This window comes from Schistocerca cancellata, chromosome 2, assembly GCF_023864275.1.
Source record: "Schistocerca cancellata isolate TAMUIC-IGC-003103 chromosome 2, iqSchCanc2.1, whole genome shotgun sequence".
In the NCBI taxonomy this organism is placed as follows: Eukaryota; Metazoa; Arthropoda; class Insecta; order Orthoptera; family Acrididae; genus Schistocerca; species Schistocerca cancellata.
The window spans coordinates 762,302,887-763,456,319 of NC_064627.1; the positions used below are offsets into that span (position 1 = coordinate 762,302,887).

The window sequence follows — 1,153,433 nt, forward strand, 5'->3', positions numbered from 1 at the left end:
CAAATACGCCACAACCCAGAATCGAGACATCGAACTCCCGCATGCTTACCCAAAACGCTATCCACACCACCAACTGCACGTCACTGCTCAACATCCTGACGGAGGTACTTACCGCACATATGTCAAGAGAGTTTATCCATTACAGTGTTGTGATATTCTTCCAGTCTCTTGGGACACTCCTCTACAATGGTCTGCTGTGAAGTTTCACATCTTCAAGCTTGAGTAGTTGGATCTCACGAGCTTTCCAGAACGGTTTGCTTGTTGGAGACGCATACTCGGTGGACTGAGCACTATTTCCTGTACAGATAATATTTGGGAAAACAATTAGTTATTAACCGTTACCCATCCATATAACCCCTTAGGATCAGAACTTTCGAGGTATGACGAAATCATTTGCTGGACACCAAGCATTCTGCCGCGTGTAATGGTCGCCTGGTCGTAGATATTGCTAATTGCTATAATCGCACTATTTCACTCCCATTTACGGAGCTTGTTAGCACTTGATGTTAGGTTGGCGCCATTAAAATGCATTGTGGTGTGGTAATCGCTGCTACTTGCTGGATCGCTGCTGTCTCTCGATGCTGATGCTGGCTCTAAATCTGGTTGTCTAGGGTTAAAAACCTCAGGTCCCCTGTTTTTTATGTGCTTTTGACGATAAAGAACGAGCGAAACCAACAAATATGTAAACTTCAAATATTTATTACTCTGGTGGCCATCTTAATTCCACTGTCCACCAAAGACCATGACTCAACACAAAGTAGTACTAACGTTACATGTTCTTTGCATTGTTTATCCAGCTCAAACAATAACACACAAACACACTTTACCAAAGTGACATTCCGACTGCCTCTCGACCCTTCTTGCTGCTCATATTTATAACATTGTCAAAGAACTACTAAAAAGAGATATAGTTTATAAGTCACATGTACATCTGTTATCATAATTTGTGCAGAAAAGTTATTAATTTGCATCGAGTGACATAATTTAACATGTTATTAAAATGACAGACAGATTTGTTGACTTGACAGAATAATTCTTTGTTACAAAAAGGCCGTTTTTTAGAAGTTTGTCAACTGACTTCTCTAATTTGCATAAATAAGTAAATAACATGAATTATTAAGAATTACGTTGGTTTTCGTCTAAAATAGGATTGATTTCGTGAATACTGAGTGAAAACGCTCCTAGTGAACAAATAGGTTTCACCGGGTGATTTTTATTTAAGGAGATCCAAAATACCTAAGTTGGCCACTATTTTTCGTACTTCATATTAATTATTTAAGATGAACTTAGTGTTTTTACATGATGACATTTGCTGTATCAGTGATCAAGTGATATAAACTTTTGTGTGGGTCAGTTACTCAGTATAATTTAATGGGTTGACTGTTTATGCAGACATGTTATGCAATCATTGTTAACATACACAATAACTTTTCTATAATCATAAATACTCGTTAAACTGGTTGAATTTGGAGGGTATCGCATACTTCGGTAAAGTAAAGCCTTTAATATGTTCCGTTACACGCGTCACAGCTCTCTCATGCTGATAGTATGCCTTTTTGTCTGCACAAAATATATTGTCTCAGTCTCCATTTCGTTTCATTATTATTTCTGATTTTGCTTGGTGTACGGCCAATTTTTCCACTCACACAATAGAGGGCACTGATGGAGCTATGTATACATCATTTCCCTGGAACGGCAGCCACTCGTTGCTGATACACTCGTTTAGACATCATCAGATTTTGGATTCACTCGGCACAATTCTAATGCGTGTTGCGATTTTGAGAATGTGTATTTAACACTAAAATTTTCAGTACAGCTATTAAAGTGCTAAATATTTCCGTTGGTATAGTTCCAACAAATACAAACGTTTAAACCAGCACTGGTGACAGCACCTCAGTACCGATAGAGCGAGAACAGTGGTGTTACTCAGAGGACACCGTTTGTGGGTCGAAAGTCCTCCTTTCAACGCGCAGCACACAGTGGGGCTTTGGGGGGGCTGCAATGACACGAACCTGCTATTACGCGGCAAAAGCGCTGCCGATCCTCGAAAAGTAACCCATTTCTTTTCGTCTCGCGCAAAAAAGGAAGGAAACGCGGAAACGTGTATTCATCGCGACGCGCGAGTCGTGGGCGGGCAGTCCATTTTTCAATCCAGAAAAGCCGAAATGAGGATTTCAGCTTACAGCGGCGCGCCGACCGGCCTCTTTAACGAGGAGTGTTGTAAATCTCACCTCGCGCCTGCCTGTCTGCCTGTAAGCTGGCGGCCAGTCGATACCTGCCTTGGTAAGTAAAGTACGGTATGTGTCGCTGCGAAGCCGCTGCGGAATGTGGACCGGTATGCACACGAAGCGCACAGCGATACGGGGCCTAAACCTACACTGACGGAAAGTTGTGAGACATAAACGAAAGTAGGTAGGCGTGTTTCTACATGTGAAACATGATACCTATTCAAATTTCGCTTCAGTAGCATACGAGTGGCGCTAGTAACGCCACTGTGAGGATTCAAATCAGATTTGCTTTAAATACACTATTGACCATTGAAATTGCTATACCAAGAAGAAATGCAGATGATAAACCGGTATTTATTGGACAAATATATTATACTAGAACTGACATGTAATTACATTTTCACGCAATTTGGGTGTTATATCAGTACCCAGAACAACCACCTCTGGCCGTAATAACGGCCTTGATACGCCTGGGCATTGAGTCAAACAGAGGGTGGATGGCGTGTACAGGTACAGCTGCCCATGCAGCTTCAACACGATACCACAGTTCATCAAGAGTAGTGACTGGCGCTTTGTTTCGAGCCAGTTGCTCGGCCACCATTCACTAGACATTTTCAATTGGTGATAGATCTGGAAATTGTGCTGGCCATGGCAGCAGTCGAACATTTTCTGTACCCAGAAAGGCCCGTACAAGACCTGCTATATGCGGTCGTGCATTAACCTGCTGAAATGTACGGTTTCGCAGGGATCGAATGGAGGGTAGAGCCACGGGTCGTAACACATCTGAAATGTAACGTCCACTGTTCAAAGTGCCGTCAATGCGAACAAGAGGTGACCGAGACGTGTAACCAATGGTATCCCATACCATCACGCCGTGTGACACCCCAGTATGGCGATGACGAATACACGCTTCCAATGTGCGTTCATCGCGATGTCGCCTAACACGGATGCGACCATCATGATGCTGTGAACAGAACCTGGATTCATCCGAAAAAATGACGTTCTGCCATTCGTGCACCCAGGTTCGTCGTTGAGTACACCATCGCTGACGCTCCTGTCTGTGAAGCGGCGTGAAGGGTAACCGCAGCCATGGTGTCCGATCTGATAGTCCATGCTGCCGCAAACGTCGTCGAACTGTACGTGCAGATGGTTGTTGTCTTGCAAACGTCCCCATCTGTTGACTCAGGGATCGAGACGTGGCTGCACGTTCCGTTACAGCAATGGGGATAAGATGCCTCTCATCTCGACTGCTAGTGATACGAGGCCGTTGGGATCCAGCACGGCGTTCCGTATTACCCTCCTGAACCCACCGATTCGATATTCTGCTAACAGTCATTGGATCTCGACCAACGCGAGCAGCAATGTCGCGATACGATAAACTGCAATTGCGATAGGCTACAATCCGACCTTTATCAAAGTCGGAAACGTGATGGTACGCATTTCTCCTCCTTACACGAGGCATCACAACAACGTTTCACCAGGCAACGCCGGTCAGCTGCTGTTTGTGTATGAGAAATAGGTTTGAAACTTTCCTCATGTCAGCTCGTTGTAGGTGTCGCCACCTGCGCCAACCTTGTGTGAATGCTCTGAAAAGCTAATCATTTGCATATCACAGCATCCTCTTCCTGTCGGTTAAATTTCGCGTCTGTAGCGCATCATCTTCGTGGTGTAGCAATTTTAATGGCCAGTAGTGTACATGCTGTAACGGTAGTGAGCATTAGTTGCTTTGAGACTGGGAGTGGTGATTTGATGTTAGTAAAGAATGCTTTTCAGGCGACAACTTCACAATGAGTTTGAACGAGGTCGTGTAACAGGGCTCTGAGAAGCTTGTTCCTTCTGCGATATTGCAGAAAGACTTGGCAGGAGTGTATGGCTCTGGCGCGTCTTACTGCATCTGCAGCAGCAGTTTGAGCAGCAGTTGGCACCGCAGTGTCACTCTGAATTGTTACAAATCGGTTATTTCAAGTACAGCGGCGAACTAGATGCCGTGTAGCGTGCATCCCACTGTCCCCAAGCCATCGCCATTTGCGACTTTAGTGTTGTCAAGTGAGAGCTCACTGCTCACTGGAGGGCAGGATACGGGTCTGTTGTGTAGTCTGATGAAAGGCGTTAGCCTTTGCTTGAAGGGCCTCCGGCCGGCCGGTGTGGCCGTGCGGTTCTAGGCGCTTCAGTCTGGAACCGCGTGACTGCTACGGTCGCAGGTTCGAATTCTGCCTCGGGCATGGATGTGTGTGATGTCCTTAGGTTAGTTAGGTTTAATTAGTTGTAAGTTCTAGGCGACTGATGACCTCAGAAGTTAAGTCGCATAGTGCTCAGAGCCATTTTTAAGGGCCTCCTGGTCACCACTTTTTTAAGTCGAAAGAGATTAAAAATACGTTTGACGAGTCGCAGTTTGAGGTAAAAAGAGGTACTTGACTCATCTCGTGTACATCTTTAAACATTTTGCTCTAGTTAATGGAGGACGTTCAGAAAAACAGTCACTATTTAAACGTTGCACCAAATCCACAAATTTGAAGATATGGCAATGAAATTTTGTACCATTCTTTAAATGAGGTTATCACATTTTCTATTATGTTCCTTCGATTATATATATTTAACTTTTTGTGTAATTTAAAAATTTTTATTTACAAAAAAACTGCCTTTTTCTCAAAAAACACTGAAGAGATTTCCACAAAATTTTATCTGTGTAATTGCTTTGCATACAGTGAGCTTCTCTCATCAAATTTCTTAAATATATGGACACAAGAATTTTAATAACTTTTTATTTATAATTCTGGAAATACACTTCTGGAAATTGAAATAAGAACACCGTGAATTCATTGTCCCAGGAAGGGGAAACTTTATTGACACATTCCTGGGGTCAGATACATCACATGATCACACTGACAGAACCACAGGCACATAGACACAGGCAACAGAGCATGCACAATGTCGGCACTAGTACAGTGTATATCCACCTTTCGCAGCAATGCAGGCTGCTATTCTCCCATGGAGACGATCGTAGAGATGCTGGATGTAGTCCTGTGGAACGGCTTGCCATGCCATTTCCACCTGGCGCCTCAGTTGGACCAGCCTTCGTGCTGGACGTGCAGACCGCGTGAGACGACGCTTCATCCAAACATGCTCAATGGGGGACAGATCCGGAGATCTTGCTGCCCAGGGTAGTTGACTTACACCTTCTAGATCACGTTGGGTGGCACGGGATACATGCGGACGTGCATTGTCCTGTTCGAACAGCAAGTTCCCTTGCCGGTCTAGGAATGGTAGAACGATGGGTTCGATGACGGTTTGGATGTACCGTGCACTATTCAGTGTCCCCTCGACGATCACCAGTGGTGTACGGCCAGTGTAGGAGATCGCTCCCCACACCATGATGCCGGGTGTTGGCCCTGTGTGCCTCGGTCGTATGCAGTCCTGATTGTGGCGCTCACCTGCACGGCGCCAAACACGCATACGACCATCATTGGCACCAAGGCAGAAGCGACTCTCATCGCTGAAGACGACACGTCTCCATTCGTCCCTCCATTCACGCCTGTCGCGACACCATTGGAGGCGGGCTGCACGATGTTGGGGCGTGAGCGGAAGACGGCCTAACGGTGTGCGGGACCGTAGCCCAGCTTCATGGAGACGGTTGCGAATGGTCCTCGCCGATACCCCAGGAGCAACAGTGTCCCTAATTTGCTGGGAAGTGGCGGTGCTGTCCCCTACGGCACTGCGTAGGATCCTACGGTCTTGGCGTGCATCCGTGCGTCGATGCGGTCCGGTCCCAGGTCGACGGGCACGTGCACCTTCCGCCGACCACTGGCGACAACATCGATGTACTGTGGAGACCTCACGCCCCACGTGTTGAGCAATTCGGCGGTACGTCCACCCGGCCTCCCGCATGCCCACTATACGCCCTCGCTCAAAGTCCGTCAACTGCACATACGGTTCACGTCCACGCTGTCGCGGCATGCTACCAGTGTTAAAGACTGCGATGGAGCTCCGTATGCCACGGCAAACTGGCTGACACTGACGGCGGCGGTGCACAAATGCTGCGCAGCTAGCGCCATTCGACGGCCAACACCGCGGTTCCTGGTGTGTCCGCTGTACCGTGCGTGTGATCATTGCTTGTACAGCCCTCTGGCAGTGTCCGGAGCAAGTATGGTGGGTCTGACACACCGGTGTCAATGTGTTCTTTTTTCCATTTCCAGGAGTGTATAATATGGAATTTAGTTAAAATTTCAATTTGATTCACAAGTTTGAGAGACCAGGTAGCATTCGTAAAGACTGTTGACAATGTCGGTCGTCTAAAAATGTTGAAAGCACCTGAAAACATCGAGAAGACACACGCTGAGTTTTAAAACAGCCCCAGGAAATCGATCGGACGAGCTACACAACAGGTGGGAATCAATTGGGAGACCCTTGTTGTTGAAGACCTGCATCTCTTCCCATACAAAATTCAAACCCATCAACCGCTAAGCCCCAGGGCCTTGGAACAGCGGTTGTGTTTCGACAACACTATTGTCCACAGAATTGAGGAACAGGACTTTGATGTGAATATAGTTTGGTTTAGCAACGAAGCACTCTTTCATTTGGATGAGTTCGTCAGTAACCAAAATTGGCACATCTGGGGGACTGAGAATCCGCATTTCGCGATCGAGAAGTCTCTTCACCCTCAGTGGGTGACTGTGTGTTGTGCAATGTCCAGTCACGGAATAATCGGTGCGATATTCCTTAACGACACGGTGACTACCGACCGGTAGGTGAAAGTTTTGGAAGATGATTTGATTCCCATTATCCGAGCCGACCCTGATTTCGACAAGATGTGGTTCATGCAAGATGGAGCTAGACCCCATCGAAGCGGTAGAACGTTTGATGTCCTGCAGGAGCACTTTGTGGATCGCATTCTGGCTCTGGGGTACACAGAGGCACCAGGCATGGGCGTCGATTGGCCACCATATTCTCCGGATCTGAACACATGCGATCCTTTTTGTATGGCTATATTAAATACAAGGTGTACGGAAATAACCACAAGACCACTGCTGAGCTGAAAACAGCCATTCGAGAGGTCACGGATTGCATCGATGTTCCGAGACTTCAGCGGATCATGCAGAATTTCGCTATTCTTCTGCGCCACATCATTGCCGAGGATAGCAGGCATATCGAACATGTCATAACCTAGATCCGAATATCTGTAGTGACGTTCACATGTTGTATAAAGTGTGTGCACGCCGTCGTTTGCAACTAATTTACTTTTTTTTCATATAGTTCAATAACTGTCAGCCTGTGAATGGAAAACCCTTTGCATAAGGCATGATGTATCTCCCCATGGCCCACCACTCCTTATCAGGTAATATACCAGGTGCATACCACTATTTATTTATTCAAGGGGGCCATTTCACTTGTGAATGCTCCCTCTAATCTCCAAAATGTTGCCTATACGCTCAAAAATGGTTCGAATGGCTCTAAGCACTATGGGACCTAACATCTGAGGTCATCAGTCCCCTAGACTTAGAACTACTTAAACCTAACTAACCTAAAGACATCCCTCACATCCATGCCTGAGGCAGGATTCGAACCTTCGACCTTAGCAGCAGCGCGGTTCAGGACTGAAGCGCCTACAACCGCTCGGCCACAGCGGCCATCTTACATATATGTCATCAATCACAGATGCAATTACAGTCCGGCGACTACTGACAGTCTCCATCACTATGGCATCCAACAATGTCTACAATTCACATTAGATGAGTTCCATTCACTTTTCAAAAAGAATGGCATAACACATCTTACCACTACTAATTTTGACTGAGCTTCCAGCTCAGATTCTGAGTGGTTGCTCAAAACATTCATGGGCAAAATGATGCTGAAACTCGGCTCAGATGATGTTCTGGCGAGTTTTCTTGCTTTGTATAGACCACCTCTGTACACGACTATAGCCAGCTGAGATGCTGCAAACGCATCGTCACAGTATCCATTTCGATTCCCTTGCTTAACACAGTAGTTAGCAGCTTTGATAAATTTGTTTTAATTGAGTTTCTAACGGAATCTTCTGTGTTTCTCCTAAATTAAGCGACAATCAATTTATAGATCCAGAATTGCTTGAAACGTGTCACTGATACTGACAGGTCTTTCAGCGAAGAAGAAGGGTCGATAGATAATCTTGTTGGACGTGACACAGAACACGTTAACTTTCTTGGAGTCCCGGTCTTGTACGGCGGTTACATGTGGATTCTTTATGCCCATATCCATCTGTTGTGTCGGTTGACCATTCCTCAAAGATGAAAAGTGGATTTTGTCGCTGAAGATTAACTATCCTGAGAAGTTGTTGTTTTCAGGATTGTTGCACGTATTAGTACTGAACGGTAGACGGCGCAGTTTATCGTAACGACTTATGACTTTCTTGATCTACAATTTGTACGGCTTCACTCTTAATAGCTTACAAAGGATTTTCTTTGTTGTTGCCTGACGTATGTTTAATACTGAAATAGGTTGTTAGGTAAAATTTGTGGGACTTCACAACATCATTTCCCTCACACAGTCCACTGTCCGTTCTAAAACGCCTGGTCGGCCGAAAAGTTTTGCATGACATAGCCAACAATCCTCCTCAATTTCGTCTACCACTTGACTGTGCTGTTGTAAAACGGTGGAGCCTTGTGGAACTTCCCACGGAAAGCTCTTTGCTCACTCACTACGGCTCAGAAATGGAAAAATTCTAATATGCAACATGCTATCTCTGCCTGATTCACACCCATTTTCAGCAGCTATGGTCGGTGCAGGCACTGTGGGCAGTTTTGCAAATTAACTTGCCAGCACCACATTAAAAAAAAATAGAAATAAAATTTTTTATATGTTCATCTTTCATATGCCGTATTATTTGTAAAGTATGTTTACATATAGCGATTTAAAAAAGTGGTTTATGGACTTTATATCACCCTGTATGCTAGAAGACAAGAGAAAGTGTTCACAAGAAATTTCATGAAAATCATGTCTCCGATACATGACAGTTAAATTATGTATGAGACTGTAATTAGTCACAGAGGTTAATTATGTAGGTCGTGTCTGTCTGTGTTTTGTTTACGGCGCTCAACGGCGGATATTATCACTAACCTTAAAATATTAATGGGAACGCTTATGGGTAAAATGTCGTAATACTAGGAAGAGTAAGTGTTACACGCACTCTCTCCCAACCTCTCTCCCATCATTCGCACATTCGCAGAAGCTCACATTCTGTAAAATAGTTTGAAAGTGCCCAGATGTTCTGGATTGCCAGATAGAAGAAAAATAGGATAAAAGGATAGCTGAACCGATTTCACAGAGACTAGTGGTTGCCTACTCACTTACAAGAAACGTGGATGGGTCAACTACCTTAATTACACATTGAGAGCTTCTCCTCACATTTTAAGGAACAATTCGGACAGGAAATAAAATTATAGATATCATACCATACTTGTTCCATTGTCAGTTAAAATAGAGGACAAATCGGTTGGCATATGAACTACCACCCTCTCGTCTCGATATACAACACCATCTACGAGACTGTAGCGCAGCGTGATCTGTGCCCTAAGCACTACACACTGGACGGTCCTCTCGCTGGAGCAAGAGACCATGCTTCATAGGGCTGTGCCCTATGCGGAGACAACTGAGAAAGACCTCATCCCATTGCACTGCTGGAAGGAGCTACGCCACGGCCGAGCTGTTGACTTTACTAGATACTGCTCACTGTCCAACCCTTCCAGTCACACTTCTTCCCACCTACGCATGGAGGAATGAATGGATGCGGTATCATTTCATTCGAATTGATATTCCTCGATCTTGCTGTCAGTTTCATTATATTTCTTTTATCATTACGTCGTTGTTTTTGCAAAGCCCTTTTCGAAAGTTATATCACGTAAAGAAACTAGCAAAAATCAATAGTGGCTGAATACTGTTGTGCTATGAAACTTAATGCTGTGTTTGACAAAAGGGAAATTCCCACGTTTCCATCAAGGGTGATTTAACTGGAATTTGTACCAAATAAACAACACAGATAGTTGATTTCAAGGCAGTGGTGCATACCAGCGATTGCGTGATGTTGAGAAATCGCACTGAAATACTTTCAACAGTTTACATTGTGACGTTAGAGGTGTTAAGACAATCAAAGTGCATTCGAGGCACTAATAGTATCTTTGGTCACTAATTCGTTCGCGAATCCCCGCAAAGATCTCCATGACGTTGCAGTGTAATCCAGCCAACCACCGAATAACTACTGCACGTGTTAGGGTAATTCCTATTTATTTTTGACATACAGTTGCCTTCTTCTGACGAAGATGATGGAGAGCGTAATCTAAATCATGAGAGTGTACGGGGATTTTAAACTCAGGATTACCGAGAACTTTTGTGTACATTGATTTGGTAGAAATACGTTTTCTTTCTACTCGTCGTTAGGAGACAGTTACAGCGACAGAGGTTGATGCTCAAAGGAGTTCGTTACTAAATAAAACTTTTTAATAACAGACTATTCTCCCTGCTGTGTGCTGTCACTTTACGTTTATTTCTCGCACAATTAACTTTATTGCCGCCTTCTGCAACAGTAACGGTACGCTCAGAGTTCGTCCCTTAACACAGATGGCAGCCACTTTGTTTCTTTTTCTCAGCTCTCCATTGTGACCTTTATCGCTGAGAGTCACGAAAATATAAAGAGAAGAAAAAAAAACTAGCTCATGAAGAAACAAGAGAAGCGCTGACGAAGCGAAACTAATTGCCATGAAGTTGAACTCAATGAAGGATTATTGGGGAGTATCCTTTCGTGAGAGAAAACAGCAAACTGTTCATAAGTTCTTACAAATACGCAGCCCAACGCTCTCTCCATTGTTAACTTTCACCAAAACGTTAATTGAGTTCTAATGTTGATGAGGGAAGGAAAGGAAGGTTAATGTTTAACATTTCATATATTTTCGATGGGAGGATCACTGCAGGGCATGTCGAGCAGGTTACCGGTTTTGCTATTCAACATTCACGAAAAGATATGAACTCACTCAGACACACACACACACACACACACACACACACACACACACACAGTAGCCCAATAAATTTGACGTGTCTCTACAAAAGCTGAGTCCCAACTCTCAGACCCCTTCGAAGGACTTCAGATGGTTGTTGCCAGAGAAATTATGGAACGCAGCACATCCCAGATATCCCCGTTTGGGGGCCCCTAGTCCCACTCCTACTTTGTCAGATTTTTGCTAAAAAGAAGTAAAAGTTGCAAACGGCCCATCGTGCCCCATACCTTGGAAGTAAAATAAGACATTACGGAAGAAACAAAGTAGACATAAAAAGCACACTATCACAGGCAAAGAGGTCATTTGTGAGCAAAGAGAGTCTACTAGTATTAAAACGAGCTCCTAGCCAGTCCGCGAAGGCTCAAGGGATGTCTACCTGCCGCCGTGTCGTCCTCTGCCTTGCAGTGTCATGAGGATGAGGATATGGTATAGAGGGGCATGTGGTCAGCATACCGCTCTCCCGGCCGTTTTGCAGACTTTTCAGACCCGTGGAGCCGCTACTAGTCGGTCAAGTAGCTCCTCAACTACCGACACGAGGCTGTGTACACCACACACCAAGGAAAAATTCTTGGCAGTACCGCGAATCGATCCCAGGTTCTCCACTTGGTAACAATCTACGTTGCTCACTCAGATAAGGCGTTGAGCACTAGCATGAAACTAAACTAAACTCTGTCCGATCAGGCCTTGAAAGGCCCAAGGGCACCGACCGGCCGCCGTGTCATCCTCATATCACAGGCGTTACTGGATGCTGATATGGAGGGGCATGTGGTCAGCACACCTCTCTCCCAGCCGTATGTCGGTTTACAAGACCGGAGCCGCTACTTCTCAGTCAAGTAGCTCCTCAGTTTGCCTCACAAGGATGCTTACCAACAGCGCTTGACAGACCGGATGGTCACCCATCCAAGTGCTAGCCCAGCCCGACAGCGCTTAACTTCGTTTATCTGATGGGAACCGGTGTAACCACTGCGTCAAGGCCGTTGGCACTAGCATGAAACCGAGACCACAATTTGAGAACGAAATTAGTAGTACGTCTGACCAGTTCTAGATTTAAAGGCACGCTTATCTCTAGATAACGGGATTTAAAGGTACAGATAAGATGGTTTAAAGGGACACACTTTCGGTGGTAAATGCTACAAGATATCCAAAATAAAAGAGTGCCTATGTTTTTTAAGCAGATACAATTCACAAGTTTATTGTAAATACAGAATAGAGAGTAGTAAGTCATTATTATGTAAAACAACGTACTGAACAATTAGTATGTCAATAGCTCGTAAGAGGTACTGAAAATGTCTACCGCGAACTTCGATAGATGACTCAGCACGTCTCAACATGTTCCTGAAAAATTTTGCAAATTCATTTGGTGAGATTTCCACAATCACACTGTGAATGTTAGTTTACAACTCTTCAGTTATATCCGTGCTGTTACTGAAGGCGCTGCCTTTTAAGTTACCCCACAAATAAAAGCTACAAGTAGACAGATCGGGCGATCTGGGCGACCATAAACCTGCGGGAACTGTACGTTCTTCTCCGAAAGCTTCGTGGATGTATGACATGGAAAACCGTGAAGTATGCGCCGCAGCCAGTCTTGCTGCAAAAACGCATACTCTCGTTCTTCCTCCTTTAGCTGCGCTATGAATGGTTGCAACAGTTCCGTTACCTACACTTGAGAGTACACGGTGTTGTTAAATAAAATGGGGTCTACAATCCGTCGGGCTGAAACTGCGCACCAAACGCCTCCTTTCAAATTATGCAGAGGCACCGCAAAGTCCTCCCTTGGATTTTCTATTGAAGAATAGCGTGTAATTTGAGAATTCCCGTACCTGCTAACGTGAAACCAAGCTTCGTCTCAGTTGGAGTAAAGAATTGCATCCGGATAACCATCGCCGGTATATATGAGTAACTATTCGCAATAGTGTTGTTGTCGTACCTAATTCTTAGATTTTAATACTTGCATCACTCTTAGTTTGTGGGATCGCGTATGTACCAGCTTCAACATATTGTGGCACGACGTTCGTTTGACGTTTAGTTGGACGTCTAGTTGATTTCCGTGGACTTCTTACGACAGCCTCGTCAACACGTATAATACTTTTCGGCGGACAAAATTTCTTCACACAGTTAAGACTGGCGTTAGCCGCTGAACCTTTTGATCAATTTCTTCAGAACACTTTTCGCAGGAACAGTTGTCTGTAGATATTTTATCGTGAACTTCTCATTTAACGTTTTAAATCATTTGAATCCGAAAAAGTTTCAACAAAAAACACTCTTTGTTGGAAAAGGCATTCTGCCGAACTAAATTCACAACAAGCTTCAAACTGACTTCTGACAACGCAGCGCTGATCACTAAATCGCCGCTCGACACCACCTGACATCACGTAATCCCGCCCTAGCGTTAAGAAGTAGCAACACTCAGGTAGCCTCAAACCATCACGTTCAGTACAATGCGGGGCCACTTTTATCTTGGCTACCGCACACTCGCTCAGATAACGGTCTTATCTCAGGACCACTCATTCGGACTAGCTCCCAGCCTTTACAGTGGCTCAAAAGTGGGCAGACGTTCTAAAACAGCCGATTAAGTTCCATGCGGCTTTTCGCGAATGATGCTGTAGTATACAGAGAAGTTGCAGCATCAGAAAATTGTAGCGAAATGCAGGAAGATCTGCAGCGGATAGGCACTTGGTGCAGGGAGTGGCAACTGGCCCTTAACATAGACAAATGTAATGTATTGCGAATACATAGAAAGAAGGATCCTTTATTGTATGATTATATGATAGCGGAACAAACACTGGTAGCAGTTACTTCTGTAAAATATCTGGGAGTATGCGTGCGGAACGATTTGAAGTGGAATGATCATATAAAATTAATTGTTGGTAAGGCGGGTACCAGGTTGAGATTCATTGGGAGAGTCCTTAGAAAATGTAGTCCATCAACAAAGGAGGTGGCTTACAAAACACTCGTTCGACCTATACTTGAGTATTGCTCATCAGTGTGGGATCCGTACAAGATCGGGTTGACGGAGGAGATAGAGAAGATCCGAAGAAGAGCGGCGCGTTTCGTCACAGGGTTATTTGGTAACCGTGATAGCGTTACGCAGATGTTTAACAGACTCAAGTGGCAGACTCTGCAAGAGAGGCGCTCTGCATCGCGGTGTAGCTTGCTCGCCAGGTTTCTAGATGGTGCGTTTCTGGATGAGGTATCGAATATATTGCTTCCCCCTACTTATACCTCCCGAGGAGATCACGAATGTAAAATTAGAGAGAGTAGAGCGCGCACGGAGGCTTTCAGACAGTCGTTCTTCCCGCGAACCATACGCGACTGGAACAGGAAAGGGAGGTAATGACAGTGGCACGTAAAGTGCCCTCCGCCACACACCGTTGGGTGGCTTGCGGAGTAAAATGTAGATGTAGATTAAAACGGCAATGACATAAGAGAAAAACTAAAATAATCACGCAGGGAAATGTGACTGGCTGATCATTTACAAAAAACATGGATGAGCCTGAGACGTACGACTTAGGGATTGCAGAAAAAGGTGTGGGCGGGGCCTAGTCAGTTACCGTTGGTTGCACAGTTAACGCATACAATTTATTTAAGGAAATAATTTTCAAAAACAATCATTTAATAAAAATTGACTGTAACACCAGCTACACTGATGGCTAAAGGCCTTATTAAGAAGAATTCAAATTATTTGCAGGCTGACAGCCACAAGAAATAGGAATAATTTAAACAAAACATTTTTTTGAAACAATTGACACAATCAGACCAAATGAAAAGAAAGGAGTGATCCACAGACAATGCTTCAAGGATCGACCTGAGAAAAGTCCGTACAGCTGCGTAAGCAGTGAGAAAGGCAGCTGAGAGTTATGCTCACCTAGCAGGATGGCAACTCAAACTTGGGACAATTTAACCGCCGATCAATCCTCTTACCAAATCCACCTAACGTGTGATAACCAGAACATTGATGGAATAATTCGAGCAAGGGCGAAGTGACAGACAGCACTGCATCTTCAGAATCTGGTGTTCAAAACATCGAAAGGTAGAAGGAACCACTACAACGAAGGTAGACAAGACAAACCACAATCCACACCGCAATCAACGAGGCTGTCGAACTACACGTCATGTCGGACAGCATCGGCAAGACGAAGAAAAGTACACTGACGCAAAAATACGTTAACCTCCAGGGCAGGTAACTGGGGCGTTAGCGGCCACTAGGCAGTAAAATACCGCTGGTTGCACTTCACCAAATAATAGCACAAAATTTAAAAACTAATAACAGGCAGTAGAAGACGGCTAATAGATTCCGCCAACTGGACGCGCTGCACGTGCTGCTGTTCGCCTCACAGCGACCCTCGAGCAGCAACACACGAACTAATGGCGTGATCACAAAATGGAGGTTTCACTACTGGATTAATGTTCACTCAACTGAAACGTGCTGGGTCCGGTGGACAACAAGGTTGTAACCCTTGCAACTACAGCCCCTCGATCCCGCAATGCCTGCATGCCACCAGCGGTCCCGGCATGTCCTCGCGCTGCCGGACCTCTCTGCTGCTCCGTCCCAGCCGAACTCCCTACACACCCGACCCGGAAAACACTTCACGTCCTATCTAGTACAGGTACTAGATATTGATAAACGCTGCTGCTGCTGCCACTCGCGGACAGACAATGGTAGCAAACGTAGTGGCGCCAGTAAACAGAAGAAGAAAACGAGATGCCACTATCCCTATTACAAGATGATAATCTACCAACTGCACCAACGTGAGCTGCACACAGCTCAGAGCCAGCCACCCAAATAACATGCTAAGAAGTTCACCTAAAATTTTGGGGAAGAATTCAGACTCCAGAAAACTTTGAACACATACATTTGATAGTCAATTAAACTAGATGTCAAATTCGTTAGCAAGTGAACTGTTGCCTTCTTGTCTAAATATAAAACACATCGAAGTAAAATGTGGTGCACTGTGGCTGTATGCCACAAGTACCAACCACTAGAGAGTCCTCTCGCCAGATAAGAATCCATACATCGTAAGGTTGTGCCTTTGAAAAAACGAGTGAGAAGGATCTCAGCCCATTTGCGTGGATGGAAAGTGTAAGCCATGGCTGACTTTACTATGTGCAGCTTATTCTGTGTAACTTCCAGCCCGTTTTCTTCCCATCTAGATGTGACTCTGTACCTCAGTTGTGAGGTCATAGTACGCAGGAGGATAACACACTCAACTGAGTATCACGACACACTGCTTTGGATGCCAAATTCACCGTTTCTTTTCCCTTGAAACTGTGGTATCGCGTATCATTACCACCCCATGTGGTATCAAGCTTGGTATCGATACGGCAAGTTTCTCTATGATGCCAACAGTCGTTGCGCTGGATCTGGCAAATCCGGTGGTGCACGTCTATTAAGCAGCTCTGTACTATGAGCGCCCTCCGCAGCAATGTAGGATGGCTGGCGACAGCCGCTGAGCCCACTTGCACTTCGAGGCACTTCACTATGACTCTTGTCTGCAATCCCTTCGTTTGTGCCTTACTACAGTAAGCCTCATCCTAGTTGACATTGTTGTAGCTGGACTCTGTCTTTTGTTGCATTATTTTTAATTAGTTTTCGTACGTATAAAAAAATACAACTTAAGTAATTGTTCTATTTGCTGTGTTAACTTCTTTGCTTATCATTTCTCCTCCTGTCCAGCTTTCCTACGACGACAGTTGCCGCATCAATCTCTACAGTACATCTCCTTACCGTTGTGTAGCAAGTCGTACACAACAAAAGGGAAAAAAAGGTACAAATGGCTCTGAGCACTATGGGACTTAACATCTGAGGTCATCAGTCCCCCAGACCTAGAACTACTTAAACCTAACTAACCTAAGGACATCACACACATCCATGCCCGAGGCCAAAAAAGTCCACGTGCCCTGCTACCCAGGAGAAAGACATATTCTTTCCCAGCTGTTGAAGTTGGGGAAGCACGTCCTGCTTGGTCTGCTTTAGCTGCTGGCTAGAGCAGGCCAGAAACAGTGTCGCTACTTGCCAGTAGATACGATTGTAAGACTGTTTCTTCAAGTGTTGACCCGAACAGGGAATCTGTAGAATTTTTCAGTACAGCGAGACTCGAAGTTACTGCCACATTTCTTCGCCTAGTTCCTGTGGCTGGTGAAGCAAAACTGCAGGCACAGATCGTAAGAAGGGGTGAGTGGTGGAGGGGCGTGGATAGCGGATGGGGGTGGGCGAGTGGAAGGGGGGTGGGGGAGGTGCAGGAGCCGTGGGCCAGCGGCGGCCGCGCTAATTGGACGCCGAGGAATGCGGCCCAATTTGACTGCGTGGTGCGGGGCGGCGCGGCGCGGCGCGGCGCGCCCGCGGCCTGCTCTGGCCTGGCTGCGTCTCGCTTAGGCGGACTAATTGGGCAGGTGCAGGCGGGCCCCGCCTCCGCCCCTGCCTCTCGCGTCAGCACCACACCGCGGCCACAGCGCCGCGCCACACCTTGCAAGGAGCGCTGGCTGAATGGCCGCCAAAGAAACAGCCTTCCGCTCAAAGGGGCCGCTGCGGACAAGTCGAGCGTCAAATGGCGCACCAGCGGAATCATTCACACCGTGGCAGACCGCCGGGAAAGATGTGGAGTGGAACTAATGCACTGTTTCCGTTTGAGGTACGCAAACGTGGCTACATTGCGGTTCGTCGGTATGAACTGCACAAGAAATGGACAAAAACGGTCTGTGCTACATGGGTAAATGAAATGTCTATTTACGCTGATGGCCATAATTTCAGTACCAGGAAGGATGTGAAATAACAAAAATTTCGTTAATTTCTGTATCGTGGCAGCCATGCTTTGCTGTGGTTCAGTTTGCTTCAATGGAAACGAAAGAAAAGAGAAAGCACACGTTTCTATTTCGTATGGTAATTGGATATACATCCTAATGTCGCTCTCTCACCTGTCTCTGTCCTTCACCACCTCACCCTTTCTCTGCCCAGTTTCTCTTCCCCCCCCCCCTCTCTTTCTGTCTCCTCCTGCACCCGATCTCTGTCCAACTCCTCCTTTCCATTTACTGTGTGCATTTCCTCCCACTCCCCTGCCCATCTCCCCTTTCATGTCTCTCTGACCTTGAGCCTTGTTTATTGTTGTTGCAAATTCAGATTCTATAGTAGTATTCTAATCATAAACTAATAAGCCATAAAGGCAACTTCACTGTTTGCTAACAACGTTTCCCATCAAAAAAAGTTTTGCATCACCCCAGTTCCCAGAATTCCTGAAGATATACGCTGACTGTGGATATTGTATCACAGATGTAGTCCCTTTGACTGTTCAGAGATGTCACTAAATCCGGCCTGCCGGAGTGGCCGTGTGGTTCTAGGCACTACAGTCTGGAACCGAGCTACCGCTACGGTCGCAGGTTCGAATCCTGCCTCGGGCATGGATGTGCGTGATGTCCTTAGGTTAGTTAGGTTTAATTAGTTCTAAGTTCTAGGCGACTGATGACCTCAGGAGTTAAGTCGCATAGTGCTCAGAGCCATTTGAACCATTTGAACCACTAAATCCGCCCAGTGGTGTAAACAACCACGCATGAACAGTACCTATTAGATGGAGGGGGTCCGACAGCTGATCAGTTCCTGTCACTCCACCAGGAATGAGATACATGGCTTCTGTTGTCTGTATTTCAACCACGCCTAGACGGTCAATACGACAGTTCGATGACATTCGTATTGTTCTTTTGTGCCATGAAGGGCTCTCAACAAGGGAAGTGTCCAGGCGTCTCGGAGTGAACCAATGTGATGTTGTTCGACATAGAGGAGATATAGAGAGTCAGGAACTGTCGATGACATGGCTCACTCAGACCGCCCAAGGGTTACTACTGCAATGGATGACGCCTACCTACGGATTATAGCTCAGAGGAACCATGACAGCAATGCCACCATGTTGAATAATGCTTTTCATGCAGCCACAGGACATCGTGTTACGACTCAAACTGTGTGCAACAGGCTGCATGATGCGCAACTTCGCTCCCGACATCCATGGCGAGGTCCATCCTTCCAACTACTACACCGTGCAGTGCGGTAGAGATGGACCCAAAAACATGCTGAATGGACCACTCAGGATTGGCATCACGTTCTCTTCACCGATGAGTGTCACACATGGCATCAACCAGACAATCGTCGGAGACGTGTTTGGAGGCAACCCGGTCAGGCCGAACACCTTAGACACACTGTCCGGCGAGTGCAGCGGGTGGAGGTTCCCTGCGCCCGCATTTCGTGGTCGTGCGGTAGCGTTCTCGCTTCCCACGCCCGGGTTCCCGGGTTCGATTCCCAGCGGGGTCGGGGATTTTCTCTGCCTCGTGATGGCTGGGTGTTGTGTGCTGTCCTTAGGTTAGTTAGGTTTAAGTAGTTCTAAGTTCTAGGGGACTGATGACCATAGATGTTAAGTCCCATAGTGCTCAGAGCCATTTGAACCATTTTTTTGGAGGTTCCCTGCTGTTTTGGGGTGGCATTATGTGGAGCCGACGTAGGCCCCTGGTGGTCATGGAAGGCGCTGTAACGGCTGTAAGATACGTAAATGTCATCTTCCAGCCAATAGTGCAACGATATAGGCAGCATATTGGCGAGTCATTCGTCTTCATGGACGACAATTCGTACACCCATAGTGCACATCTTGTGAATGACTTCCTTCAAGATAACGACATCGTTCAACTAGTGTGACCAGCATGTTCTCCAAACATGAACCCTATTAAACATGTTTGGGATGATTGAAAATGGCTGTTTATGGACGACGTGACCCACCAACCACTCTGAGGGATCTATTCCAAATCGCAGTTGAGGAGTGGGACAATCTGGACCGACAGTGCCTTGATGAAGTTGTGGATAGTATGCCACGACGAATACAGTCATGCATTAGTGCAAGAGGACGTGCTACTGGGTATTAGAGGTACTGGTGTGTACAGCTGCCTGGACCACCACCTCTGATGGTCTCGCTGTATGGTGGTACAACATGCAATATGTGGTTTTCATGAGCAAAAAAAGGGCGGAAATGACGTTTATGTTGATCTCTACTTCAAATTTTCTGTAAAGGTTCCGGAACTATAGGAACCGAGGTGATGCAAAACTTTTTTTGACATATATATATATATATATATATATATATATATATATACTCCTGGAAATTGAAATAAGAACACCGTTCATTGTCCCAGGAAGGGGAAACTTTATTGACACATTCCTGGGGTCAGATACATCACATGATCACACTGACAGAACCACAGGCACATAGACACAGGCAACAGAGCATGCAAAATGTCGGCACTAGTACAGTGTATATCCACCTTTCGCAGCAATGGAGGCTGCTATTCTCCCATGGAGACGATCGTAGAGATGCTGGATGTAGTCCTGTGGAACGGCTTGCCATGCCATTTCCACCTGGCGCCTCAGATGGACCAGCGTTCGTGCTGGACGTGCAGACCGCGTGAGACGACGCTTCATCCAGTCCCAAACATGCTCAATGGGGGACAGATCCGGAGATCTTGCTGGCCAGGGTAGTTGACTTACACCTTCTAGAGCACGTTGGGTGGCACGGGATACATGCGGACGTGCATTGTCCTGTTGGAACAGCAAGTTCCCTTGCCGGTCTAGGAATGGTAGAACGATGGGTTCGATGACGGTTTGGATGTACCGTGCACTATTCAGTGTCCCCTCGACGATCACCAGTGGTGTACGGCCAGTGTAGGAGATCGCTCCCCACACCATGATGCCGCGTGTTGGCCCTGTGTGCCTCGGTCGTATGCAGTCCTGATTGTGGCGCTCACCTGCACGGCGCCAAACACGCATACGACCATCATTGGCACCAAGGCAGAAGCGACTCTCATCGCTGAAGACGACACGTCTCCATTCGTCCCTCCATTCACGCCTGGCGCGACACCACTGGAGGTGGGCTGCACGATGTTGGGGCGTGAGCGGAAGACGGCCTAACGGTGTGCGGGACCGTAGCCCAGCTTCATGGAGACGGTTGCGAATGGTCCTCGCCTATACCCCAGGAGCAACAGTGTCCCTAATTTGCTGGGAAGTGGCGGTGCGGTCCCCTACGGCACTGCGTAGGATCCTGCGGTCTTGGCGTGCATCCGTGCGTCGCTGCGGTCCGGTCCCAGGTCGACGGGCACGTGCACCTTCCGCCGACCACTGGCGACAACATCGATGTACTGTGGAGACCTCACGCCCCACGTGTTGAGCAATTCGGCGGTACGTCCACCCGGCCTCCCGCATGCCCACTATACGCCCTCGCTCAAAGTCCGTCAACTGCACATACGGTTCACGTCCACGCTGTCGCGGCATGCTACCAGTGTTAAAGACTGCGATGGAGCTCCGTATGCCACGGCAAACTGTCTGACACTGACGGCGGCGGTGCACAAATGCTGCGCAGCTAGCGCCATTCGACGGCCAACACCACGGTTCCTGGTGTGTCCGCTGTGCAGTGCGTGTGATCATTGCTTGTACAGCCCTCTCGCAGTGTCCGGAGCAAGTATGGTGGGTCTGACACACCGGTGTCAATGTGTTCTTTTTTCCATTTCCAGGAGTATATATATATATATATATATATATATATATATATATATATATGTGTGTGTGTGTGTGTGTGTGTGTGTGTGTGTGTTAAAATATGTATGTATTGAGGAATTAGGTACTTATACATGCCCATATTAGAATTCAATGTTGTGTCAAAATTTCAAACTAATCGTCAAGAACTTTCGGAGATTAACGTAAACCAGCATTTACGTTTTTCTGAAGTTTCCACTTTTATTACATATATATTACATTCATACCAATATATGTGCTTGTATTGTGTATTAGAATGCAACGTTGTGTCAAAAAGTTAAAGCAATCGGTCAAAAACTTTCAGAGATACTCGATTTTGGACAAAGTAACATTTACATTTTTATTAATATAGAGAGTAGACAGAACACATGAATGAATTTTGATATGTGCACTTCTGTTTGCTCGTCGGTCGAATTTCCTAGTGTGAGGAAATACCGTCAGATTTGAATCCCTAATAACTACGAGACTAATAATATGTAAACACCCCTTGAGCCTACAATGGATATATCATCTGTGTACGTATTTGTTGCGCTGTATTTGTTTTGCCTCCGAGTCATGGTACTAGTGGAGGCGCCAGAAAGTGATTGTTACGAATTAGATTTATGGAAAGCTATAAATTGGTGTAGTGTGGAAACGCGTTTAGCTACGAAATTGATTCGTTTATCATTGTCAAAGCCTTCCAGACCGCTACTAGTACGCAAAGTGAGGCCATGAAATGTTCTCCAAAATATAAGTGAAAACTGTTATTGAACTGAAAATTACAAAATAATGAAAGATGTCATCACTTAAGACTCAGAAATGTGGTCGGAATTACGGAAAACGCAAATCAGAGGAAGGCGCGTGTCGAGAGGAATCAAAGAAGTCCAATGCCGTGCGAATGCGAGAGTTGCGGTAGCTTTTCAAAGTAAATGAAAAACATTACAAAACGTTTACATAGCTTTCCAAACTGGCATAGAGCAGCCAGTGATAGTCCAAACTTTTCGTTTATCCTTTCTATAACTATTGCATTTAATAGGTTGATAATGAAACCACGTATGTTTTTACCCGAACTTTTTTATGATAAGTCTGCTGTGGGAACCCGAAATACGCACAGAAGAATTTTTTAGAAGATTTTGTGATTTACATGGTGCGAACGGTAGTTAGCAGAGTTGCCACCTTCAAGTTGTACATCGAGTTGAAGTGAACTTGGATGATAGAGTCGGTTACGTCATGATATTCTACTTTAAATCTATACTAGACTTCGTCAGTTGTAGTAACTGTTAATGGTGGTATGAAGGTCCTTCGTAAAACCATTAACAAATGTTTTGAACAGGTGAAAGATCTGGAGAAATTCGCTGGACAGGGCAACAATCACAGGCCCTCTTTATCGAATAAGTAGGACAGGACAGCACGGACGGTATGAGATATTGCTTTATGTTGTTCAAAGATAAGGTCACGGAGATATCTTAAGGCAGGCGCCTCTGGAGTGACTGCCAAATGACATGAAACGTGGCGTGGAACGAGGCACGCATCTGGCTTCCAACTGGAGAAGCAACACACACAACCAAATGGGGCAACGACTATACGACAGTTGATACTGAAGCGAGACGTATAATATGACACGTCACTACCAGACGAATGCAGCGTGCTCTTCTTATGCGACGTACCGCGTCTGTGCTAGGTGACAGTTTGTGAATGTTTCTCCTTTCGTTGTGCTATAGTCTCTGTACTCAGGAAACCGAGAGACGATATTGGGCTCAATAATGATTTTGTTCATGTTGTCGAGAAATGAAATATTAGATATAACAATTGAAATTTACTTATTTTATTTGTGGGAGGGAAAGATTATATGCAGCTAAACAGAAGCATGAAAGGTGGTTTCTCCTTACTGATTTACTAGATGTAATGTGACATCAGATCCCTTCTGTATGAAACATATTTTGTTCTGCCAAAAAATGCTCTACTTTAACAAATAAATAAATTACAGATCCTATTTCTCAACTCGATAGCACTGTTTGTACATCTCTGCTGGTTTCCTGGGAATTGATGTGAGTTCCCAATACTGTGGTCTACATTGTGCTGATAGATGACGTAGAATATATACTACCATGAATCTGCATACAATTATTGAACTGTAATCTCGATTTTACTCCTGTCACAATTTATTGAAGTGTCCTGTACCACGACCATTGCAAATAACATACGAAAAGGACATTCTGTGTACAGGTGGTCTTCAAACTTTTCTGTGCAGGAGCCAATGCTGCCACTGTGGTGCAGCGCCTCGGGTCGCGTACGTATTGATCTTATTGTTAAGTACTAGTAAAGTACATAAATTGGTACGTTATGGGCCCCCAATAGGCTAGCTATAGTAAGAACAAGATAAGTCGGCCGCCGACTACCAAGTACAGATTGTTAAAAGGCGGCATTATTCGGAACTCTTCGTAACGACCGTTCTCTGTTTCAGACTGCTGCAACTCTCAGAGGCCCTCCAGCTATGACACTATAGTTACTTGAAGAAGGGTTGCAGTGTTGTCTGTGGGAACGGATGATTAATTTGTTAATAACAGTAACCGTACTTACATTTAGATGCGTTATAAACATGATACAAGTTCACAGATGTTTACAAAATGTTTTCATGTCATTTTACTTCTACTCATTGTGATGTATTACAACAAAAATGGTGCAAATGGCTCTGAGCACTAGGGGACTTAACTTCTGAGGTCACCAGTTCCCTAGAACTTAGAACTACTTACACCTAACTAACCTAAGGACATCACACACATCCATGTCCGAGGCAGGATTCGAACCTGCGACCGTAGCGGTCACGCGATTACAGACTGTAGCGCCTACAACCGCTCGGCCACCCCGGGCGGCTGTATTACATCAAATTTAATTTCATATTTCTTGCTACAAAAATATACCGCATTTGAAGGCGACAGTCTCTGTAAAGCAATTTCACGAATCCGTGTTACTTCCGCATCAAAATTTATACCGCAGCAGCTGATTAACACGAGTCGCACACGGCCATGAGTTGTCAGTACTGGAAGACAAACTGTCAAACATTCCCTCTCTCACATTCTCAACTATCTACCAGCCCCTGTGGCAAGCTTTACTCATTTGCCAGCTTTGCTCAGTTCACGGCCGAATTGACCAACGTCAATTGTTGTTTGAAACAAAACTTAAAATAGTATTGTCTCTGTAGGTTTTCTTGTTTGTTACTGACAAAGGACAACTGCACCCATAAAATCTGAACGTTAGCTGCATCTTTTGGATTCGGCTGTTCGTTGCTAAATTGATGTTGTTACGAAATACGGCTGAGAACCGTGGTCCGCTTGAGAGCGTGAACAGGGCAGCATGCGGCCTGCGGGCTGCTGTTTGACGACCGCTGCTGCAGAGCATCAGTTACTAGACAACTTCTCAATGCAGATGTGGCCTCATTGTGTGTTTTGCGAGAGGGAAAGCTTTGTCCATAGCAAAATAATAAGCAAATTTGCTGTCTTCTTCCAGCAAATTTGTAGTGGGAACACTCTCGCAGACAGTGCTCTACCGAAGGAATTACTACTCTCGAATCACTCTCGCGGCCGTGCTCCCAGCTAATGAAAATAATCCATCTGCATCTGAAACAGATAACAAGACTATGGATTATAATTATAAAATGCTGATCCAACTTAAGCAGGAGCATTAATTCTGGTGTGACTTCCATCAAAGCTAGCAGTACATTTCGGTAGATTTTATAATTCCCAGCAACAATTAGCTGTTTTCTTACAGAATTATTGAACTGGTGTTGGAGAACATTCAGTCTGCAGATTTTCTTATTTGGCCTTTGAAGTATCAGCCAAAATTCTTCGAATGATAGTGAGTCCTCAGAAAAGTTACAGGAAACTAGAATACATATTAAACTGTTTAAACACCTTAGAGGTTCCATATTCATTCACACTGGTGTGTATCCAAAAACATTTTTGAATTTATTTGAAGAACATTAATGAAGTTCAGTAAAATCGCAAGAGCTTTATTGGCCCTATAAACATGGTGCCACATTGCTAATGCTGTACCACTTCTATGGGGGTCGAGTCACACGCACACCGTCTCTATCATGTATCTGATTCGTGACTTGCCACATTACATTCTACGCCCTGTCTTAGGTAGGAAAAATCCACAGGCCTTAAAACATCAGAAATGTAACAGCTGCTGTCCAAATTATCGGCTATGCGAACCTGACATTATCGCTTTGTGCAACAAATGGTACCTTAAACCATCACGTCAGGTGCTTATCCCTTACGATGCTGACGAATGCATCCGGGAAGAGCTTATTCTCCTCCGAGTCCCCACACGTGGATGGCTGAAGAAACGGCATGGTGTCACTTCTGCACCCAGTGCTACCGCGTTGGGTGCACTCCCATGCTGCCATATGGAGGGAAGCTACAATAATGACCTCCATGTTCACAGTCTGCGGTGCTCCAGATATCGTCACGCTGTTCGTGTGGATACTTGTCTTGTTACACGCCCATTTTTATACTGAAGGTACGTGGCACGGCTGCTCGAATCTGCACAGTCGAGTGAACAATACGTTCGTCCTCTCTGGCGCTAGTCGAATGGGGCAATTGAGATCTGCACGGTGTTTTTTACGGTCCTTCTGAATCCATTAACTACATATTAGCCTGAAAGACATCTGAACCTGACTAATACAAGCAGCAATATTGTGGAAAGGTAAACTGCAGTCTCAATAGGCCATGGTCCTACACCTGCCAGATTCCAACATGTACTGGTACATATAACTTCCTCTCACACGAACATACTATGACCTTCTCATAAATAACCAGTATTCGCATCTGATGTGTTATCTTCCCTTAAATACATCTAAGGTGACCTTTCTCCTATCATATAAGGACGCGCTAAAATGCCAATCATTTGGATATCCAACCATGTAATACGCTTCATGTGAATTTTACATCTGTTGCCTATCACCTTCATAATTTTGCAAATGTAATGGCCGCCAGTGTACTTGTTTGGAGGTGTTCTATCGTGTCAAGAGAAGAACAATATAGATGATTTGGAGTGGCTGGAGTTAGTGACGTCAGAACAACTGTTGTACAAAAATATCGAAGACCATTCACTTTGATTTCCGTACATTCTGATTCGCCATATGCTTTGCTTCTCACGGACACCCTTTGTATGTAACAGTATGCTTCCTCCCAAATACTCCTAAACAATTCCTTTTAAGTTCTTTTCCAGTAGTACTATCACACATGTGATACCTGTCGCTCAGTGGAAGCAGCGAACCAAATCCTACGATACGGGTTCGCCATGCAGCAGCTCCTCAAAATCTAAGTTCTAGGGAATAAATAGTATGCATCAAAATAACTACTCCAGGAAAACTGTACCTAGGTACATGATGATGTTTGCTGTTGCTTGCTTGCCAATCACCTGATAGAATAGTACAGCAGTAGCTTCCCGAAAACCTTCCAAACATAGGCATCTGACTTTGAGCAGTCAATTAATCTATCCTTGATTATAACACAACAACAACAGAAAAAGACGTATTCCAGCTTCAGAACCCTACGATATCGCAGCTGTCAAGACGACCGTAGTAATTCGTTCAAAGCTCGGTTTCCTATTATAGCTTCTGTATAGTTTTACATAATTACACAAGGTATGTCCAAAAGGATTTCATTCACATTGACTCCGACCGCAGAAATCTGTGCACTTATAATGTTAGTTATTGTTTGTTGTTTAGGTATTTAACTCAGTTAAGGCAAAGACTGCCAGACATGATACTGTCTCCTGAACTTTTGCCATCAGTACCTTTACCAGTCGGTATTCGGTACTTAAACAGTGGAGTTAGAATTTAGCTAGGTTTTTGGAATAGATAGCATGTTTTTGGGAGTTTTTAAGTGTGTTTATATGTAGCTCAGCTTCAAGATATTCGTAGTTTTACTAGCTTCTCACTATAATGGCGAGAAAGCATAATAAAAGCACTAGTTGACAGAATCTGACGACCATGAGAATGCAGGCAAGAAATGATGTGTGCATGGCATTTACCAAATGGTACTTATCTGTGGTGTATGCGTAGCGTAACTTGGAGCAGGTAATATGAAGACAACAAAGAAACCAGTATAAAGATAATTCGGAAACTTACATCATTCCATCGAGCCATATCTTAATATTGTACTTTATGCAGCAGTATTAGTTTCGGGCACTACTCATTTACAGGTGCATCTATAACAGATGTGTACATGTCGTCATCGTCACAATAATCGCAATCAATGCGCCACTGAGTATAGGAGATTCGTTAAAATATATGATCCTGTGATGCCTAGCTACAAACACACCTACATACAAATGTTCGTGGTACTGTTGCACGTGTAGGGTAATTATCATAATTAGACTGTGGTAAAAAGTTTTGTGTGTCTTGTTCTATGGTAGAGAGAACCACAAGACCTTAATCTGCTTGGACTAACAAAACGAATAAATTGATCGCAATTAGTTGTTACATATGCTTCGCAATTGTTGTGTAACAAGCAAGAGGTACGCAAGAAATACCACGAAAGACAGCCACCACCCATGTACAACCACTAGACTGGCGCCATTCAGTCCCATGCAGCAGCGTCCAGATGGCACTCACAAACCCGGATCTCTTTCTGCTTCCACGACACTTCCTTCAGCGCACTGTGTATGTGGTGCGCATTGTATATACGGTGTAGAAAGCCGCCACAAAGAGTACCGTCAGCCGTGGACTACAATGCTTCCGCCTTGTGTGGGCGGACACACATAATCTTCCACCTGTTGTTATTGTGGTCTTCAGTCCGAGGACTGGTCTGATACAGCTCTTCATACTACTATATCCTGTGAGAGCCTCTTCATCCCCGAATAACTACTGCAACCTACATCCTTCTGGATCTGCTTACTGTATTCATCCCTTGATCTCCCTCTACGATTTCAATCACCCCCACCCTCACCCACCCGCCCACCCACCCACACATTCACACACTCACACACTCACCCACTCACACACACACACACACGCCCACACACACACACACGCCCACACACACACACACACACACACACACACACACACACACAAACACACACACAAATAAACTCTTAGTTCCAGCTCTAAACTGGTGATCCCTTATTGTCTCAAAATGTGTCCTATCAACCGATCCCTTATTTCGGTGAAGCTGTGCCACGGCTTTATTGTCTCTCCAATTCCGTTCAGTATCTCCTAAGTTACCTGATCTACCCATCTAATCTTCAACGTTCTTCCGTATCACTACATTTTGAAAGCTTCTGTTCTCTTTCTGTGTAAAGTGTTTATCGTCCATGTTTCACTTCCATATGTGGCTGTACTCCAGACAAACGCCGTTAGAAAAGACTTCCTAGTACTTAAATGTATATTCGATGTTAACAAATTCCTCTTTTTCAGAAAATCTTTTCTTGCTATACCTAGTCTGCGTCTTATTTCCTCTCTACTTCGGTCATCATCAGTTAGTTTGCTGTCCAAATATCAAAACTCATCTGCTACTTCAAGTGTCTCGTTTCTTAATCTAATTCGCTTTGCATCACCTGATTTAGTTTGACTACATTCCATTATCCTCGTTTTGCTTTTGTTGATGCTCATCTATATCCTCCTTTCAAAACACTGTCATTCCGTACAACTGCTCTTCCAAGACCTCTTCTGTCTCTGACAGAATAATTGTGTTATCGGCAAACCTCACTTTTTTGTCTTTTCTCTATGAACTTCAATTCCTACTCCAATTTTTTTTTGTTTCCTTTACTGCTTTTTCATTGTACATATTGAATAACACCAGGATAGGCTACAACCCAGTCTCACTCCCTTCTACACAGCTGCTTCCCTTTCATCCCCCTTGATTATTGTTACTGCCGTCTGGTTTTTGTAAAAGTCGTCAATAACCTTTCACTCCCTGTATTTACCGCGTATTACCTTAAGAATTTCAAAAGAGTTCCAGTCAACATTGTCAAAAGCTTTCTCTAAGTCTACAAATGCTATAAACTTAGGTCTGCCTTTCCTTAACCTATCTTATAAGGTAGGTGGTAGGACCAGTATTTCCTCACGTGTCCCTACATTTCTCTGAAATCCAAACTGATCTTCCACGAGGTCTAATTCTACCAGTTTTTCATTCTTCTGTAAAGAATGCGTGTTAGTACTTTGCAACCATGATTTATTAACCTGATAGTTGGGTAATTTTCGCACCTGTCAGTGGCTGCTTTCTTTGGAAGTGGAATCATTACATTCTTCTTGAAGTCTGAGGGTATTTTGCCTGTGTCATAGATCTTGCGCATCAGATGAAAGAGTTTTGTCACGTGTGGCTTTCTCAAGGCTATCAGTAGCTCTGACCGGATACTGGCCGGGTCTTTGCTTCGACTTCCAGAGCTCTGTCAAGTTCTTCTCGCATTGTCATATCTCCCATCTCTTCATCTACGATCACTTCTCTTTCTATAATACTGCCTTCAAGTACATCTCCCTTGCATAGACCCTCTATATACTCCATCCACCTTTCAGCTTTTCCTTCTTTGCTTATGACTGATTTTCCATGTGAGCTCTTAATATTCATACAGCTACTTCCCTTTCCCTAAATAACTATTTAATTTTTCTGTAGGCGATATCTATCTTTCCCCTAGTGAAATATGCTACTAAATCCTCGAATTGCTCCTCTAGCCCTTCTGCTTAGCCATTTTGCACTTCCTGTCTATCTGATTTTTAAACTTTTGCATTCCCTTTCGCCTGATTTGTTTGCTACATTTTTTCATATTTTCTCCTTTCATAAGTTAAATTCAATATCTCTTGTTTTAGCCAAGGATTCCTACTATGCCTTGTCTTTCTATCTACTTGAACCTATGTTGTCTTCACTGTCTCATCTCTCAAAGTTACCCACTCGTCTTGTACCGTATTCCCATTCCCTTTTGTTTTTTAGTCAACCGTTGCCTAATGCTCCCTCCGAAACCCTCATAAACCTCTGGTTCTTTCAGCTTACCAGGTCTCATCTCCTTAATTTCGTACCTTTTTCCAATTTCTTTAGTTTTCATCTTGTGGTCAAAGTTCGAACCTATGCCTGGAAATGTCTTACGATTTACGGTCTGATTCATAAATCCTTGTCTTATATTATATAATCAGTCTTACAGCTTCGAGTGTGCCCTGCTCTCTTCCACGTATACAATCTTCTTTTATGATTCTTAAACTATGTGTTAGCGCTGATTAAATTATAATCTGTGCAAAATTTCTACCAGGCAGTCTCCTCTTCCATCCTTTCTCCGAGTCCATATTCACCTACTATTTTTCCTTCTTTTCCTTTAGCTGCTATGGAATTCTGGTTCCCCATCATAATTAAATTTTTGTCTCTCTTAACTATCTGAATAATTTTTTCTTGTATCAACATATATTTCCTCAATTCCTTCATCATCTGCGGAGCTGGTTGGCATATAAACTTGTACTACTGTAGTAGGCGTGGGCTTTGTTTCTATTTTGGCTACGATAATGCGTTCACTATGCTGTGCGTAGTGGCGTACCCGCATTTCAATTTTCTTATTCTTCCACCCATAGGCACCAAAACGCGGCGTGCCGTGGACGCTCACACATTTCCGATCCAGCAATCAGATTGTTCAGTTCAGTGCCTGCAACCAGCCTAGTACAGTACCCTGCAGGACTACCTTCCGATTTATCAGTCGGTATTTACGAAGTAAATGAACTATAAAAAGTGTTTGCAACGTTTCTGTCAGTTGTAATGACAATACTATAGACGGCCAAGAGATAGCAAAATTAATTAGATGTTATTGGACCAGGCATAGGACATAAATTGACGGTTATCGAACTGTGCAAAAGTTAAATACCGTTTTTAACATACTCTTACCGAATGTTATTGATTTGTTCTTATTTTCTTACTGCATTTCTGTTATAGCGTCCTCCTATCAACCAAGTGCTTAAGAGGCAAGAGTGCATTTTATTTTACTTTTCAACATACTTCTCTTGTAAACTCATCCCATCGTTCGAAAAGGCGTTAAAATCCTGTAACGTAGAACTCTTGTGATAGCGTTCGCATCTAACGAGTGACGTCGCGAGATGCAAGTTTATTTGGTTCCTTCATTTGCTGCAACCCACAAGACCGATGTGTCCTGAGGGTAGCGTAGTTCCCCTAGACCGTGCCTTCACTGGATGGCCAGATCGGCCAGGACGCTTCTTGATTGTGACGTTTTTTGCCCTTTGCTGAATTCCTGTATCCAGTGGAACACAACTTTCCATGAAATGAGGTTCACACCATATACGAGACAAATTTGGCTCTGCGGACTGCCCCTTGGTTCAAAGAAATCGCATTGTTCTAGTCGGTACACACTTACACAACACCTGCCACCTTTGTCTGACTGGAGAACATTAAGCGTTAGCCATGGAATACTGTGTTCGGCTACCTTCCACGTGACGTGTGCTGCCTTCTAGATATGTACAGGTGCGAAATTTAAAACGGTACGCGGTATTCTGTCGTTTGCGACTTGTTTGTTGACTCACCCGTGTACCAGTAGCATTCAGTTATTGCATTCACAAAGCACTGACTGTCATGTTCTCTGTTCGTTGCCTCATGAGTTTTTCTGGCAACCAATCCCTTCCTTCGAAAGATGTTTGTCGTTCTCTGAAGGATTCTTTGGCGGTAGTAGATGTGGTCCTGTCCGTGCACCCCGTTCGTCCCATTCTGGCTAATTCTCACTATTAGCATTGGTTGTGTGTGCCCTATAGTAACCATTCGTTCATTTTTCGACTGTACCTTCAATCACAATTGGCCTGACCATCTGCCTTTTGCTTGATGGCAGACGCATCCCGTGTCGTGAAGTTATTACCACATCTTTATGCGTGACGTCATAGCCGCAACAAGACGTTCGACTTGCCTTCTGAATTCCCATCATAATAAAGTCTCTTCGCGCTCTTTGAAGCAAACGCCACCCACAACGGGTCGCTAATTCTGACAATTCTCCCAGAGCAGCAATCAGTTCGTATACGTTCCTCTCTAGATGACATGTGTTTTCAAATGACAACCTTCGCAGGAGAGCTTCTGTAAAGTTTGGAAGGTAGGAGACGAGGTACTGGCAGAAGTAAAGCTGTGAGTACCGGGCGTGAGTCGTGCTTCGGTAGCTCAGATGGTAGAGCACTGGCCCGCGAAAGGCAAAGGTCCCGAGTTCGGGTCTCGGTCGGGCACACAGTTTTAATCTGCCAGGAAGTTTCAACCTCGGTTCTTCTGCTTCATTCAATGTAACGGGGAAAAGATAATGCAATTTTGCCGGTTTCATTGTAAATATCACATTAAGAAAATCTCCAGTAATTTTCATCTCTATGAAGTTACGACGAATCGCTTAGGCCTTTAGCCACGAACAAATTAGACACTTTCCCAAGTTTTACAGTTTCACCTGTGGAGGGTTCGAATTCTGACTACATGATGAACTCCATTTCGAACACTGCCGTTTAACGTGGATCAAGAACGAGCCAGGCCGCCTGTGGCACTTAGCAGGCCATGTCAAAATTATGTACCGGCCTCGGGCGTCGCTCTTTTATTGCGTCTGTTAATACAAGCTCTCAAAGTTGGTGAGTGGCTGGGCTGCTTCATGAATAAACTATGAGAAATGAAACAAAAGTTTCCTGAGAGCGGAGCACTTGTTCCAGCCCCGTGGAGCGAGTTATGGGGTCACCGATACGTGGGCCGCGCCATTTGCACCGCGTTTTTACGCGAATTTCTATGTAAGTAGTTTAGACTTTGAAGTGCACCTGGGACAACATGTTGGGACTCAGTTACAGTTTAGGAGTGTATTGTTATCTTATGTTGACGCTCTCCACATGAGTCAATGCAAAAAAAAGGCTACATTTACATTCTTCTATTTAATGGTTGTCAGTTACAGAGCGAATTAGCTCTCCTTCTCTAGGTACTAGCCTATCATCATTTGCATATAATATCTATGTATAGTAATCATAGATGTTGTTGTTGTTGTGGTCTTCAGTCCACAGACTGGTTTGATGTAGCTCTCCATGCTACTCTATCCTGTGCAAGCTTCTTCATCTCCCAACACCTACTGCAAACTACATCCTTCTGAATATGTTAAGTGTATTCATCTCTTGGTGTCCCTCTACGATTTTTACTCTCCACGGTGCCCTCCAATACTAAATTGGTGGTCCCTTGATGCGTCAGAATATGTCCTACCAAGCGAACCCTTCTACTAGTCAAGTTGTGCCACAAATTTCTCTTCTTCCCAATTCTATACAATACCTCCTCATTAGGTATGTGATCTATCCATCTAATCTTCAGCATTCTTCTGTAGCACCACATTTCGAAAGCTTTCATTCTATTCTTCTCTAAACTATTAATCGTCCACGTTTCACTTCCACTACACTCCATACAAACACTTTCAGTAACGACTTACTGACACTTAAATCTATACTCGATAATAGCAAATTTATCTTCTTCACAAACGCTTCCTTTGCCATTGCCAGTCTACATTTCATATCCTCTCTAATTCGACCATCACCAGTTATTTTGCTCCCCAAACAGAAAAACTCATTTACTACTTTAAGCGTCTAATTTCCTAAACTAATTCCCTCAGCATCGCCCGATTTAATTCGACTACATTGCATTATCCTCGTTTTGCTTTTGTTTAAGTTCATCTTATATCTTCCTTTCAAGACACTGTCCATTCCGTTCAGCTGCTCTTCCAGGTCCTTTGCTCTCTCTGACAGAATTACAATGTCATCGGCAAACCTCAAAGTTTTTATTTCTTCTCCATGGGTTTTAATTCCTACTCCGAATTTCTCTTGTGTTTCCTTTGCTGCTTTCTCAATATACAGATTGAATAACATCAGTGATGTGCCACAACCCTGTCTCACTCCACTCCCAACCACTGCTTCCCTTTCATGCCCCTCGACTCCTTCAACTGCCACCTGGTTTCTGAACAAATTGTAAATAACCTTTCGCTACTTGTATTTTACTACCTTCAGAATTTGAAAGAGAACATTCCAGTCAACATTGTCAAAAGCTTTCTGTAAGCCTACAAATGCCGAAAAACGTAGGTTTGCCTCACGTGTTCAAACATTTCTACGGAATCCAAACTGGTCTTCCCCGAGGTCGGCTTCTACCAGTTTTCCCATTCGTCTGTAAAGAATTCGTGTTAGTATTTTGCAGCTGTGGCTTATTAAACTGATAGTTCGGTAATTTTCACATCTGTCAACACCTGCTTTCTTTGGGATTAGAGTAATTATATTCTTCTTGAAGTCTTAGGGTATTTCGCCTGTCTCATACATCTTGCTCACCAGATGGGATTTTTGTCAGGGCTGGCTCTCCCAAGGCAATCAATAGTTCTAACGGAATGTTGCCTACACCCAGGGCCTTGTTTAGACTCAAGTCTTTCAGCGCTCTGTCAAACTCTTCACCCAGTATCATATCTCCCATTTCATGTTCATCTACATCCTCTTTCATTTCCATAATATCGTCTCCAAGAACATCGCCCTTGTATAGACCCTCTATATACCCCTTCCACCTTTCTGCTTTCCCTTCTTTGCTTAGAACTGGGTTTCCATCTGAGCCTTTGATATTCATGCAAGTGGTTCTCTTTTCTCCAAAGGTCTCTTTAATTTTCCTGTAGGCAGTATCAATCTTACCCATAGTGATATACGCCTCTACATCGATACACTTGTCCTCTAGCCATCCCTCATTAGCCATTTTGCACTTCCTGTCGATCTCATTTTTGGGACGATTGTATTCATTTTTGCCTGCTTCATTTAGTGCATTTATGTATTTTCTCCTTTTGTCAATTAAATTCAATATCTCTTCTGTTATCTAAGGATTTCTATTAGCTCTCGTCTTTTTACCTATCGATCCTCTACTTCCTTCACTATTTCATCTCTCAAAGCTACCCATTCTTCTTCTGCTGTATTTCTTTCCCCCATTCTTGTCAATCGTTCCCTAATGCTCTCTCTGAAACTCTCTGCAACCTCTGGTTCTGTCAATTTATCCAGGTCCCATCTCCTTAAATTCCCACCATTATGCAGTTTCTTCAGTTTTAATCTACAGTTCATAACCAATAGATTGTGGTCAGAGTCCACATCTGCCCCTGGAAATGTCTTACTATTTAAAAGCTGGTTCCTAAATCTCTCTTACCATTATATAATCTGTCTGAAACTTTCCAGTATCTCCAGGCTTCTTCCATGTATAAAACCTTCTTTCATGATACTTGAACCAAGTGTTAGCTATGATTAAGTTATGCTCTGAGCAAAATTCTACCAGGTGACTTGCTCTTTCTTTACTTACCCCCATTCTATATTCACCTACTACGTTTCCTTCTCTCCCTTTCCTACTATCGAATTTCAGTCACCCTTGACTATTAAATTTTCGTCTCCCTTCACTATCTGAATAATTTCCTTTAGCTCATCATACATTGCATCAGTATTTTCGTCATCTGCGGAGCTAGTTGACATATAAACTTGTGCTACTGTGGTAGGCGTGGGCTTCGTATCTGTCTTGGCCACAATAATGCGTTCACTATGCTGTTTATAGTAGCTTACCAGCGTTCCTATTTTTTTATTCATTATTAAATCTACTCCTGCATTACCCCTATTTGATTTTGTATTTATAACCCTTATTCATCTGACCAGAAGTCTTGTTTCTCCTGCCACCGAACTTCACTAGGCGCTTCAGTCTGGAACCGCGCGACCACTACGGTAGCAGGTTCGAATCCTTCGTCGGGCATGGATGTGTATGATGTCCGTAGGTTAGTTCGGTTTAAGTAGTACTAAGTTCTAGGGGACTGATGACCTCAGAAGTTAAGTCCCATAGTGCTCAGAGCCATCTGAACTTCACTAACTCCCACTATAACTAACCTTAACCCATCCGTTTCTCTTTTTAAATTTTCTAACCTACCTGCCCGATTAATGGATCCGACATTCCACGCTCCGATCCGCAGAACGCAAGTTTTCTTTCTCCTGATAACAACGTCCTCCTGAGTGGCCCCGCCCGGAGATCCGAATGGGGGACTATTTTACCTCCGGAATATTTTACCCAAGAGGACACCATTCAGTAAAGCTGCATGCCCTCGGGAATAATTACGGCTGTAGTTTCTTCTTGCTTTCAGCCGTTCGCAGTACCAGCACAGCAAGGCCGTTTTGGTTAGCGTTACAAGGCCAGAACAGTCAATCATCCAGACTGTTGCCCCTGAAACTACCGAAAAGGCTGCTGCCCCTCTTAAGGAACCACACGTTTATCTGGCCTCTCAACAGATACCCCTCCGATGTGGTTGCACCTACGGTACGGCTATCTGTATCGCTGAGGCACTCAAGCCTCCCCACTGACGGCATGGTCTCTATAATCCATTATAGTAATCATATATATCTATAGTCTATTCGATGTTATGCCTGATGATGTACTTGTTTTCTGCTGTGAGCCGCATCAGCGTTGAAGTTTCTAGAACACAGCTTCACCGAGGAGTCAAGCAGTATATTGCTCCCTCCTACATATATCTCGCGAACAGACCATGAGGATAAGATCAGAGAGATTACAGCCCACACAGAGGCATACCGACAATCCTTCTTTCCACGAACAATACGAGACTGGAATGGAAGGGAGAACCGATAGAGGTACTCAAGATACCCTCCGCCACACACCGTAAAGTGGCTTGCGGAGTATGGATGTAGATGTAGATGTAGATATTGTCCAGTTGGAACTAAGTTCTTGTCTCTAGTTTTGCTGTGTTACACATTTTAAAAATTTTATTATGTGAATAATTGGTTAATATAGTCTTCGAAATAATCACATACACATTGTTGCCTCAGTGTGGTGGCATCGCCTGACGACCAAGCTTTGTGTGTAATCGTTGTAATATCGTGCATATCACTTCATTAAAGTTATTCTATCCGTTGACTGTAGATGTGAGATTCTGAGGGCGACAGCTAGTTTCTGTCGAAATTCGTCATGGAATAAAATATTTCCCATCGTGCGATCTTGGCATCTAATGTTATATACTGCAACATTAGATCGTCCCAACAACATGATTACATTATATAGACAACTGATATGACTGTATGGGGCGACTGAAACTGGCACTGCATTTTCATTTTGCCCGAAACATTACTCAAAGTTTTCGGATTCAGGAATCAACTATCCTTACATTAAAATATTGCTCTCCTCGCTTAGGTAGAGTAGTTGGTAAGTCTAGTCACAGATGTTTTATTCAAGGTGGTACCTCAGCTTTTCAACTTTGGTGGAGCCTTAGTAACTAATTTGATTGTCTCTGATTGTTCACCTAGCCGCTGTATCCGCATTTACGTCTGCAGCAACGTGCTTAGTGCCATCGTAAGACTCGTATAACACCTTTCATTAAGAGGAAGGGCGGGTGGTATTCTTCTTGTTTAGTAGATCCGTTTCGGTGCAGACTGCCTTTCATGTCAACTTAAGTACGTTCTAGCAAATAGTTCAAAGAGCCGCCACCGTCATCTTGTATGTCTTCCTTATATTTTAATTAAGGCTTTCCTGATGCCCTCGGTGTCACGACAACGAGAATTTTTTTCTGGAATAATTTGAAGCAATTTATCTGTCTAATTATTCCGTTGTTTCTTATTTGATTCCCGAGTCCCTTGATCAGAGAAAATAGACAACGCGTTAAACATTGGTGGATAAATACCCTATACTAGATAAGTTTCGTGTGACAAGGAAGGCATGTGCCTTCCTGGTGTTTGTTGTTGTTGTTGTTGTTATGGTCTTCAGTCCTGAGACTGGTTTGATGCAGCTCTCCATGCTACTCTATCCTGTGCAAGCTTCTTCATCTCCCAGTACCTACTGCAACCTACATCTTTCTGAATCTGCTTAGTGTATTCATCTCTTGGTCTCCCCCTACGATTTTTACCCTCCACGCTGCCCTCCAATACTAAATTGGTGATCCCTTGATGCCTCAGAACATGTCCTACCAACCGATCCCTTCTTCTTGTCAAGTTGTGCCACAAACTTCTCTTCTCCCCAATCCTATTCAATACTTCCTCATTAGTTATGTGATCTACCCATCTAATCTTCAGCATTCTTCTGTAGCACCACATTTCGAAAGCTTCTATTCTCTTCTTGTCCAAACTATTTACCGTCCATGTTTCACTTCCATACATGGCTACATTCCATACAAATACTTTCAGAAATGACTTCCTGACACTTAAATCTATACTCGATGTTAACAAATTTCTCTTCTTCAGAAACACTTTCCTTGCCATTGCCAGTCTACATTTTATATCCTCTCTACTTCGACCATCATCAGTTATTTTGCTCCCCAAATAGCAAAACTCCTTTACTACTTTAAGTGTCTCATTTCCTAATCTAATACCCTCAACATCACCCGACTTAATTCGACTACATTCCATTATCCTCGTTTTGCTTTTGTTGATGTTCGTCTTATATCCTCCCTTCAAGACACCATCCATTCCATTCAACTGCTCTTCCAAGTCCTTTGCCGTCTCTGACAGAATCACAATGTCATCGGCGAACCTCAACGTTTTTATTTCTTCTCCATGGATTTTAATACCTACTCGGAATTTTTCTTTTGTTTCCTTTACTGCTTCCTCAATATACAGATTGAATAACATCGGGGAGAGGCTACAACCCTGTCTTACTCCCTTCTTAACCACTGCTTCCCTTTCATGTCCCTCGACTCTTATAACTGCCATCTGGTTTCTGTACAAATTGTAAATAGCCTTTCGCTCCCTGTATTTTACCCCTGCCACCTTTAGAATTTGAAAGAGAGTATTCCAGTCAACATTGTCAAAAGCTTTCTCTAAGTCTACAAATGCTAGAAACGTAGGTTTGCCTTTCCTTAATCTTTCTTCTAAGATAAGTCGTAAGGTCAGTATTGCCTCACGTGTTCCAACATTTCTACGGAATCCAAATTGATCTTCCCCGAGGTCGGCTTCTACCAGTTTTTCCATTCGTCTGTAAAGAATTCGTGTTAGTATTTTGCAGCTGTGGCTTATTAAACTGATTGTTCGGTAATTTTCACATCTGTCAACACCTGCTTTCTTTGGGATTGGAATTATTATATTCTTCTTGAAGTCTGAGGGTATTTCGCCTGTTTCATACATCTTGCTCACCAGATGGTAGAGTTTTGTCAGGACTGGCTCTCCCAAGGCCGTCAGTAGTTCCAATGGAATGTTGTCTACTCCAGGGGCCTTGTTTCGACTCAGGTCTTTTAGTGCTCTGTCAAACTCTTCACGCAGTATTGTATCTCCCATTTCGTCTGCATCTGGTGTTTGTTAAGAAACTAATTACCGGAAGACAACTATCCCGAATTTCGTGTGACAAGGAAGGCAAGTGTCTTCCTGACGTTTGTTAAGAAACTAATTACTAGAAGACAACTATCCCTTGTACAACTACACGTCCCGAATTTTTAAAGAGAACCAGGGGAACGTAGCAGAAGTGACAGGCCTTCAATAGCAACTTTCCATCACAGCTCTGGCCAGAATTTTCAGACTGATATTATTCGTGACTTTGCGAAATACCAGTGAGTTAGTATGGCTAACTGGCCAATATAGATAGGTTGGGGAAAAAAGAAGAAAAGGACAGACTGCACCAATTTGCGGGTAGCAGTGGACTGAAGCTACAGTAACAGAAAAACTACTGATTATCGTTAAAGCCAAAGAGCAGTTTTAACTTCATGTACTAATAGGTTTGTTTATAAATAATTCTTCTGCTACGAGTCACGATTTTCTTTATTTAATTTCCACACGGCGCATTTCGGGAAATGATTCCTATTTTCAAGTGCGTTTGTAGTGTGTATTATGCCGTTTCTATGTGATGTTGTCGATGTGTGAGAGTTTGCTTCGTTTCATTGACTTTAAGTTTCCTTATGCTCCATTTGTGTAGTCTCACACAAATTACACATCGCTTGCTGTTCACTTTAAACATCGAAAATGTCGTACATAAACAAAACTGTTACAAAGATGTTCGTAACAGATTTTTTGACTGTGTTCGAACAGGCCTCGGAAGGCCCACCGGTGCCGATCGACCGCCGTGTCATCCTCAGATCAAAGGCGTCATCCAATGCGTTACGGAGGATCTTGGGGTCGCCATACAGCTCTCTCTATCGTTGTAAATCTTCCTGACCCCGAGCTGCCACTTGTCATTCAAGTAGCTCCTCAATTGGTCTCGCAAGGGCTGAGTGCATCCCGCTTGCCAGCATCGCGCTGCAGACCCGAACGGTCACCAGTCCAAGTGATATCCAAGCCAAACAGTGCTTGACTTCGGTGATCTGTCGCGGTCCAGTGTATCCACGGCGGCAAGACTGTCGGCGTATCGTCACGAATTCGGGAAAATTTTTTATGCCTTGGTTAATCGATACAACTACAAACTCCACAGGATGCGCAGAGCAGAATCTGACATAATTATTCTGATTCAGGTATTCGCTAAGAACTTCTTCCTCTTCTATCGTGCATATCTTCTACGAAAACAAGTTGTCCATACGTAGCATAAAGCACACGGTGTAACCCAACACCTATGAAGTTAATTGTCAATAAACATTCGAAATCTTACGTGGTGGTAATTTAATTGCAGAAATTATTTTAAATGGTTGCTATAAATGGAGAAACTTTGCATAAATTTCACGCTGTTGAAGATAAAAACCTTCTGAGATTCTGAATATTTCATACCAAAAAATTATTTCACTCTTCCCAATGCATAACGAGAACATTTCTTATTTTATGATAGTCTCTGCAGTTTAATTTTCTCTTTTGCTACTGATAATGTGAATCCATCATGCTGTTGTATTGAGTGTATTATTTTATTTTTATCTTCATGTTCTAGTTACTCTTTATCTGCATCTCCACAATATTGTACTGCTTTTGTCATAATTGTACCTCGCTATGCCACCAGCTGACAACATGACGTTTTACAACACCTTCATTGAATTAAAATCTAATTGTGTAAGAGGCGCGATCAAGAAGTGCCCCTACGGGGGTTGCTGCAGCGTATATGCAGCGTAGCGCGACTCTTATGCTGGTACATAAGCAACATATAAGCAAGAGTTTCATGTGGCCTTTCTGTGTTTATGAAAACGAGAATTATGGCAGCGCACACAGGACCAGCGTGCAGATATTCTTTTCTTGGCTGCCGTAGGACAAACACCGGTAGACATCCATCAGAGAATGAAGAATGTGTATGGGGCAGCATGTCTGTCGAAAACCGATGGTGTGGAATTGTGCTCCAAGGGGTCCTGCTTCTTCATGAGGGGTCGGGGATTCTTGTCGAATGATGTTATGCAGTAGGCAGTTACGGACTTCTTCACCAGAAGGACGCGGGTACCTTCAATCTGGTGCGTCGTTGGGAGTGATTGCCTCAATGCTCATGGCGATTTTTCCTGATTGGAATACTGACTATGGACTGTTCGGCCTTTGAATGGGAACTTTTTGATCGCTGCTTATACTTCTGTAAGTCACTTATGAACATCTAAAATAGACACAATAATACATTACCATCTATAAAGCTCATTCACCTTGATGCATGCAGAGATGCATGGTCGTTCGGTCTCTTAGTGACACCTTAAGTGTTGGTGATCCATCTTCTTCCGTGACTACCCAGCCATCGCTCTCAGCTTACGGAAGATGACCACAGCGGCCAACAAGGTGAACATTTCTCGCTCGACCCAGATGCAACCAATAGGACTTAGGCCAAGTGACGGGAAAGCCTCACAAGCAGACAATGTCTATGGAGGATTCTCCAATCAATGCGACAACGTCAGGATCAGGGTGGGGTATTTTTTTGCTGGGACACTGTTGTAGAAAAAACATATGCGCATGATCTAACTTGCCTGAATGTTGCCCATATGGCAAGTAGCAGTAGTAGTAGTAGTAGTAGTAGTAGTAGTTTTATTTATCCGCAGATGCCTCTTCCAAGGATACTGTCTTGGTAATACAATTTAAGTACAACGAAAATGAAGTAATTCACAAATATAGGTATTTACTGACTAACAGATCTAGAATAACAAAGATAGGACAGATTGTTGGCAAAGGCGTTATGACAGCAACCATCCCGGCACTTACCTGAAATAATTTAGGGAAACCATGGGAAACTTAAATCAGGAAGGCTAGACGAAGACTGGGGCCTCCGCCCCCCCCCCCCCCCCCCAGCCCAAATACAATGCCACCCTGTTGAAAACATAGCTGCCTTATTCAGTGTATCCCTACTGTGCAACAGTGCTTTACAAATAAGTTATTTAATAATTACAGAGGCTAATTCTGCATCTTTATCCATTTGCCATCAATGCACACACTACACACGCCATATATCTGAAATGAAGGCAGGAAATGATTGGGTCATAACAAGCGCATTTCACATAGCAACCATGACAGTATCGCTTAGCGTACGGCGTTAGGCGTCGTTGAACAGCATCGCACGCCGCCAGGAGGGTAGGCACAGAACATGCCATCCGAGCCGTCATGGAAGCAGGTCTACAAATAAACGTTTTCACTATATAGTGGTGTGGCATCAAGGTAAATGAGGAGCCGGGGTGAAGTTTTATAGCCTTTACTAGAAAACAGTTCAAAACGTGCTGGAAATTACGCCTCCTGCTTGAATGCACGCCGTGCAACGACGCCGGAGTGACTGTCGCACTCTTTTGAACACAGCTGGCAAAATGTAGACTGCATCGGAGGCTGCCGCAATGCGCGCTATCAGCTCTTCATCAGTCTCAGTGGGTGTTTCACAGACAACAGATTTCGGGTGGCCCACAGAAGAAAAAATCAATGCGCGTCAAGTAGGGCGAACATGCAGCCACTTGCACATCGCGCCAGTTTTCGCCAAAGGTTTCATCCAAATGCATTCGCGCTGCAAGTGCGCAGTGCGAAGGTATACCATCCTGTTGATACCACATTCTCTGTCGCACGTTAAGTGGACAGTGACAGATTTTCTCGTAAGAAGATTAACTATCTGCGTTCAGTCGCCAGGGGAACATGTATGGATCAACTAGATTATCGTATACTAATCCGGCCCAAACGCTGACAGCGAAGCGATCTTGCTGGTCACGAACAAAGGCGGCGTGCGGATTTTCCCGCGTCCACACGTGTTGATAAGGGATGTTGAACATACCCTCTCGTCTAAAGGATGCCTCATCCGTAAAATGTACACGGTTCAAGATGTCTAGTTGAATGGCATACCTTTGCAAAACTCACTGACAGAATTCAATTCGACGTGGAAAATCGTATGGGTTAAGAGCGTGAACCTTCTAAAAGTGGCAGGGGTAAAAATCGTCTTCATGTCACACACACCAAATTGTGGGATGGCTTATACCCATTTTCCGTGCAACACACCACGACCTTGTTGAGGATGTGTTTTCCAGCAGTGCTGACACCTTATCTTCAAGCCCTGGTATACGCACTGTGTTTTGACGACCGCTTCCGTCAGTGCTTCGCACCTGTAACACAAAATCAATACATCGTGTTTCGAAGGAAGCCTTGAGTTCGTATGTGTCACTACGAGAACGTGCCAGCGGAAAACGTACCTCACGTGAATCTGTCTCCTGTAGGGACCGGTCCGTAGTAAATGTGCGTGAATCTGGCACTCGACGATTCGGGAATTGCCAAACGTACAAATATTGAACAGTTTGAGCATTTCCATCCATCACCCAGTAAGTACATTGCATGTCTGCCCTTTCCTCCCAAGAACAGCGCTTCATTTCGTGTTTGCTCCACACAGTAACAAACACAACAGTGTTTCCGTTTGACGCAGGGCGAACCAGACTCTGCAGTGTGCACAGGTACTGACCTCTATGCAACACCTATCAAACAGTCATTTGCACAGCCAAAAGCAACGCGTTTACGTCCCAATACAAGGAGGAAAACACGTAGTATAGTCCCACCTAAAATATCCCCAACCATGTCGACTATAGCATTTGCAAATAATGGTCATAAAATTTCAAACCGATGTCACTTTTACCTAGACGCCGTTCGACGACGCCTAGCGCCGTACGCTAAGGGATGCAGACATGGGTTTCTAAGTGAAATGTGCTTGTTATGACCCAGTCTATAAGCTGTCTTATTTGCTACATTCACTTCCGATACACTCTGTATATACATAATACTGCGCTCGTTATCAGCTAATGCCAGGACCATTTTGGGCACAGTAGTTTCCCATTTGTTAGTTTGAAAAACTGAGTCAGCAACTCTATGTAATGAGTGAGATGAGGAGCTCAGAAAGAGGATAAGGTGTTAGTACCAGGCGGTTATAATTAAACTGAAGGTGGTCAGAGTGCTGCACTGCATCGCAGGCGCTGAAACATCGTTGATATGCTCATTAACCCGTGCTGAGAAAAACAGTAGCTCCACTTACTACCACCAAGTGAAAATATTGCACCGTATGCAGTCAGAAAGCGATGTGGGTGCAGGAAAAATGGAGGAACTAGCAGGCACATGCGACAATTGGTTATAATAAGTTTATTAGGATGTGGTCACAACTTACAATGTGTGTTCAGTATTATCTACCGACTCTGCAAAGTGCTGCATCCGTAACACGGCATGATCAACAGCTGCTCGCAGCATATCCGGTGTAATTAGCTGATATGTCGTCGTCGTATGGATCAACTAGATTATCGTATACTAATATACTACTATAATAGACATGGTTTTTCAGATATTCCCACAACCAGAAGTCATACGGACTTAGGCCGGGAGATCTGGAAGGCTAAATACCTTAAAACTGCCTAGAAATGATAGTGTCGTTACCGGAAGTGCTCGAAGCAAATCTTCCAACTGGTGTCACTCCATATTGCACGAAAATAGTGGTGTGGACAAAGCTGCATTCCTGCAAAACTAAAATCACGTGTTGTACAAACAGGTCCTTATAACCTACACATACCACTGTATACCTAACAGGTCTGTGAGGTGTCATCTCCTCGAAGAAAAATCGACCGAGAATGAAAGAGACTGTGAAAAACACTCAGTTTTGTGCAGTCATGGCACCAGGCAGAGTAGAACGTGCCTCGTCAGTCCAAAGAATATTCCCTGGAAAAATGTCATCCATATCCACGCGTTCCAAAAAATGAAAGGGCAGAGTCACGGAGTTGTAGCTTATCTTGGGGGCTCATTTGGTGCACATTCTGAATCTTATATGGATACGAGTGTAAAATGTACCGCAAAATCTTTTTAAATGTTGACGAAGGGAGAGACAATTCCCGTGATTCAGATCGAGCACTGGCTGCAGAATTTGAGGCACGCGGTGCATAGTCGACAACTTCATCAACAACTCTCATGGGAATGAACCTCCTCCCTCTCCCTGCTGCACCATCTAATTCACATGTTTTTCACTGTTTCTGTGCAGTATTTTTAGCACGTTATTGACATGGGCATCTTCACAGCTGTTTCTATCGGATATATTCCCGCAATGCAGCCCTGATATTGCTGCCGTTCTGATAAAACAACGTTACCAGCACTGCATGGTCTTTCGTCTCGATAGCCGTTGCATTTCGAATGGAAAACTTTAGCACCAGCAGTCGCTTCACAAAGTAAACAAAAATTTGTTGCTGTTAAAGGCCAAATAGCACACTGACGTCAAAACAAGAAATATTCGTATTCTGACTGGTTACAGCACCGTGTTTTCATCTGAAGGTACAAAGTGGAAGTATTGGCTTGTTTCAGTTTCCTGCGATGTATACATCCCGCACTGCAGCATTCGGAACATTGTGTGTTTTTGTTATACCACAAGGTATTATATATTACATAGTTTTGGGAGTTAAGTTTTTCCAGAAAAGTGTTACATGGGATGTTAGATGTTTTATTATCGTTATCGTTGTTTGTGTCACTTTTTTCCTGACTCCTACTCTCTGTTGTCTAATTAATCCTTCATATATGTAATGTTTGGGTTAACAGGTAATTTTTTACTGCCTTTTCAAATATGTTTTTTTAGCAATTTCCTTAATCTCCTTTGATAATATGTTGTACAATTTTATTCCCTGGCAGAAAATGCTGTTTTGAGTTTCATATTTATTCCTTCTTGGCAAACATAAATTCAGTCAAGATCTTATTCCATTGTCATGGGCAGAGCTGCTTTTGCAGTCATTACCAATGTTATTTTCGATCTGCACAACTGTTTGTTAAAAGTATTCACACAGTGCATTTAAAATCTCCCGTGCCTCGAACAGTCATTTACAATGAGCTCGACTAGTATTTTTTCTTATTATTCATACGGTCCTTATCTGCATTTCGAAAACTGTGTTCACGTTTTGTACATTTCATCTCCAGAAAGAACTGAGTGTACATATGTATAGTAAGTAATTAAAAGAAAGTGGCTGTTACACACTTAAAACAGGTATCTATGGGCTTAACATGCTGAAGGCATTTGATTGGCAACTATCTTCGTGTGTTCACACCACTTCGGATGTATTTGTTGCAGAGTCTATAGAAGTGCCATCTACATCTAATTTAACAGCGTCATTTTTTCTCTTAAAAACTAAAATTAATGACATTTGTTTTCTTTCTGTTGAATATCAGAATTTCCCTGAGGTTTCATTGCAAGAGCGATGCTTAGCCTCAGGAGGAGATGAACCTAGCCAGCACACATCTTTGAGTACCCCGACTGGTGGACGAGTCTGTCAGTACAGAGACGTACAGCTGAGCAGCGAGGTGTTTGTCTGTGACCTGTCGATCACCTCGAATGAGAGTGTTCGTACTTCGCAACACTGCAGAAGTCAAAGCGTGTGCGGCCGGCCGGCACGCAAGACATCGGACAGAATTCTCGACATTGCAACGCGTTGTTGCGATGATGACAGACGTCTCGCCCCACGACTCACAGTGATTTTGTTCACTGCTAACTATCCGTAGACGTTCTGCAAGCGCTTATGAATATCTGCATTGCTCTGGTGTTCCGACAAAAGAAACTCTATGACAGCTCTCTGCTTGGAACGCAGTCCATTACATTCACCATTTTGAAGGCAACGTATGGCGCCGCCACCAATCGGAATTTCATGAACCTGTAGGGTCTAAAGCGGGAATATTCCGCGATGTTCCAACACAGATTCCATATATTTTTCAGCCTAAACTGGACGAGGAAAAAAGTGCGCTTGCACCTTATCGAATGCCTCTCGTATGTAACTTAGAACAGTGTCGCATTATCCAATCCCCGCAGTTTAGAGTCTGTGAGTTAATCCCAAATTAAATAGCAAGTGTTTAGCCCAAGGATAATTACGGCCGGCCTGGATGACCGAGCGGTTCTAGGTGCTACAGTCTGGAACCGCGCGGCTGCTACGGTCGCAGGTTCGAATCCTGCCTCGGGCAAGGATGTGTGTGATGTCCTTAGGTCAATTAGGTTTAATTAGTAGTAAGTTCTAGGGGACTGATGACCTTAGAAGTTAAGTCCCATAGTGCTCAGAACCATTTGAACCATTCTGATAATTACAATATGATAAGAGAGAATTGGACACGAACTGAGGCAGTGAGTGATTTTTTCCACATTCTTGTCGCGACTGGAGAGGGAAGGGTATGAGAAATTGAAGTGTCGGCAGAAGTGCCAACACTGTTTTTAGAGGAGGCCGAAATGCACGCTATAAGCTCACGCAGGCTGGCGTGAGGTCTGAAACAGGATACGTAATGAATGCTATAAAGAAAAGTACGTAGCTTCTGGAATACTTAACTTTAATCCACATTTGTAGAACATTGCTCTTGATGATACAGAAGTATTATAGCAATTGAATATGGCGCCTTGCTAGGTCGTAGCAAATGTATCTGAAGGCTATGCTAACTATCGTCTCGGCCAATGAGAGCGTAATTCTCAGTGAACCATGGCTAGCAACGTCGGCTGTACAACTGGGGCGAGTGCTAGTACGTCTCTCTAGACCTGCCGTGTGGTGGTGCTCGGTCTGCAATTACTGACAGTGGCGACACGCAGGTCCGTCGTATACTAGCGGACCGCGGCCGATTTAAAAGCTACCACCTAGCAAGTGTGGTGTCTGGCGGTGACACCACATTCCTCCCCCGCAAATCGGCGAACGGTTGTGTTATAAGGCTTCCGCCCGCCGTGGGGAGGACCCCATGTTGACGTATGCGACGAGGTGGGCAGCCTAACAACAGGCGAGGCTGTGCCACCCGCACCCGGCCATTCGGTCCGAGGGGAGCTAGGAAACGCCTGAAAACCTAGTCCAGGGTGCACGCCAACATGAGGTGTATGCGCCCGTAGATAGTCAGGAGGGGCCGAAGGGTCGACCTCCATCGAGTCGGAGCACCCGACTGGCGAAGACGACAGATGGTCCGGATCGGGCAAGAGTTCCATGGCGGAGGACAACTGGTCACGGGAAGCGATCGGCGGCGCGTGACCCAGGGAGGCGCCCGGCGGTTGCAGCGACGCGTCCACTGCGGGCGGCGCCGGCGAGAGAAGAGGCGGCGGCGGCGGCGGCGGTGGCGGCGCGTCGCCATGGGGCAAAATGGAAGGCAGCGTCGGTAACACCTGGGGAGGAGGCGAGCCAGTAGATGGGTCCCCAGGGCGCTGACCGGACGGCAACGTCGCTGAAAGCTGACGGGGAGCGGCAGAACCCGTGCGACGACAGAGGCGCAGCTGATTGAGATGCCGACGCACCTCACCAGAGGCCCCCAAAACCAGATACATAGCGCGGCCGAGGCACCGAAGAATGCGCCCTGCGAGCCAACGCCGTGATCCGCGATAGTTGCGATAATAGACAACGTCGCCTGGAGCAAAAGCAGGTGGCTGCCGCTGCACAGGAACCTGATGCGGCGGATGCAGCAAAGACATAAAGGTTCGATGAGGACGACCGTGCAACAACTCAGCCGGCGAGCGACCTTCGCGGGGCTGAGAGCGATACGAGGACAAAAAGAGCAATAACGCGTCCTCCCGAGAATGCGACTCTTTCAATTTCAACATCCGTGACTTGAAAGTCCGAACCAATCGCTCAGCGGCACCGTTTGAGTGAGGCGAAAACGGCGCGGATGTCAGATGTTGAATACCATTGGCCTTGCAGAATGACTGAAAGTCTGCGGACATGAATTGTGGGCCGTTGTCGGAAACAATTATCTGTGGAAGACGTGGCAGAAGACGTCGTGGAAGACATCCGGACAAGCGATCCCATCCTCGTCGCCAATATGAAGTGTCGGCAGAAGTGCCAACACTGTTTTCAGAGGATGCCGAAATGCACGCTACAAGCTCACGCAGGCTGGCGTGAGGTCTGAAACAGGATACGTAATGAATGCTATAAAGAAAAGTACGTAGCTTCTGGAATACTTAACTTTAATCCACATTTGTAGAACATTGCTCTTGATGATACAGAAGTATTATAGCAATTGAATACGGCGCCTTGCTAGGTCGTAGCAAATGTAGCTGAAGGCTATGCTAACTATCGTCTCGGCCAATGACAGCGTAATTCTCAGTGAACCATGGCTAGCAACGTCGGCTGTACAACTGGGGCGAGTGCTAGTACGTCTCTCTAGACCTGCCGTGTGGTGGCGCTCGGTCTGCAATTACTGACAGTGGCGACACGCGGGTCCGTCGTATACTAGCGGACCGCGGACGATTTAAAAGCTACCACCTAGCAAGTGTGGTGTCTGGTGGTGACACCACAGAAATACTGGTATGAAGCTCCCACCACGTTGTCTTGCCCAGTACTTGCAAGATATACGTGTACTAAAACACAAGTAAATTGTAGCATAACAAATAGACGACACGGTCTATGTCAGTAAGTGTTGCTGATTTGACTCGTACAGTTCCTTAGGAGTATTTAAATCGTGGTCGTTGAATATACGATGATTTATCTACGCTGCTTCCCAATCCATCACACAAAATGGACCAATTAAATTACACACTGTATGCAGATAGTGTGGTCTGTTCTACTCCAATTCTTAGCCTGCTTTCATCTGTTAATTCAATACCCGGTGCCACGTCATAGTTTAATCTCCTCTTCATCCGTAAGACATATAATTTGCCTCTCTTTTCTCTCTTGAAGAGCACAAAGGTAACTGCGCCCTGTTGCTCCCCGCAGGCCACGCAAGTGCGTAATGAACGTAGAAAATGACAGATGAGTAATAAATATTAAAAGTCGCACGTCCCTTAGAGAAAGCAGTACATAAGCGTCCCGCGTCAGAGTTTTATCTAATTATATCAGACTTTCGCCAAGTTCCAGGCTTTGAAATTTAACACTCCCTCGTTAACTGCACAGAGATGCGTCTAGTTTACAACCTACGAAAGAAATGCGCGCCTCAGTTCAAGGGTTTACGCGGACTTACAGTGCACTAACTGCCACCTAAAAGCGCTTTCACAAAACGTTATTTCCTCAAAAATCGCCCATGTTCCGTCGCAGCCTAGCGCAAAGTAATTGTAGTGCTCCTCGCCCTGTGGTCTCATATACCTCTACTGCGATATCACACACACACACACACACACACACACACACACACACACACGGAGACACCCCTGCAGCGCCAAATATTGCTCGGCTCGCCACCCACTCCCACCTCGGCTACATCATCCGCCGTTATTACTTTTTTCAGCATAACTCCTGCACAATATTACCGCGCCGAGCTGCCAACAGGAACCTGGGTGTCTTAGGGTCGGCCGTACGTAGTCGCCGGTACCCACTGCTAGGCTGCGGTACAAACAAGAATCGCGCGAGGTTCACGTGCCGACAGCCAATGTTCTCTTTCGACGTGCAGACATTGATCCTCCAGTTCCATGTTGTTGAAAATAAAAACCAAATCAAAAGACAAACGGCTTTGCAGTTTGTTTGTGTTCCCAAAGTATCTCTTCCCGAACTGTTCCTTTTGTCTTGTACCTCTCTTCGTTTACCAAAACGTCTATCCTAAAACAGTTTCTCTGCTTTCAGTTTATAATAGAAGACACCAGAATCATTTTATACTGCTTCCAGATCTGTTCGAGATTCTGGAAAGACGGTAATAAAATCGATGCCGAACGAATTTCAGTGAGAAAATTTAACTTTCGTTTTTCTGAAATTATGTCACTCAGCTAATGTCATTTTACACAGAGAGTTCTGTTAAGCGTTTTCTAGTTTCCTAACATGATTCTTCTGATGGTTCTAGAATATTCGTAGCGTGATACACAATGCTAGTAGGCTTGCTGTGTTTTAAAAGGAAGCTTGAGTAGGAGGGATCCGAATCACATAATTTCCTGACACAAAAGTAGAGAGAAGCTACGAAGGAAGATCCCCGAGGAGGTAACGAGTATATGAGGTCTAATGAACAGATGTCGGGAAATACATGGTTCTGTGCTGGAGACAATTTTACCCTTTCCTCGCAGTATCCGGTATAGTACATTCACGCATGTCTTTTTTGACAGGAGGTGGGATATATGTTAGAGCGCCATCAGGAAGCAGTCACTCAAGCCTTTGTACCGCCAAAGACACTTCCTTCATCACGCAAAGAAACGAAACCCACCAAACCTGCGTACATTATTGCCTTGGCAAAGGGCCAAACCGTCGTATTTGGACGCGTGTCTTTTCCTAAAAAGTTCTCACTCTCCCTCTGTATTCTTTTCGCTCGGTTTCTCTTCATTCCTACGTACACTGGTGTATAAACAGTACGGACGAAAGTAGCTTACGCGCAATGTATCACTGCCAAGTAACTCGATGAAACTAGGACCATACATAGAAAAATACGCTATGGCATAATTCAGAAGATGACTGGAGGAAATACGCTGTTATGCTGACGACGAGTTTTCGCAAATGTTGACTGGTGGCCAATGCTAAATAGAAACATATAAATCACAGCAGGTTTGTCAATAAAGCCGATAAGGTGCATGGTCTTGATCTGCAATGACCAAAATAATTAGAAATCGTTGGTAAAAAATAATATACACTCCTGGAAATGGAAAAAAGAACACATTGACACCGGTGTGTCAGACCCACCATACTTGCTCCGGACACTGCGAGAGGGCTGTACAAGCAATGATCACACGCACGGCACAGCGGGCACACCAGGAACCGCGGTGTTGGCCGTCGAATGGCGCTAGCTGCGCAGCATTTGTGCACCGCCGCCGTCAGTGTCAGCCAGTTTGCCGTGGCATACGGAGCTCCATCGCAGTCTTTAACACTGGTAGCATGCCGCGACAGCGTGGACGTGAACCGTATGTGCAGTTGACGGACTTTGAGCGAGGGCGTATAGTGGGCATGCGGGAGGCCGGGTGGACGTACCGCCGAATTGCTCAACACGTGGGGCGTGAGGTCTCCATAGTACATCGATGTTGTCGCCAGTGGTCGGCGGAAGGTGCACGTGCCCGTCGACCTGGGACCGGACCGCAGCGACGCACGGATGCACGCCAAGACCGTAGGATCCTACGCAGTGCCGTAGGGGACCGCACCGCCACTTCCCAGCAAATTAGGGACACGGTTGCTCCTGGGGTATCGGCGAGGACCATTCGCAACCGTCTCCATGAAGCTGGGCTACGGTCCCGCACACCGTTAGGCCGTCTTCCGCTCACGCCCCAACATCGTGCAGCCCGCCTCCAGTGGTGTCGCGACAGGCGTGAATGGAGGGACGAATGGAGACGTGTCGTCTTCAGCGATGAGAGTCACTTCTGCCTTGGTGCCAATGATGGTCGTATGCGTGTTTGGCGCCGTTCAGGTGAGCGCCACAATCAGGACTGCATACGACCGAGGCACACAGGGCCAACACCCGGCATCATGGTGTGGGGAGCGATCTCCTACACTGGCCGTACACGACTGGTGATCGTCGAGGGGACACTGAATAGTGCACGGTACATCTAAACCGTCATCGAACCCATCGTTCTACCATTCCTAGACCGGCAAGGGAACTTGCTGTTCCAACAGGACAATGCACGTCCGCATGTATCCCGTGCCACCCAACGTGCTCTAGAAGGTGTAAGTCAACTACCCTGGCCAGCAAGATCTCCGGATCTGTCCCCCATTGAGCATGTTTGGGACTGGATGAAGCGTCGTCTCACGCGGTCTGCACGTCCAGCACGAACGCTGGTCCAACTGAGGCGCCAGGTGGAAATGGCATGGCAAGCCGTTCCACAGGACTACATCCAGAATCTCTACGATCGTCTGCATGGGAGAATAGCAGCCTGCATTGCTGCGAAAGGTGGATATACACTGTACTAGTGCCGACATTGTGCATGCTCTGTTGCCTGTGTCTATGTGCCTGTGGTTCTGTCAGTGTGATCATGTGATGTATCTGACCCTAGGAATGTGTCAATAAAGTTTCCCCTTCCTGGGACAATGAATTCACGGTGTTCTTATTTCAATTTCCAGGAGTGTATATTGTATTTTACTGGTTGTACAGGATTCTTCTTGGCGGTATACATATAATTGAAACTTCCTGGCAGATTAAAACTGTGAGCCCGACCGAGATTCGAACTCGGGACCTTTGCCTTTCGCGGGCAAGTGCTCTACCATCTGAACTACCGAAGCACGACCCACGCCCGGTACTCACAGCTTTACTTCTGCCAGTACCTCGTCTCCTACCTTCCAAACTTTACAGAAGCTCTCCTGCGAAACTTGCAGAACTAGAACTCCTGAAAGAAAGGATATTGCGGAGACATGGCTTAGCCACAGCCTGAGGGATGTTTCCAGAATATAATTGTAAACAGATAACTATTGAGGCCTCATTTAGGCCACACGTTAATAAGCGCCTTGTTAGAGGTTGCTTCCTAGGCTATGCTACTTTACTACTTGACATCCCGAGCAAGAGTGGACGAGAGCTCGCTAGAAACTTGATGCAAGCCGCAATGAAACGAACGGAAATGACACCTTCATTCAAAGAAAATTATTCTACTCAAGTCACCGTGATTCACGACAGTCCTTGAGACATTACAAAAAGCGGAACATGCTTCTTAGTAGGGTGTATTATCAGCATGAAGTGCGGTGCATACTCTGCATGATGCTTCCATGCTGTCCGCTAGGCCGATAATGAGTTGTTGTGGTAGAGCGTTCCATTCCTCTATCAGCACTGCTGCCGAATTCATAATCTGATCATTTATTGCCAAATTATAAACCAGTTACCTGATGTTTAAAACAGGTCGTACATCTTACAATTTTCGTTTTTCATCTTTTTACAGTTTTCTTTTCTTTTGTTTTATGTAGAACATTTACAAAGAATGATATTTTTCAAAATAACAATAACTTAAGGTTGAAATATAAATAAAATTTTGTTGTTTTTTAAGAAGAATATAAAAAGAAGATAGACTACTGCCGAATGATGAATGATCGTTGGTGCATATGGACGTGCTGCCATTCGCTTGCACAAAGCATCCCACAGAAGCTCGATGGCATTAAAGCCGGGGCTACGGGCGAACCAGTCCATTTGACGAATATCTTATCGTTCCAGGAGCGTTTTCACCTGTGCTATTCGATGCGGTCGCACATTATCATCCACAAAAATGAAGTCAGAGGGGAATACTTCCGTAAAAAGACGCACACGGGGAGGAGTACAATGTCACAATAACGTCGAGAGGTTAGTCTACGGTGTTCAAAGAATTGGAGGCCATGCAACATTGTGCCTCCCCACACCACAACACCTGGTCCACAAAAACGACCATGTTCGGCCATATTCTCAGATGCATAATGTGTTCCCACCTCTCGCCGTATGAGGACACGTCCAGCATTATCGAACATGATACTTTCGGCGGTCCAGGTATGATGGTGTGGTGAGGCATAGTGTTGCATGTGGGTATTGACTTCCAAATCTTTGAACACGGTACACTCACTGCCCAACGTCACTTTAACGCTGTACTCCTTCCCCAAGTGCTCTTTTTCAGGATGTATTCGTCCCTGACTTTATTTTTATGGATGGCAACGCGCGACCGCATCAAACGGTGCAAGCGGAGGAGCTCTTGGAAAGTGAGGATGCTTAGTGCATGGATCGGCTTGCTTGTTCCGCCGACTTAAATCCCATCGAGGACTTTGGGACGCGTTGGGGAGACGTATTGCGGCACGTACACTTTTCCCGACGAACATCCAGCGCTTATCAACCACAAGAACTCCTTGTCAACTTTATGACCAGCGTGGAAGCATGTTGCATAGCACAGACTGCCGTCCGTGGTGATCATATACGCTATTAATCACTTACCCGCCTTTTGGAATGTCCAGGGGACTATCATGAACCGGGCTGACTTTAGTGTTATTGTTGTCTGTGGAAAAAGTAACACTTCTGGTAGCCTCATTGCATATTCCGTTGTCATGTTCTGTGCTATGCTGTAGAAATTCTTTGTGTGTATGGTCCACATTTTATCGAGTTACTTGATAGTGACACGTCATATATATACAAACACACATATATGTACACACTCATGCTCATAAATTAAGAATAATTCTGATACATGGTGAAACAACGCTTTGGTGGGCGGTTTGCGGATTTAAATCACCCCGGAGTATGACCATGCGGTGCATTTGACCTGCGTTCGTCGCACAGTGGCGCTGGCAGCAGTCCACATACGCAGAGGTGTGTTGGTGCATGTCAGAGTGCGGTACAGCGAGTAAGTGTGCAGACGTTTTTAGACGTGCTAATGGTGACAGTGTGTTGAAAATGGCTCAAAGAACACATATTGATGACGTTATGTGGGGTACAATACTAGGGCAACTGCAGGCTGGTCAAACACCTCAGGTCGTAGCATGGGTCCTCCGTGTGCCACAAACAGTGATCTCAAGATTATGGCAACGATTCCAGCAGACAGGAAACGTGTCCAAGCGCTACAGTACAGGACGTCCACAGTGTACAACACCACAAGAAGACCGATATCTCACCATCAGTGCCCGCAGACGGCCACGAAGTAGTGCAGGTAGCCTTGCTCGGGACCTTACCGCAGCCACTGGAACAGTTGTCTCCAGACACACAGTGTACAGACGACCGAAAAGACATGGTTTATATGCCCGGAGACCTGCAAAGTGCATTCCACTGACCCTAGGTCACAGGAGAGCCCGTAAAGCCTGATGTCAAGAACACAGTACATGGTCATTGGAACAGTGGTCCTAGGTTATGTTCACGGACGAGTCCAGGTATAGTATGAACAGTGATTCTCATCCGGTTTTCATCTGGCGTAAAACAGGAACCAGATACCAACCCCTTAATGTCCTTGAAAGGGACCTGTATGGAGGTCGTGGTTCGATGGTGTGGGGTGCGATTATTATTGGTGCACGTACACCCCTGTATGTCTTTGACAGAGGATCTGTAGCAGGTCAGGTGTATCGGGACGTCATTTTGGACCAGTATGTCCTTGTTTTCATGGGTGCAGTGGGTCCCATCTTCCTCCTGATGGATGATGACGCACAGACCCACCGAGCTACCATGGTGGAGGAGTTCCTTGAAACAGAAGATCTCAAGCTAATGGAGTGGCCTGCCTGTTCTCCAGACATAAAACCAATCGTCACGTCTGGGATGCTCTCGGTCGACGATCGCTGCACGTCTTCATACCCCTACGTCACTTCAATAGCTCCGACAGGCACTAGTGCAAAAATGGGAGGCTATACTCCAGCAGCTGCTCGGCCACCGGATCCAGAGAATGCCAACTCGTTGTGCGGCCTGTGTACGTTTGCATGGTGATCATATCCCATATTGATGTCGGGGCACATCCGCAGGAAAAAGCGGCGTTTTGTAGCCCGTGTTTCGTGACAGTTTTCTCAACTTATCACCAATACCGTGGACTTACAAGTCTGTGTCGTGTGTGTTACCTATGTGCCTATGCTATTAGCGCCAGTTTAGTGTAACGGCACGTTGTGTGACATCACATTCTGCAATTATCCTTAATTTATGAGCATATATATAATTAGATGTTATGTGCGACATATAGTCTGTCGTAGAAACTGGAATGTTGGTGTTGAATCTACAGTCTGTTTTCATGCAGATCCCCACACTGATCTATCCCGTGCAAGCGTCCTCACCTCTGCGTAGCTGCTGCACTAAATCCACATGAATCTGCTTACTACAGTCTAGTCTGGGCCTCCGTCTACAACTTTTACTCCCTCAAACTTCCCTCAGTTGCCGAACTTAAGAGTCCTTGATGCCTTAGGACGTATCCTGTCAAGTGATCCCTTCTTCAAATCAAGCTGTGCTATAAATTTCGGCTCTCCATGATTCGATTCAGTAACTGTTCGTTTGCTTTCCGATGTAGACTTTAAATCGTCAACATTCTTCTGTAACACAGAATTTTGAAAGCCTCTGTTCTCTTCTTGTCTGAACTTTTAATCATATGCATTTCACTTTCGTACAAGGCTCCATTCGGAGAAGACTTCCTAAGAGTATGGACTTCTTTAACGGATGTGACATATCAATGAACTTTCAGCATTGTACTTGATAATGGTATAAAATCCGAAATCCAGATAGTACAGAAGATAAATACAGTGATACACAGTCAAATGGTGGTTTATTCTTAAAAAAAAAGCAACTCGCACGAAAAAAGGTTGAAAGGTTGATACACCTAACCCGTTTGCTGTCTTGTAGAACAAGAATCCCGAATTGGATAGGAAATAAATCAAGTGTAAAGAATATTCACCTTCTGTCTTGAGGAAGAATAGCATGTCATCTACCAGACTGTATAGAATAATGTTCTGCAAGATGTAAAGAACATTGTCTGTGACGTGCAGAATACTTATTTTCAATATTTATTAAAACTTATTTGTTTCTCATCCCGTTGCGCACGGTCACCCACTGTTTGTCCTTAATGTTAAACAACATCTCGTAGACGGAGTATAAGATTAGACACACTTCCTTTCTTTTCGGGGGCACTAATGTGTTTTATCAGAGAAGTTAAATTAACTTTCGCAAACTGTTATTAGCTTTACCTGAAGAACTGAGTGATGCAGAGCGTGCTATTGTGGTTGGTGGCGATCCCCAGTGCCAAGATAACGGGGATTTGGGGGATCATGGAATCAGTACTCATGAACAAGTGACTGGGGACGAAGGCATGTGCGAATACGTGTATATCTTGACGATAGGTCAAGCGTCGTTGCACCATTTGTTTGGAAACGTGCTAGACTTGTATTTTTTTAAAGACATTGACCGTTCTCAGTAGCTCCAAAGGCCGAAATCATGATTATGTAAAATAAATTAGCAGTCAAATTATGGAAATTACTTTAAAAAAAATCTATGTGGCTGATATCCTTCACGAAGGAAAGATCTTACATGACTTCTAATTGGCTGAGTTGCTTTAAAATAGCGGAGACCTCCCCGGCCCTTCTTGTTCTGGATGGATTGGTGGTCTGTATACATAATTTGTTATCTTTTCAATTGGTGCTACTGGTAACCAGCGTCATTCGGAGGTTATTCATCCACGACGGGCTACACATATACACTCCTGGAAATTGAAATAAGAACACCGTGAATTCATTGTCCCAGGAAGGGGAAACTTTATTGACACATTCCTGGGGTCAGATACATCACATGATCACACTGACAGAACCACAGGCACATAGACACATGCAACAGAGCATGCACAATGTCGGCACTAGTACAGTGTATATCCACCTTTCGCAGCAATGCAGGCTGCTATTCGCCCATGGAGACGATCGTAAAGATGCTGGATGTAGTCCTGTGGAACGGCTTGCCATGCCATTTCCACCTGGCGCCTCAGTTGGACCAGCGTTCGTGCTGGACGTGGAGACCGCGTGAGACGACGCTTCATCCAGTCCCAAACATGCTCAATGGGGGACAGATCCGGAGATCTTGCTGGCCAGGGTAGTCGACTTACACCTTCTAGAGCACGTTGGGTGGCACGGGATACATGCGGACGTGCATTGTCCTGTTGGAAGAGCAAGTTCCCTTGCCGGTCTAGGAATGATAGAACGATGGGTTCGATGACGGTTTGGATGTACCGTGCACTATTCAGTGTCCCCTCGACGATCACCAGTGGTGTACGGCCAGTGTAGGAGATCGCTCCCCACACCATGATGCCGGGTGTTGGCCCTGTGTGCCTCGGTCGTATGCAGTCCTGATTGTGGCGCTCACCTGCACGGCGCCAAACACGCATACGACCATCATTGGCACCAAGGCAGAAGCGACTCTCATCGCTGAAGACGACACGTCTCCATTCGTCCCTCCATTCACGCCTGTCGCGACACCACTGGAGGCGGGCTGCACGATGTTGGGGCGTGACCGGAAGACGGCCTAACGGTGTGCGGGAGCGTAGCCCAGCTTCATGGAGACGGTTGCGAATGGTCCTCGCCGATACCCCAGGAGCAACAGTGTCCCTAATTTGCTGGGAAGTGGCGGTGCGGTCCCCTACGGCACTGCGTAGGATCCTACGGTCTTGGCGTGCATCCGTGCGTCGCTGCGGTCCGGTCCCAGGTCGACGGGCACGTGCACCTTCCGCCGACCACTGGCGACAACATCGATGTACTGTGGAGACCTCACGCCCCACGTGTTGAGCAATTCGGCGGTACGTCCACCCGGCCTCCCGCATGCCCACTATACGCCCTCGCTCAAAGTCCGTCAACTGCACATACGGTTCACGTCCACGCTGTCGCGGCATGCTACCAGTGTTAAAGACTGCGATGGAGCTCCGTATGCCACGGCAAACTGGCTGACACTGACGGCGGCGGTGCACAAATGCTGCGCAGCTAGCGCCATTCGACGGCCAACACCGCGGTTCCTGGTGTGTCCGCTGTGCCGTGCGTGTGATCATTGCTTGTACAGCCCTCTCGCAGTGTCCGGAGCAAGTATGGTGGGTCTGACACACCGGTGTCAATGTGTTCTTTTTTCCATTTCCAGGAGTGTATTATAACTATGGCAGTTGCCAATGAATTATCTGTAAGAAAAGATTTTCATTGCTACAACTTTGCACGCTGTCTTGGTAGAAGCAGGATTACGGAAACCGCCAAGCTTACTAGCAAATGGTCAGAACACAATTACATATTCATGAGACTACTAAAAATACTTGAATGGATGATTATGTCGAAGCAAAAATAAGGATGACTAGTGTTTCTAATTTTCGTGAAGGCAACACACGTTTTCAAAATTTCAGAATACCTTGTACGAGACTGTTCAAACGGTCATGTTTCAGCTACTGTAAAAGAAAATATAGCTATTGAGACACCTACGTGGGGCAGCGGAGAGTAAACTGGACTCATATTTGAGAGCAGTGGACTTTATACACATATGCCGCAATCTGGAGATAGACTTCGTTCCCTGCACGTCCAGGTGAATGTCAGGAACTCCTTTTCAACGGAACTACGGTTAATTTTCATCCCGATCTTCATTAAGATGCGCTACTCCCAACGCCTCTAACGGTCATGATATCAAAGGAACGCCAAACTATTTCTTCTGTCTTTCTTTTCGGACCAGAAGCATAACGAGCACCTTTGAAAATCAGCTAGAAAATTTCGCTACCGCAGCATTACTTAAAAATTGGTGCAGTTAAACGTTACACTCCAAGAAGCTCTTTGCAGCTTGTAGATTAATTTGCGGAACAGACGCAATGTTGCTTACACGCTTAGCAAAACTGAACGCAGTCAAATTATGTGAGATCCTTTCACGCAATACTGAAACAAAAATATTTACGGCACTTCCGTTTCTCTCTCCGATTTTTACTCTCACACAAACATGTAGTTGTAAAAATTTTCATTTCCCGTTTGAATTATATCACCGCCATTAAACAATTTTAGTGCTGTAATAAAACGAAATATAAATAGCAGTAATTAAAAAAGACGTTTTTTGCGTACTGCATATGAATTTTTTATTTAAGCTTTTCGGCTTTCTCGAAGGTATCTTCAGTGGGTATCAGTAAAATTGTTAACTGCTTATTTCAAAATCATACAGTTTTCTGTCATGTGGAAAACTTATTGAAAGGCTACACTTGTTCGTGTGCTCACTGTAATTTCTAAATTTAACATTTCAACTGATATTTTCGGTGTCCATGGGGAATATTTAATTATTTTCAAATAATAAAATACGTTTTACTGTCACGCACTGAAAATGCCCTATTAATAAGGCGATATTCGTCTAGGTGTATAAAGAAAAAGACATCATGTGCAGCAAGGAAAAAGCGTTTTCTTGTAAACTGTTGCAATCTTTATACAGCTGCTGTGAAAATGGCCACCACAAAAACTTATTGAGATAAAATAAAGAATCAGGATACTGTGGTTGACTGACAGCTTATCAAATGAATGGGTAAGCCAGACTCTCCCTTGAATAGAGTAAAAACTCTTCCTTGTGAATCCAGGAAGTAATTCACAAATTTTTAGAAGTTAATCAGCGATAACCACTACTTCTTTCCAGTCTTCAGGTAGCCTAACATATGCCGTGTAGTAACAAAACGAAGTAGCGACCCTTAGGAGGAACGTATTGAAATTTTGCGATTTAGTTCGCAGGACAAGAAATCATAGATTTAATATTATGTTCCAAAGATAATTAGTCATTATATGGTAAATTCTGAGTGGAGAAAATAAAATGTTACCTCAGTTCAGTGTACAAGAGACTCATAGTGGTCTGGATTTACTGAAGATTCTCGTTATCGATTCCGATTCGCACGTGAGTTATGATATTGCTGGAACTCGCTAGGCTTTGCTGCTTTTAATAAAAGCTGATTCACGTTGAATGTAAATAGGACATCACAGGAGATAATTTGTTGACAGACAATATCTGTTATGGGGTCGTCCATAAATTGGATTATAGTTAGTCTAGACGGGAGGGGGGGGGGGGAGGGAGGGCGGTGTAACCGCTAATATGTTCAGACGTAGTTGAAACGGAGGAGGGGCTTAGTTAATACGTCACATGAATGACATCTGCATAAAAAGTGATATTGTTTATATGCTTAACTCTTCAAATAGCAACTGCACCGTAACAATACCTGATAATTTCTTTAAAATCGCACGAGAAAGGCGACGTAGCAAAGAAAACGTGATTATCCTAAGTAACGTTTCTTTTTGTGCAAAAGTGAAACCTTATCTGTAAAAGTAATTTTAGAGACGGATGTAGCACTGTCAGTGATAAAGCAGTTGTAAAAATTATTATTATTTCTAAAGAGAAGAGCAGTACCCGGTTTCAGGACATATCCATGACTCGCTGGTACATGAGAAGTTAGCTTTCATTGCAGTCGCTAACGTAACGGGCTCACAGCCGCTTCCTATGACATTTCAACTTAGGGCTGTGCTTCATACTGGTCTGACGGTTGTCTGTGCAGTAATGGTGAGTCACAAACTTTTCTCAGGAGGTTAAATTATTTTCATCACATACCTGCAGTTGTGCAAACTATATTACCTATTTTTTGGGCGTTTCGGTGCTCAAAATCCCACTTGTCTGTCTTCATGTGGAACCAAGTGTGGCGCGCTCCTAAGCCTGAACCGTTGTTAAGTTTTATAATGGGGGAATCTGGAATCCGGGCAGTTAATTCTTTATATTTTTTTCATTTAACGATGGTTTCCACCCTTCTAATTGGGCGCTTTTATCCTTTTATGTAAAAATTCCTCGGCGAGAGGCTTTGTGGCAGACCTAGGATTGAAGAAGATAATCCCTTGCATGCCATGTACCAGGGATGCACTATTATAACATATTTTAACCTTAGTTATCGATCCTCTGTGGACTCACATTTCAATGTACATATAGGGTTTTTTTTTCTAAGAATTTCTGTTGCTTCTGTTTAGCTTCGCTTATCTTAACCATGTTGATAGGCATTACTACTCGTTTTAAATTTTGCAGATGCACCTGAAGATGGGAAATATGTTCTGAAACCGGTTTAGTTCAAATGGTTCAAATGGCTCTGAGCACTATGGGACTAAACATCTGTGGTCATCAGTCCCCTAGAACTTAGAACTACTTAAAACTAACCAACCTAAGGACATCACACACATCCATGCCCGAGGCAGGATTCGAACCTGCGACCGTAGCAGTCGCGCGGTTCCGGGCTGAGCGCCTAGAACCGCTAGACCACCGCGGAAACCGGTTTAGTGCTTTCCTTTTCAGAAATAAATAATTTTTAGAACTGTGGCGGATTTTCTTGCTGAAATTGAATAAGAATCATGACTGTCCCGTCAACGGAAACGGATATAACTTTGTTTCATTTACAGAAGACATGGAATCCTTCATTACGGACCGAGAGTTGTCGGAATTCGCACTGTTAGAGTGTAACAGACTGCGTGGTTGATGTGAAGCGTGCCCGTAGCAGCATAGGCTGCACTCATAACAGCTCCTTGTTCTCAGTTTCTTTCGGTTGCAGTGAAAAAAGTTTTCGATTCTGCGCTTCACCATCTCACATTGATACTGGACCCCGAAAGAAAGATTATAAGGTATCGTCCATATTAGCAAAACTCAGAATATAGTTCCAGCACAAACGGTCGCGTGTGTAAATTCCACACACTGGTGGTAGCTAAAAGAAAAGAAAAAATAGCGTAGGATTTTTAAAGCATGCTAGAGAAGATAGATAAATACAAACACAACAGTAATATTTAGAAGGAAGTACACATGAAACTATTGCTTTATTCTTGCGTATTATGTTGTTTCCGATAACCAAATAACATGGAACTGCGGGATTCACTGTCGAATAAAATGTATCTAAAACAAGTTGTAAAGTAGGTCTACTTTTTAGTCTCATTTAGTCTTTTTATTTGCCCATTCTTTGGACGAAAAACTATTTTTCGTTTTCGGATACTGTGTGTATCTTTCACAACGTCGTCTGCCTCCATTCGCCGTTCCACTGGGGGACAAATTGTCAACGAAGTTGTCCTAAGGTCTTTGACGCTGAATAGTATCTTATCTGTCTGAAAATTGTACACAAACAAAACCCAGATTAGCACCTATTTTTCTCTTAGTAAGATTAGGTGAACAAAGTGAGAGATCTATTTGCGAGAACAACCTTAAGACTAGAGTTGTAAAACTACCATAGGCTACCATAGACCATCACAAGAAACTGTAGATTACGGTAGTTTTTCTGGTAGCTATGGTCAGTTAAGATCGTAACTACGTTACCTGTTCGATAAGTGTGTTGCATCCCTGTCGAACGTTACCTCATTTCTATCACATTGTGTGCGTATTCGATCAGTGTTTTACCATATACCCATCTACAAAACTATATGGGGATAAATATAGGGCCAGGTAACCTACAGAATATTTCAGTTCTTCTTAGTTATCCTCCTGTCTGTTACTTAAAAATAAACAGTTTTTATAGCAAAATTGAAACTGTCAAGTAGAAAACACAATTTGGTTAAAAAAAGACAAATAAGAGAAAGGGGAAAAAGCAATTCACATATCACTTCAATACTTCCTCGAGGTTACATAAAACATGTTTCTGGTATTCATAAACTAGTTTCTCAACTATCAGAAACAGGAACCTATTGCCTTTGACCACATGAAGAGTGTTCTATTCGCTACAAATGACAACAAAAGTATTTGCTTGGTTATACAAACCCCCCCATGAACCATGGCCCTTGCCGTTGGTGAGGAGGTTTGCGTGCCTCAGCGATACAGATGGCCGTACCGTAGGTGCAACCAGAACAGAGGGGTATCTGTTGAGAGGCCAGACAAACGTGTGGTTCCTGAAGAGGGGCAGCAGCCTTTTCAGTAGTTGCACGGGCAACAGTCTGGATGATTGACTGATCTGGTCATGGAACACTAACCAAAACGGCCTTGCTGTGCTGGTAATGCGAACGGATGAAAGCAAGGGGAAACTACAGCCGTAATTTTTCCCGGGGCATGCAGATTTACTGTATGGATAAATGATGATGGCGTCCACTTGAGTAAAATATACCGGAGGCAAAATAGTCCCCCATTCGGATCTCTGGACGGGGACTACTCAAGAGGATGTCGTTATCAGGAGAAAGAAAACTGGCGTTCTATGGATCGGAGCGTGGAATGTCAGATCCCTTAATCGGGCAGGTAGGTTAGACAATTTAAAAAGGGAACTGGATAGGTTAAAGTTAGGTATAGTGGGAATTAGTCAAGTTCGGTGGCAGGAGGAACAATACATTTGGTCAGGTGAATACACGGTTATAAATACAAAATCAAATAGGGGTAATGCAGGAGTAGGTTTAATAATGAATAAAAAATAGGAGTGCGGGTAAGCTACTACAAACAGCATAGTGAACGCATTATTGTGGCCAAGATAGACACGAAACCCACGACTACTACAGTAGTACATGTTTATATGCCAACTAGCTCAGCAGATGATGAAGAAATTGATGAAATGTATGATGAGATAAAAGAAATTATTGAGGCAGTGAAGAGAGACGAAAATTTAATAGTCATGGGTGACTGGAATTCGGGAGTAGGAAAAGGGAGAGAAGGAAACATAGTAGGTAAATATGGATTGTGGGTAAGAAATGAAAGAGGAAGCCGTCTGGTATAATTTTGCACGGAGCATAACTTAATCATAGCTAACACTTGGTTCAAGTATCATAGAATAAGGTTGTATACATGGAACTAGCCTGGAGATCCTAGAAGGTATCAGATAGATTATATAATGGTAAGACAGAGATTTAGGAACCAGGTTTTAAATTGTAAGACATTTCCAGGGGCTGATGTGGACTCTGACCACAATCTATTGGTTATGAACTGTAGAATAAAACTGAAGAAGCTGCAAAAATGTGGGAATTAAAGAAGATGAGACCTTGATAAACTGACTAAACCAGAGGTTGTACAGCGTTTCAGGGAGAGCATAAGGGAACTATTGACAGGAATAGTGGACAGAAATAGAGTAGAAGAAGAATGGGTAGCTCTGAGGGATGAAGCAGTAAAGGCAGCAAAGTAGGTGAATAGACGAGAGCTAGTAGAAATCCTTGGGTTACAGAAGAAATATTGAATTAATTGAAGAAAGGAGAAAATATAAAAATGCAGTAAATGAAGCAGACAAAAAGGTATACAAACGTCTCAAAAATGAGATCGACAGGAAATGCAAAATGGCTAAGCAGGAATGGCTAGAGGTCAAATATAAGAATGTAGAGGCATATCTCACTAGGGGTAAGATAGATACTGCCTACAGGAAAATTAAAGAGACCTTTGGAAAAAAGGGAACCACTTGTGTGAATATCAAGAGCTCAGATGGAAACCTAGTTCTAAGCACAGAAGTGAAAGTAGAAATGTGGAAGGAGTATATAGAGGGTCTATACAAGGGCGAGGTACTTGAGGACAACATTATGGAAACGGAAGAGAATGTAGATGAAGATGAAATGGGAGATACGATACTGCGTGAAGAGTTTGACAGAGCACTGAAAGACCGAAGTCGAAACAAGGCCCCGGGAGTAGACAACATTCCATTAGAACTACTGACGGCCTTGGGAGAGCCAGTCCTGGCAAAATTCTACCATCTGGTGAGCAAGATGTATGAGAAGGGCGAAATACTCTCAGACTTCAAGAAGAATATAATCATTCCAATCCCAGTGAAAGCAGGTGTTAACAGATGTGAAAATTACTCAACTATCAGTGTAATAAGTCACAGCTGCAAAATACTAACACGAATTTTTTACAGATGAATGGAAAAACTGGTAGAAGCCGTCCTTGGGGAGGATCAGTTGGGATTCCGTAGAAATATTGGAACACGTGAGAGAATACTGACCTTACGACCTATCTTAGAAGAAAGGTTAAGGAAAGGCAAACCTACGTTTCTAGCATTTGTAGACTTAGATAAAGCTTTTGACAACGTTGACTGGAATACTCTCTTTCAAATTCTAATGGTGGCAGGGTAAAATACAGGGAGCGAAAGCCTATTTACAATTTGTACAGAAACCAGATGGCAGTTATAAGAGTCGAGGGGCATGAAAGGGAAGCAGTGGTTGGGAAGGGAGTGAGACAGGGTTGTAGCTTCTCCCCGATGTTATTCAATCTGTATATTGAGCAAGCAGTAAAGGCAACAAAAGAAAAATTCGGAGTAGTAATTAAAATCCACGGAGAAGAAATAAAAACTTTGAGGTTCGCCGATGACATTGTGATTCTGTCAGAGACAGCAAAGGACTAGGAAGAGCATTTGCACGGAATGGACAGTGTCTTGAAAGGAGTATATAATTGAACATCAACAAAAGCAAATCGAGTATAATGGAATGTAGTCGAATTAAGTCGGGTGATGCTGAGGGAATTAGATTAGGAAATGAGACACTTAAAGGAGTTTTGCTATTTGGGGGGAAAAATAACTGATGATGGTCGAAGTAGAGAGGTTATAAAATGTAGACTGTCAATGGAAAGGAAAGCGTTTCTGAAGAAGAGAAATTTGTTAACATTGAGTATAGATTTAAGTGTCAGGAAGTCGTTTCTGAAAGTATTTGTATGGAGTGTAGCCATGTATGGAAGTGAAACATGGACGATAAATAGTTTGGACAAGAAGAGAATAGAAGCTTTCGAAATGTGGTGCTATAGAAGAATGCTGAAAATTAGATGGGTAGATCACATAACTAATGAGGAGGTATTGAATAGAATTGGGGAGAAGAGGAGTTTTTGGCACAACTTGCACAGAAAAAGGGACCGGTCGGTATGACATGTTCTGAGGCATCAAGGGATCACAAATTTAGTATTGGAGGGCAGCGTGGAGGGTAAAAATCGTAGAGGGAGACTAGGAGATGAATACACTAAGCAGATTCAGAAGGATGTAGGTTGCAGTGAGTACTGGGAGATGAAGAAGCTTGCACAGGATAGGGTAGCATGGAGAGCTGCATCTAACCAGTCTCAGGACTGAAGACCACAACAACAACAACATACAAAAGCACAGAAGTTGCGCGATCAACTGACTGTTATTGCTTGTAAAATGAAATTTATATTTTTAAGGCTAAAAATACACTGAACATTGTGCGGCTCTAATTATGTGCAAAAGAAACAAATGTACAAACAATAAACAAAGAGTAGGTGTCGGCTCTGAGATTCTCCCTCATATATTCATTTATATTTTATTCCTACCAATACTAGCGGTAATCCTACCATTTAATACGCCATTCGTGTAGAGTACCAAAACTACCGTAGTTTTGGTAGACGCAGCTTTACTTAAGACAGAGCTGAAATGCTTCGCTTGATCCGTGTCTAGACGATGTCTTACGGTAAACGGGGCTCTCCGGCACGTTTATTTTGGCATCTTCATGATGAATTCGCCATTGGCTACGACTGAGTTGAAGCCTGTGAAGCATCTTTTTCCTTTGCCGACGCAGTGAATTTCGTAAGTATTCATATCCACCTCGGTCGTCTGCGTTTGTACTGTTGCAGTAGCTTTGTCAGTTAATTTTCCTAATTGTGATAAGAGATGGCAAACATGCTCTACGTTTCTTAGCTCTGTGTACGCCCTTGGCTTCCTGAATAAGGAATTTTCCTCACCGTCTTTAGCTATATTTTCTTGGCACGTGCAGGACGGGCCTTACGGAAATGAAACTTGTCAAATCTCATACTGAACAGTAGATGTACAACTCACTGGGTCTCGTACATGTTCTGCAGAGGCAGCGAGTGACATTTCTAAGGAGCAGTCGACGACAGCGAATCAAAGAGGGGGCGCACAGCCCCTGCATCTGCGGCTAAAGGCAGGATTAATGAGCTTCCGCTTGTTACGGTCCGCGGGCGGCGCGGTCTGTTCCCAGGTTGCTCGCTCTGAAGGACGGAAACACGGCACCGCCAGCTGAGGACGCGGTCACCCGAGTCGTCGTTTCCACAGCTACGCTACATTTTCTGTTGGGCGACCACATGAAAGAGTACGAGCGCCAACGCCATACAACAGTGAATACATAAATTGCATGAAAGTATCTAATTATAATCAGTTCCATTGTGCTGATAATGACTATCTGAAAGAAACTGGAAATCTGTCACTGATTTTTTCTTTTACGAATGTTTTCATCCATGCTTTTGACAAGAGATTTATTTCCGATGTATGTACGAGGGCACTGTGAAAAGTAATGCCTATGAAAAAATTGTTGTCTCGGGTTCTTCGGCCGACGTGTGTCTGATAATTTTTCTGACATCTTCTACTAACAGCTGGAAGGCGTCTCCATGGGTATTCCTCTTAGTCCAGCGGTGGCCATCTTCTTCATGGAATATTTCGGAGCACAGGCACTATACTTAGCACCTTGTGAACCTACGGTGTGGTACATACAGTATTCGTCGATGATACCTTCGTTGTATGGAGCCATGGAGAGGAGCAACTCGGTGATTTCCTAAAACACTTGAGCAGCCTCCATGCCAGCATAAAATTAACCATGGAAGTAGAAAAGGACAAACAACTACCATTTATGGATGTCCTGGTCATAAGGGATGGTGGATACCTGGGACACAGTGTGTATCGAAAATCTGCACACACGGACCGATACCTAGACGAACTGTCAAATCACAACCCGACCCAGAAAAGAGGTATGATTAATACGCTCTTAAAGCAAGCAAGAGTACGTGAGCCGCAGCATCTCCGAAGCGAAGTAGAACACTTGGAAAGTGTTCTGAGGAGCAGTGGATACTCCACAAAATAATAAGTATAACGCAGTCAAACACTCGGCGAAGGGAGACATCGGAAAAAGAAATATCGGCCCTTCTGCCATATATTTCCAGAGTGACGGACAGAATCGGCTGTATGTTGCGCAAACACGGCGTAAAGACTGTTTAGAAAGAGACAACGAAGATCAAAGAGTGTCTCAGATCGGCAAAGGAGAAAAGGTACCCACTTGCAATGTCGGGAAAAAATGGTTCAAATGGTTCAAATGGCTCTGAGCACTATGGGACTCAACTGCTGTGGTCATCAGTCCCCTAGAACTTAGAACTACTTAAACCTAACTAACCTAAGGACATCACATACACCCATGTCCGAGGCAGGATTCGAACCTGCGACCGTAGCAACAGCGCGGCTCCGGACTGGAGCGCCTAGAACCGCACGGCCACTGCGGCCGGCTCAATGTCGGGAATATACCGCATACCATACACATGGGGAAAGGTTTATGTTGGAACGAAATTCAAATGTGTGTGAAATCTTATGGGACTTAAATGCTAAGGTCATCAGTCCCTAAGCTTACACACTACTTAACCTAAATTATCCTAAGGACAAACACGCACACCTATGCCCGAGGGAGGACTCGAACCTCCGCCGGGACCAGCCGCTTATGTTGGAACGACTGGATGATCAATCAACACCAGGATCACAGAAAATAAGCGACATTGCAGATTGGGGCAGGTGGACATATCAGCGGTGGCAGAGCATGCGCTGTATGAGGCGACCACATAGTAAAATTCGCCGACACGAAAAGTTCTAGCTGAAGAGAAGAGCTATGGCACCCGCTTGTTCAGAGAAGCTTTAGAAATACACAGACACGAGAATAGCTTCAACAAGTAAGAAGAAACTGTCAAGGTAAACAGATCCTGGATTCCCATGCTGCAGCGAACGTCCGTTGCAGGTAGCAAGAAGAGATCACCACCGGAAATGACCGCGGAGAAGCACTTGGACGGTGGCGCGCTAGGTACATACAGTGTGCAGCCGCGAACTCGGCTTGAGTCCATCACCAGCTATGGAGGGTGAAGCTTTTTCAATGTCAGCCACTCGTGCTGGCGAAACGTCAGAAAAAAAAATCTGACAAATGTCGGTCGAAGAACCTAATGCCTACGATTTTTTTTTACGTGAAGGGCCTTAAAGCTTTTTAAATAAAACATACGCTATTAACATACTACATCTTTATTCTTCATGTCTACACATTTGCAGCTCTCTGGCGCTAGAAGGCTCCAAACTGTGATGGGAAAATGACGGTGTTTAGAGTAAATACGTCTGTGACCGAGAAACAACGTGCTGTAATCAAGTTTCGAATTTATCCAGACATAGAGCAGTCTCTTCTTCAACATGACAATGCGAACCACAGACGAGATCTGTGACACAATCCGACGCTTTGGGTTCACTGTCATCGATTATCTTCTATACAACCCCATCCGCTTTAAAAACTTAAGGAACACATTTAAGAACTTCCCTTTGATACTGATAAATCGATGCAAGCAGAAGTGAGGTTGTGGCTCCGTTAACAAATTCAAACATTCTATAGACACGTTATTAATAAACTGGTCTCTCGTTTGGGAAATGTGTTCATCGCCAGGTTGACTGTTGAGAAATAAATTTGTGTGTATGAGGAATAAAGATCTAGACTGTTAGCAAAGTTTGTTTTATTTAAAAAGCTTTACGGAGTTCCACATAAAATATTCGGAGGCATTATTGCCAGCAAGCCCTCGCGAGTCCAGGCAATCGAAGAACTGATTCATAGCAATTGCACATTTTCAGAAGATGAGAACGCTCAAAAAGCATTCCCCGAATGGCTCCGAGGGGGCCGATTTCTATTGTCGAGGAATTCAACGTTTGGAAGAAAGTACCGAGCTTTGCGTACCGGATGACTAAGCTGACAAATGGTATCACGTATCGGGGTCACTTTGAAATGTAGTTCAGCATTCAATAAAAGTTACTTGACCGGCCCCGATAACGTACAGTGTACATTTTGAAGTCCCCTCGTAACTGTCACAAATGGCTATGTTTCTCAAAGCTGCAAAATTACGATTCAGTCTTTACACGATTCTGTTTGCGTGAACTATGTTTAGTAATCTGTCTTTCGGAAGTACCTGACGGCCTAAGGACCCTATAGTAACATCAGAATATATATTTCTCTTGTTTTTAGATCGTCTGTCTTTCGGTTTGAAGCAATCCATTTTTTCAGTCTTGACACAGTTTTTTTCGTCGCCTTGTAATATACTACACCCTGCACCTGTTTTACGTATTCTAGTCTGCCTGTGCTCTACCTTTCCTCTCTACTATACTCCTCCTAATGCCCAGTTAATGCCGTAACGGACGTCCCACTAACATGTCCCTTCTTTCGGTAAGCGTTGTCCATGGAATATTTTCTTCTCCTACCATTTTCAGTACACCTACATTCTGTAGATAATACACTCCTGACCAAATAAGTGAAGTATACAGAAGATATGATTGGACGTTAATGTAGTTTGGGCATTCAAAAATGATTAGCGCTATAATTCTTTTGAGACTACAGGAACTATTAACTGAACAAACGAATACAGAGTCCATTACAGGTGATCCCCGCCACTGTCTATTCTTTTTTATCATGGTTCTGGCAGCTTCCGTGTTTGCGTAGCGAACCATTCTCTGATGCAGTCCCGGCGCCACTGGTGAACAACTGCATTAAGTCCGTCATTGATGGTGACCTTCTTACCCTCAGTTACCTCGTCCATTGTGCCGAATAGGACATAGTCGTTAGGTGCCAGATACGCTGCATGCGCAGGATGTGGCAACGCAGTAAAGCATAATCCACGCACGGTAGCGATGTCCTAGCTACTGTCATGTGGTCGCGCATTGTCTTGTTGTAGCAGAGCCCCATGGTCCCATCTTCCACGGCGGCGTTGTTGAATGCGTCGACGAAGCTGGTGCAGTGAACTCCAGTACCGATAGCTGTTGAGGAGTGTGTTGGTACGGAGCCAACCCACTTGCAGTACCCCTTCCTGACCCCAGAAGAGAGTCGCATTTGTTTATGCAAGAACAGTCCCGGTCATGACTTCTTGGGACGAGGACTCCCAGTATGCTTCCACTCCATAGACTAGCGTTCCTTTTCTGGAGTCTCGTCAAAAAACAATGACTCGTCGACGGGGACCCTGATTCCCAAAGAAATCCGTTGGATCTGCACTGTACTGTTGTACCAACTGATGGCATATCACCACTGTGCAATTGGTTGGGAATATCGCACCCATTGTACGCACAATCCTCATGAATGATGGTGTGGAGGGTTCCCCGCGATAGACTTGTTCGGTTCGTCAAACGAGATTCGCCTGAGCCCCATTCTTAGCACTGACGCCCTGGACATTGTTTGCTTTGCATACAGTTGCCGCATCCCAGTGCTTCTGGGTTTTTCAGCACAGTTCTTGCCGTCTCTGAACTCTAATACCCAATGAAACGCGGATCTACAGCCTGGTGCTGTTTCCCTGAACATGGCTAATAACCTTTTGTGCATGTCTGAAAATGTCACTTCTTCCTTCAAGAAGAACTACACTATCCGTCGTTTCCCATGCTTGTCTGCTTCCATGTTGTCTTACTGATGTCCACCAGAGTACTCACAAGTCGGAACACGTGCCGCTACTTTGCGCCACATATGGGAACCAGCACCACCTAGTAGCGGTAGACTGTACTATATATCTGCACGCACAAACCGACACATACTTCCAGCTGCTACTTTGTAAGAATTACAGGGGGAGCCACAGTCAGTATTGGACGAACTACGTAACTTCGAAAGGAACTATCGGCGGGTAAGAAAATCACTAGAGTTTCAATTGTCTGCGGCAGGTAGAATGACCACCAGAGTATATTCCCGCTATTATTCTTTAGTGTTGTTACCAGACCTCGTATGGTACATGAGGACCGTGAAATGCATCGATGTTCAGTGAGCGCTCTGAAGGACACGAATCTGAAGTGCTCCTTGTTATGGGTCTCTATTTGAACGGCTAGTAGAATCGTGTAGTATCCTGATTTTTAGCGCTTTCGGGTGTGGCAGTGTCCCGATGTTGAACCGCATCGGAACGCGAGAGTAATCATTTTCGTTACACAGGTTCCGGTCCCCCACGTCTACCCATAACAAGAAATGATCGCCGTATTGTGCGTTGTGCACATCGTGACCGCTTCACGCTGGCCACAGAAGTACCTCAACTTCGCACAAACAGTTCATGGAGATACGAGTCAAGTGTGGTCGAGCGTTGTCCTGTTGAGCAAAAGCTCCTCAAAACTGTCCCATGAGAGGTAACAGAAGAGGAAGCAGGATGTCCGTGGCATATTGTTTGTCCGTCAGAGTTTCCTGATCACAACCAGCCGTGATCAGAGCTGGGACTAGCTCGGTGATCAATCCCAATGACAGCATCCAGGATATTGAGAACGAGTTACTACAGCTGTGGTGTCACCGCCAGACACCACACTTTCTAGGTGGTAGCTTTTAAATCGGCCGCGGTTCGCTAGTATACGACGGACCCGCGTGTCGCCACCGTCAGTGATGGCAGACCGAGCGCCGCCACACGGCAGGTCTAGTGAGACTTCCTAGCTCTCGCCCCAGTTGTACAGCAGACTTTGCTAGCGATGCTACATTGACAAATACGCTGTCATTTGCCGAGACGATAGTTATCATAGCCTTCAGCTACGTCATTTCCTACGACCTAGCAAGGCGCCATAGCATTTGATAATTAATATTGTGAAGCCTCTACAGGAACGAGAGATGTTCTACAATTGTGGATTAAAGTTAAGTATTATATCAACTACGTACTTTATTTGCTACTATTAATTCCCTTAACTGTTCCAGACCTCACGCCAGTCAGCGTGTAATTAAACGCGTGCATTTCGGCCTCCTCTAGCAACACAGTGTTGGCTCTTCTGCCACCACTTCAACAGCTGTGGGCCAACTAGCTTCGGGACAGGAAACAATGGTGTTATGACACCTTTCCTAACCGAATTACTGGCAGCGCAAGCATCCAGGCCACAAGGGTAAAACGTCATACTTACAAATGGGCTCATACTGCCCAAGTTATTTGTAAATGTGACACGATCTTGTAATCAATGAAACTACATCTAGTATCCACTCAACCTGTAACGCTCCATTTCGTTTCCTCTTCCCCTTCAGTGTGCTTCAGATTTTTGTCGAGCAGCGTAGATCCAGTGGTTATGGAACATTATTGATAGCACTGCATTTCAAATGCTTCCATATTCCTCTTGTCAGCATTTCTACGTTCAACTCCCATGCAATACTGTGCTTCACGCATATACTTCGCGCAATTTCTCTATTTCCATACTGATCTTCACCTGCATCAGTCCACTTTTTTTAATCTACGAGGAAAGAAGTATGCCTGGAATATCTTCCAACATTAAGGTTTTACATGTACTCAAGACATTTTGACACATAGCATGGTATGTAAGAAGTTCACGGTTACGATAAGCTCACGACAGCAAAACTTTAAATTGGACAACCTGACGACGATAAATTATGCACTTGAGCCAGGCCAAGTATTGTTCTAAACGTGAACCTATTTAAATATGAGGTGCAGAGGACTTCACTGACTACACAATGTACCAAGTCATTCGAGAGGCAAGTTTCAGCAGACAGCTTTTGCCGACAGCGATTAAACCCCAATGAAACTAAGATTAACGCCGGGAAACTTTTCTCAGCAAGAAAGGAGACTGTGTCGCTACAGCCGAGATGCAGCATCTGGATCGGTTGTCGGTCTGCTTTCTTCAGCTTGTGGACTGCCAGGCTACAGGCCCGTCCTTCTATACCGAGAAGATGAACTATGAAGATGACATACACTGTCCCTTTCATACAGTGAGCTAAAGAACTGAAATTGTGTATTAAAGAACTTACGAAACTTGAAAAAAAAGTAGTCTGCTGGGGGAGTTCCTGGCAGAATTCCCTTGGAGATGTTCATATAAAACAGGAAGTAACATTAACGGTGATCATAGCAGAAATTCGGAAAGAGCAGCTTCTTTCCAACAGTTTAGTTCATGGATATGCAACGCCGTATGCGGCCGAAAGCAGGTGTCAGTACATCCCAAGAGATGAACATCTAGCACACGTTCGGTAAAAAAAAGAAAGAAAGTGTATATCCACAGAATTTCGTTTATCTAAAGTTATAGTAAATTGAATATTTTCAATTTGAAAGTTCCAACACATGTTGCTACTTTTAATCGTCCATCCCGTGCTATGCTTGAACCCCAGAGTATTATTTTAATAGCCGGCCAATATGTCAGACGCGTTGGTCTGTTATCTTACGAAAACTTAGAGACGTATAATGAAACTGATTTATGGAAATACCAGGACGTTATGTGTTATTTCCGTAAAATTGCGATAAAGAACCTTTTCCACCGTAAAATGTCAAATCAAAACAACTTCAGCAGTCAAAATTTCCAGTTCTGTTTTATTTTTACTACCAGTTTCAGAGTTACACTACGCTATCTTCAGGCCCCTTGACCGACGTGTAGAAAAAATCCCCCCTCTTGTACAGTGAAAATAGGGCCAACATACAGTCATTGGTATCCACAGACCTTTTATGAATGCGATCCTGTCGATCATCACCTGCAGATGGCGTAGAGTATCGCCGAAATTTGTTGCAAAATTAAAATGAAACTGGAAATTTAGGCGGCTGAAGATGTTTAAATTCGACATTCAATACTGAGTATCAGAGGTCCTGCAACCACCCAGTATGAAAATGGACTTACAGAGACCGTAGTTCTGATCCCTAGAAGCCGGCGGAAGTTAGAAATCTTCCTGTGGTTTGCAATTACTGCCAGTGTTTGCTATCTAGCAGTACCGTAATTCTGTAAGTACCAATCAAAAAGTGGCTCTGAGCACTATGGGACTTAATATCTGAGGTCATCAGTCCCCTAGAACTTAGAACTCCTTAAACCTAACTAACCTAAGGACATTACACACATCCATGCCCGAGGCAGGATTCGAACCTGTGACCGTAGCGGTCGCGCGGTTCCAGACTGAAGCGCCTTGAACCGCTCGGCCACCTCGGCCGGCGTAGGTACCAATCACTTATATATAAAGTTGTTAATGAAATCTCATATATAAACTGTGAAATTAATTCCATGTTGCTCGTCTAGAGCAAGGAATCATAAATTAATGTATTCTAAATTAATTAAATGTGTTAGCTATATATCTCTGACCCTCAGTCTTTTTCTTAGTGGTTATTGTTAGTTGCTAAGCATATTATGTGCCGTCCAATAATATTCGTCTTCTTGCAATGTGACCCAGGTAAGCTAAAAGGATGAAAACCACTAGTTTAGTTTAAGATACAATACTAGGTTATCATTGGGCACTTTGGTGTACACTAGCAGCAGGAGACAGCTAAAATGATGATCTGTCTGAATAAACTGGTGATTATTGACATTAAATCCATGCGTATGCATTAATTCAAAATTTTTATTAGTGTCCAAATTTTACCAAAAATTTTAGCTACACTCTCACGTAACGGCCAGCAATCCACAAACAACAAGTTTTAACAGAAACTTCCTGGCAGATTAAAACTGTGTGCTGGCCAGTGTTCGAAATGGGTACCCGTTAGTAGGAAAGTGCTCTAACGACTGAGCTATCCAGGCACAATACACGACCCGAATTCGCAGCCTTACTTCCGTTAGGATCTTCTCTCCAACTATGCACACTTCACAGAAGTTCTCCTGCATATCTTGTGGAACTAATATTTGTGGAAGAAAGGATACTGGCTTTGCCACAGCTTAGGGGATTATTTACACAATGATTTTTCACTCTGGAGTGAAGTACGCTTATGTAATTCAGTCGGCAGAGTACTTATCCAAAAAAAAAAAGTGGCAAATGTCCCAGGTTCGAGTCCTGGGAAGGCAGATAGTTTTAATCTGTCAGTAAGCTTCACGTAAGCGCATAGTCTGCTGCAGAGTGGAAATTCGTTCTGTAAACATTTATTAGCCAGTTATTTCAAGAAGATGAATCACTTCTGACTGAGATACCAGTACGTAGGCGTTTGTTATGTGCTCACAGCGCCAGTTAATGTGAGGCGTTACTACTGGCAATGCTTTGTTACGAGTAACACACAGTGTCATGCGGTGGTAGACTTTGTTAATCGCATCATCTTTTTCCACCTACAATGGTTGCAATAAGATGGATGACAAATTTGCGATAACGTACGGCAAGTGACTTCTGTAATAGGGTTGGTACAGCTTTGTACAGAAATCAATTTTCGCCTTAATGTAAAGAAAATACGGCAGTATGTGCCGTCAGTTTGAAGCTCTTGACTTGCACTCTTGCTTAATGTCGACGTTGAAGCTAAGAGTGGAACTTAGCAAGAGACTATTTTCATAAGAACATAATACCTTGTGCAACGAGAGACAGAATACATAATGCCTATACCGCATAGCATACATTTAAATTATTTCATCTATAAAGAAACTTTTCCATGGTATTATGACGCCCTTATAGTCTTAGATAACTTTTGAGACTCAGTTCGTGATATATCGAAAGCCGTACAGTCGAAAATGAATACTCCGGCGAGGCAAAATAGCCGTGAGCATTGAGGCAGTCATCTCACCGACGCACAGGGTTGAAGATACAGGTCTGGTGGAAAGCCACGCCCTGCTGCGTGAAGAAGTCCGTAACTACCGGCTGCACATTCTCGTCCGACAGCAATCGTCGACCGTTCAAGGCCTTTCTAAAGGATTGAAGGTGTGATAATCGTATGGGGAGAGATCAAGATCATAAGACGGGTGCTCAAGTGCCTTCCACTTGGGTTGGCGTAACTTCTGCGTTACGACATTTGCGATACGGGGACGTGCGTTATCGTACAGCAGTATGACCCCTCGACGCGGTTTACCCAGAAGTTTCGCTATAATTACACGCCATAATTTCTCCAGTGTTTCACAGTACAGTTCCCCAAAGATGGAGACACCAAGTTCCTTGAAACCAATAAGAAATGGGCTCCGGCAATCAAAGAACAGGGTGAGCAACGACGATGGATGACACCACTGCATACTAGACGCTGTCGACTCCGGTTCCCAGCGGTAGCATCAGCCTTCGTCGTCTGCAACAATGCGCTCAAAGACCATGTTGTCTTCGACATTGAAAAGTATCCGTTGCCTCAGGCAAACAGCCATCCTATTTGCTTTTTGTTAGGCATTCAACGCCGGGGGTATCCACTGGCTGCAGATCTTATCGTAGCCTATTTCCTTCCCGATAATTTGTTGCACACAATCGAAAATGATGTCGAGATCTTTTAGTAGCGCATGAATAGTTATGCGTCGGTCCACCCTACGTCCTCAGCGACCCATTAGTTGGTGTCTGGAACGGACGAGGCTGACATCCCAGGTCGACTGGATTCATGTGTCAAATCGTGATGGGCACCGAACTTGACGCACCATTTCACAACGGTCGTCTTCGACAGACGTACCTCGTTCTACAATGGAAGTCTACCAGTATTTGTCCTTCAACAGTCAAGAAAAGAATAACAGCACTTTGGTCCTGTCTGGATGCATTTGATAACAATGGCGCTACCCATCAAATTTACGCTTCTGTCACACGCATGTCGGAAGGACAAGACTACCACACTAATACCTTGCCTCCATATCGGTGTTTACACTACTGGCCATTAAAATTGCTACACCACGAAGATGACGTGCTACAGACGCGAAATTTAACCGACAGGAAGAAGATACTGTGATATGCAAATGCAAATTATTAGCTTTTCAGAGCAGTCACACAAGGTTGGCGCCGGTGACGACACCTACAACGTGCTGACATGAAGAAAGTTTCCAACCGATTTCTCATACACAAACAACAGTTGACCGGCGTTGCCTGGTGAAACGTTGTTGTGATACCTCGTGTAAGGAGGTGAAATGCGTACCATCACGTTTCCGACTTTGATAAAGGTCGGATTGTAGCCTATCGCGATTGCGGTTTATCGTATCGGGACATTGCTGCTTGCGTTGGTCAAGATCCAATGACTGTTAGCAGAATATGGAATCGGTGGGTTCAGGAGGGTAATACGGTACGCCATGATGGATTCCATCGGACTCGTATCCCTCGTATCAGTAGCAGTCGAGATGACAGGCATCTTATCCGCTTGGCTGTAACGGATGGTGCAGCCACGTCTAGATCCCTGAGTCAACAGATGGGGACATTTGCAAGACAACAACCATGTGCACGAACAGTTCAGCGACGTTTGCAGAAGCATGGAGTATCAGCTCGGAGACCATGGCTGCTGTTACCCTTGACGCTGCATCACAGAAAGGAGCGTCAGCGATGGTGTACTCAACGACGAACCTAGGTTCACGAATGGCAAAACGTCATTTTTTCGGATGAATCCAGATTCTGTTTACAGTATCATGGTGGTCGCATCCGTGTTTGGCGACATCGTGGTGAACGCACATTGGAAGCGTGTATTCGTCATCGCCATACTGGCGTATCACCCGCCGTGATGGTATGGGGTGCCATTTGTTACACGTCTCGGTCACCTCTTGTTCGCATTGATGGCACTTTGAAGAGCGGACTTTACATTTCAGATGTGTTACGACCCGTGGCTCTACCCTTCATTCGATTCCTGCTAAACCCTATATTTGAGCAGGGTAATGCACGACCGCATGTTGCAGTTCCTGTACGGGCCTTTCTGGAAACAGAAAATGTTCGACTGCTGCCCTGGCCAGCACATTCTCCAGATCTCTCACCAATTGAAAACGCCTAGTCATTGGTGGCCGAGCAACGGGCTCGTCACGATACGCCAGTCACTACTCTTGATGAACTGTGGTATCGTGTTGAAGCTGCATGGGCAGCTGTACCTGTACACGCCATCCAAGCTCTGTTTGACTCAATGCCCAGGCGTATCAAGGCCGTTATTACGGCCAGAGGTGGTTGTTCGGGGTACTGATTTCTCATGATCGATGCACCAAAATTGCGTGAAAATGTTATCACATGCAGTTCTAGTATAATATATTTGTCCAATGAATATTCGTTTATCATCTTCATTTCTTCTTTGTGTAGCAATTTTGATGGCCAGTAATGTATATACGGACGCTGCAGTATCGCCCTCCAACGGAAACTTTTTGGTTGTCCCTTATATATTAGCCCCTGTGTTCAATGGTTTTGTGTAGAGTATGGTTTCCAACATTTATCTGCTCGTTAAGCAGTAGTTTGTTGTGTTCTAGTACTTAGCGTATGTGATAGATCGCTGGAATATTGAGGAGATATTTGGTTTTGCTCATTTTTGTGATGAACATATCTTTTTCTGCGTGACTGGTCTATGGTATTCCTCTTTTAGGTGGGCTGTAAATGTTGATGGTTTGCACTGTATTTCCATGCCCTGGCACGTCCCTTATACCATATGTCAAAAGTCCTGCCAGTCATCTCGATGAATATTTTGTTAGTCTCTGAAATTCAACTGGTAGACATCACACTGTCTCTACCTGTATAGTTTTGCTTTTATTTTTGGCATGTACTCTGTTTTGAATTAATCATTTTATATGCAATGTTTACACTCGTTTTAAAAATATATTATTTATATGTGCAATTGTTATGATAGACCATTGTTTGCCATTTTCTTGTAACTCTGTTGTTTTCATTATTTGTACTCCAATTTACATTTGTATTGTTTGGCCTAATTTAATGCGATTTAAATTGCTTGTTTCATATTTTGTGTCTATTTTTGTGCTAAGTTAGTTTGCTAATCTATCTTTGTATCAACTTTTAATCCTATTAGTTGTACAATCACTAATTCTTTATTGTAGTCGTACGTCTTTACGGGGTCTTATAACTTGTATGTCATTGCAGCTTGTTTGTGATTCTGTGGGTGGTTTGAAGTTGCATTTCTTATTGTGCCTGTTGTTGTACTGTAATCCACACACCAATAGAACATTTAGAGATAAAGCGAAAACCATTACTAACAACTTATATGGCAACACTACATACACAAAACACCGGTACTACAAGAAGGCGTCAGCCACAAGAATAAGTGAAAGAAAATGAAGTGATGGTATGGCACTGATTGCCTGGACTCCCAACCAGGGGGTGTTCGACCGCCAAGTAGCAAGTTTTTTCAGTTGACACCACATTGTGCCCATGCGGTTCTAGGCGCTACAGTCCGGAACCGCGAGGCTGCTACGGTCGCAGGTTCGAATCCTGTCTCGGGCATGGATGTGTGTGATGTCCTTAGGTTAGTTAGGTTTAAGTAGTTCTACGTTCTAGGGTACTGATGACCTCAGATGTTAAGTCCCATAATGCTCAGAGCCATTTGAACCATTTGAACCACATTGTGCGACTTGCATGTCGATTATGACAGCACAACACCCAGTCTCCAGAGAAAATCTCAGACTCGGCTGGGAATCGAACACGGGTTCGCCGCATGACATTCAGACGTTCTGACCACTCAGCTAATTGTATGGACACAAGAATGAGTAGTTAATTGATACTGCAAACACGGTAGTTCTGTTCTCACTTATTGCGCACAGTTAAAAGAACTTTATCGTGGCTCGAGGACACATTATTAAGTTTAATACTGCAGAACGGACTAAATGATTCATTTCATAAATTCAGATGATGACGAATAAAGAACGTGAGTGGACTCAAAAGACTAGCATGAAGAAGGATAAAACTCAGGGTTCACTGTACCGTCGTCTGATAGATCATAAAAGATGTAGTACAAGCTGCGATTCGCAAAGGATGGGAGTACAATTCGGTCATGTATTTATGCCTTAAGCGATACAATGCCAGGTCTAAATGTGGATGACTTGCAATGACTTGAACCGCCGTTTTCGTGTCGGGTGATTCAACGCTCCTCTATTTCGCTCTGCCGACTATTATGGAAACACCGATGCACTATGATTTTGATGAGAAATACGAAACATATAACATCACTACCTGCTCACGCGGCTGTATACTCACATCACTAGGTTTGTTATGACAAGTGGTGCTAAGTAAGTGTGCTATCGTACGACGTATAGATACTTCAATAGCACAATTCATAGCTGTGCCTCCCACCACCCTACCCCCAACTAGCTGCACCAACACGAGATGATGCTCCACACGAGCCTCGCACGTAGGGATGTTTGCAGTCTAAAACCGGTCAAAAATCAAGATCGCCAAGTTAGTTCAAACTTCTTTCAAACGTGTTAATCTTCAAGGTTGAAACTCTGCCCATCTCTCGGTAGCCAGGACGTCCTTCTACGATCACGTCATCCAGGGCAAAGTCAGTTGCAAAGCATAAATAGTGGGAGATACCTGTGCTCGTCCGTGCGCTCTTGTTTGTGATATTTGTTTCCCTCGATTTTGTGGTTAAGTTTAGATAAAACACCCACTGAATATGTAAATGAAAGGTATGTCCTTTATCTTATGTCATACCTTTATTGTTGTTAATAAACAGTAGTACTAGAAATATTTTTGTTAAATTTTGAAATTTCAGTGTTTTTAGTAACCTGTCGGGTTTTATTGAGTTCTTTTACAGGCATGAAGTTTAACCGACGACAATTGTTTAACACAATAACATTGTCCGCCTCTATCCGCTCTTTTGATTTTTATTAATTCAAAGTGAACTCTTAAATTAGTTACACTATTGAAACATAGCAGTTTTTCGTTTATTCTGTTGTAGATTCCGTGGTAACTGTCAAGAAATTTACCAGAAGCACTTTCTACGATATTTTGAACCAATAAAGGGAAGGAAACGGATGAGAAGTTTTCGTTCATCGAAGAAAAACTTTCAGAAATGATAAAACGCCAGCTGATGAAACAGCTGTTTTAAGTCCTGCTCTGAAAAACTTCAAAAGTTACTCAAAGAAACATCGGACAGCTGCTAGTTACAAACACAAACTGAGTTTTGACTCCCTTCTTCGAATCGATGTTGCATTTAGCGTATTAATTGCCACTGAAAAGATTTCAAGAGCGTACTGCCGAAGACAAAGAAATTCTTACATAAACAAAACAAGCAACTGAAAAAGCTTTCAAAGAAGAAATGCTCGCAGAGCCAAGTATGGACATGGGAATACAAATTATGGCAAGACATCCACGAGATTTCTTTCCGACCCTGAATGCTCTTTTCGAATAACTGGCTTCAATGTGAATTTCATTAAAAGACTCCAAGTAATCCTCGAAGTGATTCCGAGTGGCAACAGCATTGATCTTCGCGTTTCCAATTTGTATATTTTTTTAAATTAGTATATAATTAAGGTAAAATAATATATTTTATTTGATTCCATTGCGAAAAAAGGATAAATAACTTTGACCGGTTTTTGAGTGCAAATGCGATCGGTGCGTGCGGCTAATAAGTCCTTGGCGTTTCCTAGTTAAAGTAGATAAGGTTAGTTCTCATGTCTTGGAGCCGAACCTTGTCCTTTACATTATATGTAATTGCGTAGCAGTAACTTCGGTTTTCATTGTTCTGCGCTTGTTTATGGCCCATGAAAATAGAGACTTGATAAACTAAGAGAATCGTACTGTGATTAAACATCTTTATTTAATGATGAAGTATCTTTCTTTAAAAGGAAATACGGTTAGACAAGTTTAGAACGATATATTTCGTACGATGGGTGATAACTTCCCATTCTACACCGCTGTCAAGATCTGGGTTGCTGCATTTAGAACTGGTCATTACAGCACTGAAGATGAAGAGCGTCCTGTAAGGCCAAATCAGGTCACAGCTCCGGAAACAGTGGATGCCGTTCATGCCATGATCCTAAATGATCAGAGAATAACTGCTAAAAAGATAGCAGAGACCATGGGCGTATCCCGAGAACGTGTAGGTCATGTTATTCAGGAGATTTTGGACATAAGAAAGCTCTCAGCAAATTGAGTCCTCAAATGTCTCAGCGGAGAACAAAAGCGTGAAACATTGGTTGCTACGCAGTCCACTTTGTTCCGATTTCGCCGAGGTCCTGTGACATTTTTGGATCGTATTGTCATAATGGATTAAACATGGATATACATTATGATCCAGAGGCCACAGGACACACTAGAGAATGAAGACACAGTAGTTTTTCAAGTCCAAGGAAATTCAAAACTCATAGATCACCAGAAAAGTTCGTCGCATCCGTCTTTTGGGATAAAGACAGAATCCTGCTTATTGATTACTTTGTTGTTATTGTTGAGGTCTTCAGTCCAAGGACTGGTTTGATACAGCTCCCCACGCTGCTCTATTCTGTGCAAGCCTCTTCATCTCCGAGTAACAACTGCAACCTACATGCTTCTGAATCTGCTTACTGAATTCATCTTTTGGCCTCCCTCTACGGTTTTCACCCCCCACGCTTCCCTCTAGTACTGAATTGGTGATCCCCTGATGCCTCAGAAAGTGTCTTACGAACCGATCTCTTCTTCTAGTGAGGTTGTGCCATACATATCTCTGCTCCTCAATTCTATTCAGTACCTCCTCATTAGTTACGTGACCTACACACTACTTACAATATGGTAAAACCATCACGGGAAAGTATCGTTTTGAGCTTTTCGACAAATGGAAGCAACAATTTGTCTCCAAACGACGAGAAAAGCTGAGAAAAGGAGCCTTGTCTCTGTAAGACAATACCCCCCACCCCCGGAATTAACCCAGGACGCAGCAGAAATTGGCAGAAAATCACTCTGAAATCTTCCGACATCCACCCTATTCACCTGACTTTCCCCGTCAGACCGGTACGGTTCCCTACTCTCAAGATCATCCTGAGACTGCGGAAGCCAGAAAGGCTGCGGATGTGTCGTTCGCAGCACAATCGAAGTCTTATTTTTAGACAGGTAAAAGACACCGGATCAAGGATGCCATAACTGTGTTGATCTCAAGGGAGAACATTTTGAGTAAGTAAATTGGGGAGCAAAATAAGTGATGATGGTCGAAGTAGAGAGGATATAAAATGTAAACTGAAATTTTTTAACATCGAGCATAGATTTAAGTGTCAGGAAGTCGTTTCTGAAAGTATTTGTATGGAGTGTAGCCATGTATGGAAGTGAAACGTGGACAATAAATAGTTTGGACAAGAAGAGAATAGGAAAAAAAAATGGTTCAAATGGCTCTGAGCACTATGGGACTTAACTTCTGAGGTCATCAGTCCCCTACAACGTAGAACTACTTAAACCTAACTAACCTAAGGACATCACACACATCCATGCCCGAGGCAGGATTCGAACCTGCGACCGTAGCGGTCGCGCAGCTCCAGACTGTAGCGCCTAGAACCGCTCGGCCACAACGGCCGGCGAAGAGAACAGAAGCTTTTGAAATGTGGTGCTATAGAAGAATGCTGAATATTAGATGGGTAGATCACACAACTAATAAGAAGGTATTGAATAGAATTGGAGAGAAGAGAAATTTGTGGCACAAGTTGACTAGAAGAAGGGATCGCTTGGTAGGACATATTCTGAGGCATGAAGGGAGCACCAGTTTAGCACTGAAGGGCAGCGTGGAGGGTAAAAATCGTAGAGGGAGACCGAGAGATGAATACACTAAACAGATTCAGAAGGATGTAGGTTGCAGTAGGTACTGGGAGATGAAGAAGCTTGCACAGGATAGAGTAGCATGGAGCGTTGCATCAAACCAGTCTGTGGACTGAAGACCACAACAACAACAAATTTTTTCAAACGCACAATAGCATTTTTTCTTTATAAATTTTAGAACTTACCAGCGCCTTTTCTTACGTTATACGACGGTACATTATGCAATGAATTCAGCAATTTTTTAACATGTTTATTTTTCTTATTTTAATTTTTTCTCTACAGTAGCCCGTGTTCTTCCTTAAGGTTAAGCTATATTTCTATCAGATTTTATCGAAATCGGTTCGGCAGTTTAGTCGTGAAAATGGAGCAGACTTAGTTACTTTCTCATTTATAATATTAGTATAGATAAAATCATACTCTGATCGTCATTCGCTTGTAATACATCTATAAATAAAAATTTTTAACTCGCTGCTGCTGTTCCTTATCTGTTAGGTGTGAATCAGATATGAATTCTTACGATACATAATTATAGGGGATCACTGACAACTGAAATGCCATAGAAGGAAAAGGCAGGGTATACGAGAAGGAATGACGAAAGAATAACTTAATTACAAATAGAAAGTACACGCGCGGCATACGGAACAAAATGAATAAAACCAACGCCGTACCCTCTAAGGGGCTCATACTGTACGCATCAGAAGAACGCAAAAGGGCCTTTGTGGTGAGCCGGGCAGAGATAGAAAGACCAGTATTTACCGCCTAAGCAACCTCATACGTTTTCACAGGCGACGACGATACCCCTAACGTGTCAGTTCTAAACCAGATTATACTTTAATATTGTCTGACTTTGGAAACTTCGGAGTTCCATGTAAACCTTGTGCCAAATAACCCGATTTTAATTTTCACTTGGCATGGTAACTACTGGTGCACAGAGATGATAATAGATGCCGTGTTGTTCGGAAGCAGTTCCAGAGTGTATGTTAGTCATTGACTAATGGTGCCGGCCGGGGTGGCCGAGCGGTTCTAGGCGCTACAGTCTGGAACCGCGCGACCGCTACGATGTGATGTCCTTAGGTTTTTAGATTTAAGTAGTTCTAAGTTGTAGGGGACTGATGACCTCAGCAGCTAAGTCCCATAGTGCTCAGAGCCATTTGGAACATTTTGGACTAATGGTAAGCAGGGGGCAAAACGAAAGAAGACTTTACCTACTACGAATTCTTTAAACCAAAAGATGTACTCATTTTAATAGAATCCAACGACGCTTGAGGAATAAAATGATGTAACATATTTTTCCAATTCAACATTTAAAATAAATCTCCAAGGAATGTATATCGTGCAACGGAAGCACAACTTTCTGTTCGTTACAAAAAGTTCACCTGAGAATCACAATGAAGATGTGTTGTAGCTAGAGAGTTTGATCTCATCTTTAATACATTTTGAGACCTATTGAACCGTTATAATAGTATAATCCTTTTTAAGCGCTATTGCATGGTGTTGAAAAACGTCTCGGATACTAAAATGTTAGTGAGAAGTAAAATAAAAAATAATCGCTCGCAATGTAATTACTATAATCACGATCGATATCGTTGATCGTGTCACAGGAGATAAATTAGTTGTGCAGATCTGCGCTTTCTTGACGTTACGGTATTGTCTGTACTCGAAGTTCTAATACATAACCTTCGGCCCTACATTGGTTTGCAGTGGCTTCACCTAACAGCAGGCGAAATGCTGTTTCAGGACATCTGTGCGTGGATACGCGCCATCGGATTTTGATTTATGTCTTCATTAATTCTCGTATATCATCGTACATGAAACCGCAGATATTTTCGTAACGACAGTGATAGGTGATTCATTGCCCCTTTCCAATCAAGCGGAACAAATTGCCGTATTGTAATGACCTCGATACATCCGAGAAGTAAACGCCTAAACTGCTTCCATCAATGCACGTTAAATGATACTTGGACCAAAATAGCCTCCGGAAATTTCGCGCAATGTCATAACTCGTCCTTGGGCAATAGTCTTTTAATGGAAATGGTAGAGTTCTTAAATCATTCTCTGTATCAATATACACGATATCCACTAAAAATTATTCTACATTAATTTATCTAACTCCTCATGTGAACAGTTTAATAGAACGTATGTCTTCCTGATTCATTTTTCGCTCAGGCTCATCGAATGTTGGCAGTATAGCCTTTATTATGATGTGATAATTTCATGAGAAAGTACAACAGTGCAAATGGAGTGGCTGGTTAATCCGTGGTTTTATCCTAGAACGTTTGTACTGATTCTCGTCCTGATTTCCACCTCCTGGAATGCTGTGTGTATATGTAACTTGTGGCCGGCCGAAGTGGCCGAGCGGTTCTAGGCGCTTCACTTTGGAACCTCGCGACCGCTACGGTCGCAGGTTCGAATCCTGCCTCGGGCATGGATGTGTGTGATGTCCTTAGGTTAGTTAGGTTTAAGTAGTTCTAAGTTCTAGGGAACTGATGACCTCAGAAGTTAGATCCCATAGTGCTCAGAGCCATTTGAACCATGGACCTTGTGACGCGATATCTTCCTTTGTATTCAACATCACTATGTCGTGCTGATGTTTGTTCCGACTCCATATTAACTTGTTAAGTTGTATCTTTGGTAAAACTGGACATTAGTTGTAGGTCCGATCGAACCTGTTCAGTCTCCGCCAGGGACACACCAGCTGAAATAAGGTCTTGTCTACTAATGCACAGTGATATGTGTGTTTATGGTTCTTTTTCCGTTGCTACGTCAAAATCTCACTGCGCAAATAAAGGTAAGGTACAAGAGGCGTCCAATAAATAATGCGACACATTTTTTTCTCGACCAATTTCAACTGAAAAAATGCGGAGATTCTCGTAGGACATGGTGGAATATTCCCGCTTAACCCCTTATAGTTTCTTGCAGTTCTGATAGGTGAAGGCACTTTACTTAGCCTTCAAAGTGGCGTCTGTAACAGGTGCGTTGTAAGCAAAATGGTTCAAATGGCTCTAAGCACTATGGGATTTAACATCTCAGGTTATCAGTCTCCTAGACTTAGAACTACTTAAACCTAGCTAACCTAAGGACATCACACACATCCATGCCCGAGGCAGGATTAGAACCTGAGACCGTAGCAACGGCGCGGTTCCGGACTAAAGTGCCTGGAACCGCTCGGCCACAGCGGCCGGCTCGTTCTAAGCAGAGAGCTGCCATTGAGTTTCTTTTGGCGGAAACCCAGAGCATCGCAGATATTTCATAGGCGTTTGCAGAATGTCTACGGAGACCTGTCAATGAACAGAATCACTGTGAGTCGTTCGGCGAGGCGCCTGTCATGATTGCAACAATGGCGCGCAAACGAGCGCCGGCCGACCGCACACACCTGTGACTCTTCCTATGTTGTAACGTGGGGACCCTATCATTCGAGGTGCCACAAAAGTGCAAACGAACTTCTCCTTTTACATGACAACACATGGCTTCAAACAAGTTAGCGCAGCCGAGAGAAGCTCACAAAACTTCATTGAACTGTTGCTCCTCATCCACTCATCCACACTACAGCCCGGACCTTGCACTTTCCAACTTCATCTGTTTGGCCCAATGAAGGGTGCACTTCGCCGGAAGAAGTACGTGGATGATGGCACGGCTATTGTTGCAGCAAGCCGTTGGCTCCGACGTCGACTAGTGGAGTGGTACCACGCGGACCTACAGGCCCTCCCACTAAGATGGAGTAAGGCTGTCGCATTGAACGGAGATTTTGTGGAAAAATAGAGGTTTTTAACCAAAGGAGTGGAGAGTATGTTGCATTGGAATTCTGAATAAAACCAACCCGCTTTTAGAAGAACAAAAAGTCTCGCATTACATACTGAATGCACCTCGTATACTGGGAATGGTGAGGGGGAAAAGGGTACATACCTGAGCCAGTATCGTCTTGTTTTATCTTCTTCTACTCTACACAGTGAAGATGAGTGCTTGACAACCATTGACTCGCTTCGGAATGTTTCTCTGTCACATTTCACGATCACACTAACCTCATCGACTTTGTAACCAATTTTTAGTAGAAAGAGTTTGCAATATGTAGCCTATTATGTGTCTCTTCAACATTTGCAGTATGAAAGCCCGCATCGCCTTCGTTGTGTATTCAAGTACGATCACTTTCAAATGCGTCTATAGCATGAACTTAAACGCCACAATTCGTGCCTCCAATTACGTATATTCATCTGTCATTATGTTACAAGTAGTGACACTCAAATAAGTCATCTAGTAATCTTCAGTGCTGCGACATTAATATAATTTACATATCCGTTTTTATACAGGGCTATTCAAAAAGAAGGAACGGATTTCAAACATTTATTGCTTACAAACTACAAAAGTTAGAAACACAATTCCAACGCTCCTAAAAAGAGAATATTACTAATTTTTATGCATTCAATGTGAACACCAAGTGTTTCATGACAAATATCAAAACGGTAGCTCATTTCCTGCCACAGACGAAGCAGCTGGTCTTTCGTTATCGAATTCACAGCTTCAACAATGCGATGTTGCACTTTTAAAGAGTGTCAGGCAGGCAGAGAGAGAGAGAGGGGGGGAGGCGTAAAAACGCGGTCTTTTACGTGACCAATCAGATGAAAGCCACGAAGTGTGTGGTCTGGAGACGTGGGAGGCCACCGGTGATGAAGTTCATCGTCTCCTCCCCTTCCAATCCAACGTCCTGGAGTGGTGTCATTCAGGAAACGTTGGGAGTGATTAGAACATTCACTCAACTGTAAATCTTCATTTAGTGCACATCTACGACAATATAATCATAACACCAACAGCATCGACGAATTTTTAAAAGTAATACACAGGGTCGAGATAGTCAGATTAATGGATGCTGTAGAAAAATTTGAAATTTATAGAGCCTTCAAAGAACGACCACAATTCGCACTCAGACCTCAGAAATAAAAATTTTCTCAACTGTTTTAGGCATTTATTCTCATGCATTGTAAGTTTACACCTTTAGTTGTGTGCCATATACAGTTCACTCAGAATTGCAGCATAAAATGGATTGTTGACTAGTATCGATGACTAGTTGTTCTTTGATGAGCAGTTGTGCATTTTATGGCGTTACCTCTGCGTGTATGTCAAAATCTCCTAAGAACGGCATATAAATGTCAAAATAAAACTACAAAAATGATTGTACGTACTGTTAATCCCACTGTAAAATGTTCTCATTACGTTTTGTAGATGCTTAAAAATTGCTTAGTACCGAAACAGCAATCACGAAATAAAATTCTAACAGCTGAAAGCAAGATGAAATTCTTTAGAAAATTTATAAAAGCTGTGGACCCATACTACAAGAAAGTTTTGTAATAAGTAACGTTACACTGACGAGCCAAAAATCATTCCCTATTAATTAAGAGCAAAGTGGTGATATTCGGCAACACTAATCATATCGGTATTTTAAGAGGTCTGGAGATTGTAGGAGCATTATAGCCCGAAAAATGGCTCCATAATGATATTTTCCTGATAACTACAGCCATCTCATAGTAAAGTCAATCCCGTGAGCATCAGGAGAACTTTAATTTCAGCATGGGTGTGGCCCTCTGCAGAGATTTTACTGAGGTCCTACACTCAGATTTCGACAAGATTAACAACTGATAGTAGTGTAACATGTGCTAAAAAAACGGTGAAGCCGTGTAGATTGTTTCGGGAAACGTTTTAAACGGCCAGAGACTAGAGAATAGAAGCTGTGGACCCCTGCTACAAGAAAATTTTGTAATTAATAACATCACACGAACGAGCCAAAATTTCTTTTTGTACAAGTGTACACTTACAATACATGAGAATAAATGTCTAAAGCAATTAAGGAATAGTAGACATCCCCAATTTTTTTTGCACATGGCTATAAAATTAGGTTTAAAATCCACCCTTACGTTCCTAGCACTTTAATAGTTGATTCATTCCGAACAATGTATTACCAATTACGTAACGCTGAGTTTCTACATCTGCGCATGATCTATGCTTGGTTGGGTACAGAGTGAGGATATTTGGCTCGTGGCGTAACTTTCCCTCGCTCGTTCCGGCGGCCTGGTGACCTCCACTTTGTCGTATATTGCTCGCAGCGTCCCGTTAGGATGAAACGTAATTAAGGCCGCAAGCCATCCTGTTGTATAACGACCAAAATGCTCCACCAATTTAATCTCTACTGAGAAACCCAATAAAAATAAAAAAAGAGGAGCTGAAGCAGCAATTCACATCTGAATAGCTTGCGCGCTCAGTCTGATGGCTTTGCGGCGGCGCATTTCTCCTCAGCCTGCAGCACCGCTCATAAAGGTTCACGTGATTTAAAAAACAAAGTGAGAGGGATGGATTGCTGATTTTTAACGAATACTATGACAGCTAGACGATAGGCTGCATTTTACAGTACTTGACAGGAAGAGCGGGACTATAATAAGGCATTTCAGCAGTAGCTGAACATTTCTTAAGTCTTTAGTACAGGGATATTCAAAAAGAAGGAAAGGAGTTGAAACTTTAATTGCTTCCATACTCCAAAAGATAGAAAAACAATGCCAACGTTCCTGGTAAGAGTAAAGTTCAAATTTTTATGCATTCAATGCGAGTACCATGTGTTGCACGATAAATATCAAAACGGTGGTTCAAAATGGTTCAAATGGCTCTGAGCACTATGCGACTTAACTTCTGAGGTCATCAGTCGCCTAGAACTGAGAACTAATTAAACCTAACTAACCTAAGGACATCACACACATCCATGCCCGAGGCAGGACTCGAACCTGCGACCGTAGCGGTCGCTCGGTTCCAGACTGTAGCGCCTAGAACCGCACGGCCACTCAGGCCGGCTCAAAACGGTGGCTCATTTCCTGCCACACACGAAGCGGCTGGTCTTTCGTTATCGAATTCACAGCTTCAACAATGCGATGTCGTAGACTTTCAAGTGTGTCAGGCATAGGGGGGATAAAAACACGAACTTTTATGTAACCTCACAGATAAAAGTCACGAAGTGTGAGATCTGGAGACTTGGAAGGCTACCGGCGATCAAGTTCACTTTCTGCCCCTCCTCCTGCAATCCAACGTTCTGGAATGGTGTCATTCAGATAACGTCGGATGTGCTTGTTTCTGAGACCTGTTCGTTCACTGAGTACGTATTGCAGCTGTTCTTTGAAGGTGATAAAAATTTAATTTTTTTTTCTAGAGCATCCATTAATCTGCGTATATCTACCCTGTGGCGTCCTTTAAAATTTACTCAATACTGTTGGTGTTATAATTACGCTGTCCTAGATGTTCACTAAAAGAAGATTTACAGTTCTCACACGAACGACAACGTAGGGACTGAACCGTGACGAAATGTCACGGTTGGTTCTCTGCGTTTCCAACCTTGTCTGCTTGTTATATTTGGTCGTTATTACAGTAGCCTACATTTAACATTACCTGATTTTTGTAATCTTTTTCGTTTCTTATCTACGAGAAGCATTCTGAAAGAAAGTCGTAAGCAGTTGTTCACTTGTGACATGCAAGAAGTTTGAAGACGTGACAAGAAGTACTAATCCGTCTCACACTTTTTGCATGTCACTAGTGTACAACTGCTTACGACTTTCATTCATCTGACGTAATACAGGTACGTTAAATCATTAGCGTTATGCACTTCCGATACAAAACAAAAGCTGTACACAACATTTTTTTATTTACGTTACTTTCATTGCAATATGTCTAGTAAACGAACTTTAAAGGAGATAATTGCAAGTTACGAATAATTTTTACAGCCACTGTATCAAATTTTCCTGTGCTGTACGTAGTAGGTTACTATGAGTATATTGTAGCTGTAAAGAAAGGCATTTAACGAATGATTTCGCCATATTGTCTTGTGCTTTCGATTCGGTGAGTGTGTACTCCACTACTCAACTACTGGCCATTCAAAAGTCCCGCCCGCAGTTTGGCAGAAAAATGGCCGCCGTATTGTCCCGTTGGCCACTCTCTCCCTATACAGACTCTCTAGCTGCGGCCGGCTGGCTGACGTGTTTGCGAGAGAGCGTCGGTCTGGAGGACGAGCTCCAATTGCGGACGTCTGAGAGCGTACAGGAGGCCACGTCGTTTGTCTGCAGCGAGTAGTGAGTGTAATGGGCGGGATCACTACGGATGTAGTGTGTGGACATTAAGTTGGGAATGTGGGTCTCACGGGGAGTGTGAAAGGGATAAATCCCTGCAGTCGCACTATCCTCGGTGCCCTCAGTGGCTCAGATGGATAGAGCGTCTGCCATGCAAGCAGGAGACCCTGGTTTCGAGTTCCGGTCAGGGCACAGATATTCAGCTGTCCCCGTTGATGTATATCAACGCCTGTCGACAGCACAGGGTCTTGATTTAATTATCATTTCACCCTAAGGGCAGGTTCAGCAGCCTAATTGGGAAGGTTTTCCCTATGCTTTGCGCCCGCAGGCACCTTTCCTTTGCGAAATATAAAGCCGCGTACGTACGTCTATGTGACAGTGATGTGATGTGATGTGTTTGTTTGTTTGTTTGTTTGTGTGTGTGTGTGTGTGTGTGTGTGTGTGTGTGTGTAGTGTGTAGTGTAGTGTCATGTTCGTGCTGGAGGTGATGAGAGAAGGAAGAGGGTGAAACCCGATGCCGATACGCCGGCCGGTGTGGCCGTGCGGTTCTAGGCGCTTCAGTCTGGAACCGCGTGACCGCTACGGTCGCAGGTTGGAATCCTGCCTCGGGCATCGATGAGTGTGATGTCCTTAGGTTAGTTAGGTTTAAGTAGTTCTAAGTTCTAGGGGACTGATGACCACAGATGGTAAGTCCCATAGTGCTCAGAGCCATTTGAACAATTCGATGCCGGCACAGAGCCTACTCCTTCGAAATAGCACCAAAGGGGCCGCCGAGCATGACGCATGACGCCCCCATCCAACGGACGGATCACGATCAACAGTGTCGCATCTTCTCACTTCATGAAACACTGCCGAGAGATTTGGAGCTGAACCCAGGACATTTGCCGCAAAGACTGGTGGTCAGAGAGTCCACACCACCACTCCTCCTATCACCTCTCTGGCAATGCAAAGGGGAAGATGTAAACAGCGCGCACCTACCTAGACTGTCACCCATCAAACATCCAAATACTGGCCACGCCAGACGGTGCATAACTTCGGTGATCAGAGGGGAACTGGATTACCCACACCACCACGGTCGTTGACGATGGTTGAATTCGTTTCTGATGTTGATTGATACTTGTTTATTTACATTAAGCACGAACACTAAGAATGACGTCGAAGTAAGAAAACAAAAATAACTAAATATAAGGTTACGAGATTTCTATTACACAGATCAGCAAATGGCAATCCGAGTTTATGGCTTCCACATACTGTCCTAAATCTTCACTCCGGCAGTTTTAAGTGAAACAGGTTGATGCTAGACCTGACTAATGACACCGTTGTTCATAAGAACTAAACATTATGATAGAGTCACGGCGCCTCAGTAAAATATTAGTCAGTATAACGCTACTTCAAGTTCAAGACTGTATTATTCAATATCTAGGAACAGCAAAAAGAATGACAGTTCTTTATGTGTGCTAATTACGTTGTAAGACAATGACAGAACTGTTTTTTTCCGAGGGGATTAGGGTGGTGGGAGAGGAGGAGGATCTTAGTGCAAATAACATTAACGAGCATACTGTACACGATGTTAGTGAAATTCAAATTAGTTGCAAATCTTGTTCTTGTTTCAAATGATAGCATTTGGTCTGAGGAATATGAATATGTAGTTTCATTTTGTTAACGTTCCTTTAATTAGGAGTAATTAATGCAGTTATGTGGATATTTCTGTTAACTTAATATGAACTGACATACAACCAATTGATTGCATCATACTACCTAAACGAATTTATTTTGAGAAATTGTTTCGACTGCAATAGACAATTATAAGTGATATTGAGTGACAGCGTAGCGTTAAAATACATTGGAAGCAGTTTTCAACATTTCAGATTTCATACAACTCCCTTATAAATCCTACTACATGTTTTAGTATTATAGAGTGGTTGTTCCTTCCGAAGAAGGTAGAATGGCAGCGTTAAACATAGTTCTGAAAATATAAACTGTAGTCATATATTTCTGCCAATGGAACCATATCACCAGTCCGTCCTACATTGTTTCTGTGTGGACGTGCCTGTTAGAAGATGTGAAGGAAATTGAGTTGTTTCCCGACATGTATAAACCAAACTCATTGCCTTTTCGCAAGGAAAATGTTCTCCAATGGAGCAAGTTTTCTTCTCAGGAATGATGCATTAATAAAACTAACGTTAATGGTCTGATAAAGTCAATACGACCATACGAGTCTGTCATCTGCAATTGCTCCCACAAATGGAGGATAAAGTGAAGAAATAACTGCTTCCATGAGAATGTTCATTTGCACACACGTAGTTACTATAATAATCTATTGATCTACTCTATCTGAATCCTGCCTCATCTTAAATCAAAACGCAAGTTATGAGCAGCACTTTGTTACTCCATTTGAAAACTTTAATGTGGTATGGTGTCCAGTGCTCAAGAGAGCCTTGAGAGATTACAAATGAACACCTGCCTTTCTTTCGAGTGGTCCTGTAAACTTCGAACGGTAATTACGCTGTGGAGATCGATGATGTGAGTCTCTTGAAACGTCATTCCAAACCAAGCAAGTAGTTTTGAATAATTCGTAAGTGTGGACTGGCGTTTCACTGTGTAAATGAGGCTGAGGTATATTCAGTACGGAAGGCGGAAAAGGGTGCTATTCTATCGGACACCCTTTGATGTGCAACAAAAAGGGGTAAAAAGTAATTAGTTAACAGAGCAGGTACTGTGGCTAAAACGGTTAAAATATCCCAGTGTAATGAAGCCTGACTCCGTAACACTGGAATACTATTCTTTCGCTATGAATTTATGAATGATGGACTAACTGTTACTGCTCTTAAGCGAAACTCGAACGATTATCTCTTCGCTGGTTACTGTTCTGCCAGCACAATTCAGAATTGAATAAATGTCTACTCTGGACTAATATGAGGAAAAATCTGTCATCTCCATTTGCTGGTAAAAGGTAGACGTAAGTTCTCTCTCTCTCTCTCTCTCTCTCTCTCTCTCTCACACACACACACACACACACACACACACACACACACATGAACAGATACAAATATAATATTACGGTAGTTTGGGAATTTGTGGTAAGTTTCTATGGGACCAAACTGCTGAGGTCATCAGTTCCTACGCCTACAGACTAATTAATGTAACTTCAACTTACTTACGCTAAGGACAACGCACACACCAAGACCCGAGGGATGATTCGAACGTCCGACGGGGGGAGCCACATGAACCCTGACAAGACGCCTTAGACGGCAAGGCTAGCTCGCGCCGTTTATTACGATAGTGATTATGCAAAGTGTTCCGAAACTATTCGTACAGATTAATACCGGAGGTAGAGAACATCAGAACCAATATATTTAGTTATAGTAAGAATGATTTCTGACGGCACTTTCTGATGCGAGGTATGATTTACACAGAAGTAGATGAGCATGCTACACTGAAGAGCCAAAGAAACTGTTACACCTACCTAACATCGTGTAGGTCCCCCACGAGCAAGCGGAAGTTCTGCAACGTGGAATCGACTAATGTCTGAAATAGCGCTGGAGGCAACTGACAGCATAAATCCTGCCAGGCTCGCAATAAATCCGAAAGAGTACATGGTTGTGAAGACCTCTTCTGAATAGCGCGTTGCAAGGCATCCCAGATATGCTCAGTAATGTTCATGACTGGGGAGTTCGGTGGCCAGTGGAAGTGTTTAAACTCAGAAGAGTTTTCCTGGAGTCACTCTGTAGCAATTCTGAACATGCGGGGTGTCGCATTGTCCTGCTGGAATTGCCCAAGTGCGTCGGAATGCACAATGGACATGAATGGATGAAGGATGATGATGTTGTTTGGTTTATGGGTCGCTCAACTGCGCGGTCATCAGCGCCCATACAAAGTCCCAATTTTTACACTGTCCAATTTTTACACAGTCCAATTTTTACACGATCCAATCTAGCCACTGTCACGACTGATGATGATGAAATGATTAATACAACACAAACACCCAGTCCCCAGGCAGAGAAAAACATCAACCCTGCCGGGAACCGAGCCCGGGACCGCGTGATCGAGAGCCAGCAACGCTAGCCACTAGACCACAAGCTGCAGACATGAATGCAGGTGATCAGACAGGATGCTTACTTACGTATTACCTGTCAGAGTCGTATCTAGAAGTATCAGGGGCCCCATAACACTCCAACTGCACGCGCCCCATAACATTACAGAACCTCCACCAACTTGAATAATCCTCTGCTGACATACAGGGTCCATTGATTCATGAAGTTGTCTCCATACCCGTTCATGTCCGTCCGCTCGATAAAATTTGAAACGAGACTCCTCCAAAAAATGGTTCAAATGGTTCTGAGCACTATGGGACTTAACATCTATGGTCATCAGTCCCCTAGAACTTAGAACTACTTAAACCTAGCTAACCGAAGGACAGCACGCAACACCCAGTCATCACGAGGCAGAGAAAATCCCTGACCCCCGCCGGGAATCGAACCCGGGAACCCGGGCGTGGGAAGCGAGAACGCTACCGCACGACCACGACCTGCGGACGAGACTCCGCCGATCAGGCAACATGTTTCCAGTCAACAGCAGTCCAATGTCAGTGTTGACGGGTTCAAGTGAGGAGTAAAGCTTTGTTTCGTGCAGTCATCAAGGGTACATGAGAGGGCCTTCGACTCCGTAAGCCCATATCGATGATGTTCCGTTGAATGGTTCGCACACTGACGCTTGTTGTTGGCACAGCATTGAAAGCTGGAGCAATTTGCGGAAAGGTTGCACTTCTGTCACGTTGAACGATTCTCTTCGGTCGTCGTTTGTCCCGTTCTTGCAGGATCTTTTTATGGCCGCAGTGATGTCGGAGATTCGATGTTTTACACGAAAATCCCCCCTTCATCGCTACATCGGAGATGCTGTGTCCCATCGCTCGTGCGCCGACTGTAACACCACGTTCAAACTCACTTAAATCTTGATAACCTGCCATTGTAGCAGCAGTAACCGATCTAGCAACTGCGGCAGACACCTGCTGTGTTATATAGGCGTTGTCGACCGCAGTACCGTATTCTGCCTGTTTACATATCTCTGCATTTGAGTATGCATTCCAATACCTGTTTTTGGGGGCTTAGTGTAATTACGGCATTTCGTTTTTCCGTTCTTGAATGCGTATTTGCTCTAGTAATACGACACATTTGGTCTCTTTTTTCTGCTATGTTTCGGATAAGCAGTAACACAAGAAATTGATGTTAAAAGCATGCTTTCGTAATTCATTTAATACCACTTTTACTGTATTTGTACCTATAGCCAATGAAGCTGTAACTCTGAAACCAATGTTTGTTTCCTTTTTGGTATCGGTACCGCTTCTTGTTCGTTACATTTTCAGCTTGAAACTCGCATGCACAACATTTTTAGCCTTGACGTATGAAAAAAACATACCTATGTCTTCTTTTGTTTGCCCATAAATATGTGAAATGAGAAAAGAAGCAAGACATGCTGTCGTATCTCTTGCATGTAAACAAAGTGACTGATTATTGAAATGTCAGAGAAACAGAACTGCATAGAGGTATAGCTCCGAGCAGAACAGGGTTCCTGTTTTATCGGATTGTCAGTGCATTTGTCTCACTGTAGTTTACCCATCTTCTCGCTTTGAAATTTAGCTATGATGCGTCATTCAGTGTGTGGCCAATAATAGCAATTCATAGGCTAAGAAAGATATAATTTTTTAAACATCTTGCAGCATTGTGGAATGCTATAAATGCGATTAAGGGTGTGGTCTCATACCCTTAAGACCCCTTAAAATGGATATTTTGTTTTAAGATGTGTGTAAGTAACTTTTTATTAATGGTAGCCTATCTTTACAGCAGTAGCCTATTTGCTTCTTTTCCCGGAACATAACATGACAGTAACTCTGACATGACAATATGACAATAACTCATGACAATAACTCTGTCAGTTGTTCAGATATAACCAAACATAGCACGATTGGACTGTACGTCTACTTTGATCATCAGGTTTTGAATTTAATTTTCAGGTTTTAAAAGTATGCTTTGCTATATACCAATAGTTAGTTAGTTTCATGTTCCACGTAAAATTTGCTCTATAAATCGTTATGATGAAGAACTAGTCATTGTATACTGATATCATTCTTTTTTTTTGTAAATATACTTGCATGCTGATCATTTGTTAGTCAATATTTCCTACCTGTCACCATTTACACATTACAGTAATACACAATCTTACACGGAATAGGAGTAGTTATCAAAGGGAAACGATTTCAATTTTGTTTCAAACTTTACTTTGCTGTGTGTCAGGCATTTTATATCAATGGACAAGTGATCAAAATTTTGGTTGCAGCATTGTGAATGCTTTTTGTGCAAGGGACACCCTTAATGTGGTGTTAGGAATATCTTTTTTGCTTCTGGTATTGTAATTATGTACATAATGTTTCTGTTGAAGTGCAGTGGATTATTTACAACAAAATTCATGAGGGAATAACTATACTGTGAAACGGATAGAATGCTACTCACACGTCGAGCACAAGGCAGGCATCATGAAAAGAGTGTTCACAAAAATTTTCAGCCAAATCCTTCTTCAGAAAGGAAGCACAGCACACGCACACACCCATACAATCATACACATGAAATCCACGCACACATGACCTCTGTCTCCGTCTGTTCTAGCCGAAATCTTTTTTAAAGGGGTAGAAGATGTGAACAATGAATAATGATTATTGCAGAGAGGAATTTAGGGCATCAGATGCTGCTCCAACAATCAGCGCGGTTACGTAGCCGTGTGTTGTGCGTGGCTGGGATGGAGGAGGACTTGCAATTTGAAAGGCAATGAAAAGCACAGGAAAGAAGAGAAAGAACGAACAGTGAGTAAAGTAAGACAAATCTAGACTCAAATGACACTACAATAAAAGAAAATAGTGCAACAATACTCCAAGTATACAAATCAAAATATTGCTTGAATTGTTCCACTTAAGAATGAAATATGATTCCTTTGAACTTAAGATTACGATCGGATCGATTAGTACACCCGTAAACAACGCAACATGGCATTTTTAATGAAACAACTACGTCCCCACACAATCGAAGCACCCAACCACTGTCGAAACTGGGCACGAACAGGTCAGAGTGACGTCACGGGGAAGTATCACTGCGGTGAACTATGGAGATATGAATGCTGTGAACCTAATGTTTTTGGCTTGTTAAGATAGCGGACATCGGTTTCTAGTTTGTGACTTAATGGCATATCCCTTCCATTTTTAACCTCCATGTGCAATTGCTGTGGCAGAAGACGATCGCTAAGTCTGTGGTGCGGCATGTGCTCCGTAGTACGAAAGGAAACAGGCAGCATAGCGCTGTGTCATTTCTTAAAATAAAGGACTTAGTGGCTAAATTACGACTTCTTACGTTGTCCAACTTCTAGTACTCTTTTAAACACTTCAGACAGCACCTTTAGATAGGATTGGTTGGGTTATTTTATAAGCGCACACGGTTTTTAAATGCAACAATGGACGCAGGTAATAACTGATTTGCCTGGGGTGTCACAGATTTATTTAGAATTTTCACCTTCAAGCTAAATATGGCACATGAACAAGAGGCGAACTGATGTTTAGACACGAAAGAGTGTGGATTTCTGTCTTCACGGAACGAGATTTTAAAGGTGGTGACTGATAGCTTGATTTCTGTGGCTAAGTGGCTGCGTAAAGCAGATATTGGGATTTAGGTTTCGGTTCACATCAGGCCTTATAATAATAGCGTGTGAGCCTAGAGGATTGTGTGCTGATACACACTGTAGACTTCACAGTCTGTTTGTTCATTCACGAAGTGCGAAGGACTTTTTGAGTCAGCTATTATGAATTTGGCTGCAGTGTAGTGTTTTTGGCAGAACAACTACTGCTCCAACAGAGTTGTCTTTTTAGCGAATAAGGTATTGAATTCAAAAGTAAATTTGTATGTCATCTAGTTGATTTGATAAAATCAACTCCATTTATTTTCATTTAGTTCCACTGCAGTTTCCAAGTAGGCAAAGAACTTCATAAACTTTTCATTATTTTAAGATAGGAACTGTTTTACAGCTGTGTGTGAGTTTTCATGTAAATCAGATCGTGCATTTCTTTTTCCCTCGTAAGAGGCATTTAATTAAAAGTCTGCACATGGTGTGATTTAGATAAAGTAACACAAGCGCACACTCGATCCCGTAAATCCGTTGCTGATACTTGTCAGAGGTACAAGCTGCGTTATACACTTAAGCGCCAAAGAAGCTGGTATAGGCAGGCGTTTTCAAGTACAGAGGTTTGTAAACAAACGGAATACGGCGCTGCGGTCGGTAACGCCTATGCAGGACAACAAGTGTCTGTCGCAGTTGTTAGATCAACTACTGCTTCTACAGTGGCTGGTTATCAAGATTTAAGTGAATTTGAATGTGGTGTTACTTTCGGTGCATGAGTGATGGGTCACAGAATCTCCGATGTAGCGATGAAGTGGGGATTTTCCCGTACGCCCATTCCACGAGTTTACCGTGAATATCAGGAAGCCGATAAAACATCAAATCATCGAAATCGCAACGACCGGAAAAAGATCTTGCAAGAACAGGACCAACGACGACTGAAGAGAATCGTTCATCGTGACAGAAGTGCAACCCTTCCGCAAATTGCTGCAGAATTCAATGCTGGGCCATCAACAATTAGCGGCGTGCGAACCATTCAACGAAACATAATCGATTAGGCTTTCGGAGCCGAAGGCCCACTCGTGTACTCTTGATGACTGCACGACACAAAGCCTTACGTCTCGCCGGAACCCCTCAACACCGACATTGGACTGTTGATGAGTGGAAACACGTGGCCTAGTCGGACGGGTCTAGTTTCAAATTGTATCCAATGGATGTACGTGTAAGGGCATGGAGACAACTTCGTGAATCCATGGACCCTGTATTTCAGCAAGGAACTGTTCTAGCTGGTAGAGGCTCTGTAATGGTATGGGGCGTGTGCAGTTGGAGTGATATGGGACAGCTGATACACCTAGATAGGGAAATTCCGGCAGGATAATGCGACACCCCACATTTCCAGAGTTGCTACAGAGTGGCTCCAGGAAACACTCTTCTGAGTTTAAACGCTTCCACTGGCCACCAAACTCCCCAGACATGAACATTATTGAGCATATCTGGAATGCCTTGCAACGTGCTGTTCAGAAGAGATCTCCACCGCCTCGTACTCTTACGGATTTATGAACAGTCCGGCAGAATTCATGGTGTCAGTTCTCTTCAGCACTACTTCAGACATTAGTCGAGTCCATGCCACGTCGTGTTGCGGCACTGCTGCGTGCTCGTGGGGGGCACTACACGATATTAGGTAGGTGCACCAGTTTCTTTGGCTCCTTAGTGTGTATTAGAAAGATGGTTCAGATGACTCTAAGCACTATTGGACAAAACATCTGAGGTCATCAGTCCCTTACACTTAGAAGTACTTAAGCCTAACTAACCTAAGGACATCACACACGTCCATACCCGAGGCAGGATTTGAACCTGCGATCGTAGCAGCCGCGTGGTTCCAGACTGAAGCGCCTAGAGCCTCTCGACCACAGCGGCCGGCATTGTGTATTAGAAATAATAATACACGAACTCAAGTATCGAAAGAATATACACTGATGGAGGAAACGCAATATCAAAAAATAATTAATGTAGAGGAATGAAATTTATCTGCATAATATATTTAATGATTAACATTGCAAGAACACAGGTTAATGTAAGCAGGAGATAAGCCACTGAACATGTGAAATGCTTGTACATTAGTAACCGGTGTAACCGTTAGAATATTCAATGCAGGTATGATAACTTCCATGCATTGTGTTGTACAGGTGACATATGCCAGTTTGTGGGGCTGAGTTTCATGCCTTTTGCACTTTGTCGGTCAATACAGGGGCGGTTAATGGCAGTTGTCGATGACGCTGGAGTTTTCGTCCGATGATGTCCCATATGTGCTCCACTAGAAACAGATGTGGTGATCAAGGAGGTCAAGGAAACATGTTGACAGGACGTAGAGCACGTTTGGTTACAACAGCGATATGTCAGCGAACTTCATCCTTTTCGAAAACACTCCCTGGAATGTTGTTCACGAATGGCAGCACAGTAGGTCGAATCATGAAAGTGATGTACAAAGTAGAAGTCAGTGTGTGTGTGGGATAACCGCGAGAGTGCTCGTGCTGTCACACCAAATCGCACCCCAGACCATAACAACAGGTGTACGGCCAGTGTGTCTAGCACGGAGACAGGTTGGCTGCGGCTCCTCAACTCGTCTCCTTCCAACCAAAACACTACTGTCACTGGCACCGAGACAAAACCAGCTTTCACCAGAAAACGCAACAGACCTTCACCCTGCTCTCTAATGAGCTCTCGCTTGACACCACTGAAGTCACAAATGGCGGTGGTTTGGAGTCAGTGGAATGCACGCTACAGGGTGTCTTGCTCGGAGTTGTCCTTAAAGTAGAGAGCAGAAAACCCAAAGAGATTCTGGTCATACATAAAGCACACCAGTGGCAAGACACGATCAATACCTTCACTGCGCGAGAACAACAGAACAACGGTGAAGTCACTGATGACAGTGTCACTAACGAAGAATTATTAAACACTGTTTTACGGAACTCCTTCACCAAAGAAGACGAAATAAATATTCCTGAATTCCAATCAAGAGCAACTGCCAAGATGAGAAACATGTTGTTATTGCTGTTGTGGTCTTCAGTCCTGAGACTGGTTTGATGCAGCTCTCCATGATACTCTATCCTGTGCACGCTTCTTCATCTCCCAGTACCTACTGCAGCCTACATCCTTCTGAATCTGCTTAGTGTATTCATCTCTTGGTCTCCCTCTACGATTTTTACCCTCCATGCTGCCCTCCAAAACTAAATTGGTGATTCCTTGATGCCTCAGAACATGTCCTACCAACCCATCCCTTCTTCTAGTCAAGTTGTGCCACAAACTATTCTTCTCCCCAATTCTATTCGATACCTCCTCATTAGTTATGTGATGTACCCATCTAATCTTCAGCATTCTTCTGTAGCACCACATTTCAAAAGCTTCTATTCTCTTCTTGTCCAAACTATTTATCGTCCATGTTTCACTTCCATACATGGCTACACTCCATACAAATACTTTCAGAAACGACTTCCTCGCACTAAAATCAATACTCGATGTTAACAAATTTCTCTTCTTCAGAAACGCTTTCCTTGCCATTGCCAGTCTACATTTTATATCCTCTCTACTTCGACCATCATCAGTTATTTTGCTCCCCAAATAGCAAAACTCCTCTACTACTTTAAGTGTCTCATTTCCTAATCTAATTCCTGCAGCATCACCCGACTTAATTCGACTACATTCCATTATCCTCGTTTTGCTTTTGTTGATGTTCATCTTATACCCTCCTTTCAAGACACTGTCCATTCCGTTCAACTGCTCTTTCAAGTCCTTTCCTGTCTCTGACATAATTACAATGTCATCGGCGAACCTTAAAGTTTTTATTTCTTCTCCATGGACTTTAATACCTACTCCGACTTTTTCTTTTGTTTCCTTCACTGCTTGCTCAATATACAGATTGAATAACATCGGGAAGAGGCTACAACCCTGTCTAACTCCCGTCCCAACCACTGCTTCCCTTTCATGCCCCTCGACTCTTATAACTGCCATCTGGTTTCTGTACAAATTGTAAATAGCCTTTCGCTCCCTGTATTTTACCCCTGCCACCTTTAGAATTTGAAAGAGAGTATTCCAGTCAACATTTTCAAAAGCTTTCTCTAAGGCCACAAATGCTATAAATGTAAGTTTGCCTTTCCTTAATCTTTCTTCTAAGATAAGTCGTAGGGTCAGTATTGCCTCATGTGTTGCAACATTTCTACGGAATCCAAACTGATCTTCCCTTAGGTCGGCTTCTACCAGTTTTTCCATTCGTCTGTAAATAATTCGCGTTAGTATTTTGCAGCTGTGACTTATTAAACTAATAGTTCGGTAATTTTCACATCTGTCAACATCTGCTTTCTTTGGAATTGGAATTATTATATTCTTCTTGAAGTCTGAGGGAATTTCGCCCTTCTCATACATCTTGCTCACCAGATGGTAGAGTTTTGTCAGGACTTGTTCTCCCAAGGCCGTCAGTAGTTCTAATGGAATGTTGTCTACTCCCGGTACCTTGTTTCGACTAACGCTTTTCAGCGCTCTGTCAAACTCTTCACGGAGTATCGTATCTCCCATTTCATCTTCATCTACATCCTCTTCCATTTCCATAATATTGTCCTCAAGTACAATGCCCTTGTATAGGCCCTCTATATACTCCCTCCACCTTTCTGCTTTCCCTTCTTTGCTTAAAACTGGGTTTCCATCTGAGCTCTTGATATTCATACAAGTGGTTCTCTTTTCTCCAAAGGTCTCTTTGATTTTCCTGCAGGCAGTATCTATCTTACCCCTCGTGAAATAAGCCTCTACATCCTTACATTTGTCCTCTAGCCATACCTGCTTAGCCATTTTGCACTTCCTGTCGATCTCATTTTTGAGACGTTTGTATTCCTTTTGGCCTGCTTCACTTGCTGCATTTTTGTATTTTCTCCTTTCATCAATTAAATTCGGTATCTCTTCTGTTACCCAAGGATTTCTACTAGTCCTCGTCTTTTACCTACTTGATCCTCTGCTGCCTTCACTATTTCATTCCTCAAAGCTATCCATTCTTCTTCTACTGTATTTCTTTCCCCCATTCCTGTCAATTGTTCCCTTATGCTCTCCCTGAAACTCTGTACAACCTCTGGTTCTTTCAGTTTATCCAGGTCCCATCTCCTTAAATTCCCACCTTTTTGCAGTTTCTTCAGTTTTAATCTACAGGTCATAACCAATAGATTGTGGTCAGAGTCCACATCTGCCACTGGAAATGTCTTACAATTTAAAATCTGGTTCCTAAATCTCTGTCTTACCATTATATAATCTATCTGAAACCTTTTAGCGTCTCCAGGGTTCTTCCAGGTACACAACCTTCTTTCATGATTCTTGAACCAAGTGTTAGCTATGATTAAGTTATGCTCTGTGCAAAATTCTACCAGGTGGCTTCCTCTTTCATTTCTTTGCCGCTATCCATATTCACCTACTACGTTTCCTTCTCTTCCTTTTCCTACTATCGAATTCCAGTCACCCATGACTATTAAATTTTCATCTCCCTTCACTACCTGAATAATTTCTTTTATCTCATCATATATTTCATCAATTCCTTCATCTTCTGCTGAGCTAGTTGGCATATAAAGTTGTACTACTGTAGTAGGCGTGGGCATCGTGTCTATCTTAACCACAATAATGCGTTGGCTATGCTGTTTGTAGTAGCTTACCCGCACCCCTATTTTTTTATTCATTATTAAACCTACTCCTGCATTACTCCTATTTGATTTTGTATTTATAACCCTGTATTCGCCTGACCAAAAGTCTTGTTCCCCCTGCCACCGAACTTCACTAATTCTCACTATATCTAACTTTAACCTATCCATTTCCCTTTTTAAATTTTCTAACCTACCTGCCCGGTTAAGGGATCTGACATTCCACGCTCCGATCCGTAGAACGCCAGTTTTCTTTCTCCTGATAACGACGTCCTCTTGAGTAGTCCCCGCCCGGAGATCCGAATGGGGGACTGTTTTACCTCCGGAATATTTTAGCGAAGAGGACACCATCATCATTTAATGTACAGTAAAGCTGCATGCCCTCGGGAAAAATAACGGCTGTAGTTTCCCCTTGCTTTCAGCCTTTCGCAGTACCAAAACAGCAAGGCCGTTTTGGTTAGTGTGACAGGGCCAGATCAGTCAATCATCCAGATTGTTGCCCCTGCAACTACTGAAAAGGCTGCTGCCCCTCTTCGGGAACCATATGTTTGTCTGGCTTCTCAACAGATAACCCTCCGTTGTGGTTGCACCTACGGTACGGCTATCTGTATCGTTGAGGCACTCAAGCCTCCCCACCAACGGCAAGGTCCATGGTTCATGGGGGGATGAGAAACATAGAAGTGGAGATCCTCGGAGTAACGAAGCAGCTTAAACCACTTAATAAAAGCCAGGCCTCCGGTGCAGATCGTATACTAGTCAGGTTCCTCTCAGAGTATGCTGATAAAATAGCTCCATATTTAGCAATTATGTACAACCACTCGCTCACAGAAAAGTCCGTACCTGAAGACAGGAAAATTGCTCATGTGACACGAATACCCAAAAATGGAAGTAGGTGTAATCCGCTGAATTACAGGCCTTTATCACTAACGTCGATTTGCAGTAGTATTTTAGAACATATACTGTATTCGAACATTATGAAGTACCTCGATGAAAACGATTTATTGACATACAGTCAGCACGGATTCAGAAAATATCGTTCTTGTGAAACACAACTAGCTCTTTTCACTTGTGCAGTAATAAGTGCTATCGACAGGGGATGTCAAATTAATTCCATATTTTCAGCTTTCCAGAAGGCTTTCGACACAGTTCCTCAGAAGCGTCTTCTAATCACACTGCGTGCCTTCGGAGTATCGCCGCAGTTGCGCGACTGGATTCATGATTTCTTGTCAGAAAGGTCACAGTTCGTAGTAATAGACGGAAAGTCATCGAGTAAAACAGAAGTAATATCCGGCGTTCTCCAAGGAAGTGTTATAGGCCCTCTATTGTTCCTGATCTATATTAACGACATAGGAGACAATCTGAGTAGCCGTCTTAGATTGTTTGCAGATCATGCTGTCATGTACCGTCTTGTAAAGTCATCAGATGATCAGAACGACCTGCAAAATGATTTAGATAAGATATCGGTATGGTGCGAAAAGTGGCAAGTGAACCAGAATAAGGAAAAGTGCGAAGTTCTGCACATGAGTACTAAAAGAAATCAGCTAAATTTCGATTACGCGATAAGTTACACAAATCTGAGGGCTGTAAATTCAACTAAATACTTAGGGATTACAATTACAAATAACCTAAATTGGAATGATCACATAGATAATATTGTGGGTAGAGCAAACCAAAGACTGCGATTCATTGGCAGAACACTTAGAAGGTGTAACAGGTCTACCAAAGAGACTGCTTACACTACGCTTGTCCGCCCCATTCTGGAGTACTGCTCTGCGGTGTGGGATCCGCATCAGGTGGGACTGATGGATGACATCGAAAAAGTACAAAGAAGGGCAGCTCGTTTTGTATTATCGCGAAATAGCGGAGAGAGTATCACAGACATGATACGTGAATTGGAGTGGCAATCATTAAAACAAAGGCGTTTTTCGTTGCGGCGGGATCTTCTCATGAAATTTCAATGACCAGTTTTCTCCTCCGATTGCGAAAAGAGCCCACCTACATAGGTAGAAATGATCATCACGATAAAATAAGAGAAATCAGGGCTCGCACAGAAAATTTTAAGTGCTCGTGTTTCCCGTGTGCCGTTCGAGACTGGAACGGTAGAGAGACTGCATGAAGGTGTTTCACTGAACCCTCTGCCACGCACTTTATTGTGAATAGAAGAGTAATCACGTAGATGTAGATGTAGATGTAAAGTAAACGATTTCTAACAATTAGTTGTGTCAGAGTGGTGCGTACTGTTGTTCAAACTGCTGCTGCGGATGCAGTACAATCCGTCAGAGCCATACATCGAACATGATGGTCTTCTCTCTCGGTAGTGCCACCCGGCCTTGGGAGCCTGGTTTTCTTGCGACAGTACGTTCTCGTGACCACCGCTGTCATCAACCATGTACTATGGCTACATTCTGCCAATTCTTCCTGCAAGATCGCAGACGGAATATCATCCAGCTTGTCGTAGCCCTATTACATGGTCTCGTTCAAACTCGGTGAGGTGCTGATAGTGGTGTCTTCGTCACGTTAAAGACATTCTTGCATAACTTCAACTCACCACGTCCAGTCTCAAAGGTAACTAACGCTCACGACTGTTACAGCGTGTATTCAGGGGGACCACACCGTGGTTCAGGTCGAAAAAAATCGATTTTCGGTTTTCATCATATTACGATAGATTAAGGTTTTATTTAAGTACTCTGAAAAGGATTTCGCTGAACATTTTTTTTTCGAGCATTTAAAGAGAGTTTTCCTACCACGTGTGTTTATGTGCACATCCACTTTTCTGTCACCCACTTTTCCGCATATATTTTAGATCTTTATATCCCCTACATCGCACGTTGAGGATTTTTTTTTTCACTCCCGAGTGTGTTGGCTATCCTTGGAATGCAACGCTTGGTATTCTTTTGTTTCTGCTGTTTGTAAACAACACGCTTTCAAACACGCGGTTAGTTTTGTTCAAGTGTGATTGCGAGTGGTTGTTACAGAAAACATGCAGGTATACTATGGGCAGACAATTTGGAGAAATAAAGAAAATATTGATAAGTCCTCTACTGATGATAAGGCATGCCATGGATTGTGTCCATCAGGAGAAAATTTGTGGTGCAAATACAAAAGGGCTCAGGCAACTGGAGAATCTTATTCTCACCAGCATTCTCTTCCTGCTGCTGTTATTACAGCAATTAAATCTATTTTCAGACACTTGGCTCATCCTGACTTCTAAGGAAATGTCAGCATGGGCAGACACAGAACCCAAATGAATGCTTCAACAGCATAATTTGGATCCGCCTTTCTAAGACTGTATTAGTAGCCATGCCTACAATGAAACTAGAAGTTCATGGTGCTGTTATTACATTTAATTGTGGTAATATTGGAAAGTGTTGGGTACTGAAAAAGCTAGGAATTAATCCTGGTGAAAATATGATGACTGGGCTGCAACATTGCGATAAAATGAGGATAGCCGATGCAGACAGGTCTGCATCTAATACGGCCAAGAAAGCAAGACAAACATCTAGGAAGGTGAAAAAGAAGCTGGAAGACCTGCTAGAGGCCAAAGAAGGGCCATCAAAAGCAGCAGGACAGTTTTAATTAACTGTAAGTAACAAATTTCAGAAGTTTTTTCTTTAAAGTCAATTTCTCGCAAACTAAAATTTTCAGTACATATGCCCCATTATATCAGAAACTATCATAGAGAAATGGATGAAATTTTCAGAGACTCTGCATAACATAAAAAGCCACCTCTAGTGCTACATCCATTAATATTACCCCATTAGTAAGTTATCAAAAAATATTTTCTGCAGAAAAAACTTCATATTTTTTCTTAATAAATTTAAAAAAATTATTTCTTAAAAACTGTAAAATAGATAAAGCAGATTTTAGTACATTTGACTCTATTAGCATCATGTAACATACAGCAAAAATATTAAGGTCCTGCATCAAATAGTTTTTTTCAGAAATGGGTCAAATACTTGCCTAAATTAACATGGGTTAGATAGGCAGGGTGTGGTCCCTTAAAAGCAAACTTGATTCGCATTCTCATAGTGGAGTATGTAGCACCAATCTTCTGCGACTGACGCGAAATTGGGTGGGGATCTCATCTTTTGGACATAAAAATATTCCTACCAATTTTCATTTATGTTGCACATCTCCTTCTTGGTGTTGCGATTTCTTCTGTCGGTGTATTTGAGTAAATAAGGCGGTGCGTAACTGTGTTACATTCTTTCCTCATTTTGTTTCACTAACTATCGAAAATATGGTACGAAGATGACACGGTTGTGGAAGTGTGAAAAAAAGTTTTCTCTCTGAAGAAGGGTTTCTTTACCTATTTCGCAGGAGCTCGGTAACCGTGTTGCGTGCACAGTCGATGTGCGTGGAGATGAACTGGGACGCGGAAAGGCACGCCCGGAGGCGGCCGCAACTGGACTCCTCGGCGCCGCGCCATTAAAGAGGGCCGGCCGTGTCGCGCCTGTGAAACGCGATCATTAAGGCGCCCATCAGCCTGGCCACCTGCTGTAGCGCGCTAATAACATTACCCGGCGCGTAACGAGGCGCCGACTAACCGTCTCCATTCATCCGCTGCGCCCCTCGTCTGCCCCGTCGCTCTGCCACAGCGAAAAATGAGAAGACGCGAACCAAAACAGTACAGAAGGCTTTACCGGAACAGACTGCCTTACAGGTGCGGGTAGCGGGCCTGCCGACCGACGACCGCTACGGAGGGGTGGAAGAGACAGTCTTTGGAGTTGCCAGGAGTGCGTAAGGCTCTCCCACCAGGGTGACAAGGGTCCGATCGGCTGGCGAGGGTTAAAGGGGTCTGTCTGAGGAGTAAGATGGTTGCAGCAAGACGGACGGCGTTCATGAAACTCTGTATTGCTTTAGACGGCGTTCATGAAACTGTGTATTGCTTTAACGGGCTGAAAACAGCTACAGGTGTGTGTGTGTGTGTGTGTGTGTGTGTGTGTGTGTGTGTGTCTTCGTGCGGTGGTTGAGCCTGGCGCCGAGCAGGCAGGGTCACGCAACGATCTCGTGGACCGCGACAGTGAGCACTGTCATGAAGACGTCGTTACCAACTACATTGCGTAGTCAACATCCCCCGCACGGCAGCCGAGCTACGTCAGCACTGATGGCGCAGGCTGGTACGGCTTGCCGAGTAGGAGAAAACTGGTTGTTAGTGACTGGCACTGGCAGGCGCCTTAGGGTTTCGATGGTTAGGAGGGTTTCACTTGGAGCCTTGATCCATCAAGCGGCGGCTGGATGCCCTACCAGGACGTCCTCTCAAGATGACGGCGGACGCTGACTTGATGACACCCTTAATTCGAACAGTGGTCAGCCTAGCCGGTCAGCCAGTATTCATACGCCCCGAAGACGGGTTAGTTGTGGCGTTGCTGCTGAAAATCTGACGTACGCCGCTGGCCGAAGTGTCCGTGGTTTCCGTAACTGGATGGACACTGACTGGTAGGCGGTTGGCAGAACTTCCAGCGGGTTTTGTGTCCCAATGCTGTGCTACAGAACTGCTGCAAGTGGCTCTCTTTCTCCAGCATCAATGTAGACTTCACTGAAAACGAAGAATTATTACCGATAATAATTATATCTGAAGTTGTTTTGAGAAATTAAATGATTCTGAACTGACTTTTAATTAACTATTATGAAAGATAATCCATTCGCTTGAGAAAAGATAAATTTCGGGAATTAGATTTGATTGTATGGTTGCATAGCAACGTATCAACAGTCTTGGGTTACATGTAGCTGGAACGGAGTTTTAAGTTGAAAATCCCATACACACACACAGGTGAACACTATAAAAATTGGCATTAATTATGACTGAGTTCCGAGTGAATGTAATTTTTTTTAGCCAAATCGGGACCTCAATAAACTACAGTTACATGAAAAGACAATTCATGTGTTGCGACTCATTTCAGTAGACGACAAACTGTAGAAACTACAATTTCACATCGATGTTATGACTTTTGTCAAAACAGTGACACTTTTTTTTCGTTTCCTGCCGTACTCGAACGAAGGCTATAAATTGGAAGTTCTTAATGTTTTGTTGTCCATCATCTTTTGAAAAGATAATAAGTTCCCCTTCCCCACTTCCTCGAACATACGACCCTGAGGATTTTCCGAGCGTGTAAAGAAGAAAGAAGAGAGGACCAAAGAAACCACAACCACTACCGACGGCGACGACGACGAAGGAGACAAGGGGAGGAGAGGATACTAGGTGCAACAACTCACAGACATCCATTGTGGGTGTAATTATCGTACGGCAGCGAAACCTCGTAGATATTATATTGCGTTTATGTGGAACCGATTTACGCTAGAAGATAATAGTTCCAGTATTGGCCATCTGGTGCAAATCTGGCGCGGTGAACGCAAGAAATAAGTACAGACATGTTTCCATATTTTACGGATTAGAACCGAAACGTGGACAGGAAAGATCAAAGAAGTGAGAAAAACAAAATGATCATTTTATTATTTACCGCTGCTTACACAATTTGAGAATTGGAGACGTTGATGAGATGCTGCACAACGCCACATTTGCACCTGGCGGCCAAAACTGTAACTAATTTTTTTCCATTATCCCATTATTATATCTACCAAGTTTCGGTACATACGTTAATTGCAGCCTACACTAGACCTGTGTGAATAGCTGCACTTTAATCATAACCATCCAATGTTTGAGAGGCCTATACCTGAAAATGCTGTTACAACGTGTACAGACCGGAGATTTGCTACCTGCACGCCGCACTGGATTGAGACGAAGGAAGAAAGATTAGGTTTAAACGTCTGGTCGAAGAAGACACACTGACCTAAGATGGGGAATGTATGTGGAAGGAAATAACCACCTCACTTTACAAAATAAATAAATAAACTCCTCGAACTCGTCCCAGTCGATTTGTAGAAACCATGGAAAACATAAAGCAGGGTGGTCAGACTGCGATGTTAACCATGCTGTTCCACAATACTGGTCCAATGTGTTGACATCTGTGCTGCTTTGAGCAGCCAGTTTTACATGAGGCCAATGGAGAACAGGTGAAATGTTATCACCTTCAGAAGTTGTCATGCAGACGTGAAGAGTCGAGAATCGATTCCTACTTTTCTCCTGTCAAAAGGGTTGCCTGTTTACGTCCGTTTCGCTACTGGCACACGTTACAGGGCGCTACCCACCCTTGCGATCCACAGAGTTTCGTGCCATGCCTGTTACGTAACCCAGCAATTTTCCACAAACGCCAATAATGCAGACACCCTTACATGGATATGACGGTGTCCTATTCCTCTAGATAATGAGACGACATTTACTTCGTCACTGACGCCAGAAAGGCAACAATCTACATCTGCTTCTACGCTTCGCAAGCAATATTATGATACGTGACAATACTTTGCTTAGCACTGTCATTTCCCCTCTTCCTATCCCACTCGCGAATGGCGCGTGAGAAGAACGGTTGCTGGTAAGCCTTTGTGCTAACTCGAATATCTCTGATCTTGTTTTCATAGTATTTCTGCGAAATATACTTAGGAGGAACGAATATATTGGTTAACTCTTCCAACGTACGCTCTCGGACTTTTTAACAGCAAATCACATCGTGATGCACAACGTCTCACTTGTAGCGTCTGCCACTGGAACTGTGTAAGGATGTAGGTGATGCCATCACACATGCCAAATGATCCTGTGACGAAAAGTGATGTTCTTTTTTGGATCTTTTGTGCGAAGGTGTGCTGAAAAGTAATGCCTCCCAAATTTCTATATGAAAACCCTTAAAGATTTTTAAAAGAAACAAACATTGTTAACGTTCTACATCTTTATTCTTCATATATACATATTTACACTCCTGGAAATTGAAATATTCCTGGGGTCAGATACATCACATGATCACACTGACAGAACCACAGGCACATAGACACAGGCAACAGAGCATGCACAATGTCGGCACTAGTACAGTGTATATCCACCTTTCGCAGCAATGCAGGCTGCTATTCTCCCATGGAGATGATCGTAGAGATGCTGGATGTAGTCCTGTGGAACGGCTTGCCATGCCATTTCCACCTGGCGCCTCAGTTGGACCAGCGTTCGTGCTGGACGTGCAGACCGCGTGAGACGACGCTTCATCCAGTCCCAAACATGCTCAATGGGGGACAGATCCGGAGATCTTGCTGGCCAGGGTAGTTGACTTACACCTTCTAGAGCACGTTGGGTGGCACGGGATACATGCGGACGTGCATTGTCCTGTTGGAACAGCAAGTTCCCTTGCCGGTCTAGGAATGGTAGAACGATGGGTTCGATGACGGTTTGGATGTACCGTGCACTATTCAGTGTCCCCTCGACGATCACCAGTGGTGTACGGCCAGTGTAGGAGATCGCTCCCCACACCATGATGCCGGGTGTTGGCCCTGTGTGCCTCGGTCGTATGCAGTCCTGATTGTGGCGCTCACCTGCACGGCGCCAAACACGCATACGACCATCATTGGCACCAAGGCAGAAGCGACTCTCATCGCTGAAGACGACACGTCTCCATTCGTCCCTCCATTCACGCCTGTCGCGACACCACTGGAGGCGGGCTGCACGATGTTGGGGCGTGAGCGGAAGACGGCCTAACGGTGTGCGGGACCGTAGCCCAGCTTCATGGAGACGGTTGCGAATGGTCCTCGCCGATACCCCAGGAGCAACAGTGTCCCTAATTTGCTGGGAAGTGGCGGTGCGGTCCCCTACGGCACTGCGTAGGATCCTACGGTCTTGGCGTGCATCCGTGCGTCGCTGCGGTCCGGTCCCAGGTCGACGGGCACGTGTACCTTCCGCCGACCACTGGCGACAACATCGATGTACTGTGGAGACCTCACGCCCCACGTGTTGAGCAATTCGGCGGTACGTCCACCCGGCCTCCCGCATGCCCACTATACGCCCTCGCTCAAAGTCCGTCAACTGCACATACGGTTCACGTCCACGCTGTCGCGGCATGCTACCAGTGTTAAAGACTGCGATGGAGCTCCGTATGCCACGGCAAACTGGCTGACACTGACGGCGGCGGTGCACAAATGCTGCGCAGCTAGCGCCATTCGACGGCCAACACCGCGGTTCCTGGTGTGTCCGCTGTGCCGTGCGTGTGATCATTGCTTGTACAGACCTCTCGCAGTGTCCGGAGCAAGTATGGTGGGTCTGACACACCGGTGACAATGTGTTCTTTTTTCCATTTCCAGGAGTGTATTTACCATCATAGTCATCCTGGAGACGAACACATTTCTTCCAACGAGAATCCAGTTTGTTCCTATCTTCACCGTAGAATGTCTGACTTTCTTGTCGGAGCCGTAATCTCACCTCTGCTTGCACTGCTTCATAGCTATCAAAGTGAAGTTCTCGAAGGAGTTCTTTAAGTTACGGAAACAGATGAAAATCTGATTGGGCCAAGTTGGGACTGTAAGGTAAGCGATCCATGAGAGTGAACTTGTGTTCTGGCATTGTCATCCTGAAGCAGAGCGTGCTCCATGTGTGGACGAACTCTTTGAATTAGAAACTCTATTACAGCACGCTGTTTCTCACGCACCAACATCGTTCCTTTACACACCACTGTGTTACACCCTGCAGTTCGGAACCCTCTGGCGACGGAGCACTGCAAGTATGTAGACATGAGGAATAAAAGATGTACAATGTCTATACCGCTTGTTTCATTTAAAAAGCTTTAAGAGTTTTAACATAAAAAATTCGGAAGTATTGCTTTTCAGCGCACCCGCGTATTTCACCTAACAGTTCTAATATGGTGCGAGTCACAAATTTTACTTAAGTATCGGCCGTGCGATGGTGGTTTTGTAAGGCACCTCCTTTGCGGGTGGACTTCACTTCCGGAGTATACTTTTAGTGAGTTTCAGTTTGCTGTATGTCTTTCTAACAATAATTTTATTGAATTCGGTGCAATTAGACTTGGACACTAAAAGTTAGATATTAAGAGTAGTCGATTAGTTTTGCTGTTAGAGCAGCAAAGTAACTGATAATGATACCGATGGGTAGCATATAAAATACAGATTGTCTGTAGCATGGAAATGATTTCTGAGTAAGGAAACTTTGTTGATATGTAATATAAATTTACTGTTAGGAATTCCTTCCTGGAGGTATTTGCCTCGAGTGTAACCTTCTACGGAAGTGAAATGTAGATGGTAATCAGTTCAGCCAAGAAAAAAACAGAAGCTTCTTGAAATGTAGTGCTACAGAATAACGTTAAGTTAGGTTGATTGAGTAACTAATAAAGGGGTACTGAATCAAACTGAGGACAAAAGATGTTTATGGTACAACTGGACTAAATGAAGCGATCGTTTGGTAAGACAAATCCCAAAGCATCAAGTAAGCCTGATTTTGGTAATGGATTTAGATGTCGTGAGAAGGTGGAGAAGAAAAGTTAAAAATTATTGAGAGGATCAAGGGGTGAATGCAGCAAGCTGGTTCAAATGGGTTTAGATTGTGGCAGTTATTCAGAGAAGTATAGAGCAAACTAGTGTGAAAAGTCTTCGGATTGAGGACAACAACACATTATTCTCCCCACGACATTGGCATTCTTAAATAAATAGCTGCAAATAAACTGACTTAATTATATATGTCACTCTCAGAGGCGATCGTGTACCTTTACTCTACCAAAAAGCTGAAGTACTGTCTGTTCCCGAAATTCCTCATTAAAACTGCATACTACATTAACTTTCAAGACAGCTCGTAAGACACAAATCGATCACAATTAAAAACTGATATTTAGTTATACAAGCATAAACCTGATAAGCTAGAAAGAAATACGAAATACAGTCCGTGTTGTGTATGGCAACAGCTACTGTAGCCATGTGTTTATTAAATTCTAACTAAAAGTCATTAAAGTAAGAGTGTAAAAAATTAAAATTAACAGTATTACACAACATGAGTGTCGTTTGTAACTAATGCTCCCGTAGGCACGTTTTCTCTTGTTCTGGCCAACGCAAGAAATTTATTCGAATGTTCACCTTGTAAAATGATTAGTCACGTAATGTCTTAATGTTCTATCAACTCATTCCACCGCCATTTCTCAGAAAGAATTATGTTACCACTACTGACTGAGTTCCAAAATAATTATTCGCAACTCAGTTACCATCCTCAACAGAGTCGCCTCATACAGCGTCCATCTCAAATTGCGAATATCCTAGCTATTGTCATAGCCTTATTAGTATGCTAGGCCATATTCTGTAATGTTGTGCAACGCTTAACTCGTTACAGTGACGTCCATTGACAAAAAGACACCGTAATCTACGATCAAATTTAGTCGCAGAATTTTTACCTACATTAATGTTATGTCTGATATTCTGTGTTTCTAATGATTTCAACAAGTATATCAGGAGACCATATATAGAAATGTAAAACTACTCCTCGCATCCACTCCATCTGGAAAGTACTCTTAAACCTGCAAAACGTCTTGAATCACGACTGGTGTACACATGTAAGTTCATCTCTCCGCGCCCAAGAGACCTTCCAAATTTCCCAGCGTCACTGCTGACACAGATACTCTCTGTGTCTCAGATTTCAAATTCGGAAAACACTTCACCGCAGTCCTAAATAGCTGTCATCTGAAAGAGCCATGTTATAAAATACTCTGTTGTTTGACAAATCGGAGAGTTGCCATATGACCAACGTTCACGGACATTTAAGTAAACCATATCAGCACATTGTACATCAAGTTTTTGTCATCACTGAAAGCAAATCCACATGATATACTAATGCCGCACCTCTCACATGTGCATACGCAAACGAACAGATGCCAAAGCAGGTGAGCAAATACATACATGTGAACACAGATGAAAGAAGAGAGATTGTGCATTTTCGCTTCAGTGACAACTGAAATTTGTTCAGTATACTTTGCACTGTTCCACCTCTGCCACATCGATTTGACACGTGAGTATTGAAGTTTAGTATGCACCCACCTAAACGAACGGGGCCGGTCACCACAGATCTCTTGAATCTTCCCAGTCAGACCCCGGCAAACTGAGATGGAGAAATGTTTCCCAGTTGGGAACATATGGGGATGAATTTATAGTTCTTTCAGTTGCAACTGACGGAAACTTAGATATTTATCGGCACCAGTATATTGAACCCATTTTTGCACATTCTGTTTCATACAGAAAATTATAAATTTATCGCCTCTTTTGAGCCGCATCGCAGAGATTTCCGAATATGTGAAAGGGAAAATTTCCCGTTTTGGCATCAAATCTTGGGAAAGTTGCTAAAAACTTGGTACAGAGTATTCGTCTGTTTTACTTTATTCCTGACAAATTACTATAACAGTCTTAAATTGTCTTCTAGACAGCAGTTCTGTGCAACTTAATTATTAAACTTGCTATAGTAAGACATAGAGAAGGTTCATACAGTCCTCTAACTCTGAATATCTCCTACACATACAGTTTACAAAAGCCCCGGTGTCCAACGTAGACACATTCTTCTACTACTTCTATTAGAATAGACAGTTTCTGATTCTCACTGAACTAAATGAAATAAGCAGCACGATTTCTAAAAAAAATGACTAATAAATGTGAGCAGTATTTATCATTCGTCTCAAAATTCATGTCTATTCAGAATGAAGAATATTCTCTTCACTAGCCTCAGTTATACCTGTACCTCAGAAATTCTGCGTTTTTTCATGGACAGCTTTGCTGTAAACAACAGACTTTTGCCGAAGAGATCTTGAACAGTAGCATAATACACGCTTTTTTCGTCTCATATAATCAAAACGCTTCATTGTTTACTTTTCTCCTTATTTTATCCTTGTAATTCACAGCCATAAAGACAAACACAAGCTATGCAACAACATCCAGAAAATACGCAGAAAAGTAAAAAAATGAAGTCAAATAAACAAACATTCTGTTACGTAACCCGAGAAAAGTTCGTATTTCATTTTATAAATGAGCTACTACGAAGCGTTGCACTCTGTTTAACTACTAATAAGTCTATGGCGCTTATCTCGTACAATTTATGAAGTGTGTCGTTGGCGTCGCTATTACGTGCTTCTTTTTCTCCTGCAGCAAGCTTTCATACCGTATTTATTTAGAAGCTCTTGTTACCGCTGCTCGCATTCCTGTGTCAGAGCTCCATTTACTTCCTTCTAATAACGTAGATATACTACATATTACGCTTCGAGCATCATCCTTGATTTATTATCCCATTTATAAGCAATTCTCTACTGCGCGAAATATTAAAGGCACGAATAACGTACACTCTCTCGCAAAGAGCTGTTCCATGACAGTTTTGATACAATTACACCGCAACTGCTCCAATATATACATTCACAAAATTATTTACGTATTTTTTTTCAATTTTAAATTATACGTACCAGTACAAAATGATCATGTAAAGCTTCATTACTAAATAGTGTGAAGCCGGTCTTACCATTAGTTCTAACGAGGCAGCAATAAAATTTTCTGCATGAATCCTTCAACATGGCAGCCATGAAATCTTTGTCTCCCAATGGAATCAACATTGCTCAATACGTGCCCTTACTGCCATTGTGGAACTAAGGACAGCCACAGAGTCTGCTATGTTCTCCATCCTCTTATTATTTTCTTGCATTTCAGGACTTCTTAAGATGCTGTTGGGTGTAGTTAAAGCGCAGCTCCTTGATTCGTTACCTTTATTCTTCCTACATAGTTACGTGAAATACAATGGGTTGGAGTTAATATTCACTTTACATGAATGTATATGGTGCTTTGGGTGCGCCTAAGGAAATTTTCTAGACGCCTCGGTGACGTCCAGTGAATTGCAGAGGAGGAACAAAGTTGTCAGTTAACTAGGAGGCGGTAAGACGCTTGAACGAGAAGTGACGGTTTCCATCACTGACAGAATAACATATTACTTCCGACCAATGGCACAAAAATTAGGGCCCCGGAAGGAAAGGTAAAGGGAGACGAAATATTTCAAATAGCGCCTCTTATACAAAAACGTTGTTATCATCCACCTGATATCGCTGACCGATAAACTCCATTTTTATCTGAGATTCCAGCATTTACCTTCCCACACTGACAGTTTTACTACTCAGAGACCGACTCCAGAGCGGTCAACAAATATCTCTATCTTTTCACTGTAGGTGACCCAGCTGCTCGACAAACGTTTGTAAGGTATTCACGCAACTGCATTGTGGCACTCACATGGAACTGTTAACATGCAACTGATCTACCACTCAGACCAAGTTTCCTGTTCGTTCGAAACACAAATTTATAATGCATTTGTTTGTTCTAATATATGTGGTTCGCTATTGGCCGCATTTGCTTCATGTAATCTGTTCCCAACCCTAATAGTGTTTTTGTTCTTAGTTTATCGTCAGTGTGACAGCGCCCAACACGCAGTACGTATTTTGCCAGTGATGAGCAACTGCCTTCTCGGACAAAATATTGTACATTGCCGGCCGGGGTGGCCGAGCGGCTCTAGGCGCTACAGTCTGGAACCGCGCGACCGCTACGGTCACAGGTTCCAATCCTGCATCGGGCATGGATGTGTGTGCTGTCCTTAGGTTAGTTAGGTTTAAGTAGTTCTAAGTTCTAGGGGACTGATGACCTCAGAAGTTAAGTCTCATAGTGCTCAGAGCCATTTTTTATTGTACATTGATTCTAAGTATAAGACAATATATTAATTACCGAAAAAACATGTTCGATGAAATTAACAATATTTCGGAAGGATTTTGCAGGCGATGTTGCGTTGGAGAAAAGTTTTTAATTACACGTAATAGACTGTAGCGCCTAGAACCGCTCGGCCACACCGGCAGGCCTGAAAAATGATTAGGATGCTATATTAGTATGGTTAGAAAAGTGGCAATTCATCCTAAGAAATTAAAAGTGTGAGGCCTTCCACACGAAAAGTCGAACTAATCCGTTAAATTTCGTTTACATGATGAATCACACAAATTTAAAGGTTATCGATTCAACTAAATACGTAGGTAATCCAATTTAAATTGGAACTATGAAATCGAAGATTCTATGGTTAAGGCGAACCAAAGACTGGGTTGTATTCACATAACATTCAGAACATGCAAGAAATGTGCTAAAGGGACAGCCCACACTACGTTTTACGTCCTCTTCTGGGGTGGTACTACGCTGTGTTGAATCATTACCAAATAGGACTGATGAACGACATCAAGAAAGTTCAAAGAAATGCAGCTCGTTTTGTATTATCGCGAAATAGGAGGGAGTGTGTCATGGATATGATACCCGAGTTCGGATGGCAATCATTAAAACAAATGTAATTTCCGTACGAGCCTTTTCGCTAAATTTCAGTCACTATATTTCTCCCCCGAACATGAAAATGTTTTATTGACTCACACCTAAATAGGGAGAAATGACCATCGCAGTAAAATATTTTTATATTCGGAGGACAAATATAGTGGCTGACATTTAGTCATTTCCTTACGTGCTCTTCGAGAGCGAAAATGTCTAGATATAATACCAAAGTGATTGTATAAACCCTAAGCCAACTACTTACAAGTGAACTGCAGAGATCACATTTAGTCGCAGAACAAGTAGAACAATCCTACGATTTTCTCGTGATCTAGTCCTTCTGGACGAAATCGTGTCGTGCCAAGTCGGATTAGGGAAAGACATCGAAGCAGTTCAGAGGTTTGGTGCTACGTTTGTTACCGATATATTCGAACCATATGCGACTATCAGGGGTATGCTTCCTGAACTCAAATAGGAATCTCTACGGGGAATACAACGTTCTTTTTGTGAAATATTATTGACAAAATTTAGAGAACCGACATTTAAAGCCGACTACAGAGCGATTCTAATGCCGCCAACGTACATTTAGCATAAGGATCACGAAGGTAAGAGAAATTAGGGCTCGTACTAAGACATAAAAAAGTCTTTTTCCCCTTGCTCTATTTGCGAGTGGAATAGGAAAGGGAATGACTAGTAATGGTACAAGGTACACTCAGCCATGCGCCATACGGTGGTTTGCGAACTAATTTCATAGATATGGATGTAGATATACTCCTCTTTCTACACTGTTGTCCTGATTCAATCTCGTCACCACTGCTTCTACAGCCATTGCACATTTCAGTGATCTGTCGGTTGGCTGCCAACGTCCGAAAGACTTTGATAAGCTGCTTGTGCCCCTGCTCTGGACATAGTGTGACGTGATTTCCATTTAGAATATTCCAGTAACGTAAGACATGCCGAAGAACCCGCCATTGTACTCACATCATTCTTCCCTATAGGAATGGCTTCTTTTGTAGTGAAAACAAGCTCCCGGAAGGATTAGATTGTAAACAACACATCCCATAAGTATAAAAATTGTAAATTTGTGGTAAGGTCTTACGGCACCAAACTGCTGAGGTCATCGGTCCCTAAGAGTACGTACTACTTAATCTAACTTAAACTAACTTAAATGGTAATTAAATCAAGACCTTAAGCTGTCGACAGGCGTTGGTATACATCAACGGGGACAGTTGAAAATGTGTGCCCCAACCGGGACTCGAACGTAGGATCTCCTGCTTACATAGCAAACGCTCTATCCATCTGAGCTACCGAGGGCACAGAGTGTAGTGCGACTGCAGGGATTTATCCCATGCACGCTACCCATGAGACCCACATTCCCAACTTAATGTCCACACACTACATTCGTAGTGCCCCTGCCCATTACACTCATTACTCGCGGCAGACAATCTTATCGAGTACCGTAAGAGTTCGGGCAATGCTGTGCATCCGCACAGGAGGAGGTCAATGGCCGGTTAGCCTTAACTATATGAAGATGGTATCTTTTCTTTTGGATATGTCCGAAAGAAGAGATACCATCTGCATATATTCATAAACTAACTCATACTAAAGACAACATACACACACCCATGCCCGAGGGAGGACTCGAACCTGCGAAGGGTGCAGCCGTGCGGACCGTGACAAGACGCCATAGACCGCGTGGCTACCCCGCGCGGCCCACAACCATGGAAATACTGGAATATCACTTTGGTAGCGTTCTCCCAAGGTGGGCAGTTACATCTGCTAATAAGTGGTTTATATTTTTGACGCTGAAATTCACTGTCAAAATTCATCATTATCTATTTCTTAAACTTGAAAATAATAGAATTATCTTTTTAAGTGAAACTTGCGTGAAGTTAAATTTTAAGGCGGTGCACAAGCAAAAAACTGTCTTAATGTAATAAGAAGGCTGTTATGCAAGCCAGTATTACAGCTGTTCGATGAGACGCATGGAAAATCTCGCAGAACTAGTAGCTTTGCGCCTCTAGTAGCTCTGCGCCTCGTTATAAAGGTCCAGCGAATCTGCCGAGCAGGAACTAAGTAATAAGGCGCTATCTTCCTTGCCCTGGGCAGCCCTAATTACTGCTGCATCTCTGCACTTTCCTGTGCCAGATCGCCCTGCGAGTTGTGGTAGCTTTCATTGCTTTTTACTGAAACTTCCTTCGTTTACTTACTTCCACAGTGAACTTCTCGCAGGTTCTCAGCGTGGGACGGGGAAGTCTTTTTCTTTTCTGCAGGTGAATTTCGTACTGAAGCCATACCAAGTGAATGGAACATCATTACGCCAGTGTGTGATGAGTGCGTTAGGAAACAACTGTGGTCTATCGAGTGCTGATGTGATACATGGATCACTAGGGAGATATGAGTTTCGTCTGTAATGTCTCTTATGTCCAAGCGTAAACACGAACATAAAATATATGCAACGAACAACAACTCATAATGAAGGGACTCTAAAGCAATATATATCGCGGAAACAAAGTTCTCTAATACATTAGTGCGACAATTTGTACCACGAATACTTGAAAGCCATAGACGTGACAAGTCAACTACTTTAAGCTCATCTTCCACTAATGGAAGTCATGTTTGTGGACTAGCATCAAGGTAGCGAAACTTTACGAAGACAAGTGGATTGGAGGCTACTTGTCAAACAGACAATAGTATGTTATCTGAAAGTTCTGACAGGAGTTCGATAATGGTCAGTCCTGGTTCCAGTGATGGTCTGTTTGCACGTCAATGACATCTCATCAATACTGCGACTGTACGGTAAATGAAATTATTCCTATTTTCTGAGAGTTTCTGGATGCATGTTTGCTTTAAAATTATTTGGCTTCGTTTACCGTCCAGGGGAGGACCATAGCATTTGTCGCAACACTCTATTAAACTTGGCGCTAAGTGTCTAATACTCGTATTTTACATTAAAATGCTGCCAGGATTTAACATGCTGCGATAAAAATTCAAATAATACTCTGAACTCACTTGGATTTCGATATAAATGAAGCTTATAAATTCCCTTTTGTGACTGAATTACCACTAGGGCTGAACTAGTGCTGCTTCAACTTATTCGCCGGAACAGCGCACCACGTTATTACGAATAAGTAGTTCCAGTGAACTGCAAAATTTATATTAAGTTAAGCTCTGTCCAACTCGTTAGAAATATTACAATTCCAAACACTCGCTAACTTGCTGAAATGTTCTTACGAGACCCTACGACCCTTCACCAAAAAAATTTCTATGTTTTTGCCACCGACGTCCGAGAAAATCACGTCTCCCACCCCGTACTTAGAAAAACTGCAAACACTGCAGGTAGAGACTTATTCGCCGCTCATAGGTACGTGCATCTGCTCTGTTCTAGGTGTTCAAGTCAACTGATCCAGGCTAACATGGCCGCCGACTATTTATGCCCTCGGACTGTCATTGAGAAAATTCTCATACAATATTTTCCATATATCCTAATAAACACACGTATTAAACATATATACAACATATCAGACTTGACCGAATTTTTATTAGGTTTCCGACAACGTCTCTTAATTTTCTTGCTGAATATTTTACTTTCTCCAATAATTACAGTTTTATCATTGCAATAGTTCATATATGATATTGTGCTGTTTAAAAAACATACGCATATAGAAGTAAACAGATTTACAAAAAAAAAAAAATACTTTAGCCTAATTTTTTATACTGCTCCTACTTTTATGAATTTATTATCTGTTTTCTGTAACGGCATTTTTATATCTCGGAATACATTTTGCCGCATACAAGTTATAAGTATACAATATTTATAACAATTCTATTGGTATGGTCTATGGTCTGACAAGGCTTCCCTAACTCTGTTCGTTGACACACAGCTTTCCAAAATGGCTGAAGTCGATGGAAAGATATTAATTTTTAATGTTCATTGTAGTTGCAGATCTTTGATAATTAATAACTGAAAACCTACTGAACTGTGTGACGGTGCCTTAAAATGCATGCACTCGTCTTACTTCTCCATTCCTGTAGGTGTGCTTTGTTATTTTATAGCTCCGTTTTATCGGGTTTACTGAACATTCTATTTACGTCGCAGCGTCTAGCCCATCATGTTCTTCGCCAGAACCGAGTGCCGATGGGTGCTTACAAGCTGCCTAGCCAGACCACCTGTTTACCTGATAAACTCCTGCAGCCGTAGTATTTCTCATACTATTGTTTCACCAATCACGGAGACTGAACTCTGTCATCTTCTCAGCTAATGACACCGGCATTGCCGCCACCTCCAGGCGAACGCTGCGGCCCTGCTGCGACACGCCTCTGAGTCCACCCCAGCACGGCCAAAACGTTCCCTCAGCTGACAACACACTGTCCAGTCACATTAATATGACCCCCTGTCAGAAGCCCGAATAACCACCTTTTGCAGCGTGGACAGCTGCGAGAGGTGCAGTAAGAGGGCCAATGAAGTTCTGGAAGGTTCCGACAGGTATGTGGAGCCATGCCGACTCCAGTGCCCTGGCCTGCTGCCCTAGGTTTGGCGTTTGAGGATCCGTAGCACTAACAGTCCGTTCAAGGTGGTACCACAGATTCTCGCTTGGGTTTAAATCCAGGGGAAAAATGGTTCAAATGGCTCTGAGCACTATGGGACTTAACTTCTGAGGTTATCAGTCCCCTAGAACTTAGAACTACTTAAACCTAACTAACCTAAGGACATTACAGACATCCATGCCAGAGGCAGGACTCGAACCTGCGACCGTAGCAGCAGCGCGGTTCCGGACTGGAGCTCCTAGAACCGCTCGGCCATCCCGACCGGCAATCCGGGGGAGTCAGGTAACCAGAGGAGTAGGGTAAACTCGTCCTGGTTCTCTTCGAACCCGGCAGGTACATCGCCAACTCTGTGACGCGTTGGGTTGTCCTGTTGGTAGATGCCTCATGGCGAGGAAAAACGAACAGCATGTAGGCGTTGACATGGTCCCCAAGGATAGTTGCATGCTTTCGTTGTTCCATTGCATCTTCCAGAATGACGAGATCACTCATGGAATGCCATTAAAACACTCCGCAAACCGTAGCACTCCCTCCTCCGGCCTGGACCCGTACGACGATTATTGCAGGGAGTTAGCTTTCAGATGTTTCACTCACGATTGAGCATAAAACATGATCCATGAGAGAGACCTACCTCTCACCATTCAGTGCACGTGCAGTTGCGGTAGTGGCGTGTAAATTCCAGATTTGTATTGTGTTGTATGTTAACCGGGGGCCTAGAAACGACGGAGAGGCTGTACACGTACGTGGAACTTGTTTGCACAGCAATCGCCGATATAGTGTAGCTGAGGCGGAATAGGGGGAAACAACCCGCATTCGCCGAGGCAGATGGAAAACCGCCTAAAAACCATCCACAGACTGGCAGGCTCACCGGACGACGACACAAGTCCGCCGGGCGGATTCGTGCCGGGGACCAGGCGCTCCTTCGCAGTCCGGAAAGCCGTGCGCTAGATCGCACGGCTAACCAGGCGGACTCAGTTCCAGGTTTAGTCGCCAATGAACAGCAGTCAACATCGGTGCAAGAACCTGTCGCTTGCAGTGAAGGCGCACATGCAGCAACGTTCGCCGAAAGGTCGTTGAGTGTACACTTTTGGTAGCCCCTTGGTTCATCTAGGCGATCAGTTACTGAATAGTTGCACGCCCGAACACATTTCGGCAACCGTCGTTCGCCCTTGTCATCAATGGCCCGTGCTGCACGACAATTGCCTCTCAGCCTGGTTTGTATAGCGCCATTTTTCCAAGCACGGAATACTTGAACCACGCCAACATTTTATAAATTTAGCCGTTTCAGAAATACTTCCATCCTTGGCCCGTAAGCCAATGATCATTCCCTTTTGGACGTCACATAACTCACTCCGTTTCCCATTACGATAAAGACTAAAATGTCTTGCTCTTCCCCGACATGATTCATATACCCTCCACTGGTAGTCCTGCCACCTGCCGTCCATAAGTGGTTTCTGCAAGCCGTCGTCGAACACAGTGGTGGTCTCCATCACAACAAGACGTGGGCACAAAGCAGCGTTTGTATTTTAAACTTCCGGCGTTCAACCATATCTGGTTTTCACCTCACAATATTGTGATCTTGCAGGTACCATTTATCTGCCTATTACCTCCAGCTTTTTTAGAGACATAAAGACAACAATGCACCTTCCTCTTTTTTTTTTCAAGTATCAGTCTCCTGACTGGTTTGATGCGGCCCTCCACGAGTTCCTCTCCTGTGCAAACCTCTTCATCTCAAAGTAGCACTTCCAACTTATGTCCTCCATTATTTGCTGATGTATTCAAGTCTCAGTCTTTTCTACAGTTTGGCCCTCTACAGCTCCCTCTAGTACGGCGGGAGTGAATCACTGATGTCGTAACAGATGTCCTGTCATCCCGTCCCTTCTCCTTGTCAGTGTTTTCCACACATTCCTTTCCTCTCCGATCCTGTGGAGAACCTCCACATTCCTCAGCCCAACTAATTTTCAACATTCATCTGTAGCACCACATCTCAAATGCTTCGGCTCTCTTCTGTTCGTTTTCCCACAGGCCATGCTTCACTACCATACAGTGATGTGGTCCAAACACACATTCTCAGAAATTTCTTCCTCAGATTAAGGCCTACGTTTGATACTAGTAGTACTCTCTGGGGCAGGCATACTCTTTTTGCCAGTGCTAATGTGCTTTTGATGTCCTCCTTGCTCCTTCCGTCACTGGTTATTCTGCTGCGTAGGTAGCAGAATTCCTTAGCTTCATTCACTTCGTGACCATCAACCCTGATGTTATGTTTCTCATTGCCCTCATTTCTTCTACATCTCGTTACTTTCCTCTTTCTTCGATTTACTCTCAATTCATATTGTGTTCTCATTAGACTGTACATTCCATTCAGCAGATTATGTAATTCTTATTCACGTTCACTTATGATAGCAATGTCATTAGCGAATCGTATCATTGGTATCCTTTCACCTTAAATTTTAACTCCACTCCTGAACCTTTCTTTTATTTCCATCACTGCTTCTTGAATGTACAGACTGGACAGTAGGGGCGAAAGACTACATCCCTGTTTTACACCCTTTTTAATCCGAGCATTTGGTTGTTAGTCATCCACTCTTATTATTCCCTCTTCACTCTGGTTGGTATTCTACATTAACCACCTCTCCCTATAGTATACCCCTATTTTTCTCAAAATTTCGAACATGTTACACCATTTTACATTGTCGAACGCATTTTCTAGGTCAACAAATCCTATGAAGGTGTCTTGATTTTTCTTTAGTCTTGCTTCCATTATCATCCGCAACGTCAGAATTGCCACTCTGGTGCCTTTATCTTTCCTAAAGTCAAACTGATGCTCATCTAACACACTCTAATTTTCTTTTCCATTCTTCTGTATATTATTCTTGTCAGTAACTTGGATGCATGAGCTGTTAAGCTGATTGTGTGATAATTCTTGGACTTGTCAGCTCTTGCAGTCTTCGGAAGTGTGTGGGTGATATTTTTCCGAAAGTCAGGTGATATATCGCTAGACTTATACATTCTACAAGCCAACGTGAATAGTCGTTTTGTTGCCACTTCCCCTAATGATTTTAGAAATTCTGATGGAATGTTTTCTATCCCTTCTGCCTTATTTGATCTTAAGCCCTTCAAAGCTCTCTTACATTCCGATTCTAACACTGGATCGCCTATCTCTTCCCTGTCGACTCCTGTTTGTTCCTCTGTCACATCAGACAAAACTTCCCCCTCATTGATACCTTCAGTGTACTCTTTCCACCTACCGCTCTCTCCTCTGCATTTAACAGTGGAATTCCAGTTGCGCTCTTAACGTTACCACCCTTACTTTTAATTTCTCCGAATGTTATTTTGACTTTCCTACATGCTAAGTCAGTCCTTCCGTTTGTCATTTCTTTTTCGATTTCTTCAAGTTTTTAAAGCAGCCATTTCGTCTTAGCTTCCCTACACTGCTCACTTATTTCATTTCTCACGGACTTGTATTTCTGTAGTCCTCAATTCCCCTGAACATTTTTGTACTTCCTTCTTCCGTCAATCAACTGAAGTATTTCTTCTGTTGTCCGTGGTTTCTTCGCATTTTTCGTCTTTGTACCTATGTTTTTTCTTTCCATGTTCTATGGCTGCTCTTTTTACAGATGTCCACTCCTCTTCAACTGTACTGCCTGCTGAGCCACAGGTATTCCTTATTGCTGTATCTATAGCCTTATGTAACTTCAAGCGTATCTCGTCATTCCTTAGTACTTCCCAATGCCACATCTTTGCGTATTGATTCCTACTGACTAATCTCTTAAACTTCAGCCTACTCTTCACGAATACTACATTATGATCTTAGTCTGTATCTGTTCCTAGGTACGCCTTATAACCCAGTATCTGATTCCGGAATCTCTGTCTCACCATGTTGTAATGTAACTGAAATCTTCCGGTATCACCCGGCCTTTTCCAAGTATACCTCCTATTCTTGTGATTCTTGAACAGAGTATTCGCTATTACTAGCTATAGTTACTGTCCAGATAAATAACAACTTTTATACATCGTTGACGTTCTTCATGGTACTACATTACCGTTTTAGAAACCGATGAATGATTTGGTGGAATTTAGAAAACCCACCTCCGTTTTGGTGGAAAACACCGTCACTAAATGCAGGAAAGCTTCCGTCTGCCCTCCACAAATATCTAACTAATACCTTACAGCGTACTAAACGAAGCTGTGTGCTGTCACTCTCTCTGCGAATCCCCTTTACTGCAATGCAATCGAACACGGGATTATTACTGAGAATGCGAGACGGTTAGAATTAACTATACATGCTTATCTACGCTACGTCTGAAACATACGCCGTTTCGAGCATGTAAGTGCTTCTTAAGTTCATTTCGAATGACTGCGATGCTTTTATAAGCTCTGTATACTTTATCCGCTTTTCTATTTGGCCGGCTGGCCGCGGTGGCCGAGCGGTTCTAGGCGCTACAGTCTGGAACCGCGCGACCGCTACGGTCACAGGTTCGAATCCTGCCTCGGGCATGGATGTGTGTGATGCCCTTAGGTTAGTTAGGTTGAAGTAGTTCTAAGTTCTAGGGGACTGATAACCTCAGAAGTTAAGTCCCATAGTGCTCAGAGCCATTTGACTCATTTTCTATTTGGCGGCCTCTCTGTTCTTCGCATCACACATCAAATACCTATAATCTCAACATAATCATAAGATCTCTCTTACCTAGAGTCGTAGCTGCAGCCATACATAAACTGAATACATCTACGTACACACTTTGCTAACCATCATAAGGAGCATGGCAAAGGGTATCCTGCATCGCTGCTACTCAGTCTCTTTCCTTTTCCATTCACAAACAAATCGAAGGAAAAACGACTTTCTGTATGGTTAAGTACGAGTCCTGATTTCATTCGTCTTCGCAGTCCTTACACCGGACATCCATTGGTGATAGAAGAATCGGTTAGCAGTCTGTCTCAAATGCCAGTCCTCTAAACTTCCTTAATAATGTTTCACGAAATGATCGTTTTCCCTCTAGTGATTGCCATTCTTATTCCCTTTAGGGATACCCCTTTTTAGTTCACGAAATATTTTCGTAATTGTCACGTGTTGATCGAATCTACCGGTGACTGTTATAACACCAAGCCTCTGAAATGCTTCAGTGTTTTTCTTTAATCCGACATGGTGGAGATCCCAAACACTCGAACATTACTAAAAATGAGTTCCAAAAGTGTTGTGTACGAGGTCTTTGTTGATGAGCTACTCATACATAGAATTATGCCAATAGACCGAATTCGACCATTCACCTTACTTACAACTAATCCTACATCGTCGTTCCAGTTTATATCGCTTTACAACGTTACGCCAACTTATTTAATCGAAAAAAAAAAAGATTCCAATGGCGCTAAGCGCTATGAGACTTAACATCTGAGTTCATCAGTCCCCTAGAACTTAGAACTACTTAAACGTAACTAACCTAAGGACATCACACACATTCATGCCCGAGGCAGGATTCGAACCTGCAGCCTGCAGGAGCAGCGCAGTTCCGGACTGAAGCGCCTAGAACCGCTCGCCACAGCGGCCGGCTTATTTAATCGACCTGAATATGTCAAGCAGTCCACCACTGATGTTGTATTCGAACATTGCAGGTTTGTTTTTACAATCATCTCCATTAACTCACTTTTTTTCAATTTATAGAGAAAGTTGCCATTTATCATACGAAATAGACATTCTCTCCATGTCATCCCCTATCCTCCTACGATGTTTCAACGACGGTTCTTCCCTAGACACTGCGTCGTTATCAGCCAATTGTCGCAGGTTGGTGGTCACCCACCCATAAAATCTTTTGTATATACAAAGAACTAGAGCGGTTGAGTCACACATCCCTTACCATTTCTAACGATACCTTTGTCTGCGATGAATATTCGCACTCCAAGACAACATACTGGGTTTTATTACTCACATTATTCGAATTATTCACATATCTGAGAGCCTGTTCCGTATGCTCTGACGTACGTTAACAGCCTGCAGAGTGGCACACTGTCAAACGCTCCGTGGAAACCTAGGAGCATGGAGTCCGCCTGTTGTCCGTCCATGGTTGGCAGGATGTTGTGCGAAAAAAGGGCAAACTGAGTTCGACAGGAGTGATGCTTTCTAAGTCCTTAGTGATTCGTCGATAGAAACTTTAATATCCAAAGCATTTTAGTACACTCTAACTTACAGTGAGGTGACAAAAGACATGGGATAGCGACATGCAAATATACAGTTCATGGTAGTATCGCGTATACCAGGGGCCACATTGACTCCTCCACGAAGTCATAAGGGCCAAGAACTACTTCGTGGGATTAAAGCACCATAGCACTCCATGATCACAGTAATGTAAGGCCAAACGAAAGATGAAATCGCAAAAATCTAAGGTTGTGGGAATAGCTAGCACTGAAATGAACTACGATTTTTATTTAATTACATAATTTTGATTGGTGGACGTACCTGACCGAAATTCTGGCGCGATAGGCCTCGAAACTCAATTGTTGGCAGTATAGGCACCACCTCAAATATTTGGCGGGCCGGATACGGGGGATGTCCGGCCAGCTAACGCGGCCGGTTTGCCGGCCCTCGCGAGCCAGTTTCGGCCCGCGGGCCGTAGTTTGGAGACCCTTGGCGTATACGAATTATAAATGAGCAATGCATTGGCGGAGCTGTCGTTTCTAGTTAGGTGATTCATGAGAAAAGATTTCCCACGTGATTATGGCCGCACGATTAGAATTAAAGACTTTGAACGCAAAATGGTAGTTGGAGCTAAATGCATGGGACATTCCATTTCGGAAATCGTTATGGAATTCGATATTCCGAGAAACACAGTGTCAAAAGTGTACCGAGAATACCAGATTACAAGCATTGTCCCTCACCGCGGGCAATGTCGTGACCGACGGCCTTCACTTAACGTCCGAGGACGGTAGCGTTTGCATAGAGTTGTCACTGCTAATAGACAAGCAGCAATACGTGAAAAAAAAAACGCAGAAATCAATGTGTGACTTATGACGAATGCATCCGTTAGGACAGTCAGGCGAAATATGACGTTAAGGGGCTATGGCAACGGATGACCGATGCGAGTGGCTTTGTTAACAGCACGCCTTCGCCTGCAGTGTCTCTGCTGGTCTCCTGACCATGTCGGTTGGCCCCTGGACTAATGTAAGCCATGGCCTGGTCAGACGAGTCCCAATTTCAGTTGGTAAGAGCTGATGGTAAGTTTCGAGAGTGGCACAGACCCCACGAAACCACAGACACAAGTTGTCAACAAAGCGATGTGAAAGCTGGCGGTGGTTAAAATGGCTCTAAGCACGATGGGACTTAGCATCTGAGGTCATCGGTCCCCTAGACTTAAAACTACTTAAACCTAACTAACCTAAGGACATCGCACACATCCATGCCCGAGACAGGAGCTGGCAGTGACTGCATAATAGTGTAGGCCGTGTTTCCCTTGAATGGACTGGATTCTCTGGTCAAACTGAACCAATCATTGAATGGAAATGGTTATCTTCAGATACTTGGTGACCATTTGCAGTCATTCAAAGATTGAATTTTTACAGATGGCAATGCGCCATGTCTCCGGACCACAATTGTTCACAATTCGTTTGAAGAACATTTTGAAGAATTCGAGTGAATCATTTGGACATCCAGATCACCCTACACGAAACACTTCGAACATTTGTGGGACGACTATAAGGGCAGTAAGGATAAATATTTCTATAGTGGACTTCCAACAACTTGTTGAGTTCGTGCCACGTCGACCTGTTGCACTACTCTGGGCAAAAGGAGGTCCGACACGTTACTAGGAGGTGTCCCACGATTTTTGCCACCTCAGCATGGAATATGTTCAGAAATTGATGCAGCAAACCGCCGTCAAGGATATTCGACTATAATTCTGTGGCTCCATTCTTTTGCCCTTGTTGTATACGGGAGTCACCTGCGCTTTTACCAGTTGCTTCGGATCTAGCGTTGGCCCAGAGATTCACAATAAATGCGAGCTAAGTATTAGACCAATGCCAAAGAGCACTCTCCATAAAACCAAACCGGAATTCCATACGGACCGTGCGACTTACTTATTTTCTATTCTTTGCGTTGGTTTTCAGCGATATGTATGCGTATTTCGATGTCCTCCACACGGCAGTTCGCGCAGCAATCAAACGATGGAAGAATGAGTGTACGATCATTTTGTGAGAATGATATTTTCAATACGAAATTTAGAACTTAAACTATCCTTTTCTGTCTCCTTTCACCACAACAGACTGGCCTTCAACGCTCTTACAGAGTTTACGTAGAATCGGAATTTTATACGTTTCTCGACAATATCTTTCTGACCGTACCACCTGCAATGTATCTATAGACTTTCCAGTCAATCCTCGGTAGGTAAAAGTCCGCTCCGACTGATACTGCATGATCGGGATGCTTCCCCGCTGTTGAGCGTGTATATTCTTTCAATGATTCTAAAATCGTTACAGTGGTAAAAAGTATCCGATTTTTACATTGAGTTCACCAATGCCGGTTACTCTCACCCGGGTAACTTCGCAGTCAGACACTATTTCGACCTCGACAAGAATCATACTTTTGCCGACTGCAACAACCGTTCACACTCATACGGCGTCCAACCTGTCTTTTCGCTATCGATAAACTTCCTACGTCTCGTTATACCCACTCTAGCAAAATAAATAAAAAAATGAAAAAAGCGACGATGACGAAGGAATTATCCGACTGGGACGGAAATCGGTAAATGTGAGGTACATAGACAGACAAACAAATGATTAAGATTTCAGAAAAACTGGATGATTTATTCAAGAGAAAGATCTTCACAAATTCAACAAGTCAATAACGCGGTGTACCAGCTCTGTCCTTTATGCAACCAGTTATTCGACTTGGCACTGATTGATAGAGCTGTTGCATGTATTTCGGAGATATATCGTGCCAAATTCTGTCCAATTTGCGCTTTAGACCGTCAAAATCCCGAAATGGTTGGAGGGCCCTGCCCACAATGTTCCAAAGTTCACAACTGGGAGATATCCGGCGACCTTGTTGGCCAAAGCAGGCAAGCAATGGAAACTCTCGCCGTGTCCGCGAGGACATCATCTTGCTGAAATGTAAGCCCAGGACGGCTTGCCATGAAGGTCAACAAAAGGAAGCTTAGAATAGTGTTGACGTACCACCGAGCTGTAAAGGGTGCCGCGGAAGACAATCAAACAGGTCCCGCTATGAGATGAAATACCATCTCATACCATCAATTTTGTCGGGCCGTATGGTGGCCAACAGTCATGTTGGTACCACACCGTTGTCGAGGCCCTCTCCAGACACTTCTTCGCCCGTCATCGGAGTTCAGTTCGAGGCCCTTCTCATCACTGAAGATATTTTTACTCCATTGAGTGAGATTCCAGACCGAAGACGAGTCTGGAGAAGCCTCCTCCACGTCTCGGATGAGTTCCTTGGCTAACATACCGAGGGCCCCATTGGACTTTTTTCCAGCCCTGGACGCTATACCCATAAGGAACTCCATAATGTGCTCAACATTGGAGCTCGCGATAGCTAACAAACTCCTCCAACATACGACTTCTTGGAACTTGCTGAAGATGCGGCCACTTGTCCATTCGTAGGGTGAATGGGCGACGACAGACAGCCAGCCCCCACAATCATCCTCCGCCTCGAACAAAGCGAGCGGATTACTACCTGTCACTCACCATGAAGTGAGGGAGGTGGCTTTGCGTAGGGTACGATGGAAGGTAACTCGGCAGCAGAGCTCATAGGCGGAACAAGCGATGCGCCGCCACCACACCCCGAGACAGAAGCCTGCATACGGCTGCCGTCCGCTGCGACCGAGCGGTTCTAGGCGCTTCAGTACGGAACCGCGCTGCTGCTACGGTCGCAGGTTCGAATCCTGCACGGGCATGGAGGTGTGTGATATTCTTAGGTTAGTTAGGTTTAAGTAGATCTAAGTCTAGGGGACTGTTAAGTCCCATAGTGCTTGGAGCCAATTTTTTGCATACGGCTCGTCGTACTCAGCAATGTCCTCAGTTCGGCTAATTCATCTTGCGTCTGCAGAGAGCCTCCATCCTAATACTAAATGTCGAATGAAAACAATACATAAACAAATACCTGCCCTATGGCTAGACACCAACTGGCGCTTTCAAACTTTTTAAAATGTCATATGCAAAATACTTTAAAACACTGAGACTGTCACTGACAGTACTTCACTATAACCTGGCCGACGAAGAAATGCGAATAGGGGTGCTTACGCTATTATATAGGGTGTCCGAAGAGGAACAGTCAGTATTCAGAGATACGACAGCAACGGTCTTTGGAAGGATAAAGCTCTAGTAAACTTGTACTCTAAAATGCGTACCTTAAGATCTGTGAGCGCTTCTTCATTTTCAGCACTCTGAAATAAATTTCTTCTACTGTAAATTCTCTGCTTTCCATGTTTTGGAAGGTGCTAGTATGGAATAAAACAAGAAAAACATTGATTAATGAACAGGGGCTCTTAAGATGCATATCCGAAGAGCTATGAGCACTCATTCACTAGAAGTGGTGTGTTTCACAGTGTCAGAGATGAAGGAGTGCTCATAGCTCTTAATGCATATATTTTAGAACCCAAATTTACTGTACTTTTTAGCTTCGAATGATAGTTTCTGTCATATCCCTGGATAATGACCACTCCTTCACGGACATCCTACATTCAAAGCTACGCGACTGTGGTATTGGGGGCGACGCTAAGATACACTACAAAACTACGAGTCACCGATAATTAAAACAATACACTAAAAACCAGCCCTGTTGTCTTTCAGACACAGAATTGCGCTACAAATTCCTAAAAACTGAAAACGAAAGCTGCTATACTAAGACGGACACAGACACAAATTACTTCACGTTGGAAAACAGGAAAATGCATTCGGAAAATCTTTCCCCATCGCAGCTGTCTGCGTTGGAAAGAAGCTATGATGAAATGTACGCAATATCCTACTGTATTTAAGAACAGATGAAACACATCTTTTCTCATTTTCAAAATTTCTCCCCAGAAAATTGCCTCATATGGCTACTTTTCTGGCCAAACGGTGAAGTTTTCCCCTTCCCCCTTACTTTTTGGTTCTGTACTATTATTTTTTTCTCCTCTGTTCATTTCTTGTGATCAATCACATAGCTATGTTTCTATTTTTCTCCCTTTCCCATTCAGAGATGTCAGACAAGTGCAGCTGGATCCGCACTAGTCTTGACACGCGAAGTGGCACGACTCCCGATACAAGTGAGTGTAGCTCGCGAGACGGTGGCACGTGGAGCCGTCTGTCAGGCCACCAGACGGAGCATCAACCAGTGGTATTGGCGGGATACGAGGGCCGCGAAGTAAGCCGGCTGTCATAACGGCAGCAGGCAGTCAGAAGGGTTACTGGGTTACTGTGGGGATTTTCCCTGGACGAGGGGCCGTGCCAGCACCGCGTGTGGCGTGAGGTGTCACCAAGGTGCGAACTCGTAAGCTGAAAATTATTTCATGGTCGCCACATTAGTAAAATCCGTATTAATAGGCAATGGCACCACATGAAAGAGAGAAACGAGGCAATGTGCAGCGTCTAAAGACCCAGTCTTGAAATATAAGCCGGCCGCGGTGGCCGAGCAGTTCTAGGCGCTTCAGTGCGGAACCGCACGACTGCTACGGTCGCAGGTTCGAATCCTGCCTCGGGCATGGATGTGTGTGATGTCCTTAGGTTAGTTAGCTTTAAGTAGTTCTAAGTTCTAGGAGACTGATGACCTCCCATGTTAAGTCCCATAGTGCTCAGAGCCATTTGAACCAGTTTTTTTGTTAATATAATACAGTACTTTAAATATTTATGATGGAAGTCATGAATGTGCGTATTACCTTTAAATAATAATAACTTCTAATCGCCTTAAACTGTCTTGACGAACAATGTGTCAGCTGATAGCGCTTGTATATGAGTATCAGAAAACAGCTTCATAATTCCTATTGATGCAGTACAAATAAGTAACTGGTCACAATGTTAATTCTGAGGGTTAAATACACGGTCTAGTGCAAAATAAAATAGCATAATGTTAAATATAGTAGCAGTATTAGAGTGTAAACTACAACACTACCTACAGACTTTCTATTGTCATTGGGCTTAGTAATTTTAATAGTAAAAAATGCTAATTTTTGGGCTTAGTAATAAATAATAATAAAAAATGCTAATGTTTGACCATTTCCATGAATAAGATACCTAAAGAAAGGACCATAGGCAAAAAATTAAGGTCACCATGCGTAAGTTAGTGAAATTGTAATCTTAATTCTTGTGTAATACTTGAGGTAACGATAAGTTAAATTTAGTTTTATTCCTTATTTTATCCTTTCTAACGTTTAGGTACAACTAACAAAAGTCGCTCCGCTAGATTTCATGATACTTTTAAGAAACAGTGCACAAGCGTGAGTTATACAGATCGTTTATATGTACAGTTTTTATAGAAATACTAGCTGACAAAGATGCGATTCACATGGTTTTTGTTTTCATTTGTTTTCTGTGCAAATTCCGTATCGCTCGAGAACATTAGGGAACATGGTAAAAGTGAACAGTCAAAAAATCGTAAAAATGTTAGATTGCCATACTAAAAAGTACTCACCCATGCTCAATATCACTCTCCAATACTCTTAAATCAACTGAAGTATTCAACAGTACCCTGATACGAAATAAAGTATTCTGGCAATCACTTCTATATAGAACACCGAGAACATTCCAAAACATTCGAGAACGTTAAAAAATTCACAAATTTCAAGAAAATTCTAATATCCAGAACATTCGACAGCATTTTAGAACATTCCAAAACATTCGTTAACACTCAAGAATATTCGTAAAACCTCCAGAACATAAATAGAGCTGCAATTTCTTCCATTAAAAAGTATATTGATGCGAAAGAGACGGAAGACGTTCCGGTGACTTCCACAATGTAATAGCGACCACTTCAAACACTCATATTTCCAGAAACACAACAGCTACCACTACATAAGCAGTACAGTACACAACAGGACCATGGTACACAACAGGGGAATCAAGGATAGCATATTTATATATACAGAAATCTTAAAGCTATACTAAGCCGTCATATTCTCATTTCAGTTGTATTTAATTTAGGGAAAGAAAACGATGCATTGTTTTCACGATATTTCATGCTTAATTAACTTCACCATCTTACGGTTAAAACTCTTTTTTATGCGCGTTTGCTTCCTAATATATAATAATGAAATTTGCCTTGAGCAAAAGCAATTTTACTTGTTTTAGTATCCAAACATGTTTCAGGAAAGTTTCTATAACTTCTGTTGGTTCTACAAGGTGACTGAGTGAATCTTCCAGCTTTCTAACACATCCTATTTCACTGTGTTCACAGACAGCGACGTCATCATGAATGTGTAATACTAAGACAGTAAAAGAAATCCCTGAAGGTAGAGAAACGTCTCCGAAATATGTTTGAGTACTAAAAAAAAGAAAATTGTGTTCGCTTAAGGCAGAAGCACATTTCCGTACTACATATCATATTGATTTACTCTATCACAATATTTGCTCATGAACTATATTTGGTATCTTGTTATTTTCTGTAGATACATAAATTCTTTGGGTTTTCCATCCCTAGAGCAAGCTAAATCTAACTGACGGTGATAAAAGAACGATTCTTTCAAAATAATACTACAACACCCAAACATTTGCCTTACAGTTATATTAAGTGCTAATCTTAGGCCAACGGCCTTGCCGCAATGGTAACACCGCTTACCGCCATGCCACCGCTTCTGGGCTTCGCTAGTACTTGGACGGGTGACCCTCCGGGTCTGCTGAGCGCTGTTGGCAAGCAGCGTGCACTGAGACTTGTGAGGTCAATTCAGGAGCTTCCGACAGTTGCTCCTTTCCTTGAAAGGTTACTAACGCTGTTGGTCAGTATATCTACCTTTTCAAAGTCTTTGAGCTCTGGGAGCGACTGTCCATCCCAGTTCAACACTAACAATAACATAGTAAACAACTGCAAGTATTTATTGCCGGGAAACTCGCTGACACTAACACAGTGGTATATTTGTTTGGTGTTAAGTGTTCACTGCTCGGCGGTGGTATTCTCCAAATCAATGAAAGGAAGACCACACTTCTACTCCCACCCGTCTGCTACAGCCGTCTTTCTCACACTATTAATGTATTACTATTAATAAAACTATGATATATATTATATATTACAATATGAGGATAAAAGCCGTAAATCAGGATTATAAAAATAAGTACCCACAACAGTAAGACTTTATTTAATAATAGAGATAATGAGAAAGTCGGTAGCACGATTCACACAGAAAAAGTCAAAAGTTCGTGATTGATCAGGGGCGACTTGTAATTGTCAGACTGAGTTGATATTTGGAAAGTATCGGTTTTTTTATTGTTTCGAACAAAATAAGGGGGTGAGACTTAAACTTTTCGAAAACTGCCAAATAGAGGCAATCCTATTCTTTACAGACAGGCACGATATCTTCAGTAGCTTGTTACTAACGTCTTAGCACGTACCCAGTATTGAGCTGTGGAGGGGGGAGGGGGCACCTCACATCAATTTCCCAATGAATGACGAAATAATTTTCAGATTAGTCGACAGATGGTTTAGGGTACACTTGCTACTAGTCGGGATCCATTACACGTTATACCTTCCTTCAAGCTGTCACTGAACTGATGAAGGCCAGGGGAAGCAGTTCCACCATTCCCCTTCAGAAAAAAATTATCATAACAAACTGAACACGAAGCTTTCCCCGCCCGAGAGACAGACGCATCAACTGAATGTCGCTTTGAGGAAAGCCGGAACTTACACACATCAAAAACGTTTTGCATCATCTCGGTTCCAAGAGTTCCGGAACCTGTACAGCAAATTGGAACAGAGATCAACATAAACATCATTTCCGACCTTTTTATTGCTCATGACAACCACACATTTCACGTTGTACCACCATACAGCCAGGACATCACCGAGATGGTGGTCTAGATACCTGTACACACCGGTAACTCTAATACCTAATAGCACGTCCTCTTGCATTGATGCATGCCTATATTCATCGTGGCATACTATCCAAAAATTCATCAAGGCACTGTTGGTCTAGATTATCCCAGTCCTCTACGTCGATTCGGCGTAGATCCCTAAGAGTAGTTGGTGGGCCACGTCGTCCATAAACCGCCCTTTTCAATGTGTCCCAGGCATGTTCGATAGGGTTCATGTCTGGATAACATACTGCAACTCTAGTCGAGCGATGTCATTCTCCTGAAGGAAGTCATTCACAAGATGTGCACGATGGGGGCGCGAATTGTCGTCCATGAAGACGAAAGCCTCGCCAATATGCTGCCGATATGGTTGCACTACCGGTCGGAGGAAGGCATTCACGTATCGCACATAATGCCACCCCAAAACAGCAGGGAACCTCCACCTCGTTGCACTCGTTGGACAGTGTGTCTAAGGCGTTCAGCCTGACCATTTTGCCTCCAGACACGTCACCGACGATTGTCTGGTTGAAGGCATACGCGACACTCATCGGTGAAGAGAACGTGATGCCAATCCTGAGCGGCCCATTCGGCATGTTGTTGGGCCCATCCGTACCGCGCTGCATGGTGTTGTGGTTACAAAGAGGACCTCGTCATGGAAGTCGGGAGTGAAGTTGCGCAGCATGCAGCCTATTGCGCACAGTTTGAGTCGTAACACGACGTCCTGTGGCTGCATGAAAAGCATTATTCAACATGGTGGCGTTGCTAGCGTTCCTCCGAGCCATAGTCCGTAGATAGCGGTCATCCTCTGCAGTAGTAGCTCTTGGGTGGCCTGTGCGAGGCATATCATCGGCAGTTCCTGCCTCACTGTATCTCCATATCCGAACAACATCGCTTTGGTTCACTCCGAGACTCCTGGACACTTCCCTTGTTGAGAGCCCTTCCTGGCACAAAGTAACGATTCGGATGCGATCGACCCGCGGTATTGACAGTCTAGGCATGGTTGAACTACAGACAACATGAGCCGTCTACCTCCTTCCTGGTGTGATGGCTGCAACTGATCGGCTGTCGGACCCCCTCCGTGTAACAGGCGCTGCTCATGCGTGGTTGTTTACATCTTTGGGCGGGTTATGTGACATCCCTGAATAGTCAAAGGGACTATGTCTGTGATACAATACAAATAGTCAATGTCTATCTTCAGTAGTTAGGGCAACCGGGGTGACGCAAAACCTTTTTTGATGTGTGTATAATCGATACTACTTGTAATTTGTATCTAGCGGTATCAGAAATATTTGTCGAAAACCTCAAAAGTGTTTCACCTTCAATCGGGAAATTGATGTGATGTTCCCTTCTCCTTAGCCTACAAGTTCCTGCCCCCCCCCCCCCCACCCCCGGCCCCCACTCCCTGCTGCAGGATATACCCGCAGGTTAGCGTCAGTGAGTTTATTTACGTTGAGAAGGAGAAAGGTGTGGCAGTGCCGATAGAGAAGACAACGGAAAGTGCTATTAAATGCAGAACTTGAGTAGCAGAAAGGTGTGTGAGTAACGGAAGGGGAGGAATTCAAGTAACAACACCCAAAGAAACAGAGGCAGAGCAAATGAAATAGATTTTTCATTGGCCATGTGAATGAATGTGTTATTACCCAACAATTTCTACAATATTATGAACAGTAGAAGGAAATACCAACTTTGCTGAACTTAACAGCATTTGTCGCAGTGAAGTGGAGTTCAAGGCTAGCAGAGAAACCCCTGTCTGTGAGATGTTGTTTTTCAAAACATACCACTATAAATGATTCATCATCTGCAAAGGAGACGTCATTAAATATTTACAGAGATGGTAGTATATGAATTAGCGTCCAGTGGACTACTTAGACAGAATATAGATTCGAGCCCATTACGCTTAAATAAATTCATTGCTCTGGAAAACCTTGCGACGAGATAGATAAAGTAATAGAAAATATTAATTGTTCGGTGGAAACGAATGAAAGGGGCGGAGTTTGGTTTTTGAATCTCTCTTGTTAATCTGTTTCATTAGATACAGTTCTTGCCTTTTCGTGAGTGTCTACAGTAGAGTTTCGTAGCGCGTGTGGGAAGCGGTTTGTTCGTTTGTTTTGAAAGCTAGTGATCGCTAGTTGACATTAGTCAGTCAGTCATTCAGCAGCCGCCGGCCAACACAGAACAGCAACACGGAAGCAACCGATTTTGCGACATTTTATGAGTGCCTAACCAGGAGCGAATTATTTAGTCTCACTTGTGTGCTTTGGTAGTTTAGCTTTTAGATCACCCGTGGTCGAATGGGAGGTCGCTTCGGGGTGTGGCAGGCCGCAAATGACTTCCAGAGGGCTGAACGTAAGCCCTCCCCCCCCCCCCCCCCCCACTGTTAAAGTCTGCCAAACATGCTACAGGAACTCTGTGGGTGACAATGTCCCTCAGCTGGATGGAGTCGCTTGTCTACATCTACATTTATACTCCGCAGGCCACCCAACGGTGTGTGGCGGAGGGCACTTTACGTGCCACTGTCATTACCTCCCTTTCCTGTTCCAGTCGCGTATGGTTCGCGGGAAAAACGACTGTCTGAAAGCCTCAGTGCGCGCTCTAATCTCTCTAATTTTACATTCGTTATCTCCTCGGGAGGTATAAGTAGGGGGAAGCAATATATTCGATACCTCATCCAGAAACGCACCCTCTCGAAACCTGGCGAGCAAGCTACACCGCGATGCAGAGCGCCTCTCTTGCAGAGTTTGTTAAACATCTCCGTAACGCTATCACGGTTACCAAATAACCCTGTGACGAAACGCGCGGCTCTTCTTTGGATCTTCTCTATCTCCTCCGTCAACCCGATCTGGTACGGATCCCACACTGATGCGCAATACTCAAGTATAGGTCGAACGAGTGTTTTGTTAGCGACCTCCTTTGTTGATGGACTACATTTTCTAAGGACTCTCCCAATGAATCTCAACCTGGTACCCGCCTTACCAACAATTAATTTTATATGATCATTCCACTTCAAATCGTTCCGCACGCATACTCCCAGATATTTTACAGAAGTAACTGCTACCAGTGTTTGTTACGCTATCATATAATCATACAATAAAGGATCCTTCTTTCTATGTATTCGCAATACATTACATTTGCCTATGTTAAGGGTCAGTTGCCACTCCCTGCACCAAGTGCCTATCCGCTGCAGATCTTCCTGCATTTCGCTACAATTTTCTAATGCTGCAACTTCTCTGTATATTACAGCATCATCCGCGAAAAGCCGCATGGAACTTCCGACACTATCTACTAGGTCATTTATATATATTGTGAAAAGCAATGGTCCCGTAACACTCCCCTGTGGCACGCCAGAGGTTACTTTAACGTCTGTGGACGTATCTCCATTGATAAAAACATGCTGTGTTCTGTTTGCTAAAAACTCTTCAATCCAGCCACACAGCTGGTCTGATATTCCGTAGGCTCTTACTTTGTTTATCAGGCGACAGTGCGGAACTGTATCGAACGCCTTCCGGAAGTCAAGAAAAATAGCATCTACCTGGGAGCCTGTATCTAATATTTTCTGGGTCTCATGAACAAATAAAGCGAGTTGGGTCTCACACGATCGCTGTTTCCGGAATCCATGTTGATTCCTACATAGTAGATTCTAGGTTTCCAAAAACGACATGATACTCGAGCAAAAAACATATTCTAAAATTCTACAACAGATCGACGTCAGGGATATAGGTCTATAGTTTTGCGCATCTGCTCGACGACCCTTCTTGAAGACTGGGACTATCTGTGCTCTTTTCCAATCATTTGGAACCTTCCGTTCCTCTAGAGACTTGCGGTACACGGCTGTTAAAAGGGGGGCAAGTTCTTTCGCGTACTCTGTGTAGAATCGAATTGGTATCCCTTCAGGTCCAGTGGACTTTCCTCTGTTGAGTGATTCCAGTTGCTTTTCTATTCCTTGGACACTTATTTCGATGTCAGCCATTTTTTTCGTTTGTGCGAGGATTTAGAGAAGGAACTGCAGTGCGGTCCTCCTCTGTGAAACAGCTTTGGAAAAAGGTGTTTAGTATTTCAGCTTTACGCGTGTCATCCTCTGTTTCAATGCCTTCATCATCCCGGAGTGTCTGGATATGCTGTTTCGAGCCACTTACTGAGTTAACGTAGGACCAGAACTTCCTAGAATTTTCTGTCAAGTCGGTACATAGAATTTTACTTTCGAATTCACTGAACGCTTCACGCATAGCCCTCCTTACGCTAACTTTGACATCGTTTAGCTTCTGTTTGTCTGAGAGGTTTTGGCTGCGTTTAAACTTGGAGTGAAGCTCTCTTTGCTTTCGCAGTAGTTTCCTAACTTTGTTGTTGTACCACTGTGGGTTTTTCCCGTCCCTCACAGTGTTACTCGGCACGTACCTGTCTAAAACGCATTTTACGATTGCCTTGAACTTTTTCCATAAACACTCAACATTGTCAGTGTCGGAACAGAAATTTTCGTTTTGATCTGTTAGGTAGTCTGAAATCTGCCTTCTATTACTCTTGCTAAACAGATAAACCTTCCTCCCTTTTTTTATATTCCTATTAACTTCCATATTCAGGGATGCTGCAACGGCCTTATGATCACTGATTCCCTGTTCCGCACATACAGAGTCGAAAAGTTCGGGTCTGTTTGTTATCAGTAGGTGCAAGATGTTATCTCCACGAGTCGGTTCTCTGTTTAATTGCTCGAGGTAATTTTCGGATAGTGCACTCAGTATAATGTCACTCGATGCTCTGTCCCTACCACCCGTCCTAAACATCTGAGTGTCCCATTCTATATCTGGTAAATTGAAATCTCCACCTAAGACTATAACATGCTGAGAAAATTTATGTGAAATGTATTCCAAATTTTCTCTCAGTTGTTCTGCCACTTATGCTGCTGAGTCGGGAGGTCGGTAAAAGGAGCCAATTATTAACCTAGCTCGGTTGTAGAGTGTAACCTCCACCCATAATAATTCACAGGAACTATCCACTTCTACTTCACTACAGGATAAACTACTACTAACAGCGACGAACACTCCACCACCGGTTGCATGCAATCTATCCTTTCTAAACACCGTCTGTGCCTTTGTAAAAATTTCAGCAGAATTTATCTCTGGCTTCAGCCAGCTTTCTGTACCTATAACGATTTCAGCTTCGGTGCTTTCTATCAGCGCTTGAAGTTCCGGTACTTTACCAACGCAGCTTCGACAGTTTACAATTACAATACCGATTGCTGCTTGGTCCCCGCAAGTCCTGACTTTGCCCCGCACCCGTTGAGGCTGTTGCCCTTTCTGTACTTGCCCAAGGCCATCTAACCTAAAAAAAAAAACCGCCCAGCCCACGCCACACAACCCCTGCTACCCGTGTAGCCGCTTGTTGCGTGTAGTGGACTCCTGACCTATCCAGCGGAACCCGAAACCCCACCACCCTATGGCGCAAGTCGAGGAATCTGCAGCCCACACGGTCGCAGAACCGTCTCAGCCTCTGATTCAGACCCTCCATTCGGCTCTGTACCAAAGGTCCGCAGTCAGTCCTGTCGACGATGCTGCAGATGGTGAGCTCTGCTTTCATCCCGCTAGCGAGACTGGCAGTCTTCACCAAATGAGATAGCCGCCGGAAGCCAGAGAGGATTTCCTCCGATCCATAGCGACACACATCATTGGTGCCGACATGAGCGACCATCTGCAGATGGGTGCACCCTGTACCCTTCATGGCATCCGGAAGGACCCTTTCCACATCTGGAATGACTCCCCCCGGTATGCACACGGAGTGCACATTGGTTTTCTTCCCTGTCCTGTTTCAGAGGAAACCTCTCAGTCAGCAAAATCGAGGTAATCACAGAGGATGCGATTATTGCAGCTGGGAGGTCCAATGCTTGGCGAGGTATGGGGCCCCTTAGGGATATGGCTGCCAAGGAGGGGAAGAAAGCCATTGTGCACACCAAGTACGTACCAGATGGAGTCATTCCAGACTTGGAACGGCTCTTCCGGATGCCATGAAGAACACAGGGTGCAGCCAACTGCAGGTGGTGGCCCATGTTGGTACCAATGATGTGTGTCGCTTCGCTTTGATCAGAAGAGATTTTCTGTTTTTTTTTTTTTTTTCGAGCGCTATCAGAAGTTGTTAAGGCTGCCAATTTTATTTGTGAGATGAAAGTAGACGTTATCATTTGCAGCATAGTCGACAGATCTATTGTGGACCTCTGGTGCAGAGTGGAGTGGAGAGTCTGAATCAGAGACTGAGATGGTCCTGCGACTGTGTAGGCTACAGATTCCTCGTCTCGCGCAGCAGGGTGGTTAGACTTTGGGTTCCGCTAAATAGGTCAGGAGTTCACCGCACGCAGTTGGCGGCTACACGGGTACCGGGAGCTGTGCAGCGTAGACTGGACGGTTTCTTCGGTTCAAGAAAAAACAAAAAGGGCCTCAGTCTCAAAGGGTGCAGGTCGAACACAGTAAGAACTTATATCTAAGAACTGTCGGTATAACAGTTGTAAATTGTCGTAGCTGTGTTGGAAAAAGTTACAGAGCTCCAAGCGCAAATAGAAACCACTGATACTCAATCATTGTAGACATTGATATATGCCGGACCTAAGCTGCCGAAATTGTTGCCAAAGACCTGACGGTTGGTGGTGGTGTGTTTGTTGCTGTTATAAGTAATTTATCTTGTAGTGAAAATGAATTAGATAGTTCATGTGAGTTAATATGAGTAGAGGTCAGTCTTATAAAATAACTGGATCCTTTTACCAACCTCCCAACTCCGATGATACAAAATGGCGAAATTCGTGTTTAAATCCGGAGGTACGCTTAAAACGTCATCTGAAATCGTGCTAAAGACATTCTCTGAAAATTATTTTGGGCAATTAGTTCACGAGCCCACTCGAATAGTAAACCGTGCGGAAACACACTTGACCTGATGGAACAAATAGAACTAAGGATGAGCATCAAATCGGATACAGGGATTAGTAAGAAAGAGGTTGTCGTAGCGAGACTGAATACCGTAACTCCGAAATCCACCAAAAAATAACCACAAATATATGTTTTCAAAAAAGCAGATGAAAATCGCTCGACGCCTTCCTGAGAGACAATCTCCACTCCTTCCAAATTGACAGTGTAAGTGTACACCAGATGTGGCTTGAACTCAATAAAAGTAGTATCGGCAGCAATTGAGAGATGTATACCAAATAAATTAACAAACGACGGAGCTGATCCCCCTTGGTACATAAACCACGTCAGAAAATTGTTGCAGAAGCAAAGAAAAAAGCACGCTAAATAAAAAATAAAAAAAGAAAAGAAATCTCTTTAAAAAGTCGAAATTTAGCGCGGTCTTCAATGCGACATGCGTACAATATTTTCCACAGCGAAACTTTGTCTCGAAAGCATGCTAGTGGCAAGACATAATCAATGTCTTCTCTGCGTGATAGCAACGGAAATACTATTGATAACAGTGCTGCGAAAGCGGAGTTACTAAACACAGCCTTCCTAAATTCCTTTACCAAAGAAGACGAAGTAAATATTCCAGAATACGAATCAAGAACAGCTGCTAACATGAGTAACTTAGAAGTAGATATCCTCGGAGTGGTGAAGCAACTTAAATAATTAAATAAGAGCAAAAGTCTTCCGGTCCATATTGTATATCATTTAGGTTCCTTTCAGAGTATGCTGATACAAAAACTCCATAATTAACAATCATAAACAATCGCTCGCTCGACGAAGATCCGTGCCCAAAGACTGGAAAAATGCACAGGTCACACCAATATTTAAGGAAGGTGTTAAGAACAGTCCACTAAAGTACAGACCCATATCATTATTGTCGATACACAACAGAATTTTGGAACATATACTGTGTTCGAACATTATGAAATATCTCGAAGAGAACGGATATTGACACTTAGTCATCACGGATTTAGAAAATATCGTTCTTATGAAACACAACTAGCTCTTTGCTCACACGAAGTGCTGAGTACTATCAACAAGGTATTTCAATTTGATTCCGTAATTCTATATTTCGAGAAGGCTTTGGACACCGTACCTCACGAGTGGCTTGTAAATCAAATTGTGTGCTTATGGAATACCGTCTCAGTTATGCGACTGGATTCGTGGTTTCCTGTCGGAGAAGTCGCACTTAGTAGTAATCGACGAAACTCATCGACTAAACCAGAATTGATTCCTGGTGTTCCCCGAGGTAGTGTTAAAGGCCCTCTGTTCCCTATCTACATAAACGATTTAGGAGACAATCTGAGTAGACATCTTATATTCTTTGCAGATGATGCTGTCTTTCATAGTCTAGTAAAGTCATAGGGAGATCAAAACCAAGTACAAAACGATTTAGATAAGATATCGGTATGATGCGAAAATTGGCAATTGACCTTAAATAATGAAAAGTGCGAGGTCATCCACATGAACGCTACAAGTGATCCGTTGAATTTCGTTTACACGATAAATCAATGAAATCCAAAGGCTATAAATTCAACGAAATACCTAGGAATTACAATTACAAAGAACTTTAATTGGAAAGAACACACAGTAAATGTTGTGGGAACCAAACATTCCGTTTTATTGGTAGAACACTTCGAAAATGCAGCATTTATACCAAAAAGACTGCCTAGACTACACTTTTCCGTCCTGTTTTGGAGTACTGGAGCGAAATCAGTACCAGATAGGATTAATGGAGTTCAAAGAAGGGCATCACATTTTATATTATCACGAAATATGGGAGAGACTGTCACGGACATGATACAGTATATGGAATGGACGTCACTAAAATAAAGGCGTTCCTCGTTGCGGAGGGATCTTCTCACGAAATTTCAGTCACCAACTTTCTCCTCCGAATGCGAAAATATTTTGCTGACGCCGACCTAGATAGGAAGAAACAATCATCGTAATGAAATGAGGGAAATGGAAACTCCCACGGGAAGATGTAAGCGTATGTTTTTTCTGCGTGCTGTTCGAAAGTTGAATAACAGAATTATTGTGAAGGTATTTCGATGCACCCTCAGTCAGGCACTTACGTGTGATTTGCAGAGTAGTCATGTAGATGTAGAGTATGTTGCCAGAGGTCTCCTAGTCGCGCACAGAAAGCTGGACGCCACACAGCGTGAGGTCAGCGTAGCTATAGTTCCGAATGGAGCTGGCCCCGCAACACGAGTCAGCTGAAGGAACGGGAAAAATGTGCGTCAGTCAGCGAGCAGTTACGTTGCACCGTGACGATGTTGTTCAACATGGCCCGCAGACACCATATCCACGATTCCACATGTGGAACAATCATTGGAAAAGTGGAAGAGATTCGAACTAAGATGGGTGTAGTCTAGGAGTTTGGTACTACTCAAATCATTGTTTCGCATGCATGGGGAGCTTTCTGAGAAACAGGCAGTGCTGCCCAAAGGGGAGGAAGAGGACTACCATTGTCAACTACGCAGTGGGTGAACGCTGCATTGTTCAACAGGCAAGAAGAGACCCGTGGCAAACAGCGGATGCAATTGCAGTCACATTTAATAGGACTGCAAGGCACGCGATCTAATCCTCCACAAAAAGAAAATGAAATGATCGTATAGCACTGTTGGCCTGGAGGTCCCATGCGGGGGAGTTCGGCCACCGTATTCCAAAAGTCCTCTTTAGTTGACGCCACATCGGCGAATTGCGAGTCAATGATGATGGACACACAACACCCAGATCCCTGTCGGGAATCGAACCCGGGCCCCCTGCGTGGTAGGCAGTAACGCTACCACTACGATACGGAGGAGCCACAGTAGCAAGGCAACTGCTTAGGAATGGTATGTTTACCCGACGACCAGTACTTTGTGTTCCATTGATAGCCGGATATTGGTGGCCTCGTCTGCGATGGTGCCAGGAGCATAGGGACTGCACCAACAAAAAGTGGTGTCGCGTGCTCTTCTCGGATGAGAGCAGATCGTCTGTGTAGTTGTTCTGGAAGTACTCTCATATGGCGACAGGTGGGAAAACGTGATGCATCCAGGAACACGATATTTTAGTAGTCCAGGTGTTACTGTGTGAATAGGTATAATACTGGGTGGGCGTACAACCTCCAAATCTTTGAACAAGGTATACTCACCGGTCAACGCTATTTTCACACTGCACTGCTTCCCCCAATTGCGTCTTTGCACAGATGTCTTCAGTCCTGATGTCATTTTTATGGCTGATTATGCGCGAGTGCATCGAACAGTACTGGTGATGACGTTCTTCGAACAAGAGGATATTTGGCGAATGGACTGGCCTGCTCGTTCCCCCGAGTTAAAACCTATCGACGACGTGTGGGATGCGTTGGGGGAGTAACTGCATGCACCAGCGACCATCACGCAGTTGTCAATAGCGCTGGTGAAGGAATGGAACGTCCTACCCGAAGAACTCCTTATAGGCCTCATGGACAGCATGAAGGCACGTAGCAAAACATACACTTCTGTCCTTGGTGATCACACGCCATATTAAAAAGCATGTACCGCCTTTTGTAATGTCCATGGGATCATGTTAAGAGAGTGGTTTGAAAAGTTCTCGGAACGGAATAGAAAAAGAGTACTTACATCAAAGAAACTTTTTTATTTATCAGTGTAGTCTTCTTACAGATTAATGCTCTTGATCCAACGGTATTCCAGTGCCTTGATCCCATCTCGAAAATGAATTTCCTCCAGGCCTGCAAAATAGTTGTCAACTCCGCCTATCAATTGTTCGTTTGAAGTGAATCTTCATCCACCAAAAAAAAATTTCAGTTTCGGGAAAAGATGGAATTCTGACGGAGCCATATCAGGTGATTGAGGCGGGTGTGGCAACAATTCATTTCTTAGTTCGTGTAATTTTGCCATGGCGATGGCACATGGGTGAGGGCGAGGGTCACGAGTCACGGCACCCATCTTGCAGATAATTTTTTCATTTCTAATTCTTCAGAGTGATATACCCTTACAAGTGACATCTGGCAAGCATGAGCAATTTCATGCAATTTCAATCGACGATCCTCCATGGTCATTTTGTGCACTTTCGCAATGATTTCTGGAGTAGTGACACATCTTGGCCGACCACTGCGCGGATCGCCTTTTACGCTTTCCCGACCAAATTTAAATTCATTTGTCCACTTGGCAACAGTTGAATACCAAGGAGCAGAGTTCCCCAGGGTACTCTGATTATCGGCATGAATGTCCTTTGCTTTTATATCTTTCTTTACGAAGTTCTTAATCACTGCTTCAATCTCGATTTTTTCCATCTTCGCAAATCACTACGAGGGAGCCGGCCGCAGTGCCTCGGGCATGGATGTGTGTGATGTCCTTAGGTTAGTTAGGTTTAAGTAGTTCTAAGTTCTAGGGGACTGATGACCTCAGATGTTAAGTCCCATAGTGCTTAGAGCCATTTGAACAATTTTTGCAGGTAGTCATACAGGGTGTTTCAAAAATGACCGGTATATCTGAAACGGCAATACATACTAAACGAGCAGCGATAGAAATACACCGTTTGTTGCAATATGCTTGGGACAACAGTACATTTTCAGGCAGACAAACTTTCGAAATTACAGTAGTTACAATTGTCAACAACAGATGGCGCTGCGGTCTGGGAAACTCTATAGTACGATATTTTCCACATATCCACCATGCGTAGCAATAATATGGCGTAGTCTCTGAATGAAATTACCCGAAACCTTTGACAATGTGTCTGGCGGAATGGCTTCACATGCAGATGAGATGTACTGCTTCAGCTGTTCAATTGTTTCTGGATTCTGGCGGTACACCTGGTCTTTCAAGTGTCCCCACAGAAAGAAGTCACAGGGGTTCATGTCTGGCGAATAGGGAGGCCAATCCACGCCGCCTCCTGTATGTTTCGGATAGCCCAAAGCAATCACACGATCATCGAAATATTCATTCAGGAAATTAAAGACGTCGGCCGTGCGATGTGGCCGGGCACCATCTTGCATAAACAACGAGGTGTTCGCAGTGTCGTCTAAGGCAGTTTGTACCGCCACAAATTCACGAAGAATGTCCAGATAGCGTGATGCAGTAATCGTTTCGGATCTGAAAAATGGGCCAATGATTCCTTTGGAAGAAATGGCGGCCCAGACCAGTACCTTTTGAGGATGCAGGGACGATGGGACTGCAACATGGTGCTTTTCGGTTCCCCATATGCGCCAGTTCTGTTTATTGACGAAGCCGTCCAGGTAAAAATAAGCTTCGTCAGTAAACCAAATGCTGCCCACATGCATTTCGCCGTCATCAATCCTGTGCACTATATCGTTAGCGAATGTCTCTCGTGCAGCAATGGTAGCGGCGCTGAGGGGTTGCCGCGTTTGAATTTTGTATGGATAGAGGTGTAAACTCTGGCGCATGAGACGATATGTGGACGTTGGCGTCATTTGGACCGCAGCTGCAACACGGCGAACGGAAACCCGAGGCCGCTGTTGGATCACCTGCTGCACTAGCTGCGCGTTGCCCTCTGTGGTTGCCGTACGCGGTCGCTCTACCTTTCCAGCACGTTCATCCGTCACGTTCCCAGTCCGTTGAAATTTTTCAAACAGATCCTTTATTGTATCGCTTTTCGGTCCTTTGGTTACATTAAACCTCCGTTGAAAACTTCGTCTTGTTGCAACAACACTGTGTTCTAGGCGGTGGAATTCCAACACCAGAAAAATCCTCTGTTCTAAGGAATAAACCATGTTGTCCACAGCACACTTGCACGTTGTGAACAGCACACGCTTACAGCAGAAAGACGACGTACAGAATGGCGCACCCACAGACTGCGTTGTCTTCTATATCTTTCACATCACTTGCAGCGCCATCTGTTGTTGAAAATTGTAACTACTGTAATTTCGAAAGTTTGTCCGCCTGAAAATGTACTGTTGTCCCAAGCATATTGCAACAAACGGTGTATTTCTATCGCTGCTCGTTTAGTTTTTATTGCCGTTTCAAATATACCGGTCATTTTTGAAACACCCTGTATGAGTCTCATCTTCATTATTAGACAACACTACGGAAAGTTATGACGTCACCGTTTAAGTTCGCTTTACACTATCAGCAACAAGCATAGCATAAGTAATCCGTACGCCTTGTTTTAGTTTAGCAACAGATTCAGTGACGCGTACAGATGGGTAGCGCGTGGCAGTGCCCCATTCCTAACAGCACTGCAACACATACGCCGTTCCTTAGTTGTAAACAGGTTGTTGCAGAAACTCTGACCAGGTTCCCAGTTCGTTTGGCCTCTGACATTGTCTGTAAGGAAAGGAATTTTGCACACACTCTCGAAAATAAGAAATGGAATGTTCTCCTAAATTTTCATCTTCCATTGAACAGATTTCGAGAGCATTGTACGAAAGATATTAAAACTCGAAAAAACCTGCGACACTATTGGGCATTGGACAGTACACCAGGAACATTATATTTCTGTATAAAAACCAGGCCGTAAGGGGAGTACATATGGTGGTGAAACTGGTCAAAAAGTGACATTTTCTCTTAATTATCTCTTAATAATACTTGATCTCTCATGAATAATTTGATATGTCATTTGTCGATTAATTCCAGTTGGAAGTTTACTTTTTATCATTTCAAAGTTAATATTGCAAATGTTAAAAAATCCGGTCTTTCTGCATTAACTTGCTATCTCTGGAACTATTCAGTCTACAAGGCTGTGATTTTCAGCTATTTATTCCATGAATTCATGTTAAGAGGTTGGATGCACTGTGTAAACAGAAATGGCGGTATTGCACATGCATCTTGTGTGATTACTTTTTTGGGTTTAGTGTTTTGTAGGTGTTGAACTGTAAACATAGTGGTTATGTGTTCTATTACACGTTCTTATACCTCCTTTCAACATGACGAAAAGAAAGAGTTCTTTTAAGAAGCGACGTTTCCACGGAAATTAGCATACGACTGGATCTGAATCCAGTGCTGATCCTGAAATAGCTGTTTCACAGACACATGAAAAGGACACGCCTACTAGTGCTTCGAGGAGGAAACTTGGAAACCATGAGAATTTATTTATTGACAAAGGAAATCATGTAAATAGTTTAGGTTATCTTTCATTAGATTGGGATGTCTTAGAACAAGTTTTACAAGATGCTGTATCATGATGTTTGTGGTGGGCAAATTAGCATCTTTGAGAACACATCTGCAAGGACTGGACTAGCTAACAAACTTGTTGTCCAGTCCAAAGTTTGCAGGCTCTCTGTGTCATTTTGGACTTCTCAAAAGTGCAAGACTGACACGTTTGAGAGCAGTATTAGATAGTTGTATGGAATGAGATGTATAGGTAAAGTATTGACTGCAGCTCAAGAATTATGTGCGACGCTGAACTTGTCAAACCCACCAACCAGATCAAGTAAGTACACAGAAGTAATTGGTGAATATGTCAAATATGTTGCTGTTGCTTCTATGAAAGCCATTGCTAAAGAAGCAGTAGAATTAAATAACACGAAAGTCTTATCTGTGGCAGTTGATGGTACATGGCAGAAGAGAGGCCACACATCTAAAAATGCAGTAGCAACTGTCAGTACTGTAGACACAAGTAAAATTTTAGACACTGAAGTGCTAAGTAAATACTGCCATCAGTGTAAATCAGTTAACAATGAAACAAATGAAAGTCATAAAACAAATTGTGCCAAGAATTATGAGGGAACTAGTGGGGGTAAGGAGGCTGCTGCAGTTGTTTCTATGTTCAGACGCTCACAGCAGGAAAGAGGTGTGTGCTACACTGAGCACTTGGAGGATAGTGATTCGAAGGCCATCAATCAGTCGTGGAAAGCCAACCTTATGATAAAAAGCACATTTTGGAGATTGAATGTGTGGACCACGTTCAAAAACGGATATTAACACGCCTTCCAAAATTGAAGCAGACAAAAGGAAAAGAGAAATTATCGGACGGAAAGACTGAATCGTATAGGAAGGCTTACAGACAAAAACATTGATGAACTCCAGCAATATTATGGAATGGCAATAAGGAACAACACACGTGACCTACAAGGAATGAAAAGAGCAGTGTGGGCTACATTCTTCCACAAATCATCCACTGATGGTACAACTATACATGGTGTTTGCCCACCTGGTGCTGATTCATGGTGCAAGTACCGCAAAGCTCAGGCAGCGGGTTCAGAGGAAAAATTCACGCACAAAAACAGCATATCATCTGCAGTGATGGAGGTAATTATGCCAACATAAAGAGAGTTAGTTCATCCTGATCTTCTTTCCAAATGTCTCCATAGTCGAACGCAAAACTCGAATGAGTCTTTAAATAATGTCATTTGTACCTGCATACCAAACAATGTCTTCGTAGACATGAAAACTCTATGCTTGGGTGTTTTTGATGCTGTGACAACGTTTAATGATGGCAATAAGGGAAAAATTAGGATACTAGAGCAACTTGGCATCGCTCCAGGGGCCAACACACTGCAAGCCTTCCAGCGAATGGAACGACTCAAGGTCATGAAAGGGCAGCGTGCAGGGGAAATGACTAACGAAGCAAGAGGCAGGGAAACAAGGAAGCTTCCAGGTTTGCAAGAGGATGAAGTACACGATCCAGATAATGCTGATTGTTGCCTGGCTGTTCCTGGGAGCTCGCATGGCTCCATATGTAAGTTAATATCAAATAAAATGTCTAAACTTGATTCCCGGAAATGATATTTATTTAAATATTTGATCCATTATGTCAGGAATTATTACAGATACATATGTCTTATTTTACACTACGTTACCTCTTAGTATACTTCACCTGCTGAACCACCAAAACATCTCTACATGTTTACTTAGAGAAGGAACGGGGGACTTTTCTTCAAAAAAATTTTGAACATAATTTTTGAAAAACCATAACCATATCTAGCGCACTTGCCCGCGAACGGCAAAGGTCCCAAGTTCGAGTCTCGGTCCGGAACACAGTTTTAATCTGCCGGGAAGTTTCATATCAGCGCACACTCCGCTGCAGAGTGAAAATCTCATTCTGGAAACATCCCCCAGGCTGTGGCTAAGCCATGTCTCCGCAGTATCCTTTCTTTCAGGACTGCTAGTTCTGCAAGGTTCGCAGGAGAGCTTCTGTAAAGTCTGAAAGGTAGGAGACGAGGTACTGGCAGAAATAAAGCTGTGAGGACGGGGCGTGAGTCGTGCTTGGGTAGCTCAGATGGTATAGCACTTGCCCGCGAAAGGCAAGGGTCCCGAGTTCGAGTCTCGGTCCGGAACACAGTTCTAATCTGCCAGGAAGTTTCAACTAATTACTTGTCTGCATATTCTGATCCTGGTTTAGTAGTCAGAAAATGAGTGAAACTATACTTCTTAAAAATTTCAGATCTCTATATCTCAAAGGTTCTGAGATAATGGGTCATCAATATTGCAAATTTAACACTGCAGGTGTAGGACTTACTTACTCCCCTAAAGGTGCTAAAATAGCCCCAAAAATACAAGAAATGTACAAGTGTCGACCAGAAAATAATGCCCCAATTTATTTTCGTCAGTCAACAGCAATTTTGGGCATGACAAACGCTAGACATGAATTCTTTGACGTTTCATGTGCGCTCATGTAAAATTTCCGTTTCCTCCTACAGACAGCGCAGCTGCAGGGATGTTTCAAAATGGCACTTGCAAGTGATGTACTTTACAAGTAGAATGTAGTCACTGAATTTCTCACAGCAGAGGAATATTAACAGAAGCTTGTTTGAAGTCAATGGAGTATCTGTAGTCGACAGGAATACTGTGAGTCGCAGGATACTGAGGATGAGCTTATCAGAAGGCGGTTCTGCGGAGCTCCATCATTTGCACTGAGCGGGAGACCGCCCACGGCTGTCATACCTGACGTGTTACAGCCGGCTGATGTCACTCGCAAGGATCGACGCATTATCATTTAGCAGCTGGCACTGCTGCTGTCATTCAGCAAAGGGAGTGTGGACGGAATTAGCTGCGCTCTTGGATATTAAATGTGAGTGCAAGAGGGGTTCTGTGCTGTCTGATGATGCAACACAAATCTCACAGAAAAAAAAAAAAAAACATTTGTCCTGAAGTGTTGCAGCATTTTGAAGCTGAGAGGAAATACTTCTTGTCCCGCAGTGTGACGGCTGATGAAACCTGGGTTGACTATTTTGAGCCCGAAATGGAAAGACAATCTGTGAAATGGTGTCATTCTCGCTATCTACAGAAGAATAAATTCAGACAAATTGGTTCTACCGGTAAGATGATAAAGACTGTGTTTTGGAACCATCATCCACGTGATAATAGAAGCAATCACTAATTCTGAGTCATACGTGAAAACTACACTGAACGAGCTTTTCCAACGACCTACATTCTGGGCGACCTTAGTACTCGTATTTGTATAAAGAAACAGAAATTTACTCATTAGTGTGACAAATCTAAAGACGGAAGTAACTTCCATATTATGTATCACTGCCAAGTAACACAACTTGATTAAATTTTGATCATACATGGAAATAACTGTTGCAATACAGTACAGTACAGAAGGTAATGGGAAGAAACACGCCATGAGACGAACAGAAATAATACCTTTATTTCGCTTACGCCACCTTGATTTATGAGGGCCCTCTAAACGTTACAAAAGACACGAAATGGTTGGTAACAGCAAGTGAGATCATCACGGAGTCAGTTTACGCTCTGCAATGTGTCCCGTGCAGGCCACATGGTTGGCAAGGAGTTTGCAACACAACAGCACAATGTCTCACATAAGAAATTTTCTCAGCGTTAATATTGTAATTTGGGTAATGGAGTAACTTTTCATGTGATATATTTTGTCACTATTTTTGAAATATTTTGTTATGAATGAATATGACTATGTAACTTAGCCCGCCCGGCTAGCCGTGCGGTCTGACGCACTGCTTCCCGAGCGGGAAGGCGTCCCGGTCCCCGGCACGATTCCGCCCGGCAGGTTAGTGTCGAGGTCCGGTGTGCCGGCCAGCCTGTGGATGGTTTGTAAGGCGGTTTTCCATCTGCCTCGGCGAATGCGGGCTGGTTCCCCTTATCCCGCCTCAGTTCCACTATGTTGGCGGTTTCTGCGCAAACAATGTCTCCACGTACGCGTGCACCATAATTGCCCTACCACGCAATAATTGTGGTTACTCTCGTCTGGAATGAGACGTTCCGGGACGAGGGGGAACGGGGGGGAAGGGGGGAAGGGGGCAAGGGTGGAAGGGGGAAGGGGGGGAAGGGGGCGGGAGGTCCAGTGGGGGCCGAACCCGAACCGCACCATAACCCTAGGTTCGGTGTGGGGCAGCGGTGGGGTGAGTGGGCTGTGGACTGCTGTAGCCTGCTGTAGAGTTGTGTACGATTGAGGGCTATGGTGGGGACGTAGGCTCTCCGTCATTTCTAGGTTCAAATGGCTCTGAGCACTATGGGACTTAACATCTATGGTCATCAGTCCCCTAGAACTTAGAACTGCTTAAACCTAACGAACCTAAGGACATCACACAACACCCAGGCATCACGAGGCAGAGAAAATCCCTGACTCCGCCGGGAATCGAACCCGGGAACCCGGGCGCGGAAAGCGAGAACGCTACCGCACGACCACGAACTGCGGCCATTTCTAGGTCCCTAGTTCAAACATACATACATACATGTAACTTTAAAAAAATCTAAAAGAGAATTATGTAATAACATGCAGAAAACAAGCTGATCTAGTCCGGAAGATTTGCCGTTGTGAACAGTCAAAGAGTATATTAGAAGTAGGAAACATTGTCGCTGGGCGCGGACGCGGATTGCAGTTGAGTCTGGCGCTAGTTCTTGTGCAGCAGAGCCTGACAGAAACGCTCAGGCGTAGTGGTTTGCTAGTGGCATGTAGTGTAGCCCACTGTAAAGTACCGAAGTAAAAGAATTGTATGTTATGGCCAGGCATAATTACAGTGCTAACTGGGCACAGTGCGAAAAGCATCAAGAGGAATTAATATGAAAGAAGATCATTCTGGGCCCAAAACCGTTTACTGCAAAGCGACACTTAGAAGAGCCTGTTGCCACGCATTGTCGGCGATTATTACCATACGCAGCACCAATGGCCACTCACTGAAGTAAGGTCAGACCAACTTTAATATTCAGAAGTGTATCAAGGCTAGCCAGCGTAGTAGTCCCATTTCATGAATAATTACCAACTTACCGCTAACGCTGTGTTAAAAGTCCACAAACCTGAATAATTACTAAGTTGGGTCCTATCCTGTCATTATAATCAAAACCGGGTGTCAGTGTTGATGATAAAAAGACTAAAACTGATGAGCTAATTTAAGTAAGTTTTCAAAGATTATTCTAGTTCAGAATATTTAATTAATTTGTGTGATCAATAATTTATGCTATCATTTCCAAAACACTTAGCAGTGTTATGTAGAAGTTAATCAGTTGTTATGTAATGAAAGTTAGACGCTAATAAGACATATTTTGTATAACAGCAAATATTTATTTAAGAACAATTACCACAGTAGAAATATTAACAAAAGTCATTATGGTAGGTTGAGAAAAGCTATTTATTACTCAGAGTGCCGAACAATTAGCAGTCAAGCGCATATGCGTAGCTCAATTTGTTCAAATGTTCAAATGTGTGTGAAGTCTTATGGGACTTAACTGCTATGGTCATCAGTCCCTAAGCTTACACAAAACTTAACCTAAATTATTCTAAGGACAAACACACACACACCCATGCCTGAGGGAGGACTCGAACCTCCGCCGGGACCAGCCGCACAGTCCATGACTGCAGCGCCCCAGACCGCTCGGCTAATCCCGCGCGGCAGCTCAATTTGCTTTACTGGTTTCTCTATTAGATTTATTTCACGTTCCTCACTGTGTTTTTGAATCTGAGCTCGAGTCAATGTTACTGATTCCATTCCCAACTGACTGTCTCGCATTAATTATTACGTAATTTATTTACCAAGTTTATTAGGAATTATACAATACTGTACTGTTCGCTTAAAACTTGAGCTGCCGACCGATTTCTATAATCATTGCAGCCTAAACTAAAAACTTCATTATATGAAATTCCACTAGCTACTTTGCATTTTTTATCATTTGTCAAAATTTTTTCAACAGTTCCTGCGTAGAAGCAGTCATGCAATAACAAATAGTTATAACTGATTCTACATTTCTTTGGATTTAATATGTTCTTTGGAACAGATGCGTTTTCCCAGACAACAGGGACATTAGGAACACATGTCATCAATTATTTAATTATCTGAAAGTGCAGGTCCGTTATAAGTTGTGGTACAGCATTAAATTCTTCCACAGTGCAGTTGACAGCTGCTAGATGATAGTTCGTGCATGTGAATGTGCTGCAGTACGTCTTCCCAGAGCATCCCACTCGTGCTCGAAAGGGTTTAAGTTGGTGGAACGGGCAGGCCACTCCATGTGACAAATATCCTGCCGTTCCAAGAGCTCCTCTATCTGCGCATTTCGATGCGATCACGCACTATCATAATGTGTCCATAAAAATGTGAAGAGATGCACATGGGGAGGGAGTAGACCGACTGACATTGACCAATGAATGCACCATGTCCAAAGCTTTGAAGGGTAATACCACCATGAAACATGTCTTCCCACACCATAACACCTGGCCCACCAAAACGATGATTCCGCAATGCTGGACGTACCCTCATATGGCAAGATGTGTGAACGGATAATGCACCCCGCAACGTTGTCGAACATGATCGTTTTGGTGTGGGGAGGGATATGTCTAATAGGCGTACTGACTTCTGAATCTCTGAACAAGGTACACTCATCGGTTTTCGTTATCGCAGCAGTACACTCCATGCCCATGTGCGCCTTTTGAGCGACGAATTTAGCCCTGAGTTCATTTTTATGGATAACAATGCGCGATCGCAGAACTGTGATGGCGGAGGAGCTCTTGGAGCAAGAGGATATTGGGCGAACTGTCTGGCCTACCAGACCCCACTCTTAAATCGCATCGAGCACGTGTGTGATGTGTTGGGGCACGCATTGTAGCATGTCCACATACGTGTACCGACGACGTTCCAGCAGTTGTGAGCCGCGCTGCTGGAGTAGTGAAACGCCCTACTGTAAGAACTTGCCAAATTTGTGGGCAGCACGGTGGCGCATACTATGGTGTCCGCGGTGATCACACACCCTACTGATTACCACGTCCCGTCTTTTATGGTGATCGCCGTAAATCGGGATGACTCCAATGGAATAATTCATCTTGAATAAAAGTGTCACTGCTGTTCGTTTCTTTGCGTTCTAGTGTTTCTTTCAGTTACATTCTGTACTATAGTGTAGCAGTTCTTTCTGTGTATGGTCCAGATTTCATCTCGCTATGTTTCTTGACAGTGACAGATATCCGAAAGTTACTTTCATCCGTAAGTATTGCACTCCAGTGTATAAATTTTTGCTAAGAGGTACTCCATATCTTGTAAGTACTTAATGAAACTGATTTGGGTCTTGGGTTATGGGTTTCTGAGACCTTGACTGTAGTGTCCCGCGGTCGGCAGAAAGGAACTAACAGCCAATTTGAACACACTTTATGATAATTAAAAAAAAAACTCCTTCTTGGCGTACACCAAGTGCTAAACGCAAGAACAAACAGAAAAAATCCCACAATTCTTGTGGAGGCAAACCAGATAAGGAAACGAGACAATGGAAGAAATACTGACCAAAATCTACTCTACAAAATACAACTTGCTACTACAATGCTACGGCGAGTGAATGCAATGCTAGGGCCGGCGTAAGTACTGGGCCGAGCTGTTCCTAGCGGTTGGTCAACACTGCCGGTCTCATGGTCCAGGCGTGCTTATAAAGCCAGGTCGGCGGAGTACTACATCAGTCATATGATTTCCAATTGGTGAAACACTGTCACATTTTGTCTGGTAAAGTAGTTCCGCGTTTATTTGGAAAGTCTGTTATTATTTCTGTCCGCTGGCGATGTTACTCTCAGCAATCCTGAAAGAGGTCGGCAACCCACCCTGTGTCTCGGTTCTGAGGGCCCTCTAACAATAAGTGACCGCTACGACATTCCTCCCCCTGGGAAAAAAATGCACAGCACCACAAACCTACGTAGGAGTAGGGGCGTTCTGGATGAAGTCCATGAGTTTGTGGCCGGCAGGGCCGACGCAGCACGCGCAGCTGGCGGCATAGACAGCGGCTGAGGCGGAGGCGGAAGCGGAGGTTCCGCCACAGGGCGGTCGGCGATAGGCATTGGCAGCTCCCCCGGGGCGTCGTTGTCCACCAGACGGGGTAGGAGCTGGTTGAGGGGATGGTGGATGGCAGAACCATCGGCCCACCGGAGAGACACCATCGCCCGGCAGCAGAGCTCAGTCATGACCGCAGGCTCCCAGCGCGTCCACGGATAAGAGAAGGTCAGCGCCCAGACCTCCTGCCCGACGCGACAGGAGTGCGCCAGCGTGCGGGCGGGGGGTGGGGAGGGGGGTGAGAAGCCTCAGGAACCAGGACAGGTAAAGGAGAGCGGGAAGGTCAACCGTGAAGTATCTCCACTGGACTTTTACCGGCGTGGGGGTCAGCCCGGTATGCAGCCAAAAAAAGAAGAACGGCCTCCTCCAGTGGGTGAAGGATCAGCACCTTATCGAGCTGGCTTTTGAACGTCCGCACAAAACGTTCTGCCCGGCCGTTTGATGCAGGGTGAAATGGTGCAGTATGGACAAGGGAAATTCCATTGGCGGTACAGAATTGCTTAAATTCGGTCGAAGTAAACTGTGGGCCGTTATCCGTAAAAATCGTTTTGGGGAGTCCCTCAACAGTATAGAGGCGCCGGAGAATTTTGATAGTCTCAGCAGAAGTGGTGTTCAAGATGCGGGAGACTTAAGAGTATCCTGACCCGGAGTCGATCAGTATAAGCCATTGGGAACCATGAAACAACTCTGCGAAATCAAAATGGAGACATTCCCGAGGAGCAGCTGCATCTGGCCGTGGAAAACACTGCTGTGAGGATGCTGCCTGATGTGTATGGCATGTCGAGCAGGCTCACACAAAGGAGGCAATGTCTTTATCTAAACCGCGCCAATATAGGTATCGGCAGGCCATTTGTTTGGTGAGGAAGGTGTCCCAATGGCCCGTGTGGAGGAGGTCGAGGACACAGTGGCGCAACCCATGTGGTATGACCATCCGGGAAACGTCGAAATCACTGTGCAAAAGGATGACGCCACTGCAGAAAAAGAGACTGTACCGATGATCCCAGAAATGCTGGATCTTTGCATTGCAGACGCTACGACGGCTGGTCGGCCAATCCACAGTGATTTGGCGGCGGAGAGCTTGCAGCGTCTGATGCTGAGAGGTGGCCCGCCGGACCGGAATGGCATCCAGCGGAAGCGCGTCCAAAGCTGCGTTCATGTCCGGTTCCAGATGGGAACAAACCAAGGGGGAGACATCAAACTCACGGTCTGCCCCAGCAGGCAGCCGGGACAGAAGATCGGCGTTTGCGTGCCGTTCACAGGTGCAGCAGACAATATCAACGTCATACGTCGCCAGGCAGAGCGCCTAATGCTGGAGGCGGCGCGCCGTCCGGGTGGGCACAGCAGCACCCGAGTGAAACAAAGAAACTAAAGGTCTGCACCATGAAATGACGACCATATACGATGTCGTAGAACTTCGTCAGGACGAAAACCAGCACCAAGGCTTCCTTTTAAATTTGACTATATTTGGTTTCAGTGGCAGTCAATTTTTTGGATGTGAAAACCGTCGGACTTTCTATGCCGTCGACTACTTGCGAAAGGACCGCACCCAGGCCATAGTCAGAGGCATCATCGGCGAAGATGAGGGGCAAAGGAGGATCGTAAGTGGCCAGACAAGGCGGACGGGAGGGAGCTGATTTGAGACACGTGAAAGTCCGCTCACACGCCGTGTCCCAAACCCAAGGCGCATCCTTACGCAACAACCCGGTCAATGCGTCGAAATCTCGGCGGCGCGGGGAATAAAACGCCGATAATAGTTGATTTGACCGAGGACGGCTTGCAGTTGCTTCACGCTGATTGGAGAATGCAGGTTTTGAATCACCTCGACATACTCCTTAGAGGCGTGTAGGCCGCGGGCATCAATCCTGAACCCGAGATAGTTGAACTCTCGATCAAAAAAAGGCACACTTTTCTTTACAGCAACGCAGGTTGACCTCGGAAAAAACCTGAAACAGCCGATCCAGCTTGTGCGCGAGGTCCGTAGCGGACGAGCCACCGACGATAACATCGTCCGAATAATTGACCGCCCTGGGGACCTGGCTTGTGAGACGTTCAAAATAACGATGGAAAATGGCGGGGGCGTTGGCAATGCCAAACTGGAGGCGGTTGCACCGGGAAAGGCCAGGATCTGCTGCGATTCCTCGTCCAACTGCAGCTTCAAATAAGCCTCATCCATATCAATTTTGGCGAAAATGGTCGAGCCGGCAAGACGTGTGAGTATGTCATCCACCGATGGGACAAGGTAGGCATCGATGACGGACTGAGAATTGACCATGAACTTAAAATCGCCACAATGTGAAAATCACTGTTTGGCTTCTCGACTATCACTATAGGCGTCGTCCAGCGACTGTGCACAACGGGAGAAAGGATGCCTTCATCTTGTAAGCTGCGAAGTTCTACCTGAAGCGTGTCCCTGCGAGCAAAGGGGACGGGGCGGGCCTTAAAAAAAAAAAAAAAAAAAAAAAAAAAGGAACAGCAGAGGGAAGAAGTTGAACATGCACAGTGAAACCCTTCACCTCTTGTGTAGAGGATGAGAACGTTTAGTATTTGCTGAACAACGGGGCGAAGAGGGTATCCGATGAGGGAATCGACACTGCCTGTACTGCATCCTGCACTGATAAACCCAGTCGACCATAAATGTCCACACCGAGAAGGTTAGTACCGCCGCATCTGACCTCCAAAAACTAAGCGGTGAAGGAACGACCGTTGTAACGCATTTGTGTGGAAAAGGCACCGTCGACTGATATAGAGTGATTACTGAAACTGTACAAAGCGCGAGTGTACGGGAACAAAGCCGGCGAACCCAAACGTTGGTATGTGACACCATCCACAATAGAAACGAATGATGCCGTGTCAGTTTGAAAGAGCACCGGAAAATGCGCGACCTCCAAGGTAAAGAGAAAACGGGCACCCGACTGGGGAATGATGGAGAATACTTGGCCGTCAATGGAATGCGAGTCTTCTAGGTCAGGAGGCGACGATTCGTGACGAGCCTGAGCGTCTGAAGGAAGTGTGGCATCTACGCGATGTTTCTGCGAAGCGTGACACACCACGGCGATATGGCCCACTGGGCAGCAAGCCGTACATCTTGCTCGTCGGTGGGGGCACTCCGACCGTCGGTGGGTCCGGGAACAGACAGGATGGAAGCCAGGTGAAAGACTTCCCGTCACGGAGTGGACCAACGGATCGACGAGGCTCCCGCTCGGCGCTAGGCAACTGGCGAGCCGCGAAAGCAGCTGGATCAAGACGCGGTGGTTGTAGCTGGTGAGATTGTTCAAACGCACGAATGATCGGCAGGCAGGTGTCGAGGGACGGGTCCTGTAACTTCAAAATATCATCCCGAAGACCATCCTCTGCTGCGTGAAGCACCACCATATCGCTAATCAACGAAGAGACATAAGACTGCCAGCAGGTAACGCTGGCGCACCGGAATTTACAATCGTGGGAGAGACCCTGGAGCGTCGTAATCCATTTCCGATAATCTGACCTGGGGACTTTCGACAAGAAAAGAAAGTATGACGGACAGAAGTGACGTGTATTTGTGCGTCAAAGTACTCAAATAGGCAGCCCCTTAACGTGAGTAAATGAGAGATCTCGAGGGGACTGCTCAGGGTTCAGTTCTTGAATTAAACGATACAACTGTGGACCGACTGTTGAAAAAAAAACCGACTTAGATTTTCGTCGTGGATCCCATGTGCCAATAAAAATTGTTCCAACCGTTTGAGATAATTTGACCATGGTTCGACGGACCTATCGAAAGCCGGAAACGTCGGTGGAGACACGTGCAAAGTGTTCAGTTCACCTGCGATGGAATCAACTCTATGAGCTACATCTTGCAACGCTGGCGAGTGAGAGCGAATTTCTGAATTCGTAAGCGTTGTCTGAATCTTCTGTAGAGTTTCCACCAAAGATTGAAGAAGCTCCTCGGAGGAGGCCATTCCATTCGAAAATGAAATTTTACCCTCGTCGCCAATAACTGTGGTGTCCTGCGGTCAGCAGGAAAGAACTAACAGTCTATTTGAACATACTTTATTATAATTAAAGAAAAATGCCTTCTTGGCATACAGTAAGTGTTAAACGCAAGAACAAACAGAAGAAAACCCCACAACTCCTGTGGCGGCAAACAATATAAGGAAACAAAACAATGAAAAAATATATTGACCATACTCTATTCTAAAAAAATACAAAATAAAATGTGCTACTACAATGCTGCGACGAGTGAATACAATTCTAAGACCGGCGTTAGTACTGGCCTGGCTTCTTCTTCTTCTTTTTTTTTACTGAATTTCGTTTCCCAGGGTGGCGAGGGGCGGGCTGGCAACAGCGTAATATGCCGCTCTGCAGCCTATGGAAGTGTTAAAAACATAATGAGGAGATACCAAAACAATAAAAACAGGCGATAAAACGGTGACTGTTTAAAACTGGAACATGGCGAAAAGTTGCAAAGTGAAAATATAAAGCCGGCCGGAGTGGCCGAGTGGTTCTAGGCGCTACAGTCTGGAACCGCGCGACTGCTACGGTCGCAGGTTCGAATCCTGCCTTGGGCATGGATGCGTGTGATGTCGTTAGGTTAATTAGGTTTAAGTAGTTCTAAGTTCTAGGGAACTGATGACCTCAGAAGTTACGTCCCATAGTGCTCAGGGCCATTTGAATCTTTTTTTTTTTTTTTTTTTTTTTTTTTTTTTTTTTTTTTTTTTTTTTTTTGAAAATATAAAATCAAAGGGGTCAGTGGCGCTGATGTAAACACATAGTAATTAGACAGGCACGATTAAACATCACGGCGACAGTCTGGTTTCTGTTCGCAAGAGTTAAAAAAACACACCTAGCGACAGTATGGTGTCTGTTCGTGACACTTAAAGAGGGGATGCACAACACGGAACACTCACATAAAAACACTGCGCTATAAAGTAGACACGAAGGCATAGGGGGGGGGGGGGGAGGACCTGGACAGATGAGGGGGATAACAAGGGGGAGGAGAGGAAAGCACAAAAAAGGGGGAAGAGGACACAGAAAAAAGGGTGGGAGCAAGGCGGACAGAAGAAGGAGTGGGGAAGGCAGTGGAGGGGAAAGCAAAAGGACTCGGGGGAGAGAATGGAGTCAGAGACAGGATAGGCGGAGATAAAACAGGAGGGAAGGGGGAGAGAGGGAGGCTGAGAAAAGGACAGAGGGAGGAAGGGGGAGGTGAGGATCAGAGTTCACATGTTGTCTAGCGAAGTAGTTTCGTGTTTAATTGGAAAGTCTGTTATTATTTCTGTCCGCTGGCGATGTTTCTCTCCGCGCTCACGAAAGGGGGTCGGCAAACCATCTTGAGTGTTGGCTCTGTGGGGTTTCTAGCAATAAGGGGCCGCTACGACATTGACATGGCACCATTCAGCAACCACTACGATTGATGAACTCTGGCGTAGAGTTGAAGTGGCTTGAAATGATGTATCAGCCATTTCGATCCGATGGACAGTTAGGTTAGAGTCGTAATTGCTGCCAGAGTTGACTCTTGTTCAATAAGTAATGCTATATATTTTTCCTGAAAGGTGTTTGGTTTTGTTCAGGATTCCAATACACCATATTATTCCCCACTCTTTTGGAAACAAAACCCTACTTCTCAACATAATCTCCATTCAATGCGATGACCGTAACCACCTTACTTAAATGGCCTGTATGCCCACATGATACCACTTTACTTGTCGAGGTGGGAGCCAACACCTCGCTTTATCAATACCTTCTCCATTATCCACGTACTTCTTCTTACAGAGTGCAGCCTTCATTGGGATAAAAAAATGAAAGTCGGAAAGTGCGAGATGCTGGCTGCAAGTGGATCAGGAAACACAGTCCAATGAAGATCTGTGAACTCCTCTGGTGTGTACAGACTTGTATGAGGCCTTGAGTAGTCATGGAAAAGAAGAAGTTGGTTTGCATTTTTGTGACGATGAACACGCTGAAGTCGTTCCTTTAATTTCCTGAGGGTAGCTTTGCAGGAGACGCAGCTGTGTGCGGCAAGCAGACAGGTTTGTTCGAGCATGTTACGATGATGATAGATTCCTCGCCCAACGACTCACTGTACTGTTTGTTCACTGCCAGGTGTCCAAAGACATTCTGCAAGCGCCTTTGACTATCTACGATGCTCTGGTGTTCCGCCAAAAGAGACTCAATGACAGCTTTCTGCTTGGAACACATTTCCGTTACAGATGCCAGAGGGCTAGAGGGCTACGTCTAACCCCGCCACCTATCAGAATTTCATCAAACTGTAGGGGTTGAAGCGGGAATGTTCCACGATGTTCCACAACAAATTCCGCATTTCTTAAACCGGAATTGGCCGAGAAAAAAATGTATTGCATTAGTTATCGAACGCCACTCGTATATTAAATTTCGCATCTTGCGTGCGCCAAAATTGTCTACGAATTTAATCATGTATCTTCGTCCTGTACTGCATACGCAGAATAAGTACGAGGTTCACTCCAAAAGAAATGCACACTATTTTTGTAAAAATACAGTTTTCATTCTGCATGTGTGAAAGTTTTACAGTGTGTAGATACATTCTTCCCGCTTGTTTTCAAACTTAGTTCAACCTGTCCCCGTGAGTGGCGCCGTCATAATATGTCCTCAAGATGGCTGCTACACTTGACGTTCGTCAGAAGCAACGTGCTGTCATAGAATTCCAGTGCTGTGAAAATGAGACAGTGGTTAACATCCACAAGAGGTCGAAAGAGGTGTATGGAGATGCTGCTGTCGATCGCAGTACTGTTAGTCGGTGGGCAAGCAGGTTACGTGATGAAAGCGGGCACGGCAATATTGAGGATTGTCCTCGTAGCGGTAGGCCTCGTACTGCACACACTCCGAACAATGTGCAGAGAGTTAACGAATTGGTGACTGCTGACAGACGCATCACAGTGAACGAATTCAAATGGTTCAATTGGCTCTGAGCACTATGGGACTTAACTTCTGAGGTCATCAGTCCTCTAGAACTTAGAACTACTTAAACCTAAGTAACCTAAGGACATCACACACATCCATGCCCGAGGCAGGTTTCGAACCTGCGAGTGTAGCGGTCGCGAGGCCCCAGACTGTAGCGCCTAGAACCGCTCGGCCACTCCGGCCGGCAGTGAACGAATTGTCACGCTACGTTGGGATAGGGGAAGGAAGTGTTTGCAGAATACTAAAAGTGTTGGCATTAAAAAAGTTTTGTGCCAGGTGGGTTCCCAGGATGGAACATGGAAGCGATCACAAAGCTCGGATGGACAACACTGAAACACCCGTCTTACACTCCTGATCTGGCTCCATGTGACTATCATCTCTTTGGGAAACTGAAAGACTCTCTTCGTGGAACAAGGTTTGAAGATGTTGACTCCCTTGTGCACGCTGCCAAACAGTGGCTCCAACAGGTTGGTTCAGAATTTTACCGTGTGGGTATACAGGCACTGGTTCCAAGATGGCGTAAGGCAGTTGAGAGGGGTGGAAATTATGTGGAGAAATGAAAATATTGTTCCTAAAGCATGTATCTACACTTTGCAAAAATAGACATAATGTCTTATGGGATAACAGCAATCAGTGATTTTATAATGTTACTTAAAATCCGTCTTGATTGCAAATTTTTTATTCATATGACCGGTTTCGGTTCATTCACATTCACATCACGTGACGTAGCATGTGAAAGTTGCTGGATTTGGTCGGGTTACTCCTGTAACGGAAATATCAGATCTGAAGATGGTTCTGAATGAACCGAAACCGGTCATATGAATAAAAAATTTGCAATCAAGACGGATTTTAAGCAACATGTATCTACACATAGTAAAACATTCAAACATGTAGAATAAAAGATAGATTTTTTTAAAAATATTGTGCATTTCTTTTGGAGTGGCCCTCATAATACAGCGTTATTTGCTATCCTTCCTTGTGAGACTGTTTTAATGATCAGCCCTGTAAATGCAGAACGACATTGCACTTCCATCCATTGCTCTAACTAGGCACAACCAGTGTCCCTTGAAAATTCGGTGCTTTTACGTCATACCGGATACACGTTCATTTTTAACTTTACACTGGCGTGCAGTACGTGACGTAACAGAGCTGGAGTCGGACGTAACAGAGGCTACTTTGCTGCTTACAGATTACCTTTGCGGCGACTGTGGCTCGATGTGTGGAGAGGGGAGGGGGCGGGAGAACGCGGCGCTGCCGCAAGCGGCGTTTGCCAGTTTGCAGACAGCCGGCCAGCCGGAGGGCGGCGGCAGTTGAGGGCAGCGAGGCGGGCCTCATTAAGTGAAACTGAGCGGGCAGCGCGCCAGGGGGCTGTGCGGCGGATGGCGGGTAGCGGGTAGCGGCTGGCGGACGCCCGTCGCCCTGACATGACGGGCCCGAGCCGCCGGCGGGCCGCTGCAACTCGCAATTAGCTAAGTGCGGTCACGGCTGCCGCCGCCACCGTCGCTGCGGTCGATGTCCCGCGGCGGCCGCCTTCCTTTATCTCTTACTCTCAGACATCCGAGTAAGCAAGTGGTCACCGGAGTAATTACGAATACTCCCCCAACTTTTTCGCTCGCATTTGCATACATCCATCTCCTAAGCAGACGTCCTGTAATTAATAGGACGGGAATTGATTTAATCATCGCTAAGGACAAGCAGATGATGTCCTACTAATACACAAGAGTAGGCTAGGTAATCGTTTTTTTTTTTTGTTTTTTGTGTGTGTGTGTGTTTTAGGGCGCTCAACTACTAGGGTCATTAGCGCCCATTCAGAAACGTCAGTGCACTAATAGCGTAGAAAAACGCAAGGGGGCAACACCAGAAAGTACTTACAAAGACGCAGATGAACAAAATAAAAGAATCAGATCTCTTTGGACAAGTCGGACAATGTAATAAATCTAAGGACACGAGCAGCTGCTCGAAAGTCATCGTCTAAAAGTTCCTGTAAGGTAGACGGCAGACACAGGACAACACGAGAGTGTATAAAACGGGGACAGGACAATAAAACATGGCGCACCGCAGATGGATGACCACAGGGGCACTGCGGAGCGGGGTCACCAGACAACAGGTAGCGGTGGCTAAATCGGCAATGCCCAATCCGCAACCTGGCCAAAATGACCTCCTCTCTCCTGGATGGGTGTCAGGTGGTCCAAGCCGTCGGGATCGGTTTGATGGCCCTAAGCTTATTTTCATGGGGAGAGAGGACCAAGCCTCATTCCACAACGATGAAACGCGCCGACAAAGAACCCCACTAACATCAGTCGATGGAACCCGAAAGGAAGCTGTCCCAGGCAGGATGACAGCAGCCTTGGCCGCGGCCGGACGCGGTGGCCGTGCGGTTCTAGGCACTTCAGTCCGTAACCGCGTGACTGCTACGGTCGCAGGTTCGAATCCTGCATCGGGCATGGATGTGTGTGATGTCCTTAGGTTAGTTAGATTTAAGTAGTTCTAAGTTCTAGGGGACTTATGACCTCAGATGTTGAGTCCCATAGTGCTCAGAGCCATTTGAACCATTTGAACCTTGGCCGCAGCATCAGCAGCTTTGTAAATCTGCTGAATTTCTAGGAAATAGTTGAAATAATTTCGAATATACAGTGTAGTATTTGACGGCCAGACTTAAATCCTTGGCATTACACTGAAGAGCCAAAGAAAGTTATACGCCTGCCTAATATCGTGTAGGGCCCCCGCGAGCACGCAAAAATGCCACAACGTGACGCAGCATGGACCCAACTAATGTCTGAAGTAGTGCTGGGGGGAATTAACAGCATACATCCTGCAGGGCTGTCCATAAATCCGTAAGAGAATGAAGGGGTGGAGATCTCTTCTGAACAGCACATTGCAAAGCATCCCAGATATGCTCTGTAATGTTCATGTCTGCGGAGTGTGTGGTGTCGCATTGTCCTTCTGCAATTGCCAACGTCGTTCGGAATTCACAATGGACATGAATGGATGCAGGTGATCAAACAGGATGCTTACGTACGTGTCACCTGTCAGAGTCGTATCTTGACGTATGAGGGGTCCCACATCACTTCAGCTGCACACAGCCCATACTATTACAGAGCCTCCAACAGCTTGAACAGTCCCCATGCAGGGTCCATGGATTCATGAGGTTTTCTCCATACTCATTGTGGTGTCACCGCCAGACACCACACTTGCTAGGTGGTAGCTTTAAATCGGCCGCGGTCCATTAGTACATGTCGGACCCGCGTGTCGCCACTGTCAGTAATTGCAGACCGAGCGCCACCACACGGCAGTTCTAGAGAGACGTACTAGCACTCGGCCCAGTTGTACGGACGACTTTACTAGCGACTACACTGACGAAGCCTTTCTCTCATTTGCCGAGAGATAGTTAGAATAGCCTTCAGCTAAGTCCATGGCTACGATCTAGCAAGGCGCCATTAACCATTTCTAGAGAGAGTCTCACTTGTATCGTCATACAAATGATGGATTAAAGTTAAATATTCCAGCAGCTACGTACTTTTCTTTATAGCATTCATTACGCATCCTGTTTCGGACCTAACGCCAGCCGGCGTGAGTTGACGCGTGCATTTCGGCCTCCTTCTCTAAAAACAGTGTCGGCACGTCTGCCGACATTTCACTCATACATAAAAAGCACTCCCTCTTCAGGCCACGAGTGGCCTACCGGGACCATCCGACCGCCGTGTCATCCTCGGTGAAGGACACGGATAGGAGGGGCGTGGGATCAGCACACCGCTCTCCCGGCCGTAAGGTGGTATTCTTGACCGAAGCCCCTACTGTTCGGTCGAGAAGCTCCTCAATTGGCATCATGACGATACAATTTGAAACGAGACTCGTCGGACCAGACAATATGTTTCCTGTCATCAACAGTCCAACGTCGGTGTTGACGGGCCCAGGCGAAGCGTAAAGCTTTGTGTCGTGCAGTCATCAAGAGTACATGAGTGAGCCTTCGGCTCCGAAAGCCCATATCGATGATGTTTCGTTGAATGGCTCGCACACGGACACTTGTTGGTGGCCCAGCATTGAAATCTGCAGCAATTTGCGGAATGGATGCACTTCTGTCATGTTGAACGATTCTCTTCAGTCGTCGTTGGTCCTGTTCTTGTAGGATCTTTTTCTGGCCGCAGCGATGTCGGAGATTGATGTTTTACCGGATTCCTAATACTCACGGTACTCTCGTGAAATGGTCATACGGGAAAATCCCACTTTCACGCTATCTCGGAGATGCTGTGTCCTATCGCTCGTGCGCCGACTATGACGCTACGTACAAACTCACTTAAATCTTGATAACCTCTCATTTTAGCAACAGTAACACTTGTCTTATATAGGCGTTGCCGACCGCAGCGCCGCATTCTCCCTGTTTACAATTATCTGTATTTGAGTACGTATGCCTATATCAGTTTCTTTGGCACTTCAACGTACGAATATATACAGTGTATTCTGAATCTGCTGCCTCTACCGCAACACCAGATATCACGCGCGAGATTTTCGTATTCTTCCGCTCGTGACGCGGAAACTGGAAATTATGAACAGGTCGTTTTTTGTAGGAAATATAATGTAGCTAAATTTTGTATTGGGGCTCGATTTATCTAGAGGCCGTAGTTTTCGAATTATTAAACAAAAACGTACAAAAGCGACCTTAAAATGCGTCTTTGTTAAATATCTTGTAAACCGTGCCCTTTGCTGAAAACGTATCCCAGTACAAAATTTAACTCTACTAAATTTCCTACAAAATATGCCTGTTCATTTTTGCTATAGAACAAATAGTTCGCGCGTAGCAAGTGAGAAAATATGATAATCTCATGTGTGATTTCTGAAGGCGTTGCGGGTTACATGAAAACTACTGGCAGTGTAGTTCAATCACCCTGTGCAAGCTTTACGTAGAGCCAGACTTACGACTAGGCCGGATAGGCCCGCTGTTGGACCCCTGCAGGAAACGGATGACCCAGAGATCAGCTTTTGTATTTGGTAACCTAGTTTAAAAAAAAAAGAGAGCTATATTTAATTTGGAAACATGGGAGGCAAGCCACAAGCGCTGTCTCTAGTGAACCGCTTGCTTCATTTCTGAGTTCAGATGGAGGATAATTGCTAATGTCACTTGTCGCAACTGCTGAATAATTCGCTACCTTTCTATTCCTCTCCAAGTTAAAATTACTTTCGTTATCAGTTGCCACTACTCCGCGCCCAACTACAAGGGACACTCCAAAAGAAATGCACTGTTTCTTTCAACACACAATCTACGAGGGCTAGTCGGAAAGTGAGAAACGAGCGGTCGCTAAATGGAAACCATAGTGAATATGCGATCAACCTTTGCACAAATGTTTTGAACAGTGTCTCTGTTGGGATACCAGTTCTGATACGTAGGTACGTAGAAAATTGTGTCTACCACCAAGATGGGTGCCTGCCAAGTGATTTCGCCTGATTTCATGTACCGTCTCGTAAAGTAAATGTCTGCATTTTCTTCTTCATGACAATTCTCGCACGCACACTGCAGGCACCAGGCGCAATGAGAACGATCTTGCAGCATTTTCGGTGGAGAAGTGTGAAACGTCCCCTTAGAACAATTATACATGACTGTACTTAAACTGACACACAATATTTTTTTAGTGCAACGCAATCTGACTTTCAATAATCCCTACAAGAGAATGGCCCTGACTAAATTAACCTATACGTTTCACAAATCACTTACCTCACAAAAATCTTCGTTACTCGAACTACTGCAATACAGCGAGCGCCACTACTGCCAGCCAAATAAAAGATTCAAACTACGAAAGGCACTAAATACTGATAGGCATTGTTAGCAAATGAAAGATTTTAATAGAGAACAAACAATGTATTTACCTTAATTGTCATAATATACACTCCTGGAAATTGAAATAAGAACACCGTGAATTCATTGTCCCAGGAAGGGGAAACTTTATTGACACATTCCTGGGGTCAGATACATCACATGACCACACTGACAGAACCACAGGCACATAGACACAGGCAACAGAGCATGCACAATGTCGGCACTAGTACAGTGTATATCCACCTTTCGCAGCAATGCAGGCTGCTATTCTCCCATGGAGACGATCGTAGCGATGCTGGATGTAGTCCTGTGGAACGGCTTGCCATGCCATTTCCACCTGGCGCCTCAGTTGGACCAGCGTTCGTGCTGGACGTGCAGACCGCGTGAGACGACGCTTCATCCAGTCCCAAACATGCTCAATGGGGGACAGATCCGGAGATCTTGCTGGCCAGGGTAGTTGACTTACACCTTCTAGAGCACGTTGGGTGGCACGGGATACATGCGGACGTGCATTGTCCTGTTGGAACAGCAAGTTCCCTTGCCGGTCTAGGAATGGTAGAACGATGGGTTCGATGACGGTTTGGATGTACCGTGCACTATTCAGTGTCCCCTCGACGATCACCAGTGGTGTACGGCCAGTGTAGGAGATCGCTCCCCACACCATGATGCCGGGTGTTGGCCCTGTGTGCCTCGGTCGTATGCAGTCCTGATTGTGGCGCTCACCTGCACGGCGCCAAACACGCATACGACCATCATTGGCACCAAGGCAGAAGCGACTCTCATCGCTGAAGACGACACGTCTCCATTCGTCCCTCCATTCACGCCTGTCGCGACACCACTGGAGGCGGGCTGCACGATGTTGGGGCGTGAGCAGAAGACGGCCTAACGGTGTGCGGGACCATAGCCCAGCTTCATGGAGACCGTTGCGAATGGTCCTCGCCGATACCCCAGGAGCAACAGTGTCCCTAATTTGCTGGGAAGTGGCGGTGCGGTCCCCTACGGCACTGCGTAGGATCCTACGGTCTTGGCGTGCATCCGTGCGTCGCTGCGGTCCGGTCCCAGGTCGACGGGCACGTGCACCTTCCGCCGACCACTGGCGACAACATCGATGTTCTGTGGAGACCTCACGCCCTACGTGTTGAGCAATTCGGCGGTACGTCCACCCCGTCTCCCGCATGCCCACTATACGCCCTCGCTCAAAGTCCGTCAACTGCACATACGGTTCACGTCCACGCTGTCGCGGCATGCTACCAGTGTTAAAGACTGCGATGGAGCTCCGTATGCCACGGCAAACTGGCTGACACTGACGGCGGCGGTGCACAAATGCTGCGCAGCTAGCGCCATTCGACGGCCAACACCGCGGTTCCTGGTGTGTCCGCTGTGCCGTGCTTGTACAGCCCTCTCGCAGTGTCCGGAGCAAGTATGGTGGGTCTGACACACCGGTGTCAATGTGTTCTTTTTTCCATTTCCAGGAGTGTATATAGCAGTTCATGGCGTCCATTCTTACAAATGTACTGTTTCTGATGGGCACACGTCCAGATCACCCGCTCTCAAAAAACCGCCATCTCACTTCCCCACATCCACCACTGCTGGCGGCTCACCTCAAACTGCGCAACGCTACGCGCTGTTCACATCCAGCTGCCCAACACTACAATGGCAGACAACAATGCAAACTAGCCACAGACTGCTCACAGCACAGCCACTGATTTTCATACGCTACGTGGCGTTACCAATAAAAAAACTTAAACAGCCTACTTACATAGCCCCCATGCTCCCCACAAAAAGTTTTACAAATTGTTTTGGGCACTGGCCAATATAGATTTGAAAAAAATTTTCATAATTATAATTACAATAACAAAGAAATCAAATGCACACACTTATTGATACAATGTTGGTCAAAAGCTAAAATTTTGTCACAGTCCATAAAGACAGTCCTGATCGTTCATCACAGTAAAATAGCAATGTTTTTCTCAATGTCTGAGCAGTAAAAGAAAATGCACACGGAAGTAGTGGATTTCCATGCGGTCTTGAAGAAGTAGTGTTGTCCTTCCAATGGAAAGACAGTGCTGACTCTTGACATGCAGACAGGTAATGGCCCACAACAGAGCAAACCCACAGCAGAGTCAGTCGAAGTTTTGAAGAATATTGGTAGGTAGGTCATCACAGAGTAGACCCACTGTAGTCCTGGTAGAGATTACGGTATTGGTGGGCCACCAGAAGTGCAGACCCACTGCAGTCCTTGTAGAAATAATGGTATTGGTGGGCCATCAAAGATGCAGACCCACTATAGCCCTTACAGAGACGGTCAGCAGCCATCTATTGCGACTGTGCAGGTGCACAATCACCATCAAAGAGTCTTGGGGAGAATATAGCAAGTCCATAAACCACCACTTGTGCATGCACAAAGTTTTTGGAATTGTTCTTAGAACCAGCACTGCTGTTAACCAATGCCTTGCTGAAGTATTAATACACGTGCAAACACTAACAGTCCCTACTTCTCACATATTGTCCATATACTATGACCAACAGAAATGTGTGCAGTGAAATGTAACTTACAAGTTACTTAATTTGATGAACTGGTGTCAATTACAATTTTATAACATAAGAATACAATAACAAAGGTACAAAATACATCATTAAAGAACATAACAGTACAGATAACATTTGTAGTAACAGAGACTTTACAAAAGACTAGAAATAAACATATACATCAGTGTTACAAGAATTATGACATAAGTACATACATAAAAGATCAGAATAACTTTTGAAACATCAACTTCACACACGAGCAACAAAACAGAACAGATAAATAATGTCTAAACATCTTTACAAAGTAAATAATATAGTATTAGAAAAATTCTACAACATAACTCTCATCAGCTAAACACATAAAGATAGGAAAAACACAAATAAACAAGGGTACACAAACATATAGCAGAATAACACAGGAGGAAAGGACATGGTTTGTTTTCAGTGTAACATTTGGTACTGCAGTCCAACCCAAAACTTCATTCCATAGATCGTCCCTCTTATTTCGACATTTGCTCCAGCCAAAAAAAAAAATCCTATCTAAGTATGCTTTCTGTATTCTGTTCACATCCTCTTTCAAAAATAGTTTTTCTCCACTGTACACTACTTTTTTGGCCAAACCATTTTCTTATACCTTCTCAATGCATTTCTTCCAATCCATCATAGTTAGTTTCTTATATAGTCTACCCCCTCTTAAGCTAACTTAAATCTACTGAGCTCAGATGCTAAACAAATGGACGATGGAATGCAGCAGCACAAAACAATTAACACAAACAGCGATGACAAAGAAATGCAAATTGGCAAAGCAAGCAGCAGTAAATGTAATAACTTATATCTAAACATGACAAAACCACAAGCAGGAAGATAGTACACTAAAGACAACAATACAGATAAGGGAAATGTATATTCACATCTTAATGTCTATATAATTAAAGTGGTGCACCACAAAAACTTATTCTATAAAAAATTACCAAGTAATTGAAAAGAAAATTATGTATGCAGTTACTGCCATTAATCTCTTCTTATTATTCTTTCCATTCCAAGTTCTCCTTTTTCGAAGAATGTGGATCATAAAATTATTATTTAATAGATCTGTTGACAGGAAGTTTTCACATTAGCAAATGCATTTAATTTTATTTCATAAAACCAATGCTGTAACACAGCTGGAAACCAGATATCAAATGAAATAAGCAACTATCTAAAGTGAAGCATAAAAATATAATTCAATAGTCATGTGGCATTTCATAAGTTAGTAGAAATTCTCTCAACTCTCATAGAAAGTCACTTGTCATAATCAGGTGTGCAGATGTAAGAATATTTCCCATCAGTTTATTAGCATTTCAGTAAGTAGCACAAAGCACGTGCTCCACAGTATAATCATATGTTTCCAAGTTTGAGTGTGTCGTATTTGTGATGCTTTCTAAAAAAGAAATGTCAATAGCAAGGATAATGGCCTCTTTTTTTTTCTCCACCTGTGCCTCTGAAAGGCACACACTAATGGCTTTTTTCCAGGCGACTGTCACGCAGCATGGTGGTCACGACGTATAACATGAAGATGGTCACTTAACTTTCTTACCAAAATATTTATGACACCAGTTTGCACTGCAGTGACAGTCTCATATAAAAATTTCACAGGTCGAGAATTTGCATTGCATATGTGTAGAAACAAAATCCTATGAATATAACAGTGTGGAAAAAAATTTTTGCCTGCATTGCGATACAATCACGCATTTACACACATTTCATAACTCTTAAAGTACGATTCTCAGCTTATTGATCATAAACATACCTCAACAGCATAATACACATTGTCATCATAATAATAACATCTTAAAAACTCAGCCAAATCTCAAAAACGTCGTAGCTTTCTGCAATAATTTCAAAACCTAAAAAAATTCTCTGTTCATTTCAGTAGTGTCATCTACCTCAATCGTACTTTAAAAATCGTCAACCTATACCAAATATATCATTCAAAGCACTCATAGCATCACAATGGTTCTGAAAAAATTGAGCAGTTCACAAAGTGCAGACAAAATACAATTACATAAGTGTGAAGTTATCCAACTGTGAAATTGCGTAAACATCTGCCACTGATGTAGTAATAAAATGTTTGTCTCTCAGTTAAATGATCAAATAGCTGTGTAATTTATGTGTTAGGGAAATATGGTACCGATGTGTAAAGTTGTATAAGCAAATACCATATTAGCTAGGGCTCCTTGTGCTTGCCAAACACATGGTACACAAAGTAAGTGTGTACCCACCTGAGGATTAATGTAATTATACCCTCAGGTGTTACAGATTACAGCAATGGAATGAAATGTATCACGGAAAACTTTCTTTTTAATTTAAAAATCTTTAAAAATAAATGTTTTAAGTACAAAATTAATCACTCAAATGCGTGTCTTTTAAAGCTAAATGTGCGTCTTGCTGTAAGATAATTCTGTGGAAGTGTCGTAGTTATCGTCCTCTGTAAGCAAAGTTCTGCTGAAGTCAATGTACTCACCTCATCATAAACAAAAGTGAAATGCTTTGCATATAGATATCGTAGTTATTACGTACAATTCCGTGATCAAGAAAGTACTGCACTGTAATGTATTGTTGTGCTACAAAAAAGGCTGTCTTATTGTAGCTATACCACAAAGTTACTACTAAAACATGCTTTACTTTCCAGAAGAATTCCGAAAAACTGTGCAGATATAAAACAGATACACTGCAAAAGCAACAATGTAAATTGTCTCTCATTAGTAGTGTCATGATATAATCGTGTAGCTGTTACATAAATTAACCACTGTGTCATCTGGTATCTCTCAGAAAGTACTTTAAAACCAGAATGTATTTTCAAGTGAACCAAAATGTTGCATTAAAATCTCATTAGCAGTACCTGTATATGTTCTAAGTACGTTAGCCTTATTTTCGTTACGTAATCGTGCAACTAACAAGGAAGAATGTACAAATAACAACACTGTGTCGTCTGTTCACTATAACAATGCATTCGTAATTAATTGTCTAAGTTCCGTAGGTTCTTGACTGGATAGTTAACTTTAAAACATTGTTGCATGTCAACAGATTCTCAGTGTGACAAATTGTACTAGTAGCGTGAAGTGAAAAATTTTATGGCAAAAACTAAGTTAAAAAACAGATTATCTCTCAATAAGCGGTTTTATATGTGAAATGTGGTGCAATCCCTTACTCTTCATAGTACTCAGAGTTTCAACTTGAACGCAATTATCATGCCGTATACGTCTGTAAGGAATACTGGAATTTTTCTCAAGGTTAGCTTATGTTACTTTTCTCTGAGCCAGCTGGCGCACGTGGCTGCCTGCAGTGCGACTCATTGTCTGTTTCTTTGTTGGTGCACGTCGTTATTGGGATTTGGAGATCTAACTTCTACAAATTCACCTTGTCAAGAGGGCCCTGCCCTGTTTGAATCTCGCCAGTTCTGATGAAATTCAGGTCTGTCATTACGATTATATCGTCTGTCGTCATGTCGGTAGATTCCATAATTTCTTTCTTGTCGATCACATGGTGCAGAATTTCTACCTGAATCGTAACCGCACGGCGGACCATTGCATCTGAAGTTCTTCTGTCTCCCTTGACAATAATTATTTTGGTTCCCAAATTGTCTGTTTCTATGGTTATCTCTGTCATATTCATTACTATGGAAATGCAATCTTTCTCTGTAATTATTATTACTCTGCCAACGGTTGTCGTATGGGTGGTGTCTGTTTTGGTCAAGATTTACGTTGTAAGAATAGCCTTGTCGTGTCCAGTTATTTCTTTCATCGCGGAATTGTGAGGTATGTGACCTGCAATTGTTGTGTTTCTTTTTTCGCGTCCCGTGATTGTCAGTGTCTATTTCCAATTCTTGTAAGAGTCCCTGAAAAGCTTCAATGTCGTCTTTGCTACGTTCTGCTAAAATAATATGTCGTAAATGTTCAGGCAATTTGATTAAGCAAATGCGGATGAGTTCTGAGGGGCTGTATGGGTTTGAAAGATGCTGATTCTTATGCAACATGTCTTCAAAATATTTCACAATACTGGAAGATGCAGATTGTTCGAAATGTTTCATCATTATGATGCTACGTTTTACTCGGTCTTGTGTAGCTTGAGACCAATATGCTGAGAGGAAGGCATTATAAAATTCTCCTTCACTGTGGCAATCGTGAATGACCGATCGCATTCTTATAGCTGGTTCATTCTCTAAATAGCCACACATAAATTCTTATCTGTGCTCTAATGACCAGTTGGTGGGGGGGGGGGGGGACAATGAGAGAATTGATGAAGCCACGCTTGTGATGAATGTCGTTGCTAGAATTCTTAAATGTTTTGAATTTGCGTGTAGTAATGAACAGCTTATAGTCAAAATCATCGTGTCGGCGATTCGCATGTCGGTCATTGTTACATCGTTTCTGAAATGCGCTGTGTTATTATTTAGTGGCTGTTCCGTATTTCTATGTCCCTCTTCCCGTATTGTAGCGCGAGTGTCCTCTAAAATATGTAATTCTTGTATTACCTGTGTCAACTGATCTTGTAGTTCCTGGATTTCTCTTTGTGTTGCGTATTAATTTGATTCTGATTTTGTTTAAACTTCTTAATTTGTTCGCACTCTTCTGTGTCATTAAAGACTACCGGTTTCGTGTCATTCAGATTATCATCTACCTTCGTAGATCAATTATTTAGCTGATCCGAAAGTTCAACTACTTTCTCTGATAATGAACTAATTTCCTCCATGTGTCTTTCTGAACCAATTTCCAGAGTATCTACTGTGTCCTTTAAGTTTTCCTGAGTTTTTGCAAGTTGCGTAACTGAATCGGTAGATGCAACTGAGTCAATTTTAGCTTGCAAGGTGTCGTGATTTTCATGAACAATAGTTTGCCGTTCCTTTATGGCTGCTTCGTGATTCTGTAATGCATTTTTATGCCGCGAAAAAATAGGTTGGAAATCCTCACAAATTTGTATTTTTACGTCATTACAGACTTTTTGACATTTCGCTTCTATTGTATGTAACTCAGTAGTTAAATATTCATGTGTTTGTTCAAGCGTGGTGTCTAACTTCCGAAGATTTTGTTCCATTGTGTCTAACTTTTGAAGCTTTTGCTGTGTTTGTCTCTGATTTTGTTCCACTGTGTCTAACTTTTGAAGATTTTGTTCCATTGTGTCTAACTGTTGCTGTGGTTGTCTCTGATTTTGTTTCATTTGCAGCATTAATTGCAGTAATAATGTATTAGTCTCTGGAATCTGTTCCTCTATGCTTTTCGGCAGTGCATTTGCACCGGCAACATTCACATTTAGACGAGCAGAAAATGTGTCTTGACTTATTTCAGAAAACGGTGTGGACCCAAAACCTGAGTCTACAGTATTTGCAATATTGTGTTCTGTCATTTCGGATTCCTGAGGCGAGCTGTTGCCGACCGATCGATCGATAATGCTTCCCTGTTCACTACTTGTTTCACCATCTACTCCATTATTTGCCGCCCGCTCCATTTTCCTATGCACAATTACCAAATTACTACTTTGAACATTAGTTAATCCATTACTCGGCGGCGCTAAGACACTGCTTTCGTCTTCACTGTCATTTCTCAGTTTACTTTGGAGCCTAGTATAATGTTTTTCACACGCCATTATTGTCACAATATTTCACACGACAACACAGAAAAGCACAATTTGAAGAGCAAAATAAGAAAACACATTAACATAGCATTGAAAATAATATCTCGTTAATTGCAAGCGCAGCTGCGAAATACTTGGTGCAAATCTACATGCATGCCACAACTGTTTTACTGTACAAGAATGAAAAACTACAACTACAAAGTAAATTCTCACTACAATTACGCGCTAGCAATAAACAAAAGCTACACTAATTACACAAACTACAAGAAAAAATCAGAAGATTCCAGTGAGGTATCCTCGGCAAAGGGTCGACATATGAAACGTCCCCTTAGAAAAATTGTACATGACTGTGCTTAAACTGACACACAATATTTTTTTACCGCAACGCAATCTGACTTTCAGTATTCCCTACAAGAGAATGGCACTGACTAAATTAACCTATACGTTTCACAAATCACTTACCTCACAAAAATCTTCGTTACTCGAACTACTGCAATACAGCGAGCGCCACTACTGCCAGCTAAATAAAAGATTCAAACTACGGAAGGCACTAACTACTGATAGGCATAGTTAGCAAATGAAAGATTTTAATAGAGAACAAACAATGTATTTACCTTAATAGTCGTAATACGAGGTGCATTCAAGTTCTAAGGCCTCCGATTTTTTTTCTCCGGACTGGAAAGAGATAGAAACAAGCGCATTGTTTTAAAATGAGGCCGCATTCATTGTCAATACGTCCCAGACATGGCAGCACCGTACGGCAGATGGAATTTTACCGACAGTGGCGAGAATGAGAAATGTTTTAAATACTTAAAATGGCGACGTTTTCCTTACTTGAACAGCATGCAATCGTTCGTTTTCTGAATTTGCGTGGTGTGAAACCAATTGAAATTTATCGACAGTTGAAGGAGACATGTGGTGATGGAGTTATGGATGTGTCGAAAGTGCGTTCGTGGGTGGGACAGTTTAATGAAGGCAGAACATCGTGTGACAACAAACCAAAACAACCTCGGGTTCGCACAAGCCGGTCTGACGACATGATCGAGAAAGTGGAGAGAATTGTTTTGGGGGATCGCCGAATGACTGTTGAACAGAACGCCTCCAGAGTTGGCATTTCTGTGGGTATGTGCACACAATCCTGTATGACGAAATGCGAAAAATGTCATCCAGGTGGGTGCCACGAATGCTGACGGACGACCACATGGCTGCCCGTGTGGCATGTTGCCAAGCAATGTTGACGCACAACGACAGCATGAATGGGACTTTCTTTTCGTCGGTTGTGACAATGGATGAGACGTGGATGCCATTTTTCAATTCAGAAACAAAGCGCCAGTCAGCTCAATGGAAGAACACAGATTCACCGCCACCAACAAAATTTCGGGTAATCGCCAGTGCTGAAAAAATGATGGTGTCCATGTTCTGGGACAGCGAGGGCGTAATCCTTACCCATTGCGTTCCAAAGGACACTACGGTAACAGGTGCATCCTACGAAAATGTTTTGAAGAACAAATTCCTTCCTACACTGCAACAAAAACGTCCGGGAAGGGCTGCGCGTGCGCTGTTTCACCAAGACAACGCACCCGCACATCGAGCTAACGTTACGCAACAGTTTCTTCGTGATAACAACTTTGAAGTGATTCCTCATGCTCCCTACTCACCTGACCTGGCTCCTAGTGACTTTTGGCTTTTTCCAACAATGAAAGACACTCTCCGTGGCCACACATTCACCAGCCGTGCTGCTATTGTCTCAGCGATTTTCCAGTGGTCAAAACATACTCCTAAAGAAGCCTTCGCCACTGCCATGGAATCATGACGTCAGCGTTGTGAAAAATGTGTACGTCTTCAGGGCGATTACGCCGAGAAGTAACGCCAGTTTCATCGATTTCGGGTGAGTAGTTAATTAGAAAAAAATCGTAGGCCTTAGAACTTGAATGCACCTCGTATATATAGCAGTTCATTACGTCCATTCTTACAAATGTACTGTTTCTGAGGGACACACGTCCAGATCACCCGCTCTCAAAAATCCATCTCGCTTCCCCACATCCACCACTGCTGGCGGCTCACCTCAAACTGCGCAACGCTACGCGCTGTTTCTGAGGGACACACGTCCAGATCACCCGCTCTCAAAAATCCATCTCGCTTCCCCACATCCACCACTGCTGGCGGCTCACCTCAAACTGCGCAACGCTACGCGCTGTTCACATCCAGCTGCCCAACACTACAATGGCAGACAACAATGCAAACTAGCCACAGACTGCACACAGCACAGCCACTGATTTTCATACAGAGCGCTACGTGGCATTACCAATAAAAAAAAACCTAAACAGCCTACTTACAAGTGTTTGATCACCCACCATACAGTCCGTACTTGGCTCCCTTTGATTATCATTTCTGCGCCAAATGAACTGCTTGCTATGAAGACAACGTTTTTCCACAGACAACGAGCTCCAGTCCAGCTTAGAAAATTGTGGGAAAGCACAGTAAGCTGTCTTCTATGACGAGGGTATTGGAAAGTTGTTACAACGCTACGATCATGCCGAAGACGGTAGAGCAGGGGCTGAAAGTGGCTGAAAAGTGTTGCTAATTGTTGCAAGTAAAATAGTTTTGATTTTTCACTGTGGTTTCCTTCTAGCGACCGGCCGTTCCTCACTTTCGAATAGCCCTCGTATTTTCCATGCCTTTGATATTTCTGCATTGACTTGAGAGTAAAAATGTGATTTTTCCTCATAATCTCCATTCTTCCAACAGCCTTACGCCACTGTGAGGGTAATACATTATAGCACTCAGAACCATCACTTTTGAGCTACTATTTAGCAGCCTTAGCAAAGGAGTCATCGTCTTCAAAACTCGTTTGGCTAAGGGATCTTATCGAAGAGGTGGTCATCACAAGGTGTTAGAGCGGAGCTGTAGAATTGGTATTTCAACGTTGCCCATCCGTAAACGTTCTCAGAACCCACCAGACGCAGCTTCATTTGTCTCACTATTCTACATACTCTCACTTCACTTCCCCCCCTTCGGGATAGACGATTCGTTCACTGTTACGCCTTTCTCAGCTAAAATTGTCAATACTCTGCACATTGTCACGAGTCAGTACAGTGCTCGGTCTGCCGCTGTGTGATAGGTCCCGAGAATCAGCGTGCCCTTGTTTCACCAGATAATCTGCTGAAATGATAATTAAATCAAGACCCTAAGCTGTCGACAGGCGTTGATATCAACGGGGGCACTTGAAAATGTGTGCCCCGACCGGGACTCGAACCCAAGATCTCCTGCTTATTTGGCAGACGTTCTATCAATCTGAGCCACCGAGGGCACAGAGGATAGTGCGACTGCAGGGATTTATCCCTTGCACGCTCCCTGTGTCCCAAAGAACAGATACCATCCTCATATATATAATCTGCTAGCCCAGCGACTAACTAAATGTACTGCGATCAACAGCGTCATCCTTATGCACATTCTTTGGTCCATTGAGTGTTTGTCACTGTGGCGCTCTCACAACACACGAACTCTATAACAGCACGTTTCTTTACGCCATTCGTCCCCATGCCTTCTGATGCCAAAACCCTGAGCAAGATCCTTCGTCGTACAATAACCTGAACGTTAGTGACACACGAAAACATTATACTGGAAATAATTAATATTCCTATTTTAAAAGTGACAAATTATTTATAATAGCTAATTTTCATCCAAATGAACTCACTTGTTTTCTATGTCCCTTAGTAAACCCATAAATAATGAGTCAGTGGGATGTCTGATTATGCTTATTTCTAATAATTCTCTTTTGTGTTTTGTTTGGTATCCATTATTGTACATGGCATGTCATACACCAAATTCATTTAGTTATTGACTTTTATTTTCATTGCTGCCGTAGTTGAAGCTCAATAATCACAACTGTAAGTTGTAGTAAATGGAATCGCCATTCTTAAAAGGTTCTTCAAATAATCACCAATCCTTCGCCAAAATAGTGCCAGTTCTGTTTTATGAATATCTGTTTCTTAATGTATTACCTTCTGAGGTCCAATAACTCGGAGTTTCACTCGAATTTTGTATCTGAAAATATTCCTTCATTTATAGAATGTGGTCTTGGAAGTCCGATATTTACTTGTCAGTTTTCCAAATAAATAAAATAGTAGCTATTGGAATTTATTGTAATGACGAATAATAAAATGGTTCAAATGGCTCTAAGCACTATGGGACTTAACTTCTGAGGTCATCAGTGCCCTAGAACCTCGAACTACTTAAACCTAACTAACCTAAGGACATCACACACATCCATGCCCGAGACAGGATTCTGACCTACTACCGTAGCGGTCGCGCGGGTCCAGACTGTAGCGCCTAGAACCGCTCGGCCAACCTGCCGGTGACGAGTAACAGCCACGACCTTTGAATGAACGGCATAAAGTCAATAAAAATGATATTAAGTGCTCTTGCAAAGGTAAATACATTTTCAGTATAAAGCTTCTATTACGTATCTACGAAAATGAAAGTTCATAAACAGTCGTATCACAAGTATTTACTCAGACAGTGAGACATTATCTTTTAACATGGGTCCATTCAAAATTTGAGGTTCTCTTAACAACCAGGGGAGAGACGAATGTTGCAAACTACTGGAAAAATAGGGCGTGCAAAGCAGGTGAGTTGGAGAGTATCCAGGAAGATGCATGACATATGGTACAGGAAGCTATTTTCTGGATCACATTGATGTGAACAAATGGTTCAAATGGCTCTGAGCACTATGGGACTTAACAGCTGTGGTAATCAGTCCCCTAGAACTAAGAACTACTTAAACCTAACTAACCTAAGGACATCACAAACATCCATGCCCAAGGCAGGATTCGAACCTGCGACCGTAGCAGGTTCCGGACTGGGCGCCTAGAGCCGCTGGGCCACCGCGACCGGCTAATGTGAACACCTGTCAAAATCGTGAGTAACCCACCTTTTGCAACGCGGACTGCTGCGAGACATGCAGGAAGAGAGTCAGTTAAGTTCTGGAAGGTGCCGACAGGGATGTGGAGTCATGTGATTCGCTGCGCTGAGTTTTTCGGTTGAAGACCCATGACGCGAACAGCTCGGTAGAGGTTGTCCCATTAGTTCTCGTTTGGGTTTGAATAAGGGTAGTCTGGTGGCCACGGGAGTATAGTAAACTCGTCCTGGTGCTCTTCGAACCACGCACGTTCTCTGCGAGCTGTGAGACACGTTGCCTTGTCCTGCTGTTACACGCCATCGCGCTGAGGAAAAACAAACTGCATGCAATGGTCGTCATGGTCCTCAAGGATAGAACCATATTTATGTTGATCCACTGTGCCTTCCTGAATGACGAGGTCAAGCAGGGAATGGCACGAAAACATTCCACAGACCATAACGACCCCTCCTCCGGTCTGAACCCTTTCGACCATTGTTGCAGGGTGTTTGCTTTCAGATGTTTCCTGCCGTACAGACAACGGCCACATCTCTGAAATCAAATGGTTCAAATGGCTCTAAGCACTATGGGACTTACCATCTGAGGTCATCAGTCCCCTAGACTTACAACTACTTAAACCTAACTAACCTAAGGACACTACACGCATCCATGCGCGAGGCAGGATTCGAACCTGCGACCGTAGCAGCAGCGCGGTTCCGGACTGAAGCTTCTAGAACCGCTCGGCCACAGCGGCCGGCCACATTTAAGATGGGGCATAAAACGCGATTCTTCTGAAAAGACCACATGGCTCTGCTCGGTGGACGTCTAGTTGCTGTACTGGCGAGCAAAAATTCCAGCCTTCGTCAACGTGAACAGCAGTTAGCATGGGTTCATGAACTACGTGCCTGTAGAGCACCATACGCAGCATCGTTCGCTGAACGGGCGTTGAGGGGACACTTCTGGTATCCGCTTGGTTGACTTGAGCGGGCACTTGCTCAGTAGTTGCACGTCTGTTCGCCCGTACACATCTCCGCAGCCGTCTTTCATCCCTGTCATCTATGGCCTGTGACGCACCACTATTTCCTCGGCGCTGATTTTGGATAGCGCTATTTTGCCATGACACTATACTTTAGCCCCGGCGGCACCAAACAGTTTGCAGACTGAGCCGTTTCGGAAACGCTTCCACCCTTGGCCAATGATCATGTCCTTTTGGACGTCGGATAAATCGTTCCATTTCCGTATTACGACGGCCGCCCTATTTTTCCGCGTCCCTCTGACACAGTTCATATACCCTCCACTGCTGGTGCTACCAATGGCCGTCTGTGAGTGGTTGTTGCACGTTGACGTCAAACATATTCGCTGGTCAAATTTAAGTGACTGGGCCGTGTACAGGACTGTGAAAACAGACTAATGGAAGGTGGGTAGACGACTTTAGAAAACGTATAGGAGCAGGGGGGATTTATCGCTGAAGATCGTAATGCATGGTTATCCAGCACTGAACATCAAATAACCGGTGATGATGATCTGTTCTATATTAGAGTCTACAATAATAGTCATAACAGTCGTTATATTAAAAACTATTTAGAATGGTCATGAAATAATAACTGAACGATTTTTTTTTAAATTAACCTCTGACGGGGAAAGTAACCCCAGGTTGGTAACCACTGCTTTAGACAAACATCAAGTGCAGCAGACGTCTTGACGGACTGCTACGTCAGAACCACCGGTGGAAACATGTTGAATTAAATTTTCATACCAGCGGGAACAATGTCTCTACGACCTCTGTGAATATCAAATATGCAGAGCAAAAGTTGTTTATTGAAAATCGGCTGTACACTTCTTATAGAGTGATCTTCGCGTTGTTGTTTTCTAACAAGTAGTCCGTCCAGTAGAGTGCTAAATGGTACGTAAACTAGTAATCGATACACTGAAGGAAAAAACACAAACCGCTGTTCAAGCTAAAAGATTTCTATAGTATTTTTCTAGGTGCGAAAATATAAATTTTAATCACCCGATTCGAAGTAACAATGTTAGCAGCCACCGTGGACTTTTAACACCATTCAATGAAAGCTCAGTTCGTGGCACACTAATTGTAGGCTCAAGAGTGGCAGCGACACTGGTGTTGGTGTTGATGCTGAAGAGAGTAGTTAAAGATGGGGCCTGGGATGGCAGCAAGGAGCTTCCAACATTTGCAAACGAGAGAACAGGCAACGATGGATCTGGCGACCAGAAAAGTCGCAAACAGCGCATGTAGGAGAAAGAACAAGAGATGCATAAGGCTGCAAATGCAAGTGTGGACGTAGAGCCAAATTGTGGGCTAATTATGCGAACAACGAAAAAGAAAACGATAGACTCAATTCTCTGACGAAATTGCTTACTAATTATGCTACCCAAGATTTTAGTGTTGTCCACGATGCTCGGAAATATTTCCTAGGACATTTCTATGACGTAAATCTATCTGGGAGTTGAGGGTATTTTCTGCGTCTCTTTTCAGAGATCGAAAAATCTCCAATTCTTATAAAATTCGTTCGAGTTCGAGTCTCGGTCCGGCACACAGTTTTAATCTGCCAGGAAGTTTCATATCAGCGCACACTCCACTGCAGAGTGAAAATCTCATTCTGGAAGTTTCTTCCAAAATATTTAGAACATTACCCTTTTTCTCCCGATGAAATATTTGAAAATTGGTGGTGCTAGTGCCACAACACTGTGAGAGAGCCATGGGAAAAAATGGCAAAAAACTTGGCGTAATTGGCATCACAATGCTCGCAGATGTAAGGGTCCTCATCGGATCACACTATCTGAGATTGCGACGTGAATGAAGGTGAGAGGTCCATATCGAACTCAAACGTTCCTTGAACAAATGGAACTATTGCTAAAAGACACTGAGGAAGCAGACTGAATCTTTTACTCTTTGGCAGATATTGTTTTGTTTTGTTAGGGGCTGACTACAGTGGTGAGTGATGAGTTTGACTGACTTGTAGATCGCTGGCAGTTCTGGGAAGGAGACAGCGCATACGTCATTCTTTTCAGGAGAGTCCACCATTTCAGAAGAAATGGAACAGTGGGCGATATAGCACTGCGTGTTAGCGTACGATACCTTTCCCCTAAACGCTGGGTCCGTCGTTGCAACATAGCGGATACCTCGTCGCCATTTTAATCGCACAATTTCTATCCAAACCGCGGTATGATCCTACGGTTGGTTACAACTTTCAGAGCAACAGGAAACACAATTAAGAAGAAGCCGCCAGGTGTGTAATGTGCTGTTGGTGTAATTTGGCACTTTTTAAGTTTCCGTCGCCCAGTCGGTAAAACCCTTACAGAATCAATTTGTTGTCCATCTGTCCGTCTGTCCGTCAGTTAGACTGTTAAGACCCATTTGGGGTGGGTAGATTTATCAAGTTGAAACTTACCGTGGGTCGAAAAGTAAGATTTCTGGTCCCTTCGCGGTGTAAAAAGTTCTAGCTTCTCAGTGAAAGCAACCAAACGATACGGCCATTTATGTCACATATTTTGATAAAAACTCACTCATCAAAACTTATAGAGTACTTCCAGTTGGCCTAGAAATGTGAAATTTGGCAAGAAGCACAATTTCACGGAACAAGTAAAGTAAAAATTCCAACAATTATTAATTACTAATTATATCACACGAAAAAAATTCTGTCATTATCGAAAACCTTTGAATTTTCGGGACAGATATCTTCACAGGATCGATATCGATAACAGGCAAAACTCGTAGAGATTATTATCGATTCCCAGGATGGAATATATATATATATATATACACACAGGGTGGTCCATTGATAGTGACCGGACCAAATATCATACGAAATAAGCGTCAAACGAAAAAACTACAAACAGCGGAACTTATCTAGCTTGAAGGGGGAAACCAGATGGCGCTATGGTTGGCCCGCTAGATGGCGCTGCCATAGGTCAAACGGATATCAACTGCCTTTTTTTAAGTAGGAACCCCCATTTTTAATTACATATTCGTAAAGAAATGTGAATGCTTTAGTTGGACCACTTTTTTCGCTTTGTAATAGATGGCGCTGTAATAGTTACAAACGTATAAGCACGTGGTATCACGTAACATTCCGCCAGTGCGGACGGTATTTGCTTCGTGATACATTACCCGTGTTAAAATGGACCGTTTACCAATTACGGAAAAGGTCGATATCTTGTTGATGTATGGCTATTGTGATTAAAACTGCCCAACGGGCGTGTGCTATGTATGCTGTTCGGTATCCTGGACGATATCATCCAAGTGCCCGGACCGTTCGCCTGATAGTTACGTTATTTAAGGAAACAGGAAGTGTTCAGTCAACATTGATTGCAGCTGTACCATATTTCTATGCATCAGGAATTGCATGGCGACGACTTTGAATGTCATGTACAGTTCTGCCACTGGGCACAAGAGAAATTACGGGACAATGACAGATTTTTTGTACGCGTTCTATTTAGCGACGAAACGTCATTCACCAAGAGCGGTAACGTAAACCGGCATAATATGTACTATTGGGCAACGGAAAATCCACGATGGCTGCGAAAAGTGGAACATCAGCGACCTTGGCGGGTTAATGTATGGTGCGGCATTATGGGAGGGAGGATAATTGGCCCCCATTTTAACGATGACAATCTAAATGGTGCAATGTATGCTGATTTCCTACGTAATGTTCTACCGCGATGTTACAACATGCTGTTTCACTACATGACAGAATGGCGATGTACATCCAACATGATTGATGTCCGGCACATAGCTAGCGTGCGGTTGAAGCGGTATTGAATAGCGTATTTCATGACAAGTGTATTGGTGGTCGAAGCACCATACCATGGCCAGCACGTTCACCGTATCTGACATCCCCGGATTTCTTTCTGTGGGGAAAGTAGAAGGATATTTGCTTTGCTATCATGATCCACTGACAACGCCTCACGACATACGTCAGCGCATTGTCAATGCATGTGCGAACTTTACGGAAGGCGAACTACTCGCTGTTGAGAGGAATGTCGTTACACGTACTGCCAAATACATTGAGGTTGTCGGACATCATTTTGAGCATTTATTGCATTAATGTGGTATTTACAGATAATCACGCTGTAACAGCATGCGTTCTCAGAAATGATAAGTTCACATAGGTACATGTGTCACATTGTAACAACAGAAATAAAATGTTCAAACGTACCTACGTTCTGTATTTTAATTTAAAAAACCTACCTGTTACCAACTGTTCGTCTAAAATTGTGAGCCATATGTTTGTGCCTATTACAGTGTCACCTATCATAAAGCAAAAAAAGTGGTCCAACTAAAACATTCATATTTCTTTACGTACTACACGAATATGTAATAAAAATGGGGTTTCCTATTAAAAAAAAAAAACACAGTTGATATCCGTTTGACCTATAGCAGCACCATCTAGCGGGCCAACCATAGCGCCATCTTGTTTCCCCCTTCAAGCTAGACAAGTTTGGTTCTTTGTAGTTTTTTCGTTTGACGCTTATTTTGTGAGATATTTGGCCCGGTCACGATCAATGGACTACGCTATATGCGGAATCATCGGTGCGTGAGTCCCACTCAATTCAAACGCTACGTTACCATACCCATACTGAAAACGTTCTTTTTTCCAGAAATGTGGTGACAACGAATAAACCAGAGGAGTGTTACTTTATATAGGATGGTGCAGCACCGCACACTGAATATGCGTCAGTGACGTCTGTCCGCTTGTTACTTCTTTATAGGGGCAGTATCTGTAAGGTGCTTCTCCATGTTAATACATGAAAAACTCTAATAAAGTTGAAAGTTGTCATTAATGACGAAGTGAATTTGATTGACCAACCCCTATTAGCCCGATTACCTTCTGCAGAGATTTGAAATGTGTATTCAGGAGGATGGCCGACAATTAAATGGCTTAATTTCTCGTAAGTGACCTCGTAAATCAAACAGAAGATATTAACCTTTGATTCTGTGTTTTTAGGCCTTAAAGTTTTCGGTAATGTATATCTTATGCATTTTAGACGGCTAACGACGACGTTAATTGGGACAGCTGTGGGCTTCATCAAGTGACTCATCCACTAATGTTGTACAGGTATGCCTGACAGTAATGATCTCGTGAGGCGCTACACGCGTCACTGCCCAGCACAGATGTCGCGGCAGATAACGTGCCGTCACGTCAGAACAATACATTGGAAGCAATGGATGGTGACGCGTGACGGCGGCGGAGCAGCTGTCAGCGCGGATCGCGCCGCGCGCACACTGCGCGCGTGGCAGCCTAATTCGCAGGAGGTAACAGAGTTTGGCGGCGCCGCCGAGCTTCACGAGCGAGATTACGTGCCGGACTCGGCCGTCGCCGGGCCTAATGACCGCCCGTGTCTCCACCGACAAGGACGTCGACGTGCGCCGCCCGGATTCCAGGCCCGCCAACTGCGCCCTCATCCATTGTATCGGCTCTCGTGCCAGCAGGGGAACTGGACCTCCCCCCCCCTCCCCCCCCCCCCTCCCACACGCCCACCCAGACCCTGCCAGCTCCTTCCGAACTGCGGTGCGATTCGACCGCCGAAGTGTAATTACTGGTGCCGGGTAGAGAGTACCTCCAGTCGTTAAGAACGTTTATTTCACTTGCCGCGGCACTTCCTTCCTCGTTGCCGTTCTCGTTAGATACTTTCGATACTGTCCCAGAGAGTATTCGCCCCCAGCGGCAGCAAATAAGCTGCGCTTTAATCGCCCAACCAAACTGAGCATCTCTGGAAAAAAACATTTCCCTTTCTTAGCAAATACTTGTTTTTATTTTTTGTCCGCCCACTTGCCTCACTTGCTTATACGAATACATCCATTGCGGTGCACTTCGAGCGAAGAGACGACAATAATAATTAAGACAGCTCTCTTTGTATTATAAATAATGAACAGATAATTAAACTGTAATTAGTGTATTTTTTGTGGTCTTCGGACGTGATACACACATCCAGCTTCCGATGCATGATCTACTACAAATTGAAGTAACTTTTACTTTCGCAAATAAAAGCCGTATTCAAAAAAAATGGTTCAAATGGCTCTGAGCGCTATGGGACTCAACTGCTGAGGTCATTAGTCCCCTAGAACTTAGAACTAGTTAAACCTAACTAATCTAAGGACATCACAAACATCCATGCCCGAGGCAGGATTCGAACCTGCGACCGTAGCGGTCTGGCGGTTCCAGGCTGCAGCGCCTTTAACCGCACGGCCACTTCGGCCGGCAAAGCCGTATTCAATCACACACACACATACCATTCGCATAGCAAGTGTATGACAGTATATTTACAATGGTTGTCAGTATATTAATTAAATCATAACATAGTCGGCTTTGAGGTGTTTCGTGGTATTATGGCGTGTTGTTGCGCACTTTAAGCACGATCTGTCAACCAGGATAAGTGTTTGTCAGTTTACGTCGTAAGTAACTTCGGTCGCCGTTCCCTAAATTAATTACTTACGCTGTCACTCTATGTGCAGTGCTACATGACCATTCTCTCGGACTTCTTCACTTTGCTGTGGTGTCTGGCTGCTGGAAGAGAGCTGTAACCTGTCCAAGCTATTAAATGCTTATCAGTAATTCTTCTGTATTTCACACCCATTTGGTTTGATATGCAGCTCCAGCTATAATGATGGGTGAAAAGATCTCGTAGGTTATGACAGTCGGTTACAACATGCACTACTGGCCATTAAAATTGCTACACCACGAATATGACGTGCTACAGGCGCGAAATTTAACCGACAGGAAGAAGATGCTGTGATATGCAAATGAATAGTTTTTCAGAGAATTCACACAAGGTTGGCGCCGGTGGTGACACCTACAAAGTGCTGAAGTGGGGAAAGTTTCCAAACGATTTCTCGCACACAGCAGTTGACCGGCGTTGCCTGGTGAAACGTTGTTGTGATGCCTCGTGTAAGGAGGAGAAATGCGTACCATCACGTTTCCGACTTTGATAAAGGTCAGATTGTAGCCTATCGCGATTGCGACAATGCTGCTCGCGTTGGTCGAGATCCAGTGACCGTTAGCAGAATATGGAATCGGTGGGTTCAGGAGGGTAATACGGAACGCCGTGCTGGATCCCAACGGCCTCGTATCACTAGCAGGCGAGATGACAGGCATCTTATCCGCATGGCTGTAACGGATCGTGCAGCCACGTCTCGATCCCTGAGTCAACAGATGGGGACAACAACCATCTGCACGAACAGTTCGACGACGTTTGCAGCAGCATGGACTATCAGCTCGGAGACCATGGCTGCGGTTACCCTTGACGCTGCATCACAGACAGGAGCGCCTGCGATGGTGTACTCAACGACGAACCTGAGTGCACTCGTCTCGGTCACCTCTTGTTCGCATTGACGGCACTTTGAACAATGGACGTTACATTTCAGATGTGTTACGGCCCGTGACTCTACCCTTGACTTGATCCCTGCGAAACCCTACATTTCAGCAGGATAATGCACGACCGCATGTTGCAGGTCCTATACGGGCCTTTCTGGATACAGAAAATGTTCGACTGCTGCCCTGGCCATCACATTCTCCAGATATCTCATCAATTGAAAACGTCTGGTCAATGGTGGCCGAGCAACTGGCTCGTCACAATACGCCAGTCACTACTCTTGTTGAACTGTGGTATCGTGTTCAAGGTGCATGTGCAATTGTAGCTGTACACGCCATCCAAGCTCTGTTTGACTCAGTGCCCAGGCGTATCAAGGCCGTTATTACGGCCAGAGGAGGTTATCCTGGGTACTGATTTCTCAGGATCTATTCACCCATCTTGCGTGAAAACGCAATCACATGTCAGTTCTAGTGTAATATGTCTGTCCAATGAATACCCGTTTATCATCTGCTTTTCTTCTTGGTGTAGCAATTTTAATGGCCAGTAGTGAATTAATTAAATCATAACATAGTCGGCTTTGAGGTGTTTCGTGGTATTACGTCGTTTTGTTGCGCACTTCAAGCGCGGTCTGTCAACCAGGATACGTGTTTGTCAGTTTACGCCGTAAGTAATTTTTGGCCGCCGTTCTCGAAGTTAATTAAGGTCACACTATGCAGTGTCACATGACCGTTCTCTCGAACTTCTTCACTTTGCTGCGGTGTCTGGCTGCTGGAAGAGCGCTGTAACCTGTCCAAGTTATCAAATGACGTACAAAGCTTATCGGTAATTTTTCTGTATTTTACGCCCAGTAGGTCTGATACACAGCTCCAGCCATAGTGATGGGTGAACAGATCTCGTAGGTTATGACAGTCAGTTACAACACATATACTCCTCGCTTGGAACTTAGAAATACAACGAATCTGAGTAAGTGAAGATTCTCAAAACCATATCTCATTTATGTCGGCTCGTTGACATTATTGGGTGTGTCTCTCTGTTCCTTTATTTCCAAGTCACCGCCAAAGAACGAGCGCTCCGCCACAGCAGGTGGAGAGGTTTATTAGCCACCACACCTTGCTGTTATTCGGAGCTGACGCGAATTACATTTCGTCTACACAGACATGAAACGAGTACCGAATGCGCGCACAGTGGGACGTCTTACTTAAACTGCGTTTTCAGCTTTCACTAACATCTTTAATCGGCCTAAGGGGATAAGAGTGGAACATGTTATTCCGAACAACCCACTGTAACACCACAGCTTCTAAGAACTGATATAATTTTTTTAGAGACACATCGTTCATTGTAAGGAGCGCCTGTATTCTGTTGGAAAGCTGTCGTCCAAGAAGCATTAAGCATTGCAATAAATTGGTTGTCACGTGGTATCCCAGTGACCAGCCGAAAATAATTTGGTCGGTGTCGTCCCTCTGTGTCACAATCACACAGGGGCGAGTCAATCAGTTTTAGCCTATACAGGTACAGTCTGCAATCTTACCCTCCCACACATCACCATTAATTTTTTTCTTAGTGTCGTCAGTAGTTTCAAAAGCTTCAAGAGGCATAAGATATACAGAAGAAAAAACCTTCTTACTTATCTGCACTGTCTCTTGTTGTTGGCCCCAGTTCTTGGGTCTAGGGGTACATTCTAGATGCTGAAATTTTGACTTGCTCGATTCCAGATGACTAAATAACTGACGAAGTATTATCTGTTGCTATGGTTTTCTTTTATTTTATCACATTCTTCTGTATCACACTGACTCAGAATCCCCATTTCCTTAAAACCATCAATTACATTGTTGTAGACAAAATAAAAAAAAAAACACGTGCGTTTCCGTCAGAGACATGCCCATTACTACTAACATCCTGCCGTTCTCACAATATTCCAAAGAGTTTACAAAACAAAACAACTTACAAGCTTTCTTGACAAAAGAAGGATCTTCAAGTTATATCATTATTTTATGAATGAGTCCAGAAATAAATTTAATAAATAGCATTAGACTGTGCAATTCATAATATTAATTTTAAGTATACCAGAAATTTCGTAATTTCAAATATTTTTAAAAGAATAATTTGAACAAATGAATTTCTTTTTATACATTTTAGCCTGACATACAATACATCTTATACAAAATGAAATGAAATTCTTTCAGTGAAACAGCCGAGGACGTTCACCTACAGAAGAATCGACATCATCCATGTGTAGGGAAGCAGCCTACTCTTGCCGTATAAAATTCACATCAGTTTTTCCATAGTGTGCCAGCCAGACCGCTGTAATTAGCTCTGACGTCATAAATGTTGCGCAATACTTTCAAAATAAAGTAAATAACCTGAAACGTTTCTAGCATGTCAGGAGTAATACTAAATCAATATGTGTTGAATGTCAGTCCAATAACTTTAACCATTTTCGAAATTTGGACGTTTTTCTGTAAAAATGATTGGCGCAACAGAATAGAGCTAGAAACTTAAAAATTTATATTTGGATTCCTTTTGCATAATAATTTAGTAGAAGCAGTATTCTGGATCTCACAAATTAAAATTTAAGTTGAAATTCATAATTTTCTGGTTTTTGTCTTAGAAATTAAGGAAGCAAGATAGATTAAGTAGGCTAATAAATAAGGCTAGGATGTTTAAATTTAAGTAGAAGGGAGATCCGCTATAATCATAAAGATGTGAGAAGTTTCAACACAACAACTATAAAACTATAGCTATAGCGTATCTCCAAAGAGCAAGTTCAGAGCTCGTCTACACACATGCACATTTAAATTGAGAACTTCATCGGCCATCAGCAAAGGAAGCAATGATTTATTCAATAACTTAAAGTGGTACGTTACTAGTCCAGCGGCTAGTCGGTAGAGCGGAATTGATCAGGCGTTCCCTTAGCCGTCCACGCTGCGGCTTTATATATAAGAACGCGGCGCGAGAGAAAAGGCCCCAGTTCTCTCCAGACGCTGAATAGCACACCACCTGTGCCGGGAGTCACGTATCATTGCTATAAACAGCCTCGGATGCCGTAATAAGTTACTCGGGATACGCGTAACCATGAAATCGTTTTCGAGTGAAGTGTTAATTCTGGCCGGCTGGAGTGGCCGAGCGGTTAAAGGCGCTACAGTCTGGAACCGCACGACCGCTACGGTTGCAGGTTCGAATCCTGCCTCGGGCATGGATGTGTGTGATGTCCTTAGGTTAGTTAGGTTTAAGTAGTACTAAGTTCCAGGGGACTTATGACCACAGCAGTTGAGTCCCTTAGTGCTCAGAGCCATTTGAACCATTTTGTTAATTCTGGGATGACTTTAATGATCTTTCTTCAGTTTTCGTATGTCGTATTTTCACGTGCCGCCGGGGGCCGACATTATACCATTATTTAGCGTGGCGTTTGATGAACATTATAATCAAATTATGGCGAGCATTCACTTAAACATTTGGTTTGAACAGTTATATTTGCATCATCGCATTAGACTCTGAACTGCTCTGGTAGTTGGATTGCGTGGATCCTTTTTGGTCTGTTGACTTTCAGAATATAGTGAACATTTTAGAGAGAATCGTTTTTTTTAAATTATGAATCCCAGACAATCTCCTAATTCCTCAGAGCTATAAGCTGTAGCTATAAATGTATTTCTCAGATGAAGTGGGCACTAGGAATTCTAATTACAGGCTTCACGTTTTGTTAATCACTTTTTGGTTGCCAATATTGTAGTTAGAGAGCCAGTGTTGAGAACGGCAAAAGACTGCATAAATAATAGGAACATTTAACAACAATTAATTCCACCCGCCGCCCCACATATGGTTAATCGGCCGGAAATGCATCTTTTCTGCATAACATTCTACATATATTAACAATAAATTCCACCCGCCGCCCCACATATGGTGCATCGGCCGGGAAATGCATCTTTTCTACATTACACTCTACATTTAAATAACAGGATAAAAACCAAATAAATTCCACCCGCCGCCCAACACATGGTATCGGTTATTTCTATAAAAAGGTAGTGTTAGAGAAGGGTGTCCCATCACAAGTTGCAACCTTCCTTGGTTAAAGCAGAAGTTGAATGTGATGACCAGAAACTTCTGTGTGGTACACACCCAGGAAGTACCACCCAGAGATGCTAGGCAATATAACTGCATAATATCTTGTCCCATGTTAAGAACGACAGACGAGATTCATTGTTCCAGAAGGTTCTGGTTATCCGCCGCACCTCTTGCAGAAGGTCTGTGAAAGGAACATGTTAGTACATCTTTACCCCAGCGAGGATGGCGCTGTTACCGATAGCGTCAACTATTTCATTGCTCCTCATTCCATCCTGGTGATCGTCTTCTTACAGCGCTGCAGTTCTACAGTACGGTCTCTTATTTAGGACACCAAGTAGTTGTTGGCACTATAGACAATAAGATTCCGTATCAGCAGCAGTGCTGGTAGCGAATCTGTCAGAAAAATGGTTGCATCTTATCTAATCCGTCAGCATATCTAACACCATCAAGTACAAGGTGCATTCAAGTTCTAAGGCCTCCGATTTTTTTTCTCCGGACTGTAAAGAGATAGAAACATGTGCATTGTTTTAAAATGAGGCCGCGTTCATTGTCAATATGTCCCAGACATGGCAGCACCATACGGCAGATGGAATTATACCGCCAGTGGCGAGAATGAGAAATGTTTTAAATACTTAAAATGGCGACGTTTTCCTTACTTGAACAGTGTGCAATCATTCGTTTTCTGAATTTGCGTGGTGTGAAACCAATTTAAATTCATCGACAGTTGAAGGAGACATGTGGTGATGGAGTTATGGATGTGTCGAAAGTGCGTTCGTGGGTGCGACAGTTTAATGAAGGCAGAACATCGTGTGACAACAAACCGAAAAAACCTCGGGCTCGCACAAGCCGGTCTGACGACATGATCGGGAAAGTGGAGAGAATTGTTTTGTGGGATCGCCGAATGACTGTTGAACGGATCGCCTCCAGAGTTGGCATTTCTGTGGGTTCTGTGCACACAATCCTGCATGACGACCTGAAAATGCGAAAAGTGTCATCCAGGTGGGTGCCACGAATGCTGACGGACGACCACATGGCTGCCCGTGTGGCATGTTGCCAAGCAATGTTGACGCGCAACGACAGCATGAATGGGACTTTCTTTTCGTCGGTTGGGACAATGGATGAGATGTGGATGCCATTTTTCAATTCAGAAACAAAGCGCCAGTCAGCTCAATGGAAGCACACAGATTCACCGCCACCAAAAAATTTCGGGTAACCGCCAGCGCTGAAAAAATGATGGTGTCCATGTTCTGGGACAGCGAGGGCGTAATCCTTACCCATTGTGTTCCAAAGGGCACTACGGTAACAGGTGCATCCTACGAAAATGTTTTGAACAAATTCCTTCCTGCACTGCAACAAAAACGTCCGGGAAGGGCTGCGCGTGTGCTGTTTCACCAAGACAACGCACCCGCACATCGAGCTAACGTTACGCAACAGTTTCTTCGTGATAACAACTTTGAAGTGATTCCTCATGCTCCCTACTCACCTGACCTGGCTCCTAGTGACTTTTGGCTTTTTCCAACAATGAAAGACACTCTCCGTGGCCGCACATTCACCAGCCGTGCTGCTATTGCCTCAGCGATTTTCCAGTGGTCAAAACAGACTCCTAAAGAAGCCTTCGCCGCTGCCATGGAATCATGGCGTCAGCGTTGTGAAAAATGTGTACGTCTTCAGGGCGATTACGTCGAGAAGTAACGCCAGTTTCATCGATTTCGGGTGAGTAGTTAATTAGAAAAAAAATCGAAGACCTTAGAACTTGAATGCACCTCGTATTGCTGTAAGCTCCACTGTAAGTACCAAGGTTAGCTCCCGATTCACATTATTGCTCGACGTTGCGTTTGACATCACTTTTGTTTGCGGGCTACTTCCATTTATCTCCAAGTACTGGGGCGTTAGGCACTCCCTTACGTCTCATCTACCACCCGTTTTGAAAATTTCTTTATAAGTAACTACCCAGTGAATGTAGAACCTGAAGTATAGTCAGTTGTGTAATTTTGCTATAGACAGAGAGTGACACAACTCGTAGCTTTCAAGGGGAGACCTCGGAAGCTCTGTCCGAAGCTCTCATGATTGGTATGGAAGATCAGGGTTTAAGAAAAAAGGACTGAGAAAAAGTAATTGTGAAAATGATGATTGATGACAATTGTCAACTTAGTCCCACATCGCTGAGCAAGTCGGACAGTTCTATTTGGATAAGCAATGCAATCAAATGTGGATCGTCTTTGGGTTTCTGCGTGTTATGTCTAAAGCAAGCAAACAAGCGGGCGAATATTGATGCTGTGGAGTTCCAAAGAGGTCGTCAAGCTTAATGTGACTGCTATCTCTAAAAATTTACTGCATTCGTAACATATGTTACATCGATGTTATTTGATCTAGCTCTCAGCACAAAACTGACGAAGCATAGATATGTCGCTTTACATGATCATCCATAATAAATACGAGGTTTGTCCAGAAAGCAATGCACCGCATTGTTTTTCTCAGCCGGAAACAATGCTACGATTGCGAAACTTTACGTATATATTATTTGAAGGCTCCTGAGTGAGCGCGCCTAGTTTCCGTCATTTCCGACAGATAGCGTAGCTGTAGAACAGTTTCAAAATGACGTGTGCAGGTGATGTACGATCCAAGCAACATGCCGTCATTGTATTTCTCACTGCAGAGAAAGAGGCTGTGGTGAATATTCACAAACGGTTTTGCAAAGACTATGGAGCATCTGCTGTCGACAGAAGTACAGTTAGTTGCTGGCCACGGAGGGTGAGATGAGCAGAAAGCGGTTCGGTGGAGCTCCACGATTTGCAGTGGTCCAAGAGACCACCCACGGCCTGACAGCCCTGACTTAGCTCCCTCGGAATCCAGCTTGTTTGGGCCATTAAGGGATACCATTCGTGGAAGACATTTTGAGGACGATGAGGAGGTGATTCACACAGTGAAACACTGGCTTCACCACCAGGACAAGGACTGGTACCGACAGGGCATACACGCTCTCGTTTCGTACTGGTGGAAGGCCATAGAACGGGATGGAGATTACGTGGAAAAATAGGGTGCGTAGATAAAACACCATTCTTTCGTGTGTGTAATTCTCATTCTGTTCAATAAAGAATTGTTGTAGAAAAAAAGGAAGTGCATTACTTTCTGGGCAACCCCCAAACAAAGCTGCGAACAGATTAGACCTGCTCGTTTCGTGGTACAAAGTGCAAAGTTGGAATTTCAAGTGAGAGTTAGGCGCACAGAAGACAATGTAATATGCCCATCTCTCTTGTCCTTGTCGTCAAAATTTAGAAACCAATATTTGTAGTAACTTTCTTCCTTCACGATATGAAACCGCTGTCTTCAGGTCCAGCCATCGCCATTTAAAGAAATTACCTGCGGGAACTATTCCTTTTGCGCAGGGAACAATGATAAAAGCACAGTTGTCTCTGAAGGCTATTTAATCTTTCGTTCTCTTTTTTCCTTATAAACGAAGTCATATACCCCAACGATGTAGAAAGGGGAGAGGGGAGAGAGAGAGAGATAGAGAGAGATAGATAGAGAGAGAGAGAGTGTGATTCTGGCCAAACGACGATCGAATTCTCGGACATGCTTAAGAACTGTCTTGTACATCGGGCAGTTCTGGGGTGGGCTTTCGGCAGTTTATCTTTAGGAAACTAGCAGAGTTTTTCCCCACTTCTTTCTGAGAAGTGCAAAAATCACATTTTTGGAAGAAGATAAAATAGATTTTATCCGATTCACAGACTGTTACACCACACTCACTCTCGCTCAGTTCTACTGCTACTTATGCTCCTCCAGTCTACTGGTGACAAGCAGACGTCGAGCTCCGCTGCATTGGTAGAACACTGGGAAACTGTAGGTTCAAAAATGGGAGAGACGGCAGTGATCGATTATTACATTTTAAGTAAATGCGTTTCCCGTCTAGATCGGATTTTTACATTTATTTGTGACCTGTTTAGGCTCTAAACAGTCATCTTCAGATGTGTATCACGCTGGATACTCATGTAAGGCGACAATTTCAGTACTTCGTCAGTTCTGTGCTTAAAGTTAGATCAAATAACATCGATGTTACATGTATTACCAATGTATTAAAGTACTGTAGATAGATGTCACAACTGCAACTGACAATGAAGCAACGTAAAATTGTTCTTGATGCACCACAAATTTAGTGCCCACGGAGAATAGTTCTTACAAAAGTCTCGTACTGTAACGGGGTAGCACTCATTGAAATTAGGTGGTATACAGTAAGTATACGAACCGGAACTGCCTAGAACAATACAAAAACAGTTGGAAAAAAACCACAAAACCGGAAATGTACAATAAAAAGGCTGAGTATGAGCTTCGGTGCACAGTGAATGTAGCGCCGCTTGTTCGGCACAATTAAATAATGACACACGTGCAAGACACTAGAGTTCAGAATGGCGAAGACTAAAAATCTAGTCCGGAGACGCACAAAATAACAAGGCCATTATCAAACAGGCTTTCATTGGCTTCGCTCAGGCATCAGGTCGCTATGCGGTATTGCTGAAGTCGGAGGGTAGACGTGTTCCCTGGATGACGTGCGGTACCAGGGAATATTCTGGAATACTGCTCAATTAACTCGATCTCTATTGGGTTGATCCAAAACAGGGCAACGAGTGTGCACAAAGAACGGTAAGGCTGATGGCCATACATGTCTTTGCCTCGCGATAGCTATCATATATCAGTTGAAACATTGTGGATGGAAAAATTTCAATAGTGAAAGTGTAGTTTAAAGTCAAAACATGTTTACAAAATTTGAAGAAACGGTTTTCAGGCAGGGAACTACGAGTATTCATTAACCATCTACGTACCGTCTCTAAATGAAGGTAATTGTAGACCAGCAAGAGCTCGTACAAAATCAAATAATTGGTAGTATTTTTTTCACACACTACCAATGAATGGAATAGGGCTGAGCACAAGTATATGGTGCAGGAAAAGAGAAAAGACATGCTATTCAGTGACTTCAAGAGTACAGTAGTAGAGGAAATTTAAGTAGTATATCGGCTCCTGGTAGTCTTCGGGCTGAGCTAATTCTTGGGCTGCTTTCACTCGAGGCCAACTATTACCGGCAACATGATGGCAGGCCGCAGAACTTCCACTAAGGCACAATGAACAGTTCAGACGGGGATTCTATTTGGCAACTTACGTTTATTTTAGTAGACGTCGTGAATCAACGAGGAAAAACAACATGATATTCAAAGAAAATTGGTATTAAATCAATCGATCCCTTCTTCTAGTCAATTTAAGCCGCAGATTTATTTTTTCCGCTATTCTGTTCAGTACCTGCTCATTGGTTTCACTATCTACCCGTATAATCTTCAGCATTCTTCTGCAGCATCATATTTCAAAAGCTCCTATTCTCTTCTTATCAGAACTGCTTTTTTGTCTTACGTTTCCCTTCCAGACAAGGCCCTTGGAAAAGACTTCATAACACTTAAGTTTGCATTCGATGTCGTGGTCGTGCGGTAGCGTTCTCGCTTCCCACGCGCGGGGGGCCGGGTTAGATTCCCGGCGGGGTCAGGGATTTTCTCTGCCTCGTGATGGCTGGGTGTTGTGTGCTGTCCTTAAGTTAGTTAGGTTTAAGTAGTTCTAAGTTCTAGGGGACTGATGACCATAGATGTTAAATCCCATAGTGCTCAGAGCCATTTGAACCATTTTTTTGCATTCGATGTCAACAAATTTCTCTTCTTCACGTGCGCTTTTCTTTTCATTGTCACTTTGTATTTTATATCCTCTCTACTTCGGCCATCATCACTTACATTACTGCCGAAATAACAAAACTCATCTACTACTTTTAGTATCTTATCGCCTAATCTAATTCCCTCAGCATTGGAAGACTTTATTTAACTGCACACTATTACCATTGTTTTGCTTTTATTGACGTTCATCTCATGTTCTCCTTTTTTAGACACTATCCATTCTTTGAACTGCTGTTCCAAGTCCTATGTCGTCTCTAGTAGAACTACAATATCATAGTCAAACATCATAGTTTTTATTTCTTCTTCCTGAACTTGATTGCCTTCTCACAATTTTTCTTTGGCTTCTTTTTCTTATAATATAGTAACAGAACAAATAATTCCATCTAACTGGGAGATCTGTAATGGTAAAAGAGAAAAGAAAATCAGCAGGGCAGAAAACAGTAAAATAACAGAAAGAATCGGGTGTGTACGTAGGTAGAAGCAACTGAGTGTCTCCCAGAGACCAACATGCGGTGGGGGCGTCCATCACGTAGTCCTAACACGCTCGATCCGCTACACCCGAAGTCATAAAGACAGGAATAGAACCCGTCCTCTCGGTGAAAGCATGAAAACCTGCTCAACTGTAGTTTTGTCGTGAGCTAGTAGAAGGATAAGGAATCCGTAAATAGATGCCTTCGTCGGAGTGCTACACATTGAGGTGACAAAACTCACGAGATACCACCTAACATCGCGTCCGACCTTCTGTTTCCCGGCTTAGTGCAGCGACTCGATGTGGCATGGACTCACCAAGTCCTTGGAAGTCCTCTGCAAAAATGCTCAGCCACGTCACCTCTACAGCCGACCACACTTGCGAAAATTCGTCGGTGCAGACCATTGTGCACGAAGTGACCTCTCGACTAAGTCCCATAAATGTTTGACGGATTTCATGGTGGGCGATCTAGGTGGACAGTCAGTCGTTCAAAATGTCCAGAATGTTCTTCAAACCAATCGCGAACAATTTGGGCTGGTGACTTGGCGCGTTGTCATCAACAAAATACCATTGTTGTCTGGGTATATGAAGTTAGTGAATGGTTGCAAATGGTCTCCAAGTAGCCTATCATAACGATATCCAGTCAATAATCGGTTCAGTCTAACAAGAGGACCAAGTATATTCCACGCAAACGCAGCCCACAACATTGTGGAGTCACCACTAGCTTGCACAGTGCCGTGTTGATAAATTGGGTCAATGGCTTCGTGTGCTCTGCACCACACTCGAACCCTACCATCACCTCTTACCAATTCAAATCAGGACTCATGTGACCAGGCCACGGATTTCCAGTCGTCTTTAGTCCCACCGTTATTGCCACGAGCCCGGGAGACCGTACTATAGATTACGTCGTGCTGTTAGCAAAGACACTCACGTCGGTCGTCTGCTGCCATAGCCCATTAACGCCAAAATTCGCCGCACTGTACTACCGGATACATTCGTCATACGTCCAACATCGATTTCTGCGGTTATTTCACACAATGCTTGGTTGTTCAAACTGACTACTCTACAACGCCGCTGCTGTCGGTTGTTAAGTGAAGGCCGTCGGCCACTGCGTTGTGCGTGGTGAGAGATAATGCCTGAAATTTGGTATTTTCGGCACATTCTTGACACTGTGGACATCGGAATATTGAATTCACTAATGATTTCCGAAATGAACTTTGTATCTCATAACTCTTGTCACCCCAATGCATCAGGGAGGAAACGATGAACAAGTTCAAACGCCGAGTCGCACAGTAATTACAGTATTAATAAGAAACCCCTACGGAATTGTGCTGGTTTCAGACTTACTGATTCACACAATAACTGGAGGGCTACTCATAATATTGAATGTAGGGATAATAGCTGTGTAAAATGAACAGATGGTTCAAAGTGTTGAGCTTAATTTCCCACTCGGTGCATGCAAATTCGAAGGCATACCATGGTCAGTAAAAACTGTAGGGCATCCGAAGGAATTCATGTAGTTTATAACATAAAAGCAACTTAACACTTCCATTTTCCTTTTATTAGTCATTTTAGTTTCAAATTCTTCCTCACTAACTGGAATTTTAATAAAGCAAATATTAAACTGTGTTGTTTATATTATTATCTTTTATGACTGCATCACTAGTGCTATGACTCAAAGAAATAACATTAGAGCTATGAATTATAGAAATAAACTATCGTCTGTAGAACATTCACTGCATAGAGTGGATCATACAGCCTGCTTTAAACACACAGAAGGGTACGGTATCAGAAACCAGTAACAGTAGCTGGGAGGTAACGAACTGATGACGTATGTTAAGCACAGTCAAGCAGCTTTGATGTCTTCAAATACCATGCTTGGCCTAGCGCTATTCTGCAACGTACCTATGTCTCAAGCATGACCGACTAGTGGAAAAGGCATATGTATGATCAAATATCGGGACGTATTGTAAGGCATACATGCAAGTGCAAAAAAAAAAATCAAATAAATAGAAATTGGTGGCGTTACAGCTCCGCTCATAGAGCTGTAAAGCTACCGGAGACTATCATAAGTAAGCGTAGAGTACGGTAGTTGTCTCAGTAGCCTTCGTCAGTTGCGAACGTTACCACGTTACCTGTACATTAGGTTGTGTTGCGTACTTGTCGGCCGTTACTACGGGTCGATCGCTTTGTTTCCAGATGCGAGCCGTGTCATACTACATTCCCATACAAACCGGAAATGGTGAACGATCTAGAAACTGAAGGGACGCATAACCTACGGATCATATATATTCCACGTAGTTATCCTCCTGTCTCTTACTTGAAAATAAGCAGTGTTTACAGCGAATTTGAAACCTTCACTGCTTTATTCAAGTTTCATTCAAAAATTGTTTATTTGTAACGTGAAACAGATGTAGTAAAAAAAGCGTTACAGATTTATCATACTACGCTAGAAAATGCAATTTCGTCAACAAAATTTAAAATTAAAAAAATTATCAAGTCAAAAATTTATCAAACATCTCTTCAATACTCTTCAGTACTTCGTCGTGCTTATATAAAACATGTTTCTGTTATTTATGAACAACTTTCGCAATTTATCAATAACACCGGGAAACTGTTGCCTTTGATCGTGATGAACATCCAATTGAGTATAATATAACAACAATAATTATATAGAGTTTTTATGTTTATGCAAGTTAACTGTACTTGGGTCAAAAGTAATTGCCCGGTTACATAAATACGCAGAAATTACTCGATCAACTAACATTTATTACGTACAAAATCCATTTTATATTCTGTAAGGGTATAAAATACTCAATGGACAAACACTGAACGATGTGCGCTTCTTATTACGTGAAAAAAAAGAAAAAAAACCGTCGGCTCCCCCTTTCTCTCTGAGATATTCATCTATTTTTCTTTCTCTACCATTGCTATCAATACTACCGGTAATCCTGCCATTTACCACGTAGTTTGCGCACTGTACCAAAACTACCGAACCGTAGTTATGGCAGAGCGCATTTCCATCCGCTCGTTATCTCCACCCCATCTAATGAACGATCTGAACAAATGCATACCGTCAACATCGGCGCCGTAACACCGTCAGACGGATACCAGTACCGCCTGACGGCGATCGACCGTTTCCCTCGTTGCCGTGAAACCAGTCCAATGAAAGATGCACCAGCAACCCTCTTCCGTGAGTGGATTGCCCGCTTCGGCCTATCTCTCCGCGTCACTACCGATCAGTGCAAAGGTTTCGAGTCATATCTCTTCAAAGCACTCTCAGCATTGCTTGCCACGAACATAATTCTAACCTGTGCCTGCCACCCTGCTGCTTAAGCTGTCGTGAAACAGCTTCATCGCCAATGGATGGCCTCCCCCAAAAGCAGTTCCGCAAGTTATTGGACTGACAGCATCCCTAGTCTCTTATAAGCCTTCTGAACAGCTTTCAAAGAGGATCTGAACGCGACAACAATTGTTTAGTGCAGGTGAAAACACTGCAAATACCTGGAAAAGCTTTCTCCGACGCCTCACACGTTGTAATTGACAATTTGAACAACATCTACACACACAGATCCTCAAGCTCCTCTCGAATGTGTCAAAACAGCATACTATGCTGCTACCGTTAGCATTTTATGACTCGCATTGTTGTCGGTGCCCAGTAAGGTCCTCACCAGAATTATTTTAAACAGAATTAAAGAATCCCTTGGAAAGCGACTGCGTAAAGAACAGACCGGTTTTAGGGCACAACGCAGTTGTGTTCATCTCATTAACACTCTTAGGATCATTTTAGAGCAAAGAAAAGAATTCCAAGCAGTCATGTACCTGGCATTCATTGATTTTCAAAAGGCCTTCGATTCCGTGAAACATAAAGTGCACTGTCAGGTGTTGCGGAAGTATGGCACACCACAGAAGATCTTAAACATCATAAAAGATCGATATTATGGCTATAAAGGCTGCGTACTCCACAAGGGAAATATGACAGAGCCCATAAAAGTAACAACTGGAGTCCGGCAGGGTTTCATTTTGTCACCAACACTTTTTCTACTCGCTCTAGACTCTGTTATGAGAAGAGTCACAGCAGGCAGGAGACGAGGAATCCAGTGGGGCATCCACGAACATCTGGAGGATTTGGACTTTGCAGACGACATAGTTTTATTAGTTCGAAGGCTGACTGATATGCAAGCTAAATTAAACTTGCTGAAAGAAGAAGCATAGACTGCTGACCTCAAGATAAATACAGGCAAAACAAAGGAAAATGAGAGTAAATTCAGGGAACATCGAGGTGCCATTGTTAATAGGTGAGCAGCGGGTGGAGACTGTCAACTCATTCCTGTATCTGGGTAGTATAGTGGCGGAAGATGGTGGAGCTGGAGATGACGTGAAAAACCGTATTAAAAACGCAAATGCTGCCTTCATACAATTGTATCCAATATGGAAAAATAGAAATATCACGTACAAAACAAAAATCCGTATTTTAATACAAATGTGAAGGCTGTCCTTCTGTACGCAAGTGAAAGCTGGAAAATGGATAAAAAGATAACATCCCAGTTACAAAGCTTCATAAATAGATGTCTTCGACGCAGCATGAATATCTGGTGGCCAGAAAAAATATGTAATGAGGAGCTCTGGCGAATAACAAACCAGATACCTATAGAAGACCAGATACGAGAGAGAAAGTGGGGCTGGTTGGGGCACACCTTCAGAAAACCAGATGGAGCCATCGGGAAAAAAGCATTGGAATGGAATCCCCAGGGAACAAGGAATAGGTGAAGACCAAGGGGTCACATGGAAGAGGACAGTGGAAGGGGAAGCAAAATGAGTTGGCAAGACCTGGGCAGAACTGAGGCAAATGGCCAAAGACAGAGACGGATGGCGAGTTCTCCTGGATGCCCTATGCCACCATAGGGGCCAAAGGAATTAAGTCAAGTAAGTCAAGTCATTCCTGCAAACAGGAAAACAATACTGAAAGAAAATCGTCGGCTGTATTTTATATGCTATTTATAATTTTTGATTAATCATTTTGTCTCTGGGCACGTTCTAATCAGTTTACTGTCAAGCGATGTAACTAACCATTGCATGCAGTGTTAAACAAATAGTCTTCCCGTAAAACAAGTTAGATAGAGTTTAAAAATAGAATTCAGTCAGGTTCTGTTATTTATTATCCAACATGCTTCGTTCCCCTCTGAACATAATCTTCAGACTGTTCTGCAGGATAAAATCAAGCCGGTAAAAAACTTTCGGTAATTTCCAAGAATGATTGCCTTTCGAAGTCGCGGCGTGGAAACGATACACATCGAACGTGCGATCGTAAATTGATCATGCGCCTCTGGTGGCGGTCGTTATGAGTATGTTTACGGTGGTCGCTACAGCAGCCGCGCGGGATTAGCCGAGCGGTTTAAGGCGCTGTAGTCATGGACTGTGCGGCTGGTCTCGGCGGAGGTTCGAGTCCTCCCTCGGGCATGGGTGTGTGTGTTTGTCCTTAGGATAATTTAGGTTAAGTAGTGTGTAAGCTTAGGGACTGATGACCTTCGCAGTTAAGTCCCATAATATTTCACACAAATTTGAACATTTGAACGCTACAGCAACGACAAAAGAAGAGCCTTACAAAAATACTTGTAATTGCAAAGGAGACGACTTACCTTAGTCGTCGTCGGTGTTGTCATCATGAGAAAGTCTCTTACGGTGGTCTGGATGGATAACTTGGAAGAGTCGAACCATGCATTCTTCTTGATGCTCGTTCGTCTTCCGCACTGTCCGCAATGAAATTGTAAACGGTATTTCAGCCTCGAAATTGTTCTTACGAAGTTTTAAACACTTCGCACCACCATAGTCTACATAGTCCCTTCTTTCCTCGTCTGATGGTACTCTATATTGAGACAAAAAGTCAAACAATTTTCTACTCTGGGTAAACATGGAATTATATTTTTCCATGTGAGAGAATCCGCCAAACAAACGTCTAGAACACGAGACATTCCACTCACTAACGACGTAAATCGTCTGGGATTCCCTAGCAACTCACAAATAATTCACGGAGGTAGGTAATTTAGAGCAACTAAGGGAACGACGGAAAACAGATAAAAATGCCGATCACAAATAATTGATCGCAACGCCCGCATGATCGATTTACCATCGCACGTTCGATATGTATCGTTTCCACGCCGTGACTTCGATAGACAATCATTCTTGGAAATTACCTAACTTTCAGTTAAACTTGGTTTACTTGTCGCGTCGAAGGCAGCTTACCTTTCAGGTCAGTTTATGTTCATTAATGAAAAACCACGGGGATATATAAGCTGTACGGATTGAAAATATGCCGCGCGGGGTAGCCGTGCAGTCTTGGGCGCCTTGTCAAGGTTTGCGTGGCTCTTCCCACCCCCACCCCCCTCCGTCAGAGGTTCGAGTCCTCCCTCGGGCATGGTTTTGTGTGTTGTGCTGAGCGTAAGTTAGTTTAATTAGTGTGTAAGTGTAGGGACCGATGACCTCAAGCAGTTTGGTCCCATAGAACCTTATCACAAAAAAAAATATTGAAAATGTTATGTTTACACTTCCAAACTGACAGTTTTAAAGACACCAAGCAAAAATCGGTAATTTCCAAGAACGAATACTTGTCGAACATATGGTACCCTAACGAAATATATTGGACGTAAGGCTCTGTGTCAACCACACGACCCTGGTGCCGTGAATTATGGATACTGTTTACAGTATTCACAAGAGCAACGCAAAAGGCGAACGTTCACTAGGTTACAAGTAATTACAAATGAAAGTAGTAACTTACTTCCTTACTGTATTCGTCAGTCACACCTTCTCTATGCACTATTCCTTGTGTTGTCGCCGGCAGCAATCCTCTTTTACCATAACCCAGGCACACTGTTACTATGTCAGTCAGCTTTTGCTGACTCCTCTGAAGTACGGATTAGCGAGAGGTGCGTTTCCGTGGAAACGATAACAATCAGTTCTGAATCTTCATTGTCGCTAATTGGCTTTGCGTATCACGATGTCCCATCTAGTTGCTGTCAAAACTAAACCTGATTTTTACGTAATGGAAGTTGTGACAGTGTGTAACTAAGTGTGTCCGCCTCTGTTTTCAGCGGTCGGTGTACTGACTGATAAGCGGAGAACCCGCGTTCGATTTCTAGTATTACCAGAGACTTTTCCTTGATGGGAGGACTGGTACAGTATGGACTCAGCCTCGTGATTCCAGTTAAGGAGATGCTGGATATGTAAGAATGCCTGCAAGATAGAGAAAGCCGACATCGGCCGGAGGTCACTGTTCTGACCCCATTCCCCGGTAATTTCCAAGCATGGTTGGCTATCAAATTTGGAGAGCTCCAAACGATACATATCGAAATTGCGATAGTAAATCGATTATGAAAGTCTCGTGGCGCGCGTTACGAGTATGTTTCATGCTGTCACTACAGCAACGACAAAAGAAAAGCGTTAGAGAAGCACTTATAAATACAAAGGAGGCGACTTACCTTACTCGTCGTCAGTGTTGTCGTCTTGTGACAGTCCGCGTGATGTATACGTTACAGGGGCAATTCCTTTTTTTCCCGTACCCAGGGTAAACTCTGCCAATATCGCGCAGGAATATCGGCAGTGTGTCGCATGCGTCGACTTTCCCCTGAAAACACAAGTTGTGAAAGGATAGGTACTGGAACAAGTAAAGTTCGTCCCTCTGTCCTGGACGCCCTTCTCTTTTTATGGTACACTTGACAGAGTATCACAGCCATTCTATATTCTGGGTATGGACAGTGGCGTCATCTGAAGAGACGAACTCCACAGAGTGGTTCACAAATTCGTGGTCAAACCCTTCAGCTTTGAGACTCTGGTACTACTGAAACCCGTCTGTGATGACTTTTGTTCCAGGCAGTGTTAAATGTTTTATGTGACCCACTAAAGTCACCTCGTCTCTGGACAATACCCTCACAACGGAACACTTTCGGGACTCCCTTTGTATCCCACCGAAAACCCAAATATGATCTACTTCACTTTTAGAAGGTCGTCCTCTCTGATTCTTTCGTCTAGCAATATGAGCTTCGTCTACTAATTGGCACACTGTCATTTGTCACTATCACGTAGCACACATCTCGGCAAAACCCGAAGTAGTCGCACACGGTATTTGCCGATAACTCAGTTTCTGACGCTGTGGCTTGCAACGTGTAATCTCGAACGCAGAACGACACAAGAACTACACTCGTCTGAATCGATAATTTGGTCTCTAACCACGTACTTTCCTGATTCTGGTTCGCTTTCCGCAAAGTCCGCAATGAAATTGCAACGGAATCTCAGTGTCCACACTCCTCTTACGAAGTTTCACAGACTTCGCATCACCACAGTCAACACAGTCCCTCCTTTCCTGGTCCTGCAGAGGTACATACTTGCGGTAAAAATTCAAACATTTGTCTACGCTGCATATCCATGGAATTAGAGTTTTCCATGTGAGGCAATCCGCAGAAGAAACGTGAGAAGAAGTAGACATTACACTCGCTATCAAGAGAAGCCGTGTCGATTTCCCAATGGAATCACAAACAATTACGGCGGGAATGTAATGTACACGAACTGAAGAAACATCGCAAATCTGATAGAAATGATCACAAATAATTGATCATAACGCGAGCCACGAGACATTTATAATCGATTTACTATCGCACGTTCGATATCTATCGTTTGGAGCACTCCAACTTCGATAGGCAATCATTCTTGGAAATTACCCCATTCCCCTCCACATCGCATCCGAATGACGCTATTGGCAGAGGATGACATGGCTGTCGGTCGGTCCCGATTGGCCAATTTAGGACAGAACGCGGAGCGTTGCTTTTGCTTTTATGTAACTGTATGTGAACCGTTTGTTCAGCGAGCGAGGTGGCACAGTGGTTATCATACTGGACTCCCATTCGGGAGGACGGCGGTTCACCCCGAGTCCAGCTGTTGTGATTTACGTTTTCCGTGATTTCCCACAATCGCTTCAGGCAAATGCCGGGATGGTTCCTTTGAAAGGGCACGGCCGATTTCCTTCTCCATCCTCTCCTAATTCGATGGGACCGATGACCTCACTGTTTGGTCCTCCCCCCAATCCAATCAACCAACCGTTTGTTCTTGTGACCGAAATGAAATTTCAGTCTGTCATTTACTTAACCTTTTCAGGCCCTCTGGCTACAATTGTGTATATTAACATTTGTTGTGTGTTAGGTGCAACACAAATATTTTTCCTCAATGAAAACCTCATGTTCACATTTGGGAATTTTCAGTCTTTTCACCACGCACAAGTGCTGCCACTTGTTGGATATAACTATGAAAATATGAATAAGTGAATGTAGCAGCCTGTGGCCGCCAGAATACACGGAACTGTTTACTTAGTTACGCTCCACTGTATAACTGAGCATTGTTATTGTTATTTTGCATAGTAATTTTTGAAAGATATGTTTATTGGACAAAGAGTATTTCAACAGCAATTATTTTAGTACGTAAAAAGAAGTCAAGTGAACGATGTATATTTTGAAAACGAATGTATATATGTCTATAAGCCTCGCATCTAAAATCGCTAAAAAAATCACCTAAGAGCGCTAGAGCATAAAGAAAACTTTTCCTTCCTCTATAAAAAATTCAAGTCTTGAAGGGTAGGATAACTATGGCAGGGCTTTTGTGTCACGTCCTATGTAAAGGAACTGTGATTAATGTATGTGTCTGCTCCGGAAGCAATACTGGACACAGCACAGCAGACGGACGCGAAATATTCTACCAAGAAAAAAATTGCGACTAAATTAGAATTCAAAAGACTCCTTGTAATACATAACTAACGCCACAATTCTCAGCTGTAATAAAGCTCTCTGGATACAGTGAGATATGAGTCAACATTTTGTCTCACAATGTTCCCATTTAGTTGCTATAAGAAATTCATTTTCTATTCTGCTTTGCAGTGTATTGTCAGAAAGTTTTCTTTGTTCATCACGAAGTATTACTTCGGTAAAAGTCTCCTATTCTATTGTTTCTCGCCTCGCAATCCCAGTATGCTGCATACATGTCCAAATAGCAAGGCAAGCTACTGAAAAAGTAAAAATAAAAATTTTCGTAAGCTGACTAGACCTAGTAAACAATCGGCGAAGTCCCGAAGCACTGATTGCCAAACCAAACCTGCCACTACCAATCTTTACACGATCCGGAAGCTACGACCGAAGGTGAAACATTGAAAAGATTTAATTCGCACGACGTTTCTCAGCATATCTGGTAACTATTCAGAACTGCTACTTGCCATTCAAAGTCTTCAGGCCGACTGATTACTTGTTTTCGATAGACTGAAGTGGCATCTCCGTTATAGGAAATCGAGAAACAAAGAATACTAACTGCTTACGTAATTAAACGCCTGTCTACGTTTTAGCTGTTCCGTGATTGATTCTTCCGGAGATTGCAGCATTGTTTCTTCTTGCGTGTCAGCAATGAACAGGTAAGTAGAGAAATGAATAGCTAGGTCAGTACAAGAGGCTTATATTTCTGATATCTGCTGCCTAGTGGAGCTACGTGCGAAATAGCTTATGTTTCAACTAAACAGTCTACAATGTTGTCTCCCATTCACAATATATGTGGTGTCTTAATATGTACACACACCAGTGCGCAGGTTTTTTTTTTTTTTTTTTTTTTTTTTATTCTGCGTCAGTCTTCCCGCAAACACGTCACATAATTTATTACCCGATGTTTTCTGCACCATTAACTGGACTACGCCTGTCGGTATAGACTAACCATTTGCGTCCACGCGTCCCCACCCCAACAGCGGACATGTTGCCCATGGGGAAATATACATTAATGGCTTGGTCTTGCTACATGTACTTGGAAGTACTACCCAACCTAAAAACATATGACTTATCGTAGCAATAATTATTAGTATGCTAATGACGCAAATACTGATGTAGTGTTAGTCGGTATAGCGTCCTCAGTCACCAACAGAAATATTTACAGTTTACACACTGTATGTCACAACTACTGAGTAGATTGTTCCTGTGGAATCTTATGCTATGTTCACTTGTCATTTATTTTTCTGCAATTTTTTGTCCTGCAAACTAAGCAGATTAAGGTCTGTGATAGATTTCACCAAGCATATTTCATCAACTTCTTTTTACAGCTTGTAGACTTAACATTAAATCAGTACCAGCAATTAATTCGGTAGCTATGGCAACAATAGTAACCGTAGTAATAAGATGATAATGACAGTTAAACTTCCTTGCTGATTAAAACTGTGTGCCGGACACAGGCCCAGGGCTCGAACCAGGAACCTGTACCTTTGATGGACAAATGCTCTACCGACCGTGCTGCCTCTTTTAAATATTTCTTCATTTTTCTGAAATACAGTGATCTATAGCATTAAACAAATCGTTATACAAAGCTAGGCAATCAACAACATACCCATCAAATTATTTATATTGGACAAAGAATTTAAAAAGAAAGTGACTTTACCAATCTACATCTTGTATCCACGAGAACGTTTGTTTAAACAGATAAATTGATTTTCACATTCTCTTACAGAGCCTTTTCTCTGTATTACGGTAATTTGTTGTTTAAACTGGTTTCAGATAAAGTTAGATAAATTAAACTGTAGAATGACAACAGCTACCACAAAATATATGTTGTCATAAAATAAGAACTTTACGTGTAGCTGGCCGCTGTGGCCGAGCGGTTCTAGGCGCTTCAGTCCGGAACCGCGCTGCTGCTACGGTCGCAGGTCCGAACCCTGCCTCGTCCATGGATGTGTGTGATGTCCTTAGGTTAGTTAGGTTTGAGTAGTTCTAAGTGTAGGGGACTGATGACCTCAGATGTTAAGGCCCATAGTGCTTAGAGCCATTTGAACCACTTTTTACGTGTACCATAAACTAGTGTATCACGTTAATAATTTGATATCCTCAAATTTGTTGTAGATCGTAGTGATGTGTCCAAATTTTTTAAACAGTCTTTATACACAATGAAATTAAAATATACTATACAAGAAACTTCATTTCCTTTGATTTCATAAAAGAGGAAAAGACAACGTAATGCTCTTGTCTCGCCAGGGATGACTCACAACCCAGCCTTGTAGGTTTACTTCCGTCAGTAACTCTTCTCCTACCATCCAAGCTTCACAGAAATTCTCCAGCATAGCTTGCCGGATTAGAAGTCCTGGAATAAGTGATATTGCGGAGAAATGGATTTCTCGCAACCTAGGGAATGCTTTCTAAAACTAATTATCCCTCTGCAGTTGAGTGTGTGCTGATTTGAAACTTCCTGACAAATTAAAGTTATGTGCCTGTTGATGACTCCAGAGGCAGCCCGTGTTGCCCTAACTGCGTCGGTTCAGTGACTACGTCAGCACGACCTGCTGCCTCTTTATATTTCTATCATCGGAGTAGTTTTTTCTCAGTTGTGCTTACTGGACTTTGTTGTTCTCCATAGTGTCAAATACTGTTGTGATATCAAGTAACTCAGCTTCATAGAATTTTCCACAAATTCATCCAGATGAAATCAGAATATTCTCACAGATATGGACTTCTCAAATACCGCGGTGAGATCTGTCTGAAGGAGCTATAACACATGTTTTAAGGCCTCTACAAGTAATTGCGAAAATACGAGTTGTGTGTTAAACTGAGAAAAGCATTTTAAACTGTGGAAACAACAACTGCAGTATGAAAGCAGAGACGAAAATAAACTGATGATGACAGGAGGAAGAAAATTAAGATTCAACTACAGTGAAGTCTAAGCAGGAGGCGTACCATATATAAGTTTAACATGCTCAGCCGGGACTTAGTTTAACACTGATACCTTTATAAATGCTTCGAGTATAAACAGTCACCAATCACTATTTATTATATTAAAATATTCATGCTCTGCAAACCATACTTTCGAATCACTGCAGCCTCATTGTCTGCCGGCTGGAGTGGCCGAGCGGTTCTAGGCGCTACAGTTTGGAACTGCGCGACCGCTACGGTCGCAGGTTCGAATCCTGCCTCGGGAATGGATGTGTGTGATGTCCTTAGGTTAGTTAGGTTTAAGTAGTTCTAAGTTCTAGGGGACTGATGACCTTAGAAGTTAAGTCCCATAGTGCTCAGAGCCATTTGAACGATTTGAACCTCACTGTCTCGTGTTCGTGAGAACACCTTTGAAATTATGGAACAGTTTTTTCTGATTATGTAAACGTCTCACCAGCAATGCCTTTTCATAGTTTTTCCTACAGTCATTTTTTTCTTCGCAGTTGAAAGCTGTCAAAAGCGCTGCCAGGTGTAAGGGATTTCTGTAAGTTCACTCGACCGCAGTAGTGTCTTAGTAGTAAAGAATAAATGTATAAAACTACATGCATGATGGGGCACTTTTCACGTATGTAAGTGTTTATGACATCATATTTCCTAAAGTATGTGCCGTACAATGATATATTTTGTAGCAAAGACCTGATAAATGTAAACGTCATACACGAGCGAGTCCCCTCTCGTGTCTCAATGTTCATAGCAACATATCTCCTGATCGGCGTGTCATACAATGATGTAATTTTGTAGGTACATTCTACAGCATATATGGATTCTGTCTGCAAAATGTGTTGCGAATAGAGTTACTAGCAAAGAACTAATAAGTTTTTATGCCAGGCACAATGCAGTAGTTTTTCACGCATCTCACTGTATATGACTACATGTCCACTGAACTATATGTGAACCATCATACAACTTTGTAGGTGCATTCAGCGGCATATACGGATACAGCCTGTGAAATTTATTGCGAATATAGTTGTGCAGAAGTACTAAATTTAAACTTCATGAGTGATGCGGCAGTTTTACACGCATCTCATTATTTATGACGTCATATCTCCTAAAGTATGAAACGTAGGTGGTCCTTTCCCCAAAGCGATTGTTGCCTGATAGCAAGGAATATTTGTACCAAGTTTGGTTGAAATCAGTCAAGTGGTCTTGGAGGAGATGTGGAATATACACACGTTCATTGTGCCTATAGTTACAATTTAAAAACTATGTGGAAAGAGAACCACTGCCCAGAAAGATGTCAAATTTGAACAGCATAGTATTGACGCGGGTGGAAACGTCATGGAACAAAAAAATTAACGAGAATTTGAAAAACAGAAGACGCAGTAAGCATCAGAATATGCACACCAACAGATACGCGGTGGTGACCGAACGGTTCTAGGCGCTTCAGTCTGGAACCGCGTGACCGATACGGTCGCAGGTTCGAACCCTGCCTCGGGCATGGATGTGTGTGATGTCCTTAGGTTAGTTAGGTTTAAGTAGGCTCTGAGCACTATGGGACTTAACACCAGAGGTCATCAGTCCCCTAGAACTTAGAACTAATTAAACCTAACTAACCTAAGGACATCACACACATCCATGCCCGAGGCAGGATTCGAACCTGCGACCGTAGCGTCGCGCGGTTCCAGACTGTAGCGCCTAGAACCGCTCGGCCACCCCGGCCGGCCAGGTTTAAATAGTTCTAAGTTCTAGGGGACTGATGACCTCAACTGTAAAGTCCCATAGTGCTCAGAGCCATTTGAACCATTTGTTACTCAGCTTGAGTGTCGTAGTAGCCAACATGACTGTCTTGATAAACGAACGCGCACTGGTGCTAAAGCTCTTTTACAAGAAAGGTGACCGTGCGTCAGTAGCCCTGCAGAAGTACCAGACAATCAAGGCTATGAAAAATGGAACTGGTCCTATGTCTGCTAAGGGTCTGCAGAAAACGATTACCAAAATCGGAAAGGCAGCATATTTTGAAGTGCAGTGTGGCAGAGGGAGGAAAGCGGTTGATCCAACGTCTGTCGAAGATGTAGCCACAGCATTGCGGGAGCGGTGGGGTGGTGTTGTGGAAACATGCGTTTGGGGAATTGCCTGAAAGTTGAACATGCCAGCGAGCGCGGTCCATAAAATCCTAAGAAACATCCTGCATTGCTATCCATACAGTCACCTGTACCAGGAGTTGCTTCCTGCTGACCTGCCAGAAAGACAAAAATTCGCTCTAGAATTTCTTGCTTGTGTGGGAATGAGCAATGAATGCCTCTGGAACATTCTGTTGATAAACGCAGCCCATTTCCATTTCCAAGGACATGTCAATACGCAGAATTGTAGAATATGGGCTACGAAAAATCCGCATTCAAATCAAACGGTACCACTTCGTTCTGCAAAGATGACTGTGTGATAAGAGTTGATGGCATTGTTTGTCGTAGGGCCGTACTTTTTCGGGAAGATGAGTGCTGCGGATCCCGTTACCTGTACTGTCACCAGAAGCGCCATGAGACTGTATTGCGCACCAATGTCATTCCATCCCTTCAACAGCGTGGACTTGTTGGAAGGAGCATTTTTACACAAGATGGCGCTCTCCCGCACATTGAGCAAGTGAAGCGGCTGCTGTAGAGGCATTTTGGGAATGCTAGGATTATCAGCCGTCATTTGCCTAAAGCCTAGCCGTCCAAACCACCTGATCTTAACCCGTGTGACTTCTGGCTGTGGGTTTATCTAAAATAAGTTGTGTCCACATACACGCATAGTGGCGTCTAGCAAGTTGGACTCGTGGCATTTTACTTTTAATCTTCAGTTTGTGCACATTTTATACAGATGACTGCTTTACACGGCATGCTGGATTACTCTTTTGTAAGCTAGGCTATGTAACAGCTAACAATTCTTGTAGTGCTGCACATGGTGTTCTCACTGTAAAACCTGCTGAACGATTGCAAATCAGGGGCAAGTGATGCAAGTTTTAGTAATGCAACCGGCAATTTTCCTTCTTTGTTACGGTCATCTTGCTAGATTAGGGTTCACAACGTGGCTCGCTGATGATGACGTTTTTAACTACAGACTATTCTACATCTACATCTGTATCCATCTACATCTCTATGGATACTCTGCAAATCACATTTAAGTGCCTGGCTGAGGGTTCATCGAACCACCTTCACAGTTCTCTATTATTCCAATCTCGTACAGCGCGCGGAAACGACGAACACTTATATATTTCCGTACGAGCTCTGATTTCCCTTATTTTATCGTGGTGACCATTTCTCCATATGTAGGTCGGTGTCAACAAAATATTTTCGCATTCTCTGGAGAAAGTTGGTGATTCGAATTTCGTGAGAAGATTCCGTCGCAACGAAAAACGTCTTTCTTTTAATGGTGTCCAGCGCACATTCTGTATCATTTCTGTGACACTCTCTTCCATATTTCGCGATAATACAAAACGTGCTGCCCTTCTTTGAACTTTTTCGATGTACTCCGTCAGTCCTATCTGGTAAGAATCCCACACCGCGCAGCAGTATTCTGAAAGGGGACGGACAAGCGTAGTGTAGGCAGTCTCATTAGTAGACCTGTTACATTTTCTAAGTGTCCTGCCTATAAAACGCAGTCTTTGGTTAGAAAAATGGTTCAAATGGCTCTGAGCACTATGGGCCTCAACTGCTGTGGTCATAAGTCCCTTAGAACTTAGAACTACTTAAACCTAACTAACCTAAGGACAGCACACAACACCCAGCCATCACGAGGCAGAGAAAATCCCTGACCCCGCCGGGAATCGAACCCGGGAACCCGGGCGTGGGAAGCGAGAACGCTACCGCACGACCACGAGATGCGGGCTTTGGTTAGCATTCCCCACAACATTTTCTATGTGTTCCTTCCAATTTAAGTTGTTCGTAATTGTAATACCTAGGCATTTAGTTGAATTTACGGCTTTTAGATCAGACTGATTTATCGTGTAATCAATGTTTAACAAATTTAGCACTCATTAGCATGACCTAACACTTTTCGTTATTTAGGGTCAACTGAAAATTTTCGCACCATTCGGATATCCTTTCTAAATCGTTTTGCAATTTGTTTTGATCTTCTGATGACTTCATTAGTCGATAAACGACAGCGTCCTCTGCAAACAACCTCAGACGGCTGCTCAGATTGTATCCCAAATCGTTTATATAGATAAGTAACAGCAAAGGGCCTTTAATACCATCTTGGGGAACGCCAGAAATCACTTCTGTTTTACTCGATGACTTTCCTTCAATTACTACGAACTGTGACCTCTCTGACAGGAAATCACAAATCCAATCACATAACTGAGACGATATTCCATAAGCCCGCAATTTCAATACAAGCCGCTTGTGTGGTACAGTCTCAAAAACCTTCCGGAAATCCAGAAATACGGAATAGATCTGAAATCCCTTGTCAATAGTACTCAACACTTCATATGAATGAAGAGCTACTTGTGTTTCACAGGAGCGATGTTTTCTAAACCCATGTTGACTGTGCGTCAATAGACAGTTTTCTTTGACGTAATTCATAATGTTCGAACATAACATATGTTCCAAAATCCTGCTGCATATCGACGTTAACGTTATGGGCCTGTAATTTAGTGGATTACTCTTACTACCTTTTTTGAATATTGGTGTGACCTTTCCAACTTTCCAGTCTTTGGGTATGGATCTTTCGCCGAGCGAACGGTTGTATATGATAGTTAAGTATGGAGCTAATACACCAGCATACTCTGAAAGGAACCTAATTGATATACATTCTGGATCAGAATATTTGCTTTTATTAAGTGACTTAAGTTGCTTCACTACTCCGACGATATTTACTTCTACGTTACTCATGGTGGCAGCTACTCTCGATTAGAATTCTGGAATATTTACTTCGTTTCCTTTTATGAAGGCATTTCGGAAGGCTAATCTTGTGGTCCACAATACATATGTATTTAACTGCATGACTACAGTTAACAATGATGTTTTTCAATGCGTATGTACCGCTTTTTTGCAATTTGGACTCCTGGAGATTGTTCTAAAAAACAACCGAAACTTGTCATCGTGCCATAATTGTATACTGAAAATTACGCTGTAGGCATAAAAATTTTTGTACATTAAATATTTCTTTTATTTTTTTTTAACAAATGCTTTATCTTGGAATAAACCGAGCTCGAATTCGTAATCTGTGCATCGAATACAATCTTTTGTTATACATATTAACAACATTCTGTTTCGTTGTTTTTTTTACTTTTTGTAGTGATTTTCATTTTTGTGTGCATTAGCCCTAACGTCTCCATGCCAAGAAGGTTCATTCAATATATTATAAACTTTCTTTAACGTCGAAACATAACCGTCAATCAGTAGTGATCCCTGAGATCCATTTCGATCCACTGAGTTTTTTTTGCTTCTGGTTTCATTTGGAGCTGGATTTCTGACAGAGCTTTTCAGTGAGTTATGGTAGTAGTGTGCGATAGCTTCAGATGACACTGCTCTTCCCCTATAACTGCTGTTGTGGCAACGCTGACTACAGCCATATTGATGTTTAGCAACATGTTTTTACTTTGGGCTGAATGATGGTAACCAAATGATACGCAGTACCTTTGTTTTCCAGTCCTCAACCATTAAACACAGTCGTGGCACAGCAAGCCTGGAAGAAGAAAATAAGATGGGTATAAACACACTGATGCGAGTTACAGATTTGAGAATATACTGACGGGAGCTCAACCTTTCGAAAATAATTAAACATTGGTAGTCGTTAACGGGAAGACACTAAATGAAAGACGTAGTTAATTACTCGTAAAATTCTGAGGGAAGGGATTCCACAATGGGCTAAGCAGATGTTTGTTTCTCTCACAAAGATTCGACAAATACACATGTACCAAATGTACAGATATGTAACAACAATCATGTCTCCTGTATACCATTCGCATTTACAAAGTGGACAAAATAAAACTCGCCTGGAAAATAATTCATGCACCTTAAGATAGGCAATCCAAGTTACATCATCTGCATCCAGAGCGGATGATATAAATTGGGTTGTCCACCTTAAGGTGCATGAAATATTTTCTAGGCGAGTTTTACTTTGTCCATCCTGTAGAGTGGAAGGGAGAATAAGTGATTTTACGAATTGTTCACTGTAAGAAGACTTCCAGCTGGGTGGCTGACAAAAACAGCCCTTTTGATAGAAGCCATGTGGGTTAGGTCTGTACCAACAGCTTTCTTGTCTCAGCCAGTCTTAGCTAGAAAAATGGTTCAAATGGCTCTGTGCACTATGGGACTTAACATCTGTGGTCATCAGTCCCCTAGAACTTAGAACTTCTTAAACCTAACTAAGGACATCACACACACCCATGCCCGAGGCAGGATTCGAACCTGCGACCGTAGCGGTCACGCGGTTCCGGACTGAAGCGCCTAGAACCGCACGGCCACAACGGCCGGCAGTCTTAGCTAGAAGATGACACTGTGTTCATGAACCAAATCAGGTATAACATGTTGAATTAAGTCTCATAGAAATGTTGTATTTAGTTAAGTACAATACGGTTTATATTTCTTTATCTGATACGTGCACTATGCACACGGTATTGCTAGCAGTTAGGTACAAATTAACATCAGTTCGACATCGTACATCTTCTTCCAACTTCTATCAAAACAACTGGCTCCATCAGCCACTGCACCAAATCTTCTTAGGGTGAATGACTAATAGTTCAGTAATCACTGCACTACATGCAATAGGTTGCAGAGTACAGGGGCAGACAAAGGTGTAACAGTAGCATACACTTGGTGTCTAATGACAACATGGTGTAACTATAAAACATGTAATCATGGTGACGTGACAAATTTGCTGGAACTGAATAAAAGCCATTTCATTTGGGCTGTTGCGTTTTCTGTGGGGAATTTCCACTTTCGATAGTGGTGTTCGTGTCGGCACTGGGATTTATTAGGAAGGATTTGGGTTGTTAACGCCACTCGTGGCAGCGACGCCATCACGTCCGGCTTCGGGTTGCTTGCCTTCCAGCACATGCGGCGGCGCTGCTATCGCCTCGGAGAGCTTACTGCCGCTAGGCATGCGAGCCTGGGGTGGCGCAGACGCAGTCGATAGCTCGCAGCAGTCGACTGCGAGTCGGATAGCCATCACAGTACCGCGCCGAAGCAGGCGCCCCCTAATTGCCTGGCTGTGTTGTTCCTCCCTTTCCTCTTTTGTTTATATTCTAGTGCGTGCAATAAAGCACAGCAAAGCGAGCCACGTTTGCGTTTTCACCAGCCATTATTTATCTTCTCCTTGAGCAACACTGCTGCAAGGTGTTCAGCCAATCCTAGCTTAGAGCCAGACGGATAATATTAAAATTTAGTTATTTGATGCTTTCTTACATTCTGTTATCTGTATGCTAAAACACGTCAGATGTTTCACAAGACGTTGTGTACATGATTACAAAATTATGCTGTATAACGAAACTTTAATAAGTGGAAGAAAGAGGAATCGATAGACAGGAAAAACACAAAGGATGGGAGATTAAATGTTAATACTCATCTGGAACGCAGAAGGAGTATGTTAGAGCACCACTGTTCTTCACCCCATTGCTACATCACATATATCGTAGTTTATAGTTCTATACTGCTGTACCCTATAGCCGGCCGAGGTGGCCGAGCGGTTAGCAGTCTGCTTTAGGCGGTGGTGCGGCACGGACCTGCTGTTCCGGCCGCTGGCGCGCGTGGACGAGGAAGTGTTTACACCGCCGGTACTCGCGCGTGTTGTTGTCTGACTCGATCGCCATGGCACACAATTTTCGAAAGACTACGCTCCAATTTACGTTCGACAACGAATTTTCCAGACCCAAAGCTTTCGAAATAGAGCGTTTTTTGAGATAAGAAGTTCGTTTACCTGCTGCAGACATAATTGGAATACACCTCTCCATTGTAAGCAGTGCAATGTACGTAAAGATGACCGATGAAGCTGCGTGTGACAGAACTCTCTCCGCATCTCAAAGAGGATTTAAATTTTGACACTCAGATGGCCATATCAGCGATGTAACAGTACCTCCTTCAGGATTGGGTGTGAGGGTCATTCGGATCTTTGAATTGCCGTTTGAGGTGCCAGAATCGATGGTTACTGAATCGCTGCGACCATATGGAACCGTACTTAGTCATACGCCTGAACGCTGGGCAAGTTTTAGTACCTATTCTGTGCTAAACGGCGTGCGACAGGTGCGGATCGTCCTTACTAAACATATCCCGTCTTATTTATACACTGGCGGATGTCGAGCTATTGTGATCTACGATGGCCAGCCACGCACCTGTTCTGGCTGTGGTGGAGAAGGACATATCCGCCCGGAGTGCATACAACGCCGCGTCGTGCAACTGCCACATGGAGAAGCGTCACAGCGAGAAGTTCCCACGCAACTGCCGATGACGTACGTGTCGGTGGCTCGCCGGGAGGTGTTGCCCAGTTCGGAGCGTGACAAGGACGTGTTTATGCAAGAGCAGACCGAGTTACGGGAGCATGGAGGTGACTCGGAGAATGTCCCTACACCCACGTCACGTCAGTTGAGGGAGGAACCTTCCGAAAACTCACATGAAGCACGCGGCGTGGAAGTAGAGGTCGAGACAGTGGCGCCGGCAACGGACCAACGAACGATCGACGAACACAGTGAGGCAGCAGAGGGCAGGGCACGCAAACAGCGATCGCCGAAGCGCCGCAAAAAGCATCGCCATAGTTCGGGTGACACGTCCCCCCCTAGCCTAGGGGACACGGAAGGTATCCTAGCCGAAGAACTGTCTGACATAGAACACGTGCCTTTAGAGGACGCTGACAGGATTCCGTCAGATGGTGACCGGATGTCCTGCCTTTCAGCTGGTCCCTCTTCATTGACACCGACTGACCCAGCGCTGCCGACGAAGAAGTCAGGGATACCAATGTCCCAGCAGCCATGTCGAAATACATCAGAGGACGTTTCTCGGATGGATGACCACTGCGACTGGGCGGAACCAGTCGAAGACATACAGGAATTGCCACCCCCTAATGATGACCACTCACCTACAGGATGCACACCACGAAACGACAACAAAGGAGGGCAGCCCGTTGGCGGGTACCCCTCTGAGCACGAATAGTGGACTAAAACCCTTGGAGTTCTCAATGACATAACACGAGCATGACAACGACAACGAACCAAGCATATAAGGTGGGCACAGTGAACATTAACACCGCACGTTCGCTTGCAAAGATATAACTTCTCCGGTACATGATTTACGCCACTGACGTTGATATTCTGCTGATGCAGGAAACCTGCAATGCTGCTTTTCCCGACGTGCATGGATACAACACTTACTTAGCGCTGACTCCAGATGGAGGACGTGGCACAGCGATACTAGTCCGGGAAGGGATTCCTATGTGTGACCTCGATTACCTTCCTTCGGCTCGGGGTTTGGCTATGACCGTGAACGGCATTCGTATCGTCAACATCTATGCACCCTCCGAATTTGACAATCGACAGGCGCGTGCACGACTCTACTCGGAGGAGATTGCCCTCCTATTCCATAGGAGGTATGACCACATCTTGGTAGGGGGGGGGGAGGGGGATTTTAACTTTGTACTCACACCGAAGGATCAAACTCCTAATCTCAGCTCCAGCCACGCATTGAACACGATCTGCCAGGACATGGCCCTTATGGACACGTGGGAAAATATCCATGGGCAGCGAGAGGGCTACACGTATTTTACTAGCCACTCGGCGAGCAGGCTGGATCGGATTTATGTTTCTGACGGATTAAGAGATCACGTGTTGGCTGCTGAACGTTGGCCCACAGCTTTTACGGATCACTTTGCATATTTATGCACGTTAACCCTCAAACGGCAGAGGGTCTGGCGGAGTCGTAGTTCCTGGAAACTTAATTCATCCTTATTGGTGGATCTCGAATGTCGCCAGCGGATCGAAGAAACATGGCAGACTTGCACTCGCCGTCTACCGCTGCACCGTACGGTTCTTTCGTGGTGGCTGCAGTGTGCAAAACCGACGATACGAAGAGCTCTCATCACGTATGGCAAGGAAAAAGCGAAATGGCTCCGAGATACACTTGATTATTACTACATGGTGCTCCGCGACCTGTCGTCCAGGGCCCCATCCCCCGAGCGTCAAGCGGAAGTCCATCGCATTCAGACCTGCATTTTATCGATCACGAGACGTCGACTGGAGGGACTTTCGATCCGTGCTCGGTGCTTGGACAACGTCGATGGAGAACGTATTGGCATGCATCATGTGTCCAAGGGACATGCGCGTAATCGCCGATCCCTAATCACCGTCCTCCATGATGACGATGGTCGGCCCTTAACGTCACAGCAGGACATTGCTGCTGAGTTTCTGGAGCATTACCGCCTCCTTTTCACTGGGACGCCGACGGACAATCGGACAGGAGAAGAAATTTTGCGACAGATGCAAACGGAGGTGGATGGTCCGAATGCAGAGGCGCTATTGTAACCCCTAACGGAAGATGACATCCGGGGCGCACTCGCGAAGGGTGCGGTGCATAAATCCCCTGGGCCGGATGGGTTGACACTCGAATTTTACCGCGCATTTGCGGATTTAATGATGTCCCAGTTGGTATTGATGTATAATGAGTTATTGAGCCCTGACACGGACGTTCCGTCGCAGTTCATGGCAGGACTACTTATACCAATACCGAAATCGACAGCGAGTGTCAGCGCCCATCAATTTAGACCGCTCACGATGCTCAATACTGATTATAAGATCTTTGCGCGACTGTTGGCACCAAGGCTCAAGACTGTAATATCCAAGACAATACCACCAGACCAGGCTTGTCTAGGGGTTCGGAGCAACATACATTCTATCCTCGGCGAATACCGTGACGTAATTTCCCTGACGGGAGCTTGTCGCATGCGAGCGGCGTTCGTATCGGTGGATTTTGATCGTGCCTTTGACAGGATCAACCATGATTTCCTTGACTCGACCATGCGACGCATGGCGATACCACAGGATAGGGAGGTAGGAACGATTCCTGTTTGCAGCTCAGTTAGGCAAGGATGTCCCTTATCGATGATACTGTTTACAATAGCGCTCGAACCATTGGTGCAGACTCTTAGACGGACTCTAACAGGCGTCCGACTCCGTGCGAGCTCCTTCACTTGTCGTGCATGTGCCGACGACTTGATGATACTCTTCCGGTCGGAGAACGAAGTAAGTAAGGTGGTTACCCTTCTTACTACGTACGGAGTAGCTGCAGGAAGCAGGGTCAACATGAATAAAACCAAGATCATGCACATCGGTCGAGGGCTGGACGCTCTGCACAGTCCGTTTTCGACGGTGGACATCTTGCGATGCTTAGGTGTATTGTTCACCCGATCGCTACGGCAATCAGCGGCGGCGAGCTATCGACGTCTCCTCCAGAACGTTCGACTGCACATACGCAACAATTCACTCCGAACGCACGACCTGCTCCAAATGGTGGACTACACTAATGTTCACCTGGCCTCGCGACTGCCGCACCTGGCACAGGTACTGCCAATGCCACATGGTATTGCTGACAGATTAATGGCGGCCTTTGGATACTATGTCAGCCAAGGAATGTTGTTTAAGATCAAATACAAGACTTTAACTCTCCCACACCGTTCTGGAGGACTTAACCGCATGGATGTGCGGAACAAGGCTCTAGCTCTATACCTGCGAGCGACGCTACGCACTTGGAACCAACGGCAACACGCCATCACGTCGTCCATCCTGGGTGTGCTTCTTCCCACGTCCTTTGAACCACCGGTGGCGGTAGGCACAATCTCGCCCTCTTTTTCTCACGTAGCGCAATTTTTTGTTGATTTTAGTTATGTTCAGTTACAGATACCTTCTACAAGAATCCCCACTACCCGTGAGATATATCGATACTTGCGGCGTCATCATGGCAGCAATGTTGTCGAACTTACATACCCAACACGAAACTGGCGACAGATTTGGCGAGCTGTCCATACACCTCTGGTCACCACAGCAGCGCGATCGTCTTGGTATATACAACGATTGTACGACATTCGCATGGTAGATTCCCCGCTCTGCCTTATATGTGGCATGCAGGACACCGACGACCATTCTCTACAGTGCGGTGAGGCAAAGGATGTTTGGCGGCTGACGCAACGCATCATGACCCTCCTCCGACGCACAGACGAAACAACGATCACGACGGACGCTTTATTTTTCCCTGACGCTGTATTTTTCCCTCCACAAAAAACTTCGGCCATCCGATGGATTGGAGGACACGCATCGCACTACGTTTTCTCGCGGACCTTGATATCGGGCATGGACGATTGGCATTATCTACTAGAACAACACGAAATCACCCGACGCCACTCTAAATATAAAACGCATTTTGCGAACTTTCTAGGCAGTATGTTTCATAATCCCCCGAAGCGGTGGAGAGTCCCAGGTTTACGATGTTTCGAGGGATAGGATGTACTCCCTGTGAAGTGACGAGGATGCCACTTCAGTCCTATGTTTCTTTCCCTTCTTTTTTATATATGATTTTTCTTTTGGGACATTAAAATTAAATGAATAAATAAAATATTATTGTTAGTAAAAAAAAAAAGATGGTAGAGCACTTTCCCGCGAAAGGCAAAGGTCCCGAGCTCGAGTCTCGGTCGGGCACAAAGTAAAAAAAAAAAAAAAGCGGTTCTAGGCACTATGGGACTTAACTTCTGAAGTCATCAGTCCCCTAGAACTTAGAACTACTTAAACCTAACTAACATAAGGACAACACACACATCCATGCCCGAGGCAGGATTCGAACCTGCGACCGTAGCGGTCGCGCGGGTTCAGACTGTAGCTCCTAGAACTGCTCGGCCACCCTGGCCGGCTATCATGAGGTCACACTTGATATGGTGAAAGAGAGTGAGTTATTTGAGTTATTGTGAGAGATACAAAAATACCATCGTCTTAGGCAGGTATTATACAGTATGTATATTTACGAAACATTCCATATCCCTTTTCGATTGAACAACTCCACCCAATAAACTCAACATTTCCTAGAAATCCCATAATACTACTTGTCACTACCAGGTACCTCTTTTAAGTGTTTAAAACACTGGTCTCGAATTCGGAAAGATGGCGCTTCGAATCCCCGTGCGGCCATTTAGATTTAGATTTTACGTAGTTTTTCTTTAAAAAGGACACTGCCGATTTCCTTCCTCCTCATTATTGAAGCCAAGAAAGTGCCCCGCATCTACGGATCTATTTCGTCGACGGCATGTTTGGGTGGGAATTCGTACTCCACTTCTCCCGAATGGGGGATTAATGCGTCAACTAGCCTGCCAAATAACTCGCTGGGAATGCAGGGTTTATTTTTAAAAAATAAAGGCCAATGTGATCTAAAAAACATCCCATGAATACTATATTTCGTGGAAACTTCGCTTGCGTGATCGAATCAGTTGGTTTTGAATATCAGAAAGCCCGTTTTGTCTCGTAGGGAAGCCAAGCGCTAGTTTTCTAGTTTCAGTGGTGCAGCCAGGAAAGTAATCTCGTGCGATTTATTAGTTTTTTGTATCAGTCTATCTGCGCCACTATTCTCTCCGCTGTAAGAATTTTTTATGACAGGTTATGAATACTAACAATGTTTGTTCTCGGAGGTGAGCAGAAGAAAAGAATGTGTGCCTGCAAGCGAAAGCTCTTTCGCTACAGGCACGTTATGCGTCACATTATTATCTGTAACAGGTAAACGAAAATGTGTGTCTAAAATCAGAAAGAAGTTATCACTGAGTTCCAGATTCGATAATAGATGAGCAAGAAAAGACGTTAATTGTTAATTCGTTATTTAAATACTGTATCTCACAAAAGAAATTAAATAAATTTTCTGACATTTTTAATATAACTTTTTCAGAAAAATAAGTTTCCGCACTGTATACGTTTAGGTTGATCGACAAATCGATGTCATTATTCTCAGTAATTTAGCGCAGCATCAAATGGGAAATGTTTGGATGTTGGCACCTTTCACAGAAGTCGAAGCCGATACAACATTTCAACACCTCTTCTCTGAATATTTTTTGGAAAGTGTACTTCTGTCTTATATTCCTTACTGTCTCGTCATTGTTTTGTCATAAAAATTACACTTACTTCTAATATATAAAACTTTCTGTTCGTATTTGGTAATTAAATTACTTCTAACCCATCTTCTCATGTGGTATGGCTGGTATTTCTACGATTCTTTTTATTTTGTCTTTGATTTCTTCGTAAGCACATGTTCACATGAAATTTGCTACTCTCATGACCGTGTCGGAAAGACATTTGATACATTTGTGTTCTGCTGATACTGCGATTCTCTGCCGTGGTATACTGAATTGTCAAACTGACGCCAATTTACTTGACTTCTTTCGGAGAGTGAGGGATGCGAAGAATAAATTAGTGGCTATAAATAATTTTCGTTTTGTTTAACATTTTATTAGTTGAACTTTTGGAGATGCTGTGTGTTGTACCAAAACAGTACCACCGTTTCCGTTCATAACAAAATTAGCTACGAGAAATTGTTATCTGAACAAAATATTATAATGATGTAGGGCCTGGCGACTAACTCTTAATACACAGAAATATGTAGCCGTCTACCTTCCAAAACCTTTCTCGTTTCGCGATGTGTTGCAAAGACATGTGTTGTCATTGAGCATGTCATTATGATCTACCTATCTTACTGTAAGGAAGTAAGAGTCTTTCAAAATATCACCGGAAAATTTAGTTCTTATCAACTGAATAGTTTTTGAGATAACTTTTTCTGTTTCTCTGTTCCTCTATGCACATCACAAGTCAGCATTCAACGCAAGATGTGGAGGCTGGCCCAAGTTAGGTAATCTTCCGCTTTATTTCCAACTAACTGATAGACCTGGCGTTGCCCGGGTATTTATTTATTCCTGCCTCCTGTTAGTCCACTTTCTTTTCCCCCTCCCTCTTTCCATCTCCTCCACCTCTCTCCGTCCATCTCCTTATCTCACCCTCAATCTGTCCCTCTCCTGATCCTCCATCTCTTCACACCTCCTTCCCGTCTCCTTCGATCTCCTCATATTTGCATCTTCTCTTAAATCTATGATGAAGCTGTCTTTGTTTAAGTAGCATTTTTCTAACACCACTATTAAACCATGGTGTGTCTTTGTCATCCCTTAAGATCTTGCCCGGTACATACTTGCCTAAGCCATATTGGACGATGCTTTTAAATTTTTTCCATTTGTGCTCGACATCTTCATCCTCTGCGCTGAATATTCGATGCTGACTACTTAGATGCTCTGCAGTTTGTAACCAGTTACCCTTGCAAAGCAAAATTATTTTCCTACCTTTCTTAACATTCTTTGAAATGCCCATAGTAATAGTTGCTAACATATTCTACTTTAACTGATTCGCTAAGATCAGATATGTTTGTTGCAAGGAGTTCCGAGACGTTGCGTTCTCGAGTTGGTTCTGTAATTATCTACTTGAAGTAATTTTCGGACAAGGCATTAAAAATGTCATACAATGTCATACGGAGCTTAAGTATGTCTCTGGAAGAGTCTATTCCTGGCAAGTTGAAGTCACCCCCTAATACAACGACGTGGTCAGGAAATGTTTGACGATCTTTATTGTTTCTCAGATAACAACAAACAACATAACATCAAACTGCCGTTGTCTCGTGGATGCTAAGCACTAGTCAAGTTCACAGCTGAATACCACTACAGTAGGCAAAGCAAAGTCTTAAGATTGTTATTGAAAATTTAACTTATGACCCAGTCCGTAGTTATTCGAGTCCACCACACACTGACGCAGTTGTGTCCTCGCCGTCAGTCGACAGTGAGACGCCGTGTCTGCTACGGCAGGTGGTGCAGGAAGGCCGGGACCAACGAGGTACAGTAGCCCTGCAACGAATTGGTGACGTCACACTAGTCGGCTAGCCCTCCACACTCGGCGAACGTTCGGCCCACTGGAAATCAATACTTAATTGAAAAGGTACCCACCAAAGGTCTTAATTTTGTGGTGTGCTATCGAGAACTTGCATGCATTCAATAACGCAGTCAGTAATTATTAAACTCGTCTGAAATGGTACCCGCTAGCACAAGTATTTAAGAAGAAATTAAAAGAATTTCTGAATGACAACTCCTTCTACTCCATAGAGGAATTTTTAGATATAAATTAAAAAAAAAACAAAAAAAAATATTTAAAAAAATAAAAATAAACAAAAAATAAAAAACACAAAAAATGAAAAAGTTGTTATATTAACTTAAGGATGTTGTTAAATTAACTTAATTATGTCATGCATTGGAAAATTTGACTCGTTCCACATCATTACGAAATATCGTATTCATGATCCATGGAACTAGTATTAATCTAATCTAATCTAATCTAATCTAATCTAATCTGAAGACCTGCAGTGTCACGTGCTGTGACGTGCACGCCACCGCCTGTCTTCCTCGTGGGCCTCGAGGAGGCTTTATGTCATCCGGGCCACAATTTTAAAGTCATGGCAATTACACTAACGAAAATGAAAAGCGTTTCACTATCAAGCATCCGTCTGATAGTTACCGCACATTTTAGAAATGTTCACCACATAACGGATAGTAAATAACCAAACTTTAATTGCAAGCGGAACTGATATACATCAAAAACACCATTATGAGCTGTGCTCCCCAAATGCGCGAACGCACTCTTAAAATTGTTCTGCTGTGAAAGCAAAAAGCCTCTGAATGTCATTTTCATGATGTTCACGACATTCGTAAAACTACTGGTTAGTGGCTGGTACGAAAGTACACGTCTCCGCATCACGTACCACACTTGCTCTCTAGGTGGAAAATCTGGCGACCAGAGGAGCCAGTCAGGGATCCGTACAGTCCTCAAGGCGTTTGTCGCGTGAACTGCAGTGTGAGGTCCTGCATTATCCTGCTGGAATATGCCAGTGGGGTGAGGGGTTGGACATAATGGATCACAATTCGTGCCACATACTAGCGAGCATTCAGCCATTACCAAATAAGCGGTGTTGTCTACCCAATACCTCCACAAACCATGACTCCACGACTTGAAGGAGTACGGGTCTCGAGAATCGCAGCTTTCAGTAACCTTCACCAGGTCGCCTACCGACAACTTGACTTGCATTCGAGCGCAATAAACAGAAGCGAGACTACTGCTTAAAAACAAAGAATGGCACTTTATTTATTTATCCGTATGGCTAGGGCCCCCCGTCTGGCAGACCGTTGCCGGGTGTCGGTCTGTCAATTTGACGCCACTTCAGCGACCTGCAGTCGATGAGGATGATGGGATGATGATGAGGAGGACAGCACAACACCCAGTCCCTGGGCGGAGAAAATTCCCCGACCCAGCCGGGAATCGAACCCGCGCCCAGAGGATTGACTATCCGTCACTCTGACGATTCAGCTACAGGGATCGGACAAGAATGGCACTAAATGTCCTTGTTGACTGTGGTTGTACACCATGCAACTCTCTACTGTCTGTGATGTGGCGTCGGCGGTAAGCCATACTTGGCAACTCGACATCTCAACCCAGTTTCCAGAGTCTGTTCTCTCCGGTTCGTGTTGATACTCTGCATGAATGATTTGACTGCCCGACTACTCATCGTAGCCAGCCGAACAGTCTTAAGATCTTCTCGTGGTGTAGCCCTTTTCTAAGGACCTGTGCCTATGCTCCTTACCGTACAGTTGTCCTGAGTCCGTCTAATTACCACTAGTCCTGTTCTCAGTGCACTACAGCGAATTGTCCATGCTGTCTGTTACTTTGACGCAAATAAGTCCCTCACGCCAATAATTTGACGTTTCTCAGAATTCTAAAGATGTCGATAAGCTGGCCATGCCAATCCTCTGGACACGCTGTTTTGCGATCTCCATCTGGAAAATTCAAGTAACACACCCAACAGCCATCATGTACTCACAGCATTCTTCATCGGTAGGAATGGCTTGCTTTTCGCTACACTGAAAATAATGTTAAAGAGCATAAAGACGATATTTTAATTGACATATCGCACAGCTACGATAATGTTCTCAGTTTAGCAGCGATCGATGAAAGTGATGACGGTGTGATAGTTCCTATTTCCGTTAGTGCGCTTCACACTAGTGGTACTTTATAAACCCGTGCGAATCTTTTGAGATCATCTTTTTTCACTCCAGTGACGATATTTATTCCTGATTTAGATTACGTAAGTACCACTATGGAAGTCTTAAGGGGAGCAAACGAAGAGAGATGATTGTTAAACGAAATGAAAAAGAGACACATAAAATTTATACGCCATATCGTCAGACCCAGCATCTTCATCACTAATATTCTTGAAGGGAAAGCACTGGAAAAAGAAGTAAGAGGCGCCATGTCACGGGTTGCGCGGCCACTTCGCCGGCGGTTCGAGTCCTCCCTCGGTCATGGGTTTGTGTGTTGTTGTTAGCATCATTTAGTTTAAGTTTGTTTAAATAATGTGTAAGTCTAGGGACCAATGACCTCAGCTGTTTGGTCCCTTAGGAATTCACACACATTTTGAAGTAAGAGGGCGGCCTAGAACGCTGTATTTAGGACCCCATCGAGAATACTATAGGATGTGAATCTAATACGGTCAAGGATCAAGCATACGTTAGGGAAATAGTTTACTTTCTGTGCATGCCCTTCGCAGGGCATATAACGGACGAGAATAGACTCAAACATTAAATGAACACTGTGAACGGCACGGAAGCCCCGCGTGTTAATGTGGGCAGCGTTATCAGCATCTGACAGCTTTGAAAGGGGCCTTATTGTGTGTCTCCATTTGGCGGACTAGTCGAGTCGTGCAATTTGGAGATGTGTAGTAGTTTCGGATGTTACAGTGGTCAGATATTGGGCAGCATGGCAACGTGAAGGCACGAATACTCCTCGTCAAGATTTCAGTCGGCCACGTCTGGCCACCACAAGAGAGGGTTGTTGGCGTACTGCGAACCAGGCGCGTCGTGACAATATATGCGCCTGTGATGTGAGAAAGGGTAACATGTTATGTTATGTTATGTCAACCGGGGACCTAGAAACGACGGAGCGGCTCCGTCCCCGCCGCAGCCGCAGTGGTCCGCAATCCGACGACAACTACCGCAGTCCACTTCACCCCTCCGCCGCCCCACACCGAACCCACCCCCGGTGGACCCCCCAGGGAACGTCTCCCACCAGACGATTGTAACCCCTATGTTTGCGTGGTAGAGTAATGGTGGTGTAGCCGTACGTGGAGAACTTGTTTGCGCAGCAGTCGCCGACATAATGTAGCTGAGGTGGAATAAGGGGAACCAGCCCGCATTTGCGGAGGCATTTGGAAAACCGCCTAAAAACCATCCACAGACTGGCCGGCTCACCGGACCTCGACACAAATCCACCAGATGGATTCGTGCCAGGAACCGGCGCTCCTTCCCAGCCGGGTAACGGGTAACATACTTCCTTCAACACTGTGTCATACCTCACCATTGGTGGAAGACTAGCAGCAGCCACGCTAGGAAATAGCCGTCTCACTCGTAGGGTGACGTTAACACGACAACAAAAAACGGCTACATCTGGGTTAATGTCGTGACCGGGAAGCATGATTCAGTGCTAAATCGCGGTTCTGCGCTACCTCGGATGACCATCGTTCGCTAGTATGGCTGCGACCTGGTGTTACTCCTGGCCCCATGGTGTAAGGAGCCATCGGGTATGACTTCGGGTCACGGCTGGTTGTGCCTGAGGGAACTGTAACGGCACAACGGTACGTCGCTGACACCCGGCGGCCTCTTGTCTTCCTTCTCACTTTTCAACAGGACAATGCTCGTCTGCGCGAGGCACACGTCTCTACAAACTATCTGCGCGATGTTGAGGTACTCCTGTTGGCAGCAAGTTCCATACATCCGTCCCCGATAGAACATGTCGGAGCAGCTCGGATGTCAACTCCGTACTGATTCGAGTATCCAGGATGCTACAGGCAAGTTACAACAGTTGTTGGTGAGCTTATATGAGAACAGGGTATAACGGTGTTGTGACACCCTTTCCAACCGAATCAGAATCCGACAAGTTCAATTTCGTTGCCTCCTCCCCTTCTGGTGCCTAACATTTCTTTGTCAGGGCGTGTAGTTCTGCCTGCGCAGACCCATCGGCCTGATGTGCGGACTGTGCGCAGCAGCCGCGGTGGCGGCGGTCAGAGCCCCTTTGCTGATAGCGCGGCAGGCCAGCGGGACAAAGCGTTGCGTGCGGGTGCCGCCGCGGTCGCGCCAACAGGTTCGATCATTCGGCGCGGCCGCCCACTCGTTCATTATCGTAATGGCTGTTTGACGTAATAAACAGCCGGCGCCCGGTCCCCGCGGATTAGCTAGTCGGCTGAGCTCTGAGGGAGCCACTCTGACGCATTCATCTAGCCCTCACACCTGATGTTTGCTCGTTCTGCAGACCGACAATCCATTCTGACAGTCTTTCGTCGAGACTGAAAGTCTTCTCCTGTGATTTGCCTGACGTGCAGTTGAATTCATACACAATCTCGTTCTTAACAACACATACAAATAAAACAACAAAGTAAAACTTTGGAAAGATATTATAGCTAAACATTTGTGATATCTTTAATTAATGTTCATTGCAGTTATTAATTATAAAATGACTGCATAAGAGTAGTGGAGGGGCGGGTAAAGTGACCATGGAGTGCAAAGTGGCCATTGGGGTCCTCGAGGCTATAAGGTGCTGGCATAGCGCAGAAAATGCTTTAACTTTTCCTGCCTCGAGAGCCCAACCACCCCATGCAGTCTGACTTGTTTACATTGCCGCTCCTCACAGCTGTAATATAGTTTTTGTGGATTTTAGTTAACCTGATGTAAGCTAAGTGGTCAGTTTGTGCATTTATTGTGGAGAGGAAATGTGACTTCCATCTTTTTAACGAAATTGTGCTGAAAGTGTCATGTCTTGACTCCATGATTCTATTTTAGTTATTGAAATTTCGGCCATGTCGAGGGTATATAACTTTTGCGTAGGGGAGTCATTGAGGGAAAAAGGCCATCTCAGCGGTGCCTTCTGGCCACTTTGGCCGCCAGGCACCGGTTGTGTAGGGGAGAAACGTTACTTACAGGCAGTCATAAAAAATGAGCTAAAGTGGCAAATAAACAAAGATAAGAAAAAGAAAATTAAAAGAAGAAAAATGGAAAGCAGACAAAGAGAAGAAAGGCAGTAAAAAGAAGAGCGCAAAGTTCAGGAAACCCAGCCCTAGGAGAGATTTTTTTTCTTTTTCTTTTCTTTTTCTTACGACAATGATGAAAACAGAGATTGCATGTACTGGGAAGAAAGTTTTTCAAATTCTAGGCCAGGAGGGCAGTGAATTTAATGCCGATTGTGTTCCCTTTAGGTCACTTTACCCGCCGCTCCACTACTCTTATGCAGTCATTTTATAATTAATAACTGCAATTCCTTTTAGGCCCACGAACTCTGTACAATAGTTGAGAAACCCAGTTTCACTTTCATTTGTGAAAAGTGTAAATAATTTAAATCATGTTTTACAATAAAATTTGTTTAGTTCTTTGCGAAAACTGGTTTTTACCTCCTATTTTTAATTTTAAAACTAAGTGGGCATTTTATGAAAATTGAATTGTTCAAAGTAAGTCATCTGATCATAAGGTGATGAACTTCGGTAGCTGCAGTTTACAATCACTGAGACCTGTGCGATTCTTTCTCTGGTTACTCACAAGAGAACCTCCCCATCACACCCCCCTCAGATTTGGTTATAAGTTGGCACAGTGGATAGGCCTTGAAAAACTGAACACAGATCAATCGAGAAAACCGGAAGAAGTTGTGTTCAACTACGAAAAAAATAAGCAAAATGTACAAACTGAGTAGTCCATGCACAAGATAGGTAACATCAAGGATACTCCGCCGTCAGGAGCGCCGTGGTCCCGTGGTTAGCGTGAGCAGCTGCGGAGCCAGAGGTCCTTGGTTCAAGTCTTTCCTCGAGTGAAAAGTTTACTTTCTTTATTTTCGCAAAGTTATGATCTGCCCGTTCGTTCATTGACGTCTCTGTTCACTGTAATAAGTTTAGTGTCTGTGTTTTGCGACCGCACCGCAAAACCATGCGATTAGTAGACGAAAGGACGTGCCTCTCCAATGGGAACCGAAAACATATTGTCCACGAAATACATCTCACGTATTTTATGCACTCTCGTCCAAAGTAGCGAACAGTCAACTGCCAGCCAGGGAGCCTCGTTAGCAGGAATACTCTCTCTTCCGTACGCTGTAGTGGACTGACGTCGTGTGTTTCGATGTTTGTTTAGGTGTAGCGTCCCCATACTACGGCGCAGTTATCTCGCATCGGACGGACGGACGGACAGGTAATAATTGTCTGAAAATAAAAAATTAATTTTTTTCACTCGAAGGAAGACTTGAACCAAGGACTTCTCGTTCCACAGCTGCCTACGCTAACCACGGGACCACGGCGCTCCTGGGCTCCCTTTGTCCATGTTGTTGCTTAACTTGCGCATAGACTACTCAGTTTGTATATTTTGCTTATTTTTTTCATAGTTCCACACAACTTCTTCCTGTTTTGATCAGTGTTCAGTTTCTCAAGGCCTGTCCAATGTGCCAACTTATAACTAAATCTGAGGGGGGTGCGATGGGGAGGTTCCCTTGTCAGCTGAAAATATGGGAATACCTTAGCCTGGCCACTTTGCCCACTCTTCCTTACAGGTTTGCATTAGTAACAAATGAAGGGATCAAGAGCGACAAATTCAGGAATGCATGTAAGTAGAGTGTTGTGCAATCGTTTTATTCCTATAAAATCTTCTATCTTCGACCATGGCTCGTTAATTTTAGTTCCCCTTCACAAAAGACAATCGCATAATAATTACTCTATGGCCGCAATTAAAATGATATAACAAGGATATGCTCATTACGAAGGATACTTGTGAAGTTTTAACTATCACCTTGAAAAAATGAAGCCATGTAATTGTTCTATTTGTGTGCAGATATGTTTGCCATGCAGGTACTCACGGAAATCACTGCGTTACAGACCGTATCACACCACTGGAGAGGCAAAACAATATAGCGCGGCCCACTGATGGAATATCGTGCTTTGGCTTCTTTTCTGTGTTTCAAAGGTAACAAGGCTGCATCAGTCCATGCTCGATTGTCAGAATTGTGCAGCAACAATGCACCATAATATGAGAGTGGCTAGGTGGAGCAGACACTGACAGTGTCATCGTACAAGTCTGAACGTCAAACAACGAAATGTCAGGTCATCTCCACGAGAAGACCAGGTAATCGCAAAAGAAGGGTAAGTCCTGGTGCTTGGAGACTGACGTGTCACAATTGAACCAATAGTGGAAAAAGTGAAGACCAGTCAGATCACTTTTAAAAAAATCATCTTGCCCGACATTTCGAATACTACGAAGCTGGCCACCCCCTAGTGTCAGCGATTTCCCACGTCAATTCAAACAGCCCACCGAACCGGAAATCTTGGACCTGTCTCAGGCCAGTCCAGATGACGTCTTCAGCCGCCCAGTCACAATGGACTAGTGCTAGGAAAATCGCCACGACCCCGAGACAAGGGAACAAAGTAGGCAGTGGAAACATGTGGATGCACTATCGTCAATCATCATGTGAGCTAGGTTGTGCTGCGCGTTTTTTGGGACTGTCATTGTGCGATACTAAGAGGTAATGCTCGTAAGGAGCAAACCATCACAGGAGCACAACACCGAAGCCTTCTGACCAGGTTACACGTAGTTGTCAAAACGAAGAGTCTCTGGAAACTGTCTAAGGGGGTGTTTTTGCGTCGTTAACCGAGTGGCAGGGTCGCCTTCTTAAAGCCGTCCTCCCTCACAGGGGACGTGAACACACACGTCAAAGAGGAACTCGTGGCATTACATCCAGGAATTCTACGTTCCTCTACTCTGCGGAGCGTGAAGTGAAGAGCCTGCAATGTCAGGTTTTTGTCTCATGGAGTGGAAGGTGGGCAGTGAAATGTGACATCGTTTCTATGACATGAGCAGTACTTAGAAGCCACCATATTGTATGAAGTTGAACAGTGTATTTCGTGGATTTCCTTTGCCATAGCGTACTTGGTGTGAATATAAGCTGTATCAAAGCATCAGGAAATTGAAGATCTCTCGAAAATGCGTTGTTTTAGCTACGATTTGTTGTACTGAAGTGACGGGAAACTACAGGTCAGTTGTTAATTCTTGTATTTTATATTTCTAGTGTTGTAGCTTGTGTATTATGAAAGTATACCGTTTCGCTACTACGGCACAATGATCTATCAAAACCTCGTCGTTTTGGTACTATTTGTCATAGTTAAATATCAAATAATGACATTTGTGGATTCAGCCTTTAGATAGTATATACCATCTACAAAGCAGCAGCTGTCATGTCGAGCGCAATTGATGGCGTCGTGAGGTGCGAAGCAAAAGGTGTCCTGTTCATTACAAAATTTGTTTTTAATCTTTTATTTCCTCAAAGATTTTGACTCTTTCTCTGTGATTTAATATACGTATTATCTGTAATAATCTATGTCATTTATTAAAAATAATGTATTTTGCAAATTCTTGTTGAGTAGGCCAACGGTTGGAATTCTTCCCCATCGGCCAGAAGTCTTAACGTGACTGCCAATCTATGTCAGATAGTAAACACAGTTTACGCACTGAAAGTTTTTTCTATCATGAAACTATATGTAAAATATATATCTGTTAGTTTTATGGACTGTTTCATGTTTCTATCTTGCAGGTATCTTTTTCAGCTATGGTGAGCAGCTTCGAAAAGAATCGGTCTTCCATTCAAATGAAATACGAAACAAATCCCGATGTTTAAATCCATGTTAACAAGTGTATTATCTCAGAGTAATGGTAGTCAATACAACAATGCCGACGCATTAGCTCCATACTTAACAGTCATAAACAACCGTTCGCTCGACGGAAGATCCGTACCCAAAGACTGGAAAGTTGCACAAAAAAATGGTTCAAATGGCTCTGAGCACTATGGGACTTAACATCTCAGGTCATCAATCCCCTAGAACTTATAACTACTTAAACCTAACTATCCAAAGGACATCACACACATCCATGAAAGAGGCAGGATTCGAACCTGCGACCGCAGCGGTCGCGCGGTTCCAGACTGAAGCGCCTAGAACCGCTCGGCCACTCCGGCCGGTGGAAAGTTGCACAGGTCACACCAATATTCAAGAAAGGTAGTAGGAGTAATCCACTACATTTCAGGCCTATATTGTTAACGTCGATATGCAGCAGGATTTTAGAACATATATTGTGTTCAAAGATTATGAATTACCTCGAAGGAAACGGTCTATTGAGACACAGTCAACATGGGTTTAGAAAACGTCTTTCTTACGAAACACAACTTGCTCTTTATTCACATGAAGTGCTGAGTGCTATTGACAAGGGATTTCAGATCGATTCCGTATTTCTGGATTTTCGGAAGGCTTTTGACACTGTACCACACAAGCGGCTCGTAGTGAAATAGCGTGCTTATGGAATATCGTCTCAGTTATGTGATTGTATCTGTGATTTCCTGTCAGAGAGGTCACAGTTCATAAGTAACTGACAGAAAGTCATCGAGTAAAACAGAAGTGATTTCTGGCGTTCCCCACGGTAGTATTAAAGGCCCTTTGCTGTTCCTTATCTATATAAACGATTTGGGAGACAATCTGAGCAGCCGTCTTCGGTTGTTTGCTGATGACGCTGTCGTTTATTGACTAATAAAATCTTCAGAAGACCAAAACAAACTGCAAAACTATTTAAAAAAGATATGTGAATGGTGCGAAAATTGGCAGTTGACCCTAAATAACGAAATGTGGAGGTATCCGCATGAGTGCTAAAAGGAACTCGTTAAACTTCGGTTACACGATAAATCAGTCTAATCTAAAAGCCGTAAATTCAACTAAATACCTAGGTATTACAATTACGATCAACTTAAATTGGAAGGAACACATAGAAAATGTTGTGGGGAATGCTAACCAAAGACTGCTTTTTATTGGCAGGACACTTAGAAAATGTAACAGGTCTACTAAGGAGACTGCCTACGCTACGCTTGTCCGTCCTCTTTTAGAATACAGCTGCGCGGTGTGGGACCCTTCCAGATAGGATTGACGGAGTACATCGAAAAAAGGTCAAAGAAAGGCAGCACATTTTGTATTATCGCGAAATATGGGAGAGAATGTCACAGAAATGATACAGGATTTGAACTGGACACCATTAAAAAAAGGTCTTTTTCGTTGCGACGGAATCTTCTCACGAAATTCCAATCACCAACTTTCTCCAGAGAATGCGAAAATATTTTGTTAACACCAACTTACATAGGGAGGAACGATCACAAAGATAAAATAGGGGAAATCAGAGTTTGTACCGAAAGGTATAGGTGTTCATTCTTTCCACGCTTTATGCGAGATTGGAATAATAGAGAATTGTGGAGGTGGTTCAATTAACCTTCTGCCAGGCACTGTAATGTGATTTACAGTGTATCCATGTAGATGTAGATGTAGAGCAAGCGTGAACTGACTTTAGACACTGCACCTTAGCTATATGCAAACTGAAACCGAAAATAAGATGCAGATTCAATAACTTCTACTAGTATATATCTGAGATCGCTCAGAGCTTTATGTAGCGTTCTTCTAGCAGCATTTCTCTCTTCAATCAGTCGACGAGTCAAGAATTTTCTTCGCATTTTCTCCGCTCTTCTCCGACAATCGATAATAAAGCTAACAGCAGTTATTTTAAGCGCGTCCATTTTCCAAAAGAAACTGTGTGATTTACATGCCGGATGCAGCGGGATGCAGCCGGACGCAGCGCTGGAGAGCGCTTACGTCGGAAATTACGATGAGGAGCACGTTCCGTCATACGTAGCAGGCCATTACAGAGCGTGCGGCAACGACGACGGACACCACGTCTGTCGTGCATCGCATTGAGGAACACGTCCCGTGTGAGCACACCTTGACGTTAAGATGGTATCACGTACTTTGCCCACCATTTTTTTATTTCTTTTTTTTCTTCTTGTCTTGCGTCGGTTGCGGAGAACCGGTGCCTGATCTTGAGCCTTGCCGATGGGACGTACCTAGATCTGCTGCTGTTCTGCTACCAAGATTCTATATGCGCAATGGAGCCAAGGTTAAGCACTTCCCACTAACAAGCAGATTTACCTCCTGCTGACAGTGAGGGAAGGAAGATTGGCGTTTAACATCCCGTCGAAAACGAGGCCTTCAATGGCTGTTTTATTCATCGGGAAGGAAATCGGCCGTATCCTTTCAAAGGAACCATACCGGTATTTGCAGGGAGCGATTTAGGGAAATCACAGGAAACCTAAATGTGGATAGCCGGATGTGGATCTGAACCGTCGTCCTCCCGAATACGAGTCCAGTGTGACAACCGGTGCGCCCCCCTAGCTCTGTGCTGCCCTGTCGTGCTCACGGCCACCAAAGAGATCATGCAGGGGCTCTTAGTGATAGGCGGGTCCAACGTTAGGAGCGTGATGGCCCATCTTAGGGAAATAGCGCCGCGGATAACAGACGCAAAGAGAATGAGAATCTGAAACTATTACTTGTTAAAAGCCATACTATTCGCAGCAAGGTACCAGACTTCGCGTCTCTCTTAGAAAGCAGTTAAACTCTCCACCCCTCCCACTTCTTATTAGAAATTGACAGTCGGTTGAAACCCGGAGTAGATACTACAGAAATTTTCGAAAACAGATGGAACGTACAGGTGTTGCACGAAAATATGGAAACATAGCTAGAAGTGGATGCTTGAACATAAGTGCATTTAGCCAATCCTTCCGGTTGCGCTGTTATACTTGACCACGAACGACACCTGTGCAGTCTCCTCTAAATTTTCGAAAACAGGTGGAACGTACAGGTGGTGCACGAAAATATGGAAACATAGCTAGAAGTGGATGCTTGAACATAAGTGCATTTAGCCAATCCTTCCGGTTGCTCTGTTATACTTGACCACGAACGGCACCCGTGCAGTCTCCTCAAAATTTTCGAAAACAGGTGGAACGTACAGGTGTTGCACGAAAATATGGAAACATAGCTAGAAGTGGATGCTTGAACATGAGTGCATTTAGCCAATCCTTCCGGTTGCGCTCTTATACTTGACCACGTACGGCACCTGTGCAGTCTCCTCAAAATTTTCGAAAACTGGTGGAACGTACAGGTGTTGCACGAAAATATGGAAACATAGCTAGAAGTGGATGCTTGAACATAAGTGCATTTAGCCAATCCTTCCGGTTGCGCTGTTATACTTGACCACGAACGGCACCTGTGCAGTCTCCTCAATATGCTGCAAGTATCAGTGGTGGTCAGAATAGTGTTCTGTGTAATCACGAGTTCATTGTGACGGGTGTAATGAGTTTGAATATGGGCACATTGGTGGTGCTCGTATGGTTTGTGATTCGTAAATCCAGGTAGTCGGACTGTTTCGTGTTTCAAGAGGCGGCGTGTCGAACATTAATATCTCGTATAGAGAAGGCAGAGCAACATCCTCTACTACGTCACAACGCGAACGAATGCATTGTCTTGAACGATCGTGACAGACTATCATTGAAGAGGTTAGCGGCGAAAAATAAGAGGGCGACGGCAGCAGAACTGAATGTCGGTGATGATTTGGGCAGCCATATAGTGGTATTCCATGGACCACTGCAAGGTGGTGTTACTGTCAATGATTATGTGGCCATTTTGGCTCATCAGATCCATCCTACCGTACAATGTTTGCTCCACAGTGGTGACGCTGTGTTCCAAGAAGACACGGCTCCTGTTCACACAGCTCGCGTCATCCAGGATTGATTTTGTTATCACGAGGATGAATTGACGCATCACAGTATCCAGATCTTAATATTACTGAGCCTTTGTGGTCTACTTTGAAGAAAAGGATGTGTGACCACTGTCCACCGTTACCCGAACTTGCTGCAACTTCGCAGGTCGAATGGTATAAGATTCCCTTGAAAACAATATAGGACATGTATTTATTACGAGGCGACTGGAAGCTGTTTTGAATAACAACAGTCCTCGTACACAGTATTAGGTGTGGTATTGTGTTGTGTTTTTTATGTATTGATATTGTTCTGCAGCCTCTGTACGTGGAGTAGATTAGTGTGTCCAGAAGGTGGGGTGTTTATAGCAATAAGCAGAAGTATTACACTCCTGGAAATTGAAATAAGAACACCGTGAATTCATTGTCCCAGGAAGGGGAAACTTTATTGACACATTCCTGGGGTCAGATACATCACATGATCACACTGACAGAACCACAGGCACATAGACACAGGCAACAGAGCATGCACAATGTCGGCACTAGTACAGTGTATATCCACCTTTCGCAGCAATGCAGGCTGCTATTCTCCCATGGAGACGATCGTAGAGATGCTGGATGTAGTCCTGTGGAACGGCTTGCCATGTCATTTCCACCTGGCGCCTCAGTTGGACCAGCGTTCGTGCTGGACGTGCAGACCGCGTGAGACGTGCTCAACGGGGGGCAGATCCGGAGATCTTGCTGGCCAGGGTAGTTGACTTACACCTTCTAGAGCACGTTGGGTGGCACGGGATACATGCGGACGTGCATTGTCCTGTTGGAACAGCAAGTTCCCTTGCCGGTCTAGGAATGGTAGAACGATGGGTTCGATGACGGTTTGGATGTACCGTGCACTATTCAGTGTCCCCTCGACGATCACCAGTGGTGTACGGCCAGTGTAGGAGATCGCTCCCCACACCATGATGCCGGGTGTTGGCCCTGTGTGCCTCGGTCGTATGCAGTCCTGATTGTGGCGCTCACCTGCACGGCGCCAAACACGCATACGACCATCATTGGCACCAAGGCAGAAGCGACTCTCATCGCTGAAGACGACACGTCTCCATTCGTCCCTCCATTCACGCCTGTCGCGACACCACTGGAGGCGGGCTGCACGATGTTGGGGCGTGAGCGGAAGACGGCCTAACGGTGTGCTGGACCGTAGCCCAGCTTCATGGAGACGGTTGCGAATGGTCCTCGCCGATACCCCAGGAGCAACAGTGTCCCTAATTTGCTGGGAAGTGGTGGTGCGGTCCCCTACGGCACTGCGTAGGATCCTACGGTCTTGGCGTGCATCCGTGCGTCGCTGCGGTCCGGTCCCAGGTCGACGGGCACGTGCACCTTCCGTCGACCACTGGCGACAACATCGATGTACTGTGGAGACCTCACGCCCCACGTGTTGAGCAATTCGGCGGTACGTCCACCCGGCCTCCCGCATGCCCACTATACGCCCTCGCTCAAAGTCCGTCAACTGCACATACGGTTCACGTCCACGCTGTCGCGGCATGCTACCAGTGTTAAAGACTGCGATGGAGCTCCGTATGCCACGGCAAACTGGCTGACACTGACGGCGGCGGTGCACAAATGCTGCGCAGCTAGCGCCATTCGACGGCCAACACCGCGGTTCCTGGTGTGTCCGCTGTGCCGTGCGTGTGATCATTGCTTGTACAGCCCTCTCGCAGTGTCCGGAGCAAGTATGGTGGGTCTGACACACCGGTGTCAATGTGTTCTTTTTTCCATTTCCAGGAGTGTAGATCTAGTAAGATCGTAAATTGCGAACTAATATGGACAAGAGTAAACGAGGTCTATGGACTTAAACTGATAATTGCAATTGTAACTACATTAGAAAACTCACAATCGTAACCCGAAAGTCTTGCTTAATAATTACACGAAAGCCACATGCCCGTCCCTCATAAAAAGTGAACAACGTTCCGCACTGCAGTCAGTGGCAGCTTTCCCAACCTAGTCAGTTATCGCTATAAATTATGGTACATCACATATGCATCTTTCCACGAAGGTGATACGTATATCAGTAGGTCATCAAACAAAATTTTATCGTAATTCCTGTAATACTAATAGTTTATCTAGAATAATGTATGCAGTATGTCGTTAAAATAAGAAATGTTTTATGACAGTGAAATTCTTGCTTTCTTTCCTCAGGAATTTTCTGATACATTATCAACATTGTAAACTTGCACAAAAGGAGGAGGCGATTCGTGCTTGACGTCCCGTCGACAACGAGGTAATTAGAGACGGAGCACAAGCTCAGAGGCAAATGGTCGTGCCCTTTCCAAGAACACATCCCGGAATTTACTTTAAGCGATTTAGGGAAGTCACGGAAAACCTTAATGCGGATGCCCGCATGTGGCAACAACTGCGCTAACCCACTCGGTAAACTTGCATAAGAGATAGCAACTCGTGTTTATGTCGGCTAAAGCTAGTCGTTTTATTTTTTGGAAGAAAACTGGGGAGTGAAGAGCTGTTGATTGAAATACTACACTTCTTGTTCTCCAGTTTTATTTGGTTGCTATTACGAAGGCCTGTTTTGGAAGATAATTCGGTAGAAAGCATCTCGGATGCTATTGGTATTACAATGTCCCCTGCCTTGCGAGCTAGGCAAAATGTCTTTTACAGCTAAACATACGTTCATGGACGCGGTGCAACAACCCCAGATGAAGTGGATTCCCTTTTCACTCTGCGTTCTTGTCCTACGATGAACACTTTGCAGCTATTTGTACGTCACCGAGGAAACTACGTTCTGCTCATGCCTCTAAATTGCATTACGGAGTAGAGGCGTCGAGCACATCAGATCTTTCGATAGCGAGCCATATATGCGCCATTTTTGGCCACAAATCGAGTTTCGAAAATACCGCAGACTCGCCCCGGCGCCGGTCGAGCAGCGCTCGGTAAACGAGAAAAGTTTCGAAGCTGCTGAACGAGAAATTGGTACGAAATACAAACAGCGAGGAGGGCGGCCGGCCGCCTAGGTGAGGCGGAAAAACTCCGCCGCAAGGCACAGATAATGTCTCATGAATAATAATAGAAAACCGGAGGAAATAAATTTACACCTGAAGTAGCGCTCCTTCTGGAGCTGTGTCTCTACATTACGTCTACAAGGTAGAAAAGTAATCCCTGCGTGAGGGTCCCGGGAGACCACTCCATCCCTTGTCACTTTCAGATTGGAGAAATGTAAATCGGCTTATGAATCCCATTTTCTAAGTGCGTTATTTCAAAAGGATTACATTCTAAATGTTGGCTCTTCAGAGCTACATCTGTACCTTATTTTGCTCGAATCCCTTATCTTCATACCCAGCGGGCTAACTGATGTTCTTGCAGTTACGAAGGTACATATTTCGCATTTTAATTTGTTAAAGAATAGTAAATATTGAGCCCGTCTCAGACTCAGAGATCGCTGACGCGCGCTAATGAGCTGATGTTCGACTTGGAGGCAGCCAGTTCGAAACTCGGCGATGGAAGACAGTTTCTTCACCAATATTGTTAAGTTCCTGATTAACAAATGAGGAGGCAATGTGTCGCGTTAAGAAATCGTGCAAATCTCTGCAGTGCCTCATGGTGGGGAAGAATGTCACAGTGCTAATTATTGCTATTCCGTCGACAAGTGACATTAAGCTTGGCGGCCATCTTCTTGCTATTCGGGAGGGGTTGATATGGTAGTGGCATCGCGTTAACCTCACTGCATTCTCGGTATGACCAACAACACAACACTCCATTCAGGATACTCACCAGCCGCTAGGACATATAAAGCCCATATTGCTAAGGAAGAGTGCTTAAAGTAATATTTTCCATAAGGTGGTTTAAGGCATCCTTCCAATAACAAAGCAGTAAATATTATTTGATATGGAGAGATTTGTTATAATCTGGGGCCTACAGAAACGGAAAAGAAGGAAAGTAGGCCTCTGAAGTAAACGTCACGCCCGAACCTAGCGTGTCTAATTAAAATCACCTTGAAGTGTGTAGCTGCTGTCGTAGCCAATATCCTAGACTAATTGTAAAGTTCGCCTCGCAAAACACGCAGAACACCTTCACGTATCCTGCATCATCCGTAAACTCGAGTCCCATCATTCTATTACATTACACCCTTGGGAGCTCTGCAAAGCTGCCGCCCCACTATCAGCACATCCCACTTTCCTCTCATCTCCAGACACTTCTTGCGCTTCCCCACGGTAACTTTAACTGACACAGTACCGTAGACCATGAGACTGTCCCTCAGATCCACCAGTTCCAACGTTTACAAGCACAACCTATTACATCTGTTCCATCTCCAATGAAAGCTACAGATGCAACAGGTCTAAAGAGACTGCCTACACTACGCTTCTCCGTCCTCTTCTGGAGTAGTTCAGTGTGGATATCAGTGAGAGATGCTTTTGATAGTACCCACAACAAAACAGTCGTGTCATCTGGCAGAAAAAATTACAAAAAAATTTTGGTCGTATGTAGAGTGCACCAGCGACAAGTCACAATCATTACCTTCACTGCGTGATATCAATGGTGATGTTACGGATGACACTGGCAAAAACGGAGTTGCTAAACACGGTTTTCCGAAATTCCTTCACAAAAAAAGAGAACAAAATATTCCAGAACCCGAGTCACGAACAATTGCCAATATGAGTAACTTAGAAGCAGACACTCTTGCTGTAGCGAAGTAACTTAAATCTACACTACTTACTTCACTTTCTCGTGTGCGGAGCTGTCAGTTTTTCGGACCAGTACTGGGCTAAGTCAGTGCTTCAGGCTTGCTTAGCCAGAGGTCATGCAGGACAATTTCGGCATGTTGCAAGATGTTCCATGTTCTCTATTTTTCCACAATCGCAATTATTGTCATCAGGTTATGGTTGGTTCTTTATACTGTGATAAGTTCATGAATACAAGAGTACACTCGAACTGATTATATTTCGTTTTCCCTTTTAGATCAAATAGGAACACTTTCACCTACTTCAGGTGGAAGACATCGTTTACCAGAGAACGAACAAACAGCGGTGAACGTCGCACCTGGATCGCTACTCTCAGATAGGTGAATAGATTAAAACTCAAAGAATAATGTAAGAGATTTAATCCATGCTTATGGGATAACAGCTTTGGACGACTCAGTTCAGTCATAAAGAATGGTTTTGTTCCAAAAGCTTGCTATCAGGCCAATACTTGGTATTAATTCACGAAACATACTACAATAAATTTGGGAACCGAAAGCAACATTTCAGTAAATTTACTCTCTATTCCATTTTTGCTATTGAATCATCTCGTCAACACAAAGTAGGTGTATGATGTTTGTGTGGGAAGTAGTCAACAACCGTCTCTACGACGTGGGAGCTACCCTAAAACAAACATTTCCAAGAGACTTTCACAAGAGCTGAAATTGATAATTGGCGAACCACATCCTTGTAGACCTACCTTAAAGATTTTCTCCAGCCAAATCTTTATAATTTCTGCATCAATAGTTTTAGGTAGTTACCTGGTGCAAACTTCTTGGTGTTTCGTAATTCACACATATCATTTCGGGAGGATGGTTCCTAATAGTAAGTCACAGGGATTACCGTCACCATATTAATAGTAATATTTAGAAATCATTACTATTGTAATTAATATTAGTTCATTTAGTGTATATATCCTATATTCATTTGTCTTAAAAATAATGGGAGCAGAATATTTAATTTACTGGTTCATACGTTGCCAATTTCATGTCGTAACATTTATGTGCATCGCGTAACATCTGTGGCAAATACGTTATGCATGTGTGCCTGCCTGTGTATGTGTGTGTGTGTGTGTGAGAGAGAGAGAGCGAGAGAGAGAGAGAGAGAGAGAGAGAGAAAGAGAGAGCGAGAGAGAGAGAGTCGTGATTTACAATAATTGTTTCTAAAAAGCGCTAGTTTGCTTTGTTCTACAAAAGCAATCTAGCGCTTTTCATTTATTATAGTGTTGTTCAACCAAGAACCGACGGACGTTTCAGTTAACGTAATTGTTTCTCAAAAGCTCGAAACGCATCTATTCCAGCTTATCGTTCGCTCAGTGGAAAGCCATCCATCTGTAGTTTCAACCCTGAAAACGTCTGAATGTTTGATTTCAGTAGCACAAAAGAATTAACGTGTCTACTTACAAATTTGTTAAATTATTGCAGCTCGTCGCTAACTGTGTTGTAAATGAAAACTCAATTAATGCTTTTTCTTAAGAACAGTTGTAGAGCACCTCCTCCTTAAGAACCTGAATCGGAAGCTGGAAACAAACGACGTCTTGTGGTCAGCACCATATGAACTTTATAAAATAAATGTGAACAACCGTCTGATTTCAGCCTATCGGTTCGGAACCAGTAAAAGCGCCATTTCTTAATAAACAGAACAATTGATAGTGATTGGTTGTACTCTACGTTCAGTAATGCTCTACTTGTGTGTACCGGTAACATCAAAACTATCCGAAATACTAGGTAGACTAGAATGGACAGCATTTCATATTAAGTGCATGATCTTAAAATAAGGGGGGGGGGGGGTTGATAAGTTATTAAAAGTCTGTCATTACCGTGTCAGAGAGTTCAACGTTTGCAAGAGCAGCCAACTTTCCCGTTTCATAGTGAAGTTACACATTCACGAAAAATTCCACAGCAAAAAAGTTATTTTTCCAAGTCTATAGTTAATAGCAGTATTGTCTCGTGAAACACTTGTACAGTTGTTGAACAACAGTATTCTAACAGAGGACGGACAAGCGTAGTGTAAGCAGTCTCTTCAGCAGACTTTTTTCAGCTTATAAGGGTACTGTCAATAAAACGAAGTCTTTGGTTTGCCTTCCCGACAACAGTATACGTGATCGTTCCAATTGAAGTTGTTCGTAATTGTTGTTCCAAGATATTTAGTTGAACTGACAGCCTTTAGGTTTATCTGTCTTGTGTAATATAAACTGAACTTATTCCTCTTAGTAGTCATATGGATGATCAAACACTTTTCATTATTTATGAGCAACTGACTTTTGCGCCACACATATATTTTGTCTATACCATTTTGTAATAGTTTTTGATCTTCTGACGAGTTTACTAGACGATAAATAACAGCATTATCTGAAAGAAATTTAAGAGGGCTACTCAGATTGCCTCCTAAATTGTTAATATTGGTTAGGATGAACAGAGGTTCTACAATACTTCCTGGGAAGGAACGCCAGATATCACTTCTGTTTTATTCGATGACTTCCCGTCAGTTACCATGAACTGTGACCTTTCTGACAAGAAATCACGGCTACTATACAGGCAAGAAACTTGATTAGCAGCCGGTTGCGAGTAACGGTGTGAAAAGCCTTCTGAAAATTTAGAAACATTGAATCAATTTGAGATCCCCAGACCGTAGCAGTCATTACTTCGCGAGAAGTTTAGTTTATCGAGAACGATATTTTCTGAATCCGTGATGAGTGTATGTCCACAAAATCTGTTTCCTTGCGGTAATTCATAATATTCAAACACAGTGTACGTTCCAAAATCTTACTGCAATTCGACGTCAGTGATATGGGTTTGTAATTCATCGAATAACTACTACTTCCTTTTTTGAGTATTGGTGTAATGTGTGTAACTTTAGAGCCTTTAGTTTATCGAGAACGATATTTTCTGAATCCGTGATGAGTGTATGTCCACAAAATCTGTTTCCTTGCGGTAATTCATAATATTCAAACACAGTGTACGTTCCAAAATCTTACTGCAATTCGACGTCAGTGATATGGGTTTGTAATTCATCGAATAACTACTACTTCCTTTTTTGAGTATTGGTGTAATGTGTGTAACTTTAGAGCCTTTAGGTACGGATCTTTCGTCAAGCGAGCTGTTGCATATGATTGCTAAACACGGAGCTATTATATCGGCATACTCTGGAAGGAATCTAATTGGTGTACGATCTGGACCAGAGGACTTGCCTTTGTTAACTTATTTAAATTGTTTTCCTACACCTAGAGTACCTACTTCTAAGTTATTCTTGTTGGCAGCAGTTATTGATTCAAACTCTGAAATATTTACTCTGTCTTCTTTGGTGGAGGAATTTCGGAAAACCATATTTGGTAACTCTATTTTATGAATGAATCTAATTAAAAGTATAAGTAATTAGAATAGTCCGTGGACAGATATTGTTCTAGAATCCACGTGAAAAGTGTACCCAACATTGCTAAGTAGTTACATAAATGAAGACATCATTGTAAATGTAATAATATGAATGTAATAAAAAAAAGCACTCCGTCGTCAGACCACGAGTGGCCTACCGGGACCATCCGGCCGCCGTGTCATCCTCAGTGCAAGATGTGGACAGGAAGGGCGTGGGGGTGAGCACACCGCTCTCCCGGCCGTTATGATGGTATTCTGGACCGAAGCCGCTACTATTCGGTCGAGTAGCTCCTCAATTGGCATCACGAGGCTGAGTGCACCCGGAAAAATGGCAACAGCACATCGCTGCCCCTAGTTGTGCATTGAGCGTAATTCTCAGGTGGATAATTGACAATGGAGTCCTGTTCCGCGGAGAGAATGTTTGAGATTGTCGCTTTCTTTCGGTGTGGCCCTGTCGGGACAGAACATTACCAGGTTATCCTGATGTCTACGTTAGGAGAATGAGCGCTGTTTGTTTGTGTATTTGAAAAGAAAACAACTTCAGTATTAACCTTCGGGCTTGTATTCTGTTAACCACCGTACATGAAATATAGATAATGACGAAACTTAGCCTTTTATAAGAAGTGTTGGTTTCTATTTTCATCATTACGCTGTAATCCCCAGCATATGCGACTAAGCAGTACTTCTCGTTTCCAGAAACTGATTTAATTAAAACTGTGTTTTCACTCTGAATCGTTATCTGTATATATTACAAAATGAAATTATAGTGTTATTCCATTAAACAAGTCATATGTAAATAGAGAACCAGTGTGCGGGAACATCACATTAATGCAGCAATCCGAAAGAGAAACAGACAGCAAGACAGCCCGTTTTTGAGGAACGGATATGAAAAGAAATGTAAATACTACGTGTTGCGGATACGAGAAACGGTAAGGCGCTTTTATTCATATGTTAAACATAGCAGCTGTAAAGCCTGAACGAGAAAAACATGTTTGCAGCTGTCAGTGAGTCTTCGTGCAGAGTGAAGCATGTACAGGAAACTGGGCATAACCATTTTCGGAGAAAGAAGGAAAGATATGGCAGAATGTACAGTGTGTAACAAAAAGTTGTGACTAAAGTTTAAGGAAGCTTTCTGCACATATAGAGGAATCAATTATGTTAGATGGGCATTGGTCCGGAAACGTTTTACTTACATGTTAGAGCTTACATTCCACTTCTCTTCATATTAACCATGGGAAAGGTATAGAAACAAAAAGTACCAGCATCACATGAAACGTTTTCTTACATGAAATATACGAAGTACTCTCTTTGTTACGTTTGGTTAGAATCTGAAGTAAGTTCTAATTCAAAATTTCACCGCCAGTTATGTAGTTCCAGCTGAACGAAGGTCATAATGACGTGTAATTGACTTCACTGCTTGTGTTTATGTGCGATTAACTTCATTGTTCAGTCACGTTGGTATCCCACCGCTGACCAATGCGTCTTCTGACATGTCTTCGGCCTTGAATCTCACTGACTGGAAAAGAATTGTCTTCAGTGAAGAGCCCCGCCTCGAACTGAGCTCCGATGACCACCGAAGACGTGTCTGGGTACCAAACTAACTGTCCTCCACCATATGGTCCGGCAACCAGGAGTTATGATCCTGGGTACCATTTCTTTTCATAGCATGACCCATTTGGTTGTACCCGCGGCACTTATACAACACCGCAGTTCGTCGACAATATTCTACGCCCCGTTTTGTTTCCCCTCATGGGAAGCCATGCAGGGCTTACACTGCAGGTATACAATGCCCGCCCGCACACAGTGAGTGTTTCTGCTGCTTGCCGTCGAGCTTACTCAACCCCATATCGGCCAGCGACGTCGACGGATCTCTCCGCAATTGAGAACATTTGGAGCATTATGTGCAGGGCCCTCCAACTTTCTCGGGATTTTGAAGGTCTAACGCGCCATTTGCTCAGACTACTACCTGATATCCATCAGGAAGACATCCACCAAATCCAGCAATCAATGACAAGCTGAATAACTGCTTTTCTAAGGGCCAGAAGTGGACCAACGCTTAACTGATTTGTCCAATTTGTGAAGCTCTTTTTCTTCAATAAATCACCCAATTTTTCTGACATTGAAATCATTGTGTTTGTCTGGACATGTACATCACATCTGCAGATTTCCGTTGCATTGGGGTAATTCCTTTGTGGTTCGTATTTTTCATTTTATTTCATGTACGAGGTGCATTCAAGTTCTAAGGCCTCCGATTTTTTTTCTAATTAACTACTCACCCGAAATCGATGAAACTGTCGTTACCTCTCGACGTAATCGCCCTGAAAACGTACACATTTTTCATAACGCTGACGCCATGATTCCATGGCAGCGGCGAAGGCTTCTTTAGGAGTCTGTTTTGACCACTGGAAAATCGCTGAGGCAATAGCAGCACGGCTGGTGAATGTGCGGCCACGGACAGTGTCTTTCATTGTTGGAAAAAGCCAAAAGTCACTAGGAGCCAGGTCAGGTGAGTAGGGAGCATGAGGAATCACTTCAAAGTTGTTATCACGAAGAAACTGTTGCGTAACGTTAGCTCGATGTGCGGGTGCGTTGTCTTGGTGAAACAGCACACGCGCAGCCCTTCCCGGACGTTTTTGTTGCAGTGCAGGAAGGAATTTGTTCTTCAAAACATTTTCGTAGGATGCACCTGTTACCCTAGTGGCCTTTGGAACGCAATGGGTAAGGATTACGCCCTCGCTGTCCCAGAACATGGACACCATCATTTTTTCAGCACTGGCGGTTACCCGAAATTTTATTGGTGGCGGTGAATCTGTGTGCTTCCATTGAGCTGACTGGTGCTTTGTTTCTGGATTGAAAAATGGCATCCACGTCTCATCCATTGTCACAACCGACGAAAAGAAAGTTCCATTCATGCTGTCGTTGCACGTCAACATTGTTTGGCAACATGCCACACGGGCAGCCCTGTGGTCGTCTGTCAGCATTCGTGCACCGACCTGGATGACACTTTTCGCATTTTCAGGTCGTCATGCAGGATTGTGTGCACAGAACCCACAGAAATGCCAACTCTGGAGGTGATCTGTTCAACAGTCATTCGGCGATCCCCCAAAACAATTCTCTCCACTTTCTCGATCATGTCGTCAGACCGGCTTGTGTGAGCCCGAGGTTGTTTCCGTTTGTTGTCGTACCCATGAACGCACTTTCGACACATCCATAACTCCATCACCACATGTCTCCTTCAACTGTCGATGAATTTCAATTGGTTTCACACCACGAAAATTCAGAAAACGAATGATTGTACGCTGTTCAAGTAAGGAAAACGTCGCCATTTTAAGTATTTAAAACAGTTCTCATTCTCGCCACTGGCGGTAAAATTCCATCTGCCGTACGGTGCTGCCATCTCTGGGACGTATTAACAATGAACGCGGCCTCATTTTAAAACAATGCGCATGTTTCTATCTCTTTCCAGTCCGGAGAAAAAAAAATCGGAGGCCTTAGAACTTGAATGCACCTCGTATTTTTTTCTTAGAGTGTAGTTAGTACTGTCGCTGAATACAATGATAAGTGTTTATTACTTTGAATAGTACTGAATGAAAGTCAAATATCACTGCACATCTAACTATTAACTTTGTTACCAATATTAACTTTATCATTAATGATACTAGGTCACTGCATGGATCTAAGCTGCGATACTGCGGCTGTCAGACTGGGCTATCAGAGAGTGAACTAGGCCGTACTGCGCTCTGATGTAAGTAGACTTCCAGCACAGGCGACGTATTGGTCTCTTGAGGGCGTATCTTCGTCAACGTCTCTCATTAGTTGTTGCGTCTGGCAGAGGTTGTCCTTAGCTTGTGGTTCCGTTATGAGATACCAGCATATCTGTGGAGCCTTACCCTTCCGACAACAGCACATTCCTCTTCCCCTAACGACCGCACCCTCGTGTACTGCTGGGTCACGTGAGAACAGCGGGTGTTGGTGGGGGGGGGGGGGGGGAGGGCTTCAATGCGGACGTAGATGAGGAGACAAGGATTGCACCGACGGGCGATGGCAGCTCTGCGTCCACACAGCACTCCAGTATCCCCTTTGCGAGTGACCAGGATCCACCTTGCGAATGACTGGGAACTCCGGCCGACAGACTGGCCACAGGGTGGACGCCAGCGTCCAGGAACGCTGACGTTGTCGTCAGGAGGACAGCAGACGTAACTCCTAGGACGTCCTGACAGCTGTGGCGAGGGCGGTGACATTCACGGCCATCGGCTGCGACTGCAGGGACGGTGACGATGTCGGCGGCGGCTCGACGACGATCTCCATCGTCACCGAGCTGTACAGCGCCTAACACGACGGGCGGAGAAATAGGAGATGACTGCCGTTGCGGGCTACAGCGGCGTGATGGGTCTGTGAGCAAAACTTTTGTAGCAGAATTACTGACATAAGAGAGCCGCAGCTGGTCCTGGCGATGCCCGTGCAACCCACAAGAACCTTGAACGACTTATGACTAACGACCTGAAATCTGTGAGATGACACTGTGTTCCCGACTCTGTTCATTTGCCAAAAACTTTGAAGAAAACTTTATCCTACAGCTGCAACTTCGTCTGACCCGGCGGAGCGAACTGTTTCTCCACCGGCCGCAGAAGCAACAGAGTACGGTGACAGCAATCTTGCAATAATTCACCCGTCACATGGGAAGGAGCGGAAAGGCTTGCTGCCATGTGTGTCTCCACATGACTTTTGAACGTTCGACGATCGAACGAACCATTCAACGTCACCGTTAGGCTGAGGATCTAAAGGAGCAGCAGTTCCATAGCGTATGCCAGACGTGGCCAACCCTTTCGGCAAGCGTGTCAAATTTTCGAGAGGGGATTTCACCGCGGGCCGAATTACCACTTTTTGTTTTGTGAACCAAAGTAACCGAAAAATATTAATTTCTTTTTAAAAGAAAATAAACAAATCTGAAGAAAGAACATTTATTATACAATTTAATGAAATGATAGTGGGACGTCTGGCTATGTTTGACTGAACTAAGTTTGTCAATGTCCATGTCAACTGCAGTTGCTACACGCAAAGAGTTTCCTAGATGAATATCAGTAATTCTTGTCTTCCTTTGTGATTTGACGTAATTCATACGACTATAAAGCTGTCCACATGTAAGTGTTTTCAAATAATGAAATCATTTTGAAAACATGTTTGTAAAGCTGTGGATATTTCTTCTTGTCCAAATATGTTTTTTGGAACTCTTCCACACTAGTCTGATAAAACTTCTCTTTTAACTGTGTGTCACATTGAATTTAGCAGAGTTCCAATTGTAAATATCCCGGTAGTGAACTCATGACTACGGAAAACGGCGTAGCAAACACAGAAGCTGACGATTTTTTTTTAATCTTGTAATCGGTTTTCGGATTCATATTTCATCTCAGATATCAAAGAATCGTATTTAATCGCTGCTGCCTGTGTCGCATCCGATTGCTTTGAGAGTGTAGGAAAATGTGTGAAGTTTTTTTGTTAATAACTGTTGTTCCCGAAGCCCAAGTTTTATTTGGACTGCAGAAATATGATCATGCATGAAATTAATCAGCTCATCATTTCCTTGGAATAGAGTATTCACATCGTTTACGTGGCTAGTTATATCGACCAAGAACGAAAAGTCTGAAAGCCATTCCTTATCTTCGAACTCCGGGAGTCTCTTTGACTTGCTTTCAAAGAATGATTGTATTTCCTGCTTCAAATAAAACACCATTTTTCAACATTTTCGCAGGGGTTAGCAGTCTTACTTCTGTGTGAGACGAAATTGTATCATTCTCTGAATCCAAAGACCTCAGAAATTCTTGCAGCTGAGAGTGATTCAATCCTTTTGACTTAATAATGTTCACTGTTTTGACAACTACCTTCATGGCATGGTCCATTTTGAGGGAGTTGGCATATAAATCTCTCGATGTATAATGCAATGGAATTTTAGCAGTAACGTATTGCCCACTTTGCGGGCCTCGTTTTCAACTAACTAAACTTAACCTTCGCTTTTCCCAGATACTGGTAGAGCACACTCTGTTGTTAGCCCCGACAGGTTGTTACGTTTTAGCGAAAAGCGACTTAACGTCGATACAATTGCATCCAACAAATCTCGTGACTTCGTGGTATCCTTAAGTGGATACAATTCCGCTAATTCTTCTGTTTTATGAAAACAGGTATCAACACCTCTGATACAAATCGCCGCTTGTGCGGTATCGACCATATCTGTGCTTTCATCGAAAGCTGGAAACTAAAATACAAACTCAGGTGCCCGATTTTTGAAATTATCTTCAGTTTGTATTCCAATGTCGTCCGCACGTCTTGTAACAGTTTGACGAGACGGGCTCATTTTTGAGAAATCGTTTTTCTATTCTAGACACACGATTTCAACGACGGTGTCTCAATGTTCCTTTACCCTTTCGCCGTCTGAATATGGCTTTGATTTTTTTTGCCAGTATCAGAGCTACTACATAACTCGCTTTCACAGACTATGTTGTAAATATCTGCTGCTCAGCAAAAAGCTTCCTTTTTAAGTCATTCACCTGGTGTTGTCGAGATTTTGCCTTGTACTTATCAAACACAACTGCATGTTTTGTCTCGTAACGCCGTTTAATGTTATATTCTTTTGGAACTGAGACAAATTCATTGCTTATCAAACATATAGGTTTTCTTTTATATCCCACAAAAAATAGTTTACAGTTCACTTGCTTGAAAAGTTCTCAACTCCCCTGTAACTGTCCTCTTTGTTTACTAACTGATGGGTTCAAATGGCTCTGAGCACTATGGGACTTAACATCTGAGGTCATCAGTCCCCTAGAACTTAGAACTACTTAAACCTAACTAACCTAAGTACATCACACACATCCATGCCCGAGGCAGGATTCGAACCTGCGACCGTAGCAGTCGCGCTTACTAACTGACACCGTACCAAGTTAACGTCTTGAAATGAAACAAACTTTTTTTTTTTTACCATAAGTCGGAAACTGACAACGAGACCACACGGTAATCAGAGTTTTGTAATTTTTTATATATACGGTACGTGAAGTTCAGAATCAAATATCAGTTTTTTCTTCAATCATTATGTATTCACGCTTCACGTACATGCTTGTAGAGCATGTGACTATTTTTAAAAGTACACATCAACTATGCACCTACGTTTAAAAATACACTCCACGTGGGAATCGAACGCCGGCAAGCCAGGTCGAAGGCTGCCATTGTACCACAAAATGGCTCTGAGCACTATGGGACTTAACATCTGAGGTCATCAGTCCCCTAGAACTTAGAACTAGTTAAACCTAACTAACCTAAGGACATCACCCACATCCATGGCCGAGGCAGGATTCGAACCTGCGACCGTAGTAGTCGCGCGGTTCCGGACTGCAGCGCCTAGAACCGCGTGGCCACCGCAGTCGGCATTGTACCACAGAGCTACACTGCTTTCATATGAGCATTATACACATTTGGGAAACTTCATAGTCTGTCTTCTCGAGAATTTTTGAGAGTAGTAGTCAACTGCTTTAGGAAATCGATATTTTAGTTCTGAAAGTCATGTATCATAAATATAAAAAATTTAATATGCTTCACTTACCCTAGTACCCTTACTTTAAAATTTCGACTATCATTTCGTTTTTATTTTATTATGATTGTTTCTTAACACTATTCTACATTATTTTCAAGTCGATAATATTATTAATTGCTGTAAATAAAAGAGAAAGAGAGGTGGATGAAGTTGCACTAGGAGTGTCCCTTATAACACCATGTTACAATTATTTATTTATTTTGCACTACCAAAATTAAAAGAAGGTACTGAGGCAGAAACCATTGCTAATGTCGACTGGTGTACCTACTCACTATAACTGAATACCTGAAATAGATGCAAGCCTACTAAAATTCAAGACAAGCATCATAGATTAATTGTAAAAATATAGAACATGGCTTTAATTACCTGCAATGTTGATCGGTTTATCAAGATAGAATGCGCACCACGTAGACACGTGAGGAGCCGTAACTTAATGGTCGATAGTTCTGCGCCCGCATCTCGTGGTCGTGCGGTAGCGTTCTCGCTTCCCACGCCCGGGTTCCCGGGTTCGATTCCCGGCGGGGTCAGGGATTTTCTCTGCCTCGTGATGGCTGGGTGTTGTGTGCTGTCCTTAGGTTAGGTAGGTTTAAGTAGTTCTAAGTTCTAGGGGACTTATGACCAAAGCAGTTGAGTCCCATAGTGCTCAGAGCCATTTGAATTTTTGATAGTTCTGTGAGATCGCAGTAAAATTAAATATGGAATGTATTGGCTATTTCCGGCGCTCGTCTCACTCGTGCAGGGCAACAAACGTATCCGGTTGCACAATCCATACTACTGGTGATTGTTGGTTACATATCGCCAAGGCGAAATGTTTTCTTCAAGACGGTGCGCGGGCTCTTCAAAGGAAATCAAACATAGTGATTTTTTTCAAACAGGAATATAGACGAAAATCTAATGGTAGCTGAATCAATGAACTGAGATATTACTATTGTAATTGGATATGATGCGAAAGACGCTTGATGAAATAAGAGTTAAATTTTTGTGTCATGTCTGGCCATACACCCTCGGTGTATGCCTCTGTCGGCACAGAACTGTTGGAAATCGGCTGACGTGAATTGTGGTCCACAGTTAAAGACAAGGGGCCAACGGCCTTGCCACAGTGGTAATACCGGTTCCCGCCAGATAACCGAAGTTAAGCGTTATCGGTCTGGGTTAGCACTTGGATGGGTGACCGTCCGGTCTGCCGAGCGCTGTTGGCAAGCGGGGTGCACTCAGACCATGTGAGGCAAACTGAGGAGCTACTTGATTGAGAAGTAGCGGCCCCAGTCTCGGAAACTGACATGAGGCCGGGAGAGCGGTATGCTGACCACGTGCCATCAAGTGACGCCAATGGTCTGAGGATGACACGGCGGCTAGTCGGTATCTTTGGGCTTTCATGGCCTGTGCGGGAGGAGTTTAGTTTAGTTCTAGTTTAGTTACAGACAAGGGCTTCAGAAATACCTTCGAGACACAAAGTGGAGGACAAGCCCGATACTGTACTAGTAACAGTGGTGGAGGCCGGGGGGACTACAAATTAAAATTTATTGTATGCGTCTACCACCAATTTCTCTGCCTCGTGATGACTGGGTGTTGTGTGATGTCCTTAAGTTAGTTAGGTTTAAGTAGTTCTAAGTTATAGGGGACTGATGACCATAGATCTTAAGTCCCATAGTGCTCAGAGCCATTTGAACCATCTACCACCAACAACCGAGGTGTGTTCCAGAAAGAACCTGCGAAATCGTAATGTATATGTTGACACAGTCCCGACGGTCGTGGCCACTGAAAGAAGCAGAGTGATGCCCCCCAGAAACTGTGCAATGAGAGGTCATTTGCTGAATCTGGGCGTCCGTGCCCGCCAAGTACAATGACGTTGGGCGAATTGTTTTGAGCTAACTATGTCCCACTTACCTTGGTGTAACAAAAGCAAAACTTCCCGCTGGAGGGAGTGAGGAATCACAACCAGTGCATTGTTATTCTCCGTATGCAGCAGCAGAGCACCTGACCAGCAAGATAGCACGTGACAACGCAAAAAGTATCGACGCGTGACTGGTTGGAGAACGTCTTTCAAGCTATGTGTGCGCACGTATTCCAAAACTATCCGAATACATGGGTCGGAAGCAGTTATTCCAGCAATATAACGAAAGTCGAGAAGAAAATTTTGAACAATTACAAAATCTAGAGTGTCAATTTGATAACGTGTTTCCTCAGATCAATCAAAAGCTGCGTCATTACAGTAACCGAGACAACAACTCAGTGTTCTAGTGTTATGCAGTGGGCCCTTATAACAATTCGTGTTCATAATTATACAATCACAGAACCCAACATCGCCATCTTGCGCTGTCTGCTTGGACAAGCTTGGAAGGATTGAACAAAGCCATTACAGGCCGATGATCTGTAATCAAATAAAATTTTCGACCATACAAATATTAGTGGAATTTGGAAACGCCATAGACGATGGCGAGCGCCTCTTTTTCACCTTGACTGTAATACTACAGCGCATTGTTGACACGTTTCGAGGCATATGCAATGAGCCTGTCAGATGAACCAGTCTTGTGGGATAGCATTGCTCCATTCCCATACGAAGATGTATCCACACCTAACATAATAGGCATATCTGAATCAAAATGAAATAGACAACGACGTCTTAACACAACATCCTTTAACTGCTGAAATCCATCCTGACATTCTTGGGACCACCTACAGGGATTGCAACTGTTGTACGCCGTTCATCAGCAGTTATGTCATATCTTACGTCACAGACGAAACAAGCTTTCATGAAAGCACATTGTATACAGATGTTCATGTTCAGACATTCCTTGCGTTATTTATTTCTCATAACACGAAACTCTGTCGTGCTGCTAGATCACTGAGGTTGCTGGTTGTCGTATTTAAAAGGTGATATGTACCGTTCATCACTTACCTTCGTTATACTTTAGACCTCTGAGGTCGCTGTCAGTCGTAAACAAAAAACAGTGGACAAGAATGTTTCCAATATGCACCTATCACAACTTAGGAACAAAGCTCAATATACCTTCAGTATACTGTACACACACACACACACACACACACACACACACACACACACACACATACATACATACACAGTATGTCGCCCCATGCCAGTGCTTCATTGCATTTTGTTGGTCACCCATTGTCACTTTAACTGGTGCCCTGGAAGCCCTCAGAAGTGCCGTAACACGACGTAGCATGGACTCGACTAATGTCTGAAGTAGTGCTGGAGGAAACTGACACCAGGCCTGTCCATAAATCCTTAATAGTACAAGGAGATGGAGATCTGTTCTGAACAGCACGTTGCAAGGCATCCCGGATATAATCAATAATGTTCATGTCTTAGGAATTTGGTGGCCAGCAAATGTGTTTAAGCTCAGAACAGTGTTCCTTGAGCCACTCCGCAGCAATTCTGGACGTGTGGGGTGTCGCATTGTCCTGCTGGAATTGCCCAAGTCCGTCGGAATTCACAATGGACATGAATGGATGCAAGTGACCAGACAGGACGCTAACGTACATGTCGCCTGTCAGAGCCGTATCTAGACGTATCAGGGGTCCCATTTCACTCCAACTGCACCCGCCCTACACTATTACAGAGCCTCTACCAGCTTGAACAGTCCCCTGATAACATGCAGAGTCCATGGATTCATGAGGTTGTCTCCATACCCGTAGACGTCCAGCCGCTCGATACAATTTGAAACGAGACTCATTCGACCAGGCAACATGTCTCCAGTCATCAACAGTGGAATGTTGGTGTTGACGGGCCCAGGCTAGGCGTAAAGTTTTGTGTCGTGCAGTCATCAAGGGTACACGAACGCGCCTTCGGCTCCGAAAGCCCATACTGATGATGTTTCGTTGAATGATTTGCACGCTGACACTTGTTGATGGCCCAACATTGAAATCTGCAGCAATCTGTGCAAGGGCTGCACTTCTGTCACGTGAACGATTCTCTTCAGTCGTCGTTGGTCTCGTTCCTCCAAGGTCTTTTTCCGGCCTCAGCGATGTCGGAGATTTGATGATTTACCGGACGGTACACTTGTGAAATGGTCGTTCGGGAAAATCCTCACCTCCTGGCTACTTCGGAGATGCTGTGTCCCATCGCTCGTGCGCCGACTATAACACCACGTTCAAACACACTTAAATCTTAATAACCTGCCATTGTAGCAGCAGTAACCGATCTAACAACTGTGCCTGACACTTTTTGTCTTATATATATGTTGCCGACCAGAGCGCCGTATTTTGCCTCTTTACATATCTCCGTTTTTGCATACGCATGCCTATACCAGTTTCTTTGGCGCTTCAGTGTAGTTACGTTGTTATTTAAATATACGAGCACTATTTAAAATCTCAGGTTCTGAGTTGTTCCGTTAAGTTCTTAAAAAAAAAAGAAATACCTCGCTCCATCGTTCCGGCCAAAACTGAGCCTTGTATGTAGTGTTCTGCGAGACAACGAGCGTTATGAGCCTTTCGCCATGATTATTTTTAGCGTTGCAATGAACCGTTGTGGTTAGTTTTCCACGTCTGTACTCGTGCATCCTTACTGTGGCAAGTGTTTAGAAACACTCCTCGAAAGGCTCTCTGGCTACTTCCACCACTGGCCGACTAGCTGTTCATCCCGACCGGCTCCCCTTATCGACTGCCCCTCCCCCCTTCCCTCCCACTACGCGCTCGCCTTTCCTGCGTTTCCGTGAATTTGTGGCATTGGTCACCAGGCGGCGGCTAGCGTGCGCGGCTCACATTCGCCGGTATCAGATTCCGACCCATTACGCGAGCTCGCGGATTGCTTTCCAGTCTCTTCTGCTTGCGGCTGCGCAACCGGAAATTGCTGTCGTTATCTTCCTCACGAGAATGTCATTTCGGTGGCTGTACACTAATACATCTTCAGTCGTGCCGCAATAATAATTCATTGCGGATACGGAATCACTTCGTACATAACATAAATTGTCGCTATCCTTCCCCCTTCGCAGAACAAATTACGAATCATATGAGCTGTTATGAATATCTCTGTGCAACCATTACTCTGTCAAGTAACATCATTATGAGCATGTCGTGGCTGCGACGACTTCAAAAAGAGGCCACTGTCGCGCACGGAGTTGAACTCGTTATAAACTTGTTACGAAATGCAGTAGCGCTTACAGGTGATCAGTTCGTGGTGCAAAGATTGCTAAATGACTTTAAACACAAATCTAATGCGTATAAATACACGAAAATATCCAGCATCGTCTGGCAGTGCGAACAGTGTTCAGTCACTGGAAACAGTCTCAACCGTTAAGTATGTAGGCTTTTCTTTCTGTGTAGCTACTTAGGTTGCAGAACGGGTGCGAGATACGAAGTGCGTTTGAAAAGTCAATGCAAAGTCCCAGAGATGGCACCACCGGCGCATATCGAAGTCATTTTCAGTTAGTAGCATCTTTGGAAAGAACGCACACCAAGTTTCAGCTATATTGGCCTATTTCTTTGTGTTTGGCATTCGTGTGAATCAAGGAAGTCGAGTAATTGTCAAAAAATGGACGAAAAAGAATTTCGTGTGGTGATTAAACATTACTCTATGAGAGAAAAAACGCTTCAGGAGACTAAAGAGAATCTTGATAAACATTACGGTGACTGAACACCTTTGATAAGAACAGTTTATAAGTGGTTCCAAAATCTTCAAAGTGGGCATATTGGCACAAGTTATGCTGAACATTCTGGACGCCCTGTGGAGGTTACGACTCCAGAAATCGTTGATAAAATCCATGATATGGTGATGGATGGCAGAAGAGGTAAAGTGCGTGAGATTGCTAGTGCTGAGGGCATCTCGAATGAACGGGTACATAATATTTTGCACAAACATTCGGACATGAGAATGCAATCCGCAAGATGGGTTCCGCGATTGCTCACACTTGACCAAAAACGGAATCGTGTGAAGTGTTGCAAGGATGGTTTTCAGCTGTTCACGAAGAATCCGCAGGACCTTAAGCGTCGTTTCGTCATTGTGGATGAAACATGGATACATTACTATACTTCTGAGACCAAAGAATAATCTAAACAATGGGTTACCAAGGGAGAATCTGCACCAAAATGTCGAAGACCATTCCTTCGGGCGGAGAGCTTATGGCGACTGTCTTTTGGGATTCGCAAGGGACAATCCTCATCGACTATCTGAAAAAGGGTAAAACTATTACAGGTACCTATTCTTCATCGTTACTGCACCGTTTGAAAACCGAGCTGCAAGAAAAACGCCGGCGACTGGACTGCAAAAAGTCCTTTTCCATCACGACAATGCACCAGCACTCACCTCAGCAGTTGTGGTCGCAAAATTAATGTAAATGGGTTTCTAACTCGTTTCACATCCCCCCTATTCTCCAGACTTGGCTCCCTTGGACTACTATTTGCTCCCCAATTTGATGAAATGGCTGGCGGGACAAAGATTTTATTCAAACAAGGAGGTGATTGCAGCAAGAGGTATTTTGCAGACTTAGACAATTCCTTTTATTCGGAAGGGATCAACAAATTACAGCTTGGACGAAGTGTTTAAGTCTAAAAGGAGACTATGTCGAAAAATAAAAAAGGTTTATCCCAAACCCGTAAGTAGTTTTTATTTTTTCACTGACTTTTCAAACGCCCCTCGTATTGCAATTGTCCTCTTCTCAGTAAAATACATACCGTAAATATACAAATTACTAGGGTTGTTTCACCGCGAAATAATGTACATATAAGGGGAAGTAAAATCAAAAGAAGACAGACGCAAAATAAGCTGGCCATGAACGAGTAGGACTAGCGAACTGAGGGTTCTGGACAAACTTAATTATGTACATATATATATGTCAACTATTCTGGGAATCAAGACATTACACGAATTTTGCCTGTTATCGACACTGGCAAGATATCGGTCCCGGGAATTCCAAGACTGAATCAGAAATTCTACAGTAGTTCCTGACACTGGACCAGACATACAAAAAGAAGCGAGCAGGGTCTTATGTTTACGTATGTAGAGAGAGAGGTTTTAATAAAATATTTTTGTTCTCTTACTTCAACATGACTAAAACTTACATTTTTAGTTTTTATGCAGTAATATTTTTCATGTGTGGGTGATGAATATAATGTAAATTGTAATGCCAAAAAGACTTTTATGTGATATAATTACAACTTAGCAATTTTCGGATTTTTACTTTACTTACACTGTCCAACCTTGCTTAATGCTAAATATTATGATTTTAGGTCAACTGTATATATCCTATGGATTCTAATGAATAAGTTTACGGGTATCAAAAGATATTACATAAATTGCCGTAACTTTAAATTGCATTGACTTAGAAGCTTAAATTTCTTACTCTGTAGAGGGTAGCCCTGAACATGTGTCATACATTTCAATTTCGTACGTCCACCCGTTCCTGAGAAAAAGGGATCTTAACAGCCCAACAGACAGGCAGTCGAATAAAATTGACAAAACTTTTTTTCGTCTTATATGATTACAATCTAACAACTATGAGATTTTTTTTCCTTTACTTGTACAGTGAAGCCTTGCTTCTTGCCAAATTTCATTATTCTAGGTCAACGGGAAGTACCCTATAGATGCTGAAGAATGAGTCTGCGACTATCAAAATATGCGGCGTAGGTGGCCGTATGTTTTAAGTGCATTTCTTTCGGTGTATACATCTTGTGCGAAAAATGTCACATTATGTTTCAACATGTCAGACTGGACCTTTACGTTGGGGGATTTGCTGTTCCACGGAAGCTCGTAGACGGTTAGATGAGCGTATGGTAGATCGACATAGGTCCCTCCTCCAGGCTAGCCATCTACAGAATAAGATATCTGCACCGTAAAATGAGCAATATACGTTACCGAACTGGATTCCTCGCCGTAACTCATAACATGGGGAAATTGAGGGCATACAATTTGTAGCAGCTTCATCTCTCTGCTGCATCCGTAATTTGGCGCTCGGCTGCCCAGCTTGGCTACAGGATGAGGTAACCAGCTCGTGGGTGCGCCTGTAATACTTGCAATATCAGTGGACTCCCCTTGTCAAAATTCCGCCCAAAGCTCATGGTTGGTCTGACGTCCTTTCCTCTGCTCCTTGCGCAGCCACGGAAGGTGTCGGAACTTTTACTTAGTTGCACCAAATGTAAGGTGCAGCCAAACAAAAACGAGACAAATGTTTTTATGTTGTTTTTTTTCTATTTTTTATTACAGTCTCTGATCACAATATAAATCCCTTCTTCAGATCTACAATATAAAAAATATACGCATAGTAGGCAGTCTATCTTTCAAAACAATACAGCATTTCATATCACAATATACTCCCATACAAACTGGGAAGTGTACAGATAAAATAAAGTAAAGCTTACCTGTCCTATACCATGTCCTAATGTGATGAAGCCGTAATGGCGTCGTCAAAACATATAAATACACTCAGCAAAGCGTCGTCACGTTGAATGGTGTAAAATAGACCACATCGTCCACACAGTAATTTTGCCACTGGCGTTACTGTACAGAATCTACTGCAGTGCAGTAGCTACCAGACATCTGTTTGCCTATATGCTTCATAGATGTCACTACTGTGGGCTTAGATGTATTCTTCGTTTACATAAGAACCATAATCTGATAAAAAATTTTTAGGTAAAATACATGTAGCAGACTTTTAAAATGTTATAGCTATTACAGAAACCAATAACGATAAAATAAAAGGCAAATACAGTTAACCATATAAAATTATTAAAAGCAAATGTTGTTGTTGTTGTAGACTTCAGTCCAGAGACTGGTTTCATGCAGCTCTCCAGGATACGCTACCCTCTGCAAGCTTCTTCATCTCCCAGTACCTACTGCAACCTAGATCCTTCTGAATCTGTTTAGTGTATTCATCTCTTGGTCTCCCTCTACGATTTTAACCCCCCACGCTGCTCTCCAATACTAAACAGATGATCCCTTGATGCCTCACAGTATGTCCTAACAACCGATCCCTTCTTGTAGTCAATTTGAGCCACAAATTTCTCTTCTCCCCAATTCTATTCAATATGTCTTCATTAGTTATGTGATCTGCCCATCTAACCTTCAGCATTCTTCTGTAGCACCACATTTCGAAAGCTTCTATTCTCTTCTTATCTAAGTTTCACTTCCATACATGGCTACTCTGCATACAAATACTTTCAGAAACGACTTCCTGACACTTAAATCTATACTCGATGTTAACAAATTTCTCTTCTTCAGACGTGCTTTCGATGCGATTGCCAGTCTACATTTTATATCCGCTCTACTTCGACCTTCATCAGTTATTTTGCTCCCTAAATAGCAAAACTCATTTACTGCTTTAAGCGTCTCATTTCCTAATCTAATTCCCTCAGCGTCACCCGATTTAATTCGACTACATTCCATTATCCTCGTTTTGCTTTTGTTGATATTCATCTTATATCCTCCTTCAAGACACTGTCCATTCCGTTCAGCTGCTCTTCCAAGTCCTTTGCTGTCTCTGACAGAATTACAATGTCATCGGCGAACCTCAAAGTTTTTATTTCTTCTCCATAGATTTTAATTCCTACTACGAATTTTTCTTTTGTTTCCTTCACTGCTTGCTCAATATACAGATCGAATAACATCTGGGATAGGCTACAGCCCTGTCTCACTCCCTTCCAAACCACTGCTTCCCTTTCATGCCCCGCGACTCTTATAACTGCCGTCTTTTTTCTGTAAAAATTTTAGCCTTTTGCTCCCTGTATTTTACCCCTGCCAGAATTTGAAAGAGACTGTTCCAATCATCAAAAACTTTCTTTAAGTGTACAAATGCTAGAAACGTAGGTTTGCCTTTCCTTAATCTGATAGTACGGTAATTTTCACATCTGTCAACACCTTCTTTTTTGGGATTGGAATTATTATATTCTTCTCTGAGGGTATTTCACCTGTCTAATACATCTTGATCACCAGATGGTAGAGTTTTGTCAGGGCTGGCTCTCCCAAGGCTATCAGTAGTCCTAATGGAATGTTGTCTACTCCCGGGGCCTTGTATCGACTAAGGTCTTTCAGAGCTCTGTGAAACTCTTCACACAGTATCATATCTCACATTTCATCTTGATCTACATCCTCTTCCATTTCCATAATATTGTCCTCAAGAACATCGCCCTTGTATCGACCTTCTATATACTCCTTACACTTTTCTGCTTTCCCTTCTTTGCTTAGAACTGGATTTCCATTTGAGATCTTGATATTCACGCAAGTGGTTCTCTTTTCCCCAAAGGTCTCTTTAATTTTCCTGTAGGCAGTATCTATCGTACCCTTAGTGATATGCGCCTCTGTATCCTTACTTTTGTCCTCTAGCCATCCCTGCTTAGCCATTTTACATTTCGTGTCGATCCCATTTTTGAGACGTTTGTATTCCTTTTTGTCTGCTTCATTTACTGAATTTTTGTATTTTCTCCTTACATCAGTTAAATTCCATATCTCTTCCGTTACTCAACTATTTCTATTAGCCCTCGTCTTTTTACCTACTTGATCCTCTGCTGCCTTCACTATTTCATCTCTCAAAGCTACCCATTCTTCCTCTACTGTATTTCTATCCCCCATTCCTGTCAATCGTTCCCTATTTCTATCCCCCATTCCTGTCAATCGTTCCCTAATGCTCTCCCTGAAACTCTCTTCAACCTCTGGTTCTGTCAGTTTATCCAGGTCCCATCTCCTTAAATTCTCAGCTTTTTGCAGTTTCTTCAGTTTTAATCTGCAGTTCATAACCAATAGATTGTGGTCAGAGTCTACATCTGCTCCTGGAAATGTCTTACAATTTAAAACCTTGTTCCTAAATCTCGGTCGTACCATTATATAATCTATATGAAACCTTTTAGCATCTCCAGGCTTCTTCCATGTAGACAACCTTCTTTCATGATTCTTGAACCAAGTGTTAGCTATGATTAAGTTATGCTCTGTGCAAAATTCTACCAGGCGGCTTCCTCTTTCATTCCTTACCCCCATTCCATATTCACCTACTGCATTTCCTTCTAACACATGACTTTTAAATTTTCGTCTCCCTTCACTGTCTGAATAATTTGTTTTATCTCATCATACATTTCATCAATCGCTTCGTCATCTGCAGAATTAGTTGGCATATAAACTTGTACTACTGTTCTAGGCGTGGGCTTCGTATTTATCTTGGTCACAATAATTCGTTCACTATGCTGTTTGTAGTAGCTTCCCCGCATTACAATTTTTTTATTCATTATTAAACCTACTCCTGCATTACCCCTATTTGATTTATAACCATGCATTCACCTGACCAGAAGTCTTATTCCTCCTGCCACCGAACTTCACTAATTCCCGCTATATGTAAATTTAACCTATCCGTTTCCCTTTTTACATTTTGTAACCTACCTGCCCGATTAAGGGATCTGACATTCCACGCTCCGATCGGTAGTATGCCAGTTTTGTTTCTCCCTATAATGGCGTCCTCCTGAGTAGTCCCCACCCGGAGATCCGAATGGGGGACTATTTTACCTCCGGAATATTTTACCCAACAGGACGTCATCATCATTTAACCATATAGTAAAGGCGCATGCCCTTCGGGAAAAGTTACGGTTGTAGTTTCCCCTTGCTTTCAGCCGTTCGCAGTACCAGCACACCAAGGCCTTTAGCGTTACAAGGCCAGCTCAGTCAATCATCCAAGACTGTTGCCCCTGCAACTACTGAAAAGGCTGCTGCCCCTCTTCGGGAACCACATGTTTGTGTGACCTCTCAACAGATACCCCTCCGTTGTGGTTGCTCGGCTATCTGTATCGCTGAGGCACGCAAGCCACCACACCAACGGCATGGTCCATGGTACATGGGGGGTAAAAAGAAATATATAAAGATAATATATAAAGGAAATATATGAAGACAATAAATATATGAAGATAAAAGAACATTGTATACATGGAAGAAGCCTGGAGATACTGACAGGTTTCAGATAGAGTACATAATGGTAAGACAGAGATTTAGGAACCAGGTTTTAAATTGTAAGACATTTCCAGGGGCAAATGTGGACTCCGATCACAATCTGTTGGTTATGAACTGTAGATTAAAACTGAAGAAACTGCAAAAAGGTGGTAATTTAAGGAGATGGGACCTGGATAAACTGAAAGAACCAGAGGTTGTACAGAGTTTCAGGGAGAGCATAAGAGAACAATTGACAGGAATGGGGGAAAGAAATACAGTAGAAGAAGAATGGGTAGCTTTGAGAGATGAAGTAGTGAAGGCAGCAGAGGACCTAGTAGGTCAAAAAACGAGGGCTAGTAGAAATCTTTGGGTAACAGAAGAAATACTGAATTTAATTGATGAAAGGAGAAAATATAAAAATTCAGTAAATGAAGCAGGCAAAAAGAAATACAAACGTGTCAAAAATGAGATCGACAGGAAGTGCAAAATGGGTAAGCAGGAATGGCTAGAGGACAAATGTAAGGATGTAGAGGGTTATCTCACTAGGGGTGAGATAGATACTGCCTACAGGAAATTTAAAGAGACCTTTGGAGAAAAGAGAACCATTTGTATGAATATCAAGAGCTCAGATGGAAACCCAGTTTTAAGCAAAGAAGGGAAAGCGTAAAGGTGGAGGGAGTATATAGAGGGCCTATACAAGGGCATTGTACTTGAGGACAATATTATGGAAATGGAAGAGGATGTAGATGAAGATGAAATGGGAGATACGATACTGCGTGAAGAGTTTGACAGAGCGCTGAAAAACGTGAGTCGAAACAAGGTACCGGGGGTAGACAACATTCCATTAGAACTACTGACGGCCTTGGGAGAGCCAGTCCTGGCAAAATTCTACCATCTGGTGAGCAAGATGTATTAGACATGTGAAATACCCTCAAGGAAGAATATAATAATTCCAATCCCAAAAAAAGAAGGTGTTTACAGATGTGAAAATTACCGAACTATCAGTCACGGCTGCAAAATACTAACACGAATTCTTTACAGACGAATGGAAAAACTAGTAGTAGCCGACCTCGGAGAAGACCAGTTTGGATTCCGTAGAAATGTTGGAAGACGTGAGGCAATACTGACCCAACGACTTATTGATTGAGGAAAGGCAAACCTACGTTTCTAGCATTTGTAGACTTAGAGAAAGCTTTTGACAATGTTGACTGGAATACTCTCTTTCAAATTTTGAAGGTGGCATGGGTAAAATACAGGGAGCGAAATGCTATTTACAATTTGTACAGAAAGCAGATGGCAGTTATAAGAGTTGAGGGGCATGAAAGGGAAGCAGTGATTGGGAAGGGAGTGAGACAGGGTTGTAGCCTCTCCCCAATGTTATTGAATCTGTATATTGAGCAAGCAGTGAAGGAAACAAAAGAAAAATTCGGAGTAGGTATTAAAATCCATGGAGAAGAAATAAAAACTTTGAGGTTTGCCGATGACATTGTAATTCTGTCAGAGACAGCAAAGGACTTGGAAGAGCAGTTGAACGGAATGGATAGTGTCTTGAAAGGAGGATATAAGATGAACATCAACAAAAGCAAAACGAGGATAATGGAATGTAGTCGAATTAAGTCGGGTGATGTTGAGGGAATTAGATTAGGAAATGAGACACTTAAAGTAGTAAAGGAGTTTTGCTTTTTGGGATCAAAATAACTCATGATGGTCGAAGTAGAGAGGATATAAAATGTAGACTGGCAATGGCAAGGAAAGCGTTTCTGAAGAAGAGAAATTTGTTAACATCGAGTAATGATTTAAGTGTCAGGAAGTCGTTTCTGAAAGTATTTGTATGGAGCGTAGCCATGTATGGAAGTGAAACAGGGACGATAACTAGTTTGGACAAGAAGAGAATAGAAGCTTTCAAAAAGTGGTGCTACAGAAGAATGCTGAAGATTAGATGGGTAGATCATATAACTAATGAGGAGGTACTGAATAGGATTGCGGAGAAGAGAAGTTTGTGGCACAACTTAACTAGAAGAAGGGATCGGTTGGTAGGACATGTTCTGAGGCATCAAGGGATCACCAATTTAGTATTGGAGGGCAGCGTGGAGGGTAAAAATCGTAGAGGGAGACCAAGAGATGAATACGCTAAACAGATTCAGAAGGATGTAGGTTGCAGTAGGTACTGGGAGATGAAGAAGCTTGCACAGGATAGAGTAGCATGGAGAGCTGCATCAAACCAGTCTCAGGGCTGAAGACCACAAGAACAGTAGGTCTAACACTTTTATGGTGAATTTACGGTCAAAGATAAAATATACGTAATACACTGCCTATAGCAACCTATAAATTACATGTGAAAGAAAAATGTCTATATGACAAGATAACTGAAGAAAAGATAGATCAATGATTAGCACCCTCTGTTGGCTCTGCCGCCAGGATGTCACGTAGGCGCGCAGCGATCGTAAGAAGTTAACCACTAGAGAGCTTTTCATACATCGTGATATGTCTCCCACAGAAAAGGTTCGTACAACATACTAACAGTCTAAGTAATAAACTAACTAATAAAGTTAACTCTAACTAAGTCTAAGTATAACTTGTCTGACTAATAAAATAATATGGTCTGTCCATACAGTCCTTGATTAAGTAGGATATAATCAGTTGCAGGATTAGAGCGACGAATGTATGGAAGTAAGGGAAATGCATACTGTTCTCGACATAAATCAGCAAGATATAAATAAGCGTGGCATTAAGTGGTTATCGTCTTTACAGCGTGTGTGTTTTTTTGTGTAAAATACTTTTTTAGATTTTTACCTCCGCTTTTTCTCTGCTTTCGTCTCTTATGTTGTTTTAAATGTCTTCCTGTCTACTTGTATTGTCTCTTGGCTGAAGAGCAGCACCTATGCTGCTGCCAGCTCGTCCCTGAAAGGGGATTGCAAATACAATAAAGAAAAAGTGGTTTTCGTAGTATGTTATCAAACAAAGCATAGTAGGCGTTGGGCACAAAATCGCTTTGTCCATTGAGTACCCTTGTGGGCTCATGCTTTTTGGCCTTGTACTCGTAAATTTCCAACTCCTCCAGCAAGTCGAGAACGCGACCCTTCTCTGCTTTGTGAAGAATACGCATACAACTCTCAATATTCCCTATAGTGTGACCAGCTTCTGCCAAATGCATTCCCAATACATTTTTGTTATGTGTCGGCAAATGCTCCCTGAATCTTATTTTAAAAGAACGACCGATTTGACTTATAAAAAATTTGTCGCAACTGCTACAAACGATCTTGTAAACCCTATAACCATCAAATGTATCAGACTTATTGCTCAAATTATGTTTTACACGGAGTTTCAGAGTGTTGTTAACTTGAAAATCTCATCTAACCTTAGATTTCCTGAAACACTTTTCTATTTCTTGGGAAATTTTTCCGCAAAATTTCATTTGAATGTTTTTCCGTTTTTGTTTATTACTCCTTTTACTGGGTGATTGTGGGTCTATCTTCTACTTACTTTCTGCTTTTTTACCCTATGTATGGGTGCATAACATCATTTGCAGAAAAGCCGTTGGCTAGTGCAATTTGCTTTAATATACTAAGTTCTTGGCGCATTTTACTGTCGGCCAATGGTAATCGAAAGAGTCGGTGGATCATAGCGATGAAAAAGGCCATTTAATATCGTGGCATATGGCATGAACTGGCACCGATAACAGTATCTGTACATGTAGGCTTTCTGAAAATCGAAAATTTATGTATGTTATCAACCTTTTTAATAGGAAGGTCTAAATAATCAATGGAACCCGCTCTTCTATTTCCGTAGTGAAGGCTATTTTTTTGGTGCATGTTGCTTATGGCTTGAAAAAATGCGGTAACCTCATTCTCGTCATCCTCTGACAGTAGCAAGATGTCATCGACATAGCGTTTATAATATATAGTCTTGACTTTTAGTTTTGGCAATTTGGCAAAGAACTTATATTCTACATCATTCATAAAAATGTCTGACGACTGGGGTGGCCGATCGGTTCTAGGCGCTTCAGTCTGGAACCGCGCGACCGCTACGGTCGCAGGTTCGAATCCGGCCTTGGGCATGGATGTGTGTGTTGTTCTTATGTTAGTTAGGTTTAAGTAATTCTGAGTTCTAGGGGACTGATGACCTCAGATGTTAAGTCCCATAGTACTCAGAGCCATAAAAATGTCTGCTAACGTACCAGCCAAAAAGTTACTCATCCCAAGACTATCTTTTTGTTGATATATTTTGCTATTGAAGGTAAAAAAGTTATAAGTTAACGCAAATTCTGAAAGTTCTATTAATTCTGTGTATTCTGCAGTACTAATCTTGTTTGAGTTAGCATATTACGTTTAATGATCTGAATCGTTTCCTTTATCGAGACACGACTGCAGAGGTCTTTTTACATCTATGGAAGCTAGTGCCTCTTTATTTGGAATATGTATATGCTTAATCGCATTATCAAGGTCAGAACTGTTTTCACCAAAAAATTGGTAGTGAACGTGTACAATGCTTTAAGTTTGTTGTTAGTTTACAACATGACGATGACAAATTTTTAACAGTTGTACGGACTGGGTTTCCCTTCTTATGTATCTTAACCTACGATCTCAGTTGGGGAAGCTTAGGATTCATTTTTAGCCACTTGCGGCCTGCCTTATGAACCCAGAAGTGCAGCTACTCTTCCGTCTTCGTGGGAGCGTGCAGTCTCAGCTGCCCGCCTCCTGCTCCTGCGGGAAAACTCCATCGCTGCTCGCTGCTCTTCTGTTTGGAGGTCGCAGTGTGACTCAATACGACTCCACACTCTCCAAACAGAGCTGCTGGATGCCGCTGGCAGCAAAGCTGACGTCCGGAGTCGTCTCGCCACATCAGCGGCCTCATGTCGTCACTACGGTGTCGACGTCGTGCGTACGCTGTCATCGGTACTCGGCACATTCCTTGTGGAGTGTACGCAGCTTCTCCCCTGCTGCTGAAGGCATCCTGGAAAGCCATCACAACATGTGTTGTTGACCAGTAAACGTTTGCTTCTTTAATACCCTTGAGCACTGGATAGGATTCCATTCACCAAGCCTGTCTTCACCCACGTCTGGTGGTCTTCAGTGTCATGACCTCGACCTGGCCTGCACCGCCATCCACTGTAATGTCTGACCCCCCCCCCCCCCCCAACATTACAGGACATTGCAAACAACAGGAATAATACGTTGACAATGTCGAATCCGCTCATGTGGAAGAGTTGATTAAAAATGGTTTATCTTTGGATTACCAAACCTTAATTGGTCAATTAAACCTAATGGTCACAGACTGCCTGAACAGCTTGTCACGTCACTAAACTGTCCCCGCTTTTACTTTCATTAAGTTCGACACCAAACGCGTATTTATTTAATTCAACAGTAATATTGCACAAAATGTTCACGACGGCTACTTCATAGATCTTGGTGCCGTAAAAAGGGCGCTAATTTTTGCTGGTACGCATAGGGATACCAGATTTCTCGACAACCCCGCTCCAAGGGCATCCACTACTTCCGGCACTGTGTCGACGCGTTTTGCCAGCTGTGTGGGATGCATCTCCTGTGCCAGTGCAATGCAACGGTCGGGGGTGGTTCATTCAAGCCAGCCCTGCTTCAGCTGATATCTTGTGCCTTGTGGTGACGGACAACTACGAACGGCGAAGCTGTAAAGCTACCCGCGTCTCGTCGTTAAGAGGTCAGTCAGGTCTCAGACTGGATCTGTCGACACAGCCGGGCCAATACGCGTGCAATTTTTTCCTTTAAGGTGAACTTATCATTGCTCTCCTTGCAGCATACTAGCGGGTGGTTATAATTAAACTGACAGTGTTCCGAGTTCTGCAGTGTGGTTCTATACATCGCAGAACGCTTAAACATCGTAGCTATGTTTATTAATCGGTATACTCACCGAATATGTCGAAAAAATGCACTAACGGGAAAAAATCCCAAAACCACAAAAGAATTAATTTGGAGCAATGAAATTTCGGGAAAACATTTGTCTTGGTAACATATCTCTTTAAGATTGCAAAACCACTACTTAATGGAAGCGCAGATAAACTGTTGAAAACGTGAAATGCTGGCACATTAATAACCGGTGTAACCGCCAGAATGTTGAATGCAAGCATGCAAACGTACATGCATTGTTTTGTAAAAGTGCCGCATGTCAGTTTGTGCGATGGAGTTCCATGCCGCTTAATGCTGTTTGTGTATGACGCTGCAGTTGTCGTTCGATGATATCCTTTATGTGCTCAACTGAAGACAGGTCTGGTGATCAGGCAGGTAAAGGCATGTCAACACTGTTGGGAGCATGTTGGGTTACAACAGCAGTATGTGGGCGAGCGTTACCCTGTTGGAAAACACCCCCTGGAATGATGGTCATCAATGGCAGCACAACAGGCCGAAGCACCAGATGGACGTACAAATTTGCAGTCAGGGTTCACGCGATAATCACGAGAGTGCTTCTGCTCTCACGCGAAATCACACTCCAGACCACAACTCCAGGTGTAGGTCCAGTGTGTCTAGCACGCACACAGGTTGGTTGCTGACCTTCAACTCTTCTCCTTCTAACCAACAAACGGCTATCACTATCGAAGAAGAACCAGATTTCATCGGAAAACACAACAGATCTCCACCCCATCCTTCAATAAGCTCTCGCTTGACACCACCGAAGTCGCAAATGGCTGTGCTTGGGGGTCAGTGCAATGCACGAAGAGGGTGCCTGTGTCGGAACTGTTGTGAAGTAACGGGTTTGTAACAGTTTATTGAGCCACTAAAGCGCCAGCTGCTGCTCAGATTGCTATAGCAGATGCTGTATGATGCACCAGATCCATACCTCGAACACGACGGTCTTCTCTCGGTAGCGCTACGTGGCCGTCCTTAGCCTGGTCTTCTTGCGACCGTTAAATTCTCGTGACCACCGCTCCCAGCAAACATGTACAGTGGCTACATTCCTGCCAAGTGTCTGTGCAGTATTGTAGAAGGGACGTCTAGTTTCTCGTTGCCTTATTACAAGACCTCGTTCGAGCTCAGTGAGCTGTTGATAATGCTGTTTTGTCGCCTTACAGACATTCTTGACTAACATCAACTCACCACGTCCAATCTCAAAAGTGACTAACGCTCACGACTGTTACAGCATATTTTTCAGAAAATCTGCTTTACGTCTTTATAATGGCGCTACTGACACCACTCTTACACAACTGGCGCGAAATTTGAATAGAGATCATAATTCAGATGCAGATACAGGCCTACGGACTTTCGTTTATGTTGCACAATTCCTTCCTGGTGTTGGGATTTTGTTCGTCAGAGCAATATTTGGTTGTTGCATATACACTCATGCTCATAAATTAAGGATAATTGCAGAATGTGGTGCCACACAACGTGGCACTACACAAAACTGGTGCTAATACCATAGGGACATAGCGAACACACACGACACAGATCTGTAAGTCTACGGTATTGGTGATAAGTTGAGAAAACCGTCCCGAAACACATGTGCTACAAAATGCCGCTCTTTCCTGCGCATATATCCCGACATCAATAAGAGACATTATCACCGTGCACACGTACACAAGCCGCACAACGGGTTGGCATACTCTGAATCAGGTGGTCGAGCAGCTGCTGGGGTATAGCCTCCCATTCTTGCACCAGTGCCCGTCAGAGCTCCTGAAGTGTCGCAGGGGTTTGAAGACGTGCAGCGATACGTCGACCGAGAGCATCCCAAACGTGCTCGATGGGGTTTTGGTCTGGAGAACAGGCAGGCCACCCCATTCGCCTGATCTGTTTCAAGGTACTCCTCCACGATGGCAGCTCGGTCGGACCGTGCGTTATCATCCATCAGGAGGAAGGTGAGACCCACTGCACCCCTGAAAAGGTGGACATACTGGTGCAAAATGACGTGCCGATACACCTGACCTGTTACAGTTCCTCTGTCAAAGACATGCAGCGGTGTACGTGCACCAATCATAATGCCACCCCACACCATCAAACCACGACCTCCATACAGGTCCCTTTCAAGGACATTAAGGGGTTGGTATCTGGTTTCTGGTTCACACCAGATGAAAACCCGACGACAATCACTGTTCTGACTATACCTGGACTCGTCCGTGAACATAACATGGGACCACTGTACTGTGTTCTTGACACCAGGCTTTACGGGCTCTACTGTGACCAGGGGTCAGCGGAATGCACCTTACAGGTCTCCGGGCGAATGAATCATGTCTGTCTAGTCGTCTTTAGACTGTGTGTCTATTGACAACAGTTTCAGTGGCTGCGGTAAGGTCCCGAGCTAGACTACCTGCAGTACTCCGTGGCCGTCTGCAGGCACTGATGGTGAGATATCGGTCTTCTTGTGGTGTTGTGCACTGTGGACGTCCCGTACTGTAGCGCCTGGACACGTTTCATGTCTGCTGGAATCGTTGCTATAATCTTGAGATCACACTTTGTGGCACACGGAGGGACCGTGCTGCGACCTGCTGTATTTGACCAGCCTCCAGTCGCCCTAGTATTCTACTCCTCATAACGTCATCAATATGTGTTCTTTGAGCCATTTACAACACACAGTCACCATTAGCACGTCAGGAATCGTCTGCAGTGTTACTCGCTGCACCGTACTCTGACACGCACCAACACACCTCTGCGTATGTGGATTGCTGCCAGTGCCACTGTGTGACGACCGCAGGTCAAATGCACCGCTTGGTCATACCCCGAGGTGATTTAAACTCGCAAACCGCCCACCAGTGCGTTGTTCCACCATGTATCAGCATTATTCTTAATTTATGAGCATGAGCGTATGTTCGTAGCGTTTTGCCGTAAGTTCAGTAAACACAACAGATATACGTAACAGGGATTTTAGTCAATAATAATATATTCTCCTTTAGTATGTGCAACAGTCTGACAATGCTGGGGTAACTTTTCGATTCGCGACTGTAGAAATCATGTGATTTTGAGGTGAAGAGCTCGTTGAGCCATGTTCGAAGGGCATTTTCATCCAGAAAGGAAGCTCCTAGAAGGCTGTTCTACAGAGAGAGGAAAAGGTGAAAATCTGAGGGTGCGACATCAGGTTAACATGGTGGATTCGGAATGACTTTCCAGTCCAACGCCTGTACAGTGTTTTTTGTGAGTCTAGCATAATGCGGACCGTCTTTATCGTGGAGTAGCATCACTTCACGCAGTCTTCCTGGTCTTTATTCTGGATTACGTGTGCAAGACGTCTCAGTTGTTGACAATTAATGTCAGGAGGGATGGTTACGCCTCCGAGAAGCAATTCCTAGTACACCACAGCGTCGCTGCTCCACCAGATGCGTAATACTATCTTTTGTGTATGCGGGCAGGTATTTGGACTTTTCTTGATTCAACCACTCTTTTCTTTTCGTTATGTTAGCTTAAAGACACCGTTTCTCGTCACCAGTTACGTTACAGAATGGGAATGGTGGGTGTTGTTCACCGGCCAATTGAGACGAGCAACCAGAGATGCACATATCGCTTCACTATGATTATTGTGATTTTCGCTTAGAGCATGTGATACACATACATTCGATGTTTCAACCCTCCCCATCGAGTGTAAATCACACGATATTCGAATGATCATAGTTCTTTACATTTGTCAGTTCTTCAGTACACTGACGTGGTTTATTGTGGATTAATGAGTTTAAACGATCTTCAGATCTTCATCAAATCCCGAACGGCTTCCTCATCGTGGAAGGAACTAATGTCAAGACGATCGGCCCTAAAACGAGAAAACCATTTTCTTGCCGTGCTCTGTCCAATGACGTTATCCCCGTACACAAATGTTACTTGCTCCCTCCGCTGCTGGAAAACAGCCCCACATTCTTCCCGATCTGAACAATAGCATACGACAACATATCACTCAAATTACACTGGATACGCTGCGAGCAGCTGTCGGCCATGCTGTGTTACGGTACAAAATGGTTCAAATGGCTCTGAGCACTATGGGACTTAACATCTGAGGTCATCAGTTCCCTAGAATTAGAGCTACTTAAACCTAACTAATCTAAGGACATCACACACATCCATGCCCGAGGCAGGATTCGAACCTGTGACCGTAGCAGCAGCGCGGTTGCGGTCTGAAGCGCCTAGAACCGCTCGGCCACAGCGGCCGGCCTGTGTTACGGGTGTAGCATTTTGCCGAGTCGGAGGACACATTCAACACATGTTGTAACTTGTAACCATAACCCAATAAACATTACCAGAACCAACGTTATCATGTGTCTGATAGTTCTTTCCTGCACCCAGTCCACGTTCTGACTGCTTACAAAGCCTTATTTTCACCTGGTGGCAGAAACTGAACCCATCATTTTTTCAGTGTACTCCGTGAGCCACAGTCCGCACTGCGGCACTTGCAACACCGTCAATTCAGTGATGACCATCCAATGCATCCTTTCAATCGTGGTTAGAACATTGTTAAATTACGGCTTAGAGGGACTAACTGTAGAAGAGCAATGCGTTCTTTTTACGTTTTCTGTAAAATGTGTTAATGTGTGTATTTGTTGTTCCATCTAACTTTAAGGCACCCTTTGCCCAAAACTAGGTGCTAACTTCATTATAATGAAATGGGTCTGGCACGCCAATTTTAACTATATTTTCACTACTAAAGGCGTCAATAAACTCCTTTTATTATTATTTTCTTACAAATATTACTTATTGTTGTTTTGATTAATTGCAGCAGGAGTTGCAAGTCACGATAGATGTGAAATTCACTATCCCCAAAATTACGCGACTCGAATCTCTCCTGCAAAGGATAAATTATATAATCTTTCTCGTTGAGTGTAAATTAATATCACGTGCACACCAACATCTCCCAGAAGAGTAGGCCATATCCCCCCTCCCCCCGCCCCACCACCAACCTTCATCCGCACACCTCCTCACCCCCCACGTATACTGCAACTGAAGCGAAGCTGAGCTGTGTCGCCATTGAGTTAGTAGACCGTTCGGTCTGTCGCCACTGGCTCAGGTGTAGTATCGACTATCCCTCTTGCGGTCCCATTGCCAGTATCCATGAAGTATCTGTGGATTGCGTCCTTGACCCGCCAGATAAGCCGAGAGCGCAAATGCAATGCTTCATGGACTCGGGTAGACGCGCCAGACCCGGATCGAATCCGCCCGGCGGCTTAACGACGGAGACCGGTGTGCCGGCCAGCCTGGATGTGGTTTTTAGGCGGTTCTCCACATCCCACTAGGTGAATACTGGGCTGGTCCCCACGCTCCGTCTTAGTTACACGGCTCACAGACATCTGAACACATTCGCGCTATTCCATGGATTACACTAGTTGCAGTCAGTTGGGGTACACTAATTCCGTCCTGGGGAGTACGGGGTGGCGGCAGGATGGGCATCCGGCCACCGGTTCACCTTGCCAATTCCGATTAACCATGCTGACCCTGCGCCATTGCGGAAAAAAGGCAAAAGCGAAAGAAAAAAAGAAAAGAATCTGTGGGTTGTGTCATTAGAAGGTCTTTGCTTGCCGATATATATACGGGGTTTGCTGGCCCGAGAGGGAGGCACGAAGTTTGGGAATGGCCGGTAGCATCGCGACAAGAGGTGGTCACGAAAACTGAGCGGCCGAAGCCACGAGCTGCGCAAGGAGGGTCTGCACAGAGCGAAGATACCGGAGTACTTCACTGGGGACAGCGTCGACTACACGCAGCAGGCCGACATCCCGTCGGTTGGTTGGCACCATTCGTGTCGGCCGACCGCTCGTGGCCTGGCTGCCCCCTTCTACCTGGCTTTCATCGGCACCACTCAGTAACCGCTGCGACGCATCGTAGATCCTTGGAACTGCTTGCTGATAAAGGGGAGTAACATTCTGTAATCCTCGTGGTGATTTATTTCATTGTCTACCTGCCCTCCTTATTATTTTCTGGTTTGTACCCGACTCCCAGAGTTTTACTCGGTCGGATCTTTGGTAGTATATATAGGCAGTAGTATTGTACTAAGAGAGTAGCTATCGCTTGAAAATTTGTCCCCCTATTATATTGCCTTTCCTTTCTGGTTTGTACCGGATCATTAATGTTCTAATTAATCAGCTCTTGGTCGTAAATATAGCGGGAACAATTGTACTAAGGCACCGGTTGCCGATAGACAAAATAGGGACCTAGTGGTTAGATTTAGCTGTTAACCGGTTCAATTCTTTGACTGTAATTGCATTTCTCAGTCACTAGTTGTAATCTGAACAACCTGTTGTACTAACCTGTTCGTGTCTGTGTTTGAAAGACCGGGTCATTATTGGTGTATTTTTGCTGGATCTTGTGGTTCCGCCGAGTGAGTTCTCTTGTAGTAAGTGTGCACAAGTATTGTTTTAAGACGTTACTCGGAGTGGTCTTAATAATTGACAATCAGTTTAACTTTGAAAATATTAACAGACAACTGTCACCAGAGTTTTAGTCAAACTAAAATTGACAGAAGGGACGGGTTGGAATCCAGTCGCACCTTGGTTACCGATTGAAATTAAGAGGTTGGTTGCTTTGAAGTAAACCTTATCATTGTCATATTGTTTGCTAATTTGTTTAACCTTTAAGCACATGTGCGCATCTTAACCCGAATCTTTCAACATACAGCTTTCAAATTAAAAGTTAAGTCATCTATTTTTAGTAAGTTCATCACTCTTGTCATCAATGGTGCTTATATAGTTTTCATGTGTTGCAAAAGGGCATTTAATAAGACAGACTGTGTCCAGCGCAGTAGTAGACACGGGTGTTTCACCGAAAACGGGCGGGCTGCAGGTCCGGCTGTCTTGTAATCATTGTCATATTGTTTGCTGTTTTGCAATACAACACTTCAAATTGCTTTGCAAAGATTAAAAGCTTATTCAACCTAAGGTTTGTTAAAAAATTTTTGCAAATTTGTTCATTTTATTAAAGAAAATTTTATGGTTAATGCTTCCATTATCTTTAAAACACAGATAAACAGGTTGTGTGGAAAGAAAGTTGTATTGATTGCTCCTCCCTTGCACATTTTCCTTAATTCCAGTAAGTACCACGTATCAGAAGCGATTTTAAGTTCGACAGTCTGGGCCCTTACCAAGTCGCATTGGTGAAAGAGAAAAGATTCAGAGACGAGGTGCATGACTCAAGTTCGCTTATTGAGCGTAACAATGTGAGGGTATTGCTCAGCAATGCCCATTGTCAGACAAAGCAAATCGCGAAGGAAGTCCTACTCACTAAATGCGGAGAGCGCGCTATTCGAAAGTGTCACCGAATATCTCACTTTTTCCAACATTTGTCTCGCTAGATTTAGAGATATTCTAGCTCATGCGGTATGGTGACATCAAAGCTACTTCTTGCATACAATTCGCGGAGAGAATATTGAGGAAGGGAAACGACAGTAGCACGTTGTGTACCCTACGTGAGACACTGTACGCAGGTCGCGTGGTGTAGTTGCACAAAAATGTTCAAATGTCTGTGAAATCTTATGGGACTTAACTGCTAAGGTCATCAGTCCCTAAGCTTACACACTACTTAACCTAAATTATCCTAAGGTCAAACACACACACCCATGCCCGAGGGAGGACTCGAACCTCCGCCGGGACCAGCCGTACAGTCCACGACTGCAGCGCCTGAGACCGCTCGGCTAATCCAGCGCGGCCAATCAGCGCATTAGGATGCCTTGATGTCGAGGCAAAACAAAGGATGTTTAGTGTTTGGACGTGTCCATGCCCACACCGTGAATGAAAACCTTGGTTCGTTTGTGAACCAAACCAAACTGGCCAGCCTGTCTACAAGGCGCCGGCTGATGTGGCCGAGCGGTTCTAGGCGCTTCAGTCTGGAATGGCGCGACCGCTACGGTCGCAGTTTCGAATCCTGCCTCGGGCATAGATGTGTGTTATGTTCTTAGGTTAGTTAGGTTTAAGTAGTTCTAATTTCTACGGGACTGATGACCTCAGATGTTAAGTCCCATAGTGCTCAGAGCCATTTGAATTTTTTTTTTTTTTTGTCTACAAGGCACAGTGTATTACTCGCAGTCATGTAACACGGAATAAGGAGAGTTGCGAAAAGATCTTGACCACCTGTGGAAGCAGAGACGTGTGCTGCGCCCTGTCAGTGACAATTCAGTTCTACACTTGACAGGATTTGCGCTGACAGTGAGGTCCATGTCAGCCAGTTTTCGGGAAAATATTACGAAGGGAACTCGATGCAATGAATATTTGCGGGCGGGCATCTGAGAAAGATTGCATTGGGTCAAGCAATGCAGTAGCTGACTGAAGGCGTGTAATGTGGTCCGACGAGTCGAGATTTCGTCTCTTTTTAAGTGGTGAAAGACGACGAGTACACAGACGCTTTGAAGAGGCGATTTACACGCAGTGTGTGTGTGTGTGTGTGTGTGTGTGTGTGTGTGGAGGGGACGCGTGTGGGGGGGGGAGGGAGGAAGTTAAATCCGGAGGTCATTTTGTTGTTTCGGCGGTATGCCTCATACCATGACTTGGGCCAGTTCATTCAGGTTAGAGTGACGTGACTTAGGATATTTATTTCAGCATACTCGGTGAACGAATGTTGCCCTTCCTTCTGCATCTTCACGATCAATATAACAACGGACGTCACGCGATGTTTATTTCAACATTCAAAAATGGTTCAAAATGGCTCTGGGTACTATGGGACTTAACTGCTATGGTCATCAGTCCCCTAGAAATTAGAACTACTTAAACCTAACCAACCTAAGGACGTCACACACATCCATGCCCAAGGCAGGATTCGAACCTGCGAGCGTAGTGATCGCGCGGTTCCAGACTGTAGCGCCTAGAACCGCTCGGCCACTCCGGCCGGCTATTTCAACATTCTCAGTGAACAAATGTTGCCCTTCTTTCTGGATCTTCATTATTGATATGCTGTGGACACAACTGTCTTTCAGGAGGACCACACAGGGAGTCACAGGGCTGCAAGTAAACGTTCCTGGTTTGCCAAACCTCAGGCGTCCTGTCTCATCTCGACTGCCTTGCTAAATCAGAGGGCACCTGCAGGCGTAGACACTTAGCAGCCCCTTTTACAAGGGAATACCCCATCTCACACCCCTCAAATTTAGTGGTAAGAGGGCCCAGTGGACACCCCGTCAAAAGCATGACAACAGGAAGAAGGTGTACTGAACTGTGAAACAGAAAGCAAAATAGAAACATTAAATGTTCCAAGAAGAAGAAGTGCAAAATAGTGCAGTCAGTATCCGCAACGGCGTCGTGTTTAAGTGGTCGCCACGCGGAAGAACCGTGTTCTGTCCTCCCTAGTCCCAACTTTTTTTTTTTTTTTTTTTTTTTTGCTGTATTCAAATTTGCGTCCGTGTCGTGGTGTAAGGTAGGGACCTATAATGACAGTTGACGCTGCACAATTACTCTATTAGCAGCCGAAAGGAGGTGGCATTCGAATGAGAAGCGCAAAAGTTTGATGACAAGGCGATAAGTCAGCTGAATCCTTCGCCGGAAAACACGTCTGGTGTGTCATACACGGCATTAGTGACAGTACGTGTGTCATGCGGTAGGAATCTCCTATCAACGCAGCTAATTTGTACTCCTGGTAAGTGAGTGAGACATGCCTCCTTGCCCGATTTAGGTGTTCGTATGAATGTGAATGTGAACGCTCCTAAGGAAATGAAGAAAACATAGTTTGTCACATAAGCTTCAACAAATGAACAGAACAATTTCACAATCACACAGTTCATTTGTGCTCTGTCAAAACGTATGTTTTTGAAGTTGGAAGTTTTGATTCTTGAATTCCTCTGTTAGTCCACACCCCCTTTTATTTGTTGTTTTCATTTCTGTGAGACGCCTATTTGGTATTTCGCCTGCTCTCGCTATTCATAACATTTACTTGTGACGGTAACGTATTGTTACCACATGACTCATTTTCTGTAACCAATGTATAATATGAAAACTGCCAAGACTACAGAAAGAGAATTAATATTTCAGTGACCGGACGGACAGTTAACAATGTTGTGGGGGAAAAAATGGCACGAGGGAGGTTCGAACACTGCTCGTCCCGTTTACGGCTCAACACCCTGACCACTTTTACCACGACGCCACGACTGTTCAACTCTTTTCGAGGTTACACTTGTTCAGGTTAGACTGTTCACTGTTTCTGTTTTGCTTTACTTTTCACAGTTCAGTACGCTGTCTTCCTGTTTTCAAGCTTGATCTGTGTTCAGTTTTCGACGGACTATTCACTGGGCCGTCTTACCACTAAATCAGGGGGGCAGCCCCGTTCCACCCGCGGTCAGAAAAATGGTACCAAATCCACCCAAGCCGGCAAGGGTCTGAAAAACGATGGGACCGAATCCTCCCGTTTGAGGCAGGTAGCAGTTCTAAACGTTATGAATACTCCAAGCAGGCAAAGGAAAGCATATGAAGTTACAATAGAAGATGTAAAACATTTTCGCATGTATTGTGAGTATGGTTAAAAGTTTTATCTTTTATCTTATTTAGATATTTATTTTTAGAAACTAGAATCATTTATAGCCTTGATTTCTTCATAATTAATTTATTAAAATAGCAAATTATGATTTTGCAATACATATTCTATCTCAGTGTTCATTTTATGAGTTACAGTCACATTTCCAGCAAACCTATACATACAACAAATTGATAAGTGTCCGATGTCTGCATATAGGAGACGGTTAAGAAAACTTCATTTGAATGGTCTATAGAAGCACAATAGACAGCAAAAAATATTTTTATAATTTCTTCTGCGTAGCTGTTCGTACTCGCATTATGCAAAAAGTAATGCACGAAGTTGGATGGTGTTTTGACAGTTATATTGTTGCGGGTCTAATGTAAAATCTGGTACATATTTCTTCTTTATAAGCAGCCTAGAAGCTGCCCACACGGATGGAGGAAAGAGTGCATTATCTTCTGTGTAAGTTTCTACTAAATAGTCACAAAAGGCTTGCAATTTTTCCGATGCAGCTATCTCTGCCATGAAATGGTCAACAAAACACTCGCCAACAATATCAGGAGCCAGTATGGGCAAACCAAATATGTACGACAGAAACTATCCAATTTCATTTTTTGCGTAGTAATCATGTGCAAGACCCAATGTTTGAATTTTTCGCCACCAGCTCTGTGTTAATTGAAATTTGCATCCTTGAATGAGAATGAATATTAGGCCAGACCTCACTTCCAGCTTTCATTATGCTCTCTTCAAAGTCAGAAAACATTGTTGTTGGCGAAAAGTTCAAACCTATATCACTACATTTATCAACAACGCTTTGAAATACATACTGATACGACGAAGTTTTCTTGTCGTCCAATAAAGAGAAAACCAATGGAACGTAATGGCCATTAACTAACCCAAGTATTGTAAACAGCTGACAAAAAAAACTTTGGACAGCACTTGAACGTACCATCAACATATATAGATTCACACTGCGTTAATGTTTTAAGGTTTGTAGAGTCACAAAATACGATCACCTTTTTCTCGATGTTATTTTCTAATAAACACTTTGTCTCGTCTGTGGTTTCCACATTTAGCGTGTTGATAACATCATGAACATCTGCAACATTTGTGGGCAGTTTTGGCAGAATTTTGCGCATAGCTTGGTAAATAGATTTACGAAAATTGTTGACATCTCTCGTAGTTATGTCTTGCGTATCTTCTCCTTTTAACTTCTGGTAAATTATTTTTGACAGTCTCTCACAAATATCTTGTATGGCTTTTCTCTTTAGGTCAGAAATGACTTCTTGCCTCTGAATTTTGTTATGAGGAATTTCTTCATGATTGTGCTCTTCTTGACACTCCACATCCAGCTCCTCAATAGAAATAGTTTTAACAAAACTTCTGCAGCCATTAATGTTGCACGTCCATCGCGCTAGACCACCTTTCATCAGTTTTTGAAAACTGAAGGTGTTACCTTTCAAAACTAACATTTTCCTTCCCTTCCTACTTACTGGAACTGTAAGCTCGTCTGAGGACATGTTCACTGTACAACGATCTGCCGCGAACTGCGAAGTGGTAGCAGGCAGCTGTGGTCATTAGCGCACTCAATGCTCTGTCGCATTGGAGTTCGGGAGGATTCGGTCATGTTAGCTGCTTACCTACCTGGTTTCGGGAGAATTCGGGGCTGCCCCCCCTCCCCCAAAAGAAACAACAAGTGGGATGAGCGGGGGGGGGGGGTGGTCGGGGGAGCGGGAGCTATGGTGATTTCCCTTCCGAGGAGCCCTGCCGATGGCGACCGCTCCAGCAATATGAGCGGCTTCAGACGCAGCCACAGCCTCTGAACGGTGGCGCTGCTCGCCGTGTCGGTCGTCTGCTTCGCCTCGGGAGGCTAACACAAAAGGTGGCTCCACTCGTGACTATGCAAGGAACGTTAATGGCAGCGTTCAGACTGCACCACAGCCACGCCATTGTTTGATACGCGCGAGGGCAGTGCTACTGCCGCACGAATAGCGGGCCGCTTTGCCCTTTGCGTAGTAGCTGCTGTGAAGCAGAGGAGTTGGCTGTGCACTGTCGTAGCCTGTGGATCTAGATACGGAAACACACGGACCAAACAGCACAGAAGATTTTGTGATTGTGATTGAGACTGAAAAATGGCCTGCCACGTGGAATCTCAAACACCATCATTACAGCAGCGAGATTGCAAATAAGAATGCTTGGCAGTCCATCATAGGGAAATTCGAAACACGCCTACAACAGAGAAAAATGTAGCCCGTAAAAAAAGTAATATTTATTTCCAAATATCGGTAACACAATAAATATTCCAGTAGCTTAAACACTTCACAAATTCAATATATATGCAAAGTTGTATTCCAAGCAAACATCTAAGCTGCATTTTAATCCCGATTTCAAGTTTAATGTACATTTAAATCCTTTCCATGACCCTTCATTCATGAAGTACACTGATGTTACAGAAGTCGTGGGACAGTGGTATGCACGTATACAGATGGCGGTAGTGTCGCGTACACCAGGTACAAAAGGACAGTGCACTGGCGAAGGTGCCATTTGTATTCATGTGAAAGGCTTTTCAACGTGATTATGGGCGCATGACGGGAATTAACAGACCTGAATGCGGGTTGGTAACTGGAGGTAGACGCCTGCGACATTCCATTTCGGAAACCGTTAGAGAATTCAATATTCCGAGATCCACAGTGTGAAGAGAGTGCCGAGAATACCAAATTTCATCTATTCCTCCCACCACGGACAACACAGTTGCCGATGACTTTGGCCGAGAGAAGCGACAATTGCCTATAATTCTTAGTGCTAACAAACCAGCAGCAATGCGTAAAATAACATCAGAAATTAGTGTGGGATATACGACGAAAGAATCCGTTGGGACAGTTATGAGAAATTTGCCGTTAGTGGTCTACGGCAGCAGATGACCGGAGCGACGTGCCCTTACTTACAGCGCGGCGTCACCTGGATCGCCTCTCTTGGGCTCGTGGCTGTATCGGCTGCACCCTAGACGACTTCAGAACCGTGAGGTGGTCAGAAAAGTCTCGATTTCCGATGGTAAGAACCAACGGTAGACGTTGAGTGTGGCGCAGACCTTACGAAGCCATTGACCAGTCGTAAAGGCGCTACGCATGCTGGTGGTGTCTCCATAATGGCCTGTGTTTTACATGGAATGGACTTGTTCCTCTGATCCAGCTGAACCGTTCGTTGACAGTAAATGGTTATGTTCGGCTACTTGGAAACCATTTGCAGACATTCATTGACTTCACATTCTAAACGATGCCACGTCACGGGGGCACAATTGTTCACATCGGTTTGAAGAAGATTCTGGAGAATTCGAGGCAATGATTTGGTTACACACATCGTCAGACATGAATCCCATCGTACATTTATGGGACATAATCGAAATATCAGTTCGTGCAAAACATCTTGCACCGGCGGCTTGTTGAGTCCATGCCACGTCGTGTTGCTGCACTAAAGACCCGGCCAGACAGAATGCGGCCTGCCGCTGCGACGGACGGCGCAGCAGTGGGCCGGGCCCGTCAGCGCCCAGGGACGCCACACAGGCAACGGCCGGCCGCAGCGACTCTTGATGCGTCAGCTGTTACTCTGTGGAAGGGGCCGAAACCCATTATTAAGCTTGCATGCGTAGCGCGATTGTCTTGCGTTGGACGATTTGGAATCTTCAAGCGTTATCTTTGAGAAAGTTCTTTTTTTTCTTTTTTTAATTGCAGAAATGAGTAGCTTGCACTAGCGATACGAAATGGCACCAAGAAGAGGAGACGCACCCTGATAGCAAGAGAAAAAGCTCAGGAGAATACCATCGTCTGTGTATTGACCTAGAGTCTGACAAAGATAGGTTCTTCAAATATTTTCGTATCTCACGAGAATGTTTCAAGGAAATGCATCGTCTGATAAAAAGGTAGCACCGAGAAGTGCACAACGAACTGAAGAAAGCCAACTGATACAAGGCACAGACTAGCCGTTTGTTTGAGTTAAGTTTTACCGTTTGTGGCCTCTTTGTGCTTGAAATAGAAGTTACACAAATTATTCCATTTCAGTTTTGCTGTATCATATGAAAGGTTCGGCGGAAGAAAGTGCTATCCCACAACGTAGTTACGAGTGGAGTGATAAATTTATCTGCAGTGTTTACGAATACAGCAAACGATAGTAACATCTAGTTCCGTATGTCCCGCTAGAGAGAACTTTCTACTTAATAGATTGTTTTGTTTCATTGTATTCATAACATTGTCATTGAATTTAAACAAACATATATTTGGTCGTTAACTTATCTATTCGGTCAATCGGCATAATTGATTTCAATCTTTTCCAGATACTTGACTACAGGCGACAGTCACCAGAGCATAGCTTTTTCTTTTCGGTCAGGGCGTTCAACAGTTTCAGATATTGTGAAACAAGTGTGCCAGGCAATATGGACTGTTCTACAGCCCAAGTATTTTACTACTCCTACAACAGAGATGTGGAAGAAATCTGAAGGAGGATTTATAGAACTGGGGGTTTCTGAACTGCCTTGGAAGCATAGACGGAAAGGCTATCAGTTTATAATGCCCGATGGATAGTGGATCCCAGTTCTTTTGTTACTAACAGTTCTTTTCGCTAGTTCTCCTGGCGATCGTTGATCCATACTACCGAGTTTACAATAGTTGATATTGGAAGTTATGGACGTCACAGTGACAACACTAGTTAGCTTTCTATCAAGAGTATATCAAGGACAAATGTATTCTACCTCCAAATCAGGATCGCGTGTATCATACAAAAAGTTGTATTGTCTCACCTACTCTGTAAGTCTTTCTGTGTCCATGATGCATGCACTTTGAGCTGCAAGAAAAAAACCGCCTCACGCCACTGCTTCCAGTGTGACCACAGAGCAGTTGAGTGCGCCAACAGAGGCAAGCAGCCGCTCCGGCTTGCGGCGAATCTGTAATCTGTGACAACCCGGCGGCGGCCGGTGCGGCAGGCCGTATGCCGGTGCGTCAGAGCAGCACCCTGTGTGACCGCCGCCAGACAGAATGCGGCCTGGCCGTCCGGCCTGTGGCCTTGAACCGCAGCCGGCAGGCCGCACTGTTGAATCGCTTGTTACAGTATGGCGGCGGTCACACACAGTGCGGCTCTGACGCACTGGCATACGGCCTGCCGCACCGGTCGCCGCCGGGTTGTCACAGATTACAGATTCGCCGCAAGCAGGAGCGGCTGCTTGCCTCTGTTGACGCACTCAACTGCTCTGTGGTCACACTGGAAGCAGTGGCGTGAGGCGGTTTTTGTCTTCCAGCTCGTAGTGCATGCACACAGAAAGACTTATAGAGGAGGTGAGAGAATACAACTTTTTGTATGATACACGCGATCCTGATTTGGAGGTAGAATACTTTTGCCTTCGATATACTTTTGATGTTGTTGTTGTGGTCTTCAGTCCTGAGACTGGTTTGATGCAGCTCTCCATGCTACTCTATCCTGTGCAAGCTTCTTCATCTCCCAGTACCTACTGCAACCTACATCCTTCTGAATCTGCTTGGTGTATTCATCTCTTGGTCTCCCTCTACGATTTCTACCCTCCACGCTGCCCTCCAATACTAAATTGGTGATCCCTTGATGCCTCAAAACATGTCCTACCAACCGATCCCTTCTTCTAGTCAAGTTGTGCCACAAACTTCTCCCCAATCCTATTCAACACCTCGATAGAAAGCTAAATTCTCAGAAATAGTGTTGTCACTGTGACGTCCATAACTTCCAATATCAACTACTGTAAACTCGGTAGTATGGATCAACGATCGTCAGGAAAACTAGCGAAAAGAACTGTTTGTAACAGAAGAACTGGGACCCACTATCCTTCGGGCATTTTAACCTGACAGGCTTTCCGTCTGTGCTTCCAAGGCAGTTCGGAAACCCCCAAAGTTCTAGAAATCCTTCTTCAGATTTCTTCCACATCTCTGTTGCAGAAGTAGGTAAATACTTGGGCTGTAGAACAGACCATATTGCCTGGCACACTTGTTTCACAATTCCTGAGACTGTTGAACGTCCTAACCGAAAAGAAAAAGCTATGGTCTGGTGACTGTAGCCTGTAGTCAAACATCTGGAAAAGATTAAAATCAATATAGATAAGTTAACGACCAAAGATTGTTTGCTTAAAGTCAATGACAATGTTATGAATACAATGAAACAAAACAATCTATTAAGTAGAAAGTTCTCTCTAGCGGGACATATGGAACTAGATGTTACTATAGTTTGCTGTATTCGTAAACACTGCAGATAAATTTGTCACTCCACTCGCAACTACACTTTCTTCCGCGCGAACCTTTCATATGATACAGCAAAACTGAAATGGAATAATTATATGACTTCTATTTGAAACACAAAGAGGCCACAAATGATAAAACTTGCGTCAAACAAATGGCTAGTCTGTGCCTTGTATCAATTGGCTTTCTCGAGTTCGTTGTGCACTTCTCGGTGCTACCTTTTTATCAGGCGATGCATTTCCTCGAAACATTCTCGCGACATACGAAAATATTTGAAGAACCTATCTTCGTCATACTCTAGATCAATACACAGACGATGGTATTCTCCTAAGCTTTGTCTCTTGCTATTAATGTCGTGCACCCAACATCCCTTCTTGGTACCATTTCGTACCATTTCGTATCGCTAGTGCGTGCTACTCATTTCTGACATAAAAAAAAAAACCTCGCATAAAGATAACGTGTCCCGCGTGAAGATTCCAAATCGTCTAACGCCAAGACAATGGCGCTACGCATGCAAGCTCAATAATGGGGTTCGGCCGCTTCCACAGTGTAACAGCTGACGCATCAAGAGTCGCTGCGGCCGGCCGTTGCCTGTGTAGCGTCCCTGGCCGCTGACGGGTCCGGCCTCCCGCTGAGCCGTCCGTCGTAGCGGCAGGCCGCATTCTGTCTGGCCAGGCCTTAAGCCGGGCAAAATGGGATCCGACTCGATATTAGGAGGTATCCAATGACCTTCGTCATCTCTGTGTAATTAGCAAATGCTGTTCGGATGCATTTACAGGGTGTTTAAAAAATGACCGGTATATTTGAAACGGCAATAAAAACTAAACAAGCAGCGATAGAAATACACCGTTTGTTGCAATATGCTTGGGACAACAGTACATTTTCAGGCGGACAAACTTTCGAAATTACAGTAGTTACAATTTTCAACAACAGATGGCGCTGCAAGTGATGTGAAAGATATAGAAGACAACGCAGTCTGTGGGTGCGCCATTCTGTACGTCGTCTTTCTGCTGTAAGCGTGTGCTGTTCACAACGTGCAAGTGTGCTGTAGACAACATGGTTTATTCCTTAGAACAGAGGATTTTTCTGGTGTTGGAATTCCACCGCCTAGAACACAGTGTTGTTGCAACAAGACGAAGTTTTCAACGGAGGTTTAATGTAACCAAAGGACCGAAAAGCGATACAATAAAGGATCTGTTTGAAAAATTTCAACGGACTGGGAACGTGACGGATGAACGTGCTGGAAAGGTAGGGCGACCGCGTACAGCAACCACAGAGGGCAACGCGCAGCTAGTGCAGCAGGTGATCCAACAGCGGCCTCGGGTTTCCGTTCGCCGTGTTGCAGCTGCGGTCCAAATGACGCCAACGTCCACGTATCGTCTCATGCGCCAGAGTTTACACCTCTATCCATACAAAATTCAAACGCGGCAACCCCTCAGCGCCGCTACCATTGCTGCACGAGAGACATTCGCTAACGATATAGTGCACAGGATTGATGACGGCGATATGCATGTGGGCAGCATTTGGTTTACTGACGAAGCTTATTTTTACCTGGACGGCTTCGTCAATAAACATAACTGGCGCATATGGGGAACCGAAAAGCCCCATGTTGCAGTCCCATCGTCCCTGCATCCTCAAAAAGTACTGGTCTGGGCCGCCATTTCTTCCAAAGGAATCATTGGCCCATTTTTCAGATCCGAAACGATTACTGCATCACGCTATCTGGACATTCTTCGTGAATTTGTGGCGTTACAAACTGCCTTAGACGACACTGCGAACACCTCGTGGTTTATGCAAGATGGTGCCCGGCCACATCGCACGGCCGACGTCTTTAATTTCCTGAATGAATATTTCGATGATCGTGTGATTGCTTTGGGCTATCCGAAACATACAGGAGGCGGCGTGGATTGGCCTCCCTATTCGCCAGACATGCACCCCTGTGACTTCTTTTTGTGGGAACACTTGAAAGACCAGGTGTACCGCCAGAATCCAGAAACAATTGAACAGCTGAAGCAGTACATCTCATCTGCATGTGAAGCCATTCTGCCAGACACGTTGTCAAAGGTTTCGGGTAATTTCATTCAGAGACTACGCCATATTATTGCTACGCATGGTGGATATGTGGAAAATATCGTACTATAGAGTTTCCCAGACCGCAGCGCCATCTGTTGTTGAAAATTGTAACTACTGTAATTTCGAAAGTTTGTCTGTCTGAAAATGTACTGTTGTCCCAAGCATATTGCAACAAACGGTGTATTTCTATCGCTGCTCGTTTAGTTTTTATTGCCGTTTCAAATATACTGGTCATTTTTGAAACACCCTGTAGTAGCGTTACCTGGTAAAGAGCTGTCTACTGGCAAATCGTCCTCTAACCTAGCAACACAAAGTGTCCTCTAAACTTAAACCCATGTGTCTGCATGACAACGTTATGCAGAAACCATTACGCATCTATTATAATTTCTGATAAATCTCGTCGAACGTTTAATGAATGTCTTCCAGTTACTGCTCTGTTTTGTTCAAAAAATGGTTCAAATGGCTCTGAGCACTATGGGACTCAACTGCTGTGGTCATAAGTCCCCTAGAACTTAGAAATACTTAAACCTAACTAACCTAAGGACATCACACACATCCAAGCCCGAGGCAGGATTCGAACCTGCGACCGTAGCGGTCGTGCGGTTCCAGACTGTAGCGCCTTTAACCGCTCGGCTACTCTGGCCGGCGCTCTGTATTGTATACGAGGTGAGCAGAGCTCGTAGCACCCACTAAAGGCGCTTCTGCAGCGTCACAAATTCGCTTTTGGAGCACCACTCACTTTCGGTAGCAACGTAACAAACGTCAGCGGAACAGCTGCTTTCGAACCAGTCAGCAGCGCTGCAAAGTGATCCCATGTGAAGCCGACCTTTGTCCAACAGAAAATGTCTAGTGATATTTGGAACAGTGAGTGAAACTGGGCAATCATTACCCTGTGCAACTTGTATCGTCTACACTCATATTACCAACGGTACTCTCATTGGACACTGAAACTAAAGTCGCTGACTGCCGACGATTAGCCTCCTAGTCTAAGTCATATTTTCTGCTTTGTGAGGTAGCGTCTAACGAGGAATGACGAATAACAAGGACTCCACCGCCATCAAAGGAACAAGGTGACCAGGTGAGCGATATATTCTGCACAACATTTCTATAGAACACTCCAGGTTCGCTAATTTATGTGGAATACTGTCACCCTCATAGATAACTGCTGTTAATACAAGACAATCCTAAGGAGGGTGAATTCTTTCAGCCGAATAGTATCCCTCGAAACAGTGCTGAGAGAATCCTAAAATATTTGAAGAGTGTGATCAGGCATTATAGCACTTCTGTGGCGGCTCAGTTTCCGATTATTGTGTTAACACAATGTGTGTTTCACCCCACACTTTTTAACAGTTCAGGGCATGACTTCAGGTACATTTCGATCTCATCAGCCTCTTTTTGACCCACTTCCAGCTAGTCTATCTACAGGTACTGTGCAAAGACGACACTTCCAAATGGAAGAGGACGGGCGTCCAACAAATACTTCAACACTTTTTTTTTCCTAAAGTAGGTTGGTTGTATTTAGGATTTAAATACGGTAAGGTGGGGAAAGTTCGACTTGGGGGCAAGTGCGTCTCCTACCCAACAAAGATTTTCATGTGGCAGTGTTAGCAGTTCTCGTGAATCTTCCACTCCCTTGAAGTTGAGGCAACACCGCAAACTGGTGCACGCGAGAACAATCAAATTCTGACTCGTGTGGTAACAATCGCCAGTTGACAGTGCGCTTCATACTGTGACTACGAGTGCATCACATTTTTCTTTCGTCGTTCATTACAGCTGTACTTTTGTGGATGCTTACTATGGACACATGTATTAGGTAAATGTAAAGCATTATTACATCATAAACATACCTAATTTTAAGATATCTATATATGATTTTTGTTTACTAATGGGGTCGATCTTGCCCTGCAAAATATACATTATGGGGCAAGAGCGTCTGCAAGCAGTGGGGCAAGAGCGTGAGAGTAACGCACTTGCCCCACGATTGCTCAGTGTTTAATACTTTTACTTAAGATTTTATTAAATAAAATATTTGTGCCCGAAAAACCTTATTATTTCAGGTACCTCAATATGGTCTGCAATTACTTCATAAAAAGCGATCGAACTAAATTTTACGATCAAGAAACATTACAAAAACTTGATGCCGAGATAAAAGCTGGAACTCTGGCAATAAAAACAACAAGTAGAATGCACAATATTCCTTTGACAACTCTCAAAGATCATTTGAAAGGGAGAAGAGGGCAGAAGAGCTCCACTTTTGGCCTAACACCGGACATATCTTCTGAAATTGAAACAAGTATTGCCAATTCTCGATTTAAACGCGGCCGACCGGCAAAAAACTGGTTCATAAATTTCAGAAAGCGCCAACGTCTTTCTATTATGAAGCCTCGAAGTGTAGAAGTGGCTCCAAAGAAAGTATTGGATCCTTTCATAATTCATGATTATTTCACACTTCTTGAATCTACTCTCACCAACTTAGAACTTCTTGATAAATCAGACCAGGTATTCAATTTAGATGACTGTAACTTCTGCTCAGACCCTTCAAAAACAAAAGTAGTAGGAAGAATCGACAAACCATCTACAACGACAGTAAGTGGACCAGAACAAGAAAATACAACCGCATTTGTAGCGCATAATGCCTTTAAACTGTAAAGTAATTTCCGAGGAACATTACGATCCATCTTCCTTGCAAACATGGAAAAAATATCAGAGGCTGACTCCACAGATCACACAAACGAGAGCAATGTAAATTTGGGTTCGGAGGGCTTGAAATCTTCTGAACAACTACTCATTGGCCCACATAAGGCACCTGTAGATGCAGAAGCTGAAATCTGCAATCCGAATCCGTCTACAAGTAAAGCACCAGAACAAATTTAATTTGAATACATTATTTTTAAAAATGTTAAGAAAATAATCAGCTGAACTTCAGACCATTAAAAGTTCGAAGAGAAGGATTTGTGATGGAGCAGAAATTATTATCAGCAAAGAGGTGATCCAGCTTATGAAAGAAAAGGATGAAAAGAAAGCAGTAAAACCGAAAAAATGTCAAGTTGAATTAGATTCAATATCTGATGACGATGATGTCAACTATGAAAATGAAGAAGACGTTGAATGCAATATTTTAGAGGAATTTGAAAATGAAGAAGATATTCTTCATCATCTTACTAAGCAAGTGAAAGATGTGGATGTGAATGACTGGATGCTGGTGAAATTTTACATGAAGAAAATAAAAATATTTGTAGGAAGTAAATATCCTCAGAGTAGCGAAGCAACTTAAATCATATAATAAAAGCAAGAGTTCTGGTCCATACTGTATACCAGTTAGGTTCCTTTCGGTTATGCCTATGCATTAGCTCCATACTCAACAATCATATACAACTGTTCGCTCGACGAAAGATCCGTACCCAAAGGCTGGAAAGTTGCACAGGTCACACCAATATTCAAGAAAGGCAGTAGGAGTAATCCACTAATTTACAGGCTCATGTCGTTAATGTCGATGTGTAGCAGGATTTTAGAACATATGTAGTGTTCGAACATTATGAATTACCTCGAAGAAAACTGTCTATTGACACACAGTCAACATGGGTTTAGAAAATGTCATTCTTATGAAACACAACTAGCTCTTTATTCGCATGAAGTGTTGAGTGCTATTGACAAGGGATTTCAGGTCGATTCCGTATTTCTGGATTTCAGGAAGGCTTTTTGACACTGTACCACACAAGCTGCTTATTGTGAAATTGTGTGCTTATGGAATATCGTCTCAGTGATGTGACTGGATTTGTGATTTCGTGTCAGAAACGTCACAGTTCGTAGTAATTGAAGGAAAGTCATCGAGTAAAACAGAAGTGATTTCTGGCGTTCCCCAAGGTAGTGTTATAGGCCCTTTGCTGTTCCTTATCTATATAACCGATTTGGGAGACAATCTGAGCAGCCGTCTTCGGTCGTTTGCAGATGACGCTGTCGTTTATCGACTAATTAAGTCATCAGAAGATCAAAACAAACTGCAAAACGATTTAGAAAAAAATATCTGAATGGTGCGAAAAGTGACAGTTGACCCTGAATAACGAAAAGTGTGAGGTCATCCACATGAGTACTAAAAGGAACTCATTAAACTTCGGTTACACGATAAATCAGTCTAATCTAAAAGCCATAAATTCAACTAAATACCTAGGTATTAGAGTTACGAACAACTTAAACTGAAAGGAACACATAGAAAATGTTGTGGGGAAGGCTAACCAAAGACTGTGTTTTATTGGCAGGACACTTAGAAAATGTAACAGACCTACTAAGAAGACTGCCTACACTACGCTTGTCCGTCCTCTTTTAGAATACTGCTGCGCAGTGTTGGATCCTTACCAGATAGGACTGACGGAGTACATCGAAAAAGTTCAAAGAAAGGCAGCACATTTTGTATTATCGCAAAATATGGGAGTGTCACTGAAATGATACAAGATTTGGGCTGTAAATCGTTAAAAGAAAGGCGTTTTTTGTTGCAACGGAATCTTTTCACGAAATTCCAATCACCAGCTGTCTCCTCCGAATGCAAAGATTTTTGTTGACACCGACCTACATAGGGAGGAACGATCACCACGATAAAATAAGGGAAATCAGAGCTCGTGCGGAAAGATATAGGTGTTCATTCTTTCCGCGCGCTATACGGGTTGGAATAATAGAGAATTTCACAGGTGGTTCGATGAACCCACTGCCAGGCACTTAAATGTGATTTGCAGAGTATCCATATAGATGTAGAAGTCTGGGGTATTTCTAATGACGAAATTTCCGTGAAGTTCACCAGAAAGAGCTCATCCCTGAAAAAGAAATCAGTATTTATATTCCCACCTGCTGAAAAGTTGTCTGTTTTTCCCAAAAGTGATATTGTATCTGTTTTACCCATCCCAAACATAGGTCGTAGAGGTGAAATAAGTTTAAATGTGTCTTTCAACAATTACAATATCCAATAAGAAATATATCCATGTATTTATTTTTATGTTTTTATTGACTTATCTTGGCAATTTGAAACACTGTTTGAGTTAAATAAAGAGTCTTATAAAACACGCAATGGTTGTTTGTTAACAAAAACTACACCCGACTTGCATTATCCATGATACTTATGTTAAATCAAAACGAAAGATCAAAGAAAGTTTGTAGTAAGACGCTCTTGCCCTTCCGTGTCTCACGTGGAATTGTATGCCAGCTACCACGAAAAGATGCACTTTCCCTTTTGTGGCAGGCAAGTGCATTTTGAGTGATGACCACCTTTAAAAATGCACAAAATTTTATCATCCAGTTATGTCGTCTCTAGCCATAAAACCTAATTCAACATGTTTCAAAGGGTGTGAAAAAGTATTACATTCTTCCAAATTGCTAAATTAAACAGTTATAAATGTTACACCACATTATTCCCCACTCCTTTGGCTACAAAAACCCTATTTTTCAACATAGTCTCCATTGAATGTGATTGTCTTACGCCACCCTGATGGGAGATCCTGTATGCCCGTATGGCATCAATAACCTCTCCATCACCCACGTGCTGCTTCCCACGTAGTGCATCCTTCATTGTGCCAAGCAGATGGAAGTCGGAAGGTGCGAGATTTTGGCTGTAGGGTGGATGAGGAAGAACTGTCCAATGAAGCTTTGGAGCTCCTCCGTGGTGAGCAGACTTGTGAGAGGCCTAGCGCTGTCTTGGAGAAGGAGCAGCTGCTTTGCATTTTTGTGGCGACGAACATGCTGATGTCGTTTCTTCAGTTTCCTGACGTGGCACAATACATTCCAGAGTTGATCGTTGCACCATGAGGGAAGACATCAAATAGAACAGTCCCTTCAGAGCCCCAGAAGATCGTCACTATGACTTTACCCGCTTAGGGTGAGGTTTTGAACTTTTTCTTCGGAGTTGAGGGTGGTATGATGCTACTCCATAGATTGCTGTTTTGCTTCAGGTTGTAAACGATGAACTATGTTTCATCATCACGTTCGACAAAAATTGTTACGATCAGCCACATAAAGTGCAAGCAATAACGCACAAATGCTCCTCTGTTGATGATTATGATCTTCTGTTGGGCGTTGAGGAACCCAGCGGGCACACGCCTTTGAGCACTCCAACTGGCGCATGAGTGTGTCAGCACTATCAACAGAGACGTCCATTGGTGCAGCGAGGCGTTCCATCGTGATCCTCGTATGAGAGTGTCCGCACGTTCCAACATTGCAGGAGTCACAGTTGTGAACGTCGGGCCAGCGTTCAGGACATGTGACATGTTTGTGCAGCCCTGATGCGATAATTAGACACCTCGCCCAACGACTCACCGTTCTTTTGTTCCCTGCCAGGTCTCATCTGCGATGCTCTGGTTGTCCGCCAAAAGAAATTCAACGACAGCTTTCTCCTTGGAACACACCTCCGTTGCAGACGCCATTTTGATGGCTATGTGTGGCCGCGCAACTCATCGGAACTTCATGAAACAACGAGCGCTGAAGTGGGAATGTTCCATGACGTCCCACAACAAATTCCGCATATTTTTCAATCAAAACTGGCTCAGAAAAGAATGTGCCCGATTACTTATTGAATTACCCTCGCAATAAACAATAATAATAACAATGTAATTCGACACAGTGTGTCTCTCACCTTAAGGCACTTTATAAACGAAAATATAATTTATAATAAACAACACATTTTGAAGACTGTGTCTTGAGCAATGTTCTGATGTGTTTCTATTTCATTTGCCCAGCGACAAACTTAGAGCTGATTTTTAATGCTGTTGTCATGTGCAGTACAGACAATAAAGGGAGTTTCAAAGAGATTAATTCGATTTTGTAACATAGAAATTTTGGGGTAAACTTTAACCAGCGTAGAACTACAAAGTTATTATTTTCGAAAGAACCATCAGAATTTACTAGGGTATATCTTTTGTATCCACACAGCTGCGTCTTTGGGTAGTTTTTACGACTATGTTTCACATAAATTGATGAGCCAAAACGTTCTGACCATTGTCGACAGAGAAACGCAATGACGCCTGGTGGCGTTGCAGGCCCAAATGGCTCTGAGCACTATGGGACTCAACTGCTGAGGTCATTAGTCCCCTAGAACTTAGAACTAGTTAAACCTAACTAACCTAAGGACATCACAAACATCCATGACCGAGGCAGGATTCGAACCTGCGACCGTAGCGGTCTTGCGGTTCCAGACCGCAGCGCCTTTAACCGCACGGCCACTTCGGCCAGCGTTGCAGGCCCGGGATGGGGTAAGGAAGTATGTAAGCGTAGCAGAGATGAATGGAGATACATGGCGGCCCGAGGGCCGCGAATGCGTAAATCTGTTTTCATAATTGGCTTTGATAAAGAACAGATTTTATGGCAAGGTGCCTGGGAGCTAACATCACGGATGTGGCGAAGCTAGTCGGCTTTCCGCGTGCTACTGTCATGTTCACCTATGGAAAGTGGCTGAAGGACGCTGAAACCACAAGTGGGCTTAGATACCTGGTACCCTGCCTCGGAAACCTGTCAAGCAGTGGTTGAATGAATGCCATGCAGAACCGCTACTGTATTGCGTTCCAAAGATGGTTAATGCGCTATTAAATGGTTCAAATGGCTCTGAGCACTATGGCACTTAACTTCTGAGGTCATCAGTCCCCTAGAACTTAGAACTACTTAAACCTAACTAACCGAAGTACATCACACACATCCATGCCCGAGGCAGGATTCGAACCTGCGACCGTAGCGGTCGTGCGGTTCCAGACTGTAGCGCCTAGAACCGCTCGGCCACTCCAACCGGCAATGCGCTATTAATCATGTGGTATTAATGTTTTGAGTCATCGATAAACGTCCAATGTGTCTTTCACCGGAAGCACAAAATCACAAAATACACGCAGGCACTGGTCAATTTCTTCTCATACTTTTGTGAGCATGACGATTTTTCACAACAGTTTCATCGGAAATCACCCAAGAGAAGGAACACAGACGGAATTTTTCACACTCCATCCCCCTCCCCACACGAAGAACACCAACCATCTTGGAGGCTAGGTACGGAGTAGCCATCCCTGGCTGAGGCAATTCATAAGGTATATATATGTACAAAGACAGAAACTTGCGGTGTATGTTTACCTGCTCGTCAAAACGAAAAGTTATCTTGATGTAAGTTGTAAATTGCCGATTCATGTGATTTGCACTAGGCGTCTCACTTATTCTTTATTAAATTACGAAAATATATTGTAAATTTCATCTTACATTATGACGGAGCACAACAGAACTGGCAGCCACATGTTACAGCTTTTCTTAACAATGAGTGGCTCGGTGATGGCTACAGCGTGAGGGGCGCATAGACTCCGTGTAAGATCCCTGGCCTCCAAGGTCTCGTCATTCTATGGTAGATGTTTTCCCTGTGGGGGGAGGCAGCTGGAGTGTGAAAAATTCCGTCTGTGTGCCTTCTCTTCCAACAACGTTGGGTGGTTTCCGATGAAACGTTGAAACTTCAATTAATGAAATAACTATCGACATTCTCGCAAAAGTATATATATATTTGTCTTCATTGATATACTCTTGTGAAATCGGATTAATCTCTATGCAATATCCTCCTATCTTCTGCTTGAACTATTCACCGTCCTAGTTCTGTTGTTATATCATGGTGGGTTTCATGTGATTCGTACCATACCTTGGTTAGCACTGTGAGCAACCAAAGGGTAGTAAAGTAAAACAATGAGAAACTCAATGATGATTATATAACAACACAGAATATGTATGGGTAAACGGACAAAAATAAGAACTCGTTTCTTGATGAACGTCAAATACTCAAAATAAATTTGTTATTTATTCAAACACGGAAGCAAATAGTGAGCTGTCTGAAGAAAAATTCCGTTCGTTATCTAATACGTCTATATTCACTGTATCAAACTGTGAAGTGTCCAGTAGTAAAAACCCATACGAAAGTATTTTTTTTAAATAAACTAATCTTAGTAATTTTGATATCGTCTTAGTTCATTTCTCAAAAGCTACTGTTGGTCAATTACATGAATAATAATAATAATAATTCGTTATATTTTAGTTCAGTTTTAAGGTGCGATTTGTGACAAAGAGCACAAATTCCTACCAGAAGCATGTTTCCTAGGTAACCAATTACGGAGGGAGCCGTGGGAGGTCATAAATTTTAATAAGGTAACAGCACAGGAAACCTGAAGTAACAAGCGCATAATGTACACCCTCAACCGTGAACACGAAGTAAGGCGGCAGCTGTTGACAGCAGAAAATAACAATACCTCGGGGTCTCGGAATGTTAAGTAATGAGGACGACGAGCGTATCGCTGCGCGTGAGAATTTGATACATTTCGAAGTATACGTTACACTGCTTGAAGTCTGAGATACCCGAATCGAATAAGAATAAAAAAATGACATATGAAACAAGTCTTGATGGTGAAGATCGCAGAGGTGTATCCTCTTCTTCAAACAAAGTTAGTCGTCGTGGCCCGCTTATAAACCTTAGTTCACGAATCGTTAACGACATGAGAAGAATAATGAGAAATAGATAAGCCCAAACAAAAAGTGCGTTGCAATAAAAATAAAATTATTACCTCGAAAATAATTTCGTCAATGAGCGCCCCTAACCGCTCGCACACACACACACACACACACACACACACGCACACACACACCTCAAAAAGTAAAGTAACAGCCGGTAAAACGGGAAATATTTCTGAGAGCATTGATTGAAATGGGGCTTTGTCTGCCTGTGAGATCTGGATTCTGCGAACACAGAGAAGGGAAACACTGAATTATTTTGAGATTTAGTATTACAGTCGCATCCTGAAAAATCAAAAACATTAATAAATTCCTTAAAAGGGCGAGAGAGCGGAGGGATATATGGAACTCTGTTGTCAGCGTGTCTGGCTTCCATCTGGAAGACCTCTGCTCGACTCCCGGCACTGCCAGAAATTTTCCCCTGATGGGAAGACTGGAACAGGGTGCTAGTTGGGGAGGTAGAGGATCGAAGGTCTAGTAAGCCAACAACGGCCGGGAGAGCTGTATGCCGACCCCACGCCCTTCCATACCGCATCTGAATGACGCCATTGGCTGAGGATGACACGGCGGTCGGTCGGTCCCAAGTGTCCCATCTGGGCCAGAGCGCAGAGCCAAAAATAACTGTAGGAAAGGTGAATATAGCCTATCGCCCATTTGTTAAGACAAGACGGGATCTTCAAAGAATAATAGAGGGACATTTCAATGAAAAAGAACTACAGTAAGAAAACAGATGAAGTACATAGTACTTTAAATTGTGAAAGATTGTTGTAATTCCTACACAGAAATGTAGAAGAAGACAGAAGGATGTGTGAAAGGTGGAGATATGTTACCATTCAGGCAACCAGTCCTCTGACTCGGCGCTAAAGGAATGAGGAAAGCGACATAACTTTGATTTAACTCATTGTCACAAGAAGTGATTACCACAACCAAAATCTGTGCACTTCAATACAGCCACAATTCGGGATCCAACGGGTGCAACATTCATGTTAACGGCCACATTATCATGATCAGGTGCGCTGTTGAAAATGCTGGTGTGCGACCACCGCCAGCCATCCCCCTCCCCCTATTACACACTTGCCTCCAGTTGTGGATCCGTAGCTGTTCCTATAAGGCCTATTTTACACGACGACACTAGGTTGCAGGCAACTGGGCTACCAGCCACTGAGCATGCGTGCCGCGCGTTTGCGCAACTCGTTGGTGAAACTAAACTTTTTCGGCGACACTAGTTGCACGAGATTTGAGGTTATGTGTACTCGTAGAGTGTAGACAAACTGAAATATGAAGTGGGGAACGGCTATCTATGCTTTGCATAGATGTTTGTGGGATTTCAGTGATGCTGATTACAAAAATAATAAACATATTGCTGCCTCTGAGACCGGCATGTGCGATCATAACATAGATGGTTTGACAACATCTGAGCTGCACGGCAAAATTAGAGTTAGGAGCACATATACAACTGAATTAAGAAAAATACAAGCACATGTAATTCTAGCTGTGGCAATGCTCTCGTCTACAAGACTAAAATCCCAGCGTTCGAGTTGTCCAACTCTTTGTTAAGGAATATTGTTGACAGGAGGGAAGGCTACACAACTTCAAGAAGCTCCATTCTTTATTCAATATTCATCTGTTTAAAACGTCGCTGCAGTGCTCCTCACTCAAATGTGTTAGAATTTTGAAATATTGCCACTGTAAAGATCTATTTTCAACAGAGTAATTTGCAAACCATTCTCTTCTTAATGCGTACTGCTTCGAGTAATTATTGTTACTAATGTTAATAATTACTACTGTTAATGTTAATAATCATTGGTGTTCATGAAATAGCGTCATCACCAACTAAAACCGCATCTTATAGCCTGCCGAGTGTTCTCGATTGTACGCAATATGATATGTAATTTCAGTTCTGGCAACAGGCCTTCATCCTTTATAGTACCTTTATTCCTTATCGCATAATTAACTCTATGTAGAAGAAACGGGAACAGTTCTGGTGACATTCTAAGATAATTAAAAGAACTTCTTGGATCTTCCGTTATAAATTATTTCAGCAAGGATGCTGAGTAACCGAGCTGACGTCTTTTCTTCATCCAGTCATGAATCGAAACACGTTTCTTATTTTTTTTTTATGCAGCGATTCCACGCAACAAGCTATAACTCCATCACAACTCATGCGACGTGCACCTGCCGAAACTTTGATTTCAGACACAAATCAGGGACCCACAAAACGACGAAACTGAAGTGTATACTGCTGTCGCCGTGTCTACAGCCATATATGAAACCACTTGCGTGCAACTCATTCCACGCAACAAGTGGTGCAACCCAATGTCGTCGTGTAAACTAGGATGAACGATATGTGCCTGCCCGCAATCCGAGGCAGCCGGATCATTGTTGGCGAAGGGTGGGGGAAGGGGGGTCGTCAGCGAACTCTTTGTTTGGCTGTTCCGAGTTGGCCTGCATCAAAAATGTATTCAGTATTATTGTTAGGTGCATTTTTTCTCTTTTTAAGTAACTGAAATTTTTGTTTCCAGTCTTAGCAAAGGAGCACAGCATCGAAAGTGCGCAATATGGGCCAGATCCTTTGTTCGGTTGTTGTTCATTCCTTGCAAGACTGTGAGAGAATACACTTCCTGAAAAAAAAAGTGTGACGCACCTGGAAGGGGAAACGAAATGAAATTTCACGGTTTGAGAGGGTATGTGATGTTATTTCAGGAGTTACAAAATCACTGACTGTATAAGGAATTTGGCAGTAAGAGCCCATTTATCAGTACAACGTTGTAACCCCGTTTGTCTTGGATGCATGCACTTATTCCTTTGGCAAAGGTGTCAGAGAACCATTTTATCCCCTTATGAGGAAAGCTGGCCCACGACTATTTTAAATGATTTCTCATTTACTGAATACTGACACCGCGATGCAGTTCACGTCCAAGCAGGTGCCACACATGTTACATCGGCGACAGGTCTCGGGATCTTCCTGGATACGTGAGTGCTTGAACATCACGCAGACAATTCATAGAGACAGTTGCCAGAAGCGGACGGGTACTGTCCTGTTGAAAACTGACGCTGATATACTACCGCATGAGAGGTTACAGAGGACGAGGTTGTCAGTGACGTACCGTTGTGCGGTTAGCGTTCCCTGAAGTCGCACCCGATGGCCACTCACGCCCTGACTCAAGCAGTTACACCGCTGTGACTCTCCTCTTCCAATGTCGCCTCATACGTGCCAACAATCATCATCCCAGATAGTGAAGAACCGCGATTTATCGCTGAACACATAGCGGCGCGATTCATCACCAGTCTATGCTTCCCATCACGGAACAACTCCAAAAGCAGTCGTTTGTATTGTGGTGTTAACGGCAGTTTACACAAGGCGCAGTAATTTCCTAGTCCTGCTGTTGCTAGTCTCCGACGTGCGTGTAGATGACAGAACGTTGCAGACAGCCCATTACTTCTTGGACGGCAGGTACAGATGTGAAAAGGTTATGATGTGCTTAGTGCACAATATAGCGATCCCCCCTTATGGCACCGAGCGAAATGGAGCAGTGGTTAACACACTGGTCTCGCATTCGGGAGGACAACGGTTCATAAAATGGTTCAAGTAGCTCTAAGCACTGTGGGACTTAACATCTGAGGTCATCAGTTCCCTAGACTTAGAACTACTGAAACCTAACTATACTAAGGACATCACACACATACATCCCTGAGGCAGAATGCGAACCTGCGACCGTAGCAGCAGCGCGGATCCGGACTGAAGCGCCTAGAACCGCTCGGCCACAATGACCGACGACGATGGTTCAAAGCCACTCTGGCCATCCTGATTTACGTTTCGCATTATTTCCCTATATCGTTTCAAACAAATGTCGGAATGGTCCCTTTGAAAGGGCACGGCCGACTTCCTTCCCCATCCTTCCCTGGAAAAAATGGAAATGATCGTATGGCACTGTTGGCCGGCAGGCCCCATTCGGGGGAGTTCGGCAACCGTATTGCAAGTCCTTTTTATGTGACACCACATCGGCAGCTTGCGAGACAATGATGATGAAAGACACACAACACACAGTCCCGTGTCGGGAATGGAACCCGGGCCCCTGCGTGGTAGGCGGTAACGCTACCGATTCTTCCCTAATCCGATGGGACCGATGACCTCGTTGTTTGGTCCCTTCCCCCGGATCAACCAACCAACTAACCACTTCCATTATGGTTGCCAGATGTGGTCGATTGAAACTTTGACGACGAATAAGCTTGCCTTCACGTTCCCACCCAGTCTGACATCTAGCCGCTTTCACATTCGCATGCCCAACAAATCAGGATATTGCACGATTCGATCAGCCAGCCTAATTGAGACCCGAAATGAAGCCCTCTCAAACTCCTCCAGGTTCTCTCTCACATGTGTACGCAGCCTCTCCGTGTTCTTCACAGAGACGAGTCAATAGATAAGGCTGTTCAAGTCCCTCACATACCCCACCAGGCCTAGTAACAACACTGAACACGAACAACGCTAATGCACTGTCGTTGTCGTTCCACCTGTCGCAGATATTATAACTCTAATCACTTACATACCTGCCTATGGTGTGTATATTGACATTCGACCATATCTTCTGTGTGCTTCACGTTTTATGTCAGGTACTGTGATCAACTACATGAGATTATCTTGGCTGTAGTAGCCGCTACTGGAATTCGAGGTAGCCGTCTTCAAAACTGGGCGTGCCGTTCCATATACGTCATGCTGCACTGATTTGAGCTATGGTATACATACTTGCAGTACTTCAGCAGATACAAAATATTTCAAAGTATATCTGTTATATTTTCTTTCCAAACCTTTTCTATTACCAGTTACAGTTGTGTGAGTAACACCGTCTATATGACAATGTATTTATTTTTAATAACTGGTTTCAGCCAATATAGGACATCTTCAGATCCAAAAACTCGTCACAGCAACTGCTGCGCTTTGTCAGTTGATTCAGACTATTTACAAAATCAACAAAATATGAAGAATATTGACAGATAAGAAGAGTAGAAATGTAAAACTTCCTACGTGCCATTTTCTTCAGAAAACTCTTTTTCAATGCTATTCTGTTTCCGGTACTTGTTACAAATACCAAATTTTGAAGTAAATGATTCATACATGCATTACCAGGCGGAGCATGCTCTTTCTGCCAAGCAGTGCATCTCTATAGTGTTTCAAGTCCCACGTGTCAAGTTCTCTATCTACTTTCGAATGCGGTGTCTGGTAAGCCTGGGATAATTTAAAGAGATAACGATTAAGTTTTTGGTGAGTGGGCACAGTTTTCTGAACTGCTACAGAGATTTTGAAGGTATACAGAAATGAACAAAAGTAAGTAAGGTCTTTGTTGTGCAAGATCGTTGGGTCAGATAAAGCAATGAACCTATTCCATGTCTTTCCAATGCTAATAACTGACTTATTTGATTTTAAAGATGATGCAGAAACAATGTCGTTAATGCAGGTGTGTAAGATCTCCAAATAAAGTATGATCAAAGTGTTTTATGGTCATCCATCTCAAATAACTACTACAAATTCTTGTTCTGAAAAAGAAGAAGGGAAAATGCTACTGTATTCAAAAGAGGGAAGACCATAGCTGATGTATATCATGCCGTACTTCATCTTAGAGACCAGCCACGTTTAACAGTTATAAAATAGAAAGATCTGTTGATGATGTTGCCATTTCTTTCCATAAGCACAAGGTGTTCTACAGTAAATTTTAACAGTGTCTGATATCAAGAATAGAGTTGCGTAAAAAACAGAATTCAATGCTGAGAGATTTTTTTCTTGGATCCCCGTGCAAGAAACTGAAAAGATACGAAAAAAGTTTTTTATTGACTACATTTCCACTAGTTAAAACATCACTGCTGCATTTCTGTACTTGTATTATCACAAATAAAACAGTGCCTCCGTATTGATGGCACTCGAAACAGAACTTCTCTTATTGCTGCTGAGAACCAGTCAGTACTCCGGAATGGCTACTAGGACGTACTTAATAATTATTTATTTTCTGAATTCTCATTATTTGTAGCAGAAATAAGGTGAGCTTCATAATTCTGTGGTATCAGAGGGACTTCTCAGTTTTTTTTATACAAATAAATTTTGTGCAAAGAGATATACACTGTTTTTTAATTCTCCTGGCAGATTTGAGATCTAGCATTGGAACTGTTGAAATTTCCCCTGTTTATATAATGCTGGTACGACCTGATTTTAGAATTGTTTGCTCCGTTGTTCTGTCATTCGACGTCACTGCTGCTCACAACAACACCATTTGTTCCCAGTAATAATACGGGGAATTGGCCTTTTAAAGCGTCAGATGTCACAAATACCGTGATGTTACCACAGCTACGCCACGTTCAACAGCACAAATAAGCCAGAAAAAATATGAGATACAATTGAATATTGTGGTTTCAAGAGCGAACATGAGAGTATTTGTACTGGAATGAAGAGCAGCCGGCGAGAATGTCGAATCAGTAACTCAATTAATAATGAAATGATAAAATAATGTAAAGACTAAATAGGTCAAACTGAGTTCATACACGCGTCAGAACTGACGATATTGCAAGATTGAAGGTTTGTACACTTTTTTCATTTTCAAAGAAAACTCTGTAGGGGCAATAGGTTTCCGCAGAGGGAAGTCGACAACAGGGGCATTATTTGTGATAAAACAAGACACTGATAAACACGCGGAATTTAATAGAGACACCTAATTAGTATTTCTTGATTTGAATAACACCTTCATTCAATAAAGTAGATAGAGATAAATTGTGGAGCATTTTGTAAAAAGCGTTACCTATTATATTCATAACACGATTTAAGAAGCCTATACAAAAAGCAACAATGACTTTAGATATAAATGGAGAGCTGACACCACCTTTAACCACTAACAGATCATGATTTGTATAATACGGCCAAACGGTTGCAACAAGATTTAGCTTGACCTAGTTTCGACACCGACTATGGGAGTCTTCATCAGAAACACCTAAAACAATTACATAGAGTGACAGATGAAAACAGGTTTGCGACCAAAACGCTCTCATCATATGAATCAACTTTTTAAAATCATATTAAAAACTTATAGATTTACAGGTATTGGAACTGATATAACAATGGGACTTGTGAGTAAAAAATTATAGCTACATGACGTAGCACACTATACATCGTTATGGGCTTTTTTTCCTCTTACTTCTGTGATTAGGTTCTCTTTGTTTACGTAGCAGTGTTCTATCGCGGTTATTAAACCACGCGGTGCGCCTTACCCAGCTCTTAAGACCGTGCTCGAAGCACAGTTGTCTAAAGCATATAGAGCGATGCTTTTCAATTTTTTCCTATGTGCTCCACATCTTCGTCCTCAGTATTGAATATTTGATACTAACTTCTCAGATATCTGCAATTTGTATCCCGTCATTACTGCTAAGCAAAAATTTTTCCTTAATTTCTTATTATTTCGTGAAAAACCGGTAGTCATAGCTACTATCACAGCCTTACGACCACTGATACCTTCCCCTACGCTAAGTGACTCCATAAGTTTACGTCTGTTTGTTGATAGGAGGTCTTCATGGGTTGGTTCTCTAATTGTCAGCTCTAAATAATTTTCGGACAAGAATTCCGAATAAAGTCAATTATCCCTGTCTCCGGCACCAGGTTTTATCGCTTACCTGGCAAGTATTACAACGGCATCATCGGGAAAATTACTACCGGAATTCTGCAAGTTCTCTCTGAAGCGCCCTACCACTACAGCCTCTGATCCAGGAGGTTTACAAAAGATCAGATTACAATTTTTGACCGACTTTTGAGACTCAATTCGGAATTCATAATAACCTCGCTAGATATTATCGAACTCTTTACTGCAATCAATACGCCGCCGCCGTTGGCGACTAACCTATCCGTATGGTAAATACTCTAATCTGGACTTAGGATTTCGTTGCTATTCACTTCCGGGGTCAGCCAACTTCCTGTCCCTAATACTGTCTGGGCATTGTAACCTTCAATAAACGATAGTAATTCTGGTATCTTTCCTTGGATGCTCCTGCAGTTTACTAATATCATATTCTACATCTACATCTACATCCATACTCCACAAGCCACCTGACGGTGTGTGGCGGAGGGTACCCTGAGTACCTCTATCGGTTCTTCCTTCTATTCTCGTATTGTTCGTGGAAAGAAGGATTGTCGGTATGCTTCTGTGTGGGCTCTAATCTCTCTGATTTTATCCTCATGGTCGCTTCGCGAGATATACGTAGAAGGGAGCAATATACTGCTTGACTCTTCAGAAAAGGTATGTTCTCGAAACTTTAACAAAAGCCCGTACCGAGTTACTGAGCGTCTCTCTTGCAGAGTCTTCCACTGGAGTTTATCTATCATCTCCGTAACGCTTTCGCGATTATTAAATGATCCTGTAACGAAGCGCGCTGCTCTCCGTTGGATCTTCTCTATCTGTTCTATCAATCCTATCTGGTACGGATCCCACACTGTTGAGCAGTATTCAAGCAGTGGGCGAACAAGCGTACTGTAACCTACTTCCTTTGTTTTCGGATTGCATTTCGTTAGGATTCTTCCAATGAATCTGAGTCTGGCATCTGCTTTACCGACGATTAACTTTATATGATCATTCCATTTTAAATCACTCCTAATGCGTACTCCCAGATAATTTATGGAATTAACTGCTTCCAGTTACTGACCTGCTATTTTGTAGCCAAATGATAAGGGAACTATCTTTCTATGTATTCGCAGCACATTACACTTGTCTACATTGAGATTCAATTGCCATTCCCTGCACCATGCGTCTATTCGCTGCAGACCCTCCTGCATTTCAGTACAATTTTCCATTGTTACAACCTCTCGACACACCACAGCATCATCTGCAAAAAGCCTCAGTGAAGTTCCGATGTCATCCACAAGGTCATTTATGTATACTGTGAACAGCAACGGTCCTATGACACTCCCCTGCGGCACACCTGAAATCACTCTTACTTCGGAAGACTTCTCTCCATTGAGAATGATATGCTGAGTTCTGTTATCTAGGAACTCTTCAATCCAATCACACAATTGGTCTGATAGTCCATATGCTCTTACTTTGTTCATTAAATGACTGTGGGGAACCGTATCTAACGCCTTGCGGAAGTCAAGAAACATGGCATCTACCTGTGAACCCGTGTCTATGGCTCTCTGAGTCTTTTGGACGAATAGCGCGAGCTGGGTTTCACACGACCGTCTTTTTCGAAACCCATGCTGATTCCTACAGAGTAGATTTCTAGTCTCCAGAAAAGTCATTATACTCGAACATAATACGTGTTCCAAAATTCTACAACTGATCGACGTTAGAGATATAGGTCTATAGTTCTGCACATCTGTTCGACGTCCCTTCTTCAAAACGGGGATGACCTGTGCCCTTTTCCAATCTTTTGGAAAGCTACGCTACGGTACGCCGCTGCAAGAAGAGGGGCAAGTTCCTTCGCGTACTCTGTGTAAAATCGAACTGGTATCCCATCAGGTCCAGCGGCCTTTCCTCTTTTGAGCGATTTTAATTGTTTCTCTATCCCTCTGTCGTCTATTTCGATATCTACCATATTGTCATCTGTGCGACAATCTAGAGAAGGAACTACAGTGCAGTCTTCCTCTGTGAAACAGCTTTGGAGAAAGACATTTAGTATTTCGGCCTTTAGCCTGTCATCCTCTGTTTCAGTACCATTTTGGTTACAGAGTGTGACCGTTATGCAAGGACGAGCATTCGCTGAGAACGTTATGGCTGGCGTAACTTAGGTTGGCAGGCAGTTCGTCTCAAGGAGAGGGTGGCGGGTTCTCTAACCTAAAAAAACCTCCATATGCACGTCACAAATACTCCGCTACCCTTGTAGTCGCTTCCTGCATGTAGTCCACGTCTGACCTATTAAGGGGAACCCTACAATGCTTCCCCTGATAGCGGAGGTCGAGAAATTCTCATCCGATACCGTCGCAGAGTCGTCTGAGTTTCTGATATAGACCTTCACGGTGCTCTAAACCAGAGGACTGCTATCGATCCTGCCTACGATGCACCCCGTGTGCAATGTTACTTATCTTCGCCATATCAGCGATCTGTCGATAGTAAGTGAGGATGGCCTCGGAACCCAAGTGGCAGGTGTCATTCGTGCCGACATGTGCCACAATTTACGGCCGATTGAGCCCAGTGCGCTCGACAGCCGTCAGCAAGACCTCCTCCACATCACAGACGAGGCTCCCAGCAAACACACAGAGGGCAAAGCGGGATTCTTAACTGCCCTGCAAGCCACTTCCCTGAGGGACTTCAGTGACTCATCTAATGTTGGAACTCCCAGTGACTAGCGAACACACCCTCTGTACTAGTCTGGTCTGGGCACGAAAATCGACCGCTGGCTCAAGAAGAAAGCCATCCTGCGTTGGTTCAGAAGTATTAGCAGCATTGCTAAGGCGTAAGGACTCAGTCGTGAGGTACATTCCCTCTTTCGACTTCCGCCCTCTGACACGCGAACCCACCATTGTCCACCACTCACTCTCATGCGAAGAGGAACTGGTCAGACGTTGCGTATCAGAAGACGCAGCGATACCTGGACACCAGGGGATTCGAACGACACCAAGGCCGTCGAAGGTCTCGCCCCTACTTCGAGTAGTAGCCAGAAGACTGTCGACCGTTGCCAACACGGCCTGCAGCTGTTTACAGACAGCAGTCAATTCTCCTTGTGTGCGCTCACAACAAGCACAGTCCCTACCCGTATCGCATCGAGTAAAGAGAAACTTAATAGGATCTCAAAAATGCAAACAAAGCAGCGAGCAGTAACATAGGAAGTACAAACAGACCCTCTACAAAAGGAAAAAAACTACCCGACAGTGGCGGAACTGAGATTGGGAAACAGAAAAAAGAGAATATACAAACACTTGAATCTGCTGTGCAGAATTCTTATTACAGCCCAATATCGAAATATCTGCTAGCTGTTAAAACAGAAATAAAATTCTCTAGTGAAAATGGGTGTATCAACAGTTGTTTTTTCTAGGAACTCTGCTTTCACGAAAGCTACTGCAGGAAATAAGTACGCTAAGTCTAAAGTGCTGATCTAACTACACGCTATGTACTGATTCGAAATTTAAATGGAATCAGGTGAAAGGGCTCTTCAGATGGAGTATCACCTCACACAGATATGTACTCAAATTTACGTAAAAAAATTAAGAATAAGTTATTACCCAGTAAAATACACAAATGCAATTCACTTTCGCGAGGAAACATGTGATAGACAGAAACTACACAAATTACTGTGTACCGGACAAGTGGTATGGCTACAGGCGTCCTTTGTGTTCCACGGTAGCGTATTCGGATTTGCGATTAATTCAGTTTCTTAACTGAAAAAACAACTCGTAATTTAAAAAACTTGAAAGTCGTTGCAATTGAAAACACTTTTCGAATATCTTGTATCCGTGTGTTAACCTCCTCACTAACACATATGCAATTTTTCGTTGTTTAGGAATCCAGTGTCCCATTTTTAAACTTATGGTAAGTTACTGAATTACGGTCAGGAGGCCACTTAAAATATATAAAATAATTTGTATATTGATGCATTGTATGAAGAAATATACAAAGAGGCATATCCATTACGGCCTCATGGTGAAAGGTCGCCGCAGTAGTTGGTAGATGACTTGTACGGCGTCCATTTTAACATTGAATACCCCACTACCTCTCTAGTATTTTTGCTACTCAGACGAATAGCAAGTAGTTGGTTAGATCAGTTTGAGTAGAATCCTACCAATGCATACCAGAGTGTCTAAACTTCCATTGCCATACATGAAAAAGTCTTTGGACATAGCAATACACATTTTGGATGAAGACCACGTCCTGTCTCGTTTCAGATACACTAAGTCGAAAAGGTACTACGAACGTATTCGTTAACAGACATGGAAACAAGCTCCGCGACCTAGCTTCAGGAGCAGCAATTCTATAGTAGCGAAGCGCTACAACCAGCAATGATGATGATAATGATGATTATGATGTTTGGTTAGTGGGGCAATCAACTGCGTGGTTATCAGCGCCCGTGCAAATTCCCAAAATGGCTCTGAGCACTATGGGACTTAACATCTGAGGTCATCAGTCCCCTAGGACTTAGAACTACTTAAACCTAACTAACCTAAGGACATCATACACATCCATACCCGAGGCATGATTCGAACCTGCGACCGTAGCGGTCGTGCGGTTCCAGACTGAAGCGCCTAGAACCGCTCGGCCACAGTGGCCGGCACACAAATTCCCAATCTTTGCTCAGTCCAATCTCGACACTTTCATGAAACATGATGAAATGATGAGGATAATACAAACACCCAACCATCGCGAGGCAGGTGAAAAAAACCAGCAATGTAGACCACATCCTCAGAAGCATAACAGCACTGTTCCAGTTTGCATCTAAAATCCGAGTAATGTTATGTCCCAGTAAAGACGTCCAGGCGCTTAGGGTATCAAGTACATTCACTATTCCCTACAGGGAAGCTAAACGTACTGTTGATGAGCGATGCGCAAAGCAGGAGTGACATACAAAACATGTTCTCAGTGTACCTAAAGAGTTTATTGAGATCTGCATCTAAATCTAAACTAGTTACGATCGATTATAAATTGAAATGTTAGAAAGTATTTTCTGAAGGTAATTGCGGGGAATGTAGCCTTATTTGGAAGTAAAACGTGGATCACAAACACTAAAGACAGAAAGAAAATAGAAGCTTTTCAATGTGGTGCTATAGAAGAGTGCTCGAGATTGGACGGGTATATGGTAACTACTGAAGAGATTTTGAATCTAATTAGGGAAAAAGAAATCTATGAACTTTCACTAAATGAATCGTCAATTTGATGGAGGGAAACGTGGGAGAGTGAAAATTATAGACGGAGACATTGGCATGAATACAGTAAGCAGGCCCAATGATAGAAGGTTGTAGTTGTTATACAGAAATGAAGAGGCATGAGCACGATAGACTAGCATGAAGACAGCATCAAAACACTCTTTGGTTAAAGACGACAACAACATCATCTACATCTACGACCACACTCCGCAAACCATTGTCGAGTGCATGGCAGACATTACTTACCATTGTACCACTTATTAAGAGGTATTCCATTCCTGTATTGGGTGCGGGAAGAATGGCTGCTTACCTCTGCCCACGATGTAGTTAGTCTAATCTCGTCATCTCTACAGGAGCAAAACGCAGGATGTTGTACGACATTCCTAAGTTCCTAACTGGTTGTAAGAAATCTCTCACTGTATATTGGACATTTGTCCTCAGACAATGCATCAACATACATATTATTTTATATATTCTAAGTGGACTTCTGATTTAATTCAGTAACTAACCATACGTTTAAAAATCGGACATGCTACTTTCAGTATTTGTGTGACGGTCTCCCTTGAGTCCATCAAACCTGAGGGGATTCCTGATGCCCTGCTTTAGTTACGTCCAACATCACCACTACTTCTGTTTGGTATGGATCCCACATACGTGAGCAATTTTCTACGATCGATCGCAAGAGTGTTTCTTAAGCACTCTCCTTGGTAAATTTGCAAAGTGTCTCCATTTTTCCTGTAAAATACTAAAAAAACTGTCACCTGCTTTACCTACGACTGAATCCATGCGATATTTACATTTCACATCTTCAGAAATTATTACGCCCAAGTACAGGGTGACAATCGTTGAACTATATGAAATAAAATCGTCGTATCTTGTGAACGGTTAGCGTTAAATCGTTCAAACTGCACGGTTGGCCGCGGGGCATAACCATGCTTATGCATGGTTCGGTTTAGCGACGAAACCCATTTTCATTTGGATGGGTTCGTCAATAAGCAAAATTGGCACATTTGGGGGACTGAGAATCCGCAGTTTGTGATGGAGAAGTCTAAAAAGATGGCGCTGAGCACTATGGGACTGAGGTCATCAGTCCCCTAGAATTTAGAACTACTTAAACCTAACTAACCTAAGGACATCACACACATCCATGCCCGAGGTAGGATTCGAACCTGCGACCGTAGCCGTCGCGTGGTTCCAGACTGAAGTGCCTAGAACCGCTCGGCCTCAATGGCCAGCTGGAGAAGACACTTCACTCTCAACTGATGTGCAATGTCCAGTCACGGAATGATCGGTGCGATATTTCTTGATACACGGTGACTACCGGATGGTATGTGAAGGTTTTGGAAGATAATTCCATCCTCGTTATCCAAAGTGACCCTGAGTTCGACAAGATGTGGTTCATGCAAGACGGAGCACTTCCCCTTCAAGCAGGAGAATGTTTATGTCCTGGAGGAGCACTTTGGGGACCACATTCTGGCTCTGGGGTACCCAGAGACCACTGGCAGGGTCCTCGGTTGGTCGCCATATGTTCCGGATCTGAACACATGCGACTCCTTTTTGTGAGGCTGTATTAAAGACAAGGTGTACAGCAATAACCTCAAAACCATTGATAAGCTGAAAACAGCCATTTAGGAGACCATCGTCAGCATCGATGTTCCGACACTTCAATGGGTCATGCAGAATTTCGCTATCCCTCTGCGCCACATCATCGCCAAAGATAGCCTGCATATTGCACTTGTCATAGCCTAAATCCGAATATCTGTAGTGACGTTTACATGTTGAATAAAGTGTGTGCTCGCCGTAGTTTGTAACTCATTTACGTTTTTTGCGTATAGATCAAAAGTTGTTACCATGTATTTGTATGAGTTGACATGTTCCAAATGTGACCCATTGACATTTTAGTCAAAGGATACTAATTTTTGTGTTATGTAAGAGAATCTTTAAAGCAAGCTGCCAATGATTTCTCGTCTTCGATACCATATTAAGATCTGAGCGAATGATCTGAGGTTACTTTTAATTTTGAGGAATAACGGCTTCAAGGTCTTGAAAGCTGACCCGCTTGCTCCTTCATACTGCATCTTAATGACGCTATGTACTAGTCGTCGACACGGTGGGCCTCTGGGCCGGATCGCCGAGTTCTTGTTAATGCTCAGGTCATTAATATTCAACGTGAACAGCAAGGGTGGCAATAAACTGCCCCGCCTCAAACAGTTTCTACGTCTGTCGATGATTCTCCTTTCCACTATAACATGCTGCTTCCTCACTTCCCAATCGGTCGCAAACATCATTTGACACTCCATACAGTGGTACATTCGTTAATATGCGTTGGGGTGATTCTGAGTCAAGAAAAACTGCATCCACCTGAAAGCCTTAGACCGTGACTTTCAGGACGTCATGTGAGCAAAATGGGAATAAGATTTTGCATGACCGATATTTGCGGAATCCTTATTAGCTAGTGCACAGAAGATCTACCTGTTGGAGATGCTTGTATACATTTGAAATTAGGAGACGTTGTAAGATTCTACAATATATGTTTGTCAACGGGACTAAACGGTAGTTGTCAACATCAACAGCATTCTCAGATACTTCTCTGATGTTTCTCTGTCTACACGAAAGTATCATAGCTTAATTATTGTAAGAAGATACAGAAGTATATAGATTTTTTTAAAAAATTAACGTATTGTATAGCAGCTCTCTTCAAGTGTAGATGAGTGCAAGATAATATCAATACACAAGGCAAAAAAAAAAAAATAAAAAAACAGACAGAATTGGATTACAAGATTAGAAGTTAACATCTAGCCCTTTCACATTTATTAAATCACATCTGAGTAATACAACTATGCAATATGAAATCGAAGGATCTCCTTAATCTGCAGAAGGCACGTGGAAGAGAGGTGAATTTCTTTACGAAAAACCCATGCAGATAAATTTAAGAGAACAAGCGTTTAAGGTAGACCGTGTAAAAATTGAAGCCATAACTTCCAGCGCACCATATTTCCACTAACGTTCCTGCTCACAACATCAGATCCCTTTTGTATATATTTCAAATTGTTTAGTTTATCACACAAATATTTTGTGTGCAGCTAACTAATATATGTATATATGCTGAATAGCCAGAGAAATTGATATACCTGCTTAATATCGTGTAGAGCCCCCGTGAGCAAGTACAAGTGCCGCAACAGGAGGTGGCATGGACTCGACTAAGTAGTGCTGGAGAGAACTGACTCCATGAATCTTGCAGGGATGTTCATAAATCCGTAAGAGTACGAGGGGTGGAGATCTCTTCTGGACAGCACGTTACAAGGCATCCCAGATATGCTCAATAATGTTCATGTCTGGGGAGTTTGGTGGCCAGCGGAAGTGTTTACACTCAGAAGTGTGTTCCTGGAAACAATCTGTAGCAATTCTGGAAGTATGGAATGTCACATTGTCCTGCTGGAATTGCCCAAGTCCGTCGAAATGTACAATGGACGTGAATGGATGCAGGTGATCAGGCAGGATGCTTACGTACGTGTCACCTGGCAGAGTCGTAGCTAGAAGTATCAGGTGTCCCATATCACTCCAGCTGCACACGTCCCACACCATTACTGAGCCTCCACCAACTTGAACAGTCCCCTGCCAACATGCAGGGTCCATGGATTCATGAGGTTGTCTCCATACTCGTACACGCCCCATACAATTTGAAACGAGACTCGTCCGACCAAGCAACATGTCTCCAGTCGTCAACAGTCCAACGTCGGTGTTGACGGGCCCAGGAGAGGCGTAAAGCGTTGTGTTGTGCTGTCATTAAGGGTACACTGAAATTTTGGAAATTTGTGGTTAAGGTCTTATGGGACCAAACAGCTGAGGTCATCGGTCCCTAAGCCTACACACTACTTAATGTAACTTTAACTTACGCTATGGACAACACACACACCCATGCCCGAGGGAGGACTTGAACCTCCGACGGGGGAAGCCGCACGGACCTAACAAGGCGCGTCGGCCTTCGGCTCCGAAAGGCCGTATCGATGATGCTCTGTTGAAAGGATCGCACGCTGACACTTATTGATGGCCCAGCATTGAAATCTGCAGCCATTTGCGAAAGGGTTGCACATCTGTCACGTTCAACGATTCTCTTCAGTCGTCGTTGGTCCCGTTGTTCCATGAAGTTTTTCCGGCCGCAGCGACATCGGAGATTTGATGTTTTAGCGGATTCCTGATATTCACGGTTCACTCGTGAAATGGTAGTACGTGAAAATCCCCACTTCATCGCTACCTCGGAGATGCTGCGTCCCATCGCTCGTGCGCCGACTATACCACGGTCCAATTCACTAAAACCTTTATAAGCTGCCATTGTAACAGCAGTAACCGATCTAACAACCGCGCCATACACTTGATGTCTTATATTATCCAAAATTTTTGAGAAAGTAATGTATTCAAGAGTAGCTTCACATATCTGTAACAATGAAGTACTAACAAAATGTCAGTTTGGTTTCCAGAAAGGTTTTTCAACAGAAAATGCCATATATGCTTTCACCAATCAAATTTTGAATGATCTGAATAACCGAACACACCCATTGGGATTTTTTGTGATCTCTCAAAGGCTTTTGATTGTGTAAATCATGAAATTCTGCTAGACAAGCTCAAGTATTGTGGCATGAGGGGGACAGTGCACAAATGGTTTAATTCGTACCTAACTGGAAGAGTGCAGACAGTTGAAATAAGTAGTTCTCATACTATGCAAAGATCAGCACATTCCTCAAACTGGGGAACTATCAAGAATGGGGTTCCACAAGGGTCAGTCTTGGGTCCTTTGTTGTTCTTAATATACACTCTTGGAAATTGAAATAAGAACACCGTGAATTCATTGTCCCAGGAAGGGGAAACTTTATTGACACATTCCTGGGGTCAGATACATCACATGATCACACTGACAGAACCACAGGCACATAGACACAGGCAACAGAGCATGCACAATGCCGGCACTAGTACAGTGTATATCCACCTTTCCCAGCAATGCAGGCTGCTATTCTCCCGTGGAGACGATCGTAGAGATGCTGGATGTAGTCCTGTGGAACGGCTTGCCATGCCATTTCCACCTGGCGCCTCAGTTGGACCAGCGTTCGTGCTGGACGTGCAGACCGCGTGAGACGACGCTTCATCCAGTCCCAAACATGCTCAATGGGGGACAGATTCGGAGATCTTGCTGGCCAGGGTAGTTGACTTACACCTTCTAGAGCACGTTGGGTGGCACGGGATACATGCGGACGTGCACTGTCCTGTTGGAACAGCAAGTTCCCTTGCCGGTCTAGGAATGGTAGAACGATGGGTTCGGTGACGGTTTGGATGTACCGTGCACTATTCAGTGTCCCCTCGACGATCACCAGTGGTGTACGGCCAGTGTAGGAGATCGCTCCCCACACCATGATGCCGGGTGTTGGCCCTGTGTGCCTCGGTCGTACGCAGTCCTGATTGTGGCGCTCACCTGCACGGCGCCAAACACGCATACGACCATCATTGGCACCAAGGCAGAAGCGACTCTCATCGCTGAAGACGACACGTCCCCATTCGTCCCTCCATTCACGCCTGTCGCGACACCACTGGAGGCGGGCTGCACGATGTTGGGGCGTGAGCGGAAGACGGCCTAACGGTGTGCGGGACCGTAGCCCAGCTTCATGGAGAAGGTTGCGAATGGTCCTCGCCGATACCCCAGGAGCAACAGTGTCCCTAATTTGCTGGGAAGTGGCGGTGCGGTCCCCTACGGCACTGCGTAGGATCCTACGGTCTTGGCGTGCATCCGTGCGTCGCTGCGGTCCGGTCCCAGGTCGACGGGCACGTGCACCTTCCGCCGACCACTGGCGACAACATCGATGTACTGTGGAGACCTCACGCCCCACGTGTTGAGCAATTCGGCGGTACGTCCACCCGGCCTCCCGCATGCCCACTATACGCCCTCGCTCAAAGTCCGTCAACTGCACATACGGTTCACGTCCACGCTGTCGCGGCATGCTACCAGTGTTAAAGACTGCGATGGAGCTCCGTATGCCACGGCAAACTGGCTGACACTGACGGCGGCAGTGCACAAATGCTGCGCAGCTAGCGCCATTCGACGGCCAACACCGCGGTTCCTGGTGTGTCCGCTGTGCCGTGCGTGTGATCATTGCTTGTACAGCCCTCTCGCAGTGTCCGGAGCAAGTATGGTGGGTCTGACACACCGGTGTCAATGTGTTCTTGTTTCTATTTCCAGGAGTGTATATTAATGACTTGCCATTCTATATTCATGAAGAGGCAAAGTTAGTTCTCTTTGCTGATGATACAAGTATAGTAATCACACCTGACAAACAAGAATTAACTGATGAAATTGTCAATACTGTCTTTCAGAAAATTACTAAGTGGTTCCTTGTAAACGGACTCTCACTGAATTTTGATAAGACACAGTACATACAGTTCCGTACAGTGAATGGTATGACGCCATTAATAAATATAGACCTTAATCAGAAGCATATAACTAAGGTAGAATATTCCAAATTTTTAGGTGTGTCCATTGATGAGAGATTAAATTGGAAGAAACACATTGATGATCTGCTGAAACGTTTGAGTTCAGCTACTTATGCAATAAGGGTCATTGCAAATTTTGGTGATAAACATCTTAGTAAATTAGCTTACTACGCCTATTTTCACTCGTTGATTTCATATGGCATCATATTTTGGGGTAATTCATCACTGAGGAATAAAGTATTTATTGCACAAAAGCGAGTAATCAGAATAATAGCTGGAGTCCACCCAAGATCATCCTGCAGACATTTATTTAAGGATCTAGGGATATTCACAGTAGCTTCTCAGTATATATACTCTCTTATGAAATTTGTTATTAACAACCAAACCCAATTCAAAAGTAATAGCAGTGTGCATAACTACAATACTAGGAGAAAGGATGATCTTCACTATTCAAGATTAAATCTAACTTTGGCACAGAAAGGGGTGAATTATACTGGCACTAAAGTCTTTGGTCACTTACCAAATAGTATCAAAAGTCTGACAGATAACCAACAAGTATTTAAGAAGAAATTAAAAGAATTTCTGAATGACAACTCCTTCTACTCCATAGAGGAATTTTTAGATATAAATTTAAAAAAAAATTTAAAAAAATAAAAAAATAAAAATAAAAAAACACAAAAATGAAAAAGTTGTTATATTAACTTAAGTATGTTGTTAAATTAACTTAATTATGTCATGTATTGGAAAATTTGACTCGTTCCACATCATTACGAAATATCGTATTCATGATCCATGGAACTAGTATTAATCTAATCTAATCTAATCTAATCTAATCTATAGGCGTTGCCGACCGCAGCACCGTATTCTGCCTTTTTTCATCTCTCTGTATTTGAATACGCATGCCTATACCAGTTTCTTCGGCGCTTCAGCGTATAATCTTATTGCACACTATTAAATTCAATGAATGGTCTAAGTGTGAAAATATCTACATCTACACCTGTAGTCTGTAAGTCACTTTACGCTGCGTGGAGGAGGGTACGTTGTATGCAATTGCCACTTACCCCCTTTTCCTGATAAGCGACTTTATCAGGAAAAGGGGGTAAGTGGCAATTGGTTCGCGGGACCAAACAGCTGAGGTCATCGCTCCCTAAGCCTACACACTACTTAATGTAACTTTAACTTACGCGGGAAGAACGGTTGCTGGTAGGCTGCCGTGTGGGCTCTAATCTGTCTAACTTTATCCTCATTGTTTTTTCGCTGGATACACGTAGCAGAAAGTAATATACTGGTCGACTCTTTTAGGAACTTAGGCTCTCGGAACTTTAAGAGTAGACCATACCATCATGGAGCGTCTACCACTGGAGAAGGGTGAGCATCCCCATGTCGCTTTCACACTTACTAAATGAAACCTGTAACTCAACGTGCTCAACTTCTTCGGGTATTCTCTGTTTCTTCTTTCAGTCCTATATGGTACGTATCTGACGAGCAATATTCAAGTATTGAACGAACGAGTGTTTTGTAAGCAGCCTCTTTTGTGAGTGGACTACACTTTCTGAGCATTCTTATCAATGAGTCTCTCAGTCAGGCATCTGCCTTTTCCATGTTTGATTTTATGCGGTCGTTAGACTTCAAATCGCTGCGTAAGTATACCCCTAGATATGCTTCCAGAGGTCGTTCTGCAATCCAGTAATCGCACAATACAGGGTCTTTCTGTCTATGTATTGGGAATTCTTTGTATTTGTGCATTCTAGAAACAGTGTTCTTGTGATGCTTTGGAAGTCAATGTATCCAGGTTGTACAACTTCACAATAATAGGGCTGAAATTGAGTTGGCACGACGGAGAAAGTAATTATTTTAACTGAAGTGTGTTTACGACAGTGTGAATAACACATTCACATGTTTAATCTGTTACCGGATTCCACATTTTGAATCAGCATGTTTCTGTTTTTGCATTCCTTATTTCTTCATCAGTCCTACAAAGTATCTTTTATGATCAGGATCAGTGGATGCTACATACTTTCCAAGATCATTTGCTTTTATTGGTATTTCACGTTCATAAGCAAATTTAAACAATCGATGATTAAAATCCGTTTCTTTAGGAATTGAAATGTATCAGCGAGCCAATCACTTGCGGTGTTATTCACACTGAAGCAGTTCTTACGGTACTCAATCATTTTATATGTCGTCACTTTCCACTTCCTTTTATTACTTCTCAAAGGAACATTTTCTTTAAAACTGGAGAAGGAAGTTTTGTAATGTCCAATCATGGATTGCTGAACATTAACAATGCTGATACTGTGTTACTCGCACTTTCCTGGAATATTTTAACATAGTGATTTGGTGTGTAGACAGTTCTTCAGGCCTACACGAGCAAAATCGCAGTCACAAGGTACGTATCACTGGCACTAATTCGTGGACCTGTGCTGTTTTTTAATCTCATTACCTCTGTAAAACGTCATTAAGTTGAGAATTTTGTACTGTTCTGAATTTCTGTGATTTTCCTAGAGCGGGGTGAATACGCCGATATCAGTAACTCATACTGTGTCAAAACCTGGATTCGTGCCTTTTAGGAATTAATGGCTTCAGTTTTTCTGCTTCCGTGATACATCTCACTAAAGTATTCTGTAAAAACGTTGAAAGGAATTAGTGAGCGTATTGCGTTCACAAGCAGTCATATTTCCCTCGCTAATTCCTTGAAGGTAAGGGGACATTACTTCAGGAATGCTGGTACTTTCTACCCTCCGCTATGCACTCAGTGGAAATTAAAGATTCAGATGGAGTAACAGGTCATGAAAGAGCATCTACTGGTGGGGAGATACAAGCTGGTGTTCGAGACGAGCGCAATCTTGGTCGGTACGTAGACGGTAATTTCTTTAAACTGGGGCGGCTTTAATAGCAGAGGTGAAGAAAGGAAGGAGCCATGAAAGGTTAGAGTTCAACATCTCGTCGATGTGATGTCGTTAGATACGAAGCTTTAGCTCAGTTTGTGAAGGACCGGGAAAAGAATTGGCCACTGCCTCTCTGACAAAACGTCCACTCATTGGTCAGAGAAGATTCAGGGTAATGACAGAGAAAGTGAAAATTTTTGGATAAGGATTCTGTCTCTCTCTCTCTCTCTCTCTCTACCTCTCTATCTCTCTCTCTCTCTCTTTGTGTATGTGAATGTGTATGTTTGTGTGTGTGTGTGTGTGTGTGTGTGTGTGTGTGTGTATGTGTCTGTGTGTCAATGTATTTATCTGTACGTACAGAAAAATTTAGAACGCTGTTGTAAACAAGTATACTACCATTTTGTTTGCACTGGGCAAAGTTCGTGCGTTTTCTGTCTGAAATATGGATTGTAGCTTCGAATTTTCTCCAGACATCAGTCTTCCTCTTAGGGAGAAAATGTGTAATTTTATACACTCCAATACTTAATTTCCGTCTTACACCTTCCACAGTCTCACAAAACACCATTTCGTTCTGATACCGAGAGTCTGGCATTTTCGGCAAGATTAAGCACTCAGATTCCATGATTCACATCTACGCGCTTTAGCAAGAGGAAAGCAAGTAGACGCTTAGGAAGCGACTGCTGTGACACCGTTCTCAGGCTCGTCATACTCCGGGAACTACAGCGGTTAGGAAACCTAGATTTCTAACGTACGCAGCAACTTTGGTCACGCACTCGCTCCATTTCTAACCTCTGCCAGAGAGGTGGAACCCATGCACAGTGACCAGTTTTCGTTGAAAGCGCTGGGCAATTTCAGTCGTTTGTTCTGAAAGAGGGGGGGAGGGGGTCGACAGTGTCTGCCACCATGACAGAATCGAGGCACACGCCCTGCAGTCTTTTTGAAACGATTTTACAGAAAATGTTCTCTAAAAAAAGTCAATTTTAGCTTTACTCGTAGCTTTATATTCCCTTAGTGGTAATAGATATTGTGATATTTACGTGGAAGTAAGACATTGCGCGAAAATTCGAAAAAGTCTTCAATTATTTTGCGTTGGTGCATATTACGTAATGTGCTGCTGCGTATAAAATTTAGCTAAGATATTGAACTTTTCTTTAGATTGAGTGGAGGTCTCTACACTTCACCGATCTCGAGAAAATTGATCTGACATAGCGCACTCAGTTGCGATCGCAACCTACCAGAGATAAAGCAAGAGTGAAATATCCAAAATATTCATCATATTTCATAAAAAGTTTCAGATATCGAAATCATATTTTAGCAAATGATAGAACACATAAAGGAGAGTATTTTTCCATACGATTCTTATACAAAACCTCATTATCTAAAATATTATTCCACTAACTGTAGACTTTTTCGATGAAAGAATGTAATATTCAAAGGTCATCGTTAGGTGGTGAAACGAAATATGTTATGGGTTTTGTAACAACATTTATTTTGTACTGAGGATGTGTTTAAGATTTTTCCCTCAGTACTTCAATAAACATAATAAACCACTGATTCAGAATTATTTCGCAGTTGCATCTGCAAAACGTATTAGTGACATGAGTCTGTTTGAAAAAAGAAGCAAATTTTAATACGGCAACAAGAAAAATGCGTAGGTTTTACTCAAAGTTCGGCACTCATGAAAGTTACAAATGGTTAACAAGTCAGGTGAAAACAAATCGCTGCATTTTCGGCGGAATTCTTTTTAGATACTAACCAAAGCAGAGGTGACAATAGATCTTTTTGAATGGTCTCCACACAAGCGTGGGTGTGGAGGGGCCCTACTTATTATTTACAAAATATGCGAGTGTAGGTTTCACTATAGAACGGCACGTCCCCTCCAGCACTCAGCATTTCCCCTACTGCGCCATCCCAAACCCCCACCACTACAACTCTCCCCACATCTGCCCTGGCATCTGTGCACCTGCTGGCCATGGTATTCTGCATAGACTCTAGCGACTCCAGGGATGCCACTCCCACCCTCCTCTGGCATCACTAGTCCTTGTTTCAGAATGGCATTTTCCTTCATTGCTGGATTCTCCTTTCAGCGCACACCTGTCTTTACACACAAATGGAAAGTTCTAGAAACTACTGTGCTTCACCTGTGATGGCATACCACCAGGCTAATACAAAAATTCAGTAAATTTACTTTTTATGATGTTACGATAGGGTCTGTTGAAGGCTCAAATTTACTTGACACAACAAGAAAACTGGAAATATTTAATGTGCAATGATTGTAAATAATTTGTTAGATTTGGGGACATGGATTACCATTCGTCTTTGAGTATTCATAAATGAGTTTCAAATTTGAAGCATGGAAAAGGCGGACAAGTGGATACTAATGAACAAAACTACTTATTTGGAAAAGTATCAGGTGTAGAACGAGACCAAGGCTTCCATATAGTAAGTGGGTTCAAATGGATACATGCTGCAGCAGCTATGCAGAGATGAAGAGGCTTGTACAGGATAGACTAGTATGGAGAAGTGCATCAAAGCAATCTTCGTACTGAAGACCACAGTACCAACAACATCAAGTGGGCTTCAAACGTAAATTTCCCTGTTCGCTGACCAGATGATGATAGCTGTTGTTCCCTAAAGCCACGTTAAAATAAATGGAATTTAAACAGTGACAGTGAACTCACTCCTTTAGTAAACTACTTAATTCTCACGCCTTTCATAAGATTGCTGGTCAGACTCTGGGAATGAATAGTTTTTTGTATTGTTTGGAAACGAACACAGTCCATATGAGTAAGGCGCTACCGTTACTGCGAATCACCGGCGTGTCCACAACCAAGAATTTTATTTATCGTGATTAAACATCCCATCCAAGCGAAACGGATAAGAACACTACATCAGATTTGAAGAGTCTCATTAGAGATGGAACTCTCCGTAACAGAGGAAATCGGCTGTGTTCTTTTAATAGGAACCATGCCAGCGTTCTTCTGAAACGGTTTAGGGAAATCACGGAAAGCCCAAATCTGAATACCCGGATGGAGATTCGAGGCACCTTCCTCGTGAATCGTATCTCACTATTGGGGTATTCTTCTCGCTTTAAGGTAGAAGTCGGTTTTATTGTTACTGTAGGAACTGTGAGCGAGTGAATGAATCAAAATTAGTTCTGTCGAAAACGGGGTTAATCCTGACTGGATCAGGATGAATCAGAATTTCGGCAGTCAGCTATATAATACAATCATACCAATAATCGCCTTACGGCGTCCTGGAAAAGCACAAATAACATAAATTTGTATGGTCGAACTGTTATACGAAGCCTTCTCTTACAGAAAGCTCTGGAATCTCCTAACGGATGCGCCATCTCGGACTGTCAATTTCTTAAGGGCTTTTAGCGGGAGGGGGGGGGGGGATATAATGGAAATGTAGTGCTTAATGTCTTCTTTAGAAGCTGAATTACGCTTTGTCCGACAACAGATCCCTAAATTTTCTTCGCTGTATTGTCTCAGCAACAATTTTTGATAGAATATTGTGTGCACCCGAAACACTACGACCATAACTACAGTGAACCCTCCGGTTTTAATTAGCGGTCTAGGCCCACTAGTTATTCCAACTCTCACTTCTTGCAAGGTGTGTGTGTACTACAAAACTAAATTACTCACGAGCAGTGAATAGAAAAGCCCTGAAATCTTAAGCTATGCGTCAGTATGAACCTTTGAGCCCCAGAATACAACTTGAAACGCAGTCGGACCCGCAAGATGAAGAGAATAGTAATACAGGCCCGCATGTACATAATCCACGTCCACCTGAAATAGCGTTTTTCATAGATGCCATTTGAACACTGAGCAGTAAGTAATGCTTTGTCAAAAAACTGACCGAGAACTAACTTAGTGTTTGGTTTCTGCTTGTAGCGTCCATAAAAGCACTGAGGATGTCCCCTCATACATATAATCATGGACCCTAAGATGAAAGAATAATTGATCCATCAAAATCAACACATGAATTATTAATATGATTTCATCTAAGATCTCTCAGTAAGCTGATAGATTACTCCGTAGCTTATGCAGTAATCATCTATCGCAGTAACTGCAGCCGCCGACCTGCCTTTCAGCATCTGAGACCTAAATTCCTACTAGTGAGAAAAATAATTACTTCTAGTGTTGTACATTTGCAACTTTTATTCAGTGCGTGACTTCTAATGAATGAGAATGTCGTGATTGACATTAGTAGCCAGCGATTTACAGTCTAACACAACTCTTTATTTAGATGTTACAGAACATAGTAAACATAACAGAAGAGTTTACAATAAGTCATATCTGAGGAAATCACAGATAAAAATTTCTTTGACTGTATCTTTTTTCCAGCATGCTCCCCATCCTTGCCAGCCTCCAGGGAGAGAGGCGGGGATGATCAAGGAGAGGGTGGGGGTGGGGCGGGGAAGGGGGGGGCTGACCAGCTGAACCCGACGTTGTATCTGTTGTCCTTCCCCCACCATTATCCCTGCCAAGACGCCCGCGGTGCAACGACATTTAAATGATTCCGTTTTTAGCGAGGAAGTGATGGGTCTCTGAGATGGTCAGTGAGTAGTCTCTTGAAGTAATGTGAAAATTCATCGCGTATTGGATGTCGTTGTTCACTAGTGAGGTCCGCAAATAGTAGTCTGCCTTTTTGATGAAAAAGTACATATTCAGTGAATGGACGGAAGCTTCTAAATTTAGAGTCTTACGGGATCGGTTTACCGTTCTGGAGTGCATGGACTTCCCGTGTGAGACATGGGCATAGCATTGTTTTGATCGAGTACGTGCTTGCGTTTGGGAGCTCGCCTACTGTCAGTTATCCAGCAAGTTTATCTCTGTGACGACTGTTATGTGTGAAGCGAGATATCCAGCTGGCTGTATGAATTGGTCTCCAGTAGGAACTGAATTTGAAAATGAAATGAAATTAAAACACCTGCAGCTGTCACTTTTGCATTTGAGCCATTTTGTGTTTCATTACTTCATCTTCAGTCCCCTTGACCAAAGTAAAATTGGATGAATCCAGTATCATGTGCAGTCGTAACAGGAGTCAATATTATATACCTAGTGACCGTCGATCTCTGGTTTACACAACACTATCTATTCGTTCATCAACCCGACGACATAGGCTCCTGTTATGATTGGACACAAGATTGGTTTCCTTTCAATTAACGTTGGTCAAGGGGCCTGAAGATGGTGTAATGGAACACCGAAACTTGTTGCATACACAATTAAGCTCAAAAGTGACAGCTGCAAATATTTTAATTTTCATTTCATATTGAACAGCCAAAGTCCTGGTACTCATCCATTATAAGTATGGTCATACAAAGATTTGAATTTGGAACATGTAGTTGGTGCCGTCATATGATTTACATTCCTTCTCTTTTCCGGGAGATGCACATTTGAAGTACCAGATGGCCAACGTTGTTCTGGGATTGCAAGCCGTGATACTCCATTCCACCGTTTGATTTGATTGCCAAGAAGTCCGCGTGTCAGGTGATCCACTGGGATATCAGGACAATGTCTCCTCTGATTAGGCGACGTATATGTATAAATTTCAGTCTCCCTGTTAAAGATGAAAGTCTTGCATCGATTAACACCGCTGCGTGTCCAGTTTGAGGTTACTATAGCTTCGGTTCACAACACTGCATGAGTAATGTCGTACCCTGCAACTGTGCAGAATTCTCTTAGTAACCGTGCTTCCACAAGGGCATGGCGGAATTCTAAACGTGACAGTGTTATCGTTTTGACAGATGAGAGCCTAGTCTCGTCACGGACCAAGAGAATTACTGTATAGTGGTGTGAAACATTGCGGATGTACAGAGCTGCCCCATACGGTCGTTCAGAAGAATCATGTAACATTGTTAACAGAAACGTAAAGTCAACTGGAACAACATGCAACATTAAATGAAATGTAATAAAGTAATCAACAGTTTAGGAGGGTCAAAGGACCTAGTACACAATAATCTTCTCATCTGAGCATCACGATGTTTAGCAGTCCCGGCTGGTCCCGGCGGAGGTTCGAGTGTGTGTGTTTGTCCTTAGGATAATTTAAGTTAAGTACTGTGTAAGCTTAGGGACTGATGACCTTAGCAGTTAAGTCCCATAAGATTTCACACACATTTGAACATTTAGCAGTCAATATTCATCGCGCTATACGAATCCAAGGCAATGAAGGTAAAGTGGACACCCCAGTATTCCATCGTGTTGCCAGATGGAGGGGAAGCAAGTAATTCCGGCGAATTCCCCTATGCCACCATTCTTGGAATAATAGTTTTGATAATAATTGACACAGGAGAGAATAGTTCGAGTGGGTGGTAAAATTTAGCAACAGTCTGTAACAGTTTTCTGTGACATCATCCCTGTTAATGTAGAAGCTGTCCATTGCTGTGCTCCAATATACACCTGAGACTTGAGTATATGAAGTAATCTTTCCCCCTTCGGTTCTCCATAGCCCTTGTAACTGATTTGAAGTACTGGCTCACTTCCGCTAAGTGAAAGTTACTTCATAGTTCATAGCGATTGCTTCGTTGTCGTTATCTGCGCCAAATGCGAAGTCATTCATAAAAATATCGTTGGCTAGTATCCGTGCGGCGATGGGAAATGTCTAGAAACTTTTTCTTTTTTATGGGGTCGCAATACTACCACCTCGTGCCTGGACTTCCTAGGTGTAAAGGGGGAAACTGTAATTTTCTCTTTATTTCCCCATTAGTAGATTATTGGGCACTAGGTTCTTTGACCCTCATGAAGTGTTGACTACTTCATTACATTTCATTTAATGTTGCATGTTGTTCCAGTTGACTTTACATTTCTGTTAACAACGTTACATTTCACTTGTTATGTCATTGGGGTATCTCGATGATGGCGCAGGGAACTCCGATGCGATGCCACCTCTCAGCGGCGACGGATCCCACATAATCAAGATGTCTCATAGTGGGCTTAATGCTTCAATGGCAGTGAGTTGTTTTTGTGTGTATGATACGATTAGTTTCTTGATGGACTCGGTGCAGCCCCTGATGCAGATCCTTAATCGTTTCCCGTCTAGGTTCTCCAAGGATTAACCCCAGGCATCGGTTTTGTAGAGTTTTCAGTGGTTTTAGGTTGATGTTACAAGTGATCCCACCAGGAGAAGATCCATATAAGACTGACGGCAGTATTATTGCTCGAAAGGAGTGTAGTTTTGTACTCACGTTCACACGTTGACTCGACAGCAGTGGGTATAATTAGTGAAACGGGTGCACAGTACAGTTGCGTTTCCCCTAACCATTGTCACTGAAGAGGAGTTTCCGGTCCATTATCACTCTCAGGTATTTTGCCTGATTTGTCCAAGGGAATGCGATATTGTGCATGTGATACAGTCTCTGAGTTCGGGCCGACGGCGAGTAAACACAATGGCCTGCATCTTCTCTGCATTCAGGGTAATGCGGTACGCTGTTGTCCATAATGGAATAAGTACGAGGTTGGAGGACCGTATTGCTTCATCGACTCTATGGTTACTGTAGGTATCGCTGTATCTTCCGCAAATTGCGCAAGGACGATTTGTGAAAGTAACGGCGGGTCATTCACCTAGAAGATGAATAGAATTGGGGATGGAACAGAGCCTTGAGGGATGTCTTCCAGCAGTTATGGAATGCTGGAGCACTGGCCATCCATTCGGACAAAGCAGCGCCTATATTGAAGACAGCTGTCAGTAATCTTCGTACAGCAGTCTGGGATGGTGGGCGAACCGTGAAAATTTACTTTCGACATCTTTTCTTAAAGAATTTACTTTATTTACTAGCGATTCATCAAGAACATTAACACACTATGTGAGCGTGGAAGCAGTTGCCAAGGAATAACTGATGGAAACAAATTAAATTTCAACCAATAGAAATTTTAATCATAAAAGCCTTTTCAAAAACAGATTTAAAATTTATAAGCGGAAAAGCACCCTCGAAATATCAAGTTACAATTATTCAGAGGCAGAATAATTTTTTTTTTAATTTTTTTTTTACCGTAGGAGTCTTCGGGCTGAGAAGCTTCTGCTCGACTGATGACCTCTGCAGTTAAGTCCCATAGTACTCAGAGCCATTTTGAAGCTTCCGCTCCCTTTCAACACGGCCATAGTCACGACCGCTCACAACGACCTCTGAAAAACTACACTGGTGCAAATCTGCAACACACCAGATTACTTTACACTAAAAATTTTAACAACTCACACAAACACATTAACTATGCACCCCGTAAGAGGGATGGATATGGTACAAACACTCACACTAAGAACTTATTTTCCATCAAAGTGCAATTCGTTTTTAAAAGGGCTCTTACGGAGCAAGGGAGGCAACTTTATAAAAATGACCGCGACGGTCGCAGGTTGGAATCCTGCCTCGGCCATGGATGTGTGTGATGTCCTTAGGTCAGTTAGGTTTAAGTAGTTCGATGTTCTAGGGGACTGATGACTTCAGAAGTTAAGTCCCATAGTGCTCAGAGCCATTTGAACCATTTTTTAAAATGTACAAACATGTTCAACATTACACACATACCACCTCTCAAGATGATAGGCAAGATAAAAACATATTTCAGGAATTCGGCCTTTACAAGAAATTCGTTAATACCGAATCCGACAAACATGACAGAGGCAGCTATTAACGTACAGCAGACCGACAGACAGACACTAACTGCCTAACAAATGCGGACGAGAGGCTGACCAGGAAAACAAGTAGAATTTAACAAATAAATGAAACAACATATCACGAATCACTTAACTTCTACTAAACTGCGATGTCTGGCGAAGACCTAGCGCAGCATCCCCAACGCTCTCCCGAACCGTCCGCTGCCAGCCGCTTCAACGGACGCAGGAAGGCGCGCCGATCTGCCGTCTCACGGCGTCGCAGCTCGCACCGGCCAGACCGATGTCGTAGGTTGGACTCCTGTTGCTCTCGTCTCGGCCGCGAAGCCACTAAGCCTCGCTAATACTGCGCGGCCACTGGACTCACGTGGCGACCTCGCATGCGCCGACGCTCCAGGCGGACGAGTTATCTTGTGTCTCAGTGCACGACCGACCAACCGATCGATCCAACTACCAATGACCATTGCACAGAAAAACTCGAGCAGACTGGCGGCCTAACACATACTAGCACTCCGGATAACAGACAGACACTGACTGCCCCACACTGATGGCTGACCAACTGACCAGACTCGCCGAGACTGACAGACTCCCTCGGCTGACCGACTGACCGACTCTCCTCTACAGAGCTCATAGCGCCCCTTACATGCACGTGAACAGGCAACCTTTCCGCTTCCCCACCAGAGGGAGACACCAAAGCTGCGATTACCACAGCGGTGCCACCGCCAGAAACGGAAGGCGACTGCTTTACACTACGCGCTGCGGCGCGCTCTTCAAACAGCAAATTTTACTACGGCTCAGTGGGGACCTCATGCAATCTGGTGAGCAGCTTATTTTTCCATACTCGATCATACGCCTTTTCAAGATCGAGAAAACGGCCGCTGTATAATACCCCTGTCTCATATGATTTGATGTATATCCTGTAATCCGGAGGACATGGTGTTCGGCCGAAAGACGTGGCTGGAAGGCGAACTAGATTGGGCGTATCACGTCCCCTTCGGTGATTATGGGGAGAAGTTCCAGTACTTTGTAGAGTGTTGGCAGGAGGATGATGGGGCTATAGTGTCGGAAGTTCCATGCGGCTTTTCGCGGATGATGCTGTAGTATACAGAGAAGTTGCAGCATTAGAAAATTGTAGCGAAATGCAGGAAGATCTGCAGCGGATAGGCACTTGGTACAGGGAGTGGCAACTGACCCTTAACATAGATAAATGTAATGTATTGCGAATACATAGAAAGAAGGATCCTTTATTGTATGATTATATGATAGCGGAACAAACATTGGTAGCAGTTACTTCTGTAAAATATCTGGGAGTATGCTTGCGGAACGATTTGAAGTGGAATGATCACATAAAATTAATCGTTGGTAAGGCGGGTACCAGGTTGAGATTCATTGGGAGAGTCCTTAGAAAATGTAGTCCATCAAACAAAGGAGGTGGCTTACAAAACACTCGTTCGACCTATGCTTGAGTATTGCTCATCAGTGTGGGATCCGTACCAGATCGGGTTGACGCAGGAGATAGAGAAGATCCAAAGAAGAGCGGCGCGTTTCGTCACAGGGTTATTTGGTAACCGTGATAGCGTTACGGAGATGTTTAGCAAACTCAAGTGGCAGACTTTGCAAGAGAGGCGCTCTGCATCGCGGTGTAGCTTGCTCGCCAGGTTTCGAGAGGGTGCGTTTCAGGATGAGGTATCGAATATATTGCTTCCCCCTACTTATACCTCCCGAGGAGATCACGAATGTAAAATTAGAGAGATTCGAGCGCTCACGGAGGCTTTCAGACAGTCGTTCTTCCCGCGAACCATACGCGACTGGAACAAAAAAAGGGAGGTAATGACAGTGACACATAAAGTGCCCTCCGCCACACACCGTTGGGTGGCTTATGGAGTATAAATGTAGATATAGATGTAGATGTTTTCCGTTTGGCGATGGTCCTTCCAAGCTTTGGTAGCGATAGTATGCGAGCAGTCTTCCAGTCGGGCAGGAAGTATCCTAGCAGGAGGCAACTGTTAAAAATACGGGTTATCAACACCAGTGATTTGTGCAGACACTTCTTAAACAGTTCGTTCGTTATACTGTCTGGTCCGGGGGTTGAGCGGTTGCCGGTCGTCGTAGAATAGAGTGCACCTGCGCTGGTGTCGTTAGGAGGGCTTCCATTTGTCGTGCGATCCGTCGGATGTCTTCTGCCTGGCGTCGTGTTCTTATCCCCTCTTTTTCGGTGGTGTCGTCATGTGCTAAGACATTTTGTGCCACATACGTCGTGGCAAAATGTTCTGCCTTGCTCAATGGATCAAACAATAGGCTCAAACAGTGGGCTTACTTGTCCCAGAAGCGCCACTTTCGCACGTCTTGTGTTTCAGAGGGCCTGGACCATGCCCATTCGTCCCTGGTGTGTGAGAGCAGCCATATTACCTTCCCAGTTTTCTCGGGAGAGTTCAAAGGCCCGGTAATGGAACTGCCGAAAGAGATTCTTAGCTTTCCGGTGGTCCTCGTGTTTATGGTACCACTGCCAGCGTTTTAGCGCCCTGTTTTTAAGGTTCTTCAAGTTTTGGAGCTGTGTAGAATGTGCGCCGCTCAGTTGTGACTGTAGCCTAATGATAGCCTGGAAAAAGGACCTTTCCGGTGAATGCAGAGACGGTCTCCTCTATGAAGACTGCTGTCGGTACGTCTGTTGTGGGGCGAAAGCTGTTGCTAACGAATGCCTGGTACTGGTCCCAATTCGTGGCCTGTTGTACTGGAGGGCGCTGATGTTCCAGCGCACCTGTGATGATACCAACCACCGGATGGTCGTCAGACGTCAGATCGTTAATGGTCTGAAGGCATAGATCGAGTCTTATGTTGCTCCTTACAGCCATGTCCAACACGTCGAGTCTGCGGGCTGAATTGTTTGAGACGTGAGTCGGATCGTGCAGCCTGAATGTGATGGCTTCCAGTCGCTTCTGCAAGCCGTACACAGGTAGGTGCGGTGCGAATTCCACGCGAAGTGTTTAGCGTTGTGGTACCTTCAGAGCAGAATTCTCTCATGTGAAGTAAATAGCAGATGAAGGTCGTTCTCGACGAACTACCTCTGAGGGCTAAGATACTCCGCAACCAATGTAATGATGGCAAAACGAGTTAACTGCAGTTGCTTCCAGTGACGCAAAATGCGAAAATGCGACAGTGCGAGAGGGACATGTGCGATCAATGTCTTAATATGTGGTTGTGCCACCCTGTCGGCCATTTGCTCTGTCTGTCTAGTAGCCCACCCAGTTGCGTAAGCTGGAAGGTTGGGTGGGGCGCAGATACTTTTCCGTCAGGAATAGAATGCAGATCTTAAAACGCGCGAGGAAATCCTAGAGTTCCACCTTCTTATTGTAAACGCCGTTCACGTTGAATGTACAGGGTTAAAAGTTATCCAGCCCTATTGGTCTACAGGTCATTACTAAGAGCGAATATCTTCATGGCCCCATCTGCTATGGTGAGTAGTTTTGACCGAATGTTAGGTGCTTTATTAAATTTTCGTAAGGTCTCTTGAATGACGGTAAAGACGTTGTTCTGATGGACATTAGCTAAAACTTCTGTAATGCTCGTGATCATCTTCATGACTTGAACTGTGAAAGTTCGTCCGTTGTAGTCACGCTAGGTTGTTGACCTCTGTTGCCAGCGGAAGTGTGCCAGGCGGTTGTGAGTTGTATCATTCTCCGATATAAAGACGTAAATTCCTTTTCGTTGGCAAGGTTCAGTTGAGTGAGGGCAGCAACCGGTTGTTGTTTGGTCTGTGCTGCTTGTCCCTGTGCAGTGTAAATCCGCAGTGCCTCCTGGAATTTGGGGCATCCTCTCCATATAGCGGAATGTTCGCCTCCACAACTTATACTTTTTGCCTTCTGGTTTGCAGGGTTTTGGAAAGCCTTGGATGGATGATGATCCATGCACTTCACGCACCAAGGTGCCAGGTGGCAATAACTGACCATATGGAAGAAAATTTGACATTTTCTGCATTGTGGACGCCACTCTTTTGATCAATATGTTTCAGTTACCACTTTGGTATCGAGAAAATGATTGAGGCATATACAGACTTGCTATTTGGGCCTGTCGGTAGGGCCACACAATAGACTGGCTGTGGTACTAGCAAGCTGGTTTTCTCGTCTCTCGATTTAAATTGATGGACTGAAGCTTGTTGGAAACGACTGTTGCACAGAGCTTGTGCTATCTTCTCTTCTGTGACTTTCGCGGGAAGATACTTCACGACAATTTTGGGAGACTTCTCTGTTGGCGATTGGTGTGTAAACAACGCAATTTTTGAATCCCTGAAAAACTGCAGACCATTCCTCTAGCCAGCCATTGAAGAAAAGTGATACTTTATTGTATCGCCCTTATAAATCACCCTTATGGGTCCTTCTACATGTTTCTGCAGTTCACTGTTCAGAATAGGTATTGCCCTATTGGATGGTAACGGCTGGTATACTCGTTGATGGTATTGGAGAATTTTGCATCATGCAGAGTTTCAGTCGTTGCTCGCTGCAGATGCGCTCTGTTCAGCTGACATCTCCATCTGACCATCGTCAGGCTGAAGCGCTGCGTATTTCTTTGAGGTGGGCACACAGCGCTACCGTTCCGCGATGCCCTCAGCTTCATGCGAGGTTTCCGTTTTCTTCCGGATAGTTGCTGGACAAGAAGTTGAAACTCTCGGTCATCGTCCTGGTTTGGTGTTTGGTATCTTCGTTATCCGATATGCTCTGTGACTCAGAATCTGACGAACTTGGCAACTTTGTTGATTCCACTGCATTAGGTGTGATGCCCTCTCCGTTGTCAATGACATGTAGCATTATTTCACGTCTGGCAGCGAGTCCTTTAGCATGTTAGTCTCGGACTCTTCTGTGATGCGGTGGTCAGATGCCGTCAACAGCTGTTGAATTGCCTGGGGAGCAGGAGTGTGTGTGCGATTCTAGTGTAACGATTCTGCTTGATTCCGCCAACCCGGTTCCAGACCGCGACCGGTGTCAGAGAGCGAGGCCTGACATCCCTAGAAATGGGCTCTGACGCTGCGTTATCCTCTGCGCGAGCTGATCCTTCGTGTACTGTGTCCGTAGCCTAGTTCATCATAATACCTTGTCCGTCCGCCGTTACCAGCGTGGTCGCAATTGGAGCGGCCGCCGCTCAAGCACCTCTATCCGTCCTGCGTGGCATCACACGCTCGACATGTGTTCATTCAGCGTTGCCGAAAGCATGAGTAGATGCACGTCAGACTGAGTGGAAATTTAATGCAACAGTAAGTTATTACTTCGTTCGTGGTATAGTACTTACCGTGACTGTATTGAAAAACGTTGTGCCGTAGAAATCTGGTAAATTCTAAATTCGGAAAGCGTATGGGTTTAATAGATTCAAAATATTCCAGGTGAACTTGTATAATTATATTTTTATCACCATAGCTTGCTGTGAGGATTCACTTTGTTTCTTCATACATGTCAGAGATCACAGCGATACCATCAACCAAATACTTTGGTTACCCTTCTAAGTAGCCACACAGAAATATATGATTATGAATTGTGGATATCATGGGGTCCTGATCAATCAATTGCTGGTACTGTTTCCAAAAACGAGTCCAAGTCTCAACAAGTCCACAAAACGTCTCTAGTTTGTAACAGGCAGTCTAATAATAGATGATGGAACAACTGAAGTGACAGTCGTAGCAGGTAGTTCATCATTTATGGTTCAAATGTGTGTGAATTCCTAAGGGACCAAACCGCTGAGGTCATCGGGCCCTAGACTTACACACTACTTAAACTATCTTATGCTAAGAACAACACACACACCCATGCCCGAGGAGGGCTCGAATCTCCGACGGAAAGGGCCGCGCAATCCGTGACATGGCGCCTCAAACAACGCGGCCACTCCACGCGGCATCATTTACGGTAGTGTGAGCCAAGGAATTCGTGTTAGCCTGCTGTTCCCCATGACATGCGTAAAATAGCGCCCTTGGATGCGTCTATATATCGTCGCATTGGAACGCGTTGTTAAGACGTCCAGAGAATTTTTCAACATCAATATAACGGGTCTCTCTCACTTTGCACACTGCCCAAATCACATATTTTACGACCTGTCGGGGTGACACACATATAATGAAACGCAAGTTTAAACGGCAAGATCCAAATGTATTCTGATATACCCACTCTTCCAATTTTTGGACTGCACTGTTCACAATTAGTTTATCAGTGATCATTTATTGGCATTTCAGTCACGCTGTCACTTGAAGTATCTTGGACTCCATTTTCAACACGTTAATCACTCACTTCAATTTCCTCAAGCACAAACACATGAAATCCGCTGTTAAACAAGCTGATACAAGTTTAGACGAGTGACACAGCTATGCAACTGGCACCGGTAGTTCTACTAGCGTAAGAGATTATCTTTACAAGCTTGAGCGTGACCGATCGCGAAGAGGTTGTGGTATGATTTAGCGGACGATATCCGGACGAAAAGTATCTACGTTACAGATTTAGTCAGTCCAGTTACATGCCTCTCTCTCACACTTCTAATGTTCACACGGATAGTTGTTCAGTACACTTTACTTGTCCCTTGACCGTCCCGACGGGGCTGATGATTGTTCTCGCGACACGACACACGATTTCGGAATTATCATTCTCAAATAAATCACCGACATTGGACCGTCAACAATGCCAAGGAATACATAACTTCCGTGTAAATGATTATAATTACTTCGTCTATTCTACTGTAAATTGCATTCTGCAGCCGCGGGATCGACATACACACACACACACACACACACACACACACACACATCATTGGAAGCTAAGCCACGACTCTGTACAATCATGTTCTGGGCTCAGCAGACAGGCGACTATTGATATCCGCATGCGGAGTACGCAGAAGTATACAATATGCTTACAGCGTTGGCTTTGCAAATAGCGTCTTTGAGAAGATTGTGTATTTGTTATGAAGGTCTTTTAGTATGCACAGTAGTTCCTGTAATGAATCTTTCTGATAACTGCCATCAAAGCTTTCCGTGTTAGACTACGTGAGGTGCCAAAGTCGTACGCAGTTTGATAAGCAGCTAACAGGTGGCAGCACCAGTCATAAACAATTCACTGGCGTAGTTTAAGCGCCAACCGAGTAGATCCAATAGCAGCATAGAGAATAACAATGGAGTCCACTGCGGTTAAAATGGCACTACAAAATGTATGACGTGGTAATTCAGTTAAATTTAGTTGTGTATGGAAACGGTCGTTGTCGGAAGAGTTTGCTGGTTTACGTGGTAAATCACTACGGTGAAGTCGTATGGTATTGCCGCGTGAGGTGCGTTCAAAAGTCGCGGTGTTGCAACAGCAGTGGCGGATTTTAGCACCAATTTTTATGTTGTGAATGACAGTAACAGGAAGCGGTGTGCCGTCTAACACAACACTCTATTTACAAGTTACACAAAAAAATTGGAAAAAGAGTTTACAAAACGTCATGTCTAAGGAATCAACGTTACCAAATCAGAAATATAAATTTCTTCGACTGTTATATCCCATCTAGAGTATTGACGGACCGTAACTAGAATAAATAAGTCAGAAGCATCAGAGCGGCGTTGTAGAATGAGACGTTAGCACGTACAAACGTCACAGAAAGACTGGGTTAGGCCGAAATAATTCTGGAAGAGGTTCATTAACATACAGATTTATTGTTCCGAAGCTATTGTATTAATTTACAATCCCGACATGGTTCCTCAAGCCAATACAAGTAAGTGTAAATTTCGCACTGAGAAAGCAGATACTGAGTTCTTAGTAAACAACAGACAGCAACTCTTTCATAATTCAGTGAGGGTGATAACTTGTAATCTACAACACGATGGATTGAAAAGATAATATTTGTCAGTATAATTATCTTCCTTTTAGTCAAAATTGAGGAATCTGTGAGGTTCCCTTTTCCCATGAGAAAGAACACTGCCGCAGGCCTGACTAATCGTGAGTAAACTGTGCAGTAATTAAGCACGCTGTTCCGAAATACCTAAAAAGTCAGCTAAGTTTCACCACGGCAAGTAATTGAATTAATCTCGTCTGCAGATCAGGTCAAGCAGAAAGGACCAGAATGACGGAGCGCCCGTTCAATCAAGAAAGACCCTTGCCTTCCAAACTGCGAAAGCTTCCCATTGGCTGACATACAAACCGACCTCCCAAAGAAGCAAAAGAGTCTTAGTGGACACGCAAAGCAGTTGCTCAAAGAGTTTATTCCACTCAGTCGAAACTGAGTATAATAGAGATACGCAAACTGTTGCAAAGTTTACTGTCACGATCTACTAAAAGCAAAACATAGCGGGTAAAACTGAAATTACCGAATGAAAAGACAACTCCCATGTGTTTAATAACCAGTGTTCGAGTCGATAAGCGATACAGCGTTGGAAATTTATCTGCATGTACTACTATACTGCACACATTTCATAGATCCAAAGAGCAATATGTATATCAAAATATATTAATGTTATTAATTATTTCGAACAGAGAATGTGCTTATCTGCATTGTATGAGGTTGCTGAATTGCTTTACAGCTATTTCTCAGTAAAATTAGGATTAACTCTAATTTTTGTTTTAAAAAATATAAAAGATGATTCCGTGCAATTTATTGTGAGACGATATCGAGAAAGATAGACATTTCGATAAATAACTACTTTATAAATGTCGTAAGTAATAATTAATATTTAACTGGTTTCATGGTTTTCTTGAAAAAAAATATTTGATAGAAGTTTTGCATTTATTCTCATTGGGTTTTATAGCTGTAATACATAGGTATAACATGCATAAAGATCCTTGTGGAAATTGTTTTATAACTAACTGAGTTCCTTAACTACTTTTCGTAGAATATTGATGTTCATTAAAAATTCATAAGTTAAAAAATTTTCCATCTCCAGCAGAAATTCTGATTCAAGTTGTGGACAATTATTATGAGTCATGCATTAGACAAAAGCTACCAGAGACGCATTCGAAGTTCGAAAAATGCTTTGCTGTACCTTTGGAACTAAAACTTCCCGAGTGAATAGTATACCACCAGCTCTTCTTATTTCCTCCCTTCTATATGAACTTTCAGCGTGTTTTTTTTTTTTTTTTTTTTTTTTTTTTTTTTTTTTTTTTTTGTTGCTTTCCATGCCTCCGTGATGGAAAGCTATCCCGTTCCTTTGAAAGAATTTGTTCTTCAAATGCCTTTATCCTTCACATATTTTACCGTATTTCGCCCCACAAGTACGTTTAATCTCTCAACAGCATTTAATCGGCAATCCATTCCATCATTAAAAATAATCCTAACCTCACAAGTAACTACGTACACTACCGTTCTTCCAACAAAAAAGAAAAAAAGCACTGCTTTGAATGTAACTTCCAATTTCGGGAATGGGATTACTCATTAGCGTCTTCGAGGATCCCACTCACATACTCTTTTACAATTTTGGGGCTCGAAGATAGAGAAAAATTAATATGATTGCTTCCATAGACTGCAAGATTGTTATCCAATGTTTGCTCATGTAGTGCTTTTTGGTTTGGGTACCAACCATAACCTCCTTTAGGATGGCATGTGCTTGTCAACTGAAGGACCTTAGTAAAACCACACAGTCCAGGCAGCCGGTATAAGATGAATTATTAGCTCTGGTTCGAGTGTCATAATAAGTGGTTAGTGTTGCCACGATACTACAGTCAAGCGACCTTTGCCCGCTATCCCTTTTTCATCTGATAATTTTTTAGCTTTCGTGTCTGTCTTCAGCTTCCATAATTTTGTCGTCGCTCGCTTTTGAATGTCGCCAACACATTCACATTTTACTACAGCATTATCTGAGACATATGACTGCAAACCAGCAATAAATATTTTAGTATCACCGTCCCCAATGAATTCTGAGACCGCATAAAAACGGATTTTATTCCTTCTGCTTCCATGCCGCCAGATATTCCTTCATGACTAATATTGCATTTACCTTCGACTCGGCATATTCTATGGCCTTCTGGCAAGGTTTTACAAGTCAAGGGCAGTACCTTTGCGTCACGAAATTTTCCAGAGTTTTCCTTTAATGACTGCTGACGAACCATGTTGTGATGAGTGGTGAAAAACCCCGGTTAAATTATGGTATTATTAGCGGTAGAATAATGTAGCAGACTACTCCTTTCATCCTAAATAACCGTGATCTAATGAATAGACGCTAATCTGTTCTAACCGCTAAGGGATTTATTTCAATTGTACTTTGGCTGCTTAATAATGCTGTACTTCAATAGGTTTGTGCACTAATCAAGTCGCTAAAAGTTAGCACAAAGTAAAGTTATGTATTCTCTTTGAACACAAATGGAGACAGTCACTACCGTAACTAAATATGCAACTGTTCACGTTTAATTTGAATACAGGTCAAATATGCCGTTGTAACAATCTGCACACATTGTCCTCACTGCATTCCTTTGGCCGGCGCGGTAGACGCGAACGTGTAATTTCGGTATTCCCTAATTATAATCACGTTTTTGGTAAAAAACTTGACACAGTGCAATATAGTTCGATCTGCTGGGAGTCAGCCCATGACGATGGGGACACATTCTTAGCCGATACGGTATTGCCTCCTCCCACAGTGCCAATACAACCACGACACACTGTCACTTACTGGTCAACTGCAATTCAATAATAACACATTCTGGGTGCCCTTGGAACTTGACTACCAATTCGTGACCATTCTTCGACTTATAAGAGTAAAATTTGCTTACTCTTTACTAAGGAACCGTGGATCCTCTACAAAACGAGTAATGGCGCAACGTTCCGACCAGTTTCCGACTAGTCACCTTCAGGCGAAGATATGAGTAGGAAGCTCGTCGAAACGTTGCGACAAGACGACTCCATGACTCGGACACTAACCCGAGGAGCTTTCATCGATGAAATTCGTCGATAAAGCCAGAATTTCCGTGAGGCCTCTTGTTAGCTAGGAGCCATTACAACTAACAGTAGTTGCTTCACTCTTCTGCGGAGCTATTTCTTCAGCAGGAGTTTGTAAGATTGATTCTTCTGGTAGAGAAACTGTACAGTCAAGAAACCTGACAATAATCAAACTGTATGTCGTTCCTCTCCATGAAGCAGGAAAACCTATGGATCTATAAAATAACCGGAAACTTGGTAATCTTATCCTACGAACCTCATAGTTGTCCCGCACACTCTTTTCTTTTCTCCACTCACTGCACCGTTTGGGAAAGCTCCATTTTTCAATACTATTCGATGTCATTGTCACTTTACAGCTGGAGTCTAAAAAAACAGAGTGCATTTACCACTTGTCCGCCACACACAAAAGAAAAGGCACCTTTTTGTTAAACATTGAATCTGTATTACAAATTACTACTGTTCCGTACGACTGAAACTGCTTTTCACTTTCTTCATCGAAGAACTTTGTATGTGGATCACGATTTTCATAACTCTCAAAGCCTGCTTCCACGAAAGCGTGACTATCGTTTTATAAGACGGTGGGCACTTTCCCACTTCTTAACAAAAAAGAATCGCCGCATAAGTCGCACTAAAACAGCTCTATACTCAGTAACACAATTCAAGCGACAATCAGCTCTAAGGCGAACTACTAAAGAATTGAATGTCACCTAGCAAGTGTAATAAATTTCCAGTGCTGCTCTGCAACACAGAAGTAAGAGCAAATACATGGCAAGTAAATCTGACAGTCAAAAAATTAACAGTTAGGAACTAATGGATGAAGTGGGTTTGGAATATTCAAATGTCATACGCATACCAATATGCAGGTTGTAACAGAATAATGGTTTAAAAATTTGAGAGATTATAGAAGATTAAATTTTGAGCGTTTTGATGTCATGAGACTAATAGCTGGAAATGTGAAATAAAGTGTCTACAGCCACAACTGAGCTGCTGAAAATCCACGCAATACGAGTACGAAAAGGTTCTCAGCGAACATTTGGGCTGGAATTCTTGGAGATCGCCTTATTGGATCACATATCTTACCTTGTTGGATCACACATTTTACCACGTAGATTGAATGTTCTTGAGAATTGGATTTGGATGGGTCCGCCTTTAGCAAAACACATTCTTGAGAATGCCTTGCCTGAATTTCTGGAGGACGTTCCCTTGTTGCCCCAGCGCACTTCGATCGTCGGGCCATGGTGTACATCACAGACAGTTCAGTCAGAGAGTAACTCGAAATAAATGCCCACTCGCTTGGCCTGCGTGCTCCCCTGACCTAACCCCTGTTGACTTTTCCCTCTGGGGCTATTAAAGTCCCTTGTGTGCTCAAGACCAGTACGAACAGTACTTGAGTTTACAGAGCGCAGCTTTACAACGCAGGGGAGCGTCGAATCTTACAGAAAAGCAGTCGGAACTTGGTTGGTCGTTGCAGACTATGTAGCTAAGAGCTATGAGCACTTGTTCGTCTTCGCTGATCTCTTCCACTGAACAAGTGGTCATAGCTCTTAACTTGGGTATTTTAGAGTCCATGTTTAGGGGGGACTTTTTTTCTTGTTTTGGTCCATGCTACCTCCTCCAAAAATATGGAAAGAAAAGAGCGTGCAGTACAAGTTACGTGTTTCACAGTATCGTAGAAGAACAAGTGCTCAAAACGTAAGCATTTTAGAGACCGTGTTTACTAGACTTTTTTTCTTGATTTGCTCCACACTACCACTTACGAAATTTTATCGGCGAATTGCTGCTTCAACCTGTGTATTCCTCCGTAACTCTACAATCATTGAAGATCATCAGCGAGCGAAGAACCGTTTGGGAAAAATTTTGAAAAATGCATTTTTTGAGCGCAAATAATTGTATTTGTATCTACGTATCCTGCATTATGCAGGACGCCTTTTCAAAGCCACGTCCGACCATTCTGATAAAAATTCATCAGATTATTAGAGGGAAACAGCGCGATGTTGCTTTCAGTCCATTCTTTACGCTATCCTTGTCCACCTTTCTAATGCTTTCAGTTGTCGGTAGAGTACCTTTCACCAGACACCGAGATTCCGCAGTTAATGTTTTGGACTTGATTACAGTAGGTACGAGGTTCACATTCCAGTAAAGCCACAGAGAGATTTGCGTATTCTAATGTATCCCCACATCACTTGGTATATTCTACAGATTATTTCTAATAATAAAGTAAGAGCAGCAACAAGGCGTTGTTCATAACGCTACTTCGTATATCCGAACAGCTCCGTTACCGCTCTAGAACTGATAAGTCCATCATCAGACGGCTGTCCACGTTTAAAATACATACAGCTTATCATGTAGATAAGATTTTTGCTGATTTTCGTTGTGATGAAAGTTTCTTGGGATAGAAGAGTCACTGAAAATATTTAACATTTACGCTAAGACGCGGATAGTTTTAAAACCCGCAGATATCTTTTTCCATCCGTGACTATCATTTCTTCTTGAACGGCTGCCTCCATTCTTCTTTCCCTCATGTCTCTTCGTTGGTGAAACACTCCATCCTCATTTTCTATAATGCTCTCAGCTGCGTCGGGGGTATGTTCTAGGAACATTGCCTGTTAACCCCACTTTACTTTTTGGCCGCTGCAAATATTCCAAATGTAATAAATTTTGTCCCTGCCGAGATAAGTTTCGTTCGCAGTTCATAAGTAAAACCGTATTCACGAACTTGAACCTGTGGAGTTGTATGTCGCTGTTGTTGTTGTAATCTTCAGTCCAGAGACTGGTTTGATGCAGCTCTCCATGCTACTCTATCCTGTGCAAGGTTCTTCATCTCCCAGTACCTACTGCAACCTACATCCTTCTGAATCTGTTTAGTGTATTCATCTCTTGGTCTCTCTCTACGATTTTTACCCTCTGCGCTGCCTTCCAGTACTAAATTGGTGACCCCTTGATGCCTCAGAATATACCCCGCCAACCGATCCCACCTTCTAGTCAAGTTGTGCCACACATTTCCTCTTCTCTCCCATAATATTCAATACCTCCTCATTAGTTACGTGATCCACCCATCTAATCTTCAGCATTCTTCTGTAGAACCACATTTCGAAAGCTTCTACTCTCTTCTTGTCCAAACTATTTATGGTCCATGTTTCACTTCCATACATGGCTACATTCCATACAAATACATTCAGAAACGACATCCTACACTTAAATCTATACTCTATGTTAACAAATTTCTCTTCTTCACATACGCTTTCCTTGCCATTGACAGTCTACATTTTATATCCTCTCTACTTCGACCATCATCAGTTATTTTGATCCGCAAATAGCAGAACTCATTTACTACTTTAAGCGTCTCATTTCCTAATCTAATTCCCGCAGCATCACCCGACTTAATTTGACTACATTCCATTATCCTAGTTTTGCTTTTGTTGATGTTCATCTTATATCCTCCTTTCAAGACACTGTCCATTCCGTCCAACTGCTCTTCCAAGTCCTTTGCTGTCTCTGACAGAATTACAATGTCATCGGCGAACCTCAAAGTTTTTATTCCTTCTCCATGGATTTTAATACCTACTCCGAATTTTTCTTTTGTTTCCTTTACTGCTCGTTCAATACACAGATTGAATAACATCGAGGATAGGCTACAACCCTGTCTCACTCCCTTCCAAACCACTGCTTCTCTTTCATGCCCCTCGATTCTTATAACTGCCATCTGGTTCCTGTACAAATTGTAAATAGCCTTTCGCTCCCTGTATTTTACCCCTGCCACCTTTAGAATTTGAAAGAGAGTATTCCAGTCAACATTGTCAAAAGCTTTCTCTAAGTCTACAAATGCTAGAAACGTAGGTTTGCCTTTCCTTAATCTTTCTTCTAAGATAAGTCGTAAGGTCAGTATTGCCTAACGTGTTCCAGTATTTCTACGGAATCCAAACTGATCTTCCCCGAGGTCGGCTTCTACTAGTTTTTCCATTCGTCTGTAAAGAATTCCTGTTAGTATTTTGCAGCTGTGGCTTATTAAACTGATAGTTCGGTAATTTTCACATCTGTCAACACCTGCTTTCTTTGGGATTGGAATTATTACATTCTTCCTGAAGTCTGAGGGTATTTCGCCTGTTTCATACATCTTGCTCATCAGATGGTAGAGTTTTTTCCGGACTGGCTCTCCCAAGGCCGTCAGTAGTTCTAATGGAATGTTCTCTACTCCTGAGGCCTTGTTTCGACTCAGGTCTTTCAGTGCTCTGTCAAACTCTTCACGCAGTATCATATCTCCCATTTCATCTTCATCTACATTCTCTTCCGTTTCTATAATATTCTCCTCAAGAACATCGCCCTTGTATTGACCCTCTATATACTCCTTCCACCTTTCTGCCTTCCCTTCTTTGTTTAGAACCGGTTTTCCATCTGAGCTCTTGATATTCATGCAAGTGGTTCTCTTTTCACCAAAGGTCTTTTTAATTTACCTGTGGGCAGTATCTATCTTACCCCTAGTGAGATACATTTGTCCTCTAGCCATCCCTGCTTATCCATTTTGCACTTCCTGTCGATCTCATTTTTAACGCGTTTGTATTCATTTTTGCCTGCTTCTTTTACTGCATTTTTACATTTTCTCCTTTCATCAATTAAATTCAATATCTCTTCTGTTACCCAAGGATTTGTATTAGCTCTCGTCTTTTTACCTACTTGATGCTCTGCTACTGTTGTATGAAATTACTTTTGTATGAAATTTCATAACTGTTTATTGTTCCTGGCCAAGTCTCCCCTCAGAAGTGCTTTATCTCTCCAGAGCGCATGTCGAAATTTGAAGGTTTAAGATCGTTGCGCAGGCAAGCGGAAGAAAAATGACAGCGTGTTCTGCATTCGTACGACTAGAGAGCGATTCTGGGGTGCATGTTTTCCCGCATTTTTATTCTGGCAATAGCAGTTCTGCACCTGGATGTTGGCTGTCGTTTTTTTCTCGTCGGACAGAACAATAACAGTCTTGAAGCAGCCGATATTTGTGACGCTGGGTCTTCCCGCAGGGCGACCTCACTGTTTCCGTGTCGCACTGGAATGCCTGAGTCCAGGCACAGCCGTCGACGGCAGGGTGATGGTTGCTGGGGCTGAAAAACGAGGGCGCTGCCAAAAAACACAGCGCGTGCCCGTGGCAGGAAATACGAGCTGCACGCCGAAATGCAGTATTTATGAAATGTTGAGCTTTTTCGTCCTCGGAGCAGCTATTGCTGATATTTCAAAAGTACGACATAAAACCGTGCAGCGAAGAGCGCGTCGATGAATTAAACGGAAAAAAATAAAAAAAAGGGAGAGAGAGAGAGAGAGAGAGTGACTTCCAAAGCAACCAGATATTTACGGACTATCAAATGTTTTGCAGCCAGCAGCGCGAGTGGTCATTGATACTGCTGATCTGATGCCATCAATATTCTACAGACTGACTCGCCTATTAAAGTTGACATAATTAAACGGAGAGCTGTTTTTGCTCGCGCGTCGCAAATGCGTTCTAGTAATTGGGTTCGCCGCCCCTCGCCTCCCTCCCTCCCTTTTCCGGTTGTGATGAAGCGCTGTTACAGTAGCTTTCAGTGAATATTTAGCAGTAATTAAAATAGACAAGGAGCGCAGAATGTTCAATGGATCGTTCGCCAAGGACGCAATAAGCGCTTCTCCATTACCGTTTACGGCTTTCATTATAGCTCCGCGCCCGAACAGAATGAATGAGTGAATGATGTATCACAAGAGCGGCGCGTCATACTAGAATTAATGGCTCGAAAGAATTCGCTTCAATTATTAATCACATCTGTCTTTGTACGGCCGGCGCTAAATGCGTTTTGATGGCCTTTAGCGCGGGCCGCGGATCCAATCCTACTGCAGCTGTGTCCCGTTCGAAGGCTTCCGGCATCGACTTCCTGTCACACAGGCCCAACCTAAATTACGTGAGCCAACACAGTATAACTGCAAAATGTTTCAGGTAAGACACCATAACAAGAAGGTCACGCCATAATTCACGGCGTAAAATGCTAATAGTGTTTTTTTCGTTTACAGTAACATTAAAGTACATATTTTCACTAGTAAAATTCGTCACAAATAATCCACCACAGCCGGCCGATGTTTCCGAGCGGTTCTAGGCGCTTCAGTCCGGAACCGCGCTGCTGCTACGGTCGCAGGTTCGAATCCTGCCTCGGATATGGATGTGTGTGATGTCCTTAGGTTAGTCAGGTTTAAGTAGTTCTATGTCCAGGGGACTGATGACCTCAGATGTTCAGTCCCATAGTGCTCAGAGCCATTTGAACCATTTGAATCCACCACAATTTGAGAAGATCTTTGATGAATATACCTACCATGCTACTGGCAAAAATGACCTTTATTACCCATTGTTACAGCTGTCATTGGCTGGGAGAGGAGTTCAATATGCAGCAGTAACAAGTTTTGATCATTTTCCCAAAAACGTGTGTTACAAGTAGTGAAGCACGTTTTAAATGTAATTTAATATCATTTCTTCTGGACAACTCCTTCACTTGCATTGACTAATTTCTAATCAAAAACTGAAATGCATTAAAAACCCTTTTCTTAAGAGTAGTCGCGTGAGAAGATATAAAATGATAATGTGTTCATTAATTCATTAAAATTAACAGTAATAGAGTATACATATCCTGTAAAATGACTCGTTCCGGGTCATTTCGATAAAAAAAAAATCGTCCAAATGATCTATGGAACATGTAACTAACTGTAGAGATAAATTTTCAAATGCATCAAGTTTGTCGGAGAAACCATAACCAGTAGCAGTTACAAACTGTTTGTTAATTTTTCGGCTAAAGTCCAAATAACAGCAAAATCAAGAAATGAGAACATGTTATCGATCAGGTTATGGGTTGTTGTTGTTTTGACCTTCAGTCCAAGCCCTGGAATGTGTCGTACCAACCGATCCCTTCTTCTAGTCAGGCTGTACCACATGTTTCTCTTCTTCCCAATCATATTCAATACCTCCATATTAGTTACGTAATCTATACATGTAATCCCCGACCTTCTTCTGTGGCACCACATTTCAAATGCTTCTATTATCTTATTATATAAACTGTTTATTGTCCATGTTTCACTTCCATACATGGCTAAATTCCCATACAAATACTTTCAGAAAGGTATTCCTGATACTTGAATCTATTCTCTTCCTTTCTCTTCTTCCGAAACGCCTTTCTTGCCATTGCCAGTCTACATTTTATATCCTCCCTACTTCGACCATAATCAGTTGTTTGCTTTCGAAATAGCAAAACTCATCTACTACTTTAAGTGTCTCATTTCTTAATCTAGTTCCCCTAGCATCACCTGATTTAATTAAACTACATTCCATTATCCTCGTTTTGCATTTGCTGATATTCATCATATATGCTGTTATCAAGATACTGTCCATTCCGCTGAACTGCTCTTCCAATTCCTTTGCTGTCTCTGAGAGAATTACAATATCATCGACGGACCTCAGTATTTTTATTTATTCTCCCTGGACTTTGATTTCTAATCCAATTTTTTTCTTTTGCTTCTTTAACTGCTTCCTCAATATACAGATTGAATAACATCGGGGATAGGCTGCAACCCTGTCTCACTCCCTTCCCAACCACTGCTTCTCTTTCGTGTCCCTCTACTCTTATAGCTGCCATCTGGTTTCTGGACAGATTGTAAATACCCTTCCGCTCCCTGTATTTTACGTCTGCCATCTTTGGAATCAGAAAGAGAGTATTCCAGTCAAAACTGTCAAAGCCTTTCTCCAAGTCTAGAAATGCTACAAACGTAGGTTTGCCTTTCCTTAAGCTATGTTCTATAAGAAGTCGTAGTTTCGGTATTGCTCCGCGTGTTCCTACATTTCTCCGGAATCCAAACTGATCTTCCCCAAAGTCGGCTTCTACCAGTTTTTCCATTCTTCTGTAACGGATTCGTGTTAGTATTTTGCAGCCTTGAGTTATTAAACTGATAGTTCAGTAATTTTCACACCTGTCGGCACCTGCTTTCTTTGGAATTGGAATTATTACATTCTTCTTGAAGTCTGGGGCTATTTCACCTGTTTCATACGTCTTGCTCACATGATGGAGGAGTCTTGTCTTGGCTGGCTCTCCCGAGAGCTCTAACGGAATGTTGTCTACTCCCGGGGCCTTCTTTTCACTTAAGTCTTTCAGTGTTTTGTCATATTCCTCACGTAGTATTATACTCCCTTTTCATCTTCATCTACATCCATTTCCATAATACTGCCCTGAAGTACATTTCCCTTGCATAGACACTTGATTCACACCTTCCACCTTCCTGCTTTCCCTTCTTTACTTAGGACTTCCATCAAAGCTTTTGATATTCATACAGGTGATTCTCTTTTCTCCAAAGGTCGCTTTAATTATCCTGTAGGCAGCATCTATCTTACCACTAGCGATATACGCTTCTACACTCCTGGAAATTGAAATAAGAACACCGTGAATTCATTGTCCCAGGAAGGGGAAACTTTATTGACACATTCCTGGCGTCAGATACATCACATGATCACACTGACAGAACCACAGGCACATAGACACAGGCAACAGAGCATGCACAATGTCGGCACTAGTACAGTGTATATCCACCTTTCGCAGCAATGCAGGCTGCTATTCTCCCATGGAGACGATCGTAGAGATGCTGGATGTAGTCCTGTGGAACGGCTTGCCATGCCATTTCCACCTGGCGCCTCAGTTGGACCAGCGTTCGTGCTGGACGTGCAGACCGCGTCAGACGACGCTTCATCCAGTCCCAAACATGCTCAATGGGGGACAGATCCGGAGATCTTGCTGGCCAGGGTAGTTGACTTACACCTTCTAGAGCACGTTGGGTGGCAAGGGATACATGCGGACGTGCATTGTCCTGTTGGAACAGCAAGTTCCCTTGCCGGTCTAGGAATGGTAGAACGATGGGTTCGGTGACGGTTTGGATGTACCGTGCACTATTCAGTGTCCCCTCGACGATCACCAGTGGTGTACGGCCAGTGTAGGAGATCGCTCCCCACACCATGATGCCGGGTGTTGGCCCTGTGTGCCTCGGTCGTATGCAGTCCTGATTGTGGCGCTCACCTGCACGGCGCCAAACACGCATACGACCATCATTGGCACCAAGGCAGAAGCGACTCTCATCGCTGAAGACGACATGTCTCCATTCGTCCCTCCATTCACGCCTGTCGCGACACCACTGGAGGCGGGCTGCACGATGTTGGGGCGTGAGCGGAAGACGGCCTAACGGTGTGCGGGACCGTAGCCCAGCTTCATGGAGACGGTTGCAAATGGTCCTCGCCGATACCCCAGGAGCAACAGTGTCCCTAATTTGCTGGGAAGTGGCGGTGCGGTCCCCTACGGCACTGCGTAGGATCCTACGGTCTTGGCGTGCATCCGTGCGTCGCTGCGGTCCGGTCCCAGGTCGACGGGCACGTGCACCTTCCGCCGACCACTGGCGACAACATCGATGTACTGTGGAGACCTCACGCCCCACGTGTTGAGCAATTCGGCGGTACGTCCACCCGGCCTCCCGCATGCCCACTATACGCCCTCGCTCAAAGTCCGTCAACTGCACATACGGTTCACGTCCACGCTGTCGCGGCATGCTACCAGTGTTAAAGACTGCGATGGAGCTCCGTATGCCACGGCAAACTGGCTGACACTGACGGCGGCGGTGCACAAATGCTGCGCAGCTAGCGCCATTCGACGGCCAACACCGCGGTTCCTGGTGTGTCCGCTGTGCCGTGCGTGTGATCATTGCTTGTACAGCCCTCTCGCAGTGTCCGGAGCAAGTATGGTGGGTCTGACACACCGGTGTCAATGTGTTCTTTTTTCCATTTCCAGGAGTGTATGTCCTTGCATTTGTCCTCAAGCCATTCGTGTTTAGCCTTTTTGCGCTGTGTGTCAATCTCATTTTTTAGACGTTTGTATTCCCTTTTGCCTGCATCATTTATTGCATTTTTAAATTTACTTCTTTCATCAATTAAATTCAATATCTCTTCTGTTAGCCAAGGATTTCTACTAGCCCTCGTCTTTTTACCTACTTGATCCTCTGCTGCATACACTATTTCATCTCTCAAAGCTACACATTCTTTTTCTATTGTATTTCTTTCCCCTGTTCTTGTCAATCGTTCCCTAATGGTCGCTTTGAAACTCATTGTAATTTCTGGTTCTTTCAAAAAAATGGTTCAAATGGTTCTGAGCACTATGGGACTTAACATCTGTGGTCATCAGTCCCCTAGAACTTAGAACTACTTAAACCTAACTAACCTAAGGACATCACACACATCCATGCCAGAGGCAGGATTCGAACCTGCGACCGTAGCAGTCGCGCGGTTCCGGACTGAGCGCTTGAACCGCTAGACCACCGCGGCCGGCAGTTCTTTCAGTTTACCTGGGTCGCACCTCCTTAAATTGCAGTTTCTTCAGTTTTAATCTATATTTCATGACCAATAAATTGTGGTCAGAGTCCATATCTGCACATGGAAATGTCTTACAATTTAAAACCTGGTTCCTAAATCTCTGTCTTACCATCACATAATCTGTCTGAAACCTTGCTGTGTCTCTAGGCTTCCTCCACGTATGCAGCCTTCTTTTATGATTCTTAAACCAAGTGTTAGCTATGATTAATTTATGCTGTGTGCAAAATTCTACCTGGTGGCTTCCTCTTTCATTCCTCACCCCATTCCATATTCACCTACTACTTTTCCTCCTCTTCCTTTTCCTACCATCGAATTCCATTCCCCCATGACTATTAAAATTTCGTCTCCCTTAACTGTCTAAAAAATTTCTTTCTTATCATACACTTCCTCTATCTCCTCTTCATCTGCGGAGTTAATTGGCAAATAAACTTATACTACTGTGGTGGGTGTGGGCTTCGTGTCTACCTTGGCTACAATAATGCGTTCCCTATGGTGTTCATAGTGGCTTATCCCCGTTATTATTTTTTCTTATCTTCATTATTAAACCTAATCCTGCATTACCCCTGTCTGATTTTGTATCTATAACCATGTATCCATCTGACCAGAAGTCTGTTCCTCCTGCCACCCAACTGCACTAATTCCCACTGTGGCCAACTTTGATCTATCCATTTCCCTTTTTTAAATTTCCTAGCCTACATTTCCTGATAAAGCGATCTGACATTCCACGCTTCGATCCTAAGAATGCCACTTTTGTTTCTCTTGATCTCTTCCTGAGTAGTCCCCGCCCGGAGATAGGAACGGGAGACTATTTTTACCTCAGGAATATTTTACCCAAGAGGATGTCATCATCATTTAACCATACAATAGAGATTCATGCCCTCGGGAAAAATTACGGCTGTAGTTTCCCCTTGCTTTCAGCTGTTCGCAGTACCAGCACAGCAAGGCCGTTTTGATTGATGTTACAAGGCCAGATCCGTCAATCATCCTGAGTCTTACCCTTGCAACTACTGAATAGGCTGCTGCCCCTCTTCAGGAACCACACGTTTCTGGCCTCTCAACAGATACCCTTCTATTGTGGTTGCACCTATGGTACGGCTGTCTGTATAGCTGAGGTATGCAAGCCTCCCCACCAACGGCAAGATTCATGGTTCATGCGGGGCAGGTTATCGGTAATATTTAAAAAATAGATCTGAGTAAATTTGAAATTCGAATTTTTTACAGGTTATCGGAAATACTAAAAAAATTCATATTTATTCACGAGACATTCGACATTTATGACACATGTACAAATATTTCAAAACATATTGGGGAAGTGATAACTGATAACTGGACTAGTGAAAAAGAAACAATATCAAGAAATGCAATGACCCAATAGGGTATTCGCAAAAATAAACCTTATTATGCAGCAAAATGGGGTGGGAGATAGGGAACGACTGGCTAAATGCTTTTTTTAGAGTGTTTTCTGTGCGGAGGTGGACACTGAAGAAAAGAGAAAGAGAGCCAAATGAAACTCTCGAGATGTGAGTTACGGAGAAAATGGAGGAAATATAATGGTTTGATGAAGCGAAGAACAGTGGAGTAGTGGAAAGAGTAAAGGAACAAAGAACTTGGGAATAACGACATTTGCGGGCCGAAGTGGCCGAACGGTTCTAGGCGCTACAGTCTGGAACCGCGCGACTGCTACGGTCGCAGGTTCGAATCCTGCCTCGGCCATGGATGTGTGTGATATCCTTAGGTTAGTTAGGTTTCAGTAGTCCTAAGTCCTAGGGGACTGATGACCTCCGATGTTAAGTTCCATAGTGCTCAGAGCCAATAACGACATTTTGTCAATTGAGTGAGTGACTGATTATTCTGTAACATTCTTATGACACAGTCATAACCGGCTTCGGACATACAATGACCATCTCCAGATTCTAAAGGCGGCATAAATAAACACAGGTTCATGCGTACCTAGTTTGACAACGCATGAACCTGTGTTCAGTGTATGCCGCCTTTAGAATCTGAAGATGGTCAGTGTATGTCCGAAACCGGTTAAGACTATGTCATAAGAATGTGATTGCGTCTATAAATAAACAAAAAAATTTTACGGAACAGAGAACGCCCCAAAAGTAGGCTCAGAAGAGATAAACAATCCGAGTGAGACAAGTACTGCGAGGAAAAGGAATTTTAACAACAGCTATCGAAAGCACGGTGAAGACAGAAGTAAATATGAAGCAGAAGAATAAAAATGCTGGATGAAGGGAAAGGATGAAGGCACCACACTATGAAACACTTGGACCAGACCAGGATCAGATTGGAACAGGAATTCTATTAGGATGACACATAGGCAACATCACTCTCCACCGCCAACAGTAGAGCAGGATGTCTTACACCCAGCCTATTGAAATAATTCTTTTGAGACGATTTCCAGCACGCTGGTAGGAGAGCAGAGCGATTCCCAGCTGGGAATATCTGGAAAAGGATTACATGCTCTGCCGTTTGCCTTACAAAAATGGTTCAAATGGCACTGAGCACTGTGGGGCTTAACTGCTGTGGTCATCAGACCCCTAGAACTTAGAACTACTTAAACCTAACTAACCTAAGGACATCACACACATCCATGCCCGAGGCAGGATTCGAACCTGCGACCGTAGCGGTCGCGCGGTTTGCCTTACAGCCAAAGAAAACTTCATGAATTGGTATTCAGGGAAATGGGGCTATTTTCAACTTCTTTTTAGGAAAAAATGTCACTGAAGTGTGTTTATATGTAACGGTACTTATATGAGTAACGTCAAATAACGATGCTGCTTCCAGTAGACTTCTTGTCACTGCGCTCCCCTTTGTCATTATAATAATCCAATATAGCTCTTACTGTTTGTCCAAACCATGCTGGAAATGATCTTTGACCGAAACCTGTTGCTTATAAAAGAATACTTTTAACAGGAGCTTATCGTATTGCGTGACGTCATATTTAAACTCTGTGTCTTATTCGATATGTGCATGTTACCTACCGCCCTTGACATGTAACAGTCTTTGAAAAATTAGAATATAAATTTCACTATCAAATTTCATGTGTCACCGGCTCGCTGTATATGTGATGCACTTAAGGTCAAAAACAAACAAGAAAAGCATACGATTAAAAAAGTTCATCTGCTAGAATTTCATCCACCGTTGAAGAAAGATGTGAACGAACATTATCATTCGTAAAATGTAGATCAGCCACACCTTTGAGAAGTCACACTTGTGGTTTCGCAAGTTTACTTCTGAAAGATGGGACTGAGCCCAAGCTCCTCAGCCTCGAAACGCAAAAGCCCAAACTGACCATTCAGTCTCAGAAGAAGCTAGGAGTACTGTCGAGTGTAATCGAGAGGTCACACACACACACACACACACACACAAACACACACACACACACACACACATACACACACACACACACCACACCACACATTACATTATTGAGCAAGTCATTGACTTTAATCTGTTGCTCACACTAACAGTTGCGCATACTAGAAGTCATAGTTTTATCTGAAGAATATTGCTAGAAAAACAGAAGTAACTGAAATGCCACTGTTCTGATCAAGTTATCTGAGAGATTTATCTTGGTTGTCAGGTAAATGCTGGAACTGACTCCCAAGTACTGATGACTGTGAATCACCCCGCCCCTCTGTCAGCTCTTTGGGATTTGGTTGAAAAGATACGATCTCGATAATCGTTTGTATCCCGCAGAGTCCGCCTTAATCTGGAATAGGTGATAAGTATGAAAAAAAGTAAACAAGAACAAGAATCTGAGGGAACATAAATGGAGCACGGAGGCAGCATGAAGCCATTCTACTGCACAACAATACCACCAACGCCGGAGAACCATGGCCTCGCTTGTCGCCTGTCGTAGTCTTCTATCACTCGTCACCTGTCTCTCGTCTGTTAGCTCTTTTCCGAGCCACCCACGCTCAAGCTCCTTGTTAAGCCTGTACATAAATTTACAGTTAACTTGTTGATTATCTGCGCTTTTCCAGTATCACATTTATGATAGCTCGCTGCGATGTCTGAAAATATAGCTGCGTGGTAGCTGCTCATATGTTTTAATCTATATCTTAAGTAAAATATCATAAATGTAATCCAGACACAAACGAGTCTCATGTAGTCAAAAATTCATCTGTGGAGTATGATCAGACGACAAGCTCAAATGATTCAATTTGTTTTTAAAAATTTTATTATCTGCTAACACCTATAATTCACAAACGTAGTAATTTAGCGACAGAGCATTGCAAAAATACATTGAGATTGAGTTTATTAACATGGAAGAGCTCTTTATAAAATATGGGTTTAAGGTGAATGTTTTTATGATAAAAATGTAAATGTTATGCATTGGCGTGCTCATAAATGTCTGATGTACCTGCCTTAACATTTACAAATGTTTCCGAAGGTCGATATTTCGTCAGACAACGAAGATCAACTCCCTCATTGTACCTAAACATGTAGAATGGCGTGTTATTCTCTGATAAATGTTTACCTATCTGCGTATCGAAGATGGAAATTTCCGTAAACCTTGTTTATTCCAGCAAGGTAGTACATTATTTTCACTTTACGCGATGAAACTCCAAGAAATATACTCGGTGTCTGCTCACATCTGGTCAGACAGGTGACACAAATACGGTTTAAAAGTCGAATATTCAGTAAGCTCAACTACATCCCAATGTTTAAGTCAGTTTTATACGACATCCGTAGCCGGAAATTTCAAGCAAATGTCTTTATAAGTTGGCCTGAACAATGAAATCTGCACCAATTACAAACTCCATCGTAAAGAATCTCCGCACTGAGCTAGGTTACACTAGGGAAAAAAATTAAGAATGAACGCAGTACAGCTTACTGTAATGAAGTTATACTAATGTACTAATTAATTAACCTGCGTTGTCCGATCAGAAATATACCACAGTATTCTACTAGAGAGGAAGTGAAACCAAATGTACTTATAGTATCTAAAGGTAACTTTGGTTACATGTTATATGTTAAGTGAACGAGTTATGAAGCACAATATTTTACGAGTACTCTATAGCATTAATTTAACACAAATCATACTTATGAACAACATTTTTAGTTCCCCTCCAGAATTAAAAATTAACTCTTGCGTCAACACATTCAAGAGCAAGCAACATAGAGCTCTCAAATCCATTCCACATTATGTCAGACACTGCCTCTGATCTTGTTTATCGTGGTCTATAACGTAAATTTCTTAAAAAAGGATATCAGTCATAAACAGTGCTATATTCTGGATTGACACGGCAAGGAAAACCATTTCAATTACATTGCCTGTTGTAGTGCCAGCTCGAAGTTCGTCAGTACATATTCGACAGCTTGTTCCATGTAAAAGACTATATGATATCAATTCGGCTTGAACAAATGAGAAATCTGGAGAGATCTAAACTCTTCAGACTTTTTAAACGTTTTAATAAGATTTGGCGCGCAAGAAATGTCCTTAGTAAGTTCATCATCATCTAACGTCCTTTTCCTAAGCTGTTGTCGCATGTGCAGGTCAAAAATGGTTCAAATGGCTCTGATCACTATGGTACTTAACATCTGAGGTCGTCAGTCCCCTAGAACTTAGAACTACTTAAACCTAACTAACCTAAGGACATCACACACATCCATGCCCGAGGCAGGATTCGAACCTGCGACCGTAGCAGTCCATGTGCAGGTCATGCAGGTCAGGTGCAGTTTGTTTTGTTATCAATAAAAGTAGCTGTAGGTGGTAAGCCACTGAGTACAATGTTAGTCTCCCCCTTAAAAGAGCACACCGGTCACTTCGGAGTGCTGCAGTCGGTGTAGAAACGGTAAAAGGTGGTCATATAACGCTCCACCGCTGCCGTAAGTCGTGGTAGTGAACTTGTGTGTGTAACAGTCGGCTCTGTAGAATCAGTGGAGTGCTATGGGGTAGTTTGGAGACATGACAAAATGACAAAAGGGAGCTATCGTGTGTGAAAATGCAAATACCACATCGTGAAAGAATTGGCCCGCTTTTTTGGTGTATCGAAGCAGACTGTCCAACGTGCCTACTGTGAATGGAGGAGGAGGAAGAAGAGATTAGTGTATAACGTCACGTCGACAACGAGGTCATTAGAGACGGAGCACAAGCTCGGATGACGGAAGGACAGGGAAGGAAATCGTCCGTGCCTTTTAGAAGGAGCCATCCCGGCATTTGCCTGAAGCGATTTAGGGAAGTCACGGAAAACCTAAATCACGATGGCGGGACGTGGGTTTGAACCGTCGTCGCCCCGTTTTCGAGTCCGGTGAGCTAACCACTGCGCCACCTCCCTCGGTACGATAAATGGTATACCACATGAAGCCACGTAAGAACATTGTCCTAAAATATTGTTAACAGACAGCGGACGGTGCCTAGTGTCACGTCTTGCCAACGACAATTTCAAACCTGACAGAAATATCTTATGGTGAGTGAATACAGGTCGCAGGTGCGAATTCTGCCTCGGGCGTAGACGTGTGTGATCTCCTTAGACTAGTTAGCTTTAATTAGTTCTAAGCCTAGGGGACTATGACCTCAGATGTTAAGTCCCATTGTGCTTAGAGTCATTTGAACATTTGAATAGCCGGCTGGTGTTGCCGAGCGGTTCTAGGCGCTACAGTCTGGAACCGCGCGACCGCTACGGTCACAGGCTCAAATCGTGCCTCGGGCATGGATGTGTGTGATGTCCTTAGGTTAGTTAGGTTTAAGTAGTTCTAAGTTCTAGGGGACTGACGACCTCAGATGTTAAGTACCATAGTGATCAGAGCCATTTGAACCATTTGAACATTTGAATACAGGTCCATCTGAACCAGTTAGTCAGCGAACATTCAGAAGGGAACTGCATGCAAGGGACATACGGAATCGGATGCCTTGCATAACAACATTTCCCTTAGCGGGACAGAAAGCTACGTTTTCTTCAACGGGCAAACACAGGAACTGGGCAGCTGTGGATACTGCAGTCTTCCAAGATTACACCAACTCTGTTCACACGGAAGTTCACAGCTTGACGAACACTAAAGCTCAATGACTGGCCCGATAAATCTCCTGATCTTGACCACTTAGAAACTGTATGGATTTCAGCAGTGAATGAAAAATAAGGATTCAACATTCCCACAATTTCGTTCCTCTGTGGGATGTAATCATCAACTAATGGCTTCAGCTGGATATAGCACACGTATAGGGGCCTCAGGGGTTCTCCCCGTCCTCTCGTCTCCGCACTGAGACCTTCTCAGGGTTCAAAAATGGTTCAAATGGCTCTGAGCGCTATGGGACTTAACATCTATGGTCATCAGTCCCCTAGAACTTAGAACTACTTAAACCTAACTAACCTAAGGACATCACACAACACCCAGTCATCACGAGGCAGAGAAAATCTCTGAGCCCGCCGGGAATCGAACCCGGGAACCCGGGCGTGGGAAGCGAGAACGCTACCACACGACCACGAGCTGCGGACCCTTCTCAGGGTATGAGCTGCTGTTACACCGTATCATCGTGATGTCTACTGCCGGTTTATCACACATCTCGTCCGATCTGCTTAGTTTAGTGGCTCGTCTGGCAGCAGACACAACAGTTCGTTTTATGGTAAATATTTCCACGCCAGGAAATATAAAAGAAAAATACCGGTTATTCAGCAACTGATGCGGCACTAAACGGCGTTATTTGGAAACTTTAGTTACATTTTCTTGTGTTAGAAAATGCTGTGACATGGTCCCTGATGCACAAGTCAGACCTTCTTGTGGCCATGGTGCCAGGTGACAGTATTTCACTTTACCATTTTTGCAGAACATGCCTGCAGATTCTGGTATAAACTTATTGTATTGACTATAAGTAAAAAAACATTTACATTCCTCCAATCGTTACCACCCTCAAGCTGCGAATAGTCTTCACTTGTATGGCGGTAGATTTGTTGCAGTGTTATCCCATTAAGCTGTGAATCTCTGATGGTCTGGTTCTCAGTCTGCCACATTTCTTGAACTCTGGTCTCATACTGTTGTTCTATCTCTGAAGCTCTAACTGAGTCATTATTTCTCTCTCATTCTGCAGTCGTCGTCATATTGTTCTACTATGTCTTCTAAAGCTCTAAAGGTAGCAGCTATACCTTATTCTGTGGGTGTTACAGATTTATTTTTATTTTTCTGTTATCAGGGCTCACGTTATGGTACTGTCTCTAAAGCTTTCCATGTAGTTGCTCTATCTCCCTAGTGCTCTACTCAGCCCTTACACATTTCTGCTATGTCTCTACAAGTATAGATGTGGCACTGACGTCTTTCTTACACCATAGCCGACCGTCATGCTGTTGTACTACACTCCCGACGTTGTAGAGCCAGCAGCTGTATAGGGCTAGTAATGTAGTAGGTCCTTACGTACTGTTCCTCTACAACTCTACTTAACCATTGAATTACCAATTTAATTTCCAAAACATCAACGTATTGTTATTTTAAGAAATGTCTTAGTCAGAAGTAACAAAATGAAAAGGAAATTTCCAGCTGTTTTGTTTGCAAAGGGGGTTGGGGGAGGGGGGGGGGGGGAGGAAGACATAAAAGATGATTTATAAGTACCTCCAGAGTTTCTGAAGAAGAATACGCAAAATATACAAGACATTCAGAAAACAGACATACATGAGTCGTCAGAGCATTTCTACAAGTTTGTAACTCACACTACAGTTGCTGAATATGGGCTTCGTTTCTGATGTGGCAAGCGTCAATTCGTGGGTGCAAGTCATTGACGCAACGTGTCCCGAAGGCTGAGAAGGCAGCTCGCTTTGCGAATCTGGTAATTTGATTGCCTGTCTGCAAGTGCGAACTAATACGATGTGACAACACCGTGAAGAGAGTTCAATGTGAAACTTGAGGACAGCATAACCTGCATGTGCAATCTGTAATTATAAGAATTCTGATAACCATTAGTAGGTTTCACTTTACCAGTGGGACACTGGATACATAGCAATAACATGCAACAAATTCCAACTGGTTCTCTGATAACCTATGGTGGAACACATACACTGAGATGACAAAAGTCATGGGATACCTCCTAATATTGTGTCGGACCTCCTTTTGCCCGGTGAAGTGCAGCAATTCGACGTGGTATGGACTGAACAAGTCCCTTACAAAAATATTGAGCCATTTTGCCTCTATAGCTGTCCATAACTGCGAAAGTGTTCCCTGTGCAGGATTGTGCACACGAGCTGACCTCCCTATTATGTCCCATAAATATTCGATAGGGTTCACGTCAATATGGGTGGCCAAATTGTTCAAATGGTTCTGAGCACTATGGGACTCAACTTCTGAGGTCATTAATCCCATAGAACTTAGAACTAGTTAAACCTACCTAACCTAAGGACATCACACACATCCATGCCAGAGGCAGGATTCGAACCTGCGACCGTAGCGGTCTCGCGGTTCCAGACTGCAGCGCCTAGAACCGCACGGCCACTTCGGCCAGCCAGGGTGGCCAAATAATCTGCTCAAATTGTCCAGAATGTTCTTCAAACCATTGGTGAATAATTGGGGCCGGTGACATGGCGCACTGTCATCCATAAAAATTCTATCATTGTTGGGAACATGAAGTTCGTAAATGGCTGCAAATAGTCTCCAAGTAGACAAGCAGAAGCATTTCCATTCAATTACCGGTTTAGTTAGACCAGAGGATCCACTCCATTCCATGGAAACACAGCCCACATCGTTGTGGAGCCACCACCAGCTGGCACAGTGCCTTGTTGACAGCTTGGGTCCATGGCTTCGTGGGATCTGTGCCGCATTCGAACCTCACCGTCAGCTCTTACCAACTAAAGTCGGGGCTCATCCTACCAGGTCACCGTTTTCCAGTCATCTAGGGTCCAACCGATATGGTCACCAGCCCACGAGAAGCGCTGCGGACGATGTCGTGCTGTTAGGAAAGGCACTCGCGTCTGTCGTCTGTTGCCATAGCCCATTAACGCCAAATTTCGTCGCACTGTTATTACGGTGAGTTCGTCGTACGTCCCACATTGATTTCTGTCGTTACTTCATCCAATGCTGCTTGTCTGTTAGCACTGACAACTGTAGGCAAATGCCGCTGCTCTCGGTCGTTAGGTGAAGTCCGTCGGCCGTTGCGTTGTCCATGGTGAGAGGTAATACCTGAAATCTGGTATTCTCGGTGTACTTTTAACACTGTGGACCTCGGAATATTGAATTGCCTAAAGATATCCAAAATGGACTTTCCCACACGTGTAGCTTCAACTACCGTTCCACGTTCAAAGTCTGTTAGTTTTCGTCTTGCGGCCGTTAGCACATCGGAGAAATGACATCTCCGACAATTCACTGCCCTTTTATACCTTGTTCACGCGATATTGCCTCCTTCTGTATACGTGAATATCTCTTTCGTCATCTCAATGTACGTGTTACCGGCAGTCAAAGTGTTGAGGGGGTAGCACTCCATGAATACATGAAAAATGGATGATTTTCGTGGTTTTCACAGGGAAAATAAAAAGTAGCTCTAAATCCGATGATATAGATTTATTCCCTACACTCTTATCTTAAAAAAATATATCTGTGTCTTCATCGGACGCTTCCTGTAACCACTGCATTAGGTGGAAGGACTTGTTGCAGTCGGAATACTGCCCATCGGTGGGAATTTCCGTAATCCTCGGAAAGGACCTATTAAAAAATAGTTTGAATTAGTCATGTTAAATATATTTTCATTCCGCATAAATAGGATAATAGAAAAATATTAAGTTCTATCAAAATGGTGACGTGTTGAAACAAATGTCATCTTTTTCGCCTAAAAACATCGAGACAAAAGCGTGCACTGAAACTAGACCTTTGAAGATATCTCAAAAATACCTCCTAAGCTGACAGAGAATTCACTTTAGAACGCTGGCATCAAATTCCAATCAAAATCATACAGAAATGGAAATGAAGTCCCATGCTTCTTGACAGCGTAGGGGAACGATGCGGAAGACCCGCAACGCCGTACTAGGCAAGGTCCTAGTGGAGGTGGTTTGCCGTTGCCTTCCTCCCACCGTGCCGGGGATGAATGATTATGATGAAGACGACACAACAACACCTAGTCATCTCGGGGCAGGTGAAAATCCTTGTCCCCGCCGGGAATCGAACCCGGGACACCGATCTCGGGAAGCGAGAACTCTGCCGCGAGACCTCAAGCGGCGGACAAAATCGTATGTGCAGTCTTCGAATTATGTTTCCCCACCAATATGAAAAATACGGTTTCGAGAGAAACCCGTTTAAAGTTTTGTGTTTTACTTTTTGTAATTAAGTTAAACATACCTGCAGTCAACGATCCATGGCCCATACAGCAATCCTTCCAGATTCACTTCCTTCGTGGTCATGGCGATCCTGCAGGCCTCTTTGGCAGCTTCTGTCATCCGCTGCTCTGCTCGCTTTTCGTCCGCTTTTATGCAGAAATTGTAACAGGTTGGTCCTATTTCAAGTTCTACCACATTCATAATTTCTATTACTCCTGTAAATCCTTCTTTGAAATTACATGCTGCCAAACTGGCGGCTATGTCGACCATTTTTTCCACGCTGTGAATTACCCTGATACTCGATATTGGAGTTTCTGGAGAACATAGGATGGACACAGCAATAAAGCAGATTTCACAGAGCACTTTTCAAGCCCAAAAAATCGATTTTCTGAATTATTAAAAAGGGGATTATCCCGTAAGTATCTTATTCTGTGGTCGTGCCCCTTGGTATTCAACTATGTACTAAGGTTCTAGTCCTAGCAGCTTTATCTCACTTCTTCTACAGTCAAGTCTCACGCTGTTTTAATGCCTATGTAGTACTCGTGAGAGCTTTATCTCTCTTATTCGATAATCTGCCTCACGTTGTTGTATTACATGTCTGAACCTATGGCTGTGGCTGCTTTAACCTCTTGGTACTACAGTCGGTTAAGGGATAACGCAGCCGCCGCCAGTTACCGCAGTCGACCGAGGGCTTCAGGATCGAACACGCTTGCATCGTACACAAGAACATTAACTAATAAGAATAGACATCGCCCACTCGAGCACTCGGCGGTAAGAATAGACTACTAGTTATTTCATAAGTTAAAGCAGATTTGTACCTGTTTCCTCCTCTTAGCAATGCCGGGGTGTATTGTATGTATTGTATGTTAACCGGGGACCTAGAAACGACGGAGAGGCTCCGTCCCCGCCGCAGCCGCAGTGGTCCACAACCCCACGACGACTACCGCAGTCCACTTCACCCCTCCACCGTCCGCCGCCCCACACCGAACCCAGGCTTATTGTGCGGTTCGGCCCCCAGTGGACCCCCCCCCCCCCCCGCCCCCTCCCCGGGGAACGTCCCACATCAGACGAGTGTAACCCCTATGTTTGCGTGGTAGAGTAACGATGGTGCACACGTACGTGGAGAACTTGTTTGCGCAGCAATCGCCGACACAGTGTAACTGAGGCGGGATAAGGGGAACCAGCCCGCATTCGCCGAGGCAGATGGAAAACCGCCTAAAAACCATCCACAGACTGGCCGGTGCACCGGACCTCGAAACAAATCCGCCGGGCCCGGAAAGCCGTGCGTTAGACCGCACGGCCAATCGGGCGGGCATGCCGGGGTGTAAGTCGATGTGTGTCTTTTCGCAGTAACGCTAGGATGCAAGACAGAAAATTTAGTGTCCATTGTAGCGTACATAATGCCTAACTCTTAGTTATTCTAATAATAACTAAGTCGGTTTGATCGTTTGTATCGCTGCATTATTCCACAATTGGCCTCATGAGTGTGACTGGCGAATGTTTAACTTGTTTCCAACACAGAAGGGCCTAGGGCGATTTTTTTCCTACTCATAACTGAATCTGGAGACTCAGTCTCAATCAATCGCAATGCTAAACGCATTTATATCTGCTTTGTATGTCAACTTCTCCGTGTCTCATGACAGCGTAGAAACACAACACCGTTAGTGTTACACATCTTTCGGCGTATATTACATCATACTGCACTCTGGTCTCGTACTGTAAAGTGAATATGTAAAGAGGAAACGACTTCAGCCAAGAGAGGACGTGACCTAGAACAAACTTTAACCTTCAGCGCTAGCTGCATACTAGACGAATGAACCATCAGGGAAAACGATCATTTAACTTTCAATACTTAACGGACTTATAAGAAAGGTTTCATTAATATTGTTAATATTTGTAGCCATTTTTACTCAGTTGATACTTCAATTGTGCTCTTTCATACAGATACGGCAAAAAATGCATCTGTTGCAACGGTATGATTTACTTTTTTTACGCCTCTTTATGCTAGCCGTCGTCAGTGGTCTATGATACAAAGAAAATTTTGTTAATTATACGTATTTTGATAGGATATCTGTTGTGATTATTGGCAGTTTATTTGAATTATGTAACTATTTGCAAACATATGGTTGTGTTTGTTTTCATTCGCTTTCATTTTTATGCCTTTTTTCTGTATGTGTGTGTGTTTCTGTATGTACCAGAGGTACAAAGTACAAGTCTCCAACTGAGTGAACACATTTAAATATTGCACTGCACATAATTTATCATGTACCACACTGCACGTGGTCTTGCTCACATGCTATAGGGCTGAATGAGGGATCATGGGAGCACGTTGCCCGAACACCCACCCTCCGTCGATCCCCAACCCAACATCCCACTCTATCTTACTCTCTAGAACAGTCAGCCGCACAGCATAGGAGCAAGACCAAGTGCAGTGTGCTAGAGGATAGGTTGTGGGCAGTGAAATGTTTGAATGTGTCATATTAGTTGGAAAATTGTAGTATGTGCATCTAGCACATATAGAAGAACGCATGAATGCTTGGAAAGTACATTAAAATGGATGTAAGTGCAAACAAACACAACTCTATGTTTCTAAAAAGACAGATAACTTAAATGAACTGCCAAAATTGACGAACATATATTTATACAAAGTCACACAATTTAAATGACCTGTGAAGACTCAATACAGGTCCCCTATCAAAATATATACATAATTAATTAAGTTTTTCATATTATAGACCACTGATGATGGAAAATAAGCTAACCATGGTTGGAAGACAAAAAACATACAGTTTTTGAGGTATTTCTTCTCATCTATGTGATACAGCAAAAAATGTTTTATTGTTTTTAAGGCTTACTCACCAACGTACAATATTTTTCTGCTTCTGATAACTTGTATGTTAGGTGTCCCAACCCAAATAAGAACATTCCAAAACTACGGAAATTACGTCCATACAAGTAAACAGGAATAGTCAGCCATTTCATATTTTTTCATAACGTATAACTGACATTACTATGCTGTGAGTTTGTAGTGCTGAAAATTGCTAAGTTCATACCTCAGAACGGAGAGACTTTCTGCGTTATTGATATTATACTATGCATAACCTACCGCCAACTGGTATATTTTATATTGCTAGATTTCCACGCACGCTTTGAAACTGTAGTCAAATCACAGCCTCGCCATAATGTCGAACTGCGCTTCACAGTAATAACATTTGGATTAAAAGATGATCCCTGTCGAAAATCGGAACTGTTAATCCTAAAACAAAAAATCCAGACGTTGTTCGTCTTTATCACTGAACAGGAACGTCCGTCGTTGAGTGGCTGCAGGCGGTTTCAGGAAGACTTGGAAGAAATTTCTGTCTGGTTCTTTAAATATGGGTAAATCATTTAATGTGGTTATATAGGAGAAACATTCCTGTAGCATCCGAATACAGTAATAATGGTAAAATGCTTGATTCAGACTTTTCGATTAAATATCTACGAGTAACTTTACATGAATTGGAACGATTGCGTAACGTCAATCTTAATAGTAAGTAAATCTTTATTCGAAGAGTTCCGCCATAGAGCGTGTCTATAAAGCTGACAGCTTATAAAACTCTTGTACGACTCATTATTTAGGGCCACTCGATTTTTTTTATTCCCTACCAGATCTAATTAATATAAGACATAGAAGGAATTGAGAGGTATGCTTCTAGTTTCTAACCGGTCGTTTCGATGAGAGTATCATGGAATTGCTCGTTCAGCTTAGATGGGAATCCTTACAGGAAAGAAGACGATATTTTCGTGAAATGCTACTGAGCAAATTTGAAGGTCTGCATTTTCTACAGGCTGGAGCTCGATTCTAATACCTCTAGTTCCCGTCTCGCCTAAGGACAAAAAAGGAAAAAGTGAAGGAGACTAGGACTTGGCTAGCAATGGAGTAAAGTATCCTTCAAGATGCATTGTTAAGTAGTTTCTGGAAGTCTATATAGATGTAGATCATAATGTACTGCCTAAAAGCCCCAAGAACAAAAACTTACTGGAAGTAAATAGTGCAAAGTATTTGTCAGAGAGATGTCTTTGAAATAGTAACCGATAGAAAAACATTAATTACACATTGATGGAAAACTGTTAAAAATACAATATAACAAAAAGTCCATAGCCGTCGATAGACAAGAAGAGCAGCCAAATCGAAAATGAGTGAGGGAAGGTATATGCTACGGTCTCATGGAAAGAAATTGCAAAGTTTCAAGAATAAATTATAAACAGAAATGAAAAATTGTTGACGTAGTCAGCTGTACATAGGACACTACTACAAAGTAAAAAAAATCGTGGTTGAAAAGGTATTAAGAAACTACATTATTCATTGATATGTATTAATAATGACGAGGCTTAATAAAAAAAGGAAAAACAGTATCCGCAAATATAACAGTAGATTATTTAAATAGTCAAGCACTTTAACTCAAAGTATTACACACAACTTACATCACAAAGCAAAATTAATACAATTTAGATATCGCACTCAAGGAGAATATACAAGTAATGCATCGCTCAGTCAATTATTACGTTTTAAATCTGACAGGGCGCTACAACAATGAAATTTACGGAGATGTTCATTTTCTCAGTCGATTTACAGGAAGTGAACACACTAATTTGTAAAATTACTGGATAATGAAAGATTATGATCTATCACTGTTGCGTTCTGGATTAAAACTTCCTCTCATTAGCAGAGATAACCTGTCAGGAAGATAAATCAATCAATCACTGCTGCGGATCCATTACCTAATGGCAACCCGTTTCGTAATCAAAGCTTCGCCTTCAGGAAGAGATGCGTCAGGATTTATAATACGCCCCAACGCATCTATGTCAAGTAGTGCAGCTATATTTTGTAAAGTCAGTAATTTTAAATATAATTTACTCTTAACCATGCGGCTTATACTAGTTTTAGTGCTTTATTGTTCCGAAAAAAATAATAATTCGCCTTCCAGTACTCAGCGTACACAAAATACTGTCACGTACACAAAAATACTCTCACGTTTCTAACAGACTGGCAGTTTTAATATCATAACTGGTTAGGCATCCACAGCCAGCGTCGATTTCAGCGAATCTCTTCTGAATGGCACGATGTGTCAAACCAAAAATTATTTAAAACACTAAAGCAATCGATGTCTTGGCCGTGGCGACGCCTTCTACCATCTGAGGAAGCTCTCTGCATAATGGCCGAAATGTCAGTTATTTTAATGTTTCAAGTGTTTTACATTACGACAGAGCAGTACACCCTGGACTATTTCAAAAATGTTTTAATACTGGCGGTATTCAAGAGATGCATAACCGAGAACTAAAGCAAATAGGCGACTACTTTAATACGGGACAGTTGCCCAAACCGACGTTTTATTTTTTATAGCAGAAACAGTAACTTGCAAAATTATTTAAACGAAGCCATCTTCACCTGCAATATGTTTGTTCTTGGTAGCTGATTTAAAGAATGGAAATTTTGAGAAAAATAAATACGCCTCACTAAATTTTCTAAACGTCTGTGAAGAGTACAAATTAGGAATCTGGTTTCCTAATTTGTACCAGTGGGCGATAAATTGTAGCACCTTTATAAAGTTCACCAAGTTTGAGTAAATGGCCCTCAGTTTAGTTGTTACATCACTATTTGCAGGCATAGCATATAACCTTTTCACTCCTTTCCGCACCTCTGCAGACTTTGCAGTAACCCACGTTTTGTATTTCATGCATGAGATCTTTTTTTTTTTTTTCATTCGATATTCCTTGCACAATTTGCTATTCCATTCCTCTCTTTCACGAATGTGTTTCTGTGGTGGTTTCCTAACAGAGTGTGCATGGAGCTTCGTTTTCATAGCTGTTGTACTAAATTTCTTCTCTGTTGCTTCTCTTCTCTCTCTTTTTTTTATTTTGGCAATATTTCTCGGAGGGCCACCCACAGCCCACTTTTTGCCTGCCATGGCTTGTTCTGTATTGAAATCATGAGGCAGTCCGTCATCTCTTCAAATGTAAAAGTAGCTGTTCCAATTCGCTTACAACTGTTTTGGAAAAAACTTTTACTGCGACTAAAAACTTGTATTCCCGTTTTCATTTTTGTTTTTGTTTCCATTATGCCCATTAATTCTTCGCTTAGGGCCTTTTTATACGTTTGCTCATTTATTTCATCCATGGTCCTCATGTAGATATAGTTTTACAGCTAAACTTAGTTCATATGTGTTCCACTTTCCATAACGCCTTTCTGTTGCCATAGTGAAGCAGAAAATAATTATTTAAGTAATAACTTAAGGGTAGAGAACGAAGAACGCGGTAGAAATTTCACCACAACATTCATTGACATTTTTTGCATTAATAATACTAAGTGAATGTTTTAAAAATCATTATAGCAATAAGTTTCTTACTTTGTACCTATAAAATACCGGAAACTTAGCGGTACATTATTTACAATGTCGTCATTTTCTCTTTGTCAGTTTCCTACAAATGAATCACAACCAGTACAGATTGCCGACTTATCTGAAAACTAAGGTTATTTCCTGTACATTCATCCATAAAGGAAGCATTATGTTGCCATTAACTTACAACAGTAATTCTCTCCGCCACGTACAAAAACAGTAGATGAAAACTGCAGCAAAACCAGCGTAGTCCATAGACAATCTGTTCCCCGACACACAGAACTATAGCTGACATTATGGCAACAAAGCATACGTAGTTCACGCTGACCAAACTAAATCTCGGATATTACAAGAGGTAGGAATTGTATAGCAGTGACCCGAACAATATAGGCAACCCTACTGGCGTGTGCCGCCTTTAATGTAGCTATCAAACACAATTTTAATCAAGAGTGAATTTTCGCTCTGCAGCGGAGAGTGTCCTGATTTGTAACTTCCTCCCAAAGTAAAACCGTGTACCGAACCAATACTCGAGCTCGAAACCTAAGCAAGGTACGCAGGAGAGCTTCTGTGAATTCTAAAAAGCAGGAGAGAGCTACTGGTCGACGTAAAGCTGTGAGAATGAGTCGTGCGTCGTGCCTGGCTAACTCAGTCAGTAGGTCATTTCCTTCCGAAAGGCAACGTTCTAGGGTTCGTCAGTCGATCCGGCATACAGTTTTAAACTACCACGAAGTTTCAAGCAGTTTGAAATGACTGACTAGCAAAAGCTGTAGGTAGAATGCGTACTATGCGAAAAATAAGTGGACTAAGACTCAGAGACGTCTCATTCTGTGATGGTAAATACACTACTGGCCATTAAAAATGCTATACCAAGAAGAAATGCAGATGATAAATGGGTATTCATTGGACAAATATACTATACTAGAACTGACATGTGATTACATTTTCACGCAATTTGGGTGCATAGATCCTGGGAAATCAGTATCCAGAACAACCACCTCTGGCCGTAATAACGGCGTTGATACGCCTGGTATTGAGTCAAACAGATGTTGGATGGCGTGCACAGGTACAGCTGCCCATGCAGCTTCAACACGATACCACAATTCATCAAGAGTAGTGACTGGCGTATTGTGACGAGCCAGTTGATCGGCCACCATTGACCAGACGTTTTCAATTGGTGAGAGATGTGGAGAATGTGCTGGCCAGGGCAGCAGTCGAACATTTTCTGTATCCAGAAAGGCCCGTACAGGACCTGCAACATGCTCTCGTGCATTATCCTGCTGAAATGTAGGGTTTCGCAGGGTTCGAATGAAGGGTAGAGCCACGGGTCGTAACACATCTGAAATGTAACGCCCACTGTTCAAAGTGCCGTCAATACGAACAAGAGGTGACCGAGACGTGTAACCAATGGCACCCCATACCATCACGCTGGGTGATACGTCAGTATGGCAATGGCGAATACGCGCTTCCAGTGTGCGCTCACTCGGATGCAACCATCATGATGCTGTAAACAGAATCTGGATTCATCAGAAAATATGACGTTTTGCCATTCGTGCATCCAGGTTTGTCGTTGAGTACATCGCAGGCGCTCCTGTCTGTGATGCAGCGTCAAGAGTAACCGCAGCCATGGTCTCCGAGCTGATAGTCCATGCTGCTGCAAACGCCGGCGAACTGTTCGTGCAGATAGTTGTTGTTTTGCAAACGTCCCCATCTGTTGACTCAGGGATCGAGACGTGGCTGCACGATCCGTTACAGCCATGCGGATAAAATGCCTGTCAACTCGACTGCTAATGATACGAGGCCGTTGGGATCCAGCACGGCGATCCGTATTACCCTTCTGAACCCACCGATTCCATATTCTGCTAACAGTCATTGGATCTCGACCAACGCGAGCAGCAATGTCGCGATACGGTAAACTGCAATCGCGATAGGCTACAATCCGGCGTTTATCAAATTCGGAAACGTGATGGTACGCATTTCTCTTCCTTACACGAGGCATCACAACGACGTTTAGCCAGGCAACGCCGGTCAACTGCTGTTTGTGTATGAGAAATCGGTCGGAAACTTTCCTCATGTCAGCACGTTGTAGGTGTCGCCACCGGCGCCAACCTTGTGCAAATGCTCTGAAAAGCTAATAATTTGCATATCACAGCATCTTCTTCCTGTCGGTTAAATTTCGCGTCTGTAGCACGTCATCTTCGTGGTGTAGCAATTTAATGACCAGTAGTGTATTTATGACAACGGAATAAAGATCTTTGCCAGATAAGAATAAAAGCCAAGGAAACAAGTTCCCAACGCCGAAAAATTTAGTAAATACGTAGTCTGCTTTTGAAGCAGTAACTGACATCACTTGCAAATACAATGGTGATATGCGTCGAATTCTCCTTAAAGAGGAGAGGAACTTCATTGTGGAATCAATCGTTCGGCTGTCAATACATCTTTTGTCTCAAGAATACTCGACCTGTTTGATACGAAGGAGCGTCTGTGAAACTCAGTTGTGCAGTCAAAGGAAAGCAGTTTGAAGCTTTGAGTCGAACTGAAGTAAGGAGTCGTTATGACATCTGACTTTCTTTAGCACCTTTCGCTAAAAGGAGAGTTCCGCCTCACTTTTAAGCTATCATTCTCCCACACTAACGATTTCTGATAGTAAAATCTAAAGTTTTTGAATGTAGATATATACAAATACCTTGAGTAGCTGTTGTAAGATCCGTGATTTTTTTACCATTTCCTGTTCTGATGAGTTATCCCAAATATTAGCAAACAATCCTCCCATTTCATGTGGGTATAGATCGCAATCTACTCTGAGACCATATTTTCACGAAAGAACTTCTTAACCTAAGACAGGTTAAGAAAAAAAAAGTTGAGTATTTTTTGCACTGTTTACATGAATGAGAAATGAAACTGTGAAAGTATTTTTTTGAGCTTCTTAAACAACTCAGTTCAGTAAATTTTGCACTTTGTCATGTGCAAATGATACGTATCTGTACTTGGAGACAAGAGGCGAGCAACATCCAAAGATACTTGGTGAATTTAATGAATAGATGTATTTCAACCCCGCACTCTCACCTCGTGCCCCGTAACTGAGATGGTTTGGTAACCTCATGGAACAACACTCATGTGTTTATGAAAATTAAGAACATGAGTAATACGCTGGTGTTCACTTTTACAACTCCTTGTCACTACTACTCTGTTGATGGCATAATCAAATCTCCCTCTCTGCTACAGCATGATCGTTACAAATTAAGAGCTGTGTTACCACCATGCTAGTGATGGCAGCCTCTTAACAAGTATAGGCAGTGCCAGAATCTTTCTTCAGAACCCTTGCATATGGCATCATTGACGTTTAAATGAGGTATAACTTACACCTGGCTCCATTCACTACATGCGAAGCTTCCTGCACAATTTCGGATGAGCCTCTGAAACGTCCCCTTAGAACAATTTTACAAGACTATGCTTAAACTGACACAATATTATTTAGCGCAACGCAATCTGACTATCAAAGATCCCTGCAAAAGGATGGCCCTGACTAACATCAAACTATACCATTCACAAATAACTTACCTCACAAAAATCTTCGTTACTCGAACTACTGCAATACAGCGAGCGCCACTACTGCCAGCTAAATAAAAGATTCAAACTACTGAAGGCACTAACTACTGATAGGGATAGTTAGCAAATGAAAGATATTAATAGAGAACAAACAATGTATTTACCTTAATAGTCATAATTGACATCCAGTATCACAAATTATCAAAACTCCGCCATCTCTCTCCCCACATCCACCACTGCTGGCGGCTCACCTCCAACTGCGCAACGCTACGCGCTGTTAACATCCAGCTGCCCCTCTACAATGGCAGACAACAATGCAAACTAGCCACAGACTGCACACAGCACAGCCAGTGATTTCATTTTCATACAGAGAGCGCTACGTGGCATTACCAATATAAAAATCTAAACAGCCTACTTACATAAAGAAAACATAAACAGCCTACTTACATAGTTCCCATGCTCCCCACAAAAATTTTTTACAAATGGTGTTGGGCACTGGCCAATACAGATTTGACAAAAATTTTTCACAATTACAGTAACAAAGATATAAAATGCACACACTTATTGATACAATGTTGGTCAAAAGCTAAAATTTTCTCACAGTCCATAAAGATAGTCCTGATCATTCATCATAATAGTAATTACAGTTTCTCATTAGTAAAAGAAATTGCACACAGAAGTAGTGGATTTTCATGCAGTCTTGAAGAAGTAGTGTTGTCCTTCCAACGGAAAGACAGTGCTGACTCTTGACATGCTGACAGATAATGGGCCACAACAGAGCAAACCCACAGCAGAGTCATTCGACGTTCTGAAGAAAATTGGTAGGTAGGTCATCACAGAGTAGACCCACTGTAGTCCTGGTAGAGATTACGGTATTGGTGAGTCATCAAAGGTGTAGACCCACTGCAGTCCTTGTAGAAATTGTGGACAGGCCCACTGTAGTCCTGGTAGAGATTGTGGTATTGGTGGGCCACCAGAGGTGCAGACCCACTCTAGTCCTTGTAGAGATGGCCAGCAGCCATCTGTTGTGACTGTGCGGGTGCACAATCACCATTGAAGAGTCTTGCGGATAATAGAGCAAGTCCATAACCACCACTTGTGCACTCACAAAATTTTTGGAATTGTCCTTAGAACCAGCAATGCTGTTATCCAGTCCCTTGCTGAATTATCAACACACGTGCAAACACTAACAGTCCCTACTTCTCACATATTGTCCATATACTATGACCAACAGAAAAGTGTGCAGTGAAATGAATGCTTACAAGTTACTTAAATTGATGAACTGGTGTCAATTACAATATTATAACATTAGAATACAATTACAAAGGTACAAAATACATCATTAAAACATAACAATACAGATAACATTTGTAGTACAGGCTTTACAACAGAATAGAAATAAACATATACATCAGTGTTACAGGAATTATGACATGAGTACATACATAAAAAATCAAAATAACTTGCGAAACATCAACTTCACACATGAGCATTAAAACAAAACAGAATAAATAATGTCTAAGCATCTTTACAAAGTAAATAACAGAGTATTAGAAAAATTCTACAACATAGCTCTCCTCAGCTAAACACATAAAGACAGGAAAAACACAAATACACAAGGGTACACAAACATATAGCGGAATAACACAAAAGGAAAGGACAGGGTTTGTTTTACTGCAGTATTTTGCATGGAGATCTCCCTTCGTTCATCATTATTCCCAAAAGTCCTATTTAAGCTTGCTTTCTGTATTCTGTTCACATCCTCTGTCAAAAATAGTTTTTCTCCACTGTACAGTATCTTTTTTTTTGCCCAAACCATTTTCATATAGCTTCTCAATACATTTCTTCCAAGTCATCATAGTTAGTTTCTTATATAGTCTACCCCTCTTAAGCTAACTTAAATCTACTGAGCTCAGATATATATACCAAGGGACGAGGCAATGCAGCATCACATAAAAAAATTAATATAAACAGCAATGAAAAAAACGCAGATTTGCGAAGCAAGCAGCATTAAGAAATCACGACTAATATAAGGCAATGAGCAGTAAACAATAAAAATAAATAATTAGTAAAACTGGCTCAACAGAATAATACAAAGTGAAATTCAGTAACACTATGCCTGGCAAACAGCAGCAACTTATACCTAAACATGACATAGCTCAAGCAGAAAAAATATTACACTAAAGACAACAATGCAGATAAGGGAAATGTATATTCACATCTTAATGTCTATGTAATTAAAGTGGTGCACCACAACAACTTATTGTAAAAGGAAATATTACCATGTACTTGAAAAGAAAATTATGTGTTACTGTTACTAGTTCCTTCTTATTGTTCTTTCCTTTCCAAGTGCTCCTTTTTTAAAGAATGTGGATCATAAAATAATTATTTAATAGATCTGTTGACAGAAAGTGTTCACATTAGCAAATGCATTTCATTTTATAAAAGCAATGCTGCAACACAGCTGGAAACCAGATACAAATGAAATAAGCAATTACGCAAACCAAAGCATAAAAATATCATTCAATAGTCATGTGGCATTTCGTAAGTCAGTAGCTCTCAACTCTCGTAGAAAGACACTTGTCATAATCAGGTGTGCAGATGTACGAATATTTCCCATCAATTCATAAGCATTTCAGTAATTAGCACAAAGTACAAGTAATCATATGTTTTCAGGTAATGAGCGTGTAATATTTGCGATGCTTTCTACAAAGGAATGTCAATAGCAAGGTTAATGGAAGTAATGAGGGTGTCGCATTTGCAATATTTTCTCTAAAGGAATGTCAATGGCGAGGATAAAGGCCTGCCTTTTTTCTTTTTTTTTTTTTTTACCTGTGCTTCCGGAAAGGCACACCCTAATGGCTTGTTCTCCAGGTGTTTGACACAGCTGTGTGCCCACGACGCATTACGTGCAGGTGGTCACTTAACTTTCTTACGGAAATATTTACGACACCAGTTTCCGCTACAGCGACAGTCTCATATGAAAATTTCACAGGTCGAAAATTTACGTCACAAGTGTGCAGAAACAAAATCCTATGAATATAACAGTGTCCAAAAAAATTCTTCGCCGGCATTGTGATACGTTCACGCATTTACACACACATTTCATAACTCTTAAAGTACGATTCTCGGTTTCCAACATCCTTTTTCACAAGTCAAGAGTCCCTAACTTCTATTCATTATTCAAATACATATAAACACGTAATCACATTCCTCATATATGGTAGCATCATCTTATTGACATAAACATACCTCAACAGCATAATACACATCGTCGTCGTAAAAATAACATCATAACACCTCAGTCAAATCTCAAAATCATCGTAGCTTCCTCCAATAATTTCAAAACCTAAAGAAATTCTCTGCTCATGTCAAAAGCGTCATCTGCCTCAAACGTACTTTAAAAATCATGATCTCATACCAAATACATCATTCAAAGCTCTCATAGTATCACAATGGGTCCGAAAAAAATATGAAGAGTTCACACAGTACAGACGAATACAATTTCATAAGTGTGAAGTTACCCAACGGTGTAATTACGTAAACATGTGTCACTGACGTAGTAAAAAACATGTTTATCTCTCAGTTAAATGATCAGATAGCTGTGTAATTTATGTGTTAGAGAAATATGGTATCGATGTGTTAAATTGTATAAGCAAATACCATATTAGCTAGGGCTCCTTGTGCTTGCCAAACACATGATACACGAAGTAGGTGTGTACCCCCCTGAGGTTTAATCTCAGGTGTTACAGATTACAAGAATGGAATGAAATGTATTACGGAAAACCTTTGTATCATTGTACCTAAAATATCTTTAAAAATAAATGATTTAAGTACAAAATTAATCACTCAAATACGTGTACTGTAGCGCTACACTGTGCATCTTGTTGTAAGATAATCTCTGTGGAGGTGTCGTAGTTATCGTCCTCCAAAAGCTAAGTTCTGCAGAAGTCAATGTACTTACCTCATGATACACAAAAGTGAAATGCTTTGCATATAGGTAACTTAGTTATTACGCTTATTGCCGTGATGAGGAAAGTACTGTGCTGTAACGTATTGTTGTCCTACGGAAAAGGCTGTCTCCTTGTAGCCATACCACAAAAGTCACCACTAAAACATGTCTCACTTTATAGAAGAATTCAGAAAAAACTGTGAAGATATAAAACAGATACACCGCAAAAGCAACATTGTAAATTGTCGCTCATTAGTAGCGTCGTGATAAAATCGTGTAGCTGTCACATAAACTAACCACTGTCTCATCTGGTATCTTACTGAAAGTACCTTAAATCCAGAATCCACTCTCAAGCAAACCAAAATGTTGCATGAAAACCTCATTAGCAGTGCTGGTATATGTTCTATGTATGTAAGCCGTATATTCGTTACGCAATCGTGCAACTAACAAGGAGGAATATATAAATAACAACACTGTGTCGTCTGTTCGCAATAACAATGCATTCGCAATTACTTGTCTAAGTTACCTATGTTCTTGACTGGATAGTTAGTTAGCTTTAAAACATAGTTGCATGTTAACAGTTTGTAAGTGTGACAAAGAGTACTAGTAACGTGAAGTGAAAAATTTTATGGCAAAGACAAAGTTAAAAAGCAGATTATCTTTCAATAAATGGTTTTACATGTGAAATGTGATGTAGCCCATTGCTCTTCCTAGTACGCAGAGTTTCAACTTTAACGCAATTATCATGTGGTATACGACGGTAAGGAATACTGGAATTTTTCTCAAGGTTAGCGTCTATGTTATTTTTCTCAGAGCCAGCCGGCGCACGCGGGTGCCTGCGGTGCGAGTCATTGTCTGCTACCTCTTTGTTGGCGCGCGCCGTTATTGGTATTAGGAGGCCTAACTTCCACAAATTCGCCTTGCCGAGAGGGCCCAGCTCTGTTTAAAGCTCGCCCGTTCTGATGGAATTCAGGTCTGTCGTTTTGTTGGTAGTTTACACAGTTTCTTTCGTGTCAGTCATGTGGTGGAGAATTTCTCCCTGAATCGTAACTGCGGGCTGAACTGTTGCGTCTGAAATTATTCTGTCTCCCTTGATAATAATTGTTTTGTTTCCCATATTGTCTGTTTCTCTGATTGTCTCTGTGATAGTCATTACCGCAGAAAGGTGATCTTTCCCTGTAACTATTACTCTGCCAGTGGTTGTCATATGGGTGGTGTCTGTTTTGGTCACGACTTATGTTGTGAGAATAGCCTTGTCGTGTCCAGTTATTATTTCTGTCATCACGGAATTGTGACGTATGTGACCTGTAGTGATTGTTTTCCTGTTTTCGCATCCGGCGACTGTCTGTGTCAATTTCTAATTCTTGTAACAGTCCCTGAAAAGCTTCAATGTCGTCTTTGCAACGTCCTCCTAAAATAATATGTCGTAAATCTTCAGGCAGTTTGATTAAGCAAATGCGGATGAGTTCTGAGGGGCTGTATGGGTTTGACAGGTATTGATTCTTGTGCAACATGTCTTCAAAATATTTCACAAGACTGGAAAATTCAGATTGTTCGAAACGTTTCATCATTATGATGCTATGTTTTACTCGGTCTTGTGTAGCTTGAGACCAATACGCTGAGAGTAAGGCATGATAAAATTCTCCTTCACTGTGACAATCGTGAATGACCGATCGCATTCTTACACCTGGTACATTCTCTAAGTAGCCACACATAAATTCTAACCTGTGTTCCAATGACCAGTTGGGAGGGAAACAATGAGAGAATTGATGGAGCCACGCTTGTGGATGAATGTCGTTGGCAGAATTCTTAAACGTTTTGAATTTACGTGTAGTAATGAACAGCTTATAGTCAAAATCATCGTGTCAGCGAGTAGCATATCGGTCATTGTTACGTCGTGTCGGCGGTTCCATCTCAAAATTCGGTGTACCTTGCCAATTTCTTTCATAATTACCGAAATGCCCTGTGTTATTATTTTGTGGCTTTTCCGTATTTCTAAGTTCCTCTTCCCGTGTTGGAGCGCGAGTGTCCTCTGAAATATGTAATTCTTGTATTACCTGTGTCAGCTGATCTTGTACTTCCCGGATTTCTCTTTGGTGTTGCGTATTAATTTGATTCAGATTTTGTTTCAGTTTCCTAATTTGTTCGCACTCTTCTGTGTCATTAAAGACTACCGGTTTTGTGTCATTCAGATTATCATCTACCTTCGCAGATAAATTATTTAGCTGATCCGAAAGTTCAACTACTTTCTCTGATAATGAACTAATTTCCTCCATGTGTCTTTCTGAACCAATTTTCAGAGTATCTACTGTGTCCTTTAAGTTTTCCTGAGTTTTTGCAAGTTGCGTAACCGAATCGGTAGATGCAACTGAGTCCATTTTAGCTTGCAAGGTCTCATGATTTTCATGAACAATAGTTTGCAGTTCTTTTATGGCTGCTTCGTGATTCTGTAATGCATTTTCATGCCGCGAAAAAATAGGCTGAAAATGCTCACAAATTTGTGTTTTTACGTCGTTACAGACTTTTTGACATTTAAATTCAATGTTATGTAACTCAGTAGTTAAATCTTCACGTGTTTGTTCAAGTGTGGTGTCTAACTTCCGAAGATTTTGTTCCATTGTGTCTAACTTTTGCAGCTTTTGCTGTGTTTGTCTCTGATTTTGTCCCATTGTGTCTAACTTCTGAAGATTTTGTTCCATTGTGTCTAACTTTTGAACATTTTGTCCCATTTGTTTCTGATTTTGTTCAAGCGTTGTGTCTAACTTTTGTAGCCTTTGTCCCATTTGTTGCATTAACTGTAATAACAATGCACTGGTGTCTGAAACATGTTCCTCAGTGCTTTTCGGCAGTGAATTTGCACCGGCAACATTCACATTTTGACAAGCGGAAAATGTGTCTTGACTCATTTGAGAAAACGGTGAGGACGCAAAACCTGAATCTACAGTATTTGCAAAATTGTGTCCTATCATTTCGGATTCCTGAGGCGAGCTGTTGCCGACCGATCGATCGATAATGCTTCCCTGTTCACTACCTGTTTCACTGCCTACACCATTGTTTGACGCCCGCTCCATTTCCCTATGCACAGTTACCAAATTACTACTTTGAATATTAGTTAATTCATTACATGGTGGGGCCAACACACTGCTTTCGTCTTCACTGTCATTTCTCAGTTTACTTTGGAGCCGAGTGTTACGTTTTTCACACGCCATTATTGTCACAATATTTCACACGATAACACAGAAAAGCACAATTTGAATAGCAAAAATAAGAGAACACATTAACATAGCACTGAAAATAATATGTAGTTAATTACAAGCGCAGCTGCGAAATACTTGGTGCAAATCTACATGCATGCCACAACTGTTTTACAGTACAACAATGAAAGACTGCAACTACAAAGGAGATTCTCTCTACAATTACGCGCTAGCAATAAACAAAAGCTACACTAAATACACAAACTACAAGAAAAAATCAGAAGATACCAGTGAGCTATCCTAGGCTAAGGGTCGACATATGAAACGTCCCCTTTGAACAATTTATACAGGAGACTGTGCTTAAACTGACACACAATATTATTTAGCGCAACGCAATCTGACTATCAAAGATCCCTGCAAAAGAATGGCCCTGACTAACGTCAAACTATACCTTTCACAAATAACTTACCTCACAAAAATCTTCGTTACTCGAACTACTGCATACAGCGAGCGCCACTACTGCCAGCTAAATAAAAGATTCAAACTACTGAAGGCACTAACTACTGATAGGGATAGTTAGCAAATGAAAGATATTAATAGAGAACAAACAATGTATTTACCTTAATAGTCATAATTGACATCCAGTATTACAAATTATCAAAACTCCGCCATCTCTCTCCCCACATCCACCACTGCTGGCGGCTCACCTCCAACTGCGCAACGCTACGCGCTGTTAACATCCAGCTGCCCCTCTACAATGGCAGACAACAATGCAAACTAGCCACAGACTGCACACAGCACAGCCAGTGATTTCATTTTCATACAGAGAGCGCTACGTGGCATTACCAATATAAAAATCTAAACAGCCTACTTACATAAAGAAAACATAAACAGCCTACTTACACCTCCACCAGCCATAATGTGTGTACACTAAACATTTTTGTTAATCTTAATACCACTGTACTAACGTGTCCGAACATCAAATCTTCGAATAACAAGAAACCTATTTTCTCTACAAGTCAGGAAGATCGGCTGCAGTTCCAGGAGATGAGTACTTTAGAATGAGTAAAGCATACTGTTGATAATAGACAATGCTTCGTATTTGCTGCTTTATGGGCAACCTTGTGTATAGTATCAGCATCCGCCCTTGGTCGGGAGATCAGTCAAGCTGCCACTGTTCGCCATTCATAATCGAGTGAGAACGAAAGTGCCAGATCAAGCGTTTCGAAAAGCATAGCAACCGTCAGGCACCCAGAGTGATCGCAGAGGCATCTGAGGCTCGAGAGACCTGGCCTCAGAATCCTTTACTCACACGTACTACTCTAAAATCCACTTTTCGCAGCAGACCTACGATATAATAACACATTATCTATAGGAAATGAATACGTACATGCGAGTAACAAAAATAAACAGAACTGCTGAGCATAACTAGTTGCTTTCTTTTACATGACATGACACGTCCAGCACGTGTCCTATCACCAGATTGGCTAAAGGTGTGGCCTGCCACCGCAATTGGGACGTTGACGGCCATGTTTTTAACGTGAAGTGAGGTCCACTACGAAAGTTTTAAAAGCGTCAGAAGGAGAGCGTTTCCTAGAGAGTTTGGCACAGTTGATCCTGGAATGAAGAGGAGTGATCGTAATTCGTAGCAAGTGAATATGGGTTCCATCACTTAAGGATTCTATTCAGAAACAATTTATTTTCTCAACGTTATTCGAAGAGGTGTCTTAGAGCGACTGTATATCCTTTCCAATCAACGACTACGCCACAGCACTCTGTATTGCAGTATTTCAAGCAGCTCCTGGTTCCTGTCTCCTATCTTTCGCTATCAGACACGAGAGATCTGCCTGCAACTCGTTCCCACAACACTCTCGGATGCCTTAATCACAACTGGAGACAAGCACTTGTTCCTCCCTACATTCTGACTGACAGAAAATATCAACTACTACTCGTCGCGACTACAGACTAACACTGTAGAGCCCCTTGTTCCCCAACAGGCACAAAACCCAAGGTAGTTACTGTTGCTGAATATTTATCCGAAACTCAGTTTCCCTTCCTCGACTATGAATAGCTTTCTCGGGGCATTGCTGCAGCAGCATCAATATGTCAATCGATAGTGACGTCGGAGCTCGACTGTGGTACTGCTCCGGACGCTACGGCGACGAACTGCGTACTTTGGTGCTGCAGCGACTGGGTGACTGACTTATTTTTCTGCACTTGCCTCTTATATACAGATTTTATGGAAGCTGTTGGGCGAGTTTTTCCCACAGCGTTGCTTTGCCCTGAATCGTCCAAAGAACTAAATATTTTTTAGAATGATGTTAGCTGATTCGAATATAAGACTGGCTTTGAGCACTATGGAACTTAACTTCTGAGGTCATCAGTCTCCTAGAACTTAGGACTACTTAAACCTAACTAATCTAAGGACATGACACACATCCATGCCCGAGGCAGGATTGGAACCTGCGACCGTAGCGGTCGCGCGGTTCCATACTGTAGCGCCTGGAACGGCTCGGCCACCCCAGCCGGCCGAATATAAGAATACACGTATTTGCTGTTGTCGGTCACAGTCAGCACGCGGCGTCTGAAAGCCATCTCGGCGTTGTTACTCGATTATGCGCCATTAGTAACAACTATATCTCTTACCTGAAACAGATCTCTAACCTGGAAACGAGCTTGCTCGTACCCTCTTAATACGGCACCTGTGAGTTGTCTAACATTACTGCTTAGCAAAATTTCTTTCTTTTCCTAGCAGCCATGACATAATAAAATAAGTAAACTACACTCTTTGTATAAAGTACCTAAATATATCACAGTAATATGAGTGACAATGCTATGTGTTCCATACTGCCTACTACGATAGTTATTGCACTAATCCGTGGGTCTTCCAAATTCCAGGCGACAATGTTGCTTAAGGCGGATAAATACAAATTTTAGTGCACGCGAATCCAGATCTCGAAAATTCACAAACATACAAAGAGGCACAAGTCAGCAGGCAGAAATTTGTTATTGGCGCAGTTTCACATGCATCTTCGTGTAAATATGCGTCACAATACTCAAACAGATTTCTTGGCTCTCACATCTAGAAAAGAACCGTTTTCTTGGGACAATCTTTACGACAGAAAGTTAGAAGCGCCATATAGTTCTTCGGTATCTATTTATATCCGCTTAACACTGGAAGTGTATGACCACGAAGAGATGTTCTCCTCCTCATGTTATTTAGTAACTATGCATGGAAATCAGTCGACTGCCATACGAGCATACGAGGTGTGTGAGAAAAGTAATGACACAGATTTTTTGTCTATCAAAGATTTTACTTCATTTATTATGAAACAACAATATTGTCCCCTTCAAAGTAGTTCCCTACGGCAGTTGTACACTAGCGGACTCCTGGTAGTAGCACTAAAAGACTTCAGACGGTAGACTTTTAACAACTGGGTCACATTCTTTTGAATCTTCTCTAGAGTCCCAAAATGGTATCCTTTTAAGATACTTTTCAGTTTCTGGAAAAGAAAAAGTCACAAGGACTCAGATGAATGTGTGGATGAGGGGAGGGAACATCAGGAATGACTTCGAATGTCAAAAGTTTAGTGATGGAAGTGGCCGTGTGACATCGGACATTCTCATGATGCATTATCTTGTCTGCAATGTCAGGTCTCACTCGATTCACCCTTTTCATGAGCCTTTTAATGACATCTTTGTAAAATTCTTGGTTGACAGTTTGTCTTGGACGAACAAATTCTTTATGCATGATACCCTTACTGTAAGAAAAGCAAATCAGCATTGTTTTGATCTTTTATTTGCTCATTCGAGTTATTTTAGGTCGAGGAGATGTCAGTGACCTACTTCTCAGTTCGAAGCTTTGTCTCAGGACCACAGTAAAAAAATTTAGGTTTCTTCACCTGTGATCACACGAATGAACCATTTGTGGTCATTGGCAATGCTCTCAAGAAGATCAGAGCACGCGTTTCCTTGATTGTCCAGTTGTGAGGTTCTTCGGCACCTATTGGCACAAACCTTTTGTATGTCCAAATCGTCGGTGAAAATTTGACGCCGCGTGAAGTGGCCGCGCGGTTAGAGGCCCCATGACACTGATGACACTGACTGCGCGGCCCCTCCCGCCGGAGGTTCGAGTCCTCCCTCGGGCATGGATGTGTGTGTGTTGTTCTTAGCACAGATTGGTTTAAGTAGTGTGTAAGTCCAGGAAACAGTTACCTCTGCAGTTTGGTCCCTTAACAACTCACATACATTTTTTTGAAAATTTTGATGTACAAAAACGTCGGTCTGTTCTCATAAGAGAACGCACACGTTCGAAGTTTTCGTCGGTTTTTGAAGCTCAAGGTCTCTCTGAAAGAGGTTAATCTTCAACCTGCTCTCGGTCTCCCAAAAATGATTTGTGTCAGTGAACAACTTCTGCTCTCGAAAAGGAATGTTCCCCATAGGCCTGGATGTCACAGGAGCAGATTCCCCAAGTTTAACAAAAAACTTCATTCCATAACTTTTCTCTACATTCCGCTGTTCCATTTTCGTAACACACAACAACATACTTAACTTCACTAATGGCTCTTTCAAAAATCACATGACGGCTTTACAGAGCTGAAACTCGGACTGAGAATCTGGAATGATGAACACGCCAATCTGTGCAAGTGGAACAATACAGCGTTGCCAGATCGCTCGCAGTGTTGCCAGTCTCGTTAAGTTTCTCACACACCTCGTACTTACAGTTCCACCTTCGTTCTAAATAACAGAGCTAAAACAGCTGTGGACTTATCTCGCCAGACTAGGGTACCGAACGGTCATCATGCAGCAGGCAAGGTGGTGACCAGGTATAAAGGATGCTGAGTTAGTAAGTAAAGTTCTGAGTCTGTGGTCCTAATAGAAATCCTATCCTATTTCCAGTAAGGAAAACTGATATCCCGTGTACTCTCCAAAAGTATCATTATAGCTTCTCAGTCTCAGAATCAAATGGCTATTTCCGATACACCTTTTCAAGTCTGCGTATCTTCCATGCTGACACGGTCCCCTCGAACGCACTGTGCGCCTGCGGCATGCCCAGAAGTCTCCACGGCGTTACCATCGGGCCCCAACCGCTCCACCAGGGTACTTGTCTTCCGTTCTTGCAGGAGCCATCAATTTTGTGTGATCCGGCTTCATTCAATTGCCACCTGCGAAATGCACACTACAGTCTGGAATCGCGTGACCGCTACGGTCGCAGGTTCGAATCCTGCCTCGGGCATAGATGTGTGTGATGTCCTTAGGTTAGTTAGGTTTAAGTAGTTCTAAGTTCTAGGGGACTGATGACCTCAGGAGTTAAGTCCCATAGTGCTCAGAGCCATTTGAATCATTTGAAATGCACACTATCGTGAACGAATCTCTCACTTTGCAGTGGAGTGTGTGCTGTTTCAGAACCTCTTGGTAGATTTGAATTATGACTCGGATTCGAAGTTGAAACCTTCCTTTCACGGACAAAGCTCGTACACAGAGAGCTGACTGCCAACTTTGCTAGTGACATCAGCAACTTAACGTGCTGTGCCAAACATATTTGAAGTATTCTTTCTTCCAAGACTGGAAAGGTAGCTGTTAAGTTTGGAAAGTAGGACAGAGATACTGGAAGAAGTGGAGCTGTGTATGCAGGAAGTCAGTCGTGCCTGTATTCCTGGACGGCTCAGTCGGTAAAATTATTGCTAACGAAAGGTAAAGTTTCGGTTCAAATTATGGACAGATACAGTTTTAATTTTCCGAGAAGTTTCATTTCCATAAATGGAAATCGCAATATTGTGTATGTTATACATCTTTTCGTTTATAATTATGAAGCTGTTCTACCAAGAAGCGATGGAAGAATCAGTTAACATGAAATTTCATTTTCTTTTTCCCTTAATATGTGGCAGAGACAGACAGGTACTTTCACGAGACGAGATGACCTTTGCTTCATACCTCTCTAAGCTCATCTTCGTATGATAAGATGACTCTCTGACGCCATGAAATGGTTAAATCTTTTACCAAGCAACGCTGTGGCAGTTTAAATATTCGATGACATGAGATGACACTAAAGTATAACCAATTGCAGTTGGAGCAAATGTGACTATCACAGTTGTACATACGTTCCCATAATTTCAAAACGTCGTTAAAAAGTGCATCCCCCTCGGTAAGATACGAGAAAAATTGCTTTTCATTACGTCGGTAGCCATAAACGTTACTCGTATTATTACAGCAGTAACTTTCTCGCCTGTGTTATATTGTTTGTCTTAAATCTTCTTCTTGTTTATTAAAGATTTATGGAAGTAAGAGAAGAATGTTCGGGCCATTAGAGACGGAGCATTAACGCCGATTGGGGAAAGATGGGGAAATGTTTCTGACTTGTCCTTTTCGAAGGAAGAGTCTTGGAATTCGCCTTAAGTGATTTAAGGATGTCACAAAAACCTGAACTGGGTGAAAGAGGACTTTAACCGACCTCCTCCCGAACGAGAGTCTTACCACAGTGCCGCCACACCCGGTGGAAGTATTTAGGAAGAAAGGCCAATATCTACCCCACGACCACATAATTTTCAACAAGAACTGACGTGACGTACTAAGGTATCAGTAATGTATCCGTAGCACAACAGCGGGGGATAGTGCAGTACCAGACAAATTAAGCAACAGGAAGTCCTGGTACACACTGACCGCCACTTGCGCTAGTCTCTAACGTATGCCAGTACCATTTGGCTCTTCGTCCAACTTCTTCCGCGCATGTTGCCAGCTAATGCGAGTACTTCGGTAAAACGCTACAGTTTTATCCTACATTTTCAAGACTGCGATTAAATCAGCTTTATTCGACTGTAACTTCACTGGCGAGTCGTAACGGCATGACTGCGCCTGTTACCAATGCGGGCGTCTGCTTTAATGTCGCTCGCCGCTTGTGCCTTTACTGCTTATGCCGTAACTGCAGCGGAGATGCAGGCAACCACTCAGCCGAATCTGCTCTCACTCAAAAGCCGGAAGCTCTTTAAAGTGCATTATTCACTTTTCTGAGTGTCTGAATATGTGGATTCTTTCCAGAAACCTGGGACAGTCGCGGCACAAGGAGGTAATAAACACTAATTCAATCTCCTTCACACATGTAACTAAACTTCCTTTTATTTTTATGTGTTCCAGGTTCCGGAGATAGGTTTATCCAGCACTGGCCACGAAGTCAGCGGAGCGGAAGGAAGCAGTAGCAGGCGCTCTAAGAAAATGATGATAAAGTACATGGCTATTCTTCACGTAGCTCTTCCTGGAGCAAATAGCCACTAGCATCGAAGAGTGGAGTAGTTTTAATTGTGCCGACGAAGATGGACTGGGAGAAGTCCTCTGTGTACACCTATTCTCTAGCTGAGTGCTATAATCGGAAGCAGGACATTCATTACAGAAGTGTTGTATGCGAAACCAACTTCAAGCACTGTTCGTGTCAAGAACAGCGAGTCGAGTGAAATCATAAAACTGTGTTAGACTGTGACTGATGTTTCAGCATTGTCTCTTCGTAACAAAATTATTTTGTTTTGCCAGACTAATGGAAATGAGCTGCCGTAACATGTATATCAAGAATTCAAATTTTCTTACGTTTTTCACAATGGACAACCAACAAAAAAGTGATTTTGTGCAGTGATTGGGTCAACGTTCCAGTTAATTATTAAGAAACTGGTAGCCAAGGGTATCGTAGATAATGGAAGATGTATCAGTTTAGATTTTCGAAGTGTTCAGTGCCGGCAGTTTGAAAAAAGAGCTTCCAAGAAAATATTTTTTTTAATTTTTTTCTCTTTAATATTTGAGTGAAAATGATTTCAATAAATTATCTCAAAGTTCGACGAGAAAATATGTAAAGAAATCATCAGTTAAGGAAACGATTTTCAATTTTCATTTCAATTGAACGAAGTACTGTATTTGATGAAAGTGAGCATTTCATGAGTAAATTACACTTAGTTATACTCGGCTATAGGGGATCCGTTATTAGTAAAGAAATAAAGGCTTTATATCTGAGATGTTAAGAAGTCACAAATTAAAAGGCACAGCCTTCGAGAAGTTCTATATTTGAAATTAATTCTTCTAGTTACTCCGCAGCAATTACAGAATACAGTATTATTTTGAGTAGGATTCTCATGGGAATTCCAGGTTAGGAAATGGGTAAATTTGTCCTAAATTATGCACTGTAATGTAGATGAATGTTTTATCTTGATATTCCTCCAAGCAATCTCAGTCATGTGCTGTTTCAGTCACGTCTGTAGTGGTACGTGCATAGTAATGGACCCTTTGCCTCCAGTACTTGTCAGTGACGCGTAGCCAAACAATAGTGCCTAATAGCATATATTACAAAGCATGTGGTGTGAGAAACAGGAGGGAAGACTAACTGAATCGATGTGACACGGTAGGGAGTTTTACGAGAGATACGACGGCATTTCACGAAGGACATCTCGCGTGTGACGCAAACCGATTGGCTATACGGACGTGCTATAACATTTCAGGAGACCTGCAGAAGGTTGGACCTTCTGTGATGAGACAAATGTGATCGCGCAGTTTAGTAATATGACGCACAGTAAATACGAGTGGCAGATTTCAAGCGAAAGGGTGGTTACCTTGCGGATATACATTCACGGTGTGACGCCGGCAAGTGACAGCCTGTCTGGACTCGTCTCGATGAACACGGTGGAGAGTGGGACCTGGCAGGCGGTGACAAATAGGGAGTCGGCGCCCGGAGGCGGCTGGTGGTGATCGCCGTGGCGACCACGGTGTCGGATGCGCGCGGCCGCGGCCGGCTGCCCGGCTGGTACTCGCAGCACGGCGCGGGCTACGGGGGCGGCGGCGGCGGCCAGGATGACGACGACGACGACGGCTTCCTGGCGGCGGCGGCGGTGGCAGGCCGGCCGCGCGCCGCGGTCGTCGTCGTCAGCATGGACGGGGACGCGCCCGCCTCCGCCGTGCTCAAGAAGAGCCACAGCGTGCCCGACGCGGAGGCAGCAGCCAGGGGCGGAGGCGGCGCCGGAAGCAAGGACGACGGCGGCGGCGGCGGCGGCTGCTGCTCGTGTTGCTGCTGTTGCTGCTGCTGCAAACCACGAGCAGGTAAGCGCGCACCACACTGTCCTGCTTCCTGTGCTGTGTTAGTAATCTGAAAAACCTATGTCAAAAAAATTTGTTAATTAAGCACTCAGTCTGCAGGCCACAAGTGGCCCATCGGGACCATCCGACAGCCGTGTCGTCCTCAGTTGAGGATGCGGATAAGAGGGGCGTGTGGTCAGCACACCGCTCTCCCGGTTGTTAATGATGGTTTTCTTTGACCGGAGTCCCTGCTGGTCGGTCGAGTAGCTCCTCAGTTGGCATCACGAGGCTGAGTGCACCCCGAAAAATGGCAACAGTGCATGGCGGCTGGATGGTCAGCCATCCAAGTGCCGGTCACGTTCGGTAGCGCTTAACTCCGGTGATCCCATGGGAACCGGTGTATCCACTGCGGCAAGGCCGTTGCCACAATTTGTTAATACCCAATAGTAAATAGCAAAAAGCGAGACACTAGTCCTCCTCCACGTGGCAGGGATGAGCAACATCGATGGCGGCCGGAAGTTAACTATCTTGCGGCCACTCACGATGGCCAAAAGACCAGCAAACCTTGATAGGTATATCTTAAAAGTATTTTCTGTGATAAAAAAAAGGACCAGCCATCTAACCATTGGCGGCTGGTCGCCCAGCTGGTTTAATGGGAAAAAAAGTCCTGCTCGCAGCCATCAACAAGGCGTAGCATGTAAATCTTGTCTTTTCTGTTGACCTTCCTCTTCCCGAAAAATTACATAGCCAGCTGGGAATAAGTGATTCCATATTTTTAAATTTCCTGAAGGCTTTCGACACCGTTCCTCAGAAGCGTCTTGTTCTTGTGAAACGCAACTGGCTCTTTATAGTCATGAAGTAATAAGTGCTATCGACAGGGAATGTGAAATTGATTCCAAATTTTTAGATTTCCAGAAGGCTTTCGACACCGTTCCTCACAAGCGTCTTCTACTCAAACAGCGTGCCTACGGAGTATCGCCACAGTTGTGCACTGGATTCGTGATTTCCTGTCGGAAAGGTCGCAGTTCGTAGTAATAGACGGAAAGTCATCGAGTAAAACAGAAGTAATATCCGGCGACACCCAAGGAAGTGTTATAGGCCCTCTTTTGTTCCTGATCTATATTCACGACATAGGAGACAATCTGAGTAGCCCTCTTAGATAGTTTTCGGGTGATGCTGTCATTTACCGTCTTGTACAGTCATCAGATGATCAAAAAGACTTGCAAAATGATTTGGATAAGATATCTGTATGGTGCGAAAAATGGCAATTGACCCTGAATAAAGAAAAGTGCGAAGTTATTCACATGAGTACTAAAAGAAATCGACTAAATTTCGATTACACGATAATTCACACAAATCTGAGGGCTGTAAATTCGACTAAATACTTAGTGATTACAATTACAAATAACCTAAATTGGAACGATCACATAGATAATATTGTGGGTAGAGCAAACCAAAGACTGCGATTCATTGGCAGAACACTTAGAAGGTCCAACAGGTCTACCAAGAGACTGCTTACACCACGCTTGTCCGCCCTATTCTGGAGTACTGCTGTCCGGTGTGGGATTCGCATCAGGTGGGACTGACGGATGACATCGAAAAAGTACAAAAAAGGGCAGGTCGTTTTGTATTATCGCGAAATAGGGGAGATAGTGTCACAGACATGATACGTGATTTGTAGTGGCAATCATTAAAACAAAGGCGTTTTTCGTTGCGACGGGATCTTCTGATGAAATTTCAATCACCATTTTTCTCCTCCGATTGCGAAAACTTTCTGTTGGCACCCACATACATAGAGAGAAAGTATCATCACGATAAAATAAGAGAAACCAGGGCTCGCACGGAAAAATTTAAGTGCTCGTTTTTAACCGCGTGCCGTTCGAGAGTGGAACGGTAGAGAGACACCATGAGGGTGGTTCATTGAACCCTCTGCCCGGCACTTTATTGTGAATAGCAGAGTACTCACGTAAATGTACGAGGGCAGTTCAATAAGTAATGCAACACATTTTTTTTCTGAAACAGGGGTTGCTTTATTCAGCATTGAAATACACCAGGCTATTCCCCAATCTTTTAGCTACACAACACTATTTTTCAACGTAATCTCCATTCAATGCTACGGCCTTACGCCACCTTGAAATGAGGGCCTGTATGCCTGCACGGTACCATTCCACTGGTCGATGTCGGAGCCAACGTCGTACTGCATCAATAACTTCTTCATCATTCGCGTAGTGCCTCCCACGGATTGCGTCCTTCATTGGGCCAAACATATGGAAATCCGACGGTGCGAGATCGGGGCTGTAGGGTGCATGAGGAAGAACAGTCCACTGAAGTTTTGTGAGCTCCTCTCGGGTGCGAAGACTTGTGTGAGGTCTTGCGTTGTCATGAAGTAGGAGAAGTTCGTTCTGATTTTTGTGCCTACGAACACGCTGAAGTCGTTTCTTCAATTTCTGAAGAGTAGCACAATACACTTCAGAGTTGATCGTTTGACCATGGGGAAGGACATCGAACAGAATAACCCCTTCAGCGTCCCAGAAGACTGTAACCATGACTTTACCGGCTGAGGGTATGGCTTTAAACTTTTTCTTGGTAGGGGAGTGGGTGTGGCGCCACTCCATTGATTGCCGTTTTGTTTCAGGTTCGAAGTGATGAACCCATGTTTCATCGCCTGTAACAATCTTTGACAAGAAATTGTCACCCTCAGCCACATGACGAGCACGCAATTCCGCACAGATGGTTCTCCTTTGCTCTTTATGGTGTTCGGTTAGACAACGAGGGACCCAGCGGGAACAAGCCTTTGAATATCCCAACTGGTGAACAATTGTGACAGCACTACCAACAGAGATGTCAAGTTGAGCACTGAGTTGTTTGATGATGATCCGTCGATCATCTCGAACGAGTGTGTTCGCACGCTCCGCCATTGCAGGAGTCACAGCTGTGCACGGCCGGCCCGCACGCGGGAGATCAGACAGTCTTGCTTGACCTTGCGGCGATGATGACACACGCTTTGCCCAACGACTCACCGTGCTTTTGTCCACTGCCAGATCACCGTAGACGTTCTGCAAGAGCCTATGAATATCTGAGATGCCCTGGTTTTCCGCCAAAAGAAACTCGATCACTGCCCGTTGTTTGCAACGCACATCCGTTACAGACGCCATTTTAACAGCTCCGTACAGCGCAGCTACCTGTCGGAAGTCAATGAAATTATACGAGACGAAGCGGGAATGTTTGAAAATATTCCACAAGAAATTTCCGGTTTTTTCAACCAAAATTGGCCGAGAAAAAAAATGTGTTGCATTACTTATTGAACTGCCCTCGTAGATGTAGAATACACTCCTGGAAATGGAAAAAAGAACACATTGACACCGGTGTGTCAGACCCACCATACTTGCTCCGGACACTGCGAGAGGGCTGTACAAGCTATGATCACACGCACGGCACAGCGGACACACCAGGAACCGCGGTGTTGGCCGTCGAATGGCGCTACCTGCGCAGCATTTGTGCACCGCCGCTGTCAGTGTCAGCCAGTTTGCCGTGGCATACGGAGCTCCATCGCAGTCTTTAACACTGGTAGCATGCCGCGACAGCGTGGACGTGAACCGTGTGTGCAGTTGACGGACTTTGAGCGAGGGCGTATAGTGGGCATGCGGGAGGCCGGGTGGACGTACCGCCGAATTGCTCAACACGTGGGGCGTGAGGTCTCCACAGTACATCGATGTTGTCGCCAGTGGTCGGCGGAAGGTGCACGTGCCCGTCGACCTGGGACCGGACCGCAGCGACGCACGGATGCACGCCAAGACCGTAGGATCCTACGCAGTGCCGTAGGGGACCGCACCGCCACTTCCCAGCAAATTAGGGACACTGTTGCTCCTGGCGTATCGGCGAGGACCATTCGCAACCGTCTCCATGAAGCTGGGCTACGGTCCCGCACACCGTTAGGCCGTCTTCCGCTCACGCCCCAACATCGTGCAGCCCGCCTCCAGTGGTGTCGCGACAGGCGTGAATGGAGGGACGAATGGAGACGTGTCGTCTTCAGCGATGAGAGTCGCTTCTGCCTTGGTGCCAATGATGGTCGTATGCGTGTTTGGCGCCGTGCAGGTGAGCGCCACAATCAGGACTGCATACGACCGAGGCACACAGGGCCAACACCCGGCATCATGGTGTGGGGAGCGATCTCCTACACTGGCCGTACACCACTGGTGATCGTCGAGGGGACACTGAATAGTGCACGGTACATTCAAACCGTCATCGAACCCATCGTTCTACCATTCCTAGACCGGCAAGGGAACTTGCTGTTCCAACAGGACAATGCACGTCCGCATGTATCCCGTGCCACCCAACGTGCTCTAGAAGGTGTAAGTCAACTACCCTGGCCAGCAAGATCTCCGGATCTGTCCCCCATTGAGCATGTTTGGGACTGGATGAAGCGTCGTCTCACGCGGTCTGCACGTCCAGCACGAACGCTGGTCCAACTGAGGCGCCAGGTGGAAATGGCATGGCAAGCCGTTCCACAGGACTACATCCAGCATCTCTACGATCGTCTCCATGGGAGAATAGCAGCCTGCATTGCTGCGAAAGGTGGATATACACTGTACTAGTGCCGACATTGTGCATGCTCTGTTGCCTGTGTCTATGTGCCTGTGGTTCTGTCAGTGTGATCATGTGATGTATCTGACCCCAGGAATGTGTCAATAAAGTTTCCCCTTCCTGGGACAATGAATTCACGGTGTTCTTATTTCAATTTCCAGGAGTGTATATTCTATTCTTGAGCTGCGACAACAATCAAGAAATCATTACAGTGGGGCATTTACCGGTTAGAACAACCTACGGTTATCAAAAGTCTGTCAGTTAGTAGGCCCGCACGCACGGGGGGGGGGGGGGGGGGGGGGGGGGACGGGGGATGTGGCTCAAGGAGCCGGTGCCACTCCCCGCCTCCGACATGTCTGGGCTTATGCTAGATACTAGTACCAAAATGTTTTCTTCGCGTTGTTCATTCTTGATAATGATTGAAAGTCAAGTGAAAGCAGTTTCAGGAGCAAAGAAGTTGGTGAATAAGAGCAGAGGAAGATTCACGAAACTATATGTGGCTTCAGCGCTTGTAAAGCAAAGTAGATGGTGAACAGTTACATAACATTACTAAATCTTTGTTTGCGTAAAGATTTCTGTGTAGCTCAAAACAGGTGTTCCAAGAATGGGGTTGAGTTAATTAGGTTGCTTTGCCTCCAGTATCAGTGCCATACTTAGCACTACAAGGAAAAATTTAGGTGCAATATGGCTACCTCTGGGCTACTTCGGAACCGAAGAGAATACACTCAAGGTCTTTGTTCGAAAACTTGTGTCAAGTAAATAAATGCCTTTCACTTAGAAAACATTCGAACACAACACTGTTTCAAATATTTAGTGCCCTTCCTGAATCAACCTGTAGTTGTGAGTAAAGTTTTAACTGCGTGAATCGATTGAAAAATTACTTGCACTCGACAGGCTGAGTAGATTGGCACAGCTGTCCATTACCCAACATGTTAATGTGAACCCAAACGTTAGAATTAACATTTTTGCTTAATTCCTTCGACGATTTGACCTTACTTTGGAATCTTCTGATAGCTTCTTCGAATTTTTCAGAGCATTTGATTTTCTACTGAACGCTGTGTGAGACTGGCGTTGCAGTGACACTGTTGTAAATTAAAGAAATATTTATCCAGTAGTTTTGCGAAAATTTGAGCTGTCAACACTTTTGTGGATCATTTAAGGTGAATGAAAACAGCGGTTCAGTTCTTGTCCGTCTGTCTGATTTATTAAAAGATTGTTCGAATTTGTATTTACATTGTAATACGTAAAAAAAGGCACCACTAGGTAAAACTAGTTTACCGATTTGCGTGCGCTCCACCCCCCCCCCCCCCCACCTCCCTCTTCCCCATGGGAAGTGATCCAGTGTACGGGTCTAGCGGTACGAAAGATTCCTGTTGCGTTGACAACATAAGTGATTTTTATTATAAACGAATAAAGCATAACGTAACCAATCACTAAATATCTACGTTTTTTATTTTTTACGTTCATTTCGTAGCTTCGCTGCCATCGTTGGTTTCTCAGGAGCAATGCATCGGTACTAAATACCTGATATGCCATCTGTTCGTGGAGTGAAGTTCCGAAACGCAGTTTAATAATAAAAAGCTAAAAAATTAACAAAAATCTTAAAGTTTAGTGACTAATTCCGTTGTGATTTTCATATACATTTTAAATAGGTAGACACAGAAGCAGCCTCCCAAACATGTGTAGCTTTTAACGCATCACATTAACAACATCCTTACAGCAGACGTTCGTCATTATCCTGGAGGAAATGTCATTGAAGGGCATGTTCACTTCACTGAAATATAACTTGTTATTGACCTGATTGTCTTGAAGCTGGCCTCGTCGCCTTCTTTTCATAGCATGTCTTAGGTCTCCAGGTTTGTCTGTACAAAGAAATATAATATTTGAACTGCATGTTATCGAGTTGAAGATTTGTTAAACATCAAATAAAACAGTTTCTTCTTGAGGCTTCTGCGTCCATAAAATCGTAGACAACTGGTTCGCAAGATATGTTTCACACAAGTTTCCACGTGATTCATCTTTCCGCAACTAAACATTACTATCTTATACAACCATCTGTCCAACCCTCCATCATGCAACCACTCTTCCCGCGAAGTGCCAACAAGACCAAACACAAAGATAACATTTGAGACAAACAGGTTTAAATGATTTAAATAGTTGGCAAAAATATTGCTCCGATTAATTGAGAAAAAATTTGGCATAACTTGGTACAATAGATTTTGAGATTTTCATATTATAACTTCAAAATAATAAACAATAACTAAAAAAAATCCTCATAAAACATAAACAGTTATACACAAAATAATACATTTTAGTTAATATAGTTTTGTTCCAACGTTTCCACTTATCAAGTGGTATCAGTGTCTTCAGAATGGGTATCAGGCTTGATTACATCACAACGTACAGTGCGTTTGACTACTATAGGCACAAATGAAAGGTGTTAGTAGAGGACAGTGAAACAAGCAAATAATCTTCATAAACATAGGTCCGGAAACAGTTGGTTTCCTCGATACGAAGTATTATGACTGAGTACATGAACACATTAAAACAGACTATTTGGACGATGTTCTTATGGTGAAAGGGTGTGTAAACATGAAGTAACTTAAATTGAAAACTTACGCTCTCGCCGATGAAGAACAACAATTTAGTTTGTATTTCGTCAATATCGGATTGTAATATGGAAATTGCGACTGTTTATGATAAACAAGACAAATCAAAGCAATTATCTGCGTCAGTCAGTTTCATTTTATTCCACAACGTGTTTAGTGGGGCGATATCCCTATCTTAATATGAATCAAAGGTTTAAATCAGTATTTCTTTTCCTGGATGTGGTTACTGTGAGTCACTTGTTATCATACATTATTAAGAACTACGAAATTATCTACACAAAGTCCCAGCAAAAGCACAGTGCACGTCGTTATACGTAAAAATTTGTATCGCTGAATGCCACACGTAAACACAAAACAGAAACACATCAAGAAACGTACTGGTATAGAAGAGAAAACCTTGTATGCTTGTAAGACCTCTGATTTGTTTTTGTTTTGTGTTTATGCGATATTCGCTAATATAAATGATATACAGCGCGCTGTTTGCTGGGTCATACAGCATTATGATTAAAATTGACATAATAATAAGTAATAATAAAAACTGAAGTCAAGCGTAAAGCATACAGCTGACTATATCCTAGGAAAAGAAATGCTGATGTAACCCATTGATCCTCCTGACGACGAGTGTGTAGGTCTTAGAAGCGCTTCGTGAAAGAAACTAAAAAAACTGACACAGTTAGTTGTTTTAATTTTTCTTTTAAAATACTGGTTTCTAAGAGGAAAACAGGAATAATTACCAATGTTACCAGCAATAGTAAGTAAGTCGCTGTTGGAACATTGATTGTTTTTCCCGTTTTAATTGTGGTCCGACAAAATTTACTTCAACTGAATTTTGCAACATACTAATTGAATTGTAGTAGTTCAAAAGTGAAAAGCCTTTGCATGCTACAAATTAAGTTTACTTCATTTTGCACCCAGACGCGTTTCGCCTTATTTACAAGCTGTCTTCAGTGGATGTCATGAAATATTACACTATTTTTTTCTTTTGCACATGTGGGTTTTATTTGCACCTTTGATTGTGGCACCATACACAATCACTAACCCGGCTCCAGGTAGGTAGGATGCCCTTCCCTATTCCTCCACTGGGGTAATTCCTGTCTGGCGCGTCCACGTCGCGGGGGTGGGCATCCTACACTTCAGTAGGCCGGAGTGATAGGGACCCAATCCCGTGGGGTATAACACGGAACCCATGCCCAGGGTTACGGGTGAAGACCTTAATGGCAGCGACGGCGGAGAAGGGAGACTTCGGGACGGCGTTGCTGGCACATGAGGCAACCCTCCTTTCTGGGGATTAAATAAGGAAGGGAACCACTGCCTTGTAGTGGAGGAGAAACTCCAAAGGCTAAGGGAGACAACCCCAACAGAAAATCGTTTCTTGCGTTAGGCCTAGCAAGCCAGTAGGAAAGTTTTCATATATGGATTTCAAAACACAGACGAGCCTCGGAACGAACCACTCAGGATTTGACCCCACTGCTTCTTCAAGCACTGGTGCGAATGACAGGAGACCTGATAATATTCATCAGTACAAGAAGATGAAACCAACTGGACTAAAAAATAACCTAAATATTGGCACCCTTAATATATTAACCCTCAATGGAAAAATGGAAGAAATGACAGATGTACTAACAGAGAGAAAGTTAGATAATTGGGATTAAGCGAAACAAAGTGGAAGGGAAAAGGTAATAAGAATTTGAGAGGAGGGAGAATACTGTACTGGAGTGGGAATAACAGGTTTGGAAGAAATGGTGTGGCAGTGATGGTGAATAAGAATGTACAAAGCTGTATTGAAAGTGTGAGATATGTATCAGCCAGGATCATAATCTTAAACTTGAGATTCCAAAAACAAACACTAAAAGTAATCTAGATTTATGCACTTCAAGTGGTATGTAGCGAAGAAGAGAAGATTGACTTTGAAAATGAGTTACAAAACCTTATAGAGAGTGCCAATATAGTGATGGGAGATTTTAATGCACAGGTAGGCAAAGACAGAAAGGTATTCAGCAAGTGTTGGGATGTTTTGGATATGGAGGCAGAAATGAAGAAGGGGAAAGGCTCCTGGATTTGTGCCAGAGGAATGGAATGAAAAAAAAACAGCTGTTTTATGAAGAGAGAAAGTCATGTCACCACCAGATACAGTTAGGATAGAAGAACCAAGAGTGTAATTGATTGTATTCTAGTAGATAGGGAATGAGGAGAGAAAGTAACAAATGTGAGTGCTGATGGAGATCATAGATTCTTGGTGGGACAATGGAAAATGAATCAGTATGTGAAAAAATCAGTATGTGAAAAATAAAAAACAGAAGAAAGTGGTGAGGATATGGGATTGGAAACTGAAGGAGAGAGAACGTGCTGAGAAGCACAGAGAATTAATCACACAAAAATTTCTAAAACAAGTTTTCTGCGATGTAGAAAAAGAATGGAGTTTATTCAAAGACACTTTAGTAGAAGCAGCACAAAAAGTATGTGGTAGAACATCTAGAAAGGAAAAAGTAAGACAGACAAGTTGGTGGGATGATACCACAATCCAAGCAGTTAGAAGGAAAAATGGAGTTTGGAGAAAGTGGTGGAAAACTAAAAATGACGAAGACATATAGCGGAAAAGAAGAGGTGCAAAGAAATAGTGGAAACAGCAAAGAAAAAGGCATGGGAAGAGTTTACAAAAAAACTTGAAGAAGATGTGAAGAGCAATAAGAAAAGTTCTATAAAATGATGAAAAATAAAAGGAAGGCTTCTGAAGTACCAGTAAATATGGAAACAGAGGACGGTACCGTGATTGAAGATCCAGGAATTATGAAAGATCTCTGGAAAGAACATTTTAAGAAACTGTTAAACGCTAAGAAGCAGGTACACGAGGAAACAACAAATAAAGGAGAAATTGAGAGAAGTTGGGAAGCAGAATTAGGACATATTACACTGGAAGAAATGGAAATAGCTTTGAAGAAGATGAATGGGGGAAATCCCCAGGACCTGTTGAAGTATCAGTGGACATAATAAGAGCAGCAGGTCCAGTGGGAATGCAGTGGCTGTATAGAGTGCTATCAAGTGTGTGGAGAAATAGTACAATACCTGACGATTGGAGAAGAGGAGACATTGTTCCCATCTTCAAGAAAGGCTATAAAAGACTTTGTAAAAACTGCAGAGGAATAACCCTTATGAGTCATACAGCCAAGATTTTTGAAAGAATTGTACTAAATCGAGTAAGTGAAAAGATAGAAAAGGAGCTGAGTGAAGAACAGCATGGGTTTAGGAAAGGAAGAAGCACGATCGACCTGTTATTTTCTAGTCGTCAACTGATGGAAAAAAGTTGGGAGTATAACAAAAGTGTGATAATGGTTTTTATAGGCATAGAAAAGGCATATGACTCAGTTACCAGGAAAAGACTCTGGGAAGAAATGAACGGGATAGATATAGAAATTGGATAAATTAATGTAATAAAGACAATGTACAGAGGATACAATTGTAGAATTAGAACACCACTGGGGAACACTGAATACTTCGAAATAAGACAAGGACTTAAGCAAGGAGGTATTCTATCTCCTGCTCTTTTTAATGTGCAGGAATGAATAGGGCAGTTAAAGATATAGTAAAAGAAAACGACAAAAAGATGATTTTAGCAGATGATATGGTAATATGGGGTAATAAAGAGGTAGATGTACAGTTACAACTTGATGGGTGGAAGGAAATAATGAAAAGGTATGCATCAAAAATAAAGATAAGAGTGAAATAATGGTATTTGGAAGAGAGAAAGGGATCAACGGAAATATTACCTTGAATGGAGAACCCCTCAAAGTGGTAGAACGTTTCACTTATTTAGGGAGCGAAATGTCTAGGGATGGAAGAATAACTAACGAAATTAATAAGAGGTTACAGAAGGGAGGCAATTTCTATCAAACAATAAAACACCTGATTTGGAATAAGGAAGTTTCAGAAAAAGCAAAATTCCTTATGTATAAGAAATATTTCTTACCTATTGTTACCTATGGTGGAGAAACATGGACAAAGACAGTAAGGGACTGGAGCAGACTGCAAGCATGGGAAATGAAATTTCTCAGAGCAGTTAAGGAAAAAACAAGAATGGACAGAGTAAAGAATGTAGAGATTAGAAAGGACCTTAAACAAGAAAGTATGAGAGAAGAAATTGAAAAAAAAAAAGAGATTAAGATGGTATGAGCATGTTAAGAGGATGCATGGGCAGAGACTCCCCAAAATTATGGAAGCACTAAATATGGATGGGAAAAGACCTAGAGGGCGCCCAAGAAGACGGTGGAAAATGGGAGTGAGAATATCTGTGGAAAGGAGAGGTGTGACCTGGCAGCAAGTGGAGGAAGAAAGGTGGTGGGATGACCGAGCCAAATGGAGAGGACTCGTCAGCACCCAGACCTGGCAGCTGCTGGAGCGGGATCCGGATATGGGTAGATACGTTTTATTTGCACATCTAAGTTGTAGACATAATACAGTTTATTGAGGCTTTTATGATGAAATAGGAAAGTACTTACAGAGCAACGTCTAAATCAATATTTGAAAGCCAGAAAGTTTTCTTTTATGTGGCACTTGGCGGTTCTCACTAATCGGACGTTTAAAATACAAATTACGATTTCATGTATAACTGTTATTAACATAATTTGAGGCACAACAGCAATGGTTTTCATCAAAAATAAAGATATTCTTTTAAAATAAATCAAGTTTATACAAAAATTGGGAATTTTAATGCAATATGTGGACAAAACCTTAAAACGGTTCTTCAGTGGGAAATAAGAAATTTGCTTTGTGATAATTAAGCTAACAACAAGAAGTTATACAACGTTAAAAACGAATCAACGAAATTAGGTGCGGAAGAAGAAGAAAGTAGCAGTCGATTAACATAGGTACTAAAGTAGACAGCAAAGTGTATGGCAAGTATGACGAAGTCAAATCTGAAGAACAAAAGTTCAGATTGAATAAGGAAGCTACGAAAGAGAACACGAGAGTAAACAGTAATAGGAACATAATAGTATGTCAATAAATAAAATATACAACCAACCGGTTTGCACAAGTTTATGTATAATCCATGACCAGGTTTCAGTACCGCTAAGCGTATCCGCAAGAATTTTGTGAACTCTTCAGACATTTAAAGGTTCATCTGAAGTTTTTGAATTATGGGTTAAATTTTTTTGTAGATTGTTATTCGTGGAAAAAACAACCTTACACCCGTATTTCTTGACGCTGAATCCTATGTGATACATTACTTAAGTGAAGTATCGAAACACATTTTCCTCTATATCCAATCCAATTCAGACAGTTAACTAGAGTAGTAATTTTTATTAGTTTTCGCTTCGAAAATTTTTTTCACTAATGAGGGTTCATAACTTTTATTAAAGGCAAACCGGTAGGGCATTTAACATAAGATATAAGGAACACATGCTTCTATTTTCGCGGAGCATTTATTAACATCTGGATACAATCCAAAACGAGTAGACGAAATGACGATTCTACATAGAGAGAAGATGTCTTGGAAGAACTTGAGATCTTTAGACATACCGCCAGTTACGACTGCCTCATCTTAAATGAACAACTACAGTTAACAAACAAAAGCTTCTTTAACGACTTTAAGCCATTTCTCGCAATTATATGATGTTTTGGTTCACGTTTCCGTTCACTTACATACCGAAAACGTTGTTTCTCTCTTTCCTTTACGAACTCTGTACCTCGTTATTAATAGCACGGAAGACGGTGCTATTCTGTTTTGCAGAATCCTGTACGCTACATTACCTAAGTAAGAATTTGATTTTATTTTCCTTTATCATTATTCCCATTCATAATCGGTTTATTCATTTTATGCTACATTCTGTGGGAGCCATTTTTATAAAAAATATGTTGTATTCATTCTGTATCTTTTATACATCTTTCTTTTATATTATACGTAGTTTTCTCTATTTATAACATCTAAACATATATCATACTGATGTATTATTGTAATAGTCGCGTATTCTCTACGGCTGAGCATTTATCACACTACTTGCGTCCAGTAAGTGGCGTGCTCTACATCACGTTTACCTGGCGTCAAAACTGGTTGCTACACTTGTCATCCTCTACAGATCCCTCAACTACCACGGACGTTATTCCTTGATATCTTAATGCGGCCTATAATCCTGTCGCTCCCTCTTGTCAAAGTTTTCCACGCTTTCCCGTACTAGCCAATTCTGCAGAGGACCTCATTTTTTCTTATCAGTCCATCTTATTTTCATAATCCTTCTACAACACCACGTCCCAAACACTTTTCGATTCTCTCCTTTTATAGTTTCCACACTGTCCACGATTCACGTTCGTATAGCGCTTCAAATGTACATTGTCAGAAATTTCTCTCTCAAACAAAGTCCGACCTTAGATACTAGTAGACTTCTTTTGGCAAAGAATGCTCTCTTTGTGCTATTCTGCTTTTTATATCCTTCTTGCTTTGTCCGTCATGTGCTATTTTGTTTCTAAGGTGAGAGAATTCCTTCACTTCTAGTATTCGTAATTAGAATTATATAGTAATACCTTCAGCTGCTGATGGACGTTGGTAAATATCAACGGGAAAAGGTGAAAATGTGTGCCCTGACCGAAACTCGAACCCGGGATCTCCTGCTTACATGGCAGACGCTCTATCCATCTGAGCCACCGAGGGCACAGAAGACATGTCCGAAAGAACAGACACCATATCCATATAAGCATCTAGTATTCGTGGTCACAACAACTGTAATGCCAGCCATGTTTATCGCTAGTCTCATTCCTGCTACACTTCATTACTGTCGTTTTTCTTCACTTTTCGTTAAATGCATAGCGTGTGTCATTATAATATTCGATATGAAATGAGGCCCCAATGCCTGTGTCGTTAAGAACAGGGCATTGTTCTTCTTAACAACACAAGCACTGCAATATCGTATTTATCCGACAGTATCAGACAGCGAGTTAAATAAAAATGTGCTCACCCGTACGGGAATTACATAATGTCTCGCCTGTATGGGAATTACATAATGTCTGTATAAGTACGGGTTGTGAAGCTGGAACGACGGCATGTGGCAGTCTGTGTCTGACCGTGAGTAGAGCAGCGATAGACAAAGAGGTTAAAGCGACCGTTCTCGTCAGTGGCAATTTCGTATTCGAGTTCCGGTCCAGCACAAATTTTTATTGTCATATTTTATAACGTTCCTTCCATTCATCTGGTTCTGTAGCATTTCTTAACTTTCACTGAGGATAACGAAGTCATGAGCGAAACTCATCAGTGATACGTTTTCACTCTGAAATTTAATCCGACAGGTGAACCTTTCCTTTAACTTCGTCTCTGCTTCTTCGATGCATAGATTGAACAATGGAGGAGAAAGACTGCATCCCTGTCTTACAGCCTTAGTGATTCGATTACTTCGTTCTTCCATTCTTTGCGTTTTTCGTTTCTTTTTAATGTTATGTAGTACCATTCTTGCTTTTAGCATACACCCATTTTCCTGAAATTTCCGGACATCGTGGACTACTTTACATTGACGAATGGTTTTTCTGTGAACGTATCTTGATGTTTTAGTCTTTTTTCGATTACCAAGCGCAACGTGATAACTTCCTCTCTTATGCTTTCACCTTTCCAAAAGCCGAACTGATCATCATCTAACAAATCCACGTTTTCTTTCCCACTCTTCTGTGTATTAATTTTAATAGCAAATTAGATGAATGAGCCCATAATCTGGCTGTACAATAGTTCTCGCACTTACATGCATTCGGCAAGTCTAATGGTAGGTCTCCAGACGCACAGAATCTACAAAATAACTTGAATAGTCATTTGGTTGCCGCTTCCTCCAATAATTTCAGAAACTGCGAAGCAATGTTAGGTATGCCTTCCACTATATTTCATCGGCAGTCTTTGAAAACTCTGTTATACCCTCCCTAATATTGCGTCCCCTATCTCTTCCGTATCGACTCCCCTTTCTTAGTTTATCTCGTCGTCTGACACATACTGCCTCTCATAGACGCCTTCCAAATACTCTTTCCACATATCCGGTCTGTTCTCTACGTTTAGCAGTGCAAATGCTCCTTTGCTTTTTTCTTGACGCCTTTGCTGTTAATTTCACCGAACGCTAATTTGACTTATGCTGAAACTGTCCTTCAGGCGACTATGTCTTTGTCGATTTCTTCACGTTTTGCCTGCAGAATTTTCCCTTTAGCTTTCCTGCATTTACTGCTTATTTCATTCGTAATTCAATTATACTACTGTGAACTTCTCTTTTGCTGAGCATTTTTGTACTTCCTTCTTTGTCGATCATCTGAAGTATATCTTCTGTTATCCAAGGATTCTTCCTTGTGCCTATCCTTATCTGTCCAACTTCTGCGATTTGAGAGATGTCCCACTCCCATTCAACTGAAGTGCCTTTTGCAGTCATTCTAGCAATATCATCATTCCACTATAGTTCAGTGTCATTCTTCTTTACCATCTCATTCTTCTGGGCGATTCTCTTAAAATTTACTCTACTTTTCATCAGTATGACTGAGTATTTACTTCCCCTGTGTACGGCTTATAATCAATGTCTGATTACAGAATCTCTGTCTGACCGTGGTGTGATCCAGCTGGAGCCTTCCCGTGTCTCTAGGCCTTTTCCAACAATACCTTCTTGATAATTTATAACGTCAACGCTATATACGTATTGTAGCAGTGACCACATTCAAGATATCATGTTTATTACATAATACATTTAAATACTTACAACGTAGTGTACGAATTTGTTTTATGTGATGTAATGGTTGTGCATCTGTTAATAAGAATAGATTTTTTTTGCCAAGAAGACAGAGGCTAGATGGTGAACCAGTTTTATAGGGTACCATACTTTTCATATAATAATTATATGATGTACTGTAATAAGTATATGCAGAGAATTTGGGTCTGGTGGGAGGTATTCTAAGGTTGTCTGTGCGGTTGTGGTCATTACTGTGTTTGGATGGTGTAGCAGTCAGCACATCTGCCTTGTAAGCAGGAGACCTGAGTTTGAATCCCAGCCTACCACAAATTTTCAACTTACTCCATTGATATAAACCAATGCTCACTGGCAGTTAATGTCTTTAATTCCTTTTTGTGTTGATTCATAGTGGCTGCATCATCAAAATGATGTCTGCACTTCCATATATGTCCTAAACAACAGACACCACATATGTACTATAATACCTAATTTTTGTTGTGATACTTTCATCAGAATTGTATGTGCTATTGACAATGGATTACTCCAGTGTTGAATGCAAGGAGTTCAATGCTATTCTTTCCATACATTACAACTTTGTGCCTACCATACAAATAGACTGAGTATGCTCCTCTGATTCAGTTGTGTTCTGTAGTAGGTAATCTCAAGCCATAGTTCAGGTAGTTTGTGACTGGATAAGAACTATTGTTGTCACTGATATTTATCGCCATTGTTCCAATATGTATGCTTGTGTTAACAGGCCCACTTACCGTTACAGCACTGAATAGATGTATGGGCTAATGGTATACACAATTTTGAAATTTTAAAATTAGTATTAATGATACAACGTTATAGTAGTGTCACATATGTCTCTTCCGTATGCTTTTATTAGGTACAGGGTGAGCACAAAGTCTTGCCCTGATTATAACAATTTATTACAGAATAACTGTTTGACAGAATAATTTACATTTGATGCCGTTACATAGGTTAGTGTTACTAGTGTTTTTTATGACCACTTACGTTAGTAAACCTCAACGTGTGCTTCCTCGGTAGCTCGGAGAATGTCGAGGCAGTATTTCAGTTCCCGTCAGGTGTTTCGTAACATGTGTTCTGTCACAATACCCACAGCAGCTTGTATCAGCCTTGAGTTCGTCGACGTCAGCAACTGGTGTGACGAAGGCTCTGTCCTTGGTATAGCCCCAGAAAAAATAAAGTCAAGGGGCGTAATGTCTGGAGAGGGGAGTAATGTCCGAACCGGTGGATTGGAAGGAACGGTCCAACACCCTGGTCATCCCGCTCTCCACACATTACGCCTCTTGACTTTCTCTTCTGAGGCGATATCAAGGACAGAGTCTTCGTCACACCAGTTGCTGACGTCGACGAACTGAAGCCTAGGAGACAAGCTGCCGTGGGTACTATCACAGAACACATGTTACGAAACACCTGGCGGAAACTGGAATACCGCTTCGACATTCTCTGAGCTACCAAGGGAGCACGCATTGAGGTTTACAAACGTAAGTGGTCTTAAAAAACTAGCAACACTAACCTATGTAACGGCATCAAATGTAACTTATTATGTCAAGCGGTTATTCTGTTATAAGTTTTTATAATCAGGGCAAGGCTTTGTGCTCACCATGTAGGACTCCTCAATGAAGACATACTGTTTGAACTAGATGCAGGACAGTAAATTCACCAACTTTGTGGTGCTTGTACAATAAAATGTGTAGACTTGCGTAGCTGACAAAGTGTGCAGCGTGGTGTGGTGTTGTCGCAGGCGCCGAGGCGAGCAGCGACGGCAGCGCGGGCTGGTGGCGGCCCACCATGCTGCTGCTCCTGCTGGTGCTGCTGCTCGTCGTCTTCGTCCTCATTTCGGGCATCCTGCTCTACTACAACTGTACGTACTCGCCCACCTACTGCAACTGTGTGCACTCGCAGCTCTGCTAAACTGTACCTACGGCTCTGCACAACACCAGCTCTTTACAAGCAACTGCACAAGTCCAGTTTCTCTACCACAACTTTAAAATACCCAGTTTCCCAACTTTACAATATCCAGTTTCACTACTATCACTTTACATCATCACAGCTCTATTACTAATGAAAACAGAGGTGACAAAAGCCGTGGGACACTTCCTAATATCGTTCCGAACCTCCTTTTGCCCGGTGGAGTGCAGCAATTCGACGTGACATGGACTCAACAAGTCGTTGGAAGTCACCTGCAGAAGTACTGAGCCATGCTGCCTCTATATAATTCCGAAACTGTTGCCGGTAAAAGATTTTCTGCACCAACTGACCTCTCCCAACTATGCCGTATAAATGTTCGACGGGGCTCACAATGTGCGATCTGTATGGCCAAACCTTTCTCTCGAATTGTCCAGATGTTCTCCAAACCAATCACACCAGTTACACGTCACTGTTATCCACAAAAATTCCATCGTTGTTTGAGAACATGAAGTCCATGAATGGCTGCAAATGGTCTCTCCAAGTAGCCGAACATAACAATTCTCAGTCAATGACCCATGTAAAGATAGCCAACTCCATTATGGAGCTATCACCAGCTTGCACAGTGCCTTGTTGACGACCTGGGTGCATGGCTTCGTAGGGTCAGTATCACACTCGAACCTTATCGGCAGGTATCACCAACTGAAATTGGGTCTCATCTGACCAGGGCACGATGTTCCAGTTGTCTAGGGTCCAACCGACACGGTCATGAGCCGAACAAAGGTGCTGCAGGCGATATCGTGCTGTTAGTAGAGGCACTCCGTCGGTCATCTGGTGCTATATAGCCCATTAACATCAAATTTAGCACTCTCTTAACGGACACTTTCGTCGTACATCTCACATTGATTCCTGAGATTATTTCACGCAATTTTGCTTGTCTGTCTACAAACACGCCGCTGCTCTCGGCCGTTAAATCACGGCCGTCGTCCACTGCGTTGTCCGTGATGAGTGGTAATATCTGAAATTTGATATTCCCTGCACGCTCTTCATACTATACATCTCGCAATATTGATTCACTCAAAATTTCAGAAGTGGAATGTCCCATGCGTCTAGCTCCAACTACCATCCCGCTTTGAATGTCTTTAAATTCACTTCGTGCGGCCATTATCGTATCGGAAACCTTTTCACATGAATCACCTGAGTACAAATGACAGCTCCGCCAATGCACTACTCTTTTATACCTTGTGTACGTGATACTACCGCCTTCTGTATATCCGCATATTGCTATCCCATGACTTTTTTTTTCACCTCAGTCCACACACAGCTCAACTAAAATATTGTGTGCCCGTAGTTTTACTACAATAGTACATACCCGTTTTTCCATTATAGCGGTATATACTCATAGCTCTATCAAAACTACACAGGATGATTTTGTTAAATGGGGACAAACTACAGCAAACTACCACTGAGACGATAAGGAGCAGAAATGGCCATGCGCACATTTGGCCGGAAATGCGTTCCTAGGGAGGTAGACAGTCTAGTTTCCAATTACTGAAAGCACATTTGAGAATACACCAGAAAATAGGAATGTTCTATCTATACCAATGTTTTAACTGCACTCTCAAGAGGGCTTTGAAGTGGAGCACTGTAATGCAGTAGCGACATTGTCCTTTGAACCACCAAGGAGAGAAGGATGGTCAGAGTGAACCTGCAGGAAATGCAAATATGGTTCACCTTTGTGACGTCGTAGAAGGATAACTGGTCCCACGAGACGGTCGGCAGTTACCCTAGCAATACCAACGAATTTTTCATGACGCGTACCTCCATGGCAGGTGATTGGGCAGAGGGTTTATTTTATGCCCACCACAAAAAATTTAAAAAAATTCTTTATTTGCTGCTGATTTTTATTAACAATATACCTTTTAAACAGCTACTGATGAACAAGTGCTGTCCAGAAGCTGACAATATCCTCTATCACAATCTTAACAATACCAATGCATTTTCCATAATGTGTTCAGCATGGGGAGAGGTCCTTTATGACCACCACAAAAAAATTAAGAAAAATACAAATTTCGTTAACTGTCGTTGGCCTTTATTCACAAAATACTTTTAAATATGTATAGATGTGCAAGAACGGTCCTGATCCTGAAAATATTAATGTGACATTTGTTGCAAAAAGTCATATTCACTAGTAAGACCAATTTTTGGGTTTAGTTTTACCAAAAAATTGAAACAATTACAAAACATATTACATCATCGATAACAACATATACTTCTCCAAAATTTTAAAATATAAAGCACATTGCTAGATTACAATATTTTCAAAAGGAGGGCATAAAGTAACCTCTCCCCTCCCCCTCTTGGTATTCCGAGCGTTGAGGCTAAATCGATGCTCATTGTCCACGGTCACTCCATCATTGGTATCCTCCATAGCCCACAGGTTCTGAAATTCTGTAAAGGTAGCCTCGTCTCTGTATTCAATGAATGACAGAAATATGAGCACCAGGGTGGTCTGCGTGACAAACCAGCGACAAAAACGTTACTTCAGAGGCAAAAAGCGTGCACACATTAGAAGTGACACTGGTAGTGACAGCCATCGACGAAAATGTTGCACAAAACTGCCTGGCTCACCCCCTGTTAGCGTGTCGCCTGCCTATTGTTGATAACGAGGTCACTGCCGAAGATCTTCGATCTCCGCTGTCAACTGGAAGTACCACCCTCGGAAAGTATTTCCGACAATACGTCCATATGACATTTCTTGCTGCTTGTGATTCCAGGGATCATTTGCAGAAGTTTGTTGCCATTTAGCAAAACCACCAAGTGAACAGTCACTACTACAACTAAACGTACCCACTGTTCTATTTAGTGACAATTAAAAGTTGTACCAGGTCGATATTAATGGTAATTAGCAAGTTTAACATATAATAAGAGACACAGCGATAACTAGTTTGGAATGGGTGTAATTTGTTCCCAGTTTGTGGGGTGTTCGCATGTAGGTGATACAAAATTTCAAGGAAGATGAAGAAGAGGAAATGTATAAATCTGAAATAAGGAACTCTGGATCACAAATGCTCGAATAGAAAATTATGAAGAGGGAACGTGTGGTAAATCCTTTTCAGTACCATATGAGAACCTAAAAATCGTCGTTTGCACGATATAATATATTTATTATGAACGTACTTTTGAACACTGTAAAGCAGAGGACGAAAGTAAACTCCGCTTTTGCCGATGGTCTGATACGAGCGCTGACATGGTAAGCCATGATGTAAAGATTGCAGTCTATATAACAGCAGCGGAAGTCCGTTTCGGTATAATTCTTCTGGGTGTTTGATCGTGTCATACGTGATAAAGTTATGAGAACCCTCTGTTGCTGGCAGACTTCATCAGTATGAGAACTTCTGGCTTGTGGTTGCTGCTTTTATTTTGTTATTTAGCAATGTCTGGGCATTTTGAGATACTATTTTTTGAACTGTTCTTCTCAGTAGATCCGCAAGTAGCTGCCACTGTGACCTAGCCAAACTGAAGACTTCGCAGTTCTGTAATCATAACCATCGACAAAAACTTTCAGAAGCATCTACTCTTTGCACCAGTACCTGTGAAAGTAGACTTTCAGCTACGCGTAACGGCGCGAGCTTAACACAGGAGGGCTGGTTGACACAGGCAGCCACTTGCCGTAATATGCTGCGGCGGCATTGCGCAACGGCACCCGTTTACACGCTGCATCCTGCCTGTTGGGCGGTGACGAGCCGGTTGCCGAAATCAGTGACGCTTCGGCACACGGCCCGCATGACGTTTGCGTCAGCCACACCACCAAAAATCAATTTTGGCTATTATAAACACAGGCCGTCCCACCAGGCTGGTCGTTGAATCGACAGGTTTTCGAGTTGGCGTCCTCTATAGTGAAGTTTTCCACCACGCATCCGCCTTCGCTCCTGACAGTCCCGCATGCTAGAGGGTGTACCAGCAGCACTGATCGGCGCTCCTAGCAACCGAGCCAATGTTTGTCCGCCAGAGCCGGACGTTGCCAGCCAGACATAGGTCCAGGGCTCGTACTCACATTCCTCGCACTGGGCCATCCACCAAACAGACAACCGAGCAAGCCAAAGATACCTCGCACCGCCACTGATCCACAGCCGGCAGCCCGAGTTTGCTGATATTGCGAAACCCTGTACCGCTATGAAGAGCTAGACATAGTCACAGCCGGCTGCATCACCACTAGGCTCCATGCACCAACGTCCGGGAACACCACACCTTACGCCCCCCTGACGTGGGCACAAGCCTCCAACAAACACCGAAATACACTGACGGAAAAAAATCATCGCAGTACCAAGAAGGAACTGTGACACATAAACGAAAGTTTTCTAATCTGGGGGATGATGTCTATTCCAATTTCGCGAAAGTCGCTCTAGTATACCACTATTAGAATGTAAATCAGGTTTGCTTTAACTCACGTTATAACGGTCGTGAGCGAGAAGCTAGATGTTTCTTCTTCGATACCGCAGAAAGACTTGGTAGGAATGTAGCCACTATACAAGATTGCTAGGAGCGGTAGTCACGAGAATGTTCAACACAGATAGCCCTTTATTCTCATGAAGTAATGGGTGCTGTCGACAAAGGATCTCAGATCGATTCCATATTCCTAGATTTCCAGAAGTCTTTTGATACTGTTCCTCACAAGCGACTATTAATCAAATGCATATGGAGTATTGTCTCAGTTGTGTGACTGGATTCGTGGTTTCCTCTCAGAGAGGTCACAGTTCGTAGTGATAGACGGTAAATCATCGAGTAAAACAGAAGTGATATCTGGTGTTCCGCAAGGTAGTGTCATAGGCCCTCTGCTGTTCCTGATTTACATATTCGATCTACATGATAATCTGAGCAGCCTCCCTAGATTGTTTGCAGATGACGCTGTAATTTACCGTCTAGTAAAATCGTCAGACGATCAAATCCAATTACAAAATTATCTCGAGAGAATTTCTCTATGGTGCGATAAGTGGAAATTGGCACTAAACAAAGAAAAGTGCGAGGTCATCTACATGGGTACTAAAAGAAATCCGATACATTTTGGGTATACGATAAATCGCACAAATCTAGGGGCTGTCAAATCGATTAAATACTTAGGAATTACAATTACGAGCAACTTAGATTGGAAGGACCACATAGTCGCATAAGATTGGCCTTATTAGCGCCACTATCAGGATGCAAGTCAGGTTTGCTGTAGCTACACGTTGTGAGCGTTGGTTACCGTTGAGATAGGACGCAGTGAGTTGATGTTAGTCAAGAAAGTCTCTAAGGTGACAAAAAGTCGTTATCAGTACCTCACTGAGTTTGAACACTGCGCTTTGTTGGCAAAACACTTAGAAGATACGACAAACCCATTAAAGACACAGCCTACATTGCACTTGTCCGTCCTCTGCTTGAATATTGCTGCGGGGTGTGGCATCCTTACCAGGTAGGATTGACGGATGACATCGAAAAAAGTGCAAAGAAGGGCAGCTCGTTTCGTGTTATCGCGCAATAGGGGTGAGAGTGTCACTGACATGATACGCGAGTTGGGGTGTCAGTCACTGAAAAAGGACGGTTTTCTTTGCGGCGAGATCTATTTACGAAATTTCAATCGCCAAATTTCTATTCCGAATGCTAAAATATTTTGTTGACACCCACCTACGTAGGAAGAAATCATCATCATAACAAAATAGGAGAAATCAGAGCTCGAGCGAAAGGATTTAGGTGTTCTTTTTCCCACGCGCCATTCGAGTGTGAAATGGTAGAAAGTAGTATGAAAATGATTCTATGAACCCTCTACGAGGCACTTAAGTGTGAATTACGGAGTAACCATGTAGATGTAGATGTAGAAGTAGAATGTACAGTAGAAAGAAGACCGGGCTCTAGACGGCCACGTGGCACTACCGAGAGGCAAGACCTTCTTCGGCGTATGTCTCTGGCGCATCGAACTGCGTCTGCAGCAGCAATTTGAGCAGTAGTTGGCATCACCGTGACACAAAGAACTGTTACAAATAGGATACGTCACAGACAGCTCCGAGCCAGACGCCCTGTAGCGTGCATTCCACTGACCCGAAATCACCTCCATTTTACATTTCAGTAGTGTCAAGCGAGGTGTCATTGGATGGCAGGGTAGACGTCTGTTGTGTCTCCTGATGAAAGTTGGTTCTGCTTCGGTACCAGTGATGGCCATGCGTTGACTGGAATAAGGTAAGTTGTGGACCAAACTCTCTGCGTGGTAGACACACTGCGTGCGATTTAGTACGAGAACTGGAGCACTCTCATAGTTATACCACGCACCCTGACTGCAAATTTGTAGTCTGGCGATTCTACCTGTTTTGCTGCTACCGGAGGCGGTTTTGCAACATGATAACGCTCCTCCACAAACCGCTGCTGTAACCCAACATGCTCTGCAAGTCTCGACATGTTGCCTCGGCCTGCTCGATCATCAGACCTGTCTCCAGTCGAGCACATACGGGACATCACTGGACGACAACTGCAGCATCACCCGTAGAGAGCATTAACTGTCTCTGTATTGACCTATCAAGTGTAACAGGCATGGAACTACATCCTACAAACTGGCATCCGGCACCTGTACAATACAATGCTTTCATGTTTCATGCTTGAATTTAACATTCTGCTGGTTACACTGGTTGTTAATGTACCAGCATTTCGCATTTGCAATGGCTTATCTCCCACTTACATTAACCTGTGATCTTGCAACGTTAATCATTTAAATTTGTAACCTATACAAACGTATTCCCGAAATTTAATTACTCAAAATTAATTATTTTTTGGTTTTGAATCTTTTTTCCGGTCCGCGGCTCGTGGTCGTGCGGTAGCGTTCTCGCTTCCCACGCCCGGGTTCCCGGGTTCGATTCCCGGCGGGGTCAGGGATTTTCTCTGCCTCGTGATGACTGGGTGTTGTGTGATGTCCTTAGGTTAGCTAGGTTTAAGTAGTTCTAAGTACTAGGGGACTGATGACCACATATGTTAAGTCCCATAGTGCTCAGAGCTCCTTTCTTTTTTCCGTCAGCCGGCTAGGGGGCAGAGCGGTTCTAGGCGCTACAGTCTGGAACCGCGTGACCGCTGCGGTCGCAAGTTCGAATCCTGCCTCGGGCATGGATGTGTGTGATGTCCTTAGGTTAGTTAGTTTTAAGTAGTTCTAAGTTCTAGGGGACTGATGACCACAGAAGTTAAGTCCCATAGTGCTCAGAGCCATTTGAACCATTTTTTTCCGTCACTGTAAATAAAGGCTACTACTGACATTGATCCGCTTTGACTCAGTCTGACTGCTGACCTCCACCTGAGAAAACCCAAACCATTTCAATATGACAGAAATGAAAGAAAAGCTGCGATGTGCACTATCTGACAGTGAACCATATTTAAAACGGTATTTTTAAAAGTAAGCAGAACCAACCATCTCACTGATTGCAAGTCATATTTTTTTTCATTTTTCATCATTTCATCATTTCATTTTTGTTTTTTTGTCATGACACTTTATAAACACTAAGGGAACAAAGATGGCATCTAGAATCTAATAAGCGCAAAGAACATATATAAAAACAAAGCGTTATTTTGGGGCAAATCTCAGTGCGCTCTGGAGAGCTTTGGTTGTGTAAACGAATCGAAATGTAAGTGAAAATATCTCAGTTGGTCACAGACCTTTTTCTGTCACGTTTCGGTACCTTTGTACTTTGCAGTGTTTTAAGTAATCAGGATGACATATTAGAAACATGAAATGTAATAATCATGTTGCCAACAGTGGCAAGATTTTTTATATAAACAACAATTTACTTATTATTACTATTAGTTTATGTAAGAGGAGTGGGTGTGCGTGTATTTATGAGCCATGTGTTGAAAAAGTGTTTTGTTTTGTTCTTCTAGACAATTCCACAGATCACTGGGAGGTCGTTACACAGTATATGTATGTAATGTTAATCCACATAAATCCACCTGATAATGGAAGGTTAAACCGCTGAGACACATTGCGGAAATAAATAAATAGTGACTGGCAACAGTAAACTTGTTGCTTCACAGTCATGATAAAGCCTAACCAAATTTTTTTCGCATTTAAAGTAAAAAAATTTTGATAACGGTAGACGCTGAAGTAACGAATTAAAATTTGTGGCAAGGTTGGGACTTGAAGTCATGTCTCTTGCTTGTTAGGCAAATGTGTTATCTGTTACACCAGCCGCGTATTGCAGCTAACACTGCTGCACGGGCTAGCCTACTTCAGTGCCCTCCCTAATAGAAACCTCAGTTCACACCCCAGCCCATCTTCATTTTCCGCTTCTTACTACTGCCGAGGGTCTCTGATATTGGAATAGCACCACAGCTTTGCACGTAATGGGGAAATTCTTCCTTTATCTCAGTCATTGGTGATCTATTGAGCTGATGTAATTACATTTTCCTGGAGACATATTGAGTCTCACATTTAGCTAAGATAAGGGTAGAATTGAAGCAATGGATTACAATTTTTGCCACAGTCAGGACTTGAACAGCGGTCTCCTGCTTCCTAGGCAGGTGTGTTACTTGGTACACTACTCTGACATTGTGGTTGACACACCTCCCTAATACATATTTCAAATCACACCTTAGCCCCTCTTGATTTTCTCATTATTAAATTGTCAGTACTGCCGAGGCTCTACAAAATTGGAATAACCCCTTAGCTTTGTACCACATAAGGAAATTCTGCTTGTAAATTTTTTACCTGATAGGGAGGGCACGCTTTCATTAGTCTTTCTTATGACAAGCTTTGCGTCTAAAGGGTTAATTGTTTAGACTGTTACATTTGACGAATATTTGGACTCTGCCGCGACTATGGACTGAAATTGATATCAAGGTTCAGAATAGTTAAGCCATCAATGTATATCGTGTTTCGTAAATCATTTCTGTTAGACTAACACTAGGAGTTGAAGAGAGTACTTTTCTTTTCTTTTCAGTTTGAAGTATAATTTGGTTCCAAATTTAGGGTTGTTGGCCGAGATCTGATCCCGTTCTTAGGCAATTGTCTCGGAGAGATTGGGAACTTCCGCTCTAAGTCACTGATATATAATGTAAACCATAAATGCCCTATTACAAAAACATAGCGACAGTACTAACTGCAAGAAATCCGCGAAAAGTACTAGGCAGCTAATAACAGTTTATACGAAGACGAATAAATACACTGTGTTGCCTTAAAGCAGAGTGGGCAGGCTGTCTTAGTTGGCGGCCAGAGAGCACAATTGCCAGTTCTCGGCAGCCGGTTAGGTCCCACGGGCGGCGAGTCTTGGCAGGGGAAATTAACGCCGCAGCCGTGAATGAGTGGCTGGGCTGTTGTATCCCGCCTTTGTGCGGACCTGTCCGGAGGCGGACGTTCGATCTCACGCCGTCGATATCGCAGCCCGAGCGAGGCGTCCGCGCTCGCCGAGTGTACACACTGGCTGTTTGCTTTTAATAATCGTTCGAGCTCTCACAATGAACGTACTAGCATCGGTTGTATTCTTCCCCTGTACGGGGCGCCCCGGGCCTTTTTAATTTCGCGTAGCCTCCATGTTAAACGATGTTCATGAAAAAATCCGGAACGCGATAAAAACGTGGCTGTTTGGTGGACTACAACGGCTTGTTCACTACTCCAAAATTAAGCATTTCATCCTTTTCGTCACGTGTGGTATCAGACCGAAACAGTAATTCTAGACGTCTGACGTCCGTCGACTGACACTGAAATTTAGCTTACATCGTAGCGTATTACGTGGAGGGAACTAGCTGTTACGTGCAGTATCACTTGTTTCGAAGTCAACTTATTACAAATCTCTGCAGAAATAGATAATATTCTGAGGCAGTATAACGTACCACAGATCTGTTTGCATCTTAAATACAGTCTGAATATAGCACGCTAATCATAGATTCAAGGTTAGAGTAAACCTTGAATCTACGATGACAATCGATATAGGCGTGAAATTGCTCACATGTCGTATAGAATTGCAGTTCCCACACATAAAGGCTAGAGTAACGGGAAGAACATTAAATTCAGACTAACTGTTATAATTACTTCTTTTATGCTGAAAATGTACAGAAGTAAAACTAAATACGACAGATGTATTAATACAACCATAATTAACAGTCTATCGCTAAATTTGTTTTAAATACATAGGGTATTTAAAAAATTGTCAGTTATTCTTGCAGAAGGTAATATTGGTCAAATCCAGAAGAAAAGTCACACTTTTGGTATATTCTTAGGTGTTATTCATCACTTAATAACGGTTAAAAACAAAACGGAAATTGTTTTGATTTCTAACGTGTAATCAAAAAAATGGTTCAAATGGCTCTGAGCACTATGGGACTTAACATCTGTGGTCATCAGTCCCCTAGAACTTAGAACTACTTAAACCTAACTAATCTAAGGACATCACACACATCCATGCCCGAGGCAGGATTCGAACCTGCGACCGTATCAGTTGCGCAGTTCCAGACTGAGCGCCTTAACCGCGAGACCACCGCGGCCGGCGAACGTGTAATCAGTGAACACATTTCCTAATGTCATAACTGGCATTGTTCAAACTATTGTCCTTATAAGCAGTAGTACATACGTCGCACAAACGCTGCCTTAAATCCGGACGACGTAGAAATTTAAGCACAACTCTGTCACAGGAACTCTAGTGCACTGAATCGCCAAAGAAACTGGTACGGACATGCGTATTGAAATACAGATGTGTGTAAACAGACAGAATACGGCGCTGCGGTCGGCAACGCCTACATAAGACGCCAAGTGTCTGGCGCAGTTGTTAGATCGGTTAATGCTGCTGCAATGGCAGGTTATCAAGATTTAAATGAGTTTGAACGTGGTGTTATAGTCGACGCACGAGGACGGGACACAGCATCTCCGAGGTAGTGAGGAAGTGGGGATTTTCCCGTACAACCATTTCACGAGTGTACCGTGAACATCAGGTATCCGATGAAACATCAAATCTCCAACATCGCTGCGGCCGAAAAAAGATCCAGCAAGGACGGAACCAATGACGACTGAAGAAAATCGTTCAGCGTGACAGAAGTGCAGCCCTTCCGCAAATTTCTGCGGATTTCAATGCTGGGCCATCAACAAGCGTCAACGCGCGGTCGGACGAGTCTCGTTTCAAATTGTGTCGAGCGGATGGACGTGTACGGGTAGGAAGACAACCTCGTGAATCCATGGACACTGTATATCAGCAGGAGACTTTTCAAGTTGGTGGAAGCTCAGTAATGGTGTGAGACGTGTGCAGTTGGAGTGATAAGGGACCCCTGATATGTCTACATACGACTCTGCCAGGTGACACGTACGTAAGCATCCTGTCTGATCACCTGCATCCATTCATGTTCATTGTGCATTCCGACGGAATTGAGCAATTCCAGCAGGACAATACGACACCCCACACGTCCAGAATTGGTACAGACTGGCTCCAGGAACGCTCTTCTGAGTTTAAACACTTCACTTGGCTAATGAACTCCGCAGATACGAGCATTATTGATCTTAGCTGAAATGCCTTGCAACGTGCTGTTCAGAAGAGTTCTTCATTCTCTCGTACTCTTATGGGTTTATGGACAATCCTACAGGATTCATGGTTTCAGTTACCTTCAGCATTACTTCAAACATCATTGAAGTCCATGCCACGTCGTGTTGCGGCACTTATGCGTGCTCGAAGGGGCCCTACACGATATTACGCAGGTGTACCAATTTCTTTGGCTCTGGCTTTAGCATGGAATCTCCTCCTGGCGTGACGATTTGTTCTAATACGAAAACGTGAAATTTGCTGCCACTGACATTCTGTGTCCTCTAATCAATTTTGCGTTCTCAACCCTCGATTTTCATCCTTGTCTCCTCCAAAAACCAGACTGTCAAGTTCTTTATCCTTCTTCCAAAGAGATTGGCCACTATCACTTCACCAAGTCCCTCTGGCCAAATGGTTCCCTGATCCGCTCCCAGAATTCCTGACGATTTACAAAATTCCTAACCTAAAGCCTGTAAATCAGGGGATCAACTTTGTAAATTGGAAGTCTTCTTGACAGTCTACCTGTGAAATATACAAGCTGCAAGCTCCATTTCTGTGACACTTCGTATCTCTCTCTGTCTCTACAACATGACCTGTTCTAAGTACATGATACATTCGTGTGGCCAAGTTGAGCTACCTGCAGAAGTGTTCCGAAACATTGAGTTGTCACATTATGCCGGTCAACACTGAATATCCTTGCTTATCTTAAACCATCTGGGAACACGCTCTCGCAGTCATGGTTCAAACATTTAGAGCATCACTTCCTGTTTCGCCTATCGTTTGATCGAAATCTCCGGGTCACCAGTTAAATTAACTCGCCTGCTTCCCTCTCTAAATTAGACACTGTAATATGGCTAGTGAACTGTCGCAAACTTCTGTTATGGTTGCCTGCGTTGTATAGGCAGTGCAATGAACCAATCCGTTACTAAGTTCGCTGGACAAAATACACTACTGGCCATTAAAATTGCTACACCTAGAAGAAATGCAGATGATAAACGGGTATTCATTGGACAAACATATTATACTAGGACTGACATGTGATTACATTTTCACGCAATTTGGGTACATGGATCCTGAGAAATCAGTACCCAGAACAACCATCTCTGGCCGTAACAACGGCCTTGATATGCCTGGGCATTGAGTCAAACAGAGCTTGGATGGCGTGTACAGGTACAGCTACCCATGCAGCTTCAACACGATACCACAGTTCATCAAGAGTAGTGACTGGCGTATTGTGACGAGCCAGTTGCTCGGCCACCAGTGACCAGATGTTTTCAATTGGTGAGAGATCTGGAGAATGTGCTGACCAGGGCAGTAGTCGAACATTTTCTGTATCCAGATAGGCCCGTACAGGACCTGCAACATGCGGTCGTGCATTATCCTGCTGAAATGTAGGGTTTCGCAGGGATCGAATGAAGGGTAGAGCCACGGGTCGTAACACATCTGAAATGTAACGTCCACTGTTCAAAGTGCCGTCAATGCGAACAAGAGGTGACCGAGACGTGTAACCAATGGCACCCCATACCATCACGCCGGGTGATACGCCAGTATGGCGATGACGAATACACGCTTCTAATGTGAGTTCACCGCGATGTCGCCAAACACGGATGCGACCATCACGATGCTGTAAACCGAACCTGGATTCATCCGAAAAAATAACGTTTTGCCATTCGTACACCCAAGTTCGTCGTTGAGTACAACATCGCAGGCGCTCCTGTCTGTGATGCAGCGTCAAGGGTAATCGCAGCCATGGTCTCCGAGCTGATAGTCCTTGCTGCTGCAAACGTCATTGAACTGTTCATGCAGATGGTTTTTGTCATGCAGACATCTCGACTGCTAGTGATACAAAGCCGTTGGGATCCAGCACGGCGTTCCGTATTACCCTCCTGAACCCACTGATTCCATATTCTGGTAACAGTCATTTGATCGAACAGCAATGTCGCGATACTATAAACCACAATCGCGATAGGCTACAATCCGACCTTTATCAAAGTCGGAAACGTGATGATTCACATTTCTCCTCCTTACACGAGGCATCACAACAACGTTTCACCAGGCAACGCCGGTCAACTGCTGTTTGTGTATGAGAAATCGGTTGGAAACTTTCCTCATGTCAGCACGTTGTAGGTGTCGCCACTGGCGCCAACCTTGTGTGAATTCTCTGAAAAGCTAATCATTTGCATTTCACAGCATCTTCTTCCTGCCGGTTAAATTTCGCGTCTGTAGTACGTCGTCTTCGTGGTGTAGCAATTTTAAGGCTAGTAGTGTATAAAGCAGGGGCGTGCAGGAATCCTGCAGATGTGCGGTGCACTTGCACGCGTGCAGTCAACAGGTGTTCCGCGTGCATACAAGGGCAAGCTGGCCACCCGCTTATCTCCCATCCCCACCATACCTTCTGTCCGCTTCTTCCTCTGTAATGCGTTTTGTTTCCTAGCTTACTTTATTGAGTGAATGAATAAGGTTAGTAGGAGTGCTTGAAAGAAATCATGGTTTGAAAGAGTACCTATTACCTACGATACGTTTTATTTAATTATCACAGGTGGAGTTTACAATACGTTTAATATCTGGAACAAAATTTCTACATACAGACAAACACAAACAGTTACGTAAATTTTCATCACTGATGTTTGCTCTTAACCGAGACTTATTAATTCAGCAAATGGTTTTCCAGCTCTGGCTATATTAAGCGCAGTCTTATAACTTGCACATACTGCTGGGCTATTATTGTTGTCGTACTGAAAACTTGAAAACAGTGGTCCATAAAATGTTAAATCAGTTAGATGAGAGACATGACGAGAGAAAGTTGCAGATCTCTCATGACAACAGCAACTACGACAAATTCAAATGGCTCTGAGCACTATGGGACTTAACTGCTGTGGTCATCAGTCCCCTAGAACTTAGAACTACTTAAACCTAACTAACCTAAGGACATCACACACATCCATGCCCGAGGCAGGATTGGAACCTGCGACCATAGCGGTCGCGCGGCTCCAGACTGTAGTGCCTAGAACCGCTCGGCCACTTCGGCGGGCCAACTACGGCAGATTCATCTGGTATCGTCAGATCGCTCTTCTTAAGCTCAGTCAATTACCCATCCGCTCAGAATCCGACAATAAATTGCACTCGTCCTTGTGAAATTTATTATAATGGCCTTCAATACTAAACTTCCGTTGACCGGCGAGAATACTGCCACATATTACACATTTCGAATTTTCACGTTTTTGCACAAAGTAAAAATGATTCTCCCATTACTTTTTAAAAGATAGCAAATCTCCACTTCTCCGTTTCTTGAAATGCAACGTTCACTACATAGTGCTCGCTTCGCATCAACGTCCGCAGCTTAGCCTTGCATTACACTGCCGCAACCTGCCGGCTGTCACCACAGCCCCGGTCGACGCCTGCACGCGAGCAGCACGACATGTGCGCTCATGAGCCGCGTGCAACGTTTGCCCGCCCCTGGTATAAAGGGTGATCAAAAAGTTTCCATTCCAAAGCCGTACAGTCCACAATCGGTGTGCAATCAGGGAAAATCGCCGTGAGCATTGAGGCAATCATCGGACCGATACACCAATGTCTTGCTGAGCTGAGAAGTCCGTAACTGCCTGCTGCACATCCTCGTCAGACAGGAATCGTCGACCCTTCGAGGTCTTTTTTAAGGGTCTGAAGGCGTGGTAATTGCGTGGGAAGAGATCAGGTTTGTAGAGCGGGTATTCCAGTGTCTCTCACTTGAGTTGGTGCGACTTCTGCATTACGACATATGCGATATGGAGACGTACATTACTTTCATGAAGGAGCATTACCCATAGCAGCACCATTCCTCAACAGTGGATTTCGACAGACACGCTGGCTCATTCTTCATTACCTGATGGATGTCTACCGGCGTTTGTCTTTCGGCAGCCAAGAAAATTATAATAGCACGCTGTCCTGTTTGGACGCGTTTGGTAACAATATCGATGTAGTTCACGTTTGCGCCATTACTTCACACGCGTCGGAAAGAAACGAATACCGCACTAATTCCTTGCCTAGATGTCGGTGTTTACATATCCGCATCGCAGTCGCGATACGTTGCATATACGCTGCAGCAACCTCCTCAAACGGAGATTTTTTGATCGTTCCCTATGCTGTACGTAACTTTAGAAGAGCAGACAAGACGCTTTGGAGTACTGCATTCGATGTATAACTGATACTTAGTTGTCGTGTGATCTACTACCGCTGACATAAGCCCCAGTAGTGTAGTGGTTTGTGTGTGTGTGTGTGTGTGTATGTGCCAGTCGATTTTCTGGGATCAGAATAGTGAGATGAATCGACATGGAGACGTGGCAGGACATCAGAAAGAAGCTATTGTACCTAGACTTGCCCATTATAACATCGAGAATACACTTGCCTGATTTGTTGATTTATCGAGACGAATTGCCCGCTGTGTCTACAAGGAATGGTATAACACCCGCAACCATGTAACACGGTGTAAAAACTGTGGTGGTAGATAGATAACAACCAAAAGACTACGGAAACGAATCTCACATCTTGTTAGTGACAATCGGTTTCAAATCTGACACTCGTTACTGCTGTCAGTGAATTGAAGTCAGTATCAGTCAGTTTTAGAGCGGACACTGCGATGTCAACGACACGCAGTGATCATCTGGAGCCGGGAACCTTGCAGAAGGCCGTTGCTCACAGCGTCACATAAAGCTGCGCATCAGTGGACCAAGAAACAAAGAAACTGGACATTAGCCTCCAGGGGCCATTTAGAGTGGTCCGACGTGTCATGATTTTGCTTTTCAAGTGATGCACCGACAACCCAATGAAGCGTTTACCAAGTTATGTCTGGTAGATGTAGTTCTTGATGGAGATGCTTCTTCGATGTTTTGGGGTGTTTTTAGTATCGTTGCTTGGAACCAAACATTCAGATTGCCGTTAATAAGAACCAGGATATTTACTTCAGCATTCTCGGTGAGCAAGTGGTGTTCTTTCTTCCATATCTTGACGATGAGTGTGCTATGAGCACCGCTGCCACCTTCCAAAATGACAGCAGTCGTGTTCACGGGGCTGAATTCTTACGTTGCGTTTTATACTTGGAATTCACAGTCCAGTAGAGCTTTATAAAAGACATCATATTTACGCCAGTGACTATAACACTTCCATTATTTCACGATTGAGATTTCGGCCTTAGGCCATTATCAAGTGCAGATTTTTGTGGCTTTAAGCCATGTCAACTTAAAATGAGCCTACATATTTACATGTCGTTGTCATTACTATTAAATGCATTCGTGACGCTGTTACATATTGCGAGCACACATGTCCATACGTCATAAAACAACAATCTGTAGGCACTCATGTTCGTTAGCCCATCACTAGTCACTTATGCACTCAAGTCACGAATGTATTTAATGGTAATGACAACGACATATAAATGTGTCAGCTAATTTTAAGTTGACATATCTTAAAGCCACAAAAATGTGCACTTGATGATTGCCTAAGCCCGAAATTGCAATCGTGAAATAAAGTGTTACAGTCACTGGCGTAAATATTATGTCTTTTATACTCACGTCGCTTGTTTTATGACACTCAGTCACCCCACTACACCTCAACTGGCCCGACAAACCACCCGAACTTAATCCCACAGAAATGTCTACGATTGTAAACGAAGGCTTTTGCTGCCGAAGTTTATAAAATTATCCAGGTTACGTGACCGCATTGTCGACATGTAAAATCGTCCAACGTCTCGTCTATTGTTTTCCTACAATAACAATTTATATACTCTGGTGCAAATGTTTTCTAACTGTGTGTGTAACTGAAACAGAACTCTGAAAGGTCTTTAACTTATGTGAAATATTATTATTGGATGAAAGCTTTGTCCTAGGAACTTCATCGATTCCGTTCAGTAAATTTCCACTGAAATCTCTATTTCTCAAATAAAATCCAGTTTGAATATCTTCTCAAGGCGAATGTGATTTCGTATGCTCAGCGAAGCTGTGCTGCATCAAAGATGAAATACGCTAATCACGGTACATTAACAAAATCTTTCACTCTTTTGTTCTGCGTCATGATTATAAGCAGCAGGGAGTCGGCATTTGAGTAAGTGCGGCGCTGTGCGTGGAGGACGAACGGGCTATTAACTAGTTGTGCTTATGAAATGGAATAACATTCTCAAAGGAATTGCTCAAAAGACAAGAGCGTGCTACTTGGTCTGTAGACCGAAGCTCGTGGTCGTGCGGCAGCGTTCTCGCCTCCTACGCGGGGTTCCCGGGTTCAATTCCCGGCGGGGTCAGGGATTTTCTCTCCCTCGTGATGAGTCGGTGTTGTGTGACGTCCTTAGGTTAGTTAGGTTTAAGTATTTCTAAGTTCTAGGGGACTGATGACCATAAATGTTAAGTCCCATAGTGCTCAGAGCCATTTGAACCATTTTTGCAGAGTCTTTATAACCCGTCATCCTTCACATATCCCCACAACTTAAGTAGAAATAAATCTTTTAACATGAAAACTGAAATTCAGGCACTTTCAAGAAAAACGCTGGTCATTTATCTGGAACTTAACACCATATACTCCTAAAAGCGGTACTAACAACCCCTAAAGAATTCAAAACGCGTGCACAATCGGACGTAAAGCCAATTCTGGTGACTGTATTTCTTTTCTGCTTAAAATCTCAGACCCTATTAGTCCCAATTCATTACAGCTCTCTCCCTGCTAATATGAACAAATTATAAAGAGTAAGTCTTCTTAATTTTCCAGAGAGCGCAAAGCTCTGTTACAAACATTAAGGTAAAAAAAGAAGGGAGTTGTCATTACGTCACAAACCTGAAGCCGACGTCCCCCATCTCAAGTAGCCCAAAACATTACGTTCACTGCGGTGTTACGTCCTCGTGACGTCAATCTGATGTGCCCTTGCCCAGTTTCGACCATGTTGAGTGCTTTGAATGTGTGGAGACGTAGCTGTTTCATCAAAATTGCCGGTTTGCGTTGTTTACGGGTAGAATAATCGGCCCGATCGTAATCTAGAGTTTAAAGGAATCACGTTTCATTCGTAAGTGGAACTGTTCAAGTAGTATTTTCTTTTTTTTTTGTAAACAGAGCGGTTTACCCTTGTTATTAGTACGAAGTTCTGTGTTGTATACTAGAATTCATGATATGCTCTACGCATGAGAAATGGCCATTATTTAAGTAAGGACAGAAGAGATGTTACGGCTTAAACTGTTTGAACCCTGAAACTTCCTGGCAGATTAAAACTGTGTGCCGGACCGAGACTCGAACTCTGGACCTTTGCCTAATCAGCGCACACTCCGCTGCAGAGTGAAAACTTCATTCTGTTTGAAACCTAATCCGTGAAAATGTTTTATGACTGAAACCGGTCGATATTTGGGTTTTAAATAAAAAAGCAGCTGATGTTCAGACTTGCATTTTATACACTAAATTAAGTCACTGTATACGAACCAGCAATCATAAGTAGAAATCAACAAATTGTTAAAGAACTGTTTTCCGATCTAAAACACAAATCGAATTGTAAATATCTTTAATTACAGACCACTGGTGATGCTATACTTCAATAAAGCGGAACCTGCCTGTGAGAAAAACACTTGCTTTCTTGTACAGTAGTTGTAACGATGGAACAAGAAAACCCTCAGAAATTTTCAACGAAATTGATAGTTCCTTTATACACAGAATAAAGCACGAAATTAAATATAGTGGAAAACTAGTCACAGAAAAGAGGATAGCATACAGCCTTTGTTGCAAAAGCCTTCCTCGAGGTGTTTTGCGGACTGGGTTCATTTGGAACAGCGATTGAAACGTGACACTCAACATTCCGCAGTCCTGTAGTTCTGTGGGATCTAATAATCAATGAGTGTCTAGAGCTGTACATGGCACACGTGAAGTAACTTGTCCACTCCCTTCTTCGCCGAACTGAACTCAGTATCAAGGCTAGAGGTGGGGTTAGGGTGAATTTTTGTCCGATATACTCATCGCATATTACTCAACACGAACAGTTACGTTGGTTGTATTATTATTGGTCTGTATGTGGCAATTGCTACGCTCCTACTTTATACAGAGCTGATTTCGGCGTCAATTAGGCTGATTTGGCCCACGATAAGGGACTTGCGTGTTTCCACCAAGGTTCATTTGTAGAAGTCGCCTTGCATTAAGCGTTGCTCAGCACACAGAGAACTCTCGTAGCTAATTATACTAGCGTGCGCTGTAGTTAACATTCGTTCATTAAGCAAACTACACTAATAAACCCGTAAGAACGTCAATCTTCATAATGCTAACTGCACAATTTGAAGAATTAGTATTAAATGCCACACTCTTAAAGGAATGGATCGGTCTTGATAAGTCAAGGAAGTAATTAACTCCAGGAATTCACAGCAAGCGTCAATATGAGAACAGTCTCCACTGCCCACGATGAACCGTAATAGGAGGCGAAGAATCGGTCTGTTATGTTCACCTGCTGCTCTTGGTGTCAAACATAAATGGGAAGAGAACCCTCTACCACCGAAAGTAGTCCCTCTTGCGAGCTGTCTTGCTTGTTCACAGCAACTATGCAGCCCCATTACCGGACCAAATAAGGATACACAACACCTGTGGCAAATGATGGCAACACAGATTAGCAACAATTTACAATAATTATTACATAAACCTCAGACGTATTTAATTGTAATACGGAGATTGTACGGGGGAATAGTTCACATGCACGCATCTGTCTTTAACTCTGGTCCTGAAACCAGACAACAATAACTACTATACTTGAACTACTAACTCAGTTGCTCTCGTTCGCGGCCACTGTAGACACGGTCCTGATGCTGTCTCGAAGTAGTGCACGATATTGCTCATACTGAGTGAAGCCATGCGTCTGCTTTTATCTGCATTTCGCCGATGGGTGTCCACTTTTGAACTTTTTTTTATTTTGTCAATTGAATAGGACTCATTCAGCCATCCTCAGACATATAAAGTATAGTATCGTCTAAAGATCGCGTTGACGTAACGTAGTCGGCACCTCGGATCGATACCATAGAAGTTAACGATGTCCCTCTGCATTCCGCAACGACAAGTGGGAGGCGCTGGCGAAGCCACGCTCTCTCTCGCAGTACCACAGCACGGAGATGGAGATACAACTGAACAGAGGGAGACTCACCACCAGTTCGTGACCTCCGATCCAGCAGATAACACAACCTTTTTAGGACACATGCGTTACTCATGTCTTAAAATCAGCTACACAGGGTGTAACAAAAATGTACGACACATACCTTGTATGTAGAAGAAGAAATTACATTATATGAATATGTATCTGGAAACGCTTTGTTTGTATGTTACAAATCATTTTCTCCACCTCATTAACTTTGGGAAACACACAAGAATAGAACATTAGAACCATGGGGAACCTACACTCTTGGTGACCTCTTGTTACGTTGTGCACCGCCAGTGCTTTGTTCTACATGTCCCTGCTGTCATGCGACGTACGTCGTTGCTTGTGTACAGGTAACATCAGCTGTTCCAGGGATCAGTACGACCGTTGCAAGCGCATGGTTTGATACTAAAGATAATCACCGATTTGGCTCATGCAACGGCAGTGTACACAAATGCAGAGATAGTGAATTTGCTGCCGGAAATCGCGCTTACGCTCGGCGTTTCTACCGGGAGAGATTTCCATGAAGGTGCCCCAACACGAAAACGTTTGAACCCACCGATCGTCGTCTTAGGGAACATGGGGGGTTTTCACCCAAAGATCCCGATTTCGAGTGCCGGTCTGGCACACAGTTTTAATCTGCCAGTAAGCTTCATATCAGCGCACACTCCGCTGCAGAGTGAAAACCAGATTCTGGAAATTCTTCTTGCAGCTGACAACGACCCTAGTGTCACGTAGCTGCAACACTGAATATTGACCACACGATTGTCTGGGCCGGCCGAAGTGGCCGTGCGGTTAAAGGCGCTGCAGTCTGTAACCGCAAGACCGCTACGGTCGCAGGTTCGAATCCTGCCTCGGGCATGGATGTTTGTGATGTCCTTAGGTTAGTTAGGTTTAACTAGTTCTAAGTTATAGGGGACTAATGACCTCAGCAGTTGAGTCCCATAGTGCTCAGAGCCATTTGAACCATCGATTGTCTGGAAATTGTTACTCGAAGAGCAGCTGTATCCATACAATTACAGCGGTTGCAGGCACTATCGGTAGCTGGCTTTCCTGCACGGGTACTCTTCTGCGAATGGTTTATTCAACAAAGTATCAATCCTAATTTTAATGCAACGGTGCTGGGTATAGAAGAGGCGTTGTTTCGGCGAGATCAGATTGTAAATTTTCACAAATGGTACGTATGGGCTGAAGTCAGTCCTCAGTCATCAACACAGATTTTCTATCCATGTTATGGGGCCTACATTATTGGTGACTTTGGTAGGACTTCACACAGCCCCAACGGACAATGTTATCATAATTTCGTAGAGAATATGGTACCTGGTGTGTTACCAGATGTACCTTCAGCTGTGCGACAAAACATGTACTTCATGAACGATGGTGTACCTCCTCATTTCAGTATTAATATCCGTCGGCTTCCATATAACAAATTCTGTAACAGATGGATAGGTAGAGATGGACCAGTTGCCTGGCCTCAACGCTCTCCGGACTAAACCCTCTGGACTTTTATTTGTTTGAACGCTCTTATGTATAGACCGACAGTACAAGATATTCACAGCGTCCGTCTCCACGGAAACATCAGCGCTTCAGAGATTCACAACGGCGGAGGGTTGATGCATGTACCAATGCCCAAAGAGGGAATATTGATCATCACCTGTGAGAAAGAGCTGAATGTGGTACGGTGGTGCATTCTGTTTCTGTGTGTTTCCCAAGATTAGTGAATTGGGAAATATTACTTGTAACATGGAAATTAAACTTTCCAGATCCATGTTCATATAACATAACTTGACTTGCTGTCCTAGAAAAAAGGCATATAAAAGGCAATATATCTTCAAGTACTTCAAGGACAACGCTACGGTGATGCATACCGGCAAACACGGCAAACAGTTACCCACGTGACCGGACTCTAGCAAGTGGCTTGTTGCGTTGAGTGACGTCCTCTCTACAGGCTGGTCTTAACTCAGTTGCACCTGAGTATTAGGCTGCTCTGCGCTGTTCTGTGTACGCCTGTTTTCCGTATCTTCCAGAGAACACAGCACGTCGAAGCATTGTAAAACATCACTTCCCGGTAGCGCGCGTGTGCGTATCATATTCGATATTTTAGACCCTATATCAGTTCCTGGTGGGTAAAGAAGGGAGGGGTCTGTTCAGTCTGGTGGTGGTGGGCTGGTCGTCCTAAACGGGTGATGATCTGGGCTCGCTAGACTTACTTGAGGGGCGAATAATTTTCCCATGACAGTCGATGTTTTCATACACCTTCTGCAGACAAACCTCTGAGAGTCTTGGCACGAAGAGGCACTTTAATGAAGCGCTGCCTGGGGGGAAGGGGGGGGGGGAGAGGGAAGGATAGCTAATAAAAATGCCTACATTCTGCTCCTGATTCTGAGTGGCTAAAAGGCTATATGTTGAATAATTTCGTGAGGCCTTTTAGGACTCGCGCAAGAGAAATGCATCATTCGCGAGGATGGTGTGGCAAGCTGTAGGCCCTGTATGACGGAGTCGCTGCTTTACTGTTTTTAACTGAAATCGGAGCTTAATGGCCCTTTGTAGTAAATGAAGCATAAATGAAGTTACTTTCGAAATACGGAGAGACAACAACAATAAGAAATGCCTTCTTGTGCGTCCTCCTGCAGTTATCTCGATGACTACTGCATTTCAGTGAGCGAGCATATGCTCGATAGGAGGAGACATAACACATCGTGGATCCATTAGCTAGCGGCAGACAGTGTTTCGAAATTGGTGGGATTTCTAGAAGTAAGTAAACTCTTTTTGCTTCTGTGAAAAACTGAATGTCGTGTTTTTGCGTATCTTTTGACTTATTGACATTGAACTCTGTTCCATTCCATTCTCCTGGAAACAACTGGCGGAAATTTCTGGGAGCCATTTGGAGGCCGTTACTTAGCTTTTAGCGATGAACATATTTCAGTCAGGTGATTGAATACCTTAAATTCCCTGAGACTAGTTAAACAGCTACAGAAGTTTTGGTTGGAGTAGCGAAATGTTTAACCCTGTCCCACGTGACAAAGCGAGACTGGTGACCATTATTTAGTCACTTTCAATAGTGCAGCAGTTCAGACGTAAACTTTTCCCATTACATCTATGGAGCGGTACATTCTGTAATCTGTTTCACGCGACGCTCAGCATTGGGATTGAGTGCATTCTTAACGTGGTCGCTAGATGGATTTCGACTGACGCCATGGAAGCTCCTGGACATGTTTCAGCACTAATGTCACATATCTTTGGTATACAGTATACCCGAAAAATGCTTGCTTTCAGCATTATATAACAGCACATGAACAAATAGAAAGCTGTCGACGCCAGATTCTGGAAGCATGGATGACGATCCAGAAGACGTTTTCCACACGGATCGTATCACGGAGGAGAGCGTTGTTGTGATGCAGACTGTTTTTCCCAATTCTCTGCAACTCTTATGAAAATGCTGACGACGCAGCAACTATTTCAGTCATTACAAGTGGTGGTGTTGTGGTCGCTACTCCTAAGACTGATTTGGTTAAGTTAATCAGTGCAAACCTCTCCAGCTCCAGATATCTGCTGCAGCCTACAACCATTTGAAACTATTTCTTGTATTCGTCCCTTAGTCGCCACACAGCCCTCCATTACCAAACTGATTTTTGCATTATGTCTCAAGATGAGTCCTTTCAATCGATCTCTTCTTTTACTCAAGTTGTGTCAATCATCAACGTTCTTCTATACCACCACATTTCATATGCTCCTATCCTGTTCTTGTCTGAACTGCTTTCGTCCTCATTTCACTTCCTTAAATGGCTACACCCTATACAAATACCTCCATAAAAGATTTATTAACACTTAAATTTCTATTACATCATATATAAATTTCTCAAGTCAACACCACTTTTTCTCGACGCATACTAATGGTACAAGGATGAATGAGGTATCGTTAGAAAGGCTATTTAACCGTCTTCTGACACCGCGTACGTATTTTGCGCTAAAATTTACTATTTGTGGGTAATTTTAACGTCAAGAGACTTTTAACAATCATAGGCAAATGCGCATCATGGATGTGTGCAGCTTCATACCTATATTTTGCAAAGCTAACTTATTAATCACGAATAAGAGACTCCCTTTCGATATTGTCTTATTACAAATACCATTTTATTTGTTTTAAAGTACTTATCAACTGGATAACTTGTATACACCGTTATCACAGATAACAACCGTGACCAGTGCGGTAGTCCATTATCACCGACCATCGTACAAGTCGACTTTTCTAAAGGAATATATTTTCCGAAAAGACAAACATATTTGGCATTGTCGTCTTGAATTGTGATTGCTATTACGGCCTAACGCGCTTATTGTAACTGAAAATCTTTCTCGAACTGTGGTTACAAGTTACGTGGGCCTACTGACAATCTGTGATATGTGACCTTCGTACAAGCCGGGACAAACGTTCCGTATGTAAAGGAACATAAAGGTATCATAAATCCATGATTATTATTTCACGTCGTTCGGTTGAACATATACTCTCTTCATTCCCACGATTGACCTGATCCCAACTACTACACTGATTCCAAATACTGTCATTATTTAAGACTATAAAACTGTGGAAGTTTCGTATGGGTCCCTTGGTTTTAATAAATTCCTCTTCTTCAGAAATATTTCTCTTGTTCAGGCCAGCATGCACTTTATATCATCCTCTACTTCCGCCATCCTCACTTCTTTTGCTGACCAACCAGGAAACCTCATAGACTATTGTAGTGTCTAACTTCCTCAACAGTGCCTGTTTATTTCGGCTATATTCCATTATCCTTGTTTTACTTTTGTTGCTGTTCATCTTGTAATCTCGTTTCATAACACTATCCATTCCCTTCAACTACTCCTCGAAGTATATTACAGTCTGTCACACTATTAGAGGTCATCAGCAAATCTGGAAGTTTTCTAAACTTCTCCCTGGATTTTAATATCCTTACCAAATTTATCCTTGTTTTAATACACAACTTGCTCAATGTACAGATTGAATAACATTGGGGATAGGCTACAACCTTGTTTCCACCGTTGTCCACTGTGGCTTTCCTTTAATGTCCTCTTATAACTGAAGTTCGGTTTCTGCACAAGTTGTAAACAACATTTGTAAGATAACTAGCTTATTTCTATTACATAGCTTTTGCATAAGCACAGCACTCGCGTTGTTATAACAGACACACACAAAAGTTAAGAATAGAAAACCAGTTCTCACAACAACAAAAAAAAAAAAAGAAAAATCAAACAGTTACAACTTTCGCTCCTTGTAATTTATTCCCGCTACTTTCAGAATCTCAATGAGTGTAGTCCATTCAACATTATCGAAGATCTTCTTTAAATCTACAAATGCTACGAATGTAGGTTTGTCTTTCTTCAACTTTCTTCTAACAGAAGACGTATTCAATGAACTGTGGATGAAGCCCGACCAACAGATTTTACATGCGTTGATCAAGAATGTCAAGAATGATAGTGCATTGAAAATGGCTAGTTTCTAGCTGAAATCTAGATCTGCAAATAAAATTAAAAAAGGACGACTGATAGCTGAAATCTATTGTTTACAAGAAGACGTAGGGTCAGATTTACCTCACGTTTTGCTAAATTTCTTCGGAACCCAAACTGATCTTTCCCCAGGCCGACATCTACCAGTATTTCCCATTCTTCTGTAAACAATTCGTGTCACAATTTTACAGTCATGATTTGTTAAATTGATAGTTCGGTAATATTCACATCTGAGACTCCTACACGCGCAAATTTTCGAAGGAATAAACTGTTGCGAAAGTGCTACCTGACAATAGTAAATTGCTTCTTTGCGTGCTGCTGTCTGTACTGTACCGAATATCATGTCTATAGCTTTCAAGCCCTGCCAACCACGGATTGTTAGTGAAAATGACGTAACCAAAAAATTATAGCAAACGAGTCAAACGTTCTACTTGAGAATGGCTACACAGCCAAAATGTTGTAGTAGGCAAAATATAAATAAAATGGAAATAAATAACAGCTGATGCAGGGAACGAATTTCTTTCAAGAAGCTAGCGCAAGGGATAATCAATAATGTTCTCAATGAATGATCTGTGAATGCCTTGAGATACCTTGAGAGAGAGACGAAAGTTGCAGCAGGAACGGTGTAGCGCGTAACAGGCCCCACAAGTTTATTATGACTTCGACTACTAACTATTAGCATAGAGACGGTTGCTAAGTAGTTCGACGCATGACGCACTGTGGACGGAAAGGTCGAAAACGTAGCAGAAAGTGTAGAGCAGATATAATTAACAAAACAAAACTAGTACCAATATATCCAGAATATTTCAAAATCAATATACGAGTTTTAAGGCTTGGTAGCATTTATTAGATTCAACTTACAATTATAAATAATACATCGTATGAAAGAGCAACTCAAACAGTTTTGTTTGTACATCTACACGCAAGGGGAAGAGTATAAAACGACCAAGAGTGACTAAAGAATGTGTTGAACGAGTAACAGTCCCTCACGCGTAGCCCCAAGAAATCAGTTCGGAAGCCTAGTCGTGAATTAGCAAATCCAGTGACGTCGGTATGGGGGCTTTTAAGGAGACGCTTACAGCTACGATGTTATCGTTTACAGTTGTTATAACTTCTACGACCTACAGACTATAGTTTATATACCAATTTACAAACGAAATGTTGCTGCATAATGATGAAGATTTTCTAAATCATGTCACCTTCAGCGATGAATGGACATTTCTCCTAAGCGGAAATAATGTGTACATATCAAGATCAGCCGATCCCCACGAGATGATACAGCCGCAATGAGGCTCCCCTAAATTGAATGTATTTTGTGCCATATACCGACCTTTCTTTCGCGGTGAATTAACTTATCTTGACGCTCTAAAACTATGGCTTTTTCCTGAATTAAAAGAAACTTCACCGCAGAAGTTTACTTGGCAGCAAGATGATGCGCCGCCTCAATGGCATTTGGTTAAAATGGCGTTAGGTTAAATGACGTTGTGCCCGAACACTGCATTGGCCGCTAGGACTGGATGCATGACCTCCACGTTCTGATGCCATGCGATTTTTACCTTTCGGGGTTCATAAAGGGCTCATTTACAAGCCTTTGTATTTAAGTTTACGAATAAGCCTGCAAATACATTTTATATAAAGACAAAACGGTGGCCCCAAAATAACATCTGATAGTAAAGAGAGTGCCAGAAAAGTAGTCAAAAGTAGAATTCCACTCAATTTGTTTATAACTTAGTAGGGATGAATATTTTTTGCTTAAGGATAGGCGGTTAAAAGTAGTCTTCATAAAAAAAAAACCGCAAGTGGCGACTATAAATTGATTTCTTTAGGTTTGCTTTATAAATGAAATTTCTTCGAAAAATCAAAGCGAATATTGTGTTATATCTATATGTAAATTCCTCCGCTGTATGTTGCTTCATAATTTCTTCTTTTTTCTTACATATAGGTCGTTCGCTCTGCACACTGAACGAAGCCAAAAGATACTTCGAAAGAAAATTAAAGTTCAACGATAAGGAAAAAAATTTGAAAGTTAGTCCATGACGTAATTCTGTCACAGCAGGCGAAGAAAGATTAGTTGAACAAAATCAACAATGTCTTGAAAAGAAGTTATAGGTGTGTAACCTCCCCCTCACTTATCGACCTTAATAACAGTGAAAAATTAAACCGCGTGTGCCTAATGGAAATTTGGGAGAAGCAATCGTCACCGAAGTTAAACTGTCGGTAAAGAGGGAGGAAAGGGTTACATCTAAATGAAAGGAAAAATGCAAATCAAATTGGTAGAAATTAATTTTGAGAAAAGGGTAAAATTAATAAAGAAAGTAAATGTGCGCTCGTCACGTTAACAATTAATTGGCGTTAATTAGATATTTGAGATTAGGGGAAAATTACGGTCGCCAGTCCTATGGACAACTACTATAATAACTGAAAAAGAAAGATTATTGCATATATAATTAGCACTAAAAGCGTGGCAACTGAAGGTTGACACGTGTTGTGTGAAAACTGAAAGTTTGTCAGAAGTAATAAATTTCGCTACACTCCGACTTAATTTAGCAAAAGAATTAATAAAACCGGAAAATTGAAAGTTAATTTAGTGACTGAAATTAATAGTGAGATTTGTTTCTGAAGCACTACGAAATTCAGTAAAATAAAGTTAGTCTTAGGCTACCTCAACAATCATTTCAAAAGCTACTTGAATCTACGCAATTTAGAAATAAGAGATTTAACTTTGAACTTGAATTAAATGATTCTGAACAATTAACAATAGTAACAGTTAGTACGTACCAAGCCGAGCTGCAGTCACAGGTAAGCTAAAATATGGTAACAAAACTCTTACTCTTAATTTCTGCTTGCGTAATCTAAATATTGTAGCCAGCTATGAACACTTTAACTGAACTTTGAAATTAAAGCAGTGAAATGGAATGATATTACTTTAATGCTGGCGTTTGAATTTCAACGACACTCGGGTTCATTCCAGAAAAGGAAGGGACCCTGCTTGGTAATGCAATTGGGACAATGAGCAACAAAGGTTCATGCTAAGTTGCTGTATTTTTGTGATGCAACAGTTTTAAAATCGGAGGTCTGCCATATAGTTCTAAAACTTTATGTGCTTCCAGTCTTCCTTGTTGGTTGATTGAAGGTTTGAAGTCGTCGTTCGAGGAGGTGGCGACAGTCACTCATTGTCGGTCGTCGCTGTTGCAGAAGCTGGATGTTGGCGCGCCTTCTTCTCGACATTGTCACCAGGCGAAACGGACCCTTGATGTGCGATAGCTAATGCTTCCCGTCCGCGACACCGTGTCAGAAACTATCATAGCAAGTGGAGCGCAATTACATGCTGCCAAACCCCGAAAGCGCGGCAATTCGCGGGAGCGTCACACAACACACCTGCTCCACCGCGCTACTCCAGCCATACTCTGCTCTGCGCGCGCTCCACGCGGCAGAGTTAACACTACCAAAGATCCTAAACACTTTGGTTCTCCACACGACCTATAGATGTAATCGTTCGATAGTATAGTTCTCCCTAGGCAAGACCCAGCGTAAAAATAATACAAATAATATTTACGAAACAAACCAATTATACATCGACATAAATGCATATATATATATATATATATATATATATATATATATATATATATATATATATATATTACAATATACAAAGACACAGAAATGTCATATCTTCAGGTAACAAAATAAGGAAAAAAATTATAGTACAATAGATGGAAATAGGAGAATATGCATTTCGGCGTTACCGGTGAACGTGAACAAAAGTAAAACTAACGTAATTTAATGTAGTCGAATCAATCCAGGCGATGATAAGAGAATTTGATGAGGAAGTGAAATATTGAAAGTGGTAGAAAAAGTGTGCTATTTGGGAAGCAAAATAGCTGACCGTAAACAAAGTAGAGATTATAAGAAGCGCTCACTGGCAATAGAAAGAAAAGAATTTCTGAGAAAGAGAAATATGCTAACATTGAATATAAATGTAAGCGGTAGGATTTTTTCTGGAAGTATTCGTTTCCACAGCTTAGTATAGAGTCAATCTTCATTTGTCTCAAAAATCAATCTGTTTCCTTGAAACTGTTTTCACTGAGAGTATCTTTATAAAAGCTTGCCGCCTGCAATACAACTATTATTTTAAGTATTTAGCAATACCGATTTATGCACAACTTTGAGAAACACTTTGCCTCCGCCCTCCATTGAAATTTAGGTAGCGTCGTTGTTGTAAGATGTTGTGGCCGACGCGAATGTAATGCCAGCTGGTCGTAGGAGATGTATCAGTGTACTCCGAAAAGTATCAGAATACGTAAGTTCAATATAATTGTTCTTCACCTGAAGTTAGAGTGAGGTGTTGATTCGTCCTGGCGATTTTAATAAGTTATCAGTTGCTGTACTGTATTTTTCAAGTACCAGTATTTGTTATCTGTCGGTGTCAAGCGATTAACTATCGTAACAGATTTTTTTTTTAGATTTTCGTGTCAGTGTACATTCTTTTATTTTTACTCAAGACAAGACTAATGTTGACAATTACTAGGCACTATATGTGATCCAAACGTGGACGAGATTAGTGGCATTGTAAGTTGTATTTATTTTTTTATTACCTTTTCATCACCTGACGTGACAACCGTAATTACAACCATATAATGTTGGTTAACTCATCGTACGTTAGATATCTGATGAGTGGCTAGCCCCAGATATAAGCCGAATAAAGGTACTGTTTTAAGACATTCACCTATTTTGGAAAAGATTGATGATACCTCCATGAACAATGTCCATTTTGCTTTGTAGCAACATCATCTATGACACGTGAACTGAACACGAAACTGTTCAGCTCAAACGTGTGCCTTTCGGTCTAGCAGCATTTAATAGAGAAATTAGTATTCTTTTTATCTGTCTAAACGGAAATATTATTGTGAACACGTTTTCTAGCATTCCATTCACAAGAAGAATCCACTTTGAAGCCTCTATTTTCATTTTTTTAAATACTTGTTGAGGCTTATTCATAAATGTGAATATATTCACACCGTTTTTGTATAAATTATATGACTTTACACCACATTTTGTAGCGCTCCTTCCTCTGTGCGTCACGAGTCCTCGTAGCGCGCTTGCGTCCTCCTGTTTCAGGGCCGACCACGGCCTGCCAAACCGCAGACGAGCTGAATACACGGTTTTTGCTCGGCACTTCTCGATAGTACCCGGTACAATGCGACATTTCGTTTAGTATTACGGTGTGGCATTATACGCCCAGCACAACTCTCTCCAGTTCGGCAGAATTATGGTGTCAAAGTTTTACCCCTCATTATTTGTACGTGGTATGAAGAATACTCACGGATCCGGTGGTTGTTGCTTAGAAAGAGGCAGTCTAGAAATCTATCGGTATAATTTTTTAAAACTGAATGAGAATGACAGAAGAGAGGGATGATAACTCAGTATCTATTATGCAGTCGAATAATCGACGGAGTATTGCAGATTTGCTTTAAAATGACATTACAATACCATGTAGAAAGAATGTAAAGATTTAGTTGACAAATGAAACAGTAAAGGAATTACAACGATCGAGAGGCAGGATCCATTGTTCCGTAAATAAAGAAGCACTTGATATTAAATTTGCAGGTGTGGAGAATGTGAAGAAATTAGTGGCACGATGAGCAAAATTTCTGAAACTGCACGTATTGCTTCACTGTCGGTTGCAATAGTTTTCAACGGAAGGGAACGAAGAGTATGGAGACTTTACATATCGCTGCAATATACATTGGTTAAGTCGAGGTGCATGGCTGGAACGATTTTTCCATTTAAAACTAGCTATTGCTGAATTTATGAGGGAAAAAGAAGTGCAGGAATGAAAACTAGGATATCCAGAATGGATTGCAAATGGTTCAAATGGCTCTAAGCACTATGGGACTTAACATCTGAGGTCATTAGTCCCCTAGACTTAGAACTTCTTAAACATAATTAACCTAAGGACATCACACACATTCATGCCCTAGGCAGGATTCGAACCTGCGACCGTAGCAGCAGCGCGGTTCCGGACTGAAGCGCCTAGAACCGCTCGGCTACAGCGGCCGGCACTGGATTGCAGATTTAGCATTGTCTGCACACTTCCCACAGTAAGACACTGCAACCTGAGAAATAACTTATTTTTGTTTTGGTGGCGTTGCATTCAAAAACAAGATTGTAGTTTGGAAGGTACAAATTCTGACCAAAAGCATCGTTCTTTTCCCGAAGCTCAATTGCGTTAAACAAAACCTAATTTCTGAAGAAATCGTCGTGGACTTGAAAGAACATGTTAACAACACTGACAGTGTTAGATCTGTTTTCTAGGCCGTTTGCCCTTTCAGTTGAATGCGGCTCTGTGCATGTGCAGATATAACTGATTGATCTGCCACGCTACATTTTCTTCCTCGGGGAAAGGAAGAAATACTCACTGGGTGCAATGTCAGGAGAATTCGAGGAGTGTGTCGTGGCAGAGTCAATATTGTATACTCCACAGAAACTACATGTATGAGAGAGTGTTTCCTGTACGGAATGAGCCAGTGTGTTGTCGTGGACCGGAAGAACGTCTTCGGATAGCTTCCTGGAGTGCTTCTTCTTGACAGCCTCCCGTAAACACGCCAGGAGGTTTCTGTAGTATCCTCTTGTGACAGTTTGCCCGTTACGAGTATGACCTACTAGCACCATAGCATGGCTGTCTCAAAAAACACTATTCATCAACTTTCGCGATGATGGTTTGGTATAGCTTGTTTTGGCAGTAGTGCTTACCTTGCTTTGGGTCAGCACTCGTCCAAAGTGGTGAGACGACTACGGGATTCATCTCGTATGACATTGCACAGTATCAACAATCCCGTTGCGGGCTCGTTTTGGTAAGCTTTTTGAACGGATCTGATCAGTCGCGGGAGCCACCGGATGTTGAACTTTGTCATGTCGCAAAATGTTGAAAACTGATCGATGACTGAATTCCTCTTCTAGTACTGCCGCCTCGTTTGTGATACGGCTGTCTTTAAGACCACGACCTCCACTTCTTTTCAGGTTACTGATTCTTCAGAGAGCGAAATGATCTGTTAGGTCGTTCTACCTCATTCAGACGTGTCTGACCACACGGGAAGAGCGAGGGCCACGCAACAACTGCGTCATATGATGCTGTATTGTTGGAAAATGTCTACACTAATTCAGCATAGATTGTTGCAGCGTTGTTCCTCTTCAGACGCGGAGGAATTACCGCACCAAACTCCGTTTTATGTATGCTCTGTGCCGTTTTGTTTTGGCTTGTCTACCGACGTATTACAGCAGTTTGCCGTGGAGATTTCAAAAATGTTCAAATGTGTATGAAATCTTATGGGGCTTAACTGCTAAGGACACACACACCCATGCCCGAGGGAGGACTCGAACCTCCGCCGGGTCCAGCCGCACAGTCCATGACTGCAGCGCCTTAGACAGGTGGAGATTTCAGTGTGTCCCAGGATTGTAGATATGTTCACACAAAAACTTAATTTCGTAACTTTATTTTTTTTGTAAACAAACCCAATATAAAGGTTAATTCTAGCAATACTTTTCTGTCCGTGTATACTGTACGCAGCGATTTATGATTCCACAGTTAGTTTCACAACTGATATTTACTGCAGCCTCACCACCGAAAAGTAAAGTTCCACTTAAGAACATGATAACACAAATGATCGTCCTTGATCAATGTGAACGTAGCAGCACTAAGAGTTTATCCTAATCTAGGTCGTGACGTAGATCGTGACGAAATCACACCCGCACAACTACACCGTATCACTGGTTGCTAAGGAGAAAGCTGATGGCTTCTGGGTGGCGTAGCGGAGCGTTGTGGTGTGATACAGAGTCGACTGTGCTCCAAATGTGCGGCAACGCCGTAGGCGGGCGGCACAAGTGTCATGGAGCTAACCTGCGGCTGCAAACTGGCCACCGGGCGTGAAGGCTTCTTCTGAATAGGTGGCTCTGATACAGCGTTTGAGTGCAGTATACTACCCAAAAGTATTGTCTCCCGTATCCGATCTATGATGGCAAGTAGTATGGACTGCTAGTGATACTGGTTTCCTACACGAGTCCCTTAAAGAGACGTTAATAGTAATAATAAACTCACGTGGGCCTACTGCCTATCAAGTAGGACCAAGGACCGTCTAAAGAGATCAGCTACTTTATTACGCCGTCCTAATCTTCTCATGAAGGCGTTTGATGACGATTGTGTCTTCTGATACAGATTCGCTGCGTGTTTTTTAAATCACTCGAGTACAGTTGGTTACAGGCTGGGAAATCACATGGTACTTGGAAAATTCACCCAAGCGCTTTATTCTGGAAGTGCTGCAATTTCGTTATATGTGTTCTGGCAGCTGTGCCCCTCATTGGGCAGGCATAATCTCTGACAGCCCGGATTGACGCTCTGTATATCCGAAGGCCACGCTACAGCGACAATGCGGACCGCTCATTCATCAGGAGGTAAAGAAGAACGCCGAGCGCAGCTGAATGCTTCTTCTAGGTGTCCTTGACACGATGCTTCCACGTCAACTGCCGGTCGAGGCTGACTCTCAGGCATTTGGCTTTCGGTGCCCAAGGACTGGGAGGGTCACATAACGTGATGTTGTCCACTACCCCATGCCGTCGTCTAGTAAGTATTACTGCCTGGCTCTTAGCAGTATTAATCAGAATCCTCCAGTTAGAAGCCCATTCTTCGATGTCACGGCAGGCAGCTTGGAGTGGTGGCGGATTAGGACATTGTCGTCAGTGTAGATATATTCTTCAACTTGAAGTTCGCAGTGTAAACGCTGTAGGTGGTATGGCCAAACACTCAGCCCTGTGGGACTAAAGCAAGGATATGGCGAATCGTGGAGGTGCATCTTCAACTCGCACAACGAAAGCCCTACCCTCCAGATGACAACAAAATAGGTGCACCACGTGGCTCAACAAGCCACACGTGAAAAGCTTGTGTATCACTCCTCGGTACCACACGTTTTCAAAAGCTAGTGAGACATCGAGAAGAATCATGCCGCAGATATCTCTGTTGTTGTGAGCCCGGATGACATTCTCGGCCACCCATAAGAGGTGGAATGGTCTTCACGAAACCTATGTTGCTCATTTGACAATACTGCTTCTGTAGTGAGGTGTGCAATTGGTCAGCACATCAGAAGTCTCTCAAAAACGTTACTGAGAGCTGAGAGATGATAAGCCAATAGTTGGTTGTTTCTGCACGATTATTTCCCAGTCCGGGCACTGCAACGACTTCTTCTAAATCTCGGGATACTTTTTCGGGGTCAGTATGCGATTGAACAAGTGGATGACTTGCACGACGGCTGTAGGTGGGAATTCTCAGAGTACTGGAGCAGTGATGGGGTCGAGTCCGGGAGCCTTGCAGGGTGGGGTGGGGGTGGGTGGGGGGGGGGGGAGACACTAAAGTGCCGACCGGATTTCGTCTTCAGAGACAGCTTCCTAGTCTTGGACTTCTGCCCCCTCAGGGTCTGATGTGAGACAGACCTGAGGTATGTCTTCAACCACCTTATATTGACCTGATTTACAGGGTCCTCCACAGGTGTGAAGTTACGCTCGAACACATCGGCGATGGCATCAGCTTTCTCATACACGAGTGTCACTCTAAAAGAAATGCACACTATCTTTTTTTTAATCCGTCTTTTATTCTACATGTTTGAAAGTTTTATAGTGTGTAGATACATCCTTTAGGAACAATATTTTTATTTCTCCACATAATTTCCATCCCTCTCAATTGCCTTACGCCATCTTCGAACCAGCGCCTGTATACCCGCACGGTAAAATTCTGGTCCCACCTGTTGGAGCCACTGTTTGGCAGCGTGCACAAGGGAGTCATCATCTTAAAACCTTGTTCAACGAAGAGAGTCTTTCAGTTTCCCAAAGAGATGATAGTGACATGGAGCCAGGTCAGGACTGTAAGGCAGGTGTTTCAGTGTTGTCCATCCGAGTTTAGTGATCACTTCCATGGTTTTTTGACTGACATGTGGCCGTGCATTGTCGTGCAACAGCAAAACATCCTGCTTTTGCCGATGTGGGCGAACACGACTCAGTCGAGCTTGAAGTTTCTTCAGTGTCGTCACATATGCATCAGAATTTATGGTGGTTCCACTTGGCATGATGTCCACAAGCAAGAGTCCTTCAGAATCGAAAAGCACCGTAGCCATAACTTTTCCAGCACAAGGTGTGGTTTTGAATTTCTTTTTTTTCCTTGTGTGGATTTGCTTGATGCCACTCCAATGATTGCCTCTTCATCTCTTGTGAAAAATGATGGAGCCATGTTTCATCACCTGTCACAGTTCTTCCAAGAAATTCATCTCCACCATTCTCGTACTGTTCCAAAAGTTCGCGGTCAGGGCAGCTGCTTCGGCGCCGCACGTAAATAACGCGTCCTCTCGCTCCGGCATCACGTCTCACGAGCTGAGGCTAGACTGCTAACTGTCCTACTAACTGGCCGGTGGAATGTGCGTCACGCTTTAAATACAACGCGGCGGAGGCATATTCGCGGGCTCTCGACGTGCTCTCGATGATCCACGGACCTAAGATAGCCCGTGGTAGCAGCGCCATCGTTGTTGGTGCGCGCGTTGCTTGTGTGCGTTGCTAGGGATCCACAGTGGTGCTTGTTACCATTGAACCTATAGAGAGATGGTTTACAAAGCACAGAACAAAAACACAGGAAGTACTGGCGAGACGCATAACTGTTCGTCTCCGTGGAGGAGCGCCCGCAGGAGTAAGGAATGGTATCCCGCAGGGCGTAAACGTCGTGCCAGAACGGAGTGGCAGGGACCCACTTCTGCGCCTACTCTAAATACCAACGCATTTGGCATAACATGTAATATCAAGTGGGAGGGGGTTAATTTATGCCCAACACAACAACAAAAAATTGAAAAAAAAACTGATTTCGTTAATTGTTGTTAATTTTTATTAACAACATATTATTTAAGTGGGTACTGACGTGTATGTGGTGTACAGACCTGAAAGTATCTTTTAGCACTATCTTAGAATTACTAACGCATTGTCCGTAGTGTATACAATGAGGAGAGGGAGTTTTTTATGACCACAGCAAAAAATTAAAAAAATTTCGAAAATAGTCGTTAACTTTCATTCACAACATACTTTTAAAGATATGTCGATATGTAAAAATGACATTTGTTGCGAAAAGTGGCACACACTATTAACACTTCAATTTTTAGGTTAAGTTTTACCGAAAATTTAAAACAACTACGAGACTTGTGTAAGAAGTCATTAAATATAATTATTTTTTTCAAAATTTTAAAATAAAATGTACATGGCAAGATTACAGTATTCTCCAAAGCTGAGCATGACGTACACCCCCACCCCCACCACCATCAAAACCCTCCCGGTATTGCTCTGGTTAATGGCTGTTAAACCTTATCATTTCAGCGTACCTTGTCTTTACACAGTGAATGTGACAAGCGCGTTATTTACTCTTCGTAGATCCTATTGCAACGTCTGAATTCCCCTCCTACACACTTCGTGTAGGACCTCGATATCAGGATCTGTCTCCAGCCGAACTCACGGCCTTCTGTCGGAATGTTGGCTGTCATTACAAGCGTTTGTTTGATGCCACCGCAGTTGACAAATACTCGTCCCGCAACGGGAGAGCAGCAGAAGGTAGTCAATCAACCAACACCACGCAGGTAAATATAGCAACCCGCGCACTACCAGTGTACACTTACTGAGTTAGTGGCCCCCGCTTGTGACCGAGCGGTGTTTGTTTTCCACCGTCATAAACGGCAACAACAGGTTTGCAAACACATATTGTGTACGACTCAGCTATTGACAGCGGCGCGGCCTTTTTTCTTTTTCTTTTTTTTTTTTATTCCAGGAACAGAATGTTATTTGTCATCTGCTATCGACAAGAAAGTTCTCACGGAAAGAATGAGTGAGAAGTTAAATAAAACTACGCGAAACCCAAGAACAGAATTTCGGCAGTAAAAGTCAGGAGACGACAGTTTACCTTGAGGTAGACGTTTTCTGTTACATTAATGAGTCCGCAGGTTTAATTCTGTGCAAGCGGGTAAAACATTTAGTCTGCATAAATTCTGCTTCTTGGCTTCGCTGTCATATACCTTTACACTCACACCCGACAAGCGACTATGCACTGTGTGATGGAGAGCACACAGCGTCAGTATGACTTTACCACGTTCATACTCCACTAGTCGACGGTGATCGGCAGCCTGATTGTCGGTACCACTTCTCATAAGACCAAATTTCTCTCACTTTACCGTCATATTCCACAAGGGAGAATCTCTTTTCACACATTCTCATTTATCGAATTTGAAGATTTATAAAGAGCTTTCGATAATTATGACCCGAATACATTCGTCCTAATTCTCAAATTATCAAACACAAATCACTGGGAGCTTAAATTTATCCACAAATAGTACAGAACTTAAACTACTGTTGAAAGACGCGAAGGGTATGTTTGATTGGCAGTAATAGAGAAGGCAGAGAGTAGGGTGTGTAACCTAAAATCACATGTTATCCCATTTGTACACTGAGAAAGCAGTGACAGATACTATGGACAAAATTGACAACGGAAATGAACTTTCAAGAGAACAGTTTTAAAAACTAGGAGTTTGCCGATGACAGTTCTGTCAGACAACAAAGGACTACCATTAACTAGGAAGATCGCCTGAAACGCTTGGAAAAGCGTGTTAGATGGTACAGGATGAACGCCAACAGAAATAAAATAAGCTTGATGGAATGTAGTCGAATTAAGTCACGTTATCAGGTGATGCTGAAGGAATTACCCCAGGAAATGAAACGCTGAAAATAATAGACGAGACTTACTATTTGGACAGCAACCACCGCCAGGTAGCTATAAAATACCGACTGGCAATCGAAATAAAAGATTTGCTGAGAAAAATATGACATATAAATATAAGTATTTTGAGGTTTCTTCTGGAGGTATTTTGAGTATGGCCTTGTGTGGAAGTGAAATTTGGACGATGGACAGTATAAACAAGAAGACGATAGAAGCTTTCGAAATGTGGCGAGACAGAAGAATGTTTTGCATTGGAATGGTAGCCCATGTAACAATGAGGGGCACTCATATGAAAACTGAACATCCACCACAACGGTACCATGGAATGGTTCCATTCGAAACTAATCACCTCATGCGTCAAGACATTTATCCCAGTGGGAAACGAGACGATCGATTCCTGTTTCGTAGAACACAGCCAGTAGCTGACGGATCCACAATCACATCCGCTTTTTCACTTCCTCGTTCTTCTGTAACCGATGTCCACGCATATCTTTCTTCAGGTCGTCAAAGGTGTGAAAATCACACGGCGAAAGATTGGGGCTATGCAGTGGATGTTGCAGTGTTTCCCAGCCAAATAGCTGAAGTGTAGCCTTAGTCCGATTGATAGTGTGGGGATGGGCGCTATCATGAAACAGGATGGTTCCAGCCTACAGCATTCCGATAACCCGAGGACAAACTGCAACGCCAACAGCGTAACCACCCCATAGCTACCCCGCCAAAAAGGTACGATCCTATTTATATAAGTCCAGGTACAGTCATGGTTCCATTCTTCTTCGACTGCAGAGGCCTTCTGCTCGTCGAGTTCCTCGGACGTGGAACCATAACCAGTGCGCAGCGCCATGAAGACATTTTGCAAAAACTGCGACAAGACATAGATTCAAAAGGCCCAGGAATGCTGTTGGACGGAATAATCCTGTTGTACGATAACAACCACCCCGACACTGCTTATCCGGCGTAGATTACCCTTCAGCGATTTGATTGGGAAACACTGCAATACGCTCCGTACAGCCTGGGTATTTCACTGTGTGATTTTTCACATTTCTGGCGACCTGGGGAAAGACATGAGTGGATGTCGGTTTCAGTCTGACGAGGAAGTGCCATAGTGGTTCGGTTGTCGACCCGTCAGCTGCCGAGCGTGGTCTACGAAACAGAAACTGAGCGTCTCGTTACCCAGTGGGATGGACGTCTTAACGCGTGTTGGGATTATTATTGAATGGAGGGTGTTCGGTTTTCATTTGACTACCCCTTGTAAAAAATATGTGCTAAATCGAATTGAGGAGAAAAGAAATTTATAGTATAACTTGGCTAAAAAAAAGGGATCGGCTGATAGGATGTATCAGGAGGCAAGAAGGAATTGTGCGTTCGGTAATGGAGGAAAGTGCGAGGGGTAAAAATTATAGAGTGCTACCAAGGCTTCATTACAGTAAGCACATTAAGATGGAAGTATAAGGAACAGTCAAATGAAAACGACAGAGATTTAAAACGGTAAATAAAATGTGTATTATTTCAAAGGTATTCACCATAGCTGTTAATACAGTTATCCCACTATGAGAGAAGACAATCCATGCCTTCATGGAATAAAGTATGCAGTTGTCTCGGAACAGTGATTGCACTCAAACGTGCACCTCTTCGTCTGAATGACTTTCATAATGAATCAAAAATATGGAAACCACACGGGGAAAAAACCTACCAACAAAATGCTCACCCATATGTTGCCAAGATGTTTCGACTGCGTTGCAGAAGTTTCACAGGGAAACCCTTATACATCCCCCATACAGTCCCAATCTCTCCCCAAGCGATTTCCATTTTTGGAGCCCTGCTGTTGGTTTGGTCCGGGCGATGAAGTGCAGGACTGTCTGGCAACATGTTTGCGTAGGCAACCGCAGATAAAAATGGCTCTGAGCACTATGGTACTTAACATCTGAGGTCATCAGTCCCCTAGAACTTAGAACTACGTAAACCTGACTAACCTAAGGACATCACACACATCCATGCCCGAGGCAGGATTCGAACCTGTGACCGTAGCGGTTGCGCGGTTCCAGACTGAAGCGCCTAGAACCACTCGGCCACTGCGGCCAGCAACCGCAGACAATCTTTCCATGAAGCGATATACCATCTGGTCTCATAGTGGGATACTTGTGTTAACAACTATGGCGATTATTTTTGATATAATAAACAGTTTACTTACTTTCTTTTCCAACTGCCTCGTTTTCAATTGACTGCCCCTTATATTTTGTAGTAGTCATAAAGAGATGAAGAGGTTCACACAGGATAGACTAGCATGGAGTTTTCCATCAAACCAGTCTTCAGACTGAAGACGACAACGCAGAGAAGAAGACTTAAAAAAACGATTGTATAGCATAATTGGCCTGGAGATCAGATTTGGGGTTGTTCGGTCTCCTAGTGAAAGTCTTTATTCGACGCCACTTCGGTGACCTGCAAGTCGATGATGGTGATGATGATGAAATGATGATGAGGACGACACACAGCCAGTCTCCGGCTAAAATGTTTAACCTAGCCGGGAATTGAACCTGTGTTTCATACTCTACAGGCAGCAACGCTAACCACGGTTTTCTTTTTTCAAAATTTTATTTAAAGTTTATCAAGTTCACATAATCATGTCACATAATAAAACATAACAGATAACAAAATCATTTTATAAATAATTATATACTGTACAACACATTAGACCACGAGCTGTGGACAACAGAAAAATATATGTTATAATGATTTCCCTTGCGGCGGTGGAGGTAGGGTGGGGGGGGGATCATTTCTTCATAAAACTGCAATCCTTAGAACTGTAATCCTTAGAAAACTGTAAGTCATATACCAAACTTTTACTTTTATTAGAATGTTGTTTTTGTTGACTGAATCTCGTACAGCAGGCAATAGAACGTTTGGAAGATACATGAACAAAGTCTTTAAGTTAGCTCATAGTGACTCCAAAAAAGTTAAAGTGGCTTTAAAAGTAAGGTCAGTTTAATTCTAAATAAATGTGAGTTGATAAAACGTTTACGAATGAGAATCACGATATACGTTTACAAATTATATATGTGTCATAACTGCGCGTGGCTTATCGATAGATAGCAAATCCATTTAATTATCGCCGGAGACGACACATTTTATTCGCAACAACTCGTGACATTAAGCGCATCAGACGCAAAATATCCGCGGACACACTTAATGATGTAAGAACTTAGAATTGTATACGATTGCTCAGTCAGTGCTGAAGGGCTACAACCACAGTGGTGAATAGTGAAATAGTAGTCAGCTTGATGTGAAATAATTCGCGTTGTAACATTTAAACTTATATTCGAAGTCAACGAATTGCTGTTTTTCAGAAACGCTTTTCTTGTTATCTCGAGACTGCGTCTTATATCCTCTCTCCTTCGATCGTTTTCCTTCCTCTTTAATGTACTGTCTGAATGACAAACTTATATACTACTTCTGTGTCTCATTGACTAATGTAATATCTCAGCATCTGATTTAATTGGATTACATTCCAACCCTTATTTTACTATTACCAATTTTCATGTCAGCATCCTTTCCGTTCAATTAATTTCCCAAGTCCTTTACAGTCTCTGGCAGAATTATTGCATCCTCGGCAACTTTGTGACGCAGAGGAAACAAACTGGAGACATATTTTGGAGGACAGGGGAATAAGTGTCCGTTCGGACATAAAAGACTTAGCTTCTGCTTGACTTCCATAAATCGCTGAAAAAGAATTCCGGGATGGTTCCTCTGGAAGAGAGCGGCTGATTTTCTTCCCTATACTTCCTTAATCCGAGCTTGCGGTCCATCTTAATGACTTCATCATCAACCGGAAGTTAAACATGTTTGTTGTTTTTTTATGAACGAGAGCTTCTGTGAACCTTAGGAAATAGGAGAGACGTATATTTAGATTGAAGCTCTGGTGGCGGGCTGTGAGTCGAGTCTGCGTAGCTCCCTCCCTAAGAGGGTTGTCCCACAAAAGAGAACGTTCTACGTTCAAATTCTGGCCTGGAACACAGTTTTAATGTGCCGCGAAATTCCAGACAGTGCACACACCGCTCCCAATTAAAAAGTTAATTGTTTCCTTTTACTTTTTTACTGTGGAAAGAGCACCTAGCAGGTATAAAACCGCCGAAATGGCCCTACGTTGGCAGCTCCATACTCTTATTTGGGTATGACATATTGTACGTCGTAACAATCTGTGATTCTGTAGCTGTCTTGTGCGGTCCTAATGATGCTGCAGTATCATACCTCCACATCTTCAATTGTTCAGGATTGATTACATCATCTTAAAACCGAGAAAGAGGTTTATCAGATCCAACATATAGAGGAATTCGTGCAACTTCATACGAAAGTGAATGAAGTACCATCCACGACTCTTCAGGAAAAACATAGCTACAGATATTATGGAGTATAGTATGTGCGGTTTCTCAAAATAGTGTTGAGAAATTATGGCTGATAGTGTTAGAACTCTACGTCACTTACGCTTGGGCAGAGACTGTAATATTTTCGTTCAGAAAAGCAGTCGTAGTTCATAAAATCCAGTACATAACGGAGTAAATGCTTTGGTGCTACAAAAACGCAGGCGAATCTGAGTTCACTGAAAAAAACTCAGTACAAGATTTGTTTGCCTGTTCATTTCTTTGTGCTTTTAGACCTCATGACTGAGTAAAACATTACGGGGAAATATTTATTTAAAAAACATGGCTTTACAGTGATGGGAATACCTGTTTTGCCCTTATTCTTAAAACTCTAGAGCAGCAATCCAGATATATCTCTCCTTAACATCAAGCGAAGAGTACGAGTGTATAATATACGGTCCGCTGGCTGACTATCAAGAGGGAGAGTTGGTGTAGGAATTGATGAAAGCGAGGAAAGACAATCCACCTTTGGTAGAGTCTGCAGCACATCTTTCAAACGATGTCACTACATTTTTTTATGCCGTGCATCTTGGAGACCCAGATACGAAGAGTCGTCGGGCGCAACGCCTACAGTAAATGATACAAATCGCCACATTTTAAAGAATACTACTATATTGTGATCTTGAGCGTAATAATGGAATATTAACAGAAGGAAAGGCACGTGCATGGCATTTACGAAGGAATTATTCGACGAAGTAACGTAGAATTCACTTCCCGAAAACGTCGGTGAGATCCCGGCAGAGGTTCGAATCCTCCCTCGGGCGTGGGTGTGTGTTTTTGTCCTTAGGATAATTTAGGTTAAATAGTGTGTAAGCTTAGGGACTGATGACCTTAGCAGTTAAGTCCCATAAGATTTCACACACATTCGAACATTTTGAAACGTCGGTGAATGGGGACGAAGTACAGAAAGAAACTGGGCCTCGTATGGAGGCATACAGAAAGTCGTTTTCCCCTCGCTCTATTTGCGACTAGAACAGGAAAGGAAGTAACTCACTTCACCAAGCACCACACGGTGGCTTTCTTTTAAACTGTAATAGTAGTTTTGCAATATTGTAACATTAAGTTAACTGATTTGAGTCCTACAGCGTTTTTGATTTATTAACCTCTACAATCTATGCTAAGATATAATTTTCGCTCTGCTGACGAATGTTGCGGATATTTTAGAATTGTTTCAGCGACTTATTAATAAAAGGATAAAATTCAGCTGCAAATAAACAAGGAGAGTCACGAAGAATTATTATCAGTATTAAGTGCACAGCAAAGATACCCCTTCTGGTGAAAATAAGGTTGCATTAAGATAATTTTGAAATGAAATACTTGGTGTTTAGCAAAACAAAGACAAACATACAAAGGAGCAGTAGGACGAAAATAATAAATTGAGATACTAAGTAGCTGATATAGAGACATGAGATATCGACGGATCTAAAACTAGAGCAAAATGAAACAAGAAGCATAGAAGGTAAAGGATGTTGAAAATCCTGTGCATGAGAAATAAATTTTAGTTTTAAAAAAGTAATTCATGCAATCCGTTTATTTTTCAGCTAACAATTAGAAGAATCAAATTTATCGTACATTACTTATTGTAAAATCTCATATTTCCAAAGTGACTTTTTTAAATTACACTTACTTCCACAACAATAAGTTCATTAGCCTCCAGTGTACTTATGTTGGAATGAGACTGTTTTAATTTAAAAAAAAAAACAGAGTTCATTTACAGTAAATTCCGTATACAGTACTTATGCTGAGACGTAATAGTTTTTTCAATTAAAATTTTTGAGTATTTTCGTGCGAGTTCATTTGGCCAGCCGTCAGTGTAAGAGACTATGTAGTCATTTGCAACAGGTCGGCAGCTTAGCTATATGCCTTAGCAAATTTCGCTACAGCTGCTTGTCTTAACTTACACATAGTTGTGCATAAAATATAGTTACTCTGTTTTAAATATCGTTTCTTGGTACCGTAATCCTGGGAATGTCGCTCTTACCACTGCTCCATACTTGTTGCTTAACACTCAACAATTCTTTCTATTTTTAATGGCATATCGGCCATTTATTCCATCATATTTTGTCATTATTAACGTAAATATAACATCACCTCGTACAAGCCTCCTTATTCCAACTAATGCGATTAGTACAGTGTGTGTCATGCATACGAGTAGGTAGAAGCAGTTCAGAGTGATAACATCAATGCCCTTTTATATATGACTAAACTCAAGATAGTTAGAAACAGGTTAAAGAAATGACAGAAATGTATATTTACTTTGTGGATGATTGTGGTGACCGCTATTTCAATGTAGTGTTGTGTACATATTGTTACATATTATTCCGTCAGCAACAGACTGATTTTTCAGAGCTACAACTGGTTGATAATCAACAAATAATGTCGCTTTCTTTGTCGTTAACACTTTAATCTCAACCGTGAGTTTTAATAGTCACGTTGTTATCGTCAGGAGTTGTGTTTTATGTAAGGAATTTCACACATCGAGAGGACATGGGACATGGCAGCCATCGATTTGACTAGGTGACTCAGCAGCTACTCACTTACGCAAGAGAAGTAAATCACCTGCCGTACGCTGCCACAATGCACAACATGTCTTTAGAGTACTCATTGTCAGATGTAATAAAGCAAGCTTTGTACACAGCGTACGTAAACTGTGAGTGCATTAGATGAAATTTCGTCGAAATATGATTCGGAATAACTGTCCACTTAAATTTTATGTTGATTCAAAAACATGTTTAGTTTGTGTAAACCAATGTTCTAAAAGTTTTAAATACGTGTTAAAGAAAAAAAAAGAAAAATAGAAAAAAAAAACAGGAAAACCAGTAGACGTATGACGTAGTTTGTATGGGGTAAATGACCGCCATTAAGAGGGAAATCTGTATTTATGTACCGCTTTATTTGCAATATTCGAATGGTGGCCACTAAAGTAAATTTCATTGTAACGAAGGGGAAGGGTGACGTCAGCTACGCTCACAAAGTGGAGACGCGCCTGTGGCGCGGACTCGTTTGTCGTTCAATCGGTGCGCTGCCGACCGCTGCACGCCGTCGCGCACAACGCCTAAAAACTGTGACTGGGGAGAGCTTTCAACTGAGCGAATTGTCGCGTCGTAAGAAAATTGTCGTTGTTCCTCGGAAACCGATATACCAGGGAAGAAGAGATCAGGGCAACGCCACGGCAGTCAACAAGCCCGCAAAATACCAGACGATGCGGACTACTTCTACACGGCCACAATCCGCGTGGTGGTCTCCGGAGATGAGGTTTTCGGCGACCACTGTGGAAGAAAAGGAGGTGAGGCAGTTGGTAGATAGTGATAGTTACAACGTTCTCTGCTTTGTTGCCAGATTCTCTCGCACCCTTCTCCCTCACCATATGACGTTATAGCCCAACTGCCGTATGTGTAAAAGAGCGGAAAATTTAAAAAAAAATGGCAGGATTTCAAAAATGGCGAGAAATTCAGAAATGATGAAAATTCAAAAAGTGGGGAAATTTTTTTAAAAAACTAAGTAAAATCAAAAAATGGTGGAAATACAAAATTTATTGGCAGATTCAAAAATAGCCGAGTTGTTTTAATGGGTTTTCCCACCACTCCTAATGACATCACTGTGGAAGAAGGGCTGATGTCCTAAGTATAAATGGTATAAATAGCGGGAAATACAAGATTTGTCCTGCTATAACGCTAGATGGATTGCCTACTATACTGGTACAGACCGCACTGTTGCCTGATTTCCTTGGTTTTTTTCTGATGTCACTCAGCTGAGGCAAAGGATATTTGCTTCTCATACAAGTTCAGGTCTGCCTGTTAGATAAAAGATGTTTCTCTCCTGCCAGTCTGTGGTTGTGGACCAAAGTGCGTTGTCTCCCAAGACATCCCCCTTCCCCTCTACCAGTTCTAGGACAAAGGGCATTGTCTCACCAAGACAAAAATGTTTCCCCATGCCGGTCAAAGCCTGTCGCCTATTCACAGCCAGGACAAACGGTGTTTGTCTCTCCTGCAGGTCCAAACCTGTCTGTTACTCAAAGGCTGCCAGGCCGAGCCTACTGGATACATGAACATGTTTTTCACCCTATAGGTAGTAACCAGTCTCAATTAGCCTGCTGACTAATTTTAACGACTTGAAAAACCAGTTAACATGTTTTCCCCAGGCTGTTATTGACTCAGATGTGTATGGCTTTTTTATAGCAGTCAGGTCACTTATAGAATTCAAGTTGGCCATTGACGTCACACATCTACTGCTTCTCTGAAATTAATCTAATTCCTCGAAGTTTGGATCTGTTCACCTATACTATACTGTGAAAGGAATAAATTTTTATGACTTTACTGAACAAACGTCGCACCAGGGAGGACTTTCCTGCAGTCTCCAGCTATTTTGACCGCGAAGTCCACTAGCAGCCTACCGGGTCTCTGCTACCAAGCCATGGACTGCTGGGCCACATAAGGCCGGAGGGGGCATAAATGTCCTGCTCAACATCATTCAGGTAGCCAGGAGTCAGGTCAACATGCACCAGTAACAGCTGTGTGCACAGAGACACTGCACGCATATTGCCAATTCCATAACTGAACGCAAAGTGGAGGACAGAAGTTCCAATTCCCAGCGTTGGTATGCTGTTGTACCCGTAATTGCGCTGCAGCCACCACCACAACCCCTTTAGCATAACAGCCCACATGACCTACATGTTCATCTCCTTCTACAGCTATACTCCGCAAGCCACCTGATGGTGTGTGGCGGAAGGTACCTTGAGTACCTCTATCAGTTCTCCCTTCCATTCCAGTGTCGTATTGTTCGTGGAAATAAAGATTGTCGGTATGCTTCTGTGTGGGCTCTAATCTCTCTGATTTTATCCTCATGGTCTCTTCGCGAGATGTACGTAGGAGGGAGCAATATACTGCTTTATTCCTCGGTGAAGATATGTTCTCGAAACTTCAGCAAAAGCCCGTACCGAGCTACTGAGCGTCTCTCTTGCAGAGTCTTTCACTGGAGTCTATCTATCATCTCCGTAACGCTTTCGCGATTACTAAATGATCCTGTAACGATCCGTTGGATCTTCTGTATCTCTTCCATCAACCCTATCTGGTACGGGTCCCACACCGGTGAGCAGTATTCAAGCAGTGGGCGAAACAGTGTACTGTACGCTATTTCCTTTATTTCGGACTGAATTTCCTTGGAATTCTTCCAATGAATCTCCGTCTGGCATCTGCTTTACCGACGACTAATTTTATATGGTCATTACATTTTAGATTACTCCTAATGTCTACTCCCAGATAATTTATGGAATTAACTGCTTCCGGTTGCTGACCTGCTACATTGTAGCTAAATGATAAAGGATCTTTCTTTCTATGTATTCGCAGCACGTTACACTTGTCTACATTGAGATTCAATTGCCATTCGCTGCACCATGCGTCAATTCGTTGCAGATCCTCCTGCATTTCAGTACAATTTTCCACTGTTACAACCTCTCAATATACTACAGCATCATCCGCAAAAAGCCTCAGTAAATTTCCGATGTTATCCACAAGGTCATTTATATATATTGTCCTACGAGACTCCCCTGCGGCACACCTGAAACCACTCTTACTTCGGAAGACTTCTCTCCACTGAAAATGACATGCTGCGTTCTGTTATCTAGGAACTCTTCGATCTAGTCACACAATTGGTCTGACAGTCCATATGCTCTTACTTTGTTCATTAAGCGACTGTGGGGAACTGTAGCAAATGCCTTGCGGAAGTCAAGAAACACGGCGTCTACCTGGGAACCCGAGTCTATGGCCCTCTGAGTCTCGTGGGCGAATAGCGCGAGCTGGGTTTCACACGATCTTCTTTTTGGAAACCCATGCTGATTCCTACAGAGTAGATTACTAGTCTCCAGAGTAGTCATTATACTCGAACATAATACATGTTCCAAAATTCTACAACTGATCGACATTAGAAATATAGGTGTATAGTTCTGCACATCTGTTCGACGTCCCTTCTTGAAAACGGGGATGACCTGTGCCCTTTTCCAATCTTTTGGAAAGCTACGCTCTTCTGGAGACCTACGGTACACCGCTGCAGGAAGGAGGGCAAGTTCCTTCGCGTACTCTGTGTAAAATCGAACTGGTATCCCATCAGGTCCAGCTGTCTTTCCTCTTTTGAGCGATTTTAATTGTTTTTCTATCCCTCTGTCATCTATTTCGATACTACCATTTTGTCATCTGTGCGAGAATCTAGAGAAGGAACTATAGTGCAGTCTTCCTCTATGGAACAGCTTTCGAAAAAGACATTTAGTATTTCGACCTTTAGTCTGTCATCCTCTGTTTCAGTACCATTTTGGTCGCAGAGTGTCTGGACATTTTGTTTTGATCCACATACCAAAATTTCTTAGGATTTTCTGCCAAGTCAGTACACAGAACTTTCGAATTCGTTGAACGCCTCTTGCATAGCCCTCCCCACACTACATTTCGCTTCGTATAATTTTCAAGGCTTTGGCTATGTTTATGTTTGCTTCCGTAGCCGTTTTCTAACTCGGTTGTTGTACCACGGTGGCTCTTTTCCATCTCTTACGATCTTGCTTGGCACATATACTCATCCAAGTTGAAAATGGCGGAAAGCGTGAAAAATGCAAGAAGCACGCTTCTACTTTAATCAATGTTGAAAACTGATTGGGATTCAAATTCACCGAAATTGAAAATAAGCTATAATGCGCTCTGCAGACAAATTGTAAAATCAAGAGATACCCGTTCGTCCTGCTCGAAGTGGACACTTGCGCAGCAGCTCAAAAGCCAAAAACATAAGTTCAGGAGCTACGCTCTAGAATTCGCCACGAAAAACTTGTGTGTAGAATGGGTGGCAGCTATTACAGTAAACTAGCCAGCCACCACAGACCCGTCAAACATGCGAACTTACAAGCACCATGCACACATCACATTTGAGAATGACAAACGTATATAAAATGATAAACACACATGACGGGAAAGACCGACGTATTTATGAAAGTAGCAGTCTAAACCATTTTTTGCAACATATTTCATTACGAAAAAACTCAACTACCATCAGCAATAGAGCAGAGCGCCGTCTGCAGGGAAATGAATGCAGTTGTCACCAAACGGGCGGCTGCCGATCGCGCCGTGCCCAACCACAGGCCAGGCAGGCACAGCGGCTGCCACGCAGCTACCGCACAGGACTTTGCTGGCCAGTTTGGGGAAGGTTTTCTTGACCATAACCGATCTACGGAAATTAACAATTATATTTGCTAGCAATGTTGGGTGTATGGAGAACAGTGCATACAACAAATCATTGAATTTTTATGCCAATTTGATGTTGAAATCAACGACATTATATACAAATCAATGAAATTTAGACCTAAATGATGGTGTAGTATTTCTCTAGGTGTCCTCTTAAGCTTTTTAAAACGAATAGTCTACCAACACCACTAAATTTTGCGCTGATAACAGCGAATATAGTACCGGAATCAATGAAATTTGTACCTAAAGAAATGGAAAGTTCCTCTCCCGGTACACATCAAATATATTAGCAATTGCGAGTATGGACAACCATCAGCTGTAGAATGGAATAACGACAATGAAAATTTGTGCCGGGATAGGACTTTAATGATTCAAATGGCTCTGAGGACTATGGGACATAACTGCTGAGGTCATCAGTCCGCTAGAACTTAGAACTACTTAAACCTACCTAACCAAAGGACATCACAAACATCCATACCCGAGGCAGGATTCCAACCTGCGACCGTAGCGGTGGCGCGGTTCCAGACTGTAGCACCTAGAACCGCTCGGCCACACCGGCCGGCGCTAGGACTCCAACCCGGATTTCCCGCTAATGGTGAGCGGTCGCTTTACCGTTTTTTTTTTTTTATTATCAGAATGACTTGGTACCATCATGACACATCAGTAGACCATAGTCATATCATCATGTAACAGAGGTTGCAAAAGGGAGAAGAAATTAATTATGGTAACAGAACAATAAATAAAAGAAAAAAACGAGAACGTAGCCGACAAACCACCACCAAGCTCACAACTTATGTATCAACAGTTATTTTTGTATGGTTTTGTAGTACGAGGTGCATTCAAGTTCTAAGGCCTCCGATCTTTTTTCTAATTAACTACTCACCCGAAATCTATGAAACTGGCGTTACTTCTCGACGTAATCGCCCTGCAGACGTACACATTTTTCACAACGCTGACGCCATGATTTCATGGCAGCGGCGAAGGATTCTTTAGGAGTCTGTTTTGACCACTGGAAAATCGCTGAGGCAATAGCAGCACGGCTGGTGAATGTGCGGCCACGGAGAGTGTCTTTCATTGTTGGAAAGAGCCAAAAGTCACTAGGAGCCAGGTCAGGTGAGTAGGGAGCATGAGGAATCACTTCAAAGTTGTTATCACGAAGAAACTGTTGCGTAACGTTAGCTCGATGTGCGGGTGCGTTGTCTTGGTGAAACAGCACACGCGCAGCCCTTCCCGGATGTTTTTGTTGCAGTGCAGAAAGGAATTTGTTCTTCGAAACATTTTCGTAGGATGTACCTGTTACCGTAGTGCCCTTTGGAACGCAATGGGTAAGGATTACGCCCTCGCTGTCCCAGAACATGGACACCATCATTTTTTCAGCACTGGCGGTTACCCGAAATTTTTTTGGTGGCGGTGAATCTGTGTGCTTCAATTGAGCTGACTGGCGCTTTGTTTCTGGATTGAAAAATGGCATCCACGTCTCATCCATTGTCACAACCGACGAAAAGGAAGTTCGTGCTGTCGTTGCGCGTCAACATTGCTTGGCAACATGCCACATGGGCAGCCGTGTGGTCGTCCGTCAGCATTCGTGGCACCCACCTGGATGACACTTTTCGCATTTTCAGGTCGTCATGCAGGATTGTGTGCACAGAACCCACAGAAATGCCAACTCCGGAGGCGATCTGTTCAACTGTCACTCGGCGATCCCCCAAAACAATTCTCTCCACTTTCTCGATCATGTAGTCAGACCGGCTTGTGCGAGCCCGAGGTTGTTTCGGTTTGTTGTCACACGAAGTTCTGCCTTCATTAAACTGTCGCATCCATGAACGCTCTTTCGACACATCCATAACTCCATCACCACATGTCTCCTTCAACTGTCGATGAATTTCAATTGGTTTCACACCACGCAAATTCAGAAAACGAATGATTGCATGCTGTTCAAGTAAGGAAAACGTTGCCGTTTTAAGTATTTAAAACAGTTCTCATTCTCGCCGCTGGCGGTAAAATTCCATCTGCCGTACGCTGCTGCTATCTCTGGGACGTATTGACAATGAACGCGGCCTCATTTTAAAACAATGCGCATGTTTCTATCTCTTTCCAGTCCGGAGAAAAAAAATTGGAGGCCTTAGAACTTGAATGCACCTCGTAATTTCTTATTTTTTGCTTCTTGTTTTTTATATTATTTTTATAGTTCGTAATTGAATCTAAAAGTAGTAGGAAAGCGAAACAAGATTACATTCTAAATAGTAAACTAAGAAAAATTCCAAGTAACCTAAGAAAAACTAAGGGTTGTAGACGCACACCTGTATCTGTACTTCATCGATACACATTAGACAATAGAACTGTAGCGATGTTGAGTCAAAACAAAACAAAACGAACAGGGAAACCAGGAGAGGACAAGCCGAAGCAGAGGGGAACATGCATAACAAAGAAAAACACTTATCATCAGAATAAATTAAATTAACCAACACCTTGCCGACGGGAAACAAGATTCAACATACTGGCGAAGAGGTCTCGGTATCGAGGCATTCGCAAGCATGTCCAATAGGCCGTGATCATGTACTGCATGAAGTTCATGTGATCGTCCCCCTCGCCTTCAACAACATAATGAACGAAATGTCCCAGCAACCACATAACGGTATGGGTTTTCGACCGTGAAAAGAAAGAAGAATCTGGACGCACTATGATGTCCGTAGTGTAGGCGGCATCAGAGGATCGAGTAAGGAAGGCCAATTGTGTCCTGATCCAAGACCAGTTTACCTTATGATCTCCACAAGTAAAGTGATGTCGTGTCGTATTGGGAGACGTACAACGACTACATAAATCCATGTCACTAAGCTCAATACGAGAAAATCGCTCGTTCGTTGGAATCAAGTTATTTACGACCTTATACCACGAGGACGCTACGCACATCAGCAAAATCGGAAGACTGATATTGAACCAAACTTTCGTCCATGTTGTTTATGGCGAGTCTCTTTCAACGAGGTTCAGGCAAGGGATTGCTTCCACACGAGACTGTAGGAATTTCATGGTGAGGACAGGTCTCCATGTCAGCCCCTAAATAGCTCACCGCAAGATAGAAGTCAAGAATGTGTTTTAACTTATAATTTATGCGACCAACATCAATAGGGGGTTCAAGACTAGCAGGACGGACACAGAGAAATAAATGAGACGCGAATGTTTGAGTTTCTTGAGTCATCGTCAAAATAGTAGAACGCACATATAGCATCTGCGACTTCTTGCGTATATCAGTCAGGTCCAGCCCTCCAAAGGAGCCAGGCTTCGTGATCACCTCATACCGAAAACGAAATATATGTCTTTTCCATAAGAAACGACCCGATAATTGTTGTAATTTCTTCGCCATCATCGAGGGAAGCGAATAAACTTAGGTCACGTAATAAGCTTTGCATAAGACAAATAGTATTCGGACTTTGTAGAGCAGAGTAAGAGAACGCCTTTCATGCTCTAACATCGGTCCCTGAACTTTTTCCGTAACAGATTACCAGTTGAGCGCCGCCATTTTGAGTGGGCAACGATCAATGATGATACCGAGAGACGTATGCCGATCCACCGCAGTAGCCCATGGAACAACCGCGTCATCAAAGAGGGAAGGGAAGAGGATTGCCTTCAGTCGAGGTGTGTCAGCAGGATTGCGACGTAGAATCAACACGTCATCCATGTATGCATGAACAGCTATAATCCCGCCGGAAAGCGTCCAACCTGTCAGCTGGGATGCTAGCATCCTAAATAGGGGCTCCAGAGACAACACAAACAAAGTCATTGACAGCGGGCTTCCTTGAGGCACTCCCCTACGAGTATTTATTGGGGCGTCAGTTGGCCATTAACTACCACCGAAGCCGAAATACCCGTAAACAGATTTGAGAGCACTCGCCGCGTGTCAACAGTGAAACTAATTGCCTCCAGAATCAGAAGCAGAAGGTCGTGATTAACGCGATGCCCATTGGCTATCCGTGCACGACTCACTGCCAGACCCATAATTCCATATGTCGTCAACCATGCGTCTACTGCCTGTACTCGTACATCCATTACCGTATGTATATTTCCATATAGGTGTGACATTTTAACTGAAAGTCCCTTTCCCGATGTCGGTGGATAAATACGACATTGCAGGGCCTGTATTATTCTGAATAGCGATTCAAAGTTCCTTCGGACGTGCATTCGTATTCGAGTCCTGGTCCGGCACAAATTTCCATTGTCGTCATTACATTCTACAGCTGATCGTTGTCCATGATCGCAAATGCGAAAACATCTGATGTATTTTATAACGGCTTTAGTCGCCGCAGCGCCTGTTCCTTTGGACATGCATGCCGGCAGACAATTTCTTAGCTTGTATACCATCTAACACAGAATCAGTCTCTTTGAGTTTACCATGCTTTCTGTCAGAAGCTGCGAAGTTATAACTGCTGATAGTAATCGAACATGAATTTCGTTCAGTTTTCCACACAAATCAGAGAATTTCTGCAGCAAATCTACTCCCCTACCGTTGAATATGTACACTGAAGAGCTATGTATACCTGTTAATATTATAGCAAGGCATATCCGTTTTCGATCGAGATCTGTTGTCATGCTTACTTCATTAGCGCTCCAAGTAGACCTCTAGAACTGATCACACTAGTGTCTTCTATGCTATCTCCTTCACAGTACATGGAATTTTCTGAGGGCCATTCCAGCAAATCGAAGTCTTCCCTCTATTCCTGTACATCAAACCTGATTTTAACCAATGCCTAAAGTAAGCTGTCATTTTATCATTTGTCACAGTTTGTTACCAGTTGTACTTGAAAAAAAAAAGGCTATTATTGATATGCAACTCACAATGCAAACGCTCAGACAGAAATACACGTGCAGCAGTCTCTGAGGTTTAAACTTAACTGTAAGCTGCTGATGTTGTACTAACATCATGAACGGGACATGACACTAGCTCATACCAGACTCTCTCTCACGCCGGCCGGAGTGGCCGAGCGGCTCTAGGCGCTACAGTCTGGAACCGCGCGACCGCTACAGTCGCAGGTTCGAATCCTGCCTTGGGCATGGATGTGTGTGATGTCCTTAGGTTAGTTAGGTTTAAGTAGTTCTAAGTTCTAGGGGACTGATGACCTCAGATGTTAAGTCCCATAGTGCTCAGAGCCATTTGAACCATTTTGAACTCTCTCTCACAATGACTGTTAGTTTCATGGTTAGAGAAACGTGTGCGTAGCGATGGCAGAATATCACCAATTCATGTCACTAACTCTGAATCGTTACACTTATGAAAGTGAGCGATTCGGTTTACGTCCAAAGTGACTACAAATATTCCAAATTTGCGAAGAAAATTATTTTTGAAGTTTGATACAGCATTTCATAGTATAGCTTTCACTGCAATTCATCCATACATAAATGCAATACCCTCTCCCCAACCCCTAATAGCACACAGTTAACGTAGCGGATAACAGAAGTGCCATGACCTTATGTAATATCTCAAATGGTTCAAATGGCTCAGAGCACTAAGGGACTTAACTTCTGAGGTCATCAATCCCCTAGAACGTAGAACTACTTAAACGTAACTAACCTAAGGACATGACACACACCCATGCCCGGGGCAGGATTCGAACCTGTGACCGTAGCGGTCGCGCGGTTGCAGACTGTAGCGTCTAGAACCGCCTTGGCCACCCCGGCCGGCTATGTAATAGCCTACAGTCACAATGAACTATATACACCTCAAACCAAGATACTTATGCTGAAGATGGGCAGTGAGCTGATTGTCAAACATATACAACTCGTGTTTCCACATGATTTCTATATCATCTCTGATGACTGCAGAAGTGATTCTTTCAACAAAATACATAAATCGGCAGTCTTTTGCTAGATAAGGTTCCAACTCTTCATTTTCAATTTCCTTGCAGAGCGACTTGTAGGTTTTAAGTTACTTTCAACTTAGGTGAATTTTGAATGCGTGTTATTTTCCAGTATGGGTTAATTTACAACTCCACTTCTTCCAATTTTTGTGTTTACAGTCAAATTAACTCAGGTAATGTGGACTGTGTTATAAGAGCTACCTGACTAGCATTGCACAGGATGCATACGCCTCCTCTAGTTTTACATGGCATGGCGGCTGCAGTGGCGCATGGCATGGCAGCTGATGTAGTAGTCCTGCGCTCGTGTGTCTGCTAGTGGTCTGCGTAATTGGTGTATTTGCAGACCGTGAAAAAGGTCCTCCCCAACGTCGTGTTTTTTTATGTATAATAAAGGCATACTTGTACATCCCTATCCTTTTCAACATAACAAAAGTAGACAGATACAAACTCATGGGAATTAGATTCTGACTTAGGAGAAGCATTATTTGAGTGATGTCAGTAGCTGTCTTTTGTAAGTGACCTGACTGCCATAAAGTAGCCACACACATCTGAGTGAATAATAATTTGAGGAAAATATGTTAAGTGGTTTTTCATATCGCTGAAACTAGGTCAGCAGGTAAGTCGAGACTGACTACTGCCTGTGTAGGTAAAAACACCTTTATGTAGCCAAGATGCTCACACTGGCATCCTTTGCCCAACAGACAGATTTGGACCTATAGGAGAGGCAAACATCCTTTATCTTAGGCGAAACAATGCCATTTGTCCTAGAATTGGTACAGGGGGGGGGACTGGCCTTGGGAGACTATGCCCTTTGTCCAACAACCATAATCTCAAAATGGCAGGAGGAAAACCTCTTTTATCTAACAGACAGCCTTGAACCTGCACAAGGAACAAACATGCTTTGTCTCAGGACAGGGACATCATGGAAAAGGAACTCTGGCAATAATGCAAACTGTGCCAGTAGCCCAGATCAGCTATCCTGAATTCCTGTGTGACAATGAACTATCTTGGACTTTCTGCCAATATGCACGTATTCCAACAGCCCTAATTCCACAATGACATCACAAGAGTGGGGGGAGGAAGGAAAATCCAAAGCACAGTTGGGGTATTTTTGAATTTCCTGCCATTTTCGCACGGGTTCCCGGGTTCGATTCCCGGCGGGGTCAGGGATTTTCTCTGCCTCGTGATGGCTGGGTGTTGTGTGCTGTCCTTAGGTTAGTTAGGTTTAAGTAGTTCAAAGTTCTAGGGGACTGATGACCATAGATGTTAAGTCCCATAGTGCTCAGAGCCATTTGAACCATTTGAACCTGCCATTTTGTACATAGGGCAGCTGGCCTATGTCAGGGAAGATAGGTGTAGGGGATAATCTGGCAACATCACACGATGTCATAGTGGGAGAGGGGGAAATCTGGCAACATTACAGACCACACCAGAACTGTCACTGCCTGCCTACTAGTGGCCACCATCAGCGATATCGCTGAAAATGTGGCCACCAGCTGTGGCAACACACCACCAGCATCAGCCAGCACCGCAGCCAAAGCTGTGAATGATGCAGCCCCAGTGTCTGCACTAGAGAATGCTGTACTTCATAATCTCCTGCTGAAATATACGAGGTACAAACTGTGGGCAGAAGTGAAAGCCGCCATCACAACTACCCTACAAGTCGCTATCCTTCGCCAAGTAAGCAGTGCACGATACAGTAAAGGAACTTCTAGCAGGCTATATTGTCGCCGTAGCACCCCCAGCAGAACAAAAACAGCGGGAGACAGTGTTGCCTCCCTTGTCTCACGACATCGCGAGAAGTTGTGATGGTGCTGAAACAGCTCAGCTTCTGCAGCATCGTTTGCCTGCGACACATCACAGCAGAAAAAGACTGCCAGTCTTCTTGTTCATTGGCCTGACACGGGACAAGAAAAAAGAAGACATCTTCCTTATGCGGAAGCTTCTGCGATTTGAAGTCACAGTCTTGCCTACTGCCTCCGACATGGACCAAGCAGCTGTGCTTTTGCTGCCAAAAGTTGAGCCTTGTGGCAAAGTAAATCAGGAACGACATGGTGTGTGTGAAATACACGCATGCCCACATGAAGCCACGAAGTGCCTGACCAGGCTGCGCCAACTAAGGCCTGCGCTAACTAAGGCAGTTAACAATTCGCGAGCTTTCACAGCTGCCTATACATCACTGGCTAGTAACGTTAAAAGAAGAAACGAAGATGTAGGCATAAAAGGAAAGTCCACACAACCAGACCAGTCGACCCTGTCCCATCACCAAGATGAGCGCAGACCCCTTGGGCAGGTGCCGCCAAGCCAGCAACAAACCGCACAATGATGGCGGCCACAGTTAAAGAGCTGACAGTGCAGCTGTCAGCTGTTTTGTTGCTCATTATGGAGTCAGCTTCCCAAGAGCTGCCAGTCACCGTCATGAAGACTGTGGCACATCCTGCCTCCCCCAAAAAGCTGGCGGAAACCATGGGCGGCAGCAGAAAATCATAGGCCACCATATCCTCCCCTGCAAAGCCGCAGAAAGCAGATGATATGGTTCTGAGCCGCAACAGGCCTCTCCACTCTCTTAAGAGGCAGCAGAGCCAGTGCTGCCTACTTCCGGTTTTGTCCACTCCCATGGAACTCCACCATCGTTGCTGGACGCTCCATACGACGTCCGCATGGTGGTACGACAACTTGTCCCGCGTGCCATCTCTCTCAAGGTCTTTCAAGGTGCAGGGGCTACAAGGTGCTGGGCTACCCCCAGCCACAGACTTTGACTCTCATCTCTGCGGCAATCTACGGTATCTATGAAATCACTTCCACCCGTGGTGTCACACTGACCACAGGAGAAAGAAAATGCTGAACTAACCAATGCATCAATAACGACAAAGATGGCCAAAACGGAGACGTAATGATGTTCCTGTGGTATAGAAGATCTCAGATCAATCGGCTACGTCCTCCACTACACAGGGTACATCCGTCTGCTGACATCAGTCCTCTATCACCCTCGCCAGCGAAAGAAGAGTGGTGCCACTAGGCGACAGGGGACTCAGACCATTCATCTACAAAGCTAGCGAGCCAGTCTAGCATTAAAGGTCTTGGAACCCAACAACGATCACTCACATCGTTGCTTCAACAATCCCATCTCATCCGACCATTGTCACCGTACCAAATCACTATCTTTCATCCATCAAGCAACTAGCTTTGCCTAGCATTTCACAAAATCCTTTTCAAGTTTTTTTTCACAATAGCCAATTCAACAAGAGAAGACCCAAGTACTTCATCACAAGACGGACTGCAGGAACAGCACCACAGTGATTAGCCTGCACACATTCGGGGCCAGGATGACCTGACAGTACAAGTGGAAGGCGCAGACTTGAGGTGAGTTTGGAATAGGCAGCGCTGAGGATAAGATTTCGTGCGTCGTATCGACCGCTCCAAATATGAGGCAGTGAACTATAAAGCCTGTTTAAATTAATTTCTCGCTAGCTAATAGTGCTACTCACAAACTAGAAAGATGTAGTTCGACAGTTTTGTTTCCGCCTTTTTCAGTGAGTACAGACTTTAAAAAACCATCTATAACCTCCCTTTTTCCTGTAGCTAAGGCACTTCTGGACTTTGAAACTGGGCATCCATGTGTGACGTTCGCTTGGTATGGGGTTTAGCTTCGTTCAGGTCAGAAGTATTGCTACCTTTACTGCACACATACATGTGCACTGCTGACGAAGTGTTCTTGTCAATACTGTTTTAATTCATGTCTTTTATTATGTGGTCACCACTCACTAGTGAATTCAGTTTTATTGAGTAAAATAATTTTTATCTTTTTCAGACATAAATATTTGTGATCTTCAAATAGTTTACTTTTCAATATTATTAATTTTATTTGCAAGTGTTGTCTTGATTTGAAATTCTCATCAACTGCTTGGAAACACAGTGACATCAAATGATTCTACAGCCAAGCTGTGCAAAGGGCGATAAATGAAGCGTTGTGCAGCCACACCTTGGACATGTTATCGAGCCAGAATTCTACTAGGTTTCACATTAATCCAAGCTATTTCGACCGCAATTTTTAACACTAATTTTACGAGTCGAAAGAGGGTAACTTTCAAGACGGATGTGACCTGTGCTTACTTCTTACTACACTCCTGGAAATGGAAAAAAGAACACATTGACACCGGTGTGTCAGACCCACCATACTTGCTCCGGACACTGCGAGAGGGCTGTACAAGCAATGATCACACGCACGGCACAGCGGACACACCAGGAACCGCGGTGTTGGCCGTCGAATGGCGCTAGCTGCGCAGCATTTGTGCACCGCCGCCGTCAGTGTCAGCCAGTTTGCCGTGGCATACGGAGCTCCATCGCAGTCTTTAACACTGGTAGCATGCCGCGACAGCGTGGACGTGAACCGTATGTGCAGTTGACGGACTTTGAGCGAGGGCGTATAGTGGGCATGTGGGAGGCCGGGTGGACGTACCGCCGAATTGCTCAACACGTGGGGCGTGAGGTCTCCACAGTACATCGATGTTGTCGCCAGTGGTCGGCGGAAGGTGCACGTGCCCGTCGACCTGGGACCGGACCGCAGCGACGCACGGATGCACGCCAAGACCGTAGGATCCTACGCAGTGCCGTAGGGGACCGCACCGCCACTTCCCAGCAAATTAGGGACACTGTTGCTCCTGGGGTATCGGCGAGGACCATTCGCAACCGTCTCCATGAAGCTGGGCTACGGTCCCGCACACCGTTAGGCCGTCTTCCGCTCACGCCCCAACATCGTGCAGCCCGCCTCCAGTGGTGTCGCGACAGGCGTGAATGGAGGGGCGAATGGAGACGTGTCGTCTTCACCGATGAGAGTCGCTTCTGCCTTGGTGCCAATGATGGTCGTATGCGTGTTTGGCGCCGTGCAGGTGAGCGCCACAATCAGGACTGCATACGACCGAGGCACACAGGGCCAACACCCGGCATCATGGTGTGGGGAGCGATCTCCTACACTGGCCGTACACCACTGGTGATCGTCGAGGGGACACTGAATAGTGCACGGTACATCCAAACCGTCATCGAACCCATCGTTCTACCATTCCTAGACCGGCAAGGGAACTTGCTGTTCCAACAGGACAATGCACGTCCGCATGTATCCCGTGCCACCCAACGTGCTCTAGAAGGTGTAAGTCAACTACCCTGGCCAGCAAGATCTCCGGATCTGTCCCCCATTGAGCATGTTTGGGACTGGATGAAGCGTCGTCTCACGCGGTCTGCACGTCCAGCACGAACGCTGGTCCAACTGAGGCGCCAGGTGGAAATGGCATGGCAAGCCGCTCCACAGGACTACACCCAGCATCTCTACGATCGTCTCCAGGGGAGAATAGCAGCCTGCATTGCTGCGAAAGGTGGATGTACACTGTACTAGTGCCGACATTGTGCATGCTCTGTTGCCTGTGTCTATGTGCCTGTGGTTCTGTCAGTGTGATCATGTGATGTATCTGACCCCAGGAATGTGTCAATAAAGTTTCCCCTTCCTGGGACAATGAATTCACGGTATTCTTATTTTAATTTCCAGGAGTGTATTTGGTACGGTTTTTGCTAGAGAGATTTAAGGTGGATTATGGTTAAAAGTGGGACCAACTTAGTTGCATCTTTGGTGTAAAATCTGGGATTCCATCAGCGTCTGGACATTTGTATCTAACATCTGTACCGCTCATATTTGCGGTGGTGCTAAAACGGTCCCAACTCTACTCCATCCTGAATACTGACTCTGAAGGCTGTTATTACCACTGGATCAGAATAGTTTCGCAAAATTTTAGTAAGTCTGATATGTCTCTGACGTAAGCCACAAAACGTTCAATCTTACTGATTCCGAGAGCCAGACTCAGTATTCTCCCATTTCTGTCTAAAATGCTCGACAGAAGGAATTCGCTATATTGTCACAAGTACTTTTCATAGTAATGCCCCATGTAATCACAAGTAAATATTGCTGAACAATTTTTTTTTTCAAAGTATGACACCCCTTCTGACGGCATAACGCAAAATACTTCAAAATCTGAATTAATATACCTATGAAATCGTTTTGTGGCTAGCTTTCCTCTTAGACCTGTCTGGTATGGGCAAAGCAACACACACACACACGCACACACACACACACACACACACACACACACACACACAGACATACATACACATGCACTCTTATTAGATAATGTAGACAAATACATACACAGGGCGTTGTTTTAACTTGAAACAACTAAATATCTCGACAACGACGCGTCGCACGAAAAAATTTCTATGTGAAAAGTTAACATTAGCAAAGGAGACATCTGTCTGCTCACATCTAGCCACCTCCTAACCACCCCTCCTGCGTGGACGGAGTCAAATTAGTATTTTTGAACAGGAACCCCAGATGTTTACTGTGTATTCGGACTCTACTCCAAAAAACACATACGGTTAACTGAAACCATTATTTTCCATTTGTGGCAGACGGCGCTGTAATCCACAAATATTAAGTGCGCCTTTTTTTGCATTTAAGAACCAACACTTTTGAGTCCACATTTCATTTAAGATGTAAACGTAAACCTTTGTGTTCTAAGGGTTGATATTGGCGTTCTAAATCAACTTACGCGTTGCAGATTCCATTGTACTGCACAATATGGCTAGTCGTTTCAGTGCCTGATTAGACACACTTTTAGCGTGTTCCAGGAACAACGACATGGATGTAATAGTTTCCTCTTCCCATCGGTGAGTCCCTTTGCCTCTCTCCACTGGGGTGCTCGATTTTCGACGAGTACCCATGGCAGGTGCGGCTGCCACTCTCACTCCCTGGACATTTCACCTAATTACAATGTTTGTGGTCTGTATTCCGCTGGTATAGTATAGCGGCCAGTGCAAGAATTGCGGCGTTGGATGGAATCGCCCACCGAAATGAGTCACCCTGATGGCAGGGTGCGAGGACCGCCACTAGAACCAAGCATTCCGATAGCGTGGGGATTCACCACACTAAACCCTGTAGGGAACAGAAAATTACGTTACCATACAAGTAGCTAGTTTGCCAGAAATGTCAATATCTAGCCATATTATTTGTATTGTACAATCATATTTGCAACACTCAAGTAACGCATGAATATCAGTGTTAACTATTAAACCACAAAGGTACATTTAATTCGTAAATGGAATGTATAATCAAATGCGGTCGGTTCTTAATTGCAAAAACAGGCACAGTTGATATTGTCGATTACAGCGTCATATTTCACGAATCTAAAACAATAGTTTGAGAAAACAGCACGTATTTTTTGGCGCAGAATCCGAATATGCAAAAATGGGGGTCCCTCTGTGAAAATACAAAGGTGACCCCCGCCTACGCAGGAGGGGTGGTTAGGAGGCTGTCAGTTGTAACACAGACTTACTAATACTAAATTTTCACCTAGAGCATTTTTTTCTTACGATTTGTCGTTTTCGGGATATTTACTCGTAGTTGTCTCAAGTTAAAACAGCCACTCTGTATGAATAGATATAAATATGTATATCAGATGGTCTGTTTTAATGATAATTTCTGGGAAGCTAAATATTTGCCACTGAAACTGCTGTGAGGTTACGTACGTCCCTTACGATTAGAGTATTGTGATGCAAAGAACAGTGTAAATAGATATGCAATGTACATGATATGTCATTTCAGCATTCCGTGAAATAGACTGTCACTAGTGACAGAATGTTGACTACTGAAATGTCGATTAGCTATAGATGTGCAAAACTTAACCAGAGGTAGGTCTTCGCTCTACAGAATGACGGTTATCCAGTAAATGAACGAAGCATTATTGGATAATATCTGAAACTCAAAGTGGATGTAAAGTAAACGTATTTTTGTTATTTATCTTACTTTCCATATCGTTTTGTTAATTAAAAGCACTTTCACTTCTTTAACAACTTTCTTCAATGTATTTACAAGATCATTTCAGTTATGATTCCCATGTTGTCGTATTCACAAACCCTACTGCTTACACAGACCCTATTTTTCTCTATGACTGGAAGTTCTAAAAGTTTCCTTGCTGTTACTGTAATTGAAATTCAGTGTAATTCTGTTAGTGTATTTGTTACGGCATGCTAACACTGTTCTTCTGACTTTGACCACGTTTACTTAATAGGACTCAATTTTTCACACGATGTAAAATAAATATGGTGGCTGGGTGATAATCTCTGAAGTGTTGATATGGCTGGCCTTGGGTCGTACTGCAGTGAAGAAAACTCTTTACTCCCATCCCGATGATGCTGTATCTTGTAGATCACTGAACCACAGCAAGACGGCGTTTGCTAGCTTGTCACTTAGAAAATTAACTATCAGTGTATCAAATCACTATTGACGGCTGTTCCGGTGCGTTGTTTCGCAGCTGAACACGCTAAAATTCAAAAAGGAAACAACTATAACTATTTATGAGTAGGATACGAGACTGGATTACGTCGTGTAAATATTGCAGACATAATTTTGCATTTCAACAATGACAAGTTGGCTATGAGTTTAAATGTCGAACTTTCACTTTTACTAGTCATTCGCTATTTCAACGACAGAAAGCTTTGGCAATCACAGAGATCGTGCAAACTTCCGAAATAGTTCTTGGTTCAATGAACATGAAACAGCTGTCAATTTCTAAAAAAATGGTTCAAATGGCTATGAGCACTATGGGATTTAACATCTGAGCTCATCAGTCCCCTAGAACTTAGAACTACTTAAACCTAACTAACCTAAGGACATCACTCACATCCATGCCCGAGGCAGGATTCGAACCTGCGGCAGTAGCGGTCGCGCGGTTCCAGAATGAAGCGCCTAGAACCGCTCGGCCACTCCGGCCGGCCAGTCAATTCCTAATTATATGACAATGCATAGAAATAGTACAGTCTCTTTTGTGGCCAATCTAACACACAAATAACTAGGTAGGCTGTTCAACGAATCACGGTTTATTTGCATTCTCTTGATGTGATTACTTCTGGTTTGGGTTGTTGTTGGTGTATTATTCTTGTTCTCGACGTCTTCTTTTCTGCAAAGCTCTTCTACTCATGCAGAATCCTCTGCGGATTTGCCTTTCGGAATACAATCTTTTTTAAATATTGGTAAGTTGGTCCCATAGTTGTGAAGAAATTGTTTTCCAGATGGTTCTAAGTTGTTCTCGTCTCCCCCGTAAATGATTGCCTTCTCTGTCTCAATGCACCGTCTATGAAATCTTCCCAGCCTTTCCACTTTCCACCATTCTTAAAAACTTTGCTACCGTTCGCCAAGTAATTAAATTTCCACTAATTATCAGCCATGCCCTATCCGTCCAACTTAATACACACAAGTCCCACCATAAACTACCGCTCATCAACTGTAACCCCCGTGCTGCCAATTTTTTTTTTATTTTATGTAGAAAAAATGTTTCCTACTGGATCAATGCAGTCAAAGGTACATAGAAGTTGCATATTATTACGTTGAAAGAATAACATTATCTATTTATGCAACATTTATCTTTATGGGTTTATACACATAAAGCCACGAATAAATAAATCAACCTTAAAAAAATTGAACTTCACTATGCTTTCTTGCAAGATACTAAATTTGTGTAGGGATGTTGTGTAATTACAGAGAAGACTGAAAATATTCCTTTACAGTGAGAGATATAAATTGGTGCAATATTCCTGGATTTTCATTTAAAACCGGAGTGCGCCATTTCTACTTTTGTTTTGCTACTGTGAATGTCATTTCCTGTCTCGTCCATGAGTTTCTGGACACCAACTTTGGTGCCAGTAACAGAAACTACATATGACCAGAATTTATTTACGTTTTATGAGAAATCCTTCAGTAACATTATGCTACAGCAATTTGAAAGCCTTCTACTTACGTTTCAAATCTAGACTTTAATAATGAAATGGGAAGATACTGTTAATCAGAACGGAGGGAGAAGTTGTGATCTAAATGACAATAGATTTATTCATCCTTAACATCACAAGACAACAAAAAACGAATAAAGGAACATCACACAAACATTTTTATTTGATAAACGCTTTCACTAACATGGGGTATATGGTGGACAAAGTGATCAGCTGGGGATCGACACACGACACTAACCGGAACACTAATCACTTTATCTGACTTCATACACGTGAATCCCGGTTATGGCACAAAAACTATGCCACCATCAAGCAGCTATATTCCACCATTCCAAAAAGAAAAATATGGTTCGAAAGAACAGGGTGCTGAGAAACATATAATGGAACACTACTCCGTAGCAGCGAATACCTTACCCTCCTGCTGGTCCGGGCGGCACACCACGATACGTTCGGCGACTGAAGCCGCGGACGGCCGCAATCTGCTATCAATGGCGCGGGCCGGAAAAATGCAAGTACGCAGTCTCGCGTTCGGTTAATTTGGAATGCAGGTACTTTCCCATGAGCCTCTGAAACCCCAGTGGATTCCAGTGTGCAGACAGACCCGTTTGCTGGTCTGTCAAACCAATTTGACTCCGTGCCATGGCTATGTGTGACAGAATATGTCAAATGTTAAGACTGCCGACTCATAATAAATAAGCACACCCATACATCACTCATTGTGTGCGTGATGCTAGAAGCAGTACCTCTGATGGTTCAGAAGGTGACTGGCACAGGCTCTAAGTGGCACACTAGGATAGGACACAAGTCTCACCATTTAGGTAGAGACCTGCAGTTCTTTACTAGTGAAGCGCCAGTACAAGAGTCGGCCGCTGTGGCCGAGCGGTTCTAGGCGCTTCAGTCAGGAACCGCGCGACCGCTACGGTCGCAGGTTCGAATCCTGCCTCGGGCATGAATGTGTGTGATGTCTTTAGGTTAGTTAGGTTTAAGTATTTCTAAGTTCTAGGGGACTGATGACCTCAGATGTTAAGTCCCATAGTGCTCAGAGCCCTTTGAACCATTTTTTAGCCAGTACAAGAGTGATCTTCTCTTTCTGTGTGCTTTGCTCCTCAGCTCGCTAGCAAAATCCTATTTACATCTTAGACTTCCCCCACTTTAGCACAAGCCAATCACGAGGTGGAGCGCAGCATTCCAAGCTCGGAGAGTTCCCCTTGCTCTGCATACACCGATTTGACCAATCAGAGACTTTAAAGTTAATTGGAAGAAAAGGAAAAAAGATTCAGCTTCGCAACCTCTTTCCCGTACGTTTACGCCGTGTTTTTTGCTAACAACATGACCAGGATGGAACCACACTCCTCCATAAAAATCTTGTTATCTCTCCTGTTCTGTCCATATCGAAGTTTCCAAAGAACGGCCATAAACTCGCTAAAAGCTTCGTGCTTTCACAAATATATTTTGTAACAGGGTCTGGATATCTGGGCATCAGTGGCCTGTCCCACAGAAATTCGCAGAACACACACAGATGTCCCGTCGGCTTCGTGCCTAACAAGGACCCATCCACTGCTTTACTGCCGGTCTACAATGCGCTGGCCATTGCAGCGGCGACTTCTCGGCGCTTGTCATTCTACCTGGACGCAGATGCCAGCCGACTGGAGGCAACCAACGTGTCTGCACGATGAGACCACGGAATTCGGCCGTCCAGAAATGTTTCCACTCAGGTTCCACAGAAAAAACGCGCTTCCCTCGGCCCACCATCGCCGTGGACTTTTACTGCAGTCGTTTAAATTGGCACCCTATTCCTACGCAGGTAAAGCTTACTGTTATTCCTTCCCTAGAGCACGCAAGCAAGAGCACTAACTACTGCCCACCATTTCATCAAGATGTATGAAGTCAAATTGCAGTAAAGATCATGTTCCCTAAGAACATTAAGTGGCATAACACCGAATGAGAAGTGAGAGTGCCCTGCAATCTCTCAAGTAGTAGAAGGTTTCACGTATTGCCCTCTTTATAGCCAAACGAGTTTCAATGATCATCTTCCTATCTACAGATCTATGCTTTGTTTTACATCCATTATGTAGTTGTCTGTTTCTTTAGTCTGTTTCTTTGCGGTGTGACCGTATATCATATAAAGTCCCTCCTGTCATGATTTTATTAGGTACATATGTATCAAGGGGTAATCTGTTCCTCTCAACCAGAGACACAGTTCTTCTACAGTCTACGTGATCCTCTCCATAGTTGAAGTTTTCGTGTTCCTTCTTGATATACGACACTACTGCCACTTTATCTAGTTTTCTGAACAAATAAATCATTCTACTTGTTTTAGTTTCCCTGTACTTTCATAACAGTTGTTTCTACAGCTGCCTCATGGCCACTAACACCAGTTTAAATGTGGACATTTCCTGCTATTATTTCCAATATACACTCCTGGAAATTGAAATAAGAACACCGTGAATTCATTGTCCCAGGAAGGGGAAACTTTATTGACACATTCCTGGGGTCAGATACATCACATGATCACACTGACAGAACCACAGGCACATAGACACAGGCAACAGAGCATGCACAATGTCGGCACTAGTACAGTGTATATCCACCTTTCGCAGCAATGCGGGCTGCTATTCTCCCATGGAGACGATCTTAGAGATGCTGGATGTAGTCCTGTGGAACGGCTTGCCATGCCATTTCCACCTGGCGCCTCAGTTGGACCAGCGTTCGAGCTGGACGTGCAGACCGCGTGAGACGACGCTTCATCCAGTCCCAAACACGCTCAGTGGGGGACAGATCCGGAGATCTTGCTGGCCAGGGTAGTTGACTTACACCTTCTAGAGCACGTTGGGTGGCACGGGATACATGCGGACGTGCATTGTCCTGTTGGAACAGCAAGTTCCCTTGCCGGTCTAGGAATGGTAGAACGATGGGTTCGATGACGGTTTGGATGTGCCGTGCACTATTCAGTGTCCCCTCGACGATCACGAGTGGTGTACGGCCAGTGTAGGAGATCGCTCCCCACACCATGATGCCGGGTGTTGGCCCTGTGTGCCTCGGTCGTATGCAGTCCTGATTCTGGCGCTCACCTGCACGGCGCCAAACACGCATACGACCATCATTGGCACCAAGGCAGAAGCGACTCTCATCGCTGAAGACGACACGTCTCCATTCGTCCCTCCATTCACGCCTGTCGCGACACCACTGGAGGCGGGCTGCACGATGTTGGGGCGTGAGCGGAAGACGGCCTAACGGTGTGCGGGACCGTAGCCCAGCTTCATGGAGACGGTTGCGAATGGTCCTCGCCGATACCCCAGGAGCAACAGTGTCCCTAATTTGCTGGGAAGTGGCGGTGCGGTCCCCTACGGCACTGCGTAGGATCCTACGGTCTTGGCGTGCATCCGTGCGTCGCTGCGGTCCGGTCCCAGGTCGACGGGCACGTGCACCTTCCGCCGACCACTGGCGACAACATCGATGTACTGTGGAGACCTCACGCCCCACGTGTTGAGCAATTCGGCGGTACGTCCACCCGGCCTCCCGCTTGCCCACTATACGCCCTCGCTCAAAGTCCGTCAACTGCACATACGGTTCACGTCCACGCTGTCGCGGCATGCTACCAGTGTTAAAGACTGCGATGGAGCTCCGTATGCCACGGCAAACTGGCTGACACTGACGGCGGCGGTGCACAAATGCTGCGCAGCTAGCGCCATTCGACGGCCAACACCGCGGTTCCTGGTGTGTCCGCTGTGCCGTGCGTGTGATCATTGCTTGTACAGCCCTCTCGCAGTGTCCGGAGCAAGTATGGTGGGTCTGACACACCGGTGTCAATGTGTTCTTTTTTCCATTTCCAGGAGTGTATTTCCAACATGAGAAGGCATCTGAACAATCTGTTCCAGGTAGTTCTCAGAGAAGCCATCTAGAAATGTTTCGCAGGGCGTTTTGTTACACGCACCACTTATAAAACTGTTATTTTTCCAGTTGTTTGCTGAATGCTTAAAATCTCCTCTGATGGCGACAGTATGATTGAGAAACTTACGTACTAGTGCACTTAATCCTAAAGTTCTTGTTTACATCTGGAGGTGAATCTGGTAATCGATAGCAGGATCTAATTAAAAGTTTATCTCCATTCTTGATACTGAGTCTCGCCCAGACATTTGTGAATGTAGTTTCAATTTCTTTGAGTTTCTTGTCTGTTGTGGCAAATACATCATCTCCATTCCACTAGCATATTCTTCGGGTATGCAGTTAGATTTTCCCACAAATCTGACTGCTATCCGTTTTGAGTTTTAACCAGCTCTCTATACCTAGTATTACGTCAGTCCGTTGTTTCTTAGGAGCACTTCAGAAAATATTTAATACTTTCGCATGCAGGAGGCGTCCTCGGATCTTTTACTAACACTTCTGGCTCCCTTTTAGCTATCGTTATCTGGACTTCTGAACCGTATAGCGGACAGCCTGAGCTAGAAAATAAAAAAATTCAAATAAAAAAATAAAATAAAATAAAAATGCGGCTACCTGGGTAGCACCTCTGAAATGTAGGGTACCCGTGACCCATTTAGAGAAACCCAGCAGTTCTCAATACTCTGACGCAATCCCAGAAAGTTGCAGCTTGTTTTGTCTCTGATACAAGCATTCCATTCGAATGAGAAACCAAGGGACCAATTCTACGAAGAATGCTGCAAATTATGAGCTTCGTGGAAACTGCGATCAAGGACGGTCTTCGCACCCTTCTCTGCCAATCACCGGAATGACTGAAATATGACCTCAGAGTCCAGACGACGGGCATCGTTTGTGCAAACGTGTGCTCCAATCTGCAGTTGGCTGCACACTGCTCCCTCAGTGTCTGCCGGTATAACCCCTATAACAGGTTGCATTAGGCTCCCATGCATACACACTGAGTGGCCCTGGTGTTCCTTCCCATCACTTGCTGCCATTTCCAATGAGGGGTATACCATTATTCGCTGGAGGTTGAGGTGCTGCCGATTAATAAACATCTACCATTTCGCGTTTTGCCTCGTCTATTAATACAAGACACGGCAGGCTTCCCCATGAGTGAAGTGAGTCTCATTGGCACTGTTCCGGCTTGAATGGGCACAGAGCACCCCAAATTTGTTAGTTAAACGGACGGTATATAACCCGGAGTTTTGCCTGATCCCTGTATGCCCTCGATACAGTGCTTAGCCCTACCACTGAAATACCACCCACAGTCAAGAGGACGAGTAGTGAACTCGAAGTACCCGTTGAGGAGACAGGATCCATAGGAGATCGTAGTACTTGAGGTTGTTTTGGTATCCCTGATACGCCACTCTCCGGAGCGCGCTCAACAGATCCTAACGCAGGAGCTTCCAATCGTTTGACAGTGGTCACGGCAGTTTGCGGCTGCTTATGAACGTCGGCTGACTAATCTCTTGTCCGACAACAGCATTCATAGTACGGCTGAATTATAGCTAGTACAATGTTTTCCAGAACAGGACAAATAACTGTAAAATAACCTTACTGATTCCCTTTCAGTTTCTGAATAAGTTAAAATCATTACTCATCTCCATCAACAATCGGAGCAGTAATACATAAAACAGGATTTCTATTGAGGCAACCTGAGATAATAGTACTTTTCCGATTTTTCGGATTACAGTTGCTAACAAACCCAAAGTAGTGTTAATCTGCTAGAAACGCAGGTTTTATGCACCCCTGCTGAAAGGGAAAACTAAATGGAACGCGATTTATTAGTTATAATATGTGCTACAGAAATTGTAAATCACAGTCGCTGGTCTTCTACGAAACATATGCCAGCCATCGTAACTTCTGAAAATAGTCAAAAATATATGTCTGTTCACGCTTATATACACTGAAATTATGGGTGAAAGGTTATTTGAACGAAGATACTTCTGGTAAAATTCTACAACGCACAATGTTGGTTACAACTGATGTTTATACCACAAAACACGTTATTGGTGCACTCAGCGTGCGAAAATACGTAATGTATCACGGCACAGACACGAGTTTTGATACAGTCAAAACGGAAAGCTCATTTAAATTTTACGTGAAGTTTTTGGACCTACGTTTTTGGGGTGAATACATCTAATACAAATGATTTTACTCGTATATGAAGGAAATACTGGAAATCGGCCTATACACGTAAGTTAATAAACGTGCGAACTACAAGAATCTTTCACTAGTTGGTTTCATGACACTAGTGTGCCAAAGAGGAACACTGTAGCTTCAGTAGCTGCGCTGAATCGGAAACAAATCGGTAGTCCGTCCATGAACTGTGATGGCACAGATACCATAAACCCAAAGAGTTATTTAGATGCGACTGTGGGCCTAAAAACATGCATAATGACGGTTATGAATTTTTATACGCCTACACATATGAGGTGTGTGAGAAAAATAATGAGCCAATATTGTCCCCTTCAAGGTAGTTCCATTCGGCAGCTATACACCGGCGGAGTTGTTGTTCCCAGTCGTGGTAGCAGCGCTAGAAGGCTTCACCTTATGCCTTTAACATGTCGGTCACATTCTTTTGAATGTACTCCACAGTCCAAAAATAACGTCCCTTTAAGATATTTTTCAATTTCGCGAAAAGAAGAAAGTCAGAAGGACTTAGATCAGGTGAATAGGGAGATTCTGGAACAACAGGAATAACAGCGATGAAAGTGGCCGAGTGATATGGGGCGTTGTCACGATGCAGCATCCACTTGTCTGCAATGTCCGGTCTCACTCTATTCACCCTTTTCCTCAGCTTCTCGAGGATAACTTTGTAAAACACCTGATTGACGGTTTGTCCTGGAGAAACAAATTCTTTGTGCACCATACCCTTACTGTCAAAAAAGCAAATCAGCACTGTCTTGATCTTCGATTTGCGCATTCGAGGTTTTTCCAGTAGAGGAGAGGTCTTAGTGTGCCAGTCCTCACTTTGCGGCTTTGTCTCAGGATCGAAACTCAGTATTCGTCACCTGTGATCACGCGACTGAACCATTCGTGGCCACTGCAATCCTGTCAAGAAGATCAACGCACACGTTTCTCCGATTGCCCTTCTGCTCAGTTGCGAGGTGTTTCAGCACCATTTTCTCGCGAACCTTTCGCATGCGCAAAACTCCAGTAAAATTTGATGTACAGTGAAAGTGTTTAACAGCAACTTATCATCCTTATTGTTAAGCTTCGGCCTGATCTCACAAGAGCGCGCACGCGTTCGACGTTTTTGAAGTTGAATGTCTCCTTGAACAAGGATCATCGTCAACGTGTTTTTTGCCTTTGTGCCAGAGAAAAACTTGTGCTCTCGATAAGGAATGTTTTCCACAAGCCTGTTTCAACTTTTCATAGGTCTCACTCGCGAATTTCCCAAGTTGAACATAAAGCTTGATGGCGCTACGTTGCTCCAAATTCTGTTCTTCCATTATGGTAACTTACATCATAAACACAACTTCAGTGATGCCGCTCTAAAAAAAAATCACGTGAAGGCTGTACGGTGCTGAAACTCGAACTGAGTATCCCGAAGGAGTGAACACACCGGTCTACGCAAGTAGAATAACGCAGTGTTGCCAGTTCGCTCTCACAGTTCTTAGTCTTATTATTTTTTTTTTCACACACCTCGTATGTTGGCAGCAGAGTCTCACCAGTTACGAGTTATTTCTTATAATTATTTTTTTTTTCAATTTTTGCCAGCAATGCACAGCATATCATTTTGTTGGCCGTATGTCTCTTCATTGGTGCAGAAGGCCGGGACGGTGAGACGCCTACCCTGTACGAAGCAGATTTAATTTTTCCCTCTCGTGGGCGTGACTCGCGCTTCGTCTTCGCTTTCGCTGCTGTGTGTTATTTCTGTTGTCAGAGCGATCGCTGGAGGGCGAGGTGACAATAGGGGCAGTGACGCGACCGTGCTGAAAGGAGAAGCCACAAAGGAGGAAAAACAGCCCAGCGCGGCGGCGAGCACAGTGGGAAACATTTTTTAAGGCAGGTGTGGGTTTTGAGGGGGAAAGGAGGAGTAGGGGTCGGTCGGAGAGGGGGGGGGGGGCAGCGTGGCACTGCAGCAGTCGCGGCGGGAGTGGGCGTGATAAAGCAGCCTCGGCCACAGGTCTGAATACGGCCGCCCGTTGGCGTTATCGAAGGCGCTTCATACAGGGGGGGAGGGCCAACTTTATGGGCCCGAGTTTAACATTGGTAACAACGGCGGCGGCGGCGGCGGCGCTCGCTGCACAAAGCGTGATTTATTCGCCCGGCGTCAAAGTGGGCCGCCCCGTTGTGCGGGAGGCGACGCTCGCCTTGTTTGCGCCGACGTGACGTCACGCAGTTGAATGGCCGCCGCGGTCCGTCCAGGAGTCGACGGCCAGAGGCAGTACTGCGCGAGATGTGTGTGTGTGTGTGTGTGTGTGGGTGTGTGTGTGTGTGTGTGTGATGGTAGTCGACATGCGTGCTGGTAGGCGCGGGCTGCGGGCATTGCGGGAATTCATTACTGTCAGCTGAGGCGGCAGCGGCGTTTTTCGCGCCGATTTATAAGCCTCCCTCCACGCCCGCCCACATCGACCGGATGTATCGCATGGCGAGTGTTTACTGCCCAGAGTGGAGAGCTAACAACACTGACCAGATATGTTGACATACAAGAGCACTGTCTAGCATGGAAAGCACCGATTCTGATCACGCTGAAATACATCGTCCACTCACATTTTTACAACCACCTATTAATTCCCAGAGGTACTACAGCGTACAGCACAGACAACAGCCAAACGATTTGCACGTGTCGCAGTAAGTTGCTTTTACACTGAAACTATCCAGTCTCCTACATTGAGCTTACAACTGAACGCTAGCGGCGTGTCGCTGGCCCCAGAGGCTGAGACGTAACACACCTACACTGCGTCGAAAAATGGATTAAAATAAAAATGATGAAAACAAAAATAATTAAATTTCAAACAAATACAATTAACATACTGGTGAGTACTGAACTCTAAATACAACCACTATTCTGCCTAGTCATTTTCTAAGAGCTTGGCTGAAACTGTTGCTGTCAGTTTATAACAACATTAACACTTTTTCTACCATCTAGGTAAATATCGATGTATTGTGATTCCCATACACGGGATGAGTCACTAACTAATGCCACGTAGAATAACTCCGAAAGTATGATAGCAGCTGAAAAGTTTGTGGGACAAATGTTGCATGGGACAATGGGGTCATAATTTGACGTTCGTTTTTTGTTGCTAGATGGAGTCGCATCAGAGATATGAAGGTCAACTTTGTTTTTTTTTTTATGGGATGCTATAATTTGGTACTAATATTCTGATAGCGGCTATCGAGACGAATCCAATGATGTGTGACAGTACGGTCTTTGAAGGTCAAGGAAGGTCACAAAGATGGCATGAACGTCCATCTATAGAAGGTGTTTTAAGTGATGACCACTGGTATCAATGCAGTGCTGCAATCTTCTTCTTATGGATTGAGTGGTATTCCTTATCACATCGGCACTTATCGATGGACATGCTCTCACAATTTTCTCTCGCATATCTCCAGGTAGTTAGACTGTCTTTATAAACGATGTTTTTTTAAGAATCCCCACAAGAAAAAATCCAGAGACGTCACGTCTCGCGAACGAGTCGGCCACGACACATCTCCTCCGCGTCCAATCCATCGATTTGGGAATTGTCCCTGCAGCTCATTTCTAGCCATGAGCGAAAAATGTGCCGGACACCCATCGTGTTGATACCAAAATCTGTTCCTTGTTCCTAAACGTATTTCTTCCAATAACAGACCTAATATTTCTTGCAGGAATGTGGTATACTTCCTGCCATTCAGATTTCTTCCTTCGATGAAACAGGGGTCTATAACTCTGTCCTCCAGAATCCCACACCATACATTCACCTACCACGGTTTTGTTTGTACAACGTGCCGCAGCCAACATGGATTTGCAGTTACCCTACAATGCATGTTATGCAAATTAACATTTCCATGGTTCATGAATGTAGCCTCGTCAGTAAATAAAATCAAAGTAATAAATGTGTCATCACTCTGAATCTGAAGTTGAGCCCATCGGCACAATTCAATGCGACGCATACAATCTGTACCAGTTAATTCTTGGTGGAGACTGATATGGTAGGGATGATGATATTTATGGCGATGTAGAACACGAACAACACTACTCTGGCTTATGCCAGATTCCCTTGCGATATGATGCGAACTAAAGCAAGGATCTCGAACCGCAGTGGCAGGAGTACCATTTTCCATTTCCTCGTTAGTAACTTTCCTTCGTCGGATATGTTTCCTATGCGTTAAAGATCCGGTTGTTCTCAGTTTATCATACACATATTTAAATGTATGACGTGTAGTATGAGTGCGTTGAGGATATCTTTCAGCGTATAAGTCTCTAGCTCTTACTGAATTTCATTGGCATTCTCCGCAAATGAGAAGCATATCGACTTGTTCATCGAAGGAATATATGATTGACATTCGCTTGATTCGACGATACAAGTCCTACCGTTCCTATTATTGTTGTATTGCGAAACTGTCGAATGGTGTTTACATGTCAATAGCACGTTAGATGGTTACGCCGTATTCGGCGAATTTTTACGACTTGCACGGTATAAGGGAGCGAATTGTCAGAGCATGTGCTTCGATAAGTACCAAATTAGTAAGGAATACCACTCAGTCCATGATAAGAAGATTACAGCACTGCATTGATACCAATGGTCATCACCTCAAACACCTTCTGTAAATGGGTGTTCATGCCACCTTTATTACCGTCGTTGACCTTCATAGACTTCACTGTTACACATAATTGGATTCGTTTCGATAGCCGCTATCAGAAAATAAGTACCAAGTTATAGCATCCCATTTGGAAAAACAAAGTTGACCTTCATATTCCCGATGCTACCCCACCTAGCAACAAAATACCAACGTCATATCATGGCAGCCGTTGTTCGATGCAACATTTGTTCCACAAACTTTTCAGCTACTACCATACTTTCTCAGTTATTCTAGCTGGCAATAGTTACTGACACACACACACACACACACACACACACACACACACACACACACACACACGTGTGGTCCATTGATAGTGGCTGGGCAGAAAATATCGCGAAATTAGCATTAAACGAAAAAATAAGAATAAATGTGTTCGAGTGTGGCAGGTGGAAACAGATGGCGATGTGGATGGCTCACTAGATGGCGCTGACATAGGTCAAATTGACAGAAACTGTATTTTTTAATGGGTACCCCAATTTTTATTACATATTCCTGTAGTACGTAAATAGATATGAATGTTTGATTTGGAACATTTGTTTCGCTTTGTGATGGATGGCTCTGTAATATTCAAATGGTTCGAATGGCTCTGAGCACTATGGGACTTAACATCGGAGGTCATCAGCCCCCTAGAACTTAGAACTACCTTAACCTAACTAACCTAAGGTCATCACACACATCCATGCCCGAGGCAGGATTCGAACCTACTACCGTAGCAGTCACGGGGTTCCGGACTGAAGCGCCTCGAACCGCTCGTCCACCGCAGCCGGCTCTGCAATATTCCAACACTTATAATATGCCTCATCCATTTAGATGCACAGTTGGTTACAATGTGGTTTTTTAAATTAAAACACAAAAAGTAGTTACGTTTGGACTTTATTTCTGTTGTTCCAGTGTGATACATTTACCTTTGTGACCTTATCATACATTATGAGAACGCATGCTGTTAACTACGTGAGCAACCTTAATAACCTCATTAATGCAATAAAGGCTCAAAATTAAGTCGTTCAACTTCAATGCGTTTGGCAATACGCGTAACGAAATTCATCTCAACAGCGAGTAGATCGCCTTCACTAATTGTCGCACATACATTGACAACGCGCTGACGCATGTTTTCAAGCGTTGTCGGTGGATCACGATAGCAAATATCTTTCAATTTTCCGCATAGAAGGAATTCCAGAGATGTAAGGTCCGGTAAACGTGCAGGCGTTTCTACGACCAGTCCACCTGTCATTATAGATTCTATTTAATACCGCTTCAACTGCGCGCATGCTGTGTGCCGGACAGCGATTACGTTGAAAGTACATCGCCATTCTGTCATGAAGTGAAACATCTTTTAGTAGAATCGGTAAAAGATTAATTAAGAAACCGGCATACATTGCACCATTGAGATTGCCATCTATAAAATAAGGGCCAATTATGTGGGGTCCTGACCGCTCGTCTCTTGCAGGGTGCCTGAAGGATGCTGCCTCCTCGGATAGCTATACAAAAATTCAAGCAAATCACATTAACAGATTTTAATACAATAAAGAAGATTGACAATACTTTGCTAGTGTCCGTCTTCTACTTTGCCTACTAATGTCCGGCCGAGGCTGGCAGGACCCCCGCTTATAGTGACTGAGGTCATCTCACAGCCTTCTCTGCCCTTGCGTTCTTCATCTTCGTGCCGTCGCTTGTCGTTAGGCCAGAACAGATTAGATGCCCTCCCATAATCCCACACCATACATTAACCCGCCAGGGTAGCTGATGTTCCACTTGTCGCGGCCATCATGGATTTTCCGTTGCCCAATAGTGCATATTATGCGGGTTTAAGTTACCTCTGTTTGTCAGTGACGCTTCGTCACTAAATAGAACTCTTTAAAAAATACTGTTAATCGTAATGTATTCTGTGCCCCACAGCAAAAATTTACACGACGTTCAATATCATAGCCATGCAAGTCCTGATGCACAGAAATACGGTAAAGGTGAAATGTATAATGATGTAGAATTCTCAGAACCGACGTTTTTGAAATTCCCGATTCCCGCTCAATTTGTCTGCTGCTGATGTACGGATTAGCCTTAGCTGCAGCTGAAACACTTATTTGGGCATCTTCATTTGTTGCAGTTCTTGGCTGCATCTTCTTCGTTGGCTGAACACTTCCGGTTTCTTCAAATACATTAACTATACGACGAAAGGTTCGGATACTTGGATGCTGTCTGTCAGGATAACGATCAACATACGTAGCACAGGCTTGTTGGACATTTTGAGCACAATAGCCATAAATAAACACCATATCTACCTTTTCTGCAACTGTTAAACGTTCCATTTTAACAAGATTATGTCTTCCGCGTAATTATTATGACTGGACAAGAGTACTGTCATGCCTAATTTAAGTAATGAATTACACAGTGCTATCGGGTGCGTTGCTACATTTGTGAGAATACTACAGCGCCATCCGTCACAAAGCGAAACAAATGTTCCAAATCAAACCTTCCTATTTATTTACGTGCTATACGAATATGTAAATAAAAAATGGGGGTACCTATTTTAAAAAATGCAGTTTCTGTCAGTTTTATCTATGGCAGCGCCATCTAGGGGGCCGTCCATAGCGCCATCTGTTTTCCCCCGTCACGCTCGAACAGAGTTGTTCTTTTTATTTTTTCGTTTGATGCCAATTTCGTGAAATATTTGGTCCGGTCACTATCAGTGGACCATCCCGTATATGCATATGGGCGCCCCAGATGGGAACATATAATAATCATATTAAATGATTATTTACTTTGATGGCGCCAAAGTGTTAATGCTGTAACATCAGTGGTACAATGTACTGTTGTTACAAGATGACAGCAATGGTTTCAGCCACGCACCTAGAAAGTGACTAGGGAGAACAGTGGTTACATTTACAATTCAACAGTGTATAACTAACTGTATTTACTTCAAATTTTAATCAGTTATATTTTCCTTATTTTTCTAGACAGTATTAGTATATCATGTTTCAAACTCTGGGCCGAACGGCACGCCACTAATGTCTTACATTCATTTGTAAAGCTTCACGTAGGAAAGTCTCTCCTACTATACGTCATTCCCTTTGGAGTTTCAGCACATATTTGCTATCATTTTCGTTCCCGCATTGTGTAGCTGGAGTCAACCGAAACAAATAATGGTCACCACGTCTTTTATGTGTCTTCCCGTTACACAGTGTGGCTTTCGGCCGTCCTTCTCTTCCGACGACCTTCTCCTTCACCTCACCCATCTGCTTTCCGACCAGCTTAATTCCCGTCGCTCCGCAATCTTCCTCTCCCTCGACCTCGAACGCGCTTATGACCTCGTATGGTATTCCAGTCTCCTCTTCAAGCTCCAAACCTTCGTCCTTCCCATTAACTACGTCCGTCTGATCGGCTCCTTTCTCTCCTGCCGTCCTTCCTATATCACCATCCATAACACAGATTCCTATACCTTTTTCCCCTCCGCCGGTGTGCCCCAAGGCTCCGTCCTCTCCCCCCTTCTGTACCTTTTCTACACGGCGGACATGCCGCCGCCGTCACCCCCCGTCCACCTTCTCCAGTTTGCCGGTGACACCGCCTTCCTTGCCCTTGCCCCCACCCTACAGCGCTCACAACACCTTCTCCAATCCCATCTTGACCGGTTCACTGCTTGGTGCAACCAGTGGTTGCTCAAGGTCAATTCCTCCAAAACCCAGGCGATCATTGTAGGCAAAACCACCCCTTCCTTCCGCCTCCTTGATTTCTATATCACCATCTATGGCCGTCCTATCACCTTCACTCCCACCCTTAAGTACCTTGGCGTCACCCTCGACCGTCGCCTCTCCTGGACTCCCCACCTCTGGACAATCCAAGCCAAGGCACGCTCTCGACTCAGTCTCCTTAAGCTCCTCTCCGGCCGTACGTGGGGTCTGGACCCCTCCACCATCCTCCACAGCTATAAATCCCTCATCCGCCCTATCCTTTGTTACGCCCATCCGACTTGGATCTCCGCCCCCCCCCTACCTTTTACAAACCCCTCCAAATCCTTGAACGCCATGCTCTCCGCCTCGCCTATCGCATCCATCTCCCCTCCACCACGCGGATCCTGTACGATCTCATCCCCTTCCCCCACCTCCTCCTTTTCCTTGAAAGGATACGGATCCTGTACACCTCCCATAAACTCGATCCTCATCACCCACTAGTCTCCCCGATCCTCTCCCACCCCCGCCCGCTGCCACGCCTGTATTCCCACGTCCCACCTGGTCTCCATCTCTCCAGACCCCTTATCCTCTCCCAAGGTGGCTTCCATCAGCTCCCCCTCCCTGATGATGTCCTCCTCCCCTCCATCTACCTCTCCTATCAACTTTGACCCTGCCCCACCCCCCACTCCCTCCCTTTTCTTCCCTTCCCTTCTCTTTCCTTTTCCCCCGTCCCCTCCCTCCACCACTCTACCCCCGGGCTTCCCCTCCTCCTTCCTCCCTCCCCCTATCTCCCCTGCCCGTGGCATCTCTGCTCTCCCCTCTCCCTCTCCCACCCCCCCCCTTCTCCTCTCTTGGCAGGTCCCCGGACTCGCACACGCTCAGTGAACATTCGCGCGCCGGAGATCATCGCCATCTGCGTCTCTTGTGTGTGAGGTCGTTTTGTGTTTTTTAGTGTCCGCCGTCACGCTTCTACGTTCACTTGTGCCGTCGGATTCACCAGTGTTCTGTGCGCCGTGTCAACGTGTTTTCAGTGTCGTTATCGTCGAGTGTGAACGGCTCCGTGTTTTTTGTGTCTCTGTAACCACTATTTTTTGCCCGTCACTATGTTCATTTTAATTCTCCATTATTGTACTGTTATTGTCAATTCTGTGGCTGAAGAGCGGCGTAGCATGCCGCTGCCAGCCTACCTGATTGTTCAGGTGTTAAAATAACAATACAGGAAAAAAAAATCTTTCATGTGACGCCCAGTATGGGCGCGTGCTGTGTCAAAAGCAAGGATTTCGTTCGCCATTACAATTGCTGAACATCCGATCCGATAAATGGCCAATCACACCTGGTGAATACAATAATCGTATGTGTCTGACGTATTAAAAGGCGATAAAACATGCTCTAGATGACCCGAGCGCGCCGCAGAGAAAACAGGTTGTGAACGCGCGCGTCTTCAGCGATGTAACAACTCGCCATTGCTGATTACAGAGACACTGCGTTAGCGGCGCGACGCAGCCGACACTATCGACGTTAACCGACGGCCAAAAGGAATAATAATTCAACTGTCAAAAGTTGGCGTAGCGCTGTGTGTTTGTTCATGTAAATGGGTCCCATTGTATGACATCAAAAAATAGTTAGTTCCCCAGTAGACCTCTTACCGATAAAGTTAATCTCAGGATAGATCTAGGTCGGATATGTGTAGATCTGGTTCGTATATGTGTTATATAGAGGCACCGCAATTGGTGATTAAGACTTGGAAGAGGTGAAAGAGTTTGACTGGTGAAGCCAGTGTAGTATCTTGTGAAGTTTATGGAGACAGTGTGGAAACTTTGTCGTTTAGGTCCCTGTTGATAGACGTATCTGCGACTGTAGTTTTGCTCCCAAGGCCGAGCTACGGAATATACGTACGTTCCGGGATTTTGAAGTAGTGGCGGATTAGAAAAATTGTTCAAATGGCTCTGAGCACTATGGGACTTAACATCTGAGGTCATCAGTCCCCTAGAACTTAGAAATATTTAAACCTAACTAACCTAAGGACATCACACACAACCATGCCCGAGGCAGGATTCGAACCTGTGACCGTAGCAGTCGCGCGTTTCCGGACTGAAGCGCCTAGAACAGCTCGGCCACCGAGGCCGGCCGCGGATTAGACATTGGTTTGGCGAAATTGTGTTTTTGGCCGGTCGATTGGTTGTCATCCTGCGGACAGTTTGAGAGGAAGGCGTGGTTATTTTGCTGCGATAGATACATCGTGAGCCGTGTTACGGAGAGAAATTTGCATTTGATGATTTTCAGGGAATCAATAGAAACCGACATCCTGTCCGTGATGTATGATGAGTGGCTGTGGTTCGCCCAGAGGTAATTAGGTTGCTAGATGTTTTTGGGAGTGGTCTGGTGGAGATTGGTGCGTATGGAGAAGGGAAACCTCGAACACATGTTTGGTTGTTGTTTGGATGCCACGATCATACAGCGGATCTAGAACTGGCTCTCGTGTATTCGAACTGTTTCACCTTGATATGACAAAGGGCAGCAGTAGGTTGCGTTGGTAAGCGACGGGAATAGAAAGGAACCATTTCCAAGCAACACGTAAGTAAACAAAAAAATTGGTTAGTAGAAGGGAGGAGTGGCCTGATTTAATTTAGGGAACTTTAGTGGGTCGCATTTTGCTAACGCCTGAAGAGGCTCAGTTTTGTTTGAATTGTTGATTAAGGTTAAGGCAAAAGAGGCTGTGGCGCCTAGGTTTTTTGTTTATATTTTTGTTTGTTCTTGAATTTCCGTTTGTGTGGGGAGTGATTAGTCTTTGCTGGCACTCGATCAATTGAGAGATTTGACTTGTATTGAAATACCTAGCCCAAATAAAGACAAGTTTTCTTGGATCAAAAGAAACCTTTACGTGTGGTTACTTAGTAGCTGTTGCGTCTAATTCATTGTGTTATAAATGCAAGTTTAAGTGTAACCCTTAAAGCGACGTGTTCGAAGGATGTTTAATTTCAAAGTGAAAATCAGAATAAAAAGTTATTTGAAGTTGTTACGGAAAGTTAGCAATCATATAAAGGGGTAGTGGTTAATCTGTGGAATATTTACGTACCATTATTCACGTAGCAACGTTAGACTACACAGAGAGAAATAAAATTGTCGCTTCAGTTATCTTTATCCCGGTATAAACGTTGTCCAAATACGAGTTTAATATAACTCGGTCTTTGCACTCACTTCATATTTGAGATGAATGTTAAAAGTTATGAAAATATTACGAGGCTGTTCCAGAGGGATTGTTCTGCGTTGGAAGTAAGTCGTTGCTTGTGAGAACAATTGCAAGCTGGATTTACGATTTAGCTTGACATAATATAAACAGGTATTGTATTGAAATAATAATTTTGGTTTCTTGTTTTGGACGGTAGGGAGATAGCGTGTGCTGTCGCTGTATTCTACTAGTCTCATCATTGCCGGTAGATAGCGATTGGATATTTCGGTGTATCTATTCGTGGCGTAGTAGCATTGTCTTGACCTCGATGTTTGCGCATAGTGAAAATGCTGTTTATTATTATCTAGCATTTGAGTCTGCTGTCTCGTCAGTGTTTATTATCGTTGCAGTTGCTAATCACCAAAAGGTTGATCTGTCCACAATTTGTTGTCTAACAGTGCAACTACTGTGCAAGCTAGGCTACGAGTGTTTTCCAGGCGCTAGGCTACTACTGGAATCTTCTGTGATCGGATAACGATCCACAGTGATAACATCGACTGTCAATACTATAACAGTACCTGATTGTCGCTGTAGTGGTCGACTGGTTCGTTCAAGCAATTTTGCGCTGCAGGAAGCCATACATCAGCGGCATCGCGACGTTGGTACAGTACGATCCCTTGTCATTTTGAATTAGATCTTGAGTCCTGCCAGTCGGCTCGTTACAGATGGGAAGCGTTGCAGGCAAAATGATTTTTAAAGCGAAATGGTGCATGCCCATTCGATAGAGAGGTCCCAGATTAGTCTACCCCGTTATTCGTTTTGTCAATATGTATTAACAGGGACATTCATACACGAAAGTCAAATAGTAGTCCAGCAGCGACTTCACTGTCCCGGTTCGCGCTGATTGCCACCGCAAAGCAGCCAGCTTTATTTTTCGTGTTTTACCGTCTCCGTTAATACATATAGATAAAACCAATATCGGTCTAGACCAATTTGGGAGCGCTCTGTGGAATAGTAAATGTCGTGTGACTAGGACCCGCCGTTGGGTAGACCGTTGGCCGGGTGCAAGTCTTTCGATTTGACGCCACTTCGGCGACTTGCGTGTCGATGGGGATGAAATGATGATGATTAGGACAACACAATACCCAGTCCCTGAGCGGAGAAAATAGCTGACCCAGCCAGGAATCGAACCCGGGCCTTAGGATTGACATTCTGTCGCGCTGATCACTTCTTTTTTTTTTTTAATCTCATTTTGTTCGTGTTTGTTCGTTGCTTCTGCTCGTGGCGGACGTCGCAAGACATCCGTTTCAGTTCGTCGTTGATCAATTAACTCAATTTTTTTTGTTACAGAGGGCATCTAACCCTCTGACCGAACACGCTGAGTTAACCGTGCCGGCAAACCACTCAGCTACCGGGGGCGGGCGCTCTGTGGAATGATTACGTAATATTAAGAAGTAAAAGACGCATCGAGCGGTAATTGCTTGGGTTGACTCCAACTACACAATGCAAAAAATTAAATTGCAAATATCTGCCGTAACACCAGAGAAGATATATTTCTTTTACGATTCAAAGCTAAGAAAAATAATTTGGAATTTCACTGGTTCGTGCATAGGGAATCGATAGTTAGAATTGCAGTAGTAAGAAAAAGTGGAGTGAAGTCCCTCTGTATCTGGTAGGTGTTGACGCTCTAACGGAAAAATTGGAAAGATGCTAATTTAGCGAGGCAACAGTGGGACAGTATGTCTGTAGCCAGACGTCGGAGTATCCACACCATGAGGTGGAAAGGAAGGCTAAAGTATCTGCTAATTATATTAAATGAAAGTTCTGTTCCTTGCAACGTGGCATATCGCGAAATGTTGTAAATTGGCATCGCCAAGAAGAAATTTAAGAGAAACAAATGGCAAGAAGAGGCATGATTGCGTAACACTGTTCAGCGCTATCGCCGCACCTGATGAAACTTCGGCACCTCCAGGCAATGGAAAAAATATTTAAAACTGCGTCAGCGTGTGAATAAGTAACTTTATTCGCAAGTGTGAATTTTAAAGTACGCGCGTTAGGAAAATATCATTGACATAAGTGACGTAAACAGTATTAGAATGCTGTTCATGAAACTAAAATTTTTCGCGTATCTATAAAAGTGAGAGTAATTACTTCAAATTCTGAAATCTTCAGTTAATAAATTGTTCAAAAACTTGAGTTAAACCGTCCAGTTAATTTAAAAGATACTACAGTGCTTAAACTGCTTCAAGTGATTTGAAAGTCAAATAACTGCAAAAAAAGGACTGGTTTAAATTTGCTTATTCTTGCTTAAATATGTTTTACAAAATCTAACTCCTATGCTATACATCTCTGTATATAAAAATTGCTTCTTGAAGTAAAGTGCCACTGTATCCCATATTAGTTTTATTTAGAGTCCCCATATTCTAGGCATTCTGTTGGTTAGCGATTAATTAATCTTCGTTAAATTAGTCAGTTATTGACTTTCCTAACATGTTTTCGTCTGAGTACATTTTGTACTTTTGCATTCTGACGTAAAGAAAGACAAGGCTGCTGATAACTAACCTGAAACTGATTGTCCGGTTTGGATTGGCGACCGTTTTTGTTTATCTGGTCATATATTATTACTGTTGCTTAAGGAATCTAGATTCGAATCCCGTTTACTGATTCATCCTCTCTTTTTAATACAGTGCCATGCCAGAATATTGAGTTCATGCTCCGACTGCCTTAACCGTTTAGGCACACGATCACGTCATTTAATCCTGTAAACATTTCATTGCAGTACAACAATAGAGAATGTTATAAGTTCAAAGTTGCATATAGGCTGGTAATGGACAATCCACTACAAATCCTTGTACCCTAAATGAAATTTTTGTGTTAATACCACTCAAATTTGTTTACAGAAAAGTTTTCACACATTACTGTGTATTTTTAGTGCATATTGTGTGACTAAAACTGTCGGTATTTCACCACTATTGTTGAAGTTCAGAGCCTAGCGTGCTTAATCAAAGATAGTGCATAGACTGACTCGAGGAAATTGGCAAAGTTGGAAAACCCACTGAATATTATAAAAGCCGAAAAAGCACACACGCTCTATGTTCAGCCTGAAATGTACACCCGAATCACTACACTAGCTGACTTAGGTCTTACCTCGTTCATAGTCCCAAACTGAAGCTGACACCTCTATGTAACATTGTCGGATAACAGCGATCTTATTGCGATAAAATTATTTGAAAACAGTCTTCTTCGCCGCCGATGTTACAAGTTGACACCTCTATCATTTCTATGCCTTTTTTATCAAGATGTTATTAATTTAAAACTATTTGTCTGTTACGTCTTTATTAAAATTAACGTATACTTAGTAAAATGTATATGACCTATATAAACTTGACTTTGGCTTGGTCTTCAATAAGAGATGTCTCATACCTCTGAAACTTGGTTGGTGTCCACAGCATGTACAGCGTGACAGTTATTGATCTATATGAAATAAAATAACTTCTGAACGGTTTTCGTTAGGACGTTCAAACTGCACGATTGGCCGCAGGGCATGATGGAAATTTTGGTGTGAATATGGTTTGGTTTAGCCACGAAGCAAACTTTCATTTCGATGGGTTCGTCAATAAGCAAAATTGGCGCATAGAGGGGACTGAGAATCCGCATTTTGTAGTCGAGAATTCTCTTCGCCCTCAACGGGTGACTCTGTAGTGTGCAATGGCCAATCACGAAATAACCAGTACGATATTTCTTAATGGTTAGGTGACTACCGACCGGTACGTGAAGGTTTTGGAAGATGATTTCATCCCCATTATCCAAAGTGACCCTGATTTCGACAAGACGTGGTTCATGCAAGACGGAGCTCGACCCCATCGAAGCAAGAGAGTGTTTGACGTCCTGTAGCAGCACTTTGAGGACCGGGTTCTGGCTCTTGGGTACCCAGAGGTCACTGGCATTGGCCTCGGCTAGCCGCCATATTCTCCGGATATGAACACATGCGACTCCTTTTTGTGGGGCTATATTAAAGACAAGGTGTACAGCAATAACCCCAAAACCATTGCTGAGCTGGGAAAAGCCATTCAAGAGGTCATCGACAGCATCGATGTTCCGACACTTCAGAGGGTCATGCAGAATTGCGCTATTCGTCTGCGCCACGTCATCGCCAATAATGGCAAAGATATCGAAGATGTCATAACCTACATCCGAATATCTGTAGTGAAGTTTACATGTTGAATAAAGTGTGCGCGCGTCGTATTTTGTAACTAGTTTACTTTTTTTCCATGTAGTTCAATAATTGTCACCCTGCACATGCATTTCAATTGCAATAGCCTGGCCGCCATCTTTCCTGATGGGAGTTCCCCAAGCGCGCGAAGCGCGACTTCGGGCGCTTAGCCTGTCTGACTGACACACGAACGCTGGCGATCTTACACTGACGGACGACGCCCACCTCAGCCGCGAGCGTTCCGTGTGTAACGTCACGAGGCAACCGAATCGAGCCCATTTGGCATCATCTTCATTACCAATACTAAGCCAGCAACTGGAGAAATTATGATAGGGTCAACACCCTGATCATCAGAGTTTACGCCAGTTTCGGGCGTTAAACAACAAAGCATTTGGCAGTTCCCCCCGAAATTACATTCGGTGGCCCTATGGTATTTCTCGACAGGAGTAGGCTACTTCCCAACACCTCGTTCCATCCTCCTCCTCAACTCACCATAGTGATCAATAGCACAAAAACATCACAGTCAAGCAGCCGCAATGGTAACATTTACGACATAATTCATATTTCGCAAATTAAATATGGCTTGTAGGTGCGAATAAAGAAAGTCTCTCGCAATAAGTGATGAAACCTCGAATATCTGCACTGAATCTTTCTTCATGTAAATAGTGTTTGTTACTTACTGCTGTGGCATATACATCTATCATCAGTATCACTAAATTGCTGTGAACCTTTCCCACATTACCCAGTTACTACAAGTTACGCTGTTACTACTTCTAGTATTACCAACAACACCTATGTAGGAAACAGCACAGTTTTCCAAACACCTATTGCTTGAAACTCAGTTGCCTCTGCTTATTCACGAGGTCTGAAAAACGCAGTGTTTTCTAAGCTCCGGAAAACGTTCGATAATTCTTTGAAACATTCGACAAGTTCCACACGGTTGCTTAAAAAACAAATACGTGTCTACGCAACGTCGGAAAATGTGTAGTATTGGACTGACGACTTCCTATGAAATCGAACCCACTACGCCTCCCTTAACGACGTGACATCGCGAGAGACGGGAACGATGTCTGGGAAATCTCAAGGAAGTGTGATAAGATCGTTAGTGTTCACTAAATTTGTAAACTACTTGGTAAACAATGCTTTCAGTTTTCAGACGATGACCAGGCCTGTAGACGACGCATGTGTACACGCGGAGACCACATCATTAGAAAATTATCACTAAATTCAGGAAGACTTTAAGATGATCACCTTTAGTGCAAAGACTGGCATTGTGTATAACGAAGGACAACCCAGCACCAAGTGCAAGTACTGTTTGTGTTTCTTTAATTTTTGCACAGATACGTTGCATAAAAATCTGTCTGAGGAATCCAGTTCATTTTCACACAATCGAAATTTGCGGGCATTTCTTCTTAATGTCAATTTCAGTTGCAAGCAGCATACACCCTTCCTTGATCTGAATCTATGCGCCTCTTTTCCTGATGTCTAGCTCCATTGAACAGTTCCAAAAAGAAATGCGATGCCTCAGTTGATCTGGTTGGCTGGTTGGTTTGGGGGAAGGGACCAAACAGCGAGGTCATCGGTCCCATCGGATTAGGGAAGGACAGGAAAGGAAGTCGTCAGTGCCCTTTCAAAGGGACCATCCCGGCATTTACCCGAAGCATTTTAGGGAAATCACGGGAAACCTAAATCAGGATGACCAGAGGCGAGTTTGAACCATCGTCCTCCCGAATGGGTCGATGCAGTAAAAAAATGCTAGACATCTTCAGTAACAAACCTCGCTTCACTACTTTAAGTTCTGAAGTTACTTTTACAAAGCACAATCTGTGCGCTCATCCACAATTTCCGCACTCCACAGCCGAAGCTAGTAAAGATTGCGTGTTTCATAGACATGTCGAAATTTTCTATTAGCGGTGTTAATAATACACTGTATTTTCTAATCAGGAGAGAAGTTCTTTGTTTCCCACAGTTTCTTTTCCCTGGTCTGATGAGTACTGCCCTCGACACACAATCATCACTGGCAGCATACGCCAAAGTAGGTTGCACGCCTCACACGGTGTTTTTTCCCAAAACATCACGGTGTATATTCCTTAGTAAAAGTACAATTTATGGTACGTAGTTGTCACAAGTAAATTTGCCGCGCGGGATTAGCCGAGCGGTCATGGGGTGCTACAGTCATGGACTGTGCGGCTGGTCCCGGCGGAGGTTCGAGTCCTCCCTCGGGCATGGATGTGTGTGTTTGTCCTTAGGATAATTTAGGGTAAGTAGTGTGTAAGCTTAGGGACTGATGACCTTAGCAGTTAAGTTCCATAAGATTTCACACACATTTAAACATTTTTGAACAAGTAAATTTCTTCGTACGAATGGAAGACGTCCAATATTCTAGGGGCTTCCGATAAGTAATGCAATATATTTTGTTTCTGAAAGCAATGGGGGCAGTGTGGGCTTATTCAGGATTCCATTATACCGTATTTCAGACCTAGTGGTCAAGGAAGGCAAGATTCGGTTACGATTGTAGACGGGGTCGTAATCAGTTACTATTGGTTGGCTTTTCTTTTAATCGCGCACAATTTATTTAAAATCAATGACAAATTAAAATAACAGCAATAATTTAAGAACTGTTTCACCGCTGAAGGCCTTAATGGCAATAAATTAAGAATTGTTTAACTTGTTGCAACTTACAAACTACAGTTATTAAAATACTGAAAACAAATAACAAAGGTCTTAAAGGTTAATTGCTAAAATACAATTGCCACATTAGAATTTTAAGACAAGTAGCAACAGCCACGGCTGAAGGCCTTTAACACCAAGAATGACAATTATTAAAAAAAAATTCAACATACTGCCAACAGCAAGACAATAGCAAAAGTTTATTTAAAAGACAGGTAACTGATCACCAAACAAGTGAGACAAAATGATAGAAAATTTGGTAGCACAACCGTTTAAACTTGGTTTAACGCCAAGAATGGCGATTATATTAAAAAAATGCAGTAAAACAGCAAATATAATAACAAGGTTAATTCAAAAGGACAAGCAACTGAGCACCAAACAGGTGAGACAAATGATGGTAACTTAGTAATACAATAATAAAATAATAACGCAATAATAAAACACAAAGGCTAGTCACAGACGGTGCTCCAGGAATCGACTTCTGAGTAGGTCAGGCCAAAAACACTTTGGCAAGCGATGAGAAAGAAGCTTTCACTTCCCAAGATGGTAACTCGGACTAGTGGTAGTCTAACGAATGACTAATGATAATTTGCTGAAGCTACCCAACGTCCGATAACCAATGTAATGATGGAACACCACGCCAAATCGGAACCGGCGGTCAGCACTACGTCCTCAGAATGCTGTGTTCAGAGCATCCAAAAGGAGAAAGGAACCACTACTACCAGAGTAGAAGAAACACCAACCGACCTACAAATCAAGGAAACTGTCAAAACTACATGCCCTACCGGACAGCAGCGGCAAGGCGAGGAAAAGTACACTGCCGTTACATACACTAACTTCCAGAACAGGTCACTGGGGCGTTAGCGGCCACCAGGCAGGAAAAATACCGCTGAATGACCTTAACAAATAGTAACACATAGACTGCAGCAATTAGTAACAAGAAATCAAGGAAAGTTAATTAGATCCGTCTTCCCGAAGCACTCCACTCGCTGCTCTTCGTCTCGGCGACACTGCGAGCAGCAACAAGAACGTAAGTCACTGGAGAATCGCGAGATCTCACAATGGTGGAGGTTTCGCTGCTAGGATTAAAATCCACTCAAAGTTTGTTGGATCAGGTTGACGACTAGGTCGTGTACCGTCGCGACCACAGCCCTTCCATCCGGCAGTGCATGCGTGCCGCCAGCGGTCACGGCGTGTTCTCGCACTGCCCTCTTGGCTCCTCCGGAGTCCCCAACCAAACTGCTCCCTCACACGACCCGGAAGAACAACGACGTCACCCCAAAGCAGTGTGCGATTTGCAAGGGGGGGGGGGATGGGGGGGGTTCCCCCCCTTTGCATCAGACCATCCACTCCTCTGCTTTTAGTTTATGAAACGCGGGACTGCTACGGTCGCAGGTTCGAATCTTGCCTCGGGCATGGGTGTGTGTGATGTCCTTAGGTTAGTTAGGTTTAAGTAGTTCTAAGTTCTAGGGGACTTATGACCTAAGATGTTGAGTCCCATAGTGCTCAGAGCCATTTTTTTAGTTTATGCATCCCAACCTGGGATGTTTATTTCCCACGCACTGGAGTAAAACTTTGCATATAATTTAAATTTGTGGAACCGAACACTGAAAGTTTACTATTAATACTATTAATATGTTTGCTTATTAATTTTGAAAAACGTGTTACGTAGTAGTTAAGCATTTCAAAACATTTAGAACTAAATGACAAGACGACGCACGCTACATTTCCGTAGCATGCCACCATGTTGCAAGACGTCGCCCCAGTGTAAACGAGGCCTTAGAGCCAGGTCTGTATTGTATGGTGGATGTGATGTGTTGCGTACGAAACTAAAACCTGCAATCAGATCCAAACGTCGTGGAAAACTATGAAGAGGTGTCATCCTGCAGCAAGATAACGCTCGCCCACATTCTGCCAAACGGACAGCCGACGCAATAAAGGAGATGAGATTCGAGGTGCTGGAACATCCACCATACAGTCCAGACCTGGCTCCCAGCGATTTTCACATGTTTGGACCGTTAACGGAAGCACTACAGGGAAGAAGATTTGAAAGTGATGAAGACGTCATTGCTGCGGTGCAAAATTGGTTACAGATGCGACCGATAAACGTATTTTCTGACGAAATAAAAAAACTCGTAAAACGTCGGGAAAACTGCATTGAAGTCCAGGGAGGTTACGTAGAAAAATAACGCATGTTTCAGTTTTCTATCATCAGGATAAGTACAGCTTTTCACAAATGTGCCTTTGCTTTTTGAATTCCCCTCGTATACCTGTATGTAGATGATTTTGTAAATAAGCTTTACCTACAATGTACTTTTAAAGATATAACAAGGGATGGCTTTTCTGATAGTGCATTTCTGATAGTGCATACGCGTGAATAGTGAGTTTCGGCATCTATTTATAAATAACTGTTTAACCATGGGTAACGCCACGGTCCAAGCTAGTAACATATATAATTATACTAACCCCCTAAGACATCCCCCCCCCCCCCCCCCTGGTAAAAGCACAAATCGCACACTGCCCCAAAGATAGGGCCACAGTCACTACGTATCGATAACGCCGCTGCTGCCACTAGCCGACAGGCAACACTTGCGAAACCAAGTGGCGCCAGTCAACACAAGAAGAATACAAACAACCGCAACCATGTCAACTAAACGATACAGTCTGGCCTGCAACAGAGGACGGAAACCTGCAACAGTACCAATGCGAGCTGCAGCACGGCTCTGTATTATTCCCCACTCTTTTGGCTAGCAAACCCTATTTTTCAACAGAATGCCACGGCCTTACGCCCACTTACTGGCAGGGCCTCTATGCCCGCATGGTACCACTCCTGGTCGACATCACTGCCGATGTCTTGCTGCATCAATAACCTCCCCTCACCCACATACTACTTATACTTCCCGCGTAGTGCATCTTTCATTGGGCCAAAATAGTTGTGTGCGGCCGACCGGTACTTGGAAGATCGGGCAGATTTGTGCGACCTTCTTGCGATGATGACGGACGCATCGCCTAACGACTCATCATGCCAGATGTCCGTAGATATTCTGCAAGCGCCTGTGAATATCTGCGATGCTCCGGGTTGTCGCCAAAAGAAACTCAATGATAACTCTCTGCTTGCAATGCACCTCCGTTACACACACCATTTCGAAGACAACATGTAGCACTGCGACCTATCGGAGCTTCACGAAACCATAGGGCTGACGCGGGAATATTCCACGATGATCCGCAACAAATTATGCATTTTCTCAACTGAAACTGTATTACTACGTATTGAACTCCCCTCGTAACTGGGGAAATTATTTCAAATTTAGAGCACGTTCCGCATTGGCAGACGTTCCAACGAGTGAACAACTATCATCAAACCTGGATGTTCTTAGTATGCCAGTATTGGTATGCTCTCCACAAATTCTGACAGTCTATGAATAGGTGTTCCACAATCTGGGTTTGTAACTCCATCCAGGCAGTTGTCATTGTAGCATCTTACGAAGTACAATGATGTGTGTACAATGAGAACACGTAGCAACATTTGACTAGGACCATAATCGTGAGACTATGTGGAACTGTTTTGTTCTTCGAAGACCTCACACAATACGTGAGCGACCGTGACACGATTCTGAAAGCAGTGAGTGAACGCGCTGCCATCCGGACGAACGTGGATGACAGGAAGATTATCTCACAGTCCCTAAGTGATCAACTTCCGGTGACCGAGGTTTCAAGGTACTGTCGCTGCCTCGCAAAGTGAAAATCTCGAGCTCGACTCTCGCCTTGGACATGGTGTCGGTTTAAATATGCGTTGCATCGGTATGCATTTATAATCGTAAACGAAGTTTATTGAAATGTTTTGTGTGCTATAACTACAAATGAAACGATGAGAACAATGCTTTGAAAGTAATGAGCATAACATTAATATGTGATGAGTACACACGAGATGGTTGAACCTTCAAAACAGTACATATTAGTAGTCAAATATCAACTTAAAAAAGAAGAATACTTTCGTTGAGTTCGAGCTTCTAGTGAGCAGTGTATCCCGAAACGTACTGTCCAATTTGATGCCGCACCATACCAAGCATCTGCAGGTTGAAGGGTTAAGTTTACCTTGAGTTTTAAACATTGGAATGACTTTAGGTTAGGGCTTTCTAGCTCATACGCTGTAAGCAATAGAATCACATTTATTCTCATTTAGTCATAAAATGATTTTTTTTTAGTCAATATCTTCTGACTGGTTTGACTAACCCCGCCACGAATACCTCACTTGTACCAACCTCTTCACATCAGAATAGTACTTGCATCCTACTTCCACAACTATTTGCTGGATGTACTCCAGTCTCTGCCCTCTAATACCACGGAGGTTATTCCCTGATGTAACGTATGTCCAGTCATTTTGTCCCCTCTTCTTGTCAGTGTTTTCTATATGTTCCCTTCATCGCAGATTCTGCAGAGAACCTCCTCAGTGCTTATCAGTCCACATAATTTTTAATATGCTTCTGTAGCGCCACATCTCAAACTCTTCGATTCTTTTCCTTTCGGTTTTTCTATGTTTCATGATTCACAACCATACAGTTCTGTGCTCCAAGTGCACATTCATCGAATTACAGTTTTCAGACGAAATTCTATGTTTCATACTAGTAAATTTCCTTTGATCAGAAATGTCCTCTTTGCCTGTGCTAATCTGCTTTTTATGTCCACCTTGCTTCGTTCGTTATGTGTTATTTTTGCTTCCAAGATATCAGAAGTCCTTAACTTAGTCTAATTCATTGTCACCCAATTTCGAGAACTTTTCACTAAACTCTTTCTACTAATTCTCATTACTTTCATCTTTCTTCGGTATACTCTCTGCTCTCATTCATCGACTGTTCATTCAAGTCAACAGGTTCTATGATTCTTCTTCACTTTCATTGAAAAGAGCAGTGTTATAAACGAATATTATCACTGATGTTGTGAAGTGTCGGTTGAGCTGTTTATCGAAACACCCCCCCCCCCTCGTAACACGCTACATATCCGACCTCTGGTAACCTACAGAGGAGATAACCTCCCCATAAGATAACGCAAATTTAATAGAAACAATGTCGCGCCATGGATAACGTCATATTAAAAGAAAATTACGTGGAGTGACTCAATTAAGCATGAAATTATGTATACTACGCCTCACACGCATATATTAATGGAGGGACTCAATAAAACTACCAAAGGAACTAGCGCTTACTATCATAATTTAATTTATTGCCGTAACACATCAAACAAAATGATTTACCGACTGAATCAAGCATATAAACATTTAACGAGTGGACTAGAAATTGCAGGTGTGAACTATAGCCTTGGCATGGGTACCTGGACCCACGAAAGTATAATATGAAACCATATCGTGGATATGGCCAATAACTGCGACAAATGGTTAGTGATTTGAAGAATGGCTGCCGATTTTACGCGCGGGTAAAACAAATTGTAAAATCGGCAATAGCTGAACATCATGATAACTGTGGCTCTGACATCGATTTTAATAACGTACGTGTGCTGGCTAAGGAAACCATAATTTACAGAAGAAAGGTCCGAGAAGCGATTGAAATTTCCAAGAATGCATGAAATTCCAAGAGGACGGCCATAATCTTCCGGCATCGTGGCTCCCCGGCATCACGTAAGTGAATTTGTGGCTGCGGTGAGCAAGCAATATAAAGATGATGGCCAACCAATAGAAGTAGGAGTAATTTCAATCAATAACCCTTCACCAGCGTAAGTATGGATTAGTGCCTTTCTATTCAATGACGATGCCCACCAATAGTACCCACAAGAGTTTATCCAATAACGCCCCTTCTTCCGCATCAGCGCGGGAATATTAGCCTATGCGATGGCCCACCAATGGTAGCCACAAGAATTTTAACGAATATTCCTATTTCTCCAGCACAAACACGGGAAAACTCCCCTTTATAAGAGAACGCGATTCTGGTCTTTGACAGTGTTCTAGCAATAGTGGACACAGAAACATCCTGAAGAAAATCCCAACAGAGGGGTCAAAACGGCGATTATTTTAGAGAAAATATGGCGCGGCCTGACAACCCAGAAGATTTTAACTTTTAAGACTGTTTTCATTTTAATCCACGAAACGTGGCTGATTCTGCTAGAGTTGGAACTTGCCGGCCAACTCAACACACCTTGCGAGTCCCGAACAACAATAATTTCTATTTTGACATGGTTAACTAATAACTGAATGGCGTGGGAACAAAGGCAAAAAATCTTTCCTCCTACATGAAATTTAGGGTAAACAATCTCTCCTACTACTTGAATTTTTTATTGGGAATGAAACTCCTCCAGCTGTACTTAAGATTTCATATTTATTTGGCTACTGCCCGCCATCCGTGTGGAGCACATATTGGTCTCACCGCGTACTTCTAGTACTCAGCCACACACAATTGATATCATCATAGTGTACGGGCCTGAAGATAGCGCTGACGCAACGTCGAAATTAGTAGCCAAATAAATATGGAAATTTAAGTACAGCTGGAGGCGTTTCATTTTTAATAAAAATTATATCAGCTGATGTCCTACCATCATCCAGTTTAAATATGGATGTACGAAGATGCTACATGACAGTTTCCAACCGCTGCCAGTCAAAAGCCTTGCACGAAGGCATGTGCGGGAAATCTACCCTTCTACCGAAATAATCACTGTGAGCTAATCGTAGAACCCCTTGCTCAGCACAGCACAGCCGCAGCCCACAGCTGATCCAACGGTCAGAAGCTCTGTGTTTCTCACCTGGCCATTAGATCTTATCTAGCCAAAAGGATTCCTTTTAGTGTCTCTCACAACGCTGTTTTTATGAAACCACAGCCCGCCCTCTCCTGAGCTCCTGCTGTTAAGTCACTGGAGATTGCTATTTCCCTGTCCTATACCGGCGTGAAGACGGCTTTCAGCACCTAACAGGTTCGGAACACCCTGGTCCCTGTCACACGCCAGCTAATGAAAGTACCCCAAGGCTGAAGCAAATAACAGACCTTCCTCACGGTATCAAAGGGAAAAGAGAAGAAGTAATTAGCAGTGCAGTCATTAGGAGTAGTGAATATTATCTGCAGGTTTTCCATGCAATGTTAAACAATCGACTATACTGGCTACCAGGATCTGCGTATAACATTTAAAAAAATTGGTTATCTGAGAGTTTGGGCATAAACTGCCACGGAACGGTATTATTTCATCCTGAAATTGAGTCCCAAGTTTCAATATTTATTTTATTTCCGTCTCTGCTTCCTCGACGTATAGCCTGACTATATCCCTGTCTGACATCGTCTTTAATCTGAAACTTCGTTCTTGGTCTTTCATTCTTATTGTTCCGTTTTGATTTTTATACATATTGTATATTATCCATCTGACGCTATAGTTTACACCTATTTTTTTCAGAATTTTGAACATCTTGCACCATTTTAAATTGTCAAACGTTTTTCCCAAGTCGACAAATCTTATAAAGGTTTCTCGATTTTCCTATGTTCAATGTTACAGCTGGCTCGGCAGAACCTTACCCCTTCTAAAGCCAAACAGGTCATCTAACACCTCCTCGGTTTTCTTTTCCTTTCTTCTGTATATTATTCTTGTCAGCAACTTGATTGTTTCCCTAATTCCCTCCAGTAAAACGTCATGATAGTTTGTTGAAAAGACTGCCCACATTTCTTCCATCCCATCTTTTTCCGATTAGTTACAGCGGCGTGGGGCATGACATGTCGTTTAGAACTCTTACTTCTTTTTAGCAAAAACCTAATAAGAATGGAGTGGGGCTAGGCGTTCTCAAAAGGGAAAGCTGGGAGATATATTCCGTAATTTCTCCACCAACAATCATCTGAAATGCTTGGAAAGCGTCTGAGAACTGAGACTCATTTTTTGTAAAGACCATTAAATTTGTAGGTCTACTGTGTGTGTGTGTGTGTGTGTGTGTGTGTGTGTGTGTGTGTACCCTGCAGTGTTCCTGCCATTGACAAAGAAGGAATATTGAACTTTAACCTTCCCTCCCTTCCCTTATCAAGATTACAGCTCCAGTAACGTTCTAGTGAGTGTTGGTGATGGGTAGAGCACTGGGCAGTGAATTTGTAAGAACCTATGGCAGTTTTTTGCGTTCTCTGACGAAAGCATTCTTTATTGATTACAGCATGATGGCAATTAGTTGTAACTCGTCAGCTCCTCTCTAATTTCTTGATGGACAGTTTTTTTCTCCTCTTTATATTTTCGTTGCTGTGACTCTCAGCGACGCAAGTCACAATGGAGAGCTGAGAGAAAGAAACCAACTGTCTGCCATTTGTGTTAAAAGACGAACTCTGAGCGTGCTGCTACTGTTGCAGATTGACCGAGAAGGCGCCAATAAAGCTAATTGTGCGAGAAATAAACGTAAAATGACGCAAGTGAGAGCACGCAGAGGGGTGAATAATCTGTTATTAAAGAGTTTAATTTAGTAACGAACTCCTTTGAGTATGAACTTCTGTCGCTGTTACTTACGTCCCAGCGCGTAGAAAGAACAAGTATTTCGAATAATATATGCAAAACGTGCTCAGAACTCTCGCGTTTAAAATCTGCAAGCAACCCCACGATTTATGTCGACCTCCACTATCTTGGTCAGACCAAGGAACTCAATTTGAAAAATAAATCCGAATTCACTTTTTCTGCTCAGTAATTATCTGGTGCTTGGCTGTATTACATTACAATGACACGGAAATTTTTATGGGGAATTTGCGCACGAATTAGCTGCCAATGATTACATTAGTGCCTGATATGCACGGTGGATAGTAATAATGCCTCTAAAAACAAAATTTGAACGGCTGAACTTATTTGCTGCGATTTCAACATCACACATTCGGTGCTTTTTAACACTGTTTTCAAATCCACTGTTTATGTTGTTTACTGGTAGTCATTCTAATTACGATGATATAAATAAGTCTCAGTAGATTGGTAGGTGTAAATATCCGTTTCGTCAAACACAGCATTACGTTTCACCGCGTAATTCTATTCATCCATCAATCACGACGTACCAAAAAGGTGATCCTTGTATTGTATAGTGTATAACTGAAATCCTAAAGTAATGTTAATTTTTAGTGTCTTTATTTTCAGTGGTTTCCCCATAATTTTTCCGTTGTAGATACAAAAATAAATGATGTGGTATCATTACTGATAAAAATGCAGTAAGAATGTCTAAGTTCTTTTGGACGGTGTTGCGTGCACTCGCAATATTAAATTTTGTGTGTTACAATGTAAAGAAAAGAGGAAATATATGTGTTCTGCAAGGTTACTAAGAGTCATCTATCTACAAAGTTATCAAAGTAAGAAAAGGATGTAAATCACAGTATCCTAACTTGCTTATTGCACTGCGCACATATTTTAAGGGCCAGAATCGGAATTTCGCATGTCTGCAGCAAAGTTATAAATTTAACAAGATTAAAAAAATCAATGACGTTGATTACAAGTGCACTTAATATTTAACAACACAGTGATTTAAGAGGAAAATACATAGAAACTATACTATACAATAAAACATACTCCAAGTTTCGGAAGTTTGATGCAAGAGCAATGTCACAACGTCACTAGAGGTGGATCAGCAGCTAGAGTTGGTCCTCTTCAAGGAACCGAACCCGGTATTTGCATTAAGCGATTAAGGGAAATCACACGATAATGAAATCCGGATGGCCAGGCGGGGTTTTTGACCGACATCCCGCCGAATGAAAGGCCAATACGTTACCACTGAGCCACCTAGAAGAGTGAAATACGTACAACAGAAACACTGGTTTCAACTATATTTAATTTAATTAAACCAATTCAGATTTTCCTATCATAATAAGTGCTATACGCTACCACCAAAGGTAAGGATATCTAGTACCTTCAAACGAACGTTAGTCAAGCGTTCTTTCCAATACACATCATCGATCAGCCCGAAAGCTGTATCTGCCCACAAAGCAATGCAGCAAGCTGTGAGCCATACGAGCAAGGAAAAGAACATGGCTGTCCCAGATTTATTTTACTTCATTAAATTTTGGCATTCGCGTCTGTTGTTTTTGTGTTCGTTCCTGTTATTCAATAAATGGATCCTTACCGTTCAATGAAACTCACTGCATAAAATTACGTTAACAATTCTGACTCGTTTGGCACTTGTTGAAAAAACTTATGGCCAAAAACACGTATCATACGACTCACCAAACATCATTTCTTCTAAAACGTAGCGTGCCTGAAACTTGCACACACACAGACATTTTCATTTTGGTAGTTAAGTTTCTATTACAAGAGTTCGTTACGGCTAACAGGGAACGCGAATTTCGTGTTGTTCATTTAGTTTAACAACACCTAGCGACTTCAAGAGCGCTAAATAAGACAGTTTTTTTTATTTCCTCTCTCGTTTTGCACATACAGCACGAAGGCCGTTCTCATCATAACGGTCAGCATTAGTATGCACGTGGCTGTGTCCCTACTTTCCTGCTCTTAATCTGGAAGTAGCGCTGGCGAGGAAGTAGACACGTGTCCTGCTTGCAGAGGTTGCCACAACACTTTACCTTCTTTTTTATACCATGCAAAAAACACACGACTCCATACGCAGACTAGCAGCATAGCTAGTGGTTTCATATGAGAAAATAGAAAATTGTTGCCAACACTAGCTTCTAAGTAATTAATTTTGTTAAGCATTAAGTTCAACAACTCCAAAAACCAATATCAAGTTACGTAGTTGTAACTTTGTGTAAATATTGTGGTATAAGATACTTTATCACGTAAACTATATACATGGACATAAACCTCCCCCCCCCCCCCCTCTCCCCAACGAAGAAGTTTCGTGATTTTGACGAAATCCTCAAATGGTGAATGACGTGAAGTCCATTCCTCCTGAGTTTCCATATCCATTTAAAGTTCCTCACGCATATCGTTTATCAGTTCATGAAGTTCATACAGTTCATCAAGTACTAGGTACACCATCGAAACAACTGTCACTGCTAATCCAGGCCTGCCACTGGACTTATACCAAAATAGCCAACTGCCTTCCATTTTCAAGTATTCCATATCTTTTCACAGTATGGTTTTAATTTAACCATCACCGTGTTCCAGACGGTGGATTCATGCACTTTCTGTCAAAGGTAACTTGTTTTTAACTATGAACATTTTAGGTTAGCCTTACCGTGAGTGATATTCATATCAAATGAAAGATCAAGTTCAGTCACTGTTTTATATTTCCACAACGCGTTTAAAAGGTTCAAACCTACATCATCAGGTGGATCTGTGTGTATTAATATGCCATTTATTTGTTGTGTTACGACTTTGGGTAATCTGTGGCTCTGTCTAGTGGTAAAAAGCAAAACACTATTTCAGATAATGGGTCTTTGGAGAGTATATTCATCTGTGTGTTTACAATTCCTTACCAGTGTGTCACTTCAACATTTACTTAATTTACTTAATTATAACATGCAATGGATGTAATCTTAACAAATCCAAAGTTCCGGCAATAAGAAAACTTTGCTCTCCTTCTGTTACTCCTCTCATCTTCTACGTCTGAACCCCAGACTTGCTATTTACGTACAAAATTTTCTACGGTTGACAACATAATTATTACACTTAATCTTTCCAACAAACAACCCGATTGTATAAATGCGTACAAAGTATAGGCCAATAAACTTTTCAACAAAGAATTTGGGTACCACTGCAAATATTTACACCACATAACCAAAAATTTCCACGATGCTTTAAGACTTACTCTGAAATAATGTTTCGGTATTTTTCTGTTATGTTCTTTGCACTTTGAAATAGTGTTTCTGTATTGCTATATATTATTTGCACTTATTAGTTTGTAGGTACCATCTTCGTTTACCAAGTGTGACAGTGTACATGTGATGCATTAAGATAGAGAAAGGACCATGTGACCGCCGGAGGTGGAGTTATTTAAATTCACATTTATATTTACTTCTGGATCGGTGCTTTGTCTTTCTCCATTAGACAGTGCCTCAGGTTACCCCAAAGCCGACACAAAACCCGTAAGTTCCATATTAATAAACATAAATCCACCAGATGGAGATTCAAACCTCTGAAACACGTTGTGGAAATAAAAACAGTAACTGGTAATAGCAAACTGGTTTCATTCAGTAACTTATCTTACTGATCTCACCTTTCCACCGTAGGGTGCAGCTCACACTTCCCTGTCTACCAACAGATCCAGTCCACCTCTAGTTATTTGCATATGATAACTAGTTCATTTCGATACTCACATCCGTTATTGTTACTGATACAAAATATGCTCCGACCTCACATTTGTATCCAAATCCTTTACCTAAAAGAGAGTTACCAGAAACCCACACCACACTTATCCTGATGGGTTAAAGGTTTACACCACCACCATGTTATGATGATTGTTTAATTCAATCAATTATAGTTTATACATCTTTTAGTTTTATGTAAAAGGCTGAAGAGCAACAGTCTGGCCTCTACCAAAGAGTCCCCAACAGGGGGTAATTCAATAACAGATAAATGATAGAAAAGGCAGGACACACACTTTCTTTTATTTGACTCAACACAATTTATGATATTTCTTTTTTTTTCAGATATCACCTACAGACCCAGACTACCACTGACAGATGGTGAGTATTCTATTTACTTATTCCTTCTTATTAAAAAAAAGAAAAGAAAATGTTGTCGATACTATATTTCCACATGGCAGCTCTAGTCCAGTTGTAGATCATTACTCAAAAATTTGTCAAGGTCTAGCTCTTCTCTTAATCATTGACAAGGATCCGTTTGAAAATAGTTCGTGTTGCCTTAACACATTTTATAGGTACATCACTTATGGCCAATATAACAAACATTGTGAATGAGAGGTAAATAGAGAGCTTTCTCTTATTTTAATTTTCAGTACTGAGCCTCTTCACAATCTCACGATTACCCGTTAACTAAAGAGCAGCCATTACATGTCAATTGCGTAGGATTTCCCTTTGTCATGTTGATACAATAAACAGAGCTTTGCAAATAAACTAACACCCTTGGTAAAAACACCATCAGTGGCCTTCAGTCCTTGATATATGTTTCTAATAAGTGTATAAATTAATACTTCGCCTCCAGATCCACGGCGAAGTTATCCACATTATCAGCTATCAGGGCGCTGAAACATCATAGACTAAATTCCTCGGATTAATATCAATCTCTATCATGTTGGCTCCGTCTACTACAACAGGAATTGTTAATGACTTTTGGATGAAGTGTTCAGTATTTTGGAAACGGCGCGGTTTGTGTACTGACCGAGTGTTTCTGCGTTTACAGTGTACAGAAGCGCAGCTTATGGTCTATGTATACCAAGGATCAACCAGAGTTGTAACAAACACAACTTTGCTGCAAATGAGATTCCAAAGCAGGCGGGTGGGCTATGAATTCGTTCTAACTAGAGTAGAGCTATTTTCTTCACTGTTAAATCACCTGTAGCAATAATATATGTACTATAGGGTGTTTGTTTTAAGTTGAGACAACGAAACATCTAGAAAGCAAAAAAAAAGTTATAGGTGAAAATTAATGTTAGAAAAGGGAACGTCTATCTGTGTTACAAATGGCTACCTCCTAATCACATCTTCTGCGTGGGCGGGATCAAATTTGTATTTTCAGATGGGAAGTACGGTTTACTCAAAACATTGTTTTCCATTCGCAGTAGATGGCGCAGTAAACGACAAGAGTCAAGTGAGCCTTTTTTTGCAGTTACGAACCGACGGATCTGATTATACATTTCATTTACGATGTAAATGCAAACCTTTGTGTTCTTATTTTCGAAATTTACTTTAGTGTTGCAAATTTGACTGCACAGTACAATATGGTTAGTCATCTTAATGTATGGTTAGAAACCAAGTTTAACATGATCCAGGAACAATGACACGGATGTAATAATTTCCTTTTCCCATCGGCGTGCTTCATATCGGCGAGACCCCTTGCCTCTCACCAATTAGGTGCTTGATTTCTGTGAGTCTCCTTGCCTTTCACCGTAGTTGTAATTCACAATAAATGCTCAAACGGACGACCTTCCATTTCGACGCATTTATTAATTGGTGCGGGGAATGCATGTACACAATTTAAAAGTATGTCTCGTGCAATGTTTGCGCAAGCATTTCTAACGTGTTCTGTCATCTTCTGCCCTTTATTTAGTACTTCTGTATACAATTTGTCCTTCAGATAACCCCACAAAAAAAATCTGCTACGTAATGTCCGGTGATCTGACAGGCCACGTTACGGGATCAGCTCTACCGATCCAGCGACCATGGAAATCGCAATTCAACTCTTCTTTGGCTCTTTCGGAATAATGCTGCGACATTTACATCGTAAATGAAATGTAGAATCAAATGCGTCGGTTCTTAATTGTAGAAAAAAAAAATAAAAAATAAACAACATGACATGTGAAACTTCCTGGCAGTTTAAAACTGTGTGCCGGACCGAGACTCGAACTCGGGACCTTTGCCTTTCGCGGGCAAGTGCTAGTTCTGCATGGTTCGCAGGAGAGCTTCTGTAAAGTTTGGAATGTAGGAGACAAGGTACTGGCAGAAGTAAAGCTGTGAGGACGGGGCGTGAGTCGTGCTTGGGTAGCTCGGTAAGATTTTTCATCTAATCTCCGGCGTTCAGCCACCATCAACTGCCGACGCCTCCTTTCAATGATCAGAGCAGGTCTTATGGACCATCGCCTTCGATCCCTAGATATTCTCCAACGAGCTCGAAATGTCAGTATATATATCGCATCCCGAGTTCCCCATTGTAGCACAAGTTCTACCTTTCCCGCTTACTGTGGCACGTCGCATGTTGGCAGCGATGGCATCTTTCGTCAGCTCTGGGCTGTTGTTCAAAGTTAACTATGCTACCCTTACTCTTCCCCGTGAACGAAGTGGGATAGGTCTGTTTCACGTGCCGGTTAGAGCTCGCGCCATTTTTGTCAGCTCCCAGATGACGGTATGGACACGTTGCCCAACGAGCCTCACTGGTCTCCTCCTGTCGGCATATTCGCCGGTCTCACTGTCAGCCCCAGTGATGATCTCGGTTGTTCCGGCTCAGTTCCATTATAAACGATACTTCTTTCTTGAACTCAGTTATCTACGCCTCACCTTACCAAGACAGCTTTTACTCAAGACAAAGGCAGTAAACAATGTCCTCCAATTAGATCGTCCACCCGATTGAACAAAAGTTCCCCCAGGTTGACTGGCGTCATGTATGGCGCGCGGTGTTCGTCTTTTACCTTAACACGAATGTTCAATCTGTCTGGTACCTGACTGTCAATGGTAAGCGAATCAATCAATCTCGCCTTCATCGTATCCACCTCGCCCAATTACCTCTATGTTCCACGTGTGGAGTGCCAGACAATGAAGAACATGGGTTTGTTTGAGGACCGGCGGCGGAGGTTTGGCAATTGATTCGTCGTATTGTGGCTTTTCTAACCCAGGAAATTCCGAATCGGATTACTCCCCTTTCATTATTATTTCCGGAACGTGACTATTTTCCTCGGACAAAGACCAATGCTGTGAATTGGATTCGCGGACATGCCATTCACTTCCTATTTGGACAAACTGTAGACTCAGTACTCGATTTTTGGACATACCTCAATGGCCGTCATTATGTCGTTGTCCGTCACCCAAAATACAGACAATTTTTCTCGAACTTCCTTGGGAGTGCTTTCCACGACCCGCCTCGCAGCTGGAATGGTGTTAAGCCAAGAGAGAAGAAGGTTTCCTGTTTGAACCAATGAACATTTCTGAACAATTGAACGAAACACATCAATTTCGAGAAGACGTGACTCAACATATTACCAGCAGGGCGCAGAATGCCTCTGATCAATTACACAACAAATATAAACAAAACAAAAAAATATAAATAAATTTCAGAAAAAGGAAGATTTTATTTTGTTTGTAAGGATAGCCCTAACCTTGAATTCCCATATTTCCCCTGGTATATAGGCAGCTCTCTGGGGTAGGTTTAGTCAGGAGCCAACGCCTGAAGTGGACCAGATTTTTTTGTTACAGAATGAAAAGTGGCAGTGGCACTTAGTTTCTTTCTTTAGTTCCATTTTCCTAAGGGGCTATAAAAAATAAAATAATAAAGAAAATAAAATCAAAAAACAAAAACAGCGGTCTAAGAAAATGAAAAAGAAATAAAGTTGGTAGAGCACTTGCCCGTGAAAGGCAAAGGTCCCGAGTTCGAGTTTCGGTCCGGCACACAGTTTTAATCTGCCAGGAAGTTTCATATCAGCGCACACTCCGCTGCAGAGTGAAAATCTCATTCTGGAAACACGACATTTGTCAGTTACAGACCCATCTATCACGAATGGGAAAGAATAGGTTGAATAAACCGAACGTATTTTTTGATGTAGCATCGGAATACGCAATAAAAGCTGTCCCCGCCCACCCAGGAGGGGTGTTTAGGATGTGGTCCTTTGTACCACAGATATTTGTCACCTTTACTAATATTAACTTTTCATCTAGAACATTATTTTCGTAAGCTGCGTCGTTTTAGAGGTATTTAGGTGTCTCAAGATAAACAAACACCCTGCTAAAAGACTGGCCAGCTGCTGAGTAGCGTGTTTATGCACGTCTGGAACTACAAACAGAAGCGGTTCTGTATGGCACCGTATGTATACACAAACGTCACGCAATTCTTGTAAATTACGCACTAGTGGTTTACATGCGGAGCTAGATCCCGATAAAGTCAAGATGTGTTCCATCGGGCTCAGATCAAACGAATCTCGAGGCCAAGACATCAAAGTCAATTCACTATCATACCCCTCAAGCCAGTTTAGCACAGTTCTGGACTTCTAGGCGGGCAGTTACATTGGTTGAAAGATCCCACCGTCATAGGGGAGGACTTCTATCACAAAAGTATGATAGTGGTCGACGTTAATGTTCACGGAGTCGTAAAATTTGAAATTTTCCAGGCGAATCAACTGTTCAAAAAGATTTCGGGCTTGCAGCCAGTCGTCGTAAACTTCATTGCACTATATTTCGGCTGGACAACTGCCAGCTGTTGTAACCAAAACCAAATGCGGGAACGCCTTAGGCTGCGGATCGGAGCCGCCAGGCGGCGAAGCCGACGGCGGTGGAGCACGCACCACCGGGTAAACAAAGGACGAGTCGGACGACAGACCAACGACAACTCACAACAACCGACCACGACCGACTATGACCGACACAACAAGGAAGAGATAAACAACGGAGGCTTGTGGAAACCACAACACCAAACACCAACAGTAAATCCACTCAGAACCAGAGCCAGGCAAATGTCAACAACGAGCAACGACCAGAACACAGTACCGCCGAGATAGAAACGTAATCCGGAGCGAGTACCAGACTGACTGGACTAGGTTTTTTTTTTATTTATTGTGATTTCATTCCCCTGCCCCATATGGGCAGGGGAAGGCTGTCAGCGGCACAATCCGCCGCTCTTCAGCTGAGTGACACGACAACAAAAACAAGAATAAAATGATACATACATAAGGAGATAAAAAAGGGGAACATAAAACAGAGTAAGGGAGAAAATGGAGGTAAAAATACACTGACATGTAGAGGTTCATGGGGGTCAGTTAAAAAAGTCACCAGAAAGTTAAAAAACACAGTTGGCGGTTCTTAAAACACAGAGAAGACACTGAATGCGCATGCACAGGTTAAACGTTGGCCACAGTATTAAAAATACTCCGAAACAACACACTTAAAACCCACTTGGAGCACACACGAAGAAGAATAAAACTACCAGGTGGGACCTGCTGAGGGAAAGGTCAGAGAGGATAGAAAAGGAGGGGAGAGCATGGGGCAGCTGGGGAAGCGGCGGGATAAAGAGAGGAGGGGCAACCGTGGGTTCACGAAGAGGCAGGAGACACATGGGGCAGGAGAGGAAAAGGGAAGACAGGGTAGGAGGGAGCGCAGAGACACTGAAAGGAGGCACAAGATATGGAGGGGGAGTAGGAGGGGAAAGCCGCTCAGAAGGAGGGAGGGGTAGGAGAGGGAGCCCTGAGGAGGAGGCAGGAAGAGGGGGTTAGAGTTGGTAGGAAGGGTACATGTCAGGGCGAAGCTCATCATCTGGGAGGGGTAGACGGTGGAAGTTGTGTTGGGAAAGGAGATGGAGGGTGTAGAGATGGAGAGAGGGAGGGACACAACGGTAAAGGCGCAGCAACTAGTTGGGGGTGGAGAGGAAGGGAGACACCATGGGGTGAGGGGGATCAAGGCGGCGGACAATATATAGTGTGCGGATGTGTTCAAGGAAAAGGAGAAGGTGGGGGAAGGAGATGAGGTCGTAGAGGAGGCGCGTGGGGGACGGAAGGCGGATGCGGAAGGCGAGGCGGAGTGCATGGCGTTCGAGGATTTGGAGGGCTTTATAGAACCGGGGAGGGGCGGAAATCCAAGCGACGCTGGCATAACAAAGGATGGGGCGGATCCTGGATTTGTAGGTGTGAAGGATGGTGGAAGGATGCAGACCCCACGTCCGGCCGGACAGGAGTTTCAGGAGTCGGTTGTGAGCTTTGTTTTGGATGGTAAGGAGATGGGGAGTCCAGGTGAGGTGGCGGTCGAGTGTGAGGCCAAGGTATTTGAGGGTAGGAGTGAGGTGGATAGGACGGCCATAAATGATGAGGTAGAAATCATGGAGGCGGAAGGACTGGACTAGAGCAGAGCGGGTCCTTATATAAGAAACCGGAGGGAGCGGCTATTGGCCGCTGTCTGCACGTGGCGTCGGTGGTGGCGCCCTCGCTGCGCGAGAGTCGCTGCGCGGAATAGCCGCCGCCGAGGTGGAGCCCTCTATGGGCTGACCACGTCCATTTGTTCTGGCGCGTGTTCGACTTCCGCGGCGGAAGGTACTAGACCAGCCATCTTCAGGTAAGCCGAAAAAGGGCTAAAAAAAAAAGTTCTCTGCTCGGTCTTATGTAGCACGCTGATGGTACAGCGCGTGTGCGTTGCAGTCGCGGAGGCAGAAGGATCACACTCCCCAGCGGCAGCGCTCTCGCTGTGGAACTGCAAGACTCAGCTGCCGTCGGTACTGTCGCTGGCCGCAGCTATTGAAGTCTTCTGAGGTTTCGTCTCGGGCAAATTTCGGAGATGGCGGGATTCCACGCGTTATTCAATTGGTAACCACTGACACGGTTCATCAGATCTCCCGCGATGCGTATTTCAACGGATTCTTTGATAATGGAGCCCCAAAAAGTTGTTGCTGTGACCAAAATCGAAGTTTTGTCGTACTCCGTTGAATGTCCATTGGAAATACAATGTTCGTAACTGCAGACTTACTGGGTTGCAGTAGGGGAGTGCAGCGTTGATGTTCCTTACAACGCTCTTCCACTGCACGCGTTGTCTGTCCTACCCGTATATAGTCCATACCACATTGACACGGTATTTAGTAAATTCTCGCATTCCGCAGTAACAAGTCGTCCTTCACCGATCCCAACAAATCCGAAATCTTAGAAGGTGGACGAAACACCACTTTCACACGAAAATTATTAAGAATCCTTGCTACACTCCTGGAAATGGAAATAAAAACACATTGACACCGGTGTGTCAGACCCACCATACTTGCTCCGGACACTGCGAGAGGGCTGTACAAGCAATGATCACACGCACGGCACAGCGGACACACCAGGAACCGCGGTGTTGGCCGTCGAATGGCGCTAGCTGCGCAGCATTTGTGCACCGCCGCCGTCAGTGTCAGCCAGTTTGCCGTGGCATACGAAGCTCCATCGCAGTCTTTAACACTGGTAGCATGCCGCGACAGCGTGGACGTGAACCGTATGTGCAGTTGACGGACTTTGAGCGAGGGCGTATAGTGGGCATGCGGGAGGCCGGGTGGACGTACCGCCGAATTGCTCAACACGTGGGGCGTGAGGTCTCCACAGTACATCGATGTTGTCGCCAGTGGTCGGCGGAAGGTGCACGTGCCCGTCGACCTGGGACCGGACCGCAGCGACGCACGGATGCACGCCAAGACCGTAGGATCCTACGCAGTGCCGTAGGGGACCGCACCGCCACTTCCCAGCAAATCAGGGACACTGTTGCTCCTGGGGTATCGGCGAGGACCATTCGCAACCGTCTCCATGAAGCTGGGCTACGGTCCCGCACACCGTTAGGCCGTCTTCCGCTCACGCCCCAACATCGTGCAGCCCGCCTCCAGTGGTGTCGCGACAGGCGTGAATGGAGGGACGAATGGAGACGTGTCGTCTTCAGCGATGAGAGTCGCTTCTGCCTTGGTGCCAATGATGGTCGTATGCGTGTTTGGCGCCGTGCAGGTGAGCGCCACAATCAGGACTGCATACGACCGAGGCACACAGGGCCAACACCCGGCATCATGGTGTGGGGAGCGATCTCCTACACTGGCCGTACACCACTGGTGATCGTCGAGGGGACACTGAATAGTGCACGGTACATCCAAACCATCATCGAACCCATCGTTCTACCATTCCTAGACCGGCAAGGGAACTTGCTGTTCCAACAGGACAATGCACGTCCGCATGTATCCCGTGCCACCAACGTGCTCTAGAAGGTGTAAGTCAACTACCCTGGCCAGCAAGATCTCCGGATGTGTCCCCCATTGAGCATGTTTGAGACTGGATGAAGCGTCGTCTCACGCGGTCTGCACGTCCAGCACGAACGCTGGTCCAACTGAGGCGCCAGGTGGAAATGGCATGGCAAGCCGTTCCACAGGACTACATCCAGCATCTCTACGATCGTCTCCATGGGAGAATAGCAGCCTGCATTGCTGCGAAAGGTGGATATACACTGTACTAGTGCCGACATTGTGCATGCTCTGTTGCCTGTGTCTATGTGTTGTGGTTCTGTCAGTGTGATCATGTGATGTATCTGACCCCAGGAATGTGTCAATAAAGTTTCCCCTTCCTGGGACAATGAATTCACGGTGTTCTTATTTCAATTTCCAGGAATGTATTTTGAAAGAGATATTTCTAAAGAAGGGAAGAAAAGCTAAGGATTTGGCTGGCGCGTTCTCTTTATCCACTTCCCGGTTCCTGGCTCTAGTTGAGAAGACCCTGTTCATTTGCCGGGTCGAGTATCCATTGTCTCTGAACACCGTCCTTAAATTTGCAAGTTCCTTAGGCAAATTCTTTGCATCCGACACCGTATGTGCCCTGTGCACAAGGGTTTTAAGTACACTCATGGTTTGGGATGGGTGATGGCAACTTGAAGAATGCAAGTACAAATCAGTGTGAGTGGGCTTACGATAAACAGAATGTCCCACCGTCACTCTTCCGTTTAACCAAAACATCCAGGAGTGGAAGGCAACTATCTTTCTCTAGTTCCATAGTAAATCGAATATTCTCATGGATGGAATTAAGATGATGAAAAAACTCCATTAATTTTTCTTCTCCGTGGGGCCACACTATGAAAGTACCATCGACGTATCTCCAAACAGTTGGTTTACAAACCGCTGATTCAAGTGCTCTCTCCTCAAAATCCTCGATAAAAAGGTCAGCCACCACAGGAGACAGAGGGCTTCCAATGGCGACACCGTCAGACTGTTCAAAATATTCCTGGTTAAACATAAAATAAACTGAGGAACGAGCATGTAGAAACAAAGCAGTGATGTCCGATTCAAACTGTTGGCCAATTAGCGTCAAGGAATCCGCAAGAGGTACTTTTGTGGAAAGGAAAACTACATAAAAACTAACTAGAAGATCCGAACTACTTAAGCAGAATTCCGTATATGATGTAGACATTTGCCAACAAATGGTCTCAGCAAAGAAGCTAGATGTTTGGCTAAATCATATGTGGGTGCGTCAATGTTACTCACTATAGGCCGTAAAGGCAGACGTTCTTTATGTAGTTTAGGAAGACCACACAGTCTCGGTGGTATGCTGCCATGGGGTCTTAACCGCTTGATGAAGCTAACGAGGAAGAGTTCAGAAGTGCACACGTCTTCCGTTGCACACGTGCTGTTGGATCTTCATCAGTCCTCCTATACATAGTATCACTAAGTAGACATCTTTTCCAAATACAACCCACGAGGTAACAAAACGGTAGAATTACCTTTATCAGCCTTCAGCACCACTATTTCGGGATCTTCTCGAAGGTTCCATAGTGCAGCCCTTTCTTCAGTGGTTATATTACTGCGCTGGGGAGGAGCTTTCAGAAGAACCCGACCAGTTTCCCTTCTTATTTCTTCAGCAGCGTCCATAGGAAGGTGACGTACAGCTTGTTGAACACCACTTACGAAACTTATAAGAGGTACTTCATTTGGTGTAGGTGTGAAATTAAGACCTTTGCCCAAAACTGACAGCGTTGCATCGTCTAAAATCTTCTCCGTGAAGTTAACAACGGAACGTCGTGCAGTTATTTCCTGTGGCGTCGGCTGTTGTGGCACCAAGCGATCAAATTTCGACATCTGCCGGGAACTAGCAGCCTTATATACCCACTCGAACTTGGCTGAAGTCTGTGATCAGGCGTGGACGTCCAATATCTTGTCGCCTTACTCTTGGTCTTCCCGTCCTTCAAACACTTTGCATAGGTAGTACACGAACAACCGACAAGTTTCGTCGTTTCTTATATGTTGTTCTCTGGGCGCCATGCCACAGCAAACTGCCCTTTGTCACAGTATCTTATGTCAGAGTTTTCCTCACCTGCGGTCCGTATCGTCGCTAGAGTGAGTCCTCATCAGTCTCTGTGTCGCTTATTATACTCTCATTATTGCGCCACGTACCCACGCCACCAGCCAACACTCAAACTCGCGGAGGGTGATTATTTTGTTCCTTATCGGTGAACATGTAGCCCCAAACGCTGAAAACACTATCTAGTACTGAATTTGTGAATGTATTATAATTATACAGGGTGTTACAAAAAGGTACGGCCAAACTTTCAGGAAACATTCCTCACACACAAATAAAGAAAAGATGTTATGTGGACATGTGTCCGGAAACGCTTAATTTCCATGTTAGAGGTCATTTTAGTTTCGTCAGTATGTTCTGTACTTCCTCGATTCACCGCCAGTTGGCCCAATTGAATGAAGGTAATGTTGACTTTGGTGCTTGTGTTGACATGCGACTCATTGCTCTACAGTAATAGCATCAAGCACATCAGTACGTAGCATCAACGGGTTAGCGTTCATCACGAACGTGGTTTCGCAGTCAGTGCAATGTTTACAAATGCGGAGTTGGTAGATGCCCATTTGATGTATGGATTAACACGGGGCAATAGCCGTGGCGTACGTTTGTATCGAGACAGATTTCTAGAACGAGGGTGTCCCGACAGGAAGACGTTCGAAGCAATTGATCGGCGTCTTACGGACCTCGGAACATTCCAGCCTATGACTCGCGACTGGGGAAGACCTAGAACGACGAGGACACCTGCAATGGACGAGGCAATTCTTCGTACAGTTGACGATAACCCTAATGTCAGTGTCAGAGAAGTTGCTGCTGTACAAGGTAACGTTGACCACGTCACTGTATGGAGTGTGCTACGGGAGAACCAGTTGTTTCCGTAACATGTACAGCGTGTGCAGGCACTATCAGCAGCTGATGGGCCTCCACGGGTACACTTCTGCGAATGGTTCATCCAACAATGTGTCAATCCTCATTTCAGTGCAAATGTTCTCTTTACGGATGAGGCTTCATTCCAACGTGATCAAATTGTAAATTTTCACAATCAACATGTGTGGGCTGACGAGAATCCGCACGCAATTGTGCAATCACATCATCAACACAGATTTTCTGTGAGCGTTTGGGCAGGCATTGTTGGTGATGTCTTGATTGGGCCCCATATTCTTCCACCTACGCTCAATGGAGCACGTTATCATGATTTCATACGGGATACTCTACCTGTGCTGCTAGAACATGTGCCTTTACAAGTACGACACAACATGTGGTTCATGCACGATGGAGCTCCTGCACATTTCAGTCGAAGTGTTCGTACGCTTCTCAACAACTGATTCGGTGACCGATGGATTTGTAGAGGCGGGCCAATTCCATGGCCTCCACGCTCTCCTGACCTCAACCCTCTTGACTTTCATTTATGGGGGAATTTGAAAGCTCTTCTCTACGCAACCCCGGTACCAAATGTAGAGACTCTTCGTGCTCTTACTGTGGACGGCTGTGATACAATACGCCATTCTCCTGGGCTGCATCAGCGCATCAGGGATTCCATGCGACGGAGGGTGGATGCATGTATCCTCGCTAACGGAGGACATTTTGAACATTTCCTGTAACAAAGTGTTTGAAGTCACGCTGGTACGTTCTGTTGCTGTGTGTTACCATTCCATGATTAATGTGATTTAAAGGGAAGTAATAAAATGAGCTCTAACATGGAAAGTAAGCGTTTCCGGACACATGTTCACATAACATATTTTCTTTCTTTGTGTGTGAGGAACGTTTCCTGAAAGTTTGGCCGTACCTTTTTGTAACACCCTGTAGATTCCCTTTCATATGAGACGTATTGATCTGGATGTCTAGAGCTTTGTAAATACTCGATGATAATCAATTTGCCTTTAATCATAAACTTGTATTACAAATAGTTCAATATGTTCTTCTTCGGTGGGATAACTGCTGCAAATCGAATAATGTGTGACCCTCCAAAATCTAACAAGTAACTGTGTTAAAATAAAATGCTTGAAATCTACAGCTTATTTAATTTACTTCTCGTACATTTTTCGTGTTGAACGCGTCATTGCGCAGGACCTACGTGCAAATACGATCTGATGTGCACAAGTGTGTGTTCTGAATTAGGAAATAAAAAAGGCGTTTAAAGTGACTTCTGTTTACGCCCCGGTACAGCTCATTAGATCGATATACTGAGTGGCAGGTAAATGGAAGCGGCTAATGTTTATTGACCAATTATCAAAAATAGCACCTGTCAGAAATTCAAAGGGACTGCTGTTGTTATAAACTGAATCGCCGTATCCGAACAGTGAAGGGATAAACCTTTTCAGGCAGTGTATAATCTACCTTATGTAGGAAATTTAACGTCAGCCTTATTTTGTGGTATATGAAAATGTAGTTCTTACGTAATGAAAAGAAAACAAAAAGAGTAATATAGATACCGTACAAAATAATATGCTTCGGTAATTCCTCAATTTCATCCACAGTGGAACAACAGTGAACAGACCACAGTGCAACGTTGGGACTCGTGATTCTAATGTGGTTCTAGTTTCCATCCACACAGGTGTATAGTAAGTTCAAGAGAGTCACCACATGAACCTGTGACCGTTCGATAGTGGATGATGTATTTGCCATTGAGGGAACTACTGATGAGCAAGCGTCTAACTTCACGCTAATGCTAACTGAGGACCTATCGTAAAGCTGACTCACACTTTCAAAGGTCCTCAGACAAACCCTAGGAGACTTCATAAGGAATATGTATGACTTATTGCCGTTTCGTTAAAACGTATGGAGCAATGAGAAAATCTGCAGTGCTGCACACCAAAAATTCATATTCCTTTATCTATGAGTTCGATCATTCCAGCCAACAATTTACTTTTTTTTTTTTTTTTTTTTTTTTTTTTTTTTTGCAATCATTGCTTCTGCCAGAATAAATCCTATATCTATGCCCAATAATCATATGGCTACTGGCCGATAAAATCCCATGTGTGCATAAATGTACCGCTGGTGATGATCATTATGATTCAGATGGTGACAAACTGACACTTTAAAGTCAACAGATAAAAACGCAAATAACACTAGACTGCTCTCTGATTCTCCTGATCGTAAACATGAGATTCTTATACCCGTGAGCAAACATTGTTTATATTGCACAAACTGTTCATTTTTAGGCACTCTATATTGGTATTCAACTTATTTTTCCAATGAAACTTAACTCAAATTTCTGCTTAGTCAGATACTTTTTCTTTGCGCTCACACCTATGCTACTCTCGTAGCGCGATTTTCGCAGTTACCGTGATAAAACAACTTACTAAGTTTTTATAGCTCTCTTGTCCGTGTAGTTTGACGTGCAGAGCCCTAGTCTGTGAGACAAGGATGTGAGCCAGACAGTAACACCAAATACGATTGCGTTTACAATAAGAGATATCGGCCACTAAATTAAAATACACACAAATCAAAAAAAGTTTTCCATCACCTCAGTTCCGAGAGTTCCGGAACCTGTACAGAAAACTGGAATAGAGATCAACATAAACATCTTTTCCGCCCTGTTTACTACTCATGAAAACCACACATTGCTTGTTGTACCACCATACGGCGAAACCTACAGAAGTGGTGGTCCAGATTGCTGTACACACTGGTACCTCTAATACCCAGTAGCACGTCCTCTTACATCTTCATCGTGGCATATTATCCACAACTTCATTAAAGCACTATTGGTCCAAATTGTCCCTCTCCTCAACGGCGATTCGGCGTAGACCCCTCAGAGTGGTTGGTGGATCACGTCGTCCATAAACAGTCCGTTTCAATCTATCCCAGGCATGTTCGATAGGGGTCATGTCTAGAGAACATGCTGGTCTCTCTAGTCGAGCGATGTCGTTATGCCGGCCGGTGTGGCCGAGCGGTTCTAGGTGTTTCAGTCTGGAACCGCGCGACCGCTACGGTCGCAGGTTCGAGTCCTGCCTCGGCCATGGATGTGTGTGATGTCCTTAGGTTAGTTAGGTATAAGTAGTTCTAAGTTCTAGGGGACTGATGACCTCAGATGTTGAGTCCCATAGTGCTCAGAGCCATGTTTGATGTCGTTATCCTGAAGGAAGTCATTCACAAGATGTGCACGATGGGGGCTCGAACTGTCGTCCATGAAGACGAATGCCTCACCAACATCCTGCCGATATGGTTGCACTATCGGTCGGAGGATGGCATTCACGTATCGCACAGCCGTTACGACGCCTTCCATGACCACCAGCGGCGTACGTCGGCCCCACATAACGCCACCCCAAAACAGCAGGGAACCTCCACCTTGCTGCACTCGCTGTATAGTGTGTCTCAAGCGTTCAACCTGATCGGGTTGCCTCCAAACACGTCTCCGACAATTGTCTGGTTGAAGGCATATGCGACATTCATCGGTGAAGAGAACGTGATGCCGATCCTGAGCGGTCCATTCGGCATGTTGTTGGGTCCATCTGTACCGCACTGCATAGTGTCATGCTTGCAAAGGTGGACCTCGCCATGGACGTCGGGAGTGAAGTTGCGCATCATGCAGCCTGTTGCGCACACTTTGAGTCGTAACACGACTTCCTGTGGCTGCATGAAAAGCACTGTTCAACATGGTGGCGTTGCTGTCAGGGTTCTTCCGAACCATAATCCATAGGTAGGGGTCGTCCACTGCAGTAGTAGCCCTCGGGCGGCCTGAGCGAGGCATGTCATCGATAGTTCCTGTCTCTCTGTATCTTCTCCATGTCCGAACAACATCGATTTGGTTCACTCCGAGATGCCTGGACACTTCCCTTGTTGAGATCCCTTCCTGGCACAAAGTAACAATGCGGACGCGATCGAACCGCTGTATTGACCGTCTAGGCATGGCTGAACTACAGACAACATGAACCGTGTAGGCCCTTCCTGGTGGAATGACTGGAACTGATCGGCTGTCGGAGCCCCTCCGCCTATTAGGTGCTCGCCATGCGTGGTTGTTTACATCTTTGGGCAGGTTTAGTGACATCTATGAACAGTCAAAGGGACTGTGTCTGTGATACAGTATCCACAGTCAACGTTTACCTTCAGGAGTTTTGGGAACTGGAGTGATGCAAAAGGTTTTTAATGTGTGTAGATCAATTGTAAAATCAGTGTCTACGACAGTTATCCAAAATCAAAAGAAAAATGTTTCTGTAGTTCACTACGTGAGGTGAGGAAACAAGTGTCTTCCCTGTTACATACCAGTTGATTTGGGGAAATAAACTGTTCAGTTCCTAGAGTTCTGCGAGCGGCAGAATTAGGCAAATATTTTGGACGAAGTAAAACTGAACGCTCAATAATTAACGACCTATCATACTAAATTGTGAGTCACATAGTTATGTAATTTGTATGAGAATAATCACAGTAGCATCCTTAGCGGATAGATAGATGCCACTGATAAACATCACGTAGCAAACAATGGTTGTATGGCAACATGGAATTTGACATTTGAAATAAACTGTCACCATCGAGGAAATGCCTCTTCTACGAATGAACCATACTGGAATGAAATACAGATTGACGAAGAAGTTTCTAAAACCAATCATATAGACTTTATGAATACAGGGGATCCCACAAAAGAGTTTGCACTGTCTGACCTTAAGTAACTGAAGATGTATTAAAGATAATCTACCCAGTAGCGGTTGTATGGTACTTCCATGACTAGTGTGTATAGCCATTCATTTGTTTGTCTTTCATTTATCTTCAATTGCCAGTAACCACACGTAAGTATTAATGTGTGTCGAAACTTGTCCTCCGAGGGAAGCAAGTGGATGGAAAGTTATATTGGAAATGTGAAAACATGTAAGAAGTGCAGAGTTTGGTACTGCACCAACGTCAATAACTAAATTACGCGACATATCTGAGAGGGAAGTAAGCTTGCTTGATCTGAAGAAGGGACGGCATGGCAGGAAGAAATCAGTAGCGGAAGAACGAGTTGTGGGAGGCAGCTGTACAAGCTTATACAAGATCCCTAACGAAGTCCAGAGGAGAGATGCGCGTGAATCAGATGTAAGCTAATCAAGTGTTCACGAAAAGTAAAATGGAAACCCTACATTTCCAGGTTGCTTCAGGCGATGGATGAGGACGATCCGGCTAGGCACCTCGAATTTTGTGAATAGATTTTGGGTAGCGGATAGCTGACTTGTCATTATTTGGTCGGAGCAGGCGAAATTTAAATTGAATGGAGCCATCAATCGCTATAAGTGTGTGTACTGGGCAATAGATAATCCCCATGTTATGGAAGAACGAGTTGTCAATGTTCCTGAGTTATCAGTCTGTTGTGGTATGTCTGTCAGAGGACTTTTGGGCCATTCTTTTTTGAAGGAACTGTGACAGGTGTGAAGTACTTTACCATGTTGTGGGAATGATTTTTACCACCCGTTCATCACTGTATCGAGATAAGGATCTTTTCTTTTCTCCCGATCTAACGCTGTTAAGACGTCTTTCTGTGGAGAACTTTGAAGGACACCGTCTACGCCACAAATCCACGTACGCTTGACAATATGAGTGAGACGATTGTGACTGCCGGAGTATTCATTCCAATGGCTATATGGGTGTCGATCTGTTTCGCAGCTTTGCAGGTGCAGTACTGCTGCCAGTGGAGAACGTTTTGAACAACAATAAAACATCATCACTAGAAAGAAAAATGACCTTTATTACCCGCTGCCAAAGCTATCAGTAGCTCGGAAAGGAGTTCAGTATGCAGCAACAAAAATTTTTGGCCCTTTGTCCGATATCACAAAATGTCTGCGAAGTAAGTTCTAAAGCTAATTTAAAATCATTTCTTCTGAACAACTCCTTCTACTTCGCCGCGCGGTCAAGGGCGTCTTGTCACGGTCCGCGCGGCTCCACCCAACGGAGGTTCGAGTCCTCCCTCGGGCATGGGCGTGTGTGTCGTCCTTAGCGTAAGTCAGTTGAAGTTAGATTAAGTAGTGTGTAAGTTAAGGGACCGATGACCTCAGCAGTTTGGTCCCATAAGACCTTACCACAAATTTCCAATTTGCTTCTACTTCATTGACGAGTTTCTACTCAAAAACGAGCCGGCAGTAAAAAATGTAGTTGCATGAGTAGGACTAAAAATAATTATGTGTTATGTTAACATTAATCACGTATACATATCCTTTAAATTGACTCATTCCACATCATTTCGATAAAAGAATCGTTCAAATGATGTATGGAGCATTTGAATAACTAACTAGCTAACTAACTAACAAGTATTGTTGTGGCCACCCATGCGACTTAAAACTAATCACGTATACATGTGCTGTAAATTGATTCGTTCGACATCATTTCGATAAAAGAATCGTTCAAATGATATATGGAGCATGTGACTAACTAACTAGCTAACTAACTAACCAGTACCTTTGTGGCCATCCAAGTGACTTAAAACTGTATAAACCCCTGTTTTTGACAGCCTGTACATGGAAGCCTAAACGGTCCAGGGGAAATCGGAGAAGAACAAACTGGAGGAGTTTCAAATGCATCAGCTTCTACTGACGGTTATTAAAAATAACGGCCGGCCGGGGTGACCGAGCGGTTCCAGGCGCTACAGTCTGGAACCGCGCGACCGCTACGGTCGCAGGTTCGAATCCTGCCTCGGGCATGGATGTGTGTGATGTCCTTAGGTTAGTTAGGTTTAAGTAGTTCTAAGTTCTAGGGGACTGATGGCCACAACAGTTAAGTCAGATAGTGCTCAGAGCCATTTGAACCATTTTTAAAAATAACGTGGTGGGATGAAGTAATAATAAGAGATCCTTGAACGAGTAACCAAAGAAAAGATCCAAGAAAAACCGCATATGATCTAGGAATTATTTTCTCGACCTGGTACAGAAAAAGTTATAATAGCAGACAAAGATTGGAATAAGCAAAACGTTTTATACATGTGGTTGGCTGTAACATATTTTGAGTTTAAAAGAGTCCAGAGAACTCTAAATACTGTTGACTTAACAGCAATACTGTTTAAAACAAGAAGCTACATGCTTTATAAGCAAGAGCACGATGTTTCGGCTCTTGATGCGCACACGCCACTAGGCACTCAGCACGCGACAGAGGCGCGAACTTAGCGTGCGACTGAACCGCTAATGTAAGCCTCGGGAGTCTCAACAGGCCCTGCGCAGTGTGGGTGTAATAAGCAGCGCTAGGAAATTACTTAATCCTGCCCGCCCTGTTTCACATCGTCGTCTGAATATGAACAGCTACCGCGAGTGGGAGTAACCCTACCCACAAGTGTCACGAACCTTGGCGGACAGACAAAAGCTATGCCCACATTGCAAGACACTTTCAAGAGACGGACATTCATTCCTAAATTCTAACAAGATGTGAAGGCACAGAGCCACAACAACCGCAATACTTGATTGACTCCTCAGGTGAATCACCAACTCCTAGCAGAAGACGAAACCGTGTGCAATTATTTAGTCGTTTTGTAATGTATTGTTGTGTATAGTGTTAATCTCTTGCCCGATCAGTTATTTAATTCCAATGATGGGTCGTATAAAACGTAGTCCACTGAAAAATTCTTACCAATTATTAATTTCCTCAGTACAAGAACACTAATTTTAATATGTTATTTGTAGCTATAACGTGTAACTAAGAAAAAATGAGACGTATTGAAAACATTCTGTTAACAAATTTTACGTAATTATGATGCAGCAAATAACAATAATCTTGTGTAAATAGCTGCGTAGATAGACGCAAAATAAATGGTACAATGAAAATGAGCGCACACAAACTACCATCGAAAACGAATGACGTCTGTCTGTGCTAATCTGTCTGAACGGCAAGAAATACTGCATAAGTAGAATGACAGTGTATTACCTGCCTCGTATTCTTTAAATTTTTGACCTAGTCAGTGACGTTCACTTACATTCTAGCTCACTTTGTTTCTATCTGTGAAAAAGGTTGTCGTCCTTTTGATAACGTCAGAAGTCACACCCCTTTTTTAATTACGTAATCAGGAAATAAAGGCAGGATTTTTTGAAAATTGAAAAGTTAAAGATGGCAGTGAATGGTAAAGTTAAACCTTAAAGATCGCGGTGAATGGTAAAGTTAACCAAACACACGCACACATGCATGCAAGCGCGCACCACAGAGGGAATTCTCCGGAATTTATTATCTCGTTCTGAATGCTTCCGGGTGGTTCCGAATCTTCCACCTGAACCCTTTATTTTGTTGGCGTCGTCAAGAGATGAAAGTGGCAAATTACAAAAACTGGCCGTAAATTAAAAAAAATAAAAATGGCAGTGAGCAGTAAATTGAATATCTCTCTCTCTCTCTCTCTCTCTCTCTCTCTCTCTCCCGCACACACACACACACAAAATACCACCTTTGCCCCCTCTCCTCCAATAAGAACACAATATTGTAGCCACTATTAAAATCAAAGGGCCAGTTACAATGTAGCCTCATCTGGGCTGTGCTCAAAAGTATCCGAACGACTCGAATTATTTATCAAAAAGTGACGTAATGACCTGTGTAAATGACGGTAATGCTGACAACTAGTTTCCAAACTCGTTTACGGACTGGCTCATCAGTCACATCGGTAAATTTCATTGAGAGCTATACGAGGTGCATTCAAGTTCTAAGGCCTCCGATTTTTTTTTTCTAATTAACTACTCACCCGAAATCGATGCAACTGGCGTTACTTCTCGACGTAATCGCCCTGCAGACGTACACATTTTTCACAACGCTGACGCCATGATTCCATGGCAGCGGCGAAGGCTTCTTTAGAAGTCTGTTTTGACCACTGGAATATCGCTGAGGCAATAGCAGCATGGCTGGTGAATGTGCGGCCACGGAGAGTGTCTTTCATTGTTGGAAAAAGCCAAAAGTCACTATGAGCCAGGTCAGGTGAGTAGGGAGCATGAGGAATCACTTCAAAGTTGTTATCACGAAGAAACTGTTGCGTAACGTTAGCTCGATGTGCGGGTGCGTTGTCTTGGTGAAACAGCACGCGCGCAGCCCTTCCCGGACGTTTTTGTTGCAGTGCAGGAAGGAATTTGTTCTTCAAAAATTTTTCGTAGGATGCACCTGTTACCGTAGTGCCCTTTGGAACGCAATGGGTAAGGATTACGCCCTCGCTGTCCCAGAACATGGACACCATCATTTTTTCAGCACTGGCGGTTACCCGAAATTTTTTTGGTGGCGGTGAATCTGTGTGCTTCCATTGAGCTGACTGGCGCTTTGTTCCTGGATTGAAAAATGGCATCCACGTCTCATCCATTGTCACAACCGACGAAAAGAAAGTCCCATTCATGCTGTCGTTGCGCGTCAACATTGCTTGGCAACATGCCACATGGGCAGCCTTGTGGTCGTCCGTCAGCATTCGTGGCACCCACCTGGATGACACTTTTTGCATTTTTAGGTCGTCATGCAGGATTGTGTGCACAGAACCCACAGAAATGCCAACTCTGGAGGCGATCTGTTCAACAGTCATTCGGCGATCCCCCAAAACAATTCTCTCCACTTTCTCGATCATGTCGTCAGACCGGCTTGTGCAAGCCCGAGGTTGTTTCGGTTTGTTGTCACATGATGTTCTGCCTTCATTAAACTGTCGCACACACGAACGCACTTTTGACACATCCATAACTCCATCACCACATGTCTCCTTCAACTGTCGATGAATTTCAATTGGTTTCAAACCACGCAAATTCAGAAAACGAATGACTGCACGCTGTTCAAGTAAGGAAAACGTCGCCATTTTAAGTATTTAAAACAGTTCCCATTCTCGCCGCTGGCGGTAAAATTCCATCTGCCGTACGGTGTTGCCATCTCTGGGACGTATTGACAATGAACGCGGCCTCATTTTAAAACAATGCGCATGTTTCTATCTCTTTCCAGTCCAGAGAAAAAAAATCGGGGGCCTTAGAACTTGAATGCACTTCGAATGTATCATTAGCTATGGAGCATCAGAATAAGTGTATAACATACTTCCTATAGAGAGATGAAAACCAACGTTTGCTTATCCAATCTAATTAACCAGTTAGTAGCACACAGTTGTTCAAAATGTGTTTTACTTTAATTACTTTTTCTGAAAATATACATTTGTGAAACAAAATCAACTGCTGCTGTTATGCTCCTGTTGCTTGTTTGCATAAAAAGATGGCTGTACTCTAAAACTTTCAGAGTTCGGTAGGTGTATCACAGTGTAAGGCACAACAGGGCCTAACAATGCAAAAATGCCTCAGCAATGTAAACAGTGCAATGTGACACAACTGTCAAAAACATGTTTCGAGTAATTAGCTCAATGTTAGTTTCATGCCTAAAGCATATGGCTTGCTGAACAGGCAGGTAATCTTGTTATGCTTTATCAGTATAAAATACACTCTCCATAGATAGATAAAAACTAAACTTTCCTTATGTAATGCAATTGAAGAATTAGTAATATATAGTTGTCAAAGATGAGTTTTACTTCAAATACTTTTCTGTAAACTTCAGAAAAGCGAAATAAAATTGATTACTAGTTTCAGCTCCTGCTGCTTCCGATCACCAACAGTTAACTATGTTTATAGTTTGATTTGAGTACTACGCTTGGCTTAAGACACAACAGCGCCTCAAATTAAATATTTGCGCATTAAATCGCTGGTGGAACGTTAGCAACCTAACAGTTTTATCTGAGTAATCTCCAGCAGTTCACTGGTTGCAGCAGGGTACTGTCGAATTGCTCGGGCATTTTTTTAGGACGTCTCTCCTTGCGGCAAAGTGACTAAAGGGAGTTTTTATATAAAGTGTTTTCCTATTTTTGGCCAGTAAGCCATACGGATGAGGTATAGTACATGACGTGCGCTTAACATGGGTTGATCATAAGCCTCGTCTGATCAAGATAAAAAGCTGAAAAAAACAGTAAAATGTTTTGTGAAATGATAATTATTAAAATCAAAACCATAAAAACAAAAGAATTTGAATGATAAGAACTTAAATAAACTGAAACGTCTAAAGGTAAGAAGTAAAAGAGATTAGAAATAACCTGACACACTTAATTTCTTGTACAGGATTTCAAAGATCATTCAAAGGTGCGTCAAATGTTTCAATAATCTATTTAATTTCTTACTTTTAGACAATTAATTTTAGAAAACATTTCACCGACTTTTTCCATTTTTTTAATTTTCAATTTTTGTTCAGAGTGCATGACCTTACTGATGCCCTACTTTCTTTCCTAATGTCTTCCAGTCGCGAAAGATCCTGAATCTAACACTTGGTTCGAAGGAGGGCTATAGGACAGTTACATATCAGCCAATATAACTTACTGTGTGCAAGGGATGAACAGTTTTGAGATACCAGCAGCTGTTCGTGAAGTATTTCAATTAATCTTCAAGTCACTAATCAAGTCTTTCTTAGTTACCCTGATTATTTGAAAGCAATTATAAATTTTTGTGCAGAAGTAGACCTTATGTTGGTCGATTTGATACCCCATTTGCTCATTTCCCACTCTTCGTTTGGCTAAGAAATTTCGGACAGAACCCCATTGTGTAATTTGTAGGGACTTTTGTTTTCACTGCGCTCAAACATTTGAGTAAAACCCGAGAAATCATTAACGCAATGACATGTGTTGCCGGAAATTTATAGGGGGCAGAATGCACACCATAAAATTCTCTTGATCGCGTACTTTCAGGGGCATCGACTGCTCAGTCATTGATTATAGGTGCTTCCTATATCACAATGCTGGAAATGTGCGGATCATGAAATTGGCATTATGCAATTACGATGTCTGCGGTACGTCTTGGAGCAATGCGACCCACTCCCAGGTCGCCTTACTAGTACAAGTTGCTGAAACTCCGCTGTTTCGATATCAGTACTTGGCAAGAAAATTTATTTGCCAAAAGATATTGTTATATTGTTCTTCGATCATTTCCTTTAATTTGCCAAAACCTATTACAAAATAGGTTTCCCACTTATTGCGTCACAGAACGCAACTTCGTTCGTTTGCGCAGATGACACAAGAGTAGAAAATTTCCAGTGGTTATTGATTTTGCAACACATGACAATCGTTGATAGTCACGTCCATAACGGGGACGAGGTGATGAATGAACCACTGGTTAGTAAATGGTTTCTAAAACTAAATTCAGGGAACGAGAACGTTTACAACAATGACTGAAGAAAGCGATCATGAAATTTTGATGAGAAATTGAAAGGATTTGTGGAGCGATTAGAGGGAGCGATTACGAGGGTAAGTAACTTCAATAGTGCCAACTATTTATTTACAACTCGTACAAAATAGATACGTGTTTCAAAGTTTTATTGACCTTCAGAGTAGTCACCAGCATTGTGTATAACCCGTTGCCAGCGATGTGGAACTCGTAGGATACTCTTAGTGCCAGTTGTGTTGACAGTTCGAGCGACGCGGTCTATTGCCCGACGAATTTGTAACAGTTCTGAAGCGAATGCCGTGAAGTGTTTCCTTCAGTTTAGAAATCGAGTTCAACTCACGAGGGCTTAAGTCAGGGAAGAGCAGTAGATGGTATAGCACTTAACAGCCCCATCAGTCAAACAAATCAGTAACAGATTGCACTGTACGTGCTCGAGGATTGTCTTGCAAAGTGATGGTCAGGTCCTGCAGAAAGTGTCATCACTTCTGTCTCTATGCTGTTCACTTTTAGAACACAACCTACGACCAGCTTAGAGACAGAAGTGATGACACTTTCTGCAGGACCTGACCATCACTTTGCAAGACAATCCTCGAGCACGTACAGTGCAATCTGTTACTGATTTGTTTGACTGATGGGGCTGTTAAGTGCTATACCATCTACTGCTCTTCCCTGACTTAAGCTCTCGTGAGTTGAACTCGATTTCTGAACTGAAGAAAACACCTCATGGCATTCGCTTCAGAACTGTTACAAATTCGTCGGGCAATAGACCGCGTCGCTCGAACTGTCAACACAACTGGCACTGCTAAGAGTATCCTACGACTTCCACATCGCTGGAAACGGTGTATACACAAGACTGGTGACTACTTTGAAGGTCAGCAAAACTTTGAAACATGTATCTATTTTTTACGAGCTGTAAACAAATAGTTGCCGCTATTAAAGCTCCAACCTTCGTATTTTATGGTGACTCTTCAGTAACATTGAGAAAACGACAAAAAATCATAATGCGAGGTATCATCATCGGTGTCAAATTTATGCCATGAGAAATTACAGAATTTGGTCCGATATTACGTTAATTGTATCAGCAATAGAGATGATTGTACATATAGAAAGACTATAGCTATTGCTATTTGTGTATGTTCGAATGCACTTTTTTCTCACATCTCACCAGAACTTAACGCATCTACTTGCAGTGCTACTGCAAGTGTGAAGAAAGCAGAGAGATAATTTGCACCTCTTGTGTCACGTCGTTTACTAAAAAAACATAATTTCATACATCATCAATTAACAGGTCGTATTACAAAACAGGGCGTTTGTACATTATTCTCAGATATTAAGGAAATTTTTTAATCAGCTTTGAACTTAGGCATACGATACTCTCGTCATCTCCAAAAGAAGAGTTTGAAGTTTCAGCGATGCGATTTAATTTCAAACGCGTACATGAAAATTGTGGCGTTTGTAACAGTAGACACACACAGCGGTTGCAGCCACCAAAATGAAGAGCGAAGCAGATGCTACGCAAACAATTGCAGTGAATTCCATGGTATAAGGGAAAAACGATACAGAATAGGCCCTGATGGTCGCTTAAATCATTAATGAGAATTCTAGATCAATTACATAACAGATTAAGGGCGTTCTAGAACGAATCACCTGTTTAATTACCGTTCGTAATAAAATCAAAACAGAGTTCTGGCATATGAGAATCTGAGAAAATGTGGGTTATTCATGATATCGAGCGTTTCATGGCGAAAGTAGTCCGCCCCTGGTAGCTGAGTGGTCAGCGCTACAGAATGTCAATCCTAAGGGCCCGATTTCGATCGCCGGCTGGGTCAGAGATTTTCTCCACTCAGGGGCTGGGTGTTGTGTTGTCCTCATCATCATTTCCTCCCCATCGACGTGCAAGTCGCCGAAGTGGCGTCAAATCGAAAGACTTGCACCCGGCGAACGGTCTACTCGACGGGAGGCCGTAGTCACACGACATAAAAAAATTGGAGGAGGTAAACGTAGTTTGTGCTATCTATGGGATAGGTGCACCTAATCGTATAGTTATGAGGAGGAAGAGGAAAAGAGGTTCAAATGGCTCTGAGCACTATGGGACTTAACATCTGAGGTCATCCGTCCCCTAGAACTTAGAACTACTTAAATCTAACTAACCTAAGGACATCACACACATTCATGCCCGAGGCAGGATTCGAACCTTCGATCGTAGCGGTCGCGCTGTTCTAGACTGAAACGCCTAGTACCACTCGGTCACAGCGACCGGCAAAGGGGGGTTCATTTACCATTTTATTAGCAAATGAGCGTCAAGGTGTACCTAAATCGAGATCTGTGAGGCCGATGAATTGGTCTCATACTGACTTCTTCTGAACATGAGCACTCTTTCTCTAGAATTTTTAACGTATCATTTCTTTCTCAGGGACAAAGTCACATCCAGATATGATTCCATCTGGAACCGCTCTGTTTTAGAGATGGTAAGATCATGTATTCAGTGTTAATGAAAATTTACCCGTTTGTAAGTCGTTTGATAATTTGTTAAAACTCCGTAAAGGCTAGAGTACAATGATTTGCTCTACTAAGATATATGGTATTTCATGTTGACACTGACAAAAGCTATAGGTAATATTTTATACTACCTTGCCAACTGGAAATGAAAGAATCCGAATCTATAAAGTCAATTTTCCTCCGCTACGTATAAGGTTTGCAAGATTGTGTCCCTGTCCGGGCACAGATTACATTTTCCTCCTCTCGCTGCAATGAAAGAGTTTCTACACCCGCAGCTGCCTCTGGAACCTGATGAAATCTGCGTACACAATGTGGCGTACAGCCCGGTAACTAGAGCGAACACCCGGAGGGAATCACCGTTGTATTCACGATATATGAAACGCCGCCCATTGCCATCGACATCAAGAGATTGGTGTCCAAATTTAATTTCGCCGCGTCCCCGCGTCCCTACGTCCACGGCGCCGCATTCGCGTCTGTATTGAATCAACATTTCTCATCTTCGTGCTGCAGATGAGCGCAATAACTCACGCACCGTCTTCGGTAATGCAGTGTCAATGCTGCGCCGGCCGCGGCGAAGCGGGCCCGAGAGCCGGCTCCCGGCGAAAAATTAATTTCGCCCGCGCTGATTCCTCTCCGCAGCTGCGCTCGCTATTTCACGTTCGATTGAATAGTACTCCATATACAACGCACGCCATTGAATTGAAATGACGAAATTATACGCCCCCACGTCGTGCTAAATGCTGTGCCGGGTCGGATGTGAAAAATGTGGAGGTCCTCCCGTAATTTCTCCGAAAATGAAAACAAAAAAAAAAGGGCACCAAGTTATGGGACGAACGTTATATATCTTCCGCCCTGTGAACGCGTGGAAGTCCGACTAACTGATGACAATAGTGAGCTAATGTAGAGTGAGAGCTGTCATGCGTGAATTTCAGATAATGCTCTGTTCTGCAGGCAGGAAATTCATTGTAATGGCTTGAAATCGGTGCCATCGGTATGTGATGTCTGTGCTACAGTGTTAGACAACAAAGTAGCAAATCAGGCAGGAACAACAAGGACGGCTTTAAACTGATGACATGAATAAATACCTGAAGTCTGAGATCAGTATGACCTGGCAGGTGTCAGAGTTATCTGTAATGAAGTACTATCCGAACAACAAAGCTGTAGATTGTTCAAGCGGATCTTAATGGGATATAAGAGTGGTCAACATGGCAGCTTTCTTCAAATATGCAGAAATGTTAAATTATGAACTTCACAAGACGAAGAAAAAAAAGTATCCTATGATTACATTATTAATGAACCAAAGTTGGTATTTGTCGACTCATACAAACATCTGGGTGTAACACTTTGCAGGGATATGAAACGGAACGATGACGTATGCTCAGACAGTTCATTGGTACAAAATAAGCGACATACAGTGTCTAAAAAAGAGACTGCTTACAAGTCACTCGTACAACACATCCTACAATATTGCTTATGAATGAGGAAGTCATAACAAATGAGACTAACAGGGGCAATTCAACGCACTCAAAGAAGTGCTGCATGATTGTTCAGCGGTTTGCCTGAATTACCGTAGAGTGTCACGGACTGGTGGAAAAACCTGAATCGGCAAACGCTTGAAGATAGACACAAATTATCCCGCGAAAGGCTGCCTACAAAGTTTCAAGAACCAGTTTCAAGTGAAGAATCCTGAGATATTCTACAGCCTCTATGTGTCGCTCCCGTATGGATCGTGTGGACAAAATTACAGCATTTACAACGCGTGCTCCGTAGGCTATTGGAAGGGGAGAAGCCCTAACATGTGGTACAATACTAACCACCGCTACTGAGTAAATGTTTCAAGAGACCAAACAGCTAAGGTCATCAGTCTCCTATTCACACCCCGGGACAGAAGCAGTGTTTCCTACCTCTCTGCATCGGGAGTGAATTCTGAGTGGAAGTGTAAGAAAATGTTCTAAATGTTTGCTTTAGCGTGAATCCGAGGCGGAATATGGAAACCAGCCCAATATTCACCTTGTGGGATGTGGTAAACGCCTAAAAACCACATTTAGGCCGGCCAGCACCCCGACTCCTCCTCGTTCATCCACCGGGCGGATTCGAGCCGGCAAACCTACTTGTCTCCAAATCGGTCCTGTTAACACACGCGGCTACCTAGGCAGGTACTAAGTACCCTATGCCATGCACTCCACAGTGGTTTTCAGAGTAGCACGCCGATGTAATAGTAAAATAAAATCAATATTTTGTTGAACCAAATTTAGATAACGTAAAAGAATCTAAAGCTTGCAACGTCGAATCAAAATAGCTTTAGCTACGTTATGGCACCTACTTTCAACCGTCTCCTTCGGGTGACGGTTCCTTTTTTCTGTTCGGTTTCTCGAGGACTGTCTTAGTCACGTTGATCGGGTGCTTCGAGTGATGGTGTTAAACGTGATCAGACTCCACCTAAAACGACACTGACAGCTAGTTCAGTCCTCGAAATATTGAGGAAGAAGAGTGGCGAGATCTGTCAACTCATTTCCATCCGCAAGTACGAGGATTAGGGTAAAAGTGACTGGTGTGGCTCACAGATCACATTCAAATTTTAAAAATTTCGTTCTTGCTCTCCATCTTGATAATCGGCCATTCAGTCTTCACTGCAGACAAAGGATCTTCTACATTTTGCCCATACATTATGATGTTGGGCTATAGACATCTACACCGTTTGTGCAACTTCTCTAAGACCATCCAGCCACCTTCAATCAGGCCGTCACCTCTGGCTTTCCCTATGTCTTGCAATCCAACAAAAAACTCACTTGTGGTATCACTCATCCATCTGCCTGTCTACATGTCTTGTCCATCTCCATTGCACTATCTTTAGAATCGTAATCATACCGTCACTGGCCGGCCGAAGTGGCCGTGCGGTTCTGGGCGCTACAGTCTGGAACCGCGTGACCGCTACGGTCGCAGGTTCGAATCCTGCCTCGGGCATGGATGTGTGTGATGTCCTAAGGTTAGTTAGGTTTAAGTTGTTCTAAGTTCTAGGGGACTGATGACCACAGCAGCTAAGTCCCATAGTGCTCAGAGCCATATCGTCACTCCCTTGCCGTTCCATGCTGCATTAGGTTGTTTTACTGTTTCTCACAGCTACATCTACATCTACATTCATACTCCGCAAGCCATCTGACGGTGTGTGGTGGAGGGTACCTTCAGTACCTCTATCGGTTCTCCCTTCTATTCCAGTCTCGTATTGTTCGTGGAAAGAAGGATTGTCGGTATGCCTCTGTGTGGGCTCTAATCTCTCTGATTTTATCCTCATGGTCTCTTCGCGAGATATACGTAGGAGGGAGCAATATACTGCTTGACTCTTCGGTGAAGGTATGTTCTCGAAACTTTGACAAAAGCCCGTACCGAGATACTGAGCGTCTCTCCTGCAGAGTCTTCCACTGGAGTTTATCTATCATCTCCGTAACGCTTTCGCGATTACTAAATGATCCTGTAACGAAGCGCGCTGCTCTCCGTTGGATCTTCTCTATCACTTCTATCAACCCTATCTGGTACGGATCCCACACTGCTGAGCAGTATTCAAGCAGTGGGCGAACAAGCGTACTGTAACCTACTTCCTTTGTTTTCGGATTGCATTTCCTTAGGATTCTTCCAATGAATCTCAGTCTGGCATCTGCTTTACCGACAATCAACATTATATGATCATTCCATTTTAAATCACTCCTAATGCGTACTCCCAGATAATTTATGGTATTAACTGCTTCCAGTTGCTGACCTGCTATTTTGTAGCTAAATGATAAAGGATCTATCTTTCTGTGTATTCGCAGCACATTACACTTGTCTACATTGAGATTCAGTTGCCATTCCCTGCACCATGCGTCAATTCGCTGCAGATCCTCCTGCATTTCAGTACAATTTTCCATTGTTACAATCTCTCGATACACCACAGCATCATCTGCAAAAAGCCTCAGTGAACTTCCGATGTCATCCACCAGGTCATTTATGTATATTGTGAATAGCAACGGTCCTATGACACTCCCCTGCGGCACACCTGAAATTACTCTTACTTCGGAAGACTTCTCTCCATTGAGAATAACATGCTGCGTCCTGTTATCTAGGAACTCCTCAATCCAATCACACAATTGCTCTGATAGTCCATATGCTCTTACTTTGTTCAATAAACGACTGTGGGGAACTGTATCGAACGCCTTGCGGAAGTCAAGAAACACGGCATCTACCTGTGAACCCGTGTCTATGGCCCTCTGAGTCTCGTGGACGAATAGCGCGAGCTGGGTTTCACATGACCGTCTTTTTCGAAACCCATGCTGATTCCTACAGAGTAGATTTCTAGTCTCCAGAAAAGTCTTTATATTCGAACACAATACGTGTTCCAAAATTCTACAACTGATCGACGTTAGAGATATAGGTCTATAGTTCTGCACATCTGTTCGACGTCCCTTCTTGAAAACGGGGATGACCTGTGCCCTTTTCCAATCCTTTGGAACGCTACGCTCTTCTAGAGACCTACGGTACACCGCTGCAAGAAGGGGGGCAAGTTCCTTCGCGTACTCTGTGTAAAATTGAACTGGTATCCCATCAGGTCCAGAGGCCTTTCCTCTTTTGAGCGATTTTAATTGTTTCTCTATCCCTCTGTCGTCTATTTCGATATCTACCATTTTGTCATCTGTGCGACAATCTAGAGAAGGAACTACAGTGCAATCTTCCTCTGTGAAACAACTTTGGAAAAAGACATTTAGTATTTCGGCCTTTAGTCTGTCATCCTCTGTTTCAGTACCATTTTGGTCACAGAGTGTCTGGACATTTTGTTTTGATCCACCTACCGCTTTGACATAAGACCAAAATTTCTTAGGATTTTCTGCCAAGTCAGTACATAGAACTTTACTTTCGAATTCATTGAACGCCTCTCGCATAGCTCTCTTCACACTACATTTCGCTTCGCGTAATTTTTGTTTGTCTGCAAGGCTTTGGCTATGTTTATGTTTGCTGTGAAGTTCCCTTTGCTTCCGCAGCAGTTTTCTAACTCGGTTGTTGAACCACGGTGGCTCTTTTCCATCTCTTACGATCTTGCTTGGCACATACTCATCTAACGCATATTGTACGATGGTTTGAACTTTGTCCACTGATCCTCAACACTATCTGTACTTGAGACAAAACTTTTGTGTTGAGCCAACAGGTACTCTGAAATCTGCTTTTTGTCACTTTTTCTAAACAGAAAAATCTTCCTACCCTTTTTAATATTCCTATTTACGGCTGAAATCATCGATGCCGTAACCGCTTTATGATCGCTGATTCCCTGTTCTGCGTTAACTTTTTCAAATAGTTCGGGTCTGTTTGTCACCAGAAGGTCTAATATGTTATCGCCACGAGTCGGTTCTCTGTTTAACTGCTCAAGGTAGTTTTCAGATAAAGCACTTAAAAAAATTTCACTGGATTCTTTGACCCTGCCACCCGCTATGAACGTCTGAGTCTCCCAGTCTATATCCGGCAAATTAAAATCTCCACCCAGAACTATAACATGGTGGGGACTCCCAATAAGCTCTCTCTATTGTTAGCTGAGCAACTCTTGGTTTTTAAATTTTTTCACATTAAAAGTGGATGACTCACTCCCGTAATTGAAGATCACTAATATAACCTGATTGTAAACTTTTCTACGAAAACAGATCGTAATCTCATTTTTAAAATCCTATTTAGTTTGCCAGAAGCATGCCGGAATATTTCTACTCTCCTATATATGTTTGCTGATGTCCATCCAACCATACTCTTAAATTGTTCTTAATACATAAACCCATCAACTGGATCTATGATTTCACCACTTTATTTTCGATGTGTTCGCTGCACAAAATTTGGTTTTACTATCAGTGATCTTCAGTAGTACTTTCAGATTTGCAGTATTCAGTTGTTTTATTCATTATACAACTCTATCTGCGCTAGAATCAAATTTAAGTCGATATGCTATTTATAGTACAAAATATCAAAAGATAAAGAAGACATCCAAGCCGATCTCAATTTTGTTATACTTATCAACTACCATACTTCCTTCACATAGGACAGTTATCAGTGGTCAATACTAGGATGATGTTCAGAGGGAAATTAGCCAGCCCATTATGATCACCACACTGTGGCTTAGCATATCTAGATCACATGAAGGACATGTAAAACAGTACAAAACATACACTGCTGAGCCAGAACATTACGACCACCGATCTACTATCGATACAAACACGTCCAGGCGACAGCTGCGGCACATGACGAGGAATGACTGCTAATCAGGCACACGCACGGTGATTGTAGTCTTAGCGAGCGTGCTGTCCGCATGCAGAATAGGAAAGGCGCGCGACCTATCTGAATTTGACATAGGGTAGATTGTGATATCCTGGAGGCTCGGCATGAGCCACACGTTGTAGCTTGGGCAAAACCGTGAAACAGGATAAGCGGCGAACTGTGCCGGAACTGACATGAGACCTTAACGCTGGGCAGTGTGCAAATGTGTCCGAATGGGCAGTGCACCGAACTCTCCTAACGACAACCCATGCATGTTCCAATGTTAACACTACGACATCGGTAACTACGAATGAAATGGACACGTGACCATCGGCAATGAACGTTGGCGCAATGGCAGAGCGTTGTATGGTCTGATGAATCCCGATTCCTCCTTCAACAGGCCGATAGGAGGTCGCGTATGCGTCGTCTTCCAGGAGAGCAGCTCCTTGACACCTGTACTGTGGAGCAGACACAAGTTGGTGGCGGCCCCATGACGTCCTGGGGAGCATTCTCGTGGGAACCCATGGGTCCAGTGGAGATCGTGCAAGGCACCACGATGGCCAAGTGATGTCGCACTCTGTTTGCAGACCACGTATACGCCTTCATGACGATCATGTTTTCTGGCGGCAGTGGCATTTTTCAGCAAGATAATGCGCCACGTCACAAGGCCAGGAGTGTAATTGTGTGGTCTGAGGAACACAGTGGCGAGATCTAATTGATGTGGTGGTCCCCCAACTTACCAGATCTGAACCCGATCAAACACATCTGGGATGTCACTGAACGTGGAGTCAGAGTTCATCGCCCCCCTCCTCTGAATTTACGGGACTTAGGTGACTTGTGTGTGCAGAGATGCTACCAACTCCCTCCAGCGACCTACCAAGACCTCACTGCAACGACGCGTCGACACTGTTATCCTTGCCAAAGATGGACATATCTGCTATTAGTTGGGCAGCCATAAATATACTGGCTGATCAGTGTATATACACAGTGTGCTACTGATACAAAGACATCATTGATTTAGCCGGCCGAGATGGCCGAGCGCTTCTAGGCGCTACAATCTGGAACCACGCGACCGCTACGGTCGCAGGTTCGAATCCTGCCTCGGGCATGGATGTGTGTGATGTCCTTAGGTTAGATAGGTTTAAGTAGTTCTAAGTTCTAGGGGACTGATGACCTCAGAAGTTAATTCCCAAAGTGCTCAGAGCCATTTGAACCAAATCTTTGATTTAACTTAGAGTGGAGACAACAGATAGAGTGTCGTACTTCAGCGGCTTTCACGAAACGCAAATGGTTTTAGCCCAGCAGCTGATGACAAGTACAAGCGGAGTTCTTCAGATTACCGCACATCTATTTCCGCCGAGCAGTAGTCCTTACTACAAGGTAAGAACCATGGTTGAGTATTTTGAGAATCGGCATGATGGAAATGCATCCATATTACACGGGTGTCAGTCTTATAGAACACATGAGCCATATCATATTGCACTAGAACTGTAGTTTTTGAAATGGACGACACAGAACTCCATTACTTTATTGTGCTTTATTATTACCGGTCTCAATATTATACCATCATCTCACTATCTGTATCCCACAAAACAAAAAAAGAAACATAAATAAATGCACAAAAGTTATTCAGTTGTACGCAGATAATTCTATGGCAAAATTTTTATTCTCTAATTATGTACTGTGTCAAGTATCGATTTGAAATAATGATTGTATCATGAAGGATAAGTTAGGTCTCTGCTTTGGTTTGTTTTCCGTAACAAACATCTTTGGTTTGTACTCTTTGTGGTAGTCGTCTTCCACTTTTCAGCTTCCATAGTTTCCTTTCTGTCCAATCTTCTTCCTGAGGCCCCCTTCAATTCATATCATCCGTTTTCTAGGTGGTCTTCCGCGTTTTGTTCCCTCATTTGCTGACTATTCATAGATTTTTTTCGGCCATCGGTTACCATCCATTCGTTATAGGTGGGCATACCAAGCTAATACGTGCTGTCTATGGCATCGAAAATAGTGACTTTCTTTCCTATAATATCCCGTCTTCTGTTATTTAGAATGTCTTATCTGAGGATGCGTCAAATTCCTCGCCAAAAATCCATCTCAAGGGTTCATTTTTATCTCTTTTTTTAGCTCCCATATTTCAGCGTTATATATATGGTGATACTCTCTATGACTGACCTTTACTGGAAGACCTTTATCCCCTTTGTAATCCTGTCACATCATAGCAGGGAGGTAAGTTGGTCAATTACTCTTTTTCCTGTTTGTGATATCTTGTGCGCTTCTGTTTGTTGTAAAAGTGGCGCCCATTTATTTGAATGTAAAGACATTTATCACTATGGAAAACCACGAACTCGACACATGAAAAGGGATCTGGCTTGCGCCATAACTGTCTCTCCTGCCAGCATACTTCCCCCACTGCCACATTACCGTGTCTCAGTGATAGGAGGGAGAGGAGGTAGAAACGGCCAAAGTGCCGCATTTAAATGGCATTACAATCACTCTGCAGACGACGTGCTTTCATGTTTCTGAACAACATACATCACAAACACAACAAATTTTCGTCGTTATTTAATTATTTTTGGCGCACTGAAAACAGAAAATTATTTTTATCTTGTACAAAACGTCGGCATACGGACAGACGCAGACTATGTCACAGATTTTCGCACTGAGGTTGCCACTTATTTAGTATCATAATCGAAAGAATCCTTTAACACACACACAGACACAAACACACAGGAAAACTTCCTGTAAAAAAAAAAAGCATACGCGTATGCTTTTTTTTACAGGAAGTTTTCAGTTCCTGAGTTCTCGACCTCTTTTAATGTGACTTCTACCAGGCACTGTTTTATTTTATAGGGACAGAATACCATTACGAGATTTCGAAGTACTCGATGATGGTAGAGGTATAGGGCGCATCTTTTGTGATCTCACTTTACGTCTCCTCTACGCCCCTTCTGTCACTGGTCATTCTATGGAACGTTCGCGCTTTTACAAAGACGAAATCGTTTACCTACTTCGTAAATCTCTTACAAACATTATGTTGGGAAGTGAATTTAATTGTGTTCTTCGGCCGACGGATCAGTCTCCTATTTTTTGTTGTAGTAAACAACTCCATGAGATGGTACGCTCCTTACACCTACGTGACACATGGGTTTGTCGGTATCCTACACTTGTCCGCTACGTTTATTTTACGCCCACTTCTAGCAGTCGACTTGATCTCTTTTACGTTTCTGATTCCTTGCGTGGGCAGCTTTCAGACGTCGACCCGTCTACTGCACTGATCATTGTGCTGTAGCTGTCACATTTAAGTATGTGCAGCAGCCGGTAAAACTGTGTCGTCTTCCCGGAATACTCAAAATAGCCTATCTACAAGACGATTTACTTGGTGTTGTCACTCAGGAAGTACAGCCCCGTAGCTCTGGCGCTATGGAGCGGTACTCGTCTATTGTAGAATGGTCGACACTGCATGCCAAGCTGAAAGTTCCTAAAGCTCTAATGCATGTTGGTGACATAAGGCCGGCAGAAGTACAGCGGATCCAAGAATTTTATTACTCCGTATCACAACTTTACGATAGTGCTAGACAAGTTCCTCTACGGATTTTGGATGTATGGCGAATTAAAACCAAAATGCTACAGTAAAAACAATTCCAAAGGGAAGGACTCCGGACGAAATCGCAAGATGAACGGACTTTACTGTACCATCTTATCTGTATGCGGGCGCGCAAGAAACGCGTTTACCGGCCGGAGTGGCCAAGCAGTTCTAGGCGCTACAGTCTGGAACCGCGCGGCCGCTACGGTCGCAGGTTCGAATCCTGCCTCGGGCATGGATGTGTGTGATGTCCTTAGGGTAATTAGGTTTAAGTAGTTCTAATTTCTAGGGGACTGATAACCTCAGCAGTTAAGTCCCATAGTGCTCAGAGCCATTTGTGAAACGCGTTTATATTGCATCCATTGCTAACTCCGATGGTCGAGTGTCAACGTCCCACCGTGACATTTTCAATTTAAATTTTAACTACTTTACTGAAATGGGTGATGCCCACATTCAGGCTGAAAATTTTCCCAACGACTTTTTCATTTTGCTGGACTGCGTCGTCACGCCTGAATTAAATGACAAATTTTTGACTGCTTTCCATAAGAGATAAATATATGATGTTGTTAACGAGTCTTAGTCACGCAAGTCACTTGGGCAGGATTGTATTCCTAAAGAATTTTACGTTATTTTTGAACTCTCTGAAGTTACATATTAAAATTTCAAGGAAGGCAAAATGGTCCTCATCCCGAAAACCAAAGGTCGGCCTGATCTTGACTCATTTATTCCGATTAACCTACTGAACTTAGACTTTAAAACTGTCGCTCGAACACCCGCCTCCCTAAGTTCCTCGAGAAAATCATTGCCGTTCACAAAAGTTGTGTGCCTAATGGAAAAATTTATGGTATTCCACGATGAAAACTGTAAAATGTACTGTTGTTGTTGCTGTTGTTGTGGTCTTCAGTCCCGAGACTGGTTTGATGCAGCTCTCCATACTAATCTTTCCTGTGCAAGCTTCTTCATCTCTCAGTACCTACTGCGACCTACATCCTTCTGAATCTGTTTAGTGTATTCATCTCTTGGTCTCTCTCTACGATTTTTTCCCTCCACGCTGCCCTCCACTACTAAATTGGTGATCCCTTGATGCCTCAGAACATGTCCTACCAAAAATGTACTACCTGTTTTAAAATACTAGGTAACAGGCCTTTAACCCCAGACCGCTAAAGGAAAAAGGAGAGAATGTTACACTGTCATTAACCCATCGTAAATTTTCCTACTCCAAATTTTACCAAAAGGAAGTCATACTTTATAGTACATGCACTAGTGAATTACAGTTATAAGGGATTAAACCCCCTGTATTACACCCTATACTGAGAATCTACAGCTCCATATACACTCCTGGAAATTGAAATAAGAACACCGTGAATTCATTGTCCCAGGAAGGGGAAACTTTATTGACACATTCCTGGGGTCAGATACATCACATGATCACACTGACAGAACCACAGGCACATAGACACAGGCAACAGAGCATGCACAATGTCGGCACTAGTACAGTGTATATCCACCTTTCGCAGCAATGCAGGCTGCTATTCTCTCATGGAGACGATCGTAGAGATGCTGGATGTAGTCCTGTGGAACGGCTTGCCATGCCATTTCCACCTGGCGCCTCAGTTGGACCAGCGTTCGTGCTGGACGTGCAGACCGCGTGAGACGACGCTTCATCCAGTCCCAAACATGCTCAATGGGGGACAGATCCGGAGATCTTGCTGGCCAGGGTAGTTGACTTACACCTTCTAGAGCACGTTGGGTGGCACGGGATACATGCGGACGTGCATTGTCCTGTTGGAACAGCAAGTTCCCTTGCCGGTCTAGGAATGGTAGAACGATGGGTTCGATGACGGTTTGGATGTACCGTGCACTATTCAGTGTCCCCTCGACGATCACCAGTGGTGTACGGCCAGTGTAGGAGATCGTTCCCCACACCATGATGCCGGGTGTTGGCCCTGTGTGCCTCGGTCGTATGCAGTCCTGATTGTGGCGCTCACCTGCACGGCGCCAAACACGCATACGACCATCATTGGCACCAAGGCAGAAGCGACTCTCATCGCTGAAGACGACACGTCTCCATTCGTCCCTCCATTCACGCCTGTCGCGACACCACTGGAGGCGGGCTGCACGATGTTGGGGCGTGAGTGGAAGACGGCCTAACGGTGTGCGGGACCGTAGCCCAGCTTCATGGAGACGGTTGCGAATGGTCCTCGCCGATACCCCAGGAGCAACAGTGTCCCTAATTTGCTGGGAAGTGGCGGTGCGGTCCCCTACGGCACTGCGTAGGATCCTACGGTCTTGGCGTGCATCCGTGCGTCGCTGCGGTCCGGTCCCAGGTCGACGGGCACGTGCACCTTCAACCGACCACTGGCGACAACATCGATGTACTGTGGAGACCTCACGCCCCACGTGTTGAGCAATTCGGCGGTACGTCCACCCGGCCTCCCGCATGCCCACTATACGCCCTCGCTCAAAGTCCGTCAACTGCACATACGGTTCACGTCCACGCTGTCGCGGCATGCTACCAGTGTTAAAGACTGCGATGGAGCTCCGTATGCCACGGCAAACTGGCTGACACTGACGGCGGCAGTGCACAAATGCTGCGCAGCTAGCGCCATTCGACGGCCAACACCGCGGTTCCTGGTGTGTCCGCTGTGCCGTGCGTGTGATCATTGCTTGTACAGCCCTCTCGCAGTGTCCGGAGCAAGTATGGTGGGTCTGACACAACGGTGTCAATGTGTTCTTTTTTCCATTTCCACGGAGTGTAGAAACGTACTCCGCAAACCACCGCATGGTGCGTGACGGAGATCCCCTGTACCACTATTAGTCATTTCCTTACCCGTTTCACTCGCAAATGGAGCCAGAATTACGGGAACCACGAAATAGTACCAACTTCAGTCGTAAATATTTCGAGGGTTTAGTAATCTAGGGTTAAATATAGAATAAATTAAATGACCTGACCTTCTTTTCACCGGTAAAGTGTAGAAACTCAGCGTGGCATTCTATCAACAAGTCAGTGGGACACCTTAGCAGAAATACTGTCCCCATTCTGCCTCTACAGCTATCCATAATTGTGAAAGTGTTGCCTGTGCAGCATTTTGTGCACGGACTGACCTCTCGATTATGTCCCTTAAATGTTCGATGGGATTCATGTCGGACGACCTTTCTTTAAACTTATTGCGAACAATTGTGGCCCGGTGACATGGGGCATTTTCATCCATAACATTTCCACAATTTTTTGGGAACATGAATGAATAGCTGCAAATTATCTCTAAGTAGCAAAATATGACATTTTCCAGTCAATGATAGATTACTTTGGACCAGAGGACCCTGTCCGTTCCACATAAAAACAGGCCACACCATTATAGAGCCACTACCAGACTGCACAGTGCATTGTTAACAACTTGGCCGGCCGGAGTGGCCGTGCGGTTCTAGGCGCTACAGTCTGGAGTTGAGCGACAGCTACGGTAGCAGGTTCGAATCCTGCCTCGGGCATGGATGTGTGTTATGTCCTTAGGTTAGTTAGGTTTAATTAGTTCTACGTTCTAGGCGACTGATGACCTCAGAAGTTAAGTCGCATAGTGCCCAGAGCCATTTTAACCATTTTTGTTAACAACTTGGGTCCACATTGAATATCAGTTCTCAGCAGCTGAAATCGGGACATCAGACCAGGCCACGGTTTTGTAAACCTCCAGGGTCCAACCAATGTGGAGCCCAGGAGAGGAGCTGAAGGCGTTGTCGTGCTGTTAGCTAAGGCACTCTCTTCGGTCGTCTCCTGTCATGGTCCATTGACGCCAGATGTCGCCGCAGTCTCCTCACGGTTACGTTCGTCGTACGTCTCACGTTGATTTATGTGGTTATTTTACGTAGTGTTGCTTGTCTGTTAGCATTGACAACTCTACGCAAACGTCGGTGCTCTCGGTCGAGTGAAGGCTGTCGGCCAATGTGTTGTCCGTGGTGAGAGGTAATGTCGGAAATTTGGTATTCTCGGCACACTTTTGACACTATGGAACTCGGAATACTGAATTCTCTAACGATTTTTGAAACACAATGTCCTATGCATGTAGCTCCAACTATCATTCCGGATTCAAAATGTGGTAATTCCCGTCGTGCGGCCATAATCACGTTGGAAACATTTTCACACGAATCACCGGAGTACAAATGACAGGCCTACAAATGCACTGCACTTTTATATCTACTACCGCCATCTGTATATTTGCATATCAGTATCCTCACGAATTTCGTCACCTCGGTGTAATACTGCAAAGCTGGCAGACCTGCTACCTACACAAGCGCGAGCGGTCGTGCAGAGACACACACACGCGCGCCCGTGCGCGCACACACACACACACACACACATACCAGTGCTTGGACTTACTTGCTCCAGAAAGAGTGTAGTGCTTGAAAAGTGTCGCGCCAGATTCTCGTGAAGAATGAACCATTTTCGCTGAGCCGGCGGGGGAGAATGATCGAGTGCCGCATTACGGGGTCGCCAGATTCAAGCGCGCGACAATGGGTTGCGAGGACCTGCGCAATTACCGCGGCTAGGTAGGTGGCGCCCCGGTCGGGGTAATAAAACTCGGCTAGCTGCAGCCACCAGCATCGGCCTCCCCGGCGAGGAGTGTCGGCGGGCGTTACCCGGCGCGGCGCGGCTCCCTCCCGCGGGCCATAATTAACACTAATTACCCGCGGACTTGATATAATTGCGTGCCGCGAGGCAGCGCTTTGTCCCGCGCGCTATTGTGCAGGCCGGGCAGCCTTCGCCTTCTTGCGGCGCTCGCAAGTTCCGACGCAGCCGCAGCCGACGAAGCCCACGCGCCACCTGCAAAGGACTGGAAGAACCTCGTCGGGCGGGTCTGCCTACGCGGCAGCTGCGGTGCTTCCACTGCGGGCTAATTGTCTGTTCTCCGCGCCTCGTGTTAACTCGCAATGATTCCTCCCAACAGCGGCTCTGAAGGTCTCTCTATTCACGCACCGCACAGCGACGACTCCCTAGAGCGCTTCCGCGCGTAGGCGGTGACTACCTCCTCCGTCCTCGGCGCACACTACTGCTAGTGAGTCCTACGAGTCTCTTATCATCGTCACCATACGACCTACAATCAAACACACCACTGGAAGAAGAAATTTCTTCCTGTTACCTTTGAAAATCTCGTGACAATACCTGGAATTCATAATTCTCACAGCATAGACAATGTAATATTCGTGTCCACAACTTCGAAATAGTGCCATCATTCCAGAACAAAGCCAACAGTCATTCCGTATGCTCGTGTGACGTAATCTGTTGCGCTGTTGCTTGCGTGGCAGGGAGGTGCAACATAATCGGCTCGCAGGTAGCTTGGGTGTGGAGACGAAGCCCAAGCATACATCTGGCCTCAACTTTGTGTTAATAAAACGACGCCCGAGTATATGTCCAACCGCGATTTTCTCGACACGCGAGCCACCTATTGCTCGAAAACTGAACTCACTTCGTATGAGCCGGCCGAAGTGGCTGAGCGGTTCTAGGCGCTACAGTCTGGAACCGTCCGACCGCTAAGGTTGCAGGTTCGAATCCTGCCTCGGGTATGATGTGTGTGATGTCCTTGGGTTAGTTAGGTTTAAGTAGTTCAAAGTTCAAGGGGACTGATGACCTCAGCAGTTAAGTCCCATGGTGCTCAGAGCCATTTGAACCATTTTTAACTTCGTATGAGAGCAATGTACGGAAGCTTCGTAAACTGCCCCTTAACTGGTGCTACCTTTTTTGTCAACTTTTAGAATTGGTTGGTTGATTCGGAGGCGGCCAAACAGCGAACTCATCGGTCCCATTGGGTTAGGCAACGATGGGGAAGGAAGTCGACCGTGCCCAGCATTTGTCTGAAGCGACTTCAGGGAAATCAGGGAAAACCTAAATCACGATGACCGGACGCGGGTTTGAACCGTCGTCCTCCAGAATGCGAGTCCAATATGCTAACCACTACGTCATCTTGCCCGGTAACTTCTAGAGTTATTTCGAAACAAACATTAGCGAACGTAACAGCTGCTGTCGCGAATGGCTGAGCCAATATGATCGAAATTTCGTGCGCGTACTCGTTAACTTTCACAGTTTGCTGTAATTCTACAACAAATACGTACGTTTGTTGAGTGAGAAAGAAATATTGAAAGCTCCAGAGGAAGAATTTACTCAACAACTCACCTCACATTTCTTAGGAAGATGATTATACATTCTGTCGAAATTATTTTAAAATTTGTTATCTGTCAAAGAATTAAAATAAATATCAAAAATAAATCTTGAGGGTTGGCCAATTTTTTTATTACTCTTGCAGATACTTAAATTACATGTGTGCCAGTAACGCTTTAAAAGACGAGATAAATGGACGAATTCCTATGCCCAATTCTCTTCCAAGCGGTCGGTCTTCAAAGTGTTAGGGCATTTTATCTACATCTTCTAGACACATGCTGGAGCAGATTCCAACTCCGCTACAGATAGATAAAATATCGAAACGTTTATAACAAAACTTGTGCAGTTTTCAGGCAGAAGGCTTGTACCGTGTGCCTCTTCCTATCAAATTCTGACCAACTGGCGAGTTAGATCGTCAAACTCCCGAGATGGCTGGAGGGCCCTGCCCATAATGCACCAAACGTTCTCCTTTGGGGATAGGAGAGGTCCATTGAGCTTGCTGGCCAAGATAGGAATAGGCAAGCGCAAACACAAGCAGTAGAAACTCTAGCCGTATGCTGGTGGGCATTGTTTTGCTGAAATGAAAGCCCAGGATGGCTTACCACGAAGGGCAACAAAACAGATCGCAGAATACCGTCAATGTATCGCTGTGCTGCACGGTGTCGCGGATGACAACATAACGGGTCCTGCTATGGACAGAAATGGCGCCCCAGTCAATGATCCCGGTTGTCGGGGAGTATGGCGTGTGTTCGTACTTGTTACAGATGTAGGTATAATAATGTAAAAATGTACTGATTTGATTGAAGATTCTCGTATGCCGGCCGGTGAGGCCGAGCGGTTCTAGGCTCTGCGACGTGCATGGCGTCGTCGCTGGCGGCGCAGCGTGTATCGTGCTTTGAAGGCTATTGATATTGATTTGGCTGGACAGTTTAATAAGCAACAACTGATTGGAGGTCCAAATGTATTTCGTGGACTCCGTCTGAACTTCACATGTGATGTACAAGCTCTGTTTGGAGGTAGTACATGGTTGACAATAGGTGTAGTGTGGGGTAATCATTGTGATTATGGTGGCCTTGAAGCCTTTCCAGATGCTAACATTTTGGCTTGGAAGACTTGGAGTATAGCAGAGACAACAGGACTCTTAGCTAAAGTGCCATATGGTACACTTATTCCCAGTATGCCATTTGTGTTGAGTACTAGAAAGAAGAAGAAATTAAATGCTGATGAGTACCTGTTTATATGGACTAAAGTTGGTAATGGAAATTGTAAAATAAAGATTAATGGTGACTGTATGTTATATTACAGACAATAAAGTTTTTCCCGCAAACCATACGCGACTGGAACAGGAAAGGGAGGTAAAGACAGTGGCACGTAAAGTGCCCTCCGCCACACACCGTTGGGTGGCTTGCGGAGTATAAATGTAGATGTAGGCGCTTCAGTCTGGAACCGCGCGGCCGCTACGGTCGCAGGTTCGAATCCTGCCTCGGGCATGGATGTGTGTGATGTTCTTAGGTTAATTAGGTTTAAGTAGTTCTAAGTTCTAGGGGACTGATGACCTCAGCTGTTAAGTCCCATAGTGCTCAGAGCCATTTGAACCAAAATTCTCTTATACATTTTTTTGTGACCAGTCACCATAAGGAAAAAGCATTTTCCCTTCTTTCATCATAAAGAGTAGGAAAATAATTAGTGAATGATTAAATATTAATAATCTGCACGGTAACAATAAATCTGTTCGTAGAATTACTTGGGATAAAAAAAAAGCTACTGACGGTCAACACTCGCGTTTATGAAATTAATTTTTATCAGGTTGACGTGGTACATGAACATTCAGACGACCATATTCAAAATCATCCTGTAATGTGAACTGAAAATTGAGAAAACAAGTAATTTTTAATAATGAAACAATCGATGGTGATTCTGAGTAACCAGGAAACTAACAAGCTATTATCTATTTTTTTAATTTTATTTATTTAGTACTGTTATTTTCATTTTTATTTTAGTTTTAATCTTTTTGTTTAATAAATAAAGTGAAAAAACAAGGTTTCAAGTGACTGGGCACCAGAAACAGGGAAAAATTAAAGACCACAAGTGAACTTAACGAACACCCTGTCGATTAAAAGGAAGAAAAAGAATATTTGCAGAAAGCGCTCGAAAACGTGGGAACTGCAGACACTTTCAGCGTGTGGTCTCTAGATGCTGATGAAAAACACGGGGATCAGGGTCGTTCCATCTTTCAGCAACGTAGAGAACGTAATTAACCAGGAGTCAGACGATCATATTCATTTACGTCTGAGGATGAATAAGAAACTCATCCGAAAACTGGATTCAGACTCTCGGGTAAGGAAAGCCAACCGTCGACGAATCCAGAGCCAGTGATCCCGTTCACAAGATACCTGCCTGTGCAGTAACGTTTCAGTGTGATGATATTCGTTACATTGATCAGTCGGGCGAAGGCATGTCACCAGTAGGTATCAAACGATGAATGACCCAATACCATGACGAAGCAGTCTCCATCGGTAATACAGAAAGACTAAGATGAGATCATTCCAAGATGTTAAAGGGAAAGCTACACTGAAGTGCCAAAGATATTGGTATAGGCTTGGGTATTCAAATACAGAGATATGTAAACAGGCTGAATACGGCAACACCTATATAAGACAACAAGTGTCTGGCGCAGTTGTTAGATCAGTTACTGCTGTTACAATGACAGGTTATCAAGATTTAAGTGATTTTAAACGTGGTGTTATAGTCGGCGCACGAGCGATGGGTCACAGCATCTCCGAGGTAGCGATGAAGCGGGGATTTTCCCGTACGACCATTTCACAAGTGTACCGTGAATATCAGGAATCCGTTAAAACATCAAATCTTTGACATCGCTGCGGCCAGAAAAAGATTCTGCAAGAACGGGACCGACGACGACTGAAGAGAATCGTTCAACGTGACAAAAGTGCAAGTCTTCCGTAAATTGCTGCCGATTTCAATATTGGGCCGTCAACAAGTGTCAGCGTACCAACCATTCAACGAAACGTCATCGATAAGAGCTTTCGTAGGCCCACTCGTGTACCATTGATGTGTGCACGACACAAAGCTTTACGCTTCGCCTGGACCCATTAACACCGATATTGGACTGTTGATGACTGGAAACATGTTGCCTGCCCTGGCGTCTCGTTTCAAATTGTATCTAGTGGATGGAAGTGTACGGGTTTCGGGACAATCTCATGAATCCGTGGGCCCTGCATGTCATCAGAGGACTGTTCAAGCTGGTGGAAGCATTGTAATGGTGTGGGGAGTGTGGAGTTGGAGTGATATGGGACTGAAACTTCCTGGCAGATTAAAACTGTGTGCCCGACCGAGACTCGAACTCGGGAGTTCGAGTCTCGGTCGGGCACACAGTTTTAATCTGCCAGGAAGTTTCATATCAGCGCACACTCCGCTGCAGAGTGAAAATCTCATTCTGATATGGGACTCCTGATAAGTCTAGATACGACTCTGACAGGTGAAACGTACGTAAGTATTTTTTCTGATCACCTGCATCTATTTATGTCCGTTGTGGATTCCGGTGGACTTGGGCAATTTAAGCAGGACAATGCTACATCCCAGTACGTACAGAATTGCTACAGAGTGGCTCCAGGATCACTTTTCCGAGTGTAAACACTTCCGCTGGCAATCAGATTCCCATTAGATGAACATTACTCAGCATATCTGGGATGCCTTGCAACGTGCTGTTCAGAAGAGATCTCCAGCCCCTCTTATTCTTACGAATTTATGGGGAGCCCTGCAGGATTCATGGTGTCAATTCCCTCCAGCACTGCCTCAGACATTAGTCGTGTTGTGGTACTTCTGCGTGCTCGGGGGGGGGGGGGGGGGGGGGGGGGTTCGTACACGATATTAGGCAGGTGTACCAGTATCTTTGGCTGTTAAGTGCATTTCAATAGGGGAGAGGCAAGATGTTTGGCCCCAGCAGGATAATAAGTTTCCGGTTGTGGCGTGCGTCTCAAAGGATATCGGCACCTAAAAACTGTGCGTTATACAATATATTCGCGGATATGTCGCAATTTAGGATCAATCCGTCCAACATCGACGGGAAGTTCAAGACCGACCGGTTGGAGACAGGAAATCAAATAAACTGCAAAGGAATACGGCGGATGTGTACATGTCGTAGCATTTACTTTAATATCGGGAAGACCTAATTCTCCGAGTCTGTGGGGGTTGGCCGCCACTTCATACCGAACTCGAAAGATATGTCGTCGCCACAAGAATCGACTGGATAGCTATTTGAACCGGCGGGCCATCATTACTGAAAACAGGAATATCTGTGCAATGTTATACACTTTACTAAAAATGGAGGTGTTTAAGACCTGCACTAGGTGAAGGAGGCTAGGGTAACGGCGTTCGTGTTCAACAATCTCTCACTGAACACGAGTCGTCACTTCTCGCCAGTTAATTGCCGTCGTTTTGGTTGATTTGCGATCTACTATGATACCTTATCTCTTGTAGTGACCGACCACCGGCATTCTAGGAATTACCACTTGCTTAAAGCCCCGCAAAGGCTTGAATGTGCATTTGGGATTATTAGTGTGGGCATCAGCTAGGTGACGAAAGCAATTAAAGGTATCCGGAAATATCGTCGACATTTCGTCCAATGCCTTGACGTCTTCGGCGCAAGCATAAACCGAGAATCGTTCTAGCAATATTGTCCAGCCATGTAGTTGCGTGGCAGTACGCTGAAGCAAGGGTTCTGAGAACAAAACAAAGAGTGGCACGGATAAGGGGACAACCACTAAGGCATGAATACCAGTGAACAGGTCGGCTAGGACATGGCATGCGTCGAGAGTAAAACCCAAAGTGGTTAACACAGTAAAAAACGTTAAAAACCTGTGACTGACATGGACAAATGCCTTGTGGAAGTCGAGAAAAAGCTAGGGCCCGAGATATTAGTGGCCGCAGCCACCGAAGCGACATCTCTACATTCGAAAACAGTGGAAAGAAAACATACTCTCTAATTTTCGTAAGCAGACCTAAATCACTGCTTAGTTAGTGCGAACTGTTGCTTATAGACCACCCGAGTATATCGGCCAATTAAATTCGTAATTTCATTTCTTATAATATTTTGGACCAACCCTTCATTGAGGAAGAATGTGTTTGATGAAACGTCTGTATACAGGGTTATTCATAAGTACTGCCGGCGTCTCAGAAGAGGACTGCGCGATAACTGGAAGATATACAGAAAAGTTACACAAATAAGTGGTCAGAGCCTCTCTCCAAGTTTCGATTCGTAACAGACGTCGTGTCGTAGCTGCAGTAGGGGCAGGAGTACCAGAACACGTAGACAAATTATCTGATCCTTGCCCCTTTGAGTCTTAAGAATATAAAAAAATTCATTTTAAAATTTTTCAAAAATTAAACTTTATCATCATATTAAGCAACGAATACAAGAATAAACTGGCAAAAAGCAAACAATCAATTACTTTAAGGACGTGGTTTCACTTTGAAATATAATTTCGAAATTTTTTACAAAATTAATGTTTTTTATCGTAGTAAGCAGCCTATAGAAACAGAAAGTTGGCAGAAAGTAAATAATCAATTATTTTAAAGTTGTCGTTTCAATTTGGGGGTGTTAGGACACACAGTTTTCAGCCACCCAACATTTCATGAGGTATATTTGAAAGCAATTTCGATGGCTCAAATGGTTCAAATGGCTCTGAGCACTATGGGACTCAACTGCTGTGGTCATAAGTCCCCTAGAACTTAGAACTACTTAAACCTAACTAACCTAAAGACAGCACACAACACCCAGCCATCACGAGGCAGAGAAAATCCCTGACCCCGCCGGGAATCGAACCCGGGAACCCGGGCGTGGGAAGCGAGAACGCTACCGCACGACCACGAGATGCGGGCAGCAATTTCGAATTTTTCTTAGACACAATCCCACTTCTCTAAACTTTCGTGACCTCATAATGCCTAAAACAAGTTATAGGCCTAGGCCTATATAACAAGCAAAAATGGGGCTAAAATTTAATAAATTTATATCAAAAGTACATGCTGCCCGAGTGGTTTTATCTCGGAATCACTCGTAACAGCCGTAGTGAAAACTCAGATTTACGTTACAATAACTTTAGATACAGCTACTTTCACTGTCAGTTAGCTCCTTGATACGGTCACTATAAAAAAAAAAACACACATCACACTCTCGTAAAATTGCGTAGCACAATCTCTGCGGCGACTGATGCTTTTAACGGTGTGACTGCTGCAATGCAATGCATCCGTAGAAGTGTCTCAGTGTACCTGTATATGTGTCTGTCTTGCAGTACCATCGGAGTCCGCCCCAGTAGCTGAGTGGTCAGAGTGACGGATTGCCGTCCTCCGGGCCCGGGTTCGATTCCCGGCTGGGTCGGAGATTTTCTCCGCTCAGGGACTGGGTGTTGTGTTGTGTTCATCATCATTTCATCCCCATCCGGCGTGCAGGTCGCCCAATGTGGCGCCGAATGTAATAAGACCTGCGCCAAGGCGGCCGGACCTGCCCCGCGAGGGGCCTCCCGGCCAATGGCGCCAAACGCTCATTTCCAGTACCATCGGAGTTTTCATGTGTAAAGCAATGGTACTTCAGAAAAAAAATAAAATGGTGGTTTCAGGTAGATTTCATTGGTAGGTAAAGGCTTATTGTCACATAGAATTAGTTCGCATTAGCAGATAGGCAACACAGTGACAAGACCTCCGAGGAATACTGCTGTTGCGTCCCCCACAGCAATTCGTATCAGTAATTTTAGATGAACAAGAAGAGAGGTAATATCTGTATTCACAAAGTTTACGATCAGTAGCTGATCGTTTTGCGATTTGACCCACGCAAAGTACACTCTGTGATCAAAAGTATCCGGACACCTGGCTGAAAATGACTTAAAAGTTCGTGGCGCCCTCCATCGGTAATTCTGGAATTCAATATGGTGTTTGCCCACCCTTAGCTTTGATGACAGTTTCCACTCTCGCAAACATGCGTTCAATCAGGTACTGGAAGGTTTCTTGGGGAATAGCAGCCAATTCTTCACGGAGTGCTGCACTGAGGAGAGGTATCGATGTCAGTCGGTGAGGCCTGGCACGAAGTGATAGTACCACGTAAAACGACAAGGGATGCAAGCCCCTTCCATGAAAAACACGACCACACCATAACACCACCGCCTCCGAATTTTACTGTTGGCACTACACACGCTGGCAGATGACGTTCACCGGGCATTAGCCATACCTACACCCTGTCATCGGATCGCCACACTGTGTACAGTGATTCGTCACTCCACACGTTTTTCCACTGATCAATCGTCCAGAGTTGACGCTCCTTACATCAAGCAAGGCGTCGTTTGGCATTTACCGACGTAATGTGTGGCTTATGAGCAACCACTCGACCATGAAATCCAAGTTTTTTCACCTCCTACCTAACTGTCATACTACTTGCAGTGGATCCTGATCCATTTTGGAACTCCTGTGTGATGGTCTCGATAGACGTCTGCCTATTACACATTACGACTCTCTTCAACTGTCTGCGGTCGCTTCCAGTCAACAGACGAGGTCGGCCTGTACGCTTTTGTGCTGTACGTCTCCCTTCACGTTTCCACTTCATCATCACATCGGAAACAGTGGTCCCAGGGGTGTTTAGGAGTGTGGAAATCTCAGGCACAGAAGTATGACGCAAATGACACCCAATCACCTGAACCCTGTTCGAAGTGCCGGCCGCGGTGGTCGTGCTGTTCTAGGCGCTGCAGTCCGGAACCGCGGGACTGCTACGGTCGCAGGTTCGAATCCTGCCTCGGGCATGGATGTGTGTGATGTCCTTAGGTTAGTTAGGTTTAAGTAGTTCTAAGTTCTAGGGGACTGATGACCTAAGATGTTAAGTCCCATAGTGCTCAGAGCCATTTTTGAACCTGTTCAAAGTCCGTGAGTTTAGCTGAGCGCCCCATTCTGTTCTCTCGCGATGTCTATTGACTACTAAGGTCGCTGATATGGAATACCTGTCAGTAGGTGGCAGCACAATGCACCTAATATGAAAAACGTATGTTTTTAGGCGTGTTCGGATACTTTTGATCACATAGTGTAGACAACGTGTAGAATTCAAAACAGATGGACACTGCTGGAAACGTACGACCAAAATCCATCTTCTCTGTACGCCATAATAATAGGCGACGAGAAATCATTTCTGAGCACAATAGACGACCGTCGCATAGCAGGGTGTAGCTATGCGTATAGTGCTTCATCTGACATCCAAAGACATGATTCGACCATCTAAAAGAAGCCTTTGCTAGCAGTTTCCAAAAGTATCCTGTATCCACTGGAGGTCACTTGCTAGACGAATAAAAGTATTTTGTTTTCTTTATTTCATAATACATTTTACTCACATTTTTAGACACGTCTTGCAGTATGCTTCATCTGAACTAAACGAATGTACTGGTACATGTAGCACACATCTGTAACTAACGCTCTATCCTGCTCTGTTAGAAAGGGAATGTGTAATCATCCGGACGCGTTGTTCATTCAATACATCGCTATGTCTCTCAGTCACACTAGAGCTCTTGCATCATCTGAGTACGTTATCGATGATAAACAGTAGTGAAGAGCCATCACCCTGAAGATATGAAGTCCGTGCAAGATATTATACAGGCGTTACAATGTATCGTAGTCACAGAGTTCAACATCTATGCATAGTTTTTCTTTGACAACGGCTTCATTTTTAGTCTCTTATTGGTACAAAGCATTTTTGCACAGCCATGATCGCTGGGATGCAGGATTTTACTCTCTGAACTGTTGTTTATTTTTGTTGGGCCGTTACTTCTCACGCAGTCGCTGTCCATTCGTATGGTACGCATGATAATTGGGAGAAATATTTGTGCCATGATATCGTAGGAAGTGGGACGTACATGATGTGCTGCATATGTAAGTAGAAGGTGAACCATGATTATAGCCTGTGGCTTCCCACAATACGGTCCCCAGAGTCGTCCTTGTTTGTGCCACACTTACATACCCCGGTATTTTCCACTCGCCTGGTCGACGCCTCTCTCGCAAACGGCCGCCGCAGAAGGCAGGATCTGCTTTCATCCTGGAACAAAATTCCGTTCCATCCTCCCGTCGCACCTTTCGCTGTACTGTCCGAGGAGAGCTGAGAAGGTTCAGAATGGAAGCGTGGCGAGCAGCATCCTCGGCCGACATTGCTCCTAATTGAGCGGCAGACTCCGTGCGATCAATAATGCCTGCTCGTCTGATGTGCCGGTCCAGACGCGAATCTGTCAGTTACTACATTCCGGAACCCGGACGAACAATAAGTTTTATCTTTTGTAGATTAAAGCCACAACCTTCGATAAGCTGCTGATACATCGTGTCTGGTGGATTAGACAGTTCTTTGGTATAACATCTCTGCTGTCCACTGGCATACAGTAGGGATGAGAAATACTTACCGGTTAAAACCGATATCGGTATTTTAGCTATCAATAACCGGTATTTTTTGGTGTTTGTTCGCTCTCGGTTATAGCAGGTGTTTTTTATTGTTTACTAATAAGTGAGTAAAAAAGCAAAATACCAGTTATCCATAGCGGCAGTGCTAAAATTCTTCGTATGTAAACAATCCTTTCTTCTAAGAAAAAAATTGTTCTTAAAATTTTGCATTTACTTCAAATATTGCGTTATTGTAGAAAATGGAAAAAGCGATCAGTGCTATTTTAATAATAATATCGACATGAAGGAGCATCAAACACGTGGCATAATAAACGGTAAAGCATTGCTGAGACAATAGTCTGTGGCCTAAGGTACGCGTGTACGTGCAGTCTGCAAGACTTGCCTCCACCTGGTCCATACAACAGTTTCTCCCTCAGTCACTGGACATCCGTTGTATTACACCAACCCTGCAAACATTTTTACGAAGTGACGTAGCCATGACATACAATGCTTCAATTGATTTTAAAACTTAAAGATTTATCTGCCATTTCTACGAAATAGTAAAAAGAGGAGGAAATTATGGTAACAGTAACAAATTAAAAACTAAACAACAATTCACACGTAGTGTACAATGAACGTAAAAAGTAGGTGATCTGCTGCCTATGTCTACATAATATGCCTTTATCTGTTTGTAGCCCTAGAAAACGAACAAATTAACACGAAAAGCAGAGTTCTTCAACCTCGTTTTTTACCTTTTAGCACTGACTGACTGGTGGTTTTTTGCAGTATTCAACCAATTACCAGTTTCCGAAAAAAGCAGCGAGCGGTAGACGGACTAAGTTTTCTTTTATTTGACTATTTAAATTAATATTTTGATTATATGTATCTTGAAACTGATAGAGTCAAAATATTTTAGTGTTTGATTTCTGCGCTTATTACAGGAATAAAAATTTTTAGAGGATTTAACAGTCAAGTTAAAATGGCGTGGAAAAAAGTCAATATCATCGAAAACCCGTTGTTTCAGCGATAACCACCATCCCTAACACACAGTGCAAGGTCGTTGAGATACAGATAGCTGCACAAATAGTAACTGTGGACGTCTTCCTGGTACTTCTTCAGTATTTAGTAACTCACATGTCATATTACTCGATCACCTTTCCCTCTTCGCTGACGTAAGTTGGAACTATCTGCCGCTAGAGGGCTCCGAATTGTAACGTGTAAAATGGCGAACGCAACTACGAAGGCGCATGAAAAACAACATGTGTAATCGAGTTACTAACCGCAGAAAAAGTCCGTCCACTCATGGAACACCCTCTCTTTCAGCATGACAATGCCAGACTACACACGAGCACTTCGGTTCACTGTCATCGTTGGTCCTCCACAGAGTCCCGACTGGCACAATCTGATTTATACATTTATTTATCTATAAAAATGATCGTATGGCATTGTTGGACGGGAGGCTCCATGCGGGGAAGTACGGCCGCCGTATTGTAAGTCCTTTTTAGTTGTCGCCACTTCGGCGACTTGTGAGTCAATGATAATGAAATAATGATGAAAAACACACAACACCCAGTCATCACGAGTTAAAGAAAATCCCTGGCCCCGCCGGGAATCGAATCCGGGACACCGTGCCCAGGAAGCGAGAACGGTACCGCAAGACCACGAGCTGCGTACATTTACCTATAGATTTATTGCGTATCTCACAAGGGGTAAGATAGATACTGCCTACAGGAAAATTAAACAGACCTTTGGAGAAAAGAGAACCACTTGTATGAATATCAAGAGCTCAGATGGAAACCCAGTTCTAAGCAAAGAAGGTAAAGCAGAAAGGTGGAAGGAGTATATAGAGGGTCTATAGAAGGGCGACGTACTTGACAATATTCTGGAAATGGAAGAGAATGTTGATGAAGATGAAATGGGAGATACGATACTGCGTGAAGAGTTCGACAGAGCACTGAAAGACCTGAGTCGAAACAAGGCCCCGGGAGTGGACAACATTCCATTAGAACTACTGACGGCCTCGGGAGAGCCAGTCCTGATAAAACTCTACCATCTGGTGAGCAAGATGTATGAGACTCAGACTTCAAGAAGAATATAATAATTCCAATCCCAAAGAAAGCATGTGTTGACAGATGTGAAAATTACCGAACTATCAGCTTAATAAGACACGGCTGCAAAATACTAACACGAATTCTTTACAGACGAATGGGAAAACTGGTAGAAGTCAACCTCGGGGTGGATCAGTTTGGATTCCGGAGAAGTATTGGAACACGTAAGGCAATACTGACCCTACGACTTATGCTAGAAGATAGATTAAGGAAAGGCAAACTTACGTTTCTAGCATTTGTAGACAGAGAAAGCTTTTGACTATGTTGACTTCAGGTGGCAGGAGTAAAATACAGAGAGCGAAAGGCTATTTACAATTTGTACAGAAACCAGATGGCCGGCCGGAGTGGCCGAGCGGTTCTAGGCGCTATAGTCTGGAGCCGCGCGACCGCTACGGTCGCAGGTTCGAATCCTGACTCGGGCATGGATGTGTGTGATGTCCTTAAGTTAGTTAGGTTTAAGTAGTTCTAAGTTCTAGGGGACTGATGACCTCAGAAGTTAAGTCCCATAGTGCCCAGAGCCATTTGAACCATTTGAAGAAACCAGATGGCAGTTATAAGAGTCGAGGGACATGAAAGGGAAGCAGTGGTTGGGAAGGGAGTGAGACAGGGTTGTAGCCTCTCCCCGATGTTATTCAATCTGTATATTGAGCAAGCAGTGAAAGAAACAAAAGAAAAATTCGGAGTAGGTATTAAAATCCATGGAGAAGAAATAAAAACTTTGAGGTTCGCCGATGACATTGTAATTCTGTCAGAGACAGCAAAGGACTTGGAAGAGCAGTTGAACTGAATGGATAGTGTCTTGAAAGGAGGATGTAAGATGAACATCAACAAAAGCAAAACGAGGATAATGGAATGTAGTCGAATTAAGTCGGGTGATGCTGAGGGAATTAGATTAGGAAATGAGACACTTAAAGTAGTAAAGGAATTTTACTATTTGGGGAGAAAAATAACTGATGATGGTCGATGTAGAGAGGATATAAAATGTAGACTGGCAATGGTAAGGAAAGCGTTTCTGAAGAAGAGAAATTTGTTAACATCGAGTATAGATTTAAGTGTCAGGAAGTCGTTTCTGAAAGTATTTGTAAGGAGTGTAGCCATGTATGGAAGTGAAACATGGACGATAAATAGTTTAGACAAGAAGAGAATAGAAGCTTTTGAAATGTGGTGCTACAGAAGAATGCTGAAGATTAGATGGGTAGATCACATAACTAATGAGGAGGTATTGAATAGAATTGGAGAGAGGAGAAGTTTGTGGCACAACTTGACAAGAAGAAGGGACCGGTTGTTAGGACATGTTCTGAGGCATCAAGGGATCACCAGGTTAGTATTGGAGGACAGCGTGGAGGGTAAAAATCATAGAGGGAGACCAAGAGATGAATACACTAAGCAGATTCAGAAGGATGTAGGTTGCAGTAGGTACTGGGAGATGAAGAGGCTTGCACGGGATAGAGTAGCATGGAGAGCTGCATGAAACCAGTCTCAGGACTGAAGACCACAACAACAACAACAACATATTTATTGCTAGTACACAGGTAGGTCTGCTACATAGAAAATACAGCTGGATTTAATTATATAGTTTTCGTAAAAAGCATTATTCTGTAATTTTATTTCATAACAATCTTCAGTTACATAACATTTCCAACTTAATTGCTCAATAACTTTTATAGCGCTGCTTGTAAATAAAATTTTAACTTCATTCTACCTTAACTACTTGTTAGTCTTTCATTTGCTTACACCGTAGGTCACATAAGACTACATGCGTTAACAATGATAGTAATTATTATTTCATGCTGCATAATTACATTAAAATTTATCGCTGTGTTGTGCTTCAAAAATACGAGGACGTGCAGAAAAGTAATGGCTCAAAGATTTTGCTCTGTTCTCAATCGGTTGAGGTAAGAAATGTTACGCATATTACTCGATCGCCTTTCCCGCTTCACTGGCCCTCTGCCGTTAGAGGGCTCCTAATTGTAGCGTTCAACATGGCGGTATGCAATGCAACTATGATGGTGAGAGAGAAACAGCGTGCTGTAATCGAGCTTCCAACTGCAGAAAAAGTTCGTCCACTCGTGGAGCACCTTCAACATGACAATGCTAGTCCACGCACGAGCGCCTTCGGTTCATTGTCATCGATATCCTCCATAGAGTCCCGACTGGCATAATCCGATTTTCATCTGTTTCAAAAGCTGAAAGAACACTTTCAAGGCCAACTTTCATAGTGATGAAGCGAGGTAAGTAGAGGTGAGGTTGTTGCTCCGTCAAACATTCTACACTGACGGAATCAACCATGTGGTCGCCCGTTGAGAGAAATGTGTTCGTCACCAGGGTGACTACGCTGAGAAAGAAAAATGTAGACATGAAGAATAAAGATGTAGAATGTTAATAAAGTTCGTTCTATTTAAAATGCATTGAGAGTTTCATAGAAAAAATTTGGAATGATTACTTTTCCGCATGCTCTCGTAGATTCCGTTATGTTTCCTACCTCCCACTGGAGTGTCTGTAACGCGGAAGACGTTGACCAGGCTAAAGAGTCCGAACCCCGTGAGGTCAACATTTCCTAAAAGGTTTCAATTTGCCTGCAATGGTTTTGCACGGGTTCATAAAACAACTTGCCGTATTTTGCGTCGCAGTCAACGCCACACATTCTGTGGCGTGGAGATGGCTTCTGCCATTGCAGGAGGGAGAGCGTCCAGTCAGCCGTCTTGTCTTGCCTTTGGTATCTTTAGCGCAATGTGTAGTGGAGCGCCTCCCTGGCCACAGACGCTATAATAGCCGGCATTCCCCAACGCCTGTCACAGCACCAAGTGTACTTCAACACAAGGCTTCGCCGTGATATTCTATTACATTTATTTATACGGCTAGTTCTTTGGGGTAACTTCCACAATCTCCCCATTTTTTCTTGGATGTAACTATCCAGCTCTCTCCTGGATAGTTTATCGGCTTTGTTTAACCTTTTCCACATGATTCGTCCCATATGATGCTGTATATTGTGTCCTCCCGTACCTCGACTCTTTCGTATTCGGTAGGGTCTTTGAAGAGGAAACAGTGCCAAACAAAAAGGGCAGACATCCCAATATCTTCGTAGCCAAAATTACAGCGTTTTCCTATTTGGTCAGGCATGCGCTGTGATGCCAATGCCCTGTAAGAAGGCAAAATATACTTCATTTCAAGTCTTTCACTCACTCTAGTAAATAACTCACAGTCAAGGCGTCCTCTTGTACGTGCATCCCAGTCCTCGCGCCATTGCCTGATTACGTACAATGCGAAATCTTCTTTGGAGTTGTTCTTTGCAGTATTATCTCAGTCACATTTCTTGTCTCATCTTCGTAGCCAATATTAAGCTTCCTTCTTCGTAAGTGGAAGTTCTAAGCGGTATATTAGCAATACCACGGAAAGATCGCTCACGGTAATAGTCCTATGTACACTTGAAAATGTCACTAATATTCTCATCTCCACTCTGCGTAGGGCTTGTTTCGGTTCAACTAGTTTTGTCCTTTGCGCCCACACAATTGCAGCACAACGTAGGAGGAGGATTCAAAAGGTAACGCAACATTTTTCTTTTTACTCGGTTAATTTCGGTTGAAAAAATGCGAAACTTGTTGTGAGACGTTATAGAATACTCCCGCTTCAGCCTCTATAGTTTCACGAAGTTCCAATAGGCGGCTACTCTATAAGTAGGGTTCAAAATGGCGCCTGTAATGGAGGTGCGTCCCAAGCAGAGATCTGTCATTGAGTTTCTTTTGGCGGAAAACCTGGAAACTAACAAAGGCACGGTAAGTCGTTAGGCAAAGAATCTGTCATCATCGCAACCAGGTCGCAGGTCGCGCAGACCTGTCCGATATTCCGTCTGCTGGCCGGCAGCACAAGTCTGTGTCTCCTGCAATGTTGAAAAGTGTGGACACCCTCATTCAACGTGATCATCGGGTGACAGTCAAACATCTCGCTCCTCAACTGGACGTCTCTGTTGGTTGTGCTGACATATTCGTCCACCGATTGGGAAACCCAAAGGTGTGTGCTCACTGGGCAACAGAGGACCATGAGTGTGGAATGCTTGCGCGCTACGGTGCTAATTGTGACAACATTTTGTTGAACATCTTCACAGCCAATGAAACATGGGTCCATCACTTCGGACCGGAAACAAAACGGCAATCCATGGAGTGGCGCCACAGCACCGATCCTCCGAAGAAAAAATTTAAAGCCGCACCTGCAGCTGGTAAAGCTATGGTGACAGATTCATGGCAGTTTGAAGGGGTTATTCTATTTGAAGTCCCCCTCATGGTGCAAAGATCAACTCCGAAGTGTACTGGTCTACCCTCAGGAAAGTGAAGAAACTACTTAAGCCTGTTCGTCGCCATAAAAACGCAAACGAACTTCTCTTTCTCCATGACAGCACAAGGCCTCACACAAGTCTCCACGCCCGAAAGCAGCTTACAAAACTTCACTGGACAGCTCTTGCTCATCCACTCTACAGACCCGATCTCACATTTTCCGACTGCCATTTGTCTTACGCAATGGAAGATGCACTTAGCGGGAAGTAGTACGTGGATGGTGAGGAGGTTATTGACGCCCAAGACTTCGGCTCCGACGTCGACCAGTGGAGTGGTATCATGGTGGCATACAGGCCCTCCCAGTAAGGTGGCGTAAGACTGTCACATGAACGAAGATTACGTTTAAAAAAAGGGTATTGTAGCCAAAAGAGGGGGAATAATATTGTGTGATCAAATCCTGATTAACAACAATCTGCTTCCAGAAAAAAATGTGTTGCGTTATGAAATCTGGTTTCGCAGGACAGAGTGGATCAGGTTGTGGAAAGGGGCCAAGGTCACTTAATGTTAGTTATACAAGAGCACACACAACTTTATTGCCCAAACCAATGCACAGTTTTCTCTTTAAAACAACAAAGATCAATTCACGGCTGAGGGCCCAAGTAACTTCTCCAAAACAAGTTTATATGATTGCTATTAAAACACCAGGATTTAGAGTAACGGCTGAAGGCCTTACTTAAATAAAATTACAATATCTTCCGGCTAAAGGCCATATTAAGAAAAATTCAAGTTAATTCTTCGGCTGAAGTCCCAATAAAAAAAATTCTTTACATAATAAAAGAGAGGCTTTAAAGACAAGCTTTGACACAGTACAACAGAAAAACATCTTAAGAAAACCTGAAGTATCTTGTCGGCTGAAAGCCCAGACAACTACTCAAGAATAATTAGAGAACCTTAAGATAAACATTTACAGAACACGGCTGAAGGTCGTTTCAAGAATTCAAGATAATGAAAGAGAAACTTTACAGACAAGGATTTACATATTAAAGCCACAGATTCTGAAACAAACGCGGCTGAAGGCCTAAATACAAAGCAACAAGAATTTTAAATAAAACACGGCTGAAGGCCTAATCTTAAAATAGTTACCATGAAGTTCGGCTGAAAGCCATATACTAAACATAAAACAGACAATGTTAATACACAATCACAAACAACAAACAGTAGTGCTCAGAAGTGTTCCAAGGGTCGGCAAGTACTGGCTGTCCGCGCCTCATTGGCGCTCCGTCCCCGACTCCTTTCGGACGAACGACTTTCCGAAGACACTGGCTCCGACCCATCCATGCAGAGGGAACATCGGCCCATTGCCCACCCGACATCTCTGCACAAATGAGGAATCGACCAAAGTCCCTCAAGATTTCTCCAAATAGCTCCTGGCAAATGCCGGGATGGATGCTTTGAGACGTGCGAGACCAATTTCGTTCCCCGTCATTTCATAACTGGGCTTGTGCACCGTCTGTAATGATGGCACTGTCGACAGGATGTTGAACTCCAATTTCCTTCCACTCTTCTCTTCACTACTACCATCAAGTCGTCGGCGTTGCGATACACCCATTTCCTTAAAGTAGTTTATGAATTGTCTGCAACAGAATTTTCAGATTTGTTTCCCAAATTCCTGGTACAAATAAAGAGCCCTGTGGGAACCTGTTAGGCGTTCTTCTATCACTCCCCTCGAAATTGCTGGAAATAACAGAGCATTGTTTCACATATTCAGATACAGTTGTTTGACTCAACACTTTGACGCCCTATTCGGTACGTAGTTGCAGATGTAACTGTTCCCTAGGGAACGAATGAGGATATTTTTCATGGCCGGATACAAAAGGAAACAAATTTTCCGGTGTGGCACGTCTCGTCAAATACCGCCGTCGTGCTACTTATAGTCCGCAGCTCGTGGTCGTGCGGTAGTGTTCTCGCTTCCCGCGCCCGGGTTCCCGGGTTCGATTCCCGGCGGCGTCAGGGATTTTCTCTGCCTCGTGATGACTGGGTGTTGTGTGATGTCCTTAGGTTAGTTAGGTTTACGTAGTTCTAAGTTCTAGGGGACTGATGACCATAGATGTTAAGTCCCATACTGCTCAGAACTATTTGAACCATTTTCTACTTATACTCTTTTTCATAGGCCACGTACGATCTCGGTCTAGATGAGCTGATCCGCAGAACTGGATTAGCTTAGAAGCATTTTTTCGCCTCAGCGAATACTGGGGCACGGTGATGCATTGTGGAACTGGCAGAGAGATGGCATTTACAGCAAAGAAAATTTGTACTTGCTATGCAGTTAGTTAATGCACAATATCGTAGCGGACGTGACAACCTAACAAGCGTCACAAGTTTGTTCATACGACAATAAAGAAAGTGGTCATGTTGTGTATGTTAACCCAGATGAACCGACGGGAAGCCATCGAGTAAAACGGAAGTTGCCCAAGGAAGTACACTCCTGGAAATGGAAAAAAGAACACATTGACACCGGTGTGTCAGACCCACCATACTTGCTCCGGACACTGCGAGAGGACTGTACAAGCAACGATCACACGCACGGCACAGCGGACACACCAGGAACCGCGGTGTTGGCCGTCGAATGGCGCTAGCTGCGCAGCATTTGTGCACCGCCGCCGTCAGTGTCAGCCAGTTTGCCGTGGCATACGGAGCTCCATCGCAGTCTCTTAACACTGGTAGCATGCCGCGACAGCGTGGACGTGAACCGTATGTGCAGTTGACGGACTTTGAGCGAGGGCGTATAGTGGGCATGCGGGAGGCCGGGTGGACGTACCGCCGAATTGCTCAACACGTGGGGCGTGAGGTCTCCACAGTACATCGATGTTGTCGCCAGTGGTCGGCGGAAGGTGCACGTGCCCGTCGACCTGGGACCGGACCGCAGCGACGCACGGATGCACGCCAAGACCGTAGGATCCTACGCAGTGCCGTAGGGGACCGCACCGCCACTTCCCAGCAAATTAGGGACACTGTTGCTCCTGGGGTATCGGCGAGGACCATTCGCAACCGTCTCCATGAAGCTGGGCTACGGTCCCGCACACCGTTAGGCCGTCGTCCGCTCACACCCCAACATCGTGCAGCCCGCCTCCAGTGGTGTCGCGACAGGCGTGAATGGAGGGACGAATGGAGACGTGTCGTCTTCAGCGATGAGAGTCGCTTCTGCCTTGGTGCCAATGATGGTCGTATGCGTGTTTGGCGCCGTGCAGGTGAGCGCCACAATCAGGACTGCATACGACCGAGGCACACAGGGCCAACACCCGGCATCATGGTGTGGGGAGCGATCTCCTACACTGGCCGTACACCACTGGTGATCGTCGAGGGGACACTGAATAGTGCACGGTACATCCAAACCGTCATCGAACCCATCGTTCTACCATTCCTAGACCGGCAAGGGAACTTGTCCCCCATTGAGCATGTTTGGGACTGGATGAAGCGTCGTCTCACGCGGTCTGCACGTCCAGCACGAACGCTGGTCCAACTGAGGCGCCAGGTGGAAATGGCATGGCAAGCCGTTCCACAGGACTACATCCAGCATCTCTACGATGTCTCCATGGGAGAATAGCAGCCTGCATTGCTGCGAAAGGTGGATATACACTGTACTAGTGCCGACATTGTGCATGCTCTATTGCCTGTGTCTATGTGCCTGTGGTTCTGTCAGTGTGATCATGTGATGTATCTGACCCCAGGAATGTGTCAATAAAGTTTCCCCTTCCTGGGACAATGAATTCACGGTGTTCTTATTTCAATTTCCAGGAGTGTATAATAGACCCTCTGCTGTTCCTGATCCATGTAAACAATTTAGGAAACAATCTCAGCATTATTTCACATAAATTTTCTCAGCATGTTATAGTCTTAGGTGGAGATTTCAATTTACCAGATATAGACTGGGACACTCAGATGTTTAGGACGGGTGGTAGGGACAGAGCATCGATTGACATTATACTGAGTGCACTATCCGAAAATTACCTCGAGCAATTAAACAGAGAACCGACTCGTGGAGATAACATCTTGGACCTACTGGTAACAAACAGACCCGAACTTTTCGACTCTGTAAGTGCAGAACAGGGAATCAGTGATCATAAGGCCGTTGCAGCATCCCTGAATTTGGAAGTTAATAGGAATATAAAAAAAGGGCGGAAGGTTTATCTGTTTAGCAAGAGTAATAGAAGGCAGATTTCAGACTACCTAACAGATCAAAACGAAAATTTCTGTTCCGACACTGACAATGTTGAGTGTTTATGGAAAAAGTTCAAGGAAATCGTAAAATGCGTTTTAGACAGGTACGTGCCGAGTAAAACTGTGAGGGACGGGAAAAACCCACCGTGGTACAACAACAAAGTTAGGAAGCTACTGCGAAAGCAAAGAGAGCTTCACTGCAAGTTTAAACGCAGCCAAAACCTCTCAGACAAACAGAAGCTAAACGATGTCAAAGTTAGCGTAAGGAGGGCTATGCGTGAAGCGTTCGGTGAATTCGAAAGTAAAATTCTATGTACCGACTTGACAGAAAATCCTAGGAAGTTCTGGTCTTACGTTAAATCAGTAAGTGGCTCGAAACAGCATATCCAGACACTCCGGGATGATGATGGCATTGAAACAGAGGATGACAAGCGTAAAGCTGAAATACTAAACACCTTTTTCCAAAGCTGTTTCACAGAGGAAGACCGCACTGCAGTTCCTTCTCTAAATCCTCGCACAAACGAAAAAATGGCTGACATCGAAATAAATGTCCAAGGAATGGAAAAGCAACTGGAATCACTCAACAGAGGAAAGTCCACTGGACCTGACGGGATACCAATTCGATTCTACACAGAGTACGCGAAAGAACTTGCCCCCCTTCTAACAGCCGTGTACCGCAAGTCTCTAGAGGAACGGAAGGTTCCAAATGATTGGAAAAGAGCACAGGTAGTCCCAGTCTTCAAGAAGGGTCGTCGAGCAGATGCGCAAAACTATAGACCTATATCTCTGACGTCGATCTGTTGTAGAATTTTAGAACATGTTTTTTGCTCGAATATCATGTCGTTTTTGGAAACTCAGAATCTACTATGTAGGAATCAACATGGATTCCGGAAACAGCGATCGTGTGAGACCCAACTCGCTTTATTTGTACATGAGACCCAGAAAATATTAGATACAGGCTCCCAGGTAGATGCTATTTTTCTTGACTTCCGGAAGGCGTTCGATACAGTTCCGCACTGTCGCCTGATAAACAAAGTAAGAGCCTACGGAATATCAGACCAGCTGTGTGGCTGGATTGAAGAGTTTTTAGCAAACAGAACGCAGCATGTTGTTATCAACGGAGAGACGTCTACAGACGTTAAAGTAACCTCTGGTGTGCCACAGGGGAGTGTTATGGGACCATTGCTTTTCACAATATATATAAATGACCTAGTAGATAGTGTCGGAAGTTCCATGCGGCTTTTCGCGGATGATGCTGTAGTATACAGAGAAGTTGCAGCATTAGAAAATTGTAGCGAAATGCAGGAAGATCTGCAGCGGATAGGCACTTGGTGCAGGGAGTGGCAACTGACCCTTAACATAGACAAATGTAATGTATTGCGAATACATAGAAAGAAGGATCCTTTATTGTATGATTATATGATAGCGGAACAAACACTGGTAGCAGTTACTTCTGTAAAATATCTGGGAGTATGCGTACGGAACGATTTGAAGTGGAATGATCATATAAAATTAATTGTTGGTAAGGCGGGTACCAGGTTGAGATTCATTGGGAGAGTCCTTAGAAAATGTAGTCCATCAACAAAGGAGGTGGCTTACAAAACACTCGTTCGACCTATACTTGAGTATTGCTCATCAGTGTGGGATCCGTACCAGATCGGGTTGACGGAGGAGATAGAGAAGATTCAAAGAAGAGCGGCGCGTTTCGTCACAGGGTTATTTGGTAACCGTGATAGCGTTACGCAGATGTTTAACAAACTCAAGTGGCGGACTCTGCAAGAGAGGCGCTCTGCTTCGCGGTGTAGCTTGCTCGCCAGGTTTCGAGAGGGTGCGTTTCTGGATGAGGTATCGAATATATTGCTTCCCCCTACTTATACCTCCCGAGGAGATCACGAATGTAAAATTAGAGAGATTAGAGCGCGCACAGAGGCTTTCAGACAGTCGTTCTTCCCGCGAACCATACGCGACTGGAACAGGAAAGGGAGGTAATGACAGTGGCACGTAAAGTGCCCTCCGCCACACACCGTTGGGTGGCTTGCGGAGTATAAATGTAGATGTAGATGTAGATGTAGCATTCCTCTTAGACCGTTAGCAGATTATGTCATTTACCGTCTTGTAAAGCCACCACATGATCAAAACGATTTGGACAAGATATTTGTACTAAATTTGGCAATTCACTGTATATAATAAAAGGTGGGAAGTCACCCAGATTAGTGCTAAGAGGAATCCGGCAATTTCGGCTACACGATAAATCAAACGAATGTAAAGACTGTGAATGCAGCTACATATTTAGGGATTACAATTAAAAATACCTTCAGTTAGAACGATCGAATAGGTAACAATGAGGGGAAAGCAAACCAAAGACTGTAATTCGTTGGCTCAACACTGAGATTTATTTGAGTCAACAATCTTCTGACTGGTTTGATGAGGCCCGCCACGAACTCCTGTCCTGTGCCAACCTCTTCATATCAGAGCAGCACTCGCCAGCTATGTTCTCAATTAATTGCTGGATGAGTTCTAATCTCTGTCTTCCTCTGCAGTTCTTGCCCTCTACAGATCTCTCCAGTAACATGGAAGTCATTCCTTGTTCCCTAGCCGGCCGCAGTGGCCGAGCCGTTAAAGGCGCTACAGTCTGGAACCACGCGACCGCTACGGTCGCAGGTTCGAATCCTGCCTCGGGCATGGGTGTGTGTGATGTCCTTAGGTTAGTTAGGTTTAAGTAGTTCTAAGTTCTAGGGGACTGATGACCACAGCAGTTAAGTCCCACAGTGCTCAGAGCCATTTGAACCATTTGAACCCTGTTCTTTTAACAGATGCCCTATCATGCTCTCCACATATACCTTTCCTCTCCGATTCAGCGCAGAATCTCCTCATACCTTACTTTATCAGTCCACCTAATTTTCAACATTCGTCTGTAGCACCACATCTCAAATGCTTCGATTCCCTCCTGTTCCTGTTTTCGCTCAGTTCATGTTTCACTGCCATAAAGTAAAACGAGGATACTGGAATGTAGTCGAAGTAAGTCTGGTGATGTTGAGGGAATTAGATTAGGAAATGAGACACTTAAAGTAGTAAAGGAGTTTTGCTACTTGGGGAGCAAAATAACTGATGGTGATTGAAGTAGAGAGGATATAAAATGTAGACTGGCAATGGCAAGGAAAGCGTTTCTGAAGAGGAAAAATTTGTTAAGATCGAGTATAGATTTAATGTAAGGAAGTCGTTTCTGAAAGTATTTGCATGGAGTGTAGCCATGTATGGAAGTGAAACATGGACGATAAATAGTTTGGACAAGAAGAGAATAGAAGCTTTCGAAATGTGGTGCTACAGAAGAATGCTGAACATTAGATGGGTAGATCACATAATTAATGAGGAGGTATTGAATAGAATTGAGGAGAAGAGGAGTTTGTGGCACAACTTGACTAGAAGAAGGGATCGGTTGGTAGGACATGTTCTGAGGCATCAAGGGATCAGCAATTTAGTATTGGAGGGTAAAAATCGTAGAGGGAGATCAAGAGATGAATACACTAAGCACATTCAGAAGGACGTAGGCGGCAGTAGGTACTGGGAGATGAAGCAGGTTTCATAGGATAGGGTAGCATGGAGAGCTGCATCAAACCAGTCTGAGGACTGAAGACCACAACAACAACAACAAAGTGCTGTGCTCCAAATGTATACCCTCAAAAAAAAAATTCCTCAAATTAACGCCCATGTTTCATACTAGTAGACTCCTCTTGGCCAGTAATGCCCGTTTTGCCAAAGCTAGTCAGGTTTTGGTTCCTTCTTGCTTCGCCCGTCATTGGTTATTTTGCTGCCTAGGTAGTAGAGTTCCGTAACTCCATCTACTTCGTGACCGTGAGTCTTGATGTTAAGTTTCTCGCTGTTCTCATTTTACTACTTCTCGTTACTTGCGTCTTTCTTCAATTTACTCTCAGTCTGTATTTTGTACTCATTACATTGTACATTCCATTCAAGAGATCGTGTAATTCTCTTTCACTTTCGGCACTGTCATCAACGGATTGTATCATTGATATCCTTTATCTTTGAATTTTAATTCCTCTCCGGAATCTTACTTTTATTTACAGCATTGCTTCTTCGATGTACAGGTTGAACAGGAGGAGCAAAGACTACATCTCTGTCTTACACCCTTTTCCAATCCAAGCACTTCGTTCTTGGTCGTCCACTCTTATTATCCCATCTTGGCTCATGTACATATTGTACATTGCCAGTCTCTCCATACAGCTTACCCCTACTTTTTAGAGTTTCGAACATCTTGCACCAATTAACATTATCGAATGCTTTTTCCAGGTCGACAGATCGTATGAACGTGTCTTGATTGTTCTTTAGTCTTGCTTCCATTATTAACCTCAACGTCAGAATTGGCTCTCTGGTGCCTTTGCCTTTCCTAACGCCAAACTGATGGTCATCTAACACATTCTCAGTTTTCTTTTTCATTATCCTGTATATTATTCTTGTCAGTAGCTTGGAAGCATGAGCTGTCAAGCTGATTGTGCAATGATTCCCGCACTTGTCAGCTCTTACAGTTGTCGAGACTTTGGGGACTACATTTTCCCGAAAGTCAGATGGTGTGTCGGCAGCCTCATACATTCTACACACCAACGTGAACAGTCGTTTTGTTGCAACTTCCATTAATTATTTTAGAAATTCTGATGCCGCGCGGTCTGTCCGCCGTGTCACGAATTGTGCGGCCCCTCCCGCCGGAGGTTCGAGTCCTCCCTCGGGCATGGATGTCGTTCATAGCATAAGCTAGTTTAAGTAGTGTGTAGGTCTAGGAACCGATGATCTCAGCAGTTCTGTCCCTTAGAAATTCACACACATTTTAACATTTGAAATTCTGATGGAATGTTATCTATTCCTTCTGCCTTATCTGATCTTAAGTACTGCAAAACTCTCTTAAATTCAGATTCTAATAGTAGATTCCCAGTCTGTCCTAAATCGACTCATGTTTCTGTTTCTATCACATCAGAGAGGCCTTCAATGTACTCTTCCCTCCTATCTGCTCTCTCCTCTGCATTTCACAGTGGGATTCCAGTTGCTTTGAATTTCACCGAAGACTGCTTTGACTTTCCTGTACGCTGAGTCAGTCCTTCCGACAACTTTGCACATTTTTGCACTTCCTTTTTTCATCGATTAATTGAAGTGTTTCTTCACATTACCCTCTTTGTGCCTATGTATTTCTTTTCAACTTATATGAGTGCCCTTTTTAGAGATGTCCATTCCTCTTCAACTGTACTATTGCTATATCTGTAGCCTTAGATAACTTCAAGCGTATATCTTCATTCCTTAGTACTTCCGTATCCCACTTCTTTGCGTATTGATACCTCCTGAGTAATCTGTTGAACTTCAGCCCACTCTTCATCACTACTACATTGTGATCTGAGTCTATATCTGCTCCTCGTTACGACTCACAATCCAGTATCTGATTTTGGAATCTCTGTCTGACCATGATGTAGTCTCACTGAAATCTTCCTGTATCACCCGGCCTTTTCCAAGTACACCTCCGCTGCAGAGTGAAAATCTCATTCTGGACACCTCCTAATGTTGTGCTTCTGGAACAGAGTATTCGCTATTACTAGTTGAAATTTATTACCGAACTCAGTCTTTCTCCTCTCTCATTCCTTGTCCCAGGCTCATATTCTCCTCTAAACTTCCCCTACAACTGCATGCCAGTCCACCACGATTATTAGATTTTCGTTTCCCTTTACATACTGTTTTACCCTTTTAATACTCTCATATACTTTCTCTCTCTCTTGTAACAGTTCTGATACTAAATGTAACTGGGTTTTCTCTTTTGATGCAAGTCAATTGTCAGGATGAGCATTCTAAAGCATAATGTCAGGGTGAAAATACTAGATAAATTAATTTTTCTCTCTTAACAACATGTGGGCAGGGTGGGTTCTTCCTTGGCTCGGGTATGAGGTAGAATGAAACAGCATTTTTACATAAGATAACTTTTATTGAAAGTTTCGTACAACTGTATCTTACTGGATGTTCTGGTTCGGAGAGCGGCAGCTGTGTCGTTTGCGAAGCCTTCTGCTGCGGCAGCGGCGGCGTCTGATTACGCGTGGCAGTGTGTATCTCGTGTCGTCGTCTCGCCCAGCTGATTGGAGACGCGCATCGCGCTGTGGCCCGTTTAATTATTGAGAGCGAAGTCGTGCATCGGATGGTGATACCTTGGATGTGGCGTCCCAGTGTTTCTCTTCTCTAAGCGGCCGCGTGTGGTGTGCGTCGGCCAGCGGAGCGGCGCGGCGGGGGAAGGCCAGTGTGCCGGACTCGAACAACGGACTCCCGCTTGCCAGTCTTCGGCTGTCAGATGTTCATCCCAGCTCACAGGTGACTGCTGAGGTGAGGCCGTCTACTTCCCGTCCTCACGAGTCACCCGGGTACATAAAAATCAGACTTCAAATACCTTTTAACTTCTGTCTTCTGGCGCCGAGGCTGCTGCTTGCTATTCCATTACAGCGGCGGACTTGGTACGTCTGTGCATGATGTAGTCTCTTCTTGCATGACAGTCTTCAGCACCGAAACTGACTGAAAACTACTGCTACTCTTCTCTTCTTCCTTCGTCTCTCGTCTTCGTCTCTCGGGCCCACTGCGTCTCGCATATTTATTCACTTCAGTTCACTGGAGGTGAACGACTTCACGGTCATTGCCTCATCTGTCACGTTGAAAAGCTTCTCGAAGAATCTTCTTAACGTCGGTCATTGGCTCTTGGAATGTAGGCGAGGGCCTTTGATCACATGTGACGACTGAGAAACACGTGAACCGGTCATTGCCTCTTCTGCCACGTTGAAAAGCTTCTCGAAGAATCTTCTTACCGTCGGTCATTGGCTCTTGGGATGTAGGCGAGGGCCTTTGCTCACATGCGACAACTGAGAAACACGTGAGCCGGTCAGGCGATGCCCTGACGGCTGAATCGACAGCGCCCGCTTATGTGGAACTTGCTGACTTCCCGGTACATTGTCTCTTCTGTTCTGCTGTTCTGCCCGCAGTTTGCCAGTATGTAACTCTCTAAACTAAACCAAGTTTTTCATTTATATTCTAATTTCTACTTCACTTTGATTTCACTAATTTATTTACTTAAGTACCACGCAACACTCTCTCTTCATCTTTGGCATACGACGTCGGAATGTATCCCTGAACTACTGTTGTCGGTGTTGGTTTTCTATCGATTCTGATGAGAACAACCCCAATCACTTAATTGTTCACAGTAACACACTGTCTGCCCTAATTTACTATTCACAACAAATCCTATCCCCATTATACCATTTTCGGCTGCAGTTCATATTACTCTATACTCTATACTCTATACTCTTCTTTCCGTTTCACTTCACTGACCGCCACTATATCTAGTTTAAGTCTTTGTATTTCCCTTTTCAGATTTTCTAGCTTCCCTACCTCGTTCAAGCTTCTGATATTCCACACCCCGACTTGTAGAACGCTATCCTTTCGTTTGTTCTTCAATCATTTGCTAATGGTCACCTCCCACTTGGCTTTTGCCAATGGAGATATCATCATCACACTTTTTCAATAACAGGCCACATGTCCTGTGGAAGCCACGTTATGTGTCTTTAATGCAGTGGTTTCTATTGTTTTCTGCATCCTCACACCGTTGATCATTGTTGGTTCTTTCGCCTTTAGCGGCACCCTACCAATGTTGCCATCATTAAAAGCAATAGAAGCATTACCGACCCCCACTTAAGTGTATTCATTCCAACAAAAACATTTTTTTGGTAAGCGAGTCCTTATAAGATTATTGAATGACTTATTCGGATTTTGAGTTTGACCATGCAGACACTTCTTCAGTAATTTAGGATTTTCCAGGTCTCTATAAATAGGTTTTATGATATCGATTACTGCTGCTGGGATGGGATGTTCATGGCTGTGTGAAATGTTTGAGTACTGGACATTTTAGTAATTTCACCATGAATCAGGTCCAGGAGGGTAAAGTTGGTGAACTGGTTTTTCATCAGTTGACAGTCTGTGGAAGAAGGTAGCCCAAACTGTCTGCTTCGTTTTCAACAAAGCCTCAATATTCTTTCTAATGGCCACCCCATAATACTGCTGTAGTTCATCAATCATTTTGTCTGTCAGATTGACTCTTATAATTTTACCATCGGGAAGTTTCTTGTCTGTCAAACTTTGTTTCAACTTCCTCAACCTGGTGCCCATCCTCTTCTGGACATGACCTTTATAAAACAGCAGTCCACTGTCTTATATACAAAAATTGCTGGTGTAGAACATATTTAAAAAATAAAATACTTCCCATGTAGTTTATAAGTGATTATATATATATATATATATATATATATATATATATATATATATATATATATATATATATATATATACAGGGTGATTCAAAAAGAATACCACAACTTTAAAAATGTGTATTTAATGAAAGAAACATAATATAACCTTCTGTTATACATCATTACAAAGAGTATTTAAAAAAAATTTTTTTTCACTCAAAAACAAGTTCAGAGGTGTTCAATATGGCCCCCTCCAGACACTCGAGCAATATCAACCTGATACTCCAACTCGTTCCACACTCTCTGTAGCATATCAGGCGTAACAGTTTGGATAGCTGCTGTTATTTCTCGTATCAAATCATCAATGGTGGCTGGGAGAGGTGGCCGAAACACCATATCCTTAACATACCCCCATAAGAAAAATCGCAGGGGGTAAGATCAGGGCTTCTTGGAGGCCAGTGATGAAGTGCTCTGTCACGGGCTGCCTGGCGGCCGATCCATCGCCTCGGGTAGTTGACGTTCAGGTAGTTACGGACAGATAAGTGCCAATGTGGTGGCGCTCCATCCTGCTGAAATATGAATTGTTGTGCTTCTTGTTCGAGCTGAGGTAACAGCCAATTCTTTAACATCTCCAGATACTGTAGTCCAGTTACAGTAGCACCTTCGAAGAAAAAGGGACCAAAAACTTTATTTGCTGAAATGGCACAGAAAACGTTCACCTTAGGCGAGTCACGTTCATACTGAGTTGTTTCCTGCGGATTCTCGTCGATTCACTTCTGCCGTACTCAATAACACAAAAAGCTTTCTGTTGAGAGGTCGCCATCTTAGCATCAACTGACGCTGACGCCTAGTCAACAGCGCCTCAAGCGAACAAATGTACAACTGAATGAAACTTTATAGCTCCCTTAATTCGCCGACAGATAGTGCTTAGCTCTGCCTTTTGTCGTTGCAGAGTTTTAAATTCCTAAAGTTGTGGTATTCTTTTTGAATCACCCTGTATATAATTTTATTCTGAAAAATAAAAAAAAGACTAAAATCCGAAAAAGCTGACAGCAAATGTCATACCAACACACTTAAGGATGAAATACAGACTTGAGAGTGACATACAGACTATTTGATATCATTGTTGGCATATAACACTCTTCCATGATATGTATGCTGATATTTTCATGAAAAAAGATTTGGTTATGGAACAGACAATTTTTTTATTCAGTTGAAATAAAATTATGGTTACATGGATTTGATCTGGAAATCGAAGGTGAATGTAGACAGTGAAAACAAAACCAACAAATAGATAATTTTGACTTCTTGATACAAAGTAGGACACTGGAAAGAAGCAAGGGACATAATTACACCTGAGTTACTTCACATAAAAACAAGCAAAGTACTCAGTCAATTCACTATTTAGAAATGAAGATAATTCCAGTAGAAATGGTGAAGAAATAATCAAGTCACTGGAGACCTTCTATGCTAGTTGCAAACTAAGAGTTCCCTCTGGCTGGCTAAAAGACATGTCTACTAGAAACGACTTTACGTCAAACCTATACTCGTCAATGAATGATTACTTAATTACTGATACTGGTACGTAGCACACAAAATGCTCGATTTCTGTGGCAGAAAGTGTCCCACATTCAGTATGTATGTTAAAGTAGATATCTTTCATTATAATTTCGACTCTGATCACAACCACTGCCTCACCATTGCTCCAGTTCAACAGCCTAGAAAGTCTATCTCATGGTCTTGGTTTTGAGAATGGAGATGAATTTATTTTGTGCAATAAGTAATATAGGTATGATAGTTTTGGACCAAAGAGCGCACTTTCTAAAATTTATAGATATGATGCCATAATTTTTGTTTATTTGTTTCTGTTATTTAAATGTTTATATATATCCATGAACGAAATTTTCATTTAATTAAAAAAATAATTTAGTAAATTAAAATTTAGTATTCAAAAAACTAAACGTAATAAATATAAAAATTGTAAAATTTATTCAAATTCAATAACATAACTGATTTATCCTTATTTTCCTTTTTACCTCAATTAATAAATTTCAATCCAAAAATTTTCAGTAATTTATCTCCATCTTGTGAAAAGATTTTAGCATAATGATCTGAAAGTGAAATTTTAAGGTTTTAATCTAAATAGTAATAAAACAAGTCACCATGTTTAGTTATCAAAATTCAGTATTTGAAATACAGTAAGGTTTGCTTATATAAGTTCTGTTAAGTTAGTGAACACTTTGGCATGACGATTCATAGAACCATGAAGTTCACTTACTAAGATATTCATCACTACATTCATTTTCATTTTGTTTTGCTTTTATTTATAATAGAAGAAATTCAGATTTTCAACTGTATCAAATTGAAAAATTTAAAAATTTTAAAATGGGTACTAAATTTTCGTAATTGAAAATTTTTAAATTTATTCTTTAAAAAATTAAAACCTGTGATAAACCATCTAATTATTGAAACTCAGTATTTCAGTTTTTATTTCCTATATCTTGCTAGAAATACTTCAGAAGGAAATGTAAACATGAAATTAGTACTTCAACAAAGTTTTTGAATTTTTATTCATTTATACAATTAAAGAATTTTAGTTAAAAATCTATATTGTGTATCATAAGTGAAATCTGCATAATACAACTGCATATATATTTAAATACATATGATAAAAAGTGATTTAGAGTTTTGCTGTTTCTTGAATAGTTAAAACATTTGTTCTTCTTGACACTTTTATTACACAGGTAGGCTAATTTGAATAAAATTAAATGGATCTACATTTATATTATTATTTAATTATATTTCTCCTTTAAAATACCTAAAAGCATTGAAAGCTATTAAAAAACAAGTTGGTGAATCAAGCTTCCATCATTCTGGAGGAAATGTTCATTTCTTTCATTATTTACATAGATACAGTGTAATTTAATATGACCAAATTAAAAAGAGACGTTTAACTGATTATTTTTCCGATTGGATTGGAAAACAAATAAAATACAGTAAAACACATCAAATTCAGCTGAATTTTATAATTAGTAGTATCTAGTTCTAAATTTCATTTTCCATTTAACAGAGAAATTTCACTTGTTTGTATTTCAAAAAAGAAATTGGGAAATTTAGGTTTGTCAGTATATCTTGTTCCAGTTCAAGTGAATACTCTAATTCATATTTAATAACACAAACACGAATTTCTAAACATTTTAGTCAATTTTACCTTCTTTTGAAAGAGGACTATTATCATTGTGAGTAGTCCATCAAAAACTAGTATCTTCTTAAACTTTCCTGCAAGTCCAAATGAAAATTATTGAAAAATCTCCACATGAAATTAATTCTTTAAAATCCTAAACAAATACTGTAAATAGATTCTAATGGATAAAATACTTCACTTTGCTTGTTTTTAATTTAGAATTGTTAATAATATGGTTCTCCATTGTTAACTCATTTGTAGAGATGAAATTAATCCAATAAGAGTTTATAGAAAAATTAATAGATGTTCAATTGTAGACAAAATATTATTTCATTTTTAATTGTAAGTACATCAACCAAGTTTACCAAACTCTTATCAATTACTTTAATATTCGATTTACCATCATATACTGAAATATCTTGTCCATAAGTAATTAGGATGATTCCAACTCTCACCAATACTAATATAAATTTCTGTTTTCTTGTTAGAAAGATGTAACTAATTCTTTTGTCTTCTTATAACTAGGAAATGATTACACTCGTTAACCCTCGATTTTGTTCATGATTTAGCAAGGATAAATTTATTAATTCACTTTTAAAATTAATGTAATACATTGTTGAAGTCAGTGAAATCATTTTCATCAGTGATAATAATTATTAGGTATTGAATACCTTAAATTCCAAATTCAGCATTTGATTTGAACGAAAAAATAATATTAGTTACTCTATGAAAATGATCGGGATGTTTAATAAACATTCCACCAGCCAAAATAAAATTAATATTTATTAATTCAAATGAAATAACTTAGGAACATTATTACCAATTGTTTTTTCATTAGCTTCATAAAATTTATTATTAAATTGAGAGATTTAACCAGAACCATCTTCTTCATACATAAATTATTTAACATCACTTTCGATAACAAAATGGTTCAAATGGCTCTGAGCACTATGGGACTTAACATCTATGGTCATCAGTCCCCTAGAACTTAGAACTACTTAAACCTAACTAACCTAAGGACATCACACAACACCTAGTCATCATGACGCAGAGAAAATCCCTGACCCCACCGGGAATCGAACCCAGGAACCTGGTCGTGGGAATCGAGAATGCTACCGCACAACCCTGAGCTGCAGACTTTCGATAACAACTCTACATAAAAATTTATCTTATTTAGTGTGTGTATTAGGTTTATCCAACTGAAAAAATTTAGTAAATTTTTGAAACTATATTGATCAACAGGAATTTCTCCATTAGTGTGTAATTTATTATTGTTTGATGTAATATTCGGCGATAAAGAAGGGTATAAAAACGAACTAGTGAAGAATTTTTGTAAGTTTCCCTTATTGAAGTAGTTTTTAAGAACAGATGAATTATCACTGAATTGAAATAATCACCTCATTTCTATTAATAGAATTTATGTAAATAAATAATAGATTAGAAACGAAAAATAAGAAATCCAAAAAGGTAATGTACAATAAACATGTTAAAATTTAATTAAATTCAATTCAGTGTTCAATAATATGAGCAAATGGGTGTGGCAAAACAACACCAACAATTGATAATTATATCATAGCTCCTGCAAAATTAAACTGGATCAAAATTAATCATTTGTACATTTATTTTAAAATTTTAGAACTACTGAAAAATCAAGAACTAATAAAAAGATGTGAAAAATAAAAGATAAATTAATGAAACAATTCCTACTATTATAGAAAATGATGATAAAATTATTCCATTAGATGAATCTGAAAGCTATTGAGTTGTAATTTTTGACAATTTCATTTTGAAAATCAAGTTAGAGAATATTTTACTAGAGGTAAACCTAAAGGAATATTTTGTTTTTACTTAGCTCAAACATATTTAAAAATACTAAAACAAATAGAGATAATCTAAGTTTTTTCAATATATACACACAAGATAACTAAAATATAAATTTAAATCATACTAAACATTAATTTGTTGTGGGTGAATTAAATTTCGATGATTTGAAAGAAGTATTTTAAAACTGTTGGAATAAAAGTAAATTTGATTTTATTACAATGGACATAAGAATAAAAATTATTAATGATAAAGAGAAGAGAAATAATGAGAAAAGTATAAGAATTATTTGAGCATTTAATGTGAACATAAATGTTAAACATAAAAGTTGCATATAAATGTTAAACATTAACTTAGGATGAAATGATGAACATAAACATTGAATATAAATGTACAATATAGATGTTAAACATAGATAATAAATATAATGATGAACATAAATGTTAAACATATATAGTGAATATGAACAAAGAACTTAAATTTAGAATGATTATTGTTTTTTATCCATGCTAAATGTTTTCGAAATATGAACCAGAGGTTGTTAAAATTGCTAGGTGAAACACGAAAGTAAAAGAAGAACTTTAAACTCCCAAGAACAGATTAAGCAAAATTTGAAAAGAAAGAACAACCAGTTATAAAAGCAATTGTATGAGTTAAGCATAGAATCGAATAATTAGGTGGTAATGCTTTAAAGCTTTTCCAGAAAGTAGAAAAGTGGAAAAGAAATAGTTCCCTATAATAAACATCAATTATAAGATTTTAACGATATTCCAACAATGAAACAAGATGATAGTGATAAAAGAGATAATATGTTAAATGATTCAGATGTATATACTTTGTTACAAGATTATGAAGAAGAAAGAAAATTAAAAAAGGAAAATGTTAAAAATAAAAATAAGTGAAATAATGTTAGAATTAATCAGTTGTAGTTAAGCTCCAACTTTTGGATTAAGGCCCTTAGGTCAATTTAAATACGTTGGTAAATGACCAGTAAAAACTGATGGAGATAAATTAATTACTACTGACATATGAAGGTACAATTGGTTAAATGAATCTTTTAACTAAAAAACAAACACATGTGAACATTACGAATAAATTAATTACACATTCTGGTGTATCCACAATGCAGATACATACATTCTCCCATGAGATTATATTCTGACAATAATCCAAATAGTATCGAGTAAAAACATACACATATATATTTGCTAATAGTAAATGTTGATTTTTCTTTTCAAAAAATTACCAGTACATTTAGATTTAAGTTTATATTCAAGAGTAGATGGGTAATTGGGTGAAAATTTAATTCAAAATTATTCACATAAATCATTAAGTGGATTTGGATGACTGATCTTGCAATTTAATGGATAGATTAACTGTTGCCCATGGAGAGGATTTAGGTGGAAATAAAAATTATCATAATGAAAAAGTTGGAAATGTAAAATCTCTTAAAATAAGCATATTAATTTTATTATTAATGAACTGAAGGGAAGTCTTTTTTAATTAGACAGTTGAATAATTTACCACATACCATTTGGAATACTGAAAAATATGGAAAAGGATTAATTAATACATTAATTACCAATTACCATTTGAATTACACACTCATGGTTATAATTAAGTTGGTGACAAAGGAATTAATCCATTTGATGAAGCTTGTAAAAAATATTATGTTGTGTATAGAAGTAATAAAGATTTAGGTAAAAGACAAGAAGCAGAAAAAGAATATCACTTAATCGAAAAACAAAGAATGTATTCTAATGATTCTTAAGATGGAGAAAAAATAGCTGCAACTGCAGTTGGAGGTACAATGTATACAAAATGTAAATAAGGATTTGGTTTAAAAATTGATTATAAAGAATGAGGTCTAAAAAAATTATTTATTGATTTTTAATCCATATAATGGATAACTTTCCAACTGCTACCAAATGATTAAATAAAATAAAAATCGCTTAAAGTTAACTTGAATGAAGAAGAATTAAGTAGTATGGATCAGTTTTTAAGTAATGAAAAAAGAGATAAAAACCTTGTGGAAATATCCCTGTAAAATTACGTATACCTATTCGGAAAAAAATTGTAAAACTGGATGTAGAACTTCATTATCAGTTGTATTACCAGTTTATTTAGGGGTGCTACAGCATCTGCAGCAATTGCATACAAGGTTATAAACAAGAAAAAGCTGCTAGTCATTTAGAAGATCAAATAAGACATGATTTACCAATGGAAAAGAAAGGAACAGGAATAAAAAGGAAAAAATAACAGAGAAATAATTACAAAATTTAATAACACTTTATATAATCTTAACACAGAAGAATTAGGTAAATAATTAAGAATTAAATATTTTGTGGCGCTTTTATAATTGATGAATTACCTGATAAACCAAAAAATTTAAAATTTGGGAATGTAAATTGAGGTATGTCTGATAATGTTGGTACTCATTGGATTTCTTACTATAAGCAAAAAATTAAAAAAATTCATTCATTTGAAGGAAATATACCAAAAACTTGTTAATAATTTAGGAAAAAATTGGTTATGTTATAAAATTGTAAGGACAGAAAATTTTACGAATTTATCTGCAGTAATTCTCGTTTATTTGTTTTAAAACTATTAAATATCAATTATAAGTTTAATGAGATTTGAAATTAAATAAATGGACTATTTTTGGAAATATGATAAAGAAACAAAGTAATGGAGAATTACAGAATAAATTAGCATCAGTTGGAGTAGTTACAGTAAAAGCATTATTTTATTCAAAAATAGAAAATACAGTGAAATAATTTCATAAGGAATTATGTAGCATTTTAAAACAAGTGAATTATATATTATTTTAAAGATAGAAGAATAGTGGGTACAAAAATCCAGTAACTGGTTATGACATTGCTACTAAACAAAACTTAGAAAAGAATATGTTACAAAACCTGAATATGTAATATTTAAAAACAGTTGAATAATTATATCAACAAAATGGATTCTAACAAAAAGATCTACTTAATTAAACTAATCTAAGAAAATCGCTTCACAAAAAGGAAGCAGAAAAAACTTTTACAGACTAATTTAACAGCATACTTCAATGATTTAAAAATCTTAAAGATAAGGTACATGATAAATAATTGAATTTAGATTCATGACTTGAGGTGAACAAAAATGTACAATTTCGAGCATGAATTTATTGTTAAATAAGTTATTTTATTCGCGAAAATATAAACAAAGATTTATCATGCAATGTTTTCGATATTTCGGCAAGTGATTTTGACAAACCACATGAAATAATGCTTGACACTCAATCAATAAAAATATGACACAAATCAGTTTTCTAACTATAAGATTAAAAGAACCTGTTAAAACTGCTGCAGTTGACATAATAATTGTATTTGGTGAAATATTAAATTTATTCATTTATTATTGAAACTGTAGAATCATAACCATATCTACAGTTGAACGTGTACAAAATTTCCAGAAACATACAATCCTCATAGATTCACAAATGAAAAGGTACAACAAAGAATTGGAGATATTTGTTGAATTTGTAAGAAAATTGGTAAATTTGTTAAGAACTTGTAGGTTATAGACATACGCATGAAGAATTTATTAATGAATTACATGAACCAATCAGAAAATTTTTTAAATGTATTTTCTATTGGTTTAGATTATTTACATAAGCTGATTTTGTCGAAATGGATTCTGGTAAATTAAAAGAAAATTCAAAATAAAGAGACTTAAATATTTATTAAATGTTACTGATTCAAAACTCGTTGCAGTGTTCCGAATGTACATAAAACAGGTAAAACTGTAGTGTATTCTCCTCAAAAAATATTCAAATCACAAAATAAAAAAATATGCGAACAATTCATGGTTATGAATTCTATAAGAAAAACTTCCAACGATTATCAAGAACTATTATTAATCATTTTTCAACATTTTCTGAATTAAAAGCATCAGTTGTGGAACTGAAAATGAAAATGTGCATAAAATTTACTTTAGAAGGACATTATAAATTGGTTGATTTAGTTAAAAACTGTGTTGATGAATTTTTTGTTGTTGTTGTTGTGGTCTTCAGTCCACAGATGGGTTTGATGCAGCTCTCCATGCTACTCTATCCTGTGAAAGCTTCTTCATCTCCCAGTACCTACTGCAATCTACATCCTTCTGAATCTGTTTAGTGTATTCACCTCTTGGTCTCCCTCTACAATTTTTACCCTCCACACTGCCCTCCAATACCAAATTGGTGATCTCTTGATGTCTCAGAATTTGCCCTACCAACCGATCACTTTTTTAAGTCCAGTTGTGCCACAAATTTCTCTTCTCTCGAATTCTGTTCAATACCTAATCAATAGTTATGTAATCTAGATATCTAATTTTGCATTCGTCTGTAGCACCACATTTCGATAGCTTTCACTCCCTTATTGTCAAACCTAATTATCGTCCACGTTTCACTTCCATACATGGCTACACTCCATACAAATATTTTCAGAAACGACTTCCTGACAGTTAAATCTGTACTCGATGTTAACAAATTTCTCTTCTTGAGAAACACTTTCCTTGCCATTGCCAGTCTACATTTTATATCGTCTCTAGTTTGACCATAATCAGTTATTTTGCTCCCAAAATAGCAAAACTCATATACTACTTTAAGCATCTCATTTCCTAATCTAATTCCCATAGCATCACCTGATATAATTCCACTACATTCCATTATCCTCGTTTTGCTTTTGTTGAAGTTCATCTTATATCCTCCTTTCAAGACACTGTCCATTCCATTTAACTGCTCTTCCAAGTCCTTTGCTGTCTCTGACAGAATTACAATGTCATCGGCAAACCTCAAATTTTCATTTCTTCTCCATTGATTTTAATACCTACTCCAAACTTTTCTTTTGTTTCCTTTACTGCTTGCTCAATATACAGATTGAATAACATCAGGGAGAGGCTACAACCCTGTCTCAGTCCCTTCCTAACCACTGCTTCCCTTTCATGTCCCTCGACTCTTATAACTGCCATCTGTTTTCTGTACAAATTGTGAATAGCCCTTCGCTCCCTGTATTTTACCTCTGCCACCTTTAGAATTTGAAAGAGAGTATTCCAGTCAACATTGTCAAAAGCTTTCTCTATGTCTACAAATGCCAGAAAGGTAGGTCTGCCTTTCCTTAATCTTTCTTCTAAGATAAGTTGTAAGGTCAGTATTGCCTCACGTGTTCCAACATTTCTACAGAATCGAAACTGATCTTCCCCGAGGTCGGCCTCTACCAGTTTTTCCATTCGTCTGTAAAGAATTCGTGTTAGTATTTTGCAGCTGTGACTTATTAAACTTACAGTTCGGTAATTTTCACATCTGTCAACACCTGCTTTCTTTGGGATTGGAATTATTATATTCTTCTTGAAGTCTGAGGGTATTTCGCCTGTCTCATATATCTTGGTGAACAGATGGTAGAGTTTTGTCAGGACTGGCTCTCCCAAGGCCGTCAGTAGTTCTAATGGAATGTTGTCTAATCCCGGGGCCTTGTTTCGACTTAAAATATCTAGAAAGTGCATTCCAATGTAATTTCATTTCGATTTTTTAATATGATCTGCAACTATTTTTTATGAAAATAAAGTAGTATTTTCACAGTTTGGTTTTGAAATTATACTAATTTTTTGAAATACATATATTTCAATGGACCTGTTATTATTTAAACATTTTGTCTGTTTCTAATATTTCCACCAATTTTTCAAATACTGAATTATTCACTAACTTACAGAAACCTGTTTCAAATGCATTAGCTGCATTTTTTCTCATATTGTGTTTAAAATCAATATATTTTTCAACTAATCTGATTTTTCAAACGATGATATTCTGTGAATTTTTATTATTAAACTTTGTTTAAGATATCTATATGTAAAACATTTTTCTTTATTATTCATTTTGTTAAAAATTTATTTCCTGCTCCTGGTGTGAACGATAAAACTTTGTTTAAATCATCTAACTTTTTTGGGTAATCTAAATCGACTTCTAAAATAAAACCAGATTTATTATCATTTTTATATTAAGTATTTCTTCAGACTTAAAATATTTGGATCTAACCACACGAAATTTGTAAATGGTACAAATTAAGATGTTTATCTGGCTAAAAATTTTGCAAAAATTTATTTTGTGATTTTCCATTTCTCTTAATGCTTGAGCAATTCCACCTTGAATTTCTTTTTCAAGAAATGAAAGCATATCACAATCGTCTAATAAATCTAATTAAAGTTTTCGAATTTTTAACATAGAATCCCAAGATAAATCAGTTGCTGTAAAATACCAAGATGCGATGAGATTTTATGGTTTAATGCAAGTAGCTCTGACATTTTCAAAAAAATGTCTCCCAGAATTAAAACATCAGATTTATTATGTAATTTTGTATATTCATCTAAATTTAATATTGAATGTTTTCTAGTATAATTTTGCATGATTATAATCTTCATCACAAATGTTTGAGTTTTTAAATGTAGAATAAAAACATTCTTTGTTAGACAATTTTGTTTATTTTAGTTTTCTTCACAATTCATATATTCATAAGGGTATACTCCTTTTTTAATCGTTAAATTTAGTTTAAAATATTTTCCTGGCCTCTAAATTGTTCTATTTTAATTTTGGAAGAAAATTTAAATGTATCCAAAAACCTTAATGTTAATCTGTCTTCAACATCTTTACTAAATGAAAAATATTTTGATTCATTACTTGGATAGCATTAATATTTTTATTATAAATTGCTGATTCTTTGATAAGCAAATTAACATTGTAATTTGCTTTCTTCCTCCTTTAGTAAATTCCTTTTCACAAATAAAACAAGAGTTTCATTTTTTAAAATTTGTTTTACCCTCATTTATCATTACCATTGCAATTTTTGGCCATATATTTCATCAAATTCTTCACAGTCTTGTTTTTATATTCCAATGAACCTTTTCGCTGTATGTTTTCCTATATACATAATAGGTTTTTTATAATCATCGTTAGAATATTTAAGATAATAACAAAATAAAAATGATGTATCCTTTTCATATTTATTAATATACACTTCTTTGGGATTTACTTGACAAGTGCTAACATGTTTTAAAGGCCATTTGAAATTTGCACAAATTACAAAAGATACTCTTAATGAATTATCATAATTATTAATTTTTTACCTTCTATAAGTATAACAATTTTTACTTTTTTACATTCTTTACAATCGTTTTCGTGTTTGTTTAGTTTTTCTGGATAATAAAAATTCTGAAACATCTATGACAAGCTTAAATTTTTCCATTGTGTTCACTTGTTTGTGAACTATTTAATCTATATTGATTTTTTAACCAACAATATAGAGAATTATTTTCTTCTCAAGATTTGTTTCTTGTTTATTTGCTGTGTGGTAAAGATGATATACAATAAATTTTTCATTATAACAGTAATCATTCATTGAAATATTCGATTTCCTTTCAAGTTTTGGAATATCTGTTAACTGAACAAGTAAAATAATTTTCTATTTTCAAAAATTTCATCTACATCTTATCCAGAATTCTTATAATTATTAACCCTTTCTAGATGATCATTTGATGGATATAAAGCTAATTTATTAAGTAAAGAAAACATTTTTGATTTGTGTTTTTCACATTAATTACAGTTTATTTATCTTTAATTTCTTTTCATAAATTGGTATTAGTAGAATAATTAAATATCATTATTATTAATATTGTCATTAGGGTCTAAAATAAGACCAATTAATATTTCTTTACTAAGTTTAGAGTAATTTTTTAAATTTCTCATTTTACGAATTGTTTGAAGTTCTTCTGTATCTTTATATCTTAGATATCTCTTCTTCCTTTTTTTCATATTAAAATAAACCATAAATTGGATAGATCTTCCATAATTACATTTAATAACCATTTTCTTTATAATAATTTTGAAAATTTGTGTAACTCAATCTATGTTCCTCTTTACAATAGTTTTCTAAGTATTAAAATAATTCAGTTTTGGAGTAAACATTGTTTTGCATTCATTTACATAGAAAAAATTTTATTTTTAAAAAATAAAATCGTTTATAGTTGAATTGCAGGGTATAGATAGACATTGTTCACTTACATTATTTATGAAGAAAAAATTTGTTCAACTTCCGATTTTTTAAAGAAAATGAAATTTTCGTTTGTCAGTATAGATTTTCACGATCTTGGAGAGCTTATTTATAAATAAAATACTTTTATTAGACTTTTTATTTTTTTTAAATAAACGAAAGTGTCCTTAATCGATATACATGAATTTTTGAGTGGGTGAAACAACAAAACTAAAATCTTTTTTTCATATTGAGAAATTTTTTGAAAAATGTGCTCCTTGTTCCAGAACTCCCATTCACATTCTACTGATATAGCGAGAGTTTTACTTAAAACTACCCAAAAGTTTTGAATCTTATGATATCAGGTGTTTGTCAAAAACTCTGTGCATATAACGAGCAAATCGTCAGAAAGTGATATCCATGCCTTTCTTCCAGGAACCTTCCTGTTCCTACACTATCGACCTCCACAGCAATTAAATACGTCCACACAGCGCATGCTGTCTTCATTTGCATACGACGCACTTAAGAGACGTACGTAAAGAGTCAACTTTCCTTGCAGGGTAGTTTTCCAACCATTAACTGCTCCTAGGTTATGCCCCAGCTGACTCTGCACTGTATGGCTGTAATTTATGGCTGCCTTGTATGTGTTTGAAGCACTTGAATGGCGGAGTTTATGTGCCGCCACAAAATTAACGGCCTCCAGCTAGACTAGCAAGCAATACTAGACAGAAAACTAGATCAGGAGTTATTAGTATACAACCATCTACTGACGGTCCGTTCATCGTTGATGTCCTGTGCTGTGAGGAGTGTTACTCATCTCGTGACCAAGAAGAAAGAGAGCTGAACGACATTAAATAAAAACACTAACTTCGCAGATATATAGAGACGTAGGTAAGTATAAATGATTATGAAATTGATATTGATCATCTTATGACTTTACAAAATAGTAAATGACAGCATTGTCTGCAAACAGTCTAAGATGGGTACTCAGATTGTCACCCAAATCGTTTACACAGATCAAAACATCAGAGGGCCTATAACACTTACTTGGGGAATGCTAGATATTACCTCTGTTTTCCCGTTGCCTTTCTGTCAATTATTAGGAACTTTTCATTTGGGTAATCACACGTAACACCACTTAATCTTTTTTAAAGTCGTAGGAACAAACTTGTACCATGGGACACGTTGACACTTCTCTTACATCATTGCGAAGTAAGTGACGACATTACATAAAGATGCTAATGTCGCAGATGTATGGAGAAGTTTTAAGCTCATCTCTATAGGAACCAAGAAACTGTCAACTCAGCATACATATTCCAAGACAATATAACACATCCCTCAGTATCTTTTGTTGCTCCAGCAGAAGTATCAATCCGTATTCTACGCTTTTTATTTACTAAGAAAGCACTGTCCTTTGCTGTAACCTGCACAGCACATGCAGCACTAGAAGTGAACATTTAATATGCAATGATGAGCAAATTATCAGAACTGCAAAAGAATGCTTGCTGCAAATTAGCAATAGAGTATGGTTATACTGTCCATTTCCCAAAGCATATGAAGGATCTTGTGTCTGGTACCTGTAGGTCGACAGCACTCTCGTCTTCCATTGCGAAAATCTTAGAATGATTAAACAAAATTCAACTTGAGCGGTAGCTTGAAAACAGCAATGTACTCACAGCTATCGAAATAGTTTTAGACTTAAAACCGTAAGCCTTTAGGTGCCAACCATCTTTCCAGTGAAGATATTGCTGAGCGAATTACTCTCCTGATTCCTTCAACGGTTGTAGAAGAACAGCATACATGAGCTATTAGTTATCATGAAGTACTTGAGCAGCAGCCTGGTTTCCATGTACACTGTGTAAACACTAAACAATAGTGGGATTAATATGGATCCCTGAAAAAGGCCAACAGTGACTTACCTTGGACCTACAGTTTTATATTGAAGGCGCAAGAGAACAATCTTTATAACGAAAAATTTGCTTATACCACCAACTAAGTTGTAGGGCAGTTCACTCTCTTATTTTTTGCAATAATAAGGGAATAATAAGGGAATAATAATTCTATCATAAGTCCCTTTATTAATCATAAACATGGCTGTAACAAACTATCTTTTTTCAAGTGATCTTGTTATATCTAAATAAATAGTGTCAAATTGTCTAATGTAGAACGAGGTCAACCATGTCGAACCACCAAACACAGCCTGAACATCACACGTAAAGTTCAGGTGCAAACCACGAAAAACATTCGGGCCTCCGATCAACTGCTGTTTGGAAAACTGCCCTTGAAGGTCAATATCAATCGCCTTCAAACTGCAATACACAGGTACACTGCGCCGCCAGCGACGACGGTAATCACGTCGCAGAGGCATTGCTGTGGCACGTTAACACAAGTGGACGTAGCAAGCCAACACCCAGTGAACGCCCAGAGCTAAGCTTCCGCACTCCTCGACGTTCGCAGAGCGAATGACGCTCCGTGCTGCGGCGCAGCTGGACCCCAGCACAGCTTATCGCCCCACAACTTCCGGTCGCCACGCGCTTGCAGCGCGCCTTATCAGTCCCAACCGGAAGCCAATTTTAGCGCACCGCGGGCCTAGTAAAACTAGGGCCCGCGGCTCAGGCAGCCTCGTCAGCGGCTAAGTCCTCAGTACTAGTTAAGTCCTCAGTACGACAACTGTTAACTTACCAGGTGAAGGATTCTACAGGGACCAATACATATGTGAGTAACGACCAGAGTTTCTCAGTGAAGAGTGTAACTAACTGTACAGCTCATGCCTCTCATTTTGTGGCTTAGTGCATGTCTCATGGAAGATATCCTGCCTTGTACAATGCGATGAGCTCTGTTGGAAGAGTATGGTGACGTACGCAACATAATATTCTTTTCTTAACATGCAAGATTCTAATCAGATATAAAATAAACTATGGTTTTTTGTCGTTGAGAAGGAACAACAGGGAAGCATTTTTTTAACTAGAAAAAATCCAACCTACTTGTGTCATTACTTGCTTGCTAGCTATGCGCTCAACGGCAGTAAATGCATTGTTAGCAGAAGCTGTAGAAGTGCACAACGCTGTACCATGTAAATTAACGATTGACATATTGCTCCTAAAAGACGTTTTACATTTGACCACACAGTAATAGGAAACTTCAGAGATTGCCTTCTGGAAAAATACATGGACAAAATATAAACACTGGCCAAAAAACTATAATTATGTACTAGTTTCATAAATTCAAAGACCATGAACGTATCCTAATTGCGATTACTAATGTAACGAAATAACTACAATGGCCAACGTTTCTCACTTTCCAAAAATAGTCGATGGAAGTCCATAATTTGCAAATAACTGAATTACTTATAACTTCCCTTGGTATCTCGAGATATATTGGACAGGTAACTGCAGAACGGGGTTCGCAGTCCGACGTACAAGCTCTGGTTACATTTGATTTCACTTCCTAATGAAGGTTATACTTCTTTTGTCGATCATACACCACGACCTGCAGCTATAGAGGGAATATGCAACCCAGAGTAAAAAAAAAAATTAGCGGCTAGGAGCATGCTCAAAGATACCATGCAAAATACTCTACTGGTAATTGGCATTAACAGAGCCACCAAAGGATCGAAATCTCGGGAAAAAGCTAAAATTTGTTCCATTAAGAGACACGTTAACGTTAAATCTAATTAAATAATTGATGTTTTAGCGAAAAACGTCATTCACAAGGGCACATTTAAAAAAATCAAAGTACCCCATCACACCTTAAGAGGACACAGCATAGGAGCAAGAGCCACTGACAAGGCGAGCATCAAATTTCGAAACGCAGTAAAGCGAAATATTATGGATGAATAGAGCCGAATATTCCATCGAACCCTGGTTCCACACATTTAAGGCGAGTTAACAATTTAAAATTTCCTTAATCCTCATCTTCGCTGAATACACTTACGAAATAAATTTTCGTGAATCCAGTAGATTAACAGTAGGGCATATAAATTAGTGTCTCTTGATATCTAGGCTGTATGCAAATCAAGAAACGAATTTCTTTCAACAGTTGATCAGATATCGTCGCCAATTGCCAACTAATACACCAGCATTTTTAAAAATTATTTTTAAAACTTTTGCCATTCCAACGTTGCGGCTGATACAGCAACCAGTGTAACATTTAAGATAAAAATACAGTCTTCATTGCGACCTTTTTTATTTTCAACTTTCAATGAAGCGCTTCGCCTGTCGTAGGCATCTTTAGATTATAGACACAGGTCACCACGTACGCCGTCCATGAAAATGTCTACACTATGAGAATACATAGACAAAATGTGATTAGGATGTTGAGCTCCCACTCCATGAAGCTCTGCTGTGAATCTGTTCCTAACTTGTCCAGCGTTATTTACGCTCGTCAACGAGTGAGGAACCTACTTGACAGGCATTGGGATTTTCAATTTTTTGATATCCTAATCGCATTTTGCCGATGTAGTCGCATCATGAAATCATATTTCACGGACGGCGTGCGCCATGACCAGTTTCTAAATCTGCAGATGCCTACCACAGACGAAACTCGTCATCGAAAGTTGAAAATAAAAATGTCTGCAATCAAGACCGTATTTTTATCCCATATTAATTTTAATAATAATTATGAAACGTGTGACTAAATGCAGAATTATTTTTTAATCTCATAAAATTCCTGAAACGCGAGAGATGGCAGTATGTTAGCTCATAGGTAGGAAGAAGGCAAGTGTACAAGACTTCTAATAGGACCTTGCGTGCTAAAGCACTGCGATTTTCGATCCAATCTTCGGATGTATGGCAGCATTAGCATTTCTTTACGTTAATTATATTCACATACACTAACTTTTGTAAAAATAACGTCAGAAAGGATACATGTTGATTAAATGTGCTTTATAACAGAGATTAATAACGTGTCTCCGTAAATTATTAGAATTACATAACTGTACATGATCTGTGAGTTTGAGAATTTAGCACATTGTGTAGTCCCCGCAGTCTGTAATCAAACCCTGTAAGCATCGTGTAACTGAACTACCTGGATGTGTTCATGGGAAATCTCCATTCGTCAGCTTTGCGTTGGAGTACACAAAGCATCAACAGCGTTTGCTGGAAAACCCCTTCTGGCCATTTGCCACATTCTACACCTGTTCTATGGGGGACATATGGGACGAATGTTCAGGTCAAGAACAGAAGAGTGCCTCTCTTTCTTCGAAGGAAACGTATCCACTCTTCGTCTTGAAGTATAGTAAATACTGCACAAATAATCAGCCATGTCTTGATAAGATTTCAAAGCAATACAAGTTTAGAAGTGTAATATGGTTCACTTCACAAAACGCAAAAAGTAGTGTCTTATGACTACAATATCAATGAGTCATAACTAGAATGAGTGACTCATACGGATATATGGGTGTAATAATACAAAATGGAAGGATCACATGGCATCAGTCGTAGATAAAGCAGGTGGCAGACTTCAATTCATTGACAGAATATTAAAAAAAATACTTATTACAAAATAGATTGATCACAAAACACTCCAGGAACTCACCGTATAACATCGCTCAAATGTGTAGGGCCCACATCAAACAGCAGTAACACGAGATATTCAACGTATACGAAGAAGGGCAGCACGAATGGCCACAGGTTTGCTTGAGCCATCGAGTGCATCACGGAGATGGTGAAAAAACCTTAATTGGCAGCGCCAGAAGATACCAAGTATCTCACAAGACCCTAATAATTCAAAAATAAATTACAACATCCTATGTGACTTCCATAGCGATCACAAATTCTAGCGTTCACCAATTACAACGTGCACAGATGATTTAATCGGTCATCCTTTCTTCGCGAAGCCGGTCATTGTGGCCGAGCGGTTCTAGGCGCTTCAGTCTGGAACCGCGTGACCGCTACTGTCGCAGGTTCGAATCCTGCCTCGGGCACGGATGTGTGTGATGTCCTTAGTTTAGTTAGGTTTAAGTAGTTCTAAGTTCTAGGGGACTGATGACGTCAGATGTTAAGTCCCATAACGCTCAGAGCCATGTGAACCATTTGAACCATTTCTTCGCGAAACACGCGAAAGGAACAGGAAGAAACCCTAATACCTAGCATAATGGGAAGTAATCACCGTCATGCACTTCAAAGTGTCTTGGAAAGTTTAGGTGTATACGTAGATATACATTGTGCAACTGAATTAAAGGATCACTTTTTAGAAACCCTCTAATTCCCACGAATTTGAAATTTGGTTCAAATTCCTCTGTAATAGTGCAGAATTGTGGCACCCTGTTACGTCACCCTACGAGCTCGATGACTCTTCAAACAGCAAGGTGTCGACAGTAGGAAAAAAAAGCTCAGAAGCTCACGCAACGCGCAAAGTGGGTTAATGATTCGTAACACTGACATGACACCAAATTTCAAAATTTCACCACAATCCTCCCTAATGCCACCGTGGACGAGACACACGTTCGGGAGGTCGTCACAGCCCCTCTTACCCACATTTCACCCCTTCTTTTGAAGCTTCCTGACAGATTAAACCTGTGTGCTGGACCGAGACTCGAACTAGGGACCTTTGCCTTTCGCGGGCAAGTGCTCCACCAACTGAGCTACCCAAGCACGACTCACGCCCCGTCCTCACAGCTTTACTTCTACCAGTACCTCGTCTCCTACCTTCCAAACTTCACAGAAGCTTCTTTTGACGTCTCTGCGACGGGGCTCAGTACTGTGCTGCCCATCGTTGAAACTATGCAGTTTTGTTGTGAGTGGCTGATGAAAACAGTCCACACACGGTGAGTCTAGGGATGGGCATTAAAAGGCCGCAGGGGCGGCATAAACGACGTCAGACTCGGCACGTAAAGGCCTCAGGGGCTGACGTAAATGGCTTCAATGGAACCACCCCTCCACCTGGGGCGTTGATTCCCAGTCATTTCTTGTTCGAAAACGACGGTTCGCAGTGCGATGAGCAGCAGGAAGACTTTCCTGACGACCCTTGACACTGCTTACACCCTCGAGCGCTTCATACCATCTCTAAGGACATCGTAGGGCAGTATCCTTATCGAAAGGGGTCGCACCTATTTGGAGGACAGCGCGACCACAAGTTTGGGTCTCGTGCACAGGTTGCAACTATTAGGGACCATTCAAAACCATTGCACGAAATTGGAATGTCATCCAAAGCAAGAAAGGGTGCTTATGCTTTTTCAACGCTTATATTTTGTGTTTCCCTTTGACCCTAATGGTCCCAGCCTGTACACGAGACAAAAAATTGCTGCCCTGCAATGGAGTCAGATCTCGTTTAATGAGGATACATCCCTACTAAGTTCTTAGAATAGAGTGAAAACGACTGAGGCCGTCAGCAGTGTCAAAAATTGTGATGATTGTCTGTCTGCTGCTCATCCCACTGGTAAATGTCTTTTTCGACCGTAAAATGTGCGGGAATCAACATCATGGGGGAGGGGGTGTTTAATTAAACCCTTTGTGTCAGCCCCTGAGGCCTTTACGTGGATATTCTGAACGTCGGTGTGTCTAGAATGTTTTCCTCCGACACTCATAATAAAACGGCGTGATGTTAATGCTGTGCGTTTCGGTTCTAACCTCCATTGCAGAGGCGTCAAAAGCAGAGGTGAAATATGGATAAAGAGTCTGTGACGACCTTCCCATCGTCTGACACGCACACGGTGACGTTGGGCAGAATTTTGGTGAAGGTTGGTGCCGACGCGACACCATTAACCCACATTACGCGTCACGTATACTTCTTAGCTATGACCTTTTCTCCGCATGTGTCGATATCTTTACGTGTGAAGCGTTTTCGGGCCCAAGGATGACGTCGCAGGGCGCTACACTCTTACACAACTGCAAAGGAAAGTTTTGCGCATCTTTGAGCCAAATTTCAAAACTTAAGCGTCGCAATGGGTGGTAATTACGGGATTCCGAAAAGTTATCCTTTAATTCTGTTTCGTTGTGTAGATATCTGACGTCGTCGTGAACTGTCTTTCTGAAATTTGCTGTGAGGAGTTGCCTGTACGAGTGCAGTACTTTATCCTCTGAATCCTTCTATATGTAGCTGCCGCTGTCCATATTCACTCATTAGGCAGGATTTGGGATCATATGTTGCTCAGCAGCGCTCCGCACCATTGCATTTATCATTTGTCCGATATGCTGCAATATGATGCCTCCTGTCAGGCTGACAGTTCAGTTTCTCAAAGTTAAGGAGAATGCACGTCCTCCGAAGTGTTTCTCTAAACGTTCAGGAGGACCAGTCTAGGCCAATCTTCTTCAGCATTCTCTGTGCGATACAAAGCTAGTGCAAGAAGTCCAGCCCCGCAAAGCCGTTGTCTCTCAAGCCGCCTGCACTGATGTCGCCTGCTGTGTGGATCAAGCACTTAAATTACTTCGTAGACGCGGTTGCTCTGTATTCGTGAACTATAAGATTCGTTAACACAGTAAATTAGATATCGACTGAAAGTTCTTTGGAATTCCACTCACCGTGAACCGGTAAATCGTTTCGATTCTTTAAATTAAAAGAGATCAAAGGGGAAATCATTCAAATAAACGTTCCTAATTTATTTAATTTATTCACTTTCATTCACAGCTTTCAGTCCAGCAGTTTCGCCTTTTACTGCCCCTACCTAGCATCTAGCTGCTCGTGGTCCAGGAAACAGTGTTCCTGTAATACTATCAACTGATGACGAGAATGCAGTGGCTCTGAAACTAGTCGATGCTACAATAAATCGTATCAAATTCAAAAAACGAAATGTTTGCATACTATATCTACACAAAACCGTCGGCTTAAATCACAGAAATCCACAATGGATACAAGAAAAAGCACACAGTTCCATTTAGATAAACCAAAGACTTTGTTATAATTCGGCGGCTCAAAATGTTAAGAATTACTGATGCATGACGGAAATTCTCCAAGTTGACCACTGTCACTTAGCAAAATCCGAACTCGACAAATTCTAGATATAGATGCGGTGGTTTGTCTTAGCGGCCTCACCCTGCACATGCGGGGCCACAAGACTACCCTTTTCGTTGTAGAAGTTTTGTTATGGTGAGAAGTCAGAACTCGTTACATTCCATGAGGCACCCTAGAAGGAATAATTATGAAAATAAGATTCGCAGATTTTTTTTCTCTACTTGCAACTAAAGACCTGTTTACAGGTAAATGAATAGTATTTTCCTGCTCACGTTACAGGAAAAGTGAAATTGATTGAACAAGCCCTCCGCAGTACTATTAGAAGTTGCCTGTTCATTTGGCACTTTCTTTTTACCGATTATGATTTTGCTTTTGATAAATCGTGACATCATCTTAGACATACTTTATTGGCTCTGCTACATTTTCTTCTATTGATTGAAAAGCCCCTTTGACTAATCGGTTTGTACGACCACTGAGGAACTTCCGCATCTTTGACAGGTCGGTTTGCCTCGCAGACACTGGAAAGATTTCGCAGTTTAGAAGCCACGAGGTGTTCGTTGTTTGAACGTGCTTTTGTCGTTCTTGTTATGCCCACAGTAAGACATTGTAAGATGAGAAACAACTTCCAGATTTGATGAGGGTGCACTTAGAAATAAAATCGCATTGTAGAAGGGGCAAATTCTGACAAAAAATACGATCCATTTCCATGGTTGGAGTTCTGTTCGATTTGAAAGGAAGACTGGCTTTGCTTGGTAGGTGCGAACTGCAACGGAGTTTCTACAATAGTGTTGGAATCGAGTGAGATCATACCAGTTACTTGCAGCGGTGAATGTTAAGTAACCGCTTACGTTCTTTCCCTAGTGCATTCTAAATTTCTGCGTAGATTATTCGCGATTACTGCGCACCCAGTGTTGTAGCAATGTCCATGCGCGTGGCGAAATGGAACATCTTAGGTTGCTCAATTTTGGTTAAATGAAAGCTGATTCTAGGAACGAATATTATCTTTTCAATCCGTGGTGTTGTGCATTCAAAGTGATCATCTCCTGAATAATAAAGAGTCATTGTTTTGTTTAAAGTTTTGTACTGAGAATATGTCTTCAGATAACGCATTATGAAACTCAAGTTTGTATGTACTGCTCTTGAAGATCCACATGACCTTGTAAATCAACTGTATTGTTTTTGTAACAACAACACTATATATTAATGAAATTCTCTCCTGAATTATTTCTGTCCAAACCAAGTGATTTCTTTTTGATTAGTGCGTGATGCGGTGGAACGCAGCCGTATTGTCATTTCTTATTGATGCCAAACGTGGTATGAATATTCTGATGCATCACTGGTAACTCACTAAATCAACTGTGCATTAGCAAAACATTAACAATAAGCATTTTCTCTTCGCAGTGAATTAGGTCCCAGATGTAGAAAGGTAAGACTACTCTTACCGTTACGGAGGAGCTCAATTTGCTTAATATACTACGGACTGATCTGGCACTTCCTGAAATATTAGGTAGAAATGGTACTCATAATTTGTGTGCTGCTCTTAATGGTTCATTTTTCTTTTATGCTTAAAATCAATCATTACATATCTCAGGGGTAATCTTCAGCTGCACCGCTGTAACACTTTAAGTCGAAAGCAAATAAGTTGTCCAATTCTTAAAGAGTCTTGATGAATAATATACCATTTCATGTTTGAACAGAAGCGATACAAAATACGTTTTCGTTTCACTTGGAGTATGTGTGTGTGTGTGTGTGTTGCTACTAATTCTGTTAAAAGTACGAGGTCAGATTGCGTTTCCGAATTGTTTTCTGGGGTATAAAGAGTTATACTTTCCGTATAGTTAAAAAGTTTAGGGCTTTACGTTCAGTGCTGAAGTGAGTAGCTTACTCTCCTGAAACACACACACACACACACACACACACACACACACACACACACATTCACACACACACACACACGCACACGCACGCACGCGCGCACCTTACATCAGGTCCGCCCACGGCCTGTGAAACCGCATACGAGCCGGATTTTCGAGGTGCGTACGGATCGAGGTTGGACCTGTCTCGGTCCTTCTTGGAAATACCAAGTGCAGCGCTAAATTTCATTTAGTGCTGCGGTGTAGCATTGTTAGGTCGACGACACAACTCTCTGTAGTTCGCCAGACTCGTGGTTTCAGCGCTGTCTACTGTTAGTTTTCTGTTCGGGGCGTGCGAGACATTCACAGTTCCAGTGGCAGTTTGCACAAAGAGAGGCATTCTAGCTCTAGCAAGCGTTTAAAACAAATGGGAATGACGTAAGAGAGGGATGAAAATTCTCAGTATCTATTATACAGTCGCATAACTGACGGGTACGTGAGATGAATTCTTGGTCGCCCCTGCCTTCCACAGTGACCATGTGAGGTTACGTTTCAATGCTGTGGACTACAGAAGCAGCAAAAATGTCTGTGCATAAGCGATTGATTTAGTGCCAAATGTCACCGTTATTAACCCACTTGACTGTGAGCTGTTCTTCAGAATTTGAATATGACAACCTCCTTGCAACTATTTATTCTAGAGTCTGGTTCACAGCAGACGATTTTTTTAACAGATCAAACATCTTTAGCAGTTTTATTCCAGTCACAGTCACTTTTGATGATGGCCTAGCCAGTAATAGTCGAAACCACTCTGCTGCAAAAGGCTAAAGTGATTTGTTTCGAAGAGTATAATTGCTAAGACTAACTGCTTGTTAGTCTTTGAACAGTTTCATTGACCACATAATTCATGTAGCGTACACTCAATTTAGCAAAGATTATAACACTTCTAGTCAACGGTCATACCAAGGCAGATACACCTGTTAATTTAAGGTCACTAAAGTTAAGCACCGTCGGACATGGTTGGCACTTTGGTTGGTGGCCACCAGGGCCATCATGTGTTGTTGACACACTGGGGCGCACTCAGCTTCGTGATGCCAACTGAGGAGCTACTTGACCGAGTACTAGCGGCTACGGGTCACGAAAACTGACAACGGCTGCGAGGGCGGTGTGCTGACTCCGCGCCCCTCCATACCCGCATCCAATTACGCCACTCGGTTGACGACGACACGGCGGTCGATCGGTACTGCTGTTCGTTCCGATGCCTGGCTTTATGGGCGCACGCGTTCATGAGAAGTTCTAGAGAACATCGTGGTTCCCTCACTGTGGCAACAGTGTAAATTCGTACCTTCTGCATAAGAATAACAGAGTCCCTGTCCGCAAACCCAGAACCATTTAACTGTGATTCAAAGAAATTTGAATGGGTCTTACGTACTCTCCTGCACAAATTTCCGACCAGAAAAGAAAACCTCCGAAATTCTGTATAAGTAATTTTTCGAAAGAGAGCCGGCCGCTGTGGCCGAGCGGTTCTAGGCGCTTCAGTCCGGAACCGCGCTGCTGCTGCGGTAGCAGGTTCCAGTCGTGCCTCGGGCATGGATGTGTGTGATGTCCTTAGGTTAGTTAGGTTTAAGTAGTTCTAAGTTCTAGGGGACTGAGCCGGCCGCGGTGGTCTAGCGGTTCTAGGCGCTCAGTCAGGAACCGCGTAACTGCTACGGTCGCAGGTTCGAATCCTGCCTCGGGCATGGATGTGTGTGATGTCCTTAGGTTAGTTAGGTTTAAGTAGTTCTAAGTTCTAGGGGACTGATGACCACAGATGTTAAGTCCCATAGTGCTCAGAGCCATTTGAACCATCTAGGGGACTGATGACCTCAGATGTTAAGTCCCATAGTGGTTAGAGCCATTCTTCTTCGAAACAGACGAATGAATGTTACTAACGTTTGAGGATGACTACAAAGAGAACACGCTTTCAGTGTATCTTAACTTGGTTGTAAGTCTTCAGCGAAGATTAAACGCCCTAACAGCAGCATCAACTATTTCCTACTATAAATTATATCTGTGTCTTCAATGGAATGCATAGCAGGTGTCCTGTGAAATTAGAAGAGAGACACTGAGGTGACAAAAGTCATGGGATGGTGATATCCACATATACCGATGGCCATAGTATCGCTTACACGAGGTATGAAAGGGCAGTGACTTGGCAGCGTGAAAACGTGTTCGACGTGATTATGGGCGCACGACGGGAATTAATAGACTTCGAACACAGAATCGTAAATGGAACTACGCGCATGGGTCATTCTATTTCGAAAATCGTTAGGGAATTCAATATTCCGAGATCCATAGCGTCAAGAGTGTATCGAGAACACCAAATTTTAGGCATTACCTCTCACCACTGGCAACGCAGTAGCCGACGGCCGCCACTTAACGACCGAGTGCAGCGGCTTTTGACTAGAGTTGTCAGTGCTAACAGACAAGCAGCACTGCGTGAAATAACTGCATAAATCAATATGGGGCTTAAGACGAACGTATCCATTAGGTCAGTGCCACGAAATTTGGCGTTTATGGGGTATGGCAGCGGACGCCCGACCCGAATACCCTTGGTAATAGCACGACATCGCCTGCAGCGCGTCTCCTGGGCTCTTGATCACGCTGGTTGGACCCCAGACGATTTCAAAACTGTGGCCTAGTCAGATGAGATCTGCTTTCAGTTGGTAAGCGCCGATGGGAGAGTTCGAGCACGGCACTGACCACACTTACCCATGTACACAAGTTGCCAACAAGGAACTATGTAAATTGGTGATGGCTCCAATGGTGTGGGCTGTGTTTACGTGGAATGGACTGGGTCCTCTGGTCCAACCGAACTGATCATTGACTGGAAATGGTTATGTTCAACTGTTTGGAGAACATTTGCAGCCATTCATGGACTTGCTGCTCCCAAACAACAACGGAATTTTTATGGATGATAATGTGACATGTCAGTAGTCCAAAAATGTTCGCGATTCCTTTTAAGAACGTTCTGGACAGTTGCAGTGAATGATTTGGCTACCCAGATCGCCTGGCACGAATTCCATCGAACATTTATGGGACATCCTCAGTTAGTCAGTTCATGCACAAAATTCTGCACCGGCAGCACGTTCACAATTATGGAAGGCTATAGTTCAGTATTCCTCCAGGGGACTTTCATCGAGCTGTTCATCCATGCCACGTCCAGTTGCTGAAGTATTCCGGACAAAAGGAGGGCCGACAGGATGTTAGGAGATCTCCCATGACTTTCGTCACCTCAGTGTAATACTTCCCAACGTCAGTGACTGATGCAGCAGAGTGGCACAGGAGGGCCAACGCGGGACGCTAATACCTTTCGTCAGACTTGGCGGGTGACGGGAACATGGATGGCTGGGGGGAGGGGGGGGGGGGGGCGAACTTCAAGATGGTGGATGACTGGCGCTGTCATGCGCCCCAGTGGCTCTGTGTCAGGGAGCCTGAGTTCGTCCCTCGGCTCATTTCGTGGCGGCTGGACACCCTGGCAGGCGGTCCTGTCAGCATGACAGCGAAGCGGTAGCGACTTGATGCTATCAATACAGTCGTCTCCGTCCTCACGACTCGCCGATTCGACAATCTGCTTGGCCGGACGACCTTGCTGTGGTGTTGCTGCCGCAGACGTCAAATACACTGTGTCCCGAAGTGTCCCTGGTTTCGGCACCTAGACTGGCACTGACAGGCTGGGGGCTGGCGACCAGCGGGTTCCGCACTGTAATGCTGTGACAGCCTATTGCTACAAGTGTCCTTCTTATGGCATCGAGTCCTATCTTACACAACAAAAATATAAATTATTCTACTGCATATCAGATGCAAGGAGAAACTTTTCCTGTTTTCATATTTAAGTTTGCTGATTAGGTATGTGATCAACATTTTTGGTGCCAGCAATGTGAACCTTCCCCTTTGTATGTAAAGAATGACAGTGCTGGAAAAACTCTTACGGTATTTAGTTTTCAAACAGCTGAGGAAAACTGAACATACTCAGACAGTTCTCTCTTTACTCGTTTTGATCATCACTAAACTCACACACAATATTTTCAGCGCAATGCAATCTGACTTTCAGTAATCCATACAAAAGAATGGCCCCAACTAACAATAACCTTTACCTTTCATGAATCACTTACCTCACAAAAATCTTCGTTACTCGAACTACTGCAATACAGCGAACACCAATACTGCCAGCTAAATAAAAGATTCTAGCTATTGAAGGCACTAACTACTGATAGGCATAGCTAGAAAATGAAAGATTTTGATAGAGAACAAACGATGTGTTTACCTTAATAGTGTTCAAAAGTCGTATATATATTCATGACGTCTAGTCTTACAAATTTCCTTTTTCTGACGGACGCACGTCCAGATCGTTCACTCATAATAAACTCTCAAAACTGTGGCATCTCTCTCCCCACATCCACCACTGCTGGCGGCTCACCAACTGCCCAACGCTACACGCTGTTCGCATCCAACTGCCCAACGCTACACTAGCGAATATTCCAACAATGAGTCCAACTAGCCACAGACTACACACAGCGCAGTCAGCGATTTTCATACAGAGCACTACGTGGCGTTACTAACATAAAAAACTAAACAGCCTACTTACAATTTTAAATCCTGTTTCTTCCTAAGACCATCTTTAATGTGGAATAATATATGTCATCCTTTCTTCTGGTACTGTAATTACTGACATAATTGTTCCTTTTCATTTTTAATAGGTTATTTACAACAAATATCGTGAGGGAATAAATATACTATGAAGCCAGAATGATATTTTTACTCCGCAGCGGAGCGTGCACTGATATGAAACTTCCTGGAAGATTAGAACTGTGTGGCGGACCGAGACTCGAACTCGGGACCTTTGCCTTTCGCGGGCAAGTGCTCTAACGTCTGGGCTATCTAAGCACGAATCATGCACCACCGTCACAGCTTTACTTCTGCCAGTACGTCTCCTACATTCCAAACCTCACAGAAGCTCTCCTGCGAACCTTGCAGAACTAGCACTCCTGGAGGAAAGGATATTGCGGAGGCTGCGGCAAGCCATGTCTCCGCAATGTCCTTCCTTTCAGGAGTGCTAGTGCTGCAAGGTTCGCAGGAGAGCTTCTGTGAAGTTTCGAAGGTAGGAGACGAGGTACTGGCAGAAGTAAATCTGTGATTTGGGGGGAGGGGGGGCATATGATTCGTGCTTGGATAGTCCAGACGCTAGAGCACTTGCTCACGAAAGGCAAAGGTCCCGAGTTCGAGTCTCGGTCCGCCACACAGTTCTAATCTGCCTGGAAGTTTCATGCTACGAAGCATTAGTCAAAATGCATAATTCCTTAAACAAATGTCTACAAGTTGATCGTGGCTGAGCACCGCATTTTATTGTTACAGTAAGTTTTTGAGCAATGAAGACTTTCTAAGTTGAGCTGCCTCAGACCATTATTCTTAATGACAATATTGAATGAAAACACGCAAAATATGTTAACTTACTGATTTGTATCTTCCAAACTTGCAATCATTCGAAGTGCAAATGTGGCTGCACTAAGCTGTTTTAGGGTTTCCAGAATGTGGTTTTTCCATTTTAAATTCTCATCAGTGTAGATATATAAAAACTCTGATTTTTCCAACCTGTTTATCACTTTCTCGCCTTGTTTTACACCACAATTGGTGTAGTACCTCTAAATGTGCAGAACTGAATATGTTGTTTTCTACAATGAAGAAACCTAACAACACTTGCTAAGTCAAAAATCAACTGTGGTGCCGTTACAAAATGGACTTATACAGTTGTGGCTAACCGTAAGAAGGACTCTTAGAATATGTTATATCTCGTTTTAACTGAGGCTAAGACCATTTGCAGATAACCACTCAATAATACTTTTAACATCATTATTTACCATTTCTTGTGTTTATGAATGTATTTTGGGAATTATTACAATACTAATTTCATCTAAAAAAAGAATTAATACAGGTCGTTCGATCTTAAACAAAAGATCGTTTACATACATGAGAAACAAGAGTGAGTCTTAGGATATCCCGTAAGTGATTTCCCCTCAGTAAGGAGAAAATTCCTTGCTTACATTGGTTGAATTATTAATTGCGACTTCTTGCATTCATTTGGTTACATATTACGTAAATCACTGGTTGGTTATATCATCAATCCCGAAAAACTTCAGTTTATCTAGAACATTGTGATTCACACAGTTAGATACCTTAGATGGGTCAAATAAAAGACCAATCGCAAATATGTTGTAGTTTAATGCTTGTAAAATTTGGTGAGTGAACGTTTAATTGACATTCTAAGTTGAGCAACTCTTCTGAAATCGCGATTGTGATTTACTGGACATGTTATTCTTGCTCAGGTGGGATCCTATTTTAGACTATACCAACTTCTCAAAATTTTTGAAAAATGTTATCAGTAGTGAAATTGGTGGGTTATTATTCACATCTCTCCTGTCATCTTTCTTGTAGAGGGGTTTAACGATGACATTTTTAAATCTCTTTGGAAAAATGACCTGAGCTAGTGATGCATTACATATTACAGAAAAGATAACGTTTATTATATGGGAACAACTCTTTTATACTCTGTTGGAAACACCGTCAAATCCATATGAGCTTTTATTTTTGAGAGAATATATAATTTTATTATTTTCAAAAGGAGAAATAGGTGTGACATCCTTAAGACTGAATCTTATATGAGGTGTTTTGCAACATATTGCTTTGATTTTTTTTCTTTCACTGTTTGTTCCTATATTTTCTACTACATTTAATAAGTGATTACTAAACATATCTGCTACTTGTGACTAATTATTTATAGCCTCTCGATTTAAATCTATAATGATGTTATCCTATACTTTTATCTTGTCTCTTGTTTTTCTAGGTAAATTCCCTATAGACGTGACTCTGTTGTCGGAGTTATTGATGTCTGACATAATGTGCATGTCTTTTAATAACTTTTCTTGGCAATTCTGAGTAGTTTCTGTAGTGTGAAACTGCTGCTGGATTTTCACTTGTTCTTGCCAACAGAAACTTTTCCAGAAGGCAGTAAGTACGGCACTCGTCGAAACGTTGCGGTGGTTTTAACTCTCCCACCCAGTGAAAACCGAAAGCTATTTACCAACAGAAATCTTTCCATTTTCCTTTCACAGATATTTTAATTCTCCTGGTGACCAGTGGTTATCTACGTGCGTGTTTATTGTCCTTTCTGACTAGCTTAACTGAAAAGATATTTTCAAATAATGATATGAATTTATCGTGGAATAGATTAGATCTTATGTCAGTAATCCGCTCATTATGAATTTCATCCTAGGTCGTCTCTTGTAAACTGATTTTAAAAATCTTTATCCTTGAGTCATTAATTATTCTAATTGATTTTCATTCATGAGAAGCTATGACGAAAGGCACTATTTTATTTATCCCAACTAACTGTGCATCACGATCAGAAAAAGAATTTGTCATTCGATTTACAGTTATTTTTTTGCTTTGAGCTTCATCAAAGAAAACATTGTCAATTGGTGTCCAACTGTCTTTATCCATCCGTGTTGGAAAGTTAATTACTGAGATCAAATTGTAGGATCCAAAAAAGTTTATTCGTCATTTTTCTATCATAATCCTTTATAAAATCTGCATTGAAATCGCCAGTGTATTTATTGCAGACTATGGGGTAAGGTATATGCGGCGTATCTCAATAAAATGGCAACAGCAGCACCAAATTTGCAATCACTTCAGTGGAAATGAGTGCTCTACGTATATGCACAGCAGCTGTACTTGCAGCCGATGGTGCCTAGCGGACTTTCAAGTTAATTAAACCACTTCGTTGAAATCACGCGTTATTAAGCAAATGAAAATGCTTTTAGCAAGTAAATGTGGAGATACAAAGTCATCACAGAAGTGTTACGAAAATATGCATGTTGCGTAGATCTTGAACATTGTCGTTATTTTAGTCAGCTGAGATAAACTCGTAATAGCCATCCCTAATCTTCAACCGCTTCAACGGATACAGAGCGATATAAAACTGACTTTGTGGCTTGAAAAGACTGTGATGTTTACGGTTGGTCTAAATGTTACAGTGACTTTCTCTGCGGAAATTCCGCAAAACCTCAGTTTACCTAAAATATTGTGATTAACATAGTGCGTATACATAAGATGCCACATAATTCCGGAAGCCTAGGAAGGGACTGTAGAATCCCCGCCTCGCAAATCGCTGTTTTACTGCGTTCCAAAGGTGGACTTGTGAGGTACTAAGAAGTTGGTCATGATATTTTACCTCATTAGTGTAGTTAATCTGAGCAGTATGTATCAGTAATTTGTTGCCCGGCTGAGGACAGAGTAGCCAAGAAGTGAGTCAACAGCTTGGAGGCAGTTGTGAAAAATATGTACGGCGTTGGAACCGATAGATCACAGTTTGCAGGTCATTTGCTAAGGGTAATACGTGAGGTTTATACGATTACCAGAGTAGTGCTTCAATGTTCTCAGTTTTCTCTCTACACCATCCCAGTCCTGTTGGCGTTCGCCTCAGAAGTGTTAGCTGGACGTGAACTGCGAACATACACATTCGCTCTACCGTAACCATGCGACCCTACAAAAAAATTCTCTTCAATATGGAATAACATACTAGTAAATTTCTATCTTTGCTCATAATCACGTGGTTTCAGTTCTACAAAAAAATTAATTTTGTCAATCTACAGTTGAAACTGTTTGTGTGCCACGCTGTACACCATGGCTTTCGGTGCCTGGAAGTGACGAGATGCTTGTCTCATTTATTTTAATGGTGATCTTGTAACCACTCTGCGGATATTTTCGACAGTCTTTCGAGACGGTGAAGGTTACTCACTGTTTTTCTTATTTTTAGCTAGCTCTTTATTCACATGAATTGCTGAGTGCTATTGACAAGGGATTTCAGATCGATTCCGTATTTCTGGATTTCCGGAAGACTTTTGACACTACCACACAAGCCGCTCGTAGTGAAATTGCGTGCTTATGAAATATCGTCTCAGTTATGTGACTGGATTTGTGAGTTCCTGTCAGAGAGGTCAAAGTTCGTAGTAATTGACGGAAAGTCATCGAGTAAAACAGAAGTGATTTCTGGCGTTCCCCAAGGTAGTTCCTTATCTGTATAAACGATTTTGGAGACAATCTGAGCAGCCGTCTTCGGTTGTTTGCAGATGGCGCTGTCATTTATCGACTAATAAAGTCATCAGAAGATCAAAACAAACTGCAAAACGATTTAGAAGAAATATCGGAATGGTGCGAAAAGTGGCAGTTGACCCTAAATAACGAAAAGTGTAAGGTCATCCACATGAGTGCTAAAAGGAACCCGTTAATCTTCGGTTACACGATAAATCAGTCTAATCTAAAACTAAATACCTAGATATTACAATTACGAACAACTTAAATTGGAAGGAACACATAGAAAATGTTGTGGGGAAGGCTAACCAAAGACTGCGTTTTATTGGCAGGACACTTAGAAAATGTAACAGATCTACTAAAGAGACTGCCTACACTACGCTTGTCCGTCCTCTTTTAGAAAACTGCTGTGCGGTGTGGGATCCTTACCAGATAGGACTGACGGAGTACATCGAAAAAGTTCAAAGAAAGGCAGCACGTTTTGTATTATCGTGAAATATGGGAGAGAGTGTCACAGAAATGATACAGGATTTGGGCTGGACATCATTAAAAGAAAGGCGTTTTTCGTTACGACAGAATCTTCTCACGAAATTCCTATCACCATCTTTCTCCTCCGAATGCGAAAATATTTTGTTGACACCGACCTATATAGGGAGGAACGATCACCAAGATAAAATAAGGGAAATCAGAGCTCGTACAGAAAGATATAGGTGTTCATTCTTTCCGCGCGCTATACGAGACTGGAATAATAGAAAATTGTGAAGGTGGTTTTCGATAAACTCTCTGCCAGGCACTTAAATATAATTTGCAGAGTATTCATGTAGATGTAGATGTAGACCCGCACCTAAAAAGAAAAAAAATGCATATATGCCATAATCAACTTGAATCTGATAGTAGTTTCCACTTAAGTTCTTCTGAACCTTCGTTACACAGTGACTGGAAAGTTTCATTGCACTTTTTCCTGGAGTGATGCCGCCATCTTACGCTTTAATCGATAGTGGCTCTCCCTGCAACTGATTCAGGAGCTGAAATACACCGTCACAGAAACGTAATGAGGTTTTCACTACACTAAAAACTGGATACCATAGACAGGAGCAGGACCCAAAAAAGAGTTTATGTCAATGGATTGTTTAGGTCCTGCTATTTTTTGTTCTGTCATGCTTTTCGTTCTATCATCCTGCTTTGGCGATTCGGTACTTTAAGGAAAAATTTGTCTATTTATCTACTTTCATCCAATCCCCTCTGTGGCCTTGACTCGACCAGTTTGCGTGTAGTTACCGGTTTGTCTCGGTTTCGTTCTGATTTCTATTTTTTTTTTAATTAAATTGTTTTATCTTGTCAGTTTTTTATCCTTTTTACTGAATTTTAAATCGATCACGATTCCGGTAAAGTATATCGTGCTGGTGTAGACTCTATCTTTTATTAGTTCTATTTATATATTATCATTGCATCTCATAGTTTAGAACTTTTAATAGCTGCTGTCTTGAACAACTTTTCACCCATCAACGTTCTACTTTTCCATGGACAACATTGTCAACAATAATAGGTTTTACGAATTTACGTTGGTTTTGAGCAGATTGTAAGGGATTACCCGGCACTTCTCTCAGCTCACCTATCATTCTATTTGTCTTGTTATCCGTGATCCCTCTCTCTGGCGTTATGCACAGTTGCGTCTAGACAGGTCGTCTGTTTGTACAGAATCCAGTGCGCGCGCTTGTTGTGGGTAAGTTCATCCTCATGCAATTCTGGCTTCGCAATGCGTTGCTTTCTGCCGATTGAGCTGTTTAAGCACGACACGATTCTGCCTCGTTTCACTTAATGTCAGTTTCGTGCTAAGCCTTAACACAGTTTTATAGTGGATTTTTTGGGGGATGAACTACAATTTAAGACTGAATAAATGGGTCTTTACCAGCACGTTTTTGACCCATTTTAGTCAAATAAGGGGCCGTGAGCAGCTTAACGTTAAATAATAGCATAGATGATTGTACCGTGTGTTTTGATCAGCATCGCGGTAGATGGGGATCCCGTTAGCTCACCAAATACTTTTACTAGTTGTAAGGGAAATTTATTAGTATTTTACCTATCTGATAGTCTTTTTCTGTAAATTTACTGTTATTAGCTTTAGTCTCTCTAGTATCACAGTATCGTTCTGTGTTACTTTATGCTTTTCTGTATTTGACATCGGTTAATTAGCAAAATTTGCTGACTATTAACGCTGGGTCATCGCATTCACTTTTCTCAACAGGAACATGACTTAATTCTGTGAGTATTTTCGTCCCGCATATACTTTTCATTTTAGTTATGTGTTCTTGCCTTACATGACTTTTGTCTATCATTTTGTAGATATTGCACTTGATGAAGCAGCTAAAATGCTGAGTAACCGGTCATGCCTGTAAATAAAGGACTTACAGCTAAAGCGGTCTTATCTTTTCAAAATGATTTATCCGGTCTGTGGCAGCCCTGACTATAAGGTCTGCTGCGAAAGAAAAAAGAAACAGTAGGTTAGAAAAATATTTTAACCAATGTAATTTATTGCTAAGCGAAGGAACCAAGCTGTAGTTCATTTAGACTTTGGGATCATTAGAATGGGAACAATAGCTAAGCTACACTTCAACGAAGCAATCGGATACGGTCTTGCTGCTGAAACGTCCTCGGCATTGGATCGGACTGATTTCGGAAAATCAGGGAATTCGTAAACCAGAATGGTCAGTCTGGTATTTTAACCGGAATATTAGTCCCAAGTCATAAATATTGTGTCATTATGTTCAGCATTCACTGCACGTATATTTCCCACTCGGAATCCTCTAGTTCCGAACACCATCAAGAAATCGGTCACAACGGCTTAGATGGCAGAAAATTTCACGTAGCTTCCATCGGAGATGTCCCTCTCTCAATTTCAGAGGCTTACTGCACGCTCGTCGCTACTGCTGAATAGCCCTCCTTCCACACGTAGGAGACAGTGTTTACCTTCAGATTTTTGCCTCCAGCCAGCCCTGTAATAGAAGTTTAATATATTTTCTTATTCCGTCTTCCGTATTCACTTTTCATGTGCTGTAAACTTCTTCAAAAATTACAAAATTTCATCCGGAAAATTAAGGTATTTCCAAATGTAAGAACACGTTCCACGGTACAACATAGTCATGTCCCTAGGAATCAATATTCTGTTGAAAGTTAAATGCGTTCCACAGAGAATGTATTTAGTCTTCTAGGTGTTACATTACTACTCTACTACGCAGCAATAATCAGTAAGTGAAATCAAAATAATCAGAAGTATTATCGAAAACTAGTTACAAGTTAAATACATTTTGAAACTGAAGACGTTGGAAACTGACACAAATCTCCATTTTCAAGGTAGGTAAAATATTTAAGATATTAACGAAACTCAGTTAATTTGCAAATATCCGATGTTCCAAGGTAAAGAAAAAAAAAAGAGAGAGAACTGCTTCTGTTTCAAGAGACAAGATGGTGCACGATCGACGATGTATGGCTTCATCGTCCACACTTTATATAACTAGTTACTAAAATATAAAATAACTTACTTGGCATAAAATTTTGAAACAGAAGAATTAACAATGCATTGCAAACAGCTTTAATCGTGTTATGAATTGCGTACAATACTTAAATGTGTAGAACACGGAATATTACAGACGTTGCACAAAACACAACCTCATCTCCTGCAACAATAAAAAATGTAGAAAATGTCGGATATGCTTATGGAGGTGTCTAGTGCTTATTCCTTCGGCGAGCAGCAATTCGCGTTACTAATGTTGTGACCTTTATATATCTTTATAGCGGCATTGCTGCTGGGCTAACTGCAGCTGAGCTCTAATCAACCGCACCATTACGCTAGGTTGCTCTGGGTAACAGGTATCGTCTCTCTTTCATAATATATTTCTGTTTGCGCCTTTTTATGGTAAACAGCACGATCCAAAAATTTTGTCAAAATACGTGCACAAGCAAGTTAGCTGTAAAATGATGAGTTCACTCTGCATCCACAACATCGCATCTAACCACGGAAATAAAATAAAGCTACCTCCAGGATGAGAAAGGGAGTATTGTCAACGAGAAGTATCATTATATTTTCATCTGATCATAGAGTAACTTTAGTAAAAATTGTGAAACAAAAATGAAAGAATTCGTAGAACAAGCCTGGATGGCAAGCTGATTCCAGAAATAACGTGGTCGAACTAGCAACTCTGTTAACTAAAACTTTCTACATCTACATCTACATTTATACTTCGCAAGCCAACCAACGGTGTGGGGCGGAGGGCACTTTACGTGCCACTGTCATTACCTCCCTTTCCTGTTCCAGTCGCGTATGGTTCGCGGGAAGAACGACTGCCGGAAAGCCTCCGTGCGCGCTCGAATTTCTCTAATTTTACATTCGTGATCTCCTCGTGAGGTATAAGTAGGGGGAAGCAATATATTCGATACCTCATCCAGAAACGCACCCTCTCGAAACCTGGACAGCAAGCTACACCGCGATGCAGAGTGCCTCTCTTGCAGAGTCTGCCACTTGAGTTTGCTAAACATCTCCGTAACGCTATCACGCTTACCAAATAACTCTGTGACGAAACGCGCCGCTCTTCTTTGGATCTTCTCTATCTCCTCTGTCAACCCGACCTTGTACGGATCCCACACTGATGAGCAATACTCAAGTATAGGTCGAACGAGTGTTTTGTCAGCCACCTCCTCTGTTGATGGACTACATTTTCTAAGGACTCTCCCAATGAATCTCAACCTGGCACCCGCCTTACCAACAATTAATTTTATATGATCATTCCACTTCAAATCGTTCCGCACGCATACTCCCAGATATTTTACAGAAGTAACTGCTACCAGTGTTTGTTCCGCTATCATATAATCGTACAATAAAGGATCCTTCTTTCTATGTATTCGCAATACATTACATTTGTCTATGTTGAGAGTCAATTGCCACTCCCTGCACCAAGTGCCTATCCGCTGCAGATCTTCCTGCATTTCGCTGCAATTTTCTAATGCTGCGACTTCTCTGTATACTACAGCATCATCCGCGAAAAGCCGCATGGAACTTCCGACACTATCTACTAGGTCATTTATATATATTGTGAAAATCAATGGTCCCATAACACTCCCCTGTGGCACGCCAGAGGTTACTTTAACGTCTGTAGACGTCTCTCCATTGAGAACAACATGCTGTGTTCTGTTTGCTAAAAACTCTTCAATCCTGCCACACAGCTGGTCTGATATTCCATAGACTCTATCAGGCAACAGTGCGGAACAGTATGGAACGCCTTTCGGAAGTCAAGGAAAATGGCATCTACCTGGGAACCTGTATCTAATATTTTCGGGGTCTCATGAACAAATAAAGCGAGTTGGGTCGCACACGATCGCTGTTTCCGGAATCCATGTTGATTCCTACAGAGCAGATTCTGGGTTTCATACCTACACAACATACAAGGACTAGTCATAAAGTTTTATTCCCTCGAATAAATAAAGATACGTAACCAATTATTTGTTTGTTCGAAGGTACATGTCTGCAATCCTGGTACTCACTGAAATCCCTGCGCCGCAGGACCGTAGCACAAAGTTATAGGAACCAAAACTAAATATCGCGGTCACTGACAAAGTGGAGCGTCGTGCAATAGTTCATTTTCGGGAACAGCGGAATTGTTGAAGTCGTGGCAGGCCAATCCAGATGACTTTTTTAGCCGTCTTTAGGTTTTAGTTTACATACACGATACATAATCTGTTGTGCCCTTTGTCCTGATGCCGTGAAAAGGAGTCTGTGTTCTGCACTAACATAAAGACTGTAAACAGAAAATTTTCGTATACGTGGTGTCTGTTCTTTCGGACATGTACGAAAGAACGGACACCATTTTGATCCTGCAACCTCGATGAATCAAGACACAAAAGAATTAATGACATTAGCTGTCAGTGGGCATTGATTTAAATCGACTGGGGAAGTTTAAAATCAGAACCCGTGTCTCCTTCCTACTAGGCAGACGCGCTGACCATTGAGCCATCCGTACACGGTGGTCCTCTCAACTGCACGGACTGCCCTAGCACGCCTCCCGTCAGACCCAAATTCTCAAATTATCCACGCACTACTCCTCTACCTCCTGAAGATAAGGGTTAGAAACCTCGAAACGAGTAGGCACGCAATGATCATCTATACGGGGGATTCCACGTCGTTAGATTACAGAATAATGACCCAAATATACATTCCTGGAAATGGAAAAAAGAACACATTGACACCGGTGTGTCAGACCCACCATACTTGCTCCGGACACTGCGAGAGGGCTGTACAAGCAATGATCACACGCACGGCACAGCGGACACACCAGGAACCGCGGTGTTGGCCGTCGAATGGCCCTAGCTGCGCATCATTTGTGCACCGCCGCCGTAAGTGTCAGCCAGTTGGCCGTGGCATACGGAGCTCCATCGCAGTCTTTAACACTGGTAGCATGCCGCGACAGCGTGGACGTGAACCGTATGTGCAGTTGACGGACTTTGAGCGAGGGCGTATAGTGGGCATGCGGGAGGCCGGGTGGACGTACCGCCGAATTGCTCAACACGTGGGGCGTGAGGTCTCCACAGTACATCGATGTTGTCGACAGTGGTCGGCGGAAGGTGCACGTGCCCGTCGACCTGGGACCGGACCGCAGCGACGCACGGATGCACGCCAAGACCGTAGGATCCTACGCAGTGCCGTAGGGGACCGCACCGCCACTTCCCAGCAAATTAGGGACACTGTTGCTCCTGGGGTATCGGCGAGGACCATTCGCAACCGTCTCCATGAAGCTGGGCTACGGTCCCGCACACCGTTAGGCCGTCTTCCGCTCACGCCCCAACATCGTGCAGCCCGCCTCCAGTGGTGTCGCGACAGGCGTGAATGGAGGGACGAATGGAGACGTGTCGTCTTCAGCGATGAGAGTCGCTTCTGCCTTGGTGCCAATGATGGTCGTATGCGTGTTAGGCGCCGTGCAGGTGAGCGCCACAACCAGGACTGCATACGACCGAGGCGCACAGGGCCAACACCCGGCATCATGGTGTGGGGAGCGATCTCCTACACTGGCCGTACACCACTGGTGATCGTCGAGGGGACACTGAATAGTGCACGGTACATCCAAACCGTCATCGAACCCATCGTTCTACCATTCCTAGACCGGCAAGGGAACTTGCTGTTCCAACAGGACAATGCACGTCCGCATGTATCCCGTGTCACCCAACGTGCTCCAGAAGGTGTAAGGTCAACAACCCTGGCCAGCAAGATCTCCGGATCTGTCCCCCATTGAGCATGTTTGGGACTGGATGAAGCGTCGTCTCACGCGGTCTGCCCGTCCAGCACGAACGCTGGCCCAACTGAGGCGCCAGGTGGAAATGGCATGGCAAGCCGTTCCACAGGACTACATCCAGCATCTCTACGATCGTCTCCATGGGAGAATAGCAGCCTGCATTGCTGCGAAAGGTGGATATACACTGTACTAGTACCGACATTGTGCATGCTCTGTTGCCTGTGTCTATGTGCCTGTGGTTCTGTCAGTGTGATCATGTGATGTATCTGACCCCAGGAATGTGTCAATAAAGTTTCCCCTTCCTGGGACAAAGAATTCACGGTGTTCTTATTTCAATTTCCAGGAGTGTATATGACGATTTGACGTACAATACCAAATCAAATTTGAAAGACTCTAATGGCTGCCACAACACTAAACTTAATTTTTTCCACAAGATAAATTCTATAAGCGTCCTTTATGCTTCACGTCTGACTAGAGACAACTATATATTGTACATTTACTATAAAATGGTGCTCACCACTGAGAAGCACAATAGTCAAGGAATGTCCGCTGTACAGTCACAGTCGATATATACGCAATACTATATCAGTTAAAGATTCCGTTGTCTCTACATCTACGTCTACATCTACATGGTTACTCTGCAATTCTTAATACTTAAGTGCCTGGCAGAGGGTTCATCGAACCATTTTCATACTCCTTCTCTACCATTCCATTCGTGGGAAGAAAGAACACCTAAATCTTTCCGTTCGAGCTCTGATTTCTCTTATTTTATTATGATGATCATTTCTCCCTACGTAGGTGGGTGTCAACAAAATATTATTGCATTCGGAAGATAAACTTGGTGACTGAAATTTTGTAAATAGATCTCGCCGCAAAGAAAACCGCCTTTGTTTCAGTGACTGCCAACCCAACTCGTATATCATATCAGTGACACTCTCACCCCTATTGCGCGAGAACACAAAAGGAGCTGTCCTTCTTTGCACTTTTTCGATGTCCTCCGTCAATCCTACCTGGTAAGGATCGCACACCGCGCAGCAGTATTCCAGCAGAGGACGGACAAGTGTAATGTAGGCTGTCTCTTTAGTGAGTTTGTCGCATCTTCTAAGTGTTCTGCCAAAAAAGCGCAGTCTTTGTTTCGCCTTCCCCACAATATTATCTATGTGGTCTTTCCAATTTAAGTTACTCGTAATTGTAATTCCTAGGTATTTAGTCGAATTGATAGCCCTTAGATTTGTGCGATTTGTCATATACACTAAATTTATCGGATTTCTTTTAGTGGACGACCTCGCACTTTTCTTTGTTTAGTGCCAACTGCAACTTTTTGCACCATACAGAATTTCTCTCTAGATCATTTTGTAATTGGAATTGATTGTCTAATGATTTTACTAGACGTCGTCTGCAAACAATCTAAGGGAGGTGCTCAGATTGTCACCTAGATCATTTATCTAAATCAGGAACAGCAGAGGGCTTTTGACACTACCTTGCGGAACGCCAGATATCACTTGTGTTCTACTCGATGATTTACCGTCTATCACTACGAACTGTGACCTCTCTGAGAGGAAATCACGAATCCAGTCACACAACTGAGACGATACTCCGTATGCACGCAATTTGATTAATAGTCGCTTGTGAGGAACGGTATCAGAAGCCTTCTGGAAATCTAGGAATATGGAATCGATCTGAGATCCCTTGTCGACAGCACTCACTACTTCATGGGAATAAAGAACTAGCTGTGATGCACGAGAACGATATTTTCTGAATCCGTGTTGGTTATGTATCGATAAGTTATTTTCTTCAAGGTGATTCATAGTTTTCGAGTACAGTATATGCTCCAAAATCCTACTGCAAATTGAGGTCAGTGATACGAGTCTGTAATTAAATGGGTTGCTCCTATTTCCTTTCTTGAGTATTTGTGTGACCTGTGCTACTTTCCAGTCTTTAGGAACAGACCTTTCGTCAAGTGAGCGGTTGTATATGATTGCTAAGAAAGGCACTATTGTGTCTGCATACTCTGAAAGGAACCTGATTGGTATACCATCTGGACCGGAAGACTTGCCTTTCGTAAGTGCTCTCGACACGTAAAATCATAAGTAATTGTCTTTCAATAACAAATAAACACAAATACATGTAAATATAAATTAAACAATGCCGTTCACCTTTATCAAGAAATTTAACGATATAGCGAGATTTCACGAGCGTAGCATCACGATGTTTTTTTCCGTACTGAGCATGTAGATCGTTTACAAGCAAAAAAGCTGACTTGCAAGTCGATCTCTTCTTGCAAAGCAGCCGGGAGTCGACTGTATTTGCCCCAGACACGTTAGGAGGATAGCTAACTATCGCAGGAACTTACGTAGGAAAAATTGATCATCCGCAATCATTTACAGCTCGTAAACTACCTTCGGGTCAAGACTGCCTTGGCTGCTCCCGGTAGGTTGGCGTAACACATCTTGAAAAAATGTCATATTTCTCCAATATAATAACAGAGGTAGGTGACTTAAGTTTATATTTTGCAATCTATTTGGTAACGGTAATTATTGCTGTGCATTACAACTAACAAATGGCGTGCATTTCTACAGTCATACCTGATGTGGACAAGCAAAATCCTTGCTGACTTGTGATTAAATGAAATTCAGTTGCAAACCGCAGTAGGAAGAACGAGCTAGGAGTTTTTTTTCGGTATGCAGCTGTCCACGAAAGCTACAGACCTGGATTTCACTCACTGATAGGCGCGCAATTTTAATCTGACGCAACGTTCTTTCCTTCTTGCTTGAATGAGATTAATCTGTGCAGTACTAATCAGTATGACGCTAAAATGAAAGCATTCAAACGCATCGAACATTAAAAAGGAAAATGCAAATATAGCACGGCAGACCCACATCCACAGTTATGAAATAGTTGCGGCAGGAGAAACATTCACCGATATCACGAATGAAATGTGTTCTTCGTTGTTCATCGCAGGTTGACATTATCGCTAGCGATCGTAGAACATTACAGATCTACCTTTCTGTAAGTGAATTACAACAAACTGATGCATTAAAAAGCTTGAATGTTGACCTGTGTGTTACATACCAGAGAGAAAAATGTGTATTCTGTGACTATTTCACGCTGCATTATCCATGAAAATACGCTCTAAACTATAACAGTTCAGTTCTCTACATACCACAGTTCATATTGGTGAGATGTGGCTGCTTTTTTTTTTTTTTTTTTTTTTTTTTGCAACATTCGCTTACCCTTGATAATAAACTGGGACAACATCAGTGCTTTTTTACAAACATAGTGCTAAGTGGACTAGTCCTGGAAGTCTGCTATGGTGATAGCAACTTGATTACATGACAAAACAAACTGGAGAAAATAAAAAATCATAGGAAAAACTTACATTTGCCATGACGTCAACGAGCACTCAGTAAAATGTAATCTCCAAAGTCACCTTCGTAAGAGTTCCGATTGGGATATACGTCGTAGAGTAGTAGTGTTCAACTGTTTCTCCGAACTTGACTTGTCTTCTTCACTGGGACAACATCCAATCCTTTCGTTTAAGTTAGTGATAGTAGATGAGGACACGTGTTCTTCTACGCCGAAAGAAAATTCTGCAAACGTATACTGACACAAATCAAAAAACGAAGCAGTTCAGTTAATAGCTGTCGTCTTGATATTATAGCCCATCTAAGTCGACATATGGCTCCTCTCATTTCTTCCGCTGCTCAAAATGTTTCTAAGTGTCGTTCCTCGTAAAGCTGAGGAGGATATCTGCCTTTTTTGGCCTTCGACATGTGCTGCTCAAGATAGTGATGGATGGGAAGGACCCACCAAAGTTCAACCGTCGTGTTAGAAACTTCCTACGAAAGCGAAGAGATTAGTCTCCGATTTAAGCGAAGTGAGGGCTTGTAGACAAACAGAATTTGAATGAAGCCAAAATGAGCGGGAGGAGGTCAAGGCGAGAAGCATTCCACGAATTTGTGGGTAAAATACTGTTGAAGTGTCTGATTAAAAATCCTAAGAAGTATTGGTCTTGCGTAAAGATAGTGAGCTTTTGGATGCTGAGGTAAGCAATCGCGGAACTGAAAATCAACTAAAACTGAACAACAGTAGAAAGCCAGCTGGGCGAGTTGAGGTGCCTATGAGGTTGTACAGAAATTGTGCGAAAGAATTACCGCGAAGAAAACGGTCTATTGACACACAGTCAACACGGGTTTAGAAAACATCGTTCCTGTGAAACACAATTAGCTCTTCATACACATGAAGTGTTGAGTGCTATTGACAAGGGATTTCAGATCGATTCCGTATTTTTGGATTTCCGGAAGGCTTTTGACACTGTACCACAGAAGCGGCTCGTAGTGAAATTGCATGCTTATGGAATATCGTCTCAGTCATGTGACTGGATGTGTGATTTCCTGTCAGAGACGTCACAGGTCGTAGTAATTGACGGAAAGTCATCGAGTAAAACAGAAGTGATTTCTGGCGTTCCCAAAAGTAGTATTATGGCCTCTTTGCTGTTCGTTATCTATATAAACGATTTTGGAGAAAATCTGAGTAGCCGTTTTCGGTTGTTTGCAGATGACGCTGTTGTCTATCGACTAATAAAGTCATCAGAAGATCAAAACGAACTGCAAAACGATTCAGAAAAGAAAGATATCTGAATGGTGCGAAAAGTGGCAGTTGACTCTAAACAACGAAAAGTGTGAGGTCATCCACATGAGTGCTAAAAGGAACTCGTTAAACTTCGGTTACACGATAAATCAGTCTAATCTAAACAACTTAAATTGGAAAGAACACATAGAAAATATTGTGGGGAAGGCTAACCGAAGACTGCATTTTATTGGCAGGACACTTAGAAAATGTAACAGATCTACTAAAGAGACTGCCTACACTACGCTTGTCCGTCCTCTTTTAGAATACTTCTTTGCGGTGTGGGATCCTTACCAGACAGGACTGACGGAGTACATCGAAAAATTTCAAAGAAAGGCAGCACGTTTTGTATTATCGCGAAATATGGGAGAGAGTGTCACAGGAACGATAAAGTATTTGGGCTGGAAATCATTAAAAGAAAGGCGTTTTTGGGAATATTCTCACGGAATTCCAGTCACCAACTTTCTCCTCCGAATGCGAAAATATTTTGTTGACACCGACCTACGTAGGTAGGAACGATCACCACAATAAAATAAGGGAAGTCAGAGCTCGTACGGAAAGATATAGGTGTTCATTCTTTCCGAGCGCTAAACGAGATTGGAATAATAGAGAATTGTGAAGGTGGTTCGATGAACCATCTGCCAGGCACTTCAATGTGATTTGCAGAGTATCCATGTAGATGTAGATGTAGAATTTGCTCCCCTCCTAGCAGTAGTTCACCGTAGGTCACTAGAGCAACGAAGGGTACCTAGCGATTGGAAAGAAGCGTAGTCATTCCAGTTTTCAAGAACGGTCATCAGACAAAAGTGCATAACTATAGACCTACACCGCCAACGTCAGTCTGTTGTAGAGTTACTGGACATGTTGCCAGTTAACACCCAAATCATTAAAGAATCGAGCTCCCATGAATATAACAATTTCAGACGTCTGATTCCTTTACAGATGAGTTCATATGTTAAACATTTGACGTCAAGCGTGTAAGCGAGAAAAATTTTGGAAAAGATTTGAGATAGTATTTAAATTTTCGTTGGAAGTTACCATAATGTCTCATTGTGAAACACTGTATGTACGAGGAGTGTTCAATAAATAATGCAACCATTTTTTTTCTCCTCCAGTTTCGGCTGAAAAAGTGCAAAATTTGTTGTGGGATATTGTGGAACATTCCGGCTTCAGCCTCTATAGTTTCATGAAGTCCGACCGCGGCGTCGTTATACGTAACCTTGAAAATGGGGTCTGTAACGGGGTTGCATTCCAAGCAGGGAGTTGCCATTGAGTAGAGCACCGCAGAAATTCATAGACGAGTGCAGAATATCTACAGAGACCCGTCAGTGAACAAAAGCACGGTGTGTCGTTGGGCAAAGGGTCTGTCATCATTGCAATAAGGTCGCGCGAACTTGTTCTGTCTCCCATGCCGGCTGGACGCACACAGCTGCCACTTCTGCAGTGTCGGAACGCGAGGACACTCTTACTCCAAGGCATCGACGGATCACACTCAAACACCTCGCTGCTCAACCGGACGTCGTAGTTGATACTGCTGACACACTGTCCCACAAGTTGAGGTACTCAGAGGTGTGTGCCCGCTGGGTTACTCGCCGCCAAAGAGAAGACCATAAAGAGTAACGAAGGAGATGTGCGGAACTGCTTGCGCGTTATGAGAGTGATCCTGGCATATTTTTGTCGAACATCGTCACAGGCGATGAGACATGGGCTCAGCACTTCGAAACGGAAACAAAACGGTAAGCCATGGAGAGGCGTCACATCACCTCTCCTCCGAAGAAAAAGTCTAGCTCCACCCTCAGCCGGTAAAGTCATGGAGACAGTCTTCTGGGACCCTCAAGGGGGTTATTCCATTTGCCTGCCTCCTGGCGCAACGACCAGCTCTGGAGTGCATTGTGTTACCACCAAGAAATTGAAGACACGACTTCAGCGTGCTCGTCGACACAAAAATGCAAACGAACTTCTCCTTATTGAGATTTTCACTCTGCAGCGGGGTGTACGCTGATATGAAACTTCCTGGCAGATTAACACTGTGTGCCGGATCGAGACTCGAACTCGGGACCATTCGCAGGAGAGCTTCTGTAAAGTTTGGAAGGTAGGAGACGAGATACTGGCAGAAGTGTGAGGACGGGGCGTGAGTCGTGCTTGGGTAGCTCAGTTGGTAGAGCACTTGCCCGCGGAAGGCAGAGGTCCCGAGTTCGAGTCTCGGTCCGGCACACAGTTTTAATCTGCTAGGAAGTATCATATCAGCGCACACTCCGCTGCAGAATGAAAATCTCATTCTGTAAACATACCCCAGGCTGTGGCTAAGCCATGTCTCCGCTATATCCTTTCTTTCAGGAATGCTAGTTCTGAAAGGTTCGCAGGAGAGCTTCTGTAAAGTTTGGAAGGTAGGAGTAAAGCTGTGACGACGGGGCGTGACTCGTGCTTGGGTATCTCAGATGGTAGAGCACTTGCCCGCGGAAGGCAAAGGTCCCGAGTTCGAGTCTCGGTCCGGCACACAGTTTTAATCTGCCAGAAAGTATCATATCAGCGCACACTCCGCTGCAGAATGAAAATCTCATTCTGTGAACATACCCCAGGCTGTGGCTGAGCCATGTCTCTGCTATATCCTTTCTTTCAGGACTGCTAGTTCTGCAAGATTTGCAGGAGAGCTTCTGTAAAGTTTGGAAGGTAGGAGACGAGATACTGGCAGAGGTAAAGCTGTGAGGACGGGGCGTGAGTCGTGCTTGGGTAGCTCAGATGATAGAGCACTTGTCGGCGTAAGGCAAAGGTCTCGAGTTCGAGTCTCGGTCCGGCATTCAGATTTAATCTGGCAGGAAGTCTCTTAACTTCTCCTTTTCCACAACAACGCAAGGCCTCAAGCAGATCCAAGCACCCGAAAGGCGCTCACAAAACTTCATTGCACTGATCTTCCTCACCCACACGTGCCAACTTCCATGTGTTTGGCCAAATGAAGGGGGCACTCCGTGGGAGGCACTACGTGGATAATGGGGAGGTTATTGATGAATCAAGATGTTGGCTCCGCCGTCTACCAGTAGAGTGGTACCATGAGGGCATACAGGCGCACCTAGTAAAGTGACGTAAGGCCGTCACATTTAACGGAGATTATGTTGAAAAATAGGGTTTTGTAGCCATAAGAGTGGGGAATAATATGGTGTATTAGGATCCCGAATAAAACCAACCTGCTGTCAGAAAAAAATGTGTTGCATTACTCAAGAACGCCTCTCGTTGGCCTAGGTAAATTGCGGTCAATTTTTAGCAAATTATCATGCTCCCGATCTATGTGTCGTACGATTACATAGGTTTGCAGATATATTGAATTGTATATGTGGATATTGTCTGGAAAGTGTGTTTCGAAAAGCGTTAGTAATAAAGAAGAAATAAATGAAAACGTCATGCCTGATGCAGACGTTCTACTACGACAACAGTGAAAAGCTTTTTCCTTTAACCATTTTGTGAGGGAAGCCGGCAAAAAAAAAAAATTCAGAAAGGTTAGAAACTACCTTCTAAGTTGATTTAAAGTCGCTAAATGCTCAGATTGTGGATGGACATAGTCGGGGTAATCTGCACGTAGTGAGCTACGCAGCCTGAAGGCACATATACAGTTTCTAATTGTAATGCATGTCTTATTGTATTCAGCCTTTAACATAAAGTTATACAACTGAATGAGCAGATTATGACAGTATTTCAAATGTTTAAATTCAGTCAATAATTATATGAAATATTGAAGCATCAAATTTTTGCTGTCCCTGGAAACCGTTAGATAGGTAACCAGCAACTGATTCTGTGAACCATGAACAATGAACCGAGTTAACCTGTTAGTAATACAGATGCACACACTCCCGACGAATCTGGATATCGAAGATCTCCTACATAAAAAAGATCAATGTGGAATCCATGAATGGAGATCCTGCGAAACTCAAGTCGCTTTTTCCGTCCCTGAGGTCCTGGAGGTCGTAGACATCGGCCGTGTTGGAAGACAATCGATACGATTCTGCACAGTCGTTTAGTGAGTAAACTACGAACTTATAATGCACAGAACCTGGTTTGTACTGGATATAGGAGATATCTGCAGACAGAACTCACGTTGTTCTCAATGGGAGAAAATCGACAATGATCCGCTACTGCTCACAGTTTATATTATTGATGTAGTGAACAATACTGGAATCTTCGGGAGATTATTGGTGGACAATGCTGTTGTCTAGAGGACGGTTGTCACGCCAGGAGACTGTAGCGAAATGCCGGAAGGCCTGCACAGTATCACAATTCATGCAGAGACAGGCAGTTGACACTGAACGTAAATACATATAACGTGGTGCCTAAATAGGTGAAGAGATCCACTACTTTTCGATTACGCTATTGGCGACATATCACTGGAAACGGAAACAATCGTAAATTACTTAGGATTAATCAACAAGAGCTCTCCCAATACAATCTCTGTATTTTACTACCAATCACCTTTTTCAACTTCTTCTTAAGCCACTCCCTTTTGTTGGAGACAGGCCTATCAGAGAGCTTATAAGCCAACAGACGTTTTAGCTCTTCAGATAACAACTCTGTATTTTACTGCCGAATCACATCTCTCAACTCCTCCTAAGTCATGCTTCTTTCGTGAAATGCGCGGATCAGAGAGTTTAGAAGCCAACACGCACACTTTACCGCCGCAATCACAGCTCGGTACTGTGACACAGGCAGTCAGGCAACTTCCTATGACAACAATGCGCAGTGCGTCACATGCCATAATTCTCATCCAGTGCTAATTATAGTTGCGTAATTGTCCACCTTGCACGTTTTAACAGACATACACTTCCCTTTCCTACAGCAGCGAAGTCCTTACAAATGCGCTCCATGAAGGCAATCACTTGATATAACCCAGTCAATGGTACACTGAGGAAATAAATTGTAGCACCAAAAAGTAATTAATGTAGAGTAAGGAAATTTCTAGAATACGTTTGTCAAACTATTTAACTGATTAACATTGCAAGATCATAGGTTTATATAAGTGCGAGATAAGCCAATGCAAATGTGGAATGTGGTAAATTAATAACTGGTGCAACCGCCGTAATGTTGAATGCAAACCATGCAAACGTGTATGCATTGTGCTGTACATGTTGGCTGTTGTAAATTTGTGGGATGGAGCTCCGCGCCTGTTGCTCTTGATCGGTCAAAACAGGGGTGGTTAATTCTGGTTGTGGATGACGCTAGTGTTGCCGTGTCCCACATGTGCTCGTTTGGAGACAGATCTGGTGATCGAAGATGCCATGGCAACATGTCGATCGAAACCGTGTAGAGCATGCTGGCGGTATGTGGTCGAGCGTTATCCTGTTGGAAAATACGCTAGTGCGTGTTTGGAGACAGATCTGGTGATCGAAGAGGTCATGGCAACATGTCGATCGAAACCGTGTAGAGCATGCTGGCTTACAACAGCGGTATGTGGTCGAGCGTTATCCTGTTGGAAAACACCCTTGGAATGCTGTTCATGAATGGCAGCATAACAGATCGAATCACTAGACACACGGCCATTACTGGCATCGGTGCCAGCTTACATCAGAAAACACAACAAACCTCCAGCCTGCCCTCCAATGAGTTCTCGCTTACACCACTACAATCGCGAAAGGCGGTGGTGTGGGGTCAGTGGAATGCACGGTACAGCGCGTCCGGCTGAGAGCTGTTCTTGATGTAACCGATTTATAACAGTACGTTGTGTCACTGCTGCTCAGATTACTGCTGCAGAAGCTAAACGATGCGACAGAGCCATAAGCCGAACACGATGGTCTTACCTCTCGGTAATTCCACGTGGCCGTCCGAAGCCTGGTTCCCTTGCGACCGGACTTTCTTGTGACCACCACTGCCAGCAGTCGTGTGCTGTGGCTACATTCCTGCCAAGTCTTTCTGCAGCATCGCAGAAGGAACATCCAGCTTCTCGAAGTCCTATTACCCGAGCTTGTTCAAAGTCAGTGAAGTGCTGATAATGGCATCTTTGTCGCCTTAAAGGCCCTCTTGACTAACGTCAACTCACTACACCTAATCTCAAAGGAAACAAACGCTCAAGACCGTTACAGCGTATCTTTAAAACAAACCTAATTTGCCATTATGTCACTTCTAAATAAGTTTTAACTCGTCTCCTGTCGTGCTCACAGTGCTGAGTAGCCATATCTTCTCGAAAGTGATCCCACGTTATGGTGCTCACTTTATCGCCTTTTGCTGATCGTGCCAATTTACATTGCTTTGACGTGGTAACTGCGTGTAACACGGATCGAATTATATACTGAATACCCGATTTATGAACTGATAATCGTTTCACATCTTCTGTTCTACTCATTATATGTTATGTTTGATGATTTGTCTTTAATTAAACTTACTTTTTATTGACACGTGGGACATTATGAAAGTTATTATCAGGATAACTCGAAATGACAAACCACCAATGCACATCACTTTTTATATCACGTGAAAGCACGATAAAAAGGAGCGTTGGTTCATCTGCAGCTGTACAGTATACCTGATGTCAACTCTATTGATTTATATACCCAAAACTATTTGATTCATCATTCGTTGCAGGAGTTTAATTTATTTACCAGTGAATGAAATATTTGTAACGTTTAGAGCGGTATAAATGAACTAATAATAACAAGTGTCATTGCAAATGCAAACCTTTTTGTGTAATTTTCTTTACGTTTATAAAATATATATTATTGTTTATCCATGAAGACATAAATTTCTTTGTATTAAATAAGCATTCTTTTTCTTTTCCAGATTTCAGCTACGATATACCTCCAATTCCTACAGAAGGTAAGCTCCAGTGTTATTTGTTTTCTTTAATGACTGGTAAAAGTCATTCCCTTCTACAACGAATAAATATTAATTTGTATCTAACTAGTAGGGCTAATTACAGCTTTTGAACAATAAATGGTTTTGCAAATAGGCGTTCCTTAGTGCAAAATCATCAATAGACGTAATTCCAAAATAAATTAGTAATTACAGGAAATTCTTTCAGAAGTTCAGGTGAACATTTAGATGAGACCTCAAAATCAGATAAAGGCTTCTTATGAAGTTTGTTAAAGGACAAGCATATATTGGTATGTCAATAACTAACGTATTGCCGCGCGGGATTAGCCGAGCGGTCTCAGGCACTGCAGTCATGGACTGTGCAGCTGGTCCCGGCGGAGGTTCCAGTCCTCCCTCGTGCATTGGTGTGTTTGTCCTTAGGATAATTTAGGTTAAGTAGTGTGTAAGCTTAGGGATTGATGACCTTAGCAGTTAAGTCCCATAAGATTTCACACACATCTGAACATTTAACTAACGTATTTGTCGACATGGTAATCAATAAATTAACTCTACCTGTTTGTGTTTGATCGCTGATCTTTTCCACATAACACCGTGAGTAATTCATTCATTAGACGAGACAGACTAACCACAAAGTTAACTACTTTTTGATTCATATGCACTAATACAGTGAAGATATTAAGGAGTTACCAGTATTAATAATACTAATCAATCGATATTAATATGAACGTAAGAGTAACGATACGAGAGTAATACAAAAGTATTGTAATACTATGAGAAAAATACGTACTTTTTTTACCAAAGTCCTGGCTGCGTGCCTCTGCCGCAGTGACCTAATATACATCTACGGCTACATGGCTACTCTGTAAAGCACACTTTCGTACTTTGCATTAATTCTCTATTATTCCACCCTCGAATACCACGCAAAATACCGTGCGAGCTCTCCTTTCCCTTGTTTTATTATGATGATCGTTTCTTCCTATATAGATCGGCGTCAATTAAATATTTTCGCATTTGGAGGATAAAGTTGATGACTGAAATTTCGTGAGAAGATCCCGCCGCAACGAAAAACGCCTTTGTTTTAAAGACTTCCATTCCAAAATTTGTATCATGTCCGTGGCACTCTCTCCCCTATTTCTCGATGTACGAAACATGCTGCATTTCTTTCTCGATGTACTCCGTTAATCCTGCCTGGTAAGGATTCCACATCGCGCAGTGTACACGAAAAGAGGGGGTGGGGGGGGGGGAGGGACAAGCGTAGCGTGCGCAGTCTCTTTAGTAAATAAGTTGCATACTCTAAGTGTTCTCCCAATAAGTCGCAGTCTTTGGTTAGCCTTCCGCACAACATTTTCTGTGTTCTTTCCAATTTAAGTTGTTCTTAATTGTAATTCCGAGGCATTTAGTTGATTTTACTTTTTAGATTTGACTAATTTGTAGTGTAACTTCTGTGGAAGATCTCACACTTTTCATTATTTTGGATCAATTGCCAATTTTCGCACCATACAGATATCTTATCTAAGGCGTTTTGCAATTGGTTTTGATCTTCTGATGACTTTAATAGACGATAAACGAAGCATAATCTGCAAACAACCTATGACCGCTGTTAACATTGTTTCCTAAATCGTTTATAAAAATTGGGAACAGCAGAGTGCCTGTAACACTACCTTGGGGAACGCCAGAAATCACTTCCGTTTTACTCGACATAAATTTTACCACTGCCACAATTGCGTACGTTGGTAAAGCTGAAGGCAGCAGCATTTTAAAGAGGAAGTTCTCCACCACTTGAGCAGACCACTGTTATATGTGCAACGATGTAGTAGAAATTGGCGGGAAGTGAAAGAAGTAAGTCTAGCGTTCGAAACTGCTCACTCTGAAACATTTTAACATCCCATTGCGTTAGTATGCTAAAGTTATGGGTATAATCAATGTGCAAATATCAGTCATTTCATTTTCTGGGATGGTTCTAACTACAGGTCGCTCCAAAAAGATTTTCTCGAGTGAGCTCTCCGTTGGTCGTTGATTATCCGCCTCTGAACACGTGCTATAGAGCTATCTGGCTCCTTACCTACAAATTTAGGGAGGATAACTTACTTGTTAACAACGAAATAATGATAGCGGCGATCACAGTCAACATAATTTTTCGCAAAAAGCCATGCTTTTGCGTAGTTATAGACAAATAAATGGCTCTTAGGTCTACGTACTTGTAACGTCCCACGCCTTCCAGTCTTCTTTGCCCTGTTTCGCACCGTCATAAAATACAGAAATTGCTTCCTATTGACAGCTACCATAACAACCATTCGCCGGTTTATTGTGCAGTATCTGTCTCCCCTATCTTACTATCGATACTTGGAATCGACGACTTACCGTCTTCACCTCAGTTAACCCACTGTAACTACTGAATCAGCAGTGTCTGCTTGTCTTTCAAACACTGCACCTATCCTCAGTCTCAGAATGGAAGTTGCTCCCCTTGTTGACAAGTGAGATCACTTTAACTGTTTTATATAAAGTAAATATAAAACCAATACAGTAGCTCGTTGAATGACAAACAGAATTAATACTAAACAATATAATATAGGAGCTTGAGGCGCTGAGACCTGCTCTAGATATAGAACGCTGCAGAAACACGCACGATTCCTGTCGCAGGTGTTTTGAGTCTTCACAGTAACGGAAAATATTGATGATTCTTTCAGCTACATTTAATATTCTGTTCTCACGTTGACTACATATTCTGAATGGCACAGGGGTGGTAAATTTAATGTTTCTACGCCAGGACGATCGTTCCACGCTGGAGTTATGGCTGCTACCATTTTTTTTAAAACTATTCATCTTACTCCCTATCATCTCAGCGAGACAGTATTCTCTTCAGGAACTTGCCGTTATATCTGGAATTAGCCCTCTCGTCCTGTTGCGAAGCCTACTTCAACTGTTGTTTAAACCCTCCCAGGAAAATTATATGCCAGTTTTTTTCCTTGTGTATTCCTGCAACCAAACAACAGAACGTAGCTCAGTGGGAAAATCTCTGCATACTTACTACAACTGTTCCATGGGCTGATTAACCAGCTTTCGATAATAGTCTGGTTCTGCTATGATTTGTTAATTTCAACCATTTATCACGATTATCACTATTGCTATTACTATTTCGTAACATGTTTTCCTTCCTTATTTTTTACTGATGCATGTGAATGATGGCCCTGGAAGAAAGTAAGTATTGGATGTTTCATCGCACACAATACCCATATTCCCAAATTTTCAACAATATACCACTGTGACGACGAATAAAGTTACAGTGTATTTATTTCCTGACATACATGAAGAAGCGACCTTGACTGGTCGAGGGTGGTCTTCCGCTGGCTCTGCCGGTTCCTTCAGAGTATGGTCTAAATATAGAAGACCATCATTGATTAAAACAGAATACTGAGCCTTTCTAAACAGATATGTGAAGAATGAAATACAGCAATGTTTCTTGATTTTTTTGGTTACGCCGTCAACTTCACTCTAACTCACATAATAATGGACTACAATTTCGTATTTTGATGTAATGTTTTGAATACTGACTATAAGAGCTCTGGAAACGTCGAGTAAATATGTGGCACATACATACCAAGCAACCTCACCAAACAGTATTTGAAAATACTCGGATTTATATTTAAATGAATTTGTGTTTTGATTGTCATTTAGGAAAAAATACGGAAGCATGACCAAAATATTTAGTATCATTTGTCTGTGGTAAATCTGTAGCTAAAAAGATATGAAGCTGCAAATGTACACAATTGCTGACACATATATTACTGGTTTCGCTTCACCCCACATACGGTCTCGGAAACTGACATACAGCCTGGAGAGCGGTGTGCTGACCACATGCCCCTCCATATCCGCAACCAGTGACACTTACTGGCTGAGGATGACACGGTGGCCGGTCGGTACCGCTGGGCCTTCATGGCCTGTTCGGGAGGAGTTTTAGTGTAGTTCACCCCATATAGTTTTCAGTTTCTACTTTTGTACATACAGTGTAACAATATATTGTTAATTGATGTGCTATATATGTCTGATAACACCACCACCGTATTTCCACACTTTAATGGTTGTCCTTAAACGTTACTCCTGTTATGACCGCGAATGAACAAAGTCTGTTTCGGGATGAGAAGCAAGTATTAACTTACCGATTCTTGGTGTTCGGAGCACGTTTTGTGGTTGCATTTTCTGTTTTGTCGAATGTGAATCAAAATATACTGCATGTACCATTTATCTAGACCACCCAAAATTACTTCTGGCGAGGTAACAGAAGAAAAAAATATAAAGAAAATGTCGTTTAGCAACCAGAGGGGCATTAGTTACCAAGAGTTCCTTCTTTCTTGTAACTTTGTTCATTATGCAGATATGAATAGCAGTACGTCTTTTTTTAAATAGTGCCCTATATTTTTTGCTCGGTAATCCTGTTCCTCTCTTCAATAACTGTTGGTTGCTTTATTGAGAGATGAGGGAGGACTAAGGGAAGAAAAACAGCAAGTCCATCAGTTTCTCGATCCACGAGTGGTGCATCCAAAAGTGGAGACCTCAACCGAGAATGTGATCTGATCTAGCTGGGTGATTCATAATAGTAAAAGCTAAATGGTTAGAAAACGTAACGGACATCATCTGTACTGTCAATAATAAAAGCAAGATGAAGGAGATAGGAAAGTCAAAAGTCAGCAGGGAAGGGATGGAGGAGTGTGCCCCAGGGCTCTGCATGCTGCAGGGAACGTCCCATCCACAGTTGTCCCACCCCTGGTCAGTTAGTCAGGAGCGGTCAGCAGCGCTCCCTATTCAAGAGAGTACGACATCTAGAATGGAATATTGGGTACGGCAGAAAGGAGGCCAGCCCAATCTGAAAGCGATAAAAACAAAGCAAAAGAGATATTAAAGAGTAGCTTGGCCAAGGAGGTGGTATCGGAGATCCCCCAGACCCTGCATGCAGCGGCAGCCACCCTACCCCTGTCCTAGAAGTAGATCAGAACCTTATAACGGAGAATAAAAACAACTTTGACGGAGAAAACTGAGAACCAGTTCAATCACCCGTGAGCTGTCCGCCAATATTAGAGGCAAGCAATCCAGAAGTCCATACTTAGCATGGAGGGCTATAACCCTCCTACCTGTCCGGTTAATTAGGCTTTTCTGTATGACCATGTACCTAAATTTCATAATCTGTGGGGAAAAGGCATCTACTCCTAAGAATAATGCACAACCGAGAGAATTAGATGAAGTTATAATCGAATCACCACTGCTCAGTATTTTACCAATGACTATTAGAAGCAAAGTTCGGTTAACTTACGTAAACCAGTTTTTAATTAAAAGTAGTTTGTGGAAAATTTGGAAAGAAGGTTTTCAAAGTATGTCATTAATGAAAATAACCAATGGTTGCCAGTTCCTCACCGGAACAAGAATACTTAAATTGAAACTCAACTTCATACTCATAAGCAATCTTACGTAAAAATACGTCATAACGTAGGAACAGTACCTAACTCACTCTTTCAAGTACTTCACACCACACGTCATAGTTGTCAAATAACAATCAAATAGTTAACGCATACAACGTATGATATTAATTTTCAAAGATCAATTAAAGTAAGATTGTTTACTGGCTGTGGACAGAATCTTTTTATTACGTTACTCACCGTAATACTGACTGTCGTAATTGTAGCAAGCAGAAAGATTGTTTGAATTTACTCATTGGTAAGGACTGTCGTTTACCTAGCAGTTACTCTGATGTTTCTTTGTAATGAAAGTTATATATTATGCCACAAGCTATAAATTAGAACTGTGCATTAATCGTAAAATTCAGTGTCCAAGTTACGTAAAGTTTTACTACCAATTTTTTTATTATGAAAGTTACTCTATTTTTAGCAAATGAATTAATATTGGCTTTTGCACCAATTTCTGACGTCATTCATACTACAGCCAAATATTTCATTATTACGTAATTGGCCAAAAGTTGGAAAATTATGTTTTTATAACCTAATAAATTAATATTCGCCTCATTTACAGCTTCTTTTATGATTATCTCGGTTAGTACAAAGCGGTAGGATGGATACTTCTTGTACAATGACTTATTAAAATTATTTACGTGACAATATGCACGAAAACAATGTTATTTAAGCAATAAAATTTCACCTACGTTGGTCAGCCTATTACAGTTCTAGTTATAAAAATTCTAGATCTTACTTCACTTTAAGATGCCGTTGGTTTCTCAAGTGGCTTCATTTAGCAGTAAAGTAGGGCAAGGTTGATCTTTTTGCCATACCATAGCCAATAACAAGGGCCCACAGTACTATTAATGTTATGTGACTTACTCTTGCTGCATTTGTACTGTGCCCAATAAATGCCATAGTTCGCCCATATTAAACATCCGCCAAACCAACCATTTCAGTTTCCACTACTCCGCACTTCGGAAACAGACTTTTTATCTCCGCACTTTTGCATAGCCACACAGGTGAATACACTCAACCAACGATACCAATCGTCTCCTCGCGACTCCGAACTGCTCGCACCCCCAGCGACAATGCATTTACAATTTATTACACTTTTTGACAATATCTTTTCCCTTATTAGGCCAGCGTGTCTACCTACAACATGTTAACATTCCATGCGTATTCTCTTTCTTAAATAACAAATGTAATTTGTAATTTGACAACATATTTACAAGACTAATATTCGATACAATTATTAAAAAATAACTTCGCAAAACTCGTAGAAAATGTCTGATCACCCATAGAGTTGTGGTGATATAGGCCAAAAGGAGGGGGAATTCCACCAAAATATGAGCTATTGTACGTAAGACTTCATAACAACAATGTGGGGGGCGGCTTCTTACACAAAATAAAACTATAGGTTAACCTGACTGATGCGGAGACAGCACAGGACTGTGGAGAAGCGGAAAGAAGTGCACCATACAGCAGCAGTCTCATTGATTGTGCAGAGTTTACCAGATGTGAGAGTATCCTACCAGATATTCCATTTCTGAGCGAGCAGAGATCTCGTGTGCACTCGCAAATCCGCACCTGGGATCATCAAAGCGTGTGGGGAGCGAGCAAGGGCTTCTCTAAAACAGTCGGCCAGTTCATTCCCTGAGATACCCACATGACTTGGGACCCACAGAAAGACAGCTGAGAAGGCAACACGACGAAGGTCATTAGGATGTCATGAATAGCAGAGACCGAAGGGTGGAAGGAACAGTATCGGTCATTAGCCTAGACACTGCTCATTGAGACATTACAAACTAGAACACCATCAAGGGCGGGATCTGCTAATGGCTATCAGCTCTGCCGTAAACACGTTGCATATTCCCAGCATCGATTGGCATTCAGTACCAGCAGGATGTGTAAAATCATATTCCGTCTAACCCACAGTTTTAGAGCGATCGCTATAAAAAATGAAAGCACCGTGGAACTCTTGAAGAATCTAATCAGTGGACTGGGCGCCTTCCGAGAAGGAGTGCGTGAGAAAACACGGGGAGCCCAGTCCAGGGAGGGAAAATGGAAATCTTGGCACAGGGAAGTGAGCCCTATTCCAACTGGTAATTTCACTCGAGGGCTGATATCAGGAGGACGACATACCTCATATGCAAAGAGAATCTGGAATGATCAACGAATTGTCGAACGGCAATTGCGTAGAAGACCAAGAGATGGTACTGTCGAATCTGAAGAGGGAAGACCGATGCTTCTGCGAGGAGACTGTCTGTGAGACTAGTCCGGAACACCATGGTGGTATGCCAGATCTGTTTCAAAGGAGACCCCAAGCCATAAACTTAGCAATCATAGTCCATTAGGGAATAAACCAGGGGCTCGAAAATACGGATAAGAGTAGCATGATCTTCACCTGATGTGAGGGCAAGGGTGCAGAGGGTGTTAAGCTTCCACTTGCAGGTAGACTTCAGCTCACGAATATTGCCAGCCAAGTCAGCTTTTTATCTAAAATGGGGCTTTACTGCAACCACAAGGTGCTGGGCAACTAAGTAGAGTTACAGGTCAGGATGGACTGTGAAACGACGATAAAAATGCATGACCCACGTTCTTGTAGGCGAAAACTGGAAACCATGGGGAAGACCCAATGCAGAGCACCGCTGGATGGCATCTTTGGCTGGCGTTCAGCAGAGGCTGCCGAGTGGGAGCTGTACGAAATGCAAAAGTCGTCGACATACAGCGCAGGGATAACCAGCGGCCCGACAGAGATCACCATCTCATTGATGGCCATCAAGAAGAGAGTGACACTCAACTCAGAACCCTGTTGGGTGCTGTTCGCTTGGAGTAGGGAGGACCTGAGTGACGTGCCGACTCTGACACGGGATAACCAATCGAATAACAACTGACGAAAAAAATCTGTAGGGAGCCTCGAAAGCATCAGACATTGGGGGTAAGTAAAATGTGATGATGCCAAGTGGTGTCGTACGGCTTATGTAGGTCGAAATAGACTGTGAGAAAAATTGGTGCTTAGGAAAATCTGTCACATTGCTGCTTCCTGCTAAGCACATGGCTGATTGTGGATCGTCCTTCCCAGAAACGACACTAATAGGGGACAAAAGAGATGGATCCTTTCCTTCGATTATATCACACGAAACGCTCTCCAGATATGCCAATTAAACAGTTTTATTTGCAACACAAGAACGAAACTCACAGATCTGGGATGAACACAATAACTAGATTCTGAAGAACAAAAATAAAAAATTTTCTTGACTGTGTGAATGTTCAAATAATCCGAGTACCAAAAAGTAACAGTCAGACGATGAATCCCTTTCAAGTCTGTAGGAATGAATTTTTTAATACTAAGTCCGACAATTCCCAGGTGTAGGAGACGCAGCAAAACAGAGAAGCAAGTCTTCTCCCATCGGTGGCGACCCGTTTGGTCCGCCCCACTTCGCAGTGTCGGCGAAGAGCAGAGGAGTTGGTGGAGGGAGCGCGTCACCCATGAGAGGTCTTCCCATTGCGGCTGGCTGCACTCGAAATAGTGGTTGCCCTCGCTGCGCGGGATAAATGGACGTCTCGCCGAGTAACACTTCTGGTTGACTGCTCAAGCTTTGCTTCGGAGGGAGCAGGAAATAGTTTCGCCTGCGCTCGCTGATCGGGGCTCCGCGCTCCTTGAAGCTGCTGCTGGCCCAGCTACTGGTGTCGCAAGTAAGCTCGCTGGTTGGAATTTCCGCCTCGCGCGGACTAGAGTACTGTCTCCGCGGTGTATGTTGTGCAGGTTGCTGTTTGCACCTATTGAACTTGTTACCACAGCAAAATGGACCCGAGATTCGAGAGCCCACCGTAATCTACAGGCAAACATCCTTTCAGGCAGCTTGCAGGGTACGTTGGTCATGCTTATCGGCCGGTAGCTACCGAGAGACAGTTTAATTATTGGGAAAAGTATGCTATAACGCCGTTGCGATGGGATAACACCTTGGTGCGAAATACGGTTGAAGACCCTGAGTAGATGTTGCCTTTGGGGAATGTTCAGGTGATGGATACACACCTGTTCAAAAACTTGTCAACAGTGTACCATCAAAAAGTACCACAAAATTGACTGACTGTACTATACTAACAAACAGTGGAGGTATTCGGGATATCGTGACTCAACGACTTGCTGGAGTTGACAATAAATACATAGAAACAAGTAAAATGCACAGCAGTCACTCAGTCCCAGTTATCTTCTACCTTCTATTCGTTCGTGTACATTGTACTGATATAAACCTTCAATTGAAGACGGTTAACTGAATGAACGGTTTATGCTTTGGGTCAAATGGCTCTGAGCACTATGCGACTTAACTGCTGAGGTCATCAGTCGCCTAGAACTTAGAACTAATTAAACCTAACTAACCTAAGGACATCACACATATCCATGCCCGAGGTAGGATTCGTACCTGCGACCGTAGAGGTCGCTCGGTTCCAGACTGTAGCGCCCAGAACCGCATGGCCACTCCGGCCGGCGGTTTACGCTTTCTTTGTGTTTAATTTGTATACTGTCTACTCCAGTAAGTGCATGACTTATGTGCTCCCGAGTATCTGCTCTGTGCTAATAGAAGAGAGTTACCGTCAGTTTTGTCTCACCGTTATAACGGCATGTGTGAATGGCACACTGTGACACGCTTGAGGAAAGGGAAGGAATTACAACATAAAAAACATTAGGGTGCTACTCGTACGTAAAAAAGCCTTCTGCCGTTCATATGCAACGAACAAAGTTACAAGCAAGGCAGTCATGCTGGTTAATGTTCTCTTTCATAGTTAAATGACATTATCGTGTTTTCTTGGCAGTTTACATGTGCTTATACACTCCTGGAAATGGAAAAAAGAACACATTGACACCGGTGTGTCAGACGCACCATACTTGCTCCGGACACTGCGAGAGGGCTGTACAAGCAATGATCACACGCACGGCACAGCGGACACACCAGGAACCGCGGTGTTGGCCGTCGAATGGCGCTAGCTGCGCAGCATTTGTGCACCGCCGCCGTCAGTGTCAGCCAGTTTGCCGTGGCATACGGAGCTCCATCGCAGTCTTTAACACTGGTAGCATGCCGCGACAGCATGGACGTGAACCGTATGTGCAGTTGACGGACTTTGAGCGAGGGTGTATAGTGGGCATGCGGGAGGCCGGGTGGACGTACCGCAAGAATTGCTCAACACGTGGGTCGTGAGGTCTCCACAGTACATCGATGTTGTCGCCAGTGGTCGGCGGAAGGTGCACGTGCCCGTCGACCTGGGACCGGACCGCAGCGACGCACGGATGCACGCCAAGACCGTAGGATCCTACGCAGTGCCGTAGGGGACCGCACCGCCACTTCCCAGCAAATTAGGGACACTGTTGCTCCTGGGGTATCGGCGAGGACCATTCGCAACCGTCTCCATGAAGCTGGGCTACGGTCCCGCACACCGTTAGGCCGTCTTCCGCTCACGCCCCAACATCGTGCAGCCCGCCTCCAGTGGTGTCGCGACAGGCGTGAATGGAGGGACGAATGGAGACGTGTCGTCTTCAGCGATGAGAGTCGCTTCTGCCTTGGTGCCAATGATGGTCGTATGCATGTTTGGCGCCGTGCAGGTGAGCGCCACAATCAGGACTGCATACGACCGAGGCACACAGGGCCAACACCCGGCATCATGGTGTGGGGAGCGATCTCCTACACTGGCCGTACACCACTGGTGATCGTCGAGGGGACACTGAATAGTGCACGGTACATCCAAACCGTCATCGAACCCATCGTTCTACCATTCCTAGACCGGCAAGGGAACTTGCTGTTCCAACAGGACAATGCACGTCCGCATGTATCCCGTGCCACCCAACGTGCTCTAGAAGGTGTAAGTCAACTACCCTGGCCAGCAAGATCTCCGGATCTGTCCCCCATTGAGCATGTTTGGGACTGGATGAAGCGTCGTCTCACGCGGTCTGCACGTCCAGCACGAACGCTGGTCCAACTGAGGCGCCAGGTGGAAATGGCATGGCAAGCCGTTCCACAGGACTACATCCAGCATCTCTACGATCGTCTCCATGGGAGAATAGCAGCCTGCATTGCTGCGAAAGGTGGATATACACTGTACTAGTGCCGACATTGTGCATGCTCTGTTGCCTGTGTCTATGTGCCTGTGGTTCTGTCAGTGTGATCATGTGATGTATCTGACCCCAGGAATGTGTCAATAAAGTTTCCCCTTCCTGGGACAATGAATTCACGGTGTTCTTATTTCAATTTCCAGGAGTGTATTTGCAAACGCTGTTCACACATGTCACTTTCAAAAAGTCATTTTCTAGTTAATGTGACCACACACCTTTTGCTTTATTAGAAACATTGTATTTTTTTAATCTTCATACTGTCCAACTAGAATCCTTATTGTTTCAACTTTTGAAGATTCATCATCTTACATAAATTTGAAGTAAATCTGACATTAATTATTTACATTTAGACTCACAAACATCACAGCCCTTACGTTTGTGCACGCACCTCGTTAAACTGTGGGCGTATGGCGAGATATCTTCACTATTAGCAATGGTTTTCAAGAAAGTGAATTCTTTCTTCGCAGATTAAATGTGCTTATTCTTTGTTGTCTATTTTTAACATTAAAATTAATGTGAAGCTGTGTACAATATATCCCACCATCTAAATAACTGCTATAATCAGTACTTGATAACGCTATTCCTGTATAAACTTTTAATCTTCGAGGATTCGAACACTTGACCTTTTCATTCGCAGTCAGGTGCACTATCCGTTACGCAGCCGAGTGACTGCTCCGCTGTATATACACCCATGCTCATAAATTAAGGATAATTGCAGAATGTGATGCCACACAACGCGGCACTACACAAAAATGGCACTTATAGTATAGGCACATAGGGAACACACACGACACAGATCTGTAAGTCCATGGTATTGGTGATAAGTTGAGAAAACCGTCCCGAAACTCATGTGCTACAAAACGCCACTGTTTCTTGCGCATGTACCCCGTCATCAATATGGGATATGATCACCATGCACACGTACACAGGCCGCACAACGGGTTGGCATACTCTGGATCAGGTGGTCGAGCAGCTGCTGAGGTATAGCCTCCCATTCTTGCACCAGTGCCTGTCGGAGCTCCTGAAGTGTCGTAGGGGTTTGAAGACGTGCAGCAATACGTCGACCGACAGCATCCCAAATGTGCTCGATGGGGTTTAGGTCTGCAGAACAGGAACGCCACTCCATCCGCCTGACATCTTCTGTTTCAAGGTACTCCTCCACGATGGCAGCTCGGTGGGGCCGTGCGTTATCATCCATCGGGAAGAACGTGGACCCGGACCCACTGCACCCTGAAAAGGCGGACATACTGAAGAAAAAGACGTCCCGATACACCCAACATGTTATAATTCCTCTGTCAAAGACATGCAGAGGTGTACGCGCACCATTCATAATCCCACTCCACACCATCAAACCACGATCTCCATACAGATACCTTTCAAGGTCATTAATGGGTTGGTATCTGGTTCCTGGTTCACGCCAGACGAAAACTCGACGAGAATCACTGTTCAGACTATACCTGGATTCGTCTGTGAACATAACCTGGGACCACTGTTCCAATGACCATGTACTGTGTTCTGGACACCAGGCTTTACGGGATCTCCTGTGACCAGGGGTCAGTGGAATGCACCTTTCAGGTCTCCAGGCGAATAAACCATGTCTGTTCAGTCGTCTGTTGACTGTGTATCTAAAGATAACTTTTCCAGTGGCTGCGGTAAGGTCCCGAGCAAGTGACTGATGATGAGATATCGGTCTTCTTGTGGTTTTTGTACACTGTGGACATCCCGTACTGTAGCGCCTGGACACGTTTCCTGTCTGCTGGAATCGTTACCATAATCTTGAGATCACACTTTGTGGCACACGGAGGGCCCGTGCTACGACCTGCTGTGCTTGACCAGCCTCCAGTCGCCCTAGTATTCTACCCCTCATAGCGTCATCAATATGTGTTCTTTGAATTATTTTCAACACACAGTCACCATTAGCACGTCTGAAAACGTTTGCACACTTACTCGCTGCACCGTACTATGACATGCACCAACATACCTCTGCGTATGTGGACTGCTGCCAGCGCCACCGTGCGACGACCGCGTGTCAAATGCACCGCATGTTCATGCCCAGAGGTGATTTGAACCCTCAAACCGCCCACCAGAGCGTTGTTTCACCATGTATCAGCATGATCCTTAACTTATGAGAATGAGTGTATATCGGCTGAGTATCTTCTAAATGACTATCAACACAAGATTCTCCAAGAATAATTTTATTGTGTCCCCTTCGTTGCTCACGTCGCCGCTCTAAATGAATGGAACATAAACGCATCAACTTTCGCAAGATTTCCAATACCAGCGTTCACAAAATTCTTTTCTATTATTACTTAAAAACTGTAATTGTGTTTTCCATCACTAAATAGCTACACTGTTTGCAGAAAAAGTAGGTAGAAATCTGGCAGCTTCGTCAAACACTCCTACAACTCATCTATAGCTTCGTCTTACTCCTAATCTGTGAAGTCACCAGAGCTTCAGCCAGTAACAGAGCATTTTCGATCACGTTACAAAATCTTGACGCTTAATTACTTTTACGCTTTAACTGCATAAAATAACATATTTTGTGAGCATATTGACCGTCAATGCTATTTGAATGTTATAATCAGAATAACATCAATCGAAATCATAATTTTAATACAGGAAAACAGCCTGTTGCCAGTGGTGCTTTAGGATTTGCCCAGGAATTTGGTGAAAACACAAGAATTCCGGAAATAATTATGCAGTAAGTTCCAACCAACCAGTGGCCGAACAGAGCTGTAGGTTAAACTTATTCTAAATGACGCTTTTAGGCGAAATAAACGCTTAACCTCAGGAGCAGCAAACAACGGGAGCAGCCGCTCAGCTACAAAGACAGAGTGGGCAAAGCCCAGTGGCAGCATGACAAAATAAACAATCACGAAATAATAAATGGCTCAAATGGCTCTGAGCACTATGGGACTTAACATCTATGGTCATCAGTCCCCTAGAACTTAGAACTACTTAAACCTAACTAACCTAAGGACAGCACACAACACCCAGCCATCACGAGGCAGAGAAAATCCCTGACCCCGCCGGGAATCGAACCCGGGAACCCGGGCGTGGGAAGCGAGAACGCTACCGCACGACCACGAGATGCGGGCACGAAATAATAAACAGAGAGTTAGTTCAAAAAATATATCACAAGTAATACGGATTTAATGTACACAGCCGGTCAGCGATCTTACCAGAAAAGGTCTCTTTTAACGAACGTATTGCCCAATCTGTTTTATGACAGTCACAACGTTAACTAAGGCATAGAGTCAGGTTCCCAATAATAAAGCTTTAAGCAATGATTAATATGTCCTGCAACATAAGCATAGGATAATAAAGAGTATTAAATGCCGGCCACAGTGGCAGAGCGGTTCTAGGCGCTACGGTCTGGTACCGCGCGGCCGCTACAGTCGCAGGTTCGAATCCTGCCTCGGGCACGGATGTGTGTGATGTCCTTAGGTTAGATAAGTTTAAGTAGTTCTAAGTTCTAGGGGACTGATGACCTCAGAAGTTAAGTCCCATAGTGCTCAGAGCCATTTGAACCATTCGAACAGTATTAAATCAGAAGCCAATGAGCAAAGTAAGTTTACCAAACACTGAAAGCATCAGCCAAACAAAATTAATAAACACAACTTTCATAAAACGCAGGACACTGGATATAGGTATATGCATATTAAAGGTAACCTTAATAGCAGGTCCGTAGAACACTGTTATACGAAAATAGCAAACACCATAAAACACTGACAAACGTGAGAAAAGAACAGGACAGATAATCTACGGAAGGATACAACAGAAAGTTGCTCTTCACGCACACAGCAATTCAAGCATGCTGCTCAATAACGTGGCGAATAGATAATTTTACCAAAAAAAATTTAATGCATGTTCACCACAGTTCGCGAAGACGTGCTTGATATAAGATACAAACGAGTGTCTTTGGCCGAAAATACCAGACCGAAGCAATGGCACAAATATCTAGAACGTGAGAGAGGAACTAGGACGCCAAAACTAACGCCTGTTATCAAAGGATCTCGCCATAATCCGCAGTACTGGTAGGCAACCGTTCCCCAAGCACGCTCGCTTCCATCGACGGTCAGATGGCTCCGATAACCCTCCACAGCGACCAGTAGGCCATCGAACGCGACAGAAAAGTACATGTGAAAGCTGTGGCAGCCTAAAGCATATGTCGACAGTCGGACTCCAAGAGTTAGGATAGGGATAAAATTTACTGTCGCATGCACGTGCGTATATGTGTGCCTGGAAGAGAGGGAAGGAAATGGGAGGAGAACAGAAAACAGAGATGGAATCCAAAGAAGAGAGATGGGATTCATTGGTGTCTAGAACTATCAAGGATCAGTCAAGAAACTGTCTTCTGTCAGTGGCATGAACCGAGCTACGCTCAAAACCACGATGCATTCCCTATCGTATCATATATTACTACATAAATATACGTCGTAGTTTAACGTTGTTACCAAACATCTTGAAAAGTTCTTAACAGATTTACTTCAAATTTGTAGCTGACACTCTACAAATGTACAGACGGAGATAACCTCCTTGTTTAAAAAAAGAATAGGGCCTACAAATACGATACTCTAATAGGTGTTCGGACAGATATAAGCTATTTATTTTAGAATATACATCGTTAATCAATACACACATATCAAAAAAAGTTTTGCACCACCCCGGTTCCCAGAACTCCTGAAGGTAGACGTTGACTGTGGATATTGTATCGCAGACACAGTCCCTTTGACTGTTGAGAGATCTCACTAAACTCGCCCAAAGATGTGAACAACCATTCATGAGCAGCGTCTATTAGACGGACGGGGTCCGACAACCGATCAGTTCCAATCATTCCATCAGGATGGAGGTACACGGCTCGTGTTTTCCGTAGTTCGACCACGCCTAGACGGTCAATACCGCGCTTGAATAGCGCCCTCATTGTTACTTTGTGCCGAGAAGGGCTCTCAACAAGGGAAGTGTCCAGGCGTCTCAGAGTGATCCAAAGTGATGGTGTTTGGATATGGAGGAGATACAGAGCGACAGGAACTGTCGATGACATGCCTCGCTCTGGCCGCCCGAGGGCTACTACTGCAGTGGATGGTCGCTACCTACGGATTACGGCTCGGAGGAAACCTGACAGCATCGCCACCATGTTGAATAATTCTTTTCGTGCAGCCACAGGACGTCGTGTTACGACTCAAACTGTGAGTAATAGGCTGCATGATGAGCAACTTCACTTCTGACGTCCATGACAAGGTCCATCTCTGCAACCACGACACCCTGCAGCACGGTAAAAATGGGCCCAACATGCCGAATGGACCGATCAGGATTGGCATCACGTTCTCTTCACCGATGAGTGGCCCATATGCCTTCAACCAGACAATCGTCGGAAACATGTTTGGTGGCAACCCGGTCAGGCTGAACGCCTTAGACACACTGTCCAGCGAGTGCAGCAAGGTGGACGTTCCCTGCTGTTTTGGGGTGGAGTTATGTGGGGCCAACGCACGCAACTGGTGGTCATGGAAGGCGCCGTAACGGCTGTACGATACGTGAATGCCATCCTCCGACCGATAGTGCAACCATATAGGCAGCATATTGGCGAGGCATTCGTCTTCACGGACGATAATTCACGCCCCCATCGTGCATCTTGTGACTTATTCCTTCAGGATATAGATATCGCTCTACTAGAGTGACCAGCATATTTCACTGGTGTGATTTTAGTGGGGAAGCCAGTAAATTATCAGATGAGGCTCTCCCACGGAAATGTTGGTTATGTATTCGAGACAAAGACATCGTGGAACACAGATAAATATTTGTATTTTAAATTAGGTAGATTTGTATTTTAAATTAGATAGATTGAAGGGGGAAAGAGACAATCGAAGCTGAGAGAAGATGACAAGTAATCGGTTAAAGAAGAAAACCTCAGAAATAATAAATTCCTATTTACCAAGTAGTTTGACTAGTTAGCTGAAATAAGATAAGAGCCTGACCAATGTTTGAGCAAATTTGAGTGCAGCAGACTGGTAGAAACAACTTTGAGGCTAGGTCAGTAGAAAAGACAAGTAGGAAGTAAAGAGTATTGCTGCTAGGTAGTCGTCACTGGAGGGGTGTAGGCCTAATGCTACAGGAAAAGTCAGGTGTAGAATTCTAGATCACAAGATCGTTAAGTCCAGTGCCAAGCATAGCCCGGTGACAGAATTTAGGGGCCTTGTACACAGAGTTTGATGGAGAGGATCAAGGTACTTACATGAGGAAGAGCAGGAAACAGTCTGGTTAACTACTTAGAGTGTAGTATTTAATTGGACATGGAGGAAATAGGATCAGCAACAGCACACTCGTGTAGGGTTTTTGGGGGTTGTACAACGCCGTGACCAGCCCTGAGTTGACACAGCTGTTAGCCGTGTAAACGAAGGGCTCAGTGGATTGCTTTCGATTGAAACGAAGTCTCATATTGGTGCCACGCCTGTTGCTGCAACTGGGAGATTGGGATACACAACGTATGGCTACACCTGAATAGGAGGGAAGGACAGAGTAACTGAGCATTTTTCAGAAAGTGCAAGGGCAACTACAGGCACACAGCACATAATCTCTGTGGTTACTGGAATCAAAGGAGCACGTTTCTTAGATTAGAGTTATGTTGCAGAAAGACAGTATTCGAAGAAAATAGAGTAGAACAGAATCACACAGTTTCCAGAAAAATAAAACTAACTTGTTTCATCAGAACATTATGGGGTTAGTGGGTTATAAAACAAGGTATATAAGTCCCATTTATGCCTAGAAGATGTGGAAAGTTCTGAGGTGACGGATGTTGTGTGCCTCTCTGAACACTATGTAACCACAGGTTTATAGAAATTAAGTGCCAGAGATTACAGACTAGGAAGAGCTCACTCACATGTAAAAGTTGGATACAAAGTCAAAAACATTGAAATAAATAGTTTTTGTATAGAAAAGAAACTAGAAGCATATGCTGGTGAATCGTTACTTTCGGATACTTCTCTAGTAATTGTAACACTATTCAGATATCCTCCAAGAAACTTCCAGCTGATTACAAGAAATCTAGACGCATTATTGAGCTCTCTGTCACAAATAAGAAACAGTAGTTTGTGGAGTTTTATATATAGATTTCGTAATATATGGACAGGAAAAATGAACTGCAATCATTATTCTGGTGTTTCAGTCTATCTTCAGAAGTCAATTTTCCAACTTGTGTGCAGCAAGGTAGTAAGAGACTGACATTTTTATAGACGTTGCTCAGACTGAAATAATGTGCACCTACAAGGACTATCGAAGCATGGTGTACAACTAATGGGAGTAAACAATTTAGCACCTTACATCTCTGAGGAGGTTTATACAAAGCAATGAGGCTTATTAATGAGAACAGTATACGTTTTAGGAGTATGTTGGAGCAGACAATGAGGGATGAGGTATATACAGGGGCAGATGCTAACGTCAGATTCAGTTTATTCCATATTAAAGTTGTGTCAACACTTGAAAGTTGCTTTCCTAAATTTTTTTCCAAAATAACAAGTCGGCCATGTTATGGAATTAAAATCTCATGTAAGAGGAAAAGGGAAATTTACATGAAGGCCACAGTACGTCAAAATCTGACATTACTTGCATAATACAAAAAATGCTTTAGTATTTCAAGGGAAGTCATTAAAATGTCCAGAAGTATCCTCGTCATGACAGAAAAAAATACAGCAGATAATAAGATTAAAACTATATGGGATATTGTCAAATAGCAGACAGTACAGACAGTACAGACAGTCAGTGTATATCATACCAGTTTACACTAAAAGACAATGTTGTGACTAGTAATACACAAATTGCACCTATTCTTAACAATTACATTGTCTAATGTAGGAGCAAAAATAGGATTAAATGGTTCAGTTGAAGAAGAAGGTGAATACATTACAAATTTCATTCCACGAAACTTCAAGCAACTAGAAGTAGCACCTGTATCCATCACTGAAATTAACAAACTTATAGAAGTTATAAAAAACGAAAGCTCTTGTGGTGCTGATTGAATTTCAAAGAGAGTTCCGAAAAATTGTTCTACCTTAATAAGTAACGTTCTTAGTGATACATGCAATGGATCCCTCACACTGGGGCCCGCATCTCGTGGTCGTGCGGTAGCGTTCTCGCTTCCCACGCCCGAGTTCCCGGGTTCGATTCCCGGCGGGGTCAGGGATTTTCTCTACCTCGTGATGGCTGGGTGTTGTGTGCTGTCCTTAGGTTAGTTAGGTTTAAGTAGTTCTAAGTTCTAGGGGACTGATGACCATAGATGTTAAGTCCCATAGTGCTCAGAGCCATTTTGAACCTCGCACTGGGAATTTTTCCAGACAGGTTAAATATGCAAATGTTACAGCTCGTCATAAGAAAGGTGACAAGACAAACTTAAACAATAATCTACGAATTTTCTTACTGACATATTTTTCGAAAATATTGGAAAAAGTAATATGCTCAAGAGTACTCTCACACATAATCACAGTTTGGGTTCCAGAAAGGTTGCTCGACAGGAAATGTTATTTATACAGTCACTAATCAAATAGCACAAGCCTTACATAATAAAATATTTCCAATCGGTATTTTTGTGATTTCTCCGAGGTGTTTGATTGTATAGGTAATGTTTTTCTCTTAGAAAAACTAGTTTTATGGGACTGATGGTTGTAGGCACAGCTTATTTAAATCATACTTAAATAAAATGCGAAAAATTGTGCTGAACAAGGGTAGAGAATTTTAGTGATTGGGGATAAATCATAAAAGGAGTCCCACAGGATTTAATTTTGGGTCCACTCCTATTCCTTATATATGTGAATGAGCTTCCATTTTACATTCAACAATTGGAACTGGTACTGTTTGCAGGCGATACTGGTATTACTCGTATAATAAATGCCTTTTTCTCTCAAAATGGACTCTCCCTAAATTTTGAGAAAACACGTTTTATTCATTTCTGTTAAAAAAATGTCATATAAAAAACTGATGTAACAAATGTATAGGAGTCAATAAATAGGAAACAATTTTTAGGTTTATATGCTGATGAAACTAACTCGAAGAAGCACATTACTAAGCTTCTAAAACAGTTGATTTCAGCTATTTTTGCTCTACGTATAAATGCTAGTCTTTGAATCAAACGAATCATAATCCTGACGTATTTTGCATATTCCCACTCAGTAATGTCTTATGGAATAGTTTTCTGGGGAAATTCACCACTTAGAAAGTACAAATTCCATAAAAGCGAGCAGTAAGGATAATATGTGGGGTTCACCTGTTGTCCTGATGTAGGTACCTCTTCAAGAAGTTACGCATTTTAACTGCACTGTTGCAGTACATACATTAGCTACTGAAATTCGTCATAAGTAATCAATTACAATTTGAGAAGAACAGAGGTGTTCATACCTGGTACACTACAGAAAAAATAACCTTTATTCTCTAGCTTAACACCCGCTGCTTCGCTCGTGTAGACTGTAAGGTCTTTTTTCATCTTTTTTCATTCATCGAATTTTTATGTTGTTATACCCATTGGTCATGTGTAAATCTATGCACTGCGCAAAGAGTGCAAAACGAAATACTAATTTTCGAATTTCTAGCTTCAAAGTTGCCTTTCATAGCGACATATTTTCATAAAAGTTTTCATCCTGTATTTCACTCCCTTGGGCGTGGATTTTCAAAAAATCCCTCTTAAACGATACCTACAGCGTAACATCAACACTCTTCCCAAATTTCAAGTTTCTGTCCTCAGCGGTTTGGGTTGGATCATGATGAGTCCTTCAGTCTGGACATTTCTTTCCTTACATAGATTATTAATGCTGTGAGTGGTTCAGAAAGGAGATCAATGTACAGCAACAAAACGTTCTGATCATTTACCCAATAACATAAAGAATGTGACAGTTTTAAATCTAACCTAAAATGATTTATCTTAGACAACTCCTTCTATTCATGGACAAAATTATATTTAAAAACTGGTAGCCTGGAAAAAGGTTTTAAGCCTAAAAAGTAGTGTGTTCATTAATGTTAACATTAATCGTGTACATATATCCTGCAAAGTGATTCGTTCAACATCATTTCGACAAAAGAATCGTTCGAATGGTCTATAAAACATATAACTAACTAACTAACAGTTATCATTAATAAAGCAGTTCCCAGTACATAGTTCCGTTCTTCTGAAGCCCAGACCTAGATTTTATGCTTTAAAATTGTTCACGACTAATTTCATTCTCTCTTTTGACTAATCGCATCAGGTTTCTACTTGTGACTTCTTTTATCTTAGGTATTGCGATATGAAGAAACAAAAACAATCTATTCATATATTCCATAGTAACAGTTCGGCTACCTAACAGATCCAGGTTGTGAACAAATATGTGGCGCCACAACAAGAGAATCAGAAACATTTGTTCGAAATTTTGAAGTTTTGTTCTGCACTTAACAAACTGTAGGTTGGTATGGTTAGCTTTATGTATTTTCTACCTGCTTCTGTGCAATGAGGCACCAAAAGTTATCCGAGACAACTTGAAAAAACAGTACAACCTGGCCGAAAACATTGACTGTAGCCAGAGTGCATACTCAATAATGTAGCCCGTAGCTGCGCCGAACCTGTGGGAAGGGAGATAACAGCGGTAGTGGTGAGTGCTCCATTGTGAATGAGCACTGCACAGTGTCGGAGGTGCAGCTCAACAGCTGAAGCACATGTGGAATCGAATGTCTTGCATAGCTTGTAAGCTGCAGCTAGCGATCAGCAAACGATGGTATTAAGAGGCTGTGTCAATACAGCCAATAATTCTATAAATATAGAAGTTAAAAGTCGATAATTATTCACTAAAGAATGAAAAAAAGATACAGTCACAAAAAAGAAGATCAGCCAAAGGAAGAAAGGTTCTGCTACTCTGCCAGAAGTGAACTCTTAAAACAGAAAAGGGCTAAGAATGGAACATGGAGGACAATGTAACCCACTCTGAAAATGACGATGTCAAATAAAGAACATATATCACAACCTGTTTGGCAGTATTAACTAAAAAGAATTTTTTCTCCTTCTTCCACATCTTTCTAAGTAGTGAAGCCTTGGGAAGAACTTGTATCTATGATTTATTCCTTTTCTCGTACGAGTGGAATTGATAACAATTCCTGCAGATCTACCAAATACAGCTGATAATGTAATTTTTGCTTCCTCGTCTGACATTTCCCAAAAAAGTTTAATGCCACTGCATATAATCACACGTGCTTGATTATGACGTGCTTTCGCTGAGCTTGTGGCACGCGAAGAGTGCGGTGCCATGCTATGTAGCAAAGAGATAGCAACGAGATAGCTTCAAGTGTGCAGGCCAGCAGGCGACAACCAACTTAGGACGCTGCCCCTTTGGGCAACAGGGTCGAATCTCACAGTGGTCACGACGAGAATGCGTCATCCCGCTGTTGCTACGTTATTCTGCACGAATAAACAAGTTACTCGTACAGCACCATAACTGGAGCTAACTGCCAACAATTCCTTGAAACACTCAGCGGGCCGTAACTCTTGTAGCCCCGTAATATCCACTTCCCCACCTCCCCTCCCCCCACCCCCTCTGTATGTATCTGATGAAAGGCATCATATTCATCGTCCATGTAACGAAGTCTTCTGGTAAATATGAGTGCACCTACAACTGCTAGGTGAATCGTTTCTGTTTTACATCTGGTTTCGGTCTTTTGGACGACCGTAAGTCACAATTGCCAAACATATACACTCCTGAAAACTGAAATAAGAACACCGTGATTCATTGTCCCGGGAAGGGGAAACTTTATTGACACATTCCTGGGGTCAGATACATCACATGATCACACTGACAGAACCACAGGCACATAGACACAGGCAACAGAGCATGCACAATGTCGGCACTAGTACAGTGTATATCCACCTTTCGCAGCAATGCAGGCTGCTATTCTCCCATGGAGACGATCGTAGAGATGCTGGATGTAGTCCTGTGGAACGGCTTGCCATGCCATTTCCACCTGGCGCCTCAGTTGGACCAGCGTTCGTGCTGGACGTGCAGACCGCGTGAGACGACGCTTCATCCAGTCCCAAACATGCTCAATGGGGGACAGATCCGGAGATCTTGCTGGCCAGGGTAGTTGACTTACACCTTCTAGAGCACGTTGGGTGGCACGGGATACATACGGACGTGCATTGTCCTGTTGGAACAGCAAGTTCCCTTGCCGGTCTAGGAACGGTAGAACGATGGGTTCGATGACGGTTTGGATGTACCGTGCACTATTCAGTGTCCCCTCGACGATCACCAGTGGTGCACGGCCAGTGTAGGAGATCGCTCCCCACACCATGATGCCAGGTGTTGGCCCTGTGTGCCTCGGTCGTATGCAGTCCTGATTGTGGCGCTCACCTGCACGGCGCCAAACACGCATACGACCATCATTGGCACCAAGGCAGAAGCGACTCTCATCGCTGAAGACGACACGTCTCCATTCGTCCCTCCATTCACGCCTGTCGCGACACCACTGGAGGCGGGCTGCACGATGTTGGGGCGTGAGCGGAAGACGGCCTAACGGTGTGCGGGACCGTAGCCCAGCTTCATGGAGACGGTTGCGAATGGTCCTCGCCGATACCCCAGGAGCAACAGTGTCCCTAATTTGCTGGGAAGTGGCGGTGCGGTCCCCTACGGCACTGCGTAGGATCCTACGGTCTTGGCGTGCATCCGTGCGTCGCTGCCGTCCGGTCCCAGGTCGACGGGCACGTGCACCTTCCGCCGACCACTGGCGACAACATCGATGTACTGTGGAGACCTCACGCCCCACGTGTTGAGCAATTCGGCGGTACGTCCACCCGGCCTCCCGCATGCCCACTATACACCCTCGCTCAAAGTCCGTCAACTGCACATACGGTTCACGTCCACGCTGTCGCGGCATGCTACCAGTGTTAAAGACTGCGATGGAGCTCCGTATGCCACGGCAAACTGGCTGACACTGACGGCGGCGGTGCACAAATGCTGCGCAGCTAGCGCCATTCGACGGCCAACACCGCGGTTCCTGGTGTGTCCGCTGTGCCGTGCGTGTGATCATTGCTTGTACAGCCCTCTCGCAGTGTCCGGAGCAAGTATGGTGGGTCTGACACACCGGTGTCAATGTGTTCTTTTTTCCATTTCCAGGAGTGTATATTCATGCAACAAGGGAGAAGACAAGAGCAGCAAGAATATCAGGAGATAGATGGTATGAGGTTCAAAAGATTTCAGCACTTCAAATACTGGTTTACCAGCAACAACAGCACAGAAATGAACAACAAGGAAAGAAAAACAGTGGGAATTAAATACGGAATTCCCCCACGGAGACGCTCAGCTCAAAATCGATATCAGTGAATCCGAAGATAAGAATATAAAACACAGTGATATGCCAAGCAGTCATGTACGCTTTAGAAACCTGGAGCATATCTAAACAAGAAAATGAAAAACTATTAAGTTTTGAAAAACGACTAATGAGATAAGGGACCAATCTTAGATAAAGAAGAACGGAGGAGAAGAAAGAATGAGGAACAATTAACAACCCTACAGAAACTGAAGAGCAAAAGAATCCAGTGCGCGGGACGTGTAGCCCGAATGCTAGAAGAAAGACAGAAACCAAGCACTTGATGGGGAACCAGACACCAGACGCGCCATTGGACGACCAAGGCTGCGCTGAGTGGACGGCCTGGCAAAAGACCTGGCATCCCTGGGGACTGAAGACTTCTGGAGGAACACAGCAAAAAACAAAAAGGAATGAAGGCAGTTTGTGGAAGCAGTGCGTGGTCCATAGGGCCTGTGACCGCTCGTTATTTAAGTATTTATCGAAACAGTCTCTGTTGAAAGTCCCTATAACCCCAAGTAAAAAAAAATCTCATACTAGATTCGTAATTGTCCAACATGATGCGTATTTTCGAAAATCCATCTCATATTTCCCGTTGTTATGGGCGAATATTGTTGTCATCCTCAACGAGCGTTCTATAATCTGCCGACAGTGTAAACACTTCCGTCTACGTTATCGATTTGTCTATCACGCATATAAAGACGACAGTGTCGATATACCAAAGATGACGTGATGCCCTATCAATAAATCACTGGCCTGACTTTTAGTTAAACTATACACTAATAAAATTATTATTATGACTAACTAGAGTCTTTACGTCATATTTATAAGACAATAATATGCTCCTAACGCACGAAAAACACGTCTTTCTTTTTTATGCGTGACGCTTTTGTAGCCTGAAAGAGCGATACTGGTTGTAAAATAAGATCAATTAACCCGGCAGCTGTCGGTGTGTCTATACATTATGAAGCTTTTAACGTTCTTATCAACTGCGAAGCACCATTGACCAGAAATATTTCCTTCTGGTAAGAGTGAAACCAAAATTTCGTCCGATATGCAGAAAGCAGTGTAATGTTCAGTGGAAGTTTCAATCGTCAGGAAATGAGTCCTTTCAATTGACGTGCACAGCTAACAGAACAGCTGCATTGACAACTCTGTTTCGCAAGAAGACAAACATCGCGTCCGCGTGACTAAACTATGACAATACGGCAGGAGGAATGTCCTTCATCTGTCATAAATCCAGACTGGCCCAAAAGGTTCCTTCACATGAGATCTCTGGGATCATATGAACAGTGCGCCAAAAGTCAGTGCTAATTGTGGCGTTAATATGAGGTGAATTGTAGCTCAATGCTGTCTCATGCAAGAGGTACGCGGTACTGTCCGTTCCATGAACATTCAAAGCTGTAGTAGTGTTTGTAGCTACTAGAAGAGAGGTGATTAATATTTCATCGGGTGCATTTCTTCGTATTTCTGGAAACTAAGCATATCCTGAGGATTCAATCAGTAGGTGCACGTATTACCACCGTAAAGCGACCAATACAGCGTATTATTTTAAACAGCAGAAGCTCCGCTGAAGCGTTTTTAAAGGTATCTACAGCTAGTTCACTTAATTAGCTGATTATCGATAATGGTGCCAGCTGAGTATCGAGTAAACTCAGCGCAATTACTAAGTTAATATCTGTTCGGCAGGCGTGCTAGAAGGGCGAGATTTGGCGGGGTTCTTTTGTCATAATCTGTGCCTACATAAAGCTTATGAGAAGGGAGAGGAAACCGGGTAAAGACCTAATTTCGATGGAAATTTGCCTATTTATCATATCGCTCTCAATATCTGAACTTCCCCATCCTTCAATTTCCTGTATAAACCAACGGAGCCTAATTTTTCTTTAGCTTGCCAGGTAAAGTTCCTCTGCAACGCGGCAGAGATAGGATATTAAATTTTAAACCAAGGGCAGAAAACTTATGCACACATTTCATAGGAAAAAGTGGAGAACGAGTTTCACTGTTGATATTACACAATAGAGGAACAATGTTATTACATTTCAATACTGGACGTAATTTGATTTGTCCAGGAGTACTCATTCAAAGCATAAGTGAGCAGTTTGATTCAAAGTTTCGTTGTAGTGACATCATTTGATGCTAACTACCTCTCGCATCGAACAACAAACCTTTTTTTAATTCGCTACACTTGAATAACGTCTATTACCTCAGTACCTCCTGAAATGCACATACTTTTCTTGAGAGCTGTCTATAGTGGAAAAGGACGAATATTTAATGTGTTTCGTGTCTGTTAATCTGAATATAACGCAAACTTCCCTTCCCTTACTGTCTGTTACATCAGAACCGCGATGGTTACCGTATGAATTACGTAGTTGCATGATCACAGAATTGATCAGATAAAATCTCATTTTTTTGTACTTTTCATTTTATATTCCAAGGGGGGGGGGGGATGCAGAGCGTGCTGTCTGAGTTGAGATCCATTTTACAATCTCATTTCTTTTCATCCACTTCTATAGCTCAAATATTCCGGGAATTAAGTAAAGTGCACTACTATTACAAAAAATAAGAATTTTTAGCATACTTTCAATTGCCAGAAACCTCAGTTCGATTTCTGGAACGCTCTGTGAAATGTCAGGGTATCGACGTTACATGGGACGTCCTATTAATCCTATGGGAATACGTACCATCCATGTGTTTGTTGGACTACCACCAATGTGACAAGGGGGAGGCGCGTACTTAACTTGTTGTCTCAGGGCATTTGGATGTCCTCTCTCGAAACTAAGCGTTCTGCCTACTTCTACATCTTCATTCATACAGAACCAATGTGAAGTACATGGTAGAGGATACTTTTCATTGCACCAAGTATCAGGGTTTCTTCTCGTTCCATTCGCGTTTGGAGCGGTGCAAGAACTCCTCTGTGTGTCCTGTAGTTAATTTAATCTTGTGTTCTCGGTCCCTTACGGTAGCGATACGTCAGAGACCTTGCTTTTCAATACGGGTTGTACCTGCTCATCCAGTATACACAACTTGCGTCGTGAAAGTTGTTTCGTTATCTCAAACGCTTTACAACTACGTTTGCTGCTGTCTTCAGTCCGAGGACTGGTTCGATGCTTCTCTCCATGCTAGTGTGTCCTGTGCAAGTCTCTTCATCTCTACATACTTACCGCAACCTACATTAACTTCAACCACCTTGCTCTGTTCAAGCTTTGGTCTCCGACTACCATTTTTACCCCGCCACTCGCCCTCCCATTATTAAACTGTCAATGCCTTGATGCCTCAGAATGTGTCCTACCAACCGATCCCTTTTTTAGTCAGTTTTTGACAAAAATTCCTTTTTTCCCCAGTTCGATTAGTACTTCCTTATTTGTTATTCGGTCTACCCATCTAATCTTCGGTACTCATCTATAACTCTTTTATTTCTAAAGCTTCTACTTTTTTCTTGTCTGAATTGCCTAACGTCCAAGTTTCACTTCAATACAAGGATTCACTACAAACAGATAACTTCAAAATAGACTTCTTGACACTTAAATTTATATTTGTATCAGATGTTAACAAAGCCCTCTTTTTCATTAAAGCTTTTCTTGTTGTTGCCAATCTGCATCCTACTTCGGCCATTATCCGTTATTTTGTTGCCTAAATAACAAAATTCTTCTACTACTTTTAGTGTCTCCTTTCCGAATCTAATTCGATCTGTATCGCCTAATTTACTTGAACTCCATTTAATTACCCTTGTTTCACTTTTATTGAAATTGGTCTTATAATCTATTTTCAAGATACTAACCATTCCGTTCAATTGCTCTTCGAAGCCTTTAGGTGTCTGACAGAATTACAATGCCATAGACAAACCGGCAAATTTTTATTTCTTCTCCCCAAATTTTAATTTCCTTTAAAAATTTCTCCTTGTTTTGCTTCATAATTTGCTCAGTGTACAGACTGAATAACTTCGAGATAGGCTGCAACTCTGTCTTATTCCCTTCTGAACTTTCGCTTCCCTTTCATGTCCTTTGACTCTGATAACTGCAGTCTAGTTTCTGTACCTTAAATGTAGCAACAACTCTTCTGATGATATGTTGTGAAAATTCAGAAATATGTATTTAGTTGTTATTTTACGTAGTTTCTCTAAAAAGAAATATTAATAAAATTGAATTGAGAACTGTGACAAAGTACACAGTTCAACAAATAATTTTATTTTGTGCAAGTGGTGCCCCCTCCCCAGCTCTTAAGTATTTGAGAAATGTCGTACTTCAACCGCCAAGAAATACTGACAAATAATTATTTATTTAAAACCGGTTCCGATTATCAGATATCTTAAACTTATGTACAACAGCTTATATGGGTAGTAACTGTAGCGTCAAATACCATAAAAGCCATCCTGAGTCTGTGTCGTAAATAGTAAAATACGTTCCATAGGCAGGATAGAATGTACTAACACTGTCTATAACACTGTTAATCCTGACTCCAAACGAAAAGATGGAAACTGATTGTTATAATAGACGCAGTATAACGGTTCCAGTGCATTCCACTATTGCCTGCTTAGGCCTACTATATTTTACTATTGACGACATTAGAAAAAAAGGGTTTTGTGTTATTGCCATGAAAGTTGTTGCAAATAAGTTTGAGCTACGTAAAGATCGAAATTGGCCTTAATGAAGGATTATTGGTCAGTACTTCTTGATGGATGAAATAGGCCAATAAACTTTTCGAATTACAGTCACTGACGAGTTTTAAGAGGAGTTTTAAGACTTGCTGAAAACTTAACTGCGGTAGATTTGGTCGGCGCTTGATAACAGTAGATGAAACAGGGATTCACCATCACGAGCCAGAAATGGTGCTGTGGAGATAGTGAGCAAAAGAAGGTCAAAGTGCAACACAGGAAGGAAACACGGTGAAAGGTCTCTGTTGGATTCCTTTCATGTTAATTTCTTAAATCTGTTGTCATTTATGGCATAAATTCCTCTTCTAAATTTACTGTGGCGTTTCTGACTATCTGGGAGGAGACTGAGTAGTGGAACGTGTTGCTTTTACACATAAACAAGAACGATCTGTCACACTACTACACTTTAAAAACACAGTTTATATGTAATTCATGTCACACAGTCTCATACGGAACCTACATCCGCTTTCTTTTATATACTGTATATGATAAGATACTGTCATCCCCCTTCTCTTCAGTGTGAGAGGATGAATGAGCAAATGTATTTCTAGTTGCATGCTTGAGGGTAACAGACAAGCCTGTCTGCTAGAGAACAGTAGGACCAACGTCGGAACAGGTAGCTACGCTTTCTAAAAGCAAAGAGGTTTCTATCCTTAGTATGGTCCTGTCCGTCCCTTGTCATGTTGGTATAGGAAGCTGTCCCTCTGGCCACTTCCGTTTGTATTTGGGAGCCACCCCTCAGGAAGGAACCAGGTTAGTCTGTCCGTGGCGAGCGTCTGAAGTGGTAAGATCTCCAGCTAAGCGCGTGTCTGCTAAGTCCGTAGGACAATGGATTTCTTAAGTTCAGCCTAACTGAAAATTTAATCACCTTTATTTCAGGTTTAGCTCTAAAATATCTAATGTTATCTTAAATTGCAACGCAGTGTATTTCGAGTGTGAAGTTCAGAATATTTTCCAGTAGTTGCTTTGTCACTACTTTGTGAGTAAAGTGGAACCACGTGTTGATCAGTAACTCTAACTAAGATCATAAATCTTAAATGCGAGTGTGCGTGAGATTATAACATCTCGTCTTGACAATATTTTTCAATATAGCAACTTTTCTTTATGTTCAACCCACGCGGGGTGTACTTTGTGAGACCACTACCACGTGCTTATATAATTGTTTGACCCATCAGGTTAATAGTAAGACGTTAGTAACCAGTTCGAGATTTTTCTTTTGTAAACTGCTTTTCGATCTAATTTATTTTAATTATCAAAATTATTATGGAGTTACACGCTTTGTGTAAACCAAGTTGACCTTGTGAAGCATCTTTACAACGGTTCCATTAAAATAAAGTAATTTTCTGGAATTTGCAGTAGCAGAAACATCACTGCAAAGTCGTATGTTACATGGACAAACAGAAGAAAACTGTTCGGAATAAAAATCTTCAATTACACCAATCCGTTACACACACGATTGATTCCAGTGTTACAAAACTGACAGCATTCTTTTCGAAGTGCTTCTCCGCCCGCACTATTCGCCAGATACAAGCCTGAAGAAATGGCTATATGGACGCAGATGCACATACAATGATTAGGTAAGCGACAGATATTCATTTGCCACAGTTCGATAAATTAAATTTTACCGATGGAAAAGTTGTTGAATCGTTGGGAAGGTGGCTATGAGTCTGTGTGCGTTATTTCTTGAGTTTTATTCCCAAGGCCGAGATCTTCTTGAAAATGCTTTGAATTGATTCCAAACTATTTCGTTATTAGCAGTTAACAGGAATATTCCATAAAAGAAACTAAACAGCGTTTGCGTTGAGCGTAGATAGGAAGGAAACTCGCATACACCTGATAATTCCCGATTTGCTGACTTAACCGGCTAGTAATCACTGTTTTAGTGCGTTAGTAACCTTACGTTATCGAAACGTCGATAATTACAGGGTGCATTATACGAAAAATTACTCTGTGTACTATATTTAATTATTATATCGTATAAACTGTTCTAGTTCACTGTACACGATGTTTCAAGTTTCGTCGGCTGTAAAAGTCATCAAAATGATGTCTGATGTAATTTACGAATACTAATGTAGGATATGCGCGCCTTTAACGTAAAAGAAACACCGTCTTTACATGCCTTAAAGGCCCCACGGTACCGACCGGCCATCGTGTCATCCTTAGCCCTTTGGCGTCACCGAATGCAAATACGGGGGTGCAGGTGGCCAGCACACCGCTCTCCCGGCCGTTGTCAGTTTTCTTGACCCGTATCGCTACTTCCAAATAAAGTAGGTCCTCAGTTGGCCTTACAAAGGCTGAGCGCACCGCGCTTGCCAACAGCAGATCCGGACAGTGACACATCCGAATGTTAGCCAAGCCCGACATTGCTTAACTTCGGTGATCTGAAAGGGAACAGGTGTGTCCACGGCGGCAAGACCGTTGTCGTGTCTTTAATATGGAACATTATGTAACAGGAATTGTCTAATTAGAAGCGGAAGAAAACTCTCTCGGTATGAAGCAGACACTGTGCTGAAAGATAGGCCGTTGTGTCAGATTAGAAGCGTAAACAGAGCCTAGGTCCATATTTCATGCTGTTCCCTCTAACTTAGCTGTGGTGGCTCTAGCAATTTCTGAAAGTTTCATTCTGATGCTACGTGTTTCCCATCTTACCCCACTTATACACAGAATAATATCCAGGTAAACAAAATTTACATGTAGATTGGAAAAGAATCAGTTAATCAGGTTGTGTATCTTAACATTATACTTTTACACACATCAAAGAAAGTACTACATCACCCCCGTTCCCAGAACACCTGAAGATAGACATTGACAGCGGATATTGTATCACAGACACAGTCCCTTTGACTGTTCTGAGATGTCAATAAACCCACCCAAAGATGTAAACAACCATGAGCAGCGCCCATTAGACGGACGGGGTCCGGACAGCCGATCAGTTCCAGTCATTCCAACAGTAACAAGGTACACGTCTCGTGTTGTCGGTAAGTCAACCTTGCCTAGACAGTCAATACCGCGGTTCGATCGCGTCCGCATTATTACTTTGTGACAGGAAGAACTCTAAAGAAGGGAAGTCTCCAGGCGTCTCGGTGCGAACCAAACCGAAGTTTTACGGACATGGAGGAGATACAGAGAGACAGGAAATGTCGATGACATGCCTCGCTTAGTCCGCCCGAGGGCTACTACTGCAGTGGATGACCGCTACCTACGAACTATGGCTCGGAGGAAACCTGACGAACGCCATCATGTTGAACAATTCTTTTCGTGCAGCCACAGGACGTCGTGTTACGACTCAAACTGTGCGCAATAGGCTGTATGATACGCAACTTCACTCCCGACGTCCATGGCGAGGCTCACCTTTGCAACCACGACACCACGCACCGCGGTACAGATGGGTGCAACAACATGCCGAATTGACCGCTTAGGATTGGCATCAAGTTCTCTTCACCGATGAGTGTCGCATATGCCTTCAACCAGACAATCGTCGGAGGCCTGTCTGGAGGCAACCCGATCAGGTTGAACGGCTTAGACGCACTGTCCAGCGAGTGCAGCAAGGTGGAGCTCCCTGCTATTTTGGGGTGGCATTATGTGGGGCAGACGTACACCGCTGCTGATCATTGGAGGCGACGTAACGGCTGTACGACACGTGAATGCCATCCTCCGATCGATTGTACAACCATATCGGCAGCATATTGGCGAGGCATTCCTCTTCACGAACGACAATTCGCGGCCCCATCGTGCACATCTTGTGAATGATTTCCTTCAGGATAACGACATCACTCGACTAGAGTGGCCAACATGTTCTCCAGACATGAATCCTATCGAACATGCCTGGAATAGATTGAAAAGGGCTGTTAATGGACGACGTGACCGATCAACCACTCTGAGGGATCTAGGCCGAATCGCCGTTGAGGAGAGTGACAATCTGGACCAGAAATGCCTTGATGAACTTGTGAAAAGTACGTGACGACGAATACAGGCATGCATCAATGCAAGAGGGCGTGCTACTGGTTACCGGTGTGTACAGCAATCTGAACCACCACAACATGCAACGTATGGTTTTCATGAGCAATAAAAAGGGCGGAAATGATGTTTATGTTGATCTAAATCCTAATTTTCTGTACAGGTTCCGGAACTCTCGAAACCGAGGTGATCCAAAACTTTTTTTATTTGTTCGCCGCGAATTTATACCTTAGAGGATTACAAACCGTACGATAGCGAAACACGAGTGTGCAAAGATACATCTAGCATTGAATAAAGACAGATAATAATTTTTACTAGAGAAACAAAATTGTCCCTCTCATAGTAACTTCTCTTGATCCCAACCTATTGAAACCAGCGAGATTTCATTGTTTCATTTAGGATAAAGAAATTTTAATTCCACATTTCACTCGCTTACATCATGGATAACCTCATATTTAGGGTAAGTGTTTTTATCTAATACAGGTTTTCAGATTAGGTAACCAAGAAAGTAACATGGAGCCATATTTCACGAATAGGGTGGATAAGGAAGTATTTCGTAATGGCTGATGCTTCTGCACCTGTTTCAAGCTAACTTTCTTAGTTCTATAATAGGCTATTTATAGAATGTCTCTAGTTCAACTAACTATGCAAAGTACCAACTACACTGAAAAACCAAAGAAATTAGTACATCTGCCTAACATCGTGTAGGGCCCCCTCGAGCACGCTAAAAGTGCCGCAACATGACATATCATGGACTCGACTAATGTCTGAAGTAATGATGGAGGAAATGGACAACGCGAATCCAGCAGGGCTGTCCATAAATACGGAAGAGTACGAGGGGATGTAGATCTCTTCTGAACAGCACGTTGCAAGGCATCCCAGATATGATCAATAATGTCCTTGCCTGGGGAGTTTGGAAGCCAGCGGAAGTGTTCAAACTCAGAAGAGTGTTCCTGGAGCCACCCTGTAGCAATTCGGGACGCGAAGGGTGTCGCATTGTCCTGCTGGAATTGACCAAGTTCGTCGGAATGCACAGTGGACGTGAATGGATGTAGGTGATCATACAGGATGCTTACGTATCTAGACGTATCAGCGGTTCCATATCACCCCACGCCCCATGCCATTACAGAGCCTCCGCCAGCTTGAACAGTTTCCTCCTGATATGTAGGGTCCATGAACTCATGAGGTTGTCTCCATACCCGTACACGTCAATCCGCTCGGTACAATTTGAAACGAGACTCGTCCGACCAGGCAACATGTTTTCAGTCATCTACAGTCGAATCTTTGTATTGACGGGCCTAGGCGGGCCGTGAAGCTTTGTGTCGTGCAATCAAAGGTACACGAGTGGGCCGTTGGCTCCGATAGCCCATATCGATGATGTTTCGTTGAATGGTTCACACGCTGACCATTGTTGATGGTCCAGTACTGAAATCTGGAGCAATTTGCGGAAGAATTGCACTTCTGTCACGTTGAACTATTCTCTTCTGTCGTCATTGGTCCCGTTCTTGCAGGATCGTTTTCCGTCCGCAGCGATGTCGGATCGCTAAAACACACTCGTGAAATGGTCGTACGGGAAAATCCCCACTTCATCACTACCTCGGAGATGCTGTGTCCCACCGCTCATGCGCCGACTATAACAACACGTTCAGACTCACTTAAATCTTGATAACCTGCCGTTGTAGCAGCAGTAACCGATCAACAACTGCGACAGACACTTGCTGTCCCATATAGGCGTTGCCGACCGCAGCTCCGTATTCTACCTGTTTACGTATCTCTGTAATTGGATATGTATGCCTATACCAGTTTCTTTGTCGCTTCAGTGTAAATTACCGTGAAAAGGAACAGTCACCACATTACCTTTTTACAAATAGTCAATAGTGAATCGCTGTGAGTCAAAACCAAGAATTTTACAACATTTCACGCAAATGTGACAAGTTTTCTTGCTTCGTGGCCTTTCACCATCGACGACCCACTGTTGTGACGCCTTTTTGGTATTCTCGATACAATGACGTTTCATCTGCAGCTGTGGTTCCCATCAGGTATCAGAAATACCCTCAATAAAGTTTATCACCTAACAAAAATTAAAAGAAAATATGTTATTACTTCTGTTTCAGAGTCTCGAAGATGAATAATATTAGATAATGCTCGCATTTGTGTAGTTTTTTTATTAAACCGCTCAATACCAAGTTAATAAGACGTTTTATATCAGTTTCTAGCTACCTCTCTATGTTACGATTGACGTTGCTCAGTGCACAATGCGACTCATGCCTGGATTCGCTTCTCCGATTTTGCTCTCATTGCTATTGTAGTCGGAAATCTACTTCCTCACCAGCTGCCTGTGGAGAATGGAAGCGGTACTCTTAAATTTTTTCGCTAATAATAGATGCTCACCAGCAACAATTCCCAAAAATGTTGGCAGCCTGTGTGCTGTTTCCTGGGATCCATTGTATTCTACTTGGTCTCGAACTTCACTAAATGAAAATAATCTTTAATTCACTGAAAATTGAAGTATGATTTATTACTCATAACTGATGCTAACAACCATGACTAGCTGTACGGCACAAGAAATAAACAGAAAATTAAGAATTGCCTAAAGCGCTCTTGGTAAACCGAAGTTCAAAAAAACATAGCTACGAATGTGTCTGAAACTGAAAAATTTGTAATCAGTGTGGACTACCATTTTTGCCTCATGGTAACTGACATGAGAGCGGAACATGCTCAAAACGGAGTATTGCTAAGAGAGCGAATGAGAAAGAGGAGAACCAAAAATGAGTCACGGAATAGACTGGTGAACAAGATAGAAGTAATACATTAATGATACTGAAATGGGCACGCATGGGGTACGTAGCCAAGAAAATATAGAAATATCACAGTATCAAAAAGTAAATAATGTAGAGTAATGAAATTTCTGGAATACATTTCTGTAGGTAACGTATTTAAGTAATCAACATTGAAAATTCACAATTAATGTCAGCGCGAGATAAGTCTTTGCAAATGTGAAATTCCGGTTCATTAACAATCGGTGTAACCACCAGAATGTTGAATGCAAGCACGAAAACGTGCGTGCATTGTGTCGTACAGGTGTTGGATGTCAGTTTGCGAGGGGTGGAGCTCCATGCCTGTTGCACTTGATCGGCCAATACAGCGACGGTCAGTCTTCCGATGACGTCCCAAATGCGTTCATACCTGATGATCGAGCAGGCCAAGGCAACATATCGACACCCTGTAGACCATGTTTTGCTACAACAGTGGTATGTGAGCGAACGTCATCCTGTTGGAAAACACCCCCCGGGATGCTGTTCATGAATGGCAGCACAACAGGTCGAATCACTAGTCTGACCTACAAATTTGCAATCAGGGTGCCTGAGATAACCACGAGAGTGCTCTTGCTGTCACACGAAATTTTGCTACACTCCAGGAGTAGGTTCAGTGTGCCTAACACACAGACATTGAATACAGCCATCAACTTCCCTCCTCCTAACCGACAAACGGCCATCGCTGGCACCAAGGCAGAACCAGCTTTCATCAGAAAACCCAACAGACCTGCAAACTATCCTCCAATGAGAACTCTGTTGTCACCACTGAAGTCGCAAATGGCAGTGGTTTGTGGCCAGTGGAATGCACGCTACAGGGCGTGTGGCTCGGAACTGTTCTTGAAGTAACCAACCGATCTGTAACAGTTCGTTGTGTCACTGTGGTGCCAAATGTGCCCAAATCGCTGCTAAAGATACAGTAGGATGCGCCAGAGCCATACGCCGAACACAATAGTGTTCCCTCTCGGTAACGCCGCGTGGCTGTCCAGACCCCGATCTTCTTGCGACCGTACATTCTCGTGACAACCGCTGCCAGCAATCATAATCATGTACAGTGGCTACGTTCCTGCCGAGTCTCTCTGCAATATCAGAGAAGTAACATCCAGCTTCTCGTAGCCTCGTTACACAACCTCGTTCAGGCGCAGTGAGGTGTTGATAATGGTGTCTTTGTCGCCTTAAAGGCATTTCATCAACTCATCAAGTCCAATTTCAAGGTAACTAAACGTCAAGACTGTTGCAGCGTATATTTACAGCAAACACGATTTGCATCGTAATAGTGGCGGTACTAGCGCCTCTCTTTTGCGACTGGCGAGAAATTTGGAGAGACATCATCTTTCAGACGTAGAAACACGCCTATAAACTTTCATTTATGTCGCACTTCTTTGTTTTGAGTTTTTTTTTTCTTTTTTGGTCAGTGTAGATAGTGTGTTGTCCTTGGAAGTTTACTGCAACATTGCAAAGCGATAAAGAAAGACTTGCACGAAGATCTAATGGAAAATGCGCAAATTCCATTAATAAATATGCAGGATGAACATAAATGCGTACTGGAAAAGTCAAGAAGAGATCCATATCCATCAGTGATGTGAAATGGCGATGATAACCTAATAAATATTACAGGCCAATGAAATGGTGATACACTCCTGGAAATTGAAATAAGAACACCGTGAATTCATTGACCCAGGAAGGGGAAACTTTATTGACACATTCCTGGGGTCAGATACATCACATGATCACACTGACAGAACCACAGGCACATAGACACAGGCAACAGAGCATGCACAATGTCGGCACTAGTACAGTGTATATCCACCTTTCGCAGCAATGCAGGCTGCTATTCTCCCATGGAGACGATCGTAGAGATGCTGGATGTAGTCCTGTGGAACGGCTTGCCATGCCATTTCCACCTGGCGCCTCAGTTGGACCAGCGTTCGTGCTGGACGTGCAGACCGCGTGAGACGACGCTTCATCCAGTCCCAAACATGCTCAATGGGGGACAGATCCGGAGATCTTGCTGGCCAGGGTAGTTGACTTACACCTTCTAGAGCACGTTGGGTGGCACGGCATACATGCGGACGTGCATTGTCCTGTTGGAACAGCAAGTTCCCTTGCCGGTCTAGGAATGGTAGAACGATGGGTTCGATGACGGTTTGGATGTACCGTGCACTATTCAGTGTCCCCTCGACGATCACCAGTGGTGTACGGCCAGTGTAGGAGATCGCTCCCCACACCATGATGCCGGGTGTTGGCCCTGTGTGCCTCGGTCGTATGCAGTCCTGATTGTGGCGCTCACCTGCACGGCGCCAAACACGCATACGACCATCATTGGCACCAAGGCAGAAGCGACTCTCATCGTTGAAGACGACACGTCTCCATTCGTCCCTCCATTCACGCCTGTCGCGACACCACTGGAGGCGGGCTGCACGATGTTGGGGCGTGAGCGGAAGACGGCCTAACGGTGTGCGGGACCGTAGCCCAGCTTCATGGAGACGGTTGCGAATGGTCCTCGCCGATACCCCAGGAGCAACAGTGTCCCTAATTTGCTGGGAAGTGGCGGTGCGGTCCCCTACGGCACTGCGTAGGATCCTACGGTCTTGGCGTGCATCCGTGCGTCGCTGCCGTCCGGTCCCAGGTCGACGGGCACGTGCACCTTCCGCCGACCACTGGCGACAACATCGATGTACTGTGGAGACCTCACGCCCCACGTGTTGAGCAATTCGGCGGTACGTCCACCCGGCCTCCCGCATGCCCACTATACGCCCTCGCTCAAAGTCCGTCAACTGCACATACGGTTCACGTCCACGCTGTCGCGGCATGCTACCAGTGTTAAAGACTGCGATGGAGCTCCGTATGCCACGGCAAACTGGCTGACACTGACGGCAGCGGTGCACAAATGCTGCGCAGCTAGCGCCATTCGACGGCCAACACCGCGGTTCCTGGTGTGTCCGCTGTGCCATGCGTGTGATCATTGCTTGTACAGCCCTCTCGCAGTGTCCGGAGCAAGTATGGTGGGTCTGACACACCGGTGTCAATGTGTTCTTTTCTCCATTTCCAGGAGTGTAGTTTAGAGTCGTGAATAAACCACATTCAAATCCTTTTCGTTTTCATTCCTCAGAAAACTTGATTGAAGCTCGTCCTGCAGTAGTCTTCGCTAGTGTAGTTTGTGGTTTCCTCTAAGTGCTTCACATTGTAATGGTACTTGAATTACGTAACCATTACGGCACGTCACCTCAACCTCTCGATACCAGAAATATTCTACTGTGTTTCTGTAAAGTAGTTAACATATTTCTGAGACAACATTCAGATATGATTTCATTAATGTAGAGGTACTTTGATACATCGATATGTTAATTGCAATGATATTATTCTTATGTGAATTCTTTCTTTTGTCACTATGATCTTTGTCCTACTTGTAACTCTGATTTCGGGCGCGTAAGCGATTATTAGAGAGTCAAGTCTTGGTCGTCGTGTTGAAAAGACGCAAATTGTAGTCATTTCATAAAATGTGAACTTTAACAGTGAGGAAGATATTTTCAAGTACATTTTATATTGTGAAGTGATGTTTTGTGAGTTACGTGATATTGCAACAGAAGTAATAAAAATGAAGTGTAACTTAAATTCGGAGTGCTGATTACTATTTCACATCACCATTGTCCTAACTTGCAAAAGTTTAATCTTCAAGAATGGTTTGTGAAGCGCATCTATAAAACTTTTGAATATCGCAGAATAACACCTAGGCCTCTTTACATCCGAGTTTGGAATCATCACTACCTAGATTTTCGACGATTGAGCCATGAGTTCACAACGAGACCAGCGTGGAAAACATGAAAAGATGAGTGCCTAGTTTATCCATTATTTCAAGAAATGACTTTACTAACTGTGCTCTAATGACACCTGCCACATAATATAACTTTGTTGTTGCCCGAAAATGCAATATTTAGCAGCGTGAGCAACACTACAATTATAATTAATTTTTGACCTTTGTTGTGATAGGGTTGTTAGAACATGCACCTAAGCTAGTACTGAACCGAGTAAATTAGCTGATAGTCAGAGGCAGGCTTCGAGTCGTAGAATATTTGCTTTATTTATCTTTTTAGTTTCATAATTCCTAAAAAGACAATGGAAATCGCACATAATCCAACAAGTTATGTATGCATTATGATGTAGTGAATATCGTACTGGACCTCACATTTTGTGTTTTCCTTCCCGTTAAGTGCAAGTGCCCTCGGTATTTATAGACAGGGAGTTTTGTTACAAAAGTGAACAACTTATTTCATCCATGAATGAACTGGAGTTTTGTAGACAGAATTCAACAGTTTTTAATTAAAATCATAACAAAGAAAGTTCGATGGTAGGTTGTGCTTTTAGGACCTCACCGACGAAGCTACGTGAGAGACGGAACACAAGATCGGATAGTACAAGAACAACGAAGGAAGATTCTGCCCGTGCCCTCTTCGTAGGATCTGTCTCGTCACGGGCCTTAACAACTTAGAGGGACAACGGTAAATATCAATCCGGGTGCAACGACAGGGATTTGAACGCGGTTAGCGCCACGTTGGTATACGTAACACAAGTGTTACAAAAAGAACTTAATACCCGTGTCATAGTTTCAAATCAGGACGATATGCAAAAACTCATCTTTTCTTCGTTGTACTAAAGTGTTTCCCCTCTCTTTGCTTGGGCAACGGCCTTGCCGCAGTGGATACACCGGTTCCCGTCAGATCACCGAAGTTAAGCGCTGTTGGGCATGATCGGCACTTGGATGGGTGACCATCCAGGCCGCCATGCGCTGTTGCCATTTTTCGGTGTGCACTCAGCCTCGTGATGCCAATTCAGGAGCTACTCGACCGAATAGTAGCGGCTTCGGTCAAGTATACCATCATAACGACTGGGAGAGCGGTGTGCTGACCCCACGTCCCTCCTATCCGCATCCTCCACTGAGGGTGACACGACGGTCGGATGGTCCCGGTAGGCCACTCGTGGCCTGAAGACGGAATGCTCTCTTTGCTTGAACCCAGAGTTCCATGCACAGGCTCCAATGCATGTCAATGAATCCTCGGCATTGTGTATGGAAATACGCATCTCAGTAGTTGAAATGGTTTTGCTGTGTATTACGACAGTTCTTTACCCGGAGCATCACCCACTCGTCCAGATGACGATACGTTTTGTTCCAGCGTAATGGAGGGACAAACATCTTTAACAATATTATGTACACATTCCAGCATATGACATTACTCATACATGTGATAATAGTTTTTCTTGTCAATATGTCTTTAACAATAAGTGCCTATACTCTGACCACCTGCCAAAAGCCTGAATAACCACCTTTTGCATTGCGGACCGCTGCGAGACGTGCACGAAAAGAGTCAGTGAGGTTCTGGAAGGTACCGACAAGGATTTGCAGATATGCTGACTCCATGGCTGTGCTCATATGCGCCAGGTTTTTCGGTTGCATCCATAGCGAGAACAACCCGATCGTGATGGTCCCACAGATTCCCGATAGGATTTTAATCCGGGGAGTTTGGTGGCCATGGCAGTAGGGTAATCTCATCCTGGTGCTCTCCTAACCACACATTGTCCTGCTGGTAGACGCCATCGGGCAGTGGAAAAACAAACTACATGTAATGGTGGACATGGTCCCCAAGGATAGATGCATCACGAGATCATCCGGGGAATGCCACGAAAACATTTCCCAGACCATAACGCTCTCTCCTCAATCCCAGATCCTTCCGATGACTGTCGCAGGGTTTGCTTTGAAACGCTTCACGCCGTGCGCGCCAATGGCCATACGTCTGATGAAGCGTAAATAGTGATTCATCTGAAAAGGCCAGTTTTTGCCACTCAGTGAACGTCCAGTTTCGGTATTGGCGTGCAAATTCCAACATTCATCGCCTGTCAACAGCAGTCGGCATGGGCGCACAAACGAGGCGCCTGCTGCGGAGGTCCACACGCAGCAACTTCCGCTCAATGGTCGCTCAGGAGATACTGTTGTGAGTCCTCGGTTCAAATGGGCGGTCAGTCGTTCAAACACTTGCACGTCTATTCGCCAGTACACATATCCGCTGCCGTCGTTCACCGCCGGTATCATGGCCCTCGATGCACCACAGTTGCCCTGGCACTGGTTTTGGATAGCGCCATTTTGTCGCGTACGGTATACTTTAATCACGACATCACCAGAGCAGTTTACAGGTTTAACCGTTTCGGAAAGCTGCCACCCTTGGGCCAAAAGCCAATGATTATGCCCTTCTGGACGTCAGATAAATCGCTTATCCGCATTACGACAACGTCTGCACTATTGTACGCGTCCTCCCCGACACGCTTTTGTATACACTTCACTGCTTGTGTTGCCATGTGCCGTCTCTGGGTAGTTATTACACGTTGACGTCGAACATCAGAGGTAATCACATTAATGTGACTGGACTTGTATAAGCACTCTATGTCATTAGAGCTTAGGAATGCAGATGATTATCTCAAGCCGGCTTAGTGGCCGAGCGGTTCTAGGCGCTACAGTCTGGAACAGCACGACCGCTACGGTCGCAGGTTCGAATCCTGCCTCGGGCATGGATGTGTGTGATGTCCTTAGGTTAGCTAGATTTAAGTAGTTCTAAGTCTAGGGGACTGATTACCTCAAATGTTGAGTCCCATAGTGCTCAGAGCCATTTGAATTTTGACAAAATTCTAGTGCTTCAGACCAGTAGGAAATGAAAGGAGAACCGTAATTTATCACACCTTTCATAAATCAGCGCGAGGAAAATTAAAAATTTATGCCTCCCCACAATCATCCACTTGTCATTCTCAGGATGACAACAAGAGGATGAAACGGCTCATTCAGACTAAGCGATGTAATGCAAGGGGAACCACCGCTGACGCGAGGTAGCTCTCCTTTAAAAGGGCTGCTGGCTGGTTTCTGCCCGCTGCAGCGGAACTTGCCTTATTGCTCGTCACGGCCACTAAAATGACTCAACTTTACTACTTCGTTCCCTAAGTTTTTATTTGTCTGGCATGTTCGCTTTTGGCGTCCTGATACCTGGTCCAGAAACTTTTTAGAGCACAATACCATGCTCTGCCTAAGTTTAAGAATGGTCGCTGTTATAATCCTTTTCTGTGGCAGATCCTCGGTCTTTTCCTTTGTCTTAAGAGGGGCCAAATTACCTAACGTTGCTGCTGTAGCTGTTAGATTTGATCTCGTCGGTAAAGTTCCTGCCCACTTTTTCCCTTTTCTTTCTGCGCGTCTATTTATACAGAATAGACAGGCCGTGTGCAAGGAGTTTCTGCAACTTTAATCAGCATTGTTAAACAGCTGAGCTCGGAATAAAATTTCATTTTGCTGTACTTGTAGTGACAAGGAAAATATTTTATGACGAAAGAAGTGCACAACATTTAGCTGCAGTGGGGCACTGAGCGAACTCAACGGCGACGGATGAAAATTTGCTCCAGACCGGGAGTCGAACCCAGAGCTTCCGCTTTGTGTGAATGATGGCCGTAACCGCCTGGGACATCCGAGCATGTCTCCCGTCCGTCGCAAATCTCCACAATCACGCACGCCACAGTGTAACGCCCGCTGTCCATTAATCTACTTGCTCGCAGATTACTGTCTTTCCGCAAGGGTTCGAATACTGTTGTGCATCCGCTCTGAAATGTCGCAGCGCCGTCTGGCTATAAAGGATGAATCACCCTGAAATTGCACCGCAAATATTGCTGAAATTGAAAGTGCTATTTATGTGCGGTTTTCACAGAATGGATTTGTCGTCAGGGGCTCCTATTGATTAGTCAATAAACAGATTGTAATAATACTTATAAAGAGTTCTTTGTGCAAATATACACTTTTTAAAATGTAACAATGCCTATTGACATTAACAAACTCAAAATAGGGAAAAATAAAAATGTCAGTGGTGTTGCAGGATTCTGGTGCGAGGCCTTAACGAGATATCGTATTCCGAAAAGTTTCCACACTGACACACGTTTGTGCCATTCAACGTGCGTAGTTGCTAGATACAACGTTGTTATGTTTGCTTCCCGTGTGCTTGTATATTCTTTTAGTGCAATGCGACTTGTTACTCAGTTAGCGTCTGACTATCCAAGCAGTGGGTCGTGAGTGGACGATGGGATTTACCAATGCAGAAAAAAACCCACATGCTCATGGTGTATGGAGAGTGTAGGAAGAATGCAGTTCGTTCTTTTACGGTGCATGCGACAAGGTATCCCAATAGATGCCAACCATCTGGTCAGTTATTTATCAACCTCCTCAACCTGTTACGTGAAAGTGGTAGTATAACATGTAGACTGCGTAACAGAAGGAAACAAGTGACGACAGACGAGGAGGAAATTAATATTCATGCTCTGTTGCAGTTGATCCCGCGCAATCGCACAATGAAGTGGCAGAGTCGGTCAAGTATCCTACGCATTTTCCATCGAGGTGGTGGTGGTTAGTGTTTAACGTCCCGTCGACAACGAGGTCATTAGAGACGGAGCGCAAGCTCGGGTTAAGGAAGGATTGGGAAGGAAATCGGCCGTGCCCTTTCAAAGGAACCACCCCGGCATTTGCCTGAAACGATTTAGGGAAATCACGGAAAACCTAAATCAGGATGGCCGGAGACGGGATTGAACCGTCGTCCTCCCGAATGCGAGTCCAGTGTGCTAACCACTGCGCCACCTCGCTCGGTTTTTTTTCCATCGACGTAGATTGCATCCCTATAACATTTCTTTCAATAAAGAGCTGCATAGAAACAATTATGAGAATGTTAGCTTCTGTACGTAGCACTGACACAGGATACTCCAGATGTATCATGTATCTTGTTTAGTGATGAAGCCACATTTACCAATCATGGCCAGGTAAATCGCCGGAACACGCACTATTGATCTGTTGACAATCCCCGTTGACTTCGTCAGGTGGAACGTCAGCGTCCATGGAGTGTAAACGTGTGGAGTGGGGTAGTGAAAGATCAGCTCATAGGCCCATGTTTCATACACAGAATACTGAACGCGCAAAAGTATCACATCCTCCTAACAGACTATCTTCCACGGATGCTAGAAGACGTTCCTCTGTAGACTAGGAGGAACCTGTGGTAACAACATGGCTGTCCTGCTTATAGTGCATGAAGCACTAAAGCGTTTCTTTACGAATTGTTTCCAGATCGTTGTACTGGACGCGGAAGACCTTTACTCTGGGCAGTCCGTTCCCCGGATTAGACGCCTGTAGACATTTTTCTGTGGGGAGAACTGAGAGACACTGTCTACAATCACATACCAACTACACCCAACGATATGCAACGACTTTACTGCAGCCTGCTCGGATATCACCGCTGCAATGCTAGCAGGTGTGCTGCAGTCGTTCCATACCTTACTGGAAACGTGTATTGCGCCTGCCAGTTGTCATTTCGAACAAAACCTGTGATAGTCAATTGTCTCGTTATTGGTGGTAATCTACATAAGTAGTGTATACAGTTGTGTTATTTATTATGTTCTACCACAGGTATTGTAAAAGTGTCGGAGCTGGAACTTTTCAAAATATGATATCCCGTAAACGACTCGCACAATAATCCTGCAGCAAACACAAGTCACGTTCTAATTTACACGACTTTCAGTATGTTAATATCAATAGGAACCTTCAACATCGCAACTTCATGCCGAGGTTAAGGGCTTAAAACTGGATGTTTTGGAAGAAATGCAGATCTTTAAGCATCTGCAACATGTTAAAGACAATATCCTCAATGACCAACTCCTACTAAGAAATATTAAATTTTTTGAAGGTTTCGCGCCTTTACTTTGTTCTTCATACTTCTAAATCTGATGATCTGGGGATTATCGCATGTGCGCGCTGATTGGCGAGCGCAGTTGGTCAAGCTGTTCACCTTCTTTCTTTTTATCCTCATTTTCCTTTTACGATAAAGGTGATTTTAGCCCGTTGAACATCTCACGTTTTATCCCTATATGTTTATTACCACGACGTCCTTAAATTACGTCCCCTCAGCTCCCCCCCCCCCCCCCCCCCACAGGCTAACTACTGGCTTTAGGTATAGTTTTTAAGAGTTCCTCCTGTTGTCATAGGTAGCTTCACATATAAGTTTCTTTAATAGCATAAGCAACCGTGTGCGGTTATTTTTAGGTTTCATCTCCTATTTAGCTCTTCTCTTGTTCCATCCATTTCATTTTTTGATATACGTTGATCCACGGTTGGAAATATATGGGCTATTTAGCCCCGACCCATGTATAAACTTTCTCGTATTCGTTTGCGCATGCGCATTCAAGTAACTTCCCTTGTCTTACGCATATGCATAGATAGCGGGTCAGGCTTGTAAGTGAGCGACCGTTTGTAACTGCAGTTTATGGTGGGTAATGGCCCATGGAACATAGGCCGGTGTGAGGTGGAGCGTACACCATTAAGTTAAGCAGTGGTTTTGACTTTGTACACATGTACTGTTTGTGTTTTCCTTTTCTTTTTCGTTTATAAATGTATAGATATGGTGTTCTTTTAATCATTGACAGAGGTCTTCTTAGGCACTTGTGGGTTTTATTGTTGCTCGGAAGAAGGTGTAGTTATCTACGCTGAAACCTTGGTTAAAACTTAACACTAGGTGCTTTTTTCGCAATCGAGGCGGGTTTTTAGTTTTTTAATATCAATAGGCATTGCTCCATTTAAAAGAGTATGTTTGCACAAAAAATACTCTTTCTAAGTATTGTTACAAATTGTCGATTGGCTAACAATACGAGCACCTCTGAAAAACGTACATCAACAGCTGTTTCCATTTCCGCAATATTTGCGTTGAGAGTTTTAGATAATACGCCCTGTATATATCACACTAGCGAACCTGGCGGTGCTACGCAATTGCTAAATATGTATGGGAACTGGATATAAGTCCTAATCTAATTCTCTCCCCCTCACTCTCTCCATCCCTCTCCTCCTCCTCCCTTCGTTTGTTCATCTCGTCCCCCCCCCCCCCCTTATCTCTGTCCCTCACTTTCCCACCACTCCCTGTACATCTCTTATCCCACACTCTCTCTATCCATCTCCTCCTCCCTCATCTGTCTGTCCATATCCTTCTTCCCCTTTTATATATGCATTTCCTCATCCCTACTCTGTCCATCTGCTCCTGCCCTCTCTCTCTCTCTCTCTCTCTCTCTCTCTCTCTCTCTCTCTCTCTCTGACTTATTTGTTGCTACTGCAAACGGAACGTTGATTAGGAATACAAGTCAAAATGAATGGGTTAATCGGTTGGAATCGTTACTACACGGGAAATGAGAGAGACCTTTCCAGCTGCTGCATCTGTGAAGACAGTAGCTTTAATGATAGTATTTTGCGTGGTTTTAGTCTACGAAGAGGTAGGATTAGAAAGTTATCCATAACGATTAGAAAGTCAGCCATAAACATAACTTTCCTGTTTTCTATTAAAACTTACTGCCAAAAGGGAAACAAAATCGCACATTTTCACAGCACAGCGTACCATGTTCGTTCTCGCACCCGGTTTAACACCTAGTGTTATTGTATAATTCTTATTCGTTTTGTTCCCTAATGCTGTCTACGATTATCGTCAGTCCCATTCATACGACGATCACGTAGGTAAGTTGTATTGCTCGTACGTCGATGTCACAGTTGCGTCATGTTTTTCTAAAGAAACAAACCACGAACTGAAATCAATTGAATGTTTGCAACACGCCAAATTACCACGGACAGACATCATTTCAGTCTTTGCAACACATCACAGATATGATCACCACAGACAACACACGTTGTTGTTGTTGTTTTTATTGTTGTGGTCTTCAGTCCAAATACTGGTTTGATGCAGCTCTCCATGCTACTCTATCCTGTGCAAGCCTCTTCATCTCCGAGTAACTGCTGCTACGTACATCCGTCTAACTCTGCTGAGTGTATTCATTCCTTGGTCTCCGTCTGTGGCTTTTACTCTCCACGCTTCCCTCCAATACTGAAGTGATGATCACTTGATGCCTCAGAACGTTTCATACCATCCGATCACTTCTTCTAGTCAAGTTGTGCCACAAATTCCTCATGCCTCAGTTCTATCCAGTACTTCCTCGTTAGTTACGTGATCTATCCATTTAATCTTCAGCATTCTTTTGTAGCCCCAAATTTCAAAAGCTTCTATTCTCTTCTTGTCTAAACTATTTATCGCCCATGTTTCACTTCCGTACGTGGCTACACTCCATACAGCTACTTTCAGAAAAGAGTTCCTGACGGTTTACTCTATATGATAACAAATTTCTCTTCTTCAGAAAAGTTTCCTTGCCATAGCAGACTACATTTTACATCCTCTCCACTTCGACCATAAACACTTACATTGCTTCCCACATACCAAAATTCATCTGCTACATTAAGTGTCTCATTTCCTAACCTGATTCCCTCAGCATCACCTGATTTAATTCGACTACATTCCTTTATCTTGTTTTGCTTTTGTTGATGTTCACCTTATATCCTCCATTCAGGACACTGTCGATTCCGCTCAAATGCTCTTCCACGTCCTTTGCTGTCTTGGACAGGATTAAAATGTCGTTGGCAACCTCAAAGTTTCAACGTTTTTACTTCTCCCTGGATTTTAATTCCCACTCCAAATTTTTCTTCTGTTTCCTTTAGTGCTTGCTCAGTATACAGATAGAATAACATCAAGGATAGGCTACAACACTGTCCCACTCCCTTCTCAATCACTGCTTCCCTTTTGTGCCCCTCAACTCTTATAATTGTCACATATTTTCTGTACAAATTGTGAATAGCCTTTTGTTCCCTGTATTTTACCCCTGCCACCTCTGCTGCCTTCACTGTCTCATCTCTCATAGCTATCCATTCTTCTTCTACTGTATTTCTTTCCCCTATTCTTGTCAGTCGTTGCCTAATTCTCTCTCTCAATCTCTCTACAACCTCTGGTTCTTTCAGGTTATCCAGGTCTCATTTCCTTACATTCCTACCTTTTTGCAGTTTCTTCAGTTTTAATCTACAGTTCATAACCAATAAATTATGGTCAGAGTCGATATCTGCCCCTGAAAACGTATTCCAGTTTAGTATCAGGTTCCTATATCTCTGTCTTATTGTTATGTAGTCTATCTGAAACCTTCCTGTCTCTTCCAGATATAAACTCCTGGAAATTGAAATAAGAACACCGTGAATTCATTGTCCCAGGAAGGGGAAACTTTATTGACACATTCCTGGGGTCAGATACATCACATGAACACACTGACAGAACCACAGGCACATAGACACAGGCAACAGAGCATGCACAATGTCGGCACTAGTACAGTGTATATCCACCTTTCGCAGCAGTGCAGGCTGCTATTCTCCCATGGAGACGATCGTAGAGATGCTGGATGTAGTCCTGTGGAACGGCTTGCCATGCCATTTCCACCTGGCGCCTCAGTTGGACCAGCGTTCGTGCTGGACGTGCAGACCGCGTGAGACGACGCTTCATCCAGTCCCAAACATGCTCAATGGGGGACAGATCCGGAGATCTTGCTGGCCAGGGTAGTTGACTTACACCTTCTAGAGCACGTTGGGTGGCACGGGATACATGCGGACGTGCATTGTCCTGTTGGAACAGCAAGTTCCCTTGCCGGTCTAGGAATGGTAGAACGATGGGTTCGATGACGGATTGGATGTACCGTGCACTATTCAGTGTCCCCTCGACGATCACCAGTGGTGTACGGCCAGTGTAGGAGATCGCTCCCCACACAATGATGCCGGGTGTTGGCCCTGTGTGCCTCGGTCGTATGCAGTCCTGATTGTGGCGCTCACCTGCACGGCGCCAAACACGCATACGACCATCATTGGCACCAAGGCAGAAGCGACTCTCATTGCTGAAGACGACACGTCTCCATTCGTCCCTCCATTCACGCCTGTCGCGACACCACTGGAGGCGGGCTGCACGATGTTGGGGCGTGAGCGGAAGACGGCCTAACGGTGTGCGGGACCGTAGCCCAGCTTCATGGAGACGGTTGCGAATGGCCCTCGCCGATACCCCAGGAGCAACAGTGTCCCTAATTTGCTGGGAAGTGGCGGTGCGGTCCCCTACGGCACTGCGTAGGATCCTACGGTCTTGGCGTGCATCCGTGCGTCGCTGCGGTCCGGTCCCAGGTCGACGGGCACGTGCACCTTCCGCCGACCACTGGCGACAACATCGATGTACTGTGGAGACCTCACGCCCCACGTGTTGAGCAATTCGGCGGTACGTCCACCCGGCCTCCCGCATGCCCACTATACGCCCTCGCTCAAAGTCCGTCAACTGCACATACGGTTCACGTCCACGCTGTCGCGGCATGCTGCCAGTGTTAAAGACTGCGATGGAGCTCCGTATGCCACGGCAAACTGGCTGACACTGACGGCGGCGGTGCACAAATGCTGCGCAGCTAGCGCCATTCGACGGCCAACACCGCGGTTCCTGGTGTGTCCGCTGTGCCGTGCGTGTGATCATTGCTTGTACAGCCCTCTCGCAGTGTCCGGAGCAAGTATGGTGGGTCTGACACACCGGTGTCAATGTGTTCTTTTTTCCATTTCCAGCAGTGTACAACCTTCTTTAATGATTCTTAAACCGTTAGCTATGATTATTACGCTCTGTGCAAAATTCTGCCAGGCGGCTTCCTCTTTCATGCTTTACCCCCAGTCCATATTCGCCTACTACTTTTCCTGCTCTTTCTTTTCCTACTATCAAATTTCACCCCCACATGACTATTAAATTTTCGTCTCCCTTAACTGTCTAAATAATTTCTTTTATCGCACCATACATTTCTTCAGTCTCTTCGTCATCTGCGGAGCTAGTTGGCATATTAACTTGTACTATTGCGGCAGGAGTGGGCTTCGTGTCAATCTTGGCTACAATGATGCGTTCACTATGCTGTTCGTAGTAGCTTATCTGCGTTATCATTTTTTATTAATTACTTAAACCTACTTCTGCATTACCCATATTTAATTTTGTATTTATAGCCATGTCTCTGTCAGTCCATTATGGCCAGGGGACATCGGCTGGTATGTACTTTTCAATTCAATAAACTTTACCAGCAGCCGTATACTTTTGGCTATTTTATTTTAATTCGAGTGCAACCGGTTTCGGCAATTCATTTTGCCATCTTCAGGCCCCATACGACTTTTTCGAATCAACTACCTTATCGTACAGAGGTATAAAACTGGATATCGTGAATCTCAATCGCTGTGCAACAGACTCAACGAGTTGGTGTCACGCTATCGTTGAATGTATTGCACAACGATTGGAATTCACGGTATCCAGTTGTATGGCACTATACGATAAGATGTTTCATTCGAAAAAAGGGTATGGGGCCTGAAGATGGAAAAATGAATTGCCGAAACTTGTTGTGTTCGAAATAAAATAAAATAACCAAAAGTATACGGCTGCTGGTAAAGTTTATTGAATTGAAAAGTTACCTAACCACGGATTCACCTGGCCAGACGTCTTGTTCCTCCTGCCACCGAACTTCACTAATCCCGCTGTATCTAACTATAACCCATCCATTTCCCTTTTTAAATTTTCTAACTTATCTGCTCGATCAAGTGATATGACTTTCCAGGCTCTGAGCCATAGAACTCCAGTTTTATTTCTCCTGATAGCAATGTCCTCCTGAGTATTTCCCATCCGGGAATCCGAATGGGGGACTATTTTACCTCCGGAATATGTTACCCAAGAGGACGCCATCATCATTTATCCATACAGTAAAGGTGCATGCTCTCGGGAAAAATTACAGCTGTAGTTTCTCTTTGCATTCAGCCATTCGGAGTACCAGCACAGCAAAGCCGTTTTGGTTGATGTTAAAAGATCAGATCAGTCAGTCATCTAGACTGTTTCCCATGCAACTGCTGAACTGCTGAAAAGGCTGCTGCCCCTCTTCAGGAACCACACGTTTGTCTGGCCTCTCAACAGATACCCCTCTGTTGTGGTTGCACCTACAGTATGACTATCTGTATCGCTGAGGCACACAAGTCTCTCCACCAACGGCAAGGTCCATGGTTCATAAGTGGGGGAAACACACGTTATGCCATTGTTTTGTCGACGTTTCAAATTATTTTATGCGTTAATCTCCAATTGGACACTTTGTCCAACATTTCACAACTTTTTTGATTTCGTCGGAAAAAATTTTTTGGTTGCACCATTAATCAATTTTGCCCATGTCAGCGACTTCTACATCGGTTGCACATCTTCCCATGAACGCTTCCTTCAATGGTCCAAAGATACGAAAATCGCTTGGAGCCAGTTTTGGATTATATTGTGGGTGCTCCAGCAATTCGAATCCCATTTCCATTATTGTTTCGGCTGTCAGTTTGGCAGAATGGGCCCAATTGTTATTGCGTTGCAGGAGGACACTTTTTTCGCAGCTTTCAGCGACGTTTGAAAGTGATTGTAGGTTTCAGCTTAGTTTGCAACACATCACAATAGTTCTCACTGTTCATAGTTTCGCCTCTTGGGGCAAAATGGATGGCTACAACACCTTCCATATCCCACAATAGCGTTAGAGATATCTGTCCAGTTGATGGCTGACGTTTAAATTTCTTAACTTCTGGTGATGATGGGTGTTTCCAAACCATGCTCATAGCCTTACTTTCCGTTTCGTGAAGATGCACCTGTATTTCATGTACAGTAACAATTTGCTGTAAAAATCCATCTCCCTCACGATAACAGGTCAAATGTTTACGAGTGATGTCCATCTTTTGCACCTTCACGATTCTTTTGGGACATACCTTGAGGGATTGCAGGGCACGTTCACTTATGATTCGGTGTTATGCCGCTTCATGTTCTTCAAAATGGTTCAAATGGCTCTGAGTACTATGGGACTTAACATCTGAGGTCATCAGTCCCCTAGAACTTAGAACTACTTAAACCGAACTAACCTAAGGACATCACACACATCCATGCCCGAGGCAGGATTCGAACCTGCGACCGTAGTCATCGCGCGGTTCCAGACTGAAGCGCCTAGAACCGCTCGGCCACACCAGCCGGCTTCATGTTCTTATGGAATATGATCTTTATTGCGATTTGACTTCATACATCATGATGAAATGGTGGGCAGTAGTTAATGCTCTTTCTTGCATTCTCTAGGGAGGGAATAATGGTAAGTTTTATGTGCATTCAAAGGAATAGGGTGCCGATTTCAACGACTGCAGTAAAAGCACGGCGATGGTGGGCCGAGGGAAGCGCGTTTTTTCCGCGGAACCTGGGTGGAAACATTTCCGGACGGCCGAGTTCTGCGGTCTCATCGTGCAGACACGCTGGTCGGTGCCAGTCGACTGGCATCTGCCTCCAGGTAGAATGACAAGCGACAAGAAGTCGCCGCTGCAATGGCCAGCGCATTGTAGACCGCCAGTAAAGCAGAGGATGGGGTCTTGGGGCCTTGTTAGGCAAGAAGCCGACAGGACATCTGTGTGCGTTCTGCGAATTTCCATGGCACAGGTCACTTGCGCCCAGACGTCCAGACCCTCTTAAGAAACATATTTGTGAAAGCATGAGTCTTTTAGCGAGTTTATGGCCATTCTTTGGAAACTTCAAAATGGACACAACAAGAGATATAACAAGCTTTATATGTAGGGCTGTGGTTCCATCTTGGTCATGATGTTAGCAAAAGACATGGCGTAAACACGTGGGAAAGAGGCCACGAAGCTGAATCTTTTATCCTTTTCTCCCAATTAACTTTAAAGTCTCTGATTGGTCAAATCGGTGTATGCAGAGCAAAGGGCGCTCTCCCAGCTTCGAATACCGCGCTCCAGCTTGTGATTGGCTTGTGATAAAGTGGGTGAAGTCTAAGATGTAAATGTGCTTTGCTACCGAGCTGAGGAGGAAAGTGGACAGAAAGAGATCACTCTTGTACTGGTGCTTCGCTAGTAAAGAACTGCAGGTCTCTACCTAAACGGTGAGACTTGTGTCCTTTGCTAGTGTGCCACTTGGATCCTGTGGCAGTCACCTTCTGAGCCATCAGAGGTGTGCTTCTAGCATCACACACACAACGGGTGATGTGTGGGTGCACTTGTCTTGAGTTAGCGATCCAAACTTTTGACAAGTTCCATCACACATCGTCGTGGCACGAGTCAAATTGATTTGGCAGACCAGAAAATGGCTTCACCTGCACGTTGGAATCCACCGGGGTCCCAGGGGCTCATAGGGAAGTATCTGCGTTCCGAATTACTCACATACTTGCATTTTTCGGGCGTGCGCCATTAATAACAGATTGTGGCCGTCCATGACTTCAGTCGCCGAACGCATCGTGGTGTGATGCCCCGACCAACATAAGGGTAAAGTATTCGCTGATACGGCGTAGGGCTCCAATATATGTTTCTCAGCACCCTGTTCTTCCGAACCATATTTTCCTTTTTTTTTTTTTTTTGGAATAGTAGAGTATAGATGCTTGATGGTGGCGTAGTTTTTGTGCCATAACCCGGTTGAAGTCAGATAAAGCGATTAGTGTTCCGGTTATTTTCGTGTGTCGATCCCCAGTTAATCACTTTGTCCACCATAGACCACATGTTAGTGAAAGTGTTTGTCAGATAAAAATGTTTGTGTGACTATTTTTAGTCATTTTTGTTGTCTTGTGGCGTTAAGGATGAATAAATCTATTGTCATTTAGACCACAACTTCTTCCTGTGTTCTGATTAACATTACCTTGCCATTTTTATTAAAAATCCAGATACTAAAAGAAAGTAGTAAGTTTGTAACCTTGCACAACTTACTGAAAATTTAGCCTGTCGTGTAAGACGGAATACGCTCAACCACGACTGATATGTAAAGTATTGACGATTTCGTTCTCTGTGATTCGTCTGAATTGCGCTTGCACTCGCCGAATAATTTCTGCAGTTTTAACACTTCCCGCAAACAAAAAGCCGATTCACTGCCCTCGTTTGTTCCTTGGAGCAGATCAACGATGGAGCTGCCATGTTTCGTGGCCTGCTAGAACACAACGACTAGCGCAGGAATAAGAGTGACACGTTGTATAGAATTGTTACAGACGACAGTACTTCACCCCTGGATACTAGGAGAGTTACCAAGCCCTACCGTGAGAAATTGCGAAAGCCCCTTTACTTTTTTGACTTCCCCTCGTATAATTTGATTTGCTTTCATACGCTTTCTACGCTCTTCGTGAGCCTCATTGATTCGACGATCACGTAGTAGGCCTGTGTTGCGAGTATGTCGACCAATGTTTCGATGCCTCGCTAGTGGCATTTTTCCCACCGAAATAAACCGAATTCAATTACCACGAAATGACATCAATTCAATCTTCGGAAAACACCAGAGATATGTTCATATCGCTTTCAATTGTATTCTCTCTCTCTCTCTCTCTCTCTCTCTCTCGCTCTCTCTCTCTCTCTCTCTTTCGCAAAGTATTAATGTTCATTGTGGAATCTGTTGTTCCTACGAAAACATGCGACAGCAGAGCTGTCAAACTGGACGTGACAGCCGAACCGTCACATTCCTTTCATTTAAATATTCGAACAAAAATATTATCCGAATTTTCCGGTGGATTTTCCAAAGAATTTCTTTCATAGAAACCTTGCCACTAACAACTTCGAACACAAAAAAAAACAGCTTAATCAGTCGAGTCATTCTCAAGCAATGATCTTTCATACATGCAGAAACCGATGTTTGTTTATACAGACTAGGGTGTTGTCTGTTCTCGAGGGAATACAGTTAGGCTGCGAGCAAGTGGATTAACGGACAGGGCGCGTTACTCTGCATTTCGCGGCATATGGAGATTTGGGTGGGACAGGAGACGTGCTCGAATAGCTGAGAGGCGAACGCTCGCGTAAAGCAGGGAATCCGGTTTCGACTCCCGGTCCGACACAAATTTTCACCTGTTGCCATTGAGTTCGCTCAATATCTCACTGTAGCTAAATATCGGAAAGTTCTTTCATCATGTATTCAATAAAGCTGCTGATCGAATCAGTGGTGCCTGTTTCTTAGCACATGCATGTCCTGAAGAACAGAGACCATCCTGATGTAACAAAATATTTGTGTCAGTAACCGACACCAGTTATCCAATCGGGGCAAGGGGACCTGCAGTTTAAAGAGGAATCTGAACCACGTCTTGCTTCTGCTAACTTCTCGCATCTTTAAGAGGTGAAGACTAGGTTACGACAGAGATTCAGTCGCGTGACTTGTCTGTTTCCAAGCAAGAGCTTTACTGCTAGACCAGCAGCCCCGATGTGTATATTAATCATTTTTGGCTTTTTTCCGTGTCTTGTACTGTGAAACATGGCTTCTTATCAAATTTCACGAGCCTAGGTCAACGGGAAGTACCCTATAGCTTCATCTTTAGTCTTTGATGAATGAGTCTGCGAGTGGTAAAATAGGTCACATACTCGTAAATGACCATATCTTTGGATTCATTTGGCTTACGAGCTTAAATATTTTACACCGCTAACGGACCGTACACTTTAGTACCTGACAAATTTCAAACTGTTACCTATACTTGCCGAGAAAAATGGCTCGTAACAGACCGACAGACAGACAGATGGACAATAAGTGACAAAAATACTTTTTATGTGCTATAATTACAAATTAACGATTCTCGGAATTTTTCCTTTACTTTTATTGCGAAACGTTGATTCCTGTCAAATTTCATAATTCTAGGGCCACGGAAAGTACCCTATAGCTTTTCATGAGTTAGTTTGCGAGTATCGAAATATGTGACATAAATGGCCGTATCTTTTGATTTCATTTACATATAAGCTTAAATTTTTCACATCGTCAAAGGACCATAGACCTTAGTATGCGACATAAATTTCAAGTTGATGCCTATTGCCGTTCCTGAGGAGAAGGGGTATTAACAGTCTGACGGACAGACAAAGTGATCCCATAACGACACCGTTTTTACCGGTTGAGGCACGGAACCCTCAAAAGTAATAATCTGGGCTGCAAGAACATATATTATCAAATACTAGAAGTATGAAGTGCTTAAAAAAGGAGATATTACTCATTAAAACTATACATAAGATAATCATTTTACTAACGTTTGAAGCTCCTCTTGATATTTTTCCGTGTTTGCGATTTAATATTGAGCTGTTTTGAAAATCAGCCATATGCAATCACAATTAATTTTTTTTTATTTTTGTATTTACCCAGACATGTTTCGACAACTATGTGTCATCTTCTGTGAGTTAATTTCTTTTTATTTCTGCTAAAGTACAATGTCACATTTATAATAGTTTATCTAGTGTAGGCAAGCCACTTGCAGCACCAAGTAACCAAAAGAATAGCAGAAATTATTGGTTAAAAAAGAAATTCGTTTTCTATATGCGAAGAAACGGCAGCTTAATGTTCAGTTGTACAAAACACACCTTGAATTTGCTAGTCTCTTAAAAACACCCACGAAACGCAAATACACAATAATTTCCTTCATGGCTAGATTGCAAACGACATGCAGTAAAAAAAAAAAGAAAAAAGGAAAAAAACGATGTATAATAATGCAGTTTATTTAAATTTAACGATGTAATTTAAGGTGAATGCCTAAACAAAACAAAGCAAAATGCACATATTGTAATTCTTAGGCCTACAATAGATAAATTATCATAAATCTGACATTGTATTTTACACAAATAAAAAAAAATTGACCCACAGAAGACGACACATAGGTGGTGAAACATGTCTGGGTAGATACAAAAATAAAAAAGAAATTAACTGATTGTGTTTGCATAAGGCTGATTTCCAAAACAAGCCAACGACATATAAGTTCCCACAAACACGCCCAGAAACAAATACTTGTTCAGATACGGGTTATTTTGTCCTGCCATTGCCTTTTGCCTATCTGAATAACAAGACATAGTTGAATGGTAACTACACATCCTTCAGTGCTTCTTCTCAAAGATTCTCGAACATGTGTCAGCACGCTTGGCATGTCAGTCAGTGAGTCAGTCGTCATGTTCTGCAACGCACATAAAGACGATGTTATTATCTCAGATGAATTTGTATAAGAACTCTTACAGTGTGTATGTTAAGCGGCATGCCGCGCAAGCAAGAAGTTAACCGTTTGTGGAAGGAAGCTAAACTGAAATGCGCCGAAAGGATTCTCTTAGTGACCACATAAATCAAGAAATTGAAAATGTATGTAATCATACAGTTGAAAGAAAAGTGCAAGCAATGTTGTCTTTCATCTGTAAAGTAAGTAAAGATTCAACAACTTTTAATGTACATAAAACATCAATAATATGTCAGTTTTTTAGGTGTTCTCAAAACCAGTTAGTTTTCGTGGAGCCTTTTTTTTTTCTGTTTGGTTCCACCCGTCCGTTTGTCTGTCCGTCGGAATACTAATCAGGGTTGGCACATTTAAAATAAAGCGTTTTGAATCGCGTGTTAAAAACACTGCTTAACACACTGTCTAAATAAAATTTGTTATTGCTATAATGTTTTAATCAATGTCTGAAACAAATCTAAAAATTCGTTTTTACGCATTTTACCCGACTACGCGGTAAACCTCACGTGAAGGAGAGCGGAGTTCCACCACGTCTCACCAAATTTCACCAAAGGAGGGAAGGGAGGTCTACATAAACAAAGGAAGGAGTGCGCATTTTACTTTGTTTTCAGTTTTGCTATTTCACATACGTGAAGTGACTGTATAAGCGTTTCAGTAGGTATGGAGTAAGGAGCGAGGAGTAGCTTCCCACACTGGCTCGCATATGCGGTTGACCACCCGATGCTTTCAGAGCCAATGGGATGAGGTGCTGTTGTAGAAATCGCTCGTGACGTCAGCAGAGAGACATGTAGGGAAAGTACATTTATTATGGCTCGAATCAGGTAATCGTTATTAATAAATATTTGCTACCAAAAGTTGCCTTTTGCCACTCAGACATTAGGAGGAGGCTACAGGTCATAAATACTATCTTTCAGTAATTTTACGTACAAAGCCAGGAAACGTTGCGATTAATGAATAAATGAATAACCTTGACATAACCGGAGATGAACCACCTTGTACGAACTATACCGATTGTATCCTCAAGTTACAGACTGTGCGCCATAGTCAGCAGTCGTTGATAGAAAGCCTTTCGATCTAGTCATGCATTAGACCATGTTCTCGTACTGTTAATAGCTTATAATCAGTGTGAACAATTTTATTTCACGACTCTTCTTGAATAAACGCACCATAATGGCATCCCGTGTAAAAATTATTTGCACAAAAATCTTTATCTCGCTTCATTACGTAAAACATAGACAGTAGTATCGCACTTTCAGAATCCGACGGCGTTGCTACGTCTCTGCAAGGGGACATAAAACTACCAGATAGTCTTCACATGACAAGTAGGAAGAAGTTAAAAACGGACTGGATTAATTATCGCAAAATTCGGGTGGGAAAGCGTTGCCGGTTATACTGTACACTCCGTGTATCAATATCTACGGACTCATTGACTAAAGTGAGACATTGCTGAAGGCTTAGTGCAAGGGGGGGGGGGGGGGGGCGAGGGGGAGGGGAGGGGGGTTCTTTCAAACCTTACGTAATTAATGGACGTCCCTTAAGCTATCCGTGTCAGGTAAAACCGGGGGCCTTTAGACTAGTCCATCACTCATCAACCGTCTGTTTTAGCTGCTGTCGTACGAGACGTAGAAAACAGTGTGGTGCACCGTCGTGCATGCACAACATTCGTTTGTCTTTCTGCAAGCGTAGCGTTCACTAACAGCATGGGCAACTCATCGCGCAGAAGTTAGTGATCAATAGCCATTCATGGACTTCATATTCCCAAACAATTAAGTCATGTCACCGGGCCACAATTATTAGCGATTGGTTTGCAGAATATTCTAGACAATTCAAGCGAATGATTTGGCCTCCGAGATCGCCCGAGACGAATCCCATCGAAAACTTATGAGACATAATCGAAACGTAAGTTCTTGCACAAAATTCTGCGCCGGCAATACTTTCGAAATTGTAAAGGGCTGTAAAGGCAGCACGGCTCGGTATTTCTGCAGGGAACTTCCAGCGACTTGTTGAGCCCATGCCACACCGAGTTGCTGCATTTTTGAGTCATCAGTCTCCTGACTGGTTTGATGCATCCTGTCACAAATTCCTCTACTGCGCCAACTTCTTCATCTCAGACTAGCCGTTGCAACCTCCGTCCTCAACTATTTGCTGGATGTATTCCAATCTTTGTCTTCCTCTACAGTTTTTGCCCTCTGCACCTCCCTCTAGTACCATTGAAGTCATTCCATGATGTCTTAATAGATGTCCTATAATCCTGTCCCTTCTCCTCATCAGTGTTTTCCACGTATTTCTTTCCTCTCCGATTCTGCGCAGAACGTCCTCTTTCCTTACCTTATCACTCCACCTAATTTTCAACATTCATCTATAGGACCACGTCTCAAATGCTTCGATTCCCTTCTGTTCCGGTTTCCCACAGTCCATGTTTCACTGCCATACACGGCTGTACTGCAAAAGTTCATTCTCAGAAATATCTTCCTCGAATTAAGGGCTGTGTTTGACACTAGTAGACTCCTCTTGGCCAAGAACGCTCTTTCTGCCAGCGCTAGTCTGCTTTTGATGTCCTCCTTTCTCCGAACGCCATTGGTCATTTTGCTGCCTAGATATTAGAATTCCTTAACTTCATCTACTTCGTGACCATCAATCATGATATTAAGTTTCTCACTGTTCTCATTTCTGCTACTTCTCATTACATTCGTTTTTCCTCGATTCACTCTTAGTCCATATTCCGAACTTATTAGACTGTTCATAGCAATGTCGTTAGCGAATCGCATCATTGATATCCTTTCACCTTGAATTTTAATTCCTCTCCTGAACCTTTCTTTTATTTCCATCATTGCTTCTTCGATGAAGAGATTCAACAGTAGGGTGAAGACTACATCCCTGTCTTACACCCTTTCTAATCCGAGCGTTTCGTTCTCGCTCGTCCACTATATTCCCGCTTGGCTCTTGTGCATATTGTATATTACCCGTCTCGTCCTATAGCTTACCCCTATTTTTCTCGGAATTTTGAAATATTTTACATTGTCAAACGCTTTTTCCAAGTCGACAAATCCTACGAACGTGTGTCGATTTTTCTTTAATTCTGCTTCCATTATCAACGATTACGACAGAATTGCTTCTTTGGTGCCTTTACCTTTCCTAAAGCCGTTTTGATAGTCATCTAACTTATTCTTGATCATATTTTCTATTCTTCTGCATATTACTCTTGTCAGCTACTTGTAAGCATGAGCTGTTCTCGCACTCGTCAGCTCTTGGAGTCTATGGAGTAGTGTAGATGATTTTTTCGAAAGAAGATGATATGTTGCCAGACTCATACATTCTACACAGCAACGTGAATAGTCGTTTTATTGACACTTCCTCCAACGATTTAAGAAATTCTGGTGCAATGTTATCTATCCTTTCTGCGTTATTTGATTTTAAGTCCTCCACAGCTCTCTTGAATTCAGATTCTAATACTGGATCCCATATCTCTGCTAAATCGACTTCTGTTCCTTCTTCCATTATATCAGAAAAATCTTCTCCCTGATAAAGGCATTCAATGTACTCTTTCCATCTATCCGCTCTCTCCTCTTCATTTAACAGTGGAATTTCCGTTGCACTCTTAATGTTACCACCCTCGCTTTGAATTTCAGCTGAGGTTGTTTTGATTTTCTTATATGCTGAGTTAGTCCTTCCGACTTTCATTTCTTTCCCAATTTATTTACATTTTTCACGCAGCCATTTCGTCTTACCTTCCCCGCACTTCCTGTTTATTTCATTCCTCAGCGACTTGTATTTCTGTATTTCTGAATTACCCTGAACATTTTTGTACGTCCTTCTTTCACCGATCAACTGAAGTATTTCTTCTGTTACCCAAGGTTTCTTCGCAGTTACCTTCTTTGCACCTATATTTTTCTTTTCAAGTTCCGTGATTGCCCTTTTTAGAGATGTCCATTCGTTTTCAATTGTACTGCCTACTGAGCTATTCCGTATTGCTGTATCTATATAGCCTTAGAGAACTTCAAGCGTATCTCGCCATTCTTTAGCACTTCCGTACCCCACTCTTTCGCGTATTGATTCCTACTGAATAATCTCTTAAACTTCAACCTACCCTTCATCACTACTACGTTGTGAACTGAGTCTATATCGGCTCCTGGATACGTCTTACAATCCAGTATGTGAGTATCTGATTTCGGAACCTCTGTCCGACCATGATGTAATCTAACCGAAATCTTCCCGTATCACCCGACCTTTTCGAAGTATATCTTCTCCTCTTGAGGTTCTTGAACAGAGGATTCGCTATTACTAACTGAAATTTATTGCAGAATTCAATTAACCTTTCTCCTCTCTCATTCCTTGTCCCAAGCCCATATTCTCCTGTAATCTTTTCTTCTTCTCCTACAACTGCATTCCAGTCCACCATGACTATTAGATTTTCATCACCCTTTACGTACGGTATTTGCCTTTCAATATCCTCATATACTTTCTCTGTAGCTTCACCTTCAACTTGCGACACAGCCATGTATACCTGGACTATGGTTGTGGTGTTGGTTTGCTGTCGATTCCTATGACTGAACTGGACACAGTAACACACTCTTTGCCCTACCTTCCTATTCATAACGAATCCTAAACCCGTTATAGCATTTTCCACTGCTGTTGGTATTACTCTATATTCATTTGATGAGAAATCTTTGCCACTTCAATGGCACCTACTGTACCTAGATTGCGCCTTTGCATTTATCTTTTTAGATTTTCTAGCTTCCCTACCGCGTTCAAGCTTCCGATATTCCACGCCCCGGTTCGTTGAACGTTATCCTATCGTTGGTTATTCAGTCTTTTTCTCATGCTTACCTCCCCCTTGTCAGTCTCCTCCCGGAGATCCGAATGGGGGACTATTCATGTGGATACATTTTATGTGTTTTTAATGCAGTGGTTTCTACGGCCTTCTGCATCCGCATGCTGTTGATCATTGCTGATTCTTCCGCCTTTAGGGGCAATTTCCTACCCCTACGACAAGAGAGTGCCCTGAACCTCTAACCTCTGTACGCTCCTCCGCCCTCTTTGATAAGGTCGTGGAATGAGGGTGACTTCTTACGCCGGAAGTCTCCGGCCGTCAATGCTAATTAATAATAAAAATTTAAGGGGTGGCGTCTTTCGCACCCGGGACCGAGGACATTCTGATTACTAATCAAAGACGCTACCCCTAGCCCACGGGCAGCCTTTTTTTCTGTTCTACGCCGGGTAACAGGAAGTCTGACATTATATAAGAAGGTATCCCATGACATTGGCCGCCTCAGTATAGATAGTCGCACTGTAGGAGCGACCACATAGTAGGGAACAGCTGCCTCTACAGCAGCTGCAGTGAAAAACAATCGCGACTGTTTACTGATATGGGCTTTTAACATTAGCAAAGACGGCCTTGCTATGATGGTACTGCGAAGGGCTGAAGGCAAAGAGAAACTAAGGCCGTTGTATTTCCCGAGAACATGCAGCTTTAGTGTATGGCTTAATGATGGCGTCGTCTTGAGTAAAATATTCCGGAGGTGAAACATTCCCCACTCGGATCTCCGGAGTTAGACTTCTCGGGATGATACTGTCGTCAAAAAAAGCCTTGCGTGGAAAAGAACCGTGAACGACAAACAGTACAGGCAATAAGAGAATATAAGCTGCTGAGATGTGGTGCTACAAAAAAATGCTGAAGATTAAATGGATAGAGCGGGTAGTAATCAAAAGATACTGAATCTGAACGGGGAAAAAAGAAATCTAATTAAAAAAAGGTATCAGTGGGCTGAACACATCCTGAGGCTTCAAGGTATCGCCAGTTTTGTTACGGATGGAAGCGTGGCACGTCTAGGTTTTAGTGTTTATGCTGGGATTTAGAGGTTTTTAGGTTTATTAGTAACTCTGAGTACATGTGGGGAGAGCAAGCCATTAATACTTATTTTCCCCTGGGCAGCAGGTCACGTGTTGAAGTGTGGACACATGGACGCCAAACCGTTAGTCTGTACTAACAGACATAGTTCACTTAATGGTGCAGTTACGACTGTGCAGAAAACATCAGGGGTAAAGTTCGTGTTCGACGCACAGAAGAAACAACAAACACAGCGATGTGTGTACATGTTAAGATACCACATACAAAAATATCTGCTCTTATATCCGTCACACCCTGTAAAATGACGTATTGGATAACGTCGGAAGTCCCATAACACTTTTCATGGGTGAAACTGTTGTATGCAGAGAAGTCGCAACACTAGGAAGCTGTAGCGAAATTATGGAAAACAAGTAAAGGATCGACGTTTTGTGCAGTGATTGGTAGTTACCTCACAACATAAACAAATGCAATGTATTGAGTATAAATAAGCAGAAAGCCCTATTACTGTGTAATTGCAGTGCATCACGGAAAGCAATATTACCTACTAAATACACTGAAGGCCAAAGAAACTGGAATAGGCATTCGTATTCAAAAAAAAAAAAAAGAGATATGTAAACAGGCAGAATACGGCGCTGCGTTCGGCAACTCCAACATAAGACAACAAGTGTCTAGCGCAGTTGTCAGATCGGTTATTACTGCTACAACGTCAGATTATCACGATTTGAGCGAGTTTGGACGTGGTGTTATAGTCGGCGCACGAGTGATGGGACCAAGCATCTCCGAGATAACGATGAAATGGGGATTTTCCCATACGACCATTACACGAGTGTACCGTGAATATCACGAATCCGGTAAAATATCAAATCTTCGACATCGCTGCAGCCAGAAAAAGATCTTGAAAGAAAGGAACCAACGACGACTGAAGAGAATCTTTGAACGTGACAGAAGGGCAATTCTTCCGCGAATTGCTCCAGATTTCAATGCTGGACCATCAACAACTATCAGCGTTGCGAACCATTCAACGAAACATCATCGATATGGACTTTCGGAACCGAAGGCTCACTCGTGTAACCTTGATGAGTGAATGACACAAAGCTTTACGCCTCGCCCGAGCCCAACAACACCGACATTGGACTGTTGATGATTGGACACATGTTGCCTGGTCGGACGAGTCTCGTTTCAGATTGTATCGGGCAGATGGACGTGTACGGGTATGGAAACAACCTCATTAATCCATGGACCTTTCATGTCAGCAGAGGACTGTTCAAGCTGGTGGAGGCTCTGTAATGGTGTGGGACGTGTGTAGTTGGAGTGATATGGCACTCCTGATACGTGTAGATACGACTCTGACAGGTGACACATACATAAGCATTCTATGTGATCACCTGCACCAATTCTTGTCCATTGTGAATTCCGACGAACTTGGGCAATTCCAGCAGGACAATGCTACCCGCAACAGGTCCAGAATTGCTACAGAGTGGCTCCAGGAACACTCTTCTGGGTTTAAACACTTCCGCTGGCCACCAAATTCCCCAGACGCGAACACTGTTGAGCATTTCTAGGATGCCTTGCAACGCACTGTTGAGAAAAGATCTCCACCCCCTCGTACGCTTACGGATTTATGAACAGCCCTGCAGGATTCATGGTGTCAATTTCCTTCAGCACTACTTCAGACATTAGTCGAGTTCATGCCAAGTCGTAATGCGGCACTTATGCGTGCTCGCGGGGGCCCTACACGATTTTAGGCAGGTGTTCCAGTTTCTTTGGCTCTTCATTGTACTAGGTGTATGACTATGGAGAGATTTAAAGCGAAATGACGTCTTAAAACTAACCGCAGTTTAAGACAAATGCCAGACAGATGCACTGGAAGAATCGCCTGGTAGTGTAGTCCACCCACAAAACAGGTAACTTACAAACCTCTCGTCAGATCAGAATTTGAATATTGCTCGTCTCCTTACCAGGCAGGACTGATAGAGCAAATAAGAAACATCCAAAGAAGAGCAGCACGTTTCATCACTAGTTAATTTAGTAAGTGCAAAATCTTCACACTTATAATCAGCCGCCTCTAATCACAGGCACTACAAGAGTGGCGCTAAGCGTCACGCCGCGGTTTATTGTTAGGTTTCTGTGTGTACCCTTACAGAAGAGTCAATGTATATATTGCTTCATTCTAAGTACATCTCGCGAATAAACCTGGAAGTAACATTACAGAGATTCTGGCTCTCGTAAAGGCTTACTAACAGCCATTACCCCTGCAGACTTCCACCAATTTGAACAGGAATGGGGGGGGGGGGAGTAATAGTAGTACACCAAATACCATCCACCACAAAACGCAAGGTGACTTACGAAGTATATCTGTACGTAGTTGCAGGTGTAGCGTTGTTGTGCCTGTTGCCCTAATGGCCTATCCTACATTAATTGTTTCTTTCTTTGTCACTAACCAGAGGATAGAACTATTTTCAACGGTTTTACTTAAACTGTCGGTTAATGATCTCAAATATTTTCTGCATATTATTTCAAATAAGTAATATCCAGCATTTGTCAGCTGAAATATAAAGGCAAATTTTTCGTGATATGAGATGCAAATCAAACGTTAATAATCACAGTCAAACAGCGGCGGCGGAAAGGGGGGGGGGGGGAGGGAGGGGCTATTGGGGCTACAGCCCGCCAGCCCAATGGAGTATCAAATTACACTGGATAAAGTTACTTCAGAAATCAACGAATATTTTACTTCAACAGATTCAATCCTTTTTTATATAATTATGTAGCAATATAGGTTGCAATGTGTTTCAGACACATTTTAACAAACGAATAAGATCAGCAAATAGCTTAGTATCTAAACCAATAAATATCATTTAACTTAAAACGGGCGTCTTATTATTTATTAATATACATTGGATGTACTCGTATATTAATGTACCACTTACAATAATCAAGAAATCTAAATATGCCGGGTATGCCTACTAACACTTAAACTGATGACCCCAGACAAAAACTTCGAAATCGCAGGACAGCTGGGTGAAATCGCATTATTTTCCCGGGCACACACATTCTGTACAAGCACTGGTACTGGAAACACCAGCGGGCGCGCGCTACCTGCCGACCAGTAGATATAAACTATGCACGAGAGTAACAGGAATTTGTGAAAGCGCGTTATAGAGACGTTCATGTTCAAACGTAGTACGCTTTTGTAGTAAGGAATATGAACGTAAATTAAGTCCGTTTTAAAACAGCTCAATGAATAGAAGGCAAATGTATTTAAACTATTCAGTTGTCTGGCGAGCGGGGCGACGTCGCGGTATATACGATCGCCGATTGTTGGCGGCTTTTCATTGTCTCAATAAAGAAGTACGGAAAAGTACAGGGTGGTCCTAAACGATCTTTACAAGTTTGATCATAGATATTTCAGAAGCGTGTTTAAAGGTGATGGTTCATTTACATATACATAAATTTACAGCGCAGCATCTGATATTAAACTTTAAAAACCAAACAAAATTGATAACCGAAAAGGCCAGCTGGTGTGGCCGTGCGGTTCTAGGTGCTTCAGTCTGGAACCGCGTGACCGCTACGGTCGCAGGTTCGAATCCTGCCTCGGGCATGGATGTATGTGATGTCCTTAGGTTGGTTAGGTTTAAGTAGTTCTAAGTTCTAAGGGACTGATGACCTCAGATGTTAAGTCCCATAGTGCTCAGAGCCATTTTATTTTTTGATAACCGAAAAGGCTGAAAGAGAATGTAAAAAAAAATAGCTCAAACTCGGAAACAGAGTGTAAACTCATATAACGGCTGCAACCGAGTGAAGAAACCGACTGGAGGAAAAAACAATCGAGTGACCAATCGATTGTTAAATACAGTCGGTTGTCCCGTCACTAGTTCCAACTCTTCCACGTGCTGTCAGCGAACACTTGTCTTCCGCTTACAACTACTGACGCTATTCAAGAGTGTAACTGTGTAATGTGACCGAATCATGCGTTGTAAAGTGTCAATTTTTTCTGAAATAATAGTGTATTCGTGATTGTAGTGAGTGATTAAAGACGTTGCTGCAATGAATCACAAGCTAACGGATTATTTTGAAAAACCTGAGAGTAGGGCCAAAAACCCTCGTAAGGAATCTGATGTTGCTTGCGCTACAGAACTGGAACCGTCACAGGCTTGTGCATCTACAGTCTACAATTTCGACAACATAAAACAACTGGTAAGGTTCATATCTTCTTAATTTTAAATAATACTGCCTTCATGTTATTGAGTTTTCTTTTTGGTTGTTATTAGTTTAATTAAGTAAGATTAGCGACTTTATGTTTAATCGATAACTAATGATAAGAATATGACTGGTTGAAAACTTCAAAAGTGAGGTCATTTTTTTTAAAGACGCCGTTCATCTATAAGGAGGTAAAATATTTTTTGCACATGCCAGCATTCTTTAATTAATTCATACAGAAAAATAACACTTCATTGTTGTATTTTTTTACTAAAACTGGACATACATATTTTTGGTAATAATAATATCAACAAAATTATTCAAAGCTTCCTTTCTCAACAATATCTACTAACTTTCAATAATAGCCTATAAACATGTAAAAGCATTTCAGAAGTTTCTAAAAGCTTTTCAGAGTACTAAAAGAAAACTTATAGGCTTGCAGTAAGATGCTAAATCTTTCATGGTTTTGCTGTTATTAATCTGATTGCGACCGACTGACAGCATGGAGCGGAACCAACCAACGATCTTCATTGACATAGATCGCTAATGTCGTGCTAAATTTTCAAGCCTTTCTGTAGGAACATTTGTAAACAAAACTTCCACGCAAATGCTACTAAATTAAGAGAAACTTAGATTTTACGTACCTTTCGACTCATGATTACCGTTCACGGACCGGTTTCACAAACAAATAGAGTTACAGTGTGTAAACTGTATCCTGACAGTCCCATTCGTTAGTCCCGAATCGATAGAAGTCGGGAGACTTCGGCCAGTAGTCACTTGTTCCAGGCTGCAGGTAACATAAGGTAGTTGAAACACTGTCTGAAGTAGCCATTGTTGTCTGCTTCACTGTTCTTTTTTTCCCTAGTCATTACTGTACGGAATTGCTGCAGTTAGTACCTTCATTGAGCATGTCAATACATAAGACCATTTCAGTACTGTTTACCAAGGGCGCCCACATGAATGTTTGTAGAGAGAGGGGGCAAGACCTAGGGATATGGGGTAATGTTAATGTTTTGGAAGACAAATGGTGACTTTTTAGTGGTCATAAAAATTATTTATATGTGTAAATAACGCTATATACATTTGTGTTGAGCCACTTGAAATTAAAACTGGCATTTAAAGCATATTTAATTCACATGAAGAAAGACCGGAAAGGACTGAAATATGTTATGACTCATATGATATAGGAAGAACTGTTTAAGGCGCCTTATGTGAAGATGAGAAGCTTAAGTTTTTAAAGAATACTTGGAAGCCTCCCGCAAACTTTTCTTTCCCTACTCAACTAGGAGGGAAGCAAACTCGAATATTTAAGCATTAATGAATCAGCCAGTACAACTGGCTTAAATAACTTCGAGGAGTCGTTTTTAATCGGAAACACTTCAGATACAAAACATAATTATTCTAATAGTTTTCAGGCTTGGTTTTTCAGCAAAAAATACTATGTTGCTAACATTTCGGGTGCTTACATGGTTTGGTGTTTACACTATTTTTTCTTTTCTTAATTCTTTATCTAAGACATTTTTAATTTATTTTTATAGGCTTTGAAAATACTGGTAAAAGAACAATTGGTCAAACACAAAAAGGCTACGGAAGATCTTCGTCATCATGAAAACAAACTACCAGAAATTTTCCATGAGGAGGCTATAGAGTTCACCTAGTCTATGGAACAAAGTAAAAAAAAAGTATTTCTGTTGTCCTCAATACCATGAAATCTTCAGTTATTGAAGAAAACCGGAAACGCTCGTGGCCTATTATAAAGACTGTAGTCCCATGTGCTAGAAATAACCTACCTTTACGAGGACATCGTGATCACGGTTTAATTCCTCGGCTAAAAGAAGAAAAAACTGATGATCTTCAAGCAGGAAAACATGGAGTGTTTCAGAGTCATTTGGATTTCGTGTGGATGTTGGAGATGAAGATTTAAAACATCATTTCAGTACATGTGGCAGAAACAGTTCTATGATAAATAATACAGTCCGAAACGAAGTCATACATTGCATTGGTGACGCTACTCGCTCCTCAATATCGAGGGATATGAAAAAGGCTAATTTTTTAGCATTATGTGTGATGAAACAACAGATGACATTTTGGATTAGGTACATCGACATACAGACGTTAATTACCAAAGAAGACTTTCTGAGTTTTACTGAGCTTAAGGCAACTACTGGCACTTCGATTGTAGAAGCCATCGATGAAGAACTCAAGATACTGTGGCTGAGCTATCAATATCTTTGTGGTCAGGGCTACGATGGCGGCTCAAGCATGGCTGGGAAATTTAAAGGTGTTCAAGCTCTTGTTTAAAGTAAATAACCGTTGGCTATTTATACCCACTGTTTTAGCCACTCTTTGAACTTGTGCATTTGTAAGTCTTGTAATACTCCATCAGTTATAAACATGCTGGGAATTGTAGGATCAGTTTCAGCATTCTCTTTTGCCTCTGTAAACAGAAAAAATTCCCTAGAGGAAGCCGTATCACGACTACCGTTCACAGAGTCAAAGAAAACAAAGTTGAAAGCAATGTGTCCAACAAGATGGGTGGAAAGACACGATACCCTTATTACTTTCAAGGAGCTATTTGTCCCGGTCGTGACCTTCCTTGACGAACTTTCAAGTAGTCGAGAAACCAACGCAGAAACAGCTAGTAAATCTTGTCTGTTTAGTTCTGCTGTCCGAACAGGAGACTTCGTAGTAGCTTTAGCAACTGCAGCATATTGCTTCTCTTTAACTCTAAGACCGAACAGCTGCAAAGTCCTAAAATCGATTTAACAACTGCCTCCGTGACATGACGCCTCTAACCGCGCGGCCACTCCTCGTGGCGAAGATATTGGAAGTCTAATAGCGATGCCAAGAACTTTTTCAGCACAAACCAAGAGACAACGTTCCTATTCAAACGCCGAGGAATACTTTAGGCGAACAGTATTTTTACCTGTTGTGGGTCGTTTCATTGCCGAGCTAGAAACAGATTTCCCCAAGATTTTCGCACCATATTGCCACTTGATGGTCTTATTCCTGCACACTGTTTAAAATACAGTGAGAATGAAGTGATCCAGACATCCGAGAAATATGAAGAGTTTTTCGAGAGTTCTTCTCTTTTAATGAAAGGAGAGCTGAAACTATGGAAGAAAAAGTGGGTTGGTGAAAGTAAAAGACCTGAAACAGCAACTAAAGCTTTAAAGAACTGTGTCAAACAGTTTGTCCCAAATATATATATGTTTTACTTCAAATATTTGGGACTATTCCTGTCACCACAAGCATTTCTGAACGAAGCTTCTCTACTTTGAGACGAATAAAGGGTTATTTGCTTAACGCAGTGGGGCAGATGAGACTAAATGGATTGGCTCTTGCAAATATCCATAAAGAAAGAGATATGGACATTGAAAATATCATTGACATATTCAGTAAAAAGGAACAGAGACGAATGAGCATGACAAATTGGGGAGAAGACGGAAATATCCAGTTAATTTTGTTACAGAGCTTTTTTTATATTCAAGTCAAGTTCAAGTTTTTACATTCATGTCATCTTCTGTATCCAGAAAATTAATGAAAACTTATTTGTTGTAAGTTGACCTTTTTTATGGTTTATGTAATTGATGAACTCTCCCATGTTAAAATAAGTTCTTTTTTTACCATGAACTCCAAAACAGTTTCCAGAAACTACTTTCAGCAACACACAATTTTACCAATATGTCTGTGGAGGACCCCCAACTCTCCTTTGTTAAGCGACATTCGATTCCCTCAAACCACCTTCCCACCCATTAGCTCCCCGCCCCCTTTGACCGACTTCTAGAATCGCCCCTGCAGTCAAACTCAATTTAATTTGACGTCAACAACTGCTACTGCTACTGCTCATATAGACAAGAGAGGGAGACAGAGAGAGGCTATCACCAAAACGACTCACCAAGAGAATTGTAACATACATACAAGGGTTCAAATCAATAATATCATGGATCACACAAGTCAAGCTGGACCTAGAAGCAGCAAAAATCGACCCAATAGAAACTGAAGACAGAAATGTATACAGTGACAAGATACACAAGTGGAATGTGAGCTCAGAGAATGAAGTCCCAAAGAAACCAGGAACAATGTGGACTAAAGATAGAAAGAGACTCCACGGAGAAAAAATGAGAGAATCGTGGAAGATCAGAAAGAATGCTCAAATGAGACAGAATGCTTTGCTTGATCCTACAGGGTCTCCACGCAAATAGATAGGCGCCATTTCAAGGGAACTGGGACGTCATAAAACCTAAATAGGAATGCAGGCGACGCATCAGTCGAGGACAGAATATGCAAAAGAGCGATGTTAGCACATGTAATCACGATCAGATAGTGGGTGCCAGACGAATCGACACAGCATCACTGACAAGGCAGTAGGATTTACAAGGAGTATCATTTCAAAGTTATACCATGAGTAAGCTGGATTTGAGAAAAACCATTGCCGCCAAATTTAGCTCTCGTGTGAAAGTACACGCTTATGACACTGGTCATCTCGACTGTCCGTGATTGCAAGAAGAGATAGAGGGCCAACACTGCAGTAAACCACGCACCAATTCAGTCCTGAGCTGAAATGTCATCCAGAAATAAAATATAGCTATGGAATGTAGCATCCTCCATTCCATACGCCTACCTACAGCCACTACAAGAGACAGAGTATAGAGGTTTACCGAGCACGGCCAATGGACGCTCGAAGCGTGTAAAAATACCAGCTGGTCTGATCAGCTGAGAGAGGAGGGGATTAGCCACCCGTCAACGATGAGGTCTTTATGATTGAGCAAAAAACTCGGACTCTGGAAGGTATCGGATCGTGTCTTTTCCAACGGAAGTATTCCAGGATTCGTCTTCATCACAGAATACCTCAGTCTGGATGACCAGACAAGGATCTGAATAGCTGTCCTCCAGACTGCATGTCCATTGACTTGAACACTGCACCACCTCTCTCGATGCTTCTGAAAAGTCGTGCTTCATGCGATACACAGGGACAGCAGGGTATGAGTTCGTGGAGTGTCACATCAGTAGACGCATCCGACTTACCAGTTTGGCACCTTTCAGGCAGCTAGTGGAGGCGTTCTCGTGTGGGAGATGTTTAGGTGAGGTTAGGTGGATACCCATATATGTCTTCAATCGTCCCTCGCCTCTGTGCGATATACGCTGCTAGCCATTGAAACTGCAACAAAATAATGACGGCATGCAGCAAACGTCAAATTGGTACAAAGTATACCATATGGTCCAGTAACATTAATGGGACCACCACTTGTGTCTGACATCAACGTGCAGTAACCACTCATAGATGGCAGGTGGCAGGACTAACAGTGGCGGGTATATAAAGCGTGTCGGGAGGGGGGGGGGGCGCAGAAAAGCCATTGGCTTAATACAGATGCGGAGCGATTTACGTGATATCATCCAAAAGGGCACGATCGTTGGCTTTCGGGTCAAGGAATAGAAGCATTTATGAAACGGGTAATTTTGTTCGCATGACGCTGTGGTTAAAGTAAACCGCGCTTGGCAAAATTATTCTATCCAAAATGAGCGCCAGGGGAATGGTGGTGCACCATGGGCTACAGATGATGGCTGCGGAGACGTCTAGTGGCGAATAGACGAGTAACCTTTGAGCAAATGGCCACCCAGATGAACCAAGGAGCTATCAATAGAGTCTCTTCAACGAGCGTTGCTCTGTATGGGCTTTGCAGTAGGCGTCTGGTTCATGTACACATGCTGACTGACGTTCACCGGCAACAGCTGGAATTTTCGTGCCAGTAACGCAGCTGGACTTCCACTGATTGGCGACAGGTGGCCTTTTCAGATGAATTACATTTTATTTTCCTCCGAACAGATGGCCGTTGGAGAGCATGGTGTTAAACGTCTGAAAGCAAACGCACTGCGTCAGTCGTCGAACGGACGTTCCCTGTGTGATCTCGTAGTTCTGGAAGCCACAACGGATGATCACAAGTATGTATCTATCCTTGAGGAGCACGTCCACCCCCACATGCAGTTTGTTTTTAGTCGGCACGACGGCATCTAACAACCGGACAATGCAACATGTCGCAAAGTTCGCAGGGTGCGTGCGTGACCGAGCAGCACGAGTATGAGCTAAAACTTACTCCCCTAGCCACCAAACTCCTCGAATTTAAATAGGATGGAGAATCGGTGTGACCAAGTCGATCGAGCTTTTCACGCCGTAGATTCTCAGCCGAGAAACCTACCGTGGCCTACCACGGCACTGGAGTCAGTCTGGCCCTACATCAGTGACGATACCTTCCAGAACTTCACTGGCTCGTCATATGAATGAGACTGGACAGTGTACACGCTTAGATTTTCAAATGATTAGTATTTCAGTGAAACGGCATAAAGTAGGTATTAGTGAGGTCGTTAACAGTTTGCCGTCCGCACGCCTCGTACAAATTTATTCGCTGGCCGCCGGCAGCGCTAATTCGGATTACTTGGCCTGTCGCCGACCGCTTCTCACCTTTCCGTTGATGACAAGCTTCAAACACATTGAATTTTGCACGCTTTAATTTTTCCGCAAATCCTGTATTTTGCCGTATCATTCCACAAACTCATTTTCTTTTCAAGTAACTTCTCTGCAACTTCTACACTGTTACAATAATTGTCCATGTAGAGGTGATGCCACTTTCTGTAAGAAGGTATCAATAGTTACATCACTGTTTTTGTTAAAGGTTTTCCAGCGCTGGAATATATCTTGAATGAGGAACCGTATCCCGTACTCGAATCACACAGCATCCGAATGAGTATCCCATATTTCGTAATTTTCGACGGATTGTAAACATTAAAATTTAACTGTCCACGCCACGGTATCGTTCCTTCATCTATTGAGATGTTTTGACTTCAACGTTTCTTCAGACTTTTTGGAGAAATAATCAGTTACGAATTGCACTTTGAAAAGCCGGTCGGCATTATCCGGTTTATTGTTGTTAGCGGAAAAATGTAAAAATGATAATATTTGTCTGAATCGGTTGCAGGACATCGTTTTGCGAAATATCGGTGTGTCTATCAACGGATTCGCTGACCAGTAATCATCGATCCTTGCCTTTTTTTACAGTTCCCATAACAAGCCCAAACCTTTTTGTAAGTTCGGGTCCCATAACGTCGACAAATTTGGCATTTTTAAAATCCAGTTTCCTTTAATTGCAATTTTGACTGGAATATTTGTTGGTTTCGTTGCTAATATATTCAAATATATCGTTCCCAATGCATAATCCTACGATATCCAAAACGCTCTGTGTATCTTTGGGAAATATTTGTGGACCCGCAGATCTTTCAAATTTATTATTGGTCCTCAATAAATCATAGTCTCTCTTCTTCGTCTGATTCATCCGAATCAGTTAGCAACCGTAGCGTTCGCCGAATTCTTTTTGACCGTATTTCACTATCTTCCGACGATTCTGCTTCACATTCATTTGTTTGATATCCAATGTCTTCTTCCCAACTGGCCAAATCGTCTGCGCATTCATCGTAAATAATCGTATCGTCTCTTTCGTCTGCCATAATGAAAGTGCACAAGTACTTATAAAAACAAAAAACTTGTTGACCTGTGTAACTGATTGTTACCTGAACAAAACACCAACAGAATGAAAAAGATACTAAGTGCTGTAGCCGGCCGCTGCGCGATACGATGCACACGACACCTCGGTGGTGTCGTCGGCCGTTGACCGCTATTTCACGCACGACACCACTGTGGTGTCACCAGACGCAAAGTGTTAACATGGTGTATATGAGTTAAGGTTATACAGCGAGTTTTTCGCTTGAATGTTGTTTGTTTGAGAGAAGATCACACTACGCCTTGAGGAAGGAGGAGAAACGACCACTAGCACGTGGCGCAATTCGACAGCGACAGTGTCGTGGCCCGGTGATCGTTCCGCGTTAGTCGGGATCCAACGACTGCCATATGATAACTGAACCGACGAGTTCAGGAGGGCCATTCTAAACGCCGCGCAGTATCTCCCAACGGTCCGACGCGATTTAGCGTACAAGTGGTCCTACACAGTGTTAGCCAGGCCGTGCTGGATCATACATCCAAGTGTCGTACCGTGATTCAGGAAATAGGCATCTTTGCAGAGAGAGATATATCCTACCAGAGAGTACGGCAATGTCTGGCGCGCGACAATTGTTGCGGTATCGGCGCGGCACCCTGTATACTCCCAAATCACCAACAAATTTAATCATGTATTCTACGCACCTCGCCGGCCGTGGTGACCGAGCGGTTCTAGGCGCTTCAGTCTGGAACCGCGCGACCATTACGGTCGCAGGTTCGAATCCTGCCTCGGGCATGGATGTGTGTCATGTCCTTAGGTTAGTTAGGTTTAAGTAGTTCTAAGTTCTAGGGGACTGATGACCTCAGATGTTACGTCCCATAGTGCTCAGGGCCATTTGCACCATTTTCTACGCACCTCTGGCGTTTGGGGGAAAAGTACTGCAAAGTACCGCGAGCCGAGGCCCCCGAAGGGGGTCCTCTGGCGTGGGTGTATAACTAAATACATATAAAACTCAAGTTTCAAAGCCTGCACATATGATTTTGTACAATATGCCTGATCGCTGGAGGCCCTCAGCGAACCTGCAGGACAGTTAGAAGGAAAAAAAGAACGTTTACAGATAACTAGTGGCTAAATTGATACAAAATAGTACGGTTTTGCATACAAGGCATGACCAGTACATCAGACACTGTAGACCAAAAAGTGTTATTATTACGTACGTGCAAGTGTGTTAATATTTGTGAATGTATTTTAATTTCCATCAGTTGATACCAGATTTTAATGGAAGTATAAGGGGCAGTCAAATGAAAACCGAACACCCGCCATAACACACAATTCTCTCGACAGGTCGCCCCACTGTTGTAATATTTCGATACTGTCACCGCTGTGGTAGGGGAACGGTACACTGCCACATCACAGGTGCACGCAGTTGTTGGGTTATAACCTTGGTTGCTGGCGGACTGGTCCAGTGTGGTCTCCAATTGTCGTAGCATCATACTGCTAGCACTTACGTTTCGACTGCCCTTCAGACAGATCGTTAGCAGACGTGGCCTATATTCAACACCCGCATGCTACACGGACTCCGGCGATCACATGGAAACAGATTCCTTGGGCGTGGAGCCACTGTAGATGAGGGGCAACAGGTAGAAGATCCCATTTTTCTATATTTCCGGAATCATTTGACACGGTGCTCCACTGCACGCTGTTAACGAAGGTCGAGGATATCCAATAGGTTCCCAAATATATGAGTGCCTCAAAGACTTATTAAGTATTAGGACCCAGTAAATTGTCCTCGAGGGCGGGTGTTTGTCAGAGACAAGGGTACCGTCACAAGTGCGCCCAGGGAAGTGTGATAGGACGGCAATATACACAAACGATTCGGCGGGCAGGGTTGGCAGCAATCTGCAGTTATTTGCTGTTCATGCCGTGGAGTACGGGAAGATGTCGAAATTGAGTGACTGTAGGAAGTTACAGAATGACTTAGACAAAAATTTTTGTTGTTGTAGTAAATGACAGCTAGCTCTAAATGTAGGAAATGTAAGTTAATGTGAATGAGTTCTGCTTGACACAACCATGTCGTTTAAATATCCGGACGTAGTGCTGCAAAGCGATATGGACAGGAAAGAGCATGTGAGGATTGTGGTAGGAAAGGCGAATGGTCGGCTTCAGTGTTTTGGGAGAATTTTTGGGAACGTTTGGTGAATCCGTAAAGGAGACCGCACATAGGACGCTAGTGCGACCTATTCTTGTGTACTGCTCGAGTGTTTGGAATCCGTACCAGGTCGGGTTAAAGGAACACATGGAATCAGTTCAAAGGGGGCTGCTAGATTTGTTGCCGGTAGGTTCGAAAAACATGTAAGTGTTATGGAAATGCTTCGGGAACTGAAAGGGAATCCCTGGAAGGTAGGCGACGTCCTTTCTGACAAGGGAACCTCCCCATCGCACCCCCCTCAGATTTAGTTATAAGTTGGCACTGTGGATAGGCCTTGAAAAACTGAACACAGATCAATCGAGAAAACAGGAAGAAGTTATGTGTAACTATGAAAAAATAAGCAAATTATACAAATTGAGTAGTTCATGCGCAAGATAAGCAACATCAAGGAGAGTGTGAGCTGAGGAGCGCCGTGGTCCTGTGGTTAGCGTGAGCAGCTGCGGAACGAGAGGTTCTTGGTTCAGGCCTTCCCTCGAATGAACATTTTTAATTCTTATTTTCGGTTTGCATGACAAACTCGTATGTTTTCATCACTTTTTTGGGAGTAATTATCACATCCACAAGAAAACCCAAATCGGGAAAGGTAGAAGATTCTTTTTACCCATTCGCGAAGTGTGTAAGTTAGGTGGGTCGACAACATATTCCTGTCATGTGACGAAACATGCCGTCACCAGTGTCGTATAGAATATATCAGACGTTTTCCAGTGGAGGAATCGGTTGACCTATGACCTTGCGATCAAATGTTTTCGGTTCCCATTGGAGAGGCACGTTCTTTCGTCTACTAATCGCACGGTTTTGCGGTGCGGTCGCAAAACACAGACACTAAACTTATTACAGTGAACAGAGAAGTCAATGAACGAACGGACAGATCATAACTTTGCAAAAATAAAGAATGTAAACCTATCACTCTAGGGAAGACTTGAACGAAGGACCTTTCGGTCCGTAGATGCTCACGCTACCCACGGGACCACGGCGCTCCTGAGTTCACGCTATCCTTGATGTTGCCTATCTTGCACATGGGCTATTCAGTTTGTATATTTTGCTTATTTTTTCATAGTTCCACACAACTTCTTCCTGTTTTCTCGATCGATCTATATTCAGTTTTTCAAAGCCTATCCACTGTGCCAACTTATAACTAAATCTGAGGGGGGTGCGATGGGGAGGTTCCCTTGTGAGCAACACTACTGAGAAAGTTTAGAATATCGGCATTTGAAATTGACTGCAGAACGCTTCAACTGCCAGCAACATACATTACGTCTAATAACTACGCAGATGAGATACGAGACGTTAATGCCCATATGTTTTTCCCTCGCTCTGTCTGCGAGTGGAACAGGAAAGGAAATGTCTAGTACAGCGTACCCTCTGCCACTCGCCGCAAGGGTGCATTGCGGAGTATGTATGTAGATGTAGAATTGTGTCAAGCAGTGAGGATCGCTCCTCGGACATGAGTGTGCTAACTTTTCCTAGCGCCTTGGCCCAAGTTAGAACCAGTCTCTGTCGATTTTGGACTTCGGCTCAGCGGTCTTGTATCAGGATTCGGCACCAACAGTTTCTATTTCTAGTCGTCTCCAAGTCACGACGCTTCGCTCCCATCGTCAGAGCGAAAAGGGATGCTATAGGCTCGTAGGTAGATACTGCCAATCATGTGCGGCATCCTGCACTAACTACACTACTGGCCATTAAAATTGCTACACCACGACGATGACGTGCTACAGACGCGAAATTTAACCGACAGGAAGAAGATGCTGTGATATGCAAATGATTAGCTTTTCACAGCATTCACACAAGGTTGGTGCCGGTGGCGACACCTACAACGTGCTAACATGAAGAAAGTTTCCAACCGATTTCTCATACACAAACAGCAGTTGACCGGCGTTGCCTGGTGAAACGTTCTTGTGATGCCCCGTGTAAGGAAGAGAAATGCCTACCATCATGTTTCCGACTTTGATAAAGGTCGGATTGTAGCCTATCGCGATTGCGATTTATCGTATCGTGACATTGCTGCTCGCGTTGGTCGAGATCCAATGACTATTAGCAGAATATGGAATCTATGGGTTCAGGAGGGTAATAAGGAACGCCGTGCTGGTTCCCAACGGCCTCGTATCACTAGCAGTCGAGATGACAGGCATCTTATCCGCATGGCTGTAACGGATCGTGCAGCCATGTCTCGATCCCTGTGTCAACAGATGGGGACATTTGCAAGACAACAACCATCTGCATGAACAGTTCGATGACGTTTACAGCAGCACGGACTATCAGCTCGGAGACCATGGTTGCGGTTACCCTTGACGCTGTACCACAGACAGGAGCGCCTGCGATGGTGTACTCAACGATGGACCTGGGTGCACGAATGGCAAAACGTCATTGTTTTGGGTGAATCCAGGTTCTGTTTACAGCATCATGATGGGTGCATCCATGTTTGGCGACATTGCGGTGAACGCACATTGGAAGCGTGTATTCATCATCACCATACTGGCGTATCACCCGGCGTGATGGTATGGGATGCCATTGGCTGCACATCTCGGTTACCTCTTGTTCGCATTGATGGCACTTTGAACAGTGGACGTTACATTTCAATGTGTTACGACCCGTGGCTCTACCCTTCATTCGATCCCTGCGAAGCTCTACATTTCAGCAGGATATTGCACGACCGCATATTGCAGGTCCTGTACGGGCCTTTCTGGATACAGAAAATGTTCGATTGCTGCCCTGGCCAGCACATTCTCCAGATCTCTCACCAATTGAAAACGTCTGGTCAATGGTGGCCGAGCAACTGGCTCGTCAAAATACGCCAGTGACTACTCTTGATGAACTGTGGTATCGTATTGAAGCTGCATGGGCAGCTGTACCAGTACACGCCATCCAAGCTCTGTTTGACTCAATGCCCAGGCGTATCAAGGCCGTTATTACGGCCAGAGGTGGTTGTTCTGGGTACTTATTCCTCATTATCTATGCACCCAAATTGCGTAAAAATGTAATCACATGTCAGTTCTAGTATAATATATTTGTCCAATGAATACTCTTTTATCATCTGCATTTCTTCTTCGTGTAGCAATTTTAATAGCCAGTAGTGTATTTCCCCTATTAACTGTTTTGTTCTCTGTGATAGAATTTTTTTTTTCATTTTGTTACTGTAACAAATTCTATCTGTTGTTTAAGAAGTTTTAGCGTACGTGATCTAGAGCCTGTTGTAAGACAAGAAGCTTTTGATTCAGCTCAAGCTAGTTCTATAACCCTCCCATTATCCTGTTAAAGAAATACGTTTTCATTTCTTGATTATGCTTACCGTTTGCATATTCGTTTGACTAAAAGGCTTCATGTTATGAATGCTTGCTCAACATTTCATCAAATCGACGTATTTTCTGCAAGTAAGTTTCTTTTTTGAACAGTGGAATAAATTAGCTGGTTTGAGTCATCGTGAACGGGAAATCGACTTCCCCCTTCAGCATCACATTCGGAGCCCACATATCTTCAAGGCGAACGAACAAATGCATAATAATAAATATTTCTCTAGACAGCCGGTCCGCGCTGGGTAATACTTATCAGCTGTTTTGAATGAGATTCTCATTTTACGAAAGGAAATAGAAAGGTGTAAGATTACACCAGCGTGTATGGATAGCGTGCGGCACGGAATTCATGGAGCAGAGACGGGCGGGAATTGTACACGGCGGCGTGGGCACAGTGCTGGCAAACACGCGAGTCTGCGGTTCAGAGCGGAACACACCAGCTGCAGCAGCAGGAACGTACAGTATCTTATGACTGCTGACTCGCGGCCGTCTGCAGCGGACGAGCCGGAGAGTAACGTAAACGACGCAGCAGAAAATGTATGTTCGCTGGTACTGTATGGAAAAAGTGTACCACGATAACACGGAAATAAAGGCTTGACGTCAGACGAGAGAGGAAAGCAGAGCTCTGATGAATCCCCCCAATGTGGCGTACGAGTAGTAAAAAAGAAGATAGTGTACAGTTACAGAAATACTTCAGTTAAATATGAATAATTAATAAACATTCGTGTAATTTATCAATTTCTTGTGGCTTTGTTCCGCATCGGCGCGGTGTCAGCATGGTCATTAACAGATGTGGCATGGTGACTTTCATGGGTGGCCGGATACCCTTCATGTCACCAACACACTACCCCCTTGCGACTGAATATGTGTACCCCAAATGTCTGCGCATAGTGTTACGCATGTGAAAGTGAGCGAAAATTTTCTAAATGTTTGAGAATCGTGTAACTAAGGTGCGACTTGGGAACCAGCCCTGCATTCACCTAGTGGTATGTGGAAATCCGCCTAAAAACTGCATCGAGGTTGGCTACCAGGTCGAACCTCTCGTTAATTCGCCGGGCGGATTCGTACCGAAGTGGTACTTTAATAACACTTTGGTGGTCATTAGAGACAGGGCACGGACTCGGATGGAAAAGGATACGAAAGTAAATAGGTAGTGTACTTGCATCTCAAAGGCGCTATTCTTATATTAGCCTTGATCGATTTAGAGAAACCATGGGTGGCTGGACGAAGACTTGTACCGCCGACGACCCGAGTGCCAGGCCAACGTATTGCCACTGCGTTTTCTCCCTTGGTTTGTTTGCTTTGCATAACGGTGAACAAGAACCCAAACTCATCGACAGCGACACAGAGAACATTAAAGATGAGTCGTACTTCCAATAGAAAGATGATACTGGCGACTGGGACAGTAGGGCTCACAATCTGCATGCGTCTAGACAACACAGAGTCAACCAAATAAGTGCCGTGCCAACTGCACAATTACAACATTTATTGTAGAGATCCTGCCGTCAACTTTGTGAAAAACAAAGTGAATACAAGTGAAACAGCTACACTTGGGAAGAAGCCCAAAACTTGGCCTGCCGAACACGTAATATTTATCCGATGATTTGGTTACCGCAAGATATGTTTATGTACAGATAACACCAGCAGAAGCCTGCAATGCAAGCTCTCTACTTGTGCTGCGAATGTGGTGGTGCTGTAATGGTTAGACAGGTCATCCAGCTAGTCCTATGTTCGCGCTTATACTATCACAAACAGAATCTATCTACGAGGGTCACTCCAAAATAAATGCACACTATTTTTTTAAAAAATCCATCTTTTATTCTACATGTTTGAAAGTTTTACAGTGTGTTGATACTTCCTTTAGGGACAATATTTTCATTTCTCTACATCATTTCCATCCCTCTCAACCGCCTTACTCCATCTTGGAACCAGCGCCTGCATACCCGCACGGTAAAATTCTAGACCAACCTGTTGGAGCCACTGTTTGGCAGCGTGCACAAGGGAGTCATCATCTTCAAACCTTGTTCCACGAAGGGAGTCTTTCAGTTTCCCAAAAAGATGATAGTCACATGGAGCCAGGTCAGGACTGTGAGGTGGGTGTTTCAGTGTTGTCTATACGAGTTTTGTGATCGCTTCCAAGGTTTTCTGACTCACATGTGGCCATGCATTGTCGTGAAACAACAAAACATCCTGCTTTTGCCGATGTGGTCGGACACGACTCAGTCGAGCTTAAAGTTTCTTCAGTGTCGTCACATATGCATCATAATTTATGGTGATTCCACTTGGCATGATGTCCACTAGCGAGAGTCCTTCGGAATCAAGAAACACCGTAGCCATAACTTTTCCAGCAGAAGATGTGGTTTTGAATTTTTTTTTCCTTGTGTGGATTTGCATGATGCCACTCCATTGATTGCCTCTTCGTCTCTGGTGAAAAATGATGGAGCCATGTTTCATCACCTGTCACAATTCTTCCAAGAAATTCATCCCCACCATTCTCGTACAGTTCCAAAAGTTCGCTGCATACCGTTTTTCTTGTATCTTTGTGAGCCACTGTCAATATCCTGACGAACGTCAAGTGTAGCAGCCATCTTGAAGACATGCTGTGACAGTGCCACGCACGGGAACAGGTTGAACTAAGTTTGAAAACAAACGGGAAGCATGTATCTACACACTGTAAAACTTTCACACATGCAGAATGAAAACTGTATTTTTACAAAAATAGTGTGCATTTCTTTTGGAGTGACCGTCGTAGGTTTTTGAATTGAGTTTAAATCTCTTGAAAACTTATTGGTTACAGTTAACTGTAAATTAACTATTCTGCTTCTGATTAATTAAAGCTTAATAAATTCTTTGTACAAGTATAAGGAAACTCATAACATATATATTAGTTCGCAGAATTAAAAGCTTCTTGCCTAGATTTATTGCCGGCCAGGGTGGCCGAGCGGTTCTAGGCGCTACAGTCTGGAGCCGCGCGACCGCTATGGTCGCAGGTTCGAATCCTGCTTCGGGCATAGATGTGTGTGATATCCTTAGTTAGGTTTAAGTAGTTCTAAGTTCTAGGGGACCGATGACCTCAGAAGTTGGGTCCCATAGTGCTCAGGGGCATTTTTTTTATATTTATTCCAGTGGAAGTGATAGTACGAACAATAGCGTGACTATAGCTTCAATAGAGCAGATAAATTTATAGAGTCGATGTTCTGCGTCCGGGAGAGTCTGCTGGAAGTCTCTCAGTTGAAGCGAAAGATATCGACGAGACTGAAACCTTAAATAGTCTTTATTCTTCACACATCACATCTGCTTTGTGCAATGAGAAATGTTTGGTAGTCCTATAAATTTAATAACTCAAGAGAATAACTGGACTCCTGTAATAGTCGTGACCGCGAACAGGCTCGTCCATCAAAGCAGTTAACATTAATTCCGAATGACCTAAGCGGCGCCGTAATACTGCTCACGTGAAATCAAGGAATCGTTGAAAATGGAAACGTACCTTCTCTTTCAGAATCTTCTACTATATTTTCCAGGTAACATTTTCCTACTACAGACTAGTCACTATTATGATTAGAACTTTTGCTGGATAAGAATTTATGTAATGGCGGCTTTTAACGTGCACCGCGATACGAAGACTCGCTATCAGTAAACTCAACTTTCTCGTTCGCTGGTTCGATTACAAGTGGATGTTAATTATTAGGGCTGGGAAAACGATACTCGTGTTCGAATGGGTTCGAGATTTTCCGATAAGCCACAGCGTTCGATACAGTATCGAGCTAGTTCGATCAATCACGTGACATTTGACTCTCTCAGCGCGAGTACAAAGAATCCGCAAGAAATTACGAACAGGCCACACCAATAAGCTATGACTCCACTCAAAATTTGACAGTTTCGTGGAACACTGGAGGAAATACACTCCTGGAAATGGAAAAAAAGAACACATTGACACCGGTGTGTCAGACCCACCATACTTGCTCCGGACACTGCGAGAGGGCTGTACAAGCAATGATCACACGCACGGCACAGCGGACACACCAGGAACCGCGGTGTTGGCCGTCGAATGGCGCTAGATGCGCAGCATTTGTGCACCGCCGCCGTCAGTGTCAGCCAGTTTGCCGTGGCATACGGAGCTCCATCGCAGTCTTTAACACTGGTAGCATGCCGCGACAGCGTGGACGTGAACCGTATGTGCAGTTGACGGACTTTGAGCGAGGGCGTATAGTGGGCATGCGGGAGGCCGGGTGGACGTACCGCCGAATTGCTCAACACGTGGGGCGTGAGGTCTCCACAGTACATCGATGTTGTCGCCAGTGGTCGGCGGAAGGTGCACGTGCCCGTCGACCTGGGACCGGACCGCAGCGACGCACGGATGCACGCCAAGACCGTAGGATCCTACGCAGTGCCGTAGGGGACCGCACCGCCACTTCCCAGCAAATTAGGGACACTGTTGCTCCTGGGGTATCGGCGAGGACCATTCGCAACCGTCTCCATGAAGCTGGGCTACGGTCCCGCACACCGTTAGGCCGTCTTCCGCTCACGCCCCAACATCGTGCAGCCCGCCTCCAGTGGTGTCGCGACAGGCGTGAATGGAGGGACGAATGGAGACGTGTCGTCTTCAGCGATGAGAGTCGCTTCTGCCTTGGTGCCAATGATGGTCGTATGCGTGTTTGGCGCCGTGCAGGTGAGCGCCACAATCAGGACTGCATACGACCGAGGCACACAGGGCCAACACCCGGCATCATGGTGTGGGCAGCCATCTCCTACACTGGCCGTACACCACTGGTGATCGTCGAGGGGACACTGAATAGTGCACGGTACATCCAAACCGTCATCGAACCCATCGTTCCACCATTCCTAGACCGGCAAGGGAACTTGCTGTTCCAACAGGACAATGCACGTCCGCATGTATCCCGTGCTACCCAACGTGCTCTAGAAGGTGTAAGTCAACTACCCTGGCCAGCAAGATCTCCGGATCTGTCCCCCATTGAGCATGTTTGGGACTGGATGAAGCGTCGTCTCACGCGGTCTGCACGTCCAGCACGAACGCTGGTCCAACTGAGGCGCCAGGTGGAAATGGCATGGCAAGCCGTTCCACAGGACTACATCCAGCATCTCTACGATCGTCTCCATGGGAGAATAGCAGCCTGCATTGCTGCGAAAGGTGGATATACACTGTACTAGTGCCGACATTGTGCATGGTCTGTTGCCTGTGTCTATGTGCCTGTGGTTCTGTCAGTGTGATCATGTGATGTATCTGACCCCAGGAATGTGTCAATAAAGTTTCCCCTTCCTGGGACAATGAATTCACGGTGTTCTTATTTCAATTTCCAGGAGTGTATAATTGTGACGCTAACAGCATTTGTGAGCTGTTTGCGAGAGAGGCTCGCATCAAACGCTAATGAAAGTCGAAATCAATCGCTGCAGTTGTCGATGTTGCGTGATGTCAAAATGACTGCACTTTCGCAGAAAATGTGAAACGAGTGTTACCCACAAAATTTGCTCCCCAAGGAGAAGCCTAATGGTCACAGAAGGTGTACCATACTCTCACAGTCAGAAAAAAAGCTTTTCGTCTTACATTTGATGAAGTACGGTAAAAGGTAAGGTCCTTCACCTCGTATTTTTATGAAGGAAGCTTACATAATTTCTTTTTATAAAACGATTCACACAAACACACCATGTTGTAGTGTAGTAGGGTCTTACTTGGCAGTGCCTATCCGGATTAATAGAAATCAAAAAGGAGTGCATAGCTTTAAAAAGGGTCTGGCAGTTGACGCTTAATGTAAATAAGCGTAGCAAGTCGCACGGAGAAAGTCGAAGAACTCTACTATTGTACAATTACACTAACAGTGACAAATCACCGTAAAACAGGTAGAAGTAACAACCCGGAGCGATCTAAAGTGAGTGTCAGGCTGAGATTCATCGAAAAAATCTTATGGAAATGCAATTCATCCACGAAAGAGGTGACTTACAGAACGCTTCGTTTACTGATTCCTGAGCACTGGAATCCCTACCAATTTGGATTAATAGAAGAGATAAGATCCAAAGAAGAGCGGAGCGTCTCGTCGCGCGACAGTTTAATCGGCACGAGAGCATTGCTGAGATGCTTACCTAACTCCAGTAGTGGTCGCTACCAGAGAAATACTGTGGTAACCGAAGAGGTTTACCATTGAAACGTTCCGCGATGAGTCCGGTGAGGTAATACTTTCTCCCAGACAGCTCTCGCGGAATGACCACAACAAGAAAATCCGAGAAATTACAGCTAATACGGTGGTTTACTGTCACTCATTCTTTCCCCACGCCGTTCATGAATGGAACAGGGAAGGGGAAATACACTACTGGCCATTAAAATTGCTACATCAAGAAGAAATGCAGATGATAAACGGGTATTCATTGGACAATTATATTATACTAGAACTGACATGTGATTATATTTTCACGCAGTTTGGGTGCATAGATCCTGAGAAATCAGTACCCAGAACAACCACCTCTGCCCGTAATAACGGCCTTGATACGCCTGGCCATTGAGTCAAACAGAGCTTGGATGGCGTGTATAGGTACAGCTGCCCATGCAGCTTCAACACGATACCACAGTTCATCAAGAGTAGAGACAGGCGTATTGTGACGAGCCAGTTGCTCGGCCACCATTGACCAGACGTTTTCAATTGGTGAGAGATCTGGAGAATGTGCTGGCCATGGCAGCAGTCGAACATTTTCTGTATCCAGAAAGGCCCGTACAGGACCTGCAAAATGCGGTCGTGCAATATCCTGCTGAAATGTAGAGCTTCGCAGGGATCGAATGAAGGGTAGAGCTACGGGTCGTAACACATTGAAATGTAACGTCCACTGTTCAAAGCGCCGTCAATGCGAACAAGAGGTGACCGAGACGTGTAAACAATGGCACCCCATTCCATCACGCAGGGTGATACGCCAGTGTGGCGATGACGAATACACACTTCCAGTGTGCATTCACCGCGATGTCGCCAAACACAGATGCGACCATCATGATGCTGTAGACGGAACCTGGATTCATGCGAGATAATGACGTTTTGCCATTCGTGCACCCAGGTTCGTCGACGATTACACCATCGCAGGCGCTCTTGTCTGTGGTGCAGCGTCAAGGGTAACCACAACCATCGTCTCCGAGCTGATAGTCCATGCTGCTGCAACCGTCGTCGAACTGTTCGTGCAGATGGTTGTTGTCTTGCAAGCGTCCCCATCTGTTTACTCAGGGATCGAGACGTGGCTGCACGTTCCATTACAGCCATGCGGATAAGATGCCTGTCATCTCGACTGCTAGTGATACGACGCCGTTGGGATCCAGCACGGCGTTCCGTATTACCCTCCTGAACCCACCGATTCTATATTCTGCTAACAGTCATTGGATCTCGACCAACGCGAGCAGCAATGTCGTGATACGATAAACCGCAATCGCGATAGGCTACAATCCGACCTTTATCAAAGTCGGAAACGTGATGGTACGCATTTCTCCTCCTTACACGAGGCATCACAACAACGTTTCACCAGGCAACGCCGGTCAACTGCATTTGTGTATGAGAAATCGGGTGGAAACTTTCCTCATGTCAGCACGTTGTAGGTGTCGCCACCGGCGCCAACTTTGTGTCAATGCTCTGAAAAGCTAATCATTTGCATATTACAGCATCTTCTTCCTGTCGGTTAAAGTTCACGTCAGTAGCACGTCATTTTCGTGGTGTAGCAATTTTAATGGCCAGTAGTGTAGATACTGGTATCAGGAGTAACCTCCTCCCCACAATCTAACATGGCTTTTGGGGCTTGGATGTCGATATAGGCTGGTTTGAAGAGATTAAGGGCGAAATAAAGTACCTTTGTACCTTTTATTTGTGTCCAAGATGATCATTTATGAATACGGTCTTTACTGGTAAAACATCTCATCCAACATCTATCGAAAAGTTAGAACAATTTTCTTTTTAGAGAGAAATGGTACGAAATTTAGCTAACTACCATGCAGGATTTATAACCATAGACCCATCGATACTAAGGCTACTGTTGGCTCCAAAAGTGTCCGTACATAGTTTTCCGTGGTTGTTTGTACTATTTGCCCATCTTTTGTCTGACTAGTCTCGTATTCAGAAGGAGCAGGGTTGAAATTCCCGCCCGACCAGGCAACTTTAGGTTTTCTGTGGTTAGCCTCCTTCGATTAACGCGAATGCCTAAGCACAGTCGTGTCCATCTCTTCGCCAAAGGCTCTGAGTTCCTGCACAGAATATGAAAAAGACCAATGTGCCATTTTTACTGAAGAACATAGATTATCTTGAGGGATATTAATGGGATGATACTAACTCTTCGGTTTCAGTATCATAAACAAACGTCAAACTGCACCAACTTCGCATAATACATTCTAATCACGGTCTCTTAGGGAATAATTCACAGATTGCCGTTTTCCAAGAGCTTTCAGATATAAATTATTAAAGCTCTGTGGTCATTGAAGTGGTTCTCAGTATTCGTAGGTTTTGTGAAATATAATCGTAATAATACTATGAAAGATAGTCCTCGTAATGCTTGTGTTTGATTGGATTCTATTAGACTATAGTCTACTAAAATTATAGTTACTCATGCTGGAAGAAGAATGGCTGTACTGAGTAGTGGAATGTGTGTGGGATCAAAAGGCATAATTTCCTTTGGTAGTCGTAACATTCCTGATTCAGTAATTGATCAGATGAAAGATACAAATAGTAAAACTTCAGATTCAATAAACAATATTATCCATGATTGCTATCCATTTGCTATCAAATTTAATAGTACAGGCAACAGTATCATCTAAGCGATAATTTGAAGTAAATGTATCAGTGTCGTTTAACCGGAAACCGGCGCTTGTGCTACGAATGTGACATTCATTAGGCGAATGTGTATCGCCTGAAACAGATAGTAGTCGCTCAACACCAGTTAGCATCAATCCTGCCTCGGGCATGGATGTGTGTGATGTCCTTAGGTTAGTTAGGTTTAACTAGTTCTAAGTTCTAGGGGACTGATGACCACAGCTGTTAAGTCCCATAGTGCTCAGAGCCATTTGAACCGTTTTGAACCAGTTGGCATTAAACTGAAAAGTTTGTGCCGTTGGTGATGTTTCGTGTTTACTTCTCTACATATAGTTTCGGTCATTCCTGTTGATGTGATGGCCGAAGAAATAAGTAATTTTTGTTGTTCGTGGATCCATATGGTATGAGTCCTGTTTATCAGTAGTATTTCACCGGAACTTGGAGATACAATATGTGCCCAACGGCTTATGGATAACCACTGTTATTCATTTGCGTCTAACTTGTGACTAATAGCACGTCGTTTTGCTTCTACGACAGCGTTTAATCTCCAGAAAACACCCTCTCCCAAAATTTTCTACACTGCAGACTGAAACTGTTCGCACTCTTCTTAAAGCATAATGAACATTTGCTATTACGATTTTGAACACATTAAACTGACGCGCCACCAGACAGTATACATAATTCTAAATATTTTCGACCTGCTTTCTCTGGGCTCTCAAGCCGGTCATTCTTACAGACACAGCCGGCCGGCGTGGCCGTGCGGTTCTAGGCGCTTCAGTCTGGAACCGCTTGACCGCTACGGTCGCAGGTTCGAATCCTGCCTCGGGCATGGATGTGTGTGATGTCCTTAGGTTAGTTAGGTTTAAGTAGTTCTAAATTCTAGGGGACTGATGACCTCAGATGTTAAGTCCCATAGTGCTCAGAGCCATTTGAACCATTTTCTTACAGACACAGTATGCAACGATCCTGGTTCGTGTGCCTATTGAAAAGATCAATTTGGAAGTTGGTACCTCTGCAGCGAAAGTAACCTTTTGACTAAAATGTTTTCCTGAGCGTATTTTGGCGACCGCAAAACAGGACAGAGCTTAAAAACCTCATGTCCCAATTATTTTCTTACAAATGTGCTGGCCCGTACAACACAAAAGTACAAAAAGTATCACTTGCTTCTTACAATTCTAGAAGTATACTCCACGATATATCTGTCACTGGAATAGCTGTTGTAAGTATGGTCGCTTAACGTGATCCAGCAAACCAAAGAGTGGTCGTAATGAAAGGAGTGAAACGCGTTACGTGCCTCAACTTGTGTTACAATCCTTGACTGTTTGTAGCCACAAAGAGACCATCACATTCTAACAGAAAGGCATGCATCTTTAAAGAGGAAGAAAAAAATGTCGTCAGGACCATTAAATTCATGGAGTTTGACGCTGCGTATCGCAGTTGATGCGTAAAGACCGCCTTTTAAATCGATAGAGTCGCAAAACTAGCTCTCTGCCTCCTTCTTATGGCTCTTAAATAATAAAAACGATCCTTGTGCAAGACTTTTTATCATTAGCTATTTAGCTGCGGATTGCCTCTAAGAGTAATTTTTTCATTAGAGATACAATTTTTGCGGTGACCTGCAGGTGGAATGTTTACCTACATTGCAATTGGCATTTCAGCGCCGCCACTGCTCACGACTCTGCTACCTCCTAGATCCTGCCTGAGTAACCTTGCTGGATATTTATCGGCCTCATGGCCTTGGAACCAAGACCCAGCGACGATACACTACCAACTCAAGATGATTCTCTCCATCTCATAAGGCCTCTCCCGAATGCAATAGGTTTTACTGAAGTATTTCGCTCCTACAGCGAGCATATGGCTGCATGCCTGCAATAGCTTTAAAGATAGCTTATGAAATAATAAACACCGCAAATGAATAGCAAATTGTTGCTGTTTATAAAGTAAATTAAGCTGTCCTCAACACAATGTTTGGTTTCAGCACCGCAGCGCTTTACCATGATTTGTCGTACTGGATGTGGTATGCATTCGCCTTCCCTTAGCCTTTAAACTATGCTGGCAAGTTACCGGGAGACCTATAGTGTAACGTAGACTCCGAACGGCGGCGCAAATTGGTATTGTCCAACCAGTCATTTACAGACGTGAAAGAGGCAACAGGCGACGACGGATCTTTTGATTTATAATCGCACAATTTTCAATACAAGAATTATTCTCTCGACGTTAGGATCGTCAGTCTTTTATATGTTTAAATACTAAGTGATATAGAATTACTGTACTGATATAGATTACTGCTTACTGTAATTACAGATTACTGCACTGATATAGATTACTGTTGTCTGACCGCAGTCATAAAGCTGTACAGGAGAGGGACAGACATGTTTTGACCAGTGTTTGTGTGTGTATATGTGGCAGAGCCATGCGAGGAGGCGCCTTGCTGGTGGGGCGCGGAGTGTGAGTCGGTGGAGGGCCGCCCGCTGTGCCGGTGCCCCGAAGACTGCCCGCCACCGCCCCCCGACGCCGCCCCCGACGCCGCCCCCGAAGCCGCCGTCTGCGGCAGCGATGGCGCCACGTACGCCAGCGAGTGCCACCTGCGCGCCAAGGCGTGCGCCAACCGCGACGAGACGCGCGTCAGCCACCCCGGCCCTTGCGGTAAGTTGCATGCCTAACCGGTGAGCCCTATTTCTGGTCTCTGACACAGTTACATACACTGATGTGACAAAACTCATAGGATAACGATATGCGTGTATACAGATGCCGTTAGTAGCGCGTACACGAGGTACTAAAGGACAAAGCATCGGCGCAGCTGTCGTTTTCACTCAGGTGATTCGTGTGAAAAAGTTTCCGACGTGATTACGGCCGTACGATGGGAATTCACACCCATTGAACGCGGAATGGCAATTGGAGCTAAACGCATGAGGCATTCCACATCGGAAATCTTTAAGGAATTCAATATTCCAAGATCCACTGGGTGAAGAGTGTCCCGAGAATACCACGTTTCAGGCATTACCTCTCACCAAGGACAACGCAGTGGCCGACGGTCCTCACTTAAGGGCCGAGAGCTGCACTATTTGCGTAGAGTTGTCAGTCTAACAGACGAGCAACACTGCGTGAAATAACCGTAGATATCAATGTGAGACGTGCGACGAACGTACTCGTTAGGACAGCGCGGCGAAATTATTTAGTTAATGGACTATGGTAGTAAACGACCGACGCGAGTTTCTTTGCTAACAGCACGACATCGCATCCATTGCCTCTCTTGGGCTCCTGACGATATTAGGGGGATCCGAGACGACTAGAAAATCGTGGCCTGGTCAGATGAGTCCCGATTTCATTTGGTAAGAGCTGATGGAAGGGTTCAAGTTTGGCGCAGACCCCACGAAGCCACAGACCCAAGTTGTCGTGAAGGCACTGTGCAGGCTGGTGGTGACTTCACAATGGAATGGACTGAATGCTCTGGTCGAACTAAACCGATCATTGACAGGAAATGGTAATATTCGGCTACTCGGAGACTATTTACTGCAATTCACAGACTTCATGTTATGGATGACAATGCGTCATTTCACCGTCATTCTTCGCTATTGGTTTGAAAAAAGTGGAAATGAGCTGTTGGCATCATTGGCCAGAAGGCCCCTCACGGCGCTGCTCCAGCCGCCTTGCTGTAGGTCTTACTACAATCGACGCCACATTGGGCGACCTGCGCGCCGGATGGGGGTGAAACGATGCTGAAGACAACACAACACCCAGTCCCTGAGCGGAGAAAATCCCCGACCCAGCCGGGAATCGAACCTGGGCCTGTAGGAAGGCAATCCGTCACGCTGAACGCTCAGCTGTCTGGGCGGACATTGGTTTGAAGAACATTCTGGGCAATACGAGCGAGCCGCGTGGGATTAGCCGAGCGGTCTTAGGCGCTGCAGTCATGGGCTGTGCGGCTGGTCCCGGCGGAGGTTCAAAGAGTCCTCCCTCGGGTAAGGGTGTGTGTGTTTGCCCTTAGGATAATTTAGGTTAGTTTAAGTAGTGTGTAAGCTTAGGCACTGATGACCTTAGCAGTTAAGTCCCATAAGATTTCACACACATTTGAACATTTTTGAACAATACGAGCGAATGATTTGGCCACCCACTTTGCCCGACATGTGACATAATCTACAGGTCAGTTCGTGTTCAAAATCCAGCTCTGGCAACACTTTGCCAATTATCGGCGACTATAGAGGCAGCATGGATCAGTATTTCTGAAGGGTACGTTCAACGATTCGTTGAGTCCATGCCAGTCCAGTTGCTATACTACGCTGGGCAAAAGGAGGTTCGACATGATGTTAGGAGGTAGCTTATGACTTTCGTCACCTCATTGTATTCAGTGCTTTCTCACATTCGGACGAGAATGTGGCTCTCTTGAGGCGCCCAGGTTGACTGACTGGACGATATAGAAGGTCAGCCTCGCTACCTATTTGTGGGTATCCTTCGATTCATGTCCATCTGTTACGAGCTCAGAATTGTTTGTACCCGAAAACCCATTTATTACAGGACTTAGACAATATGTACAGACCGTGAGGTGCTCCATAGCCATAAAGGCGAAAAATTAAGGGCTTTTAGAAGATGATCTGTACAGACAGTCCTGTCCCTCCTGTCAGCCTGTAAATGGCATAATCAACTAACGTAATTTAAAAAGACCGCTGAAATCGCAGTGAAGATGACACATTTTTCTGAACGTCAGTTTCTAAGAAAAAATGATACACTAAAAATCAAAACATTATGACCGCTGCCCACCGCAAGACTGAAAGCCGCCTAGTGGCATTGACAGCATATGACGCGGAAAGTGTATAAATGGAACAGAGATGAATGAGGGATCATTCTAGTGACGATGCGGTGAAATCCGCTGACATAAGCGACTTCTACAAAGGGCAGATTTTTCTCACCCTGTGGTTGCGAACTAGAGTCTCGGAGACGGAAACTGGTCTGCTGTTCGAATTATACTGTAGTGAAACAACGAGTAGGCGACAAAGAGTTAGACGGTCACACCCGATGACAGAAAGCGGTGGTCGTAAGATTTTCCGCTATTAAATGCAGAATAGGCAGCGATCTGTGATAGATCTAACAACGGAATAAAATGTTGGTGCGGGCACAAACTTTTCGTAGCACACCGTCCACCACACATTTTTGAATATAGGGCTCCGCAGCAGTGCATCTATACATGTTTCCTTCCACCTTGACCAAACAACATCATTAGTTATGATTACAGTGAGCATGAGATCATCGATATTGGACTGCGGATCAGTGGAAATGTGTCACATGGGCGGATGGATAAAGTTTTTTGTTACACTGGTCGATGGTCGAGGCCAGCTACGTGGCCATCCACGCGAACGGCTGCTAGAAACACGCACTGCGCCACTAACACTGGGCTATGGGGGCAGGATTATGCTGTGGTGATAGTCATCTGGGATTCGATGTTGCCTATGGCAGTAATCGGAGGCTGAATAACAGTTGACGACTAGGTTGACATTATTGCGGACCATCCGTATTCCTTCACGCTTGATGTCTTCCCCGGCAGCGACGATTTCTTCCAGCAGGATAGGTATCGATCCACAATGCCCGAATCGTGTTACAGTGATCTGAGGAGCATTATAGTGAACTCGCGTTGTATTTGCCACCAAATTCGGCTGATCTGAACCCGATAGAACGTGGGAGACAGTTCGTGGGTCACAAACCACCGGCCCGTAATGTAGGATGATTGCTTGACCTACATGTAGAACATAGGGTGCCACATACCTCCAGAAACCTAGCAAGGACTTATCAAATCCATTGCGTTTCAAAGAGGGGCACGCTATTAAGCAGGTGGTCACAATGTTTTCACTCACCAGTGCACATTTCTGTTGGTCTTTGTCGTGAATCTGGGTTGTTTCTTCAGTATGTATCTCATGTCTGATCAGTTGCTCTTTATGTGTGGACAATATCTGCCACGTAGTTTTGTGTTGTCTGTAAATGGCAGACTGGCAGACGTTTGCAGCAGCTTATACTTCTGAGAGTTGTCCTTTCTAGTCGAAGTATATTACGAAGAAGGTGATTTTATGTAGGGTAAAGTCGTTTTACTGTCGTTCGTAACATTCCTACTGGGGGGCTACATACTCGGTTACTGGTCCCAGGTACGGCTTCCGTGAGGCTGGAACGGCTCGTTTCATATCTGAGGGCGACCTGCTACTGTTGCGCGCCCACTGGGGACCAGGCATTCTGTGCTCGCTCCGCGCCCCAATGGTCGCTGTTGTTCCGTCCAACATCCCCGTCACTGTGCCTACCTTGTAATCTGCCTTTCGAATCTCGTACTGTGGTCACCCGTGGTCAAGGAGTGCCAGCACGGTAGTTTAGCATGTTTGGTCGGAGGACGGGCTGCCCTCTGTAGAATAAAAAAAAATTAAAAAAATAACCAAGTGAAGTGTGAACAGTGCCAAACAAAATGTGGAAATAAAGGGGACAGCGTCTTCGACTAGTATTCAAAACGTACTGGGTCCCGGGTTCAAACGCAGTCATTGTTTACATTTTGAATAAAAAATCATCAGTAATGGCGGCCGAAGACTTTCGGCGTAAGAAGTCACCCTCATTCTGCCAACGGCCTTATCAAAAGAGGGCCGAGCAGTGGATAGACGTTAACGTCACTCTCCGGCATGAGGATGCAGAAAGCGATGGAAACCACTGCATTAAAGACACATAATGTGTATCCACAGAACATGTGGCCTGCAACTGAACGCGTTCGTGAGAGGTGACTGTGACAGAAATAAGGGAAACCAACAACGGAATAACATTCTATGAATCGGAGCTCGGAATGGCAGAAGTTTGAACGTAGTAGGAAAGCTAGAAAATCTGAAAAGGGAAATGTAAAGGCTCAGCCTAGATATAATGTGGCTCAGTGAAGTGAAATGATAGAAGATAAGGATTTCTGGTCAGACAATAATAATACCAACAGCAGCAGGAAATGGCAAAACGGGAGAAGGATTCGTTATGAATAGAGAAGTGGGACACAGAGTGAGTTAAGGTGAACAGTTCAGTGACAGGGTTGTTCTCATCAGATACGAAAGCAAATCAACTCCTGCAACAATAGTTCAGGTATACATGTCAACGTCGCAAGCAGGAGATGAAAAGACAGAGAAAGTAAGTAATGATGTTGAGCGGGTAATTCAATGTGTAAAGGGAGATGAAAATCTAATAATCATAAGACACTGGAAACCCTTTGTAGTGAAAAGAATTAAAGAAATGGTTACGGAGACTATAGGCTTCTCCGTAGTAAACAGAGAGTCTATTTGAGTTCTGCAATAAATATCAAGTGCTAATAGCTAATATTCTGCTCAACAATCATGAGGGACGGAGGTATACCTGGAAAAGACAGGGAGTCATGGGAATACTTCAGCTGGATTAATCATAGTCGAACAGAGACTTCTAAATCTGTTATTTAATTTTATGGCGTAGCCAGGTGCTGATATAAACTCTCATCACAATTTAGTAATGATGAAGAATAGATTGAAGAATAGACTTAAGTTCAAGAGAATCGTCCAGAAGAATCAGTGTGGAAGGAAGTGGGATACTGAAGTACTGAGGAATGATGATACTCGTTTGAAATTCGCTAAGGATATAGATACAGAGCTTCAGGGTGAGCATAAGGGAACAATTGACAGGTATGGGGGAAAGAAATACAGTAGAAGAAGAATGGGTAGCTTTGAGAGATGAAGTAGTGAAGGCAGCAGAGGACCTAGTAGGTAAAAAGACGAGAGCTAGTAGAAATCCTTGGGTAACAGAAGAAATATTTAATTTAATTGATGAAAGGAGAAAATATAAAAATGCAGTAAATGAAGCAGACAAAAAGCAATACAAACGTCTCAAAAATGAGATCGGCAGGAAGTGCAAAATGGCTAAGCAAGGATGGCTAGAGGACAAATGTGAGGATGTAGAGGCTTATCTCACTAGGGGTAAGATATATACTGCCTACAGGAAAATTAAAGAGACCTTTGGAGAAAAGAGAACCACTTGTATGAATATCAAGAGCTCAGATGGAAACCCAGTTCTAAGCAAAGAAGGGAAAGCAGAAAGGTGGAGGGAGTATATAGAGGGTCTATACATTGGCAATGTACTTAAGGACAATATTATGGAAATGGAAGAGGATGTAGATGAAGATAAAAAGGGAGATACGATACTGCGTGGAGAGTTTGACAGAGCACTGAAAGATCTGAGTCGAAACAAGGCCCCGGGAGTAGACAACATTCCATTAGAACTACTGACAGCCTTGGGAGAGCCAGTCCTGACAAAACTCTACCATCTGGTGAGCAAGATGTAAGGCGAAATACCCTCAGACTTCAAGAAGAATATAATAATTCCAATCCCAAAGAAAGAAGGTGCTGACAGATGTGAAAATTACCGAATAAGTCACGGATCCAAAATACTAACGCGTATTCTCTACAGACGAATGGAAAAACTGGTAGAAGCTGACCTCGGGGAAGATCAGTTTGGATTCCGTAGAAATATTGGAACACGTGTGGCAATACTGACCCTACGACTTATCTTAGAAGCTAGATTAAGGAAAGGCAAACCTACGTTACTAGCATTTGTAGACTTAGAGAAAGCTTTTGACAATGTTGACTGGAATACTCTCTTTCAAATTCTGAAGGTGACAGGGGTAAAATACAGGGAACGAAAGGCTATTTACAATTTGTACAGAAACCAGATGGCAGTTATAAGAGTCGAGGGGGATGAAAGAGAAGCAGTGGTTGGGAAGGGAGTGAGACAGGATTGTAGCCTATCCCCGATGTTATTCAATCTGTATATTGAGCAAGCAGTGAAGGAAACAAAAGAAAAATTCGGAGTAGGTATTAAAATCCATGGAGAAGAAATAAAAACTTTGAGGTTCGCCAATGACTTAGTAATTCTGTCAGAGACAGCAAAGGACTTGGAAGAGCAGTTGAACGGAATGGACAGTGTCATGAAAGGAGGGTATAAGATAAACATCAACAAAAGCAAAACGAGGATAATAGAATGTAGTCAAATTAAGTCGGGTGATGCTGACGGAATTAGATTAGGAAATGAGACACTTAAAGTAGTAAAGGAGTTTTGCTATTTATGGAGCAAAATATCTGATGATGGTCGAAGTAGAGAGGATATAAAATGTAGACTGGCAATGGTAAGGAAAGCGTTTCTGAAGAGGAGAAATTTGTTAACATCGAGTATAGATTTAATTGTCAGGAAAGCGTTTCTGAAGAGGAGAAATTTGTTAACATCGAGTATAGATTTAAATGTCAGGAAGTCGTTTCTGAAAGTATTTGTATGGAGTGTAGCCATGTATGGGAGTGAAACATGGACGATAACTAGTTTAGACAAGAAGAGAATAGAAGCTTTCGAAATGTGGTGCTACAGAAGAGTGCTGAAGATTAGATGGGTAGATCATATAACTAATGAGGAGGCATTGAATAGGACTGGGGAGAAGAGGAGATTGTGGCACAACTTGACTAGAAGAAGGGATCGGTTGGTAGGACATGTTCTGAGGCATCAAGGGATCACCAATTTAGTATTGGAAGGCAGCGTGGAGGGTAAAAATCGTAGAGGGAGACTAAGAGATGAATACACTAAACAGATTCAGAAGGATGTAGGCTGCAGTAGGTACTGGGAGATGAAGAAGCTTGCACAGGATAGAGTAGCATAGAGAGCTGCATCAAACCAGTCTCAGGACTGAAGACCACAACAACATAGATACTGAGATAAGGAACACCTCAATAGGCAGTTCAGTTGAAGAGGAATGGCCATCTCTAAAACGGGCAATCGCAGATGTTGAACTGTCAGATAGAGGAGCAAGAAAGGTAATTGCTGAGAAACCTTGGGAAATGGAAGAAATACCCAACTGATCGACGAGAGAAGTAATACTGGAATACTGCAATATAAATCCCTTAGGAATGAAATAAATAGAAAGTGCAGTGCAGCGAAGGTGAAATGGTTGCAGGAAAGATGTGCAGAAATCGGGAAGTGACTGTCGGAAGCACTGAGTCAGCATTCAGAAAAGTCAAAACAACAATCGGTGAAATTAAAAGGAAAGCTGCTAACATTAAGAGTGCGATGGTAATTCCACTTCTAATCGCAGGCAGAGCAGATGGGTGGAAAGAGTTCGTTGAAGGCCTCTATGAGGAAGAAGACTTGTCCGATGACTTCATAAAAGTAGAAGTTGGAGTTGATATGGAAGATATAGGGGATCCAGTATTAAAGTCGGAGTATAAAAGGGCACTGGAAGCCATGTGATCAAATAAGACAGAAAGGACAGGCGAAATTCCACAGGAATTTGTAAAATCACTGCGGAGATGAAAATCAAATCTAGATTTCAGTTGGTGTGTAGAATCTATGAGACTGGCGATGTACTATCAGTCTTCTGCAAAAATACCATCCACATCATTCCGAAGATAGCAAGGGCAGCTAAGTGCGAGAATTATCGAACAATCAGCGTATCAGCTCTTGCGGTTTGGTTTTAGGAAAGGTGAAGGCACCAGAGAGGCAATCTTCGCATTGAGCATGATAATAGAACTAAGACTGAAGAAATATCAGGACACGTTCATTGGACCCGATGACTTAGAAAAAGCGTTCGATAGCGTAAAACGGTGCCAAATGTTCGAAATAGGGGTGAGGGTAGACTGTATAGTCTGAATTTTTTTCCTTTAATAGTATTTTTATGTTCTTCATAAATTACAAAACCTTTAAGCTTTTCAGGCTAATTAATGCCACAGAGGCGTGGTCTTTTTCGAATGTACTTCTACCCCTAAAATCGATTCTGGTAGATCGAATCCAAGGTTTATGTTAATCCTGTATATTGTGTCCTTGTAGTGACATTTCCATAGAAACATTCATCCCCTGACACATATTTCTTTATATCTAACCCATAAGGAAACACCAGTTCTCATAGATTTAGCTTTAAAATTTTTTTGATGTAAAGAAATATTTTCTTAAGAAATTTCATCCCCTCTTTCGCCTGCTTAGGAGAGGAATTTCAAACAATCCTTTCTTAAACGCTGCCTTCAGTATAAGATGCACGCTCTCTCCAGATTTGTTTCCATCATTAGCGGTTTCGGTTGGGCAATGACGAGCCCTTGAATCATTCGGGCCCTATTTCACCCCCATAGCAGTGTAAGTCAGAAAACAGTGAAACACATACTTTCTCATTTCCAGCCGATAAGCCAAATGCCAATTTTCGTAGATTTACTTTAAAAATGCTTTCACAATTAAATATTTTCATAAAGTATTTCCCCACTTAGGGGTTGAGTTTTCAAAAACGCTGAAACACGCTTTTTTATTTGTAAACGAAAAGTCAAATACAAATTTTCATAGTTGTAGCTTTAAAAACACTTTAGTACTTCTTTAATAATGATTTACTTAAAAAATACTTTAGCTCGCTCGCTAGGGCAAAATTTTCAAAAGTGTTGAGACACTTATTTCTTTATTTCAGACCGAGAAACCAAATACCAGTTTTCTTAGATCTAGCTTCAAAATTGGCTTAAAAGAGAGATATTTAGAAAAAAGAAATTAAAAAAATCCCTTCTTAAACGAAGCTACAGAATAAAATCAACGCTCTTCTATCGTTAGCGGTTTGGGCTGGACGATGATGTGCCAGTCAGTCAAGACATTGCCTTTTACATACATAGATGTACAAGAGCCAAGAGGGGACAGTAACACTGGAAGGTCAAGAACGAAGTGCTCGGATTAAAAAGAGCGTACGATAGGGATGCTGTGTTCCACCCTACTGTTGAATCTATACATCGAAGAAGGAATGACGGAAATTTAAAATAGAAAAAAAGGTTCAAGAGTGGGATTACAATTGAGGGTGAAAGGATATCAATGATGAGATGCGCTGATGACGTTGCTGTCCTCAGTGAAAGTGAGGAGGAATTAAAGGATGTGTTGAGTGGAATGAACAAGCTAATGGATACAGAATATGGACTGGGAATAAACCAGAAAAAGACAAAATATAGTGAGAAGTAGCAGGAATGAATGTAGCTAAAAGTTTAGCATGAAAACTGGTGATCACGAAGTAGACGAAGTTAGGGAATTCTGCCACCTTGGAAGCAAAACAACCCATGACGGACGAAGCAAGGAGGAAATAAAAAGCAGAGTGGTACAGGCAAAGAGGGGGCTCGTGGCCAAGAGAAGCGTACTAGTGTCAGACATAAATTAATTTGAGGAAGAAATTTCTGAGAATATACGTTTTGAGCACGGCATTGTATGGTATTGTATGGACAGTGGAAAAACCGCAACAGGGGAGAATAGAAGCGTTATAAATGTAGTGCTAGAGAAGAATGTTGGAAGTTAGGTTGACTGATAAAGAGTGAAGAGGTTCTTCGCAGAATCGGCGAAGAAAGGAACATACGCAAAACACAAAAAAAAGGGACAGGGTGACAGGACTTGTGTTAATATATCAGGAAATAGCCCCGTGGTACTAGAAGGAGCTGTAGAAGGCGAAAACTGAAGGAGAGATTGGAATACGTCCAACAAATTACTGAGGCCGTAGAGTGCGAGTGCTATTCTGAGATGAAGAGGTCAGCGCAGGAGAAGACTAATTTCAATGGATTCTTTTACGATGGAATCCCAGAAATCTTGCATCTGCACCTTCATTTGGTCGAAATCATAGTGTCTCCTTTCCTTGCACCGCCCTGCGACCATCGACTCCAAAGTTCTCCAAGACGTGTGTGTCATGTGTGTTCCGTGCAGCGTTCTTCCACGGTTCCGAAAGTCTGGCCTACGTGCGACAGACCGCACTACCAGAGCGTCCGATACACTCCACACTTTGCCGGCAGCGGTGGTCTAGCGGTTCTGGCGCTGCAGTCCGGAACCGCGGGACTGCTACGGTCGCAGGTTCGAATCCTGCCTCGGGCATGGGTGTGTGTGATGTCCTTAAGTTAGTTAGGTTTAAGTAGTTCTAAGTTCTAGGGGACTTATGACCTAAGATGTTGAGTCCCATAGTGCTCAGAGCCGAGCCACTCCACACTTGTCGAGGCCTAAATCGTCTTTTACGCTACCCAGGAACCATTTCATTTTGACGGATGGGTAGAATATTCATCTCAGCCTTTACAGCTACGAAGTGTGACAGATACTCCTCATCAGAGTGCCAGCGTATAGATGAAGGAACTCCGGCCTCCCGGCATAAGCCCATCTGTAGCCCTGATGATAACTCGGTCTGCTACCATCTGCAATAAAAGTAGACCAGCTACTTGTAAATTGTTTTGAGTACCAAAGCTGAACTCACGCCCTATTAGATGGATCGACGTGATACAGGGTGTGTGACGTAAGAAGTAACATCCGTTTTATTTCCTTAAGGGTTCTAGATATCGAAACGAGGTTTCCCGCAATTGACAGTATGGCGAGGGGCACGTAACGTTTTGTGTGGATAATGCTCCGAACTGTGGTATCAACCGAGATACTGAAACAACTATGGCTTTTTTAATGGAACCATATACGAGGGTTGGAACTTAAATAGTGGCAACTATTTATTCACAATCGATACAAAAGTGTTATTTGTTTGTACCTGTTACCGTCCTTCAAAGTAGTCACCAGCATTGTGTAGAACCCGTTGCTAGCGATGTGGAAGGTGTAGTATACCGTTAGCAGTGTCTGCTCCGTTGATGGTGCGAATGGAGAGGGTCTACTGCCTGTCGAAACTCTGGAACACTTCTGAAGCGAATGCCACAAATTGGTTCCTTCATCTTCGGAATCAAATCAAAGTCACAAGTACTTTAAGTCCGGGGAGTATGGTGGATGGTAGAGTACTTCCCAGTCCCAGCGACCGAACAGAGCAACCACAGCTTGCGCTGTATGCGCCCGCGCATTGTCGTGCAAAATGACGGGTGGGTTGCGCAGAAAGTGTCGCCGCTTCTTTCGCAAATCTGGTCGCAGGGCATGCTCCAAAAACGAACAGTAACAATGTGAATTGACGGTCTGCCGTGGAGGAACTTAATGCGTTAGGATAACACCATCACATTCATACACGAGACGGCTCCATGCACACCATCAGCAGAACACAGGCTCTGCTAACGGTATACCGCTGGCAACGGGTTCTACACAACGCTGGTGACTACTTGGAAGGACAGTAACAGGTGGAAACATGTAACTCTTTTGTATCGGTTGCGAATAAATAGTTGCCACTATTTAAGTTCCAACCCTCGTACATTCCATTACTGCATTCAATAGCCGTTGGAAAGACAATTGCAGCGATATAGCGCTTGTCAGTATTGACGTTGAAACCTTTTGCAAAATCGTCCGAGAAATGCATTGAAATTGGAAAGCGATGCGACCACAGTAGGCTATTATGGTGTAAACACCACCAAGTGGAGCTCTCATGGCAGGCTCCGTCGTTATATGCAGCAAGATTGGCTTACGCTACCAAGACAAGCATCACTTCCTACACGACATCGACACAGGGTTGACTGTGATTTTTGTATGTGGAATTACAGCATGTTCTAGCTTCTCGAGCATCAGATGGGGCTTAGGAAAACTATTTCAAATGTGCGTACGTTTCCAGGTGGTTGTGGAAACAACCACAGTTTCGTCAGGTAGTTCAAAAATGGTTCAAATGGCTCTGAGCACTATGGGACTTAACTTCTGAGGTCATCAGTCCCCTAGAACTTAGAACTACTTAAACCTAACTAACATAAAGAACATCACACACATCCATGCCCGAGGCAGGATTCGAACCTGCGACCGTAGCGGTCGTTCGGTTCCAGATTGTAGCGCCTAGAATCGTTCGGCCACACCGGCCGGCGTCAGGTAGTTTTCCATTACCATTTCGATAGCATTTGTCTGACATTCGCCGTGTAAAAGAAGTATGTCTGACTTCTCCTCATTGGTGTACAACTCCGCATGCAAGAAATCCTGAAGCAGAAATGACTGGCCGATAGACAACACAGTTCCTGCTACTTCCGCGTAGCCGACAAGCGAACAGTCTAACGGCTCGATACATCGACGTAGGCTGGCATCAGCTGTTTACTACGCAATAGCCAATTTCGGCCGACTTGTTTTTCAGCTTCAGAGAACTGCTCGGATTCTTTTGCGAAGAAGTTCAACTTCAAAATTAACAATCATTATATCGCTGTAATAATCTTTTCAGGTGTTTTCGGAACCGTTAAAAAAAAGCATACCCTACTTTTAAAAAGGCATACTTGCTTCAATATCTAGAGCGGTAGAGAAGCTGAGATTCTACATTATATACTAAATTACGTGCCCCTTAGCTACTATCATTTGCCGGAAACCTCGTTTCGATATCTAGAACCGTTTACGAAACAAAAGGGGTTTTACGTTTTGCGTGACACACCCAGTATAGAAGTTCATCACTGTATATTACGACATAGATTCTCAAAACAGAAATGTCGAAACCATATAATTTGGCATTTTTAACAAATAAAAAGGATTAAAAGAAGTTTGCAAAACGGAAAATTGTCAAAAGTTGCTAATCGCTAACAGGAAAATATCGTGTGACGTAACGATTAACAGTTGTTAACTGGTATAGTTTAGTGTTGCTCACTTCATCGGTGAAATGCTCCCTAGTAGTCCCACGTTCCTCCAGTTAAGTTTTATCATAGATGGATTCTTCTCGGGAATGGGCCAATTGACATGTTCATTTCGATCCCGTAAGTTTCTTGCTATACATCTGTCGTAGAGAGGACAAGTACGGAAGTCATCGGAACGTCGCTTCGAAACGAACATATTACTCGGCTGATTTCCCGGGACGAATCCGTCAATGCCTGCAGTCGCACAAGGTTTCATCGCGGCCTCTTCTAATTCAGTCTATCAAACAAAGAGCGATAGTCTCTCATCAAATGTTTAAGCTTATGAATAGTCCAGAACGATGTCAACAAGTTGAATAGTAAATGCAGTATAGGCTATGAGCAGTGGAGGCTTGTACAGTTAGCCTATACTCCTTCTAGAGCTCTGGAAAGTTCTGCATTCCTCGCTGTATCAGCTCCACACCTATTAAAACGATATTTTTTTATGACGTCGGAAATGAGCACTGACCTAAGCTTGTTACAGTACAGTCCAGACGCTTCTAGAATGAAAAAAACAACAGTTACGAAACAAAAATCATTACCATAAGAAGAAAGGCAGTTCAGTCACAAAAAACTGTATAAAGATGTAATACATTAACAAGAGAAATCCAGAGGGACAGAGAACTCTTGCCCCTTTCGTCAGCTCTCATCCGGTTTTGTAAAAGTATTTCATATCACTGTAATTAGATAACAGCAGGTCAACGCGTTTTATATTTCAAAGAGATGCTATCTCTTTGAAACCCGTCCTTTTTAATATACGACAGCCTTTGTGTGACAAAGACCAAAATATTAGAAATGAAAACCTCTCTCTCAAAATATGAAATAAATTTAAATTAAAGCATTCTTTTTACTTTTCCTACAGTAAGGAACCAACAAGCTTCAACACTTGGTTTTAGTGATGGTTCAGTTGAACATTGCTCTTCAATAAAAATACGTAATTTTGCGTTAATCATTACACGAGTATCTCCAAAAGGTTAAAGATGCCAATCACGAAAAATTTGCGTTCCATATTTTGATTATAAATAACGTTTTAAAAAGTAAAAATATTCTATCGAGCATATAGGGATGAATATTTCCTGACACTTTACACGCAAGATTTTCTTTGTACGTCTGGTCTGAAGTTGAAACTATTTTTGATTTCTGGGCAGCTCGAACGCTGCGTTTTCGTCACGAAGAAAACGTGGAGCGTCGCAAATCTTCCGAGTTCTTCACTCTTTATTCCAAATCAGCACCATTAGTCACGACTCTTTAGACGGACGGATTCAGAAAGTGTCATTTGCGTGTTCACATTTCGGCGTTTTAAGCAGTTTGTTCACTAGATTATCAGTAAAGCGTAAAATATGAGATAAATATGTACAGGTGCTGCAATGCAAGAAGGAGATTCAATTTCTGGGACCAGAGGAATGCATACTTCATTATTTCCCTGATTCTGAAATTTCTTATTTTTAGCGAAGTTACCTCTGACGCTAATACGAAAAAAAAACAGTTCCTGAGTTTTGTTCTTTCTGGCTTTCACAAAACTTTACTGTGGTCCGTAGACATTTCCTCCCTCTGCAACAACCCAGATGCAGCCAAGAAAAGCAGGCAATATAATGATGCTGAGATTCAATTAGATCTACATTTCAAATTAAAAACGTGTACTCTTTTGTAAATAAATGAGAATTAGGATTGAGATTTCGTAATTCCACATAAGTATCAACTAAAAAATTCAGAAAAATAAAATTAACTTTCGTAGCCGAAAACTTGCTTACAGGTGATGAAATTTCCTTGTACAGGCTGGTCAGAAAAAGTGTGAAACTCTTGTAAGGGTGTTGCAGGGTAAGCTGTACTGAAAAATAATTCTTAAAAAATCCGATACGTTGCACCGTTTCCAAGTTAATTAGAATTGAAGTTAGCCCATTAGGTCGTCATTCACGAAAATTCAAGCGGCCCCTCCAGATTCGACGTCTTCGGTATGGTTTCCTAAAACCGAGAGCGATACAGAAATTGGACATGGGACGGTAGTAAGGATCGAACCCGAGCCAATGGCAGAGCAGTTTCGTGGCTATCATCTTCGCTATGAGAATTACCAACATTAATTGTATCTGGCAGGCCGTTTGTATTTGCTCTTGAATCGGCCTGATTGGCTAACCATTTGCATCTGCTCACTGAATTCATCCTTTGGTCTCCTTTCTAACCCTCCCCCCCCCCCCCACTTCCCAGTTCCCTCCATTGCTAAATAAACAATTATTTAATGCCTCAGAGTATTTCCGATCAACCGATCCTTCTTTTAGTCACTTTATGCCATAAATTTCTTTTTCTCCAGATTCCGTCCAGTACCTCATTAATTGCTTGATTTGCCCATTTAATCTTCTGCTTTTAACCATTCTGCTTCTAACAATTTCCTCTTTTCAGGAATGCATTTGTTGCTATTAACAGTCTATATTTTACATCCTCTCTACTTCAGCCATCATCACTTAGTTTGGCGCCCAAATAGAGAAACTCATCTACTGCTTTTAGTATCTCATTTCCTAATATAATTCCATCAGCAGCGCCTGATTTAATTGGACTACATTCCATTACCACAACAACCGATCTGACTGAGGTGTAATGTCCAAGCACAAATAAGAAGATTAAAAAATAGCATTGTACGTCTACATAGACTTTTATTTTGAGAGAAATCGTCTGATTCTCTTTGATTGCTACTAACCGTCCGTGACATCACGTTTGAGTCACTGAGCGAACATTTTGCCGGCAGAAACACTGGTAAGTAACTGGAATCGCTGCTAGAACACCATTTTCACAATGCGCATATGCTGGCCGGTTTGGACTGCAGCTCGAATAAATCCATTAAAACCACGCCACTTTATCTCTTTGGGCCTTTGTCGAAACTTTTTGCAAAGTACTTTTTATATGATCATCACATCGCGAGTGTTACGGTTGTGGCCGCTTCTCGCTTCCGGTTTTCCACTTGCTTTTATTCAGCCAGTCTCCTTCCTGGAGGCCTCTGTCCGCCATTACCTGATAGGCACTTTAAATACTTCCATGTGAGTGGCGGGTGTCGGCTCTTCCATCTTCCTTCTGGGTTCCAAATTCGTTTTGGCTACCTTCCGTCATCCATTCTCTCTACGCGTCCGAGCCAAAACAGCTGTTTTGTTTCTGCTGCATTTATCATCTTTCTGGGTGCGATAATCCCTCTTACTGTATTATTCTTCACGCCACAGCTTCTTGAAAAGTACGCGTCGAGTACCAGTAACAACTCTCTCTCTCTCTCTCTCTCTCTCTCTCTCTCTCTCTCTCTCTCTCTCGTAGTTCATATGTTTCTGCGTCATATACAGCAATACCTTCAACAATTAATTTTGTAGATGGCTTGCTTAGTCCTTTTTGTAATATTTCTATTCTAGAGAAAAGATTTGAGATGTCTTATTGCTCTTCTCCTTGGCCTATTTAGTTATTTACGTAAACATTTCTTTAGACAGTGAATGGCAGCGATACTCGCTATCATATCCTATGCTTTTGTTAGTTAAATATCTGCTGCTAAATAATCATTTTGTGCATGTTAATTGTCAGTCCCCATTCTTCGTATTGTTAGTACAGTTTTCGCAGTATCGTCCTTTTCTCCGGTTATTATAAACTGATCAACAGCAACGAGAACGGTACACAAAGTTTTTTTCTGCGGTTATTTCCATTCCGCAATACTTTTTCGCCGTCTCTTAAGGAATCCTCTAAATAGATGTGAAATTTGCTTAGCACCATAGAGCATCCTTGTTGAAGTCCTCTGGAAACTATGAATGACTGTTAAACTATGTTTCTTCCGTTAACCGAACTAGCACAGCGTGCACAAAATTTTGTATAGCTTTAAAATACGTGGCCGATACGTCCCGATTTATCATGATGACTGAAAGCCTATTTCGTAGAACAGTGCCGTAGGATTTCTGCAGTCCACAAGGGCTAAATGAGTTTCTAGCGCTAAGCCCTTGGCGCCTTGTTTCTCTGCGAAATTCCATAAAATAAGTATCCCACCTAAGCATGAAGATCCCAATCTAAATCCGTTCTTCTCTTCTGAATCATGTATTTGCATCTTTACCCTGATAAACTAAACTGATTTACCTCCATTCACCTGGAACTTAAAGTCCTCTTAAGCATTTGTTGTGGATTTTCGCCAAGATTTCATATAGCATCACTGGTTCGATATCTACGCTACTTTGGCCCTGAACTTTGTCAGTCTTCACTTATTTCACATTTTAAGCAACTCATCGGGTGTTACTGGTGGGATATTCTCCACTCTCCAGTCTTCATGCATTGTGGGTTCTAAGAAACGGACCCTGTCTTCGGTAAATAATGTATAATAATGCGTTATCTATCCTTCAGTGCTTGTTACACTAATCCCAGCATGATCTGTATTTTGTGTTCTTATTGTCGTGAGGACCTTCTACGGTTTCTCTGCATGGGCATTTACCATGTGCTATGTCTTCTCTAGCTTTAAATCATGCCTCGTTCCTGGCTTTACTTACAACCTACTGGGCCTCTTTCCACTTCGCCTGGTAACAGAAGTTCTTCGGATTTCATGTTTTTTGTGTGAAACCTATAAACCAAACCCCCTGACGCTATCAACCATAGAGGACATGTGGCTGCCAAGGACAACTCCTTTAATCCTCCGCCCAAGGTCCCTGTGAACGCCACCTAGTCATCACGCCAGCACGCGACGAGGTCAAAATTAGCAGCCTAAATTTCTCTCCAAGTACAGTGCTTGGTTTCGCTCGAACCTGACGCCTCGCCAACAACGCGTTAGGTCCGGTACCATAAAGTCGGACTGCAGACAGTATCATACGTCCGACAGGGTTACGTATTTGCTCCTAAATTTCATTCATTGTATGTCAATGACGTGAGATCAGTTCTGTCCTATTGTAAGTACCACAAGCATGCTGATAACATCCAGTTACATCTAAAAAAAACTTGAAGACAGCTGTCGAGAATTTCTATGCTGACATACGTGCACATTCAAAATGGGCTCAGAATATAGGGCCAAATTTCAATCCATCCAAAACCCCGGAGGTCCTGGTTGCTCATAGTAGACTCATTATCCCGAAACATCAGGAATCCTTACCATCTTTAATCCTAAATGGGTCGTATATTAGTTTCTCTCCCTCAGAAAACAGTCTAGGAGTAATAACAGATGAGGAGCTAAACTGGGCTGAGCACACAGCTGCAGTGTACAAAAAGATATCAGCAAATCTCAATGCCTTAAAAAAACATGAACCGCTCATCCCTTTTGAAATGACAAAGAAAGTTATACAAGTACTTGCACTTATACTGTTGATAACAACGATGTTATCCGGCAATGTCTTTTTCAGGAACCCTCATGATGCCTAAAACTGGCGATGAATGCCTACATTTGATATATGTGTGACGTTCGACTCTTTGATCATATTTCAGCATCTTATGCACAGTTATCCTGCCTATGTGCAGATAAACGCAAAGATTTCCTTCTCCCCAACCGCCTTGTCAATGTACACCGTTCCCCATATACACCGTGTTCAATTTATCTCTAGACATTGAAATATCTCGAAAACTACACATCGGATCCAAACGACTGATAGTTAAAATTTGTTCGGTTGGAAAGGGACATCCATTTATACCAAATGCGACTGCCCACCCTACCCCATGTGTGGGGTCGGGGAGCAACCTTTAAATCTTAAATGAGAGCCCCCATTTTTATTACAGATTCGGATTGTACGGACAAAAATACATAAATCTGGCTTGAAACATTTTTTTCGTTTCGCGACAGATGGCACTGCAATCGGAAAAATCAAAATGCTATCCAATAACACTTGAATTAACCCCCCACCTCCAAGCTACGAGGGTTGGACAGGCAATTATTTCATAATTTTTAATGGGAAACCCTATTCTCAACGTTGTATTCCTCCAGGGGGACTGCTCGACGCGCCACTGTGGCCGTGTAGTGAACTACGACTTATCGCAACAGGTAGTGCAGTCACACTTAAAAGTTAGAAACAACTGCCTGTCCTATCCTCGCACTGTGGAGGTGGGCGGTTAATTCAAGTTTCAGTGGATTGAAATTTGTAACAGAAGATTTTCTACCCACCTTCTTTTTTTCGATTACAGCGCCATCTGTCGCGTAACAAAAAAAAATATTTTGGGCGAAACATGTATTTTTTCCGTAGAATCCGAATCTGTAATAAAAATGGGGTTCCCACTTAAGATTAAAAAGTCACCCCCCCTCCCACTCCTCCCACATACACACACGCGGGGTGGGGTGTGGGGCTGAGTTTGGTATCATGGGATGTCCCTCTCCGAGACGAACAAATTTTAACTATAAACTTTTTGGATCCAATGTGATGTTTCCGAGATATTTTAGTGGAAAAATGGAAATGAGCGTTTGGCGTCACTGACCGAGAAGCCCCTTACGGGGCAGGTCCGGCCGCCTTGATGCAGGTCTTTTTACATTCGACGCCACTTTGGGCGACCTACGCGCCGGATAGGAGTGAAATAATGATGAATACAACACAACACCCGTCCCTGAGTGGAGAAAATCCACGACCCAGCCGGGAATCGAACCCGGGCCCGTAGGATGGCAATCTTTCACGCTGACGACTCAGCTATCGGGGTGGACGAGATATTTCAATGTCTTCATTTAAACGTCACCCACCGTATGTCTCTTCGACCTCGATGCTCTTGTCTGAACCACACAGGAGAAACGCGGTTTGCCATCAGAGAAGAACCCTTTCTGTCCCAATCCATCACTCTGCCTCTTTGCTGAAGTCCTTTTCAGCAGCAGGAATCTGACTCTGAAACAACTCCCCTCACTATACCAGAGAACTGAATAACAACTCCAGCTTCAAAAGACAGTTAATAAGATATTTACTAAAGCAACAATAATGCTGTCATTGTTTCTGCACGCACTCGCTACCTCTTAACAACTAAGTATCCTTCTTCCCAACTAGATGTTCTTCATTTTCAGAGCTCTCAGATGCTGCAGTCTACCTGAATTTACTGTTCCAGTCTATCTAAACTTCCTTCCCTTGTAACTCGCTATTTCATAAAATACCACTTTTGCACTCTCCTGTACGGACATTTTGCGTTTGCCGCTGTTATATCGTGTGAAAAAAAAGTGAACCGGCCAGAAGACATGCTCGTATGTTAACGTAACTTCATACAAGTACGCAGCATCGGCGGGTATCTAAATGACTAAGGGTGGAAATTCTCTCTGACAGGCAGAACAGCCTCCAGAGTTCACTAGTGTTGTCCGTGTTTAGTGTTGTTACCAGGCCCGGTAGGATACCTAAGGGGCGAGAACAGCGTCAGATGTAGAGTGATCACTGAAGGACAGAGAAATGCGGCGTAATCGTATGGGGCAGCGTTATCAGCACCAGACAAAATTTGAAAAGGACCTCATTGTGCGTCTCCATTCATGCGACTGGTCGAATGGTGCAATATTGAGATTTGTGGAGCACTTGGATGAGACAGTGGCCCGATGTTGGACTGCATGGGAACGTGGGGGCAGGAATAGTAGTTGTTAAGGTTACAGTTGTTCACAGCAAGGGAGCATGACTGTACTGTGCAGCAAGCATATATCAACCCCTTCACATCAGCGCCTGTAATACGAAAACAAGTGAAGGACCTCCCGCAACATTTTGTGTCATCTCAGACAATTGGTCGGAGACCAGCAGCAGCCAAGCTAAAGAATCATCGTCTCATGCGCAGGCTGATGTTGGCGTCACAACACAAACGGCTGATGGGCTGGTGCCGCCACCGGGAACCATGGACTGCTGAAAAATGGCGTCGCGTTGTGTTCAGCAATAAATCACGATTCTGCACTACCCCGGATGTCCATTGTCGGCGAGTAAGGCGGTGCCCTGGTGAGAGGTCCATTTCTTGCAGTTTTTTGAAGAGGCACAGTAATGTCAGTCCTGGCGTTGTGGTGTGGGGAGCCACCAGGTCTGACGTCAGGTCCCGACTGGTAGTGACTGAGGGAACTCTGAAGACACAACTGTATTCACATTCACGGATATCCAGCATTCTCGAGTCTTAAATGCCATGCGACAGTATCGTGGTGCTGTTTTTCAGTAGGGCAACGCTGGTGCACATACGGCACGCTTCTCTATGAACTATATGAGTACTTTTGAGGTACTGTTGTGGCCAGTAAGATACCCAGATCTGTCTGCGGTAGAACAAGTGTGGGTCCAGCTAGGCCGTCAACTCTGTCATAGTGTCTGTCCAGGATTTCAAGGACCAGTTCTAACAAATGTGAACTAGCTCGCCTCTGGATAGGATACAACACCCTGATGACCCCTTCCCAACCGAATCAGTGCTTGCAACGTCATATTGATAAGTGGGTTCCTACTACCGTGCTTTGGAAATTTGACCCAGTTTTTTAATGAATGGAATAGCATTACGTACCATCTCAACCCATGAAGTTTAATTTCGTTTCCTCCTACTCTTCAGGATGCTTCACATTTTGTAAGGCAGTGTACTGTCATTCTTACTAGCTGTCACCCAAGGCTATGCTCGCATATCGGCAGCTTTGTTAATATGAATGGTGCTAAGTAAATAAGCTATTGTACAGGCAGTAATGTCAGCTGCTCTCAGGTATCTGACTGTTCGGGTAAGCGTAGCACGATGCGGCCCCCACCTACCGTCCCACCATTAGGTGTGGCACGCATAGAGTGTTGCTGCCGAATGGTGCATGCGGATGGACATGAGCAGCTGTGCGCATCTACGCATTGTGCTATTTAAGTGGCAATATATATTACAATGTGTACATTATGAAAGAAATTTAATAATTTTTTAACTTAGTTTTTGTTTACTGATGATAAAATGTGTTCCATTCACTTCTTCACACTTTTAAGGGTGGATTTTTTTTTTTTTTACTTTTTAAAATATCTGTGTTCGTCCTCAGCATTCAAGTTATCTCCACACCAAATTTCATCAAAGTCGATTCAGCGATTTAGTCGTGAAAAGGCAACAGACTAACACACTTTCACATTTACAAAACTTCATATTACGATATCGTTTCTCCTGTGATCCGATTTTGATCAAATGAAGCCTGTATGTTCCTCTGTTGCCCCAAACTACCCTCACTTTACCTGTCAAAACCCCATGAAACATCGGCTGGAAATTTTGGAAACCAGCGTTTTCAAACACACAATTAGACAGACACGAAGGTTTTAGATGAAATTTGATTCTCGATGTCTTTTTTCTTTATGATCCAATCCTGATGAAATAACGCCTGTACGTTGCAAAAATTGTTCAAATCGCTCTGAGCATCTGAGACATCTGAGGTCGTCAGTCCCCTAGAACTTAGAACTACTTAAACCTAAGTATCCTAAGGACATCACACACATCCATGCCAGAGGCAGGATTCGAACCTGCGACCGTAGCGGTCGCGCAGTTCCGGACTGAAGTGCCTAGAACCGATCGGCCACAACGGCCGGCTCCTGTACGTTGCGTCAAGCTACGCTTAGCTTATGTGTAACTGTAAAAGCGCACTGTCTCACAGTCCTTTTGGACGCGCTAATCTCAAAAACTACTTGACAAATTTTCTTCGTGTTTTCACAGGTGACATGAGCATGGTTTGCCGAAAAATATATGCTTTATTTCATCAAAATCGGATCTCGGACAAAAAAAAAAGATATCGTTGTTTTGTTTTATCTAAAACCGTGTGTCCGTCTGTTTGGACACGCTAATCTCCAAAACTACTTGACAAAATTTCGTGTGGATTTCAGAGATATCTTGGGCATAGCTTAGAGGAACGTATAGGCTTAATTCATCAAAATCGGATCACGAAGAAAAAAGATTTAAATTTCATCTAAAACTTGTGTCCGTCTGGTTGTCTGTTTGTACACGCTAATCCCCGAAACCACCAGACAAATTTTCATGGGGTAGTGGAGTAAAGATAGAGATAATTATTATTATTATTACTTCTTTCCTTTCTCAGACGTTATGTCTGGTTAAAAATGGAAAGTGACGCAGACCTTGATCAAGCGTGACTTCCTTTTAACTGTACGGTATATGTTACATTGCATTTAGGAACTTTCTTGTAACTGAACATGTATCAATAATTACAGATTTCTGTACCTGTATATATACGTTTGGATGTAACTGTATTGCGTTGATGTACTGGTGGATATTGTGTGGTATGACTCCTGTAGTTTATAGTATAATTGGTATAATGTCAACTTTATCCTGATGCCACATGTCCTTGACTTCCTCTGCCAGTTGGATGTATTTTTCAATTTTTTGTCCTGTTTTCTTCTGTATATTTGTTGTATTGGGTATGGATATTTCGATTAGTTGTGTTAATTTCTTCTTTTTATTGGTGAGTATGATGTCAGGTTTGTTATGTGGTGTTGTTTTATCTGTTGTAATGGTTCTGTTCCAGTATAATTTGCATTCATCATTCTCCAGTACATTTTGTGGTGCATACTTGTATGTGGGAACGTGTTGTTTTATTAGTTTATGTTGTATGGCAAGTTGCTGATGTATTATTTTTGCTACATTGTCATGTCTTCTGGTGTATTCTGTATTTGCTAGTATTGTACATCCGCTTGTGATGTGACCTACTGTTTCTATTTGTTGTTTGCAAAGTCTGCATTTATTTGTTGTGGTATTGGGATCTTTTATAATATGCTTGCTGTAATATCTGGTGTTTATTATTTGATCCTGTATTGCAATCATGAATCCTTCCGTCTCACTGTATATATTGCCTTTTCTTAGCCATGTGTTGGATGCGTCTTGATCGGTGTGTGGCTGTGTTAGATGATACGGGTGCTTATTATTATTATTATTGTTATTATTATTAGCGGCAGCAGGGACAGCAGTAATTGTAGTACTGTTAATATTAACATAACTTCTTCGGAGACAGTAGTATTACATTAGTTTACATATATTAAAATCTGTTACACTGATCAGCCAGAACATTATGACCGCCGACATATTATCGACATAAACATATCTAGGCGGTAGCAGCGTCACCTGGGGAGGAATGACTTCTCGTAAGGCACACGCACGATGGATTCAGTATCAGTGAGCGTACCGCCCTTGTGCAGAATGGGGGAGGCGCGCGATCTATCTGAGTTTGACCGAGGGCTAATTGTGATGGCCCGGAGGATCGGCATGAGCATTTCGGAAACTGTACGACTTGTCGGGTGTTCGAGAAGTGCTGTGATGAGTGTTTTCAAAAAGGTGGCGGAACCAAGGTGGAACCACCTCCAGGGGTCGCGGCATTACAGATGCCACACGACGTAAGCTGCGCAGACTGTTGAAACAGGACAGGCGACGTGCCGGCCGGGGTGGCCGAGCGGTTCTAGGTGCTTCAGTCCGGAACCGCGCGACCGCTACGGTCGCAGGTTCGAATCCTGCGTCGGGCATGAAAATGTGTGATGTCCTCAGGATAGTTAGGTTTAAGTAGTTCTAAGTTCTAGGGGACCTCAGATGTTAAGTCCCATAGTGCTTAGAGCCATTTGAACCATTTGAAAAGGCGACGAACTGTGGTGGAACTAACATAAGACATTAATGTTCGGCAGAGCACAAATGTGTCTAACATACTGTGGTGTCACCGCCAGACACCACACTTGCAAGGTGGTAGCCTTTAAATCGCCCGCTGTCCGTTAGTATACGTCGGACCCGCGTGTCGCCACTATCAGTGATTGCAGACCGAGCGCCGCCACACGGCAGGTCTAGAGACACTTCCTAGCACTCGCCCCAGTTGTACAACAGACTTTGCTAGCGATGGTTCAGTGACAAAATACGCTCTCATTTGCCGAGACTATAGTTAGCACAGCCTTCAGCTACGTCATTTGCTACGACCTAGCAAGGCGCCATTACCAGTTACTATTGATACTGTAAAACATGTACCATCAAGAGCGATGTTCACCATTTATGGATTAAAGTTAAGTATTCCAGCAGCAACGTACGTTTTTTGCTAAAGTCTAATTTCCTTGTCCTGTTCCAGACCTCACGCCAGCCTGCGTGAGCTAAAACGCGTGCCTTTCGGCTTCCTCTCATACAGGGTTGGCTCTCTTGCCAATCCACAACACATACAGTGCACCGAATACTCCTAAGGATGATGCTCCGCAGCCGATGACCCATGCATGCGCCAATATTAACACCACGACATCGGCGACTACGACTTAAATGGGCCGTGACCATCGGTACTGGACGCTGGCGCAGTGGCAGAGCGTTGCATGGTCTGATGAATCCCGATGCCTTCTTCATCATGCCGATGGGAGCGTGCGAATACATCGTCTTCCAGGGGAACAGCTCCTTGACACCTATACTGCGGGGTGGAGACAAGCCGGCGGCGGCTCCATTATGCTCTAGGGAACATTCCCATGGGCATTCATGGGTCCAATGGAACTCGTGCAAGGCACCATAATGACCAAGGAGTATCGTACACTGGTTGCAGACCACGTACACCCTTTCCTGACGATTACGTTTCCCGGCGGCAGTGGCATTTTTCAACAAGATAATGCGCCATGTCACAAGGCCAGGAGTGTGATGGAGCGGTTCTTGGAGCACAGTTTCGAATTCCAGATGATGTGCTCGCCTCCCAACTCGCCAGATCTGAATCCGATCGAACACATCTGTGATGTAATTGCACGTGGTGTCAGTCATCACACCCTCCCCGTAATTTATGGGAATTGCGTCACTTGTGTGTGCAGACTAGGACTGTTGATATTTTTAAAACCATCATGAATCCGATATATCGATAATTAAAATGTGTTACTACCTGTTCTCGATATATCTAATGATAGAATCGATATACATAGTAGGAAAAAGTACTGACATATGGGGACATTAAAATATCGGCTGCACATTGTAAATAATCTTGTGTTCTTAATTAACAACTGTGTACATGGTGGTTTTTCATGCAATATTTCATTCCAGTTGATGTCTCATACCCTATTCTCTTATTTTTTCATTGGCTTCATATTGAAATAAAGGTTTTTTCTTTCTTGATGATGTAGAAAATAGTGAGCTGAAGTTAAACGTTGTAGTTTCTTTTGGTGGCGCCGAGCGCCGATTACCTCAGGATTCCCTGTCACACGTCTGCACCCGCCACAAACACCAATCTTGTCATTTAGATTCTTGTTCCTCATTTTCAGCAACTCTTTTAGAAGAATGCCGATGTGAAGAAATAGCACACTAGCTGCGTTAAATATTGTTTTTCGGTGCAACTGGCGTGTTATTTCTTCACATGTTGTTATTCCTGTCACACCTACACCCCCCAGAGCAGACGGACTTCCTCTTTTGTGCCACCTACATTTGCTTGACACAGTCGAAGAGAAAGACTGTAGGTGACGAAAGCTCAAAACGTAGTTAGGCTCCTTCACACAGTGAAAGTTAAATTAAGTTCTACAATTTCAAGAGAACAATTTTAAATATTTACCGAAAACTGCGAAAAAAGTATAATATAAAATAAAAATATCGGCACTGGATATTGCCATTTTAGTATCGACATATCGATATATGTAGGAAGAAACTATCGCCGATATTTATGGATATTGTCTGGGGAAGATATCGATATACCAATATTTTATCAGCATTGCTACTGCAGATGTGACGCCAACTCCACCCAGCGACCTACCAAGGCCCCATTTCTCCCATGCCATAAAGCGTCGCCGCTGTTATCTGAGCGGAATGTGGGCACACCGGGTATTACGTAATTGGTCATAATGGTCTGGCTGGTCGGTGTATATTAATACGATTTTATTCATATTTATCACATTAAAATCATTGTTATCTGTTAAGTAACAACACTGTAAAGAAATACTGTATGTATGAAACGCTGATGTCAGAGAGAAGCTAGACACTAATTTCACAAGTTAAAATAAATAAGTACACTGTGAACAGCAGCGGCCTTACCACAGAAACATGAGGTACGCTGGACGCCGCCTTTGCTTCTGATGCCTCCTCATTGAGAACGACATACTGTTTCTCTCCGCTAATAAGACTTCGATCGATATGTGCGGATACTGAGTATGCATGTGTTTTGATTTCTCGAATAATGCCCAGAGTAACAGAGAGTGTGACGTAGAGTAAGTTGTGGTCGAGGCCCACGAGAAAGACGGGCCGCGGCGCTTACGTCACGAAGGTAGTTCTGAACTCGCTCGCTCGCTCAGCTCAGCAGACAAAATGCGTTTCTAAACCTGTTAACGCGCAGCTGGGGGTGTAAGTACTGACGATAATTGCATCTTCCACTGGAATCTGCTATTATGAAGCTGTACTGATTAACAGTACTACATCAAAATTTAAGATCAATACTCGATATAAATGGTATAACGGCTTGTTTACAGCAGTACTCATTACATGTTGGAAGTGGTGCCTTATGCAATTGACAATGATTTTAGCATGATTTTATTTTATTTTACGTCAGTGCAGCCGTAACAAATTATAAGTAGGCCCATGGACTTACCATCATTATAGGACTAATAACAGTAAGATTCCATAATAGCGGATTCCAGTAGAAGATTCAGTTTTCGTTTGGAGGGACACGGCTAGTTACATCTACATCTACATTTATACTCCGCAAGCCTCCCAACGGTGTGTGGTGGAGGGCACTTTACGTGCCTCTGTAATTACCTCCCTTTCCTGTTCCAGTCGCGTATGATTCGCAGGAAGAACGACTGCCGGAAAGCCTCCGTGCGCGCTCGAATCTCTCTAATTTTACATTCGTGATCTCCTCGGGAGGTATAAGAAGCAATATTTCGATACCTCATCCAGAAAGGCACCCTCTCGAAACCTGGACAGCAAGCAGAGCGCCTCTCTTGCAGAGTTTGCTAAACATCTCCGTAACGTTATCAGGCTTACCAAATAACCCTGTGACGAAACGCGCCGCTCTTCTTTGGATCTTCTCTATCTCCTCTGTCAACCCGACCTGGTACGGATCCCACACTGATGAGCAATACTCAGGTATAGGTCGAGCGAGTGTTTTGTAAGCCACCTCCTTTGTCGACGGCCTACACTTTCTAAAGACTCTCCCAATGAATCTCAACCTGGTACCCGCCTTACCGACAATTAATTTTATATGATCATTCAACTTCAAATCGTTCCATATGCATACTCCCAGATATTTTACAGAAGTAACTGCTACCAGTGTTTGTTCCGATATCATATAAGCATACAATAAAGGATCCTTCTTTCTATATATTCGCAATACATTACATTTGTGTATGTTAAGGATCAGTTGCCACTCCCTGCACCAAGTGCCTATCCGCTGCAGATCTTCCTGCATTTCGCTGCAATTTTCCAATGCTGCAACTTCTCTGTATACTACAGCATCATCCGCGAAAAGCCTCATGGAACTTCGGACACTATCTACTAGGTCATTTATATATGTATTGTGAAAAGCAATGGTCCCATAACACTCCCCTGTGGCACGCCAGAGGTTACTTAAACGTCTGCCGACGTCTCTCCATTGATAATAACATGCTGTGTTCTGTTTGCTAAAAACTCTTCAATCCAGCCACACGGCTGGTCTGATATTCCGTAAGCTCTTACTTTGTTTATCAGGCGACAGTGCGGAACTGTATCGGACGCCTTCCGGAAGTCAAGGAAAATGGCATCTACCTGGGAGCCTGTATCTAATAAATCGAGTTGGGTCTCACACGATCGCTGTTTCCGGAATCCATGTTGATTCCTACAGAGTAGATTCTGGGTTTCCAGAAATGACATGATGCCCGAGCAAAAAACATGTTCTAAAATTCTATAACAGATAGATGTCAGAGATATAGGCCTCTAGTTTTGCGCATGTGCTCGACGACCCTTCTTGGAAACTGGAACTACCTGTGCTCTTTTACAACCATTTGGAACCTTCCGTTCCTCTAGAGACTTGTTGTACACAGGTGTTAGAAGGGGGGTAAGTTGTTTCACGTACTCTGTGTAGAATCGAATTGGTATCCCGTCAGGTCCAGTGGACGAGTTAACAGGTGTAGAAACGTAGTTTGTCTGCTGATTTGAGCTAGCGAGCGAGCGCAGGACTACCTTCGTGACGTACGCGCCGCCGCCTGTCTTTGTCGTAGGCCTCGGTTGTGGTGGACGGCAGGCAGTGACATCGCTCGTTGTACGTACTGCTAGGCACGTCGACGGAGGCGACGGGCCCGCCGGACCCCTGCTCGTCGCTGTCGTGCGGCGAAGGCGAGGAGTGCGTGGTGTCCGGGGAGGGCGTGGCGTCGTGCCGCTGCCGCGAGAGCACGTGCTCGCCCGAGCTGGCGCCCGTCTGCGCCTCGGACGGCAAGACGTACTCCAACGAGTGCGCGCTGCGGCGCGAGGCCTGCCGCACGCACCGCGCCGTGCGCCTGCTGCACCACGGCGCCTGCAACCTCGGTACGTCTGCCCGCCTCCCAGTCCAGCGCTCTGCCTAGCAGCTGCCGCCTCTTGTCTCATCTGTGGCTCGCGTTTGGGTAAATAACTGCCAGGTCTTCAACGCCTGTACTAGAATGTCTTACAACGTGGTCAGTAAAAGCGGTAAGGAAATAAAAAATTCAACGTCATCATCGTCATCGGCATCGAGGGTTAAAATAATCTCTCGTTTGAAACTTCCTGACAGATTAAAACTGTGTGCCAGACCGAGAATCGAACTCTGGGCCTTTGCAAAGACAAAGGTCCCGAGTTCGAGTCTCGATCCGGCACACAGTTTTAATCTTCCAGCAAGTTTCATATCTGCGCACACTCCGCTGCAGAGTGAAAATCTCATTCTGGAAACATCCCCTAGGCTGTGGCTAAGCCATGTCCCCGCAATATCCTTTCTTCCAGGAGTGCTAGTTCAGCAACGGTCGCAGAAGAGCTTCTGTGAACTTTGGAAGGTAGGAGACGAGGTACTGGCAGAAGTAAAGCTGTGAGGACGGGGCGTGAGTCGTGCTTGGGTAGTTCAGTTGGTAGAGCACTTGACCGCAGAAAGCAAAGGTCCCGAGTTCGAGTCTCGGTCCGGCACACAGTTTTAATCTGTCAACAAGTATCGTACCAGCGCACACTCCGCTGCAGAGTGAAAATCTCATTCTGGAAACATCCCCTAGGCTGTGGCTAAGCCATGTCTCTGCAATATCCTTTCTTCCAGGAGTGCTAGTTCTGCAATGGTCGCAGAAGAGCTTCTGTGAAGTATGGAAGGTAGGAGACGAGGTACTGGCAGAAGTAAAGCTGTGAGGACGGGGCATGAGTCGTGCTTGGGTAGCTCAGTTGGTAGAGCACTTGCCCGCGAAAGGCAAAGGTCCCGAGGTCGAGTCTCGGTTTGGCACACAGTTTTAATCTGCCGGGAAGTTTAATATCAGCGCACACTCCGCTGCAGAGTGAAAATCTCATTCTGGAAACATCCCCCAGGCTGTGGCTAAGCCATGTCTCCGCAATATCCTTTCTTCCAAGAGTGCTAGTTCTGCAAGGGTCGCAGAAGAGCTCTGTCAAGTTTGCAAGATAGGAGACGAGCTACTGGCAGAACTGAAGCTGTGAGGACGGGTCGTGAGTCATGCTTGGGTAACTCAGTTGGCAGAGCACTTTCCCGCGAAAGCAAAGGTCCCGAGTTCGAGTCTCGGTCCGGCACACAGTTTTAATCTGTCAGGAACTTTCATATCAGCGCACACTCCGCTGCAGAGTGAAAATCTCATTCTGGTAATCTCTCGTTTGTTCTGCCAAATATTTGTCTGCCCTTCTCTTCTTTGACTGACCGCACTTCCTCCTTTCTTATTGGTCAAATGTTTGAGTGGAGCGAAAACCAGACTCTCTAGAAATTAGACAATGAATTTCTGAACGAATTTGGGTAGCCAGACAAAGAGAGAGAAAGCTACAATTCACTAGTGTGAGATCTAGTTTTAAAAAGAAAGATTTAATTGTTTGAAAGTAACAAGGTAATTAAGAAAATTTGATTACTTATTTGAGCCGAAATTGTGCCTAAATTTTTGTAGCCGAACAAATAGCACTAAATTGACATATCAGGTATCAAATTCGCCACCATGAGATCTACAGTACTTCCAGAAAAAATATTTAATTGCTTGAAAGTAACTTGGGTAATTAGAAAAAACGTATTTAGTCTGTTTTCCCCGTCGCAGGTTCGAGTCCTTCCTCGGGCAAGAGTGTGTGTATTGTCCTTAGCGTAAGTTAGTATAAGTTAGATTAAGTAGTGTGTAAGGTTAGAGACCGATGACCTCAGAAGTTTGGTCCCATTAGACCTTACCTGTCCAGGAAATATTACAGAGAGGATTTTTGTCCGAATTTTCATAGCCAAATGAAGCGTGGAAAGCGAACAAATGATGTGTCATACTGACCAACGTGAGATTTAGTTTTTCACAAAAAACTTTTAATTGCTGGAAAGCAAGCGCCGCGCGGGATTAGCCGAGCGGTCTAGGCGCTCCACTCATGGACTGTGCGGCTGATCCCGGCGGAGGTTCGAGTCCTCCCTCGGGCATGGGTGTGTGTGTTTGTCCTTAGGATAACTTAGGTTAAGTAGTGTGTAAGCTTAGGGACTGATGACCTTAGCAGTTAAGTCCCATAAGATTACACACACATTTGAACATTTTTTTGGAAAGCAATCAGGATAATTAAGGAAAACTAACTCAGTGGTTTCAGGGAAAATTATTGTCAGACTTCTCATAGCAAAATGAAAAGTCGAAAATGGAGGAATGCGGTATGAAAATGAGCAGCGTGAGATCTAATATTGCAAAAAAAGTTTAATTACTTGAACTTAATTAAATTAAGAAAAACTTAGTTGGTGATGTGAGAGAAAATTAAAATATTTTACAAACAGCGGCTGCTTGGTATGTGAGTGAAGAGTCAAAAAAACATCAAATAAGAGCATAAATAGAAACTTACATAATTTCTCTTGATCTATATACTCTTAATAGAATACCGAACGATACTTAAATACATTACACATATCAAAAAAAGTTTAGCATCATCTCGGTTCCCGAGAGTTCCGGAACCTCTACAGAAAATTGGAATAGAGATCAATATAAACATCATTTCTGCCCTTTTTATTGCTCATGAAAGCCACACATTTCATGTTCTGCGACCATACAGCGAGACCTTCAGAGGTGGTGGTCCAGATTGCTGTACACACCGGTACCTCTAATACTCAGTAGCACGTCCTCTTGCATTGATGCGTGCCTGTATTCGTCGTGGCATACTATCCACAAGTTCATCAAGGCACTGTTGGTCAAGATTGCCCCACTCCTCAACTTCGATTGGGCGTAGATCCCTCAGAGTGGTTGGTGGGTCACGTCGTCCATAAACAGCCCTTTTCAATATATCCCAGGCATGTTCGATAAGGCAGATGTCTGGAGAACATGCTAGCTACTCTAGACGAGCGATGTCAATATCCTGAAGGAAGTCATTCACAAGATGTGCACGATGATTGCGTCCATGAAGACGAATGTCTCTCCAATATGCTGTCGATACGGTTACACTATCGGTCGTACAGCCTTTATGGCGCCTTCCATGACCATCAGTGGCGTACGTCGGCCCCACGTAATGCCACCCCAAAACAACAGGGAACCTCCACCTTGCTGCACTTGCTGGACAGTGTGTCTAAGGTGTTCAGCCTGACCAGGTTGCCTCCAAACATGTCTCCGACGATTGCCTAGTTGAAGGTATATGCGACACTCATCGGTGAAGAGATCGTGATGCCAATCCTGAGCGGTCCATTCGGCATGTTGTTGGGCCCATCTGTACCTCGCTGCATGGTGTCGTGGTTGCAAAGATGGACCTCGCCATGGACTCGGGAGTGAAGTTGCGCATCATGCAGCCTATTTCTGACAGCTTGAGTCGTAACACGACGTTCTGTGGCTACACGAAAAGCATTATTCAACATGGTGGCGTTGCTGTCATGGTTCCTCCGAGCCATAATCCGTAGGTAGCGGTCATCCACTGAGGTAGTAACTCTTGGGCGGCCTGAGCGAGGCATGTCATCACCAGTTCCTGTCTCTCTGTGGCTCCTCCATGTCCGAACAACACCGCTTTGGTTCACTCCGAGACGCCTGGACACTTCCCTTGTTGAGAGCCCTTCCTGGCACAAAGTAACAATGTGGACGCCATCGAACCGCGGTATTGACCGTCTAGGTATGGTTGACCTACAGACAACATGAGCCGTGTACCTCCTTTCTGGTGGAATGACTGGAACTGATCGGCTGTCGGACCCCCTCTGTCTAATAGGCGCTGCTCATGCATGGTTGTTTATATATTTGAGACTGTGTCTGTGAACCGGGGTGATGAAAAACTTTTTTGATGTGTGTATATCACATGTTACTTGAACAAAAAATGAAAGAAAAAACTGAAGAATGCAGGCAAATGTTTTGTATATTATTTACCTAAAAGTAAGAAATGAAATAATGAGAGAAACATGTGACATGCTTTTAAATTACGCTTTAGTCGTGTACATAAAATGAGGTGCCAATTGAGAGTTTAAAATTCGATGTTTGAGACAGAATCTTAGAATATTAAAGATTACGAGGGCATATTTGCCTGGCTGAATTTCACTTTGTGGTCTCCTTACGTCACTGACATTTGAGCATGGTCTCAAGCTGCATTCAAAGGCGTGTCAGATGTATCTAATGTATTTTATTTCTATTGGTGACAGGACGGAGTGTTAAACAACATTATATGAGTATTTACGTCATTTCCATACTAATTATTAGAGATATTACAAATCGTATGTTTTTAGGTTGGGTAGAACCACGAAGTACATGTGGAAAGAGCATGCCATTTATGCTTGTTTTCCCCTTGATAGCAGGTCAGTTATTGTAGTGTGGATGCATGGAAGCAAAACGATCTGGCAGGCGTAGTCCACTTAGTTGTGCAGTTACAACCGTGCAGCAAACATCAGGTCGTACAGTTTGTGACGTGTTCGAGAAAAGAGTGTTCAACACAGAAAATACAACCAACACAATGATGTGTGTAAATATTAAGGTACCACATATAAAAATAAACGCAACTATACCAGTTACATCCTTTATATACTGCCGTACTTTATAATTGCAGCATCATAATGCATGCATGCAACAAACGTCAAATTCGTATGACGTGTGCAACGTGTTTGCTTAGACAATTGGTTAGCACCGAATCGCAACTGCAAAACATATTGATGTATATAATCCGCATATAAGGAAAGATGACACAACGGGTTTCTCATTTATAAATCATATTTCAGTGTCGGTGCTTTGTGAGAAGATCTTGTTGTGCCTCACGCAAGAAGGTGACAAGTCCATCTGCAGGTGTCCGAATTCGACGGTGGCAGGATCGTGGCCTTTCGAGACGGTGGTTTATGGTAATTCTATACTGCTGCTCGCTTTGATCGACATACGAGAGGTGCCATGCGATTATGGAATCTATGGGTTCAGGAGGGCCATACTCAACGGCATACAGGATCTCAGTGACCACAGGCGACTAGCGCCCTAGAGGACAGGCATATTATTCGGGCGGCCCCGCAAGATCGCTACGTACTGGGTGATTACAAGTGCATCTGCTTACGGAGGTATGTCGCAGCTCGTGATCTTGCGGTAGCGTTCTCGCTTCCCGCGCACGGGCAGGGTCAGGGATTTTCCCTGCGTCGAGATGACTGGGTGTTGTCGTGTCACCTTCATCATCATCATTAATACCCATTACGGTCGGAGGAAGGCAATGGCAAACCACCTTCGCTAGGACCTTGCGTCGTCCCCAACGCTCGCCGGAGTATGGGACGTCATCATATCATCATCATCATCATCATCATCATCATCATCATCATCATCGTCATCACTTACGCAGGTCCATTGTGGGCTGTAATCATCGTACGGCAGCGAAACTTGGTAGAGATGCTAATGCGTAAATAAGGAAGCGATTTACGTTGGAGAGAAAATAAGTTCCAATTGTGGCCACCAAATCTGGTGCTGTACACTATTCATATGACGGTATGTCATCCACGCTCTTTTGGCAATCCATTACGCGAGTGAACAGTATCGAGGTGAGAGGCCGTAGCTATTAGCGAAACTGTTGTAAGTGAACGAGAGTAATTACAGAGCTGCATTATAGGATTACTGTCGACTGAAAGATCTGACGAGAGGTCCGATCACATTAAATGGTTTAAAGAAGATGATAATGAAATTCTGAAACACGGGAGAGCTCGCTGTGGCACCTGGGAGAGGGAAGTATCCTGAAGTTACTGACGAGGTTGCTGTTGCTGTAACTGCCCATGCACCTGTGTAGTGCTAGTTCTCGTGCAGTTTCACGAGAACTGTCCATCCCGTGCTCAACAATACGAATGTGTTTGCGAGCTATTTTACACTGGTACCCATACAAGATGCAGACGCTGCAGCAAGTGAAATCTCACGAACAATAGCAACGTTCTGAATTTGCTCTTGTTTCTGGCAGCGATCGATGATGATATGTGGTCGAGCAATATTACACAGAGTGTCGAGACACATTTTACTCTACACGGTGTAGCGAATACGCAGAACTGCCGAATTTAGGGTACTGTTAAAGCACTTACAGTGCACGCAGAGTCACTGCATTGGCCGTATGTGATTGTGTGCTGTGGATTCATAAGCTCCTCTATTCTCGATCCGTTGCCCTGATAGCCTGTCAGGTGTCCCGTGACTTCTTCACGTAATCGATACCTCCTTGTACAGCGTGTGATTCCTGTTTTGGAAGAGCGCAATTGTGTGGAAACCACTGTTTTTATGCAAGATGAGGCAACAACTCACATCGCTCACCCAGTTAATATCAGCTTAATGCAATCTTCCACGAACGGGTGATTTCCAGAGGCTTTCCAGATGCATGGCCTGGAAGATCATCGATCTGAATTCGTATGACTTCTGGCTCTGGGGACATCTAAAAGAACGCGTTTACCGCCCTGACACGTTCTGTTTCAACTTGATCCGAAGGCCAGTATAGAGGAATATGCTGCCCAAGTTTCATTGGAACTGCTGCGAATAGCTGTCGATAAAGTCGTTTCACGGATGCAGCACCTCGTTGACGTCTCCCCAACTCATCCTGAACAAGTTGTGTAAGCAGTCATTAATAATAAAATCAAGATTATGCCATTCTCGCTTCTTTGACCTTTCCGCCCAAGTCCCGATCCTAATCTATTATGTTACGAAAACATTCCTATACGTCTCTTTGCATTCACCAGATTTGCGCCAGGTGGCCATAATTGGCACTAATTCTTTTTCTAACGTAAATCGCTTCCGCATTAAAGCCTTAGAATATCGTATTCTATAGACTATAGGACGCACATTTTTCTTCTTAAAATTGCCTCCTAAATTCAGGTGCGTCTTATACTCGAAATTAAAATAAAAGTTTCCAGTGTTTGATTTAAAATCCCCTCCGGTGTTAAAAATGGGCATATATTCGACGCCGCGGGAAACCTATCTCTATCGGGCGAGATTGGATTCAGCAGGCAGGAGCACTGCACTGATGCGACGAACATGGGTTGCGGGGATTCACAAGCTTGTTAAAACTGTCTCCCTCCCACCCAACCATCACAAGCCTAGAAGATTGTCTAGCCTATGATGCCTCAATGCAGTCTACGCTACCAGTGAACTTGAACTGAAAGTGATTTACGTTATCGGTAACACTACAACATTTTTGTTAGAAGCTAGTTTCGTAATGAAAAAGAAAAAATAAAGGTATTCTTATGATGCGGGCTGTAAACTGAAAGTAACAGCATATGCAGAAGAACATGGAAATAGAGCAACAGAGCGGCATTCCAGCCTACCACCAATGGAAAAAAAAACATTCGCCATTGACAGGCTAATAAACTGAAAGAAATGAGGAAGACCGAATGTGCAAATAGAGGACTGAATGCAAAATGGCCAAAACCAGAGGATAACGTATTGAAATTGATTTAAGGACATTGTCAAAATGACATTGGAATTAATACAAAATGATACAAATACACGCTCGTAAGCTAGCGCTACGGTGGAACTTTACAGACTTCAAAGGTGGTGTTGCCTGTTGCTACAGGTTTGTGAACCGTCATGGACTTAGCATTCGAATCAAAATCAAAATAACTCCGAAAATGCAACAAGAGTGTGGTGTCACCGCCAGACACCACACTTGCTAGGTGGTAGCCGTTAAATTGGCCGCGGTCCGTTAGTATACGTCGGACCCGCGCGTCTCCACTATCAGTGATTGCCGACCGAGCGCCGCCACACGTCAGGTCTAGTCTAGAGAGACTCCCTAGCACTCGCCCCAGTTGTACAGCCGACTTTGCTAGCGATGGTTCACTGTCTACATACGTTCTCATTTGCGGTCAGCCGTCTTCAGGCTGCTGCCTCGGAGTGTAGCGGCAGTGGGGAGTCTGGTGCGTCGCATGGTACACCCCAGGTGTTACATGCTTCACCCACTGTCCCTGCTGTCGAGACATCTTCGCGGTTACCGGGCGCGGTTGGGCCACCCTCTCCCCAAGGGGAGTGGCGGGTTCAGTGGCGTTCGCGGCGCACGAAGCGGAGGGTAAATGTGGAGGCTGGCCGTGTGGCATCGCCCGCTCTGCCTGTGAGTGGACATGTGGCCGCTCCTTCAGCAAGGTCCGAGCAAGCACACGGGGGGAGGGGTTTATTAGTTATTGGGAGCTCCAACGTTAGGCGGGTGCTGGAGCCCCTTAGGGAAATAGCGGGAAGGTCGGGGAAGAAGGCCAGTGTTCACTCTGTCTGCTTGCCGGGGGGTCTCATCCGAGATGTGGAGGAGGTCCTGCCGGCGGCGATAGAGAGCACTGGGTGCACCCGACTGCAAATTGTTGTTCATGTCGGCACCAATGACTCTTGCCGTCTGGGTTCAGAGGTCATCCTCAGTTCGTACAGGCGGTTGGCGGAATTGGTGAAGGCGGAAAGCCTCGCTCGCGGGGTGGAATCAGATCTAACTATTTGTAGTATCGTTCCAAGAACCGACCGCGGTCCTCTGGTTTGGAGCCGAGTGGAAGGCTTAAACCAGAGGCTCAGACGATTCTGCGGAGATCTGAGGTGCAAATTTCTCGACCTCCGCTATCGGGTGGAGAAATGTAGGGTCCCCCTGAATAGGTCAAGCGTGCACTACACGCCGGAAGCGGCTACAAGGGTAGCGGAGTACGTGTGGAGTGCACATGGGGGTTTTTTAGGTTAGAGAATTCCCTCCATAGGCCCGATAAGACGCCTCCTGAGACGCGGTAAGGTAGGAGTAGGCAAAATGCAACAGGGAATAACAATATTAATCTGCTAATAGTAAACTGCAGGAGTGTCTATAGAAAGGTCCCAGAACTGCTCTCATTAATAAACGGTCACAACGCCCATATAGTACTAGGGACAGAAAGTTGGCTGAAACCAGACATAAACAGTAATGAAATCCTAAACTCAGATTGGAATGTATACCGCAGAGACAGGCTGGACAGTGAAGGGGGAGGCGTGTTTATAGCGATAAGAAGTGCAATAGTATCGAAGGAAATTGACGGAGATCCGAAATGTGAAATAATTTGGGTGAAGGTCACGGTTAAAGCAGGCTCAGACATGGTAATTGGATGTCTCTATAGGCCCCCTGGCTCAGCAGCTGTTGTGGCTGAGCACATGAAGGATAATTTGGAAAATATTTTTAGTAGATTTCCCCACCATGTTATAATTCTGGGTGGAGATTTTAATTTGCCGGATATAGACTGGGAGACTCAAACGTTCATAACGGGTGGCAGGGACGAAGAATCCAGTGAAATTTTTTTAAGTGCTTTATCTGAAAACTACCTTGAGCAGTTAAACAGAAAACCGACTCGTGGCGTCCGCAGCTCGTGGTCGTGCGGTAGCGTTCTCGCTTCCCACGCCCGGGTTCCCGGGTTCGATTCCCGGCGGGGTCAGAGATTTCCTCTGCCTCGTGATGACTGGTTGTTGTGTGATGTCCTAAGGTTAGTTAGGTTTAAGTAGTTCTAAGTTCTAGGGGACTGATGACCATAGCTGTTAAGTCCCATATTGCTCAGAGCCATTTGAACCATTTGAACCGACTCGTGGCAATAATATATTAGACCTTCTGGTGACAAAGACCTGGACTATTTGAAACAGTTAACGCAGAACAGGGAATCAGCGATCATAAAGCGGTTACTGCATCGGTGATTTCAGCCGTAAATAGAAATATTAAAAAAGGTAGGAAGATTTTTCTGTTTAGCAAAAGTGACAAAAAGCGGATTACAGAGTACCTGACGGCTCAACACAAAAGTTTTGTCTCAAGTACAGATAATGTTGAGGATCAGTGGACAAAGTTCAAAACCAGCGTACAATATGCGTTAAATGAGTATGTGCCAAGCAAGATCGTAAGAGATGGAAAAGAGCCACCGTGGTACAACAACCGAGTTAGAAAACTGCTACGGAAGCAAAGGGAACTTCACAGCAAACATAAACATAGCCAAAGCCTTGCAGACAAACAAAAATTGCGCGAAGCGAAATGTAGTGTGAGGAGGGCTATGCGAGAGGCGTTCAATGAATTCGAAAGTAAAGTTCTATGCACTGACTTGGCAGAAAATCCTAAGAAATTTTGGTCTTATGTCAAAGCATTAGGTGGATCAAAACAAAATGTCCAGACACTCCGTGACCAAAATGGTACTGAAACAGAGGATGACAGACTAAAGGCCGAAATACTAAATGTCTTTTTCCAAAGCTGTTTCACAGAGGAAGACTGCACTGCACTGCACAGATGACAAAATGGTAGATATCGAAATAGACGACAGAGGGATAGAGAAACAATTAAAATCGCTCAAAAGAGGAAAGGCCGCTGGACCTGATGGGATACCAGTACGATTTTACACAGAGCACACGAAGGAACTTGCCCCCCTTCTTCCAGCGGTATACCGTAGGTCTCTAGAAGAGCGTAGCGTTCCAAAGGATTGGAAAAGGGCACAGGTCATCCCCGTTTTCAAGAAGGGACGTCGAACAGATGTGCATAACTATAGACTTACATCTCTAACATCGATCAGTTGTAGAATTTTGGAACATGTATTATGTTCGAGTATAATGACTTTGCTGGAGACTAGAAATCTACTCTGTAGGAATCAGCATGGGTTTCGAAAAAGACGGTCGTGTGAAACCCAGCTCGCGCTATTCGTCCACGAGAATCAGAGGGCCATAGACACGGGTTCACAGGTAGATGCCGTGTTTCTTGACTTCCGCAAGGCGTTCGATACAGTTCCCCACAGTCGTTTAATGAACAAAGTAAGAGCATATGGACTATCAGACCAATTGTGTGATTGGATTGAAGAGTTCCTAGGTAACAGAACGCATCATGTCATTGTCAATGGAGAGACGTCCTCCGAAGCAAGAGTGATTTCAGGTGTGCCGCAGGGGAGTGTCATAGGACCGTTGCTATTCACAATATACATAAATGACCTTGTGGATGACATCGGAAGTTCACTGAGGCTTTTTGCAGGTGATGCTGTGGTGTATCGAGAGGTTGTAACAATGGAAAATTGTACTGAAACGCAGGAGGATCTGCAGCGAATTAACGCGTGGTGCAGGGAATGGCAATTCAATCTCAATGTAGACAAGTGTAACGTGCTGCGAATACATAGAAAGATAGATCCCTTATCATTTAGCTACAAAATAGCAGGTCAGCAACTGGAAGCAGTTAATTCCATAAATTATCTGGGAGTACGCATTAGGAGTGACTTAAAATGGAATGATCATATAAAGTTGATCGTCGGTAAAGCAGATGCCAGACTGAGATTCATTGGAAGAATCCTAAGGAAATGCAATCCGAAAACAAAGGAAGTAGGTTACAGTACGCTTGTTCGCCCACTGCTTGAATACTGCTCAGCAGTGTGGGATCCGTACCAGATAGGGTTGATAGAATATATAGAGAAGATACAGCGGAGAGCAGCGCGCTTCGTTACAGGATCATTTAGTAATCACGAAAGCGTTACGGAGATGATAGATAAACTCCAGCGGAAGACTCTGCAGGAGAGACGCTCAGTAGCGCAGTACGGGCCTTTGTTAAAGATTAGAGAACATACCTTCACCGAAGAGTCAAGCAGTATATTGCTCCCTCCTACGTATATCTCGCGAAGAGACCATGAGGATAAAATCAGAGAGATTAGAGCCCACACAGAAGCATACCGACAATCCTTCTTTCCACGAACAATACGAAACTGGAATAGAAGGGAGAACCGATTAGAGGTACTCAGGTACCCTCCGCCACACACCGTCAGGTGGCTTGCGGAGTATGGATGTAGATGTAGATGTAGACGACAGTTTAGCATAGCCTTCAGCTACGTCATTTGCTACGACCTAGCAAGGCGCCATATTTAGTTACTAGAATGTATTCTGAACACATATTGTGAATCATGTACCGTCAGGAGCGACGTTCATCATTAATGGATTAAAGTTAAGTATCAAACTGATTATGTCCGCTTTCTGAATTCTAATTGCTTGTCATGTTCCAGACCTCACGTCAGTATAGTTCTTCCCTCCTCACGCCAGCCTGCGTGAGCTAAAACGCTTGCATTTTGGCCTCCATTCGTAACACGGTGTTGGCTCTTCAGCCAACACTACAAAGAGTATGAAGAGAAAAATATTATCTTTCCATTGCTTTAACATCCAAACAAAAACAGTGTGGAAATAAGTCAAATAGCGAATAAGCAAGAAACTCCTCTGACATTTGACGTGCCGAGTAACAGAACTGTTACCATAAAAGGTGCTAAAACTGTAGCTATATGAACAAGTGGACATGAAACCGTGCACTACACTCTTGTCTTTTCAGTTGTGTTGACGGTACTAAACGTCATCCAATGATCATTTTCAAGCGCAAAACAATGTAAAAAATGTTCCCAAATACATCCAGGTGTTGTTCATGTAAATGACAAGGGTTGGATGGACGAGGCTGGTGTGAAATTATGGATAAACAGAATATGGGGAAGAAGGAAAGGTGCTTTATTGAAGAAAAAAAATGGCTCTGAGCACTATGGGACTCAACATCTTAGGTCATAAGTCCCCTAGAACTTAGAACTACTTAAACCTAACTAACCTAAGGACAGCACACACACCCATGCCCGAGACAGGATTCGAACCTGCGACCGTAGCAGCCTCGCGGTTCCGGACTGCAGCGCCAGAACCGCACGGCCACCGCGAACGGCGCTTTATTGAAGAACAGCTCTCTTCTCGTGCTAGGTCATTTTGGTAGTCATTTGAAAAATTCTGTGGAAGACAAATTGAGACATGAAAATACAGAGCTTCCTGTTATTCCGTGAGGATTTACTTCAGAATTGCAACCTCTTGATGAGTCGGTAAATATACCATTTACACTGTATATGAGAGAGGAATGGAACAAATGGATGATGGATGAAATCCGACATGAAGTCAAGCCGAAGGGAGCCTTAAAACCACCTACAATCAGATAAATGTATCAGTGGATAAAACAGTCGCGGTCTAGAGTGAAAGGAGACAACGTTAAATCCTTCAAGAAGTGCGGCGTAAGTAACGCTCTCGACAGCAGTGAAGACCATCTTATATATGGAATGGACAACGATGACGACGAAGAGGAGGAAGAAGAAGAAGAAGAAGAAGAAGAAGAAGAAGAAGAAGAAGAAGAAGAAAGAAGAAAGTTCACATGGCGATTCTGGGGGGTTTTAAAGTTCGGTTTTATAACTAAGAATTTTTTTAGTCTGGCTTTGCAGTCTAATAACAAAAATGGTAATTTTTAAACTGACGTTCCTGATAGTCCGTTGCGTCTTTTTTCCCGTAAAATACGGTACCTACCAAATTTCGTTTCTATACGATAATTATAGCCCGCACTGGACCTCTGTGAGTAATTTCACTTAAATTAGAACCACCCAGTACCTTGCGCCAGGAAATGGACTTGCTTACAACAAATCAGATATTGAAACGGACAGTTGTGACAACCTCTGGAGGACCACGAACAGTCATCACAACTGTCGTTGTAGCTTAGTTCGACGCGGTGGCAACACAGAGAGGCGCACTGTCAGTTGTGCGCCAGCAACAACACTGCTCTCAGGGGCTGCATCACGCTGTCATTTAAGAAGAGTACGTGTTCTGCGCACAGCATAGCGGATACGTATCCGTGTGTGGAAGCTCCGAAGAGAATAAAGCTTGCCAGACTGTATTCGTCGAAGTAATAGTGGCCCAGCACCTGCTCCGACGAAAGGAGACGTCGTTAGATACGCAACACTGTCACCCCCAGTTTGGGTAGTCGGTAATCTGAAAGGCAGCTGTTGCATTTCTGACGTGTTAAGGATATACCCTGTCTTAATGGTCTCTGTAATGTCGAACAAGATAAAGAAGACCGCAATTAGCCCGTGCTTTCCTGATCTATGTCGACAAAGAGATTGTTCGACTGTTGGCCGGGCTAGGACGTTCTACTGGTCTATCGCTCTGTACACTCTCAAATCATCTACAAATGAAACTATAACTCGAAATTAATTCGCTGACTGTGAATTCCTTGACATCAGCTGTATTAGGTATATATCTACAACCCAACAGTCACGCAGGAAACCTTTTGGCGGACCGGGACAGCGATAGACGATGTATAAGCAGTGTGACACATGGGAGTCTGGGTCGATTCGGAGGGCGTGCACGGATAGCCGAAGTTGTTAACGCGACCACTTGCGATAAGCGAGACATCCGAGTTCGAGTCCTGGTTTCATATGTCACTGAAAGGAAGCAGATCTTTACCCAATACACCTGCGGTCAAGGAATTCGCACTCAGTGAATTAAATTCAAAGTATTCCGTACGGCTGTGAGTAGTCAACGCTGTCTTTTCTTTCAGCCATGCATGTAAGTAAATCATAATTTCCTCGTACTATAATCTACACGCATATCAAATAAAATTTCGTTAATTGGTATCCTCCCTGGCGTTGCAATTTTGATGGCCAGCAGTCTCCCAGTAACAGAACCAGAGCCCAAGAAAGAAACGGTTATCATTAATGCAAAGTTCAAATATAAACAAAATCCAGTCAATCGAAAGCATTCAACTGTTATTGTTGTTGTGTCCTCAGTCCGAAGACTGGTTTGATGCAGCTCTCTATGCTGCTCTATTCTGTGCAAGCCTCTTTATCTCCTAGTAACTACTACAATCTACATCCATCTGAATCCGCTTATTTTACTCACCTCTTGGTTTCCCTCTACGACTTTTAACTCCCCGCTTCCCTCCAGTACTAAACTGTTGACCCCTTGATGTCTCAGAATGTTTCCTACCAACCGATCTTTTCCTCTAGTCAGGTTGTGCCACAAATTTCTTTTCTCCCCAATTCTATTCCACACCTCCTAATTAGTTACGTATCTATCCACCTAATCTTCAGCGTTGTTCTGTAGCACCACATTTCGAAAACTTCTATTCTCTTCCTGTCTAAACTGTTTATTGTCTATCTTTCACTTGCACTCATTGCTACACTCCATACAAATACTTTCAGAAACGACTTCCTATCATTTATATCTATACTCGATAGTAACAGATTTCTCTTTTTTAAAAATACTTTTCCTGCCATCGCTAGTCTACATTTTATATCCTCTTTACTTCGGCCGTCACTTATTTTGCGGCTCAAATAGCAAAACTCATGTACTTCTTTAGGTGTCTCATTTCCTAATCTAATTCCCTCAGCATCACCTACTTTAACTCCATTCAATTATCCTCGTTTTGTTTTTGTTGATTCTCCTTTCAAGACACTGTCCATTCCGTTCAACTGCCCTTCCAAGTCCTTTGCTGTCTCTGACAGAATTATACTGTCATCGGCAAACCTCAAAGTTTTTGTTTCCTCTTCCTGGACTTTAATTCCTAGTCCAAACTTTTCTTTTGTTTTCTTTAGTGCTCGCTCAGTGTGCAGATTGAATAGGATCGGGGATAGGCTACAACCTATCTCACTCCCTTCTCAACCTTTGCTTCCCTTTCAAGCCGATCGATTCATTCAGCTGTAATATTCCGAATTCCAAGGTCCAGCGTTCGATCTTAAGGTGATCCTAGGATTCATTATTACTTAGGCTATCGCTTCTTTCATATCTGGAAATATTCGTTAAAGCTAAAAAAAAGTCACAGCCTGCTCAATTAAACTGTAGGTCTCACAATAGCTGGCTGGGCGAGTCATTTCTGGGATGGATAAAGTCAAAGGCATACCATCCTTAATACGTCGATCTGCTGTACAAGCCAATCACCCCGTTGAAGAAAGCTTTGCGTATACGGTACGAAATAAACAGAACATAAACTACCTGTCATGGAGGCATGACTTAATTTTCCAAAGAAAATGCAAAACGGACATAAAATGTATATAAACACATTCACGTGGGTTTCTATAGAGGAAACGTCAAATTAATAAAAGAAACATATAAAAAGTAAATTTATTTCAAACCTCGCTCTTAAATTTATGTGATGAAAGCATCAAAAAGTTTCACACACGCTTTCATACTGCTGTAAAATATCGTAAATGCAATAATCAACAAAATTTCTCGACAAGTATGAACTGACGTGTTGTGCATACGACTTGCTTTCTTTGCGATTATTATGAAATACGTGAGCTTCCTAGACCACACTGTGAAAACAACGCATTTTAAATAAAATTGTACTAGTTAGAGACTATATTATAGAAAACGTTAGCATATTTCCGTGAATACTTCTAATTTTTAAAAGTCAGACATTAGTATTGGGTGTCTCATTATTAAAACAGGAACTTCGACAAACTCTCAGTTCTCACACAAACTTCGTGTTCGAACAGAAGCAAAGTACCAGATAACTGTTTCGAGTACGTATTTGGAAACGTAGTGAAATAATAATTATGGAGAGGTTGTATGTTTTTATTCTGTAACTGACATAATACATCGTACGCAACGAACGGATAACGTATATGCAATATTAACATTGACATTGCTTTCTTTATAACTGTGTCTCTTTAGAAAATGTAGAAATGTATCATACAGTATACACGAGCCACTTAGTGATTAATTCTGCGTAAATAGTTCAGGGATAGTTCCACTTTGTTCAACGCCAACTCTTTATGTCACCGAAACCTTTCCATTTGCACTAGCAGATATTTATGTATATAAACAAACAATTATGCACACAATTTAAGGTCCTCATTTGTGCTGCATACTTGTTTTAGCACATTGCTATTTCAAACATAAATCGAGTTAGATATTGTATCTTTTGTGGTGTGCACATGTATGATAGAGGATAGAGCCTTCTTCAGCAACGACAAACATAGTATGCCTGACTAGGACGAGACCCTGTCAAGTTGCTTACATTGGCAGGTCTTTCTTCCGACTGTGATATACTTGTACGATTTGTCTCAAAGCTTCCATCTGCCACCGCCTATTCAAAATGTTCAAATGTGTGTGAAATCTTATGGGACTTAAACTGCTAAGGTCATCAGTCCCTAAGCTTACACACTACTTAACCTAAATTATCCTAAGGACAAACACACACACCCATGCCCGAGGGAGGACTCGAACCGCCTATTGCCTATGTTCTAAAGTCACTAGAAACTCCCCGTAATATATCGCTGGACAGTCATTCCGGCGAGAAAGGAAATTGCGCCGAATGGCTGCTTCCAGATTTGAGACCCAGTCTAGCAAACAGTTTGAATGCGTGAGGGTGTTTCACAATGGCCTACATCCCGCTACGGTGTGAAGTAATCGTTCTGGAATAAGAAACTCGGTAATCCTGTCGGTACTATATCCTCGGTCTACGAAGACTCTTGGCGAGTTGGCTGATGCGACTAGCTGAATCGACTGAGGTCTACCGACAGTGAATGAATTTCTGTCTCTCCCAACCGTTTTGTTTAATCTGTCTCTGTATACTAAAGCATACGTGATACACAGAGTTAACGTTCGCTGAGATGTTACATGTATTAAAATAATCGTGTATACTGACATATTTTGTCCACTAAAAAGAGTATTGTTTGCTACGTGAAGTTGGTAGCTACCGGCAAGAAAACAACAGAAATCAAAGACATTCTATTTCTATCGATTCAGCTACTCACATCAGCCGTCGTCGAGAGTCTTCGTAGAGTGCGCGTGTAGTATTGTCTTCGAACCGATTTGACACAGCCCGTCACGAATTCCCCTCCTGTGCTAACCTCTTCATATCAGAATAACATTTGCGCACTAAGTTCAAAAATAGTTCAAATGGCTCTGAGCACTATGGGACTTTACATCTGAGGTCATGAGTCCCCTAGAACTTAGAACTTGAACCTAACTAACCTAAGTACATCACACACATCCATACCCGAGGCAGAATTCGAACCTGCGACCGTAGCGGTCGCGCAGTTCCAGACTGAAGCGCTTAGAACCGCTCGGCCACAGAAGCCGGCGCGTACTAAGTCCTCAATGATCTGTTGGCTGTATTTCAACATCTGCCTTCCCTTGCAGCTTTTACCCTGAGTAGATCTAGCAGAGGTTGAAAATACCGCTTCAGTTATAATTTTTTTTATTTTCACACGACCAGTTTCAGACTGTTATAAGCCCATCCTCAGGTGTCGTATTGGAAATAGTAAAAGACGGGAGATAATTTTCACACTCCGCAACACACATAAAAAACAAAACAAAAATTGTATTCCATTTTTAAGTTTTAAAAACTTTTAAAAACATTTCGAAACAGCCGGTCGGGCTAGGTGCTGTGGAACCTGTGTCAATGCGCAAGTGGTGCCAGACAGTACTACGGACGACTGCCTGGGTAGGGAACATATACAAATGGTATCACGACACTTACACTGTACTGTGGTCCCCGAGCGCCGCGTGTACCAGGCGCGGTGTGTTGACTATGAGCGCAGAACAGGGAGTAGCGGAAGCGAACCACTAAATTCAAATTGTGAACGGCCGGGCAAGTGGTCCCGCGTTCTTCTCTCCGTCAATAGATGGCAGTACTTCTGCACTTTGTTTTACCAATTTACCTCCTCGTTCGCATCCGCTACTCCCTGTTCTGCGCTCATAGGCAGCACACCGCGCCTGGTACACGCGGCGCTCGGGGACCACAGCACAGCGGAAGTGTCGTGATATCATTTGTATATATTCCCTAACCAGGCAGTCGTCCGTAGTACTGTCTGGCACCACTTGCGCATTGACACAGGTTTCGCAGCACCTAGCCCGACCGGCGGTTTCGAAATGTTTTTTAAAAGTTTTTAAAACATTTTAAGGATTTTTTTTTCTTTTATGTGTGTTGCGGCGTGAGAAAATTATCTCCCGTCTTTTGCTATTTTCAGTACGAGACCTGAGGATGGGCATATAACAGCCCGAAACCGGTAGTGTGAAAATAAGGAAATTTACAACTGAAGCGGTATTTTCAATCTCTGCTATAATGCTCAGTTGCGTATGTTCTTCCAACAGGATTGTTTCTGAGTAGATCTCTCAAGAATCATGTTAGTAATTCCTTGATGCCTTAACACATATCCTATCGTTTTGTCCCTCCTTCTTGGCAATGGTTTCCACATGTTCTGTGGAGGACCTCCTTCTACATCTACATCCATACTCCGCAACCCACCCGACGGTCCGTGGCGGAGAGTACCTTGAGTATCTCTATCGGTTCTCCCTTCTATTCCAGTCTCGTATTGTTCATGGAAAGAAGGATTGTCGGTATGCCTCTGTGTGAGCTCTAATCTCTCCGATTTTATCCTCATGGTCTCTTCGCGAGATATACGTAGGAGGGAGCAATATACTGCTTGACTCCTCGGTGAAGGTATGTTCTCGAAACTTCAACAAAAGCCCGTACCGAGCTACTGAGCGTCTCTCCTGCAGAGTCTTCCACTGGAGTTTATCTATCATCTCTGTAACGCTTTCGCGATTACCAAATGATCCTGTAACGAAGCGCGCTGCTCTCCGTTGGATCTTCTCTATCTCTTCTATCAACCCTATACGGTACGGATCCCACACTGCTGAGCAGTATTCAAGCAGTGGGCGAACAAGCGTACTGTAACCTACTTATTCCTTATCTTATCAGTCCACCTGATTTTGTGTAGCTTTACATTTCAAACAATTCGATTCTCTTCTTCTCCAGTTTTCCCACAGGCCATTATTCACTTCCGTACAATGCTGTGTTCCTGACGTACATTCTTGTAAGTTTCTTCCTCAGATTAACGCCACTGTTTGATGTTAGTATACTTCATTTGGCTAGTAATGTCCTCTTCATCTGTGCTAGTGTGCTTTTCATGTCCTGCCTGCCAAGTGCTATCTTTCTTCCAATGAAGTCGAATCACTTCACCTCGTTACTTCGTTGTCCCAAGTTCTGATGTTAAGTTTATCGGTAATATCATTTCTGAAACTCCTCAGTACTTTCATCATTTTTCAGTTTACTCTCTATCTATAGTGCGTTCTCTCGACATGTCCGAGAGAACAGACTCCGTCTTCATATATACAGTTAAGGCTCACCGGCCATGTGCCCAAACTTACGGAAATCGGTAAAGCCGCGACAAATTAGTGTAACGGGCAGAGGCAGTACAAATATAGTGCGGGACAATAAGTTGGGAATGTGGGTCTCACTGGAGGCGTGTCAGAGACAAGTCCCTGCAGTCGCACTATCCTCTGTGTCCTCGGTGGCTCAGATGGACACCAGCACGGTAGCTCAGCGTGTTTGGTCAGAGGGATAGCTGCCCCCTGTAATAAAAAAAAACTGAGTTAATGGATCAACAACGAACTGAAACGAGTGTCTTGCGACGTCTGCCCCGAGCAGATGCAACGAATTAAAACGAACAAAATGAGATTAAAAAAAAAGAAAGAAAGATGGATAGAGCGTCTTCCATGTAGGCAGGAGATCCCTGGTTTGAGTCCCGGTCGAGGCACACATTTTCAACTGTCTCCGTTGACGCATATCATCGCCTGTATACAGCTAAGGGTATTCATTTCATTGTATTGATTTAACTGTAATTTCATTCAACAGTGCCTTCCGAGCGAGGTGGCGCAGTGGTTAGCACACTGCACTTGCGTACGGGAGGACGCCGGTTCTAACCCGCGTCCGGTCATCCTGATTTAGGTTTTCCGTGATTTCCCTAAATCGCTTTAGGCAAACGCTGGACGTTTCCTTTGAAAGGGCATGGCCGGTTTCCTTACCCATCCTTTCCTAATCCGAGCTTGTGCTCCGTCTCTAATGACCTCGTTGTTGGCGGGACTTTAAGCACTAACCTCCTCCCCGTCCTTCGACAGTGCCTACAGTTCTTCCTCGTTTTCACTGAAGATAGCAGTGTTATCAGTGAATATTATCACTGATATCCTTTCGCCTTGAATGTTAATCTCATTCCTGAACCTCTCTCTTATTTCCCCCGTTGCTTCTTCGATGTGCAGATGGAACAACAGGAGCGAAAGTCTACATCCCTGAGTTACACCCTTTCTAATCTGGGCACTTCGTTCTTGGTCGAGAATATGAATTAAAAACACGAGGCGCGTTTTGCACAGTTCACGTTTCGTAGTACCCGTCCGAAACGGGAGAGCCATTGTGTTCTGGACGAGTCATTTCATTTAAAGGAAACTGCACACGCTGATGAAGAGCTGTTGTTGTTGTTGTTGTTGGTAATTAAAATCTCACGGCCTACGCAGCCGGCTGGCGGGCGGAGACCAACCTGTTGCTTTGGTTGCAGACGTGTGCGACGGCTGGGAGTGCAGCCACTACGCCATCTGCGAGAGCGACGGGCGCGGCGGCGCGCACTGCGCATGCGTCGAGGAGTGCGCCGACGTGAGTACCGCAGCTGCACTGTGGGGGCGGCGCCGGCTGAATGAGACAACTTGTCATTGCCTCCACTCTCGAATCAAAGACACACATCCACAGACGCGGGGTACCAGCAGCGACCAGAGTGGTAAACGTGAAACGAGGACAACAAAGGAGAGATCTCAGAGTAATAATGAACGGCTGTGTTTATTAGATCAAATTTCTCTTCTTTTTTCAGTGAACTCCCCCTTCAGTTCAATGCACATTATGCAGTGAGTACATTCCATTACTGAATTGGTCTTGCAAAAGTGTCATCTACGATTGCCACAACCCCTTCACTAGTATCCCAGCTAAAAATTTATTGTAATCATGAGAGTGTACCTAAAAATCAGAGAATGTCCAATTTGGCGAACACAAAGTGTTTTATAACAAATCGTACCTCAAGTTTGTTATACCAAGATACTCCTTTCCACTCAGATGCGCTATATACTGATAGTGTGATCGATTTCTGAATATTACAGCTCTACATCAACATTTACATTCGACAAGCCACCTTAGGGTGTGTGACAAAGGATAGGTTGTGTACCACCTGTTTCAGTCGTGAATGTTGCATAGTTTTTCGTAAGAACTCGAATGTGTTTAATTTTACCATAATGGTGTTTTCACGAAATACACTGACTCCCACTCTCGGAATTTCAGCACCCCGCAACGCAAAATGCTTCTCTTGTAGCATATGCCACTACAGTTAGAAGAGTATTTCCATGATGGTTTTACACCGGCTAAACAAACCTGAAACGAAACGCACTGCTCTTATTTGGTTCTTTATTTCCTCTATCTGTCCTATCTGGTAACGTCACCGAACTGACGAGCAAAACCCAAGTGTTAGTGGAACAAGAGTTTTGCTATTTACTTTCTTCTGAGGTGCACTTCTGGCATCTACCTTTCCTACAGTTAGTTCTATGTGGTAATTCCATCATCAGTTGTCACTTGCTGTGACTGTGCACGTCTGCATCAGTATCGAAGAAATCGGGATTGATTCAGCGAAAACCGAAGCAGGTGCAATGTACCCGCAAAACAGTAATCGAAAAATATGTCAGCGGAAATCTGATACGAAGTCTACTTCATACAGTGTAATACGGAAACCTCTCCGGCAAAATAATCTCGCTTAATTCAACAATTGTATGAAGTTAGGAAGGAAAACATAGGTTCAAAGAAGGTAGCTGCGAAGAAACCATGGGTAACAGAAGAAATACTTCAGTTATTGATGAAAGGAGGAAGTACAAACATGTTCCGGCAAAATCAGGAATACAGAAATACAAGTCGCTGAGGAATGAAATAAATAAGAAGTGCAGGGAAGCTAAGACGAAATGGCTGCAGGAAAAATGAGAAGACATCGAAAAAGATATGATTGTCGGAAGGACAGACTCAGCATACAGGAAAGTCAAAACAACCTTTGGTGACATTAAAAGCAACGGTGGTAACATTAAGAGTGCAACGGGAATTGCACTGTTAAATGCAGAGGAGAGAGCAGATAGGTGGAAAGAATACATTGAAAGCCTCTATGAGGGTGAAGATTTGTCTGATGTGATAGAAGAAGAAACAGGAGTCGATTTAGAAGAGATAGGGGATCCAGTATTAGAATCGGAATTTAAAATAGCTTTGGAGGACTTACGGTCAAATAAGGCAGAAGGGATAGATAACATTCCATCAGAATTTCTAACATCATTGGGGGAAGTGGCAACAAAACGACTATTCACGTTGGTGCGTAGAATATATGAGTCTGGCGATATACCATCTGACTTTCGGAAAAGCATCATCCACACAATTCCGAAGACGGCAAGAGCTGACAAGTGCGAGAATTATCGCACAATCAGCTTAACAGCTCATGCATCGAAGCTGCTTACAAGAATAATATACAGAAGAATGGAAAAGAAAATTGAGAATGCGCTAGGTGACAATCAGTTTGGCTTTAGGAAAAGTAAAGGGACGAGAGAGGCAATTCTGACGTTACGGATAATAATGGAAGCAAGGCTAAAGAAAAATCAAGACACTTTCATAGGATTTGTCGACCTGGAAAAAGCGTTCGACAATATAAAATGGTGCAAGCTGTTCGAGATTCTGAAAAAAGTAGGGGTAAGCTGTAGGGAGAGACGGGTCATATACAATGTGTACAACAACCAAGAGGGAATAATAAGAGTGGACGATCAAGAACGAAGTGCTCGTATTAAGAAGGGTGTAAGACAAGGCTGTAGCCTTTCGCCCCTACTCTTCAATCTGTACATCGACGAAGCAATGATGGAAATAAAGGAAAGGTTCAGGAATGGAATTAAAATACAAGGTGAAAGGATATCAATGATACGATTCGCTGATGACATTGCTATCCTGAGTGAAAGTGAAGAATAATTAAATGATCTGCTGAACGGAATGAACAGTCTAATGAGTACACAGTATGGTTTGAGAGTAAATCGGAGAAAGACGAAGGTAATGAGAAGTAGTAGAAATGAGAACAGCGAGAAACTTAACATCAGGATTGATGGTCATGAAGTCAATGAAGTTAAGGAATTGTGCTACCTAGGCAGTAAAATAACCAATGACGGACGGAGCAAGGACATCAAAAGCAGACTCGCTATGGCAAAGAAGGCATTTCTGGCCAAGAGAAGTCTACTAATATGAAATACCGGCCTTAATTTGAGGAAGAAATTTCTGAGGATGTACGTCTGGAGTACAGCATTGTATGGTAGTGAAACATGGACTGTGGGAAAACCGGAATAGAAGAGAATCGAAGCATTTGAGATGTGGTGCTATAGACGAATGTTGAAAATTAGGTGGACTGATAAGGTAAGGAATGAGGAGGATCTACGCAGAATCGGAGAGGAAAGGAATATATGGAAAACACTGATAAGGAGAAGGGACGGGATGATAGGACATCTGCTAAGACATGAGGGAATGACTTCCATGGTACTAGAGGGAGCTGTAGAGGGCAAAAACTGTAGAGGAAGACAGAGATTGGAATACGTCAAGCAAATAATTGAGGACGTAGGTTGCAAGTGCTACTCTGAGATGAAGAGGTTAGCACAGGAAAGGAATTCGTGGCGGGCCGCATCAAACCAGTCAGTAGACTGATGACCATAAAAAAAAATTCAACAACCCTCTCCCACTATAATTAAACTATCTGCCGGTACCGATTTCGCTGACGGAATGGCGATTTATTTGACATCGATGTCGACGTGCACTGTGCCAACTGGTGTCCTCTAAGCAATGTTCTGAAGCCGATCGTATTTTAAGTTAAATGTCTCGAATAAAGCGCAGCTGGGTAGAAAGGCACTTAGAGTGTCAATTGCCGATGGTGATAGTGTAGTTCTTCATTTAGCCTATTGTCAAACTGCCGTTGTGAGTAAGATGTCATGATGATGAAAAGTGGCATTTTATATCATACAGTGCAGCCATCTTCTATTTTATCATGGAATTTGTGAAAAGACTTACGTATTGTTCGCCAATTATCGTTTTACTATTTGCAAAGTATGTAATAAGAGGAATTCCTTTTGCGTATCCGAAATTTTTGATGATTACCTTTCCGATGGAGATGAAATCGACTTTCCCTTTTTTTGCGTTACTAGCCCGACTTCTGCTTACAACTTACATTATTGTTTCGCTTATGGTTTGTAGTGGTGAACACGCTATTCATCCAGAGCAACGATCCACAAACACAGATTGTGTGAATTCAAAATTTTTCGTTCGTTATGGTGAGAAACTGGGTTGACACCAGATGCGAAGCTGATGTTGTGTTTCTACGTTTACTCAAAAACTTCAATAGATTTCGATTGATGCACAAAATTATTGCCTTCAGGATATCAGATCATGTAGGTGATTATATTAAAGATTTCTTGTCATACAAAATTCCACATCCCATTTTCAATTGATTTACATCATCGGAAGCAAAATCAGAGACGTCGTATAATGATAAAGAGTTGAGAAACAGGGAAGAAAGAAAGATCAGGAGTCAGTGCCGCCTCAACAACGTATCATCAGAGACAGAGCACAGACTTTGGAAGGAGAGGGAAATCGGCCATGCCCTTTTCCAACACAGCAATTCTCCATTCTCATGAACCGATTTAGACATCGAAAAATATAAATCTGCATGGTCGGATAGACGTTTGAACTATGATCCTGAATCCGAGTCCAATGTTTCAACCAACGGGCCTACGCCATGTGCGATGTATAACAGTTCCTAGACACTATAATATAAAAAGAATGATTAATGCTTCACGGAAGAATTGGCACTTGATCCTCAACATAGACAAGTACAATGCAAGTTACACAGCCAGACGTGGACACCCGATCCACCGTGCGTTCACCACAATCTGTCACAGTATTGATGTATTTGAAACATCCCCATAGAAAAATTTATGAATGACTGTGCTGATAAACCTCTTACATTATTTGATTTTCAAACAGCTGAGCAGAACTGATCGTACTCAGACATTTTTCTTTTTACTTATTCTGATCAACACTAAACTGGCACACAATATTTTTAACGCAACGCAATCTGACTTTCAATAATCCCTACAAAAGAATAGTCCTGACTAACAATAACCTTTACCTTTCATGAATCACTTACCTCACAAAAATCTTCGTTACTCGAACTACTGCAATACAGAAAGCGCCAATACCGCCAGCTAAATAAAAAACTCTAACTACGGAAGGCACTAACTACTGATAGGCATACTTAGCAAATGAAAGATTTTGATAGAGAACAAACAATGTATTTACCTTAATAGCGTTCAAAAGTCATTATATATATATATATATATATATATATATATATATATATATATATATATATATATATATATATATATATATATCAGTTCATGATATACAGTATTACAAATTTACTCTTTCTGATGGGCACACGTCCAGATCGTCCGCTCTCAAAACTCCTCCATTTCTCTCCCCGCATCCACCACTGTTGGCGACTCACCTCCAACTGCGAAACGCTACGCGCTGTTCACATCCAGCTGCCCAACGCTACAATAGCGACAATTCCAACAATGCCAACCAGCCACAGACTTCACACAGCGCAGTCAGTGATTTTCATACAGAGCGCTACGTGGAGTTACCAATATAAAAACCTAAACAGCCTACTTACATATTCTGTGGAATTGATCCGAAACAATTTAAAGTGCAATGACTGGGTGCATCTGCTAACACTTTTAAGGACGTCAAATTGGCGTTCATCGGAAGACGCTAGGAAGTGTAAATTTATACGCTAAGGAAGACGCTGATGTGTGCTGATTTCTTGGATTTTTTTTTTCTCGGCGTGGGTCCGTCACGAAGTTAAATTAATAGCAGAGAGAGGGAAAGAGAGAATAAAAGACTACTGCGTTATTCGTCGCTGGTTTGTTTGGTAGGCACTAGAAGCCGTTGAAAAATTCAACAATCTTCATCGGGTGACACTACAATAAAAACTCTGTTTATCACGGAAAGGCTTAATGCCGAAATTTCGAGAGGGTAGTTCCAAGAATATAGTATGAAGGCTTTCACGACCGGATGACATATCTTCTGGTAAACCTTCCGGGATGTAAGGTCGTGGTCCATGAAACTCTTCAGCTCCTCTGAAGATGTCCAGCGCAGCTCTGGACGAAACGTTAGGAGCTGAAGAGTTTCATGGACCACGACCTTATATCCCGGAAGGTTTACCAGAAGATAGTTCCAAGAATAGTCAAGAAAACATCTTTCATAATGAACTGAACGATAAACATACAGAAATCCAGGGTTTCACGGTGGCTTACCTAAAGATGTTCTTCATGCCAACCATCTACTAATGGAGTAGTGAAGAGCATAAAATACGAGGGTTATTCGGAAAGTAGGGAACGATCGGTGAAAATCTGATGAAGCTTTGCACAGATGCGTTGGGCACTGTGTGTAGTACGCCCGTCGATCGCATCATGTCGCTCTTTTCAGTTCTGGGCTCACAGTGAGAACGTGAAGATGGCTAGAAATTAGCGTCTTCCGCCAAGTATGAAGGACTGGCGAAAGATTTCGCCTGAAGCTATGCAATCCACATACCATAACTGTCATGCGGTTCGTTCTACACGACAATTCTCGGCATCACTCTGCAGGGGCAATAAAGATGCTCCTCTACATCTACATGGATACGCTGCAAATCACATTTAAGTGCCTGGCAGAGGGTTCATCGAATTCCTGCAGCGTTTTCGATGGGAAGTGTTTGATCACCCACAATATAGCTGGTAATTGGCTGCCTCTGAGGTTCATCTCTGCTCAAATGAACCGCTGGCTATGAAGACAATATTTTCACACAACGAGCTGCAGTCCAGAGTAGAAAATTGTCTAAAAGCACTGGCGGCTGTGTTCTATAACGAGGGACTTGAAAAGTTGGTACAACGATACGACAGATGTCTAAGTCTGAGCGGCGACTGTGTAGAGAAGTAGCTGGAAGGTGTAGCTAACCTTTGCAAATAAAACTTTTTTGGTTTTCACTGTGTTTTCCATTTCCCGGCCTACCGTTCCTTACTTTCCGAATAGCCCTCGTAACACTTTTACACTATGCACCTCCCGCCACACACTGAACGATGGTTTTTGTACTACAAATGTGCTCATAGGCGTGGACGAGCAAGTATATCGATAATCTCTCTGACAGTGATGCTCCAGGTAAAACAAAACGAGAGCAGGAAACGCAGTCTATGGCTAGCACTATATTAAGGTAAGCACTCCCAGTACAGAGCCACTATAAGTACGGAATTAGTATGCGCAGCACGTTCTTCCCGGATAATGTGTTTTTGTAGACGAGACTTGTGATTTTGAAACGTGTTTCAGACGGAGAGTCCAGTGTGCGGCTCGGATGGCGTCACCTACAAGAACATCTGTGAGTTGCAGAAGTACTCATGCCTGGAAGAGACGGCAATCTCCATTGTGAAGGAACAGCCTTGTGGTAAGTGTCACTGTCTATAAACAACAAAGAATCAGTATCTCAGTATTTATTCTCTCATTTTACTTGGCGTCGCGTGATCAGAAATACTGAAGAGCGCACTCGTATGTGTTAAAGCTTGAATGGTACAGGGTGTTTAAAAAATGACCGGTATATTTGAAACGGCAATAAAAACTAAACGAGCAGCGATAGAAATACACCGTTTGTTGCAATATGCTTGGGACAACAGTACATTACAGTAGTTACAATTTTCAACAACAGATGGCGCTGCGGTCTGGGAAACTCTATAGTACGATATTTTCCACATATCCACCATGCGTAGCAATAATATGGCGTAGTGTCTGAATGAAATTACCCGAAACCTTTGACAACGTGTCTGGCGGAATGGCTTCACTTGCAGATGAGATGTACTGCTTCAGATGTTCAATTGTTTCTGGATTCTGGCGGTACACCTGGTCTTTCAAGTGTCCCCACAGAAGGAAGTCACAGGGGTTCATGTCTGGCGAATAGGGAAGCCAATCCACGCCGCCTCCTGTATGTTTCGGATAGCCCAAAGCAATCACACGATCATCGAAATATTCATTCAGGAAATTAAAGACGTCGGCCGTGCGATGTGGCCGGGCACCATCTTGCATAAACCACGAGGTGTTCGCAGTGTCGTCTAAGGCAGTTTGTACCGCCACAAATTCACGAAGAATGTCCAGATAGCGTGATGCAGTGATCGTTTCGGATCTGAAAAATGGGCCAATGATTCCTTTGGAAGAAATGGCGGCCCAGACCAGTACTTTTTGAGGATGCAGGGACGATGGGACTGCAACATGGGGCTTTTCGGTTCCCCATATGCGCCAGTTCTGTTTATTGACGAAGCCGTCCAGGTAAAAATAAGCTTCGTCAGTAAACCAAATGCTGCCCACATGCATATCGCCGTCACCAATCCTGTACACTATATCGTTAGCGAATGTCTCTCGTGCAGCAATGGTAGCGGCGCTGAGGGGTTGCCGCGTTTGAATATTGTATGGATAGAGGTGTAAACTCTGGCGCATGAGACGATACGTGGACGTTGGCATCATTTGGACCGCAGTTGCAACATGGCGAACGGAAACCCGAGGCCGCTGTTGGATCACCTGCTGCACTAGCTGCGCGTTGCCCTCTGTGGTTGCCGTACGCGGTCGCCCTACCTTTCCAGAATGTTCATCCGTCACGTTCCCAGTCCGTTGAAATTTTTCAAACAGACCCTTTATTGTATCGCTTTTGGTCCTTTGGTTACATTAAACCTCCGTTGAAAACTTCGTCTTGTTGCAACAACACTGTGTTATAGGCGGTGGAATTCCAACACCAGAAAAATCCTCTGTTCTAAGGAATAAACCATGTTGTCTACAGCACACTTGCACGTTGTGAACAGCACACGCTTACAGCAGAAAAACGACGTACAGAATGGCGCACCCACAGACTGCGTTGTCTTCTATATCTTTCACATCACTTGCAGCGCCATCTGTTGTTGAAAATTGTAGCTACTGTAATTTCGAAAGTTTGTCCGCCTGAAAATGTACTGTTGTCCCAAGCATATTGCTACAAACGGTGTATTTCTATCGCTGCTCGTTTAGTTTTTATTGCCGTTTCAAATATACCGGTCATTTTTGAAACACCCTGTATACGCTATTTTGTCGAAATTCGACATGTTAAGAAACGTGGCTGTTGTACTTAAAGTTTATAATTTATATAAAAAACAGCTACAAGCCACATGTAAATGTGGCTGGTAGCTGTTTTTTATATAAATTATAAACCTTGAATGGTATAGCCTCAGATTGTACTAGAGCATAGATGAGGGCATTCCATTTTGGCGTCTTCTCGTAACAGATTTACGATCAGGGTTTACTACTCTAATAATTGGCTTATCTAGAGAAGAACTCCCCAACCCAACTTTGAGGGGCAGGCTTAGTCCTCTGTTCCTTGGGTAGCCCAGCCAGTATTGCAGATTTCTGCATAGACCTGACTTCATAGAAGCACAGAAATCCTCCCGCAGGGTATTTTGATAAGGAGGTGTTCCCCAGGACACGCATAAAAATGAAATTTATGTGACCAGTATATTCTGAACTATCACATGCTACTTGTAACCACTTTCTGAGTGATTCGAAGTGAGACGCTCACCTTGTAGTAGAGATATGCGTGTCGCAATTCGCAATTCTATCATTTTCAAAATGCTTCGGAACAATGCTGGAGCGATTCCTTCAAGGAAGATTGCCATCTACTTCCTGCCTCACTCAAGCCAAAAAAATGGTTCAAATGGCTCTGAGCACTATGGGACTTAACTTCTGAGGTCATCAGTCCCCTAGAACTTATAACTACTTAAACCTAACTAACCTAAGGACATCACACACATCCATGCCCGAGGCAGGATTCGAACCTGCGACCGTAGCGGCCGCGCGGTTCCAGACTGTAGCGCCCAGAATCGCTCGGCCACTCCGGCCGGCCACTCAAGCCAGCTAGTGCCATTGAACCAGAGTCTAAGCTTCGCCCTGTCAGTATACTTTCTCGTCTAGCTGCTTCACTTAAGACTATTGAACTAATGTCGATCGGACACCAGAGATACGACTGTTTAATAAATTCACCAATCCTTAGACCTTTTGAATCTATGCATCATACTCTCAGCTAATGGCTCAATTAACTTGTTCCACACTTCTCATCACCCCCTCATCCCGGCTTACCATCTTTAGAATCTTATAATATGCGAAGATAATTAACTTGTTCCACACTTCTCATCACCCCCTCATCCCGGCTTACCATCTTTCGAATCCTATAATATGCGAAGACATGGACGTGGACAACTCCTCACCATTAGTAACATCACTGAGACGCTAGTTTACAGTATTCGTATTACAACCTTCTTAGACTGTTTTCCCGTTATTCTATAAACTTTTATTTCTCGGAAAAGTCTAATACACTGTTACGGTTCTAAGTACATAATCCAGTTCGCTATTAACTTTCATTACGTACTCTAATTTCCAATTCATTCTTACTTCAAGACGAGCAGCCTACGTATAAGCTGTATGTGGCCAGTCTCTCATTTAGAAGTCAAATAGATTTGTCATAGGTAAGTTCCTAAACAGTACAAACTAACATAAACAAACTAAAAACCATTTGGGGCTGAAGACCTACTCGCTACATAATGATCCAAAGATTAATATGCTGTGATGGGTTTCCAATTCTGAGACTCGGAAGTCAAAGTCTGCGGTACGAAACTCCTGGCAGTTTCGTACACGAACCAAGGGCCGTCAACGTACACACCACGAACACTGATCATCGAAAGCTCCTCCCGTTTTTCACGTTTTGCCGAAGGAGTTTACCGTTAATATTTCGTGTCAACAAAATAGAAAGATAAAACTTCTGTCGCCTCTCAAACATATTTCACGGAGAATCTTCCCAGAAACGGACAACAGCAACTACCTCTTCAACATCTTGAATGAGATCTTGATATACAGGATGTTTAAAAATATGTACGGGAGGTAGTATTGGTTGCAACTATAAAAAAGTTCTCGTAAGGATATGTCTGGAAACCAAGACATGTTGACATACGGGCCACTTCCAACTGTCTGTTAGTCGAACTAGACACTATAGGCAGAGCTGCCAAGTGGTTACCACGCATCCTGACACATCTGGCAGCCTTTCTTCCCGTCGAATCACGCACTCTGTCAAAATACACCTGGTTCCATCCGAATTGCGGCACATGTGCTGGTTACGCGCTCCCGTAACTTCTACATACACTGGACTCGCAATCGGGAGGACGATGAATCAAATCCAACACCCTGGCATCCCGATTTAGGTTTTCTGTGATTCCCCTAAATTGCAAGTGCCGGGATGGTTCCTTTCCCACACTTTCGCGGATTTTGCTCTGTCTCTTATGGCCATGCTGTCGACCTGACGTTTAACTCTAATTTTCCTTCCTGTAACGTATGCAAACGTGTTGGGCATACAGAAATACCTTCAAACGTCCTCGTACCCAGAAATCTAATGGAATAAGGTCCGGCGAACGATGCGGCCGTGCAACTGAACCTCCTCGATCACTCCATCGCCTATGAAACGTTGCGGTGAGGTACTGTCGCACAACCCGTGGAACATGCGGTGCAGCCTCGTTGTGCACAAAACGCAGTCGTCTTTGTGCAAGAGTCACATTCTCCAAATAGCGCTGGTAATTCATCGCGCGGAAGTCGGTGATACACAGCACATGTTGAACTGTTTGACAAGCTATACGACACTATGAGTTTATCACCGGTAATTTCCAAGAATGTTTGCCTATTGGAGCCGCGGGCTCCAAACGATAGATACCGAACGTGCGATTCTAAATAGATCACGCGACTGTGATGGCGGGCGTTGTGAGATGCTAGGAAAACCCAAACTATTTATGACGGTAGTGCGTGAGATGTCTCGAATTGTAGACGTTTCTTCGGCCGATTGCCTCACATGGAAGAATCTAATTCCATGCTTTTGCAATGTAGAGAACAGTTTGAATTTTTGTCGGAAATGTGACACTCTACCCGCATTTTTGCGTGACATTGACGGAGTCTACCCAGGTTACGACAAAAAGGGAACGCGTTCCGTAGCATAAACATCAAATCGACTTTCTCGTGACGACAACGTCGACCGCGAGTGAGATAAGTCGTTTCCTTTGTAATTACAACTATTTCAGTAAAGCTCTTCTTTTGTCATTGCTGTAGTGACCACGATAAACATTCTCATAACGCCCCCCGCCACAGTCGCGTGATCGATTTAGAATCGCACGTTCGATATTTATCGTTTGGAGCACGCGGCTTCGATAGGCAAACATTCTTGGAAATTACCCTGTCACCGACCATTTCTGCTCATACATCGTTTACTGAAACGATCCTAAGGTCTTACCTCTGTGACTGCTCGAGGATTTGCATCTGCCCACACTTGCGTGTTATGGTAATTTACTATGTCATCTCTCGTGAATCCTGCCCACAACACCAAATACTACACGTTACCGGTCAAAAGTAAAACGTCCCAATCTCAACAATTATTGGTTCCCAATACTGCCTCCTACAGACAGGACCGTTGTTAGGTGCTTTGCTGGCATAGGCAAAAATTGAAAAAATTACCCTCCCTCTTTTTTTATAACCATCGCTCTCCCCGACACCTCCCCTCCTCAACCACCACCAAAAGCCTACGGGACAACAACGCAAATCTCCTTCCACAGACAGACAGCAACTCATTTCTATGTAATGGGTATCATGAACTGCACCTACTTTTTCTCCTTTTAGGTATGTTGAAAGAGAATTACAAAACCTAGCTTGTGAATACGTGATCGATTATACTCAGGAAAAAATAGTAAACTAAAGACATCAACAGAACCACTCAATACCACTGACGCCTGACAAATGATTTGCAGAGATAAAAAAAAAGAGGAACTGAGGAAGTTATGGAATCAAGTCGAAACACGATCGCAGGCCGGCGCACATGCGCTGCTCCAGTGCTCGATAGAGATGAATCAAGGTCATGTTTGTTTCCATTTTGTACTCAGTAGGGGCTGCTTTAGTTGTGAGGTAGGTAGAGGCAATGTGTTTTCTTTCATCAAAGTAAAGTCTTAATAAGTAACTATTCCGTGTGCTTTTGAAAACGATTCGATCTTTTAACGCTTCTTTTTTCATTTTTTGCTCCTCATTTGCTCAATTTTTTCGCCGTTTGATTTGAAATTAACTTTTTCCGCCATCTTCTGCCTGCAGATTTTTGCCGCCTTGTCTTGCCTAGTGGTAGAAACGACTCTGCCTATAGGAATATGCGACACTTTCTTTTAAACAACTTGTATACAAAATGATTCACAATTTCTATTACAGGTTTCTATGGATTGCAAGCGGACTTAGTAGATGAAGTTTTGCTGAGGAACCCAAATCCAGAAATGTACCGTTTAGCTGTAAAGTAAGTTTGAGGATCGTATAACTTTTAAAAGTCCCGTTTCACGGTACCCACACAGCTGAGACAATGCAGCTGTGCACGGGACGACCCTGCTGTTCGTTCCACAAGGTGTACCTGCGACACAAGTTTCCATACACACGGTCGACAATCCCTGCGGCGTCGCCGCCGCCAAAATTCGTATACAGGGGTCTCATACACAGGACGTTTCGAACGGCACCAAAAGAAAAAAGTAACGTGGAGTTATATCTGCCAATCGTGGTGACCAGGGAGACAGTCCACGCCGATCTATCCCCCATTCATCATATGTTTGGTTGATATTTTCGCAGACACCACGTGCAAAATGCACTGGTGAGTGTCGGAACCGCATTTTCTGACGGAGTGATAGTGGTTAGACTTCCAGTAACTCCACCAGCACCTCTTGCCTTCTTCTGAGTTTGTGTGCTATCGCGAAGCGGGAGATTTAAAAGTGATCCGATCTTCAAACTCATTTTACATCCAAACATTACATTTCTGAACATAGGTTCGTTATCAGAACTCAGTCTAGTGAGTCCTCTCTACAACACGTACAAGCCTGTAATAGGAAACACCCAGTGCACTAAATAGTGCAGAATCGAAACTTATACGATTGCTGCGCGCTTCGTCTTCCGCGCAGTCGTGATTGTGTGATTAATCTTTCTTACAACCCCTCTTCTTGAGGTTGTCCTTGGATCTTTCAAAACTGCGCCTCAAAGAGTCCTTTCCAGAAGATTTCAGCAGCTGAAGATTACAAAATACGATACGCTCTAACATATGTCTTGTTCTGTATACCACTTGATGTTGCCGGTGGTTTGTCCAACACACTGGAGAAGTGGAAGAGGATCTTCCTATGCTTGAATTTTCTAGACAAACATCGAAGTCCATTATACATACTCATATTTTTGGGATATACTTTTACCTCTCATATGTTGCAACACTTTTTTTTAATTTTATGTCTGTGGGAGCAATCGCAGCAAAGCAGCATAAATTTTCAGTGGGTCAATTTTCAACACGGACTGACGACTCTGAAATGACAACGTTATAGGAGAAGAAATAACCTGTGTACCTTTAAATTTATAGCAGATAGAGAATCACTTGCATCTTCATCTCAGGGAACAAGTGCTTATCTATAGTAGAATTTCCATATATTATATACGTCTATGTGGTGTCTATTTTTTTCGGACATGTCGGAAAGAACAGGTACCAAATATATAATTCAGGTCGAGACGGCCAATGATTTCTTCAGTGCGGATACACAAAAAACTCGAATCTTTACGGGAATCGGCGAGATGCAGCGAGTAATGAGGATAAAGGGCAAGAGGCACGATGTTAGTATTTGAGAATTTAGGTCTAGCGTGCTAGGGTAAACCTTGAATTTGCGATGACCACTGTGTCCGGATGGCACAGTCGTCAGCGCATCTGTCTGGAAAGCAGGAGACCTGGTTTCGAACTCCGGTCCGGCAGAAATTTTCAACTTTCCCCACTGATTTAAATAAGTGTTCCCTGGCAGCTAATGTCTTTAATTCCTTTGCGCATCCATATTTTGCCTGTTTAATGTGGATGCTAACAACACTGACGCTACTTTGACAAAAGAGACATTCAGTGACTGTACATATAAAGCGGGTCTTTGTTCTTAAAATCAACGTCTTTCGACCAAGAGTAGGTACATCATACATGCTTGTAAGAATAGCTCAACGTTAAAAGCTGTTCATGTCGCTGCAGGAAGTCTGAGAAAAATATTAGGTAGCACACTTCCAATATAAAAACTCTAGAAACGTCCGCAGTTGTTCTTGTCATTTATTGACGGGACCTGATGCTGACGGGAGAAGGATGGCGTGGAGGAGGAGGAGGAAGAGGAGGAAGGGATAGGATGTTTTTCCATTTACTTACTTACTTATTTTACATGGTTGCTCAGAACGTGGTTGCTCAGAACACCTTCTCAGAACAGGCTACGCAGAACAAATTCCAGCAACTTTGCAAAGTAATTAGACGTAAATTCTGACGGATGAAAGATTCTCCCAAACTAAACCGTCCCTGCTCCCGTTTTTTTTTTTTCCATCTGGCCCTTTAGCTTCGTTCCCGGAAATTCTTCACGCAGATTTTATTCTGAAAATCAAAAAAGTGGTGGTGCATTACCTAATTTAAGAAAAGTGTGGAGTGAATTTAAGCAAAGCAAGTACTGTTCAGCCAGCTTTCACGCAGAAGACGTTCAAGCCCTTCACAATAGTAACTAATTCTCCATCTGCGCAAAATTCACAGTTAATTTCTGGATAAAAGCAATCCTAGTAGTACTTTTTGGGTTCCACCTAGAAACGTTCTAGTTGTTGTTGTTGTGGTCTTCAGTCCAGAGACTGGTTTGATGCAGCTCTCCATACCACTCTATCCTCTGCAAGCTTTTTCATCTCCAAGTACCTACTACAACCTACATCCTTCTGAATCTGCTTAGTGTAGTCATTCTTTGGTCTCCGTCTACGATTTTTACCCTCGACACTGAACTCCAATCCTAAATTGGTGAGCCCTTGATACCTCAGAACATGCCCTAGCAACCGATCCCTTCTAGTCAAGTTGTGCCACAAATTCCTCTTCTCCCCAATTCTATTCAGTACCTCCTCATTAGTTACGTGATCTACCCATCTAATCTTCAGCATTTTTCTGTAGCACCACATCTCGAAAGTTTCTATTCTCTTCTTGTCTAAACTATTTATCGACCATGTTTCACTTCCACATAAATATTTTCACAAAAGACTTCCTGACATTTATACCTATATTCGACGTTAGCAAATTTCTCTTCTACAGATAAGCTTTTCTTACCATTGCCAGTCTACATTTTATATACTCTCTACTGCGACCATCATCAGTTATTTTGCTCACTTTAAATGATTCATTTCGTAATCTAATTCCCTCAGCATTACCTGATTTAATTCGACTACATTCCCTTATCCTCGTTTTGCTTTTGTTGATGTTCATCTTATATCCTCCTTTCAAAACACCGTCCATTCCGTTAAACTGCTTTTGTCTCTGACAAAATTACAATGCCATCGCCAAACCTCAAAGTTTTAATTTCTTCTCCATGGATTTTAATTCCTACTCCGAATTTTTTCTTTTGTTTCCTTTACTGCTTGCTCAATATACAGATTGAATAACATCGAGGATACGCTCCAACCCTGTCTCACTCCCTTCCAAACCACTGCTTCCCTTTCATGCCCCTCGACTCTCATAACTGCCACCTGGTTTCTGTACAAATTGTAAATATCCTTTCGCTCTCTGTATTTAACCCCAACCACCTTCAGAATTTGAAAGAGAATATTCCAATGAACATTGTCAAAAGCTTTCTCTAAGTCTACAAATGCTAGAAACGTAGGTTTGCCTTTCCTTAATCTTTCTTCTAAGAGAAGTCATAGGGTCAGTATTGCCTCACGTGTTCCAACATTTCTATGGAATCCAAACTGATCTTCCCCGAGGTCGGCTTCTACCAGATTTTCCATTCGTCTGTAAAGAATTCGTGTTAGTATTTTGCAGCCGTGACTTATTAAACTGATAGTTCTGTAATTTTCATAACTGTCAGCACCTGCTTTCTTTGGTATTGGAATTATTATATTCTTCTTGAAGTCTGAAGGTATATCGCCTGTCTCATACATCTTGCTCACCAGATGGTACAGTTTTGTTATAGCTGGTACTCCCAAGGCTATCATTAGTTGTAATGGAATGTTGTCTACTCCCGGAGCCTTGTTTCGGCTTAGGTCTTTCAGTGCTCTGTCAAATTCTTCACGCAGTATCACATCTCCCATTTCATCTTCACTTACGTCCTCTTCCATTTCCATAACATTGCCCTCAAGTACATCGCCCTTGTATAGACCCTCTATATATACTCCTTTCATCTTTGCTTCTTTGCTTACAAGTGGTTTTCCATCCGAGCTGTTGATGTTCATACAATTGGTTCTCTTTTCTCCAAAGGTCTCTTTGATTTTCCTGTAGGCAGTATCTATCTTACCCCTTGTGATATGTGCCTCTACGTCCTTACATTTGTCCTCTAGCCATCCCTGCTTAGCCATTTCGCCCTTCCTGTCAATCTCATTTTTGAGACGTTTGTACTCCTTTTTACCTGCTTCATTTACTGCATTTTTATATTTTCTCCTTTCATCAATTAAATTCAAAAAAATGGTTCCAATGGGTCTGATCCCTATGGGACTTAACTTCTGAGGTCATCAGTCCCCTAGAACTTAGAACTACTTAAACCTAACTAACCTAAGGACATCACACACATCCATGCCCGAGGCAGGATTCGAACCTGCGACCGTAGCGGTCGCGCGGCTCCAGACTGTAGGGCCTAGGACCCCTCGGCCACCCCGTAATTAAATTCAGTATCTCTTCTATTACCCAAGGGTTTCTACTAGTCCTCGTCTTTCCACCTACTTGATCCTCTGCTGCTTGCACTATTTCATCTCTCAAAGCTACCCATTCTTCTTCTATAACATTTCTTTGCTCCGTTCTTGTCAATCGTTCCTTAATGCTCTCTCTGAAACTCTCTAAAACCTCTGGTTCTTTCAGTTTATCCAGGTCCCATCTCCTTAAATTTCCACCTTTTCTAGTTATTTTACATAAAATCTATCGTTGCCAAAAGCGAAAGGTGGAAAGAAATTATTATCTACGTATTTGACCGACGTGGGATTCACTTCTCATACGGTAGTTTACTAGCTGGCTCAGAGTAGCCTTGAAAATTTGGGAGTTTGTGCTGGAAATACAAAGTATCTATGATTTCTAAATCCAGCGAGCACAAGAATATTTTAAGTCGGCAAATGTCTGTACTGCTAAAAAATACATGTCTTGGTACACATAGTCAAAACAAATGTCCAAGTACATGCCTCCAAAAATATTTTATGTTATTTAACTGCGAGGCACAAGCAAAAATAAAGAAGGTGAAGACTTGTCATATGGTCACTGGACCCATTATATCAACCGAATGGATCCTGTCTTCGCAAAACGTCCACTGCGCTGTAAAGGAAATTGACTTTTGAACACCGAATCTGAATTGCGTACCCGCAGTATAAATTCCTCAAAATATGTTAAGGCCCATTTATATATGTGTTAACGTGTATGTGCTTTTAGATTCAAGCCGGCCGCGGTGGTCTAGCGGTTCTGGCGCTGCAGTCCGGAACCGCGGGACTGCTATGGTCGCAGGTTCGAATCCTGCCTCGGGCATGGGTGAGTGTGATGTCCTTAGGTTAGTTAGGTTTATGTAGTTCTAAGTTCTAGGGGACTTATGACCTAAGATGTTGAGTCCCATAGTGTTCTGAGCCATTTGAACCATTTTTAGATTCAAGAAGAGTATAAAAGAAAGTCTGCCGTGAAATAGTAACAATACTGTAACCAAAATAAACGCAGTCTGTTCTAAACCGCAAACCTGTGATATCAAAATCGGTTGTGGATAACGTCAATACCTTGTACTGTAAGACGTTTGTATCCTCTTTGACATGCTGTCCACAAAATCCTTAAGACGTTATTGCTATCTTCGGTGACGGACGGCGTGAGAGAATCCATTACGTGAGGAACGTTACTCTAATGTGATTCTTGAGTTTCTCCCGGCGTATTTGATAATCAAAATATCCACGGGTATGCTGCCGGTCTATAGTGTCCAACGGGCACAATATTTCGGCGATCAAACATGTCGCCATCATCAGGTGAACTGACGGACTGAGCTCCAGTGAACGTGCCGGCACGGAGATCCGTACGCTATGGCTGCTCAGAGGGAACTGGGTTTGGTCGCGGCGGCGGCCGATTTAAATACCCTCCGCCCGCGGCGCGCTCCCTCCGCCGTCCGCGCCCCGCGCCACGGTCGCGCGGTGGAACAGATTGCGACGGCGTCTGAGATGACGTCGGTGTGATGGCTCTGTCCGCCGTGGTCGTCACAACTATACGTCTGCTCGAGCGGACGGCGGAGGGAGCGCGCCGCGGGCGGAGGGTATTTAAATCGGCCGCCGCCGCGACCAAACCCAGTTCCCTCTGAGCAGCCATAGCGTACGGATCTCCGTGCCGGCACGTTCACTGGAGCTCAGTCCGTCAGTTCACCTGATGATGGCGACATGTTTGATCGCCGAAATATTGTGCCCGTTGGACACTATAGACCGGCAGCATACCCGTGGATATTTTGATGTTCCTCTAATGATTCACTGTAAGCTTCACCTGCTCCCAAATATTTTCGAGTTTATGATAGCAGATACCGCATGCCATTCTGTTCTGTTGATTCCTACCCCGTACAGCAAGGTATTCACGATCTGAGAACGGTGTTTTCGTGCATCGTCTTGAAAGACAAAACAATAGCCAAAATGTTGGCAGTAGGATTTAACAATAAGTCAGAGGATACCGATTCGATACTCCTTAGCTTTAAAACAGCCCCGGTAGAGATGAGAGGCGTGGCATTGTTGGCTGGGAAATCTCAATGGCGGAGTTCAGCAGCCCCACGGAAAGCGAGTTCTTCCTTCACACTCAATGGCCGCTGTCCTCCTAGATATGTTACGGTTGTGTTGAATGTAGATTTGTGGAATGCAAGTGAGTGTGATGGAAGCGTTATGTTTCTGCTATGTGATGATAAGGGAGAGAGTGAAACGCAGTGCCGGCACATAGCCTGTTCCTCTCGAATAGCACCGAGCGGTCCGGCAAGCTTAAAGTCTCGATCAAATGGACTAATCATCATCAATATTGTCAAGTGCCCCCTCTTCGTGAGACACTGCGGGAAGGTTTTCGAAGCTAATCCAGGACATTGGTGCAACGACTAGTGATGAGGAGTCTTGCACCAGTACCTATCCTCTCTTGCCGGCCAAATACCGGCAATTTAAATTTCTTTTAGCACCAGGGTTCGAACCTCCTTACCGCCGAGTCGAACGCCACCTCAGCTACGGATGGGAGTGCACCTTCCACAGAACCCGAGAGACTATGAATGCATAAGACTTGTCCCTCACGCTACTGTGTTATTGTTTTGATTCTATGAGGTACGGTATTTTATTCTGAAGGTGCATGTCGCCTTTTTGGTGGAGTAGGCAGACAAACAGGTGCATCTGATTTGGCACCATTTCACCCCACGTAAGTAAACAGGTAAATTCCTCCGCCCCTAACCAGAACGGTGGCCTGTTACCAAGGTGGATGGGTAGTCACTTGCTGTCTTCGACATACTGGGGTTATGTCATCATAATGTACCGAAGTGCACAGCACTTCATCACTCCAGGCAATCTGTTTTCATACGGCGAGAGCATAACTGAATTGTCCCTACGCTCAAAATAACCAGTATGCCCTCTAGCGTGCGATGATCAGAGTTACATGTACGGAGCAGTATTGTATCGAATAGAGAGGAGGTACAGCTCCTCACTGGTTGTTGTGCAGCACTGAGCTGCAGGGTGCACTGCGCCCATCTACACGCTGTTGTAATCGTCACAGTCAACAACTGCCCCAGTGGTCGACATGTTGATACCCTTGACAGCGGACTCTGGTTGCAGCATTTTCTAGCGAATCGAGGTAATCATCCTTGACACAGTGGCGGTGGGAAAGCCTAGTGCTCGTACAATACCAGAGATGAAGTTCCGCAAGCGTCGGGTACCCTGATCTAGACGCATTTAAACGCGCTGATTTTGTGGTTGACAATCAGCTGACGCCCGGTAAAGAGACCAAGGATAGCGCAGTCACGTGACACACGGAGCTATTCCATTCCCTGGGGCGACAGGAACTCCCTCTTCTCAATCTAAAGCTAATTTTATCGCTTTAGTGGGTATACTGACGGTGCAGCAAATGGACAATCACCATTCATTTTGCTGCCGCTGTTCAGTTCTGGCGCGACAGAAGATGCTAAAGTCATCTCAAAACATATTAAATTTCACGGAGTAGCCAAATTTGGATGGGAGTTTTTGCTGGAGATGTAAACCGAACAAAGTCAATCTTTTTTATCTAACTATTTCAGTGATTTGGAAACCTCGTTTCCTCTAGCAACACACATTTGCTTTGAAAAATCAAAAAAAAAATTCCAGTGAAATTGTCAAAAAAATTGTCTAGTTCAAACTCTAGACTAACCTGCCTTCGGTGGAATGGGTTTCTCATACTGCTGAATTGCAAAATGTCACTCCTGTATCTTCAATACAATACCGATTCCTGCATGTTTCAACGGAACAAATCAATAAAATTTTGAAAAAAAAGCGTTAAATGCCTGCTCTATCCATTTATTAAGTGAAAAGATTACTTGTGATGAACACAGTTTTATTCACAGTCTTGCACAATACTGCGCTGAGACATTACTCTCTCGTGAGTCTGACAGATCAGAAAAACAAAGAAAAACCAAAGGCAGTATCACCAGCGTGATTAGACGTGAACTGGAAAGTATGAGCAAAACATGGCCTTGTTCTGACGCGTACGTCTACTCCATTATTGGAAGAGCAGCTTGTAGCATTCAACGCTCATTATTCACCTCCACTCACTGTTAGACTGACGCGAAAACAATAGCTGCCGTACGGGTATATGAACAATAACTCACTACCCTGCACTGTGCAAGAATTTTATCGGTCGAAAATACAATATTCAGAAAACTTGTAACAATATCCAGAGAAACAGTTAAGACGCGCATTATTGTAACTTCATACCCTTTTTAAGCACTGATGAAAGCTATCATTAATTTCGCTAAAAAAATACGTACAAATTTGATATACACCTCAAATTTTGAAATACGAACCTTAATACAACATCTAATACATCCTGTAAGTCTCCAGCGGCCTTACTGTCTACGAGACATTAAACTTTGACCTTCGTCCTTACTTCGAATACAACCAAGTTTTGAAAGAAAAGTACCTCTAATGAGATAATAACATATTCCGTATAATGTGAAACGTCGCGTGGTTTTCTACCGAGCACGTAATTATCTGGTGTAGCTGAGAATGCAGGTTCCTGGTCTGCACTCCCTGGAGGACCTCGCGTCCTAATCCTACATTGTTTCAAAAGACGGGAAGAAAGAGAACTAATTACTGTCAGTACTTCTCTCGTCTGAGAAAAAAGAGGAAATGTGTGCCGTCTGGAGTGGTTTCCCGCCTTTCGGGAAGCCACTGAACCTACTTCTTTGTTGCTCTCGTCTCTCATTTGCTGTTTCTATTTTATGCTCCTCCCCCTCCCCCCCTTCCGACCATTTTCCTGTTCCGCGTACACGATCCATTTTTGCAGACACGGCAGACTTCGTCTCAGGGTAGGTCTCACAGATTATCGCTTAATGCACTCTGACAGCTGCGGAGCTCCTAACACTAACGTGGAAAAGTTAGGAGGAAGAAGAAACGTTATTTCCTACAGCTCTACCGTCAGAAATTACGTTAACTCAGAGAGTTAAACGGTAATTTTTGGGTGTGGCTATTCGCGAAGCAATAATGTCAATAACAACCGTCCCTGTAAGAGACACAGGAAACGTAGCAGGCAATTTAGTTGTTAACTATTTTCTAGGCCACTTCCATTTTACTGCAACTGCTGCAACTCAGACAAAGACCGAAAATAAGAGGGCCTGCTGAAAAGTAATGCCTCTGAATTTTTATTCTGTTTTCAGTATCGGTTAAGGTATTACAAGTCATATACACTCATGCTCATAAATTAAGGATAATGCTGATACATTGTGAAACGACGCTCTGATAGGCGGTTTGCTGGCTTAAATCAACTCGGGGTGTGATCATGCGGTGCATTTGACCTGCAGTCCACATACGCAGGGGTGTATTGACGCATGTCAGAGTACGGTGCAGCAAGTAAGTGTGCAGACGTTTTCAGACGTGCTAATGGTGACTGTGCGTTGAAAATGGCTCAAAGAACACATACTGGTGACGTTATGAGGGGTACAATACTAGAGCGACTGAAGGCTGGTCAAACCCGTAGGACGTAGCATGGACCCTCCATGTGCCACAAAGTATGATCTCAAGATTATGGCAACGATTTCAGCAGACAGAAAACGTGTCCAGGCGCTACAGTACGGGACGTCCACAGTGTACAACACCACAAGAAGACCGATATCTCACCATCAGTGCCCGCAGACGGCCACGGAGTACTGCACGTAGCCTTGCTCGGGACCTTACCGCAGCCACTGGAACAGTTGTCTCCAGACACACAGTCTACAGACGACTGAACAGACATGGGTTACTGGCCGGCCGCTGGTGGCCGAGCGGTTCTAGGCACTTCAGTCTGGAACCGCGCTACCGCTACGGTCGCAGGTTCGAATCCTGCCTCGGGCATGGATGTGTGTGATGTCCTTAGGTTAGTTAGGTTTAAGTAGTTCTAAGTTATAGGGGCTGATGACCCATAGTGCTCAGAGCCATTTGAACCATCGTTTATTCGCCCAGAGACCTGCAAGGTGCATTCCACTGACCCCTGGTCACAGTAGAGCCCGTAAAGCCTGGTGTCAAGAACACAGTACATGGTCATTGAAACAGTGGTCCCAGATTATGTTCACGGACGATTCCAGGTATAGTCTGAACAGTGATTCTCGCCGAGTTTTCATCTGGCGTGAACCAGGAACCAGATAGCAACCCCTTAATGTCCTTGAAAGGGGCCCGTATCGAGGTCGTGGTTTTGTGGTGTAGGCTGGGATTATGATTGGTGCAAGTACACCCCTGCATGTCTTTGACAGAGGAACTGTAACAGGTCAGGTGTATTGGGACGTCATGTTGCACCAGTATTTCCGCCTTTTCAGATGTGCAGTGGGTCCCACCTTTCTCCTGATGGATGATAACGCACGGCCCCACCGAGCTGCCATCGTGGAGGAGTACCTTGAAACTCAAGATACCAGGCGAATGGAGTGGCCTGTCTGTTCTTCAGACCTAAACCCCAACGACCACGTCTGGGATGCTCTCTGTCGACGTATCGCTGCACGTTTTCAAACCCCTAGGACACTTCAGGAGCTCCGATCGACACTGGTGCAAGGACAGGAGGCTATACCCCAGCAGCTGCTCGACCACTTGATCCAGAGTATGCCAACCCGTTGTGCGGCCTGTGTACGTGTGCATGGTGATCATATCCCATATTGATGTCGGGGAACATGGTCAGGAAACAGTGGCGTTTTGTAGCATATGTGTTTCGGGACGGTTTTCTCAACTTATCACCCATACCATGGACTTACAGATCTGTGCCGTGTTTGTTCCCCATGTGCCTATGCTATTAGCGCCAGTTTTGTGTAGTGCCACGTTGTGTGGCACCACATTCTGCAATTATTCTTAATTAATGAGCATGAGTGTGTATTACTCGGTCGACTTTCTCACTTCGCTGACCGAAGCTGCAACCCTTTGCCGCTAGAGGGCTCCGAATTGTAGGGTGTAACATAGCTGCGTCTAGAGTCACTATGCCAGCGCATGAGAAACAGTGTCCTGTAATACAGTTTCTAACCACCGAAAACGTGCCTCCAATTGAAATCCATGGAAGAATTAAAGCAGTGAACGGTTATGACTGTATCGACATCAGTGATTTGCGACGTTGGGTTGTTCGCGTTCCTAATTAAGGAAACGGTGAGAGAGTGGTCGGAGTGGACGGCCACGTACGGCACCCGATGAGGCTCATCAGAGTCAGGTTGTGACCTCATCAGAGAAAAATCGTCGGATAACACAGACACACCTTTCAGGTAAATGTGGCACATCACGAGACCGGGTACAGGCCATCCTTGCCGAACTGCAGCCCAGAATATTGCGTGCCCACTCCTGACATGGAACAGAAAAAATTTCTCATCTGTCAACCATTTCTTTTGTGTTCTGAGCGAGAGGCTGATGGGTTCCTTGACAACATTTTGTTAGAAGATGGAAGGTGGGTTCAGCATTTTGAGCCAGAAAACAAGGCAGCGTCAATGGATATCCGCCACAAAGGACCACAGGTGCCAAAAAAGTTCAAGACCATGCCATCAGCACACAAAGTCATGCTCATAGTGTACTGCAATACTCAAGGTGTTGTACATTTTGAATACACGACTAAAGGTATCACCACTAACTCTGCAAGGTACTGCGAGACCCTCAGAAAATTGAAAGCACCAATTGAAAGAGTTCGTCCACACATGGAGCACCCTCTTATTCAGCAGGACAATGCCAGGCCACAGACGGGCGTTGCGGCAACTGCAACAAACAAACGCCTTGGGTTCACTGCCGTCGGTCGTCCTCCGTACGTTCCTGACGTGCACCATGCGATTTTCAGCTGTTTCCATAAGCTAAAGAACACCTTCGAGAACTTCACTTTGTTGGTGATGAAGCGATGCTAGCAAAGGTGTGGATGTGGTACCGTCAGCAAAGTCAGACATTCTGCAATGACGGTATCAACAGACTGCTCTCTCGTTGGGAGGTTGGTTGACTATGGGCGAATACGTTGAGAAATAAATAAGTATACATGAAGAATAGAGATGCAAAATGTTAATAAAGTTTGTTTTATTTAAAAAGTTTTAGGGGCTTTCGCATGAAAACTTCTTAGACATTATTTTTCAGCGCGGCCTAGTACGTGGCACTTTGAATTGATGGCGCTTTACATAGGACGTGCTACAGGAACTGAGAAGGCGAGCCGAAAACATGTTTCATCAAGTGACGTACCCCTCTTGCATGAGTAAATTCGAATCCCGATCCTAATTGCTAACCTTCTGTTCCATTTGCAAACACTTAAAGCAGGATTAAATAATAGATGTTACTGATTTCTCCGGAATAAGGAGGCACACTTCGTTTCGCCCTGTAAAGCATGTACCATAAGTAAATGTAGTTGACCTGTATTTTCTTTGTTACCGCGCAGGTACTTACAGAACGACTAAATATCAGCTGAATAAAGATTGGTTCAAATTGTTAAAATGGCTCTAAGCAGTATGGGACTTAACATCTGAGGTCATCAGTCCCGTAGACTTAGAACTACTTAAACCTAACTAACCCAAGGACATCACACACATCCATCATCCATACCCGAGGCAGGATTCGAACCTGTGACCCGTGGCAGCAGGGCGGTTCCGGACTGAAGCGCCTAGTTCCGCTCGGCCACTGCGACCAGCAATAAAGACTGGAGTGAGAACTTGTTAATACTAGTGAAGTTTGGAGGGTATGAGGAGGATCTAGCGTCAAATTAAAACTTTGTGTTTTCCTGTAAGGTATGCTTACACAGCGCAACTGGTGCCCTGAAGACAATAGATATCACATAAAATACAAAAGAAAAAAAATCTGACAGTGTGCCTCATTTGGTATGGGATACAGAATTGACGAAGTGAAGAACAATATGACTGTATTTTCTTATTTCCTTTTTGACGGGCATCTATACATTTGCTCACAGCAACACACAGTATTGAGCCAAAACATTAAGACCGCTGCCCACCTCTACATAAAATACCAACTGGAGCCGTTGTGGGCACGTGACGTGGTAAGGAAAATATATAAGTGAAACAAAGACGAATGAGGAATCACTGTAGCGAAGATACGTGCAGCGAATGGTGCAGTTCAATGACGTAAATGACTTTGTCAGACAGCAGACTTTGATGGCCCGGCGCCTGGGAACGATCATCTTGGTAACGGCTAATATCTTAGGCTGTTCTTGCACCACATTCGTAAGCACCTACAGAAAGTGGTTGAAGCACGGTGAAACTACAAATAGGTGAGAAGGTGTCGGACATCCACGCTTCATTAAAGAAAGGGCAGGTCGAAGGCTTTCCCACTCTGCAGAGCAGACAGACACATCTAACGTGTTCCCATGATGAGCACTAACAGTGTCTATTACGGCTGCAATAGCCACGGGATCATTGTTATTTAAACGCGAATCTTTAATGATGCTTTTTATTGCACCAGGTCGGTGGTCGTGTCCGGATATGCCGTCAACCATGGACATATGTTGGTGGGAACAGTATTGTACTCTGAGGGACATTCATCTGGGCTTCCGCGGGACATGTGGTAGTAATCGACAGAACCATGACAGCTGAATAGTATGTGAACATAACTGCAGTCGACCTGCATCCCTTCATGCTTGATGTCTTGCCTGACAGCGATGATATTTTTCAGTAGGATAACTGTCCGTATCAGAATGCCAGAATCGTGCTACAGTGGTTTGACAGCATAATGGTGGATTCAATATGATGTCTTGGACACCAAATTCCCCTGATTTGAACACGACTGAGCGCATGTGTGACGCTATCGGGCGGCAATTCAGCACTCACAAACTCTCGGCCGAACTGGGTGACCTGTGCAGAGACATCTTGCCCCATATAGCTCCAGAAGCCTATCAAGGAATTTGCCAAGCAGAATCGCTGCTATTTTGCCTTCCAAAGTTGGACTAACATGTTGTCAAGCAGGTGATCATAATGTTTTGGGGATCAGAGTCCATCAGAGGGGCACCATCTTCTGCCACACACCTTCCCTATTGTAGTCCATCAGGCACCATGTCATCCCCAAATATCTCAAATTTCTCTTCAAAAACTCGGGTGATTCATCTACTGTTGCAATTAATGAAGAATTTAGTTCTAGTTCCCACGTTACTCTAGCACACTGACTCCATCACAGCCAACTTGCCGGCCGGAGTGGCCGTGCGGTTCTAGGCGCTACAGTCTGGACCCGCGAGACCGCTACGGTCGCAGGTTCGAATCCTGCCTCGGGCATGGATGTGTGTGATGTCCTTAGGTTAGTTAGGTTTAAGTAGTTCTAAGTTCTAGGGGACTGATGACCTCAGCAGTTAAGTCCCATAGTGCTCAGAGCCATTTGAACCATAGAACAGCCAACTTAGCACCATTTACATCAGCAACTCCAAGAAACTCATTCGTCTCAATATATAATTTTACAGCACTTCGTAACATATTTTTATACCGAATCACTTTTTATCTAAACAAATTTGTTAAAGCCTTCCTACGGTGACAGTAAGTTACACATTATATAGAAATAATCACTGAATAGTATACACACATCATTAACCTCGATTTATAGTAGGATTATGGAACATATACTACGTTCCAACGTTGTACAATACCTCAAAGATGTCACATTTTCGTATTAATTGATGGGAAGTTATCTATTCAAGCCAAAGTATTATATGTTGTCCTCCAAGGCAGTGTTACAGGTCGTCTGCTCTTCCTGATCTATGCAAAGGATTTCTTTCTGCTAATGTTTGCAGGTGATGTGATTTACCTTCTAATAAAGTCATAAGCCAATCTAAATAAATTACAAAGTGGTTCACACATTATAGCTGCACGATGAAAAAAGTGGCAATTGACTTCAAACAATAAAAAGTGTCACATCCTCTACATTGATTACTAAAAAAATTTTACATTTCAGTAAAAGTCAAATCATACAAATTTAAAAGCTGTAGAACTAACGAAATACCTAAAAATTACAGCAACGCAGAACTTAAACTGTATACAAAATTTTGTGATGTAGGCAAACCAAAGACTGTTTTATTGGCAGAATACTACTAAATTTACCAAAGATACTGCTGACATACGCTTGTCCATGCTTTTCTGGAGTACTGCTGCGCGGCAAAGGATCCTTCTGCTGATCACGCACTTCAAGGTCCTTTTGCGGAGGACGCTGAGAGCAAAACTTGTAATTGGCTGGTAGCACATTGGTTGGTGGGACAAGCTCCGCAACCTTCTCCTGGGGCAGCTACCTTGCAGTTTATAAAGGAAATGAACATGTAATGGGTCACTACACCACAGAACTGATGCGAAAGTTGATGGCGAGCATCTAGAACAGTGTTTCTCAACCTTGTGGATAATTAGTCGCTGAGAGGTAAAATGAAATTTTCTGAGGGGTAAAATGTAATCTATTCGATTCTGTTTCACCCACGAAACTAAATAAGTTTCAAAATATCATTACTATTGTCACAATGTTGTAAGACTCTAATATTGATTACATAAGTTATCAATAATTAATTTTACCAATTAGCAGCATTAATGCGGTGGAGGTTACAGGTTCCTCCATTGGCCACGCACTACACACGTATGTTGTCCAGTACATCGCTGATCGTAAAAGTGAGACATACACATAACAAATGCTAGATATATCTGAAAAAGTCTTCTTCAAGTTGTAGATAGTAACTGCAGTAGTTCAGAAATTGCTTCATTAGTCTCTCCAAAACAGGTAAATGAATTAATTTACAGCACAACACAGCAATAATTACGTAAGGGTTAGTATAGCTCTGTACACAGTATTATTATTATTATTATTATTATTATTATTATTGAGTGGTTCGACGCAAAGCATTAACAGTCTGAAGTGGTCCAATTTCTGCCAGTTCAGAAGTAAGGATTGACAAATAGTAAGTATAGTGCTCACATCCGAACATAGTTGATTTTAGATTGGGTTGCAATGTGCAGGTCAATCAAGTGCCACAATGGAGAGGAGTAATGGCAGTGGTGTCTACACTCACTGTAGATAGTTTGTTTTCTTATCTGCTAAGGAGTTGTGGGTAGCACTTGCGATGCACCACGAATTCCTTCGTCATTCATTCTAACAATACACACACACTAAATATCATTAGTCTTTTACATCTATCATCATTTTAAAAATAAAAGTGTTCGAGGAAAAGTCATTTTACTGTCTAGTTAGGTGTTAAAGTTACTGATAATGTACGGGACGGAGGGAGGAGGGGGGGGGAGGAGCAACAGACGGCAGGTGGTGGGGAGAAGAGGGGGGGGGGGGGTACTAGCTAATGTCTGATGGCACTCTGAGGTAACAGTCTAAGAAAGGTTCGGAACCACTAATGTAGAAGGACCAGGTACAGCCTCTTGGCTCATTTTCCTCAATAATAATAATAATAACATTAATAATGATAATAAACACTACACACAACATCAAGCACGACTCAACTCTAATTTCACAGTGGCTACTTACAGCTATGGCACAGACTGTTGTTATGCAGCTAATGTTCACAACATGCGTAAGCATTCTGTATGGACCACAAGTTAGCCGAATTTTTGCGATTAACTGATAGAATTTACGGGCGACAGCAGAAAAGTTCAAAGAAGGGCAGCTCGTTTTGTATTCCCATGAAATGTGGGAAATAGTGTCACAGATATGAAGAGCGAGTTGGGATGGCAATCATTAAAAGAAACGCGATTTTCGTTGCGGCGAGATCTTTTCACAAATTTTCAACCATCGGCTTTCTCCTCTTCATGGTAAAGTATTTTGTTGACTCCCACCTACCTAGGGAGAAACGACCACTGTGATAAAGTAAATCTCATCTTGCACAGCTAGATTTAGTTGCTCATTTTTCTTACATACTATTTGAAGTAGATAAATAGTCTCAAACTAGTTATATACACTCCTTATCAAACATTTAAGTTCGAATAGCAGAGTAACCACGCAGATTTAGGTGCTAACTAAGGATTAAGGGATCACTTACAACATAGTGTTTTTGGCAATGTCGTGAATATAGTGATCATTTTTTTTGTGTTACTAGTCTAGCGTGTTATATTACTATATATTAATGTGACCACCGCCTATGTTCGCAGCCAACTTGCAATAACCTCTCACGGAAGGCAGGTGGCAGCACTAGCAGTGGAGAGTGTATAAAGTGTGTCGAGGAAACGTAGCGAGTCATCTGACGTCCATAAGGACATGATCATTAGTTTTCGGGCCAAGTGTGGAAGAATTTCCGAAAAGGCTAAGTTTGTAAACTGTTCGTGTACCGCTGGGTTATGATATACTGTGCATGGCAAAATGGCGCTATCCAAAACAAGTGCCGAGGCAACTGCGGTGCACTGGCGCCCATATGTAACAAGAGTAAACGACGCCTGCAGAGATATATAAGGACAAATACACGTACTACTACTGAGTACACCTCTTTCAGTATGCCGATGACACCGCATTCCTTGCCCTCGCTCCTACCCTTCAGCGGTCCCAACGCCTTCTCCAGAGTCACCTTGACCTTTTTGCCACATGGTGTAACCAGTGGCACCTGAAAATCAATCCTTCCAAGACCCAGGCAATCATCGTAGGTCATGCCACTCACTCCTTCCAGCTATTGGATTTCTCCCTTACCATCTGCGCCCGTCCTGTCCGTCTCTCCCCCACTCTCACCTACCTTGACTTCACCATTGACTGTCACCTCACCCGGATCCCTCATCTCTGTTCCATCCAATCCAAAGCCCACAACCGCCTCCAACTCCTCAAACTCCTCTTTGGCTGGACATGGGGGTTGCACCCCTCTACCATCCTCCACACCTACAAATCCTTAATCTGCTGCATCCTCTACTACGCCAGTGCCGCCTGGATACCCCCCCCCCCAAATTCTATAAGTCCCTCCAGATCCTCGAGCACTATGCACTCCGCCTCGCCTTCCATATACGCCTCCCATCCCCCATGTGGATCCTCTACGACCTCATTCCTGTCCCCGATCTGCTCCTATTCCTCGAACATATCTGCATACTCTACGCCTCCCACCGTCTTGATCCCTCTCACCCCCCTCACCCCCCTCTCAACCCCCACCCTCTGCCACGCCTTCATGTTGTGTCCCCCCTACCCTCCATCTCTACACCCTTCATCTCCTTTCCCAAGGTGGCTTCTATCAGCCCGCCCTCCCGGATGATGCCCTCTCTCCCTCCATTTATCCCTCCTATCAACTCTGATCCTCAGCGCCCCTCCTTTCCTTTCTCCTTTTACTGGGCACTTTCTTCCCCTCCCCCCTTCCATCCTGTTTTTTTCCACTTAACCTCTCTCTGCCTCCCTTCTCTCCCCCGAGTCCTTTTGCGTTTTCCTTCCTCTGCCTTTCCCCATTCCCTCTCGCATCAACTCTTCTCCCCCCTTCTGAGTCCTCTCCCTTCGTCGTCATCCCCCCACCTTCCGTTTTTTCCTCTCCTTCCCCCTTTTTTCTTCTCCCCCCTCTGTACAGGTCCCCCTCCCATCTGTCCTTGCCTGTGGAGTGTTATCTTCGTGCCGACCTATTAGTGCAGTGTTCCTAGTAATTGTTAAGTGTTGTGCGTCTTTTCCAGAGTGTTGCAAACGGACATCATGCTGTCGCAGGGTGTGATTTTTTTGTATCTCTTGCGAACAGAATGCAATCTGTCGCCGTGTTTTTTAATTGTCTGTCTACTTTTTCCCTGTCTGCTTCCTTTGTATTTTATTATCATCGCCCACCATTAGTTTTATGTTTTGACTTTCCACAATTTTCCGCCGCTTTACATTTTACATCACCGTTTTATCGCCTGTTTTTTATTGTTTCTTAACTTCTTATGTTCAAAAAATACTGTAGGCTGAAGAGCGGCGTTCTAAGCTGCTGCCAGCCCGCCTCCTTCAGGGGGAATAGAAATCCAATAAAGGAAAAAAAAGGTAGTACTACTGAGCAACTGGCCTTCCCGATGAAAGAAGGGGCTGCGAACAGTGTCTCCACAACTACAGCTCAGCGAGCACTGCTGGTATGGGGCCTCCACAGCAGGCGCCTGGTTCATGCATCCACGATGACCGCTCTTCATCGATGACAAAGGCTGGAATTTGCGCACCAACAACACTACTCGACGTCCACTGAGAGGCGACAGATGGCCTCTGCAGATGATCCACGTCTCATACTCCGTCGGACAGACAGCAGTTGGCATTTACCGCGAGAAACGTCTGAAAGCAAACACCCTGCAATAATCGGAGGATGGGCAAAGTCGCAGGAGGGAGTGTTATGGTCTGGGTATTTGTTTTTCGTGGTATTCCCTAGATCATCTCGTCATTCTAGAAGGTACATTGGATCAACAAAAGTATGCATCTATCCTTGGGACCATGTCCGCCCTACATGCAGTTTGTTTCTCCTCTGCGCGATGGCCTCAGCTCGCAGTGTACGTGCGTGGTTCGAAGAGTACCTCGGATTTAAATCCAAACGAGAGTCTGTGAGATCATCTCGATCATGCTGTTCGCGCCATGGATCCTCAGACGAGAAACCTAGAGGAGTTGGCCACGGCACTGCAGCCGGCATGACTCCACATCCCTGTCAGTACCTTCCAGAACCTCACCTTCTCTGCACGTCTCGGAGTGATCCGCACTGCAAGAGTTGGTTCTTCAGGCTTTTGACGGATAGCCACATTAATGTGATTGGGCAGTGTATATGTAAACATTATATGCATATTTTCGTAATCAGTAAGAAAATCAAATTAAAAAAAGATATCTACGTCTTTAAATAACTGTCCTGAAGTCAACGCTTTGTTTCCCTGGAAAGGAAATTATTCCTTTGTCCGTTTTATCTTGAGCACATGTGAATTCGTACTGGTAACTATTTGAATAAGTCACGACAATTCCTTATAGAGGTAACTTAGGTTGGGTTGGGTTGTTTGGGGGAGGAGACCAGACAGCGAGGTCATAGGTCTCATCGGATTAGGGAAGGACGGGGAAGCAAGTCGGCCGTGCCCTTTCAAAGGAACCATCCCGGCATTTGCCTGGAGCTATTTAGGGAAATCACGGAAAACCTAAAACAGTATGGCCGGACGCTGGATTGAACCGTCGTCCTCCCGAAGGTGACAGGTAGTGAGGACAAGCTCTTGTCCTGTGAAGAAGAAGGAGCCCGCCCCCCCCCCCCCCGCCCGCCCCTCTCTCTTCCCTCTTAGCTCTCAGGGAAAGAGAAAAATATAGTGGATTCAGGCGTTTTTCTTTAAAAAAAACGAATTAAAAGTAAGACTTTGGCAGGTTTTTGACATGGTAAGATCCGAAAATATTTTATGGCTACATCGATGAACATACCACTATTTGGGCTTTACAGACAGTGATAATAGTGAAAACTGAGATTGAAAAACTTTGTTTTTCGTGTTAATTTATCAGTTTTCAAGGACTACTTTCTATTTTAATCGTAAACTATGAATGAACTGTAGCGCCCGCACGACTAGCCGTGCGGTCTAACGCACTGCTTCCCCGGCAGGAAGGCGTGCCGGTCCCCGGCACGAATCCACCCGGCGAATTAGTGTCGAAGTCCTGTGTGCCGGCCAGCCTGTGGATGGTTTTTAAGGAGGTTTTCCATCTGCCCCGGCGAATGCGGGCTGGTTCCCCTTATTCCGCCTCAGTTATACTATGTCGGCGATTGCTGTGCAAACACTGTCTCCACGTACGAGTACACAATAATTACTCTACCACGCAAACATTGGGGCTATGCTCGTCTGGAATGAGACGTTCCCGGGTGGGTCCACTGGGAACCGAACCGCACAATAACCCTGGGTTCAGTGTGGGGCGGCGGTGGGGTGAGTGGACTGTTGTAGCCTGTTGTGAACTTGTGTACCACTGAGGACTAGGGCAGGGACGAACCCTCTCCGTCGCTTCTAGGTTCCAAGTTCAATACATCATACATGAATGAACTGTTAAGTTTTCAGATTCCTTCTCATATGATGTTGAAAGTTAGTTGTGGCTCCTCCCGTTTTTAACCTTTTATAGCAACTGAGTACAGTACTTCGTAAAACACTTCCAGTCTAAGTATGGTGACATTCTGTAATACAACTGATATTTAATGACAACAGCGAGAAACTACCATATAGATCAGAGGGGGAAGTCTTGCACACAGAAACTAAAGCAGTAGATTCATTTTGGCTTTGGGTCAACTAACTGATCATGAGAGAAGTTTGAAGGATATAAAACGCCGGCTGGAACAGCAGGAGAAACGATTCTGAAATGTAAAAATTTATCTTCGCGGATGTAGATGTATAAAGAGGTATTTTTGGGGGGTTTTGTAAATTGGAAATGTGTGGTAAGGTCTTACGGAACCAAACTGCTGAGGTCATCGGTCCCTAAGCTTACACACTATTTAATCTAACTTAAACTAACTTACGCTAAGGACGACATACACACACCCATGCCCGAGGGAGGACTCGAACCTCCGACGAGGAAGCTGCGCGGACCGTTACAGGACGCCTTAGACCGCTCGGATACCCAGCGCGGCGTGGGTTTTGTCTTCAGTGTAGCCTTGTACATAAGCGAAATGTGGAAGATAATCAGTTCAGTTAAGAAGTGGATAGAAGCTTTTAGAATGTGGTGATACAGAAGAATGTTAAAGATTAGAGGGGTAAATGGAATCAGTAAGAAAGAGGTACTGATCAAGTTGGGGAGAAAATAAAGTTATTGTACAACTTGACTGGCCAGCCGTTGTGACTGAGCGGTTCTATGTGCTTCAGTCCGGAACCACGCTGCTGCTGCGGTCGCAGGTTCGAATCCTGCCTCGGACATGGATGTGTGTGATGTGGTTAGGTTGGTTAGGTTTAAGTAGTTCTAAGATTAGGGGACAGATGACCTCAGGTGTTAAGTCCCATAGTGCTTAGAGCCATTTGAACCTTTTGAGCCAACTCGACTAAAAGAATGTTTTGATTTATGGTACATATTCTGAGGTATCAAGGAATTGTCCATTTTCGAAAGAAGGGGAGCGGGGGAAGATAAATATTGTATCTGGTTGCCAAGACCTGACTTAAGTAACCTGGGTCAAATGGATATAGGTTATCCCGCTGTGAACAACACAGGATAGACTAAGATGGAGAGATACATCAAAAATGGTTCAAATGGCTCTGAGCACTAAGGGACTTAACTTCTGAGGTCATCAGTCCCCTAAAACTTAGAAATACTTAAATCTAACTAACCTAAGGACATCACACACATCCATGCCCGAGGCAGGATTCGAACCTGCGACAGTAGCGGTCGTGCGGTTCGAGACTGTAGCGCCTATAACCTCTCGGCCACCCCGGCCGGCAGAGATGCATCAAACCAGTCATTAGACTGAAGACTATAATAACAACAACAGTGGTAGACTGGAGAATGCAACACTTCACTATAAACTAGGAGCACAGTCACTGCTAACCTTTCGACGACGATTCAGTTCCCCCTCCGGCCATCCGATTCAGGTTTCCCGTGATTTCCCTAAATCGCCCCAGGCTCATGCCTGGATGGTTTCTTTGAAAAGGACATGGCCTGTTTCCATCACCGCCCTTTGGCAAATCGAGCTCGTGCTCTGTATTCTGATGACCGCGCTGTCGACGGGACGTCAGACTCTAATCTTGCTTATTTTCCTGACCACGTTGCAGATGACTGCGAGGGCGACCTGTGCTCCGCGCAGTGTGAGCAGGCGTGCCCCCTGCCCGGCCCAGAGGACGCGGTGTGCTGGTCCGGGCGTACCTACCCCAGCGCCTGCCACGCGCGCCGCGACGCCTGCCTCGCGGGCGTCGACGTCAGCGCCGTCACCGCCGGCGCCTGTCCTGACACCAGCAGCAGTGCAGGCCTCCAAGGTGGGTCACCACTGCGGAAGCGTGCTCGATCGGTGACAAGATGTAGAGTGGGAAAGGTGGTTGTAGTGCAGGTAGAGAAGAGTTACACGCTGCAGTGAAGATCAAGCTACGGATAGCAGAGGGTTAGTCTTTTGTTGCAGGCAGTGACAAGACGCAAGTGTCACGAAGTACGCATATAGCAAGTTTTCTCTCGTGTTTGGCAGATATTTTCCGTTTTGGTTCTGTTAAGTTTGATGAAAATCAGTTCAGATAAATACTCCTCATTACGATGGCCTGCGTCAATGGAAAACAGAGATCCTTTCTATTAACAAACAAAATACTGTTACAAAGTTTTGAACATGGCTGCTTGGTTCAGTGACCATTTCCAAATTAAATCGAAACAAATGACAAATGTTGATAGTGTTTGGACAGCAACCAGCCACAAATTTACTTTCAGTTCCTTTATTCAAAGGATACCGTTACCGGTTTCGAATCGTTGTGATTCATCCTCAGACGGTTTACACGCTTTCTTTATGACATGTGGTGTGTTTTTTACAGACTAATTTGGCTTGAAGTGACTGCTGTGAAGTGGAACTGTGGTTTTTGTCTGCATTTTGTTGTGGAGTTTTCCTATTATTGTAGGTTTACATCAATTATTATGAGCAACTGTTTTAATTCAAGCCAAATCAGTGTGCCACTGAAGCCAAACCTAAATATGCTACTCTCCCATACATAGGCCCACTTTCATACCAAATAGCAAACTTATTTAAAAAGAAGAAAAATATCACAATCAGCTTTTCCGCAAATAATAAATTACAACAAAAAGTAATCCACGATGTAAATACCTCCAAGAATCCCTACCGTAAATCAGGAATATACAAACTCAAATGTGATACATGCCCAAAATTCTACATTGAACAGACAGGCAGAAGTTTGAAATTAGATACAAAGAACATATTGATGCTCTAATACTCGGTAACTTGAACAAATCAGCATTTGCAGCCCATATTGCTGAAGAAAACCATTCAGTGGGAAACACTGAGAACAACTTAAAAATATTGCATCTAGCATAAAAAGGAGCCACTATGAATATATTAGAAGAATTATAAATACACACACATAAAAACAGCACCCCAGACTATATCCTTAACGAACAAACAGTGTTATCTAACACCCCTTTCCGGAAAAATTTCCAAAAATTACTTTCCAGCCTCCAAAGCAAATAATATTAGTACACCTATCTGCAGATCAAGTAGCAAATTTATATGTTACTATAATTCTATTGATGCTAAATGTAATTAATAATATACTATTTTACCTATACACTTCTAAATACACTCCTGGAAATTGAAATAAGAACACCGTGAATTCATTGTCCCAGGAAGGGGAAACTTTATTAACACATTCCTGGGGTCAGATACATCACATGATCACACTAACAGAACCACAGGCACATAGACACAGGCAACAGAGCATGCACAATTCGGCACTAGTACAGTGTATATCCACCTTTCGCAGCAATGCAGGCTGCTATTCTCCCATGGAGACGATCGTAGAGATGCTGGATGTAGTCCTGTGGAACGGCTTGCCATGCCATTTCCACCTGGCGCCTCAGTTGGACCAGCGTTCGTGCTGGACGTGCTGACCGCGTGATACGACGCTTCATCCAGTCCCAAACATGCTCAATGGGGGACAGATCCGGAGATCTCGCTGGCCAGGGTAGTTGACTTACACCTTCTAGAGCACGTTGGGTGGCACGGGATACATGCGGACGTGCATTGTCCTGTTGGAACAGCAAGTTCCCTTGCCGGTCTAGGAATGGTAGAACGATGGGTTCGATGACGGTTTGGATGTACCGTGCACTATTCAGTGTCCCCTCGACGATCACCAGTGGTGTACGGCCAGTGTAGGAAATCGCTCCCCACACCATGATGCCGGGTGTTGGCCCTGTGTGCCTCGGTCGTATGCAGTCCTGATTGTGGCGCTCACCTGCATGGCGCCAAACACGCATACGACCATCACTGGCACCAAGGCAGAAGCGACTCTCATCGCTGAAGACGACACGTCTCCATTCGTCCCTCCATTCACGCCTGTCGCGACACCACTGGAGGCGGGCTGCACGATGTTGGGGCGTGAGCGGAAGACGGCCTAACGGTGTGCGGGACCGTAGCCCAGCTTCATGGAGACGGTTGCGAATGGTCCTCGCCGATACCCCAGGAGCAACAGTGTCCCTAATTTGCTGGGAAGTGGCGGTGCGGTCCCCTACGGCACTGCGTAGGATCCTACGGTCTTGGCGTGCATCCGTGCGTCGCTGCGGTCCGGTCCCAGGTCGACGGGCACGTGCACCTTCCGCCGACCACTGGCGACAACATCGATGTACTGTGGAGACCTCACGCCCCACGTGTTGAGCAATTTGGCGGTACGTCCACCCGGCCTCCCGCATGCCCACTATACGCCCTCGCTCAAAGTCCGTCAACTGCACATACGGTTCACGTCCACGCTGTCGCGGCATGCTACCAGTGTTAAAGACTGCGATGGAGCTCCGTATGCCACGGCAAACTGGCTGACACTGACGTCGGCGGTGCACAAATGCTACGCAGCTAGCGCCATTCGACGGCCAACACCGCGGTTCCTGGTGTGTCCGCTGTGCCGTGCATGTGATCATTGCTTGTACAGCCCTCTCGCAGTGTCCGGAGCAAGTATGGTGGGTCTGACACACCGGTGTCAATGTGTTCTTTTTTCCATTTCCAGGAGTGTATATATAAAAAACTTCATAATTAATTTAGCAATATCAACTCAAAAATTCAATGTCTCTGTACTAATGTAAAAGGCATTACAGTTGTGTAAATGAATATATGATCCTTTCCAAACATAGGACATCATCGTCAAATGTTACGATATATCATAGCATCTGTGATACTCATATGTTTGTAAGCTCTTTGTATGTTTGTATGTATCACAACATGTGGTGCGTGGTAGAAATCCTCTCAGTGACAAATCTAAAGTGTTCAGTGAGAACTATTTACGTGTGCAACAACAAGGGTGCAGTGGGAATGCATTTACATGTGTTGGACGAATGTTATGAAAACAAACACTTGAAACTGACGTTTCACGTAAGTCACATGCAACGAAAATCTGTAACGCAACCATCTGTGAGTGGCGTGTTTATATGTATTATTTATATTTTAGGACAATTAATGTGTAAAAAACACACCACATGTCATATAGAAAGCGTGTAAACCGTCTGAGGATGAATCACAAAGATCCGAAACCGGTAACAGTATCCTATGAATAAAGGAACTGAAAGTAAATTTGTGGCTGGTTGCTGTCCTAACACCATCAACATTTGTCATCAAACAACAGCCACGGTCTCCATCATGTCATCATATGACAAAATTGCATGAAACAAATGAGCCCTCGATCACAATTAGTTTTAGTCATATTGACCAGGTTTCAACACTTCTAAGAGAGCCTTCATCAGAATTAAACAAAATAGCTTATAACATAGTCATAAATTGATAGGAAAAGACATTTTTATATAAAAAGTGTAAGTACTGACTAACAACAAAAGACAGAGGCAGTACTTACATGTCACATATAAAATAATTAAAAGGCCAGAAGGGCTTTAGTCACAAAATGTATAAAAAGGCCATTTTAAATGTTTAATTCTGATGAAGGCACTCTTAGAGGTGTTGAAACCTGGTCAGTAAGACTAAAAGTAATTGAGACCGAGTGCTCATTTGTTTCAGTTTTAAAATATCGTTGAACGATTCATTCTATGTTGCAAACCCAACCTCAAGGAAGACGGCATATTACTCTGTTGTGATATTCAGTTGGAAGATAATTAGTGACGGTGACAGTAGAACGCAAGGAGCCAGCAGTCCTTGTAGAAGCAACTGAGATCGACTGTTGTGTGAGTCTACGCCTGTACCACAATTATACGAGGTGAACATTAATAAAACTTGAAAACTGCAAGGACGGATTCATGACTGGAAATGGAGGAAATAAGGTCCTATGAACATGTATCCGGAAAGCTTGGTTGCCACAGTAGATGGAGCTGACAAATCACAGTTCTTCTGACCACGTGCTGTGCGTTCGTTGGGTGCTGCAGGCTGTGTGACTGACGGAACGTACTGTAAGCAGCAGAATGGTCCGGTATTAATTTAGGGAACAAGCCGAGATGGTGATTGTGTATCATTAAGCAGATGGAAAGAGTCGAGTGGCAGCACGGCTATAGCAAAACAAGTACCCTTACAGTCACCAAATACATGACACAACATTTCAAGCCCTATTTGGACGTTTCAGTGATCGTGGGTCCTTTCAGACAGACGAAACCGCAAGAGAGGCGGCGAACCATGCGTACACCAGATTTGAAGGACCGAGATCTACAGGATATTGAAACGAACCGTAGTACAAGCTCCAGGCGAAGGGCCAGCCAACATCGAGTAAGCCAAAGTATGATTATGTGTATCTTGCTTGACACTCCACCTCATGGGAGTCACTTTGAACATGTGTCGCGACGTGGCTGCGGTGCAGCTCTGTACTCTGTTCCGGGAAGACCTATCGTCGTCACATACACTCCATCCATTTCCGTACACATGTTCGTAGGACCTTTTTTCCACCTTTTTCAGTCAGGAATTCTTTCCTACAGTTTGTCGGTTTTATTACTGTTCACCCTGTATATTTGCACGGCAGAGGGTACAGCCAGTTTTATCATGTATTGGTGTTTATTCCGTTTCCTTTCACATATTGATCGCTGAAATAATGACCTCATGTATACTTCTCTCACGCTGTAATTAATCTAATCTTGTCGTCATCGTTCCTACTACAACACTACGTAAAAGTTGTAGTATATATCCAGGCTGCTCACTTTGTTACGATTCTAGAAACTTTTCATGGAGGTTTTCGCGGATTAGCTTACGTATTTCTTCAAATTTCTGCCAGTTCAGGTTTTCGGCGTATTCTGTGATTCTCTCCCATGAAAAAAACACACTTTTGATTATTGGTGCTGTCAATCTTTGTACGCGTTAAATAACCTCTGATAGTATTATTTCGTATGAGTTCCACACACTTGTGCAATATTCTAGGTTGGGCCGCGTGTTCGTTTTGTAAGCAATACCTTGTATAGAATGACGGCGTTTTTCTAGTACTCTACCAATGAACTAGCCTACAACCTGATTTCCATATGACTGAGACTATGTGACGATTCCGTTTCACATCCCTATAAATTGTTACATTCAAATACACTCCTGGAAATGGAAGAAAGAACACATTGACACCGGTGTGTCAGACCCACCATACTTGCTCCGGACACTGCGAGAGGGCTGTACAAGCAATGATCACACGCACGGCACAGCGGACACACCAGGAACCGCGGTGTTGGCCGTCGAATGGCGCTAGCTGCGCAGCATTTGTGCACCGCCGCCGTCAGTGTCAGCCAGTTTGCCGTGGCATACGGAGCTCCATCGCAGTCTTTAACACTGGTAGCATGCCGCGACAGCGTGGACGTGAACCGTATGTGCAGTTGACGGACTTTGAGCGAGGTCGTATAGTGGGCATGCGGGAGGCCGGGTGGACGTACCGCCGAATTGCTCAACACGTGGGGCGTGAGGTCTCCACAGTACATCGATGTTGTCGACAGTGGTCGGCGGAAGGTGCACGTGCCCGTCGACCTGGGACCGGACCGCAGCGACGCACGGATGCACGCCAAGACCGTAGGATCCTACACAGTGCCGTAGGGGACCGCACCGCCACTTCCCAGCAAATTAGGGACACTGTTGCTCCTGGGGTATCGGCGAGGACCATTCGCAACCGTCTCCATGAAGCTGGGCTACGGTCCCGCACACCGTTAGGCCGTCTTCCGCTCACGCCCCAACATCGTGCAGCCCGCCTCCAGTGGTGTCGCGACAGGCGTGAATGGAGGGACGAATGGAGACGTGTCGTCTTCAGCGATGAGAGTCGCTTCTGCCTTGGTGCCAGTGATGGTCGTATGCGTGTTTGGCGCCATGCAGGTGAGCGCCACAATCAGGACTGCATACGACCGAGGCACACAGGGCCAACACCCGGCATCATGGTGTGGGGAGCGATCTCCTACACTGGCCGTACACCACTGGTGATCGTCGAGGGGACACTGAATAGTGCACGGTACATCCAAACCGTCATCGAACCCATCGTTCTACCATTCCTAGACCGGCAAGGGAACTTGCTGTTCCAACAGGACAATGCACGTCCGCATGTATCCCGTGCCACCCAACGTGTTCTAGAAGGTGTAAGTCAACTACCCTGGCCATAAGATCTCCGGATCTGTCCCCCATTGAGCATGTTTGGGACTGGATGAAGCGTCGTCTCACGCGGTCAGCACGTCCAGCACGAACGCAGGTCCAACTGAGGCGCCAGGTGGAAATGGCATGGCAAGCCGTTCCACAGGACTACATCCAGCATCTCTACGATCGTCTCCATGGGAGAATAGCAGCCTGCATTGCTGCGAAAGGTGGATATACACTGTACTAGTGTCGACATTGTGCATGCTCTGTTGCCTGTGTCTATGTGCCTGTGGTTCTGTCAGTGTGATCATGTGATGTATCTGACCCCAGGAATGTGTCAATAAAGTTTCCCCTTCCTGGGACAATGAATTCACGGTGTTCTTATTTCAATTTCCAGGAGTGTACATGTTTCGGTTGACTGGTACCATTTACGACGCACTGATATTGTAGTCTAAGGATTCTACGTTTCTTGTTAATTCTACATTTCTTAATGTAATTTTTAATTCTACATTTCTGAAACATTTGCCAATCTTTGTAGACCTTTTAACTCTTATCTAGACCAGACAATATTTGTGCAACTTTTTCGAGACAATACTTCATTGTAGACAACTGCTCCATCTGCAAAATGTGTGAGGTTACTGTTAATAACGTCTTCCAAGTTACTAATACAGAACATGAACAGTAAGTATCCCAACACACAGCGCTGGGACGCTGGGACACTCTAGAAGTTACTCTATAAATCCCTCGATTACTTTGCATCCAGGATAACATGATGTATCCTTCCTAATAAGTAATCATCGATCCATTCATAAATTTCCTTTTATACCCCGTGTGATTGTATTTTCGTTTGTAAGTGTCGTTGTGGGACTGTGTCAAAAGCTTTCCGGAAGCCAAGAAAGATTACATTAACCTCACTCCTTGATCCATGGGTTTCAGGACGCCTTGTGAACAGGACGAAAGTTGGGATTCGCATCACCGATATTTATTGAAGCCACAATGGTTCATGTGAAGGAGGTCACTCTGTTCGAAATATCTCATAATGTTAAGAGATCAGAACATACTCTAAACTGTGTTCCGTGATACAGCAACCTTACTCCGAGACTGCTGGAAACCTGTATTTTGGTTTTGTCGCAAGTATATTCAAACTGAATGTGGTAACAGAGAAATTATGGCAATTCTATCGATCTGACATATTAAATGACACATAAAGCAATATTTTGTTTGTAATGAGGATAAAAACGGTGTTTCCGTCGACGCCAGGCGCCTCATTAACACGCCATTGGGACTCTTAAGTTGGGCTTATGTACCTACTCATTACAAAAGGGAAAATCAAAACATTTCGGAAACACCAAGGGGAAAGCAACTGATGAACATTAATAGAGCTGTGTTGTGTGTGTGTGTGTGTGTGTGTGTGTGTGTGTGTTTGTAAAGTGAATTAATATTGCTGTGTGTAGGGTTCATTACTGCTAATAGGAGTATATTGCACAAAACTTTGGAGCTTATGTCAGAGGATTTCTCCATTTCCCACCCATCGCTAGAAAGATTTCGCATTCGTTTCTGCTTCGCATATATGCTTTTGTGCTGCCAGCCGGCGGCTTTCAGTCTTCTTGTGCGCAATGTTCATAGTTTTTTTGGCTCATCAGTTTATTTTTACGGCAGCAATTTTCCTTCTAAAATTCAATTGTGTGTTACATCACCAACTTTCAGATGTTACCGACCCTTTTTATCAGTGATTTTTCCACAAGTTTCTGTCCTCACCTTAACCTGACCAAACGCTGGCCACATTGTACAAATTAATACGAGAGCACATTACAATCAACACAAATCAGTTGCCAAGCAAACATCCATGTCTATACGAGGAACTGATTCCTAAATAGACACCCATTCCACAGGAATTGATTCCTATCTAGACATCCATTCCAATGAACTGTACATCTTTTCAGCTGTAATATATACAGATGGTGAGAACTTTACCGTTAGAATTTCAGCAATTGTATTTATAAAGTTGGCTGAGTATTTTTATGCTATGCGTTTGCAGTATAAAGTAACCAGTTGCTGCCAAATTATATTTCTCTAGTTTTTTTTTAAATGTTAGCATCCTTTGCTTTCATCCACATAGGACAGGTTTCGCGTTTTAGGCTAAACTAACTTCTCGTGCACTTATATATTTTCAATATTTTTCAGGAAAATCCTGGTTCATATTTTAGAACAAGGAAGAGTTGTTAAAGAAGATGCTTTCCTATGGAGAGGTTTTCACAAAAATTAGGACTCTTGCTTATTTTCTGCTGCAGTTATGGGAAGACTCCTTTATATGAAAGTCTGATCGACACTCCTATTGTGATCGTCACTCCTATTGACGCAGATTTTTAAGTGCCACAATGCGCTCCACAAAACCTCTTCCTTCTTCTGTCACAATACTAACTTTCACTTATTGAGATTTGTAATCGACAGAATCATTTTCACTTTCCAGCAATGAACAACTCAAGAGAAGTAAATTTTTCTAGCTTCCGCCAACAATAGATGAAACGACAGAGCAGTCCATATAAAATGCTCATGACTTCAGAAATAAGAAATGAACAAGAAAAAAAATTTGCTTCTTGGTCTACACATAGAAAATCACCGTAAAAAGTCTATGAATGGGGCTGTTTCCTTGTGGTATCACTTATTAATATTTCCTCCTGACTGAGCGTCTGAGCATGGGAAGAATATCTGCTTGTAATAAAAGATTGTTACTAGACTTATTTTATTATTGTGGGCACTAGTAAAGCGACATGTAAATACGTCAGAATAATTGTAGATTACTCCCTGAAAACCACCCCTTGCAGTATTCATCGTAGGGTTTCACGAAGTATTTGATTCGTTCTCAGAGTGTTAGGCAGTTTACATTTTGTAAAATTTCTGTTAACCTCTCTCGATGGTCGAATTAGTTTGTATTCATTTGCGCTATCCTTGTTTAACTACTTACGATGTCCTTTATTAGCTCGCCCTGATATGAATGCCATACAATTGCCAGTTTTTCGACATATCACCATTAAAGTATTTTGCATGCAGTTAATTTCGTAGACATTATGCAGTTCCTCGTATATCAATAAATCAGAGCTGCTTGGTCTGCATCAGGTTCTGGCTGCCAGTCTTTGCAAGTAGCTAATATTTACTCAAAATGAATGGATATTACCACAAATTTCACCGCGTAGAATTTCACAGATATGTGCGTCATCCGCGAAAAGTCTGAGATTGAGACTAACACTACTCGTTAAGTTATTAATTTACACAGACCCTGAAATTCACTGCTAACCATTAAAACTGCAACATCGTGAAGGCAACATCAAGTTCCCAAATTTGGATATGCAAATAATAAGCATTTCAACGCAACCGTAGAAAGAAGTTAGGAATAACACCATCTAGGTTTGTATATAAGAAAAGATCATGCAATATTTTTTCAACCGGATATCGCATATGAATTTTGGTTACTTGCGGGAAGATGATGTTACTAGATTAGATCATCTACATCTATCTACATCCACACTCCGCAAGCTACCTGACGGTGTGTGGCGGAGGGTACCTTGAGTACCTCTATCGGTTCTCCCTTCTATTCCAGTCTCGTATTGTTCGTGGAAAGAAGGATTGTCGGTATGCTTCTGTGTGGGCTCTAATCTCTCTGATTTTATTCTCATGGTCTCTTCGCGAGATATACGTAGGAGGGAGCAATACACTGCTTGACTCTTCGGTGAAGGTATGTTCTCGAAACTTTGACAAAAGCCCGTACCGAGCTAATGAGCGTCTCTCCTGCAGAGTCTTCCACTGGAGTTTAACTATCATCTCCGTAACGCTTTCGCGATTACTAAATTATCCTGTAACGAAGCGCGCTGCTCTCCGTTGGATCTTCTCTATATCTTCTATTAACCCTATCTGGTACGGATCCCACACTGCTGAGCAGTATTCAAGCAGTGGGCGAACAAGCGTACTGTAACCTACTTCCTTTGTTTTCGGATTGCATTTCCTTAGGATTCTTCCAATGAATCTCAGTCTGGCATCTGCTTTACCGACGATCAACTTTATATGATCATTCCATTTTAAATCACTCCTAATGCGTACTCCCAGATAATTTATGGTATTAACCGCTTCCAGTTGCTGACCTGCTATTTTGTAGCTAAATGATAAAGGATCTATCTTTCTGTGTATTCGCAGCACATTACACTTGTCTATATTGAGATTCAATTGCCATTCCCTGCACCATGCGTCAATTCGCTGCTGATCCTCCTGCATTGCAGTACAATTTTCCATTGTTACAACCTCTCGATACACCACAGCATCATCTGCAAAAAGCCTCAGTGAACTTCCGATGTCATCCACCAGGTCATTTATGTATATTGTGAATAGCAACGGTCCTATGACACTCCCCTGCGGCACACCTGAAATCACTCTTACTTCGGAAGACTTCTCACCATTGAGAATGACATGCTGCGTCCTGTTATCTAGGAACTCCTCAATCCAGTCACACAATTGGTCTGATAGTCCATATGCTCTTACTTTGTTCATTAAACGACTGTGGGGAACTGTATCGAACGCCTTGCGGAAGTCAAGAAACACGGCATCTACCTGTGAACCCGTGTCTATGGTCCTCTGAGTCTCGTGGACGAATAGTGCGAGCTGGGTTTCACGTGACCGTCTTTTTCGAAACCCATGCTGATTCCTACAGAGTAGATTTCTAGTCTCCAGAAAAGTCATTATACTCGAACACAATACGTGTTCCAAAATTCTGCAACTGATCGACGTTAGAGATATAGGTCTACTAGCTGACCCGACAGACTTCGTCCTGTCAAAAAGATTTGTAATATGGCAGTTTTTTTGCCTACGTATTTAAAAAAATTCTCCTGAACAGAACCGTCACCCTGGTGATAGGGCGTTGTGAATAAAAAATAATTAAATAAAACATATATAAGGATTTAAAAGTAAGTAATCGCTTTATTGTTAATCATGTGAATCATAATTATTATTATTATCATTGTAGTGCTTTGTGGTATACGATGTTTTTTGTTTGATTACCTGGCGCATAGATAAACAAATCTGATGGTTTTCCAACACGGGAACAGGCAACATACAATTGACCATGTGAGAAACATGGGTTTTCTAGATTAATACCACAAACACTTAATGATTGCCCCTGGGACTTGTTTGATGATGATGATGATGTTTGGTTTGTGGGGCACTCAACTGCGTGGTTATCAGCGCCCGTACAATTACCCAATCTTTTGCTCAGTCCAATTTCGCCACTTTCCTGGATGATGATGAAATGATGAGGGCAACACAAACACCCAGTCATCTCGAGGCAGGTGAAAATCCCTGACCCCGCCGGGAATCGAACCCGGGACCCCGTGCTCGGGAAGCGAGAACGCTACCGCGAGACCACGAGCGGCGGACTGGGACTTGTTTATAGTCATAGCAAAAGCAAGCCGCACTGGAAACTGTAGTCGTTTAAACTCAAATGGCACATCAGTCGGAATCATTGGGATGCGCGGTATGAGAACATCTTCTCCTTTATACTTTCCTTTGAGTATAGTTGCTTCTATCACATTGTTTAGTAATTTTTTTATCGCTAACCGTGTACCGTTGCAAAGACGCGGTTGGTTGATATTTCGCAACATTATAACCACCGATCCAACCTTTAATTGAAGATTGTGAGGTGGCAATCCTGGCAAATCCAGCGAGTTTAAAAATTCCGGTGGATAGTTGACTACATCATCTTGATTAGTAGCCGAATCAACTGATTTATATATCCTCAATTCGCCTGTAATTTGTTCTTGAATTTTGAAATTTAATTCATTTACATCTATGTTTTTTGCAGCCAGTATAGCTCGTTCGCTCAACCAATCATGGTTTCCGTAATTTTGAGAAACATCTGGAAACACCTTCTGAATAAGTTCATCTTTTGATCGAGTTAACTGACAAAAACTTTGAGGAAAGTTAATGCAGCCAGTCAACATGTCTATAGGAAATTTGCCATTACCAATGTCAATGAGTTGTTTAGAGAATATGTTTCCAGATTGGTCATTTTGCAACTCGACACGCATATTCTTGCTTAAATGAAGTACTTTGACATGTTTCCACAAATTGGAGGACTTTAGACATGCATTGAGTTCATCAGCTGGCGTTGATCGTGGAATCACTGGCAATGTTTGACGAAAATCTCCTGCTAATAAAATCATTGCACCACCAAATCGGTTATTATTGCTCCGTAGATCTTTTAAGGTTCTGTCTAAAGCCTCCAAAGATTTTTTATGTGCCATCGTGCATTCATCCCAAACAATCAATTTACATTGCTGCAAAACCTTTGCCATTGCAGAGTTCTTCGAAACGTTGCAGGTTGGAGTTTCATTGCTTTGCATATTTAATGGCAATTTTAGTGCTGAATGGGCTGTTCGACCGACCACCTTCAAGCAAAGTTGCTGCGATTCCCGACGAAGCGAGTGCAAGTGCAATTTTATTTTGTGAGCGAATTGTTGCTAATATTAATGAAATCAAAAAAGTTTTTCCTGTACCACCAGGTGCATCTAGGAAGTAAATCCCTCCAGTTTCATCATTTGTTACTTTCATAAGAGTTTCAAATACATACTTCTGTTGTTCATTTAACAGTGGAAGATTTGTTTGAATTAATTCTTTCAAAGCGTTGAGATCATACAGTTTTTCTCGATGCAACTCTTGGTTAAAAGCGTCATGCATTGGACGATTGGGCGCGGTCAGGCCTAATTGAATTAATAGTTTGTTTGACATTATCAAGCACATGTCCTCAATTGAAATCAATGCTTCATTGTAAATTTCTTCACTGATTTGTATATTTGGATTTCCCATTCTATTCCGTATTTGATACAAAATATCATCACACATATAATCTTTGTACTTGATCCACAAATCAATTGGGTTTGATGGGAAGCATGTAGATATGATTATAGAAAACAATGTTCGTATTTGATGAGCGTGTGATGATATTACAGCATCATTGAGAGTTTGCTCCCAATGAGCGTCATTTTCAAGCAATTGCAAACGTTGACAGGCTTCTCTGTAGGATCCACACAATTCACCATGAACAGTTCGTAACTGTTGGAATGATGTTGGGCCACGTACATTGACTAATAGCAGTCGTAAATAAAAACATTCATCATTGCTTGGATGTACTGAATAAATCCGGCCAATCGCATCGGTGGAATATACATCTGTATATCCTGGAACTGGTTTTCCTTGTTTCCGTCGTATAAATCTCCTTGAGGATTGATTCCAGGTATAATATTTTGGCATTTCAGAATATAGCAATGTTTGTGCGAAATGATCGTTTTGGCATGTCTCAAAAAAACTGGTTAATGTAGTAGATGGTGGCTGAGCAGCTCTTTGTACTGCGTTCTGTGCTGTAAAATACACTCTTTGTCCATTTTCTAAATGCACAGCTAAGTGAACAACAGAAGGGTGTCTCTCATGAATAGGAAAAGAAAATATTCGTCAAACTGCTTCATTACTACTGACATAGCGGCCCATTTGGTATTGGGTAACTTCATCATTGGAATTCTCTGCACCAATTCCAATCACAGCCATATCACTCCCTTTGGTTACATATTTGCAAATGTATTTAATAGATTTCACTGAATGGCAAGATTCAACGTTGATGTGTGCTTTGAATGTCTTTGATAAAATGGGTGAATATGGAACAATCCAACGATTATCTATTTCAATATCTTGTTGATTTAATTTGACAATTGTTGATTTTCCATTGTCTGCTGTCGATCTGCGACGATACAATGGATAACCGTCATTACCAGTAATTGTTTCCGATATTAATGTCCGTGGATATCGTTTTGAACATTTACCATCCATCATACACGGTGAATTTTGATTAAGAGTTCCACAGGGACCATGTATCATGTTTTTGATAACTACCTCATGCAATCCAGGATCTACTTGTACATTAGGGATTTCAGCTGATATCACTGCATCAACTTCATTTGGCCTTATCTTTTCAACCAACCAAATCAAAATGTGTGCATGTGGCAATCCTCGTTTCTGCCACTCCACAGAATACATCCAGCAGCGTGTCTCACCAAACACATTATGTTTTACGATGAAATCCATTAAAGATTTCAACTTTTGTCTAAAGACTCTGGCTGTAATATCATGACGATCAATGGGTGATTGCCCAGGGAATAACTCCTGCTTGATTTCTATCCATTGCGGATTGCATGTAAATGTGATGAACAAATCTGTTGTACCATAATGACGAACATACGACATGGCATCTTGAGCATATTCGTGCATATGCCGAGGGCTTCTGATGTATGTTGCTGGAAGAATAGTCATCCGACCGACATTCTGTGCATTTCCATCAGTATTAATCGCATCTCGAAGGTGAATATACTCTTCAGATCGGAGTTTGGTTTGATTCAACCTGATGAATGTTAATCTCTCCGTTTCAATTTTTACATACATGTCAACAACATATTTGTGATATAATCGCCGACATTTCAATATGTGATTTTCTTCATTTTCCCGAATCATTAGGCGGTATGAATAATAGTTCATTGAACTGACTTTTTTGTTGGTTTCAGAACCTGTAAATAGATTTTCTTTTAATAACATTTAAATATAAAATTAAAATACATAATATAATGACTGAGATATTATCGCCATAGCTAAATTAATATTTTAGTTACCTGTAATGGGATTTATCATTTTTATTGAGAAATCGTAGCCATCTTCACCTTGCCAAAATATAATGGGATATTGCAGTGCATCATATGAGCGGTGTGTTTCCTTTATACGTTGTAATTGATCATTCCGACGATGTAAAACAATATCACGGGATTCCAAGTTTTCTCCAACTACAACGATAGCAACTTCATCAATAGTTGGTGCATTAAAACGTCTTGTATGTTGACCTGCAGGTGTTTTATCAGCTCTGATTACAATTTTGTGATTATCGGATGGCATCAGATCCAGGGCAGTTTTAAACAATATAATCAATTGATTGTGTTGATGAAATAAAGTTTGTAATTGTTCTACAATAGACCTCTTTACTAAATTGTTATGTGCACAACGCAGATCAATTTCTTGTGGTGAATTGCCCATAAAATAAATTTGCAGGAATTTGTTGTCGCTATCTGACACTGGTAACAGTGAACCTGCTCTGTGATATATTTGCCCTTGTATCTGTAAATAAAATAAAATATTATGGTGTGGTATAAATTAATGGATTGTCAGTGATCAAACTTAAATAATATTTGATCTTAAAAAGTATATATTTAGTTTGAACTAATATCTATCAAATATAAAATATAATAAAAGTGTCACTGAAACTGAATCACCATATAATATGATGACTAAGTGATATATAAGTGATTAAGAAATTGAAGATTAGTGACACATCTTAACTTTTGTGACAGAAAATTTTGTTCGCTAAAATAATTATGAGTAACTGCTATAATACATACCTTGAAAGTTGGCATAAAATTTTCCCGAACTACATTTGTTGCCCCAAATGAAGTCATTTGAAAGCAATTGTTATATTGTTGGATATGTGTCAAAAAGTGTATAGAATCTGTTCCTATTCCTGAAACCAATGAGTACAATGGTTCTGGTGGTGGGTCCAATGGTATCAATTTCACTTTACCATTTGCGCAACACAATCCATTGGCTTCGTTTTTGTATTTTAATGCCTTACAGTGTGAGCAAACCGAGTTCATAGAACCAATAACAACACATTGGTAGTTACTGTAGTCAATTGACACATCGTAACTGAAAGCAGCTCGATTCAAACTTGCGCGATTATTAGTTGAATGTCGCGCTCGCGCTTCACGCGTTTGTGATATCCGAATTCTTTCACGTTCATTTCCGTCGTCACGTTCTTGTGCCGTACGATTAGATCGGTAATTAGCTTGGTTTGTAGCATTTCTGGTTCTTCTACCTAAATTGCTTCGTCTTATAGGAGGCATATCAAATATAAATTAGTTTTTCACTAATCACGAACTAAACAAACACTAACTAAGTAAACACTCTGCACAAAACACGAATTTGTTTCGTGTATCAGTTGACAAAAGCAAACTCAGTAGATTAGGTCACAGACAACTTTTTTTTTTTAAATTTTATATGACTTGAAGTCAAATCCTTTTAAGCCGTACGAATATAAAAATAATAAAACACTGTTGGTAACGCGATTTTTGTTTGACTGATGTAATGACGTGGAAACTGATGCATTTTATCTCGCGTGCCGAAACTAATACAAAAGAAACGCGAGTTTCGGAACGCGACATTAAACTTCTCCAACTATGTATTCTGTGCTCCAACGCACACACGCACATTGTTTTGATAGATATGATCTTTGACGTTAGGAACACACCTACATTGCTTAGACAACAGTGAGTGCTTGTAATTTAATATGAACTTTATACCATAGCAATAAAGCTCAAATTGACTACGTTTTAGTTACAAATCATTTGTATAGGAAAAAGAAAAGGGCTATTTTTAGGGTTTTTCCAGCAATAATTCTAATTTTTCTCGCCGTAAAAACCATCCTTGAACTTCAACGAACATTTTAAAAAAAGATTTGGCCAAATTGGTCGAGGCGTTGTTGAGTTATGCGCTTACCAACACATTTTGCGATTCATTTTTATATTATAAACTTTATACCATAGCAATAAAGCTCAAATTGACTACGTTTTAGTTACAAATTATTTGTATAGGAAAAAGAAAAGGGCTATTTTTAGGGTTTTTCCAGCAATAATTCTAATTTTTCTCGCCGTAAAAACCATCCTTGAACTTCAACGAACATTTTAAAAAAAGATTTGGCCAAATTGGTCGAGGCGTTGTTGAGTTATGCGCTTACCAACACATTTTGCGATTCATTTTTATATTATAGATAGTTCTGCACATCTGTTGGACGTCCCTTCTTAAAAACGGGGATGACCTGTGCCCTTTTCCAATCCTTTGTAACGCTACGCTCTTCTAGAGACCTACGGTACACCGCTGCAAGAAGGGGGGCAAGTTCCTTCGCGTACTCTGTGTAAAATCGAACTGGTATCCCATCAGGTCCAGAGGCCTTTCCTCTTTCGAGCGATTTTAATTGTTTCTCTATCCCTCTGTCGTCTATTTAGATATCTAGTAGTGTTTTGCTCATGTAAGAAGGTGAAAGGTCTACCTACAGTGTCGGAATTCGACAGCAGCAGGAGGGTGGCCTATTGAGACTACGATACAGCTGTTCTCTTTGGTGGGGTACTGTCATACGAATGTGGAATAGACGGGTTCGTGTGAGCCACACTCAACTTCATGCAGAATCTAAACGGGCCCATGCGACTAGCAACTGAGAGCACAGAATTGTTTACCAAGCCGTACAGGATCGTATCGCCATGTCACGTGACCTGGATCCGAAAACTAGTTTGTTTGCAGCCGGACAATTATTCAAACAGACAATACGACGATTTCTGTAGCACCGCAGATTGTCAGAACGGTAGCCATTGTTACGAACTAAAGGAGATGAGAGAACGCACAATTGGGAACAAGAACGAACTGAAGAAGTGGACGAACAACAAACGGCTGCAGATCTGAGACTTTTCCCACTTGCAAGAAGGTTTATCATTTGCTTGCAAAGAAGGCGAATCACATCAGATTCAAACGACGAATAATTCGCTTCCTAAAGGGGCATGAACCGTATCACAAATACAAACATAAATTTGAAATGAGGCAAGTCTGAGTTTGATGCTGTAGGAACTTGTGAACCCGAACCGTACGACTAGAGAAAACTCTACCATTAATGAAAGGAAGAAAAAATTCGAGGAGGACAAAAATATGCTAAGACTTAATATTTCGTGTGCCATTAGTATAAGAGCTTTTCTACCATTCCTCCATTCGCATCTAATTGCAATGGTAGAGATAGTAGTAGATTATAGCGTGCCCAACAAGAGGCAAGGGTGAAAAAAATATCTTCGCAAACAGAAATCATCCCCCGCCACGTAGGCAGAAGTGTCAATACATTATGAGTTTGAAGATTCCCAGAACAAGTAAGGAATATTGAGTATTTAAAGGATGTAATTCTGCGCTCATGGCTGTAGAGAGTTTTATTCTGCTACTGTAATTTAGGCATTGTAACACTATCAAGCATGAATATTAGATGTCGTTTTACGGCTGCCCACAGAGGTCCAGTGTCGGCTGTAATTATCGTATGGCAGCAAAACCTGGTAGATACGCTAATGCAGTAATGGCGAACTGATTTACGCTGGAAGAAAATTACTTCCACTTTTGGCCACCTGGCGCAAATCTGGCGCTGTACGCTGTTCGTATGGCGGTATGTCATCCACGCTGTCATTTTACAAGTCATAACGCTGGTAAACTGTATAGCCATCGAGAAGAGAGAGCGGGCGCTGTTAGCGAAACTGTTTTATGTGGATAGCGCAATTACAGTGCTACATTGGGAAAGTATCGCCGACTGAAAGGTCTGAGGAGGGACCTGATGTCATTAAATGGTTTAGAGAAGATGGTAACGATATTCGGAAACACAGGTGAGTTTGTTGTGGCACCTGGAAGAAAATGTTTCAAATGGCTCTGAGCACTATGCGACTTAACTTCTGAGGTCATCAGTCACCTAGAACTTAGAACTAATTAAACCTAACTAACCTAAGGACATCACACACATCCATGCCCGAGGCAGGATTCGAACCTGCGGCCGTATTGGTAGCTCGGTTCCAGCCAGACTGTAGCGCCCAGAACCGCACGGCCACTCCGGCCGGCCACCTGGAAGAGAAAGGCTCCCTGTCCCCGTGGGAGTTATTGACGTCGCGGCTGTTGCTGTAACTTATCCTGTGTCCTGTTACTGCTCCTGCAGTGTCGCAAGAATTGTTCATCCCATAGTCAACAGCACAAGACGTTTTGGGGTCTGTTTTACACTGGTACCCGAACAAGGTTCAGAAGGTGCAGCAACTGACACCGCATGATCCGCAGCAACGTTCTGAATTTGCTCTTTGGTTTCAGGCGCGGCTCGAAGTTGATGGCATGTGCCCGGGCGATATTCTATGGAGTGACGAGGTACGTTTTGCACTACGGGTGCAATAAATACACAGAACTCCCGAATTTGGGGTACTGTTAATCTGCGTGTTATGCACGAAGAGCTATTGCACTCGCCAAATGTGAGCACGTGGTGCGGATTCATAAGCACCTTAATTCTCGGTCCATTCCTCTGTGAAGAGAGGGCCTGTCAGTTGTTCGGCGACGTCTGCACGTTATCGGGGCGTCCTTGTAAAACATGTGATTCATGTTTTGGAACAGCCCAACTGTGTGCCAGCCATTGTTTTCATGCAATATGTGGTTCCTCTCCAATGAAAGATCAGCTTGAACGTGTTACATCCAGAGGTTTCACAGATACATGGCCTGCAAGATCACTTGATCTGAATCGATGTGACTTTCAGCTCTGAGGATATCTGAAAGAACGCTTCTGTTAGGAGCAGGTTCCGTCTTTACCTGATCTGAAGACCAGTAGACAGGAACAAGTTGCCCAGATTCTACCAGAATTGCCGCGAGCAACTGTTGATCACGTCGTTTTACGGATGCAGTGCGTCGTTGATATCTCCGGTGCTCATTTTGAACAAACTGTGTAAGCGGCGGCTAACAATAAAATCAATATTACGCCTTTCTCACTTGTTTGACCTATTCTTTACACGTCCCGTTTCTTATCAGTTACATATGGAAACATTTTTATAAGTCTTCCTTGCATTCACAGCGCCAGATTTTTTCCTGGTAGCCAAAACTGGAATTAATTTTCTCCAGCGTAAATCGATTCCCAATTAACGCATTAGAATATCTACCAAGTTTCGCTACAGCCCTCACTGGTCCCCTGTGAGTAGCTGCACTTTAATTAAAACCATCTGGTAAAGTGTAACTAGAAGTTGTCTTACAAAAAGCAGCATTAGTATGTTCTCTCATTACTAAACACAGGTTTTCAATAGTTTTGAGTATTCCTGTGCACGAGAATGTGTTAAGTTTTCTCCTACCCTTCCTCATCCACAAAACTAACATGAGTTGTTCACTTACCCCTTTCCTCCTCTCCCCCTCCCCTCCACCACACACACACAATCCACCCAACCCCTCCATCATCCCAATCCCTCACCCCATTCAGTCCAGATCCTGGGTCCGTTCGTCATACTAGATTTTCTGTTTATGTATCGTAATGTAAAACACTTGACTAGAAGTAGAGGTCGGTTGTTAGGACGTATTCTGAGGCATCAAGGGATAACCAGTTTAGTATTGGAGGGCGGAGGGGAGGGTAAAAATCGTAGAGGGAGACCAAGAGATAAATACACTAAACAGATTCAGAAGGATGTAGGTTGCAGTAGGTACTGGGAGATGAAGAAGCTTGCACAAGATAGAGTAGCATGGAGAGCTGCATCAAACCAGTCTCTGGATTGAAGACCACAAAAACAACAATGTAAAACACGGCGTATAGTACCTTGTTTACTGAAGGCTACGAAGGGGGATGAATTAATTAAAAATGTATTAAGAACAGTAGAGGTGCTCCAACATGTATTAAAAGTCCACCCCAACGGGCCTCTCAGTTCAGGGGATAATAGTAGTTGTTTCGATATAAGTCGGAAGACGGAGAGATATTCATTTGTTACCAGTCGCAGCCAACCTTAGCTTTTAATAGTAAGTGCAAACGTTACCTTCGTTGAACATCTCACTAGATGTAAACTACTTCGCACACAATTAGATGCAACACTTCTGTGGTCCTTAACTCCACGTGTTACGCGAGCATTCGTTGGCGAATACGTAGACGCGGTGAACACCATATTGTCTGCTATTTAAGGGGGGTAGGACGTCAAACGGGCCGACGTGGAGCAGGAGAGACACCACAGGACATTTCAGTTTTCAGTGTCTATACTTTTACAAAAAATTTATAAAACTTTGTCAGCATGACCAATAAGGATTCAGAATTCACACTCTTAACAGTGGAAGTTGTAAAACATAATAAAATAAATTTTTTTGCGTGTGAAAATTCATCATTTTTTCACTTACTAATGGCTGCATTTGTTGCTATAGGTACACTTTTCTTCATAAATAAGAGAGATTCTTCGATGAATTTTGCACAGCATACAAACCATACTTCAAGGTGTATGAAACTCTAGAATTTTCCAAATCTATTAAAACCTGTGGTAAAAATTGAGGTAATTAACTACAAAATTGGTGTTTTTTCTAAACATGAAGTTTAAAATACAACAGCTCATTCGTTTTTTCATAAATTAAGTAAATTCTAGAGTTTCATGCACCTGTAAGTACGGTATGTATGTTGTGCAAAATTCGTCGAAGAATCTCTAACTTATGAAGAAAAGTGTACCTATAGCAACCAATGCAGCCAATAGTAAGTGAAAAAATGATGAATTTTCACACGCAAAAAAATTTATTTTGTTACGCATTCGAACTTCAACTACAATGATTGTGAATCCTGAATCCTTCCTGGTGATGCTGACAAAGTTTTATGAATTTATTTGTAAAAGTATAGAGACTGGAAATTAAAATGTCCTGTGATGACTCTGCTGCTCCAAGTCGGCCGGTTTGACGTCCTACCCCGTTTAAGGTTGTTCATGTTGGACGGGACGAGAAAACTGCCTGTACCAACCGAGGCCATCCGACGTGTCTCAATATCGCTACATTCGTCAGCTACAGGGGGTGAGAGACGTCTTAAGCAGCCGTCTCACGCTCTGTATTATTGGCTGAATACTATTGTTTCAGTATACTGCGCGAAAGTGAGAGGCCAAGATCGGAACAAAGTAATTGTCAATATTTATGTGCGGAAGCTGTCAGCTAAAACTCTGTCTTCATAACGAACACGTCGGCATTCGACGACGTGGATCTGTATTATGACTGAGTTGCTTTCCTTGCAAAACGTAGGTGGAAATTAAGCAGACACAAGTCAGCGAAATTTTATTTAAACATTTCGATAGATCTGAGGCACTTTCGTGGCAACACAGATTCGTTTTTGACAACAACGACTGATCAGAAATTAACCAAGTGAACTATAATATTTATCGTGTACATATGCTGTTTTCTATGTATTTATCTTCTGTAACGACTGTTGTAAACGAAATAAAACAATTATGCTGCTTTATAGCGTGCATGATCTTACGTCTGTGCTATGACATCTGTTGCAAGAAGGATACTCATTGGACAGCTGACACGATCTTGCTTGCCAGTTCTGAGAATTGCAACTAGTAAAATAGACATTTGGGCTTACTGTCAAAACACCGCGATCTTCAGTTGGCCGGCCGGAGTGGCCAAGCGGTTAAAGGCGCTACAGTCTGGAACCGCTCGACCGCTACGGTCGCAGGTTCGAATCCTGCCTCGGGCATGGATGTGTGTGTTGTCCTTAGGTTAGTTAGGTTTAAGTAGTTCTAAGTTCTAGGGGACGTATGACCACAGCAGTTGAGTCCCATAGTGCTCAGAGCCATTTGACCCATTTTTTCTTCAGTTGAATCTGCATAGAGTCTGTTCAAAAAATTCCGGAACATTCGTAATTTCGTGCAGTGGTGCGTTTGGGCGAAATACGGTTGGTATCCATGCACACGCCTGTGTTTAATGTGTAACCGCCGGAGGTTTCACTTTTGTATGTCTGTCAGTTAGTGTTCAGTGCTGCATTGAGTAGAACGTTGTGCCGCACAGTCTGGGAATTTCGAGATGACGGAGTTAGAGGAGGAACGCGTCTGCATTAAATTTTGGGTTAAACTCAAGAAAACTTTTACAGAGACACAACAAATGATGCATGAAGCCTGCGGTGATGAGTGCTGAAGCCGTACTCGGTGTTACGAATAGTTCACACAGTTTAAAAATGGCATTATGGAAGATTACCCTCGTTCAGGACGCCCTTCGCCGACTACCGACTACCTCAACGAAATTATGTATGTCAAGACTGACTGTCCGAGACATTGCAGAAGACTGTAATATGCCTTGGAGTGCTGACACAACGTCTTGGAATGCAATGCCAAGTTCGTCCCAAGGCTCATGAGTCAAGACTAAAAAGACCTTCCCCTCGCAATCTGTGAAGAGCTTTTGGATCGCACAAATGAGAACACGACGTTCCTTACGAGAATCATAACTGGTGATGAGACGTGGGTCTACGGTTATGGTGTTGAGCCCAAGGTTCATTAGGTCAGGTCAAATGTCAAAGCCATGGTTTCTTTCACTTTGAAGGGTTAATGCAGTATAGACTCGTGTCCGCCCCCGGTAGCTGAGTGGCAGCCGGCATGGTAGATCAGCGTGTTCGGTCAGAGGGTTAGCTGCCCTCTGTAATAAAAAAAACTGAGTTAACCGATCAAAGACAAACTGAAACGACGTCCGCCCCGAGCACATACAACGAACGGAAACGAACAAAATGAGAATTAAAAAAAAAATAAAATAAAAAAAAGTGGTCAGCGCGACAGATCTCAATCCTAAGGGCCCGGGTTCGATTCCCGACTGGGACGGAGATTTTCTCCGCTCAGGAACTGGGTGTTGTGTTGTCCTAATCATCATCATTTCATCCCCATCGACGCGCAAGTCGCCGGAGTGGCGTCAAATTGAAAGACTTGCACCTGGCGAACGGTCTACCCGACTGGAGGCCCTAGTCACATATTGTTGTTGTATTATAGATTCGTGGCACAGGAACAAACTGTTAATCGATGGTACTATAGGGGCGTTTTGCGACGCCTAGGAGAAAATGTGAGGAGGAAACGGCCTGAAATGGGGGTAGATAATTCATGGCTCTTGCATCACGACAACGCACCCGCACTTTCATCCCTGTTGGTGCGTGACTATCGCACAAAAGACGAAATCACAGTACTGCCTCATCCTCGGTTCTCTCCAGACCTGGCTCCTGCAGACATTTTTTTATTTCCAAAGTTGAAAACCCCGATGAAAGGATGAAAATTTGCAACGATAGACAAAAGAAAATTCGCAGACTTCAATTCGAACGATCCAGAAGTGGAAACGGTGTAAGGTGCGGTGTATCAATTGTGGAGGAGAGTGTTTCGGAGGAGACCATGCTCTATAAGTAAAAGGTAAGACCAGAAAAGTTTTGTGGATAAAGTTCCGGAATTTTTTAACAGACCCCGTACAACTAGATATCTGAGATTTCCTGATGAATCAGCAATTTCATTTCTTCGAAGTACCACATGTTGGTTTCATCTTCCACCCCTCTTTCCAATCTTCTGTCATTTATTTGTTTCAGTTCCCTGCGGAAATTCGTTCGATTTCCACAGGAACTGCCGGCCGGAGTGGCCGTGCGGTTCTAGGCGCTACAGCCTGGAGCCGAGCGACTGCTACGGTCGCAGGTTCGAATCCTGCCTCGGGCATGGATGTGTGTGATGTCCTTAGGCTAGTTAGGTTTAATTAGTTCTAAGTTCTAGGCGACTGATGACCTCAGAAGTTGAGTCGCATAGTGCTCAGAGCCATTTGAACCATTTGAACCACAGGAACTGTCCTGTATTTCGCAATACCAAAATACTGTAAGAGATCAAGACGTGTGCGAGAAAAGGAATGAGACTGACAACACTGTGAGCGATCTGGAAACGCTGCGTTGTTCTCCTTGCATATATCAGCATGTTCATCCCTTCCAGATTATTAGTCTGAGTTTCAGCTCCATATAACTAAGGTGCAGCCGAATTTAGTGCAACGTTGTGCAATAAAGTTTTATGTTAAGCTTGGGGAATTCGCGAGTGTGACCTCTGAATAGTTGAAACAAGGCTATGGGTAGTATTCCTTAGCAAGAGAACAAGTTTTCGCTGGCACAAATTACATCTGGAAGGGCGAGAACACGTTGAATATCAACCTCGCTCAGGCAGACCTTCAACTTCAAAAACCGACGTGTGCATGCTCCTGTGAAATCAGACAGACGTTTAACAATAAAGATGATGGGTGACCTGTTGAAATTAAACAGTTTAATTGTAATAGAAGCTTTGACCGAAGATTTGCACATGCAAAAGTTTTATACCAGAATGGTGCTGAAAGACGTCACAACAGACAGCAGGACAACAGAAGAAACGAGTGCGTTGGACCTTCTTGAGAGGACTGCCAGTGACCACGAATGGTTCAGTCGTGTGATTATAGGTGATGAATCCTGGATGTTCGAATATGATTCGGAGACAAACGGGAAAACTGAGGAATGACATAATGATACATCTCCACGACTGAGCAGATTAGCGATCAAAACAAGGCTGATATGCTTTTTTACAATAGGGTTATCGTGCATAAAGAATGTTTCTCCAGGACAAACCGTCAACCAAGTGTTTTACAGAGATGTCCTTGAAAGGCTCAGGAAACGGGTGAATTGAGTGAGACCGGACATTGCAGGCAAGAGGATGCCGCATCATGATAACGCATGTCACACAGCTACTACCATCACGGAGTCTTTTTACCTTAAAAAGCATTACAGTCCCCCCTATTCACCTGATCTGAGTCCTTGTGACTTTTTTCTTTCTCCGAAATTTAAAAATGTCTTACGGGGCGTAGGACGTCAAACAAACCGACTTGGAGCAGGAGAGGGACCACAGGAAATTTTAACTTCCACTGCCTATAATTTTGCAAATAAATTCATAGAAGTTTGTCAGCATGACCAGGAAGGATTCAGGATTCACACTCATAACAGCGGAAATACGCAACGTAACAAAATAATTTTTTCACTTGTGAAATTTCATCATTTTTTTGCTTACTATTGGCTGCATTTGTTGCTATAGGTACATTTTTCTTCATAAGTACGAGATATTCTTCGATGAATTTTGCACAGCACGCAAACGACACTTACAGGTGTATGAAACTCTAGAATTTTCCAAATCTATTAAAAATTGAGATAATTGACTATAAAATTTGAGTTTTTTTCTAAATATGTAGTTTAAAATGTAACAGCTCATTCATTTTTTCATAAATTAAATAAATTCTAGAGTTTCATAGACCTGTAAGTATGGTTTGTATGCTGTGCAAAATTCATCGTAGAATCTCTCTTACTTATGAAGAAAAGTGTACCTATAGCAACAAATGCAGCCAATAAAAAGAGAAAAATGATGAAATTTCACATGTAAAAAATTGCTTTGTAATGTTTTTGAACTTCCACTGCTATGAGTGTGACTCCTGAATCCTTCCTGGTCTGTCGCCGTGCGGTTTGGGGCGCCTTGTCACGGTTCGCGCGGCTCCCCCCGTCGGAGGTTCGAGTTCTCTCCCAGGCATGGGTGTGTGAGTTGTCCTTAGCGTAAGTTAGTTTAGGTTAGATTAACCCTTCGTTGCTCGCGCGGATGACACTCGTCATCCGCGTGACTTTCCTGCTCAATTTTGTCAGACAGGGCTGGATTCAGTTCTCACCATTTTCAGTCCCTTTCTGTTAACTCTCCGGCTGTTAGCTCCAATCATTGTTGTCTTTCAGTTACGAAAGATACATTGTTTATGAAACATTGTTATAGTCTGGAGGACACTTGTCATCTGTGCGAGCTCTGCTGCCACAATCTGAAACAAAGTAAGTGTGTATTACTTTATTGCTTTCCTAGATTCAGTTGATCTTTCATGTGCGTAAATTTAGACTCATTGAAACTGATCGCAGTTACCTTCCATATTATCTAGTATTCTCTTTATTTTTAAATTGTGGAAGAAATGTCAAAGGCCAAAATCCTCGGACAGAGTTTAGTAGAGATCCTAATGTATGGCTGGAATGGTTCAATGAGCTGAGTGATGAAGATGTTCACAGTGATAGCGCTGACTCAGAGACTGAGGATTCTTTTCATGAAAGCGGTCATGATTCAGGAACAGAACAAGAAGTGTCAGAAAATGATGAATATGAATCACATGGAGAAGTAACTCAAGAGGATGCATTTTTTTAGGAAAAGATGGAATAACTAAACTGAGGAAAATAAATATCCTACCAGTGTTAGAAGCAGATCTTGTAATATTATTACGCATTTGCCTGGACCAAAAAATCAAGCTCTTATAAAAAAGACAGAAATAGTAATTCTGAATTTGTTCTTGGATGAAAACATAATAAGCATTATCGCAACATGCACTAATATATACATCAATTAAGTTCGTGGTGACTTCTCTAAGGAAAGGGACGCTAAAGAAACAGATGCGATAGAGATCAGAGCTTTCATTGGTAGATTATATCTGTGTGGATCTTTGAGATGTTCTAGGGAGAGTATATCGAAATTGTGGGATAACTCAAAGAAAAACTGACTTGAATCATGTTATTTATGCACAACTGAAAACCGATTCAGGTTTCTGTTGAGATGTCTGAGGTTTGATAATATCCGTGATAGAGGTGCTTGCAGAGAGATTGGCAAGTTGGCTGCTATCAGAGCGGTACTTGAACTATTCACGAACAATTTCCAAAAGTATTTTTCACCTAGTGAATATCTTACTGTTGACGAACAGCTTTTGACATTTAGAGGAAGCTGCCCGTTCAGGCAATACATTCCTAACAAACCAGCAAAGTATGGTTTGCTTTGGTTGATGTAAAAACAGCTTACACTTTGACTTCAGAACCGTACGTCGGTAAGCAACAAGATGCCAGTAATTCAGCTGAAGATGTTGTTCTTCGAATGGTCAAACTGTTTCAAACGTTAGAAAATATTATACTGCGTACAAATATTAAATGTATTATATTTATATTGAATAAAAAATCATAAAACCAGTCATAAAGACGGTTCAAAGTGTACAAATAGACTGCTTGCTTTGTGGATGACACCAGTCATCCGCGCGAGTGACGATGTCACGAATTTTCGCGCGAGTAACGGAGGGTTAAGTAGTGTGTAAGCCTAGGGACCGATGACCTCAGCAGTTTGATCCCATAGTCTTTACCACAAATTTCCAAATTTTCCTTCCTGGTCATGCTGACAAAGTTTTATGAATTTATTTGTAAAAGTATGGACAGTGGAAATTCAAAAAATGTTCAAATGTGTGTGAAATCTTAGGGGACTTAACTGCTAAGGTCATCAGTCACTAACCTTACACACTGCTTAACCTAAATCATCCTAAGGACAAACACACACATCCATGCCCGAGGGAGGACTCGAACCTCCGCCGGGACCAGCCGCGCAGTCCACGACGCAGCGCCTAGACCGCTCGGCTAATCCCGCGCGGCGAACAGTGGCAATTAAAATGTTCTATGGTGCCTCTCCTGCTCCAGGTCGGCCCGTTTGACGACCTACTTCCCTTAAAAGGACGCCATTTTGTGATTCTGGAGATTATTCAAAAGAATGTGACCAACATGTTAAAGGGCCTACAAGTTGAAGCGGTTCAGCGCTGTTCCCAAGACTGGGAACGACGAGTCCAGGAGTGTACAGCTGCCGAAAGAAGGGTGCAATATTGCTGTTTAAAAAAAAAGCCGGCCGCTGTGGCCAAGTGGTTCGAGGTACTTCAGTCCGGAACTGTGCTGCTGCTACGATCGCAGGTTCGAATCCTGCCTCGGGCATGGATGTGTGTGATTTTGTGGTGTGCGTACTGTAAGACCTTCAGTACACACACCATCAGATTATTTGACTTTTCGCTCTATCGAAGTAGGCGAGTGTCAGCAATATGTCTCGTGGTCTTATCGTTGTGTGTTTATCTTCTGCCGTTAGGTCAGACGATAGAAATGCCACTTTTCACAATTAGAGTAGCAGCTTGACGGTGACGAACTTGAAGCACAACTTGATTAATTTTCACACACATTTATTAAAATAATAACAAGCATAAAAATTACTTAACTTGGTTCTGGATGCTATTTACAATGGACAGTCTGTAGTTCAAATGGTTCAAATGTCTCTGAGCACTATGGGACTTAACATCTGAGGTCATGAGTCCCCTAGAACGTAGAACTAGTCAAACCTAATTAACCTAAATACATCACATAAATCCATGCCCGAGGCAGGATTCGAACCTGCGACTGTAGCAGTCGTGCAGTTCTAGACTGAAGCACCTAGAACCGCACGGCCACTCCGGCCGGCACAATCTGTAGTTCCTTTGGTATTGGTACGTTAATCTTATTCTCACATATATCTCTGATACTTGACAAAAGTGTCTATACATTTATCTTCATGGCTATGTACAGGAATATGGTAATCTTATTAGGCGCAAACTGAAACTTGACTATAGACTGGTACAGACAAATGCAGAACTCGTACAGACTGGTACAGACTAATGCAGACTGGTACAGACTGGTGCAGACAAATGCAGACGACTAATCGGAGGTCTGTACACTCGTTATAATACCTCGCGCGTTCATGGATCACTGCGCGAGTATGATCCACGAGGAGAGAAGGTTCTACGTTAGCAGCAATCTCATTGGCTGCGTTTCATATTAATACGCGGATCGGCGGAAGCAGAATTTGGTCCGTCTCTATGGCAGCGCCATCTCGTAGTGCGGAGATGGACGAGCGCTGCGCCTGCGCTGTTGTGCTTAGCGGGGCGCGCTCTAGTGGGAAAGTTGTGTACGCGCTGACTACGCAGAACTATGTACACAAGAGATGTCCATAGGTTACCTAGGTTTAAGTAGTTCTAAGTGTAGGGGTCTGATGAACTCAGATGTTAAGTCCCATAATGGTTAGAGCCATTTGAACCTTTTGGAAAAATTAAAATCTTTGGTAGATAAAAAATCAGTCTCATTACTTTTCTCACACACTTTGTATGCAGTATAGTCAATATTTTTAAAGGCCTGCAGTATTAATCAGTATAATGAGCAAACTGTCAGTACCGACGTGAGACAGTCAACACCAACTGAGTATCGGGCAATATGGTCAGTACGAGATCCTCTTTAGAGTAAACGCCGGGCAGAGTCGAAGTGGCGGATGTGCTAGTGTGAATGTGTGGTGCAGCTACTACGACCGGGGGCACGGTGTCGCCTTCGGAGGAGGGCGAGTGGCCGTACCCGGAGGCGACGTGCGAGGAGACGACGTGCGAGCTGGGCGCGACGTGCGAGCAGCCGGCGGGCGGCGGGCCCGCGGTGTGCGCCTGCCGCTTCGACTGCGCCGCGGCGCCGCGCGACGGCCCGCTCTGCGCCTCCGACCTGCGCGTCTACCCCTCGACGTGCGCGCTGCGCGCCGAGGCGTGCCACGCGCGCCGCGAGCTGCGCCTGCGGCCCATGGAACTCTGCCAAGGTGTGTCCCTGCCCGCCGGCTCCCCTGCGGTCCGCGCCCCCCGCCCGCACGCGCCACCACACGGCCCTAAGCCACCTGACGAACGCTACAGCGTCTCATTATCTCGACCACCAGCGGGGTCCGGGATGAGATGTAACTGGCGCACGTCACTGCTGGCTAGGATATCCGCTACTGTTTGAGATTTACCTATCTCTTTTCTTTCTTTCTTTATCCCGCATTGCGCGCAGGGTCGGCAGGGTTAAGTCCCAAATCCTACAATTGTGCCAATCACCTCTTACGTGAAAAGTTGACTCATACTAAAGATAAAGCTCCATTTTTTCCACTGAAATTCTTGTCAGCACATTACCATAGACCGACATCGTAGTTCCAGAGTTCCAGACCGCTTAGCACAGCAAATATATGCACCAAAATTACATTTTTTGGAGAGAGCCCTAATGTGATGTAGCACTGGGTGGGTGGGCGGTTGTAATATGCAAGTATAAACATGAGAACTACCAAATACTGCACATTAGCTACCAAAATACTGAAATCAAGTTGGTGACTAGTCGATGTACTTCATGATGTCCTCAACAAGCTGAATCGACAGAGGTCGAATGCGAACGCTAAAACCGCAGTTCGTCTCTGATTTACAGAATTGTCTTTGTATTACGAACTTCTTTAGTACTGGTGTGTGAAGGTTTATGTTTTGTTGGTGGTAGAAGTGTTTTACTTTGTGCAAAGTGTGTTTAATACAAATAAAATGTTAATCTCTTACAAACTGTGTACGTATTTGTATTTCAAGTGGAATCGAACGTTCGCATAGTGCTAACCCCTTACTGAACTTTTAAAACTGATATTCTAAGCTGCGCTCAGGCCGGTGGTGCGGAACAAGGAATGTGATTCATACGACCAGGCGACACGTTTCAGTTGATCGACTTCCATTCCCGGTGACCCCATGCCCATTTTAAGTGTAATCGTCCATGACGTTCGGTCAGTATCAGACCCGCCAGATTAGCCGAGAGCGCTAACGCGCTGCTTCCTGGACTCGGGTAGGCGCGCCGGCCCCGGATCGAATCCGCCCGCCGGATTAACGACGAGGGCCGGTGTGCTGACCAGCCTGGGTGTGGTTTTTATGGGGTTTTCCACATGCCCCTAGGTGGATACCGCGCTGGTCCCCACGTCCCGCCTCAGTTACACGACTCACAGACATTTGACACACATCCGCACTTTTCCATGATTTACACTGGCCACAGACAGATGGGGTAATCCTGGGGGGGGGGGGAGGGGGGGTATGGGGTGGTGGCAGGAAGGGCATCCGGCCACCCCTTCAAACTAACATGCCAAATCCCATTTAACTACGTCAACTCCGCGCACAATGCGGGAGAAAGGCGCAAACGATAGATAGTTCGGTCAGTATGGGGACACCTTAGAGTCCTCTACTGTGGGGCCCGACGTTGGACAATCTGCGCTGAAGTGTGCTCTGAAACCGTGGAAACACTTGTCCTCTACGTCGAATGAGTGACCGGATGTCCTTCCTGCCGCCACCCCATAACCCCTGGGACAGAATCAGTGTACCCCAGCTGTCTGCAGCTAGTGTAAATCGTAGAATAGTGTGAATGTGTTTCAAAGGTCTGCAAGTCGTGTTACTGAGGTGTGACTTGGGGACCAGCCCGGTATTCAGCTAGTGGAATGTGGAAAACCGCCTAAAAACCACACCCAGGCTGGCCGGCATGCCGGCCCTCGTCGTTAATCCGCCGGGCTGATTCGATCCGGGGCCGGCGCTCCTACCCGAGTGCAGGAAGCAGCGCGTTAGCGCTCTCGGCTCCCCTGGCGGGTCTTTGAGATCTACCTATGTACAACCATAATATCTGAGCCCCTGTACAGTAGCTTTTCTCATCCACAACGCCTGTCGCTACAATTTTTCTTTAGCAGTAGCTTCGTCCAGCGTTGGAGTTCGAAGGTGACTTAAAATCGTCGAATAACAAATAAATATTTTACGCTATATTTGTTTATTATTATCGGCACAAAATAAAAACATACTGACTCGCTTCAATAGCGCTGTGATCAGCGTTGCCACCAAACAAACTTACTGCAGCAAAATGCATAAATGCCTTGTGAGATGTTGCGGCCATTTTGTAATGGACTCAAAAACTGATTTTAGGCTTCACAGCAATATTTAATAATTTTACACCGGCTTACTCATTGCGGCCTTTCGCCGTTCTCAAAGGTTCTATAAGAGAAATACATGATAGAGTATCAGTAATAATACTTTTTTTTCCTTTATTGGATCTCGATTCCCCCCAAAGTGGACAGGCTGGCAACAGCTTAATACGCCGCTCTTCAGCCTACAGAATTTTTAATACATAAGAAGATAAGAAACAATAAAAACAGGCGATAAAAAGGTGACGTAAAATGTAAAACGGTGGAAAATTGTGGAAAGTTAAAACATAAAACTAATGGTGGGCGATGATAATAAAATACACAGGAAGCAGACAGGAAAAAAGTAGACAGACAATTAAAAAAACACAGCGACAGTCTGGATTCTGTTCACAAGAGATATAAAAAACAAATTACACCCTGCGACAGCATGATGTCCGTTCGCAACACTTTGGAAAAGACTCACAACACTTAACAATCACTGGGAACAAGGCACTAAAAGGTCAGCACGAAGATGACACACCACAGGTGAGGGAAGATGGGAGGGGGGAACTGGACAGATGAGGGGGAAGAAAAAGGGTGGGGAGGAGAGGAAAAACGAAAGGTGGGGTGACGAAGGAAGAGATGGGGGGAGCAGGGCAGATGCGAGAGAGAATGGGATAAAGGCAAAGGAAGGAAAACGCAAAAGGCAGGTAAAGAGAGAGAGGGTGGGGTAGCAAGGAAAAAACATGATGCAGGGGGGAGGGGGGGAAGAGGGAGCCCAGGAAAAGGATAAAGGAAAGGAGGGAGGGTGAGAATTAGAGTTGATAGGAGGGATTAGGAGGGATAAATCGAGGGAGAGAGGGCATCATCCGGGAGGGGGAATTGATGGAAGCCACCTCGGGAGGAAAGGAGATGAAGGTTGTAGAGATGTTGGGCAGGAGGGGGGGGGGGGGGCACAACAGTGAAGGCGCGGTTGAGGGCAGGGGTTGGAGAGGAGAGGAGCAACCAGCGAATGAGGGGGATCAAGACGGCGGGAGTTGTAGAGTATGTGGATACATTCGAGGAATAGGAGCAGATGGGGGAAAGGAATCAGGTCATAGAGGATCTGCGTGGGGGACGTAACAATACATTGGTACAATCATAAAAAACGTACTTTACAAACGGAAGAACCGAGTACTCAGTAAAAAACACTGATAAAATACATGAAATGCACTTCGCAGAAAGACAGGCAGAACTCACCAAAATATCTACATCACATTATTGGTAAAACGAAACCGAATTTGTCAAACTTAGATACTAGGAATCTGGTCTACATTATTTGATGACATCTGAGTGCAAACTGACTGACTGTACATATCGAAGTAGTAGGTGACGAAGTCATCAGATGGCAGTACTATAAGACATCAATGAAAATCACATGTTTTGTAAGGCCGAAGTACTGATGCAGTTGATTGGTACAATATAGTCTTAAATGTTTTTTATTCCAGTCTTTGAACACAATATGAATTCTTTTGACGATGACCGGTTTCAGTCAGTAATGACCATCCTCAGATCTTTTATACACCATGTTCTAAAGTGATAAGGCCATAATCGCATCGTCAAAACATGCAAATATACTCAGCACAGCATCGTCACACAGATCTAAAATAAGGTGTAGAATAGGCCACATCGTCCACGATCTTAAATGGCAAATAACATAAGGATCGAATAATGACCGTATTGTGGAAAGGACTGGTTGCTGTTCACCAGATAGCAGAGATGAGTCGCAGACTGGCACAACAGAAAGGTACTAAGTGTGTAAGCTTTCAACCAGAAGGCCTTCTCTTTTTATTTATTTTATTTACACGCCAAGTTCCGTAACACCAAATTTAGGAGCAAATCTCCAAGGTCATGGAACGTGTCAGTACACGAAATTTCAACATAAAAATAATAACAAATAAAAATAAATGTTTATGAACCCAAAAAAGTCAGACCATAAGTTTAAGTAAACGCAGTCAACGGTACGAGAATCGGCTTAATTTTTCAAGGAACTCCTCGACAGAATAAAAGGAGTGACCCATGAGGAAACTCTACAGTTTCGACATTACTGCTAAGATTTTTGAATTCGAGTGGCAGCTTACTGAAAATGGATGCATCACTATACTACACACCTTTCTGCACAAGATTTAAGCAGTTGGGTTGGTGTTCTCTACTTTCTGTATTAATTGGAATGAGTAGTTTCGGAACACCCTGTACAGTGCACCTAAATGGTGTCATATACCACGAACTGAATGTGTCATGGAATAATCAAGCAAGTTGTCATATATGAATAAAATTGACTTCAGTAACCTATAAATTTTCTGGCTGTCAGTAAATACACTGGTTAAGAAATGACAGTACAAATATAGTACACATCTATCAATTGCTTCTAAAAGGCATTATTCCTGTAACCATCATTATTAATGGGAAAAAACTGTAAAACTCTCATTCTGACGTAAATCTCACTGTGCAATACTACCTAAACAGTGTTTTCTTCAATATGTTTAATGGAACTTCTCATAAACCACGTATTAGAACACTCAGATGAGCGACTTCTTCAGTACACCAGTACGCATAACAATACGCAAAGCACTAATTTTGAAATATTTGCAGCCCTATCTTCATAAGTTAAAACAGAATTCTCGTACTAATATTTAGAAACAATTCCTCCACAATTTTAGAAAGTAACATGTTGCATAACATGAACTGAGGAGTCTAGCGCCTTTGAGGTACAAGACTAATATCAGCTTCTGAGTGTATACTATCTTATACACTGTGTGAAGCTGTCACTACACATCATCACCTGTTGCCCCATCACTCTAGCAACAACTGCGGAAGCCCACTGAAAGACTTACCTGCTGGTAAATTTTTCGGGTTGTATGTTCCATTCACCACGACCATGCATCCCAGATGATTTACCAGCATCTAAGACATGCTATCGTGAAAGCATTCATTTCATGATCACTAAAAAACTGCTGTCCTCAGCTGGGGCAGTTATTTTTATTATGGTGCATCGTGGCTTTGCTATGCCTTCATCAAGCCCTGCGTCAGAACTAAGTGAGGTGTCGTAGTGATTAGCACACTGGACTAGCATTTGGGAGACGACGGTTCGAACCCGCGTCCAGCCGTGCAGATTTAGGTTTTCCGTGATTTCCCTAAATTGCTCCAGGTTTCTTTGAAAAGGGCACGGCTCACTTCGCCCACCTCCTCCTTTCGTAGTCGAGATTGCGCTCCGTCTCTAGTGATCTCGCTGTCGATGGGACAATAAGCTCTCATAGGAGACGAGGTACTGGCGTAAGTAAGATTGAGAGAAGAGGTCGTTAGACGTGCTTGGGTAGCCCGGTTGGTAGAGCACTTACCCGCGAAAGGCAAAGGTTCCGAGTTCGAGTCTCGGTCAGGCACACAGTTTTTAATCTGCCAGAAAGTTTCAAGTTTCAATAAGCTCTCATCTTCCTTTCTTTTTTGGCACAATGTCTTTTGGATCAAATGATTATTTGTACAATTTGAAATGACAATGAAGGCCAATTCTCAGTACGAATCATTGGATAAAAATAGAATCACGAACTTTCACACAGATTTTGGTGCTATTCTCATAGAAAAAGAGTTTATAATATATTGATTGAACCACGTTGACATAACGGGTCAAAATATATAATAACGAAAATCACTACAGACACGCCACGATAGAAAACTTTTTCTCTGACAAGGGGAGGCCGCCAATTGTAAAATTCAGATTCGATTCATACTGCGCATAATAAAAGCTCATGGCCAGAGGTGTAATGTGGCAAAGCACCAAGATGCACTTCTCAGCCGTTGTCGAGAAAATCGACAGTTAAAAGAAACCGTTGCGGTGAAATACTCTCTAAGATTCAGAATTTTCCTCAGCGTCGTGGCGCAGCGGTAAGCGCTCGGGTTTGAAATCCGAAGGTCGCTGGATCGAATGTCGCACTATGGAACTCTTTTTGTTTTTTGTAATTCAAATGTGTGTATATACACACACACACACACCCAGTTATATATATATATATATATATATATATATATATATATATAAATCCCGGCAATCATATATATATATATATATATATATATATATATATATAAATCCCGGCAATCAGTTGCAACAATAATAAGTTGTTGAAAGTCGTTTGTCGTGGAAAAACTGGAGACTTCGAACATCATTATGTTTTCCGCAACCAAAGTTGTATTTCACAAATGTTATTAATTGTCTTCATAATGTTAACCACGTATAGTTAACGGAAGACGTAAAAACGATATTCCGGAACGAATACGTATAGCGTAAGTCAAACGTTCGAATTAGAATAGAGACCCCATGAACACAAATTCGCTGTGGCAGGTATGAAATATACTCGCTCGTTACACTTGAAGGACAGATGTTGAATGGGCCGAAACGAGCCGCCGCATAACAGAGTAGTTGCCTGCTAACTTTGAAAGAAGGTAGATGCGGTCCCTAGCGCAACTTATAACATGGTCGAAAATCAGTGCGTACGGGAGAGCTTTGGTACACCCTGTTAAAAAAACGGAAAAATGGAGGAGGTACAATTGGAGAGCGATCCGCCTTCACCAACATGTATAAGCAATTCATATATATATATATATATATATATATATATATATATATATATATATATATATATATGAATTACAAAAACTAATAATAAAAAAAATTGCATGGTGCGAGATTCGATCCGACGACCTTCGGATTACAAACCCGAGCGCTTACCGCTGCGCCACGACGCTGTGGTAAATCAAGACTCGTAGAGAGTATTTCACCGCAACGGTTTCTTTTAACTGTCGATTTTCTCGACAACGGCTGAGAAGTGCACCTTGGTGCTTTGCCACATTACACCTCTGGCCATGAGCTATTATTATGCGCAGTATGAATCGAATCTGAATTTCACAATTGGCGGCCTCCCCTTGTGAGTTTGCCAAGCCGAAGTGTTTCGTAAGTTATCGATGCATTTGTATCGATGTTTCAGTTAATTAATATTAATTAAAACGTCGTATTTTAGATGAAACTGATCACCTGTAACGTTGTGTATGGCCTGTGATACCTCAAGTGCTTCAAAGTGCTTTTCAAAGAAAGTGTGAAAAAGTAAGTAGAGCAGTAGTCTCGAATCAGGTTTCGTGGGATTAGTGTATGGTAGCTACCCTCTACAAAACCTAGCGTGTAGCGGGAAATAAGAGATGGTGCTGACTTACAATAAATGATAATTTCTAAATAGGGAAACAATGTGAAAAAAAAGCTTTAAGCGACAAGTTATACGGAATGAGACGGATAATTTCAAGCAATTTTATGTTGTAGGTGAAAGTATTACGTTAAGTTACGTAAGAACCAACTTTCGTCCAATGAAAATACAGATAATGATGAGCAAAGGGTATTCCTGCTGAAGAAAACCATTATACATAGACTGAGTTCAACGGAACTTAGACTGTCAAAAAGAGCGGTGAATTCTTAACAGTTTTATATCACTAGATTCAGTTTCGAAAATCAAGATTTTTTAAAATTTCTTTCCCGTCCAGCATGTTGAACGTGATGGTTCAGGATCAGCAACATCGTTAAAACAAGAAATCGCAGTAAAATAAATAATATTTAGAAACAATTCGTCCACAATGTTAGAAAGTAACATGTTGCATAACATGAACTTAGAGTCTAGCGCCGTTGAGGTACACAGACATACCGGCGAGACTTGTGATAAAACAGTGTTTAAGTAGGGGAGGGGTAGGAAACAGGGAGCGTCCGCAGATGGCAGCGAAGGCGGACGGTGAGAAGCCAGTAATGTTGCAATAAGCGTATTGCTTTAGAAGTAATACAGAACACAGAAATACTTGACATTTAAAATATTAACACAGCACAAAACAGAAAGCACCGTACAACGAAGTGCAATGAATAACGTATTTATTGGCATTCATTCGATATCTTTCCACTTTGTGTCTTACGTTTAAAGGCCATTTTACAGTAAAAGAGTTCCTAAAGTAACTTAAAAATAAAGTCCGTCTATTGTCATTTCAATAGTGTATTTGTTCGCTAAAGAACATTTTAAAGCACAGCTTCAACTTCAGGACATGAGTGGGCAATCGGGGGAGCATCATTATGATATCAGCGTGAGAGAATGGCTAATCTGTGAATTCTGTTGCTTTCTGGCATACAACATCACAGTCATATATCTTCCTGATATTGTTTTCACTCTACATGTGCTTACACAGTTCTCAAAGATGACACGATACGTTTCAGAGAACAGCGCAGTAAACATCATCCTTGTTGAAACTTCCGGACTTCAGGACAAGGGTTCGATTCTGCAACTTTGCCTATCGTGTTCTGTCTCAATATTGAAGTTTGCGTTCATTTGAACATGTAACACGAAAACTGCTCGATTTCAACTGACGGTTCACAGAGAGTACGCTGGCCCTGTGGGACAGGTACATATGCTCAGCCTGGATGACACTTTTAAACTGAGAATCCAGTGCTTCATCCAGCACCTGGATTGCTAGGTTTTCCGCGATGGCTCGTTCACAAACTTCCACATGAAACAATGTAACAGTGTAAAACGTAGACTTTCACGGCCGGAATAGTCACAATTAATCAAATATTCCAGGTTATTATGCCGTGGTCGAAGGGATTTCACTTTAAAACCCGGCGTTTCGTCCTCATCTGCGGGGGATATTTTCGATGGGGATTGTAGCTCGCTTGCGAGCCAGGGTGTGAATCGGACATTCAACAAAGGAATGTAATAACTGCTTATGGTTTTCAAATTTAAAAATTTAAAAAGTTCTTACCATAAAAATATTGGGTTTATGGAAAAATGAGCTCTGAACATCACAGATTTTTAAAAAATAGTGAAAATAGGAATTACTTTGTTGACGAGAAAGGTACCAAACCCCCTTAAATGTGATCACACCAGGAGAAGTTGACAGAAAAAGTAGATAATAAATAAATAATAATGCATAACATTTATTTATGTAACAGAATATATTTAACCATATATATATATATATATATATATATATATATAATTTTTATATTCTGTGTATAAGTTTTATTTTAGGAAATAATAATAATAAATTAGAATTTAACGAGCGTAAAACCTCACATAGATAGGTAGCTGAAATGTGTGCAGTCAGATAGTCGCTAATATGTAGATAGCAGAGGTGTACACACTCCGCTCTTAACCTGCCCACGCTTGCCTTTTAGCCAGGCAGGTAAGCCACCGTACATTGTAAGCAGAACGAGTAGGCTGCTTTACTCTCATTCAAGCCAAGTTACACCCAACAAAAGCAGGCTACAGGTGTCTTGCGTGCCTGTCCGTCTTCCAGCGGTACTACGTTACATAGCGGTTTATTCTGCACGCTTTCACTGGAGTGCTATGAGCAGGGTTCGGAACTTGATAAAAAGTCGCTTTTTACCCGACCATCAGAAAATGAGGCTCAATAAAATATATTTCTAGTCATTCTACATCTACATCTACATGGAGACTCTGCATGAAAATCACATTTAAGTGCCTGGCAGAGCGTTCATCGAACCACCTTCACAATTCTCAATTATTCCAATCTCGTATATCGCGCAAAAAGATGGAACAGCTATATCTTTCCGTACGAGCTCTGATTTCCCTTATTTTATCAATGCGATCGTTTCTCCCTATGTAAGTCAGTGTTAACAAAACATTTTCCCATTCGGAGGAGAAAGTTAGTGATTGAAATTTCAAGAGAAGATTCCGCCGCAACGAAAAACGCCTTTGTTTTAATAATGTCCACCCCAAATCCCGTATCACTTCAGTGACACTCTATCCCCTATTTCGCGATAATTCAAAACGTGCTGCCCTTCTTTGAACTTTTTCAGTGTACTCCGTCAATGTTATCTGGTAAGGATCCCACACTGCTCAGCAGTATTCTAAAAAGAGGACGGACAAGTATAGTGTAAGCAGTCTCCTTAGTAGATCTGTTACATTTTCTAAGTGTCCTGCCAATAAAACGCAGTCTTTGGTTAGCCTTCCCCACAATATTTTCTAGGTCTTCTTTCCAATTTAAGTTGATCGTAATTGTAATTCCTAGGTATTTCGTTGAGATTACGGCCTTTAGATTTGAGTGATTTATAATGTAACCGTAGTTTAACGGATTGCTTTTAGCACTCATGTGGATAACTTTTCGTTATTTAGGGTCAGTTGCCAATTTTCGCACCATACAGATATCTTTTCTATATCGTTTTGCAATTTGTTTTCATCGTCTGATGACTTTATTAGTCGATAAACGACAGCGTCATCTGCAAACAACCTAAGACGGCTGCTCAGATTGTCTCCCAAATCGTTTATATAGATAAGGAAAAGTGAAGGACCTACAACAATACCTTGGAAAACGCCAAAAAGCACTTCTGTTTTACCTGATGACTTTTCCGTCAATTGTTACGAACTGTGACCTCTCTGACAGGAAATCACGAATCCTGTCACGTAACTGCGACGATATTCCATAAGCACGCAATTTCTCTAGCCTTCCGGAAATCTAGTAATACGGAATAAATTGAAATTCCTTGTCAATAGCACTCAGCACTTCATGCGAGTAAAGCGCTAGTTGTGTTTCACAAGAACGATGTTTTCTAAATAAAGTTGACTGTGTGTCAGTAGACAGTTTTCTTAGAGGTAATTCATAATACTCGAACACTATATATGTTTCAAAATCCTGCTGCATATCGACGTTAATGATATTGGCCTGTAATTAATTGGATTACTCCTACTACATTTTTTGAATATTGGTGCGACCCGTGCACTTTACAGTCTTGGGGTATAGATCTTTCGTCGAGCGAACGGTTGTATATCATTGTTAAGTTTGGGGACCAGAAAATGGTGAATTTTATGTGTGCTTTTTTTTCTTTTCGGCGTCCTTCGGGCTCGTTTGTTTATTTCAATATGAACTGTTTTCTCTGCAACTTCACCCTCTTGGAACTGCTACTGGCTAATCTCAGTTCGAACCATCGTCAGGTCATCTTCAATACATGTTTCCTGTAAAAAGGAGAACAATCTCCGAAGGTCGAGATCCTTTGCAGCTAAAAACCCAAAGATGTGCATTATACTGCGACGAAAATTAAAGTATGGCTTTGGAAGTCTAGCCTGTGTAACTTTAGTTTGTTTCGGCCAAATATTACCGCAATTAACGAATTTTAACTACTTTTTCCAGGATGTATATTTCGGGTTCGCTGAAAAACAAAAAATGGGTCAAATGGCTCTGAGCACTATGGGACTTAACTTCTAAGGTCATCAGTCCCCTAGAACTTAGAACTACTTAAACCTAACTAACCTAAGGACATCACACACATCCATGCCCGAGGCAGGATTCGAATCTGCGACCGTAGCGGCTGCGCGGTTCCAGACTGTAGCGCCGTTAACCGCTTGGCCACCATGGCCGGCGCTGAAAAACAGCTCATTCTATATTTCCTAAATGCCGTTTAGCACAAACGAAGTTCTTTATTCATTTTATGTTGGTTTAAACACTACATATCCGAAAGAAGTAGCTTTTCTTTCACACTAAGCTTTCTTTGCACTACATTGCTTACCACCAGAATATGGCTTTTAATATCCACTGAGCCATATTTTTTTCCTATCTCAATCAATCTTTGCCCTAACTTTAGAAAGCCTATGTACTGCTAAATGACCTCAACTCCGCAGCATATATTTACACAAACTTGTCAGCCGCTAAGTCTTCGTCCCTTTGCAAAATTTTATGGAGTGAGGAAACCGCTGGACCAGTTTACAACATGTCTTGACGTAGTCGAGATTCCCGAGCAACGTTTATTTAAAGCTGCCTCATAAACACACGAAAACTTTTCCCCTGCTGGGCTTGAGCTCTGTTTCGTGACTGGTATATATTTTGTATTTCTCAAGTCAATCTCCTTTAAGTGTGGTTTGTTGATTTTGCTGCTCCCACGGTTGTGATAAATGAAGTTCAGTGAAGCTACCTACGCAAACAACTGCCTGGTTATTCTGTACTACGTTGGACTGACAGCGCAACCTGGCGTCAGGTGTTATCTTCGCTCCAGTCAAATTTATGAAATATTCAAAATCATATGGCATACGACAAAATCTCTTGAAGTGTATGTTTTCTACATCCAAGTCATCCGTCAAATCACTCTCACTATTCCTTTTTCTGCTTCTGAAAATTGTGGTCATCCACCAACGTTTTCTTGGGTTTTTGTTGCATCTTCTCCTATCTTATTTCTGAGCTAACAAGCGTATTACAAGGAAGCTGGTACTTGCTATAACCGTCTCGTTCGTTTTTAAATAAGGAAGCAGGTACTGGTCACGACTGCGAGTACAGGACAGATCTTCATAAGTCAAATCCTGGCAAGCAGCTGGAGTAGTGGGGACGAAGGTAGAAGCAGCACGAGTGCGAATCAGACAAGTTAGGCGCTTCTCCTGACAGACGAGTCTGAGGAGCCCAAGTGTGGCGGGAAGAGTAGTGTGAACACACCTTCATAAAGCAGGGCAAACGGCGTATGTCTTACCGTTGAACGCAGTCATAACTGTGTCATATAGGCTATTACGACTGATTTGTTGAGTGTAGCTGGTGCTGATGGGGGAAAGGATAAAACTCTTTTTCGCTACACAACTTACTTCTTAAAAACAGTAGCGTCCCAACGGGCAGATTACATCATCAGTCTATATATAAAAGGCAATGTCCTGACTAACTTGACTCATCATCGCCCAGCCAAAACAGTCAAGGAAAGAAACTTCTAATTTGTAGAAGGTGTGGATCTTACACTGTAGACGTCTTTTAAGAAGAGATTTTTTTAAATTCCAACCCAAAGTGGTGAAAAAGGGTATGAAGGGATTTCTTTTTAACTGTCACTATTAAGGTAATTTTGAAGCTAGACCTACGAAAACTGGTATTTGGTTTCTCAGTCAGAAATGTAGTGTGGCTACGGCCTCCCGTCGGGTAGACCGCTCGCCTGGTGCAGGTCTTTCGATTTGACGCCCCTTCGGCGACCTGCGCGTCGATGGGGATGAAATGATGATGATTGGACTCCAGATACCAGAATCGCCTGTTGGTCAGAAGTATATTCGGAAAAGACCATGCTTATATGGCCTTAATTAGCTTGGAAAGCTTAGAAACTATTGCAATTTTGAACAACATAAAAATTTTATTGAATAACACAACACCCAGTCCCTGAGCGGAGAAAATCTCCGACCCAGCCGAGAATCGAACCCGGGCCCTTAGGATTGACAGTCTGTCACGCTGACCACTCAGCTACCGGGGCGGACAGTCAGAAATAAAGAAATACAAGTTTCACCTTTTTTGGAAATTTAACTCTATGGAGGTGAAATAGTAGGTGAAAACATTTCTTTGAGAATATATCGTTATTAAAGAACTACTAAAGTATTTTTAAAGCTATACTTATGAATAAATTATATTTGACATTTCGGTTACAAATTAAAAAATTCGTATTTCAGTGTTTTTGGAAATTGGAGCCATAAGGGGGTGAAATAGGGGATGAGATTTTTTATGATAATATTTTCTTGTGAAAGCCTTTTTAAACCTAAATCATGAACATTTAAATTTATCTTTTCCTTTAGGAATAAAAAAATATGTGTTTCACTGTTTTTCAAAATTCAATCACTATGGTGGTGAAAAAGGGGATGAAAGTTTGTATGGGAATATTTCATAGTGCAAGCATTTTTGAAGCTAAATCTATGAAAATTTGTATTTGGCTTCTCTGGCAGAAATAAAACATAAACATGTCACTGCTTTTGGAAATTAAACCCCTATGTGGATTAAGTGATTGAAATACGGTGTGAAACGTTTTATGAAAATATTTAATTGCGAAAGCTTTTTTAATGATAAATCTTTGAAAATTCATGTTTGGCTTCTTGGTTAGAGATGTTTCACTATATTTTGGAAATTCAACCCCTAAAGGGGGCGAAATAGGGTCAGACTGATTCACTAATTCGCCCCCCCCCCCCCCTCCAAGCCGATCCGCTAAGGATAGAAACTTGAAGTTTGGACATGGTGTCTGTCTTATATTGTTGGCATCGTTTAAGAAAAGATTTTTTGAAAGTTGGTTTGAAATATGGTTCGCCATTAAGGGAATTTTGAAGTAGAACTACGAAACTGGTTTCTCAGTCCGAAAATAAAAAAAAATTGTATTTCTTCATTTTTGGAAATGCAAATACTAAGGGGATAAAATAATGGGTGAAAAATTTTTTGGAAATAAATAATTAGTAAGGAACACCTAAAAGATTTTTAAGGCTACATCTATGATAACTGGCGTTAGAATTCTCGGTTTGAAATTAAAAAAATAGGTGTTTCAGTGTTTCTGGAAATTCAACTCATATAGGAGTGCAATGGGGGATGAAAATTTTTAAGAAAATATTTCGTTACATTAAAAATAATTTTAAAGTTAAATTTATGAAAACTGGTATGTCACTTCTCGGTTAGATATAAAGATATGTTTGTTAGGGAATGAAAGTTGCTATGAAAATATCTCCACAAGAACGCAAAAGGCGTGATAAACAAAAAACTTTGGACTCCAGATACCAGAATCGCCTGTTGGTCAGAAGTATATTCGGAAAAGACCGTGCTTATATGGCCTTAATTAGCTTGGAAAGCTTAGAAACTATTGCAATTTTGAACAACATAAAAATTTTATTGAATAACAACAAAACAATATGTCTCTGCAGGACATACAGTCTACGCGAGTGAAGCAGAGGGCTCGAAGCTAGTACTGTCACAATCTCTTACACCGTGAACATCGCGGAATGATTTGTAGTTGAACCCAGGATAGCAGCGCATACTCTGGTGGTCAGGAAGTTTACGCCACCATCTGCCTCCCCCTTAGATACCAAATATCGTGGTGGAACTTTGGCGTTCTACTAGTGTACGAAGCGGCTACCTCTGGATCGATTGTTATCGTATTATCGCGTCTTAGCGGCATGCGCCGTACATTTGTGTAGTATCCAGAGCAACCACCTTTACTGCATGTACCAGTCACAGGTACTACTTACTACCTCAGGAAGGGGGTCATTTCTCTGGAAGAGTCTACCCCTCTTCCTCCAGAGAAGAAAACCGTCGTGTTTTCTTAGCCACATTGGCATCAATTAATTTACCTGGAAAATACCACTAAAACATGAGAAAACCACAACGTTGCCGACAGTTCTGTATCTTCCAGGAATGTTTAGTGAGTTTTCTCTGCGTTTTCTCACTAGACGCGCCGACTTTGAGTCGTTCTATAACGGTAGAAACTTGACTCGTTAAAAAAGTGTACCCGTTGCTAGTCAGCCAAAATCTAGTTCCGTTAATTTTCAGTAAATTTATGAGACTTTCCCACTGATTTGTAGTATTCATCATTGCAGATGTCCGCCCCGATAGCAGAGTGGTGTGCGTGACGGATTGCCGTCCTACGGGCCCCAGTTCGATTCCCGGCTGGGTCGGGGATTTTCTCCACTCAGGGACTGGGTGTTGTGCTGTCTCCGTCATCATTTCATCCCCATCCAGCGCGCATGTAGCCCAGTGTCGTGTCGAATGTAGTAAGACCTGCAGCAAGGCGGCCGGACCTGCCCCGCAAGGGGCCTCCCGGACAATGACGCCAAACGCTCATTTTTATTTTTTTCCATCATTGCAGACGCCGTTTCTCTGCTTTGGTACCCCACAAACAGCGAAGTTCGCCTATATTGTACACATAAACAAATAAATGTCTTGTGGTTTCTACCCGATGTGAGCCGTTCTACTAGACGCCACACTTCTACGGTTCGTGTGTTAATTTCGCTGCTTGTTTCATCAAGTAGCTTTCCATTTGGCCTCCCGAGGCTGAGTGGACCCCGTTCCAGGCTTTCTATCGCAGAAAAATCTGATCTGAGCACCAGAAATCTAATCCCGGGCTTCCGCTTTAGCAACCAGAAAAGCAACCAAGAGACAATGTTTTTACTTCGAACCATAATTCGCCTGAGAAACTATGCCATTTTGCGGCGGTTATGCATTATGGCGCAATTTTTTTTTGACGCAATATACTTTCACCACAGCCGCCTGCAAAATGTTCACAAAATCCGGCGTTTCAGAAACGTTACCTTTGTTTCATAGTACGTGATATCACCTTTTTCTACGAATTTGGACGCTGCGAAGTTAAGCCAGTTGATTCGATACATCTACAGCTGGGCAGGCCACAGCATGCCAAAATGCAATCGAGTCCGACGTGTGGACTGGTGTTCTGGCCTTCTCGGAAATACGCGGTACTGCGCTCCATTTCATTTAGTTTCTCGGTGCGGCATTTTTCGGTTGGCATAACTCTCTTCAGTTGAGCAGAATCGTGATTTCGGCCCTGTTTACCCTTTGCTGTTTGTTTGTAATATGAAGGCCGTTCAGAGATCCAGTGGGTGTTTGCACAAAAAGACGCAGTCTAGCGATATATCGTCACAAGAGTTTAAAAATTAATGGGAATGATAGAAAAAAGGAAATTCTTATTATTTATTATGCAGTTGCATAATAGATGGGTACCACAAATTTGTTATGAAACGGCATCACAATACCTTGCAGAAAGAGTGTAAAGAATTTTTTGACAATGGAAGAGCAAAAAAATTACAGCGATCAACAGTCAGGATTCATTGTTCTGTACATCAATAACCACTTTGTGCTAAATTTGCAGGTACGGGGCACGTGAAGAAATTGGAGGAGCGACAGTAAAATTTCTGAAGTCGATCGCCATATACCGCTCAGTTGCAACGGTTTTCGGTGGAACTGAACGAAGTCAATGAGCGTACCTGGAACGGTTTTTTCATTTAAAGCCCGCTACTGTCGAATTTCCAGATACGAAAATTAGAACATCCGGAATGGATTGCACAGCTTGCATTGGAAGTAAACTGCACTAGACACCGCCCACACTAAGACATTACAAGATGAGAAATAACTTATTTCCGATTTGATGGGAATGGTCTCAAAAGAAGATCACATTGTAAAAGGGAAAAAATCTGGTAAACACAGTCGAGTTCCCTAAACTCACTGGAGTTAAAGAAAATGCGAAGTCTGTCGCCTTGAAATAATTATAATGATAGCTCTCCAAACGTTTTCATAACACTGCCACTCTTAAATCTGTTTTGGGGACCGTTTGCCGTTTCAGTTGAAACTCCCTGTGTATGAGCAGATGGAACTGATAGAACTGTAGGGTGATTCCTGTCTTAAAGGCAAATCCTTTCACGTTCAAACTGTCCAGGGCCTCTGTACTGGTTTCCTCAGAAAGAGCTTCTAGGTCTCCATAATGAGCCTGCAAACGTTATCACCTATTTCGATCAACATAAGTGTATGAAACATCTTTTTTCAATTATGAAACTAAATGTACTACTGGCCATTAAAATAGCTACACCAAGAAGAAATGCAGATGATAAACGGGTATTCATTGGATTCATGTGATTACATTTTCACGCAGTTTGGGTGCATAGATCCTGAGAAATCAGTACCCAGAACAACCACCTCTGCCCGTAATAACGGCCTTGATACGCCTCGGCATTGAGTCAAACAGAGCTTGGATGGCGTGTACAGGTACAGCTGCCCATGCAGCTTCAACACGATACCACAGTTCATCAAGAGTAGTGACTAGCGTATTGTGACGAGCCAGTTGCTCGGTCACCATTGACCAGAGTTTCCAGTTGGTGAGAGATCTGTAGAATGTGCTGGCCAGGCCAGCAGTCGAACCAGAAAGCCCCGTACAGGACCTGCAATAAGCGGTCGTGCATTATCCTGCTCAGATGTAGGGTTTCGCAGGGATCGAATGAAGGGTAGAGCCATGGGTCGTAACACATCTAACATGTAACGTCCACCGTTCAAAGATCCATCAATGCGAACAAGAGGTGACCGAGACGTGTAACCAATGGCACCCCATACCACCACACGGGGTGATACGTCAGTATGGCGATGACGAATACACGCTTCCAATGTGCGTTCACCGCGATGTCGCCAAACATGGATGCGACCATCATGATGCTGTAAACAGAACCTGTATTCATACGAAAAAATGACGTTTTGCCATTCGTGCACCCAGGTTCGTCGTTGAGTACCCCAGCGCAGACGCTCCTGTCTGTGGTGCAGCGTCAGGGGTAACGGCAGCCATGGTCTCCGAGGTGATAGTCCATGCTGCTGCAAACGTCGTCGAACTGTTCGTGCAGATGGTTGTTGTCTTGCAAACGTCCCCATCTGTTGACTCAGGGATCGAGACGTGGCTGCACGATCCGTTAGAGCCATGCGAATAAGACGCCTGTCATCTCGACTGCTAGTGATACGAGGCCGTTGGGATCCAGCACAGTGTTCCGTATTACCCTCCTAAACCCACCGATTCCATATTCTGCTAACAGTCATTGGATCTCGACCAACGCGAGCAACAATGTCAGGATACGATAAATCGCAATCGCGACCTTTATCAAAGTCGGAAACGTGATGGTACGCATTTCTCCTCCTTACACGAGGCATCACAAAAACGTTTCAAGTCCTGTTTGTGTACGAGAAATCGGTTGGAAACTTTCCTCATGTCAGGCGCTGCAGTCCGGAACCGCGGGACTGCTACGGTCGCAGGTTCGAATCCTGCTTCGGGCATGGATGTGTGTGATGTCCTTAGGTTAGTCAGGTTTAAGTAGTTCTAAGTTCTAGGGGACTGATGACCTAAGATGTTAAGTCCCATAGTGCTCAGAGCCATTTGAACCATTTTTTCCTCATGTCAGCACATTGTAGGTGTTGCCACCGGCGCCAGCCTTGTGTGAATGCTCTGAAAAGCTAATCACAGCATCTTCCTCCTGTCGATTAAATTTCGCGTCTGTAGCACGTCCTCTTCGTGGTATAGCAATTTTAATGGCCAGTAGTGTAACTCACGATTACTTGGCAATCTAGAGTGCAAAAATTTGCGAAATTGTCTATATCCGTCCGTATGCTGGCAGTCTGTACCAATTAAAAATCATACAGTGGACCAAAAGTGATTAAATAATAACGAAAATTTGTTTTGTTTGTGATATGTATTGCTGAGAAATATGAGATATAAAACCAAATGGTATGCAGTGTGACTGCTTTGCCATTTAAATAAGGCATGTCGGCATGTTCGCAGTTTCGCCCTCCTCACCCTCAGAAAGCAAGTGTGCAGCCAGGCTGACGGGCTTAATTCCTGGCCGCCTCTGATCTACAGTGAAACATGTGCATCATCGTTTAGGATATTAGTATGTAGTGGTAATAACGATCTCTGTCAATAATCTAGGTCGCAACAAAAACATTCGGTGATTAAGTATCAGAATCTTAGAGACGCTAGATATGGAAAATACACAGTTGGGTAACGGTGCGGGAGGGCGTCGAGTTTGGCATTGTGAAGACTAACATCAGGACGTTATTTACAGAAAGCACAGAAAATACTAGTCTTGAAGATCGGACGGTGATTAGAACTACAGTTCTCTGTAATATGGGTCCAGTGACTTACCAATGTGCCGCTCTGCTCGTCGTAAGCCATCAAATGTTAACGGTGTCGTGATACGAAGAAATTTTCGCTGTAAAAGATAAGAATAAAGTATCTTTGGCACAGTCGCTTCTCATCAAATCTCCAGAGACTTAGCAGATCTTCTGATTCTTACCTAAGTTGTTCATTGTAATTATTTATTCAGTCACACACCCAAAGGAAATGATCTGGTAAACGAGTGAAAACAGTGTGTTTCGAATTGCGCTGTACACATTCGTCTGCCAATAATTTGCCGGTGCCTTGTGCCAGACTCTTCATGTCACAGTACCACTTACACTGTACCAGGTCAATTATTCTATTCTGTATGTTCCAGTTTCCAGCGTTCCCTTTCATTTTTGCTCCCTGTGCCTCCCTCTACTACCACGGAAATATTGCCTAATGTCTCAACGCATGTTCTATTATCCTGTCCCTTCTTCTACTTAGCGTTTTGTTTTTGAGAATAAAACACATTATCTTACCATATTTCTTCCACTTAGCGTATGCTCATTGTTTTTATTTATTTGTTATCAGTTTCGGATAATTATCTTATCGTGTGATAATTAGCCGACTTCCCCAACTTCCAGTGCTATGGAAGCAACAACACCTAGTCAGTATTTACTCAGTTACAGGTATGTCCTCTTTATGCTAATTATGTGTCTTTAATGCACTTATTACCACCGCTTTCTGAGCCGTTGATCACTGCTGAAAACTTCCCTCCAGATGAAAAATAAAATGCCCTGAACCTCTATCGACCCGTCTGCTCTCTTTTCGCGAGGCAGTTGGCTGAATGACAGTGACAGCTTGTACTGGAAGTCGTTGGACAGCGCTGCTCATGGCTTTCATTCAAACTCAAAAGAGTGGCTGGGATCCAATCGGGGCTTTTAGATTTGCTAAGATTTGTTAACCTAGACCAGAGCATCATTGTTGTTTACGTGCAAGAAACCACGATGTTCATCAGTGGTCCATTTCCAGCAAGAGGGTTGTATGTTTGTACCCCTTAATCTGCATCATGTATCTGTCAGGATTAATATTCGTTCCAACTATTTATCGGACAGGCTCATAAAAGGCACACTCCTTTCACTTACGTCTTATCTGCTGCAGCTATTTGATATACGACACACTCCATCAAACAATACGTCGCACAGTCACCCGGTTACACAGAAAAAAAATACATCGTCAAGGAATATCTGATGGGGCATGCTATACTATTCAATACATCCTCATAATCAACATTGAGCACATCTTACCCAACTAAGGAAATGTCAGAAACGAACCTAATGTTCAGCACACATTTTCGGTGAGACCGAGAGACCGTAACTGCTCAGTCGTTTCAAGATAACTGCGAAGCGAAGGAAACATGTGAATCCAAAGCCTGTGGTTTTCAATTCTTTATACATAAAAAAGTAAAACGTTTTCCGAAAATCTGCTTCAGCACGGGAGGAAGCTTTGCTTCGTCTGTATAAAGGATGTCGTCCAGCAGCACAATAGATGACTCAGCTTCCAGCTTTCTGCTTTCCTTGACTCAAGCACGTATGGGACATGATTCTTTGCGTGATGAGGCGAAAGTTATTATTTGTTGCGCCACTGTCAAATTATACAGAAGATTGTTAAACGAATGTCCACTAGGGAGAAAGAGATTTGGGCGTCTTACAGAGCATAAAGACAGGGGCACGTTCTTTTTGAATGAGGTTCAGAAATTTATCTTAAGGATGAATACACAAGATTTCGAAACACTTCCTCCTTCTGAATGAGGAACGCATTTCAATATATGACGACAGTTTCAAACCGCCTACTTGTGTTTCCCTCGGATCAGCAATCACAAATCTCATCCTTAACCCACTGTCAATTCTTCAAACAACGGGCAGTGAGTCACTCAACTTTGAAGTATCGTAATAAATACTACCAATAACGAAAAATTAGCTACCTCATCGTCAGGCTATGAGATGAGACCCACAATTTGAAATAATCAGATACTTTTAAACAATAGTTTCCTTGCAATTTTTTGCAAACAGTTTCATAGCAAAAAACAAGTGCATCCAAAGTATGTGTTTTATTTTTTATGCAGCAAGTGAAACGTTTTCCGAAAAAACTACACTACTGGCCATTAAAATTGCTACACCAAGCAGAAATGCAGATGATAAAAGGGTATTCATTGGACAAATATATTATACTAGAACTGACATGCGACTACATTTTCACGCAGTTTGGGTGCATAGATCCTGAGAAATCAGTACCCAGAACAACCACCTCTGCCCGTAATAACGGCCTTGATACGCCTCGGCATTGAGTCAAACAGAGTATGGATGGCGTGTACAGGTACAGCTGCCCATGCAGCTTCAACACGATACCACAGTTCATCAAAAGTTGTGATTGTCGTATTGTGACGAGCCAGCTGCTCGCCCGCCATTGACCAGACGTTTTCAGTTGGTGAGAGATCTGGAGAAAGTGCTGGCCAGGGCAGCAGTCGAACATTTTCTGTATCCAGAAAGGCCCGTACAGGACCTGCAACATGCGGTCGTGCATTATCCTGCTGAAATGTAGGGTTTCGCAGGGATCGAATGAAGGGTAGAGCCACGGGTCGTAACACATCTGAAATGTAACGTCCACTGTTCAGAGTGCCGTCAGTACGAACAAGAGGTGACCTAGACGTGTAAACAATGGCACCCCATACATCACCCTGAGTGATACGCCAGTATGGCGATGACGAATACACGCTTTCAATGTGCGTTCACCGCGATGTCGCCGAACACTGATGCGACCATCATGATGCTGTAAGCAGAACCTGGATTCATACGAAAAAATGACTTTTTGCCATTCGTGCAACCAGGTTCGTCGTAGAGTACACCACCGCAGGCGCTCCTGTCTGTGATGCAGCGTCAAGGGTAACCGCAGCCATGGTCTCCGAGCTGATAGTCCATGCTGCTGCAAACGTCGTCGAACTGTTCGTGCAGATGGTTGTTGTCTTGCAAACGTCCCCAGCTGTTGACTCAGGGATCGAGACGTGGCTGCACGATCCGTTACAGCTATGCGGATAAGATGCCTGTCATCTCGTCTGCTAGTGATACGAGGTCGTTGCGATCCAGCACGGCGTTCCGTATTACCCTCCTGAACCCACCTATTCCATATTCTGCTAACAGTCATTGGATCTCGACCAACGCGAGCAGCAATGTCGCGATACGATAAACCGCAATCGCGATAGGCAACAATACGACCTTTATCAAAGTCGGAAACGTGATGGTGCGCATTTCTCCTCCTTACACGAGGCATCACAACAACGTTTCACCAGGCAATGCCGGTCAACTGCTGTTTGTGTATGAGAAATCGGTTGGAAACTTTCCTCATGTCAGCACGTTGTAGGTGTCGCCACCGGCGCCAACCTTGTGTGAATGCTCTGAAAAGCTAATCATTTGTATATCACAGCATCTTCTCCCTGTCGGTTAAATTTCGCGTCTGTAGCACGTCATCTTCGAGGTGTAGAAATATTAATGGCCAGTAGTTTACATCAGCAACTTTGCTGCCTTTACATAGAGTGGGGTACATTCTTTCAGCAGAACCGCAGATGACTAAAATTGCCAAATTTCATGTTTCCATGAATTAAACCTAGGTGTGGACACAATTCATTGTGTGGGGCGGCGAAGGAGTCTGCGATAAACAGTGAACGACAAATAACTGTGGCAATGGGACTCAACAATGCATTACACCGCGTATCAAGTTTCACAAGAGGAGTGCAGTATCACGAGCTAAACATGTAAATCACGCGTATTTTACCTTTTTATTTTCCTTTTATTTGTGGCACCTCAGCCGGCTTCCGATACTTATTAAATCACTCACTCGCCTACACACACACACACACACACACACACACACACACACACACACACACACACACACACATCAACATTCGCATACAATATCTACGTTTGTTGTAAACACATTACTTACATCATGATGTGCTCATTGCAATGTTACCCGAATCGTCAATTCAGTATGAAACACATAAGATTCACGCATCCAGATTCCAGACAACTTCCCTGGCGTGCGTTGTTTACATCGCTTAAGTTATATTGAAGTGATGATATTCATTTACTTAACGTTGTCTCTGAATTTTATTCACAACACTACGTGGTGACCCGCAAACAAAAATATTCTACGCCAGACAAGTCGTCTGGCCGTAGATATTCAACGCTACCCGTGCGAAGCCGTGCCGGATTGCTAGTCTTGGTATAGAACGCGTTGTGTCAAAATCTGATGTACAGATATTTGTATAACACAAGCCCTGCTTACTGGTGGATCTTCCTGCCGGAGGAGAAATCCGTGCGTCAGAGGACAGTGCAGTATTTTTACAGCCACCCTCAACTATGCCTGACGGTCCCCGTCAGACAGTACATGAGTCTGCCTGGTCTTGGTTTACCTCTGATTGTCCTTCGCGTTTCCGCTTGATAGTCACAAAACCAAAAGTCGGCTTTGGTAGGTGTAAAAACGTCCCTGGACTTGTTACCTTGATGACATCCAATCACCACCCCAAGTTCGAAATCAGTGAGCTCTCCTGTTCGACCAATTCTGCAGTTACTGCTTCCCTACTGACACGGGAGCCTTACACGAAATTAGGCAGGTGTACCAGTTTCTTTGGCTCTTCAGAGTATTACTGCAAATATGAGAAATACTCTCATACTTTTATTCGTGACGTCGGGAATGGCCACTTTTGTGCTGGAACACAACCTTAGACAGTTCGAGTAACCCTCAGATAGCGTGGCAGCGTCTTCCGCCGTTTCTAAAACTTTTCCCGAGCAGCGGAATCACGAGGGGAAACGAGCAAAGAGTGAAGTGAGCTGTTTGCTTTAGGCACCCTGGTATCGCGATCTTATTAGACGGCTCTTTTACGAGTAAACTCGCAATGTCACTGAGTGCCAGACCTTTTCCAGGGAAACATTTCTTGATGTTTTCGTTCCGCCGAGAGACCGAGTAAAGCGCGGTTAATCAATTGTTCTTTCGCGTCGGTGCCACTTCCATCGGTCACTAAGACCATTTCGAGAGATGCTTTAAAAAACTGTGCTCTGCTTCCAGGGAGCTTCTAACATGATCTCCTGCAGTCGTCAGAATACAAAAGTTCCCGCCTCATAACCTGATGTACAATAGCAGTTCAAAATTGCTTGGAACACATATTACATTTTATTAGCATTCATACATATCTCTAACATGTAGGCTTCCAAACATTTTATATGATGACATAGACTGGAGTAAATGGCATAAAAATGAAACTAATTTAGCTGAAAGCAAGGAATATGAGCGCAGGGGGCCAGTTAAGGAATACAGTATTAGTACAAAGTAAATGTTAGTTGTAACAAGACGCTACTCTTGGCTCTCAAGCGTTCATTCCATGTGTAAGATCTCTGCTGCATACGTTTACATCGTATTGTATTCGGAAGCCTCACCACCTCCTGTATTTACACTGCTTCGTAACAGCGTCAACAGCCGGCCGGGGTGGCCGAGTGGTTCTAGACGCTACATTCTGGAACCACGCTACCGCTACGGCCGCAGGTTCGAATTCTGCCTCGGGCATGGATTTGTGTGCTGTCCTTAGGTTAGTTAGGTTTAAGTAGTTCTAAGTTCTATGGGATTGATGACCTCAGAGGTTAAGTCCCATGGTGCTCAGAGCCAACAGCGTCAACAGCAACTAGGTATGTAGCATAATGTACAATGGTGTTTGAATATACAACAAGACGAACTAGATGCAGTTGTTTATTAGCTAATGTTAATTATCTACAATAAAAATCGCCTTAAATGTGTTATAATTTATCTGCAAGTATTCAAGAAAAACATCATGTAATGGTTGATGGGCGAAGGCATTGTCAGGTTCTATGTAAGCTGTCTGTGATAATAGACAACACCCACAATTTCATTATGATTCTTTGTTTCACTTGTGAAAGAAGTTCTCACTGATATCATGGCTCATCTTTATTTTATTTAACAATATTATAAAAAGGATAATTGCTACTAACCATATAGCGGAGATGATGAGTCGCAGACAGGCACAACAAAAAGGCTGTCACAAAATTAGCTTTCACCCAACAAGGCCTTCATCAAAAATAGATGACAGACCCACACACAACCGCAAACGCAACTCACATACAGTGACCACAGCCTCTGACGGCTGACGCCACACTATCAGCAGCACCAGTAGTGCATGATGCTCCCATCAACTGGGTGGGGGTAAGGAGGAGGCTGGGGCAGGGAGAGAGAGAGACAGCAGGATTGGGGTGGGGACGATAAAGCGCAGCTAGTGGGAGGATGCAGGGGCAAGGTGGAGAGAGGGTAGGGCAGCTAGGTGCAGTTGGGAGGTTAGACAGAGAATGGGGGAGAGAGGGGGTAGAGGAAAAGGGGAGAAGTAAAAGGACTGGGTGCTTTGGTGGAATAGAGGGCTGTGTAGTGCTGGAATGGTAACAGGAAAGGGGCTAGATGGGCGATGACAATTACCTAACAAAAGTTGAGGCCAATCTTCATTAGTCATTGTCCTCACCCATCTATCCCCTTTCCTGTTCCCATTCCAGCACTATACAACCCTCTTTCCACCAACACACCTAGTCTTTTTACTTCTCTCCTTTTCCACAACCCCTCCACCTCTCCCCCATCCTCTGTCTACCCTCCTGACTGCACCTAGCTGCCCCACCCTTTTTCCACCTTGTCCCTGCATTCTCCCCAGCAGCACTTCACTGCTCCCCACCTGTATCCTACTATCAGCTGCCAGAGACTGTGGTCATGTGTGTCTGAGTTGTGTTTGGGTGAGTGTGTGTCTGTTGTCTATTTTTGACAAAGGCTTTGTTGGATGAAAGCTTATTTGGTGACAGTCTTTTTTTTTGTGCCTACCTGCGACTCAGCATCTCCACGATATGGTGAGTAGCAATTATCCTTTTCATAATATTGTTACATTCCATCTTAGATTTTCCTTTATTTTATTTATTTATTTAACCTGAGCAGATTAGCCCCTCTCTTACATGGAACCTTGATACACATACAGTATTTTTTTCTTCATAGTTGCTCAAGAAATGCCTATAATTTTAATATGAGAAATTGTAATAAAATGGTATAAATATCACCAGAAATTACAAGAATACGTTAATGTCAATAACAATAATCACCTGTATTTTGGATTTTACGGATATGATCGAATCCGAATGTTTTCACATGAATGGCGAGATATGCAGATGCAACACTTCTTTCCTGTTACGCCTAAACATTTATGTAGAACAGCATTTCCCAGTTACAATCGAGGATAAGACTACACATTAAACTTGGCAAAAATGAACCAAGAAACGTTTAGTTTACAGAATGTAGGAAGCAGTCTGGAACAGGTGCAGATACAAAACCTAGACATCCTCTATTGAACGGTTCACTGAAGTCAAAATTAGTGAAATTGTAGAAAGATGGAGTTGATTGTTAATTCGAATCCTCACAATAAACTCCATATTTACGTTGAAAGACTCTCATCTTTCATTAAGTTTGAAGGAAGGCAGCAAAATTAGGGGTCTGGTCGAGGACGAGGAAAGAAACTGGGCTGGGTTGGGTTGTTTTGGGAAAGGAGACCAGACAGCGAGGTCATCGGTCTCATCGGTTTAGGGAAGGACGGGGAAGGAAGTCGGCCGTGCCCCTTGAAAGGAACCATCCCGGCATTTTCCTGGAGCGATTTAGGGAAAGCAAATACTGGGTCGCCAAACGAGGATTTTATCTGCTGTCCTGCCGAATACAAGTTCAGTGTCTTACCATTGCGCCAAGTCTCTCGAACGGAGCCTTCGATTATTACCACAGATCCCAAGGAAGTCCAGGTGAATGTACCCCATAACATAACAGTGCGCTCAGGCCGGTGGTGCGGAACAAGAAATGTGATTCATACGACCAGGCGACACGTTTCAGTTGATCGACGGTCCTTTCTTGGTGACCCCATGCCCATTTTAGATGTAATTGTCGATGTCGTTCGGTCAGTATGGGGCCACCTGAGAGTCGTCTACTGTGGAGCCCGACGTTGAGCAATTTGTGCTGAACAATGTGCTCTGAAACCGTGGAACACTTGTTCTCTGCGTCGAATAATCCTTCCACAACACACCAGATAAATTACTACGTGATTTTTCTGCACGGTCGTAACTGCAGCCTAAGTGGACTATACCTGTCAGTAGAGGCTAACCTTTTTGCGTTCACGCGCCCATATTTCAACACTTGACCCGCTGCCCAAAGGAAAATAAACATTAACGGCTTGCTCTTGCGCCACGTACTTGGAGGTACTAACCAGTCTGACAACATATTACTCCTAATAGCTGTAATTATTAGTCTGCGCCGGCCGTTGTGGCCGAGCGGTTCTAGGCGCTTCAGTCTGGAACCGTGCGACCGCTACGGTTTCAGGTTCGAATCGTGCCTCGGGCATGGATGAGTGTGATGTCCTTAGGTTAGTTAGGTTTAAGTAGTTCTGAGTTCTAGGGGACTGATGACCACAGATGTTAAGTCCCATAGTGCTCAGAGCCATTTGAAACATTTTTTATTAGTCTGCAAAATTAAGTAAATACTGATGTAATGTTGTTCAATGCACTGTTCTCAGGCATCAATAAAAATATTTGCCCTTATACCCGTTACACCCTGTATACGAGGGTCGTTCAATAAGTAATGCCTCACATTTTCTCAGAACGTATTTATTGTTAAGTCAGAATTTGGTGACAATATACATCAACATGTCTTGTCCATGTCCTATTTTTCTACGTAGTCCCCATCACTTTCTATGGCTGTACGCCAACGCTGTTAAAGAGCGTGTATTCCCTGCTTGTCCTGTAGGTGTAGCCATGTTTTCGCTGCATGACTGACACTCTCATCAGCTTCGAAGTGTGTCCCCATAGAGAATCTTTAAGCGGCCCAAAGAGATGGAAGTCCGAGGGTGCCAGGTTTGGACTGTAGGGTGGATGAGGCAATGATGTCTAACCCAACTTGGCGATGTGTTCCCGGGTTCTCAGACTTGTGTGTGGACGTGAGTTATCGTGTTGGAGCAAGATTTCTTCTGGTTTCTTGTCCGATCGAACACGTCCGAAACGGTTCTTGGGTTTATTCAAAGTCTTCACGTATGCATCTGAATTGATGGTTGACCCTCTTGGCATCACATCCACGAGAATGACGCCATCACAATCCCAGAAGGTTGTCACCATGTTTTTTTTCCGGCAGAGGGGTTTCAAATGGTTGGTTCAAATGGCTCTGAGCACTATGGGACTTAACTTCTAAGGTCATCAGTCCCCTAAAGCTTAGAACTAATTAAACCTAACTAACCTAAGGACATCACACACATCCATGCCCGAGGCAGGATTCGAACCTGCGACCGGAGCGGTCGCGCGGTTCCAGACTGTAGCGCCTAGAACCGCTCGACCACCCTGACCGGCGCAGAGGGGTTTGTCTTGAATTTCTTCTTTTGTGGTGAATTAGGATGATGCTGTTCCACGTCTGCCTTTTTGTTTCCAGCGCAATGTGGTGCACCCAGCTTTCGTCCCCCCGTAACGATCCATGACAGAAACGCCTCTCCATCGGTCTCAAAACGCTCTCACAATTCAGATGAAATGGCCTTTCTTTGAATCTTGTGGTCCGCTGTGAACACTCGTGGAACCCATCGTTAACACATCTCTTTGAATATGCCCGCAGCTCGTGGTCTCGCGGTCGCGTTCTCGCTTCCCGAGCACGGGGTCCCGGGTTCGATTCCCGGTGGGGTAAGGGATTTTCACCTGCCTCAAGATGACTGGGTGTTTGTATTGTCCTCATCATTTCATCCTCCTTCATAAAAGTGGCGAGATTGGGCTGAGTAAACGTTGGGAATGTGTATGGGCGCTGATAACTGTGCAGTTGAACGCCCCATAAACCGAACATCATCTTCATCATCTTTGAATATCCGAGAGTCTCGATCATTGCAGACACACTTCCAATGTTGACCGACAATTGTCGAGCCAATTTCGACTTGTGACGCGCCGGTCGGCACGAATAACGGCATCCGCACAATTCAGCATGTCTGGACTAGTGGCTGCGACAGGACGTTCCGAGCGTGGCTGATCATGGAGCTCTGTTTCTGCATTTCCCGAGGCTGTAACTTTCTTTACTCATCGCCCAAGCGTACTCCTATCAACTGCAGCATCGTCATACAGTGCACACAAACGTTTATGGATGTTCACCACGGTTTCTTTTTTTGCACACAAGAATTCAATAACAGCATGCTACTTGTAAAGTGAGGCGTATGTAGACGTCATTTTGACGCTGTACTACGGCTCTGACATGTGCCAGAACGGTTCGAAACTTCACCGGCGCATAGAACTAACATAAGCGGTGAAGCACCAATAAGGACGTCAGTCTACGTATATTAATGGCTTTTTTATGTGGGGCACTACTCATTGAACGACCCTCGCAGAAGTGAGACGTCTGTGTCATACGAGCACGAAAGGAGAGAGTAAGTGAACCACTGTTTCCAGGGCTGAAGGTGCGGCCGTGCGGCGGGGAACCCCCGCTGGTGCACCCCGGCACGGGCCGGCAGTACGACTGCGGCAGCGGGCCCGCGCGCCAGGACTGCCCCGCCGGCAGCTACTGCCACCAGACAGCGCAGTTCGCCCGCTGCTGCATCAAGACCGACAAGGGTAGGTTGCGCTCACCGCCACCAGGGCCGTGCCGAGGATCCAGCGACACAGCCCCCCCCCCCCCCCCCCCCCGCGCCTAGGCGACAGGCACAGATGGGGCGAGAATGCTGAACTTACACTACTGGTCATTAAAATTGCTACACCACGAAGATGACGTGCTACAGACGCGAAATTTAACCGACAGGAAGAAGATGCTGTGGTATGCAAATGATTAGCTTTTCAGAGCATCCACACAAGGTTGGCGCCGGTGGCGACACCTACAACGTGTTGACATGAGGAAAGTTTCCAACCGATTTCTCATACACAAACAACAGTTGACCGGTGAAACGCTGTTGTGATGCCTGGTGTAAGCAGGAGAAATGCGTACCATCACGTTCCGACTTTGATAGAGGTCGGATTGTAGCCCATCGCGATTGCGGTTTATCGTATCGCGATATTGCTGCTCGTGTTGGTCGAGATCCAATGACTGTTAGCAGAATATGGAATCCGTGGGTTCAGGAGGGTAATACGGAACGCCGTGCTGGATCCCAACGGCCTCGTATCACTAACAGTCGAGATGACAGGCATCTTATCCGCACGGCTGTAACGGATCGTGCAGCCACGTCTCGATCCCTGAGTCAACAGAGGGAGCCGTTTGCAAGACAACAACCATCTGCACGAACGGTTCGACTACGTTTGCACTAGCATTGACTATCAGCTCGGAGACCCTGGCTGCGGCTACCCTTGACGCTGCATCACAGACAGGAGCGCCTGCGATGGTGTACTCAACGACGAACCTGGGTGCACGAATGGCGAAACGTCATTTTTTCGGATGAATCCTGGTCCTGTTTTCAGCATCATGATGGTCGCATCCATGTTTGGCAACATCGCAGCGAACACACATTGGTAGTGTGTATTCGTCATCGCCATACTGGCGTATCACCCGGCGTGATGGTGTGGGGTGCCATTGGTTACACGTCTCGGTCACCTCTTGTTCGCACTGACGGCACTTTGAACAGTGGACGTTACATTTCAGATGTGTTACGACCCGTGGCTCTACCCTTCATTCGATCGCTGCAAAACCCTATATTTCAGCAGGATAATGCACGATGGCATGTTGCAGGTCCTGTATGGGCCTTTCTGGATACAGAAAATGTTCAACTGCTGCCCTGGCCAGCACAATTTCCAGATCTCTCACCAATTGAAAACGTCTAGTCAATGGTGGCCGAGCAACTGGCTCGTAATAATGCGCCAGTCACTACTCTTGATTAACTGTGGTATCGTGGTGAAGCTGCATGGGCAGCTGTACCTCTACACGCCATCCAAGCTCTGTTTGACTCAATGCCCAGGCGTATCAAGGCCGTTATTACGGCCAGAGGTGTTTGTTCTAGGTATTGATTTCTCAGGGTCTATGCACCCAAATTGCGTGAAAATGTAATCACATGTAAGTTCTAGTATAATATATTTTTCCAATGAACACCCGTTTATCATCTGTATTTCTTCTTGGTGTAGCAATTTTAATGGCCAGTAGTGTAAAATAAAGAATGAAATACCGTTTAAAAATTAACCGGAAGGGGTACATGAATCCTCCTTCCCATCATAATATTCGTATCTTCTGGTTACGAGAAGTAGCCTTTGCCTCAGCCCGTGAACTGTAAACGTACTCTGTTGTCAACCGTGTCATTTCTACTCACTGCAAATAGCTCTATAAAGAAACTACTACTACTACCATCGCACAGGCCTCTATCTCTAACAGGCTTCTGTGTTAACGGTGTGCTTGGCTCACGCAGGTGCCACCTGCACAACTCGGTCAACAATGGAGTTCTTGTTGGGATATGTCTATTCTGTTGTAGGTGGGCGAGACGCTGTTGTAAGTGAGCGCGATGGTGCCGAAAGTTTCTGGCTGTGACCAGCAGCGAAGCGGGACAGTGGAGAAAACAAGCAGAATAAAATGTGGAGGAGATATGTGATGTACTTACCCCTTCTGCCAGTACTTATGCTGACCCCAAGTTATGTTTGGCACTCTCTGCTGTGTAAATAAGCTAGAACTGAAGAATAGTTCAGACGTGCCTTATTAATAAAATATAAAACAATTTCTGCAGCCCCAGAATCCTAAAACGAGTAAACATTCATCCATGTTGATACCTTGTGTAAACAAACGTATGCTCTGCAGTTCGTCGTCGGTTGTATTGCTGAAGCACCGGTAGGTGTTACTTATGTATTACGTATTTAGCTGCTATTCCGGCGCAATTGAAACTCTGACACACCCTAAAGCAAGTCTTAGGTTTGTTTGCTGATCACTGACAAACACGTGTAAGCTGTGTGGTTCTTATATCAAACCTAGCTGGACATTTGGTTGCGCTACGTCGGTACAAATAAAGAGTGTTATCCTTTGTGTAGTGTAAAGTATGCTATCTGCCAAAGGTATTTTTGATTCTATGTACAATCAAAGCAGTTTTGCTGTTAAAAAGTTGGGAAAGGTGAAGAGGATGGGTGAAGAGACGCCTGACTGGGTAGCACACTTGATTTGTGCCGAATAAATGTGTGAGCTAGAGCGCTTCAGTTCATTCGATAGACTAACAAGTTAAATGAAAAACAAATCTCGCACATCCCAATATTTCATCTTACAAAAAGTGTTCGATAAGTAATGTAATACATTTTTTCTCGGCCAATCTTGGCTGAAAAACTGTGGCAGTTGTTGTGGGACATCGTGGAATGTTCTGCTTCATATAGGTGGCGGCGCTATACCTAGCTTTCAAAATGGCTTCTGTAACGGAGAAGTGGGAAACGGAATGCAAAGGAATGACGAGATTACGCTTGAAGTTCTCTAAGGCTATAGACACGGCAATAAGGAATAGCTCAGTGGGCAGTACAGTTAAGAGGAATGAACATCTCTCAAAAGGGCAGTCAGAGAAGTTGGAAAGGAAAACATTCGTACAAAGAAGGTAACTGCGAAGAAACCTTGGGTAACGAAAGAAATACTTCAGTTGATCGATGAAGGAAGGAAGTACATAAACTTTAAGGGAAATTCAAAAATACAAGTCACTGAGGAATGAAGTAAATAGCAAGTACAGGGAATTTAAGACGGAAAGGTACAGGAAAAATGTGAAGAAATCGAGGAATAAATGGTTGTCGTAAGGACTGATTCAGCATATAGGAAAGTCAAAACAACATTCGGTGAAATTAAAAGCAGGGGTGGTAACATTAAGAGTGCAACGGGAATTCCACTGTTAAATGCAGAGAAGAGAGCGTATAGGTGGAAAGAGTATATTGAAGGCGTGATAGAAGAAGAAACAGGAGTCGATTTAGAAGAGATAGATGCTCCAGTATTAGAATCAAAATTTAAGAGAGCTTTGGAGGACCTAACATCAAATAATGCAGAAGGGATAGATAACACTCCATCAGAATTTCTAAAATCATTGGGGGAGGTGGTAACAAAATGACTATTCACGTTGGTGAGCAGAATGTATGAGTCTGGCGACATACCATGTGACTTTCGGAAAAATATCATCCACACAATTCCGAAGACTGCAAGAGCTTACAAGTGCGAGAATCATCGCACAATCAGCTCAGCAACTCATGCATCCAAGTTGCTGACAAGAATAATGTACAGAGGAATAGAAAAGAAGATTGAGGATGTGTTAGATGACGATCAATTTGGCCTTAGGAAAGGTAAAGACACAGGCAGTTCTGACGCTGCGGTTGATAATGCAGGTAAGACTACAGAAAAATCAAGACCCGTTCATAGGATTTGACGATCTGGAAAACGCGTTCGTTAGTGTAAAACGGAGCTAGATTTTCCAAATTCTGAAAAAACTAGGAGCAAACTACAGAGAGAAGGATACCAAGGATACTGTTCATTGATGACTTTGCTATCCTGAGTGAAAATGAAGAAGAATTACATGATCTCCTGAATGGAATGAACAGTCTAGTGAGTGCAGAATATGTACTGAAAGTATATCGAAGGAAGACGAGAGTAATGGGAAGTATCGGAAACGAGAGCAGCGAGTAACTTAACATCAGGTTTGATGGTCACGAAGTAGATGAATTTAAGGAATTCTACTACCTAGGAAGCAAAATAACCATGACAGACGGAGAAAAGAAGGACATGAAAAGCAGATTAGCACTGGCACATTCCTGTCCAAGCGAAGTCCACTATTATCAAGCATAGGTCTTAATTGAAGGAAGAAATTTCTGTAGTGAAACATGGACTGTGGTAAAACCGGAACAGAGGAGCATGGAAGCATTTTGAGATGTGCTACTACAGACGAAAGTTGAAAATTAAGTGGACTGATAAGGTGAGGAATGAGGCAGTCCTGTGCGGAATCGGAGAGGGAAGGAATACATGGAAGACACTGACAGGAAGAGGTACATCTGATAAGAAAAAAAAAATGGTTCAAATGGCTCTGAGCATTATGGGACTCAACTGCTGTGGTCATAAGTCCCCTAGAACTTAGAACTACTTAAACCTAACTAACCTAAGGACAGCACACAACACCCAGCCATCACGAGGCAGAGAAAATCCCTGACCCCGCCGGGAATCGAACCCGGGCGTGGGAAGCGAGAACGCTACCGCACGACCACGAGATGCGGGCCATCTGATAAGACATCAGGGATTGACTTCCATGGTACTAGACGGAGCTGTAGAGGGTAAAAACTGTAGATGAAGGTAGAGATTGGAATATAACCAGCAAATAATTGAAGACGTAGATTTCAAGTGCTCAAACAACACAACGGAGAAGCGTTCCAAGCAGAGAGTTTCCTACAGAGGAAATCCAGAGCATTCCTCATAGGCTCTTGCAGAAGGTATACGGAGACGTGACAGTGAACAAAAGCACAGCATTTCGTTGGGCGAGGCGTCTGTCATCAACGCAAAGAGGTCGCACAAGCTGTCCGCTCTCTCTTGAGTCAGCCAGACGCACACACTCGTGACTCCTGTAGTGTTGGAAGGCGCGGAATCTCTCATTCGAAGTGATCGACAGGTCACAATCAAACACCTCACTGCACAACTGGACGTCTTCGTTGATAGTGCTGCCACACTCGTCCACCAGTTGGGATACTCAGTTGTGTGCGCGTGCGCCCGCTGTGTTCGTCGCAGTCTAACAGAAGACCATAACAGCAACTAAGGACCATCTGTGCAGAATTGCTTGTGTGGTGTCACCGCCAGACACCACACTTGCTAGGTGGTAGCCTTTAAATCGGCCGCGGTCCGTTAGTATACGTCGGACCCACGTGTCGCCACTATCAGTGATTGCAGACCGAGCGCCGCCACACGGCAAGTCTAGAGAGACTTCCTAGCACTCGCCCCAGTTGTACAGCCGACTTTGCTGGCGATGGTTCACTGACAAAATACGCTCTCATTTGCCGAGACGATAGTTAGCATAGCCTTCAGCTACGTCATTTGCTACGACCTAGCAAGGCGCCATTACCAGTTACTATTGATGCTGTAAAACATGTACCTTCAAGAGCGATGTTCACCAATTATGGATTAAAGTTAAGTATTCCAGCAGCTATGTACGTTTTTTGCTAGTCTAATTTCCTTGACCTGTTCCAGACCTCACGCAAGCCTGCGTGAGCTAAAACGCGTGCCTTTCGGCTTCCTCTCATAGTGGGTTGGCTCTCTTGCCAATCCACAACAGCTTGCACGTTGCGAGGCTGATCGTGACAATTTTATTGATGCAGCAAGTCGTTGTCTTCGACTTCGACCAGTAAAGTGGTAACAAGCGGGCAAACAGTCCCGCCCACTAAAGCGGCGGAAGGCCTTGTATTGAACGGAGATTATGTTGAAAAATATGATTTTGTACACAAAATAGCAAAACTGAATAAAACCAACCTTTCAGAAAAAATATGTTACATTACTTATTGAACGCCCCACGTACTTCAATTCTGCCTCGAGAAACGCCTTAAACGAAATCTCTGAATCTTATCTTGAATAAATGTGCTGTTTATTGTAGTGCCAAATGCAGCAGATATAATGATGCAGCAGAGTTAGCTATGGAAATAACTGCACTTAGGTTCCAGATGACAGAATTGACAATCAACACAGTTCATTTAAGTGGTACTTTTCAATAACACTTCATTTTTATCAAATCTCCTTACAGAACTATAAAGCTTTCTAAATCTGTGCAGAAAAAAACTACGGAAAGGCAGTTTTTAAGGGGGAGCGTGGGGGGGGGGGGGGGAGGGACAGAGCGTTGGCAGTTCTGCCAAGAATGCCGGATCTCCTCGGCAGGGCTCTGACTGCCGCTACACCTCTGACATCAGTCCGCTCCGGTCACTTTTTCAGTGACACTGCACGTACTATTCTCTGTTAACGAGCTAAACATCTTGTTTGACAGCCTTGTCCGAGATCGCGCCCTCGTGCGAAACGTCTACGTACGGATGCTGCCCAGACGGGAAGACGCCGGCTGGTGGCCCTGCTTACGCCGAATGTCCGTCTTTCTGCGGCTGTAACAAACTCGGTAAGTAATGTAGACACTATGCTTGCCACACGTGAAGCAATTCTACAGTTTCCACAATGTCTAACCGAGCTCCTGACTTTGCTCCAATGTTAATGGACGCCTTAGCGCAGATCCAGAGGGTAAGGGGGGGAGAGAATTCGAGAGTTTTTGTGGTCCTGATACCCCCAAAATACATTTCAGTTGGATCTTTCGTACTTTTACATTAAAAAAAATTCCAGGTTTCGTCTTAGGAGATGAAGAAGCATGAAAACTGAGAGTCTCAAAAATGGCGGGAAATTATATAAATTACGATGGACTTACGACCTGACTGGCAACATTCTAGCCACGTTAAGGTGTGCATTCTCAGGCTGGCAGTACCCGCTATCAAAAACGAATCAGACACGGTTCGTAGGACAACAGGTAGAACCGACAAACCACAGGAAGTTGAGTATCGAAAGATACTGGAGGGGGGGGGGGGGGGGGGGGAAGTGGCAACAAAACGACTATTCACGTTGGTGTGTAGAATATATGAGTCTGGCGATATAGCATCTGACTTTCGGAAAAGCATCATCCACACAATTCCGAAGACGGCAAGAGCTGACAAGTGCGAGAATTATCGCACAATCAGCTTAACAGCTCATGCATCGAAGCTGCTTACAAGAATAATATACAGAAGAATGGAAAAGAAAATTGAGAATGCGCTAGGTGACGATCAGTTTGGCTTCAGGAAAAGTAAAGGGACGAGAGAGGCAATTCTGACGTTACGGCTAATTATGGAAGCAAGGCTAAAGAAAAATCAAGACACTTTCATAGGATTTGTCGACCTGAAAAAAGCGTTCGACAATATAAAATGGTGCAAGCTGTTCGAGATTCTGAAAAAAGTAGGGGTAAGCTATAGGGAGAGACGGGTCATATACAATATGTACAACAACCAAGAGGGAATAATAAGAGTGGACGATCAAGAACGATGTGCTCGTATTATGAAGGGTGAAAGACAAGGCTGTAGCCTTTCGCCCCTACTCTTCAATCTGTACATCGAGGAAGCAATGATGGAAATAAAAGAAAGGTTCAGGAGCGGAATTAAAATACTAGGTGAAAGGATATCAATGATACGATTCGCTGATGACATTGCTATCCTGAGTGAAAGTGAAGAAGAATTAAATGATCTGCTGAACGGAATGAACAGTCTAATGGGTACACAGTATGGTTTGAGAGTAAATCGGAGGAAGACGAAGGTAATGAGAAGTAGTAGAAAAGAGAACAGCGAGAAACTTAACATCAGGATTGATGGTCACGAAGTCAATGAAGTTAAGGAATTCAGGTACCTAGGCAGTAAAATAACCAATGACGGACGCAGCAAGGAGGACATCAAAAGCAGACTCGCTATGGCAAAAAAGGCATTTCTGGCCAAGAGAAGTCTACTAATATCAAATACCGGCCTTAATTTGAGGAAGAAATTTCTGAGGATGTACGTCTGGAGTACAGCATTGTATGGTAGTGAAACATGGAATGTGGGAAAAACGGAACAGAAGAGAATCGAAGCATTTCAGAAGTGGTGTTATAGACGAATGTTGAAAATTAGGTGGACTGATAAGGTAAGGAATGAGGAGGTTCTACGCAGAATCGGAGAGGAAAGGAATATGTGGAAAACACTGATAAGGAGAAGGGACAGGATGATAGGACATCTGCTAAGACATGAGGGAATGACTTCCATGGTACTAGAGGGAGCTGTAGAGGGCAAAAACTGTAGAGGAAGACAGAGATTGGAATACGTCAAGCAAATAATTGAGGACGTAGGTTGCAAGTGCTACTCTGAGATGAAGAGGTTAGCACAGGAAAGGAAATCGTAGCGGGCCGCATCAAACCAGTCAGTAGACTGATGACACAAACAAAAAAGTTATGCAGCACGAATACACACAGAACAGACTCCGCACGATTTGCGACATCAAATACCTTCTAGCGACGTTACGTATTAGGAAAGAGCGCCCACACAGATATTTGCGCCCTGAAAAGTAGACTGACGCTAGGAAAAAAAATAACAAAATAATAAAACTTACGGGTACTCTCTATTAAATTTTTGCGATACCTTAGTTTCAAGACACGTTCGTAAGATTTGTCGACCCGGAAAAAGCGTTCGACAATGTACAATTGTGCGAGATGTTCGAAAATCTACAAAAAAAAAAGTAAGCTACAGGGAAAGATGGATAACACACAGTACATATAAGAAGCAAGAGGGGATAGATAATAAGAATAGGAGGCGAAGAACGAAGACCTCACAATAAAAAGGATGTAAGATAGGGATATAGTCTTTGGCTCGTCTTCTATTGTTCCGTGTAAACGTCGAAGAATCAATAATTAACGTATAAGAAAAGTTCAACAGTGGCATTAATATTCAGGGTCAAATGACATCCCTGATAAGATTCGTTGATTACATTATTATCCTCACTGAACGTGAAGAAGAATCATAGGACCTGTTGAACAGAATGAACAGTTTAGTAAGTACTGAATATGGATTGAGTGTAGACTGAAGAAAGACGAAAGTAATGAGGAGAAGTAGAAAAAAGATTAGAGACAAAGGTTAGGAATACTGGTACCTTGGCAGTAAAATAACATATGACTCATAAAATAAAGAGGGTATAAAAAGCAGGCTGGCAGAAGAAGAGAGGGGATTCCTGGCCAAGCGAAGTCCGCTGGTATCTAACATCGGCGTTAATTTGAGGAAGAAAACTTCTGAACACAGCTTTGTGTGATAGCAAATCATGGACTATGGGAAAACCGGAAAAGAAGAGAATCCGAGCGTTTGAGATGTGATGCTATGGAACAATGTTGAAAATTAGGTACATTGGTGAATTAAGGAATGAGAAGGTTTTCCGCAGGATCAGCGAAGAAAGAAACATACGGAAAACACTGACAAGGAGAAGGGACAGGATTGTATGTCATGTGTTAAGGCATGAAAAAATTACTTCCGTGGTACTAGAGGAAGCTGTAGAGGGTAAAAACTGCAGAGGAAGTCAGATGTTCGAATCCATCTAATGTGAGCTGAAGTGGTCGACACACGTGGGGAATTCGTGTTTGGCTGCGTCGGACCAGTCAGAAAACTGACGAACCCAGAAAAAATTGTGTCTAACGACTTCTGAACATCTTCTGAACACAGTGTCAAAAATCCGCAGTGATTAAAATTACACAAACTAAGTTTCCTAAGATTAGGGACTAAATGTCAGAAATACGAGATACTGAATGAGCGTAGCGTGTGAGTTTAGTGCTTGCAAAGTGGTCATCTTTCGCCATCGGTGTGTGAGACGCTGCCTTGGAAAACAGTAGACAGTCGTCTGTGATTTGTCTACCGTGGATGCTTTTACTATAGCGTTAAAAAAGTTGTTGGAATATGAAACATTGGTAGGAGCTGGTAAGAAACTGTTCGTTAACGTCCTTACTGCCTGTCTCATTGTACTACAAACAGCAATGGTGTTTGAAGGAGACAGTGGCAAAGTCTTTTGCACGACTGTGAGGTATTCAGTGTGACTGGCGGTCACCACTCCGAACAACTGCAATGACCGTAAGTTGGTGCTGTAAAGTACAAGTTGTTTATGTCAATAATAAACCAAATATTCGTTCCCGACTATTAGTATTATTTCCTGCTCTGAAAATACCCACTTTAGAATCATGTCATATGTTTAACTTTAGTCCTTAACACCCTGCATATTCGAAATTATGTTTTGTTACTGTACAGGAGGTATTCAGTTGAGCATTGTTTTCAGGCGCACTTTCTGACTCCTGCGACCCACTAACCAAGCAGTGCATCTGCAAACCAGGCGTTGGAGGCCTGAAGTGCGATCGCTGTGAATCGGGCTACTGGGGCCTTCCAAAGATAACGGAAGGCTACAACGGATGTACCCGTGAGTATAATCACAATTAAATGATAAAAAATCAGACTACTATATAAGTTACAAGTGTCTTCAAACGCTAAGACCATTACGCAGCAAGAATGGCGCACTATCAGACGAGATGATGTTGACGATATTTGGTTTCTGGGGCGCTCAACTACGCGTCATCAGCGCCCATACAAAGTTCCAGTTTTTACACAGTCCATTTTTTTCACAATCCAATGATGATGATTAACTGATGAGGACAACACAAACACCCAGTACCTGGGCAGAGAAAATCCTCAATCCGGCCGGGAATAGAACCCGGGACCGCGTCATTCAGAGGTAGCAATGCCAGCCTCTAGACCACGAGCTGCAGGCAGAATCTGTCAGAAGAGACAACATGTCTCGGGTGTCCTGTAGACAAAGTTCTGGTGCGGTACCGATAACAAGTGCGTCATAGTGTGCTCGTGAAATGGTGCAGCAACTGAAGATGTACTCCAAAGTCGTATGCAGAACAGTACGAGTCCTGTGTGCAAAACATCTAACTTGCACACAGATTCATCGTTTAAATTCTCGCGGTATATGGACCAAGTGCAATGTCACGTACAACAGTAATGAAATGGTGCCAACAATGTGATCATGGCCGCACAGACGTGAGTGATGCTTGTCCACCATACAGTCCAGATCTTGCATTATACGATTTCCATCTTTTCGGTAAGCTGAAAGCTGTGGGTGTGTCACACTACAGAACAAGAGATATGCCCAGGTAACCAGAACAATAGAACTTAATACTGACACAGAGAACACACCCTAACGTTAGATACTGAATAGTAACTGATAAGCTGCTGAACGTGTTCAACTGAAAGACCGTCCCGATCTGATTAGAAACTGGGCCACTCGACAACAGCTCTTGAAGGTCCAGCTGCGCCCACAGTCTATCACAGTATGTATACACTGCCATAAGCCAGGTCTGTGTCTGTTACAGTACTGATGTCTTTGTTCCAACTAGCAAGCGCTGTGCTCTGATGAATGGCACTTGGTGAACACCGAACACAACCCGTGGCTCTTGTTGTGTGGTTGGTTGCTGGATCGTAAAGTGCCAGCAATCTATACCACATCCCTCTTTCCTACAGAGCAAATGGTGTAACGATCTCGCTGTGTAGTTGGCGGCTGTGACATAGGGGACAAATGAGGATGCAGCATTCCTTTTCCCTATGGAGGAGACAGAGTCATCTCGCTGTAGATGGCGGCTGTGACGCAGATGACAGTCACGTATGTGGCATCCCTTCTTTCTGAATGGAGAGATGGCAAAGCCATTGTGAAGAAGAAAAACTTCCTGGAGCAAGAAGATGTCCTTGTGTGGGATGGGAGATCCTGGATGGGAAGCAGGGCTGAACTCTGGTGGCGTGAAGGTGGCCCCAAAGAGAGAGAAACCCTCGCCACAGGAAACCGAGAGGAACAGACTTGGAAAATGAGGGTCATGCAGGGTCGTCGTCAAAAGAAAGGTGACTGGTCCTCCGAAAGCGATGTGATATGGCAAGGCCAGGCTGGCAGCAAAATTTCCATTACTAGCACCGGCAAAGCTTAACTGAAAACTCACAGAGGGTGCCTCACGGAGAAAAGGTAGACACTTTGTTAATATTAGGAGACCTTGGAGGACGCAGGTGATGACAATGACTGGATACTGGGGCCAGTGATCAAGGTAAAGCAATGCAGAGCAGTTTCCCAGACACAGAATATGTATATTGTGAACCATGAAGGTGTCTGTTGGAGGCCAAACTAGATCTACGAGATGGGCGTGACCACAACTCTGATGTGAAGACTCCAAGGACATGGGCTGAACATCGGTAACAGGTAGAAAGAATAGCTGAACCAAGGGCAATTTGTGAGGAGGGAACACGGTGCGGACAGCAGAGATGGCAGAGGATGGAGTGGCGTCACCCACAGACCGAGAAAGTAACGTCTCGCAGACAACAGGACTTAAAGGTACAAGAAGCACGAGGTTGGGATCTACGGACAAGAGCACTTAGTTGGCCAACAGTATGCAGACCGTCGGCGTGCTGGTCTGTGGCATGCACTCCAGTGGAGTGCAGGCAGATGCAGTGCAGGCTGGCATCGTGCTGGGCATCAGCGAGGAGGGCGCCGGTGGTACTGGAACCCAAAGTGCCAGGTTCAGAGGCGAGAGCGCCGGCAATATTAAAACCGCAAGAGACACCAAGGCCAGCACTGGGGCGCTAGCGGCACTGGGACTAGAAAAGGAACCTGATCGGCGGCAGGGCTTCCACTGTACTGGACCCCAAAGAGGCGCAGGGCTGGTGGCGAGGAATCGATGGCATTGGAACCCGAAGACGGTAGTTGTAGTGGCAGTGAGGGCGCTTGCGTGCAGTAGGTGGCACAGGAACTGAGGGCGCTGCAGTGGGAGGCATCAGAGTAGGAGCCACCAGATTGGGAGGCACTGCAGTGGGAGATGCCAGACCAGAAGGTACAGCAATGGAAGCCGCTGGACCGAGGGGCGCTTGAGTGGGCACCACAGCAGACCCCACTGGAGCCAGTGGTTTATGAACCAGAGGTGCATGTCTCACAAGAACCAAAGGGGTTCTTGGTATGGGAGACAATGGTCCCCATAGTGCAGGAACTGGTGCATCCCAAGACGCACGAGCCTGTGACACAGAAAAGCTGGTGGCACATAGGGTGCTGGGCAGGATCAGAGGAGGCAGCAATGGAAGCAAATGTGACAGGAGCAGAGGCCGATGGGCCTGATGCTGCCAGGAAAGAAATGTCAGGAATAGCAGAAACTTGAAGAAGGTAATTCAGTGTGGCAAGGAAGGTAGGCCAGGAACCCAATGGGTTGTCGAACTCTAGGGGGAGTGGAAGCACTGTAGCTGAGTCCTGGGTGGTGGGAGCTTCAGGTTGGGGAAGTGCCAGCGAAGTAGCATGGGTGATTTGCATGAGAGAGTGGCCAGGGGGTGCAGTGTGACCAAACAACACTTTGCCATGTTGCAGCTACTGACCCCATAACAGGACAAGCCAGAGGGACGATAGTTCTGGCGAGAAAGGAACCATGGCAAAGGGGCAAATGAAGCCAGTTAGCTGAAGCCAGTGTAGTGTCACAATAAATCAAATGGCTCTGAGCACTATGGGACTTAACATCTGAAGTCATCAGCCCCCTATAACTTAGAACTACTTCAGCCTAACTAACCTAAGGACATCACACACATCCATGCTCGAGGCAGGATTCGAACCTGCGACCATAGCGGTCGCGCGGTTCCAGACTGTAGCGCCTAGAACCGCTCGGCCACACCGGCCGGCAGTCTCACAATGTAAACACAACCATTTCCGAATAGCAACAGTTTCTGAATGAATTCAGCTCGAAGATCGGCTTGATCTGATGAGCCTGGACTACTCAATAACAGTAACTCAAGGTACAAATGAGTACACAGTCTGTCACAGTAAGGAAGCAGGTGAAGTCCATATGTGCTACACTGTCGATGTCTTAGTTTCTGACTGGAAAATGCTGCGCTGTGGCCAGCGGCACTCGGTGAACGTTAGTATCGAAATATTGAACTGGAACTGGAACTCGCAGAGCGACTGACGAGCTGTTGGGTGGCATCTTATAAAGGCGTCCGGCAATGGAATTCTAGGAAGTTGTGCTTGTGTCACGTGGCCCGTGAAGATGAGTAAGTGTTGGCAACAGTGGCGCTGTGGCATCCCCAGATACCGCAGTGTTTTTCGCTGGCAGTATGAGCTGCGGTTGAGTTTCATGTACCTTGACAGAGTGGCAACCCGTGACTCTCTACTGTGTGGTTGGTGGCTGGATAGTAAGGTGCTAGGCTAGCCACAGATACCACATACTATTTCCTACGGCACAAATGGTGAAGCCATGTCACTGTGTAGTTGGCAGCTATGACGTAGGTGACAGCCGAGGATGCAGCATGTGGGGAATGAGATTTTCCAATGATGACGACGTACACATAGCATTTCTCAAATGACTCCATAACCAAGTAGCGGATTCCTGTCGTTGAGGAACTGAACGATTTGTAGAGAGTCCTGACTGTTGGTTACAGAGATTTGCCAACTATGTTGAAAAATAGTTTCATATATGTAACCATCCCATAATAGAAACAGGATCCCATAGCAGCATTTTTTGTCCAACAGTGTTCTCTATTCTGAATAATTGCCCATCTTGCGTATATCTGCTTTTTTTACACTTCCATTTAAAAATCAAAAATAAAACGATTATTCCTTTTCCCCATGTTCCTTCCAAAGTAATCACCTACTTACATATGTAAGGAGTTACCTGAAATGTAACAGGAAATTCTGTATGAAACTGTTTCCGTCAGATCGAAGTGTTGAGATATTGGTACTCGATGGGTGCTGATGATCTGACAGGTGAACATCAGTACATGTTACGTAGCCACTCGACATCACCAACATGGAGGAAGGTGAGGTGAGGTAACTCTTTGCAACATGACAGACGACACATCCAGTATATTGCAGCAGACGAGGCATTACCATGTATACAAATTTGTATTGCGACACACTGCAAAAATTGTGAAGCACTGTGCAGTAAACGATGTACCATGGCATCTTTATCAAACTACTTTCTTTTAGTCCAGTGCTAAGCCACAGCTCGTCAAGTGATCATGGCTTTTAAGCAAGAGCCATAGCTTCGACCTCCGTATGTACTTCATCTGTCTAAACAAGACTTTTTCCTGTTCCTGTATTTACGGTCATTCTTTCCTGAACGTTATTTATGACCATGCTGAAGTTAAGGAAACTGTTGTCAGCTACTTCTCACCTCTCACCACAAACGTCTACAAAAATCTGCCCTTATATTACGACAAATGTATTAGCAATGTCGCCTTTGCTGCAAAATGCATACTATTCTATGTACCGGAAATACACTCCTGGAAATTGAAATAAGAACACCGTGAATTCATTGTCCCAGGAAGGGGAAACTTTATTGACACATTCCTGGGGTCAGATACATCACATGATCACACTGACAGAACCACAGGCACATAGACACAGGCAACAGAGCATGCACAATGTCGGCACTAGTACAGTGTATATCCACCTTTCGCAGCAATGCAGGCTGCTATTCTCCCATGGAGACGATCGTAGAGATGCTGGATGTAGTCCTGTGGAACGGCTTGCCATGCCATTTCCACCTGGCGCCTCAGTTGGACCAGCGTTCGTGCTGGACGTGCAGACCGCGTGAGACGACGCTTCATCCAGTCCCAAACATGCTCAATGGGGGACAGATCCGGAGATCTTGCTGGCCAGGGTAGTTGACTTACACCTTCTAAAGCACGTTGGGTGGCACGGGATACATGCGGACGTGCATTGTCCTGTTGGAACAGCAAGTTCCCTTGCCGGTCTAGGAATGGTAGAATGATGGGTTCGATGACGGTTTGGATATACCGTGCACTATTCAGTGTCCCCTCGACGATCACCAGTGGTGTACGGCCAGTGTAGGAGATCGCTCCCCACACCATGATGCCGGGTATTGGCCCTGTGAGCCTCGGTCGTATGCAGTCCTGATTGTGGCGCTCACCTGCACAGCGCCAAACACGCATATGACCATCATTGGCACCAAGGCAGAAGCGACTCTCATCGCTGAAGACGACATGTCTCCATTCGTCCCTCCATTCACGCCTGTCGCGACACCACTGGAGGCGGGCTGCACGATGTTGGGGCGTGAGCGGAAGACGGCCTAACGGTGTGCGGGACCATAGCCCAGCTTCATGGAGACGGTTGCGAATGGTCCTCGCCGATACCCCAGGAGCAACAGTGTCCCTAATTTGCTGGGAAGTGGCGGTGCGGTCCCCTACGGCACTGCGTAGGATCCTACGGTCTTGGCGTGCATCCGTGCGTCACTGCGGTCCGGTCCCAGGTCGACGGGCGCGTGCACCTTCCGCCGACCACTGGCGACAACATCAATGTACTGTGGAGACCTCACGCCCCACGTGTTGAGCAATTCGGCGGTACGTCCACCAGGCCTCCCGCATGCCCACTATACGCCCTCGCTCAAAGTCCGTCAACTGCACATACGGTTCACGTCCACGCTGTCGCGGCATGCTACCAGTGTTAAAGACTGCGATGGAGCTCCGTATGCCACGGCAAACTGGCTGACACTGACGGCGGCGGTGCACAAATGCTGCGCAGCTAGCGCCATTCGACGGCCAACACCGCGGTTCCTGGTGTGTCCGCTGTGCCATGCGTGTGATCATTGCTTGTACAGCCCTCTCGCAGTGTCCGGAGCAAGTATGGTGGGTCTGACACACCGGTGTCAATGTGTTCTTTTTTCCATTTCCAGGAGTGTATAACCCTTATAACTAACCATATTTCCCTTGTGGGATTGGAACTTACTTCCTTGGTGACTCTGGCATATTTCTGTATGTAACGTGGTCAACTGATGTTTGCTATTTTGATGAACATAAACATCGACTAAGAGATAAATCTCATTCATTATTAGACTGAGTCCTGGGTTATGTCAATTTGGTTTTGTGTTGATAAATGTGTACTCTTCCAACCAGAAATCCTGTTCTTCCTGTCACGATGTTTCATTAATTCCCACTGTACCTAACTTCAGCGTCTCCATTTCTCTTTCGAATTTCACTAAACAACCAAAGAAATTAATGGATCCAACATTTTGTGCTCTGACTCGTGGAATGCCAGATTTGTTTCTTCTTCTGGCAGCAGCTGCCTGAGTAGTCCATACCCGGAGGTTCAAATGAGAAACTGTTTTGCCTCCATAATATTTTACCAAACTGGATGTCATCTTCATTAAATCACACGACAGAGGTGTGTGTACTCAGGAAAGTAGTGGCTGTAGTTTCCCCATACTGTCAATTTGAGACACTGTCAAAATAACAAGGTCGTGTTAACTTTCGTTACAAGGCCAGGTTAGTCAGTCATCCAGGATGTTGCACCTGCAGCACTGAAAAGTTTATACCATTCTTCAGCAACCACGTGTTTGTCTGATATCTATAGAGATACCCATTTGACAAGGATGCACCTAGAGTTAAGGCTTCTCATTGTGGCAATGACAACAATGGATTTGGTATTTATTAATTCAGGATGAGCATTTCAAGAGCGAGATATATTTAGCTGCAATTCATTATCCTAGTAACCTGTCCTGAAGCTTCTAGTGATGTAACAAAATTCAACATTATGTTACATTTTAATATGTTAATACTAAATCTGAACATATTCTCATAATTGCAGCATGTGATTGCTCTGTCTATGGCTCTGTAAGAGAAGACTGTGAACAAATGACGGGTCGTTGCATGTGTAAAGCTGGTGTGCAAGGACAGAAGTGTACCATCTGCACCGGACTTAATATGATTCTCAGCCCCTCAGGCTGTACTGAAGGTAAGCCTTTCCATAATATTTTATAAATTACCTTATTGCAATTATGGCAAAAGAAATATTTATGGAACATGTATGTTTGAAGAATTTGTTTGTTTACTTAAAAAGGTGATTCTCAAAGCAACTAATCTGTAACTACATTTCAGCACATAAATACAGAAAAAGTTTGAAGTCTTACTACTAAATTAAATATAAAATGAGACAATCAAAACAGTTCATAAGGATCTGGTTAACAGTGTTTCATTGTATTTCCATGAATAATTTGTATGCCATAGTGATGACATCTACATTGTGATGACACAGCACAAACCCATTTCTCTTAGTAATTACTTATAAACACTGTCTAAATATTTGAGTGTGGCTTATCTGTATACAGCAAAACATATACTGTACACTCTGAGAAAATGATTTTTGCCGTACAGCCAGCAGCTACCAATCACTATATCTCTGTCAGTAAGTACAATAGCCAAAAAATGCATATGTTTTTCAAAGGACTTAACAACAGTGAAGATTCATATAGATTTATTCATATGACTTATAGACCTGGTTTTGGTGTCGTTTTTTAATAGAGTAGCTCAGGGATTTTTTTTTTTTTTTTTTTTTTTTTTTTTTAAAACCTTGTGGCTAAATACGGGCAGAGATCCCATTTGAATTCGATTTCTTGCTAAACTCACTGCAGGATGTTAGACGTAACTTGTTTAATCATGGCATAGAGTCTCCCTCTACACTCTACTAGAGAAGCCAGCAAGGTTGGTACAAACACAGTATCCTTGCTGAATCTCCATGCAAAAAAATCATGAGGTATCTGTATAGTTAATGTGGCAGACATGCAAGTCATTTTGCTGGAAATCAGTTATGGGGAAATCCCAGATGTTGGTGAGACGGTGCAGCAGTGCGCCATCTTGCATGAAGTGTATGGTACTTTCTTGGTCAACCTCGTCAGGCAGTCAAAGTCATAAAAAAATTTCCAGCATATCTAAGTACACTATTGCACTGATTGTTTTCTCTAGAAAAAGAAAGGACTGTATAGTTTGCTCAGTACACAAAAATCTTAATTTTTAGGGCATTACAAACATGTTCAAGATCTGTGGTCTAGTTCGACTGTCCCAAATCCTACAATTGTGTTTATCACTTCTTAAATGAAAAGTTGACACATACTAAAGATAAAGCTTCATTTTTTCCAATGAAATCCTCGCCAGCATCATTGCTATAGACCAACATCATAGTTCCAGAGTTCCAGACCGCTTAGCACAGCAAATATATGCACCAAAATTACATTTTTTGGAGAGAGCCCTAATGTGATATTGCACTGCGGGGTGTTGGGGGAAGGGGGGGGGCGGAGGGTTGTTATATGCATGTATAAACATGAGAACTACCAAATACTGCACATTAGCTACCAAAATACTGTAATCAAGTTGGTGACTACTCAGTGTACTTCATGATGTTCTCAATAAGCAGAATCGACAGAGGTCGAATGCAAACCCTAAAACTGTAGTTCATCTGTGATTTACAGAATTGTCTTTGTATTACAACCTTCTTTAGTACTGGTGTGTGAAGTTTTATGTTTTGTTGGTGGTAGAAGTGTTTTACTTTGTGCAAAGTGTGTTTAATACAAATAAAATGTTAATCTCTTATAAACTGTGCGCGTACTTGTATTTCAAGTGGAATCAAACGTTCCCATAGTGCTAACCCCTTACTGAACTTTTGAAACTGGTATCCTAAGCTTTCTCACGGAACAATGAACCTCACTAATAACACTGCAGTGAAAGAGAAGTGCCAGAGTTTGCTGGCAGCTAGCAATGTTCTCCTTCACCAGCTACATCGAAGAACAATAACGACACAGGCAATGGCAACAGGAACAATAACATCAGACTTCCGACTTTTGGCCCAACTATGGCTAACCTAGGTGAAAGTCATCTTTCGTTTACATAGACTGATGTTGGACACAGAACAATTTTAAATTGGCTATAGCACAGCTGGATTTGAGTATTATACAGCAGTTGGATGATGTTTTCCACCCACAGCCATATACAGTTCTTAAAAAGACAGTGCTCCAACTTTTTATGTTGCCATCTGGGTACGAAGATTAATGCAGAATATTCGACTACTTTGCCCACCTTCTCGGAACTTCCTATTAATGCCTTTGCATGCTAGGCAAATGTTATCACCATTTCATGTACATATAATAATTCTTGACCAGCAGTTAAAGAAGTAACGGCAGGAGACCCCAAACTGCAAATTCAGCCACTAACAGAGGTGGGCGCATTGTTTTGGCACAAACCAGTTATCTCTATACAAACTGGATGCAGAAGTCGTCTCTGAGTACAGAACTGTCAACCGCAGCGTGTCTGCTGATTCGTGTGCTTTGAATCATCCGCGATCTTGCAGTTTGGCAAATAAATTTCCATCAGTCTGTACATGACAAAGAATTGTAAATTGATTTCTTGTTTTGAACTTTATGTCGACAAGTAATATAATAGGCTGATGTGGGAGCGGACTAGAAAAATATTTCCTTTCGTGTTCTGATGACATTTCCTAGCAGTCATGTTGTAGTTTGGCAAGAAACAAAATGTGAACTAGAATCCAGTAAAAGTTAAAAAAAATAATGTGAATATCTATGGCTGGCATGATCACTGCCACACACACAAGCGCCGCAGACAGAGCCATCTATGAGCGAACTGATGCATGAGTTACGTAGGACGAAAGAGTAGTTACAGTGGCAGGAAGGTAACAGCAGTTTTCTAGGCTGTAATAGCAAATGACAAAATTTAAAATAGTGGTAGTGTCACAGACACTTTGATGAGGCAGCTAGATACTGCACAAAGCCAGCCATCTATTAAACCGCAAACGACAAGTGCCAGTTGTTACATGCATTTGTCCAAAACACTCAAAGCACCTCAAGTGCAACAGAAATGCAGCGGTGTTTTCAGTTGCAGACTAAACTAGACTATTTGTAATGAACAGAAAATTGGTGGCCTATTCTTGATCAACACTAGATTGGAGTTAAGTGTACATTCAAAGAGAAAGAATACTGTTCATCTACAACAGTTCCACTTCTCACAGCTGCTAACAGTTCAGTAATTGAGGCATTTGGGATGACAGAGTTGACTTTAAAATTGGATGACAACTTCTGCTCTACTTGAACATTTATTATCAAGGATGTGAGTTGTCCATTACTGAAGACCGATTTTCTCCATAATTTCTCCATAATTTCTATTAAACCATTGCTTTATTGAAGGGCCCCTCTCTCCTTTCCTTTGTATCATGCCAGGCCATGTATCACACAATGCTATGTATGAAGATTTCTGGGCTATACACATCTTCTGCACTGGGTGCAAGGTACCTGATGTCCCAACCAACATGAGAACACCTCTCATTCTACATCGCCTGCATGCGTGGAAGTGCACAGTTGAGAGAAACATGCAAGGTACTTAAAGCAAAGACATGTGGAGTCCATGTATTATGTAATGAGGAACAGTTCACCATAGCGGTGTTACAAGGTAGCAATTCTGAAATAAAGAGATTCCCAGTGCTAGCAGACCCTGTACAGACAAAGAGCAAAAATGCCATTCAACAGTATATCCAAGCACCACCAGGGCAACCAATGGTCATAAGACCTTGACAGTTACCTCCTGATCAGTTACATGCTGCACAATCTCAGTTTGAGAAGATGAATTCCGATGGATCCGTGACAAGATCTCACAGTGAATGAGTATCATCTCTGCAGATGGTAAAGAAGACGGAGGGCTCATGGAGAATGTGTGGTGATAATTCAGGCTTGAATGCTCACACAGTTCCAGACAGATACCCAGTTCCTAACATTGCCAACTTTAACAATGGTGTGGTAGTTGCTTGTTTTCTGAGTGCAATAGATTGTGCAAAGGCTTTCTCACAAATCCCCATGGCAAGAAACGATAAGCATAAAACTGAGTGACTGCTCCTGTGAGCTCTTGAAACATAATACAATGCCTTTTGGACTACAAAATGCTGCCCAAACTTGACAGGTTTCAGGTATGATGATCTGCAAAGGTTTCCATTTGTTCTCTTACATGGGTGACATCTTGATATTGTCTGAAACAAAAATATTAACATTTCAGGCATTTATATGTGCTGTTCAACAGTTGTAGTGCTATGGCGACAATTGAGAAAAATGTGTTTTTGCCAAGGAAGAGGTACAGTTTCCAGGCTACATAGTATCTTGCACAAGTATTTTACCTCTGTGTAAGAAGGTCAACGGTATTGTGCAGATGCCTCTGCACCCAAGTTTTAAAGGCCTTAGATGATTCCTTGTAGTGTTAAACTTCTCTCGCTGACACTAGGCACATTTAGCTGAGATACATGAACCAATAAACAAAATGTTAACAGGCAAAAACACATCTGGCAGCAAAAAGATATCTTGGTGTAGTGAAGCTCAAAATGCTTTTTAAGACCTAAAAACTGCATTAGCTAATGATATATTGTTGACACACCGTTTCTGGCATTCCCATTACTTTGATGGTTGACACAAACCAAACATCAAAAAAATGTTCAAATGTGTGTGAAATCTTATGGAACTTAACTGCTAAGGTCATCAGTCCCTAAGCCTACACACTACTTAACCTAAATTATCCTAAGGACAAACACACACACCCATGCCTGAGGGAGGACTCGAACCTCCGCCGGTACCAGCCGCACAGTCCATGACTGCAGCACCTTAGACCACTCGTCTAATTCCGCGCGGCAGACCAAACATCTGTGGGTGCTATAGTATGTTTCCGCCATCTGCCAGCCTCTGGCTTTCTTTCCAAAAAACCTATCTACTGAGCAATGACAGTAGAACACCGTAGAGAGGGTCTCGCTATGTATTTGGCTGTAAAGCATTTTGAGCAGAGGCTGGAGGGAGATGTTTTTAAAAATTTTACTGATCACAAGCCTTTAACATCCATATTCCAATGTGTGATGGAAATTGAATTCACCACAACATTTTAAACATGCGGAGTTCATAGCTCAGTTCATAACAGACATGCAGCACATTGCTAGTCAAGATGATACTGTGGCTGACTGTTTGTCTGTGGCTGTCACTGCTGTTGACTGGGAGGTAGTGTCAGCAGTGCAAGAGACAGATACTTCCCTTATATGCTGGCATGTGAATCATGAATTGACACACTTACATCTTGAGCACTGGCCAAAGCACAGTGTGAGTCAATGGCTACAGTGCAGCATCTCAAACAAGATTCACCCATTCATTCACACCCTGACACCCAAACTTCTGCTAAACCAGTGTCAGACAAAGTGGTTTGGCTAGAAATGCAAACAGATTTTCGGCGCTGGGCAAATTGTTGCAGGAAGTGTTGAAGTTACAGGAGTTCAATACATGTATTTGCCCCCATATACTCTGCTCCCTCACCTTCACGAAGATTCCTGCATTTCTATATTGGTATTGTGGGTCCTCTTTCCCCTGCATTGGATTTCACTTTTTGATGACTATGGTAGGTATATGCACTAGGTGGCTTGAGGCTCAGCCAATATCTGATTTTTCTACAGTCTCTGTCGCCCAAGCTTTCCTAATTTGCTGGTTCTCGAGATTTGGCATTCCACAAGTTATTTCCACAGACACAGGTAGACAATTTGAGTGCCAGATATTTTAAGAGCTCATGAAAACATGCAGTTGTAAACATATTCTAACCACGAGCTACCATTCCACTTAGGCACCACACATTGAAAGCAGCCTTGGCCTACCATACAAGGGCCTAGTCAGTCATACAGTCTTTAGTACTGTTACGGCTACACACTGTCCTGAAAGAGGACTTGGGCTGCTTACTGGCTCAGCCAGTCTATGGTGATCAGTTAAAGGTTCTGGGCGAATTTGTCTTACTCAAGCCTGAGTCTGTGCTACCATTGGGAGAGTTAGGTGCATTATCGCACAGACCACTCTAGACATGCGTCATCTCTTGCCAAAGAACCCAGTTTGACATGCTGAAACACCATTTTCTTTTACAGTGATTTATTCAGATGTGATTTTCTGTGACTGAGAGATGACAAGTTAAAACATCACTCTCTCCACAATGTACAGGTCCCTTTAATGTCACACACTACACGTATATAACATTCATGACAGAGAAAAATGGAAAACAAGCTACTGTATCAGTTGAGCATCTCAAGTCTGCGTACACAGAAGACACTTTGTGTACAGCAGTTAGCGAGGCAATCAGACCCACACTTCAGTCACATAATTTAATGCACAGGACACCAGGAATGAGGCTGTTGGTCCCAGTTCCAGATAGTTCTGAAAACCAGTTAATATACATGTGGACTAGCAGACAGGTAACTTGTAAATACCCACTGAGGAACTCCTAGGTTTTCTAATTCTGTCAATTTAAGGAGGATTTGTATGGGACAAATTTTTGATGTTTTGGAAGACCTTCCAAGCCACAGCTCTCCAAAAAGAGGGTGGCTGATATAGTGACATCAGTAAGTAGAGTCAACAGAGGTCAAATGCAAATGTTAAAATAGTGACTCATCCATCATAAGCAGAACTGTCTCCATCTTCGTATTACTAGCTTCTTTCTTACTAGTGTGTGAAGTTTAATGTTTTGTTGTATGGTAGAAGTGTTCCACTTTTTGAAAAGTGTATTTATTGCAAATAAAGTGTTAATCGCTTATAAACCACATACATACTTGGAATCAAACATTCCCACAACTTCTACCAGCCAGTCATAACACAGGGCATGTCATCTCATTGGTCATTCACAGCATGATATGGTCAGTCAATCACAACATGAGTTTTCGTTCATGTGAACACACACAAACACAATGAAAAACACTAAGCAAGCACCACTAATTAAATTGGAATGGTTAGTGTCTCAAATTGAAATACAAACAGTGTAGTAACAAGGAAAGATATGCCTTCACTTGTAATGTTGAGGAAAACAGAGGCACCTGTTTCCATGAGAGACAACAGAATTATAGTTGCTGGTCAGGCCTGCAGCACTCTGCAAAGGAACTATTGTGCATAGTTTTGCTAGACAGGTAAAGTCTTCCCTCCTCAAAGGAAAAGTGATGGAATAATTCTTTCAATCAATAGGCTCTATGGAACACAAAATGTTGACTCTTTGTGCCATATTATGGGGTGGCACCTCTGATGTAACATCATATTCCCTCCACATTCTGAATTTGAATGGAACAATCTGCCAGATCTATGGAGTTCACACTTGCTGCACTTTAAGTGCTGTAAATATTCAGCATCTATAGTATCATATGACTTGCAGCCATCACTTATGATCATTGTCCCTGGAGAATTTTTTCTTTTATTATCCTCATGAAGTCTTCCTTAGATCATTCTTCAACAGCTCATAGAAGACCTTTTCTGGTCCTCAGTGCAATCCAGTCCTCACTGAAATCCATTGAACAACTTATCTCCAATGATTTTACAGCCTATGCTGTGTTTCCTTTTCCCAAAGTTCGCCTCTCCTCTTTTAGTGATGACTCCTGTTGTGAATTGTTAATTACCCACTCAACACACACTTCAAGACAGAAATAAGACTACTCAGCCATCACATGCTTAGAAAACCTGAAATTTATGATAAGTCTTTCCATGTTTAGAAAGCATATGGAGAACTACATAGTCCAGAAGTCAGGGATTTTCTTATCATTTGCGAATTACAGAACCAAGTAACAGTCCATGTACTCTGATTGAAAATGGACTGCATATTGACCCTGTGACTACTACTCTTCTGCAGATTTTGTCAATGCCAACAACAAAATGTTTCTTAATTCAACATGAAGGCAGCTCGAGTACAATATTTTGGCTAGTCTATTGTTTGTGGAAGGATATTACAGTCTACCATCCATGACTATAAGCTGGCTTACCCAAGCTGCACTCCATTTTGACTAATAAACAGTAAGCATTACAGTCACAATGCAACTTTTATTTCCTTGTTCCTTTGTTTCTTTCATTGCTTCATAATGTAATATATGTATATAATTCACAATAATACATTATTTTATATGTAGTTTTATACACATTCATTTGAGTCACAGCAACTGAAGCTGTGCTCGTTGATCCCAGTCAACAATGCCCTAAGAAACTGTGATGTATCCAGAATAAAAACAGCCAAATATTTGTGACAACCAAAATCATATTTGAAGGCATAATGTTGCTTGTTACTACGCTGTTGGTGTATTAATTCCTGTGTGTGTGGCAAAAAGATGATGTTTCAACTGCCTTACTAGCTCACATGTCCTAGGCTCCCTGTGACTGGCTGATTAAATCATGTTTCTTGTGCTTGCTGTGATTGACTGACAGAAACAAAACAAGCATTTGCCATCTCTATTTCAATATTTCCAAAGATAATGTGTCGTATTTGGTAGTTATTGGCATATTACGAAAACCAGTACAGTAGTTCCAGTGATGCACCCCATTAAAGATCTCAGAAAGCATCATTTTTGGTATGTTTTGTTGTGCTGAAGTGTCAAAGGTCTGATGTCAGCCTATAGAACCTTTAGTTCTTCATCTTAATTCAGCTGATGTAACATTTCCCCACCCCAAAGTCCTTATGTGTAATGCTGTCAGTGTCTTTTAGTTGTTGCACTATTGTTAACTTGTACAGTTTGAGGTATAGATATCTTCTTAACACACACCAAACAGTCACATGTGGGATGCCCAGCTCACAACAAGCACACTGGGTTGATATTGTAGGACTATTAACAAAGCTTTGTCTCACTTGCTCTAAAATGTCTTCAGACCTACTGGGAGCATCTTTAATGCACACTGTATGAAAATTATGTTGTACAGTTGTCACAGACTTTGATTCCTTAAACTAAAATGCACAGCAATTATACTTGGGCAGTGCCGTACCGAGCCCACAGTTAAACAGGACCCTCCAAGGTTGCAGACACAGAGCCAGCACAAAAACTGACCCAAAACAAGGGGATTTAAAAATTAACCAGGAGCAGTAGGAAGGTTCACCTGCCCTACCTGCAAGAAGAAGTCTTTCCTTAGACACAAGACTGTGAATGTATGTTGTCACAGCATCATTTCACCCAAATAACATCATAAAGAGACATTACATGAGTTATGTGTCAACAGTGAATTTGGTTCATTCAGGTGCCAGCTATACAGGTAGCTCATGTTTTAACAATTCAGTTTTAATGCAATTTCGCTTCAGTTTTGGAGGATCTCAGAGGTTACCGAATGAGTTCTTATATTAATATGCTGTTTGGGGGTCCCACAAGGTCCCGTCTTATGGCCCTTATTTTTTCTTGTGTATATCAATGACCTTTCATCAGTAACATTACCAAATGCCAAGTTTGTTTTGTTTACCAGTGATACTAACATTGCAATAAATAGCAAATGAAGTGTATTCTTACAAAGATCAGCTAATAAAATATTTGTGGGCATTAATCACTGGTTACTAGTCAATTCTTTGTCACTAAACTTTGAAAAAACACACTACATGCAAATCAGAAATTGTTAGAGGTGTCCCTTGAGTATATGCCTAACATATGACAAGCAGATAGAAGAAGTGGACAGTGTTAAATTCTTGGTATTACAGCTTGATAATAAATACATCTGGGAGGAGCACACCAGAGAATTGCTGAAGTGTCTAAACAAATCTCTATTTGCAATGCGAATTCTGTCAGACGTAGGGGATATAAAAATGAAAAATCTGGCATACTATGCTTACTTTCACTCCATAATGTCATATGGGATTATTTTTTGGGGTAACTCATCAAGCCAAGGTAAAGTTTTATGGGCACAAAAACGTGCAATAAGAGTTACATGTGCTGTGAATTCAAGGACACCCTGCAGAGGCCCGTTTACGTAACTAGGGATACTAACTACTGCTTCCCATCACATTTATTCCTTAATGAAATTTGTGATTAAAAATATACCACTTTTTCTAATGAACAGCTCAGTTCATGGAATCAATACTAGAAATAAGAATAATCTTCACAATGATTTAAAGTCACTTACTCTTGCACAAAAATGTGTACATTATTCAGGAATACACATTTTCAATAACTTGCCAGCAGCCATAAAAAACTTAATAACCAATGAAAATCAGTTGAAGAGAAGCCTAAAGGATTTATTGGTGGCCTACTCCTACTCCATTGATGAATTACTCAGTAGAACCACCAGATTTGTGTGTGTGTGTGTGTGTGTGTGTGTGTGTGTGTGTGTGTGTGTGTGTGTGTGTGCAGGCTGTATCATAATGAATGGTGTAAACTCATACAGTTGAAAGTACATGATAGTAGAAGCAAAACAGTCTCAGTAAACATAGAGTCGAAAATGCCTACCTTAAGAGCTACAGACAATTTTTCATCTTCGATACTGTGAAACAAATCTCTTCTACTTCAAGTTCTTTGCTTTCCATATTTTGGGAAGTGGTAGTATGGACCAAAATAAGAAAAAAATGTCCAGCAAACATGTGCTGTATCAAAGATGAAAAATTGCTCGTTGCTCTTAAGGTATGCATTTTTGACCCTTTGTTTACTGAGACTTTTTTGCTTCTGTTATCATGTACTTTCAACTGTATGCATTTACACCATTATCTAACTTCTGCACTGAAAAATATATAAAAAGTACAATCTAACTTCTGCACCATTTCAGTATAGTGATGTGTTCATTGTAAATGAGTATTGTAGTAGTTCTGTTATATGTTTATTACCTTATAAATAAATAAAATTTTTGTTTTAAATTCAGTGCATTTATGTGATCCTAAATGAGTGTTGTAAAATGATCCTTTCTTATAGTGTTCATTAAAAAGATGACTTAGGACCTGTGGAAGGTACATTAGCTTATTTGTTTTAGCTGTAAATATTTGTCATGTATTATTGTTTTTCTGAAATGTTCTACATTCTGGAGGACCTCCTCACTATATATCAATTGGAATGAAAGTAAATCTAATCTAATGTAACGTTTGAACAAAGACTTCAATTTTTGATGATTTCTGCAAATTGTTTTGTGTCTTATTTTGAAAAACTGTAGCAGATTTTGGTGTTAAATATAGCAGAAATATCGACAGAGCAGAGCTAGTTAATGAAATTGTGTCACACAAATTCCAGTAGAAAGAGCTGATAATTAGCACTGACACAGTTTCCCAAAATGTGTGTTACAAGGTGCATATCCAAACACCAAAATAGCTGTGAAGATATTTATGACAATTTCAGTGACTGAAGCATCTTGTAAACCCAGTTTCAGTAACAACTACCTAAGTTGCCTATAGGTTTTTCTCTATTATGAATGTTTTATATGTGTATTGTATAACTTTAAAGGGCCTGTTTATTGTGGAGAGAGTGATATTTTAACTGTGTCATCTCTCAGCTACACAAAAGCACATCTGAATAAATTACTGTAAAATAAAATGATCTGTCAGCATGTCGAACTGGGTTATTTGGCAAGGGATGATGCAGGTGCTACTACAGTCTGTGCAATAATGCATCTGACTCTCCCACTGGTAGCATGGATGCAGGCGTGGGTGAGACAAATTCACCCAGAACCTTTAACTGAGGACCATAGACTGGTTGAGCAAGTAAGCAGCCCAAGCCCTCTTTCAGCACAGTGTGTAGCCCTACAGACAAAATCCCATCACATTTCAAGAAGAATGTAATAATTCCAATTAAAAGAAGGCAGTGTAAGTACTACCAAACCATATATCATGGTTGCTAAAGCTGACATGAATTATTTATGAAGGAATGGAAAAATTGGTAAGCAGACTATCAAATTCAGCTACCTTGTCAATAGACTATGACACAGTTACTAAATCTGACTTCAGTGGCATTACCCCTGAGTTTGCTTCACTCAAAACAAGGAAACGGAAACTGAAATTGTAGTAAAAACATAATTTTTTGAAAGGAACATGTTCTCAAAACTTCTTTACACTTAATAATTTATGAGAAGTAAATAAAATCAGTTAATGTACTAAAATCAGTGTGGAGTAGCTGACATAAAAATAAGACACAGATTTTGTTTTAATTTCAAATTTTTAGAAATTTTGAATGATTTGTAATTTGTTTACAACAATTATGCATTTAATAAGTTGTCTGTAATATTTTTCATGTATTGTTGTTGATGCAACTCTCGAGGCTATTCTATCCTGTGCAAACTTCTTCATCTCTGCATAACTACCTCAACATATGTCTCATACATCTTGCATGCCAGGTGAAATAACTGTGTCATGGCTGGCTCTCCCAAAAGTCTCAATAATTCTGATTGAATGTCATCTACTCCAGGAGTCTTGTTTCCAATTAGGTCTTTCAGTGCTTGATCAAATTCTTCTTGCATTGTCATATTTCCTATCTCGTCTTCATCTACTTCCTCTTTCCTTTCTATAAGCCTGCCTTCAAGTTCATTTCCCTTGTAGAGGCCTTATACATATTTCTCCCACCTTTCAGCTTTCCCTTGTGTGCCTAGCACTTGCTTGCTATCTGAGCTCTTGATATTCATAAAGTTGCCTCTCTTTCCTCTAAAGGTCTTTTTAATTTTCTTAGTTATTTTTGCTCCTACAGCCTTGTATTTCTCCCCTACTGGCTCCTGCATATTGTTTTTGCACTTTCTGTCAATCTCATTTGTTAAGACTCGATATTCCCTTTCGCCTGCTTCATTTGCTGCATTTTTATATTTTTTCCTTTTGCCATTTACATTAGATGTCTCATTAGGTATTCAAGGATTTCAAATAGCCCATGTCATTTTACCTATGCGATCCTTCGCTGCCTTTTTCCGTTTCAGCTTTCAAAGCAATGCATACATTTTCTAATGTATTTCTTTCCCCCGTGTCAGCCAAATGCTGCCTAAAGCATTATCTGAAACACTAAGCAACCTCTGGTTACTTCCACTCAACCAGGTCCTATCTCCTTCATTTGATACCTTTTTGAATTTGTTCAGTTTTAGTCTGCAGTTCAAAATACCAATAAGTAATGAACAACTCCACATCTTCTCCTGGAGATGTCTTAGAACTTAAAATCTGGTTATCAAATCTCTGTCTTACCAACCATAAGCAATTTCAAACCTTCCAGTGTCTCCAGGTCTCTTCCATATATACGATCTTCTTTCATTGTTCTTAAACCAAGTATTAGCAATATTAAATTATGCTCTGTGTAAAATTCTACCAGACAGCTTTCTCATTCATTGCTTTCCCCCCAGTTCATGTTCTCCTACTGTTTTTCCATCTCTTCCTTTTCCTGTTACCAAATTCCTGTTGCCTCCACAACTATCAGAGTAATTTCCTTTATCTCCTCATACATTATGCCAATCTCATCATTATCTGCAGAGCTAGTAAGTATATGAACTTGTACTACTGTGGTGGCCTTTGATTTTGTCTCTATCTTGGCTACGATAATACATTCATTATGCTGTCTGTAGTAGCTTCCACATTTATATTTTCTTGTTCATTAACATGTATTAGATTTACTCCTGCATTACGTATTCCACTCCACACTTTAGCTTTCAGTGCACCAGCTCTCTGTCATGGATCCATCCTATGAAGCCTGATGCCTAACCAGTACCTGCGAATCTATTTATTTACTACTCCATTCACACAGAAATTAGCTTAACCTGTAAACAGTATATCAAAGGGGAAATGACAGTTTTTATCCAGCTTACATGTCACCCATTCAGCAAAGTGATTCTGACAATCTCAATTATTATCAGTGAAATGTAACATAATTTGCATTTTTAAGGTTACCAAAATCCTCATCGATGTATGGATGATCCAGTTTCCTGTGAGATGAAATGAGTATTGCACACTGGGCTCTCATTGAATGGTGGTAGAGTAGTAGTTGAAACTGCTTTATCCATCGCCTTTTCAATGGTCCTGCTTTTGGACTGTCGACTACAGAGCCAGTTTCACAGAATTTCACAAGAAGTTGGTCCACAGCATTTTGAGTAACAGGTTGTCTGTCTGGGTGGCATGGGTTGAAATCCTTTGAAATAACATCGATGCTCTCAATGTGTTCAGCTTGTGTAAACATCATCAGCTTTTATGTCACCTGTAAGGAAGAAACATGTCATGACTTTATAACTCTAGAATGAATAAAGTTATGTTCATGGGAAAGCCAACTTTGTTTTTCTCATGGAATTCCACTGTCTGCTTCATATGTGGCCAGACCCCCTTTTCTTATGAAAAAGTTTCATCAAGGATGACAACTTCCAAAATGGTGGCCATGTTGGTAGCAGACACTCACTGGTTTTCCCCCTCTCCCAGTTCATGCTAGTTGACTTTACATTTCCATTTATCCAATAGTTTTTCTCTTAAAAGGTTAGTTCCACATTTATGTGACAACCTGTACTTTCTAGTTGTTCAACCATATCTAATGAAAATTTTTATTACACTTTCATGGAATCAGTGATCTATGGGCTCTGAGCATTACTTATCCCTTTAGTATATCTGTGTACAAAATAATCAGACATTACCATATCAAGTGAGTCCTATTACAGTTTTATCATTGAAATAATGTGATCCTGTAAGAAAGACAGAATTTTGATCACATTGACATATGTTGTGTGGGTTGTCCATCCATCTTGCTACGAATACTCAGTGAAGTTTTTGAATAATCTATCTGATTCAGTTGATCATTTGCTTGATAGAAAGGTACCCAGCAGCACAGTTCATAATCAGAGGAACCCTACATGGTGTACAGTAACTCTAAAGGAACTTCAAAAAAAACAGAGAGTACTGCATAATAGATGTAAAATGAAGCACAGGGATATAGATAGGCAGATGCTGCATCAGACATGTATGCCTGACAAGAGAGTAATGCATGAATCCTGCAAATTCTGGTCACATGTAAAGGCTGATGTTGGTACCAATGTTAGTGTCCAGACACCCATGGACAAGACAGGAACGAACATTGAGAGTAGCAAAGCAAAACTGGGAAGTCCTTAACTTGATTTTCAGATGTTTCTTTAAAAAGGACAACTCAGGAGTATTGCCCCAATTTAATTCTCATATCACTGCAGAAACAAGTGACACAGATATTGGAGTCAATGATGTTGAGACAGCTGAAGTCATTGAAATTGATCAAAACTTTATAGCCTGATGGAATCCATATCAGATTCCATACCAGATTTGTGGCTGAGTTAGCCCCTCTTTAGCCATAATACACCACAGACACCTCAAATAAAAACACTGTGCCCAGTGGTAGCAGCAAACAAAGTTCACACTTATCTACAGGCAGGCAGGAGAAGTGAGTCACAAAACTGCCATCCAGTATCCTTGATGTCCAAATGTTGTAGAATCTTAGAATGTATTCTGAGCTCAAATGTACTGAGGCATCTCAAACAGTGTGACCTCTTCCATGACATTGTTCTTGGATAATGAAAACATTGAGCATATGAAATACAACTTATGACTTATGTTTTTCTTGGCTAGTGAAAGGCATTTGACTCATTACCATCTCTACACATATTATAGAAAGTACAATCATATAGGGTATCAAGTAAGACTTTGACTGAATTGAGGATTCCTTGGAAGGGAAGACATGGCATCTTATCTTTGATGGAGGATCATCGGCAGATGTAGAGGAGTGCTCGATGGATGTGTGTTCAGTCTCTTGCTGTTTGTTTTGTATGTAAATGACCTGCCAGATGTTGTTAACAGTAACCTCAGACGTTTTTACAGATCATGAAGTCAGCTGTAATGGGCAGCCCTGACCTTTTCCAAGTATTTGAGGTAGGATGTCAAAAATTATAAAAAATTAATTTTTCATATCTTTCCAATACATGAAACGTATATGTCTGAGGAAATATAAGACATGTTATTTGGTCTTAAGTGTGCCAAAGTTCAGTGCCACATCTCTTCACATAGCGTTCTTCTATCGCACGTCACTGTATTTCTCTCTGTGGAATTCAAATGCATATATTTTATAATAGGAACCATCAAACCTATATGCAGGACAGTGGAAATTAAAAGGTCCTCTGGTGCCTCTCCTGCTTCCAGTCAGCCAGTTTGATATTCTACCTCCTTAAAAGAAAAACTTACAATTACTACTGGCTGGGATTATTTGTAACTGGGAGAATAAGAAATCTTCAGAAAATTTGCACTTTTTATTGCCTATTAGCTAATAACTTTCTCTTTTGTGTGACATAAAATTAACTATAGGAAACATAAAACCAGTAAAGACAACAGACAAGCAAGACAGTACACATTTATTCAGTTCTTAGTTCCCAGCAGTTTTTTTCTCTCTAATCTTACTACGGCTTTACACAGTGTGCTTTCCTTCCTGCAAAAGAATCTCTTACCTCATCAAAGTTGGTCAAACATTTTGCTACATGAAAAATCAAAATGTTGCTGTCTAATACTGAAACAGTTGTTAATAGGAATAATACCCAAGACTGGTGTGGGGTCTCAATTTGATTACATCTATTTTGTCACTGTCTGCAAGATAAAACAAAAAAGGTCTTTCTAATATTGCAGTAATTGTAACACACGCCAAATATGAGAGACTGTTTTGGCACAAATAGACATTTTTATCTACTTCATTTATATAAATAACATGACAAAATATAATTAATGAAGTACCAATATCAGATGCCTATTAGGCACACTACAAGCAAAAAGTTTTATGTTAGGAAGTAGTTTCACATTTCATTCATACACTCTAGTTTCTCAAGCATGAGTTCAAAAAGTAGTAGTACGAAATTTTTATATAAATTTTGAATCATCATATTCTTCCATATAATTTCTGTGTGCCCCCATTTCTTCTCCTTCCTCATTCTAACAAAAAATCTTGTCATAATTAATTCTGTAACCATTCCTGCAATTGTCAAATCTTATTCTCTGGTTGACTTCACTAACCCTGCCAGAATAACCATTTTAGAGCTATCCCGAGTTTATTCTCCAGTTAGGCATCATTACATGTTCATATAATGCATATTCCACATAGTCCGAGAAAAGAACTTAAGTGGCTCCTAACCAGTGACTGTACAACTGGCCCTTAGTAGTGTAGCGATCTGGCAAAAATTTTCTGTCAAAATTTCAGTTTCTTCGATACACCAAGAAGATTAATATGTAATCTTTCTTACTTGTTATTCCTGTTAGTAATTTATTTCCACTGTGGTAGTCTGAATCTGTGGATTTCACTAATAAATATAACAACACTGATCATTCACACACCTATTCTATCACATAAACAAACAGTGATTGGCATTCACCCATTTGGGTTTATTTGTCTCAGCTTGTGTAGCCCAATCTCCTTTTGTCAGCAGGAATTTTCTCTCTCTCTCTCTCTCTCTCTCTCTCTCTCTCTCTCTCTCTTTCTTTCTTTCTTTTTTTTTTTAGATGCAACTCGGATTCCCCTTGCAGAAACACCACGTAGCTACACTATGCACACATTCAAAAATCAACTTATGATTTGTTCAGAAATCAACTTAGAATGTGTTCAAAAATGTCAAGCATTTCAAAATCGTATGAATAATCAATAGAACTACGTGCGCTACATGCTAGGCGCTTTGTGAAACAAGGTTTTTTTCTTCAAAAATATGGATTTGGTGCCTGCTGAAAATGTTGCCTAGGGCAGATACCCCGGTCCCCCCCCCTCCTTCTTCCACCCCGCCTCACCCCCACCCCACCCACCATGAACACTCCCCCCCCTCCCCCGGCTGTAATAAAGTACTGTCTGAAAATGCTGCACAAATATCCAACAATGGAAAATCCAGGGTGGAATGTAACAATATTAGAGAAGGAAGTTGCTACTCACCATATAGTGGAGATGCTGAGTCACGATAGGCACAACAAAAAGATTCACACAATTATAGCTTTTGGCCATGTAAGCCTTTGTCAACAATAGACACACATACACACACACAAATGCAACTCGCATGCACATCTGCAGTCTCAGGCAACTGAAACCATGACAACTCACTTTATATGTTCAGAAAAGTAGAACTGTGCACTTCTCGGAATGAAAATGTGCAGTATCCTATGACCATAATATGAGTGACTCACAGCTGGAATTGGCCAGCTCATACAAATACCAGGAAGTAATAATTTTTACATATGTGAAATGAAACAACCACATAATATAATCTCAGTTGTAAGTAAAGCAGTTGGCATACTGCAGTTCATTGGTAGAATGCTAGGAAAATGCAATCAGTCTGCAAAGGAGATTACGTACAAAACACTCGTACAGGCCATCCTAGAATAGTCATCAAGTGTATGGGGCCCATACCAGAAAAGGTGATGAGTTAGGAAAATACTACAACCCCTTACATATTATTCCCATAGAGGGCACAAAGACAAGCTTAGACTAGCTACAGCTCGCACAGAGGCTTTCGAGTATTCTTTCTTCCCGTGCTCCCTATGTAAATGGAATGGAAAAAAGGCCTGATAACTGGTACAATTGAACATAGCCTCTGCCAAGCACTTCACAGTCATTTGCAGAATATAGATGTAAAATACTAAGGTAAACATTGTTGGAAGAGACAATATGGATGCAGTTACAAAGGTAATGGATAGTTATTACAGGCAGAATGGAGCAGTCAACTGCTTGTCTGTATATTAACATTTTGCAGAAGACATCCATTCTTCAGACAACTGGCCTAACTCAATGTTCTCTCTAGGGTTTAATACCTATCATTGTGGTGGTATCTGTGAACACAGCAGTGTGTGTTGTACCTGTTCAGGTAGAACATATATAATGTATGTCTACTGACCATAGATTGATGCAAAGATCGATTTCACTGGTAGACTTCAGAGTTTGACTGGTAACTTGTGGGAGTCAAGACAAGCTGCTTCATTTTTATGAAAAATCAAAATCACTATATGCCAGATCAGGACTGTAATCGAGGATGGTCTGGTTGTGTTGTTATGGCTACCTTTCACTGGTTAACAGCTGTATACAGAATACAGTAGACGACTGCAGGAATGTTTACGCAAAACAGAGTTCAGTGATGAAGTTCCCAGTGTAAAAAGAACAAGAGAACCATTATGTACAGTTCGTTGTCAATTTATGCCAATGGTTCTATCAAGTGAAAATATTTTGTTTCTCTTTGTGCTTTTGTTATAAAATAATTAGATCTTATTTCATTCACAAACATCCATATGAACTTCAGTATATGAGTCCTGTATGTGCTGCTAAAGTCAATCAAAATTTATGATTTTCTTTTATCATTCTTTTGGTATCTAATTAAAATGTGGAAAATATAATTTAGAATCTCCTATCCTTCTTATTTCATAACACAATAAAAATTAAGTGAACATCTGTAATTATTGATACATATAAACTGATACAACAATGATCAGCTGTAGCAGAGCAGGCTGCCAAAGTTGATCACCATTGAACTAACACAAAAACTGACTTTGGAAGTTTATGACAGTACAGTTGATCTCTATTTTACATTTGAAAAAAGGAAGATGGAACAAATACAAAATAAGAATCCTCTAGAAATCTTTATTAACTTATTATAGTTATTAATAATATTAATTACAAACTGCAGGAAACATTAAAATAAGTTCAGACTTATTTAATGTCCATGCAAATAGTGTTCCTTAGCAGGACATAGCCTATCACAAACAAATAATGCTGTTTCACCACTGTAAAACTATCAATATATTAACTGATATGTAACAATTAGTGAATTATTTAACTAATTACTTATAGAAAATGCTTTTAAATTAAAAATGGTGATTATGAATATGCATTTTACGAGGTTATCATTTTTAAACCAGCATGTGCTGTAGTTTGTTTTTAGCTATTTGAAATTTAATTGAAAAGATGGTTCAAAACATAATATTGTTACAGCTATCCTCACCAAGATACACAATATTAAATGCTGGAATATCCCTCTAACAGCTACACAGAATTTGAAGTTTCATCTGTGGCCAATAGATGCCAGAACATGAAAATCAAATCAAATGTGAATGTTCGACTCTAGAATACCTGATCGACTTCAGCAGCATTTACTGTACTGGTATTAACATTTGTAATAGGGAAATCAGCCTTTAGTACAGTATTTCTTCTCAGAATTGAAATTTTTTGAAACAAGTAATTGATGATGGCATACAAAATCATGACATCTAAGTCTTCTCTAATGAAATATGCTAGCTCAGTTATCCAGTTGCCACTGAATGGAATTTCATATCTGATGCTGTATAATTACAAAATAATAATGCATTAACTAATAAGTGATTACTCTGTGCACTTCACAGCAGATGACGTGATGGACAACTTTGAGAATTTGAAGTCAGGAAAACGAGCTGTAATGGACATATTGCAGATGATAAGGGGACAAGCCTGAATTCCATGTATTCCATTTAGAGAAATATAATTAAAAAGTGAGTACCTGGTAGTCACATATTATTTATAAAATGATAAAAATGAATCATTGCATGGAACAAAATGCTTCTTTTAATATGTTAAACATGTCAATATTTTAAAAAGTGAATAAATCCTATATCTTAGAAGCAGTCATTTTGCTGCATCAGGCTGTTTTTATATGTAAATATAAAATTTATATTTGCTCATAATCACAGCTGTTACCAAGCTAGTATTATTTGAAGCAATCACTTTATTTCAATAGCTATCAGGTAAACTAATTGGGCATTATCAACCAAGATCAAACAAAACCTATGTCGTATACCTCCATCTGATGGAACCTCATGACAATTTGCATAGTTATGTGTATGCTTAGACATTATATGATTCTGTTCCATCACATGAAATCTAGATTTCACCAGCAAAACTTCCACAGTAATCACAATAATTAACAACAGTAAAAAGTGTAGGATGGAACAGCCGCACAGAGTGGCCGCGCAGTTTGAGGCACCCTGTCATGGACTGCGCAGCCGCTCTTGCCGGAGGCTCGAGTCCTCCCTCGGGCATGGGTGTGTGTGTGTGTGTTGTCCTTAGCATAAGTTAGTTTAAGTAGTGTGTAAGTCTAGGGACTGATGACCTCAGCAGTTTGGTCCCTTAGGAATTCACACACACACACACACACACACACACACACACACACACACACACACACGCGCGCACACACGCGCGCGCGCGCGCGCGCGCTCGCACGCACACACAGAGAGAGAGAGAGAGAGAGAGAGAGAGCTAAGTGCTTGTGCCATGTTTGCATTTGACAGAAGAAGTAAAAGTAAAAATTCAACATATAGTTCAGGCTGCAATGCCAGGGGTATATATGTGTGGCCTGTGCTAGGTAATTCTGAAGAACTACATCATCTGAAACCTTAGCAATATTATCAGCCTTTTTATCTGCCTACCAACAACTCAGCAGTTCACTTATGAGGTAAGGTGTTATCTTCACTTCTTCCTTTACTAATATTCCACCAATGACTTTGCACTTCAATGTTTACATGATTTTTTGCTTCTGGCAAAACACTTTAACTGAAGCAATTTCCTGCCATTTCTACACGCTTTTCCAAACTTAGCTATCACAGAACAAATATACAGTATCTATATCAATGATAATAATCATTTTTTAAAATTTTAATTGAATTGGATAGATAAAATATCTATTCATCAGGTGGCCATAGGAGAAAACATGACGGTATTGAAATCTGTAAGCCTTCAGAGGCAGTGGCTCCTTCTTCTGGCAAAAGGGTTCAAGCAAGAGGGGTGAAGGAAAAGGATTACTCAGGTTTAGGAAATGGTGGGGGGTTTCGGAAAAGTCACCCTGAGCCCAAGTCAAGGAAGACTTACCAGACGGGTTGAGAATTAAAGATGGGAATGCACCAAAAGAGATTTGAAAACCTGGGAGCTTAAAGGTGAATTTAGGGTAATACGCAAGACAGATATTACTGACAAAGTATCTTGAATGAGTTAATAAGAGCAGAAAGCTAAGTACATTGTACGTGGTAGAACTGGGGGCTAGGAAAAATAGACTGATCAAAAAATAGAAGATATAGAAAACTAAAATGGGAGCAAAGAAAGAAATAGTTACTGAGCAGAAAAGCTGAGACCGAAGAAATTAAAGTAAATTAAGGCCAGGTGGGTGGCAAAAATCAAGGATGTGTTGTAATTCCAGTTCCCACCTGCAGGTCTCTGATAAAATGGTGTCTGAAGGAAAAATCAAGATGGCAATGTGGTGAAATAGGCACTGAGGTCACGTCTGTCTTGCTGTAGAGCGTGCTCTGCAACAGGATATTGTGTGTGTAAGTACACACCCTCTGCTCATGCCCATTCATCCTAACTGATAATTTGTTGGCAGTCATGCCAAGTCAAAAGGCCAAACAGTGTTTAAATAACAAATGGTATACAATATGTGTCAATTCACAGGTGGCTCTACCATTGATAGTATATGTTTTACCAGTTACAGGACTGTTATAAGTGGTGGTAGAAGAGTGCATAGGGCAAGTCTTACAGTGAGGACAGTGATAGCTGTAGGAGCCATAGGGGAGGGAAATGGGTACAGAAGGAGCATAGGGTCAGACAAGGATATTGTGGTGATTGGGAGAGCAACAGAAAGCTATTCTAGGTGTGGTGGACAAAATGTCTGACAGAAAGGACCTCATTTCAGGGCATGGTTTTAGGAAGACATAGCATTGTCAAAGTAGCTGATTAACACATTCAAGACCAGGATAATACCAAATGATGAGAAGTGTACTACTAAGTTGTTTCTTGGAGGGATCAGCACTACTAGAACTTTATGTGATGATCCAAGAAATTTGCTTTTGAACTCTCCTTGTGGGGTAATTACTGCTTGTGAGGGCTGAAGTGACATCCTACTGCAGAATATGATCTACAACATGACAGGCATGACTTCAGTGCCTGTTGCACCACACGTTCCATCTGGAGTCTTCTCCCAGATTTCAGTTTACCTGAACTCCGCAGGTGAGAACTGGCATTAAAACATGTCCTAGGTTCTTGCCACCCAACTGGCCTTCATTTACTTCAATTTCTTCAGTCTAAGCATTTCTTTTCAGTAACTATTCCTTTCTTTACTCCCATTACAGTTTCCTAAGTCTTCAATTTTCCAACCAGTGTCTTTATCCCACTCCCCAATTCTACCACATACAATGCACTTAGCTTTCCACTCTTACAAACTTGTGCATGATGTTCAGTTAGTAATCTCTGTCTTGCATATTACCCTATCTTCCATCTGTATACTCTCAGGTTTTCAAATCTTGTATGGTGCAGTTCCCAATAATCAGTCTTTCATTCTCGTGCTGTCTGGTAAATCTCCCCTAACCTGGGGTTCGGGGTGACATTTCTGAACTCTCCCTATTTCCTAAACCTCAATAGTCCTTTGCCTTCACCCCTCTTCTTAACGCCTTGACCCATGTGCCAGAAGAAAGGAGCCACTGGCTCAGAAGGCCTGCAAATTTCAATACCTTTACATGTGTTTTCTCTTGCCACCCCTTGGTGAGTAGATTTTTTTCCTATCCAGTTACATAATAATTATGTATAGTACCACACAGCAAGCAATTGTGAAAACACAGTGGGACACCGTAAGTGTATCACTGCACAATGCACATCACCACTATCGAGCGAGAGAACTTAAACCAACTGGAAGGAAAGGTGAAAAGTAATACGGAGTGTGTGTTCCAGTGACTCAAGGAATAGGTGTGGGGATGAATTTTTGATAACACAAGCTATTTATTATGTCAGACAAACTACCAGGCATTGTTTAATCAAGGACATACAGAGTAAAAATGATATTAAATAAATTTTAGGTGTGATTTGCGCAGCCGAGGTTCTTAGTTCATCAGTTCTGGCATGGAGGGAGCCTTCACTAAGATTAACACACATTAGAAAATAATTTAAGATAAACACTAAAAGTTCATTCCTGATAGAGACCATGGGAAACAACAAATTAAAATAAAAGAGATACAGTGACTGGGTGCCGCTATATGTGAAGGTACATTCTAAACAGTGTGAGAACTACACATGATGGTCCACATGGATACTCGGCACTGGCATGAAACAATACATTGTACAGGACACTTTGGTGTGTTGCTGTGTGTGGAATTTATGGCCTCTGGAATTGGAGGGCAAGCTGTTCAAAGCAACTCAGGAATAGTGAAGAGGATGCAGTGCATGAGCCATAAACTGTAGGAGATCAATGGGTCCTACTCAGATAGCTGTGTCACCTGCAAGCAGTCTGCCAGAAAGTCATGCATAAGGCCAACTCACCAGATTTTTCCTAAAATCGTCATTGAGTGTCACACAGGACCTCATTAGAAGCATTGGTTGCTAAATCAAAAGCTGAGCATTCGTGCACCTGCTGCATCGACCATTCACCATTACACCACATGGAAGAATGGCTGCACTGCTTGCTGATGGGGATTCCAAGCAGATGCCTCTGTAGGCACATCACAGTAGTGGCAGGGGGTAGGGGAAGACATTCATCTTGGTAGGTGTCCACTAGGGCGTAGCAACTCTGGAGAGCATCTAGGTATAACTGCGATGGGAAATTCGTCTACCACGGCAGACTGTGAGACTCGTGAAATTTAAGAATTTAGAGAAGCACCACACAATTCTCTGACCTTGTACCACAGCCCCCCACCCCCGTCTTCTGTGCCAGAAAGATTTCATGGTAACAACATCAATTATAGCTCCTGTGCATAGAACTCTGGGGTGGGGATGCCATGGCAGTGAGCACCATCAGTCATGGCGGTGTGTGGAGGCAACAGATGAGCAGCAGGGGCAGGCAATAATTGAGGTCCATGACACCTGACAGATGCTGTGTTGACATCAGGGAGTGATGGCACATCATGCAGTGGGAGGAAAAACAGCTGGCTCCTGTCGGCAGTTGGAGTCGTGTGATGACAACAGTGGTGTATGAAAGAGGCAGGCAGGTGATAGGCAGGTCCACAGCACCTGACAGTCACCACATTGACAGCTGTGCATGCTAGTGATGCTTGCAATGGAGGAAAACATCCAGATGCTGCCATCAGTTGGGGTCATGTGGTGGTGACTATGGCATACAACAGCAGTAGGCAGCTCCCACAGCCACCAAGCGAGTGGGATGTGGGGGAAGGTAGCCTGTTGGTGTGTGCTGTGCATTCCAATGGATGGTGGTCTGGAACACATGATGGGTAACTGACAGGATGATGTGCTGGATTGTGGCTGTAACTCAGGAAAGAAAGTGCTGCATTGCACAGCAATAGGTACAGTAGGGGCATCAAGCATCCCATGTAACTGCAATATGGCAAAGTCTCAACTGAGCATGTGGTGGAGACGGGCACTTAGGAAGGTGGTGTACAGATGGCTACACACAGACAGCTGGTATGTGTGGTATAGCATGCTCTGGAGTTTGTAGTGCCAGCCAGTGCTACTGTTACTCTTGCTGTTATCTGTCAGATGCCCTAGAGAGATGCTGGTGCTGCGATGGGGTATAACATTGACTCCAGGAAGCTGGAGGCTGCATTTTGAGTTGTGGCAAGTGCTATGGGGCTGCTGTGACTCAGGTTGTGGTAGTGAGGCATCATCCTTGGCATCAGGCGCCATGTGATCAGTGTGGAGCTCCACATGCTGAGAAGAGGGAGTGGGAAGGAAAGTGAAGGGGGATGAGGTGGCTGTGTCTGGGTTCCGGGCTGTGGCCAATGGTTCATCAGCAGTAGTGGGGCCAGCACCAGCAGTATTGGGGGCAGCACCAGTGTCGGCGTTGGTTGCAGCATTACAGGTATTAGCGTTGGGCAGGGAGACACCAACAGTTGGCAGCATACAGGCATCATTGAGAAAGAGCATTTAAGCTGGCTTTAATCTTGTAACCTCCCCCTCACTTATCGACCTTAATGACAGTGAAAAATTAAACCGCGTGTACCTAATGGAAATATGGGAAAAGCAATCGTCACCAAAGTTAATTTGTCGGTAAAGAGGGAGGAAAGGGTTACATCTAAATGAAAGGAAAAGTGCTAATGAAACTGGTGGAAATTAATTTTGAAAAGGGGTAAAGTTAATAAAGAAAGTAAATGTGCAGCCATTACTTTAACAATCAACTAGCGGTAATTAGATATTTGAGATTTGGGGGAAATTACGGTTGCCAGTCCTAAGGACAATTACTATAGTAACTGAAAAAGAAAGATTATTACACATATAATTAGCACTAGAAGCGTGGCAACTGAAGGTTGACAAGTGTAGTGTGGAAACTGAAAGTTTGTCAGAAGTAATAAATTTCGCTACACTCTGACTTAATTTAGCAAAAGAATTAATAAAACCGGAAAATCGAAAGTTAATTTAGTGACTGAAGTTAATAGTGAGCTTTCTTTCTGAAGCACATCGAAATTCAGTAAAATACGGTTAGTCTTGGACTACCTCAACAATCATTTCAAAAGCTACTTGAATCTACGCAATTTAGAAATAAGAGATTTAACTTTGAACTTGAATTAAATGATTCTGAACAATTAACAATAGTAAAATTTAGTACGCACCAAGCTGAGCTGCAGTCACAGGTAAGCTAAAATATGGTAACAAAACTCGCACTCTTAATTTGTGCTTGTGTAATCTAAGTATTGTAGCCAGCTATGAATACTTTAACTGAACTTTGAAATTAAAGTAGTGAAATGGAATGATTGTACTTTAATGCTGGCGTCTGAATTTGAACGACACTCGGGTTCATTCCGGAAAAGGAAGGGACCCTGCTTGGTAATGCAATTGGGACAATGAGCAACAAAGGTTAATGCTAAGTAGCTGTAATTTTGTGATGCAACAATTTTAAAAGTTTGAAAAGCTGAGGTCTGCCATACAGTTCTAAAACTTTACGTGCTTCCAGTCTTCCTTGTTGGTTGATTGAAGGTTTGAAGCCGTCAATCGAGGAGGTGGCGACAGTCACTCATTGTTGGCCGTCGCTGTTGCAGAAGCTGGATGTTGGCACGCCTTCTTCTCGACACAGTCACCAGACGAAACGGGCTCTTGATGTGCGCCAGCTAATGCTTCCCGTCCGCGACACCATGTCAGAAACTATCATCGCAAGTTGAGTGCAATTACATGCTGCCAAACCCCAAAAGCACGGCAACTCGTGGGAGCTTCACACAACACACCTGCTCCACTCGCTACTCCAGCCAGACTCCTCCTCTGCCCGCGCTCCACGCGACAGAGTTAACACTACCAAAGATCGTAAACACTTTGGTTCTCCACACGACCTATCGATGTAATCGTTTGATAGCATAGTTTTCCCTAGGCAAGACCCAGCGTAAAAATACAAATAATATTTACAAAACAAACCAATTATATATCGACATAAATGCATAAATATATATATACAAACAGTAAAACAATTACAATATATAAAGACACAGAAATGTCATATATTCAGGTAACAAAAATAAGGAAAACAAATTTATAGTACAATAGATGGAAATAGGAGGATATGCATTTCCGGCGTTACAATCTGTTGATAGACACTGCTAAAGTGGCATTGTATTATCACATAATAAATGTTTTAGTGTTTCATTGTAAAATGAGATGGGGAGCTGAGTATTGTAGTCAAAGTGGGGGCTGGTAGGCATCAACGTGTAGCATCACACGCATGCATGATGCAAAGTCGTGGTGCACATAAGGCTTGTGCTCACCATGGGGGCATGGAGGTGACAGTCATAGCTGTCCATATAGTCTTGAAGTGGCTGAAAGTAACCTGGGACACAGGTGGGAGTGGAGAGAGGTGGCAGCATGATAAAGTCACCCAGTAGGGCTAGGCCTGCCTGTATACCAGGTCATCAGCGGATGCCTCAAAGTTGGTCTTGTGGGCCATCTGCAAACACAACAGGACCAGTGCACTCCAGCAGAGCATTTTATGCCATAGCAGGTAAGGACGAATTTTAGTATATGATGAAAACACTCCACAACGTGATTAGCTGCATGGTGGTAGCTGGTAGTAAAATGAATGAGGGTATTGCAAGTCCCAGACAGGTTTCTGAACAAACAGGAAGTGAATTGACGCTTGCTGTCTCATGTTATGTGGCAGAGGCAGCTGAAACATGAAACCCGATTCCGCTCAAGTATCTGGAATGGATGGCTTCTGGCCAATGCGTAAACCAGTCTATCATTGTGAGAAGATAATGGCAGCCATCTGGGGATGGCAAGGGGCTGACAATATAGATGTGAACATTGAAGAACTGGTGCTTGACAAGGGGAAATGAGGCAACAAGTGCATAAATGTGATGGTCTACTTTATCACAGTGGCAGCATGGTACGTAGGCATGAGTGCAAGTACGACAGTTCCTTTGGATGCTGGGCCAAAAGAAATGTTCCTAGAGGAGGGCAATGTATGCAGGGGTGTGCCAGATAGAGCAGGTGGTTGAAAGCTGATTTACAGAAGGTGGGAGGGGGAGGGGGGGTGAGGTAGGATGGATGTGGTCTTTGGAGCTCCAAGTATGTGCAGGGGATGTGGTAGAGCCAGAAGACGAGGTCAGAATTTGGGATGAAGAGATCTGATGCACCATTGATTAGACAACGCTGTGTCAGGGTGGGGAGAAGGTTGAAATGGGAGATGAAATCTGTGCGGAGGATTGGGATGGTGACATCAGCCATGTTGAAGGTCCAAAGAAACTCTGCACTGAGGCTAAAATCAAAACACCAGGAGTGAAGACAGTTATTATCAATGATGGAAACATTTGCAGTGGTGAGGAGGAAGCGGGGTGGAGGGTCAAGCAAAAGCAAATATTTGTGTGAGAAGATGGAGAGGTCCAAGCTTGTGTCAATGATGAGGAGATGGGTGAGAAGGGGTTTTGGCTGTCAAGTGTGTACAGACCCAGGGGAGTGGTTGAGCAAATGGGCGTGCCTACTGCAGTTGCTGCCTGTGTTTGGGTGCCATGAGCACAGCAGCCTGCTGTTGGGGGCGTCACTGCCAAAGTGTTCACAATACCAACACCTGGTCCTTCAGCTTGTTCGATGGGTGGGGGGTAATGTGTTTGCATGGACATGCAAGCTGATGTTCACCATGGAAGGAGATGGAGCATTCACTTGAGCCACGTGGGTAGTGACCTTGGGTCATGTGGGGAGGGCGCAGGAGAGAGGGGCACACAGAAGTGATCAGGTGAAAACGAGCACGGGTAGTGGTCAAGTTTGCCATCTCACTGCTCAAATGCACAATGGTTCACACTGGGTCTAACTGTGCATCCTGAGACATGGGCTGTGGGGATGCTGTTGCTGGTTGCACTTCTTGGGAGCTGCCGGACTTGTTGCCATGGTAGCAGAAGAGGCCAGAGTAGGACGCAAGAGGTAGGGGGAACAGATGGTGGCTGCCACTGGGTGGGGTGTCAAAGGACTCAAACACTCAGTCTGCTGCTACAATGGTGACGTCGATGTTGGTAGAGCCCTGCATGGTGAGTGCCATATGGACTGCAGCAGGCAAGTGAGAATACCAGTTTTGGAATAAAAACTTGTCGGTTAAGACATGGGATTTGGTTAAGGCATGAAAGTGTGTTATGGGGACTCATGTCAAAACTCTTCTCCAAAGAAAATAGTGCCCAGGAGTGCTACATTTCAGGTGACACCTATCATGTGATTACGTGCTCTTTTAAATTTACCAGAACTACCAGACTGCAAAGGGTTGGTGATGATGTCACAAGCATTCACCGCGACAGTGGTCTCAAGTTTAGCAATGATAAGAGTGAACTTTAATGTGTTGCTCATAATCCTGGACATGGCAAATATAGCCTGGTGAAGGAAAACTGTAGGTGTGGCCCATGAGTGTCAGATTTAGGGAGATGGATGGAGGCTCTGCTCAACTGATGGGTCAGCAATGGCAGCTGTGCCCAAGGCAGAGAGACACTCCTTAGTTGTTCAGACTGGATGAGGAACTGATTCAAATTGGCCGCCTGTGCCAGCAGATTAGACAGACTGTGTGCAAGGATCTGATCAGACTAAACACTCTCCATTGCAGATGACATTTCAGGGGTCTGTTTGGAGGGACCATTTCCGAATGTAGGTGCATCTCAGGCATGAGTGTGGAATGAATCTAACTGGGAGAGAAGAAAAAAATGTACATGGCATTCACAAGAGTGCAGGCAGAGGGTGGAAATTAAACACCACTTGGAGCTTGTGGTGCAACATAGAGTGACACAAAGGGTAACTTAACAAGTAAGGAACACTGCATGGAACGTGCAAGGAATGGGGGTGGCAGATGCAGCACGATTGAAATCTGGGTCACTAGTGTGGAAACACGACAGAGTGTCATAAATGTTTCACTGCACAATGCACATCACCACTATTAAGCAAGGGAACTTAAGGGAAACAGAAGGAGAAGGTGAGAAGTAATATGTAATTCGTGTTTAAGTGGGGTGAAGAAAAAGTATGGAGATGAATTTCCAGTACCACAAGCTATGTATTAAGTCAGACAAACCATTATATATTGTTTAAACAAAAACATATGGAATATATGTAATTCGTGTTGAAGTGGACTGAAGAAAAAGTATGGGGACTAATTTCCAGTACCACAAGCAATGTATTGAGTCAGACAAACCATTATATATTGTTTTTGTTTAAACATATGGAGTAAAAATAATCCAAACAAATTAGAAGTGTGATTAAATTCGTAGGTGGGAGCCTTCACTAAGATTAACACATGTTAAAAAATTGAACATGAGCTCTGAAAGTTGCATGTGAAGGTAAATTCAAAACTATGCATGGGGCAGTCTATGTGGGCACTCAGCTCTGACATGAAGCAATGATGTCACAAGCATCCGATGTGACAGCAGGCTCAAGTTTAGCAATGATAAGAGTGAACTTTCATGTGTTGCTCATAATTCTGGACATGGCAAACATTGCCTGGTGGAGGAAAACTGTAGGTGTGGCCCATGAGTATCAGATTTGGGAACATGGGTGGAAGCTCTGCTCAACTGATGGGTCAGCAATGGCAACTGTGCCCCCAGGGTGCTTATGTGTGTCATTGCATATGGAATTAATGGCCTCCACAACTGGAAGGTGGACTGTCCAAAGAAATTTGGGAATACTAGAAAAGATGTGCTGCATGAGTCATAAACTACAGGAATGCAACTGGGCCTACTGTGGTAATTGTGGTGCCTGCAAGCTATCTGCCACCAAGGAAAAGGCTGACTCATTTGTCCTTGTGCAGCATTGGGTCCTCATTAGAAGCACTGGTTGACAAACAATAACTGGGACATTTGCACACCTGCTGCATTGATCGTTCACCATTAGAACATGCAGAAGAATGTCTGTCTTTCATGTCAATGGGAATTCCAAGCACTACCCCCAGGAGGCAGGCCATGGTAGTGGGACAAGGGGGAAGACATTTGTGTTGGTAGATGCCAACTATGGTGTAGGTGCTTTTGGGAGCATCTAGGTATGACAGTGAGGGGACAGTTGACTGCTAGGGCAGACTGTGAGACTCACAAATGCTTAGAATTTAGAGAAGCACCACAAAATTATTTACTGAAGTGAAAAATTTTGTCCAATAGATATTATTTTCATTTTTGTTCTAAAATTTGCTCAAACTGAGATCCTAGCCTTCCACAGGCAATGTTTGTATCAGCAGAGCTATCTGAGTGTATCTCTTTCTTCAGCTCAAAACATTCAGTAATTCAATTTCTCCTCTCTACCTTCCATATTATAAAAAAGCCCTACTGAATCATTTTCTGTGTTTTATTTATAACACCAGTGAAAATGAAAGAACACCTTCATCAGAATAGTAATTGCAAGTTACACTAATAAGCCATATGGAAAATACATTTTCAAAAAAGGAGAAAGAGATAGTAGTTTAATTGTAACAGCCCATTACCAAAATATTCTGATAATATATTGTTCTAAATGCTTCACATGTTTTTTTTTTTTATATCCTCTTGGATATGCGCCTAGCTTTTGTGTCTTGGTACAATATTTTGACAACATAATTTATCACCATTGGTAAGTCGAGTTTGATGTACTGAATCAACCAGAAGCTGCAGCTCCCTTAATACATTCTGATTAGTGTGTTCTAATTAGTGCAGTTGGTGTTCTGTAAGTCACCAATTCCCCAGTTATCTTGATTTATCTGAAGCATTCCCTATGACTGATTTCACTGACAGTTCTCAAACCATGCTGGATTATCAGGAGTAATTCCTTTCTTTATAGATTTAGTGGGCTTCTTTTCTCTCTTTCATTAATGTAATATCAATGGGTGGAGCAGAGGGTGATCTGATATATTAATTAAAAAAATTTAATCATCTTGAACAACATAAAATATAATTAAAATTTGCTGATTATTCATTTCAAGGGACTACCAACCATCTTCAGCTCTATGGAAATAAACAAAAAATTACTTTGTTTAATATGAAGCTCAACTATCTTTAAAAAAGCATACATTATGTACAAAAATTAAAACAATAAAATAGCAAAAAACAACACTACCATTATAGAATCAGAACCTAAGTGCAACATTTCCCAAAATACCATAATTACTAAATTTAATTTGTCAATAGTAAAAAATTGGTCAGAGCATGACTTTTAACGTACAAAACTAGCACAAGATTAATCTCTCTGCATGCTTGCCTGTACCCAGCATGGTCTGCCAGCTATATAGATACAAATTATAAAAACTGTGTATGTTTCATATCTCCTCCTAAACCACTGGACCGATTTCAACCAAACTTGGTACACACGTCATTTGTTGTCTGCAAAGAATCACTGTGGGGGTAAGACCACCCCCATATCAAAGGCATGGGGGTGATAAAGCAGTGTAACCCACAACACCAGAACATCTGTATTTCAGTTGTTCAGAATTTGAGATTGATAGCACTGAGAGACAGGCAACAAACTTTACACATTATTTCAGAACTTAACAAGACTTTTCTCACTGATGACCTTCACAAAATGATGAAAGGAAAATTTTTTGCTGTTCATGGAGTAAAACTGGTGCATGAAGCATGGCATTTTAATTTATTTCTGCTTTATTACTAACTGTATTCGTGACATATTTTGCAGACAGTATTCACATACACCACTCTATGTATCAATAAAAATGTGATAGGACACCAAAGCATGCGGCACCAAGCCAGAATTAGGCGAAGCTGCGGGAACGCACAGCAGTGGGTGCAATAGCTGCAAGAGTGACTGATGGGCGCAGCCATGTAGCAGTTCCACTGGGAAACGGGCGCCAGGCAGTTGGTAGTGATAGGAAGCAAGGAAAGTCCAGTGATGTTGCTCGTGAGAGTGTGTGGCATGCAACTTGCTCATCTGCAACTTAAATATACGAAAAAATCATTCAGCCTCGCCATTCAACTGGGAGTGGGACTGGGATAAGGTCAGAAGGCAAATGCCATTAGCAGCACAGAAAGCTTCAAACACTGAGGACACAAATTGGGGGCCATTGTCGGAGACAATAACTTCAGGAAGGCCCTCAATGCAAAAAATAGACGTCTAAGTCCGAATACACTACTGGCCATTAAAATTACTACACCAAGAAGAAGTGCAGATGACAAACGGGTATTCATTGGACAAATATATTATACTAGAACTGACATATGATACCATTTTCAAACAATTTGGGTGCATAGATCCTGAGAAATCAGTACCCAGAACAACCATCTCTGGCCATAATAACGGCCTTGATACGCCTGGGCATTGAGTCAAACAGAGCTTCGATGGCGTGTACAGGTACAGCTGCCCATGCAGCTTCAACATGATACCACAGTTCATCAAGAATAGTGACTGGCGTATTGTGACGAGCCTGTTGCTCGGCCACCATTGACCAGACATTTTCAGTTGATGAGAGATCTGGAGAATGTGCTGGCCAGGGCAGCAGTCGAACATTTTCTGTATTCAGGAAGGCCCATACAGGACCTGCATAATGTGGTCGTGCATTATCCTGCTGAAATGTAGGGTTTCGCAGGGATCGAATGACGGGTAGAGCCATGGGTCTTAACACATCTGAAATGTAACATCCACTGTTCAAAGTGCCGTCAATGCGAACAAGAGGTGATCGAGACGTGTAACCAATGGCACCCCATACCATCACGCCGGGTGATACGCCAGCATGGTGATGACGAATACGCACTTCCAATATGCGTTCGCCGCAATGTCGCCAAACACAGATGTGACCATCATGATGCTGTAAACAGAACCTGGATTCATCCGAAAAATGATGTCTTGCCTTCGTGCACCCAGGTTCGTCGTTGAGTACACCATTGCAGGTGCTCCTGTCTGTGATGCAGCGTCAAGGGTAACCACAGCCATGGTCTCCGAGCTGATAGTCCATGTTGCTGCAAATGTCACCGAACTGTTCGTGCAGATGGTTGTTGTCTTGCAAACATCCCCATCTGTTGACTCAGGGATTGAGACATGGCTACACAATCTGTTACGGCCATACGGATAAGATGCTTGTCATCTCAACTGCTAGTGATAAGAGGCCATTGGGATCCAGTACAGCATTTCGTATTACCCTCCTGAACCCACCGAATCCATATTCAGCTAACAGTCATTGGATCTCGACCAACGCGAGCAGCAATGTCACGATATGATAAACCGAAATCGCAATAGGCTACAATCCGACCTTTATCAAAGTCGGAAAGGTGATGGTACGCATTTCTCCTCCTCACACGAGGCATCACAACAATGTTTCACCAGGCAACACCGGTCAGCTGCTGTTTATGTATCAGAAATCGGTTGGAAACTTTCCTCATGTCAGCACGTTGTAGGTGTCACCATGGTGCCAACCTTGTGTGAATGCTATGAAAAGCTAATCATTTGCATATCACAGCATCTTCTTCCTGTCGATTAAATTTCACGTCTGTAGCACGTCATCTTTGTGGTGTAGCAATTTTAATGGCCAGTAGTGTAGTACTGGCAGATGTTGTAGAAGACATAGGCACAACAAAAGGAAAGTTGCTGTAAGCATCAATAACTATCAACCCGGGGGTGTCCCAGAAAGGACCTGCAAAATCAATATGAACGCGCTGCGAAGGCACAGTAGGAGTCTGCCATGCAAAGAATTTCTGGTGGCAAGCAGACTGATGCTCCTCACAAGAGCAACAATTAGCAAGCAAATTCTCAATTTGTTTATCAATGCCAACCCAAGTGCAGTGGCGACATGCTAATTGCTTCATCCGCACTTTACCCCAATGACCAGCATGCAATAATCGGAATATTTCTGACTGCAACCAATGAGGTACAACCACATGAGACTGATCAGTGTCAGTTTGTAACAAAATAACACCATGGTGTTTAGACAAGTTGTGACATTGCCCAAAGTAACGTCAAACAAGGGGATCACTAATCTTCATAGCAGACGGAGGCCATTGAGTATGAAGCAATCGTAAAACAATCTGCAAAGAAGCATCAGTGGCCATTGCAGAAGCAATGCAACAAAAATCCACCAGAAAACCATCAGCTAATTCCTTATCTTGCGAATGAATAAACATGATGACAATTCGGAAGAATCTAACTCATCGTCAAGACCCATAGGTAGACGAGACAAAACATCGGCATTGCCATGCTGGGCCATAGGCTGAAACAAAATTTCGTAATTGTAGTTAGACAAAAACAAAGACCAACATTGCAACTTTTGTGCAGTATGGGCTGGAACTGGCTTTGACAGGTGAATCAATGACGTCAAAGGCTTGTGGTCGGTGACCAAATAGAACTTGCGACTGTACAAAAAATCATGAAACTTGGTCACTCCAAGCCTATTTCTTGATTTGAGAATAGTTTTGTTGGGCAGAACTGAGAAACTTAGACGCAAAAGTGATCGGGTAATCAACAGAATTAATGTGGTGTGAGAGATCTGCTCCGATGCCGTGAGAAGGTGCATCGGCAGCCAAAACAACTGGTTTGGAGGGATCGAAAGGAATCAGACAGTGATCACTCAACAAAGCAGATTTCAGCTTGTGGAAAGCAGTGTCAGATTCTGAAGACCAAACAAATGGAACATTCTGACACCTAAGGCGATGCAAAGCTGCTGCAATCTGTGCCGCATTTGGTATAAGCCGAACATAATATGCAATTTTGCCCAAAACAGTTCTTTCAAGTTCCTGAGTGCTGGCAAGTCTCCAATCGCATAGAGATGCAACAGTGAGGGGTGGATTTCCTGTCCGTTAATCACATGTCCTAGATATTGAATCTCAGTTTGAAAAAATTTGCACCTGTCTCTGTTACACTTGAATCCTGCCTGCAAAAGTACAGTAAATAAGGCACCCAAATTCTGCAAATGTTCATCAGGGGTTCAACCTGACACAGCTATGTCATCCAGATAATTGGAACAACCAGGAACAGTGCCACACAACTGCTGCAAGTAAGCCTGAAAAATAGCAGGAGCTGAAGCACTACCGAACGGAAGTCGGCAAAACTTGAACAATCCAAAGTGGGTGTTGATCACACAATAGCGCTGTGACTGTTCATTGAGTGGAAGTTGAAAGTATGTGTCCCACAAGTCAATCGTGCAAAAGAATTTTCCCACACCAAGTTTATCAAAAATGTCTTCAGGTCACAGTAAGGGAAACGTAATGACCACGGTCTGGGGATTTACTGTAGACTTAAAGTCAGCACAAATATGGAGACAACCGTTTGGTTTCTTCACACACACTATAGGTGAAGCCCATTGTGAAGCAGAAACAGGTTCAATGACACCACCATCTTGCAAATGCTTGAATTCAGCAGCTATGGTGTCACGCAGTGTGTGCAGTACCGGGTGTGCACACCGGAAAATAGGCATGGCATTGTCTTTAACTTCAACATGCACCTGCAAAGTCCGTGGCACAACCAAGGCTGTCAGAAAAGAGTGCAGTAAAGTTATCACATAGTGCGGCAACACTGTCTGCATGGTCACTAGCATTGATGCAAAGTACATTGTCTTTAATTGAGAGGCCAAAAAGTTCAAACGCGTCCATGCCAAAAATATTCGTAGCATCACTAGAGAAGAGCACATGGAAAGACACTGTACTTGTCATTGCACCATAAGTGGCTTGCAAACTACACATGCCAAGCACTGAGATTTCCTGTCCAATAAATGCAATCAGCATTGGATGTGAATGATGAAGTGGGGGCAAACCAAGCAAGTCATACATTGACCTGTTCAGTAAAGAAACAGGTGCACCAGTGTCCAGTTGCATGCTAACATAATGTCCACAAATGTTCAAAGTCACAAAAAGTTTCCTCATATCGCACTGAATGCGGGAAGAAGTGTAACCTGTTTACCCATATGACAAGCTGTAGATGCACATGAAGCAGAAGGCCTTGAAAAAATGGCATTAATGTTCATAGGCTGATGTGAATCATGATCACAGAGGTTTCCATTGCAGTGATGCCCACACGAGTCATGTGAATGGGAAACAGGCTGTGAATTAGAGTTTCTCTACTACACACAGCTTGCACATGTCCTTTCTTATTACAAAAATAACACAGTGCTTGATGGGATGGGCAACTGTCCCATGGGTGGGCCCAAAAACAGGTTGGACATGATTTCAGTTTCTTAGTGGGGGCCAGGTTGGAAAAGTATTCACTTGCACGTGAGTGGTGCAGTGCGGCGCTCTGTGCCAGGGCCAGGCGGGAGGGCACGTTTTGTGCCACGCAAATGGTACACACACCCAGGGTCACATCGAATGTGGAAGTAGTCATATCTAATGTATCTTGTCTGTCTAGCAAGTCCACTACTTCCTGCAAAGATGGGTTTTTAATTTATAAGATTTGCTCGTGGGTGCAGTGATTCACCACTTTCTGCGCAATAGTGTCTAATCATGATATCTGCATAAGAGAGTCCACATGAGCAATTAAACTCACAACCAGATGTTAGTCCCTGAAGGTCTGCTAACCAAGATTCACTGGACTGAGTAGGACCACACTGGAGACAAAAGAACTTGTAGCGAGCAGATACCACATTTACACTGTCACAGAAGTGGGAGTTCAATGCATCAATCACATCTGCGTAAGTTTTAGTCTCTGAGCAGGTGGTGGGGAACAATTTTATGAGCACATGGTATAACACTACACCCACAATGGCAAGGAACAAGGCAAGCCACTCTGTACCTGGTGTGTTGTATGTGGCGAAGTGTGCCTCAAGCTGGGCGGCGATGTATTCTGGCCAGTGTTCAACGTCCGGATGAAGGCACAAAATAGCGGTGCCGTAGGCATCATCTGTGATACAGGTGGTGGCATTGGAGGCGGCGTGGTAGCTGCAGTTTGTAGTGTGACCAGTCCATTTACAGCAGCAAGAAGCTGTGTCATTTGCTGAGCCTGAAACTGTACAAGATCGAACAGCAAAGCCTGCTCCTGTGGCGAAGCCATTGTTGACACAAAATAATGTCTTATAGCGAAGGGTGGAAGCACACATTCACTCAGTCACACGGATATATGGCAAGAAAGACAAAGCAGTACCAATAAAACAGAGGTAGAGGGAAAAAAAATTCATCCTCATCACCAATTCTTTTGTATCCCACCTGGAAGGCGGCACGTGGGTCTGCTCCTGTGATCTGCAAAATAGGCCAAATGAGGGAAGGAAGCAGGAGCAGGAGAGGTAAAGTAAAAGCACATTTAATAGAAAATATAAGTCAATGACATATACGTAACATTTGGTGAAGATGAGCACATAGGTGCAAAGCCATTGTCCATGTAGCAAAGCTAACAGTTACTAGTAGCTGAACAAACTTTCACTGAAGTAACAAAGGCAAGGTCTGTACTGGCTAGCCCCCTATGAAGTAGAAGCTAAATTGCTTGGTCATCTGCTCTTGATCAACTGGGGAGAAAGCAGGAGCGGTGCTCGTTGAGCTCCACAGTGCTGGCTAGAGGGCGCTGTGGTTGGCGTAGTTCATCCACTCTCATAGTGCCAACCTACCAGCTTGCACCTACGCTGTAGCATCGGAACTATCAATGCCACAAATGATGTTTTAATTTATTGCTTGTTTATTACTAATTATAGTCACAGTACATTTCACAACACATTACCACTGGTTGTACCTGCAGTATTTTATCACTGCACAGCACATAGTTCAGAAGATACGATATCATAAACACTGTACTGCATGAAAATGAAACTCCAAGGTGAAGTATGTGTACAAATGCGAGCAAAGCCACAGGTAAAAAGCTCATCTGAAACCACTGGAACTGTTTCAATTGAAATTTTACAGAATGTAAAAATTAATTGTAAATACTTGCTGAGTGCTTGACAGAGTAGCTAATGATGTGGTAGTGCCAAGAGAAAAGTCAAGAAATTCCAGTTGATAAGACGTTTCTCTTTCAGAATTACATGGTTATGGTGCAATATGGTTACAAAACTGTCAGAAAACTGAGAGTCTGATGGCTGATTTGCCATTCCTTATGTATTATTTTAATACTTACTGGTTATGTCATCCATAATGATAATATAAAATTCCCCAAAAGCTACCATTCAGTATAGTATGCGGTTGACTCCAGTGGACATAAAATGGGACAATTAGTATAGCAGATCAAATGTCCAGTAACTATGATTATATGCCCAAAGTATAACTTAACAAAAAGAATCAAATTTAAGACTTATACAGCTCCACGTAATTTTAAAAAGAAATAAAAGAATCAATTTCACATAGTTATTAAAAAAGCATTATCCATTCTTAAATGTTATATACTAGTCTCACTGCTTGAGAAGACTTCAGTCCATTTGTGGTAATACCTTCTTCCAGTCTCTTTATATTCCTCTGGTGCTCCCAGGCTGACAGTCTCTAATCTATTCAGTAATTTCTGCAAATACATGCAGTTGACTTTTAACCACTATTCACCACTCCAACATACACTATATAGTGTATAAAGAAATGGAACAGGAAAGAATTACACACAGTTGATGCTCAAAAACTCAGATATAGTGGTTATATTAAATAGTTGCAAATTTAATTATCATTACGCAAATATGATTTCATAGACAGTAGCTTTCTAGTAAGATAAGTTTTGGTCAGTTGTGGCAATACGAGTGCGTGATTTCCCTACATGACATTTGTGGATAATACGTATGTCCTCAGCTATCACATCCAAGGCCAAAGTGTGTAAATAACATGGTAATTAGTTGGTGTTTGCATTGATATAAATTATTTTCATTTTCTTGCATGATTTTACATTCATTTTGACATTACACTTTTTTCTCTGCAAAGTAGTGCATAACTCATAAAACATCAAGATATTGAGTAATCATTTTTTGTTCAGCACAAGGAAACATTGTGCAGGCACATGCTTTTGTGCTAGTATTCCTCACATAAATATGTAATACAACTTCATATAATGACAAATCAATATGTTCAGTGTGCAAATTATATAATTAACAGTTATTAATCCAGTCAGATGTGCCTCTACAAGTCATAGCTTATACGTAAATTCTTTTCAACCAACTTCTTTTCTGATCCAACAAAGTTACATTACAGTAGGGCAACAAATATCCTTCACCATAACTCACCCAAAGTAACCCTCCTTTCAAATCCCTTTAAATGTCCTGTGCAAATAGTATTCATTGTGTCTGCGATACAAATATTCTTTTGACATAACATGCAGAAAGTGTAGACTGTACGTTGTTGGACTGAAGTAGATAGTTGACAGAACACTGTGTACATTGTCTTTGGGGCTAGTTTCTCTGGACTAATAGTTTCAGTGTTTCATTTCTGTCTGATGTGAACTCTTGTTTTCTGTTATGCAGTGTGATAAAGTTCAGTGGAAATTAGCACAAGTACACATACATGTTCTTTTATGTAGTGCAAGTACCCCTACAATATCAGGGCTCAATAGTAGACTTGCATTTCAGCACCTGTTATCTCCCAGGTCATCTGCACAAAACTTTCTCTGTGACATTGACATGGCCGTCTGCAACATCAAGAATGAACTTGACATGATACAAGAAACTCCCCAATTCATGGTGACATGGGATCCTGTGTCTCAAACCGAATCTGTACATGACATTATGTTTCCAACCACACAAGTCATACTGTCATTTATCACAACACTGCCACAAAATATTGCTGCACACAACCAGCCTACAGAAAATGTGGCCATGCAGTTCTAGGCGCTACAGTCTGGAGCCGAGCGACCGCTACGGTCGCAGGTTTGAATCCTGCCTCAGTCATAGATGTGTGTGATGTCCTTAGGTTAGTTAGGTTTAATTAGTTCTAAGTTCTAGGCGACTGATGACCTCAGAAGTTAAGTCGCGTAGTGCTCGGAGCCATTTGAACCATTTTTGAACCTACAGAAAACAGTGAAATCAAGCTAAATGTGAACATGTTTGATTTTCCATCACCACTGTCAGTGCTGCTTCCATGGGTTACAAACTTATTACTTGCTGGTTCTCATGGTCCATCCACTTTGGGATTGCAAATTTGGGCCCTGCCATTCATTCTCAAATACTCGTAGATGTGATTCACAGTTATGGAAAATATGTTCATGTAGCAAAAAATTTTAGATGATTTTGAACAGTTTCTCCACTGCAAGATTACATCACCCTCAAGCTGGTGCTAATCTCTCACTGCACAAAACCTATACATCAGCGACTAACAATCTTATATACCTAAGAAGTGCTGTGACAGGTCACCTTCTGACTTTTGGAGACACTTGCATGCAATGGTGGATCTCTGTGTGGTATCAGACATCTTATTTTCACACAGTTGGCAACAAAAGTTACCTTCATAGGTGCCCTTAACCTTGATAGTGCACAAGAGTTGCCCATTAAGTGACTTCTGCAGGTGGCCAAAAGAGTGCATGCCCTGCTTGACTCACACACCATGGTGGCTGCCACTGCAACCATCATGGCTAACAAGTGCGGGCAAATCCAGTTGAATCAGCTGCCCTGGCCTGCACCGCCGTGACCGCCTGATAATCACCGATCCCTCCACCCACCACCGATCAGCTGACAGCCCAGCTGCAGTGCTTACAGCAACAAGACATTACAACAGAGGACACACACACACAATCTTGCCACACAATGCAGGCTCTGCAACACTAAACAATTAAACTGGTTATTGTTGGTTCCCCAAGTGTTTTGGCTCACATGCTACCAATTGCAGGGTTCCATGTTCATGCCCAAACACCTCTCAGAGCCTGCCTTAGGCACAGCTGATTGTGATGAACACAACCTATGCCTAAACTTGCAGCACAGCGAGATACGATTGCTGCCTCAGTGGGAGCCTATGTTATGTGGATCAACTTCAACAGTTGCAGCTTCATGAAGTCTATTCATCCCTGATTGCTCTTTGGGGTGGACATTTTTTGCTAACACTGAATCAGTTGTCAGCACCCTACATTAATTCCTTCCCCATGGGCAGACACTAAAAGCAGTCAATGACTCTGCCATTCAAAAATATGGATCAAAAACACTGGTGATTGACATTGGACTCATAGAGAAATGCAACAACCTTCATGCTGGCCAATATTTACCAATCTAAACTGGATGCCGATTTCCTGACAAAACACACATTGACCATGGAGTTACACAAAGCATGCCGTGTCCATTCTACTGACAACCACATTATCCATGGAACACAGGGGCAGCTAACATGTCACGCATGCCAGAGGGTAGACAGTCTCAGCGTGCCTACTTTAGAGGATGACAGAAGCTGTGGGAGCATTATCATTGCAATCTGCAAGCTACCACCCTTAGCTTGGAGGAATAGGTTGATGCAGACAGGGGCATGTCTAACGAGCTACACACAGAAAATGATGGGCTGAAGACTACCCTACTGGAGAAGGAGTCTGACAGCTCAAATGACGTTAAAATCACTGATGGCACAGAAGCTGTCTCCCGTGACTTCCCCTGCAGTGGCAGCATATGAGCCACAGTGGCATGGAACAAAAAGGGATGTGGTTAGGCACAAGGTGGTGCAACACATTTGGTCAACTCTAGGCACACCAGACTCCTCCTGTTCACAGACTCACTCCTGATCGCCTATGCAAACAGTAGGCTATTTTCAGTTATATGTTACAATAAGAAATCATCCAACCATCTAACAGTCTATCATCCTCCCCACTACACCTCGCCCACAAGAAAAATGGCTCATTATGTCCATGCAGTGACTATTGCACGCTGAATTCCTGAAATCCCCACATACAAGACTTCACTCATTCACTAGCCAAGGCAACCATATCCAGTGTGTCGGATTGCTGTAAGGCTTACAACCAGATTCCAGTTGCCAAACATGACATATCTAAAAATGGCAGTGACAACCCGATTCAGGCTGCTTGATTGTTTGGTAATTCCAATTTGGCTCAAAACTGTTGCCCAAACTTGGCAGGGTTTTTTTTTTGACAGAGTACTAAGAGGGTTACCTTACTGTTTTACATACTTAGATGGTATTATAAATGCTTGGTAACATGAGAAGCATGAAAATGAGGTGCAAAACAGGCTTAGTGATCATCGAATAACACTTAATGAGGACAAGTGCGTGTTCAGGAAATGAGTGGTGACCTTCCTAGGTTACAAAGTGTCAGCTCAGGGCATTTTTCCACTGCCAGACAGATTGGAGTTGTTGTGTACCCTCCCTTGACCTCAAAACTATCAAGAACTCATGCGATTCATGGGGATGATAAACTTTTACTGAGCACCTCCCCAGAATGGCCACCATCTCGACACTGCTAAACAATGCATTGGCTGGACATAGCAAAAATGGCAAGCAGCTGCTCCCAACGACAACTGAGATGGAGTCAGCTTTCACAAAGCTACTAAACTGCCTGTGTGACATGGTGGCTCTCACACACCCTGTACCAGATGCTCATCTAGCCTTAGTAGTGGATGCAAGCCAGTTCGCAATAGATGTAGCACTCTATCAGAAGGTGAAAAAACATTGGCAATCACTAGGTTTCTTTTTGTCTCAGAAGCTATATGCAGCCACTGGAGTGCATAGGATAGGGAACTCCTCATGAAGTACGAGAGCATCAAGCATTTCCACCCCTTCATCAAGTGCAGACCTCTCACAATATTCATCTCCTTGGCAGTCCCGCCAAATTGAGTGGATGTGCCAATTTTCTTCAGATGTGCGCCATATCCATGGAGCAAACAATATTGTGCCAGACTATTTTTCACATGTCAACAGGAAAGATCCAATGTGGGATTATTCTGCACTTGCAGGTGCTCGAAGCTTAGATTCAGAGCTACAGTCCTTGTTGACGGACTCTTCCACTGGCCTATGTTTGTAATTTATGGATGCACCCTGCACTCATCTGAGGTGCATTGCTACTGCTAGGCCACACCCTTACATTACTCCTCAGTTGCAACAAAAAGTATTCAATGGAATTCACAACCTAGTGCACACAGGAACCACCACCTCGATGAGGTTGATGATGGGCCATTTCATTTGGTCATCAGTCAAGACACACAGAAGTGAGCCCGCACCTGCTGTCAGTTCCAGTGCAGCAAAGTAGGATGCCACGCGCATGTTCTAGTAGGACAATTTCCAACTTCTGCCATATGTTTCAGGCATGTCTACGTTGATTTGGTCAGACCTCTCCGCCCTTCTGAAGGCGATAGGTATTTGTTTATGGCAGTGGATCATTGCAGAAGGTGGGTGGGGCCATGCCAATCACAGACATTTCTGCAGAGACCAGCTTCCACCCAGCCAGCAACATCTTGATGGAAAGGTGGCACTGCACCTTAAGGCTGCCCCCATGTGCCACAAAGACTTGTGGACTCAAGCATTACATGGTTTTATTGGGTTTATAGACTGTCTTAAAAACTAGCAGTGACTGTTTGTCAACAGAGTTAGTGTACGGGGAACCATTATGTGTTCCAGCAGAATTTTTTACAGCTGTGCCATCATGGACAAGGTGCAGCTACCTTGCCTCTTGCAACAAATCAGAAAGCACACAGAAACACTTTGTGCAGCTCTGATGTCACAGCTTGGCACTCGCCCAGCTTTCATATTCAAGGCTCTCAATAGTCATTCACATGTCATGTTTCGTTTGTACCTGGTATGCCGCCCTCTGCAGCCACTGTACAATGGCCTGAGCCAAGTACTGCAATGTGACACACATAGTGGACACCTCCTCCAGGGAAAGCTGATCAAAGTCTCCAACGAGTGCATAGAATCCACTTGGGCACTGCTAACACCACCAACCGCTTCACAGCCAGCTTCATGCACATCTCATATCAAGCCAACAAACCCCACCAAAGCCACACAGTTCTGACCCACCCAAGTTTCACACTGCAGTACTGAAATGCATCAGTGGAAACATCCAACAGCACCTGCCTCTCTAATGTTTACACTCATGTGGATTGGGAGGTGAAGTTTAAGTAACCTGTCATAACTGGTGTTTCGAACTTTGCAGGGGGAGGGGGGAAGGGGGGAGGGAGCTGTGTGGGAGTGAGAATCAGTAATTGACAGGACACCACGTGCATTATCTTTGGGCCTAGTATCTTCAGACTAATGTTTTCAGTGTTTCATTTCCCTCTTGACATGAACTGATGGTTTGTGTTGTGCTGCATAACAAAGTTCAGTGGAAATTAGTGCAACTATGCATACATGTTCTCTTATGTAGTGTGAGTACTCCTACAACATCATGGGTCAATAGCAGACTTGCATTTCAACACCTCTGTGATCTCCCATAAATTATTCAAATAAGTGTTGCAATTTCACAGCTCTCAAAACGCGATAAAGGTGAAAATTATGCATACAAATGCATCTATCAACAAACAAATGAAATCAAGTGTAAGTTAACAAGTATGACACTGATGTTATGTGCCTATATCAAAGCAAAATGTGAAAACAAAAAAATAAGAATGTCTGTGTCTGACCCAAATATTGACTAAATTACTTCAAAAATTGCTGTGATTCACATCACTCAGGCAATCTTTTCTGTTTATTATTCAATATGTCTTTGAATAAGATATTTTCAGTAACATAACATGGTATGTTTATGCAGTTCATTTAAAACCACATTTTAGTAGTGTGTGTAGCACAAACAATGTAGAACTCTTTCAGGTGAAAGTATTTGATACTTCTTCCTAATAGTCTACCAGACACTCAGCAGCTTGATGGCAAGACCAGTAGTGTAAAGTAATATTAATCATACTTATTGTATATCACACATTTCATTTTTCCCTTTACCAGTACCATACAAATCATGTGAAACAGCATATAAAGACAATATGACAATGAAAAGAATCAATTATTGACAAAACTATTAAATTGGATAAATAAAAAATCTACTCACCAAGCAGCAGCAGAACACACACATAGAAGACTGTTTTAATTGCAAAGCTTTCAGAGCCAGTGGCTCCTTCTCGAGGCAGAAGGGTCAAAGAGGAAGGAAGAGGGGTGAAGGAAAAGGACTGGAGAGATTCTGGGAAAGTCACTCAGAACCACAGGTCAGGGGAGGCTTACCATATGGGATGAGAAGGAAAGACTGGTTGTTGGGGACTGCACTGGATGAGACTTGAAAACCTGAGAGCTTAAAGGTGGAAGACAGGTAATATGCAGACAGGGATTACTGCCTAAACATCATGCTTGAGCTAATAAGAGTGAAAAGCTCAGTGCATTGCCCATAACAGAGGTGGGAGGGTGGCGGTGAAAAACAAACAGATCAGAAAATGAAAGATGTAGAAAGCTAAAACAGAGTGAAGCAAACAGTAGCTACAGAGAAGAAATGCTGAGGAACAAGAAATAAATGTAAATTAAGGTCAGATGGATGGTGAGAATGAAGGACATGTTGTAGTGCCAGTTCCCACCTGCGGAGTTCTGATGAGTAACTGGTGTCTGGTGTCTGTGGTGAAACAGGTGCTGAGGTCACTAATGTCATGTTGTAGAGCATGCTCTGCAACAGGATATTGAGTTGCCAGTATACACCCTCTGCCTATGCTCATTCATTCTAATTGATAATTTTGTAGTAGTCATGCCGATGTAGGAGGCCTTCTACATCGCCAAGTTTGTGTAGCGGAGCTGATGTTGTTGCATGAGCACAAGGGGTCTCTGCGAAGATGTTGAGTCCATGCTGACAGCTCTCCATGCAGATCACATTCAAGATCATCTATCGGCATACCAGCACCGTTAAAACACCAAGCTGTCACCATGTAAAGTAGGTCATCAATAATATTAAAATAATAGTTTCCAGCCAAGGGCTGGTTGCTCAGTGTATTGGAAGAAACAGAACTTTATAGTAAACAGAATAATTGTCCTGAAATAATACTCAGTGAGTAAGGTGAATTCTGTCGGTACTATTATTTTAATATTTTTAATGACCTGATTTAAAGGGTGCAAGCTCGGTGTTTTGATGGCACTGGTTTGCTGATGGATGGATCTTGAATTTGTCCCCAATAGAGGACTGTCAGCTTGAACTGGCTGTATTCCCTGAGGCCCTCTATGCCTCTGCATTGACATCAGCTCTGCTTCACATGCCTGCTGTAAGGCAATGCCTCAGCCTCAGTGTCTGAGCACTGACTGACTCTTGGCCTTTAACAACAACTTTAATATTAGATCAAAGCACTCTTGTTGTCAATATTCATTTTATTTAATATAGAAATCACATTTGTTGGTTTTGAGCTGTTTTAGTAGCTACCATCTGATAATAAACATTTGTTCTTATGTATTCTTGGCACTGATATTTTGAATTTTATGTTTATACTACAATTACCATTTTCATGTATATTTTCACATTTGTTTCAATTATGTTTTATACATGTTGTCATTAAGTTAATAATTATTTCTATGAGGGTAAGTCAATTATTATTTACAAAGTAGTTATAAAATTTATTTTTTATCAAATAGAAAACTTACAAGAACATAATTTTTTTGACATAGTCTCCTTGCATTTCAACGTACTTGGTCCATCTTTGTACAAGCTTCCTGATGCCCTCATAAAAAAAGGTTCTCGGTTGAGCTGCGAGCCAGGAATGCACCGCTTCTTCCATTGCTTTGTCAAAGTCAAATCGACGCCCCTTAATGCCTGTTTGGGTGGACCAAAAAAAGTGATAGTCACAAGGGGCAAGATCAGGACTATATGAAGAATGATCCAGTACTTCAAATTTGAGTTTCTGGAGAGTTTCAGCAGTGTGGGCAGCAGTATGTGGACGGGCATTCTCGTGCAACAACACAACACCTTTTGACAGCAATCCTCGGCATTTGCTTCAAACTGCAGGCTTTAGCCAGGCAGTATGCATCTCACTGCAACGTAAACTGTTTATTGTTGTGCCCTTTTCCCCATAACATTTCAGTACTGAACCTTGTTTGTCCCAAAAAACCGTAAGCATCAGTTTTCCTTCAGACGGTTGGGTCTTGAACTTTTTCTTGCATGGTGAATTTGGATGTTTCCATTCTGTACTCTGCCATTTACTCTCCAGCTCGTCATGATGGATCCATGTTTTGTCAGCAGTACTGATCCTGTCTAAGAAGTTGTCCCCTTCATTACCATAGCGATCCAAATGTTTTTTGCAGCTGTCCAAGTGCATTTGTTTATGCAACTGTGTGAGTTGTTTTGGGACTCATCTTGCACAAACTTAATGAAACCCAAGTCTGTTGTGGATGATTTCATAGGCAGAACCATGACTAATTTGCAGCTGATGTGCCACTTTATCAATAGTTAATCATCTGTCTAAGAGAATCCCTTCATGTGAATGCACAATGGTTTCTTCATTTGTGGTGTAAACGGTCGTCCAGCTCCTTCATCATACATAACACTTGTACGACCATTTCAGAATTTTTAAATACATTCATAGACACTCCATTGTGGCAAAACACTGTTACTACACTGGCCCCTTATATGCTTTCCAACCACAAAAAATGGATCACTGAATGTTGCTCTCCTTTGGTGCAAATAGACAGCAGAGCAGCCACGATTAACAGCATGGCATTGATAATGAAATTAACCTAACAGCTTGAAAATTGCAAAGATATAACAACAAATAAACAAAGCATGTGTCATCAGTGTAAAATGACAGTACTACCAAAATAAACAAAACTATAAGTAAATTGCGGATAATAATTGACTTACCCTTTTGTTTCTTAAAACTGTAACTGTGTATACTTGTGCACCACCTGTCTGTCATAGCTGTTAAACCAAGTTGGGCACAGGCAACCATGTACAGAGATTAACCTTCTGCTTGTTTTATATGTTAATAGTCATGCTCTGACCAACTGTATACTAATGACATGTTACCCTTAGCAACAATGGTGTTGTGCCCAACATTGTACTTAGGTACTCATTCTTTATTAAGCATGGTGAGCTTATTACTATTTTTATGTTAATATTTATGTAAATAGTGTTTATTCTTTGAAGACTGTTAAGTGTTCACAGTAAGTGAAAGGAAATTTTCTGTTTATTTTCATAGATATGAGGACAGTTGCTAGTCATTCAAACCCAATAATCATCAGGTTGTAATTGTATTTTATTGCAATCCAGTGTATTAAAAGTTTTAACACTGTAATATTTAATCCAAGGACTTACTGAACTTGTACCCCACATCTCTGTTGATAAGGTTTTCTGGCAACCTAATCTCAATAACTTTTCTGATGATATAGTCTCAGAACATCAGCGCTTGTGCTGGGATTTTTGAAGTATTGCAGTTCATGGAGTAATGAGTTCCAGACACAGTTCAGCAACAGCTGACTTGGTTTGTTATTTCTAACAGATGCGACGTTAATACTCTAGGCATCAGACGTAAACTGTCTTAGTTGTTTGGCTTGAATGGAAATTCCATGTTGGGTCATAAGGAACATCCTAATAATGTATAAGGATGAGTCAAATGAAAACATTAAATATTTCTTTAAATATTATTTATTGTGCAGAAGTGGTACAAAGCTGTATCACTTTTCAACATAATCTTCCTCACACTCAATGCAAGTCCTCCAGCACTTACAAAGTGCATAAATTCCTTTAGAAAAAAATCTTTTGGTAGTCCGCACAACCACTCATGCACCGCGTGGCATACCTCTTCATCAGAATGGAACTTCTTTCCTCCCATTGCGTGTTTGAGTGGTCCAAACATATGGAAATACTTGGGGCAAGGTCTGGTGAGTATGGTGGATGAGGAAGACACTCAAAATGCAGGTCTGTGATTGTTGCAACTGTTGTACAGGCAGTGTGGGGCCTTGCATCATCATGTTGCAAAAGAACACCTGCTGACAGTAATCCTCATCGCTTTGATTAGATTGCAGGCCACAGATGATTTTTTAGGAGATCTGTGTATGATGCACTGGTGACAGTGGTCCCTCTAGGCATGTAATGCTCCAAAATGACACCTTTTTCATCCCAAAAGATAGTCAGCTTATCCATCCCTGCTGATGGTTCTGTTTGAAACTTCTTTGGTTTTGGTCATGAGGAATAGTGGCATTCCTTGTTCGCTCTCTTCATTTCCGGTTCATGGAAGTGAACCCAGGTTTCGTCGACAGTAACAATTCTTGCAAGGAAGCCATCACCTTCTCGTTCAAAGCACTGAAGAAGTTCTTCACAAGCATCAACACGTCATTCTCTCATTTCAGGAGTCAGCTGCCATGGCACCCATATTGCAGACACTTTGTGAAACTGGAGAAAATCATGCACAATGTGGTGTGCTGACCCATGACTAATCTGTAAACATACTGCAATGTCATTCAGTGTCACGCAGCAGTTTTCCTTAACAATGGCTTCAACTGCTGCAATGTTCTGTGGAGTCACACCTCGTTGTGCCTGAACTGGATAGGAGCATCTTCCACTGAAATCACACCATTTGCGAACTTCCTACTCAATTCGTAGACTTTCTGTTGTGAAAAACATACATCACTGTACTGAACCTACATTTGTCGATGAATTTCAATAGGTTTCACACCTTCACTACACAAAAACCAAATAACAGAACACTGTTCTTCCCTGGTTCAAGTTGCAAGTGGGGTGGCCATCTTTATACTGATACTGCAACGGTATGTGTGCATCTGCACTACCGGCATGATGCCACCTACAGGCCATTCTGCTCGCTGTTTGTAGCACACTTACCAACTTACAGGATAACGGCATGAAATTTCAATTTCTTATTACAAATGTAAGGTTTTCATTTGACTCACCCTCATAGTTGACACAATTAGTTGCATGAAAGATGTATTTACAAAGTACTATACAACAACATATCCACATTCAATCATGACACAGAACACACTGAACACTTTGCTCCATCCAAAAATAGGCCGCCCTTCACTCACCAGCAATGCATGTTGCTGTCAATATCCCCACAGGCCAATGTATGACATACCACACTGATGCTGGGCTTACTGGACACTTCATACTGTACTCGAATAGCTGCAGCAGAAACGTGGACAAACAAATTGAGAAAGCATTTAGGGCTTACAAATGAAGAGGTGATTCAGTAGCTCAATGGGTGAGTGCTAAAATCCTAAGATTGGTTTGAACTCTACAGCACTCCGTCTTCAGGCCACAAGTGGCTGATTGGGACCATCTGACCGCCATGTCATCCTTAGGTGAGGATGCAGAGAGGAGGGGCGTGTGGTCAGCACACCGCTCTCCCAGTCGTTACGACGGTTTTCTTTGACCGGAGCCACTACTTTTCGGTCAAGTAGCTCCTCAATTGGCATCATGAGGCTGAGTGCACCCCGAAAAATGGCAACAGCGCATGGCAGCTGTATGGTCACCCATCCAAGCGCCGGCCACACCCGACAGTGCTTAACTTCGGTGATCTCACGGGAACTGGTGTATCCAGTGCGGCAAGTTTGAACTCCACAATGCTTTAAAAATCACTGTTCTATTGGAAGCCCCCCTCTTCCCCTCCTTGAACTTGAACCATGGAACTTACCAAGATGGGATGGCTTGCATGTCTCAATGATACAGATAGTTGTACTGCAGTTGCGACAAGAATGGAGGGATGTCTGTGGTGAGACCAGAGTAACCTTTGTTTTGTGAAGAGGGGCAGAATTATTTTCAGTTGTCTGGATTATTGACTCATCTGGTGTTGTAATATTAGTCAACATGGTCTTGCTCTGATGGAACTCCAAACATATGAAAGCAAGGGGGAACTAAAGACTAACAAATGTCACATTCCTTTTGGTTGTTTTCTCTTCCTTTTTATGATTATAAAAATTTGTTGCACAACTGTAAATCAACTGAGCTAACCATGTGTATTGCAGGTCAACACTTCTGGAGTAGTGAAAGGAATTCAAGCAAAGAAAGTAACTGTACAGTGAGACATCTTGTCCCTTCATCTACCAGAGATGGACATTTTTAAACTGGCAAATATTCTACAAATGATGTGCAACTTTTCTCTACTTTGTGCAGGTCACTATTTATACATTATATAAAACTAATTGTGGTTTAGTTGTTCAACTATTTATATTTTTATGTGAATATGATTCTCAGCATCAAAATCAGGCATTGCATACTTTGTTAATATCCATTAGGCCTACATAATTAACATATTACTTTCATTAGTTTTCACTTACGAATTTTTGAAATGAGATACATGAATTGGAGATGACACTTTTAGTACTAGCTTCTCAGAAGCTTTTCTTGCCAATTCAAAAAGCATGAACTTCTCTAAACATACTATTAGGAGTAAAGTCTATATACTTTTGCTCCAGGAAATATTTAATTATGCTGTTGGAGAAAGCCCTTGGATGAAATTCTGAACCATATGAAATACATGATAGGAAATACAAATATATGCAATGAAATGTAATATAATTTAATATGACTCCAGTGTGAGTAATTATCTTACTACTTGACTGTAGATGATTACATATATTATATACAAAGATAAACTATGTGCAGGTATTTCATGCAAAATTTCTAACATGTCAGAATAATGTGGCATGCCTATAACCTGTGGAATAAGTGACTACTTAACCAAAGAATATGAACTACCTAAACAGCTCAAAAAATTTTGTTCTACCAGAAAATCTGCAAACATCTGTGGGATTAGATTCAAGGGGAGAAGGTAATAAAAGAATAAGTGTTATGAAACTAAAAACATACCTATAATGTCAAATGAAACCAAGTCAATAATTAAAATGAAGGCAGTCTGTTCAAAAATGTAAAAATTTGCATATCTGTGGAATCATAGCCTGCTGCTGGGAAATATTCAGTATTCTGCTTCACCCCTACATCATAATATGCTAGATTCTTCTTGACATGCTGTCCACAAGATGTCAAGGTTTTGCCGCTCTATCCTGTACCATCCCATTCTTTTGCACTGGTCCTTCCACAGTCATCCAGTGTGAGATGAGGGTTCCTGCAATGACACATTATAGGTTCCATCTGGTCCCATGCATGCTCAGTTGGTTTCATGCCAGCAAATACCAAAGACTGTTCCATTTTGTTGGCTGGTAGCTCCTGAAGGATGGTGTTTTCAAGATGAATGTGGAGTTGTGTGCTATGCTCTTGAAAGACAAATGCTTCACTCAAATGTTTACTTAGGAGTGCACAACAGATTGGAGGACACTGTCCTGATACTGCAAAGCCCTAAAATCATTCTAAAAAGTGATGGAAGGCATTCAACATCTGGACATGATACCAGATCAAAACATAATTTACCTACCTCACAAGCTGCACCCATAGGCTGCATTCCGAGACATACATTGGTACTTTGTCACTTCTGTACTCTTTCACCATGATCATCATACTTCAGACTGACCCTGCACCCATTGGCAGAGAGAACCCAATACCCTTAAGCTAAATTCCATTCCTAGTTTTCCCTTCCCCATTTATTTGCACTCAGCAGTGCTGCAGGATTTTGACTGTTATTTCTAATAGATGTAACAATTTTGTTACTCACCATATAGCAGAGATGCTGAGATGCAGATAGGCACAACAAAAAGGATTTGTAATTGATGAGTAGAGGCCAAATAGACCATGTTGAGATGGCTATGTACTGCCTTCATCAATTCAGTTTTCCAAATTGCATCCAAAAATCCAGCACACAGCCCCTATGCACACTCTTTAGGGTACCTACAAACCATGATTTCTAAGTAGTAATCACCAGCTGGTGTTGCCCATCATGAGTGTCTACTATGTGGCAGATCTTCAACATATTGTATCTTGTGACAGTGGTTGGATGTTTGAATAATCTCGGTATAGTCTACACCAGGGGTTTGAAACTCATTTAGAGACTTCCAGTAACATGACCTTCTTTTGCTAATACAGCACTAGGAGCTCTTCAAGTTCATCAGTCCATCATCTCAATTACTTACTGTGTGATTTAAAGTCTTTCATATTTGTTTTTGTTTCATTCAAAACAGAAGCTAATTTTTGTCATATTAGTAGTAGTAAGTAGTAGTAGTAGTAGTAGTAGTAGTAGCTTTATTCATCTGTAGATCTCATTTTACAAGGATACAGAACATTTCAAAGTATTTACAAGTTTAGATCAATTTAAAATCAGCTAATTCATATAAACATGTATTTACAGACTTCTAGTTAGAGACAATCATTAGATTTACTCCTGATATACACTCCTGGAAATGGGAAAAAGCTGGGCTATGGTCCCGCACACCGTTAGGCCGTCTTCCGCTCACGCCCCAACATCGTGCAGCCCGCCTCCAGTGGTGTCGCGACAGGCGTGAATGGAGGGACGAATGGAGACGTGTCGTCTTCAGCAATGAGAGTCGCTTCTGCCTTGGTGCCAATGATGGTCGTATGCGTGTTTGGCGCCGTGCAGGTGAGCGCCACAATCAGGACTGCATATGACCGAGGCACACAGGGCCAACACCCGGCATCATGGTGTGGGGAGCGATCTCCTACACTGGCTGTACACCACTGGTGATCGTCGAGGGGACACTGAATAGTGCACGGTACATCCAAACCGTCATCGAACCCATCGTTCTACCATTCCTAGACCGGCAAGGGAACTTGCTGTTCCAACAGGACAATGCACGTCCGCATGTATCCCGTGCCACCCAACGTGCTCTAGAAGGTGTAAGTCAACTACCCTGGCCAGCAAGAGCTCCGGATCTGTCCCCCATTGAGCATGTTTGGGACTGGATGAAGCGTTGTCTCACGCAGTCTGCACGTCCAGCACGAACGCTGGTCCAACTGAGGCGCCAGGTGGAAATGGCATGGCAAGCCGTTCCACAGAACTACATCCAGCATCTCTACGATCGTCTCCATGGGAGAATAGCAGCCTGCATTGCTGCGAAAGGTGGATATACACTGTACTAGTGCCGACATTGTGCATGCTCTGTTGCCTGTGTCTATGTGCCTGTGGTTCTGTCAGTGTGATCATGTGATGTATCTGACCCCAGGAATGTGTCAATAAAGTTTCCCCTTCCTGGGACAATGAATTCACGGTGTTCTTATTTCAATTTCCAGGAGTGTATTTAGTGCAACATTATTTATAGGTATTATATTTGTTCTGGGGAATTTTTGCTGTAACTTCTCTGCAATACTTGAAAAATGCTTGTTTACATAGTTTGCTAAGTGTTGTGGATCGTTTATTACCTTATCCCCCATCCCTAGCAGTATGTTATTCTGCATTTCTTTGCCTCTCCTTGTTTCCTTCTTTACTGAGACTGCTTTGTTTTATTCTCTGCATTATATATTATTTTGTCATTAAATGACTTTTTTGCAGCAGTCAGTACCTTCCTATACATCTTTTTGTATCTACGATAGAAATTTAAGAATTCTGGATCATTACGAATCTTTTTTATGGAAATGAGGTGTTCTTAATTATGACTTCTTGTGTGTACTATCTCCAGTAACTCCAGCCAGAATGCACCTGAGTCAAATGGAAGCAGCAGAACGGAGTGGAGTGAGAAAGGGCAGCAACAGTTGGGTATGGGTGGTTGGAGAAAAGTGAAGACTGACTGATGGAGTATGCAGGGATTAGATGGTAGCAAGACAAGAGTACCAGTTGCAGTATCAGGAGGCTGTGGGAGAAGGAGTGGGAATGGAGCAGAAAAGGAGATGAGCAAAGAAGGGAAAAATGGAGGGTGCATTGGCAGAGAGTGGCACACAATGAGGGTGAGCAACAGTGAATTTGGAGGAGGTGACAGACAGAGGAGATGGTAGCTGTTGAATGGAAGGTATGGGGACAGTAGGTTCCTGTACGTTGAGGCCAGGATGATTTTACGAGTGCTGGATGTGTCGTAAGGATAACTACCATCTGCACAGTTCAGATAATGTGGTGGTGGAGGGAGGATCCCAATGACCCACATTGTGAAGCAGCCATTGAAATCAAGCATGTTGTGTTGAATGCTGTGCCACAGGGTGGTCCACTTTCCTCTTGGCCACAGTTTAGTGGTGGCCATTTATCCTGATGGACAGCTGGTTGGTAGTTATACCAATATAAAAAGCTGTGCAGTATGTGCAGCAGAGCTGATAGATGACTCTCCACCTTCCCCACCCCTTTCCTCCTGGATCCCTACTTGTCACTGTTGACATCACATCTCTCATGCCCATGGTCTTCCCACTACTGAACACTATCTCTCCCAATGTATTTAACGACTCCAAATGAACTACCTCATGCCTCATACACCTTACTAACTATACCATACACCTTATTAACTTTATCTTAACACACGACTACTCCTCCTGTGAGGGAAAAGTATGCAAACAAATCTGCAGTCCAGCCATGTGCACCTGCACGGCCAACCTGTTTATGGGCCATCTAAAGGAAACCTGCCTATCCTCATAAACTCCTATTCTGGTTCAGGTTCACTGATAATATCTTCATAATCTGGACTCAGGAACGAGACATCCTGTCCTCATTCATTCACAACCTCAACATCTTCTCTCTCATCTGTTTCACCTGAGTCATCCTCAACACAGCATGCCACATCCTCAACCGTGACCTCCTCCTCTCTGATGGCTCCATCCACATCTCTGTCCACATTAAACCAACCAACTACCAACAGTGCCTGCATTTTGGCAGCTGCCATCCCTTTCACATCAAAACATCCTCGCTTGTAGCCTGGCCAGCTGGGGATGGAGTATCTGTAGTAACAATAACTACCTTTCCTAGTATGGCCAAAGTCTTCACAGCCATATAATATGCTCCAGAACTAGTCTGAAAACAGATTTCCCATACCATATACCCTCCCCCCCCCCCCCCCCACACACACACACACATAATCCTCTTACAACCCACAACCTCCAAGAACCAGCTACAAAGAAGCCCAATACCATCCCAGGCTGGAAAAACTGAACCACATCCTTTGTCAGGGCTTTGATTACCTATCATCACATCCTGAAATGTGGGTTAGCCTACCAAGGATCCTTCTCACCTCTCCTAAAGTCACCCACCCAACCTCCAAACATCCACACCATCCCTATGCCTCTCCCAATCCCAACCTCTTACTACAGTGATCATATCTCTGTGGAAGTCCCAGGTGCAAAACCTGCCCAATCTATCCACTCAGTAATTCCTGTTCTAATCCTGCCATAGGCATATCCTGCCTCGTCAGAGGCCATAACACATGTGAAAGCAATTATGTGATAGGCCAGCTCTGTTGCAATCATATCCCCTACATCCCTCATAGCCTCCTGATGCTATACCTGACAGCTTCATCTTGCTATCATCTAGTTCCTGCACATTCTACCAGGAAGTACTCACTTCTCTCCCCCGACCCATACCCTGCTATCATTCCTCTTCACCAATCCAATCTGGAACTCTGCATTTGTTTGACACAGTTGCAGTCTGGCCAGAGTGGCTGGAGAAAGCAGTTAGTGTGCATGAGGTGTGCTTGCTTGCTTGTGTGTGTGTGTGTGTGTGTGTGTGTGTGTGTGTGTGTGTGTGTGTGTGTGTGTGTTTCCTTTCAGGAAGGCTTTGGTCAAAAGCTCATTTTGTGTCTTTTTCTTGTGTCTGTCTGGAACTCAACATGTCATAATTATGATTAGTGGCAATCTATGCTTTTCATAATATTCTTGATTCCATATTTGGTTTTGTTTTATATAATACACAAGGTGGTTTCAGTGCACCACATTGCATTGCATACCTATGAATTGGTATTCAACTTTAGTACATCTTGCACAGAATGAGTAGTAGAAGTTGAATACCAATTCTGTAAAAAGCTGCTAATACAGAGTTTTCCATTAAATATAAGAAAGCATATGGATGTGAATGAAAATAAGTTACAATACAAACAATATATTTACAACACATTTAAATTCAGGAGTTCACACATGGATTCATAGGCAGGAACAGATATCCACAGAAACAGTGCTTGTATTTTATATAAAACAAAGATGAGTATGGAATCATTTAGACCACCCAGTATTATGGATGTGAGCAAAAATAAAACAGAATATGAGCAACATATTCACAACAGAGTTCAAAAGGAGAAATACACACAAGAAATCACAATCAGGAGCACAGTGCAATGAAGCCAGCTGCTGTATCATGTTATGTCAGAAGATTGAGGTATTGACATGTGGTAAGACACAATTGCTTTCTCTTGATAATGACCAAATGGTTGAAATTGTAATACTGGGTTTTACAAATAAATTATTCTACAGTCCAAAGGCAGCCATGATGTCATTTGCAAAATTTTATATGACTGAACCCTAGCTACAGCAAGTAAATTTTTGGTTGTATGATGTAACTGGATAGATAAAAAACTTAATCACATATGAAGGTACTGAAATTTGAAAGCTTTTGGAGCCTGTGGCTCCTTTTACTGGCAGACAGGTTGACAGGGAAGGAAGAGGGGTGAAGGAAAAAGACTGGTGAGGTTTAAGAAATGGAAGGAGATTGGGAAAATTTCCCAGAAACCTGGGTCAAGAGAGACTTACCAGATGGATGAAGAGGAAAGACTGATTGTTGGGGACTGCAGTCCTCTTCCTCCAAAAATTAATTTTTGATTCAGATTTCTCAAATGTATTAATTTGCAAGTGCATAGAAATCTTTGCTTCCAGGCACAAACATAGCAACTAGACTACTAGGCCCACCCATAAAATATAAATGAAAAATATTCTTATATAAATATCATAATGGTGTTCCAAATTAAAAATATGGATTTCCAAATCATATTTCCTCATATTCAGAGCCACCAGAAGCACAGCCGTCCTTCTATGCTTCCATATTACAACATAGGCCTTATACTTTTTGTTTTGCTGTTATGTGGTGTATACCAAGTCAGAGGGCAGCTGCCTGTGCTGACAATCCTTCTTGATGTAAAGTGATGATGCATGCATGGTCAAAATTTAAAATGATTCTTTGAGGCAACGTGACAGACTGAACAGTGTTTGCAAGCCATACCATCCCACCCACAACTGGAGGCACAGCATGCGCCAATGAGCTGCACTGCACTGAGAATGCAGGTTTACTTTTACCTGAATTGCACATGTGGCTTGACATGGTGATTTCCTGATGTCAAAAGAATGATTGAGAAAGAGGGTTATGATAAAAAACATTAACAATGCAAGTAATGAGAGTAGTAGAAAAGTTTTTAGAGCAGTTTATATTAGATGGTTGTCAAGTACTAAGAAGTGAGTGCTTACTGCAGACAAGCTTCTCAGAATTTGCAGCTTAATGGTGTTGCATAAGCAGCTAAAGAATGAAATATAATGGAAGAAAGTATAATATGATGATTCTTATAGATGAGAAGAGTGGTTTTCTGTGACTCATTCTTTTATACACTATAGTGACATTTTCATACATAATCATCCTTCTCCTAATGTTTCTTTTGATATTATTTATATAATGCCTCAATTTTAAAGCTCCAAAAAAATAATTTTACTGGTTTATATTGCTCATAGGCCAAATCTGGTGTTCCATTTCTGACACCCAACATATGTTGGAGTTGGAGAAAGGACAGAAAAACTGATTGACTGGCATCAACAGTTTCCCTTTCTTTCTTCTTTCTTCTTATTGTTTCATGAAAAAGAAGTGGAGATTCTTTGATTAATCACATAGGCTCAAAAAATGTAAATTTGCATAAAGTGAATCAAATACCAGTGACTTCACATCACATTATCAGAATTATTTCCACAGCCTTTTCCTCTCTCTTCACCAACATTTTCCTCTCTCTGTTCCCAGTTGAAAGAACCACTGATCTACTATCAGTATACATGTCTACTTTGTTAAGTACCTGTTACTCTGCATCTACCTGTTAAGTAGATGTTTCTCATGCATTTGGTTATCATAGTTCCACTTTTGACTGTACATTTTAGCACTTTTTTCAGTGCAGGATACAGAATCAGTTTATAATTGCTGCTTCTCTGTTAAAGTTAATATGATGATTTGTGCCACATCTCTATAGATACCTTTTGGGATCTATAAAACATAACGTATAACTCATCATGATCAAGTGACAGCTAATGCTTGGAAAGCAGAAATATTTAATTATTATTTTTAGGTCAAATAGTTAGTATCATCTTCATTAAAACTGCTAACTTATGAAACACTCTTATGTAGCTCCCCCCCCCCCCCCCCCCTGTCCTCCTTCAAGACACAGAGTAATATCACATTTAGCTGCTAGTGAGCATTGATATACCTGAATGGGGAAAGTTGAAAATTTGTGCCGGACCATCATTGATTATTTAGCTACCATACATATAACAATTTCTTTTCATGCTTTCTACGATATATCACTTACTTTTCATGTACAACAGTTACTGACATAGGAATGAATCTCATTCATGTCTCACAACTCATTTACTTCCTGTTGTTGGTGTATTTCATTAGTACACAGAGAATGGTTTTTACTTCCCCAATGTCTGACTTTACAGTTATTCTTTTATTGATTACACTGACTCCTCTTAGTTAAAAAGAGTTTTCTATTCCAAAAACATTATATATAATATCAGATGTTGCATATACTCTTGCATATATTGGTTCAAATACATTAGGATTTATTCCAAGGAAAAACTGAATTCAGGGTCACACAGAAATATAGTAAGGAAGAATTAAACTATAATTCAGTAGATCTGCTTGCTAAATCACTTTTTACTGTTGATTCTCTCTTAATACTCTGATAAGTCATATTTGTTACTCTCTTCTAATAACAGATTGCCTTTGTTATCTAAACCAAATTGGAAATGAAGAAAGGAAGGATGGAGTTTGTTAACCAACCCTTCCAGCATCCCACTCAATTTCTAATGAGCTTATAGTTGACAGAACCATCTTGCCAATCCTAAAAGGTCATTGATGGACAAGGATTAACAATCCAGTCTTCTAGAATCAGAGTCCATTGTCTTAATCAGTGAACTATGTCACACGGTCACAATTACAAAAGATTTTTCTTTAAGATTATTTGATCATCATGTTCAGAACAAGCTAATTATTACTTTTGTGTTCAAATAATTAAGGTTAGTAATAATTTTTTAAACTGTCAGCGACTGCGAAATTTTCCCTTTTATTCTCACTGGAAATTTGTGAAATATTCTGTCAGCTTTTGGAGAACCATAAACATATTGAAAACTGAAATACATAGTATTAATGTGGGACATTAACTCTGTTGTACGATGTTAACCACAATAAATATTAAGCATATACAGACATAGAAGTGCAAATGAAATTTGATTAGCATTTGGCTATATACACAAACTACCAAACTGGATTGTGAATGTGTCTGAGCAACATGGAAGTCCACAGGACACAAAACTTCAGTTAAGGAAGTGGAAATATATAAAGTGCATCTGTCACTGATTACATTTTATTATAAGTGCAATAATCTTACCATCACCCCACCCACCCCTCTTCTTCAGAAGGGTGGAGCTCAGGGAAAGTGTGTATGAGTGTTGTGTAGGTGACACTGCCAACAGTGAGTTGGTGGCATTGTTTATCACACGCACTGGCAAATTGGATCAGTGTTGAGTTGCTAATGCTTTTTTCACTCTTTTGCATGAAATTGTTCTCAATTTATGCTTCACATCCAAGTCTGAGTCCACCACATTTTACATTTTTCACAAAACCTACATCCAGAAAAAGTGGACACAGGAATAGCTGCCTGGACAGGAATCATAGGTGGCTACTTCATATCATTCATTATTGGCTCCAGCAACCGTTGTGGTGGTGGTTGCTGAGACTGTTGCTGCTGCAGTGAATTCTGTTGTGGAACCTACATAACAATTAGGCTATTTTGCAGACTTGGTAATACATAAGGCAGTTGTTGTTGCAGTCATTGCAGTTGCAGGTTATTCATGAATGAGATTTTGGCTTTTTTAGAAAATGTGCCAAACTTGTTATTTACCTGTTTCATTACCCAGTTGTAGTTGCACTGAGAATAAATGTATTTGACACCATGGCAATGCAAGAAGTCAGCACTCAAAATAGTTTCAGTAGCATTTGCTAGGTTGCATGAAACTTAAGTCAGTCACTTCTGTCTGTTTTCCGTAATACAAACTGGTGAGCAGTTGGTTACTGTGAGCCATGAGCTGGCTTGAGTTAGTCCTTCTTGTATCACTGCTAACACGCTAATATCGGAAACTGAGTCTACTAGGTAAAACTGTGGTACACATGTACCTGTAATATATAGATGAGGCAATCCACAACAGGCACCCAAAAGATTCTGCAAGGCACATGAATCACTAGTGCTCAAGTTTGCAATGAATGGCTTGAAGATAGCTGTGTTGTATGAAGTGTAGTCATCCATATCTTGTTGGAAAGCAGTGACAGTTGCACTGAAATTTTGTGTGTCACCACTATCAGTAATTTGTTGTGTATTGATAGGTTGATGCTTTTTTATGTTCTTGCAACTGTTTGGATAAGCACAAGGAGTAATGCACTTCTTGGCCTGTGTTCTGAAATGTGTGTTACCAGCACTATGTCAGTATCTGTTTGTTCCAATTGCAGCTAAGGGTTTGGAAAAAATGTTGCAGAGCACTGCCTCCCCAAGTTGATGAGAGTCAGCATTTCGTTTTCTGATTTTGTCAACTGCTGCTTGAGTGCACCTACATGTGTTGCAACTTACATACCCTTTTGAAAGAAATGGGTGCTGCTCTTATAAGATGTGCTCTGAATCTGTAATTGTTCAGGAGGTAGTAGCTGCTTCCATCGCATGACAATGGAGGTTACTGCCACTGAAGGATGGTGATGCAACACCAGTCTTATCATTTTGAAAAACTTAGTGCATTTTATTGGTAATATCGACCTATGATAGAATGTCACACTTGTCATTAGAAATCACAGGAATTTAATGGGAAAAGACAGTCATTTAACACATTCTGGAACATAGCATTTGTTACTTTAGTTTCTGTGGCGAGAGCACATAAATGGTGCCAAAATTCAGAAGGTGATTTATCACCAATCATTTCACTATACAGTACCATACTTGCTGGATACATTGACCTCTAGATTTACACACTCAGTGCAAAACACTGTCTTTATGATGATGGTATTTATATTGTAGTTGTCTTTGATGAATAATGTCTGACATCTGAATTAATATTCCATCATCTTTCAGGCATCCATCTGCAATATGACTTATTCTTATTCCATTATTTTGGCTGACAGGCTCACAACCATTCTCAAGATGAGTTGCCTGCAAGATTTTTAAATAACATTACACAATACCGTGGGATAAATGCTCTTGCATCAGAGATAACACTTCTGGTAACAAAAAACACAGAATTAATTTTTGAGTGTCCAAAGCATTAACAATAGATATGAATTGCATTTCATCAGTGCACATGCCATACGTGACAAATCTAAATTCCAACATTCAAAGACACAGATCCCACTCCTGTGGCATGTTAATTGGTACCTTCCCTTTTTTGCCCAGCACAGTTCACACAACATTAGTGGTGAGCAAAATATTCATGGGAAACACAAAACTAAATAGTTCATTAAATACTACACAGTTTGGAACTGGTCTTGAATGTGGAAGACATTGACTGCACTGTCCAGATCACCCACTTTTGCCTCACATTTAATGGTCTGCTCAGTGTTCATCTTCTTCACTGGAGTCACTACTTATGGGATGTTAACCATAATGAAGATTTCTCACACAGGTGCAAGAGAACAAATAGGATTTACCTGCACTTGGATATGTACACAAAATACAGAAGCAGATCACAAACATGTCTGAGCAATGGGGAAGACCACAGAGCACTAAACTTCCACTAAGAAAGTCAAAGATATGAACTGTCCCTGGCAGTGATTATGTTTTGCAACTTAAATAATCTCACCATCACACTGTGTAGTTCAGTTTTTAATATACCACTGGAAATGCTACGGTAGGTGTCAAGCAAAACAGAACAGGTTATTTTGTCAAAAAATAAGATGGTGAAACTGTGACTGGTTAGACGTGCAGGCTAATTCTTACAACAAAGTAAAAACAGCAAATAGCCACTGCTGATAATACTATTTATTCAAATGAATAGCACATAGAAAGTTGTTTATGTTGTTTTAGTTTATTATTATAACCAGTTACAGTAAAGTAGTCATTTACCTACATCATTTGTTTGCTGCTGGGCTCTACCACTCCAGTATGAATTTTAGTCACAATGAAAAACAGCCAACACTGCACGTACAGCATAAGCTAAATGAAATTTAATAACATGAACAGCCATCTGGGAACAATCCTGTCAGTTCAGAACCATTAATGCACTGTTGCTTTTCCAATAAACAGCATTATCAACTGTTTCCAGTTGCAATTTTTACTTTTTTTTGAAGATCTATAATTAAATACTGTTAACTTAGGTGTCTTTGATTAACACTATCTGACATTAAGTCAACACTAAAATTCTTCATGCAATTCAGTTACTCTAGCAACTCTTATTATCAGCCCATTCATTTCCTTTATTGTTAATTTGAGTGCTACAGAACATTAATCTATAACTACATTTGACATTTTTCACTCACTGTTTCACATGGAGCTCCCTTGGTATCATTATTTGTATTCTTTGTCTGCATCTACATCCCAACCACTATTCTCATAATCTGACAACAGGACTAATCCAAACTGATTCTTTTTAGAAGTACTTTGAATATGTGAGGTCACAGTACAGAAGTAATAGCTGATTTAGCATAGATGATGCCAGAAGCTAGATAAAAATGGCATTTGAGCATGGACAAGAGTAGCCCCCACCAACCAAGTAACAATATTTTCACATGGTGGCATTCTTTGAAAATTACTCGAAGTTACACAACATTGTAAAGAACTAAATACAGACAGTTCAGGCAATGAACTTACAAAATTGTGCTGTATGGTACAGCTCCTACTCTGCTTAGCAGTATATTTCGTTATGAAAATTCTGAGTTTATGTCAGAAGGCCACCCTTACAACAGTACGATATTGTAGTACCTGTGTTATTCTAATTACAATGCAAAATTTCTTTGGACATGTATGCATGTCCAAACGAAAAGGCACTGTGGTGACCACAGCTGTTACAAAAGACATCAATGAATTCACAATTGCAAATAAGGACTCCCATCAGCTGTAGAATGGAATTTGTTGTAGATGCATGGTTGATGACATATCGAAGTTTGGGACTGGCTGCAATTTGTGAATGGATAGCTGAATGGTAAGATGACTGCTTGTGATAAGTGTGAAATCTGGGTTAGAGTCCTGGTCCTGAACAAATTTTCATTGTCATCATTCCATTCTACAGTGGATGGTAGTCCTTGTTCACAACTTCAAATTCATTTGATGTGGTTGCAACAATAGTCCTATACCTTATTGAAAAATATAAGTAATGAACTGTGTATTTAAATTAACTGAGACACCACAACCCATGTTTAATTCCAACAATCAGCAAAGTAAAAAGGTAATAATGACCAATGGGACCTCATAGATGGTGCTCTTGCATTTGCCAAAATGTGACCCCTGTGGTAACTGGTGTTCCTCAGGTTTGTTGGAGGTTAGAAATCTGATGTGGATTGTTATGTTTTAGTTAATTTAGATATTTAGTTTCAAAACTCATGTTTATTAATGAAACATAAAGTTACATCAGTGACCAAATAACATATGTACAAAACTGTCGCAAAAGAAAACACACACACACACACACACACACACACACACACACACACACACACACACCATGTGACAGTATTGTACTTTGTCAGGGGCAGCATGGCTTCTCTAGTGCTCAGACAGTACCTGCAAACACACACACCATGTGACAGTATTGTACTTTGTCAGGGGCAGCATGGCTTCTCTAGTGCTCAGACAGTACCTGCAACTAACTTGTGTCTGCATGTTTAGTCTGTGTCAGCAACTTAATATCATTGATGCGCTTTGCTCTTAAATTGGCTGTAAAACAACACAATAAACAAAAAGCTGTTACTTTGAAAGAAGATAAAAAATCTGCATAGAATATGCACATTTAGGAATCACATAACTGAACATTTTTATAAAGAGTGTATTATTTGAGACAATGTCTGCTTTATGTCCACAGGAGATGCTGGTTGCAAAGACAGAATTTAATTGGACAGCAACTGGGAAACTTGCAGTGCAGTTTAGAAGTTTTTGGTGAATCAGTTGTTGGGACAGAGTGAGAGTCTGCCTGATTACTGTGATACATTATAATTTCACAATCCTTCCTAACAATGAAATGTTTTTTGTTATTATGTATTTTTGCAACAAATGATATAATAATAAAAATATAATCACTATTATTCCTAATGTTTTATTCCTTTTAAACAATGAATTGTGTACTGCTTGATGTGATGTCTTGACCTAACAGCCCTACTGAATTTTATGTAAGAGCTGCAATCAGTTAATGAAATTTCACGTCACTAAAAACTGTGCTCAGCTGCATAATCCCAAACCAACAGTTTCTTTACAATTAAGTTATGAAATAATTTGGGCTAAAACATAAAAGTTGAATCTGAACATTTACACTTCCTTTTACAAGTGTCATAATTTTACTTGTGAACTATCTGAGTCACTGTACAACTATTAATGGTGTCTATATAAGACAATTTTATTAAATCAAGCAAAACTTAAACAGAGAATGAACTGGAAATACGTGATATGACAGTGAGATAAACAGGACTAACAATATTGTAGACTGTTTGTGATACTATGTAGTTAATTCAGTTGGATAGATATAAAATCTATTCACCAAGCAGTGGCAGGAAAACACACATATAAAAAAGAGGTTTTACTTATGGAAGCTTTTGGAGCCAGTGGCTCTTTCCTCCAGCAGAAGGGTTAAAGGGGAAGGAAGAAGGGTGAAGGGAAAGGAACTGGAGAATTTTAGGAAAAGGTGTACAGTTTGGAAAAGTCACCTAGAATCCCTGGTCAGGGGAGACTTACCAGACGAGATGAAAAGGAAAGACTGATTGTTGGGGACTGCACTGAACAAGATTTGAAAACCTGAGAGCTTAAACATGGAAGACAGAGTTATATGCAACACAGAGATTATTGCTAAAACATCATGCACAAGCTAATAAGAGTGTAAAGCTAAGCGCACTCTATGTAACAAAGGTGGGAGGGGGATGGTGAAAAATAGACAGTTCAGAAAATAAAAGATACAGAAAACTAAAATGGAGTGAAGAAAGGAGTAGTTACTGTGAAGAAATGCTGAGATGGAAGAACTTAATGTAAATTAAAGCCAGCTAGGTGGCAAAAACCAAGGACATGTAGTGCCAGTTCCCACCTGCGGAGTTCTGAGAAAGTGGTGTCTAGGGGAAGAATCCAGATAGTGTGTGTGCTGAAAAAGGCACCGAGGTCACAACTGTCTTATTGTAGAGCGTGTTCTGCAACAGGATGTTGTGTGTTGGCAGTGCCTGTTCATCCTAACAGACAACTTGGTGGTAGTCATGCTGATGTAAAAGGCAGAGCATTGTTTACATAACAGCTGGTATATGACATATTTTATTCACATACGGCTCTCCCTTTGATAACACACATTTTGCCAGTTGTAGGGCTGGCAGTAGGGTGGCAGTAGGAGGGTGCATCATAGGGCAAGTCTTGCAGTGGGAATGGTCACAGGGGTAGGAGCCATAGGTCAGGGAGATGGATGCTAAAGGAGTATAGGGTCTGACAAGGATACTGTCGAGATTGAGAGGGTGACGAAAAGGTTTTCTAGGTGTGGTGGGCAACATCTGACAGACGGACTGGATCTCATTTCAGGGCATGATTTTAGGAAGATATGGCCTTGTTGAATTAGCTGATTAATACATTTAAGACCAGGATAATACTGAGTGACAAGTGATGTGCTCCAAAGTTGTTTTTTGGAGGGATCAGCAGTACCACAATTGGATGTGATGACCCAGTAAATCTGCTTTTGAACTAGGCTGGTGGGTTAATTATGTCCAGTGAAGGCTGGGGTGAGAATGGTGGTGTATTGCTGTAAAGAGTCTGCATCCGAACAAATACATTAGCCTCAAATGCCAAGGCTGTATGGGATGGAATGATTGGCATGGAAAGGACGGCAACTATCAAAATATAAGTACTGTTGTTTGTTAGCAAGTTTAATGAGGACAGGAGTGTGTATATGGTCTTTGGAGATGATGAGATCAACAACAAGGAAAGTGGCATGGAATTCAGAATATTACCATGTGAAATTTAATTGGGAGAAGGTATTCAGATATTCCAGTTATTTTAACAGGTCAGCCTCACCATGAGTCCATATTGCAAAGATATCATCAGTGTACCTAAACCAAACCAGGGGCTGAAGGCTTATGGATCCCAGGAAAGCCCCATCCAAGTGACCCATGAAAAGCTTGGCATAGGAAGGAGTCATCCTGGTTCCCACGGCCATACCCCTGATCTGTTAGTTTGTCTGCCCCCTCAAAGGTGAAGTAGTAGTTGATAAGTATAAAGTTGATTAAGGTGAGCAGGAAGCATGTCATAGGTTTGGAATCAGATGGGCATGACTGAGGAAATGTTCAACAGCAGACAGACCAGTATATGGGGGATGTTGGTATAGAGGGACGTCATGGCATCAATGGTGACAAGCAAGTTGTGTGGTGGGATGGCTTTCAGATGGTACATGAAATAAATGGTGTGTCTAATATAGGAGGGAAGTCTTTGTACTATCGGTTGCAGGTGCTGATCAACTAAGGCAGACATACGTTCAGTGGATGCTTTAAAGCCAGCAACTATAGGATGACCAGGATGATTGGATTTGTGGATCTTACAAAGAAGGTAGAAGGTGGTGGTGCGCAGTTTGAGTGGGGTAAGAAGTTCTACGGATCAATATGTTAGTCTGTGTGCGGGGCCTGTGGTTTTTAGGAGGGACTGCAGGTCAGTTTGAGTCACAGGGATGGGATCTTGATGGCAGATTCTGTATGTAGTGGTGTCAAACAGCTGGGGCAGACATTTACTAACATACTCATGCTGGCCAAGTACCACAGTGGTAGATCCTTTGCCTACTGGGAGAATCATGATGGAGTCATCAGCTTTTATGGAACACAGAGCCTGGAGTTCTGCTGAGGACAAGTTATAGTCATGCTGTAGGGACCTGAGGAAGGGTTGTGAAGGAATCCTGGATGTGAGGAATTCTTGGAAGGCTTGTAAGGGATAATTTTGAGGTAGTGCTGGTGGATCAAGTTGGGATCATGGTGGGAACTGCTCAAGGCAGGGTTCAAAGTCAGGTTTGCTGTTGGAAAGATTTTGAGATTGGGTTGCAAAGTGATATGAGGGTAATCCCAAAAGTAAGGTCTCCTATTCTTTCATAAGTACAGAACTCTGTTTGTGTGGCAGGTGGTCACACTGTTATGAAGAGTGATTCACGCACTGTGTGTAAACGTGCATGCTCTGCTGAGGTACAGCCATTGAGAATGGAACTCCCGTTGGATGTTACTGTCAAGTGGGAATTGTGCACAGTTATTCAGTTTTTGAATGCAAAGGGCACTGTGCTGATTGAAATCCATCACCAATTGATGGGAGTGTATGGTGAATCGTGCCTGGATGTCAAAAATGTTCTAAGTGGTGTAAAGAGTTTGCAGGTGGTTTTATTGAAATTCACGACAAACAAAGGAGTGAGAGACTGTCAATTTCTGAGGAGACTGTGTTGAAGGTTCAGATCACCCTGGATGATCTTTGCACATTGGTTCCTGAAGTTTCCTGAAGCACCACTCACAGAATTTTAATGGAAACATTGAACTACCGAAAGCTGTGCACAAGATTGGTGCCACGCATGCTGACTGAAGACCACATGTGGCAACAAGTTGATGCTTCCCATGCATTTCTTCACCACCTTGCAGCGAAACAGGACAACTTTCTGGACTCAATTGTCACGGATGACAAAACCTGGGCATACCACTTTACGCCTCAGACCAAGCAACCATCATGTCAGTGGCGGCATCCTTCTTCGCCAAAGCTGCAGAAATTCAAACAAACACAGTCTGCCAGTAAAGTCATGACAACCATTTTTTAGGATTGGGAAGGGGTTGGTCGACTTTCTGCCCACTGGGACCACAATTAACGCCAACAGGTACTGTGAGACTCTGAAAAAACTGAAACAGGCAATTCAGAACTGGAGAGGAGGAATGTCAAGCAAGGGCGTACACATTCTCCATGACAACACTTGCCCACACATCACTCAGCAAACATTTGCTCCCCTGCAACAGTTTCAGTGGAAAACAATCACCCACCCACCCTATAGTCCTGACTTGGCGCCCAGTGACTATCACCTGTTCCCTAGGTTAAAAGAACATTTGGCCGGAAAGCTATTCAGCTCCAATGACGAGGTGAAAAAAGAGGTTCATAACTTTCTGAACAGCATGGCGGCAAGCTGGTATGACATGGGCATACAAAAACTGCCCCAGCATCTACAAAAATGCATTGACAGAAATCGTGATTATGTCGAAAAATAGCTAAATGTTCAAGCTGTAAACTGATGTAAACCTTTGTAGAAATAAACAGATCTATGTACTTATAAAAAAATAAGAGACCTTACTTTTGGGATTACCCTCATATTTCCAGTTGACTTTATGTGTGAAGGAAAGTAGATCCTTCACCAAATCAGCATGATTAAATGTATGTTTAGGGATAAAAGCGAGACACTTGGATAGTACAGATAGTTCAGGAGGAGAAAGTGCTATAGACATGAGGTTGAGGACACTGTACTATTGTGACTGGTTCTTGTGATTATGAGTTATTAGTGGTCTGGGAGGCAGTGGTGAGGGCTGGGGGATGATGTTGGCCAAGCTCAGTTTGTAGGAAAATAGTGGTGGTTGGCGGTGTGGCTGTTTAGGAAGCTGCAGAGGGACGGGAAGGGAAACATCTTTGTTGAGGCAGTTTAGAAGAAGACAGGATAGCTTTTTGAAATGAAGTCTGATGTGTTGTTGCAGTTTGAAGTTGGCTTCGAGAATAATACCATCCAAGGAAATATGAGAGGCAGATAACTGTAGGATTTTGTTGAAGGAGAGAAGTTTAGTAGAGTGGAGATTGGCAGACGAGGCGTACGGGACACATTTAAGTCAGGTAAGTGTAAGACATTTCTGTATTTGAAACTGCAAAAGAGCTTAGTGTAGAGTAGCATTATATCCAGAAATGGAGGCGTCCAGTGTTAGGCCTTTGGGAGTAACTCCAAGGTACAAGCAGGTTTCAAGAAACAGAATGTGGGACCTTAGTTTTGATAGTGCAAAAGCATGTTTTCAAAAAGAATGGATGTAATATGTGATAGGATTCATAATAGCAAGAGAGGACAGTTTGCAGTGTTGTAAATGGCGGGAGTGGCAAAAAAGAGAAGCAGAATGGTGGAAGAAGATAATAAAACAGGAGAAAAGCAAGGAAAAAATTGTATGAGAAACATGGGAAAAGACAATGTTTAATAAGAGTAATTTCTCTTTTGCTCTATTTGTGAATGAAACAGGAAAGGGACTGACTGGTAGCAGTTAAAGGTCCCTCCACCATACACTGTATGGTGGCTTGCAGAATATATGTGTAGATACAGCTGTAGATGTGGGGAAAACAGGCTGAGATTTATAAGATGAATCCCAATCAAATTAAATTCATCCATGGAAGAACTGACTTATAAAACACTTGTTAGATCAATGTTTAATACTGTTCATCAGCCTGGAGCCCTTACCAGGTAAGATTTATAGAAGAGAGAGAGAAGATCCAAAATCAAGTGGCACATCTCAACGTAAGTTTGTTCAGTATTTTTGTAGCTTTACAGAGATGCTCATTAATATGCTCAGAATTTTTAATTTCTTATTGGGAAAGGATCTGCATTCAGAACAATGTTGATAGCACATACATGGGTTTTCAGAGTATCTTTCTTCACCATTTTAATGTAGCATTTGCAAAAGAAGTAAAAACACAATAAACAATGGGTAACTAAAGGCATAAAAATTTCCATTGGGAGAAACAGATTTCTGTAGTATTGTTGTAAGAAATATAGAGTTACTAAAGAATTTGCAGATTATTCTAAAGCCTACAAAAGAATCTATGATAGAGTAGTCAGAGATGAAAATTTATGTGGAATGACAATTTGATAAAAAATTCATCTGACAAAATCAGATTCATATGGAGGGTTATTAACAAAGCTCAGTGCAAAAAGGAAAAAAAGGAATGTACCTTTAACACCAGTGGGCTCATATGTCACATACCAAAAATCAGTCATGACAAAATTCGATGAATACTTCACTTCACTAGATGAAGAACTTATTCTAGTAAACTGTAAAGGACCATTCTGAAGTCCCTACAGCAAATTAGTGGTCTTGGATGCCTCTATGTATGTTTATGAAACAAATCACAATGAAATTATAAGTAAGATTTAACCATCAAGCAATCAAATATCAAGTGGCCTTAATTAAATACCTGATTTCATATTAAGAGCATATAGTCACCACATAGCAAAATCGTTAGCAAAAATTTTCAACCTATCTCTAGAAACTGGTGTCTCTCCAGGTATCCTCAAAATAGCAGAAATTTCACCACTGCAAACAAGGTTTGTCTGATAAAATATGAAACAACTGATCACAGGTAAGTTCCTTCTCAAAAATTCTTGTATGGCAGGCTTTTAAGTTTCATAAATAAATATTCTCCTCTTCTGCTCAAAAAATTAGAAAGACGAGGACTAAGAGGTTAGCACATAGCTGTTCATCTTTGAATCTAAAAAACTGCAGGGATAAGGTAGCACATCAGTATGAATTCAATATTAAGAATAAAACAAGAAACAACTCTTCCCTTTCTAGCAAATCGCCACTAAGATGTGGCATACTGCAGGGCTCAACCTTAGGTCCACTACCTTTCTTGATTTATGTATGTGAGTCCCCAACAAACTATAGAATTTGATGATGACTCCAGCATATTCTTACTAGATCAAGCCCAGAAACCTTGTAGTCAACAGCAGAAAGTACTATGCAAAGACTTATTGAGTGGTTCACCCAAAACAAACTCATTGTAAATAGTGAAAAAACTGTGAGTGAACTTTCATTTATTTCTTCCATCTAATCAACTATCCACTCAAGCATCATTAAAAAATTATCCCCTCGAAAATGTAAGTAACTGAATGGATATAAAATCTACTCACCAAGCAGTGGGAGGAGAACACATATAAACAGTGCTTTTTTTCTAAAATAAAGTTTGAGGGTATTCCGACATTGGATATAATGCAGCAAAAATTACTTATAACTGAAGCATGGGATACCACCCATCTGCTTTTAGCCATGACGTCATCAACATGTCGAACTACAAAAAAAAAAAAAAATGGTATCAGACTCTTGACTTTCTCTATCAAATACTCCCGACATCCTGTACATATTTCTCTCTCTGGAAGAGCAAAATGACAACATAAAGTTTTGATATTTGTTTCGCCATATGTCATTCCATGAGTCTCAGGCCAATTTGATGAGTCCAAAACTTCCGCACAATCAGAGATAGCAATATCCTCTGTCTGCAGAAGACAATTCTCCATCCGCTGTTTCAGACAACTGTAAAATATGCTGGGCTCAAGATGTCTGATAGTTGCCCCGTTTTCCAGTGGAATTCTCTGAAGTTCAGCTCTTGGACTGCTTTGAGAGATTCACAGTAATGAGGACCACAGCTCAGTTTTCTTTCTTCAAACACCAACAGCTGATTTCTGATATTCTGTTGGGCAGAATACAGAGAGATCTCTCTTGACTGTAGCTGAAGACTTAATTCTGATAATTCTTGGGGGGCATCACACATTAGAGCCAAGTCGAGAATGAAGTCAACTTTGGTAATGTACTTCAATAAACCACCGTACATACCTCTGTCAGTTGATTCCCTGCTTTGATCATCTTTTGCAGCTGTGAAGTGAGTAACCAAGGCCTTAAAGTTTTTCCACAATGAATCGCAAAGGATCATGGTAGTGGGACCATAGAGACATCTATCAGTAGCTCGGAGTTTGAGCGTATGCATATCCGTTCAGCACTACCATCGCCCACTATTAGCGGACGAGGCCACTACATGCTTGTCGAACTGGCTGCCAGCGATTCAGTTGTTGAGAACGGTTGCTGCAGCTTCAAAATGCTTGAAACTGTAAATGACATCACTTTTCCCACCAAAAACATCACTGGTATCATTCATATCACAATTACCAACACAAAAAAATGAAATAAAAAATTCACGTCCATGAAATAAATTTTTGGCATTCATCCAAGTTCTCAACATTGTAAAAAAATTACTTTGTCGATGAAAAAGTTCAGGAGTACGCATCCCCCAGAATTCCCCCAGAAAGACAGCACTGCATATATTGGCATGTATATTAGCCCATGTAGCCATCATTCCTTCTTATGTAACACTCTTGTCAGTCTATCTTTTTCGGTGTATTCCACTGATGAATTCTTCTCAGGTTATCAGCCGAGTGGCGGCATCGTCTTGTCGCAATGTTTCAATGAGTTTCATAACCATCATCTTCTGGTGAATATGATGGGTACAAAACTCATTGAAACATTGTGACAAGATGACACCACCACTCGGCTGATAAACCGAGAAGAATTCATCACTCTTGTCAGTCATTTTTGTCATCTATCTTGTTCAAACTGTCACGTTTTCTACCTTGTAGTCTGCTCATTTTAAACTGAAATACCTTTTGTCTGTGTGTTCTCCCGCTGCAGCTTGGCGAGTAGAATTTTTATCAATCCAGTTACTGATATTTTCAAAAATTAATTATTTTTGTAAAAAACGTGACACAAACTTTTTGCATCTGTGGATTCAGGAAGACTTAAAGTGGGACACACATATAAATAACTTGTTTAGGAAACTCTAATCCATGTGCTACTGTCCAAGAACATTAGCATCTGCAACAAGCAAAATGTATATACTGCCAGCATGGTATGTGCAGTTCCACTCACTGTTTTGATATGAAATCATTTTATGGGGACACTCAACTCACAGCATAAAGGCCTTTAGAATGCAAAAAGGAGCTCTAAGAATAATTTATGACCTTAAAATGATGGAATCCTGTAAATTTCATGTTGGTGTTCTGAATGTTCCAAGCTTATTCATTTATGAAACTATGTTGTTCACTAGAGACTGCCTCTTGGAAACAGGCAAACATACAAAACAAAAATTAATACACACCTGTTATACCAGAGGAAAATCAAACATATGCCAAAAATACAACAGAGCAAGTTGATAATCTCTGCACCACATTGAAGTATTATCAAGATCTGACTGAATATTTATGCAGTTTCTCTCAGATAGTATTTCATTAAGGATAACTGCATCATCTGCAAAAAGCTTGATTTTACAATTGTCTGCAAGATCATTAATATACAATATGAGCAGCAAGGGTCCCAACACCATTCCATGTGGCACATCCAAAGTTACTTCTACATCTGACAATGACTCTCCATCCAAGATAACTTGCTGTGTCCTCCCTGCCAAAAAGTCCTCAATCAAGTCATAAATTTCACTTGATACTCATGTGATCGTATTTTTGACAATAAGTGTAAATGTCATGCTGAGTCAAATGCTTTTTGAAAATCAAGAAATACTGCATCTACCTGGTTGCCTAGATCCAAAGCTTTCAGTATGTCATGTGAGAAAAGTGTGAGTTGGGTTTCACATGATTGATGTTTCCAAAATCCACACTGGTTGGCATTGAGGAGGTCATTTTGTTCAAAAATACCTTATTATGTTTTTTGTTTGATACTATTGTGCTAAATTTTCCTCGCTCTTCCACACACAATCAGCACATCTGAGTGAGATGTGCGCGCCTTGGCCCCAGTTAGAACCAGTCTGTCACTTTTGGACTTCGGCTGAGCGGTCTTGTATAAGCATGCCGCACCAACAGTTTCTATTTCTCGTCGCCTCCATGTCACGACGCTTCGCTCCCATCGTCAAGAGCGAAAAGGGATGCTATAGGCTTCTAGGTATATACTGCCAATTATGTCCGGCATCCTGTGATAATTAAACTACTGGCCATTAAAATTGCTACACCACGAAGATGACGTGCTACAGACGCAAAATTTAACCGACAGGAAGAAGACGCTGTGATATGCAAATGATTAGCTTTTCAGAGCATTCACACAAGGTCAGCACCGGTGGTGACACCTACAACGTGCTGACATGAGGAAAGTTTCCAACCGATTTCTCATATTCAGACTGCAGTTGACCAGCATTGCCTCGTGAAACGTTGTTGTGATGCCTCGTGTAAGGAGGAGAAATGCCTACTATCACGTTTCTGACTTTGATAAAGGTCGTATTGTAGCCTGTCAAATTGTGGTTTATCGTATCGCGACATTACTGCTCGCGCTGATCGAGATCCAATGACTATTAGTAGAATATGGAATCGGTGGGTTCAGCAGGGTAATAAGGAACGCCGTACTTGTTCCCAACGGCCTTGTATCACTAGCAGTCGAGATAACAGGCATCTTATCTGCATGGCTGTAGCGGATCGTGCAGTCACATCTCGATCCCTGAGTCAATGGATGGGGACGTTCGCAAGACGACAACCATCTGCACAAATAGTATGACGACGTTTGCAGCAGCATGGACTATCAGTTTGGCTGTGGTTACCCTTGACTCTGCATCACAGGCAGGAGCGCCTGCGATGGTGTACTCAACGGCGAACCTGGGTTCATTTGATCCCTGCGAAACCCTAAATTTCAGCAGGATAATGCACAACTGCATGTTGCAGGTCCTGTACGGGCCTTTCAGGATACAGAAAATGTTCGACTGCTGCCCTGGCCAGCACATTCTCCAGATCTCTGACCAATTGAAAACATCTGATCAATGGTGGCCGAGCAACTGGCTCGCCACAATATGCCAGTCACTATTCTTGATGAACTGTGGTATCGTATTGCAGCTGCATGGGCAGCTGTATCTGTACATGCCATCCAAGCTCTGTTTGACTCAATGCCCAGGCGTATCAAGGCCATTATTACAGTCAGAGGTGGTTGTTCTAGGTACTGATTTCTCTGGATCTATGCACCCAAATTGCGTGAAAATGTAATCACATGTCAGTTCTAGTATAATATATGTGTCTAATGAGTACCCGTTTGTCATTTGCATTTCTTCTTGGTGTAGCAATTTTAATGGCCAGTAATGTATTTTCCCTATTACCTGTTTTGTTCGCTGTGGTAGAAAATTTTTCATTTTGTTACTTTAACAAATTCTATCTGTTGTTTAAGAAGTTTTAGCGTACGTGATCTAGAGCCTGTTGTAAGACAAGAAGCTTTTGATTCAGCCCAAGCTAGTTCTATAACCCCCCCCGTTATCCTGTTGAGGAAATAAGTTTTCATTTCTTGATTATGCATACCTTTTGGATATTCGTGTGACTAAAAGGCTTCATATTATGAATGCTTGCGCAACATTTCATCAGATCGGCGTATTTTCTCCAAGTAAGTTTCTTTTTTGAACAATGGCATAAAATAGCTGGCTTGAGTCACTGTGAACGGGAAATCGACTTCCCCCTTCAGCACCACATTCGGAACCTACATATCTTCAAGGCGAATGAACAAATGCATAATAATAAATATTTCTCTAGACAGCCGGTCCGCGCTGGGTAATATTTATCAGCTGTTTTGAATGAGATTCTCATTTTACAAAAGGAAATAGAAAGGTGTAAGATTACACCAGCGTGTATGGATAGCGTGCGGCACGAAATACATGGAGCAGAGACGGGCGGAAATTGTACACGGCAGCATGGTCACAGTTCTGGCAAACATGCGACTCTGTGGTTCAGAGCGGAATGAACCAGCTGCAGCAGCAGGAACGTACAGTATCTTATGACTGCTGACTCGCGGCCGTCTGCAGCAGACGAGCTAGAGAGAAACGTAAACGAAGCAGCAGAAAATGTATGTTCGCTGGTACTGTATGGAAAAAGTATACCATGATAACACGGAAATAAAGGCTTGATGTCAGACGAGAGAGGAAACCAGAGCTCTGATGAATCCTCCCAATGTGGCGTACACGTAGTAAAAAAGAAGATAATGTATGGTAATAGAAATACTTCAGTTAAATATGAATAATTAATAAACATTTGTGTAATTTATCACTTCCTTGTGGCTTTGTTCTGCATTGGCGCGGTGTCAGCATGGTCATTAACAGATGTTGCATGGTTACTTTCTTGGGTGGCCGGATACCCTTCATGTCGCCAACCCGCTACTCCCTTGTGACTAAACATGTGTACTCCAACTGTCTGTGGGTAGTGTTACCCATGTGAAAGTGAGCAAAAATTTTCTAGACGTTTGAGAATCGTGTAACTAAGGTGCGACTTGGGAAGCAGCCCTACATTCACCTAGTGGTATGTGGAAATCACCCTAAAAACCGCATCGAGGTTGGCTGGCACATCGAACCTCTCGTTAATTCGCCGGGAGGATTCTTCCCAAAGCGGCACTTTAATAACATGCTGCTGGTCATTAGAGACAGGGCACGGACAGCATTCATTGACTTTACCAACTTACTATCAAGCTGCCACGTCTTAGTGTAACCTAGACTTCAGGCTATTCTACATATCTATCTGCCACAATCTATAGCCAAAAGCTAATATTGGCTTAAAACTAATGTCCTTATTCAATTTGTGCATGTATCCCACAGCTTAATTACATCAGAGTAAGTATTTAAGAGTAGGATACTAGGGCGAGTTCTGGTTGAAATAACATTCTTATCACATCTCGTGTCATATTAAACATCTGGTGTCAGATTACAAACTTGGCTCTTTGCTTCCCCTAGCCCCTCTCCCCTGGGAGACCACTGGGAATTGATTGAGGTCACCTAGGCAATTGGGTAATGTGACACAAAAGTGATGGAAGCCCCCTCCGCACATCTCTGGACCATTGAGGATCATGCACCCCCTCCACACCTTCATCTTTTATAACTTGGACACTTGTGTGGGAAGAGTTACTCTGCAGGTGGACAGCAGAGGAGAGTTAGGTCACTGAAATCTATTTGTTAATACTAATATTACTTGGCACCAGCAGAGACCACACCCAAGCATTTTTATGTATTTTTCATAGCCTTCCACAGACTTAGAAAACATTGTTGTTGTGAAAAAAATAGTTCTTTATTCACATTAAGTGTTGAGTACTATTGGCAAGGGATTTCAAATTTGTGCCGTATTTATAGATTTCCAGAAGGCACTGTACCTCACAAGTGGCTTGTAGTCAGATTGCGTGTTTATGGAATATCGTCCCAGTTATGTGACAGGATTCATGAGTTCCTGTCGAAGAGGTCACAGTTCACAGTAATTGATGGAAAGGCATTGTGCAGAACGGAAGTAATTTCTGGTGTTCCCCAAGATAGTGTTATAGTTCCTCTGGTGTTGCTTATCTATATAAATGATTTGAGAGACAGTGTGGACAGCTGTCTTGGGCTGTTTGCAGATGATGCTGTTGTCTGTCGATCAAAACTAATTGCAAAATCATTTAGAAAAGATTTGTGTATGGTGCAAAAATTGGCAATTGACCCTAAATAATGAAAAGTGTGTGGTCACATGAGTGGTAAAAGGAATACAATAACCCAATCAAATCTAAAGTCCGTAAATTCAACTAAATACCTAGGAATTAAAATTACGAACAACTTAAATTGGAGAGAACACACAGAAAATATTGTGGGGAAGGCAAACCAAAGACTGTATTTTATTGGCAGAACACTTAGAAGATGTGGCAGTTCTACTAAAGAGACTGCCTACACTATACTTGTCTGTTCTCTTTTTGGGTCCTGGTGCACAGTCTGGGATCCTCACTGGATAGGATTAACAGAGGACATGGAGAAAGTTCAAAGAAGAACAGCATGTTTTGCATTATCGAGAAATAGGGGAGAGACTGTCACTAACATGATACAGGATTTCGGGTGGTCATCATTAAAACAAAGGCCTTTTTTGTTGCAGCAGAATCTTCTCACAAAATTTCAATCACCAACTTTCTCCACCGTTGTGAAAATATTTTGCTGTTGCCAACCTACACATGGAAAAATGATCATCATAATAAAATAAAGGAAATCGGAGCTCACTGGGAAAGTTACAGGTGTTTGTTTTTTCTGCATGCTGTTCGAGATTGGGATAATAGAGAATTGTTGTGAAGGTGGTTTGATGAACCCAATGCTGTCTTACCATTATATAATTTATCTGAAACCTTCCAGTGTCTCCAGGCCTCTTCCGTGTATAAAGTCTTCTTTCATGATTCTAAAACCAAGTGTTACCTATGATTAAGTTATGCTCTGTGTAAAATTCTGCCAGGCAGCTTTCTCTTTCCTTCCTTACCCCCATTCCATTTCACCTATTACTTTTCCTTCTCTTCCTTTTCCTACTATCGAATTCCAGCCCCCATGACTATTAAATTTTCAGCTCCCTTCACTATCTGAATAATTTCTTTTATCTCAACATACATTTCTTCAATCTCTTCATCATCTGTGGAGCTAGTTGGCATATATACTTGTTCCACTGCAGTACATGTGGACTTCGTGTCTATCTTGGCTAGAATGATGTGTTCACTATGCTGTTCATAGTAGCTTACCTGTGCTCCTATTTTTTATTCATTATTGAACCTACTCCTGCATTACCCCTATTTGATTTTGTATTTATAGCCCTGTATTCACCTGACCAGAAGTCTTGTTCCTCCTGCCACCGAACTGAACTAATTCCCACTATATCTAACTTTAATCTATCCATTTCCCTTATTAAATTTTCTAACCTTCCTGCCCAATTAAGGGATCTGACATTCCACGCTCTGATACACAGAATGCCAGTTTTGTTTCTCCAGTTAACGACGTCCTCCTGAGTAGTCCCCGCTCAGAGATCCGAATGGGGGACTATATTACCTCCAGAATATTTTACCCAAGAGGACGCCATCATCATTTAACCACATATTAAAGCTGCATGCCCTCGTGAAAAATTACGTCTGTAGTTTCCTCTTGCTTTCAGCCATTCAGTACCAGCACAAGGCCATTTTGGTTAGTGTTACAAGGGCAGTTCAGTCAATCATTCAGACTGCTGTCCCTGCAGCTACTGAAAAGGCTGCTGCCCCTCTTTAGGAACCACATGTTTGTCTGGCCTCTCAACAGATACCCCTCCATTGTGGTTGCACCTACGGTACAGCTATCTGTATCACTGAGGCGTGCATGCCTCCCCACCAATGGCAAACTTATAACATGACATTTATTATTAATGTTATAAGTTTAAGGGTAGCCTGTCAGCTGTTGAGGAACAATGTACACCAAGCTTTAAATTCTGTGGTAATAAGCTGAGTGACCTACGGTTCTCTAGTGATTTTGGCTTATTGTTCTTGGGCATTGTTCAAATTAAGCTTCATTTCTACTCAGAATGATATGTATCTAACTACAGAGAACTTGATGGTGTTTGTAAGAACCAGAATAATGTTTTGACAACATTCATTGTCTGGTGTAACTCCACAGTCATGGAGCAGCTGCTTTATCCAATTGTTTTGAATGCTTTGGGGGGGGGGGGGGATCTTTTGCACAAAATGCAATAATCTTCTACTTACCGTAAAGAGGACACATTAAGTGCCATCTTTCAGCTGATAATTGATTGCAGCTTGAGAGCGGGCTGGTGTCGAGAACCAGTTATTCAGTTCATCAACAGAGGCTTGAAAAACAGCATCACATTTCACTTTGTCTATGCTGAGGCTGTACAGTTTTTCACAGTGCTGTAGGGTATGACTCACTTCATACAATGGGATGAATATGCCTAATTTTAACATTCTGCTTGTTTTGGTTTAGTTTCTTTTTAAGTTTTCTATATACTCAGTATTTAATTTATAATTAAATCTTCCGTGTGCACAGTCTCATTTATTCATCATCTGGTGTAATTCCTCAGTCACAGAGCAGAAGCGCTCTCTAATTTTTATTGAATGCTGAGGGGCATGTTTATTACAAAATGCAATAACTTGCTACTTACCATAAAGAGGAATGTTAAGTTGCAAACAGGCACAATTAAAAGACACTTACATAAAGCTTTCAGCCACAGCCTGTATCAGCAAGAGAGAAACACAACAATTCATACACATGAGCAAGCACACCTCATGCACACATATTCACCAACTCCAGCATCTTGGGCCAGAATACAACTATCACATGGGATGCATGCAGCAATTTGGGGGGGGTGGGGGGGGGACGTGATAGTAGTGTATGGGTGGGAAGAGAGATGAACGCTGTCTGGTGGAGTGTGCACAGTCTAGAATGCCAACAGGCACAGCGTCAGGAAGTTGTCATGCTGGTAGGTGGGGAAACAACGAGTGAAAAAGACATGCCACTCATAATGTCACAGGCCCAGAGGAATGTTTCCTGGTCACTAAAAATCCCAAACATTTTGTATCTCGTTCAGGTTCACTGATGACAGTTACGTGATCTGGACCCATAGACAAGACACTCTATGCTAATTCTTCCACAGCCTCAACACTTTCGTCCTACATCCTCCACAGCCCACTGTGCTAGACATTACCCTCAAGCTGAAGCGGGTGGCTCCATACTAACTTCTGTTCATATTGGGTCCACCAACCATCAACAGTATGCCGAGAATGCTGAAGGGCTTATCAAGGCCTTCACAGTCAGGCATTATCCACCTAACCTACACTCTTAATGCTCTAACCCCTTCCTGAACCAACTGCAAAGGAGTTCTTCTCCCTTCATCTAGAATCAACCTGGACTGGAACAATTTAATGATAAAATCTTCTGAGTCATTAGGCCATGTCATATATCTCTTCAAACTTCTTCATTGTTCAGTTATCCATCTGCTGAGATCTTCTCAAGGAATTTGCTGCTGTCCCTGGGTGGCTGAACAGTTGTCAATGTCAGATGTGACATACAAAGTTTTGAATTTTTTAATGACACTCTATAAAACATTACAATCTATAGTTCTCCTTTTATATATGGTCATTGCATGTCTTTAGTGATTCATTTAACTTTATTATTGTTTTATAGGAAATTTTAATCCCTCTAGTAACCCATGGTTTGCTTTTAGTGGCCTGAGGATTGTTTCTTACAATTTTGATAATACATCTTCAAACAATGACACAATATCATTAGACTAGATTAAATTTGTCATTAGCATTTGTTTCCATATAAAATGGACTCCTGTCAGTGTGCTGAAAGTAAGGGTTGGAGGTTTCTAGGACATCATTATTAACTGGCCTGAAAAATTTAAGGGAATGTTTCCATTATCACACAGGTTGATATCATTTAGTGCAAGCAGTTGTCTAGCATCATCTAAAAGTTTGTTTGAAATTTGACTTACAGTGTTACAGTTGCTCCTGCCTCTGTCAATGAATATTATATCAGTTAGGCTCTTACAATTACTTGTTACTCTAGTGGGAAAGTGAGCTACTGCAGTCTGGTTGAACTATTCCATCAGTTTCTCTGGTTTGCCCTTACTGTTCTCTTTGGTTAAGAAACCGGTATTAAAATCACCTATGATAATTAAATCTTCAGTTTTGGAATATATAGTTTATAAAAATATACATTTGTCCTGCAGAAACCCTGTTTACTACCAATACTACAAGTGATCTATCATTAGTGGTAATTTGAGTCCCACATGCTTCAATGTCAAGCGCTACACAGTAAAAAATTATTTTTAGATACTTGAATATTACATTAGTTTTCATGTACACTGCAGCTCCAGCTTTATCCTTAATAGTTCTACTATAGCTTGAAGCTAATGTGTAGTCAGTAATCTGAGGCATTTCAATTGCACCTCCTACATGGTGTTCCATGAGACACAATACGTATGAGCAGCTTATAGAATCTGTGTCATTTACACTGAAATTTAAAAACTCCAGTTTGCTTCTGGGAGTCCTGATATTTTAATGGAACACACACACAGTTTGTCGTTACTGATGTTTCTAATCTCATTGCTGTACTTTGTTAGCGTAACATCTCCCAATGAACTTGAATTTTTGTCCCCAATGAGGCAAATGTTAGTTTCAAGTACAGTGAGAGATTTATTTTTACTATTTATTGTCTGTAAACACTTTCTCTTTCAAGAATTGCCGTTAGCATAAAACTCAAGTTCAAGAGATTCATTATTCATTGTACTATTATCCTACAAAATCATTTATATTCTTTTTATCATTCAAATTACTGTTTTTGAATAAATTTTATGCCATTTGAATCTTCCTTTTAATTATTTTGTTGACATGATCACAAATAAACTTTTTGCCTCCATAGTTTAAGTGCATCCTGCAGTTGGCGTGTAGATGACAATGCGGCTTACTTACATCTAAACCATGGCAGTGTGCATACTCAGAACAAGTTTCTTTATTTTGATGTTTCTTTTCTAAATTTGTTTATTGAGACACAAATTATAAATTAAATTGTGCCTATGAGGCACTGTAGCAGCTAGAGTACTTCTTGGTTAGTTGTCTTCACTCATGGAAAGCAGAGATGCCCACATAATACTAGATAAAGAAATCTAGTTAAAACCTGAAATTGATAGCAGTAAGATTTTTGGGAAAAACTCAAGTATATATAGAAAGGATAGGCAAATGGGAAATGGAGGTGGTGTATTCATCATAGCAGACAAGAAACTCAAATCCATCGAGATAGAAATTGAAGCTGCATGTGAGATTGTTTGAGCAAGACTCAGTATCAGGGATGGGCATAAAATGATTCGCCTAGTGATGTAATGGAAAACTTTAGAGAAAACCTCTGTTCACTTGTACATACTTTCCCCAATCATACTGTAATCATGCCTCCCCCCATGAACCATGGACCTTGGCGTTGGTGGGGAGGCTTGCATGCCTCAGCGATACAGATAGCCGTACCGTAGGTACAACCACAACGGAGGAGTATCTGTTGAGAGGCCAGACAAACGTGTGGTTCCTGAAGAGGGGCAGCAGCCTTTTCAGTAGTTGTAAGGGCAACAGTCTGGATGATTGACTGATCTGGCCTTGTAACAATAACCAAAACGGCCTTGCTGTGCTGGTACTGCGAACGGCTGAAAGCAAGGGGAAACTACGGCCGTAATTTTTCCCGAGGGCATGCAGCTTTACTGTATGATTAAATGATGATGGCGTCCTCTTGGGTAAAATATTCTGGAGGTAAAATAGTCCCCCATTCGGATCTCCGGGCGGAGACTACTCAAGTGGACATCGTTATCAGGAGAAAGAAAACTGGCGTTCTACGGATCGGAGCATGGAATGTCAGATCACTTAATCGGGCAGGTAGGTTAGACAATGTAAAAAGGGAAATGGATAGGTTAAAGTTAGATATAGTGGGAATTAGTGAAGTTCGGTGGCAGGAGGAACAAGACTTCTGGTCAGGTGACTACAGGGTTATAAACACAAAATCAAATAGGGGTAATGCAGGAGTAGGTTTAATAATGAATAGGAAAATAGGAATGCGGGTAAGCTACTACAAACAGCATAGTGAACGCATTATTGTGGCCAAGATAGATACGAAGCCCACACCTACTACAGTAGTACAAGTTTATATGCCAACTAGCTCTGCAGATGACGAAGAAATTGAAGAAATGTATGATGAGATAAAAGAAATTATTCAGATAGTGAAGGGAGACAAAAATTTAATAGTCATGGGTGACTGGAATTCGAGAGTAGGAAAAGGGAGAGAAGGAAACGTAGTGGGTGAATATGGATTGGGGGAGAGAAATGAAAGAGGAAGCCGTCTGGTAGAATTTTGCACAGAGCATAACTTAATCATAGCTAACACTTGGTTTAAGAATCATGAAAGAAGGTTGTATACATGGAAGAACCCTGGAGATACTAAAAGGTATCAGATAGATTATATAATGGTAAGACAGAGATTTAGGAACCAGGTTTTAAATTGTAAGACATTTCCAGGGGCAGATGTGGACTCTGACCACAATCTATTGGTTATGACCTGTAGATTAAAACTGAAGAAACTGCAAAAAGGTGGGAATTTAAGGAGATGGGACCTGGATAAACTGAAAGAACCAGAGGTTGTACAGAGTTTTAGGGAGAGCATAAGGGAACAATTGACAGGAATGGGGGAAAGAAATACAGTAGAAGAAGAATGGGTAGCTTTGAGGGATGAAGTAGTGAAGGCAGCAGAGGATCAAGTAGGTAAAAAGACGAGGGCTAGTAGAAATCCTTGGGTAACAGAAGAAATATTGAATTTAATTGATGAAAGGAGAAAATATAAAATTGCAGTAAATGAAGCAGGCAAAAAGGAATACAAACGTCTCAAAAATGAGATCGACAGGAAGTGCAAAATGGCTAAGCAGGGATGGATAGAGGACAAATGTAAGGATGTAGAGGCTTATCTCACTAGGGGTAGGACAGATACTGCCTACAGGAAAATTAAAGAGACCTTTGGAGATAAGAGAACCACTTGTATGAACATCAAGAGCTCAGATGGAAACCCAGTTCTAAGCAAAGAAGGGAAAGCAGAAAGGTGGAAGGAGTATATAGAGGGTCTATACAAAGGCGATGTACTTGAGGACAATATTATGGAAATGGAAGAGGATGTAGATGAAGATGAAATGGGAGATACGATACTGCGTGAAGAGTTTGACAGAGCACTGAAAGACCTGAGTCGAAACAAGGCCCCCGGAGTAGACAACATTCCATTGGAACTACTGACGGCTGTGGGAGAGCCAGTCCTGACAAAACTCTACCATCTGGTGAGCAAGATGTATTAAACAGGCAAAATACCCTCAGACTTCAAGAAGAATATAATAATTCCAATCCCAAAGAAAGCAGGTGTCGACAGATGTGAAAATTACCGAACTATCAGTTTAATAAGTCACTGCTGCAAAATACTAACACGAATTCTTTACAGACAAATGGAAAAGCTAGTAGAAGCCGACCTCGGGGAAGATCAGTTTGGATTCCGTAGAAATACTGGAACACGTGAGGCAATACTGACCTTACGACTTATCTTAGAAGAAAGATTAAGGAAAGGCAAACCTACGTTTCTAGCATTTGTAGACTTAGAGAAAGCTTTTGACAATGTTGACTGGAATACTCTCTTTCAAATTCTGAAGGTGGCAGGGGTAAAATACAGGGAGCGAAAGGCTATTTACAATTTGTACAGAAACCAGATGGCAGTTATAAGAGTCGAGGGACATGAAAGGGAAGCAGTTGTTGGGAAGGGAGTAAGACAGGGTTGTAGCCTCACCCCGATGTTATTCAATCTGTATATTGAGCAAGCAGTAAAGGAAGCAAAAGAAAAATTCGGAGTAGGTATTAAACTCCATGGAGAAGAAATAAAAACTTTGAGGTTCACCGATGACATTGTAATTCTGTCAGAGACAGCAAAGGACTTGGAAGAGCAGTTGAACGGAATGGATAGCGTCTTGAAAGGAGGATATAAGATGAACATCAACGAAAGCAAAACGAGGATAATGGAATGTAGTCGAATTAAGTCGGGTGATGCTGAGGGAATTAGATTAGGAAATGAGACACTTAAAGTAGTAAAGGAGTTTTGCTATTTGGGGAGCAAAATAACCGATGATGGTCGAAGTAGAGAGGATATAAAATGTAGACTGGCAATGGCGAGGAAAGCGTTTCTGAAGAAGAGAAAGTTGTTAACATCGAGTATAGATTTAAGTGTCAAGAAGTCATTTCTGAAAGTATTTGTATGGAGTGTAGCCATGTATGGAAGTGAAACATGGACGATAAATAGTTTGGACAAGAAGAGAATAGAAGCTATCGAAATGTGGTGCTACAGAAGAATGCTGAAGATTAGATGGGTAGATCACATAACTAATGAGGAAGTATTGAATAGGATTGGGGAGAAGAGAAGTTTGTGGCACAACTTGACCAGAAGAAGGGATCGGTTGGTAGGACATGTTCTGAGGCATCAAGGGATCACCAATTTAGTATTGGAGGGCAGCGTGGAGGGTAAAAATGGTAGAGGGAGACCAAGGGATGAATACACTAAGCAGATTCAGAAGGATGTAGGTTGCAGTAGGTACTGGGAGATGAAGAAGCGTGCACAGGATAGAGTAGCATGGAGAGCTGCATCAAACCAGTCTCAGGACTGAAGACCACAACAACAACAACTGTAATCATCGGTGGAGATGATTAACTGGGAAAATTACAGTTTTTTTAGTAGTGGGCATGATAAGACCTCCTGTAAAACTTTACTAAATGCCTTCTCTGAAAACTACCTAGATCAGATAATTAATAATTCCACTCATGAAGGAAATATATTGGATCTAATGGCTACAAATAGACCTGACCTCTTTGAGGATGTCCACATCGAAACCGGTATCAGTGACCATGACGTGGTTGTGCCAACAATCATTACCAAAGTACAGTGGACAACTAAAACAAGCAGAAAGCTATATCTGTTCAGTAAACTAGATAGAAAATCAGTAGTGCCATATCTCAAAGGGAAACTTGACACTTTCAGCATAGGTCAGGACCATGTAGAGGAACTCTGGCTCAGGTTTAAAAGAATAGTTGACTACACACTGGATAGATATGTACCCAGTACAACAGTTCATATTGGGAGGGAGTCTCCATGGTAAACAGTTACTGTGAAGAAACTTAAAGAAACAGAGATTACTGCACAATAGGTGCAAAACAATGCACAGGGCTATAGATAGAGAGATGCTGAATGAAACACATCTGGCTGTCAAGAGAGCAATGTGTGATGCCTTCTGTGACTATCGTAGTAGAATATTGTCAAACAACATTTCACAAAATTCAAAGAAATTCTGGTTGTGTGTAAAGGGTGCTAGTGGCACCAAAGTTAGCGTCCAGTCCCTATTGAATGACACAGAAACTGAAATTTAGGGAGGCAAAGCAAAAGCTGAAATGCTTAACTCTGTTTTCTAAAGTTCCTTTACAATTTAATCCCCGTACCACTGAAAATGTGAATGAAATAAGTATCAGTGTCAGTGGTGTTGAGAAAAGCTGGAACAATTGAAATTGAACAAAGCTCCAGGCCCCGATGGTACCCCTGTCAGATTCTAAACAGAATTTGCAGCGGAGTTGTCCCCTCTTCTATCTGTAATCTATCGTAGATCCCTTGAACAAAAAATGTGCCCAGATCTTGGAAAAAGGCACAGGTCACACCTGTCTACAAGAAGGGTCATACAAATGATCCACAATACTACCACCCAATATCCCTGACCTCGATTTGTAGCAGAATCTTAGAACATATTCTGAGTTCAAACATAATGAGGTATCTTGAACAGAATGACCTCCTCAACTCCAGCCAGCATGGATTTTGAAGACATTGATCATGTGAAACCCAACTCACACTTTTCTCACATGACATACTGAAAGCTTTGGAAAAGGCAACCAAGTAGAAGCAGTGTTCTTTGATTTCTGAAAAGCATTTGACTCAGTACCACACCTATGATGACTGTCAAAAGTACAATTGTATGTGGTATCAATGATATCTGTGAGTGGAGTGAGGACTTTTTGGTAGGGAATCATTCTTCTCGCAGTCCATACATGAATGGAACAGGAAGAAACCCTGACAACTGGTAAAATAGAACATACCCTCTGCCACGCACCTCATGTTGGTTTGCAGAGTATAGATGCAGATCTAAAATTACACAGAACTTTTAAGCTAACATCTGCTTCATTACTTGTAACATCATTTGAACCCATTATACAAATACGCTGTAGTCATTTTCTGGCATTATTTTCATTTGCAGGTTCACATCTAAATTTTTGGTTCCCACTTCAACTTTCACCATACTAGTGATTGCTATGTCTCGTTTTCTCTCTTTGAATATGGCAGTTAGTTTCCTGCCTTGACCGTCTCTTAGGAAAAGTTCATAAACATTTTACTTAATGATTCCTGTTCATTGGATAATCACACAAAAACAGCAGCCGAGTACTTTTGCAAATAAACTGTTTTTCCCCTAACATAAATATATATAATGTAATTTAAAACTAATTACCACATTTATCAGTTTTATTAGATTAGTGCTAGTCATAATTAGTTGTTAGCATACTCATTTCACATCTCTGAGGGCTCTGCTCCATGATGGCATTTATGGACCATGATGTGAGAACAAATGAATGATCTTTACTTTAAACAAAATCTGGTTATAAAATGACATCTACTGTGATCTTATACAATATAGAAGGCCTTAGAATAAAGTAAATGTGTTTGCAGAGAACTTAACTGTTATGGTTACTCTTGCTGTATGCCCAGTCACAGTGACATTTGTTGGTGTCACCAAGGGCAACACCTGGATTTTACTGCAGAGGAAAAACAGGATTTAACAAGTTGGTGTCCAAAGGCTTTTGTACTAGTTATTAGCTACTGTCTGGTTTTTGGCTTAATTTACAATTGAGAAATATTGGTTTCATTGTTTAGTGAGAGTAGTGGTGATTGATCGTACTGTACCCCACCCAAGTTTCTAGGCAACAATTTGCATTTTTCTTACATGTTGTTATTTTAATTTTCCCTTACTTTGTGTGTCATTTTCAAGTGTGGTGTAAGACGTTTTCTTGTGATTTAAACAAAATGAAGTGGGTGTATCTCTGAAAGTTAGGACATCACACATAATCACACAGCACATACTACAGAAGCTATTTTGTGCTTTTCTTTGGATGGCGTCACTTAAAATTTGCAATATTTTAACAGAGCACCTGCTTATCATCTCCAGACAGTAATGTTGTTCGTGTGAGAGCCCTGGAGGGATCTATTCACATAATGGCAGAACACAGAATGCACATATGCCATCTACAAAAAGGTGCAAAAGCTATGGGCATAGTGAGGTAACGGAGGGTAGGAAAGCAATCTTCTTCAGTATTGGCACCTGAATAAGAATGCACTATGATATAAGACAGTAAAAACAGACCATGGTAAGGTCCGAAGGTACAAAGCAGTTGATATCAGTTTGTCTTTGCATCACTCTGCAATTGACTCTTTCACCATATTCTCTATGATGGTTTCCAGAGTATAGATGCAGATGTTATTTTAATAATGGTTAACAATGTGATCCCTTGTTTATGTTAATGAAACTTTCAGTTTGTGTGTGGACAGCATCTTTGATAACACTGTTTGAGGAAGAGTTGTGCAGATCTCTGTTATCTTTTGTTCCATTGTGTCTCCTGCATTTGGACAGTACTCAGCAACGTCTGATTTTGTCGGTTGCATTCATTGTGCGTGGTGCTCATCTGTCATACTGCTGCCTTGAAGGACTGATGACACGATAGTTTGGTCCTTTTACTCTCCAAACCAACCAACCAGCCACCTTGAACTGTTAATTTCGGCACCGGGTTAAGGGCCGTTTCTAGTTTTTTATTTATTTATTTTCGTGTTCCATAGTTCCTTGACGCGAGAGTATCGCTAGGATGAAGAACTATCAGATATATGGTTAAAAATTAAATGTACACAACACACATACTTACATATTAAGCAAGTTCTACTCGTAATATACAAAAAAAGTCCATTTTGATGTATTGCCTCCTGAGCATTATTTATGGTCAAAGAAGCAGAGGCGAAAACCAATCTACAGGGATAATTTGCATGTCTCTGTATTCGTAGTTACTTTATGTAATATGTGTTATTAAATGTATATAAGCCCTAATATAGTGTCTTCTCAGCGTTAATCGTAATTAAATTTTATAAATTCTTAAACGTTCCAAGAATACTAATTTAATAGTTGCCAATACATTCATATTGTTGACGTACATTGAAATATTTTGTACTAAGTTAGTTCCACCGAAACGCAAGACACTGTAAAATGAGTAATTTTGTTAGCGTAATGCAGGCGTGCTTGTACCACAACTTCCAAGTGTGTGTGAAGTCGGCTGTGCTCATATGGACAAGCATATGCAACAGTCTTAGCACCGTTTTCTTATTATAACATCAGCTGTTTTCAGTGACCTTCAGTACAATACAATTTGTCACTTGTTTTGGGTGCAGCCAGACACTAGACAGTGGTTTGTTTCGCAGCAATGTTTATGTTTTCGTAAAGCGTTTTGAAGTGGTGGCGGAGATATCGTAAAGTGTGTTGGAGTTAGTGCTTCGTTCGTGGGTGACAATGCCAGGGTTTATCGGCGTTCATCTAGGTAAATAAGGCTTAAAATGACATTCCTCCAAATATGTCAAAATTAATTCTATGTTTTCCATTCACCATTGTTGGGACTGACAGTGGAGGCCTAGCGGAAAATTTAAAACTCACCCCGTTCTTCTCGATTTAAAATATACGTCTGTGTTGCTTATTTTGTGAAACAGAAGACAAAACAGATTAGAAAGCGATTTTCTAACTAAAACAACCACTATTCTATCCTAAGAACCTGAAGAATATTATTTGGGCCCTACACGAAGAAAAGCCAAACCCATGAGTTCGTTTTGTTCGATTATGACTCAGCTTTTAACTAGATTAGCTCTGCGGGAGCCGAGTCATTGCAGTCAAGTCGTTAAATGATTTCGAATCTTGTGTAAGATTTCAGAAAATCCAAGAGTAAGATTTCAGAAAATCCAAGAGAGGGCCGTTGTAAGAAAACCATGATGAAAATTCCAAATTATTGCCAAATTACGGCCGTCCGACAATTTTTATTGCCTAGTTTTATTTGTATTTATATCACTGAGTGAGTGCTAGAAGGGATCGTCGTAGGTCAGTATAGTCTGCAAATAATAATACTGTGCTTAGAGTATTTTTTGTTTTTGATGTTTGCTAAACTTCCCAGAAGTGTTTTTTTCAGTGCCATGCATAGTGGCGACTGAGCTTTATTTATTTAGTGATTTTGATATTTCTTTATAGATGATTTCATTAAACATGTCCAATGAACTGGAGGAAATACATTATGATAAGGAGGGAAATTCTGAGAAGTGCAAGTGGTAGGGTGGATATCAGCGGCTGTTCTTACAAGGAAGTGTGGAAGTAGAACCCAGTATTGTTGTTTGTGTGTTAAATGAGCCACTACTATACTGTAGAGTGATCTGAATTAAGTCACTTCTAGCAGTATTCAGTTCACTAGTTTGATACTATTCACAGTTTTTTCATATTATTTTGCACTTACTGAACTACTTGTTATAGATAGTTTCTTACTGTCATTTCTTTAGTCTTTTTGTGCGCTCCACAGTAGAAATACTTTCCCCCCCAGTTGTCCATCATTGTGAGATCAGACACTTCTGAACCCTATGATTCCTTGTAATGTCAGCAACATGTATTCAGGTGTCAGCTTTTTTCTGTTAATCTTACGCATATTTTTTCACTCCCTTGTCTTGTGATTGATGGTTCTGATAAATATGTGTAAAGTGAATTACTGTTTCACAGGTGCTGGTGACCATGCAGAAAGCTTAGTTAAAGAGTATACGAAATTGAGCAACAAAGCATGTAAGAAGGTACATACCATTTTAATTGTTTTCATTGGGAGAGATGACTGTTGACAATTGCTGGATGTAAAAAAAAAAAAAAAAAAAAAAAAAAAAAAAAAAAAAAAAAAAATTGATTCAGCAGAGAGAACATTTTAAATAGGCCTAAACAGTTTCTCAAGACTGTTTAAGATTTTTTTTTAAATTCACCTTTGTCCCAATTCCTTCCTCTTCACTCATCTAACGTACATCCACATTATTTACTGCACACACTCTCTCTCTTCCTGTTCTATTACCCTCCCCCTCCTATTCTATTCCCCCTCCTTCTCCACTTTGTGTGCTACACACAACTTTCCCTGCATCTACCAGGATGGGCTTATAATGCTATTTTCATGTTCATTTATTCACTGCCTCTCTTTCCCAGCAGTTCCCCTCCATTTCCTTCACCCCTCCTTTCATGGCACCTCTTAATTTTTCTCATCCACTCCATTCGTCACAACTCCACATCCCATTTAGATTGCCATGTCAGGATAAAGTAGCTGTGTACTTTTGCATTAGTGGTAATGGATATTGTCTTTATTGTACTTATTTATTCGTACATAAACCATTAAGTATAACAGCAGTGAATGTGTTATATACATTACACAAATAATATATACAAATACAAAACATTAACAAAGTAAGATTGCCTTAGTTGTGGATAGGGCACGAAGTCAATGAGGGCCTAATCAAAGGAATGATCCCAACATTCATCTTGGTAACTTGGGAAACCATGGAAAACCCAGTTAGGAAGGCCGGACAGGGAATAACCTCGCTCCTCCAAAATGTGCTTCGAATACATTAAGACTGGCCTAGCCATCTCGCTCACTATGTGATTGGAACAGGAATCACAAATACATATTCTACATTGCAAGTGCAACATGTCAAAGAATTAAATTAATGATGAAACATGAACATTAAATTTTGAAAATAAAAGTATTCCGTGGGAATGTGAAAACATGTGAACACATTACACAACACAGTTGAAAAGTACAACATGTGCAATAAGTAATCATTGATGCAACTAAAACATGAAACTTTGAAGTAAAACACCTTTCAGAAATTAAAAGTATGTGAACATGCTAGCTAACACTGCTGAGAAGTATAAAACACAAAATCCTGCCAACACTTGCACCAGTTTCCTTCTCCGGGGAGGCATATTGCACTCATCTGAAACACAGGAAACAGAAAACCAACATCAGAAACATTCTTTTGCCAAGAGAAACACATCATACATGGTACAACACTTGACAGAAATTTAAAAAAAAAAACAACAAGAAATGTAGCCTAGTATTCCTGTAAGCGAACATATTTACTTATATTGTAAAAACACGTCTCAGCAAGAAATGACTTTTCAATCGACTCTAAAAACTGTTTCCATCTCCAATCTCTTTAGTTATACAATGTTACTTATAATCTGTCTTGATTGCAAAAATGTTTATTCACATGACTGGTTTCGGTTGCTCTAGAACTATCTTCAGATCTGAAACGACAATGATACTAATTTACTATTTCACAAATGCAAACCTTTTTCATCCTATCTGATCAACATCAAATGTACCAGAACATACCTGCAATTTCATCACAGGAGTAACCTGTCCACACACAGCAACCTTCACATGCTGTGTCACATTAAATTGGTTAGCAGAATGAACATCATTTATATTAACTATAAAACTATTACTGACAGGTGGCGTCTGATACATCTGTTACATTACATATGCACAAACTGTATTAAGTAGATTTTTCTAATTTACTTTTATCTCTAAAAATACTTAGTTAACATCTATAGTTGTCAAGGTTAAAATCTGTACTTGTCAAAATTAAAATACACAATAAAATTATCATTTTTGTATGATCGAAAACAAAGGGTGATTTCTATATCCATGGTGCTAGTGTAGACTTGTTTTCCTCCATGATCTGCTTCCGTGGTTCCCACTATTTTGGTGTTGTGCTGTGAGCCATTCAGTCATCTGATGTCCATCGCCCTGGGTATGAGGGCTGTGCAGGAGGGCCCCGTCAATGACGTTAGGTGCTGCACCCATCTCCCAGCTTATTCACCGTGCACCATCTCTCATCCTTCGACTTGGACTTCTATATGCAACAGTGATCATCTCAGTAAGTAGTCATAAATACTAAAATAGGTGTTATGATTGAACTCACTTTGCTCATTGAGGATTAAATCCGGATCTTTCTTTTTGGTGGGTGTATATTTCAACTTCTTTTGAAGTGTTAAGAAACCATCCCTTATGAGCTCCATGTAGGATGTCTAAGTTTTGTTCAATGTTTGTGACTGAATGCTTTAAGGCAGCCATATGAGCCCCGAACGCTGTTTTGTTTTGAGAATAGGTGTGCTCCCTGACTCTGATTTCAAAGTTCCTACCAGTCTGCCCTATGTATTGTTTACAGCAATCATCACAATTGATCTTATATACACCTGAATCCTGAAATTTATTCCTACTATTGCATATTTTGTGCCAGAGCTTCAATTTTAGCATGTTATTTGTTTGGAATAGTTTCGGTAATAGTTTTATAATTAATATAAATTACGTGCATTCTGCCAACCAATTTAATGTGATGCAGCATGTGAAGGTTGCTGTGTGTGGATGGGTTACTCCTGTAACCGAAATTGCAGGTACATTCTGGTGCATTTGATGTTGATCGGATAGGATGAAAAAGTGTGAAATAGTAAATTAGTATCATTGTTGTTTCAGATGTGAAGACAGTTCTAAAGGAACCGAAACCGGTCATGTGAATAAACATTTTTGCAATCAAGACAGATTATAAGTAACATTGTATAAACAGTGATTGTGGTATCCCATCAGACATTATGTTTGTTTTTGCAAAGCTCTTTAGGTATGTTGGCAGTGCATTATATAGACTAACACCAGAGTGGATCACCCATCTTTGAGTATGAGTTGTTCTAACTAGGTCTCTATGGAGAGACCCACATTTTTTAGTATTATAAATATGATAATCGGAGTCAATTTGCAGGTCACCAAGTCTAGCTGTTGTCCAAAGCTGGTTTAACACTTTGAGTCCCAGTAATGTAAAAAAATTGAACTTTTACAGAAAACTGACATTTATTATCAGAGTAAGCAACAAATACAAGAAGAAATTGATAAAAGATATACAATAAATTGTTTTGATGAGGTGGTTCCCCTTTGGAAGCATTGGGATGTACAGTTTCCAACCATCCACCATTTCACGAGATTTATTTGTCAGCAATTTTGCATTTATATTAGACGCAGTCCCATGAACTCATAACGCCTAAAACAAATTATGTAAAGAGTCCAGCAATAAAGCCTCCCTCATTTTAATAACATGTCACAGAAAAACTGAGAAAATTTACTTTTATTTATGAAAAATACATACTTTGGCATTTTGAATTACTGGGTTTTAAAAATTATATGTGCTAAATCACGTTCTCCATTGTCAGCACATTGACAGTCTATCCTGAAAGTTCTCCTTATATCTTCATGTCAATTCTCTTGGAATGGATGCCACTTCTTGGGTAATGGCCTCTTTAAGTGCTTGCAGTGTTGTGAGACGATGTTTGTGCACTAGAGCCTTCACATGTCCCCATAGAAAAAAATCACAAGGTGATAAATCAGGTGACATCGAGGGCCACGCAATGTCTCCTCGCAAAGAGACAAGATGACCAGGAACAAACTTGCGCAACATTTCCATAGAATGCTGAGAGGTGTGGGATGTTGGTCCATCTTGCTGGAACCACAGTTCTTGATCTTCATGACTAGAAATAAAGTGGTTTAGCCTAGGCTGGAGGAAGGTCTCTAGCATGTGACAATGACAGTTTGAATTAAACATTATCGTGTGCCCACCTTCTTTGAAAAAATACTCTCCCCACACAAAACATTCACCAACAGTGCACCAAACTGTCACATGAGAGCTATGTAGTGGTCACTGATGAATTTCACAAGGGTTTTCTGCAGCCCAGTAGTGGTAATTCTGTTTGTTTACAGTTCCTGATTAAGTGGAAATGGGTAGGTTTGCGGGGGTTGAAGGGACCAGACTGCAAAGGCCATTGGTCCGTGGAAACAGGCCTCATCCGAAGAAATAAACAAAGTGCCAGGTGGAATGTTGTGAAGAATTTCTTCACATGCAGCTCTGTGACTTTCAAAATCTCTTTCACTTAATTCCTGGGTAACCATCATTTTGAAGGGGTGCATATAAAGTTCTCTGTGAATAATTCTTCTTACACTCCTATCAGATAATCCCAGGGCAGCTGCATGTTTAAGTGCTGAACGCGCATTGCTGATTGTTGCACACACACTCTCACATGTGCCACATTTTCTGGTATTGTTGCAGTCTGAGGGTGCCAAGTAGGTTTTCTTTCCAGTGCTGAAACTATATTTCTATCTGGGACATGATCATGTCGGCCAAGTTCGAATCGTCTCCGAAGTGCTCACTGAGTACTAATCACAGAACCGCCATTACGAATAAATTCTTCCACAGCAAGCTATGCCATGGCATACACTGAAAATGGCATGTACACTGCTTTCAAACAAGACACACTCCACATCGGTATCCTCATTACAACTTGCATGCCGGCTAATCAAATGTGGGAGATTTAGAGAGAGAGAGAGAGAGAGAGAGAGAGAGAGAGAGAGAGTGGAAAGCAAAGGTGTTTCAGAACACAGGATTATTTCACAGTGTTGCAAATTATAATGATCTGAAGATGTCCAATTTGCCCTATTATTTGTTTATATTAGTGAGCACATAAATGCAAAGTTACTAAATCATGTCACATTATAAATAGGTTGTTTGAAAACATCCAACAATCTTGTCAGGAGAACACACTCTTCGGAGCATGCACCCATAGTGTGTACATGAATGACTGTCACAAATTTGTTAAAGCAATTAAAAACAGTAATTCTTTTAACTAAAGAGATGTTCTGGCCTCATATTTAGATCCTATGCTGCATCTTGTCTGCCTTCTTACCGGATAGGGAGCAAGAAGTGATTAAATGTAGGCCAGTGGGATTCTTGAAGTAGTCAAGAGCATTAAACAGTCGTGGTATAGGAGATGAGGTGAGAAAAATAGAAAAGTGTTGGTGTACAGACTACTGCTGTCACATTAGCAGACCAGGTGACTCTTTAAGTGGCTGATCAAGCACAAATTTCACACACTAAATTGGTAGTTACAGCAGCATGTATATGTGTGTGTGTGGGGGGGGGGGGGGGGGGAGCAGCAGCGTGCACGCACGTCCAGGTGCTCTTCTGAATTGTTGTGTCACCATTCTGTACTGGCTCTGAAGGCTTTCATACCATAATGAATCGGGGTATTTTTGTTGCATTTGTTGTCAGATCCATTAATTGATGCAACAATATTTGGGTGGTCGAGTCAACTGTTTTTGTCACATGAAACACTGCTATTGAGCTCAATTGATCTAATAGAGGAAGAGATACACAGTTCCACATATAGACACCAAAGAGATAACAACGTGTGTGCCAGAAGCTGTCAGCCCTGCCTATATTTCAATGTATATTCCTACATGATGTATCACTGGTGAATGTTTTCAAGAATGATGTATGTATCAAAATGAAAAATTCAACTGATAAAACTAATAAATTGTGAGACAGGAATGTTGGCAACTGCTTACCTTCAGAACACACATACAGTAAAATTGAAAGTAACACACTGCTTGACTTCTGGAACAAATAGTTCCTTCCTTGGGGAGGAGGAGACATAGGTTGGGGAAGATTTAAGAGATAGGGCAAGACACTCAGACACCAGGATGAGAGAGACCCATCTTTAGTAGATAGGTGAGCCCCTCTCATCATGGGTCTGAATGTCTTGCCCTTCCTTTCGCACCTATTCATCTCCCCATCAAGGAAGGAACTATTTGTTCCAAAAGACAGGTAGTGTGTCATATTTTATTTTATTTGCGAATTATTTAGGCACAACGGAGACGACTCACTGCAAGGCATAAGTGCTGTGCCGTTGATAGGTACACAAACAAAAGGTACAGTTTCCAGAATGAGATTTTCACTTTGCAGCGGAGCGTGCGCTGATATGAAACTTCCTAGCAGATTAAAACTGTGTGCCCGACCGAGACTCGAACTCGGGACCTTTGCCTTTCGCGGGCAAGTGCTCTACCATCTGAGCTACCGAAACACAACTCACACCCGGTACTCACAGCTTTACTTCTGCCAGTACCGGGCGTGAGTTGTGCTTCGGTAGCTCAGATGGTAGAGCACTTGCCCGCGAAAGGCAAAGGTCCCGAGTTCAAGTCTCGGTCGGGCACACAGTTTTAATCTGCCAGGAAGTTTCAAAAGGTACAGTGCTTTGTTAGCTTTCAGAATGAACTTCCTTCTTCACGCTTGTAAGAAAAACATGCACGCACGCGCGCCCACCACACACACACACACACACACACACACACACACACACACACACACACACACACACACACACACGTACATACGTCTCCCTACACTGTGCTCAGTCGACTGAGCACACTCACTCACATGCGCATGCCTGTCTCCTGTGCTCAGTTGACTGTGCGTGCGCACGTTTTTCCTACAAGCTTGAAAAAGGAAGCTCACTCCGAAAGCTAACACAGCTCTGTACCTTTTGCTTGCGTACCTATCAACGACACAACACTTATGCCTTTTAATGAGCTGTCTCTTTTATTCCTAAATAATTTGCAATTCTCAACCAGAACTTTTTGTACATTATTACTTTTATTTGTGTCTATCAGCATTACTACACGTTTTGCCTCCTGAAGGTACGTACTGGATGCATTGCTATAAAAAAAGTTGCAACCCCTTTTGCAGACAGAGTAAAGAGTGTTGTTGTTGATGTGTTTCAAAATGGAGTTCCTCATCATGCTTGACGAAAGTTAGTAAGGTTATCTACTAGTTTAATTTAATTTGACTAGTTAAGGGTAAATATGACAGCAGTGATCCCAAGCACTGAACTTCGGCCCTGAGGGCTTGTGTTTAATTCCGGATAGGGATGCAGAGTTTCCTTTGTTTCAGCAGGACAGCACTGGGTCTACGCAGGCTGCTGCTTAATGAGTACTGGGAATCTTTCCTGAGGGCAAAAGATTGGGCTTTCCACCCGCCCTCTCTTCACACTTCAGAAAAGAAAGGCTGCACTCTGCCGTCAGACCAATAGCCCAGTCTCAGGCTTGTGCTACAGACTTTACCTTTACCTAAGCATACCCTCTCAATAACAAGCAACTATCTGCTTACCATAGCATTTCATTGTGCTCCTTTATTTTAGGAGTGCTTTGCCCCCACAGGGAGGGAGATGGACTGTTTCACAATTTAGATAACTGATATATTTTTGTTTAATTTTCTGGCATGTTGTGGAGGAAGATATTCTCTCCTGAGTATATCCCTTGTAACATGTGCACAACATATGAAGTTGTCTGAAGTTTGAAATGTACAACATGTTTATCGTTAGAGTGAAGTAATTTAATGTACATTTGTTTCTGGACTTTTAACATGGTTGTTAATTTCTGTTCAGGCATTTCTGATGCTGGAGAGTGGAGCAAGTGCTGTCAATGCTTGCACAGAAGCTATTATGATTCTAGAAGACTCGCCTCTTACAAATGCCGGTCTTGGATCGAACTGCACGTGGGATGGTGATGTCGAATGTGATGCTAGTGTCATGGATGGACATTCACTACAACAAGGAGCTGTTGGTGCTGTCAGTGGTGTAAAAAACCCTGTCTGTCTTGCACGCAACCTGTGTATGGAACGTAGTGAACGTTTGTCAATGGGGCTTATCCCCCCAAGGTGATGTAAAGTTTTGATACGATTTTTTGCGTGTGTAGTATGTTTATTGCTTTCCAAGATCTTTGCATATATATTGCAATATAATTACAATTGACTAAACAATGTAAAATCCAGGATTGAATGTAACAACACACACACACACACACACACACACACACACACACACACACCACTGTGCATACAGAGAGAGAGAGAGAGAGAGAGAGAGAGAGAGAGAGAGAGAGTCTGTCATCTATTGTTGATGAAGGCCTTACAGGCCGAAAGATTTATTCGTTACTTTTTGTTGTGCCTATCTGTGACTCAGCATCTCCACTATATGGTGAATTCCAGTTGACTGATTTGCAAACATGTTGAGACATCACTCCCTTCCACCTGAACTTAGTCAGTGCCTTTGGTACAGGAATTAGTGCATTGTTTCTTTCCATGCCACTATAGAGGTTTATTTGATACTTGCCCAAAATGTGTTAACAGAGTGCTATGTGTGTACTGGGATTGGAGCAGGTTGTAAAATAAAAGTGCAGTGTTTTACAACAGCATTACATTATTTGGTCTTGCAATAAAATACTATCATAAAAAATAGTAATAAGGCACTGCTGAATAGCATCAGAACTTTGAAATAGAATCACGTTAAATCACCTAAAGCCGCTAATTGTCACATTGTCATTCTCAATCGTATCCTATTGAGTACACAAATGTGAAACAAATACTAACAAAGAGATAGAGGAGCTGGCCAGTACTTACCTAAGCGGAGGAGGGAGGGGTGAACAGGGGAAATCAAACCCTCGTAAGAGTGGCATCAATGCAGTGCAGGGTGGCTTGCGTTAGCCACCTAGTTTGGAGCTGTTCTGCAGTACATAAATGGAGGTATATAAGTATGAGATGATATCATGCAGATGGTGTAATATCTCTTACAAGAATAATGTAGGCGATATCTTTATAGAGATGATATGAAGTGGAGGTCATCACCACAACAACAACAACAACAACAACAATGATAATAGAAACATAATAACAATAATAATAATCACTCTATTCAGTATAAAATGATAAAAGGATATTTTTCTGAATTTGCCAGTTCATGAAAAATATATATGTATTGTGCATACATTATTTTACAATATACTGTGATATAAGTAGACACGTTCGCATAGCAATTTGCTTGTAGGTAACGCTTGATTTGAACGTAGAAAACATTTCAGCTTAGGAACTGACATTTATCTTACATTATATGTTTAAGAAGTGATGAAAAACAGAAACTGAATATTAAGTAATTATATTTATTAATTGTAAAGTTCTGTCTGAAGCCTATGTAAAATTTTCTTTATTCTGTGCAAAGCTGATACTCATAAAGTGAGCACCGGCTGGTGTGGCTGAGCGGTTCTAGGCACTTCGGTCTGGACTGCGCGACTGCTACAGTCGCATGTTCGAATCCTGCCTCAGGCGTGGATGTGTGTGATGTCCTTAGGTTAGTTAGGTTTAAGTAATTCTAAGTTCTGGGGGACTGATGACTTCAGATGTTAAGTCCCATAGTCCTCAGAGCCATTTGAACAATAAAGTGAGCAGTGTGAATTGCAGTCAAGTTCTGTATCACGGAGAGACATGATAGAACTCAGCTGTGTATTGGCAAAGAATCAATCCTGGATATAGTAGGTTTCTGTGGTACAATGCTATTCTATGGCTGTGACAAGAAGAGAATTAGAATTTGTTTGGTGTCTGAAATCTGTGTACATAGTCATTACATGTGTGACTTACATTTCATATGTTGGTGTATTCTAAATTATAGCACCTTCTTCATTTGGTAGTGTAGGAACTGGTGTGTGCTACTTGTAGTTTACAGACTTATGACTTGCATTATTTGAAAAGTTTATGTAGTTTGAATTTCATGCCAAATGTAAAAGGTGAATGCTGCCATTTTGAAGGCTGATTGTAGTGAAAAGAACATGTTAAATACACTATCTGACGATAAGTATGTGGACACCTGTTAGTGGACATTAATATGGGGTGTGTCTATTGGGAATACAGAAGTGTTAGATTCCACCTGTCTGCTTTGACCCATGACGTCATCAGTATGGTGGAAATGGCTATTCTAAGCATCTCCAATATGGCGCCTGTGATATCACTACATACACGGCAACAAACATGAAAATAAGACAATAACATCTCCCTCCAAAAATACATTCAAACTAATGGGGCAACCACGAGAAATTGGGTGTTTTAGGGAGGGGATAAGCTAAATATAATAGTAAAAAAAAATCCCAAAACACACAAGATGATAAAAAAAAATTACAAGATCTACAGGAATGAAAAAACCAACGCCTACAGCTACGAAAAACAAATCCAAAACCACAATGCCTCAAAAATTAAAAACTCAAATATCCTTATGTAAATTAAAATACATTCAATACACAATAAATACACAAAACATTCCAACTCGAGAAAAAAATAGACCCAAAAAAAAAAATTACTTACCACCAACAATTTTCGGCCGGCCAATCCCCCCCCCCCCCCAAAAAAAAAAAGAAAAGAAAAAAAAACACATAGAGGACACCATCAAACACAAGATGACAAACACAACCAACCCAAACTCTGTGCCGTAATGACGTCACACACCACAACACCCTTACGTCATGGGTTAAAGCAGATGGGTGGAATCGGACGCTTCTGTTGACCCGTATCTACCATATCCTTTATGATTACTTGAAATCTGCTGTGGACATTTTCAGTAAGTGTCTGAATGTCTGTGAAGGAATGGCAGCCAATTTGTCCGCAACAGCTGAAATCAGAGAAAGTAATGATGTTGGATACTGGTGTTTGGAGCGAAGTTGTCATTCTAACTTGTCCTAAAGTTGTTCCATGGGTTTCAGGTCAGGACTCAAGGCAAGCCACTCCATTTCAGGAATGTTATTGTCCACAAACCATTGCCTCACATTTGCTGCTTTGACAAGTTACATTGTCATGCTGGTGGAATGTGAAGTTTGTTTTATTCATGTAATAAAATACAGATGTTTGAGAGATATGTACTGATGTGCAAGAGATACGTCAAGGTTACAATTCAGTATTTGAAATGTTGTCGTGCTTACAGTATTACTTGGTGAAGGGTTTACTTATTTAAAATTTGACAAACTTACAATATTACTTACGGAGGAATTTATACCCGGTTCTTTCTAATACTATTTTATAATTTACATCCACTATAACTAGCATAAAGTTTTGTTTGATTTTATGAACCCAGCTCAAAGTATAACTTCATCCTTCATGAAATCTTCCACTGAGTAGTAGGTCTTTCAATTAGAAAATCGTGCAACTTGCTTTTTGAAATATTTAGCTTCATGTTCATTATGTTGCACCCATTTATTCTGTTGTTAATTTTCATGGCTATATACAGAGGAGTCTGAACAAACAATTTTAAGCAATGTGAGGTGAAAATAAAGTTTTCTTTATGTCTTGTGTTGTATGAGTGTTTAATTTTTTTATGAGTGTTCAATTTTTTCCTTAAAAAAAAAAAAGAGAATCACCTCAAAGGTGTACAAGGAGGGGACAGTTATTATTTTTAGGTCTTTAAATAATGGTCTGCATGATGCCCTCGGCTATGTGGTGCACATGTTACAAATGATTCTTTTTTGTCACTTTAAAATTTGTGTAATGTTTCCCAAGTTTTCCCAAAAACTATGCTATATCTAATAACAGATTCAAAGTAGATTCCTGATGTCCATACGAGTGGCATTATTTAAGCCATTTAGATTAAACCACATTTCCGAGTTATTTAACGTATTCATGACACACTGTGGTATATTGTCAGAATTTTCATTTTCAATTAGGGCAGAAGTATCATCTGAAAAGAAAGAATATTTAGCATGCTGGTTTCAGTCATTTGTTGATATTCGTGGAACTGCAGAACAGGACCATGTTTCTTTCACTGAATTGAAGTGGTTTCTGTCAGTGGACACATGAATAGTTTAAACACAAGAACTTTGTCAACCAGAAAGGCACCTGCCTTTTGTGAAAACACATTGCACTGTCAGAAAATTGGAGTGTGATAAGTTAAATTGTGTCTTAGAACAGAGGGCTCTAATGAAACAACTCATTTCTTAAGTGAATCTGTTTGTGATTTGAATCATCCCTAAAGGAATATGCCATCCCCCTTCCTCCCCCATGTTCTACCAATTGAAAGTCTCCAGAATTCAGTTGGACCATCTTAAAGTAAGAGTCTTTATAGACAGGCTGCTCATATTGGTGGAACTAAAAATTAAAATAACAATGGGAATTAATGAAATCAGTGTCAATTTGCTATGCAAAGTAGCGTCACTTATAGTAGAAGGAGTTCGTGCATGCGGTACTGAACAAAGCAGACTTTTTGATTACCTTGTACATACACAACTAATACTTACAGAATAATAATATAGAGAAATACAATAGTAAAAGAAACATACAAATATACAATGAACAAAAACAGTAGTGCAATTCTTCTTTATTTGCAGAATTTCATTTCATGTGTTTGAGGTGAGGGATGTTTATTACTAATTTATTGCCCTCTGTTATGATCCTGCCACTCTGAGTCCATACATTTTCATACCATACTGCAAGATGGTGATGGTTAACAATTTTAATCTTTCAAGTGTGGGTTCTTTCCTGGCAGTAATTTCGGTATTGGCAAGTTTTGTTTTCTGACTAGACACATCTTCTCTTTTTTAGTATGACACAAATTTTATGTTGTGGGTATAGTTTCACAGCTCCTTGTTGTTTGCATCATAATTCATGGCTTTTGGCAGTATCACCTACATTCATTACAAACAAATCATAGATGTTTATCTGATCTCTCTTTGCCACCTCAAACAAGAGCAAGCTCTCCTTATCTGATGTTGATGTCTTTCAGCAGTGACGGTCAACAATTTATTTCCTAAATCAACATACCTCGTTTTAAATTCAGACAAACACTTCCTTAGAAATCAAATTTCAGCAATAATGTGTCTGATTGTTCTTGAATTGTGTCATAACTGCAGCAGTTACCATACTTGTATACCTGTACAATGTCCAGAATCAAGATGCTATCTGCCACTGGTGGCTTTGTGTCTACATTACCAAATGTCATATTCAGAAATTTGCTATGTTCAGTTTCAAAATGAACTGTTACAGTTCTTTCCATATTTTACTATTGTCTAGGTTTTTTTTTTTCATAAATTTTAATGATGTATTTGGCCTGATGCATTTTGTTGGTATTTACACAGTTGTCATCCAGTGTGAAATCACTCTATGGTCTGATTCTTGACATCTCAGATTCTGATAACTTTTTGTACATTGATATTCATTGTTATCTACATGAAAAATTCTAAATTAAGGTTTCTTATCCCTTTCATTTTTGAGTTATTAATTTTTAAAGTTTCCAAAATTGTGTGTGTGTGTGTGTGTGTGTGTGTGTGTGTGTGTGTGTGTATATATATATATATATATATATATATATATATAGATGTATTTAAAAAGAAAGATGATGAGACTTACCAAACAAAAGCGCTGGCAGGTCGATAGACACACAGACAAACACAAACATACACACAAAATCTAGCTTTCGCAACCAATGGTTGCCTCGTCAGGCACCTGTCTTTCAACAACATCTTTGCCTCTTTACTTCCGCCTCCACTGACATCTCTGCCCAAATTCTTTGCCTTTACAAATGTCTGCTTGTGTCGGTGTATGTGCGGATGGATATGTGTGTGTGTGCGAGTGTATACCTATCCTTTTTTCCCCATAAGGTAAGTCTTTCCGCTCCCGGGATTGGAATGACTCCTTACCCTCTCCCTTAAAACCCACATCCTTTCGTCTTTCCCTCTCCTTCCCTCTTTTCTGATGAAGCAACGGTTTGTTGCGAAAGCTTGAATTTTGTATGTATGTTTGTGTGTCTATCGACCTGCCAGCGCTTTTGTTTGGTAAGTCTCATCATCTTAATAGTGGGAACATATTAAAATAAATTTTATTGTACTGGTAAACACTGGATACTGGGTGCAGTCTATAGGACTTTAGACTTACAACCAAGTTGCAAGGAAAGACTTAAAAATGTCAAAAATGAAATAAAGTCATCAAATCATTATCATTTTTTATTTGGTGACAATTTATTAGATTTATATTTAAATTCAGATTTGACTTTCCCCATTTTTAACAGTGCAAACACTTTTAACACAGACCATAACAACAGATGCTCTATAAAGCATATGAATTATTTACTTAACTGTACTTTTATTTTACACATACATTAATATTATCAATTAAACATTGGTGTTGCTGTTACTGAATGTTTTTGTTTGAATGCTCTGCAATGTGAAATTTTCTAGTGATCTTTAGCAAGAAAAACATTATGGTCATCCAAACACAATATTATTACAATCTAAGATTATATATTGCAGTCTTCTTTTAAATGACATAGCCTTGTTCTCTCAAGTAATAATGGCATATTACTAATATAAAAACACATTTTTTCCAGTACATTCTGATAAGCCTTTCACATCTATTCAGCCGATAGTTCATGTGTTCTTCCAGAGGCAGTACTGGGGCTTAGTTTAAAATGTATGATTTTTTTTCTGGAACAGTCCATTTATCTATAATTCTTGGATATGAAAAAGAAGGAGCTTGTACACAAAGTTGCACAAATAAAAGGTTTACTATTTCTTTCACATCTCTTGATAGCACAGAAGTCATCCACCATTTGTTGTCATAAGCGCAAGCAAGAAATCCTACATCTGTTCAAAAGCATTTCATCTGCATCAGTATCCACTTGAATTTTATGAGCATCAAAATCCTTAAAATGGGAAACAACATTGGTTTAACTTTGCTTATAGGAATAAATACATGATGCTTCCAAGCCTCTGTTACTGCTGCCTTGCAGAATCGTTCTGCTGAGCTTCTTTATTTCTGCTGCTTGTTCATCATTTGTGACTGATGAAATATTTTTCTTTAACCTAGTCAGATAATTGGAAGAGAGATAGTATTTGAATTGTGTCATGCTTCCATAGCAGATAAGAATGATAAGAAAACCATAATTTATTAAGCCATCCTATATGAATGTCCTCAAGTGACAATGTGGCAGAAGTGTGATGGTGTCATAATCTGAAATGCTTGATTGCCCAGTAATGTAAGAAAAAGATAGATCGCTACATGCAGTAAAGATGCCATTAAGTTTCAGACAGGCACAATTGAAGGACACTTACACCTTAGCTTCTGACCCAACCTTCAAGTGAAACACACACACACATTCATTCAAACAAGCAAGTACACCTCATGCACACATGACCACTATCTCTGGCAGCTCGGACTAGAAGGCATTGTTGTCAAAGTGTCTGGAAATGCCTGTCATGTTTGCATGAGGTGTGCTCATGTGCTTTGTGTGTGTGTGTGTGTGTGTGTGTGTGTGTGTGTGTGTGTGTGTTTTTATATATATATATATATATATATATATATATATATATATATATATATATATATATATATAAAGGCTGTGGCTGAAAGCTAAAGTTTTAATTGTGCCTGTCTGCAACTTAATGTGTCATCCTTACGGTAAGTAGCACTATTACCTTTTCCATACATTTTTGATATTCTAACCTGAATTTCCCACTGTTTAATCATTCAGTAAAACGTTATATGACAAGCACAGTGACAGTGCTTGGTATGTGCCATATTTCAACATGTCCCTCTCAGTGTTTCATTGTATGATTGAGCATTTAAATCATGACACCATTGCTTTTCTTCCACCTCGTCACCACCTTGTGCTTAATGAGTTGTACGTGTGTGCAGTAACCTGCTCCCCTTTCCCACTCCAGTGCTCTGCTAATTTTATCTCAACAATTCATCTCTACTGCATCAATAGATATGAATGGTTTTGTTTAATCATATACTGATAACATATATTTTCCATTGTTCTACAAACATAAACTCCTATATAAATGAAAAAGACATAAGATCCTTTACATTATTTATGTTAAATTGTTATTTGGCATGGTTTACTACATTTTAATATGATAAACCAAAGTGTGCGCAATTAGTTAGCAATAATTACATTTTAACTTTAGTTTTATGAATTGGCCTGCAAACTTTTTGCAGTTGCGACACAGCTGACAATGAAAATTGCAGTCAAATAAAATTTATTTCATTGTGAAATTAGGCACACACATTAACAAATAAAGTATGACTGATGTGCAATTTTTTAGCATTAAAATGTTTCCAATTTTAAAATTTCATCAGTTTAAAAGCAAGTATGATTTCGGAAAATGTATAATTTTTGTGATGGTACTGAAGTAGCAAATGTTTTTAAAGCTTACGAGAAATTGTGGGAAAAACATAAATTTCTGGTCAGTAGATCCAATAGTTCTTGAGATATGACCATTTTAAGGATTCAAAACATGACAAAAATCACTCAATTTTGGAAAAGGAAATCAATAATTCAAGAAATGAAATTTGAAAAAAAAATCTTTAATTTTGGATTTTACCTTACTGTAGTGTACAGAATAAAAAGACAAGCTGCAAAATTCTATAGCATGTTGGTTCAAATGTATCTTTTTATTTGTTGGTTTTACAAATAAAGACCCAATAATGCTTTGCTGCTTTGTAATTGCTTGATAACCACAGATTCATTTTCATCATGTAAAACATAAGCTGCTTATCTGTGCTGAAGTTTAGGCTTCAATCCTTTCCAGTATGCTCGTTGGAGATAGTGCCCGTGCCCATGCTGCAAAAGTGGGTGTTGAGCTTGTGCCTCCAGAAGCTCTTGTCACAGGTATTGTACAAGTTATGTATGGCCAAGAATAATGTATGTGTGATAAATATTGACATGTTGGGTATTATATGTGTGAGAGTAACCTTTACATGGTTATTGAGTTTGCAGTACTATGATTGGCTTATTGACTGTATTGTAATATACTTTGAGCACTGAGAACATTTAGAGAAGTTAGTATTGCCTTTTGTTACAGCGGAACAACAGAGAAGGTATAATAAATACAAGAGAAGAGTAACAATTGCTCCAGAAGATCAGATGGAGGTAAACAACATTAAAGTTGCTTAATGCTTTGTCATTGGAGTTAGGTCTTCAGAAAAATACTCATCAGATTTTAATATGTAATGTGTCACGTAGGTACCAAAGACCAGATTCTTTTTTTTTTCAGGATACTGGAGCTGAATGGGAACCTGCTCGTTTAGATACTGTTGGAGCAGTGTGTGTAGATTTTCAAGGCCATGTTGCTGCAGCGTGTTCAAGTGGAGGTATCATGCTCAAAACCAAGGGTCGGGTTGGACAGGTCTGTAAGAACTTTTAATTGGAAAATATAACAATGAAAACAATCAATTTTTGACAAAATAATTTAATTGGATAGGTAAAAAATCTACTCATCACGTGGCAGCAGAACACAAACATAAAAGAAGATTGTAATTAGGCAAGCTTTTGAAGCCAATGACTTCTTGTTCAGGCAGAAAGCTTGAAGGGAAAGGGAGAGGGGTTAAAGAAAAAGACTGGAGAGTTCTAGGAAAAGGAGATTTCAGAAAAGTCACCCAGAACCACGAGTCAGGGGAGACATACCGCACAGGTTCCCATGCAGTAACTCTTCCCTGACCAGTGGTTCCGGGTGACTTTCCCAAAATCTACCCCTTTTCCTAGACCTCTTCAGCCCTTTTCCTCCACTCCTCTTCCTTTCCTTTCAACCCTTGTGCCTGAAGGAGGAGCCACTGGCTCTGAAAGCTTGCCTAATTACAACCTTCTTTAATGTGCGTGTTTTGCTGCCACTTGGCTATTAATTGGAATGTTAGACAACCCACTTTACTATACAGGGGTAATATTCTTGTGGATATAAGTTTTGGTTTTAAGCTAACCCATTGTCTTGCATTTCAGGACACCGCATAGCAGCAGCTATTTTTCTGGAAGTAACATTGTGATTGAAAATCACAGTTGTACACCTCAAAACAAGAGACTTGAAGTGTTACAATGTTTCAGGATGTTATGGCAACTAACAAGGCCAACATCTTTTGTCACAAATATAGCCCTGTGTCCTGGGGGAAACAGTCAAGTGTTTTCAAATTTTTGTACTGTTGTACTGAGTGTCATGAACAACATACTAAAAATCCTGACTTATGTGAGCATGGGGATGGGGAGAGGCACACGTAAAAAAGACTTTCTTAGGTTTTTCTTGAATATTCTGGAAACTGCAGCTTCTAGCAAAAACATTTCCCAGTACAAAATTAAATTACATTAAATTTCATACAATAAAAGGCCGTATTCATTTTTTTCTCTACAATTAATAGTTCTGTGTTGGAGGGGATGGAAAAATCTCAGTTATTAAAAATAGTTAAATGAAGTGAGTTAAGAACAAATATTAAATGTGCGTACAATATATAAGTGCAACAGAGCTGTCTTAAGGGATGAATTGTGTTCTGGGAGTGTAACAAGATGAAAAGGCAGGGGTGGGGATCAGAAGTGTGAGGGAAGGTAAGTCAACAGATTGTGGTAATATAGGTCTCCAAAATGAAGAGTGCGCAGACAGTTTACCATTCTCTCCACCACACTAGATCACAAAAAGCGGCTCCAGAGCATTTCACAAAGTTATTCCAACACCTCTGCAGCCCAGCTCCCATGGTGAGGTTGTTAACTTTCCGCTTAGTGTTTTATTACTTCAGTGAATATAGATATGAGTTGCTATTAATACAAATGCAAGAAAAGCATATGTACAGATTCTATGTAAATCTCTGCACACTGCTATAAGGGAAATTGATTGTTAATCATACTTTATGACAGTCGTAGCATTCTTCAAGGAAAGACAACTTCACCACCATGAGCACTGTTCCCTTTTCAGTGTATAGACAGTCTGTTTCTCACCACCATGTACTTTGCCATTCTCTTGTGTAAGTAGATGAAATAACTTCACTGAGCTTGGGTTAATATAGTGGAGTTAGTTACATGTTCCTTAAATCATTTGAACGATTCTTTTATCGAAATGATGTGGAACGAGTCAATTTACAGGATATGTGTATGTGATTAGTGTCAACATTATGAACACATTATTGTTTTAGTCCTACTCAGGCAACTATGCTTAAAACAAGTTGTTGTTGTTGTTTTTCCTGGCTACCAGTTTTTAAGAAGAAATTGATGGAATAGAAGGAAAATTGTCCAGGAGAAATGATTTTGAATTAGATTTAAAACATGCTGTGCTACCTGTCAGACACTTTATATTATTGGGCAAATAATCAAAAATTTTTGTTGGTACATATTGAACTCCTTTCTGAGCCACTGGCAACATTAATACTGGGTAATAAGTCATTTTTCCCTCTGGTGTTGTAGGTATGGACATCACTGTTCTCTTCAAATTGTGATGGATTATTAATGAAGAATTTCATTAGCGAATATCTGTATTGTGGCATAGTTAAAATGCCTAGCTCCTTGAAGAGGTGCCTACATTACATCTGTGGGTGAACACCACATATTATTCTTACTGATCACTTTTGTGCAATCAATGCTTGCTTATTAAGTGGTGTGTTATCCCAGAAAAATATTCTGTAAGACATTATTGAGTGGAAATATGCAAAATATGTCAGAAAAATGATACTTCTGTTTCCAAGATTAGCAATTATACGAAGAACAAAAGTAGCTGAAAGTAATTATTTGAGAAGCTCAGTAATATTTTTCTTCCAGTTCAAGTTTCCATTAATATGTACACCCAAATATTTATAGCATTCTACCCTGTTTACTGACTCTTGCTTTTGTGCTACATCAGTTGTTATATATGACTCCATTTGTTGTACAGAACTGAATATAGTGTGTTTTTTCAAAATTTAGGGAGAGTCCATTTTCTGAGAATCACTTTATAATTCTTTGGAAAATATCATTCACCATCTCTCCCGTTGCTTTATGGGATTTATTATAGTACTAGCATCCCCTGCAAAAGCACCAATTCTGCATGTTGATTGTTAAGTGGAAAGTCATTCACATGCATAAGCAATAGGAGTGGGCCCAAAATTGAACAGGACTCCCTTTGTGGTTACTCCCCAGTCATTAAAATTTTCTATCCTTCCAGCATTGTTTGAATTATTCAGCACAACCTTTTACATTCCCCACAAAACTTGAGTTTTTCTAGGAAAGTAACATGACCTAATCAAACACGTTGAAAAGATCACAGGAAATTCCAGCTGGCAGTATTTTATAATTTAAGATTTGTAAAAACTTGCATTCTCAGTCCAGCAACCTTTTGGAATCAAAACTGTGATGTACTAAGTAAATTGTTGACTCTGAAGTGTGAGACTGCTCTTGACTATATTACATTTTTGGATATTTTGCAAAAAGATGTCAGTAAGAAAATTAGGTGATAATTGTGTAAGTCTCTCTTGTCACCTTTCTTATGATGAGGTTTAACAATTGCATATTTTAACTTGTCTGGAAAAATTCCTTGTGCTAGTGATGCACAGCAGATATAATTAAGGACACTACTCATCAACCCAGAATTCTGTTCAGCACCATATGAGCTCTTGCTTTCTAGAGTTCTATTTATTTCATTGAAGGATGTTGGTCCTACTTCTGGTTGCTTCAGGTTTTTTCGAATGACATATATTTGCTGCCACATTTAGAAAGTGGTTGTTAAAAGTATCTGCAACTTGTGAATTATCAGTCATAATTGTCATTTAATTTAATTGTTATGGTGTCTTGTACATTAAGTAGCTTTCCTTTGTCCCATTTGACAGTATTGTATATAGTTTGAATCTTATTATCTGTATTATTTATTTCAATTAGGATGTGCATGCTTCTGGACATTTTGATGACTTATCTTGAAATTCTACAGTATTTTTTGTGGCATGCAGATAATGTCAGATCTTGCCTTATTCTGGCCTTTATATGAATTTCCCTTTTGCTCTTAACTGAGATTTTAATTCCCTTTGTTAGCCATGGCTTACCTGTTTTTTGATTGATCTTCAGGATAATTTTTGGAAAGCAGCTTTCAGATATTAACACAGATTTACTATAGAATACATCGAACTTGACATTAGCATCTTGTTCTATCCCTTATGTATTTTTATTTGTTAAGTACTTATTTGCAGTTTTCCATTGACCTTTTATGTAAAATACATTTCTATAAACAGTGGCTGAGAAGTGCTTAATTTGTGAGTGCGATGTTGTCAGTGACCTGCGTAGTGTTGGTGTGGAGGGTATTGGATTGGTAGATGTGGCATCTTGTTGCTGTCTGTTGTTGCCAGTGAATTTTAAATCCATGTAACTGTGTTGTAGTCAATTTTGTGATGCATTATGAATGATCAGAAACTTACTCATTTTCTCACCATTAATTGTGTACTGGTAGGCTGCACAAATTTTGTCCATTTAGGAATTACCAGAAATTGTAGAGCGAGCTGCACTTAATGGAGCCACTTACCATGCATTTACAGTATATCCTGTAAGGTGGGTGTCAGTGTATCTGATGGAATAGGACTGATTATGTTTAAGCCTACAACAATAATCTGCTGTAATGCATTGCTTGACTTGTGTTGAAATATCTGAAGTCCCATAACATATCAATGACCTATTCCGTTACAGACGAAGCCAATTTAAGCCTCTGGACCTCTTCAGATGGTGGAGATCTGAGGCTGGGGTGATGCATGTGATACCATGCAGCTGCATAAAATATTTTAGCCATTGATAGCGGAGACAATGAAATCTATATTGTCGAATACATGTTGACAGCATGTTACACTTGGGGCAAGCTCTTCAGTGTTGTAAACAGTTGACAACTCCAGCCATTCACTTTTTTGTACGTAATAGCTCAATTAACAGCTGTAAATAAATACCTAACCCTTAACTGGTATCGTACAATTTTGTAACGTAGTTGGTAATATGATGTCTGTCAGACTCCTGAAGTTTACAATTGAATTAGACAACATTCTTTTTACTTATTGGTTGTTTATTGTTCTCAACTAGTTACAACATGCATTTTCATACATATGAAAGTGAAACCACTGCAAAATATTAATAATCAAGAAGAAAATACAGACAATACATGTGATGTTACAAAAATGTGGACTATCATATGTTTTCAAAAGTTTAAAAATAACACTTTTAGCTATTAATATATGCTATGCCTGTCTCTCATACACAATTAAGAAATGGAAACAAAATTTCTCAAAAATTTCAAGAACAAGTTCACATTTTAATGTTAGCTTTCGTAGTTCTAGAGGTCACAATGTAGGCGTTATATAAGTCTGCGTCCTGGTGCCTGTCTTACACACAGTATTTAATGCATACTTTGCTGGTTTTCTGGGCACCTACTTCCAAAATCAACATCATCTATTGAAAGACACAAGCATTTCATCATTACAATTAGTGTAGCCTAGGAAGTAACACTTCTGACTTCACAGTAAATGTGTTAAAAATGTTTGACACTGTGGAAGTCATATTTTATACATTTTCATTTCATCCCTGTTGTCTTGGTTCCCAAATCTAAGAATTCTCAATACGAACAAAAACCTGTTCTCATAGTACTGTGAAAAATGTTAACGTCCTCTTCCATTCACTGAGAAAATTTTGTCTGTGAATTTGTTGCCAGATTTGGAGAACTCTTGAGCTTTCAGCTCAAGAAAATGAAATATCACACACAAGACATGGTGGTACTTTCATTTTACTGATTTTATTGTTTGATCATGGTTGAATCTCATTTATAACCTCTTGAGGAAAATGCAGACCCCATACTTTTTCAGCATCTGGATTCTTACCAAAGGCATTAGCCCTAAGTTGCAGACCAGTAATCTACAGCAAAATGTTAGTTTTCCTCCATTTGTAGCACTTTCCCCTACCGCAATGATATGAATTTTCTCTTTAGATCATATTCACCTGTTCATTATGTTCCAAGTTCCATCATAATCATCATCATCATCATCATCATCATCATCATGCGCTTCCCGCATTAAATTTGTGTCATCATCACTTTCTGCCTCATATCTGGATAAGTATCACTCTCATCAAAAACGTCATTCATCATTTCTTCCAAATACATTCTCATGTATGGTTCAGTTACTCTCAGAACTGATTGAGGATAACCAGAATGTTCAGGCTGTTCTGAATGGTGAGGATTTGGAAGAGATTCTGTATTGTGCAAATTAATTATAAGGGGTGTTCAAAAAGAAGCGAACCAAAGGCATAATTACAGAAACCAGTACCTGTATGTTAGAAGTATTGACCCTGGCTGTTGAGACACTTGTCCCACTGTGACACAAAGTGGTGAATGGTTGTCTCTCAAAATTCCCGGGGCTGCAATGTTAACCAGTTCCACATGTACAGCTGAACGTCATCGTCCAAGGTGAATCAGAAAGGTTATGCTGATATTCTTCTTTGACCAAAATGGCCCCCTTCTTATTCACTTCCTGCAGCATGGGACAACAGTGAATGCCCAGCATTACTCACAAACCTTAACCACTCTTCGCCAAGTGATCAGATCAAAACATTCAGGCAATCTCACCCATGGGGTCATTCTGCTCCATGGCAATGCAAAGCCTCATATGGACAACATAGTCATGGCACTCCTGCAGAAATTCAAATGGGAGGTTCTCGGCCACCTTCCTTACAGTTTGGACCTCTCTCCCTGTGATTACGCCATTTTTGGTCCCCCCTTGCACGGAGGGGGCAAACGATTCATCTCGGATGATGACGTCCAGCTGTATATGCGGAACTGGTTAACATCACAGCCCCAGGAATTTTATGAGACAGCTATTCATTGCCTTGTGTTGCAGTGGGACAAGTGTCTCAACAGCCAGGGTCAATACTTCTAACATACAGGTACTGCTTTCTGCAGTTATGCTTCCGGCTTGTTTCTTTTTGAACATCCCTTACACAAGACACTGTACATAATAACTATGATGTATTACATCCTAATTATCGCAATAAACACAAAATGTTGATAAACATGCCTGTCGAAAAATAATCACACAACTGACATCATACGTCTGTCAGACATTGCGGCAGCTTTACCATAGTTACAATGGCACCCCACATTCACAGCAACAAGCCAGCACTCCACCTGAAACATACATGGAGGAAAATAGGTGAAACGATCCCAGACGGGTAGATGATGACTATCAGGAAGGTCGACAACTATCTCACAGATGTATGATACCAGTTAAGGATTAAAAACTGAAAATCACTGTATAGACATGAGCATAGTGAAGTTAATTTGTCCACACACGAGACAAATAAACAGGAAATGCTGCGGAGGAATAGTCTGTCCGTAAACTGGGGCAAATTTCTTCTCCTGGAAGATCACTACAGCTGCCATACAGGATGACTAAGAATCAATATCCCTCTGGGATTGTAGAACAGTGCACAGAGATTTACGTAGATTCCGTCCATGTGTATTTCTTGCATTAGTATTATTAGCAACAACAATAAAAGGAAATGTAGATTGCTACTCACCATAGAGATGACACGTTTAGTTGCAGACAGGCACAACGAAAAGACATTATGATCTGATTTGCTGGAGTTGACAGTTATGTGTGTGTGAGGTATGCTTGCTTGTTTGATTTTCCTTTTCTGAAGAAGGCTTTGGATGAAAGCTAATGTGTAAGTGTGTTTTCGTTGTGCCTGTCTTCAACTCAGTGTATCATCTCTACATATTGTTGATATTCCAACCTGGAGTATTATTAGTAATTCATATTTGTATCCCATGTAGTGTTAACTCAGTTTGTGAAAAGTGAGCACCCCCGAGCATGTATGCACACTGCTTTGCTAGTGACTCATAAGGGGAGCTGCAGGTCGGTATAACTTCATGAAATACCCTGCGTAGCTTTCTGGGACATAGTGAGGTAGAGAGAATGGGGAACTTTCTGCTTGCTCTTCATTTTGTATGACCACAATCCAGTGACCTACCTTTCCTCACACTTTTAACCTCTACCCCTGCCTTTCCACCCTGTTACACCCCGAAACATAATTTATCCCTTAACATAGTTCTACTGTGCTTATATGTGGTATAGACTCTCATTACTAAAAAATATACATTGATTTTGTATGGTTAAAACACTATTTTAAATAGTCTCTCATTTTCCATTCCCTGCAATGTGTAAACTATTAGCTCTAGAGAACTGGCAGGGAACACAATTGTATGGGATGGGGGCTGAAGCACATAGTAATAACAGTTGTAAGGAAAGGACAATTTTGGATGTGTTTTTAGTGAGAAAACATGGCTGTATCACAGGATTGAAGTGCTGGATGTTAGTGGGAATAGTTAAGTTTTTGTGGACCAGATAAGAAATACAATTACAGCTTAATACAGTAGCAGATCTGCAAGCATCTCTGATAGAAAGCAATGGAATTTCTGACTGAGAACTACGGAAAGGTTGAAGAAAAAATGTGGTAGCAAATGTTTAGATAATTTATCACAGCAAAAACAATCTATTTTTGACAATATAATGTAATTGGGGCTTTCCTGGTATCCATAAGTCTTCAGCCCCTCGTTTGGTTTTAGATACATTCATGACATCTTTACCATATGGACTCGTGGTGAGGCTGACCTATTAATATTCTTAGAATCTGTGAATACCTTCTCCAAATTAAGTTTCACATGGTCCTATTCAAAATCCCATGCCACCTTCCTGGATGTTGATCTCGTCCTCACCAAAGGCCAGCTACACAGTTCTGTTCACATTAAACTTACTAACAAACAACAGTACTTGCATTATGATAGTTGTCATGCTTTCCATGTCAAATATTCCCTCCCGTACAGCCTTCACATTCGACGTGAACATATTTGTTTGGATGCGTACTCTTTACAGCAATACAACACCATTCTCACCTTTGTCTTCACTAGACATGATTACCCCACCAGCCTAGTTCAAAAGCAGATTTCCCAGGCCATCACATCCAATTCTGGTACTACTGATCCCTCCAAAAAACAAGTTCAGAACACACCACTAGTCACTCAGTGTTATCCTGGTCAGGAACGTATTAATCAGCTACTTTAACAAGGCCATGACTTCTTAAAATCATGCCCTGAAATGATATCCATTCTGTCTGAGATTTTGCCCACCACACCTAGAATTGCTTTTCGTTGCCTTCCCAATCTCCTTCCGCGCCCATCTTACTACCCTATGGCTCCTACCCCTGTAACCGTTCCTGCTGCAAGACTTGCCATATGTACCCTCCCACCACCACCTACACTAGTCCTGTAGCTGGAAAATATATACCATCAAAGGGAGAGCCACCTATGAAGTGATACATCATATATCAGCTGTTCTGTAAACACTGTTCGATTTCTTGCATCTGCCACGCCTACCACCAGATTATCAGTTAGAATGAATGGGCATAGGCAGAGGGTGTACACGGGCAACACACAGTATTCTGTTGCAGAGCATGCTCCACAACAAGTCAGCCAAGACCTTGGTGCCATCTGGGTTCTTGTCCCAGATACCAATTTCTCAGAACTTTGCAGGTGGGCACTAACACTACAACATGTCCTGGGTTCTTGCCACCCACCTGGCCTTAATGTACATTAATTTCTCCCATCTCAGCATCTCTTCACAGTATCCACTCCATTCTTCATTCTATTTTCTGATCTGTCTATTTTTCACCATCCCCCCTTCCTACCCCTGTTACATACAATGCAATTAGCTTTTATCCAATCTTTCTGCAAGAAGAAGGAGCCACTGGCTCCAAAAGCTTACCTAATTGTAACTTTCTTTTATGTGCATTTTCTGCCGCTGCTTGGTGAGTAGATTTTTATCTATCCAATAACATTATATAAGTTATCAGTATCATGCAGAAACATGTGGTCTTCAATCTGAAGTTTGGTTTGATGTGGCTCTTTGTGTTGGTCTATCTTGTGTCAGCTTCTCTGTCTGTAGGTACTTATGGCAACCTACATCCATTTGAACCCGCTTACCTCTTCAGTTTACCCAGCAAATCTTCAGCATTCTTCTGTACCACTGCATTTCAACAAACTTCTATTCTCTTCTTGTCTGAACTGTTTATTGCCCACTTTTCGTTTCTTGCACGATGCTACACTCTAGACAAATACCTCTGGTCAAAGACTTCCTGACACTCAAAGCTCTTTTTTTCCTTTTTTTCTTTTTTTTTTTTTTTTCTTCCAGAAAGCCTTTTCTTGTTATTGCTAGTCTGTATTTCATATCCTCTGTACTTCAGCCATCATCAGTTATTTTACTGCCCAAAAAACAAAGCTCGTCTACCACTTTTAGTATCTGATTTTCTAATTTAATTCCCTCAGCATCACTTAATTTGGTTTGACTACATCCCATCACCTTCATTTCACTTTTGTTGATTTTCATCTTATAAACTTGAAATTCAAGACACCATTAATTCCTTACAACTGCTGTTCCAAATTCTTTGCCGTCTCTGGCAGTATTAAAATATGAGGGTTGGAACTTAAATAGTGGCAACTATTTATTCACAACTGATACAAAAGAATTACATGTTTGCACCTGTTACTGTCCTTCAGAGTAGTCACCAGCATTGTGTAGAACCCGTTGCCAGCAATGTGGAAGGCATAGTATACCGTTAGCACAGCCTGTTCTGTTGATGGTGCAAATGGAGGGGTCTACTGCCTGTCGGATCTCTGGAACAGTTCTGAAGCAAATGCCACGAACTGGTTCCTTCATCTTCGGAATCAAGTCAAAAGTCACAAGGACTTTAAGTCCGGGGAGTATTGTGGATGGTACAGTACTTCCCAGTCCCATCAACTGAACAGAGCAGCCACAACTTGCGCTGTATGCACCCGCACCTTGTTATTCAAAATGATGGGTGGGTTGCACAGAAAGTGTCACCGCTTCTTTCGCAAAGCTGGTCACAGGTCATGCTCCAAAAATGAACAGTAATACTGTGCATTGACAGTCTGCTGTGGAGGAATGTAATGCATTAGGATAACACCATCACAGTCTTACACGAGAATCACCATAACTTTCACCATACTGGGGCTCTGATGTACTTTCGACTTTCGCGGCTACCCATAATGACGCCATTCAGTTGGATTGGCATTTCAGTTGTGGCTTGTATGATGTGGTCCATGTCTCATCCAATGTTACGATACAGCATAAAAGCCTCTCCTTTGCGCTCATAACACTCCAAGTGTGTCTGAGCAGCGTCATTAAGCATCCATTTCTGCATTTCCGTCAAGTCATGCAGAACCCGTCGTGATGCTTGATTTGATTCCAAAGATGACAGAACCACTTTGTGGCATTCATTTCAGAACTGTTCCAAAGATTCGACAGGAAGTAGACCGCTCCATATCGGTTGGGAATAAATAGTTGCCACTATTTAAGTTCCAACCCTCGTATAATCAGCAAACCTCAAACTTTATATTTCTTCTTCTTAAACTTCTATTCTTTTTAGAACTTTCTCTTTGGTTTCCTTTCCTGCCTACTCAACTTACAAATTGAATAACTTTTTGTATAGGCTACAATCTTGCCTCTCTCCCTTCTCATTTATTGCACTCCTTTCCTTCAACTCTTATAACTACAGACTGGTTGTTGTTCAAGTTGTAGATAATCTTTTGCTCCCAGTATTGTATCCGTGCTATCTTCAAAATTAAAGAGAGTATATAGTCCAGTCAACATTGTCAGAAGCTTTCTTTAAAACTAAAAATGCTGTGTTTGCCTTTTTTTTAAAACCAATTTTCTAGGGTAATCTGTAGTCTCAATGTTGTCTCGCAATTCCTAGGTCTCTCTGGAACCCAAACTATGTGTATACCAGGAGAAATAATTTTGTCATGTTATGTTCTCCCAAGGATCTTGGCAATTCAGCAGGAAAGTTGTCAACTTCAGGTACCTTTGTTGACTTAGGTCTTTCAGTGCACCATCAAATCCTTCTCACAACATTGTATCTCCCATCTCATCCTTATCTACTTCCTGTTTCCTTTCTGTATTATTATCTTAATGTTTGTTTTCTTCATATAGGCCTTCTATATATTCCTTCTGCCTTTCACTCTTTCCTGGTTTCCTTAGTTCTGGCTTGGCATAAGAGCACTGGTGTTTGTGCATCTTCAGCTGTCTTATATGTGGTATCTATATTTCCTATAATTGCGCATGCTTCTACAGCCATGCATTTCTTTTCTGACCTTCCATGCTTTGCCATTTGCACTTTTTCAGATTTATTTTTTAGGTGCCCTTATTCCTATTCATGTGCTTATGTTTCCTGTATTTATATATTTCTCCTTTCTTCTGTTAAATTTAGTATCTCACATGTTATCCAAGGTTTCCTGCTGGAACTTACGTTTTTGTGCAGTCATTTCACTGTACTGTTCACAGTAGTTTATCCACATTAATATTTTCCTGTTAATTATTGAACTTACTCCTGCATTATTCTTGTTTGAATTAATGTTTATAACCCTATAATCACCTGACCAGAAATCCTGATCTTCCTGCCATTGCATTTAAATAATCCCCATTGTATTTAACTTCAGTCTACCCATTCTAATGTACCTACACAATTCAGAGCACTTTTCTTCTTCTTCTTCTTCTTCTTCTTCTTCTTCTTCAGTACTACAGCCCTTGTTGGGGCTTGGCCTCCTCAGCAATCGTCCTCCATATCTCTCTGTTCTCAGCTTTTTTCTTCCTTCCACAGATCCCCATCTTGGCAAGGTCAGCCGGCACGTTGGCCATCCATCTAGCCCGTGGTCTGCCCTTCCTTCTAGTGGATTACAGTCTGGCATTCATTATTTGTTTGGGCATCCTGTCTTCTGTCATCTTCTCTATATGTCCTAACCAAACTATTCTTTGAGATTTGATAAATTTCACTATATCTTTCCCTTGTATAAACTCTTGTATTTCACGATTGTATCTCACTCTCCAACCTTCTGCCTCTCTCTCAGGCCAATAGATTTTTTGTAAGATTTTCCTTTCAAATGTCCTTAGGCTCTTACCATCTGCTTCTGTCATTGTCCATGTTTCTGAACCATATGTGGCAACAGGTCGCACAAGGGAATAGTGTACTCTCAGTTTAGTTGTTCTTGTGATTAGAGAGTTCTTGAGCATCTTAAGGTTTGGATAATAGGCTTTGTTTCCTGCTTGTATCCTTTCTCTTATACATTATCACATACTATCATTGGTTTGGAAGACATCTAAATAATGGAAGCATCTAACACCTTTGAAGCTTTTATCAGAGATCTTCAGGTCCTGTGATGTTCGTCTAGCTTCAGTATTGGACATAACCATATATTTTGTCTTTCTTTCATGTACAGTAAGTCCAATCTTGTTCCTTCTGCTTCCATTTGTCCATACATTTCTTTAAATGATGTTAGATTCCTTGTCACGATGGCAATATCGTCTGCATATGTACATATCTGGCTGAACTTCATTATTATTATTCCTTTTTTACCTACTTTTTGTATGATACTGTGCAGTGCTAAGATAAACAGGACTGCAGAGAGGCCATCATCTTGTTTCACGCCACCCTCAAAGTCAAACTGCCTGGTCATTCTGTTATTCACTTTTGCTTTTGTATCCTTTATTGTTAGCTCCATTGACCTTATCAGTTTATCACAGATGCTCAATTCTTTCAGCCTTTTGTACAGTGCTGGTCTATTAATACTATCAAAAGCTTGTTTAAAGTCAATGAACAGGAAGTGGAGATCTATATCATATTCATAAAATTTTTCCATTATTTGTCTAACAACAAACAACTGGTCAGATGTACCTCTGTTTGGTCAGAATCCACATTGGTATTCTCTGAGTATCTTTTCAGCGCACTTCTTTATTCTTTCGTTCAGCACTCCAGAGAAAATCTTATATACTGTATTCGGTAGGGTTATGCTTCTATAGTTTTCACATTTGAGCTTTTCTCCTTTCTTATATATTGGGCATATTATTCCAGTATTCCACTCCTCTGGCATGCTTTCATTTACCCATATGTTCTTTATTAGTTTAAATATTTCACTTCATAGAGATTTCCTCCCTGATTTTATTAGTTCTGACATGATCCTATCTTCACTGGGTGTGTAGTTATTTTTGAGTTTATTTATCACTGTTTCCACTTCCAGCTTTGTTAGGTTTTGTACCTCATCCCTTTAAGTTTCTCTTGCCTCTGTGTTCTCTTCCTGTAATTCAGGAAGCTGGAATTCAATTCTCTGAACTGTAGAATGCCCAGTTTGCTTTTTCCGTGTTCGTATGTTAGCATTTACATTCAAACACATAAATTTGGACAGCTGGACAGAGAAGACTGTGTTAGTCAAGCTTTCTGTTCACAGCAACTTGTATTATCAGTCCCGGAATAGTGTACATTCATCCTGGTAATCCTGTACAGCATGACTTGGCTTACAAATGATTATTCTTTTAAGTTCACTTTCTATCAAATTATCTGAATTGTTGTAGGTGAAACTTTTTCACCTGACAATTTAACATGTAAACAGTTTCATATCTTTCCTACCATTGCAACTGTATGTCATTTGACTAGTACAACTTTCAATAGTAGTAGGAACTATTCAGCCTTTACTATTACACTATTTTCTGGCTATATATGCATCATTTTCCTTTCTCTGTTTCGGAACTGTAGATTTCAGCAAGAAATATGATCTAGTCACATCTTATTCATAGATTGTTGACAATAGATGGATTGTTGTTTTTATTTCTGCTTTGAGTTAAAATAGGTTGCGAGGAAATAATAAACACTAATTAGTGGTGATGATTGAGATCTTGATTGCATGCTTTTCAATGGCTATTTTTAGGCAGGTATCCCTGGATTTGGTTGTTGGGCTCAGGATGCAAGAGGTGATATTGATGCTGTAGCAGTGTCATCATCTGGTTGCGGAGAACAGTTAATACGTACTTTCCTTGTTAAAGAGACAGCTACAATGTTGGAGGAAAGCATTTGTGCAGTTAGAGGCCTAAAGGATGCATTGAAACTGAAATATTTAGGTAAGTCTTTGATTGTGTTAAACATAAGGTATTATTAGGCACATCTGACATTAAATGAATTTCTAATGATAACAGCCAATAGGATTAATGTGGATTCAAAAAGAGGAATAATAATACAATGAAGTATGGAAACTTACGTTGAATTCCTCAGTGAAAAATGTTGGATGAGTGCAGAATGACAGAAAAAGATTGCAATTGTTTTGTAAACCACATGTAACATTATACTGATGTTCAGTATTATTTGACATTCCAGTTTAACTATGAAAAATTGTGTTGTTAAGATCATTCTGTCCTAGCAGTGAATATATGCAGAACCATTTCTTATTTCTGTGTTGCACTTGCTAACTCTTAGTGTGGTCTGTGGTTCCATCTTATTTGAAGATTTATTTAATGCATTATATGCTCCATCTTATGGTAATGACTTAAAAGCCAAATGAATACTGCTAATGCCATGGTGGAATTACAGCCTTAAACTTGAAGAAATTCTTAGTAGCTGTGAAAGCTAACATAAAAGAAAGAGATTAAAATATTAAAACTGTCAATATCTAAATGTCAACTTAAAAACTGTAACATGGAGTAACACAACGTAGGGTAAGTTGCAATTTGGAGAGCCCTATGTTGCATTTCGTTAAAATGTCATTGAAGTAGATGACTGACCATAACAACAAAATAATTATGTGCATATCTGAAGGAACAGACACTATCATTAATCCACAACAGTACAAAACATTTTGAAATTAATTTGCTGACTGCAAATTCCATGACATCAGCTGTATTAGTTATGTAGGAATATTTACACAAGAAAATTTGTGCTGGATCAGGACTTGAACATGGATTTCCTGCTTATTGTGGGTGGTCACCTTGATCATTTTGGCTATCCGTATACATTCCCCGGACTGACCCAAACTTCTGTCTGTCACACTGTCTACATCCTTATACCGTAGTTGACTAAATTCATCACCTAATGCTCATAGCATTACTCGTATTCCCGCAGCATGGAGGATGAGACAATGTTGAATCAAGACCAGTGTTATCATCATCGTGTGCCGACCTAGGCTTGTAATACTTACACACATGATGTAGAAACGATGACATGTAGAAGTTTAGGTTGAGCCCAAGAGCATGCATGGATAGTCATTAAGGCAACTCCTCGCAATAAGTGGGAAATTCCGGTTCAAGTACCGATCCACCACAAATTTTCGTATGTCACTATTGGGTAGTAGATCTCTATCTAATACAGCTGATGTCAATGAATTAACAGTCAGAATTAACTTCAGAACCAAACAATTGTTTACAATATGATACTACACTTTCTAATTTCAGTAAAAAAGAAACAAAAGGCAAATCGTCAATACAAAGGCTGGTTTGAACACCATAATGCTTTATTAATCTTGGTGTGTGTCGTTGCCTTCCTTTGATCTGTGAACAGGCTTATCTATCCAGCTACAGAGACATTTGTATTTTAACAAAGACTGTGAACCATGGTGGTGCAAATTGGCATTTTTCACTTATAAAAATAATTTCCAAAGATGAAAGAAGCAATGTATGTGACAGAAAAATTCTAGGACTGATTAAGGCTTAAACTAGGTTTGTTGTCTGCCACCTACCCACTGACCTTCTGAACTATGATGCAGCCTGACTGGAGCGAATAGGGTAGCAGGATGGGGAAGACAGAAGATGTTGGGAAAGACTGGAGTGACATAATGAAGTCCAAAAATATCAAGGTAAGGAAAGCTTCCAAGGAGGTGGAAGACCCGCACCGACTAAGAAGGTAGGGTCACAAGATAGAACAGACCACCAAGGAGACATAAAAGCATGAAAGGTGATCAGAGGACTCTTTTAATTGAGAGAAATGGTCTGATAAAAAAAATGGAGTGGAGAAATTAAGAAAGAAAGAGTAGATAACAGATGTAACAGGATGAAGTATGAAACTAATTTGTAATGCCATCTCAGATAAATTTGGTTTTACAGGTAATGTGTGGAAAAATGTTTATAGATAATTCTATATCTTTGTCATGATGTTATTTTTTGTTATCTAGAGTCTCCTTTGAGCCTCAAAGAGGAGGAGAAACTTGCTGGCCTGATAGTACTGAAGTATAATCCATTGAAAGACATTGGAGAATTTATTTGGGGGCATACAACAAAGACAATGTGTGTTGGTCTCATGAGTTCGGCATACAGTCATCCTATGGTAAGTGTGTGTGTGTGTGTGTGTGTTGTGTGTGTGTGTGTGTGTGTTGTGTGTGTGTGTGTGTGTTGTGTGTGTGTGTGTGTGTGTGTGTGTGAGAGAGAGAGAGAGAGAGAGATTGACAAATAAGTTAATGCCAATTTACTCAGAGGCTGAACAGTGTTGGTTGGTCTTGTGACATAGATTCACCGTAAAGTAACTTCACATTTGTAGTTATATTCGTAAAATAAATTGCAGAAATGTGAGTGCAGTTGCAGAGAATGACTGGTATTGTTAGACATTGTGTGCAGTTTACTAACCTGGTCAACAAGAGATATGTACTCTCTTGTTCCAATAAGTAACATAATTAGTCTATTGTTTTAGTTTCTTCTTTTTCCCCACACATAGAATTTGTAAGACCAAAAAAAAAAAAAAAACCTGTGCTGGCAATGGCATTCTAGAATTTTGCTATGACATGTTAAAGAAACAATGCCTTTCTCAGCAATGGCACTCTATAATTTTAGTATTACTTGTTAAACAAATGATACCTTTGTCTGAGCATGTTTTACTTTTCATTTTACTCTTTCCATGGCTTGTTATTCATCCTTATTACTAATCATTGTCTTATAATCTGCAATGTATAGTCTCCTTTTCTTGTTTCGCCTTCCACACTAATGTTTCCATGTTCAAGATAATTCTTCCACCTTGTGACAGATTTAATTCTGAACCCACTATGGTGTACAGGGTTTTCATTTTCTTGAAAACCTTCATTGCATTCATCTTTGTAAATTGCATTTGGTTGCTAGTTGAATCTACTTTCATGTGTTACACAATTTTCATGCTTTTAGGCAACAAAATGAAGTTTAGTATTTAATATCTCGTCCATTTAATGTGGGAGGGAAGTTGAATGCCATTTGCCCAAGTATGACTTCCATGTCTTATCACTGCTTCGCATCCCGCAGTGTTTTATATAGCTTACCTCAGAAATGCTTTGTTTAGAAAAAATAAATAACATACAACATTGATAAGAAATGGATAAGATTACAATAATAATTTAAGTAATTGACGATAATTCTGGTACTAGGTCTAATAAAATAGTGTTTGTAATTGGTAGGGTCAACATAAGTGAACACACTATGAGTTGTAGCAATTAAATAACAAGACTTCAATAACAAAAATGATTTATTGCAAAAAAAGATAGAATTAATAATGCCTGACAGAAAATGATCTCATGTAATTTTTTTAAATGTAAAAAATCTTTTTTCAAAAATCTTTCAATTACCTACATTATGTACATATATGAAAATTAAAATTTGATGACTAGACTACTTTCAGTTGTCAATGCAACCATCCTCAGATCTGCAAAGAAGCACAAAAACAGAAAATCAGCTTTAAAAAAACCTTTTTTATAAAGTAATCTTCAGGCTCAAAATGTTTGAGGGAAATGCAGATTCTAAGATAAGGGTTCTAACTTCAAACACAACCTTTATTTGAGTCAGGCTGAAGCTGGTATAAGACAGTACAAACAGTATTTGCCCACTAGATGCTACTGGCTTCCTGCTGCAGGTGACTGAGGTGCTGTGTACAGTTGACAGCCTCAGATGGAAGTGCCTGGAATGTTGTGTGTGCCATGGCCATAATGGCGGAGTTGTAATATTGTGTGGGTTACTACACTCTTCCCGCCTTGGTCCTTGGGGGGGGGGGGGGGGGGAGTGCATGGATGCTGGGCACTTCTGTGATGCTCTGGGGGTTGACATGTCTTTGGTGTCAGAATGTAATCATCCTGGACATGAACATGTCTTGGTCTGTGCAAACAAGTGCATAGTGGTGGAATGGCAAGAGCACAGACTCGGTCTTCCTCCCCCTCCCAGAGAGCAGGCAGAGGATCCCAGCTGGTCATAGTAAGAGGACGTGTCAAAACTGGACACTCGATGGGGACCACGGGCTGGGTAGCCATGGTGTTTGGAGGCAACATAGGTGGTGCTAGCAGGGGGATGGCAGGGAAGGCGGTGCCAATGTCAGTAGAGGAAGCACCTGTGGCAACACCTGTGAATGCACCGGTAAAGCCTCGGCATCCTCAACTGCAAGATCGGGCACTGCAGAGGTAGTGAGAGACGGAGCCGCGTTGCCCATGTGTGGCCGAGAAACTGATGGAGCAATGGCAGACCACTTCAGGAGGGTGCCCATTGATGTGCACCATGAACACGTTATTCACGCTGGCTGTGGATGACACCTGCAAGCCAACGCAGGTGTCATCCAAACCCTCAGATTCAGACTGAAGTGCTAGGTGCAAGTCATGATTACATGTAATGGCATGATTAATTTTGCTCAGCGTAAGAAAGTGTCCATTCACTTAGTGGCAAATTTCTTCTTCTGCTGTCCGGTCTACATGTCTTCCCTGTTAAAAATGAATGATGTTCTTCTACTGGAAAGGCTGTTGCAGAACTAGTGGTATTATATGAATCTAGTGGGTGCAACAATTGTTTTTTAGTATCAGGTTAACTGAGTGATTAATTGAAAGATAGTTTATGAGTGAAAAGTTCAATATATTAGCTCTTATTGATACAAAAACACTGCTAAGCTTGTCCTAATCTTGAGTTCTAATTTTAACACTCACATGCAATCATAGACATTTGTAATAGCCAGCTTATGGTATCAACCCAAATGTAATACCAGAAAGGAGTACAAAATGGGTTATCTATGACAGAATGCTCGCTCAAATATTGCACAGTTTCATCACTACAAATGTTCACCTTGCGGTCACAGCTTGTATAATGTGCTGCAGGGACTTTAGTTATTGAAAAGGCACAGTTTACATATTAAAACTGGAATTTCATGTGTTTGTTTTTCTCATACATTCGCATCCATTTTGCGGCATTCCACACTCATGTTTTAATCATTATTCTGCAAAATTATCACACCTATCCAGAGCTACTTGTATCCGCATCTGATGATGGATGAGCTCTGCACTGACTCCTTAGCCTTCACAAAGCAATTCTTTAGCCCACAAAATTCATGCGAACGTACTGTCGTCTGATCGGCTGATACACATCATAGTCAATCCAATATTAGTGTTAAACTGTGAAATCCTGCAAATTTTACCTTTCACCAGTCACAACTTAATAGCTTTCTTGAATAATTTACTAAATGAACCAATTTAGAAAATCCACAGTTATAAAAATAAATCCTCCTTTAAATAATATATCATCATAAAATACAGGGTGTACATAAAGTCCGGGAACACTTTCAGTTATTTATTGCACAAGAACCAAACATTGTACAGAAACCCTGAAAGTTTTTTTTTTTTCCCCATGTATACCGCCATAGCGTAGTTTGGTAATTTGTGGTTAGTCAGCGCTAGTCACAAACATGGCAAGTTCAGGTGCAGAGCAAGCTTTCTGGGTGTTGGAGTTCGACAAAAACAAGTGTGCTACAGCTGTTCAGCAGATGTTTAGAACCAAATACGGTAATAAGCCACCAACAAGAAAGGCCATTTATCACTGGCACAACGAATTCATTACAACGGGTTGCTTGTGCCCGGCAAAGAGAAGCAGACGTCCCAGTGTGAGTGAAGTTAATGTCGAGCGCGTACGAGAGACATTCATAAGGTCTTCAAAGAAATCGGTGCATCGTGTGTCCCGTGAACTCAAAATAGCTCCAATGACAGTGTGGAAAGTCCTGTGACAGAAGCTGTCTATGAAACCGTTCAAAATGGAGCTAGTGCAGAAGCTAAGCGACGATGACAAAGACAAGCGTTTTGAGTTTTCTTCGCAGTTGCAACAATTGAATGGGGATGGGGATGGCATTGTTGATCGCTTAATTTTTAGTGACGAAGCTACCTTTCACACTAATGGGAAAGTAAACAGGCATAATTGCATCCACACGAATGCATTGAATTTGAGCGTGATTCCCCAAAGGTAAATGTTTTTTATGCCTTGTCACGTCTCTTCTTCGACGAGAACACTGTCACTGGATATTCCTACTTGGACATGTTGCAGCAGTGGCTGATGCCTCAAATGCAATCGGACTCTCTGTTCATCTTTCAGCAGGATGGGTCTCCACCCCATTTTCATCATGAAGTTCGTGGGTACTTGAACACGGAGCTGCTGCATCGATGGATCAGCCATGCTACAGAAGGAGACAGCTGTTTCATGAAATGGCCTCCCCGATCATCACATCTCACTCCATGTGACTTTTTTCTGTGGGGACACATTATAGATCTGGTGTATGTAGCGCTTCTACCATGTGATATAGCAGAGCTCTAGGAGAGGATATGGGAAGCGACTGCCACTGTTGATGATGTCATGCTGGGACGGGTATTGTAAGAATTCGATTACCGTATTGATGTCTGCCGGGTCACTCATGGTTCGCATATCAAATGTTTGTAAAAAAAAAAAACTTCAGAGGTTCTCTTCAAAACGCTATATATATGGCATCTGTAAAAAGTTTAGTTCTTGTGCAATAAATAATAGATAGTGTTTCCAGACTTTATGTACACCCTGTATTTCTTGTTTCTGCAGTTCCATAAACTGGCTAGTTGGCTAGTTGAATTTCCAATTTCCCCTGAGTACAACTCACTGTTTGTACACAGTTCTCATGCTAACGCATACTCAGTTAATAGATGTAACAACATTCATTTATTATCTTATTTTACATTCACACTAATAAAAAAATCAAATTAACAATAATTAATGAAAGTCATAATAGTGACAATAGATCAGTTTCATTTCCAAAATATAACTACTTGATAATTTCATAATGCATCAGGTGCTGACACTTTGCGGCCACAGTCGTAACTTCTTGCAGCTAGTTGTTGTATCAGAAAACATCTGTCATGTGATAACCATGACTCATTCTCTTTATCTGCTCACTTCCGTCTCTTACTTATGTAGACATGATGCCTCAGTGTCGCTGCAGGATGCCTGCCCAGGAATGGGAGATGGAGCTGCATCCACAGCTGCCAGCTGTTCAAGAGCTAAGCTGGGCTCTTGTCCCCAATTGGAGTCTTTCTGTAAGAACTGAGAAATAATATAGGAGCATCTTCCACCAGGACTTTCGTGACAAACTGAAGCATTGACATATTCTATGAGGTTTCGGGATTGTAGCCAGATCATGTTGACTTCGTGCTTCAATATTTCGGCTGGCAACTGTCCAGCCATTATCAAGTGAATGTCCACCACTGGAGTCTGGTAGTTCATGGTATCGACTTTATAGCAAAAATTGGTGTAGAAACGCATGCACATTGGTGGCTATGACAGGAGCATCCTCTGTCAATATCCACGCCCTCTGCAAATACTGTTCCACCTGTGGTGCGCAGGCGCATGCATAAACGTGAAACTACATGTCTGCTCTCTGTTGGAATGCACGCTCATGTTGCTGAAAACAAACGTCAGATCTTTCCTAGACATGTCATTATGAATAAAATGTTTTCTCTCAGAAGATATTAAAGAGCTCACCGGGTCCTAAGCGTTGTCCAGCTAAAAGCTGTCGTCCCAATTAACAAGATTTTCTGCTAGATGAGTTTCCACAGACTCTTTAATTACTGAATCCTAAAAGGAAAGCAGACTCCAGTGGCGGATCTACATCTACATGATTACTCTGCAATTCACATTTAAGTGCTTGGCAGAGGGTTCATCGAAGCACAATCATACATCTCTCTACCATTCCACTCCCGAACAGCGCGCGGGAAAAACGAACACCTAAACCATTCTGTTTGAGCTCTGATTTCTCTTATTTTATTTTGATGATCATTCCTACGTATGTAGGTTGGGCTCAACAAAATATTTTCGCATTCGGAAGAGAAAGTTGGTGACTGAAATTTTGTAAATAGATCTCGCTGCGATGAAAAACGTCTTTGCTTTAATGACTTCCATCCCAACTCACGTATCATATCTGCCACACTCTCTCCTCTATTACATGATAATACAAAACGAGCTGCCCTTTTTTGCATCCTTTCGATGTCCTCCGTCAATCCCACCTGGTAAGGATCCCACACCACGCAGCAATATTCTAACAGAGGACAAACGAGTGTAGTGTAAGCTGTCTCTTTAGTGGACTTGTTGCATCTTCTAAGTGTCCTGCCAATGAAACGCAACCATTGGCTCACCTTCCCCACAATATTATCTATGTGGTCCTTCCAACTGAAGTTGTTCGTAATTTTAACACCCAGGTACTTAGTTGAATTGACAGCCTTGAGAATGGTACTATTTATCGAGTAATCGAATCCCAACGGATTTCTTTTGGAACTCATGTGGATCACCTCACATTTCTCTTTATTTAGCGTCAACTGCCGCCTGCCACACCATACAGCAATCTTTTCTAAATCACTTTGCAACTGATACTGGTCTTCGGACGACCTTACTAGATGGTAAATTACAGCATCATCTGCGAACAACCTAAGAGAACTGCTCAGATTGTCACCCAGGTCATTTATATAGATCAGGAACAGCAGAGGTCCCAGGACACTTCCCAGGGGAACACCTGACATCACTTCAGTTTTACTCGATGATTTGCCGTCTATTACTACGAACTGCGACCTTCCTGACAGGAAATCACGAATCCAGTCGCACAACTGAGACGGTACCCCATAGGTGCGCAGCTTGATTACAAGTCGCTTGTGAGGAATGGTGTCAAAAGCTTTCCGGAAATCTAGAAGTACGGAATCAACTTGAGATCCCCTGTCGATAGCGGCCATTACTTCGTGCGAGTAAAGAGCTAGCTGCGTTGCACAAGAACGATATTTTGTGAAACCATGCTGATTACGTATCAATAGATCGTTCTCTTCGATGTGATTCATAATGTTTGAATACAGTATATGCTCCAAAACCCTACTGCAAACCGACGTCAATGATATAGGTCTGTAGTTCGATGGATTACTCCTACTACCCTTCTTAAACACTGGTGCGATCTGCGCAATTTTCCAATATGTAGGTACAGATCTATCGGTGAGCGAGCGGTTGTATACGATTGCTAAGTAGGGAGCTATTGTATCAGTGTAATCTGAAAGGAATCTAATCGGTATACAATCTGGACCTGAAGACTTGCCCGTATGAAGCGATTTGAGTTGCTTTGCAACCCCTAAGGTATCTACTTCTAAGAAACTCATGCTAGCAGCTGTTCGTGTTTCAAATTCTGGAATATGACTGATAGCTGGATGGGTGCCATCTGAAATATTGTGGCAAGAAGTCAACATGATCTGGCTGCAATCCCAAAACCTCGTAGAATATTCAGTACGCCGGGATAACTTCAAGAATTAAAGCATTCGTGTTTTTAAGTTCTGCACAGGGTGTTCTGTCTCGCCATTGGGTTGTGGACAAAAAGGTGTGCTGTGACATGGCAGATGCTATTGTGGGGGCAAAAATATTTAAAGGATTGAGCCACAAATTGAGGACCATTATCTGAAACTACCATTCGAGGCACATCTTCGCTAGAAAAAATTGTTGACAGCACCTTGCTTCTGCTATAGTAGATGGACAATGAACAACAAAAGGAAACCTGGAAAAGGCATCAACAACCAACAGTCAAAAAAGTGTCCAATATAGATCCACCAAAGTCTATACATTAGTTCCCAAGGTAGTGTGGCTGCTGGCTAAGGAAAAAACACAGCATGCAGTGCCAGCTGATGTTTGGAACACTGGCAGCTGGCCATGGCCAGGTGCTCTAGTTTGCAATTGATGCCAGGCCAGAATATGTGCCTAATGCGAATTTTTAGTGTGGGAGGCTCCACAATGACATTGATTTAGCAGAATGATAACCTCCTCTGCACAGCTGTACAGAAATCACAACACTGAGAATACCCCCTTCCGTTGACAAGAGAATGACACCACCCATCAAAGAAAGATGGCAATGGGAAGCTTACAAGTTTTGCTAAGGGACTGATGCTAGGCCCAGTGCATGGTCAGGCCACATATCATGCACAAGTCTTGTTTAAGCACTGTGTCTTCTGCAGCTACCAGTGATACGGTCGTGTAGCTGGTAATGGGTAAACCATCAACAGTCTCTCTTGCTTCCTTGTCAAGGATAAAACACAACAGTTCTTCCTGATCAAACAATGGATCGGATCACATGGGAAGCTAAGGCCATGCATCCACATTTGTGTGCTGTGACATAGGGTGGAAAATGGATCACATAATTATACCTCGACAAAAAAAGTCCCAACATTGAAGGCAATGAGCAGCTTTGTTGGGTAAGGCAGCCAAAGTGTGAAACAAGGAAACTAAATGTTTACGATATGTGACTAAGTGGAATTTTATACAACTAAGAATAGATGAAATTTTCTGACAACATAAGCAATCACAAGGGGTTCTTTTTCTACCTGTGAATAGTGTTGCTGAGCCATGATGAGCATTTTAGTTGCAAATGCAATAGATTGCTCAGAGCCATGCACATGACGATGGGCCAGAACTGCCCCCACTCTATACTGGGACTAAATGTTAACCAGTTTGGAAAGCTGCAAGACAAGGTGTGGAATGTAACTTGATTTTGAGGAACATTTTATGAAGCATCTGGTGCAGAGGGTGAGCCAGAGGGGCTGCACCCAGAAGAAACCTGTAATAATATACTATTTTACCAAGGAATGTATGCAGTTCGTGCGAATTGGTTGGATGAGGCAAAGGCATAATAGTGGCAACATACCGTTCTAGTGGTCAAACATCCTGCCTGGAAAGTTCATATTTGAGATAAATAACAGGGCATTGAAAAAACTGGGACTTACTAAGACTACACTTAAGGCCTGCACAGTGCATAAGAGTAAAGCAACAGCGTAGGTTATGTATGTGTTCTTCAATCATAGTGCCAGTGATGACTGTATCATCAAGGTAACTGATGCAGCAAGGGACATAAGCCATAACCTGCTCCAAAAACTCTTGAAATATAGCTGGGGCACTAACACCCCAAATATTAAATGTTGATGTTGATAAAGACCAAAAGGTGTGTTCACAACAAGCAAATGTTTCAGTGCATCATGTAATAGAACTTGCAAGTAGGCTTCGGCTAAGTCAGATTTGGGAAAGGATTGGCCCCAGCCAATTTTGTAAGTAACTCATCAGTTTGAGGCAAAGGTTAAATGTCAATAACATACTCTGCGTTTATGCTAACTTTAAAGTAACTGCAAAGTGGAGATAACTCGACAGTTTTTTTCACAATCACTAACAGAGTAGCCCACTCACTTGTTGAAACCAGTTGAACAATGGTGAGCGACATCAACTGATCTACTTCAGACTTTGCATGTTCGCATAAGGACACAGGTATGGGCCACACCCGGAAAAAGCATGACCGAGCTGGAGGTTTAAGCAAGACTTTGGCCACGAAATTGTTCACACATCCTAAACTCTCAGAAAACAAAACCAAAAATTCAAAGCACAGTGAATCCAGGGCTTGATAAGGAATGTGGGCTGACACAGGTTGCACAGAGACTGTAATAGAAAATTGCTAATAACCGCTAACAGGGATTGCTAACAATGAAGTATGTGATAGGATGGACTACAGATTTGTATTCCATTGTGGCAGTAAATTGACCAAGAATAGGAGTATGCTGTTTATTGTAACTAACAGACAGTATGTGATGAGAGCCAACTTTGGGGAGCCCAGCCATACATACATTTCAGAGTTGAGGGGCAAAACAGCCACTCCAGTGTCCACTTGCAGCGACAATGGTTTGTTCATCAAAAACATTCCAATAAAGAGCTTATTGTGACTTGTAGACAGTGATGAAATAAAATTATTTTCCACATCCATTTGTTTGGAGGAAAGCTGAGAACAATAAACTGATGGAATGAAGCCTTTCTTGCAACATTTGTGACATGATGTCCACTGCCTGGAGCATGCACCCCTTTCATTATGCACAAAACAAGAGGCACATGACGGAAGTACCGCCCATTGTACTTATTGTGACTACTGGTAGGGTTGTCCGTTGTGGCCAGGCGTCCTGGTTTGCACAGCACTGACTTCCTCTTTGCTCGGTGATCCTGTTGCTACGCACTGTTGTGGTTCATTGTCAGTGCTGGCGATTTCCCGCGATGCCTCAGTTTGGTGGCTTGCAACGGGGGTGACCTCACTAGATTGAGCAACCTCCATAACTTCTTGGATTCAGGGTCTGATTTTCATATTGAAACACACACTGATGAACTTCTTCATCCAGTGTGAGGCAGAAGATCATGTCACGAACCATGGAGTTGGAGTATGTTTCGTTAGAGCATTTAGCAATACAACACTTACAATTCAGACCCTGTAGCTCCGCTGCCCAAGGCTGATTACACTGATGTGGTTTCTTGTGGCACTGTGAAAACACTATGCAAGTACTAATAACGTGGGTGCACGTATGATGATGAGAAGACAACAAATTCCACATTTCATCAAAGGAGAGTGAGCCCGATTTCTGCAAGGGGCCAACTGACACAACTGATACACATGAGGAGAAATCCACTACAACACACAGCCTTACAAATATCCTGGTTTGTCACCCTGAATGCAGCAAAGTGTTGGTAGAGCCATTTTTCGTAAGCTTCCCAATCTTCAGCAAAGTTGTCACATGGCAGAAACAGCAGTAAATGCACCTTAGATGGAACAGACAACATAGCCATGAGGTTTTCCAAAGTGGCTGTAGCAAGTTGCTGCTGGGTGGAGAAGTGATTGAAGTACCACTTCCATGGAGAAATTATATGAAAAAAACACTCACTCACCTTGGGCACACAAAAGTTCTTCTTGTCGCCACTCCAAACACAGTGAGAAATGTGTTTACGAAAAACCAACAATTTATATTTATGTCAGGGCGTGACGTGATTAATGTAATCAGAATATTACAGTTTGGTAACAAGTAAAAGAGAGACTGGCTGGAACTGGTGCAAGAAAATATTAAGGAAATACACCTGCAAGTTGCTGAGACACCGTCCTGTGTCGGCGGCCTCAGGTGGAAGGGCCTGGAGCTGCTGAATGGCAATGTAGTTGAATGTGCCATGCACCACAGCCATACTGGTGGACATGTAGTAAAAGAGGCAGGTTAAATAGGAAATTTAGTGGTAACAGCAACATCAAAATTCTTTGCCTGTAGGAAGATACTACAAAAACATACAATCTCCTTGGCAAAAATTTTTGTCTTATTTTATGCCCTATGGTATGATCTTCCTTTTAATTTTGTCACAGCTTTTAACTTCTGATTTAATGTTGTACTATGTACTGTATATTTGTCTGGTTTGTATATTTCTACAGGTGTAGAACCAGCCTAATTTTTATTGTGCTGTTACAACTAAAAAAATCTTTTCTCCCTGAACTCGCCTCTTATACAAATGCAAGTTACTGCATGATACGGTTTTTACTGGTACATATAGTTTTTGTTCACATAAGCATAGTCTGTTTAAAAATTTTCATTTGGTGTAGCACTTTGAATTTGCATTTAGTTCAGTTCAGACATGATTTATATATAGTATTCATTCTATACTTCATGTACTGACATTTTTGCTGTGAGTGATAGGTTTATGTATTTGGTTTTCCTTCAAACGTGAGAAGCAGTCAGAAGCTTGAAGACTACTTCATAATATTTTTTTTCTGTGGTGATTTTCTGTTCTTGTGCCTGTTGGCTGATCTGAAGATGGTGGCACCAACATCTTAAACTAGTCTAGTCATCATATTTTAATTTTCATATATTTAAGCAATCAAAGTTTTTTTTTTTTATTTTTTTTTGGAAAAGTATTTTTTTACATTTTAATGTTGTAGCTCAGTTGTTGTCTCCCTGTTCCACATATCCATTTATTTTATTTTTTTATCCTCAGCTTGATTAGTTCTTTGTATGATTTCTGATTAATGGTTTGACTCTCAGACTGTGATATTGAAGAAACAGAATTAGAAAAAGAGATGATCAGCCTTAACTTTGGTTCTCACTTGCTCATTTGCACTTTTTTTAAAAAAATTCTTGACAGGGGGGTCTTCCAGTGAATCACCAGACACTTTGCTTCTGCATCATAATAAAAAATTCATGTTTCATGTCGTGTAATGGCATTTGTGAGCAAGTCTGGTTCTCCGAGTTCTTGTGTAGTATCAGAGCAAATTTGTTTCTCTGATCATCTTTTTGTTTCTGAGTGTGGGTTTTCAGAAACTTGTGTTATATTTAGTTCACCATGCAAATTTTGTCTTACTGTCTCTCTAGTATTGTTCACCTTAATTGGTGATCATACAAATGGTTAGACACTGGTCTTCCTGCACAGTGTCATTAATTTTCTGACTGTTTTCGTCAGTTCTTGCAGAGACAAATTGACCAGGATATTCGACCTCTTCTTGACAATTAGAAAACCATTTGTGTCATTGAAGTAATTATACATGTGATATAGCATTATAACTAAACACCTTTAATGTTTGAAAACATTCGATTGCCAAATTTTTAATTACACAAGAAGTTGGAGGCTGATATTCTGCTTGGCATTTAAACCAACCAAGATTGCGGTGCTACTTTGTAATAGTGTCCCCTATAAACAATGCTCAAAACAAACTAAAACAGACTGAAAAACAAAATGATGATTGATAGTTCCAGACTAGACAGGTCAACTACATTCCAAAACCAAACTCATCCCATGTGACTGTCACAATGTGAGGTGCTCAGGCTCACTATTTGACAGTCATACCTTTATAGTGTTTATGTGATTTAGAACAACTGATATAGTGCAAAAGTAAAAGCTGTGTTTATATTATAACCAGTAATTCAGATTTTGACTAGCAGGGGATCAAGAACTTAATGTTGTGTTTTCTTCTTTTCAGAGTCGTGTTTCACTCAACACAAAGCCTGGAGAAATAGCAAAAGTTGAAGGGACTGCATTCAAATGTCGCGGGAAGTTTAACTGATGATGATTGAAGTTTTACTTCACATCATCCTCTGCAATTAAAGTTCTGTTGTATCAGAGAACTAGATACTGGTTTATGGAGTGATTACTGATATGATCTGTCCAGTAACTGAACATGTTTTGTATGTGATCTCATTGGAACATGATGGATATTGTGCTGTTTTGTTACCAGTTGCACTTATCCTTAGGAGACTGTCTATTTGAAACTGAGATTTCCAAACAAACAATATGCACCTCACCTTAAAATAAATTCAGCTGTAATATTTTAACAAGAAGTATTGCGTGTCCGAGCAAAGTGCAGCTATGAGATAACCCAGGACTCAATTTTAAATTTATTAATCCTGTTCCTTCATATATATGTAATTAGAGAAAACGAAGAAATCACGTCTCTTTCAGTAATTAACTGTTTGCTCACACAAGTGACATTAAGATACATGACATCTAATCAATTCATTGATGATGTTAAACTTCATTCTTTGCAAGTACAGGAGAAACGAAGGTTAAAAAAGAGTAGAATTTTATTTATTCAACATTTGACAAAAACTAGAGAGAAGCAATGACAGTAATACCACCAGTGATGGCATGAGTAGCTGGAGACTATCAAATAATTTGTATTTCAGAAAAATAAGATACTGAAATCTTGGTTGCTGCATTCATCTGATGTATTCATGTGTGAAAAGAGACATAAGGAAAATTGTAGGTTATGGATGTGTAGTGGGGAACAAGATATTAGTGGAGGCAATACAATAACAGTTTATTGACAGGATGAAAATCTCACAAGTAATGCAGAGTTATTACTTATCCAGATAATGATACAACTGATCAATGTTGACGAACTAACAATTAGTGTAGCGTGGGGCTATATTAAGTTTGTTTGGTGCGTGCTTGATGTACACTAGCTCTGTGACAGGCTAAACTGCAGATTTGTGCCATGATGTAGTGAGGTGAATTTTACTTTTAATGTTCCAAATCAGGACCACAAAATCCAGCCAAGTAATCTGAGAAACTATGAAATTCACGTGAAATTATTTTGATGGTGTCACTCACCAACCGAACTGAGCAGATGTAACTGCAGAAATGTGCAAAATTTCACCTGTCAAAGATGAAAATATGGTTCACATGAAATTGGAATAATTTTTATAATAATATTCCACTGTCAAGAATTTTCTGAGAGTTTTCAGTAACGGTGTGCTGAAACGTTAAATTAGTGGTACAGACTTTTGAATGCAGTTGTAAAAATTAATTGTTGGGTAAATTATTCAAGAACCTAAGATATCTGCTGCTCTGAGCTAAATAAGCTACAAATCCAATCCGAATGTGGGCTATCCCCCCCACCCCCACCCCACCCCCCGCCACCCTCCACATATTCTCTAATTCTGCCCTTCACAGTACTGAAAGTTGGACCAGAGTTTCACAGATATTTAGGTCCAAAATTATATAAATGACAAGGAGTGTTATGGGAGAAGAATAAGGGGTGGAAATGAATATTTAGCTTATTTTATTGAAATAAACAACTTGAACCATATAGGAACAATTTAGGCAGATAGTAACTGTCATGCATTACAACAGTACACAAAGTGTTACTGTGCTTCCTCAAATATCGAATTTGTACAGTGAGGTGGCAGCTAGGTGTTTACCAACCTGTTCCTCTTCAGTTTATACTAGGATTTCTTACACAAGTGACGTTATGTTACCTCATAAGAAAAAATGCGTAGGGGTGCGATCTAATGATCCCACTGGTAATGAGACAGGACATATTCTTGCAGTTCTGTGCTCATAGACATTACTATCAAAGTGGAATCATGCTCTGTCATGTTGTCCACTTGCAGACAATGAGAGGTACAGTGTCCAGAAAATGAGACACCAGGTAACGTGTGATTCAAGTGGGATGGCTTGCAAATAATGTCCTCTCTGCTGCCCTGGTACAATTTTAGTCCAAAAGTTGATAGATAATTGTTGGTGGTGATCTGAGATGAAGCTGGTACATGCATTTTTGTCACTCCAGGCATGCCTTTTCCATTAGTAAAGTGCACCATTATGGCTGAAGAGAAGATGTGGGCATGAACAATACAAAAACTGGAGAAAGTTGGGCACTGCAGTAGTGGGCTGGGTAATCCAACGACAGAAGTGAACTCGGGCTCCAAACCATTTGTCTGCATCGCTTCATCACATTGTATAAATAAAGCTGTAATTGCTGCTCCACCACACTTTATCCTTCAAAATGTGCATTTCACGGGTAATAGTCCCTCTTTGATGGATCTTCTCCCATACAATCCAACATCTGTACCTCAAATTCTACTGTGCAAAGTTTCTTTGCGAAACTTTTCACTACACATTTATTTGACTTTCAAAGTGCTGTATAGTGCCTCTACATATATTATGTACATGCCTGCAAGTCCTTCAACCAATCATCAATTGTAAACAGAGGAAAACTCTACTATGGACACATCACATCTATTTTCAAGGTAGTATCACCAATGTTGATGCAGTGGGAAATCATTTGTTGTGAAATGTAATGAGTTTCCAGCCAACATCTGACACAGAGTGCTCAATCAAGACTTTGTATCATCTTAGATATTAATTTCTAACTACTGGTTCCTCATCTTAAAATTCTCAGTTTAAGTTCCTCTACAGCCTGTATAATTTTCACCTTAAATATTTGGGACACCATATATAAATATTTTAGCTGAGCATTTCATTTGTACATTTAACTTTCTAAATTCAAGGAAAAAGCTCAGAATATTCGTCTTCCACAAACAAGTAGCAAAGAGTTTTAATTATTTCTTCTGTGGATAAGGGAAATGTGACATACTTCTATAGAACACTTGCAAATGCATTCATATCACAAAATATTTTGAATGTGCTAAAAAGATGAATTTGGGCACCTTGTTGTGGTTTTTGTAGGGCCAAAACTACTCACAATGATAACTTTGATAACAACTAGCAATAGTTGTCTTGTAAGATCTGAGAAAGATAAAAAATTAGTGCTAGAATGCTGAAATAGACAAGTAATATATTATACTACTTTGCTTCAAACATAAATTGCAGATACTCACTTCCCTCACAGAATTGTTCCTATACTTTAAACACAGTGAGTAGGAAATCTGGGAAAATTAATAATACACCACAGTATTGCAAATTGACACTGACTTGGTCTGGTGAATAAATAGCAATTTTATGTGAAAAAAGTGCATTTCATAACAAATGTGAAGTATCATGTGGATTGGAGGACAAGAATTTCTTAACTGATTCATGATTTTGTCTGAGAAAAGCCACAGAAAGGCTCTGTTGAATGCTGTTCCCAAATCTTATCATAAAATATCTCTCTCAATATTATTTTTCAATTTGTGGTTAATGTTGAAGTTTTTCATGCTCTATAGGTGATAAGAAAGAACTTGCTGCCTATTTAGCTATCTACCTGAAATGAATGGAACTGATGGTGAGAAAGAATAAGCTCCATGTTTGAAAGTAGAGGCATGCACAGACCTTCCTGGGTCTGACACAGGCCTTCCTGGGACCACAGCAATGACTGCTGGGCAAGCATCAGCTCACGTTAGCCCCTCAGCCGGTCAATGCACACCGAGGCCTGCCAGGCCAAGTGGTGCACCGCCAAAGCCCGAGTCCGGCAGGGTGCGTGTGCGACTCGGCTGCCCGTCAAGTGGCGCACCACTAGGCATGACACTGTTACAGGCGCCGAAGTCTCTGTGTCCCATTTGCAAGCAGTTTTTTACTTTGTGCAGTATTACATTAAAATAACTGATGGCTGTATCATCAGCTACAAGATGGTTATGTAAATATAAACAGTTGCTTGTAATTGTTAAATCGACTTATTCTTACATGCATGTGGAAAGACTCTGTACCTTGCGATGCAGTGAAAATAGTTAACTTTATTAAAGGTAGCTCTATTGATTATCGAGTTTTTGTAATACTGTATAAGGAAATGGCTGGTAATTAAAAGTTTTTATGACACATATGTAAATTAGACAATTATATCACGGCAGAACTGTTCTCAAGTCATATTAAATTTATCTTCTTCTTACCAGGTACACCTTTCCCAAGGCAAAGTCTGGCTTGAGACTGGCATATTTAGCAGACATTTTGTTACAAATCAGTATCTACAACCGTCTGATAAATTTTGTCAAAAAATGCTATCTCCTGATTTCTTCAGATGAGCTTCAGGGAAACTTCTTTCTTGTCTTCCACACATTTTCGAATCCTTACCATTGGAAGGACCTTTGCTGTTCGATATTTATTTCTGATATAATGATGATTATAATAACAATAATAATAGTAATAATATATGGTAGAGGGGCCTGTGCAGTTGTGGAGACACGACATTGTGGCTTTTACTTTTGGAACAGCTGATCCGTGCTCATTAACTGGGCGCACAGGTGCGATTTCTGCAGCAATGACTAGGCCATGTTCATAAAATCCATGAGTTTTCCTGTGGTTTTCACATGACAGCAAGTTCTAGTTACTTAGAGTGTAGCAAAGGAGCAGACAACTCATCAAATCGAAAAACTTATCAAACTGTACTGCAAAGGACCTTGGTTGTGTAAAATGACCCACAAACATTGCACGAAGAAGAATATAAAAAGCATCGTGTGGGAAGAGATTGTTGAAACATTTCTAGATGACGTTCCAACTGTGGACCAAAGTATAATAAAAGCTTAGCGACAAAATTTGAGATCAAGTTTCATAAAGAGCTCAGAAACGTATAGGCAACAGAAGCTAGTGGGAAAAGGAAAGAATGGTGTGTATAAACCAATAAAAAATTGCTCATACCGTGTTCATGATAGTATTATGGATTGATATGTTACAGCCATTATTTTGCATTATTTTTCCTTACAAAGTATCTAAAATGCCCTGTTCCTAGCGCATCAAACCTTCATGATTCTCAAAGAAGTGCAGATGATTCAGAAAGCAAATCTGCTTGTGTGCAGCCAGTCATTCCCATCATTCCCACCCCCTCCCAGCATTGTCTGTTTCCCTGTTACACTGAGCCCTGTTGACACCCGGGCTTGTTCCTCGTCCAGATACCTGAATGAGCCCTGGGCTGTGAGAGTGCATCGCAGCTCGCATACACAGTTCCTGGTGTAGTCGAGCTCAACTACTTGCGGTGCAGGCATTGGAATGAAACGAATCGATTGGTGGCAGACAGATTCGGGTAAAACCTGGGGTTCTGCTTGCAAGATAACTTAATGTATTTATACTAAAGCAAATATGCTGAGTTTGCAACAAAGCATATCAAGAGCAAGTACCAGAACAATAAAACAAAGAAGTTATACATAAAGATAAAACACACAAACGTATCACTGCCATGTGTCCACTGGTCGACATCACTTGCCACATCACTAGGTGTAGGCTTTAAAGTGTGGTCCATAGCCTGAGGTCTGTGTGGTCCCACATCGATCATGGTTTGTAGTCGCCACACTCAAATCCCGTTGTAAAAAAATGACAGGGATTGCCAGTCATCAATGACCCTCTGCAGTAATGTCGTGTTGACTATCTCCTGGCTGGCAGTGACCATGATTGCCAGTTTGACAGCCTGAATGGGATGGTGTAATAGCACAGCCGCTCACATAGCATTCCTAACATCTGTAAAGAACTCCAGGAGATTCTCGTTCTACGGTACCTTCTTTTTCCCTGAGGTGAATTTTCCCTTCAGAAATGCAGCCAGAAGAGTCTGTTTTGCAGCTGCATGTGGAAGATGGCATCAGCAGAAATTAATCATTCTCAAGACTCTTCTTAATTCCTTGAAAGTTCTTGGAACTGGGAAGTCACAGGTGAGTTTTACTCTTTCAGGGCTTGGAGGCAGACTTTTTGCAGGCACGATGAAACTGAGAAACTGCATGTTCTCTTTCCCAAAAGTGCACATCAGTAGTTTCAGTGGCAGAGTTGATGTTGGTGAGCATGTACGTCTACCTGCTGCTTGCTGACCTACTGACCAAGAAACCTATAATCCTACATCTGAGAAATACAAGTCCGATTTTGGTAGACAATTAAAAGAGAAAATGGCATGGTTCAATTAGCATTCTCCACAACATTATGGCAACAAAGCGGTTTTCATTTGATGTAATCTGGTCACATCAACACACATCGTGCTATGGGGTGACACTATATGTCCCCTTCTCAGTTCCATTCTGAACACTTCACAGATTCAGGAACGATTTCATGCTAGGTTGGAATGGAAAGCATGAAACAGTATCCATGGAATAGCTCATCTCGACGCACAGGGCAGTGGGACGTCAAGTGCATCTGCTACAAATCACACACTTGGGGGTTTACACAGACCTTGGGCTGTGCACCACGCTGTAGCAGCTAACAGACCCTCCACCTATTGCTCCAGTGTTCACATGAGATGGAATAACTGTTTACCACTAGCACCTTGATATACCAGGGTCACCAAACTTCTAAAAGGGAGGCATGTGTAGCGGCAAGTGATATCGATCAGTATAGACAGCAGCGATGTGTTTCAGTGTGATTTGTCATCATGTATGTACTTCTCTGTTCTATTGCTCTGGTACTCACTCTCGATATGCTTTGGTGCTAACTCACCATGTTTGTAATTTGTGTTTTAGAGTAAATATATTGTTATCTTGCAAGTGTGGAGCTTATTCTTTCTCGCCATCAATTCTATTCACTTCTGGTAGACAGCTGAAGTCCAAGTGTACTGCTGAGTGTTGTGATTACTAGCCGTTCCTAGTTTCCTGATTTCTGTAAGCTACAACTTTCTGTCATTATTATGCAGATGGACTTTGTGAAATTTTCTGTGAAGCACTTCCGAAACATTGGAAAGTTAAATGAAACTGTGTTACAAGTTGTCATCACATATCACATCGTGTTTAAAGTTAATTGTATAGTTCATTCAAAATGCATGCTAGTCCATCATACTTTTAAATCATGTTAACTCTATACGTTTCTCAATGTAATAATTCTTGCATTGTTTATTTGTAAATATATTTAAGAACAACATCAAGACTAATGACATCAGCAGTTTGGTCCCTTAGGAATTCACTCACACAGCAACATCGACAGATTCACTGATTTATTACCACATACTATTTGAAATGTATGTCATATACGAACAGGAGTCAGACTACGAAGCAAAGATACCAATGGAAGGATTGTCCTAGAAGAACCTTCAGGTAGATTTGTGGCAGCTTTTGACAACTGCATAATAGGTGTAAAACAAAGCATAGGGCTGTAGATAGGTACCCTCCACAAAACTAATTAGAGACAGAATTCATGGTCACTGCTTACTTGCCAGAGGTGAAATTTACTTTTGACAGATACACATAAAAGAACACGAAACTATTCTATTTTTTGAAACTACTAGTTACTTCCACACGGAGGACAGAGGTATAGTTTGGGGAAGATTTAAAACGAAATGCAATTCACTTAAACTCCACGACAAGAGAGTGACAATAATTGTGAGGATGAGGGGACACGAAGTTTTCAAAACAACTGTAGCAGAACTGTGCCACATGCAATACAGCAAAGAGGTTGTAACAAGCAGCAACATAAACACTGCAGGGCTTGAGGAGGAATGAATCGATGGAAGGGCTGTTGAACTGCAAAATAGAGGGGGAACCCGAGCTGTTCCAACTTCAAATCACATAATAATCAGATTGCTCGTTCATAGAGCAAAATAGGCAACTGCGTAAATAGTTTTGCCATCAAGCAACTAATGCTTATAAACATTTCTTGTGAGTTAGTGTTTGACTGTAAACTGTATTGTAATAAAAGTTATCAGATGAGGTGTTGGATTTATGCAGCTGTGTAGTTGCACTTGGACCCATTATGTAGGGGTAGCATCTTTGACTAGTAATTAAAACATCCTGAGACTTCAATTATCCAATAATCAATTGGGAAAATTACAATTTTGTTGGTTGTGGCATGACAAGACATCCTGTGAAACATTATTAAATGCCTTCTCTGAAAAATACTTAGAATCAGATAGTTTGAAACACCACTTGTGATGGAAATATATTAGATCTAATGGTAATAAATAAACCTGACCACTTTGAGGGCATCTACATTGAAACTGGTATTAGTGAGCATGAGGTGGTTGTGGCAACAGTAATTACCAAAGTACCAATGTCAAATAAGAAGAAAGATATATATGTTCTATAAACAATATAAAAAGTGCTACTGTTATATCTCAATGAGGAACTTGAAACTTTAAGCACAGGCTTGAAGCATGAAGAGGAACTGTGGCTCAAGTTTGAAAGAATAGTTGACTGTGCACTGGATAGATGCATATGCAGTAGATCAGTTCATAATGGATGGTGTGCAGTCACTGCAAAGAAACTTGTAAAGAAACGAGAGACTACTGCATAATAGGTGTAAAACAAAGCATAGGGCTGTAGATAGAGAAATGCATTTGGTGGTTAGAGCAATGCATGAAGCCTTCAGCGACTGCCGTTGCAGAATGTTGTCAAATGATCTTTCAAAAACACCGAAGAAATTGTGGTCATATGTAAAGGCTGTTAGTGGCACCAATGTTAGTGTCCAATCGCTCACGGATGAGATAGGAACTGAAATTGGAGATGTCACAGAAAAAGCAGAAATGTTTAACTCAATTTTCAAATGTTGCTTTACAAAGAAAAAAACGAGGGGAATTGCCCCAATTTAATCCTTTTGCTGCTGGAAAGATGAGTGAAATAAGTGTTAGTATCAGTGGCACTGAGAAAAAGCTGAAATCATTAAAAGTGAGCAAAGTTCTAGGGCCTGATGGATTCGCTATTAGATTCTGTACTGAATTAGCAGCTGATATAGCCCCTGTTTAACTATAATCTATTGTGGAGCCCTTGGGGAAAAAAAAGAAGTGTTGTAGAAGTGGTCCACATAACTACTGTCCAATATCTTTGATATCAGTTTGTTGTAAAATCTTGGACCATGTTCTGAACTCAAACATAATGAGGTACCTCAAACACAAGGGGCTCGTCCATGACAGCCAGCATAGATTCCAAAAACATCGGTGATGTGAAACCCAACTTTCACTTTTCTTACATGACATACTGAAAGCTTTGGGCCAAAGCAGTCAGGTAGATGCAGTGTTTCTTCGTTTCCAAAAAGCATTTGACTCAATACCACATCCACAATTATTACCAAAAGTATGATTGTGGGGGGGTATCAAGTGAAATTTGTGACTGGACTACTGAGTTTTTTCATAGGGTGGATGCAGCAAGTCATTCTGGATGGATAGATGTTGACAGATGTAGAAATGACTGTGGGTGTGTCCCAGGGAAGTATGTTGGGACCCTTGCTATTCATGTTGTATATTAATGACCTTGCAGAGAATATTAGAGGTGACCTTGGGAAAAAAATTGGAAATTTGTGGTAAGTTCTGTGAGACCAAACTGTTGAGGCCATTGTTCCCTAGGCTTACACTCTACTTAACCTAACTTACATTAAGGACAACACATATACACACATCCATGCCCAGTAGTGGACTTGAACCTCTGAAGGGGGGAGCTGTGTGAACCATGGCAAAGGTGCCGTAGACGGCACGGCTGTCCGACGTGGCTTGTAACCCTGGACTTTTTGCTGATGATGCAGGTGTCTGTAATGAAGTACTGCTTGAAAGAAGGTGCATAAGTATTCATTCAAAACTTGATAAGATTTCAAAGTGGTGCGTAGGTGGACAAATTGCTTTACATGTTCTGAAATATAAAATTGTGCACACCACAAAATGGGAAAATTGTGGTATCCTATGACTATAACATCAATGAGTCGCAATTGTAATCAGCCAAGTCATACAAATATCTGGGTGTAACACTTTTTAGGGATAGGAAATGAAAGGAGCACATAGGCTTCGTCACGGGTAAAGTAGGTGATAAACTGTGCTTTATTGGTAGAATACTGGGATAGTATAGTCAATCTACAAAGGAGAATTCTTACAAATCTCTGGAGTGGCCAATCCTAAAATGTTGCTCAAGTGCGTTGGAACCACATCAAACAGAATTAACAGGGAATATTGAATGTATGCAGAGAATGGCAATACGAATGGTCTGAAGTTTGTTTGATCCATGGGAAAGTGTCACTGAGATGTTGAATAAACAAAAAGGACAGACTCGTAAAGAGAGGTGTAAACTAGTCTGAGAAAGCCTATGTATAAAATTTCAAGAACCAGCTTTAAATGACAACTAGGAATATAAAATACCCCCACCCACTACCATAGGTATTGTGAGGACAAAATTAGATAGGCTAAATTACAACACATACAAGGCATTTAAACAGTCATCCTATGGAGAAAGATCCATTAGCTGGTACAATGGTACCTACACAGAGTATGGGTGTAGATGTGTGACCTGGGTTTGAACACAGCCACAACCTAAATTCTGAGTAGAAATAATCAGCAGTGGCAGCCAAAGACTGAGCATAAGAATTCACACTTGCTGTGCCAACGACCATGTCAAAGAGTGCCGATGAGAGGACAGAGGTTCAGATCACTCTCTCGCCTTTGGGGTGGGAACTGCCCCTAAAAGGCAGAAGAAACAGCAGTGATCAATGGAATGAGGATGCAGAATGCAATAGAAACCACTGTACTAAAGAGACACAATGTGTATCCACAGGACATGTGGCCTGTAATAGAAAAAGTGTCATTATGTCTCCATTGGCAAAAGATTCCATATTAGTACATTTGGACCTCCAGGAGGGGATTGCCAAGGGAAGGCGACCATGAGAAAAAGATAGAATAATCAGTGAAGGAGTGACATTCTAAGAGTCGGAGCATGGAATATAAGAAGTTTGAATATAGTATGAAAACTAGCCCCCCCATGAACCATGGACCTTGCCGTTGGTGGGGAGGCTTGCGTGCCTCAGCGATACAGATAGCCGTACCGTAGGTACAACCACAACGGAGGGGTATCTGTTGAGAGGCCAGACAAACGTGTGGTTCCTGAAGAGGGGCAGCAGCCTTTTCAGTAGTTGCAGGGGCAACAGTCTGGATGATTGACTGATCTGGCCTTATAACAATAACCAAAACGGCCTTGCTGTGCTGCTACTGCGAACGGCTCAAAGCAAGGGGAAACTACAGCCGTAATTTTTCCCGAGGGCATGCAGCTTTACTGTATGATTAAATGATGATGGCGTCCTCTTGGGTAAAATACTCCGGAGGTAAAATAGTCCCCCATTCAGATTTCCGGGTGGGGACTACTCAAGAGGATGTCGTTATCAGGAGAAAGAAAACTGGCGTTCTACGGATCGGAGTGTGGAATGTCGGATCCCTTAATCGGGCAGGTAGGTTAGAAAATTTAAAAAGGGAAATGGATAGGTTAAAGTTAGATATAGTGGGAATTAGTGAAGTTCGGTGACAGGAGGAACAAGACTTCTGGTCAGGTGACTACAGGGTTATAAACACAAAATCAAATAGGGGTAATGCAGGAGTAGGTTTAATAATGAATAGGAATGCGGGTAAGCTACTACAAACAGCACAGTGAACACATTGTTGTGGCCAAGATAGATACGAAGCCCACACCTACTACAGTAGTACAAGTTTATATGCCAACTAGCTCTGCAGATGACGAAGAAATTGAAGAAATGTATGATCAAATAAAAGAAATTATTCAGATAGTGAAGGGAGACGAAAATTTAATAGTCATGGGTGACTGGAATTCGAGTGTAGGAAAAAGGAGAGAAGGAAATGTAGTAGGTGAATATGGATTGGGGCTAAGAAATGAAAGAGGAAGCCGCCTGGTAGAATTTTGCACAGAGCACAACATAATCATAGCTAACACTTGGTTTAAGAATCATGAAAGAAGGTTGTATACATGGAAGAACCCTGTAGATACTAAAAGGTATCAGATAGATTATATAATGGTAAGACAGAGATTTACGAACCAGGTTTTAAATTGTAAGACATTTCCAGGGGCAGATGTGGACTCTGACCACAATCTATTGGTTATGACCTGTAGATTAAAACTGAAGAAACTGCAAAAAGGTGGGAATTTAAGGAGATGGGACCTGGATAAACTGACTAAACCAGAGGTTGTACAGAGTTTCAGGGATAGGGTAAGGGAACAAATGGCAGGAATGGGGGAAAGAAATACAGTAGAGGAAGAATGGGTAGCTTTGAGGGATGAAGTAGTGAAGGCAGCAGAGGATCAAGTAGGTAAAAAGACGAGGGCTAGTAGAAATCCTTGGGTAACAGAAGAAATATTGAATTTAATTGATGAAAGGAGAAAATATAAAATTGCAGTAAATGAAGCAGGCAAAAAGGAATACAAACATCTCAAAAATGAGATCGACAGGAAGTGCAAAATGGCTAAACGGGCATGGCTAGAAGATAAATGTAAGGATGTAGAGGCTTATCTCACGAGGGGTAAGATAGATACTGCCCACAGGAAAATTAAAAGATACCTTTGGAGAAAAGAGAACCACTTGAATGAATGTAAAGAGCTCAAATGGAAACCCAGTTCTAAGCAAAGAAGGGAAAGCAGAAAGGTGGAAGGAGTATATAGAGGGTCTATACAAGGGAGATGTACTTGAAGACAATATTATGGAAATGGAAAATGATGTAGATGAAGATGAAATGGGAGATGTTTGACAGAGTACTGAAAGACCTGTGTCGGAACAAGGCCCCCGGAATAGACAACATTCCACTGAAACTACTGACGGCCTTGGGAGAGCCAGTCCTGTCAAAACTCTACCATCTGGTGAGCAAGATGTATGAAACAGGCGAAATACCCTCAGACTTCAAGAATATAATAATTCCGATCCCAAAGAAAGCAGGTGTGGACAGATGTGAAAATTATCGAACAATCAGTTTAATAAGCCACAGCTGCAAGGTACTAACACGAATTCCTTACAGACGAATGGAAAAACTAGTAGAAGCTGATCTCGGGGAAGATCAGTTTGGATTCCGTAGAAACACTGGAACACGTGAGGCAATACTGACCTTAAGACTTATCTTAGAAGAAAGATTAAGGAAAGGCAAACCTACGTTTCTCGCATTTGTAGACTTAGAGAAAGCTTTTGACAATGTTGACTGGAATACTCTCTTTCAAATTCTAAAGGTGGCAGGGGTAAAATACAGGGAGCGAAAGGCTATTTACAATTTGTACAGAAACCAGATGGCAGTTACAAGAGTCGAGGGACATGAAAGGGAAGCAGTGGTTGGAAAGGGAGTAAGACAGGGTTGTAGCCTCTCCCCGATGTTATTTAATCTGTATATTGAGCAAGCAGTAAAGGAAACAAAAGAAAAATTCGGAGTAGGTATTAAAATCCATGGAGAAGAAATAAAAACTTTGAGATTGTTGAGGCTTTCGTGGCCACTTGTTGACAAACTGCCTATTGGCTTCTGTCTCGGGTTCTTCGGCCGACGTTCATCTAATGATTTTTCTGACGTTTCGCCAGCACGAGTGGCTGGCATTGTCAAAGCTTCACCCTCCATTGCCGGTGGTGAACTGGAGCCGAGCTCGCGGCCGCAGACTATATGTACCTGGCGCGCCAACGTCCGAGGGCTTCTCCGCGGTCATTTCCGGTGCGGTTCTCCTCTTGCTACCTGCGACGGTCGTTCGCTGCAGTACGGGAAGCCAGGATCCGTTTACCTTAAGGCTTTCCTCTTTCTTGTTCAAACTGTTCGCGTGTTTTTGTATTTCTACAGCTTCTCTGAACAAGCGCGTGTGATAGTGGTTCTCTACAGCCAGAACTTCCGTGTCGGCGAATTTTATTACGTGGTCGGTCTCATTCAGTGCGTGCTCTGCCACGGCCGATTTCTCCACCTGCCCCAACCTGCAATGTCGCTTATGCTCTTTGATCCTGGTGTTAATGGATTGTCCAGTCATTCCGACATGAACTTTTCCGCATGTGCATGGTATGCGGTATATTCCCGACATTGCAAGTGGGTCTCTTTTCTCCTTCGCCGATCTAAGACACTCTTTGATCTTCCTTGTCGGTTTGAAAATCGTCTTTACGCCATGTTCGCGCAATATACGGCCGATTCTGTCCGTCACTCGGGGAATGTATGGCAGAAACGCCTTACCCGACATTTCTTTTTCTGGTTCGTTACTTCGCCGAGTGTTTGGCTCTGTTACACTTCTAATATAATTTGTGGAGTACCCATTGCTCCTCAGGACAGTTTCCAGGTGTTGCATTTCTCGTTTGAGGTGTTGCGGCTCACATATTCGTCATGCTCTCGTTACGAGCGTACTAATCATGCCTCTTTTCTGGCTCGGGTGGTGGTTTGACAGTTTGTGCAGGTATCGGTCCGTGTGAGTCGGTTTTCGATACACGCTGTGTCCCAGGTTTTCGCCGTCCCTTGTGACCAGCACATCTAGAAATGGCAGTTTCTTGTCCTTCTCTACTTCCATGGTAAATGTTATATTTGCATGGAGGCTGTTCAAGTGTCTTAGGAAGTCACCGAGCTGTTCTTCAACATGGCTTGGCCTCTCCGCTCCAGCCACACGTGGGGAAGACCGACACATACATTAAGGACTCAGGACATTTCATTGAGAAGCTGAAGAAACTGAAACTTGCACCAAACGACATCCTGGTCAGCTTTTATGTTGTTTCGTTATTTACGAAAGTGCCACTCAGTGACGCTCTGGAGCACATCGATTCCATTTTCCCGCTAGACATCAGAAAGCTCTTCCATGCATGTCTCACCACGAGCTTTTTCGCATGGAATGGCGATTTCTACGAACAACTGGAAGGCGTCGCCACGGGTAGTCCTCTCAGTCCAGTGGTGGCCAACTTCTTCATGGAACAATTCGAAGCACAGGCACTGGACTCGGCGACTTGCAAACCTAAGGTGTGGTACAGGTACGTCGATGATACTTTCGTGGTGTGGAGCCATGTTGAAGAACAGCTCGGTGACTTCCTAAGACACTTGAACAGCCTCCATGCAAATATAACATTTACCATGGAAGTAGAGAAGGACAAGAAACTGCCATTTCTAGATGTGCTGGTCACAAGGGACGGCGAAAACCTGGGACACAGCGTGTATCGAAAACCGACTCACACGGACCGATACCTGCACAAACTGCCAAACCACCACCCGAGCCAGAAAAGAGGCATGATTAGTACGCTCGTAACGAGAGCATGACGAATATGTGAGCCGCAACACCTCAAACGAGAAATGGAACACCTGGAAACTGTCCTGAGGAGCAATGGGTACTCCACAAATTATATTAGAAGTGTAACAGAGCCAAACACTCGGCGAAGTAAGGAACCAGAAAAAGAAATGTCGGGTAAGGCGTTTCTGCCATACATTCCCCGAGTGACGGACAGAATCGGCCGTATATTGCGCGAACATGGCGTAAAGACGATTTTCAAACCGACAAGGAAGATCAAAGAGTGTCTTAGATCGGCGAAGGAGAAAAGAGACCTACTTGCAATGTCGGGAATATACCGCATACCATGCACATGCGGAAAAGTTCATGTCGGAATGACTGGACGATCCATTAACACCAGGATCAAAGAGCATAAGCGACATTGCAGGTTGGGGCAGGTGGAGAAATCGGCCGTGGCAGAGCACGCACTGAATGAGACCGACCACGTAATAAAATTCGCCGACACGGAAGTTCTGGCTGTAGAGAACCACTATCACACGCGCTTGTTCAGAGAAGCTGTAGAAATACAAAAACACGCGAACAGTTTGAACAAGAAAGAGGAAAGCCTTAAGGTAAACGGATCCTGGCTTCCCGTACTGCAGCGAACGACCGTCGCAGGTAGCAAGAGGAGAACCGCACCGGAAATGACCGCGGAGAAGCCCTCGGACGTTGGCGCGCCAGGTACATATAGTCTGCGGCCGCGAGCTCGGCTCCAGTTCACCACCGGCAATGGAGGGTGAAGCTTTGACAATGCCAGCCACTCGTGCTGGCGAAACGTCAGAAAAATCATTAGATGAACGTCGGCCGAAGAACCCGAGACAGAAGCCAATAGGCAGTTTGTCAAAAACTTTGAGGTTTGCCGATGACATTGTAATTCTGTCAGAGACAGCAAAGGACTTGGAAGAGCAGTTGAATGGAATGGACAGTGTCTTGAAAGGAGGATATAAGATGAACATCAACAAAAGCAAAACGAGGATAATGGAATGTAGTCGAATTAAGTCAGGTGATGCTGAGGGAATTAGATTAGGAAATGAGACACTTAAAGTAGTAAAGGAGTTTTGCTATTTGGGGTGCAAAATAACTGATGATGGTCGAAGTAGAGAGGATATAAAATGTAGACTGGCAATGGCAAGGAAAGCGTTTCTGAAGAAGAGAAATTTGTTAACATCGAGTATAGATTTAAGTGTCAGGAAGTCATTTCTGAAAGTATTTGTATGGAGTGTAGCAATGTATGGAAGTGAAACATGGACGATAAATAGTTTGGACAAGAAGAGAATAGAAGCTTTCGAAATGTAGTGCTACAGAAGAATGCTGAAGATTAGATGGGTAGACCACATAACTAATGAGGAAGTATTGAATAGGATTGTGGAGAAGTTTGTGGCACAACTTGACCAGAAGAAGGGATCGGTTGGTAGGACATGTTCTGAGGCATCAAGGGATCACCAATTTAGTATTGGAGGGCAGCGTGGAGGGTAAAAATCGCAGAGGGAGACCAAGAGATGAATACACTAAGCAGATTCAGAAGGATGTAGGTTGCAGTAGGTTCTGGGAGATGAAGAAGCTTGCACAGGATAGAGTAGCATGGAGAGCTGCATCAAACCAGTCTCAGGACTGAAGACCACAACAACAACAACATGAAAACTAGACAATTTGTGAAGGGAAATGCAAAGGCTCATTCTAGACACAGAGGGTTTCGGCAGCATGCAGTGGAAAGAAGACAATTAAACCTGGTCAGCTGAAGATATGGTAATATCAACAGCAATAGAACATTGTGTAATTGGAGTAGGATTCACTATAGGAAAGTAGAGCAGAGAGTGAGATACTGTGAACAGTTCAGCAATAGGCTTGTTCTTACCAGGTTTAACAGTAAATGAACACCAGTGAGCATAGTTGAGGTATACATGCCAACGTTGCAAGCAGAAGATGAAGAGAGAAAGTGTATGAGGATACTGAACAAGTAATTCAGTAGGCCTATATAAAGGGAGATGAAAATTAATAATGGAGGAGGACTGGAGTGTGATTGTGTGGTATGGAATAGTGAAAGGTTTACAGAGTAATGTGGGCTTGGCAGTTGGAATGAGAAAGGAGAAAGACTAATTGATAGGGTCCCGAAAAATTCGTTTAAACTATAACGCGAATTTGGTGGTATTTAAGGAAATAACGCGAATTCAACAGTTTTTAACGAAGTAACGTGAATTCGGCGGTTTTTAAGGAAGTAACGCAGAATCAGCGATTTTCAACAAAATTTATCTGTGTCTTCGTAAGAAGTCAGTGTATGATGTCAGTGAAATATTTACTGTTGAAATGTTCCATGTTCAACTGTCGCACTACTTTTAGCTATCGTGACGTCACTAGTGGCCTTTCGACTATCGACTTTTGCGAGCGCGTACGAACGACCACTGTGTGATTTTCGATTATTTATTTCTTTTGTAGTGTATGTGTCGCAGAATGCCGTTTCAAAGCAATGGCGGCATGAAAATCTATCACAAAAACATCATCCTGCACATTAAATGCGGTTAATAATGCAGCAACGATATAAGGCTTGAAGAAATGTGATCATTGAGACAGTAGCCGATTGAGTAAGCAATAACGTAACGGATATGTTTGTGGTTTACGATATGGATGGATGTAGGTTTGTGTCCCACTGCATGCTAGTATGTACTTTTTTCCATCGTAGCATTGTCAACACGGTCTGGTCTTTTGTTAGGAATGTAATGCAAGTAATTGGAAGGAGGTGGGCGTTAACACTGCCAAGACCGTCATGAATCATTCAGCTTACGATTCTACCACTTTTTACAGTAAAAGTAAAGGAAAAAATCCGAAAGTGTAATACAAGTATGTTCTGCAATAAAAGATGTTAATATTTCCATCTGATTATAGATCGAAGAACGAAATAAATATTTGGATGTTTGTTTCCGAATATGTGATGAGTTCCGAATGGTTGGTGTGGCAGGTATTCTACAGGACAGCATTAATTTCTGCTACGGAAAAGAGCAGCTATAAATTTCATCTTCTTGGATTTCCAGCACGCAGGAATAATAACAGGACAGCAACTTGAGTTAACCAGTTTGATGTAATAAAACAGCCAAAGTTGCAAAATTCAGATACTTTTGTTTAATTAACGACCGGTTTCACGTATCAAAACCCATTCTCAAACCATCCAAACAAAGAAAAAGGTGTACTCTGTGACAGCACACAAACCACGTTAATATTGTCAGAAATTAATATTTATTTTTTAAATACTTGCAAGGCTACAGAACAAAGCAACCTAGATATTTCAGTTAAAATTTTTATTTGTGCTTAGACTTTCCCAGTTTTCTCATCTTTGTATCTTATGTTAGGGGCAAACCATTAGTAGTTAAAAAAATAATAATGTTAAGTCTGCAACTGTAAGTTCTAATTATCACATCTGAGGTACTGGAACAGTGTATCCCACTCCTTCACACTTATAATGAATTAATGTACAGGGTGATTCAAAAAGAATACCACAACTTTAAAAATGTGTATTTAATGAAAGAAACAATATAACCTTCTGTTATACATCATTACAAAGAGTATTTAAAAAAGGTTTTTTTTTCACTCAAAAACAAGTTCAGAGATGTTCAATATGGCCCCCTCCAGACACTCGAGCAATATCAACCCAATACTCCAACTCGTTCCACACTCTCTGTAGCATATCAGGCGTAACAGTTTGGATAGCTGCTGTTATTTCTTGTTTCAAATCATCAATAGTGGCTGGGAGAGGTGGCCGAAATACCATATCCTTAACATACCCCCATAAGAAAAAATCGCAGGGGGTAAGATCAGGGCTTCTTGGAGGCCAGTGATGAAGTGCTCTGTCACGGGCTGCCTGGCGGCCGATCCATTGCCTTGGGTAGTTGACGTTCAGGTAGTTACGGACAGATAAGTGCCAATGTGGTGGCGCTCCATCCAATTCATATGAATTGTTGTGCTTCTTGTTCGAGCTGAGGGAACAGCCAATTCTCTAACATTCCCAGATACTGTAGTCCAGTTACAGTAGCACCTTCGAAGAGAAAGGGACCAAAAACTTTATTGGCTGAAATGGCACAGGGAGCTATAAAGTTTCATTTAGTTGTACATTTGTTCGCTTGAGGCGCTGTTGACTAGGCGTCAGCTCAACAGAAAGCTTTTTGTGTTATTGAGTACGGCAGAAGTGAATCGACGACAGTTGTTCAGCGTGCATTTCGAATGAAGTATGGTGTTAAACCTCCTGATAGGTGGTGTATTAAACGTTGGTATAAACAGTTTACAGAGAATGGGTGTTTGTGCAAAGGGAAAAGTTCTGGTGCACCTTCGAAGAGAAAGGGACCAAAAACTTTATTGGCTGAAATGGCACAGAAAACGTTCACCTTAGGCGAGTCACATTCATAGTGAGTTGTTTCCCGCGGATTCTCAGTGCCCCATATACAGACATTGTGATGGTTGACTTTCCCGTTAGTGTGGAAAGTTGCTTCATCACTAAACACAATCTTTGGAACGAAAGATTCATCTGTTTCCATTTGAGCAAGGATAAAATCACAGAAATCGATTCTTTTAATCTTATCAGCTGCAGACAGTGCTTGAACCAATTTCAGACGATAAGGTTTCATAACTAACCTTTTCCGTAGGACTCTCCATACAGTTGATTGTGGAATTTGCAGCTCTCTGCTAGCTCTGCGAGTCGATTTTCCTGGGCTGTGAACAAATGCTCGCTGGATGCGTGCTACATTTTCATCACTCGTTCTCGGCCGTCCAGAACTTTTCCCTTTGCACAAACACCCATTCTCTGTAAACTGTTTATACCAACGTTTAATACACCACCTATCAGGAGGTTTAACACCATACTTCGTTCGAAATGCACGCTGAACAACTGTCGTCGATTCACTTCTGCCGTACTCAATAACACAAAAAGCTTTCTGTTGAGCTGACGCCTAGTCAACAGCGCCTCAAGCGAACAAATGTACAACTAAATGAAACTTTATAGCTCCCTTAATTCGCCGACAGATAGTGTGTAGCTCTGCTTTTTGTCGTTGCAGAGTTTTAAATTCCTAAAGTTGTGGTATTCTTTTTGAATCACCCTGTATTGTAGGGCTGTTAGAAATGTACCCAACCTCAGCATTATATTCCCTGAAATAACGAAAAACTAATTAGTGAATCTTGCTCTTGTATAGTATCATATTATTTTAAAGGTTCAGATAACTAACAGACTGTTCTTTTTAGGTGCTGGTAACATCCAATGTGTTAAAACAATGAGAGAGACTATTGTGCCTTCAGTACAACAGCAAAGGAAAACTGAGGCAACGGAACAATTAGCAGGGAAATATGTTGTTATGTTAGCAGACGAGGCCACTGACAGAAGAGACCGTTGTGTTTTTGCTGTTTTGTTGAGAACTATTGAAGCTTGGAATGAGCAGAAACTTTTTGTGGCAAGTGTCAAAGTTCTCAATGCAGCAAACTTGACACAATGTGCTCGTGCTATTTTGGGGGCTCTTCAAACATATAATATACAGTATAGTAATGTTAAGGCAGTAGTGAGTGACAGTGCTAGGTATATGAACAAATGTGTCGACTCTTTGAAAACAATAATAGGTGACAATTTAATCCACGTTCAATGCTGGGCACATAAAATTAATCTAACTGCTAACATTTATTCCAAGGAACTTAGTAAGTTAAATACTACAATCAGTTATTTAAAGAGTGCTTTTTTAAACACCAGAAAGAGGAAACATTTACATTTGCAGTTTCTTAAAGAGAAAAAATAGAAATCCAAAGGTTTTTCCTCTACCAGTTTTAACATGAAGAAACTCTTCGCTCTCCACAGCCATCTATGTAGCAGAATATTTTGAGGTAATGATTGAATTCTTCCGCAATGATGATGTATGAGAGCTGTCGAATGCAGGCATTGATTATATTATTTCACTGACAGATGATGATGTAACTAGGGTTCTTTCAGAGGCCATGTTTGTTAAAGGACATGCCAGAGACTTGATGAGCATGGCTGTCTTCTTGGAGACTTCAAAGCATCCAATTTCACATGAACTTTATTCAAAGTTGAAGAATCTTGAAGTACGCTTCAATATTGTGGCAAAAGGAATATTTGGCAATGAAACCAGTGAGATTTTAAAAACGATAAAGAGGGAGGTGCTTCAGACAGAAATTAAGGAGGGATTGAAGCGAACTGGACTGCACCTCCAAACGAGATTGTCGACTCTCATGGCCACAGATCCAAGTAGATCAGTTGCCAAAGCCTTGGATTCTTGTTTTGATCCAAGGACACTAATTCTCAATCCTGTTAATTTCGAAATGACCAGGATCTTGCAGTCTGTACCTGGGATGATTGTTCTTAGCACTGAAGATATTCTGAAGGAGTATCAATCTCTCCAGAATTTTGTTCAAAACCAAATATCAATGTAGTTGGAACATGTTGACATAGTGAAATGTCTCCAGGCAACTGCAGTCGACAATCAGCAATTTGCATCAGCAGCATTGAAAGCTGTTTGGTTCCCATGTTGCAATATTGACAGTGAGAGGCTGTTTTCAAACTATAGCGAAGAACTGACATATAGGCGGCACTATCTCTCTGAAGACAACATTGAAATAATGACAATGCTGTCATTCGAAAAACTGTCTACAGAGTGATGACTTAGTGCTACTGTAGACCTATCTTTCTTTGCTTGTTTCTTTATTCTTCTTAAAACAACAATGCATATTCTTACTTTTTCAAGTGTTTACTACTTTTTACTTCTCTGGTGTAAGGATGAACTACGCTTCTTTTGTTTGAGGATGGGTTTCCGTTTTATCTGTTTTTACCCCATTTGTCCAGATCTTGGTAAAACCAGCTGAATATGCAGTACATAAATGAGCCTTACTACCAGTTGTATACATTTGTCAAAAAAAAAAGACTACATTAAAGGAACTATTTTTGTATTAGTAGACTGTGTTACTGATTGGAAATATAATTTAAAACTCAAAACTTGTACTGAAACATATTATAAACTTTGTTTCCAAGCAGCATGTGACTGAACATTAAAAAATTAAGAAAATTGAATTTTGTCTTATTTTTAACCCAAGTGTAATACCTTTCACAAACGTTTATAAATATTTTGATGATATTCATACAGAAAAATCTCTTGGGGATGTAGCCAAGACATTTTATTTATTAACAATAACACTGCAGAGGCAAAGATTTTTCTTTACATTAAGAGATTTTCTTCGAAGTTTCATTATTGCTATTCCGTAAGAAATTTCAACTATGTAATATAAATATTTAAGTCAGTGAGAAAATTGGTCTACTGTTATTTTCATTTTTATCTTTGGTATTTGTTTCTAAATAATTATTTGTGTCAAAATTTTTTGAAACTTCCTGGCAGATTATTGATATCAGCGCACACTCCGCTGCAGAGTGGAAATCTCATTCTCAAAATTTTTTGTTAAAATAAGTTTTCTCTACACTTGTCTCATGTATGGCCCACCCTATCTTAGGAATAGTTCCATTTTCAACATAGCATTGAATAATGGTTAAATATGACAAAAATAGATAATTGATAATCGAAAAAGCTTGCCAGAAAATAACACCAAAAAGTGCACAAAATAACACCGATTTTGACCTACTAATTGAATTCTGCAATAAATTTCAAATAGTAATTGCAAATACTCATATGAGGATGAGGTATGCTTAGAAAGGACCCTGAGACAGGAATATTCCAGCTGGATTACATCATGGTCAGACAGAGATTCCAAAATCAGATATTGGACTGTAAGGCATACCCAGGAGCAGATAGAGGCCCTGATCACAATTTAGTAATTATAAAGAGTGGACTGAACCTTAAGAGAATTGTCCAGAAGAATCAGTGTAGAAGGAAGTGGGGCAATGACATTCTGAGGAATGATGAGATGGGTTTGGAGTTTGTGAAAGATTTGGATATTGCAATAAGGAATTCCACAGTAGGCAGTTCAGTTGAAGCGGAGTGGACATCTCTAAAAACGACAGTCACAGATGTTGGACAGTCAAACAAATGTATAAGTAAGTTAGCTAAAGAAACCTCAGGAAAAGAAGAAATACTTCAAGTGATTAATGAAAGAAGGAAGAGCATAAATGTTGAGGAAAAGTCAGGAAGACAGCAATATAAATTACTTAAACAAACAAACACCATCCAAACAGGCCTTGAAGGCCCAGTGGTACCAACCGGCTGCCATGTCATCCTCAGCCCTTAGGTGTCATCTGATGCAGGTACGGATGGGCATGTGGTCAGCACACCGCTCTCCCAGCCATTGTCAGTTTTTGTGACCTGTGTCACTGCCTAACAGCATTTAGCAGACCCGGATGGTGACCCATCCAAGTGCTAGCCAAGCACGACACACTTATCTTTGGTGATCTGACGGCCACCAGTGTTACCACTACTGCAAGGCTGTTGGCAATATAAGTCACTTGAAATGAAAAATAAGGAAGTGCACAGCAGCCAAAGCTGTAGCTGTGGGAAAAATATGAAGAAACCAAAAAAGAAATGATTGTCAGAAGGACTGTCTCGGCATATAGAAATGTCAAAACAACTTTGGTGAATTAAAAGCAAGGTTGGTAACATTAACAGTGCTGTGGGAATTCCACTGTCAAATATGGAAGAAAGAGTGTAAGGGTGGCAAGAGGTAGATGACTTATTTGATGACTTGATAGAAATCAAAATTAGAGTTTGTAAAGGAAGATGTAGGGTATCCAGTATTGGGATTAAAATTTAAACGATCTCAGGAAGACTTGGGATCAAATAAGGCCGAAGGGATAGATAACATTGCATCGAAATTTCTAAAATTATTGGGGGAAATGGCAAGCAAATGACTGCTCAGGTTGGTGTGTAGAATCTATCAGATAGGCAATATACCATCAGACTTTTGGAAAAATAGCATCCACATAATTTCAGATATAGCAAAGGCAGATTAGTGCGAAAACTATTGCTTGTTGAGGTTAGCAACTCATACTTCGTAGCTGCCGACAAGAGTAATATACAGAAGAATGGGAAAGAAAGCTGAAGATCTGTTAGATGGCTGTAAGTTTGTCATTAGGAAATGTAAAGGGCACCAAAGAGGCAGTTCTTACTTTGTGTTTGATAAAGGAATCAAGATTGAAGAATAACCAAGACACACTTGTAGGATATGTCTGTCTAGAAAAAGCATTTGACGGTGTAAAATGGCACAAGATCTGAGAAAAATAGAAGGTTGATATACAATACCTTGAAGGACAAAGAGGCAACATTAAGTGCTCAGATTAAAAAAGGTATAAGACAGGGATACAGTCATTTGCACCTACCGTCAGTCTACACATTGAAAAGCCGTGGTGGAGATGAAAGGATTAAAATTCAGAGTGAAAGGATATCATTGATGACATTCGCTAATGGCATGGCTATCCTCACTGAAAGTGAAGAATATGTACAGGATGTGTTGAATAGAGAAGTGTAGAATATGGATTGAGAGAAAGACAAAAATAATGAGAAGCAGTAGAAATAAGATTAGCGAGAAACTTAATATCAAAACTAGTGGTCACAAAGTAGACAGAGCTGACGGTTCCGCTACCTTGGAAACAAAATAACCCATGCTGGATGAAGCAAGGAGCACATAAAAAGCAGACTAGCCCAGGGAAACAGGCCATTCCTGGCCAAGAGAAATCTACTGGTATCAAATATAGGCCTTAATTGGTGGAAGAAATTTCTGAGAGCATACCTTTGGAGCACAGCATTGTTTGGTCATGGACACTGGAAAAACCATAAGAGAAGAGCAGAGAAGTGTTGGAGATGTTGTGCCCCAGAAGAATGTTAAACATCAGGTGGACTGTAAAATAAGGAATGAAGAGGTTCTCCACAGAATTTGCAAAGAAAGGAGCATATGGAAAATAATGTCTAGAGTAAGGGACAGGATGGCAGGGCATCGGTAAGGTATCAAGCAATAAACTTCATGATACTAGAGGGAACTATTGAGGGTAAAAACTTAGATTAGAATACATCCAACAAATAATTGACAAAACAGGTTGCAAGTGCTACTTCTATATGAAGAGATTGAGGCTGTAAAGAAATTTGCAGTGAGTTGCAGCAGACAAGTGAGTAGGCACATAACTCAAAAGAAAAATAGATTATTCAATCGTTGCCCTGCAAACAGAGTATTTAATATCTGTCTCTAGGTCATTTGATATGCATTATGAGACTAAAAAAAGGAATTTCCCATTAACCTATCTTCAGTTTCAAAAATAATTCGCTGTTGGATATCATTTTTTGAATCTCCCCAACTTCTTTGAATTCAGGCACTTAAGTTACTGTCAGTTGTTAATAGCAAATGTAGGAACACACTAGTTATCTGTCACAAGTGGATATCTTTCTTTAGAATATTTGACTACAGCTGTCTCAGCAATTTAATGGCAGTTCTGATTTTCCAGTTTCCCCATTTTTTGTTGTTAGTCATATGTCAATAGGGTCATAGCGATTTTCTCTGATTGCTGCTTATCAGTCGTTAGCAACAGCACCAATAAATTCAACCAACTGGAAGCAATAGCTGCAGTGCTAGACCTGTGTCCGGCACAAGTAGACAGGCACAACCCCTGTTATGTTTACTGCCCATTTTCTGCACCCAGCTGTTCCTGCTTGATGCTAAAATGGCCATGGACAACAAAACACACACATTGCACTACATCAAATCCAAAATTTAACTGCTCAGTAGAAGGCTCATTAAGAATCACTATTCCAGTAAATATTTTGAGTACAGCTCAAAGTTAGGTGCCATTGACACTATGGAAAGAAACTCAAATTTCAATTAATTGAACTCATATGCTACAATCACTTCAACAACTTTGCTGAACTCAATGGTTGGAGCTTTGAGCTACAGTAAAGGATGACACCCATTGGCAGTTACTTAGCTTCGTGGAGAACAAATAGTCCTATTTGTATGGAGTTCTTTGTTATAAATATATATATCCTTGCATCTCAGGCAACCAAACTGTGGGATGCGTAACCAACAAAGTATGCTACTGAATGCTGTTCAGAAGAAAAGTGTTTCTGCAAGAAAAAAAAAATGCTCTTCCACCTCAGTGGTTATGTCTCTCTATCCACAGGGGAAGTTTTTCTTAGTATTTTGTATAAGGGATCAATGGCCTCTAGTGAATTGTTACAGAGTAACAATGTAATTTGATTTGTTACCACAGGTAGCTTTTTTGTCAATGAAAATACCTTCCTGACAGTGATAAAGCCTGTAATACGCAACCACCAAAATGTACAACATGAAAAACATAGTAATGCAAAAGCCCTCATATGCAAAACTACTGTGATATGGATGCTGCCACTGTGGGACCAACTCAGTAAAGAATTGTCGTGCCTCTCTTCTGTGGACATGCATCTGGAGACAACATGACCAAGCAAATTGATAGATGTTTCTACACTCATGCTACTATGATCGCTTGTGGTGGTAGCTATACCTGGGACCTGAATTACAAAGCGAACTGATAGATATCTCTGTGGTGACACGAAGGTTTGTTAGTGCTGTGAGAATCATTTTGCCAATTAATTAAAGCATCAACTTAAAAAAATAGATTAGGCTGTTAAAATTTTCAAAATGTGTCTTTTTTCTATTGAATATATAAGTATACAGTTTGAAAATTCACTTGATAAGCTTGCAAATCCAAATGAATGCTGGCGCTGAAAGGAAGATATTGGCATGTGATTAATGCAAAATCTGGTTTCCCTATTTAAACAAAACTGCGAGGAATTAAATGGGGCTACTATGTGGTATTGGACCCCCTACTGAAGTTTTAGGTGTGGTGACAGACTAATGTGTAGCCTAGCCCGAATTACGCTAAATAAAGGTTGTGGTAATCAGGGGCACCCACACCTATGGAAAAGGGGAAAAAAGGAAAAACAATATGTAGTGTATTCAGGCATTTTTTTTCAAGAAAACAATTTGAAAGTCCATATTAGAAGGGTTTTTAATATGGTCAGATCAGAAAGTCTTTATGACTACTTACAAGTAACCATTCAACTTGTAAAATATTAAAAATACTCCAAACCCCTAGATCTAGCCCCCCCCCCCCCCACAAACTATCATATGGGCACCCATGTACTGACCAGTTGCATCATATGATGTTTATGTTTGAACAATGTGTAACATGTTTTGCCATACGTATTTCACAAACCTTTCATCACAAAAATTAAAATTTGCAATGTAAATTGAGAGAACGTATATTAGATAATGGATACGTTTCAGGTGAGTATTTGGTTGCATATTACATAAGCTACTACTGAAAATGCAATGGGATGGGGTCTATAATGTGACTTTTACTTTAAAAAGAATTGTCAAAGCATAAGAACGTAATGAAGTTGGAAATGTTCATGTATTTCACAGTTTGTAGTAAGCCAGGTGTTTATTTGTTTTTAGATATGTGCATGCAGAGCTGTGGAGTGTTTTCTCAAAACTCAATATACGCAAAAAGAAATAAAAGCTGAGTTAGGCATGGTAATGACATAATGTGGACATTTTACATTAACCCCTGAACCAAGTTTTAACAAAACTACTGTTGTGAGTATGAACAAACTAAATGACAAGGTTCATGGAAACAGGATATATTCATTCTTACAGTTACAGCAAAAGTCGACAAATACAATATAATTACTATCTAGTGTCTCAGCTCTCTTTCTGCAACAAGCAGTTAACAACAGTGGAGTGTACTGGTTGCCTTAAACGATGTTAGTAATTGTTGTAATAATGGTTACTGGCAAGAATAGTGATCCAACCAGACTTCATTGTGGTTGCAACACCTGCTGCTCACTCTTATACAAGTATTCACTGATGCTCATGAGTACGTATGTCTACAAAGAAGTAGTGCAAGCCGAAGCAGAACGTATGATGATTCCTGTAATTCTGAAAATGGCATACAGGTCAAATAATGCTCCAGTGGGAGGAAATTCCGATTTAAGAACAGCTTATATCGGCCTGAAACACAAAGTAAAAAGTGTAAAAAACAACCTATTATGAAATGCAGTCATAGAGTTTAGGATAGAATAGAACAGAATAGAATAGAATGGAATAATTTTATTGTCATTTGGCCATTAAGGCAATAGAAAAAGTCATACATATAATACAATATAATTTGTGTTGCAATAGAACAATAGGTTTGTTATTACAGTGTAATATTAAAATTAATGAAATCCTACAAAGTCATACTTATAACACAGTATAATTCCTGTTTCAAAAGAGCAATAGATTTGTTATTACAGTATAATATTACAATTGGGAAAGTCATTCATATAATACAATATAATTCCTGTTGCAAAAGAGTAATCACTTTGTTGTTACAGTATAATACACTCCTGGAAATGGAAAAAAGAACACATTGACACCGGTGTGTCAGACCCACCATACTTGCTCCGGACACTGCGAGAGGGCTGTACAAGCAATGATCACAAGCACAGCACAGCGGACACACCAGGAACCGCGGTGTTGGCCGTCGAATGGCGCTAGCTGCGCAGCATTTGTGCACCGCCGCCGTCAGTGTCAGCCAGTTTGCCGTGGCATACGGAGCTCCATCGTAGTCTTTAACACTGGTAGCATGCCGCGACAGCGTGGACGTGAACCGTATGTGCAGTTAACGGACTTTGAGCGAGGGCGTATAGTGGGCATGCGGGAGGCCGGGTGGACGTACCGCCGAATTGCTCAACACGTGGGGCGTGAGGTCTCCACAGTACATCGATGTTGTCGCCAGTGGTCGGCGGAAGGTGCACGTGCCCGTCGACCTGGAACCGGACCGCAGCGACGCACGGATGCACGCCAAGACCGTAGGATCCTACGCAGTGCCGTAGGGGACCGCACCGCCACTTCCCAGCAAATTAGGGACACTGTTGCTCCTGGGGTATCGGCGAGGACCATTCGCAACCGTCTCCATGAAGCTGGGCTACGGTCCCGCACACCGTTAGGCCGTCTTCCGCTCACGCCCCAACATCGTGCAGCCCGTCTCCAGTGGTGTCGCGACAGGCATGAATGGAGGGACGAATGGAGACGTGTCGTCTTCAGCGATGAGAGTCGCTTCTGCCTTGGTGCCAATGATGGTCGTATGCGTGTTTGGCGCCGTGCAGGTGAGCGCCACAATCAGGACTGCATACGACCGAGGCACACAGGGCCAACACCCGGCATCATGGTGTGGGGGGCGATCTCCTACACTGGCCGTACGCCACTGGTGATCGTCGAGGGGACACTGAATAGTGCACGGTACATCCAAACCGTCATCGAATCCATCGTTCTACCATTCCTAGACCGGCAAGGGAACTTGCTGTTCCAACAGGACAATGCACGTCCGCATGTATCCTGTGCCACCCAACGTGCTCTAGAAGGTGTAAGTCAACTACCCTGGCCAGCAAGATCTCCGGATCTGTCCCCCATTGAGCATGTTTGGGACTGGATGAAGCGTCGTCTCACGCGGTCTGCACGTCCAGCACGAACGCTGGTCCAACTGAGGCGCCAGGTGGAAATGGCATGGCAAGCCGTTCCACAGGACTACATCCAGCATCTCTACGATCGTCTCCATGGGAGAATAGCAGCCTGCATTGCTGCGAAAGGTGGATATACACTGTACTAGTGCCGACATTGTGCATGCTCTGTTGCCTGTATCTATGAGCCTGTGGTTCAGTCAGTGTGATCATGTGATGTATCTGACCCCAGGAATGTGTCAATAAAGTTTCCCCTTCCTGGGACAATGAATTCACGGTGTTCTTATTTCAATTTCCAGGAGTGTATTACAGCTGATGAAATCCTTTATGTCATAGAATGGGGGGGGCCACTAACCAGTCATACAGTGCTTGTTTGAATGATTGCTCTGGTAAATCTTGCATAGCTAGTGGAAGATTATTAAATAATTTGTGTCCCATTAGTTTATAACTGTTCAGTGATTTTGAGAGTCTGCAGAATGGAGTGTAAATACATCCATTCTTCTAGTGTTGTAGCAATGTGTATTTTCTCTGTGTTTAGCTTCGGATAGCTTCTTTTTCATATAGGTTAAGACACAGTAAATATACAGGTTTACTATTGTCATAATTTTTTGCTCAGAAAACAAAGGTTTACAGTGTGCCTTATACGATGAGCCTGTAATTAGCCTAATAGCTTTCTTCTGGAGTAGAATGATGTCATGCACGCAGCTGGAGTTTCCCCATGAAATGATGCCATAGGTTATGCTTTGGAAGAATGAGAGATGGGACATTCTAACATAATTTTTAGGTACAAAATCCATTAGTCGCCTAGATTACTCTAGACAACTTACCACTAAGATATTTGACATGTTGACCCCAAGATAATTTGACATCCAAATATACCCCTAAAAACTTAAGATGACTATGATCATCAGATGGTAGCTTGTCTTTTAGACTAAATACTATATGGTGAGTTTTATTTTCACTAAGCAAAAATCTATTTGCTTTAAACCAGTATGATGCTTGAGCAACTGTCTCTGTAACATAAGTTTTAAGGCTATTGAGGTAATTACTAGTGTTTAGAAAAGTCATATCATCTGCATATAGAACAGTTTTTGATTTAATACATGACAGCAGGTCATTAATCATTATTAGGAACAGGAAAGGGCCCAGTACTGATCCCTGTGGGAGACCTACCTTAACTAGTTCTACACTGGACAATTCTTTGCCAACACAGACAGCTTGCTTACAGTTCTGTAAAAATGATCTTAATAGTTTAAAGCTATTACCTTTACCACCACAGAAGTCCAGTTTTTCAGATAGTGGTGAATGTTCTACACAGTCAAAGGCTTTGCTTGGGTCACAAAAAGTGACTTGAGGAAAGTCTTTATCCACAAATACTTAATGGATGTATTTTACAACAGCATTATCACATCAGTTGTTGACATGTTTTTCCTAAAACCATATTAAGATCCACTAATAATTCCTATATTATCAAAGTAACAGATAATTGTTTGTAAATTGTGCATTCCAGAAATGTAGCATCTTTAGCATGTTCATCTTTAGCAACACTATTTATTAGCTTCCAAGGAGCTTTGCACTTGTTGCAGGATTTCTCAATACTTCTGAAATTGAGTGCTGTTTTGGCTTCTATGATCGCTTTCTTATATTCATGTAACATAGGCTAGTTTAGCTTGATTAGTCTTCAATCTACAATAAACAATGTGCAACAACATAACTTGGTTTTTCAGAGTGGTCAGCTTTTCTGTATACCACGTATTTTGTCTTTTTGGAACTTAAGTTTTCAGGACTCCATCAGTTAGGCCTACTTTGAATTTCTTTGTTGGAATGCAGTCATTAAATTGTGCCAAAAATACTTTTTAAAAACCTATCAAATAGTATATTTGCTGGCAAATCGTTACCTAAAGTAAAGGGGGGTGTCTCCATAACACTGGCCAAACCAGTCTCTGTCAGCAAGGGAATTACAAAATCTATAAATTTTTTCATCTGATACATGTGTGGTGATCACTGTTTTTGGGACAGGCTTAGTTATACTAGTCTTATCAGAAGGGAACCTTCTTGTATTATTTAAGGTTACAGAACTGCGATCAGAAAGTGCAAACTCTGACACATCGCATGATTCGTCTGTTGTTTTAAAATTCACAGAAATATTGTCAAGACATGCTTGTTCTCTTGTGGGCCTATTATTGACACAGTGTAAGTTGGATTGTCTTAGTAGATTTTGAAGTTCAGTGACACTACGTTTGTGTGTTGTTACATCAAAATCAGAATTCAAATCACCACCTATTACAGTATCATAATTTATCCATCTAGTTTCGCCAAGTACATGTAACACCTGGTCCAGTTTCTCTAGAAAAACACTGACAATGCCCTTAAGTGATTTGTACAGGGATATTACCAATACCTTAAAACTGTCTAAAACTATACCAGAAGCTTCAAAGTTCAGTCCATCACACAAAAAAATGTAGATCCAATCTATTGATTGAACATCTAAGTGACTTGCTAACATAGATTGCTAAACCACCTCTTAAATGCAATTTTCTGCAGTAGGTTTCACCATCCAAAGAAGAAAAAGAGCGGAAGAAGGTTGTATGATGGAGATGATTACAGCATTCTCAAAAAAGAGCACAAATTCAGTAATAATCGTCACTTTTTCCCTGTTTTTAGCCATAATTACATGCCTCTAGACCGAGTGTTCGGTGGAATTGAGATATCTCTCAGAAAAAAATAAAGCATAATGCCTCATAAAGAATATTATGATATTTTAGAAGAGCATGGTACTCTCAGAGTTCTAAACGCAGACTGGACTGTTAAAAACCTAAAAGATAGGGCACAGAAAATACTAAAATCAAAGCTACCATTCAAAATGAACGGCCAGCGTCTCATCTCACACAAGAAAGCAAAAAAAACTGTTTATTTGTTAGTAAGTGATATATACTCTGGAGATAAAGTACAAATTGACGTCCTGAGGCGAAAGAAACCATGCTATCATCCACCCTTTTACCAAAACAAAATACGGCAAGCAAAGAAAAGAAGAAATATGTGTCTGCCTTGCTAAAATATTTTGAAATTCCAAATGATACAAAGGAGTTTTACAAACATATCCTAGACAAATAATGTAGAGATGTAAGAGGGAAAACTTGACTATAACAATGCGATTGTAAATGCAGTACTTTCTGTGTTATTCATTTGGTAATAATGACACAAGCTAAACAGTTATGTTAAAATAGTTATCATTGTTATTATTGCGTTATGCCACTTTATTTCTATTATTATTGTTTGTATTTTCAATAGCGTCAAAACTGTGAATTTAAAAATGCTACATGTAATAATATATGCAAAAATACGCATTTTACAACAATGCAGATGTATAATGAACACAACAGCATATAAAAATTAGTTGTGGAAAAAAATACACAGAATTAAAGAAGGCAACACAACTGATACCAGCAATAATTATAAGCATTTATTGACTTTTGAGGAAAAAAACAAAGATCACACCTTCTGCAGTGTTGAATGTTTTTCCTCCTGAGAAATTTGTTTCAGTTCCGGTGTTGTATTCTGTATTTATACCTTGCAGAACAGCTTGAATAGATATGTCACTGTAATTTTCAAAGATTAAATGCTCTTGTTTTGTGAGACTAATTGAAGCATTCGATGCCGCCACCATAAAAATAGTGGGCGCAAATGATTCTTTGAATGCAACATGTGTAACCTTAATGATAATTGTAGTTATTCTCATGACAATGCATTCATTGACTTTACCAACTTACCATCAAACTGCCACTTCTTAGTGTAACCTAGACTTCAGGCTATTCCACATATCTATCGGCCACAACCTATAACCAAAAACTAATATTGGCTTAAAACTAACGTCCTTATTCGATTTGTGCATGTATCCCACTTGCTACAGCTTAATTGCATCAGAGTAAGTATCGAAGAGTAGGATACTAGGGCGGGTTCTGGTTGAAATAACATTCTTATCACATCTCATGTCATATTAAACATCTGGTGTCAGATTGCAAACTTGGGCTCTTTGCTTCCCCCAGCCCCTCTCCCCTAGGAGACCACTGGGAGTTGATCGAAATCACCTAGGCAATTGGGTCATGTGATGCAAAAGTGATGGAAGCCCCCTCCATTCACCTCCCTCCCCACATCTCTGGACCATTGAGGATCATGCACCCCATTTCACATCTTCATCTTTTATAACTTGGACACCTGTGTGGGAAGGGTTACTCTGCAGTTGGACAGGAGGATATGTCTATTTGTTAATAACAAATTACATTTAGTTATGTCACTGAAATCTATTTGTTAATACTAATATTACTTGGCACCAGCAGAGACCACACCCAGGCATTTTTGTGTATTTTTCAAGGCCTTCCACAGACTTAGAAAACATTGTTGTAGTGAAAAAAAAGTTCTTTATTCATATTAACTGTTGAGTATTATTGGCAACGGATTTCAAATTTGTGCCGTATTTATAGATTTCCAGAAGGCATTGTACCTCACAAGTGGCTTGTAGTCAGATTGCGTGTTCATGGAATATCGTCTCAGTTGTGAGAGAGGATTAGTGATTTCCTGTCAAAGAGGTCACAGTTCACAGTAACTGATGGAAAAGCATTGATTAGAACGGAAGTGATTTCTGGTGTTCCCCAAGGTAGTGTTATAGTTCCTCTGCTGTTCCTTATCTATATAAACGATTTGAGAGACAGTGTGGGCAGCTGTCTTGGGCTATTTGCAGATGATGCTGTTGTCGGCCAATAAAAACTAAATGCAAAATCATTTAGAAAAGATTTCTGTATGGTGCAAAAATTGGCAGTTGACCCTAAATAATGAAAAATATGAGGTCACATGAGTGGTAAAAGGAATACAATAAACCAATCAAATCTAAAGTCCGCAAATTCAACTAAATACCTAGGAATTAAAATTACAAACAACTTAAATTGGAGAGAACACACAGAAAATATTGTGAGGAAGGCAAACCAAAGACTGCATTTTATTGGCAGAACGCTTAGAAGATGCAGCAGTTCTACTAAAGATACTGCCTACACTACACCTGTCCATTCTCTTTTTGAGTTCTGGTGCACAGTCTGGGATCCTCACTGGATAGGATTCACAGAGGACATGGAGAAAGTTAAAAGAAGAGCAGCATGTTTTGCATGATCAGAACTAGGGGAGAGAGTGTCACTACCACGATACAGGATTTCGGGTGGTCGTTATTAAAAGAAAGGCCTTTTTTGTTGCGGCGAAATCTTTTCACGAAATTTCAATTACCAACTTTCTCCACCGAATGCAAAGATATTTTTTGACGCCGACCTGCATAGGGAGAAGCGATCATCATAATTAAATAAGGGAAATCGCATGGATAAATATGGCTGTTCGTTTTCTCCGGGCGCTCTTCGAGATTGGAATTACAGAGAATTATTGTGAACGTGGTTTGATGATATCTCTGCCAGGGACTGAAGTGTGATTTTCAGAGTATCCATGTAGATGTAGATGTAGATGTAAGGATTGAATGATCCTCTTATAAGAGACCTGGAGTTCGACAGCTGGTATAATTGTTTTGTGTAATCAAATTACAGGCACACAGCACATTTTTTATAAACCATTATAGGTCGTAATTGTCTTCTTTTAAGTAGAGTATCAAGGTACTGCATCCTATCATTATCAAATAATCCATTAAAACTACCGTGTTCCACAACATGTACACACCCAGAATAAGATGTCTTCGAATATTAGGAGTTATAAGCAGAAAAGACTTCATGATCAGTACCATATGATTTACATCTACATGGATACTCTGCAAAACACACTTACGCACCTGGGATTGGGTTCATCAAACCAAATTTCCTGAAAAGTTTCCGCTGCAACAAAAAACACCTTTTTTTTTTACCGATGTCCACCCCACACCCTGTATCATGTCAGTGACACTCTCTCCCCTATTTGCTCTTCTTTGAGTTTTCTCGATGTCCTCTGTTAATCATATCTGGTGAGGCTCCCACACTGTGAAGCAGTACTTCAAAAGAGGACAGACAAGCGTAGTGCAGGTAGTCTTTTTAGTAGATCCGTTACATCTTGTAAGTGTTCTGCCAATAAAATGCAGTCTTTGGTTCGCCTCCCCAGAACATTTTCTATGTGCTTTTTCCAATTCAAATAGTTCATATCTGTATTTCCTAGGTATTTAGTTGAATTTATGGCCTTTGGATTTGAAGATAAGCGGATTCCATTTGGCACTCATGTGGATGGCCTCATACTTTTAATTACGTATTTAAGGTCAACTGCCAATTTTCGTACCATACAGATGTCTTTTCTAAATCGATTTGCAATTTGTTTTGACCTTCTGACGACACAACTAGACGATAAACGACTGCATCATCTGCAAACAACCTATGATGGCTGCTCAGATTGTCTCCTAAATTGTTTATGTAGATAAGGAACAGCAGAGGGCCTATAACACTACCGTGGAGAGAGCCAAAAATCACTTCTATTTTACTTGATGACTTTCCATCAATTACTACAAAATGTGACCTCTCTGAAGGTAAATTATAAATCCAGTAACATAACGGAGATGATATTCCATAAGCAAGCGAATTGACTACAAGTTGCTTGTGAGGTACTGGGTCAAAAGCCTCGTGGAAATCTACAAATACGGAATCAGTTTCAAATCCCATGTCAATAACACTCACTTAATGTGAGTAAAGAGCTAGTTGTATTTTACAAGAAGGACGTTTTCTAAATCCATGTTGACTATTTGTTAATAGACTGTTCTCTTCAAGGTAATTTTTAATGTTCGAACACAACATATGTTCAAAAATCCTGGTGGATATCGACGTTAATGATATAGGCCTGTAATGTAGTGGATCACTCCTATTGACTTTCTTGAATACTGGTGTGACCTGTGAAGCTTTTCAGTCTTTGGGTACGGATCTTTCGTCGAGCGAGTGGTTTTATATGAGTGGTCTTTTGCCAAAATGAACTATGTTACATTTAGTTAGTTTTAGAAATAAACGATTGAAGTTATGAGTTTGCAGCAACTTATTTATTCAAAAATATTTATGGTTATACATGTAGTATGGGGTATAACGGATGTGAAAAACATTTAAAAGCATTTTGAGCCTTGCAGCACATTATCTAATTACAGTATGAAACTTAATGCTGCAGAGAAACAATATAAAATATCCTTGTACGAGGGGCATTTGAAAAGCCCGTGCGAAGTCCGAGAGATGGCACCACCGGCGCGTATCGAGGTCATGTTTAGTTAGTAGCGTCTTTGGAAAGAACACACTCCGAGTTTCAGCCACAATGGTCTATTTCTTTGTGTTTAGTATTCGTGTGAATCAAGGAAGTTGAGTGGTTGTCAAAAAATGGACGAAAAAGAATTTAGTGTGGTGATTAAACATTGCTTTATGAAATGCTAAACGCCTCAGGAGACTAAAGAGAAGCTTGATAAACATTACGGTGGCTCTGCACTTTCGATTAGAACAGTTCATAAGTGGTTTCAAAATTTTAGGAGTGGCCATATGGGCACAAGTGATGCTGAACGTTCTGGACGCCCTGTGGAGGTTACGACTCCAGAAATCATTGATAAAATCCATGATCTGGTGATGGATGACAGAAGAGTTACGGTGCGTGAGATTGATAGTGCTGTTGGAATTTTAAATGAATGGATACACAATATTTTGCATAAACATTTGGACATGAGAAAGCTATCCGCAAGATGGGTTCCACGATTGCTCATGCTTGACCAAAAACGGAATCGTGAAATGTTGCAAGGACTGCTTGCAGCTGTTCAGGAAGAATCTGCAGGACTTTAAGCGCCATTTCGTCACTTTGGATGAAACATGGATACATTACTATACTCCTGAGACCAAACAATGGGTTACCTAGAGAGAATCTGCACCAAAAAAAAAAGCGAAGACAGTTCCTTCTGCCATAAAGGTTATGGCGAATGTCTTTTGGGATTCGCAAGGGATGATACTCATCGACTACCTGGAAAAGGGTAAAACTATTACAGGTGCATATTATTCATCGTTATTGGACCGTCTGAAAACCGAGCTGCAAGAAAAACGCTGGCGATTGGACCACAAAAAAGTCCTTTTCCATCACAACAATGCACCATCGTACACCTCAGCAGTTGTAGTCGCAAAATTAATGGAAATAAGATTCCAACTCGTTTCACATCCCCCCCCCCCCTATTCTCCAGACTTGGCTCCCTCAGACTACTAGTTATTCCATAATTTGAAGAAATGGCTGGTGGGACAAAGGTTTTATTCAAAGGAGGTGATTGCAGCAACTAATAGCTATTTTGCAGACTTGGACAATTCCTATTTTTCGGAAGAGATCAACAAATAAGAACAGTGTTGGACAAAGTGTATAAGTCTAAAAAGAGACTATGTCGAAAAATAAAAAAAAGGTTTACCCCAAACACGTAAGAAGTTTTTATTTTTGCACAGACTTTTCAAACGCCCCTCGTACATCAGCTTATTTTGTTTTCACACTACATTAATGCACTTCAGATACAAAATACAAAGTAAATTTTTTTGTTTTTATATTGTATTTGTACATAGACCTATTTGGCAACTGAAGCACACAGAAATAATGTAAGTATTTGTGTAAAACAGCATTATTAAACAATTTTTGTAATTACATCTTGGGTTGTTGGGTGTTCTGCCGGATATCAGCGTCATACGTGCACGATATTTCGGTAGCATAACTCGTTACCTTCATCAGGAGCGACCTGAGACTACTCCTTGAGTGGACCTGGTCCAGTATTTATGCCTGTGGCCTTCCCTCTTCACCAGGCGCTCCCTCCGCAGTCCGCGCCCGCTTGCTGTGATCTTCTGGAGCAGTGGCGGTCCCTTTTCCGGAAACGTGACTCAACATTTATAAAACCATATGGACATCATGGCACATGAGGCAGACCATTTGATAAAAATCATTATCACAACCAATAAAAAAAAATTTCAGTGTTGAAACAGTACTCCAGCATCCCAGTAGAAGCGAGACGCATGAGTGGTGCTTTTCTACCTTGACGATGAGCAGCTTGAGAACTGCAACTGCAATACAACCTGTGGGCAAAGACCGCTTCAGAAGAAGAGAGGCTTACCTGTCTCCACCACAGGCGGAAAGAAAAGGGCGGACGCATACGCCAGCGTGGTGGGTGGCGCCTGGACGTCATTGGCTGCCATTTGCGGCACAACACATTTACCATACGAGTTCATATGTGCAACCAGACATCTCCTTAACTAGTGTCCCAGCTGTTTGTGTAATCACGTTCGATTCAATTTATGTATTTATACGATTCATGATGGTTTCCAAGTGAACCTATATCTTCCGTTACTTCTCAAAAAATGTTTGCTATAAATAGCTATAATCTAAATCTCAGAACTATTTTTCCTCCCTCAACGCTTTCCATATACACTGCCGGAAAAAGTTAGTGCACATGGAAAGACTACGTCGATTTTGATCTGATGAAGGTATATGCCACCTTGGGGATAGTAGATTTAATGAAAAGGGTTTCACCGTCGTCGGCAAACAGACAGCATAGTAGCATAACTACCAGAGCACCATCTGTGTCTGCCCTACAATAGGGATTGCTCACAGCCGGAAGGTTCAGTGTGGCGCAGATGACTGAAGTAAGCAGAGAACCATGCCATGGAGATGCACACATGTTTCTTACAGCCAACTATTTGTCATGTGCCAGGACATAGCGTAGAGGCGTAGCTACCAGAGCACCATCTCTGTTACTTTTTAATAGGGGCTGTTCACAGCCTGAAGACTCAGTGTGGTACAAATGTGTGAACCAAGCAGGCGACCATGCCACAGAGATGCCAACTGAGGGAGTTTGAAAGGGGTCAAGTTGGGGCCTTCCAAAAGATGGGACAGTCCTTTCAGAGAATTGCCACACAAGTTGGACGTAGTGCATCAGTTGTGCAGTGCTGCTGGTATCAATAGTTACATGAACATTTTCACGTCCATAGATGGGGTTCTGTACACCCACACAGCACAGATGCGCGCCTGGATCGTCGTGTTATAAGGGCAGGGGTGGCAGGTTGTACAGCTATCGCAGCATAGCACAGTGAGCCTAGACGTGTCAACACGAATTGTTGCCAACCGGTTATAAGCAGTGGGAGTATCGGCATGCACACCTCTAGCGCATCTTTCGCTCACGCCATAGCATCGACGTGCATGGCTTGACTGGTGCTGCTAGGGGATCACTTGAGAGATGTAATGGCGCGCCGCAGTCTTCAGCAATGAAAGCAGATTCTACATGTATGCAAGTGATGGTCATTAGCGCATACGATGTAGACCTGGCGGGTATTGTCTCGTAGAGTGCGTTCGTTCTAGGCACACTGGTTCCACCCCAGACCTTATGGTCTGGGATCTAATAAGCTGCAACTCTCCTTCACGTTTGATGTTTCGGGAAGGACGCTAACCAGTGCTTGGTAGGTGCGGATTGTTGTTGGATCCGTTCTTTTTCCGTTTTTGCAACAGAAAGATGATTTGTCATGCGAACAGGTTAATGCTCGCCCGTACACTGCCCTTAAACTCAACGTGCTCCGCAAGACTTGCAGCAACTTCCTTGGCCAGCACGCTCTCCAGACTTGTCTCCAGTCAAGCACATGAGGGATATGATGGGATGAGAAGTGACTCGTGAGACTCGACCACCATCAACTCTTACAGAACTACGTGAACATGTGAAGCAGGCATGGCATACTGTGTTCCAGGACAGTGTTCATCGCCGGATATCAGAGTCAGCACCTGCATTGCCGCCTGTGGAGAAGACGCCAAGTGCTAATATAGGTGTTTCAGCATGGGCCGATACCTGGTACCCCAGGAATGCTTCTACTATTATTCTGCAACTGTAATCATTTCATGTACTTACTCCACATGCAATGTAACAACAATAAGTATTGCGTTAATTGGAAACCTCTTCAAGGATGTACTGTTTTTCTTTCGTGCAGTGTATTTCCATTTATTTTGCCCTTTTTTAAGTTACCCTTCGCATATCAATATCAGAATACCATTTTGTCCTAGCAACGTTAATAATTTTCCAATATTTTCAGATTTTTTAACCAAACCATTGTCATCAACTTGTACGAATGTAAGTCAATTATTATCCGCAAAGTAGTTATAAAATTTTATTGTAATCAAATAGGAAACTTACAAGAACATCATTTTTCGATATAGTCTCCTTGCGTTTCAACGCACTTGGTCCATCGTTGCACAAGCTTCCTGATGCCCTCATAAAAGAAGGTTCTCGGTTGAGCTGCGAGCCAGGAATGCACCGCTTCTTTCACTGCTTCGTCCAAGACAAATCGATGGCCCCTTAATGCCTGTCTGAGTGGACCAAACAAGTGATAGTCAGAAGGGGCAACATCGGCCCTATATGGAGGATGATTTAGTACTTCAAATTTGAGTTTCTGGAGCGTTTCAGCAGTGTGGGCAGAGTATACGGAGTGGCATTGTCGCGCAACAACGTAACACCTTATGACAGCAATCCTCTGGATTTGCTTCTAATTGCAGGCAGTAAGCGTCTCACTGTAACGTACACTGTTTAATGTTGTGCCCCTTTCCCCATAATGTTCCAGTACTGGACCTTGTGCGTCCCAAAAAACCTTAAGCATCAGTTTTCCTGCGGACGGTTGGGTCTTGAACTTTTTCTTGCACAACGAATTTGGACGTTTCCATTCCATACTCTGCCGTTTACTCTCCGGTGGATCCATGTTTCGTCACCAGTAATGATCCTGTCTAAGAAATTGTCCCCTTCGTTACCATAGCGATCCAAATGTTTTTTGCAGATGTCCAAGAGCGTTTGTTTATGCAACTGTGTGGGTTGTTTCGGCACCTACCTTGCACAAACTTTGTGAAACCCAAGTCTGTTGTGGACGATTTCGTCGATGGAACCGTGACTAATTTGCAGACGATGTGCCACTACGTCAGTAGTTAACCGTCTATCTAAGAGAATCATTTCAGGTGAATGCTCAATGGTTTCTTCATTTGTGGCGGTAAACAGTCGTCCGGCTCCTTGGTCGTGCGTAACACTTGTACGACCATTTCGGAATTTTTCAATCCATTCGTAGACACTCCGTTGTGCCAAAACACTGTTCCCGTACAGTACCTAAAGTCTTCGATGAATTTCGGCCCCTGATACGCCTTCCGACCACAAAAAACAGATTATTCGGCGTTGGTATTCTTTGGTGCAAACAGACAGCGGAGCAGCCATGACTAACAGCACGGCAGCGATAACGAAACTAACCTAGCAGCTTGAAAATTGCAAAGATATAACGACAAATAAACAAAGCAAGCGTAATCAACGTAAAACGACAGTACGACCAAAATAAACAAAAATATAACTAAATTGCAGATAATAATTGACTTACCCTCGTAACATAGTTGTACCTACTTGTGGAAGATTCTTCGTTTCAATGGCAAGAAAATGAGTTTGCCAAAGTTTACCAATTTTCAACTCATAGCGATTTAATAGGTAATGTTTTTTTCGAATTTCGTGTATCTTCAAGCAAACCCCATAGTTTTTCCCTTTTGTTTCAAAAAGAATTTTAAGAGCTGTTTTCTTGAAATTAAAGTCGAAGAACCCATGCCGCACTAGCTGAGAAGTTGTGTCATGTATCTACGTATTACACTACTGGCCATTAGAATTGCTACACCACGAAGATGACGTGCTACAGACGCGAAATTTAACCGACAGGAAGAAGATGCTGTGTTATGCAAATGATTAGCTTTTCAGAGCATTCACACAAGGTTGGCGCCGGTGGCGACACCTTCAACGTGCTGCCATGAGGAAAGTTTCCAACTGATTTCTCATACACAAACAGCAGTTGACCGGCGTTGCCTGGTGAAACGTTGTTGGATGCCTCGTGTAAGGAGGAGAAATGAGTACCTTCACGTTTCCGACTTTGATAAAGGTCGGATTGTAGCCTATCGCGATTGCGGTTTATCATATCGCGACATTGCTGCTCGCGTTGGTCGAGATCCAAAGACTGTTAGCAGAATATGGAATCGGTCGGTTCAGGAGGGTAATACGGAACGTCGTGCGACGAGACGACAGGCATCTTATCCGCATGACTGTAACGGATCGTGCAGCCACGTCTCCATCCCTGAGGCAACAGATGGGGACGTTTTCAAGACAGCAATCGTCTGCACGAACAGTTCGACGACGTTTGCAGCAGCATGGACTATCAGCTCGGAGACCACGGCTGCGGTTACCCTTGACGCTGCATCACAGACAGGAGCGCCTGCGATGGTGTACTTAACGACGAATTCGTCATGGCCATACTGGCATATCACTCGGTGTGATGGTATGGGGTGCCATTGGTTACACGTCTCGGTCACCTCTTGTTCGCTTTGACGGCACTTTGAACAGTGGACGTTACATTTCAGATGTGTTACGACGCGTGATTCTACCCTCCATTCGATCCCTGCGAAACCCTACATTTCAGCAGGATAATGCATGACCGCATGTTGCAGATCCTGTACGGGCCTTTCTGGATATAGAAAATGTTCGACTGCTGCCCTGGCGAGCACATTCTCCAGATATCTCACCAATTGAAAACGTCTGGTCAATGGTGGCCGAGCAACTGGCTCGTCACATTACGCCAGTCACTACTCTTGATGAACTGTGGTATCGTGTTGAAGCTGCATGGGCTGCTGTACCTGTACACGCCATCCAAGCTCTGACTCAATGCCCAGGCGTATCAAGGCCGTTATTACGGCCAGAGGTGGTTGTTCTGGGTACTGATTTCTCAGGATCTATGCATCCAAATTGCGTGAAAATGTAATCACATGTCAGTTCCAGTATAATATATTTGTCCCATGAATACCCGTTTTTCATCTGCATTTCTTCTTAGTGTAGAAATTTTAATGGCCAGTAGTGTATTTATTACTGCTTATGAGTGTGCTTGACTGCTATCATACGCCAGAAGGAAATTTTCTCTGTCAGCAAAGTGTGCGCTGATATGAACCATGTAGGCAGATTAATATTGCATACCAGACCGACAACCAGATTCCACATCTTTCTGGCCATTACTCTACCAACTGCGCTATCCAAGCACGACACAGGACCCGTCCTCGCAGATACCAGCCCTCATGTCCTACCTCGTAGACGTCACAGAAGTTCTTCTGCGAAACTTGCGGGTTTAGCACTCTCGGAAGAAAGAATAATGCACTTTGCAGCGGCATGATGAATCTACTTCGCTGTAGAGTTGGGACATGTAGAAGAAGTTATGCATAGATTTAGTTTTCTTAAATAAGCTTGTTTTACTTTGGAATTCGAACACTTCCTACCTTGGTGCCAGAGAGGCTACGAAAAATCTTAAGATGATATATTATGTTATCCTTCCTTCTAGGGGAGCTACTCCCTTAAATTTCGCAGGAGAACTTCTGTGAAGCATGTAAGATAGGAGATTAGGTGCTGGCGAAAGCAAAGGTATGAGAAATGGTCGTGATTTATGCTTGGGTAGCTCAATCGATAGAGCACTTGCCCGCGAAAGGCAAAGGTCCTGAGTTCGGATCTCTCTCGTGCACGAAGTTTTAATACGCCAGGAAGTTTCAGTTCACTGTACACTTCGCTGCAGAGTGAAAATTTAATTTTGAGGTATGATAGCAGTCGAGCACCTACGTAAGCAGTAGTAAACAACACATAGTGACTGACGCAGCTTCCCAGCGACAGCGGCATGGGCTCCTAGTCTTCAGTTTCAACAAAATAGTTCTTAAAATTCTTCTTAAAACAAAACGAATAAGAAAAGGGGTCGTGCGTGAAGAAACACGAAATTCGAAAAGGACGTATCATAAGAGAACATCCATGATGTGTTTCTCGATAATCTTTCCTCTTACTCAAGCAATATTCAAGGTGAACGCTTGCATATCGTTTCGTTTGTGGGTACCTACAGATATTTGCGAAAGAAACGTGTCCGATTGATTAACGTACCTAATAATCGGCAGCGCGTCCATACTAGGAAGAAATGTTCTGGCACCAGTTTCGCATCTCTAGCGTAACACATTCATATGTAAATAATTAAATTTACTGAGATGATGTATAAATTGTCATACCTTGATTATAGTGGCGAGCCATGATGTTAAATTCTCGCAATGGAGCACTAGACAGAATAATTTCAGGATATTTTGCTAATATTTCTTTCGTCATGAATGAATTAATTATTAACTATTGCGATTCTCTGGAATTCCCCAAAACATCATCAGACCTGAACACAATGGAGAACAACTTCCCTTTATTGATTTATTAATTCAGTAACATAATACACTATGTTATGAAAGAGATTAGCTACCAATTTCAGCCCTGGCGACCGCTTCAAATGACTTCGCGCAGTGGTCAGATATGGCGGCTTTCTACTGGTGATAATGTCAAGAACTCACTGAATAACTAGCAAATTTATGTCTTCGTTTGTCATCGCACACATGGAGACCTTCCGGTCTCGGAAATTCAGATGAGACTTGCAGGTTAGTAGGATACCTCAAGGGTGTCCACTCACAGAAATCTTAAAGTGGACTATCCAAAAAATTACAAGAAAAAATGGCTCTAATGTTTTTTCGGTATCAATGTTAACATCTGGGTTCGAAAAGTTTCTGCAGCAACCAAGGTTTCTTCGATCGTCGCTATTTCTTTTCTCGAAACAAATCTTGTCACTTTTCGCTGATAAATTCCCTTCTTATTTTTGAATCTTTGAACCAAGCTGTCAGAAGCTTTAAATTCAGAAGCTGTAAATTGTTGTGCTGCTGCTAAGGCCCACTGTTGTAAATTCCGTGTAGTCACTTGCTGATAATTCTCTCGGGCTTCAACAAACCGATCATAAGTCCAGGAACTGATTTCTGCGTACTTATCAAACTGATTGCCTCCTTTTTTATTTCTTCTTCCCATTGGAATAAACATTCCTTTTTTCTTGACCGGCTGCATCGCGTTTTTTTGGTAATGTCTGCAGTTTTCATGTGCGGTGGGCCTCTGCGATTTTGTAATCCAAAGAAAAACAGTTTGCTTCTCTTGCCTTCTTTTCTTCTGTTTAATATTCATAGTCTTCGTAATTTTCGAAATGTTCATCTACAAAGTTTTCATTTTCATGTGCAAGTTAATCATCAGTCAGAAGTATTTTTTCGGTCTGCCTGTCCACAGTACGTCTGTAAATTTCTTCATCCACCAACATTGCTTCACGAGAAATTGTCGTTGAAGTTATTTGCAGCAAGCAAGCTTACCTGTTTGTATGTACAATTCTACTTTTCCACGAAGACACCGGTTCCTCGAATTAACAACGAATATTTATACCCTTTCCACAGCTTATTATATCGCTCAAGTTTGTAATAACTTTATAATTGTAGTAATTAACGCTTTAATTTATGTCCATTAAAAATGCGTTTGAAATTACTCTACTTTTGAAAAAGAAAATATTGACGAGGGTAATTCACATTTTAAGCAGTCCTTGATAGTCATTTCATAAACAAAATAAAATAATTTATGATTTAATTGATAATATTTTATGTCATTAAAATAATTAAGAAAACAAAATAAAACCGAGCCTACATGTAGGATCGAACACTGATCGACCGTATGATAAATAATATAACACGCTACTGACTGAGCTATTTCACTTGTTTACTGGAAATCTGCATCTGACGATATGTGATTTGCGTATGAGCTATGTTTAAAACATTTGAGACCTTTTTCTCGGAATTTTCTAGATAGTGCGCTTTAAGATTTCTGTTAGTGGACACCCTGGAGGTACTACAACCCTGCGAAGTCTGATCGTGATCTAAATTTTCGGGACCGGAAGGTCCCCCTGCCAAATCTTGTAAATAATATAATTTGATTTTGTACTTGCTGACAGTAATCTTATATTTGATAAAGTATCTAGGCGTCAGAATGTGTCTACGCCGATCTTATGAATGATGAAATAATTGGCATATCTATAAACAAGCTTTTCCATGAACGAAAACACGAATGATAGTCGTTTGCACTCAGATGCTGCCTTCTTGTGACCGTACCGCGAATAACAGTACAGGAAAAGTTTAAGGAAACACCATCAGCAAACTGGGAGTTTCCAGAAGAGGCGCCTTCCACATTAATCTAAGACAACAAGATAAGGAAATGGGTTGTACGAGGTACGTCCCTCCTGCACTTAATATTTACGACGCTGCTGCTACGGGTGTTACCGTTTTGTAACAATTTCTCATTTCCTGCGTTTGTTTATATATGGCGGATGTCGCTGAAACTTTAGCTTTGTTTGTCTTCGATGCGTGACTTATAACTTGCGTGCGCTGTCGTAGAAGGTCGTTCGTTCTGGGAAAGACAAAGAATGTGCACTTCGCAATGAGGTGACTGGCGCAGAAGATGCTCCTAAATGCATTTTGTTTGCACTTGGTCAGGCTGGTGGGGGAAGCACGTGGCCCCACCCTGCTCTCTATATATACTGTAACGCTGGTGCGGAAGAGCATGTAGCAGGTTTACAGCAGAGGCAAATTCCAGTGCGAGATTATTTCACCATGAAGACTTCCACCGTCGTCTTGTTATTCGCTCTCCTTACTATTGCCAGCATTGCCTCCTGTTCCCCAGGTGAGTCAAGCTTCATATTTCTCATGTTGTCATGATCCGAATCGTCTTAAGCGTCCACCACCGTGGCTGAGTGATGAGCACGTCTGAGTGTCGTACAGGGGGTCTGGGGTCAGCTCCTTGTACTGTCAATGTTTTTCTTGGTGGGAGGGTTGGCACATGGTACAGTCATCCCCGTGATGACAATAGATGGCTCCATGTGCCAGTATTGAAACATCTGAATGTCTATACGTGAGGTGCATATGGAGCCTCAAGATGACATACTGAATTGCCGAAACTGGTTGTCAAAATAAAATAAAATATCTTCTCAAGGCGTACGGCTGTTTGGCGATTTTTCTTGGTAAATATTTATCGAAGTACAGTAAACATCATTTCCACGTCATCCATTTTTAATTTGATTCGCGTAATTAATGTCGAACAAATTTCTATTGATATGTCCTGGACGGAAAGGATAAAACAGGCCCTATATTCCATAAGATGCATGGCTTCTAAAAATAAACGGAAATGGCTGGCGAAAACTACTCGAAACAGACCATGACGAAATCAAGCCCATCCTCGTGTCCCCAGTTTGACACGTTGTCATGCAGCCCTTCTAGCGCATTGCATAAATATGTCATTCTGTCTCGGCTTGTGCTGTTGCCACCCTTTCGAGATGGCTTTTTTTAACTTACTCGCGCTGTTTTGTTTTTCACTTCTAGCGCAGGATGATATCATATTGCTACCGACTGATACATTTGGTTCCATAAAGTAAACTTATTGTTTGAATGACCTTCTGTTGCAGCGGCTACTACAATCGTTCTGCCACGCAAAACACAAATACTACACCCATGTTTGTGTCATAATGGTGACGGAGGAGAGGGCTGTCCTGGGAAATGACGTCTGATACTTCGTTCCCAGCAATAACTTTACAGCGTTTCTTTATGGAACATCATTCGAGACAAACAACGGGCATGGTTTCAGAAGTGACCATACATTGTAAATAAAATTTCGTAAGTGACCATGCGTTGTAAATAAATATCACGTGGCTGCCAGGCTGTTGGAAGCCCTTCGATTTGACGCCAATTTGGCGGCTTGCGTGTGAATTCTGAAGTTGTTTATTTGAGCAGCTTCACAAATGTCCCGACGAGACAATTTTTCTTTCCAATCATTTCACCACAGAAAAATGTGAGCAGTTATCAGAATCGAATTCGGGACCCGGACGTCAGAAACCTGCAATGTTAAGCACTTGATTTCGAAAGATATCACCGCAGATTCTTGTGACGATCATAACTCTTTCTAGGTTGTTCTCCGGAACGGCTCCTGCCTCATTAAAGTTGTAAAGACAACAGTTGCTTCAGCACATTGTTGTCGCTATATTCCGCTAAGATAATGCCCAACCACATGTTGCTGAGCACATCAGTATCTTCTTCGTAACGAAACAGGGAACGTTTCTGGACTGCCCTACCAGCTTGCAACATACCACCTACCGAACGTTGTATTGACCCTTAGACAATGTGTCTAATAGTGTATTTTAAATACGACAATATCTTAGGCACTGATAACATTAAAACACTTGATAATGGCACTGTAAAGCCGATATCATGATCGTGTAAATGTAACACTGCAAATAAAAAACAGTCTAATGGCGGTACTGACTTTAAAGAAATACTGCCAAATGGCAGTTCCCCTTCAGAGTCTCTGATAGTGGAAGACAGTTAACTGTGGACCGCTCCCAAAGGAGCCTCTTAGGCGACAGTACGCAATTATTCACGTCTTTACTATTTTTTAGTTAGTTTCGTCTATTTTGGTGCCGTCCTCAGTTTCTTAAAAACTTGTGTTGTTCATCGATGCATAGCTACACCAGAAATCCTCCGTAACCTGTTTCAAATATTCTAATCATTGTCTGAACTTAACGGGAGGAAACCATAACTACACTCCTGGAAATGGAAAAAAGAACACATTGACACCGGTGTGTCAGACCCACCATACTTGCTCCGGACACTGCGAGAGGGCTGTACAAGCAATGATCACACGCACGGCACAGCGGACACACCAGGAACCGCGGTGTTGGCCGTCGAATGGCGCTAGCTGCGCAGCATTTGTGCACCGCCGCCGTCAGTGTCAGCCAGTTTGCCGTGGCATACGGAGCTCCATCGCAGTCTTTAACACTGGTAGCATGCCGCGACAGCGTGGACGTGAACCACACACCGTTAGGCCGTCTTCCGCTCACGCCCCAACATCGTGCAGCCCGCCTCCAGTGGTGTCGCGACAGGCGTGAATGGAGGGACGAATGGAGACGTGTCGTCTTCAGCGATGAGAGTCGCTTCTGCCTTGGTGCCAATGATGGTCGTATGCGTGTTTGGCGCCGTGCAGGTGAGCGCCACAATCAGGACTGCATACGACCGAGGCACACAGGGCCAACACCCGGCATCATGGTGTGGGGAGCGATCTCCTACACTGGCCGTACACCACTGGTGATCGTCGAGGGGACACTGAATAGTGCACAGTACATCCAAACCGTCATCGAACCCATCGTTCTACCATTCCTAGACCGGCAAGGGAACTTGCTGTTCCAACAGGACAATGCACGTCCGCATGTATCCCGTGCCACCCAACGTGCTCTAGAAGGTGTAAGTCAACTACCCTGGCCAGCAAGATCTCCGGATCTGTCCCCCATTGAGCATGATTGGGACTGGATGAAGCGTCGTCTCACGCGGTCTGCACGTCCAGCACGAACGCTGGTCCAACTGAGGCGCCAGGTGGAAATGGCATGGCAAGCCGTTCCACAGGACTACATCCAGCATCTCTACGATCGTCTCCATGGGAGAATAGCAGCCTGCATTGCTGCGAAAGGTGGATATACACTGTACTAGTGCCGACATTGTGCATGCTCTGTTGCCTGTGTCTATGTGCCTGTGGTTCTGTCAGTGTGATCATGTGATGTATCTGACCCCAGGAATGTGTCAATAAAGTTTCCCCTTCCTGGGACAATGAATTCACGGTGTTCTTATTTCAATTTCCAGGAGTTTAGTAGTACAATAAAACGTATTCGTTGACTTGTACTTTTAATAATTCACAATGTATACAAGGTGTTTCAGTGGGAACAGTAGATATCTTAGGAGTTGGTCGTACCGAATGGTGTTAGAATGTGACACAAACACTCGCAGAAGGCCTTAAGCAAAGGGATATGATAGATTTCTGAGTATATTTTCATAAATTCCAATTACGACTTCACTGCTCTCTCGAAAATTCTCGACAACATCACGTGTGGCATCTCTAAGGTCATCTTGCCGTTCTTTTATGAGCGTAGCGCTGTTCATAGTGCGACCGATCAGTTCTTCTCTTATGCTTACTTTTTATTTGCAGACTTCACCTATCAACCGTCGCCACACATGAAAATCAAATGGTCAGGTCTGATGCCCTTGGTGATCAATAAACGAAACTATAAAGAGCGATCAAAAAGTTTCCGTTCGAAGGTCGTACAGTCCACAATCGGAAATTCCAATCAGGCAAAATCGCCGTGAGCGTTAAGGTAAACATCCCATCCAAACACCTGGTTGAAAATAGCAGTGTGAAGAAGTCAGTAACTGCCTGCTGCGTATCATCGTCCGACAGGAGTCGTCGACCCTTCAACGCCTTTTTCAAGGGACTGAAAGCGAAATAATAACATAGGAAGAAATCAAGATTGTAGACTGGGTGTTGGTGTGTCTCCCACTTTAGTTGGCGTCACTTCTGCTTTACGACATTTGCCGTATAGGGACGTACGTTATCATGAAGCAGCGGCACACCTTGTCGGTAGTTGTCTATATACATGCTGTCTCATAAAGATTTTTCATTCTCCGAGGGACGACTACCAGTGTGTGTCCTTCGGCAGCTAATAAATGAATAACAGTGCGTTGGTCCTGTTTAGATGCATTTGGTAACAACGCCGCCGTAGTTCGCGTTTCCGTATTTACAGAACGCACGTCGGAAAGATACGAGGGCCACAGAAATCCGCTGCCTATATGTCGGTGCTTGTATATCTGCATCGGAGTCGCGCTTCGTTGCAAATACGCTGCAGCAATTCCCTTAAAACGGAAAGTTTTTGTCTGCCCCTTATATTTTCATTGATACATCGTTCTGGAAATATTTGATTTAGATTACAAAGTACAAGGATCCCGTCATGCTGGAAGAATACACCCATCCTCGTAGACAAAGTAAATTCTTCGAAGAATGCTGGTAGCTTGCTTTCAAGGAAGTCTTAGGTACTGGGGGCATGAGAGACGATGCATTAACACAATTGACCCAATCTCCTGAATGGTCGATCACATCTCACTGTACATCTGCGAATAAACGTTCTCGAAAATGTGTCACTACAAAGTGTGTGTTTCCGTCAGATCACTGATGTTAGACACGAGTGATAATGGAAGCATCACGACTGAAAGTCACCTCGTCAGTAAACAGTTTCCATTGGTATTACTCTGTGATTTGCAATAAACTAACGAGAAAATTCTTGTGTTCTACATTCAAGTCCTTCTCGAATATGTTTGAATCGGCTGGAAATGATAAAGGTCGACGCATGCGTATATAATGACCGCCATATTCTTGTACATGAAACACCAATTCTAACAGAAATATTGTGTGTACTTGTTGATAGGATACGTTCCGCAAGTGTGATACGTCTTCTACTCCCCCCCCCCCTCCCCCGTTTCAATTGCATCCTGCGGGTCCTGACACGTCTCCCGTAGTATAGTGAAAACCCAAATAAACAGTCGGGACTCTGGTACTCTGTGGTTAGGAACTCATCTATCACATCAGAAGATTCATCCATTAAGAACGTCGTGCTCCGCGCATTTGTTGAAAAAAAGGTTTTCAGAAATGACTGCTACCATTCACGTTTTGTGATGGTTCAGTTTTAATTGTATCATGATCGGTTGAATGTCACCCAGCGGTTCTGCAACAGTATACCGTATAACATTTGACGATGCGTCGCTGGGCGACTTGGAAACCTCATGGTATAACAATAATTTCTGGAAACCGTCTACCGTATTCTCTACAAGCAGCAGCAGCGTTTCCACTACAAAAGCTGTTCACACTTATCGTATCAACCAAACAAAGCTGGACTCATGCTATATGGATGTTTTATTAGAGGAAGTCTCTATACTAGCACCTCCTAAGATATTTAATGTTCCTCTTGAAACAGCAGGCAGGTGTAGATACTGTCGTGTATGAAGCATTCAGATGTTATGTAACGGAACTAATTATAATAACGCCGTAAAATTTAATGTTACAAGGAAACTAAAATGTAATCTAACTCAGAGGACTGTAGCGAGATAGAAATGTTACATTAATAAGCATACTACTGTTGCACCAAACAGGCAGGTGTATTTTCGACAATTTTAAAGGTGAGGTGATCTTTTGCTAATAAATTGCGAAACACACCTTAAGTTTTATAGAATCAACAGCACTTTTCTTACGAGATTTTCGTGGTTAAATTCGATTCGCAAAGCGTCTGTGACAGACAGCTGAAAGCTACGTTCCTCATTTCCAGCACCAGCAGAGGAGGAGCACCACGGCGACCGCCACGTGCGCTTCACGTGCGACGCCCTGAGCGGTTTGGGCGTGGCAGACTCGGCGTGCGCCGTCCGCTGCGTCGCGATGAACAGAGGCTACCATGGCGGACACTGCAAAGAGGGCGTCTGCCACTGCCGCAAGTAGGGGGCCGGCAGCAGCGGAACGCCACCCCTGGTCGCTTACATGTACGCTCATCAATAAACGGTCCAGCACTGTAGAGACATGCTGAACATTTGCGTCTTCTTTTGTTGTTCACCCCACACATTTGTACTGAACAAGCAAACTCTACCAAGGTGACGGATGTTGCACCCACATAAGAGGTGCAGTTGCAAATTGGTAAAAAGTATGCTATTCAACGTACGAAGGTGATAAACAAATTATGCCATTCAGTGTATCAAAGTGAGAAATAACTTCTGAACGACGTTAGAGCATAGAGATGGTGGTAAGTGAACAAATGTGAAGCTAGCAGCCTGCACGATCAGACAGCTGGTGCTAATTTTATAAGAGCACGGTAGTACAGGTAAAGAATCACACGTAGTGGTACATACATACCATTTGTGGGGAACAAAGAATTTTCTCTTCTTTTACAGCTCACTGCTTGAAGTAAGTATCTCTTTACATATCTGACATCCAAAATAATGGTGTTCATTTACATCTACATCTACGTGATTACTCTGCTATTCACAATAAAGTGCCTGGCAGAGGGTTCAATGAACCACCTTCAAGTTGTCTCTCTAACGTTCCACTCTAGAACGCCCCAAGGGAAAAACGAGCACTTAAATTTTTCTGTGCGTGCCCTGATATCTCTTATTTTATCGTGATGATCATTTCTCCCTATGTAAGTGGGTGCCAACAGAATGTTTTCGCAATCGGAGGAGAATACTGGGGATTGAAATTTCATGAGAAGATCCCGTCGCAACGAAAAACGCCTTTGTTTTAATGATTTGCCACTCCAATTCACGTATCATGCGTGTGACATTATCTCCCCTATTTCGCGATAATACAAAACGAACTGCCGTTCTTTGTACTTTTCCGATGTCATCCGTCAGTCCCACCTGATGCGCATCCCACACCGCACATCAATACTGCAGAATAGGGCGGACAAGCGTGATGTAAGCAGTCTCTTTAGTAGACCTGTTGCACCTGCTAAGTGTTCTGCCAATGAATCGCAGTCTTTGGTTTGCTCTACCCACAATATTACCTATGTTATCGTTCCAATTTAGGTTATTTGTAATTGTAATCCCTAAGTAATTAGGTGAATTTACAGCCTTCAGATTTGTATGTCTTATCACGTAATCGAAATTTAGCTGATTTCTTTTAGTACTCATGTGAATAACTTCACACTTTTCCTTATTCAGGGTCAATTGTCACTTTTCGCAGCATACAGATATCTTATCTAAACCATATGGCAACTCTTTTTGATCATCTGATGACTTTACCAGACGGTAAATGGCAGCATCATCTGCAAAAATTCTAAGACGGCTACTCAGATTGTCTCCTATGTCGTTGATATAGATCAGGAACAATAGAGGGCCTATAACACTTCCTTGGGGAACACTGGATATTACTTCTGTTGTACTCGGTGACTTTCAGTCTATCACTACGAACTGTGACCTTTCTGACAGGAAATCACGAATCCAGTCGCACAACTGATGTGATACTCCGTAGGCACCCAATTTGGTTTAAAAAAATGTGTGTGAAACCTTATGGGACTTAACTGCTAAGTTCTACATCTACATCTACATTTATACTCCGCAAGCCACCCAACGGTGTGTGGTGGAGGGCACTTTACGTGCCACTGTCATTACCTCCTTTTTCTGTTCCAGTCGCGTATGGTTCGCGGGAAGAACGACTGTCTGAAAGCCTCCGTGCGCGCTCTAATCTCTCTAATTTTACATTCGTGATCTCCTCGGGATGTATAAGTAGGGGGAAGCAATATATTCGATACCTCATCCAGAAACGCACCCTCTCGAAACCTGGCGAGCAAGCTACACCGCGATGCAGAGCGCCTCTCATGCAGTGTCTGCCACTTGAGTTTGCTAAACATCTCCGTAACGCTATCACACTTACCAAATAACCCTGTGACGAAACGCGCCGCTCTTCTTTGGATCTTCTCTATCTCCTCCGTCAACCCGATCTGGTACGGATCCCACACTGATGAGCAATACTCAAGTATAGGTCGAACGAGTGTTTTGTAAGCCACCTCCTTTGTTGATGGACTATATTTTCTAAGGACTCTCCCAATGAATCTCAACCTGGTACCCGCCTTACCAACAATTAATGTTATAAGATCATTCCACTTCAAATCGTTCCGCACGCATACTCCCAGATATTTTACAGAAGTAACTGCTACCAGTGTCCGTTCCGCTATCATGTAATCATACAATAAAGGATCCTTCTTTCTATGTATTCGCAATACATTACATTTGTCTATGTTAAGAGTCAGTTGCCACTCCCTGCACCAAGTGCCTATCCGCTGCAGATCTTCCTGCATTTCGCTACAATTTTCTAATGTTGCAACTTCTCTGTATACTACAGCATCATCCGCGAAAAGCCGCATGGAACTTCCGACACTATCTAGTAGGTCATTTATATATATATTGTGAAAAGCAATGGTCCCATAACACTCCCCTGTGGCACGCCAGAGGTTACTTTGTCTGTAGACGTCTCTCCATTGAGAACCATATGCTGTGTTCTGTTTGCTAAAAACTGTTCAATCCAGCCACACAGCTGGTCTGATATTCCGTAGGCTCTTACTTTGTTAATCAGGCGACAGTTCGGAACTGTATCGAACGCCTTCCGGAAGTCAAGGAAAATAGCATCTACCTGGGAGCCTGTATCAAATATTTTCTGAGTTTCATGAACAAATAAAGCGAGTTGGGTCTCACACGATCGCTGTTTCCGGAATCCATGTTGATTCCTACAGAGTAGATTCTGGGTTTCCAAAAACGACATGATACGCGAGCAAAAAACATGTTCTAAAATTCTACAACAGATCGACGTCAGAGATATAGGTCTATAGTTTTGCGCATCTGCTCGACGACCCTTCTTGAAGACTGGGACTACCTGTGCTCTTTTCCAATCATTTAGAACCTTCCGTTCCTCTAGAGAGTTGCGGTACACGGCTGTTAGAAGGGGGCAAGTTCTTTCGCGTACTCTGTGTAGAATCGAATTGGTATCCCGTCAGGTCCGGTGGACTTTCCTCTGTTGAGTGATTCCAGTTGCTTTTCTATTCCTTGGACACTTATTTCGATGTCAGCCATTTTTTCGTTTGTGCGAGGATTATAGAAGGAACTGCAGTGCGGTCTTCCTCTTAGAACTACTTAAACCTAACTAACCTAAGGACATCACACACATCCATGCCCGAGGCAGGATTCGAACCTACGACCGTAGCGGTCGCGCGTTTCCAAACTGAAGCGCCTTTAACCGCGTGGCTACACTGGCCGGCCTAAGCTGCTTCGTTACTCCGGTTTCTGATCTTGGCAGTTGTTCTTGATTGGAATTCAGGAATATTTACTTCGTCTTCTTTGGTGAAGGAGTTTCGGAAAACGGTGTTTAATAACTCTGCTTTAGTGGCACTGTCATCAGTGACTTCACTGTTGTTATCACGCAGTAAAGGTATTGATTGCGTCTTGCCACTGGTGTGCTTTATGTATGACCAGAATCTCTTTGGGTTTTCTGCCAGATTTCGAGACAGAATTTCGTTGTGGAAATTATTAAAAGCATCTCGCATTGAAGTACGCGCCATATTTCGAACTTCTGTAAAACTTTGCCAATCTTGGGGATTTTGTGTTCTTTTAAATTTGGCATGCTTTTTTTAGTTGCTTCTGCAACAACGATCTGAACCGTTTTGTGTACCATGGGAGATCAGTACCATCACTTATTAGTCCGCAGCTCGCGGTCGTGCGGTAGCGTTCTCGCTTCCCACGCCCGGGTTCCCGGGTTCGATTCCCGGCGGGGTCAGGGATTTTCTCTGCCTCGTGATGACTGGGTGTTGTGTGCTGTCCTTAGGTTAGTTAGGTTTAAGTAGTTCTAAGTTCTAGGGGACTGATGACCATAGCTGTTAAGTCCCATAGTGCTCAGAGCCATTTGAACCATTTGAACCATCACTTATTAATTAATGTGGTATATACCTCTCAATTGTTGTTGATACTATCTCTATGAAAACATTCCACAACTTTTCTACACTTACATGATCAGATCGGAAGGAGTGAAGACTCTCTTAAAAAGGCGTTAGGACCATTTTTATCAGTATTTTTAAATAGATAATAAATAGAAAATTTATGATCTAAGTACCAGCAAAATACGCTACTGAACACTGTTGGCAGAAAGAACACATATAATACTATTAACGAAGGAAGATTAGTGGAAAAAATCGTATAGTCGCATATTTTTGCAGGGCTACAAGGAAGAGTCATAAACAACATACTAAAAATTCTGACCAGTGGGGTGTGACTGTCAGGGTATGGGGTGCATAGATGTCACTTTTTTCATTTTGCCCTAATAAGGCAAAACCTGTGTGCCAGGGCTAAAGCAGAGTGAAGGGGCGCATGTGTGGAGTAAAAGTGTGAGGGAAGGTAGGCCGCCGGATTGTGTTGACTTCCCTCCTTGACAGGTCTGAAAACTGAACATTGAGTAGGTGATTCCCCACTCTGTCTGTCTCGCTAGATCACAAGAAGCAACTACAAGATGTGTCACAGAGTTATGCTGTCTCTCCACAACGCGCCATATGAATAACTAATGACGAAGTGTGCAGATATGCCAGGAGTTGTTTATTTCCCACAAAATGCGTTAACACTATGTGCAATGCAGATATCAATAACTAATATTAGCAAGAAACACATAAAAACAGAATCTACATAAACCTCTGCACACTGTTCGATACTGCTAGAGGGGAAAAAATGTTAGTCATCCTGAACGACAGCTGTAGTGTTCATACAGGGAAAGCAACTTGCCCGCTGTCACTGATGCTCAGTTTTTAGTTTACAGACAGACCATACATCCCCAATGTTTCTAGTCCACTCCTCTTCAGTGGGGGACAAAGTAACATCACTGAGCTCGTGTTAATGCAGTGGAGTTATTTTCAGCTTATGAAATAACTACTTTTTGCAGGTATTAATTGAACTTTGATGTAAAATACTTTTCTCTAAACAATGGCTGAGAGGTGTGTAATTTCTCAGTGTGGCGTTGGAGGTAAACCCATTGGATTGGTAAAAGTGACACCTTGTTGCTCTCTGTCATTGGCAGCATACTGTAATGCCAGGTAATTGTGTTTTAGTCGCTTAGAGATGAATTAACGAATGGCCAGTAAATTAGTGCTCTTCTCTCGCAGTTAATTGTGTAACTGGTGAGCTGCATAAGTCTTTTCCATCCAAGAATTTCTGGCACTTGTCGAGTGTGCTAATATTAGTCGAGGTATTTATAGATGTAGCTAAACTACAGATCACCCAACACATGGATGAACAGATGAGACAAGACAGCATCCCCAGTAGATAAGCTAAAACGAACCCAGCTGAACTCATACAAGTTCCGTTCGGCACAAAATACGGTCACCTGCCTGGAATCATCAGTAAGCGGTATCAGATAACAGACTGGATTAAGATCAAGCGCAGTAAAATAGCTGTTCTCAGAGAACCACGTGCAACAATCGTGTGAATCAGGCAACGGCACGGATTCAAGGACGACCCTTTGGTTAACGGCGCTGTAATCGACCATCGGCCCAAAATCCTTGCCTTGTCCCTTGGGAAAAAGAAAAACGGGCGATGCATAATGTTAAATGGATGCCCTAATAACCCCATCCTTCAACATTTGGTTGACTTTCTCCTGCAATATCCTCATTTTGGGGGGCGAGAAACGATATGGAGCTTGCTGCACAGGCGCGTCATGCGATTAACGAATTTTGTCCGTTAGCCTAAACGATTAGTGAGGACATCGGGATAGTCTCCCAAGATCTTCAACGCTTGGGGAGCCTAATCTTGCTCAAGATGGTTAAAGACGAATTCAAATTGGCACAAATTAGTTTGTTCGTGTGCCAGGACAAGCACAAAGGTTTTTTACTTTTTTCCTTTCTTTTTTTTTTTCTTTTCTTTTCAAAGGATGAAACTCAGAGGAAAAATGTCTTACTGGCAAAATCCAGCACCAACCCGGTTTGCTGAATAAAATCACGACTGAGGAGTAAGGGTATGGACAAATTCTTAACGACGACCAATTTAAATGATCATGAAAAATCACAAGTGAACAGTTTCTCCGACATCTCAACTATAAGAGGCAACACTTGGAAATTAACTTCCTGATTTATCAGTAGATTTGGTTAAGCTGAACACAAACATACGGGAAGGAACAACTGTTAATGTCACAGATACGAGGGCATCGGCTACGAGGTATGTGCCGACTAGACTCAGTTTGGTGCATACAGCATCCTCTATAAGGTCTCGAGCCTCACTCAACGGGGTAGTAATGTACTAGATGAACTCCTTTTCCACACGGGAAACAACTGCTTTACAACCAGAAGGTTCAAATGGTAACCAATGGAGTTTGCCACCTTGCACTTGGAATTTGGACTCTAACCCGTTTTGCTGGTTGGGCTGCTCATCCGTGAATCTCAAAGTCTCCAAGGAAGACAACAGTTCATCTAACTCAAAAAACATAGTAGGTTTCTGGGCAAATGCATTTCGTGACCAAACTTCTGCTCTCATGCCCTGGAGAATATTGAGCACATTGTCATGCTCTGTGACCGTCATCTGCAAAGCGTCAACTGCTGTGCGCACACGCTATACGTATTTGAGCGAATTCTCAGTAGGTCCTTGTACCCGCCAACAATGGTCGCGCTCTAACTCATTATGGACGCGGTGTGATAACTTCAACTGCATCACGTTGCTCGACAGATCTCGTAGAGTGCCCCGTCACTTAAGTATTTCCCAAAGTACACTACTCAGTGAACCATGGGCCAAAGGATATAATAAACACAATATAACTGAGTGAGGAACCTACAGTGCATCATCATGAATCTCAAAACGGGCAATCAGCCATAACAGTTCTTTAAACTGGGGCTGTCGGTCTCTGGTAGGATCGGAAACGCCCCAAAAGAAATGCTTAATTGGGACAGGCAACTTAGCAAACGAACCTATAGCCGATGAGTAGGGAAGATAAGCATTAGTATCCCGGCCTGCCTTAATGGACAATTCGTGAGGTCGCCACTCCTCTCTCTGCCAGTCGCCTCTCCTTCTAAACTCATCACGCTGGTGGTTACTTGCAAAACCTCGATGCAAGTAAACAATTAACTAACCATGTCATCTTGCTCCTTAGTAAGAGGGAGGTGTCACAAATCAGAGATAAGGTTCCAGCAATGGAGAAAGTGAGCCTGAACTCTTGATATCTGCTTGTGTCTCGGCTGATCCCCTTCAAGAAAATGAATGTTGCGACTAGGCTCACTGAGAGCAGTAGAACAAGTATAAAGTACTGCACCTACTTCGCCAATCAGGCCGGAGAAACATGAATCAGACACTCCAAGGACACGTGCAACCTCACTGCTAACTCAGCAGCTCCGCCACCTATTATTTGCCGCCGTAACTTAAGCTCATATTCAGACTGGTCCCTTTTTAAATGTCAGGCAAAGGCTGCTTCTGGGATCCATCTCCCGTAACACCACCATACAAAACCACAGTAAAAATTAGACAAGAATATTAACCAGTAATATAATTCAATAATGAAATCATGAATGATATCAACAAGGGGAAGAAAAACTCCTTCTCCCCTCCCCCTCCACCCCCAGCTTTTCATGCAATGAAACAACCAAGCTCTGCAGGTATCATTGAAATGGTCTTTCATTGATGGTGGCGGGAATTCATGGAAGTGCCAAGCCCCCAGGTTGCATTTGACAACAACTACATTTATTTCACGAAAACATTTAAAATTTAAAATTTTTCCTTTACAATGGAATGAAGCGAAAAGCCAGTTAACAACAACCAATAATCACAGAGCGTGAGAAGGGCTTAAAAATTTGCTTTGAAATTCATACCTTCCTTTTTATAAAAAATTTACGACAATATCAACATCAATAATCACAGAGCGCTGAAACCTTAGAATTTACTTTACAATTCTCTCTTAAAAAGTTTACAACAAGATCAAAATCTATAATAACAGAGCGCCAGAAGGCTTGGAAACTCCCTTGAAATTTTTAACTATAGAAACAAGGTTCAAATGGCTTAGAGCACTATGGGACTTAACATCTGAGGTCATCAGCCCCCTAGAACTTAGAACTACTTAAACCTAACTAACCTAAGGACATCACACACATCCATGCCCGAGGCTGGATTCAAACCTGCGACCGTAGCAGTCGAGCGGTTCCGGACTGAAGCGCCTAGAACCGCTCGGCCACCGCGGCCGGCTAGAGCTCCAGAAGGCTTAGAAATATCTCCTACACAAAAAAACCCCACTTTAACAGAAACAGATCAAGATATTTCACAATTTTTCTAAAGCAATTTAAGAGAGAAAAAGCCCCACTTCAAAACGACTAGGCCGCACGGTGGCTACCACGAATACAGCAAATGTAAAAACAGTGACAGCAAGCAGATCTGTAGGGGTTTAAATGTTCGATAAGTTGGCAACAATTCCATTTCAGTTTCGATAATGGAAGGTAATATCATCAGAAACTTTAATTTTTTTTATAAGCTCTATCTCCTTTAAACTACACATCAAAGGACTGACTCATTTATTTTACAATGATTCCTGGTCATAACAACAAAGGGCATGGTAGAGGTAAAATATGACTGACCCATATCCTGGTTGTACACCTTGTTCACTTGAATTGTGCGATAAGCAATCACATTTCTGCTATTACAACTGTCCAGATCTTCAGTGGCATTCGCTGTATCACCAGGATGCCGCAAAAGTTCACAACACACCTGCAAAACACATGTGGTCCTTGCTATATATATATATATATATATATGTATGTGTGTGTGTGTTTGTGTGTCTGTGGTGAACTAAACTTGCAATAGAGTTCAACTTGATGAAACTTAAAAACTGATTCCCAAGGGGAATGCAGGCAAGGGCAAATTTAGCAAGGAATGGAAAATTAAAAATATTCCCGGAGTAGTAGTCCTAATGAGGTTCTAGTACCAGCCTCTGCCTAGAACTGCACCCGCTTCCTCTCCCATTGCCAAGTTGGCCAGCTGGTGAGGCACACTGGAACAATTTGTTGACTGGTCGAACGACCAACAGCTGTCACCAGAATGAGATTTTCATTCTGCAGCGGAGTGTGCGCTGATATGAAACTTCCTGACAGATTAAAACTGTGCCGGACCGAGACTCGAACTCGGCACCTTTGCCTTTCGCTGGCAAGTGCTCTACCATCTGAGCTACCCAAGCACGACTCACGCCCCGTTCTCACAGCCTTACTTCTGCCAGTATCTCGTCTCCTACCTTCCAAACTTTACAGAAGCTCTTCTGGGTAGCTCAGTTGGTAGAGCACTTGCCCGCGAATGGCAAAGGTCCCGAGTTCGAGTCCCGGTACCGCACACAGTTTTAATCTGCCAGGAAGTTCCAACCGGGAGCTGTGTCAGCATACAATATGGCTACCTAGCCCAGCCTGCAAAACTTACAACCTGATATTAGAGATCAACTTACACAGTAACCACGTAAAACAAAAAAATAATTCGCCACTTGAACCTTCCGCAAATTTGTTCATTTTTTCTTTTTAAAAAAAGACAAACATTTAAATAATATTATAACACGTAAGACGAAGGCATCAAAGATAACTGCCATAAAAGTATTATTTGTCCCCAGATTTCCGAAAATTACATATATACTGACAAACATATAAACAATATGGTAATATTTAAACATAAGATTAATCAAAGGTAATTACAACAAATTCCCGTTACAAATACACTACTCGCACAGCATTAAGATTGACTGATCATTATTATTTCACTAGATACAAATATTGAACTTTATCTACACAGGGCATTCATCAACCGTCCACAGTGTCCGCTACCTGATAGCAGTCTCCCTGTGTGGCTAGGGCTCAAGGACACTCCACTGGATGGCTAATGTAATTTTAAAATACCATTAACAAAAATGAGTTTAAAAACTCGGCGCAATAATTGCCGTGTCAATCCTAGTAGGAATTCTATTAGTTGGACTCCTCCACAGATCCATCAAAAAACAATATCACAACCAACTCAAACAATACTAAAACCTGTCACTGTCACAGAGACGAAATGTAAGTAATCAGGGGCGCACAGAACCCAGAAGCGGCCAAAAGACTCAATACACGTAGCCCGCTGAGACGATCGATCGACCAAGTGAACAACCAACGGTCATTCACAATGAAATCACAGGCAAGGGAAAAGGTTACAAGTGAATCGCCAACTGACGGCTTGTTACCAAGAAGTCACTCCGACGGATGGCGACACGGTAGGCTGCGGCGGCAACACTTTTTCGATAGTAAACCTGTGGCCATCAGCCTCTCGCAGAACATAGCCTTTGATCACATCTCGCACAATCAGCCAACCGTCGTCCCGACCGCTTCAGCTCGGAGACCCAACTACCTCCCAGCACTGTCCGAACGAGACTCGCACATCGCGAAATTTGGCCCACTGGCTGTGTAGTGGTGGCAACGCCACCGGGCGACCAGAGGAGAAACCAAGCAAAGGGAGTCGTCCAAAAGAGAAATCGATACCAGCCGAGATGGCTCGGGACAGTAAATGGGGGATGCAGTACGACCTGAAATCTCAACACGCATATGATGACAAGAGTTGCAGCGGCAGTGTGGACGCGCGCTTTGTTGTGAAGGAGAAGAACGCCTCTAGACAGAAGTGCTCTGCGGCAGCTCTGTGTCGCTGGCTTTAGATCATTCTCCAACATGGCGCTGCACAGGGCACTGTTCATTGTTTCACCCCTTTGCTGACAGTGCTCCAAAACTGGGCCATCCATATTCCGGAAGAGGGTGAAAAGAAACTTTCCACCAGAGGGCTGAGACTCGAATGTCTTCTTGGCTGGAGAAGATGTGTGTTCCCATTCTGAAGGCTGTCTTTTGCTTTCTGATTCATCGTGATACACCAGCGTTGTATCGCGCCAGAAGAGATGTGGCAGCCTGAATGTGCATCATCTTATGTCCACCAGTGAACATCTTAGTCCCCCACAGTGTACACAAAAAACGGTATTTGAGAACCTCACTAATAATGGTATGAGTGTATCCGATACTGATTCTCAGTTTCCTGGCTAAAGCTTCTACAAAAATACGCCGGTTCTCACGAATCATGGCGTCAGCGCGTCCCACATTCTCGTCAGTAACAGGCGTATTGGGACAACCAGAGCGCAGCTCATCTGACGTTCGTCATAGTTTGAAGATATCTACCCATTCATACACTCTTGTCCCACTAATAGAGCAATATCCATATCTTTACAACACCACCTTATGGATTTGTCGAGGTTTTACGCCCTCCGACCACAAAAATCGTACTACGGCTGGCTGTTCTTCAACGGCGTACACAGCTATGCACGCGGCCGTTTTGTTTCAACTGTCTTTCCTATTCAGCTTGTCATGCGATCTGTCAGCATAGTCGAAATTTTCTCTAGGCATGCATCTTAAAAATTATTTTGAACAATTAGTTCATGTGCCCACTCGAAGCGTAAATGGTAGCGGAAGCATACTTGACCTCTTAGCAACAAATAATCCTGGACAAATAGTGAGTATCGTGACGGATACAGGGATTAGCGACTACAAAGCAGTTGCTGCGAGGCTGAATATCGTAACACCTACAACCATCAAAAAGAAACGCAAACTATTTAAAAAAGCTGATAAATGTTCTTAACGCCTTTTCAAGAGATGGTCTTCACTCCTCCCGTCTGATCATGTAAGCGTAGAAAAGAAGTGGAATGATTTCAAAGAGGTAATGCTGATGGCAATTGAGAGATATATACCACATAATATAATATGTGATGGTACTGATCCCCATGATACACAAAACGGTTCAGATCGCTGTGGCAGAAGTAACGAAAAAAGCATGCCAAATTTAAAAGAATGCAAAATCCCCAAATTGGCAAAGTTTTGCAGAAGTTCAAAATATAGCGCGTACGTCAATGCGAAATGCTTTTAGTAATTTTCACAACGAAACTCTGTCTCGGAATCTGGGAGAAAACCCAAAGACATTCTGGTCATACATAAAGCACACCAGTGGCAATCGATACCTTCACTGCCCGACAGCAACAGTGAAGTCACTGATGACAGAGCCCTAAAGCACACTTATTAAACACGGCTTTCCGAAACTCCTTTACCAAGAAAGATGAAGTAAATATTCCTGAATTCCAATCAAGAACAAATGCCAAGATGAGAAACATAGAAGTAGATGAAACTTTCTGGCAGATTAAAACTGTGTGCCGGACCGAGACTCGAACTCGGGACCTTTGCCTTTCGCGAGCATGTGCTCTACCATCTGAGCTTTTTGGCAAGTGCTCTACCATTTGAGCTACCCAAGCATGACTCACGCCCGTCCTCACAGCTTTACTTCCGCCAGTACCTCGCCTCCTACTTCTGTAGAAGTAGATATCCTCGGAGTAGCAAAGCAGCTTAAATCACTTAATAAAGGCAAAGCCTCCGGTCCTGATTGTATACCAGTCAGGTTCCTTTCAGAGTATGCTGATACAATAGCTCCATATTTAGCAATTATCAATTATATACAGCCGCTCGCTCACAGCAAGTCCGTACCTAAAGACTGTAAAATTGCTCAAGTCACACCAATACCCAAGAATAGAAGTAGGAGTACTCCACTGAATTACAGGCCCATATCACTAACGTCGATTTGCAGTAGGGGTTTCGAACACATAGTGTACCTCGAACAAAAAGATTTATTGACACAAAGTCAGCACGGATTCAGAAAATATCGCTCTTGCGAAACACAACTGGCTCTTTATACTCATGAAGTAATGAGTGCTATCGACAGGCGATATCAAATTGATTCCATACTTATAGATTTCCAGAAGGCTATCGACACCGTTCCTCACAAGAGTCATCTGACCAAACTGCGTGCCTATGGAATATCGCCTTAGTTGCGCGACTGGATTCGTGATTTCCTGTCAGAAAGGTCACAGCTCGCAGTAGTGGACGGAAAGTCATCGAGTAAAACAGAAGTAATATCCGGCGTTCCCCAAGCAAGTGTTATAGGTCCTCTATTGTTCCTGATCTATATTAACGACATGGGAGGCAATCTGAGTAGCCGTCTTAGATTGTTTCCAGATGATGCTGTCATTTACCGTCTTGTAAAATAATCATATCACCAAAAAGAATTGCATAATGATTTAGATGAGATATCTGTATGGTGCAAAAAGTAGCAATTGACCCTGAATAAAGGAAAGTGTGAAGTTATTCACATGAATACTAAAAGAAATCCTACAAATTTCGATTACGCGAAGAGTCACGCAAAGCTGAAAGCTATAAATTCAACTAAATACTTAGGAATTACAACGACCAAAAACCTAAATTGGGACGATCATATAGATAATATTGTGGGTAGAGCAAACCAAAGATTGTGATTTATTGGCAGAACGCTTAGAAGGTGCAACAGGTCTACTAAAGAGACTGCTTACACTACGCTTGTCCGCTCTATTCTGGAGTATTGCTGTGCGGTGTGGGATCCGCATCAGGTGGCACTGACGGATGACATCGACAACGTTCAAAGAAGGGCATCTCGTTTTGTATTATCGCGAGGCAGGGGAGATAGTACCACAGACAAGATACGTGAATTGGAGTAGCAATCATTAAACCAAAGGCGTTTATCGTTGCGACGGAATCTTGTCATGAAATATCAATTACCAGTTTTCTCCTCCGATTGAGGAAGCATTCTGTTGGCACCCACTGCATAGGGAGAAACGATCATCATGATAAAAATGAGAGAAATCAGAGCCGGCCGGATTGGCCGTGCGGTTCTAGGCACTACAGTCTGGAACCGAGCGACCGCTACGGTCGCAGGTTCGAATCCTGCCTCGGGCATGGATGTGTGTGATGTCCTTAGGTTAGTTAAGTTTAATTAGTACTAAGTTCTAGGCGACTGATGACCTCAGAAGTTAAGTCGCATAGTGCTCAGAGCCATTTGAACCATTTGAGAGAAATCCGAGCTCGCACAGAAAAATTTAAGTGCATGTTTTTCCCGCGGGCCGTTCGAGAGTGAACGGTAGAGAGACAGCTTGAAGGTGGTTTATTGAACCCTCTGTCAGGCTCTTTATTGTGAACAGCAGAGTAATCACGTGGATGTAGATCGTCACTTCCAGGAAGTTTAAAATGCCTGACACGTTAACTTTATTTGATACTGATAGTTTTCTGTTAGCTTTTGGATTGCCCTCATAGTAACAGTGAGGAAACGAACTTCAGCTGTAAAAACCAGCTGCATTATGTGTCTATTGCTCAATATTGCAACAAATTTGTGGTTTCCGATTGCGGACGCAGTTTCGGCCGTGCACGCGGTGGGACGAGGCAGTGGTAATACTTCCAACGTGACACATGGCTTACCAGAGTGTGCTCCCCCTCCTTCGAAAACCTCAGGTCTGACGTGGTTGCGCCGTTGTTCTTAGGGACGCTCAACACTGCGCAGGGTGTGGCGGATTGTTGTTAGGTGCAGCCTGCACCACTGACAGTACCACCCAACTCCTACATACGAAGACACTGAATACGATAAATGACATGGTCATGGACAATAAAAATGATGATGATTTCGGTGCTGAGGTTCGAGCTTCACTGCCGAAACGTTACTCCAGTGTCTCAGAAGAGGTGTAGAAGGGAGACACTCAAATGGTGATTTTATGCCTTGACAACGCGCAAAGAAGCAGCTTCAGAATTACAACTGCAGCACAACCTGTGACCAAAGACCTGCTTCAGAGGAAGAAGAGAGCCTTAGCTGTCTCCACCACAAGTGGAACGAAGAGGGCAGTCACAAACACCTGTGTGGTGGGTGGCACCTGGACGTCATTCGTTTCCAGTTGTGGCACAATCTTGTAAAAACTACAATCAAAAACAGACAGTGAAGTTGAAGAGAAACGGCAGGGCCCAAACCGCGCCAGCTGCCTCCAAAACTTCGACTTCCACTGAGAACCAGTTTCAACCATTTGAGGAAGAACAGAAGACGTCTGAACCAACAGATACACTGCAACCCAGCAGTGATGTTACCAGCACTCGCCGGCCGTTGTCTGACTCCAAGCAGACTGGCCGCAAATCACCAGCATGTGGAGTGGCGTTGTTCGTTCGTCTCCGTCTTTTACGAGAACCTGAAAACTATTTTTGCAGTCATCCAGAAAGCGACGGAGAACATACTGACCGTAGTTTCCAGTCTGCAAGGCCATATTCTTCTTGTACTCACTGAAAGAAATGTTCTGCTCTCTATTTACTCAACAGGATCAGGAACAACGATAATAAAGGACAGTTTTGAATTATAACTGATTCATATATTTGATATAATTTCACACACGCAACGTAGTAATATTCCTGATAACAATAATAATGTCTCTTTCACAAGCAGCACTATAAGCAGTTCAGGGGCGACCTCTACGATAAGTTCCAATTAAATAGTCTTTCACTCTGACTTCTAATAATCGAAATTAATTTCCAGAATGAGATTTTCACTCTGCAGCGGAGTGTACGCTGATATGAAACTTCCTGGCAGATTAAAACTGTGTGCCCGACCAAGACTCAAATTGAGACCTTTGCCTTTCGCGGGCAAGTGCTCTACCATCTGAGCTACCGCAGCACGACTCACGCCTGGTACTCACAGCTTTACTTCTGCCAGTATCTCGCCTCCTACCTTCCAAACTTTACAGAAGCTCTCCTGCAAACCTTGCAGAACTAGCACTCCTGAAAGAAAGGATACTGCGGAGACATGGCTTAGCCACAGCCTGGGGGATGTTTCCAGAATGAGATTTTCACTCTGCAGCGGATTGTGCGCTGATATGAAACTTCCTGGCAGATTAAAACTGTGTGCCCGACCGAGTCTCGGTCGGGCACACAGTTTTAATCTGCCAGGAAGTTTCATCGAAATTAATTGTTTGTCACCAATTGCCACGCGATTTCGTTAACATTTCGGGCGTCATGCAAACAGTTACGTCTGTGAAATTTAAACGATCCGGCACGGTGTACAGTCCTCTCGAGTTCACATCCTACAGTATTTGTTCCGAAAACATGTGTTTAGCAGCATCATGGCTGTGACTACATCCGATGCAGAGCGTAAGCAGGGTTATCTGAGGCGGGCAGAGTAATAGCTCAGTGCGATGTGTGTCTTTTGTGAAATTTAAACGATCCAGGACGTCTACAATCCTCGCGATATCACTTTTTACTCTTAACGAACAAGCGTTTAGAGCAGCCTGGCTGTGACCTCACTAGAGGCAGCGTGTAAGTCGGCATTTGATTCACGCGGACCGTGTGGTAGATGGGTGCGAAGTGTGTTACACTGCCTCTCATGCTGTATTTACAGATGGGCGAAGGAAACACCTGCCGTCATCCGCTCTATGCCCAAGGAGCAATATCCAAATGGCCGCTTTCTCGGACACATTTTATAACGCTGTTGTGTATCAATTTACGATCTTCGTAATTTTTACATGAATGGAGTAATGTTGGCTTTAATTACAGAAAAATTTTAGTTCGGCTGCATTAAAACTTTGCCTACTAGAATTTTTAGAACGGAACTGACAGTAGAACTGGACCTCTGGAGTACATCTTTAAAAGACCTTGTATTGATTGTGATTTACATTAAGGACTTGAAACTTGTTATGGCTTTATTATTTAATGGAAGTAATCAAGTGTTGTAATCAGAACTTCCTATCATTAACATAAATCATTTTGTTTCAAATTTAGATTTTAGTCAAGTACTTGAAAACTTTAAGAGGTACATAGTTAACGTTTTTATATCAAACTGAAGCTTCATATAAATCTTCATATTTCTAATGTCTAGCGCCTTCAATTTTTCGTAAAATCACCAATTCCAACCAAAATATTGTTCTGATCAAGTTGAAACTTGTAACAGTTGATTGTGACATACATTTGCAGATCCTGAACAGATTTGGCTTTTTAGCGTTCTTATGTAGCACCATTTCTTTTTTATTTAAATCGCTGTACTTCGGGAGGCATATTCATCTGATCACTCTGAGATTTAACAATTTAAACATTAATATAGTCAAGCATATGTTGACAAAGCTTGGCAAATCTACTTTAATTTTTAATTTCATCCTTAGATTATGGTGCAATACTTGTATGTTACACACAGACGCGCTATGATGACGTGGCGCTGGTAGCAGTGTACTGGGGTAAGTCCCGGCATACTCGCTCGCCTCTGTATCTCTCAAATGATAAAGCGCTTGTTTCGCCAAAAGCAGTTGACATTGAACTGAAAGACGAATACAGAGGCTTCCTGCAGTGACTCGATCGATGGGCAACAGCTGTTTACACCGCCAGTATTGTGTGGAATGACGTGTTTAGTGTATACCTCTCGAACTGCAAAGATTCCACAAAGGTGATGAGTCAGGTGGCAGCACTGTCGCTGCAATTCCACATGCACGCCACCATCCTTGAGGAGCTGTTGAAGGTAGTGCTCAAGGGCTTTCCAAACTGTGCTGACCCTGGACAAGTTAACCAAGAAGCTGAAGATCTTGGGTTTGCTGTGCACTCTCTGTGACTCGCACAAAACCGCCTAAGACACAGAAGGAGGCACCTTCTCTGTTTGTCATTGCACAGGCGACGCAGGGAATCAGAAACTGTTCCTACTGAGGAGGAGATCAAGATGTCAGTCACCACTGAACATCTGCTGTCAAAAGGTGGCACATGTTCCACGTCACTCTTCTTTCCCTGCGTCATTTGGAAAGTGCACAGACATCACGAAGGATGTCAATGCATGCTCCCCAAGGTGCACACTCCCATACCATGGAAGCTTGCCTGCGTGACTTGGCACTGAAGAATATGGATGGTTACACCATTCGATCTCCACACCCAGGTGGCCGACCAGAAGAGAGGCTGGCCAACACTGCTGCCATTGCACCAACGCTAGCCTTTACCGAGACCGCAACCATCCCTGCCCCAGAGCAACAGAAGATGATGGTCTTGTGTACACAAATGCGCCATAGGAGTGGCGAGATGTTCCCCTTAGGTGGAAAATTCTCCACCCTCCTGATGATGTCACCACTGCAGCAGGGAGCTGTAGCGGCCACGCTACCACTGCCAGTTACAATGATGCCGTGTTGCTTCCACACCAGCTGCTGTCACTGATGACGTCCTGCCGACGATTTTTGCCTCGCTGCCAGATTTCACTCCTAGCTATCCACTGCACCAGACGGCTGACGTAGTGATAAGGGTTGCCCAAGCAGTCACGTCACTGTCGCATAGCTGGCACTGTGAAACACTTCCACAATCGTCTACACTGGGAGCCGTAAGAAGAGGTCAGCTATTTGTCTTACACACACCGTCAACTTGCTGTTGGAGCACTGCTGGCATCCTGAGAAGGAGTTGGTGCAACAAGAAGACAACACAACAAGAAAGGTGTATTTTGTTTTTCACAGTTACAGATTTCTAGGAGGAACAGCACAAGTGCTTAACCTGTGTCAAAACCATGGGATGATGCCACCCCTGATAAGTCTGCGTCTGGTCAGGGCGACACAAGAGACAAATTACAAGATGTATTGCTATGGAGAGTTAGTTGTAAACGTTTATTTGTGGACTTGCATAATCCTCTGTACATCAATAAATAATAGTCAGCAGCTTCTCTCAGATCAACAAGGCAGTTAAAATTCTCACTACCTCCATTCAACCGATCAATGTAGAACTACTTTCAAAAGGTTCTCAGATCCAATCAATAGATTGGAAACTGAGCACTGCAGTCAGCCACTACCCTGTCTTGAACTGGTTGCTAGCAGCTCTTGCCAATATTCTCCTTCTTAAACAAAACAGCATATCTGTCTTAAAGATAAAATGGTGAAGGACATTGTAAGAGGTCCATGACTAAGGAATTCATTGGTATCGCACTCGAGCAGATGCAATTTCGATGAATTTCTCACGCACTGCCTGCGATATGTAAGCTACAATAGAATCGAAGACCAGAGAGCAGTGTCGGCAGCAGTAGTAGTAGTAGTAGTAGTAACAGTAGCTCGCAGTAGGGCGGTTGGGTCAGGTCGCTCGTAGAGAGCAGTAGAATTATGGAATTACCAAGGCCAGTCGTGGAGAACGATGGCGGTGCCTGAGTGATGTAGTATAAGGTAAAAACAAAATATTATTGTTCTTTATCTCCGCGCGCATATGTTAATTGCTGCAACTGACTTTTGTACTATTGTTATATCAAAGTCCCATGTAAACGTTTTCAAAAAAATCTTTCAATAATAATCTTTCTTATAAAGATAACTTTTGACAGTCATTCATCTGAATTTAAAGTTTTTACTAATTTCTCCTATCCATAGTCATGCCGATTATCATAAAGAAAATTAGTTGTTTTTCATACATAACAAAATCTAGTGGCCAGCATTGCACTAAGCTGTGCCAGAAAAATTTCTTATAGGAGCAGATATATACGTGTTATCCGGCGACATCATTGAGGTAAGAATTTTCAGTTTATTCAGAATGATTTTTCAGGACCATGACGCAGCACTGCTGACGTCCAGATTTACTAGTTTAGATTCACAGTCAGTTAATTATTGAAAGCCGCGCGGGATTAGCCGAGCGGTCTGGGGCGCTGCAGTCATGGACTGTGCGGCTGATCCCGGCGGCCGACCAGAGTGGCCTGGCGGTTCTAGGCGCTACAGTCTGGAACCGAGCGACCGCTACGGTCGCAGGTTCGAATCGTGCCTCGGGCATGGATGTGTGTGATGTCCTTAGGTTAGTTAGGTTTAATTAGTTCTAAGTTCTAGGCGACTGATGACCTCAGAAGTTAAGTCGCATAGTGCTCAGAGCCATTTATTTGATTCCGGCGGAGGTTCGAGTCCTCCCTCGGGCATGGGTTAAGTAGTGTGTAAGCTTAGGGACTGATGACCTTGGCAGTTAAGTCCCATAAGATTTCACACACATTTGAACATTTTTTGAATTATTGAAACGTTATATATGAGTCACATTATGATTGAGAGGTTAGTCACCTTTTTATTGCGAGGTTACGGAATTTTGCCGTGGGGCAAGCAGCGGCCACAGTGAGCTTCAAGCCCAGCCTGGCCTGGCGTTGAAACAACAAGCACTACGTGTGCAACAGTCAATGTGTTAAACATGAGCTCCAGTTACCCAAAGGCTGCATGCTCTGTTATGTGATGTCTTCCTACAGATTCCATGTATGCCAAGTAAGCTTCAACACCTGCCCTGGTGAAAGACCTAACCAGTTCCAAAGCCTGTCCATGAATACGCGCTTGTGAACTCTTCCAAAGCTCTCTGCACAGGCAGAACAACTTTCTTGTTTCCTGAGGATCACTCAGCCCCAACTTAATACGCCCAAGGTACTTTTAAAACTCCAGTTCTGCCCACAGGGCCCACTACTTGCCTGCTATCTTCACTGGTGTTCCCAAATGACTTCCAAGTTTCATGTTCACTAGACCAGCTCCAACATTGACGCCTGATGGCTTCAGCCTCAGAAACAGGATTCAAACATTTCCATTGCTCTTTTCCCACCACTACTAATAGCACTGAGGACAGCACTGTTTTTTGCTGTAGCAGGTGCGGTGTAGCGGTGGGAAAACCAAAGTTAAAGGTGACAGTTCTTGTTTTTCATGATGGATTTGGTGTTTCTGTTGGCATGGTAATGTATGTAGACAGTCTGGGAGACAGTAGACACGTGGGGAAGCGGCAGACAGACCAGCGGTAGACATATACACTGTCATTTATTTAGTCATTCAGTTTGATTCCTCCAAGAATAAGTCCTCACTTATTCCATCCAGCTAGTATAGCTATTTAACTAAACTTCCTTCTTCATGTAATATTCCGCTCTGAGTGGCGTGTAGTCATGGCCAGTGGTGCAAAGAGGCTTATGCAGTGAAGTGTCGAGCTGGTGGGCTGACTCGGTGACGGTGACGTAGACGCAGCCGCTGCACGAGTCTTGATATGGCTGCGCTGCAGAGCAAGGCCAGACAGCAAGTCTTCTGTCCTTGCGGTAGGCCACGGCTATTCCGGAGATGCAACAATGGCGTTGGCCCGGGCCTACGAACAGTGACTAGAGAATGGGGGTGTGCGGCTGGAGTGGTGTTGGGTGCCCGGACTGGGCAGAGAGGCAGAGGTGCCTTGTTTGCTGCCTGACAGTGCCAGAGTTACGGTGACAGGCGCTGACAGACACAGACTGGACATCACTTACTGCCCAGAAAGCTAAATGATGACGAGTTGGTAGAGCCATGGCTGAAACTGCTGCCCCTGTTGATTCCACTGTAACAGCGATATTTCTGGGTTGCATCAAGTTGTCTGGCGTGTGTTAGTGTCTTGGAGGTGTGGCGTGGCCGGTAGTAGGGCAACCAAACTGCGTCTATCACGTGACGTCGTTCTACGATTTGGTTCAGCGCTCCTCGGCTGATAAGGTAGTAGCTGTCAGGCAGTTCAGTGACTAGCACCTGCTGTCTGGCTGCTGCCTTGTTGCAGTGCTGGACTCTGAATTCTACTTCAAGTTCTCCTACAGTTTCTCCTCGTTACAGTGCCAGGGCTTCTCAGTTTCCAACAGACACTGGACCATCATCCACACAGCAGAATTCAGAATGGATGTGTCTGTTCTATACAGGCAGGACAAAATCATCCTTTCCCCAGATACCACGAAGCATCCCTGGCACGTGCAATTCCACAAAGGATATCATCTCTCAGTAATTGTTCTCATTTCGCTCTTAACCACTTGATTTTTATTTATGTGCACGCTACGTTGATTTCCGTGCTAATGGGCCTGTACTGTCCCTTCCTTTCATATAGTTAGTATCTCTCACTGTGGTTCTTTAGTTTACTTATCAGAGATGAAACCATTACTTCTGCCAACATTATCTCAATGTTGGTTTTATTACATTGCTTTTCCATTTCATTATTCACACTATCTTCTTCTTAGGCAAGAATTAATCAGCTATATATTTTTCGGTACTCACTTGCGTGGTATAACGAGCTTCGGCTTCATATTTTTCAATATTCACTTGTGTGGTGTATCGGCCAATGTTCTTTCTTCTTTCGAGTAAAAGTACAGTTTTTAACATTACACATTTACGATATGAGTTCATATGTGCATGCAGATATCCACTAGAACTGACGTCCCGTCTGTTTGTGTAATCACTTTGTATTCAGTTTTTACTTCTCAAAGAAATATTTGCTATAAATAGCTGTAGTCTAAATTTCAGAACTATTTTTTCACCTGAACGCTTTCCATATACATTGCCAGAAAAAAATTACATGCTGGTGTCAGTGATCAGATGAACATTCACACACCTACAGATGAAATTTTGTATGGTCATGCAGCACAGACCCCCGCCAGGATCGTCGTATTATAAGGGAAGCAGTGGTAGATTGTAAAGTTGTCCCACCCCAGACAAGAGCACTTTTGAGCCCAGACGTGTCAACACGAACTGTTGGGAACCAGTTATTAGCAGTGGAACTATGGGCACGCACACCTCTAGCTGTCTTCCACACAAGCCACAGTATTGTCGTGTACGGTTCGTCTAGTGCTGTCACAGAATGAATTGGAAGATGGAATGGCTTGCTATGGTCTTCAGTGATGAATGCTGTTTCTGAATGGACGCAAGTTATAATCGTTTGCATGTATGATTTAGACCTGATGAGGCTGTCTCGTGCCAGTCGGAGTGGCCGTGCGGTTCTAGGCGCTGCAGTCTGGAACCGAGCGACCGCTACGGTCGCAGGTTCGAATCCTGCCTCGTACATGGATGTGTGTGATGTCCTTAGGTTAGTTAGGTTTAATTAGTACTAAGTTCTAGGCGACTGATGACCTCAGGAGTTAAGTCCCATATTGCTCAGAGCCATTTGAACCATTTGGCTGTCTCGTAGAGACACACTATCTCCACCCCAGGCCTTATGTTTGGAGTGCAATAACCTACAACTCTCGTTCACCTTTGGTGTGTCTACAGTGGACTCTAACCAGCACTCGGCATGTGCAGAATGTTGATAGAGCCGTTGTTTTGCCGTTCTTGCAAGACAAAGGTGATGCGTTTTTACAAGACGGTGCTCGCCCACACACTGCCTGTAAAATTCAACGTGATCTGCAAGACGTGCAGCTACTTCCACAGCTACACCACATACTAATATGGGCGTTTCAATGTGGTCGATACCTGGTGCCTCAGAACCGGTAGTGCTAGTGATCTGTAACTCTAATCATTTCATGTATTCCATATGTACTGTTGCCAAAACGAATCTTACTTGAATTGGAAACCTCTTAAAAGTTGCACTAATTTCTGTTCCGGAAGTTTATTTCCATTTATTTTGCCCTTTTTAAGTGTGCTCTTCGCGTTTAAGTATCAAAATACCGTTTTCTCCCAACCACTTTAATAATTTCCCAGAACCTTGAGATATTTTCACTAAACCATAGTTTTTAACTTGTCAGACGTGTATGTCTACTTGTGGAAGATGTTTGGTCTTCACTCCAGTGGCAAGAAAGTGAGTATGCCACTGCTCCCCACTTTTCTACTCATAGTGAGTACAGAATAAGAGGCAGAAGGTTAGCCCTATTTTTTTAATTTACTGTTCACTCATGCACCCTTCCTGGTTTCCTTCCTTTTGTTTCAAAAAGAATTTAAAGATCTGTTTTGTTGAAATTAAAGGTGAAGAACTAATGCCATAGTGACCAAAAAGGTGTGTCAAGTCACACTTCTTATTCTTTATTTGTGCTTATGAGTGTGCTTGACTACTCTTGCACCAGAATGAAATTTTCCATGTGGAGCAAAGTGTGTGCTCATACGAAACATGTTGGAAGATTAAAACTGTGTGCCAGATTGAGACCTGAAATCCAGACTTTCCCAAGTAGGGCACGCGACCTGTCCTCACAGAGTTTCTTCCTCCAGTGCCTCATCTCCTACCTTGCAAACTTCACAGCATTTCTCCTGCGAAACTTTCGGTACTAGCACTCCTGGAGGAAACAATACTGCAGAGACATAGCTTAAGCACAGCCTTGGGAATATTTCCAAAAAAATGGTTCAAATGGCTCTGAGCACTATGCGACTTAACTTCTGAGGTCATCAGTCGCCTAGAACTTAGAACTAATTGAACCTAACTAACCTAAGGACATCACACACATCCATGCCCGTGGCAGGATTCCAACCTGCGACCGTAGCGGTCGCTCGGTTCCAGACTGTAGCGCCTAGAACCGCACGGCCACTCCGGCCGGCGAATGTTTCCAAAACAAACATTTCACTCTGTAGCGGAGTGGACTCTATTTTAGTCTAGAATTTGGACATGTTGAAGAAGTTAAGCATAGATTTAGATTTCTTAAATAAGCTTGTTTTACTCTGGAATTCAAATACTTCCTACCTTAGTGCCAAAGATGCTGCGAAAAATTTTAGGATGACATATTATGTCATCCTTCTTTCCAGGGGTGCTACTCCGGCAAATTTCGCCGGAGAACTTCTTTGAAGCTTGTAAGGTAGGAGATGAGGTGCTGGTGGAAATGAAACTTTGAGAAAAGGTCGTGATTCGTGCTATAGCAACTCAGTCGGTAGAGCACTTGCCCGCGAAAGGCATAGGTCCTGACTTCGGGTCTCGGTCCGGCGCACAGTTTTAATCCGCCAGGAAGTTTCATATCAGTGCACACTTCGCCGCAGAGTGAAAAATTAATATTGGGATATCATAGTAGTCAAGCACCCACGTAAACAGTAGTAAACAACACATAGTGACTGACGCAACTTCTCAGCCATAGCGGCATGAGCTCCTAGTCTTCAGTTTCAACAAAATAGTTCTTAAGATTCTTCTTAAAACAAAACGAATAAGACAAGGGGTATGCGTGAAGAAACATGAAATTCGAAAAAATAAGGACCACCCTAATGATGTATCATAAGAAAACATTCAGCATGTGTATCTTGAAGTTCATCCGAGCAGTCACAAGCTTTTCGTCTCTTACTATTTCATTGGTAAATTTAAGTTTAGCGTGTTCCACTTTCTCATCACTTTTCTAGCGCCAACAAATCAATTAGACTTCTAAAAATACATAGTCTGAGTCATAAAATGTTTCTCTTTGTATTGGGTAGTTGGTAAAACCAATCCATTGTTTCCTAAAATGGAAAAGTCCATTGCGAGATTATGAAAATCACGTTACTTGCAGTAGAATTAATTGCATATTGCAAGGGTGCATTGTCGATTATTATTAATTCTTCCGTTTGCGGTGTCATTTTACTCTACTTGTTCCTCCAGTCTTTAATTTATCTTTATCAAATAATTGGGGATACCCAGTTAGCGAAGTCTACAAGGCGTTTGGATTAGTGATCAATATCTTTAAAAACTACACAATACTTGAGAACAGTAATATGTAATAATCATTCTCTTACTCAAGCAATGTCGTACGGTTTCTGGGAAGCTAGAGTTTTTTGCGAAAGAAACACATTCGATTAATTAACACACCTAATAAGCGGCAGCGCATATACCCCACGTTTTACTAGAACGAAAGGAATGCTGACTTTTCCAGTGTCCTGTCATAAGTCTCCCACCCTTTGCGTAACACATTCATATGTAAATAATTAATTTTACTGAGATGATGTGTTAATTTTCATACGTTGATTAAAGTGATGAGCCGTGAGATCAAATACTCGCAGTGGAGCACTGCACAGGATAATTTGACTATATTTTGCTAGTATCTCTTTCACCACAAATGAATTAATTTTTAAACTATTGCGATTCTCTATAATTCCCCAAAACATCATCAGATCTGAACACAGTACAGCACAGTTTCCTTTTATTAACTTATTAGTGCAGTAACATACCACATTATACCCGAAAAAGATCAGCTACCAAGTTCAGCCCTGGTGACCACTTCAAGTGATTTCGTGCAGTGGTCACATATAGCGGCTGTCTTTTGGTAATTACGTCAAGAACTCATTGGATAACTAGCAAATTTATGTTTCGTTGTTCGTCACTCAAATCTTGTAAGTAATATAATTTGATATTTGTTCTTTCTGACAGTAATCTGGTATTTGATAAAGCATCCAGCCATACGAATGGGCTTACAACGTTATTATGAATACTGAAATAGATTGGCATATCTATAAACGAACCATTCCACGAGTGAAAACAAGAATGACAGTAGTTTTGACTCGGATACTGCCTACTTGTCACCGTTTTGCGAATAACCGAACAGGGAACGTTTGTGTAAACACCGTCAGGAAACTGGAAGTTGCCAGAAGAGTCATCCTCCGCATAAATCTAAGACAATAAGATGAGGAAATGGGTTGTAAGAGATTCGTTCCTGCTGCACTAAATATATACGACACAGCTGCTACAGGTGTTACCGTTTTGTAACAATTGCTCATTTCCTGCGTTTGTTCATATATGGCGGACGTCACGACATCTTTAGCTTTGTTGATCCATAATGCGTGACTTTTAACTTGCGTTTAGCGTCGTAGAAGGTCGTTCGTTCTGGGAAAGGAAAACAGTATGCACTTCACAACGAGGTGACTAGCGCAGAAGATGCTTCTAAATGCATTTTGTTTGCACTGGATCTGGCTGCTGGGGGTAGCACGTGGCCCCATCTTGATCTCTATATATACTGTCGCGCTGGTGCGGAAGAGCAGATAGCAGGTTCGCAGCATAGGCAGTTTCTAGTGCGAGACTGTTTCACCATGAAGGCTTCCACCGTCGTCTTGTTATTCGCTCTCCTTACTATTGCCAGCATTGCCTCTTGTTCGCCAGGTGAGTCAAGCCTCATATTTCTCATGTTGTCACGATCCGTATCGTCTTAAGCTCGATAGTTGAATGATGAGCATATATGACTGCCATACATCTCCTTGTACTGTTAGGGTTTTCCTTGGTGGGAGGGTTGGGACATTGTACAGTCATCCTCATGATACCAGTTGATGCCTCCAGTATGCCAGCATAGATAGATCTGAATGTCTACATATGAGGTGCATAGTGAATAATAGTTAACACTGGACCACAGCTAAAGGAGCCTCTTAGGCAATATTAGGCACTCAATCACGATTTTACTATTTTTTAAGCCGTCTGAATTTCTACTGGTTTGTTACCTTTCTCCATTTCTTACAAGCTTGTGTTGTTCATCTTTGCTTATCTACACCAGCAATCATCCGTGAAATGTTTCATACATTCTAATTATTGTCTGAGTAACAGGAAGAAGCCATAACTCATGGTATAATAAAACTGATTTATTGACTTGGACTCTTAATAATTCGCGATGTATACAAGTTGTTACAGTGAGAACAGGAGGTGGTAGTATCGAGGTACAGGTGTTAGAATGTGACACAAATACTCGAAGAAGGCTTTCAGCATAGGGAAGTGATTGAACTCTAAGTATATTTTCATAAATTCCAACTACTACTTAAAAGAACTCTCGAAAAATCTCGATAACATGACGTGTAGCTTTTCTGTGGTAGTATTGCTGTTGTTTTATGAACGTAGTGCCGTTTATAGTGCGAACCATCAATTTGCCTCTTGTGTTTACTTTTTCTTCGTAGACTTCGCCTTTCAACCGTCGCCACGCGCGAAAATCTCACGTGGTAAGCTCTGAGGACCTTCATGGCCAATAAACAAAACTGTGAGGGGTGATCGAAAAGTTTCCGTTCGCAGGGCGTGCAGTCCACAGTCGGAATGCGAATTACGTAAAATCGCCGTGAGGGTATAGGCAACCATCCCACCGACGCACCATGTTGAAGATAACCGTTTGCTACACCCTGTGCCTTGCTACATGAATTCCATAACTGGCTGCTACACATCCTCGTTCAACAAGAAACGTTGACCCTTCAGTGCCTTTTTGAGGGACAGAAGGCGTGATAATCGCATGGGAAGAGATCGGGACTACAGGCTGCAATCTCGCACTTCAGTTAGCGTAACTTCTGCGTAAAGACGTTGCCATATACTGACATGGTTATGATGAAGCGGCAGCACACCTTGGTGGTTTCCTACACATATGCTACTCCATACAGGTATTCGTTCTCCGATGGATGTCTGTCGGTGTTTGTTCTCTGGCAGCTAAGGAAAGAATAACAGTATGTTTGTCCTATTTGCACGCACTTTTTAATAATGTCGCCATACTTCGCGCTTTTACATTTACTGAACGCACGTCGGAAAGATACGAGTGCCACACTGAGAACTTGCCTACATTTCGGTGCTTACGTACTCTCATCGGACTTGCACTACGTTTCATATACGCTGCAGCAATGATCTCAAACGGAAACTTTTTGTTCGCCCATTATATTTTTATTGATCCAATGTCCCGGAATGTTTGATTTGGATTACGCATGTGTCACCTGACGATTACAAAGTGCAAGGATCCCGTCATGCTGGAAGAACACACCCATCCTCTTGGAAGAACTTCTTCGTAGAATGCTAGTAGCTTGCTTTCAAGGAAGTCTCATATATTGGGGGCATGTGAGACGATGCATTAATGGAACTTGCCCAGCCTTATGAATGGTCGGTCACATCACACGGTACATTTGCGGAAAATCGTTCACGAAAATGTGTCCCTAAAAAGTGCGCATTTCCGTCAGATCACCGACCTTAGACACAAGGGTTATTGAAACCATCACTAGTGAAAATCGCCTGATCAGTAAACAGTTTTGAATGGCATTACTCTGTGATTTGCAATAAACTAACGAGAAAATTGCAGTCTTCTCGATTCATCTCTTCCTCAAATATTTTGAATCGGCTGGAAATGATATGGGTCGACGCATGCGTTTGCAATGTCCCCCATATTCATGTACATGAAACACCGATTCCAACAGAAGTTTTGTGTGCGCTTGTTGACTGGATACGTTCCGTAAGTGTGTTACGTATTCTGCTTCACCCCCTCTGTTCTTCTGCGTCCTCATATGAGATATGATTGCGGGTCCTGCACCCGTGTCTCGTAGCGTAGTGAAAACGCAAGTAAACACTCTTGACTCTGGTACTCCGTGGTTAGGAACTCACCTATGACATCAGAAGATTTGTCCATTAAGCACGTGGTGCTCCACGTATGTGTTGAATAAAAAGCCGGCCGTGGTGGACGAGTGGTTCTAGGCGCTTCAGCCCGGAACCGCGTGACTGCTACGGTCGCAGGTTCGAATCCCGCCTCGGGCATGGATGTGTGTGATGTCCTTAGGTTAGTTAGGTTTAAGTAGTTCTAAGTCTAGGGGACTGATGACCTCAGATGTTAAGTCCCATAGTGCTCAGAGCCATTTGAACCATTTTTTTGTTGAATAAAAGTTTTCAGAAATGACTGCAACCACTTATGTTTTGTGATTGTTCAGTTTTAATTGTATCATGATAAGCTGAAGGTCACCCAGAGGTTCTGCAACAGTATACTGTATAACATTTGACGATGAGTCACTGGGCAACTTGGAAACACTCATGGTGTAAGAATAACTGAGCTGTCACGAAAAGTGACAGGTTGGAGTTATTTCTGGAAACCGTCTGCCGTATTCTCTGCATGCAGCAGCAGCGTTACCACTACAAAACCTGTTCATACTTATCGTATCAACCAAACAAAATTGGTCTCATGCTATATGGATGCTTTGTTAGTCTCTATACTACCACCTGCTAAAATATTTAATGTTCCTCTTGAAACAGCAGGAGAGTGTATATATTGTCGTGTGATAAGCACTGTGATGTCACATAACAGAACTAATCATAATAACGCCGTAAAATTTAAAGTTAAAAGGAAAATAAAATGTGATCTAACTCAGATGCCTATAGCGAGATAGGAGTGCTACATTAATAAAATTACTACTGTTGCGCCAAACAGGCAAGTGTGTTTTCGAAAATTTGAAAGGTGAGGTGATCTTTTGCTAATAAATTGCGAAAACACATATTTAATTTTACATAATCAACAGCATTGTTCTCTCGAGGTTTTCGTGGTTAAATTCGATTCGCAAAGCCTCTGGACAGACTGTTAGAAGCTATGTTCCTCATTTCCAGCACCAGCCGAGGAGGAGCACCACGGCGACCGCCACGTGCGCTTCACGTGTGACGCGCTGAGCTTTTTGAACGTGGAAGACTCGGCGTGCGCCGTCCGCTGCGTCGCGATGAACAGAGGCTACCATGGCGGACACTGCAAAGGGGGCGTCTGCCACTGCCGCAAGTAGGGGGGCGGCAGCAGCGGAACGCCACCCCTGGTCGCTTACATGTACGCTCAGCAATAAACGGTCCAGCACTGTAGAGATATGCTGAACATTTGCGTCTTCATTTGTTGTTCACCCCACACATTTGTACTGAACAAGCAACCTCTACCAAGGTGACACATGTTGCACCCACATAAGAGGTGCAGGTCCAAACTGGTAAAAAATATGCTATTCAACGTACGAGGGTGATAAACAAATTATGCCTTTCAGTGTACCAAAGTGAGAAGTAACTTCTGAAGTATGTTCGAGCATAGAGATGGTGGTAAGTGAACAGATGTGAAGCCAGCAGCCTGCACGATCAGACAGCTGGTGCTAATTTTATAAGAGCACAGCAGTACAGGTAAAGAATCACACGCAGTGGTACATACATACCATTTGTGAGGAACAAAATTTTCTCTTCTTTTACAGCTCATTGCTTGAAGTATCTCTTTACATATCTGACGTTCAAATTAATGGGGTGCGTTTATGACTTACTGAACACTGATATTTAGAAAGAACACGCATAATACCATCAATGAAGGAAGATCAGCGGAAAAATCGTGTAGTGGCTAATTTCTGCAGTGCTAGAAAGGAGTCATGAACAACATACTAAAAATTCTGACCAGTTGCGTGTGGCCATTAGGATGGGGAATGTTTAAAGGTCACTTTTTTACATTTTTCTCGAATAACTCAAAAACAGCAGTTCGTAGCGAAAAAGGTTCGCAGTACAAAATTCAACTATTTTAGACTTCATACAAAAAACGTCCTATTCTGTCTTTCTGTATGACTAACAGTTTCTGTGTTACACGGGGTGGAAAATCGCAGATTACTGAAACTACTGTTTTAACGATATAAAATTAACGTTTATCTTTAAATGAAATTGGCTGAAAAACAATTCTGCAGTGAGTCCCACACAAAACCGTTACTCCTCACGTACCTGTTAATCACCTCCAGCCGAAATCCTTGTGAGGTGGTGAGACTGTTTCGGAAGTTAGCTAAACTATATTTTGTCTTAAAGTTGAGTGCAACTGTGCGTTCGTGCATCAGTTGTTGTGAGGAGCTCGTATTGTTGAAATGTTAGTCATGGGGCACTTTTCATTAGAGCAGCCAATTGATATTGTGAAGTATTACATGAAGACAGGCTCCATTAAGGAATGTAAAGAAATGTTCCAAGCGAAGTATCTTGGTGGCAGCTTCCACGACCCGCACTATTCAAGCTCTCTACAAGAAATAGAGGGCTGTAGGATCTGTTCAGAATGTGCAGAGAAATAGCCGATCAACAGTGAGGACCCCTGAAACTACTGACAGAATTCGCATGGATGTTATCAGAAGTTCCCACAAGTCGATAAGAAGGTTACCGCAGCAAGATGGCGTATATCGTACGTCGTGTCATCATCTACTAAAATATATAAAACTGAAAGGCTGTCGTGTGAGTTGTATGCAAGAGCTGCAATCAGAGAAAAAAGAAAGAGTTCATTATTGTTACTGGCTGTTAAAACCAATTACTAACGATTATTTGACACCCTTGCTTTTCTTCCTGTCAGATGAGGCCTGGTTACATTTGTTAAGTTATCTAAACTCCCAGAACTGCAGATATGGTCGCGGGACAACTCACATATTCTGCATGAAGAACCCCTCCACTCAAAGTAGATAGGTGTCAGATGTGCCTTATCTGTCATGCACATCATTGCTCCTGTATTTTTCAATTACATCTTGAACAGTGCCAGTACCTAGAGAACTTTGACTTTCTCCATACACTATTAACAAATGCAGAGAAACTGTATGCAATGTTCGTACAAGATGGAACAACCACTCACACATCCAACCAAAGTATGACCCACATCACCAACGTGTTGCCCCCAGGGTCAACAGACTCAACATCAGGTAATTTTTATTTATGGAGAACACAAAACTGGAAAATGAATGTTGAAAATCCTCGCAAAACAAACGATCTTAGCGGAACATTACTATAGAAATGAACAACATTACGCCTCTAGAATTACAGCATGTTACTGGTAACGTCATCGCACGAAGTCAGCGATGCTGAATGTCCATGGCCACCGGTTCCAGAAGCTCTTGCAAACAGGTAACTATATGTTTTTTAACGTTACCATTATGAATTCCTTTTCAGTTAATTCATTCGTACTGAATGTTGGCCTAAGCCAGGACACCCTGTATTAAAAGTGTGTACCCTATTTAAGTGCAATTGAGCCGTGTTAAGGGATAAACTGTGTTCCGGGGCTGTAACAGAGTGAAGGGGGAGATGTGTGGGGTAGAACTGCGAGGAAGGTAGGTCGTCAGATTGAGTTCACTTCCCTCCTGCATAGGTCTGAAAACTGCACATCGAGTAGGTGATTCCCGCACTCTGTCTGCCCCGCTACATCACAAGAAGCAACTACAGGGTGTCTCACAAAGTTATGCCAGCCGTCTACAGTATGCCTTAAGAATCATTAGTGATGAAGTGTGCAGACATGCCTGGAGAAGTTTATTTCCACAAAATGTGTGAACGCTACATGCAATGTACACTAAAAGAGAAACACGTATAAACAGAATCTACATAAATCTCTGAACACTGTTCTACAATGCTGGAGGGGAAACAATGTTAGTCACGCTGAACGAAAGCTATAGCGTTCATTCAGGAAAGGCAACTTACCCCATTGTCACTGTTGCTCTGTTTTACCCAGCTGTATCTGATAATAGACTTGGTTAATCTCAATCACAGTACAAAAAGCTGTCCCACCGCCCCAGAACCATGTGGAACAATCGTGTAAATCGGGCAACGGCACGGATTCGAGGATGACCTTTTGGTTAAAGGCCCTATAATCGACCACCGGTCTAAAATCCTTGTCTTGTCCCTTAGGAATAAGAAAAATGGGCGACGCATAAGGCGATTTGAATAGCCTGAAAACCGCATCGTTCAACATTTGATTCACTTTCTGCCGCAATATCCTACTTTTAGGGGGTAAATGGAAATGAGCGTTTGGGGCAGGTCCGGCCGCCTTGGTGCAGGTCTTATTACATTCGACCCCACATTGGGCGACCTGCGAGCCGGATGGGGATGAAATGATGATGAAGACAACACAACACCCATTCCCTGAGTGGAGAAAATCCCCACCCAGCCGGGAATCGACCCGGGTCCGTAGGACACTTTTAGGGGGTGACAAACGATAAATAACATGTCGCATAGGGACATCATCCGATTGACGAATTTTATACTGAATTTTGTCCGTTACGCCTGTGGTTAGTGAGGACATCTGGATAGTCTCCCAAGCTCTTAAACAGCTGGGGTTCATGACCTTGCTCAACAAGGTTAATGACGAACTCAGATTGGTACGATTTAAGTAGTGTGACCTTGTCCCTGCTACAATAAGAACAAAGGGCTATTTTTTCCAAAGGACGGAACTTAAAGTAGTAGGTCTTACTGGAAAAATCAAGCACAAACCCGATTTTATGAATAAAATCACAACCGAGGAGTAAGGGAACGGACAAATTCTTAACGACGACCAATTTAAAGGGTCATGAAAAATCACAAATGGATAGTTTCTCCCACAGCTCAACTATCAGAGGCAACACTTGGCCATTAACTACCTGATACATCAGTAGAGTGGTATGCAAGGGTGTCATTCTACATAACACACTGTATATCAATGCTAATCTAACAAAAATATTGAACTACCTGAGTCTAACAGGTCACAGGCTGGCTCTTTGTTAAGCTGAACACAAAAATCGGGAAGCAACAACCGTTAACGCCGCGGAACGAGCGCATCAGCTACGAGGCATGCGCCGACCAGTCTTAGTTTGGAGCATACGGCGTCCTCTATTGTGTCTCAAGCCACACTCGACTGGACAGTCACGCACCAGACGATCCCCTTTTCCACTCTGGAAACATGCTTTACTAACAGGAAGTCTGAAAGGTAACCGGTGGCTTTTGCTGTCTTGCACTTGGTATTTGGACTCTAGCCCGTTTTGTTGGTTGCGGTGCTCGAATGTGAATCTCAAAGTCTCCATGGAAGACAACATTTCGTCTAATTCAGAGAAAGTAGTGGGCTTCTGGGCGAATGCCGTTCGTGACCGATCTTCTTTTCTCATGCCCTGGAAAATGTTTGCACATTGTCATGTTCTGTGACCGTCTTCTACAAAGCGGCAAATGCCATGCACACACGCTGTATTCGAGCAAATTCTCGGTAGGTCCTTGTACCTTCCAATAACGGTCGCGCTAATTCATTACGGATGCGGGATGATAACTTTAAGTGTATCACGCGACTCCTCAGATCTCCAAGAGCGTCCTGTTCCCTAAGTATTTCTGAAAGTAGACTACTCAGCAACCTCAGGTCAAAGGATAAACAAATGCAGTATGACTGCAGTGGAGAGACTTGCAAGGCATTAGCATGAATCTCAAAACGGCAATCAGTCATTACAGTTCTCCAATCTGGGGCAGTTGGTCAATGGTTAGGTCGGAAACGCTCCGAAACAAATGCATAATTGGGTTCGACAACTTAGAAAATGAATCCACAGCCAATGTGTAGGGAAGGTAAGATCAGTATCCTGGTCCTGCTCACGTGACCAATCGTGAGTGGCGCCACTCCTCTCTGTGCCACTCGCCTCTCCTTCTAAACACATCGCGCTGGTGATTACTTGTAAAACCTTGATCTGAGTAAACTACCGACTAACCATGTCATCTTTCTCCTTAGTAAGAAGGAGGTGCCTGAAATCGGAGATAGTTTTTCCCCAATTGGAAAGTTGAGGCTGAAGTGTCGCTGTCTGCTCGGGACTCAGCTGATCCGCTTCAGGAAGTTGAATATTGCGATTAAGCTCTTTGAGAGCATTCAAACAAGTATAAAGCACAGCACCTACCTCGCCAATCAATTCAGAAGAAATATGAATCGAGTTGTCCAAGGACAAGTGCAACCTCACTGCTAAAGCATCGCCCCCACCTATTGGTTACCGCCCTGAATTAATCTCATATTAAAGCTGGTCCCTTCTTAAATATGTCAGGTCAAGACTGCTTCTAGGATCCATCTCCCGTAATACGCACCTGCAAAACCACAGCAAATATCAGACAAGAATATTATCCAGTAGCAAAATTCAGTAATGAAACTGTGAACGATGTCAAGAAGGGGAAGGCAAACTCTCACGTCCCTCCCCCCATTTCACACAACGGAGCAAGCACACTCTCCAACTACGACTGAAAGGGTCTTTCATTGGTGAAAGCTGTAATTCGTGGAAGGGTCAAGCCCCAGTTTCAACATCACTTGTGGATGACACATCTACATATATATTTCGTGATATAATTTAAAATTTTTTCTTTACAATGGAATGAAGCGAAATGCCAGTTGACAACAACTAGTACTCAGGAGCGCCAGAAGAGCTTAAAAATTTGCTTTGAAATTTATCCCTTTTTAAGAAGAAATTGTAACAAGATCAATGTCAATGAACACATAGCGCCAGAAAGCTTAGATATTGCCTTGAATTTTTTAAGCATTACAACAAGGCCAAGATTAGTAAAAAGCCCCAAAAGGCCGTATAAGTATCCCCTTTACAAAACTAAATAAAAGACACTTTAACAGAAATAGCTCAAGATGTATTGAACTTCTTTCAAAACCATTTAAGGGTGTAAATGCTCCGCTTTAAAACAACTATTCCACAGTGGTGGCTCCCTGGAATACAACAACGTTAAAACAGTCACAGCATGCAGGTCTGTAGGGGCTTCAATGTTAGATAAATTGGCAACAAGTCCATTATATATATATATATATATATATATATATATATATATATATATATGTGGTGAACTAAACTTACAATAGAGTTTAACATGGCTTGAAACCTTCCTATTAGCACAGTTTTGAGTCTTGACCCCGGGAGGAGAATGCAGGACAGGGCAGATTTGATGAGTAGCGGAAAATTAAGCGTAAGAACTTAAGTGAATGACGACCCGCATCCGCAACTCAATACGGAATAGCGGTCCCAATGAAGTCCCGATTCCAGCCTCTGCCCTGAACCGCGCTTATCTCCTCTCCGGTCGTCAAGTCGGCCTGCTGGTGAGACACACTGGAACAATAATTTGTTGGCCGGTCGGACAGTCACGAGCTGAGTCAGCATACAATATGACTAACTAGCCCACTCTGCAAAACTGACAACCTGATATTTGTGTTAGCTCACCTTAGGCAGTAACCACATAAAACGTAAGTATAATTCATCATTTGAACCTTTGGCAAATTTGTTACTATTTTCTTTTCCTTTTTTTAAAATTAAACACATAAATAAGATTATAACAGTTTAAGGCCAAGGGCCAAAAAATAATACTGCACCTTATCATTACAGGGCACTCACCAACACCCACAGTGTCCGCTACATCACAGCCATCTCCTTGTGCAACTTGTGCAAACGGACACCCCATCGGATGATCAATGTAATTCTAAAACACAATTAAAACATGAGTTGAAACTTCCTGGCAGGTAAAAACTTTGTGTCGGACCGAGACTCGAACTCGGGACCTTTGCCTTTCGCGGGCAAGTGCGCCACCATCCGAGCTACCCAAGCACGACTCACGCCCCGTCCTCACAGCTTTACTTCCGCCAGCTGTGAGGACGGGGGTGAGTCGTGCTTGGGTAGCTCAGGTGGTCGAGCACTTGCCCGCGAAAGGCAAAGGTCCCGAGTTCGAGTCTTGGTCCAGCACACAGTTTTAATCTGCCAGGAAGTTTCATATCAGCGCACACTCCGCTGCAGAGTGAAAATCTCATTCTAAAAAATGAGTTTCACTACTCGGCGCAATAATAGCAATGTCTATCCCAGTAGGACATCCATTAATTGGACCCCTTCACAGACCCATCAAAAACAGTATCACAAGCAACTCAAAAAGTACTAAAACCAGTCACTGTGCAGCGACAGGAACGAATTGCAAGTAACCAGAGGCCCACAGAACCCAGAAGCGACCAAAGGACCCAATACATATCGGCCACTGAGACGACCGACCGACCGACCAAACAACAAACGGTCATTCCCAATGAAATCACAGGCAAGGGGAAAGGCCGCAATTGAACCGCCAAGTGACAGTCTGTTCCTAACAAGTGACTTCGACGGACGGCAACGCAATGTGCGGCGACCGCAACACAAAATGAATAGGCATCAGCCTATCGAGGAAAGGCACTTTTAGTCACTTCCCACACAATCGGCTAGCCGTTGTCCAGACCGCTTCAGCTCGGAACCCCAACTACCTCCCAGCGCTATCCAAACGAGACTCGCATACCGCGAGCAGCAGCACTACTGGTCGACCAGAGGAGGACCCAAGCAGAGATAGTCGCCTGAAGAATAATTTATACGAATCGACATGAATCAGGGTTGTGTGGGGGATGCAGTACGACCTGAAATCTCAATATGAAAGTGACGACAAGAGTTGCACCGGCGATGTGGGGGATGCTTTGTCGTGAAGGAGATAAACGCCCCTGGGCAGAAGTCCTCTGCGACGGCTCTGTATTGCTCCTTTAGCTCTTCCTCCAACATGACGCTGTCGTGGGCACTGTTCACTGTATCACCCATTTGCTGATAGTCCTCCAAAATTCGCCCATTCATATCCCAGAAGAAATGGTTCAAATGGCTCTGAGCACTACGGGACTTAACATCTGAGGTCATCAGTCCCCTATAACTTAGAACTACTTAAACCTAACTAACCGAAGGACATCACACACATCCATAGTCCGAGGCAGGATTCGAACCTGCGACCGTAGCGGTCGCGAGGTTCCAGACTGTAGCGCCTAGAACCGCTCGGCCACACCGGCCGGCTATCCCAGAAGAGGTTGAAAAAGACCTTTTCAGCAGAGGGTTGAGACTTGAAAATCTTCTTGACTGGAGAAGATGTGTGGTTCCATTCTGAAGACTGTCTTTTGTTTCCTGGTTCATAGTGATACACCCAGGTTTCCTCTCCTGATAACACTACCGGCTTCTATTATATTAGTACTACGTCGATAATGTTACACCCGTGAAAGGAATTTTTGTGACCGTGACTGTGTGTACTGGAAACCTATCGGACTATTTTTCGATTCTGGAAAGACAATTATTGATAGTAACAATAGCAAAACAAACAGGAATCGAACCAAGGTTCTATAGGTAATCTAGTAAACTGTAATTAAGCGAAATGAAACGGCCGCCAGCCTAATTAGACAAAGTTTTACTCAGTACGATCACGGTTTATTAAGAAGGGTAATTACTGAGGTTGTCTTTACTTCATCCGATAAGATACAAGGCAGTAGCACAATTTAGGAAGGAAAGTGCCAGTGAGTTGATTTGAACTACACAGGAGGAGTTTTTATGCATTAAGGCAACAACGGGCACTCACTATCACTTATTATCTGTACGTTACAGTAGGAAGACACTGATGATTACAGGTAAATGGTTACTAATGGTCGAGAACTACTGACTCAGGCAAGATATTCTTTTGTCAGTTTAGTTGTAGGAAATTGCTGCTATTGAAATAGTTGTGAAGGAACAGCATCTACCGGCCGGTGTGGCCGTGCGGTTAAAGGCGCTTGAGCCTGGAACCGCGTGACCGCTACGGTCGCAGGTTCGAATCCTGCCTCGGGCATGGATGTGTGTGATGTCCTTAGGTTAGTTAGGTTTAATTATTTCTAAGTTCTAGGCGACTGATGACCTCAGAAATTAAGTCGCATAGTGCTCAGAGCCATTTGAACCATTTGAACAGCATCTTTCATACTGATTATATTTGTATTCTCTTGGAACATTCACTCCCTTTTATTATTTAGGTCAAGTGGAATATGTGACACACAGATCTGTATAGTTTGAATAAATGTAGCCATTTGCTTACTCTTGATTGATGTTACTGTAATATATTTAAATCTGGCTCAACTATTAGTATGGCGACCCAGAAACTAGTTTGGATTCAATTAGTGGCTGAACTCTTTAGTCACAAGACATTATGGGAAACACTGTTAACTACGTAACACACTATTTTTGCAAATAAGAAAACTCTTTCAACTTAATACTTTAATTGTAATTACAAAAACCATGCGGAGTATTTCAAAACTTATTCCCACTAAGTAATTATATACTTAACAACTCCACAAAGTTTATTAACTTCTGTTAAAGACGATAACTGTAATGGTGAAGAGCTACTGACTCAGGCAAGATGTTCTTCTGTCAGATTAACTGTAGGAAATTGCTGCTATTGAAATAGTTGTGAAGTATCAGCATCTTTTGTACTGATAATTATTTGCATCCTCAAGGAACATTCACCTCTTTATATTATTTAGCTTAAGTGGAATATCTGACACACTGGCCTAGTCTTTAAATGTTGCTCTACTTTTAAGATGGCGGCTAATTTATGGGTAGATTCAAATCGTGGTTGAAAACTTTAGTCACAAGAAATATGGGAAACTGGGACACATTGTTAACTGCATAACACATGAGATTGTTAACACTAGTATTTAAATAAGAAAAATCTTTGAAGTTAATACTTTAACTGTCTATTATGAAAACTACGTGGAGTATTTCAAAACTTGTGCTCACTAAATTATTATATACTTAACAACTCTACAAAGTTTATTAACTTCTGTTAAAGACAATAACTGATTTTCAGTGCAGTAAAACAGTATCCTCTGATTCAACATAGCATTTGGGACAGGACCCGGTCTAGGTAAATGACTAAGGATAAAATACAGTGGCTTAACACAAAGTTTACAGAACACAAAGATTTTTTTTGAAAAAGAAACCGCATAACTAGTCCATGCAGTGATACAGTACTCAACTGATAGTTTGATCTGAAAGTAGCGGCATCGTCGATCTCCTGGGATATTCAAAAAAGGGCGGCAAAAGTATCCATGGCTGTTCCTGTGTAACAAGCTCTGAAAAGTCTCTTCTAAGCGTCATTTTTTTTACAGAAACAGCGAATATCGTTTCACCTTATTGACATAAGAACAACATTAGTTATATTTTTAATAACATTTCATTGTAGAGAAGAAATTCTGTGTTACATAGGGCACTGGATGGCTGTGGGTACACCCTTACGATAAAGACACATAAATAAGAGAACACTTAGTATAAAAATACAAGGGAGAAAATATGATACAAGCTTTTACATAACATTATTTGTTGTTTTCTAGAAGCTTTAAGCAGTCCATCTGTTTCGCTCTGAAGGCAATGTAGGCAGCTACTTGTCAAAATTTTGTCCTTTTCATAGACACTACTTAAGATTTTCCTTCAGGTTGTGTGAATGAAAAACAATTAGGAAAATTATTACTTTCAGCAGATAAGTGTTTTAGAATGTGTTAATTTTTATGCTGTTCAGCTAAATAATAAAACAATATTCACAATAAGCATAAATTTTTCACTCTCCCTCCATTATTTGAGGCAGTGAACACCAACACCTTCATTTTCAAACCTTGTTTTATCAAGGGATCACTTGGATGCCCACTGAGATGTTTGGCAGTCCCTTTGAAACACATTTTCCTGCTCTATCCAACTAACAAGAAATTATGCTGCCTGTTTCACATATTGGCAGTCCATTTTATGTATCTGCATTTCATTATTCAACACGGCTCTTTACTGTGTCATTTTAACGTTTTGGAATTTTCATTTCATTCTAGACACAGCTGCAGCGTTACAAATATGTCACTTACCGACATATATTAGTAGAACTATAACAGCAAGTCTTCGTACCATTACAAAATCTGTTACAAAACATATTTTGCAAAAAAGAGTAAAAATATCATAGTACAGTTCATACTATTCAGTGCACGTTCTCAAATAGTGCTCCTTTTTATTCTGTTCTGTGGACATGAGGTTTCATGTACACTATGTTACGAACACCTAAGGGCTTCTTTGATTTTGGGTACACCAGATAGTATGCATTAGGGTGAGGAGTTCCTTGCACTTCAAATGGGCCATTGTAAATATATTTAAATTTGGATTTCATTATTCGATTCGTTAGATTTCTCAAGAGTTTTAAGGAGGACATAATCTCGCGTTTTGAACTTTGAGGTTTTTATCAGACCTCTTAAATCTGGCTTGGCTTCTACTTTTTGCTTCATTATTTCCCTCACTAATTCATTTTTTCTGTCCAGTCCCAGGTCTATACATGATGGATGTTCTGAAGCCTCTTCTATTATGCTTTTACTTCTACTATTTTGCAAAATTTCTTCAGATATAAAGCACATGGATTCTTGGTGTAGGGCATTATGACAACTTCGAATTCCGACGCAAATCTGCCTCACGCCTTATGGTTGTGGTGGCAATACGTTATGCTTAATCTATCTTTTTCGCGCATATATTGTTCAACAGGGCTATTTGCTTTAGCTATCGCCTTCTTGATAAATTTTGAAAGCACTACTAATATTACTGAAATATATGTACAATTTCCGAAAGTTTTAGGAAGGGGGCCGTAGTAATCCGCGGACAGTAGGTTCAGTGTATCATCCGGTATGTTGATTAGTTCGATTCGTTACCTCGCTCTTTGGTGAATGTCACACGGCTTTGTACGGTCAGTTACTTTCTTGGTCACGTTACTGATTATTGATGTTACTCATGAAAGCATTTCTAAGCATTTCTTCGGTCCTAATGCAAGGTGAAAATCTATTACCTCACTCTCTAAGTGAGACGGCCAACATACTTTTCAATCCTCCCTATCCCGATTTTTTTCAGTTATATATAACACCTTTAAAGATCTTGTAATATTTATCAATTTTGGGAGAATTTACACTGTCAAAGTTGACTTTTACTGATTTTCAAACCTTTTCTTAATTTTGCTAATATCTCGTGCTTTTACAAATCGTTTCAATTTACGTTTTCCCATTCACTTCTTTAATGAACCTCATTATGAAAATTACCGTCGTATTTAATTACTTTTGGCATACAGTTTAGACTTTCTAGGAACCTACATAAGGAATCAGCTAGATGATTGTCAGTCCCTTTTGCATAACAAATTTCGTAATCGAACTGTTGAAGATACAGGGCCCACCGGGTTAATCTTCCTGTTAACTGTCGGCACTCTTTGAGAAATATCAGTGCTTTATGGCCTGTATGTATAGTTATTTTATGTCCTCATAAATAATTCTGAAATTTTTCAAACCCCATATGATTGCTTGGGCTGACTTCTCTGATATGGTGTGGTTCCTTTCGTATTTAGTTAACATCCTACTTGCGAATGCTATTGTTTTGTGACATGATTCTTCTGTTTCTTGGAGAATTTCAACTTCTATTCGATACCCACTGTTATCCGCACTCATGTGAAAGGGTTGCATTAATGCTGGGTGGTGTAAAACATTATTCCTCATTACTTCATTTTTTAATTTTTCGTGGTCATCCTGACACTTTTTTGTCAAAATAGAAGCACTGTTCTTTCTAACTAAGCTGTTTAAATGGGGACTATTAAATGTTTGGCCTTTTGCAAATTTGCGAAAAAATCTACAGGGTTCAAGGAAAGCTTTAAGTTTCTTTTTGTTCGGGTGGAGGGCTTATTTCGATAGCATTTGATTTTTCTGGGTCTCAGAAGTCTTTCTTGTAACAGATTCGCACTTTTTCACTTTTAATTTGATTCCCCCGGCTGAAGGGCAGAGATGACTTTGTTTAACGATTCACAGGGCTCTTGCCTCTCTTCTGTGGCGATCAACAAGTCGTTTACATATACCATCAATTCCCGTCCTAATACCGAATATAAAACCCTGATAACTACCGAAGCAGATGGATTAAGACCAAAAGGGACAACATTATACTAGTAATATGTGCCAGCAAATAAAAATGTGGTATATTTGCGAGATTCTGCGTTCAGCGAAATCTGCCAGTACCCAACCGTCAAATCAAGGCTTGTTAAGTACTGCACATTATTAAATTTTTGCGTCCCCTCCTCTACATTTTTTGGTCGATCTTCTTCTCTTTTGACAGTCTTATTTAATGTTCGTGAGTTAATCACCACTCTTACGCCCCCTTCTTTCTTATTTACAATAATGAGAGGACTATTATATTCGCTGTTGCTTCTTTCAATCTCACTCCCCATTTAATCATTTTATCTGTTTATGCCTGTAAAGCTTGTTTTTTAGGCAACGGAACAGAATAAGGTTTTACGAAAAAAGATTCGTGTGCCAAAGTTTCGATGTTGTTGTTGTGGTCTTCGGTCCTGAGACTGGTTTGATGCAGCTCTCCAAGCTACCCTATCCTGTGCAAGCTTCTTCATCTCCCAGTAGCTACTGCAACCCACATCCTTCTGAATCTACTTAGTGTATTCATCTCTTGGTCTCCCTCTACGATTTTTACCCTCCACGCTGCCCTCCAGTGCTAAATTTGTGATCCCTTGATGCCTCAGAACATGTCCTACTAACCGGTCCCTTCTTTTTGTCAAGTTGTGCCACATACTCCTCTTCTCCCCAATTCTATTCAATACTTCATCATTAGTTATGTGATCTACCCATCTAATCTTCAGCATTCTTCTGTAGCACCACATTTCGAAAGCTTCTATTCTCTTCTTGTCCAAACTATTTATCATCCATGTTTCACTTCCATACATGGCTACACTCCATACAAATACTTTCAGAAACGACTTCCTGACACTTAAATCTATACTCGATGTTAACAAATTTCTCTTCTTCAGAAACGCTTTCCTTCCCATTGCCAGTCTACATTTTATATCTTCTCTACTTCGACCATCATCAGTTATTTTGCTCCCCAAATAGCAAAACTCCTTTACTAAGTGTCTCTTTTCCTAATCTAATTCCCTCAGCATCACTCGACTTAATTCGACCACATGCCATTATCCTCGTTTTGCTTTTGTTGATGTTCATCTTATATCCTCTTTCAAGACACTGTCAATTACTTTCAACTGCTCTTCCAAAGCCTTTGCTCTGATAGTATTACAATGTCATCGGCGAACCTCAAAGTTTTTATTTCTTCTCCATGGATTTTAATACCTGCTCCGAATTTTTCTTTTGTTTCCTTTACTGCTTGCTCAATATAGAAATTGAATAACATCGGGGAGAGGCTAAAACCCTGTCTCACTCCCTTCCCAACCACTGCTTCCCTTTCATGTCCTTCGACTCTTATAACTGCAATCTGGTTTCTGTACAAATTGTAAATAGCCTTTCGCTCTCTGTATTTTACCCCTGCCACCTTTAGAATTGGAAAGAGAGTATTCCAGTCAACATTGTCAAAAGCTTTCTCTAAGTCTACAAATGCTAGAAACGTAGGTTTGCCTTTCCATAATCTCTCTTCTAAGATAAGTTCAAAAATGGTTCAAATGGATCTGAGCACTATGGGACTTAACATCTATGGTCATCAGTCCCCTAGAACTTAGAACTACTTAAACCTAACTAACCTAAGGAGAGCACACAACACCCAGCCGTCACGAGGCAGAGAAAATCCCTGACTCCGCCGGGAATCGAACCCGGGAACCCGGGCGTGGGAAGCGAAAACGCTACCGCACGACCACGAGAAGCGGGCAAGATAAGTCGTAAGGTCAGTATTGCCTCACGTGTTCCAACATTGCTACGGAATCCAAACTGATCTTCCCCGAGGTCGGCTTCCACCAGTTTTTCCATTTGTCTGTAAAGAATTCGCGTTAGTATTTTGCAGCTGTGACTTATTAAACTGATAATTCGGTAATTTTCACATCTGTCAACACATGCTTTCTTTGGGATTGGAATTATTATATTCTTCTTGAAGTCTGAGGGTATTTCGCCTGTCTCATACATCTTGCTCACCAGATGGTAGAGTTTTGTCAGGACTGGCTCTCCCAAGGCCGTCAGTAGTTCTAATGGAATGTTGTCTACACCCGGGGCCTTGTTTCGACTCAGGTCTTCAGTTGTAAGGTGTCAGGCAAATCCAACACCTTCCATGAAAACCCTGACATGATAAGCAAATCCAGTAGCATGTCACATAGCTCCGAATAAATCGTGACATTAAATTAACCAAAGTAATACGAGTAACGAGTGAGCAAATGGAATACCACAGACTAACACAAGAATGCCTAAATGCATGTCATACCTTCCCACCGTGAGACAGACGCAGTTCCGAGGGGAGAAACGAGAACAGAAGCCGAGAGCAGAACCATGTTAAGCTAGAAGGCCCTACGATAAGGGACGGACACCCACGTTGCCAGCTAACCGCTAGGACCACCCCCCAGCCCATGTTAAAAGCTAGAGCCCTCCAGAAGAACAGTATAGATCTTAAGATAACACTAAAAGGGCCACCCCAGCCGCAAGTTTTAGCGTGAGACTTTTTCGCGTCTCTGTTACGTCAGGACCACCCCCCAGCCCATGTTAAAAGATAAAGCCCTCCAGAAGAACAGTATAGATCTTACGATAACACTAAAAGGACCACACCAACTGCAAGCTTTAGCGTGAGACTTTTTCGCGTCTCTGTTACGTTGCATACTTTAAAAACATTGCCCCACCACGAAAAGTATAATGTTTCTCATTGCATAGACAGAATTTTTGTAGGCGGAGCTTAAGGTTAACATTGAGACACTGACTGGTTAGATGAAAACACAGCCAGATAGTTTTTTTAAACCAACTTCAGTAAATTGTAGTAAGGAGAAGTTAGGAGAGAGTTGCTTCCGAGATGGCGAGGCGAGCGGAGCTGTGCTGTCCGCCGCCCCCTGATGAACACCGACAAGGTAATGAACGCACGCGATGCCGCATAACAGCGCATAAAGCTTCACTCAGAACTGCAGAAGTCTCATCTGTTACACCCCCTTTTTGCGTAATACTAGTGTCGATCGTCAATTAAAGCTCATGGTGTTCACATTTGCCACTTGAAGTAAAAATCTGAAACGCGGTGATTTTTCTGTTATATAGTTATTGAGAAGCCACATCATCCACTGTATTTTACGACAAGTTAGATAAGTAATTAAAGATAATTGTGGGTCACTGTAGACCATTTTGATAGTTTTCTCTCTTGTGAAACTTAATTTAAATCTAGATTATAGATGTGATATGGCATAGGTCATCCTTCAATCCATTGTAGAACTTGGAAACCCACTCAGGGAATATTCGTTCACATTTTTGTTGAACACAGTTGGTTTTTATCATCCTGTATTAAAACATTTCCTTTTATCAATAGTGCAATTTATAAACAATGTTTTGTGAGTAGAATAAAATGTCCAATGGTAAACTTAACTGCTTTTTCGACGTTATTTTACCAGCTAACTAAAAATAGGAAAGCCTTGAACCCCTTCCACTAAATTTAGTTAGTATTAAGATTCTTTTACAGGGAGTGCAGTAGAGCTGACGCTGAAATCATTAAGTATTTGGTTATATCATCGCTAGTCTCACTGAACTCTTCTGAACTCTACATGTCATGTGTGGTCTGTCGTCTCCTTACCAGCTACAGGTCCCAGGTTCAAACTAGTCAATTCCCTAAAAAACACGCTCAGAGCGTCGTTGCGCGAAAGTGGTAGGGAGACACGATATAGAACAAACAGACACCACGCAGATGTTAGACAGTGCTCTGTCAAACTCTTCACGCAGTATCGTATCTCCCATTTCATCTTCATCTACATCCTCTTCCATTTCCATAATATTGTCTTCAAGTACATCGCCCTTGTATAGACCCTCTATATACTCCTTCCACCTTTCTGCTTTCCCTTCTTTGCTTAGAACTGGGTTTCCATCTGAGCTCTTGATATTCATACAAGGGGTTCTTCTTTCTCCAAAGGTCTCTTTAATTTTCCTTTAGGCAGTATCCATCTTACCCCTAGTGAGATAAGCCTCTACATCCTTACGTTTGTCCTCTAGCCATCCCTACTTAGCCATTTTGCACTTCCTGTCTATCCCATTTTTGAGACGTCTGTATTCCTTTTTGCCTGCTTCATTTATTGCATTTTTATATTTTCTCCTTTCATCAATTAAATTCAATATTTCTTCTGTTTCCCAAGGAGTTCTACTAGCCCTCGTCTTTTTACCTACTTGATCCTCTGCTGCCTTCACTACTTCCCAAGTTTCGATACAGTACTCAAAGTTCTTAACTAGCCCATGTTTGTCCGAAAACACACCCTGGTTTCTTTCTAATACGTTAAATAGTTCACATTTTTGTTCTAGTGTAAAATATTATAAGTCCTCACTGATTTCTTTAAAATCATTCTCTTTCCAGTTGTCATCAGTTAAGCTTTTAACGTGGTACATTTCAAAATTACTAGACAAACCATCATTGTCAGAGTAAATTTCTAATTCAAACGTCACGAATTCAACGTCTAGCGAAGTCTCAATTTCTTCAAACCCTACTTCCAAATTATCGCATTTACTAGTAATTTTGACAACTTCGTTACTGCAGTTAATAACCACTTTTTCTTTATCCAACGAATGCAGTCCGAAAATCATTTCGGCGTTCAAATCTGGAACGACCGGGAAATCATGTTCAAATTTTCGTTTTTAAAATTTGAATTCTGTCAATAATTGACTATTAATTACTTATTTGTTTCACCAGCAGCCGCCGCGACTTCGACTCCATTTATGGATATCAATAACACGGGTTTGTCTGACTTGTAAATGACTGTCATATGGCACTGACTTGTGATCCATTGTTTAAACCTTTTCAGTTTTCGGATTTCAATGTATATTATGACTTCGATTCGTTGATGGCTAGGTATCGTATAATGCGGAGGCTCCTTCTCTTTTTCTCGCTTCTGTGTTTATACCCGGCTCGTGTTTTGAAGTTGCTTCGTCTGGTGTCACGCCTTCGTCGATTTCTTTTACTTCAATATATTCTTTATCTGAACTATCTTCTCTATCTCACCATTCTGGGCCACTATTCAGTTCTAATAGAAGCGTCTTTCTTAGACACATGTTAATTTCCTCATCCGACCTTTCGTCGGCCTTAAATATTCAGGGTCACTGTTTCCTTCGAATGCATTTAGTTCTTTTTCTTTCACGTCAGGCTCTTCTTCTGAACATACATGGGCTCTAAAGACGTCGACCTTTACTTTGTATTTTGTGTAGTCTTCGTGAACTTCAGAAGTTCGTAAAAAATCGTCTGCATCTACTTTATCCGACAACGGCAACAGTCTGTTCCGCTGGCGATTTGTTAGTCAGGAATAATTCGTCAGCATCACTGAGAACTTCATTTTCTTCCATTCTCCTCATTTCGACCGTATTTCTTTTCTTACTACTAATCTCAGTATTATTGGCAGCTTGCGTACTTCGTGCGGTGCGTTTTTCCTCACTATTTGCGCCTTTGTACTAATTGGTGCTCGCGAACTTTGCGCAGTGCTAAATATTTCCGTTTCCTCCTTGCTATCGGGACACGTCCTGTTTTCAAGGTCCCATTTTCTCCTTTCACTACTACCTAACTTCTTGGTCACATAATTTTTTTTTAAATCCTCTCACTCGCACTGCTATAGCCCTTAGTACAGATAATTGATCAGCTACAATTCCTGACAACTCGTTTTCGCAAATTTTATCGTGATTCAAACTGTAGTCGGTGCTTTCTTCCTCGCTTACGAATGTGTTCACGTTTTCTCTTGCCGCAGAGTTTTTATCTGCCGAAGCAGGCTCATTGCATTCTACTGTGACGTCTTCATTCTGTTCTGCTACCATAACTATAGCTTCCATACGAACAGCTGATCGTTTTGATGTAATCTTCGCTGGTGGGCTGTCTTTCCGCATGCTAATGTAAGTTTCATCAAATGCCTGTTGTGACTCATTTCTGAGCCCACCTGATGCTTTGCTTGCAGCGACTGCGGTACTTTGCGGCCGCTCTGTCTGGTATTAGGTTCATTACGTCTACACTGGTATTGTTTCTTACGTTTGGGCCGTGAAAATCTGTCCACATTAGTTTGTGCCGCAAAATATGCGGTCCTTAGTTTTCTGCGTGGTTGTTGTGGTAATGTCGTGGTGCCAATCGTCTCCCGCGAACGGCCGAAGTACCCCACCCTCGCTGAACAACATTAACTCGGTAACTATCGCCGTCATTTTGTTCATTGTCATTGTGATTACCCCTATTGTTGCGAGTTCTAGTCTCGGTCCAGCACACAGTTTTAATCTGCCAGGAAGTTTCATATCGTCGCACACTCCGCTTCAGAGTGAAAATTTCATTCGGGACCCCTACTGTTGTTATTTTGGCAATAATCAAGATTACTTCATAATGGTCTTCATCTTTATGAATTCTTCGTACCTATCTTTACGAATCCTCTGGCATATTTTACCGCAGCTCCCATATAATCTTGGATTCGGATGTTCTACTTTTTAAGTGTGCCAATTTTCGGAACAAGGAATCACAAAAAAAATTCAGATTCTCTGCCCCTATTGTCATACCGTCTAGACATTATGAATTCTCACCATAAACAATCTTATTTTGTTCAGTTCAGTATTCCTCGGTAAACTTTTGTTTGAATTCGGTAAGTGTCATGAGAGAATAATATACAGAAGAATGGAAAAGAAAATTGAGGATGTTTTACATGACGATCAGTTTGGCTTTGGGAAAGGTAAAGGCACCAGACAGGCAATTCTGACGTCGCAGTTGATAATGGAAGCAAGACTAACGAAAAATCAAGACACCTTCATAGGATTTGTCGACCTGGAAAAAGCGTTCGACAATGTAGTATGATGCAAGATGTTTGAAATTATGAGCAAAATAGGAGTATGCTATAAGGAGAGGCGGTTAACATACAATATATACAAGAGACAAAGGGCATAATAAGACTGAACGACCAAGAACGAAGAGTTCGGATTAAAAAGGTTGTAAGACAGGGATGTAGTCTTTCGTCTATACTGTTCAATTTGCACATCGAAGAAGCAATGATGGAAATAAGAGAAAGGGTCAGTGGTGGAATTAAAATTCAAGGTGAAAGGATATCAACGATGTGATTCGCTGACAACATTGCTGTCCTGAGTCAAAGTCAAGAAGAATTACATGATCTGCTGAATCGAATGATCAGCATAATGAGTACAGAATATGGGCTGAGAGTAAATCAAAGAAAGACGAAAGTAATAAGAAGTAGCAGAAATGAGAACAGCGAGAAACGTAACATCAGAATTGATGATCACGAAGTAGATGAAGTCAAGGAATCGTACTACCTAGGCAGGAAAATAATCTAGGACATCAAAAGTAGACTAGCACTGTCGGTATTCCTGGGTAAGAGGAGTCTACCAGTATCAAACATAGGCCTAATTTGGGGAAGAGAATGTATGTTTGAAGCACATCATTGTTTGGTAGTGAAGCGGGGACTGTGGAGAAACCAGAACAGAAGAGAATCGAAGCCTTTGAGATGTGCTGCTACAGACGAATGTTGAAAGTTAGTTGGACTGATAAGGTAAGGAGTGAGAAGGTTCTGTACAGTATTTGAGAGGAGAGGAACTTCAGTCTGGAACCGCACGACCGCTACGGTCGCAGGTTCGAATCCTATCTCGGGCATGGATGTGTGTGATGTTCTTAGGTTAGTTAGGTTTAAGTAGTTCTAAGTTCTAGGGGACTGATGACGTCAGATGTTAAGTCCCATAGTGCTCAGAGACATTTGATTTTTAGAGGAGAGGAATATGCGAAAAACAGTAACAAGGAGATGGAACAATATGATAGGACATCTGTTAAGACATCAGGGAATGACTTCCATGCTACTAGAGGGAGCTACGGAGGGCAAAAACTGGAGGAAGACAGAGAGTGGAATACATCCAGCAAATAATTGAGGACACAGATTGCAAGTGCTACTCTGAGATGAGTATGTTGGCAAAGGAGAGGAATTCGGGGCGGGCCGCATCAAGCCAGATAGAAGACTAATGACTCAAAAAAAAAGTAATTTGAACAGTCCACATCGTTAAGTTCACCTGCTAATGCACTACTAACTACTTAAATATTTTCCTGATCTATCAAATTTTCTGGAAAAATCCTTTTGCAATTTTTCAGAAAAATCGAATGGGTGCCATCCAGTATGTCTCTTGCAGGATAAAAGCGTTATTCACCCTCTAAGAGTTTTTTTATATGAGATATCCTTTCATTGACACAACTGGACTTGTCTCTTACTTTCTTTTCAAGGTTGCAGATCTTGCCTTGAATTTGTGAAGAGTTTTGGCTACACTTCTATTCGAAAATCTTTTCTTGTTCACTCTTTCTTTTTCAGAATCAACCACTGTCTCTCTCAATCGTGATATTTTATTTCTACATTCGTCAAAAATTTCGGTTTTCAATCCAGAACCTTTTTCGTCTACTTCTACATCTACATCTACATTTATACTCCGCAAGCCACCCAACGGTGTGTGGCGGAGGGCACTTTACGTGCCACTGTCATTACCTCCCTTTCCTGTTCCAGTCGCGTATGGTTCGCGGGAAGAACGACTGTCTGAAAGCCTCTGTGCGCGCTCTAATCTCTCTAATTTTACATTCGTGATCTCCTCGGGAGGTATAAGTAGGGGGAAGCAATATATTCGATACCTCATCCAGAAACGCACGCTCTCGAAACCTGGCGAGCAAGCTACACCGCGATGCAGAGCGCCTCTCTTGCAGAGTCTGCCACTTGAGTTTGTTAAACATCTCCGTAACGCTATCACGGTTACCAAATAACCCTGTGACGAAACGCGCCGCTCTTCTTTGGATCTTCTCTATCTCCTCCGTCAACCCGATCTGGTACGGATCCCACACTGATGAGCAATACTCAAGTATAGGTCGAACGAGTGTTTTGTAAGCCACCTCCTTTGTTGATGGACTACATTTTCTAAGGACTCTCCCAATGAATCTCAACCTGGTACCCGCCTTACCAACAATTAATTTTATATGATCATTCCACTTCAAATCGTTCCGCACGCATACTCCCAGATATTTTACAGAAGTAACTGCTACCAGTGTTTGTTCCGCTATCATATAATCATACAATAAAGGATCCTTCTTTCTATGTATTCGCAATACATTACATTTGTCTATGTTAAGGGTCAGTTGCCACTCCCTGCACCAAGTGCCTATCCGCTGCAGATCTTCCTGCATTTCGCTACAATTTTCTAATGCTGCAACTTCTCTGTATACTACAGCATCATCCGCGAAAAGCCGCATGGAGCTTCCGACACTATCTACTAGGTCATTTATATATATTGTGAAAAGCAATGGTCCCATAACACTCCCCTGTGGCACGCCAGACGTTACTTTAATATCTGTAGACGTCTCTCCGTTGATAACAACATGCTGTGTTCTGTTTGCTAAAAACTCTTCAATCCAGCCACACAGCTGGTCAGATATTCCGTAGGCTCTTACTTTGTTTATCAGACGACAGTGCGGAACTGTATCGAACGCCTTCCGGAAGTCAAGAAAAATAGCATCTACCTGGGAGCCTGTATCTAATATTTTCTGGGTCTCATGAACAAATAAAGCGAGTTGGGTCTCACACGATCGCTGTTTCCGGAATCCATGTTGATTCCTACATAGTAGATTCTGAGTTTCCAAAAACGACATGATACTCGAGCAAAACACATGTTCTAAAATTCTACAACAGATCGACGTCAGAGATATAGGTCTATAGTTTTGCGCATCTGCTCGACGACCCTTCTTGAAGACTGGGACTACCTGTGCTCTTTTCCAATCATTTGGAACCTTCTGTTCCTCTAGAGACTTGCGGTACACGGCTGTTAGAAGGGGGGCAAGTTCTTTCGCGTACTCTGTGTAGAATCGAATTGGTATCCCGTCAGGTCCAGTGGACTTTCCTCTGTTGAGTGATTCCAGTTGCTTTTCTATTCCTTGTACACTTATTTCGATGTCAGCCATTTTTTCGTTTGTGCGAGGATTTAGAGAAGGAACTGCAGTGCAGTCTTCCTCTGTGAAACAGCTTTGGAAAAAGTTGTTTAGTATTTCAGCTTTACGCGTGTCATCCTCTGTTTCAATGCCATCTTCATCCCGGAGTGTCTGGACATGATGTTTCGAGCCACTTACTGATTTAACATAAGACCAGAACTTCCTAGGATTTTCTGTCAAGTCGGTACTTAGTATTTTACTTTCGAATTCACTGAACGCTTCACGCATAGCCCTCCTTACGCTAACTTTGACATCGTTTAGCTTCTGTTTGTCTGAGAGGTTTTGGCTGCGTTTAAACTTGGAGTGAAGCTCTCTTTGCTTTCGCAGTAGTTTCCTAACTTTGTTGTTGTACCACGGTGGGTTTTTCCCGTCCCTCACAGTTTTACTCGGCACGTACCTGTCTAAAACGCATTTTACGATTGCCTTGAACTTTTTCCATAAACACTCAACATTGTCAGTGTCGGAACAGAAATTTTCGTTTTGATCTGTTAGGTAGTCTGAAATCTGCCTTCTATTACTTTTGCTAAACAGATAAACCTTCCTCCCTTTTTTTATATTCCTATTAACTTCCATATTCAGGGATGCTGCAACGGCCTTATGATCACTGATTCCCTGTTCTGCGCTTACAGAGTCGAAAAGTTCGGGTCTGTTTGTTATCAGTAGGTCCAAAATGTTATCTCCACGAGTCGGTTCTCTGTTTAATTGCTCGAGGTAATTTTCGGATAGTGCACTCAGTATAATGTCACTCGATGCTCTGTCCCTACCACCCGTCCTAAACATCTGAGTGTCCCAGTCTATATCTGGTAAATTGAAATCTCCACCTAAGACCATAACATGCTGAGAAAATTTATGTGAAATGTATTCCAAATTTTCTCTCAGTTGTTCTGCCACTAATGCTGCTGAGTCGGGGGGTCGGTAAAAGGAGCCAATTATTAACCTAGCTCGGTTGTTGAGTGTAACCTCCACCCATAATAATTCACAGGAACTATCCACTTCTACTTCACTACAGGATAAACTACTACTAACAGCGACGAACACTCCACCACCGGTTGCATGCAATCTATCCTTTCTAAACACCGTCCGTGCCTTTGTAAAAATTTCGTCAGAATTTATCTCTGGCTTCAGCCAGCTTTCTGTACCTATAACGATTTCAGTCTCGGTGCTTTCTATCAGCGCTTGAAGTTCCGGTACTTTACCAACGCAGCTTCGACAGCTTACAACTACAATACCGATTGCTGCTTGGTCCCCGCATGTCCTGACTTTGCCCCGCACCCGTTGAGGCTGTTGCCCTTTCTGTACTTGCCCGAGGCCATCTAACCTAAAAAACCGCCCAGCCCACGCCACACAACCCCTGCTACCCGTGTAGCCGCTTGTTGCGTGTAGTGGACTCCTGACCTATCCAGCGGAACCCGAAACCCCACCACCCTATGGCGCAAGTCGAGGAATCTGCAGCCCACACGGTCGCAGAACCGTCTCAGCCTCTGATTCAGACCCTCCACTCGGCTCTGTACCAAAGGTCCGCAGTCAGTCCTGTCGACGATGCTGCAGATGGTGAGCTCTGCTTTCATCCCGCTAGCGAGACTGGCAGTCTTCACCAAATCAGATAGCCGCCGGAAGCCAGAGAGGATTTCCTCCGATCCATAGCGACACACATCATTGGTGCCGACATGAGCGACCACCTGCAGATGGGTGCACCCTGTACCCTTCATGGCATCCGGAAGGACCCTTTCCACATCTGGAATGACTCCCCCCGGTATGCACACGGAGTGCACTTTGGTTTTCTTCCCCTCCCTTGCTGCCATATTCCTAAGGGGCCCCATTACGCGCCTGACGTTGGAGCTCCCAACTACCAGTAAGCCCACCCTCTGCGACTGCCCGGATCTTGCAGACTGAGGGGCAACCTCTGGAACAGGACAAGCAGCCATGTCAGGCCGAAGATCAGTATCGGTCTGAGACAGAGCTTGAAACCGGTTCGTCAGACAAACTGGAGAGGCCTTCCGTTCAGCCCTCCGGAATGTCTTTCGCCCCCTGCCACACCTTGAGACGACCTCCCACTCTACCACAGGTGAGGGATCAGCCTCAATGCGGGCAGTATCCCGGGCAACCACAGTCTTAGTCCGATCGGGGGATGCGTGGGACGAGCTGGCCGTCCCCGACAAACCCCCATCCGGACCCCCACAGTGATTCCCATTGGCAACAGCTTCAAGCTGTGTGACCGAAGCCAACACTGCCTGAAGCTGGGAGCGAAGGGATGCCAACTCAGCCTGCATCCGAACACAGCAGTTGCAGTCCCTATCCATGCTAAAAACTGTTGTGCAAAGAACGTCTGAACTAATCTACAGAGAGCGCAAACAAAACGACACAAAATTTAAACGGTTATTAAAATACAAGATTGCCTAGTAAATGCAGTAATGCTGCCACTTGTGCACTGCTGACACACTGCTTGGCGGCGGAAAGAGACTACGCGATTTTATACTATTCGGGTACTAAAACGCGATGCTACAACTCTCAAATACTATAATACGCCCGAAATTTATGAATTAAACAATGCAAGTACCAAAAACACGCAAAGAAATTAAGAATTAAACAATGTAACAAATGAGTGAGCTAGGAGTATACGACTTGCTGCTGCAGCTACTTATCCAAAGGCGGCAGGGAGCCTTTCGTGACCTTGCAGTTCTTCTCACCTCTTTCAGCTCACAGCATACGCTGACTTTGCCTTCTAGCCACCCAGTGACTCATTCAGCACAGGAGCCTTGCCAGATCTACTTTTTCTATTCCCGCCTAGCCAGTTCCGTTGCGGAGGGATTTTACAAGATTATAACCCTACTTTCCTTATGTATGAAGCAGTATTCCAATGAAACTTTCAGCTTCTCTATTCTTTTGATGCACATTACTTTTCATACTATGTTGATAGATTAACTACAATTGCACAAATTATTATAAATATAGAATAAAACATTTACATCGAAGTTATATCAAGGAGCATAGTTATACAGAACTCGCATTGGGTAATACCAGAAAAATAATTCAGATAAGACCAATACTGGTAATATCGATAATTGCGTTGCATCCTCGGACTATATGTGTCAGAAAGTCTTGCCTTTAGTGTTATACAGCGTCAGAAATGATGTTGCAGCCTGAATACGCATCATCTTGTATTCACCAGTGAACATCCACACAAAAAACGCTCCTTGAGAATTTCATTAACAATGCTACGAGCGTAACAGACACAGATACTCAGTTCCTTGGCTAGAGCTCCTATAGAATTACGTCTGTTCTCACGAATCACGGTGTCAGCGCGTCCCACATTCTCGTCAATTATGGCCGTACTGGGACGACCAGAGCGTTGCTGATTTATGAGTGACTTTCGTCAACTACTCATATTGAAGGCATCTACCCTCTCATACACTCTTCTCTCACTAATGCCTTTCACTCTCCATACCTCTCCAATATCCTCCTATGGATTTGTCGTTTTACGCCTTCCAACCCAGCAATGATGTTACCATCCCTCGCCGTCCAGTCTCTGACTCCAGGAAGGTCAACCACAAACTACGACCAGTTGTCACTGAATTTAAAGACGACTACTGGGGCTTCTTGCAGTGACTTGATCGATGGGCAACAGCTGTCTACACCGCCAATACTACGTGGGATGACATGGTTTGTGTGCGCCTCGCGAACTGCGAGAGTTCCACAAAGGTGATGAGTCAGGTGGCAGCACTGTCGCTGCCATTCTACAAGCACGCCACAATCCTTGATGAGCTATTGAAGGTAATGTTCAATGATTTCCCACATTGTGCTAAACCCGAACAAGTTAAAGAAGAACCTGTGCTTGCTGTGCAGTCTGTGACACGTATAAAACCGCCCAGGACACAGAAGGAGTCATTTCCTGTGCTTGTCATTGCAGAGGAGACGCAGGAAATAAGAAGCTGTTTCAAGTGAGGAGGAAAATTAGCCGACCTGCAGATGACGTCACCACCGCGGCAGGCAGCAGTAGCGGCAATGCTATCACTGCCAGCTGAAAGCTGCCACCTGCCTCGCTAGACGCTGCACCAGATGGTCGAGGTAGTAATGAAGGCTGCCCAAGCAGTCACGTCACTGCCACACAGATGGCAGAATGAACCACTCCCACCATCGTCTACACTGGGAGCAGTTAGGAGAGGCCAGCCATCTGGCTTGCAAGCACTATCAGCTTGCTGTTGGAGCACTGCTGATACCCCGAGAAGGAGTTGGGGCAACAAGATGACAACGCAAAAAGAAAAGTGAATTTTGTTTTGTAGAGTTACAGATTTCTTGGAGCAACATCACAAGTGCTTAACTTCTGTCAAGATATGCCACCTCTGAGAAGTCTGTCTCTGTGTTGGTCTGGGTGTCACTCTAGGCAAATTACAAGATGTATTGCTACCCGGATTTCCTCGGAAACGTTTTTTTGCCAGAGGCAGATATTCCTCTACACTTCACTAAATAAGGGTCAACCACTTATCTCTGATCAAAAAGACGGTTAAAATTTTCACTAGCCGTATTTCACTAATGAACGAAGGAGTCTAACTACTTTAAAAAGGTTGTCAGATCCAATCGTCAGATTGGAAACCGAGCACTACAATCAACCACTTCACTGTCTTGAACTGGTTTCCAGCAGCTCTTGCCAACAGTCTCCTTCTTAAAACAGAATAGCAGTCTTAAAGTTTACACGTGACGAAATGGAATTTATTGCCTTTTAGTAAACCTTCCCAAGTCCACTTCATTTGATAACACGTTGACTGCAGTGTGGTTGCTGGTGGCAGCAGTAGAACCGCATGCCTAACGCTGTGGGGCCGGCAATGGCCACAGCGGGCCTCATGCCTAACTCCAAGTGCCTAGGCTGGACTGGTGGTGAAACATCCAGCACTAAGTGTACAACAATCAGTGTGTTAATCATGAGCTGCATCTACCCAAAGGCTGCACGCTCTGCTATGTGATTTCTCCCCTCGAGTGCATGTACACAAGTTAAATTGCAACATCTGCCCTGGTGAATGACCTAACCAGTTCCGAAGTCCATACACGTAAATGTGGTGGTGCACACTTTCGAAGCTTTCTGCCAGGCAGAACAACTTTTTTGTTTTCTGAGGATCACTCAGCCTCAACTTAAACACCCAACACACTTTTAAAACACCAGCTTTGTCCCACAGGGTCCACTAATTGCTTGCTATCTTTGCTCGGGTTCCCAAATGTCCTCCAGCTCTCATGTGACCCCAACCACCGCCAAGAAATTATTTCAACATTGACGCCTGATGGCTTCAGTCTCAAGAACAGGATTGAAACGTTTCCATTGGTCATTTCCCACTACCACTAGTAGCACTGAGCTACGCACTGCTTTTTGCTGTAGCAGGTTTGGTGCAGGTGTGGTTCAGCTGTCGAAAAATCAAACAGTAGTTCTGGCTTTTTATGATGGGTTCAGAATTTCTGTAGGTATTGTAAGGCCCATAGATATTCTGGAAGACACCAGACATGTGGGGAAGCAGCAGACATACCAGCGGTGGACGTATACACAGTCGTTTATTCAATCATTCAGTTTGATTCCTCCGTGAACAACTCCTTAATTATTCCATCCAGCAAGTACAGTCATTTAATTACATTTCCTTCTCCATGTAATATTCCGCTCTGAGTGGCAGGTGTAGTCATGGCCAGTAGTGCAAAGTGGCATATGCAGTGAAGTGTCGGCATGGCTATTTCCTGGCAGGGCAAAACTTCCTTTCCACAGATACCAGAGAGTATCCCTGGCATGTGCAATAGCGCAAAGGGTATCATCTCATAGTAACTGTTCTCATTTTCGCTATTAACTACTTGATTTATGTTTACGTGCACACTATGTTTACTTGTGTTCTAATCGACCTGTAATGTCCTGTCATATACTGTATATTGTTATGTATCTACTTATCATAGATAAACTACAGTATCTCCGAGTGCGGTGAAACCAGTACTTCTGCCAAATTATATCAATATTTGTTTTTCTACATTGATTTTCCATTTAATTATTCACACTATCTTCTGCTTAGGTAAGAATTTAAACTTATCAGCCCCATATATTTCGGTATTCACATGCGTGGTATAACGAGCAATGCACTTTCTTCTCTCGATTAAAAGTGTAGTTTTTAACATTACATATTTACATTTACGATGTGAGTTCATATGTGCATCCAGATATTCTCTTTAACTGGTGTCCCGTCTGTTTGTGTAATCACGTTGGATTCAATTTATGCATTCGTAAGAATCATGGTGGTCTCCAAGTGAACCTACACAGACCTTTGCGCGTTTGATGTAGATCTGGTGAGTGCCATCTCGTAGAGTGTACTCATCCTAGACACACTAACCTCATGCCAGGCCTTATGTCTGGACTGAAATAGGCTACAACTCTCGTTCCCTTGGGGCTGTGTCTAGAGGGGACTCTAACCAGTGCTCGGTATGTGTCGGAAAGGTGATGTGTTGTTACAACAAGATAATGCTCGCCCTCACACTGCCTGTGAAATTCAACATGATCTACAAGACGAGCAGCAACTTCCCTGCCAGCACGATATCTTGAGTTGTCTCCAGTAAAACGTGTGTGGGATATGATGAGACGAGAAGTGACTGATGCAACTCGTCAACCAACAACTCTTACAGAACTATGTGAATACGTAGAGGAGACGTGGCGTAATAGATCCCAGGACAGTATTCGCCATATGTACAATAAAATGGATGCCAAAGTCAGCTCCTGCACTGTCTTCTGTGGAGGCTACATCACATCCTAATATGGGTGTTTCAGCATGGGTCAATTCCTGGT

The 1,153,433-nt window shown here is 42.7% G+C and overlaps 5 protein-coding genes, 1 non-coding gene and 1 pseudogene across 7 annotated transcripts in view; all 7 read left to right on the forward strand.

Moving 5' to 3' along the window:
- The first annotated feature begins 401,451 nt into the window (after positions 1-401,451).
- Positions 401,452-967,543, forward strand: LOC126158346 (agrin-like). The gene is made up of 17 exons (XM_049916436.1): positions 401,452-401,620; positions 419,233-419,352; positions 522,571-522,606; positions 643,982-644,017; positions 736,408-736,644; positions 765,612-765,860; positions 786,997-787,091; positions 793,902-794,016; positions 822,905-823,105; positions 853,173-853,454; positions 883,527-883,688; positions 890,006-890,128; positions 893,866-894,003; positions 901,204-901,350; positions 921,474-921,599; positions 953,181-953,328; positions 967,324-967,543. The coding sequence occupies exons 1-15, from the start codon at positions 401,452-401,454 to the stop codon at positions 921,560-921,562; spliced, it is 2,199 nt and encodes a 732-aa protein (XP_049772393.1). The 3' UTR covers positions 921,563-921,599; positions 953,181-953,328; positions 967,324-967,543.
- On the forward strand, positions 639,365-639,439 carry Trnap-cgg (transfer RNA proline (anticodon CGG)). Its single transcript has one exon. It is a non-coding gene; the product is annotated as a tRNA-Pro (tRNA).
- LOC126164125 (5S ribosomal RNA) lies at positions 684,968-685,085 on the forward strand (annotated as a pseudogene).
- Positions 967,544-992,902: 25,359 nt separating the features above from the next.
- LOC126162591 (threonine aspartase 1) lies at positions 992,903-1,042,359 on the forward strand. Of its 2 annotated transcripts, XM_049919192.1 has the most exons (9): positions 992,905-993,220; positions 994,432-994,499; positions 1,002,007-1,002,278; positions 1,010,957-1,011,036; positions 1,011,230-1,011,297; positions 1,011,422-1,011,553; positions 1,025,939-1,026,128; positions 1,028,168-1,028,319; positions 1,041,040-1,042,357. In XM_049919192.1, exons 1-9 carry the CDS (start codon positions 993,193-993,195, stop codon positions 1,041,121-1,041,123), a joined length of 1,074 nt encoding a protein of 357 aa, XP_049775149.1. In that variant the 5' UTR covers positions 992,905-993,192; the 3' UTR covers positions 1,041,124-1,042,357. The 2 variants fall into 2 exon arrangements, with proteins under 2 accessions (XP_049775150.1, XP_049775149.1); XM_049919193.1 differs by lacking the exon at positions 994,432-994,499 and having other exon boundaries at positions 992,903-993,220; positions 1,041,040-1,042,359.
- Positions 1,042,360-1,088,066: 45,707 nt separating this feature from the next.
- Positions 1,088,067-1,093,962, forward strand: LOC126162592 (defensin-1-like). The gene is made up of 2 exons (XM_049919194.1): positions 1,088,067-1,088,203; positions 1,093,710-1,093,962. The coding sequence occupies exons 1-2, from the start codon at positions 1,088,134-1,088,136 to the stop codon at positions 1,093,874-1,093,876; spliced, it is 237 nt and encodes a 78-aa protein (XP_049775151.1). The 5' UTR covers positions 1,088,067-1,088,133; the 3' UTR covers positions 1,093,877-1,093,962.
- Positions 1,093,963-1,120,378: 26,416 nt separating this feature from the next.
- LOC126162593 (defensin-1-like) lies at positions 1,120,379-1,124,004 on the forward strand. Its single transcript, XM_049919196.1, has 2 exons — positions 1,120,379-1,120,535; positions 1,123,752-1,124,004. Exons 1-2 carry the CDS (start codon positions 1,120,466-1,120,468, stop codon positions 1,123,916-1,123,918), a joined length of 237 nt encoding a protein of 78 aa, XP_049775153.1. The 5' UTR covers positions 1,120,379-1,120,465; the 3' UTR covers positions 1,123,919-1,124,004.
- A 26,287-nt stretch (positions 1,124,005-1,150,291) lies between these two features.
- The window catches only part of LOC126158362 (uncharacterized), a 7,215-nt gene continuing 4,073 nt past the window's right edge, over positions 1,150,292-1,153,433 (forward strand). Inside the window, exon 1 of the mRNA XM_049916438.1 lies at positions 1,150,292-1,150,405. Within this exon, the coding sequence (XP_049772395.1) occupies positions 1,150,292-1,150,405 (114 nt within the window). The remainder of the gene's footprint in view (positions 1,150,406-1,153,433) is intronic.

Bases quoted from the DNA above. Each gene is read 5' to 3' on its own strand.
- LOC126158346 (XM_049916436.1), top strand. From the start codon at position 401,452: ATGGACGGGGACGCGCCCGCCTCCGCCGTGCTCAAGAAGAGCCACAGC. The intron at 765,861-786,996 runs GTACGTCTGCCC...CTTTGGTTGCAG, and splicing joins CCACGGCGCCTGCAACCTCG to ACGTGTGCGACGGCTGGGAG. The intron at 883,689-890,005 runs GTAGGTTGCGCT...CTTGTTTGACAG, and splicing joins CTGCATCAAGACCGACAAGG to CCTTGTCCGAGATCGCGCCC.
- LOC126162591 (XM_049919192.1), top strand. From the start codon at position 993,193: ATGCCAGGGTTTATCGGCGTTCATCTAG. The intron at 1,011,298-1,011,421 runs GTAAACAACATT...TTTTTTTTTCAG, and splicing joins CTCCAGAAGATCAGATGGAG to GATACTGGAGCTGAATGGGA. The intron at 1,026,129-1,028,167 runs GTAAGTCTTTGA...TTTGTTATCTAG, and splicing joins ATTGAAACTGAAATATTTAG to AGTCTCCTTTGAGCCTCAAA.
- LOC126162592 (XM_049919194.1), top strand. From the start codon at position 1,088,134: ATGAAGACTTCCACCGTCGTCTTGTTATTCGCTCTCCTTACTATTGCC. The intron at 1,088,204-1,093,709 runs GTGAGTCAAGCT...CCTCATTTCCAG, and splicing joins CATTGCCTCCTGTTCCCCAG to CACCAGCAGAGGAGGAGCAC.
- LOC126162593 (XM_049919196.1), top strand. From the start codon at position 1,120,466: ATGAAGGCTTCCACCGTCGTCTTGTTATTCGCTCTCCTTACTATTGCC. The intron at 1,120,536-1,123,751 runs GTGAGTCAAGCC...CCTCATTTCCAG, and splicing joins CATTGCCTCTTGTTCGCCAG to CACCAGCCGAGGAGGAGCAC.